Source organism: Lasiosphaeria miniovina (assembly GCF_030549165.1).
Source record: "Lasiosphaeria miniovina strain SMH2392-1A chromosome Unknown B0T26scaffold_1, whole genome shotgun sequence".
NCBI lineage: Eukaryota > Fungi > Ascomycota > Sordariomycetes > Sordariales > Lasiosphaeriaceae > Lasiosphaeria > Lasiosphaeria miniovina.
In genome coordinates, this window is record NW_026848220.1 from 44547 (window position 1) to 1088582 (window position 1044036).

General features: G+C 55.3%; 336 protein-coding genes, 9 non-coding genes and 1 pseudogene across 346 annotated transcripts; 168 read left to right on the forward strand and 178 right to left on the reverse strand.

Moving 5' to 3' along the window:
- The first annotated feature begins 4933 nt into the window (after nt 1-4933).
- Nucleotides 4934-7764, forward strand: B0T26DRAFT_682248 (general substrate transporter). The gene is made up of 7 exons (XM_060440736.1): nt 4934-5605; nt 5678-5857; nt 5926-6187; nt 6253-6522; nt 6586-6908; nt 6966-7196; nt 7311-7764. The coding sequence occupies exons 1-7, from the start codon at nt 5395-5397 to the stop codon at nt 7439-7441; spliced, it is 1608 nt and encodes a 535-aa protein (XP_060301774.1). The 5' UTR covers nt 4934-5394; the 3' UTR covers nt 7442-7764.
- A 238-nt stretch (nt 7765-8002) lies between these two features.
- B0T26DRAFT_682250 (uncharacterized protein) lies at nt 8003-9783 on the forward strand. The gene is made up of 3 exons (XM_060440737.1): nt 8003-8545; nt 8621-8779; nt 8857-9783. The coding sequence occupies exons 1-3, from the start codon at nt 8259-8261 to the stop codon at nt 9563-9565; spliced, it is 1155 nt and encodes a 384-aa protein (XP_060301775.1). The 5' UTR covers nt 8003-8258; the 3' UTR covers nt 9566-9783.
- A 1255-nt stretch (nt 9784-11038) lies between these two features.
- B0T26DRAFT_294 (uncharacterized protein) lies at nt 11039-12716 on the forward strand. The gene has a single exon (XM_060434201.1). It carries the CDS (start codon nt 11359-11361, stop codon nt 12679-12681), a length of 1323 nt encoding a protein of 440 aa, XP_060301776.1. The 5' UTR covers nt 11039-11358; the 3' UTR covers nt 12682-12716.
- Nucleotides 12717-13338: 622 nt separating this feature from the next.
- B0T26DRAFT_633909 (uncharacterized protein) lies at nt 13339-15111 on the reverse strand (the record flags this gene model as incomplete). The annotated part of the gene is made up of 6 exons (XM_060436581.1): nt 13339-13442; nt 13503-13716; nt 13777-14142; nt 14209-14718; nt 14796-14984; nt 15061-15111. Coding segments are annotated over 6 exons (1434 nt in total), but the record flags the coding sequence as incomplete, so codon positions are not given.
- Nucleotides 15112-17288: 2177 nt separating this feature from the next.
- B0T26DRAFT_631797 (uncharacterized protein) lies at nt 17289-19100 on the forward strand (the record flags this gene model as incomplete). The annotated part of the gene is made up of 1 exon (XM_060436389.1): nt 17289-19100. The coding sequence occupies one exon, from the start codon at nt 17289-17291 to the stop codon at nt 19098-19100; it is 1812 nt and encodes a 603-aa protein (XP_060301778.1).
- A 76-nt stretch (nt 19101-19176) lies between these two features.
- On the reverse strand, nt 19177-21458 carry B0T26DRAFT_631126 (amidase signature domain-containing protein; the record flags this gene model as incomplete). The annotated part of the gene is made up of 7 exons (XM_060436320.1): nt 19177-19328; nt 19442-19916; nt 19994-20281; nt 20349-20497; nt 20572-20653; nt 20788-21072; nt 21129-21458. 7 exons carry the CDS (start codon nt 21456-21458, stop codon nt 19177-19179), a joined length of 1761 nt encoding a protein of 586 aa, XP_060301779.1.
- Nucleotides 21459-24324: 2866 nt separating this feature from the next.
- B0T26DRAFT_632676 (cytochrome P450) lies at nt 24325-28431 on the reverse strand (the record flags this gene model as incomplete). The annotated part of the gene is made up of 7 exons (XM_060436468.1): nt 24325-25110; nt 25166-25650; nt 25704-25739; nt 25830-25987; nt 26691-28098; nt 28134-28135; nt 28292-28431. 7 exons carry the CDS (start codon nt 28429-28431, stop codon nt 24325-24327), a joined length of 3015 nt encoding a protein of 1004 aa, XP_060301780.1.
- A 625-nt stretch (nt 28432-29056) lies between these two features.
- On the reverse strand, nt 29057-31596 carry B0T26DRAFT_634702 (fungal-specific transcription factor domain-containing protein; the record flags this gene model as incomplete). Its single annotated transcript, XM_060436657.1, has 4 exons — nt 29057-29639; nt 29697-30948; nt 31057-31410; nt 31563-31596. 4 exons carry the CDS (start codon nt 31594-31596, stop codon nt 29057-29059), a joined length of 2223 nt encoding a protein of 740 aa, XP_060301781.1.
- A 1414-nt stretch (nt 31597-33010) lies between these two features.
- Nucleotides 33011-34581, forward strand: B0T26DRAFT_736050 (uncharacterized protein; the record flags this gene model as incomplete). The annotated part of the gene is made up of 3 exons (XM_060443270.1): nt 33011-33154; nt 33209-33987; nt 34056-34581. The coding sequence occupies 3 exons, from the start codon at nt 33011-33013 to the stop codon at nt 34579-34581; spliced, it is 1449 nt and encodes a 482-aa protein (XP_060301782.1).
- A 454-nt stretch (nt 34582-35035) lies between these two features.
- On the forward strand, nt 35036-35495 carry B0T26DRAFT_758143 (uncharacterized protein; the record flags this gene model as incomplete). Its single annotated transcript, XM_060446356.1, has 2 exons — nt 35036-35247; nt 35304-35495. 2 exons carry the CDS (start codon nt 35036-35038, stop codon nt 35488-35490), a joined length of 399 nt encoding a protein of 132 aa, XP_060301783.1. The 3' UTR covers nt 35491-35495.
- A 3530-nt stretch (nt 35496-39025) lies between these two features.
- On the reverse strand, nt 39026-39941 carry B0T26DRAFT_745012 (uncharacterized protein; the record flags this gene model as incomplete). The annotated part of the gene is made up of 2 exons (XM_060444490.1): nt 39026-39146; nt 39211-39941. 2 exons carry the CDS (start codon nt 39939-39941, stop codon nt 39026-39028), a joined length of 852 nt encoding a protein of 283 aa, XP_060301784.1.
- Nucleotides 39942-43454: 3513 nt separating this feature from the next.
- B0T26DRAFT_622077 (uncharacterized protein) lies at nt 43455-45886 on the forward strand (the record flags this gene model as incomplete). Its single annotated transcript, XM_060436091.1, has 4 exons — nt 43455-43497; nt 43692-44029; nt 44093-45715; nt 45797-45886. Coding segments are annotated over 4 exons (2094 nt in total), but the record flags the coding sequence as incomplete, so codon positions are not given.
- Nucleotides 45887-48060: 2174 nt separating this feature from the next.
- B0T26DRAFT_745015 (alcohol dehydrogenase) lies at nt 48061-49347 on the forward strand (the record flags this gene model as incomplete). The annotated part of the gene is made up of 1 exon (XM_060444491.1): nt 48061-49347. One exon carries the CDS (start codon nt 48061-48063, stop codon nt 49345-49347), a length of 1287 nt encoding a protein of 428 aa, XP_060301786.1.
- Nucleotides 49348-49883: 536 nt separating this feature from the next.
- On the reverse strand, nt 49884-51173 carry B0T26DRAFT_633412 (uncharacterized protein; the record flags this gene model as incomplete). Its single annotated transcript, XM_060436539.1, has 2 exons — nt 49884-50440; nt 50504-51173. 2 exons carry the CDS (start codon nt 51171-51173, stop codon nt 49884-49886), a joined length of 1227 nt encoding a protein of 408 aa, XP_060301787.1.
- Nucleotides 51174-53212: 2039 nt separating this feature from the next.
- Nucleotides 53213-55366, forward strand: B0T26DRAFT_631027 (FAD binding domain-containing protein; the record flags this gene model as incomplete). The annotated part of the gene is made up of 5 exons (XM_060436308.1): nt 53213-53307; nt 53390-53466; nt 53560-53705; nt 53806-54431; nt 54529-55366. The coding sequence occupies 5 exons, from the start codon at nt 53213-53215 to the stop codon at nt 55364-55366; spliced, it is 1782 nt and encodes a 593-aa protein (XP_060301788.1).
- A 1225-nt stretch (nt 55367-56591) lies between these two features.
- Nucleotides 56592-57142, forward strand: B0T26DRAFT_736054 (uncharacterized protein; the record flags this gene model as incomplete). Its single annotated transcript, XM_060443271.1, has 3 exons — nt 56592-56750; nt 56805-56989; nt 57064-57142. 3 exons carry the CDS (start codon nt 56592-56594, stop codon nt 57140-57142), a joined length of 423 nt encoding a protein of 140 aa, XP_060301789.1.
- Nucleotides 57143-58136: 994 nt separating this feature from the next.
- Nucleotides 58137-59303, forward strand: B0T26DRAFT_749 (uncharacterized protein). Its single transcript, XM_060445042.1, has 2 exons — nt 58137-59001; nt 59104-59303. The coding sequence occupies exon 1, from the start codon at nt 58296-58298 to the stop codon at nt 58998-59000; it is 705 nt and encodes a 234-aa protein (XP_060301790.1). The 5' UTR covers nt 58137-58295; the 3' UTR covers nt 59001; nt 59104-59303.
- A 201-nt stretch (nt 59304-59504) lies between these two features.
- B0T26DRAFT_669380 (Sialidase) lies at nt 59505-60779 on the forward strand (the record flags this gene model as incomplete). The annotated part of the gene is made up of 2 exons (XM_060439039.1): nt 59505-60205; nt 60365-60779. 2 exons carry the CDS (start codon nt 59505-59507, stop codon nt 60777-60779), a joined length of 1116 nt encoding a protein of 371 aa, XP_060301791.1.
- A 764-nt stretch (nt 60780-61543) lies between these two features.
- On the reverse strand, nt 61544-63249 carry B0T26DRAFT_736056 (chaperonin 10-like protein; the record flags this gene model as incomplete). Its single annotated transcript, XM_060443272.1, has 6 exons — nt 61544-61822; nt 61886-62364; nt 62435-62645; nt 62719-62855; nt 62921-63016; nt 63096-63249. 6 exons carry the CDS (start codon nt 63247-63249, stop codon nt 61544-61546), a joined length of 1356 nt encoding a protein of 451 aa, XP_060301792.1.
- Nucleotides 63250-63787: 538 nt separating this feature from the next.
- On the reverse strand, nt 63788-65520 carry B0T26DRAFT_736057 (uncharacterized protein; the record flags this gene model as incomplete). The annotated part of the gene is made up of 7 exons (XM_060443273.1): nt 63788-63811; nt 64014-64587; nt 64644-64762; nt 64847-65046; nt 65077; nt 65132-65441; nt 65480-65520. The coding sequence occupies 7 exons, from the start codon at nt 65518-65520 to the stop codon at nt 63788-63790; spliced, it is 1269 nt and encodes a 422-aa protein (XP_060301793.1).
- Nucleotides 65521-65926: 406 nt separating this feature from the next.
- On the reverse strand, nt 65927-66829 carry B0T26DRAFT_635289 (cytochrome P450; the record flags this gene model as incomplete). Its single annotated transcript, XM_060436706.1, has 2 exons — nt 65927-66478; nt 66533-66829. Coding segments are annotated over 2 exons (849 nt in total), but the record flags the coding sequence as incomplete, so codon positions are not given.
- A 1595-nt stretch (nt 66830-68424) lies between these two features.
- Nucleotides 68425-69382, forward strand: B0T26DRAFT_632159 (uncharacterized protein; the record flags this gene model as incomplete). The annotated part of the gene is made up of 3 exons (XM_060436422.1): nt 68425-68918; nt 69002-69039; nt 69099-69382. 3 exons carry the CDS (start codon nt 68425-68427, stop codon nt 69380-69382), a joined length of 816 nt encoding a protein of 271 aa, XP_060301795.1.
- Nucleotides 69383-69804: 422 nt separating this feature from the next.
- On the reverse strand, nt 69805-70548 carry B0T26DRAFT_669384 (uncharacterized protein; the record flags this gene model as incomplete). Its single annotated transcript, XM_060439040.1, has 1 exon — nt 69805-70548. The coding sequence occupies one exon, from the start codon at nt 70546-70548 to the stop codon at nt 69805-69807; it is 744 nt and encodes a 247-aa protein (XP_060301796.1).
- Nucleotides 70549-70950: 402 nt separating this feature from the next.
- B0T26DRAFT_669385 (kinase-like domain-containing protein) lies at nt 70951-71880 on the reverse strand (the record flags this gene model as incomplete). The annotated part of the gene is made up of 5 exons (XM_060439041.1): nt 70951-71144; nt 71203-71374; nt 71431-71511; nt 71556-71746; nt 71826-71880. 5 exons carry the CDS (start codon nt 71878-71880, stop codon nt 70951-70953), a joined length of 693 nt encoding a protein of 230 aa, XP_060301797.1.
- Nucleotides 71881-77191: 5311 nt separating this feature from the next.
- On the reverse strand, nt 77192-78241 carry B0T26DRAFT_758192 (uncharacterized protein; the record flags this gene model as incomplete). Its single annotated transcript, XM_060446357.1, has 2 exons — nt 77943-78241; nt 77192-77840 (listed from the first exon to the last, which is right to left on the reverse strand). Coding segments are annotated over exons 1-2 (685 nt in total), but the record flags the coding sequence as incomplete, so codon positions are not given.
- B0T26DRAFT_758194 (uncharacterized protein) lies at nt 77925-78241 on the reverse strand. Its single transcript, XM_060446358.1, has one exon. The coding sequence runs from the start codon at nt 78161-78163 to the stop codon at nt 77978-77980; it is 186 nt and encodes a 61-aa protein (XP_060301799.1). The 5' UTR covers nt 78164-78241; the 3' UTR covers nt 77925-77977.
- Nucleotides 78242-80197: 1956 nt separating this feature from the next.
- B0T26DRAFT_669387 (uncharacterized protein) lies at nt 80198-82134 on the forward strand (the record flags this gene model as incomplete). Its single annotated transcript, XM_060439042.1, has 4 exons — nt 80198-80284; nt 80825-80853; nt 80897-81164; nt 81256-82134. The coding sequence occupies 4 exons, from the start codon at nt 80198-80200 to the stop codon at nt 82132-82134; spliced, it is 1263 nt and encodes a 420-aa protein (XP_060301800.1).
- A 359-nt stretch (nt 82135-82493) lies between these two features.
- B0T26DRAFT_635600 (TAP-like protein-domain-containing protein) lies at nt 82494-84438 on the reverse strand (the record flags this gene model as incomplete). Its single annotated transcript, XM_060436741.1, has 2 exons — nt 82494-83129; nt 83218-84438. Coding segments are annotated over 2 exons (1857 nt in total), but the record flags the coding sequence as incomplete, so codon positions are not given.
- A 573-nt stretch (nt 84439-85011) lies between these two features.
- On the reverse strand, nt 85012-88435 carry B0T26DRAFT_869 (fungal-specific transcription factor domain-containing protein). Its single transcript, XM_060447882.1, has 3 exons — nt 88044-88435; nt 87855-87879; nt 85012-87690 (listed from the first exon to the last, which is right to left on the reverse strand). The coding sequence occupies exons 1-3, from the start codon at nt 88229-88231 to the stop codon at nt 85273-85275; spliced, it is 2631 nt and encodes an 876-aa protein (XP_060301802.1). The 5' UTR covers nt 88232-88435; the 3' UTR covers nt 85012-85272.
- A 2484-nt stretch (nt 88436-90919) lies between these two features.
- Nucleotides 90920-92421, forward strand: B0T26DRAFT_745027 (enolase C-terminal domain-like protein; the record flags this gene model as incomplete). Its single annotated transcript, XM_060444492.1, has 4 exons — nt 90920-90989; nt 91044-91077; nt 91131-91279; nt 91343-92421. 4 exons carry the CDS (start codon nt 90920-90922, stop codon nt 92419-92421), a joined length of 1332 nt encoding a protein of 443 aa, XP_060301803.1.
- Nucleotides 92422-93413: 992 nt separating this feature from the next.
- B0T26DRAFT_635392 (uncharacterized protein) lies at nt 93414-94229 on the forward strand (the record flags this gene model as incomplete). The annotated part of the gene is made up of 1 exon (XM_060436716.1): nt 93414-94229. One exon carries the CDS (start codon nt 93414-93416, stop codon nt 94227-94229), a length of 816 nt encoding a protein of 271 aa, XP_060301804.1.
- A 2985-nt stretch (nt 94230-97214) lies between these two features.
- On the forward strand, nt 97215-100328 carry B0T26DRAFT_1108 (uncharacterized protein). Its single transcript, XM_060433273.1, has 2 exons — nt 97215-97726; nt 97984-100328. The coding sequence occupies exons 1-2, from the start codon at nt 97526-97528 to the stop codon at nt 100201-100203; spliced, it is 2421 nt and encodes an 806-aa protein (XP_060301805.1). The 5' UTR covers nt 97215-97525; the 3' UTR covers nt 100204-100328.
- Nucleotides 100329-101133: 805 nt separating this feature from the next.
- Nucleotides 101134-101773, reverse strand: B0T26DRAFT_745031 (uncharacterized protein; the record flags this gene model as incomplete). The annotated part of the gene is made up of 2 exons (XM_060444493.1): nt 101134-101370; nt 101471-101773. The coding sequence occupies 2 exons, from the start codon at nt 101771-101773 to the stop codon at nt 101134-101136; spliced, it is 540 nt and encodes a 179-aa protein (XP_060301806.1).
- A 2690-nt stretch (nt 101774-104463) lies between these two features.
- Nucleotides 104464-105884, reverse strand: B0T26DRAFT_632562 (glucose N-acetyltransferase; the record flags this gene model as incomplete). The annotated part of the gene is made up of 3 exons (XM_060436454.1): nt 104464-105101; nt 105209-105503; nt 105630-105884. The coding sequence occupies 3 exons, from the start codon at nt 105882-105884 to the stop codon at nt 104464-104466; spliced, it is 1188 nt and encodes a 395-aa protein (XP_060301807.1).
- A 3374-nt stretch (nt 105885-109258) lies between these two features.
- On the reverse strand, nt 109259-110283 carry B0T26DRAFT_1143 (uncharacterized protein). The gene is made up of 2 exons (XM_060433291.1): nt 109929-110283; nt 109259-109825 (listed from the first exon to the last, which is right to left on the reverse strand). The coding sequence occupies exons 1-2, from the start codon at nt 110197-110199 to the stop codon at nt 109452-109454; spliced, it is 645 nt and encodes a 214-aa protein (XP_060301808.1). The 5' UTR covers nt 110200-110283; the 3' UTR covers nt 109259-109451.
- Nucleotides 110284-111549: 1266 nt separating this feature from the next.
- B0T26DRAFT_745034 (uncharacterized protein) lies at nt 111550-114132 on the forward strand (the record flags this gene model as incomplete). The annotated part of the gene is made up of 2 exons (XM_060444494.1): nt 111550-112696; nt 112826-114132. 2 exons carry the CDS (start codon nt 111550-111552, stop codon nt 114130-114132), a joined length of 2454 nt encoding a protein of 817 aa, XP_060301809.1.
- A 1012-nt stretch (nt 114133-115144) lies between these two features.
- On the reverse strand, nt 115145-115708 carry B0T26DRAFT_669397 (uncharacterized protein; the record flags this gene model as incomplete). The annotated part of the gene is made up of 1 exon (XM_060439043.1): nt 115145-115708. One exon carries the CDS (start codon nt 115706-115708, stop codon nt 115145-115147), a length of 564 nt encoding a protein of 187 aa, XP_060301810.1.
- A 4670-nt stretch (nt 115709-120378) lies between these two features.
- B0T26DRAFT_866335 (uncharacterized protein) lies at nt 120379-123504 on the reverse strand (the record flags this gene model as incomplete). The annotated part of the gene is made up of 2 exons (XM_060447816.1): nt 120379-121532; nt 121782-123504. 2 exons carry the CDS (start codon nt 123502-123504, stop codon nt 120712-120714), a joined length of 2544 nt encoding a protein of 847 aa, XP_060301811.1. The 3' UTR covers nt 120379-120711.
- An 883-nt stretch (nt 123505-124387) lies between these two features.
- On the reverse strand, nt 124388-124503 carry B0T26DRAFT_t38. Its single transcript has one exon. It is a non-coding gene; the product is annotated as a tRNA-Pro (tRNA).
- A 665-nt stretch (nt 124504-125168) lies between these two features.
- Nucleotides 125169-125699, forward strand: B0T26DRAFT_736067 (uncharacterized protein; the record flags this gene model as incomplete). Its single annotated transcript, XM_060443274.1, has 1 exon — nt 125169-125699. The coding sequence occupies one exon, from the start codon at nt 125169-125171 to the stop codon at nt 125697-125699; it is 531 nt and encodes a 176-aa protein (XP_060301812.1).
- A 173-nt stretch (nt 125700-125872) lies between these two features.
- On the reverse strand, nt 125873-126201 carry B0T26DRAFT_745038 (uncharacterized protein; the record flags this gene model as incomplete). The annotated part of the gene is made up of 3 exons (XM_060444495.1): nt 125873-125950; nt 126027-126106; nt 126162-126201. The coding sequence occupies 3 exons, from the start codon at nt 126199-126201 to the stop codon at nt 125873-125875; spliced, it is 198 nt and encodes a 65-aa protein (XP_060301813.1).
- A 675-nt stretch (nt 126202-126876) lies between these two features.
- B0T26DRAFT_745039 (uncharacterized protein) lies at nt 126877-127219 on the forward strand (the record flags this gene model as incomplete). The annotated part of the gene is made up of 2 exons (XM_060444496.1): nt 126877-126938; nt 127009-127219. 2 exons carry the CDS (start codon nt 126877-126879, stop codon nt 127217-127219), a joined length of 273 nt encoding a protein of 90 aa, XP_060301814.1.
- A 1282-nt stretch (nt 127220-128501) lies between these two features.
- Nucleotides 128502-129384, forward strand: B0T26DRAFT_745040 (uncharacterized protein; the record flags this gene model as incomplete). Its single annotated transcript, XM_060444497.1, has 3 exons — nt 128502-128951; nt 128993-129163; nt 129319-129384. 3 exons carry the CDS (start codon nt 128502-128504, stop codon nt 129382-129384), a joined length of 687 nt encoding a protein of 228 aa, XP_060301815.1.
- Nucleotides 129385-129773: 389 nt separating this feature from the next.
- On the reverse strand, nt 129774-130864 carry B0T26DRAFT_745041 (uncharacterized protein; the record flags this gene model as incomplete). Its single annotated transcript, XM_060444498.1, has 2 exons — nt 129774-130285; nt 130357-130864. The coding sequence occupies 2 exons, from the start codon at nt 130862-130864 to the stop codon at nt 129774-129776; spliced, it is 1020 nt and encodes a 339-aa protein (XP_060301816.1).
- A 1174-nt stretch (nt 130865-132038) lies between these two features.
- Nucleotides 132039-133385, forward strand: B0T26DRAFT_669402 (uncharacterized protein; the record flags this gene model as incomplete). Its single annotated transcript, XM_060439044.1, has 3 exons — nt 132039-132851; nt 132909-133293; nt 133357-133385. The coding sequence occupies 3 exons, from the start codon at nt 132039-132041 to the stop codon at nt 133383-133385; spliced, it is 1227 nt and encodes a 408-aa protein (XP_060301817.1).
- Nucleotides 133386-135219: 1834 nt separating this feature from the next.
- Nucleotides 135220-136043, forward strand: B0T26DRAFT_758231 (uncharacterized protein). The gene is made up of 2 exons (XM_060446359.1): nt 135220-135572; nt 135639-136043. Exons 1-2 carry the CDS (start codon nt 135346-135348, stop codon nt 135703-135705), a joined length of 294 nt encoding a protein of 97 aa, XP_060301818.1. The 5' UTR covers nt 135220-135345; the 3' UTR covers nt 135706-136043.
- A 1997-nt stretch (nt 136044-138040) lies between these two features.
- On the reverse strand, nt 138041-142120 carry B0T26DRAFT_682391 (uncharacterized protein). Its single transcript, XM_060440739.1, has 8 exons — nt 141625-142120; nt 141534-141557; nt 141267-141459; nt 140807-141187; nt 140140-140748; nt 139975-140080; nt 139662-139925; nt 138041-139607 (listed from the first exon to the last, which is right to left on the reverse strand). Exons 1-8 carry the CDS (start codon nt 141931-141933, stop codon nt 138314-138316), a joined length of 3180 nt encoding a protein of 1059 aa, XP_060301819.1. The 5' UTR covers nt 141934-142120; the 3' UTR covers nt 138041-138313.
- A 239-nt stretch (nt 142121-142359) lies between these two features.
- B0T26DRAFT_682392 (SNF2 family N-terminal domain-containing protein) lies at nt 142360-146012 on the forward strand. The gene is made up of 9 exons (XM_060440740.1): nt 142360-142874; nt 142951-143576; nt 143652-143977; nt 144033-144066; nt 144119-144297; nt 144352-145240; nt 145299-145484; nt 145543-145696; nt 145749-146012. Exons 1-9 carry the CDS (start codon nt 142476-142478, stop codon nt 145893-145895), a joined length of 2940 nt encoding a protein of 979 aa, XP_060301820.1. The 5' UTR covers nt 142360-142475; the 3' UTR covers nt 145896-146012.
- Nucleotides 146013-148768: 2756 nt separating this feature from the next.
- On the reverse strand, nt 148769-150036 carry B0T26DRAFT_745046 (uncharacterized protein; the record flags this gene model as incomplete). The annotated part of the gene is made up of 2 exons (XM_060444499.1): nt 148769-149852; nt 150002-150036. 2 exons carry the CDS (start codon nt 150034-150036, stop codon nt 148769-148771), a joined length of 1119 nt encoding a protein of 372 aa, XP_060301821.1.
- Nucleotides 150037-152045: 2009 nt separating this feature from the next.
- B0T26DRAFT_841330 (uncharacterized protein) lies at nt 152046-166540 on the reverse strand (the record flags this gene model as incomplete). Its single annotated transcript, XM_060447552.1, has 13 exons — nt 152046-157346; nt 157671-157944; nt 158082-158860; nt 159203-159556; nt 159863-160037; nt 160107-161124; nt 161186-161394; nt 161792-163994; nt 164148-164635; nt 164729-164961; nt 165037-165335; nt 165517-166284; nt 166342-166540. 13 exons carry the CDS (start codon nt 166538-166540, stop codon nt 152322-152324), a joined length of 12024 nt encoding a protein of 4007 aa, XP_060301822.1. The 3' UTR covers nt 152046-152321.
- A 694-nt stretch (nt 166541-167234) lies between these two features.
- B0T26DRAFT_682407 (uncharacterized protein) lies at nt 167235-167695 on the reverse strand. Its single transcript, XM_060440741.1, has one exon. It carries the CDS (start codon nt 167459-167461, stop codon nt 167273-167275), a length of 189 nt encoding a protein of 62 aa, XP_060301823.1. The 5' UTR covers nt 167462-167695; the 3' UTR covers nt 167235-167272.
- Nucleotides 167506-169365, forward strand: B0T26DRAFT_758274 (Alpha/Beta hydrolase protein; the record flags this gene model as incomplete). Its single annotated transcript, XM_060446360.1, has 1 exon — nt 167506-169365. The coding sequence occupies one exon, from the start codon at nt 167506-167508 to the stop codon at nt 169027-169029; it is 1524 nt and encodes a 507-aa protein (XP_060301824.1). The 3' UTR covers nt 169030-169365.
- Nucleotides 169366-172770: 3405 nt separating this feature from the next.
- Nucleotides 172771-173295, forward strand: B0T26DRAFT_682414 (uncharacterized protein). The gene has a single exon (XM_060440742.1). It carries the CDS (start codon nt 173090-173092, stop codon nt 173243-173245), a length of 156 nt encoding a protein of 51 aa, XP_060301825.1. The 5' UTR covers nt 172771-173089; the 3' UTR covers nt 173246-173295.
- A 1892-nt stretch (nt 173296-175187) lies between these two features.
- B0T26DRAFT_632953 (uncharacterized protein) lies at nt 175188-176399 on the forward strand (the record flags this gene model as incomplete). The annotated part of the gene is made up of 2 exons (XM_060436491.1): nt 175188-175746; nt 175807-176399. The coding sequence occupies 2 exons, from the start codon at nt 175188-175190 to the stop codon at nt 176397-176399; spliced, it is 1152 nt and encodes a 383-aa protein (XP_060301826.1).
- Nucleotides 176400-177761: 1362 nt separating this feature from the next.
- Nucleotides 177762-180295, forward strand: B0T26DRAFT_1312 (cytochrome P450). The gene is made up of 6 exons (XM_060433356.1): nt 177762-178192; nt 178272-178412; nt 178593-178677; nt 178742-178810; nt 178869-179465; nt 179582-180295. Exons 1-6 carry the CDS (start codon nt 178004-178006, stop codon nt 180001-180003), a joined length of 1503 nt encoding a protein of 500 aa, XP_060301827.1. The 5' UTR covers nt 177762-178003; the 3' UTR covers nt 180004-180295.
- Nucleotides 180296-180587: 292 nt separating this feature from the next.
- On the reverse strand, nt 180588-181496 carry B0T26DRAFT_631066 (uncharacterized protein; the record flags this gene model as incomplete). The annotated part of the gene is made up of 2 exons (XM_060436313.1): nt 180588-180701; nt 180864-181496. The coding sequence occupies 2 exons, from the start codon at nt 181494-181496 to the stop codon at nt 180588-180590; spliced, it is 747 nt and encodes a 248-aa protein (XP_060301828.1).
- A 1257-nt stretch (nt 181497-182753) lies between these two features.
- On the forward strand, nt 182754-183914 carry B0T26DRAFT_635733 (chaperonin 10-like protein; the record flags this gene model as incomplete). Its single annotated transcript, XM_060436754.1, has 2 exons — nt 182754-183316; nt 183377-183914. The coding sequence occupies 2 exons, from the start codon at nt 182754-182756 to the stop codon at nt 183912-183914; spliced, it is 1101 nt and encodes a 366-aa protein (XP_060301829.1).
- Nucleotides 183915-184067: 153 nt separating this feature from the next.
- B0T26DRAFT_736075 (uncharacterized protein) lies at nt 184068-185261 on the reverse strand (the record flags this gene model as incomplete). Its single annotated transcript, XM_060443275.1, has 1 exon — nt 184068-185261. One exon carries the CDS (start codon nt 185259-185261, stop codon nt 184068-184070), a length of 1194 nt encoding a protein of 397 aa, XP_060301830.1.
- A 963-nt stretch (nt 185262-186224) lies between these two features.
- On the forward strand, nt 186225-187987 carry B0T26DRAFT_669415 (cytochrome P450; the record flags this gene model as incomplete). The annotated part of the gene is made up of 2 exons (XM_060439045.1): nt 186225-187491; nt 187560-187987. The coding sequence occupies 2 exons, from the start codon at nt 186225-186227 to the stop codon at nt 187985-187987; spliced, it is 1695 nt and encodes a 564-aa protein (XP_060301831.1).
- Nucleotides 187988-188513: 526 nt separating this feature from the next.
- On the reverse strand, nt 188514-190232 carry B0T26DRAFT_632951 (uncharacterized protein; the record flags this gene model as incomplete). The annotated part of the gene is made up of 1 exon (XM_060436490.1): nt 188514-190232. The coding sequence occupies one exon, from the start codon at nt 190230-190232 to the stop codon at nt 188514-188516; it is 1719 nt and encodes a 572-aa protein (XP_060301832.1).
- Nucleotides 190233-192364: 2132 nt separating this feature from the next.
- B0T26DRAFT_t37 lies at nt 192365-192436 on the reverse strand. The gene has a single exon. It is a non-coding gene; the product is annotated as a tRNA-Trp (tRNA).
- Nucleotides 192437-195078: 2642 nt separating this feature from the next.
- On the reverse strand, nt 195079-195797 carry B0T26DRAFT_745057 (uncharacterized protein; the record flags this gene model as incomplete). Its single annotated transcript, XM_060444500.1, has 4 exons — nt 195079-195280; nt 195321-195542; nt 195616-195680; nt 195768-195797. 4 exons carry the CDS (start codon nt 195795-195797, stop codon nt 195079-195081), a joined length of 519 nt encoding a protein of 172 aa, XP_060301833.1.
- Nucleotides 195798-196908: 1111 nt separating this feature from the next.
- Nucleotides 196909-199801, forward strand: B0T26DRAFT_745058 (uncharacterized protein; the record flags this gene model as incomplete). The annotated part of the gene is made up of 2 exons (XM_060444501.1): nt 196909-197329; nt 197412-199801. The coding sequence occupies 2 exons, from the start codon at nt 196909-196911 to the stop codon at nt 199799-199801; spliced, it is 2811 nt and encodes a 936-aa protein (XP_060301834.1).
- A 3578-nt stretch (nt 199802-203379) lies between these two features.
- On the forward strand, nt 203380-206562 carry B0T26DRAFT_736079 (uncharacterized protein; the record flags this gene model as incomplete). The annotated part of the gene is made up of 1 exon (XM_060443276.1): nt 203380-206562. The coding sequence occupies one exon, from the start codon at nt 203380-203382 to the stop codon at nt 206560-206562; it is 3183 nt and encodes a 1060-aa protein (XP_060301835.1).
- Nucleotides 206563-206667: 105 nt separating this feature from the next.
- B0T26DRAFT_1413 (uncharacterized protein) lies at nt 206668-207289 on the forward strand. Its single transcript, XM_060433401.1, has one exon. It carries the CDS (start codon nt 206773-206775, stop codon nt 207100-207102), a length of 330 nt encoding a protein of 109 aa, XP_060301836.1. The 5' UTR covers nt 206668-206772; the 3' UTR covers nt 207103-207289.
- A 503-nt stretch (nt 207290-207792) lies between these two features.
- Nucleotides 207793-209735, reverse strand: B0T26DRAFT_745060 (uncharacterized protein; the record flags this gene model as incomplete). Its single annotated transcript, XM_060444502.1, has 5 exons — nt 207793-207833; nt 208128-208222; nt 208328-208838; nt 209420-209458; nt 209522-209735. 5 exons carry the CDS (start codon nt 209733-209735, stop codon nt 207793-207795), a joined length of 900 nt encoding a protein of 299 aa, XP_060301837.1.
- Nucleotides 209736-210385: 650 nt separating this feature from the next.
- B0T26DRAFT_669422 (uncharacterized protein) lies at nt 210386-210990 on the forward strand (the record flags this gene model as incomplete). The annotated part of the gene is made up of 3 exons (XM_060439046.1): nt 210386-210430; nt 210491-210781; nt 210853-210990. 3 exons carry the CDS (start codon nt 210386-210388, stop codon nt 210988-210990), a joined length of 474 nt encoding a protein of 157 aa, XP_060301838.1.
- Nucleotides 210991-211427: 437 nt separating this feature from the next.
- B0T26DRAFT_669423 (uncharacterized protein) lies at nt 211428-212566 on the reverse strand (the record flags this gene model as incomplete). Its single annotated transcript, XM_060439047.1, has 5 exons — nt 211428-211519; nt 211580-211594; nt 211669-212155; nt 212221-212255; nt 212419-212566. 5 exons carry the CDS (start codon nt 212564-212566, stop codon nt 211428-211430), a joined length of 777 nt encoding a protein of 258 aa, XP_060301839.1.
- Nucleotides 212567-214452: 1886 nt separating this feature from the next.
- B0T26DRAFT_745063 (uncharacterized protein) lies at nt 214453-214758 on the reverse strand (the record flags this gene model as incomplete). The annotated part of the gene is made up of 2 exons (XM_060444503.1): nt 214453-214566; nt 214660-214758. The coding sequence occupies 2 exons, from the start codon at nt 214756-214758 to the stop codon at nt 214453-214455; spliced, it is 213 nt and encodes a 70-aa protein (XP_060301840.1).
- Nucleotides 214759-215451: 693 nt separating this feature from the next.
- On the reverse strand, nt 215452-220021 carry B0T26DRAFT_669424 (P-loop containing nucleoside triphosphate hydrolase protein; the record flags this gene model as incomplete). The annotated part of the gene is made up of 3 exons (XM_060439048.1): nt 215452-215764; nt 215835-219231; nt 219289-220021. 3 exons carry the CDS (start codon nt 220019-220021, stop codon nt 215452-215454), a joined length of 4443 nt encoding a protein of 1480 aa, XP_060301841.1.
- A 2007-nt stretch (nt 220022-222028) lies between these two features.
- On the forward strand, nt 222029-230909 carry B0T26DRAFT_682448 (armadillo-type protein). The gene is made up of 4 exons (XM_060440744.1): nt 222029-222351; nt 222412-224513; nt 224565-229814; nt 229881-230909. Exons 1-4 carry the CDS (start codon nt 222219-222221, stop codon nt 230424-230426), a joined length of 8031 nt encoding a protein of 2676 aa, XP_060301842.1. The 5' UTR covers nt 222029-222218; the 3' UTR covers nt 230427-230909.
- Nucleotides 230910-230935: 26 nt separating this feature from the next.
- B0T26DRAFT_1476 (60S ribosomal protein L19) lies at nt 230936-232389 on the forward strand. Its single transcript, XM_060433447.1, has 4 exons — nt 230936-231058; nt 231283-231552; nt 231674-231824; nt 231883-232389. Coding segments are annotated over exons 1-4 (582 nt in total). The 5' UTR covers nt 230936-231056; the 3' UTR covers nt 232042-232389.
- An 851-nt stretch (nt 232390-233240) lies between these two features.
- B0T26DRAFT_736082 (serine hydroxymethyltransferase-like protein) lies at nt 233241-235265 on the forward strand (the record flags this gene model as incomplete). The annotated part of the gene is made up of 5 exons (XM_060443277.1): nt 233241-233456; nt 233581-233637; nt 233738-233831; nt 233922-234059; nt 234115-235265. The coding sequence occupies 5 exons, from the start codon at nt 233241-233243 to the stop codon at nt 235263-235265; spliced, it is 1656 nt and encodes a 551-aa protein (XP_060301844.1).
- A 1251-nt stretch (nt 235266-236516) lies between these two features.
- Nucleotides 236517-240038, reverse strand: B0T26DRAFT_669428 (uncharacterized protein; the record flags this gene model as incomplete). The annotated part of the gene is made up of 4 exons (XM_060439049.1): nt 236517-238483; nt 238655-238869; nt 238911-239074; nt 239163-240038. 4 exons carry the CDS (start codon nt 240036-240038, stop codon nt 236517-236519), a joined length of 3222 nt encoding a protein of 1073 aa, XP_060301845.1.
- Nucleotides 240039-242544: 2506 nt separating this feature from the next.
- On the forward strand, nt 242545-243687 carry B0T26DRAFT_1616 (uncharacterized protein). The gene has a single exon (XM_060433505.1). The coding sequence runs from the start codon at nt 242895-242897 to the stop codon at nt 243519-243521; it is 627 nt and encodes a 208-aa protein (XP_060301846.1). The 5' UTR covers nt 242545-242894; the 3' UTR covers nt 243522-243687.
- A 2710-nt stretch (nt 243688-246397) lies between these two features.
- B0T26DRAFT_1587 (uncharacterized protein) lies at nt 246398-248332 on the reverse strand. The gene has a single exon (XM_060433494.1). The coding sequence runs from the start codon at nt 248004-248006 to the stop codon at nt 246573-246575; it is 1434 nt and encodes a 477-aa protein (XP_060301847.1). The 5' UTR covers nt 248007-248332; the 3' UTR covers nt 246398-246572.
- A 51-nt stretch (nt 248333-248383) lies between these two features.
- On the forward strand, nt 248384-250055 carry B0T26DRAFT_682466 (Bromodomain associated-domain-containing protein). The gene is made up of 2 exons (XM_060440745.1): nt 248384-249004; nt 249080-250055. The coding sequence occupies exons 1-2, from the start codon at nt 248665-248667 to the stop codon at nt 249892-249894; spliced, it is 1155 nt and encodes a 384-aa protein (XP_060301848.1). The 5' UTR covers nt 248384-248664; the 3' UTR covers nt 249895-250055.
- On the reverse strand, nt 250056-250372 carry B0T26DRAFT_682467 (uncharacterized protein; the record flags this gene model as incomplete). Its single annotated transcript, XM_060440746.1, has 1 exon — nt 250056-250372. The coding sequence occupies exon 1, from the start codon at nt 250273-250275 to the stop codon at nt 250057-250059; it is 219 nt and encodes a 72-aa protein (XP_060301849.1). The 5' UTR covers nt 250276-250372.
- Nucleotides 250373-250687: 315 nt separating this feature from the next.
- B0T26DRAFT_736086 (guanine nucleotide-binding protein beta subunit-like protein) lies at nt 250688-252101 on the forward strand (the record flags this gene model as incomplete). Its single annotated transcript, XM_060443278.1, has 5 exons — nt 250688-250729; nt 250857-250894; nt 250948-251074; nt 251138-251455; nt 251676-252101. The coding sequence occupies 5 exons, from the start codon at nt 250688-250690 to the stop codon at nt 252099-252101; spliced, it is 951 nt and encodes a 316-aa protein (XP_060301850.1).
- Nucleotides 252102-253124: 1023 nt separating this feature from the next.
- B0T26DRAFT_669432 (uncharacterized protein) lies at nt 253125-253962 on the reverse strand (the record flags this gene model as incomplete). Its single annotated transcript, XM_060439050.1, has 2 exons — nt 253125-253240; nt 253374-253962. 2 exons carry the CDS (start codon nt 253960-253962, stop codon nt 253125-253127), a joined length of 705 nt encoding a protein of 234 aa, XP_060301851.1.
- A 590-nt stretch (nt 253963-254552) lies between these two features.
- On the reverse strand, nt 254553-256607 carry B0T26DRAFT_669433 (uncharacterized protein; the record flags this gene model as incomplete). The annotated part of the gene is made up of 8 exons (XM_060439051.1): nt 254553-254603; nt 255048-255092; nt 255177-255570; nt 255605-255750; nt 255859-255984; nt 256060-256156; nt 256208-256312; nt 256447-256607. The coding sequence occupies 8 exons, from the start codon at nt 256605-256607 to the stop codon at nt 254553-254555; spliced, it is 1125 nt and encodes a 374-aa protein (XP_060301852.1).
- Nucleotides 256608-258101: 1494 nt separating this feature from the next.
- On the forward strand, nt 258102-259917 carry B0T26DRAFT_736087 (uncharacterized protein; the record flags this gene model as incomplete). The annotated part of the gene is made up of 3 exons (XM_060443279.1): nt 258102-258134; nt 258194-259099; nt 259912-259917. The coding sequence occupies 3 exons, from the start codon at nt 258102-258104 to the stop codon at nt 259915-259917; spliced, it is 945 nt and encodes a 314-aa protein (XP_060301853.1).
- A 4338-nt stretch (nt 259918-264255) lies between these two features.
- B0T26DRAFT_797132 (uncharacterized protein) lies at nt 264256-265194 on the forward strand (the record flags this gene model as incomplete). Its single annotated transcript, XM_060446922.1, has 2 exons — nt 264256-265055; nt 265165-265194. Exons 1-2 carry the CDS (start codon nt 264585-264587, stop codon nt 265192-265194), a joined length of 501 nt encoding a protein of 166 aa, XP_060301854.1. The 5' UTR covers nt 264256-264584.
- Nucleotides 265195-267004: 1810 nt separating this feature from the next.
- On the forward strand, nt 267005-268328 carry B0T26DRAFT_669437 (uncharacterized protein; the record flags this gene model as incomplete). The annotated part of the gene is made up of 3 exons (XM_060439052.1): nt 267005-267083; nt 267481-267926; nt 268146-268328. The coding sequence occupies 3 exons, from the start codon at nt 267005-267007 to the stop codon at nt 268326-268328; spliced, it is 708 nt and encodes a 235-aa protein (XP_060301855.1).
- A 2812-nt stretch (nt 268329-271140) lies between these two features.
- On the forward strand, nt 271141-272341 carry B0T26DRAFT_2324 (ribosomal protein L22/L17). Its single transcript, XM_060433904.1, has 2 exons — nt 271141-272125; nt 272192-272341. Exons 1-2 carry the CDS (start codon nt 271294-271296, stop codon nt 272329-272331), a joined length of 972 nt encoding a protein of 323 aa, XP_060301856.1. The 5' UTR covers nt 271141-271293; the 3' UTR covers nt 272332-272341.
- Nucleotides 272342-272703: 362 nt separating this feature from the next.
- On the reverse strand, nt 272704-274478 carry B0T26DRAFT_2343 (uncharacterized protein). The gene is made up of 4 exons (XM_060433911.1): nt 274280-274478; nt 273857-274031; nt 273584-273762; nt 272704-273517 (listed from the first exon to the last, which is right to left on the reverse strand). The coding sequence occupies exons 1-4, from the start codon at nt 274361-274363 to the stop codon at nt 273047-273049; spliced, it is 909 nt and encodes a 302-aa protein (XP_060301857.1). The 5' UTR covers nt 274364-274478; the 3' UTR covers nt 272704-273046.
- Nucleotides 274479-279272: 4794 nt separating this feature from the next.
- B0T26DRAFT_t1 lies at nt 279273-279355 on the forward strand. Its single transcript has one exon. It is a non-coding gene; the product is annotated as a tRNA-Ala (tRNA).
- A 939-nt stretch (nt 279356-280294) lies between these two features.
- On the reverse strand, nt 280295-281288 carry B0T26DRAFT_682522 (uncharacterized protein). The gene has a single exon (XM_060440747.1). It carries the CDS (start codon nt 280849-280851, stop codon nt 280639-280641), a length of 213 nt encoding a protein of 70 aa, XP_060301858.1. The 5' UTR covers nt 280852-281288; the 3' UTR covers nt 280295-280638.
- A 114-nt stretch (nt 281289-281402) lies between these two features.
- Nucleotides 281403-281917, forward strand: B0T26DRAFT_745077 (uncharacterized protein; the record flags this gene model as incomplete). Its single annotated transcript, XM_060444504.1, has 4 exons — nt 281403-281426; nt 281536-281578; nt 281715-281745; nt 281830-281917. The coding sequence occupies 4 exons, from the start codon at nt 281403-281405 to the stop codon at nt 281915-281917; spliced, it is 186 nt and encodes a 61-aa protein (XP_060301859.1).
- Nucleotides 281918-282395: 478 nt separating this feature from the next.
- Nucleotides 282396-282753, reverse strand: B0T26DRAFT_604370 (uncharacterized protein; the record flags this gene model as incomplete). The annotated part of the gene is made up of 2 exons (XM_060435797.1): nt 282396-282444; nt 282536-282753. Coding segments are annotated over 2 exons (267 nt in total), but the record flags the coding sequence as incomplete, so codon positions are not given.
- A 63-nt stretch (nt 282754-282816) lies between these two features.
- B0T26DRAFT_736090 (uncharacterized protein) lies at nt 282817-283801 on the forward strand (the record flags this gene model as incomplete). Its single annotated transcript, XM_060443280.1, has 2 exons — nt 282817-282885; nt 283058-283801. 2 exons carry the CDS (start codon nt 282817-282819, stop codon nt 283799-283801), a joined length of 813 nt encoding a protein of 270 aa, XP_060301861.1.
- Nucleotides 283802-285564: 1763 nt separating this feature from the next.
- B0T26DRAFT_635732 (HAD-like domain-containing protein) lies at nt 285565-287044 on the forward strand (the record flags this gene model as incomplete). The annotated part of the gene is made up of 2 exons (XM_060436753.1): nt 285565-285953; nt 286012-287044. The coding sequence occupies 2 exons, from the start codon at nt 285565-285567 to the stop codon at nt 287042-287044; spliced, it is 1422 nt and encodes a 473-aa protein (XP_060301862.1).
- Nucleotides 287045-287635: 591 nt separating this feature from the next.
- B0T26DRAFT_629073 (duf1237 domain-containing protein) lies at nt 287636-289255 on the reverse strand (the record flags this gene model as incomplete). Its single annotated transcript, XM_060436240.1, has 2 exons — nt 287636-287723; nt 287802-289255. Coding segments are annotated over 2 exons (1542 nt in total), but the record flags the coding sequence as incomplete, so codon positions are not given.
- A 1669-nt stretch (nt 289256-290924) lies between these two features.
- B0T26DRAFT_633179 (uncharacterized protein) lies at nt 290925-292274 on the forward strand (the record flags this gene model as incomplete). Its single annotated transcript, XM_060436517.1, has 2 exons — nt 290925-291230; nt 291285-292274. 2 exons carry the CDS (start codon nt 290925-290927, stop codon nt 292272-292274), a joined length of 1296 nt encoding a protein of 431 aa, XP_060301864.1.
- A 379-nt stretch (nt 292275-292653) lies between these two features.
- B0T26DRAFT_745083 (uncharacterized protein) lies at nt 292654-294543 on the reverse strand (the record flags this gene model as incomplete). Its single annotated transcript, XM_060444505.1, has 4 exons — nt 292654-292801; nt 292964-293497; nt 293558-294025; nt 294173-294543. 4 exons carry the CDS (start codon nt 294541-294543, stop codon nt 292654-292656), a joined length of 1521 nt encoding a protein of 506 aa, XP_060301865.1.
- A 941-nt stretch (nt 294544-295484) lies between these two features.
- Nucleotides 295485-298582, reverse strand: B0T26DRAFT_736094 (uncharacterized protein; the record flags this gene model as incomplete). The annotated part of the gene is made up of 5 exons (XM_060443281.1): nt 295485-296387; nt 296450-296906; nt 296970-297321; nt 298290-298392; nt 298550-298582. 5 exons carry the CDS (start codon nt 298580-298582, stop codon nt 295485-295487), a joined length of 1848 nt encoding a protein of 615 aa, XP_060301866.1.
- A 993-nt stretch (nt 298583-299575) lies between these two features.
- On the forward strand, nt 299576-299669 carry B0T26DRAFT_t2. The gene has a single exon. It is a non-coding gene; the product is annotated as a tRNA-Thr (tRNA).
- Nucleotides 299670-302244: 2575 nt separating this feature from the next.
- On the reverse strand, nt 302245-302895 carry B0T26DRAFT_682552 (uncharacterized protein). The gene has a single exon (XM_060440748.1). The coding sequence runs from the start codon at nt 302537-302539 to the stop codon at nt 302273-302275; it is 267 nt and encodes an 88-aa protein (XP_060301867.1). The 5' UTR covers nt 302540-302895; the 3' UTR covers nt 302245-302272.
- A 3878-nt stretch (nt 302896-306773) lies between these two features.
- B0T26DRAFT_630319 (uncharacterized protein) lies at nt 306774-307813 on the reverse strand (the record flags this gene model as incomplete). Its single annotated transcript, XM_060436271.1, has 4 exons — nt 306774-306930; nt 307039-307112; nt 307211-307512; nt 307645-307813. Coding segments are annotated over 4 exons (702 nt in total), but the record flags the coding sequence as incomplete, so codon positions are not given.
- A 5369-nt stretch (nt 307814-313182) lies between these two features.
- Nucleotides 313183-314421, reverse strand: B0T26DRAFT_745087 (WD40-repeat-containing domain protein; the record flags this gene model as incomplete). The annotated part of the gene is made up of 4 exons (XM_060444506.1): nt 313183-313232; nt 313295-314050; nt 314104-314230; nt 314290-314421. 4 exons carry the CDS (start codon nt 314419-314421, stop codon nt 313183-313185), a joined length of 1065 nt encoding a protein of 354 aa, XP_060301869.1.
- A 211-nt stretch (nt 314422-314632) lies between these two features.
- On the forward strand, nt 314633-315942 carry B0T26DRAFT_3190 (BET3 family protein). Its single transcript, XM_060434359.1, has 4 exons — nt 314633-314880; nt 314945-314953; nt 315035-315257; nt 315363-315942. Exons 1-4 carry the CDS (start codon nt 314843-314845, stop codon nt 315672-315674), a joined length of 582 nt encoding a protein of 193 aa, XP_060301870.1. The 5' UTR covers nt 314633-314842; the 3' UTR covers nt 315675-315942.
- Nucleotides 315943-317192: 1250 nt separating this feature from the next.
- B0T26DRAFT_3271 (uncharacterized protein) lies at nt 317193-318419 on the forward strand. Its single transcript, XM_060434391.1, has 2 exons — nt 317193-317532; nt 317600-318419. Exons 1-2 carry the CDS (start codon nt 317272-317274, stop codon nt 318356-318358), a joined length of 1020 nt encoding a protein of 339 aa, XP_060301871.1. The 5' UTR covers nt 317193-317271; the 3' UTR covers nt 318359-318419.
- Nucleotides 318420-324098: 5679 nt separating this feature from the next.
- On the forward strand, nt 324099-326719 carry B0T26DRAFT_745090 (uncharacterized protein; the record flags this gene model as incomplete). Its single annotated transcript, XM_060444507.1, has 6 exons — nt 324099-324569; nt 324627-324796; nt 324878-325103; nt 325182-326180; nt 326236-326499; nt 326561-326719. The coding sequence occupies 6 exons, from the start codon at nt 324099-324101 to the stop codon at nt 326717-326719; spliced, it is 2289 nt and encodes a 762-aa protein (XP_060301872.1).
- A 2129-nt stretch (nt 326720-328848) lies between these two features.
- Nucleotides 328849-333435, reverse strand: B0T26DRAFT_816187 (uncharacterized protein; the record flags this gene model as incomplete). Its single annotated transcript, XM_060447382.1, has 5 exons — nt 328849-329839; nt 330002-331065; nt 331123-331245; nt 331303-333237; nt 333348-333435. The coding sequence occupies 5 exons, from the start codon at nt 333430-333432 to the stop codon at nt 328955-328957; spliced, it is 4092 nt and encodes a 1363-aa protein (XP_060301873.1). The 3' UTR covers nt 328849-328954.
- A 2781-nt stretch (nt 333436-336216) lies between these two features.
- B0T26DRAFT_669454 (uncharacterized protein) lies at nt 336217-337542 on the forward strand (the record flags this gene model as incomplete). The annotated part of the gene is made up of 3 exons (XM_060439053.1): nt 336217-336397; nt 336622-336862; nt 336906-337542. The coding sequence occupies 3 exons, from the start codon at nt 336217-336219 to the stop codon at nt 337540-337542; spliced, it is 1059 nt and encodes a 352-aa protein (XP_060301874.1).
- A 1258-nt stretch (nt 337543-338800) lies between these two features.
- B0T26DRAFT_t36 lies at nt 338801-338882 on the reverse strand. Its single transcript has one exon. It is a non-coding gene; the product is annotated as a tRNA-Pro (tRNA).
- Nucleotides 338883-339712: 830 nt separating this feature from the next.
- B0T26DRAFT_3411 (uncharacterized protein) lies at nt 339713-340160 on the reverse strand. The gene has a single exon (XM_060434481.1). It carries the CDS (start codon nt 340077-340079, stop codon nt 339825-339827), a length of 255 nt encoding a protein of 84 aa, XP_060301875.1. The 5' UTR covers nt 340080-340160; the 3' UTR covers nt 339713-339824.
- Nucleotides 340076-341069, reverse strand: B0T26DRAFT_745093 (concanavalin A-like lectin/glucanase domain-containing protein; the record flags this gene model as incomplete). The annotated part of the gene is made up of 3 exons (XM_060444508.1): nt 340076-340157; nt 340227-340838; nt 340909-341069. The coding sequence occupies 3 exons, from the start codon at nt 341067-341069 to the stop codon at nt 340076-340078; spliced, it is 855 nt and encodes a 284-aa protein (XP_060301876.1).
- Nucleotides 341070-352248: 11179 nt separating this feature from the next.
- B0T26DRAFT_682584 (peptidase S8/S53 domain-containing protein) lies at nt 352249-354023 on the forward strand. Its single transcript, XM_060440749.1, has 4 exons — nt 352249-352644; nt 352739-352924; nt 352998-353519; nt 353584-354023. The coding sequence occupies exons 1-4, from the start codon at nt 352387-352389 to the stop codon at nt 353770-353772; spliced, it is 1155 nt and encodes a 384-aa protein (XP_060301877.1). The 5' UTR covers nt 352249-352386; the 3' UTR covers nt 353773-354023.
- Nucleotides 354024-354788: 765 nt separating this feature from the next.
- B0T26DRAFT_682586 (uncharacterized protein) lies at nt 354789-355476 on the forward strand. The gene has a single exon (XM_060440750.1). It carries the CDS (start codon nt 355050-355052, stop codon nt 355272-355274), a length of 225 nt encoding a protein of 74 aa, XP_060301878.1. The 5' UTR covers nt 354789-355049; the 3' UTR covers nt 355275-355476.
- Nucleotides 355345-358735, reverse strand: B0T26DRAFT_745096 (uncharacterized protein; the record flags this gene model as incomplete). The annotated part of the gene is made up of 5 exons (XM_060444509.1): nt 355345-355870; nt 355944-356371; nt 356557-357562; nt 357631-357719; nt 358718-358735. 5 exons carry the CDS (start codon nt 358733-358735, stop codon nt 355345-355347), a joined length of 2067 nt encoding a protein of 688 aa, XP_060301879.1.
- A 240-nt stretch (nt 358736-358975) lies between these two features.
- Nucleotides 358976-361639, forward strand: B0T26DRAFT_669459 (uncharacterized protein; the record flags this gene model as incomplete). The annotated part of the gene is made up of 8 exons (XM_060439054.1): nt 358976-359161; nt 359384-359820; nt 359874-360440; nt 360520-360557; nt 360609-360877; nt 360952-361087; nt 361267-361557; nt 361614-361639. 8 exons carry the CDS (start codon nt 358976-358978, stop codon nt 361637-361639), a joined length of 1950 nt encoding a protein of 649 aa, XP_060301880.1.
- Nucleotides 361640-363481: 1842 nt separating this feature from the next.
- B0T26DRAFT_682589 (multicopper oxidase-domain-containing protein) lies at nt 363482-366499 on the forward strand. The gene is made up of 6 exons (XM_060440751.1): nt 363482-364507; nt 364557-364730; nt 364790-364859; nt 364915-365738; nt 365799-365855; nt 365913-366499. The coding sequence occupies exons 1-6, from the start codon at nt 363968-363970 to the stop codon at nt 366327-366329; spliced, it is 2082 nt and encodes a 693-aa protein (XP_060301881.1). The 5' UTR covers nt 363482-363967; the 3' UTR covers nt 366330-366499.
- An 897-nt stretch (nt 366500-367396) lies between these two features.
- B0T26DRAFT_745098 (uncharacterized protein) lies at nt 367397-368032 on the forward strand (the record flags this gene model as incomplete). The annotated part of the gene is made up of 1 exon (XM_060444510.1): nt 367397-368032. One exon carries the CDS (start codon nt 367397-367399, stop codon nt 368030-368032), a length of 636 nt encoding a protein of 211 aa, XP_060301882.1.
- A 991-nt stretch (nt 368033-369023) lies between these two features.
- Nucleotides 369024-369944, forward strand: B0T26DRAFT_615664 (uncharacterized protein; the record flags this gene model as incomplete). Its single annotated transcript, XM_060435978.1, has 1 exon — nt 369024-369944. A coding segment is annotated over one exon (921 nt), but the record flags the coding sequence as incomplete, so codon positions are not given.
- Nucleotides 369945-375103: 5159 nt separating this feature from the next.
- On the forward strand, nt 375104-377015 carry B0T26DRAFT_682593 (uncharacterized protein). Its single transcript, XM_060440752.1, has 3 exons — nt 375104-376044; nt 376093-376579; nt 376646-377015. The coding sequence occupies exons 1-3, from the start codon at nt 375564-375566 to the stop codon at nt 376773-376775; spliced, it is 1098 nt and encodes a 365-aa protein (XP_060301884.1). The 5' UTR covers nt 375104-375563; the 3' UTR covers nt 376776-377015.
- Nucleotides 377016-381861: 4846 nt separating this feature from the next.
- B0T26DRAFT_745103 (uncharacterized protein) lies at nt 381862-382416 on the reverse strand (the record flags this gene model as incomplete). The annotated part of the gene is made up of 2 exons (XM_060444511.1): nt 381862-381975; nt 382039-382416. 2 exons carry the CDS (start codon nt 382414-382416, stop codon nt 381862-381864), a joined length of 492 nt encoding a protein of 163 aa, XP_060301885.1.
- Nucleotides 382417-385978: 3562 nt separating this feature from the next.
- On the forward strand, nt 385979-387667 carry B0T26DRAFT_622480 (uncharacterized protein; the record flags this gene model as incomplete). The annotated part of the gene is made up of 1 exon (XM_060436099.1): nt 385979-387667. A coding segment is annotated over one exon (1689 nt), but the record flags the coding sequence as incomplete, so codon positions are not given.
- A 946-nt stretch (nt 387668-388613) lies between these two features.
- Nucleotides 388614-388853, forward strand: B0T26DRAFT_598121 (uncharacterized protein; the record flags this gene model as incomplete). The annotated part of the gene is made up of 1 exon (XM_060435664.1): nt 388614-388853. A coding segment is annotated over one exon (240 nt), but the record flags the coding sequence as incomplete, so codon positions are not given.
- An 882-nt stretch (nt 388854-389735) lies between these two features.
- Nucleotides 389736-390608, forward strand: B0T26DRAFT_745107 (uncharacterized protein; the record flags this gene model as incomplete). Its single annotated transcript, XM_060444512.1, has 3 exons — nt 389736-389907; nt 390007-390264; nt 390364-390608. 3 exons carry the CDS (start codon nt 389736-389738, stop codon nt 390606-390608), a joined length of 675 nt encoding a protein of 224 aa, XP_060301888.1.
- Nucleotides 390609-391694: 1086 nt separating this feature from the next.
- Nucleotides 391695-392934, reverse strand: B0T26DRAFT_797156 (uncharacterized protein; the record flags this gene model as incomplete). The annotated part of the gene is made up of 5 exons (XM_060446923.1): nt 391695-391823; nt 391855-392214; nt 392250-392342; nt 392398-392816; nt 392895-392934. The coding sequence occupies 5 exons, from the start codon at nt 392932-392934 to the stop codon at nt 391752-391754; spliced, it is 984 nt and encodes a 327-aa protein (XP_060301889.1). The 3' UTR covers nt 391695-391751.
- Nucleotides 392935-394237: 1303 nt separating this feature from the next.
- On the forward strand, nt 394238-394863 carry B0T26DRAFT_736108 (NUDIX hydrolase domain-like protein; the record flags this gene model as incomplete). The annotated part of the gene is made up of 3 exons (XM_060443282.1): nt 394238-394585; nt 394628-394708; nt 394834-394863. 3 exons carry the CDS (start codon nt 394238-394240, stop codon nt 394861-394863), a joined length of 459 nt encoding a protein of 152 aa, XP_060301890.1.
- A 619-nt stretch (nt 394864-395482) lies between these two features.
- B0T26DRAFT_745110 (uncharacterized protein) lies at nt 395483-397665 on the forward strand (the record flags this gene model as incomplete). Its single annotated transcript, XM_060444513.1, has 3 exons — nt 395483-395964; nt 396029-396209; nt 397498-397665. The coding sequence occupies 3 exons, from the start codon at nt 395483-395485 to the stop codon at nt 397663-397665; spliced, it is 831 nt and encodes a 276-aa protein (XP_060301891.1).
- A 1176-nt stretch (nt 397666-398841) lies between these two features.
- Nucleotides 398842-399609, forward strand: B0T26DRAFT_635103 (glycosyl hydrolases family 11-domain-containing protein; the record flags this gene model as incomplete). Its single annotated transcript, XM_060436690.1, has 1 exon — nt 398842-399609. One exon carries the CDS (start codon nt 398842-398844, stop codon nt 399607-399609), a length of 768 nt encoding a protein of 255 aa, XP_060301892.1.
- A 3802-nt stretch (nt 399610-403411) lies between these two features.
- On the forward strand, nt 403412-405742 carry B0T26DRAFT_682607 (transmembrane amino acid transporter protein-domain-containing protein). Its single transcript, XM_060440753.1, has one exon. The coding sequence runs from the start codon at nt 403763-403765 to the stop codon at nt 405557-405559; it is 1797 nt and encodes a 598-aa protein (XP_060301893.1). The 5' UTR covers nt 403412-403762; the 3' UTR covers nt 405560-405742.
- Nucleotides 405743-406342: 600 nt separating this feature from the next.
- Nucleotides 406343-406824, reverse strand: B0T26DRAFT_758444 (uncharacterized protein; the record flags this gene model as incomplete). The annotated part of the gene is made up of 1 exon (XM_060446361.1): nt 406343-406824. One exon carries the CDS (start codon nt 406822-406824, stop codon nt 406636-406638), a length of 189 nt encoding a protein of 62 aa, XP_060301894.1. The 3' UTR covers nt 406343-406635.
- Nucleotides 406825-407450: 626 nt separating this feature from the next.
- Nucleotides 407451-410375, forward strand: B0T26DRAFT_758451 (uncharacterized protein; the record flags this gene model as incomplete). Its single annotated transcript, XM_060446362.1, has 5 exons — nt 407451-407480; nt 407672-407680; nt 407798-407844; nt 408055-408136; nt 408391-410375. The coding sequence occupies 5 exons, from the start codon at nt 407451-407453 to the stop codon at nt 410281-410283; spliced, it is 2061 nt and encodes a 686-aa protein (XP_060301895.1). The 3' UTR covers nt 410284-410375.
- A 241-nt stretch (nt 410376-410616) lies between these two features.
- B0T26DRAFT_736111 (uncharacterized protein) lies at nt 410617-411705 on the reverse strand (the record flags this gene model as incomplete). Its single annotated transcript, XM_060443283.1, has 4 exons — nt 410617-410835; nt 410982-411306; nt 411355-411421; nt 411477-411705. 4 exons carry the CDS (start codon nt 411703-411705, stop codon nt 410617-410619), a joined length of 840 nt encoding a protein of 279 aa, XP_060301896.1.
- A 3293-nt stretch (nt 411706-414998) lies between these two features.
- B0T26DRAFT_669476 (uncharacterized protein) lies at nt 414999-416800 on the reverse strand (the record flags this gene model as incomplete). The annotated part of the gene is made up of 5 exons (XM_060439055.1): nt 414999-415013; nt 415181-415237; nt 415343-415780; nt 415995-416070; nt 416151-416800. The coding sequence occupies 5 exons, from the start codon at nt 416798-416800 to the stop codon at nt 414999-415001; spliced, it is 1236 nt and encodes a 411-aa protein (XP_060301897.1).
- A 436-nt stretch (nt 416801-417236) lies between these two features.
- Nucleotides 417237-417944, reverse strand: B0T26DRAFT_669477 (uncharacterized protein; the record flags this gene model as incomplete). Its single annotated transcript, XM_060439056.1, has 4 exons — nt 417237-417335; nt 417382-417474; nt 417553-417727; nt 417787-417944. 4 exons carry the CDS (start codon nt 417942-417944, stop codon nt 417237-417239), a joined length of 525 nt encoding a protein of 174 aa, XP_060301898.1.
- A 656-nt stretch (nt 417945-418600) lies between these two features.
- On the reverse strand, nt 418601-421284 carry B0T26DRAFT_682622 (uncharacterized protein). Its single transcript, XM_060440754.1, has one exon. It carries the CDS (start codon nt 420833-420835, stop codon nt 418646-418648), a length of 2190 nt encoding a protein of 729 aa, XP_060301899.1. The 5' UTR covers nt 420836-421284; the 3' UTR covers nt 418601-418645.
- A 1329-nt stretch (nt 421285-422613) lies between these two features.
- B0T26DRAFT_745117 (uncharacterized protein) lies at nt 422614-424372 on the reverse strand (the record flags this gene model as incomplete). Its single annotated transcript, XM_060444514.1, has 4 exons — nt 422614-422646; nt 422699-423281; nt 423332-423478; nt 423528-424372. The coding sequence occupies 4 exons, from the start codon at nt 424370-424372 to the stop codon at nt 422614-422616; spliced, it is 1608 nt and encodes a 535-aa protein (XP_060301900.1).
- A 2602-nt stretch (nt 424373-426974) lies between these two features.
- B0T26DRAFT_3690 (iron sulfur cluster assembly protein 1, mitochondrial precursor) lies at nt 426975-428586 on the reverse strand. The gene is made up of 6 exons (XM_060434658.1): nt 428202-428586; nt 428033-428112; nt 427865-427959; nt 427536-427626; nt 427444-427486; nt 426975-427291 (listed from the first exon to the last, which is right to left on the reverse strand). Exons 1-6 carry the CDS (start codon nt 428344-428346, stop codon nt 427188-427190), a joined length of 558 nt encoding a protein of 185 aa, XP_060301901.1. The 5' UTR covers nt 428347-428586; the 3' UTR covers nt 426975-427187.
- Nucleotides 428587-429506: 920 nt separating this feature from the next.
- On the forward strand, nt 429507-432036 carry B0T26DRAFT_669481 (uncharacterized protein; the record flags this gene model as incomplete). Its single annotated transcript, XM_060439057.1, has 4 exons — nt 429507-429534; nt 429591-429658; nt 429742-431849; nt 431898-432036. The coding sequence occupies 4 exons, from the start codon at nt 429507-429509 to the stop codon at nt 432034-432036; spliced, it is 2343 nt and encodes a 780-aa protein (XP_060301902.1).
- Nucleotides 432037-432436: 400 nt separating this feature from the next.
- On the reverse strand, nt 432437-433356 carry B0T26DRAFT_630983 (DNA-binding protein; the record flags this gene model as incomplete). The annotated part of the gene is made up of 4 exons (XM_060436302.1): nt 432437-432826; nt 432894-433107; nt 433182-433207; nt 433273-433356. The coding sequence occupies 4 exons, from the start codon at nt 433354-433356 to the stop codon at nt 432437-432439; spliced, it is 714 nt and encodes a 237-aa protein (XP_060301903.1).
- Nucleotides 433357-434050: 694 nt separating this feature from the next.
- Nucleotides 434051-436009, reverse strand: B0T26DRAFT_3715 (uncharacterized protein). Its single transcript, XM_060434679.1, has 2 exons — nt 435018-436009; nt 434051-434946 (listed from the first exon to the last, which is right to left on the reverse strand). Exons 1-2 carry the CDS (start codon nt 435889-435891, stop codon nt 434285-434287), a joined length of 1536 nt encoding a protein of 511 aa, XP_060301904.1. The 5' UTR covers nt 435892-436009; the 3' UTR covers nt 434051-434284.
- Nucleotides 436010-439237: 3228 nt separating this feature from the next.
- B0T26DRAFT_758464 (high-affinity nicotinic acid transporter) lies at nt 439238-441545 on the reverse strand. Its single transcript, XM_060446363.1, has 4 exons — nt 441023-441545; nt 440441-440974; nt 439957-440378; nt 439238-439836 (listed from the first exon to the last, which is right to left on the reverse strand). The coding sequence occupies exons 1-4, from the start codon at nt 441193-441195 to the stop codon at nt 439454-439456; spliced, it is 1512 nt and encodes a 503-aa protein (XP_060301905.1). The 5' UTR covers nt 441196-441545; the 3' UTR covers nt 439238-439453.
- Nucleotides 441546-442280: 735 nt separating this feature from the next.
- On the forward strand, nt 442281-443001 carry B0T26DRAFT_682642 (uncharacterized protein). Its single transcript, XM_060440755.1, has one exon. It carries the CDS (start codon nt 442665-442667, stop codon nt 442935-442937), a length of 273 nt encoding a protein of 90 aa, XP_060301906.1. The 5' UTR covers nt 442281-442664; the 3' UTR covers nt 442938-443001.
- A 1248-nt stretch (nt 443002-444249) lies between these two features.
- On the reverse strand, nt 444250-446591 carry B0T26DRAFT_631347 (uncharacterized protein; the record flags this gene model as incomplete). Its single annotated transcript, XM_060436339.1, has 3 exons — nt 444250-445298; nt 445353-446045; nt 446096-446591. The coding sequence occupies 3 exons, from the start codon at nt 446589-446591 to the stop codon at nt 444250-444252; spliced, it is 2238 nt and encodes a 745-aa protein (XP_060301907.1).
- A 4759-nt stretch (nt 446592-451350) lies between these two features.
- B0T26DRAFT_634540 (ribonuclease H-like domain-containing protein) lies at nt 451351-452490 on the forward strand (the record flags this gene model as incomplete). The annotated part of the gene is made up of 4 exons (XM_060436646.1): nt 451351-451546; nt 451593-451870; nt 451940-452082; nt 452133-452490. The coding sequence occupies 4 exons, from the start codon at nt 451351-451353 to the stop codon at nt 452488-452490; spliced, it is 975 nt and encodes a 324-aa protein (XP_060301908.1).
- A 720-nt stretch (nt 452491-453210) lies between these two features.
- Nucleotides 453211-453773, forward strand: B0T26DRAFT_745126 (uncharacterized protein; the record flags this gene model as incomplete). The annotated part of the gene is made up of 2 exons (XM_060444515.1): nt 453211-453494; nt 453566-453773. The coding sequence occupies 2 exons, from the start codon at nt 453211-453213 to the stop codon at nt 453771-453773; spliced, it is 492 nt and encodes a 163-aa protein (XP_060301909.1).
- A 4729-nt stretch (nt 453774-458502) lies between these two features.
- On the reverse strand, nt 458503-459384 carry B0T26DRAFT_745128 (Alpha/Beta hydrolase protein; the record flags this gene model as incomplete). The annotated part of the gene is made up of 1 exon (XM_060444516.1): nt 458503-459384. The coding sequence occupies one exon, from the start codon at nt 459382-459384 to the stop codon at nt 458503-458505; it is 882 nt and encodes a 293-aa protein (XP_060301910.1).
- Nucleotides 459385-459580: 196 nt separating this feature from the next.
- Nucleotides 459581-461473, reverse strand: B0T26DRAFT_736119 (uncharacterized protein; the record flags this gene model as incomplete). The annotated part of the gene is made up of 7 exons (XM_060443284.1): nt 459581-460285; nt 460319-460352; nt 460389-460699; nt 460783-460836; nt 460902-460967; nt 461030-461163; nt 461272-461473. The coding sequence occupies 7 exons, from the start codon at nt 461471-461473 to the stop codon at nt 459581-459583; spliced, it is 1506 nt and encodes a 501-aa protein (XP_060301911.1).
- A 4876-nt stretch (nt 461474-466349) lies between these two features.
- B0T26DRAFT_866405 (uncharacterized protein) lies at nt 466350-467668 on the reverse strand. The gene is made up of 4 exons (XM_060447817.1): nt 467469-467668; nt 466952-467254; nt 466873-466881; nt 466350-466734 (listed from the first exon to the last, which is right to left on the reverse strand). The coding sequence occupies exons 1-4, from the start codon at nt 467581-467583 to the stop codon at nt 466571-466573; spliced, it is 591 nt and encodes a 196-aa protein (XP_060301912.1). The 5' UTR covers nt 467584-467668; the 3' UTR covers nt 466350-466570.
- A 6321-nt stretch (nt 467669-473989) lies between these two features.
- Nucleotides 473990-474864, forward strand: B0T26DRAFT_682669 (uncharacterized protein). The gene has a single exon (XM_060440756.1). The coding sequence runs from the start codon at nt 474080-474082 to the stop codon at nt 474758-474760; it is 681 nt and encodes a 226-aa protein (XP_060301913.1). The 5' UTR covers nt 473990-474079; the 3' UTR covers nt 474761-474864.
- Nucleotides 474865-476585: 1721 nt separating this feature from the next.
- On the forward strand, nt 476586-477143 carry B0T26DRAFT_632442 (uncharacterized protein; the record flags this gene model as incomplete). The annotated part of the gene is made up of 1 exon (XM_060436442.1): nt 476586-477143. The coding sequence occupies one exon, from the start codon at nt 476586-476588 to the stop codon at nt 477141-477143; it is 558 nt and encodes a 185-aa protein (XP_060301914.1).
- Nucleotides 477144-477807: 664 nt separating this feature from the next.
- On the reverse strand, nt 477808-478775 carry B0T26DRAFT_745134 (uncharacterized protein; the record flags this gene model as incomplete). The annotated part of the gene is made up of 4 exons (XM_060444517.1): nt 477808-478083; nt 478141-478390; nt 478445-478583; nt 478637-478775. 4 exons carry the CDS (start codon nt 478773-478775, stop codon nt 477808-477810), a joined length of 804 nt encoding a protein of 267 aa, XP_060301915.1.
- A 382-nt stretch (nt 478776-479157) lies between these two features.
- On the forward strand, nt 479158-481425 carry B0T26DRAFT_3941 (uncharacterized protein). Its single transcript, XM_060434774.1, has 4 exons — nt 479158-479446; nt 479528-480120; nt 480279-480426; nt 480491-481425. The coding sequence occupies exons 1-4, from the start codon at nt 479390-479392 to the stop codon at nt 481298-481300; spliced, it is 1608 nt and encodes a 535-aa protein (XP_060301916.1). The 5' UTR covers nt 479158-479389; the 3' UTR covers nt 481301-481425.
- A 1899-nt stretch (nt 481426-483324) lies between these two features.
- B0T26DRAFT_745136 (uncharacterized protein) lies at nt 483325-483710 on the reverse strand (the record flags this gene model as incomplete). The annotated part of the gene is made up of 3 exons (XM_060444518.1): nt 483325-483409; nt 483471-483562; nt 483627-483710. 3 exons carry the CDS (start codon nt 483708-483710, stop codon nt 483325-483327), a joined length of 261 nt encoding a protein of 86 aa, XP_060301917.1.
- A 2701-nt stretch (nt 483711-486411) lies between these two features.
- B0T26DRAFT_682674 (uncharacterized protein) lies at nt 486412-487429 on the reverse strand. Its single transcript, XM_060440757.1, has one exon. The coding sequence runs from the start codon at nt 487346-487348 to the stop codon at nt 486689-486691; it is 660 nt and encodes a 219-aa protein (XP_060301918.1). The 5' UTR covers nt 487349-487429; the 3' UTR covers nt 486412-486688.
- Nucleotides 487430-488216: 787 nt separating this feature from the next.
- On the forward strand, nt 488217-489701 carry B0T26DRAFT_3996 (uncharacterized protein). The gene is made up of 2 exons (XM_060434803.1): nt 488217-489253; nt 489472-489701. The coding sequence occupies exon 1, from the start codon at nt 488384-488386 to the stop codon at nt 489203-489205; it is 822 nt and encodes a 273-aa protein (XP_060301919.1). The 5' UTR covers nt 488217-488383; the 3' UTR covers nt 489206-489253; nt 489472-489701.
- A 1545-nt stretch (nt 489702-491246) lies between these two features.
- B0T26DRAFT_841465 (uncharacterized protein) lies at nt 491247-492554 on the reverse strand (the record flags this gene model as incomplete). Its single annotated transcript, XM_060447553.1, has 5 exons — nt 491247-491284; nt 491347-491750; nt 491810-491878; nt 491931-492064; nt 492114-492554. The coding sequence occupies 5 exons, from the start codon at nt 492552-492554 to the stop codon at nt 491247-491249; spliced, it is 1086 nt and encodes a 361-aa protein (XP_060301920.1).
- A 1590-nt stretch (nt 492555-494144) lies between these two features.
- On the forward strand, nt 494145-495202 carry B0T26DRAFT_745139 (uncharacterized protein; the record flags this gene model as incomplete). The annotated part of the gene is made up of 3 exons (XM_060444519.1): nt 494145-494825; nt 494857-495067; nt 495135-495202. The coding sequence occupies 3 exons, from the start codon at nt 494145-494147 to the stop codon at nt 495200-495202; spliced, it is 960 nt and encodes a 319-aa protein (XP_060301921.1).
- A 1601-nt stretch (nt 495203-496803) lies between these two features.
- B0T26DRAFT_758506 (uncharacterized protein) lies at nt 496804-498202 on the reverse strand (the record flags this gene model as incomplete). The annotated part of the gene is made up of 5 exons (XM_060446364.1): nt 496804-497097; nt 497217-497473; nt 497670-497727; nt 497789-497850; nt 498139-498202. 5 exons carry the CDS (start codon nt 498200-498202, stop codon nt 496804-496806), a joined length of 735 nt encoding a protein of 244 aa, XP_060301922.1.
- A 1750-nt stretch (nt 498203-499952) lies between these two features.
- B0T26DRAFT_682684 (uncharacterized protein) lies at nt 499953-500687 on the forward strand. The gene has a single exon (XM_060440758.1). It carries the CDS (start codon nt 500177-500179, stop codon nt 500501-500503), a length of 327 nt encoding a protein of 108 aa, XP_060301923.1. The 5' UTR covers nt 499953-500176; the 3' UTR covers nt 500504-500687.
- A 2187-nt stretch (nt 500688-502874) lies between these two features.
- On the reverse strand, nt 502875-503374 carry B0T26DRAFT_669499 (uncharacterized protein; the record flags this gene model as incomplete). Its single annotated transcript, XM_060439058.1, has 2 exons — nt 502875-503192; nt 503315-503374. The coding sequence occupies 2 exons, from the start codon at nt 503372-503374 to the stop codon at nt 502875-502877; spliced, it is 378 nt and encodes a 125-aa protein (XP_060301924.1).
- A 1978-nt stretch (nt 503375-505352) lies between these two features.
- On the reverse strand, nt 505353-510746 carry B0T26DRAFT_631828 (ATP-dependent bile acid permease; the record flags this gene model as incomplete). The annotated part of the gene is made up of 7 exons (XM_060436391.1): nt 505353-505813; nt 505868-506000; nt 506068-507317; nt 507394-508348; nt 508670-509617; nt 509695-510348; nt 510423-510746. The coding sequence occupies 7 exons, from the start codon at nt 510744-510746 to the stop codon at nt 505353-505355; spliced, it is 4725 nt and encodes a 1574-aa protein (XP_060301925.1).
- A 1508-nt stretch (nt 510747-512254) lies between these two features.
- On the forward strand, nt 512255-514852 carry B0T26DRAFT_797179 (heterokaryon incompatibility protein-domain-containing protein). Its single transcript, XM_060446924.1, has 3 exons — nt 512255-512585; nt 512769-512856; nt 512896-514852. Exons 1-3 carry the CDS (start codon nt 512384-512386, stop codon nt 514631-514633), a joined length of 2028 nt encoding a protein of 675 aa, XP_060301926.1. The 5' UTR covers nt 512255-512383; the 3' UTR covers nt 514634-514852.
- Nucleotides 514853-515822: 970 nt separating this feature from the next.
- On the reverse strand, nt 515823-516558 carry B0T26DRAFT_669502 (uncharacterized protein; the record flags this gene model as incomplete). The annotated part of the gene is made up of 6 exons (XM_060439059.1): nt 515823-515939; nt 516025-516105; nt 516173-516244; nt 516328-516392; nt 516489-516500; nt 516540-516558. The coding sequence occupies 6 exons, from the start codon at nt 516556-516558 to the stop codon at nt 515823-515825; spliced, it is 366 nt and encodes a 121-aa protein (XP_060301927.1).
- Nucleotides 516559-520751: 4193 nt separating this feature from the next.
- B0T26DRAFT_736122 (uncharacterized protein) lies at nt 520752-521482 on the reverse strand (the record flags this gene model as incomplete). Its single annotated transcript, XM_060443285.1, has 3 exons — nt 520752-520802; nt 521027-521218; nt 521294-521482. 3 exons carry the CDS (start codon nt 521480-521482, stop codon nt 520752-520754), a joined length of 432 nt encoding a protein of 143 aa, XP_060301928.1.
- Nucleotides 521483-523393: 1911 nt separating this feature from the next.
- Nucleotides 523394-525363, forward strand: B0T26DRAFT_669504 (UEV domain-containing protein; the record flags this gene model as incomplete). The annotated part of the gene is made up of 6 exons (XM_060439060.1): nt 523394-523564; nt 523679-523724; nt 523804-524042; nt 524262-524430; nt 524744-525042; nt 525073-525363. 6 exons carry the CDS (start codon nt 523394-523396, stop codon nt 525361-525363), a joined length of 1215 nt encoding a protein of 404 aa, XP_060301929.1.
- A 982-nt stretch (nt 525364-526345) lies between these two features.
- Nucleotides 526346-527316, reverse strand: B0T26DRAFT_669505 (uncharacterized protein; the record flags this gene model as incomplete). Its single annotated transcript, XM_060439061.1, has 2 exons — nt 526346-526542; nt 526872-527316. 2 exons carry the CDS (start codon nt 527314-527316, stop codon nt 526346-526348), a joined length of 642 nt encoding a protein of 213 aa, XP_060301930.1.
- A 6667-nt stretch (nt 527317-533983) lies between these two features.
- On the reverse strand, nt 533984-534908 carry B0T26DRAFT_745149 (uncharacterized protein; the record flags this gene model as incomplete). The annotated part of the gene is made up of 2 exons (XM_060444520.1): nt 533984-534221; nt 534313-534908. The coding sequence occupies 2 exons, from the start codon at nt 534906-534908 to the stop codon at nt 533984-533986; spliced, it is 834 nt and encodes a 277-aa protein (XP_060301931.1).
- A 1299-nt stretch (nt 534909-536207) lies between these two features.
- Nucleotides 536208-538691, reverse strand: B0T26DRAFT_631629 (potassium transporter-domain-containing protein; the record flags this gene model as incomplete). Its single annotated transcript, XM_060436372.1, has 3 exons — nt 536208-537167; nt 537240-538427; nt 538500-538691. 3 exons carry the CDS (start codon nt 538689-538691, stop codon nt 536208-536210), a joined length of 2340 nt encoding a protein of 779 aa, XP_060301932.1.
- A 2007-nt stretch (nt 538692-540698) lies between these two features.
- B0T26DRAFT_682707 (uncharacterized protein) lies at nt 540699-541000 on the reverse strand. Its single transcript, XM_060440759.1, has one exon. The coding sequence runs from the start codon at nt 540935-540937 to the stop codon at nt 540743-540745; it is 195 nt and encodes a 64-aa protein (XP_060301933.1). The 5' UTR covers nt 540938-541000; the 3' UTR covers nt 540699-540742.
- A 1342-nt stretch (nt 541001-542342) lies between these two features.
- Nucleotides 542343-543306, forward strand: B0T26DRAFT_745151 (uncharacterized protein; the record flags this gene model as incomplete). The annotated part of the gene is made up of 2 exons (XM_060444521.1): nt 542343-542955; nt 543056-543306. 2 exons carry the CDS (start codon nt 542343-542345, stop codon nt 543304-543306), a joined length of 864 nt encoding a protein of 287 aa, XP_060301934.1.
- Nucleotides 543307-544761: 1455 nt separating this feature from the next.
- On the forward strand, nt 544762-547377 carry B0T26DRAFT_736125 (uncharacterized protein; the record flags this gene model as incomplete). The annotated part of the gene is made up of 4 exons (XM_060443286.1): nt 544762-544983; nt 545091-545319; nt 545361-545540; nt 547307-547377. 4 exons carry the CDS (start codon nt 544762-544764, stop codon nt 547375-547377), a joined length of 702 nt encoding a protein of 233 aa, XP_060301935.1.
- Nucleotides 547378-549177: 1800 nt separating this feature from the next.
- B0T26DRAFT_682721 (uncharacterized protein) lies at nt 549178-549659 on the forward strand (the record flags this gene model as incomplete). Its single annotated transcript, XM_060440760.1, has 2 exons — nt 549178-549380; nt 549638-549659. A coding segment is annotated over one exon (201 nt), but the record flags the coding sequence as incomplete, so codon positions are not given.
- Nucleotides 549660-551284: 1625 nt separating this feature from the next.
- Nucleotides 551285-552238, forward strand: B0T26DRAFT_669513 (uncharacterized protein; the record flags this gene model as incomplete). Its single annotated transcript, XM_060439062.1, has 1 exon — nt 551285-552238. One exon carries the CDS (start codon nt 551285-551287, stop codon nt 552236-552238), a length of 954 nt encoding a protein of 317 aa, XP_060301937.1.
- An 859-nt stretch (nt 552239-553097) lies between these two features.
- On the reverse strand, nt 553098-554948 carry B0T26DRAFT_745155 (high-affinity glucose transporter RGT2; the record flags this gene model as incomplete). Its single annotated transcript, XM_060444522.1, has 4 exons — nt 553098-553451; nt 553517-553923; nt 553975-554421; nt 554513-554948. 4 exons carry the CDS (start codon nt 554946-554948, stop codon nt 553098-553100), a joined length of 1644 nt encoding a protein of 547 aa, XP_060301938.1.
- Nucleotides 554949-556855: 1907 nt separating this feature from the next.
- B0T26DRAFT_866420 (Alpha/Beta hydrolase protein) lies at nt 556856-560855 on the reverse strand (the record flags this gene model as incomplete). Its single annotated transcript, XM_060447818.1, has 4 exons — nt 558844-560855; nt 557574-557976; nt 557111-557515; nt 556856-557005 (listed from the first exon to the last, which is right to left on the reverse strand). Exons 1-4 carry the CDS (start codon nt 560604-560606, stop codon nt 556856-556858), a joined length of 2721 nt encoding a protein of 906 aa, XP_060301939.1. The 5' UTR covers nt 560607-560855.
- A 74-nt stretch (nt 560856-560929) lies between these two features.
- Nucleotides 560930-562365, reverse strand: B0T26DRAFT_4356 (uncharacterized protein). Its single transcript, XM_060435010.1, has 2 exons — nt 561348-562365; nt 560930-561188 (listed from the first exon to the last, which is right to left on the reverse strand). Exon 1 carries the CDS (start codon nt 562163-562165, stop codon nt 561413-561415), a length of 753 nt encoding a protein of 250 aa, XP_060301940.1. The 5' UTR covers nt 562166-562365; the 3' UTR covers nt 560930-561188; nt 561348-561412.
- B0T26DRAFT_631889 (heterokaryon incompatibility protein-domain-containing protein) lies at nt 562131-563855 on the forward strand (the record flags this gene model as incomplete). The annotated part of the gene is made up of 1 exon (XM_060436395.1): nt 562131-563855. A coding segment is annotated over one exon (1725 nt), but the record flags the coding sequence as incomplete, so codon positions are not given.
- A 735-nt stretch (nt 563856-564590) lies between these two features.
- B0T26DRAFT_631925 (Alpha/Beta hydrolase protein) lies at nt 564591-565445 on the forward strand (the record flags this gene model as incomplete). Its single annotated transcript, XM_060436398.1, has 1 exon — nt 564591-565445. The coding sequence occupies one exon, from the start codon at nt 564591-564593 to the stop codon at nt 565443-565445; it is 855 nt and encodes a 284-aa protein (XP_060301942.1).
- A 1293-nt stretch (nt 565446-566738) lies between these two features.
- B0T26DRAFT_669519 (uncharacterized protein) lies at nt 566739-567530 on the forward strand (the record flags this gene model as incomplete). Its single annotated transcript, XM_060439063.1, has 2 exons — nt 566739-567347; nt 567456-567530. 2 exons carry the CDS (start codon nt 566739-566741, stop codon nt 567528-567530), a joined length of 684 nt encoding a protein of 227 aa, XP_060301943.1.
- A 1086-nt stretch (nt 567531-568616) lies between these two features.
- On the reverse strand, nt 568617-568958 carry B0T26DRAFT_627436 (heterokaryon incompatibility; the record flags this gene model as incomplete). The annotated part of the gene is made up of 1 exon (XM_060436207.1): nt 568617-568958. A coding segment is annotated over one exon (342 nt), but the record flags the coding sequence as incomplete, so codon positions are not given.
- Nucleotides 568959-569340: 382 nt separating this feature from the next.
- Nucleotides 569341-571634, reverse strand: B0T26DRAFT_736130 (major facilitator superfamily domain-containing protein; the record flags this gene model as incomplete). Its single annotated transcript, XM_060443287.1, has 5 exons — nt 569341-570129; nt 570200-570262; nt 570306-570370; nt 570448-570823; nt 571599-571634. The coding sequence occupies 5 exons, from the start codon at nt 571632-571634 to the stop codon at nt 569341-569343; spliced, it is 1329 nt and encodes a 442-aa protein (XP_060301945.1).
- A 314-nt stretch (nt 571635-571948) lies between these two features.
- On the forward strand, nt 571949-573421 carry B0T26DRAFT_736131 (uncharacterized protein; the record flags this gene model as incomplete). The annotated part of the gene is made up of 1 exon (XM_060443288.1): nt 571949-573421. One exon carries the CDS (start codon nt 571949-571951, stop codon nt 573419-573421), a length of 1473 nt encoding a protein of 490 aa, XP_060301946.1.
- An 874-nt stretch (nt 573422-574295) lies between these two features.
- B0T26DRAFT_669522 (uncharacterized protein) lies at nt 574296-575076 on the forward strand (the record flags this gene model as incomplete). Its single annotated transcript, XM_060439064.1, has 2 exons — nt 574296-574756; nt 574902-575076. The coding sequence occupies 2 exons, from the start codon at nt 574296-574298 to the stop codon at nt 575074-575076; spliced, it is 636 nt and encodes a 211-aa protein (XP_060301947.1).
- A 2142-nt stretch (nt 575077-577218) lies between these two features.
- Nucleotides 577219-579874, forward strand: B0T26DRAFT_682749 (P-loop containing nucleoside triphosphate hydrolase protein). Its single transcript, XM_060440761.1, has 3 exons — nt 577219-579129; nt 579187-579299; nt 579457-579874. Exons 1-3 carry the CDS (start codon nt 577315-577317, stop codon nt 579608-579610), a joined length of 2082 nt encoding a protein of 693 aa, XP_060301948.1. The 5' UTR covers nt 577219-577314; the 3' UTR covers nt 579611-579874.
- B0T26DRAFT_758569 (oligosaccharide translocation protein RFT1, variant) lies at nt 579591-581748 on the reverse strand. The gene has a single exon (XM_060446365.1). The coding sequence runs from the start codon at nt 581542-581544 to the stop codon at nt 579865-579867; it is 1680 nt and encodes a 559-aa protein (XP_060301949.1). The 5' UTR covers nt 581545-581748; the 3' UTR covers nt 579591-579864.
- A 1-nt stretch (nt 581749) lies between these two features.
- B0T26DRAFT_4482 (carbon-nitrogen hydrolase) lies at nt 581750-583362 on the forward strand. The gene is made up of 4 exons (XM_060435092.1): nt 581750-582402; nt 582456-582534; nt 582610-582947; nt 583028-583362. The coding sequence occupies exons 1-4, from the start codon at nt 582044-582046 to the stop codon at nt 583047-583049; spliced, it is 798 nt and encodes a 265-aa protein (XP_060301950.1). The 5' UTR covers nt 581750-582043; the 3' UTR covers nt 583050-583362.
- Nucleotides 583363-584051: 689 nt separating this feature from the next.
- On the forward strand, nt 584052-585181 carry B0T26DRAFT_758573 (uncharacterized protein; the record flags this gene model as incomplete). The annotated part of the gene is made up of 2 exons (XM_060446366.1): nt 584052-584391; nt 584457-585181. Exons 1-2 carry the CDS (start codon nt 584241-584243, stop codon nt 585179-585181), a joined length of 876 nt encoding a protein of 291 aa, XP_060301951.1. The 5' UTR covers nt 584052-584240.
- Nucleotides 585182-586893: 1712 nt separating this feature from the next.
- On the reverse strand, nt 586894-587742 carry B0T26DRAFT_4524 (uncharacterized protein). The gene is made up of 2 exons (XM_060435110.1): nt 587694-587742; nt 586894-587645 (listed from the first exon to the last, which is right to left on the reverse strand). Exon 2 carries the CDS (start codon nt 587569-587571, stop codon nt 586978-586980), a length of 594 nt encoding a protein of 197 aa, XP_060301952.1. The 5' UTR covers nt 587572-587645; nt 587694-587742; the 3' UTR covers nt 586894-586977.
- A 677-nt stretch (nt 587743-588419) lies between these two features.
- B0T26DRAFT_745167 (uncharacterized protein) lies at nt 588420-590336 on the forward strand (the record flags this gene model as incomplete). Its single annotated transcript, XM_060444523.1, has 4 exons — nt 588420-588761; nt 588891-589007; nt 589695-590067; nt 590125-590336. 4 exons carry the CDS (start codon nt 588420-588422, stop codon nt 590334-590336), a joined length of 1044 nt encoding a protein of 347 aa, XP_060301953.1.
- Nucleotides 590337-591978: 1642 nt separating this feature from the next.
- B0T26DRAFT_745168 (uncharacterized protein) lies at nt 591979-593408 on the forward strand (the record flags this gene model as incomplete). The annotated part of the gene is made up of 2 exons (XM_060444524.1): nt 591979-592050; nt 592164-593408. 2 exons carry the CDS (start codon nt 591979-591981, stop codon nt 593406-593408), a joined length of 1317 nt encoding a protein of 438 aa, XP_060301954.1.
- Nucleotides 593409-593893: 485 nt separating this feature from the next.
- B0T26DRAFT_633294 (S-adenosyl-L-methionine-dependent methyltransferase) lies at nt 593894-595038 on the reverse strand (the record flags this gene model as incomplete). Its single annotated transcript, XM_060436532.1, has 3 exons — nt 593894-594070; nt 594144-594321; nt 594521-595038. The coding sequence occupies 3 exons, from the start codon at nt 595036-595038 to the stop codon at nt 593894-593896; spliced, it is 873 nt and encodes a 290-aa protein (XP_060301955.1).
- A 542-nt stretch (nt 595039-595580) lies between these two features.
- Nucleotides 595581-596696, reverse strand: B0T26DRAFT_736136 (uncharacterized protein; the record flags this gene model as incomplete). Its single annotated transcript, XM_060443289.1, has 1 exon — nt 595581-596696. The coding sequence occupies one exon, from the start codon at nt 596694-596696 to the stop codon at nt 595581-595583; it is 1116 nt and encodes a 371-aa protein (XP_060301956.1).
- A 642-nt stretch (nt 596697-597338) lies between these two features.
- B0T26DRAFT_4640 (kinase-like domain-containing protein) lies at nt 597339-599522 on the forward strand. The gene is made up of 3 exons (XM_060435165.1): nt 597339-597834; nt 598281-598774; nt 598848-599522. The coding sequence occupies exons 1-3, from the start codon at nt 597607-597609 to the stop codon at nt 599242-599244; spliced, it is 1119 nt and encodes a 372-aa protein (XP_060301957.1). The 5' UTR covers nt 597339-597606; the 3' UTR covers nt 599245-599522.
- Nucleotides 599523-601400: 1878 nt separating this feature from the next.
- Nucleotides 601401-602072, forward strand: B0T26DRAFT_633952 (uncharacterized protein; the record flags this gene model as incomplete). The annotated part of the gene is made up of 1 exon (XM_060436586.1): nt 601401-602072. The coding sequence occupies one exon, from the start codon at nt 601401-601403 to the stop codon at nt 602070-602072; it is 672 nt and encodes a 223-aa protein (XP_060301958.1).
- Nucleotides 602073-602692: 620 nt separating this feature from the next.
- Nucleotides 602693-603856, reverse strand: B0T26DRAFT_758585 (uncharacterized protein; the record flags this gene model as incomplete). Its single annotated transcript, XM_060446367.1, is given in 2 exon segments — nt 602693-603208; nt 603226-603856. Coding segments are annotated over 2 exon segments (663 nt in total), but the record flags the coding sequence as incomplete, so codon positions are not given.
- Nucleotides 603857-612276: 8420 nt separating this feature from the next.
- B0T26DRAFT_t3 lies at nt 612277-612348 on the forward strand. The gene has a single exon. It is a non-coding gene; the product is annotated as a tRNA-Glu (tRNA).
- A 183-nt stretch (nt 612349-612531) lies between these two features.
- Nucleotides 612532-613754, reverse strand: B0T26DRAFT_745174 (uncharacterized protein; the record flags this gene model as incomplete). The annotated part of the gene is made up of 7 exons (XM_060444525.1): nt 612532-612697; nt 612780-612800; nt 612870-613051; nt 613120-613243; nt 613320-613510; nt 613584-613650; nt 613732-613754. The coding sequence occupies 7 exons, from the start codon at nt 613752-613754 to the stop codon at nt 612532-612534; spliced, it is 774 nt and encodes a 257-aa protein (XP_060301960.1).
- A 991-nt stretch (nt 613755-614745) lies between these two features.
- Nucleotides 614746-615584, reverse strand: B0T26DRAFT_669534 (carbohydrate esterase family 3 protein; the record flags this gene model as incomplete). Its single annotated transcript, XM_060439065.1, has 3 exons — nt 614746-615000; nt 615057-615418; nt 615485-615584. The coding sequence occupies 3 exons, from the start codon at nt 615582-615584 to the stop codon at nt 614746-614748; spliced, it is 717 nt and encodes a 238-aa protein (XP_060301961.1).
- Nucleotides 615585-617502: 1918 nt separating this feature from the next.
- On the forward strand, nt 617503-619121 carry B0T26DRAFT_736139 (amidohydrolase; the record flags this gene model as incomplete). The annotated part of the gene is made up of 2 exons (XM_060443290.1): nt 617503-617911; nt 618019-619121. 2 exons carry the CDS (start codon nt 617503-617505, stop codon nt 619119-619121), a joined length of 1512 nt encoding a protein of 503 aa, XP_060301962.1.
- A 4039-nt stretch (nt 619122-623160) lies between these two features.
- On the reverse strand, nt 623161-624304 carry B0T26DRAFT_682811 (uncharacterized protein). Its single transcript, XM_060440762.1, has 2 exons — nt 623689-624304; nt 623161-623622 (listed from the first exon to the last, which is right to left on the reverse strand). The coding sequence occupies exons 1-2, from the start codon at nt 623848-623850 to the stop codon at nt 623398-623400; spliced, it is 387 nt and encodes a 128-aa protein (XP_060301963.1). The 5' UTR covers nt 623851-624304; the 3' UTR covers nt 623161-623397.
- Nucleotides 624305-626628: 2324 nt separating this feature from the next.
- B0T26DRAFT_669536 (uncharacterized protein) lies at nt 626629-627168 on the reverse strand (the record flags this gene model as incomplete). The annotated part of the gene is made up of 1 exon (XM_060439066.1): nt 626629-627168. The coding sequence occupies one exon, from the start codon at nt 627166-627168 to the stop codon at nt 626629-626631; it is 540 nt and encodes a 179-aa protein (XP_060301964.1).
- Nucleotides 627169-629317: 2149 nt separating this feature from the next.
- On the reverse strand, nt 629318-631348 carry B0T26DRAFT_745178 (heterokaryon incompatibility protein-domain-containing protein; the record flags this gene model as incomplete). The annotated part of the gene is made up of 1 exon (XM_060444526.1): nt 629318-631348. The coding sequence occupies one exon, from the start codon at nt 631346-631348 to the stop codon at nt 629318-629320; it is 2031 nt and encodes a 676-aa protein (XP_060301965.1).
- Nucleotides 631349-632848: 1500 nt separating this feature from the next.
- On the reverse strand, nt 632849-633166 carry B0T26DRAFT_629979 (uncharacterized protein; the record flags this gene model as incomplete). The annotated part of the gene is made up of 1 exon (XM_060436263.1): nt 632849-633166. A coding segment is annotated over one exon (318 nt), but the record flags the coding sequence as incomplete, so codon positions are not given.
- A 7116-nt stretch (nt 633167-640282) lies between these two features.
- On the reverse strand, nt 640283-640534 carry B0T26DRAFT_635749 (uncharacterized protein; the record flags this gene model as incomplete). Its single annotated transcript, XM_060436756.1, has 1 exon — nt 640283-640534. One exon carries the CDS (start codon nt 640532-640534, stop codon nt 640283-640285), a length of 252 nt encoding a protein of 83 aa, XP_060301967.1.
- A 1404-nt stretch (nt 640535-641938) lies between these two features.
- B0T26DRAFT_600069 (heterokaryon incompatibility protein-domain-containing protein) lies at nt 641939-642352 on the reverse strand (the record flags this gene model as incomplete). The annotated part of the gene is made up of 1 exon (XM_060435705.1): nt 641939-642352. A coding segment is annotated over one exon (414 nt), but the record flags the coding sequence as incomplete, so codon positions are not given.
- Nucleotides 642353-646130: 3778 nt separating this feature from the next.
- B0T26DRAFT_745182 (uncharacterized protein) lies at nt 646131-647713 on the forward strand (the record flags this gene model as incomplete). Its single annotated transcript, XM_060444527.1, has 2 exons — nt 646131-646565; nt 647672-647713. 2 exons carry the CDS (start codon nt 646131-646133, stop codon nt 647711-647713), a joined length of 477 nt encoding a protein of 158 aa, XP_060301969.1.
- A 7782-nt stretch (nt 647714-655495) lies between these two features.
- B0T26DRAFT_682846 (uncharacterized protein) lies at nt 655496-655837 on the forward strand. Its single transcript, XM_060440763.1, has one exon. It carries the CDS (start codon nt 655519-655521, stop codon nt 655672-655674), a length of 156 nt encoding a protein of 51 aa, XP_060301970.1. The 5' UTR covers nt 655496-655518; the 3' UTR covers nt 655675-655837.
- Nucleotides 655838-660706: 4869 nt separating this feature from the next.
- B0T26DRAFT_682864 (uncharacterized protein) lies at nt 660707-661487 on the reverse strand. The gene has a single exon (XM_060440764.1). The coding sequence runs from the start codon at nt 661323-661325 to the stop codon at nt 660837-660839; it is 489 nt and encodes a 162-aa protein (XP_060301971.1). The 5' UTR covers nt 661326-661487; the 3' UTR covers nt 660707-660836.
- Nucleotides 661488-662190: 703 nt separating this feature from the next.
- Nucleotides 662191-662623, forward strand: B0T26DRAFT_682866 (uncharacterized protein). The gene has a single exon (XM_060440765.1). The coding sequence runs from the start codon at nt 662198-662200 to the stop codon at nt 662546-662548; it is 351 nt and encodes a 116-aa protein (XP_060301972.1). The 5' UTR covers nt 662191-662197; the 3' UTR covers nt 662549-662623.
- Nucleotides 662624-665508: 2885 nt separating this feature from the next.
- Nucleotides 665509-665664, forward strand: B0T26DRAFT_631421 (uncharacterized protein; the record flags this gene model as incomplete). The annotated part of the gene is made up of 1 exon (XM_060436345.1): nt 665509-665664. A coding segment is annotated over one exon (156 nt), but the record flags the coding sequence as incomplete, so codon positions are not given.
- A 482-nt stretch (nt 665665-666146) lies between these two features.
- Nucleotides 666147-667921, reverse strand: B0T26DRAFT_866447 (uncharacterized protein). The gene is made up of 5 exons (XM_060447819.1): nt 667567-667921; nt 667254-667475; nt 667064-667187; nt 666573-666979; nt 666147-666509 (listed from the first exon to the last, which is right to left on the reverse strand). Exons 1-5 carry the CDS (start codon nt 667686-667688, stop codon nt 666299-666301), a joined length of 1086 nt encoding a protein of 361 aa, XP_060301974.1. The 5' UTR covers nt 667689-667921; the 3' UTR covers nt 666147-666298.
- Nucleotides 667922-667947: 26 nt separating this feature from the next.
- On the reverse strand, nt 667948-669435 carry B0T26DRAFT_866448 (uncharacterized protein; the record flags this gene model as incomplete). The annotated part of the gene is made up of 4 exons (XM_060447820.1): nt 667948-668494; nt 668576-668697; nt 668801-669109; nt 669184-669435. The coding sequence occupies 4 exons, from the start codon at nt 669433-669435 to the stop codon at nt 668302-668304; spliced, it is 876 nt and encodes a 291-aa protein (XP_060301975.1). The 3' UTR covers nt 667948-668301.
- Nucleotides 669436-670536: 1101 nt separating this feature from the next.
- B0T26DRAFT_669542 (uncharacterized protein) lies at nt 670537-672771 on the forward strand (the record flags this gene model as incomplete). Its single annotated transcript, XM_060439067.1, has 4 exons — nt 670537-670550; nt 670750-670797; nt 671066-671229; nt 671297-672771. 4 exons carry the CDS (start codon nt 670537-670539, stop codon nt 672769-672771), a joined length of 1701 nt encoding a protein of 566 aa, XP_060301976.1.
- Nucleotides 672772-673396: 625 nt separating this feature from the next.
- B0T26DRAFT_682869 (uncharacterized protein) lies at nt 673397-673907 on the reverse strand. Its single transcript, XM_060440766.1, has one exon. The coding sequence runs from the start codon at nt 673707-673709 to the stop codon at nt 673542-673544; it is 168 nt and encodes a 55-aa protein (XP_060301977.1). The 5' UTR covers nt 673710-673907; the 3' UTR covers nt 673397-673541.
- A 2055-nt stretch (nt 673908-675962) lies between these two features.
- On the reverse strand, nt 675963-676673 carry B0T26DRAFT_736143 (thiolase-like protein; the record flags this gene model as incomplete). The annotated part of the gene is made up of 4 exons (XM_060443291.1): nt 675963-675996; nt 676061-676291; nt 676371-676572; nt 676619-676673. 4 exons carry the CDS (start codon nt 676671-676673, stop codon nt 675963-675965), a joined length of 522 nt encoding a protein of 173 aa, XP_060301978.1.
- A 1524-nt stretch (nt 676674-678197) lies between these two features.
- B0T26DRAFT_669544 (uncharacterized protein) lies at nt 678198-679241 on the forward strand (the record flags this gene model as incomplete). Its single annotated transcript, XM_060439068.1, has 1 exon — nt 678198-679241. One exon carries the CDS (start codon nt 678198-678200, stop codon nt 679239-679241), a length of 1044 nt encoding a protein of 347 aa, XP_060301979.1.
- Nucleotides 679242-679518: 277 nt separating this feature from the next.
- B0T26DRAFT_633233 (uncharacterized protein) lies at nt 679519-680181 on the reverse strand (the record flags this gene model as incomplete). Its single annotated transcript, XM_060436523.1, has 3 exons — nt 679519-679581; nt 679659-679838; nt 679903-680181. The coding sequence occupies 3 exons, from the start codon at nt 680179-680181 to the stop codon at nt 679519-679521; spliced, it is 522 nt and encodes a 173-aa protein (XP_060301980.1).
- A 786-nt stretch (nt 680182-680967) lies between these two features.
- Nucleotides 680968-682717, reverse strand: B0T26DRAFT_631727 (uncharacterized protein; the record flags this gene model as incomplete). The annotated part of the gene is made up of 3 exons (XM_060436382.1): nt 680968-681385; nt 681713-682080; nt 682295-682717. 3 exons carry the CDS (start codon nt 682715-682717, stop codon nt 680968-680970), a joined length of 1209 nt encoding a protein of 402 aa, XP_060301981.1.
- A 1322-nt stretch (nt 682718-684039) lies between these two features.
- On the reverse strand, nt 684040-685368 carry B0T26DRAFT_596109 (acyltransferase 3; the record flags this gene model as incomplete). The annotated part of the gene is made up of 2 exons (XM_060435607.1): nt 684040-684151; nt 684323-685368. Coding segments are annotated over 2 exons (1158 nt in total), but the record flags the coding sequence as incomplete, so codon positions are not given.
- A 1057-nt stretch (nt 685369-686425) lies between these two features.
- On the reverse strand, nt 686426-688414 carry B0T26DRAFT_631652 (nucleophile aminohydrolase; the record flags this gene model as incomplete). The annotated part of the gene is made up of 4 exons (XM_060436377.1): nt 686426-687242; nt 687302-687774; nt 687830-688198; nt 688232-688414. 4 exons carry the CDS (start codon nt 688412-688414, stop codon nt 686426-686428), a joined length of 1842 nt encoding a protein of 613 aa, XP_060301983.1.
- Nucleotides 688415-688814: 400 nt separating this feature from the next.
- On the reverse strand, nt 688815-689740 carry B0T26DRAFT_632568 (uncharacterized protein; the record flags this gene model as incomplete). The annotated part of the gene is made up of 2 exons (XM_060436455.1): nt 688815-689365; nt 689416-689740. The coding sequence occupies 2 exons, from the start codon at nt 689738-689740 to the stop codon at nt 688815-688817; spliced, it is 876 nt and encodes a 291-aa protein (XP_060301984.1).
- Nucleotides 689741-690172: 432 nt separating this feature from the next.
- Nucleotides 690173-690521, forward strand: B0T26DRAFT_633005 (uncharacterized protein; the record flags this gene model as incomplete). Its single annotated transcript, XM_060436499.1, has 2 exons — nt 690173-690319; nt 690393-690521. The coding sequence occupies 2 exons, from the start codon at nt 690173-690175 to the stop codon at nt 690519-690521; spliced, it is 276 nt and encodes a 91-aa protein (XP_060301985.1).
- Nucleotides 690522-691233: 712 nt separating this feature from the next.
- B0T26DRAFT_5556 (uncharacterized protein) lies at nt 691234-693096 on the forward strand. Its single transcript, XM_060435578.1, has 3 exons — nt 691234-691943; nt 692016-692447; nt 692539-693096. The coding sequence occupies exons 1-3, from the start codon at nt 691567-691569 to the stop codon at nt 692843-692845; spliced, it is 1116 nt and encodes a 371-aa protein (XP_060301986.1). The 5' UTR covers nt 691234-691566; the 3' UTR covers nt 692846-693096.
- A 250-nt stretch (nt 693097-693346) lies between these two features.
- B0T26DRAFT_745197 (uncharacterized protein) lies at nt 693347-693973 on the forward strand (the record flags this gene model as incomplete). Its single annotated transcript, XM_060444528.1, has 1 exon — nt 693347-693973. One exon carries the CDS (start codon nt 693347-693349, stop codon nt 693971-693973), a length of 627 nt encoding a protein of 208 aa, XP_060301987.1.
- A 790-nt stretch (nt 693974-694763) lies between these two features.
- Nucleotides 694764-696296, reverse strand: B0T26DRAFT_736148 (Indoleamine 2,3-dioxygenase; the record flags this gene model as incomplete). Its single annotated transcript, XM_060443292.1, has 1 exon — nt 694764-696296. One exon carries the CDS (start codon nt 696294-696296, stop codon nt 694764-694766), a length of 1533 nt encoding a protein of 510 aa, XP_060301988.1.
- A 1340-nt stretch (nt 696297-697636) lies between these two features.
- On the forward strand, nt 697637-700013 carry B0T26DRAFT_682897 (UEV domain-containing protein). The gene is made up of 4 exons (XM_060440767.1): nt 697637-697854; nt 697960-698047; nt 698117-698355; nt 698413-700013. The coding sequence occupies exons 1-4, from the start codon at nt 697735-697737 to the stop codon at nt 699649-699651; spliced, it is 1686 nt and encodes a 561-aa protein (XP_060301989.1). The 5' UTR covers nt 697637-697734; the 3' UTR covers nt 699652-700013.
- On the reverse strand, nt 699994-701092 carry B0T26DRAFT_682900 (uncharacterized protein). The gene has a single exon (XM_060440768.1). It carries the CDS (start codon nt 700938-700940, stop codon nt 700302-700304), a length of 639 nt encoding a protein of 212 aa, XP_060301990.1. The 5' UTR covers nt 700941-701092; the 3' UTR covers nt 699994-700301.
- A 3639-nt stretch (nt 701093-704731) lies between these two features.
- B0T26DRAFT_682901 (GPCR fungal pheromone mating factor) lies at nt 704732-705940 on the reverse strand. Its single transcript, XM_060440769.1, has one exon. The coding sequence runs from the start codon at nt 705743-705745 to the stop codon at nt 704876-704878; it is 870 nt and encodes a 289-aa protein (XP_060301991.1). The 5' UTR covers nt 705746-705940; the 3' UTR covers nt 704732-704875.
- Nucleotides 705941-708125: 2185 nt separating this feature from the next.
- Nucleotides 708126-709771, forward strand: B0T26DRAFT_5977 (uncharacterized protein). The gene is made up of 2 exons (XM_060435653.1): nt 708126-708471; nt 708537-709771. Exons 1-2 carry the CDS (start codon nt 708422-708424, stop codon nt 709723-709725), a joined length of 1239 nt encoding a protein of 412 aa, XP_060301992.1. The 5' UTR covers nt 708126-708421; the 3' UTR covers nt 709726-709771.
- A 531-nt stretch (nt 709772-710302) lies between these two features.
- B0T26DRAFT_630880 (uncharacterized protein) lies at nt 710303-711235 on the forward strand (the record flags this gene model as incomplete). Its single annotated transcript, XM_060436290.1, is given in 3 exon segments — nt 710303-710383; nt 710395-710920; nt 711042-711235. The coding sequence occupies 3 exon segments, from the start codon at nt 710303-710305 to the stop codon at nt 711233-711235; spliced, it is 801 nt and encodes a 266-aa protein (XP_060301993.1).
- A 1821-nt stretch (nt 711236-713056) lies between these two features.
- On the forward strand, nt 713057-714854 carry B0T26DRAFT_797226 (uncharacterized protein). Its single transcript, XM_060446925.1, has 3 exons — nt 713057-713841; nt 713924-714281; nt 714346-714854. The coding sequence occupies exons 1-3, from the start codon at nt 713317-713319 to the stop codon at nt 714519-714521; spliced, it is 1059 nt and encodes a 352-aa protein (XP_060301994.1). The 5' UTR covers nt 713057-713316; the 3' UTR covers nt 714522-714854.
- A 275-nt stretch (nt 714855-715129) lies between these two features.
- B0T26DRAFT_736152 (heterokaryon incompatibility protein-domain-containing protein) lies at nt 715130-716064 on the forward strand (the record flags this gene model as incomplete). Its single annotated transcript, XM_060443293.1, has 2 exons — nt 715130-715911; nt 715950-716064. 2 exons carry the CDS (start codon nt 715130-715132, stop codon nt 716062-716064), a joined length of 897 nt encoding a protein of 298 aa, XP_060301995.1.
- Nucleotides 716065-717183: 1119 nt separating this feature from the next.
- Nucleotides 717184-717272, reverse strand: B0T26DRAFT_t35 (annotated as a pseudogene). The gene has a single exon. The product of its transcript is annotated as a tRNA-OTHER (tRNA).
- A 1009-nt stretch (nt 717273-718281) lies between these two features.
- Nucleotides 718282-720698, reverse strand: B0T26DRAFT_6025 (major facilitator superfamily domain-containing protein). Its single transcript, XM_060435761.1, has 6 exons — nt 720362-720698; nt 719988-720299; nt 719399-719925; nt 719025-719346; nt 718830-718969; nt 718282-718760 (listed from the first exon to the last, which is right to left on the reverse strand). Exons 1-6 carry the CDS (start codon nt 720531-720533, stop codon nt 718575-718577), a joined length of 1659 nt encoding a protein of 552 aa, XP_060301996.1. The 5' UTR covers nt 720534-720698; the 3' UTR covers nt 718282-718574.
- Nucleotides 720699-721884: 1186 nt separating this feature from the next.
- On the reverse strand, nt 721885-724443 carry B0T26DRAFT_841571 (amino acid permease-domain-containing protein; the record flags this gene model as incomplete). Its single annotated transcript, XM_060447554.1, has 7 exons — nt 721885-722313; nt 722384-722773; nt 722888-723156; nt 723316-723575; nt 723645-723740; nt 723814-724053; nt 724161-724443. 7 exons carry the CDS (start codon nt 724441-724443, stop codon nt 722019-722021), a joined length of 1833 nt encoding a protein of 610 aa, XP_060301997.1. The 3' UTR covers nt 721885-722018.
- A 336-nt stretch (nt 724444-724779) lies between these two features.
- B0T26DRAFT_6061 (uncharacterized protein) lies at nt 724780-725455 on the reverse strand. Its single transcript, XM_060435822.1, has one exon. The coding sequence runs from the start codon at nt 725275-725277 to the stop codon at nt 724903-724905; it is 375 nt and encodes a 124-aa protein (XP_060301998.1). The 5' UTR covers nt 725278-725455; the 3' UTR covers nt 724780-724902.
- Nucleotides 725456-727080: 1625 nt separating this feature from the next.
- B0T26DRAFT_633929 (uncharacterized protein) lies at nt 727081-728647 on the reverse strand (the record flags this gene model as incomplete). Its single annotated transcript, XM_060436583.1, has 5 exons — nt 727081-727249; nt 727359-727544; nt 727603-727722; nt 727779-728265; nt 728371-728647. 5 exons carry the CDS (start codon nt 728645-728647, stop codon nt 727081-727083), a joined length of 1239 nt encoding a protein of 412 aa, XP_060301999.1.
- Nucleotides 728648-731195: 2548 nt separating this feature from the next.
- Nucleotides 731196-732109, forward strand: B0T26DRAFT_6106 (uncharacterized protein). Its single transcript, XM_060435893.1, has one exon. The coding sequence runs from the start codon at nt 731310-731312 to the stop codon at nt 731775-731777; it is 468 nt and encodes a 155-aa protein (XP_060302000.1). The 5' UTR covers nt 731196-731309; the 3' UTR covers nt 731778-732109.
- A 677-nt stretch (nt 732110-732786) lies between these two features.
- Nucleotides 732787-732875, reverse strand: B0T26DRAFT_t34. The gene has a single exon. It is a non-coding gene; the product is annotated as a tRNA-Tyr (tRNA).
- A 1364-nt stretch (nt 732876-734239) lies between these two features.
- Nucleotides 734240-735196, forward strand: B0T26DRAFT_682938 (Ctr copper transporter; the record flags this gene model as incomplete). The annotated part of the gene is made up of 3 exons (XM_060440770.1): nt 734240-734619; nt 734679-734813; nt 734872-735196. 2 exons carry the CDS (start codon nt 734240-734242, stop codon nt 734707-734709), a joined length of 411 nt encoding a protein of 136 aa, XP_060302001.1. The 3' UTR covers nt 734710-734813; nt 734872-735196.
- A 460-nt stretch (nt 735197-735656) lies between these two features.
- On the reverse strand, nt 735657-737509 carry B0T26DRAFT_758759 (cytochrome P450; the record flags this gene model as incomplete). The annotated part of the gene is made up of 5 exons (XM_060446368.1): nt 737316-737509; nt 737118-737256; nt 736678-737063; nt 735905-736598; nt 735657-735835 (listed from the first exon to the last, which is right to left on the reverse strand). The coding sequence occupies exons 1-5, from the start codon at nt 737388-737390 to the stop codon at nt 735657-735659; spliced, it is 1473 nt and encodes a 490-aa protein (XP_060302002.1). The 5' UTR covers nt 737391-737509.
- Nucleotides 737510-739733: 2224 nt separating this feature from the next.
- B0T26DRAFT_745211 (uncharacterized protein) lies at nt 739734-742082 on the forward strand (the record flags this gene model as incomplete). Its single annotated transcript, XM_060444529.1, has 2 exons — nt 739734-740336; nt 740397-742082. The coding sequence occupies 2 exons, from the start codon at nt 739734-739736 to the stop codon at nt 742080-742082; spliced, it is 2289 nt and encodes a 762-aa protein (XP_060302003.1).
- A 708-nt stretch (nt 742083-742790) lies between these two features.
- Nucleotides 742791-743954, reverse strand: B0T26DRAFT_736159 (kinase-like domain-containing protein; the record flags this gene model as incomplete). The annotated part of the gene is made up of 1 exon (XM_060443294.1): nt 742791-743954. One exon carries the CDS (start codon nt 743952-743954, stop codon nt 742791-742793), a length of 1164 nt encoding a protein of 387 aa, XP_060302004.1.
- A 239-nt stretch (nt 743955-744193) lies between these two features.
- On the reverse strand, nt 744194-746309 carry B0T26DRAFT_669566 (uncharacterized protein; the record flags this gene model as incomplete). Its single annotated transcript, XM_060439069.1, has 4 exons — nt 744194-744236; nt 744472-745117; nt 745185-745447; nt 745522-746309. 4 exons carry the CDS (start codon nt 746307-746309, stop codon nt 744194-744196), a joined length of 1740 nt encoding a protein of 579 aa, XP_060302005.1.
- Nucleotides 746310-749893: 3584 nt separating this feature from the next.
- Nucleotides 749894-750120, reverse strand: B0T26DRAFT_682946 (uncharacterized protein; the record flags this gene model as incomplete). Its single annotated transcript, XM_060440771.1, has 1 exon — nt 749894-750120. A coding segment is annotated over one exon (227 nt), but the record flags the coding sequence as incomplete, so codon positions are not given.
- Nucleotides 750121-751112: 992 nt separating this feature from the next.
- B0T26DRAFT_669568 (uncharacterized protein) lies at nt 751113-751988 on the reverse strand (the record flags this gene model as incomplete). Its single annotated transcript, XM_060439070.1, has 3 exons — nt 751113-751292; nt 751426-751781; nt 751934-751988. The coding sequence occupies 3 exons, from the start codon at nt 751986-751988 to the stop codon at nt 751113-751115; spliced, it is 591 nt and encodes a 196-aa protein (XP_060302007.1).
- Nucleotides 751989-754859: 2871 nt separating this feature from the next.
- On the forward strand, nt 754860-756354 carry B0T26DRAFT_631326 (O-methyltransferase; the record flags this gene model as incomplete). Its single annotated transcript, XM_060436336.1, has 4 exons — nt 754860-755139; nt 755253-755379; nt 755473-755975; nt 756044-756354. 4 exons carry the CDS (start codon nt 754860-754862, stop codon nt 756352-756354), a joined length of 1221 nt encoding a protein of 406 aa, XP_060302008.1.
- Nucleotides 756355-756771: 417 nt separating this feature from the next.
- On the reverse strand, nt 756772-757751 carry B0T26DRAFT_758782 (cutinase-domain-containing protein). The gene is made up of 3 exons (XM_060446369.1): nt 757445-757751; nt 757162-757376; nt 756772-757087 (listed from the first exon to the last, which is right to left on the reverse strand). Exons 1-3 carry the CDS (start codon nt 757658-757660, stop codon nt 756814-756816), a joined length of 705 nt encoding a protein of 234 aa, XP_060302009.1. The 5' UTR covers nt 757661-757751; the 3' UTR covers nt 756772-756813.
- An 889-nt stretch (nt 757752-758640) lies between these two features.
- On the forward strand, nt 758641-759548 carry B0T26DRAFT_669571 (uncharacterized protein; the record flags this gene model as incomplete). Its single annotated transcript, XM_060439071.1, has 2 exons — nt 758641-759434; nt 759503-759548. The coding sequence occupies 2 exons, from the start codon at nt 758641-758643 to the stop codon at nt 759546-759548; spliced, it is 840 nt and encodes a 279-aa protein (XP_060302010.1).
- Nucleotides 759549-759730: 182 nt separating this feature from the next.
- On the reverse strand, nt 759731-760142 carry B0T26DRAFT_6244 (uncharacterized protein). Its single transcript, XM_060436139.1, has one exon. The coding sequence runs from the start codon at nt 760014-760016 to the stop codon at nt 759795-759797; it is 222 nt and encodes a 73-aa protein (XP_060302011.1). The 5' UTR covers nt 760017-760142; the 3' UTR covers nt 759731-759794.
- Nucleotides 760134-760803, reverse strand: B0T26DRAFT_866475 (uncharacterized protein; the record flags this gene model as incomplete). The annotated part of the gene is made up of 5 exons (XM_060447821.1): nt 760134-760197; nt 760263-760350; nt 760416-760446; nt 760506-760696; nt 760761-760803. The coding sequence occupies 5 exons, from the start codon at nt 760801-760803 to the stop codon at nt 760134-760136; spliced, it is 417 nt and encodes a 138-aa protein (XP_060302012.1).
- Nucleotides 760804-765601: 4798 nt separating this feature from the next.
- Nucleotides 765602-766316, forward strand: B0T26DRAFT_797238 (killer toxin Kp4/SMK; the record flags this gene model as incomplete). Its single annotated transcript, XM_060446926.1, has 1 exon — nt 765602-766316. The coding sequence occupies exon 1, from the start codon at nt 765876-765878 to the stop codon at nt 766314-766316; it is 441 nt and encodes a 146-aa protein (XP_060302013.1). The 5' UTR covers nt 765602-765875.
- Nucleotides 766317-768926: 2610 nt separating this feature from the next.
- Nucleotides 768927-770421, forward strand: B0T26DRAFT_669574 (uncharacterized protein; the record flags this gene model as incomplete). Its single annotated transcript, XM_060439072.1, has 4 exons — nt 768927-769133; nt 769194-769230; nt 769312-769780; nt 769863-770421. 4 exons carry the CDS (start codon nt 768927-768929, stop codon nt 770419-770421), a joined length of 1272 nt encoding a protein of 423 aa, XP_060302014.1.
- A 1420-nt stretch (nt 770422-771841) lies between these two features.
- B0T26DRAFT_669575 (glycosyl hydrolase) lies at nt 771842-773487 on the forward strand (the record flags this gene model as incomplete). Its single annotated transcript, XM_060439073.1, has 5 exons — nt 771842-771931; nt 771994-772346; nt 772426-772498; nt 772552-772800; nt 772897-773487. The coding sequence occupies 5 exons, from the start codon at nt 771842-771844 to the stop codon at nt 773485-773487; spliced, it is 1356 nt and encodes a 451-aa protein (XP_060302015.1).
- Nucleotides 773488-775351: 1864 nt separating this feature from the next.
- B0T26DRAFT_669576 (uncharacterized protein) lies at nt 775352-776143 on the forward strand (the record flags this gene model as incomplete). Its single annotated transcript, XM_060439074.1, has 4 exons — nt 775352-775402; nt 775700-775745; nt 775876-775889; nt 775922-776143. The coding sequence occupies 4 exons, from the start codon at nt 775352-775354 to the stop codon at nt 776141-776143; spliced, it is 333 nt and encodes a 110-aa protein (XP_060302016.1).
- Nucleotides 776144-776354: 211 nt separating this feature from the next.
- Nucleotides 776355-779493, reverse strand: B0T26DRAFT_669577 (kinase-like domain-containing protein; the record flags this gene model as incomplete). Its single annotated transcript, XM_060439075.1, has 8 exons — nt 776355-776370; nt 776427-776739; nt 776785-776931; nt 777127-777189; nt 777232-777494; nt 777674-777693; nt 778159-779388; nt 779479-779493. The coding sequence occupies 8 exons, from the start codon at nt 779491-779493 to the stop codon at nt 776355-776357; spliced, it is 2067 nt and encodes a 688-aa protein (XP_060302017.1).
- Nucleotides 779494-780102: 609 nt separating this feature from the next.
- Nucleotides 780103-782400, forward strand: B0T26DRAFT_682967 (uncharacterized protein). Its single transcript, XM_060440772.1, has 2 exons — nt 780103-780851; nt 780936-782400. The coding sequence occupies exons 1-2, from the start codon at nt 780369-780371 to the stop codon at nt 782172-782174; spliced, it is 1722 nt and encodes a 573-aa protein (XP_060302018.1). The 5' UTR covers nt 780103-780368; the 3' UTR covers nt 782175-782400.
- A 397-nt stretch (nt 782401-782797) lies between these two features.
- Nucleotides 782798-783381, forward strand: B0T26DRAFT_616456 (uncharacterized protein; the record flags this gene model as incomplete). The annotated part of the gene is made up of 2 exons (XM_060435993.1): nt 782798-783125; nt 783212-783381. Coding segments are annotated over 2 exons (498 nt in total), but the record flags the coding sequence as incomplete, so codon positions are not given.
- Nucleotides 783382-783558: 177 nt separating this feature from the next.
- Nucleotides 783559-784508, reverse strand: B0T26DRAFT_745225 (MutT/nudix family protein; the record flags this gene model as incomplete). Its single annotated transcript, XM_060444530.1, has 5 exons — nt 783559-783787; nt 783851-783866; nt 783932-784248; nt 784311-784345; nt 784464-784508. 5 exons carry the CDS (start codon nt 784506-784508, stop codon nt 783559-783561), a joined length of 642 nt encoding a protein of 213 aa, XP_060302020.1.
- Nucleotides 784509-784875: 367 nt separating this feature from the next.
- On the reverse strand, nt 784876-785731 carry B0T26DRAFT_736166 (histidine phosphatase superfamily; the record flags this gene model as incomplete). The annotated part of the gene is made up of 3 exons (XM_060443295.1): nt 784876-785327; nt 785415-785617; nt 785673-785731. The coding sequence occupies 3 exons, from the start codon at nt 785729-785731 to the stop codon at nt 784876-784878; spliced, it is 714 nt and encodes a 237-aa protein (XP_060302021.1).
- Nucleotides 785732-786175: 444 nt separating this feature from the next.
- B0T26DRAFT_736167 (Catenin-beta-like protein) lies at nt 786176-788172 on the forward strand (the record flags this gene model as incomplete). The annotated part of the gene is made up of 3 exons (XM_060443296.1): nt 786176-786202; nt 786307-786355; nt 786440-788172. 3 exons carry the CDS (start codon nt 786176-786178, stop codon nt 788170-788172), a joined length of 1809 nt encoding a protein of 602 aa, XP_060302022.1.
- A 196-nt stretch (nt 788173-788368) lies between these two features.
- B0T26DRAFT_6450 (H+-ATPase G subunit-domain-containing protein) lies at nt 788369-789675 on the reverse strand. The gene is made up of 5 exons (XM_060437674.1): nt 789309-789675; nt 789130-789163; nt 789027-789035; nt 788837-788937; nt 788369-788702 (listed from the first exon to the last, which is right to left on the reverse strand). The coding sequence occupies exons 1-5, from the start codon at nt 789456-789458 to the stop codon at nt 788565-788567; spliced, it is 432 nt and encodes a 143-aa protein (XP_060302023.1). The 5' UTR covers nt 789459-789675; the 3' UTR covers nt 788369-788564.
- Nucleotides 789676-789959: 284 nt separating this feature from the next.
- B0T26DRAFT_745229 (uncharacterized protein) lies at nt 789960-790335 on the forward strand (the record flags this gene model as incomplete). The annotated part of the gene is made up of 2 exons (XM_060444531.1): nt 789960-790055; nt 790111-790335. 2 exons carry the CDS (start codon nt 789960-789962, stop codon nt 790333-790335), a joined length of 321 nt encoding a protein of 106 aa, XP_060302024.1.
- A 612-nt stretch (nt 790336-790947) lies between these two features.
- On the reverse strand, nt 790948-794886 carry B0T26DRAFT_736168 (DNA-directed RNA polymerase II subunit RPB2; the record flags this gene model as incomplete). The annotated part of the gene is made up of 2 exons (XM_060443297.1): nt 790948-791110; nt 791171-794886. 2 exons carry the CDS (start codon nt 794884-794886, stop codon nt 790948-790950), a joined length of 3879 nt encoding a protein of 1292 aa, XP_060302025.1.
- Nucleotides 794887-796576: 1690 nt separating this feature from the next.
- Nucleotides 796577-797562, forward strand: B0T26DRAFT_745231 (glycoside hydrolase family 45 protein; the record flags this gene model as incomplete). Its single annotated transcript, XM_060444532.1, has 2 exons — nt 796577-796917; nt 796992-797562. The coding sequence occupies 2 exons, from the start codon at nt 796577-796579 to the stop codon at nt 797560-797562; spliced, it is 912 nt and encodes a 303-aa protein (XP_060302026.1).
- A 2168-nt stretch (nt 797563-799730) lies between these two features.
- B0T26DRAFT_683001 (uncharacterized protein) lies at nt 799731-800118 on the reverse strand. The gene has a single exon (XM_060440773.1). The coding sequence runs from the start codon at nt 800021-800023 to the stop codon at nt 799835-799837; it is 189 nt and encodes a 62-aa protein (XP_060302027.1). The 5' UTR covers nt 800024-800118; the 3' UTR covers nt 799731-799834.
- Nucleotides 800065-800688, reverse strand: B0T26DRAFT_745232 (uncharacterized protein; the record flags this gene model as incomplete). The annotated part of the gene is made up of 1 exon (XM_060444533.1): nt 800065-800688. The coding sequence occupies one exon, from the start codon at nt 800686-800688 to the stop codon at nt 800065-800067; it is 624 nt and encodes a 207-aa protein (XP_060302028.1).
- Nucleotides 800689-802042: 1354 nt separating this feature from the next.
- On the reverse strand, nt 802043-802363 carry B0T26DRAFT_745233 (uncharacterized protein; the record flags this gene model as incomplete). The annotated part of the gene is made up of 2 exons (XM_060444534.1): nt 802043-802134; nt 802201-802363. 2 exons carry the CDS (start codon nt 802361-802363, stop codon nt 802043-802045), a joined length of 255 nt encoding a protein of 84 aa, XP_060302029.1.
- A 1763-nt stretch (nt 802364-804126) lies between these two features.
- B0T26DRAFT_736170 (ADC synthase) lies at nt 804127-806042 on the forward strand (the record flags this gene model as incomplete). The annotated part of the gene is made up of 3 exons (XM_060443298.1): nt 804127-804293; nt 804417-804499; nt 804562-806042. The coding sequence occupies 3 exons, from the start codon at nt 804127-804129 to the stop codon at nt 806040-806042; spliced, it is 1731 nt and encodes a 576-aa protein (XP_060302030.1).
- Nucleotides 806043-806737: 695 nt separating this feature from the next.
- B0T26DRAFT_683012 (uncharacterized protein) lies at nt 806738-807528 on the reverse strand. Its single transcript, XM_060440774.1, has 2 exons — nt 806858-807528; nt 806738-806801 (listed from the first exon to the last, which is right to left on the reverse strand). Exons 1-2 carry the CDS (start codon nt 807042-807044, stop codon nt 806758-806760), a joined length of 231 nt encoding a protein of 76 aa, XP_060302031.1. The 5' UTR covers nt 807045-807528; the 3' UTR covers nt 806738-806757.
- Nucleotides 807529-808762: 1234 nt separating this feature from the next.
- On the forward strand, nt 808763-809640 carry B0T26DRAFT_745236 (uncharacterized protein; the record flags this gene model as incomplete). Its single annotated transcript, XM_060444535.1, has 3 exons — nt 808763-809116; nt 809198-809384; nt 809519-809640. 3 exons carry the CDS (start codon nt 808763-808765, stop codon nt 809638-809640), a joined length of 663 nt encoding a protein of 220 aa, XP_060302032.1.
- Nucleotides 809641-810700: 1060 nt separating this feature from the next.
- Nucleotides 810701-811279, reverse strand: B0T26DRAFT_745237 (uncharacterized protein; the record flags this gene model as incomplete). The annotated part of the gene is made up of 2 exons (XM_060444536.1): nt 810701-810989; nt 811026-811279. 2 exons carry the CDS (start codon nt 811277-811279, stop codon nt 810701-810703), a joined length of 543 nt encoding a protein of 180 aa, XP_060302033.1.
- Nucleotides 811280-811403: 124 nt separating this feature from the next.
- Nucleotides 811404-812538, forward strand: B0T26DRAFT_745238 (uncharacterized protein; the record flags this gene model as incomplete). The annotated part of the gene is made up of 4 exons (XM_060444537.1): nt 811404-811568; nt 811623-811751; nt 811818-812009; nt 812392-812538. The coding sequence occupies 4 exons, from the start codon at nt 811404-811406 to the stop codon at nt 812536-812538; spliced, it is 633 nt and encodes a 210-aa protein (XP_060302034.1).
- A 362-nt stretch (nt 812539-812900) lies between these two features.
- B0T26DRAFT_669592 (uncharacterized protein) lies at nt 812901-815270 on the reverse strand (the record flags this gene model as incomplete). The annotated part of the gene is made up of 4 exons (XM_060439076.1): nt 812901-814122; nt 814205-814271; nt 814337-814354; nt 814610-815270. 4 exons carry the CDS (start codon nt 815268-815270, stop codon nt 812901-812903), a joined length of 1968 nt encoding a protein of 655 aa, XP_060302035.1.
- Nucleotides 815271-815949: 679 nt separating this feature from the next.
- Nucleotides 815950-818425, reverse strand: B0T26DRAFT_758815 (uncharacterized protein; the record flags this gene model as incomplete). Its single annotated transcript, XM_060446370.1, has 2 exons — nt 815950-816864; nt 817159-818425. The coding sequence occupies 2 exons, from the start codon at nt 818423-818425 to the stop codon at nt 816293-816295; spliced, it is 1839 nt and encodes a 612-aa protein (XP_060302036.1). The 3' UTR covers nt 815950-816292.
- A 1311-nt stretch (nt 818426-819736) lies between these two features.
- Nucleotides 819737-821316, reverse strand: B0T26DRAFT_6644 (uncharacterized protein). The gene is made up of 7 exons (XM_060439036.1): nt 820964-821316; nt 820808-820881; nt 820549-820739; nt 820411-820482; nt 820325-820335; nt 820077-820240; nt 819737-820004 (listed from the first exon to the last, which is right to left on the reverse strand). The coding sequence occupies exons 1-7, from the start codon at nt 821234-821236 to the stop codon at nt 819821-819823; spliced, it is 969 nt and encodes a 322-aa protein (XP_060302037.1). The 5' UTR covers nt 821237-821316; the 3' UTR covers nt 819737-819820.
- A 1404-nt stretch (nt 821317-822720) lies between these two features.
- B0T26DRAFT_631133 (uncharacterized protein) lies at nt 822721-822960 on the reverse strand (the record flags this gene model as incomplete). Its single annotated transcript, XM_060436322.1, has 1 exon — nt 822721-822960. A coding segment is annotated over one exon (240 nt), but the record flags the coding sequence as incomplete, so codon positions are not given.
- A 1360-nt stretch (nt 822961-824320) lies between these two features.
- B0T26DRAFT_615122 (uncharacterized protein) lies at nt 824321-825466 on the reverse strand (the record flags this gene model as incomplete). The annotated part of the gene is made up of 5 exons (XM_060435970.1): nt 824321-824412; nt 824531-824595; nt 824658-825019; nt 825165-825232; nt 825313-825466. Coding segments are annotated over 5 exons (741 nt in total), but the record flags the coding sequence as incomplete, so codon positions are not given.
- Nucleotides 825467-834872: 9406 nt separating this feature from the next.
- B0T26DRAFT_669596 (uncharacterized protein) lies at nt 834873-836757 on the forward strand (the record flags this gene model as incomplete). The annotated part of the gene is made up of 8 exons (XM_060439077.1): nt 834873-834991; nt 835076-835237; nt 835293-835399; nt 835458-835540; nt 835620-835668; nt 835746-836025; nt 836127-836187; nt 836269-836757. The coding sequence occupies 8 exons, from the start codon at nt 834873-834875 to the stop codon at nt 836755-836757; spliced, it is 1350 nt and encodes a 449-aa protein (XP_060302040.1).
- Nucleotides 836758-838878: 2121 nt separating this feature from the next.
- Nucleotides 838879-840441, forward strand: B0T26DRAFT_669597 (uncharacterized protein; the record flags this gene model as incomplete). Its single annotated transcript, XM_060439078.1, has 9 exons — nt 838879-838923; nt 838974-838995; nt 839124-839199; nt 839244-839277; nt 839450-839515; nt 839779-839801; nt 839891-839939; nt 840063-840292; nt 840360-840441. 9 exons carry the CDS (start codon nt 838879-838881, stop codon nt 840439-840441), a joined length of 627 nt encoding a protein of 208 aa, XP_060302041.1.
- A 1822-nt stretch (nt 840442-842263) lies between these two features.
- On the forward strand, nt 842264-844315 carry B0T26DRAFT_6748 (serine carboxypeptidase S28-domain-containing protein). The gene is made up of 2 exons (XM_060439750.1): nt 842264-843238; nt 843309-844315. The coding sequence occupies exons 1-2, from the start codon at nt 842400-842402 to the stop codon at nt 844267-844269; spliced, it is 1800 nt and encodes a 599-aa protein (XP_060302042.1). The 5' UTR covers nt 842264-842399; the 3' UTR covers nt 844270-844315.
- Nucleotides 844316-844684: 369 nt separating this feature from the next.
- On the reverse strand, nt 844685-844772 carry B0T26DRAFT_t33. The gene has a single exon. It is a non-coding gene; the product is annotated as a tRNA-Tyr (tRNA).
- A 786-nt stretch (nt 844773-845558) lies between these two features.
- On the forward strand, nt 845559-845943 carry B0T26DRAFT_683028 (uncharacterized protein). Its single transcript, XM_060440775.1, has one exon. The coding sequence runs from the start codon at nt 845690-845692 to the stop codon at nt 845918-845920; it is 231 nt and encodes a 76-aa protein (XP_060302043.1). The 5' UTR covers nt 845559-845689; the 3' UTR covers nt 845921-845943.
- B0T26DRAFT_683029 (uncharacterized protein) lies at nt 845926-847422 on the forward strand. Its single transcript, XM_060440776.1, has one exon. The coding sequence runs from the start codon at nt 846025-846027 to the stop codon at nt 847057-847059; it is 1035 nt and encodes a 344-aa protein (XP_060302044.1). The 5' UTR covers nt 845926-846024; the 3' UTR covers nt 847060-847422.
- A 344-nt stretch (nt 847423-847766) lies between these two features.
- On the forward strand, nt 847767-849167 carry B0T26DRAFT_669600 (uncharacterized protein; the record flags this gene model as incomplete). Its single annotated transcript, XM_060439079.1, has 3 exons — nt 847767-848198; nt 848247-848671; nt 848735-849167. 3 exons carry the CDS (start codon nt 847767-847769, stop codon nt 849165-849167), a joined length of 1290 nt encoding a protein of 429 aa, XP_060302045.1.
- A 2603-nt stretch (nt 849168-851770) lies between these two features.
- Nucleotides 851771-854169, forward strand: B0T26DRAFT_683031 (TAP-like protein-domain-containing protein). Its single transcript, XM_060440777.1, has 6 exons — nt 851771-852403; nt 852496-852537; nt 852606-852865; nt 852926-853040; nt 853108-853792; nt 853851-854169. The coding sequence occupies exons 1-6, from the start codon at nt 852066-852068 to the stop codon at nt 854058-854060; spliced, it is 1650 nt and encodes a 549-aa protein (XP_060302046.1). The 5' UTR covers nt 851771-852065; the 3' UTR covers nt 854061-854169.
- B0T26DRAFT_683033 (uncharacterized protein) lies at nt 854170-855947 on the reverse strand. The gene is made up of 2 exons (XM_060440778.1): nt 855670-855947; nt 854170-855596 (listed from the first exon to the last, which is right to left on the reverse strand). The coding sequence occupies exons 1-2, from the start codon at nt 855736-855738 to the stop codon at nt 854235-854237; spliced, it is 1431 nt and encodes a 476-aa protein (XP_060302047.1). The 5' UTR covers nt 855739-855947; the 3' UTR covers nt 854170-854234.
- Nucleotides 855948-862171: 6224 nt separating this feature from the next.
- Nucleotides 862172-863290, reverse strand: B0T26DRAFT_633642 (glycoside hydrolase superfamily; the record flags this gene model as incomplete). The annotated part of the gene is made up of 3 exons (XM_060436555.1): nt 862172-862264; nt 862337-862777; nt 862841-863290. The coding sequence occupies 3 exons, from the start codon at nt 863288-863290 to the stop codon at nt 862172-862174; spliced, it is 984 nt and encodes a 327-aa protein (XP_060302048.1).
- Nucleotides 863291-864634: 1344 nt separating this feature from the next.
- On the reverse strand, nt 864635-867549 carry B0T26DRAFT_6823 (GTP-binding protein GUF1). Its single transcript, XM_060440738.1, has 2 exons — nt 867427-867549; nt 864635-867366 (listed from the first exon to the last, which is right to left on the reverse strand). The coding sequence occupies exon 2, from the start codon at nt 867159-867161 to the stop codon at nt 864906-864908; it is 2256 nt and encodes a 751-aa protein (XP_060302049.1). The 5' UTR covers nt 867162-867366; nt 867427-867549; the 3' UTR covers nt 864635-864905.
- B0T26DRAFT_6817 (uncharacterized protein) lies at nt 867550-872322 on the reverse strand. Its single transcript, XM_060440674.1, has 3 exons — nt 870869-872322; nt 868127-870764; nt 867550-868065 (listed from the first exon to the last, which is right to left on the reverse strand). The coding sequence occupies exons 1-3, from the start codon at nt 872186-872188 to the stop codon at nt 867878-867880; spliced, it is 4146 nt and encodes a 1381-aa protein (XP_060302050.1). The 5' UTR covers nt 872189-872322; the 3' UTR covers nt 867550-867877.
- A 1682-nt stretch (nt 872323-874004) lies between these two features.
- Nucleotides 874005-874715, forward strand: B0T26DRAFT_6878 (uncharacterized protein). Its single transcript, XM_060440952.1, has one exon. The coding sequence runs from the start codon at nt 874158-874160 to the stop codon at nt 874605-874607; it is 450 nt and encodes a 149-aa protein (XP_060302051.1). The 5' UTR covers nt 874005-874157; the 3' UTR covers nt 874608-874715.
- A 2703-nt stretch (nt 874716-877418) lies between these two features.
- On the reverse strand, nt 877419-878144 carry B0T26DRAFT_612430 (heterokaryon incompatibility protein-domain-containing protein; the record flags this gene model as incomplete). Its single annotated transcript, XM_060435920.1, has 1 exon — nt 877419-878144. A coding segment is annotated over one exon (726 nt), but the record flags the coding sequence as incomplete, so codon positions are not given.
- A 778-nt stretch (nt 878145-878922) lies between these two features.
- Nucleotides 878923-879438, reverse strand: B0T26DRAFT_683043 (uncharacterized protein). The gene has a single exon (XM_060440779.1). The coding sequence runs from the start codon at nt 879372-879374 to the stop codon at nt 879144-879146; it is 231 nt and encodes a 76-aa protein (XP_060302053.1). The 5' UTR covers nt 879375-879438; the 3' UTR covers nt 878923-879143.
- A 3278-nt stretch (nt 879439-882716) lies between these two features.
- B0T26DRAFT_866501 (uncharacterized protein) lies at nt 882717-883710 on the forward strand (the record flags this gene model as incomplete). The annotated part of the gene is made up of 2 exons (XM_060447822.1): nt 882717-882757; nt 882832-883710. The coding sequence occupies exons 1-2, from the start codon at nt 882722-882724 to the stop codon at nt 883708-883710; spliced, it is 915 nt and encodes a 304-aa protein (XP_060302054.1). The 5' UTR covers nt 882717-882721.
- Nucleotides 883711-884225: 515 nt separating this feature from the next.
- B0T26DRAFT_808043 (EBDP4, emopamil-binding protein) lies at nt 884226-885670 on the reverse strand. The gene is made up of 3 exons (XM_060447240.1): nt 885056-885670; nt 884751-884985; nt 884226-884689 (listed from the first exon to the last, which is right to left on the reverse strand). The coding sequence occupies exons 1-3, from the start codon at nt 885488-885490 to the stop codon at nt 884586-884588; spliced, it is 774 nt and encodes a 257-aa protein (XP_060302055.1). The 5' UTR covers nt 885491-885670; the 3' UTR covers nt 884226-884585.
- Nucleotides 885671-886560: 890 nt separating this feature from the next.
- On the forward strand, nt 886561-887934 carry B0T26DRAFT_632385 (uncharacterized protein; the record flags this gene model as incomplete). Its single annotated transcript, XM_060436438.1, has 3 exons — nt 886561-886716; nt 886776-886990; nt 887076-887934. The coding sequence occupies 3 exons, from the start codon at nt 886561-886563 to the stop codon at nt 887932-887934; spliced, it is 1230 nt and encodes a 409-aa protein (XP_060302056.1).
- Nucleotides 887935-888967: 1033 nt separating this feature from the next.
- On the reverse strand, nt 888968-889554 carry B0T26DRAFT_745255 (uncharacterized protein; the record flags this gene model as incomplete). The annotated part of the gene is made up of 2 exons (XM_060444538.1): nt 888968-889192; nt 889345-889554. The coding sequence occupies 2 exons, from the start codon at nt 889552-889554 to the stop codon at nt 888968-888970; spliced, it is 435 nt and encodes a 144-aa protein (XP_060302057.1).
- Nucleotides 889555-894169: 4615 nt separating this feature from the next.
- B0T26DRAFT_683052 (uncharacterized protein) lies at nt 894170-894509 on the reverse strand. The gene has a single exon (XM_060440780.1). The coding sequence runs from the start codon at nt 894460-894462 to the stop codon at nt 894262-894264; it is 201 nt and encodes a 66-aa protein (XP_060302058.1). The 5' UTR covers nt 894463-894509; the 3' UTR covers nt 894170-894261.
- A 6023-nt stretch (nt 894510-900532) lies between these two features.
- On the forward strand, nt 900533-902341 carry B0T26DRAFT_797270 (uncharacterized protein; the record flags this gene model as incomplete). Its single annotated transcript, XM_060446927.1, has 4 exons — nt 900533-900579; nt 901168-901883; nt 901918-901989; nt 902067-902341. The coding sequence occupies 4 exons, from the start codon at nt 900533-900535 to the stop codon at nt 902339-902341; spliced, it is 1110 nt and encodes a 369-aa protein (XP_060302059.1).
- Nucleotides 902342-903713: 1372 nt separating this feature from the next.
- On the forward strand, nt 903714-904037 carry B0T26DRAFT_617366 (uncharacterized protein; the record flags this gene model as incomplete). The annotated part of the gene is made up of 1 exon (XM_060436010.1): nt 903714-904037. A coding segment is annotated over one exon (324 nt), but the record flags the coding sequence as incomplete, so codon positions are not given.
- A 4628-nt stretch (nt 904038-908665) lies between these two features.
- Nucleotides 908666-918194, reverse strand: B0T26DRAFT_808046 (uncharacterized protein; the record flags this gene model as incomplete). Its single annotated transcript, XM_060447241.1, has 12 exons — nt 908666-908840; nt 909100-909932; nt 909991-912651; nt 912691-912831; nt 912894-913558; nt 913616-913781; nt 913849-914114; nt 914212-914855; nt 914909-915083; nt 915139-917001; nt 917140-917881; nt 917944-918194. 12 exons carry the CDS (start codon nt 918192-918194, stop codon nt 908818-908820), a joined length of 8430 nt encoding a protein of 2809 aa, XP_060302061.1. The 3' UTR covers nt 908666-908817.
- A 2374-nt stretch (nt 918195-920568) lies between these two features.
- Nucleotides 920569-923844, forward strand: B0T26DRAFT_866509 (uncharacterized protein; the record flags this gene model as incomplete). Its single annotated transcript, XM_060447823.1, has 3 exons — nt 920569-920854; nt 920917-922022; nt 923589-923844. 3 exons carry the CDS (start codon nt 920569-920571, stop codon nt 923760-923762), a joined length of 1566 nt encoding a protein of 521 aa, XP_060302062.1. The 3' UTR covers nt 923763-923844.
- Nucleotides 923845-925123: 1279 nt separating this feature from the next.
- B0T26DRAFT_620437 (uncharacterized protein) lies at nt 925124-925371 on the reverse strand (the record flags this gene model as incomplete). Its single annotated transcript, XM_060436065.1, has 2 exons — nt 925124-925204; nt 925270-925371. Coding segments are annotated over 2 exons (183 nt in total), but the record flags the coding sequence as incomplete, so codon positions are not given.
- A 476-nt stretch (nt 925372-925847) lies between these two features.
- On the forward strand, nt 925848-927019 carry B0T26DRAFT_745261 (uncharacterized protein; the record flags this gene model as incomplete). The annotated part of the gene is made up of 3 exons (XM_060444539.1): nt 925848-926115; nt 926738-926880; nt 927005-927019. The coding sequence occupies 3 exons, from the start codon at nt 925848-925850 to the stop codon at nt 927017-927019; spliced, it is 426 nt and encodes a 141-aa protein (XP_060302064.1).
- B0T26DRAFT_683073 (uncharacterized protein) lies at nt 926745-927633 on the forward strand. The gene has a single exon (XM_060440781.1). It carries the CDS (start codon nt 926994-926996, stop codon nt 927567-927569), a length of 576 nt encoding a protein of 191 aa, XP_060302065.1. The 5' UTR covers nt 926745-926993; the 3' UTR covers nt 927570-927633.
- Nucleotides 927634-928601: 968 nt separating this feature from the next.
- Nucleotides 928602-929384, reverse strand: B0T26DRAFT_632379 (Spherulation-specific family 4; the record flags this gene model as incomplete). Its single annotated transcript, XM_060436437.1, has 1 exon — nt 928602-929384. One exon carries the CDS (start codon nt 929382-929384, stop codon nt 928602-928604), a length of 783 nt encoding a protein of 260 aa, XP_060302066.1.
- Nucleotides 929385-929490: 106 nt separating this feature from the next.
- On the reverse strand, nt 929491-930261 carry B0T26DRAFT_745263 (endo alpha-1,4 polygalactosaminidase precursor; the record flags this gene model as incomplete). The annotated part of the gene is made up of 1 exon (XM_060444540.1): nt 929491-930261. One exon carries the CDS (start codon nt 930259-930261, stop codon nt 929491-929493), a length of 771 nt encoding a protein of 256 aa, XP_060302067.1.
- Nucleotides 930262-931681: 1420 nt separating this feature from the next.
- B0T26DRAFT_7065 (uncharacterized protein) lies at nt 931682-934746 on the forward strand. The gene is made up of 9 exons (XM_060441811.1): nt 931682-932409; nt 932474-932576; nt 932637-932887; nt 932938-933617; nt 933682-933757; nt 933809-933956; nt 934015-934140; nt 934208-934279; nt 934346-934746. Exons 1-9 carry the CDS (start codon nt 932025-932027, stop codon nt 934581-934583), a joined length of 2079 nt encoding a protein of 692 aa, XP_060302068.1. The 5' UTR covers nt 931682-932024; the 3' UTR covers nt 934584-934746.
- A 217-nt stretch (nt 934747-934963) lies between these two features.
- B0T26DRAFT_683086 (uncharacterized protein) lies at nt 934964-936089 on the reverse strand. The gene has a single exon (XM_060440782.1). The coding sequence runs from the start codon at nt 935757-935759 to the stop codon at nt 935145-935147; it is 615 nt and encodes a 204-aa protein (XP_060302069.1). The 5' UTR covers nt 935760-936089; the 3' UTR covers nt 934964-935144.
- A 927-nt stretch (nt 936090-937016) lies between these two features.
- On the reverse strand, nt 937017-937544 carry B0T26DRAFT_635337 (uncharacterized protein; the record flags this gene model as incomplete). The annotated part of the gene is made up of 1 exon (XM_060436711.1): nt 937017-937544. One exon carries the CDS (start codon nt 937542-937544, stop codon nt 937017-937019), a length of 528 nt encoding a protein of 175 aa, XP_060302070.1.
- A 2515-nt stretch (nt 937545-940059) lies between these two features.
- Nucleotides 940060-940578, reverse strand: B0T26DRAFT_683087 (uncharacterized protein). Its single transcript, XM_060440783.1, has one exon. It carries the CDS (start codon nt 940425-940427, stop codon nt 940083-940085), a length of 345 nt encoding a protein of 114 aa, XP_060302071.1. The 5' UTR covers nt 940428-940578; the 3' UTR covers nt 940060-940082.
- On the reverse strand, nt 940411-941342 carry B0T26DRAFT_745267 (uncharacterized protein; the record flags this gene model as incomplete). The annotated part of the gene is made up of 3 exons (XM_060444541.1): nt 940411-940659; nt 940755-941033; nt 941100-941342. 3 exons carry the CDS (start codon nt 941340-941342, stop codon nt 940411-940413), a joined length of 771 nt encoding a protein of 256 aa, XP_060302072.1.
- A 6448-nt stretch (nt 941343-947790) lies between these two features.
- Nucleotides 947791-948312, forward strand: B0T26DRAFT_745269 (uncharacterized protein; the record flags this gene model as incomplete). The annotated part of the gene is made up of 3 exons (XM_060444542.1): nt 947791-948036; nt 948144-948220; nt 948300-948312. 3 exons carry the CDS (start codon nt 947791-947793, stop codon nt 948310-948312), a joined length of 336 nt encoding a protein of 111 aa, XP_060302073.1.
- Nucleotides 948313-952436: 4124 nt separating this feature from the next.
- On the reverse strand, nt 952437-953150 carry B0T26DRAFT_736185 (uncharacterized protein; the record flags this gene model as incomplete). Its single annotated transcript, XM_060443299.1, has 2 exons — nt 952437-953013; nt 953047-953150. 2 exons carry the CDS (start codon nt 953148-953150, stop codon nt 952437-952439), a joined length of 681 nt encoding a protein of 226 aa, XP_060302074.1.
- Nucleotides 953151-954104: 954 nt separating this feature from the next.
- On the reverse strand, nt 954105-954656 carry B0T26DRAFT_669628 (uncharacterized protein; the record flags this gene model as incomplete). Its single annotated transcript, XM_060439080.1, has 1 exon — nt 954105-954656. One exon carries the CDS (start codon nt 954654-954656, stop codon nt 954105-954107), a length of 552 nt encoding a protein of 183 aa, XP_060302075.1.
- Nucleotides 954657-962199: 7543 nt separating this feature from the next.
- Nucleotides 962200-964920, reverse strand: B0T26DRAFT_736186 (uncharacterized protein; the record flags this gene model as incomplete). The annotated part of the gene is made up of 2 exons (XM_060443300.1): nt 962200-964346; nt 964539-964920. 2 exons carry the CDS (start codon nt 964918-964920, stop codon nt 962200-962202), a joined length of 2529 nt encoding a protein of 842 aa, XP_060302076.1.
- Nucleotides 964921-968534: 3614 nt separating this feature from the next.
- B0T26DRAFT_7173 (uncharacterized protein) lies at nt 968535-969614 on the reverse strand. The gene is made up of 2 exons (XM_060442323.1): nt 969023-969614; nt 968535-968897 (listed from the first exon to the last, which is right to left on the reverse strand). The coding sequence occupies exons 1-2, from the start codon at nt 969394-969396 to the stop codon at nt 968666-968668; spliced, it is 606 nt and encodes a 201-aa protein (XP_060302077.1). The 5' UTR covers nt 969397-969614; the 3' UTR covers nt 968535-968665.
- B0T26DRAFT_7180 (uncharacterized protein) lies at nt 969615-970636 on the forward strand. Its single transcript, XM_060442354.1, has one exon. The coding sequence runs from the start codon at nt 969834-969836 to the stop codon at nt 970440-970442; it is 609 nt and encodes a 202-aa protein (XP_060302078.1). The 5' UTR covers nt 969615-969833; the 3' UTR covers nt 970443-970636.
- A 229-nt stretch (nt 970637-970865) lies between these two features.
- Nucleotides 970866-971554, forward strand: B0T26DRAFT_7198 (uncharacterized protein). Its single transcript, XM_060442441.1, has one exon. It carries the CDS (start codon nt 971114-971116, stop codon nt 971474-971476), a length of 363 nt encoding a protein of 120 aa, XP_060302079.1. The 5' UTR covers nt 970866-971113; the 3' UTR covers nt 971477-971554.
- A 78-nt stretch (nt 971555-971632) lies between these two features.
- Nucleotides 971633-972456, reverse strand: B0T26DRAFT_745273 (uncharacterized protein; the record flags this gene model as incomplete). Its single annotated transcript, XM_060444543.1, has 3 exons — nt 971633-971743; nt 971811-971995; nt 972078-972456. The coding sequence occupies 3 exons, from the start codon at nt 972454-972456 to the stop codon at nt 971633-971635; spliced, it is 675 nt and encodes a 224-aa protein (XP_060302080.1).
- A 751-nt stretch (nt 972457-973207) lies between these two features.
- Nucleotides 973208-975784, forward strand: B0T26DRAFT_669632 (uncharacterized protein; the record flags this gene model as incomplete). Its single annotated transcript, XM_060439081.1, has 8 exons — nt 973208-973635; nt 973703-974038; nt 974105-974152; nt 974211-974361; nt 974424-974704; nt 974780-975135; nt 975191-975474; nt 975542-975784. 8 exons carry the CDS (start codon nt 973208-973210, stop codon nt 975782-975784), a joined length of 2127 nt encoding a protein of 708 aa, XP_060302081.1.
- A 1002-nt stretch (nt 975785-976786) lies between these two features.
- Nucleotides 976787-978357, forward strand: B0T26DRAFT_808050 (uncharacterized protein; the record flags this gene model as incomplete). Its single annotated transcript, XM_060447242.1, has 5 exons — nt 976787-977005; nt 977068-977267; nt 977307-977388; nt 977507-978097; nt 978176-978357. 5 exons carry the CDS (start codon nt 976787-976789, stop codon nt 978242-978244), a joined length of 1161 nt encoding a protein of 386 aa, XP_060302082.1. The 3' UTR covers nt 978245-978357.
- Nucleotides 978358-980765: 2408 nt separating this feature from the next.
- B0T26DRAFT_683119 (uncharacterized protein) lies at nt 980766-982335 on the forward strand. Its single transcript, XM_060440784.1, has one exon. The coding sequence runs from the start codon at nt 980915-980917 to the stop codon at nt 982001-982003; it is 1089 nt and encodes a 362-aa protein (XP_060302083.1). The 5' UTR covers nt 980766-980914; the 3' UTR covers nt 982004-982335.
- Nucleotides 982336-982531: 196 nt separating this feature from the next.
- Nucleotides 982532-984485, forward strand: B0T26DRAFT_7325 (uncharacterized protein). Its single transcript, XM_060443114.1, has 2 exons — nt 982532-982796; nt 982910-984485. Exons 1-2 carry the CDS (start codon nt 982686-982688, stop codon nt 984419-984421), a joined length of 1623 nt encoding a protein of 540 aa, XP_060302084.1. The 5' UTR covers nt 982532-982685; the 3' UTR covers nt 984422-984485.
- Nucleotides 984486-985995: 1510 nt separating this feature from the next.
- Nucleotides 985996-987832, reverse strand: B0T26DRAFT_632667 (Alpha/Beta hydrolase protein; the record flags this gene model as incomplete). Its single annotated transcript, XM_060436465.1, has 2 exons — nt 985996-986716; nt 986913-987832. The coding sequence occupies 2 exons, from the start codon at nt 987830-987832 to the stop codon at nt 985996-985998; spliced, it is 1641 nt and encodes a 546-aa protein (XP_060302085.1).
- A 1342-nt stretch (nt 987833-989174) lies between these two features.
- On the forward strand, nt 989175-990242 carry B0T26DRAFT_745279 (uncharacterized protein; the record flags this gene model as incomplete). The annotated part of the gene is made up of 1 exon (XM_060444544.1): nt 989175-990242. The coding sequence occupies one exon, from the start codon at nt 989175-989177 to the stop codon at nt 990240-990242; it is 1068 nt and encodes a 355-aa protein (XP_060302086.1).
- A 200-nt stretch (nt 990243-990442) lies between these two features.
- B0T26DRAFT_7349 (uncharacterized protein) lies at nt 990443-991401 on the reverse strand. Its single transcript, XM_060443216.1, has 2 exons — nt 990898-991401; nt 990443-990813 (listed from the first exon to the last, which is right to left on the reverse strand). Exons 1-2 carry the CDS (start codon nt 991196-991198, stop codon nt 990644-990646), a joined length of 471 nt encoding a protein of 156 aa, XP_060302087.1. The 5' UTR covers nt 991199-991401; the 3' UTR covers nt 990443-990643.
- A 626-nt stretch (nt 991402-992027) lies between these two features.
- On the reverse strand, nt 992028-993684 carry B0T26DRAFT_7372 (uncharacterized protein). Its single transcript, XM_060443415.1, has 3 exons — nt 993611-993684; nt 992338-993533; nt 992028-992175 (listed from the first exon to the last, which is right to left on the reverse strand). The coding sequence occupies exons 2-3, from the start codon at nt 993459-993461 to the stop codon at nt 992163-992165; spliced, it is 1137 nt and encodes a 378-aa protein (XP_060302088.1). The 5' UTR covers nt 993462-993533; nt 993611-993684; the 3' UTR covers nt 992028-992162.
- A 3355-nt stretch (nt 993685-997039) lies between these two features.
- B0T26DRAFT_683131 (Alpha/Beta hydrolase protein) lies at nt 997040-998580 on the reverse strand. Its single transcript, XM_060440785.1, has 2 exons — nt 998009-998580; nt 997040-997938 (listed from the first exon to the last, which is right to left on the reverse strand). Exons 1-2 carry the CDS (start codon nt 998401-998403, stop codon nt 997227-997229), a joined length of 1107 nt encoding a protein of 368 aa, XP_060302089.1. The 5' UTR covers nt 998404-998580; the 3' UTR covers nt 997040-997226.
- Nucleotides 998581-999011: 431 nt separating this feature from the next.
- B0T26DRAFT_745282 (MFS transporter) lies at nt 999012-1000663 on the forward strand (the record flags this gene model as incomplete). Its single annotated transcript, XM_060444545.1, has 4 exons — nt 999012-999210; nt 999285-999341; nt 999408-999826; nt 999854-1000663. The coding sequence occupies 4 exons, from the start codon at nt 999012-999014 to the stop codon at nt 1000661-1000663; spliced, it is 1485 nt and encodes a 494-aa protein (XP_060302090.1).
- Nucleotides 1000664-1003634: 2971 nt separating this feature from the next.
- Nucleotides 1003635-1004405, forward strand: B0T26DRAFT_683138 (uncharacterized protein). Its single transcript, XM_060440786.1, has 2 exons — nt 1003635-1003960; nt 1004035-1004405. The coding sequence occupies exons 1-2, from the start codon at nt 1003742-1003744 to the stop codon at nt 1004245-1004247; spliced, it is 432 nt and encodes a 143-aa protein (XP_060302091.1). The 5' UTR covers nt 1003635-1003741; the 3' UTR covers nt 1004248-1004405.
- Nucleotides 1004406-1006563: 2158 nt separating this feature from the next.
- B0T26DRAFT_669642 (uncharacterized protein) lies at nt 1006564-1007694 on the forward strand (the record flags this gene model as incomplete). Its single annotated transcript, XM_060439082.1, has 1 exon — nt 1006564-1007694. The coding sequence occupies one exon, from the start codon at nt 1006564-1006566 to the stop codon at nt 1007692-1007694; it is 1131 nt and encodes a 376-aa protein (XP_060302092.1).
- A 1975-nt stretch (nt 1007695-1009669) lies between these two features.
- B0T26DRAFT_745284 (uncharacterized protein) lies at nt 1009670-1010335 on the reverse strand (the record flags this gene model as incomplete). Its single annotated transcript, XM_060444546.1, has 1 exon — nt 1009670-1010335. The coding sequence occupies one exon, from the start codon at nt 1010333-1010335 to the stop codon at nt 1009670-1009672; it is 666 nt and encodes a 221-aa protein (XP_060302093.1).
- Nucleotides 1010336-1011331: 996 nt separating this feature from the next.
- B0T26DRAFT_7498 (uncharacterized protein) lies at nt 1011332-1012010 on the forward strand. Its single transcript, XM_060445150.1, has 3 exons — nt 1011332-1011496; nt 1011588-1011784; nt 1011868-1012010. The coding sequence occupies exons 1-3, from the start codon at nt 1011454-1011456 to the stop codon at nt 1011922-1011924; spliced, it is 297 nt and encodes a 98-aa protein (XP_060302094.1). The 5' UTR covers nt 1011332-1011453; the 3' UTR covers nt 1011925-1012010.
- An 85-nt stretch (nt 1012011-1012095) lies between these two features.
- Nucleotides 1012096-1013327, reverse strand: B0T26DRAFT_745285 (uncharacterized protein; the record flags this gene model as incomplete). Its single annotated transcript, XM_060444547.1, has 2 exons — nt 1012096-1012561; nt 1012624-1013327. The coding sequence occupies 2 exons, from the start codon at nt 1013325-1013327 to the stop codon at nt 1012096-1012098; spliced, it is 1170 nt and encodes a 389-aa protein (XP_060302095.1).
- A 125-nt stretch (nt 1013328-1013452) lies between these two features.
- Nucleotides 1013453-1014612, forward strand: B0T26DRAFT_7514 (uncharacterized protein). The gene is made up of 2 exons (XM_060445371.1): nt 1013453-1013591; nt 1013672-1014612. Exons 1-2 carry the CDS (start codon nt 1013538-1013540, stop codon nt 1014215-1014217), a joined length of 600 nt encoding a protein of 199 aa, XP_060302096.1. The 5' UTR covers nt 1013453-1013537; the 3' UTR covers nt 1014218-1014612.
- B0T26DRAFT_7529 (uncharacterized protein) lies at nt 1013940-1015259 on the forward strand. Its single transcript, XM_060445595.1, has one exon. The coding sequence runs from the start codon at nt 1014214-1014216 to the stop codon at nt 1014907-1014909; it is 696 nt and encodes a 231-aa protein (XP_060302097.1). The 5' UTR covers nt 1013940-1014213; the 3' UTR covers nt 1014910-1015259.
- B0T26DRAFT_7519 (uncharacterized protein) lies at nt 1014613-1016570 on the forward strand. Its single transcript, XM_060445449.1, has 3 exons — nt 1014613-1015227; nt 1015296-1016439; nt 1016504-1016570. Exons 1-2 carry the CDS (start codon nt 1015008-1015010, stop codon nt 1016183-1016185), a joined length of 1110 nt encoding a protein of 369 aa, XP_060302098.1. The 5' UTR covers nt 1014613-1015007; the 3' UTR covers nt 1016186-1016439; nt 1016504-1016570.
- Nucleotides 1016571-1018923: 2353 nt separating this feature from the next.
- On the forward strand, nt 1018924-1019913 carry B0T26DRAFT_632691 (uncharacterized protein; the record flags this gene model as incomplete). The annotated part of the gene is made up of 1 exon (XM_060436470.1): nt 1018924-1019913. One exon carries the CDS (start codon nt 1018924-1018926, stop codon nt 1019911-1019913), a length of 990 nt encoding a protein of 329 aa, XP_060302099.1.
- A 3186-nt stretch (nt 1019914-1023099) lies between these two features.
- On the forward strand, nt 1023100-1024557 carry B0T26DRAFT_758970 (phosphatidylserine decarboxylase-domain-containing protein; the record flags this gene model as incomplete). Its single annotated transcript, XM_060446371.1, has 3 exons — nt 1023100-1024095; nt 1024147-1024249; nt 1024310-1024557. The coding sequence occupies exons 1-3, from the start codon at nt 1023211-1023213 to the stop codon at nt 1024555-1024557; spliced, it is 1236 nt and encodes a 411-aa protein (XP_060302100.1). The 5' UTR covers nt 1023100-1023210.
- Nucleotides 1024558-1025050: 493 nt separating this feature from the next.
- Nucleotides 1025051-1025140, forward strand: B0T26DRAFT_t4. The gene has a single exon. It is a non-coding gene; the product is annotated as a tRNA-Gly (tRNA).
- Nucleotides 1025063-1026092, reverse strand: B0T26DRAFT_683159 (uncharacterized protein). The gene has a single exon (XM_060440787.1). The coding sequence runs from the start codon at nt 1026018-1026020 to the stop codon at nt 1025229-1025231; it is 792 nt and encodes a 263-aa protein (XP_060302101.1). The 5' UTR covers nt 1026021-1026092; the 3' UTR covers nt 1025063-1025228.
- A 566-nt stretch (nt 1026093-1026658) lies between these two features.
- B0T26DRAFT_669648 (uncharacterized protein) lies at nt 1026659-1027461 on the forward strand (the record flags this gene model as incomplete). Its single annotated transcript, XM_060439083.1, has 2 exons — nt 1026659-1026703; nt 1027165-1027461. 2 exons carry the CDS (start codon nt 1026659-1026661, stop codon nt 1027459-1027461), a joined length of 342 nt encoding a protein of 113 aa, XP_060302102.1.
- A 783-nt stretch (nt 1027462-1028244) lies between these two features.
- B0T26DRAFT_669649 (uncharacterized protein) lies at nt 1028245-1029181 on the reverse strand (the record flags this gene model as incomplete). The annotated part of the gene is made up of 5 exons (XM_060439084.1): nt 1028245-1028301; nt 1028366-1028397; nt 1028459-1028783; nt 1028870-1028904; nt 1028968-1029181. The coding sequence occupies 5 exons, from the start codon at nt 1029179-1029181 to the stop codon at nt 1028245-1028247; spliced, it is 663 nt and encodes a 220-aa protein (XP_060302103.1).
- A 530-nt stretch (nt 1029182-1029711) lies between these two features.
- B0T26DRAFT_745292 (uncharacterized protein) lies at nt 1029712-1031100 on the forward strand (the record flags this gene model as incomplete). Its single annotated transcript, XM_060444548.1, has 3 exons — nt 1029712-1030127; nt 1030180-1030440; nt 1030509-1031100. 3 exons carry the CDS (start codon nt 1029712-1029714, stop codon nt 1031098-1031100), a joined length of 1269 nt encoding a protein of 422 aa, XP_060302104.1.
- Nucleotides 1031101-1033585: 2485 nt separating this feature from the next.
- On the forward strand, nt 1033586-1034538 carry B0T26DRAFT_683171 (uncharacterized protein). The gene has a single exon (XM_060440788.1). The coding sequence runs from the start codon at nt 1033710-1033712 to the stop codon at nt 1034376-1034378; it is 669 nt and encodes a 222-aa protein (XP_060302105.1). The 5' UTR covers nt 1033586-1033709; the 3' UTR covers nt 1034379-1034538.
- A 1718-nt stretch (nt 1034539-1036256) lies between these two features.
- Nucleotides 1036257-1036820, reverse strand: B0T26DRAFT_628776 (uncharacterized protein; the record flags this gene model as incomplete). The annotated part of the gene is made up of 1 exon (XM_060436232.1): nt 1036257-1036820. A coding segment is annotated over one exon (564 nt), but the record flags the coding sequence as incomplete, so codon positions are not given.
- Nucleotides 1036821-1037574: 754 nt separating this feature from the next.
- B0T26DRAFT_683177 (ankyrin repeat-containing domain protein) lies at nt 1037575-1041828 on the reverse strand. The gene is made up of 5 exons (XM_060440789.1): nt 1041339-1041828; nt 1041057-1041280; nt 1040858-1040989; nt 1037846-1040786; nt 1037575-1037781 (listed from the first exon to the last, which is right to left on the reverse strand). The coding sequence occupies exons 1-5, from the start codon at nt 1041455-1041457 to the stop codon at nt 1037778-1037780; spliced, it is 3420 nt and encodes a 1139-aa protein (XP_060302107.1). The 5' UTR covers nt 1041458-1041828; the 3' UTR covers nt 1037575-1037777.
- Nucleotides 1041829-1042168: 340 nt separating this feature from the next.
- B0T26DRAFT_683182 (uncharacterized protein) lies at nt 1042169-1043020 on the forward strand. Its single transcript, XM_060440790.1, has one exon. It carries the CDS (start codon nt 1042352-1042354, stop codon nt 1042637-1042639), a length of 288 nt encoding a protein of 95 aa, XP_060302108.1. The 5' UTR covers nt 1042169-1042351; the 3' UTR covers nt 1042640-1043020.
- On the reverse strand, nt 1042752-1043922 carry B0T26DRAFT_669654 (uncharacterized protein; the record flags this gene model as incomplete). Its single annotated transcript, XM_060439085.1, has 2 exons — nt 1042752-1042770; nt 1042916-1043922. 2 exons carry the CDS (start codon nt 1043920-1043922, stop codon nt 1042752-1042754), a joined length of 1026 nt encoding a protein of 341 aa, XP_060302109.1.
- Nucleotides 1043923-1044036: the final 114 nt, after the last annotated feature.

The window sequence follows — 1044036 nt, forward strand, 5'->3', positions numbered from 1 at the left end:
CGTTTTCTAGCCGAGCATTGACAAATGCGTTGATTGCGTCGTGCTGGATGAGCTCGAGATCGAACCTAGCCGCAATCGCCATAAGTGTTCGAAAGGATCGACCGGCGAGGGTGGCTGCGTAGGTTTCTTCTTCGAGTGATCGTCTTTGTTGATCTCCTCTAACGACTAGTCTTGCCTTGCATTTCTGAAAACGGCCGTGCTTGTCGTACTTATATACATACACCCACATACAGTCTAGGATTTCTTGGCCTTGTTTGGCCACTTATATCCACGACTGCATTTCTGCATGACTTTGCAAGTGATCTTTTTCAGCTTGCAAGAACTGTTCTCTAAGCACGTGTGTGTATAACTGATTATGTGACTTTGGCACTGGTGGTAGATCTCGACGATAGATTCTTTGTAAACCACCTGGTTGTTTTGACAATCGTTGTATCGTAGCCTTCGTAATTGTTTTTCCATTGTGGTTAACTGCCTGTACTAGCCGCCCTGCAGCAAAGGCTGCCATCCAAGGTTTGGCGTCTGATTGGCTTGTTTTTGAAGGTGGGATATTATCGATTTGTCGGATTGATGCTGCCAATAGTGCTGCTGGTGAAAGAGAGGGTGTAGGATACGGTGCAAAGCGTGCACACGTATAACCAAACTGAAGGGTGATCGTCACCTAGATCACGGAATGCGGTAGGCTATTCGTGAAAAGGTAGGTAAATTGATGATCGAGGGAGGAAGCTCGGGAGCACTGCCCTGCCGAGGACCTTAATGTGGTCCTTTGGTGGGGCAGACGCGGTCTAACCGCGTCAGGGTAAGCCCCGCTTCCCTATGTACCTATGTACTTAAATTACACGTGCCGGTCATATGACCTTGTCTTGGCGCTCCCTCGCTCAATCAGGCATCACAAACTCTTGATGTGACTCTTGATCTTGCACTTGGTCTTCCATAGGCTGGTCTTCGTCATCGGGAATAAAAATGACCCCCTCATCCTCTTGTAATACAGAGGGCTGTATGTCATCTTCTGGCACTACAGTCTCTGTTGCTGTAAGAAGGTGGCTAAGCTCGTCTAGTCGTACGTGAAGAAGATTGTCTTTCAGACCCTCTAAGTTGCCATTGAAGATCTCGTCCTCGTTAAAATCCACGTCTCTTGTATTGAATACCTTGTTGGCTATAGGATTCCAGATCCTATAGATGTTGGATGAACTGTATCCCACTAGGTATCCAATCCAAGTCTTTGGGTTAGTTCGTTGAAGCCGGTTAGACTTCTTCATGGCGTTTGCTGTCATGGCAAAGGCCTTGCAACCGTAGGCTCGAAGGTGGGTTTGATCTGGCTTCTTGTCTTCAACTACAATGCCGTCTTTGTGGGCTAGATGTGTATGGAATCGATCGTATGGGGTTTTCCAGTTATAGATATACCGTGGAATTCGGTTTTGTAGGTAAACTGCAGCTCTGGCTATTTCTGGCCAAAGTGTAGCTGGTAGGCGTGCCCCTGTGCGCATTGCACGAATCCAGAACCTTCTAGGCCATTCCATCTGACAGCTTCTTTGAGAGAATTGAAACAGCAATATGAAATGTGAGGCGTATCAAGTGAGGCGGTGGTCGAGGATAAACCCCGCACTTTGGCAGTGTCCCGGCGAACCAAATGTTGAAGCCCACACACTCCGACCAAGTCTGCACGTGATGCGCCAGTAGACAGCCATCCTCGTAATTCCTCACGCAAGTTTGGTGCCAAGATAGATACAATTCCCCAAACTTCCATTTCCATCAGAAATAATAATAGCATTGCGGCCGGGGGTTCAGTATTAAAATCTAGGGTGGCCTCCGCCAATCCCCTTGTGCGTTAGTATATCACTCTAAGAATGTTGTGCTTGTATTTGACCCGGCGCCATTAAAAAACTTCGGACATTTCTCTACCGTGAGGAAGGATCACAACAGAGTAGCCACTTTCTGGAAGTCGAAGTGTAGCAGCAGCAGTCATATTATGTTCTTGAAAGTGAAGATCGATTATCATCATCATTTAATTACAGAGCCTGTCTCCCAGTTTACTTCATTTTGAGGAACAGGTAACAGACACCAGCATACGTCTCCTGTCTAAAGGGGATGATCTGGTTAGCGGCTAGGACAAAGCCGTTAGCTCCCTTATCTTGTAGCTCAGCGGTAAAGGTGTAATCGGCGTTAACGATGTTAACTATTCACGTTGCTGATGTTTAAGGCATTTTGATTGCGATATTTTCCAGCCCTGTGTTAGGCTACCTTATCCTTAGACTAGTATATATGTACTGGTATATGCAATGCCCTGATACATTGTATACTGTATCAGGGTCATAAACCGGTACATGGTATACTATCCTTAAAACTATGCTAGCATACTAAGTGCCAGACGCACGGTACACTAGATTCGATGAAGGGAGGAATTGATGGGGCTGTAACTGCGTAACTGTATTGTCTGTATTCTTCTGTGGTTCTGGCTCCTAGATGGAGCCTTCTTCTTTTATTATCCTTTATGTATGGTTCAGATGGTATCCTCGCAGTCGCTCAGTCTCACTCGGAATGACCGAGAACTTCGGTCCCAGGAGGACCTCTGTATTTAGATAGACGCACATGGCCTGTGATTGAGAAGGGCAAGGACCTTCGAGGCCATAGTCAATTATTGTGATCCAGAATCAAATTTTTCAGCGCCCACAGGGCCACATACTGTTCCAAGCCACTCCCACAGTGCCTGTGGCAGCCCCTGGTCACAACTATATACCGTGCAATCAGTACTGGTATATTATGTACTATCCCAGATTCCAAGCTAGGGTACTACCCACCATCCTAAATTCCGAGCTAGGATATCATATGCTATCCTAGGGTATGTACTGGTATATTCTAGGCCAAAATTCGGGACCGTGGTCCATGATTCGGGCCATTAGGGTACTGTCACCTCAGCAGTTTCTAACCGCAGTCCGAGAGTTAGGCCTTAACTTGCCCGCTTTCTATAGCATTGATTATAGAAATATATAATCATTCTTAGAGCTTATTATACAGTGTATTATTACGCTTGGTGAAAGAAGTGTTAATGATAAGTTGTTCCGAAAAATGGACAACAACCTAGGCGCAACCGCTTTAGACGCTAGAAAAGGTGGAGAGCCACACTTTTGGAATCCGAATTTAATATACATGATGTATCGACGTATTGAAATTCCAGGTTTTTTCTTTTCCTTTAGTTGGAGTGAAGGAAAGCGCGGCTAGGTGGTGGTGGTAGAGGTCCCAAAACTGGGTCCTCGTAACTCCACCGCCATTTTAGACCCGTGGCAGCTGTAGCCGAGGCAGCCCAGGACTATGACCCCCTCGCTCAATCTGGTTCAGTCTGGCTCAGGCCAAGGCGGCAACTGCTCAGTTCCGAAGAAGGAAAGGGAAATTCATGGTGTCGATTTTAGGGTGGTGAACTTACTGTTTCAGCTTTACGCCAGTCCTGATGTGATATTAACGACTATGGGGGATGTTTAGGATTTGTTTCATTATTTTCTCATGAGCTGTGACTCGGGCTTGGTATTGTGGCCGGATCAGCCAGACCCCGAAGTCTTTGGTTGGAACCGGATGATCGTTCAGCTGATCGACAGGCGACTACTATCCGCTAAATGTGTTGGTCCTGGCACTCTCGATTTCTTCATTTCATAACAAGCATCATCGAGGAAACACAAACCTACATCAGCCCACATTCAGCCTGTGACATAAAGCCCTCGTAAAAAAGCTGGCGTGGTGCTCTGTCATGCCAAGCCACCACCGGATATCGAGTTTCCTCGTCAAATGCGCGGTTGCTTTAATCCAGACGTCGGACCTCCGCCACGCCTACCGGAGAGGTAAATCCCCTCAATGGCTTCAAATGAGAGCAATGTAAAACAAATAGTGCCCAGAGCTGGATGGACTTGGCGCCACATCCTGGCATGCTCCGATGATGGCTAAAGTCGACAGTGCTGCTGCCAAGCTCCATTATCATCTCGGGGATCAGTCCAGACCACTCCATGCCAGACCACTGCACACCATTCTAGTGCCAATGGTCGTATAAGGCTCTCCTCGATACGGGGGCGATTGATTATACTCATGCTCCTTCGTCTTGGCCGGGCAAACAATCGCGACGATGGCTCCCGACACTCACTCGCCTAATTATTTGACGGGTAATTGTCAGAGCTTGCGCCAGTCAATCACGGCAGCAGCTTGGCTCGCTCTCGTGTTTGCTTCATGGCCACTTCGCACGTTGTTTGGTTACAGCAAAGCAATGCTACTTTACCGACTGAGTGGCAAGCATGCAAAAAAAAAAAAAAAAAAAAAATGCTTGTGTTGGCGCAGGCTGCCACCGAGGCTCATGCACCTTCACCGACCAGACCGAGGGCTCTCGATTTCTTGGTCCCAGCGACCAGGTTTTTTGCCCAGACTTCGCTAGCGAGCAATCTCGAATAGATTAACCGCAGGTAGCGGCTCCATATATAGATTACCAGCTGCTAATTGCGCGTGACGCAACGACGCGGCATCACCCCCCGGATTCTGTGACCCCGTGGGGGAAGGTTCCTCCCTCCTCGTGTTGGATTCCGGGGCCGAGGGGAATCCCACGCTTGCCTGCTACTGGACACTGGAGTGGCCAATACTCCCACGGGCCGAATATCAAAGAGTTGCCGCCAGCGCCGCTAAGGATCTGGCAGAGATTTCTCTCCAGTTTTGCCGCGGTGACGCTGGGGGCTGGGGTTCTTGTGCAGGCAAACTTGGAAACAGACGGGAGGCAACAGGCCGCTAGCGGAACAAGAGGGTAAAGTTGCCGCTCAAGCATTGCATTTAGCCGGAGGCGAACGTCGCTACCCCTCACGCCGTCCAATCCTATGGGTCCAAGCTACAGTTGACAGGCGACGCCAAGGCTCGGGACATGGGATTGCGACTCTGGCTTGTAACTCCAACCACCTGTTCCCCGCCTGCGGTTGGCTGGCTTCAAGTCGGTGGAAAGTGCTCTCGGGCCCGAAGGCCAGCTCGATCTGGGTTATGGGCTCCCAGTGCCAGGCGGGCCATGTTGTGCCCGTTTTCTCCATCTCGGACGAGGTACCTTCCCCACTGGGCCCGTCCGCTTCGCCAAGACCGGCCATCACAGGCCGTGATTCTACCTCCCCCGCCGTGGAGATGGCTAGTAATCCGACCCAGGGACTGGGGAAAGTGGGTATCCCGATGTCTTGGATCCTGCTGCACGGTAAATTGAACCCGCACAGGCGGCCAAATTAATAGGGGGCTCTTCCCCGGGTTGTTGTTGACTTTTGCTGTCTTCCTCAGCTCTGGTGACCTGTCTCCCAACCCATCCGGCTTCCCTTGCCTTGCCTCCTCCAGCCTGAGGTCGAGTTGAGAGCATCACATCCCATCGCAGCTCGCCGCGACACACCGGCAACCACCATGGCAGGAGCAGGTGCTGCCGCCGACAGCGGCAAGTCCGACCCCATCGTCACCCGGCTTGCCAACGAAGACAAGGTGCCCTTCTACCGGAAGCCGCATCTGCTCTACCTCTACCTGATGCTCTTCCCGACATGCATGGGAATCGAGCTGACGTCGGGCTTCGACTCCCAAATGATCAATGCTCTGCAGATTGTGCCTTGGTGGGTCAAGTGTAAGTGTCATGCCACTATCGGCCGCCGAGCAAAGACACACGCTGACCTCTTGCCTCTTCGTCCTCGATTAGTCTTTGGGGACCCCCAGGGAGCTCTCAAGGGAATCATTGCGGCCGCATACTCGCTCGGCGCCATTCTCTCGCTCCCCTTCGTCCCTAAAATCAACGATCGGTTTGGCCGACGGTGGTCCATTTTCGGCGGCTCCGTCGTCATGGTGATCGGCGCGCTCATCCAAGGCTTCTCGACCCACGGTTAGTTATCACTGCGGGACGACGACGCCCATTCCCCTGTAATTACTGACTGAAAATCTACCAATAAGTGGGCATGTACATCATTGCTCGCATGATTTTGGGCTTCGGCATCCCGACCTGCATCGTGTCCGGGTCCTCGCTCATTGGCGAGCTTGCATACCCAAAGGAGCGCCCTGTCCTGACATCGCTCTTCAACGTGTCATACTTTGTCGGCCAAATCGTTGCCGCCGCCATCTGCTTCGGCACCAACAGCATCGACAGTGACTGGGCCTGGCGTATTCCCTCGCTCCTCCAGATTTGCCCGTCAATTCTTCAGATGACCTTTGTCTTGTACGTCCTACCCGCATTCCACGAGCCGTAATACCATGACTTGCAAGCTAATGCCGCTCTCCCAGGTTCCTGCCGGAAAGCCCTCGCTGGCTAATCACCAAAGATCGCGGCGAGGAAGCACACCAGATTCTGCTCAAGTATCACGGAGAGGGCGATAATGCCGTCGAGTTTGTCGAGGCCGAGTTTGCGCAGATGAATGCCACAATCAACCTAGAGCTCGAAATCTCGAAGCGTTCGTGGATGGACTTGTTCCAAACCGCGGGAATGAGACGCCGTCTTCTCATCACCACCATGCTCGGCCTCTTCACCCAGTGGTCCGGCAACACGCTCATCTCGTACGTTGGGCCGTTCATCTTGCTCATCGGTCGACCCGTAGACGGCTGCTGACCAGTGCACAGGTACTTTTTGGGCGATCTCCTCAAGATGATCGGCATGGTCGAGTCCACCTCGGTTCAGAAGATCAACGTCTCCATCGCTTGCTGGAGTTTGGTGTGCGGCGTGACGGTATCTCTCCTAGTTCTCAAGATCCGTCGCCGCGTCATGTACATGGCCTGCACCATCAGCTTGCTCTTGTGCTACATTTCCTGGACGATCTCGATGAAATACGCCCAGACGGCCTCTATCGCGAAGGCACCCAACCAAGCCGCAAACATTGCCGTCCTCTTTTTCATCTACGCCTACTCTCCATGCTACAACATGGGTTACAATGCCCTGACCTATAGTGAGTCGAACTCCCACGCCCCTTGAGCAAGCGCTCGCGCTGACAACCCTGTCACAGCTTACATGGTCGAGGTTTGGCCCTATGCCGAGCGGTCCCGTGGCATTGCCGTGTTCCAGCTGTTCGGCCGTCTTGCGAGCTTCTTCACCACCTTTGTCAACCCCATCGGCCTCAAAGACGTTGGCTGGAAATACCTCATCTCGTACTGCGTCTGGCTCGCTTATGAGGTTGTTTTCGTCTACTTTTTCTTTCCCGAGACGTTTGGCAGAACGCTCGAAGAGCTGGCTTTTAGTAAGTTCATCTCCCTATTGTCTTCATCTCCCCATTGTCTTCATCTCCCCATTGTCTTCATCTCCCCAATGTCCTTGTTCATTATTCGCATCGAGACTAACGCGGCACAACTAGTGTTCGAGGACAAGGCGCTGGCCGATCAGGCCGTCGCCGCGGTCCAGAAGGCCATTCGGCACGAAAATTTCGACGCCAACGGCCCCGAACACAAGTATCCGTCCGCCGAGGTCAAGGAAACTGTTGTCTAAAAGTTGTCAGCTCATGTCTAGTGGGTGAGCTATAGCAAGTTTGGGTATCAGAGTTGGAATTGGGAAACGTCATCCTCGAGATGGATCGTTTGACACTAAGCTTAATTCCTTAGTTCCATCTTCTAAATTGACTTTAATTATCGTTGTGTTTGTCCTCTTCTGCCAACTTTGGTTAATGATTCCTTCCTGCTTAACTATTTTTGCGGGCACTGGGCTCGTAGTCAATGGCCGCGCAGTCAGTGGCCACGCAGTCAATGGCCGAAGAGGGTGCTCCCTTATTTGATGAGTTGTGAAAGAGGCTATTGGTGCTACAAGTCGTTCACTCTTGGCCATAATACGTTCAAGTTGGAGTAAGCCTTGGGAGCCACCTAAGTATTAACCCACACGTGCATAATCGCGTCTGCAGGCTGGCCACAAGCGGCGCATTAGCGTTTTGGCAGAACCCTTGCTCTAGCATGCCACGTCGGGCACGCCCAAGCTGATGCCGCAAAAGCCACGACGCCTTGATTGGCTCAGATGGTCGAAGAAATCCAAATTCCCAACACGACCTTGAGCCATTGGTGCCAATTCATACCAGCCACGTCACAGTGGTAAGCTCCGTCGAGTCCGCCCTAGGAATTTTAGCATCAACAGCATGGGTGCCTGGTGTTTGCGTCATATTCTTGCAGGACCCCCTGTCTGTGCGGGCGAGCTCATTTAAATACCGAGACCATCCCTCCTGAGTTCTCCCCCGTGCATCCACTAAACTGCACCACGGCAATTCCCACGGCGCGCTCTCAAAAAAGAAATACATGCCCATGTATCTTTTCAATCTGCGATGATTGAACCCACAGACAGTAGCCTACCCACCGGGGTCGATTGGCTTTTTTCTCAGCTCCGAAGACTGCTGCATCTACCGAAGGGCGCGAGAAGAAATGGCAGGGCCGAGAGAGCATTTGTCGCGATGCCACTGCTGGGACTTTCCATTCTTGCATTTGTCATTATGGACGCACGCTCCGCGCTCCCACCGGCCCGCGACATCTTACAAGGCGGGGAGATTATTTGGGCCGATGGCGCCGTTCCAGTTCGGACCTCGTTTTACGGCGTGAAGTGGCTTGATGACTTGTGCGTCATTGCCCAGACATCCGGCTTCCCTCGGCCCCTCCTCAGTGGCCATCGTCCTGACGTGCCTCTTTAAAGACTCTCCGTTATGAATATGTTCTTTGTGCCGTCAATTTACGGTTACGATCATGCCGCCCACGCCCAAGCTTTATCGTTTCTCTCTGATGCTGGCGTCTTGCTGGCTGTCTGGTTGATTGAGTCTCTCCGCAGCAAGGAGGCTCTGTGGTTTTTGCGAGTGTAGGTTGTCCTGTCGAGAGCCTTATCTATGTTGGCTAATAATTGATGACTTGGCTGACATTATGGGGCGTCTTTAGCCCAGGGGCGTTTGCTCTTGCGGGCCAGCTTCTAGGCATGGGCGTCGTCTGTCCGTTCTACTACTTTCTTCACTACGTCTTTTCTCCAGCCGCCGTCCGCATTCCGTCCACCGCGAATCAGCGCCAGGTACTAGCTGCTTTCTCTGCCGTCGTTGTCGCATTTTCTTTTCCGGCTTCAGCAATGTTCTTTTGGCCCAGACCCGACACGAGGCAAGCGTGGCTGTTCCTTTGGCAGCTCTATCCTCTCTATATGGCCGTCACATATGCTGTAGCGTCATTGGTTCTTCCTGAGTCGCCCATCAGACTTTCAAGCACGGCAGCCACCCGTCTCTGCATTGCCTGCTTGTCTGGGCTGGGTGCGACAGTGTGGCTCTGGACAACGCATGGCAGTCTAACGGGGATTGCACCCATTTTTATCCCCACGGCCATTCCACGCTTTACCTTACCGGACTTTACGGCCTTTTGCCGGCAATTCCTTTCCTGGGACGAGGTTTTTGTGTTTGGGTCTAGCCTTCTATGGCTTGCCTACCTTATTAACGACCTCGATCGTCTAGGGCCATATGGCTGGCCCCTGGTCCTGCTTGGCACCATTATCTGTACTACTACACTCGGCCCCGGGACTACTGTCGGACTAGGCTGGCTCTTGAGAGAAGAACTGTTGGCAAGGAAATCCAAAAACAAGAAGCAGGGCTTAGCAAAGCACCTCTAAAGTTGTCGTCGTTAGTTCTGGTCCTTGATATCTTGTTAAAACGATGTTTTCCACGTAGTCTCGGTTGCTGCAAATTATTAATAATAACCGGTTAACGTTACCTGTATTGTCGAGCATTTTAATCATTCGTCATTCTCTCGTCATTCTCAGGGCGCAAGATCACAAGTTAGGCAAGGGGCACGTGACCTTATCATGGGGGCTAGAGACAATAGACCTCCGAGACCTCGACCTCCGAGATCTCGACCTTGTTTTAAAACTGATAATTAGGCACCGACACAAGGTTTGTAGCTTCTCATGTAGCCATCCACAGACCCACACCACTGTGCTCCGTAGTCGCGACAAAAATAAGCGCCCACATTCCGAACCGTTCGGTCGGGAACGTCAATATGAAGCTTCTGATTTCAGCGGTTGATGGCTCAGTAATATAGCATGATGACTACATAATCATCTAGCTTGGTTCGAGTTAATCAGCGGGACGGGAGAAATCAGATTGGTTACGACGGGATGGGTGCGCGTAACTTATGGCGGTCTTGGCCAGAGATCGGCCACAAGGCAGCCAACCACAGACCGGTCAGCCATGCATCGCTAAATTCTTACTCGCTAGCGGGAGTCGGAAATCTCACCAAGCCCGGGATGGGGCACGCCGCAGCTGCGCACGACGCGCCAAAGTCCCAAGGCTCCCTCCACTGTCGTAACAGCTTAACCCGCTCGTTGTATTGTCCCATCTGACCGAGAAGCCAAGGGAAACCAGGGTAAGGTACCGTCCAACATCAGGCCGCCTATGCCGTAAATCTGCAAGGCATTCATTCCCTCGGACTGGGCCCCTCGTCATCGGCGCGTAGCCTGGATCAAGTAAGCAAGCCGCTTTCCCCAAACAGCCAATTCGCCGAACGGGTGCAAGGGAACCGCGGAACCACCGCTTCGCGCACCTGGTGCGCCCCAAAACGCCAACGCTTCTGCAGCAAAAGTCCCCGCTCTTGCACTGTTTTCCCGAGCCGATGACAGCCAATGCGGCCCTGCCATTGGACCAACTCTCGACCCAGCGAAACGGCCACCTGTCTGGACGGCATGCTATTTGCTGGCCGCCGCGATGCGACGCTCACGCGGCACTAGCCCAAGATCTTGTTGGGATCGAAATGGGGCTGAGACCCGTACCGCCCTCGACTCATTAATTGCCTGCGTCGGGTGCCCAAGGTACTTAGCTGCCCACCCAGATGAAGCTGGGAGACATGTACCTACCGAATTAGTGGCTCGTCTTGCACACTAGGAACCATACCGGAGCTACGCTATTTACAAACTAGGCTGCTTACCTTGCAGGTTCATACATACGCGATTAGTGACGGTGCTTGACTAGACGGTCCATGGGACGTCGAATCCCTGCTCCAGCCGCTAGTTCCAGAGTAGGACCAAGCAGCGGGCGTTCCAGCAATCTGGGAGCTTCGGTGAATGCATGTGGCTGAGTGCGTGTAGATATGTATGTGTATTCAACGTCATGGCTCTCGTGGAGCCGAAGTCTTAGACGCCCCTGAGCACAACTACCTAGCTGCAAAGCAATTACTCGCCTTTATACCGCGGTTAAGCGATGCCTAGTGAGCATCTCTGCGAGGTATATAAAGGCTCACGGTTCTCTTCAAAACTCCAATGCACATACCGCATTGTAACAATAAGTACAGCGTTCAAGACCTGGTAATATTTGCTTACCTTGCCTCGTTACACTCTCCATATCACGGCTTTTCTCTCGGTCGTTCCGTTCATAAGCTCGACCTACGCCAATCACGAAACAGGATTCAGCAATGGCCTCCACCTCCAATAAGTCATCCTCGGGTGCCCCGGAGCCGTACTACTCGCAAGGTCTACGGGCTCGTTTCCAGATTGATGGAGTCCGAGCCGAGCAGGCCAAGGTCGCAGCAGCAGCGAGCGGCAGCGGAACGGCGTTTGCTGATATTGGCTACGAAGTCGACGAGGCCAAGTACCGTGCCCGTGCCGAGGCCCGAGTCAAGGCAGGCGGCCTACCTACATCGGTGCCGGCGGGGTGGCCAACGGAGCTGAAGGGCCCCCTCGTGTGGACCTCGGACAGCTTCAAGCAAGACGAGACCGAGTATGTGTACAACCTCACGGCCGATGACAAGTCCGAGCTTCTCAAGGCGCTGGAATCGTTCAAGGCACTCGGGCTTGATGGCCAGAAGGTGACCAAGGCCGTGTTTCCGCTCCCCAACCTTGGAAAGCGCCTCGACGCCATCTGCCACGACATCTACGACGGCAAGGGCTTCGCGGTAGTCCGTGGGCTCAATCCAGACGACTACGACGTGGCCGACCTGACCATCGTTTATCTTGGCATCTCTAGCTACGTGGCTGGGCGGCGGGGCCGCCAGGACCAGCGTGGCTCGATGCTCATCCATGTCATCAAACGCGGCGGCGAGTCGGAAGACGAGGACGGCGACTTTGATGTCCAATACTCGGAGGACAAGCCGTTCCACACCGACACGGTGACCGACACGCTCTGCTTGTTCACCCAAGAGCTGGCGTCGTCTGGAGGACTCAGCGTGCTGGCGTCAGCCTGGACCGTCTACAATGAGCTGGCAGCCACACGGCCCGACCTGATTCACACTCTCGCCGCTCCAGACTGGCCCTTCGATACCTACGGCCGCGAGCCGCCTTATTACCGCCGTGCGTTGCAGTACTTTTACGAGGGCAAGCTCATCACTTCCTTTTCGCGCCGGCTCCTCGTCGGACACGCGCCCTTCCAGCCGCGGTCCGCTGGCGTGCCAGGCCTCACCGAGGCCCAGGCCGAGGCCCTCGACGCCGTGCACTTCATTGCCCGGAAGCACGAGATTAAGCCCCGCATGGAGCGCGGCGACATTCGCTTCATCAACAACATGGCCCTGCTGCACCGCCGCGAGGCCTTTGAGAACCACCCTGGCAGCTCCGCCCGCCATCTCGTTCGCATCTGGCTTCACAACGATGAGGGCGCCTGCTGGGCCCTCCCTACCCCGCTCCGTCTAGCCTGGGCGAGAATTTTCGATGATGACGAGGGCCGTGATGAGCACTGGGATGTTGAGCCCATCCGGAACCCGGACAATGGTCGCATCATGCGTGTTGGAGGTTCGTGCGACTGAGACGGTGAAGCCATCGTGCACTTTTCGCTTGATATTCTGGGTTCCCATAGTGTGTTAGCCGGTTTCTGATTATTCTGTGCTCTTTCTCTCCCTTCTATGTTCCTTGGCTGTGTTTTTTTTGGCTGTGTTTTCATATATTGATATGTGCTGCAGTGGTTGAAAACCTTCCACGATTGCAGTATTTTTGGATTGCTTTGCTTCAATGTCTGCCGTTGTGTTTTTGTTAAACATTTGTACCTCACGGTTAAGCCAGATTCTTGTCGTAAGCGAACTAACGCAACGGAAAATTTAAATTGCCACCTCACCCCAAGTGCAGGCTCAAGTGATGTAGTATCACGCCCTTCTATTCATTTTCTCACGTATCCCAGTTACTCACGTACCTACGTGCTTATTACCTCTATTCGTACTCATAGTTAATTTGCGCTCAAACGAATTCTTTTTTGCTTAGCAGCCTCTTTCGCGTGCCGCATTGAGAAGATGAAACACATTCAGCGACGTTCTACGTAAATCATAGCCGTAATTATCACTTGATATTATTGGTGAGTATATTAACTCATTGCTTATTACGAGTATCTTCTGCTTCTGTTTGGTTGATTACTTCGTAAACTCAGTGTTAGAGGCATGCAATGTGCCCGACGGGCTCTTCAGGCCTGTCAATTAGTCATTTTTCACCGGCTCCCAATGTTTATCATAAAGCATCGATATCCAATACAAATCATCACCCTTGTCGTCCCTCTCACGAGCAGCCCTCATTTTCGAAGCTGAACGCCTCGGTTAGCGCCGTCTTGGACGGTCATTGCGGGGTGCGAAGAGAGACGCACCTATTTCTGCGTCCTTGATCATATCGGATGTCCGCCAAACAAAGTCCAGCTGGCTCTTGTCAAGATTAGCGGCCCTGGAAAGCTCTTCTCTGCCACCGGGGGTGTGGGGTAGTGAGAAAGGCATCACCCCTTTGTTAATAAAATGGAAATGCGCGAGCATCGTTTGGGCTCCTGTATGGTGAGCCTTGATGCTAGCGGGGTTTGCGTATTTTCCCTGTGCCAGAGTGTTAAGGTCCAAGACCCAATTGCGACAACGAACTAATGACTTTCATACCTCGACGTTCCACTGGCGGGCCGAGTCTTCGTCTCGTCGAGTTGTCATGGCACAGCTGTGTAGGAGAATAAACAGCACGAGATAGATGGTGAGCCAGTATTCGCGTTTCTTGGCCAAGACCAGCTCATTCAGCTGCTTGAGCAACGCCCTGCTCCAAGGTCTAAGAAAGGTTGTGTAGTTGATGCATTCAAACTGAGCCGTCATGATAAGTGGCATAGGGACCTTGCCGTGGTGGAGACTCTCGGGAGAGTACACTGGCTGCCCTCCGAGTTTGTCCTCGCCGCAAATATGGACGGGATTGCTGATCAGACGGCAAGTCACCCACAACCTGAAGGTGTTGGTCAATAGACTGCGCTCGTCGGGGGTCTGAAGTGAGCGAGATTAAACATCAGCGGCGCCTCTTATTTCCGGGGTGTTATCGGTAAAGGGCACACGTACCGCAGCGGTACCGATATGACGAAACGCTGTCATGTACGTTTCCCAGATAAGGTGGTCGAGATTCCCAATGGTCACGGAGATGAAGTTATGGATGTTCCTCTCAATGTAATCCGTCATATCGGCGGCAGCCTCCTGCATTGAAGCCACGGCGTATCTGGGAATGGCAACTCTCTGCATGCCGTTTTGAGTCATCCATTGCTCCTCGAGCAGATCGCCCTCGACCGGGATGAACTCGCGGACGCGAATTGCAAAGGGTGCATCGAGGTGGTTGGGGGACACGACAATGGTCCGAATATCCGACGACGCCCATCCATTGGCGGGGATATCGACAATATCCATCGTCTGCCATCGCTTAGAGAAGAGCTGGTAGGGTGCCTGTTGCTCTCTGTACAAAGAAGCGTCGGTGACGATGTATCGGTAGCACGGCATTTTGCAAAGGGTAGGGCCGGTGATGTGCTTGCAAGTGAGACATGGGCCGTACGGGTCGCTTGGGTCTGGATTGCACTGGTAGAGTCGTGTCAGTACTGGAAGCCAGGCCATACTGAGGCACCCAGACAGGCGGCGAAGGGATGGTCACGTACGCGGCCTCTGTTCATCCTGCATCTGATGCACGACTTCAGGACCCTGGTCAAGGCCGTGTTACGCTTCTTGGTCTCGTCCGTGTAGGCCCCTCGACGCTTAGGTCCGTCCTTGGCCACGGCGCAGGCATCACGCTTTTGCTTTGACTTAGCTGCATCGTTGGGCTTGGCCTTGGTCTTGCGACGAATCCTCTAGGGACACATGGGCATCAGTCGCTCTACTCCAGCATGATACAGCATGCAAGTGAGTGGCAGAGCCACAACGTACCGGTGGGAGCGTCCACACCCTACTGCAGGGCCCTAGAAGAGGCGCATTTGCCGTAGCCTCCTCAACCTCTTGGGAGGTAATGGCAAACTCGTCGTTGTCGGCATCTTTGGAATGAGGATTTGCGTGACTTGCAGCCTGGTCGTCGGGCTCACTCACTTTGGGCGCTGGGAGGGACGCCGCCTCGCTGGGACTGGGCGAAACAGCAGGGGCGGCGGGAAGAGGACCCGAACCGAGAGCAGCAGCGGGGAAAGAAGCTTCGGTCTTGGTTCCGCTCGCGTAGGAGACGGATGTTGCAGGCGTGCCTGGGTAGGGAAGGGCAACGAAGATGTCGGCCGCTTGATCAAAGACGGTTTGATACGGGACGGAAGCACACGAGACGCTAGACGAGAGGGCACCATGGCTGGGAGAAAGCGGAGCCGGTTTGGCTCGGGAAGCTTCCAAAGCATTTTGGCCCCAGGACGCGAGGCTAACGAGAGAGCCATGCTCAGACCCAGGCCCAGGCACAGGCCCAGGCCCAGACCCACCGACTTGAAGAAGATGACGAGCAGAGCGCCCGTGGTCCGAGTAGGGCGGCCAGGAGTCAGCGCCAACCGTCGGGGGCCAGAGGGGCGCTGCCGCTCTCAGGTCTCGCGACAACGTGTTTGATGGCGTGAACAGGTTGTCGGGGGCGAGGCCGAGGCGCTCAACCAACAAGTCGACGGGCAGGTGCAAGAGGTTGGCAGCTTCCAGCAGCGTTCCGTGCGTGAGTTCGGCATCCATGTTGGCCATCTACCCCAGCTTGAGAGAGAGAAACAGTCTGTGTTTGTGTGTGTGTGTGTGTGCAGGAGCAAGCAAGGGTACCGCGCAGTGCAGTGCAGTGCAGTGCACACGCCAGTCTGACAGTCTCTGACAGCTACAGCACACTGCCTCAGTAGGTACTGGTAAGGTGGCCAGTCAGGTTTGCCGAAAACAACCTGAGGCCGAGTCTGCTCCTGTGTACCAGCACGAATGTGGTACAGTGCAGTCTAGGACGAGCTCGGAAGACATACGAAAGTGGAGGCAATCACGCAGAGAGCGAGGGCAGCGGTGGAATCGCGCCGGCAATGTGGTGGATGGGAGGGGTCTGATGACTAGCAGAAGTCAGAAATCCAGTCTGGGGGGGAAAGACTTGCGACTGTGATCTGGCTGACCAGTTTGCAAACCCGCGCGATACGGGGGTTTCTTTGCTTTAATCCCAAGGTATCCGTAGCCGTGCGTGGCTCGCGCGCCAGGTTCAGCTGAGGTGCTCTGTCCAACGTCCTAGGCAGACCCGCAGGGGACATTCGACGCAACGTCGTTAGGGGGGAGGCAGTGCACAGTGCAGCAGCCTTCGGTGGGACTACCACCTAGATCTCGGTAGGCACCTCTTAATTAACTCCTTAGGTCACCTCCCTGCCTCAGCAGTGGACCACTTTACGCTATCTAATCTTAATATGCCCAAGGTACCTACTAGTAACCGTAGTTGTACGGATGTTGTACCAGTACATCACATATCGTAACATTTTTAACGAGATAAATCTACATCAGAGGCTGGCAAAAATCAGCAAGCTCGGTCGGCCCTTCTAGCTAGAATCGCGGAGAACTGCCACGGGTGTCCAATGGGCACCAGTCTACCCCACCAATTGAGATTAGCAATCTGCGCTCAGCATCGAGTCATCCGGCCCGTAAGCGGGCGGGGTTTTGGTCCCGTCTACTCACACCCTGGCACCCAGGGTACACATAGTAGGTATCAATTCTCCTCAGCCCTGTAAGGCGTTGGGGTGCTCAAGCTGGCTTGGTAATGGGTTTCGCCCAAAAATGGAGACTGAAGGAAATGACAAGTGACGGGCTGGCAAGCTAAGCAATTCCCCAAGTTGGTTCAGGACCGACATTCCTTTTGGTATCTTGTTTAGAATGCTGACAGTATCCACCCGAGACGCTTGGGGTCGCTCCTTGACGCCAAGGCTCACAAATGCTGCGTGGCTGGGTATATTTCACGAAAGGCCTCCATCGTGCCTGCCCGTTCCGTCGTCCCCCACTCTCCGCAGTCCGGCCTGTATTTACGGCACTTGGACCAGTACATACCTGAGTTGGGAACTTGCCAGCTCCTCCCCGTCATCCAAACTGCCTGTACCCCGCACTGTATGTACCTTACTCTGGTTGAAAATATCACAGAGCCACGGCCAGGGAGTCAGTCGATCTTGAATCAATCCAATTCAATCGTTGCGGCCATGGAAATGGGACATGAGGTCATCAATGCGCTATGGCGTCCTAGCTTCGTCTTCAAGCATGAAGATTTGCGGGGCCGGTTGACGAGGAGGAAAGGTGGGGCCGTCACAACGGCCGAGCCATGGGACTCCTCACCGCTAAATCCCAAGAATCGCGTCAACGCTCTACCACCCGCAGGCAGAACATGTCAAGCTTCGCGCTGGCGCGTCGATGGCGCCGCTTCTTTCAAGACGCGCTTCTTCGCGCTCCCTCTGGATTTGCTCGAGTCCAACGGCTTGCCGCCTCTGCGCATCGACGTCTTTGTGCCCGATCAGGACGAGTATCCACCCGCCCTCCGTCAGACGCTCGACGCAGCTTCTGGAGTTGCCCTGCAGCACCCTCCAGCCACTGCTGCCCTGGGCATCTCCCGCTACATCTGCCAAGCCCTAGACCGCCACTGCAGCCAAGACACGGGCTTTCTGCAGCGATATCGTCGCTTGCCCTTTGGCTCCAGAATCGTCATTGACGCCATCGTGAGCAATTTGGCCGACATCGATCTCGTCGTTGAGCCAAATTACCAACTAGAATCCAAGGCGACCTCGCTGCCCGCACTCAAGCAGCTCTGGGCCAGCCAAGTCGCCGACCACGACTGGCCCCCTGACATTGACATCGCCAGTCTTAGCGCCTTCCGCCAGCTCCACGACACCGTCACCCTCGTGCGGTGCAATGTCTCTGCCGGCCGTGGGCGTGAGCTGCACGGCCAGACGGCCATCTTCAAATCGGGCACCGATGGCTTTGATCATGTGCTGCACGAGCTCAAATTCCTCCTCACCACGCCCTCGCATCCGCACATCATGCCGCGCCCCATAGCCGTAGTGACCAAGAAGTGCGGCTTTGGCGGAAAGCAAGGAGTGTTCGGATTTCTCGTGCCCTACCTTCCCGCCGGCTCTCTCCGTGACCTTCTCCCGGCTCGGGACCGGTGCGGGGCGCTCGGCGACTCCCTTAAGCTTCGCTGGTGTGAGCAAGTTGCCTCGGCGCTAATGCACGTCAAGGAGAAAGGAGGCACCTTCTACTCGGACCTCCGCCCAGACAATGTTCTATTGGGCTCACTTGGCGGCCTGTTGTCAGAGCCGGCAGAGTCGGGCATGGTCGCCGTCTTGTGCGACTTCGAGCAGCGTGGTAACTGGCACGAGTGGTGCCCACCCGAGATTTTGTACCCGCAATATCTAGAGAATCTTCGCAGCCACCGCCATCGAACTACGAACAAGGACTGGGACGAGCTCGTCGCATCATACACGCGGCAAAGACCTCCCACTGCTGGTGAGACGTACGTTCAGTCCAAAAATCGCCCGTGGTTTTCGCTGTCTCGAGAAAGTCAGGAGAAGGCCATGGCTTACTGCTTGGGATTATTCATCTACTGCGTGTTTGAGGGCATCAGCACCGTGTGTCCCAGTATGGCGTATGCCTACCCACTTGAGCCGGAAATTTCCTTTCCCCGTTTTCGCCAAACGCCGGCCTGCATACGCGACATCATCAAGGCTTGCACAGCAGACGCTCCGCAGTGGCAAGAACCAACGGAACCCAGACCCGGGCGGGTGATACGGGCGGGCAGCCTCCTGTATCCCGAAGGACACATGCACATGTCACCCGACGCGCAACAGATAGCAGATTCCGTGCTCGGCACTGCACAAGAATGGTGGAAGTCCGAACTGGAGCAGGCACGAATCTTTCTCAATGGCCCTGAGTGGCAAAATCAACAGTTTGGAGCGCAGAGACCGAGCCTGGGCGAAGTCATGAGTTCATTGGGTCTAGCTAGGGATGAAATGGCGTCCTGAGCTCTAGTCGTCAAAGTCGAAAGCAGACGGCACGTGGGACTCCCATGATCTTAGCCCTCTCTCACATTGGATCCCATCATCCCACCGATGACGGCCCATGGCCCTTGGCTTTGCACAAGCTCAAAGCTTCAACCACCAGTTCGGCCATGGCGAGTACCTTTTCCTCGCTCAGTCGTCTCCCAACGACTTGCACAGCGGCTGGCGCTCCGTGGTACGCCGATGCGTCATCTGATAAGAAGGGATTAGTCAAGACTCAAGAAATCACTGCATCTAACGTGTCACCTCACTTGGGTGATGTGGGTCATCGGTCAAGGCTGGGGGGTGGGGTGGGTTTGTCTTACACGCAGCCATGTTTATCGCATCTGTCTCGGTAATGGGCTTGAAGTTCGGATCGCCAACATCAATGTCCTTGTCAACAAAGGTAACTGGGATCACGACAGTGGGAAAATCCAGTACGTTTGTCGAGTTGGTGTATTCGGCATGGAAGAATTTCTCTGGCAGAAGCCCGGCTGTCGCAGTAACGGGCGATATGAACACGTCGACGGGACGGCCGGTTTTTGTTAGCCCAGCTGTCGACATCCAGTACTCTTGGTACCGGTTCCGATAGTCGCGCATGTGGACTACGACGTCTTGGTATTCGGGCAATGACATGGGATCCCGCGGGCCATCGGGCTCGAACAAACCGCTGATCTGAGGCACCTCGGGCTCACCCGACAGCTGCAGCGCCCTCCACACGTCCGGACATCCGTCTCCACGGGCGATGTGGCCATGGATCTGGAGGCTTTCTAGGTTTGATGGCGGGCCCCAGTCGATCGTCTTTGTTATGACGTGTACAGTTGTTAGCTTCTAGTCGTCAGATTAAGGGGCAAGAGAAAAATGGTTCTCGTGCTCACCTCGTATCCAGCCTCTTGCAGGGCGCGCTTCACTAAGCCAAGAGCTCGCTGTACTGGCGGGTGGGGAATCACAATGCCGTCATTCTCCATGAACCCAAATGTTGGTTTTGACTTGGCTAAGCCCTTTCCGGGGCAACAGTCTTCAAGCTCTCTCCACGGCAGTGGTACGACGTAGGGATCCTGGAGCCAGGGCTCGGTGGAAAGCAGAGACTTCAAGACGAGCCGAAGTGTGGTGACTGATCGGCCCATGATACCTGCAACTGTCGGCATGATTTGTTGGCCGGGACCCTGAGAAATACCGAATTCACGTTAGCTTGAGGGAAAGTGACACCCAATCGATTCCTGTGCTTCCTACCGTGTTAGCCACGTCCTTCATAGAGATACGGCCGGAAGACGGCTTCAGACTGAAAACGCCGTTGAAGGATGCAGGCATGGAAACAGAACCCCCAATGTCCGTCCCGACGCCAAATGCACTACCCTTCAGTGCCTGCATGACAGCCTCCCCTGTTTCAAAAGATTCGCGTCAGTCAATCTCGGATCGCAATCAGCTGTCTCGGCATCTCGCCAGCTCTGCTCACCTCCCGAAGATCCGCCAGATGACAGCTGCTGATTGTGCGGGCTCCAGAGATAACCAAGGATGTTGTTACTCGTTTCGGGAGACTTGACGAATCAGTAATGGACTTGATGTGGGTGATGGCCAAGCAAAACTCACCCAGATGCTTTGGACGAGAGACGTCTGCGTTTTTCGTTTGTCAGTCTTGGAATATATACTGGCAATCGGTTAGCAGAATGACGCAACTCGCCTTTCCAATCGGTATCGCCCCGAGTCGATGGAATTCTTTGATGATTTCGCTCTCGAATTCCCGCTCCTTTCCTGTTCCCTTGTTGCCCTCGAAAGTGCCTATCCACCCTACAAAGGCCATGCAAGTCTCGAGGCCCTTGATGTGGAACTGGTCCTTCAGGGTGAAGGGGATTCCGTGCAAGGGGCCGATGAGCTTGTTGTGTGCACGAAAGTAGTCGTCTAGCTCTGCGGCTCGTTTAAGCGCATTGTTGAAACCGATCTCAAGCATGTTCCGCGTCTGCTAATGCTGTGAGCTACGGTCATATTCTGGCGCCGAGGTGGATTATCACGAACAAGCTGGTGGACGACTGCCGCACGCCTGCAGAACGCCGTCGTCACCTGGACAGCTGTGAAAGCCCCCGATTCCATCAGCCCAACGAGATCAGGAACATCCATATCGGTAATCCGGCACGTTTCTGCATCAAGAAGCCCCTCGATGAAGGCACCGACGAGGCTTCGCCTGGCCTCAGCCCCTGCCACTACCGCCGGCGGCAGGACCCATTCTGGGGGTATTTTTGCAGCATCAGTCCGCTGCTTGTCAGCCACGATCTCCTCCCAAGTTCTACCGGCATTTGGTGTGGTACTCGATAGGTGGGAACTTGAGGGGCAATCTGGACGCTTCATCGTATTGGCTAGTCGACTGGCTGGTTTGACAACTCGTTTTCATGCTCAAGATAGAATTTAAAGGGGTGATTCGACAAAATTACGCCTTCACTTAGACGTCTAGAGCAGAAGAAGAGTTGGTCGAAGCACGCGCCATTTCCCGCTTTTATACGGCGTATTTTCTCACAGCTTCTGCGTGTGCCGGCGACTCCCCACGGGTCTTGTGGATGCGGAGGCCAAAGCCAAGGCCCAGTCATTACGTCCCTATGCGGCAAGCTGGTGTGTTGTTCGTCTCTGTTGCTCAAGACCCTTGTGGTTAGAGCACCCTTGTGGTTAGAGCACCCTTGGTGCAGTTGCGGAATCGCGGGTCTAGCATTAGTCCCATGGACCTCCTTCCCAGTCCATCCAGCCAATCCAGTGGAAGAGAATACGAGGCAGCGTACGAGGGTTTGGCTTTTTGCCCCTCAAAGTCCGAACCGTTGGGCCCGAGTTCTCCGAGCCGGCTCCTGGCCGCTGGGGTTTGATCATAAAGGCACCTCAATATTAGCTGGTATCCAGGGGATCCGCTGGACGAGCCGTCCCAAAGAGGGAGTCGCTCTCCTTGACGATATGTTTGTGTACCTTAATACCACCACAGATGCATAACCAGCGACATGGAACCCGACGAATGAAAAGTGCTGTAGTCCACATACCCCAGGTCTCAAGAACTTATCCCGTCAACGGTGCACTGCAAGCGCGCTGCATGTACAATGAGGACCCACAAGCACAGCTGCGCCGCACCCGGTTAAAGTGTCTCTGCACCTCAGTGGCCGGGTGCAACCGGTCAGCACTGGAGAGCCAAGTCCGATTTGCTAGGTAGGTAGGATGCTGCCAGCCAAAATCCCTCGCTGCCACCACCTTGTCGGACCGAGTCTTGCAAATCCAAGCCACCACGCCACTCACCACCTGCCGACGACCAGCTAGAGCAGAGAGATCCAATCAGCTACTTAGGCAGTCTCGATTGGCTGGCAAATATTGCCGCGCACAAATATCGGGGCAACACCCAATATAGGCAACCCGAAACTTTGAGTGCTATTGGGCGTTCTGAAAGAGTCGATGTTGGCCTCTGTCTACGGTCACTATAGTCGTGCAGTCTTGCAGGCCAGTATTTATGGCCAACTCGTCGCGGGTACCTATCAAAGCGGAGGACGAATGTCACGGTGACATGAATATGTATCCTAACAGAATATCTGTTTCTTGATGCGAGTGTATAATTAGTTCATGACATTGCTAAGCCAAATATCTACATCTGACCTCATAACTTGAATATGTAGCTAGGTATCTGGCGTCTTATTACATTTTCTGTGAGCAGAGCTTTGCTTAAGGCGCGACATGTCGCCCCATACTAGAAGGAAAAAGAAAAGAAGGATGAAAGAATAAATAATACATTTTTCTAGAAATGGACACATGGCTACAGTCCAAAATAGATAAAAGAAAGTTTCGACGATTCGTAAGCACATGGCTCGAATCTATCTTACAGGGTTTGATAGGACTGAGATGGCGATAAACCATGGTATGTCATTGAGGGGAAGGGCGTTTTCTATCGATATATACCTATTCTGGCGGGTTGAGTTAGTCTACTCGATTACCGGATAGTTACGTGTGGAGTATTCGTACAATAGCAACTTTGACAGAAAAGGTGGCGGCAATTCATGCACAATTTTTTCGCCTTCGTCTTTGCACTCTGTCACAATGGAAACACGTTAACAATAATTCTCGCCAGAGTCCGCGGCTCGGAAATTAGATACCATTTCCATCAGAATGTGATTAACGAGTCAAGTTCAGCCTAGAACCTCTCCACCTCCCGACCGGGTGTAAAGCCAACTGTGTAGATAGCAACTCAGTCTCTTCACCTGTAATTAATGCATACAATTCCCCGGCTAGACGCACTCGGCACGCCACGGCTGCATCTCATTTGTGGGGAGATTCGGGTTCTCTCTACTTAGCTCCGAGTTGGGTCTCCGAGCAGAGTATTAGTTTACTGACGAATACGTGGAATGGAAACCCGCACAGACCCAAACACGGCAGCAGATGTTTCACAACCTTGGCAATGCGGGACGAGCACACCTGCTGGACCTTGTATCTTGGTAATTGGTTTATGGCCCCGGCCAAGGACCAACGGCCCGGCGGTCGGCTGTGGCGCATATCTGGCGTGCTTGCGTGCATGAACAGGATCGCCGGCGTCTGTAGTCCGCGGGTTGGAGTCTTGGTTGGGTTTGAGACATCGGATGCGGGTCCACTGATGTTTGAGTACCTAGGTACGAAACGGCAGAATAAAAAAGACGCGGTCAAGTGAGAGCAAGACTAACGCAGGCATGTTGCGTCGAAGGGAATAGCCGGATCAAGACCCGAATGAACGATGGAGAGTGTGTTCCCAAACTGACTGACTGAACGGGAGCAGGAATGCGCCAATTACATCCTATCTGTTAGGTGGATCTGGGGAATTAGAATGGTCGGTAATGCTGCCTGCGGGCGAGTCAACCAGAAGCAACAGGGGCCAGGGACAAACGGGAAGGTTGTTTAAAAGACTTCCGATCAAGAGGCGAGTTTTAAGCTAACCAGCATCTGATCGGTTTGCCCACAGATTACGTCAAAGCGGTTAACGACTGTTGTTAAACTCGACAGAACACTCATAACAGGTGATGATCGTAAACTGTCGATTTCAAGCATAGAAATCCATCACGCATCATACCCATATCAAGGAATGGTTATTAGAAACCAGAATCGGCGATCCTTATAACGTTGGTGGCAAGGTGCGTGTCTCGATATTAGATATAGAAGCCCAATGGCATTATGTTTGGATTCCTCTGGTATCGTACCCTTCTATTTCGCACCCTTCTATTTGGTATTAAATCTCCGCTGCCGGACCAATAGGCAGGAATCGTGCCTTGACCCCGGTGATCATGGCCATAAAGTAGTATTGTATGTCGTCGTCGGGGGGCATATGGGTAACACGGATGTCGAATGCCTTTAGCAACGAAGGGACGGCTTTGAACAAAACCATCTCGGCAAGGTGGCGGCCGGGGCACGCTCTTGAGCCGCCACCCCAGATCAGGTTATATCTCTCCATTTGCCGAACCTGGTCGACGTCGCGGTCCTGCCTGTCCTCAAGCCATCTGCTGGGGTTATACTCGGTGGCATCTGGGCCGAATATTTCAGCGTTGCGGTGAAGGGCCACTGGGTTACAGCCCACTGTCGTTCCAGACGGAAAGTAGCAACCATGGGCTTCCATCCCGCCGCTGGGTACAGTCCTAGACAAGGACATACCGATAACGGGATACAATCTCTGGGCCTCCCTAATACTGGCCTGGGTATAACGCAGGCGAACGGCAGTGCCGTAACTGGTCGGACCGGGGACCGCATCACGCACTTCAGCTGCAGCCTTTTGTTGGGCATCCCTGTGGGAGCCAATCATGGCCATGGCCGAGGTGAGTGCCGAACACATTGTCTCATGCCCAGCACCAAAATTGGTCATGGCCAGCCGACGCAGGTACGTCTCAGTAAACTCGGGTCTGTCCTTGTGCAATTGGATAAGGTCGGCTAGGAGGTCCTTCCTACCAGCGTCTTTTGTCTGTTGCCTTGGATCCAGACGCAATGCGGCAGCTACTCGTTTCGAAGTCTTTTGATAGACAGGCTGGCACGTGATGTTAGTAACCACGTTGGATCAGGAGGGAGCCAAGCAAGCTAACAGTGAAGAAGGGCTTGAAATTCTTGGGTGTCTTGAATGTCACGCCCCAGAGGTTTGAGAAGCTTCTACCCAGCGATCTCGAGAAGAATGCGGCGGTAGTGATGGTTGGAAAGAGGCCAAAAACGCTCTTGCGCTTCCAGCCAAGATATCCCTGTGCGCTGGTGCCGGCGTCAGAGCCGTTTCGGATGTAGCCGGGGGACCAGGAAAGCACGACGGCTCCGAGGCATTCTACAGCAATGATGTGCATCCACTCCTTCAGATCTACCTCGGCACCCTTCAGGGACCTTAGCTTCGATATAACTTTATCGATCACGTCGTCGATCGCTGGCTCGAACTTCTGAAGATTAGATGTCTGGTACAGAGGGCGAATGAGCCGTCTCTGCAGTCGATACCGCTTTACATCAAACTCTGAAAGAAAATCCAGCGTATCCGGAAAGTGGAGCTTTAGTCGCCAGTCGATAGTTGGCTTGCTCAAAGACGTGGCCACTGTTGAAGGCGGGGTCAGAAAAAGCTGAGGGCAGCAAGGAGTGTTGACGTACGATAGAAGCCAGATTTATCAAAGCCATTGCCCACACCTATTAGGTCTGCGTTTCAGACTGCTGGTCTCCTGGGGGAGTCAAGGAGTATGTAGGGATAGATATGACGAAAACCAGCGGTAGTCTCACTATATATAGACTTGAATGCTTCGCTCGAGTCAAACCAAACCTCGTTTGGCCCGACGCGAACAGCAGCTCCATATTTTTGATGGAGTGTCTTGCCAAGCTGAAGCATGCGCCCGTGGCGCGCGTGGTGAGCCTGCCAGACATTCGAAATGGCGGCAAGCCTGGGCCCGGGAATTCGCGCGAGAGGATGCAACACGAGGCGGTATGCGACAACCACAGAAAGAACGGTGACAAGGCAGGTGGCAGACACAGCCAGCGCCTTGGCAGCAAGATGAAGCAAGCCAAGTAACCATATGGAGACTGCAAATGTCATCGCGTTTCCCCCTGTCTGCTAATTACAACCCGCCTCTCTGATTTAAGTAGGTACCGGTAGGTAATTATTTGTAGTGTTTAGTGCGCAGAACCGCGTCCCTAAAATTCCAAGGGAGTGATTGGATGTGTTCAAGAGTCAAGGCTTTGAAGAGTCAAGGCTTTGTAGAACGTTGAGCGACTGTTGTAAGGCGGATATGCTTGACTTGGAAATGAAGCCATCGTCTGGCCTTCTCTTGGCTGGTTGAGAAGGATGGAGAAATGAACGATGCGCCTCCCTCTTTCCGGCGGTGCAAATTTTACCCTGAACCAGATTTGGGGTTAGGGTTACTGCCCGACTTGATTCGGTGGGCTGGGGTCCTTCGTGTAGGCACTTGTAGCACGCCTAACGGACATGGACAAGTTAACCTGGGACTCTCGTATATTACCTGGCGCAAACGACAAGAAAAGAGGCGGAAAAAGAGATAGTACATAATTAAATCTAAAGTCCGAAATACGTCATCAACATGTGTCATGAATTGTCATGTTGCGGCCGTGGCGCCATCCGTCAATCACTGCGGGGGGCCGAGGCTCAGCACGTCCAGGCCATTCTTCAGCTCAGTCTTGCTGGGCATTCTCCCCAACTGCATAAGCTGCGCGCTCTGGGCCATGACGGGATCCATGCCCACGCTGGCCATGGCCACCACTGTTTCGCCCTTGGTGTAGAAAGCCGCCCATTTACCCTGGTCAGGCGTGCCCTGCAGCACGACGTCGTCCCATCCGCTGGCCATCGTGTTACCACAGTACCGCATCTGTGCTCCGAGCGCGCTCCAGAACACGGGCGTGAAGAACTGCGGTTCGAGGCCGGGGTTCACAATGTGGCTCGCCACCGTTCTCCCCGCGTTCTGCGCAACGTTCCAATGCTCGATGCGGACGTACTTGCCGCCGCCGCCGGGACCGTGGTACGGGTACGTGGCAATGTCGCCGATAGCATAGACATCCTTGAGCCCAACGACGGAGAAGGACTCGTCCGTCTTGAGGCTCCCATCTCCCTCGAGGCGCACCACGCTGTTGTCTTTTAGGTACTCGGTCGCAGGCGCGACACCCACTCCGAGAATGACGATATCGGCCTCGAGCTTGGTCCCGTCCTTCAAGTGGACAAATCCTACGCTCGATGGGTCCGAGGCCGACGGCTCGGCCTTCTCCACACCCGCCGAAAGGTAGAACTTGACTCCCTTGGCCTCGACTCCTTTCTTGACAATGTTGCCCACCTGTTCGCCCAGTACCCGCTCAAGCGGCGCCTTCTCCATGCCGACGACGGTGACGTCATTACCGCTGGAAGTCGCAACGGCGATTTCCATTCCGATGAAGGACGAGCCAATGATAACAATCTTTTTGCCCTTCTCGCCGATGGCCTCGACGATCTTCTTGACGTCGTGAACATTGCGCAGCGTGAAAACGTTGCCAAGGACCTTGAAGCCCTGCAGCGGCAAGAGCCTCGGCGTGCCCCCTGTGGATAGAACCAGCTTTCCGTAGGCGAACTTTCCACCCGACTTTGTCGCGACTGTCTTGGTCCCGAAGTCGACGCCCGTGACTTCATCCTGGACAATGTCGACGCTCCCGCTCTTGAACCACTCCTCGTCTCGCCATTGTAGTTTCGCCAGATCGGTCAGCAGTGCCTTGCTGAGCTTCGGTCGGTCGATGGGCAGGTAGCCCTCGCTTGTGATGACTGTGATGGCGCCCTTGAAGCCCTTCTCGCGCAGGCCCTCTACGACTCCCAAGGCGCCGGATCCCCCACCCACCACGACAACCTTGTCTCCTCCCGTCGCCGTGCACTTGAAGTTGGGCTTGCGGCGACCCGATTTGATCGTGTCTGCATCGCCAGTGATGTAGACGGCGCCGTCGCGCTCGGTGGTTTTGAAGACGGGAAGCGCATCAAGGCCTGGGGCATCTTCGATGTCGCCGGTCTTGCTGTTGAAGCACGCTACTCGAGGACGAAAAGGTCAGCAGCGCCCCAACTGCTCGCCCACTTACAAAACTCGACAAATGTGCACGACGGGGTGGAAGCAGTCGAAATCAGGGAAACCAAGAGAGACGTACCTCCATGCCAGGGGCAAGTGAGCTTCCCGTTTGTGCCGAGAATTCCCTTGACCAGCGGTGCTCCATAGTGTGTGCACTTGGGGCCAATTGCCTGGACCTTGCCCCCGGCATTAAGGAGGAGGACCTTGGCATCTAGGCCCTCAACTTCGACCTCCTGTTTGTCACCGGGCTGGAGGGCCAGCGAGCTAACGCCCTTGAGTTTGTATTCCGGCGACATTGCTGTTTTTGTTGTGGATGATAAGAATCGATATGGGAGAATTGCTGGTGCGGTGGGAAATGGGCGAGTGAGGCGGAATGCCAGTCGGGGGGTACGTGTCATGGGGAGGAGCTCGTCGAGATGAGGGGTATTGCGCAAATGTCGGGTCAGAGCTGAGCTGAGGGACGGGAATCGGGGAGCTGGACGAGAATGGCAAGACGGCCAGCAAACGGCGTTATGCAGAGGATCTCTGATTCGTGTAGGTGGCTGAAAGTGGTTCGATAAGCGGCGCAATGGGCACCGCCGTAGCGCATTGCTGTAGGTAATCACAATCCATCTTAGTGGCCCAAAGCCGTCTGAAAGCCGTCGAGCTCCCGTCTCAATCTGTGCTAGCAATGCCGTCATAGTGGGGTATCTACACACTAATGCGCTCCCCCGGAAGGAGCCGTGAACTCCCCCCCCACACTGCCCCGCGTTAGCTGACAAACGATTTTTCTTTTACTCGCGCCAGTTTTCTCGAGCACAGAACACCCAGCTCTTCGGCGGGCGCAACTCTTCCCCAATCCTCTCCGCTTCCGGACACGTTAAATTCTCAGCACCTTGGCTATCGCTGGCTGCGCTCCTCTCCATGGACGAGCAATGAATGCTAAGGCCAAAATGCGAATTCCTCCAATCCTTGCTGGGTCATGGGAACATCCCGCCAATCGCCGCCAAACGGACCATAGTCGCCGTCAAACGGATCGATAACCAACTGATTAGGGTTGAAGGGTGATAGCAAGCCCTCGGGCGCCGGATCCCCCAGGTAATCGTCGTCCCACCCCATGATAGGATGGGGCAGAGCCGCGACGACAGCTTGGTCATTTGCGAACCCCCAACGACTCTCGGCCGCCGTCGCATCCCTCAGACCATCGTCACTCGGCTTGGTTTGGTCCCAGACCTTGGAAGTAGCTGCCGCCGACAAATTTTCTCCGCTAACCGCGCCCTGGATCACAGAAACCCTTTTCCTCTGGCTCATTTCGACCGCCGCGCTTGATGCGCGATCTAGCTCGACAACGACGACGTGTAGCTTCTTAAGCGGGATGAGCTCCGATATATCCTTAATCTTGTGGAATATCCCAAGCGCATACTGCACCAGGTCCCTATCATTCGCGAGGGGATCAGAGTCGGGGAACTCGTACATGTTCGACATGATGATGATCATTGCTGAGAACAAAGAACACGTGTTGGCCCTGGAGACGAAACATTAACACAATGGACTACGGCGGGGGTTGGCAAAGGCGACTCACCAGACATTGCAGTCACTCCGGGGCATCTTGTTTGCCAGCGCAAGGCACTCGCGGCTGGCCCCTAGAAGGCGTTTCCAAGCCGCCGGCAGCGGCGGATGTTGGTGGTAGCAACACTTGCGCCCGTCGACTTCGCTGTCCCGGATGACAGCCTGGCTGTAGTTGGAAATGCGCTTCATCCAGTGCGCGTTGTGACTCCAGACCCCGTGGATCGTGGCCAAGGACGCATGGTACGACCATAGCAGTGTAGCCATGTGTATCAGTGCAAAGCGATCCAGGTGGCGGTCGACCGATCCCAGTTGCATCTCAGCAGGGATGCTGCGCCTCCACTTCTCGAGCTGGGCTGCGAGCCTCACCACACGGGACTGCCGTTCCTGGGGAGATATCCTCGTGCTGCGTGTCGAGTACAGGAGATCGTACGTCCGACCTTGGATGTGGGCGAGCTGAACCCGCAGGCGCAGGTAGTTCACGCGCACTCGTCCGTCGGCTGTGTAAATTTCGCTGACGCCGTCGGGCGGGTGGCGTGATGGCAGGTCGAGATCAATGTCGGCATCCACCTGCACGGATGGCGTATGGTGGCGTATAGATATTTCCTTGTCCAGTAGGTACGCGATCCAGAAGAGTCGGCACCGGTGCAGTCCCTCCTCGGCCGTGTAGTTCTCTTCGATGTTGTCCCTCGATTGCAGCCGGAGGCGATGCGTGAGCCTGACCGCCGCACCGATCAGCACCGATGCCGAGCGGGGATCCTTGCTGCCTTGGAGGAGAAAGACCAGCCCGAGCAGGACCTGCAGCCCGAGCAGGTCTTCGTCGCGTGTCACAAGCTCTGCCAAGACGGACTGGGCATTGCTCATGTAATACACGGTCTTTGGGTCATCGTCGTAATCTACCTGTTGACGCGGCACTAGCGGGATACTGGATGAAAGGGCTAGGACGATGTTGATGGCTGCCCAAGCCGCCCGCGAACGACGTGAGGGAGCCGAGTACCAGCCGGCGAGCAAGCGGGCAAATTCCGGTTGGGAAAAAATGGGGATCGCGTGGTTGAAGTATGCAAAGTAGCTGTCCACGATTGGTTGCAGCTCCTCAAGCGGTGGCAGCTTTGGGATGGGCGTGCGGACCACATGGTCGTCATTGTTGAGGGCCTCGGGTCCGACATCGTCACCGCCACCACCGCCGCCGCCGCCGTCGTCGTCGTCATCGTCGTCGCCGTCGAAGACGCTGGAGAGCGTCTTGCCACTCGAGTCTGTCGAGGGACATTCTGGATCATCGAGCTCGAGCCAGGCTTCCATCTGGTCCTCGCCAAACACATTTTTGCCAGGGTCCGCTGGCATTGGATTCGGCCATGGTGCATGATGGCCTGCCGTACGCGCTTCGAGCTCGTTGGCCCTGTTCACCGCGCTGGAGGCAACAGAGAGAACCTGCTGCAGTTGCTGTTCGATGCGTGCCAGACGCGACTCCAGCCCGGGATCCAACTGGGGCCCGCTAGATGCAGCTGCAGTCGGCACGTGGGCTGAGAGCGTCTTGTCCGGAGCCGCAGTTGCACCGCCCAGGCCCGGATGCGAGGCATTTAGCGGGTCAAGGGATACGGCAGGTTTCCTACTAACTCCTGCCCGTCGACGGATAGCCGTGGTCCTGCATTCGCTCTTGTATGTGCGACAATTGGAGCACACGGGTTTCATCATGTCACATTTTATCTTCTTGGTGAAGCAAAGGTCGCAGGCTGTCCCAGAACGTCCATGCCATGTCATCATGTTAGTCTACGCCGAGCGCCGAGCGCCGTACGCCGAGCGCCGTGCAGTCCGTACCTTGGGGGCAGTGGCGGGCATCCAAAAAAAAAACTGAGGTTGTGGGGAAAAGAGAATCCTGGCTGACCTTTGCGCCTGTTCAACTGTGGAACAACCTCCATTCTTGTCTAGGTATTACCTAGGCCGGTAAAGTCCAACGAAAGACGGCTCGTCGTCCTATGTCTTGTTTCCTACGGCGTCTCTCTCTCGCGCTTGGTGTCGCCTTTCTGAACGCGCCTTTCTGAGCGTCTTAGCGAGTGAGCCTTGTAGCGATCAAGCCCCGCCAATGTTGCAACGCCATTTTGTTTAGGTAATGTCGTGCTTACCAATGCGTCAAAGCAGATCACTCGGCCTCGGTGGTCATCCCCCCTCGTCCAAGCCATCTTGGCAGCCCCTTTAGGTGCCTTCCATTTCGGGCTATTGACTTTGTCCTTTTAGGCCTAGTGCAAAGCCTGGCCACAGGCTGAGGAGAAGATCACATAACGCAACAGCAAATGTTGATGGTAATTATTATGCGGAGTACTGAATAAAGAAGATAAATACCTACTAGAAATAATTCACTTCACAAGGCTCGCCAACACTGCGGCATTGCTTCACACATGGCGGGATCTTTAGATCTTATCATCACAACCAACTAATTAATTGCCTACCATTCTTACAATTCGGCGAACGAAAAGCCGACGAGGAGGCTGTAATCAGTAAAGACAAAATAATATTGGATTCCGGATCGAATTTAAATGAAAGAACGACTGATTCAAATTAGCCAGTTCTTTCATACATCGCACTGACGTGTTATAATATAGATGTGTCTTTCTGCACACTGATTATTTGGGAGCATCTACCCTCATGCCAGGAAATTCGACACTCGTCAATCAAGCCACATGCTCTGGGCAGATGCCGAGACGGGAGACGCTGCGAGATTAAATCCTGGTGTTACACTCAAGCAGCTTTTCTCTTGGCGTTGACGCAGGACAGAGTGTTGGCCGTAGCATCTGCCGGCTTGGCGGCTGAATTCCTCTTCTACCTACCCTATTCGTCCACGGTGCCGTATTGAACCCCATTGTACTATACATTAATCCACGAGAGACCCTGGGAGGAATGCGAGTCACCCCGACATGTCGACCGTAGATAGCAGGTGTCGTTCTTATATGGTCGAACCCTTGCCCACGGGGCCACTTCAACAGCGAACTGCTCCCAACCAGCCTCTTTTGCCTATCTCACCTCCCCATTCCGGCCTATCACGCCAAGTGAACTGGAAATTTCGTAACATGGTGCCATAGCCTACCTTCTAAGCCCATCCTTAGACTCCTACCATTGCAGATTGGTTCATTAGGCACCAGCTCGGGTTTCTTCCCTCGATCCTTCGGCCATCTCGGCGGGTATAGACCAGTGCATATAAACGCGTTGACCACAGCACTCGCCAAAACTCGCCAAAACTCTTCATTATCCTACCGGTAGGAGTAACACATTCAAACATTGTTTAGACACAGGCACTTGTTTGGTATGCCAGTTGCAAAGCGAAACAAGACTACGAAAATGATGGGGGGCTCAACACTCACCATGGCCGTGATGGCGCTCTTTGCCTCGGCAGTGGCCAGAGAGGCCCAGGTGAATATGAAGCTAAAAGCAGAGCTTTACGACAGCGGCGTCCGGCATGGGCAAATCATGGCTCTCAAGAATGTGAGAAGACCAAAATCGCACACACTCAGACGAAATGCTGACACGATGAACCAGAAAGTTTGGGCAGAATTGGATGAGCAGGGCGTTTACGACTCAACGCAGTACGCGACGTTTGACTCGGGTATCGACTACGTCGCTTGCGAGGATGGAGTGGCCTCCTATGTTCCAGGCAACCCCAAGTACACGTTTCGGTGCAGCAACTTGGACCTCTACGATTTCAAGACTCACTCGGAACTTGGGAGCTCGTCCGGACGCGGTGCAGGATCGTGGGGCTGGACCAGCCCGGAGGATCGGGAATTTATTGCCATTGCACAGGAGGATGGCACGTCATTCTCCGAGGTCACAAGGCAGGGCAAGCTTGTCTACCTTGGTCGCCTGCCACAGTACACGACGGCCGCAGCCTCCCTCTGGCGCGAGATCAAAGGCTACAAGAGCTACATGGTCATCGGCAGCGAGGCAGAGAAGCACGGGGTGCAGATCTTCAACCTGGAAAAGCTACTTGACATTGATCCGGCGAAGCCTGTCGTCTTCAGCAACCAACACGACCTGGACGGGTTCTGGACCGAGGGGCTGCCTGTGGGACGCTCCCACAATGTTGTGACCAACGAGGAGAGGAACTACGGCGTTGCCACCGGCTTCCAGCCCCGCAACGCTACACTCCGAGCCGGCCTAGTTTTTTTCGACCTGACTGACCCCACCAGTCCCAAGACGCTCGGCGGCACCGGCCAGGACGGCTACGTTCACGATGCTCAGTGCATCGTCTATCGAGGCCCAGACACCAAGTACTTTGGGCGGGATATTTGCTACGGTTATGACGAAGATGCGTTGACGATGTGAGTTGGGGAACTGGCTAGACCGCGTCCGTTGCAATTGACCCGCTAACCGTCGCACAATCCAACAGCTTTGACGTGTCGGATAAGAAAAAGATCCAGGTCATTTCAAACACGTCATACGACGGTGCCAGTTACACACACCAGGGCTGGGTCCTGGACCCTCTCTGGCAGCAGTACCTTATCCTGGACGACGAATACGACGAGGTAGACGAGGTAGGGCTGGCTGCCGACGGCTACCCAATTTCTTACATCTGGGATATCAGCTCGCTCGAGTCTCCCAAGCAGACTGGATACTACAGAGGACTGCGGAGAGGCATCGACCACAACCAATACGTCAAGGACGGCTTCGCCTACCAGAGCAACTATGCCCTAGGTATCAGTATCCTTGACCTCCGCTCTGTTCCCCAAGACCCGACAGGGAAGGGAATCAAGGAGGTCGCGTACTTCGACGTGCATCCCGAGGATGACAACGCCCCGGGCGGAGGTCAGGTCACATTTACTGGGACCTGGAGCCACTACCCCTTCTTCCCCAGCGGGTACATTGTCATTAACACCATGGACCGCGGGGCGTTTGTTGTGAGGCGGTCTGTGTAGTGAGGTTTGCAGGAACTGTGTGACTCCGGAACTCCAGTCGAATGTTCAAGGATCATCCGGGTACCCACTGATCTCACTTTGCCCTAATTAACCATTTATCGTCAGGGGAATTAGATTTGGGTTTATAGTCGCAATACGATTCCATTGCCCCGCATTGATCCCGTCCAAGTGCTCCCTCCGCCCTCTCAAAATTTGTTGTCCCGCACTCCGCCGCGTATCGTCCCTCAACTTGGTCTTGATTAGGCTCCACAAATACCTCATCAAGGCGTCGAGTGCATCCGAATGAGATAGTTGTGAGGTCACCACTCACAGACGCAGCTTGCTCGCCACACACCCAAAGCCGACACCTTAAGAAAATACCGATTTAATGCTCGGCAAATTTCGCGTAACCGCATTCATCTCTCTTTATTCTCGAGTATAGCTATCAACGAGATCAACAATTACTTGACACCTTATGTTGGCGCTACGAATTATCAGAAGCCAGGCCGGTGCTTCGGGAATCCCAGCACTGTTGGCGGCACAGCGCGCCGCTGTCCCTCTTCGTCCAGGCCGAGTCGCAAACTCGCAGGCTCGTCGTGTAGGGACAGTACTGGGGCGAGACCCCAAGGATGACATGGGCGGCCCCGGAGGTCAGGAAATTTATCCAGCCAGTTGGGGCATTCAGAAGTAGCCAGCATCATTCCAAGAAACTCATATTCTACAATGCAGCTGATTCCACACAGACACTACCGCATCGTTACTGCCCTTGGCGTTGCTACCGCCTGCGCCGTCATGACCTTTGCCAAGCTCCTCGAATGGAACAAAGACCCCGACTCTGTCTACGTCCTACTCCACGACTCAACCAAGGGCGAGCTTGGTGATGTCCTCAATCTCAGGGTAAAGCGGCCCGAGATGGCAAATCTCAAGTAATTGAGCATGGGTCCATGGGAGTTACTCGGTCAGATGAAGCCTCATAGGTTGGCAATAGGAACACGAGACGAATTCGGGGCTTGCATTGGCTGACTACTAGAATGTATGTACAATTAAGTGAATTACAACGCTTTGGATCGGGTGCCTGCCTTTAACAAGTATTGCTCGCTTGGCATTGGCCGATCTGGAAACGAAAAAAAGGTTACTGTGGGAACTACCAGTCAACGGGGATGCACAGCCTCAGTGGCTGACCAGCACACGGGCCGCTATGCGGCACGTGTCCGAGGCGCAACCATCACGTAGCCTCCGGGCATCGCCAAATCCAATGCGCACCCTGTTACCGTAGTTCGTGATCCTTTTACATAAAAGAGATACCAGAATACAACCACCACAACCCCCTACCTTTCGTACGAGTTACTGCAGTGACTACCGTATGGATGACCTTGTCATGGTTGGAATGGCAAGGTCATTCGCATGGTAGTCACTGTAGTAACTAGAACGAAAGGTAGGGTGTTGTGTATTGATTGTACTCCTCTCTTTTCTCTACTGTCAGGGACCGCGAACTACGGGGACATGGAGGGGCTAATTTCCAGTGCCCCGCCAACAGGTGGAAAGTCACGTGTTAGGCGGGTGTGGCCCGTGTGCTGACGTAGTTGCCCCACTATTCCACATTTTGGGCCAATCACAGCTCCTGGTTGATCGGTAATTCCTACAGTCATCCCAACAGTTACATTTGGTGTGAACGGGAAGAGAAAACAGCGACTAAATAATAACGTATTTTATAAGCGAATGCCCCATATAAGCGAATGCCCCACGCCCCACACAAATCAGCACCTCCACGTACAACACCGCTTTTTTCCACCACTCGAAATGCGGTCGCCGTCAAAAGAAGCCAGGCTAATCTTGGCCATTCAGGCTCTCGAAAAAGATACAGATCTTACTATTCGAGGCGCTGCTAAGATCTATCAAGTCGATCCTAAGACTCTTAGGCTCCGACGCGCCGGCCAGCCTTCACGACGCGATATTCCAGCCAACTCACGGAAACTTACGGATCTAGAGGAGAGTACGATTGTTCAGTATATAAGCGAGCTTTGCACACGCGCATTTCCTCCTCGGCTTTGTTTTGTGGAAGATATGGCTAACCGATTGTTACGCGAACGCGACGCGCCCCCTGTCGGTAAGCTCTGGGCTCACAATTTCGTCAAACGCCAACTAGAGCTCCGGACGCGTTTTTCGCGTAGATACGACTACCAGAGGGCTAAATGCGAAGATCCAGAGATTATTCGCGAGTGGTTTGCCCTAGTACATAACACCAAGGCCAAGTACGGCATCCTTGACGACGATATGTACAATTTCGATGAGACTGGCTTTATGATGGGTATGATTACTACTGGGATGGTTGTTACTACCTCTGATGGCTATGGGAAGGCTAAAAAAGTCTAACCTGGCAATCGTGAGTGGGCTATAGTTATCTAAGCAGTAAATGCTCAAGGCTGGGCTATCCCACCATTCATCCTCTTAAAAGGAAAATACCACCAGAAAGGCTGGTATGAATGTGGCCTTCCGGAGACCTGGTACATCGGAGTAACCGACAACGGCTGGACTACAAATACGAAAGGCCTAGATTTTATCAAACACTTCGATCTCCATACAACATCTCGTACAAAGGGGAGTGTTGGAATAACATACTGGAATGACGCGCTGATCCAAGGAATGCGGCTCCGCATTCCTGGCCACAGCAACATCTGTGGAGGAGCGGGCCTGACAGATGCATATATATTGGCCTACGCCCACCTGTTCAGATAGATAAGAAGACAGACAGACACAAACGAATCCATCACTTGAACCACCACCTTACGGCGCGCAGCGCGCCATGCTGTTTCCAGTACCGGTACCCTGGTGATTCCTACAGGGAGATACCAGCTCTTAATTCTTGACGGCCACGAAAGCCACCACTCCGACGATTTCGAGAACTACTGCAAGAAGCATAACATTATTACACTCTGTATGCCTCTGCATTCCTCACATCTAGTCCAGCCATTAGATGTTGGTTGTTTTGGGCCATTGAAGAAGGCCTACGGCGATCAAATCGAGGGGTTAATGCGGATGTACATCACACATATCACCAAGGTGGATTTTCTCTATGCATTCAAAGAGGCATTTTTCATCGCCTTTATCGACCAAAACATCCAAGGAGCATTTGCTGGAACTGGCCTTATACCGCATGATCCAGGCAGGGTACTTTCTAAGATGACTGTTCGGCTTCGAACTCCAACTCCGCCAGCCTCATATTACAAACCACTCGACTGTTAGGGTCGTCTGTCTGTAAGGGAGCACGGGCTCCACAGAATGCTGGGTTGGTAATTATGAAGATAGAACAAAGGGCAAGCTCCTTTCGCACGGGTAATACAGTCAAATCGGAATGCCACTCAAAGTGTATGAGTGCAGTGAATGTGTATTGCTTGCTTGGAGAACCAAGCAAGAACTATCTAAGACCGTGGATACGGTCATCGTATTTATTTAATTATGGCGGGCCAGTAAGAGCACAGCTCTTACTTGCCCGGCAGGAAGGAGCTGCCTGGCGCCGGGCACTGCTAGCGTGCCGGGCCATTTGCCTGGTGCCAAGACCCTTCTTGGCACCGGGCCACCTCTGATTGGCCGTCCTTCCGTTTGCCTGGTGCCAAGAGCCCTCTTGGCACCGGGCACCGTCTGATTGGCCCTCGACGAGCGGGGCCCCCAGTCTTGCCTGAGGCGCCTGCCTCCTGCAGCTGGTCCAGTACGAACCAGGTTCGTCACACCTCACCACCAAACACCGCACTACCTTGGCTATCTCAGACTCCACAAAACGCCCAAGAGGCTACCTCACAGAAGGAGCTTATTAAAGGCAGGATATCTAACCACCAAGGCAGCTCTCCGACACCTATGCTGACTGCTGTGGACCAATTGGCTAAAGGTACAATGGCTATGATGCATGAGGTGGCCCTGTTACGTACAGAGGTCTCGGCATTACGAAAGGCCAATGAGGAGCTTAGTAAGCTACGGAGGGCTAAAAAAAACACGTCTACGGCTTGGAGGGTCTCTTACTGTACAACAGGCACAGGATCTACTAGATCAGAAGGCCCTGGGTGAGCAGTTAGCCCAGGAAACAAGGCAAAGTGGTGGTAGTGCAAGGGGGGCTCGTACGAAGGCTCGGTGTTGTGGTGTGTGTGGAAAGCCTGGCCATAATGCAAGAACCTGTCAGGAGGCTGGAGAATTGTCTGGTTTATCTATTCCTAGTTCAATTATTGTCATTTCCTAGTGTTGTGATGGAATAGTTGTAGATAATTGTGGTAGAGTAGTGGGGCATGGGGCATTCGCTTATATGGGGCATTCGCTTATAAAATACGTTAATAAAAAATTGAAAAAAAAAGAAAAAAGAAAAAAGAAAAAGAAAAAAACCCCCAAAAAAACTGGGTAGGTCCTCTGGCAAATATTAAAACATGTTTAGTCTAGGTAGCCGCGCAGGGGTAAGCTGGTCGCAGCCGAGAACGTCAGGTCATCTCGGGCTCTCGGAACAGCCGGAGCCAGGCGATTTAGATGGAGGAATCGCTTGTGAAGAGTCGGGCACGCCGCGATTACTGTCAATAAACTCCTGCCAATGTTTCTGGAAGTCGCCCCTAATTACGAAATTTATGTCAGCTTCGCATGTCAGCCCCTGAGTCGATACGAGACATGACTTACCCTTCGTCGCTCAGCCAGCCTTTGCAGAGGACGGACTGTTTCCCGTATTCTGCCCATTGACCGCCCAAGATGTCCATCTTCGCCCCTGGGCTACTATCGCCCAACCGACGACGTGCTGGAGGGGAAGTAGGGGTCCTTGCGGAGACGCCTGGCCGCAATGCCTGGCCGCTTGAAGGCTGAACGGTTGCAGGAGGAGGCTCTACTATCAGCAGTTGTGAACCAGGAATTGCGGGCCAGCGATTCTGCGCTCCTTTAGGGTCGTTTGGCCTTTTGCAAACGGACTCGCGCTGGACGCAATGGTTATAGCACTCGGCCTCGAGCCAGCGTTGCAGCTTGGGGATCTGCAAGTACCTGGCCTCGACCAGCAGGTCGTTGTACAAGTACAGGTCGTGACCGTGTTCGTTGTCAAAGGCAAGAGGGAAGAGGCCGCGGCGGAGATAGCGAAGGATGTGGGCAAAGAGATGACCATCGGCGTCAAGGAAAACGGTGCCGTCCTCCTGTTTTGGGACAGACCACCGGCCCGAGAAGAAGGCTGCAAAGAATTCACTCCGGTCGACAAGAGTTCCGATGGTAGTGGCGAAGCGCCTGCCGCCCACATCCAACGTCACTGGCTCTGTGGAGCAAGCGAGACTGAACCGGCCAGACTCTGCAGCCTCGGTTGAAGAAAGGGATGGCTTTGAGGGAGATGGAGGCAGCCCGCTCTCGACCGCCAGGCCAAGATTTGTGCCCATCTTTCCTCTCTTGTCGGATTCAAAGCGCCCAGGCAATGGCTGTGGTTGTTTATGGTCGTGGCTGTTGATTGGCGAAGACCGTGCCTAGCCTGTTAGTAATTATGAAGTGGCGAAGTTATATCAAGGGACCCGGCGGCTATTGATTGCCTGTCCATTTTCAGAAACGTCGACTATCTCAGCAACACTGGAGTAATTATATCCCCGAGATTGTCTTTTTGAGATTGCTTGCACACATGTGGAAGCCTGCTTTCCCTAGATGGGATTTCCAGCCGCAGATTTATTGCCTAGTAGAATTATGACACTGACCCATATTCACGATCACCTGAGTTGTCCGTGGCTGAATACGCCGCCAGTACGCTGGCAATCAGGCAACGAGCATCTAAACGGGCGCACGAATTTACCTGCAGGTACATTGAAAGGTGACAGCTCTATGCAGTACTCGACTTGGCGGTGCTATGTGGCTGGGGATAATTCAGGACACGGAAAATGCCAGCGTGCAGGCATGGAATAGGCAGCAGTCGCCTCCAGCCACCCCAATAGCGACACTGCACAGTCCACCGGCGTTTAGGATTTTCGCCTTCTCGGGAACCTCAAATTCACTGAACCCTTGTAATCTTCTCTTGCCAATCCAAATTCCAAATTTGATTTATGAGTTGGATTCGAGGTCGCTGGTAGAAATTGGGTCGACAAACCTGCCGGTTTGGTGCACCCATCATGTCAGTGAGCCTCAGCGAGATGCGTAAAAACACACAAGACCAGTGAAAAGTGACATGGCTGTTAATGAACCGTGACAGCTCTCGTGAAATGCATTGCACGTCTGAACCAGTTGGTTGACTTGTTTAAGCAAATCTTAACAGGGGCCGGATGACGTCGGCCGCTGCTCTGGGTTTACTCATCTGTCTTAAAGCGATGCACGAAATAGCAGGGCTTTGAGGTCCATCCGTCCGATGTCAGCGCATTGGAAGATGTCAAGGTTCGGAGGACACGTCAACGCGTTACAAAAACCCGGGTGTTGGTTGCTTGGGGTGTGGGATTTTTACACAAATTTAGCAGAGTAGCGACGCGACGATGTAGTGTTAGTTCAGGCTAACCACGTGTTAAGTTTGGAGTCTCTGCTGCAAGACAATAAGCGCCAATATAATTCCTCGATGAAAATGTTAGTAATGATGGAACTCGGCAGAATGTCCATGAAATAGTGAGCGTCTACCTAATTAATAAGCTGGAAGTATGAGAATAGTAGTGTAGGTATGGAGGCGGGGAACTAAGGTAGGTAGGTGCCAAGGTAGGTAGGTGCCAAGGTAGGTAGGTGCCAAGGTAGGTAGGTGCCAAGGTAGGTAGCAAGCGGTTGGCAAAATAACACGAACTGCAAAGATGGATTGGTCTGTGCGGGCGGCTTTACACTAGCAGACACTACCAATTTTACAACATTCGATGGCATTCGACTCACACCACCACTGCTGGCACCACACCGCCAGTCCATCACCACCATCACTGCCATCATGGCACCGCATTACCCAACGCCAGTGAAGGCGCACCTCATTGGAACAGCTGCATTCCTCGACTACCACTACGCTCAGTACTTCCACAGTGGTCTTTTCAAAGAGTTCGGCATCCGCAGTAAAACCCAGGGCTGGGAGATCCTGCGCAATGCCAAGGACCGGAGGCATCCAGATCACGAAACACGAGGCCGGAAGCATATCATCTCGGCCGAGGACCTACATCGAATGGAGAAAGTCATCTGGCAGTATGGCTTCCAGGCGCGCATCTTGACTTGGCAAGGTCTAGGCCTAATGACCGGTATCCACGCATCCGCAAGGACGATTGAGCGAGCGATGGGGACCTTGAAATACCGAAAATGCACCACTTGCGAAAAAGTATTTGTTTCTCCATTAAGTGCCAACCGCCGTATCCAAGCCGCCAAGCTCGCGCTTCAATATCGCCCTCGTCCAGAGGACTGGCACGATATCCAGTGGTCGGATGAATGCCATTTTGGACTCTTTTCCGAAGGAAAGATTCGGATTATTAGGAAGCCAGGGGAGCGTTATTGTCCAGATTGTATTCACCACCATGAGCCTGAACCAGCGGCGGGAACCGAAATCCGAAGATATCACGTCTGGGCGGCCGTCGGATGGAATTTCAAGTCCGAGATGTATTTTTACGAAGTCCCAACAAATACCTATGGAAAGATGAGCTTGCAGACCTATCGCGACGAGATTCTGGAGAAGGTTGTTGGTCCTTGGCTTCTCCGTGGCGGTGCTTTCGTGCTGGAAGAAGACGGAGATTCAGGGCATGGAGGTGGAAATTCGAAGCGTGGGAATATCGTAAAGCAGTGGAAGCAAGACCACGGATTGAAGCATTACTTCAATACCCCTAGCTCTCCAGATTTATCGCCAATCTTCGAATTGCTGGAGGGCTGTAAAGCAGTATATCCGTGCCAATCTTCGAATTGATGCGAATATCATGGACCTAGCAGTTGAAGGATGGAGGCGACTGAGTCAAGCGAAAATCAATGAGTACGTAGATTCCATGGTAAGGCGGATGCAAGATGTGTTAGAGGGCGATGGTCGTATGACAGGGTGATAACAGCCACTACATAGAGATACCTAGATTTATATGTAAATCTGGCTCCCAAGGATGTACCTTAAAGTAATGAGTTCGTCTTTTTTTGTCAACCGCTTGGGTAGGTGCCAAGGTAGGTAGGTGCCAAGGTAGGTAGACAACAGTACGTCTATTAGGTAACCGTTGCGAGGCTCTTAATTATTAATGATAGAACAAAACCCTTCCCCTGAACCAGAGAGGTCTCTTGAAAGAGTTGGAAATGGCCATAGGAAACCCGACTCCTTTTTGCGGAATTAAAGCAACCGATTACTGAGGTACCGATACCTTGCGCGTGTCCATGGCCAACGCGCCATGTGCTCTCCTTCGGGACTTTGGTGAGCTGTTCTTTATTGGCCGATCCTTGCTGGGCCAATGGGCATGGACTTCTAAGTGGGGCTGCCGCCGCTCCACGTACCTAATCCCTGTAGCTGATTTGTGACCACCCAGAGAGCTTTTGTCAGCCAGGCTAATGCCGGAACAGCTGGAGGGTACTCTGTATGTCAGCAGCGAAGGATTTCGTCCGTCTCGGTCTCCGTATGGCCCAATCCCGAATTGTTCCCTCATCTGAATTGGGAGTTTCGTCTTTTGACCTCCACAGCACAGCTTGCTCTCCTCATTTTTACGAGAAAGGGGTCAAGCGCACGTAGCTACGGATACCTTAGTTTATGTTTATATCCTTTTCCTGCCCACGCCATCTTCGGCCGAGTTCCGGGCCAGCGGCTGTGTTTCTCATTTGCTCAATCTCCGCTCTAATCACGACCACGACTGGTCCCAAAACATTGGCTGCAGCGCCTCCGGTTCCGCAACTCTGAGACGACTGTAACATCCACCTTGGCGAAAGAAGGTCTTGCTCTAACCTACCATAATTACGCCCAAATGTCGGAACAGATGAAGCGCGCCGCCGAGGCCGAGGCGAGGCGGAGAAAAGTGCGGAAGGGCACGCATAGCTGCTGGGAATGTATGTCTAGTTACCTACCTTACCTTGCACTGTCCATGAGCCTCTTTCCCTTGCCGCCCGCCGTCCCGCTCGAATTGTCTTGAACTCCACTGGCAGCTGCTGGCACGCTCGACGTGATTATGCATCATGTGTGCACCTAATAGACTACGTGGCCTAGGATGCCTTAGCTAGTTCTGTCAACTAACACTTTGAAGGCCGCCGACGCAAGATCCGATGCCAGTTCGGCCCCGGAAACGATGCAGTCTGTTTACCCTGTCAGGGGCGCGGGAGCTCCTGTCGCAGCCAGGAGTTCGTCGACGAATCGCGCCCACAGCAGCAGCCTGACCGGAGAATGGCCCAGCGACTCGGCCGTCTCGAAGACCTCATGTCCAAACTAGTCGATCGCATCCTCCCCGAGTCCATCTCGTCTTCCCGGTCTCGGGACGTCTCCCCTGCATCTTCCGACGACACGGTGGATGACGGCACCAGCACTCGGTACCAGCAGGCTCTCGATGTCCTCGAGGCATCTGTTGTCACGGGTGCCGAAACCCCTGTTGGCCTCCTTCTAGGCCTGCGTAATGGGGACAACAACATGTCTCGGGAACCCCAGCCTCAGTCCTTGCCGACGCCCGAGTCGGACCATTCCGCTCCCCGAAAAGGCTCTGTGCCGAGACACGAGAAGGCCTGCCGGGCGCTGTATGCTCTTTTCCTCTCAGAACACGATATCACCCTGGTTGCCGAGGCTAGCGCCGCCCCATATTTTCTCACCTCACTCTTCAACCCTTTCCGCAACCTCCTCGAGGGCAGATTTGAACACATTAACAACATGAATAATCTACCCGCCCTCACGAACCACCCTACAGTTCTCGCTAAACGGTTGCTGCAAATTGCCATTTCCATCCAGCAGATGCCAACCAACTTCGACGTGCGCAGACTTCAGACAAAACGGAGCCTACCTGACCTCACCTCGGACATCATTTCCACCGTGTCCCAGCTCGTCACCTCCAACGACGAGCTTGTTGGGACCGCAGAGGGCCTCCAGTGTATTATCCTGCAAGGCGTCTGGCACGCCAATGCCGGCAACCTGCGTAAAGCATGGCTCAGCTACCGCAGAGCAATGAGCTTGGGTCAGCTGATGGGCATCGACCACGGCTCCTCACTTGCCCTAAAGTTCGTCGACGCGACTGTTTCGCCGGAACGCCGAACGACGCCTCAAGCCCTGTGGTACCGCATCAACTTCTTTGACCGGTCTACGTCGCTTCTACTCGGCCTTCCGGCAGGTAGCCGCGATGACAGCTTCGCTACGGAAGAGGCCATGAGGCGCGATACGGATATGGAGAGATTAGAAAAGCTACAGACAGTGATTGGCGGGCGGTTGATTGAGCGCAACGCTGACAAGTCAGGCCAGCATTTCGCCATGACCCTGTCCATCCACCGCGATCTCGAGGAAGCCGCAAGGTCGATGGACCCCGAATGGTGGGCCGAGCCTGAAATCGACCCGTCACAGGGGAACGAATCAAACCTCGGCACAATGTTTCACATGATGCTGCAGGTCCACCATTTTGATCTCATGATCCTCCTACACCTGCCATTTATGCTGCAAAGCTCGCCTGAGGTGCCCGATGACAATCAAAGCAAGGCCACCTGCGTACGGGCGAGCAGGGAAGTGCTCAAACGCTTCGTGTCCTTTCGAGGGCTCTATAGCTCGCCATGGGCCTGTCGCCATATCGACTACTCGGCCCTGGTCGCCGCCATGACACTGTTGCTCAGCTACCTACGCCAGCATCAAGCAATCTCCGAGCCCTTCCCTACCTGCGCCGAGCGAGCTGACGATAGGAGACTCGTTGAGGTAGTCCGCGAGCGCATGTTGCATGTTGCCCTTGTCAATCACGATAAGCTCTCCAAGGAGTCTGCCGAGATCTTGAGCCGCATGATGCCTATCCTCGACTCAATTGATGAGTCCATGATTGGGTTCCAGGCTGAAGGCACCGTCAACGCCTTGAAGTTCCTAAACTTGAACGTCCCTCACCTCGGCACCGTCAATATTCAGACGAACAATCCAAACCTCGCAGGGAGATCATCCTTTGCGACGTTAGATCCAGATCCCCCGCAGGGCAACGGCAGTTCGGCCGGGCCTAGATTCCATGATGCGGGCGATACCCACCAGCTGCAGCTTTCAATGGAAAGCATGTCAGGAATCGGCGATGCCGCACCCTCCAGCGACGCGTTCCATATTAGTGTTGGCTCGATGGACTCTGCAATCCTCCCCCCTGATACGACGACCAATGGCATGTTCATGCAGTTCGACCCACAGCCTCAGGACGCTAATATGCTCGAGTTTCCTCTGACGGCCGAGGCCGATGACTGGGTCTTGCAAGGTATCGACACGACATACTGGTCGCTAGTAAACGCGGACAACATCAACTGGGGATCTTGAACGTCGTACAGAGTAGTTACTGCGCTCATGACGCCCTTGTTCAGATAGAACCGGGCTAGCGTGTGTAGCCGATAGCTTGGGCACGTCGCTGCAGAATCCTTCTAACCTATAATGTTGTTGGTTTATGCGGAGAAGAGGCACGCAGGCCTACCTAAAGTAGCCTAACCGCCGTCCAAACTGTTGAACGGTTATAATAAAGAAAGAACCCAGACTTGGGGTTATTCAAGTCCTGGTTTGGCGGCCCAGGGGTGGAGACTTGAATCTATATGGCTCATAACTGTGGCATGCGATAGACGGAGCGATAGACGGAGCGATAGACGGATGACTCTCTAATTACACGAGAGTCAACGCCAAGACATTCTTTGCGCGAGTATTCGCTGTTGCCAGCCAGCGAAGGGCTTTCCCAGGTAGGGGCTTGAGAGCATGGGCTCTAAGGCGAGTTGAAAGCCCCTGGCTATTCCACAAGTCTTCGGCGTAGGTCTAGTTTGGGGCACAAGAGGGTGGAGCAGGAAAAGGCTCAATAGTTCACCAAACTGCGAGGCGCTAAATAAGTAGCCTAAATTCATAATCGATTCCCGCATTGGCAGTGAACTAGAGGGGAGGCTTGCCCGAACTTCAATTCTTGATATCCTCGCATTTATCAAAGCTTGGCGTGAAGAAATGTGGACCGTGGTGACGTCCCGGATGGAGGGACTAGGGGTGGATCTCCTTTCGAGCATTTATCACTCGCTTTCCCCAAGCAGGACTCGAGTTCAAATAGTCCCAGCTCCAATCTCAATAACACGGCCCTTCGGAATCCGAGAACTCGAAATGTTCGCACGACGGGAAGTGGCCGCAACTGAAGCCGTTCAGAGGGAAGGGGACGATAGAGGCCCCGCGAAGGAAAACGCGGCACCGCATTCATGCCGTCATGATGACACAGAACATGATGGCCACCACAACCACCATCACCACCACCAATGGGAAGCACAGCCATCAGTAATTGTATCGGAAGAAGATGTTCTGCGCCGTGTGCGTGAGGGGATGCATTCATCACAAGAAGACTCTGAGCCAAGCAGCTCGAAAAGCCCGAACGACGGCTCAGAAAGTAAAAATGGTATGATGTTTGTTCGTGGACATGGACACTTTAGCAAATATGCTATATTAGTTCTTGATTCATACTGCGCAATGCGCTAATAATCCGTAACCACAGCTCGGGCCAGAAATGCAGACAACGGTAATGAGGCTACCTTGCAAGCTACTGATATGGGTGTGGATGGGAAAGACGCCGCGGGTGGGACAAGCGTTTGATGCAGATTACATGGGAAATAGAAGTCACGCCAGGACATGGAACGCAGCCTCCCAAAGCTTTGGCCTTTGGGCAAGTATTCGTCAATAATTGACTCAACGCTGTTGTACTACGAAATACGATAATTAATTTAGTAAATAAAGTAGGTGACATTCCGAATTGACAGGATTAACGTCCTAGTTGGACCCCTTTCTCCAGCTCACGCAAATGGAATAGTCCAGAATATAGCTATGTCAATAGACTCTATAAGCAGTATAAGGAACTCTTTATTTGATGCCAGAACCACTTGACCTAAGTGCTGCTGCCGGGCCTTTCTTGCGTCTCTGATACCAAAAAGCCGCTATATCCACAAGGAATTGCGCGGATTTGAGACGACCAACACAGACCGAAGAATTAACGAGCATGCAAAGTTTACATAGAGGCTTTGAGGTGACATCTAGCATGCGGTATCGGTGGGTTTTGAGCGTTCCGGCATGAAGCATCGGGGGATCAATTGGCGGCTATGAGAGCAAAAAGACTGGAAACATTGCGAAGAGTCGACATGGTGAATACAAGCAGCGTCATCTTTCAATTTGTCGTATATTTATTTTTGGTTCTGCCGGGCATTGTTGATGGAACGGAGCAAGACGTGGGGAGAAGAGGGCTCCAGCACCGGATCAAGAACCGGTCCAGACCCGGAAGACACCAACTGTTCTCCGCGGCATGCCGCTTGATAAGCAAAACACGCGGCTCATTGATTAACTCTTGGTGGTGGTTATTTGGACACTTGCACCAAACACCAATACTGGCAGCAAATAGTATGGCAGCAAATAGTACAACACACCCGAGCAAGATCGCGAGGCACTGGCTCCCATCTACAATGACGCTTTCTGGGGAGACCTACTTCCAGGCCATGGAGCCCAAGCCGTACGTCTCGACCGGCCTACCATTTGAGCAGGCCTGCAAGCACCACGCAGTCGAGTCCTTTGGGGCAAGCAGAATCTACATCATAGTCTCCAAGACTATCAGCAAGACGCAGGACTTCACGGCGCTCTGGGAGACCCTTGGTGACAGAGTGGCCGGGGTCAGGTACGGCATCACGCCGCATGTCCCAGGGACCGAAGTCTTGGAGCTTGCCAGAGACCTCGCTAGCCTCCGTGCCGACTTGTTAGTGACACTTGGTGCTGGATCTCTGACCGACGCGGCGAAAGTGGCAGTGTTTGCCGCGGCGAACAGCGCCTTTACACTCGAGGCGCTCGACGAGCTCCACGCTCGAGCTCAGCCAGATCCGGCGGCGCTGAAGGGCTGCTCGATCCCGACAATCAACATCCCCACGTCGCTCTCGGGCGGCGAGTATAACCCGTCCGGCGGCGCGACCGACTTTCGCAGTCATCGCAAGACGTCCTTCCAACACCCAACAATGGGCGCGCAGCTTGTAATCCTCGACCCGGCCCTGACAGTGTCGACGCCTGAAAGGGTTTGGCTGAGCTCGGGAATGCGCGCAGTCGACCACTGCGTCGAAGGGTTGTGTTCGACGTTCTTTAGGCCCGGCGAGGGCGGCGGCGGTGGCGGCGGCGTCGACATTCAGGCGGTTGTCGAGAAGTATCTGATCAAAGGATTGTCGTTGCTGCTGCCGGCCCTCCTGGTGACCAAGCAGCGGCCCGAAGACCTCGATGCGCGGCGGGACGAGATGTTGGGGGTGATTGAGGCACTCAGAGGCAACAAGCTAGGCGTCAAGATGGGCGCGAGCCATGGCATCGGTCACCAGCTAGGGCCTCTGGGCGTTGGGCACGGCGAGATAAGCTGCGTGATGCTCCCGTCGGTGTTGAGGTGGAATCGGGAACACGGGGACGCGTGGGTCGAGAAGCGCCAGGAAAAGATGCTCGAAGCCTTCTGGGCTAGCAGCACGGTCGCGGAGACGCTGAAGCGCAGCGGCTTGTCGCGGGAGACGGCGGGCGCGGGCGACGCTGTCGCTGCCTTTGTTGCCGCACTGGGCCTGCCAACCTGCCTCCAAGACGTGGGAATTGGAAGAGAAAGGCTGGAGGGGCTTGCAGAGAGCGCCATGACGGACCGTGATATTCCCACAAACCCAGTAGCAATTCGCGACAAGGAACAGGTTCTGCAGATTTTGGAGATGGCACTGGAAAGGCCAGCAGTAAAGCAATAATTGTTAGTGCCAAAATCTGGTTTTAACAAAAAAAGGCAACTAGCACCCCGCATGCGCGCATATATGCAGGCTGCTGTTAGGCCAGGATTACAGACCATCTTACCCCTCCATCAATTGCGAGGCGGGGCAGGGCGGGGCAGAATTCATTTCGTCGCTTCTGGGCTACCTTCCATATTTGTCCCGTCGTTGCTCGGTTCAAATTATTCCGTACATACATCCCCAGCACACTTTCACTTGCCGCCCAGTACCTACAGAGTACAAACAGAGATTCAATTGAACCGTTACGTCGGACACGACGACGAGACCACCGGGATATTTCCCGCTCTCCCGCAATATGCGCTGCATTCTCCCGCAATATGCGCTGCGCACCTCGTCGCGGGAGCCCTCTAGGTCTCTCAGGCCTCCAAGTTCCAACCGCGTCGCAGACCCCCAAGTCGAAGCCGAAAATCCCCAAACAACCAAACCTCGAATCTAAACCTCGAATCCAAACCTCGAATCCAAACCTCGAGGCCAAAATAAAGCCGTCGTCGGTTGACTCAAGACTTGCTGGAGAATATCTCGCCCGGAAGGAGGCAAACAGGGGTGGTCAGATCGTTTCGACCATCACCAATGATGAACAGAGAAGGCGACACGGCCAAGTCGACAGTTTCGGCCCCCCTACGGCTCGTGTCGCCGTCCTCGCAGTCGACGAACTCGGCGCCGATCGTAACCGAGTCGCCACGCATTGGCATTTGCCCGAAGCAGACCTTTGCCTGGTGTGCTGCGAAGTCTGCAGCTAGCTCACTAGCACACCGCACTATTTCCGCGACATTCGCCTCGATCTCGTCTCCCACCGCTCCGTTACAGACGCGACCGAGCACCGCGAGGAGGTCAGCTCGCACCTTCTCCACGTTAACGGCATGGACCTTGGCGATTCCACGTAACCCGTTGCTCGAGAGGCTTCCTCGAGAGGCCGACCCCCGTTTCCGGGCCCGGGAGCCTTCTCTCGGCCGCAAAGCAGCCACGATGGACTGGAACGTCGCCGACCGCCATCCGTTGGCGAACCTGTTGCGATAAAAGGCTTCAAAGTCGTGGTTCTCGGGCGTCTCGGGACCTTTGGGCTTCTGTCAGCAGGCTACGCGGCTTGTGGCCCTGGGCGTCGGATACCTATGCTTACCATCAGGCCCAAAGCCCGTGAAATCGGCATCGAACAGCCTTTGCCAGGTGCAGTACAGGTTGAACACCATGCTCCCTCCCTCGCCCGCCCCGAAAGCGCCAAACCCATACGGTGACGAGAAGAAGCCTTCCATGAGTCTCGTCCAGAAGATGCTTCGGAGCAGGAAACGCAGCTGGTTTTTACCCTCCCGTACGAGGAACTCGGTGGGGTCCAAGTCACCGAGGCCTGTGTATGACTTTATGCCAAGGTTGAAGGGCTCAGTAGTCGTTTCGACGAGCAGCCTCAGCTGCCGGTACTTCTCCTTCAGCGTGCCTTCGGAGACGGACCGGAAGTCGTCTCCCTTGTCGATCAAATCCACCTCGAGGGACTTGATGCGCTCCTGCAGCTGCGCGGCATTCTCGGAGAACTTCGTCTTCAGACTCCTTGCTTGTTCGGCCATGGCTGCCTCGTAGTATGACTGTTGCCGCCCAAGTTCCTGCGCTTGCTGCATCTGTATTTGCTCGGTCCTCTTTGCATAATCGGTCGACTGCAGCTCAAGCTCGTGTAGGACATCCTCGAGTTTTCGTGCAGTTAGTTCCTTTTCCTGCGCGAGTTGCTGCTTCCCCCGATCCACCTCCTCTGCGATTCTCGCGGCCACGGCATTTGTTTTCCGGCCGAAGTTGGCTTCCATCCCCCTCATCTCGTCTTTCAGAAATGTGACTTGTTCATTGTGCTTCGCAGCCTGTTTCGCGAGCTCGGATTCCAGCTTTCGCGCCTTTGCTTCGAAAAAGTCGCCAAGCTCTGCCTGCTTCTTGAACTCTGCTGTTCGCGCCTCTAGCTGGCTGTGCAGATTCTTGAGTTCTTCTAAAAGGTCGTGCTCCTTCTTGGCCATGATCTCGCCTAGCTTGTCAATCTCGGTGACCATTGCTTGCTGTTTTGTTCTGCTGTCTTTTTGTTGCGATGCCATCCAATCGTCTTTTTCCATGGCAATTCTCCTTGTGTCCTCTTGCTGCTGGGCCATTAGTCCATCCATATCTTTGTCCTTGGCCTCGATGATGCGCCTGTATTGTTCTCGCTCGTCTTTCATCTGAGCTTGCAAACTCTCAATGCTGGACTGGTATTTCTTTTGTGCCTGAGCCTCCTCTGCTGCCCGTCGGCCGAGCTCGGTCTGGTGCTTCTGCCTCAGATCGGCCTCCTTCCGTTCGTATCGCTCCATGAGGTTATCCAGTATACGCTCGTTCTCTCTTTTGGCTGCCTCCTTTTCGGTGAGGTGCCTTGCCCGAAGCTCCTCCATTTCGTCGCGTGGGCCTTGCGAAGGCGTATCCTCAACGAGCTGGTCCGACGGCCGGACGCTAGAATGCCGCGGGCGGAAGCCTCTATAGGCCATTGTCGCCGATGGCGTCGCCTTGGTGTGCAATCACGGAAACGGTGGCGCAGACCAGGGGGACATTCGCACCATAGGGACAAGTCGTGGAAAGGCCCCAACTAAACGAACTGAGCTGTTAGGAGTACAATTCGGTGGGAGAGCAATGAGGACAAGTTCCCACGCCAGGAGGGTTTTCTGCCAGCCACAGCCTGCTCTTGGGACTTGAGTTTGCCCACCCACGACAGGCCCCGGATCTGCACCTACCCCTCCACGATTGTAGGTGTGCTTCAAAATCTGCCTCCCGGCCACGTCAAGGGCGCAGCAGCACACCCAGCGTCGTGACTGGACGCCACCAGAGATAGTGTCATGTGGTGCCTAACCCCGAACTTCCAATTGCTCAATTGAGCTCACATCCACGCTATACCATCTTCGAACACCGGCGGCAGTTTTTCGTCTGACACCATTCTCGATGGTATTTACAATTGACCACGAAAACATTACCAGAACAATTTTGACATATGCATGTCTGAGTAAGCCCCTTTTGCTAACATGCCTGATGCACATTCTAGTTGGGTGGTAGCATGCAATCTCAAACCCGAGCCCCTGCGGGCTCTGCAGCGTGACTAATAGAAGACTAAGGGCCTGGCGGTATCGCGCTGGCAGTGAGGAACTAGCCTCCCAACCTTGGCTTAGTGAGCAAAAAAAAAAAAAAAGAGCATTCAAAATCTCCAGCAAACTGAAACCACAAAGTACGCATTTCCCCTCAAACTGCTTGCCCGGTTCCTTTTCACAATGATTATAGACCATGCAATAGATGCATATGCTAGGGGGAAGGGGGGGGGGGGGGGGGGGGGCGGGGGGTGGGCAGCTCCAAAATATCCGTACATGTTTCAGCTAGTTCTCTGGCTCCATGTCTTGTGGAACCTACAACAAGAGAACCCTCCCTCCATATCTTAGTACGTTGACTTGAGGATATTAACGAGAAGCACTACGATCCCCGCATTAACTCTCCCCCACTTGGACCCTCTCCGCATTTAGTTTCCCTTCTCGACTCCACAGCTCGGGACGGGACTTGGACTCGGCTAGTTTACCCTCGGACTCTGGCATGGTGGCACCACGTGCCGTCGGCCGCCTTATACGCTACTCTGCGTATCTGGTGTCTTTGCCTGTTTTGTAATGGCTTATCAACATTCTCCACGTCTTACGTGTGTTGTCGTTCTCGGCTCTTGCTCCCGTGAGCTTTTCCAGTCAACCTCTATAATGCGGACGAACATATCATACATAACACGTACTTCGCCGATTACTTTCTCGCGCGCCAGCTTACTCTAGAAACTGCCATGCATGAAAAGCGGTCTGGAATCAACATGGACGACAAGGACGTTATCAAAACCGATCTGCTCATCGTTGGAGCCGGTCCAGCAGGAGCTTCCCTGGCTTGTTTCCTTGCTGCTCAAGGCATGTGACTGTCTCCCCTCCTTTCTTTGCTTCTTGATTCGCGTCAAGTCACTCCGGGATACTTACTCAAACTGAATAACAGGTAGAACAGGAATCATCATTGCAGCTGCGGCAGGAACGGCGGAAACACCACGCGCACACATAACCAATAGGGCGGGTTTAGGTATGGCTCCAGCTGACAATAGTCTTCAGTTCCGTTGTCAAACGCGGCCGGCAAGTCGAAGTAGTGCTAATTGAATTTGTTTTTACGACACAGAATGCCTACGGGACATCGGTCTTGAACAAGAATGTCTCGACGTGGCCGGCCCCAGCCATCACATGGAGCACACGAGGTGGTGCCGCACTATGGCTGGAGAGGAATTTGCTCGTGTCTATTCGTGGGGACATGATCCCAAGCACAAGGTATCATTGTCTTATCCTTGACTCTTGGTTTTTACTTCTCTGAAACCGGCTCCGTGGGTCTAACCCGCTAAAGGACTTCGACTAACCTGCGTGTGTCAAGGGCGATTACGAATCAGCTAGTCCTTGCAGCCACGTAGATCTGCCACAGACCCTGTTAGAGCCAATCCTCGTCAAGCGGGCGGTGCATTGCGGCTGGACGTTGCGTTTCAAGACCAGATTCGTGGGGATGACGCGCCCCGCGCCGGATGTCATCATCTCAGAAGTCTACGATGAAGTCTTCAACAAAACTTACCGCATCCAGTCACGCTTTGTCTTTGGGTGCGACGGGGCACGCAGCCAGGTCGTCCGCGAGTTGGGCATACCGCTCGCCAGGAAGCCTGGGCAGGGGCTGGCACTCAATGTGCTGGTCAAGGCCGACATGTCTCACCTCGTGACCAACAGGACGGGAAACCTGCACTGGGTCGTGAGCCCCGAGGAAGTAGACGGGCCTCCGTGGGCCTGGGCCGCCCTCGTGCGCATGGTTCGGCCGTGGACCGAGTGGATGTTCATCTTCCTGCCTGCGCCGGGTGCCGACCTCAAAGCGGACGCCATGGACGCAACCGAAAGCGAGTACGTGGCCAGGGTAAAGAAGGTGATTGGGGACGATTCCGTCGAGGTTGATATCCTCGACGTCAGCAAGTGGTGGATCAACGAAATTGTAGCTGAGTACTATTCCGACGGCAATGTGTACGTTGTCAACGACGTTTGGTCTTCCCCCTTTCAATGACTCTGCAAGATGAATTCCATTTGGTTCTGGAGCGAAATCTCTAACAGTCAATCACAGATTCTGTCTCGGCGACGCAACCCATCGACACCCGCCCTTCAACGGACTGGGATCCAACACTTGCATACAGGATGCCTTCAACCTGGCGTGGAAGATTGACCATGTGATGGCGGGCAAGGCGGGCACCCAGCTGCTCGATTCATTCAGCCGAGAGCGCCAGCCTGTTGGCGTTGAAGTCATAACGCGAGCCAACCAGGGGCTGCGCGATCATGTCCCTTGGCAGAGGGCACTCGGAATGCTGGAGCCCGATGCGAAGACACGGCACCAGATCCTGGCTGAATTCGACGAGCCCGGCGAAAATGGGCAGGCCCGGCGCCGAGGATTCCAGCGTGCTATCGAAAACACATCTACCGAGTTCCACGGACTCGGCATCGAGATGAACCAACGCTACTTCTCCAATGCCGTGTTCCAAGCCGACCAGGGCGCGCCGCCGCCGCCGCCAGAGGACGCGGTCCGGACCTACCAGATGACAACGTTTCCGGGGCGTCGCCTGCCGCACGCGTGGCTCAACACGCGGTCGCCGGGCAAGCGACTCTCTATCATCGACCTGGCAGGGCACGGGCAGTTCTGCTTGCTGACGGGCCCAGGTGGGCACGGATGGAAAGATGCCGCGGCAGTCGTGTCCGAGAGTCTAGGCGCCGAGATCAAGAGCTATGCCGTCGGATGGCACCAAGACTACGAGGACGTCTATTTCGACTGGGCGCGGCGGCGCGAGGTCGACGAGGACGGCTGCGTACTTGTGCGGCCAGACCGCTTTGTCGCGTGGCGTTCCAAGGCCATGGTTCCCGACCCTGTTTCCCGGCTCGAGGCTGTCATGAAGAGCGTCTTGTCGTTATAGCGCCTTGTCGTTATAGCGCATCAACTTAGCATAACACAACATGGATCTCCATGCGCCGGAGCATTTCTGCCGCTAGCATGCAGCCAATAGCAGGCGTGGCGCAGATGCCTGTGACACACATGACCTTGCCGGCTGCTGGGAAGCCTGAAGAGGCCACGGCGGCTTGCATGAACACGAATTTATCGCCCGAGAACAGAATTTGGTCAAGGTTCAAACAAAGAACCGAATGGTGAGCAAGCTAGAGTAAAACAACAACTAGTCCCCCTTGCCTTCAGTGTTTACAAATCGCATCGGATATTCGTCCTTCAAAAGCAAAGATGCCGACGTCGGATCGGCAAAGTGAATCACGGACGGCTATAACGGCAAGATCAAATGCAGAGGCTGCCAAGGAATCAGTCCATGTCTGCTGTCCATGTCTGCTGTCCATGTCTCTCTTTTTTCCCTCTCGCTGCAGTGCTGCCAAGGGCCGCTGATTCCAATCTTTTGATCTTCACCGATGGTTCCGATCAACTGCTGCTGGTCGGAGGAGATTCGCTGTTTCACATGGCGTCGCGAGCCAATCAGGTAGGTATGCTTGGCAGGCGCACGTATTATGACGTCTGCATCATGACGTCGTCGATGCCGCTTGAGGTCAGCTTGATTCGCCAATAGCGCCAGCGCCGCGATCTGCGCCAGTGCGCCTGAACAGCGAACTGGGCTGCAACTGGCACGGAGCGGAGAGGCTATTGGGGGGCGTGAAATACAGAATGCCCAAATGCCGTCAGCGGCTTCTCGTCGCCGGCGCGCCATGAGTGGCCAGACTGCTTCTTTTTGGTGGCCCCGTCACGCGCAACTCTGATCCCGTCTTTTTTCTTGCCCGCCCGTGCGGCTTGCCGTGGCTGCAGCCCAAGCTGCCTGCCATGCTCGTTGACGTTTTGGTCTGTCACACGCCGCAAACCGTGGACAGCAAACTGGATTTTTCTCCTCTTCAAGGCGCGGTGAGCTTACGCTTGTTTGGTCATGATTTTTTTTTTTGCCGTTGGATGCTACCTTTGGTATAAGAACGTCTTCTTGCCTGCCAGTCTGTCTGCCGCATCACTTCTGTGGTTCCTCATCGCATCTTGAATTCTCTCTGCCATTGATTGAACTTTCTGTCCTCAAATCAAGCACCTTGCACGCCCTCTGCCCTGCCAGGCCCACTAAAGTCACCTGACGCCCTTCATCCTCACCACCAGCAGCAGTAGCAATGGCTTACGCACGCACGACGCACGCCGGGCTTTCGCCCTTCTTGACATTCAGCAATGTCATTATCTGGATCTCGGCCGTCATTGTCATGGGCATCCTCTCCTACCTCATCTCCCTCGACAACAACCAAGGCGACCACGTGATCTATGAGGAAGTCATCGTATGTTGTCCTCCACCTGATGAAGTCCATCCATCACTAACATGAAACCCACAGTCGGTTCTCACTGTTGCCTTCTTCCTGGTCTCATTCTTCATCGGCGCCTACCACGGATTCGTGCTGTTCTTCAACCTCATCTTCTCGTATCTCTGGCTTGTCGCCGTCGCATTCACAGCCTCAGACTTCACGCACAGCGACAGCGCTCTTCTGCACACTGTCGAGGCTTTCAGCTTCATTGCCTTGTGAGTTACAGTCAAACATGCCTGTGGATCCATCTGCATCTACTTCCAGCATACTTATTCCGTGTCTCTTCTAGCTTCTTCCTATTCTTCAACGTGGTCTACGACTGGCACTACGGATATGTCCGCGGAGGACGGACCACCGCTGTCGTCTAAGGCTCCTTCAGGGGAGTGGCGCCCAAGTGAACAATAAATGATACGACGACATGCCTTTGCTTTTGCAAGAATGATCAATCACGAGTACAGCAAGCTGAGCAGAGGTTGAGATCATAGCGAGAGTGTTAAGACGAGATTTACGAACTAGCGGTGACTGAACACGGAATACCCAGGCGCTTCTGAGCTTTTGTCTTTAGGAAAAGGCGTGCACTTGCATTTATTGCATTTATAATTGATCGCGTTCTTGCAAACCGGTTATAGTGCTTTTGGTGTGTTTGACAATACTGTGTAATGACAGTTTTGGTGTGACACTGAAAGTCGGCGTTTTAAAAAGTGTAACATTCACGAAAATGAAAACAAAACCTTGTTTTGCAGTACCTGGTATACCCTTGCCTTGCATAGGACATTCCCCTTTCCCATGGCGGCGACCAAATCATCACTCTTTTACGCAGTGTTTGTGCAACCCGGCTCGTATTGTTCTCAGCGGAAACACGCCGAGTGGCTGAGCTGCTGAAGGTTAGCCATAGATGTTGTGTTGCACCCTGTCTCCTCCTCTCAACCTTCCGAAAAAAAAGGAAGGGGGAAAAGGAAGGTGCAAAAAAAAAATGAACGAACAAACTATTACCCGTCCAGTCTCATCTTTTTCCTCGTTTACCCGTTTTACTTTTTCGTTCTGGTGGGGGGTGTCTTTTTGGCCTTTTTCTTTCCCCTTTCATTTTTAGAGGGGCGTTTGTTTTGTTTAACCGCCGGCCCTTTTTATTGTTCCGGAAACGTGGTGACATCAGCCCTCTGTAATGTCTACTCTTCAAACTTGAACGACTTCATCGTCACGTAAGACATGCGCTTCCGGGCTGCAATACCATCACTTATAGTGCCTCTATTTGCACTCCAAAAGTGCCGACCATTGTTTGGCTCTTTGTTTGCCAAAGTACGGTACCGAGCTGGAAGGCGCGGCTGGCCAAAAAGTCGACCCCGACCCGACGCGACCTAGAAGGAGGGCCAAAGCCGCAAAAGCACACCGTGTCGCGTCGGCCCAAACCTTCCTTCAGCGCACTCCAAGAAGGGTGCCTTCCCCTCTTCTCCCAATTCCCACAGTTCACGCATCCCATTCAACAAGTGGAATTGTATCCTAAACTGGCCATTACGACTCGACATGGCGTCGAAATATGCATCTGACTGGCCACGACAGGGAGCTTGCGAAGAGGAGAAATGCCCCCAGGTCCTGCGTCTGCGAAAGTGGGTCCCACCACAGAAGCACAGGGTCAGGGCCCCCTTACAGCCCCTACCCAGCACCAGCAGGCCCATGTGCTGGAGCTCTGCCCAGGTCCGGGTCCGGCACGCACTCCAACCACTGCACATGCCCACAAGCGTGCAAGAGACGCCGCGCCGCCCGTTGCAGGCAGTTCAGCATCAACCACGCCTTGCTGGATGCATGGCGGGGAGATCAGGCGTCCGAAGGCAACGTCAGGGCGGCGTCCTCACCATCCTAGAGCAATCACCTCCAATTCCCTGTCGCAAAAGCATCATCATCATCAGCAGCAGCAGCAGCAGCAAACCTACAGCTGGTCGACAAACAGGCCCCGAAAAGCCTCCCCGGGCCGCTCTCAGTGACATCACCGCCATCACCGTTGTCAAGCCCCCATTGCAGCCTCCATTGCAGCCTCCATTGCATGCTCCGCTCCCACGTCAAGAAATACCGTTTCCGCGCGCCACTCCGACGTCTCGAGCCCATCTGCTCTCCGAACCCCATTGGCTGCCGGCCTCCCCCATCCGTCTTCCTCCCACCTTCCAGCTTCCCGCACTCGGGAGGATCGACAGTGATTCCCGATTCCTGCGCGTACTCCGTATAAGCGTATAGGGTGCGTATTTGCTGTGGCGCGGGGACGGAGTTAGCGCGGCAAAGCACCCCAAGCGCCCTGCTGCGGAACCGCTCCAAGCTAATGCGGCACACGAGACGGTAGATCGAAGTTTGCCCCGTCTCTCTCGCCATCCCGGTGCTATCGAGGCACCTGTTCGGCCCAGAGCCCCGGACGTTGCATCTCCTGGAACGTGGATACCCATGGTCTCATGGCGTGTTGGCCCACTGTCCCACACATTCCGCCGCAGGTTCCGCACTCCCAAGCAGGGCTGAGCGCTCGCGTCGGGTCGCACCACATGACGGGAGCGGCAGAGTTTGGCCCCATGGACCTGGCGTCCTGTAGGCTGCACGTCTGCGGGTCTGTATCTAGTTTAAACCCGTTTCCTTCCATCCAAGCCTGCTCCCATAAGAAGAACGACTGCCGACCTTTTCTGGGATATATGGTGGCGGAACGAGACATGCACCACACGCCGTGCTTCCCCATTCACCGACCATACTCTCATCATGAATGCCTTCTCCGTATCACTCTTCCGGTGCGTTAGAACCGGGCTGGCCCTGGCAGCGCTGGCCATTGCGGCGACAGTCCAGAATGCCGGCAATCCAGTGGTCATCGACCGCAGTGGAGTCTACATAAGGGCCACAGCCATGCACAACGGCAGCATCGTCGCTGGTTATGCCGCCGCGGACGGCACGGCTCATGTCCTGCGCGCGGCTCAGAGTAACAACGGCGGAGCATCCTGGACACGTCTCGGCGAAATCTGGCGCACCGACAGTGCGACCCATGACATGGACAATGCCGAGCCACTGGTCCTGCCCTCAGGACGCATCCTTTACGCCTTCCGCAACCACGACCGGGTGGCCTCGTCGGGCCAGTACACCTACTACCGCATCACCATCTGCTACTCAGATGATGGCGGGCGTACATGGCTGTTCCTATCGCACGTGGACCAGCGGAAAGCCAACACCAATGCTGGCGCCAACAATGGTCTGTGGGAGCCCTTCCTGCGCTGGGCCGCCGACAATACCTTGCAGGTCTACTACTCAAGCGAGAACAGTGCCAAAGACCAGGATAACCTGATGAAATACTCGACTGACGGGGGCGCTACATGGCGCGGACCCATCACCGTGTCTGGCGGCGACCAGGCGTCCTCTCGTGACGGCATGACGGGCGTGGCAGACCTAGATGGAGGTGGAATGAACCTAATGTATGTTTCAGATCCTGCTAACGTGAATCATCAACGCCCATCCCCTATCGCATGCCACCCAGTGACCCCCTGCCCTGGTCACGCAGTGGTTGAAAGCCCAAGACCATGCCACAGGATCCAGCCATGTCACGTAACTAACACTGCAATCTCCCTCCCAAGCTGCATCTTCGAGAGCACCGAGTCTGGCCCTTTCACCATCACACGCGTGCTGTCTAGCGACGGCGGGTACACGTGGTCCAGACGGGCGCGCGTGTACACGGCGGGCAACGGCAAGAACGCGGGCGCGCCACAGATCATCAATGTAGGCGGCGCGCTTGTCGCGAGCTTCATGACTAATGAGGCTACCGACGTGGCCACCATTGACGGCGGCCAGATGAAGGTCGTCACCAGTATGAATTCCGCCGCCGCCTGGAGCAGCTCGGGCGGTGGCACCGGCACCAGCCGTGGCGCCGTCGTCACCGGCGACAGAGGCTCCCACTGGCCTGGCCTGTTCGTGCTCGACAGCAAGTGCTTTCTGGCGCTGTACACCAGAGATGGCCTCGGCGCCGTTAGTCAGCGGTACTGTCTTGCCTAGACTCTCTGTTGAATACACCAAAAGATTCCTTGGGAGTTGGGACGAAGCGAGTTGCATCTGCAATGCCTGGCGTTGGGGTTGTGCATGGTTGATTTGTCGTGGTGGCTTTTGCCCTTAATCCAAATACTGTTCATCATTGGTGTGAAAGCATTATTAATGTCAAAGTATCATTGACGTAAAGCACTTTAATTAATAATAAGATGCCGAGTATTTTACAGTTCTTTCTTTAACCGTTTATAACGACCTGGATAATTAGAATCTAAAAATCCCAGTGCAAAGGGCCAAGTAATATCGGCATATTCGAAAAATGCCCCATCTCATAGGTACTCAATCAACAAATCGGACTCAGGCCAAGGGAAAGATCAAACGCCCTCTTGTCCATATGAGACTATAAGCAGGATTCTCACCAGTGTATGGCCCACGCGTTAGTAGCCACCACAATGTTCAAATTCGAAGCCGCATTTTCCGAGAGAACCCAGTCAACAACACTCTAGTGGGACCAATTCTGCCAGCTTCTTAATCGAATCCCCTGTCTCATTTTCTTGAGAAGTGACGGCAAGGTACTTGAATTAAAACGAAAATAGCAAGGCCGGTGACTTGAAAGCAGTGCGGCGTCCCCTCCACCGCTCGGGGGACTTTCGCGAGCACCCACACAATCAAGGGGCCCAAGATTTTGGTTTCAGCCGCCAAATGAATACAAGTTCAATTGCTCATCATTCATCAAACAAACAAGCATCCACCACGACTTCTTATTTTGGTTTTAATTAATACGTCGTCAGCTCTGGCGTGCCCGCGGCGCGGGGGAAGGAGAACTTTGTCTCAACAAAGACCTTCTGCATCGAGTCCTCCTTGGCGTCGAACTTGTAGTAGACCTTGTCGAGGTCCTCCAGACGGACGCGGTGGGAGAGCATCTGCGTGGGGTCCAGCTCGCCCGTCCTGATCTTTTGCAGGAGCTCCTCCCAGTACTTGTGCACAGGCGCTTGGCCGTTGCCGATGAGCCGGATTCCACGCTGCATCATCGAGCCAATGTTGAAGTGGTTTGTCTACACCTGTGTCAGCATTGCAGCTCCGAGCCTGCTGGGAAGTGGCTAGGGGAGGGAACCCACGTATCCGACATATACGCCCGTGATGCCTGCGCGGCCGTAGTTGCGCACGCCCTCGATCATCTCGTTGAGAATCTCGCTCGTGTCCGTCTCGGCGCCGAGCTGCATCTCGAGCCAGTGCATCCAACCCTTGGCGTACTCCCCCGCGGCACACTCGATGGCCACGTCGGGGCCCCGACCGCCGCACAGCTCCTTGAGGCGGCTGACAACGGTTTCCTTGTTGGTGACGCCGAAGCTGAGCTTCTTGAAGTCGACTAGCACGAGCTTGTCCTTGTGCTCAGCAGGCCACCGGCTCTCGAGGAAAGACAGGCGCGGCTCGGTGTCAACATAAATGACCTTGCTCGCGCCCTCGCCCAGGGCGTATATGCCAGCCATCTGGCCGATGGGCCCTCCACCAAAGATGGCGACCTCGTCTTTCGGGTACACGGTAGTATCCTTGACGGCGTTGTATGCGGTCGGCAGCACGTCCGAGAGAAATAGCGCTGCGACGTCCAGGCGTGTTAGCAGTTGGCTCGCGCGGATTGACTTGGTCACGGAGGCGGAGATACTTGCCCTTCTCGTCGGGGACGTCATCGGGGATCTCGAGAAGATTGACGCTGGCAAGGGGTACGCGCACGTACTCTGCTTGGCCACCAGCGAAGCCACCGGTAAGATGTGAGTAGCCAAAGATGCCGGCTGTCCGCCCGCCATACATGGACTTGGCTGTGGTGTTTGAGTTTGTCACCTCACATTGCGAAGACAGCTTCTGCTTGCAGAAGAAACACTGCGAGACACGGACGGATTAGAGCTGCCGGCCGCCATGTGAACACGGATGATGGAAATGGAGATGTTCCCACCTCTCCGCAGGCAATCTGGAATGACACGACATAGCGGTTGCCAACCTTGACGTTCTTCACGGCAGGTCCAGCCCTCTCGACCACGCCACAGAATTCGTGCCCCAGAATGTCGCCCTTCTTCATCTGAAGAATGACACCTGTCGCACCATCGTCAGCATGTCTCTCTACAAGAAACTCGGTGCAAATGCGGGCTCATCATTACCGTGCAGCAGATGCAGATCACTCCCGCACACGGTGGTTCCCGTGACTTTCAAGATGACATCTCGGTCGTCGAGGACGGTGGGCTTGGCCACGTCGACTAATTGCATGAGACGAACGGGACCTGTGTGTCAGTAATCGCCGGCCACAAGAGGTCAAAGGTCAAGGTGCTGACGAACGGATTTCGACCTTCTGCTTTCCCTGCCAGACGAGCGCCTTCATGGTGGCACCCGGCTCGCCGATGCCCTCGTAGCTCGAGGCGTCCTGCCTAACGTGCTCTTCGCTATGGCCAATGGCTTTCTCGACGCCGTGAGCTGCTTGTGCTGCTGCCATGGTGGCGTGCCGCCGATTAACCATGTGTAGAATGTTTGCAGGGCAGCTGCTTGTTTTGTTTGTTTTGTTTTATTGACATCAAAAGTTGGGTTTGGCGATGTGGGAGGGCCTCTCTCCTTTTAACCAGCAAACAGCGCAGCCGTTGGCCCCTTGGCCTGGGAATTAGGTCCCCATGCCATTGGATGATAATGCGGACTCTCACCTCACTCTGGCACGCTACCTATGACGACTTCGACTTGTCATGGCCCCTTTTCTAAATCGTAGATCATTAGGGGCCTGGGTCCCTTTGTTGCTTCCGTGGTGACGTTTGGGGAATTGACGACGTCATAGGTAATGGGTAATAGTATGGGGTAATAGTATGGGGTAATAGTATGGGGTAATAGTATGGGGTAATAGTAGGGGTAATTACGAGCCCCATTCCTGAAATGTTGGGGGAATCTTCGGGGTAATTTCGAGAGAGGGTGAAATGCGGGTTGGCTGAACTTCAGGCAGGAGCTTCTGCAAGCGAGCATCCGGCATGAAGCAGCGAAACGAAAAATTAGCAGCAAATCCGAACACGGTTCTGCACAACCACGTCTAGAGCTTAATCTTAGTCTCCTTGATCACATCTTGCAGCCGCACAGGATGACACGCTAAGAGGGACGACCCGACGCGCTGGAGCCACTCAACAGGCGAATCGGAAGAATATCAAGTATGGCATGCAATGGCATGCATCCGTCTAGAAGTTTTGGCGCCGAACAGGGCTCAGACGCCGGCCTTCTGACTGCTCCGCAGGCAACCTGGGTAGAATCCTGGCACCAGTACTTTGAGAAGACATCCTCCACCCTGAAGGACAAGGGGTAGAACCGGGGAGAGATGTGGTCGTCTACGAGAGAGATCATGGCATTTACGGACGTAAGACAGCGCAAGAACCACACCGTCCCAGAGTCCCAGCTCTCGCGCATGATGGCAGCTAGCGCCGGTGGATGCCCCGGGGCTGGTGCGACTATAGCTTCTTCCTCTTCCAGCACGTCCATGAACTCGGGACAGACTTGGTCGAACTCGGCGAGATCGTCCCCTGCGAGCTGGTCAATACCCTGTCCCGTAAGCCAATATGGCACTGCAATCATTTCGGCGGGCAGGGCGCAGATCCACTCGAGGTCGATAAGGCAGGTGACGTTCCAGTCATTGTCGACAAAGATGTTGCTAGCGTGGAAGTCTGTAAGCTGGAGGCGGAAGGGCCCTCGGCGGCGCTCGCGCGTAACGTAGTGATGCGACAGGGTCCTGAGCATGGCGCGGGTGGTCATCTGGCTACGGCAGTCTGCAGTGTCGTAGACAGCGTTGCGGTTGGTGAGGAAGCTGCCGTCTCATGGAGGGCAAGCATATCGGCGACAAATAGCTCGGCGCAGGCGTACGTCTCGTCCCTGGGCATAGTACGCGGTGCGCCGTCGTCCTCTAGGATGGCCACGCAGCACACTAGCGGCCGGTCCGCTACCGTCACCGTACCATCGGGCCAGAAGCGGAATGAGCCGATCTAAGGCAGTGGGACGCGGGCCAACGATAGCATTATACGGGCCATGCCGCCAAACAGCCTCCCTCCGTCCCCGAGCCGGGTCACGGCGGTGCTCGACCCACGTGTCCGAGAGAGCATGCGCCCGATGTCGGGGCCGATGTGCTCGAGCAGCACATAGGCAGTCGGCAGGTGCAGGCCGGTTGGGGTTGGGTGTGCTGCGTAGCGCGACAGGATTGGGTGCCCGAGCAGAGCGCCGAGGCGACGCCGAATGGTGCGCCAGAGGCGGACGTAAAAGGCATGTGTACCTCATGGGTGAAGCAGCGACGATCGGAGACGCTAAAGCCACAGGTGGGGTATGCGGGCGTCGGGGCACTAGTGCTGCATCCAAACGTACGTAGCCACCTCGCAGCCTAGCTTCTCGCCAACGGTGCCAGGGTAGGTGTGCTTGGCGAGCTTGTGTGGCATGGGGCAGCGGAAAATAAACCTGGCGCGACGGGCGCGACGGGCGCGTCGCGGCTGCACCACGTCGACGGGCACGCACATGTTGAAGCCGCCGCGGATCCATCGGTCCACCGGCGCGACGGTGCACGTGTCGCCATGGGCGAGCCCCAGGTGGTGGCGGACGAGAGCCTCGATGGTGGTCCGGCGGTCCCAGAGCACCTGAGAGAGTTCCTTGGCGGCTGCGCGGTGGGCCACCAGCCTGATGATGTCGCGTCCTTTTTGAGCGCCGAGTCAAACGTGATAGGTCCCCGGTGGTCCAGCTCGAGCGTGGCAGGCATCGCTCAATATCATTAATGCTCGCTCTGGTCAGGACGGCAGCGACCGGCTAGTGTTATGCGACGCGCGACGCGAGGCGACGCGAGCGCGGCATGATTAGGTTGACTTCTTATTCGCTCGTTGCCGCTTCAAGGTTTGAAGGGTTGGAGGATGAAGTTTAGGGAGCCGATTGTTTTTACGAACGTGTGAATTACTGAAACGGCCACACTTGGCGCGCAGCTCCACCTTTGTCGTTCGAAACGTTACGGTAGCGTAATTACATCAGGACCTCAGTGGAATACACGATCGCAATGCCGGGAATACGGAATAATTACGCCGCCACGGGCACAGGCCAGCCGAATTTCTCCATGGAGACTGGGCGGGATCAGGCGGGGTCAAGCTAAACGACACCCGCGGTGCATCTACAGATTAGGAGATTTGAAAGGCCCACTTCATTCCGAGGGAAAGCGCTCCGTTACTCTCATCCACAGCTGAGACTAAAAAAACATACTGTGGTTCATTTCGTGCCAAGGCCGCCTGGGGTTGATGATTTGGAAGTCGAACTGGCGAAGCAACTATCGGTTGGCGCAGCCTTCGGTTAGCAATCCCCCCAACTTGCAACCTACAATTCTCGGAGAAGGGGACACATCCTCGACGTATATATTGTTGAGCTCGAGGAAGGCGACAGGCTTTCCCAGATATCCCCACACATCCCCACCGGCCGTGGCCAAACACGAGCTCTGTTGTCTGCACCATGCGCTGCCGCGACACGGGATCCGCATTGAGCCACCGCTCGGGCCGGAAGACGTCGACGTCATCACTGAATATGTCCCTTCGGCGCTGCATGGCAAGCGTGTTGTGGGCGACACGGGTGCCGCCGGGAACGAAGAGCCCGTTGATGGTGTCGCCTCCGGGCGGAACCTCTTTCATTACCAGCCCCGAAAACGGAATCTGCATGCGCAGGCCCTCGTAGGTGACGGCCTATCATAGCTTTAAAATCTGCACGAATAAATATCTTACCCATTTCGCACGTACCTGCAGATACTCCATCTTCTCGCCCTCGTCGGCCGTGACAGGGCTAGAGATGCGGCTCTCGGCTGCCGCGACATCAATCTCCTGCTGGAGCCGACCGTAGGCGCGAGATGAGGCAAGGAATAAAAGGGTCGCCCGAATCGCTGTCGCGGTCGTGTCAGAGCCGGCGATGATCTGGAAGGGCACCTCGATTTCGCACTCTCGCCGCGTCACGCCGCGCCGCAAGAATGCCCCGAGCTTGTCCCTGGCATCCTTTTCGCTGTCGGGGGCTGCCAGCCGCGAGGCGACAGCTTGCTCAGCGACAGTGCGAATCCGCACGAATATGCAATGGTCAGCCAGTGTTTATGGAAGGCGGTAAGCTGCAAAGTTCCATCTCCATAGCCCCTATTTCCGGCAGCCAAGATAATTGGCTACACGGAGTTGATATCATGATTAGGTACGGATTGTAAATCATTTATCCTAAATCATTGGACCAAGACTTGTTGTGTTTGCAACCACCGACTGATTGAGGGAAAGAACAATTTAGAGGTGCTCTTACCAGAACCAAGGTCAGAAGGGCCACACTTGCCCAATTCCGGCACCAAATTCTGCTTGATTCCAAGGGTAGAGGCAATCAAGGGGACTTCTCATGTGTAGTCGCCGGATTCCGGGGTTTGTATCACAAGAACCGTGCTTCTGCTAGTGCTGACCGGGACGATGGCTCTTATGAACGCTTTGGGTAAGAATTACTGAAACGGCCACCCATTCTGCTGCTCTGTTCTCTCTTCACGATCTCGTGGCTGTCCGGTGTGTCGGGAATAGCTCCATGTTGGATGCTGTAATGGATACTCTGACGCTCTTTTCGACAGCTGTTGTTTACCTCTCATTATTATTTGTTCTCACTTATTACCTAAGCTACCGTCCCTTCTTTAGAAAATCAAGCAGTAGTGGGTATCTACCAGTAACTATAGTTTGAGCCATAGTTAACTAGGCATTTTACGTTTTGAGGCTGCTTTCAGTGACACACAAGTCAATTAATGTAAAATCCGGAAGATTTCTTGCACAGTATTAAAAGGAAAAGCTTGAATATCCAACGATCCGGGGCATTTGAATTCGTCGTGTCCGCAATTCTCAGGTACCTGACCGGACGCTAGTTACTGGCCTATCTTCTCTTTTCAGACAGGAAGAGGGCTAGATTCCCGCACGTCAGGAGAGACACACTGCATCGCCGTACGTGGGATATATATGTCGCCCCCGTCAAACAGCCAATACGAGGATTGAGATTCGGCCATGTTCGCATTTCTTCATTGCAACGCAAAGATTGCAATGGCATTATGGCGGACTGCAATCGGTCGCTAGAATCAGGAAATTTGGTGGCAGTCGCATTTTCGAATCGCCTCGTGTGGTCCATGATCCTACGTACCGTGTAGATGAGTATCCTCTTGGGAATCTAGCGGAAATGGTAGGTTTATTGCTGGGCGTGCTGCGCCTTTAGGTTCATATGTAGTTCGATGTTTTCTGGCGGGAAAGGAAGCCGTTGTGGAACCCAGGCAACAGCTAGAAGGATTTTTATCATTTATGCAAGCGGTCCGGCTCCCGTTTGGGAAAGGCGCACACAGCCCCGGGAGACGTTAGGTCCAGTTGGTTGCATGTTCAATTTAGATACAGTCGTTCGGCAGCCCGGGACGGCCCCAAACTATGGCTGTAATTCCGGCTCAATAGCTCTGAAATAATGCCCCTTTCAGTCATGGACTAGAACAGCCAAACACGCGGTCTCCCGTCATTTAGCGCATATCTACCTTGGTATATATAGAGATACATGGTCGTCAGAGACGACCGGGCCGTGGTGGTCTCTCTTTTCCTAGCGTGTCGTTGACAACCGCTTGATCTCCAGTGACCCTGAAGTCCAAATCGCCATGTCTTCACAGCGTCTCTCGTTTATCTTGGCTTTGCTCCCGGCTTGGGCCGCTGCGCTAAACTCTCACGGTTACAAAGATGTTGCCAGTGGACAATTTAGTGGTCGCGATCTCATCGCCGGCTGCACTTTTGCCGTAACCGCGGGACCAAGCGATAGCTGCGCAACTCTTGCCGGAGCATGGGGCCTCAACGTGGCAGGACTTCGGGCTCTGAATCCTACACTCACTACCTGCCCCAGGCTTGTGGCCGGTCAATCGTACTGCGTTCAAGGTTCCACTCCAACCAATACACCACCTGGCCCGTCGCCGCCGATGACGACGACGCCGATGACGACGACGCCGATGACGACGACGACCACGACGACGACGTCGGCTGCCCCACTCCAACCTACACAGTCGGGGCTAGCAGCAAATTGTGATACCTTCTATCTTGTCAAGACCGGCGACACTTGCGATGCAATTGCACGCAAGTATTCGATTTCGTTGTCTGACTTGTAAGCAACACACCAAGCTCCCCTCCTTCTAGAACGCTGCCCGAAGTCGATATGAAACTAATGTCTTCCTTTTCTCGACATAGCTACAAATGGAATCCGGCCGTCGGTACTAGTAAGCAAGGTCTCAGAATATCTGATCCAGCCCTTCCGTTTCCCAGTATTATCCAAACTGACACGGAGCAGGCTGCAACAACATGTGGGCAGACTACTACGTCTGTGTCGGCACCCCGGGTAGCACGCACACGTCGCCTGCGCCTTCGCCCACGCCAACAGGGCCCCAGCCACAGATGCCAGGCATCACGCCCGGCTGCAAAAAGTACTACCAGGTCAAGAGCGGCGATACCTGCTTCGCCATCGAACAGGCCAACAGCATCAGCCTCGCTCAAATCCTGGCATGGAACAGCAATCTCAACAGCGGCTGCACTAACCTGTGGCTGGGATACTACATTTGCACTGCAGCCTAATTATCGGCCCGAGTTTGGCAAAGCACGGGTCCGAAGCAAATAGTGAAATAGTGGCATCAAACTATTAGCATGTGTATTGGAGATAATGGCCCGTTTTGGGGGTCAAATATAATATAATCGCGGATCACTTGTTGTTAATTCCTATGAAAGACCATTACCTTCAAGTTGTCGCACTATAGGAGCAATTAAATGCAAGGCTATTCATAGTTGAGTGTGCGGATTTTTGACAGAAGAGTTGTTTCATTCGAGCATTGTCAGGTATAAAAATATCATAATTAGACCACTGACTAAAGGGATGCCTAGGGAACTATATCGAAAGCCACCAAGATTCATTACTAAATAAACATTGCGTGCCATTGACCTGGCTAACATTGCGCACACTTCGGTACCCAGCGGGGAGGGTCGAGGTTAAATAGATGCGATCAACGACGTCTGCCCTCGACGATTGCCCGGCACTCCTTGGCATGCTCCATGGCCTGGCGCTGGTGCTCGGCCGTAGCACCGCTCTCTTGTCCCTCTTTGATCCGCCTCTGCAAATCCTTGAAGCCGACCTTGTTTCTCACCGTAGTCGGCGGGACGAATGCTGGCGGCGCCACTGCGTTGGGCCAAGGATGCTGGGGAAGAACGTCTGGGGTTTTCGGCGGGCTCCGGTTCTGGAACGTAGGAGGACGACCCGTCGGCTGCCGACTAGGGCCCGGGACCGGATCACCGCTGTTTGCCTGGTTCACACTAAAAGGGTTATAGGCGGCCGTGTTTGTGATGCCGTAGACCTGCCGCACACCCAGGTCAGCGATCTCCCGCTTCTTCTTCTCCTCAAGGAGCCGCCGCCTAATCTTACGCCTCCAGCAGCAGCACGTAATAGTGATGGCGAGGAATATAATTACCGCCAAGATGCTCAGCACGATAACGAGAATCTGGGTCGTGTTCATTTTGCCCCATTTGTCTGGGACGTCTGGCACGTCTGACATGTGCGGCATATGCGGCAGTTCCAAGTCGTCATCGTGGTCATCTCTGGCATATACAGGCAAGGCCACGGCAGGAGCCTCATCAACGGTACGGGTTGCTTTAATGTGCACCCGCGGGCCTTCAGTTCCTATAGGAGAGGCCGTCGCATGGCGAAAAACACTATGCAGAACGGCCCCAGCCAGTACAATCCCGGGATACATTCAAAAAAATAGGCCGCAACCAGTAGCAGTTGTTTCGTGGTAACTCTATGGTCCGTAGCAAGCCTAGAAGAAAAGATATGGAGATAATTTCAATCGTTCTGAAGACCTCACAGGCATGAGTTTTTATACTCCACAGCTTCATCAATGGCCAAAGACGCTGTAGTATATTACCTATAACAATGGCTATCAAGACGTTGGGTTGGTAATTAATATTTACGCCTTTCTGAACAAAGAGATTGCATCCTGGCTATTTATGATTTAAATTTACTTGCTGCGGGTCCCGGGTGACAAAGAAGGGTACTAGGAAATTGGCCTCTTTGTTGCCCGCAGTACGGATGCTTGTTCAGCTATAGGGAGAGAGGAATTTGATTCCTCTTCAATTCACGGCTTTATTTCTTCTAATTAGCCCTGGGGGAAATCCTTATGCAACCATGGATCCTTGAGCAGTTCCCTCGCCGTCATTCGGTCTTCGGGGCGCCAAGCTATCATTTTCCGGACAAAGTCGATGAACCTGCGTTTTCCCTCGCCGCTAACGTGGTTTAAGGTATTTTCGAATGAAAAGGCTGCAGGGATGAGCTTGGGGTTTTTGAGGTTACCTGATGATGCTGATGAGCGGCGGAAGTTATTGACGATGCAAACAGCGGTTTCACGTACCGTCTGGGGTGTGAAACTTTGACGTCCGTCTACCAGCAGCTAGCAGATCACTGGGCGCTGGGCCCAAGAGAGCAGTGATATGGGTCAGGTGTGTCTGGTCATCGTACTCGCTGATTGGTTGGTCTCGAGACGGGTACTCAAACAGCTTGGTGCCCTCTAATGAACCCCAAAGCTGGGAAGGATGAAATATTAGAAGTGACTTCGATATAGCGAAGACGAGGGACATACCATGACACCAAGGCTCCACACGTCGGCGCTATACCCATAGCCGGCATCGAGTACCACCTCGGGCGCTCGGTATGTCTCGGCCTGGATGCAGCCTGTTTGTAGGACATCTCCTGTTACCGTGTTACGGAGAGGTCAAAATCGGTGATTTGCACAACGCCAGTCGCCACAGATGGCTGGGCATAGTTGTTCCGAGAAAGATAAATGGCGCGCCCGTGTATGTGCTTTTGCGGCAGCGGGTGGTCGTGCTCATCTCGAGCGTCGCGTTCCAGGATGGAGGGGTCTTCGACTTTGACCATGACATTGTCAGGCTTCAAGTCTATTTTCCGGTTAGCCAGGGTAATGTTACGTCTTTCTGTCAAATCAAATCCAAGTAGTTAGCTGCGCTGCCGTCTTACCAGCGTGAATGACGTGGCACTCTGTGTGCAGATAGTCCAAGCCTTGTAAAACCATCTGCACGACGATTTTCAGAATCTGTGGGGGGATGACGGCACCAGTGAACCGCCGACAGTACAGCTATAGCGGCTCTCGTAATGGATCAAAAACAAGGCGTTGGTGCTCCTCACGCTCGTCATCTACGACAAACGAGTCGACAAGCTTCCGAACAAAGTGCCAGCCTTCGTGTCGAGGGTTCGCCCGAGCAATATGCCCAAGAACGGCCAACTCGTCTTTGGCCAGTTTCTTGGCTGAACTGTGTCTAGCTGTATTTATCTTGGTTGACGTATTGCTCCTGAAACCATCGCCAGCTGAGGCGCACAGCAATTAGACGAGAGTAAAAGCAAAGCACGGTAGGGAAAGGAAATGGGAGACAAACGATGCAACCGGACAACAGAGACTGAGCACCGAAAAGCTTGGCTTACTTATCTCCAACCTACGACAAAACCTCGATATTCTCGAAGCGGAGAAAAAAAAATAGGCTCTCTGATGTAACCTCTCATTCCCGATCGACATCCTCAAGCTCCGGCGGTCCACCGGTCACAACGGGCTCCACGCCCGCGACGGCTACAGCGCTCGAGAACAGTGAGATGCGCCTGGGTTTGCCCACGTCGACTCAGTAGGGCGAGCATCACTAACAAGTCGCTCGGCTACCAGTACGCGACAGCCATTGATCAACAGGTCATACCGCTGCCAGGTGTGGGCAGTTCAGTGAGATTCAGCGACACTCGGGCGCGCACAGTCGTAACTGTGACTAGTATCGATCGCGTGAATCCTAACTGGAAACCAGTCTCCAGGAGGATCTAGATTAGTATTTCTCCCCCATCCATCGTAATGTCCCCAGGCTGACAAACGCAATTATAGCAAATGCGAAGAAAGCGTTCCAGCTACTAGCGTTCCTGCTGCCAATAGCTAACAAAAATCCCTTCTCAGTTGAGCACTTCTGCCGATATATAGTGTCAGCTCCTGATATGGTATTTTAGAAAGTCAAGTGGCTTGGCAAGTATTCGTATATTACAACCCCCTACTATCAGGGTATCAACTTCGACGCCTCTTCCACGTGGCTCGAGGAGAAACTGCACTTGGAGCAGAACGTGTCTTCATATTCCTCGGCGTCTTCGATATTTTGCCAATGGATTCGCGAGGAATATAAAGTTTCTGGTATGAATGGTCTGGGTCAGCCCGAGTTCTCCGATAATGTGTTTTGGTGGTCTTATGGCAAGCGTGGGGGCCCTGACCCAAACTTGGGTGAGGGCACAGTTTGGCCAATCGCTATTGGGAACATAACTGTTAGGTGGGTAAAGCCAGGTAGTTTCATGCAATATCTTGGCTGAGAGAAGAACTTTATGTCCTATGGACAAACCTAACGTCTGGCCCGCCATCATCGCCAGGTGCAAGAATGAAAGCGCTCGTTGTAATATACAAACATTCACCAGCCTCCGATTTATTCTCTCCTCCTGTTACCAACAGCTGACCACCCAGCATAAGCATTCCACGCCGTCCTTCAAAATTGATGATGGCTGCGACATGGTCTTTCTCGTCTATATCGATATAAAATTCACCCTGAAAAATCAGCCTCAGCTTCAAAGCCTAGGACCCTGGGTTCTTACCAAGCCTACTTTCTCTCTCACCGCATCAAGAATCTGACTCTCGCTCCAACCTCGGATGTCTGTCTCGCTCATTGCGTCTCTTATGTGTCGTAACGGCGAGGTACTAATTGGCGTTTGCGCGATTTGCGCCCGACTTGCTATCCCCGCGGCGGGGTATTGCGACCGTACTCGGCATTTTGGCGGCGGATTAGTCCCATTGTAAGTTGGTGGGGATGGAAACCGCTGTGTCAGGTGACCGCCGGGTCTGCCCGGAGGCAATTTCGCAGAGTGTCGGTCATCGTAAGTAGGTTGTTCGCGGTTGATTGAGGGGAAGGAGCGCTGGAGGAGACCTGGGGCGGGTCGCAATACTTATCTGCACGATAAGGGGCAGAGCCTTATTGCGAGGGGCAAATTGCCAGAAGTACCCGACGTCACTGCAGGTCTTTGCTCACGGCTCAAGTAACGCGAAGCTCAGTGATACACGCCTGCCGGGTTTCTGAGACCCTGAAAGCCGGGGCCAGCAGCGGCCCCGCAGCCGAAACCACGCGAAATCGGACTCGAAACGAGCTGCTGTTTCTCAGCTCCATTGCCTGAGTACCCGCCAACACTCGAACTAGAGTAAGGCCTGGCTGATGGAGAGGTTGGACGATTGGTCAACATCGGTTGCATGTGTCGGAAGTGCCTAGGGTGTGCAGAACTGGTGGTTGGGTGGGATTGCCTACAACGACATTCCTCGGTCGAGCACGCATGGCCCACTCCATGGTGAAAATGAGACAAGAAGTCTCCTGTCTCAAATTCAGTATAGCGTGGAAGTCTGGCCCAGCCCAGCCCAGCGCACTCCTATTTTCCCACTAGGGTAGTGGGAAAATGGCAACCCGCGATGCGATTCCGGACAGCCCAAGAGTCTATATTATCTATTATAGTACTGAAAGAGGGGCCAGCTCCGTGCGTACATGCACTGGCTCCAGCTTGGCGGCCCAGGCCCGAGAAAGGTAGATTCTTTCATTATAATCCTTTTCTTTAATAATTATGGCCGCTGAAAGTATAGGTAGTAATAATAGTAGATGGTAATTTCTGGCTCGCATCTCTTACACGCTACACGGGCGGCCACCAAGCAAGCTATCGCGACGGCAGAGCAAAATACCAAGACGTGGTCACGAGCGCCAGTGACTCCAAGCCATAGGCGTCTAGTTATAAGTGACTTCAAGATAAGGGTTATATAGATGGCTCCGTAGTATAAACGACTCCAAGCTATGGGCGCGTCTCCCAAGATGCAACCAACGGTATGGGTATAGTTTGTTAGACTTTCTGTCACGAAGGAGAGGATTCGACTGGCATAACACGCAGTATAACCGTAACCTGTATTGTGGAATCTAAAGCTAAGAAGGAAAAGGAAGGTGTTGCGGGGAGCGGGCAAGGCGCGGGGTTCTAGGTATGGTGCGGACCACGTGATAGGTACGCACAGACTACACTCCAGCACTACGTCATTGACACCACCACGGCACCCGCCGTGACTGTCACGGCGCGCAACGGCCGTAGCACACTATAACCCACTACAGGTTGCAAGTCGACGACTTGCAATTCTGGCATCCTTTTGGGGGTTCTAGCGCAGCGGTAGTGGGTGCTGTGAGCTGGCGCCGTCACAGTGACAGGTATATGGGAAATAATTTCAGCAGAACAATAATAGTACCTAGTGCTGGCTTCACACATGTGGTCGCTATTATCGTGAAAATCGAGCTGCTAAAGGTTAGACTTTAGGGAAATTATCTACTTCCCCTGTTATGGGCTTAGTTGGACTCTCGGACCCCCGACCTCTCCAATACTGCCACACTATAGAGATAATGAGCTTGACGAGGTCTGTTACAATCTGGACAACAGGTCCACGGAGCTAGGCCCGGCCTAGGATTGTGGGGGTCTGGACGGCAGGTAGGAGATGACAGGAGACAAGGAGTACCGTGCACAGATTGCGAAAGACAGGCTTTCAACACACAACCAATGTATGCTTAACCAGATGCATTGATAGCTGCAGAACCGTTCTCTAGAGAGAGCGTGCTGCTAGCTCTTATATAGAACTATGAGCAACCAATCAGAGTTCCTGCCTTACATGCTCAGTCGTGCTCAGTCCTAGACGCACTGATCCCTACTGAGCTCCCTGCTCAGTGCGCTCAGTGGGTCTCGGCACTGATCCTACTGAGCTCAGCCATGCTCAGTGCACCTTGGCAATGGCCCCACTGAGCACTCCCTAATTGGATGCACCTTCTCTTAGCGAGAGCCCCACCCTAAGTGCCGTTCCAGCCAATCCGCAGCGGGCGGGCAACGCCCTCTGCACCTTTGAACCAGGATCGTAACAAGGTCAGTTTCGTCTCGGTCTTGGCCGCGCGCGTACTCGCCGCCAATATCCACAAAATAGAATGTCGACTATCACGGCTCAGTCAACGTAAAGAGACAGGGCTGCAGTAATCATCGCTGAATTCGTAGAATCTAAAGATGAAGAAGGAAGCTATGACGGGGACCGCGCAGGGCGCGGGGAAATGGGTAGTTGTGGGCCACGTGATACGTCAGGCACAGACCACACTCCAAACAGGAGCCTGTCCAGGCCATGCCGTGACATCGACCTGATAACCTTCCTAAGCAATCTTCCCTTGACCTCTTCCAATTATATGAATTTCCAATTATATGAATATCGCTAATGAAGTCAATACCTAATTGGAGCTAGCTTCCGGGATAACTACCGCCGTGGGATGGTGTCGAGGACGGCTTCCTCGAAACTGGTAAGTAGGACGGGCGAGCGACGGTGGGCGGTGCTGACGGGGGGCGGTGCTGACGGGGGGCGGTGCTGACGGGGGGCAGGGAGCGGGCCGCGGAGTCGGTGAGAATCATGCACGTATTCGATATTGCAATACAACAAACAACAAGACAACTCAACGCCCCTTCCCCCCGAATCGGCGTTGCTTTGGCGGATACTAGTCAATAGGCCTCGGTCGCCCAAACTCGGGAGCCTCAGCTGTTCCGGAGACGTCAAACAGACCCGTACGTAATCAGAATTACCGCTTCTCAGTTTTCGCTGCTGCCCCTAGTCTATTTGTTAGGGTCTATGAAAGGTGCGCTAGCCGCCGCCAGTCTATCTCTCGAGTGGCTTCTCACGAACGACGAACCGTGACGGAATGGCAAGCGATCTCCGTAAATGGCCGAGATAGGGAGTGTGGCGTCAGGATCCCTGTATACGATTTTTGAAAAATCGTATATAGGGGTCCTGCTCCGGCCATCTGGATGACCGAGGCCCAGCTGGCCCGTCGCGGTGAAGAAGAGCCGCCTACCTTTGCAAACTCGGGCAGCGGCCTCGCGGAAGCGGTCAGAGTCACCCCTCTGTACAACAGCCGTACTAAAATAAGCTGCTACCGAATCAGGAAGAAATTGCTTAGCAAAGGCAGCAAAATCACACCGGTGGCCATCCAAGTCCGTGATCCACTGGCTGAACCACGTCTTGCCGCCTGTTAAAGTAGACACTAGGCGGGTCTGCCGCCGAGGCCCGCGGAAGAAAGGGCGTAGCTCGCGTTTAGTGAAATCCCAGGGGAGTGGCGGTGGTAGCGAACTGCTACCCGCGCCGCCTACCGGTGCTACGGTGTCGGGAACCAAGGGAAGAACCTGCGAAACCACGCCGACCGAGATCCCTCTTAGCATGATGACAAAGCTGGAAACTACCCGGCACGTAAAATCCTCGTCGGCCGAGGCAGGAAAGACCGGATCTCTTTTAAAGGAGGCAAGTGAGCGCGTGTAATCTCGATCAAGCTGCGGTATCCAGGTACCACAGCTCGATGTTAGACTGAAGCCGTGTTGGACGCTTGAGAGTAGCGTTAAGGAGGTATCCGACCGGAGTGCCTTGTGTGCGTAATCGCGATAGACGGTTTGCGGGGGCAACGAGTAATCAGGCTCCACAAATAACTGGCCATTGTCGGGATCCGAGTCAGTAGCGGGAAGGCCCAAGAGCCCGAATATCCGATCTCTCGGATCCGTCGCCTGGAAATGTCGCGTCATTGCGACTAGGTGAGAAAAAGAAAGCATTAGTGGGCGCATATCCAGTTCGGCCTGGGAGATCCGGTACATCAGGTATGCGTTGGACACACCGCTCATACCGAAGTGTTTCAGTATGACCTGGTAGTAATTGGCCTGGATGCTTCCTGCCGCAATGCCGACCCATCTCCATACAATTTCGCAGTCACCCCAGATCACCAAGGCTGAGGACGCTAAAGCAATCTCTTGAATGCACCAGACACGGTAGAACCAGGCGTTGTTGAACAGACAGGCTACGGTATTCCACAGCGGGGAGTCTAGAGGCGGGAGGCACCCATGGCCGGGGCGAGAAGGGTCGGTACCGGAATGGTAAGTCGGCTCGGTAACGGTGACTCCACTCAAGCCAGTGCCTGCAACAATCCCGCAGACCACTGAAAATGCTACGCCGGCCTTATGTGTGAGATCCTCGCCTAGCCAGACGAGAACCTGGGTAGCGTGCTTGTAAATCATACGCATTAGGCGCACTTGATTGCTCCTTTCGTCGACATCATTCTAGTTGATGCAGATTGCATCAGCCCAGACGTATCTAGGTGTGCTGAAGAGCCGCAGACGACGCAGTCCATCGGCAAGATTCTGGGCAATGCGAATGGGCCCGCTAGGGCTCGGTATAGCGGTAAACTTAGGCTTAGTTCCCCAGACATACGATATCGCCTCGTATGAGTAAGTTGCTATAGCCTTGTTACTTCAAGTTGGATCTCCAACGGACCGTCGGCCGCGGGATCAATTCGTAGGAGGCGAATCGAGTCCCGATATAGCAGCTTAGTATATATAGCAGCTCCCGCCGTTGAAGTTGTTGAGGTTTGGTCTGGTATTAGTAGGTCGGTAGCACTTAGGTCGTATAGCCACCGTGCTGTCTGGGTTGATACACTCTGGAGGCCTATTTAGTTTTTAGTACAAATCTAAGCTGGCCGTAAATAGGTCGTAAGGCTTACTCTCCAGACATAGAGGACACTTGCCCTCTGCTCCCGCAAGGCAGGACAAATGCTCAGGCTTGCGAGTATATTGACTAGTAAATAGCTTGCTATAGCTACGAAGCGAGCCGGAGCCAATACTACCACACGTAGTAAAAGATAAATTAATAACTTAATACTCCGTGTGACGGCCCGCCTTACGCAGTAGGGATGTCAATGGTTGAAGGCAGTAACGAATGTAGATTTAAAGCCACGGAAGAGAGAGGAATCTATCGCGGGGTCCGCGCAGGGCGCGGAGAAATAGGTGGTAGTGTTCAGTGCGCACAGGCCTTAATTATAATGCAACTATGTGTGCGTTGCAGACGCGGAAAGAGCGTTCCTTATAGTAGTTTTTATTAGGTTGACAATGTGTGATATATATTAGCTAGCTAACTCTAGGAGGGGAAAATCCCCGTACTAAATGTGTGGGCGAGAACCCGTGCACGGGCCTACAGCCTATGCACCTACCAGCTAGGGCTAAGCCTCGTGTTACGAACCCCCGGTTCATACTGGGAGGGCTGCAGCTAGGGAGGCGGAATAACTAATAATTAGCAAGCAGGAGGACTGCGGGGCTGGGACTTATAGTTGCTCTGTCCTGGGCAACACAGACAAAGACCGACGTGTCCTGTGTCCGTCGGTAATAGACATTGAATCTGGCAGTGGGTTTCTCTCCATGACTAGCGACTTTGTCATCCTTTTAATCCATTGCCCTTTCGTCGTGGTCGATCCGACAACGCTGGCATTCTTCACCATGACAGGGTAAGGCAGAGATTTGGAAGACCCGGTTTTTTTAGCCCAGGAAGCTATATCAACAGTCCCTCTCCATAGTATTTCACCCTGCTCCGTAGTTAGTTTTCCAATGTCGGAGTTATGAGCCGACAAATTTGCCGCCCTTTCAATCTCATCGGTTTCGTCGTCGTCGTCGTTCTCGTTGTCCTCGTCGCCCTCGTCGTCCTCGTCGTCCTCGTTGTCCTCATCGTCCTCATTGTCCTCATCGTCTAATGTATTTGGTAACTCAAAAAGGGCGAGTTGCTCTAGGTGATTCCCAATGTGAGACTCGTACGTATAGCTGTCCTTGAGGTAGACCTCCAGACATAGAGGACACCTGCCCTCTGCCCCCGCAAGGCAGGACAAATGCTCAGGCTTGCGAGTCATTGATGTTGTCCACACCAATCTCCGTTGGATGGGAGGTTCGAATGTGTTGTTGAAACTCGCCAGCTGAGCTAAACCCGTCTGTACACCCCAACGAACAAGCCCAGGTTGTCCAATGCTCCCTCGTGTGCTTTGCTCAGTCCTTGCGGCGGGCGTACTGCTCGTGAGGCAAGTCGCACTCCAGAAAGAGGTATACATGTAGCCGTAGATCGCGGAAGACGTGTTTTCTGCGTCAACCTGATAGCGCCGTTGCATTCATGGCAAGGTTCTAGTTCAAAAAGAACATGATAGAAAATCACCTACTTCCAAGCGTGCCTAGAGTTTATTGACACTACCATGTAGCAAAAGGGACACATGAAGGGCCCATGAATGTACTCTTTGGGAGTGTGAGGGACTCGCAGCTCGTCCAGATTTGCTGTAGATAAGGCATAGGATGCTCCCGAGACCTCTGACTGATCGTCGTCAAGTTCGGGCGTGGCAAGACTCTCAATCCCTGTCGGAGTACTGAACTCCTTCAAATCGTTAGGCAAAGACGACGCGACGGTGGTTCTTTCACCGCCATCAGCATCCACCATGACGACATCTCCTGTCTCGGACTCAAGTTCCTGGCGAAGTCGACTGCTGTGCTCTTCCCGGTACTTGAAATACTTCCGGCGTTGGGTGAGAGCTACTCCCAGTCTCTTAGCAATGAGTGGATCGAGACCACTAAACTTGTGTTGCACATGCTGGATGTCCCCAGGCTCGTAGTGCTCAAGGGCCTGGGCTCCAATCCTTGACTTGAACACGTCATGGGAAGCTGGGTTGCTTATTGTCAAAGACAACCGAAGCAGACAGTCAACTACGCCGCCGATGTTGCCGAGGATTTGAGCAAGCTCGGACTCTGTAGAAGACTCGTCGTCGTCGTCTTCGTTAACCAAATAGCGTGCTATTTCGTCGTCAACTTCACTTGGCTGGCCTTCGCCTTGCGGGGACCCCTTTTCTAGCAGCGTATCTTGAGCTAGTGGAAGTCATTAGCCTATCATCAATCCAGCTTCGTTCAGTCGTGGGTTTACCTTCTCCTAGCAACTGGCACAGATCCCGCAGCAAGGAAACGACATGATTACGGAGTGAAGATGCGTCGCGGAGTCGATATTCCAGCGATCTAGACCCTGAAGGCCGGTGTGCACTCAAGCTTCCCACCCATAACTTAAATCTCGCCAGGTAGGAGCTCGCCGTCGATGCCGAGTCGGGTGTGTCATTTAGTGATGTGATGAGATATTTGAAGGACGGCAGGGCAGACTACTTCCTAGTCCGAGATCTCGAGACTGAGCACCAGATCCTCCAAAACACCTGCGAAACCCATCTCAAGGGAATTGCCCCGGACTCTAGACTTGACGAGCTGATAGAGAACCCCTTTTGCACTGATTGGAAAGGATTTGACGACCAAATCCGCCTCTGGCTGTGGCGGTCGCATAGTGCGTTCCAACAAAGACTGACGGAGATGATGCACGGTGCGACCAAGGAGCAGCAGCAGATGCTGGCAATCCAGGAAGACAGAAAGGTGTGGTTAGCCCTCCAGCTAGATTGGATCGCTGATGCTAACAGTGGGTGTCTCCAGAGCAGCTGACGGATGCTCGCTCCATCTAAACGAGATCAAACACCGCACCGGCTTTACACTCAAGAAGAAAGACTACACCAGCACCTTGACGAGAATCAAAGAGGGAAACTCGGTTTTACTCAAGCTCACCCAGCAGAACAATGAGCTGGAGCCCAGCAGGCGCTCTCGGTCTCAGGCCAAGGTGGCGCGACTCATCCGCCAGCTCTCCCGCAGCACAGCAGTCGGCTGCTACGGGCTCGTCGCGGACGTCGAGCACAAATTCGAGCTGTACCCCCAGCCAAATCAGCCAGAAGCCCGCTCATTCGTGACCCTTCGCCAAGTCCTCGAGGAGAGCGAGAAAGGCGGCCTCTCACCTCCCTTCGGCTACCCCGAGCAGCTGAAGCTAGCACTAGCTCTTTCCACCAGCGTCCTCCATCTCTACAACACGCCCTGGCTAGCGAGGATCGTGACTCTTGACGACGTCGTGTTTCTGCGGGAAACGTCCCTTAATTATCACAGCGCGTACCAGCCATTCGTAGCTAAAGATTTCCCACCGCAACCCAACTCGCAGCCACAACAAATGCACCCTCCTCTCCCCGCGCGACTCAGGCCAGTGGACCTAACGGTTCTATCCCTCGGCACGCTGCTGATTCAAATAATCACGGGCCGGCGCATAGCAGACCTGGACTTCGACCTCGGCGGTAGTAGTGGCAGCGGGACCGACCTGAACTCGGTGCTATCCAAGAAAGAAGCAGCAAGCCAGCTGGCAGGCCCCGTTCTGCAGTGCGGCGGCATGAACTACGAGAGCGCGGCGCAGTGGTGCCTAGGCAGCATCCTCGGGGTGGCGGGTCTCGAGGACGACCACTTCTGCCAGGATTTCTACGAGGGAGTCGTTGCGCGGCTCGAGGGGGACAGCAGGATACAGCAGCAGTGAAGAACCCGGCAAATCTGACATGGTCACCTGTTTAGATTCGTCGTGGCTGGGAAAACATGGCGTGAATCACGGGGAAAGGTACAGACAAGATATTGGACAGTTCTTAACAACGATAATGTAAGTACTTATGTATGGTGAGTTTTGGTGCAAAAAGTCGTCGTCAATGGATACCATTGAAGGATAAACGGGGCAGATAGAAACACAATGTCACACCCCTGAAGCGATGCACAGTGACGTTTACATCTAGCCCAAACACTCTCTTTAATACTGCCTAAAGAGTGCAGGTCAGGACTTGAGAGGATTTATCCCTTTGTCTTTCGGCGTTTCGATCCCTGACAGGTAGGCCCTTGCAGTTCGGCCTACACTACATCCGACCTAGCAAGCCGGATCAGAAGGCTGTTGATGTCGTGCCCGCCACCTGTCCACTTCTGCACGTCGGCATGGGCCTGCTGGACGCTCCGGAACGCCTCGAGCAGGCGCTGCTTGTCCCGGGCGTCGGCCTCATCAACCGCAGACACGGATGCAGTAGCGGCAGGGTTGTACTGCCTCCAGGGGGTCTGGTCGGCCTCGCACGTCGTCCAGCGGCCGGCGAGGTAGTCCTTACCGTGGACGACGGGGGGCGGGGGCACCTTGCCATGCAGCACGTAGTCGCGCACGGCCAGGGCGGTGCACAGCGAGGCGGACGAGATGGTACAGTGGCCGTACGCCTTCTGCTCGAGCAGGCCGGCGTCCTTGAAGGCCAGTGCCATCTTGACGGCGGCGACGAGCGGTGTGACGGGGTCGTAGGTGTTGCTGAGGAACAGGATCGGAAACGCCGTCTCGATCTTGCTTCCCCTGACGGCCTGCAACAGTGTCGACTCCGACGCCACGCGGTGCGGCTTTGCAATGTCCCAGTTGTTGCACTGAAGCATAATCCCGGTCCAGATGTCGGCAAACTGCGACGTCTCTGCCACCGCCTCAAACTCGGATCTGATCTCGTCGAGCGTCATGTTGACCTGCGCATCACGTGGCAGAGCAAGGCAAGTTTTAGCATTCTCGCAGCCCAAGCGCGAAAGGAAAGGGGAGGCGGGGAAGGAGACGCACCGGCCGTATCTTGTCGCTGCACATGATGGCGCGCTGCGCATCGGTCAAGAGACCGGTCAAGGCGTTTCCAGGCAAGAGGCAGTGCAGCTGGGGATCCTGAAACAGCGCGGCGAGCTGCTCGTGCTGCCGCTCATAGAGGAAGTCCAAGAGGATGCCGAGAAGGGGGAAAAGCTGTGCGGGGCTGTACATAATGGAAAAGACGAGCGTCTTGATGAAGCTGGCGCGGATGATGACGGGGAAGAAGCTATCCGGGTGCGTGAAGGTGATGGGGTTGGCCGAGAGCCCGTCAAAGATGGAATAGTATCGGTGCTCGACGTCAGCCGAAGTATCCCCGTCGCGGTACAGCTTGCACTTGGTGCCGACCTCGGCGCAGAGGCGGAAGAACTCGCCCAGTATCTTGTCGGTGTCGACCAGGCTGTCTCGCCACATGGGCGTCGGGTACAGTTCGGCGTCAACCACACCGTCTAACAACAACCTCCCCACGCGATCAGGGAACATGGAAGCGAAGGTGGCGCCGAGGTAAGTGCCGTACGAAAATCCCCAGTAGACTAGTTTCCCCTTGGTCGGGTTCTCGGCAGCGGCCGCGTGCTGGTCTTTGTCGGCCCGTCGCTCCCACGCGTCAACGATGCTGATCATGTCGCGGGCGACGTGGGCCGTCGAGGCATGGCCAAAGATGCTCTGGCCGTCCAGCTGAGAGTCTTTTTCCCTGCACATGTCGTTGACGGCACGCTGGCCGGCTTCGAGGTACTTGAGGGCGATGTTGCTCGAGTTGACGCCGCCAAAGACAGCATTCATGTTTAACCACTCGAGCCGGTGTCCCAAGCCCTTGCCCGTATCTTCGGGACAGCCATCGCAGGGCGGCGGTGTGGCCCAGCAGTCGGCCTGCGGCGTCGTGTACCCGATACCGCGCGGGTCAAAGCCGATGATGGGCTGGTCCTCGCCGAAGATGGTCTGAAATTCCGGTGCTAGACTAAGAGCTAGAAGCACGCCCGAGCCACCTGGACCGCCGGGGTTGATGAGCATCGGTGACCTGACAGATGTGGTATTCGCATTCTTTGCCGGGAGGAGAAGCAGGGCGATGTGCACTTTGGGACTGATGCATGACTGGGCCTGCGGGTGGTTGTAGTCCAGCGGCACCGTAAGACGAGCGCATTGGAGTAAGGGGTTGATGAAGTCGTAGCACGGCTGCCATTCAAGCTCTGCGCTAGGCGTTATCTGCTGTTGTGTTAGTAGCGAACAGTATGTACCTGGGTATTATGCGCGGCTAGGTATGGTTGTAGGTAACAGGTCAACGAGAGAGAGAGCAACAGACCGAGACCCATGGGTTGAGGGGATCGTAGCTCGATGGCGGATCTGCATGGTCGACATAAGGAACCCTGGCATCCCAGAGGTGCGTTGTTCTGAAATGGCTAAAAACGATAAACAAGACGAGTGCAGTGGCGATCCCAAGTCGAGCCTTTGTCGAATGGCGCCGCGGTGCCACGGGACCTGCAGCTGGCGCTGTTTCGGGCTGGTCTCGGGATTCGACTCCCATGGCGTCAATTGTGGCACAAACTCCGTCACCGACGGTCGATACAACAATTTTGGGTAAAGGCGTTGAGGTTGGAGGTGAAACCGTGAAAGGATGCTGAGGGCAGCACGAGACGAGACGAGACTCCTCACAAAAAGAGACCAGCACCCCGCATCAACAGGGGCTTGGGGGAGCGTTATAAATTGCCGCTCCCGCAAGGCAGAAGGCAGAAGCATGGGCCGCGGTCCCGAGTAGACGCTGAGACGCGCGGACAGCAATCGAGTGGTTGCATTGCGGCACGCGGCACGCATCATGGGCTAGTTGGTCCGCTCCCTTCCAATTGCCACGCCGACCGCCATTAGGATCGTCAAACCATTTCAACGCCTACAGGGAAACTAAAACGCTACGCTTCAAGCACAAGAGGATATTATGCCAAGTTCCGAAGACCTAGGTCCAAAAGCCGGAGCGCCATTTCCAAGACCAGCCATAATTACCCGCCTGCTGGAGCCAAAAGAAACTTCAAATTCGTAACAAGGTAGGCCACATCAAGCTGCCAAAAACTTGTGTCCCTCCTGTTGGAATAGCCAGTCGTGATTCACATCAACCATAAAGTTCGTGATATTAAATTGCCCCGTGCTCGCCGCATGGGCATCTGCTCCGCACCCACTCGACGCGCCCTCAATGCTGGTGCTCAGGGACTTGACCCCGCCAAGGTCTGTTGCACCTGACCCGGCCCCAACAGGTAATCGGGGCACGTTGAAAAAGTCGAAGACGTCGAGATATTCAAGCTCATTCGGCGCCGGTGTCCTGACCGGCGTGACGCTCGCGACTCGGGTTTGCCAGCCAGTCCCGCCACCTTCACCGCCCGCCGCGCCGTGCCCGCCACCCAGGCCGGCCGGGGTGTGCCGCGGCTGGTGGCTAATAAGGAAGTCCAGATCGAAAGCGGTCCGCCGCATGTCAGCCAAGATCTTGACGCTGCTGGGCGTGACGCTTCCGCCTTGTCTCTCGCTCTCACGATGTTCGTCCAGCACACGGGTTAGCAGCTGCGAGTAGCGAGCAGCCACGGGCCAATAGCGGCCCATCTCGCCGAGCGTGTTGACAAAAAATGCTATTTCTGGGCTGAGCTTGCGCTCGACGGTGCTCCCGTGTACCAGCAGCACCCGGGCTGCAACCCACAGCGTGAAGGCAAACGGCGGCCCAAGCTTCGGCAACAAACCATGAGCAACGACGAATTCTCCCAGCGCCGCAATGTTTTCTACGGCGCGGTGACATCTCTGCGACGCGCTGTAGCTCGGGGTGAAGATGGGCGACCGCGTCGTTGGGTACGCCGCCGACGAGTGCAGCCGGATCATGGCCGTATGGTACGTGGCGTGCAGCATAACCCACCCGCAATTGAGCGTCTTGCTAGCCCCGGGCTGGAACATTTTGGACATGTTGCCATGTTCGTTGGGCAGCGCACACTTCCACGTCGTCAGCATCGAGTCAAGCTCCCTGTAGCGCATTTGCCACGTCTCCACGTCTGATAGAGCGCTGATGTCGACGGGCCGCTTCAGGAACTTGTGGATCTTGGACAAGATCCCTAGAATCTCGATGTAGTAGCTAAAGGCACCTAGGTTTTCTGGCCTGTCGACATCGTACTCTGGTGGACTGCCGTTGACACTGCCACTCTGTCCTTCAGGCTTGCTCTCGTCGGCGCGGAACCACCGTGTATCGACCTTCTCGTTCTTGACCCAGAGGTCATCGCGGCATGGGAGTATGCGGTCGATCTCGCGGTCGTCCAGCGCAAACTCAAAGGCCGTTGCGATGGTGGCATAGCGGTCTAGGAGGTAAACCATCCAAAAAAGCCGTCTCCGTGACTCTTCCTCGATGAAGTCGCGCGGTTCGGGAAGAATCATGGCGCGAAGCGTGTATATTGACGTGTAGTACGGCGAGACCGAAAACGAATTGCTCTCCACCGCCAGCCCAAGTTGAACAACGGAGCGCGTGATCAACGCCATGATGTTCCATCCAGGTGGGCCGTTACTGCTACCACACAAGTCCAGGGCGAGGATGACGAGGGCCTGCAACGCTTTGACGGACGAATGTTCCATGCCGTACAGGAGAACGCGTTGCTTAGATACGTCGTGGAATCGACGCCTGCTTTCCTCTGTGAGTCTTGCGTCTGTCGAGTATCGAAGACTGGTCGCCACGACGGCGTGCAGCAGTATTTTATCCGTCTCGTCAATCCTCGAAGGCCCGAATAACGATTCGAGAGTGGATTTGCGGTGCAAGATTGGACACCAAGTGTTGATGTGCTTGAAGTAGAGATCAACCAGGCCGTACAGGAGGTCGTATGGGGGAAGTTCCTCGTCGGCAGCCATCTGGCTCTGACTCTGCGCATTGCTCGCAGTCGGCGACTGTAGCAGCTGTCCTACGCTCGGGACAGTACCGTAATACTCCTGGGCTGCCGCGCTAGGCTGGCTTACTGACTGGGCGCGGTGTTGCGGGGAAATACCCGCCCTGTTCCGGTAGCTGTCCTGTATCTCCGGTGTAAGTGGAGGCAAAGTAAATTCGATCGGCGCCAACGGCTTCTGCAGGAACAGAGCGGTCTCGGCCTGAGGCGTCCGAATCGTCTCGCCGCCAGACCGTGAGAATATCGACGGTGGGCCTAGCTCTCGAGGCGTGCCATGGTCACTTGGCAAACTGGCGTTGCTGCCTCTCACGCTCGGTGGTGCGTTGAGCTGTGCCATGCCGCCGTCATGGCCGCTGCTGTGCCGGCTCACAGGGCTCAAGGTGGTGCCGCCGAAAGAGGTTTGGAGGATTTCGGAGTGTGTCTTGAGTATCTCCTCCAGTTTGTCCAGGCGTTGCTCCAGCTCCCGGCCGTACCCTGCCCGTAGTCCCGGCTTCTTGCGCTCCTTATACTCGCATTGTGCACCGTTGCGGCTACACCACCCGCACGACGGCTGCCCGCGATCGCATTTCACCTGTGGCCCCGGTCAGCGGTGGTCGCTCACATTTGTGCATCGGTAGTACCAGGGGCGTCGTTATCGGATGGCAGAGAGAAAGAGGCGGGAGAGGGCGAACGGGATGGCATGTTTAGGGGACTAGGGGTAAGTCAAGAGTCGGTAGACAAGACCGCAGACCATACTTTCCGCTGTTTGCAGAGCTCGCATCTAGAGTCAATCGTATTAGCACGGATCCTGCCCGACTAGGTGAGCCAAACGAATCCGAGAGAAGGGGAGCAGGTTTCGGTGATGGGGTGCAAGTTGGAAGGCAGAAAAGCGATCCAGCACCAGAAGGCTAGACATGGCACGGATGAAGGGGAGACGCGACATACGATACAGATATGGGCCTCTTGCGCTTGCCGCTGCGGCCGACGTCGTGGTGATCGTCGAGGTCGTTGTCCAAGTCGTCGCCGCTCAGCTGTCCGTCGTCGCTGTCTGCAGGGTCGCCCTGGTTGTGTGAGGACTGAGGGGACGACTGGGGATGCGGCTGCCCGCCGTATCTTGGAGCGTGCACCTGCATCGTGGTGGTCGGGGGAGGAGCGCCAACGGAACGCCCACGGGGACGCCAGCAGCGATCAGTCGCGAGTCGCGAGTCGCGGGCCGCTGGGACAGCGCATTCGCGGTGCCCACAGCTAGTGAAGAGCCGCCAACGCGCGGATGACGCCAGTCAGCCCGAGAGGGGGGAGCCTGGAAGGACCTAACCTTGCCAGCCGCGCTCGAGCGCCAGGGCAACAGCAACTGGACCAACCACTGTAAGCTTATTTCCCAAGGCCCAACCTGGAACCTAGGACACCTCCCGGTCCCGGGCATGGAGGCTACCTCCACTTACCCAGCTAGCTAGCTACCCACTGGGCCACTACAGATGGAAGCCTGGGTACGGAGTAGGGACCAAAGGAGGGGCGACCGAAGTCTCACGCAGGGCGGCGTGCTGTCGGCGCCCAGTCGGGCAAGGGTCACATCAGAGACCTTGATCCGATCCGTCAGGTAGATAGATACCTACAGCGAGGTACTGAATAGGAATGGTAAAGGAACTAGTGCACTCCGTCGGCGCGAGACACGCAGCAGCGGCACGACGATGGCCCTCGGACCGGGCGGTTCGGGGTAATGATGGGCAGAAAAGCGAGAGGGGTGCGAGGGGAAGGGAGGGGGTCGCTGAAGAGGGTTTCGGCCGATTTAACGCGGCACAGAACTTGAAGCACACGGCAAGCCAATTCGCACGCCACGGGCAATTGGCACTTCCGCCAAACTGGGTGCACCTTCACTCCGTTGCACCTCGCACCACGGTCGGAGCTGTCGTTCTTGCTGTTTCTGGGGTTCGTGTGGGGAAGGACAAGCGAAATTGCGGAGAGGATGGGTCGCACGAGTCAGGCAATTGCGGCTTGCCCTCGGCACTGGGCAGTGGCTGCCAGTTGCCAAACGGCGGCTAGCTCGATGGTCCAATAAGTCGGACAGACCAACTGAGCAACTGCGACCGCTTTTTGCCATCTGCATTGAACTGTGAAGTGCTTGCTCTCTTGGGCATAGGGTCATGCCGTGCAATATATTTACACTGTACACACTGTACACACTGTACCCACTGTACCCACTGTGCGGGCGATGGTTATGTAGAGGCACTCCGTACAGGAGGAGCTCGCAGCTGGAGTCCCATGATCACATCCAACCCGATTCCAAGTTCTTGATTTCCTCAATGCAGCCGACGACTTCCCAGACCGCCAACACTTGCATCTATCATTATGCAGTTCTAAAGTGGCTCCCGCAAAATCACGGCCGAACCTGGAATTGGCATCCTGTTTGCGTCCCAGGTCCAGCAAAAGACGAGCACCGTGTAGAAATACCTAGGTAATCCATAGGGCGTGGATGCTGTGCGTAAGAAAAACGGGTCCCACCACTCTTGTCGCCATCGTCGGCTCGTCGAGTCCTCCCTGCAACATCAACAGGCACTAAACCGCTGGGCAGGCACTGCTCCGTAGAGCCTTCCACCGAATTGTACCGCTGCCCAAGGTGCCGAGGTTTTATTTTCTTTTCTTCCTTTTTTTTTCTTTTTTTTTTCTTTTTCCAAGGCCCAGGTCTTTTAGATGTACCTGATGGGTCTGGTCTTTGGTGCCCATCGCCGACAGGCCAGGAGAGGACGGGAGGGAGGTGCTCCATCCAACCCATCATACCCAAGGTTACCTACCTATCCAGCCCAGAAAGCTCCTGCATCACATCACGACGACCTTCTCCCGGCGCCCGATCCACGTGTTCTGGATGCTGCCCAATGGATGATTACCTGCATCAGCAGCAAGTGAGGTAGCCTGCACTGCATGTGGGCGCAATGCAACCCGACCGACGGAGTGCGCTAGACGGCCTGCTAGATCATAGCATGGCATATCCAGACGCTCCGGCAGACATAGTGCTTGGTTTGGTTTGCGCCGCAGCAACCCCGGACCCGAGTTCTGGCCGATGAGAGCCTCAAGCTCAATGTCGCCTCCCAAGGAGCGGCGGGAGCTGCGTCTCCAGGTGCCCGGTCTGCCGAGGTCAGGAGACACCTAGCACTCTCCACAGTCGCCAAACGGACCGGGTTGGGCGGGGTGCCGGATCAAGATCATCTACTATGTAGATTGCTAGTACATGCCTACACTTAGGGCCTCGGAAAGGTGGGGTTGATGCGCGTGTCGAGTTGATGGCGAACGAACGGGGACAGAGAACTCGTACCGGGCAGCTGCCAAGTAGACTCGACTCTGTCTGGACTGGACTGCACTGCACTGCACTTGACTGGACTGCACTGGACTGGACTGGGCGCGACGGGACTGGCCTGACACGGCCTTGTTAGTGTTCCGGGAGGATATGGCTACCCATGGCTCTAGTATCGGTGCATCACTACCCGACCGGCTCTCGTCCTTTGTCCACTTGCCTGCCTCGTACCTTGGGGACGACCCCCACAGATCTCGCAACGAAACAAGCCGACAAACACACATTGGCGCCGGAGCGGGAATCTGAGAATCGAGTGGTTGCACTTTGCCTCGATTGGAGCATCATCCTCGTCTTCCCTTCCAAGAGCCGATTCAGTCTCCGGTCCTGCCCAGCTGCCGGCGCTCGATATCTCTACCCCAAACCCCTTCCCTTCACTGACTGGCAAGGACGCTCTGCGTATAATAACCCCATCCTATCCCCCATCCGGGGCTCCGACTCCTCACTCTGCAATATCTCACCCTAAACCCTCGTCACCATGGCTTCCGTAAGACAGTTTCCGACGATCAAGAGCGTGCGATCTTTTGTGATTGGCGGTGTTGGATCAGGTTTGCAAAGCTTCCAGACCACTCGTCGTTAGATGCCTGCTGACGGTTGAGAAGGCGGTGATTATCATAACGTCAAGGGAGGACACTGGTAGGTCTTGCCCCTGTCCCGCTTGGGTTGGCATGCATGCTTACACGAGACAGGCTGATCGACTCGCCCATCTCGACGCCTTGCTCGAGGTGGGAGAAGTACCGGGCGTCACGAACAAGCTGGGGCATCAACGTCCTTGGCTCCTTCTTCCTCGAGATTGAGGCCAGCGATGGCACCGTCGGCTTTGCCACCGGATTCGGCGGTAGGTCACTCTCAGTCTTGGATGCCGATACGGACGACGACTGACACGGCAATTCCTTCCAAGGACCTCCCGCGTGCTGGCTCGTCCACCAGCACTTTGAACGGTTCTTGATCGGGGCGGACCCTCGAGACACCAACCACCTCTTTGAGCAAATGTATCGCGCTTCCATGTTCTATGGGCGCAAGGGACTCCCTGTCGCCGTCATATCCGTCATCGACCTTGCCCTCTGGGACTTGCTGGGCAAGATGCGCAATGAGCCTGTGTACAAGCTCATCGGCGGCAGCACCAAGGATCGCATTGACTTCTACTGCACGGGGCCCGATCCCCCGGCCGCCAAAGCCATGGGCTTCTGGGGAGCCAAGGTTCCGCTTCCGTACTGCCCGGAAGAAGGCCAAGTGGGGCTCAAGAAGAACGTAGAGTTCCTGCGCAAGCACCGCGAGTCTGTCGGCCCCGACTTTCCGCTCATGGTCGACTGCTACATGTCTCTCAACGTGTCCTACACGATCGAAATCGCGAAGAAGTGCGAAGACCTTGACATCAACTGGTGGGAGGAGTGTCTGAGTCCCGACGATACGGATGGCTTCGCCCAGATCAAGCGAGCCCACCCGACCCTCAAGTTCACCACGGGCGAGCACGAGTACTCTCGCTACGGGTTCCGGAAGCTGATCGAAGGGCGCAATCTCGACATCATCCAGCCAGACGTCATGTGGCTCGGTGGGATGACGGAGCTGCTCAAGGTGGCCGCCATGGCCGCTGCGTACGACATCCCCGTCGTTCCCCATGCCAGCGGCCCGTACAGCTACCATTTCGTCATCAGCCAGCCCAACACACCGTTTCAGGAGTACCTGGCCAACTCACCTGATGGCAAGAGCGTGCTTCCTGTATTTGGCGACTTGTTCGTCGACGAGCCGATCCCTACCAAGGGATACCTAACAGCTGCAGACTTGGATAAGCCTGGATTTGGCCTTACGCTCAATCCTGTTGCTAGAACCAAGCTGATTCCCAGCACATATCTCTTGACGCCCCCCGTGCCGGCCTCGCTCACTCCCCCGGCGCCCGGTGTTACCGAGGAGAGTAAAGAGGCAGAGGATGGCGTCGTGGATGGCTTGGTTGCCAAAGTGCAGGAGCTAACTACTGCCTGAGCGTGGCGTTATTCCCGGTGCGGATGGAGGGCTTCACAGAGCATCAACAGCGCTCGCAATTGTATTCCACGTGTCTCCCTTCCAGATTGCCCATAGCGTTGCCTCATAAAATCGTCCACATCTCCGAGTTTCCCTCGACACGTTTCCCTGTGTGGAGGCTGGCTGATATGGTCTGACGTCATCGGTATCGTTGGCTCTCGAGGCTCCCCACATTGGTATCGCGCCTCGCGGGAGAACTCTTAATGTTCCAAAAGTCGCTTGCTCGCCGACTTGTGGATAGACTGGGTTGATCGGATCGTTGGCTCACGGGCTTGTTCCGTTTAGTTCGCACGTGCATAGTGGAGGATGAGTTCGGAAATGGAACCCGTCGTCGAGAGCTCACCTGACACCGAAACACTCTAGAACTCGCTGACCTCGCTGTAATTCAGACCGAGCCTGGGTGGGGCGTGGTTCCAACAAGCCCCTTGGGGCGAGTGAGCTGGCTGTGTGGGCCCCAGGCAGGCCGCGGCCGTCTTGGGCGGGCCCTGGCTAAATGCAGGGATACACGCCACATCGGCAGCTCTCCTTCGACGACGTCCCATGTGCCTCCACTGCGGGCTCCACGTGTGCCTCGCAAGCAGGGTGTTTCCGGGGGGGCTGCCTATCTTGCCTGCCCGACCGGGACACAGTGAGGTGTGCCAACTGCTGCAAGGGGCCCCTCCTTCCACCCATCCAGCCAAATCTACCCCACGGCAGTACAACGTACCCAAAGTACAGTATATGTACATACATGTGTGTATGAACGCCCCATGCCCATCGCTTTTGAGGTCACGGGCATAGACTGGAAAGGCAGTTTGGCCGAGGCATCAGACGCGAACGACTTTGGCAACCCTGAACAAGCCAAGCCGACGGTGTTGTGGACAGCCCTCCAGGACCCTGGGACAAGGTACCTCGGTGTCCCCGGCGCCATATACGCTTACGCTGTGGGCTCTAGACTTCCAGACGTGGTGGTCATGCCACCCTCCGGGCTTCTCGCTGGCAAGACTGCCGTTATCACTGGTGGCACAACGGGGATCGGGCGCGCCATCGCGCTCGCATTCCTTGCCCAGGGCTGCAGCGTCGCCGTTAACCACCTCGGCCTTTCCAGGGACCAGCCACACCTTGACAGCCTCGTCAGCGAGGCCTCTGAGCTGCTCAAAACCAACCCCTCAGCAGGCCGACTAGCCCACCTCCCCGGCGACGTGCGCGATCCCGAAACGGGCACGCGTCTCGTCGCCTTTGCGCTCGAGCAGTTTTCCACGGGCCGGTTAGACGTGTGCGTGTCCAATGCCGGAATCTGCACCTTTGCCGAGTTTCTCGATCTCGACGCCCATCTCTTCGCCAACACGGTGCGCACCAACCTCGATGGCGCCTTTTACGTGGTGCAGGCGGCCGCGCGCCAGATGGCCCGCGGCCAGACCCCGCCCGGCGGCTCCATCATCGGCATCTCGTCCATCTCGGCCTTGGTGGGTGGCGGCGGCCAGACCCACTACACGCCCACAAAGGCCGGCGTGCTGTCGCTGATGCAGAGCACCGCCGTCGCCCTCGGTCGCTACTCCATACGCTGCAACGCCCTCCTGCCCGGCACCATCAAGACGCAGCTCAACGAGGCCGACCTTGACGACGATGCCAAGCGCACCTATATGGAGACGCGCATCCCCCTCGGACGCACTGGCGAGCCGCGCGACCTCGCCGGCCCTGCCATCTTTCTTGCCAGCGACGAGCTGAGCGGCTACGTCACGGGCGCCCAGCTGCTGGTTGACGGGGGCTTGTTTGTGAATTTGCAGTGATTTATGGGGCTGTTTTTTTTTTAGCATGGTATTAAATCATGGTTCTTTCCTTGTGTTTATCTCATCATCGAGAGTACTCGAAATAACACGGAATGGTCGATAGTCTCGGGTGATTGCAAAATCCACCTCGTTGCTCTGAGGTCCGCCGGCGCGCATCATTGACCTTGCTACTGGACATTTTAGAGTTGATTTCCGTTTCATTTGTGTGCTCCATTTGTATTCAAAGAAGGCAACCCGAATCATTGCACTCTTTGCCAGAGCCTCACTTTGATCAAAAGAATCACGTTAAAGGGGTAAAGGAATGGGGATGTGGCGCCCTTAAGGCTGACTGATGCAGGATATGCTTTGCCCAAAGCATAAAACTCTAGCGCGGGCCATGGCTCTTCAGTCCGGAGATTACGGGTGGTGCTTTCTCAAATCTTGATGCCGTCCTTTTTCTCGAGCTCTCCCATGTCTCGGCCTCAAAACTTGCCAATCCTGCAACCAACTGTTACTGAGCAAACAGTCTCACATTTCTCACTACCAGGCAGCCATGCTGCTCGACCCTGCCCCCCTCACCCCCCGCATGACGGCCTCTAGGCGGTGAAGCAAAACTTAAATATCCAAGCCACAGAATCCTCGGCCGCTAAGAAAACTCAAAATCGGAAAACAGGTTTCGCAGCGCCAAGTTCAACTCGACGCGCTCAACCACCGTCCGACACAGGGCCAGCATGGCCGGCAACATGGACGAGATCCGTCAGCAGGTAAACGACGCAATCGCCTCTTCTGGGTCCCGGATCATCGGCATGGTCGTCGACGCCGGCCGCGCCTCTCAGATCAGACGCGAAGACCTCCAGGACATCAAGCTGAAACTCGACAACGCGAAGACCCGTAGAGCCCAAGTTCCGCCAGCTGTGCAGGGCACAGATGCCACCGCGGATGGCAACAACAGCTCCAAAACAACCTAACGACACACGATCCGAGGGTGTTCCGGACAACCAAGTCTCAAGCAGAACAGCCCTGCCAGTCCATTGCCTCAGATACTGCGGTCGTTTTTCGCCAGGATCACACTGTTCCCTCCCATATCGACAGAATGCTCATAGTGCCTACCTTCCGCAGTGAGTCTTGAGTGTTGGGCTCGGGCTCGCCAACATGGCAAGGGCAAAGAGTGGCTTACCAGACAATCAGAAGTTTTCATATCACCACTCTGGACTGGAACCGAGACTGCCATACTATATACATTGTTCTTCAAGTACTGTGGCGTCTACACAGGTAGGCGTTCTTCCATTCCTCACCAAATGTCCTATTACCTGTGTTAATTCTGCGTGTTCTAGACAACATGGCTAAAAATGCGAGCTACTTTATCGCCGAATCTCAGTATTTCCTTCATCTTTGATACCTTTTCTTTCTTCTCTGAGGTTTCCAATTAACCTTGCCTTTTGGCTGTAAATATTTGGTTCTCAACACCAACAATTTTATATGTAAATCTCCTCTGAACCTGAACCTCATATTGATTATACCTATATTGGATTGATCCGTAGGCCGAACCTTCCCCGACATTGATAGCCATTGGGAAAAGTGCTACCTCTTGATTGCTGAGCCTTTCCATAAAGGCACCGTTGAATCTCTAGGCCTGGTCCATATTGTTATATACCCAGTGCTAACACTGTTGATTATAGGGGACCAAGCTGCTGCATATTCGGAGTTCACGAACAATTCCACCTTGGGTGCCCTGTCTTTTCCACGTGTATAGACAATACCTGTGCTATTTAACCGCATTTATGACCCTCAACTACCACATACACACGTTTGATTGGATACGAATGAGAATGGTTTACTAAAAGAGGCTAGGTTTATTTCCTCTGAATATGTACGGGAGGTGCTGCCAGGGCAAGACAGACCACTGCTACCTTGGCGGAAATCATTTATCAACAATGATAAATGGACTGTACAGCTCTCAACTAATATGCTAGATGGCGTCGAGAGAAGATTAAGAGACAAGCCCGAGACTCATATGGCTCACAGCACGCAGCTCTTATCTTCGTGATCCTCCCATTGTGACTCTTGGGCACTCGCTTTAGCTCAGAAACTACTACTGTAGAACCCGCTGCAACCCCCATCCCCAAAATCATCACTGAATGAGGAAACTATGCTCAATACGCTGAAAACTACCTAGATGTTCGGGCCAAGGTACCTAGTAAATAATTAAAGTCACCATAACAGAAGTGAGTTGTGAACTTCAATTGCCGTAAAATACTACCGCATAATTATCTCGCTGTTTTTTGAAATCAAGTTTTTTCAGAAACCTTCCCAAATAAGAAAAAATTGCTAAAATAGGGGGGTTGGATTTCTGCCATTTGCTGGCAGCTGATAAGTTGTTGAATGGGGAAGTTGAGGGGCTGGTGGAGGGCGACGATTGGCAGTCAATGAATGGCGGGGCTGTGGTGGGCGCGCTGGGGTTAATTGCGGAGTTTCGTCATTTGGACAGGGGTCAGGGCGTGTTAGGATTCGGGCACCCTGGCCGCCGTGCCTGACGCGTGCCAGCGGCATGGTGGGGGGCGTGTCCTGTTGGCCTGTGAGTCCGAATCTCGACGCGGTCGCAGCAAACAGGCCAGGCCATTCACCACTGGGAGTCAGGGCAAGGGCACATGATCTCTTGTCGACTTGGCTGCTCGAATGGCAGCCAGGCAGATAGACATCCAGCCACCTCTCATGACATCTTTTCCCTATCTTAATTGATTTTGAATATATTATTTCGAATTTGCGCGTTCTCGCATGCGTGTCTTGCCTGCCTGCGTCGCCCAAGCTGTCAAAGCCATCATCCGTCCACTGCAGTGTCTCACATTGGCGCCGCAGGTTCCAAACCAACAAGCGTCGGATAGCGTCTAAACAAGCTCGAGAGCGAACCAAGCGATAGTCGACGACACAGAACGCCAGAGACGCCCAGCCCTGTAAAGGCTTTACACGCAGCGCTGCATCGAAGTCGACCCCACCCCACTGGTCCTCATCTGTGGAGCACTATTCCGTATGCCTGAGTCGCGCAATCGAAGACTTTGATGCTCGGACCTGGTTGTCTCTCGAACACGCAAACCTAGAATCCGCGTCTCGATTCCGTGTACCGTCTCGATTCCGTGTACCGTCTCGATTCCGTGTACCCGTCTCGATTCCGTGTACCGTCTCACTTTTGTCCCTTTCCGACTGGGGCTAGAAGGACACGCTCTCTGCTAGCTTTCCTCACGCAAGCGAACCTAGACCGCGACTATGGTGGCGTTTTGCGCGACCGCATTTCCAGCTGAATCAAGCCTTCCGCAATAGGAATGGCCGACTCGTCGGGTTCCGAAAGCCGCCCCCCACTCGACGCCTCGAACGACGCCATGGAGGCTCTGGACGCACCCGGCTCTCAGCCGCCAGACCTTCAGTGCTGTTGTGGGAGGGACGGTTGTGTCTTTTTGAGACACAATTGCTCTGTGCTACAGAGCGTCGAACGCGATGTGCACACGGCGGCAAAAATGGGCCAGGTGAGTCGACTTCCTCGAGCATTCATTCCTGCCTGCGACACCAGCCCCTTGGCTTTCGCCCTTGTCGCTTCCCGACCGCCTTCTTTGTGTTCCTGTCAAGTCCTCAAACCCGCGCTTGCTCGAGTGGCTCCACGCGTGGCCAACAGCCCGGCGACGAACAGAGTACGCTTGTCATCATGGCTACCGTCGAGACCGTGTGGCGCACGCGCCGCCCTAAAACTGAAGATTGCACCCCGTCGCTGACTCTTGCGCTGCAGACGTTGCTTGCCCGCCACGAAGCCTACATGGCATCCGTCGAACGCGACCGCGTCGAGCTCGCAAGCCGTATCGAGCAACTAGAACAGGACAACGCCGACCTCGAAGCCCGCAACAGGCAGGCCAACATGGAGAACCACAGTCTGCGCGACGATCTCGACCAGCTCAACGAGACAGTCAAAGATGCCGACACCAAGATCGAGCTGCTGGAGGCCACGCTTCGGGACTCTCAGCGCGAGATAAGAAGACTGGAGAGTGCCGCGGCCCGGGCGGCCAACCTCGAGCGACAGATTGCCATGCTGGAGGAGGAGCAGGCAACCCTCCAAAAGACCATCGTCCACACCCAGGAGGAGGCACGCACGGCCATGTTCCGCTGGAGACAGGCGGAGAGGGGTATCAACGACCTGCAAGACCAGCTGGAACGCATGGAGAAAGAGGCCAGGGAGGAGCGCGAGCGCCATGTCGAGGTGCTCAGCCGCATCGAGCGGCAGCGCGTCATGGAAAACGAACTCAACACGGCGGCAGGCAGGCTTAAGGGGGCAGCCGCGACGAGGTCAATGACGGACGGCAAGAATAAGGGCAACGTGGTGTCGCATTTCGTCCGCGACATCCTGCAGGACAACGCCACCCTGCAGCTGGGCATCTCCGAGTTGCGCGAGATGTTGATGAGCTCCAACGACGAGATACAGTTGCTCCGAGAGCAGCTTTTGTACCACCAGCCAGTCGATAGCCAGGTCGGCGCCAGTGCCTCGACACCAACACTGCGGGCCGAGCTGGAGCTGAAAGAACCCCCAGCACCTTCGCCTCCAAGGGTGTCACAAGAACTCCACGTGCACCATCACTACCATGTTACCCACAAGCCAGAGTCGAAGAAGCCCAAGAAGAAGAGACAAGGACTCACTCCGGGCACTTTCACTCCGCCGCATATATCGGCACCCTCTACGCCTCGCCTCTCGGCCATGACATGGCAAAATCGAGGAGTGCTCGCGGCCGCTTTTGTTCCCCACGCATCCAAAGACCCGTCCTCGACATCTTCGATGCATGCAAACAATCGCTGGTCTCTGATCTCGGAAAGCCCGTCAGAATTGGCCTCCTCGGCCCCAAGTTCTCCCCGGAACTACAACCGGAACTCAATGTTTGACAGAGCTCTTATGGAAAGCTCGCTTCCCACCTCACCAACGACTAGCATCGACCCCTTGTCGCCCACTTGGAGGGGTTTCCACAGGAAACAAGTGTCAGAGCTATCTACTAGAAGCATATCTGCTGCAGTTGCTCTTCCAGTGGAGCAGGCGCCTTCTAGCAGTGGCGACCAGCCGCCAGCTAGAAATCCACGACCGCACCCTTTAGCAAAACTGATCGTGGATGATCGCCCATCTCGAAATGCTATTGCATCATACACGACCGATGATATCCCTGATCTAGCACAGACCGCCCCCTCAGCCGACGACACCACAATCGACACCCCTAGTACTGATGGCGACGGCCATGAAGCCCAGTCGCCGACCCTTGAGCCAGAAGACTTTGACCCAAGTCTGGGACGTCGCCCACGCACGCTACACCGCGCGCTCTCCCACGAATCCATTATGTCCCTTTCCAACGGGATGGACATACACACGCTTAAAGTCCGGCCTAGCCAGCTGACTCTGCGGCCGCTTGGTGTGACTGCTGCCGGCACAAATGTGAGCGCCATCACAGCCCGCCCGACTATCTCAAGGACAAGTACCAGAGGAAGCAAGGGGAGCGTTTTGCTGCGAGACAATCTGGCTATGGCTGGCCTAGGGTTGTCCCTGCCAAGCGCGCGAGCCGGCGGGAGAACCGTCTCCGGCCCTGCCGTCCACACGAGAAACTCGATCGCGACGCGGCAGTCTTCTAGCGCCCTGGGCAGAATTGTTTCTTGGCGGCCATGGGGCGGCAACATAAGCGCCAGCCCGTCACCTGAACCCAGCCCAACCGCTACCCCCATCCTCAGCACCATCACAGTCACGCCCGCTCTCGCCAGTCCAAACTCGGCTTCCTTGACGAGTAAAGCGGCCCTGGGGTCACCCCACGACAGCCTTTCGTCAAACGACACGTTCCGGGCGCCGGGCATCAATCAGCCTGGCGTGATCCCGGGCTTTCACGAATATTGGGCTGCACACCAACGCCGTGGCCCGTCCAGTAAAGTGACACCCAACGACCTCGACCATATTCAAGAAGCGATGCGCGAAGTGCTCGAGGATTGAACGGCCGTCGTACGATGTTGCTGTAAACCATTCCTGCATTGCATAAGCGTGGTGTTGGGGGATATATTGAAGGAGATCGAACTACTCTACGCACATCTTTCGTTTGTTTGCTGCGATACCTTTTCTTTTGTTATCCCTGTCAGTATAGGTAATCATCACTGCATATACCCTGGTCGGAAGGGTTTTTTGGATAGGGGGAGGGTCATTGGGTTTCGGCGTTGTTCCTTCACGAGCCTGGCTTTCCCTTTCCTCATTGCATACTAGGTGTCAGGGTCCGAAGGTCTAATAGCATGGACGGAGAGATGGATAGATACCCTACGGCATCCGTACATGATACGATGCCAGAGAATGTTGCCATTGTTGCACGAGCCGGGGGGCAAGCTTGAGACTGCCGGGGATATCTGGCGGGGGTGCATTCCATTAAGCTATTTGATCACCATAAAACTTGAGCATTTCCTAGTGTGATTATGTGACACTCTGGCATTGGGCAGTAATTGGCGTTATTAGGTGGAACAAGTAGGTGCAATTAAGTGGGCGTAGTCATGGAACATGTACACGAAGTAGTTTCTGCTCGTTCCTGTGAGCTGCTCATGGCCTGACCAGGCTTCTCGATTGACAATAATGAAACGGCATTGAAGGAAGCAGCTGACGTGCAATTGTTTCAGCAAGACTGGAAATGTTGACGGGGCAGGGAACGCAGTGTTTATTATAATTATGCCCAGGATAGTAGGATATAAATATTAGGGATTATTGTTCCGTCCCTTGCGTATTTTCTTCCCTCCTCCTCTCAAGGCTCAAGGGCTGTCGACTTTTTTTCCCCCTCCCTCATTACCCGGGTGGCTCACGCAACTCTCTCCCTCCCCCTTTTCGCACCGGATTACCTTGCCTCAAAGGTCCAAAAGAACACGCAATGGCGGGGACAGTGCCTCATCAAGATGGCGGCGCACCGGGGGGCACGCACGTTCCGCCGATGTTGCGTGCAAAGGCGCACGAGTTCATCTCCATGTCGATGCTCGCGATCTGCCACCAGCCCGCCGCCTTGGTCGCGCCTAAGATCGTGATACCGCGCACTGGGTTGCCGGCGCCGAACGTCGCCGACCAGATGAACGAGACGGAGGTGCAGTCGTAGGGGCCTATGCTGGTGATTTTGATGGGAAGGTTGTCGGGCTTTTGAGGCACGTTAGTTGGCTCACTTCGTTCGTCTCTCTTTTGAGACTTTAGGCAGATAGATGTGCGAAATGATGAAAAGGGGAAGGGGTCAACCTACCGCGCTCGTCTCGTGGGCGATGAGGGCCTGCTTGCTCGGGAAGGTGACGCTGCCCAGGGGGATCCCGGCTAGGATGTTGATGCTGTCCGACGTGTCCCGGAAGCTGTCGGCCAGGTACTTGGCCTCAGTGTCGTTCCACTTGGGCTCGCTGAGGATGCGCACGTAGGCCGATAGCAGCGTCTCGACCGTGTTGCTGCACAGGCAGCTCTGCTGCGAGCGCGGGTTGTCCGACGTGACCGCCGCCGCCGCCGCCGACGTGGTGACGGCCGCCAGCGAGCAGAGGGCGAGGGACTTGAGCTGCATTTTTCTTTTTTTGCGAGTGCCTTGAGCTATATGTGCGTTGTATTATGAGGTGGGTACGACAATAGGAGAAGCTTGTGCAACGGTGTTTGTCTCGAGTTCCAAGCTTCAAGGCGAAGGTTTTGGGGACCACGGCGACTGTCAAGACGGATTGGCAGCGCAACGATGATATTTCTCCGACGCTGCAAGCACGCCTCCTTGTGTCTGGAACCTGTGTCCATCGGAAGAAAGGTCGCGGGCCATGGCATGCCCTTTATGCTTGCTGTGGCCCCCTTGGGCGAGTGTGCCCTGGGTACGAGTGGGTATTGCAACGAAACGGATTTCGAATTTCAAGATCTTGGGCGTCTACCCTGGGTGCGAGTGGGTATTGCAACGAAACAGATTTCGAATTTCAAGATCTTGGGCGAAAGGCGTTTCACTCGCGCTCGTCTTGGGTTACTGAACCCCGAATTGCGGGTTATTTCGCGCGCAGAGTGGAGTGTAAGTGTGTAATTACCTTCTTAGAAGAGATTAGCTGAAAGGCAGGAAACACTGAATTTCATGTTCCGAACAGGCAAAACGCAATTACGTACGTTGAAACGGCGCTGTCAATGAAATTACCCATCCCGGGTTCCTATCCCTGGCTGTGCAACGACGACGTCGTTAGTAGGCACGTCCGGGACTTCCCCACGGGCGTGGATATTTGGGTGGCAGGCTGCCCAACATCGTATTTTTTTTGATTGCCATTTATTGCACTGCATGCAGGTTTCGATAGCTCGCTTTGTCGAGAGTCACCATGTCGATCTCATTGATCCCTCCGACGCAGCGCAGCTCCCTGGTTGGCCCCGTGGTTCACGCCAACGACATGATATGCGACGTGTATCTCGTGGTGTGTCGGCAGCCGCACGCCGGCCACGACTTCGGCGCCACCGCTTGGACAATGTCTCGCAGGTCGGGCCGAGGAGCGGTTCCAATTCGCGCGCCGTTGCCATGGAGCCCCGTACCTACATAGAGGCGCCGGGTGCCTAGGCCTTGCTCGACTTGAGCTTGGAGGAGTGGTTCGTCTCTCAAGTTGACAAGACGAACTGGCAGGAGTCCCCCTAGGCGGCGAAGCTGTGTAGCGTTGGCGGTGGTCAGCCAAATCAATCCCGGATGCAGGCTGTTGTGGCAGCACGGAAACATGCAGGGTCGAAGTCAGCTGGGTGCATGTCGCCCGAGCTGGCTGGCCGACAACGGACTTGAAAGCAGCCTCGACAGGCTCCTGTACGGTCTTTCGGGGCTGCGGCTGACGGGGCGGTCGTCATCGCGGTCGCCGACATCCCGGCCAGCCATGGGAGGTGGAGCAGGATCTGCGAACGGGTCAGCTATATGCTTCTGAATGCACGGGGTAGCTCGAAACGGAAGCCGGTTTTTGGCTGCCGACATGTTCGGCGATCTTTGTGTGGAGATACGGCATCTGCTGGCTTAGCGGTGAAGTGCGATGATGCGAACAATGCCAAATTTTTTTTAAGATGAGCAGCAGCTGGTCGGATAGGTAGCAGGTTTCACTATGTTGTCTCGCCCGGCACGGACATTTGAACGCTGCAGTGGCCTCACTCGCGTTCCAGCGGCGCGTGCTGCTGCTTTGTAGCTTTGTTGCTTTAAGACAAGCAACTCTTCGAACCTGCACCGATATCTTAAGCAAGGTTCAGTTGTAAAAACAAAGGGGTTTATTTACCCGAGATTATGTATTGGCCAGGCTCCACTCTCCGGTTTCCGGGGAAGTGGAATAAATGAACGGGAATGAACGAACGGGAGCAGCCTGATCGACGGCGGTCCGAAGCGCAAACAACAAAGAAAACCGGGAAACGGACTACGGCTCTACAGATGCTGGGCGGCAAGTCGGCCCCAGTTCCATGGTCCGCAGGGCGTGACACGCTTGGCCTACCGGAACAGGCCCGCGGAGTTTCGACGACCGTCGGACCAAACGTGGAACGTCCAAATAAGCTCTGCAAATTTTCCAACCACATGATAGAATAAACTTGTGTTAAACGTCATCTTCCGCACTATCATACGTGTTCTTGACGGTCGACATGTGACAATGGTGCTGCGGGCGGATGCGGCACGTCCCGGCGGCACGGAATGTTGCAAACGACCTCAATCTAAGAGTAGATTAGCCAATATATTCCACACTCCGCTCGGCGGCGAAGCTACGATGCGACGCGACGCGACGCGGCGCTATATTATCCGGAACACGACGCACTTCCTCTCCGACTGACTGGTTTCGACTGACTGGCTTCGTGCCGATCCCGTTGTGTTGTTACATAGGTATGTAAACCCAACATTTCCGACAAACCCCTACTTTCCCTGGTTTATTAAGCTTTGAAGCCCCAGCCCTGTTCTTCAAGCTCCCTTTTATCCTGCAACAAATCACCCTTCTCCAAGATCCTGCCGGGTAGGCCCCTTTTCGTGTCGTTCGAAAGGAAGAATAATGCAAATATATCGTTTCATCTTTTATCCAAACGCCGTTCATCATGCGCCGCCGAATGCTTCGAAAAAATGTCAACCGCCCAGAACTATAACTCATTTTCGCCTAGCCGTCGCCCCAAAGTCCCTATATTTTCTTTGACGCATCTTCTTCGTCTAATACTCTCGTCATCGCCTGTCGCTCCGTCGTAACCTCCGCTTGTTCGACGAGGTGTCACATACGCGCTAGGAGACGGGATAGGTCAGTTTCAGGGAATGGGATTCCAGAGAGTCGCGACGGGAGAAACACGAACCGCACGGCGGTTGGCAAAATCGCTGTAGAAGCCAAGCCACATTTCGCGCTCGACGCACTTCTCGGCGCCGTTGCCGCGGCAGGGCGGCTGCATGCTCTCGCGCACCGAATCCGACATGCGGATCCAGGGCTTGGGGACGGGCCAGTCGGAGAAGTGCAGGAACTTGGCCTCGTTGAAGGCGGCGACGGGGTCCCAGGCGGCGGGGTCGTCGGTACCGAGGTAGAAGGCGTGCGTCTCGGCGCGGAACTCGGAGGTGAGCATGTCGTAGGGGCGGTGGGGCAGGACGAGGGCGCTGTCGCGGTACAGGTAGTTGACAATCTCCATATCATAGTCATCACCGCCACCGGCCTCGGCGCGAGCCATGACGCGCGCAAACTCGGCGGCGCTCGGGCGCACTAGCATCAGCTGCGACGACAGGATCTCCTTGTCCGGGTACAGCCAGTACGCCCGCGGCATAGCCATGGCGCAGTCGGGCAGCAGGAACAGCTCGTCCATCGGCTGCAGCACTACCGAGTCCGAGTCGAGCGACAGCACCCGGTCGTACTGCGTCTGGTTGAAGGCGAGCAGCTTCGTGAAGGATTCGGCCCAGGTTGCTGTTTCATGGCGACCGTCGTGCCCAGGTCAGCGCCATGACGGGAGTAACGCGGATGGAGAGTCTGCAAAAGGAAACGAGGAGTGGGAAAGGGAAACAAGGATTTACCGTCGGCCGTGCTCCTGCGCTGCACCTCAATGGGAACCAGATGGACCTTGTATTCGTCGCGGGCCTTGATCAGGAGGCGGGCATCGTTGCCGCGGCCGCTGCCGTCGTCTGGGGCGGCGGGATCGAACATTTGCGAGGGGTACATGATGACGCGGTCGGCGCGGCTCCCGAGCTTGTGCAGCAGCTCGAAGAGCATGATGGAGTTGCACAGGTAGTCGCTGTTGGTGACATACTGCGTGTACGCGAAGCGCGACCAGTCGACGTTGTCTAGCTGTAGCTGGTCGTGTGTTGCGGGCTTCGTGGGCGTGTTGGACGTGTCGGGCGTGTCGGGCGTGTCGGGCGTGTTCGGAGTTGTGGGGGTCTCGGGCGTATCGGGCGTCGCTGGTGTTGAGGGCGTCGCGGGCGTCGCGGGCGTCGTCACCGAGGTCGTGTCATTGTGGCCGTATCCCCAAACGGCGGGCGCCGAGACTACGGCATCGTAGTGAAGCACGAAAAGGACGATGGAGAGGGTGATGACTATTGGGGCGATCAGACGCAGGCGCACCCGGCGCGAGCACAAGATCTCGGTGACACTGGGGTGGGATTTTGGAGACCCTGATGGCGAGTTGAGGGAAAGAGTGCTTGGCGACGCCGCTTCCTGCCCGCTGCTGCCATTGGGAAGGGGCGAATACGACATGTACTGCGACGGCAGGCGCAAAAACCGCAACGCCATCGTGGTACGAAACGAGCAAAGACAACAAGACTCGAAAAAGAAAGAAGAGTTGGGGCAGGCGAACAACCACAAGCGCAAAAATGGGAGGGACAGTAGCCTTTGGGGACAAATCACTGAGCCCCCTTAGGTTGTCGAGAATCCGTCCTGCCTAGGTGTGTGCGACCAGTTGAGCAATCCGAGGGGAGGGGAAACGTCAGCACCCAACAGCATTGGATGTGAGTGACAGTGCTACCTCAGTGCTACCTCCCTATTCCGTACCGTACGTGCCTACACTTCAATACGCGGGATACGGTGCCCTTTCGGCCATATCCAGGGACAGATCCCTGCCACTCTCTCCTGTCCCAAACAGACTCAACGAATCGCCTACCTTGGGCGGGGAAGCTAGGGCTCTTGCTTACGCGTAATTCAGCGTTGCATCACTCGGTCTGGAGGCGTCAGTGACGGATACGGTAACCGGGCGAGCTGAGGGCAAGAGTCGCCCGTGCCGGCAAGGTGCATTCATTTCAGTAAGCACCCCCTGCGCCGTGGACTTGCGCAGGTTTTCTGTGTCCCGTCTGTAATCTTACGCGGAAAACGGGGAAACGGGGAAACGGGCTCTCGGGCTCTCAGGCCCTCAGCCCTCTGAAATTCAGTCAGATATGCCCCCGGCCCCGGCAGATGTGGCCCCCCAATTTTGCATCGACGACCCTGCAGATTACGCTATCCTGGCAACCTGGGTGGCATGACAAAGGAGTGGGCCGACTAAAACACTGCCCGACTCCCGTCGCTGTCTGTTGGAAAATCTCGAAAATTGACAATGTTGGCTTCAAAAACATGAGATAAAAGTTTAATCCTGTGCAACAGCAATGTTTCGCATCGACAAGTTGGTCCAGGTGGTGGAGGCGTTGTGTGCTGCGGAATCCGTGGTTCTACCAGCTCGGCACCGGAAAAGCCCCTGTAGCGTCGCGTTCTTTTTGGCGAATACCACTGGGCCAGTTATCTCCAAGCCTTTAAAAGCGCATATTTTGTCAACGATTATTGGTTCAAGTTCAAGTTCAGCAAGGATGATGGCAGTTAAAGAGGATAGCTCTGCCCCAGTTTTGTCGGGCCATCGGAGTTGCATCGCTTTTATTCTTCCCGCCAACTTGGGTCAAATCGTGGCAGTACCTACCTCAGAAAGCTACTTGGTAAAAGCGCCAACACAAGAGTAACATCTTGGCATCAGTGCGCCTTTTCAGCAATTTCAGCCTTGGTTTTCAGGTTCTTCACTTTCCAGCTGCCGAGATCTACTTGTTGCCACTTGCTAGCATCTTCCCTTTTTCTTGATCCGAGAGGTGATGGTCGGAGGGGCTAGCCGGGAGATCAGAACGCTGTGATGGTTTGATCGTTGATTTTTGACTTCGACATCCTGCAAGGTCTGAGACTCTTGACATGAGCTGATCATCTCGAACAACCTCTTCAAACGAATATATTATAGACGTGGATGTGAACGTCTCAATTAACATGAGAGACACACAGCAACAAGGACGCGCAAGTGAGAAACAGCGTTGCACAAATTCGTATGCGGATCGGCAACAAGAGGCCGAATCTGAACCCGGCCTGCGAACGCGTATTCAAGTGCCGTGCTACCCGTCGACCGACGCGTAAGCCGATCCGCGGGATTTGGGCACCGGGCTGACACCACCATTGCCCCCAGAGTCAGACACATCGGGCCCCCTCCCGCACACTATGCTCGAGGAGGTATACGGGCACGGACACGGACACGGACACGGACACGGACACGGCGAGCACGGCGAGACAGTACTGGCCCAGGCTGGTGCCGCCCTGGACGTCGGCGGCAGCGGCAGCTGCCCTACCTGCGGCGGGCACGGGCTGAAGGCGTATTCTTGTGTGAGCACTTCCTTGCTCGATGGGATCGTGTTGACTTGGTAGTTGGCGACGCACTCGCCAGCATTTTTGAGGTGCAGCAGTTGGAACTGTTGCGAGTCGGCTATTAGCTGGCGCGTGTAAATCATGAGAGGAGGAAAAAGGAAGCTTGGCTTGACGTAGTGCATCGTCTTGGGCACCAGGAGCGGGTTCCAGCTGCTTCGAAGCTCGCGGTATGCCTCCTGCAGCCGCGAGAACATCTCCTCGGCGCATTCCACGTCCGTGACCTCGACGTTGGCGAGTTTGATATGCGGCCTCCCGTTTGCCATCGTGTTGACACAGAGAAGCATGTATTTCTCGGTGCCAGCGGGGATAAAGGGCTCCGGCTGGATTGCTTCGTTGTCTGAGGGGGCCGTGTTAGGGGACTGTGGCGGAGAGGTGGGCTCGCTCCCTTGGCCGCTCGATGCAGACGAGTCTGATCTGCCTGTGCTGGCCGATGATACACTGTCGACTGCTGTCAAGCTGCCGAGGTCTGATTTTTTCGAGGAGACGGTGTCGGCGTTGGGGCCCGCTGCGTTTTGGGCAAAGTTTGTGGCCGCTCGGTGTCGGTGTTCGGCCACCTCAATCTGCAAACGCTCACCAAATCTCTGCAGAAAGTTGGCAAGTAAGGTAAGCAAGTGTCTTTCTGCATTCTAGGGTACCGGTTGGCTGCAAAGCGGAAGATGTGACTTACACATGTCTATGAAACGCGGACATATCCGGAGGCTAGTTTTGTCTGACAAAGGTCACACAAGGTTCCGCACGTCTTTCACTACTCTCTGGATAAATGAAAGGGGCCAGGAGCCTGGTCATCGCGAGCCTGTGTCTCTTTCAACAGCTAACATCCCATTTATCTCCGATGGGCATTTCTCGGTCCCTCCTGAGCGACCTGCGACGGTGTGTGATTTTCCTTCGCGTGACTTGTGTTCTAGAACCGGCGTCTCGTCCACGGAGTGAGCCTTCTGTTGAGACATGGACGTGGTGCCTTGTCCATTCGTGCACTCTCCAAGCCGACCGAGAACGTTTTGTAGAGGTGATGACTGTCGCTTCAGGCTATCGTCGAGAGGAATCTGTCCCTGGTCTTCGTCGAGTTTCAGCCAGACCCGGAAGGAGCTGCACATGCTCGAAAATGCAGCTGACGAGGCCATGAAATTTTTGACGTTCTCGAGGCTTTGCATATCGGCGTCTTCTGAATCGTATAACGACTCGTCGTCGCTGCTATCCAGGCCCTCCTCGTCTTGGTCTTTTTCAATTTGCTGCATTTGCCTGAGATAGGCTAGCAACTTTTCACGACTGGGCTGTTGATGCGGTCCTGGCTAATAGATATTATCGCCGATAATAGAGTTCTCTATCTGGACTGAAACTCGTAGCGCAGCGAACCGCACAAAACGCGCCGCTTGGACTTGAATGGGCATCGATGCCTCGTTGCCAAGAGCCCGGCCGTACCGCAGGAGAAAGCGTCGTAGGTTCGTTGGAACCTTTCGGCGCCGACTCTTGTAATAGTTACCTGATATAGCGGCTCGAGTGTGGCATCGAACAGCAAGAGATTCTTGAGCTCGTCCATTGCGCCGCGGATAATACCCGTTGGGAGGGAGCTCTTGGACTACGCCGAGGACAGAGCTTCTGACGAGACACTCTCCACGTCACTCACGTCAGATTCACCAAAACTCGCGTCCGAATTTGCCTTTCGAATGGTGACCGGGGTAACCGGAATCGGTCCAGGGAGCCCTCCAGCCTCTGAGGCCCGAACTTGGTCCCCCAAGCTCTGGCTATTGGTGCTGCCTGTAAACCGAACCGTCTCTCTTCTCCTGTTTCATCGGCCTGCTGGGTTTCGGAAAGGAGGGGCAAATCCTGTGATTCTGCTTTGATCTGAACAAGCGGCGTAAAGGTGTCAACCAGGGCCTGCCACTTTTCTTTACCAAGCTTCGAGACCCGGTCGCAGCCTGTTAAGATATGAAGATCAAAGGATCTCGGCATGTGTGTCATGGCGCGCAGCGTACTCTTCTGCCAGGCTCTGATTGCTGTTTGCTAAGTTTAATATTTCAGCTTAGAGTTCCAATTCATAGACAGTGTCATGTCACGTTAAAGCAGTTTGTGGGATACTCAGGGGCATTTGGAACGTACAAGACTCCAGGGTTAAAAACCTGGAAGATATCCGGAAGCTCGAGTCTCCTAACGTATCGATACTCGGTAGACGATATGTTTGACGAGTCCGCGGACAGGGTAGCTCAGATATAGGACTTGTTGTCGCTGGCAGCTCGGCTGCACTCTCGTACTCGTACTGGAGCTTGAGGTTTGGGATGTCGCCCTCGCCTCTAGTACGGGCTATTCCGTTGACGGCAATACTGCTGCTCTCAAACGTGCCAGGAGATGGAGGACCAGACGGCGCCGCCATGGTGATTGCGAGCGTCGAGACCACTAGGTATCAGGAATTGTATTTGATAACCGGCTTCGGTTGACGTCGCTAGCGTCATTCATGGGAAGGCGGGGTTTAATGGGAGAAAGACACCAGCCTGGTGCAAGATGTGGGGAGAAGGGCACTTTTGACCGCCTCCATGCGGGCGGCTCAGCCACATCTCTCCTTCGCCGTCTGGTTGCTTGGCCGTCTGGTTGGCTGGGCCGTCTGGTTGGCTGGGCCGTCTGGTTGGCTGGGCCGTCTGGTTGGCTATTGCTACCACGCCTCAATCCATACACTGCCAGTTGTAGCGGCCGGGCTGATTTGAACACAAAGAGCCTCGGGCGTAATTTGGCGCGCCTAATGGTAGGTATTCAGTGAACTAGCGTCGAGGATTTGGAGGACGGAGAAGTTATTAAATGGGGGTGGACGAAATTCTTGAGGAGGAATGTAGACACCTACCTAATACCTGCCTAATTACCTACCTAATACCTACCTAATTACCTACCTAATTACCTACCTGATTACCTACCTAATTATCTACCTAATTATCTACCTAATTACCTACCTAATTACCTACCTTAACTAGAGTCTGCAATAAAGCGGGCCTACGATTAGAGGCCCAATGAACTTTGCTCAGTTGTTCGGTATTTTTCAAAGGGAAGGACTTGAGCTACTAAATTCCGATTCGGTTTCATAATGATGTGCAAATGTGGTACAAAAAGTAATGTTCTTAGACACTTCAAGCCCAGCACGTACACAAACGCACAAGTTTCTTAGTTGGTACTACTTGGAATTAGTGAATAAAACTGGCTTATAAGCTAGCTAGGCATGGAGCTGGCTTCGCCTTGGTGCCTGGTTGTTCAGTCCCAAGTCCCTACGGTCCCAACTTGGTCCTCTCCTCCGTAGGACCTCTCCTCCGGCAAGTAAACACAGTCAAAAAAAAGAGGGTGGAAAGTGACGCGCCCCTCAGTTGTTCCCCTCTCTAAGAGAAACTCCTGGCTGCACGTGCCTGCCTAGGTTGCCTAGAAGGTAGGTAGTTAACCCAGACGCCGCACCATTTTGTCGCCCTCCTTGTGCAAAACCCCTCCACCCTCCACCCTCCACCCCTCCACCCTCCCTAGAAACAAAACAACTATCGTAGCACACCGAATCCGTGAAAACTTCGCTCAAGCATCGCGCCAGAAACCCGTCCGTGAAAACTTCCCTCGAGCATCGCACCAGAAAACCCGCCATCGTTGGCAACCTCGTTGCCGTCCATGAGAAATCCATCCCCTTCTCCATCTTGCTACATACCCATAGTCAGCCCAGCGGTGCACCCCAAACTTGGTGGTCAGCCTGCTTGCAAAGATGCCGCGGGTTGATGATTTGTTCCTGGACGGGCCGGGCAAGGCGGCGCGCCTCCGCCACGCAGCGTGGCAGGAAGTGCTGCCGAATAAATTGCCCGGCAGTCGCGACATGTCGGGCCTCCGCCACGTGCTGCTCGCCTTGCGGCACATGTTCAGCATTGCCGTCGAGCGCGGCCCCGTTGTCACCTCGTCGGGCGGCTTCGACGTGGACAGCACGAACCTGGCGAGATTCATCCTCCGCCACGAAATCACCAACCCGCTGCTGGAGCATGCCTGGGCCGACGTGCTCGACCAACACGGTGCTATCTCGGCAGCTGGCGAGGACCGATTTCGGCGTGCCATCTTCGACTACGTGGATGGCGATACGAGCCTCCCCCCCGATCTGGGCTTCGAGGGCATCATGGAGTCGGCCGCGATGCAGACGAGCCTGTGGTCCATACCGCACTTCCAGCTATTTCAGCACTGGGAGCGCGAACCCGGCGGCAACTGGAACAGGGTTCCAAATAATAACCCGTCCAGTAGCCTGGTCGAGTGGGACGGTCTCAGCCAGGAGGGGGATCTTGGCAAGCATATCGGCAGCGTGTTTGGCATGCGTTCGACCAACCCTACTGCCGGTGTCACGAAGTTCTACGACAGATTCGTCGGAGACAACTTCCCCCACCTCATTCGCGTCAAGTACCAGCCTGGCGAAGTTGTCCGCCGCTTGCCCAAAGCAAAGATCCAAACGTTCAGCTTGGTTGGCCGTGTGCTCCAGGGCAATAGTACCGACGACACCCCCCCCCGGAAGTACGTGCTGATCGCCGCCGTCCATCTGCCCGATGAACCCACGGGCAAGGACATGGTGCGTCTATTCATGCCCGCCGGCGAGGCACCTCCCACCAACGCCTCATACGTGAACGACGATGTTCTGGAGATTTGGCTACGAAGCTTCACCGAACCCACATATCTTTACTACTGGATGGAGGCCGCTCTACATAACAGCCCACCCGCGCCTATCGCTGCTCCTCCCGTTGACCAGCCTGGATTATCTCACGAAGCTTCGACCACGGGCGCCATTCCTCCCTCCCAATTTATGTCGGCCCCACCCGCTGACCAGCCTGGAATACCTCACGGATCTACCGCTGATGCCATTAATCCCTCTCGATCTAGTATGACGGCAACCTTGGGACGTTCAAGACACAGTCCTCCCTTTCGATCTAATATGACGACAACCGTGGGACGTTCAAGAGGCATTCCTCCATCTCAATCCACTACGGCAACCTTGGGACATGCAACAGACACTGAACATGAGGATAGCAGCAGTGACACAGATACGGAACCAAAAGAGTACGAAGACGGTACTCTACCAGGGGGGGACCAAGAAGATTCCCAAGGCGAGGGATACGTCGACGGGGAGGCATTCGTGGCGGGATCGGCGTTCACAGCGATCAATGGCTCCACACCTAAGAGCGCCGTCCCTCTCAGCGCCCAAGTTTCTAGACTGGGAGTGGGAGAAGTCGTTGTATATGCTGCTGATGGAAACGAGGACACTGAATTGTATGGCTCAAACGACAGCGGAGAAGTCTGTGATGAAACGTCCCATAGATATTTATCCTCGACAGACTATGATAACGTTGGCAATGGCGAAGAGGACATGGGCTGCAAAGAGACCATGGATGACGGAGAGGGGTATTTTGAAGTCACATACATGAGCGACGAAGCCAATATTGCCGAAGACAATAGCCAGGAGGAGAGCCAGGAGGAGAGCCAGGAGGAGAGCCAGGAGGAGAGCCAGCTTGCCGAAACCCAACTCCTCGAGGAGAGCAATCTCGCTGCCAACCATCACGACATGGCTGGTGGCAAGTTCAACACCGCAGCCCAGAACATTCAGCCTGGCGAAGCGGTTGATAATAAAATCATCGTCGGCGACGTTCCAGACGGCGGAGATGTCGATCCTAACCTCATGACTTGCATGGAGCCTGCCGACGAGCCTGCCAGCATGCCCTCAGAGCACACCTCCCAGAATGTCACTAATGAGCCCGAGAACGTCCGCGACGAGTACTTTTCTGACCTTCCCTACACCCCCAACCCTGACCCAAGTGCCAGAGAGGTCTACATCTGGGGCGAGCCACTGGTCTTCGATAGGGCTGCCTTTGAGATGAGCTTCCCCGCCGAAAACCCCGCCGTTTCCGCCTTCGAAAAGGCTCGACTCGCCAACACCAAAGTGGATGGTCGCAAGAGGCTCACTAAGAAGGAAAAGGCGATAAAAGCGATGGAGGCCGAGCTCACCAAGAAGAAAGCAGCGGCCCGCGACGCCGCGCAGCTGGCCGAGGTGATCACCAGGCCCCTGAAAAGGTCTCTGAAGCGCGCCTACGAGGAAAAAGGCACGCCGCGCAAGGTGATGCGCGGCGCCGGCGGCGAGGCCGGCAGCCGCGGCATCCCGCTGACAGACGGCGACGTGGAGACGTCCGAGAACGGACTGCTACACAAGAGCGACATGAGAACCGAGATCACTATAGACGTGCGGCGGGCCAACGTCTCCGTGCCGCAGAGCTTCGGGGAGCGCTTCACAGTCCAGTATAATACCGACATCTTCTTCGCGTAGGGCGGCCGTAACCGCAGTCTCGATATCGTTTCTCGCCTCGAGGCCGGGCCGACCGGCCGAAACCGGTCATATCAGTTTTTCGTTCGCCCCACGCCAGTTGCTGAGGATTACTTTGAACCGCATGGAACACGTCGTCGTAATGATATCCGCAGCCGTGGTAGCAAGAGTGATAGCGTCCTTAGGGGAGACCCTCACCACGACTGCAGAAGTCCTGATATCAATAATGGAAGTCGTGGCAACACAGATGAGGATGGTGATAGTGTGATGTCCAATGGTGAGGGTATAAGGTCGGATAGTGACAGTGTAATGTCGGATGTTGACAGTTTGATGTCGGATGTGTAGACTTTGGGCTTTTAAGCTTGGCTTGGCTTGGCGTTGATTTTGATGTGCAATAAAAATTGCACACCTGGCCGCGGTCCACAGGGAGGGTACTAGATCTATTTACTGCCGGACAAGCGTGGGATTTCGGCGATTGGCGTAGGACTTACATATGTGTCATGTATAACTAGAGGGGTGGGAGATCATAGCGAGTTAGTACTCGTATGGCCTTTATATTAAGTTCTAGGTACAATGTCTTTGGCGTATACATGCGGTTACGGATCATGAGAGGCAGTCTGTTAGGTACCTAATACTATATGGTCATATTTGTGGTACCTTTGGGTCGAGACTCTGATATTGGCCTCTACTTAAATATCTACTAGAATCAGGGGTCACGAAGAAAGTAAATTCAGTAACATTCTTCGCCGCTATCGGGCTGATTTCTGGTAAAGGAATCCGATTTCAAAAAGACTAATAAATAGAAACCTTCGATATCCTAAAGAGCTACCTGATGCTACGGACGGTAGGCACAAAACCGTACCCCGACTTCCAAGGACGGTCTATCTCGCTGAGAAAAATATATACGAAGCTGCTATGTATTAGTTTTCGAGTTTCAAGTACAAAAGACACAACCTAGCTTCACTTATCACCGCCATAAAACGCATCGCATAGTCAAATCACGCCAAGGTACACGCTACGGGTAGTACAGACCCTCGGACCCCCTGTTGGACGGGACGCGCGGGGGATCCGTACTATAGTCGAGGCGGACGTTGCGGACGGCGCGCAGAACCTCGTCGGCGTCGGCCAGCAGCGACCGGGCGTGGAATACGGAGACTTGGTCCTGGACCCAGGCCACGTCGCCCGTAATGGGCACGGTGAACTCGTAGTGGTGGGCGCCGACCCTGCGCAGCGCGTCGACGAAGTCGCGCACTATGAGACCCGGCGCTACGCCCAGCGTCTCGCGGTGCAGCGGCGCGCCGTTGGTCGCGCCGGGGGAGCTGCGCGCTAGCCCGTACCGCACCTCCATAGTCGTTTTATACACCCCTGGCTCAGTTTCCTCGGGCGCCGGCGCGCTGCTGGGCAGGATGTCGATCTGGATCCCCGACTGTAGCGTGTTGTTGCTCGGCAGGAACAGCGACCAGCTGTGGCCGAGCGACGGGTAGCCCCTGTGCGAGATCAACTGCAGCTGTACGACCGGCATGGCACGCATCTGTTCGGTGAGATTCTCGGGGAAGTAACGGACGGAAGTTACTGGCATAGCGGCGGCAGTACCGGCAGAGGACGCCGGCGCCGTCGGCGCTATATTATTTGGCAGCAGTCTGGGCGGGATGGGGTTGAGACGAGACTGGAGGTCTTGCCGGCTCCTCATAGAGGGTCGACCTCGGCGCGATAATCTAGTTATGCCTCGCGGAGTAATCGACGTGATGGCTGTTTGCGTACCTGCATCAACATAGGCAGGCCGTATCGGCCACGAAGCAGGCAACGGGTGACGGCCACGGCCTCGAGAGAATAAAGACAATCGGAAACTTGAGGCAGCTGCTAACGGAACTTGTCCGATGACTTGCGGTGCTTCGGCCCTAGCACCGCTAGGTTCGGAATTATCTTTTTCTGGAAGGGGAGAACAGGGGAATAATCGGCGGCCGTGTTGAGTATTCCGAAGTTGTATCCGTTCCCGGTCCGAGTCACCAGGTTGACTTTCCATAGGACACTTAGCCCTGGGGGTAGCAAATAATAACTTGGGGGATTGGTTGATAAATGAGTAAATGATTGGTTAAGACTTGTGTTTTGGCGTTGGTCTGTTTGTGATGACGTTGGTCTGTTTGTGATGAAAATACTACCGATATAACAAGAATCAATAAAGGGATCTACTAACGGATATTTATACCGATGCTGAGGAGGCCGAACGGCTTGAGTTCCTGTGACACTATAGGCCAACATGCGATTGCTACGTTTGTCATGGTCTTAAATATAAGTCATAAATAAGGCACCTTTGACTGCCATGGCGAATACTTGGCAATAGGACAAACATGTTAGTGTGATCGTGCGAGTAACGGTGACCAACTTGAAATGATACAGCCGTCTGGTCTAACTGGTCTAAAGTGGAGTGATAGCTGACTGCTATCTTTGAGCAGGAGCAAAGATTTTGGATGATCTTCGTTGATCTTGGCTGTTGCTGCCATTCCCGCCGACACGGGGAGACCTCTTTTGATCCCAACGTGTAACGTGCAATGTGCCTGACTTATCTCTAGTTGGTCAGGGATAAGCTAAAACAGTTTTACTAGCACACGAGTAGCATCCCCGGAAATCTTGTAACGTGTGATAAATGGTCTTATCTGTTTGTACACAGAAGAGTCTATGGCTCTATAAGTCATATCTTTATATGGGGCGCCTTGATTACCGGTCTGGTGTGACTGGCGACGTTAGACGGTACTAGGTGACAAAATTGCCGCCGAGTCAAGGAGAAGCACACGAGACGGTATAGACACCCGAAAGCAAGCGTCGTATTGTCGGATATCAAGTGAACTCAGGCCTATATAACATTCCTCAAGATAATCTCTTCTACGTTTTGAGGAAGGTAGGTAGATTCAAGTTGGCAAATGTCGGGTGGAAAATAAGTCATACCGAAAGCACCTTATTATACTAAGAATAGTCTCTCGTATTTTACCAAAATATCAGGCGAGCAGCCCATTCCGCTTATAGTTTGCTACCTATCTCAAACTGGATTGTTCTTGTATTGACTACTTGCTACTGCTTGCGGCCGGGGGCGGGGACGTTTGCAGGCCGTAATTATCTCAGGGGCAAGCATGCTCCCGAGAACAATTTGGTATGCCACGGCGCTACTTTAGACCGCGCGCAAATATGCTCCTGGGCCTTGTCCGCCGGAGGGGTGCAAGGCAGGCTTAGATTGGCAACTTGAGTTCGAACCCTGCTCAGGACGACTCATCAGGCACCCCAGGACGACTCATCAGGCACCCAGGACGACTCATCAGGCACCCAAGCATCGAGCTCGGCCTGCGGCAACTACGGTCGGCTGTCTCGCACATCTCGTACCACACTTTCCGCATTCATGCTTTACACCCACGCGGTCGTGGATGGAGCAAACGACGTCCTCGCAGACAGGCAGTAACCAAGACCTTGCTCGGTATGGGTCGGGGAATGTGATAGGGTTTCGCGAAATAGGTAGTCCTTGATCGGGGACTGGTCCGAAACGTAGCTGTGTGGTGGCATGGCAGAGACCGAGGTTCAAACGCGTCAGGAGATTGAGAGTTGCGCGTGTGAGCGTATACCTGATGATATGAGTGATTGGGGCACAAATGTAGATGGTAAACCCAGATGCCTGTTTGATGCGAGAATTTAGAGAGCATCTGAGTGGGCGACGCTGATTCCTTTAAATAACCTCAAGAGGCCGACTGTGTTGGCGCGAATAGAAGTCAGTTCCTGCCGGATCGGCTGTCCGGCCAGGCGACAGTTGCCGCAACTTGGCACAGTAGACTAGATGATGGAAAAGAAGGCGTATTGTATCAAGTGAGGAACTCCCAGGAGTAAATCACACGGCTACCAGAGCGCAAGGAAGGCGCACATAACAGAATTTGGGTGCGCCTAGTCGAAGATAGTGGTACGAGCGACCACGAGTGGCTCAACTGCTGCAAGCTCTAGACGATACGATCCCCACTGCCTGCATTGTTAGCACGTTCTGAGCAATTGGGGAGGTCTAAGACGGACATTGATTATCACTCACGGACCAGGTTGTCGGGACTCACTCACGGACCAGGTTGCCGGGACCGAGGGATACCATACCCCACCCCCCAACGGATCACCCTAGCAGTGGATCACCTTAGCAGTGGATCAACCTTTTACACCAAAACACTCCCTTTTTGAACAACAATAACTTAGTCAATTGTGAAGCTATTCGCAAGTAGACAATTGACCTAGTTATGTAATTGCATCTAGTTTAATCTTAGTATGGATTTGTAAGCCCAGAAGCCCTACTTTTTTTTCGCTACATTATCGCAAAATAACTCCAAATTAAGTCCAAATTAGCTTCCTGACATTCCTCTCCCCCTACCTGAGTGTGAATTGCGTCTTGTACTACCACAATGTCTGAACAAAGTGACGATAATATGGTCAATACGTACCTAGACGTCACAGATAATAAGCTTTCTATTCGTCAATCGGCTCAAAAGCATGGTGTTCGTGGTATTCCAACCACGTAGGTGTTCCAACGGGTCAAAAAGTGGTAGTACTACCGGGGGGGGGTGTAAAGTTGTTCTGATTCATGTTCTGCTCTAGAAATCTATGGTGGGGGTCTTTGGCTTTGTTCATGGCCGTGCGAGGGCCGTGCGGCGCACGTGCATCGCACCGCCTCCCTTCCAGAGTAGAGTACGGTCACCAACATCGCTATTCCAACACATGGAGTTCCTTATATAACGTTGAACCGACGACTCAACAGAGTCCCCCCCAAAGAAGAGGTGTTGGGTTGACAATGTGTGATGTGCATTATGTCGCCTAGATTTGAGTTACTTTGAGCTACTCTTCAAGCCACAGTCAGCTTATTCTGTCATCTTACGTTTGACCTTTGAAGATGTGTGTTGGTTGAACTAACAGAACAATAAGCGGCGGAGGCGGCGGCAGGAGGCGCAGGGCTACAGGGTCTATATAAGGAAGCCTTCGGCTTCGTCCTTTGAACCTTTCTTCTAGCCTAGAAAGACAATTCAATGCGCTATCAACTCCGATCATAAGCAACACATTAGCTAGCTAACTCTAGGAGGGGAAAATCCCCGTACTAAATGTGTGGGCGAGAACCCGTGCACGGGCCTGCAGCCCATGCACCTACTAGCTAGTGCTAAGCCCCGTAACAAGAGGCCCTCTAAATACAACGTAGGCTCATAGGGCCTCAAGAAAAGCGGCTCATTGAGTGCATCGTCAAGCAGGAAAGACTCGGCTTTGCTCCGAGTTACTCAACGGTATCTAGTATTGCTTCAAGACTCTGTAAAGAAGCAGGGCAAAAAGACCCTGTAGGGAAAAACTGGATTTCTAGCTTCAAAGCTAGAAACCCCGACATTCGAGCCAAAGTAGGTAAGAGAATGGAGGCCGATTGCTTTAACGGGTTTCCTCCCAAAGCCGTCAACTGGTGCTTCAATATAAGGGAGAAAGAATACGACTGGATCAGGCCTGAGCTCACCTTCAACGTCGGTAAGGCCTGTATTATGGCGGGCTTTGGTAAGTAAATGTTGGAATCACCAGGTACCGGTACTGGAAGCAACAGGGCGTAGCTGTAGGCCGAAAACTGGTGGTTCAAGTGTTGGTTGTTGATGTCTATGTAGATCTAAGAAGGAAGGTGGAAGTGGCCTACGGGCACTTATTTAGGTTCGGTGGCCCTGCGCCTCTGCGCCTCCACAGCCACATGTGGCTGCTTGCGCCTCCACCGCCACATCTGTGGCTGACTAGCGCGTTGTTCCAACATTAAATAATACCTAGTTATATTATCTATTACATATACTATACAGGGCTTGATTCATTAGTCCTAGGGGTATTAAAGACGAAGGAAGCCTACCTAAAAGCGATCAAGGTCGTGGCTGGTCCACCATCATCGAATGCATCGGTGCCGGGGGCCCGCATCGACCCGGGCATCATTTTTAAAGGAAAAGACCTTCAAATCGTGGTTTGAAGAGGAAATGCAGAAAATCTGCAACTGGCGCTTCGTTACTACAGAAAAGGGCTGGACTGACAACCAAATAGCGAACAGCTGGCTTGAGGATATTTTCATTCCACAAACCGACGCTGAAGAAGAGGCTGAAGAAGAGCTGCAAGACTGACAAGATCTGGCCGTGCACTTCGTGTGCCAGCACGATATATGGATTAAACAGTCAACTAGTTACATTTTGCCGTATTTGGCTTGTAAATAGCTTCACAATTGACTGCGCTGTTGTTGTTCAAAGATGTAGTGTTTTGGTGTAAAGGGTGATCCACTGCTAGGGTGATCCGTTGGGGGGTGAGGCATGGTATAGACCGATCTTGCTGGTCACGCTGAGGATTTCGCCTACGCCACTTAGCTGTGGTCTTGGAAGGCCATGGACAGCAGCAGCTGCTGCTCACGCCATCCCATGATTCCACATAGCCGGCCCCGGTCAATGTCAAGTGGAACGTCGGGTCGGGACCGAGCGCTGCCTCTAGCGCGCAAGCTCAAGTCGTTTGACACCTGCAGGGACCCTAATCGTACACGTAGCAATCTCCATTTCAGACTATGTTGTTCGGCCATCCCTACTCAGCCAGAGCCGCGTCAACCTGTGGCGCCAGAGTGTCGACGAGCTCGAGAACGTCCTGATCAAGCCTGGCAGTTCTCTGGAGATACTGCCTGACCGGTTCATCATCAGCCTCCAGCAGCGGAACGAGGGCCCGCTTCCGAAGCTCAGCGACATCACGCCCCTGACCACCACCAGCGCCGTCGGCCGCCAACAAGGAAACAACATGCGGCCCGCGGAGGGCCTTGATCAGTGCCAGCTGGCTCGACGGATGCAACTCCGACCCTTGGATCTCCGACACCACGCCCTGGACGGCCGCCTGCAGCCTAGCGAAGCGCTGGCGCGCAGGTGTGTTGTGCTTGCCGCCGCCCTTGATGATGGCCGCGCAGCTGCGCGCCGCGCTTTGGATGTGCGTGATGGTCCTCGTGACGACGAGCACGAACTGCACGGCCTCGAGCACGGCCAGCGCCGGGGCTGCGGCGACCTGGGCAATGGCCCAGGCGGCGAACTGGGTAAAGAGGACGCCGTACTCGAGGATGGAGAAGGACGAGAAGATGGCCTTGTAGAAGCCCCACAGTAGGCCCGCGTTGTACAGCTCGTTGGCCATGGAAAAGGCCGAAGACCACACGGAAGTGCCGTTGCCTGCTCCGCCGGCAAAGAGGGACTTGACCCCGTCGACCAGGTCCGCAATGAGCGTCTGCTTGGCGGCGTCCAGGTCGCGCATCCACCGCACTATGGGCTCGGTGCCGGGGATGGACAGGAACCACCCGAAGGCGGCGTTGGGGACGCTGTACAGCAGGTCGAGGAGGAGGGTGGCGATGCCGAACAGGCAGGCGGCCTCTGTGACGGCGACGACGGGTCAGCGGGTTAGGGATGGAGATGAAGGGGAGATGAAGGGGAGATGAAGGGGAGAATAAAATCAAAACACGGAAACATGAGAGAAAGAACAGAGTGGCGAAAGAGGGCGAAAGAATGGCGAAACACGACGAGAGAAAGAACAGAGTGGCGAAAGAGTGGCGAAAAAGGGGGGGGAAAAGGGGGGGGGGAGAGAAAAGGGGGAGGGGGAGGGGGAAGAAAGGAGGTTCCTACCATCTTTCGGAATCGGCGGGGCGATCGGGTCGTCCCTTGGCGAGACATGGACTGCACTGTGAGAAGCAGTGAACTCCGGCTGGAACAGGCACTCGGAGAACTGGGGCTCGTCGTCGGGGACCCACGGCGTGTCGTAGAAGATGGGCAGGGCCTGGACGCGCGCCGACCTGGCGGTGGCGTTGCCGGGGAACAGGCGGAAGACGCGCGGGTCCTGGCGGGCGCCGCCGTCGACGCCGAAGCCGAAGAGCACGTTCATGAAGCTCTGGCCGGCTGGCAGCTCGTAGTAGGCCTCGCTGGCGCCGTCGCGCGTCGGCAGCAGGTTGACGAAGTCGCCGTCGGCCTCGCCCTTGCACTGGACGTAATAGTACTTTGCCGGGGACCGCTTCGGGTCCGTGACGGTCATCACCGGGGCGCTGCCGGGCGGGTCGCGCTGGATGCGGAAGACGGCGGCTGCGCTGCTGTCGGTCGTGGTGCTGAGGACCGTGAGCGACGGGTAGTCGATCGAGAGCCAGTGCTTCTTGTCGGGCACCTGCAGCGTGAATCCGTCGCCGGGGAGGGACGAGGTCGCGAGGAGGCCCCGGCCCGGCAGAGGGTCGTGGTGGACGGGGTGGCGCGGGGCCAGAGGGACTGCCCTCTCGCCTTCGCGGGCCGTCACGCACTTGATCTCGCCCGTGAGGCCGTACTGGTAGAAAACCGTCGCGCTCTTGGTTTGGTCGGTCCAGCCGTCGAACCCGAACCACTTGTTGGTCGCCCCGAAGGTGCCAAGCTCCTTGATGCTCTTGAACCTGTCGGCCGCGATTCCGTCGACGCGGCCCTGCATGATGCCCCAGACTACGGCGATGATGTTGGTCTCGCCGGCCCGCCGTCCGTCCAGGTTGAAGAAGCGTGATCTCGCCGGATCCGAGGTGGAAGGGCTGATGGAGATGGCAGCATTGGTGTCCCAGGCGATCAAGAGCTGGAGCGGAGAGTTCTCGTACTGGTAAAGCACGGCCAGCGTCTTGTAGACCCCTTTCCACGGGTCGCTGAAGATGGAGCCGTAGTTGTCGACGGAAATGGTCTGCGTGATCGGGTTGATCAAAGGGGTGATCTTGCTGGTCCAGTCGACGCCTCCAAACGAAGCAGACTTGATCAGGAGACGCGGCGGCGCCGGACCTTGGTTGAAGACGGCCGACTTTGTGTCCGTGGCCGTGCTCACGGCGAACTGCACTTCCCCGTTGGCAAGAACATAGCCGTAGGTGATGACGAGGGCCTTGAGCGTGTTCGGCGCAGGGTCCGAGGCCTTCAGGGCCGAATAGGCTATGCTGACCTGAGCCGACGACTTGACGTTGTCGGCGAGCGCTTGCACCTGCGCCGTCACGTCCAACGTGTGCCAGTATGCTTTGGCGACGAAGACCTTGTTCTTGTCGGTCGGGGCCACGAACGACGGCAGATGAGACCCGTCGTAGTTGATTGTACCTGTCTCGGACTGCTTGATGGTCGTGGCCTGGATGGCGCTCAGCGACCCGTTAGACAGGATAACGCGCCAGACACACACCAACACCTTGGTCTGGTTCGGGATCGGATCGCCAAACAGAGCAACGGTGGGCGAAATCGTGAACAGGTTGTTGTCCGCCTTTATCGTGTTGGCATCCTTGACGTACATGCCCCTGAGCGTCTTGGTGACGTCGGCTGTGCCCCAGGTCGCCGACAGAATGTCTAGGCTGTACTCTTGAGTTTCTGCCATGGTCAAGAAACTGCGAAGGCCAGACTGCAGGGACAAGTAGTAGGTAGAAGTGGTAGGAGGGAGAACAAGTGTCGTTTACGGTCTGGGCATGACGAGAGAAAGAGGCAGCCAAAGTCCAGCTAAATATACTTAATTGGGTCCTGGGGCCTCGGGAACAAGACAGTCGACGACAAACATCCCTGCCTGACCTTGTGAATATACCGACAGATCAGAGGCCGCTAAAACTACAATGGGAAAGCCGAAGGACGACTGCACATGGGCTAGATCGGGAACCGATAGTTTTCTGCAACAAAGTGACTATTGTGCGCGCTATCCTGCATATGCAGCTTTCAGCTCGACAAAGAGGCGCCACATTATGCCGGCTCATCACTGCTCCCGTTAGTGTGAATGGCCATCTCTCTGAAACCCCTGCCCAAACCTAGGCCGGGAGTCCGGGGCTGCCGTGTGCCAGTAAACTTCCGCGCCGGTTCATTGCGGGGGCATCCACAAGTCCAAGTGATGCGATCACCAGGTTGCCAAGATTGAGCCAGGGGTATCCAAACCCTTTAACGGCAACAATTATTTGGCAAGGAAAAATGTTTATATCTTTCACCTTCCATCCGATGATCCCATCAATGAGAAACACGAAACACGCAGTTCCTAGCAATATAGACGCTGTCCATCCGACAGAACAGCACATACGACCATACCTAGTTGAGAACTCGGGATCCCGTCCGCTCTCCCCTAGATAAACAACTAAGGGCCAGACTAGTAGTTGGGTCGGTGACGACCAGCGAATCCCTGGTGTTGTATGTCTTTTTGGCCCATTTCTCTCCTTTTTTTATTTAAAATAAAAAGAAACCGCTGCAACCAACGGGCAACGGCAGCAAAACGAAATAGGACAGGGCCCAATCGGGATTCGAACCCGAGACCTCGCACAAGCTCCCACTTTTTGGGACAAGCGGAGGGAGTTCAAGAGAACAACCCGAAGCGCGAATCATACCACTAGACCATTGGGCCTATTTGTTCGTTGTGTTGTTGAAGTCAGAGTTGGGTAGGAGCGTCCATAGGCAGGTTTGGCGCTTGCTGAGCTTGTTGCTGGAAGGGGGGCTGTGGAGCACCGCAATGTGCAGCTCCACTTGGGAATAGCTTCCTTCTTGGCAAGTTGTCGAAAAATGTGTGCATACGAGAAAATGTGTGCATACGAGAAAAATGTGTGTATACGAGGGACTGGATAATTGCAAGATTGCGCGCAGCGCTGCTGTGAATGCCTCCTCATAATGTCTTTCACCCCCCACCCCGGTCTGACGCAATCTAACACATGGTCGCCTAATTCCTTCTTTTGGCACCTGCTCTCTCGGAGTAAATGTCCGATAATGCTGGACCCGCCTGCCTGGAATTCCACAATGACGAACCAGCCGAATCAAAATGTGCAGACTTTGGTTGAACACAGACTAGGCCACGGTCCAACTCCTTCTGTGATGTCATGCCCTGGCGGGAATGACGAGACTTTCTCTCTCTTCCAGGTTCTCTTCGTCAACGACGCCAGATTTGACCTGGAAGATTAGCAGTCCTGTTGGTGACACAAAATTAATGATGGTTGTGATATTAATACCCAAAGCCCATGGGCACTTCACTCTAGAAGGCCTGGAAGTAGCATCAACATCTGGTAAACATCTCCAAACATGAGCAACACGACTTTGTACGAGACCACGATCCCCACCTTCATCCGCGGCCTGCAGACGCTGAGCTACATCCTTGCCAAGGCCGGCGCCTATGCCGACGAGCACCAGATCTCGGCGCAGGCCGTCGCAGGCTGGGCGCTGTGCGACGACATGCGGCCGCTGAGCTTCCAGGTGCAGTTGGCCAGCAACACGGCCAAGAAGTCGGTCGAGCGGCTAACGGCCTTCTCGGGGTCGCCGTGGCCCGACGACGAGGACTCGCTGCCGCGGCTGGCTGAGCGCGTCGACAAGACCATCGACTTCCTCGAGCGCACCGACTTCGCCGCCATCAACTCGCCCAACCCCAGCACTATCCACCTCGTGCTCAAGGACCGCATCTTCGACTTCTCCCGCGAGGACTACGTGCTGAAATACGCCCTGCCCAACTTCTTCTTCCACGTCCAGACGGCGTATGCTATTCTGCGCATGAAGGGCGTGCAGATTGGCAAGTTTGACTACTTGAACGCTTTCCTCAAGGGCGACGAGAAGAAGTGACGGAGCGACGAGAAGTGACGGAGCGACGAGAAGAAGTGACGGATGTCATAGTGCTGGTTGATGCTTGATCGTAGGCACATGTGCTTTTAATCAGGAGACAGATTGCCAATTCTCAAGTTCTTCTCCATTTATTAATATGTAATTATCACTCCCTCGGCAGATTCCAGCCTGCCTCAAAAATGGTAATCGTTGATGCCGAGAATCCTCGTCTCGTAGATATGGATCATGTGTCCCGTCTTGATGTCCTGCACCTGTTGACACGCAACCCAGGCATTAGGTCTAGTCTAGACACTGGAGCTGTGATGAGTGGGATATGGCCTGACGCACTTCGTACGCTGCACTGGCTGTGTCGGTGAGCGGCTCGACCACCGAGTCGATGATTCCCACCGACTCGGAGCCGTCGGCGCCTGCGATTTCTCAGACTCGCAATGCCCTAGACCTTTCGAGCTCGACTGGACTCACCTCGGTAGACGACTGTCTCTCCAATGTCGTAGATTGCCATCGTGTTTGGTTTTATTCCGTGTTTGGTTTTATTCCGTGGTTAGTTTTATTCCGTGTTGTGTGTTTGGAGTGTCTGGAGGCAAAGGAGAAACAATTTCAAGAGCCCGGATTTCCAGTGCTATCTTTGACATGGCGTCTTCACATCAAGTGTTCAAGGGCTGGCCAACAGTAAACGGACCTTGGAATATTTGGTCAGTTGGCCCCACTCATTAGACTCCCAAGCAACGATGAAGCGCAGTAACGATGACGGAAGGTAAGTTGGTTGCCTTATCTGGATGTTCGAAACCATAGGCCACCGTGGGGCGTAAGTTCGGAGCAGATCTCCGACTACCTCAATCACCCAACTTTTGACCAAGGCGATTGCTCCTTCACTTGAGCGAACGAACCCGCCAGACTGGACACCAGGATATCCAGATGCAGGATGAATGCTGCCAGGAACACATGGTGTGGCAACTGGCTTTGCGTAGATAACCCCCTTTATTCGGCAGACTCCATCTCTGCTGTCTGTCTCATTCATGCCCATTGCTCAACACCGATTACCGACACACTTGAGCAAATCCGACCACAATAAACAACGACAACGACAACAACAACCACAACAACAACGACAACAACAACAACAACAACCACAACAACAACGACAACAACAACAACCACAACCACAAACATCGCTTTGATGTGCGTGGCCACCATCACTGCCGACCCAATCCCGTTCGTGACTGGCTTTGGAGTGCAGTGGTAGGTGCAAACCAAATGCCAAGCTGGGCCACCTCAATGGGAGGATGGAGCTGACGCTGACGCAACAAAGCACCGGCGCCGGCACAGCCGAGCTGCAGGGCCGGCCGCGGACGCGGACGCTGGTCCCGGCGTCCGTGACAACGGCGGACGGCCACTCGGCCTTTGACGTGCTCGTCGTGGCAGCCGACCACTCGGCGTGCCAGGACATGCAAAACGTCCTGCAGGAGTTTGTGGCCGACCTGGAGACACAGAGCGGGCTGACGCCGGCCCAGGAGGCGTGATTAGCAGAGGATGGATGGGCCCTGAAAGCCCGAGCAGTCAAAAGAATGGCCGAGAACAGCAGGGCGAGTCTTGGTAGGCGGCGGCTGGCGAAATTGCACGTACGTTGGGAGTGTCACACGTCGTCGCCCAGGCCGACGGAGACACAGCACATGGAACAGGCTTCCGGAGAATTGAGGCATGGCCATAAACGAAGAGGACCCTGTTTGCTGAGCATGGCGTGATGATTGGGCGCAGCAAGGGCGTCACATGTTTCGCCTTGTTTATTTTGTCTTTAGCCTGTATCGCCGCCACTTCTGCAAATGCTTGGCGTCCCCGGATTCCTGCCGTCCTGCACCAGAACCCCCCGACCCCTATTCTCCATTTCCGGGTTTTGGCCCAGACTCCAGACTGTGCAAGCCGTGTCGGTCGCTCACGTGTTCTACGTGTTTGTTCTACGAGACATGCTGGAAAGCACTTGCCCCTGAGGCAGGGACGTTGCGCCTGTGAATCCCGTAGAGAGGAGGAGGTTAAGGCTTCGGAGGCGAGAGCGGGAGAGAAGCGGCGTACCTACTTACTATAAACGTTCCCAACATCGAGCGGAGGAGCTCCCTACCTGCTCTGGTAACCTTGCATGCTGTAAAGACATCCCCAACCGCCGCTTGGCATGCTTGCAACGTGTGAGCTTCCCTGCTAGTCCAGACCGAGGCCCGAAATCCTGCAGCTGGGGCTGCACCCAGGCAATCTCAGATCCCAAAATAGATCCTCAGCACAATTTAAGGTAAGCATGCATATATATATATATTGCCCCCAGGCCCCAGACGCAGTGTCGCCGGCGAATCGGGACCTTTAATATCGCGCTTCATCAAACTGCGAAGCCGCCGCTAGCTAGTCGTGTCAGCTCTATTCGCCTCAAGCACGCCATGCTCTTGAGCCGCCCACCGGACTATCACAGGACTGGGCCTGTCGCTAGGCGAGAAGCAGGCTTTTGCACCTCGTGACGTAGCACCACGCAGCATACTGGGATCGAGGGCCGCTGAAAGGTGTCATTGCAATTGAACGAGTAGAGTGGGCAATATCGGACTTGCTCCGTTAGAGTAAAGTAAACAAAAATAGCAACGTGTCGTGTCGTGCTTTGTCCTGGCCGTACTCAAGCGTCTCCTGATTTCTAGGAGATCTTTCAAATAAGAGGGAATTCAAAAGTGTATAAAGAGCCGTGTTGCCGTCAATCTAGGCCATTATTCACCTGCCATCTCATCACCATATCGTTCAGAGCATTTCATTCACCAACAGAAACAATAGAAAATGTACCTCCCCACACTCTCCCTCGCCCTCGCCCTCGCCGCCGGGCTCGCCGTGGCGCTGCCGACGCTGCAGGACCTGGGCCCCAACTACCTGGCCGGCGGCCCGTCGGGCCACGACGTGGAGATCGTGGGCCTGGCGTTCGCGGGGTCGGGGTGCCCGGCGGGTTCCGTGTCGGGCCAGCTGTCGACGGACCTGACGACCATCACGCTGCTGTACGCCAGCTTCGTGGCGCAGGCCGGCAAGGACATCCCCGCCAGCAACTACCGCAAGAACTGCCAGCTCAACGTCAAGCTGCGCTACCCGTCCGGCTGGCAGTTCTCCGTCTTCAAGGCCGACTACCGCGGCTACGCCCAGATCCCCAAGGGCGACACCGGGACCTGCAAGGCCACGTACTATTTCTCGGGCGACTCCAAGCAGGCACGTCTTCCTCGTCACTTGTCGTCCCTCTGTGTGCGCGCGTGTAATTCGCTAACTCGAGAGCGACGAACCAGGTCTCCAGCACGCTGACCATCAAGGGCCCGTACGACGACAACTACCTCAAGACGGACCAGTTCGGCATCGAGAGCACCGTGTGGTCGCCGTGCGGCGTCGAGGGCCTGATCAACATCAACTCCGAGGTCCGGCTGACGCCCCAGGACGCCGTCAAGCCGGCCCTGCTGACGGTAAATTCTCCCGTGTCCTTTGAGCTGATGTGGCAGGCCTGTTCTGCTGGGCACGAGGCGTGATGCCGCCCGTTGCCCAAGTTTGCCATTTGTAAATTCTTTTCTTTTTTGGGGAGGCTTGTTTGAATTTTCTATTAACGGCTTTTTTGTCACAGGTGGACTCGACCGATCTCAAATTCACGCAGGTCCACTACCTGCAGTGGCAGACTTGCAAGAAGTAAGCTGGAGACTAAAAGAGGAGCCGGTTGCGATGGGAAAATGGAACAGGGTTAAGAGGAACTCTCAGGTATTGGGTCGCTGGAAGTGCGGCAGGGACGTGTTGCAGTGTTTGCCTGTTGCAGTGTTTGCCCATGTTCATTACAATGTGAAAAACAAACAAATAAAATTCTCAGCCTCTCAACTTCACGTGTTTTCCCCAACTGGTAGCCTATCTTGACCGAATGATAAAATGTTGGTATCTAAATAATAAAAGGTTGGTATCTAGATTCATGACAACCAATGATACTGTGCCGGAGTAGATTAAAGCTGCTTGACAACTCGCACCCAACAATCTTCAGGAAACCACACTCGCCCTCCAGCCCAGCCATATTAATCACGCCCGTCGCCCAGCCTATACAATCTCAATACTCACCTCAGCCGCGCCGACAGCCAGGGTATCGCTCCTCGCCACAATGAGCTTGACGGTGCCCTTGCCGACCTTGCGGGCGAGGAACGTGTACGCGCCAGCGGAGGAGCCGTTGGTAGCGGGCACGACTATGCGGGCGGCGGCGTTGCTGGTCGACGTGACGACGGGCTCGACGGGCTTGAAAGAGTGGGCGCCGTTGGGGTCGGCCAGCGCGACGGTGAACTCCTTGCCGCGCGGGCCCTTGTACGCCGCCGCCTTGACCGCCGTGTTAGGCTTGAGCTGCGCCGCGGGCGCTACCGCGAACTTGGCCAGGTGGGCGTCGATGGCGGCTGCGAGCGGGAGCAGGATGTTGTCCAGTATCGGGTTGGGTGCTGGGGCCGGCGGCGCTGGCGTCGATCCCGCAGGCTTCGTGCCTGGGGTTCCCGGGGTGACTGGTGGCTTGGGCGGCGAGGCCGGCTTGGCAGGCTCGTTTATCGGCGGAAGCGGTGTTCCCGATGCTGTTGGATCGAGTAATGCGTCAGTAAATAACTGTTTATCGGGTGGGCGGGTGCGTGAGAAGATAGCCTACGCTTTGGCACATAATGGTCGGTCGCATTGACCTTGACAAAGAGGCAGTCGCGGACCCAGAAGACGCTGCCGTCGGTCTGGAGAGACACTTGGCCGAGGGGCTTGGCCGTCTTTTTGGTGAAGACGGCGACGTCGCCGTCGAACATGGCGAGGTAGTATTTCAACACGTCCTGGGCGTCGGCGGCCTGGGTCTGGTGAGAAATCTCGACATCGATGGGGCCCGAGGCGGCACCGGCGATGGAATACCTGACGGCGAAGTAGGTGGAGCGCGCGGACACGCTGACCGTCGTAACGGCTGGCTTTGGGGCAACAATGCCCGTCGCCAGAGTGGCAATCGAGGCAGGATCCAGCGGTGCGTTGCTCTTGGTGGTGCTGGCAAGATTTCCGGTCACGGCGGCCGTGAAGGCTGCGCTCGCAGCCTTTGGCAACGAAAAGGGAGCGGGAGAGGAAGGGCCGGCGAGGCTGGGGGAGGCCTCAGGGACAGGCGAAGTCGATTTGGGACCAGCCATGTTGGGACTTGAGAATTGGGAATGGGAAGTCCTGTCAGGGGAAGGCTGTAGAAGTTCTGTCAGGGAAAGGTTGTAGAAGTTCTGTCAGGAAAAGGCTGTAGAAGTTCTGTCAGGAAAAGGCTGCAGAAGTTTTGTCAGGAAAAGGCCGTAGAAGTTCTGTCAGGAAAGGCCGTAGCAGATGAGGTAGAGGAGAGAGATGGAGTGTACGGGCAGACGAATACTGATACAGGGTAGGGCGGGAAATGCAAGACTGCGGGACTTATACTTTGCCGGCTATTCAAAACAAAGAAAAGGGAGCGAGTCTCGTGGCATCATGGAGGAGCGCGGCGGACGCGATTGCTAACCAGGTGCGAGGCAGCGGCCGATGTCGTTGCGCAGTGATGAGAAGCATCATCAAGGCAGAAACCGGCCTGACGGCGGAGGGCAGAAACCGGCCTGACGGCGGAGCGAAACTATCGAAAAATGCATGCCGGATTTCCGATATGGCTTTGGAGTAGGTAGCTGATAAGACAAGCTAGTATGATTGAGGTCAGTCCGCCAGCCACAAAAACGGGCGTGGTTCCGGGTCGGCCCTTTTCCTTGCCACGCAGCCAGTCGTGGCGCCAATCGTCATGCACATTGCTTCAGCCCTACGACCGTTTCTAGTTGTAGTGTTCCAAAATGCGGGAAACTAACCGGCTTACTCCACTTTGGATGGCCGGTGGCGTCGAACGGTCAAGCTGAGGGAAACGCAGCGGCGATGCCGACGGCCGCAGCGCCGGTGATGGCGATGCCGACCATGTCACAATATTGGCCAAGCCTGACACAGCTGATAGCCTGGTCTGACACAGCTGATAGCCTGGTTTGACACAGCTGATAGCCTGGTGATGGGTGGGTAATGTCAAGTTGGCGTAGGCAAAATTGGAAGATGGGGGGTATCTCGGACAAGTCGTCGTGAGCAATGTCTGCGTAACTACTGCGAAGGCAATTAAGCAAGAGATAAATAAAAGGGAGTATAACAAGGCGCTATATGCCTTCGCTAACTCCTCCCACTTTGCCCTCACCTTCGCTTTGCCCTCACCTTGGCCCTCGCCCGCAAATTCCAACCTAACTTGTTTAATTCGGTTTTGTTTCCGTCGTCCTGCTTGTTCTCCCCATAAGCCCCCTTCTTACCTCGTCGAGACTTGTCGACGCCATGGCCGCCTACACCATCACCAGCATCAGCAGGGTGACCAACGACGACCTGAACACCGACATCAGAGTGGGCTTTGGTGATGCAAATGCCCCTGGCGGCGGCATGCGGATGACGGTGCGGAACGACCACATCTACAGCGCCGCAGACCCCGGCCATCCTGCGGCCTTTATGTACGCTGCCAACCGCATCCCCCTCGTTGTCTCTGGCAGCCACGTGTTTCCTGCCGGCGCTGCCGCCTACCGCCTGAGGGGCACGGGGCCCAATAACTTCACCATCACCACGCAGCCCTTCAACGTCACTGGAGTTGCCGGAACCGACGTCAACTTCGACGCCTCTGTCTTCTCCAACGCGGGCGGCGCTCCCGGCTCCCCCTTCAAGGTGGTCGGCAACTGGACGTGGAGCATTCTGAACGGCATCACGGGCGCCGTCGTTGCCACCAGCGCTGCCACGCCGCTGGAGCTCTACTTCTTCTTTGGCGACCACTGCCTCCCCTACATCTATGCCCAGACGCACTTCCTGGAGCTGATCCGCCTGTCCGTGCCGACCTACGACATAGTCGCGGGCCAGGCCTGGGCCGCCCTCGAGTCCAACATCGTCTGGAACGCCGTGGTCAACCTCTGGAACCACGGCGGCGCGGCCCTGCATTACGACTCGCGATTCCGCAAGGGCGGCGTCACGGAGCACCTGCGCCAAAACAACTTCAACCTGGGCAGCATCATGACACGGTCCGTGGCCACGTGCAACTGCTTCGACCTGGCCGCCCTCGCCAAGCTGACGCTCCTATCGCTTGGCCGCAACGCCAACGGCGAACCGGTCAGTTGCATACGGAAAGCCCTCCCACCTTCTCACCACTGACCCTCGCTCTTCTAGATGATTGCCGGAGCCGCGCTGCAGGTCGACCGGCCGTGGGGCTACATCTTCCCGGGCCCGCTGTTCGGGTGGGCGAACACGGCCGCGCACAACTGCAACAGCCCGTTCTGGCAAGAGCGCCTAGGCGGGCCGGGCTACGACACGCAGCCGCTCATGCCCCAGAACGACGCCAACCGCACCGCGTTCGACTGCCACTGCTACGCCGTCTACGACGACCACACCAACGTGAAGCGCGTCGTCGACATCTGCCACGCCACCCTCACCGGCCCGCCCGTCGCCGCCCCCGGCCCCTTCAACCTCGCCGGCGGCCTGATCGACGTCCCCAACTTCAGGGCCGCCGGCATCGACGTCGGCGCCAATGCCTTCGGCGCCCCCGTCGCGTCGGGTAATTATGTTGTCCTTCCGCAAGTCTGTTTGAGACGAGGCTGACTGTGCTCGCTGCTTCCAGAACAAGTTGTGAACTGGGTCGACTTGTGAGCAAGACACCCGTTGCCGTCGCCAAGAAGACAAGACAGAGTAGCTTCGGGTCTTCAATCAAGTTTCGGCCCTTGAGGTGTGTAAGTTGGTCGGATCAATGGGCTTCGATGCTTCAAGGCGATATGAGCTTCGATGCTTGAAGGTAATATAAGAAACTCATCTAGGCCATCATGACATTAACCAGTGAGCCGAGGCCACTGGGTTATTCGTCCACTAGCGGGGCGGTCTATTCCACGTCGGTGGACAGACCTTTGTGAAGATTGAACCTTGGGTACCTCGTAGTTTAGATAACCGTTTGTTTTCGGAAGAAAAATGAGTTTTGAACTAGTTCTAGACCTAGGCCTCGGCTACTCACCTGGATGCATTTTCTTTTGGGTGTTACTGTTTGATGTGGACGTTGATATTTGATGTGGACGATTGATTTGATGTAGACGACTGATTTGATGTAGACGACTGATTTGATGTAGACGACTGATTTGATGTAGACGACTGATTTGATGTAGACGACTGATTCGATGTAGACGACTGATTTGATGTAGACGACTGATTTGATGTAGACGACTGATTTGATGTAGACGACTGATTTGATGTAGACGACTGATTTGATTTAGACGACTGATTTGATTTAGACGACTGATTTGATGTGGACGATTGATTTGATGTGGACGATTGATATTTGACGTGGACGATTGATATTTGATGTGATCATTGGGTAATTGTTGTAATTATTCTTTTGTTCTCGACGTTGTCTAAACGAGGTTAAATTTTTAAAAACGAAGAAAGGAGAAATTGAAAAGCGAGTGCCCGGGGCCGGGGACATAGCAAGCCCAGGAGTCAATTTTCGGAGTAACTATTAATTAGAAGCGGAACAGTGGTGGCTCTCTTTTGCAAGCGTGGAGAGGCACTTTGAAAATCCTGGACAGTATGAAAAATGGAGCAGTGATGCGCGGAAATAAACGGTAAATACACTTGGTAGCTCCGCTGGTCATTAGCGGGTTGTATTATCCCGTATTGGTGGTTTCTCTTTTTTTTTGTTAATTACCATTTGAGCTTATTTCCTTTCGCCCACTGGTGTATCCAAAGGTTGCCCGACTCGAACTCTTCAGGTCCAGGACTTCGATATGCACCTAGATAATTGCTTACCTACACAACCCAATTCGCCCAGAATCAATAAGGCCAAGTTGGTGGCTGTGCGACAAGTCCTGCGAATCAAACGCGGCGCGTTCTCCCTTGTGGGCGCAGTCAAGCCACCAGACACCCATTTCAGCTCAGCTGAAGGTCGGCCACCATCAGGCTGGCCCTTGGCAGCTTGATAAAAACCCCGCAAGTTCCGGCATGCAGCCCAGTCCTCGGGCACTCGACATATCTCCTCACATCTCCATCGTCGGCACAATGCGCTTCATTCTTCTCGTGGCGACAGCGCTGCTCCTGGCCGCGTCGAGGGCCGCCCAAGACAGCAGTACCGCCGAGGTGCAGGCCGCCGTCGCAGCAAACCGCGATAACGCTACCGCTCTAAACGACATCAAGGCCCCGGCGTGGGTCGCGTCGCCCGAGATCCGCGGGACCCTGAGCAGTGTGTGGTCCTGCCTAGTAACCCTCGTCGCCTGCGCCTACACTGCCGTCCACCCAGCTTGAGACATTGCTCGACACCAGAACACAAGCCATTTTCTTGTCCAAGGCCAAGTGGGTTGCTGTTACAATCTTTCCGCCTGAGGCGGTGCTCTATATCGCTTCTACCCAGTTCCTGGAGGCCCACAACTTATAGGAGTAGATAAGGGCCATCCTCCGGGAGCGCGGTAATCGCGAGGGCGATTCAGACGAGGGCGTATACACGCTCGAACTTTGCTATTTCGCCGTCATGGGTGGCTTCTAGGTGTCCATTGAAGACGTCTACCCTGGCCCGGATTCCATCGAGTGGAATCTAGAGGTTCCAAAGAGGGTCGCGCTTTCTACACACGGCATGCTCCTGCTTGTCGAGCGGGGCCATTTTATCACCATATCAAAGCAGGATATTGAGGACAGAAGCAAGGCCAATCTTCTTCAAGAGGTGCTCGTCATTACCCAAGTAGGCTGGATGGCCGTGCAGTGCGCCGTTCGGGAGGCTAGGGGTCTTCCCATTTCCCTTCTTGAATTGCACACGCTAGTTCATGCCGTGTGCGCCATTATCATGTACGCATTTTGGTTCAAGTCACCTAATTACTAACCTGTGCCTTGTTTTGCTTTTACTCGATCGAGCTGATCTCGTTGGGTTAGAAGCCCGTGGATGTCCGAGACCTCAGGATCGTTAACACGAAGGCGTTCGAAAACGAGACGGCTCTAATGGTCCAAGAACAATTCTGTGCCGGCGCCGAGAACGCGAACGCTGTCATATACCCTCCTGCTCCAGCCGAGAGCCACAACCGCCCGGGTGGAGAGCCGCTGGCAAAGAAATAAGTCCGTGGTAACGGAGAGTCTCGCGCCCAGCTTGAGACATTGCTCGACACAGACAGGCGGGTAGTGCCATTGGTCGGGCTGAGCAAGGCAAGCCTATCACCACCATCAAACGGGGCCCGGCCCTAGCTTGCGGATGGGATTATGGGGATTCACAGATAAGCAGGACATATCAGAGTGGTTGTCACCGCACATTCAACTAGATGAAGCAAGGCTGCATTAAGGTCGCTGTATTCCGAATCGAAAGGTAAGGAAAAGAAAAAGGAATAGAAACTCTAAATTCTGTGCGGGGCTTGAAGAAGTAGGGTTGGTCTGTGGGTCACGTGTTGGGGCGCCGCACAGGCCACTCAGTTTTGTACCCGACCCCGCACCCCAATTGGGATTCTTTACCAGGACCCCTCAGCCAGTTGTCCTGGCACTTGCTAGCTAGGCTGCCTTGGCACTTGCTGTGACAGTGGTCTTAAAATCCACTCCAACACCTCGACCCCAGAAGACGTAACTTGTGCGGCCAGAGTCGCCGAGATTATCAAGACAATTGATCCGGGTCCCGTCTCCGAGCCACAACCACGTACTTCTAAGCCCTACGACTACGACAAAAATTTCAGATTCCCTGGCGAGCGGCTGACAAAAAAAGAACTCATTACTTTAAGGTACATCCCTGGAGGCCAGATTTACATATAAATCTAGGTATCTCTATGTAGTGGCTGTTGCCACTCTGTCATGCGACCTTCGCCCTCTAACACATCTTGCATCTGCCTTACCATGGAATCTACGTACTCATTGATTTTCGCTTGACTCAGTCGCCTCCATCCTTCAACTGCCAGGCCCATAATATTCGCATTAATTCGAAGATTGGCACGGATATGCTGCTTTACAGCCCTCCAGCAACTCTCAATTGGCGATAAATCTGGAGAGCCAGGGGTATTGAAGTAATGCTTCAATCCGTAGTCTTGCTTCCACTGCTTTACGATATTCCCACGCTTCGAATTTCCACCTCCATACCCTGAATCTCCGTCTTCTTCCAGCACGAAAGCATCGCCACGGAGAAGTCGAGGACTAATAACCTTCTCGAAAATATCATTATAATAGGCCTATAAGCTTATCTTTCTATTAGTATTTAGTAGGACTTCGTAAAAATATATCTCGGACTTGAAATTCCGTCCGACGGCCGCCCAGACGTAATATCTTCGGATTTCGGTTCCCACCGCTGATTCAGGCTCATAGTAGTGAATATAATCTAGATAATAACGCTTCCCTGGCTTCCTAATAACCCGAATCTTTCCTTCGGAAACGAGTCCAAAATAGCATTTATCTAACTACCGGATATCGTGCCAGTACTCTGGACGAGGACGATATTAAAGCGCGAGCTTAGCGGCTTGGATACGGCAGTTGGTACTTAATGAGATATAAATCCTTTTTCGTAAGCGATATATTTTCGGTATTTCAAGGTCCCCATCGCTCGCTCAATCGTCCTTACGGATGCGTGGATACCGGTTATTAGGCCTAGATCTTACTAAGTTAAGATGCGCGCCTGGAAGCCATACTGCCAGATGACTTCCTCCATTCGATATAGGTCCTCGGCCAAGATGATATACTTCCGGCCCCGTATTTCGTGATCTGGATGCCTCCGGCCCTTGTTATTGCGTAGGATCTCCCAGCCCTGGGTTTTACTGCGGATGCCAAACTCTTTGAAAAGATCACTGTGGAAGTACTGGCTGTGGTGGGGGTCGAGGAATGCAGCTGTTCCAATGAGGTGCGCCTTCACTGGCGTTGGGTAATGCGGTGCCATGATGGCAGTGATGGTGGTGATGGACTGGCGGTGTGGTGCCAACAGTGGTGGTGTAAGTCGAATGCCATCGAATGTTGTAAAATTGGTAGTGTCTGATAGTGTAAAGCCACCCCCACAGACCAATCCATCTTTGCAGTTCGTGTTATTTTGCCAACCGCTTGCCTGGCTTGAATTACCGGAGGGGTTAAGGAGACCTCTCATATCTCTGCCGACAAGAGCTCCTTCTCGAAAACCGAAGGTTTTCTTTTTGGCCTTCTTGAATTCGCTTTCAATTATATGTGGATGAACACATTGAACTTCTTCCCCTGCGTTTTACTTCCTGCGTTATACGGCGGCATACATCTGATTGCATTGCGATACGAGTTTCCAACTTCCATCGAGGCGCACCTTTGGGCCATATCATTCTACGTCATCATGACGGCCTTCGTATGCTTATGGTGTGTACTCATTCCTTGTAGCGATTTGATTGCATAGACGAACATTCTCTATAAATATATGGTTACTGTGACAGTGGTGAGTGTTGGCTTAATGTTAGGAGCCGCTATATTCACTGCTGCTCGTTTTTTTATTGTCATCGAGTCTTAGTGCACGCAGTAGTGCCTTTTTCTTGTTGTTTTGACCCCCCCGGCTACGGAATCCTGTACCTGTACTCGGTAGGGCCCGCCAGCGGCTTGCCTTACTGTTGTGGTGCCTTTGTAGCCAGTTTACGTTAAGCTCCCTCCACCTCTCCATCCTCTCGCCCTTCAACCCCCAATACAGCCGGACTCGGAAACAAGGACGAAACTGGAACTCCCTGAAACGGCCTAAAGCGCTCCGGATCAAGCAAGAAGTGGCACTTCAGCAACTCCGCAACATCCAGCTCCTTCCCACCTGCACCTCTCATGCCATCCGCCTTCGCCTCCTCCGCGGCCAAAGGCTGAAGACATTTCTTTCCGGCCTTGTTGCGATAATGCTCCGTCAGCTTGTCCTGCCGAGCGAAATTCCTGCCACAGCCCCAGGTCTTGCCATCCTTGAGTTCGCCTGAGCAGACGTATTTCTTCTCTCCCGAATGCAGCCCCTGGTGGCGCTTCCGGTCGTGCGCCCGGACGAACCCCTGGCCGCAAACATCGCACGAGTAGGGCTTTTCACGCTGATGTGTCTGCGCGTGGATCTTGAGGTTGTGGTTGCGGGTGAACGTCTTTGAACAGAGCTCGCAGGCGAAATTGGAGGGCGCTTTGGCGGCGTTGGATGCGATGGTTGGCGGCTCTGGGAATTCGAGATCGCCTGTCAAGTCGACGCCATGGTCCTCCAGTAGATGCTTTTTCAGGGCTTTTTTTGTTGGATAGCCCATCGTAGCGGCGAAGCATGTCGGTTCGATGCAGATGAATGGTCGCTCGTGGCGTGCCGTGTGGTCGTCGCGTTGCTGTGCGTTCGGGAACCCCTGGTGGAAGTACACGCAGTTGGGTCGTTCGCATTTGAACCAGTTGGGCCCGTAGGCGTCTTGCAGTGCTGTCCGTTGCTCACTAGGAAGGGCCGTTATTGCAAAGGTCTCGAGTGTTTGCCGGATCAACTTCCCGAGTGTGGACAAGTCAAGGGGCTCGTGTTCTAAAGGCCCCTGGCCGTATATGCTGAGCTGTTTCTTAGCAGCTGCGAAAGCCAAGCACAGTTTGTCGTAGAATTTATGCTTCTTGAATAGGGAGAGAGTCTCCTGGACTGTTTTAGTGACGATGATGTCTGATAAATCCTCAGAATGCGTCCAATGGCAGTCCAGAAACACGTCCAGCTCTTCGGCTAATTTCTCGACCGAGTTCTCGCAGTCCTTGTGGCGACAGGTGTCTTGAAGATGGAGTGACCAACTTGTCATGGAGTAGTCAAGAAACCCATAATACCCGGCAATGAGAAGGGCCTTCATACGATCTGGAGATGCGTCGTGTCGTATCCCTGGCAGATTGAGATACGAAACAGAAAGAATAAAGAGCTCCAGCTGGATATCTGTCTCGGCAAGTTTGTGCTTGAGAAGGTACCTAGTGCTTGTCAGCGACGTGTTTTGGATGTCGCGGGCGGTGTCATCTCCTTACTCCTTCGCAGTTGGGTGAATGAACTCCAACGTTTGATCCTGCCTGATCGTGGCCAACGGTCCGCAAAGTTCCCATAGTCTCGCCCCGAGCAGCATTTGGTTCTCCTGGCGGATAGTCTGGCCCTCAATATCAATCGACACCGCACCGCGAAGCTCGTACCACTTCAGGGGCCGCTTTGCACACGCCAGCCAGCCAAGAATGGACAGACACTCGGATGGCCGTACGTCTGTGGACGAGAGGAGACGGTCTACTATTCTCGCGTAACTTGGTATGGTTAGTGATCATCAGCCCTAAAGGTATCGGACTAACTTACGCCTCGTCGAGGCCCTTTGGAATGGACTTGAGCTCCCGAACCAGATCCGGCACCAGTGCACACGAGAGCAAATTGGCGAATGCTAGCTCGGCATAGAGGAACATCCCTGCCGACATCGCTGTCAGTGCCATGGCCGTTGAAGAATAATGTTCCCAGAAAACTTGCCTTGGGCCTTTGCTGTGACAACTTTTACTACATCTACACCTGTCGAATCCAAGGATCCAAATCTTGCCTCGAGGGTTTTCTTCTTCGCAACCGAGTATCTTTCTATGTCCCGTCGATTGTCGTCCGGGGTTATCCTAATGGTCGGGATATCGGAGAGATCCTTTCTCGCAACCCCGTCGTCCTGGCTCACAAAGACGCACCGGATTGCGTCCGTCTCGGTCGGCGGCAAAGACTCAATAATCCCTCGGAATACCTGTACGATCTCCTTCCTATCCCGTCTGCTGCACGAGTCGAGGCCGTCGATCACGATGTATGTGTTCTTGCAGCATCCCAAGACGGCCTCGAGCAAAGACCTCGCCAAGTCTCCCGAGGAAAGAACCACCTCCCCGCTCAGAGATCTTTGTTCGTATATATGGGGGAGAAGGTGGGTGTTCTGTGTCATTAGCTGCGCTAAAATTCCTCTTGCCACGGCGAGGAACGTGTTCGACTCGGTTTCCCCCTGGTGACAGAAGAAATAAGCGACTGACGGGTCCGAGCTGCAAGGATCCGTTGCCCCCAAGAGCAAATTCTGCGTCTCTTCAATGATCAAAGAGGCAAGAACTGATTTTCCTAGTGATACGACAACGAGTCAGCATCTCCATCGGACTGTTGAGATCTTTTCACCTACCGGCCCCAAGGATTCCCGTGATCCACAAGAGGGGGTTGGTGCAGTATTGAGGACTAATCCAGCCGTCGAATTTTGGCGTTTTTAGAAGCCAGTCTCCGGAATCAGGGCAGATCGATCTTGCCTTTCGGTGTCGCCCTAGAATCTCCCGTGTGGGATACGGAGAAAGCCACCGTACGACCTCGTCACGCCGACGATCTGTCTCCACCCGCCTTCTTGCTTCAAATTCGAGCCGCAACTCCTGCCGAATTTTGCCGCTATTTTCTATCTCCATTGCGCCTACGCCTTCTGCCAGAAGACGCTTGTGTCGCGCCATGTTCTCCTTGATCGCTTTTATTTTGAACCCGAATCCTCTCCAGGCGGACTGAAACAGCTGTTTCCACACTGGCGGGTGTGAGCAAAGTAGCCAAACCTGACGAGTTTACGGGACCAAACATGTCAGCTGAGTAAAAGTCCGGCATACCTCTATGTCTGAAATAACGGAGCGCTTCCCTATGGAAATCGAGGATGTCCTGATACACCCACACTAGGACGGTCTTCAGATCTGGGCGTGATTCGATGAGTGGCTGGTAAGCTTCCAGGAGCGGTAATTCTTCCCAAATGGCCTGATAAGCGTCCATGAGAGAGTCCAACGCCTCGGTGTACGAGGATGCGGTCTTCGAAACTGGTTAGCTGGTACCCCTATGAGGTACGAGCGACAGGCCGGACTTCAGGCAGGTTAGCTACTTACGATCAGCAAGAATTTCATCGGCCCCTAAGACTTCATTGTCAGTTTCTCCGCCGAATGAAGCGGCGAGAGATGCCGAGTCACTCTGACTCACCCACAAGTAAGCAACAATGTCCGAGGCGTTGACGAAGACTTCAACAACCTTCCCGTACTGCTCCATGGTTTGGAGGAATGGCTCAAGTCGCTTCATGTATCTGAGCCGCCGTTTTGATTCTTGATCCTTTTGAATCCTCCCGATGGCTGATCTGAGCTGGTGAAGACGCGTGCCCTCGAAAGACTGCAATTCCTCGGCGCTGAGATTGGAGTTCTTCTTGAAGTCCTCGAGAGCGAGATGAAAAGCGCAGCTGCAGAATCCTGTACCCGCGGCACCACAAGCCGCAAACTTGGAAGCCATGATTGGCATGGGACATCTAGTAATTGCCTGCTTAGGCTCTTCACTCTCGACGGTGCGCGCGACGGTGGGACGGTGATGATCGAGTGCATTCGTTGTCAAAATCGGTTTCTGTCAATCGCCGTCTAGCTGGTCGTGGGAAAACAGGAACTCCTCGTTCGTTTCTAGAATGCCCAATTGACCACCAGGCTGCGAGGCAGATCCGCTCAAGTTCCTGGTTCGGCGGAAATCGATGCCAAGAGCACCGCCCCATGCTTACTCAACCATCCAATCCATGCTCACTCAACCCATCCAATCCAGGGGAGGGTTCGCACCTGCGCCTCATGCAGGTCGCCATGTATGTACTGTACCACACGCCGCATACCAGCCCGATCAAGCCAACCTATTGAATCCTGTCCCACCTTGGCTGTTTTCCCACTTTTTCGACACCGCCTCCCTCCTCAAAGTAGGGGTCTTGAAGGGTCGGCCCATCACGCACCCGTACCGTGCGCCTGACCCTGCCCTAGGACCTTCACTTTAGCACTTTACCTACTATCGATTTCTCAAGCGCCAGAATGGACAGCGGATGGCCCGATCGGCCGGCGAAGCGCCCGAGATCTGGACAGTTACCCGCTAACGACCTTGATCAAAATGCTACTCACTTGTCCGACCTTCCAAGAGGTCACAGCTCCCCACCACAAGGGGAATACCACGGAGCTTCTGATGGCCCAGGACTTCTATACCGCTCGGAGTATGCGCTGTATCCGCCGCTGATTGAGTCAACAAATAACCTCAGCACCGCGAACTCAGACGACAGGGCGTCGTGGAAAAACAACTGGGCCGAGGATGAAACTTCGGTTGCAAGCTCCGAGTCTTCTAGCAGCAGTGTGCAAGAACGCTCATTGGAGATGGAAGATTGCTCATCTAGCTCAGACTCGGGGGGTGACTCTGAAGAATCTGTTTGTTTTGGAATGGTAGGTGACCTCCAAAAAAATATCGAATACTGTTAACTATACTGTTCGGTATCGTTATGCTGACGATGCCGCACAGTTATGTGACATCCCTGCGAAATTTTACCGATCCCGCGGCCACAATGTCGCCCACGAAATTCGTGAGGTACTGGACTGCGATGACGATCCTGTACCATTGAGTCTTGCGTGTGCTGAAAGCTACTGCATGATCAACACCGAACTGGGACAGTCGATCGGAGTGCTCAACAAGAAGGCCAGCGACGCTTTCACCGAGCTCTTGGCTCTCGGTCCTCTCACCCTCCACGGAAGTTCCAAGCACTCGATTCTTCAGGCTGGACTAGTGGAGTTAGAGAAGGGAGCCCCATCGCCTTGCTTCGAGATGAATATCACCATCCTGGGTCCAGCTGAGATCTCCGAGAATGTGGCCCGAGTGCTTTCTACGCACCGGCTTTATCTACAGCATCCTGATGTCATATCTGACTTCTGCCGCTATGCCAACCCGCAATATCTTGATATGCCCGATTGGCTGGAAGACGAGGCGTGTGATGGGCATGCTAAAGATCTTGCCGGCGATATGGATGCTAGAGACTCGAAGAACCCATCACGGCATCCGAGAGACTTGTTGGCCCTATTTGACGCTCTCTCCGGAATTAAAGACCTTAGACCAGCGACTGCAGACCCATGCATAACGACGCAGCTCAAGGAGTAAGAAAGTCAAACTTGAAAGCGGGCATAATGGACCCTGAAGTGAGAAGAGTTCCACTGATGATGTGAGGGCAGATACCAGCAACACGCCTTGGACTTTATTTTGGGCAGAGAGTTCGGAGACGACACCAAGTATGTTAGCCTCTGGGAAGCTACCCGACCCCATAATGGGGGCTTAGTGTATCGCCACGCCATCACAGGATCCAAAAGGCCTACTCCAGAGGATATTCGCGGTGGAATACTAGCCGATGAAATGGGGCTGGGAAAGACCTTAACCATGATCTCGGCAATCACAACGACGTTGAGGAAAGCAAAAGAGCTAACCAAGCCCTTGCAAGAAGCCGGCGACCCTGGCGCTCTGTTCAAGTCATATTCGACGCTCGTCATCGTCCCTTCTGCATGTAGGTCTGCCGAATAAACGTGAGAGACAACCCGGAGCTGACTGCTTGCTTCCAGTGCTCATTGATGGGTGGGTCAATGAAATTGAGAGGTAATGCACCCTTAGCCGCTGATAGATTCCGCTGACATCAGAGCTTGGTCAGACATACGCAGCCCGGGTCAATAACATACTCCAAACATCACGGCCCGCAGAGGCGACTTGACATCAACGAACCTCTCCCCGACGTAGTCCTATCCACATATGGCACAGTTTGCGCGGAGCTTGGTCGCAGCCATGGCAGCATTCGCCAGATCCACTGGTACAGGATCGTTCTGGACGAAGGTTTGGCGTCCGTCCACCTCTGCAAGTGGGAGTTGACTGACAACCCCTATCTAGCTCATGTTGTGCGAAATTGGTCAACAAAGCAATTTCAAGCCATGAGCAGCATATCGTCGCACATCAGATGGTGTATGACCGGCACTCCAGTGCAAAATAGCCTCGACGATCTCGGAGCCTTGGTACGATTCTTACGCGTACCCATGATCGGCGAAGTCTCCAGTTTCCGCAAATATGTCTCAGGCAAGAACAAGAACAAGAACAAGAACAAGCTGGCAAACCTACAAATCAACGACTACACTAATTTGAAGCGGCTTATCCGGGCAATATGCCTACGGCGAAACACAGACGTGCTGAACCTCCCGGGAGTTGAGTTTTGTACGCGCCATCTGGTGTTCAGCGAGGACGAACGAAACGAATACAATGCCCTCGACTTTGCTTACCGGCAAGCCGTTCACCGAGCCGCCTTGGGCAGTGGCTCGAAAGGACAAAATAGCGGAAGCATTCTGGGCGCAGTCCTCAACATGCGGCTCTTTTGCAATCAAGGCTTGAATCTCGGTCAATATCCCGGGGGTTTTCCAACAGACTCTGATGAGATTTTGAGTCTCATGCAACAAAAGGGAGCGAGTTGTTGTGCCTATTGCGGGTGCGACCTTACTATGGTCACAGGTTCCGAGCCCGCCGAAAAGGCTCGCTTGACGGCTTGCCATATGCTCGTCTGCGGTGATATGGACTGCGCGCAGAGGTTCCGGGATGCGCTTCGAGCCGGAGGCGATCATGGCTTCCCCGTCTGCCCCTTTTGTAAAAACAAACATCGGGATGACAATCTCCTGGATTTGGCGGATGAGAATAACGCAAATAGCGCAGAGAAGCTCGTGCAGTCAGCGTACTCGTCAAAGCTCAAAGTACTACTTGAGAACGTGCAAAACAAGCCAACTGAGGAGAAGAGGTACCTTGCTGCAATCGCGTTGGGGGAATTCGTGGACGAGACTGACCACTGCGCACAGTATCATATTCTCATTCTGGAAGAGGACACTCGACACGGTGGGGAAAATGCTTACCGAGAACGGAATCTCGTATTGCCAAGTTAACGGCAGCTTGAGTAAGAGCCAAAGAGTTGCAGCTCTTGAAGAATTTCGAAGCAGCCCCAGAACAACGCTGCTTCTCATCACTCTTGGCACCGGATCCACAGGGTCAGTGAGGGACCTATTTACTACCTATCAATGTCATGCTGATGTTTTTTTCGCAAAGGCTGAACGACTTAAACGTTGCGAACTCGGTACACATCCTCGAACCCCAGTGGAATCCCTCGATAGAGAGGCAAGCGATCGGTCGAATATCAAGACTTGGACAGGAAAAAGCCGTGACTGTCTTCCGTTACATTGTAGATGAGAGCATCGAAGAAGTAAGTTGTGTACTTTACATGATGCGAGGGACTCTGACTCACAAAACCGCAGGAAATCGAAGACCGACAGGGCACGAAGTTGCAACTGGCCATGGGCGGAGGGTTATATGATGAAGGGTCGAATGATAAGGTGAAGCGGAGGGTTCATCGGCAGCAACAGATAGCGGCGCTGAAAAGGGTTGAGCCGGTCAAGAAGTGATTAATAAGGTGGTAGGATCTTCAAGATAAACACTAGCTCGAACCTTTATCGTGCCTTAGGTAGGTAGGTAATAAAAATTAGTGGGAAAGATGCACGCCTGCATTGGGTTGGACCGGTACCTACAAGTTTTTTTTTCTGTCGGCCTGTGGCCAACAGGAAGGGGGGAGACCACAGTTACTGCCTGGGCATCGCCGATGCCAGCCCTTCCCCTCCAGAAAGTGGTCCAAAAATGAGCGCCCAACAATAGATGATTGCTATCTGGGGACCGACGTCAAGGTGCGATTCGGCAACATTTCTCCAAATGCGACACAACTTCAACATGTAACCAAAAGCGGATCTAAGCAAATGCAGTCTGTACCTTTCGACAGATGTATAAATGGTTAAAGAGAGACTGATATTTCCTTGAAACCTTTCAGCTACTTATTACTTATTGCATGAGCGTGGCCTCAAGCTGGCAATCATTTAGGAGTGTCTACTCAGGGTCAGGGTTAGCCAGACTTGTTGTGTCACATACAACACGCATTAATCAAGGGCAAAAAAGTGCTTGTATTCGGAAGGAAAAGAAAGGTAGGCATAGCCTAGATACCGTAGTTATGCGGCATTCGGCTGACACAGCCTAGGCTGTAAGTGGTCTAGCATGTGCGCCACCTGCGCCCACTTGTGGCTCAGATGCGGCTCCTTCTTGTGGCTCAGATGCGGCTCCTTCCGACGTGTTGCGGCTCTGCATGAGTGTTCGTCAGCTGCGATTTGCGGGGAGCTGCATGCCTAACCGGAGGCCCTCAGCCTTGTGCGGGCTGAGCCGGAACAGATCATTCGCGCCCCATCCACTAATAGTGGTGGTGGCTGTGCTGTTAAGGTTTTGCGGGCAAAATTTGTGGCTGTCTAACTGAAGGCCATTTCCAGTTAACTTCGAACTAGGCAGCAAAGAGGGTCTGTGCACGCTGTCGTGCAATATCAGACGGCAGACCTCTGCACCTATTGAGGGACAAATAATGCGGTAAGTGTGAGGCAAAAGCCTTTAAAATGATATTTCAGCCGTTTTATTCCATCTTCCGAGTTTTTTAAGCGAAACCACAATCTTTAGCTGCGTGGCTGGTGGTATTCATCTTACACTCTGATTTCAGGGAGTGCACCGCCCTGGGAGAGGTTGCCCAAATTCTTCGCCAAACATGTCACGTGCTACTGAGAGGCACTGATTAGCGACTGGTCCGTGCGTTGACATTTGTGGGGTGGGATCCAAAACGGAAGGGGACTTAACTGGTCTTGTCGACGCTCTTCTCCTCTGTAGCATTCTGCAGCTTCCCTCATTCCCACCCCAGCCTGCCGCTTATCGCCGCATCTGCTGCTGATCCGAAGAAGTAGTACTAAAGGGATGACAGCCCCAGGAGATGTCATGAGTGGCGAGTGAAAGCACTGCAAAAAGAGAAATGGAATTTAGTTGCCCAAGGCTATCGATGTCCTGACCAGGCAGCAAGCCCAATCAGAGACCACCGCGCTTTGCGCTCTGTTGCCTCGACAGGCCTGACTGTCTCGCAAGAGCTTGCGAGGTCAAAAGCCGTTTTTAGACCTGCCGAGTATCCACGCTACGGTGAAGGTGGAGGTGTAATTCACGCCCGCCTTGCCCAGCAAGTCCCACTGGGAGGAGCGCGCCAGTTGCCCCGGCAGTTTTGTGGCGTTGGCGGCGTTGGCGGCGCTCCGGCGTTGGCGGCGCTCCGGCGTTGGCGGCGTTCCGGCGTTGGCGGCGCTCCGGCGTTGGCGGCGTTGGAGGGCCTGTGGCACCCACGCGCCGGAAAAGTGTGCAGCCTCCAATTTTGATCAGCGCTGAAGTCCCCCAAAACGCCTTGGAAGACCCCCCTGAGGCTCAAGAAATGCCTTCCGCCAATAGAAGGCGCGAGGCAGATTTATGCCAATGGCGCTGGACATACTGGTGTTCAATGGATTGCGAACATCGTCAAGCAAAGCAGGATATGAATAAAGCAAAAATGGAATGGTAGAAACTTCCTTTCAGTCCGTCTATTCAAGCAATCTAGCTTTAAAATGAAATAAGATGTTCTTGGTTGCGTGGTCGATGATTTTGATGCTGCGCAAAGATCTCGTGAATGCACCGCCCGGAAAGAGGTCGCCAAAATTCTCTCCAAATACGTCACGTGCTATGTGAGGCCTGGAGGGCTGCATTTCGCGGTTCACAACTATTAGTGCAGCGCCTGCAAAATTTCCCGGTCGCATGCCGCCTGGCCTTCACACCCCGTTGGTAGTTCCGCCTGCAGCCCTGCCAAAACACATTGCTTCCATAACAGCTTTTTACAGCACTGCATCATATAGAGGGCCTCGGTGAAGCATGAGTTGCATCTTGCCTGCCCTTGCCTGCAATGCATCTTTCCAGTCCGCCATGAAGTCACGCTTCAGAACCCACAGGCTACCTAGGCATTGGAACTCTGAACATGGAATGTACCACACGCTTTCTGCCCAGTACACCACAAGGAGCACTGGGCCATACAAGTAGCGCATACTTCGTAGTTACCCCGAAGCACTCTCGCGCCTGAAAGTAGAGTATTGACAAGAGAACTTCAAACCAGTTCCGACTACAGATAGGGGGGACTCGAATAATCGATCCCCTCGCTCGCAGTTGACAAAGTCGTATTGTATCTCGCTTCTACCCTCCTTCAGAGCCATGGCGATGGTTTTCCGAGACAATTAAGCAACGTTTACACATAAATCACGATCTAATTGCCCGCTTGCTGGGTGTCCTGATCCCGAATTTTGACACAATCCGATCTCCATCCGTAATCCAACCGCACCTTAAACGCCAAAAGCAAAACCCAAAAGTATATCCCAACGACATGAATCTACACTTATCGTCAACTAAACGACCGTCACGGCGCGCTCTTGTCCTTGATCTGATCCCCCTCGAGCTTGGATCCCCTGTAGTCCACCACCGTCTGCGCCTTTGTGAACACATTGCCCAGCAGCGGCACAAACGCCTGCATGATGCCGTCGGCCAGCTGCTGCGGCGTGAGCCCCTTGCCCCCCCAGAGGTGGCGCACAAACTGGCCCCTGCAGTTGCCAAACCAGCCTTTGCCGTCGGGCAGCGGGCCGCCGTTGGCCTCGGAGCACGGGATGTGCCGGATCATCTCCTTGCCCGGGCTCTTCTCGACCGTCAGGCCGTCCAAGAAGTCGTAGCGCACGAAGCTGCTGAAGGCCGACTGCTCGTGGAACATGACGTTCTTGTAGCGGGCGCACCCCGGGTAGCGCGTCTCCTCGGGGCACTCGGCCCAGTCCTTGAATAGGCGCTGGGCGTTGTCGCTCTGGTGGGCGATGATGAAGCCCGAGTTGAGGTTCATGTTGCCCTTACGGTCGGCGTTGCCGCCCCCATGCGGGTCCTCGGCCATGGCCACCATCACCGGGTCGTCGATGCGCCAGTAGTTCATCAGCCACTCGATGGGCACGGCCGGGTTGGTGAACATGGCGTCAAAGTCGACCATGACCACGTACTCGTACTCCTTGAGCATCTCCTGCGTGAAGATGACCTTGACCCAGTGCGGCGCGCGGTCGGCGTAGGCCGGCGCCCGCACGAACTTGTAGCTGTAGCCGTGGATCATGGCGTAGAGGGAATGCGAGAGGAAGCCGGCCGAGTGGATGTCGAGGTTGGACCAGTGGGGGGGTGTGGCCGGGTTGAACACCTCGCCGTCGCCGACGTGGGGGCGCGTGTCGACATCGAGGATGAGGATGCGAGAGCCAAGGGAGGAGCGATGCGCCAATTCGGACTCGGGGGGGAGGCGCTTAGTCTCGCCGTCGTAGGTGGTGAAGGAGGGTTCGGTGATGGGGAGGATGAGGGGCCGCCAGAGGGCGCGTACGAGAGAGGACAAGTTGTCGAAGTCGGCCGTCGAAGTGTTTGTCGCGGGGTCCGAGTGGAAAGCGCAGGCTGTCGGCGTGAAGGGGTGCAGGACGGAATCGGGTCTAGAGAGAGTCAGTCAACACATCATTGGTTTGACGGGCGGTGCATGCCGACGGGCAAGGAAGGAGCTCGGCGAGGATCAGGAAAGAGTACTCGCATTTTATCCAGATGGTAAAAGACTGTACTGAGCCCAAAAACAAAGAAGCCGAACGGGAGGACGAGGAACGTCCTTCGCCATGGCTGCATGTTGAAGAGGGACGCGATGCCAGTCATTTGGCAATGGCGAACCTGCAAACGAGTCCGAAAGAACTCTGAAAGGGCGACGAGGCAGAAAGCACGATGACGGGGGCGGCACGGAAAGATGCGACCAGGTTGGGACAAACTTGGCGGGGCGCCAAGACCAACTCGACCGAATGTGCCAGGGGGGTGCCCCTGCCGTTCAAACCCCCTGTCACTCCGTAAGCGGCTAAGGTACAGCGAACTGCTGCAGCCAGGACGAGGCTGTTCGCCAGTTGCCCTGGTTAAAAGACTCACGAACTAGAATGATAAAATACGCACTGCCTTTGCGACAAATCTCATGTATTCAGCGGGATACTTATTAGCACCGATGGTGATTGATTTCAAGGCTGAGAGACTTGACTAGAAATTAATGTACCTGCGTCACATCCAAGTGTGTCTGAGATTTGAGTGCAAACATTCGAAGAAAAAACAGAGGTACCAAACCATGACACATGCCACAATGGTTTGGCGACAAAATTACCTACCTATCCGTGCACTTAGTACTAGAATTTATTGTCTACCATAAGAGCTGAGACAAGGAGATTCACATATTTTGGCCGATCTACGGCTCTCCGGCTACTAAACTTACGAGACCTGTTACTGGGTATAGGTTTATTGTTACATATGATCGAAGTTGACAGACCTGTTATTGGGTATAGGTTTATTGTTACACATGATCGAAGTTGACAGCGCATTGAATTGTCTGACTAGGCTGGAAGAACGGTTCAAAGGACGAAGCCGTAAGCTTCTGTAGCCCTGTGCCTCCTACCGCCGCCTCCGCCGCTTATTGTCTTGTTGGTTCAACCAACACACATCTTCAAACAAAGGTTAAACGTAAGATGACGGAATAAGATGATGGAATAAGCCGACGACGGAACAAGCGGACTGTGGCTTGAAGAGTGGCTCAAAGTGGCTCAAAGTGGCTCAAAGTGGCTCAAATCTGGGCGACATTTATTAATTCGTAATGACACAAAACCAGTCACTGAGCTGAAGTTATTTACGATCAGGTGCGGGGCCCTGACCACTTGAGCTCACCGCTCCTCTGGTTCTGGTTTTGTGGTATTTCAATCTATTCATGGGTTCAGATGAAGTTAGAAGATTGATTGCTGGTCGAATTTCAAAAGTGCAAGCAATCCACCCTCGACTCAGCTCGTGCAACCCGCCGACCAAGGGGCTAGTCCTTACTAGCTATTACATTGCATGGTCTTCTTGTTCCTCTTTTGCGCGGCAGCTTGCAGTTTACATCTATCGGTATCTACAAATCTACAAACAGCACCAGGTCTGAATCACGCCCACTCCCCGAACGGGACTTCGAGATGGAATAAGTGTACTGTATTTCTGGTCGAGGAAAATGGCCGTGGCATGCAGGGCATCGAGGGGAGCGAGCGATATAAAGGCGTGAAGTTGAGGTTCGTGGCGGGAGATTTGCGCGAGGTATGCGTCGACGATTTGTAGGCTGGTATTTTGTTTGTCTATAAGAGGTTCTGTAGATCGACCACGTTGGTAGTGAGGTCGAAATGGTGGGCCATTTAGACAAGAGGGCAGGGGCGGTTATCTAGGGAAAGATAAGGGAAAGATAAGGGAAAGACAAGAGAAGTTGACTGCGGCAGGCAAACTTTTAACAATATCCAAGGCAGGCACGACATGAACGCAACTGCAATGCCTGCTGGGACGCGAGTCCGCATAGTCTGGCATACAGTCGGACAAGGCAGCAACATTACAAAGCTGGGATGGCGCCATCACTAGCCCCTACCTGCAATATTACAAAAGTCAAGAGGTGAGGCGTGTGAGTGGCTATGGCTAAGATAATGTTTCTTGATTATCAACTTTTTCACAAAAATAGGTAGAAAGGTTAAAAGGCCAAGTTACACCCAAAGGAGAAACGGCCATCTTGGTTTCCGCCGGCCACCAAACTACCAGGCACGTACTTGGTAATTAGACGCAAGCCTGGGACGAAGTGGATTTTGGTCAGACATCCTGGGACGAAGTGGGTTTTGGTCAGACATCAGTGCAAAACACGGGATGAAATCGTGGCACGGGAGCAAAAAGGCGGTGAAGGTAAATGGCCAAAATTCTGGCAAGATCAATTCAATGATACCTTAACTAAGAAGGAAGGCGCGAATTTGACAAAGGAAAGTGATGCGACATCCGAACGTGAATGCTGATGACAAAGGAACACCGCGTAACAAAAACCAAAAGAAAACACAACTGGCAACAAAACTCGCCTTCAACACACGGCCCCTTGCCCCTCTTCATCCCTTGACCAGCCGTGGGAAGGAAAGCTGCCTGCCCACAACACTCTGGCGCAGAAAAGCGACCAGAAGCGGATTCATGCCGGCCAGCGCGACGCGCTCGACCCACTGGTCCATGGGCAGAACGGCAAAGCCCTCCTCGCCTCCTCTCATCATGCTCGCCGCCAGGTCGTGCACGGCGACCACGGACTCGCCCGACTCGTACACGTAGCGAATGCCTTCTCCTCGACCCACCCCCCGCACGACCTCGTCGACGATGGTCCGCGCAGCGCCCTGCACCGACACCGAGTCGAAATACCCGGTCCACGCGCTCACGTCGGGCGCGGTCCGCGTCAGCCGCGCATAGCGGACCATGTTGTCCGTCAGGTCCGCCGACGGCTCGCCCTGTCCTCCTTCACCCTCTCCACCGTGCCCCGTGACCGCGCTGGGGCGGTGCACGACGACCGGCAGCCCCAGCTCGCGGCTGGCGCGCTCGAGCAGCACCTCGCCGACCCACTTGCTCGCGACATAGCCGCCGTCGCTGCCGTCGCCGTTGGCCTCCGGGCTAAACAGCGGCGGGAACGCTGCCACCGACACGGGGCCTAGACTGGCGATCCCCCGCGCCGCCGTCAGCCGCGCCACCGCCGCCGTCGAGACGAAGTGCACGGGCACACGGCGCGGCAGGGCCAGGCGGATGAGTGCGCGCGTCGAGCCGACGTTGGCCGGGCGCAGGCTGCGGTACGTTTTGAGGAAGGACACGTCGGCGGCTGCGTGGATGATGGCTACGTCTGTGCTGTTGTTTTCGGGAGAGAAGATGGAGCGTGCGTCTGCGTCTGAGAGGCCCAGCTGTGGCAGGGCCAGGTCGCCCGCATAGACGGTGATTTTAGGATGGGCGAGAAGCTGGGACTTTGATTTGGAGAACGCGTTCCGGACGGCGAGGCAGTAGATCTTGGTTGTGCGCGGGTGGGCGATGAGCTGCTGTAGGATCTCTCTGCCGAGGAAGCCCGTGGCGCCGGTCAGGGCTACGACGAGCGGGCGAGGTGCGGCTGCGGTTGTTGGATCTGTCGTCAGGCGGTTAAAGGGGGGTTGGGAGAGCAGCTGGCCGAGGTCGTGGTCGACATCGGTCTCGGCGCCCCAGTCCCAGGTGCTGGCTGCCTCGGCTGGAGCAGGCGCAGATAAAGCGCCGCTGCCTGTGTTGGGCTCGCTGTCCAGCTTGCCGCGCAGCAGCGCCGCCATGGGCCCCAGCGCCGTGGCGGCAAACAGGTCCGTGACGGCGGCGTGCACGCCCAGCCGCTCGCGGATCAGCGCCTGCAGGCCCAGCAGCGCCAGCGAGCTGCCGCCGACGTGGAAGAAGTCGGAGCTGCTGGTGACGGGCTTCCCTGGCGTGGTTGCTGCCCCTCCGTGCGGCAGCGACTCTTGCCACAGCCCCAGGAGCGTGTGCTCGAGTGGGCTCAGGGGCGCTGTCGGGGTTGTCATGGTATCGGCCGCGTCAGTGCCGCGCTGCTGCAGCGGCAGGCCATTGACGCGCCTGCGGTCGAGCTTGTTGGACAGGGTGCGCGGGAGCGCGTCGACGGCCAGCACCACCGACGGCCGCATGTATGGCGGCAGCGGCAGCATGTGCGGCAGCGAGAGCAGAAACGAGTCCCTGCCCGCCAGCGCCGGCGCTTGGGTGTGCCGCTCTGACAGCACGACAAAGGCAACCAGAAACGACGAGGCAACCGGAAACGGCGGAGCTGCGTTGCGGTCAGAACTAGAGCCAGACCTAGAACCTCGGCGCCGAAGCGACACGGCGACCTCGAGCACATCGCCGCGCGTTGCCTCGAGCACGGCATGCTCGATCTCAGCCAGGTCCATGCGAATGCCGCCCAGCTTGACCTGGGTGCTGCCGCGGATGCGCCCGTGCAGCGCGAGCCGCCCGTCGGCCAGCAGCCGCCCGCAGTCGCCCGACAGATGCTCCGTGGTCCAGCCGCGCCGCTCAAAGAAGGCGCTGGCGTGCTCGGCAACACGGAAGGCGGCGACACTCTGTTGTTGTTGCGCGTCGCCGCCCACATATCCCGCCGCCACGCCAGCTCCGCCGATAACCACCTGGCCTAGCACGCCCGCAGGCACCGGCCGAAGCTGCTCGTCGACGATGCGCACCGAGCAGTTGGCGATGGGCGCCATAGCGAACCGCGCCTCGTCGCTTTTGTCTCGGTGCTGCTCGTCGCCAGCGTCAAGCGGCAGCGGCAGTGGCACGACGGCCTCGGCGCACGCAAACGTCGTCTCGCACGGCCCGTAGCTGTTGACGAGGGCAAAGCCGGGCTTACGCAGCGCGGCAAACGCCTGCACCAGCGCCGGCGTCAGGGGCTCGCCGCCGCTCATGGCGCCGCGCCAGCACGAGCCCCGCAGCGCCTCGCCACGGCCGCCACCACCACTGCGCAGCCACGCGAGGTACTCGGTCGGCGTGGCCAGGGTGAAGGTGACGGCCTCGCGCACGAGCAGCGCGCACACGGCGGCCGGGTCGTGGCGCGCCGCCGCGTCGGGCACCACCAGCGTGCCGCCATGGCCCAGACACACCAGCACCTGCGCCACGGCCATGTCGAACGCCGGCGCGGACTGCTGCAGGACCGTCTCGCCGCCCTCGGCCAGCCGCCACCGCGCCGCCGCCAGCGCGCAGAACCCGGCCACCGCCCCGTGCCCCAGCGCCACCCCCTTGGGCGCCCCCGTCGACCCGCTGGTGTACGTCACCACCGCCGTGGCCGCCGGGCGTGCGCGCGACGACACGAACACGTCCTCGTCTACATCCTTCTCCGTCTCAGCCGCCCGAGACACGTCAACGGCGTGCCTTGCCGAGATGCCGCCCGCGTCTAGCAACTCTGTATCCCGCGCCGTGACACCGTCAAGCAAGATGGCCCGCAGCGCACCGGCCGCTGCGTCCTGCGTCTCGAGGATGCCGCGCAGGCGGTGCGGGCCGACGCGCGGATCGAGCGGCACCGCCGCCGCCCCTGCTCGCAGCACCGCCAGCAGCGACACCACCCACCCCGGCCCGGGCGCCTGCAGGATGCCGACACTGCTGCCGCTGCTGATTCCATGGTCTCGCACGAGCCGTAGAGCCAGCCGGTTCACGCGCCGCGCCATCTGCGCGTACGTGAACGTCAGCCGTTCCCCGCCGCCGGGCGTGCCAGCTCCAATGTCGAGGCTGCCGGGAGCAACCAGGGCGACGCGCCCGCCGAACCGCGCCGCCATATCATCGATGCGGTCAACGACGGTAGCGTCAGCCGGCCACAGCGCAGCGCACTCCTCCGGCCCGCGCCCCAGCCGCACCGCCGCATCGGCATCGGCGCGCGCATACAGCGGCGCGATGGCGACGGCGTCGTCGGGGCCCTGCTGCGCCAGGCTGAAGAGGAGTGCCAGGTAGCTGTTTAGCATCACTTGGGCGTCGTGCGCAGCGTACACCCCTTTGTTGAGCGCCAGCGAGACGGTGTTGGCCGTGTTGGGACCGCTGCTGTCCAGCACGTCGACGCTGATGTCGTACGCCTGCGCGCCTGCGGACACCACCTCGCCGCGTGCCGCGCAGCCGAGGAACGATACCGCTGCGTCGTGCACATGCGGCCGGTAGTTGAGGAAGGCCTGGAACAGCGGGTTGGCCTGTTTGTTGTTTTTGCTGTTGTTGCTGTTGCTGTTGTTGTTGTTGTTGTTGTTGTTGCTGTTGTTGTTGTTGCTGCTGTTGCTGGTGGCGTGCGCGTGTGTCTCTTGTAGGATGACGTCGAACGGCACGCGCGAGTGCGCGAACGCGGCGTCGGCGGTGCGTTTGGTGCCGTGCAGTATGTCGGTAAAGTTTGTGCTTGAACTGGTGTTTGCTGCTCCTCCGCGGCGGAAGCGCAGGGGCAGCAAGTTGAGGAACAGGCCGATGCTGCGCAGCACGTCGGCGTCCTTGCGCCCGGCGTCGCCCACGCCGATGCACATGTCGCTGTCGATATCACCATCCTCCGCATCGTTGACGCTGGCAGTGTGTCTGGCTAGGAACACGCGCAAGGCCGCCAGGTAGAAGTGGAACGGCGCGACGCGCGCCCGCCGGCAGCACTGCTCGATGCGCGCCTTGAGCGCAGCGTCGACGGGCGCCTTGGCCAGGTGCGCCGCGAAGACGGGGCCAGACCCCGGGCGGGCTGTTCTGCTGCGCGCCACCGATGCTAGCAGCGGCAGCGGCGGCGGTGCGTCGGCTAGCTGCGCGCGCCAGAAGGCGATGTCGGCGGCCCAGGCGCCCTGGGCGTGCTCGCGGCGCTGCCGCAGCGCAAAGTCGGGGTACTGCAGCGGCTTGTCGTCGACACTGTCAGGGAACGGGACGCCGCCGTACGCGCGCGCCAGGTCTGCCAGGAACACCTGGTTCGAGATGCCGTCGAGCGCGATGTGGTGGTAGCCGAGCACGAGGCAGTGTGCGTCGCCTCCTGCGTGGCCGACGCTGACGAGCTTCAGCCGCACGCACTCGCCGGCTTCGAGCCGGAAGATGTGTGCGCACACCTCGTCGATCTCCCTCTGGATATGGCCTTCGGACGACACGACGGCGTGCTCGAGCTGCCCGCCGAACTTTGGTGACACGCCCTGCATGGGCTGGCGCGTGGCGCCTTCGGTGTAGAAAGTAGTGCGCAGCGCGTCGTGCCGCGCGCCGACGGCCGCGAATGCCCGCGCCAGCTTGCCCGCGTCGACACGCCCGTGAAGCCGGATCGCCGTCGTCACGTTAAAGGCCGCGCCGTTAGCCACGAGTGATCGCAGGAACCAGAACCGCGACTGCGCGAACGACAAGGGAGCCCGCCTAGCCAAGGACGTGTCGGAGGGTGTGTTGGTGGGGGCGGCAATAGTGGCAATGGTTGGCCTTGTAGCTATGGAGGTTGCTGGGGGCAGCTCGGCTAGCTTGAGGGCTTCGGGCTCAGACTCGGAGTCGGATATGGGGGCCGGCGTCGAGGCAAAGTTGCTTAGTGAGCTCGACGACGAGGCCGGCGAGTTGGGCGCGGTTGTTAGGGGAGAATGTCTCGGTGCTAGTGCTGGCTGGGGCACAAGCACAAGGGGGGGCTGCGGCTGGTTTATATCGGGCACGGTCTTCTTTGGTCGAGATCCGGCTGCTTGAGTGATGACCGCTTGCTGGGTCGGGGGTTTGGTCTGAGGGGGGATCATCTCTCTTATATCGGGAGTTGCTGGCTCTATATCTGTTGCTGGATGAACTGCTAGCCGAGAAACTGCCGGCTGAGAACCGGGCTGAGAACTGGGCTGAGAACTGGGCTGAGAAACCGGCTGAGGAACCGGCTGAGGAACCGGCTGAGAAACCGGCTGAGGAACCGGCTGAGAAACCGACCGAGAAACCACCACTTGGCCCTGCTCGAAGCCGAGACGGGGCACCATTTTAGGGTCGAGCAGTTCGCGGGCCGCGAGCAAGAGATGGTGGATGGTGGGCGCGTTCAGGATCTTCATGACGGGCAGATCAACCCCTAGCTCCTTGCGGAACCACGACTGCACGTCGACGGCCACGAGCGAGTCGATGCCCAGCTCGTCGGGGCTCTTGCCCGCCATGGCCCTGCCGTCATCGGCACCTGTCTGCAGCGTCGCCTCGAGCTTCTCCAGGAACGAGTCTACATTATTGGTTAGCAATGTTTTGTTTGTTGTGTGTTGCGGTCTCGGGACTTCTTACCTGTCAAAGCGTCGAGCACCTCCTCCTCGCGCCTAGCTTCCAGCAGCTTCGCCCTCACCGAGACACGCACCCTGCCGGTGCCGCCGCCGGCCGCCACCGCGCCGTCCTGCACCGTCGACGACAGCAGATGCTGGAACACAGGGTTGGCCGCAAACGCCTTGCCGTCGTCGTCGCCGTCGTCGACGCGCAGTCCGGCCGAGATCTCAAAGCCGAAGCCGTCGGCATCACTCTCTCCCGGCAGCCTGCTCGCCAGCACGCCCTCGGCAAAGATCTCGTGAAAGTCCTGCTCGGACAGAAACGAGAAGCCGGCGCGGTGCAGCGCGGCCTGCTTGTCGGGCGTCAGCTGGCGCGACACGTAGCCCGGCCCGACGATGGCGCCGATGTTGATGACGGACGCCGCCAGCCCGCGCGCGCGCCGGCCCGCCGCTAGGCTGGCCATGAAAGCGTTGGCCGCCGTGTAGGCGCTCTGCCCACGGTTGCCGACCACGTAGGCGAGCGACGAGAAGAAGACGAAGAAGTCGAGCGGCGCTTCGCTCTCTCCAAACAGCTCGTCGAGGAACACGCTGCCCTGCACCTTGGGCCGTAACACCTTGTCGAGCCGCTCGACGTCGAGGTCCGGGAACACGGTGTCGTGCAGCACCATGGCGCCCTGCGCGACGCCGGCCACGGGCGGCATGGAGGCGGCGAGGCGGCGGCGCAGCGCGCGCACCGAGGCCCGGTCTGTGGCGTCGCATGCCAGCACGCGCACCGCGCACCCGAGGCGCGCAGCCATGTCGGCCACCCACGCTGCGTCGACCGCCGGCTGCCGGCTCGAGAGCGCAATGTGCCGCGCCCCCCGCGCCGCCATCCACCGGCACAGCGACAGCCCCAGGTCGCCCGACAGCCCCGCCAGCCAGTACGTCTTGTCCGGCGCGAAGCGCACCAGCCTGCTCGCCGGCTGCATGGGCACGCTGGCCGTGTCGCCGCGTGCCGCCCAGCGTACGACGGCCTGTCCGGTTTCTATCCGTGTTTGTCTCACTACGGCCGACGAGGCGCCGTGGTTGGTAATGTCGTCGAGGCAGAGCTCGGGCAGGTGTGGGTTGCTGTCCGCGTCAGGGGGTGCATTGTAGTTGTGGTTGTGGTTGTGCTTGTTGGCAGTCCTGAGCTCCACGTAGCCCAGCCAGGCAGCCTGCAGAGAGTCCGACACCTCGCGAATGCCAGAAGGGCTGGAATCCACACGTGCAGCAGCCACGTCGGCAGCGACAAAACCAGCCCGGCCGAGCCGTTGACAGCCCGGGGACAGGCACGTGGCTACCAAGGCAGCCATGTGGCTACCGGGTGCACCCATGTCCACAAAGGTGGTCACGCCTACCGGCAGCGCCTTGTCGACTGACGCCCGCGTCGACCGCGGGTGCAGCGAGACCCACGGCAGCTGGACAAAGCCTTTGGGAGAAGCGGTGGTCGTGAGAAGCAGCAGCGGCACGCCTTTCCGCGCCGCCAACCTGCACAGCGCGTCGCCGAGCCGAGGCCCTGGATCGAGCACGGCCAGCATTCCGACGGGTGCCGCCCGCGCCAGGATGCCGTGAGCCACGAGCTGCGCGTACAGCGCCAGCAGCGCCTGCGGGCCGTGGCCAGGTAGACCGTCAGCCGGGAGAGTCCAGCCGGGCAGGGCCACGACGTGCGAATCCAGAGCGTGCGACAGGACCACCACGGCAGGCTGTCTGGCGGTGTCACCGTTTCCTTGCTCGGCGTGGCCTAGCGACAGGAACGCGGTACTAGTGTCGGTAATACGGACGGGCTGCAATAGCGAGTACATCAGTCTAACGTGTCCAGCAGCCGTGACGTCCACCTCAGGGTCCGTCTTCTGCACTTCGAGACACAGCCGGTTTCCGCGCTGACGGATCGACAACATTGCGTTATCGACGGGCGCGTTGCGGGCCAGCGGGCGCCGCGTGGCGTTGTACCGCTCGTTCCTGGCGGCGGTCGGCCGCAGCCGCGGCACTAGCACCCGCCCTCCCTGCACCGACTGCTCGGGCTCGCTGCACCACAGGAGGTCCTGCCGCTGGCCGCTATCATTGTCTCTGTCCTGCCGCTGGCCGCTATCATTGTCTCCGTCCTGCCGCTGGCCGCTATCCTTGTCTCTGTCCTGCAGCAGCAGCGCCTCGAACTCGAGCTGCAGCAGCCGGTGCGCCACGACGTCGAGACCGACATCGCCGGGCGTGTCAAAGTCGAGCACGGCCGACCGCACGTCGACCATCTCGAGCGCGACGGACCGCTGTAGCCCGCGGAACATGTTGTTGAGCGGGTTGCCGCCGCGCCGCGCGCCCGTCGTCGCCCACAGCAGGCATCGGCTGTGCTTGAAGGCCGTCTGCAGCGTTGCCAGCGCCGCCGCCACGTCGCCGAAGAGTGATTCGCCGCCGTCGAGCAGCCCAGCCAGACTAACCACGGTGCCGTCGCTGGGCAGCGATACCACGCCCCCCGAAGCCTGCACGTGCGATACGCCGGCGTAGTGCGCGCCGAGCAGGCCGCGGAGCCGTGCAGCCGCGTCGACCGAGCCGCCCAAGATAGTCAAGTCGCCGCGCTGCAGGCGCCGAGCGCTCGCTAGCGGGTCGCGCAAGAAATCCACCCTCTTGTCGACGGCCTGGAACACGATAACCGACAGCGGCACCGGCACGGCATGGTCGTGGGGCGTCAGCGCCTCGATGGCCGAGAAGCCCGTCGCGAGCGCCAGCTCCTCCCACGCGCTGGCCGGCACACACGGCGACAGCGCGCGCGCCCCGTCATCGCTGTCTTCGTCATCACTGCCCAGCCACCAGCCCGGCAGGCCGCCCGACACGAGCCCGACGCGCAGCGAGTCGTTGTGCGTGACCTCGAGCAGCACCAGGCGGCCGCCGGGCCGCAGCAGGCTGCGCGCGTGCGCGAGCGTCGAGCGCAGGCTGCGCGTCGCGTGCAGCACCAGCGACGCGATTACCACGTCGTACGCGCCCTCGGCGAAGCCTTGGGCGGCGGGCGGCTTCTCAATGTCGAGCACGCGGAACTGCAGCTTGTTGTGTGCGCGGGTGGTGTCGGCGAGCTTGGCTTGCGCTTTCGCGAAGAAGCCGCTCGACACGTCGCTGAACGTGTACGACGCGAACGAGCCGCCCAGGGTGTCGAGCATGGCGGATGTGGTCGCGCCGCTGCCGGCTCCTGGTTGAACTACGTAAGCAAATGATCTCTAGGGGTAATTGGTGCAGATGATGGGGCCTACCAATCTCGAGAATATGCATGTGCGGGAAGCGGTGGGCCAGCTCGCCGACCACGCGCGCCACGTCGGCCACATACTCGGCCATGCCCAGCGAGCGCGCGTAGAAGTCGTCCATGAGCCCGTCGCGCCGCATCACCTCGAGGATGTTGCTCTCGCCGCGGACGGCCGGCGCCAGGCCCAGCCCGGTTGCCGTGATCACCTGCAGGTCGATGCTCGATGGGTGGCTGGTGTGGTCATTGTTTAGCTGGTCTACTTGGGCTCTGGTTAAATGTGGGGGAAAGGGAATGGTGGAGAGTTTTAAGAAATGTGACGAAAGTGGTAATTGGCGGCAGAGTATGGCCACATTGAGATTGTGGAGCGCCTCTTTCAGGGGTGTAAACAAACAAAGAATAGGGGCGGAAAGGGGTAAGGGGCACAATGAACTCGCTGTGGGCCCGCAATCCAACGCGCCAACCGAAATCACCCTGCAACTTCTGCAGAGCATACATGTTCCAGAACCGCAAAACTTTAAAAGGGGAATGATAGCGTAACCTTCAGAGCAACACATTGGAGGAAAAAACCCACCGCTCGACAATCCGCGCAATATCCTCCTCGGTATCAGCCACACACTCACTTGGCACGTAGGGGTGGGTGTCACCAGCGACCCAGGCGACGCAGTGGTCGACATAGCCCAACAGGCGGCCATGGTGCCACAGGAGGGCGTCGCCCATTTCGCGCCTCCTTTCGGGTGGGAACGCGTCGGCGAGCCGGCGCAGGTAGAAGAAGGCGACGCGCTCCGTGGCCGCCGCCAGCGAGTCGGCGCCCGCGCACCCCTGGAGCAGCGGCACCGTCCCGCCCGCTGGCGACGCAGGGCCCCACGCCATATCGAAGAACAGCTTGACGTCGTTGTCGGGCGAGGGCGGCACTAGAGGCGTGATGTGCAGCCCCTGCAGCTGCACCAGCGTGCACCCGCGGCCCGGCGAGTACACATCGACGTCGCCGACAATGTCGCTCCCAGGCGACAACGACGACGAGGACGAGGACGCCACGGATGCGTGGAAGGGCAGTTTCGCAGCGTCTGGTTCGGAAGTGGTGGCCTCGCGATACGCGGCCAGGTTGACGCGCAGCCCGTCGATGCGCGTCGGCATGCACAGGCCGCGCATGCGCCCGTCGCCCGGGTAGCAGTAGGCCAGCAGCATGGCCTGGATGGCGCAGTCGAGCACGGCCGGGTGCACGAGCAGCGGCGCCGCGTAGGCATGCCGGCTACTCTCGCTGCTAGGTGCTGGCACAAGCACCACCCCTGCTGCCTCGTCTAGACGCCGCTGCGTCATCCCCAGCCCCCGGAACGCCCCCTCGTACCCGTACCCCAGCCCGCGCGCCCACGCGTAGAAGTCGTCGGGCTCGAGGTCCAGGAACCGCCCGTCGGCCGCCAGCTGCTGCGGTGGTGGTGGCGGTGGCAGGGCGTCGTGCGCCAAGGGGCCGCGCACGACGCGCACCCTGCCTGACGCGTTTTCTGTCATGGCCGCGGGGGCAGTGTTGTTGTTGTTGTTGGTGTTGTTGGTGTTGTTGGTGTTGTTGGTGTTGTTGGTGTTGTTGGTGTTGTTGGTGTTGTTGGTGTTGTTGGTGTTTTTGGTGTTGTTGGTGTTGTTGTTGTTGTTGTTGTTGTTGTTGCTGCTGCTGCTGCTGCTATCGGTGTCAGAGTAAAAGGTGAACAGCGCAGTGCTCTCGGCGCTGGTCTGGTCGACAATCCTCAGCGAGAGCATGGTCTCGATGGCCGCGTCGTCGCCGCCGTCGGCCGGAAACAGCAGCGCCTTCTTGATGACCAGGTCCGCAAACTCGACCAGCTGCACCGTGCCGGCCTCGAACCACTTGGCCACGGCCTCGAGCACGGCGGCCACGTAGCCGGCAGCCGGGAACACGATCTGGCCCTGCACGCGGTGGTGGGCTAGCCACGGCACGTGGCGTGGGCTGAGGTGGTTGCGGAACCGCAGCTCGCTGGCTGTCGCATCGGGCGACGCCGTGCCCAGCAGCGCGTGCGGCGCGTCGCCCGCCGACAGGCTCGCCCGCCCGTGCCGCGACGCGTGCCAATAGATGCAGTCGTGCATCCACGCGTACCCCGGCAGGCCCTTGAGCGGGCGCGGCTGCCGGTCGCCGAGACCACATGCCGCGCGGTCAAAGGCGTCAAAGTCGACGGCCGCGCGGCCAAACAGCATCCACAGCGAGCCGAGCGTGTCGGTAAACGCCTCGAGGTCGTCGCGGCCGCGGGTGAGCGTTGCCACGTACGGCAAGCCACCGCTGTCGGGCGCCGCCGCGAGGATGCTGTCGAGGGTCGGCTGCTTGAGCGCCGGGTGCGGGCCGACCTCGAGCACGGCGTCGAAAGGCCCGCACGTGCGCACCGCATGCTGCACCGCGTCGGTGAACAGCACCGGTTGCGCCATGTTGTCGCCCCAGTACGCCCCCGCGAGCGAGGCCGAGCCAACCGACGCCGCGGCGCTCTCCCCCGTCACGCTGGAGATCCACGCCGGATATGCTGTCCCGCTATCCGCCGCAGGGCCGCGCACCGCGATGCCGACGCGCGCCAGGTCGGCCACGTACGCGGCGGCGCACGGCATCATGTGCGGCGAGTGGTACGCCGTGTCCACCCTCAGCAGGCGCGCAAACTTGGCCTCGTCCTCGAGGATCTCGCGCGCCTCGGCCACGGCGTCGGCGTCGCCCGACAGCGTCACGCTGGACGGCGAGTTGTGCGCCGCCACGCACACGCGGCCCCGCAGCGCCGGCAGTCCGCACAGCTCGGCCGCGTCCGCGGGCGTGGTGCCTGCCGCCAGCATCGCCCCTTTTGCCACGGGAGCAGTCGCCCCACCAACACCATCACCATCACCATCACCATCACCATCACCATCACCATCACCATCACCATCACCAGCACCACCACCGCCACCACCACCACCATCACCAGCACCAGCACCATCACCACCACCACCACCACCAGCAGCAGCAGCGGCAGTAACACGCAGCGACCGCCCGCGATAGTAGGCAATGCGGATGGCATCGCCAGCAGACAGATAGCCAGCGGCATACGCGGCGGCGATCTCGCCCGACGAGTGGCCGACGGCCGCCGCCACGCCGACGCGCGCCGCGCGCAGCACGTCGACCAGCACGAGCTGCACGGCCGTGCACAGCGGCTGCGCGAGCTCGCCCTCGGCCATGCGCGACCCGCCGGCCGCTGACCGGCGCAGCTCGGCTGCCAGCGACCAGCTCGGCGCGTCGCCTGCGGGTAGTGTCGCGAGGGACGACTCGAGAGCGGCCAGCCGCGACTCAGCGAGCGGGCTGGACGCGATGAGGGAGGCGCCCATGGTGGCCCACTGCGCGCCCTGGCCCGTGAAGATGGCTAGAAGTCGGGGGGGGTGCGTGGTGTCTCTGAGGGGTGCGTCGACGATGCGGCTGTTGTGTTTGTTGTTGCTTTGTTTGTTGTTGCTGTTGTTGTGTTTGTTGCTGTTGTTATTGCTTCCGAGGTCAAGGCTGGGCGGCGCAGGCTCGCCGGCAGCATCGTCTAGCCGGGCAGCCAACTCGTCTGTGGTAATGTCTGCAGTGGCGGGGATGGATATGCGCGCGGCCAACACCGAGCGGCGCACGCCGAGCGTCCAGGCCAGGGCGCGCAGGTCGAGGGCCGGGTTTGCCCGCAGATGCGCCGCGTACGCTGCCAGGTTGCCGCGGAGCGCCTTCCCAGACGCGGCGGAGAAGACAAAGGGCAACATCGCCCGATTATCGGCCGGCGCAGGGCTGCTGTGGTCGTCAAAGCTCTCGAGGATGGCGTGGGCGTTGGTGCCGCCGAAGCCGAAGCTGTTGACGCTGGCGCGGCGCGGGCAGCCCAGCACGGCAACGCCCGGCCATGCTCGCGCCTGCTGCGCAATGTGCAGCCCGGCGTCGTAGAAGGGCTTTACGGCCGGGCTGATCTCGGTGAGCAGCGCGTTGGGCGGGATGGTGGCGTGCTGCAGCGCCAGCGCGGCCTTGAGCACGCCCGCCACGCCCGCCGCGCCCTCGGCGTGTCCCAGAACTGTCTTGCCCGACCCTACAAACAGCGGCGCGTCTCCGTCTGTCCGCTGGAAGTTTGTCTCGGCGCCGAAGAAGACACTGCTGATGGCCTCGGCCTCGACGGGGTCGCCCGCAGCCGTTCCTGTTTTTTTTTTTTTAGAATTTGTACACGGCGTGTAGGCATACATAAACATGAAGGGAAAATCAGAAAGAAAGGGGAAATCAGAAAGGGGAAACCAGAGAGAAAGGGGAAATCAGAAAGAAAGGGGAAGGAGAAAAGAATGACGGACGAAAACAAAGAACGATGTAAAAGGGAGACAAACCAGTGCCGTGCGCCTCAAAGTACTGCGGCCGGTCAGACGGCTTAGCCAGGTCGAGGCCGGCGCGGGCATACGTAGCTCTGATTAGGCGGGCCTGGGCCTGCGGGCTGGGCATTGTGATGCCCTTGGTGTGGCCGTCCTGGTTGACGCCCGTCTCCCTAACAAGACACTCGATAGCATCACCATCGGCGAGCGCGCGCGCCAGCGTCTTGAGCACCAGGACACCAAACCCATCGCCACGCGCATAGCCGTCGGCAGCCGCGTCCCACATGCGGCTGCGGCCGGCGGGGCTGAGCATGGCCATCTTGGTCGACGCGACGTACGGCTCGGGGCCCAGCAACAGATTCGTGCCGGCGACAATGGCGGCGCTCGTCTCGCCCGCCCGCAGGCTCAGCACGGCCTGGTGCAGCGCGACCAGGCTCGACGAGCACGCCGTGTCGATGGTCATGGACGGGCCGCGCAGGTCGAACAGGTGCGACAGGCGGTTCGACAGCGTGCTGCGCGCGGTGCCCGGCGCGAAGTAGGTCGGCACGGAGCGCACGTCGCGCGCCAGCGAGTCAGCGTAGTCAGCGTTCATCAGCCCCACGAACACGCCCGTGCTGCTGGCCCGCGCGCGCTCCAGCGGGATGCCGGCGGATTCGAGCGCTTCGTAGGCGACTTCGAGCAGGATGCGCTGCTGCGGGTCCATGGCGTCGGCCTCGGCGCGCTTGACGCCGAAGAAGTGGGCGTCGAACACGCGGTGGTCCTCGGCGAGCACGTACGAGTGCCGCACTGCCGGCGGGTTAGTTCCTGCGTGGTTAGGCTCTGGTTCTCGGCAGGCGCACGCACCGTTGCTTGTTCCCTGGTGCAGCGGGTCCGGGTGGTAGAACTTGGCCGCGTTGAAGCGGTCCGTGGGGATCTCGCTGAGCACGTCGCGCGGCTGCCGCAGCAGCTCCCACAGCTTGGACGGCGACGAGCACTCGCCAGGGAATCTGCACGCCGACCCGACGAGCGCGATGGGCTCGCGCCGATACTGTGGTGGTGCCATGGCGGCGGGCATGTGAGTTTGCTCAGTGTCTACGTGCTGATGTGTGTGTGTGTGTGTGTGTGTGTGTGTGTGTGTGTGTGTGTGTGTGTGTGTGTGTGTGTGGATGTGCTTGCTAGTGTTGATGGTGCATGTGAGGAGGGTATACTGGTGTCGATGAAGCACGCAGCGGTCCGCTGTCAGCCCTTCCGGTCACGCATTTCAATCACGGGTAAGGAGACACCAGCTGCTACTGCAGACCACCGGGCAGACAGTAATATACCAGGACCGGTCACAACGGACAGTCCTATCAGCAGCACCTGGTCACGTCATCAGGGGCATAGGGCTGCTAGCAGTCCAGACAAGGCAGCCTGTTCTACTGCACGCGGCGCATAGTGCAGTGGGCAGGTACATGCAGTGAGCGTCCTTGTGGTTACTCTATTGGCGCTTGTCCCCGATAGGATATGTTGCGGCTCGGACCGCCGTCGAGCGGCCGGAGTGCGTAGCCGAGCCCTCCCCGGATTGCATCGGAGTCGTGTTGCCAAGCACCAATCGGCATTCGACCTGCCCGGCATCTAGAACACAAGGTCCGGGCGTGCATTGCGCATGCACACCTGGTTTGGGGCTGCAGCAGTTGCTACTTTGTCCGTGGATATCAAAGTCCGTGGATATCAAAGAGGAAAGGGCCCGGTGCTATTGGAGATACGATCACCGACACAGAATACCTTCATCTAGTCCTCGGCTCTTCTTAATTCGTCACAACGTGACATAAAGCCAGGCGCCCCAAGCCACGGCCACGCTTGTGCATGTCGAGAACGTCCACGTCAACAGCATATCATTCTTACATTGCATCATATTGCACAAGCACAAATCTACCGCACTATTCAAGTACATACATACGACACAACATACAACATAAAACATACAACATACGACACACAACATACAACATACAACATACGGCACACAACACACAACATACCACAGCCATGCACAAGTTCTACTCGGGCGCGTTCTTTAACTTCGAGGCGGTGCGCATCCTCGGCACGGCGCGGTACGGGGGCGCCGACGTGGCCGAGTTCCTCGAGGCGGTGGGCGAGATCCGCGAGAACGACGCGGGCAGCTGGCACGCGGCGTGGGCTCGGCAGGCGGAGCGGGCCGAGGCACTCGCCGAGCAGGCCCAGCACGACGGCCACCGCGCCGCCGCCCGCTCGGGCTTCCTGCGCGCCGCCAACTACGCCCGCGCGTCGTCGTACATGATGACGGGCAGCACGCTCGGCTCCTCGGACCCGCGCGCCGCAGCCATCCTGCGCACGTCGGCCGCCCTGTTCGCCCGCGCCCTGGCCCTCTTCGACACCCCCGTGCACACGCTGCACATCCCCTACAAGGAGGACGGCGTGTCCCTGTCGCTGCCGGCATATCTGTACCTGCCAGCACCAAAGACCCAACAGACAGAATCCACCGGAGAAGGAAAAGCCCGGGGCCAGACCGCCACCACCACCACCGCCACCACGCCCACTACCACCACCACCACGCCCGTCGTCATCAGCCTCATCGGCGCCGACTCAACACAGGAAGAGATCTACCACATGCTGCCGGCGGCCGGGCCCGAGCTGGGCTACGCCGTGCTGACCCTCGAGGGTCCCGGGCAGGGACTGACGCTGCACGAGCACGGCGTGGCGATGCGGGCCGACTGGGGCGCCGTGACGGGCGCCGCGCTGGACGCGCTGGCCGAACACGGGCGCGCACACCCCGGCCTCGACCTCGACATGGGCCGCGTGGCCGTCGCCGGCGCGTCGCTCGGCGCCTACTTTGCGCTGCGGTCCGCGGCGGCCGACGCACGGCTCGCGGCCTGCGTCGCCATCGACCCCGTGTACGACCTGTGGGAGTTCGCGTCGCGCCACGTGGCCCCGACCCTCTTCGGGCTGTGGGACCGCGGCTGGATCCCCGACTGGGCCGTCAACGCGGCCGTGCTGCAGAGCGCGCGCGTCTCGTTCCAGTCGCGCTGGGAGATCTTCACGTCGGCCCGCTTCCTCGGCGCAGAGTCGCCCGTCGGCATCCTGCGCGCCATGAAGCAGTTTACCCTCCGGAGGGACGCTGGCGCTCAGGGGGAGGGGCAGGGGCAGGGGCAGGGGCAGTGGCAGGGGCAGGGGGAGAGGGAGGGAGAGCGGGAGGGAGAGCGGGAGGGAGAGCGGGAGGGAGAGGGAAAGGGGCAGGGGGAGGGGCAGGGAGAGCGGGAGGGGGAGGGGGAGAAGAAGGCCGGCAGCTACCTGGAGGATGTCGTGTGTCCGACGCTGGTTACGGGCGCGGCCGACTCGCTGTACTTTGACGTCGACGAGCACACGGCGGCCGTGTTTGACCGGCTGGGCGCGGCCGACAAGGAGCTGTGGGTCGGGGCCTCGCCGGGCCAGGGCAGCCTCCAGGCTAAAATGGGGGCCCTGGGGCTCTGCAACCAGCGCGTCTTTGCCTTTCTCGACCGGCACTTGGGCGTGCAGAGGGAGGCGCTGGGCTGAATTCCTTTCCTGGTCTTGTTGGACCGTTGGCTGAATTCCTTTCCTGGTTTTGTTGGACCGTTGGCTGAATTCCTATTCCTGGTTTTGTTGGACCGTTGGGCCGTTGGAGCTGCGTCGCCGACGGTGTGTGTGTGTGCGTGTGTGTGTGCGTGGTGTGTGTGTGTGTGTGTGCGTGGTGTGTGTGCGTGTGTGTGCGTGTTTGTGTGTGTGTGTCTGTGTGTGTGTGTGTGCCGAGAATAACGAATCCAAGCAAGCAAGCACATGACGCGGCGGCGCTCTCTAAGCTGCAGATTTGCAGTCTCTCCCCTCTACGGCACATGCCCCCTCCCCTCCCCCACCCCCCCCTCACCTCCCCCAACAGTCTCCGGCAGTTCGCTGCAGTAGCGTGCAGCAGCCCTCCCCTGCAACCCGAGTCGTCCCTGCCCTAAAAAGAACAAAGGTGCTGCGCTGCTCCTCGCCTTGGTTGGTGGTTCGGCTTGCCGCTGGCCTGATCTGTAGTGGCGCTGCGCCGCAAGGACCAAGCACGTACGCCTTTCCCGTCTTCCCGACTTCCCTTCTCGCCCGCACTCTTATCACATACACGACACTACACGACGCTGCGACATGACAACCGGCCTGGTTTCTTTGCGCTGCGCCGCGGTAACCAAGAACCGACCACCTCGCCGAGCTCCTGGACCGGCAGTTTAGTTGGCCGGATGGATGCTGCACCACTGGCCGGATGAATGCTGCACGGGAGAGCCTGGGCGTATTTTTTTATTATCTTGTGTGCTGCGCCGCAGCGGCGTGGCGTCTGCCGTTGCGGCGTTGGCTGCCTGGACGGGCCATCTCTGTGCTCGTGTGGTCTGGTAATCTAGGCGACGGCGGGTTGATGATGCGTTTTGTATGGCTCCCGCCTCGTCCCGCGTCGGCCCTACACTCCCCGACGTGTGACGCGGTGGCCCAACCTGCATCGCCGCTGCGGAATGCGGCTGGCCAGAACCAGTCAGCGGCCGACTGACGGCGGTTCCCTTTTTTCGTCGGCCCCTTTTTCCCTTTCCCAGTGTGCGACGGGCGTCGACGTGCGTTGGCCGTAAACAGCAGCTCGTTTGTCTGCAAGATTGTCACAAGTCACAGCCATCTCACCCACCGGCAGACAGGCAGGCAGGCGGGCGGGCGGGCAGGCAGGCAGGCAGACTCTGAACTTTTGCTACGACTACCTGAGGTGCTAGACTGGATTACCTGAGGTGCTAGGCTGGACATTGGTCTACGGGCGGCAGATACGGCGAATCACGGATCTGGATGCAATGGGTACATCACCGTAAGCCAGGCATACGGGCACACGGGCATGCTGCATACTATACCCGCGCCCCGAGTCGCCCTCCCCCCTCCATAAGCAATCCGTCCTCTGTCTGAGCCAGAATCCGAGTGTGTGCGTTCGGTACCGCGTCGTCCCTTGTTCCTTGGATGGTGTCACAATTTGCCCAAGCATGTCAGGTTCTTTGTCTAATTCCCGACTGTCGTCACTGCGGCTCCAGTGCGGCTCCAGTGCCGCTCTGCCAGGCCGTCAGAGTTCTGGACACTCTGGTGGTGGCGGTGGTAGTGGTGGTAGTGGTGGTAGTGGTGGTGGCGGCGGTCGTGGTGGTGGTGGTGCCGGCACCGCTGGCCAGCTCCCTAGTTTTCTTCATAACAACGACATCACGGCGTCTCCGTCTCCGTCTCTGTCTCCACGCCGACGGGTCGCCTTCCAGATCAGATCAGATCAGATCGATCTAGTCTGGTGCTCGAGTCCCCAACTGACCCGTGCACGCCCCCCCTGAGGGCCCCAGAGTCGCAGCCGTCTCCTGGCCGGGGCGAGCATGTCGCCGGCGACCATGTACGCGACCAGCAGGAGCGTGCAGCGCGCCAAGCAGTCGCGCCGGTCCGCCTGTGACCGGTGCCGCACCTACAAGCTGCGCTGCGAGCGGTCCTCTCGCTCGGGAGCTGCCGCGTGTGAGCGGTGTGTCCGGACGGGGGCTGCCTGCACTACCACGGCCACCGAGATGCCACCAGTGCCGTCGAGCCAGGCCTTCAGAGTCCACCACAGCTCTCCTGCCAGCTCCCTCATGCGTCCATTCGCCAGCCAGAGCGTCAAGAGCCCAGCTCACCTCAGACCCATCGTCATGCGCGCCCCGTCCATCGACCAGCAACACGGCCTCGACGCGATGCAGGAGCAGAGCCGCGGCCAAGACTTGAGCAGCCAGGCCCTCGACCTGGGGCTCTGCAGTCCGGTGAGTTTGAGCGCAGGCCACGTTTGAAACAAGGTGCACGATGCTCACACGCACGGGAGGGAGCAGATGCGCCAGTCGTCCATCGACTTTGCCTTTGCCAGCTTCGCTTTTCCCACCGACGACCCTGGGACAGCACCGTGCGGCATCAACGCAGACAATGCGCACCGGCACCGGGGCAACGCCGACAACCACCAGCACCTGGCATCGCCGCCGCCGCCGCCGCCGCCGCCGCCCGTCGACGAGCTCATGTCCTTCAGCGACTCGGCCGTCATCCTGACGCCGCCGTCGCCCGCATCTCCCGAGAGCCTGGTCGGCGGTGACAGCATGGACCTACAGCCGCACCAGAACAATCATGCCCAGGCAAATCCCATGCAGGCAAATCCCATACAGGCAAATCCCATACAGGCACTGCTGGACCTGTGCGCTCGGCTGGTCGACGACTACGACACGCTCAGGGCCTTCCACGCCGGCTCGCCCTACTACCCGGGCAGCGGCAGCGGCAGCGGCAGCTTCCCAGACCTAGTCGAGATGCCGTTCCAGAGCCTGCTCGACAGCACGGCACAGTTCTCGGACCTGCTGCGCACCATGGCGCTGGCTGAGGCAGCGGCCGCTCAACAGCAGCAGCAGAGCCAGAACCAGCAGCGGCGGCCAAGCGGGATCGGAACGAAGCGCTCCTCCCTGCAGGCCTCGTCCGATTTTCACGGCGGCGGCGGCGGCGGCGGCGGCTCTGGCGCAGACCACCAGCAGCACATGAACCTCAACCGCGGCAGCGTGTCGCAGGCCGCTAGCAATAGCAATAGCAATAACAACAACAGCAACTGCAACAGCAACTGCAACCGCAACTGCAACAGCAACAACAACTGCAACAGCAACAGCAACAGCAACAGCAACAGCAACAGCAACAGCAACAGCAACAGCAACAGCAACAGCAACAGCCACAGCCACAGCAACTGCAACTGCAACTGCAACAGCAACAACATGGCGCCAGAACTGATGCCGCTCTCAAACACCACCAACGGCTCCACCAACGGCTCCACCAACGGCTCCACCAGCAGCTCCACGTCCACGTCCAACTCCGCGTCCCCAACCACACTCCCCGGCCGCCGCACCACCAAGAGCCGCGACATGGTGCTGACAACCACGCTGGTCACAACCTACGTGCTGGTCGTGCGCAGCTGGCGACAGCTATTCGCGAACCTAGCGGACCTGCTCTCGTCATCGTCACAAGCAACAAGCGACATGGTCGCGCTGCTGGCGCTGCCGGCGCTGCAGCTCGGCGGCCTGCACGTGCGCAGCAGCCCCGACATGCAGCTGGCGGTGCTGCTCGAGACGGGTGCCGGGCTGCTGACGGCCATCGACGCGTGTCTGGGCATTGGCGGCGGCTTTGGCGGCGGCTTTGGCGGCGGCTTTGGCGGCGGCTTTGGCAACGGCTTTGGTGGCGGCTTTGGCGGCGGCGGCGGGGCGGCGCGGTGTGTTGTGGGCTATGGGAGGAGTGGCCATCTCCATCAACAGCAGCAGCAGCACTGGGACGGTTCAGCTACTAATGGTGCTGGTGGCGGCGGCGGCGGCGGCCCCCAATCTGGGCCCCAGTCTGGCGGCGGCAGTGGTCGTGCCGTCCTAGCCATGGACCCGGCATCAGTGTCGGTCCGCGAGATGTTGCTGTCGCAGGAGATGCTGCGCGCCGCGGCCGAGGACGGCGGCTTCGGCGAGCTGACCCTGGCCGAGATGATGGACGAGGTCAAGAAGCGGCTGGACCGGGACCGGGATCGGTAGACAGACTGGGAAAGGAGGTTTCTCTCCGTCCGCCTTGGGAAATGAAAATCTGTGGGCTTTGTATTGTGCTGAGTGCTGGCTGCCGCTGTTACCGGAACTTTTGCTACGCTAGGCTGTGCTGCGTGTGTAGGAACTTTTGCTATGCTGCGTGTGCAGGAACTTTGGCTACGCTATGCTATGCTGCGTGTGCAGGTTAGATAGACTCGCGAGCTAGTGATGCATTCCGGCAACATGACATGACATGACATGCACTGTGCAACTGGCCTTTGTATGAGGTAGGTAGGTATGTACGTGGTGTTCATGTGAGGAGCATTGGCATGGCCTCGATTCGACAAGGGGCGTAATTTCTGCATGAGATTAGACTAGTGAATGCCCAGTTCTGCAGGCCAATTGTGTTGTCACTATTTCCTGTCCCTGTTTCCTGTCCCTGTTTCCTGTCACTGTTTCCTGTCCCTGTTTCCTGTCACTGTTTCCTGTCATTGTTTCCTGTCATTATTTCTCGTCATTGTTTCCTGTCATTATTTCCCGTCATTGTTTCCTGTTATTGTTTCCTGCTATTGTTTCCTGCAATTGTTTCCTGTCGTTGTTTCCTGCCATGTATCTTGTCATTCTTTTTTTTGTGTCTCTCCCTTTCCTTCAAATCTCTCCGTTAATTCCACAGTGCGGTGCAGGCTCAACAAAAAGGCCTAAATTGAACCTGGGTTGATTTTGTTCTTTTCTTTCATTTCTGTTCTCTTTTTTTCTTCCAAAAAAGAGGCGACGTCGGCCTCACGCTTACCCGACTGACTATAACACCATCCAGCCTGCATGCCGGGGAAACAAGCTTCGGCCAGGCGCGGATCTTGGCGTCCTCCAGCCTTGGGCTCTGCGTTAGCTCCGGGGAAGTAATGCCGCCTACGCTCGGGTGATCTCTAGCCGTCTGTGTGTTTAGTGTCTATTTTCTGGGGCAGCGTCGAGGGTGTGGGGTAGTCGGCCAGTCCCCCTTTTCCGCTGCTACCTTGGTGCCTATCTCCACGGAATCTCTCCACGGAATCTCTCCACGGACGGCATCCCTTCCCGAGAGTGAGAGAGACGGGTGAGCCTTGACCAGTCCTTATCCTGCCCCCGCTCCCTGATTTCAAAGGGACGGCAGCTCCTGATCCTCTCGGTCCTCGAATCCAACACAGTCACAGTGACAGAGTTGCATTTGCACCTCGCTCTTGATATCGGGCCGGCGAGCTAGTCGAGTGCACGGCGAGCCAGTCGGGTGCACGGCGAGCCAGTCGAGTGCACGTCGAGCCTGCAGACAGACCGTGTGTGTAACGTGATTCACCACTGCTGACCGGCTCGAGCTGCGCATTGATCGTCGCAGCTGGCACCATCAGCGAAAAACCGACGCCCTTATTAGGGACTCTGCGCCGCAGCCCGGCAGGGCGAGTCGGAGCTGGCAGCGAATTGGACAATTGCCGGCTTCCCCCTTTGCAGATGAATGCACAACCCGTGCGGCGCAGTCGACCTGGAAATCTTCGCCGTATTACCCACCAACACGGGAACGGGTCCTACATTCCCAGTTGGTCGACGCTCCAGAGGGCGGGTTGCACGGCCAATATCGATGCCACGGCACCCTGGTTGGGCGAGCCGCCTCAGCCCGCGCCAGGACGAGAGACAGATGGCTGCTGTACCACCGTGACCAGCGACAAACTGGCCAGTCACAACGCCATAGTCATCTCACCCGCAGCAAATATCAGCCACGCCGAGAAATCACACCCCATCATCTGCCAGAAGAGGTGGTCGAGGCCGGCAAACTAACCTGATTGCCTCTGCGGGCTGCTCCTTTGCTTGAAACTCGCGTCCCGTCGAATGTTGCATTGTTCTAGAAGGACTCGAGAGAGCGCTGTCGGCCATTTCCAAAAGATGAAATCTTGGTTCTTGTCGGGGTCCGCCATCGAGTTTCCCAGATCCTCCACGAAACGTGCCCCTGCAGCTTCAGATTGTCTCCGGTCCTACGTTGTCGACATCACATAAGGCGCAACGTCGTCCGCCGAGGGTCGACAAGACTCCCATCGCCCAGTCAAAGACCCATCGCGACGTCTTGTCTCGCTGTCGGCCTTTCCAATCTCCACCGCTCAGACTCCTGCTGCCTCGCAGCTCCCGTCCGCCATGAGCGGCCTCTTCACACAGCCGCCGGTCGACCCGGACGCGCCGGGCATCAGCCACACGACCATCGCGGTGACGTGGGTCTTCACGTGCCTGGCCATCATCACGGTGGCCGTGCGGTGCTGGGTGCGCAAGAAGTACCACCGGTGGAACAGCGACGAGTGGATCATGCTGGCGGCGCTGGCGCTGCAGATCACGTACCAGGCCTTCATCACCTTGGCGTGCAACTGGGGGATGGGCAAGGACTTCATCAACATGACGCTCGAGGAGTTCATGCAGAGCCAGAAGTGGGAGTTCTTCGCCATCACGCCCGCCCAGCTCGTGTCGCTCGTCGCCCGCATCTCCATCGTCATCCTGCTGGCCCGCATCTTCGGCACCACGCGCGTCTGGTTCAAGTGGTTCCTCTTCGGCTTCATGGCCCTGCAGGTCGTCGTCGGCGTGCTCGGCCTCGTCTTCAGCTGGGTCTCCAAGTTCCCCATCGAGACGCACTGGAACCCCATGATCGTGCCCACCAGCCAGATGGACGAGAGAATAAACCAGTACACGTCGCTGGCCTTGCAGTGTAAGCTTCTAGTCCCTCTCGTGCCTTGACAGCAGCCCCTGACGGCCGTCAACAAAACAGTCCTGTTCGCCATCTCGGACCTCCTCTACGTCGTCATGCCCGTGTGGTTCGTGTGGAGGGTGCAGATGAAGCGCAACCGCAAGATCGGGCTCATAATCCTGCTCAGCCTGTCCATCGTCACGGCGGGGGCGTCCATCACCAAGATCGTCATCATCATCATGGGGCTGATGGGCACGCTGCCCGACTCGTTCTCGCCGGATTTCGGCGGGACCGTGTTCCTCACGTCCAGCATCGAGCAGTCGCTGGTCATCATCATGGGGTGCATCCCGACGCTGGGCCCGCTGTCCAAGCTGCAGTACACCGCCTTCTTCAGCGCCGTCGGCGACTCCATCATCAGCCTGCTGACCACGCGCCGCCGCAGCCCGCGCGGCAGCGCCACCGGCTCCGTCTACCCCGGCGGCGAGGACGTCGAGATGGGCGGCAAGCTGCGCATCTCGGACGAGGCCTCGGCCCGTGCCCAGAAGCCCGCCTGGGAGGCCGGTTCTGGATCTGGCCCCGGCTCCGCCAAGGGCAGCAGCAAGAGCCTGCAGAGGACTGTCACCTCGGCCATCACGTATTACGGCCACACCGAGGACGAAGTCCCCACAAAGTGAATGCCAGTCGTGGTGTGGTCGAAGACGTGGGGGGGGGGGGGGGGGGTTCTCTTTTTTTTGGTTTCAGCGAGCGACGGTGGTTTTTTATTTCGGGTTTTATTTTCATTTTTATTTTTATTTTTATGTATATCAAGACAATCACGACCAAAGCAGGGCAGCAGGGCAGCAGGGGCAGCGATGGTTACGTCCACGACCCTTGGGCCAGCCGAATAACGAATTTACTTTACCTGTGTTTAGTTCCAGTTTTATTCAGATTCTGTTGAATACCCGTCCTTTCTGTTCCCCCATGGTGTCAAGTGCCTTACCTACACATCTTGCCCACACTGGTTCAGTGTTGCGTGTTACTTGACGCAGTGTAATCTGAATATCCTCATAATTAGCCGAAGTCTCACCTTGCCGCGGATTTTAGACGCCACGGGGAAGGAGACGACGGCGGACGACAGGACCAGCAACTGCAACCTTCTGTATAAAGGGATGGTTTTTTTTTTTTTTGGGGGGGGGGTTTCTTTGAAAAAAAAAAAAAAATTTAGTACAATGATTGATGGAGTCGTTGGGTGGCGCAGATCTGCGATAATACGATCTCGGAGCTGAACTCGGAGACGAAAACGGGGAGAAATGGCCACGAAAAGGCCGACTCGGATTCCCACCAACGGTAGCAAATGGATGGCAGCTGAGGAGCGGTGCACAACAGCAATTAATATTGGCCTTGGTTGAGAAGGAGATGCACTTTGCACAGTGTGGCTTGTAAGTTTGGTAGGTCAACGTGCTTACAAATACTTAGGCCATGTCGAGAAGGAACATTAGATGGCGGCTTCATTCAAGCCATGACAAAGCACCTAACCTAGTGGAGACGAATCAAGACCAGCCCAAGCCCAGCAGCTGCAAAGGTGGTCCCCGAAAATTCCCCAAAGTGCGTGCATGCTTGCGGGAAAACACGGCAGCGGAATGCCACACGACCGCCCGGAGCACAGTACTCAGATCTGCTGTTTAGACAGTTGGACAGGTAGGTAATTAATCAGCTGCTGCTGCTGCCTGTGCAGGGAGGCACATGCATATGCCATACTATATACGCGCATTTGTCAATTTGGGGCGTCGTTTCTCTTTAATTGGCCCAGGCTGAACCCGCGCATCCTTGTTCGTCCGATCCAGAGTTTGACTTGCACTTGCACTTGCGTGGTCCGATACGTCCATACGATACGGCCGGCTTCTCTGTCCCTCCCTCCTTTGATTCTTTCCACACCTCTACCACAACCACCACCACGACGCACTTGGTACCTGCACAAACATGCACGCACCCCGAAATATTACCCTCTCCCCCCCCTCCGCATCACAAGCACAGAATATTGGCACATCTCCTCGCCCAGAAGAAGGCACTGACTGGGGTCGGTTTCCGATAACCTTATCACTTAATCGGCTCTAATCATCGGGCTTTTGACTTGGGCTGCGTTCTAGCTACCTTGGCCAACTTCTAGCCAGCTTCTAGAAGGCGCCTCCCTCTCCCTCCCCTCCCCCGATTCGTTCACACCGTGCCACCCATTTCCCGACCCCATCGCCGCTCTTTCTCGTTCCGTGTTCACTCCGCCCTCACACCCGAGAGTGCCAAGATGGCCCTCGTAGCGCTCAGCTCGCTGGTGGCCGCCGTCGCCGCAGCGGGATGGATCCTGTGGTGGAGGCGGGCGGCCTTTTCGGCGTCCAAGCTCGGCAACATCCCGTATCTCAAGTTCGACGGCGACGATTCTGAGGCTAGGTACACGGCCGAGTCGCGCACCATCATTTCCAGGGGTTATCAAGAGGTGTGATTACTCCCAGGTCCCTGTTCTTGTCCAATCACATGTCTGTCTAACCAAGCGGGCTGTTTTACCTGTCTTTTAGTATCTCAAGCGCGGCCAGCCGTTCTGCATGCGGAACCCCATTGACAGCAAGCGCCCGCTTGTCATCCTGCCCTTCAAATATCTTGACGAAGTGCGCAGTGCGCCGCAGAATAAACTGAGTCTGCCGCTACAGCTTGACAAGGTATGATGCTTGCGCTTTGATTTCCTTTTTTTTCCCCTCTCGCATTTCCCCCTCTCGCAAACCCCAACCCCCCCCCCCCCCCCCCCCCAAAAAAAAGGAGAAGAATAAAACGAAGAAAAAAAGTGAAGACAGTCTGCCGGAGACAGTCTGCCGGAGCTGATTGCTAACATGATGCCATAGAATGCTCTCCTCAGCTATGTAGGCGGCCCGCAGATGACGGACGAGGTCGTCCACGCCGCCAAGCTCGATCTCAACCGCGCCCTTAGTAAGTTTCGCCGCAAGACAAAAAGCTGATGGGCTTGGACTTCTGTACTAACTGCAAGCTCCAGACAGGCTGGTTGAGCCCATGCAAGAGGAGTGTCTGGCTGCATTCAAGAAGGACTTTCCTCCGTGCCAGGGTAAGAAGACCCCTTCTAGAGAATCCTTCAGTTGCTAACACTTGCTTGTCTTCGTCAGAATGGACAACCGTCTACATCTATCCGCTCATTCTGCAAGTATTCTCGCGCATGTCGGCTCGCGTGCTAGTCGGCCCCGAGCTGCGCGACGAGTGGCAGAAGCTGTCGCTGGCCTACGTGAGCGCGGTTCTGAAAGCGCCCTCGACCGTGCGGGCCAAATACCACCCCTCGCTGTACTGGCTGGCCAAGTACCTGAACCCGGACGTGAAGGAGGTGCTCAAGTTCCGACGGCAGGCCGGCCAGCTGCTGCAGCCCACAATCAAAGCCCGCCTCGCCTCACCTGGCGTCGAGCCCCACGAGGACGCCCTCCAGTGGCTGCTGGACGGGCACCGGGCCAAGGGCCGCACGCCGACGGCCGACGACATCGCGCAGGACCTGTTCGTACTAATGACAGCGTCGATCCACAGCACCTCGTCGACAGCGCTGTCCATCCTGTTCGACCTGATGGACCACCCCCAGCCGCTAGCCGACATCCGCCGCGAGATCGCCCGGGTGCGCAGCCAGAACTCGGCGGGCTGGACACGCCACGCGCTGAGCGAGCTGCACACCCTTGACGCATTTATGCGCGAGAGCCAGCGCGTGCACTCCTTCACTCAGCGTACGCACCATGCCCAGTTTCTCTGCTCTACTACCCCCTTTTCACATTCGCACGTTGGAGCGCTAGTAAGCTCCAACCCTTGCACGTCGCACTAACCCGATCGGTGCGAAATATAGTGACGGTGCAGCGCGTCGTGGCGTCGCCGTGGACATTCAAAGACGGGCTGTCGCTGCCGGTGGGCACGCAGCTGTCGTTTGCGAGCAACGAGCACAACCTGGACGCGGACACGCACGCGGACGCGGCGACGTTCGACGCGGGGCGGTTCCTGCGACGGACGGCGGCGGCGGACCCGAGCAGCCAGCACCGGCTGCACTTTGCGTCGACCGAGGACACGCTGGTGTGGGGCAGCGGCGCGCACGCGTGTCCCGGGCGCTTCTTCGCCGAGGAGGCGCTGCGGCTCATCTTTGTGCGCTTGCTCACGGCCTACGACTTCAAGCACCCCGCCGACGGCCAGCAGCGGCCGCCCGATATGCCGCGCAACTTCAACATCGTGCCCAATGTCATGGCGCCGCTGCTGTTCCGCGAGAAGGGCGCCTAAGCTGGCGAGGATGCTGGACAGGCTGTAATTGTAACCAGGTAGCAGATTCAGGAGACGAATGAACTGGATTATTGCAATATTGCAGAAATCAACTGTGAAATGACTGTCTAGGTCTAGTGTCCACTAGGAAAATTAGACCTCGGATGTGATGACTTTGATAGTCCGACTGCCTGCACGCTGAAAGAGGCGCAGTTTACCCATCCCCGAATCCCTCTCAACCATTCGTATATACATGCGCAATCTGGGAGCTATAGCGGCTTCGTACTGCCCCGAGCACCAAATTACCGCTCAAGATGGCCGTGGCATACCCACCCACCCTTTTAGCATCAAGCTCAACCTCCAATTCCATCTTCCAGCGAATGTGGCAGCATCTCACCCGTCCCCTTCAAATCAAGTCGGAATCGACGTGCTTACGCAGGATCCCCAGAACCTCCTCCCACGTCTGGCGGAACAGCTCGGTGCCCCGCTCGCTCTCGACAAGTTCGCTGAGCCTGGACCGACAAGTTGTCTCGTTAGCATCTGTCCTCTCTCTCCCATGCAGCGACTACGGCTGTTCAACAAAAAGCCTCAAGAAAACGGCAGACTCACGGAGCATAGCTATCGTTCCGCCAGAACTTGCCGTGGCTCTCGACGCCGAGGCCCGTGGCGCTGACGAGCGACCGGCTGCCCTCCTCGACGGAGCGGCCGAGCAGGAAGAACTTGACGGCCATGATGGCGCGGACGATCAGGGGGAAGCCGCGTAGCATGCCCGTCTTGCACAGGCCGGGGTCCGAGGCGTTGATGACGATGCGGTGGTCGGCGTCGTCGTCGCGGCACCGCACCACGAGGCCCTGAAGGACGAACCACGCGGCCAGCTTGACCAAAAAGTACTGGCGCTGGTTGTCGAAGCGCGCCTGGTCGTCTATGCGTTGCACCAGCGACTGGTCGGCCGTGATGTCGGCGTCCGTCACCTCCATCGACGCAATGCTGTGCACGAACGACAGGTGCGGGACGAACTGCTCGGCTTCGGGCTTTGCGGCCTCGGCGGCGGCCGTGGCGCGCAGCTTGGGCAGCAGCAGCAGCGCCAGCAGCGCCGTCGACAGCACGTTGACCTGCAGGGCGGACTCGTAGCCCTCGGGGCTCTTGGCGAAGGCGAAGGTGGCCACGCCGGCGGCGAGCTGGGCGACGTGCAGGGCGGGGACGGCAGCGTCGAGCTGGTCGGCGAAGGCGCGCACCGACGCGAACGTCGACATGTCGACGGTTAGGATTATGAAGACGTCCGGCTTGCAGCCGGTGCGCGCGATGATGGCGGCCTTGGCCTGCTCGCCCTTGTCCTGGGAGCGCACGGCGAGGATCAGCGGCGACGCGCCCTGGGCGGCGTACTTGACGGCGGCTTCGTGGCCGAGCCCCGAGTTGGCGCCCGTCACCAGCACCGCCCTGTCCTTGAACGACAGGTGCGTTGGGTCGGCGGGCGGGTGCTGTTTCGCCCACCAGAGGTCTTTGGTCGACGACATGGCGACGCGCGGGTGTGTGGTCGGTGGGGGTGTAGGTGCGGAATGGTGTCGTGTTTGTGTGGTGGTGTGTTGCAGGTAGTTTACTGAGCAGGTAGTTTACTGGGCGGGTAGTTTACTGGGCAGGTAGTTTACTGGGCAGGTAGTTTACTGGGCAGGTCCCGTCTGGCGAGGAGGATTAGTGCGCACTACTTCCTGTAGATACCGAGTAAACGTGCACACCGGTGCAGTTTAGCCTGGGCCTACGAGCAAACAAGTTGGCTCTCGGGGCAGTCACGGGCGGACAAAGAAAGCCTGGGGCAGCTGCTCGGGTCGCTTTCGCGGGAAGCTGCAGGTTGTAACCTAGAACCTCTGTGCCAGCCACCGCGCCTTCCGTGGCAAGCAAACCGTCAACGTGCGTGCGCCTCGCCTTCCCTTCGTCCCGCCCGTGTCGAAACGCGGTTACTCCAAGCCAAAGCCAAAGGGCAGATCAGTTTCCCCGCCTATTACCAAGTACAGAAGGTAGGCACAGTACACAGCACCCTCATATGCCTGTGTTTCTGCCGTGTACGGTGCCTGTGCCTCGTCAGGCGGACCGCTGCGACGTGACTGGCTCGGTGCGACAAGTCTCCGATTGGCTGCCGCAATCGATCCAACAGGAGCCGTTTCAACCTTTCCGGCTCCGATCAGTCACTTCCGACCAGTCACTTCCGACCAGTCACTTCCAAACAGTCACTTCCAATCAGTCACTTTTCACCTGGCTTTCTCTGGACTTAATTAAGGGCCTGCCTCCTGTTGGCTGGCCGGCCTGTCGTGCACACCACACCACCTATGACGAAGCGCCAGTTAATTGCTAATCGAGGCCGTCGGATTTCAGGCCAGGCAGCACTCCGGTCTGCTCCGACTTGTCAGCTACCGGCCGAGCGACGAGTGACGGCCGAGCGGCGAGTGACGGCTGAGCGACGAGTGACGGCTGCCGGAAGCTTCAACTTGTCCGGTATGAGCTCTAATTAGTCGCGCAAGGGGGTTTCTTTGTGGCGTCTCACTCTGAGACGGAGAGTGAAGGGCGATGGACTGGCCTGTGACAAATCACCAAATACGTCTGCACGCCTAAAATGCATTTGCTGTACTCTGCTATACCTGCTAGGACTGGTAGGTACGTGCGGCAGTTTGGTTGCAGTTGGCAGTTGTTTTGATCCCAACCCCTGACGCCATCTTAGTCTCGTCAAAACTGGCCACCACGAGATTAAGGGGCAGAGCAACAAATCGCCACCTGCTGCAATGGCTCTCACAAAGACAGCCCCCCAGCTGCCCGAAACGCAGACAGCCATCGTGGCTGACGGGTCCGGGAATCTCATAGTCTCCCAGCACGTGCCCCTTCCTGCCCTCGAACCCGACATGCTCCTGGTGAAGACGGTGGCCGTGGCCCTCAACCCCTCTGATGCCAAGTTCACGGGCGCGATGGCTGCCGAAGGGGCCACGGCAGGTAGTGACTGCGCCGGCATCGTGGTGGGCATCGGGTCTGCTGTCAAGTCTGCCGGCCGCTTCTCCATCGGGGACCGTGTCTGCGCCCCCCTGGCACCCATGGACCCGCTGGCGCCCCGGAGCGGCGCCTTTGCCAACTACGCCGCCGTCGCCGCCGACCTCGCGCTCAAAGTTCCCGGCGACATGCCGCTTGAGTCGGCAGCCGGGCTGGGGACCAGTCTGACCACAATCGGGTGCGCCCTGTTCCGGTCCCTCTCTATTCCCGGCCACCCCGACCGGCTGTCCACGAAGCCGGCTGTCGTGCTCGTGTATGGAGGCAGCTCGGCCACGGGCACCATGGCAATCCAGTTGATTCGCAGGTGAGCACGTCTGTCTCGCAATCTGTAAGAATATGGACGCCCACCTAATCCCGTGTCAAGATCAGGGTGCATTCCCATTGCAACTTGCTCACCGCACAACTTCGCCCTCGTCAAGTCGTACGGCGCGGCCGAGGCGTTCGACTACCGCGACCCCAGTAGCGTCGACAGCATCAAGGCGTATACGGGTAACGCGCTCGACTTTGCGCTCGACTGCGTGTGCCAGGGGTCCAGCATGAAGTTCTGCTACGCCGCCATCGGCCGGGCCGGCGGCCGCTACACGACTCTCGAGCCGTTCCCGCAGAACATGCACACGCGCAAGCGAGTCAAGCCCGACTGGCTGCTCGGCGCGGCGCTGCTGGGCAGAGAGATCGGCTGGAAGGAGCCGTATCGCGTCGAGGCCGACCCCGAGCTGCGCCAGTTCGGCCGCGACTGGGTTCTGTGCGCTCAGCGCCTGCTAGACTGCGGGGACATAAAGCCGCATCCTGCGAGAGTCGGGCGCGAGGTCGGCCTCGAACCCGTGCTGGAGGGCATCGAGCTGCTGCGGCAGAAGGCTGTGTCAGGGGAGAAGCTTGTATATCGCATTGCCAAGGAGCAGTGAGCGTGGCGGAAATCACAGAAGCGGCTACTATGACATCATGTGGTAGTATGTACTGGCTACCGTGATTTAAGCACTTCATGGAGCATTCGTGATTCACGTAATCACCACTGGCAATGATTTCAAAACACCTTGTCTAATTAGTCGGCTCATCCCCTACCATTCAACATAGTTCTTAGCCAGGAGCCACGACTTCTTGGGAAACCGCATGACCTCTGAAAACGCAGGCCCCGTCCACTGCGCCGGCGAGCCAACCAAGCCGCCCTCGGCCAGGCCCGAGTACCCCGTGCCGCCGACGCCCTCGCCCAAGACATACTCGAACCCGACATTCTTATGCTCCACAACAAACCGCCACTCCCTCCCGCGGCCGGGCGACACCAGCACGAGCTCCACCCCCGTGACCTTGTCAGCCAGCGCCTCCGTCGTGGCGCCCGGCCCGCCGTACAGCTTGCGCATGGTCACAAAGTCCGCCTCGCCTGACGCCGCAGTGCGGCGTGTGCCAAACACCTTCTCGCCGTCCTCGGCCAGCAGCACCGACGCGACATCCAGGCCCGGCCGCCGCCCCGACGCAAACTCGACATACGACAGCGCGAACGGCCCGGCGCGGACCCGCACCGCCACCATGCCCGCCAGGCACGTGTACCAGTTGAAGGCGCCCCACAGGCGCTCGTAGCCGCCCATGCCGGCCCAGCGCACGCGCCGCGCCGCCGGCGGCCACGGCTGCACCACCGCGTCGACCACGACGTCGCCCACGGGGATCGGCTCCGCCCAGTAGAAGTGCGGCACGGCCAGAAGCGTCGCGTTGGCGCTGTCTTTGGGCCCGCGAGCCGTAGGCCACAGGGCGTTGTCAGCGAGCCGCGGCGGCGCGACCGCGGTCATGGCCACTGAAATGTTGGCGTCGGGACTGGTCATGGCGATGCGCGCCGTGGCCTGCATCTTGTTGCCGTCGTTGCTGTCGGCAGGCACCATGGCGACCTCGAACTCGTACGCAAAGTCGCTGCCGCGCCACAGGCCGCGCGTGACGGTGGCGCCGCCGGCGTCGGGACACGTGACGGTGTCGACGGTGGACTCCTCGGCGTAGTCGACGACGGCGTAGCGGTGGGTAGCGGAGCCGTTTGGGGCTAGCGACGCCAGCTCGGCGTAGGCGCGCAGGTGGCCCGTCCCCAGGAACGAGTAGTTGGGGTCGCGGTAGAAGCCGAAGATGAAGGCCTGCGTGCCGTCGGCCGACACGCCGTCGAACTCCCACTGCTCGCTGCTCGTCGCGTTCATCGGCTCCACCCGCGGCGCCGACAGGTCGGCTGCCGGGCTGGTTGAGAACGACACGGCCCGCCCTGCGGCGCCCCGCGCCATGGTGTACCGCGTCGCGCGGCTGGTGTGCGATGTGGGCGTCGCGCTGCAGGGCGGCGGCGATGGCGGGCCCAGCGCCGGCCACGGCTGGTGTTGGTGCTGGTGTTGGTGTTGGCTGAATTTCGTCTGCTGCCCTGAGCTGGACGATAGTGCCAGTGGCAGGTTGACGGCCAGACAGATGGCGCCAGCGACGCCCGTGGTCCACATGTTTGCCCAGAATTGGATGGAAGCGCACAGAGAGAGAGAGAGAGAGATAGAGAGAGAGAGGTAAAATCTCCAAATTCCTTTTTACCTTTTCAAACTCTGGCCGGCGTCCTGATATTCGACACCGAGACAAATGAAGCAAAAGGTCGAGTTGGCGTGTGCTGGGTGCCTGCGAGACTGACCGACTGGTCTCGAAACCAGAGGACAGGAGGACGACTACCCACCTACCGCCTGAGCTACCGTTCGACTGACGGCTACAAAAGATGCGGACCGGAGACGTGCTCGGAGCATGCTACCCAGATGCGCATGTCCCACGGCATGCATGTGTTGTGCACCCCTGCATCTGTCGAAGTCGGGGGCTGCGGCGAGAAAAGGAGGCGCCCGATTCGTCGACGGCTCGGCGCTCCTCCCGGCCCGCATCAGTTTGTTCATTGGCCATGCGGCATTGGTTGGAGGCACCGCCACCGGAACCCCTGGCCCGGGGAATTATTGTGAAAAGAGAGGAGGGGGGCCAGCAACCAAAATCCTCCCCCATTACGATCAACCAGCTTATGGTTGTTAGTTTGATTTCCTGGCGCTTCTTTGCAAAACACCTTCGTCGCACATCACGCATCACGTGTCGACAACCCCTTGTTTCTTCAACCTTTGCTGACCTTCTTTTACCCAAACAAACCAAACAGCCGGACATCGACAGCGGCAGCCAGCGGCAACCAGAGGCAGCTAGCGGCAGCCAGCGGCAACCAGCGGCAGCCAGCGGCAGCCATGCATCAATACCATCCCATCCGGGACTTTTACCGGACAGCAGTCGAGCAGTATGCGGCGATGCGGAGCGCCATCGGCCCCCTGCGCCTGAGCAAGACAGAGCTCTTGGGCCTTGTTCTGCGCAAGACATGGCACGACTTTGCGCTGCTTCTCTCGGACCTGAGGGACGGCGGCTGGCGGTCTGTGCCTCTCGTTACGCTCCTCCTGGGCGCCGTGCTCGTCTTGGGCATCGTCGCCGCCAGACCCAAACCCGCACCGCCGTCTCCCCGGCAACTGGGCCTCCCCGTCCTCAAAGTCCCCAAAGGCATGCACAGGTGGGACTACCAGCGGCTGCTGCGGGAGGGCGCGCGGCAGCACCCCGGGACGCCATACGTCATCACGTACTCGGGGTACGAGTACACCGTGTTCCCGTCCAGCTGCTTCGACGAGGTCAAGCGGCTGCCGGTGGTGGCGGCGTCCATGGTCGAGTGGTACACGCACGTCTTCTTCCAGGGCTGGCGCTTTCTGGGCACCGACAAGAGCGCCGTGCACAAGACCATCGGCCTGGACCTAACGCGCGCCGTGCCGTCGCTGGCCGCCGCGCGCCGCGCCCACGCCGAGGCCGCGTTCGCCGCCGTGTTGGGGTCTCTCGGAACCGGAACCGGCTGGCATGCGTTCCCGCTGTACTCGACCGTGCAGGAGGTTGTGGCCAGGACCAACGCGGCCAGCTTGCTGGGGCCGGAGCTTGCGGCGGATCGTCGCTGGCTCGACGCGTCGCAGCGCTTCCCCATGGCCGTCATGGTGGCCGTGTTCGTGTGCCACGCCGTGCCGCGCCTGCTGCGCCCCGTGGTGTCGCTGCTGGCGTTTGTGCCGGCGTGGGGCCTGTACTGGTACATGCGCATGTTGCTGCGGCCCACGGTCGAGCGGGACCTGCGCGCGCAGCGTGGAGAGGCGGAGGGCAACACAGGCCCTAACCAGAAACCGCCAGAAAGCAAGTTCCCCGTTACATCATGGCTGACGGCGCGGTACCAAGGCGAGCGGGGAGGGAAAGAGCAGGGCGACGGCGCGCTGCTGATGAGCCAGATCCTGCACGACTACGTCGTCATCGCCTTCGAGTCGACGGCGTCGACGGCCGCCACCGTCTACTTCATCCTGGCCGAGCTCGTCAGCCGGCCCGAGCTGGTGCAGGAGCTGCGAGACGAGATCGCCCAGGCCGCGGACCTCGACGAGCTGCGCAAGCTCGACAGCGTCATGCGCGAGTCGTCGCGAGTCAACATTTTCAACTACCGTGGGTCTTGTCCCTCGTGAAATCATAAATCATAAATCACAAACCAGAAAGAAGCTGACATTTTCCAGTAACGCTCTTCCGCCGGCTGCAGCAGCCGGTGCAGCTGTCGCTGGGCCCGACGCTGCCGCGGGGGTCGCTGATCTGCGTCGACGCGCAGCACATCACGACGTCGGCGGCGCTGTGGGGGGAGCAGCCCGAGCAGTTCGACGGGCTGCGCTTCTTCCGGCTCCGCCAGCAGCCGGGCCACGAGGCGCTGCACCAGTTCACGAGCCTGGGGTCTGACGCGCCCGGCTGGGGCGGCGGCGCCCAGGCCTGTCCCGGCCGCGTCTTCGCCGCCAACACCATCAAGACGGTCCTCGCCCACCTGCTGGTGCACTACGACGTTGCGCTACCGCCGGGCGACGGCAAGCCCAAGCGCAACTCGATGCCCAACGGCACCATGGCGCCCGACATGAACGCGCGCATCATGCTCCGGAAGCGCGGTGGTGGCAGCTGAGCTGGTGACCTGTTTTGCGATCAGGGGTTGATTGTGACGTATCAAAGACTGAGGGGCAAATGGGATGGATATAGCTGAATGGACAATCAAGACTCTAACTAAAGAAAACACTGTTCGCCCAGTTGACATGTTTCTCCTCGCCCAGTTGATCAACAACGTAGTCTATCATAATACAACAGTAGCGCTTGCGCTAATAGTCCAAACACGGGTAAACCGTACTAGGAACAGTAGTAGGCACAGTACAAAGTGAACTCCCACGCGGCCTCCTTTTCCATTTCCAGTTCCAGCCCCTATTCGCCACTATTTTCAAAATCCAACACGCCATCGCTCTCTGCCGAGGATAAAAGGGACCAAGGATAAAAGGGACCGAGTATAAAAGGGACCGAGTATAAAAGGGACCGAGGATAAAAGGGACCGAGTATAAAAGGGACCGAGGATAAAAGGGACCGAGTTTAAAAGGGACCGAGTATAAAAGGGAAAAAAACAGAAGCCAAATCAAAATGGATACGAAAAGAAGAGACACTCCTCACACAGCCAGCCCCTCGACACACTCGTACCCCGGCAGCGACGCGTCCCACCCAACACAATGCCAACAACTCAGCAGCCCGTCGGGATCCACACTCCTCTTGACCTGCACCAGCCTCTCATACTTGTCCCCCCAGAACTGCGCCGCCCAGTCGTCGAGCCACGGATCGGCCTCGTTCGCATACGTGCACGCGTCCGGCCCCGCAGCACGGCCTAGAATCCGCGTCGCGTTCCTCAGCAGCTGCACCGCGCCCCTGCGCTGCGCGAGCGGCGCGCCGCCGTCCCACTGCGCGTACGCGACCACGTGCCACACGGAGCTGTACCACGCGGCCGGCAGCGCGGTATCTGCTTCGGCGGCAGGATGGCTCTGCGCCCAGCGCAGCGGCAGGTCGGCCATGAAGTAGGTCGCCAGCCCGAGGTCCGTCGCCGTCGCAACGAGCGCGCCGACGAGTGCTGCGCGTGCAGAGGTGTTGAGGAAGACCGACTCCGGCACGATGCGGCTCGTCGCGAAGAGTGCCGTGCTGACGGGCTCGGGCGTGGCCGAGGACGCGTTGATGGTCGCGGCCCAGTAGTCGAAGAAGGACGGGTAGGTCTGGACGGCTGCGGCGCCGCCGTGGGCGCGCGCGAAGGCGATGGCGGGCGCGAGGTCGGATTCGGCGGCCGCGGCGGCGAACGGGTTGACGAGGAACGACAGGTTGGCCGCGGAGGGCCCGCCCCAGCCGGCGCGGGTCCACGCAGGCGCGTGCTCGGCCAAGAGGGAGATCCACGGGTTCAGTGTGGCCGGCGTGCCGGGGAAGGAGATGATGGCGCTGGTGACGGGGCCGTCGGGCTCGGCGGCGTGAGTCGAGCTGAGGACGACGCCGAAGGCGCCGCCGCCGCCGCCGCGCAGCGCCCAGAAGAGCGACGGGTTGGTGCAGGCGTTGGCGATGCGGTGCTGGCCGTCGGGCGTCACGATGGCGAACTGCAGCACGCGGTCCGCGGCGAGGCCGAAGCCGGGGGACAGTACGCTGTGCCCGCCGTTCAGCGCCCAGCCGCCCGACGCGCCGACCGTCGCCGAGCTGCCGGCCGGGAAGGTGGCGTTGTGGGCGTGGGCGAACGTCATGGCCTCGGTCATGGTGACGCCGGCGCCGAAGGTCACGGCCTGTCGCGGGTGCGTGGCCGGCGGGCAGCCGTCGGCGACGAACGACGGGTGGAAGGCCGTGTCACGCAGGCCGCGGGTCCAGATGGCTAGCGACCCGCGGCGGCTGCTGCGCATGTTGTAGTCGTGGCCGCTGCCCTTGATGGAGAGGGGGGTGCCGGTGGCGCGGGAGTAGGCCAAGACGGCCTGCACGTCGGCGGGGCCGGTGACCTCGACGAAGTTGCGCGACAGCACGCCCTGGTTGCACCGCGCCGAGGGCGACGGCTTGGCCAGGCTGCCCTCGGTCAGCAGGCACTGGTCGGCCGGGTCGGCCACGCAGGCCTCGCCCTGCAGGTTCTGGAAGCCCTCGTAGCTGCCGATGCGGAAGTAGGCCGACGGCAGCTGCTTCTTGAGCGCTGCGCACGCCGCCCCGTTGGGCTGCGAGAAGCACGAGTGCGCCAGCGGGATGCTCGTCTGCAGCCTGCCGCTGAGTGTCGTGTTGAGCTGGGCCAGGGACGAGTTGTGGCCGGCGAGTGCCAGCCCCGGCAGGAGTGCTGCGCCAAGCCCGAGGGCGAGGAGCAGAGGTGGACGAGACGGTCTCATTGGCGGATGGTGTCGTCTATCTACAGGCGGTACGTCTAGAGTGTGCCCGTGTTCATCTCGCACGTCTGAGTGGTGCTGCAGCTTCTGATTCAGGGGGCACATGTGCGCTTGGAACTCGAAGCCGAGTCCGCTATCGCGGCCTTTTGTGCTGCAGGCGCGATCATAGCTGCTCTCGGTCTAGTCTCTGTTATGGCGTCTGGTGATGGACGGCCACCGTGACTCAGCCATTTATATTGGCCTTCTCTACCTAGGAATCTGCCGGGAATCATCGCCTGCCTAAATCCCACGCTTGGTCCTTTTCCCGAGTGGCAGGTAACTGGGTAGTACCGAGCCGTCTTTCGTCGATCCGATCTTACAGCGGCCCGCCCCCAACGCCGATGCGCATTCCGATTGGGCCGCCGGCAATTCGACGTCGGACCTGTCATACTCGCCAGCGAAAATTCTGCCTTTCGGCCCTCTTTGTCTTACCCGGCTTGCATTAAGAGGCGCAGCTTCCCTTCACATTGCTTTCGGGAACGATCCAGGCTGTGTGCAAGTCGTATTTATTTTTATCTATGCATCAGCAGGCTGACTAGCATAATGATATCCGAGGTCAGGGGTGTTCTTGAGGACTGATTTGATTGGTGGGATTGTTTTGCGAGGTATGGTTGAAGGAGTGGGCGTGCCATGTAGCCGTGCTTGGCACGGCCATAAAGGAGCTCGCGTCATATGAGAAGACAACCGGGCAGTCACCAGAGAGTGTCTAGAAACGAGTATTCTTCGGCATTGCGTGGCGCTGTGAAAAGTCTTTCGTTTGAAAGGGGTTTGCAGGCGTGCTAAATCCTTGACTGGCATTCATGCGCTCTTTCCTTGTTGTTTAAGGCATTCTTGGCCCTTGTTAAATTTCTTAGACCCCCCCCCATACTAATATTGGAACTCGATCAAAGTGAAAAATGTTGAAAGGTAGAAAGAAACCTGCCTAGCCAGTCCGCCCCTCGCCCCTCACATCTGTTATTCACGTCTAGGATAAAGTCTCAAGCGTTAGACAAGTATACTTCTGAATAAATACAATTCTAGTGTGTCATAGACGTGGGCATCTGTAGCCGCCGAATGGTCTTATCGAGGATCAATGAAGATCCTCAGACCAGTGCACGCAGTAGTGCAGTTTTTTTATAATAATTAACTACCCGGCTGTCTCTGCTTAATTGCCCTGCAGTAACTGTAATCGAGCAGTTTGTCATGCTTGTTTTTGTTGCTTTTCCCTGCCTCAGTTGGCGGGTCGCGAGACCGTTTCGGCATCGCTAGTGTGCAAAAGAAAAATTAATTATACTGTTCGTGGTATTTAGGCTAATACCACTTCTAGCTTGCCTAGAGGGTGCGTAATAGTACTACTTGTTGGAGGGTTAATGGTTCTTCTTATTGCCTCTGTGAATCTACAAAATAAGCTACCTGGCAAATCAGGAAGGGGTCGCTGAACGGTGCCTCCGGCGGCCCCCCGGGGGCGCCGGAGGCGGGCTGCTCGCTGCGCTCGGTATTCCACGACTTAAAGAATATGCGAGGGCACGGAGGGAATGCATGTGCGTGTATTGCTTTCTATGGAAGCTAAGCTATCTACGCGTGGGCGGAGAATCTATGTGCGGGGGATAGGCTGGATCTGCAGGGGCCAACCAGTGCCCCGGGCTAGGCCTGGGCCTAGCACAAAGAATCCGAGGATTATCCGATCGACCAGTCCTTAGAGCCCATTTCAACACAGACGAAAACCGGCCAATCCCCGTGCGAGAAACTTTCGGCACCTTCACGCTAAAGTAGAAGAGACAGCCTCTCTACGCCACCTCTGGCTCGCAAGCTCGCCTACGGCGGCTCCGTTCAGCTGAAAAGGAAGTGGCCGCACAGATCTGGTTTTGGGGACATGGGCGCGAGGCCCGTGCGGCTCCCGTGATTAGCACGTGAGCCTACACGTGACTCCCACCACCTCCCTTTCTACCTAAAGGGCGGTCACCAATATCGCTATTCCAACACAAACTCCAATTTTCGTTTCAAAGCCCTACCTACTACCGAGCCGGCAGTCACCTGCATTTGATTTCCACGTAAGAACGTTTACTCTCGACTTCGTTAGGGATGCAAGTGAGGCAAAAATAAAAAATTTAACGATCTGACCCACACCCGATTTGAACGGATAACCTTTCGATCTGGAGTCGAACGCGCTACCATTGCGCCAGCAGGCCTGTTGCTTATTGGTGAAGATTCGATCAACTCCACGGTCGATCAACGCCGGCGGCTTGGTTTGCCACGTTTTCCACGACTTCTCTTCTTCCGCTTGTGGTTTGAGGTGTTGTTGCGATCTCTGAAGCCTCGTTGCAGGTTCTATCGGTAACTATCGCGCACTGCTTGCACGCGCCGCATCATCGCTTCGCCAGCTGGGTCTCGAGATGCGGCCTATCGCCTGGATTTTAGCCACTCTGAGCCCTTTTCAAGCCAAGTCGGCATGTTCGTCATTCAACGCATACTGTCGTCTGGAATTGACCCACTTTTCATGGAATTGGACAGGCCCTGGTTGACATGCCTCTGAGCTTCCTTCATTCTTTGTTATTTCCTTCAATCTTGACTCGGAATGTCCTCATTTCATTCGGAATGCCCTCTTTCGGGCTGATTACAACGCCTCCCTTGCCTTCTCTCCACGAGTATAAGGAAGCGTTCTTTTCTGTACTTTTAGACCTATTGAGCAGACAATTCAATGCGCTGTCAACCTCGATCGCGTGCAACACATACCTTCAAACAATGTGTCGCCCACTTTTGAGCCACTTTTGAACCACATTGTCAAGTCACATACCTGCATATCCCTGCATATCCCTTCATTCGTTACTTTCAGCCCTGATCCCTTTTTCCGGGCTCCCGGACTTCCGAATGCCCTCTTTTTCTCCCTTGCTACGGCTGAGTCCCTTACGTAGTACGACTGAACAGACTGTTGAACCGTTTTCTTGTCCTTTTCTTGGAAGCATAAAAGGCCTTCTTTCCTGTATTATTAGATTGGGGGGAGACAGATAATTGAAGACCCTTCAAGCCACTGTCAACTTTGATCACGGGCCAGACAATGCATATCCCTCCATTCCTTACTTTCAGCCCTTTTTTTGGGCTCCCGGACTTCCGAATGCCCTCTTTTCTCTCTTGCTTCGTGCGGCTGAGTCCCTTACTTCGTGCGTCCGAGTCCCTTACTTGGTACGGCTGATCAACCTGCTGAACGGTGTTTTCTTTTGTCCTTTCTGAAGTAAAATAAGCTACCTGACCAGTCAGGAAGGGGTCAGCTGAACGGATGCCTCCAGCGGCGCCTGCCGCGGGCTGTCCTCGCTTCGCTCGAGGGAATGGGTGGCTGGGCCATTTTACTAAGAAATTAGTAAGGACAACCCCGCTTTGTGCTATAACTCGTAGCCAAAGGTAGACTCAACTGTGTCAACTGTATTAAAAGTAAAAAACACAGGAGAGTCATCACAACGTAAACAGCATGGTGTTGAGGCAGAAAAAGTCGATTCTGCTATCTAGGCTACACCCGGAACCAGCACCTCGCCGGCGTCAACACGGTGCTGGTAATCCGCCGCACTCGAGGCACTTGTAACGTCATTCTTGACCTAGATTTGGTCCAGGGCAAAAGGAATGTCAAATACTAAGCCCTGTAGACTAGTAACGCGTGAGACAGCCATGTAAGCCCTAAAGAGAAATCCCACTCAGAGATATCAAGCACAGCCCTATCAAGCGTAGCTCCCTGTAACTTGTGAAGCGTGATGGCGTACGTAATAGCAACGGGGAGCTGACGGAGAGCAGGCCGCATTACCGCTCTGGAAGTCTCGCAAGGACTCTGCCCGGCTGAACTTCGGGATACGGATTTACAGCTATTCTAGCCCCTCAACACCAAAACAAATTCTCGTGATAATTCGGTGTTTCGATGTTCATGGTCTAATTGTTGGATTTCTAGGGGGGCAAGCCCCCTAGGACCCCTAGTGCCTGCGACGCTCTTGGCCTGCGGCGCTTGGAGCCTACGGCACTTTCCTTCATACAGCTTACGCGTTATATCTACTAATTGGGAAATTGCTCCTTCCTGACACAACCACGACACAGCAAAGCGGCATTTCACGGTCTAACCTGTCCGAGGTTCATCCGATCGACCAGTCCCTCGAGTCCATTTCGACACGGACGAAAACTAGCCAATCGCTGTCCGAGAAACTTTCACGGTAATATAGAATACAGCCTCTCTACGCCATCTCTGGCTCGCAAGCTCGCCTACGGTGGCTCCGTTCAGCCGAATAAGAAGGCTTTCATTCGTGTATAACTGACCTGGTTTAACCAGATAATTCAATGCGCTGTCAACTTCGACTACGTGCAACACGGCCCGACACTTTGAAGGCTGGATGTATTACAGTGCCATGTAATTAGACATGGTCATCCCACAGTTCAACCTTCAGGGTGAAATCAATGATAGCTAATTAGATATGGTAATGTAGGTATGCAATTCTGCCTCGGATCGGGGTTCGTTGAGCAATATCAATGAACACACCGACATCCCTTCATTCCACCTACCACTCGTTCAAAATCTAATTGTCGTTATTCCTACAACTCTAAACCAGCCGGTTCTTTTGTAAACTGCGCCAGGCAGCTGCCAAAATTGTCTGGGCCAGGCAGGTGTGTTGTTAACGGAATGGCTGCGCCAGGCAGCGAGTTCTAGTATCAATTAATCAAGACAATGAATCCATCCCAGTCCCAAAATCTCAGCTCAGAGTTAACAGATGTTCCCCCTTCCTACCCCCCCCCCCCCCTCCCTCTCTCCGGTCTAATTACCGCCCGCCCGAGCGTCCGCGGGCCGGAAGAATCCTGCCGCTCACCAGGCGCCGCCAGCCATCAGGAAGCAGGATCTCGCCGGTGGCAAGCAGGCGCTCCCCGGGGCGAGCGGCCGCGCGGCCGAGCTTGACGGGCGCTGCCAGTCGATGTATATCTTGCCTCGGCTGGCCAGCGCGCAGCGGGTGCGCACGAGCTCGTCGTCTTCCTTGAACAAGTCCCACTTGATCTGCCGGGGGCGCTTTCTTGACGGTGTCGACGGCGCTTGCGCGGCCTCTGGCTCACGTCCTGAGCACACTCTTGTAGTCGTCCACGTCTTTGCAGCTGTCGAGAGTCACGCCGCGGTGATTCCTCGAGTCCAGATCCAGCACGTGCTCGACTCTGACGCTGGCGACCATGTTGCCGTCAGCATGCGTCTCCAAGTCGTGCGTGATGATCTGGTACGCGCAGATGGCCGCGCACGTCGTGTCGCGGTCGAACGGGTCGAACTCGTGGTCGCGCCGTCGTCTCGTGGTTTCATATCGAGCCGCTCGGCTAGGTTGAAGTCTAACATTTTGAACTTTCTCGTCTCCGGGTCTACCCCACACTACCTGCATTAAAGTGGTTGTGGATGATGCCGTAGGTGCGGTTTAGCAGGTCGATGGTCTAGGATGATAATGTCAGCGCGGGTCTGTCTGAGAACCAGTGGCTGCTGTGCTGTTTTGGAGCGGATTAGTGGAGGAAGAAACGAACCGCAAGCAGGTTTCTCAAGTCGTCAAGCATGAACCGGCGGCCAGTCTGGGGCGGTGGCTCGGGATTCCCATGAGACAGTGAATCTCGTCCCAGACGGCCTCGGCGTTTCCGTCGTTGATATAGTACTTGAAAACGGCTCGAACCACGGACCCCGGCGCCAATTGATAGCTGACGAGGCCTGTTTGCTTCCCCAGCCGATCTGGCTCGGTGAGTTGCCACCAGTTGTTTTTTCGTTTGGACCGAATTACTGCGCCGCTCGTCCCAGTCTTTTCTCCTGCCGTCGCTGACAAGACCAAGGCCGCGGCCGCGGCTGTTGCTTCCAAGGGCAAGGAAAACCTTCCTACTCCTAGTTCTGTCGACGCAATCGGAAAGAGACGAACCAGCCCTAGTCGGCTGGGCAGGCTGGAGACAGACATGGACGAGAAGCGTGCGTGTTGACCATACATGGCAGTCATTGGAAACGCACAGAGTGTGTGCCCGTGTGGTCTGAGGAAAGCGGTGGCAAAATCCCAGGCTGCCTTTCGTTCCTGGTGTTCTATAATCGTGCCTGTTGAGCGGGCACTCATGACCTGTCTGCGTGCCGGACACGGACACTCATAATTAGCCAGGACTGATTCGCTCTAATTTTTGGCGTGCGTGACAAGTTAGTATAGGTTCCGCTGAGCGGACTGGGCTCAGAGCGGGCATCTCAAGGAGCAACCTACTTCAAACTTTTCATCCTCCTCCATCTCTTCTCTTGCATGGTAGTGTCTGCCTTGACATGCAGATCGATTTAACTGTAGCTCGGGTGTTTAAACAGCGTTTGATTTTTCGCCTCGTAATAAACCTTTCCCAGAAAATCTTGGAACTGCCGGTTTCATTCTGTTCTAAGCATAAACCAGCCCCCGAGAGACTGAGATAAGTACTGTAGGCCTCGCTGCGTGAGCATGAGAGGGCATGACTAATGAGGAGGCCATCGTGGACCGTTTGGCAGATTATTGGCCGGAGGTACCCTCAGACGACGGCTGCCTTGTGCGGGGAACACTCAAAGTTGGAGCAGTTCCCCGGACATTTATCAGGCGCTGCAACCTTTTGTGCGGTTCTTAGAGTTTCCCATTGAGCAACCGCACCGACACTAATTAAAGACTCCCAATTAGGCACCATGAGCATCTCATTCAGCTGGGCCCAGAGCGGACTCAACAAGTCCAGGTTTGAAGCGTACACAAAGCTCCTGAGACTGCGAAATGGCGGCCAGGTCGAGGAATCGTCCGACTTCTCCGAGCGGCCCGACGATGACATCGAGCTCGCAGATCCGAGCGACGGCGCCGAATCTGTCAGAGTGCGCAACCTTTCGCACGTGGAAAACAGCAGGCTGAAGAGGACTTTCCTGGAAAGACTGTCTGAGCTCGTGGCGAATTCCAAAGGCGGCCACCACGTCTCGGCGGCCTTGATGGTCGAGTGGCCCGATCGCGTCGACGTTCTTGTTGCGAGGAATAGCGGCTTCAAGCCCGACGATCCGAGCGTCCGGATGCTGGAGAAGCTGTCATCAGGACTGAGGGAAATCTCGAGAATAGGTCTTGCAGGTCAGCTAGAGAGATTCACTCCACCAGAATGAGATTCGCTCCACCAGAATGACAAGCTAAGCTGATTTGCGACATGAAATAGATTCTGAAGCTTCCACCGTAGCCGAAAATCTGTGGACTTCTCTAGTGGAGTGGTATAAACCCCGGTTGATGGACTACATTGTGCAGGCCAAGCTCGCTTTGAAGAAGTGCAACCTCGATGGTCTCACCGGCGACTCCTCGACATCGCAAATCACGGGCCCTCAAGTCCAGGCCTCTCTTCTTCCATCCAAGCTCAAGGAACTCTACGATGCTCTGAACAACACGCCCCGGCTGTCGACAAAGACTGGGCTCGAAGAAGTGATACTCGTCGCGTATCATATTTGCTACCTCTACCCCGAGAGCGAGTTTGAGCGAATAACAAAAGACAAGTCAGGAATCAGATCGGCCAGGAATGCGCTCGGGTTTCTAGGCCGTTTTCAGTCTTGCTTCAACACCTTGATCAACGCCACGGAAAGGCTCTCCAACTTCGAGGGCCTCCGCATTGTCCCAGTTACGATTCAGCCCAACAAGCCACAGAGCAAAGCTCCCGACGCCAGGTGGTCAGCTGTCGAGACATTCGCCTCTCTGAACCTCAGACTTGACGACCAATCGGTGGAAAAGGTCATCGGATCCGGGAACACGAAGAGCAAGGACACATGGACAAAGGGGAAGCTTCTGCAGAAATTCGACAAGTTCAAGTCATCAGTCTCGGAGGTGCACGCCGAAGTCCAGCTCGTTCTGGGCCTCGCCCAGCACAGCCACGTCGGCGGCGCCGTGTTGCGCTACATTGGGTGCAGCAAGCGGAGTTGTTTTCTGTGCTCCAAGTTTGTCCATGGCTACGGATCGTTCACAACTCGGGGATCCCATGGCAAGCTTTACAACCTCTGGTCTGTGCCCGAGGTGTCGGTCATTTCAGACGCGGAAGCTGCGCAGCTGGCTGCCGCTGTCGGCGCCGCCGAGAAAGCAATGCGGAACCTCATCCTGAACAAGAAGAAAGACCATCTGGCCCACGCCGCTGAATCCACCGTTGGCGGCTCCTCGGTCGCAACTGGAGTCCGGCAGTTTGGCGACCAGCACTTGATGGACCTCGTCTCCCGGCACCTCGAATCCCAGCGTGAAGCTGCCATGGCGCGGAGCACAACCACCGACAACGGAGAGACCCATCTCGACGATATCAGAGAGGAACCGCCAGAGTCTGACCTTGGGCCCCGAGACGAAGGTGCAGTCCCAGATCCAAATCAGGCGTTGACGGCTGGAGAATGTGATATCTGCGAAACCGAAACGACCCGCCGCTGCTCCTTCTGCAGCCGAGACTGGTTCTGCAGCGCCAAGTGCCAGGAAAAGATGTCCATGTACCACCTCGTCAAGTGCTCGGCGCGATCGCTGACGACAGCCGACATCCTCTGCCGCGACGCCATCGCCGACGAGATGCCCTCGGACCCGCAGACGCGCGACGACTTTGGCTTCTCGCGGTGCCGCACGCGGCACGAGGAGTCGCACCTGCTGGGCATGTACCGGGGGATGGTGGCGTTGTCCGACGACGTGCACGCCAACCAAGTTCACGAGTGGCGAGTCGAGGGCATCCTCGCCGACAAGATTGACGAGTTCTACCTCAAAATCCCCGAGCGCTACCGCGGGTCCTACTACCCGTGGTTCGCGCGCAACAAGCACCTGCTCGACCCGGCCGTCCCGCCCATCGACACCGCCGGCAAGGACAACCCGCTGCTCCGCGCCATCGAGCTGGCGAAGCCCTATCTCGACGCGGCCGACCGGGACAAGGACTTCCGCGAGCTCGAGCCGCCGGCGAAGCGATACTGCTTCGTCTTCTTCGCCATGGCGCTCGAGACGTCGCGGCCCAACCCGGGCTGGGAGGAGCTCGACATGTGGTACGACTTTGGCTTCGCGACGTGCGCCGACGAGTACGACGAGGGCGGCCTGGGCTCGCTCTACAACCGGCTGCTCGGGGGCAACAAGTACTTTGAAGACTACAACCGCAGCCTGGGCATCGCGCCGGACCGCAGGATGCCCAGCCAGCAGCCCTGCCCATTCTCCGACTTCTGGCGTGCGTGGGAGGCGCGCAGCCTCCCGCGGCTCTTTGACAGGTACGGCTTGGGTGGGGGGGGCCCACATCTGCGGCACTTCCTCTCGTTCCCGGCCGGCAAGCCGCGGCCGTCGGTGTGGCGGCTGCGGCACATGCTTGCCCTCGACGACAACACCCCGCTGGGCGGCTTCCCCGAGATTGAGGCGGCAGCGCGAGAGTACGGCTTCACGCCGGCCGTGGATGCGCGGACCAAGATTGAGCTGTTGCAGTTCTACAGGAAGTTGCTAAACCGGGGAGACGCGCTGGAGATCCATGCGGCGAGGGCCAAAGGCAATCTGCTGGAGTATGCTGAGAAATGCCTGCCGGACATTGACGGGAGAGTGAGGGAAGTGCTGAAGCGGCTTCGATGAAGAATCACCTTACCTAGGTATTTATTTAGGAGCGAGCTATTAGGACAGTATTAGGACAGTATTAGGACAGTATTAGGACAGTATTAGGACAGTATTAGGACAGTATTAGGACAGTATTAGGACAGTATTAGGACAGTATTAGGACAGTATTAGGACAGTATTAGGACAGTATTAGGACTAGATAAAGATACGTCTGATATTCCAGTTAAAGCCTCATGGAGAAGTTCGGAGTCCTAATAGAGAAACCTAAAGGCCTCTAGAATTCTCTAGGCCTGGTATTGCTCGTTAAATCCGCATTATATGGGCGCCGGTTCCTCTGGTCTTGCGACCCTATATGAAATTGAGTATGTGGCCTTACGCGATTCCTGGAGGGCCACGATGCCATCTCCAAACCATACCGTCTTCCATAACCGCTCAAGGTATGATGATAGCATAATCTGCTGAGCGCCGCAGTGGATGGCCTCTGGCCACGCCTGATGGATGCCGCCGTGAGTTGACGAAAATCCCACCATACGTCGGCCGTGCCTCCTCTAAGGCGTTGGCGTATGTCATTCCATTCTTGCTCTCGACCACGAGGTATAACGCAGCTCGCTTGTCCTTGTGCTGACGAAAAATCAGGCTGGAACTGAAAAAGCACCACCCCAAAGTGCTAGTAGTTGCCGCAAGTCCAGGACCCCTCTAACCTCGAGTTGGTCGTGGCAGCCCCGGTAGGAACCGGCTGTAGAACTTCGTCTTTGCAGGTAGGCCGCAGAAAACAGCGTAGCGGGCTAACACCTGTCTATGAGACAGGGAGGTATCATACTTCCGGGACAGTTTGATTTCGGTTGACTGACCCATGGAGCCGTCCCGTACAAACTCTATCAACGTGGACATGTGCTGGGGGCCAACGTCTCGCTGGGGGCCAACGTCTCTCCCTGTGATATTTGCCAAGTTCTCCATGTGACCAGCGAGAGAGTGACTGGCCCAGGCCTCAAGGATTGTCGCTCCCTCGAGCTCTGCCTGGATAACTGGACACTTTTCGATAAAACGTTTAGGCCGAACTGTAAGGATTGAGGCCTTCGAGATGTTTGAAAGCCCCCACGCTGACAAACATTCAGAGATTGGATTGTATTACAAGACCTCTCATGAATTGGTAGCATGGTGCGTTTGAGAAGACAACGGAAAGACCCGAGTCATTTTTGTCGCTCTCGCGCCAAGAACCTGACAGCTCTCGAACCGGGCTCGCCGGGTTACTAGCCGTCTTCAAAACAACACTGGACCTCAATTTTCGTAATTTGGGATGTTGACTCGCTGACCTACAGTATAGTGCGTTCCGACATTACCACTCGGGATTATTTGCCTAAACTGTGACACATTGCCCCCTGCTGTCGCTGCGACGCTCAAAATTGCCAAGGTGCTGGCCGTGACTCTTTCTGTCATCGGCAGCAGGGCCAGAGTCAGCGCCCAGAAGTCATAGGGTTAGAAGTCAGCACCCGGGCGCCCGAGCCCGGAAGCCGGAAAGGGCTGCACATCCAATGCATACGTAAGCCAGAAGTGGTGAAGCGCGGGTAAAGCTCCGAAAGGCACACAAAGTCATGCTTAGCATCTGATGTTAATATATCTTGAAGCTTGTCAGTGCGGGATCGAATTAGTACGACCCGAGTGCCTCTCAGGCTCTGCGACGCGATGAACATGGACCGACGGGAGCTCGGGAGTTGGCGCGAACAAAGGTGGAGAGGACCCTGGACTGCAGGGCGCAGTGACCAACAAGGTCTAGAGTTTCAGGGTTCACGCGCTACAGTCTATTGGGCCTAGTCAAGATCCCCCACCCCCCAGGTCTTAGTGGGAGAGGACGCGCAAACCTTGTGACGGCGGTGACAAGACATTTATTTACGTGATTGAGTGCCTCGAGATTGAGGACCGCGCGTCTGGTATGCCAGGTCGCATTTGCTGATCGGGCGGAACTTGAGCCCGAGCGGTTTGATGCCCTTTTCGTCGTCCACTCCCGAGGGCCCTGGGACTGCCCCGACGTCTCGGGAGCCCAGGTAATGACGCGAGATTTTGCTAAATACGCCTTCCCCACGCGGAAAGGCCTGGACCAGGAGCCCATCGGCTATGACGGCACCCTGCGTCTGCACCTCGACGTCATCTGTCCCGTGCCAAGCAGTTGCGCCTTGGGATAAATAGGCCTAGCCCCGTTTTTTGCTCCTGTAGCGCATGTGAATTTGGGAGGAATCGACCCCTTTTCTTGCCTGGTCCGCAAGATAGCAAGACCAGACGGAAGGAGCGAGATGAGAAGGAATCTGCTTCTCTCGGCGAACCCCATCTGGTAGGGTGGAAAAAGGGTCCTGTTGGAGGGAGGCAGGCATCGTTCCTCATTGGTCGCCGGTGGGTGATCGGCAGGATCGGCAGTGGGCCAGGGCTCGGCGACCTCACGAAGGTGCTTCCAGCCCGCGGGAGACTCGTAGAAAACTGGAGGACCTTGGCGATAGCGAAGCAATCTGCGGAGCATTGTGGGTGGTTGCGTTGCCTCGCTCGCGTGCGAGGGGTCCAACATGCACATTCTTACAGCACACACTCCGTACACTACGGCATTTTGTTGTTCCTACTGCGCATACCGTCCCATTTTCCCCAAGCAGGTTAGGGCGATGCGCACCTCTGCTGCGACGCTGCACTGTAGGGAGAGCTGCCTGCTGAGACCTCGGATCGGCCCTCGAGCTAGTCGGCGTGGACTGGGTGTGGAGGCTTGCATTTCGATTAGTCTAGACCTGAACATCTTGGACGCCGCAAAGCACGAAGATGCCTTCCTCGGTGAATCAGACTTCCGGTCACCCCAAATGATGCCCCACAATTTTACCCTACACAGTACGGCCCGGTTTGTGACAAACTCTCCGGTAATTCCTCGCAAACTTATCGAGGCAAGAGCCGGCGAGGAATCCGAGACCCTTGGTCAAAGTGAAGGAAAGCTGAGGTGCCATCACCAGCGTGAGACCAGCCGCAGAGGCTAAAACTGCAGCCTCTCTGCACAGTGCAATAAATTTGGCTCGGTGCGCACACCATTGCCCTGGGCAGTATCAAGCGACCTGGCGGGAGTGTGGTTATGTAGGCAGTTTCCGCGATATTTAATTTTTTTTTCCGAAACCCGGCAACGCGACGGCTACACTTAGATAAGCACAAATCGCCTGCACTCCATACCGAAATTGCAGACGTACGCGGCCGGTACTGTGTAAGGTGGCCCTTCTTCCCCGGCGGTCGGTCCAGACCCAGAGCTCCTTACTACAGTGCCTCGTGTGTCACAACCGTAGGTTACGTAAGGTAATCCGCGGTACGGACTGAAAGAGGACCCAGGGTCGCAGCGGTGGCAGCTGCTAACGTGCCTCACAGTGCCGCGCGCAGGTTCGGGTCATCCGCCCGCGGGGTCTTAGCGCGGTCCCGTCAGACCCGCCCACAAATTTCAGGTGTCCCTCGCGACCTCCTCCACTGCTTGTCTTTTTGTTTCTCTCGTCGTCGACCTAACCCGCCACCCCACACCGCGTCTCACCAAACTCGCCCGACCTGCTCTTTGCCGATGATACGATATTCTTGAACAAGCGAACAAAATGGCGAGCCCGGTGGGGGAGGACAACTGGGTCGACTTTGTCGACCACCAGTCTCGCGAAGCGACCGATTTCGAGAAGCGCGTGAATGTCGTCGAGAGCTTCCGTCGCGCGGTCTCGGCCGAGCCCGGCAGCATCAAGGTCTGGATGGCATATTGCGAATACTTTTGGTCGCTGCACATAGACTGCCAGGCCAATAGCGATGCAGGCTGGCCGCTCGAGGAGCAGCTGGTCGGCCAGGACACGTTCACCATCAACGCCGCGCTCAACCTTTGGCAGGAGGGCTACGAGGCCGTACAGTATCGCATCGGCGACAGCCACGAGCTATGGGACCGCTGGGCCTCACTCGAGCTGAGCCTACTCCGCCAGCACCACACCGAAGCCGCCATCCGCAGAGTCTCGCAAATCTTCAAAACCCGCCTCGCGACGCCGCATGCGACATGGGACACGACGTCGCAAATGTTTTCGAGCTTCCTTACCGAGTATAAGAAACCGGCATACGAGTTCGAGATGCAACAGGTCACCAAGGACTCGAGGGACGCGAAGCGCCTGTATGAGCTGCGCGACCCATTCGAGATGCGCCTGCAGTCTGCCGCCAAGTCGGGGGACGCTGAGCCCTCCAGAAACATTCTCATTGAATATCTGGACTGGGAAATCAGGCAGACCAAAGCGAGAAAGGACGCACTCACCAACTTTCGCATTTGTCTCGGTCTGTTCTCGCGCGCCCTGACGGGCATTTTGGTATCCCACGAAGCCACCTGGCAGAACTACATCGTTTTCACCTCCACCTCGCACTCAGACGTCAAGTCCGGAAGATCCAAGATCCCTTTGAGTGTGCTGCCCAACACCCTTGATGTCCTTCAGGGCGCCGTGCGTCACCTTCCTTGGTCCGGGCCCACCTGGGCGCGCTACATTCTGGCCGCCGAGGAATCGGGCCTGCCATTCGCCGACATAGAACGGATCAAGCACGCCGCGACGAACAGCGCCCAACTCGACCGAGACGGCATGACTGGCGTCTTAGACATGTACTCGGCCTGGTGCGGCTATCTAAAGCGCACTGCTATGGACCCGAACGCGACTGAGGAGGCGACCGATCTCGCCGAGGTGGGCCTGCCGTCAGCACTCGAAGACGTCAAGCATTGGGGGAAGAGAAGATACGGCGACGCATACCAAGGCGACCCCAATTTCCGACTGGAGAAGATCCTCATCCAGTTCTTGACCGAGAAGAAGGACGATGTCAGCGGCGCCCGCGCCGTTTGGGAGCAGCTGTCGACGATAGAGCTCCACGCTAAGAGCTACGACTTTTGGCTTTCCTGGTTTCTTTGGGAGATGGTGGTCTTTGCTGCTGCCAAGAGCAAGATGAGGAGCCCTACGCCCACAACAAATTCCCAGGGCTTGAGAATACCATCGTACGCCACTCGCGTGTTCGAGAAGGCGCTGAAGGTTTCCTCTCTCGACTGGCCGGAGCGCATCATGGACGTCTACTTACAACACTGCAATGACTACGAGTTGGCGGAGACGTTGCGTGAGGCGCAGGACACAATCTACAAAAACAGGAAGAGAATTGCCAAGCGCCGGGAGAGAGAGGCGGCCCAGCAGGCTGAGGAAGCGCGGGCCGCGTTCGAAGCTCAGGCTCTGACGGAGGCCGCCTCCCACGACCAGAATATGGAGGATTCACCCGAGGCCGACACATCGTCTGGACCCAAGCGCAAGCGAGAGCCTACCCCTGTTGACGACGATGCCGGAAACAAACGGCTCAAGAACAGTATTCTGTACGGCGAGGGAGACGAAGTGAAGCGAGATCGGGAGAACACATCGGTCTTCATGGCCAACCTACCCTCCGACGTCACTGTGACGAAGGTCAAGCAGTTCTTTCGCGGATACGGCCACGTCAACAATATTGACCTCCAGAAACAAGAAGGGGCGCCGCCAGTTGCTCTTATTGAGTTTCGTTCGCCAGACGATGCCCAGTCAGCAATGCTACGGGACGGCAAGTACTTCGGCAGTCAGGTTGTGCAAGTGACGCCTGCCACCGACTGCACTCTCTATGTCACCAATTACCCTCCCGAGGCCGACGAGCAGTTCATCCGCGATCTCTTCAAAGACTGTGGAGCCATCCATAGCATCCGCTTCCCCAGTCTGAAGTACAATGCCAGGCGTCGGTTCTGTTATCTGACCTTCCGCGACCGCGGTGCTGCAGCACTGGCAACCAAGCTCGATAGAAAGTCGCTCGAAGGCGGCAAGTACAAACTGCTGGCCAAGCTCTCGGACCCAGCTGCAAAGCAGCAGCGAAATGGGGCCCAAATTGAAGAGCGCGAACTCCACGTGTTGAACCTGCCGCGCTCCACCACCGAGGATGAGCTCCACGGCCTCTTTTCCAAAGCTGGTACGGTTGTTAGTGTTCGACTGCTCAGGAACAGGGTCGGTGTGAGTCAAGGAGCCGCGTTTATCGTCATGTCGACAAAGGAGGAAGCCCAAGAAGCCATCAAGCTCTTGGACCAACTTCTTTTTGGGCATCGCGCCATCAAAGTCGAGCTTTCGAAGCCGGTCTCGCAGAAAACCTCCATCACCATACGCCACGGCAGCGAGGGGTCGCCCGAAGCAGGCTCGCCTGCTGATCCTGCTGCACGCTCGCAGTCCCCAGGAGCCACGTCTGGCGGGCCCACGCCAGCCGACATCGCTGCCCGCACCATTGCCGTGCTCAACATTCCCGATACTATGAACCCTGCCCGAGTCCAGTCCATGCTGGCACCCACCGGGACCATCGCGAAGCTGACTCTACACGCGAAATATGGGGGAGTGATTGTTGAGTACGTCGACGCCCAGACAGCACGCAAGGCGGGACTTGCAATTGAAGGTATGGTAGTCGACGGTGGTAAGAAGCTACACGTCGATACCGTCGCAGAGCTATTCCGCCAGAAGGGCGAGGTGCGCGTCGACCGCATCGACCAAGAGCCGCCCAAGAAGACGAAGAGTGCGGCCGAACTCATGCCGCCGCCGGCTATCCGACGGCCGCCTGTGCTAGGCCGCGGCGGAGCGAGGCGTGGGCTGGGCTTTGTTTCACTGGCCAAGAAGGAGCCCAACGGAAGCGCTACCACTAATGGCGGATCCAGCGGTAGCGGTACGGCTCCCACGGGCCAGGCCTCAAAGTCCAATGCCGATTTCAAGAAGATGTTTCTCGGTTGATTGAACGGATGGAACTGGATCGAGAGCGGCGGGCATTGTATGGCATTGTGTAAGACTATGATACCACCGCCAGGAACTACGCCTGGCGATTTACCATGAATACCCCTTGATGTTGTCAGTAATCCGGCGTCGGTCAGTGCACGGTCAGGGGTGGGTATTGTGCGCTGTGCATGGTCATAGAAGTTTGCTGATCCCGAAGGGCAGGTCGTGATGCATTTTGAGGTGCTAGGATCTCTTTTTATAGGGTTAGTACAGGGATACACCAGTCGGCCGGGCTTTTTCTCTGCCTTGCATCATGGTATTTCATGGCTTGACGCCACTATTCTAGACGACTTTTTTTGGTCCTTTACTTTCGGCGCAGTTGGATACAGACCGCCTTGTCCTGGTTACCCTTTGGGCTTTTGGAAGCTTCGCAAGGACGCACGAGTCGAATTGTTATCCCAGGACAAGATTGCTAACACACTCATCAAGTCTCGGTCTACACACAGGACTCTGGGACAATCATCGGGTGTGCTGGGGGATCTTGACCCGCGTGTCTAGCTATTTGTTGGGTTGCATATATTGGGCCACTTCGCCAAGGACATGGGATGACACGGAAGAACATAGAGAGACGTGGAGGTTACACACCTGTGCCTTCAAAGGGATTAGGTCAGTTCATTGACGATATGGGGAGTGCGTTTGTTCACTCTGGGTCTCTTTGGGGGAATCAGGCAGGCAGGCGGTGCGTTGACAACAAGGAGGTTGCCTTCGCCTTTGGAGGGACCCAGGAAGTTGCTGGGACTGCCTGCCTTGCTGTATCCTCGGGACGTTTGCTCGTCTAGCCACGACTCAAGTCAGGCATAGCTTCGGATACGCTACCTAATTAGCTTAGGTGTTTAATTTCACTGGGGCTTTGCACTTGATCGCTCGCTGGAATGGCTGGGGCCCCGAATCGTTATTATTGCCGTCGCTTCGCTTCTCTAATTAGTTACCGATGTCAAGACGCCTCGCTGTCTCTTCCAAAAAACTACATACCCCCAAACCACCTTCCTGGCTTCCGTGTGCTGCCCGTCATTGCTTCTGTGGCCGTGTTCCCTCTCACTACCTTCCTCGCATTTTCCCGACCCGCACGGACTACTACGAGTCCTCCAGTTTGGCGTCTTTCATATAAATTTCCACGGCCTTGTTAATAGCCCTATTGAAGTCTTCGCCTTTCTCAGCCGTAATAATTTTGGGCAGTCCTTTGCCGTATTACGGAACCAAATCGTTTTCGTACCAGAACTCGTAGCCGGCTAGAATATCCGTTGTTAGCAACCTCAAAATTTCAGCCCTGCCTGACTATGTAGGGAGACTGGCTAAAGCAGCGCTGGCCGTTGCTGTGTTGGGGGGTAAGTAGGTAAGGCTGGTTGACTCACGGCGGCAAGTGGCCCATATAAGATTGTCGACATCACGATAGAACTTGTCCTCGGATATTCCGTCTTTCAAGTTCACACAGTCCCTCCAAGTATTTCTCCTTGTACTCACCCTCCAAGCTGTGGCCCGATCTACCAGCGCACTGTATACCTTGGCTTCGTATTCTAGATCACCTTTCATGGTAGCATCTGCGTTGACAATCAACTGGCGCATTGCCAGGCGGCGGCTAATGGTGGCGCGATAGAGCGCATCGTTTACATCGTTGCTGCTGGTCGTTGGTGTCGAGGAAGACGCCGGGGCCGGTTCTTAGTGCTGGTTGGGTGGAGAGATGGGATTCGTGTAACCGTCAACGCGGTTTTCTCGACGAGTTGACATCGTGTCCCTGGTATTGTAGGCACTAGTGTTGTTAGCACTGGTGCTGTAGGCACTAGTGTAAGAAGCTGTAGAGCCATTGCTGTAGTCTCCCTGACCAAGCAACATCATATCTCTGTTGTAGGGGGCCCTGGCGTGAAAAGCCGTAGAGCCGTTGACGTGGCCACCCCGATGAGCCACCGCCATGGCCCTGGTGCTGGAGGCCCTGCCGTTAGAAGCCGCGGAGCCGTTGACCTGGCCTTTCTGACGAGCCACCACCATGGCCCTATTGTCGGAGGCCCTGGCATAAGAAGCCGTGGAGCCGCCGACGTGGTCTCCCGGATGAGCCATTACCAAGGCCCAGCTGTCGGAGGCCGTGGCGTCAGAATCCGAGGCGCTATAGTTGGACCCCGCATACGGCCGTGGTTCGCAGCGGTTTCGGCTCATGGCGTAATGAGAGCGCCTGGAGGCGGTGCAAGTGCCGAATATATAGTTGATGCCGTGTCCGAGGCGAGTGCTTTCGAGGCGGATGGCTGGGGAAGTAAAGTGGTGGTGAAGCAGCTTTAAGCATTCAAGGAGTGGCAATATATCTCTCTCTGGCTGACATAAAGAGGACCAGGTGCTCGGATCAGAAGCTCTTCAAGTCAGAAGCTCTTCAAGTCAGAGTTGTTTCAGGCTGGTCGTCCTCATACAATAAGTCCACGGGAACTGTTTCCGCACATGTCACGCTCGCTCTTTCCATTTCGTTCTTCAGCGGTCCGATGAAACCATTCACCCAAGTACCTAAAACTTCTGCTATTCCCCTCTTGCATTTGTAAGTTTCGGTTTTCGTTACTGCTCACGCGACCTTCTCGATATCTATATGAAGCCCCGCCCCTTCCTGGCCTTCCTGGTGTCCCATGCCATAGCCGCCGCTCTATACACGGCCGCACCCCCGCTCTCTGCCTTCTTTGGTTCCCCACTGTTGGACTGCTGGATGCTTCGGCGCCTTTCAGCGAAGCTATGTACTCGGACAAAGGTTCCTTGGCACGTTTATCCAGCTTCGAGCCGGGAGGAGTTCCGGGTATCGGTGAGCTTGGTTTGCTCTTCTCTAGATCCCAAGCTGAGGACGTACGCCCCGGATAAGCCTCGTCGTAATCGCGCCACACGTTGACTACGAGCTTGTGTGTAAGCAACCTTGGGCCGAATGTTGCGCGGTAAGTTGGGGTTTTCTTACAGCCAAAGTGCTTGTAGAGCTCCATGTCGACAAGATGCATGACATAGGCCTTGGAAATGCCCTTGTGCTCCTCCTCCTTGTTCTCTGCTATTTGGGAAATATGACCTTCAATGGCCAATTTCACTTCTTTTTCGTAGTTGCAATCGTCGGCAAGCCTTGGATCGATGCCATACATCGCCCTTTCGCGGATACCCTGGTTTGCACTGAAAGCCATGTCGCCGTCGCTATGGTCTTGGGCACGTAGGATGGCTGGGGGCGCTCTCTTTTGCTGGGTCTTGACTGATGCTGTACGAAGAGTGTCAAAATTTGATGAGCTGTGTCGAAAGAGCCAAAGAAGCTGCTGGATTTAGACTGTTGCCGTGCTGGCCGTGCTGGCCGTGCTGGCCGTGCTGGCCGTGCTGGAATCGTGTTTGGGGTGAACAGTTTGGACGTGAGGTGGTGAAGAGGCTTTAAGTACTCCAAGATCGGCTCAGTCTTGACCTGAAAGCACCTTGAAAGAAGCACGTTCCGCAAGGATAAAATCAAAGTCTGTTTCAAGCTGCTAGCTATTACGCCAAATGGACATACAAGCCGTTTCTGCGCACGTTACGTCCGCTCGTTTTTTTCAGTCATCCTATCATTTTCCTGCCTGCACTCCGCCAACTTGGAGCTCTACAACCCTTCGCACACCCCTCTTACCTTTCGGGTTTCGGCCCTGCCACTACTCGTGAAATTTCCCTAGGCGAGCATTTGAACGATCCCTTCGTCTCGCGTTTGGCCTTCTGACAGTAGGTGCCCTCGTTTGCCTTCGCCCACCCGCTTCTGAAGCATCCTAATCAACTCGACTGAAGCCTCCAGGTCTGCCGCGATTGCTGGTCCGCTGCCATGTCGGCCCCAAGCTCGCCTCCCCGCGCCTTCCAGGCGCCACAAGTACGGACACCCGTCCCATAGTGCTCTTTGATTGATTTGCTAATATACATGCTCCACCAGAGCCAGAGCGGTAAAACCAATCCAAAGCGGATCGACATTGCGGACGGAAAATGCAGGTACCTCGGTCAAGCGGACGAACGCAGCATTAAGAGGGCCAGCATGCCGCTGCCAGAGGGTCAGCATGCCGCTGCCAGAGGGTCAGCATGCCGCTGCCAGAGGGTCAGCATGCCGCTGCCAGAGGGCACCGAGATCGTCATCCGCGGCAGCACAGAATTTCAATATCATTTCATTCGGTCAATGGTTGAGATGTACGGCGCGGACACGTCGTTCGAGGTCGTCGCCCGTCTTTCAGTGTCTGGGGCACCGAGCGCGTTGCCCGTTGGCGCCTGTGCCGGGGCGGGCTGCCTCTCTACACGTTTCAGTCGACTTTTCAGATCACGGCTCGCCCCCCCCCCGAAGCAGCAGTATATGTCCAGGCTGAGGATACGCAACCTGCCATACGCAAGTTCTGGAACTGGATGGAACACGTCTCCGAGGAAACATACGGGCCTGAGGACTGACGCGTGGCCGAATTGCGCCCAGTGAATGTCTGAAGTGGGTACATGGAACGGGTTTAAAATGGTGTTCCGTGTGACATTTGGGGTGAAAAAGAAGTCACGAGCATCAAATGCCATCTTAGAGGTCTTAAGATAGCGATTGATAGCACCAATCAAGACAACCCCCCAGACGGTCAAGCACCAACTTCATGCATCCTGGCTGTCTTCTAGATCTTCTAATAATTGCCAACTGCGTGTTTCGAGTTTCCGAATGGCCCGACAGAGCAACGTATCACGTTCTGTCTCTCAAAATGGATCCTATCGTTGGACTTTTCGGCTGTCTCTTCCAAAATAGTAAGTCTTTATCCTTCCCCTCCCTCCCTTGGATTTATTCTAGCCGTCACTGTATCCGTCCGCTCACCTAGTAACTGGTATCCTCTTCAAGCTTCAGGCGCACCTACCTAGTCATCCAAGACAGACTTCATGTACTCGCCCACGACATCTTTCAAAATTCCGCCGTATTGTGGCCCGCCATCCGGCGCAAGCAGTCTAGCTGCAGGATTTTCGAAAGTATCAACCTTCTCTTGCCCAGAAAACAAATCGGTGAACTTACCGTTCGCAGGTGCCACTAATCGAGATGGTTTGTGCCTCAGCAGCTGTGGGTTGGCTCTTTGCGTATTAAGGAAGGTCGCTCTTGCTTACAATTAAGTACAGTGTACAGGGCTTGGTCGACCAGATACGAGGCATAGTCCTCTGAGAACACGAAGTCCATGTCCTCGTATTCCTTCATCCCCTTGTACTTTTTCAGAATCTCCAGCATGGTCTGGACGGCTACAAACGTGACGTTGGTAACCATCATGCGGTACTTTTCGGGGTCTGCCATTTCTCTGTCCTGGCTGATAGCCAGTCTCCGGATGCCCCTCCGCCGCCGGATAGCCGGGGGCAAAATTCTGTTGGGAGCTACCGCTGGAACATCAGGCAAGGCAGGCACCTGTTGCCTGGAGGTCTGCACAACAGTAGATGCATCGGCTGGTACCGCTGCAACAGCAGGTAAAACAGGCGCCTGTTGCCTCGGGGTCTGCGCGACGGTAATTGCATTGGCTGTAGGCTGAGGCTGTAAAACAGACGCCTGTGGCCTAGAGTTCTGGGCAACAGTAATTGTATTGGCTGACGCATGTTGCCTGGGGGTCTGGGCAACAGTAATTGTATCGGCTGACGCATGTTTACTGGGGGTCTGGGCAACAGTAATCGTACTGCCTGTAGGCTGTAGCTGTAGCTGTAACTGTAGGCTATAAGCTATCCCAGCAGAAAATGTGACCGCGGCTAGTTGAGAGGACACTGGGACAACTGGTTCTGGGTTTCCCAAGCCAGGTGGGGAGGCATTGCGATTCTCGCTACCGTTGCTTTCGATGACCAAATCACCTGGCGCTTCGGCCGGAGTGACTAGATTACCTGACGATTCCGTCTTGTTCTGATTTCCTGGCGCCTTTGGCTGCTTGGGTTCCTCGGTGTATTCTTTGGTGTCTTCTTTGGTTTCTTCTTTGGTTTCTGCCTCAGTGTCTTCCTTGATGTCTACCTTGGTATTGTGGACGCTCTCCATAATGTAATTAGGGAAATGTTGATATGTGTGGCTAATTCCGAGTCTCGTTGAGTGTGATAAAAGTGATGGTTTCGGAAAGTGGTGGTGGGGAGAGGAATAGTAGCTTTAAATATCCAAATAATCGCTGGCTTGGGCTGGCAATCGGAGGGCCTATCGAGAAATTTAACGCAGCCCGCGAAGACATTATTCCAGCGGCGTATAAACTTTGCCCATATTCATACCATATTGGTACAGTGTTTGTTTGACTCGCGCCATGTCATTGGTACGTGTTTACTGAGTCATTGAGAACGAGAAGTAATTAGAAAGTGAAACGTCTCTCTGCCGTGGCCACCAACGCCGAAAGCTGCTCTGACGATGTCTTCTGACATATGAGGCCTGGTCACGCAATTCTAGTCCTATCCTGCCATCACTGTAATCCTGAGATATCCGGTCCTAATTCGTGCCACTGTTTCTCGAGCGATCCACCAAGCAGGATTCGGTACGCTACCTAGGCAGTTTATATCAGCGTGATTTAGTGAAGTTCATACTGTTAATTCCACGTCTCTAAAAGAACCGGCCACGACTTTGACACAGACAGTCAGGGGCTCGCCCAAACTCCACGGAAACTCTGGTTGCGCTCGTGCCGTGTTCACCGTACAATGTTTGTTTCACTGACGCCGTGTCATCAGCTGGGTTTTACTCGAGGAAATGCCTGAGTCATCGATCATGAGAGATGGCAATAACACCTTTTTTGCCGTCAAATCAGATCCTTAATAACGTCTAAAGTTGCCCTGGCCATGTCTTCAAAGCAAGAGGCCCCATGTGACACGGAAATATCATTTTCTTGACAGTAATATTGTTGTACTTACACAGGCAATACATCTTGCTCCTTTTACTTTCTCCTCTTGAAATAAAGCAGAGACCCGACTGGGTGCTTTGTATCTGTAGGATCAGATACAAAGTTTCGCTCGATACTTCCACTGTCTGTGTCTGTGTCTGTGTCTTCCTGCTCGATGCGAGAAAATGGCGCCTTGAGTTTCGTGAATAGCTTCGTGAATAGCTTCGTGCAAAGTCTGTTGATTTGTTTTAGTGAGAAAAAGCTTCGCTTTTCATTGCTCTGATCGGGCGCCATATTGGAGGCAAGTATGATTAAGAGGTGCAGCTGCGCTTGTCGGGTTCAAGGCGACGAGTCTTGGTGGAGGGCGCCGTTTAGAGTTCATTCTAATTAGCATGTTGCATTGCTGTCGTTTGGCGCCCGAGGTACGAATTTAGATGATACCAATAAGCTGCCACTGTGGGGCTCGAGCGATGCGCGGCGCGTTAGATAAGCAGGTTAAAAGGCCAGATACTTGGGTCATCGGCTTTTGCCCTGGCAGGGCATCATCTGTTTCCATCTAGACTAGTCGCTCTCGTATCTGTCCCTAAAATTCAGATCCATCACCCTTTTCGCCATCTGACCGGGTTTTCTCGGCCTCGAGACCTATTCACCCGCTGGGCCCCTGTAATTCTGACCTTTCCATTCACGAAACATAGGCGGCGGAAACAGCAGAAGAGCTTGGATGAGGGATAGAAGAAAATATGAAAAGCTGCTTTCTAGCAAGACCAACCAATTCAGAAACAAATACCAGGGATTTAACTGTTACCCCAAATAACTGGAGCCCAAGCGACGTAGCCAAGCTGAAAAAGCGAAACACATCTCAATTCCCATGTCAACCAAGCGGTGGAGAGCGACGTCAACACTGAGATCACGCCATGGCATGGCAAGCAAACAGATACAGAAAGATAAGTTTAAGTTCGCTTACCCCGCCCGCCCTAGTCATCACGCGCCCAATCAGACCTTGATTAATCGTCCATCTCATCTCATCTCATCTAACCAAATCTCATCTCATCACCCACCCCAGCAAACCTCAGCAGCACCCCTTGTGGAACGAGCAGTGCCCATGGCAGCAGCTGAAGCCGAGCGTGAGGCGGCCTCCACGCAGCGCGACCTCCTTCTCGACGTCAGGGGCCGGCTCAGCGCGCTTTAATTATTCACGTGGCGTCAGCCTCTCCTCTCCTCTCCTCTCCCCTCCTCTCATAGAACGTATTGCAGGGCAGGACACCGCCGAACTCACCAGCTGCTGCGTGATGATGACGGCGGGCGCTCCGGGTCTCGCGGCGTCGACGGAGGCCTCCATGGGCGCCTGTTGCGAGGGCGGCTGGACCGTAGGCATTTTGACGCGACGTGACGTGAAACCTTTTCTTTTTTCTTTTCCAAAAAGTCTGAAAATGAAAAGTCCAGCGGCGCAAGGTGAGTGAGCGGGTCGGTGTCGGTGTCGTTGTCGGTCAGGCGGTGAGGAAGTTGAAATCGAGTTGGGGGAAAAAAAAAGGTCGGCCACTGACTGACCACGGGGACGAGATTTGAACGGGAAGCCAGAAGATTCACGAGTAGCGATTGGCTCGTGGCCTGAGACAAGACATCTTGGCAGGCTTGGTATTGTGTCACGGCTCCACTTGGCGATGGGGTCACTCGCGACTCCAAGCTGCGTTGGCGGTTGGCGGGGCAGGGCTATCGTCGCCAGCTTCACATCTATTTTGGTGACCCACTTATCTCGTTTGATCTTCTCGCTGAAATTGCCTGGTATCTTCTTCCTTACGAGAGATGACCAAAGACAACCGAGCATCACAGCCATTGCCCAACTAGACTCATGCCTAATACAGAGGCCACTCACGAAATCTGCATCTCATTTGTTAATGCGCAGCCACAACTACCCCTGAACCCCTGGCCACAAGCATCACCCCTACCAAAACCAGAACCAACGGGCAGGTGGCTATGCATAGATATTAGTCCTAGCGCGTACCTATCCATAGCTGTCAAATGACCGAAAGACAACCAACGACGCATATCCCAACCGTTCGCGCCACGCTCAAGCAGCAGCCTGCGCAGCCTTGTCCTTGTTCTCCTGAGCCAGGGTAAATATGCGCTGCCAGACCTCGAGCCAGCGCTCCTGCTGCTGCGTGGCCAGTTTGCTAGGGCTCTTGAAGTTGCGCGTGAGCATCTCGCGCAGGCGGGCTCGGAGCACCTTTACGACGAGCATCGTCTTCCAGTCGGGCGCCGTGAAGCGGGCGCGGTTGCCATCAAGGACCATCACGCCCGCGTACATGTCGATGCGCACGTCGCCGCAGAGCAGCGCGATGGCAAACGGGTCCACGGCCGTCGTTTCGTGCGCATTGTAAAAGCTAGAAAGAATGTTAGCTCTTGCCAAGGGGAAATTTTCATCTGGGGCCGAGAAGAAACAGTGGCACTCACGCCTTCGACTGCATTATGTGGTAGTAGCTTAACCACCGCAGTTCGTTATGGCCCTTGTTGACGCTGTTGGGGTGCAGGCTAATGTTCTGGTTGTTGCCCACGTTGCGCAGGCCCTTGCCGCCCGGGACATCGCGGACGAGGAGTTTCGGGTAGAAACCCCACGCGATGACGGACTGCGAGATCGTGTCATTTTCACTATTAATGTTGGCGCGTTGCGGCATCTCGAAGAAAACCTGGTTCCTCCGTTTGCCGCTCGAGCGCAGTCGGTTAAGCGTCTGGCGTTCCTCTGTTGTAAGCTGCAGGAAGCCAGAGTCAACAACCGAGATCGTCAGCTGGCCTTTCAAGTCCTCGATATTCGCAAGCGTTTGTGATGAGAGAAAGTTCTTTCTGCAGAACTGGTACTCAGAACCGCCGCCAGTTGCCGTCTGGCATGCCCGCTTCCACACCAAGTACGCATTATACACGGTCAAAAGATCCGAGTCGCCTCTCCGGAAGCCTTTCCGGGCCGCGTCGGCTTGGCTGCGCTGTCCAAAAGGAGCCACAAACGGAGACTTGGACGACAGGATGGCGGCCACAGTGATAGCCATGTCGAGACACTTGAAGATGGCCCCGAGAAGAATAAGCTTGCCCAAGAAGACATCGAGCGGCAAACGCGCGAGCTGTAGCCCCAGAGGTGTCAGCTCTTCCGTAGCCGCAGTTAACGCACGAACGTCGATGAGCGCGTCGATGGCGCGGCGGATGTTTTTCGCCGACGGAGGATCCAGAGCCTCTCCCAGTGTCTCTTCAATACCGCCAATCTTGCAAATCTTGACGCGGATGGCAAGGTCCTGAAGTGAAAGCCGGAGCATCTCGGGCGTCTGTTGCTCGCTCATGTATTTGTCGTGACGAAGCTTGGTAAACAGGTGGAAACAGAGTCCCTCCTGGACACGCCCGGCACGACCCCGGCGCTGCTTGGCATTGGCTCGAGAGATAAACGTATCGATGAGGCGAGATAGCTGTCGACGCTCGTCAAATCTCATCTCGCGGTGCTTTCCGGTGTCGATGACGCAAGTCACGTCGGGAATGGTAATGCCCGTCTCGGCAATATTGGTGGCCAAGACAATCTTCCGCATTCCAGAAGGGGGGACCAGGAAGGCTGCTTCCTGGTCTTCGGTGGCAATTGTAGAGTGCAGGGGATAGACAAGCCAGCTATCGGCAAATGACCTGTCACCGAGTAGCATGTCGTTAATCGTCCGGATCTCCGCGATACCGGGTAAGAAGACGAGAATCGCTTTGCTAAAGGGGGCATATGTTGGGTCTTGCCCAATCCTAGAGATGAGCTGGACGACAAGATCAAAGTCGATCCTGTATTCGTCCATTTGTGCTAGCGTGTTTCTCGTTCGTGACGAGTAATTCTTGAGTTCTTTGATGAGCTCCGGTTTGGACGAGTTGTCTGCTTCCGTCTCTAAATCGTCGTCTAGCTCCGTAACCTTCTCTTGGCTCCGCTGGTCGAGCGAATATCCAGTCAGCTCGACGGCATCTTCGAGGTAATTGACTCGAACTGGGAACGTTCGCCCAGGAACCTGTAGAACTGGTGCTCCGTTTAGATATTGTGAAAATCTCTCGGCGTCGACAGTGGCCGACATGAGCACGACCTTGAGGTCCTTCCTCCTAGCGAGCAGCTTCTTCAGCACAATAAGCAGAAAATCACTGTCGATGGAACGCTCATGGACTTCATCGAGCACTAGATGGGTGATCTCTCGAAGATCGTTGGACCCTTCTAGCATGCGCATGACAATACCAGTTGTGGCAAACACAAGACGGGTCTCCCTCGAAGTGTTCGCTTCGAGTCGTATAGAATATCCCACCAAAGACCTGTTCGTCCCGATATCTCCTCGTCCTTCTCCGAGCTCTTCACTAACCCGACGGGCCAGCGATATGGCCGAAATACGTCGGGGCTCTGTGCAGTAGATCTTGCACGGCCTGCCCAGCAAGAGCTGGTGCTCAAGAAGGAATGAAGGCACCTGCGTGCTCTTGCCGCATCCCGTTTCGCCACAGATGATGACTATCTGCTCTCTCTCGACCGTTTCAACGACCTGCTGTCTGAATTGCCACATGGGAAGTTGCATCCGTGACACCAACATTTGCTGGAACCTGGGGGTATTCGCCTTTTGCAGCCAAATGTGTTGGTAGTACTCTGGCCCGAATGGTTGGCGTTTTGCCCGCTCGTGGTCGGATTGCTCAGAGTCGGTCAGATTCTTGGCCTGGCCCCGTCCCTTGAACGCGCCCCGGATGAGGACGCCATCTTCGAGTTCCTGTTCCATCCTCTTCCGCACAAGGTCTCGGATGCCTCGCAAGACATCTCTATCCTCTCCGTCAGCCTTGTTTTTCTTCGCGTCCGCAAACTCTGACCATAGGTCCTTCCATGTGTTTGGGAGTCTCATTGACACCTTTTCGTCCTTTCCGGACGAAGCAAAGATGAAGAATAACCCGGTAGTGGCTATGTAAGCCTCCGATTGCTTCGGGTCAGGGGTGGCAATGGACGCCATCTTAAACACGAATTGGAGGGGCGTCGTGAAGACTTCCAGTTCGGCAACCTCAGGCGTGGCAGGGAGTTCCTGCGGCTTAGACCAGACGATGTTAACGGCGTGGCGGTTGGCAAAAGCGATGTCAGAAAGGAGATGATAGGATATCTTCACAGACGAGTCTCTTGAGCGGCAAGCCTCCTCAAGAGCCCTCATGGGGCTCACTCCAGTCCATTTTCCAAAATCCCTGATCACCGTTCTCCTCCCATCAGCACCGTTCATTACCGTGTTCGTTTTACCGGTAACGGGGTCGACTTCGTTGGTGGGGAGGCCGTCAAAAAGGTTCGAGAGCCCTCCGTCATCGCTGCTCTCGGCCAGAACTTCGGCTCCAATGCGTTCGGCTTTTTCGTTGACATCATCAAGACCGTTGGTCGGGATGTCTTCGCCGTCAGCCTGCGTTGCCTCCTTTTCCTCTACCGATTTCTTCTTGCTGGCAGAGTATTCCTTCTCCAAGATTATCCTCCGCGTTCTCCATTGCTGCTCAGCTACGTATTTGTCGAAAAGAACATCTTTCTCAACGCGGTCGATCTTAGCCAGGAGAAGCGCCTGCTCATCACCAGGGGCAGAATTGCCTTTCCGTCCTTTGTCCTTGGGCAAGTCCTGTCTTGGACGCTGTATCTCAAAGAGCTTTTCTTTGGCCTCGAGATAGAAAGGCAGAAGTTGGTCGGGCTCAATATCTTCATCGTACGTTGCGGTGAGTTTCTTTGGAGAGAGACCTCGTGGAGGTCGAGAGTTGAGGCCGCCGTTCTTTAGCTTCGATCTTTGTCTAGGGTCTAGATCGAGCAGTTGAGGGGTGGTCGTCCCAGATGCGCTAGGGGTGTCAGACGGAGTATCTAGAAATGTACTGTTAGCAGAGCGTCTAGGTAAACCGGGAGAGATGTGTGGCTCACCTTGGGGCTTCAGCGTCGCCTTGCTCCGCCCGCTGTAGCCAGGAAGTTCGCTCGAGGGGCATTCCCTCGCCAACCAGTCAAACGCTTCCTCCAATCCCCAGACTGAATCGCCCTTTGGGCTTGGCGAGATGTTGGGCGCAATGTCCAGAACGAATTGTAACGCCGCTTGAATCCTACCCTGGGGGAAGTCGGAGCCCGTCAGGGTCAGCTGCAGTGCCCAGAGCTTGATAGCCAAGTCTTCCTCCGGGGGCAGTCTACTAGTTGCTCCCTCGGGCAAGACGCTTGAAGCTGCAAAGCGGCCCTCTGCTTTAATCAGGTCAAGGACGTGGTCCATGAGCTCCTGGGGAAGCCATTTCCTAGCGTTGACCGTTTCAGCCTGCCCGCGGAGAATGCGTCTATCCGTCTCGAGGCGAGACTTCTGGCGCTGTGCATCCCGTTTAACCTTCTGTCCAAATTTCTCCACCATATACTGTAGCTCCGACTCCTCAAGCTGGCGTTCAAACTCTTCGGCACTGATATTCTCGGTTTGCGCGACGGCGTTGGAGGAAAGGCTGTTGCCGTTAGCAGGCAATGGTGGGGCATCTTTCGGCGGGGCAGCAACATCGCCAGGTTTGGCTAGGGCATCGTCATTGGCGTCCGCGACATCTCGTGGCTTCGACGATGCGATCGAGGTGGTCGCGAAACCTCTTGCAGGATTTGCGGCTGGCTTTTTCGATCTCTTCTTGCCGGCCATTTTCTCTCTTGACAGGCGGGCAGGAAGTCGGGGAGGTGCGTACGAGGAGGGCGGAATAGCCGAAGGGGAAAGGTATAGAGACCTAAGCTTCGGCGGGCTGCACCTTGTGAAAATGTCTGCCTCGCCTGTGCCGGGTTGCTTAGGCGGTTTCTGATTGCCCCGTTTGGCTCGTGCAGGGCCCACTAACGCCCTCCAATCAGGTCCACGGTTACGTTTTTACCCTTCAAACACCGTCTCTCCCGTTCACATTTGTGCGCCTCTCTCACCCCTGAAGCGGCGATTAATTGCTTGTTTTTACCATTCTAGCGAATACGGGCGCATTGACTACAGAAATATTTCCATGAAATTAAGTGACATAAACTTTCATGGAAGACAATTCCAGCCGCTCTAGGGTTACGCTTCCGGATTTGGCGGTCACTCCAACTCACAACTCTCTCCAGTCTCTCACCAGCTCCATATGACATCATCAGGTTTTCCATATGAATTCCTTTACCACGTCGGCCCAGTTTGTTTTGCGATTGCTACCTCGGTAGAATTACAAGTCGACGAAATGCCAAACATGCAATTCACGAGATAACAAACCTCCGAGAAGCGGTCAAGAGCGTTGTATATGATGTATTGACATTACCAGCGTAGAGATGTTGAAGGAAGGAAATAGGTGATGTCCAACCACAGTATAAGATCATAACACCGTATCCTTTTTACACGCAGGTGAGAAGTTTTCTGTCAGGGAATCTGGCGATGCATTGTCCATGGTCCGTTACAGTTCACATTAAAATCGCACTGGAGCTACTGATTACGTGGTACTTTTGTCCTCATACTGTTGCGCTGGCCACGAGGCTAAGTAACACCCTCGAAATTCTAGTTTTCGTCATCCTGACGAATAATCACACAGACAACCAAGTCAACGGTTGGGGAGAAGTCAGGATGAGCGACAGCACAGGAGTGTATCTGCTCTCTTCCGTTACCGGTGAAAGCTGGAGGCAAGAGTCTTTGCCTTTTGCAGTACAATTCTAGAAATCACAGTTCCCAGCCAGCTAAAGGTAGGCATACGAGCACCTTTCGCATGGCCTAGAAAAATCAGATACATCTTGAAGATCAGATGAGAAATTACCCGGAATCAAGATCCGAGCATACATTCGGACAGGCTATGAAGACAAATTCGAATAAGGAAACCAATCCCACGAACCGTTTGTATATTGAAGATTCAACGTGTTGGGAAATGGGGAGGTGGATATTAATTCCGGACTACTGTGTACAACTTGTTTTTTCGGCGGTAAATATTCTAGCTCAAATACAAATAGGACCAAACAAAGACGTCAAGAGTTGAATTCTAGGAAGGGGAAAGATTTATGTAGAAAAAAAACTTGCCTCTTTCGAATGCGGTTGAGGTTTATTTAGGATATATATACTCGTACCAAAATAAATAATAATTAACTCACCATGTAGAAGGCGTGAATAACGAAGAAGCCATTCCTGAGTGAATTTTACTCGGAGAAAAGGCTTTTGCTTAGTCCAGCTAAGAATCTCAAAGCTGGCCTACGTGATAGAAACACCAGCTAATGTCTCGAGGTGTCGTTACGACGTCGTTGAGGCTCGATGTCAAATCGAAGAAGACTGTGGGTCCGGGGGCTAGCTGCACACGTGTCGTAATCCTTTTCTTCAACCTCACCAACTGCCTCCTAGAGCGCTATTCTAACAGTGTTCTGCCTTCCCTGTCCCGTTAAATATCAAATATAAGTGTACAGGGCAACATCAAAACGATAGCAAGCCGAATAGATGTAAGTCCTGAGTGCCAAACGCCTGAAAGCACTTCTATAAATTTACATTTTAAATCGATGTTATAACCTAAGCCTAGCAAAGGACAGACATTCGAGCTCTATTCTATTGGGAGCAGTTTAATAAGCGGGGTTCTCAGGTTACAGAAGGCGGGGTTGTAGTGGGGAACTGTAAAAGTCAATTAGCAGGCAGCACAGTCCGCTTAAGCGTCTGCAGCTGCAACCGCGCCTACCCACTTTGTGAATTCTGAGTCGTCGCCGAAATTCAGCTGCAGATGTTGACGACGGTAATCTCAAATATCTAACTACCGTACCTACCCAGCGACTTGGCACAGAGCACGAGCGATACACCAGTTCCGCCCCGAGTCCCCAGCGAATGACCATGTCAATACACGACTAGACACGAGAACCGCTGCACCATGACTGAAGGAACTGCCAACGACGCCCTAGACGGCTTCAACCTGAGGGAAGCAGCTGCCGCCATCACCTCGTCGTCCACTTCGACGAGAATCGCCCAGCTACGCGCAATTGACGACAAGCTGACGCAAGAATGTGAGACCGGGCCCGTATCGCATTTTGAACCTGAGCTAATGAGCGTTGCTCCTGTGCCAGCCCTCGACCGCGCTGCGACCCTCGGCCTCCTCAAGGTCCTCTTTTGGACACATGCCTTCTACAGCGACCGCCCCTCCCGCCAGGCCGTCCAGAAATGCCTCGTCTCCGTCTGCAAGATTGGCGATGCTGATGTGCTTGCGCCCCTCGTCAACGTGATTCGCAGGGAAACACAGAAGCCGGGGATTGCGCCCGGGAGCGCTTTTGTGCTGGTCGAGTGGTGCAGTCTGTTGATGCAGGAAATTGTCGGCACGCCTTTGTGGGACAAGCTCGCAAACGACATCGTCCTGGCTGACGCAGACGCCATAGAAAAATGCCTCCAACCCACGGCGAGGAACACACTCGGGCACTCGGCCCTAGTAGTGACACGGAGGGGGTTCAGGAAGCTAGTGCAGACAGAGGGCAAGGAGAAGATCATCACAGCCGCAATTCAGGCCCTTACTGCCAAAGGAGCTCAGCCAACCGCCAAAAATGCCGTGCTTCTTGGCGTGATCGCCGGTGTCTGCTCAAGAAAACCGGACGCGAAACCGGTCGTCGCGAACCTCAAGACTGAATACCTCGCCTTCTACACCCGTGAAATAGTCGGTTCTCGGACGCCCATTCCAAAACACCTCGCTGGCGGTCTGGGAGACCTTTTCGCAGCCTTTGTATCTCTCGAGGATCTGGACAAGGATGTCTTCCCTGCGCTCGAGAAGGCCCTCCTGAGAGCCCCTGAAGTGGTACTCGCTGATATCATCCCCACCCTGGTCCACTCTCTCCCCGAGGAGCTCGACCTCTCCCAGGCGCTGAGCGCTAGGCTTGTAAAGCCTCTTTTATCCAGCCTCAAATCATCCAATGCCGCCATTCGAAGTGGGGCAATAGCAGCCTTTAAGGAGATAGTCGCCAGTTGCCGGGATTTCACAGCTCTCGAGATTGTTGCTGACGAGGTTCTCGGCCCTCTAAAGTCAGGGAAGCTCCCATCTCCCGAGCAGAGGATTCTGCACTCTGATCTTCTTGTTGCTCTGCCCTCGTCAACAGGAATAGCAACAAAGATTGCCGTAGGCCTTTCTGCCTTGGCAGGGAAGGAGGGAAACGAGGCGGCCCTAAATGCCGAGACCCTTGCTCTCAATTCGAGCACAATTGCACTACTACCCACCGAATCCGATGTTCCAAAGGCATTAGTTGATGCCTACGTCAAAGGCCTGGCTGACAAGAAACCCCAAGTAAGGCGAATCTGGGTCATCCGAGCTGGCGAGATTCTGTACACCTTCAGCCAGGACCGGGCAAGCCTCCCGCCGAATGTTGTGCGATTCGCCGAGGCTATCATCCCGCCCCTGCTGACCGCATTCAACGAGGCTGTCGCCAACCCGGCCATATCCTCGCAGAATGGGATCGTTACAGCCGGTTTGGTTATTTGCGCCGTAGGGTCTCTCCTCCAACGGCCCGAGACCTCTAGCCTCCATGCGCTTTCCAAGAAGGCAGCAATACAAAAGAACAGCTTGTTGCTTGAGCCAAAGCCGTCATTCTTGCTCAACCCGCGGATATACAGCAAGTTCTTAGACGAAGACCTGAAATGGCTCACTAAGGCCTTGTCTGCCATTGCGCCTGCTGTCGTTTCCAGCAGCGCGCCCGTCAGAATTGCCTGGGCCCAGGCGTTTATTTTCATTATCTGCGCTAGCACCACCGTCCCGGCTGTGCGTCGGGAGGCCATGGATGCGCTTTCTGACGTTTATGCCGAGTCGGCGTCCAACTCGGAGGGCTCTTCATCCATTCTAACCGACGCAATTATTGACGGCATGTGGCAATGGGTTCAGGCCACGGAGGCGGCCGACAGGGAGAGCATTGCTGCATTGGCCAAATCGGGTAATTCTAACTTGCATTTAGTGCTTAAGTCCATATGCCTGTCTCGCAAAGAGTATGCTAGTCGTGCGGGTGCCGATGCCAACGAGTCCCATCTTGAATCTCAAATGCGTTCCTTGGTTGTCCTTGCTCGGCCGGAGCTCATCCCGCGAGCAAGCTGGATTGACTTGTGCTTGAAGGTCGAGCTTGACCCTGGAAGCTTGGGTAAGAAATATGAGCAGGAGCTGGTCGACGAAATACTGAACCGCACTGGGTTCGATCAAAAGGTAAGTCTTGTCACTCGATAAAATAGAGGAGGCCTCGCTAACAATTTTTAGTCTTCTGCGGTCAAGACAGCTGCTTGCAGCGCAGCCGCCGAACTTGTTTTCGTGGCCCCTGAAACCATGACTCCCCGTATTGTCACCCTCATTCAAGAAGATCTAGATGTTTCCGACGTTCACAAAATTGGCCCTCTGGAAGCTGCAATCTTCCGCACCCCAGAAGGAACGGCATTCGTCGACGTCTTGGCTAAGAAGCAGAACGTTGTTCCAAACAAGAACACCAAAGACTACCACACATTGAAATGGGAGGAGGAGCTGAGAGAACAGCTGGCGCAAAAGAAGGGCACGCAAAAGAAACTCACAGCGGAAGAGACAGCCAAAGTCAACGCTCAACTCAAAAAGGAGGCCGCGATCCGCGACAATGTCCGCCACATTGCGGCGAGACTACTACGCGGCTTTGGTGTCGTCAAAGGGCTTGCGACTGGGCCCCCAACGGATACCACTCGATGGATGGGCCACGCGGTCAAGGCAACCTTGGATGCTATTGATGCTGGAGCCTGTCTGATCACCGGAGAGACTGGGCCGATGGCATATGTATCGTGCTCAGAACGAACTGCTCCTCGCCTCGGCTCCCTTCGGCCTTTCATTGGCGCGGCTGCTCTGCGTGCTCACGAGGTTTCCGCACTCCCCGAGAACTTGACTCAAGAGCCGTTTGAGGATCTCGTTACCAGGGTACTCTTCCGCCTCCGCTTTTCCGGCGAGCAGCGACCATTCGACACGGTGTCGCTTATTTACGCGCTCCCTCTCATCCTCCTAGTCCTCCAAAAAGGCGGCTTTGCCGCGACTGCCGATGATCGCGATGCTCAGCTGGTGCTTGCGATTGAGTTTCTCTCCTTCCACACAGAAGTCGCCGCGGATGAAGCCGTTCCTCGTGCAGAGGTCCTTTCGACTCTGGTGTCATCGATGCAGCTCTACAGCCAACACTACAAGATTCTCAAGGACTGCCTCGCCGATATGGTCCGCTGCATCGCCCCTAACATCTCTTCTGCCGAAATAGGCGTTCTTGCTCGGGGCACTATCGTTCCTCAGACAGGGGTCCGAACCGCGGTGCTGCAGGCGATAAGCGCAGAGGTTGATATGAGTGACTCTGAAAATGCAGAGGAGATTTGGCTTGCTGCTCATGAGGATGTCGAAGAGAACGTGGAGCTTGGTCAAGAAATATGGGAGGAGAGCGAGTTTAAAATCACCAAAGAGCTCCCATTCAAGATGTTACCATACCTAGAGAGCAAAGATGGGCAACTTCGCCGGGCCGCTGCGCGGTCCCTCGCCGCAGCTTCGAGCCAGCATCCTTCGACGGTTGATCTCGTTCTCGAGAAACTGAGGCTGTCGTATATCGAGTTTGCGAAGCCGCGTCTTCCCCAGCTCGACGAATTCGGAATGCCGAAGAAGATGGACTTGTCTGATCCGTGGGAGGCACGACATGGAATCGCCCTGGCCTTTAAGGAGCTCTCTGAGCAGCTCACAAAACCTCAACTGGATGCTTTCTTCAACCTGCTTGTTGAACAAGGGCCGCTGGGCGACAAGAATGCCACAGTGCGGGCACAGATGCTGGACGCCGCAAACACGGCCATTGAGATCCATGGGAAAGCTATGCTGGACAAGCTGATGAAGACCTTTGAGCGGACTCTCGAGGCCCCCGATAAGGCCTCCGAGGCTGCTGATCGCGTAAACGAGGCCGTCATTATTATGTATGGTGCACTGGCCCGGCATCTCAAGCCCGGCGATGCCAAGATACCGGTTGTCATCGAAAGACTGCTGGCGACACTCAGCACCCCTTCTGAATCCGTCCAGTATGCAATTGCAGAATGTTTGCCTCCGTTAGTTCGGACTTGCGGAGACAAGTCGTCCAAGTACTTTGATCAGATCCTAGACACACTTCTGTCATCCAAGGCCTATGCCGTTCAGCGAGGAGCCGCATACGGTCTGGCTGGGCTTATTCTCGGACGAGGCATTAGTGTGTTGAGGGAGTACCGCATTACGACCACTCTGAAGGGAGCACTCGACAGGAAAGAGACTAACCAGCGAGAAGCAGCTATGATTGCGTTTGAGCTTCTCTCGACAATTCTTGGCAGAATCTTCGAGCCTTATGTGATCCAGATCGTGCCGCAATTGCTTGCCGGGTTCGGCGACAGCAACGCGAACGTGCGCGACGCCGCACTGGCGGCGGCCAAGGCATGCTTCGCCAAGCTGAGCTCGTTCGGTGTCAAGCAGATCTTGCCGACTCTTCTTGACGGTCTCGACGAAGACCAGTGGAGAAGCAAGAAAGGAGCATGTGATCTTCTCGGCGCCATGGCCTATCTAGACCCCGAGCAGCTAGCGCAAAGCCTGCCAGAGATTATCCCGCCCCTAACCGCAGTCTTGAACGACAGTCACAAGGAGGTTCGGTCGGCAGCCAACAAGAGCTTGAAGAGATTTGGTGAAGTCATCAACAACCCTGAGATTCACAGTCTCGTCGATGTTCTCCTCAAGGCCCTCAGTGATCCAACCAAATACACCGACACGGCTTTGGATGCCCTCATCAAGGTCCAGTTTGTGCATTATCTGGACGCGCCTTCTTTGGCTCTTGTCAGCCGCATTCTACAGCGTGGCTTGAGCGACCGGTCGAACACGAAGCGCAAGGCTGCACAGGTCATTGGCAGTCTGGCTCATCTCACGGAGCGCAAGGATCTGGTGTCGCATCTGCCTGTACTTGTTGCAGGACTCAAGGTTGCTATTGTTGATCCGGTACCAACAACTCGCGCGACCGCGTCACGGGCACTCGGCTCGCTTGTCGAGAAGCTGGGCGAGGATGCGCTGCCAGACCTGATCCCAGGCCTCATGCAGACCCTCAAGTCCGAAACCGGTGCTGGCGACAGACTTGGTTCGGCCCAGGCACTCAGCGAGGTCCTTGCTGGCTTGGGAACTTCCAGACTGGAGGAGACTCTTCCCACCATCCTCCAGAATGTCGAGTCGTCGAAACCCTCGGTCCGCGAGGGCTTTATGTCGCTCTTCATTTTCTTGCCCGTCTGCTTTGGCAACAGCTTTGCCAACTACCTTGCCAAGATTATTCCTCCCATTCTATCGGGCCTTGCGGATGACGTCGAATCTATCAGAGAGACAGCGTTGCGCGCCGGTCGGCTCTTGGTCAAGAATTTTGCCGTCCGAGCGGTCGATCTTCTGCTCCCAGAACTCGAGCGTGGCTTGGCTGATGACAGCTACCGCATCCGTCTTAGCTCTGTCGAGTTGGTTGGCGACCTACTCTTCAATCTTACAGGCATCAAGGCGACCGATGACGAGGAAGAGGAGGAAGACAACAGCAAGGAGGCTGGCATTTCGCTTCGCGAAATCCTTGGCGAGGAGAAGCGCAACAAGATTCTCTCAGCCCTCTATGTCTGCCGCTGCGACACTTCCAGCGCTGTCCGAGCCGCTGCCGTTAATGTGTGGAAAGCCCTTGTCCACAGCCCACGCATTCTCAAAGAGCTTGTTCCAACCCTCACCCAGCTTCTTATTCGCCGTCTTGGCAGCACGAGCATGGAGCACAAGGTTATTGCGAGCAATGCTTTGGGAGAGCTGATCAGAAAGGCAGGAGATGGTGTGCTGTCCACTCTACTCCCCACGCTCGAGGAAGGTCTCCAAACTTCCACGGATGCGGATGCCAAGCAGGGTATCTGCCTCGCTCTGAAGGAGCTTATCTCGTCTGCTTCGCCTGAAGCTCTCGAGGACCACGAGAAGACACTCATCTCCGTCGTACGGACTGCTCTCACGGATTCGGACGAGGACGTACGTGAAGCCGCGGCGGAAGCTTTCGATTCGCTGCAGCAGATTCTCGGCAAGCGTGCTGTGGATCAAGTGCTTCCGTTCCTGCTCAGCCTGCTTCGTGGTGAGGACCAGGCCGACAATGCTCTCGCGGCTCTCCTGACTCTACTTACGGACACAACGCGGTCCAACATCATCCTTCCTAATCTCATTCCCACCCTCATTGCGCCGCCCATCTCTGCCTTCAATGCCAAGGCCCTGGCTTCGCTTTCCAAGGTGGCTGGTGCGGCTATGAACCGCCGGCTACCTAGTATCATCAATTCGCTCATGGACAACATCGTCAACTGCACAGAAGACGATCTGCGTGATGATCTTGATGCTTCCTTTGACACCGTTGTCCTGTCCATCGACGAGTACGATGGTCTTAATGTGGTCATGAACGTCATGTTGCAGCTCATGAAGCACGAAGATCATCGCAAGAGAACCGCAACTGGGAACCATCTCGCTACCTTCTTCGCCAAATCTGATTCCGACTACTCCCGGTACAATCAGGACATTGTTCGCTCTCTGCTGATATCGTTCGATGATAGAGATATAGAGGTAGTCAAGGCAGCGTGGAGTGCGCTCAGCGAATTCACAAAGAGGCTCAAGAAGGAGGAGATGGAGTCGCTCGTCCAGTCTACCCGACAAACATTGCTTCTTGTGGGCGTTGCTGGCCACAACTTGGCTGGCTTCGAGCTACCCAAGGGCATCAGCTGCATTCTTCCGATCTTCCTGCAGGGTCTTATGAACGGTACAGCGGACCAGAGGGTCTCTGCCGCTCTAGCGATATCAGACATTGTCGACAGGACCAGCGAAGCCTCCCTGAAGCCGTTTGTCACCCAGATTACTGGCCCACTCATCCGTGTCGTCTCGGAACGCTCTACGGACGTCAAGTCGGCTATCTTGATCACACTCAACAACCTCCTTGAGAAGATGCCGACGGCCCTCAAGCCCTTCTTGCCTCAGCTGCAGCGAACGTTTGCCAAGTCGTTGGCTGATACATCGAGCGATGTTCTGCGCAGCCGCGCAGCCAAAGCTCTTGGCACGCTTATCAAGTTCACTCCGCGTGTCGATCCTCTCATTGCCGAACTGGTGACTGGTTCTAAGACAACCGATCAAGGTGTCAGGACAGCCATGCTCAAGGCTCTCTACGAGGTCATCAGCAAGGCAGGAGCCAACATGGGCGAGGCATCTCGTGCTGCAGTACTAAGCCTTATCGATGTGGAGACTGATGAGCGCGACTTGACTCTGACCATTACATATGCGAAGCTCTTTGGGGCTCTGGTCAAGAATGTCTCGGAGGACGTGGCTACTGGTCTGATAAAGAACAGGGTCATGACAAGAGACTTCAGCAGCACAAGCGTGCTTTCGTTGAACGCCGTGCTTCTTGAGAGCCCTGGGACCATTTTGGATTCCCCGCTGCTTGACGACTTGCCCGAGCTGCTCTGCCAAGGAATGGGAAGCAAGACCGTAAGTTCCTCTACCGGGCTACCTGCAAAGCCAACACATAAGCTAACATGGCGCTCCTCTAACAAGCCGTTTATTGCCGACAACTTCATCCTCGCAGCAGGCAAGTACTTGCTCAGCGAAGCACAGAAGGGGTTTGAAACGACCAAGGCCATCTTTTCAACGCTGTCGGCCATCATCCCTCCTGGCAGTCCTACCGACTCGCGCCGGCTGGCGCTTGTGTTGGTGCGCACGCTGGCTCGCACCCACACGGAAATGGCGCGTCCGCATTTGGGACTACTTGCCCCTCCTGTGTTTGCATCTGTACGAGACATGGTAATTCCGGTCAAACTGGCGGCCGAGGCAGCTTTCGTGCAACTGTTCGCAGTGGCAGACGAAGAGAGCAAGGTGTTTGACAAGTGGATTGGCGCGACGGACCTGCCGCCCAACACAAAGCGCAGCATGCAGGACTACTTCAAGCGCGTGGCGCTGAGGCTCGGGTCCCAGGTTCGCGAGCGGAGGGAAGCAGAGGGCGGCGCGGGCGGTCTGGGCTTGTCCAACGACGAGGCCGAGGACGAAAAGGAAATCATGTCTGTGGGCAAGGTAGATGTCGGGTCTCTGTTTGAGGACGAGTGAGGGAACAAACGTGCCAAGGTTCCAGAGTATGGCTAGTATAAAAAGGCTGTGTGTGAATAAAATCTTGTTGCATGTCAAGAATGCCGTTGCTTGTCGTGGCCAGTCTCCAATGCCTACGCATATGTGGCTGCTGGCATTGCGCTATTCTGCATCCCGAGAACATCCCATCAAAAAGATATATGATGGAGAGAGCTCAAATAGGGCAAACACAGATACTCTCTTTTCCCTGCTCGGATATCCGTATACACGTGGCTACCGTCTGGCCCAAATGTTATGCTAAAATTGTTGCGAAAGCCAGACCAAGAAGTCCTGAGACTGATCTTTCAACGTTGATGAATTGAAAGCCCAGCGTCAAAGCTTTGTGCACTGTGCAATTATTCAATGGTTGCGTGCGTCCCTAGCTCCTTTGCGCTCATCGATCCTGCCTTGCCCCACCGCTTCTGGCACAATGGAGGACCGAGCACGTGACTGCTCGTTAGCCCTCGCCAATTGCAGCCGGCAGCCCGCCCCACCACCGAAACCCACAAACTGGTGAGCGAGAAATTCGAGGTTACGAACTTCCCCTCAGCGGAAATTTCAATCTCTCGACAACAACGACCTGACTAACCATCACCACAGCAGTCCTTCAAGATGTGAGTGACCTCAAACACCGTCCTACCGATTCATGAGCGATTGGAGACTGCGGAGAAAGGGGTTTTCTGTTGGATTCGCGTCCAGAATCTCCCCGGAGATTGAGTAGACGGGCAAACCCTCAAACCCTATCGTCATGACGCTCCTCTAGTCACCATCTCCGACATTTGCAACGCGCGAGCGACGACTTCACACCGCAGAATGCTAACTTTTTCCCTCTGCGCAGGGTTAATCTGACGACCCAGAAGAGGCTCGCCTCGTCCGTGTTGGGCTGCGGCGAGCGCAAGATCTGGCTTGACCCCAATGAGGTCAGCGAGATCAGCAATGCCAACTCTCGCCAGACAATCCGCAAGCTCGTTGCCGATGGCCTCATCATCCGCAAACCCGTCACCATGCACTCGCGGTCGCGCGCCCGTGAGCTGAACCTCGCCCGCCGAATCGGTCGCCACCGTGGCTTCGGAAAGCGGAAGGGTACTGCCGATGCCCGTATGCCCGAGTACGTTATACCCCTATCAGCGCGTTGGATTGGAGGATATTGTGGAAGGGATCAAGGCCTTCACACAGCTTCTAGGAGTGAGATTTCAGGCGCTGACTAAAGTCTTTTTCACCTCACACAGGCAGGTTCTGTGGATGCGCCGTCAACGCGTCCTCCGCCGTTTGTTGGTCAAGTACCGCGCCAGCGGCAAGATCGACAAGCACCTCTACCACGAGCTGTACCACCTTGCCAAGGGTAACACCTTCAAGCACAAGCGCGGTCTGGTTGAGCACGTACGTTACCCATCCTCGGTCGGCCAGGCTATGCCGAATGCTAACGCGGCCATGACAGATCCACAAGGCCAAGGCCGAGAAGGCCCGCGACAGGCAGATCAAGGAGGAGATGGACGCCAAGCGTGCCCGCACCAAGGCTGCGCGCGAGCGCAAGCAGGAGAGACAGGCGGCGAAGCGGAGTGCTATCATGGGCGAGGGCGAGGAGGAATCCAAGTAGATTTCGCTGGTGATTTGAATGGCAGACGGACTTCTCGGCGGCCTTGCATTCGGAGTAATCGGTTGGGGTCTTTTCTGGTCGCATTCTCTACCTGTTACAAGCTGCACGTGGACGCCGCTCCAGATGGTCTAGTCCTCTTTGCAGCGTGTGGCATATCACACGTGTGGACAGGATCGGGGCTTGCATGTACGGCATTGAAAACGGAATCTATGGGTTTGCCAGGGCAGTGATATATCCTTGAGAGAATTCAAGAGGTGATGAACCAAGCATGAGGTGGTTTCTCGTGACTTGCTCTGATAATTAGGTTCTGGCCACGTCCATGCAACTGCGTCCAACAATGTTGATGCTCCAGGTCCGAGTCCAAGCTGGTGCGTACAGAACATTTGAGGAAACATCACGGAGCCATAACTAAACGCACATCCCTCGTCCAAACACAGCAGACCCCACACAAAATCTAGTGAGACACCTCCCACTACTACAAAGCGTCACGCAGGGAAGCTCCCGGCGGACCAGCTCTCATCCCCACGAAGCAGCTATCTAGGTGCAAAGACGAGGCAAGAAGGCGACTGCATGCGCAGCCGTGCATCAACCAAAGGCTTGGGTCAGATTGCTTCAAATTGCCCCTCGAAGAGTGGTGAAGTTGTGCCAGGACATGTCGTCACGCCTCCCAGCCTGTGAAGGCGGAAGGCATTGGATCAGTCGTTTGGAAGCGGGCTCATCACCCCCAATTGTAGTTGATTGGGGAAAAAAAGAAGGAGAAGTGGACTTTGCTACGGGGTCTGTGGCCGACTTTAATACCGGCTTCCCTGTCCTGGCCCGTGCACACACTAGCTCGCCCCTGCCGAACCGTCAAAGCTTCCCTACAAGTCGGCCTCTGTAGCTCCACTATAACTGTCCGCCCTGGTAGGGACCGATACCGACCCGCGATAGCACAACGCCCCTCGCCAATCAGCAGGCCTCGAACCTCCAGCCTCTCGCCCTCTCAGGTCTCCTGTCGCTCGGCCTTCGGATCTCTTCCGTGTTCGACCGACTCCAAGCTCGACCGGACAGCAAGAGAGCCACGAGCACCAACGATTTCTAGGCAATTGGTAAGTTTGGCCGCTCTGCCGTCTTCCGCTTTTCACCGTTTTTTTCGTCTTGTCAAGTCACTGACGTAGCTTGCCCAGTTTCCCCTCTTTTTTTTTTTTTTTTCGCCAGCCATGTCTGTCACGATCCCAGCGTTCCGAACCTCGGCAGCTGTCCGAACCAGTGCCCTCCGAGGTGCAGCATCCGCGGCGACGCCAGCGGCAGCACCAGCGACGTCAACTTTCCTGTCCACGGCCATCCACATCCACAGGCAGAGGCAGAGGCGGACTTGCAATGCCCCGATCTCGAGGAGGTCGGTCTCGTCACTGAGCAATGACAGCCAGCAACGGGTGCGTTCTCCAGTCTGGCCCACTCCGACCCCGAGACGGGGCCGGCCGACTGGCAGACTTCACGACCTCGTCTTACCTCTTGCACACTTGGCTGACTGGGACTTTGCTTTTGGGGTGCTTGCAGATACTCGCTGCCCACTTGCAGCAGGCCGATCCCATCATGTACGACATCGTCGAAAAGGTTGGTTCCTCGTCCGCCCCTCTGATTCGGAGATGTGATTTCCGCAAGTTCGAGAGAAGAGAACCTCACCGCTGACCGGCGCATTGTTGCGGATCTCTAGGAGAAAGTCAGGCAAAAGCAATTCATCAACCTGATTCCGTCGGAGAACTTCACCTCGCAGGCCGTCCTCGACGCCTTAGGGAGTCCCATGCAAAGTGCGTATCCGGAGCTTCCCGTATTTGGCAGCACCCATGGAAAGAGGTGCTATTCGCGAGAGAGCTCGGAGCTAACGGGCTCGGTCACAGATAAATACTCGGAAGGCTACCCCGGTGCTCGGTACTATGGCGGCAACGAGTTTATCGACGCCTCCGAGCGGCTGTGTCAACAGCGAGCATTGGAGACGTTTGGGCTAGACCCCAAAGAGTGGGGTGTCAACGTTCAGGGTGAGCATGCCGTACTTCTTGACTCTGAAAGCAGGGGAGCTGACACGGCCTGCAGCGCTGTCGGGTGCTCCTGCGAACCTCTACGTATACTCGGCTCTTATGGAGACTCACGACCGCCTGATGGGACTCGACCTGCCGCACGGCGGCCACCTCTCGCACGGGTACCAGATACCGACCAAGAAGATCTCGTTCGTGTCCAAGTACTTTGAGACGGTCCCGTACCGCCTCGATGAGGCTACTGGCCACATCGACTACAACAAGCTGGAGGAGCTGGCGATTGCGTTCCGGCCCAAGATCATCGTCGCGGGCGCCTCAGCCTACAGCCGGCTGATCGACTACGGACGCATGCGCGAGATTTGCGACAAGGTCAACGCCTACCTGCTAGCCGACATGGCGCACATCTCAGGCCTGGTCGCCGCCAAGGTGATGCCAGGGCCGTTCGGGTTCGCCGACGTGGTGACGACTACGAGCCACAAGTCGCTGCGCGGCCCCCGCGGCGCCCTCATCTTCTTCCGGCGCGGCGTGCGACGCACCCACCCCCGCACCGGCGTCGAGGAGCTCTACAACCTCGAGAACCCCATCAACGCGTCCATCTTCCCAGGCCACCAGGGCGGACCCCACAACCACACCATCGCGGCGCTGGCCGTGGCGCTCAAGCAGGCGCAGTCGCCCGAGTTCCGCCTGTATCAGTCGCACGTGCTGTCCAACGCCAAGGCGCTGGCGCGGCGCCTCGGCGAGCCCAAGGAGAAGGGCGGCCTCGGGTACACGCTCGTCAGCGGCGGCACGGACAACCACCTGGTGCTGGCAGACCTAAAGCCGCAGGGCGTCGACGGCAGCCGCGTCGAGCGCGTACTGGAGCTGGTGGGCGTGGCGGCCAACAAGAACACGGTGCCGGGCGACCGGTCGGCTCTCGTGCCGGGCGGGCTGCGCATGGGCACGCCGGCCATGACAACGCGCGGGTTCAGCGAGGACGACTTCACACGCGTGGCCGACATTGTCGACCGCGCCGTGGCAATCGCCGTGCGCATCGACAAGGCGGCGCGCAAGGCGGCCGAGGACAAGGGCGAGGCCAAGACGGCCGGCCGCGTCAAGACGTTCCTCGAGTACCTCGGCAACGGCGAGACGGTCCCCGAGATTGTCCAGCTGCGCAGCGAGGTCGCCGACTGGGTCGGCACCTACCCCGTTCCGTGGGAGGCCAAGCCGTAGGACTGCTAGGGTTACGGGGTTGAGTGGGAAGAGTGTATTTGGAGGTGTGGGAAGGAGGGCGGCTGGGAAGGGATGAGTTTAACAGTCACTCTTCAGGTAGGGTAGGGAGGACTTTAGCGGGATTTCGGGCTAGTAATTATTTGTTTTTCTCTTTTCTTTTTCTTTTTTTTTTACACGTTCCTTCTCTATCTCTATCTCTATCTCGGGGGGGACGGACAAACTCCGCTTATCTTATTTAACATTATGAGGCGTTGAAAATGCGGTTTTCTTTTTGGAGATGGATATGTTTTATTTGAGATTGAGATTTGCTGTGTCGTGATGTGCTGTGATGTGCTATTATATGTTGTGTTGCCCTGTGGTGTGCTGAGTGTGTTGCGGCCTCACTCACTCAGGTGCTCTTCCCATACATGTATTTCCGCCCGGATCCGTTCCGCTCGTCAATCCAAGGTAAGGGCCTTATCCTAAACTAACCTAGGTACAGCACGTATTCAGAGCCAATGCTTCGGTAGTCCGGGCAATGAGTGGTTTGGGAGGTTGTGTCCTCCCCCTGCGCATGTCAGATCTGGCTGGTGGCTGGTGGCTGCTGATGCTGATGGATAGAGTACAGCTCACTACAAAGCCACAGAACCTCGACAGCCAGGTACCCAAGGTATCTTCCAGGTTGGTACTGTGCATACTAGCCTAATGCAGGTAAATAAAATGCCTGTATATTACGACAGGCCTATTCAGAACTAGATGCCCGGCGTAAAAAAGCTTCCCATTGCAAATGGACAGATCTCAACCATTCCCATGCCGGCCGAGCACCTGGTAAGACAAACAAACACAAACACAATGATTTGCATGCTTTCTCTCTCTCTCTAGACTTTCCAAGACACCAACACCACCTAAGCCTCCCCTCTTCTTCCACTTCCACTTCTACTTCCCTTTTCACCTAGTCTCTTCTTAAAGAACAAGAACGGCACGTCAAACGCCACACATATACGCCATCTCCGTCTTCGTCTTCATCTCCATCGTTATCATCGTTGCCGTCGCCATGGCCGTCATGAAACAACTAAGAACAAGATTTCGCCTTCGCAGGCTCTCCGATACACCAAAAGAAAATAAAAAATAAAAAAATAAAAAAAATGGAACGGCCATACATACATCATATCGTGTGCTCCTTGCCCGCTTGCTCTACCGACCCAGGCCCGCAAAACAAAATGCAATCAGGATAGATATGTACATGGACATGAATGCCAAACCAACAGCCTCTCATGTCGCCGACCTAGCGGGGCCGAGCACCTTGGCGACGGCACTGCGCGGCTTGAACGCCGTGTAGTACCGCGCCAGGTGGCCGTCGGCGACGCGCAGCACGGCAACGTCGCCGCGGCCTGCAACGCGCACGATGTCGTGCAGCACGGGCCAGAGCGCAAAGTCGGCGGGCGACGCCTGAGAGCCCCCGGCGATGTAGAGCACCGTCGCCCCTGCTGTTGCTGCTGCTGTGGTTCCGTCGCCGCTGGTGGCAGGGGCTGCCTCGGCGGCGTACTTCTCCCACTCCGCTAGATCCTTCTTGAGGAGCGCAGAGAGCGAAGGCAGTTCGCGCCTGCTCGACTTCTTCGCATCGGCTTTGGCCACCGCTGCGTCCTCGCCGCCATCGTCGGCCGCCGCCGCCGCAGCAGCAGCAGCAGCAGCTTGTGCCTGCACCACGCGCCAGCGGGGAAGCAGGTCCAGGGCCTGCTGCAGGCGGCGGAAACGCTTGGCCACGTCGGCGGCGGGGAGCTGGTCGTAGCGGCGGCCGGCGCCATAAACAGCGTCGAGGTAGCGGAGGACCGTGTCATGACCCTCGACGACAGCACGGGCCGGGTCGTTGTCCTCAAAGCGCGCGTCGCCCTCGACGCTGCCCTTAGCAGCGCCGATGCCGAGCTCAGCGAGCGCCAGAGAGACACGCATGTTGGCAATCGCGTCGGCGGAGCCAGCAAGGAAGCGCTTGGGAGAGCCGAGGTGAAGCACGTTGAAGCCATCGCCATACTGTGCACCCCAGTCGAACTCGCTGCTGTGGTTTTCGGTGCCAAAGGCCTGCAGCAGCCGCACGGCTTCGGGCGTCTGGCCGTTAACTACGGCTGCCGCGCCGGCTTTCGTCTTGCTCGTTGCGCCCTGGCCCCAGATGCGCGACTGGGAGCTGTCCAGAAACGTGCCAATGCGCCGAAATGTCAGACTGATGCGAGCGCCGCCGTACGCCAACTCTGCAGGGCTCTTATCGCGATCCGATCGCTTGTCCTGGCGGATGGCGTGCAGCCAGCGCATGTTAGTTGCCAGGCCCATTCGGCAGAGGCTGTTGTGGGGGAGAGCCACACGCTCGACGTGGCGCTCGACAGGGCGCTTGGCTTTGTCTGGCACCGCCTCCGTGTCTCGTGCATTCGACTCGTCCTTCTTGGAGACGTCTTTGTCGGGTCGCTTGGTGCGGAATACCATAGTGCGCTCTGCTCCCAGGCTCACGTTGGCGATGAAGCTGTCGCGAACCACGTCCAGCGTCTTGTCACTGTGCTCACTGATGTAGTCGCCGCCGGTACGGTAATGCTGTATCAGCACATGGTTCAGCGGATGGCCAAGGTGCTTCTCGACCGCCTCCTTGATCTGCAGCACGGTCGGAGAGAAGGGCAACAGCGGCGGCGACTCGTCAGCGGGGTGGCGGTAGACGGGGATGCTCCCCTCATCGCCCACCTCCCCTTGCACAGCGATACGACGCGGGACCTCGCCGCCCAGCCGCGACATGCCGGCCCAGCTCACTTCGTCCAGCAGGCTTTCAAAGGCATGGTCGGCAAGAGCAGGTGGCAGCACATGGCTGATGATGGTAGTATCGCCTTCACACAAGGGCTCCGACACGGTGGGGGCCGGGGCTAGTCGGTCGGCAGTGTGTGCACCCGAAGTTTGTGTAATATTCTTGGGCGCATTTTCGTCCCTATCCCCGTCATCAACCTTGTCAACCATGGTGGTGGACGTGGTGGAGGTAGTGGTTGTGGTTGTAATAGTGACTTTAGTGGTCGTGGTCGATGAGGTCACTTTCGAGTCGAGGCTGTCGGCGATTACGGTATTTTCGGGGTTTCGGGGCTGTATGCTCTCGGGTGTGTCTGCGTCTGATGCCAATTTCTTGTCGACTTCTTTGGGAGTTTGTGTCCCGGGTGACATTGTCTGAGAATTCTGGTTCGAGCCCTGCGATCTCAGCCGCCGTTTGGCTCTTACTCGGATTCTGGTAGGCTCAGGTTTAGCGCTCGAGCTAGAGCTTGCGGCAGCCGATGCAAGTGGCCGGTGAGGCAGGTTGGAGACGCGGGGCGGACCTTTATGGGAGCCTTCTTTTTCTCGGCTGCTCTGGTTGGTCGCAGCCGCCAGCGAGTCAGTCACATGTAACTCACTCTCGTCCTCCTCGCCCTTGGGAGACAACGGCCGAGCTAGGTATTGGGGATCGACTTCCAAGGGTGAGCTGTCGTCAACGAGCAGGGCGCGCCTTGACGTAGTAGAACTGGTTCTAGACTGCGTGTCGCATTTGAGACTCGCAGCTGTGCCCTTCTTTGTTACGCCGCCGCCGCTGCTGCTGCTGCTGCTGCTGGTGCTGGTGCTGGTGCTGCTGCTGGTGGCCGGTCTACTGTCTGTCTTATCATCCGCGGCTACCACGGGTTGAATCGGCGGTGAAGCTGTCGCGCTCTCTCCTTTGTCATGCTGACGCCGACGTTGCGACTGCCGTGCAGCGGCGGGCTCGGCGGGCTCAATCGCGGACTCTGACTTCGGTACTTCGGCAGGCGCTGCGGGTGTATCTGAAGGGAGGCCATCACCCTCTAGACTCAGCGTCATGGTAGATATAGATGGGGATAGACCTGTCCCAGGCCGGTCTTGCGGGCTGGATGATGGAGGGCGGGGACGTACGGGTGATTCCTGGCTGGCACCACTCCCGTCTGCCGCTCCAGTCGCTCCCGCGTTGCCCCTCTCTCGTCTTCCAACAGCCGATGACCGTGATGTGTCTGACTTCTTCTTCTTGGGCGGCAGCGGTGGCGCCAGCTGCTCCAAGGCCGCCTCGGCCGGTATCACCTCGCTGCCCGTCAGCTGCATGAGCTGCCGCAACGCGTTCATGTGCCGCATCTCGTCTCGGAAGCCGCAGCAGTCCTCGACGACCGTCATGCCGTAGCCGTGTCTCCCCACATCAAATGCCGTGGCGTAGATGCTGATGTTGGTCAGGACCCCGCACACGTAAATCTCGGTCACAAACCGACCTCGAAGCAGCTGGACGAGCTGCTGCTGGCCCGAGGCAAAAGCGCTATAATACGTCTTGGTGAAGATGACATCGCCGCCCGCCTCGGCCGCTGCTTGGATGCTGGGGGCCAGCTCAGCGCCACGGGTGCCTGCCCGGACGCACGCCGGCTTCTCGCCCCCGTCAGCGGCGAGACTAAGAAATGCCTCGTGGTCGGCCTCGGCGGCCTCGCTATCCTGCTCCATCGATACTTGCTGACGTCCCCGACTCGGCCGCTGCACCACCGGGACGTGGGACGTAATGATCCGGTCGCTCTCGACGGATAGCGGACGATGCTCCTCAAACTCGCTTCGCACCCAGATGACGTCGCCGGCGCCAGACTCTCGAAAGGCTTTGGAAAAGGCAAGGATGCGAGAAAGCAACCCCTCGGGGCCGCTCACGGGTAGTGCTCCGTCGGGGGAAACGAAGTCATTCTGGACGTCAAAGACGAGAAGAGCTTTGCGGGTCCGCAGGGTGGGAAGTACCGACGGACTGATGGGGAAAGGGGTAGGCATAGTGAAAGAAAACAGTAAATATAGTATCGGGTGGTTGTACAGGAAGCCTGCGAGTGGCAGGTAACAGCAGTCAAGGCTGATGTGTCTAATTTGTCACAGTCAGTCAGCAGGCGCCCCCATGACTTGTCGGCGGGGATACTGGGGGAAGGTTTGTCGGCGGGGATACCGGGGGAAGGTTCGTCAGAGAAGGGGCAACTCAGTCGTGCAGTACCGGGCTCAGCACTGCATGGGACGAGGCACCTTTTTGAAATGAGGCGTCACCTACACTCATTCCAGCAAGACCAAGAAGGCAACAAACAGCATCGTGGAAGCTATGTGTCGAGTTGGAAGTCTGGAATCGATAGTCCGGATAGGAGACGGCTCTTATTAGGGCGAGCAGGTATCCAAAGAGTCAGGTTGCGGACGCTGAGTGGCAACGGCGTCAGATCCACCTGGTGGCGCCTGGGCTCCGGGGAAGTCCGGCCCGTGATTCGGTGGGATATGTGATTGGTTAATTTATGGCCACTACATTGCCCGTCTCGAAAGTGTAGTTTGAAGGTGGTAGTGGTGGTGCTGGTGGTGGTGGTGGTGGCGAGATGAGACAAGCTCGGTGGATTCCTTTCCTTGGGATGCCTTGACTGCCTGCCCCCTTAAAGGTAAGATAGGTTGGTGGTCACCTAGAAACGAGGCGCCTTACTCATAGTAGAACAGTGAGACGGCAAAAAGCCCGACGTTGGGTCTCGGATGGGGCGGAGGATAACGACGTATCAGCACAAAGACAGCGGCAATAGGCGAGTGACGGTGTGAGCGAGCCTGTCCGGAAATGCAGCACCAGTGATGCCAGTGATGCAGTGGACCCACAGGAGGGAACAAACAGACGATTAGGTATCGGCGAGAAGGTGAGAGTCTGGTGAGAGTCTGACAGGCCGGTCTAGACTGGTTTGTCAGGCTGTCGGGTTGAGGGATAGAGTAACAAGATGGAGAGCGGCGGGGGTGTGCAGCTCTTTTGGCTCAAAAGGAAGCCCGTCAGCCAAGCACGGCTTTGTTGGGACGTGTCCGTAGGTAAGTTAGACACGGATGTGTGGGCAATAATAGCCAGCGATATAGGGGAATGTCGTCTCTGCGTCTGCGTCTGCGTCTGTTTGTCTCTTTGTCTGTCTCTCGTCTGACGTCTTGGCCAGGTACCCTGGATATGTATGCGCTTGCCGTACTGTGTCTGTATGTATGTATGTATGTACGTATGTACTATGCGTATGTGTGTGTATGTACGAAGTGCCCGGATAGGCAAGGCGGTTAGGGCTCGGACTGCCCCGGTCACCTCTTCCAAGACCAGAGTTCCAGTTGGCAGGCCACAACGTTGAACGCGGGGGTCAGGGTCGATCGATTCCAATTGAGATCAGCAACAAGCCATCGACAGGAAACGCGGAAACGCTTGTGCTTGTTGGCTCTCGTGGAGACGCTGTCTGCGGTGGCTTCTCTTGGAGTTCCATCAGACACCGACACTGATAGTGACAATCCTGGTCCTGATCTTGGCCCTGAACCTGGTACTGGCCCTGGCCAATTCCAGTTTATGTCCCGGCGTCTTACGGCCTCGGATATATAGTCAGACAGTCAGACAGCCCAGGTTGGGTTGGGAGCGCCGATGATCAGTTGGCGGGATGGTGGCCAAGGGTGGATGGAGGGGTGCTTGAGGTAGCCTTCTGTAAGCAAGTCCGTGGAAGGGCCTGCCCTGTCATCAGACGGCAGCAAGCCGGCTCTTTATCACTTCGTAGCGACGAATGCCTGCCTGTGCCTGAAGCTAAGGTGCTGTAAAGTAGAAACTGGAGGGTTGCGGGCGGAGGGTGGGGTAAAGTTAGCTAGCTAAGGTAGCGAGCGGGTAGCCCCCAATGACAGCCGACGACCGCTAACCCTACGGGATCAATCGGATTTAGCACGGGCTGGAGTCGATAACACAAATTGAACCGCAGATGGAATTGGGCTTCCCTAGACTTCAGGCTGGCGTTCTAGACCGCTTCCATTCACAGAACTCCCAGGAACCTCTGCTCCCAGCCCTCCAGGGGTCCGGCAAACCGCTGGGCACGTCCCGGCCATGACCATGGAACGTCATCCTGCCCGGGCAGGCGGCCTGAACTCTGGATGCTGCTAATAATAATACTGTCAGCGTACCTACCTACCTAGGCATGGAGTATGTGCAGTACAGTAGAGACATGCTTACATAGTACACGCAGTCGTGCTACCTGGTTTCTGTGCTGCGTCGCGACGGAACGGCAAGAACCTAAAAACCTAACGCTGTCCGACCTGGAAACTCACTTGTCACCAGCCCGCACATGACGTGCACGGGAAGCCGCTGCAAGGGCAAGGGCTCGGCGGCGTGCTTTGCCCCGGTCAGCCGTAATAGTGTCATTGGCAGTATTACGTAGGACAAGCAGCAAGGTATTTGCATGTCTGTCGCCGATATGTCAACCCATATAGGTAGGGTGGGATATTGCATCTCCGAATCCTAAGGTAGGCAATCGAAGACAGGCACCCGCGGAATAAGTGCCATACAGCACTTGCCGACGACTAGGCAAAGTTCAACCCTTCTCGCCGAGCTTCCCAAACAACCGATCTGCAAACAAACAAGGAACCAAGCGGGAGAGACCATCGACAGAGCCAACAAGATCGTACGACTTTTTGAGTTATGGAAGGGGTCAGACCCAGACACGCCGATCGCCCGGTGCGGCCTGTTACTCCATTTTTTTCAGAGCCAGCAAAATGGAAACCAGCCATGTTATAGCGTGGTATGCCTGTAGGCCACCCCGAAGCTCCCCGAAGTCTGCCACATAAAATAATGGAAGGCGACATGGTGCTTTCCAGGCTGGTTTCAGCGATGGAGCGATGACACGTCGGTCAACGGTTCCTGCCGCTTACCCTTTCCACCACCTTCCGCGATTTTACCTCGCTCGCTCGCCAGTAGCGCCAAACCCCAGTACCCTCAGTTATATGGTAGCTAAGATACCTACCCTCTACCTCAGATGTGCCGTAAGAATCAGCAATTGCTACTCCTGGTGGTATCTTTCGCGGTGGATTTTTTTTTCCGAGGTCCTCCATAACCATTTACTTGATGTGGGATGGAAAATTTTCCATGTTCTGGTTCTGGGCAATCCAATGCCACAACCCCATTCTCGCGATGTGATAGGTCGCAGCCGGAGCGTTGTCCGCACCCCACAAACCCGACGGGGGGGGGGCAGGGGATCGCCGCTGAATGCTGGCGGCCAGCCAACCACAGGCCGCCGGAGCCAGCTCCTGAAGAGGGCAGCTTTTAGGGCACCCCCCGCGCCGTCAGAGCGCAGGAGCGACACCACCTCCCTGCACCACACCCTAGGGAGGTCGCGCGCCTTGCCGCAGACATCGCCGCCCGTCATCCGAACATGGAATGAAAACAACCACCACCCGACATCAGCACCCGCTCACCTAGGTTGGCCCGAACAGGCGTGCTGCGATATTGAAGCTAGCGGGCTGTAGCGTGTTCTTCCAGCTTGCTCTAAGTGAGAGAGAGAGCCGCGGAGTCGCTGTCATTGGGCAACTCGTAACGCCATTTCGTCTCTTTTTCTTCTTCCAGAACCCGAGGGTTTCTTTTTGCGATCTAGACTTCTAGATGTCTCTCTTTCTTTTCTTTTTGGGGGGTTTTCAGTTTTCAACATTTTTAACTAATCCTAGACTCGGGCTGTGCGCTTTTTTGGCCCCCGCCGCTTGCCCGCCTGAAAGGATTGAATGGTTAAGCGCCGAGCACGGTCGCCGACTTCAAAGACTGGGAGGCCCAATAGAGGGCCCAACCCAAGGCGAACCCCCCTCCCCTATATCATGATGGCGGTATATTGCGTTACAAATCTTTCACCAGGTACAAGACCTACTATTTTGAGTGGCACGACGGACGCCGTCGGCGGACGGATCCGTCCGTAGATAAGAGAAGGAAGTTCGTGTTTAGTGCAGAATGGATTGGCGGGCGACTGGATGGCGAGTAGGAGTAAAGAGGGAGCTGGAGAGACTGCTAGGAGGAAAATACGAGACATTGCCAACAGCCGAAAATATAGCTAGGATCGCTCGGGGAGTCTCAACGGCTCGAGGGTGGGCAATTACGGCTGCGTACTCTGTAGGGATAACATGTACACGTGTAGAAATGAACAACCCCACATGCAGATGTCCGACCCAGCTAAAAGGAAGAACAAGGGATAGAGAGCCAGACAGAGAAACGGCCAAAGAAGGCTTGTCCGTGAGGGCTCACATGACGACAGTGCACACGAAGCTGGTAGCTGGGGGTAAGTGGTAATTATATGTACGGATATGTAGCAGCGGGGAATGCGACGGACGGCAAGGTTGAGACCTCCAGGGACAAGAGACAGAAAGACAGATTGGTAAAAGGCAAGGGGCTAGCAGCAGACAGGACAAGGGAACTTGGACTCTTGGGCCTTTTTTGGTGTCCAAACGCAAATTTGATCGAACGATCGGGTTGCATCATTCCCAAGACACAGCCCGAAAGAGGATATACCTACCTAGCGCGCCAGACAGACACAGACACAGACAGACGTACGCTCAGACGTCGGGACTCTGGGAGGGAGAAGCTTGAACAGGACAACAAGGTGCATGAAAAAAAATTTGAAGAGAAAAGGGTTCTAGAGATCCTTTGACCGGGATTAAACGCCTACCTATCTAGATGGAAGCATACTATTCACGGAGGAAATGAAGACGAGGCTGCGTGTAGGCCACGCGATGGCAGATCCTGGGATTTCCGGGCTCACACTCGCTTTTTCTGTTCGTGTCCATTCTATCTCGTCTATCCAGTGGCACTAGTCGATGCTATGGGTTCGGCGAGAACACACACAGGGGCATCAGGGCATCAGGGCATCGTTCTACAGTCTCAACGGCGATGGCGGGCTTCCGCACAGACGCCATTCCACACGACATCATGCCAGGCGAGGGCAGCGGACAGCAATACAGCCCAGCCCCTGATTGTTTGTTGGCGCGGTACTTGGGAAGGAATAAAACGGTGGCAAATAAACTAGCTAGCAGACCCTTTCCTAGGCAGGTATTTCTAGGGCATTGCCAGGTGTCGAGGATTCTGGTGTATACCAGTGCCTACGACAGCTACCGCATCCCTTTAGGAGACCCCTTTTAGGTGAACCGTAAGGTCCGAAGGCTTTCCTGTCTTGTCTTGGAAAGTCTCCCGCCAACAGACATTCCCGCTAACAAACCTTTACATAGTAGGGATTGGACTGTACGTCCGTACATGTATACATATAAGAACAAGGGCATGAGGTTTACAGGATGTCCGTGCATACGTACCTGCCTGCCTGGCTACGTACCTACCTCGATGGCGAGCAAGGTCCGTAGACAGCAGCATACCTAAGTATCCGCGCATGTGATGTATGTAGTATGATGCAGCAGACGCGGACAATTGGTAATAATTTCCGGGGACGGACGAAACCCAATATAGGTAACCAACTACCCTTGCTTGCTGTTCTATGTACAGTGTCTGTCCGGTCTGTCTTGTACATAGGTAGGTATGTATGTATGTACTTATTACCTATGCTGTGGCACCCGGGCGGAAAATGTTGCTGGATCGGGACGAGGGTATTGGTCGGTTTACTGAATCCGTCCGATGAGAAGGGCTGGACGGGCGGCGGGCCGAGACAACTAAGGTAGTTGCCTCGACTGCGGAATCTCTCTCTGTGCACGGAACACGGAACACGGGGTCGTGCATACATAAATGTACGTACATGTACGTATACACCATGTCCTTTCTCTGCAGGCCGTCGGACAGTTTAAAAAAAAAAGTGACCAGCCGGCCGATCGTGAAGGAACCCGTTGGTCAGCATGTATCGTCTGCCACTGCCCGACGACTACATATCATCAGCTGCGGCTGCTGTCGTTAATGCTTTAGACAATTCGTCTTTTGCCCCTCTGACTGTCTTACAGGTCGGCGTCTAGTCTATCTCGCTCCATCTCCATCTGTCTACGTAGTATCCCAGTCCCCCTGCAGTCTAAAGATAATACGCCATTGCAAATGCGGCTGTTCTGGAAATCATCTCGCCGTAGAGCATCGGCCTCGGGCATCCCGAGACACCATTCATTGCCTGTCATGCGCCAGATTGTGTGCCAAAGGTTGTTGGCTCAGTGATGTCTCGACGCGCCTGTGTCCACCGGAGATATCGCAGCTCGACCGTTTCTTGTCTCGGTTACTCGTCCGCGCGACTAATCGATCGAGAAGGCCACCTACCCCGGAGCGGACATGTACACCCTTCCACGGAGAATAATACCATCCTAGCAGTGCTTTGGCAATCTTGCCGGCGGCGGGCAAGGCTTCTGAGAGCCCTCCCCCGGGGCCCCTGAAACAACTAGAGGGTAGAGCAACAATAGCGCAATGCCACAAAACTTTCGTCAGAGGCCACCAGCACGCATCAAGAGAGAGGTCGCCGAGGAGGCCTTCAAGGTAGTGCCAGGACACCACGTACCGAGCAATGACGTACTTGCAGGCCACTTGGGGATCCTGGGCAGTCCAATCTGCAGCGTGCGTCTTCAGTTCAGGTTCGGGATCCGCATCATGCCCCTCCAGCCCATCATGGTTTCCAGCTCCTCCACCACCTCGTCAAACGTCGGGCGCGCCTCGACCGACGCGGCTGAGCACCGGGCGTGGAGCTCCTGCAGCCCGCGGCGCAGCTCGGCAACTGGTGCTGCCTCGTCGTCGTCGTCGTCCTTGATCAGCCGCACCATGTCCTCCAGCAGGTGCGCAAAGGCCAGCACCTCGAGCTTCTCGATGCCGCACTCGGCGGCCGCAGGGCCACGTCCGTAGATGGTGGCAGCCCCGAAGTCGCCTAGCAGGGCGTGCGCGTCTTCGCGGCTGGCTAGGATGTTGTGCGCGTACAAGTCCCCGTGGGCTATCCCGCGCGCGTGTAAATGGGCTGCCGCCCCCGCGATGCCCGTCAGCATGGACAGGGCTCCCGCGGCGTCGATCGAGGCGTCGTCGGGAAAGCAGTCGCGCGTGCACGTAGACAGGGACGGGGGCTGCCCGAGCGCTGTGTAGTATGGCGGGATCAGCTGCATGACGATGCCGCCCTGGAACCCGGCGGCATCGGCATCGGCATCGGCGCCGGGAGAGCGCAGCTCGTCTGGGTGTCCGTAGATGCGCCCCAGCACCGAGATCAGGCTCTCGTGGGCGCCGGCGGCAATGCATGCGGCCAGCTCGTCGTGCGGCGTGCCGTCGCTCGTCAGGGCGCCGTGGAAGAGCTTGATGGCCACTTCCTCGTCAAAGTGCTGCTGTTTCCAGACGCCCTGCGAGATGACGCCCGACGCCCCCTGTCCCAGCGTGTGCTGGACCTCGAGGTCGGCCCAGTCGATATCCGCCAGGCCGAAGGGCGTCTTGGTGGCGCCGTTGACGGTCGGGGCCGCGCACGGGTTCCCGGCAAAGGAGAGGAAGGCCAGCTCGGGGAGGCCAAACAGCCACGTGGGCAGGGCTTCGAGGCGGTTGGCGCTCAGACGGAGCAGGCCCAGCTTGGTGCAGTGGACCATGGCGGCCGGCAGGACCCGCAGCTGGTTGCCGGCGAGCATGCACTTTTGCAGGCGGGCGCAGCGGCCTATGCTCGCAGGGAGGGAGGCAATGCGGTTGTCGGTGAGGATGAGCCAGCGGAGCTGCGGCGGCAGGGCATCCTCGGGGATCTCCTCCATGCCGTTGCTGCGGAAGGCCACCATCTCCAGGTTGGGGCATTTTGCCAGCTCTTTCGGGAACACGGCGAACTTGCAGTTCGAGAAGAAGGCGATCTTGAGACGGGGCAGGGCTGAGCCAATGGCGGCAGGCAGCGACGACAGCCCCGTCCCCGAGAGGTCGAGATGCTCGAGCGAGTCCCCCAGCTCAAGAATCTCATCGGGGAATGCAGCCAGGGGACAAGTCAACTTCAACTTGGTCAACCCGGCTTCCCTGTAGCCCCCTTCTTGGAGAGTCTTGAGGTCGTGCATCTTTACGGAAGCGGGTGCGGGAGCGGATGCGGGTGAGGCTGCGTCTCGAAAAGGAACCCGACTGGAGGGCGTGGTGGGTTTGAAAGACGCGATAAGATGAACTTATCGTGGGGGCTTTTAGCTTAAGATAAAATGTCAGGCTGAAAGAAGAGTGCAACCCGAGTCCTTCCAGGTTCTGGGAAGGCGGGTTTGCCTGAGACGCAACACGGCGTGGCGTCTCCACAGGGCCGCAGCCATCGGAAGTGAGATTGGGTTGATAGAACCACCAGGTGAGGATTGGGTAGTACCTAAATAATACCTGAATGATACCTAAATAAACATTCGGGGTGTTTTACCACCCACAATACGTATAGAACCTTGCCTGAGGTCTGCAAAGTGTTCCTTTATTCAGGGTCTAGTGACCAACTCTAAAGCGGCCCGGATTGGAGGGCCTGCAGGACGCAGCAGGCCTGCAGCGCGCTCCATTGAGGCTCTTCCATCCGATGGCAGGGGCAGGCGAACCAAAGTTTTAGGCGGTCATCGCAGAGCGACCCGTGCGCTAACTTATCCGCAATCGCGTCAACCTCACCCAACTCCGCCAGCTTCATTCGCAAAGCATCATTCGTCTCCGACATCTACAGACCGCGACCCCTATCGTCCTTCCATTCCGCCATAATTTATGGAAAGAGCAAGCTGCTTCTCAGTACCAGAATCAGTCGTCGCAACCATGTCTCCAGCACGCGTGGATGCGCCCGAGCCCGCGGATCGAAATTCGCGAAAGAGGCCCGCCGAGGCAGACGACGACCAGTCTTGGTCCAAGCGACAAAGAACATCACAGCCTATGCGCCCATTCATAGCCATCGAGAATATCTTCCCGTCGCACGCTTCAACCGTCATGACCGCCGAAGACATGGCAAGGCAAGGCCTGAGGCGGAGCATCGCAATGACCCTCCAGAAGGTCGGCTTCGATAGCTCCCTGCCCGAGGCGATGGAGAGCTTGGTCTCGATGGCAGAGACTTGTGAGACCCCATCGCTGCTCGGGGGCATAACTCGGCCTGTATTTAGCGCTGCTGTACTGACTTGAAGATGTGCAGATCTTTCGTCGCTAGCTGAAGATGTCAAGATGTTTGCCAACTCTGCAAGGCGGTCCCATCCTCTACCTCGAGACTTTGAGCAGACGCTCAAGCGCTTCAACCTTACCACATCCGCGCTGAAGCCTCACAAAAAACCACCAATTCCCAAGTCGAAGCGGGTGCCCAAATTTGAGCCTATTTCCACCGCAGACTTGATCGAGAAAGATCTCCCGATTCTCGGCGACGATCTCGACGGCGCGCCTGACAAGGCAGCCAAAAACTACATACCCAGCTCCTTTCCCGCATTCCCGAGCGTGCATACATACAAGTGCACTCCCGAGAACATAGACGCGGTCACGGTGGTGGATGACGCGGCTTCTTTTGGTCCCGAGGCGCCATCCCAGGGCACTAACGGACCTCAATCACAATCACAAACCCAGCGCCCTCTGGCGGCAGACGAGATCCCACGCGGCGACCCGAAGAAGCTCCGCGAGGCTGCAGCGAAGGAGGCCAAGGCTGGCGAGTACGCGCTTAGGAGGCTGATGCGCGCCAGCAAGATTGCCAAGCAGAAGGAGGTGTATTCGTCGGCACAGCGGGAGCCGACGCGCCGGGAGCGCTATGACCTCTGGGAGTCTGCCATGCGCGAGCTGATTGAGGATGACACGAAGGCCCAAGGCAAGGAGGTGGCTCCGGCAGCGCTGCACGGCGACAAGGGTCGGTTCGAGATTGCGGACCATAGCATGATCGTGAACGCGGAGAAGAGATACTACCGAAAAGAGGTGCTTCGGACGGGAGCCAGGAAGGCTGCTGCCCAGGGCGTGTCCGGGAAGAGCTAACGGACTCGCAAGAGCTTAGGTTGGCGCTGCACCACTCGGACGAGCCATGTCTTATGGAGGGTCTGGTAGGAGTTTTGTTTTGGGGGCTATGCCCCATATTCATTTTCGGTGTGTTCATTTAGATTCAGCATAAGATACCCTATTTGTTTCGACCTCGGCGAATCACCGTAGGTCAAATACAAGTCTTTCCTCTAGCTCTCCATCTCGCTGTCGTAGTGGCATGCAGCGTTGGACGTCTGGTTCAGGACATAGAGCGAGCCAAAAGCAGTCTCGTGACAATTTGATATCCGTGATGCTTGCGCAAATGACATACAGACCCCAAAGGTCGGCAAGTCCAAGAATGATCGAGAACACCCTCCATACAGTTTTGGCTTCGGACATCTCTGCACATGTCAGGGACCAAGCTACGCAGCCTACGCAAGGTCAAAACACAGTAGTGGGGCATTTGATTTGGAAAGTCCAAAAATCTGAAAGGAATCCACCCAAATACAGCGGGGGTATGATGAGGCAGCTCACCGAGACGTGCACGGCGGTATGTACACCTGGCCTGGAGCTTGGCGGGCCGTCAGTAGTGGGTCATCTGCGGGTCCTCGCTTTTAGCTATTGGCTGGAACCCCACCGTTCCTTGTTGCGCAGTGCTCGCCGACCCTATTTTCCGCCGCACAAAAATTTCGGATTTTCCTAGGAGCTCCGCATTGTGCTCGACGAAATCTGAACCGGACCTAAAGAGGCACCTCTCCAGCCCTCCATTCCCTCCTTCCTATCCTCTGAATACGCAGACAGGACTGTCAAGATGGCTGAGCAACTCATTCTCAAGGGCACGCTTGAGGGCCACGTAAGTTCTTTCGCCGCTCGAACCTCTTTGGCCACTGCTCCGAATGGAAGCTAGGCTGCACAAACAAGAACAGAGACTCTCGCGGGTCCTAGCCGCTGAGCAGGAGTACTGATGGCGATTTCTGCAGAATGGCTGGGTCACCAGCTTGGCCACGTCGATGGAGAAGTACGGTCGTTGTCAATTGCCCCGTCAAGAGCGCTTGCTCACCATAGAAACAGCCCCAACATGCTCCTCTCCGCCAGCCGAGACAAGACCCTGATCATCTGGAACCTCACTCGCGATGAGACCCAGTACGGATACCCCAAGCGGTCGCTCCACGGCCACTCTCACATCGTCTCCGACTGCGTACGTCTGCGGGCGAGCTCTGACATGGTGAGGGAAGTTGCGGTTTGCTGATTGGCGTGGCAGGTGATCTCGTCGGACGGCGCCTACGCCCTGTCGGCCTCGTGGGACAAGACTCTCCGCCTGTGGGAGCTGTCGACCGGCACCACCACCCGCCGTTTCGTCGGCCACACCAACGACGTCCTCTCCGTTTCCTTCTCCGCCGACAACCGCCAGATCGTCTCCGGATCGCGCGACCGGACCATCAAGCTGTGGAACACCCTCGGCGACTGCAAGTTCACCATCTCGGAGAAGGGCCACAGCGAGTGGGTTTCGTGCGTGCGATTCTCGCCCAACCCGCAAAACCCGGTTATCGTCTCGTCCGGCTGGGACAAGCTGGTCAAGGTATGCCGATATTTTACTGCACAATTCTCTGCACCCTTTCGCGACACCCCCCCGCCCACCATGATGCTAGCAACTTATCTCAAGTATTTGCTACTTCAGAGCCTCAAGTGGCAATGAGACCAACACACAAGCACTGATACTTTCCCGGGTTTTCCTCACGCTTTTGCACTCGATTCTTGATGGTCTGGAACGTGACGCTGACCTCGCGATTGCGCGACAGGTTTGGGAGCTCTCGAGCTGCAAGCTCCAGACCGACCACATTGGCCACACCGGCTACATCAACACCGTCACCATCTCCCCCGACGGTTCCCTCTGCGCATCTGGTGGCAAGGACGGTACCACGATGCTCTGGGATCTTAACGAGAGCAAGCACCTGTACTCCCTGAACGCCAACGACGAGATCCATGCTCTCGTCTTCTCCCCCAACCGTTACTGGCTGTGCGCTGCCACCGCCAGCAGCATCATCATCTTCGATCTCGAGAAGAAGTCCAAGGTTGATGAGCTGAAGCCCGACTTCCAGAACATTGGCAAGAAGAGCCGCGAGCCCGAGTGCGTCAGCTTGGCGTGGAGCGCCGATGGCCAGACGCTGTTTGCCGGCTACACCGACAACATCATCCGTGCGTGGGGCGTCATGTCGCGGGCATAAATCATGCCGCGCGGTTGGTGACGGGGTCGGGGGCGTGTTCGGGAGGTTTACATCCCTGCATAGGGAGCTGAGAGAGGGCGTGTGCTCTCTTGCACTTTTGACGGATTCCATGGTGGGGGCGTACTTTGGAATGCTTGTCTCGCTTTTGGTCTCTTTCATAGCAGGGAACGAAGAAAGGGGAGCTGGTATAATGCATCATGCAGTCCTGGTCTCTGCGGCGGGTTTGGTCCGTTGCTTGTGGCAGCGATACGCATACAGCACCCCGATGAAAATGAAACAAAACCGAGAATAATTGCTAACACTGGCGCCCAGTGACTGCCTCCTTGTTTGTGATGTGTTGTCTCTGGCTCTTGCGGGATGCGGTTTAATTTGTTCGTCCGGGTGTGGAACTAACTAGTCGAGGCTCTCTACTTATTCAGAAGTGGTATTCAACTGCCATCAGGAGGAGCACAACTCTGCATGTGTCATACCACGATTTAGCTCTTCCCTACGACGGGAAACGAGTCTGTCACAATGTCGATGCTCTAATCACTAGCTCTAAATGCTTTTAGAAGATGGACGGCTGTCTTGGGAATAATCTAGTAATAATTCGCGAGACAGTCCTGGGACTTGATATCGCACCTACCGTTTGCTACAACCTCGGTTGGCAATATGCCTAAATACATGTGTGGTTGGGCTCTCTTAGAGTACTCAGTGTATGTGTTTTGGGGTTTGGAGGCCAGAATTGGCTCCCTCCCTCCCTCCGGGTCTGCTGTGATGTATTTTCCAGGCTTGTTCAATGCCGCTGGTGACTTCAGGTTCAGATAACGCAATGCGGTGGTTCCTCTGGTGCTTAGCGTTTATCTGGGATTTTATGTCCGGGTGACTTTTGTCGTTGGAAAGGGGGAGGTGCTGGGAACGGTGGTGGGCGGCTACATATATGCTTTGGATAGGGAGAACGGTGGCGGATTTTCATAGCAAGTTTGACGATGGCAAACTCTGAAAATACGGATGGGGCGGGTGGTAGGTTTTCTTTTTCCTCTTCTAATTCCGCCTGTCGAATTCGGCAACGCGAGAGAGGCGGGTGTTTTGAGAAACACGACTGGAAACAGGAATCATCTTAACCGCATTGTGCGTTGTCTCTAGAGCCTGTGTAAAAGCTGTAATTCATCCACCCAGCTGAACGACATTACTTAGGAATCTCTTGAGTGTTCACACTTCCGCCTTGACGCGTTTCTCCTTTTTTGTCTTCCTCAGCTTTCTCAGCTCTGCTTTCCTTCTCTCCCTTTTTACTTATCTCCCCATTTTCCTGTTTCTCCTTTTCTTGTTCCTTCTCCTTCTCCCTCCCTCTCTCGCTCTCCTTCCCCTTATCCTCCTGCCTCCCCCCACCGCCACCATCTCCCGTCTGCGCAGCCGCAGCCTCAGCCCCTGAAAGCGCCGCATTCACGGATCGAGCATCAACACCACGACCTCTCGGCGACCCGCTGCCCCCAGCGCTAGAATTACCCGTCATGCTATAGCTACTTGTCGTATGGCTACCGCCGTTACTCTCGCTCCCGCTGCTACTACCACCGACATCCCCGTCTCGGGGGCTCGCCGCCCTCCCCGCTTCGGCACGCCGCCGCCGCCGCCTGCCGCGCCGCCACTGCCACACCACCACGCCGAGGAACACCGCCAGAAGCCCCGCCAGCCCCAGGTCTATGGCCGCCGCTGCTTTGATGCCGTCACCCGAGGCGTATTCGGCTGCCCAGAGCGAACCCGCGCCGGACCCCGTGCTCGGCTCGGACGCGGGGACGCTGGTGCTGGTGCTGGTGCTGGTACTGGTGCTGATGCTGGTGCTGGATGTGGGTGGTGGTGGTGGTGGTGATGGTGGTGGTGCCATTGCGTTGATAACTATTCTCATTCGCGTGTTCGTGTTTCTCTTTTTTCTTTGGTAGAGAATTGGGCTCTTGTTTTTTTTATATCTTTACCTGGCCCTCGTTTAATCTTGTTAGCTGGGAAGTTCAATATTGACGATTTATTATCGATTGAAAAAACAAGCGGGGGCTACAAACAGCTGTTGAACTGGCGGGTCTTTTCTCGGCACAAACAAAATAAGTTGTCATTCCTAGTCCCCAAACACACCAGCAGGCCATAGCTGGCTTTGGAGGTCCGGGATATTATTCATTTTCTTCTTCATAATCTTCGAGAAGAGAGAAGTGGGAGTCGAGGCATGAACGCGTCAGCGTATTTATTATCCTAAGGCCATAATCATCTTTCTCAAAAGGGGAAGGGAAGGGGGACAGGAACAAGAGCCGGGGAGACACATGATGGGAGCAAACAGTCACACCATTGACGTGGCTGCCGCTGCCCCCGCCAGTGCTACGTCCGGCATCCCTCGCCAGCAGGAGCCGGGCGGTGATAGACTCGGCAGTAGCAAACTCGAGAGCAAACAGTTGTGCGAAATCGAGTCGAGGGCCAGACTTTGGGCAGTCACACCTTTTCATCTTCCTCTGTCTCTGCCAGTTTCGACGTGCCGAATCTCTGCGCAACCGGGATGAGTGTCACTTTGTAGCTGATGGATCTTGGGACTCTGTAATACCAGGCGCCGTAGGGGGAGAACGGGGATGGAAAAAAAAGGGGTACATTCTAGTCTTTGAAGCGCGTCACGCAAGATGACGTCTATTTGAGTAAGAAGACTGGGATATTCGAGGACAATATTTTTCAGTCTTATAAAAGAGGCCGGTTCTGTCCAAAGTGGTATTGTCTTTTTTCGTTCTCTCATTGAGTTTTGTTCTTTGTTTTTCTTGGCATCGGTGTTATTTCCTTACGCTTTAACCTCCTTTTTGGTTTTGGCCCCCAAATTTGGTGGTGCATTATTTACGAACAGTTTGCAGGAAGACGAGAAAAACAAAACAAAGAACCTCGAAACATGAAAAAAGAAAAACGAATAAAAAATAAATGCAACTTACCTTGCAATCAACTTACCACACTGCTACGAGCGTCGACGAACGAGCCTCGATGATAGCTTGACTAAGCCTCTCGTCGCTCGCCATGACTACCCAGCCGGGACGCCGTGCCCATATCGTGTCACGTCAGTAGCACAAATCCACGTACCAACCTACGTAAGCAATCCCTTCGCCACTCAACAGCAGCAACAGGGCCAGCGGCCTCTGGGTCATCCGGCGGTACTCCTGGAGGGCCGCCAGTTGGATCGTCCAGCGGCGCTTCTGGCGGGCCGAGCGAGAGGCGCAACATATTAATCGTTCGGCGGAGCGCGACAGCCTTGTCCCGCATCCTGGCCAACATGAGCGGCAGCTCGGCGGTGCCGGCGCGCAGGAAGGGTTCGAGCACGGCGCGGAACTGCGGGAGGTCGAAGATGTTGGCGAGGGGCAGGGGCGGGGGGTATCCGGCGGCGGCGGCGCGCCGCAGGGTGTCGTAGACGTCGCAGATTGGCGGGTCCGTGTAGCGGTCGCGGACGACGGCCGAGGCGCGCGTGTCTATCATCGTCCTGCTGCTGCCAGCGGGCGTCGGGGCAGGCGCACAGCGCGCCGTGGTGCGGGCGCTCGGAAACCCGCAGCCGCAGCTCGTGCATGGCGGTGAACGAGAACGGCCCGCACAGGAACTGGCGGCCTGCGGCGGCGTCGAGCGCCGTGTACGTGCCGAGGCTCGCGAACCACAGCTTCGCTAGCTACTCCTCGGCCTGGGTTGCGCCGATGGCGGTGGTGGTGGTGGTGGTGGGCCTAAAGATTCCGGTGCGCCTGGCGCGCTCGAACATGGCGACCCAGCGGCCGCGCACGAGGTTCAGCTCGAAGAGGTCTGGGTTCTCGAGGGCAGCGATGGTGGCCTCGAGACAGACGAGGCGGGCCTCCCTGCGGACGAGCTTAGGGTAGTGTTTGAGGTTGAGCACGTGCGAGGGCGTCAGCTGCAGGCCCGTGTTTTCGTCCTAGGACAGGGCGTGGAAGGTGGTGAGGATGCATGTCTGGCAGGGGACGCACACGGGCGAGAGGCGGAGGAGCTTGGCGAGGAACAGGTATTCCTTGTCCGCCTGGGACAGCTCGGCCGGGAAGGCCGCGAGACCGCCGGGATCCTTCTCTCTGCGGGTGATGGCGATGCCAAGTGTTAGCAGCCAACGAACGAAAACTCACCCCGAGATGTACGAAAGGCAACAAACTCGCGTCTTGAGAGTGAACTGCAAACTCGCGTCTTGAGAGTGAACTGCTCGATGGCTGTACGGCTGGGAGAGCAGCAGCCTGCGGCGTATTTATCAGGCCCGACCACAATAGAATTGAAGGAAGCTTGGTAAGGTCGGAGAGAGACAACGGCTTTGTCCGGTATATCTACTGCTTGGTATCTCTCTGCCTCTGCCCTGGGGTTTTAGTTTGACAGGATGCTACCCTGTCCTGTCTCCTTGTCCCTCTTGAGACGCGTGCCGTTGACATTTACTGCGATGTGGAATGTCCTTCGTTGCTTGCCTTGCTTGCGCTGCTGCTGGCATAGCGGCCCGGTAAATGCTTGTTTCCGAACTCCATCGGCCTCAATAGCCATCATTAGCATCCGCAAGAGGCCGGACAACGATGGTAACCGAACGACGAAGCTATACGCGTATAACAACCAAAAAGAGCCACCTCAGGGCATACGATCCAGAGCAAGCAGGGCATACGATCCAGAGCAAGCAGGGCGTACGATCCAGAGCATGCAGAGCATGCAGAGCCGCTCGTGTTACTGTTGCTGGACAGAACCTTCCGAGCCCAAGCGGAGCTTCGGGTGCGGCAGGTGGCCGAGCCCGTGGCACCCGTGGCACCCGACGTGCACCCTGCACGCGGACCAGTTTGCAGCTACTGTCCCGTCGAATCCCAAGGTCGTAGCAACGGACGCGAGATGGAGTGGGACAAGCCGTTGGGCATCGGTGCACGGCGCTGCAGTGAAACTGTGCACTAACTAGCGTTTGACGATGAGACTCGCTCACCGCACTCGCTCACACTACCGCAGCAAATGGAAGCAAGGCTGCGGCTGCGGCTGTGCGATTTTGCGACTGTGCGACTGGCGACTGTGCGACAGCAGCTCGCGGTTCGCCGCAAACAATTCCACGCGACATGGATGCTCCGTGGTGGTGTATCCTCACGGAACGGTGTGAACTGCAACCTGGAATGCACGGGAATATTGTTTCCGATGGGGGGTTTCTTTCTTTGAACTGACCGGCGGCCAGTTATGTAAAGTTCCGTCATTCGGGACGTCACTAGCCTTTCTTCCCTCGCTCCCAGTGGTCGGGGTCGGCTCGCTGCGACTTTGCTGCTAACCTACCATTGGGCCCTCGCGTCTTGGCGTCGAGAGGTCGGGCATCGCGCTTCACTGAACGCCGGCGCAGACAGCCAAGTCTCGGCCCCAACCGACTAGCAGTCCACGCTAGCGTTACGCCACCAAGGCTAGCTCCCTTCCGAATCAGGCAGCCCACGCATGGGGCTCTCCTTTCTTAAGTCCGCCTCCCTCGCAGCTCACCACTGGGATTCCGGATGTGTCAAGTGACGCGATGCCGACCAATTCCGCATGTCGGGCCGCGGCCAAAATGATTTCCAACAGCCCACCAACAGAAAGAGGCTCGACCTATTTCGTATTGGCCATGGATGATGGGATGGAGTGGACCAGCCTAGAATACGGATAGCTCGTCTCATGTATAACTACCGTAGGTACGAGTATCTTGGTGGCAGTTACACACCCAGCATCTACCTATCTGCATCCAACTGTCTGCATCCAACTATCTGCATCCAACTATCTGCATCCATCTATCTGCATCTGTTCGTCTGAGTCGATCCCAAACACGTACCACCTTCCAGATTCCAAGTCCAAGCCCAAGCCCAAGAGCCCCGTCTGCGGCCACTATCCGACCTTTATGATATCACCCCATATCCTAGCCTCCCCACTCTGCAGAGCTCGGATCTGTTCTTTCTCTGCACAACACCTTGACTTCTCCCCTCGTCCTGGGGCGGTCTGTTTTCGGCACTGCGACCTCGGCACATCCCAATAACACATCAAGGCCGACAGATGGCTTCTGACGCGCCCAAGGGAGCACAGGCGGTATGGTTCCTCGTTTGCTGGAGTTGAAATGCGGGCCGATCGACTGACATTTCTCGCAGCCGCCTTCGGGCCCGCCTTACCTTCCCCAGACTGCCCAGTCGGGCGGCCTGCCGACTCCCATTCCCGACGACCCTATAATCGCCGTGTTACTGCTCTTCTTCGTCGGCGGCGCCGTAACGAACATGACAATATTCCAACTGAACCGGCGCCGCGACCACAAGTTCATCCCCTCTGCGCTGCTCTTTGGCTTCTGCATGGCCCGCATAGTGGCCTTATCCATGCGCATGGCCTGGGCCAGCCACCCAACCAATATCAACGTCGCCATCGCCGCCAACATCTTCACCGCTGCCGGCGTGCTTCTCCTATTCGTCATCAACATAGTATTTACCCAGCGTATCGTACGGGCGTACCATCCGACCTTTGGCTGGCACCGCGCCACACACTGGACCTTTCTCGCCCTCTATTTTTCCATCATTGCCTCCCTCATTATGGTCATCACGAGCACGGTACATTCCTTCTTCACCCTTGACCTAGACGCCCGCCAGAAGGACCGGGACGTGCAGCTCTTCGCCGGCACCTACCTGGCCGTAATGGCCTTCCTGCCAATCCCCGTCGTGATTCTAGCCATCCTTTTCCCCCGCCAAAATGCCATCGAGAAGTTCGGCCGCGGCCCCTTCCGCCACAAGCTCATGCTCCTGCTCTTCACCGCGACTCTGCTGAGCTTCGGCGCCGGCTTCCGCATCGGCGTCAACTTTGCTCCCCGCCCGGCTTCGGACCCTGCGTGGTACCACCACAAGGCTGCTTTCTACACTGTCAATTTTGTCATCGAGTTGATCGTCGTCTACACCTATGCCATATCCCGCTTCGACCAACGCTTCCACATCCCCAACGGCAGCTCCGCCCCTGGCCACTACTCGGGTGCTGTCAGGAAGAACTCGGACGATCAGCACCTCGACTCGGCTGCCGTTACCGACATCGAAGGGGCAATGGAGAAGGACACTGAAGATAAATGAGGAGGCAAGAAACTTTGCAGTTGATCTTTATACGCTTGGCACCGGCCATCTTTTTTTCCTATTCGACCCTGTCATGCGGGCTCTTGTTATATAGACTGATACCCCTCTCCTCTCTCTTGAACGGGCGTTTGCCAATGGTGGTGCTGTTGATTAGAAGCGCGGGCAGCAATTCACATGTCTGTCTACGCCGCCGTCCCAGCCTAGGACAAAGGCCTCCAGTCACCCCCACCCCAGGGTTAAAAGACTCTCTGCGCACGTTATGTTACTAAAATAGAAGCCCTGCTCAAAACTCGAGACCGTTCCTAGAGTGTGTCAAAAGGCTAAATTTATTGACATGAGGGCGGCAATCCCTTTGAAGTTTCCTGCAAGTATCGAATATTCCAAGTTGTCATGGTTTGAAGGACAGAAAGAATGTCAAAACGAAGGCTGCAACAAAGAGTCTAGCCCTTCCTAGTTCAGGTCTGCATCGGACTTGGGGAAGGACCACTAGCCGTGTGGGTACGAGCGAGAAATGGAAGAAACATGGAATAGAAAGACCAAAAGAACGAGTTGAGCGATACAAGGCAAAGAAACCCGACAATACCGTATCCAATCAGCAGTGGCAGGCAAGGTCGTAGTCAATTGCCGTGTTGGACGTGTCCAGTTTGCCCTTGAATCATGTGTGCTTCGCTTAGAGGGAGCCGGAACTGGTAGGAGTAAGACGCCGAAACCTGCCTCTCCTGAGTAAAGCTAAAGTGGTGAAAGACGCACGGACCTATGGGCAGAATTGACCGCCATAAAAAAACGGTAAGCGACATGGCAACGTAGACGGGAATAGGTAGGGCTGCGCCCCACCCACTAGAGGCCGTCAGATTACTTCCGAATTCCACGACGTACATCTTTCCTCAACGGCCGTACTCGTTATAACGAAGGGGACTGTCGAAGTGAGCTGTACTATAATGACGAATGACGGTTCCAGTTATACCTTATCAAGCCGCTGCGGAAGGTCTAAGCTTCCGGACATGACAGGCATTGCTAATTCCTTCTTAGTCTATTTGGCGGCGTCCTGCGTCTTATTATCTTCCAACGCGTTTATTATGGTCTCTACCTCGGTGGCCCGGGTCTCAAGATACGTAAGAAGTAGTTCTAAAAAGACCTAGGCCCGCCGGTGTCCTTCTAGATCTTTCTCGCGAAGGAAGCGGCCAATACGACGAGCGATCTTGTAGGGAGCCGCTGTCCGAGCTAGCCGATTATGCAGGTTGGGTTAAGAGCGGCCCGTCACAAGAACTTGAACCGACAGTCACTGACCGATAGCAGAGACGGGTACCCGAGTCAGGCCAACAAGCCAGAGGGTGAATCGACCGAGAGGAGAAAGACTCGGAGATGGAACGGCCCAAATCCTTCCCTCGTCACCCAACACACGTCGAAGGAACGGTAGTTCCGTGGCCGCCCTCGCCGTTCGATGACTGCTTCAGATAGGGGCGGACTTGCCGCCGAACACGAGGCCCAGTGCCGCGTGCGACAGCGCCAGGCAAGTGAAATCCAGTTACTGCCGCTCAATCTTCAAGAAAACCGAAACGAGCTTCCCAAAATAGAACCAGGCGGCGGCGTGGTGGAGGAGAGGCGAGGTCGGCTGGCGTGAAGGGCGTGCGTGGTGCGTCTTTCTCTCCCATTGTCGCCGTCCAAGTCGAGGCCGTATCTCCACCCTGTGTTCTAACCCCTTCGACAACTACGGGGGTTCCCGCCGCAACAAGGTAGTTATTTTTGGCACCATTCGGCACCATTCGGCGTGTCCGCGTCACGGGAGAAAGCTGGCGTGTTGAGAACCGGTTTCAGCTGTGCCAATCGAGTCCACTCTGTTCGATCCTGATGCGGTCTGCGGTCGGCGGTGGTTGTGGCCCAGGTGATTGCGTCGCCACGGACCAGATACTTGGGAGGGGGGGAAGGGGGGGGGCTCTCAGCAGACTAAGGGTATGCTCATGGGAGGTATCTTGTGGTAGCAGCATCAGGGTGGGTGTAGTAGCGCGTGTGCCGGATTGCCAGCTCGGGGACCTATGACGTTGCTAAAAATGGTCTCAAAGCCTGCCGTTACTTGGTGTTGAGACTCACTGTGTCGAGTGTGCCGCAGAGGCTTAGGAGGGTTGCTGTTGACTATGAAGGGGCAAGGCTCGCTGCTAGGCTTGTTGGTAGGCGGCGCGGGCCAACACGAAGACAAGAGAAGGCATTCCAAAACTTACAAGTCAAGGGCCGCACCCCCCCCTGTAGTTTTGTCCTGATCACATAAGTCTTTCGTCGTCGTTAGATACGGACGATATTAACCTGACAGTCGTTTCATCTTATCGAGATACCCATGTTTCGTAGTATGACGGGTATCCTGGAAGAAATCTTATTTTGCGACTTAAAGTCTTGGCCGCACATGTGGCGAAGGTCAGCGAACTAGGCCTATCTCGACCGACTTTGCCGCTGCAATCAATAGCATCGGTGGCTAACTCCGCTCATCCTCTTGGACTAACCTGAACCAATCAAATAAGCGTTTCTTGATTGAGAAGATGGATCGGGGCGTGGTGTAAGATCCTAGAGAACAAATTAATATGGGACGATATGACGGTGAGACGATATGACGGTGAGACGACGGGTTGATGTGACGATGGCTAACTTTGACGTTGAAGGAGGCGGAGCCAGGGTGTCAAGATTACATACCCAAATAGGGCTGCATGATGGGGCCGCAGATGACAGACAGCTATCACAGAAAGCCCGGGGTAGTGGTTGCGGCCCCTCGGCCCCCTCCCCAACTGCTTTGTTCGTTAGCGTGGTACGAAGTACCGTTGGGCACCTACCTTCATCACTAAGCCAATGGTTCGACAATGCTTCGCTTCCTAACTCGAAGGGAAAAATAGGGTATTTTGCGCCAAGTAAGAGCAAACCCGCTTGACTAGCCCGTTCTTGTTTGTACAAGGGAAAAGAAAATGAAGCAATCTCATGGCGAACAGATGGGAACCTTCAACGAGATGCCACCCACCAGCCTGTCCAAGGTCCCACGCTGACAAAAGGCTTCTCTTCCGACGCCTCCGTAAGGCTCTGAAATTAAGTGCAGCGGCGCCACAAGAGACGGGGGTCGGGCTTTATCATACCCGGCTAGACACAAACGGGGAAGCCTTGAGGTCATCTTTTTATTACGCCGTACCTCAGTCCTAGTTGTCTCCCACGCTATTGTGCCCCCGCAGGTCTGGAGGCGGGGGATGGCCCACCTAAGGGCCGGGCGAGGGCGTTAGGTTTGTGCCGCACTAGTATGTTAACCCCTCCTCCCCACCCCCCAACCCCCCTCCCCCAACTTCCACGTGCTCCGGGATGTATGACATTGCACTCAAACAAGTGGGTCTCGGCTCTGGAGGAAAATACTTTAAAAGCCTCCTTCACGATCTTCATAGCTTTCTAAACTTTCCTGTTCCCCCGATCAACGACTCGTCCCAGCCCTTCTTGCATTCAGCTTGCTCGCTTCTCGTTTTTGTGTCTCTCAGTCTCCTTTGTCCTCGAGACAACAAGTCAACCAACTCCAATATATCTTATCCCCATCCCAACCCGATACCATGTCGACGACCTTGCAAGAGGCAAAACACCAATTCTCCACGGCCAAAGCCATGTTAAACGCCGCACCGGATGCCACTTCGCGAAAGCACTGGGGCAAGGAAGCTCGTAGGCGCGAACGAGAGTACAAGGCTCTCAAGGCTCAGGAAACAGAGTCTAATCCCTCAATAGTGAAGGCGGGCGGCGCTTCTGGAGACAACCAACAGCACCACAAGGTGGTGAAATAGGGGATACGTGGCACCCCCCGAGAGGACCTCGCTTTTTTTTTTGCCTACAGGTGCATAGAGCCCTGGTGGATGCATGCTGGCCGTGCTGGAGTGGTCCTTGTTCTGGAGGTGTTTTAGCTTAGCTGTAAAAGCATGCCAGTCATGCTTGGCGCCGTTTGTTGTAGTTTTGTACGCACAGGTTGTGTAGGCATGCTGGTCATGCAGGTCATGCTGGTCATGCTGGTCATGCTGGTCTTTGTCCCTGGTGGGCCGTTGTTTTTGTGTGGAATGACAAGTTTCTAGATGCTCTGCGTTGAGGGCTTTAGCGGGGGTTGCAGATTGGGTAGACCAAATTGATAGGAAAGAAGAAAGCATTCCTCGCTTTTAGTTTTTCGTAACCCGAGAGGCGAGCCACACATTTGTCTTCGGGTGGGAAATGACATGTGTCGAGTCTTCTATGCCATGACATAGGTTTCCAGCTGTGTAATAACAGAGAAGTCGTCGATATACCACTGAGTCTTCAGCCGTACGGCATCTTGATCGAGTGCTTTGTAGAGTTGTAGGTAACCCTGAGTTTCCGGCAAGCAAGTAAATACTGGTAGAGACAGACATCACTGTAGTGGGGAAGAGTTGAGCATGGTCGGGAGGTTCCAACGAGGCTGAATCAAGAGTCCAGTCCGTCCCTGTCAACTGCCGTGGCAGTACCGCCAAGTCCCACAATACACGATACTATCTGAACTGACCAGAAAGATGTTGGTTAGCTTCGATTTTGGGCTAGCCTGCTAGCCAGCCAAATTCGCACACGTGGGTGTCAAACAACCCGAGCCCAACAACACCAATCCAAGTGTGTCCGCCGTGTAGCAAGTGCCGCCGGTTGGGACACGACCACGAGAAGTCCCTCGAATCAAGACTTCAAAATCCTCTTAGACCCTTGCGGAGAGAACCGGGCCTCGAGCCAGTGCCCCTTCGAGACGACCCTGGATCTGTGGGAGCTTGAGGCGTTGACATTGGAAAGAAGGGCGGGGGGTATCATTAGAGGTTAATGTTTGCAAATCATATAGACCCAGGGTTAAGTTGCTAAATACTTAGGTTAGCCTAGTTGCTGTGCCGCCCAGAGAAGGACGCGGCGTTGCTTAGGTCTCTGAGCCGCAATCACAGCCCGCAGGACGTCCCAGCTCCCCTGACGCGCAGAAATAGCCCTGCCGAAACGGCCGGCCGACCAGGGGTGGTAAACTCCCGGCTTTTCAAGGCGCCCAGGGGTAAAAAAAAAACTCAAAAAAAAAAACTCGAGATACTCCGCGCAGTCCACAAACAGCAACCACCCCCCCCCCCCCCGGCCGAGATAGGGGAATACGTACCCAACAGAAGAGGAAGAGTGGGCAGGTCTAGCCCGGCCAACCTGTCGTGCCAGTTTTACGCCGGGTTATGGGCGTTGAGACATGCGTCGCCTCCAGAGCCGAGCAACGGCCACGAATAATGCGGCCAGAACCCGACTCAACTGCTGCCATCCCCAGCTGGAGAAGAAATAAAGCTATAAGAATGACGGTCTCATCCCTTCCGCATCGTCATTATCATTATCATCATCAATATCTCCATTCACATCCTCATCACCACACTCGTAGACCGCTGTTCTTACACACACTACCAGTAATTTCCAAATCGCAACCATGTCCTCCAAGTCTAAGGGCGGCAAGAAGAAGGAGAGCAGGACAGACACTCTTAGGACACTATACACGACTTTGACATCGCAAGCCGCCAAGATCCAGAAGCAGTCCGAAACTGTTGAAGGCCTGACTGAGGAATACCAAAATGTTCAGAACGATCCCGCCAAACACGTCTTCATCAAGTCCACCTACGACAAGCTCACCCGCGCCTTTGACAAGCTGGAGTCGTACCGGACGGCCTATGCTACGATAGAAGCCGACTACAACGCCCTCCTCGACCAGGCAGGGTCGAGCTCCGCGTCTTCGAGCGGCGGCGGCGGCAGCCGCCCGTCCTCGGCCTCGGGGTCTTCAAAGTCGAGCGCGAGGGAGGCCGGTGCGTGGTGGGAGTGTGGCGTTTGCGAGGGCAACGGAGTCACGACCACAAATGCCATCCAGTGGACCGCCGACGACGACATTACTCCCACAGCGTGCCGTGTATGCACCCACATGTATTGCGGCAATGTCAACGATAACTGCTGCAGTATCCAGTGGCCTTAGAGAGAGGAGACGTGTTGCGCCAACTTGCGCCATCACACACATGCAGACACAAGCCTCTACCGTCAGCGCCGGGTAGGGAGGTGGGTGTCGGGGGGGTCAAGTTTGTGTTTGTCTTGTTTTCCACGTTTGTGTCTTGCGCCTCTTGGTGACTATGCTGTTTCCCCGCTGGACGGGGAACCATCTGCTGGACAGAGGGAGAAAAAAAAATAGCCAAGCCACCCGCTGGGCGGAGTGAAAGGTTGCTCTTTGTCGTTATGTACCTCGCTGGAGCCCCAAGTTTGTTGAGCTTCATGCCTATAGAGTCAGTGATAGCGTTAGCAAATCCCAAACCAGCTATTTAGGTAATTCTTTTTCTTTTGGGGCTTGGGCAAAAATCACTGCGGAAAATCTCCCTAAGACAACACTCTTTGTTCTTCCCATATAAATGATCCGTTTGGATTTCCTGCGCGCCTACAGTTTACACCAGCGGACGGAGTCGAGCGTAAGATAGCGACAGCCCTATCACACCGCCGATCGCCGGAGGCCCTGTCTCGTCGCCAACAGCCATAGTAGCGCATCAGCCCTGCCCTTGCGTCAGAATGAAGGCCCACCATTGGGCCTCATCTGCACCCGCATCTCCAATATCCACGACGATGGCGTCCTGCTCGCTCAGGTTCTCGTAGACTGCACGCTCTTCGCCGTAGGCAAGGGGGCACATGCCGGGAAACATCTCGGCCCACCGGGCGGAAAGAATATACGCTCGGGCCAGGGCAAGGACAGCGATATAGCTGTGGTTGCCGCGAAACAACTCATTACTAAAGTCGGTACTCGATATCTCGGTCGTTAAGGTGATGATTTTTTTTTACCGCTACTTCAACCTGTACGGGCTGACGGAAGGACGGTATTCTATGCTAGTCTATGCTGGTGACGAACTAGTGAAGACCCCCAAGTTTAAATGACTACTAGCGATAATTCGATACTCGTTTATAGTCTTCCTAGACTTTAAGCTCAAGCATTATGGGAAGTATGGCTAGTTAGGGAACGTATTCCGAAGGTCGAGGAATGGGAATCCGGGGTTCTTAATGGCGGAGACATGTAGTTCGGCCCACGCGCTAAATCCTTCCTCGTAGGTAGTGCGGAATTGTCGTTCGGTAAGGCGGACTGGATCGTGCATGTTCCGGTTAACGAGCTAGCGCTGGCTGCCGCCAGCTTTTTGCGGATCGACTCTGAGTTCAAGGCCGATGTCGAGGGGCGTCGTTACTGTGTTAAGGCCACCGCAAATTGAGGAGCGGCTTTGGGAAGATCTGCCGCAATCTGCCGATATTCTGCCGATATTCTGCCGATATTCTGCCGAAGCCATGAATGATCCTCGGCCCGTCCTCTGTCGGCTTAGGGACGATGGATTAAGCTGCAAATGGCTCATGGTTGAGTTAGTTCGGGGTGGTTGGCGCTCGAGAGGTAGGATGTCGAAAAGAGAATTGAAGAAAAGAGGCCTTGGCTGGGGCCAACATATCACGGCGGGACTTCCAACAGTCAGCCTGCGCACGTGCCAGCAAGCCTAGAAGCAGCAGAGACGGGTCAACGTGCACCGGGGTTTAGGGCGAACTCGACTAATGCAGACGAAGACGAAGGGCGTGCGGCGGCCGTCGCAAGTCTCGTAGTAGAGTAGCTGTAATTGGCTTTCTGTTAGCGGCTTGCAATGCGGCCGAAGGGAGAACTGGGGAACGGTCAAGTGTATACACAATACAGGGACTGCTTGGGCGTGAGTTGGCTTGGCTGCGCGAGCGCACGTGATAACGTGAGAGCAGGATCAACCGCAAGTGGGGCCAATACAGGCCTTTGACAGTTGCAACGATAATACTGATAGAAAGGGATGCCGGCCTAAGAAACACGAAGCACAATATACAATGAGCTCCACCGTAACGCCCGAAATGCGACAGATGGGCTGGAATGTCCATTTTCTCGACTTGAGTGGCCAGCGCTTTGGTGGCATCCATCACTGCGGCGAGCTCACCGTTGACGACGTTTAGGGCAAGCTGAGATTGTGCTTCGACTTCTCGCGCCCACCTGACGACGACGGCTCTTGGGAGCCCGCTTTACTATTGGATTGCCCCGACGACCCGCGTCTTCCGTCGGTCCTGAATTGGGGTTGATTTAACCTGGAGCAGCCCGCAGCCATTCACAACTCGAGGCTTCTACCCTTACCCACAAACGACGAGGTGGACTCGTATCACTTTGTTTACCACGCCTCGGCGAGTTGCACCAATTCCGCGGGGCCAGGCCACCTCCACGGCAAGTTTCCGATCCATTCCTTTCCATCCGATCCACTCCTCACCAGTCTTGTCCTGATGCACATGCTAATTTGCCCTGTGCTCTCTAACAGCCCCGTGTATTTGGCGAGTTCCGACCCCAACCCGACGATACGATGCGAGATACCTTCCTCCCGACAAGCCCCCCAACGACCCCCGGGTCGCCGTGTACCCCATCCGCCGAAGAGCCAAGGCTATCTCTCCCTCGAAGCGAAATGCCTCGGGCTCCTCGGTACGGTCTCGATCGCTCTCTCCTAATAAGGAAGAAGACGACGATGCGCTGGGGGGCATTGTGATCCCCGAGTCCGCAATCCCCATTGACGAGGCCCGCCAGGGAATCACAAAATTACGTCAGAGATGCATGACGGGCGGCGTCTCGTGCGCCATCTCTGGCCTGGGGAAGTCATGGTTCAGCAGCCCGGCGATTGGACCCGCCATCCAAGCAGCCCACATCGTCCCCCAGATCCACTACCACTTGTACCCGCCAGGCCCCGGCCGGACGAGACCAGATCCCGAAAACGTCTCCTAGCTAAGAGCGGCTTGGCTGTCGACATGGTCCATTTCCAACGGCATCCTCCTGGCCAGCCATATCTACCAGCTATTCGATGCTGGCTTAGTGTCCATACACCCTAAAACACTGCGTATCCGGGCGTTTGTGTCTTACGATCTCGTAATGCCGTACCATGATCGCATCGCCGTGCTCGACAAGAAAAACCTGCCCGATTGAAACGCCTTGCAGAATCACTGGGATATGTGCTGTATCGAAAACATGGCTGCCGTCACTAGGATTATGGCGACGCGTGTCCTCGCGTCTAGCCAGGTCATCTCGCCACCTGCCCAGCAATTCAGGGACAGCCAAGCAACGGGCACCGGCAGGCCCGACGATCCGGGGAGCAGGGACCCCGAGAAACGGCTGGCCTAAGGCGTGGCTCCCCTCGGAGGTAGCGACTCGACAGGGTTCGCAGATGCCCAGGCCCAGACACCCCCGCTTAGTGAGAACGAGGCGGATTCGTGTGGCAGGAGGACGGAGAAGCGTGCGATCAATGCTTCAATCAGTGGTGAAGATCTAGTGAACGAAGATTTGGGGTTGGACCGAGATGGAGAGTTATATGGCGGCGAAGAGGCCCAACGCGGTCGGCCGCGCAAGAAGCGGCGATGTACGTCAACCCAAAGATCCTAAATGAATCCTAAGTATGGGACTTGGAATGGAGTGCTTGCTGCTTTAATCAGCGAATGGAAAATAATAATAATTCTCAATCCTCTTTGTCACTGTCCATCGCGACTGGCCCTGACGTGGTATAGGAGAAGAGTTATTTCAGAGAGCTATTCGTCCGAAAAGGCGATGTCCGGGAGAGGTTGAGGAAGGGTGCTAGACAGGTAGTAGGGATTTGTTATAATGGTAAGAGCACTTACTATATAGGGTCTAAAGAGCTCCCCGCAAAGGGCTTGTAGGCTGAGCGAGCGAGCAAAATACTGCACTTGGCGGCCCCAAACCACCTACGCGTTTCAGTAGCGCTTTTCCAAAGCATTATACATCATTCGAAGATACAGCGGTCGGCGACGCCACGAGACCATGCCCTTATGGGACGCCTCCATCTCTCCCTAGCCGAAAACATGATTCAGTGCCACGACCGTGACATCACCGCTCTCATCTATAACTGGGAGCCATTGTATCCAACTTCACATCTCGAGGCCGATACCAACCGCAGACTCCTCACTACAGCTAAGTTCTTCCAATCTATGGGAAGATTCTCAGTCGTGCGAGACTCTCTAGAGAATCACTTATCTCTTACCTCTCAGCGGTTACTATTCACAAAGAGTCAGCCGCTTATGGTGAGCCGGCCTACTAACATATATTATGAACGCGAGAAGTAGGAAAGGGCACCCCGGGGATCTCAATTTGCGCAAGATCATAAAGGGAAACGCTCCCTGTCAACCAACACTGTCAACAGCATCCCCTGTGTTATTGACAGGATGGTTCTCACCGAGTGCTCGTCTGCAAGTAACTCACAAGCGACCAAGCTATAACTACCTAATGGAGTTTACGAGATATGACCCAATCTAGGGGCGTGGAAGCTAGGAAATCGAGGTTTTATTCTTTGGTTTTGCAGGCATTTTCTTTTTACAATTTTACGGAAAACCCATATCCTCTCTTTTCCTTCACACCGGCCTCGCCCATTGCTTTGTCCAGATCATCTCGGGCTCCATTCTCCTTGGAATCCCGGGTTGGACCTACTCAATTTCTTGTCAATGCAGCTCGCTTCAGCCTTTAAGAGAACTCACAGGCGGATCCAGCGGGGGGTGAGCTGGCGGAGCCGACTTGTCATTTCGTTTGTCGTTTTTCCGTTGTTACCCACAGCCACCAGACTGGCTATACGAATTTAATGTGATAATCCTTTGGGGGTCAACGGTAGCCTTTAATTTTGAATCCGCCCCACGAGATATCGTTGTGAATATTCGAGAGGACAGGGAGGCTAATTCCAGCAAGAGAAAACTCTTATACTCTCTTGGCAAAGTAATAGAGCACTGAGCTCGTCGGCTTTCGTAACGAGTCTTCGCTACATCTCTACTATAGCCCTATTACAAACCACTCGACTGTTTAGGTCGTCTGTCTGTAAGGGTGCATGGGCACCACAAAGGGGTCGCTGGGTTGGTGTAATGAAGACCGAATAGAGGGGGAGCTCCTATCGCACGGGTAATACAGTCAAACTGGATTGCTACTTCAAGTGTATGAGTACTGAGTATAAAGAATGTGTATTGCTTGCTTGAGGAACCAAGCAAACTCTAAGACCGTGGCTACGGTCGTCGTATATATCCATGTAGGTGAACCACAGTAATGTCCCCTGGTCCCGAGGTCCCGGGCCCGGGCTCTCGGTCGTTCGCCCTCGTTTCGGGACTCGGCGTACAGCTGTGCACGGGATCCTGAGACCCCCCTGATTGGTTGACCCAACAGGGTGTGCCACCATCGTGCATTTCTCCCCTACAGTATTTACGGATCTAACCGCCGTACATTTATGGTTATTAAGAACTATGATAACCTTTGTTAAACTGCGTGCCTGACAGGCCTGTAAGAGGGCACCTGTGCAGGGTGCTACAGTGGGCTCGGTACTGTAGCTGGCGGAGCGGAAGCGGTAGCGCAGGCGGGAGCCAAGTGCAGGTTGACCAAGTGCAGGGTAGGCTAACTGATTCTAGACTATAGGGAACTGTGCCCTACGGTCCAGTACACTGAGGAAGCGGCAAAACGGTTCATGTAAAGGTGGTCAGGTGGAGCATTAAGTGAAGGCGGTAAGAGGGGATGGGGCTGGGTGTTGATTGCTGCTTCAGAGGGGCACAGTTGAGATCTTAGAGCCGAGACTTTAGAGCCGAGATGCGACGGGCGATGCAAGCTGCCCCAATTTAGCTTAGCGCGCTCGCGCGGAGCTTGCGGAGCTTGCCGCGTCGGCCTAGATTTTCCCAATCTCGAGCTTGGCCTTGGAGCCTCCCGAGTTCCGACATGCACATCTACACACACAGGCACACGACGACTGCACATATCGCGCCGTCAATGCCATCGCCGTCATCGACGACGACAACCCCATGAGTCTCAACCTGCCGTCGAGGCGGCTCCTCAAGAGCGGTGGGTCACATCTCCCCTACCAAACGCCTCAATTGAAATTGAAATTGAAGCCTGTACAAATATGCCACAACCACCACCATCACATTTACTACCACCGTCCCCAAAAAGCTGACCTTCCCGCTCGCTGCCCCCCTGTTCTCCAGCCTCGACGCTGTCTTCAACATCGTCGTCGCCGTCCTCTCTCCTCCCAGCGCTGCAGTGCCTTTCGCTCGGCTCCAATGCCTCTGCCACAGCAGCAGCCACAACGCCAGCCCCGTCGTCGCGTCGACACATGCACACGACCCGGTCCAACCAGTGGTTCTGGAACCGCAACAAGAAGGACGCCAACGCCAGCCCCGAGTCGTCGATCGAGAAGCAGATCGGCGGCACCCGCGACGTGCGCAAGAAGCTGATGGAGCGCCTGTCGACGCGGCTCGAGGGCCCGTCCATCTTCGAGGACGAGGCCAAGGCCACCGGCGACGCTGCCAGCGAGGCCGCCGACGCACACCTCGAGGGGCCCGAAAAAGCCGACGCGAAGCGACAGCGTAGGGCGCCCGGCGCCTACACCAAGGCCGGCGCGTCACTGGTCAAGGAGCACCTGTCGCGGGCCGTCGATCCGGACCCGCGCAGCAGGGTGCGGTGGGAGCGCAAGATGGTGATGCGGGCGGTGCGCAACGGCACGAACCCGTTCAGCAAGGAGCCGCGGAAGCTGCGCATCGCGCGGACGGAGCGCGAGGTGTCGAGCAAGTCGCCGTGGCTGGCGACGAGCGTCAAGAAGCTGGTGCACCTGTCGCGGCAGATCGCCGGCAAGCCGCTCGACGAGGCGCTGGTGCAGATGCGGTACAGCAACAAGAAGATGGCGCGCGAGGTCAAGGTCCAGCTCGAGCTGGCCCGCGACCTGGCCATCGCCGAGCGCGGCATGGGCCTCGGTGAGATCAACGGCGAGGTCCTGCACCCCAGCCAGGCCATCAAGATCCAGACCAAGAAAGGCAAGCACGTCGAGATCACCGACCCCACCCGCATGTACGTGGCCGAGTCGTGGGTCAACCGTGGCCCATGGCGAGCAAAGGTCCCCTCGTACCGCGCCCGAGGTAACATCCACATGCTCATGAAGCCTTCGACGAGTGAGTCCCCCCTCCTTTTCTCTTTTCTGCGACTTTGAAAGCTTCCGAAACTGACCCCTCCTGCAGGCATCTCCATCGTTCTCAAGGAAGAAAAGACCAGGATACGCGAGCACCAGGAACGCGTGGCTAAGAAGCAGCGCCAGCGGGTCTGGGTCCATCTTCCCGACAGACCCATCACGGCGCAGAGGCCGTACTACTCCTGGTAGACGGACGAGGCTGCTTTACTTTACGGGGGCGTGACAAGGGCGACAGGAACATGATTTGCTGTTATCCCCCCTTGCCGTCTATGTATGTACATGTACGAGTATAACTTGCTGGGGCGCAAATCGCAAAACTCGGCCCGTGTAAATGCGATGCTTTTTGTTCGATATGGCACGGACTGTATGTGACCTTGTAGAAATAGCCCTCGTCTGAACAGGGAAAGGAAATAACCCGAGACTAAAACAAAAAAATAATATGCTATGCGCATCCATGTGGACGCCCGATAAATAATAGTTCCTTCCCCCCCAATGTTGCCCGACAGCTCTCGTCCGACCCCAGAGTTGCTCCAAGTAAATCACGCCCCTCCCTTCTTCGCCCGCCACACCCGCCCCGGTATCTATGATAGCCCCTCGTGATTCGTAATATCATCAAAAGATGGCAGGTGGCTGCCGTCGCACCTTGCTTGTCCCCCCATGACAAGTCGCCTCAGCATGACCCAGCTGCAGCCAAGATATGACGTGGGCCAAAAATCTCTGTGCGTGCTACAGGACGGACCCTAGGGACTGCTTGTGGAAAATATCATCGGGAAGGGACTCGAGGCCCGCCTGTATTTTGCTGCCAAAATCCCATCTACTATTTCTTTGTATTTTCGTCTTCTTTTTGGTTCCGTACGTCTCCGTTTCACTAGCTGCACATACACACACGTACAACAAGCACGCCTTAGACCATGTGCCTCGGCTTTTGGCGCGGGAGCATGTCCTCGTAGCGGTGGCTCTTCATCTCCAGCTCGCCGGCCCCGTTTTCGTGGTGCTGGTAGTGGGGGTCGTGTGCGTAGCTCCGCCCCGACCCCGGCAGCGGGTCCGAGATCTTGATCTGGCTGTGTAGCGATGCGTTGCCGGGCTTCCGCTGCTGTAGCTGCGGCAGCTGCTGCTGCCGCCTCTTCTGACGGCGCCGCAGAATCGCGTAGACAGCGAGCACGCTCAGAGCCGCCACGCCGAGCACGGCGCCGACTCCGATGCCGATCTTGGCTGGCGTGGTTAGCTGATTGAGGGTGGACGATGACGAGGAAGATGAAGCCTCGCCACTTAGTGGCGTGGCCGATGCCGACGAGGTCGAGCTTGTTGTAGACGTCGAGGTTTCCCCCGACGTTGCGCCGGCTAATCCAGTCTCGGTTGTGCTTGATGTGGACGACTGCAAGCATGGTTAGGCCATTTCAAACGAACTGTTTGTTTATCGAAAGGCATGGGCGGCACTTACTGTTGAGGTGACCGAAGAGACGGTTGACTGGGAAGCCCTGCTGGTTTCGGCAGCCGGTGTGGGGCTGCTTGAGGTTAGGGCGGCCGCGCTTGAGACCGGAGTGGTCGGGGCTGGCGGGGCCGGCGTCGGCTTGGTTGGCGCTGCGGTCGTTGCAGGGGCCGCAGGGGGTAGCGTGGCGGCTGCAGGTGAGATGTTAGCGTACCATTTCCCAGGCTCCAACGAGCGCCGACACTCGATCCGCGCTGGCGCCGAACTACTACTGGTGTCACTCACTGGCACACAAGGCAGAAGCCGCCTGTACGACTGTTGCGACGTAGCTTGCTGGGCAGTTCCCAACAGCACAGTCATGGATGCCAAAGCCGAAGTCGGGATTGCGACACAGACATGCCAGGTCGTCCGCTGCACAGCCCGGCAAACCTTTGGCAAGCACGCTGTTGTAGCACGTTTTCTATCAGACTGTCAGTTGTCTGTTTCCAAGTTGTGAAGGTGTGAAGGTGCGGGGTTTGCAGGTGGTGATGATTAGCCAATTCGGCTCAGGGGTTTGAGCGCAGCCTCCTTGCCTCCCGCAGCGGCCGACGTCTTGGATACAATGTCGACGCCCGCGAAGAGCGTGCATCCGAGACGAGGGAGAAGGGGCAAAAGCCCAAAATGGAAACAAAGCAAGTTGCCAAGTGACTGATTAGAGGGAAAACATACCGCGCAAGGGTCCAGGCTGTCGATGGTTTGGCCATGAACGATGGCCGCTGTTGCAAACAGCGTCATGAACCGAAGGGCCAGCATGGTCGAAAAAGGGCTCCTGTCGTTGAGATGTCGAGAAGTAAAAGCTGAGATGCACCGCAACTCCCGGCTCTGAAGACCGGGAGAAGGCAGAAGAGGTCGAGTTGGCCGCTCGGCTCCAGAGGCGGAGGAGGGCGCAGGGCACAGAAAAGACGGCAAAGTTCCACGCCAATTCTCAGGGGTGTGTGTGTAGGACCAAATCTCCTATTGTTGCACAACCAAGCCTATTGTCGTTCAGCTTTTCAGGTCGGATGGATGAGCATGTGCCCGTGTCGACGGCTCCGGGCAGACAGGCAGTCTAAGGTGACGGTAACTCTGTGCTTTGGACCGAGCAAAGCAGCCAATGAGGTAGAACAGGCGAAACAAGACAAGGTAAGATAGGTAGGATACGAATATAAGGGTATGTACAAGCCAGCTGAGAAGAAGTGAGCGTGGAGCGTCGCCAGCACGGGACACACAAGAAGCGGACAGAAAGCTGCTACCCCAACCAAGAGGGCAGGCAGGCAGTTGAACGGACCGAAGAAGAGAAGGACGTAACGAAGCGAAGGTGGCGTCGCAAGAGAGGAGCCGAAAAGAAGAAGGTAAGAAGACCAAAGCTTTTAACATGGGAGGGCGTTGAGCGAGGTTAAAGCAAATGGGCCGAGGGACCCAAATGGAAAGGGACGGGAGTCAGGGACCCGACCCTGGGAGGTAGGTGTATTCGTACCTCCCTTCACCTCCCAAGGCAGGTGGGTGGGTGGCCCACGATGCCACGCCCGTGCCTGCCCAATCTGGGGAGCACATGCGGCGGGCGCCCAGGACGACACCCTAATGGATAGCTCCATTCTTCATTCGTCACGGCTTGGTTGATTTCAATTGTGCGGCATGCAACCTGGTTGACACTGGACAGTAAGGTACCCCCCTTCCAATGAAGGGGAAACACCCTTGCACCTGCGTCTACCCCTGCCAAGACCTGTAAGCCACCCACAATCTGAATGCCAAGCAGGCCCACCAAAGACTTGCACTTGAGAGCACGCAATCCAATGGGCCTTGCGCCCACAGTTGTAGGCAGCAAGCCATGTCGATGTCGTGTCGTCGATGCTCCGATTTAGGGTATCGGAAAGCTAGATTATTTCAAGTTGCAACCTCGGTGTGGTAGCACTTGTAGTACCGAGACATCATTATATCCCGGGCGCCAGCGCCAGTGTCGCCATCGACATGCTGAAGACAGCCCTGGTCTATTTGCCGAGGCCTCGTCACCCGATTCCATGTCTCATACATTCGGCCACCGTTAATAGAAACGTGCTAGGTATACTGAGCTGCTACGCCGATTTTCCGGGCTCGGCGTGCTGCGAAACCTGGCTATCCAGGCGACCTGGCCTACCTCGATATGAAGCCGCGGTGCTGCGAGGGATAGGTTGCCTTCTCAGACGTCGCTTACATCGTGTTCCGTTGTTGTTGGCGCAGCACATTCTTGGGGCAACCGCGACGTAGTGTTTGGGGGTAAGACTAGGGCATCTTGGCCGACTCGGATTAGATTTGAGAATTCCGACACGCCAACGAGCTCCTCCCATCCATAGCCGGAGCATGGCGTCGTCTTTGATCCCGAAAAGTGCCAGGCTCTCCATTTTCTGCGCAAGTTTGGGTCGTGACTTCACGATTTCGGAGTTTGTGATTGCCATCCCACTTCACGGAGATCTGCACAGGGGTCAACGATCTCAGCCACGCCTTGAGGTTCCTACGAATTAGAGGCTGCCATTTTGGCTTTTCCCGACAGGGGGCCCCAGCGGTACTGAGGGGAAGGAAACAGGGGCGGATTTTGGACCCTTCTGTGCCTTCCGCAATGGATTTTCTTCTGGACACGGATGCAAATCGGCTCCAAAAGAGACAGCGGAGAGAGGTCTTGATCACCGCCAGTCTCCGAGTCTCAACTCTCAAGGGCACAGGACCAGGACGGTCCGAGAACGAGCGTCGCGGATTGAGACATTCCGTCGGATGTCTGTATGTCCACTTCTCACGCCCAACAACCAGCCGTGGATGGCAGCGCTGTGAAAAGGAGAGCCCACCTCAGCGCTACCCGCCGTTGTTAGGTCTGTTTCAGAAAACCCCGACTTGAGCGGATAACTCCCGCCTTTTCGGCAGCCGCATGCTAGAAGCTCAATTAGCAGCAGCACTAGACCGGGGTAATCGTCTCCATTCCACGTCGGTCTTGGCCGCATTTTGGTCCCTTCACGCTCGCGGCCCCCAATGACAGACACAAGTACCTATTTAGAGTCTCGAAGTTGCCGGTATCCGACCGACTCACCATACTAACGCGAGCAACGGTCAGGGAAATCCGAGAAACGACGTGCTCTAGAGGCTAGGTCATTGTTTCACGCACAGCACACGCAGCCTAACAGGTCTCCTGCAGCTGGGCGAGCGTGTTTGTCGGTGCATTTTATTTTAGGTTCAATCCCGCACGCAGCCCTTCTTTTCGCAACCAGAGAGACAGAGAGCACCTCACGCAGCAGAGGCACGGAAGTCAGTCTCCCTTAAGAAAAACCGCCAGCAGCCAACACAACTGCCCCCGCCGGCCCCACCAAGCCATCGTCCCCCTGAGTATGGAGGCGCAGGAACCCGAGAGGCGTCTGCATTTCCACATTCTCCCAACACCGGCGGTCAATTGATCTTCCACCGCAATCCTCGTACTGGGGTGAGCAGGAGTGCTCACCCATCTCATCGCCGCGGTTTTCTTATCGGAGAGGAGCCAATCGCTGTCAACTAACAAGATCGTTGTTTCAGGACTCAGGGGCACGCCCGTCCACAGCAAATCCAAACCCCACATTTAGCGTATGGGACAGCCCAGAACATAAGCTCTGCCATCACCAACAAGCCAACAGAAGATCCATCCTCTGGGCACTTCACTCTCCTCCCAGATATTTGCTCGTTTTGTCCAAATAAGCCCCCGCACCCATCCGGTACCTGTGATAGATTGCCAATGGGTGTGCTTGGGGGTGCTGCGGGGTTGGCCGGAGCCGGGGTCGTGGAGCTGGCTTGGTGCCTGCGCCACGGTCTGGGGCGGCTACGAAATTACTTCAATGCTGCTCGGGTCTCCCCGCTTCGTCGTCCCAGGTCACGGCATGATCGACCTAGAAGATCAGATGTATTCGTGAATCCTTGCATAGGTATGCGACGAATGACGAGGATGCAGCAAATCGCATTCTCTTTGTCGCCAACACGCACGCTCCTGCCATCCATTTTAATGCCCGTTGCAAAGTGGCTGGTGAGAGCACACAGACGCTTCGGGGACGCGGACGCTCGGCAGCTCAAGAGCCTTCACAGGAACCGCGAGTGGCTGGCGGCAAACATTGTACTCTTCGCTGCTGCAGGTCCAACACCACAGGAGAACCTTACGAGATGAATAAGATGTTCATGTCGAGTTGCGGCTCAAGTGACTAACTTGCGTATTATATCCGGGCTTTTAACCCCTTTCGCCGCATGCATCCCTTGGTAGCGTATCCGCCGCCACAAAGTAACATGTGTGTATGCTTACTTATGGACTCGGCTGCACACATGTAAGTACGTGCTTACCTACCTACGTAACAAATTAAGAGCTGAAGTCGTATCTGTCGACGTGTGGCTCGTGGAATGCTACCCACGTCTGAACTTCCAAGAATAGCTCTCAGGGGATCATCCTTATGGCCTTCTCATACTGTTGACCAATATACGAATACAGCTTCACCGAGATGAGACCCGGCCAGACGGCCATGTTGAGTATCTGCTGTTTCCCGAATCCAAGCAAAGCCGCTCAGAGCACACGCCGCAGAGATACATGACCATCATGCGACGGTCATGCCGGCACGTGAAGGCAATTTGGCGGCAGCCCTCCCAGGCCAGCTTGGCCGGCCGTCGGCCTGGGCCCCTTTCTCCGGTGTGCCGCCCATGGCTCTGTATGCGACGGCCTTAGTAGGAGGCCCGTCACATGCGGTCTGGGTGTGGTCGCGGAGCAAGGCCGCATACTACCTACGTCTGTGATTGAAATTGACTATTAAAATGGCACTTTATCTACCTATGTAGTGAGTCCCCCGAACGATTTGTTTCGACCGTTCTAATGCATGAATCTCGATCATACTGCCAGAGGCAACCCCGAGCGAAATTTAATGATTAATATCGCCTTTTATGGCAATCGATAGGTACCTAGACTTAGAAAGTCGTTCATCTCTGGGAAGTGTCCAAGATAGGGTGGCAAGAGAGAGCACATCCAATATTTAAGTTTAACACATGATACTATTCATGTTTGCAAAGTCCAAAGTGAGACCCGTTACCAGCAACTGTCCCCTCTCATCACATCTGAGGGGTGACTGTATTTTGAATCAAAGACGAATGGATCGACCCTTGAATACGAAGATCTACCAAATCAAGCAGTGGTACAATGGAGATGGCAATCCAACTATCATAATGAAACTTGGAGTGTTTGCGACGAATCTTCGTACAATTCAATGAGAATAAATTGGCCGGGAAGAGCCTTGCGAGGCATTCGAATCAGGGAGGTAGACCTCTGGGATTCTACATAGAATTAGGGACTCCAAAAACGGACCACCTCCACTTGGCATGAACTCCTAGGGCGAACCGTGAAGTAATTTACCTCCGTACCGAAGCAATCTATCGCCGCCTGGGCCGAGTAATTCAACGCCTTCCGAAAGCCGGCTCGCGGGTCCGCTCCGTTGCGGATACACGTCGGCCGGCGGGTCTTGGTGTTGTAATTTTTCTTTGGAAATCCGCCAAGGAAAGAAATAAGTAGAACTACGGAGCCGGAAGACTCTGGAAGGGGGCCAGGCAAGGTGGCTCCGCAGCCGCACAACCCACCACACACGATCTTTTCAAAACCAGGAGCGTAGAGTGAAGAGTATAATTCCGTCTCGCTTGATTCAACAACTGTTCCACAACAGAAAAAGCTCTTGTAGCTTAGGGGTAGAGCATCAGTTAAGCAACTACGAGAGCGATCTAAGTACGCTGGTTCGATTCCAGCCAAGGGCATTTGCTTTCTTTTTCTTTTTGAAGTACGTTTATGCCGCTAATGAAGAGAGTGGTGGTGGTCATGGAAGCTTGTTTTGCGTTTTTTTTTGCAGCTTGTATCGGCTAGGGTCGTTTGAGAACATTGGGCAGTTGCTCTCTTTTGCGATTATAGATTAAAGTTGGTCAGAAAAAAAAGCCAATACCCGGCGGAAGCACGAAGCACAAGTCCAACACGAAAGGTTCTCGGATTCGGCTAGAACTGGCGCATCACATGCCGGCCGCTCCGCTCCACACACCCGAACTTTGAACGGCGCGGAGCCGTCAAGGTTCGGCACAACCATAGATTTACCGATGACACGTACACCGAGAAGACTCACGCCGTGCCGTGGTGTCAAAGGGTCTTCCTTGCACACAACCTTCCAGTCCTCACCCAAATCCACCACATCAACCAAATCCATCAAATCAACTACAATCATATACTTGACGCGGCCCAATTGGCACAACCTGTAAGTTCCGATCCATCGCAGGCGGTTTAGACGAAGCTTACCGCGAAATCTAGATCATGAAGACATATGCCGTAGTTACTCTCTTTCGATGAACGGTAAGCATTTATTGTGTTGGGAGAAAATTATATGATTACCCTCGGTGAAGATACCGGTAACACAGCTAGTTACAACAGAAATTAGGAGCAGAACTCGATGTGATAGAGTTACCTAGGTAGGTAATAGATACCTTACTTAGCTAGTTAAGAAGGAATTGTCAAGAACAAATGTTTCATATTCTTTGGTGAAAACCTGGTTTACACTGTAGAACTGGCATTTTTAGGTGAGACTGAGGTAGAGGTTGGATGTATTCATGTTATAGATTAGTTGGCCTAAGCGCCTTATGCGTTCTGATGATGAGGGACACCGTTCTTGCCCTCACTACGTCTGTGCTAGTAGGCCGTCAGCGCTTCAAGTGGTGCGACCAGGCCCAAATCATGTGGAAAACGACTCAAGGAGGGACTCGGCCTCTTGAATGGGAATTTACGTCCCATCCTTGGTCTGAAGGGCGGCAGGTGAACTGGGAGTAGATAAAAAGTGAGTGATGGCTATCCAATAGCCTCTTGCCTACAGTGTCCTTGGGAGAACCTCCCGCTAAAGAGCCGGATGAGTGTGTGGTGGGACGAGGTGCAAGTTAGAGAGGCCCCGAGTTCCTACCTAGGTACTAAATATAACCGCAAGCACGCCTCTCCATAGTTGTTCTGACACCAGCAAAAGCTAACAACATACATCCCTATTATTCACGGACTTTTGTTGCCTCTCCTACTGTTCGGCATCCTGGGGCTTAGGTTCGGTGATATACGTCCGCGGGGTATTTGAATACACGAGGTGGCTCTCACAGAAGTTTTGAGCATCCTTGCGGTGTCTCTTCGTGACCGGCGTGCACCTGACGTTGGTCCCCTGGCGTTCCTCACACTGCACGAACTCCATCTCCTTGCATTGGCAAGTGTACTTGATGTAATACGACGTGCACATTTTGGGTCTCTGTCGCCCAGTTGAGTAAATGGACGTCAGAAGCCGCGTGCTTGGGTGGGTAAGCTAGCATGGGCATTTTATACTTCGATTCCTCGAGAAATCCCATAAACCGTGAACACGGACTCATTGGGTACTTAAATGGGCTGTTCAGAGGAAGAGGAGAGCGTCACTGGCAGCTCGAAGAAAGGAATAGGAAATGGATCTGGTCTGAGGCACGGAGTGCATGTTTATTTACTACTATACCAACGTAACAAAAAGAGCTTACGAAGAATTGGTACTCCTAGGTTGTTGCTGTTGTGGGAGTCGTCCGAGGCAAAGTTGGGGGCCTGGGCGGACCTGGCAATCACCTAACCCTGCGGCAGACTGCAGACTGCCCACCACAGTGCCAAGAAAGCCGTAAGTCACGTGCAGCTCCCAGACCCGCAACGCATCAGGCCATTCAATGTTGGAAGCTCTAATTTGAACATCATCAAACCGCGCACTCCCCGATTGCTGCACGACGCTCTCCGCTCCACCATTCGATTCGAGCCGTCTCGGACACCTCTCTCAAAATGGCGATCAAGCCCATCACCGGCGTACGTGCTGTCGCTTTGTGCTGCAGCGCCAATGGGCTGCCCAATTGCGGCCCCCGCCCGCCCGCCCGCCTGCCAAAACACGCATGACCCAGAGCTGACCTGGCCCTAGATGCTTCGCAACCGCCTCATCGTCAACCTGAGCGTTGCCCTTGGTGAGTTTCCACGCGATATGCTTCAATATAAAAATTTGCACAACTAGGCTGTGGGAGGCGTCGCCTGGGTACCCAAACTCGGCTACTGCTAGCCACCAGCTCGCGAACAAACAGCACGCTAACCTCGGCTACACAGGCGTTGGAGTCGTCTTTGGCGAACTCTTCTGGTACGGCACTCCCTGAGAACTCGTATCCCCGAAAATTGTGTCATGGGATTTGTCCCGGGGAGTTCTAACATGCAATGCTGACAGGCGCGGCTACCACCTGCCGCGGACTGTGGCCCGCGACAACTACTACAAGGCGCTGGAGGAGAAGCGTGCCGAGAGGGCGGGCGTTTGAGACGACGTAGTGGTCATACTGGGCATGTTGGGCGGTGGTCGAGCCAAACGTACATAAGAAGCAGATATTGGGGGAAGGCTTCGTAAAGAGAGGAGAGAGGAGAGAGGAGAGACGGCTCGCCGTGTGTATGCATATGGACCGGATAGACAGGAAACCGGGCAATTGAGTTGGAACCAAGAATCTCCGACCTCTTTTCTCTCCTGTTTGTCAATTGAAGAAACCCAGAACGGCTATATCACCAAGTGTCTACTGTAACTCTGCCACGAGCGACGGCCATTCAAAATGCTGGGGTCCACGATGCTTTTTAAATGGGCGATATGTGATAGAAGACAAAGACATCGTGACAGGAGCCTTATTGTTCTTTTCATGGGGGGTTATCTTTTGGATCATGCATCCAATGAACTCCCAGCGGAGCTTCCGTGGTAGGTGGCGACGCTACGGTGGAAGCTGCTCCCGCGGCAGCGGCGGCTTCTGTTCCTTCCCAGGCGGTTGTCTCAACCATAAATTTGCCGTTTTTGCTCTGGCACCTGTGCGGACCACGACCAGCTCTAGTCAGCAAGACAAACCCACAAATCAATCTGGCGACCATCCCGAACAAAAGACTGTCGCGTTCCTCACCTGCGAAACCAGCGCTGGACGGGCCAGCACTTGACTGGGCTGTGGTCCATCTCGGGGCGGGGCACGTGGCAGTCGTACTGCACCAGGCCGAGCAGCTCGCAGTCGTTGGCCAGATCGATCCTCCGCCCGTCCGCCGTCTTGCGCACCTTCCCATCCGGACCGATCTGCACCTGCAAAGGCAGCTGCCCGGCCGGAAAGCCGTGCGACGGTGGTGACATTGGGGCCTGCGAGCGAGGGTGCCGTCGCGCTGCGCAGGGTGAGCGAGCAAGCGATGACGGAAGATGCAGGCCGCGGTCGCGTCGGTTGGCGCTCGCCTGCTCGCCGAGATCGATGAGGCGAGTCTGGACGAGGTAAGCTGGGCCTGGTGCGACAAAGTTTTGCAGCACAAGTCGGCTTGCTCAAAGTGCGCGTCCGTCGTTCAGCCGTGCCTGCCGTCCAGTCCGACGAGTGCGGTTGTGTTGGGGTGCCGGAGGAAGCGAGTTGAAGTTCGCTGCTAACCAACCTTTTTTGTTCTCTACAAAGATCCTCGCCTCTCTCCGCACAGGCTTTGCGACAACAACCCCCGGCCGCAACTACGCTGGCGAAGATAGTCACACAAACAATGCTGTGCCGACTCGCTCAAGCAGCAATCGGCTCAAGCATTTCCCAATTCCCGGACTCAATGACCTCGTCCAGCGCCATTTCCGCGCCACGCAGTCTGCGCCGCTGGCCATCACGGGCCGCTACCGCGAGCTCCTCTACGTCCTGGTTGCGACTCTGATCACCTCACCCCATGACAAGGCAGTTGCTATCGTCGACTTTGACGGCCGGTTTGACCCTGAGCGTCTCCTCGCCACTGCCCCAGCTGGCGAATTTCCGCATGTGAGGCCGGCAGTCGAACCCGGTGACCTGGATCATGTCCACATCCTGCGTGCTACTCGCGGAGGCGTCGCACATATCGCCAACTGCCTCGCGTCAATGGAGCAGTACATGCTTTACCGGCCACACCGAAGTCGCGCCCGTGAGTGGTGGGGCACGGTAGTCATTGGTGGTGGGCTGAACCCAGCCAGCACCGCCGCCGCCGCCGCCTCTGCCCAGATGGCTGTCACGGCCGACTGGAAGGGCTGGCTGCGTGTCGACAGGGCCGAGACGCAGTCGTTCGGGGACATGCCCGTTGACGAGGCGCTGGCCGACAGAGACGAGCGTCAGAACGCCGTCGACGATGCCGGGTGGGTTGCCACCTCGCCATGGGGCGCCTTTAGCTTTGGCACGCGAGGGCGCCCCTGAGAGGTGGTGCTTGTTACATATGGTGGTTGCCTGTTGCTACATGCACTTTCGTCCGAGCACGCGCTCCCTGGCCAAAGTCAACGACTTGGAGATTACGCATAAGATACCGAGCCACCTCATCTACAGAGCTATGGTCCCTCTCTAACTTGCGTCTTCATCATACGCCGCCTCTTTCCTCGCGAGACTTCTGAGCTCTTTACAGAGAAAACCGGATCCCGTGGCTGAAACTATAATACTGGGCCCGACTAACATGACTCTTTTCGAAGACCCATCTGTCAGGTATTTGGTCTCGGGACGCCTTCCACGTTTCGTTGTTTTCCCTTTATCTTTCGCCTTCGAGCCTAGAAACTTGAGTAGGGACCCTGACACCCCCGGCTTGCTTTCTCTTGATGTTCATCTACAGGCGTCCACACTAAAGACGGATGTCTACTTATTACCCTGCCAACGCCGCGGCTTCGGGGGTACGGATCGGCAGTTCGAAACTAAGCAACCTACGCTCCCTCAAGCTCCTTGAGGACGAAGGCTAGATCAGTAGAGAAGCCGCATATCATTTTGCCCCTTCTCATGTCCGCCGTTCATCACATGTCTAATGAATCTGGCAAAAGAATGAGCCTCAAAAAGGCACCAAGTGCTAGCGGGGATTGTGGAGATCGACCGGAGGATCACTAAACCCTTCCCAGCCGGCGCCGGTCAGGCCCCGAGGAGGCCGAAGAGGGCCATATTTCTCGGCCGCTAGTTGACCCTTGCCCCCCTTTCGGACTCTGCTTCTGACGGTTGAGGAGTCTGCAGGCCCTGCCGAAGGCTCTACATTTGCTATCAGACCTCCAGGAGGCATCTTTGGACGACCGCCCCATATATTCGCCTTGCCTCGGGATGCCAAATCCGTACCCGACAAGGCAATATTGGAGAGATGGCCTACCAGCTCCCACAGATCCTAGATGGGCCCTCACAAACGTTTAAGACGGATAATCCGATGGCGGAAGAACTATTGATCCCTTTTCTTCGCTGCTGCTCAATTCCCTCGATGCACTCTCCCATAATAAACACCTGCATCTCCTCCCAGGGCAGGCGATTCGAGTCAAGAGACGAAGTGCGTGGCTCTTGTTTGTATCCCTGCCTTCTCATCCTCGATTTGTCTGCGTTTATTCCTGCAACATCGCAAGGCTTATCTGACTTTGCCTTCTCCTCGGAGCCACCCGGGTGGTTTGAGTCAGCACTCCACCGTTGGCTTAGTCCAAGCCTTGCTCTGGCCTCCCTTCATTGTCAGTTCTTCGGTAACTGCGGATGTCTCTGTTCTAAACTCATTGGCCCCCAGCCGTGTCTGTAGCAAACAATCCCTCACAATTCGCCTCAGTTCGCAAAGCTAGCGAGGGCAGATTAGTATGCACAGTGCCGCCCAGAACTTGACGGAACTAACCTGCGACTCGATTCGCAGCCATGGCATCCAACACTTGGACATCATACTACCAAATTCCCTCCACTCTCCGATACCCACAAAGGTGCTACTTGAAGTCGACCTGGTTCCGTTTTCGAATTGGGATAGTTGATTGATCGAAGACGTTCCACACCCAGCTGGCCGCTATGATGGCGGCTGTACATAGGTTCTGGAAGCGTGTATATAAGGGATATGTCCGTACCCCGCGAGGCTCCTATTGCTTAGAGACTACCTTAGCTTCGTCCCATATTTCCCTTGCTGCTGCAATATCGCGACGCGACATCGGTATCATTCAAGAACGCACACCTGGCAGACGCCTTGATACACCATGGGTTCACCGGATTTCCGGCGGCCAGGTATGCATGCCCGCCAGATCTCTAGCAGCAGCTTTGCCGAAGCCTTTGATGTTGCCCGGAGCAAGCTGGACGAGCTAGTCTTGCAGCAAGAAGACCCGGTATCATCGCCGTCGCCCTCGGAGGAGGACTTTGATATTTCCGATGGCCTCTATTCGTCTCCCACTAGCGTTGCTAGCACGGTGTCGACCCCCTTGTCGCCCGTGTCGACGCCTCTCTCCCCCATGCTTGACCCGGATGTGGCCGACGACTTTGCTTTCGCCTTTGACATTGATGGGGTGCTCATCCGCGGCGGAAGGCCGATTCCAGAAGCCATCGAGGCCATGAAAGTGCTCAATGGAGAGAATGAGTTTGGTATCAAGGTGTAAGTGTCGTGTCCTATTATGCCTCCAAAAGGTCAGGGTATTGACATGATCTCACAGCCCGTACATTTTCCTCACCAACGGCGGCGGAAAGTTTGAGACGGAGCGGTGCAGGGATCTCTCCCGGCAGCTCGAGATTGAGGTGTCGCCGGGCCAGTTCATCTGCGGGCACACGCCCATGCGGGAATTTGCCGACCGCTACGGCACCGTGCTCGTGGTCGGGGGCGAGGGCGAGACATGCCGTGACGTGGCCGAGAGCTACGGCTTCCGCGACGTCATCACGCCCGGCGACATCCTCAAGGCCAACGCCCATACGGCGCCGTTCCGCAAGCTGACCGACTCGGAGCACAAAAACTCGCGCGACCTGCTGGCGCACGGCGTCAAGATGAGCGACATTGTGGTCGAGGCCATCTTTGTGTTTGCCGACAGCCGCGACTGGGCGTCGGATCTCCAGATCATCCTCGACATCGCCCAGAGTAAAGGCGGCCGCCTCGAGACGCGGTCCGAGACCTTTGACGAGGGCCCGCCCATCTACTTTAGCCACAACGACATGCTGTGGTCCTCGGCTCACGAGCACGCGCGTCTGGGCATGGGGGCGCTGCGGCGCATCGTCGAGACGGTCTTTGAAGACACGTCGGGCGGGCGCAAGCTGTACACGCACGTGTTCGGTAAGCCGCAGGTGTCGACGTTCGAGTTCGCGACGCGCCTGCTGGGCCAGTGGCGCACGGCGCAGCACGGGCTCGCGGAAGGCGGCGAGCCGCCCGCCACCGTCTATTTTGTCGGCGACACGCCCGAGTCGGACATCCGCGGCACCAACGCCATGGACGCCAAGAGTGCCAACGAGTGGTACAGCATCCTCGTCAAGACGGGCGTCTACCAGGCCGGCACCGAGCCCAGCTACAAGCCCCGCCGCCTTGTCGACACAGTTCTCGACGCTGTTAATCACGGCATCCGCCGCGAGATGGCCAGGCTCGGCTCCCGCAAGAGCACCGGTGGCCGCCTTCTCCCGCTCGACGACGCCGCGCTCAGGGCCCTCGCCGAGGGGCGCACGCCAAACTTTGTGTCCAAGGCCGGGCCGTTCTCAGAACCATAGCGTGTCTGTGCCGCAGGTTGTTCTTTTTGTTTTTCTTTCTTTCTTGTCTATCCGGTTCCGCCCTGTTCTGATAACACTTTGCTGATGATAGCTCGCTGCTTTTACTTCTATATGTACTGTATCTGTACATTACATGCACTATGTTTGTTTCTTTTGTCGATTCCGTGATTACCTATATAACTTGGATGGTGGTTCTTAGGATAGTGGATCGACGGTGGTCGTTGTCCTTCGCTGCCACGTCTTGGCATGTAGCCCTTTTTCTTTTTTTTGTGGGGGTGATAGTCGCTGTAGCGGCATTTTCACATGACTCTTGAGATACGCAATATGAATCAGACAGGGATACTGTCGTTCGAGTCTTGAACGAACTATTTACCTGTGGATGAGCCGTGTCACCACTTCTGTTGTCACTCGCTCAAGCCGTCCATCTTCTTGGGAACTGACATACAGACGGACTCTGGACCAAGATCACACAGGAAACGGAGACAATTACTGAGATCCCGGACATGCAGGACAGCTCCTCCCGGCAGCCACCCGAATATAGACATTCCGCCTTGCTATTATTACTCTCCACAGACTACCTATTAGCGGTCATCACTGGAAACTGGTCTTGAGAATTCCGGGCTTCCTCGAGTGCAGATCGAGAATCATCTGACCAAAGAGCCCGTTGGCCCATGAGAACCTGACAAGGTGCCATGCAACGTGTGGCTGTGTTAGTACTCGCTCCGGTACTTTGACGGGGCGAATAGATCGGACTCACCACTGCCTTGTCCACTGGCTGGCGTTGAACGTGTTGACGCTCTCGTGGATCAGTCCCAGCCCGTCGGTGCTGCGCAGGATCTGTCCCAGCGCCGCCGTGACCTCGGCGTCGTCATCGCTCGTCATGATCTGCACGATCAGCGCCATCGGCCACGCCATGCCGGGCCCGACATGCGGGCCCCCGACTGCGCTCAGCACCGGGCCTTGCATAAAATACGGGTTCCCGCCCGCGGCTGGCGGCGCCAGGGTCCGCGCCCGCGTGCGCCGGTATAGCGCGTCCGTGGCATTCACGTAACCTAACAGCGGCGCCGCCAGCAGCGACGGGATGTTGGCGTCGTCCATTATCGCCGCCGACCCGAACCCGTCCACCTCATACGCATACACCGTCTCCGTGCCGCCGGTCCCAGCGCCCCGCAGCACCGGCACGCGCACAACGCCGTGCTGCTCGACGGCCGCGCCCAGCTCCGCGGCAAAGTTACGCATCTCGGCCGCCAGCGCGCCGTCGCCCGCCGCGTCCGCCACGCCCGCCGCCCGCGCCAGCCCCCGCGCAAACATCATGTTGGCCGGCACCAGCAGCTGGAACAGCGTGCTGTCGTCGCTCGGCCGGAACGCGCTGCGCACGAGCCCCGTGCCGTTGCCCACGGGGCTGCCGGCGCCGTCGTTGGCCAGCGTCTCGGTCGCGCGCGTCGTCTGCCGCGTGAAGGTGTACGGGCTCTTCACCACGTGCCCGTCGCCGTCGTCGTACGTCGGCGCGTCGCGCATCGCCCGCGCCGTCGCCAGCGCTGCCCGCGCCGCCGCCGCCCACTGCGACGCGGCCCGCGCGAAGAAGCCCCTGTCGCCCGTCGCGGACAGGTACGCCGCGCTCAGCTGCAGGAATGCGGCCAGGCTGTCCAGCTCGTACTTGCACTCAAACACCGCCGCCGCGTCGTACGGCGGCACGACGACGTCGGACGCTGCCGCGCTGTTGGTTGCGGCCGCGATGCCGCTCTCGCGCGGCGCCTGGAACGAGTTGCAGAACGGTGCTGTTAGCACGTGCCGTGCCTGCAGGTTGATGACGCCGCGGTAGAGGCTTGCGAGGTCGCCGCCGCTGCTGTTGGAAGGTGAAGACGACGGGCCGAGAAGCGGCAGGTACGACATCAGCTGGTTGGCGCTGTCGCGCAGCCACATGGCGTCGATGTCGCCGGTGATGATGAATGCCAGCTCTTCGTTATTGTCCGCTGCGCGCCCCCGCCACCGCACCGCCGTGTCGAGCGTGTTGGGGTAGCTGTTCTCGAACAGGCGCGCCAGGTCCGGGTCCGCGATGTCGGCCGTTATGTGTGTGATCGCCGCCTCGACTACGGACGAGTTGAATGTCCGGCACGCGGGCGCCGGCCGCTGCCAGGATAGTGCGTAGCGCCCGCTGGAGAGTGGTATGTGTCGCTGCTGAGAGTACGCGGAATAGTCTGGGCAGCTGGCGAGGGCGAGCGGCGCTAGGATGAGGGCGAGGGCTGCTGCGAACCCCGTGGCTGGTTCGCGCATGGTGCGGGCGGCGTTGCGGTGGTCTGTAGGTGTGTGTCGTGTCTGTATATCTCAGCTGCGGCTCCGTCGGGTGCTCGCTCGCTCACTTGCTTGACTACCGCGGCCTGGGCAAGGCTGTGCTGTGTTGCGGTGAGGTAAGAGAAAAGGGGCAGACAGGAAGAGGCAATGCACGGCCAAAACCAACTTCCCGGCAAAAATATCAAGTATTCCACCACGAAAACGAGAATCCGACCTGCGTCGACCTCGTCTTTTTTTTTTCTTTCTTTTTTGTCTGCAAGTCGGCACTGCAGCGGGCCAATATCGCAAACCGCCGTCCCATTCGACACACATGGGAGGAAGAGGGGCGTGACACGTCCGGGAACAAACAAGCTTCCTTTTTCGGACGGGCCCGTGAACGAATGGGCGCCCTACAAACAGCAAGCACATGGCATCGGATGGGACGCATCATGCGGTGCGGGGGAACTTGCTTGCAGCGGTGCAGTGCGGTGCGGCCGCAACTCTAAAATGCCACGTTCCCTTGCTGCTGCTGCTGCTTGTGTTGCTGCTGTGCTGTTGCTGTGCTGCTGCTGTGCTGCTGCTGTGCTGCTGCTACCCGGACTTGAGCCGGGGCAGTTTCTCTTCTCTCTGGGCTTGTGACGGGCGTGTGGGTGTGTGGTTCCCCGACATGGATCGCCGCGGATGGATTTGCCGCGCCGAGTGCCGCTGCTGGCTGCAATTCTTGCGAGAGAGGTGCATAGTTGTATTTGCGCCGCTCTTGTTGGCGATACATCTGAACGTGCATGTGTGCCGCAGCGCACTTTTGGGTTTTACTGTTGTTCACGGGGAGATGCGATGATGGCTGTTGCACAGCTTGCCCAGTTGTGCATTCGGTTGTACTCGGCGGGTCTAGTTACGAACTGAAAAAGGAGGAGAAAAGAGGTGCATGCCGCTGGCACAGTCAACATTGACAGATAATTTCGGATCTGGTTCGGCAGATTTGACAATGCCAATGTTATTCGGCACGAGTCTCTGGCTGTGGCCCGGCATCGAACTTGGCCCATCGGCGGAGTTCAACGGGAACAGAAATTCAGCAGTCGGACAGTCAAGCACGTCCATCTACACCATCACAGTCGAAGACACACACATGCGTAGTCAACATCGAGCAGTCCGTGTCAGTCCATTGGGCGGAGCTGGAGGGTGCTGCCAAGAGCTTCATCAAGAAATTGCTCGGTAGACTGGCAGTTGGGACTTGATGTCTGACCGCTTCGACTTTGTAGCTATGTTGCGTGCGTTGGCCTGCTATTTTATCGTTCTCAGTTGATGGCCTGGTGGCTTGCCGAGATGGATCAAATTCGCCCGCCCGCCCGGCCGGACGAACCAACAAACAGGGCACCTCAGGGGCAATATGTATCCACTTTTCCCGAGTAGCGCCGCTCAGCTCGTCCGTCCGACGCTCGCCGCCGGACCAAGGCCATTAGCACATTGAGGGAAGAGACGAGATGCGATCTTTCGTCGGTGGTATATCTAGGTCGGCCAGACACACGCAGAGAAAATGGCCTGTCCTCTTCCCTCTCCTGTCCCGCTCTCTAGACCTCTAGCAGTAGCCAGCCTCCCGCACCCCTGAGCTATGGCCGAGCCCAAGAAGCACATTGTCGTTCTCGGCGCGTCATACGCTGGGCTGTCGACGGCCCACTACGTGCTCAAACACGTCCTCCCCCGGCGGCCCGACAGCGGCGGCTACGACGTGGTGCTGGTCAGCGCCTCGGCCGAGGCCATGTGCCGCCCGGCGTGCCCGCGCGCGCTGATCGCGGACCGCTTCTTCCCGCAGGACAAGCTGTTCGTCAGCGTCGCAGCCCAGTTCGCCGCGTACCCGCCCAGCCAGTTCCGCTTTGTGCACGGCCGCGCCACGGCGCTGGACCGCCGCGGCCGCACCGTCGCCGTGGCCGTAGCCTTGAGTAGCAGCAAACCTGAGAACACCAGCACCGAGACCGAAACCATCTCCTTCCACGCCCTCGTCATCGCCACCGGCGCGTCCACACCCTCGCCACTGCTCGGTTTCAACGACGGCCCCAGCGACGCCCTGCGCGCGCACTGGGCAGCCTTCCGCACGGCCCTCCCCACCGCGCGCAGCATCGTCATCGCCGGCGGCGGGCCCGCGGGCGTCGAAGTCGCCGGCGAGCTGGGCGAGCACCTCAACGGCAGCAGCGGCGGCGGGTGGAAAGCCTGGTGGCCGCTCGGCTCCTCCAAACCGCCGCCACGCGTCGCCATCACCCTGGTGACGTCGGCGCCGGAGCTGCTCCCGGCGCTGCCGCCCGCCATCGCGCGCGCCGCCGAGGCCCAGCTTGCCCGGCTAGGCGTGCGCGTCGTCAAGAACACGCGCGTCACGGCCGTGTCATTCACCGCGTCTCCGTCTCCATCCTCCGGCAATGCTACATCGGACCCGGACCCGGACCCGGACCCGCTCACCAGCAACGCGGCCGTAGCGCTGGCATCGGGCGCAGTGCTACACGCCGACCTGTACATTCCCTGCGTCGGCACGACACCCAACACGGCGTTTTTGTCTAGTAGTGGGCTCCTCGCCGCCGACGGCCGCGTGGCCACGGAATCGTCCACGCTGCGTATTAGCAGTGCCCAGCCCAGCGAGCGGCTCTACGCCATCGGCGACGCTAGCGACTACGCGCGCCGCCCAGCCGTGCATGCCGTGCTGGCGGCCGTGCCGGTGCTGTGCGCGAATCTGCGGAGGGATTTGTTGCTGCCGCTGGTGGGTGAGGGAAAGGGGCAGGAGGGTGACGACGCCATGTTTCGTGAGGACACCCGCGCCACGCAGCTCGTGCCCCTTGGTACGCGCACTGGTGTTGGTGCTGTCATGGGATACCGCTTGCCGGGCTTCGCTGTCTGGCTGATCAAGGGGAGGGACTATTGGCTGTGGACGACGGGACGGCTGTGGAGTGGGCGGCAGTGGGCGAAGGAGTCGTGACCTCGTTTCTTTTGTTTCTGTGCTTTTGTTTTTGTTTATTTGGTTCCTCGATTATGAGCGGGCGTGAGGGCAATGTAATGTCGTGCAGTTGAGTGGCTTCTTGGGCTAAAAGGAAGGTTTGTTGCTTCACAGGAGAGGTCCCCTCCTTGGCCTGCGTTCGCTGTTCGGGTCGCTTTGTTCAGGCCTCTTCGCTACGAGAAAGCGTCCTCGCTGTCTAGTAAAGCCGATTTTTGCTCTGAATTGTGTACTACACCTATGTATCCGTATTATGCACCCTACCCACTTACTGCACTACACCCAGAACCGAACGAAACCTTTGCTTTCCCAACTTGACCCCCCCTTTTTCCCTGCCGCCGCAAAGCACGCCACGCACGCCTTTTTATCCTGAAGACACTATCGTCGTCGAGTTGACGGTCGCGACCCACGACGTGCCCTTGGGCGTCGCGCAGCGGATCCGGTCTGCCGTCGTCTCGGTCGTGCACGTGTAGTCGGGCAGCGTCGTGTTGGCGATGCCGGTGAAGACGACTCTGTTTCGTGGCGGTTGTCAGCGCGTGCTTTTCAGGGGGGTGTTTGTTTCTGGCACGCCAAATAGAGGGGGGGAGAGATGAAGGGAAAGGGGAAAGGTAGAACGGAGAAGGGAAACGTGGAGAGAAACAACAATATAGAAGAACACAGAGAAATAAACCCACGGGTGCGCCGAATCCAAATCACTGCAATGCCACGTCGCGTTGAGCACCAATGTCCTCGCCGCCATATCATACTGCAAGCTGCAGGCCTGCAGGACGGCCTCGCTGCTGCTGCCGCCGGCCAGCACACACGGATACCACGTCCCCGGGGCGGCCGGCGAGAGATGCACGTTTTGGGCGCGCACCGTGGCCGCCGGGTAGTCGGCGCTGTCGGGCGGGGCGCTGGCGAGGGCGACGCGTAGCGCGAGCGCGCCGACGCCCGTCGAGCTAGCACCCGCGAGCGAGATGGTCGTCTCGAAGTCGCTCAGCCGCCACGCCGGCGCCACCGCCGACGCCGCCGTGCAGCTGCTGGCCGTGCTGACCGCCGCGTCGGTCAGCGCGTACGGCGCCAGCGCCGACTCGGACACCTGCTTGCCGGAGAAGTCGATGGCGTCGCCCGTGTTGGTGCAGAAGGTGATGGTCGGCTCGGACGGCTCGTGGTCGAAGTCGCTGCACGTGAGCGGCAGCTTGGTCGATGCCGCGCCGGTGATGGTGAGTCTGTTTTTGTGTGTTAGCGGTTGGAAGATGGAGAAGGAGAGGGATAGGTGGGCGACTCACGGGACAGCCGGGCTGACGTCGTCGCAGAACCACGTCTCGTTCATCGTCAGCGCAAAGGTGGCCGGGTCAAAGAGCATGGACGTCTGGATGGTGTGGGCCTGGTGCGGGCGGTACGGGCCTTGGACCTCGCAATCGAGGATCTGGGGCTCGGGGTAGTTGACCGTGTTGCCGAGGCAGCCGGCCGTGGCGCCCGTGGCGAGGTTGGTGACGGCCACGTACGCGTTGCCCGACACCTGGACCGTGCCGTTGGCGCCGACCTCGGTGCGCCGGACGATCTGCGACGCCTGGAGCTCCCACGCGGGCGTCTTGGACGCCGCCGCGCAGCCCGGCGTATCGTGGCCCACCGGCCCGTCCTCGGCCGCCGGCGAGACGCGAACCGGCGCTACTAGCGACGCCCGGATCAGCAGCGGCGCCACCGACAATCCGTCGAGCGCGATGGTCGTATTACCGACTGCCGAGAAAATAATGCTGGTTGTCAGGACGCCGTGTTAGTGACCGACGTTTCCATAGCACCCTTCCAGTTTCCCGTTTCCTCCGCCTCCTATCCCATATCCCCTACCCCCTTGTCACAAAACCATTCCCCGAGAACAGAAAAAACAGAAGAAAGCGACCTACGGCTTGCCCGGAGTCATGTCGCTGCAGATCCAAGTCTCGTTGACGAGCAGGCTGGCTGTGCCGTTGTCCAGGCTGACCGACGCCTGCAGGGCATCGGCGGCGGGCCTCTTGCCGCTCGGAGCGCAGCTCGTCCACGTGCCGCCCGGAGACGCGGGGCACTCGAGGTCAGCCGCGGCGCTGGTGGCGCGGTTGACGAGGCGGAACGACAGCAGCGCGGGCTTGGCCCGCTGGACTTCTTGCACGAGCCAGCTAGGCGCGGCGAATGAGTCCAGCGTGCAGCTGCCGGCAGTGGCAGCGGCAGCGGCAGCGGCAGCGGCCCGGGCAGGGGCGAAGCTGCCCGCGGCAGACAGGAGAGCGAGGAGCGCGAGCATGGCTGATGTGGCGTGGGGACGACGGACACCGGGAGAGAAAGGGGAAGGGAGGGGAGGCAGGCGAACGAGGAGCTATGAGGCTTCAAGGGGCCGCGATGTCATTCATTCATGCCCTGGTGTCGCGGGCTTCTGCTTCTGGCTCCGAGGCTACCATCATATGGACGCCCACCTCGCCGGCACGGCACCCCCCCCCCCACACGAGCCCTTATTATTTGTTTCCTCTCACTCTCGCCCATATGAAATTGAGTCTCTCGGCCAGCCGGCCAGCAGCCAGCAATACCCCGCAGCGCATCTAGCTGGTCTACCCGCCAGAGCAGTCGGGGAAGCCAGCTACCTCTCCAATATATGCTGTATATATTGCGAGAATATTCCCGGCTTTATATTGAATTGTCCCCTGCCAAGACAGCTGGTAGATTGGCGGCCTTCTTCGTTCTCGGCGGCTGAACTTATTGCATTTCGGGCTTCTGGGCCAAGGCTGAGGGCTGGAGCCCCAAAAGAACCCAAAGAGACAGAGAAATGCGAGAGTCATTCCGAGGCCCCAAGACAATCTTTCTGACGTATGGCCTTCACGGGCTTGTCTTCCAGTGACTCTGCTATGATGGTCCGTCGGCTACAGTTTCTCTGCCAAGGGCGAGCCGTTCTTTTACCCGCGTGCCTCTTTGCGAGGGGTCGGCGCGGACGAACACCACTGCTTTCCCTGAGCTTCGGTGGCACAGAACGTCAAGACAAATTACCCGTGCAGCACCACCTCATGGGATGGTGGCTGCAGGCCTGGGAGATTCCCTCGGATCCTTCTAGAATGCACTTTTTGCACTTCATTTTTGGGCCGGCAACATGGGAACGCGCGCCCAACCACCTCAAGCAGCAAATGACCTTGCAGCGTCATAGCCTGTTATGATGCGGCAAAGTGAATACAGAGAAAACACATAATAAATTCCCGTCTACTGGTACACTTTATCAAGTTTGAGCGTCCCGCCTCCGCCCTGGGCAGCGTCGAGCTTGACCTGGATGCCTCTGGCCTCGCGCTTCTTGGCCGCGAGGCTGTCGAGCTCGTCAAACTTCCCGCGCGCGCCCTCGTCGAGGCCGTGAAACAGCATGGCCAGGGCGCTGGTCTTCCAGGCGCGCGCGCCCGAGGTCCACGTGCGGTGGATGGCGACAAATAGGAACACGGTGGCTAGCAGTACCGCCAGCACCGGCACCGCCACGAAGCCCCAGCGCACGTGCACGTAGCTCTCGCTGGTGAGCGACGTGCCGTTGACCTGCTGGCCCGAGATGGCGCGGAAGCTGGCCGACATGGACACGGCCAGGTCGCTCATGAGCATGTCGAGCCCGTTAGCGTACTCGTAGTAGTTCCAATAGAAGGCCTGGACCATGTCCGTGTCGAAGAACGTCACGCCCGACGAGATGCCCACCGTCAGGTTCACCACGATCGGACTGCCCGGCAGGTTGGTCATGGTGCGGTTGGTAACGCTCGAGCTACGCGAGGCCGTGCCGTTGCGGAACAGCGTCGTGAACCACGACTGAATCCCCAGCATGGCGTTCGCCGTCATATTGTATGACGTTCCGGTGGTGTTGCTGGTGATGACAATGAGCTGCGGCTGCCCGTTGCTGATGAGCGATGCGCCGCCGTCGCCGGGCACTGTGTCATTGGTTGTCTGGCTGAGGATGGTCTCGTTGAGGTTGCCGTTGCGCACCGACGACTGTATAGTCTGCACGCACGCGCTCAGCGTACACTGCCGCGCCCACGGCTGGATTTCACCTGCCTTGCCCGCCTGCGCCTCGGTGCCCATGAAGATGAGCTTCATGATGGTCGAGTACGACGCGCCGCCCATGGATCCAGGGAACTATGGCAAGAAGCCCGATCAGCATGGCGCACTGCATAGACCAACTGCCAGTCTCAACTCACCAAGGATGTCATGCCAAACACTTCCGCACTCGTGTTCAGCCGCGCCCCCGACGGCAGCGTCCAGCCGCAGCCAGACGTGCTGCCGCCGCGTGCCGTGCCGTTGGAGCAGAAGCGCGACAAGTACTCGGACATGTCGATGCACTTGTAGCACACCGCCAGCGTCTCAATGGGGTCCCAGTCGCAGTCCCCTGTCTGGCAGGTAAAGGGCAGGCTCATCCATGGTTTACCGTTCTCGGCAAACATGCCGTTGTACACGGCCGCCTTGAGGGGCAGGATGGGCACGAACGGCGCCGCGTCGCTGTTGCCAGACAGGGCCGGCCCGTACTTTAGCGCTCGAAAGTTGACAGCCCCCTGGGTCGTTGACACGATCCGCACGGGGTATGTGGCAATCTGCTGGGCAAAAGGATTCAGCAGAAGCACAATCACCATAATTATGCAGCCAAACGATCCGGCGATCCTGCGAATCTGGCGTTAGTCGAGCATCACAGCTGGAGGGTCTTCTCTGTCACTTGGAACGTACCCTCCACGGGCCCGCAGGAGCAGGACCAGAGCGCCCAGAGCGCCACGGCTCGCGTCATCAAAGAGCTCCATGTCTGAGAGAGGTGTGCGGTTCTGCCTGAAGCGAATCCACTTGAGCTGGCCCAGGCCACTGGACAGGGGCACACTCATGCTGGCGGTAGCGATGGTGGCCAGGATGGCAATGATGGCGTTGAGCGTGATGGAGGATGGCCACGACGGCAGTGACTTGCCGTCGTAGCAGGCTAGGACGCCCGTGATGGATCCCACGGCGCCGATGGCGAAGAGCATGCTTAGCATCTCGTACGTCCACGAGTTGGCCCTGGAGAGTATGGACTCGCCGGTCAGGCCAGTCTCTTGCGACGAGCCATCAGTCCCGGCGGACTTGGGGACCCTGTCCCAGACTACGGGCGAGGCATTGAAGGCTGTCTGGGTGAACTGCGGCTGCTTCTCGGGGACGGGTGGTGCGAACTGGGGGTCGGCAATTTGAACTTGAGGCGCCTGGTATGGGGTGTTGAGATACTGGGTCGACTGCAGAGGGGGCGACTGGGACGGCAGCTGCGGGGACTGGACCAGTTGAGGTGACTGGATCGAGGACTGGCTTGAGGGCGAAATCTGCTGGGGCTGGGACTGGGCAGACATTTGATACGCAGGTCTGTACCCGGCGTCGATGTTCAGGTACTGGTAGGCTCCAAAGCCAGCCTCGGCGGCCTTGGTGCTGTCCTGGCCAGTGAGAGCTTCGTCCCCGCCGAGACGGGTTTGTCGGTATGACATGTTCCTTGACGAGTCTGCCTGCGGTGTATTGGAAATGGAGGCACGAGCGTGGACGTGGCAAGCTGTGAGATAGTCGGGCTCCAGAGGGCGAGTGTAGTGGAACCATGGGGGTATTTGACTGCTGACAGCAATGGGCAGATGTTCGGATGAGCCGGTACCCTAACGGGTAGGCGTCTGTAGTCTAGCCCATTGTGAGGAACTGGGATGGGTGCTGCTATCGGCGTTGACGCCGCCATGCAGCGGTATGGTCCGGAAGGGCAAGGTTAAGGATGGTCCGCCGGGGCACATAGAGGCACCTTGAGGCCGGAATGCGGCAGAAGGTTGGGGGCGTGCGGGAGCAGGAGCTGTCATTCGTGTGACAGGTTCGTCTTGCCGCGAGTCTGCGTTGTTCGACAGCCCCCATAGTCTAGTCCTGCAGATAGAAGACTGTTGGCTGAAGGGTGGGTGGCAGGCCAAAATAGGGCACGCCCAACGTTGGCTGATAACGACAGTACGGTCGAGAAACATGGCTGGTCAAGAACAAGGAACGCCGCAGCCGCCTGCAAGCCACGGATGCAGTTGGTTGAACGGGAGCCGTTCCCGCCATGGCCAGCGCTGATCCGCTTATTGTCCGCGTAAAGTTTGCTGTCAACCGTCAAGATACTTGACTCTCTCTAGCCCCATGTCTCATTCTGGGAATATTGCTCGAGTTTGCTGCTGTCAGCAACAACCGGCCACGGCAGTCAACACCTCAGGCCTATCAGCCGCTTAGTCAGTGTTGTCGATCAGCGAGCATCACGACAACCAACGGCAGCAACCAACGGCAGTAACCAACGGCAGCAACCAACGGCAGCCAGTCTGCATGGTTGCGAAGCCGCGGATAGGGAGAAAACGATCGGCCGCATCATGTGCTGACACGCATTGGATTGGGTCCAGGCCGGGCGAGGCAGGTCTGCACTGCGGTAGCGTCCAAGTTCTGAGGTTCTCTCGTCCATCTCAGCATGCCGTTGACTAAATAGGCTCTGGAAAGGCAGCAGCAGTCTGCATGCATGGGCGCACATCCGCCATCCGCCAAGAACAAAGTCGATGAGAGATGGGGGCCAGCTGAAGGCGGTATGTAAGTACGCATATGCAAATCCGGTAACGATCCCCAAAGTTGTGCGTCGAGGTGGGATGGAATAAAAATTTAAAGAAGATAGAAATCTGCTGAAGAGGGTGTCGACGACTGCGTTCCCTCGCGCCTCAGGTTTCCATTTTTAGCTCTTACCACCCCGCGATTGCAGGCACCGTGCTGTTGCGCTGCTGCCGCCGAGAGGCTGTTGCATCTGCTAGCTCTTTCCCGCAGCAGCAGACGGCCAGTGAGTACTGGACTCTGCCCCGCGCCTGCCTGAGGAACGCGGCACAGCACCAATTCGAAACTTCCATTTGGTCTGTCGCTGCACGGCGGGGCCCCCAAACTATTGGACGCCCAACTCTGGAGGGGTGATAAGCTCTTGTTTTGGCTTTTCTCTCGACGGCGCGGGCTGGGGCTCGACGGGATTCAGCACATGGATGTTTCATCCCGACCCAAGGTAACGCCTCGGTCCCGTCAAAGGCTAAATAACCCCCGGCACCTCACACAGTACCAGACACAGTGTCACAGCTGCCACTGCACAGTGAGGAGAGAGCCTACCAAAGGAGGGGTACGGATGGATCAAGACCGCAACCCCACAACGGCAAAACCTATAGCTTTACTTCGATCCGCAGCTCAAAAGGTTCCATCTTGATATGCCGAGGAACGGAGCCTTATTTTCTATCTCTCCTCTTTAATAACATGCATTTCCACTTCGTAATCTCATCAAACAAACCTACTGCAGCGCCTGATTAGCACAGTGGTAATGCGTTGCACTCGTAACGAGACACATCATCTTGAAACATGCAAAGATCACTGGTTCAATTCCAGTATCAGGCACTTTAAAACCTGATATTCCAATATCACCACTTCATCTTTTTGCACTTTTCTGTAAGAAATCATCACTAACATAACCTAGAGAGTCGCTAACCACAAGGTATCTGTGGTCTGGCTGCATTCCATGGTCTCGGCAGTTTTCTTCTCTGACCCGCCAGTCCGCTCTCGATCTGCATTCCCAACTACACGTCTAGCCACGAACACGCTCGCAGATATTCACCTTACCTGTCGTTGAACAACCATGCTACGACAAACTCTTGTGAGAAAATGAGAAGAAAAACAAGAAAGAGAAAAGAAGTTTCTAATGCTGCACCCGCCCCTCTGCAACACTGCCAAAAAATAACCTTTCATTTTAGTCCATGCTACTCCTTCCTTCCAGTCTGGCCGGGCCCTACCTTGCTTGCTTGCATGACCCTTGGCCCAGGTCTTTTCTACTGCACTACCTAGTTTTACGTTTCATGTTTTCCTGGGACCTACCTTACCTTACCTTTTTCCCTACCTCCACTAGAACTAGCTTGTACTACCTCGGGTAGGGCTGGCCGGGCCTTCCGAGCGGCCGCATAATTACCGGACGAAACGTGCCCTGACCTGCCCTGACCTGCCCTGACTTAACCTGGGGGCCTCTGTCCGTGTCGAGCCAGTCAGCCTCTTTGATTATGACAAGCATGTGAACACGCCTACCCCCAATAGTAATAGCATGCTCAACTTTCTGCGAGGAACGAAGACATCAGTGCAAGCAAGCCTCGCGATACCTTGGCTAAATGATGAGCTACCTTACCTTACTTGGACAGTCGAGTTAAACTATTAACCCCTCAAGCAGGTCTCGCAGGAGAGACCTCGACCAACCAACACTTAAGCTAGAACGGATGGCATACGAAGCTACGATATTCATGGCATATTTGCACACTGGTTTCGTCAGTCTAGCGACATGCGTACCTAGATTCCACGTCTACATCTTCGGCTGACGCCCAGTGCGTAAGAGCACAACACCATGCGCCGCAAGACTCACGGGAATCCCAAACAGCAAAATTCACCACATTGCCCCATATGGACTTTGGCAGTCTTGCAACGATGCATAAAAACCGGCCGTCGTATCCATACGCCACGTTCCAGTATTGACAAAGCGGTGAAAGTCCGTGTCTACATACATCAAGTCCTAGTTTTAGCTACCTGCGGCCGAGTTTAGGTTTTCTAGCCCCATTCTGGTTTCTCTTGCAAACCAGCGCCCGTGTGGGCGCCGTCGAGCACATAGCAGAGCTCTAGTACTCGCTAGTTTGTTTCGCAGATTTTGTTTTGTTTTTTAGTGGGGGTAGTTATTTGATAGGCACCGTCCCTTGTCCAACAGTCCAACGGACAACCCCTTGTTGAAGGACCATCCCTTTAGCCCATCTCGTAAATACGACGGCAACCCCAGATAGGATGCTAATGGCCCTAACCCCTAAATATCGCAAGCCGAGCCAAAGTGTCCCGGTTGATAGGAAAGTTAAAGCACGTGCGAGACGCAGCTTTCAAAGAGTATGCAAAGGTCGTTGTCATCTGAGTGCTTGCGACCTTGGAATGTGGGCCTGCAAGCGAGTCATAAGTCTTGATCATTCCAACGTGTTTTTGTCCGAGCCTGCAAAAAAAGACATTCGGGAGAGGTGGTATATGAATCAGTCAAAGGACGCCGTTGCGAGCCCGAAAACGCGGTTGCTCTGTACCTAAAAGAAGTGCCGGGGAAACCGAAAAAAAGAACGCGGATATCAAGACCGGAACCGGCCAGGATGTCAATACAAAGGAAACTGAAATGCTAACGGCCTGGGCACTGGCCGCCTGCCATAGTGGCAGGCCCGGTGCAGTTAGGCGACGGGAGCGATGGGAGGAGCAGCCGGGGCGGGGATGCTCTGCGCGGCGCTTAGGTCAGGGTTCGTCTGGATCGGCTGAGCATCGCCGTTAGGCTTGGCCTTCTCGGGACAATCGCGGCTGATGTGGCCCGCCTGGGAGCAGTTGTAGCAGATCTTGCCAGCCGTGTTGAGGGGGCCGCCGTTGGGAGCGGTGCAGTCGCGTGATATGTGCCCCAGCTTGCCGCAAGCGTAGCACTTCATCGACTGTGCTTGGCAATCGCGGGCAAAGTGATTTGGACCACCGCACTTGTAGCAAGTCGCCGGACGCTGACCTAGTGGGGGGTAGCGGTTCGGCTGCTGAAATCTAAATTGGCCTTGGGGCATCGGGGCGCCCCTAGGAACTCCAACAGGTCCAGCGGGCCCGGCGGGCCCTGCTGTTGGCGGGTTGGGGCAGTTGCGCTAGGGAAGCGAGTAGAGTTAGACGACGGAGAACCTAATGTGTGGGCCACGTCCAGGTAGAGTTTGACATACCATAAGATGACCGGGGAGACCGCAGTTATAGCAACGGCCCGTGGTACCAGCGCTGACCAAGCGAAGGGTCGGGCAGTCAGCCTGAACGTGTCCTAGACCTTGGCAGTGGTAGCACTGCTTGGCCTCGGTACTGCGAGGCAAAGGGCATTCGTTCGATTCATGATCTGGCAGGCTCAAATTTCAGTCCCGGGCAAACTAGCGTAGGAGCAGGGAAAAAAACCTACTCGGCTGCTTGCCTATTCCAGAGGTTGATTAGTGGCTTGCTCGGCAAGAAACGAGAGGGGGATTCTGCTTACAGTTGTAACAGAGGCGATGGGGTGATGAACACGCTTCGGCGTGGTGTCCAAGCTCGCCACATTTATAGCAGGCGCGGCGAGAGAGCGACGACATTATTTCGTATGGGCTATTTTCTTCTGCATCAGCTGTTAGCGCAACGCTTAGTGGCTTCTTATCACAGCCGGTCCTCCCCGGTCTGACAAGCGGTATGGGACAAAAGGCAGAAAAAAAGGTGGAAGTCATTCAATCCGGAAGACAAGGCGTAAGGCCACGTTGAAGCATGAGACCAGGATCGATCGAAGCGGCGGTGGCCGGAACCGTATTTATCTGCAAAAAAGCGGACTTCGACTCGCTTTGCAGACTTCATAATAACCCTCGGCCATGTCGCAACCCCGAGCTTAATTCGCCCATGCGAAGGAAACGAAGGAATGAAGGCAGGTTGCGCGGGGCAAAGTTCAACATGTGGACTTGATGGGACAGGGTATTTCGACACGCAGGAATCGCCTAGCAAACAAAAATGTCGGGGGGCGTATTTCTTCTTGTGCTTGCGGAATGCGAAGAAAAGCCTTGGCTCACGTATGTCGTCGTCTTGTCCTTGTCCTTCACAGTCCAGAACGGGGTAGTTTAAATCCTCATCCAGTGTGCCTAGGAGAGTCTTGACTGATGGCTTCACTCCCCAGCCGGGTTGCAAATGCTCGGGGTCCGGTTGGAAACCGGCTGCCCAGCGGGTCGCCATGCTGTCTTGTTCTTGATACTCTGACTGTGGAGTGTGCCGGTCATCGATATCACGCAACCCCAGGTGTGGGGGTGTGTCATCTTCGCCAATATCTCGGAGAATACTGCGAATCACCGTGTGATCCCCCACTGTAGGTTTCCTCGCGACCGCGACGACAGAGGAGTGCGAAAGCTTACGCGCATTTAGCAGCGAAGCTCGTCCCGGGCCTTGAAATTTGCTACGGGCAGTGGCAAAACAAGATGCGCCAGCCTTCAATGCCGAGTCGGGCTTCATGGTTGCGTCCAGCCGTGCGGTCGCGCGCACATATCCTGCCGTATCCTTGGTTCGCAGAGAGAAAAATGTGTCGCCAAGATGGTATGTGGGTTTGACGACGTGGACAGTGAAAGGTGAATGAATGTCGGAATCGATGGTTGACCAGACGGGCGCGCGAGGGGCGAATGAGGCAAATGGGAGGGAAGGGTGGGTTGGACAAAATTCAGTTTCACTGACCTTCTGGGGGTTGCAAAAACAAAAGGGTGACCGTGCCGAGTTCCTGTTCCGGGTCCGTTCCTGTCCTGTCCTGTCCTGTCCTGTCCTGTCCTGTCCTGTCCAACTCTCTTTCCCTGCAACCAGCAACGACAACCTTCGTCTCGACCTTCGACTTCGTCACCAACAACGACCAAAATAAAACTACACCTGAAAAGTTGTTCCTAGAAGCGATGCTGAAAGGATGAATGGGGAGAGGAAAGAGCGGAACAGACGGAACCATGAAGGACGGGGAAAGGGATAGGCCCGGAGCTAAGGTAACTTAGTGTCGAGCAGTGCTTCCGCAAGGGGGCAAGGGCGAAGCGCGAAAGGGAGCTAGGTGACAAGGGAGCGACTTCCAGCTCGTCGCCATGGCCGTCGCGCCTGCTGCCTGCTCCCTGCGCCGGTGCCGCCAAACTGCGGGGCCTGGCCGTGGTTGGCTAGCAAAAACGAGGTACCTCATGGGTACATGCATGTGGCAAGTCAAATCTGTCTGCTCCATTGTCCCCTCTGTGAACAGGGCATCGACGCTTCTAACTCCCTACCCAGCGCATTGTTTCCTCGGTTATTAGCTAGGACGAACTGGGTTGGGGTCGCGGACGAAACAAAGCTCCCAGGCATCCCTAAAGCACCCCCAGAACCTTAGCACCAGCCTTTCCCGCCGGGAATCTCACGGCACAGCGCGCATCATCCCTGCACTGTAAGAACAGCCTGATAGGTGCCGATCAGGGAAGTTTGTTGAACTTAAGGTAGCTTACGGCTTGTGCTAAAAAAAAGGAATACAAAAGAAGAGAAGAAAACAACCCAAGAGCTTGGCGAGCTCTCTATGTAGGTGTCCACTCTCACCTTCCGCTGTCACCCACACACACACCCATCATTTCGAACGGTTCTCTCCATACAACCTGTGCAGCGCACCGTCCTAATCTTTGGCTCTTCCCATTGGCCGAGATTGGGAGCGGCTCGTGACTGACTCGAGCCCGCCTCTGGGAGTCCGCTCTAGCCCTGGCTCGTGCCCCATAGACGGCAGTGGTGGTTCGTTCGTTGGGAATTCGAAGGTACCGCCGCCAGCGCCGTTGAAAGACGGAGGCGGTAGAAATGGGTTTGTCTTTGTTCCAGATCTTTTTTAGAGGGACGGGAGCTACTCACTGCCTTTTTTGTGCTCCAATGTCCAGATAATGGAAGTTGCTTTTCTTTCAGCAACGCTAGGCGGGGAACCCGTCTTACACTTTCACCACAATTTGACTCGGGGCCGTGGGTTGGACGAGACCGTTCTCCAGCGGGGCTATGGAATGGAAGGCCAAACCCTGTATAGCCCGCGACAAGATTTTCAACTCTGATGACTATTGATATTTTTGCCAATGTTAGTTGTGATGATAAACACTACGCGCAAAGTGCCTGCATTTTCCGTATATATCATCGGGCCACAACCGAACCGAGGCAAGCCAACGGCTTTTCTTCACCTCAATTCGCGTCTAGTCGGTTGGGGGTCATGTGGCGACGAGGAAATGCGCTGCCCAATCATGCCCAATCCACTCCACTTTGCAGCGCCGGACCGGCGCAGCCCTCCGCACTCTTCTGGCTCTGACTGTGGTTCTGGTCCAGGGTCGTGTACACCTCCGCTGGGGTTTGAAAGCATAGCGCCGTGACTTTTTGCAGAGGATGTTGACAAGAGATATAAGCCTGAAATATAAAGAGTTTGAAGTACTTTTCTAGCAGGTTCTTCCCAAAAAGTCACCAAAAGTCACGTGGTGACTTGAAGGTATCGCGCTATGCTTTCAAATCCCGGCGGAGGTGTATGTATAAGACAGACTGCTGTAGCCTGAAGACTGGGCAGCGTGTGCCCAGACGCGCAGCGGCGCGGTAACATGTTCCATCCATTCATTGCCCATTTTGCCCATGTCCAGGCCCATGCCGGCTCGAAGGATCGCTTGGAAATGGGCGGAGGTGAGGAGGTGTGAGGGTGGGGTTTGTTGCTGCCCAGGAAAGCAAAGGCAGAAAAAAAAAAGATAAAATCCATGCGCCCCCGGAAGACCCGAAACGGATTGGGCGAGGCAGTCTGGTCGTCCACAAAGGGCTGTCCCGAGCCTGGAGCCTCGTCCCCGGCGGCTGGGAGCCACACGAGATTGGCGAGAGCAGTCAGGCATGCAGGGGCGCCCTGCAGTTGGGCGTCCCAGTGGCACGTTCGTCAACCTTGGAGGAGGGAGGGGGGAACGCACGGAGCTTATTTTTGGGACCGGCTTGCTTATCGGCAGGATTTGCATTCGCAAAGCGTCAAGTCGGTATCTAAAAAGCTCCCAAGCCAGCCTGCCCCAGATAAAATTATAGATTAGAGAGCAAGTATAGAGTGCAAATAGACACTTCCAGTAATCGCCAAGAATAATATTTTTAAAAGAAAAGAATAATACAAACCGTCCACCCCTAGCCAAGTCAATCGTGACAACGCGACTCGCTTGCTGGCCGCAGTCGCAGTCGCATTGGCCCCGGATAATGGTCCCGAAACTAAAATGAGGGGGAAGAAAGCTCTCTCTCGGCGACTACCTTACCTAGGTAGGTACGTAAATACACGAAGACTAGCTTTGTTTCTTATTCTTCTTCTTTTTGAGGATAACTAATCGAAAAACAAATATTTAAATGCCTTTCCCGAAACCACGGTGTGATGTCGACAAGAACCAGCTCCCGGGAAGTCATGGATCACCACATGCAAAAATCACCACAGCAGTAGTCTTGCAACATGGCATCAAGCTTTGCTTTTTAATTTGTATATCTAGGACCCAGCTATGTTCTACTTTCCCCGCTCCTCGTCCCTTTCCTTGGGATCATTATTACCGAGTAACCGATGCAGCGTCCATGCATTATTAAACAGAAATGCCCCTCCTTCGGTGGTGGTGAGAAACAGCACGGAGCTCGCTCCTCTCCCTCTGCAGGAAGGCAAACTCGCATGCAAGATGTTTACCACATAGATGTATATATGCAGAAGACATATGTGTGTTTGTCTCCGCCGATTCTGCAAATGAAAAGCAACCCCCGAGTTACGCCAGCGCTTATGTTTTTCTTTGCCTTGCCATCCATAAAACCAACCTCACGGGGAAACAAAAGACTCTTTCTTTCCTTCTCCCTAAAGCTCTCCCCTAAACTTCTCGGGAATGGTATCCTAATTGCTACCACGTAGCTACAGCCGAGCGTGTCTACCATCGGTGAAGTGATGCATATGCCGACACGTCACCAGCCGACTGGCCGCCCGGCCCGGCCCGTCTCGGACGGGTGGGGGAGAACGGGTACGTTGGTTGTGGGTGCCATTGACCGCGGCCGTGCTTCGACCACATAGCTAACGCCGTCCTCGGACGCGTACGACGGCGGGCGCGGGGCCGTTGTTCGAGGAGCGTGGCTGCTGCCACTATCGCCCCCACTCCTTGCCCCTGGTCCGCCGCTTCCTCCGGAAGAGCTGCTGCTACTGCTACTGCTGCTACTGCTGCTACTACCACTGCCGCTGCTGTCTGATGACGCCTCCTCCTTATCCGTGTCCAGTGGAGGGGCATCGTGGTTGCGCATCCAGTATATGCGATTGGGGTCGACCCGCTAAAGCAATAACAATTGTCAGTCAATCTCAACTTCTCTTATCCATCTTCGATTTCTTCCAGAAGATAGAGTGGGGTTGTGCAGGCATATCAACATACCACGCTCTCGCGCCACAGGCCGTAGGCGGGGGGCTTGATTTTGGTGGTCTCGCTCTCAATGCCAGCTGCCTCCTCGTCGCGCGCCAGCACAACGCGGATCGGCTGCTCCGGGATGGCGTAGCCGCCGGGCCCGCGCATCTCGGGTAGCCGGTCGGTGTTCCCATGGTGGTCGCCCCTGACCAGCAGAATGCACAGCCGGACTAGCCCGTAGCAGAAAATTATGGTGACAAAGAGGATAATGAGGATCAGCAGCACCGTGAACTCGCTGCTGTTGATGTTTTTGGTGAGGGAGAGCGAGAGGTCTGTTTTTGTTCGGTGTTAGTCCACTCGTTCGCTCTATGTACTAAGGCCCAGTAGTGGAAGAAAAAAAGGGGTACACAGGTGGGCTTGCTACGCAAAAAAGGAGACAGGGGAAAAGGGGTAAGGTGACTTACAAACTGCCAACATCAGCAGGAGAAACATGCCAGACACGAAACATCGCAGTATCTGCGTCCGAACCCGGCGCGACTTGACCCACGGGAAGCAAAAGAGAAAGTGCTTCGGTGGGGGCCTGCGGTCGCGGCGCTCGTGGCGCTCACGACGCCGCCACCGCCTCTCGCTCTCGCCCTCGCCATCTGCCTCTGCCGAGCCTAGTCCGCTGCTGCTGTCCTCGGCATGGCGCCGGTGATGTCGTTCTCGCTCGCGCCGCCTCCTACTCCGGCTACTGCCGCTGGAGTCTCGCCCCTCGTCCCGCGACCGCTGCGACCGATACCCGTGGGATCGGCCCGATCTATCGCTGCCGTTCCGGCGGTGCTCTAGCCGCCTCCGCCGCCTGCCGTCGTCTTGGTTCTCGGCGCCCGCAGCGGTTTCTAGTGCGACATGTGCCCGCGGTGGCGTCGTAACTCCCGTGCCTGGCCGAGACGGGGGGCCGTTAGAGCCCTGCGTCCACGTCCGCGTTAGGTTTGGCAGGTGAAGCCGCGTGCTGGGCAGGGCCTGGGCGCCGATGCGAAACTGCGGTGTCTTGGGACTCTCTGTGTCGTCGTCTCTGCCGTGCTGCATGTCCACCACCGTGCCCGGTGGCGCACCGTCACCCGAATAGTGGCTACTGCTCGGCCGAGGGAACATACCCGGCTGTCCTGCCGGTCGTGTGCTGCTAGCTACGCTGAACCAGCTCGGTATGGCAGGCCGGAATCTTGAAACGAATCTCGACGGTCGCTCGGCCATCTCGACAGTGGCGGCAGCGGCGGTAGGTCGCTGGGCCTCGAGGTCGGCCACCGCATAGGCGCGGGGCGAGAGGGGGGCGCGGTCATCGTCATCGTCCAAATCGAGGGGCGGGCCATTGCCCGTGCCGCTTGCGTCGCGGCCACGGCCAAGGAAGTTGAAGCGGTCCATGTTTGGTCGCGGGAGGGTAAACGGGAGGTTGTTCATTGTGCCTTCTACTGCACGTTCCGTATCGTGTTTCCTGCGTGACAGGACAAGTTCTCAGTAGGTTGCCCTCCGCGAGGTCGAGATCGGTGGCACGCGAGGTCGCCCAGCTTGTCGTCCGTTGTCATCGACTGCTGGCTGGACTGCGCATGCTATTTCCACCTCCACACGAGGTGTTCCTCGACACCAGTCCTCCTCTAACTAGCCTGTCTAGAATCCGACTTGGTGCTAGTGTCGACTAGGCCAGGTCGTCTGGCAGGTGCTGGTCGGGACGATCGTGTGGGTGCGTATACAGGGAGCGTGCAACGAGCCGCTGTCACAGGCTGCGTGAGTATATCTCGAGATGCCCTTATCCGTGGCCTCCCTTTTTCTCAGATATTGTCGAGGGGCCCAGCCAGCCAGGGTAATATTCAGGATTAGATGTTTGGGAGGGGGGGGAAGGAAGAAAGTCGTGCCCCGAGTAAGGGAGGGTAAATGTCTTGGGGGTATCTTATGCCGAAGGGAGAGAAAAGAGATTCCGTTGAGAGAGTGACTGTGTAAGGAGGGTGAAGAACGAGATTAAGCAACGCCGTCCAATGATTCCCATGCCTTTGCGGTGGTTGTTCCCCCGGCTCCCAGAGCCCTTTTTGTATAATGCAGAATGCCAAACAACAGGACCTAAAGGGAAGGGAAAAGAATCGAGACAAAATACAATTGTCCCAATTGAGAAACTGACTGGACAGAATGCAAGGAAACGAATGCGCCGGCTCGTCTGCGCAGCGTTTTGATGCACGCGCGGGCTCGTCGAAAGTCGCGGCAAATACAATCACACCAAACGAAATAAGGAAAGTGGAAGATGGTAGACTTTTCTGGGCGGGCAGCGGTGGTGTTGATGTTTGTCAGGCTGACGATCGCGGGCGGTGGCGGCAATGGTCTACTACGTCGTTGATTCGTGGGCGGAGCACCATGTTTGGCTGTTTCGGAAGTGGTGTGTGCATGCACCTATGCACGGTGGAGGCGAAGGAAACGAATCTAACGAACCACCACCCCGTGTGTCCTCAGATCGAAGGGACCTCGAGAGAGACAGCACGATAAAGGTCCGGACGACACGGGAAACTGTGACCCTCGTTCGTCGAAGGGAAGGGGTGGAAAAGAAAGGGGGGTGGAGGGGAGGGTGAAAACGACGGAGCCCAGGGACGAGCCGACGAGGTTGCGTCGCAGGTGATACGATACCTACTCTCTAAATGCAAGGAGAAGCAGAGTTGTACCACGGGAAACCACCCCTACGACAGTCACTATTGCCCCGCGAGGTGCGTGCGCACAAACACGCATGCACAATATGGACAGTAACCAACTCCCATCAACTGCAGTCAGTGGATGGTAGGCACAGAATGGAAGTTCAGTCTGGGACCGCCCTGTTGCCTCTCCCGGAGCTGTGCCTTTCCTGCCCCGAGGCGTGCATCCTCGGGCTGGCTGGCAGTCAGGCGGAGTCGCCTGCGACGATGTACGCAGGGGGCTTCCACGGGTAGGAACAGGAAACAGGAAGGAGCGATACAGGACCAGTCCACACACCATAGCATGCATCTACGGAGTAGGGTAGTACCTGCAGTTCTCAGACAGCCTAAGCCCTACCTTACAACATCATCTTGAGGTGGAGGGGGCAGGCTTGACAGAGGGCCAGGTGTTTTCTCCCATTTCTTTCCCTTTTCAGCGCGGCCCTAAACAAGTAAGGTAGTTTCCATTCAATCCAATTCGTTGGTCCAAGAACGCTACGCTACGCGGCACTCCATCACACGTAACGCCACTCGTCATTAGCCCGCTGGAATCCGTCCATTGTATGTACACCTCCGCCGGGGTTTGTTTTGTTAGCTCGGTACATGCCCCACATTCTAACAAGGGCCCCTTGCTACATAAAAGTAGCCTGGTATAGAGCCAAAATTCAGTATTTTATTGTACCACCCTCAGCATCTATGCACATCTGCAGCCTGCGTGGCATCGAGTGTGCCAGCCGTAGAAGAAGATCTTCTGGCACAGCCTCCCACGCCGCCTCTAGAAGCCTGCGAAGGTCTGGTAAATCTAGCTCCTGAATATCCTCGCAATTACATTCAATCCAGTTTTTGATCCACGGCCAGACATTCTCAATAGGCGAGAGGTCTGGAGAATAAGGAGGCCAGCGAACCACATTAACTCCTTGCAGGTTGAGTGCTGCTTTGGTCCGCCGTGCCCGATGTGCTGAAGCGTTATCTTGTTGGAAAACCGAGGCTTGAATCTGGCGATAGAAGCGGATAATAAGCGGAATAATATGCTCGATATAATTATTAGCGCCGATTCCTCCATACTCCTTCTCCCAAACAAACCCTGGCCCTTTTATTCCACCTGCAAAACATCCCCAAAACATCCAACCTTTTGGTTTCCGCCGTTGAAGAGCAAAATCGGCAAGATCTTGCCCCCGGAAAAGGATAACGTGCTTTTTCCACATTGGGTCATTTATTGCCCAAGTTTCATCAGACCAAATAAAATCATCCCAATCTTCTGGATTTGGACGGAGACGAAGCTGTTCCTGGCACCAACGAAGCCTCTGCTGTTTATGGGCAGTAGTAAGGAAAACTCTTCTTGGTCGAATCCGAGATTCTCCTTCTAAATCGTGGACTGCTCGAACAAGGGCAGTTTCACCGTATTCTGCTAACTCTAAAGGAACGTAGTATTGAAGCTGATAAAGGGGAAGATATTGACGGCGTTTATCTTTTAAAAACCATTCTTTTAAACGTTGTTTCTGAGGGGTTCGAATCTTTCCTCGTCGACTTTTGCTTTTCTGTGGTGTCAACGGGCCCTCCTTACAGGCAGATTGGATTTGCCGGTTTGAGAAGGGGGTATTTTCTGCAATCTTCTCGTAAGTCCAACCAGCGTACTTCCGTAGGCCTCGAATTTCGGCCTTTTCTTCGCGTGTGAGGTCTTTGTTTTTATGCCGGCGTTTAGGGGTTGAGGGTTCTGGCAATTGCTCTGGTGGTGGCTCTTGTAGTGGCTCTGGCAGTGGATTCAGGAGGTCTGCAATTGCAAAGGGCATTTTTGGCTGTGGGCGACTGGCTGCACTGCGGGGTGTTCAGCATGCGAAATTTAACTCGCAGGTATTTTGCCACAGAAATTGCTAGAAGAATGACTTGGTTTCTATTTTCCGTATGCGGCTAGCCCAGATGACTAAAACACTGTAATCACCCCTGTAAGTCACTGGAGCTAACAAAACAAACCCCGGCGGAGGTGTACATACGTTTAGTGCCCGCAGCGCACATTAATGTTCGTCCCGGGCGTACCTTGCATTCGGCAGCTAAGAATTGGGCTGCGCGCAGCTGCACGCCCGCGTCTTGGTGCTCGGGGGCGAGTGTCAGCCCCTTGGAGCTCCACGGCGATGATTCGCCAGCGCCGCAGCCCAGGGCGCAAGAGAGGGAGGCGCATGCCTGAACCACCAGAAAGGGGACGGGAGCGCCCAGATGATTGGCTCCCGGAGCTTGAGCTTCGGCGTCGCATAAAGTCTCAAAGGGAGGTGGGGATGAAAAGCAGGGGACCAGACGTTTCGGATCGTCACGCTTCAGATAGCCGAGGCGGGGGAGGTGGCCCGACGTTGATTGCTCACAATTGCGCTGCGAGCCTCGACACAGCGGCCCAGATCCAATATCCTGGGCTTGCCGCGCTGCAACTGAGGCAGCAAGTTTTTTGTGCGTCGTCGACCCTGGGCAGCCATCAACAATAAACACAACGGAGCGAGACTGGTTGGCTATAAGCAAACCAAATCGCGGTTCTCTGCATTGGTGACACCAAGAAGCCACCGTTATCGCCATCGCAGACACAACAACCACAACAAACACCCGAAAGACTGGCTGTGAACCTCTTTCTATACTTGCACTCGTGCCCTTGGTGCTCGCGCCCGCTCCTTGTAGCAACAACCGGCAAGTCTAACCGAATGTAGAGCCGTCAGGTGCGTGTGCCTTCAAGAGATGCCGCAAGCCAGACACCCAGGACAGGCCATGCTCGGAGCGGAGTGAGGTCCATCCATACACATGTAAAGTGATGGCCTTGATCATCTTGTAATGTCCGGCAGGCTCGCACCGGCAGGCTCGCACCAGCAGGCTCGCACTCGCTCGCAATCTAGAACTACACAACAAGATCATGAATTCGTGATCACACAGGCAATCCCAGCTCCTTTCGCGTGTCGGCCATGAAATACCATTTCAAGGCTGGGTATCTTATTTTCTACATTTGTTTCCACAACAAAGGTATGCCGCCCAGGACCTATTTCCCCTTTAAAAGGGCCAGTGGCGTAGTTTGACTTGAGCAGCCTCCCTCGTTCACTTGCAAACTGGGTCCAACGTGGCGGCAGAAATCCATACATATGTCTTTCGCGCCCATGCTTTGCGCACATGGGCAAAGAGCTGCGCCTGTGATTCTGTTCTGCCGGCCGCAGAAAACGGCCGATGCACATCCTAGCGCGGCCGGCAATGCAGCACATATCGTCGGCGCCACACGGGCCGCAGAAAGCTGACCTGGTCCGATGTTACTCGCCCTCCAGGGTCTCAAGGCCACCCATTTAGTCGCAACTACTTCAGCTCGCCCAACAGCATGGTTCGATCAGATGACGCAGATAGAACTAGCAGCCAGAGTTAGCAAACACAGGGCATAATGGCCGGAACACAATGATTAGCAACGTACTGAGAGGGTCTGATCCTGTGGAGAACTCGGCGCAATTGACTGTTCCCTTGTGGCCGGGAAGCTTGTACAGAAGCTTTCCCGAGTCGCTCGCCCAGATAACAACCGTACCATCGCCCGCGCCGACGGCGATCTTCTTGCCGTCCTTGTCCCAGCTTCCGTGAATCAGGTTCTTTTCCAGGCCGAGCGGGGCTCCGTCGAAGGTGCGAAGGTGCCGCTCGGCAGGCGCAAAGGGTCTGATATCCCACGTCCTTGCCGTCGAGTCCATTGAATATGAAAGCAGCTGTTGAGAATCAGGCGACACCTTGAGGGTTGTGATGGTGTCTTGATGGCCGATCATCGAGTAAACGACGGCCTTCTTCCGGATGTCCCACACCTTGATGTCGTTGTCGATGCCTCCGGAGAAGATCTCGTTGCCTGCCTCGGATATGGCAACAGCCGTGATGGGGAACTCGGTCTCGATGTAGTCGACGGCATTCTTCGTTCGCGGATCCCAGATGCCAATGGTCCCATCGTCGCTGCCGCTGATGAGCAGTTCCTCGCCGCGCTTGCTGATGTCCATCGTGTTGACAATCTCGTCGTGCCCCACATAGCGCCGTATCCTAGTCCCCGACGTGAGATCCCAGCTCGCAAGGTGCATATCGGCCGAGGCGGAAAAGAGGATCTCGGAGTCGCGCGACCACTGGAGGTCGAAGACGGCGCCTTTGTGTCCATTCAACACGCCGTAGTTTTCGCAATCGCCATATGTTCTCCAGAGCACTGCGTACATGTCAGCGGCTAGCCTTAGCCACTCCCAAAGAGCGGCAGCATACTTATTGTCCTGTCCATGGACCCCGACGCTATTAGATTCCCAGACGGGTCGAATTTAGCCGAAAAGATCTCGCCAGAATGTCCCGAGAGCTCTATTACGGGGGCCTGGAGACCGCTCGTTCGGGGCGCCTGCACCACACGTCTGTCAGCCTCATAAGTGAATGCGCGACAAGTAAAGGTGGACGAACCGCCTGGATCAGCGCGCTGCTGCTCCCCGACGCGCCAGACCTCGCCAGAGCGCGACTGGAGCCCACATTCTGCCTCTTCACCAGTTGACCGCCGCTAGGGTCATCTGACGCCGGTCGCTTCTCTGCCGACATGATTTCACAGTCGGAATGAGCAACCTGGAATGTGGGATTAATCGGCAGGTGGGTAATGAGACTCGGGTTGATGCGCTCGATGATGCGCGCCTTCTCAAAATTCGATGGCAGTTCCCGCTAAATCGAGGGAAACATTGGCGGGATTTTAGATTCCCCGCTTTCCGTCAGGGCGCTCTGTGGGGCCCTGCCCAAGTTCCATCTATTGGGGTTGGTGGGGTTGGTGGGGTTAGTGTGGTCGGAGAGAAAGGCGACGACACCCGACAGCTGAGGCAGGGCGGTCTTCAGGCGAGACCCCTGCTGTTAGTTACCACGGCGCAATCCCACCCACCGCCTTTCCAACGTTCGATCCGGCCCACCTGGACTCATTTGACCTGTCCCAGCAACACCGCACTCCAGCAGCTTGCGGCCATTTTCGAGGCCCATGATGTCGGCAAGTAAGGCGTCTCGGTTAGGGGAAGAGTAAGTCGGTGTCCCAGTCCCTTCCTTTCGTGCAGCTGCTAATCTCGACTCGTCCCTTGGCTAGGATCTGGAAGTAAGCGCCCGCGCGTGCTTCGGCTCGCCTACTAGCACGCCTCCAAACCCCTCCTCCAGCTCGCTGCTAACCGTCGAGAAGAACGCGCATCGACAAAGTCAACTCGGAGCTCGTCGTCCTCACGTACGGAACCATTGTCGCGCAGCTCTGCAAGGACTTTGACAGCGACTATGTCGAGGTCAACAAGCAGCTCGACAAGATGGGATACAACATTGGCCTGCGCCTGATTGAGGACTACCTGGCCAAGTCCAACACGATGCGGCGGTGTGCAAACTTTCGGGAAACGGCCGAGATGATTGCCAAGGTGCGGCTGGTGTTTTCCCCGTGTGCTGTGCCCCCGTTGTCTTTGCCTTGGACGCGTGCGTGCGGGGGCTGACGATGTGGGAACTCTTCTCTTACGACTTTACAGGTCGGGTTCAAGATATTCCTCAACATAACGCCGACAATCACCAACTGGACGAGCGACAGCAAGCAGTTCTCGCTCGTCTTCGACGAGAACCCGCTCGCAGACTTTGTCGAACTGCCCGACGACGGCCGCGCGCAGGACGAACTCTGGTTCTCAAACATCCTGTGCGGAGTGCTGAGGGGCGCTCTCGAGATGGTGCAGATGCAGGTCGAGGCGCACTTCATCAGCGACGTGCTCAGGGGCAACGACACAACCGAGATGCGCATCAGCCTTATACGGTATATTGACGACGAACTGCCGCCAGAGGACGACTAGACACTATGTTGCCCTCCATTTGGGGTTTGAGAAAACAAGGCGGAGGTGCTGTTCGAGCCGTAGTTCCCTTTTCCGAGTGATTGTGGTTCTGGTTCAAGTTGGAGTCCTGGCATGACGGGACATGGGACGCGAGCATGTGGGGCTGGGGTCGTCGGGCGACTGCTGGGGAGATGCGGTCCGTATTGTTGAATACCCCTTCCGGCTCTCAAACGTAGCGCATCCCTTGCCGGTCTCCCTGATGCAAGTGCGATGAGTGACGAGGCCATGCGGTCGGGACGGGGCGTGCGGCGGATACCTTGGCCGTGACAACGGGCTTCGGATCCATGTAGTTGGCAGGCTCAGTGTTCCATATTTCTGGGTCCCAACTCCGACGCCTTAGTTCACAGGGCCCTCAACATGCGTGCGTCCCTTTACTCGACAGGCTTAACTGTCCTGTGGCTGGCGATTCATCTGGAGCGTGGCGTGATGCCCGGGCTTACTTTATAAATGCCCGCTTCCGCCCCTTGAGCCTGCCATGTTGCTCGTGGATTAAAAACATGCACTTCTCGGTCCGAGTGTATTCAGTTCTGTCCCAGTTAAATGTCTCCTCCGTGATGGGCTTCAGGCCAACCTCATCCGAGATAGGTAGTGTGGGGGACGGTTGGAGATGCGGCCTGTGTAGCCCAGTGAAGCCGCTTTCGAGCAGGACTACGCCTCAGAATTCACCGTATCCCAACCTAGACCCTACAGATTGCTCGGAAAAGGATTTAAGAGTTAGGGTTGACTACCCGTATTGTTCGTATTCTCAAACAGGCGGGCCGAAATGCAAGCCTGGCTGGGAAACTTGGGAAGATACGGCCCGTGTGTGTTGAAGACAGCTAGCTCCCTTGGTTGTTGAGATGGTGAAAATGAAGCGGTTGGGTGCCAGCCCTCGGCTCTTGCCTTCGTTCCATCTATTGGCCAACGGGGCTTTGCGGCCGCTGTGTTGTGTTGAGCCTCAAATTAGTACAGCCGCCTGCTAGCGGCCTACTTCACCAGAACCGGATGGAATTGTCCAAACTACCTAGGTAGCACAGGGAATCCGCGAAGTGATTGGCAAAGATGCTCGAGCCTTCTTCCGCAGGAAGTGCCATTTTTATTGTGTCTGCACGTGTGGCTTTTGTTTCAATCATGTTGCGCCCTCAACCCTCTAAAGGCCCCCAAACCTGCATAAAGAAGGGTCATTGGGCCGCCGGGTGGAGGCCGGACAAAACGCGCCACTCTCAGCCCAGTCGCTGCGGCCCAGCTGTACGTACGTACCCACTCTTTCGGGGTTGCCACTTCCGCTCAGGCAAGAATTCGGACAAATGACCCGCAGGCGAGGCCACAGCCCCGTTCCGCCACAGTTTTATCGCGCCGCAGCAGATGACCACCTTCCTCCCATCTCTTCCGAGGCACCACGCCATTTCTCACTCTCATAGTTGAGGCCATGGCCAAGACTACATCTTTATTACTACCTAGCCATGAATCCCCCCCAATTCTTCGATACCTGCCCTGCGAGTTCATGATTCTTTTCTGAGTCTCATTTTCTGGTTTCTCTGTGGCCCGCCGCACGGTCATCCCAAGTTCTCGACGCAAAATGTTACAAAAACTCCAACACGCGACGTTGACTACTCACCAGCCCATGGAGATCATGCCCGCTTCCAAGATTGGCAGCATGACCGTCATGGAAGCCGCCGTGCCGGACAACATGGAGAGCTATCTGTTACTACTTAATAGCGTCGATGCAACTATATCGCAAGTCCTTCTGCAAGCAGCACTTCTCCAGAAAGCACGCATACTCGATAAGCTTCGCCAGTCAGAGTCAGCCGCCATGGGGTGCCTATTTTGGAAATCAAGAGTATGTCATTGCATTAAGCACTGCACTCACATCGCTTGTTGAGTCCTACTAACATTATCATGTTCAGCGCAGCCGCCGGCAGGAAATCACTCAGGGGTACAGACATGATAATAGGCCTCACTATGCGCAATCTGATTTCTCCAAGGAAGAACCCTACTATGGGGCCTCCAAGGAAGATCCCTACTATGGGGCACCGAGCTTGTACTCGCGCAACACTGACCTCTCCTACGGTTCGGGGCGGTCTACTCTTCTGGATGAACCCCTTGGTCCCCTCCTCGGACGCAACGAAAGGCCGAAAAAGATGAGCGTCCGCAAGTTCAACTTGCACGTAGAATGTGCCGGATGCAAATTCTCTCGAAGCAAGTGCCATAATATACTTGACCTGAGACCCTGCGTGGCTGAACAGGAGTACCGCATGCTCGTCGAAGAGGAAAACAGCACCAAAGGAGATATATACATGCAGCTTGACCTTTGCGCCTCAAGCTATATCGGGCCCGATGAATTCAAAAGGTTGCAAAAGCTCTTTGCGGGAGCGGAACGCTGGAACTCGAAACCTAGGACAAAGAACGGTGTCGACCTTGACCATATCATGCTGGCGCTGCTCCAAAAAAGGCCTGCTTACGAGTTTAACCGTGACGGGCGCTGCGAAAGAATAATGTTGGCGAGGGTATACCCTTTCAAGTGGCGTCATGACTGGAAATTTAAATATGGGTTCACTAAGATCAACCCGGAGCGAGAGTTAAACGACAAATCAATTGTGCCTGTCGAGGTGGTAATCAGAGACGAGGAGGGCTTGAGAAATTACCACAGTAAGCCATCTTTCTAACCGCTATGTTTTCACATTATTTCCTTTACCTCCTTTTTCATTCTGAGTCGCGGAATCTTGAGGGCTTCTTTGAGCAATCTTAGCGTTACGGCTACAGGGTAGGAGTGGAGGGCGGGCTATATTAAGAGCTTGTAAGTCTTTGGGCGGGCCTCTCGGATGCTTCAGCATTTCTTTTCCCTTTTTCGTTTTGGCGTTGGGGTTTACGGGGGAACGGAACTTGTAAATCAATCAACGAGTTGGTTAGATCTGGCGCGTCATGGGAGAAGGCGGCGTCTTTTGAGAACATTATAGGGCGCAGGCAACAGATGATACCTTTGAGACCCGCGACAAAATCAACTAGTGTCATTTATTTCACATATTCTCTATCTTAGGGGAGTGGGTAGGTATGTAATTATCTAGTAAATCTCGTGCTCACTCGTTTCAGAGCCGTTGATTCACACCTTCATGATATTTGACGACAATGGCATAAGTTGATCACTGAATAATCTCAGAGAAACTCTATGGGCAGAGCCATGAGGCCTTGCTTCACGCTCAAATAAACTTAGGTTGCCTGCCACGGAAGTCTGCTTACTGAAGTCTGATTAACAACGGGAACCCTAGCCTATCCTCGACTCTTGGACAAACCCGTCGCTTCGGCACAGCAAACTTTCGACCCGAATTTGAGACCAAGTTGGCTTGCGGTGTTGATTTGAAATGTCCTCTGTATCACTTCACTCTCTTCGCTGGTGGCGCATGGCCACAGAAGCAGGGGCATGGCTGGATGTGTCCTCAATCAGAAGCGCGGAAATTGAAAAGAACGTTGCCTACAACAGCACAATTGAAACAAAGCCTGGAGGTTTTTGAGCCGCAGCCAGAGACAATATTATTATTGACCGGGCATTCGTCATGATGACGTAGACTTAGACCCTGATACTATGTCGATGATGATTCGCAACAAGGAGTGAAATTTTCAATGTCTAGTTTCCGATTTATGCTCCTACCGTGATATGAAATTTCTCTCGGAAGCCCTGAGACGCCAATAAAGAATTATTATATTCGAAAATGAGAATTTTCAAGCCATCTGTGATCGGGGCATTTGACCAAGCGATTGTAACCTTCTTGGGAGAAGGTAGGTAGGTTATTAGGTATTTGAGTGAAGCCACAAATTTGAGGTTGAATAGTGGTGTTTGAGCTCATATATGAAGTGGTTAAAAATGCGGTCCCGCTCAGATTTGCATTCATTTTTTACGTTGATCTTTTGGTGCGGATGATTTGTGGCTGTGTCGGTTGAGTCTGTAATACGGCGCTGACTGTCTCTCGCTGGACGCACAAGTCAATTCCACAAAAATGTCAAACAAAGTTTTATTTGTATTTTGGGTTTCACACCTTGGTAACCCTTCGAGTGAGCTTTGTTCATGTGATGGTGGGTTAGGAACATTTGTCACGATGTGAATCGAGAAAGCTGTTTGATGAGAGAATGGAGAATTTCGGGAACAATTTTCTGAGTCGGCTTTGAACCAAGACATGGGAGACAGTAAATAGCCCAGGGCTCGAGAATATTACTATATTAGACACCAAGCACATCAACTACAGCTTTGATTGGTGAGTTCCGTCGCTGATTGCCCTTATTTCTTTCATTTCTTGTCCTTCCGAGAGTTATGTCCGAGGTTCCACAACCCGCACAGTCATCAGATGCTTGTTGGTTCCAACGCAGCAAAAAGATCGGATAGAAGCATGAGGCGTGAGGACGAGACTCCACTCCAATGAAAGTTCTAGAAACTGCAAAACGGGTAATAAGAAACGAGCCGCTCATCACTCCACTTTGAGGACGCGGGCATGACGGGACGGAGGCGTGAGCAGAGCCCTCCCCAATGTCTCGGGTGACCTGCCCGTCCGCCAATCTGGGGGTTGATGCGGGATCGGAGAGGTTATGATGCACTTATGCGTTTAACGGAAGGCATTTGACCAATCAATCCCGTAGTATGGTCCTGGACCCCGCTAAGAGGCCTCAGCCCTATGGTTTTCGGGGCCCTTTCCTTTAAGGTTTCTCCCCTGACGATCGGCGGCTTCCTGCTTCCATCTCAGTCAGAATCGGCAGCGTTTTGTGCGTGTATCATGACGATGCAATTTACATGGAATATGTTACAGAGGTATTCCGAGTATTTATTTTCTATCCCGAAGATTTCTGTCCTGGACCAATTCTCGACTGTGACGGGATTCCGACGGCTGTGGAGCGCAGACTGGAACCTGCCTGTCAGGCAACTCTTCGGGGGTCCGTAGCTTAGCAGATTATGGAGCCTCAAAGGGAGCATCCGCAGATGCCGTCAAATCGCTCTAATCAGAGCGGAGACCCCCGTGCTCCCTAGACTGTAGCTCTAGATAGGTCTGGTAGAGCTGGCAGAGCTGGCAGAGCTGGTAGAGCTGGCATAGCTTGCAAATGCCTCGCAGCTTACTCCCACCGGGGGAGCAAGGCTGAATGAAAAGCAAGATGATGCACTTGGATAAAGCTTTGGGATCTGATAGCTCCTTCAGACACCTACAGGGTGGTAGTGAGGCTTTTGTCCACAACAGAAGGCTAATGCAAGGTACCGCTTTATGCGCATGGCGGCGCGCTCGTTGAAGAAAAAGCTGCAAGTGCTTGTTTGCTGCACGTTTTGTGGGCGTCCGACTGAGCTGAAATGCATCGAAAAATCACACTGCAACCGTTGGCAACGTGACAGCCGACCGCCGCCACGGCGCTCGCGGGTGCAGCTGTCCATCTTGTGCCACCACGATCTCCTCTCCAATTTGGTTGGGATGCGGGCGTTGCCGAACAAGACATGGTAAGCCAGATCGCGCGAAAAAAAGAACTGAGATAAAATCCCCCCCCCCCCAAAAAAATGGGGTAGAAGAATAATGTGATAAGTCTCGCTTTGCACGTAGAAAAGTACCTAACACAGTTTAAAGTCCGAAGGCAAAAAGCAATAAAAAAAAAGGAACAAAAAAGAGAAAGATATCACCTGGTGCTTCCAATTATCAACAAATATTTGCCCAAGTCCCACAAAGTTATCTTCCAGGGTTCCGAGAACGCATCGTGCCTGAGTTTCGGCGGATTGTGGGCTTGTAGAGCACATGGATTGCCGGGTGCACACGCCTTTTACCCCGTACCTATCCAGACTGACGCAAATGACGAGCGCCGACCGGAGGGGCCGGCCGAAAACCCCCCGTCAATGCAACCCAGAGGTACAATTCAGTCCCTGAATGTTTGTTGGCGTGGTACTTGGGCAGAATAATGATGATGGCCCAGCAAATAAACTAGCCAGGGAAGCTCTATGATGGGTCTTTTGGGCGAAGAGATAATTGAGCCTCTAGAATTCTAAAAAAGGGTTTCTAATGGATTTCACCTCACTTGGCGAAAAATCTTTGGGGTGAGCCGTAAAATTTTAGAAAGTCCCCCGCTAGCAAACATTCAGGGATTGAATTGTAAGGTTGTCTGTGTCGGAAACTGGCTCTGGCTTTGAACGTGGCGCGACACGCTGGGATATCAACGATAAATCGATCTGGACGCCTGGATGTACCAGGAAACTTTCCGTCTCGTATAATACATACGCAGCAGATGGTGAGCGAGCACCATGCTAGAATACAGTCAGGCTTCGGCCTGACAGGAGGCGCCCAACCAACCTGGCGTGATGGCGAAATCTACCGTGGTCGCCAACCAGGTCGTGCCAGATCCTTGCTAAACGTGGCATCAAGATCGCCTGCGGTGTAAAGAAATTGAAGTCGGTCTGCTTTGGAGATTTTTGATCCCCGAAAAACGCGGCGCATTACGTCCTATGGACGAATACGCCTCGCAGGTAGGTCCGAGATGCGCTCCCGGTGACAGACAGCATAGCAAGGAGCTACAGCACGACCCGAAGCGTAAAATGAGAAATAAAAGAGCCCCTTTGAGTCGCTGGGAGATCTTAATATGACAGGAAGGCTGCATGAAGATGCCACGACGCATCGATGCTTGGCCCCCATTAAGATTTTCCACTCGACAAATCCGCCGGCTGCAATGCATGTCGTCAAAACCCCGGCTCCTGGACCTGATGGGATGGATTGACTGATGGGCGGCGACCCAAATGAGTTGTGTGGGGGAGATTCGCTGGCTGGTGCGTCACCGCACTCGAGCTACCACCCACTAGACGTCTCTATACTCGATAGGGATGGAATGCGCTTCTAGTTTGCCAACCCCAGTGAGTTGGCAAGGTTGACCGAACGCCTAACTTGACGACACAAGTCGCGGGCGCAAGCTGCCAGCTTGCCTGGGCAGAACAAGGCGCCGCCGACCTGGAAGATGATGCCATCTTGAATCAAGCCTGAGCGCCCGCGCTCCCACGCCTACACTAATGAAGGGGACCGAAGGTCTCGGCTGGTGCACGCGTTCGTGCGTGCGTGGGTTCGTTTCCGAGGCCGAGCTCTCCACTGCGGCCAAAGTTACACTTTTTGAAAAGGTCGATTTGACCGTTATACGGATACTGGTAGATATCAAATTCGACTTTCCGGGGCTCAGACAAGACAAGGAAAGAAGAGCCTCGGAAAAGAAAATTGATGCTGTATTCCGTATGTACAATACATACTTGCGCGACCCGCCTGGCCTGCCTAGGTAAGGTAACCAACCTCCAGAGGCGGCGGAGTGTCTGTCCTGCGCCCACAGTACGGAGGACTAGCAATATCGCCTGAAGCGAGTATCGGGGTGCCAAGCCTTCTATAAGTGCATTATTGCCTGACTACCATGTATAGATGCCTGAGAAGCCTGAGGTACCAGGCAGCAGCGGTTGGGGTCTCAAATGTACGCATGGTCCCACCTCAGAGCGTTCCAGAAACTGCGCGCACGAGGGCCCCAAGGAGGAAGTTTGGCAGCAGGACCATCCCCAGTCACCTGTGTGCTCTTGTGGTTCCCCCCCCATAAGCTCAAGCGTCGCCGAAAATTCGAAAAATCCCAAACCCAGTCCTCCTTCTCTTCTACCTTCCCATTCCCCCCTGCATCTCCGACTCGTCCTCCCCCGAGCCATATCATTTTGATGTTCCAAGAATCGCTGCCTCGACCATCACCGAACTTGCCGGACTGGCTTAGCAGCGTCGTGGGAGTGAGGGACGACAATTGCGACACGATTGCCAGTGGCGAGTGGGACGAGGAAGCGAGAGCGCGAGCCCCAGTCGTGGCGGACCCAGCCCAGGCCGAGAGAGAGCCACAGTCTTTTCGGTCGCTGCAGGTGCTGCTGCCGCTGCCAGTCTCCCCATTTTGGGACTCATCATCCCACACCACTACTGTCGCCCAGCCCCCGTCTGTCCCGTCTGGTCGCCCCAATTCGACGCATTTGCTCTCGCTCGAGCCTTTGCGCTTCCCACCCACCTAAACTTCCATCCCGACAGTTTGACGACGCTGTCGTCGCTGTCGCCTGGCTGCCTGCCTCTTATCCCGGCCTGGCTCCTGCTTCCACCTCTACCTCCACCTCCGCGCCTCCACCTCGACACGTCGCCGAGCTGGCTCCCGCCAGGCCTCGACCCATCCCCGACACCACATCTGACGCCTGTCGCCGGGGCTAGACATACTGCGTCGTCCCACTGGCGGCCACCGGCGAACCAAATCATTTCGCATTCGGCTTTTTAATTGCAGCGCCGTCGCACACGACACGCTTCGCGCCTGCACGCGCCTGATTATCATCCTGTACCCCTCGATACCCATCATCCCGCCTCCCAGCAGACCGACGTCTGCACCCTACCGCCAGTTATGAACAACATGGCCGGCATGGCTAATATGGCCAATATGAACCCCATGGGAGGTCCCGTTGGCGGCCCCATGCCAATGATGAATAATGGCGCACTCCCTCCCCAGGCAACACCGCTGAGACTCAACGACGCCAGCCGGACACTGCTCAACACCTACATCTACGAGTATTTCGTGCACTATGGCATGTGGGAGCCCGCCCGCGCGCTCTACCACGCCGACGACCAGATCCACGTGAGTAAGGAGAGCCTCGATCAGCGCCGGGACGAGCCTGGCGCCGGTCTCGGCGATGACCCCATGGACACGGATAGCAAGAGCGGTATGGGAAAGCGCCCGCTCGATTTGCCCGCACCCAACGTGACCACGCGCGTACCAGATACCTGCTTTCTGTACGAGTGGTTCTGCCTCTTCTGGGACATGTTCAACTCGCAAAAGGGCAAGAGCACAATCGCGCACGTTAGCCAATACGTCCAGCATACTCAGGTACGTAATCAGAACGCTTCGATGGCGGCCTGAACAGCTTACTAACATTTCGCACAGGCGCAATCGCGGATGCGGCAACAGGACCAGCAGACCATGCTGCGGCAAATCCGCCCCGAATTTACCCACCAGCAGTATCCGCAGCACATGATGAGGGGGATGCAGAATGGCGGCATGAACATGAAGCCTGGAAACCAGCTACAAAGAGCGGCCATGGCAAATAACCAGAAGTACGTTAATTATACCCTTTCCCTCTCTCTACGTATCAAATAGCTTTATTATCTCATGGCTAACGCCTGCCTCTTCTCTAGCCCTCAGACCATGCAGATGCTCCAACAACAAAAGGCAGCCGGTCAGATGCAGCGGGACCCTTCGGATATGGATGGAAACCGCGCCAGACAGGCATCACCAGGCTCGACTGACAACGCGCCCTCACCATCCAAGCGGCCACGCCTGGACGGCGCCCAGTTCAACCCCAACCCCAACGTCATGATGCCCAACGGTCGACCAGCGCAGGGCATGCCAGGCCAGCAGCAGGTAGGGAGCGGCCCTGATTCAGCGCGAACATTACTCCTTCAAAACGGCATCAACCCAACTTCGCTGAACTCTGAACAGCTGCAGTCCTTTGCCGCCTCAAACCCAAATGCACAAGCCAAGTCTATTGCCTCGTACGCGGCTAACCTCCAGCAGCACCACGGCAACCAAATGCCCAACAAACCCATGGCGACTGCTGGCGGACCTCAGCCGCAAGGCTCACCCTTGGTGCCTCAAGGACCCGATGGTGCCGCGCTTGGCCAGTTCTACAACCCCGGTGACATGGCCCCCAATAACATGCGTGCTGGTCCCGGTAACGGGCAGGCGACAAGCGGGAGCAACCATGCGTTGCAAGACTACCAGATGCAGCTGATGCTGCTTGAGCAGCAGAACAAGAAGAGGCTCATGATGGCTCGGCAGGAGCAGGATATCAGTGGCGGCATGGTCCGTCCTGATGGTCAAGGCGCCCCTGGCGTTCCAGGCGCCCCTGTACCAAATGCCCAGTCCTTTCAAGGCAACTCTCCACCTGGAGGCCGGAGCGGCGCCTCGCCGAATTCTTCAGACCAGATGAAGCGAAATCAGCAAATGAACAATCCTGCAAACGTGGGATCCCCGGTACCGGATGGCGGCGCACAGTCGCGGAGCTCGCCCAACTCGATGAACTTCATGGGCGGCAATATGGACCCCAACGGCGGCGGCCAGCAGCATTTCTTCAACACCCCCATGAATGGTGGCATGCGGCCGCCAAGTTCGCACCCCGGACCGCAGTTCGCCGGGCAGATGAACCCGCAACATATGTTGGCGGCACAGCGCGCGCAGCAAGCTGCTGCACAGAGCGGCCCCGGCATGCAGTGGCAGCAACAGGGCGGCCAGAATGCTCCGGGCCCGCAGCCTCAGGTTCAGGGCACTCCGCAGCAACGGTCAATGCCTCCACCGTCGGCCCCCCAAGCGGCAGCTGTTGCTGCTAGCTCGCGCAACACTACATCGTCGCCGCAGACGAGCAATGCCGCGCCTCCGACCCCACAGCAAACTAACAAGGCCGCTCCCAAGAAGAAGGATACTAAGAGCGCTAAGAGCAAGGTATGTCGCCTATCATTGAACTATGACCGTTTAGCCTTGACCTAACAACCCACAGAATGCTGCTCAAAAGAAGTCCAACGCGAACCTCAATGCTGCGGCTACGCCCGCTGCCGAACCGGAACCGGCGCCGGAAAACCAGGCTCCGGCAACTCCGATGACTCCAAACCCGCAAAACTTTGCAAAGAACCAGAACGTGCCTGCACAGGTTATCGCGAACGGACAGCCTGCGCAACCTGTACCGCCGGCGGCAGCGCCTCCTGTGCCAGTTCCTCAGCATGCGGATCCGACCCAAGCGAACGACTTCATGACCAACGGACTTGTAAGCCACCCTTCTTTCTTTCATGCCTCTGCCAGTCTAGAGATTCACTGACACGGAACAGGATTACAACCAGCTGGATTTTGCTAACCCTCTTGTGTCGGACAATGTCTTGGCCGAATTTGACTTTGACTCCTTCCTGCATGATAGCAATGGCGGAGAGGATGGCGCGTTTGACTTTTCTGGAGGGTTCATGGAGGGAGGCGAGATTGGGGCGGAATAGGAATCCCCCTTGTTCGGCCAATCACTCCTTCGCGACCCCCCAGAATAACCAGGAGTCGACAAGCAGGAGGCAATCTCGTCGTCGGCATCCAGAAAGGCATTCTTGGAGCTTTTTAGGAGAATCATCTTGGTTCGTTTCAACATATCGCTCGAATACGGCTTCAAACAGTGGACAACCAATTAAGTCCTCGTCGAACCCTTCTCGAAGAAATATCTCGATACCTCGCTTTGATAGAATTTTCGGCTCTCCTGCCGCCATACTTCCCCACACTCGGTGGATGATCTATCGAGCTCGCACTCGGTAGCATGATTTCAGTTTTTCCGCAAATACATGTTTTCCGGGCTTTTTTCAGGCTCTCATTCCTTCATATGGGCTGGGTTTTGCGAATCGGTGCCTGGGGCGCTTGTTCTGGGCTTTATTTCCTTTCCCTCATTTCTCATCTCGCAGTCTTTCCAATTCTTCTCCCTACGCCGGGGCTGATGCCGGGGCTGATGTTGTTCCAACATGTCCCTTATCAACAGTCATTTTTAACATTATTTTCTCTTCCTTTTGGAAGAATTGTTCGAGCTGGATGTGGTGTTTGGTTGGCTTCGCTTGCATGGTTGCTGGTCCACAACTCTTCCGGGCCCGGCAACCCATGTATCTCCCTCTCCCGACCCCCTTAATATCGCATTTTTACCATTTCCTTTTCCGCCATACAATTCCGTAGCGTTATGTTTTGAATCACAGGGCAACGAAAAAGTAGTCTGACTCTGGGCAAGGTGGCTGAGACGAAGGCAGAAGAAGAAAAAAGAAAGGACGATCGGACGAAACAGCCACGACACAAAAAAGAAGCGGAGAGACGTCTACGCACGGCTTCTGACTGAGAAATGCAATTCCGACGCACGCATGCACAGCAAATTTTCTGTGATGAAGAGGAGAAAGGAGGCGGGAGCAAAGCGGCAATTGGAGGGGGCGATTGACTTGTTATTTTACACTAGGCTGGAACGGTGGCCTTTCGTTCTTGGCCCGCGGTCTTTCATATTTGTTTTTCTCCTTTTTCGGTTTTCCCAGTTCTGTCTCCGAAATATCTGAGTGGTGTTTTCTTCCCTCCCTTTCCGTCCCGCCTAGTTCGCTGCTGTACTTGAGGCGCTCAAATCGAGCAATGCCACACATACACACAACACACACACATGCACACACACACTCATCACACACTCATCACATACTCATCATACGCAAACACCCATCACACACACACACTCATCACACAATTACTACGCCATAGGGGGGAGGGTGTCGACTCTGTATCTAACACTTATTTTTTACTATTACCACTAGTACTATCTACTATCGAGCTGCTTTTCGCTGCTACTCGCTATCTACTACCCTGTCCGTCCCATATTTTGGCTTGTCCTTTGAGCTGTGTTTCATCCTGCGATATTTGCTTCTAGTTTGCTTGCATAAATATGCCACCCCCTCGCTGTTCTCTTAGACGTTGCTCCTTTTGCATACTGTTGTTGTTTTTATTGTTGTCCGCTGGCCATGCGGACTTCTCTGAAAGGTAAAGACATAGGCCTATTGCTGGTCAGGGTTGGATCCTAAAGCCCCTCTGGCCTCATTGTTGCACGCAACTGGGTCGGGGTGGTTTTTTTGCCCTCTTGGCCTTGACGAGTACCTTGTTCTGAAGCATGGATTGGGTGTGACGAAGCTTGCTGTGGCTGCTGGGATTTCTCACCCAACCCAGGAGCTTGTCAGAAGTCGCCCGCTGGTTTTTTTTCTCCTTCATTGATCTCCCATAGATGACTTAGTACTTACTGCGCGCTGCGAATGAGAAAATTGATGACTGATGGCTATTTTCTCTGAAAGCCTTCGTGTTTCCTCGCCTGTGACTTTGTTGCCGCCAGGGCTGCCCGCTTTGTCCATGTGCGTAGTCCTGATAACTGAGGGGGCTAGGCAAGTCAATTCTAGAATTTGCCTGGTTAAGGAGCAGAGGTTTTTTAAATGGGTCGTAAAGGCTCTCGGATGGCACGGATATCACCCAGTTTTATGTGGAAATGGAGTAAAGAGCAAGGCTGGTCATATTGTCTTGTCGTGATTGAACTGCAAGGCACCCGTATTGAGCAGTAAACAACATACTACTATTCTAAGTTGGTAGGCAGGCGGCGGAACTGTCCAAAGACAGCGCGGATTTGTTGGCTGCTTATACTCAAACCCATCTCCCCCAGCCACTGCAGGACATGCTCAAGCCAATCGTCAAGGCCAGGACATAGCCTTTGCCTGTCTGTCGTCCTCCGCCTCGAGTTTCGTCTCATTCAATGGGGCGAAAGAGACAGTATCGGGCGCCATTTCTGGAGCCCCAGCTGGTGCTATTCCCTCAGGCCTAACCTTGACAATGTAATCGGAAGCAATTTCAAGGAGTTCAGGGGCAATATCAGGGGCAATATCAGGGGCAACTTCGGGGGCCACTTCAGAGGTCACTTCAGGGACCGCCTCTGTGAGCACTTCAGTAGTTACCTCGGGGGCTATTCCGGGGGCTACCTCCCGGCCCACCTCCCGAGCCACTTCATGGTCGGCCCCTCGAAAGCGGTCTGGGACGAGATGGAGGTTAGCCTCAGGGTCGAGGGCCATTTCATGGCTAATCTCGGGAACGAGCTCAAGGTCAACGTCGGGGACAAATTCGAGACCAGCTGCAGGCACCGACATAGTAAAATCCTCGAGAGGAACAGGAAAAAGGGTTTCGGGGAACGGGGAAGGCTCCCAATTCCAATCCCCGACATCTCCTGCAAATATGTCGGGCGTGGTGGTGGCGATAACCTCTGAATGAGCCTGACTCTGCGGGCACTGCGGAAACCACCCGCCTAGCTCGAACATCGCCTCGCTGTACTCGCCTTGATTCCGCGTGTTGCAATCCAGTGCCCCTGCGAGATAGGTACCTAGCATTTGCATGTTGATGGGTTTGGGCATCCAGCCGTCGAACCCCGCATCCAGAAATCGCGGTTCCTCGCCGCGCTTCAACATGCTGGAGACGGCAAAAATGGGGGTGCGGCCACAAGACTGCACCGCACGCGAAGGTAAAGGGAAATTCTGCTCATGTTCTCTGATCAGACAGGTCGATGCCCAACCGTCGACAACCGGCATCTGTGTGGTAACACGCGGATTAGCAATGCCTCAAAGGAAATATGGCAGTGAAAAATGAGAAAGGCTTCTTGACTAGTAGGCTAAGAGTGGGGCGCCTTTGAGCTAGGTGGTGGAGGTACGTGATGTGAAAGCAACGTTCACGAGCAGGGATATTAGACTCACATTCAAATCCATCAGTATGAAGTCGATGGTAGATTGGTTTGACATGAATGTGTTCCAACATTCCTGGCCGTCTCGGCTGACTAGAGCCCGATGGCCCATCTTGCTTAGCCGTCGCTTGAGAATCTGGACATTGATGATATTGTCATCTGCCACAATGACGGTGAGGCAATGCGTAGTTGGTGTCTGCACACTTCCCATTAGAGAAATGGCGGGGGTTGGTGCGACAGTCGCTGGCGATGCCCTGGCGCCTGACGAGCCGCCCGGCGTGGCTATGGACGTCGAGTTTGGTCTCATGGACCTCGACAACGGCCGGTCTGGCATGGGCAGGGCTGGAAGAGGGGAGGCGTCGCGGCGAGAAACTAGAGACGGGGCGCGCGATGCAAATGCAAAGGGGACCTCGATTGTAAAGGTAGAGCCGTGGCCCTTGGTTGAGCTTACTTTCAGCTGGCCGTCCCTCTTCTTGACGAACCGCGCAACAAAGGCCAGACCGACTCCCACGCGAAGTACATCCTCTCTGTGTCTGAAAATTTGCCCCGAAATCTCATCAAAGTCTTCGTCCGGGACCTGCTCGAACTCTTGAAACATGTCATCAAGTTCGCGTTCCGACAGGCCGGGACCAGAGTCGGTGACGGAAATGTGTGTGACGGAGCTCTTGGGCTTCTTAAGTATTTCGCTCCACTCAACATGGACTTTTCCGTTAGTTGTATGTTCGATTGCGTTGGCAACAAGAATTGAAACGGTACGCTGAAGGTTTTGAGAATCTCCGCGTAGATATCGCGAAACCCCCGAGCAGGTGCTCAAGACCAGCTCGATCCCCTTGTCTCCGGCAAGCCGCTTCAAAGGGTCGAGAGCCTCTTCCAAACAGTGAGTTAGATCAAAAGGCTCACAGAGCTGCGGGGTGGAGCCCGTAGTGCTGCCAGTCAAGTTGAGGAGGTCGTCAATCTCATAGATCAATGTCTTTGAAGACTTGTACGAGGTCAGCAGAGTTTGCTTGGTGCTATCCTCAAGCGGCTTCTCCAGAGCCATCTCAAGATAGTTGATGACAGCATTCAATGGCGTCCGCACTTGAAGTAAAATGTTGGTTAGCCCGAGTTCGTTTCGCGGTATTGGATCATCCTAACCTCGATGAGAGGCATCGTGGAGAAGCAGGCGTTTAAGCCGTGACTCCTTGACGGCCGATTCTTTTTCTCGCCACACTCTGATAAAGTTGCCGTAGACAAGTTGAGCCACCGCCGCAATATCAGCTACGAGCAGGATAAGTAAAACGAAACGACCGGGAGTCCCAGGAGCGGCAGACCTACCTTGTTCCGGCGTCCAGGCCATGCTTGTCCCATCGACCACCTCGGTCCATTTTTTGAAGCTGTTCCGAGGTTCGAGCCTTCCAAACTTTCCTGCGAGGGATGGCATACCTGCCCAGTGGACCTCGCGGAGCTGGTTTCGGCGGTAGAATACGACGCAGTCATCAGTGGTCCCGGATAGTGGAATATATAGCACTCCGGCGATTGACTTGAAGCCAGAAGGATAGTGGAGGTCGTGGAAGTCCGCACTGATATTGCTCGAGAAGAGGATCTTATTTGGCCGCCGGTAAAAAAGGTATTTCAGCAGCGTCACAGCCTCTGTGTAGGATGCTAGCCGCCCGATGGTTCTCGCCTCTCCTTCGATGACAAGGAAGCCGCAATCGGCCTCGAACAAGGTCAGCAGTTCCTCCGAGGAAGCAGTAATACACTCATTTGGATTCTTCTGTTCCTGAAGGGTGTTGATGATGCGACGGGCTTGAAGCTTGTCGGAATTGAGGAGCTTCTCGAGGCATGTCGAGGCCGCAACTCCTACAAAGTAGCAGAGCTCACGGATTGAGAAGGGGACCCGAGTGGCCGTGGGGCCGTAAAAATGGCAGACGATGAGACCCCACAGAGTGCCCTCAGATTCCAGGGACATGGACATGGAGGAGCGCACCTCCATGTTCGCCAGGTACTTGAGATGAACGGGCGACATGGCACGCAGGTAAGCGTGAGTCAGATCTAGCGGCACGTTAATGTCAGAACTGTCTCTCCCAATAAGCCTTGCCGTCTGCTGTGATCTGTCGAATAGGACCCGGACTTTGTTGAGCATGTAGAGTTTCCGGGCTTGGGGCGGAATATCCGTTGAAGGGAAGTGCAGGCCTCTGTAGACGTCCTGGCTAACCACTGGGTCCATCAGCTCCGCCACAACGGTACCGTTGAAAGCCTCGTCGAACTGGTAGACCATGACACGGTGGAATCCCGAGAGCTCGCTGACAACTCCCACAATGGCGTCAAGAAGGGTAGTGACGGATTTGACTTCCGAGAACTGTTTCTGGATCTTGGTCGCGACGCCGACAATCTCGAGTGACGACGAAGCGGGATCAGACGCCAAGGCAAGAGTTTCAGGGCTATAAAAGATTGGCTGGCTTCTGGAATGCATGCTCGAGACCGTAGCCATGTCCATGTGGTCACTGCCAAGGGTATCAACAGGGTTGAGCTGATGAGAGCGCAGAATATCTGCTTGGGGGTGCATCGAGAAGTCCTGGAGCTCGAACTCGCACACATAAAGATCCACGTCGGGGCCAATGTAGTGGGCTGCACACCAGCACGGTATCACTCGGCTCTGGGCGTCAAAGAAGGAGAAGGCGAAGACGACCGGTTCGCGCTCGTCCATGTTGGCCTCGTAGCGACGACGTATGTTGCTTAGTTGTGCGTTGAAAAGCGGACGTTGAAACAGCGGCATGACATGGTCGAAGTTCGGAAACGCAAATATTTCATCGGCACGATAGCTGCAAATGAAGTGACTATTTTCGCTGACGATACGAGGCACGTATAAGCCGTCGTTCTGGCGCTTCAGTGCGACGAGCATTCCGTAGGACTGGACAGCTCCGGGAATGTGGATAAGCTCATCCTCGCAGCGCGTAAAGGCGCGGCGAGTGCCCTGGACGACCCCATGAGAACCATCGCTCAAGACGGCGTATTCAAACTTGTCAGTCACCAGTGGGTCTGAAGGCTCTACGCGATCTCTATGGTCGCCCGGGTCATCTGAGCCGTTCGTTATGATCACTTCTGGAGTCGCGGGGATATCTTGTGGCTCATACGACTCGAGGTGGCCGTTTCCTGCAGCGTCTGCTGGCGGTTCGGGTGCTGTCTGGGTATGCTCAACCGTCTCGAGGACGATACGAGGGTCAACAGGCTTTTCGATCACTTGGACCCCAGATAGTGCATCCTCGGTATCTTTTGATTCATCAATCAGCACACAGAGCCAGTACCATCCGACGCCCTTGATAAAGATACGTGGGAAATATTACCAAAATAGAACGACTTGAATGAAGGGGCGTGCGTACCGGAAACGTTCCGAAGAAAAGGAGAGCTCTCAAGGATTGAGAGGCGGATGGGAAACACTCTTTCTATTGTCTGTGGCAGAGACATGGGGCCTCGAGATCCGTACTGACGGCGAAAGCTTGTCACGGGGGAATGCAATGAACGAAATTGGGCTTCAATCAGCTAGGTATTCTACCTTAATTAGGTGACGGCAAACGACGCCAAGCAATGGGTGCTCGGCATCAAGGGGTCCTTCGCGCGGTTGAAGGCAACCGCCCGAGACAGTGAGAAGCTGAAGTGAGCTGGCGGGGACTGACGCCACAGGAAACCCTCAGCAGACTGAAGCAAAGCTGCTGCCAAGGCAGTAAGGCAGTTCCATAGAAGCGAAAAGAGAGAAAGGGAGAGAGAGAGGGAGAGAATGGAGAACTGGAGGGGCTTTTGAGAGGGGGAACGAGAGAGAATGAGATACGAATTAGCATCAGCGGGTGGTCATGAGTATTTCAACCGGGGTTGCTGATCAGCAGCATAAAAAAAAGCAATCAGAACCATAGGGCGAGCTGAGACGGAGAGGTGCCCTGGGTAGATGATCGACGACGATCGAAGGCCCTCCGAGGATCGGGTGCTGTGCAAGCCACAATGTGAAGAGCAGAGTTGGGCGCGACAATGCGATAGGAATGGGTTGGACGAGGAAATGCAGCTCGACCAATAGGGCCATGTCGCAGACGTTGCCCAACCAGGACGGCGTCTGTATCCTCAACCCGTGGCTGCTGCAACGGCATCCCGAGGTACCTACCTTAGTTTGCAAGACGCTTGCTTAGGCGTGTGCTCGCTCTCGCCGGCCTGAAAACCTGGGGTGATCCATGGATGGGTTCCAGACCGCCACGGCCGCAATCTCAGGTGGCATGCCAGCCAATCAATCCTAGCCGAGAAGATTGCCGTGTACCGCTCGCTGCCTGGCACGGCATCTGCGAACGAGCACCGACCTATTAAAAGACTCGGCTGCACTGGCGCGTCTTTGTGTCATTGTTCCAGTCCGGCGACCCGACCCGACTCACCAGCGTTGCAGGCTGTGAGACCCTGAGACCCTCGGTCCCGGTCCCATTGCTGTGGGCGAGCGGCTGGCCTTTGCGCCTTCCACCTCCAGACGAGAACGAGGGCAAACCAGCCAGGAATGGACAGGGCAGGAAGGATCGACGGATCCTTGGGTTTTGATCCAAGGCGGGGGTGGAGAAAGAAGCCGAAAGAGTCAAGTCGAGGATGGAGATTGGGGAGGAAAGTGACACATCAAATTCCCCAGCTCCGAGAGGCTGCTGAGGCGCCTGCAAAGACCCTTGATAATAAAGGGACGTGTTTGCCCACCACAGCGACCAACATCAGGAAATTCACGTCAGGCGCACTCCCAACGTCGCGGTTCGCTATGACCGGCATTCGCTATGACAGGCAATCAACTCATCCCATGGATGGCGTCTTCGTTCTATAGGGCATTCCACAACGAACAGAGTTTGCTGCCTGGAACTTTAGGGTCCAGAAGGAAAGGGCATCCGGCACCAAGATGCCGAAGTTGCGGAATCCACCCAGATAAACAACCTTATATCGAAGGAAGGCACACCAGAACAACCTCCAAGTAGGCCAACTTCCATTCAGGCTTCCAATCTCAATCTCCAACTGAGGACAGCTCGAATAGGGATTTTACCGGGGGGTCCTAGATGGTTAGATCCTCCAACAAATTCCATACTACTACTACTGCCTACTTTACCTATTGCATCGCCAGGCACTTGATTGGTCTTGATTACTCAACTGCTTGGGATCGAGTCGGATATCTCGGTAGCTGCCGTCCGAACCCCGATGCCGTCCAATGCGCTCGAACGCGGTCGAAACCTTGACCACACCTGCAGAAAATGCACGAATCCCGCAGGAGACTTAGCCCGGCTCCTACCTCACCTTAACCACGACCTTGGGATCCGGGACTGTGTCCAAAGGGTGCCACAATTTTGCGACTTTTGATATTCAGAAACCGAAGTCTGGACAGGCAGGATCGATTACCTGCCTACTCTTGGACGACTGCCTAGATACCCCCAACATGTGATTGTTTCGTTCGCTCTGGCTACTTTAGCCCTTTCTACCTACGACATTGTGATTCAATTTCTTGTGAGTTCTTGGGGCTTGCGCTGATAACCCTGCCCATTTATAATGATAGCCAAACGCAGTATCTCCACGGTCATATAGCTAGTTACCTATCTAATACTCAGCGACAAGTTCATATCAAGAGGTCAAACTGATCTCACGTCTTGTCTCGTCGTCTAGCTTTTGGGTTGATCAACTGTCAATGCTGCAATCAATTGCTAAACTGGGGCACCGCAGCCACAGATCCGTTTGTCGAGACAGTCCGAATCTCTCTCAGACCAGTCCTGGTTAGGGCCAGCATATGGAGGCACCTAGTTCCGGTAGCGAGTCGCTATCTAACCACGGGCATCTTGATACTCATCCCCGGCACCGGCACCTGGAAAGGTATCATCGGATGTTGATGAGCCTTGCGTGCTGACGAAGCTTACCCTCCTTTCCAAGCGAAAGTGTGGTGTCCATCGATGCAACAGCGGGATGCACGGGACAGCCCTCCACCCAACTACCGACCGTTCCGTACTTATGAATGATGCAGCTGTTAGACCAGTATTTGGTAAGCTAAAGCCTGAAGCCAAGTCTTTTAAAATTGGTCCACTGTTACATGAGATAATCACTTGGCCGGTGGGATCGCGAAATCACGAGACGGGACGTGACCAGCACCTAGCAATAAAATGGCAACACGCTCTCGCGAAACAGGGAGAAAAGGTTCTCTCATTCATTTCAAGTCGCCGCCCAGCTTGGAACTGTCGCATTCGATCGCTTCGATCAACCATGAAGGCCACGTTCAATGCCGTGTTATCTCTGCCTTTGGCGTGTTACCTCTCTGGCTTTGTTAGAGCCGACAGCGACTCTCACAATGGTCCGGTTGATGCAAACACTTACGACTACATCGTGGTGGGTGGCGGTGTTTCTGGTCTTGTGGTTGCCGGCTGCTTGACTGAAGATCGTCGCCGTAAGAACTAGCCCCTTTCTCAACTTCAGTTCTGTGCCGGGTCTTGTTGACACTAGATTATTCAAATAGGCACCTTACTCATCATTGAGCGAGGCTACTTTGACAACAAACCAGAGGCCATTGTGCCATGGTATGGAAATTTGCTGCATACAAGCGTCCTGATCAACCCCGAGTCTGTGCCTAAGCTAGACTAAACAATTCCACGTTTTCGGTCACTGTTCCAGCCGTTATGGGCGGTGGCTCGGTGGTTAATGGCATGGGCTATATTCGAGGCGGCAAGATTGATTACGACGCCTGGGAAGAGCTGGGAAACACCGGTTGGGGCTGGCAAGGGCTCTTGCCATGCTTCAGCAAAAGTACGACGTTTACGCCTCCTTATCTCGAGGCCATCCGGCAATGGAACATCACCTTTGACCCGTCGGTCCATGGCCATGGCCCGCTGCATACACACATCCCGAGCTTCCAGTATCCCGATATCGCTTCCGTTTGGGACGCGCTGAGACACTAGCCTGGTCTCGTGGTGCCGGTTGGCGGCAATGCTGGCGGCGGGCCAGGGGCGTACTGGACTCCCTCAACTGCTGCAAGTCAGCGGCATTGGGTCACGAGACGTTCTTAGAGAGGCCGCCATCCCAGTCAAGAGAGACACGCCAGCTGTGGGCGCCAACCTCCAAGACCACGCAACTACCATGATGTCGTTCGATTTGGCGAACCCCTCGTTACTAAACCCCAGTGCCATCTTCACCAATGCAACGTACAATGCCACCGTCTGGGCCGAGTATCTTGCTAACAAGACCGGCCCCATAGCGGCGGCGGGTGCAACCACGGTTATCCTCTTTTCACGCCCGCAGCTGAGTACGGCAGCGGATGCGGCAGCCGTTGTCAGACGGCTCCTTGCTCAGACGGCACTCACGACCAACCAGCTTCTACTATGGCCCTCCCTCGGACACCTATCAGGAACTTGCGCCATGATGCCCGGAAATCTCGGCGGCTGTGTTGGTCCCGACTTGAAAGTGTACGGCGTCGATGGCTTGAGTGTTGTGGATGCGAGTATGATGCCACTCACCGTATCCGGCGCGCTCCAGGCGACCGTGTATGCGGTCGCGGAGAAGGTGGCAGACTTGATCAAGGCCAGGAGTGGCCACTAGGGCTAGTCGAGAGCGGTCGAGTGCGGCTGCCGGGCGTGGTGGCGGTGGTGGTGGCCTTTGGCATTCGACCGGAATGAAAGCTATGATAATCCATACAGGCAATCTTTAGGACGATCATGGACAAGATGCAGCAACCGCTATCCGCGGCCCGGAGTGCGCGTGCAGCTCTACCTAGCAACTAGGCAATGAGATTTCGAACAAGTGTGTCCCCTATGCACCCTTCTTTATTGAGTGAGACACACAGCTCAAAAATTGAAATCAAGCACCTTTCGGCCCGTTCGTTCCGACCACATCGTGGCGTCCACTTACTGGTCTCTGGCAGCCACTACAGAGCGTGGTGGTTCGCAGGCACTGTACCTGTGCTACCAATGGTTTGCAGAAGCGGGCGTCAAAAGGATCGCTGTTTTACTCGATATGTCCCTGTCCGTGGGGCGGTTCACATCGTGATTCACACGCCCGACGGGGGTGACTGAGAACCGTAGCAAGGTTTGTTCAGCCAAGTGAGGTGCTGAGTTCCCTGAACCAACAGTCTCATGTTTGCAAATTTGGCGGTCACCTAGCCCCCTCCCTTCCTCCGCAACACCCTTCTCTTGCGAATCGCGGAGAGGCCGTCAGCCTCATTCACATTCACGTCATTGTAGGCATCTGTCTCATTTGAGACATTTATATCCAAAAACGCCACGCTAGACCGTCTCCATCACACACGCCGCCGATCCCAAACAGCCATTGAACCCTTGATTTTCGCTAATTATTAACGAGAATGCCGCCTTGTCCCACCACCATCCGCCTCGGCCTCACCACCACCCGTGAGCCCCACTAAGGACGGGGGCAGTCCGCGCGCCCGAGAAAGGCGACATGCAGTTGGGGGCTTGCAAATCCATGTCAGCTCGTGTAGTACACAGTATCGATATCCAGCGAGCACAGTTTTGAACTTTTTAGTCGTGCGTCGCCAATCATAGTGATCGGCATCGGATCCCTCCGGGGAAGGCCAGCTTACCTTGCCTAACGGCGGCGCGTGATTGGGATGGAGCCGTGGGCTGTAATTAGACTGCACTGCACTGTGCACGCAGCGCGGCTTACTAGATAAGGCAATCGCGACACCTTGGTAACATCAAATGAAGAACAAACAATGTTTTCCACATCCCGGAGATGAAAAATGTGTAGTGAGAAACAAACGAACGCAAAAATGTGGGGGACAAAAGGGTAGAAAAAGATACGAAATAATTCCTAGTCTGCACGTTCCGACAACAACGATTCACGACATTGGCCTGATTTGAACAGACGCCTCCGAAGAGACAAGATTCCTAGTCTTGCGCATTAGACCACTCTACCACAATGTTTTTTGTGTCTTTCGATGTTTAGTTTTGTCCCAAAACTTGATTACTAGGTACATTATGGAGATGCCGGTGGATGCAAAAGACTTGAGAAGAAGTGGAGGTTTTCTCTTCCTTGGGCGGAGCCGACGAGACAGCACGACTGGGGTGGGGGCACGAGGTGTAAGGGAACTGTTTTTATGGATGAAGGGATATCCCGGCCTTGTTGTGGAGAGGGTTTGGGAAAGCTGAGGAAGCCTAGCACATACATATACGCACGCATAGAGAGAGAGAGAGAGAGAGAGAGAGAGAGAGAGAGACGTATATAACGGCTTAATTTAAACCAAGACGGAAAGATGGTTACAATATTCGTTGTGCTGAAACAGCCAAAGCACGTGCTGCAAAGCCACGCCCTCTCTGTGTGGTGTTGGGTCTGGATGATGGACGACCAGACACGCTCGGCCGTTGCACAAGCAGAGGGTGAACACCAGAGACTTGCTGGCGTTGCTGGGACATTGCAGGGCGTGTTTATGTGAACGAAAAAAACGGTAAACACATTGTAGGGCATGTCTGTGCGAACGCAATAAACAGTAAACACGTTGCAGGACATGTCTGTAAAAACGCCAAGGAAGATACAGAGTATAGCTTAGTATATATAAGGCTCTTTTTTGACAAACGCCTATCTAATATACCCATGCGCGGCGGACATCTGTCTGCCAACCCGCAGCCGGACTCTGAGTCCTGAGGAGCCCTAAGGCAAAGCTGTATAAATGTTCAAGAAGAGAAGAGAAGACGACAAAAGTAGGCCAGACACGGCCACCCAGGTGAGGTGGGGAGCGGATGCGTGGCAGTGCGTGGAAAGAATGGGAGAAAAAAAATGTAGTTGAAGAAGGTATCATGAGAATGTAAAGGGTAAACAAAAAGGGTTATGCAAAAGTTGTGGTGTGGTGTGTGGTCTCCGGTACCCTCCTATCGGAAGAAGACAAGAGAAAGAAAAGACCAAAAAAAGAACGCCGCCGACTCCTGGCCAAAAAAAAAACAATAAGGCGCCATGGAAGCCATCGCAGCCGCCTGCGCCGCCGCCGCCGCCGCCCAGATGTGACACGACATATAGAAAGGCCAACATGGTGGTGTGCTGCTGTGAGGCGGGCGATTTTTAAACATCCAAAGAGAAACCCCGCCTTTTCTAAATATCCCAAGAAAGAAAGAGATTAGAGATGTCATGTCGAGTACACGGCAACGTACGAGACTTCCATCATGCTGCTCCAGCTGTCGACTGTGGCGCCGTTGGGCGGGCCAGGCCTAGAGACAAGAGGTGTTAGCACGGGTGACGAGTGGATGGACGGATAGCTGAGAGAGAGGAACACGTACCAATCGCCACCGACGGCAACGTTGAAGATGATGAACAGGGGCGAGTGGGCGAGGCTGCCCCAGATGGCCGCGTCGCCAATGGTGCCGCCCGAGAGGGTGTGGTAGCCGCGGCCGTCGTAGAACCACTGGATGGTCTGGGCACGCCAGTCCGAGTTGGTGAGGTCGATCTTGAGGGACCAGCGGTGCCAGCCGTTATCTGAAATGGCAACTGTTTCGAACCGCCCGTTGGGCTCGTTACAGGGTCCGCCCGACTTCGAGTAGCCGCAGTGGGTGGTGCCATATCCAGTGAACTGGCCGTTGATCCTCTCCATGATGTCGAGCTCGCCGCACCGGGGCCACTCCGTGCCGTGGTGAATAGAATCGCCCAGCATCCAGAATGCCGGCCAGATGCCCTGCTGGCGGTCGCTCGGGCCGTCGCCGAACCGTATCATCGATTCCACCATCATGACCTTGCCCTGCTGCGGCGTGAAGGTCGCCTTGCTTTCGATGCGGCCCGATGTCCACTGCCCCGACGCATTCCTGTGTGGCACGAACTGGATCGTGTCACCGCCAGAGAGTTGCACGTTTTGGTTCGACATTGTGTAGTCTTCTACTTCGTTGTTGACGTGGAGGCTGAGACAAGCAGGCATCAGCAAGGCAAGAACACCGGCGGATAGCAACAGTACGGCTGGTGTATACTCACTTGGTCACCGTCGTCCACTGGCCGCCGTTGGGAGACTGGCCAGCGCCACCGCCGAAGCCATCAGACCATATGCTATGGAATCCCGGGTAGCCTGGGATTTGAGTGGCGGCGGCGAGAGAAGAGAAAAGAGAGAGGAAACTGAGTGCGGCGTTGTGGCGCATTGTGGCGTTTTTTGTCTAACGACTGTGTATATATAAATAATGCGTGTCTGTTGGGATGAAGAAGTGTCGGTCGTATATGACTTATACAAACCACCAAGCTTCAAGGCTGAGGGAGAAGAAACGAAGGGCAAAAGGTCAACTTTGCTGCCGCTGGCTGAAGATATGTATAAAAAGAACGCAAACAGGCCACCAAGCCGGGATCGAGGCGGATCGAGAGATAGAGAGAGAGTGGACGAACGGTATGGCAGATACCGAGAAAAGAACGGGCCAGGGGTTCGCTCGGAGCCTGGGAAAGCGAAGTGAAGGAACGTGGGAACAAGAACAGCAAGAACTCGGCTTGGTTAGAGAACGGAAAAGGTTGAAGCAAGGCACAGCACAAGAAGGAGCATGAAGCCAGGCATTAAGGTACGCAGGACGGCCGCGGGAGGCTGTTAAGCAGCATATATACCGAATAAATTGGGCAGCACACCCAGGGACAGGAGGCGGTGTCCCCACCTCGGCACGCATGGCGCAAACCCGAGCCGGGGTCGGGACTCCCATGCTCAGATCCCATCTGATGGATGGCGGAGCGATGTGTGCATAGGTCCGAGCTAGGGGGAGATATGAGCTCAGGGTCAGCAAGCGGTGGCGTGGCAGCCGTGGCTGGTCTTGATTGGGAAATTGGCTTGGGAGAGAGAGCATGAAACATGAACAACTCTGCCTGCTCGTAGGCCCAATGGGTAACATTGCCGGCCAGAACCCAGGACGTGGCGGCCGAGATCCTGACGAGCGCGGTTCTGGAATTCCCTGTTGCAAGGCTTGGGCCGCCAGAAAATCCTGACTGGCCGGGAAGCTCCCATTAACAGAGCAACCCTGGTCTATATCCGGTGCCGTCCATCCCCACTTTGGCCAAGCGTGCAACTTTTGCATCTGATGTCGAGCCCAAAAAAGGTTCCAAGCGCGCGATTCCGCAAGCCCAACGTTTGGCGGCAGTGTTGGGACTCGGCGCGGCAACGTCTTCTCTTGTCTTTGCGCAGCCGCCAGCGACGCAAACTGCTGTCAAGAGACTGACGACTCTGGAGGGGCACGCGCCGCGGTGGATGCAACCCGCCAAGACAACGAGCCCGCGAAGACCGCGAGTCGGCAAGAGACGCCGCTACGGCGAGTGCAGACGACTGAGCGGCAAGGACGTAAAGACAGGCAGCCGCACGGGCCAAGGGCAAGGGGAGCAAAAATAGGGGTCAAGGACTCAGAGATGGATGTCTTCACTTCACTCGCTGCTACCCCACCACTCGTCAATGCAGCCCGGGCATCCTGAATCTCGGTCCAGTACCTGCGTTAGCCTCCCCTCCAAGTCTAAAACGTGAAACAGGACAGCGAAGCTAGGAAGAAGCACCTGATTTGGGATGGCACCCTCGTTTTCGCCTTCACAGACGACGACAGCAGTCCTTAACCTAGTAGTAGATATCTGTGCCAGTGTAGAGCACGACGAGGGAGCGGACACTCCAGCCTAGACAAACCTGAGCTGTTTGACTTTAGATATTTTGTCTCGGCGATGCAGAGGCTTCGACTGCTGAGCTGGCCGACACGGAAGGCAATGCTTGTTTGCTTGATGGAAGACGCAGCATTTTAGTGTAGGACCAGCGCAGTCGTTGGCAGCGGGCAGGCAGTTGGACAAACAGCCGTTGAAGATTTTTGATGCCGAAAGCTGCTTCTTTTTGCCCGAGGCGAGGATCCCTCTTCACCACCTCATGACAGCAGCTCAGGGTAAAGCTGGGGAAGAGAAGGCGGCGCAGGCTCCCACAGTGGGGGAAACCCACCGAGAACACGCGCTGGAGGTCCGCTCTAGAGTCCAGAGCCGCGGCGCATGCCCTGTGCCAAAATGCTGCGAAGCTGCCTCCGGTCCTCACGAATCCCGCACAGTGACTGGAGAAGCGGCGCAGCGCTTTGAGTGCTTGACTTGACCCCCATCCATTGGCCTGACCGCCGTTCGCTGCGCTGCTGTTGCTGCTGTTGCTGCTTTCAAACCAGGGGGCTGCGGGGCTGATGAGAGAGCGCTCTGGGCTGTTCAGCCAGGGCAGCCGCTGCCCCATCCAATGGTGTGCCAGAGCGTCGGAATGCAGACGTTCCTGCGAAAGCGGGGAGTAAAAGTCAACCACCGACTGCAGAACACGCAGAAGTCGTGTGCTTCTAGTTGCGCCTACAAGGAGGCACTTTGGCAGTTTGGCACGGAAGAGAGGGGGCTCGTTGGTCTGCTGGTCTGGTCTTGTGCAACGGCATTCCAGCTGTCTTCAAATGATAGCAGTCCGAATTAGGACAGAAATGGCCGTTGGCGCGTTCAATTGTCTCCAAGCCTCAATTGCCTTACCAACCTAGGTGGGCACCAAGCACCCAGAAAAGAAATGCAACAGAATGCGCCACGAACCGTGAAGTGATGCCTTCGATTCAGACGAGTGCGCAGTCCGACGCCGCGCCGAACGGGAGCACACGGAGGCAGACGGACTAAAGTGATCGCCCCGCCACAACCGGAGTCCTGGGAGAGCCTGGTAACATGGACGCCTAGGTTGGGCACCGCGCGTTGGTTCCATTGTCCGCCCTTTTGCACGGCTCGGGCAGCGGGTGTTGGTTCTTGGAAAAGCCAGCTAATTCAGGCCGGTGGGGTTGGTGGGTAGCACTTTGACAGCGAGAATGCCCTGGGAGGGAGCAAATCCTAATGATACAGTTCGAAGCGCGTATCCGTATCGCGAAAAGAAAAAAAGTTCAAACTGTCCGACGGCCTTTTCCCATCGGTTCCCTCGGCGAGCCATCTCCCCCAATTGTCACCCCGCACTGGAGGGCACCCTAGCGCTGAGCCCGTTTCATGTTTTTGGAGAAAGTCTCCCATTGGGTGCAGCGCTCCAACGTCCAATCAAATCCCGTTCTCAAAAGGAAATGTCGCGACTGTATATAGCTATTTTGCTGTTGCCGCCAAGCGTGCCATTCACCCTGCTTGGAATTGGGCCCGTGTCACTGTTGTGGCTGCCGTTTTTGGCCACATGTTGGGTCATCAATACTGATTTCTGATTGGCTAGTCTGATCTCCGCAGCTCAGCCCAGACCTTCTCTGCATACAGCTGCAGGCTCTGAATGCTAAGTACAAAATCTCCCTCTTGCGGGCCTAGCATGAGGTGAAACAAGACGGATCGGGGTTGCTTGCTTGCTGCCCGTCGTGGTTTGCACATGGGTTGTTTGTTTCTCTGCGTGCAATCGTGCTTGCATCTGCATCTGCATTCTTTGGCGGGATCTCCAAGTTCTCAGGCGTAGTCACTCCTTCCAGATCAAGGCCACGAGTGGAGTCAGCGGCTCGGCCTAGCTGAGGCGCTACTGATTGAGAGACAAGCCGTCAATCGGTTCCCCGGCAAGCGGTTGCCAGAAAAAAAGACCTCTATTACCCACACGGTACTTCCACCACCATACAGAATCCTACCTATAAGCAGGTCACACCTGGGTATTCTACCAACCAGTCATCTGACCCTGGCCAGCTAACACATCCTGCATCCGCACTACCATAGAATCCACCCACTTATTAATAGTCTCCTGACTTATTCGCTCCCAACCTTCCAGAATTAGTGCCTTCAAATCAGCTCCTATAGTATAGTGTACACGTACGAATTGCTTCACTGCACGCCAGCAGTTTTCTATAGGCGAGAGGTCTGGGGATCCAGGGGTATTAAAGTAGTGCTTGAGGTGGTGTTCTTCTTTCCACTTCCTTACCATATTACTAGCCTTGCAGTTTCCACCACCATGGCCAGAATCCCCATCTTCTTCCAGAACAAAAGAATCCCCACGTGCTAGCCAAGGACCTACCATTTCTTCTAGTATACTACGATATATAGCCAAGGACATCTTTCCATTAGTGTTTGTTGGGACCGTATAAAAGTGTAGTGGTGACTTAAAGTTCCAGCCAACAGCAGCCCACACATGGTATCGCTCAACCTCCTTGCCTTTAGAAGGCTCTTCAGCGTGGTGGATGCAGTCAGGGCAATAGCGCTCCCCAGGCTTCCGGATAATCTGGATCTTTCCTTCAGGGAATACACCAAAGTGGGATTCATCTGACCATCTTATATCGCGCCAATTCTCAGGCAAAGGACGATAGGAGAGTGAAAGCTTGGCTACTTCCATCCTTCGTTTGGCGTGGGCAGGGGAAACAAAGCCCTTCTCGCAAGCAATACACTTCCGGTAGTCTAGTGTACCCATGGCCCTCTCGATCGTGCGTGTGGAAGTTGGTGGTGCACCTGCTGCTCTGGCAAGGCCTTGCCAGCTTAGTGCCCGGGCTTGGAAACCGTATTCCCAGAGGATGCTTTCCATGGCTAGTAAATTGGCTGGTGTAAGGAGCGGCTTCCAGCCTCTAGTTTCTACCTCTAAGTGCCGCCGTACGTGCTCATCACCGTCGTGGAGGATCTGCCTACCACGCCGTTCACCTATCCCAAAGTGGCGGTAAAGATCAGCTTTAAATAATGGGATCTTGTGGGCTTGTAGATAGCCGGCTACGGCAAGAAGGCCGGCTTTCTGAGGCGTAGTATAGTGTTGATCTCCCAGAGCCATGGTTGGTAGTGGTGGTGGTGGTGGTGGTGGAAAGTGGTGGTAGAAAGTGGCGGTAGAAAGTGGTGGTGGAAAATGGTGGTGGAAGTGGTGGTGTGATAGAAAAGCGTAGAATTGTTAGGGGGCTTATTAGTGCAATTCGTCACGTGCTATGCCTTTGCCCGGTCTTTTTTTCTTGGCAACCGCTTGCCCGGATTGGGGGTATTTCGTGTCCATCTTAAGCCCTACCACGTGGCCCGCACTGCCTGGGCGCCCATTTCATGCCTGGGCCTGCGCTGTTCGCTGCGGCTCTGGCCTGGATTGCCGATCAGCGCGCCGCATGATTTACCAATCTAGAATCGTTCCTGCTTCTCGTCCCCACTGCGGGACTTCTCAAACTCAATCGAGATTCGAAGCTATGCGATTTGGGGTGCTTACATCGGGGGCGCGTTCGCATTGTGCATTGTGCATTGTGTCGGCTTATCGCCCCTCGAGCCGAGCTGAGCTTTCATTCTTGAGACGGGAATGTGCGCAAGCCGCCAAGCGGACCTGACCTAACTCTCATACATCTCAACCAAGTCTGAGCACTCGTCACGAAATTTCTCCATCGAAGCCGCCAACATGCAATTGGCCGGCTCTCTAATTGCGCTGAGGGACAATTCGCATCGGCACCCGTTGGTTCCGGCTCGGAATTTTGACGCCCGTCCTCGGCCAAGATATTCGGCTTACGGCCAGCAGAGCCAGGTTCGATATCACGCCCAACAACTCGATGGACGACGGCAGCAATAAACAAGATAGCCCACCAGCCAAGACGGCTCTTACAAAGATGCCGCCCGTGCCTTTCCCGCGTTCGAACTAATTAATTGTTCCTGAACCGGCCTGCACACACGCGTGTATTACATAGCAGTTGTATATCACCCGGCCACGGCTCTGCTGGTTATATATTATTTATTACCATTGCTATAGGCGGGCCACGAATACTTCGCGACAACCCGCGTTCGGCAAGCAGGTTTTTCGTCTGCTGTGGCGAGACCGGTTCTCATGCCATTTGTTCTCCATCTTTCCCGTCTTGGGTGTGGGGGGAACCTGAGAAAGCATTGGAAAGTAATTAATAGCAAACTGCGTTATCAGCAAACGGGTGTTGGGCGCGTTGCGTGTGCCGTCCCGCGCGCAGGCGATTATTATCCGATGATCAATCTACTTATTACCCATTCACACCCAACTCGACGCGCTCTGGCCTTGGCTATCCGAGTTGGCCACCGTGACCTATCCCCAAAGCCTAGCCAAGCCCCGACTAGCGACGCGCCGTGGTCTAATTGTGCGACTAATTCTACAGAACGGGCTTAGGCGGTTGAGGCTGTTGCGGCCTCCCTCCTGTCTCAGGGCTCTTTGGGTGTTCTGAAGGGCGGGCAGCCGGTTAATGTAGGTACTGCGAAGGTTAGCTGGAAGTTACCATTACTCGTCAAAAATGAGCACGTAGATACACAAATTTGATCATGGCCTTTTTCTCTCTGCAAAGTCTTTTCATCAAACTAAGTATTTCTGTCATAGAGTTGAGGACTCCTGTAAATTTTCCATTATGTGACTGAGTTGCTCTGTCCTCGACTGGAAGGCCCGAATTATCTTCCAATTTTGGGCCCAGTTCAAGATCAAAGTTCCATTCGTAAATCTTGCCCCTGAAAGAAACGTTTAGAGCCACTGAACATCTAGGATGGCATATGGAGAGAGAAAATATATGTCCCAATGCTACTGTGCCCGGTCGTTTTGGTAATTTGGACTTGAGTACCAACACTGCCTGTGCTGTGTCTGCCTCGCGCGGTTTTCCCTACCTAGATTATCATGCAGTTGACAATGAGGATCGAGACGCCCAGCCTCAAGGCCTCCTTTTCCCTCGTCACAGTTCCTTGCCGAGACAAAAACTTGTCAAGATCATCCGGACACAGCTCAAGTTGAACAGCGTGCATTCGCTGAGTTATAGCAAAGCCAAAATTTTTGGTCTAACTGTCCAGCAAGCGCTGGAAGACTGCCAGAGTGAGTCAAGACGGCAAAGAGAATGGCGAGGCAATTTCTATGCAGAGAAACGCGCCACCACATGCGGCACTTCAAGAGACTCGTGTACGTGTACGTACGTAGGTCACAGTAGGCGAGTATGTGGAAAGAGATATCAAACTCGTGGGCCTTCTCACAACCGAGCACGAGTTTGCTGTCTGGTTTCCGAGACCAATTATTAAGGCAAAATTCACAATAAAGGCCGCAAAAAGAGATACGAGGTCAGCACACAGTTACGGCACACGTGTCCGTAGAGTCATATTCTCCAGCGCCCTGAGGGATTACAAAAAATTTCTCTGCCGAGCCTCGGATGTCGATCCTAGCTTCTCATTTCTTAAGAATCATTGCGACCCGTTGGCATAAGACCGGCCCTGAATCTCTTGGGCTGGCTTGGCTGGGTTGTGCGGCGTTTCCCCGTGATCGCTGTTGCTGATGATAATCTGCGCCACCATGTTCTTCTCGTTCGCACGACTGGAGCCAACTCCGAAAACCAGAGAAACGAGAGCCTTGGCCACCTCTTCTCCAGGTCCAGTAGAATCTGGTCAGCAGGAGCTCTTGAATCAACTAAATCTTGAATCAACTAATAAGGGAACTGAGGCTTGCGCATTGTGGCGGACTCTGGAGGCGAGCGGCTTGGGGAAACACTCGCCAAGGACACTGGTACGGGCGAGAAGGATAGTTGCTAGTAGTGGTGATTAGACGAAGCAGCAGTAGCGGCAAGCAGTGCATGCCGCTAGGGGTTGAATGATTAATAGCTACTTTGACGTTATCATGTAAACCGGCCCCTTCTATATTGGGAAGAATGAGCATATATAATCTGATCCTGGGAAGCCCTCCGCCGATACGCATTGAGAGATTAAATTGTACAGCTATTTATACGTCGCACCTGCTCACCTGCGTCCCCGGCCGAGGAGAAGGCTGGGAAGCGACAAAGGTAGCACCGCCCGAAAGCGTGGTAGTAATCGGTCCCAGTCTAGGCCTGGCGCGTTCAACATTTACGAAGCGGAAAGCCGCGCAGCAGAGACGTCAGCCTCCAGGAATTGTATATGACAAGTGAAGAGCAGCAGGCTGTAAAAACGGCAATTTGGACCAGATAATGAACCTGGATCTACTAGGTCAGTCGACGTCAATATATAAAAGAGAGTGCTCTCGGCGACGTAGCGGCTGACCATGGAGAAATGTGAGACGGCGCTGGCATTTACGAACCGCATCTCGCGCGCCGTCTTCTCCACGACTACGGACACTATACTAGCGTAATCCCGAAGGCTCTGCGGCCAAGAGAAAGCGTATTTATTGCCGATTGTGACAGGTTCGCCTTTTGTCGTCCGTCAGGCTCTTGGTGCTGCTACAACTTCTTCTAGATACTACTATTGCGACTGCCGCCGGATCTAAGACCGTCAGTAGAGCTGTTGTTACAACTCGTGTCGGCCTTGATGCGCCGGCCCCCGCATGTTAGAGGCTGGTTAGCGAGCTCTATCTCCACGGCATCATGAGCGAGGTCTAGAAGCGTGAATGAGAGCCGGGCGGTAGTTGAAAACAAACAAGACTCAGCCTCGCTCATGCAGCCACCAGGCAAGCAGACCTACTCACCTAACAAAATTTCCTAGAAAGGGGACCTGATGTCAACACAGCTCGGAGACAGATAGCCCCAAATGTGCCTCGTGAGTTTCACAGCTTCTGCCAGTCTGAGAGAGCGGTGCGCGGGCAGAAAGTAATGACAGCCTCGATACCGAACCCCAGGAGCAACGGAAATTGTATCGAATAATCCCGCGAAAGCGGTGTTCAAGCTTTTGATAAAGGGAAGCGTTAGTTGATACTTGAGCAAATACAACTCCAAGGCTATCTAGGTACGTAGCGCTATTTGACCACTCTTCTCCATAATATCTCTCGTCTCAAGGTAGAAGCCTAAGAGCATCATTGTGAGCTGGGTGTGGGCTTGAACGAAAATCGAACCATTAAATGCGAGAGGGTGTCAAAAATGTCGAAAGGGCAAGAGAAGGTCCTCAGAGAGGGAAGGGGGAACTTACCGGTATAGAATAAACTTGGACCTTTCATCAACCGGTATGGGATTTCAATGTATTCATGACGGGACCGGATCATACGATTTGCTCCCGTCAGTGAGGTGTCCTGGCACCTTAGCTCGCCTCGAATCACGGATGTTACCTGGCTATAGTGCGGGACCTCGGGCCTTATCTGCCTTAATCTAGGATATTTTATACTTGGTAACCGTATGTCCCTACCTCAGTAATCTGTGCCTAGGTAGTCTGTGACATGTCTGGAAATGGCTGGGGTGTCGGAATGAATGGCAAGAACGACTAGTCGTATTCCTCATCGGCCACAATGTTGAGTTCAAGCTACTAATATGTCATCCACAAGTGCAGCAGCACCTTCCCAAAAGTCTTCCAGTTTTGCAAGCTTCCACCCTGGGTTGCCTGAGATTGGAAGCGACCGCGGTGACCTCAACAGACTCCAACTTGAACTTGAAGTCTTAATTACCTTACCTATCTCGTTTACCGTTGCTTCCTTGGTCTCAAATTTAGAATGCAGCACCAGACGGAAGCAAGTCGGGCTTGGTCGTGATGCCAGCTGCCCGCATCTCCGTGCCACTGAGCAGGGACCAACAGCTTGCTGCTGGACTCGTCGAATCTCAACGGCAATCAGGGGGCACCATGCCAATCCAACAGCGCCACAAACCCCACCTTTGATGGATCACTAAGCTCCGCAGGGGCGCACACCCCGCCCTCCAAACGCCTCCATCCCACCTTCCCGGGCACTGGAGCCTAGCTTTTTAGCTGTTATGTCCTTGTCACCGATCTTGGGTTAGGTTGTCAATTCTGTCAATTCTGTCAATTCCACCATTGCCCACCATGTCGGAGATGCGGTTCGTCCTAAACCTAGTATGCTCTCGACCCATAACCGGCCGCCTTATTGAACGCAGCGATGCGACCTACGGGCCGAGTGCGGAGAAATATCCCTGCGAAATGCGGTCGAAAGGCCTCATCAGGAAGGCAGCGAGCGAGAGACGCTCGTATTTGAGCCGACCTTTGTTGGTAGGAACAGGACCCGACAACGGCGAGGCATCGGACAGGCAGTTGACCATTCTACAGCTCGAATCGATAACCTCTTCCTCTTTGTTGTATCATTTTGTTTCATCCCAAGACTCAGACGACCATGTCATCAGCGGCCATGCACGGTTCTGATTCGTGCCATATATTAATCGCAATTTACTCGACCAGGATCCCGCTCTACCACGATGGGACGGGAGGCTGCTGCAGCTTTGGTAAGCAGCTCCAAACTGGGCGAGGTTCCTTCCTGGGGGCACCTCCACTGCCCCAACTCCCACAACTCCCCTAAACTCGTCTTCTCCAGGCTTCCGGATAGCGCCCCCAAGGCTCAGCAATCGGCGTCCTCGCTCCGCACTAACATACCTAAGGTACCTAAGGAGGCCGAGCCATTGCAGCGCCCGAAGGATCGATCCAGCCAACACGCTCCATCAGAATGTTCACTGGTCGTCGGGTTGCGCAAAGCAGCAGCCCTCCAGTTGCCGTGCATTAATTGCTCGCTTTCCTAGCCGGGAAGGTGGCTCTGCCGCTTCACCCCGAAGGGCAGCGCAAAGAGCCAAGAAACAAGACGTGACGGCTTGGCGTCTTGCGCATGGCTCACTGTCTGCCAGTCTCGTCAGCACAGGCCAGTCACATGTTTTGATACCAGTGGAGGGCACCCACCCCCTTTCCTCCTGGATGGGTAGAAGAGGTGGTTCCTGCAGCTGAGCATGTCGTGCTTTGTTACCACTTTCTATTCCAGTCTGCGCATGGGCTTGAAGTGGCAACCCCCACGGGCGCGATGCCAGGATTCGTCCTCCAAGTGGACATGTCGCCAATGCCGCCTCCCAGATCCGCTGAGGTGCCCGGCAGCCGTGATGCGTCCGTGCAGTAACTCGATGGCGCCGTGCGGGGGGGGCGTTTCTCAGCCCCGGCCCTACCTATTATTATAACTTCGAAGGAGCATCAAGGTCACGGCCCGTGGGGTATTCAATGCGACCTTCCGCTCCCTATAGCCTTTTCCGAGCTTCGCGCCGACCCTTCCCTGCCCTGTCCTTCCGGCGTGCCTGTCCGGTGTTAGGCAGATCCTGAACCCGCTTGCAGGCGCGGTCTCGCACTCGGCGTACCAGAGCCCAACGTCACAAGTTGTTCGGATCACGCAAGTATCTTCTTCCCCAGGCCAAGCCCTGTTCGGTAGGTCATGGCTCTGATACTGCGGCTCTGTCTCCAACGCTCTGACCTGGACACATCCTTCCTATCCACGGCCACAGTGACCTTCCTGGTCCTGCCACTAGAAGGCACCGCACATGATGGACCACGTCAGATCCTTATGGGGAAGGTCAGCACAAGGCATGGCGCTCTGTTGCCCATTCCGATGCCATATAAAGGGTCGTGATGTCGTCGACAAGTGCTACTCGTTTTGGCAGATCTAGAAGCATCAGAGTCAGTCAAGCCATTCAAGCCATTCAAGCCAGCCAAGCCAGTCAAGCCAGCCAAGCCAGCCAAGCCAGTCAAACCAGCCAAGCCAGTCAAGCCAGTAAAGCCAGTCAAGCCAGCCAAGCCAGTCAAGCCAGTCAAGCCAGTCAAGCCAGCAAAGACAGCCACCCCGGATCTCACCGCCGAAGTCTTGTCACGTTCCGTCTTTGATCGTCATCATCCTTAACAACCGCCTTCAAGCCTAACATCGCCATGCATCTCCTCGCCTTGGCTACTCTGCTACCTCTGGCTCTCACAGCTCCAGTGCTCCAGCCTCGAGGTGTTCAGCTGATTCCGGACAGCTACATCGTCAAGTTCAAGGATGGCGCTACAGACAGCCGCGTCACCGACACCCTCAGTGGCCTCAAGTCATCGGTCGTCACCAAGCACATTTACCGCTCCAAGCTTTTCAAGGGCTTTGCGGCCAAGCTGAGCGCCAAGGACGTTGAGATTCTGAAGAAGTTACCTGAGGTACGTGATCCTTCTCAGAATTACGTTCATATCAGTCGCACCACGCCCAGCGGGTCAATGTGGGGGATCTGCTAAACAGATACCCTCCATATAGGTCGATTATATTGAGCAAGACGGCATCGTCAGGATCACCGAGTATGTCACGCAGAGCAATGTCCCCTGGGGCCTCGCCCGGATTTCTCACCGCGCTACGGGGGCAACGTCGTACGTCTATGACGCGAGCGCCGGCGCCGGCACTTGCTCCTATGTCATTGACACGGGCATATATGTCAACCACACCGTAAGTAGCGGATGCCCTACTTGGCCAACCAAGTCCCCAAATCACAGGCTCATGGGCTTACTCTTGAATCTAGCAATTCGCCGGGCGCGCTACTTGGCTCGCCAACTTTGCTGGAGATGGCAAAGACTCTGACGGCAACGGCCACGGCACCCACGTCGCCGGCACGATCGGCGGCACCGACTACGGTGTGGCCAAGAAGACCCTCCTGTACGCTGTCAAGGTTCTCGACTCGGGCGGTTCCGGGAGCATCTCGGGTGTCATTGCCGGCATCAACTACGTGACGACGGACTCGGCGACGCGTAACTGCCCCAATGGCACTGTTGCTAATATGTCGCTTGGTGGAGGCAAGTCGACGGCTATCAACAGCGCCGCCGCCGCTGCTATCAAAGCCGGTGTTTTCCTCGCCGTCGCTGCTGGTAATAGCGATGATGATGCCGCATTTTACTCGCCGGCCTCGGAGCCAACCGTGTGCACCATTGGCGCTACCGACAATACCGACACACGGGCCTACTTCTCCAACTACGGCACCCTCGTCGATATTTTTGCCCCTGGTGTTGATGTTCTGTCGTCCTGGATCGGAGGGACCAACGCAACGGTCAGTCCCTATCCATGTTCTAATACAAGCAACCCGTTCTCGGCTGACGCTCCGGCACCAACAGAATACCATCTCTGGTACATCCATGGCGACCCCACACATCACCGGTCTCGGTGCCTACCTCTTGGGGCTGCTGGGCAAGAAGGCTCCCCAGGCCCTGTGCCAGTACCTCAAAGACACGGCCACCGCCAACGTCATCACTGATGTGCCCACCGGAACTATCAACGCGCTGGCCTTCAACGGTGTCGAATAAGCGGTTGCGAATCTCTGTGCTTCTTCCAGCGGCTTCCCGTCATATGGTTACAATGATGGGAAGTGCGCTATTTACGACTTTCTCTTTGCACGAGTACCTAGTTTTCGTTGGCGATTTCTTTGCTTGCCGTTCCTATCACTTTCATCCGGGCATCTTTCCTTCTTGCATAGATTTCCTTCTCGCATTCTCGAGAAGCTGCCCTCGTCGATATTACCACATAGATTTGTTTAAATCCTATATAATTGCTCCTGTCTCTCTGTCTTCATGTCTCAAACTGAAACAGACCCAACCTTGCTATTCCGTGTCAAAATAGTCACCCTGATACCCGCCCATTTACCCAGACCCTGCTCAGACAAAAAAGCGTCCCAGTTCCGCTCATCGGTTATTTCTTGCAGGGAAAACCAGCGGGACCAGCAAGGGCCCGAAACAAGCTTCTCGACTACTTTTCTGGGGCCAACGCCCCGGTCGTCGCTGGCCTTGGCGTGCTCAAACGCCCTGTGAATAGCGTACGATGCCAGGGCTGGATAGTCTTCCAAGGTCTGCAATAGCACTGATCCTGGTATTTGAGAGGACCAGCTCGAGACGACCGACCTTGTCCTTGCGTAACTATCAGATTCATGGATAGAAATACCCTCATCTCGAGATTCCTCCAGGGTGGTATTAACATGTGCCGGGTGCTTTCCGATCGGGACTTCGGCCGGCGACTGAGGGTCATCCGTCTTGGGCACCAACTGAGAATTCTCGAATGGTGACTGGGCGGAGTCGGGAGCCAGGTCAGACCCTAGCCCCCCCCCCCCCCCTTCCCGGACATGGTATGGTCAGAATCCACCGAACTCTGCCCGTCTGGTTGCGCTTGGCCTTTGCCTTTGTCCAAAGAAACGCTGTGATGGCGGGCAGAGACAATTGAAGTAGCAGGTGTGGAGAGGGAGTCGGCTGGCGGTGGTTCCGAGACTGGATCGGATGGGCCATCAGGGACGGGCACTGGCTCAGGGGGGCCCTGCGACTCAGTGGGGCCCTTTAGCCTTGAATGCCATTCGTTATCTTCGTTACGAGGAAACCAGCCTATAGGAATCGATCCAGCCGGAAGGCTTCCCATGACGGTCGGCGAGCCAAAGCCGCGGCCTGTCGAGTGCGCCGAAGCCGAAGACATGAAGCTTATGGCGCTATGGCGGCTCCGGAGTTGCCTTTGTGGTGCTTGCATGCGTAGTTCACGCTCCCGCGCGGCCACGTAGCTGTCAAGTTCGTTGATGCACAGGTAATTTAGGCAACAACCCGCGATGAACAGGTGGCCTTTGCCGACAAAGTCGTACTTAGAAGAAAACCCAAACAGCTTATTAGCATGTCCATTGACGAAGAAGTCGATTACGCTTTCATGGATCGGTTGGACTACCCGGCTTTCCCCAGAAGTGCTGTCTAACGAGCCCGCGCCCGCGAGGATGGACCCGAAATCACCGCCTATATCAGGGACGTCAATGCCGCCTTTGACCTCGATCAGGCCCTGAGAGAGGCTCCGGATTTGCCGCTCAAGCTGGGCGTCGTTCTGCGTGTAGAATTCCGATGCCCGCCATTCGTTCAGAGATGCCGGCGGCGTGCCGTCGCGGATGAAGGTGAGAATGTGGTGCCACTCTCGGAGCCGAAGGCGGCCTCTTGCCAGAATGGGCACATGAAGAGATGCAGCGTCGTGCTGCGGTCCTCGGGATCCATCTCCTTGATGAGCGTGGTGAAGAGATTTTCGAGTGCTTTCGGGAGGGCCTTGATCCGCTTGAGGATGTGTTTGGCATTCTTTCCGTTCTCGACGTCCTTGAGCACCCCGTCGACGGCGAGCACAACCCAGAGGAATATGCCGTTCAACCGCTGCGCGATGCGTTCCCGCAAGATCCCCACGTCGTCGCTGTGGATGTTCACCGTGCTAAGCTTGTGCTCGATGTACTGCCGGATGTCCTGGGAGTTAAATCGCTTCATGGGGATGTGGAGGCAGTTCTTGAGCGTGATGGGGGGATATTCTCGCCTGGAGATGCAGACGCTGAGGTTTAACCCGGCCGCGTAGGCAGACCGGGTGATGTTTCCAAAGAAGTATCCCACGGCCGACGCCTCGACACTCGTCGAGAGCATCAATAAAAATGATTGTCCTCCGAGGCGCAAGCCTAATATTCAAGAAGATTTGTTCAAACACAGCCTCGAGCTTGTGGAGATAGGCGGCGGGGTTCACCGCTTCTAGCGTCTCCAAGTCGACCTTGGAATATGTCTTGAGCCAGTCCAGACAAGCTGGATGCGCGGTGCCTATTTGGTAGAGCAAGGCGCGGAAGAGGCCTACGGCAGTGCGCTCCAGCTCGATGCCCTTGCCGTTGAAGAAAAACCGGGCCACTACGCACTCGCCGGCGCTGTAGGTGCGATGTGAGAGGCCCAGGCTTTTAAACATCCTCTTCATCAGGGTCGACTTGCCGGTTCCTGGCTTCTCGGTGACCTGGAGTAGCCTAAAGTGCTTGTCGATATTGTTGCGCTCCGTCCATTCTCGGAAGGCGGTAGTGGTGGGCAGCCACTCGCAGGTATCTTGCGCAGGGGTGCTTATCATGTGGTGCCGAACCAGCATCTCTCGAAACTGGAAGTGTTCTAGTTTTTCTTTGGGTTGCGTGAAGTTAGCTCACAGTCACAGTCACTCGGCCGCGTTTAGAAACTGACCGCGATTCTCACGATCCCATACAGATTTGGTAAGCAGAGGGATATTCCTAGTTATGGGGGGAACATTCCTAGTTATAGGGGAACATTCCTAGTTATGGGAGGAACATTCCTAGTCATGGTGTTCTCGTCAGGAACATTCTCAGTTGTGGCCTTCTCATCGTCTCTGTCCAGAACCCTAGTATAAACGGCTTGCAGTTCAGCCGAAACCTTCCGGTAGTTTGCATCTAGCGCACTGCCGAAGCGGCACATGCACCTATGGTCGGCGTCGAGCGTTTCGGCCCGTTCTCGGGAATCACCCAGGCAAGAAGATATGTCTGGGATGACCTTGGTCATCTTGGACTGGCCAAGCCGAATCGGCAACTTCAGGGCCAGGCCCTCCTGAAAAGTCTTGACACTGAAACCGTGCTTGTGCCACAGCGAGGAAAACGTCTCCTGGCAGCGGTCGAGATCCGAGTTCTTCAAGGACAAGCTGTCAAGGATGAGGGGATTCGTGTCCATCAGGAGAAGACTGGTAGCTTTGCGCGCAATCTCGCCTATCCCGGCTGCTGAGCTTCCCCTGTGCGGCGTGCCCAAGAACACGACACCCACCGTGCTTTCCAGGATGTCCTGAAAGCCTGGGTCGTTGGAAGTCGAGCAAATGGCGAGCATCTCCTTCAACACGATGCCGCCAAGAGAGTGCGCAACGAAGAGGACCGGTCGCCGTCTCACCCCCGGGCGTGACCGAGACAGGTCGTTGACGATGTTCTTGCCGTGGGTGAAGACGCTGTTCTTGTTGGCGGGCTCGGCGAACTGGTGCTTGGCGACGGCGGTGTCATAGCCAAGCATCAGAACCCGCGCCTCGGGGCACTGCAGGGGAAGCAGGTCTCTGGGCCAGAAGACGTCGGGCTCCTTTTTCCTGCTGCTGGCTGTGTCTTTCCTAGCCCGGTTGAGAACACGCGTCACAAACCTGGATCTCGCTCTGGTGGTGGCGTTACCGCTGCCGGAGGCTATTGTGGACGTCTCTCCGTCGCCGCTCCTACCGGGAGGAGCTGTAGTGCCTCTGTGGATCTTCGGAGCCTCGGCCGCCCATGTTCTGAAAGGGTGGCCCTGGAGGCCATGGATGAAAGCGATGCTGGGACGGGTCAGTCTCGGATCTGGACATGCGGGCAGAGAGGGCGCTGGAGGAGACGTCCGACATACTCGAGGACGGGCTCGGGCTGGCTTGGCTGGTACACAACCGACGGCCCAAAGTCCACGGGGCGCGTGTTCAAGGACGGCCGCTCAATTGTCTCAACGTCCCCGTGAGATAATTAAACCCAATATTTTCGGCTTATACAGCTCTTTGCTGATGGTCTTTTCTGCGTATTTTTAATTACATCACAGCTTTCACAATCTACATCCAACTCCTCTCCCACGTTTTACACCTTTACTTTTCCAAGACCATTTTAATGAACGTCTCATCAAGTAAGGCGTGACCTCAGATTCACTTACTGGATCCAAGATGGACTGATCGCGAAGAAGAACACCATAAAAGCCTGCTCAAAGAGCGATTTGTCCGTGCTAATTACCACAACCAATTAGCCACATAGTTTTGGGCTGATTAGGCCCTCTTCGTCAATCAGGCTGCCTAATTTGCTGAGCAAGCTCTATTGCGGCCTCCGAGCAATTATGTGTGCCGCCCCCTACGGGCCTCCGATGCGTTGGTGCCTTACCAGGCAAATAGTCCTGTGTGAACCGCCAAGCTACACGCCCAGAGCCTTGCCACCCACGTTGACGGAGGACAAGACATCTGGCGAAAATAAAATGCTGAAAGGAAATATCTCTTTCTCGGCAGGAGATGGTCAATTGCTCCACAGGACGCGGCAATTCGCCTACCCATTCCAAACTCTCAAGTCGACCCTGTTCATCCACAGCGCTGATAGCCACCATCAATCCGACCAACGTGAGATCTGTCAGAAGCACTGCACACTGCACTGCACACTGGATTCGGTGGAAAAGATGGAGTTCAAAGTGATTTTTCCTTGAGACCTCTCCTCCTCCCGTGCTCTTTGGCTCAGTCAGAGAACCTCTATTATAGTTATGAATGGTGGCAAACAGTAGTCGTTGCTCGCTGAACTGACTATGTAAAGTTCAGCTTGCATGAGCTCTTTTTCAGCTCGCATAAGCACTTTTTCAGCTTGGTTGACCACACCACTTGGTGTTCTGGCACTGCGTGCCAGACCTGCCATGCGTGCCATGCGTGCTAGACCTGCCGGAACTACCGGATAACGAGTTTCGACCGGTATACGAACTCGATGGGATCCATTGTAGAGCCGAGCTTCCAGGATCCGTAGAGATCTACGGCCTATTGGCCGGTGTCGAGTATCTCAATATCATGACTGCTCGAGCAGACCAGTGTACCGAGCCGATGACCGCCACAACAGAAATAAGTGACGGCGGTGGCACTGCCACTCATAGGCTAAATCTACCCTCACTACCCCCGTTTGACTTTACGAATATCGATACTTTCAGATCGCTACGGCTATGGAACGAGAATGTTGGAGATATGTGTCCTAGTCCCATTGATTTGGACGACCGCGATTACGAATACAAGTGGCCTGTGAATCTAAGCGAGCTTTCTCAGGCGTCTGGCATGAAGCCTTCAATCACAAAATGGACACCATGGGAGACGCTTGATATGACCCCAGAAGAACCCAAAGGCGCCAGCGAAACCTCGGGACTGAACTCCACTGTACCCCCAGAAAAAGTTCGGCTTTCACGCTCGCCAAGGAATCAACGCCGCGAAAGACCAAAACTCGATGCATGTCCACCTTTGTGCTCCTACTCCGCTCCGGAACAATCATTAGAAGCTAGCCTATCTTTGCCAACTGAGGCACCTGAGGCACCTGATGACCCAGCTTCCGGGCTTGATGTCTCCTCCGGGTCTAAATTTTCGGATATATTTTTCTGTCAGCATTTCCCAGTCCCAGTGCCAGAGAGGGGGCGCGCCAGCACGGCACCCAGTCCGGATAACGCAGGCAACCCCCGGGGAAACAAACGCCGCACTCCCGAGACTGCGCAATGGATCACCCTTTGGAAATTGCGACATAATCTATGCCTGCTCTACAAGAAGTTCATCGATACTGCCCAGGCTTCCAGCTTCCCGAATTCTCGACGGCTGAAGAGATTATACAAGAACGCGGCACACATGCTCCAGGTTGGGCTGTCCACGTTTCATGGCATTCAGCAAGGTATTCTTCCAAGGACTCTTCCGAAAGTCCTCGCATTTGTGTGCGTCTCGGCTGTCGTTTGGAGCGCGACCAAGCAGAAAGACGGGGGACAGGCTTGGGAAACCCCTTCGACGGCCTTCCCATATGGCGCTCCGCAATTACCGACGAGCGAGACCGGGGGGTTCTCGACCACATTTCGCATGCCTTGTGGGATATTCCTATTCCTACCAACAGTCTACACAAAGACGTCAACTCGGGGCCGGCATCCACGGCAACTCGGGACGTCGCAGATGGGAACCTGCCAGCCTGTGACTTCACCGAATTCGATCCCCTTTTCATGCCTCAAGATTCAGACCTACGCAACAATGATAGACTTGGAGCTTCACTGTTCCGCAGCAACACTACAGCAACCAACACGAACAATCTCGATCCGCTCCCAGATCCACTTTTAGACAGCTTCCAGTTTCAAGTCGAACACCTGCTCTCCGAGGCCGCGTCCGATGACGAAATCAGATTTGCCGACTTCTTGAACATTCCGGGCCTTGAAGAAACACTCCCCTGGGGCGTGCCAAATGTGTCGGCACCGGGTCACCGAGCTCACGAAGGACAGCAAGATTTCAACCCTCCAGGATATGGGACAGCCTACAGGGGACAAGCGCAATCCGAAACGCACTCCGGGATGTCGACCTCGCCCAAGGGCAACAATGGGTCATATTGCTCAATTGATACGGGGTTACTGGGCGCTAAAAACTCACTCTCGATCCTCGGCGAACGCTTTGGCAAGCAGCTGGCTACAACCTGGTTCTAGCTCAGTGATTACACCCCAAAAGGCTCCTGATGATTGGGGATCCTCCATGCAACTCTTAGCCTGCCTCGTTAGCATTACCATATTCCAGACTGTGCTGGAGTTTTTATGCTGTGAGTTCTCTCCCTCTGCAGTCTGATGGCAGGGACTGATCAACCATACAGGCATGGCTGGAATTGGCACCGTCCTTCATATTCTGTCGGGATGTGGCACCCGGCAGCTTCAAGGAGAAGCATCTCCTGGTGACTCCTCCGGGCCTGCCGGAGAGTTTCTTTCCGACGTGACAAGAGGAGTTTTTGAGCCCCTCCGCCAGACACTTTCAGACCGAAGTTCAGAATTGCTCGGCATTCTCGGCATGACGGAAAGCATGGTCAAGAGCGGATGGATATGCACGCTTCGAGATGTTGAGTCCTACGTCATTCAAGTCGCCCGGGTAAGCTGCCATCAACACCGCATCGTCGATTTTGGTCGGGAACTGCCGACAAACTAACTGCGATTTTACATTAGCACCTGGCCAGTTCACGAGACTCTTTTGTCAGCCTCATTAGAGCAACGCTGTCTCAATGCTTGACGTGCTCGTCATCACTGACGTGGGATCAAACCTACGGAGACGGCGCCTCGGATGCAGAAGAGTCTCTACCCAGTACGTTGATGATCGTGAGAGTTGCGGGCAAGACTGGGCAAACGAAAAGTTTGCAAGCCGCTTGACGGTCTCTCTCTCGCCCGAGCCAACTGTGGAAGTCGCTGGGGAGACAGGGAGGTCGTCGTGTGGCGAGGTTCCGACGGCAGAGCCCCTAACCCCACCAGCCTCTCAAGACTTAGCTAGAATTAGAGAAAAGCAAGGCACTCTACGGGAGCCATCTACACCTGGCTCGCTGCCCCCCTCGCCGCCAGACCTGATGAAGTGCCCGCATGCCGGCTGTACCAAGTCGAAACGAGGCCAGGATCCACACATCAACATGCGGCGCCACGTCCGCTGCGTGCACGAGACCAAGGCGTGGAAGTGCCCGAGCTGCGAGCTGCGGACGGGCCGCCGCGATAACCTGAGGCAGCACTTTCGCAAGAAGCACTTTGGGCAGCGCATGCCCGAGTGGTTGGCCGACAAGAGGCGGAGTCGATTACTGATTAGACTGGATTTTAAATTCGGGACTGTAAATGAATAATTCTAGTAGGCTTCCTGATCAGACATGTATAGATTACTTAATGGTGATCAGAGGGGTGTGGTTTTCTTCGGATTGGTGGTTTACGACTGACATGACTTTGTGGTTTGCGTTATGGGAACGTTTAGGTATATTTGCTTTGCAATTCTGTATGATGTGTGTGACATGGGACGTGAATACTTCTGTTTCTCAAAGGACAATCGCGACTGGGAAACGATCTGTAGGACAGCTCATTTCAGCGCCTTTGCCTGTGCAGGGACAGCAATTAAAGGACAAAAGGACAAGAGGGGACCAGGGGACCAGGGGACCAGGGACCAGGGACCAGGAGACCAGGAGACCAGGAGAACAGGAGTAACAAAAAAGACAAGCAATAAGCTCGAAAAAAAGGACAATATAAGCCTTCCCTGCTTGAGAAAAGAAAGAACAAAAGGACAAGTCTCAGCTACCTAAAAGAGTAAAGGAGGGCCATTGAACTACAACAAACCACGAGAAAGTGCTTTGGGAAGGTTCTGTGAAATGATTACTGCACATAATTATGGAATCACGTCAACAAATTCAGTCTGTGTTTGCCTGCCAAACATCGATTCACGAATTGCGTATATATCCTCTCTCCCGGCCAGCTCCAACTCCTGTAGACAATCAACTATTACAGTCAGAGACCCAATAGCCATCACCGCCTCCAGACTCCACATCCGAATTCTTCTGTGATAAAAATACAAGCCCCGTTATTATTTATTAGTAATGAGTCACTCACACACTGCACCAATGGATCCAAAGTCCCCTATCGCCGCCCTCGTGGTCTCGCCAACTGACTCTCTGCAAGTCACGTTCTCTGCCGTGCAGCTTCAAGATAGAATCTGATGCCAGAGAAGAACTGAGCAACCGAAACTATCCGCCTCCCGCCTTCAGGGCTATCTCAACAGTCTGGTGGCCTCATCGACTGAAGAGAGATGCTGGACCGGAATGGCCAGGGTGGGGAGGGTAAAGCAGCCTCAAGCCCGGCAAATAGCCACATCGCGGGCTTCTTGGCCGATTGGCAGAGGAGGTGGGAGCAGGGTGGGACAGGAGGGAGGAAGTGATGATTTGGAGACATTCTGATGTGCCTGCGACTGCCAGTCTTGGCTAGTACCTGCCTTCTATGACAGATGCCTTCTATGACAGAAGACATAATGCTGGCGGTTCGGCGGGGGTCAAAGGGAATCGGCGGTTATACATGCACATGTACACGCTGCAGCACTTGCACTCCCTCTCAATGGAATTAAGTCAGGTACCGTGAAATGGGTCATCAAAAAGTGAAAGGGCGATAACACTTTTGGCCTCATGGTTGTTTTCAAACGCTGTGCATAAAAGTCGTGGGGTATCTTGTCAATAGCCAAAGGTCGCAGAATGGGTGCAACAAGCGAGCCAGTCTCAAGAGGTCCATTGCTTCCATTTCGGGAATATTGGCTGGCTGGCCTCTCTACCCCCTGTCGTTCAGCGAGCTCTCAGGCTGCCCTGGCTGGCGCCTGGCGCCTGGCTGGCTCTTGCCTTGAGCGCTGCGTGCGAACTCACAGCACCTGACCGATACGCACGCAGCGACGGACACGGAACTTCTCCTAGGCTCGGAAATCTAGAGCAATCTAAAAACTGAACTGGGACCATCAATTGTTGAAACCCAGAAAACCTGACCACTCCCTCTGGACTCGAGCAAACCCGCGTCACGACGCAAATCACGAAAACAATGAAGCCCCGCCAACGATCCGTTCTCCTGATTCCCCAAACTATTGGAGCTAGCCGACGTGCTAGCGCCTCCACTTAGCTGTAGCCCATGCACGCCCTAGCTCAGCTGCTAAGAAGCGCCACGAGGCTGCAATGGTCGCATGTGAATGGCCGGCTCGCCCCAAAAACCCCAGTTCCCTCCGGGGGCTATTGATCTGCATCGACGTTTCAGACAGGCTAAGCTTCACTAGACCAGCAACAATCATCCAAGGTCGTTCCCCGGCCTGACATTGAGTCCAGAACGCTGCTTTCGGCCACGGTACCGACAGGCCTGCATTTCAGCTCCCCACTCGCAACCGCTTTCGTCGCCCTCTTCCCGAAAACGGGGCGACATGTCCCCTCCTCTCGGCGTAAAGTGGCCGGCTGAACCCCTCGCTCATTCATACTTGGGGCTGCTCAAAGCGCCAAGTTGACGTGCTGGCCCATTCTGGGCTTAGCCCCGCCGCCCGGAGCCCGAAAGCGCGCCCAGCATGGCATCAGATTCGGGCTCACTGGAACAGTGAAAATCCTGGCCTTCGCCCTCCCCCTTCATTCGTCCCTCTCGTCCCAAGCCCATCGATCCTGGTGGTGCGGTCTTGCGAGAAATCGCCTCTGTGTCGCCCGTCATGACGCTCCTCGGGCGTTTCTGGTCTTCGCTCACCCAATTCCTCAGCATTGCGACCCTTTCCCCGTTCGGCGACTATGGCAACAATGGCAATCAGCAGGTTCCCATTCTCGATACAGAGATTCCCGTCGGGGAAAGTTTTCCTCTCGGACCGGGACCCGTCTTCACTCCCCCGGGCCACCGTACTAACAAGGGCTACGGATACGATTTCAAGTGCAACTACTCCAGCATGGTAGGGTGGGAGCCTTGCCACGAAACGAACAGCTCGTGCTGGCTGAGGAACACAAAGAATGGCGATGAGTTCAACATCGACACCAACTATGAGAACTTGGCTCCCCAGGGTGTTTTGCGCAAATATACCCTCGAGATCGTCAACGGCTCCGTCAATGCCGACGGAATGAATTTTGCAGAAGCCAAGCTATTCAAACTCCCCGAGAAGGAACCACAGTATCCCGGACCGTGGCTGCAAGCTTGTTGGGGGGACACAGTTCAGGTGACGGTGGTGAACAAGCTTCCCTATAACGGGACAAGCATCCACTGGGTTGGTCATCTCCTTCGTGCCCAAGAGCCCTCTCGCTGACGCCTCCAAGCATGGCATTCGACAAAATCAGACGATGCACATGGATGGTGTCAACGGGATCACACAGTGCCCGACTCGCCCCGGAGACTCGTTTGTTTACGAGTGGAAAGCGGTCCAGTACGGTTCGACCTGGTACCACTCGCATTACTCATTGCAATACGCCGATGGCCTGCTTGGCCCCATGGTGAGTCTGCTCCGTGTCCCGTTGCCTGGTTGGCAGCACTTACTGACAGTCTTGTCCAGACTCTTCACGGCCCAACCTCTGACCAGTTCACCGAGGCCGCCGATATCCCGCTCTTGATGACGGACTGGGGTAAGCTTGCGGCCCCGTTCCTCGTCCTTGACACAGGTTGCTAAAGCTGTCGTAGCCCATAACAGCGCTTTCGCGGCCATATATCCGGTTGGGGCACAAAACCAGACCATCCTGCTGAATGGCCGTGGCAACATCACCAAGCACTGGGGCACCCCTGCGCCTCTGGATGTTCCAGCGCCCTACACACTACATTTCGATGGAACAAGTGGCGCCAAGGGATACAAGAGATACCTCCTCCGGTTGATCAATACCTCTTGGGACACCACATTTGTCTTCTCCATTGACAACCACGAGCTCACGATTGTCGGGGCTGACTTCGTGCCTATCCACCCGTACAAGAACACGTCGGTTCTGATCGGCATCGGCCAGCGCTACAACGTCATTGTCGAGGCAAAGCCCATTACAGAAAAGGGCAACGTCATTCCAACCGACAAGAACTTTTGGATGAGGACGTATGTGGCACCGTGCTTTGGCGTTAACACTACTGTATACGCCAGGGGCTACGAGACGACCGGAATTTTGCGATACGATAGTACTAGCAAAGCACCCCCTACCTCCAAACCTTGGAGTCAGGTTTCTCTGAAGTGCTCCGACGAGACTTACAGCAGTCTAAAGCCCATTCTTCCCTGGACGATCGGGAACCCTTCCAACGCCGGGCAAGAGCACGATGTGATAGTCGATGGCACAGCGAACCGCACCGAGCTTGGTCCTTTTGGTATCTTTTCCATGGAACCGACCACGTTCAACTCAAAGTTCCTTCCCCTCCGCATTGACTTTGACAACCCGATTTTCCTCCACTTGAACGAGACCAAGAATTCCACGGATAAATGGCCGGAAAGGTGGATCGTGGTCCCGGAGAGCTACGGAGATGAGGACTGGGTAAGTGGTAAACAAACGGTGGTTCGCATGGGATGCTCACTGACCGTGGCGTGTATTCAGGTATACCTTGTCGTTGCCGGAAACCGGAAGAAGGATTATTCTGCGAGCGCCCACCCAGTAAGCTCCCTCTACCACGTCCGAGCTAAAATGGCCCCAACTAATATAAACCTGCAGATGCATCTCCACGGGCATGACTTTGCCATTCTCGAACAGGCCGAGAACAAGAGACTCGACTATGGAAATCTCGATCTAAAATTCGACAACCCACCGCGGCGCGATGTGGTACTGCTCCCGGTCAATGGCTACATTGTCATCGCATTCAAGACAGACAACCCGGGCGCGTGGCTCATGCATTGCCACATTGCGAAACATGCAGCCATGGGCCTAGCCTTGCAGATTCTCGAGCGCCAGAAGGCAGCTGACCGCCTCTGGAATACGACTTCACCCGCCTGGATCTCGGCCAACGATAATTGCAAGAGATGGAAAGAGTGGCAGTCTGACTGTGATAACTGGTGGCCTGGCGACAAGGGAGGCTGTGAGAGGAAGGAACATGAGGGGATCTACGCATTCCAAGATGATTCGGGGATTTGAAGTCTTCTGTTTGGGGCTGTGTAGTAGTATGTGTAAATGGTTTGGTAATTATTGGCAATTATTGGAACCCCCGGTTGGTGACTAGGGGCATTTGGTTCATGTGTTGTCCTTGTCACAGAGTTATCCAGTTTAAAACTACCTTTATACTGTACTGAGGAGCAAATCCTGAATCCCGAGGCATTCGGCTTACACTGAGTGTTTGCGTTGTCTCAGGTAGGCTTGTCTTCGATGACAATTTTAATGTGAATCGACGACGAAGCTGAGGCTCGCATCGTTCCTTCGACACTACCTACCTAACTGATCCAGGAGATTCGTGATCCACAGCCATCTTCCCTCACTTCGACAGTCAACATCCCGTCTTCGACCCCGCAACCTTGCCATCTCCCACAGTAACATACAATCCGGAACTCATCAGTCGATTCAGAGTCACGGTCAGGATTCCGGCCGAAATAGTGGCCCTTATCGCCTCGGAACTTGAACCACTGCTGGCACCCTTGCCACCGCTTGACGGCAATGGCAGTGGACAATCGAGACGCTGACCTTTGCATCTGTCGCGATAGGAAGCGATAAAGACTCGTGGCAAAGGTTTTAAGGGCACTTTTGCCTCGCCCGGCAAGAAACGCATCCGAGAACTCCAGCGCAAGCCGTGAGCTGCCATCAACAATCTCGTCTTCACACAGGCGGTAGTCACGCTGTTCCGATTTCTCAACTCCTGGAGCACTGGTGACGATGACGGCAACGACGACAGGCACGCCCGAGTTGCGCTCACGCTCACAGCCGCATCACCAATGGACAACTATTCCGAATCTAACACAACGTACCAGCACTGCGGCGAGCGCATCTGGACGATACACAACTCGTTCAAGCACCTCGGCTCCGACGCGCCAGCGCTGCAGGCCGCCGGCGGTCTGCCCGCGGCGCCCGTGGTCGGCGGGCTCACCTACGAGTGGCGCCGGATCCTGAACCCGGCCGCGCTCGCCGTGCCGTGCCGCGCCGTGCCGAACGCGCGCGACATGAACTGGCAGCTGGCGTCCCCGAGCTAGCAGCACATGAACTAGCGGCTGGCGATGCGCGCGTCCCTCGCCGCCGCCGCGTTCTCTGCCGCCGCCGCCGCGTTCTCTGCCGCCGCCAACCTCGCGCACCTGACGTCGCTAGACCTCTTCTGGGGCGACTCGGACGCGCTGGATGAGGAGTTCGCCCCGGGCAGCTTCGTCCTCTCCGCGGCACGGAAACAGCAACAAGACGACCTCGGCACCGCCCTACGCAGCCTCGCGCAGCTCCCGACACTGCGCCGCCTCGACCTTGGCGGGTGCCTTGTGCTCGGACCCGAGTTCTTCGAGGCCGATGCCAGCGACACGTCCATCTGGCCGGCCCTGACAAGCCTTTCGGTGGTCATGTCCGCGACGACGCCCGACGGGCGCTGGTACTTTACGGGCGACCCTGCCAACGCCGGCGAGACAGGCTCGGACCACGCTGAATCGCCTGCCGCGTTCGACTCGGCCGACCCGGACGCGTCCGACTACGCGCCCGAGTTCGCGTGGGACCGCGCCGTGGGCCGCGGCGCCGGCTTGGCGCGGCGCTCGACCCGGCCATGGCCGCGCTCCTCGAGTCGAGCGGAGAGGGGGGTGTCTGTATTTCGTGCGGGGGCCGCGGCCGCGGCTGGGCGCTTTGAGGGCTTAGAGCTAGACTGTGATGGACTGTGATGAATGAGCTGATCACCGCCCACGACGATATTATTCATGGAACCTAGCAAAAAGAGGAAAATAAAAAAGCTCGGCAATCTCTATTCGAAGTTGAAATGATAACCATGTTCCTACCATTTGATACAACCTTTTTTCCTCTAAAGTGAAACAGAAAACAAAGTCTAGGATAGTTGCTTTTCTCGTGTGGAACGGCTTTCCTATTTCTGTCAGCTTGTCAACGCCCTTGAAGTCTGAAGACGAAATCCTACGGTGCTATCCGCAGTTTGTCGTTATCCGCAGTTTGTCGTGATGATTATATTGAAACTCCAACATTACCACTCGTATGACAGCAAATGTTGCTTGGCAGAGGATCGGGTATCTGTGGGTGTGGTAATTATTTACAAACTACCAGTCTGGGTGTAATTTTGTAATTACGAGCCGAACATTTGGGAACGGTGACCTCGATGGTTTGATAGCTGGGAGCCTGTGGATGTTCGTGGTGCCTCCCTACCTTAGATGGTCGGTAGGTAATAACTGGGCGCCTCCTGTTGGATTGGCTATTGTCAGATGGACAAGGGTTGCATGTGGAATAGAGCTCATCCCAGCTGAGCTCTGGTGTGGTCATCCGAGGTGAAAAGAGGCTCAGGGGAGCTGAAATGAAGTGGCCAGTTCAGCTGGTGTGGCTACTTTTGCCACCACCATTGCCACCATTTACAACTATAATAGAGGCCCTCTGGCAGGACCAAAAAGAAGAAGGAGGAGAGATGAATGAAAAAAAGTTGAAGTGCTGAATCCAACAATTAACAGTCTGATCACGCAAAACGATATCAAGCCATTGCGATTAAGAAAATCGGGCGCAGCACTTCGCTACCTACCTTTTACAAAATCACCAATATCATTTCAAAAATCCCTGCCTTACAGATTACCTCTGATTATCATTTTCCTCATCTTCCTAAAACAAAAACCACCAAACGCAACGAAAATCATCACCACGACCATGACAGCACAGCCAGACTTCGAAAATGCCAAGTTCACCAAGCCCAGTGACTGGGATAGGTGGTCAGAGGCATATAAGAAGAAGGCAGAACATGCAGGAATATACGACTTCGTCAATCCGAATCATCGACTACGACAACCCTGGCCTACTGAACCAAAAGTACCTCAGTTCGACGGCTTCCAGAAGAAGAAGCAAGCCCAGCGTAGAGGCAACATAAACAACAATACCAACCGCGATGACCATAACGCACCGGTAATGAGCAGAGCTAGTGGATCTAACGCTCACTCAGTCAACCGCAGTGCAGCCCAGACGCGCGCTGCCTCTGCCGCTGCTGCCGCAGCCACTCGAAGATCACAGATTGAGGAGAGCAATCACAACCCAGACGACGGCGATCATAATGATGATGATTCTACATTAGAAGAAGAGGATGAAGAGGAGGAAGACAATATCCACAACAGGGCTACGCAGTTCTCTGACCTTTCAACTATGGGTCAAACAAATTGGAAGATTGCATTCGAGCTTTACAAGGCCAACCTCAGCGTATACAACGCAAAGACCGGCGCCAGATCAGCATTTTCGAATTGGGTTCTGAAGAGTATCGGCCCAAACTATCAACACATCACCAAGCGGCGCGATCTCCCAGAAATTTACCAGGCAATCAAAGACCAATGGCTACCCTTCAGAAAGAACATCACGAAAGGCATTAGAGACGACTATACCAAGCACCTCGCACAGGTCAAAGGCAAAGACCGAAAGCTTAGTGAGTGGATTACCAGATGGCAAAAGCTGGTAAACGATGGTGTTGAGCACGAAATTCTACAAATCGCAACACCAAGCTCGTGGTATGAAGACCTTGTGGAAGCATTGAAGAATATCCCGGACGGAAAGACATGGGCACTTGGAGAGCTTGCAACCTTAGAGGAGGATATCCTCGAAGGAATCTATTCTCACGACCAGCTAGCAGCTCGTATGCAGTCAGTCCTCGGTGGAGTAATCAACAATAAGCGAGTCCGATTCGACGCAGGATTTCCAACGCTCCACGGCAAGGATGCTGACGACAATAACACTGGGGATTCAGCAAAAGCCCAGAAGGGGAAAAGCCACCGTAGAAAGCGTGGAGAACGGCAAGATCAAGGGGGACGCCAGCAGAGCGATTCAGAAGATACCCCTCCAAAGCGACCATATAAAAAGGCTCGGTCGGATGGAAAACGCTGCGAAGTATGCCTTCAGTTTGGCCACGGCCTCGATCAGTGCTTTTACACCTACACTACTGATGAAGAAACCCCCGACTGGTTCGAAGACACCAAAAGTGAGGCATTGGAACAACGAATCGCGAAGGTTCTCGACTATGACAAACAACTTGCCGAGAAGGTCAAGAAGGCGAGGGAGAGGCGCAAGAAGTTGTGACTATTGGCAATATTCAGATCCGAAGCTGCCCTCTCAGCAGCACTCACCAAGCCAATCCGATATAAGCAATCAAGAAAGCGGTTCTTACTCGTAAAAGCCGCCTTGAGTGCAAGCACTTACCCTCTTCGAAATTGCGCAATCCTAGATTCGGGAACAACACTCCACATCTTCCACAATAGGAAACGATTCAGGAATTTCAGGACAGCGCCTTACGGAGACTTCGTCTACGCAGGTGACACAGAAGTTCCGATCCTTGGCTACGGAGAGGTGATGATCAAGCTCACCACCACTACCGGAACTCGCCGACTATTACTCAAAGATGTAGCATACTGCGAAGGCTTTGCCTGCAACTTGATCTCACTTCGACAACTTCACAAGAAAGGTTTCCATTGGGACAACGAGGCTCCGAATAACTGCCTTCGAAGGAAAGATAAATCAGTCATCTGCGAGATCTCCGACCAATACGGGCAGTATATAATCGAAGATAGGCCGCTGAACGCAGCACTCCACACTCAACGAAGCACCTCATGGACTGGCCGACCATTAAGTGAAGGCACAGGCAAGCTATGGCACGGCCGGCTTGGCCATCCAGGATCTGAAGCAATCGCACACCTTCAAGTCTCATCATTAGGCGGCAAGCTACGCGGACCAGCAAGCTACGAATGCCCAGCGTGTGGGATATCGAAAGCCAAGCGCAAGATTCGACGCGAGCCACGAGAAACGCCTCGGAATATTGGCGATCGCTTTGCTATCGATTTTCTGGACTTGGTCCCAAACCCCAAAGGCTTCAGCTCAGTAATGCTATTTACAGAGCGAAAAACAGGCTACGTATTTGATCTCTATCTCACTGAACGCAAGGCACCAATACTTATCACCGCTGTCAACATATTCTTAAGGATTATGGAACGACAGTATGGTCTTCGAGTTAAGGTGATCGAGTGTGACGATGAATTGATGAGATCTAAAGCTCTCAAGACCTTCTGGGAAAATAACGGAATCCGTATCGAACGTTGCGCACCACACTCGCAAGATCAGAATGGTGGCGCAGAACGCTCGGGGGGTGTGATCAAAATAAAGGCGAGAACAATGAGAGCAGCTGCCCGATTTCCACCAGAAATCTTATGGGTAGAAATCTACAAAGCAGCAGTCTACCTCTATAACAGAACGCCAAAGAAGCGTCAAAGTTGGCTATCACCATACGAAGTCTTTCACACCTTTCTAGCAAAAAGAGACAATATACCTCATCCAGAAAGAAAGCCTCAGCTAGCACACCTACGAAATTACGGCTGCCGCGCGTACGCAATGACGAACGATGCTCTCAAGAAAGAAAAACGCCTCCTCAAGCTAAACCCCAACGCGTGGATTGGATATCTCGTGGGCTACGAGTCAACGAATATTTACCGTATCTGGAACCCTAAGACAAATGAGGTCATCCGAGCACGTAACGTGGCTTTTAACGAGGATGATTTATTTTCCGGTGACCTTCAGCAGTTGAAGGATGACTTGCTGAGCATTACTAACGAGGAGATGGAGGTACTCCTTAAGAACTGCTCCCTTCCGCAACCCAGTGCCGATAGTCGCATGGCAAGCGATAACCTAACCACTTACGAAGAAGACGAAGAAATCCTTGACTATATCTTCGTAGGGGGTGAAGGAAACCAAGACTTTGAAGATTCAGAAGACGAAGTCTCTGAAAATTCAGAGCATCAAGGAAAAGACTCTGAAGATTCGGAGCACGAAGAATTGGGCGATGAGGACGAAGAGATGCAAGATGCCGATCCGGAACCACAAGAGTATGAGAAGGAGGCTGATCACCTCTATTCCACGATTCTTGATCCGCTTTTGACACCAGCAGCCTCTCCTCCACCGCCAACGGCGCTCCTTGCAGCTGCCTTCTCCTCACTTACTCTTGAAGAGCTCCAAGGTAGTGGGACGCCTCACAGCCCTAGGATGGGGCTTGCTGAGAAGAATCCTAACGCAGGATTTCCTCACAGCCTTAAGATGGGGCTTGCTGAGAAGAATCCTAACGCAGGATTTCCTCACAGCCTTAAGATGGGGCTTGCTGAGAAGAATCCTAACGCAGGATTTCCTCACAGCCTTAAGATGGGGCTTGCTGAGAAGAATCCTAACGCAGGATTTCCTCACAGCCTTAAGATGGGGCTTGCTGAGAAGAATCCTAACGCAGGATTTCCTCACAGCCTTAAGATGGGGCTTGCTGAGAAGAATCCTAACGCAGGATTTCCTCACAGCCTTAAGATGGGGCTTGCTGAGAAGAATCCTAACGCAGGATTTCCTCACAGCCTTAAGATGGGGCTTGCTGAGAAGAATCCTAACGCAGGATTTCCTCACAGCCTTAAGATGGGGCTTGCTGAGAAGAATCCTAACGCAGGATTTCCTCACAGCCTTAAGATGGGGCTTGTTGAGAAGAATCCTAAAGCAGGATTTGGCTGCCTTCCAGAGCCAATTAACAAACCCAGCAAAAATTATTGCACTAACGCGAAGAATATTGCGTGGCAAGCTGCCTTCAACTCTGGACGATACGCCGCAAACGTAGCGAGTCTCGACGGCAAGGCTGTGGATAAACACACCCTGCACAAGGAGCTTACCTACCATCGGCTGTCGCTAAGAAGACATCGTCAAATGGCCCGCAACAAGGCTGCAATGACTGCTACTCCAGCTGAGCAACAAACCTTTCCTATAATCGAACTATCCGCTAATGGTAGATACCATAGGAAAGATCTCCCTCTACCACCACGCAGTTACAAAGAGCTCAAGAAACACCTGCTGGATAAATGGTTTGTAGAAGCTATGGAAGTCCATATGCGAAGCCACCGCGAGATGAAATCCTTCGAAAAATGCCACCGAAGCGTCGCTAAGAAAGCCCATATCCTCGACTGTATGTGGGTATTCACATACAAATTCGACAAACACGGCTACCTTATCAAAGCAAAAGCAAGACTGGTAGTGAGAGGAGATCAACAAGCTAGGACGACGATTGAAAATACCTACGCTTCGACACTCGCCGGCAAATCTTTCCGCACGCTAATGGCAATCGCAGCTCGCTTCGACCTCGAGCTAATCCAGTGGGATGTTGTGAATGCCTTTGTACACGCCGACCTTCCATACGACGTATTCATGAAACTACCGCCTGGATACAGCGAGGAAAACACGATTCTGAAGCTTAAGAAGGCCTTATATGGCCTCAGAGAATCACCTTTGCTATGGCAGAGGAAATTCACGGCAACCCTGCGAGAACTAGGGCTTGTGCCGGTACCCCACGAACCATGCTGTTGGACTAAGGATGGCGTGATCATCTTCTTCTACGTTGACGATATTGTGGTGGCCTACAGGAAGGAAAACGAAGCTATCGCACAATCGGTAACAGCCGCCCTACGCGCACGATATTCCCTACAAGCAGGAGGTCCTTTGCAGTGGTTTCTGGGAGTATCAGTACTTCGTGATAGAGCCAGCCGGACGATATGGCTATCCCAAGCGGATTATATCGACAAGATGAGCCGTTTCGTTGGATCACAACGCCCACGCCGACCAAAAAGAACACCAATGGGCACTACCGAGTTACTACCATACAACGGAAAGGCACCATTCGCTCAGATCTCGGAATACCAACGCAAAACCGGAACAATTTTGTATGCCGCTGTGATCACAAGACCAGACGTTGCTTTTGCTATTTCCCGACTTGCAAGATTCAACCTGAACCCCAGTCCACAACACCAAGAAGCCGCGGATCGTGTGATCGAGTACCTCCTCAGCACAGCCAATTACGCTCTTAAGCTCGGGGGTGAGGATGAAATGGCTACCTGGAGCGATGCCTCTTTTGCCGACAATTCCATCGACCGACGGAGCTCCCAAGGATATGTCATGAAGCTATTCGGAGGAACGATCGGATGGCGCGCCAACAAGCAAGACACGGTAACAACGTCAACTACCGAGGCTGAACTATTAGCTCTCGCTCAGGCAACAAAAGAAGCTATGTTTGCAAATCGACTCGTGAAGGAAATTGGTATAACCCTCGACGATGACGCAATACAGCTCTGGTGCGATAATACCCAGACGATTGGGCTTGTTACGAAGGAAATCGCCACTCTACAAACCAAACTACGGCATGTGGACATTCACAACCATTGGCTTCGTGAAGCAGTCGAAACCGGGCAGATCCGCGTGAACTATACACCTACAAAGCAGATGGTAGCAGACGGACTCACCAAAGCTCTTCCGGAGGCGGATTTTCTACGATTTAGAAACCAGATTGGTGTGGTGGATGCGACTGAAGTGTTGATCACAAGAAGTAAAAGCCTGAGGATTTTGAAGGACGAAGATTTAGAGGCACTAGAAGATGAGTTTCAAGGAGGTGAGGTTGAGGTTGTCTGAATAACCTCTCGTTTGCCTGTTTAAGGAAGTCTTTTCAGCCAATCGCTAGCATGGCCATTGACTGAGGGGGTGTGTTGGATTGGCTATTGTCAGATGGACAAGGGTTGCATGTGGAATAGAGCTCATCCCAGCTGAGCTCTGGTGTGGTCATCCGAGGTGAAAAGAGGCTCAGGGGAGCTGAAATGAAGTGGCCAGTTCAGCTGGTGTGGCTACTTTTGCCACCACCATTGCCACCATTTACAACTATAATAGAGGCCCTCTGGCAGGACCAAAAAGAAGAAGGAGGAGAGATGAATGGAAGAAAGTTGAAGTGCTGAATCCAACACCTCCCTCCTTAGATAGGTCGGTAGGTAATAACTGGGCAGCTCCAAGCCTCTGTCCTGCCGTGACGCGTAAAGCCGTGGCGTGATTTGTGGTTCGTCTTCACTAGTTCGGTGGGGCTAACCGTCGCCCGATGCAGGTGCCAATGTGCGTTTCCGAGGCAGGTGCAACGGCCCCAATAGGCGGACGGTGACAGGGTAAATAATCCTAGCGCGGCCTGTACGCGCTCCCATATTTTCAACACGAACCGCGCCTCTTCCTTCTCCGAGTTTTTTTTTTCAAGCTGGCGAATTAATTAGATGTGGCAGCCAGCCTCCAGCCTCCAGCCTCCAGCCTTCAGCCCTACGACACTGCCTCACAGCTGCATTGCTCCGCATTGGGCGCTCTGATCTCCAGGGACGGCACTTCAAAGACGCGCACACCGCCTAACGCGACCCAATGGCAAACAACCTGCTTCTCGGCGGGGTGGCAGTACTCGCCGCTTTCGTCACCCTCGTCGCCTACGGCCTCCCACTGTTCTTCGCCGAGTACTTTCCCTGGCAGACCATCCGCAAGCAGCGCTATGGCCGGCCGACGCTGGTCACCAAGTCGTACAAGGGCCGGACCGCCCTGATCACGGGCGCCAATGGCGCCTTTGGCTCGCGCTCTGCCAAGATCTTTGCCCATAATGGCATCGACACGCTGGTCCTCGTCGATGTCATGGACTGCGCCGCCATCAAGGCCCAGATCGAGGCAGAGCTTAAGGAGCTGGGCAAACCCATCCCTACCATTCTGATGTGGCAAATCGATATGATGACTTTTGCTGGCTGCCAGGAAGTGGGTAAGAAGGCGCGCGAGTTTAAGAACCTCGACCACGTCTTGTTGACCGCCGGCATCCTCTCCTACAAGCGCCGCGAGTCCCCCGAGGGCTGGGAAACTTGTGAGTTGCTCCTTCTCTGTTTCCCACCGCTTGCTAACCCGTCAATAGCAATCCAAGTCAACTACCTCTCCACGGCGCTCGTGGCCATGCTTCTCCTCCCAGTGCTCAAGGCGTCGCCGGGCAATCCATCGCCGCCTGTGCTGACCTTTGTGACATCCTTCGGCATCTACCCGTCGTCTTACACCCTGTCCATGCCCAAGAAGGGCAACTACCTTAAACACCTGAGCAACAACAAGGACGGCATTCAGCAGGGACATCAGTACGGCCGCTCCAAGGCCCTCCTTCTCTACTTTGCGCGCGAGCTCGCCGCCCGTACCGCCATCGGTCATCTACCCCGCAAGGTCACAATCAACAGCGCCGACCCCGGTACCGCCTGGACCGGCCTGACCGGCCCCAATAACGAAAAGCTGATCCCGCGCCTCATCACAAACTTTGGCGCCAGAGACCCCCAGCTCTGCGCCACGGCCCTCGTCAATGGCGCCTCCGCGGGCGCCGAAAGTAACGGCAAGATTCTGCATGACTTTGACACTGCGCCGTGAGCCCCCCCCCCCTGGTTATAATTGTATTGGCTGGCCGAGCTTCTCGCTGACGATATTGACAGATATGCGCCATTCATGGAGCGAAAGAGCGGACTCTTGGCGCAGCTGCGTGTCTGGGAGGAGACGAGGAGCGAGTTTGAGACCAAAGTCCCAGAGACCAAGGCCGTCTTTGACTTGCTGGGTGCCGAATAGGCGTCGTACGTCAGGCTCTATTAGTTAAGAACCCATACTTGTGCCGTGACAATGTTTCGGGAGTGTAATCAGTAATTAGGCGATCGATTTGCTGTTAATGGAATCGGTCTAAGGTATATGTTGGAATGTGGGCCTCAAAGAAGCCAGGCAGAGGATTTGCAGCCTACTTCGCGGCCTACTTCGCCACCTATTTCGCCACCACAATAGCAGTATAAAAAGGGGGCTTTCTGGTACTGCCAGAAAGGGAGAGGAAGAATATATACAGAACAATCCATCACTTGAACCACCAGTTTTCGGCGTACCTGTTTCCAGTACCGGTACCCTGGTGAATCCAACAATATAATTAGCAAAGGTTCTTATTGCAAATCCAACCTAAGATTTCCGGCTTGTCTCTTTGTAGTGTTGTTTGTGATATTTTTGAACCAATTGGCTGTGCGGCATGCTAACACTGACTCGAATAAGAGCCTGCTGGCAACAAACTAAAACCGGGCAAGATATGTTACAGGTAAAAGCGCCAGGCCTTGCTGTCTTCTTAGTCATTCTATCTTATAACCCTCAGCTGTTGGGCTTCTTTCAGCCAAATCGCTCGATTGGAGGGCGACATGTGGCCGTGAATAACAAGACTGACAGCGTATCCCCTTTCTCTTTCGAGGGCCAACAATTAGCAAGACCAAAGCCACGCCAGCCGATGCCCTAGCAGCAACTCAGTAGCTGCTGCTGCCCCCGAAGGGCCAGCAACAGCACACCACAACGAGCCAACTACAGCCGCAGCAACAGCACCCAGCAGCAACAGCACCCAGCAGCAACAGCACCCAGCAGCAACAGCACCCAGCAGCAACAGCACCCAGCAGCAACAGCACCCAGCAGCAACAGCATCCAGCAGCAACAGCACCCAGCAGCAAGCCCGCAGCAACAGCAGCAAGTCGGCAGCAACTCGACACGCCAGTATCAGCCCAACCAACTCACTAGCAACCACTGCCCGAGCAATGGCTAGCAACAGGCAGGCAGCGGCAACGCAGGCAGCGGCAACGCAGGCAGCAGCAACGCAGGCAGCAGCAACGCAGGCAGCGGCAACCAGCAGCAACAGCAGCCAACAGCAACAGCCCAGCAACAACCCAGCAGCAGCATCCCAGCAAACCCCGGCAGCAGAACAGCAGCAGCAGCCCAGCAACAACCCCAGCAGCAGAACAGCAGCAGCCTAGCAACAATCCAGCAGCAATCCAAATCCCTCCTCATATCTCTCTCCGGCATGAACACCGGGTTGGCCGGGCTTCCCTTTAGAGCAGAAAGGCCGAGCCTCTTTTTGTTCTTACCGGTAAGCCGCCGTCCGACTCGGTTGACGAGAATCCTCTCGACGGCGTAGCACGGCAGTAAGTGCGTTGCTCAGGGCCACCGCGACGTTTAACGGCCTGAAAATCGGGGGATCAGAAGGTAAGGGTGTAGTGATAAAGGCCTCGATGGCGAGAGATTGCGTAACGGACGTCTCTAGATAGTGGGGGCTGATATGGCTCGAAAGTGCGAGATTCGTTGCTAATCTCACGCTGCTGGAACTTTATGTCGTAACGCTTCACTCCTAGCTGATCGTGAGTTTAGATTGTGACGGCCTGCTGTATGACTTAAAATTATAAATCTGTCTGCAGGCGACAGGGTTTTCGGGGAGAAATTATCTGCGGCAACTGATGCGAGCACCACGTTCCGCTCCATGGTCTCTCCATTACGGGCGTAAATTCTGAGAGGGATCGGGTCCTGGGTTCTTCGGCGGGTGGAATCACGTCGCCGACCGTCTTCCGTATGGGGGATCTCGCGGTAAGAAATCGCTGGAGTGTATCTTTTTGTTTGGAAAGGGCGGACGGCTGGAATGATGCTACTAGTTTTTGTATGTGTTCCAGGGTCGGTATTGTCCTCGTGTCGCGCGGCGAATGAAAGAAAGAAAGAAAGAAAGAAAGAAAGAAAGAAGAAAGAGGGAATTAGAGCAGCGTAATGAGATACGTTCTTATTAGATTTAGGTGTAGCTGAATTAATAACAATAGAAATAACAACAGCGACGGCAGCAGCAGCAACTACTACGGCTACTATCCTTAGTAACCAGGACTAGAACAGCTTCCAGAACAGTGTAACGGGACAGCGAAAGTGGACTAACTGTATATTCCCGTACGCGTTCTTCGCGGGCATGGTGAGGTTTCTTCGAGGGTCGCGAAGTCGGGACTTTATTCGCTGTCTGCTGCTTTATACTGGAGATCTGGCGGCGTTGTCTTGGGGTTCTAATTGGTAGGCAACGGTACTCATATTGGCTGTAGGCTGCGGTAGCTATAAGGTAGGCTCGTCCAGCACATGATATCATACCCAAGTTGCGTACCGACCTAATTAACCGACCTGGTGGTTTTTCATGCTGTTGATTGATTAGATACCAAGCTGTTTTATTAGTTTTATTACTCGGTAGGTATGTAATTGGCTGTAGTTTTACTCTTCTAGCAGTCCAGCCTCCGGCACTTTTAAACGCCACCCTCGCTGGGAGCTTGCATGAGCCGATTCAATACCACGCCTAATCCCTTCCAGCCAGTCTAGTTTCACACTCATTATATTAACCAGCCTTAAAAGCCTTCTTCGACGGGCTCGCCTCTTCACCATCGCCACTACCACCACCAGTAAAATTATTACCCCCAGATGCCTTCTCCTCCTTCTCCTCGCCCCTCCGCAGCGGGTAGCAGTCGGGGCAGCGGAAAACGCCCGTCTTGTATCTGCACTTGACGTACTCGCCTGGCTTTGTGATCTTGACCGTGCAGAAGCTCTTGTCTTGGGCTTTTGCCGTTTTGCACTTGGTGGTAGGGTCTTTCTCCTCTTGGTTGCCGCAGGCCCAGATTGTCGTTATTTTCTTGCACATTTTTGTGGGGTTGGGAGGTTGAGGATGGGGTGGTTATGAGCGAGATAGGGTTGTAATGGTTTGTCACGAGCTTTGGTGAAGGTGCTTTTGTGATGTTATTGACTTTTCGTCTGTCTGGGGTGGTGACTGGTGGTTGTTTAAATCGTATTTGATGTCAAGAAGATACGGGAAATTGTGCATTTATATCGCTTGAGTTTCCGAGCTCGCACGACTATCATCACATTGGTTGAGGGTTGAACATCTGCTGAGCTGTTGACGTGATTATCCCGAATAAATTCAGAGGTCTGAAAAGAACGGTATGGAATGGGTTGTCCTCTCTAAAACTACAGGCCGAAGGCCACCAGCTATGAAGCGCGATTCTAGGTGTGGGGTATACCCTGACCCTAAAGATAGTCCTGTAGTGGTGCTTTTAGGTCTGGAGACATACTTTGGTACTAGGTAGTTGAGCTGCATGTTTCGGGTGGCGCCCATTTGGCTGCAAACTGTATCTGTTGGAATGACGCGCTAGTCAGCCACTGAGGGTCATCCACGAAGGTGGCTGTGGTGGCGCAGGGCCACAGATTTTATATAAGTGGCCTACGGCCACTTCCACCCTCTGTCTTCTAGATACACACAGACATGAACAAATCCACCACTCGAACCATCAGTTTTCGGCGTGCAGTTACGTCCTGTTGCTTCCAGTACCGGTACCTGGTGATTCCAACAGTATCCAAAACACACGGGCAGAATATCGCTAGGGTGGTAGGGTTCTCTGAAGCTAAAACACCACACTTGAGCAACTTGAGCATTTCGAATCGTTGCACGAGCCTCGGCGTTTGTCCTCTTTTAGTCGGCAAAAGTCGTTTCCGGCCTTGAGTGCGTCGGCACATTGTGCGTCCTTCACGATTTTGACCTTGCAGCAGGGCCAGCTTATGATGGTCTTTGTACACATCACAAGATCTCAATGACTAGGTCTGTCGAAGGTGTTTTGTCTAATCAACCCGACCGAAAGATAGGCAGGTATGAAAATAGGAAAGAAAACTGCAATGTTGTTTTTGGCGTGTTTTTGTCGTCACTGGAGATAGTACAGCCCTCAAATACGATCCGAGCTATCTAATTATAACCTGAATGGCCAAAGGAGGGGAGCGGGATTTATAGAATAACGGGCCCTAGGGGCCTTCCGCTTTCATGATCGAAATCATGCCATTCTTGTGGCCACTGAAACTTATGAAGCGGGTGGAGTGCAATCGAACAATTCTGCAATCATATTCTTGAAACATTACCTGGCTGTGGCCTCCTTTGAGGTTGTGCGTCGATATGTAGGCTTTTGAGCTAGGAGTGGCAGCTTGCTACGTTACCCCTAATTTTTTGTAATCGTATCACCTTGGGACGAACCAGAAGAGCAGTCGCTACAAACATGGCACCAGCGCTAACACCCGGCTCTCTGTGTTTCCGTCACCCTCTTAGTCACGGTTTGGAATGACGTATAGTATCGTTTGGTGTGATGAACACATTACTAGAAATTGGTTCGTACGTTACCTGGGCTATCTAGAGGCCGTTTAACTTACACCTGTTTATCCTTTGAGCGGCATGCAAACTACATGACCATGGACCGGGTGCTGTCGCGCGCGCCTGTGTTAGTTACCTAAGCAAAGTACACGACGCCCCAGGAGGCGGTTTCCGTCTAGGAGCTGAGCGAGCCCGACTCGAAGTTGCCGTTCTTGATGATTGAGGCGGGGCAGGCCGGCGCCGTGGCGGCGGCTGTTATGGTCTTCGTATCGGTCTGAGTTTGCGTCTGGGTCTGTGTTTGTGTCTCCGTCTGCACCTGTGTCTGAGTCTGCGTCCCGATTTGAAGCTGAGTCTGAGTCTGAGTTTCGGTCTGAATCTTGGTCTGAATCAAGCCTACCTAATAGAGAACACGGCTGCGAGCCAAAGAACATCGGTTACGATCAATGACCACACTCAACCCTCGGCGACATACTCAGAATTCATTTAATGCATTAGTGGAGTGGAGATAGAAACGCGAAGGTAACCCAGCTCTAACGAACCCGGAGAAGCTATAGAGTACAACCAATTGGGTACTAAACATCGAGGAGAGGAGAGCGCATTCGTGGCCATGTCACCAACCGTATACCACTGGCACATAATCATTTCGAACAAAAGCGGCAGTGTCACCAAAAAAGCCCCAACTCAAGGCCGGATCCTGTTCCGATGCTGCCAGGCCAGCTACTTATAGTTCTTCGAGTTCATATCATACCCGCGGCTGTCGGTCAGGCGCACAAACACGTCCGGGAGGACCTCGAAGATCATGGGCCGGACCTCGAGGGTCTTGTGGACGAACTTCATGTCCATGAATCAGCTGTCCTAGCGGGCGGTGAACGGCTTCTGGGCGTGAATGACGACAGAGCTAGCCGCTTTTAGCGTGCCGACGCAGCCGGCGCACTTCTCGGCGAAGTAGTCCGGGTTACGCGCGTAGACGTGCACAGAACGGAGCAGCAGCGGGTACGGCGCGTAGTCGTCGTCGGGCATGACGCGATCTGGTATGTGCACCGTGTCGACGCCAAAGGCCTCCCACGTGTACCGTACGACCAGTCGTCCTCGGGGAGTGGCGCGCCAAAGGCCGCGAAGTAGTGGTACTCGTCCGACGCCAGCAGGGTCCGCGCCTCGCGGCAGGCGTGCAGCGCGCCGGGAATCGGCGTCGGGGATCGGCGTCGGCGAGTACAGGTACGGGTGCTCGGTGTATTCGTCGCGCCGATGGAGCACGACGTCGTGCGGATCCATGGCGCATTCCCTTGAAAGTTGAATTTAGCACGTTTATCGGAGCGCGAAATGTAAGTATGTGCTACACCTGAAAGACGCCTCTTTACTAGATGGCGTTGCGCAGCTCTGGCGGGAACGGGTAGAACGTTTTCGGTCTCACTGCTTCTTCTGGCGGCGGTGCCACCGTCCAGAATTTGATATAGACGTGGCGACCCAACAAGGAAATCGCCCCACAACGAAATCTCTGCCCCTGTCATCTAATTTCCCGGCCTTCAACTTCTACACAACACAACTTCATCAATTCTAGTCCGAATAGCTTCAAAATACAATATGTCAGACCGCTGAGAGCAGCTCATTCAAGCTGCAATACTTGCAGTTGAGCAGGGCGCCTCACAGAAAGACGCGGCCAAGTTATACGGCATCCCTGCTTCCACCCTCTGCAAACGCATCCACGGGGCGGAAAGTCGTGCCCAAAGTAAACAAACCGAAAGAAATCTCTCCAATGCACAGGAAAGCTTCCTAGCCGACTGGTGCCTCAATGAGGAAGCTGTAGGGCGCGCTCCTAGCCGTCGTCAAGTGCAGAGATTCGCTCAAGCTATACTGAATGAGGCCGGCACGACGAAGACCGTTGGGGAGCGGTATGTAGACCGCTTTCTACGCCGCAACCCGGCGGTAAAGATGAAGAATTCAACCTTGTTGGAATCCTCTCGCGTGCGCGGTTCAACTCGTGAAGCTTTCGAGGACTTCTTCAAGCGACTAGCCTTCCAAATCGAGGATAAAAAGGTTATCCCGGCCAACATAGCCAATATGGATGAACACGGTATGCAGGAGCTCGAGACCCGGGCCGGAAAGGTCATAGGAAGCTCCCTGACGAATCGAACTTACGTTCAAAGCTCTGATGTAACAACCTGGGTCTCAGTCATCGAATGCGGCACTACTGAGGGCATCCGTTTGAAGCCTGTGATCATATTTACCGGGGCCAGTCTTCAAGGACAACACTTTCCCGATAACCTCGAGCTGGAGGCTGAATTCCCGGAATGGAAGTACGATTACTCAATTACCGGTTAGAGCAACGCCCAGATCGCGATAAAATGGCTCAAAGAGGTCTACTTGATCCAAACCAGGCCCCAAAGGCTGGGGGATTGGCGTATATTGATCCTTGATGAGCATTCGAGCCATATGAACGAAGACTTCATGTTGTTGGCCTTCCAACATAAGGTCCAGCTTGTCTTTTTACCCTCACATACATCGCACAAGTCCCAGCCTCTCGACCGCTCGGTATTTTCACCCTTGAAGAACTACTTCAGGCAAAAAACCAAGGCCCTAGCCAGCTTTACATCGTCAGCTCCTATCAACAAGGTTCGGTTTCTTTTCTGCTATAGAGATGCCTCGGCACGGGGCATGAGCGCCCGTAACATCATCTCGGGCTTCCGGAAGACCGGAATTTGGCCTCTCAACCCGGCTTATTTACTTGATGACCCGGAGGCAGTCAAGGACAACGAGGCACTCCCGGCCCGGCCTACAACGCCGCCAACGACGGCCCCGAATGACGATAACAAGCTCTTCAAAACACCGCACGGCAGTCAGGACATCAAGAAGTACCAGAACGGTATTCGGAATGCCCTCAGTCCGGCCAGCCGGCGTGTGCGGGCTTTGTTTACTAAGGTCGGGAGGTCCCTGGATCTGAAGAATGCAGAGATCGCGTCTTTGAAGGCACAAATTACGCATCTCACGACCGAATTAGAGGCTTCAAAGCCTCGCACGCGTAAAAGGGTATATGAAGATGGAAATGAGCGATTTTCACGCATTGAGGACATCGCCAAGGCACAAAAAGCTAGTCAAATGCCCCCTAAGCGGAAAAGAGTGGCCTAGGCAGGAAGTCAGCCACATGCGGTCAAAGAAGCCCGGGAAATAATCGCCCGTGGGCTTAAGCAATATATACAGGCCGAAGAAGAGGATTGAGGACTTTTTTGCTAGTTATTTTGTATAGAAATGGATCATTTGCGCCTGTAATGTGGACGTGGGCATGGTGTGGGGCAACTGCCCTGGTTGGAGGCAGGGCGCAATGGGTGAGATGACAGAATGTCAGACATGAGTAAGAGTTTCAGTTTGTGGGCTCCCGCGTTTCCGAGAGCCGATTCTCCCGTAATTACCCCGTACCACTGTATCGGGACGGAACGTCTGACGCCCAGAAACGGCTAGCGCTTTGTCGTCCCGGCCATATTTCCGACACCGTCTCACGTGATGAACCAGAGGCAGAGACATGAAGGGATTCGCCAATTAAGACAAGCTGGAAAAGGGAAATTGAGGATCATATTCTGGCAATTATTGTTAGCTAGGCCCGTATTGGCGACTTCGAAGGGTTAAGATGGCAAGAACTCGGTCCACTGATATGATTTGACGAGTGCATGGGTTTTGTGTGGCAATGCCCGACACGAGTCAACCACGGGAACTTGGAGAGATGCTTGGATGTGGGCAAGGAAATAGGCTTAAGGTTGGAATTCAACCTGCACTCCATAAATCGACTCAAAAGGGCTAGTAATCTCCTTCGCTGAACAGTTCCTTTAAAATAGAAACTGTGCTCTCTTATTTAGACTGACAGGTCGTCCCATTTGGCTCAGCGTTGATGCCAAGACGCGATTGTGCCACCATAATTATTGGGGGTTTCCAGCGCCCCGCGCTCTGCCGTGTGCCAAGTTTTCAGCTGGCATCTGCAAGGTTCAACGCACAGGCTTCATTCTCCTGTAATTCGATCCTTTGCGTGTTGGACGCCAGGTAGCATCTGGGAAACGTGGCGGTGCAAGGGCAACCCGAGCCTGTGGATCAGCAAATTGCTGCAAGATTGTCGTCTGTAACATACTAGTTTAGTCGACGTCAAACCGTGAATACATACCCTAACTCAATGACAATGGGAAATTACCGCAACGCCCGGCCCGACCCACTCGGCCTCTCAAGCAAGCTGTGAAAGATCAGCGTGGAATTGGCTGCGTAATGTCAAGTGTGTAGCCTCGCGCCTTCTGTTATGGAAGGATGATGACGACGCACTGATGAACGACACCAACGGTGGCACGACTGCTGTCCAGTCCGTTTTGGGGCATCTCGGGGAAGGCACGGACTCCTTTAAGTTTGATCATGGCAATTTGGAGGAAGGAGCGAAATTCTAGTGGAGCTTCCAGGTCAGCCCTACGGAAGGAAGCACCTGCAGGCGGAGGGGAAGGAGCTTCCTGAAAATGGCATTTCAGCAGGGTTTAGGCTCATTATCGTCCATGGCCATTGGCCTGACACGACCTGCCGAGATCTTACAGGATTCGACCCGTGCATGACTGAGGCCATGGCACAGGCAACAGGGCAGATGTGATTCGCCAATGGCGAATCTTCCAATGTGTCGTCCGTCCGAAAATATCGCCGTTAATTATGAGGCCTAATGACATGGTGACATTCCCGGCACCGGACTCGGAGACACAAAGGCTACCGCTCTAGCCCACCTTATCTATCATGTCTTCCATTCCATCCCACCGGCCGAGATAACCGTTGCATGATTCACCACCCTCTACCGGCTGAAGACAACATGATCAGCAGCCACAGCCAGCAAAGGCTCCAACTCACCGTCACACGGAACCGCGAGCGGCGGTCGTGCTGCGAATGTCGGCGTCGGAAGCTGAAATGCGACCGCGGCTTGCCGTGCGGCAGCTGCGTTCGTAGATCAGATGCCGGATCCTGCACCTACCAGCAATTCGCCGCCGAACTCGATGACGGTAACCACGGGCGCCATGCACAGTCCGAAGCACGCCTGAAGCGTCTGGAGCAGCTCATTATGCGCCTCGCCGCCCAGGCTGGGGCACCCACTCCCCATTCGATCGAGCTATGCCCATCAGCACCTCTCCCGGGAGAACAGAGCACCGGCTCCGCCTCCAGCAGCCGCACGTCGAATCGCGAGCTGCCAACCGAGAGTGCACCTGAAAGAGCCGAAGACGAGCCTATCTACAGCGGCTCTACGCATTGGTCGGCCATGCTCGAAGACATACAGCAGCTCCGTTGCTCGACTGCACAGCTGAACCGTTCGCCGAGCCCGAACTACCCTACGGTAGAGCCGGGCGATAGAAATAGCAGCATCATCAGCATGCTCTTCCGCCCCTCGACCACAGCGTCTCTCGAGGGTGTCCTGACCTTTTACTTGCCCCCGCGCCAGGATGTCGACCGCCTCATCTCTGCGTATTTCCGGTCCAAAACCATTAGCGCACCCTTTATCCACGGGGGGCAGTTTCGGAGACAATACGAGGCCTTTTGGCAGAACCAGACCGCAACTCCACCCCTGTGGATTGCTATACTGTTCTCCATCTGCCATATCTCTGCCAATACGCTCGTCGTTGGCAAAGGGGCCCTGAACGGCGACAGCCGATTTGCCGTCGCTGCAGCCCACTGCCTGGTTCTTGGAGAATACTTCCGCCCGAAGCGTTTTGCTGTCGAGGGCCTCCTGATTTTTTGCCAAGCGCAATCCCTCACCAGCGTCTCGGCACCCCCTGACATTGGCGTCCTCGCGGGGCTTCTCATGCGCATCGCCACGAGCATGGGATACCACCGCGACCCGACCGCCCTGCCATTGTCGTTCTCGCCGTTCGAGACGGAACTGCGTCGCCGCACGTGGTCCATGTGCATGCAACTCGACCTGCTGATCGCGTTCCACCTCGGCGTGCCTAGCAGCCTCCAGTTCCCGACCTGGGACACGAAGGCGCCGAGCAACCTGATGGCGTCCGACTTTGACGAGAACATGGCCATCTGGCCCACGTCCCGGCCTGACTCGGAGGTCACCGAGGTCCTCTTTTACATTGCCAAGCACAAGATAATCGTCGTCTTCGAGAAGATCTTGCGACACACGCTCGATGCCCAGCTGGAAAACCCCGTAGCGCGCGAAAGAACCGTCAACGAGCTCGACGCCGAGCTGCGGGCTGTCTACGGCGCCATTCCCAACATCCTCATCCCGATCCCCATGACCAACTCGGTCGTGGACCCGTCGTCGCTCATCGCCACGCGCCTCTGCCTGTCCTTCATCTACCGGAAATGCCTCGCCGCTCTGCACCGTCCGTACGTGCTGCAGCGCCGGCCCGCGAGCATCCTCGCCTGCTACAATGCGTCGCTGGGCCTGGTCAGAGACTTTGCCGACGCGTGCGACGAATTCTTGTCGGGAGGGCAGGCCGAGGCGGAGCGCTGGTTCATCAGCAGCATCAACTGGCAAGACTACCTGTTTGGTGCGACGGCGCTGTGTCTCGTCCTCTGCGTCGCCGCCGAGAGCGGCGCCCAGTTTGGCGTCGATGTCGCGGCGTCTCTTGCCGCGCTCGGGAGGGCGCGGTATATCTGCAACGAACGGCCGCTGTTGAAGCAGGACAGCGCTACGAGGCGGGTGCTCGCGCTTGCCGATGCCACTGCTCGGCGGTTCGGACATGAAGGCCGCGCTGGGCTAGGTCAGCTGCCGAGTTCAGTATCGAGTGTGGGAGGTCTGGAAGGCGGAATGCCTCATAACAACTTCCAGTATGATGAGGCAAACGAGATGGCCTGGCATGAAGAGGGATCGTGCCGTAATGTTAGTTTGGATGCCTCGTCTTGGGCATATTTGGAACAGTTCTTGGATCTGTCTAATGTCGAGATGATGGACAGTATATTTTGATCTAGAGAACTCTGGTACGTACTCGCTTCAACTAGTCTAATACTTAATTTTGATTGCTCGTATTAAACACGCAGATTCTTGCGTAACCATCCATGAGTCATTTGATAAGCCTCAACTCAAGTGCTGATGGAGCCTCGTTCTCACACACTTCAATGCTCCTCGTCGATTATCAAATTCACTCTAATGAACGTCTACCGAGATCTCCGAGAACAGCCAGCGGCTGCGCGGCAGACTTACAGACAGCCATGTGCATGTGGCGTGTGCTGATTGGGGCCGCCAACGAAAGTCCGAGGCGACCAATGGGCTCTGCTTGCCAGGCACCCCCTGCTACGGCACTAAGTGGCATTGCGGCATTGACGGGACATGGTCCGTCCTGAAGGAAGCATGACCGAGACGTGGGCTACGGGCACGGAACTCCATCGGCCCCACTCCGAGCTGACGGACTTGTCGGCCGAGAGGTGCGAATGCGGAAAGCGCTGAGATACTTCTTTGGCGGTGACGTAACACTTCCGTGTGTCTAATATCCACAGCAACCGACAGCATGAGCAACGGCAACGTGGTTGTCATCACGGGCGCCAACGCCGGCCTCGGCTACCAGGTCGTTCGCGCCCTCTGCGCTGCCCACGAGCCGGGCGACATTATCCTGAGCGGCCAGTCGCTAGAGAGGGCACAGAGTGCCGCCGCCGACGTCCTCGCCGAGTTCTCTTCCACGCCTCAACGGGTCTGGCCGTTGCGTCTCGACATTACAGACGACGCCAGCATCGAGGCCGCCTTTGCCCAGGTGCAGTCCCAGTTCGGCCAACACTCAACCCAGGTACACACGCATTGGAAAGTTCCAGGATGTTTTGACGTCAGAACGAACACTCTTTGTCAATATTTGGAGGATTCCTGATTTACTACGGTCCAGATTCACTGCACAGCACCACCGCCGTGTGGTTGACATATTAGCCGTTTATTGCTCCGTCGCCACCCACACGTCATCTGCGGCCTCGCTGCACCTGCCCTCGCGTGCCTGGCAGACCGTCGCAGTGCCTGGCTAAATACAGCAACGTAATTAACACCTGCACCCTGCCGTGCGCCGTGCGCGGGGTCCATAGCCCTGTTTCCAGGTTCTGCACTCCAATAACTAACACGCGCTCCATGCGCGGCTCGGTGATCTTCAAGCCAGTCAATAGTTACATCAGTCCGGATTGTCATATCAGGGCTAAACCTTGGCCAGGGTCCACACCATACCAGCGGCCTGGTATACCTGATACGTCCCAAGAAGCGCGGTCGTTGCAGCGACTAGCTTAGTCCCATGTGGCATCGTGCAGCGTGCCTGCGGTGACGAAGGGCTCGGTCAGGGATCATCTCCGAGTATTGCCTCGCACCTAGGTTGACATCATGAACCGCCCGAGAATAGGTCGGACATTTTCGAGGCTGGAAACCTGGAAACCCCCTCTTCTGTTTAGAATTTGAACCCAGGTTCTGGCTGACGATGGTCAAATCCAGGCTCACCTCCCCGTCTATAAAAGGACCTCTGATGTCCAACTCTACCTGGCTTGACTTGACTCTACCATCACCAAGCCAGCCAGCGTCTAATCCCAACCCAATAACATCCAACACAAACCGACTACCTCTCGCTTTCCACCAAGCCCCAATATCTCTGTAATAAATAATCCCCATTTCAACTGCCACCATGAAGCTTCTCTTGACCAGCATCTTCCTCGTCGGCCTCGCCGCCGTGACCGTCTGCGCCATCCCCGTGGCAGTCGGCGTGCACTCCACGGCTTCTGCCGCGGCCATTGACGACGCCGCAGCCAAGCTCGACGCCCTGACGCAAAGGGTCGAGGGGCTGAGTGCTTCTATCAGTGCGTTGCCCGTCTATCTCTGCCCTTGGCCCTCTTCACCCTGAACCCAACCATCCCTCATCTCACCTCATCTCATAGGGGGCTAGCTAACCGCAACAGACCACACCGTCGCGTCCATGCCCGCCGCGACCGACACCGACAAGGACAAGGTCGCGCAGGCCGTGGCGCCGCAGCTGCAGCAGCTCGAGGCGGCGCTGAAGGAGACAACGGACCTGATCAAGAGCAACGGCAAGCGCCGCGATGTTGCCAATGTGCAAAGTGCTGCCTGCTCCGACTCGTGCCTGACGGGGAAGGCCAGCGGGCTCGTGACCATGATTACCGGCACCGTGTCCGGGCTGGTCGGGTGTCTTGGTGTTTGTACGTTCTTTCCTAATTAGTCACTGCTTGTATTGTTTACCATACCATGCACGGTGGTGGGATGGGACTTGAGTGCTGACTTTGATGTTGTGACAAAAGCCCGCGTCACGACGCTCATTGGCCCCGTGCTCGGCGCCCTCAACGGCCTGCTCACCTGCCTCGACGGCCTCGTTTCGGGGCTGCTGGCGACTGTTACCGGCCTCCTGTCGAATCTCCTCGGCGGCCTCGGGCTCGGTAGTCTGCTGAGTGGCCTGCTCGGTGGGTTGCTTGGTGGTCTGCTTGGTGGTGGTGGTGGGCTCGGCGGGCTTCTGGGCGGGCTGAGTGAGGGTCCTGCTCAGGCTTAGGTGGCTTTGGTTCGAGGTGTTGTTGCTTGATGTTTTATGATTGGTGGTTATGATTTATGTGGTTTTTGGAATGGCAGTAGTACGAGTAATCTTTAATCTGTAATTGATTGCATTATTGTAATTCCGTATCATCGCTGTGTGATGTCGTTTGTTGATTCGATTCATGTTGCAGTAAAGGCGTGTTAGAAAGCAACCTAAATGGCTACCCTTTTTGATTCTTTAGGGACCCCCAAGGAGAACCTTATAAGTCATTGGTAGAAGTACATAGGCACCCTACGATAGCGTAGAATGGCCGGAACCGTCACACTTAGAAAACGCGTCTTTAATACTGTTAAATATTTTAACTACTCTAACATTATTGACCCGGGCGACCGAGGTATAAGTAGTTCGCGATCTCATAGGACAAAATTAGGCTCCAAGTATCTCAATTTTTAGCAGGTGCTAAAGACCTAAATATAGGTGCGATGAAAAAGTAGGTAGGTGCGTGGATTAAAGCTCCTAATCAAGGTCACGATATCGGCGGCGCCTACTCTTTATGAATTCCATAGGTAATCTTACCAATCTATACGATTCTTTTTATAAGTTGTGATTATTATCTCTTCCTGAACCAAGCCGGGACTGATAATTTACGAGCAAACTCCTGTCTTGCTGAACCCCTCTTCTTTCACCTACGATAGCGAGTGTAATGACTGGCTCTCTTCATTGAACCGACTGATCGATTTAACCAGTTATCTTAAATCTATGTTTAACATACTTGGGTAACTAACCTCTATCTAGACTACCGAAATTTCTGCGGGATTAGGCCTACACAAGCGAAGCGCGATATCTACCTGACAAGATAGGAATAAAATAAAGGACGAAAATAAGACCCCATAATAGATGGCCCACGCCAACCAACACCGATATATCAAACCTATCATCCAAACCCTATTAATTCTCCATATCTGCACTCAATCATCCACCTCCATCATTCCGAGTTTGTCTCCTCGAGACAAGTCTCCTTGCGCGACGTGCCTCCACAAGCACGGAGCGTCACACTGCTGATCGCACCAACGCTCTGAAGATGCGAGAACTGGATCGGTAATCCTCAGACTCAGGCTCAGGCTGGATCGACAAGAGCCTGGGAAAGACGTCAAACTTGACCTAGGAGCCGCTGTCGCTGCTGACGGTGTACTTGATCGGCGGGATGTCGCGGTATATCGGGCGGAACGTCAGCTGCTGCGTCATAGACAACTTGTTTGACAACACTAAGGGAGAGGTGGCGCTCAATGTTGGTTTTTGCCCTTTGCTCGTACGAAGCTGGAATGCGAGTCTTGACAACAAAGCCGTATAGTCTCTCCTTGTAATCGGCCACGAACGGGTCGCTTAGTGTAGTGTCATTGGTCATCATGGCCATGAGATCTGGATAGTTGGCGTATTCGCTGGCCAGGGTTTTCAGGCAGCCCAGAATAAGGTTGTCCAAGACGCTCATGCTTTTTGCCAGGTCCGGTTCTGCCTCCAGGAGAGTGGCCTCTAGGAGCTCCCTCGCAGTCGCGCCGTCAGATCCAGGCCCGAGCCTAGCAACTTGATGTAAACCTGGACAGTTGACGACCAAGATACCTCGTGGCTGATGGAAACATAGTAAGGAAACTTCCGAGTTACAATGTGATGGTCGATGATTGACCTGACTTGGTGTTCGTGGCCCCCGTCAATGGAATTGCGGTCCACGAGGACGATGTCGTTGATGGGTCCGAACTTTGGTGTTTTTTGCCAGAACATTGCTACTCTTATCTCCAAGGATATGACGCACGACATGGGGCAAGCCGTCGGACCATGCAACGCAAGGCTTCCCATAGACGAGCTGCCGCCGAGCTGCTTCAAAGGCTGAACTGACGATTGAATCGGCGTCAGGGTGCCGATGGCCGATAACGTACACGGTGTCCGCGTCAGGACCGGGGGAAATGGCTGTAGAGATGTCTTCGATGTTGAGAATGCGAGCTCCACCCAAGTTTCCCTCGATCAGACGCCCTTTGCCGGCGAGGTCAACTAGCCGTTCCTTGTTCCTTTCGGAGATGAACCCGTCGAGATCGTGATGTGGCTGAGAAATGCTGTCAATGTCAAGGGACCGGAAGAAGCGCCCCACTTCTTGGTCGTTCCTTGAGAGCGTCGTCCGCTCGTGCTCTGATGAGAGGACCTTAGCATCCTCAAAGGGGATTTTGTTGATGAATCCTTGGTCGTCCCATGACAGGGTTATTTCAGCTCATTTTGCCGCCTTCTAGACCTTTGATGAAACCAGCAGAGGCTGACCATTGATGTACAGCTGAAACTGAGGGTCATGGAAAACCATTTTGGCTGCTTATAGGATGGCGATTCAGAGCAAGACAACAGAGCTCAACAAGATCGGGCTGCTATGTCGAGTGAGTGGCAAGAGATGATATCTCAACAGGAGAGGGTTGGCAAGGTGCTGTGCCGCTAGGAAGCTGATAACATGAAAACACAAGCGGACGGTGGACCGAGAGGAAATAACCCGAGACTGAGGGTAATCTGTCCACTTTATATACGTACCTACTCTAGGTCGAGTTAACTCCAGCCTCTTCTTAGGCAGCATGTTTTTCATGGAAATCTGTTGATCACGGTCCTGTACAGTAGTCAACGTCGGTGAATGTCAGTGGGAGAATGCCTACAAGAACGTCTTGGGTCTCTCATGTAGGCTTACCCGCATATGATGGCCTGAAAACGGGTTAGGTAGCCTTTACGGGGTGTTTTTCATTCGCCCTAAAACCTGTAAACGTGTGAAAATAGAGTCATGAGCCCTCAGCCATTCTTCACTTTGGCTGTGGAGTCAGCGAACCCCTTTGCAAGATAATTAACTAGGCGAATGCGTAATTGACCAGGACGTATTGCGGATCGTGCCAGTCTCTTCGGTCTGCACCCTAGACTGCGGAAAGACGAATTAGCCAGACATCTACTTCTGTGGACCGCTCTTATAAATTTGAAGAGCCTGCGTCTTTGTGCGTAATGACACTAACTAATTAAGGTGCTTTGGTTTGTTGGTGTGATATTGGTGGTCGGTTCGGTCCTATTAAAGGCCGGGGGTTGACAGCAAGAGTAAATCGACCCTAGTGGGCTTATGTGGATTAATCCGGGAACCGACAAAGTGGCAGTCTGTTCTGTTATCCCCGCCATCACACAGCCTAGCTCCTGCCCATTCCATGACATGGCCTGCTAGTGCAACCCCTCCAGGCGCTTGACCAAACTGTCGGGTCGCTAAATCCCCTTTAATAGGTCAGTATCGGCAACAGCCCCAGGCACAGGGCAACCCTGACCGCTTCGAATTAATCTAGCTTCGCCCAACGGAAATTGCGGTGCACGGCTCATCTGGAGGCAACCGACCTTTCACTAGGCTCGCTGCGCTGCGGTGCTAATGGGCTATTTGGCAACCTGACCGTCCGTTCTTGACATTTCTGGGCTTCCCTTTAGCATCACTAGCTGATTTTGGCCACGCGTTTGACGAGGTGCCGGGGCAATCATTTACTCGCCAATTCCATTTCATCAGTAAGTACGGAAGTCTAATAGGCACAACCCGATGCTTGTCCTTCTCAGGGATATTGGGCAGAGCCAGGTATATTTACCAAGTTCCCTAGGGCATCATGGCGGCGCCTTCCCAGGTCATCGGCCTCAAGCAGCCGCAGGTGAAATACGTTGACAGATTTGTGGTACGCGTTGTCGCGTTCAATTCCGCCGGCGAGGTGGCCATCATCCACGCGAAGAGAGACAACTACTACAAATTCCCGGGCGGCGGGATTGACCCTGACGAGGAGCACGAAACGGCTGTTCACCAGGAGATGAAGGAGGAGACGGGATGCTTGATCAAGCTGCGGCAAGGTGGATGCGTCACCATCACTGAGGAGTATCGCAGCGACCTCCACCAACTGTCGCACTGCTACAGCGCCGACCTCGTCGACGACTCGGGCGCCCCTGCACTGACCGAGGACGAGGTCTAGGACGGGCTGGCACATTCGTGGATGGCTGTGGACGAGGCTAAGCGGGCCATGGCGGCTACCGAGCCGACGACGGAGCTCAGCCGCTTTATCAAGGAGAGGGACATGTTTCTGCTCGACGTGTCTACGAAGGAGGCAGGGAAATAGTGATTAGGAGTTCACGGGCCAGAACAACAAGGGGTTTATTTACACCCTTACAGAATGACTTTTTCATTGTTCTTGGCCCGCCCTCCCTCTAATCAGAGGTCGGCATCGCTCTTTGCCTTCTTTTTTAATCATGAGGTATACCATAAAACTAAAATCCCTGGACTAGTGCACACATTCTCTACAAGGCCCGTCTGCGGCTTGCCCTGATTACTGTTGTCTTTATTTTCATTGCTTTGTGGAATCTTTTAACCGCTTCAATATTGGTGCGTGCAAGATTAGATATAATCTTTGGCCGCTTTGAAGTTGGAGCTAGAGACGCAGAGCGGTCGTCAAACAACTGATCTTATCGCGAAAACCGCCTGAGCTGGCTGTGAGCTTGTTGTGTATTGCTTTGCTGCATCGGAAGGATCGCCCGAATGCCGATTACAGACTTGGGTTAGATCTTGGGGGCTGCATGAAGTTGCCGCTCTTTCAGTGTATGTGAGGGAGGTGGGCATGGCAGACTAGGGGGGAGGGGGGGGGGGGGGGGGGGGGGGGGCGTTCGGAATTGGGTGGGTAGTGTCAACAGCTGGCACAGCCTCATTCAGTTTCGTTTTATTTTAATCATGGAATCGGGAACTTCTAGGCTTTCCATCGACATTCCCTTTCCATGGAAATTCCCCTTCCATCGACATTCCCTTTCCATCGACATTCCCCTTCCATCGACATTCGCCTTCCATCTTTTGTCCCATAGCTCATTTCAGCACCATGGCGGATCCGCTTAGCATCGCGGCGAGCATCGCCGGCGTTGCGGCAGCGGGCTTTGCCGCGGCCAAGGGTCTTTACGAGATTGCCGACGGCATCGGCTCGGCGGGGGTCGAGGTTCGAGTCTATGGCGACGAGGTCGCGTCCTTCTCCAAGTTCCTGTACCACGTCCGGTCCGAGCTCGTGCGGTCCGAGGGCGTGTCGTCCGAGGCGCAATCTCTTCTAGGTGACACGGTGCACCTCTACGACAGGATCCTCCATCCGTTCAAGGGCATGCTGGGCACCCTGCAGCCCCTCTTGGCTCGGTTTAGGGGCCGCGAGAGCAAGCTGCGTCAGTTTGGTCTCAGGCTCCAGTGGGTCTTTAGGACCAAGGACAAGCTGGTCTTCTATCGCAGCGCCCTGAATGCCCAGCACAGGCTGCTCCAGACCCTGCTCGATCTGATCATTCTCCAGGCGACGCGGGACAAGTCGGCCGAGAATATCCAGTTAGTCTTGAACACCAACGACATTCAGTTAAAGATGAGCCGCTAACAACATCAATATCGCTAGTATGCTCAACATCTCTTTGCAGCACTCTTTCGCTGCAACTACCAGGGGATTGAATGAGACCAACGCCCCTACCCCACAGGAAGCACTTACAGGGGATTCAAACCCCAAATCGGTATTTTCTGACACTGCTGAAGCGTTGAAGCTGCCGTCGGCCAACGCCGATTCCGCAGACACAGACATGGTTGTTCCAGGCCAAACTACCAGAAGCAAAACACGGGTATGGCGCCCCTTGCCAGTATTACGTCGCCGGTCGGAAGCAAGCAGCGAGCCAAACCAAAGCACAATAATGACCGACATACAGTCGCAAGGGGCTTCTACGGAATCCAGTAAGAGCCAGCAGACTACCAAAATGACCTTGTGTTTTTGTCTTCTTTTCTTCCTGCCAATACAGGTAAGAAGGCTCGGGGGGAAAAGGGCCACCCTCCACGGTGGCCAGGGGAGACAGATTAATATTGTCGTACTGCATGCCATTAATTACCTCTTTGTAACTCCGCATGGCAATTATTCTGCAGTGGCAGACGAGACTTATCGAAGGCAGTTAATACGACGAGGCGAGACAAAATCCCCCACATCCTCGCGAACCGAGTTTATCACGGAAACTTGAATGCCTAGTGGTTTGCCTTGGGCATTGTGCATGGCGCAGCCCTGGATATTAGAATCGGGCGAACGACGTGTTCAAAGCTGACGGGTTCGTTATTGGGGACACTATCCAGGTCCCAAGACTAGGTAACCTAACCTGATCATGCTGTGAAAATTGTTAAAGTCCCAAGTGCCTTTTAGCTGTGCTTTCCTAACAATGCGGAGTGTTGTTGGCTGCCTAGCCGCTGGCGTGTGATTTCCAACGTCGGCGGAGTGCGTGAGCTAAAAAGATAAAAAGAACACAGCTCGTCAAATATTCCCCATGGTGCATCAACATGGCTTAGCCCCGTTTTAGCAAACCGAAAGTCCTGGCTTCGTAAATTCTCTCGCTAACAAAAAAGAGGCAAAGGCCCATAAGAAAAAGCAGCAGCAGCAGCAGCAGCAGCAGTTGGTTCTGGAGCAGGTTCTGGAGCCACCAGCAGACCCACACAGAGATGTCCTGCGAGGCGGGCAAAACGGGGATTTCGCTGGGCTACTGGCTTGGCAGGGATTTCTATGACCTTTTTGTACACTGCGGTCCGAATGACGTTTTCTACGGTCCGAGCAGACTTTCCCTCGATAATTAGGACTGAAAGTCTGCGCCGCAGGGAGTGGCAAGCAATCCTTTTCTCTGTTGTTTTATGCCAAAGTTGCCCTCACCAACCCCCAGTCACCCACACCACCCTTACCGCCTCACTCAGGCGCTACTCAGGCGCTACTCACGACACGGTCAGGGAAGCCACCAAACTTGGTTAGACAAAGTGGGTAGTAGTCTGCGACTCGATGGATTTGCGAGAATTGAAATTCTCAACTTCTCGCGAGAGAATAGTTTTGAGCTGCCTGTGTGGCAGGACCTCAAGGCGGCGTATTTAGCGGAGGAGCCGACGCCTGAGCAGCGCGGCCGCCGCCAGTGGTTTGAGAAGCGCGCGTCCAACGCGGACCCGCGGGGCCTAGCCGCCAGGAACGTTAATGTATGGGACATGGAGGCCATCAATGCCGAGCTGCCGGGATATGTTTGACCGCTTCGAGCGCATGGGCCAGGAGAATGAGGCGCAGATGCGGAAGTGGAACGAAGGGTTGCACACGAAGACTACGAAGGGGTAAGGGGATAGGGCCTATGAAGGGACATTGACTCCCTGTTGCCTGTTTTTATTTTCTTTCTCCTTGGCGTCGGGGATTTGTAATTACTGCGTTTGCTTTGCTGGTTTGCTTTGCTGGTTTGGAGAGCGGTCCGATTTCCTTTGACTACCTTTTAATCATATTACATAGCACTTAAAGCCAGAGAGCGCGTAAGCTACTGTGTTGATGAAGCAAAGCATTGATTTGAGTGCTGTGTTAGTTTTTGGAGAAGAAACGACGACGAGAAGAAACGACGATAAATTAAATTGCGGCGAAGCTTGGGTACTTGCAGCAAAATTATTCTCTTCACCACCACGGAACCAGCCTCCGCAGAACAAATACCTCCGCAGAACAAATAACGAAGCACATTGATCCAGTGTTGGCACTGACGAAATCTAGGCGGTAATTTCTCGCCTAGACTTCCCCAAGCCCGATGCCAAGCTCGACGCCCTTTACCCGGATGTTATCCACCACGAAGAAAGACAATCTGAAGAAAGACAATCTGAAAACGTCCAGTCGGACGTTTTCAGCCTTTAGCCGCTGGTAGAATGGAAGAGCCGCTTAATATTTCGATTGCCGCCACCCCGCACTCTCCGGCCTGTCACGGGGCATGGGCGCACCCGAGCTGCGGAGAGCTGCATGCAAGCAAGCAAGCAAGCAGACTGCCCAGTTGCATGTCGGGAAAATGGAGGTCGTGGCGGTGGGCGTAGGAGAAGAGCTTTTAAATAGCATAGATGGCGCCAAGGAATGGCCATGTGGTTGACGCTCTTGACGCTACAGGGGTGGGCTGGACGACAGCCGCTCCAATAAAGCAGAACATCACGCTACGATAGGACGCAATTGCGGAAGCATGAAACTCGGGGAAATGTAGAATTGATGGCTACCTAATCTAATTTGATGGGGCCCAAGTGGGAACTACTCCTTGGCGCACTTTCCAGGTTGCGTACAGTGTCAAGGCGGCAAAAGGGGCAAAAAGATAAAAGACAAGCCGTCATGCCCTACTGTCCAGGTAGAGGAGGGGACGGCACGGTGTGTTGAAATTCGTCCGCCATTCTACTCACAGATTCACCTCGACCATGCTCAAGTCTCTCCTCATCGTCGCCGCGGCGGCCCTGGCTGCGGCCGTCCCGCTCGACGAGGAGCTGTTCGGACGGTCGGTGGACATGGGCAGCCAGCTCCACTCCGACGGCATCGAGGGCCGGTCGGCGGCGGCGGGCTCGCCCGAGGGCAACGGGTTCCACAGCGGCTACTTCTACTCGTTCTGGTCCGACGGGCAGGGCAGCGTGACGTACAACAACCTGGCCAACGGGTCGTACGATGCCAAGTGGAGCAACGTGGGCAACTGGGTGGGCGGGAAGGGCTGGAACCCCGGCGGAGCCAAGACGATCCAGTACAACGGCACGTGGAAGGCGGCCAACGTCAACTCGTACCTGGCCCTATACGGCTGGACCAAGAACCCGCTCATCGAGTACTACATTGTCGAGAGCTACGGGTCCTACAACCCCAGCAGCGGCGCGTCCAAGAAGGGCACCGTCACCAGCGACGGCGGCACCTACGACATCTACCAGACCCAGCGCGTCAACCAGCCCTCCATCGTCGGCCGCGCCACCTTTACGCAATTCTGGTCCGTCCGCACCAGCAAGCGCGTCGGCGGCCAGATCTCGACCGGCACCCACTTCGATGCCTGGACCAAGAGCGGCCTCAAGCTCGGCGCCCACGACTACATGATCCTAGCCACCGAGGGCTACCAGAGCAGCGGGTCGTCGGCCATTACTGTCAGCGAGGTCGGCGTCACTGGGGTGCCGTACCCCAACGAGCCCGACTCGAGGAAACCAAACAACTAGGCTCGGATATCAAGGGACGTGGGCGGCGAGGCACTGGACGGTGCGGGCATGTATGCTACGTTGGTAGTAGTCTTCATCACTGCCGAAGGTTCAGGGACTCGTGGGACGTAAGGATATGTAAATACAAAATTACCTCAATAGCAACCTATGACGAAAAAAATGATCATCTAGCCACACTTGTCAAGTCGTTTCTCTCCTCCTCTGTCTGTCAGTCAATCAGTTCCAAGCCAAGCAATGAAGCGAGTCCTTTAAGGATTTTATTGCACTGGCGTGTGTTGATTAATTGCCACAAAACGCCGCTCGAAGTGACCAAGTAATGACTGGCAAGAATGTTCCAGCGAGAATTGGAATTTGTTTCTGTTTCTCACGCCTTCACCTAAATCATGCTATCTCGAAACAGTAGCTGCGAGCAGTCTCTGAGAACTTGGGCAATTTACGTACGTAGGTATACAAGCACATTGTCTCGAAGCAGAATAAGAATCCTGCCAATGTGAGTGTGGTTAATAAGTTGCGTCGCCCGTATGTTGCCCGACGACTTGGAAAAATGGTGGAAATAGCGCCATGACATGATATGTTTTTTGTATTTTTTTGTATGTGGCGTGCAACCAGTCTATTCTAGATTATTTAGGATGTTGAAATGCTTCTGTGAGCGGAACGGGGTACCAGCTTCCTTGCTGCGAAAGCCTTCCATTTGTCACGTTAAGGAAACGTGCGATAAGCGCTAAGCCGGCCTAGGTAGCCAGGAGAGGGTTTCTTCTCCACTCCTTTTTGACCAAAAGGTTTCTCGCGCTCTCGGAGGGCCTGTCTGCTGACCCCTTCCTGACTGGTCAAGTAGCGTATTTTTTATTTAGCACGTACGAAGAATGACAGCAGCCCCAACCGAGAGGAAAGGAGCTGGCTATACCTTTCCCACAACCGGGCCTTGGAAGATTATTAGCTGAACTTCGCGCGAAGCTGCTGGCATTGACACTCTGAACCCTCTTTACAGTTCAATATCCATTGCACTCTGGCTCTCTACCACTTTGTGTTGTAGCATCCAGCTCCCTCACCCTTGTGCGGAAACTCTGCATTGAACCTTGTGTTGTTGAGATAAGGAGATAAGCACATGGCAGCTACCTTGGGTACTAATGGTGACCCTTTACATATCTAATCAATACTATAATTGCGGTACTTTTTTTTCGTTCTTTGATGTACTTCCTTGGCTAAATTGATTGGTTCCGAACCCTGTTGCCAAAACCTTGTTGCACACAGGTGCAGTACACAACCCAGCCACAGCTCGGGTAGGCATGGTTGCCTCCTTCCGTAGTTGACCTGCGGTTCGCTGGATGTCTGATGATTGGATGGTAACCGCCCAGGAAAGCCCTGCAATGCGAGGCAGACCGCTCTGCTGCCGATTGGGCACTAATTGTAAAATAGGGTTTGCCTCCTCCCAAACCCCAAACAGATCAGACCCAACCCTCCCATCGGGGCTCTTTCACCATTCTTCCTCGGAGGTGAACACCACCACCACCACCACCACCACATGATGGAGCCTCTGAGTGCTCTTGCCATCGCTACAGGAGTAGCCCAATTCGTCGACCTCGGATGCACGACCTCGGATGCAGTATCGCGACGGGCACTGTTGAGCGATACCAATCGTTGACCGGAACAACTACGGCGCACGATGAGCTCGAAGGTCTCGCGGAGCGACTTATTGGTCTCATCCAGACTCTCGGAGAGTCTTCTCAGTTTTGGGACAGCCTAAATGCGAGCAGGGACGACAGGGTATACATGAATGCGCTGCGGGATGTCCGCCCCGGGATGTCGTAGCGAAATGCCAAGCTGCCGCGTCGGAGCTTTTGGCGGTTCTCGCCGATGGCAAGGCTTCGGGTAGTCAGCCACAAACTCTCGAAGAGCTTCATGGCGGCCACCAGGTCCAAGGGCAAAGACAAGGCCATGAGGAAGCTCGAAAGCCAGTTTGTGGGACACAGCCCTGATCATCGCGGAGCACTTCTTTGGATCAGCCGGATTGGAGCTGCAGAGGTCTCTAGACGGCTTCTTAATGTCGTTGCTCGAGCAGGCCCTCGTTGAGGTGCCGAGACTAATCCCAGTGGTTTGTCGAACAACGTCTCGAGAGAGTCGGGATTAAAAGCCCCGGCTTGGTCGGTCAAGTCGTTTCAAGGGCCGATGGGGTCTTTCTTTGGGTTTTCTTAATATGCGACGAGCTCGCAAGAGGCATGCGGTACCAAGACTCGGCCGACATGCTTCAGCGGAAGCTCGACTCGCTACCAGCAACTCTGGAGGACTACTTTCTCAAGACGCTTCAACGCCCGGATCCCAGCTACCGACGTGAATGTGCACACATCCTACTTGCCATGCTGGCAGCAGGGCGGCCTCTGGATTTGCTAGGATTTCGGTTTCTAGAGGATGCAACGCGGACCCTGACGGAGGATCGTTTCGAAGCAGGCGCGGTGACAGCCCTCTGGCGGAGCTACGCAGCTACGCAGAGACGCCTAAGGCACTAGATCAGGTCCTATGCGAGAGACATGATCGACATTCTTCCCCTGGACAAGGGACAACCCGACAAGATCCATCTGGCTTTCAACACGGCACGGTCAAGAACTTCTTGGCCACCTCAAGGGCCCAAGAGATCTTGCGGCGAAATGCCGGAAGCTTCTTCAACACTCACAGATTCCTTTGCCGAATCCTCCTCTTACAGATGAACGAGTTCCACAATTGAACGAGTTACCACAATCGAATGATGCTGTCTACTCTGCATTCCTCCGCTGCTTGAGCTACCACCTGTGGGAACAAGACAAGTACCGGCTGGAGGAGTTGCGGCTTCTCTGGAAGATGCGCCTCACTCAGCGACGTCAACACTGCGATAATATTTTGGCCGGGGAGAGCGACACGATACGGGGCGCGTTGTTTTCTTTCCTAGGTGAAGTTGTGCGGGACCAGCTATCCCTATTTTAACTGACAATACCGCAGCTACAGTTCTCTTGTCAATTTTCATTGGTTTTTCGGGTTGGGTCGTTTGCGGGTGGCGCATTTTTTCGCCGAATTGTTAGCTCTCTCATGGCTGTATAAATGTTGGCAACTAAAGCAGCCGTTGATGTAACATCTTTGGAAGGAATAAAGTCTTGAAAGAAAGCTCCGGTAACCTTTTTACTTCTATATCGTGAGGATTTGAAGTATACCCGGTAACTGGATGGGTGATCCTTGAAAGACGACTTCATATAGTCAGAGTATCACTTCAATCGTTGTTCCTTGGTACTACTGCCCCTATTGGAGGGGGCTGTCCCTTGTTTGTGATAGGTAATTATACAATACAGGTACGTTGTCTTCGCCGCTGTTAGGTTTTATTGATAGAAAACTCCTCCATGGACCAGCGCGCATCCCAAAATGCCGTAAAACATTAGAGTATTGCCTTGTGGCTAGTTCAGGACATTCCCAACCTGACCCGAAAACAAATGCATTTTTGGGTAATTAATTATAATATCTAGAATAGAGATAAAGTGTGTGGTACGCAAGCTCGTTGAGGCATTAACCATTCACTGCATTTCCGACTCCTTTGTCCATTCTTCTTGTACAGCGACGGACAACGAGAATGTGGCAAGGCAGGCGGCTGTTTCCCAGCTTTTGGCAATTCAGGAGAAGCGTGTAGAGATAGAGAGCTAAATACCTAAACCCACATGCCTGGTGGATTCGAGCGCACGGGCGAACCAAGATCCAAGGCCCACTGAAGCAGATAGGGCAGTGTCATTAATGTGGGTCTTTGCCCCCTCCTGTGCCTTATCTTTCGCGTCGATCATCCATCAACCACACACCCAAACCTGGTATAATTCGCGACTTTAAGCCATGGCATCCAAAGACGGCTTGTCTAGGGATCTGGACGCAGCTAAAAATGTACAAAAAAATTATTGTTTACTGCCTGGGCCCTCTGAGCCTGGGCCCTCTGAGTCTGGGCCCCCCACTGGGGCATGACACGTGCGCGCCTGACTTTTCTCCATCGGTGACATCATGGCGAAAAGTGCGTCGCCACTTTTGTGCGCGCGGCACAAAGTTTCTCGCTCGGCCCCTGCAGCTCTAATTACCTTACCTTATTAGTCTGACGGCCGCACCAGACTCGATGATCGACGCTCCCTCGCATTCGTGACGACACCCAGTTGCCATGTCGGACGCAACGACATCGCCATCTCCGCTGCCGCAGGAGCGGCGCGAGCTGGAGGCGCAGGTCGTGTCGGAGCACCTGCCCTCGGGCTTCACTGCCGAATTCGACGGCACATTGCCCGCCGAAAGAACAAGCGCTGATGCCTCCTCGTCGACCACCCCCGCCGGCACGCCGTCGCCCGCCGCCGCGCCCGAGTCGTCCCTCAAGCTGCAGGGCGGCGACATGCACCGCGACCTCTTCAAGCTCGACGCCGCTGTCCGCGCCAAGATGCACCGCCGAGCCAACACCTTCCACACCCCGCGCGAGTTCCGCCAGGACGACGAGGGCGACGGCCCCCTGCTGGCCGTCGGCGACCAGCTCGCCCCCGGCGGCTTCCGCCGCGCCTTCCTCCACCAGCGACACGGCCACGACTTCATGGCCGCCCGCCTGCCCATCACGCGCAACTTTGTCGAGTTCCTCGACCTATACGGGAGCTTCGCCGGCGAGGACCTCGTCGACTCGGACGAGGAGGCCGTGACCGACGACGAAGACGCCGGCGTCGAGGCCGAGCAGCGCCCGCTCCTCGGCCGCCGCGTGAGCTCGCGCGCCGCCCGGTCGCGCGCCGCCCGGTCGCGCACCGCCACCGCCGGCACCGCCAAGACCTTCTTCACCCTCATCAAGGCCTTTGTTGGCACCGGCATCATGTTCCTGCCCAAGGCCTTCGAGAACGGCGGGCTGCTGTTCTCGTCGGTCGCCATGCTCGCCGTGTCCATCGTCACCATGCTCTCGTTCCACCTGCTGCTGCGGTGCAAGACGCAATACGGCGGCGGCTACGGCGAGCTGGGCCACGCCATCGCCGGCGACAAGATGCGCAGCCTCATCCTGGCCTCGGTCGCCCTGTCCCAGATCGGCTTCGTGTGCGCCGGCATCGTCTTTGTGGCGGAGAACCTGCTCACCTTTCTTGATGCCGTCACGCGCGGCCACAGCCCCCTGTCCACTTTTTGGATCATCGTCGTCCAGCTCGTCGTGCTCGCCCCGCTGTCGTGGATCCGCAACATCTCCAAGCTCGGCCCCACGGCCCTGCTCGCCGACGTGTGCATCCTCATCGGCGTCACGTACATCTACTCGTTCGACTTCGGCGCGCTCGCCGCCCAGGGCGTGCATGAGACGGTCGTGCTCTTCAACCCGGAGAAGTACACGCTGATGATCGGCGCGTCCATCTTCGCGTTCGAGGGCATTGGGCTGATCCTGCCCATCCAGTCGTCCATGGCCGAGCCCGAGCACTTTGAGTGGCTGCTGGGCCTGGTCATGCTGATCATCACCGTCATCTTCACGTCGGTCGGCGCGCTGTGCTACGCCACCTTTGGCACCTTTACGCAGATCGAGATCATCAACAACTTCCCGCACGACAGCGCACTGGTCAATGCCGTGCAGTTCCTCTACTCGGTCGCCGTGCTCGTCGGCACCCCTGTGCAGCTGTTCCCCGCCCTGCGCATCATGGAGGGCAACCTGTTCGGCCGCCGCTCCGGCAAGCGCAGCCTGCGCACAAAGTGGATCAAGAACGGCTTCCGCCTGGCCGTGCTGGTCGTCTGCGGCGCCCTCGCCGTCGTGGGCACGGGGCAGCTTGACAAGTTCGTGGCGCTGATTGGGTCCGTTGCCTGCGTCCCTCTCGTCTACATCTACCCGGCGTATCTGCACTATGTGGGCGTGGCCACGACGCCCCGCGCCAAGGCCGGCGACCTGGCCATGATTGTGCTGGGGATTGTCTGCATGATCTGGACGACGTCGGTGACCATTGTGTACAGTTTCATGTCATGATGCCGCGGCCTACCGGATTTGAATAAGTGTGCGTTTGTAATTGGCTGCCGATTAACTGCATGCGGCGTGGCGCAGAAAGCATGTAAATTTACATGGATGAGTGGATATGCATGAGCCTCTGGATAGAGCGCACTTTTATTTAGAAATAGAATAACTAGATTATCGGTGCGAAGCGTATTCTGGATGCACGCCCGCCTGCTTTGTCTCGTCTTTGGATTTGAACTAAGCCTTCGTCTTGAGGGTGTGTCAGGAGCATACACTACGGCAAAGTTGCCACCATACGCTACACTACAGCGAAGTTGCCACCATACGCAACACTAGAGCGAAGTTGCCACCATACGCAACACTTCTTCGGGCTGCGGTTGTGTTCTGGATAAATAGGTTTCCCATGCTTGCCAACCGATGCGTCTGTCTGGTCCTCGATATATTCCCGCTCTCCTCCTCTAATTTTGTAGTTGCGAGTCTTTTTAGGTAGGTTGAAAGATAAGCCATTCTCGAGTGCCTTTACCGAGGCTTTCTTCTACTCTGTATGCCGGATCGATAAGCTCGTTGATAGATTTTGGTAAAGCTGCGGCGTAAACGCCCAGTGGTTTGTCGCGGACTGGACGGGGCACGTCACCGTTCAAACCACCTAGATCGACAAATACCGAGTTTGAACAAGGCAAGGCCGAGCTGCTGAGACCCGAATGATCTCTTACAGTCGGTTGACAAAAGTCTGACCCATCCAATTTTGGCCCACCTTCCCACATTCTAAACGCCCCCCTTCAATGCAAGCCACCATTTTGAATACCAGCCGTCTGCAGCGATAACAGCTTCTAAGCGCCGTCGCATCGATAAAATCAATGTATCTAATAGTTCATCTTCAAATTCCTCCTAAACAGTGATCGCGGCTGTAATTAAGCCTTGCAAGGCCCTGGCATTCTTCGGCATTGAGGAAAGCTCAGGGAAACGCTCTATTATCGTTTCTTTGAGTCGTTTCTAAACATTTTCGATAGGGTTAAGAGTTGTTAAGTATGCCGGCCAGTTCAGAAGCTCAACCCCATTTTCCAAAGCCTACTTAGTAATCCGATCTTGGACTAATTTATACGCGTCTGTAGAAGTATTATCTCGAATGAATATAGATACCGGGGAGCATATGGTTGGGAGGCTCTCTTATAAGTAGGCGAGTATAACCTCCCGTTAATACCACTACGAGGGGATTTAGGGTCTCCAAGCATCGGTACGAGGGATGTGCGTATACTGAACGAAAAGGCGCCCCAGAACATCTACAAATGCCTCGTTGGTTTGGCCTTTGCTTCCACATTCTTAGGAAGTAATCGCTCGCCCTATCCGGTCAGCGGTCGTCTGATAAATGGGGGTCAAAAGTAGGGTACTTTTCGGTAGAAAACCTATTCCAATTCCCTAGCGTCGTGTTGTCCATAGGCCATACGAGCTAGAATTCCGAGGGCATGCCACCGACTTTTAGGCGCATGCCGTGCATAGCCGGTTCATTGCCGCGATGTTGTCCGCGTGAGCCTTGCGGTAAGCCGGGAGAAGAGAGTGAAGAAGAGGAACGAATGGAAAAATTCTACCTAGTCTATGAACTGCCTCTCCGTAGGGGGTGGTGGGGGTTGTCACGGGCCTTAGCGGACGAGGGCAATTCGCCTGGTCTGCTGTGAGCGACGACACACCATTTTGGGCGCCACAAGACCGACAGTAGGCCAGCGTGTCGCCCAAGAGCTAGCGGAGTCTTTGGCTAGGCCATCCAACAAGAATGACGACAGGCCCTCCGCCTCTGTACGGGTTTTTTGAGGACGAGCCCCCATGTTCACGATCGCGACACGCTGGTACGGTTCCTTAACGTCGAGGCCGTTTTGTAATGTGCCCGTCGCAGCTAACTACGGCAGTCAACATGACGCCACAGCCCTCTTCTAGAAGCCTCGTAAGCCGCCGCCTAGTTCTATAATATATCCTTTTAAAAAAAAAAAAACTTAGACACTGGATTGGATGGATCCTTTTGCTCCCATCCCCCGATCCCATCACCTTCCGCTCTTCGAATACCAAGTTCAGGCAGTTGGGCGTTTCTTTGTCTCTCTGGTCAAGCTCGGATAATGTCTGGTTTGACTCATGCAGTACCTGAAAGTAGGTTGTCAGAAGGTATCACGAAGTGAGATAGTTCTCAGACGACTTTCAGATTTCTAACCTCAGTCTGCTGTGTTATTCTCCACCTGGATACTCAGTTTTATTTAACGCTGACAGGAACAATCTGATGCGGCCGACTTTCGTCAAAGCCGGGAGAGTAACAAGTTCGAACAATAGGACCGAGTGGAGCCTAGTCACTGTCGACATGTTGCCATTCAGCGCGAGAATCCAAAAATTTGAGAACCGTAGCCAGCATAAATTAATCAATCGCTTCCCTCCAACCTTCACCTTTCTTCACAGTCTCGCGAGTTCTTTGCCCTTTCCAGAAAGGCCTTTTTTCTTTTCCATAAAGGACCTTCTGCTGTGCTTCGCAGATACTTTGTCGACATTCCGCACAAAGAAGAACGCAACAATCGCCCTTGTTACCACATTCTGGCCACAGATGAGCCAACCACAGTAAGCTGCCTCTGTCTCAAGATCCCTTCAGCCTATCCACCGAACTCCCATACAAAGCTTTTTTTTTCCAATACTTTTGATCATCCCGACGCGGCGCAACATCTTAACATAACATGTTCTCAAAGCACGGCGTGCCACGCCAGCCGTCTCCGCATATCGGGGAGTCGGCTGAAGATAACTTCGCGCGCCTGCCTCCAAGCACCAGTTTGAAGAATGAACTAGATGATTTGAAGACTGAAATACGCCGTTTGCAGGCTGAATCAGGAGAGCCTGAAAGCGAAACAGCGCCAACGCCCCAGACGACGTCACCCGCGCCGAGTGTAGACAAAACCGTTCAGCCAGAAGCCAAGATGGAGCCATACGAGGACTTCGCCGACGACATATCTGACAAGTCGGTCGACCCTGCGCCCCCGGGCTCTGAGCCTAAGTATCACGGTTACACGCTAGCCACGCTGGAAATGATGAAAGGGGGTGAAGAGGGCAAGAACAGCGCTGGTACAGCCCCAGAAGTAGAGGCGGCTAGCGCTGGCGCAGCCCCAGAAGCAGAGGCGGCCAGCGCCGAAGTCGAGATGACCGACTCTCCGCACAACTACACCTCCTCTGTCGGGCCCGCAGACCCACACGAGCGCGAGCCTTCTCAGCAGGAAACCCAGCCCCCACAGACGGAGCACCGGGCCAGGACCTCATACCGGTCTCCCTGGATCGAGGATGAGACCACTACGGCCGCCAGACCTTCTCCTCCTCCCCCTATACCCGGCACGACCAGCTCGGGCTTCTTGCGGTCGCCGCACGCACAAGAGCTGAGAGCGGCGACGACGAGCGGCCCGCGTAAGCAGTCGCCGCAAGCCCACGAGAACCAGCCTCCTGCGATGGAGCACAAGACACCCCGAGCCGCCACTCTTTCTCCTCCCCCAACGCGCGATACAAGGGGACCCGGTTTCCTGCAGTCACCACACGCACAGGATCTGAGAGCAGCGACGACGATCCGGTCAGACATTATCCCGCGGACAGCGTCGGCGCAGAAGCGTCAGACGAGTAGGTCAAACATGATCCCGCGGTCGGCGTGGGCGGTGGGGCGGAAGTCACGCGGCGGCGGTGGGGACGGCAGTTGCTCGCTGAAGCATGCGCGCGAGAAAAAGGCCGAGATGCGCACGAGACTAAAGGAAAAACAAGACAAGACGAAGGTGCGGTTTGTGCTGTCGGGCAAGGAATCTGCTTCGGGATCGGGGTCGGGGTCGGGGTTGGGGTCGGGATCGAGATCAGACAGGGCGGGTGAGGATGAAGGTGGTGCCGAGGAGAAGAAGGAGCACGTCGTGGACAAGGACAAGGCCGAGGCCACTGCAGCTGCTCCTGTTGCTGACGGCGGTGGCGTCGGCGATGAGGGCGAGGGCAAGGACAAGCCACCGCCGCCGCCGCCGCCATCATCACCGCCGCAGCAGCCATCACCGCCGCAGCCATCACCGCCACAGCCATCACCGCCGCAGCCATCACCGCCGCAGCCATCACCGCCGCAGCCATCACCGCCGCCGCCACCTTCAAGGCCGCTATTAGCAGCCGCGAAGCACTTCTTTCAGGGGTACGCGCGGCTAGTCCTCTCGTACTTCGACCACCAGTTCGGGCTGGAACCGTTCGCGGCGCGCGTGATCGCGCCGCCGAGTACAGTCAACGGGCGCGGCGGGCTGCCGTACGCGCACGCCGAGCACGCCGAGCACGCCACACGCCGCCGCATCATCGAGGGGCGGTTCCTGCTGGCGGTCGAGGACGGTAGCATCGGCGCCACGGTGCGGCCGCCGTTCTCGACGCGCGAGTTCGTGCGCCAGGTGCGCCACGGCGCCACGCCGGCGCCCGACTCGTACGACCCCGTGGCGCTCGTGCACGACCTGACGGCGAGCGAGTACGGCGACGCGCTGCTACGGCTGGTATTTGAGTGGTACGATCCGCTCGCGGGCCGGGATGTGGAGGCCGACGAGGAAGCGGCGGTGCGTATGGTAGGGGATTTGGAAGGGGGCACACCGCGGGGCGTGCGGGTCTATGAGCGGCACCGCGCGTATTTCCCGGGCGCCATCGCGAATTATGTTGCTGTGCTGTTTCCTGGTGAGGAGGAGAAGGGAGGGCAGAAGGGCCGGCTTGAACATCTGTCATCTTGATGAGCTCGTAAGCATCGAAGAGGGCAAGAGGCCCAGAATTAATCAAAGTCGCCGTCGTGGCTTTACTATGACGCATTCGTAAACTTGAACCGAGCTTCATGATACTGTGAGCAGGCGCCCAACGTAGGTCCAATTCTGTACGGTAGCCCCTGGCCACCTGAGCAGTGAGCTGATAATATTGCCATTCAGGCACGGCAGAGACTCTCTCTTGAAATCGAAATGGAAAGAAAACAGCAGACAGGCTCAACCAACACGCTTCGATGCACGCTTCAAAGAAACCCCCCAAACAGCCTATTGTGAGGCCTATCTACACAAGGGAACGCGCAACCTCCATCAGCTCGACATCTTCATCATCTTTAAGCTCGTCAGATAGTCTGACGTTCCGTTGTCGGGGTCCGCATCCTTTGCCTTGCACTTGCTGAACTGCTTGCCCATGCCGTGCGAGCCGTCTATGCGCATGAAGCTCTGGCCCTTGGCCTTCAACAGGTTCTGTTGCGCATCATCGAACCAACCGTTGACGAAATCACCGTGCAGGCAATAGCCGTCGCCAATCTGGTCCGTGTCAGTCCATCACCCAGCCAGCCGCTCTGGTCAAGAACGGGGTCTCAACAACGGGGTCTCACCTCGCCGCAGGCCAGCTTGAACGGCGGCACGCCCTTCCAGCCCTGGGGGATGGCGCGGCGCGTGTCGTAGCGCACCGAGAAGCGCAGCGACGGCATGCGCTTCATGCCGGCGGGGCAGCGGCCGCCGTGGGCCGCCGCGTACGTGTACGTGGCGATGCTGGCCGGGTCGACGCAGTCGGGGAACCGCAGGATGGCCTGCATGTGCGCGCTGCACGTCGACCGCGGGAACGCCGCCCGCGGCCGGCTGTTGCGGTCCTCGGGCCCGTTGCCGTCGCACCACCACGTGATGGCCGTCAGCTTCTCGTCGATGTCGGCCTGCGACTTGCCCGACGCGTTGCCCGCCACCATGTGGAAGTCTTTGGGGAACGGGATCTCGGCGTGGTCGATCTGCTCGTAGTATCTGCGGCGGGTCAGTGCTGATTTTGAGAGCTGGGAGGACAGTGCTTACGTCTTGAACGTGGCCGGCACGATTTCGGTGTAGTTGTCGCCGTTTACGTAGTAGAGCGTGGGTGCCCCTTTTTCACGAGGCTGGTCAGTCGGGAAAGCAGCTGAGAGAACGGGCTGACGTACAGTATATGGAGAGGTCGTTGGGGTTCTCGCCAGACGGGCAACCCTGTTGCAGCTGCGCGGTTGTGGGCAAATCCTTCGTCACAACATCGCTGCCATAGAACGAGTGCATGTGCGAGACGTATTTCCCCGGGAACACAATGGGATCTATGTTCTTCAGCATAAATCGTTTGTGCTCGATGTCCGTGAGGGCAGCAGCAGTCCCTGCGAGAACAAGCACGGCGGCGCGCATCGTAGATGAGGGTAGCAGAATCACGACCCGAGAGGTTGTGCTGGAGGGTTGAGAAGCCAAGAACAGGATTCACCGTCTGAGCCATGTATTAATATACCGAGACTCGCTGCTAGCGTGTGCCAAGTCGGCACTTGATGATAAGGCATGGAAGCAATAACATTGGTGTGCAAAGGGGGTGTAATATACGCTTAATACACACGGGGCCGTGATTGCACCAACCGGGACCCGGCTATTCTCTGCCCCACATATCCCGGAGAGTGACGGCCATCGCCAAACACGGTAGTTGCATATTTACACAGTCACCAGGGACGGAAGAAGAAGAATTGGCACGCGCCCCGGATTTTGGAGTGCCGATTGAGATAGAGATAGACCACCAATCCCACGGCGAGCCCTGGTGGTTGCAGCGCTAGTTTCGCCGTCGTCGGCTCCGGACGGACCGAGGATTCTAAATATTGTTATTTGATAGCCTGCTCAAACGACTGCCTGTCATGGCTTATTCTTTTGCACGACCTTGGAACGTCGAAGGGGGGAGGGGATGGTTCTCCAAGAGTCTACACTCCAATCCTGAATGTTTATTGGCGTGGTACTTATAAAGGAAAAGAGTATAACAATGAACCGGCCAGGAAGAGTCCTTAATAGGTATTTTAAGAGAAGAAATAGACCTCTAGGATTCCAAAACAGGAGTTCAAATAGCTATTACCTCCCTTACTAAAAAGCCTACAGAGCGAGTCGGAAGAAATCGAAGCCTTTCAAATCTTAGGAAGTCCCCGGCTAAGTCAGGTGGTCTGCTTATGGAACACCCCTGGATTTGGAACAAGGTTTGTCATCAAGGACTTGCCGCTCGCCACCCAACTCACCTATTTCAATCGCTTGCAACTCGACCAATTCTGCTTCAATACTTATCTTCTTTTCTCCATTCAATTGAGAAATGAAAGATGAAGCGATATACTCAGTTGGATTTGCAGAATGCGCTGGCAGAGTATGCAGAAACCGGCTTACCCCGTAGCTCTGCTGAAAATCACGGCATCCCCCCTACTACTCTCTTTCATCGGGTTCGTGGTTCCGAGCCAGCCTCCAAGGCCCAAATTCTTAATCAAAAGCTTTCTCCGGCTATGGAAGAACGCATAACCGAATGGATTCTATTCCAAGGGTCGCTCGGTCACCCTCCAACCCACGCCCAAATTCGGAAACTAGCTAGAAGAATGCTCGAAGATAACGAGACCCTCGGAAAACGCTGGACTAGCCGGTTTTTGGCTAGAAATCCATCTATTTCTACAATTAGGCCTCGGAGAATCCATGCAAACCGTGCTGATCGAGCCTGTGAGGCCGTTATCCGGCCTTGGTTTGACTATTTGAAGCCTCCAGGCGTGGAGGCTATTCCAGCCAAGCATAGGTATAATATGGATGAAACTGGCATTGCTTCTGGCATTGGAGATAACGGCCTGGTTGTTGGATCTAAGGAAAGAAAAAAATTCCAGAAAAAGAAGAAAGGAGACCGAATTTGGACCTCGATTATCGAATGTATTTCCGCTGACGGCCGGTATTTGAACCCAGTCGTCATTTTCAAAGGTGGAAGCCTTCAACAACAATGGTATCCACGCGATTTACAGCCATTTAAGGGCTGGAAGTGGAAACCCACTGAAAACGGCTGGTCTGACGATGATACTGCCGTCGCATGGCTCCGCAATATCTTTCTTCCAGAGACTCGGCCAGCTACCCCCTCGGAGAAGCGCCTCCTTATTTTAGATGGCCACGGTAGTCATACCACCGAAGAATTCATGTGGCTAGCCTTTTCTAATAACGTACAACTGTTATTTCTACCAGCCCACACCTCCCACGTTCTCCAGCCCCTGGATTTATCGGTTTTCGGCCCTCTAAAAGCCCGGTACAGAGCCAAGCATAACGAGGTTGTTTCCGGCTTCGACGAAGGCACTGTTGCTGAAAAGAGGGCCTTCCTAGATTGCTACCGGCAAGCCAGGGTCTATGGAATGACTGAATCTAATATCAAAGCCGGCTGGAAAGCTACAGGCCTCTGGCTGGTCAGCCTCAGGAAGCCCCTAAGCAACGGCCTTGTTATTAAGAATTCTAACGGCGACGTTGGTCAACTGACCTCTACGGTTTCTATAGACCTTCAAGAGGTCCATAACCCCATTCTAAATAAGAATTCGGAGGGCCGGCCTATATGGTTTACCCCTAAAAAGCCGAAGGATTTCCGTATTCAGGAGCAGGTTTTTCTAGCCGGCCAGAAACGGACTGCCAACGACCGACTTTTCATACGCAAGGCCGCAAAAGCCTTCGATTACGTGGTTTTCTAACTAGCCAATACGGCGCATCAATTGGAGGCTGCAGAAAAAATCCTAGAACGCACAAGAGGCCGAAAGAGAAGGAAGGTCCAAGTCGACCCTAATACGCAGTTCGCTGGAATTGAGGAGGTTCGTGCTTCACAGAGAGAGGCTGGCAGAGAGGACCTTAGTTATTCTGAAAGAGAAGAATCAGGAGAATCCGATACTGAAGACTTCATCATTGTAGCTAATTAATTGACAAAGTTGTTGGCAATTGAAGTTTGTGGTGTTGTGCGGGGTCCGATTCAGGGGCTGTTCCATAGGCAGGGGTGTTCCAAAAGTCCCCCACCTGACTTAATAAATATCCAGGGACTGGATTATACGTAGACGCCGTTCCACTCCTCGCCTCTACGTCCTATGGCGCCTCCAAGAATAAGTAAATAATCCTGTCACTTGCATTCTGGATAGGAAAAAGTTATTTATTTTTTTTGCATTACGGCAAATATTTCGGTGGTTTTTAGAGTAGATTGAGCCTAAAACCTCTTTTTGCAAATTTTAAAATGAACACACTTACAATGTAATCACAATTAAGATATCTTTCAAGTTCCGATGGATCCAGAAAAGGACTTCGTTTACACGTTCAACGTACGTCACCTGGTGCAAGACATTAGACTCTTTGAAGCAAGCAATTAAATTCTGTCAAAACAAATTACAGATGGAATCCGAAAATGCAGAGGTCAAACACAACGAAACAGCGGAGGATGACTGCAGAAATGACAATAAATGCACGCCCAGCACACGGTGCTCGCCATGGCTCATGTTGTCTGGCGTTGCAAATCCCCAAAGCTGGACCCAGCGGCTAGAAGTCTGCCCTCCTTCCTTCTCCACTCTCTCCATTTCCTTTTTCGCCATCTTCCTTTCCCATTTTTTCCTCTTCTCCTGTTTCTTTTCCCACTTGCTTTTGCGCACCTTGCCGTAAGCTCCCGCTCCACCGCCAGACAGAACAAACGACTATTTCTTGGAGATCTAAGCAATGGTAATCGTGTTTACTGTGGGTAGCCTGTTTTCCCACCAGCCTTGGCTTGGTGCCTCCGTTACCTCAGCATTCGCCACTTCCCCCTTTCTCATCCTCGCCATTTTTCTCTCCCACCTTTCCATCTTCGCTTGTTTCTTTCCCACTTATTCTTATACACCTTGTCGGGAGCTACCGCTGCACCAGGAGACAAAACAGAAGCCTGGTCTCTGGGAGCCTGGGTAGCAATATTTGTATTAGCTTTAGGTAGGCTATCAAGTATCCCAGCACACGCCTTTATTTCCCACCGACCCTCCCGACCGTCCCTAGCACACTCTCTCACCACTGGCCGCTCCAAGTAGCGACAGTAGTTCGCACATGCCGGATCATCGCGGGGACACGCCAGGCCGTCAAAGGCCGTCTTCTCGTACCCGGGGAGCACCGTTCCACGATACGAACCGGGATCGAGGGCCTCGTACCACGACTGTGTCACGCCGCGGCATACTTGGCCCGGGGCCGCCACGAGAATGGACCGTCGGACGGTGATTTTTAGACAACACTGGGATGGGCCCTGGGTTGGAATTGCGCAGGCGTCGATGTCAATGCGCGTCTCCAAGTCTCCGCCGAGGACGGTGCGTGCTGTGTGCGTTCCGGGTGCCATTGTGTCCAAATTGTCGTCGCGTGGAAAACGGCACGCTTGGTTCCATGCTCCGTCGTTGCTCTGTCGCCTTGCGAGCTGCCACTCTCCCGGCAGGTTCTCTTCTCCCGCGTAGTGCAGACACTGGCACCGGTTCGGGTCGAAGCACCTCATCTCGGGGAGGGTCGGGAGCTGACTGCGGGACTATGAACTCGGCTAGCGCGCCACGGCGAAAGTGTTGCAGCAGGTTGGTCATCTCTATGGGTGTGAGCTTTTTCTCCCCACTGATCGGGTTTAAGGGGGCAGACGACTGCTCCGGCAGCAACACGTGCCCTGTCCACTCCATACGGAGTCTCACTGCGGTGTTTTTGCTGCCCTTGAGGGTGATGGATGGATAGTAGCACGCCACCTCCTCGCCACCAGAAGCGTGTTGGCTGCTGGCGTGGTGTGTTGGGACATGACTCTTGTGTCGACACCTAACAGCGTCGCCCGTGCTGGTTCGGGTAGGTCAAACCTCGCCAGCAGCTTGCCGTACCTGACAACCGTGTCCCAGTTGACCACGCAGTCTCTGTGCGCGCAGAGCCGCACCTGGCCCAGGCGGCCAATGCACTGCCGGAGGCGTAAGAAGTGTGCTGGCGGGTGGTCCATGCCGCAGGGCTTGCAGTGTCTCCACGCGCTGTCACCGGTCCGCTTGATCTGTAGAGTGCGCTGCCACTCGTAGCGAGCTTCCCTGGTTCTCTGGCAGGCTGAACAGACGCTACTGGCAGTGTCCTTCTTGATGAGCTGATGGAGGGATGTCGCTCCTGGTGTCGGTCGATACGTGATCCCGTGAAGGCGGCGCGGTTTTGCCCATGGAAAGAAGATAGTCGGCCCCACAAGGTCCGTAGATTCACGACCGTTGTGGTCGTGGAATTTCTGAAACTGCTCGTCGCTGAAGCGGCAGAGAAACAAGCGGCTGGTTCTGCGCAGGCATTGGAGGCCTACAGGGTCCAGATGTTTCATGATGCGCAGGAGCACCTCGTCGGACAGCCAGCAGAGAGGGCTGTATATTGCATTGTACAGCGTGTCCGCGATCAAGGGATCCGTGTCGGGGCGAAGTCCTTCTTGCCTTGGCCGACCAGTCCATGCAGTATCGGGTTTGGAGACGACAAGGGTTGTGGCCATATTGACGTGTGCTGTATGGAAGAAGGGTATAAAGGCACATGGGCACGAAAGAAAAGAATCAAATCAGGACAAGAATCGGGAGTGCGAAAGCTTTCTGTTCCGCCAATAAATACCCCTTTTAGTTCCAAAAGGTCAATTGTGGTAAATCGAGGAAGTCTATTCAAATTGATGACTTTACCAGAAAAGGTTTAGGCAACAATGGCAAAGGCTTATTTGCTATCAACCTTCAGGTCTTCGAAGTAGGTATTTTACGTGGATTTGACGGCGGAATTACGTATTTCCTTCTATACTTTATTCTTGACATATACCAGGATTCTCCCTTGCGTCTCGGCCCAAATTTCACATGCATGATCAAAAAAGAATGAATATTTGGAGTGAGCAATACCACGTCTCCTCCGAGAGTCCAAACCCCTAATACCGAGCAGCTCCACGCCCCTTAAAGATTGTATCTCGCCCACTCCCCGAGCCACTCCTCAAACACGGTGGGCCGCTTGGGCTTGGGCTTGGGGTATCCCGCCCACTCCACGAGCCACGCCTTTGACACCATCGCCCACTCATCAAGTCTCCTTCCAGGCCCATACCTCCTGCAGCGCACTCCCCAAAACCCCCCTCGCCACCAGGGCACCAGGACCCGAACCCAAAAGCGCCGCCAAGCTACTCGTGCCCACAACTAGCTAGCCCAGACAACCAGCACGCCGGCCCAAAGCAAACGGCCAGGCCCAATGACTGCAGCGAGAGCCCCCAACCGAAACCATGATCTTCAACGAGGTAACCTCCTCAACCGAAGAGAATGTTCCCGCGATTTTCTTGGCAGCGGCACGGTACGCGGCGGTCAGGTTCCACAGCTTCGCACTGTTTACATCTTTGAGGGCCTTCGACCAATGGACCGAGGCAGCCTCCAATGCCGATGAGGCCTTCTTGAAGTCGCTGATATTGCCAATTGGTTAGACGTCAGCTCTTGGTCGTGAATCAAAGACAATGCTTACAAAGGCGACCCGGTAGCGGCACAGGTAGACCGGGGGCCCAGCGGATGCGCATAGACCGGCACCATGGGAATGGAATCGGCACCAGCGGCAAAGAGGGCGAGGAGGGCCGCGACAGCGGCGGCTGCCATAGCAGCGACAGATCTAATGGAAAGACGCATTGCGTCTTGTTTGTTCTTCGGATATAATGAGGAGAGACTATCGAGCGAGAGTTTGTGATGGCCCAGCAACTGAGCAAAAAATCCGGGATGATCGAGCCTTTGGTGCCAAGGAACAAAAATTTCAGCTTCGCCGCGGGCAATTTGCGGACCATGAGTTCTCCTCATTCTGCTACCTCGTACCTGCCTCGTTGAGTGCTTATAGGTATAAACCGGACTTGGGCAAGAGCAGGCCAAATGTTACGTGAGAACCCTGTGGGTTCCACGGAAGGTGCAAAGCGAAAGAAGACGGACACGTCTACTATTCTGAGCATCTGAGACCATCTAAGGTACCTGGTGCTGTTTTCACCTTTTAATCACGGAGTCGATGAGGCCATTTTCATGGATTCACTAGCCGTCCTACTTGGTCTAGACTAGATATAGTACTACTAAATATGCTCGGCATTGTCTCTCAACCTTGCCTTGCGGCCTCGCGTCTGTCGTGTACAGGTGTGCTAATGATATCCCCGCAGAATGAAAGAGAAAGATAGATAAGAAGGAAAGAAAAAAGACGATAGGAAAAGGAAAGCCAGAAACACCCGAAACCCCCGAAAATAACCCTTGCCATCCCACGTCCACTACACACAGCGAACACCCACCCCCACCTCCCAACTGGTGAGCCCCAGCGTCCCAACCATCCCCACTCCACTCCACGCCATGAATGATCAAACCGGCAGCGGCTTCCCATCAAACAACGCCTCGAGCACAGCCACCGTCTTGTCCGCCTCCTTAATCGCGCCATGCTTCCAGCCATTCCACGCCTCGAGCACCTGCGCGCCACGGATCCCGGCCGCCGCGCGCCGCGCCAGCTCCAGATCGACATACATGTCATCGGCATACGCAACAGCGCGCACGGTAACCCCACAGCGATTCGCCGCCAGCGCAGAACTATCATACAGCGCCGGCCAGTCAGCTTTCCGCGCGAGCGCGTTGGCCGTGCTGCGCAGCGGGGCCGGGACCATGGCCGGCAGGACCATCTCGCCGGAAAAGTACAGTTTGGCAGTGCCGTCGTTCATGACGGCCGCGGTGATGGCGGGGCTGGGTTTCGTGGCGCTGAAGGACGGGTCGGTCCAGACGAACTGCCCGGCGGGGAAGTGTGTCAGCAGGATGCGCTGCGCGGACCACGACGATGAATATCCCGGCCCGTCGCAGTAGATCGCCTCGTGCAGCACCCCGTACAGTGGCCGCTCATGCAGCCGGAAACCCCCCGCGAACAGCGCTGCCGCCAGCACCAGCGCGCCGTCGGACAGCACGTTGTAGTTGGCGATGTCGAAGCTCGCGCGCTCGACCAGCTGGTGCAGCGCGTCGTAGGCGTCTGGGGTCGTCTTGCTGGTGGGGGGTCCTGGGGCGATAACGGCCGACGCGGCGCCGAACGCGCGCCCGAGCGTCATGAACGCCTGCGCCGTCAGCCGCAGCCTGGCGTCGCCCGGCAGCTTGACGGCGTATCCGCCATTACTAGTGGTAGAAGAAGAAGAAGAAGCCGCGTCGAGGTGCGCGACGATTTGTTTCACGTGCCACACGTCGTCCGGGTACCGCGCGTAGTACGCCTCGTTGCGCTGGGCTATGCGCTGCGCCAGCGCCGCGTACACAAAGTCGGGCGCTCCGGCGCCTACCGGTGCAAGCCCCGCGCTAAGATACACGCCTGCGAGAGACTCGGGGAGGAAGGATAGGTAGGTTAGCGCGATCCAGCCGCCGAAGGACTGGCCTACGAGCGTCCACTTGACGGGCTGTGGGGGCGCTACTGGGGCGGCGGGGGCAGGGGCTGGTTGGGTGACGGGTTTCGAAGGTTTGGCCGTCTTGGATGCGTGCTTGGTCTTGCTGGATTTAGCAGCAAGGGCAGCCGTCTTGCTGCCGGACGCCGATGTCGACGGTGGCGGGGCAGCGACGCTGCTCTGGGCGATGATGTTCGTCAGACATAGGCGAATCGCCTCGAGGTCGCGCACGATGTTGTCCTGGCGGAACAGGGCCAGGTAGTTGGCCTTGCGCTGGGCTTCGGCGTCGGCGGCCGCTTTGTTTGGGTTATTTACAGCAATGTAACTGGGGCTGATTGGATAGCTGCGCCCAGTTCCGCGGTAGTCGACGTACAGCACCTGGTAGCCGCGGCGCAGGGCGAAGTGGTTCAGCAGCGGGATGCGCCGGTGGCTGTTGCCGTCGCCGGGCCCGCCGCACAGGAACAGCAGGAAGGGCTTCGCGCCGAGAATGCGCTTCCACTCGTGCTTAACGACTGGAGCTGCGCCTCTCTCGCTGCCCTTGCTGCCGTACACCAGCTCGGCATGCAGAACCAGAGTCTCGCCTTTGGCCGGGGCCTGGTGGTTGAGCGGGACTTCGAACTTGAGCGTCATGACGCTGAACTTGTCCGTGTCGCCATCCGTGTCGTTGTTGGGCACGGGCATTTTGTGCAGCACGGCAGGCTGGATGCCGGTCCAGGCCTGGTTGGGCGCGGGGGGCGGCGCGTAAGAGGGCGCCATGTTGGTGGGCGTTCCGGTTTGTGGCAGAGGCGCCATGTAAGTACCTGATGGAGGCGCCATGTAAATACCTGATGGCGGCGCCATGTTGGCTGGCGTTCCGGCCCGTGGTGGCTGCATGTTGTGTGACGGCGGCGCCTTGTTGACGGGCGTTCCTTTCCGTGAGGACGGAATGCTGTGCGGGTACAAGCTGCGCTGTCTTTGAATGTAGAGTACCGCAAAGCCCTTGCTGTGTCTCTCGTCGCCGAGACTTTTCGTGGTCTTGTCTCTTGTGAGTCGCAGTTGCTTGATCGACCTTGGCTTGTGTCCCTCGTTGCCATCCTCGACGCTCACTGAGGGCTCTATTGACGCTTTTATAGATCGAGACTTCCTGTTTCTGAACAGAGCCATCCGTAGACCTAAAACCAAGGCCAAGGCCCAGTGTCCAGCTCGCGTGAGGCAGTGGCTCAACAGCGCAGGAACAACTCTGTTTGTTTCGAACAAACCGCGGGACTTGCGATGGGAATGGTGCTAGAGATGAAGTTTACCTCGCTACCGTAGTCAGAGGGCCGCGTGGAGAAGCAAGCGATGCGCTTGTACATGGGATCGCCGTCTCAGAGCTGGTCACCGAGCAATGACTCAAGGAGGAGCGGCAGACACCACAAGATAAGACGGAAGTGGGAACCACACACCCCAAGCCCAGGCGTGATGCGCAGAATATAGCCTCCGGACCGCGGGTTGGCCTGTTGGGCCATGTTGGGTCGGGCGCTGGCCGAAAAGGCACACTCGAAGCACCCTGCACACCTGGGCGGAGGCGGAGCGCGGCCATTTCTGGCCAAAGAGCAGAAAAGAAGAAAGCGTCAGGCTTGACTTCGTGACACTCGGAGGCGGGTTCGGATTGTCGCTGTGTGCGTTTGTTGGCTGAGAGGAGGGGGGGCGGGAGGGACAGATGCTGATGGGGGCCGATGTCAGCCATCCCTGGCCGTGTGTGACGATCAGATCCGGCACGCGGTCCTCTCTGACCCTTGCTTTCTTCTTGACTGGTCGCACGGGCAGGCAGGCCGGTCACAGCAGGGCATGGGGCACACAGCGCCAAGACAACATGCCTTTTTTTCTTTTCTCCCCATCCCAGACAAGCTTGATTATTCAGTCGCCGGGCTTCATCGGTCGATGGAACTGCCGGCGTTTCCCTCGGCACTGTCAGCTGGTGGATCTGGACATGATCAACCGGTCTCAATCTTCCCGAACCAGTTTCAGGGATGGAGAGACACAGGCCACCGGGCGATGTTTCCGAGGCTGTGCACGGCCCTGGCGGCGGCGACCCGGGAGACTGGTAAGTGGCAGGCGTCTAGCATGCCTCATGTCTGTTGGTCGTCGACCCTTGGCCGGCTCTGGGGCAAAACTGAGCGTCAGAAGCCAACCACAAGACGCCCAGCAAGGATTCGAATACACCCTGGCTGGAGCACGGATTACGGGATATTTGATGCTACACCACAACAGCAAGCCACTGAATCCCGCGGAGACTTGGGCAGCCGACCGAATTGGTGAGCAAGCTCTCCCCCGGTTGAGGGCCCGTCATGTCACCTGGGCCCGTCAAATAACGCCGAGTTGCCCCTTGCGGCGTCACACACAGACACGCACCAGAGCACCAGACCGCTTTCGCCCAGAATCTCCTATTCGGGACGTGATTATGTCACTTCTTGTTTCTGCTAATTACACGAGAAGTGATGGCGTGCATGCCAAAGTGGTGCTTCAAAAACGTGGAACCCTGCGCACCAAGTCGGACGTGATGGCCCGTCTGGTTGGTCAACAGAAATGCTTGTGTAACTCTGCTATCTACCGGGCGCGCCCCAGCCCGACGAGCCAATCCCGGCCTACACAAATGCGTGCAGCCTGGCGGGTGGCGTGCCACGACCTCTGGGGTCTGGGGGCGTCGTGAACACCCTTGCCATGCAAGCCGAGTGTACCGGCGTGGCGCTCCAATCGGCCAGATCACAGACCTAGACCGCACCTGGACCGCGCCGACGGATATCGCACTCGCCAATAGCCAAACAGCTATCGCCCGGGTTCGGCAGACGTCTCATTGCTCGGGAGCGAAGGGGTGGCAGTAAATGTGGGGACAAGAGGTCAGGGGGTTCAGAAAAGAAAATACCGAGAGCTCGGTGAGCAGGGGGGAGGCGGCAACCGAGCTAGGCGGTCTCCTTGAGCTCGAGCAGGAGGCACTGGGGTCGTCAGCAAAGGCCCAGGTGTGGTCACACTAGGTGTAAAGCTCACCGTCCGACCCATGGCAGTCGTCTTCATCCTGTGACCGAGGTCGGCAGTAGTAGCGCCGCCCAGGAACATCTCCGACTGATAGACGTGCTTCCCCTCTTCGACGATAAAGTCTTTCATGTTGAGGCTTACCCCCGGGACCGGGTCTCCGGCAAGATCCACCGCCTTCAAAGCCTTGAACCTAAACACGGGCTTGGTTTGGGTGTAGGTCTTGACCGAGGCCTCGATCTTGATGAAGTTCAGCTGCAGCGTGTATTTGCCGTATCGCTTGACCGCCGCGTGCTGCAGCGCAACCGCCCTGGCGCGATCTTCGGGCGTTAGCTTTTGCAGCGAAATGTTCTTCACCTCTGAATAGTCGCTGTCCAGCACAAAGACCAGCGAGTGGTGGTCCGCGAGGCCGCCTCCCACCTCAGAGGCCCATTTCCCGATCTGAGTCCGCAGATTCTCGTCGCGTTTGTTGACAAAGCTGGTCAGCTTTTGGACGTAACTCTGCCGCCTCAGCTGGCCTGGCAGATGCAGCTCGTATGAGAGCCCCAGCCGGTACCCCTTGGTCACTGGCAAGATGTCGTAGTTAACGCCATAGTGACTAGATTCATGTCAGCCGGAGGTGTAACGGAGGATCTGGTTGCGACGTACGAAGCAATGAAGAAGTGGTTCTGCGATTCCGGCGCGTGATCGAAAAACAGATCTTTGTTTTCGTAGCCCACGGCAATGCCGCCTGCCTCGTAGTCGTTGTTCAACGTGACCAGCAGCGTTCCAACCCTGCTGGGATCCTCTCTACGGCTGCAACTAGTCAGATGGTGGAACAGCTTGATCCTTCAGCGTTGCTTACCTGTGATAGCAGCGCCAAATCGAGTTCTCCTCCCAGAGATACATGCCGTGCAAGATGGGAACGAGCGTGTTCGCCTTGAAGCCTAGAAACTTGCCGGATTTGTCGGCGATTTGGTTCACGTAGCAGTCCCAGGCCTTGTCGTCGATCGTCAGGTAGTTGCTCAAGAAGAGCCAGGTTGGCATGCGGGGAATTTCCATCCATTCCGAGCCCATGGCCTTGATGCGGAGCTCTTTGGCACGCTGTATGAGCCGATCCAAGTCGGCACTCCCCAGAGTCAGCGACGAAGGATCGAGCTCGCCGAACCCGTCGACCGTGATCTTGGGGATGGGGGCGTCTGGAATTGGGGCGCCGTAGGCTATCTCGCCCGGAGGAATGTCATTCAGGGTCTTGACAATGTCCCTCAGGACAGCTACAGTGTCTGGCGTGCCTTTTGAGGGACCTCTGGCAGTGCTTAGGCCTCGGATCGGCGTTTCCAGTTCGAACTCGGGCTGTGGAACGGAGACGGAAACTTCGGGCGCTTCCTGGTCTGCCTCTTGCTGTGGCTCTGACTGGGGAGTCTCGGGCTGAGCAGCTTCAGGTACACGAATCTCGGGTTGATGAGCGGGCCCTTCCTCGGGAGTCTGGACCGTAGCGACGGAACCATTCCATCTGGAGCCCCGTCTTAGACGTTTTGAGGGGGGGGCAGTTTCGTTGCCAAGCGCTTCAGGGTCCTCAGATCCACGCTTGCTCTTCCCAGACGATGGCGAGCGCAGTCTCTTGCCTGCCCTGGTAGAAGCCAGAGTAGTAGCAGGGCGACTCTCTTCGCCGTTGCAGGCCTGTCTCGTGTCAGTGATTCTGTCTTGCATCTCTGGATATTTTTGACTGGCTCGGTCGCCTGCGCCCTGGTCCGCTGCAGAACCTGTAGACTGCTGTCTGGATGGCTGGCGTGACGTCGGGGTGTTTGATGCCACCGACTGCGGCCGAGAGGGTGCTTTTTTCGAGTTTCTCCTTCTAGGACCCATTTTGCACGCAAGATCCTACGAGTGCTGCTGACTGACTTGATGATTTGGGTTCTGAAACGAAAAGGGTTGAAATTGGTTGTGTGGTGTGGTGCGTAAATGTGTAATTGAGGAAGCGAGTGAAGCGCCCGCAGTGCCAGTAGGTGACGATGGAGCCGTGAGCCTTGACGGTAGCGGACAGTAACTTCCAGGTTTGGTAGTGCAAGGGAGAGGCGAGAGGTGGGGGGCTTAGGCCCGTTCTGCTGCCTGCCAAAAAAATATTAAAGCCCGTCAGTTACAGGCTGGGAGTTTGGAGAGGCGAGCTGAATGCCGTTCGTCCCATTCCTGAAAGCACACCACACAATATCAGTCACCGGGGCCTCCCGGCTTTTGCCACTCTGACCAAGAATCCAATGGTGAGGCGGCCAGCCGCATGCAGTATTAAGTTAAGGCAGTTCAAAAGGCTGCCACGCTTTGTCACGCGGCGATAGCCCTTGTTGCAAACTGGACAGGGCAGCTACGATCCAAAGACGCGGGAGGCTGTCTGAGTTACCCGCAGGGCAAGAACTTAGACACGTATTGTGAGATAGGCGCTGAAATATTACATACCCTACGTAATTAGCACTGCACACAAGGCACCTGGATGACCTTTGTCTAGAGAGATCTCCATGCCTTCCCCGGTGAAAAGAAATACAAGAGCTCAGTCAATTCCCAGGAACCCCGAGGGAGTCTTCTACCGAGTACAAACAACCAAGCTTTAAGAATTACATAGTTACCAATACTTGGGTAGGCAGAATGTTTCAATCAGCATACGAATAGGTGTAACCAGGCTGCTGTCGAAGATTTTCAAAGCGGTGGCTCGTAAACATGTATTTACGAGAACAGCCCGCCCCTATGGCACCTGTGAAAGCTCTTTAATGCCGTGAGTCATAAGCACACTGAAGGATGTCCCGGTGTCAGATCGCCTCTGCTTGCTGTGGCTGGGTAGCAGTGTCGAGTGCGGTCTTTACGCGTGTACCCTACACCAGCCAAAACCACATGTATCGAGAATCTAGAACCTCCCAGGTGATAAAGATCCTCCCTCATGACAGCCTACAGTGCAACACCACGAGCTACAGTTCAAAAATCTGCCAAAGGTTGAAATCCAACGTAGGCCTTTGTGATTGCCGGCGGGGCCTTGGCAAGGCATAGCTTCCTTGTGTTTGATTTTCAGGCAAGTCACGCACAAGGAGCGAGACAGCACAAGGAGCGAGACAAGCAAGCAAACGGCGTGGTTCGGTTCTGCATACGATAGTGTCGACGGGAACAACCCCACTTATGCAGCCCTTGACTCCAGCCAGAACCATATGCAGGTCTAAGAAACCAACCTAAGGAACCTAAGTTCAGGTGTCTGCGCCTGTCAGGTGTCTGCGCCTGTCACATCACAGCATTCACCCAGAAAGACAGCGAGCGCGCGTCCAAAGGTGAAAACACACGCTTCTTTCTCTACTTGCACCCTTGCAGGATTGTGCGATGGACCCTGGTTACAGTACAGCACCTAAATGCTTGTCGACTTGGCGCCCCAGAAGAGTAAGGATCACGAGAAATAGTCCAGCCAAGCAAGGCCTTCTCAAAGGCAGGCAGCCTTGTCTAAGAGAAGGACAGGCCTCTTAGATTCTACCGAGGGCCCCAACAGCTGCCGTCTCCCTTTGAGAAACCTATATGACGCACCAGAAGACAACAAGCCTTTTCACATCTCAACGTGTCACCACTAGCAAACATTCGGCGATTAGACTATTGGAGCAAGGACGGGTGTCGTTGAAAAATGAAGGAGCGGAACAATGTGGCTTTTCCCGATGGAGCTTTCCCCGCAGTCAGGGTGGTTTTGTAACCCTGACGAGTATACAGGATTAGGGCTTCAATTCCCTTTCCCCCGTGTGAACCTCTTTAACGAATTAAATGTACACTCGACAGTCAGGGGAGCATCATTACCAAGTAGATGCTGACCGGTAGCTTCAGACATCCATCATCAGATTCAGATCATTTTGATCATCGTAAGAGAATGGCGTAGCACAGCCACACCTCTCAACTGTTGAGCTGGTCTAGGAAGGAAGGCGCAAAGGCCAACGCCCGTTTGCGGGCAGTGGAGACCTCGGGAACTGCCCACTGCCCACCCCACACGCTTCAGATATACTATGTACGCTCTGGCTGTTTGGCCTTTGGGTTCTCCTCCCCGAAGCAACATAGCGTGTTTATGGAAGCTCTGACACGAGTTTAACAGCCCACCACCTCCGTACCTAACTCAAAGCCAAATTTTTATCCATATCATTTCCTCGCACTGAAGTGGCCACATCACACACGGCGGAAACCTGAGGCGAACATCACATTGCATTCCGCACTGCACTGCACTTGATATGCTGAATTCGATGAAAATTCGTATCACACTATACGTACAAACAAGCAGGTGACTTTTGTTCCAGGAGGAACCGAAACCAGCAAGTCAAAACTGGTGTGTGGGAATTGTCAATCCAGAAACTCCATCCCATACGCCGTGGAAAGTGGCAAGCAATGACAATCTGATGCGAGATCCGAAGCCGAGCTAACACCCGCTGGCTTCTCTCGTCCCCTATGAAAGCACCCAAAATGAACCCGTCGAAACTAAAAGACTTTTGTCACGTACATCCCTAACAGCATAACTTCAACTTCACGCAGCCACGGCTTCGAAGCTAGCCTCAGTGCCCCCGAGGTTCGTTGTCTTTGCCTGGGGGTTTTTCTTGTAGTAGTTGTTGATGGCGGACTTGATGGCGTCTGCAGGGAGTCAGCAATGGTCACCCACGAGGAAGCACTGGCGCCTGAGCGCTCATGTGCATAGCAACGGGCTCGGAGGTCCGTCGAGAGGGCTTGAGGGCTCGTCGAGAGGGCTCCGCACTAATGATGAGGACATGGGGGTGGTTGCATACCTTCGGCAAGCATGCTGCAGTGCAGCTTAACGGGCGGCAAGCACTGTAAAATGGTTAGCAGCGCCCAAAGAGTCCATGGCAGTGTGGCATACCAGCTCCCTCGCAATCTCTGTATTCTGTACTTTCGACGCCTCGTCAAGAGTCATGCCTCGGACAAGCTCGGTCAGATAGCTCGATGACGCTCTGTGGCCGGGTTAGCAAGCGCACGGTAAAGAAGCCCAGAACCAAACAGGCGAGAGCAGCAGGGACAGGTCGATATCAGACAAGCTCTGGGCCGGCGCAGCGACAGAACCTGGCGACGGCTGATACATGAACACGGCCGCCGCATTGACTTCTTCACACCCATTTCGTCCCGTCCCGCAATCGTGCCTGTCGCTCCCAACCCAAAGCTCTGCTGGAGAACCGAAGAACAGTTGCTTACATTGCTGAACCGCATCCGAAGGTCTTGAACTTGACGTCGCTGATGATCTGGGTCTCGGGGTCGACCTTGATGTGGAGCCGCATAACGTCACCGCACTAGACACAAGCCAAACGTCAGCGGCGCCGAACAAAAATATTCCATATGACTGCATCGCGAAGGGAGACATACTGCTGGCGCGCCTACGAGGCCTTCTCCCACCGAGGAATCCGTCTTGTCGAGCGTCCCGACGTTGCGGGGGCGCGAGTAGTCTGCGGTGCGCTCGAGTTAGAATCCGTCTCCAGACACCAAAATGCGACGACGGCGGCAAAGCCCGCGGACAAGCAGAGCGGCGACTCACGGTCGAGAACCTTCTCATGGTAGAAGCGGCGGGTCGCGACAGGCGCTGCTGGCGCGAGCTGGCGGAAGGCGGGAACAGCGACGGGTCGCAGCGCCGAAGCCAGGATTCTTCCAGCCGAGACGGCCCGAACTGATCTCGAAAGCATGATGCTGTCTGTTGGCGATTGGGATTATCGAAGTCGGGTTGTAATCTTTCGTTGGGTCGAGTGGTTGTGTAGAGCGCAATCGATGGGGTGGTGCAGGTCGAATTAGATGTGGTCGTTTGAGGAATCGGGAAGAGGACGTTTGCCAAAAGTTCCTTGGACGCGGGACTTCCAACTCAGTGATGACCGAAGCGGCGAATTCTCACTCTGTGGTGGCCCAAGCTTCTCTTAACATGCTTTTGGCGGGAAAGCAGCGTATTCTGTTAGTGCGGCTTGGTGACGCGCCTATCGGAATCAGCCGTGGTCCTGCCGACGTCGGCTTCTGCGGAGCTCAAGGCTGGGCCCCACAAACCTGCGGAGATAAGATGATCTGATACGGAGACCGAGCGATCTGCATCCTTATCAGATTCTTGTGCCCAGAGCCAGGGAGTCACACAAAATCATTTCTCCTCATACATGGTAAATAGATTATTAGGTTCCTTGGGAAGACTCAACGCAAAAATTTGGATAACGGCAAATCGACTCTGGATGCAAATGACGTAGCAGCTGGCCAGAAAGTTGGACTTGCTCGGGTCCAGAATATATGCAATATGTACGTAATATGTATTCTCTAGAATGAGCAAATTACGGGCTGCAAATGATAGGAACTGCAGACGTTTACCTCGACCCGTTGCCTCATACACCGAGAAAGGCCAGTTGTTCAGCAGCTATGGCAATGTCTCTGCAACGCATGAGAATCCGGGGAAACGCAGGTGCTACGGATTCAGCTTTGCTTGACGCGTGCTGATTGAGGCGGAATTGTGGAACACCTGGGAGCTTGACCAGCTTGCACACGTACATGTATCGAACCCTATTATTTCCTGCAGCAGCATGCGCCAACAGGTGATAACGTCTGCTAGGGCTGTGGATTCGGGCCCCACAGCTTGAGCTGAGCCCCACCTCTCGCCTCCAGACATGGCGGGGTTGGCGTGTGTGCCCCTCGCTGCCTGGACCCATCCAAGCTTCCATCCAAAGCAACGCCAACAGCCTCGCGGAGCTTCGCCAACAACCGCCATTCGCAAAGCTTTGTGCTTACACTGAACGATATCGAGGCCCTTTTTGTTCATAACTATCAACACAGATCTCCTCTCCGAAACAAGACAAATCCCCCGCAAAAACACACCATGGCGTGCCCACACGTTGCCGCAGCCAGTGCGTTCCTGAGCAGCATCCCTGGACTGGACTGGGTTGCCAGCTGACCTCTCCAGACCTCTCCAAGCCGACGCCGACGGACTCGGTATACCGCGAGGACTGCACCCAGTGCTTCGACTCTATCGTAAGGCTGCTCTCGTCTGCCTTTTTGGCCCTCGCTCCTTCCATTCCGGGGAAACACTGCCTCTAACGCAACTTTTCTGCAAGGATGACCCCGCCGGTCTGGATGTCTGTCTGAAATGCTTCAACGGAGGCTGCGTCGGCGATCGAAACCACGCGAAGCTTCACAGCATCACCCGGAACCACCCCCTCGTCCTCAACATCCGCCGAACCCGCAAGGCCGTCGTTCGCGATGAGCCCCCGCCGAAGATGTCGAAGCTTGCCATTGCTGCCGAGACCGAGGCCGACCGCTACGACACGGCGCTAGCTGTCAAGTGCCTCGAGTGTGGGATCCAAGACCTAGACAAGTTGGGCCCCGCCCTCGCTCCGGTGGTTGAGGGGATCATGAGTGCGAACACGTTCTCCAAGAAAGAGGAGGTCAAGGCCTGGGAGCAGGAGATGACCAGCTGCGAGCACATTCTCCTCATGCAGCAGGGCCCGCCCCAGAAGATCGAGTCGCAGGACCTTGGCCACTGCTCCAAGTGTGATCTCAAAGAGAACTTGTGGCTGTGTCTAGAGTGCGGAAACCTGGGCTGCGGGCGGGCGCAGTTTGGGGGTGTCGGCGGCAATTCTCACGCGTTAGCCCACAAAAACGAGACGACACACGGCGTCGCCGTCAAGCTCGGGTCCATTACGCCAGAGGGCACGGCCGACGTGTACTGCTACAACTGCGACGAGGAGCGGGTCGACGAGAACCTCGGCGCGCACCTGGCCAACTGGGGAATCATCTTGTCTGAACGGCAGAAGACGGAGAAGAGCCTGACGGAGATGCAGATCGAGCAGAATCTGCGGTGGGAGTTCTCAATGACAACCGAGGACGGGAAGGAGCTGAATCCATTATACGGACCCGGCCTGACGGGCTTGAAAAACCTCGGAAATAGCTGCTATCTCGCCAGTATCCTGCAGTGCCTCTACGACCTGCCTTCGTTCCAGAAAAGATATTCCGGTGCTCTTGAATCGGCCCTAGATTTGTCGGATCCCGCGCAAGACTTGGAGACACAGCTCCAGAAGATTGGCGACGGACTCCTTTCGGGCAGATACTCGAAGCCAGACTCGGACGTGGTTGCCTCGGAACACTCGCCCGAGCTCCCGCACCAAAAAGGCCTTGCGCCGGCCATGCTAAAACATCTCGTCGGGCGCGGCCACGCCGAGTTTTCGACCATGCGCCAGCAGGACGCTTTTGAGCTTCTACAGCACCTCATCAAGCTGATCACGCGGTCCAAACACACGGCCGGGCGCGAGGACCCCACGCAATCCATGCGCTTCGTCATGGAGCAGCGTCTGCAGTGCCTGAACTGCAAGAAGGTCCGTTACAGCAACGACGAGCAGGACAGCATCTTCATCGACGTGCCGCTTGAGAAGTTGCCAGCCGAGGAAGGCGAGGAGCCCAAGTACAAGCCCGTCACTCTGAAGCAATGCATCGACAACCTGACCACCTCGGAGGTGGTTGAGCTGACGTGCCCATCGTGCGGGAGCAAGGACGGGTTCACGAAGCGCCAGCTCTTCAAGACCTTCCCCGAAGTTCTCGTTGTCAACGCGCGCAAAATGGCCATCATCAACTGGGTCCCCGTCAAAGTTGACGTACCCGTGATTGCGGGCGACGGGCCTTTTAGTCTGGACGACTACCTCTCGCCAGGCCTGCAGCCGGGCGAGGAAACGCTACCGGAGGATTCGGCAGCTGCGGGTGGCGCGCCAGCGTTTGTCCCACATGCCGAGTCGCTCACGATGCTCGAGGGCATGGGGTTCCCGAGGGTGCGCTGCGACAAGGCCCTGCACGCTACAGGCAACAGCGACGGTAATGCGGCGATGGAGTGGCTGTTTGCGCACATGGACGACCCTGATATCGACGTTCCCCTCGACCTTGGAGGTGCCGTCGGCAAGGGAGGCGCGGCGGCTGACCCCGAGAAGCTGGCGACACTCGAGTCGATGGGCTTTGTTGGCCCGCGCGCAGTAAAGGCCCTGGGTGAGACTGGTGGCGATGTCGAGAGGGCGATAGATTGGCTGTTCAGCCACCTTGATGACCAGGGAGATGCGTCAGAGGAGCCCAACGCGAGCGAGCCCGCGGCAAGTGGCACGTTGGCCGGCAGCAGCAGCCTCCCCGCCACGTTCCAGCTACAGTCGATTGTGTGCCACAAGGGAACAAGCATCCATGCGGGGTAAGCAAACACTTCCATCCCTTTCAGCACAAGCGCTAACAGTTCCAGACACTACGTGGCGTTCATCCGCAAGAAGCTCGGTGACGAGACTTCGTGGGTGCTCTTCAACGACGAGAAGGTGGTCAAGGTGGTGGACGTGGAGGAGATGAAGAAGTTTGCCTACATGTTCTTCTTTAAGCGCGTGTAAGGAAGCGGTTATAAATGTCAATGCGTGGCATGTCTGTATAATTAAAAGGAAAATAAATGTGGATAAACGGGCCTGATTCCAGACGGCCTACTCATTTGCGGAGGTGGTTGTTCACTAGTAGACGTTTGCTGCGGCCAGGTTTGGTGCCGTGTGCAGGGCAACACAGGCTCAGTCTTAGGGTCGCTATGCAGTGGAGACACAACAAACAGAATAAATATATAGTGAAAGAAAGCACCTCAATGCCGATCCCAGCAACGCCGCATAACTCCATTGGCCCCTTCCAGTTTAGTCGGTCCAGTCCACCCACCCCATCCCATTTACGCCACAGTACACGTACGCACACGCACGCACACACACACACACACACGACCCACTACCATCACCATGGTGCCTGTAAACTTCAGTCCTGCAGCCGGTAACTGACCAGCGTGTCGACGCGGTGGCTCGCCGTGCTGAACCCTCGCAGCTGCACCCGCTCTCCGTCCACAATCTCCTTGGCGTCGCTGTCCCCCCACTCCACCGGCACGTCGCTGTCCGCGTCCGCGTACACCAGCACGTTGAACGTGCAGTCGCCTGCCAGCTGCGGCAGGAACGTCACCGAGGCAGTGATTTGTCGGAAAATGGCGGCGATCTCGGCCTGGATCTCGGATTCCGTCTTCTCGGCGGGCGGGGATGTTGGTGTGGTTGGGCTTGGCTCGGCGTTTTCGCTGTCGGCTTGGGGGTTGGGGGAGGGTTTGGGTGTCGGTTGCTTGGAGCGGGACGATTTGGATGGCTTGGCGAAGATTTGGACCTATATTTACGTTCGCGTCGGTAAATCTGGCTGGGAGGGTGGGATGGAGATGGGAGGGAAAACGCACGTCAAACTGCCACCGCTCGACCGGCTCACCCGTGTCCTTGTTGGTGATGACAATCACCAGCTTGGAGATCTTGCCGCCCACCATCCACCGGTCCAGCTGCCCCATGATCTTCTTGATGTACGCCCGCACCTGGTCGTCTGACGACACCAGCATGTTGAGCCCGTACTTTTTAACCGCCGAGAAGTCCTCGGCCGGGTACACGCCGCGCTGGAAGCTGTGGGTGTCGGAGGTTAGTATGGGGAGTGTGTGTGAGTGTGTGTGTGTGTGGTGGGAGTAGGGGAGACGTACAGGATCGTGTGGATCGAGTATTGGAACTAGATGGTGGAAAGCGTGGTTAGCCGACTGTATGGTTGGAGTTTTTGGAGGCAGTGGTGCTCACAAACTCGGCGACAAGCTTGGCGCTGCCCTTGAGCGACAGCTTGTGCACTTTGGACTTGTCCTTGTCGGGCGGTGCGGACGCCATTGTGTCGGCCGCTGCGCTGAGTGCTCGGCTAAGAATTGAATGCGCTTTCTGAAGACGTCGGGGCGTACTTCGAGAACTGAATGTCGTTGCGCTGTTGTCGTTGCGCTGTGGTGAGATCTGCTCGTTTCTTCGTGGTCGGCGACAGCAAAACCGGCGATGATGCGGGCAATTTTTTGTTTACCTTGGAGTTGCGCCAATGCGCTGCAGCCGCGGGGCAGACTGAGGTGTCGCTCGGTTGTCAGGGGTTTCCAGCACTAATGGTTTGCCGACGTTTACCCGTCCACCCCAAAAAAGGGGCACAGAGGCTCCACAAAAGGGGATGCTGACACATGGCCGGCTCCCGTCTCATCGTCAGCCCAGCGCTTGTGGCACGGCGCAGCGCGCAACGGCTTCACACCGGCGCAGCCCAAGTGCCGTCAGACAGGGTAGCCAGCCATCCGAGTGTCGGAGCCACGGCATAGGGCTGCAGCGGTTGAGTGTGCCACCAAATCACCACAAAAACATCAAAAAACTCGGACCAGTGCAACTCTCAGGTCAAGACAGTCAATACACATATATACATACTATAGCCTGCTCATCTAATAGACAATAAATATTGGTTTCCGTGAGAAGGGGTTCTCCCCGTAAATAGGTCAGGTTGTCTGCGCCAACTAGCTCCCGACAGCAAGAATAAAGTGTAGTGTTCGTAGAGTTGTTGCGTGGGAAAGGCGTAAGATTACATCAATTCGTCGTGATTCCGCCCCACTGTCATCAACTATAGAGAGATAAAAGCAATGAGAGTGTGTGCGAATCGTAGCGTAGCGTGTGTTTGTTTTCCGTTGCGCGTAATGAGCTGTATTCGCGCGCTATGCATGCAAGTGCTGAAGCAATCAAGGAAGGAATAAGGAGGGCGAGAATAAGGCATCCTCTCCAAAAGAGCGGCGGTGAATCACCCCCACGCACCAGATCTCCGGGGATTGGGAATGCGCACCACCGTCTCGCTCGACTCGTGAAAGTCTATAAACGGCGGCGACGTGGACGCGGTACGGCTAACGGGAGACGATGTGACTGACGGCGGCATGGGGAACGCCGCGAGGCCACCGGGCGGGAATACAGTACCGCTAGAGCTGAGGCTGCCGAGACTGCCGAGACTGCCGCCGCTCGGGGGGCGGTTGAGACGGGCACCGCCCGGCGGGACCAGCGAGTCGGGACGCGACGAGTACGTCGCCCCGGCCGCCAAGAAGCCCGTCGACGATAGCGGAGATACGGGCCCCGGACTGGTCGGCGGGCTTGCCGGGGATGGCGACGATATGCGGTTCGTCTGGTCCGGCCGTGCCCCCGCTGCACCAGGCACAAGGAGTCCGGGGGCGGGGCCTGCCTCTCGCATGGGCGGCTGTGCGCGGGACCCTGCCGCAGCCACCGCCGCCGCCGCCGCCGCCGCAGCGGCGCCAGCTCCCGCCGCAGTTTCCGCGCCCAGCAAATTGTTGCCCATGCCGTCAGCTCCCGCGGATGAGTAAGGTGGAGGGGGGCCTCTGAACAGCCGGTGGACAAGGGCCGATCTTCGAAACAGAAATAATAGGGCTGCAAGGCTTATAAGCGCAAGGACGCCCACTACAGAACAGTTAGCTTGGTCCGGTAGAGATGCAAAAATACCAGAAAGACGCCTGTTTCGGCATACGTACCGACAATACCGGCGATGGCGCCCGGCGGTAGACCTGAGTTGGAAGATTCAGCAAGTGAAAACTGACGAGCGCCAGTGCCAGTGCTTGACCCCGTGCCTGTGCCTCCTGTTCCTGTGCCTGTGCCCGTACCTGTTCCCCTTCCGGCCCCGTTCGCGACTCCCGTCCCCACTCCCGTGTCTGTGTTGCCGCTCGTGGAGCTGGTGCTTGATCCGCCTGTTCCTCCAATCCCAGGCCCAGTCGAGGCCTGGGGGTTGTAACCCGACGAAGGGCCAGACTGGGCTGCGGCTGGCCCGGGTGGCGAGCCGGCAGACTGGCCTGTGCTGCCGTCATTAGTCTCGGCTGGTTTGGGCCCGCCCTCGGGGCTTGTCGATGGCGATGGCGAGGATCCGGCAACGCCATTCGAACCTGGGGTTTGGGCCTTGTTGGTACTCTCGGGAGCGTCCGCCTTCGGGCTATCAGGTCCCGGGCTGGCTCCGCTGGCTGGCGTCTCTGCAGCGTTGGGGTTGGGTTGATCTGGCTGCCCCTGTGGTGTGGACGCGCCAGGATCATTTGGCGACCCTCCCGTGGCTGGTGATGTTGCGGCTGGCGCCGGTACAGGATTTGGAGAGGCCGGGGCGGGAGCGGAGTCGGCTGTGTGCTCTGGCTGGACCGGTGTTGTTGGTTGAGCTGGAACGGGCTTCGTGGGCTCCAGAGTTGGCGTGGGCTTCTGTGACGTAGTTGTAAGAGTAGAGGAAGACGTTTTCTCCCATCCGCCGCCGCCGCCGAACGGGTTCTTAGGTTTGCTAGGGCAATAGGGATTTGGTATGTCACATGGATTAAATGATCCAGGCCACCCCCTCTCGACCAAAAGCCGACTTGGAAATCCTAGATGCATCTTGAGGATGTCAAGTTCCCTCTCTTGTTGTTTGAACAGGATCTACCATGACACCACCACTGCGCCGTGTCTGGGATCAACCCAGCGAAACCATATCTTCATACAAGTGAGGGAGGTAACCGTAGTCGTTGCTGAAATATGGAGGCCGTCGAAGAAAACAAAGCAAGAGACTCCACAACGAAGACACACAAACTAGAGCAAAACGATGGACAGCAGCACAAAACGAAGGTGAGGGTTTAGTAAAGGGGAAAAGAGCAAGAGAGTGCAAGTAAGTGCGAGGGCTGTGTAACTGGAGGTAGGCGGAGCAGGCAGAAAATATTGAAGGGAGATGCCACCAGACCAGGGTCTGGTGCTGCTGCTCTGTTTCCGAGCTCCTCCCCTCGCCTCAGGCCTCGCCCTCTTCCCTCTGCCATCTGGGGGCGGTAGGGTGTGATGACAGTGACCGCCCCAGGAGGGCCAAGCGCCAGGCACCTCGCAGGCTCGCAGGCTGCTCGTAGCATTTCCAGGGCGGGAAGCTCGAATGCACCACCATGACTAACCCCCGCCGTCTCGGCATGTAACCCCAGTGGTGGGCTGGGTAGGGCAGCCCACCCAGCTGCGCGTCGCACAGACCTGCACTTAAGATTAAACAGGCACACGCCTGCGAGGGCCAGGGCACGGGGGCTGCGTCTAAGCCCAGAACAGACACTCGGGGCCGACGAGATGAGAAGCCCAGCTGCAGGAACGAGGTGCGGAAGTGACGTTGGTGCACGGAATGTTTTGCACTCTGCGCGCTGGCCGGGGCCGTCAATGGGAAATGCCATCTCTGCGAGCTACTGTCAATATTTGGCATGGACTGCTGCAAATGGTTGCCTCTAGCGAGCTGGGCCAGATGGCAGCTGCAAGCCATGCAGGTTTGTGCTGATTTGTAGCCAACAGCTGGAGAGAGGAGGGTGGGAGAGGCCTGTTAGCTAGCTCCCCCAAAAACGTGGATGGGTAGGCATTCAGGCGATCGATCCATCCCAAAGTGTGCAGCTTCCTGGATTCCGGATTCATCGGAACATGGGGCTTGTGTCTGTTCCATGGAAAACTCGAAGCTGGGCGGAGCGTTGAACACAAAAAGGCTAATCCATCAGACGACGAAAACCGGGTGGGATGCTGCTGACTGGGAAGGGGGTTGTTTCCAGAAAACGAAAAGCACGGCCTGAAACAAGTGTGCTGCAGGTTGGTGGTGTGGTGGAATGGAATGGGATCCCCGTCGGACTTGTTAGCCTTAGCGTACCATTGCGCCGGTCAAAGCAATACGCGATACAGACGGGTACGCGGGTGGGTTGCCAGCTGTCAGGTGTTGAGTGTCAGCAGCCTGGAGAATACGATAAGTAATCGTGAAATGTAACCGCAAAGAGTGCTGACTGCGCCTCTGCATCAGTTGCCCGTAGATTTGCATTGCCGTCTGCATGGCAGCCAGGGACGCGATGCCGAGCAGTGGAATTGATTAGTCTCGATGCGTGGAATAAAATGACTTGTGGCAAGCGACGGGCAAGCGCATCTCGAGATTGATGGGGTGACAAGGTTTCAGGCCAGAGTTGGGGAGTCTTTTAGCATGCGGAACCCCGCCAAACCAGATGCGTGTGCCTGGGCCGGCCTGTGGGTCACGTCGGTTATCACTTCCATGTCAGCCCGACTCAGCCAGCCCCAGGTCGCTTCCCAGTTTCTGTATGCCTAGAAGAGCCAAGACGGGCTGTTTCTAACTAGACGTGGCTCCGTAAACAACCTGAACCACAAAGTGTGAGGAACGGGCGTCGACACGTTTTCTTGGCAAATCTGACATCAGAATTCTATATCAGAAACCTAGTTGCTATTACCTCACTCGGAGAAAACCATCAGGTGAGTCGCGAATCAACTGTTATAGCATTTCTCATTTTTTTAAATTACCCTGCTAATGAACTTCCAGGCACTCGATTACTATAAGGTCTGAAAATGCCGATAATACTTATCCTTCATTGTTCCAGTGAAACCCCTATAAATGGGGAATCATTTGCAGCCACGCTGGCGACCAGTAAACGCCAATGGGGACGCGCCGGAGGCTGAGGAAAGACTCGACGACGAGGAAGGCCCTGGCTACCAGGTACAGCACCATGGCTAGCAGCCCCCAAATGCGAGGGTGTAGTAGTTGAAGTTCCAGGCGAGCTTCTTTCTCTCGGCCGGGCTCAGACGCGTGAGCTTCAGCGCCGGGGCGGCAGCCATGGACATGAATACGGCCAGTAATGGCATGTACACGTCATCGAAGACTTTGGAGGGCCCCAGGGCCCCGGAGCCGGTCGACAGCCGCAGCGGCGTAAAGGGCCGCTTGCCCGCACTATCTGCGTTTTTGGACCCCAGCAAGCTCGCCACGTCCTTAGACGGCTCCTCGACCGGCTCGTGCATGCCTTCCAGCTCCTCGGCCACCCGCTCCCATCTCTCTTCTGCCAGCGCCGAGAAGCCGTAGTCTTAGCTCCTCCTCCTAGTCCTGCTCGGCTAGTTAGCAGCAGCTCAAAGCTCCACTTGAGCCCCGACTGCACCGCTGCACCGTTGGAATCCAGGCAAAACAACTTTAGCGCTATCCCAAGTGGCACGTACAGCCAATGAACCTCTAACTGCGACGACAGAGTCACTGAATCAGGTCAACCAAGGCTCTCCATACGCAGGCTCTGGTGTGCGTAGAACGACTTTTGCCCCATGACGGACAGCGTGTCGAGCTAGGACGCGTCGAAGACCAGTTCGGGGCTTCGTACGTCGAGCGGCTTCTACGCCCAAAAAACAAACATGATGGCCGCGCAGACAACGTGGGCCATGGTGTGCATCTCAAGCAGCCCCAGCGGCAATCGAAGCTAGTCACTTTACATGCTTTGTGCTTAGCTTTACTATGGGGAAGTACTACACATTTCTCAAGTAATTAGCAAGAATAGAGTGATCACAAAGCAGCCTCGACTGAGCAAGTCGAACGGGTTGTCTGAGACAGGCGAGAAGCAAGCAAAGAGCCAGCATCAAAGGTGGACTCTTTCGATTACGAGACTGTGATACCCCCAATCCGTGCATTCCGGAAGGATCTGTATAACATGTACGACCAACGGGCCGCAAATGCCCTCATGTTTCCGCCTTGACCGAATCCACTTTTCTGCCTGCTCTGACAGGCACTCACAAATACCCGAGGTCTTAAATTCAAGCGCATCTTACATGTCTAGGGAGGCCTTTGGACCTACATGAGTGATAAATTCTAATAAATAGAAGTGAAACAGGCAAACAATTTGGTTTCCTTAACTGTGACCATTGCGGCAAATAATTACGAATAGTTAATTAGTTGATTTCAGTTCTGAATCGGCGTACAGCCTGAAATATCTTCTTTAAATACTAGATTCGCCATACTCAGCTTCTTTGAGTTTGTATCCTGCAGCGAATTAGGTCTATTACCAACTTTTATGCGCGGTAGCAGCAGTGTACCGACATGATCTGTATACCCACAATTCTTTGCTCAACAACCAACCACGGCCACACCACCCAACCAGCAGCTCCCGTGCGAGCATCGTCCACCCCGAGTCCTCCCTCACACGGTATACCTAAACCAGGGCACACGGTCGGCGCGATCGCGCTCGAGCAGCTTCTGCTCGTCCGTCAGCCCCAGCGGGCCCGCAGCAAGCGCCGCGGCGCCGCCGAATCCAGGACTCGCGTCGCGGCGGGCGTTCTCGCGGCGGCACCAGGCGGTCATGGCGAGGGTCAGCACGAAGGCCATACTAACAAAGCCGATCAGGATGCTGTGGCCGCGGACGTAGCGCGGGCCGTCGCGCGATAGGTACACGTACGACGCCACGATGCCGCCGCAGTTGCCGCCCATGACCTGCATCGCGATGGCCGTCGCCCGCTTCAGCGAGCTGCCGCCCGTGTTGCCGCTGTTCCATGCCAGCCCTAGCGGGATCTGCGGGAAGATGCCTGCCCCCCGCCCCCCCCCCGGTCGCTGTCAGCAGGTTTCACGATAAATGGAAAAAAAATCAAAAAAATCAAAAAAAAAATCACATTGGTTGATTAGGTAGTGGAGGAAAAGGCTCTTACCAATCGCGGCCAGGACCGTCCCCGCATACTGCACCGACGCATCGCCCGTGGCAGCCAGCATGGCGAAGCCGGCGACGGCGACGAGCTGGAAGCCGAGCAGGAAGACGCCGCGCTGGCGGAGGCGGTCGGCGAACCAGCTGGCGGTGATCGTGAAGAAGCAGGCGCACACGTAGGGCGGCACGCTCATCAGCTGGGCGTTGTTGGCCGTGTAGCCCATGTTCTTGATGATGGTCGGCAGGAACAGCGAGAACGAGTAGATGGGGCAGAAGCCCGCCATGCAGATCAGCATGTGGATGTACACCTTCCAGTCGCCCAGCACCTGCCACACGTACTTCATGTTGAAGTCGTCCAGCAGGTGCCCGTGGTCCGCCCGCAGCCGCCGCTTCACCTCGGCGCGCTCGTCCTCGGTCAGGAACTTGGCGCTGTGGCACACAATTGTCAACACGGTGACTCTTAGTCTCTGATTTCCCCCTAACTAACTTACGTCGCAGGGTAGTCGTGGATGATCCAGTACGCGCTGAACGAGACGAGGATACTCAACAAGCCCTCGAGGATGAAGATCCAGGCCCAGGCGGGCAGGCCGCCGACGCCGGCCATCTCTGCGATGCCGCGAGCGAGAATACCGCCAAAGGCGCCGGCGAGGGTGGCGGCGGAGAAGAAGAGGGCCATGCGGAAGCCGCACTCGTGGCGGCAGTACCACTGGGTGATGTAGTAGTTGACGCCGGGGAACAGGCCGCCCTCGAAGGCGCCCAGCAGCACGCGCGTGGCCATGAGCCCGGCGTAGTTCTTGACGAAGCCCTGCCCGACCATGACGGCCGACCAGCACACCATGATGAAGGTCAGCCACACCGACGGCCGGAACCGCTTCATCATCATGTTGCTGGGGATCTCGGCCGCGATGTAGAAGGGGAACAGGATCGCCAGGCAGTCGTTGTACTGCAGCCCCCCCAGCCCCAGGTCCGCCTCGAGGTTGTCGAGCCGCGCGTTGCCAATGTTTGTGCGGTCGAGGAAGCAGAGTCTGCGCCTGTGTCAGGTCTAGGTCGAACGGCAGGCTGCGTTCACCTACAGGTAAATGATTGACATGATTGGTAAGATGTGCCAGTCGAGCTTCGCTAGTAGCCGTCTTGTCCCCAGCTCGTCCCATCCTTGGACCTCGGGATCGAGGGCATTGAGAGAAGCAGATGCCGACGTCTCCTCCCCCTTGGACGGCGGCACTGCCGTTTTCTCGTCCACGCCCATTACTACGGCCGAGTGCCGCGGCAGTGCCCGGTGAGGTTAATTATTGAATTGCAGAGCGATACTGAAAACAAGGTCAAGGAAATTGCAGAATGCAAAACAACCGAGATATACTTCTGCAGAAAAGATAGGACCGAGGGGGTGGCGTATGGAAGACGAAAGATGGAGAGAGACAGTGGGGGAGCCAAGAGCGCCCCTAATACGACCAACTACCGACAGCCCCAGAACTCCCGATCCGATGGCATCGGAGGAGCCAAGAGACGCACGCAGTGGCCATGCGAGGACAGAGGACGGACCGTGCAGCGTGCCCTTCCCAATCCGTAGGATACCCCGAAAGCCGTCCTATCATTCACTCGCAGGGGGCCAGGGTAGGTAGGCAAGTAAGACGTGCTGCAGTCAGATCCAGCATCTTGTGCTTTTGTGCTGTCTGCAGTAGATGCACTGTGCCTAGTAGTACGAGTGCCGTGTCACGAGCAGAGACAGATGTCCCCCCAAATCTGTGCGCATCAGCACCTAATGAAGCTTACCGAGCCAGAAATTACCGTAGTAGATGCACCACTGCACACTAGGTTATTTTTTGCCTCGGCTTGTGCTCTCTGCCCTAGGGCTGACGTTGACAGACTAACACGTCGGCAAGCAGCCCCTGGCGCGCTGTGTTCCCTCACCCACACTGACCGCCGGGTCCAGATTTGTCTCGTCTCCCGTTATTAACCAGCGAGTCCAGTCCGTCGTCAGGTAGCCACATGCCGAGATAAGAAAGTTTGGCTTGCTGCAAAGTAACACGAGCCGTTGCATGTATAAGAGGGACAACATGTAATACCTAAACTCCGGCAGTCTAAGAAGTAAGCCTGGCCGACTGAGCGGGTATGTATGAGCCGCCGCCAAGCAGCCAATGAGATGACGGGTAATGTTGCGTCAAAACACGATAACGCTCGCCGGAGAGGTAACATACAGAATGTGATCCCTCTGTCTGACTGGCTGGTTGGGGCCTTGTTTGTGACACCTTCCCGAACGGGCGCGAACATCTAAATAAAAAGTCCGGACCCCCAAAAAGCCTGTCTGTCACTTTGGCAGGTTTTTTTTTTTTTCTCGTTTTCGGGCCGCATTCTGTTCGAGCCGTCTGTTGTCTGTTGCTCTCATGCGGTGCAGCGCTGGAAATCCTTAGGTACCCCGTATTTTAACCAACCCAGGCGTGGTTCATTTGTTCTAGGCCCAAACCCCGGTCAGGTGGATAGGAAACGCACTGGCGAGACGTGAACTGCACTACCATACCAGCACTGCAGTTTTTCTTTTCGTCATTTTTCCTTTGTTTTATTTTTATTTTTCTTGTCCCCCCCTGTTGTAAACAATTCATCCCTGTCATTTATTCTGCGCGCAGCGGAGCTCAGCTCGGATTTCCAAGATTTGACATTTTGTAAGCTGCCACGTCGGAATTGTGTGTGAGGTCGCTAGCTGCCGTTAGAGGAGGGTGGATGGCGGCGGGCGGGGGGCGCACCGATCGGATCTCAACGGCGGTTGCGCAGTTTTTAGCTTTGCTACAGCCCATGTTTGCCAAGACCCTTGCCCGCGGGAGATCTTCCCCAGACGGGCCAAGGCTCCGAGACGGGACGGTCTGGGGTGCGATGCTGCACGAACAACACTGCAACAGGCGGGGCAATCACAGTGTGCGGGAAACCACGGCTCGCGGGCTGGTCGTACTGGTTATTGTATTCCCGATAGCGAGGGTAGGTATTCGTACTCGATAATCAATCACAAACTTCCATTCCAGGAAAAGAGAAAAGTGAAAGGAAAGGAGACGAAGAAAAATCGACTTATCACCGAACCATGTCACTGTCAGAGGCCAGGTGGAACTGGAAAAGCCCCCAAAAGGGAAGGACCTAAGACCGTCCTGTCTCGCAGCGAGCGGCCGTCGGGTGCAACACAACCCCACCCTGCGCCGAGTGGCATCTTGGGCCCCAGTCTCAATACCCAAACCCAAGGAACTGCAAAAAAACACAGGCCATCCAGGCGAGCAATGTCTCGGAGCTGTAATTACTACAGAAGTCTGTTCTTGTGTTGCATTTTTCAACGTGTTTGATATGACAGCTGTCTCAGGAGAGACGTCATCCGTGCGGGGAACACCGAGCGAGACACCAAGATCGAGGCGAGGGTCCAAGAAATTTTGACAAATAAACTAGACTACGCGGACCACATGAGTCCGCAGATGTGCGGCGAACAGATCTTCTTAGATCCATCTCGGATCAAGCGCAGAGAGACCTTGAGGAACCGTGGACATGTAAGTGAAGCGCAACCCTTGATGTCCTCAGAATTAATTCAGAGGCCGAATATTTGAATGATATCGACTGGATCAAACCAGTTGATTGTGCCTCAGCTTTACTTTGTCCCAAACCCCCTCCACCGCTCCGTCCGACCCAAGTCAATCACAAACGCGCGACACACTAACATTCGTCACGGATTCGAACATCCCAGGGATAGGTAGATATATCGAACTTGTATCTAGACATACACGGTTTCCCTGATCCAACGACCCCTTCTCAGCCACATTTGACAAGACATCAAAACCGAAGAGCCAGGAAAATGAGGAAACTAGTTATTCCACCATGGAAATCGAAACTCGTAGGCCTGCCCATCCACCCATCTGTGTACGTCCATAAAACCAAAACCCTGGCACCCTGGCACCATGCCAAATTGTAATTCGACTCGAAACGAAAATCCCGGGATGAGACCAATGATCAAATGCAGCAAGTTTTCTCCCTCCATAAACTCCATGGTACCCAAAAAGACAGTCATCTCGCCCCAAAAACCAGATTCAACTCGAAATGGAAATAATTAAAAAGGTTAAAATATATACGAAAGAAGATCATGCCCGGTGACGGACATGACATGAAAAAAGGGAGAAAAGAGAAAAGGAAAATTGGATCATGTGACAGCACATGTGACAACACATGTGACAAAGTGGGTTTCGCACTTTAATCGTAGCCCGCTCCTCTTTGCCAAGGACTGTCAAAAACCACCGTTAGCAAAATCCAACAAAACTTCGCATCACGCGGTCGTGACTTACGTCGCGCTCGTGTGATTAGCCCTCTGCGTCTGCGACTGGTGGCCGCCAGACGACGAAGACCCAGCAAAGGGGCTGGGCTCCCTGGACGAAGTGAAGGGGCTTGGCGCGCGGAACGTGCTGCTTGGGCGTGGGCGGACCGCGGCACCATGGGACTGGGGGCGGATTGCGTGGGCGTCCGAGTTGGAATACAACGAATTCCTGGCCGAGTTGGAGCCGGACGCGGGCAGGGGCATGTTGGCGGGGCCGGACATGCTGGAGCCGTCGTCGTCGAGGTCGAGAGCCGGCTTCTGCCACTTGCCCGAGGCGCGCGCCGTGGCGCCTAGCGCGTCGAGCTCCGGGTTGGTGTGGAAGTGGGTCTGCGACTTCATGAACGACGTGCGGTCATCGTTCATGAACTGGTAGCGCGTGTCCGGGTTGTTGTGGAACAGAACCAAGGTCGTCGTGACGATGAGCATGAGGAGCAGGATCAGCGAGAAAGCGGCGTTCGCGATCCACAGGACAACGCCAACCACGCCGATAACCAACGGCGGGAGGCCTAGGACATCGGTAAAGACGAACAGGAAGATGGCATTGACAAAGTTCATCGCGCAGATGGCGATATTGAACGAGTTCGTGCTCTTGTCCATCCACGGACGGAGAACGCTGGCCGCAATAAGCGCCGCGACCTCGATGATGATAAAGGCCACCGCCTGGACAGATCCGTGGGCCTGGGCCAGGGCGATGAACATGCCTTTGACGAGCGTATATCCAAGAATCGGTATGATGAAGTAATATGCCGAGGCGCGGAACTGCACGTACAAGAACCCCCACTTGTTGAGGGCTTGCGGGTCGGAGAAGAGGATGTAGCCAGGGTTCTGATGGAGAGCGACTGAACGGCGGGCCAGCCGCATGACCTTGAACGCGCTGAAGGCGAGGACACCCGTCATTCCAAAGAAGAAGAAGACGGCCAGGACGACTTCGGCGGGCGAATCTATCTGTGTGAACTCCCAGAGGCAGAGGATCACCATCTGCGGGTAGCCAATAAGCGTCACTCGGAAGAGGACCCCTGTACACTGTCAGCGCGAGCTAATCTCACTGGGTCCCTGTGAGGAAGCCTTACCCTTGAGCACAGTAAGCCAACCGTTTCGAAAGTCAGCAAAGGTGTCGCTCTTGATCCACCCAAGCTTTGCAGAAAGCTCGCAGAAGCCTTTGAAGAGGGAGACACAAAGGGCTGCCAGGACCACAAAGATGTAGAAGAAAGTCAGGCCCGTCATGAACAGGTTCGTAGACTCGATTGCAGCGCGGAAAGCGACTCTCTGGATCCCATAGACGATGTAGCTGCCAAAGAAGGTCTGCACGTTGGCACGCTTGGCGAGGGTAGTCACCTGCGTCACTATCGGGTTGGGCAACAGCGCCGCGGCACGGCGGAAGAGGCTGAGGCCGGGCTTGAGCATCGGCAAGGCGCGCTTCACCTTCTCGACCTGCACCGACACGTTTTGAATCGAGTCGAGGATCGTCGAGGGCGTGCCGCCGGTTGAGCGCTGATACCATGTCAAAATGTCCTGGATGAAGTCGACCTTGATGATTCCCATGCTCCACTGGAAGTCCTGAGTCCACGAGGCTACAACGGGTGGGAGAGGCACGCCACAGAGCCCGATCATGGCTTGGGCCTGGAAGTAGCCAAACAGGGACAGCGTGTTGGCCGCCACGTGGGAAGCCGCATTAGAGAAGCCCAGCCCCGACACCACGGCCGAGGCAATGAGGGCGAGGCCCGCTACTGCTGCAGCGGCCCATTTCACACCAATAAGGTCAACTAAAATAAGGTCAGCGGCGGGCCACGGCGAAATCAGGGGCTGGACATACCTGTCTTTCCGTTGGAAATATTTGCCTCGACGCAAGCGATGCTCTGCCCTGCCTGGTCGCCATCCGTCATGTTGACGAGGATTCTGACTGTGGCGTCCAGGTCGGGAAAGGAATAGGCGATGCCGGGGATCGAGTTGGCTGCCGACGGGGTGACGGGGAGGATGAAGGGGTTCGACATGTCGCCGGCCGTCATGGGACACAACCCAGGGAGGTTCGATTTGCAGGGATCCATTGTAGTGTGCATGAACTCGTAGCCGTAGGCAGAGATGCGGATGTCGAAGATGACGTGGCCCTCGATAGACGACGTCGCGATCATGTTGATGGCGACCGTGTTGTTGTTGGGCGTGAAGATGACATCGAACAGGCTGGCCGTGAAGCCGGAATTCGCCTGGCACGCCGCCAGGGAGCTCGACCGGAGCACATTTTCGGCGCTGGCAGGGAGTACGAGGGCGACGAGGGACGCGAAGGCGAGGAGCGGGCTCGGTGGAATACGCATTTTGGCGTGAGGGCTTTCGTCGGAAGCTCCTCGCAAGCTCTGTGATGTGGCGCCGGTGCGAGCTTGGAGACTGTGAATCGATCGTCTTCAATTGACGAGCTCCATTCGAGTTCGCTGAACCTGTTCTTGGGGTTGGTCGCTCGAAATGTCCTTCCGTCCCGTTGTAACCCAGGTGTTGTCGCGATTCGCTCGAGGATTCCTGCCCAACCTGACCGGGCGGGCGGCGACCGAGTCCGGGACCAAGCGAGCGAATTTCCAGCGACGATGGGGGCCAATTACAGCTTGTCGGTCCAAACTGCCCATGTGTCGTGGTGCTGGGCCGCCGTAAAACGATCGATGGCGGCGAAGGTGAGAAACGAGCGAAATCGATCGGTGATTGACGATGGATGGTGGTTGGGGAAGAACAGGGCGCCGCTCCACTGTTCAGCAGGGCAAACCAGGAGTGGAGGAATGATCGTGTTGTCAGGTTCAGGGCAGGAGGAAAATCCTGACCAGGGGGGTCGGGAAGAACGCGGGGTTAGTCGCCCGACAGGAACAGGCCAACACGAGGGTTTCCGATGGCTGTGCCAGGAAACAAGGGCGCGCGATTGGGCCAACGCTGCATTTTTCCACCTTGGCTGACGTTCTCTTGCCTTGTTTAGTCAAGACGCTAACAAGGAGAGTGCTTACCGGATTGGTTAAAATGAGACGGCCCGCCTTAGCGAGATATTTGGAGACTTCTATTGGCTGGGTGCACCAGCTGAGGGCGCAGTCAGCTGCTCTTTTCGGCTAAGACAGTCTTGAACAAAGATTAAAAGTCAATTCCTTGTGACACGACCTTCACAAAATCAGGCGGCGGTGCTGCACTCTGTTCTTCAATGCGGCTGCTCTGGCAAACTTCCGGTTGACGAGCGCCTTACGACGGCAATCAGTAAATCTCCATGCATCCATTCCAGGCCCGACGGGACTCCGTACAGCGTGCACAGTCGATCGATTCTGTCATATATCACCCGCACCTGCGCATCGGGCCCTCCCGGGCACATCCAACGTTACCTAACAAATCCCGGTCATTTTATCCGACAATCCTCTCACGGCGTTGATCCGCGTCCGAGAACCGAGGTTCCGATGGTCGTAATACCCCGCCAGAGATGGGTCGACGAGGGTTTTTATTGCACACATGCAACTAAAGGCGTAAGCTGACCGACAAAGCCTAAAAGAGAGCCCGCGACGTCTGATAACTCCGAGTCATCTTTAAGCTGGTTCGCTCTTCCTTAGCGATCAATCTATTCATGCCTGTAGGTTAACTGTTGGAATATTCACTGGTTTCTGCGTCCTAAGAAAAAGATCGCAGGGAGAGACAGCTCTGACAGGCGAGTGGGAAAAAGTCCCATATCCGATGGCAATTCTAGTTAGCACAACGAGTACTGTTGAATGCGAATCACCTGTTTCATGCTTTGAATGGGTATTAGGGAGACCAGTCACTTTGTGGACAGAAGAGGGTGCTGAAGGTAGCAGACAAGTTCCAGCGAAATATTCAGTATATATTCTCGACGGGTGGCTAAAAATGCGTACAACATGATAGAAAAGAGCCAGTTTGTTTTGATTATCTAAAGAATTTGTTAGGGAGCATAATTCAAGGTTCCACAACACCGTCAAATAATTCCCAAGCCTGCCTGAAACCCAATATGTAGTTCCAAACGAACATCACTACTTCCTTAGTTACAGGTCTGAATGACGGCACATTTGGTGTGACTCCCTCCTTACTTTCCTCGTCTCTCCAGCGGTGACTGGTCTTGAATGCTTCACCAAGGCCCGAACCAAACATCGTAAGTGCATGATCTCGTTCGGGTATAAAAACCCCGTCTTGGGAGTCCATCCCGAATGTTGAGCATTTCCTTAGATCCAGCGCCTCATAAAACCTAATCCTCATTTCCAGAGAGACGTCTCCAGGTAGATTGGGTACGTTAATATGCAAGGATGAAATCGATTGGGACCGCCAATGTTCGCTGGCCGCAATGGCACGACAGAGGCTCTCCCCAAGACATGGATCCTGAAGGATATTCGGCGAAGGGAGTAAACGACGCATAGAGGAAGCAACTGGCGTTGAGCCTTGAGAATCGTCTGATTCGCCGTCCTAAACCGCCCTGTACGGAGCGACTAATGTTTGATGAGGTCGGACGGACAAGTCGGAATCGTCTCCTTCTCGCAAGGTCCGCTTCCGTTTCTTAACCAGCGTCTCCCTAGCAGTCTCGTCGCAAGATTCGGGACGGGTTAAGTCTTAGTCAGCATTGCAAAAAAAAAAAGGATACTATGAAACTTTACCTTTATTGCTATTCTCCGCCGGAACATCGCTTTTCTCCACAGCACCAGGGCTGGCGAGATTGTCGCGCTTATACTTCTGTGGGAGAGCGCTGAGTCTCTGGTCGTTAGGCCAACTCGATTGTTTTGCTACCCGCGAGGCTCCGTCAGAAAGTGCCCAAGTAGTTTCGCCTCCGTGGTCGAGGATAGCTCGTCCCTGGAAGAGAACTGCAGAGACAGCGAGAGTTCGGGAGCTCAAAGTTCGAAAATGAGTCCGTTTCTCCAAGTATTTCTTCTTGTCGGCTTAATCTTCTTGCGAATTTCTGAAGATGCATTTAAGAAAGAGCTCAGCACTCTTGATGTGACTGTCGGTGAGAGGCTGACTAAATGTTATCAAGGGGAATTTCCTAGCCATAGCATGATGCCGAATTGTATCTAATAAGGTATATATTTGATGGTACTGTCTACTCTGGGCCGGGATGCGGTACGAAAGCGAATGATAGCTGAAGAAGGCGGGACTAAGAAAGCCGGTGCTGGAGCGCAGCGCAGCGCGGGATGAGTCGGCGACAGGAGGAGGACATTTGGGATTATTGCCCAACCAACTCGAGGTGTCCCGGGACTCGGACGAACAGAGGAGCACCATGGTAAAATTCTGATGGGGTTGTAGGCGACGGAAGGGCGCCATTGGCATAAGACCAAATTTTCCTTGCTGACTGGGGTGAGCTCCTGGATAGTGCAGAACTCGACCTGCGAGTTGCTTATGGTAATGCAGTGCCGGACGTCATCGAAATCGGTAAAATTGACCGACGCCACTGGACTGTTCTTGTTCTTCTTGTTGTAGGCCTGGAGTTTGTCGTTAATCTGACGGATCGTTTTCGTAAAGGGCCTTTCCTTCGTCGTACATGAAGCGCGTTACGTTTGTGACAAAGTCCTTTACGGAATACGCCTACGCCCAGGACTCCGTCTCGTTGTTGCTGGAGTTGCACCTATCTGAACACGCGGCCATTTGAACTGACACCTGAGACTGGCACCCACCCGCGCGACCAGAAACCATTCATTGGCAGGGAACTAGCTAAAGTTTAACCGCCTAGTTCAAATGTGGCACATACCTCGTGTTTTTCTAGGGGCTGTTTCTTTATAGCCCAGTTCCGTGTCTGGCACAAGAGTCGCCAATACACGAAAAGTTGCGATGGAGTCAGGGAGGGTCTGTACTACGTATCCACCTCAAGTACCGCTCCAGCAGTCATTCACGGTTTGACTGCATGCTTGCACTTTGAATCGTCGATCCGAAACCGTATCGTGAGAGGTGGCGGACGAGTGCAGGACTTGATATGGAGTAGATCGACAAACTTGACCATCTGGATGTGCGGAACCCTCGACTCTCGTCTTGCTCTCACTGGGTGCACGTTCAGAAGACACGGATCTGGCGTCCTGGACCAGTTACAAACTGGATCCACCATGGGCCTGGAACATGAGTCCGTGCACCCGCATCAACCTGGAATAGCCCTCTCAATCTTTTCTCCTTCCTCTTGCCATTAACCTAGACTCTTCAGTCCACGTGCCATGGTATTCTCGTATTCCCTCAGGGCGGAACAAGGTGGCAGCGAGGGATCTTATGGATTGGGATAAACTTGACGCATTGGTTATGGTGGCGTCTTAAAGTCAACTTGGCAGAGGCACAGTTAGCAGAGGCGCGGACAGTGACGCTTGGGCTCAGTCAAAATGGAATTATGACCAAAGGACGGAATGGCATCACTTCTGTGATTGTCTAGTACAATAAAAATGGCTTAGTAATTGCAGCACCACAGGAGCAGTCTAGTTAGAAATGTCGCTGCATTGCTTGTCAAAGGTGGAGGAATTGCAGACTGAGTCTTGAGTCTTGACGTGGAACTAACTCTCTTCAATGCGCAGGGATTGGCAACAGACCATCTGAAAGGACCTTGACGGCTGGGCGGGTCATCGAGACCAGGGTTAGGGTCCAGAACCACCTGCTTATCTTATCGCGAGGCTTGACGCGCAAACTGAAGAAGCTCGTTGATGACCCCCCCTTTCCCCCTCCCCTCCCTCCTGCACAGCTGCCCCAAAAGCGCCTCTCTCAATCCTCTGCGGTATATACGTCGTGCGCCAGCCGGGGACAGCATTTACGTTGAACGAGCAAACGAATCCGGAGCAGCGACCATAAAGGGAATAAAGCAGAGCGACGCGCCGTGGCCTTGGCACCTGTTTGACCAAAATGCGGATAGCCGTCTGACTACTACGACAGCCAGCCCGCCACCGTTTCTACCGCCTAGCCGACAAAGCCACCGCCTCCCCTAACCGTCGCATCTTCAACAAAGGCACCTTGCCATTTTCCCTGGGCCTGTTTTGTTCTCCCCACTGCGCCCGGCCTTTGCAAACCTTGCCGACTGTGTCCCTAATTCAGGAACAAGGCGGTTGGCCGTGTCTCGCGCCGCCCAAAGCCTCGTTCGGGGTCGTCTCCACCATGCCTACAAATAGCAGCGCATTTGGCTTCGCACCCTCGCCATCCGGGGCCAAGATGAGCCAATCTGCGTCCAAAAAGCGCAAGATGGATAGCGGAGAGACAAAGTACTACGCCGTGCGCGCCGGCCACAAGCCCGGCGTCTACACCACCTGGGCCATTTGCCAGCAGCAGATATCGGGGTTCAAAGGAGCCGTCTGTGAGTTACTCGTGCCCCGGCTGTCTGCTCTTCTGACATGTTGCAGTCAAGTCTTTCCTCTCGTACGAAGATGCATCGGCGTTCGTAGCAGGCCGGGACCCGCCGTCCATGGCCAACGACAAGCCCGACCGATTCTACGGCGTCGCCGTCGGCCGCAAGCCTGGCGTGTACACGGACTGGTCGAAGGCGCAGCAGGCTATCGTCGGCTGGAAGGGGCCCAAGTACAGAAAGTTTGACACGCACGCCGAGGCACTTGCGTTTGTGCGCGCATACAGAAATGTCGCCGCGGCGCCTCTCGTCGAGGTCGAGGGCTCAGAGGAGGAAGTGGAGGAGGAGGAGGAGGAGGAGGACGACGACGACGACGAAGAGGACGACGAGGTGGTCGAGGTCGAGGAGCCGCCAACTAAGAGGGCCAAAACCGCCGCGCGATCACAAGCTGCTATCCCGGTCGTATACACGGACGGGAGCAGTCTTGGCAACGGCCGGGCTGGCGCTGCTGCGGGCGTTGGGGTGTTTTTCGGAACGGGAGATCCACGGTGAGTGACGGCTGACTTGTTTCGGCCTGGACGAGGCTAACAGTGGTCAGGAACATCTCGGAGCGGCTCGTGGGCGACCCCCAGACGAACCAGCGCGCCGAGCTCACGGCGCTCCTGCGCACCCTCGAAGTCGTGCCCGAGAACCAGTCGATCGAGATCCGCACCGACAGCAAGTACTCGATCCAATGCGTGACGGAGTGGTACATCAACTGGCAGAAGAATGGCTGGCGGACCCAGGGCGGCCCCGTCAAGAACAAAGACCTAGTCGTGGCGATCCGGGCCAGGCTAGACGCGAGGCAGAAGAAGGGTGCCCAGACGCAGTTTACGTGGGTAAAGGGCCACGCCAGCGACCCGGGCAACATTGCTGCCGACTACCTGGCGGTCGAGGGGGCAAGGAAGCGGGCGTGATAGATACCCATCAACGGTTTGGCTTGTGTTTCCTCTTTAAGTGTACATGTCGTGTTATCTCGGTCGGGTTACTGGCAGGGGTTCCGGATTTGACTCTGCTTGGGACTGCTATCCTTTGGACGAGACCGGCTATTTGTAGTGGCTTGCACTCGATTGTGGGGCGGAATTCACAGCTGCATCATGTACCTGAGGTCTGTGGCGAAGCACTCGGGCGGTCCTTTTCGTATTCTGTCCGTATACCATCTGTATACCCGGTTATGCCCATTTCTCGCCGCGGCTGCCCTGCGAGCGCCGCCCATCGTCGCGATCGGCACGCACCATCTTTTGCTGTGAAGATGTGTTATCACGGTCATACGGTGTTTTCTGTCCACAATGCAATATGTGATGCCTTTCGCCTGGACAAGGACTCGCTGCTTTGACCTGCACCCTACCTCCCTAAGCGGCGAGTCTGGCGTTTGAACCAAGCCTTCTCCTGACCTGGGTCTCTCCCAGCTCTTGCAAGATCCACGGGGCTCATCTCCGGCCGGGGGCGACCCGTCTCGTCATCGTCAGCCACACGTCACCACCATGGGCTGTAGAGTGCGGGCCCGTTGGAAGGGACGGCGTATAATAGGACGAGCGGTCATCGTCCCACTGGAGCTGTTGTTTGATATCTTGCCGATCAATCCAAATCACCAAACAAGCAAATCTATCCAACAACTACCCTCAAACAACACAACAATGGTGGCCATTGCACGAGCCATTGCCCCGACTGGAGGAATCCTACGGGTCCTCCGTCCCGCTGCCGTGTGTGGCAGCGGCTTCCCTCGCCTCCTGTCCACGTCGCCCCGCCTGCGTCGCCCGCCCACCGTCATCGGCAAGCCCGTTGACGACATCGACGTCGCCTTTGACTATCCGTCCGAGGAACAGGGCAGCTACGCACACAAGGCCAAGCACACTCCCGGATCGCCCGCGCCGGCGGCCCGCGTCGACAAGGAGTCGAGCTGGCCGGACAACAGCATTCTGTACGAGATTTTGCCCCCTTTTTAGTTGGGTGTGTTGGGACCGAATATGCTGACAATCTGTGTCACTGCAGGTACACGGCCGTCGTGACCCTCGGCGCCGTGGGCCTGTACATGTCCATCCGCGACATGCGCGGCACGCCCGCCCACCTCGCCCACGCCGACCGCATCAGCGACCCTGGCACCGACGCCCGCCGCACCACCGGCCACGTCCACCATACTCATCCCGCCCACAAGCCCAACAATGATCCCAAGGAGAAGTGGATTGGCCGGGGCGGTTGAGCGGGCGGTCGGGCTGCTGCTGCTGAATTCCAAGAAGATATGTGACGAATTAAAAGTTTCTTTCGGGTTGATGTTGGCGTTGGGTTGGTGCCTGCTTACGCATTATGGGCAAAGAAATTGGATACCCACCTGTAGCTGACTTTGGAGTCATGGTTCATAGCTATCAATTGTAGTTTCATGCATGATACTCGTGTAAAAGCCTCGTACAGCTGAACGTCTACTTGAACCGTAGGATGTGACGCTGGACTTACTTCGTGCGTCAGTTGCTGTCCGTATTGCACGAAGCATAGCTGGATGCTTGTTTAGTCTAAACCTATGATCCGGACTTTCGATCTGCGCCGTGATGCAGCTATCCGCACAGCCATAGTTGCCCAGTGTATCAGGCACAGGTAGGCATCCGCCTCGTCTGCTGGCGCCGCGGCAGCCTCAGTCATGATATGCGAGCTTCCGAAGGGACATACATAGGTACTTCAAAGGCACAGCCGCCCTAACCACCATCCAACGCTTCGACCATGAGTCCTGACCATGGTAGTCACGTCTTGGACTGAAAGGCCCGCGGACGGCTAGACTGACAACGGGGTACGCCATGATGCGGTCGTGGAGGCCGTACCCAAGAATTATCTCTCTCAAATGGCCACGGGCGCGCAGGCCAGTCGACGACACGGCCGGCGTGGCCTAGACGTGGCGACCCAACAAAGAAATCGCCCCACAACGAAATCTCTGCCCCTGTCATCTAATTTCCCGCCCTCCAACTTCAAAACACCACAGCTTCATTAATTCAAGCCCGAATTGCTTCAAAATAAGCCATATCGAACCGCCGTGAGCAGCTCATTCAAGCTGCAATACTTGCTGTTGAGCAGGGTGCCTCGCAGAAAGACGCCGCTAAGTTGCATGGCATCCATGCCTCCACCCTCTGCAAACGCATCCATGGGGCAGAAAATCGTGCCAAAAGTAAACAAGCCGAAAGAAACCTCTCCGATGCGCAGGAAAGCTTCCTAGCCAACTGGTGCCTCAATGAGGAAGCTGCAGGGCGCGCTCCTAGCCGTCGTCAGGTGCAGAGATTCGCTCAAGCTATGCTCAATGAGGCCGGCACGAAAAAGACCGTTGGCGAGCGATATGTGGATCGCTTCCTACGCCGCAACCCTGCGGTAAAGATGAAGAATTCGGCCTTGTTGGAATCGTCTCGCGTTAATAAGGGCTCTACTCGTGAGACTTACGAAGATTTCTACAAGCGCCTGGCCTTCCAGATCAAGGATAAAAGGGCTATTGCTGCCAACATCGCCAACATGGATGAGCACGGCATGCAGGAGCTTGAGACCCAGGCCGGAGAGGTCATCGGAAGCTCCCTGACAAAGCGGACCTACGTAAAAAGCTCTGATGCAACTACCTGGGTCTCAATTATCGAATGCGGCACTGCAGAGGGCGTTCGTTTGAAGCCCGTGGTCATATTTACCGGGGCCAGTCTACAAGGACAACACTTTCCGGATAACTTCAAGCTAGAGGACAAATTCCCGGAATGGAAGTATGATTACTCAACTACAGGCTGGAGCAACGCCCAAATCGCCTCGCGGTGGCTCAGAGAGGTCTACCTGACCCAAACCGAGCCCAAAACACCGGGCGAATGGCGTATATTGATCCTTGACGAACATTCCAGCCACATGAACGAAGAATTCATGTTGACGGCATGGAAAAACAAGGTTCAGCTTGTCTTTTTACCCTCACATACATCGCACAAGACGCAGCCTCTCGATCGCTCTGTCTTTTCACCTTTGAAGAACTACTTCAGGCAAAACATCAAGGCTCTAGCGGGCTTCACATCGTCGGCACCTATCAACAAGCAACGGTTCCTTTTTTGCTGCAGAGATGCCTCGGCCCAGGGTATGAGTGCCCGCAATATACTCTCCGGCTTCCGGAATACGGGCATTTGGCCGTACACCCCGGCCCGCGTACTGGATGACCCGGAGGCAGTCATCCAGGAAGATGCCCTCCCTGCCCGGCCTTCCACACCACTATAGGAGGACCTGCATGACGAAGACAGGGCATTCAAAACACCAAAAGGAAGTCAGGATATTTGGAAATACCAGGACAGCATTCGGAATGCCCTCAGTCCGGCTCACAGGCGTGTGAGGGTATTGTTTACTAAGGTCGGGAGGTCCCTGGATCTGAAGAATACCGAGATCGCTTCTTTGAAGGCACAAATTACGCATCTAACGACCAAATTAGAGGCTTCAAAGCCTCGCACGCGTAAGAGGGTATACGAAGATGGAAATGACAAATTTGCACGCATTGAGGAAATTGACAAGGCCCAAAAAGCTAGTCAAATGCCCCACAAGCGAAGAAGAGCGGCCCGGGCACCAGCGCAGCCACATGCAGTCGAAGAGGCCCGGGAAATAATCGCCCGTGGCCTTGAGCAATATAGAGAGGCTGAAGAAGAGGATTGAGTATTTTTTTTTGCTAGTTATTTTGTGTAGAAATGGATAATTTGCGCCCGTAGGGTGGCTGTGGGCATGGTGTGGGTCAATTTCGTTGATGGGCGATTTCGTTGTTGGGTCGGCTTTTGTAGTCGCTGCCTAGCGTCGGCGCGGTGGCGGGCAAACTCGGCGCGCGTGGTGCCTGGCTCTTTCCCTTTCGGATTCATTGGCTCTTTCCTTCGCTACTGCATTTGCCTGGTCCCATGCTCTTACCTTACGGCTCAATAAGAACGGCAAGAGCGAGGCAACCATTTTAAGAGGAAGCCATTTTTGAAAGGAGGAAATAGAGAGGGCCGCAGGATTTGCACCTACGGTAGCAAGCAAACCGCACACCACGATCCTCTCATGATCCAAATTTAGAGCCACACCGCTTGGTGCGACTCGAAGCGGGCTCTGGAAGTGCTCGCCCCGATCGTGCAGAAGCATTTATGGTATAAAGAGGCCTAAAAAAGGAGGGCGACTACGCCGTTTGGCCCCGTATCGATCAAGTCAAAAGCAGTGTACATCATGTGCCAAGGCAAGCTGCGAGTTATCATACAACTGCATTCTGGTTGTCATTCCAATTGCGATTGTTCTCCTGGTCGTAGAATGCGTTACCGTCTTTGTCATTGCCCCCTGCTCCGCAGTTCGACTCGATCATCTTGCGCTAGACTGGTGATTTGTCATGTGGGAGTTCTTCGCGCAACGAGTCGTCACTTGATGAACAAAGTTGCCATAATTGGTTCAATTCTCTACCGATGGGCTGGTTCCGCTGTTGTCGCCAACTTCATCGCCATCGACCGTATACACTTCCTATTCTCCTGAGCTCTCATAGCTATCTACCAAAGTATAGCCCTGTGCCTGGAGCTGTGTTCCATTCGTCTCGACGTCGGGCCGAGTCTGGCTCGATTTACGTGCAAACTAACTGAAGTAAAACGAGTATAAATAAACAAGAATCTAAAGAGGCACGTTCCATAGGATCAAGCCGGGGAGTGGTGTCTCTAAAGAACTTCTAGAAACGTAACGAAACAAGTAACCGGAAAGCGTATAACATATGTCGATCCGAGTTGACAAATTAGATTCACGTAGTCAGGCCACGTCAATGGCATAATAATGGGGAAGGCGAGAGTTATTAATTAATAATAAAAAAAATTAAAAACTCGCTCCCAAAACCCTCTCTCCTCGTCCATCAGCTCCAAAAAAAAGAAGCCCCATTAATCTTCGCGTTTGCTATCGTGATTTGTTAGTATAACAGAACTTGAGTGAGAACGGACGAATAAACAAGCTAAGGGGGTAAGACTTATATGGTTGGGGAGCGGATGGGGGGTGGCGGCGAGGGGGCGGCGGGAGCACGGGCGATGGTGGGTTGTGGTTGTGGTTGTGGTGATGGTGGCGGGGGGGGGGGGGGGGGGGGGGACTGCTGCTATTGGTGCTACTGCTGCTATTGGTGCTGCCGCTGCTTCTGTTGTTGTTGCTGCTATTGGTGCTGCTGCCGCTTCTATTGTTGTTGCTACTATTGCTACTTCTATTGCTACTGCTGCTGCTGCTGCTGCGCTGCTGCTGCTGCTGTTGTTGTGGTTGCTGCTGCTGCTGCTGCTGTTGTGGTTGCTGCTGCTGCTGCTTGCTGGTTGAGGCTGCCTGGAGAAAGGAAAGGGAAGAGGAATTGAGAGGGGCGGGGAGGTTTATTTTGGATTTGGTAGGAAAACTTTTCTCTCCTTCGTTGGCTCCTTCCGCTGTATTTTTTTTCTTGAGCTCTTGCCAAACCATGACCAGATATCTAGAAACCGGCAAACATTGAACGTAGTAGGAGGAAGGTAACTAATTCTCCTATACCGTCACTCGTCTAATTATGACTATCTTTTGAACCAACTTACACGTACCTACAAGATGGACCAAATTTGTCTCAAAACGAAGACATCGATCGCACTTGCCTTACCTATTACCTAACAAATGACGTCATTAAACAGCAGAGTGGCAGGATGCGAGCAGGAGGTCCCGGAGCTGCCCGATCAAATCCAACGCGACTGTATGTTCAGCGTGCCCAAAGGCTTCCTTGCCTCGTCTGGGCGTATTGAGCAATAGTCCACCAAACATGTCCTTCTCCGCAGGCGTTTATTTGGCAGGCGAATTCTTGGACTTGGGTCGGGTAGGATGTCACTAGTCCCCTGAATCGTGGGAGCTAGTGGTGTCTTTTTTGTATTTTTTCTGTCGGTATTGTCATCACTATCTAAACTTCCTTTTGTTCGCTTCCCGACAAATCTATCAAAGCACCCTGCCTCCTATCGTTCAAAATCCATCGCATTAGGGGCTGGGTCCTCTGTTAGAGAGGGCTCCGCGCCGTCCGCATTGCCCCCTCCTCCAAGAACATGCCTAATCAAGAAGAAGACCGCGTCGTCCATACCGCTCGGCGCGTTGAACCAGTGCCCGCCGCCAGGGTACTCCTTCCACTCGACGCCCATGCCGAACCCGCGCAGCGTATCTCGCAGTAGCCGGCCGTTCTGGACCAGGACGAGCGGGTCGTCGACACAATGCTCCAGCAAGACGGGCGTGTTACGAATGGCATGATCCGGGGCAGGGGCAGCGCCGTCGCCCGCCAGGCCGAGGGCGCTCCGCATCCCTGCAAGGTCGCACCCGGCGAACGGGCAGCGAGAAGAGAAGCCCAGAAAAGCGGCAAGCCGCCTCTCACCCTGCACCACCACGCCTGGCGTTGCTAACACGTTGTCGAGATTGAAGAGGACGTGTGCGCCGGTCGCGCCGCCCATGCTGATGCCGGCCAGCACGATGCGGTCCCAGCGGCCGGCCAGCAGGGCGGCTTCGTCGGCGAGCAGGCGGTGGACGGCGGGGACGGCTTCGCGCAGCCCGACGGCCTGCAGGTCCTCGCGGTCGGTGAAATCCCGCACGTTCCAGACGTCGAACCACTGCGGCCAAGAGGTGCCGGGCGGCGCGTTGGCGAGCGTGCGGTCTGGCGCCTGCGGGAATACCCAGCGGAATGACGGGAGGGCGTCGGCGAGGGTGCGGCCCCGTGAGTCGCGCGACCCGGCCAGCGACGCGGCGAAGTGGCGCGCATTGTCGCCGCGGCCGTGCAGGAAGACCACAGTGTGAGTGTGCGGCTCTCTGGGGTCGACGATGATACAGGGCACGTTTAATACTGCTGCTGCCATGATAGAGGACCTGGGTGATGCAGAAAATTTTGCAGGGGAGGGCTGCACTTTGGGGGAGGGTTTTTATGTCGATTGTTCAAATTGGTAGCTCGAGGTAGGCGGTTACCTCTAGTCTACGTCAACTGTTACGGGCTCCGGGCGCGCAAAAAGAGAGCAATGAACGCCTCGGCGGCTAAGACTTAGCCGCCGCATCATTTCAGACGACGTCCCCTGACTCCCAGCTGCGCCTCTCAACTTCAAACTCACGAGAATAGTCGCCAAGACCCCAGAATACCGCGCGAATCAAATTGTTATACCGCCGTGGCCATCTGAATCCCTCAAACATGGCCTTTGTGTATTTCCAGTACTCGGGATAGTGCCCAGGGCTCTCCCAGTCCACAATGCCCGTCACGCTCCAGCCGGTGCTTCCGTCCGTCCGAGTAACCTGATCCACCAAGATGTTCCGCGGGTTAAGGTCTGCATGCGTGAAAAGAATTCGATGACCCTGGGGGGCAGGGTCATTGGAGAATCGGAGGACTTGATTGAACGACGACTCGTCAGGAAAAAGCCCGATAGGCCTCGCGCCACCGACCCGGGGCTCTCTGCATGCCTCGCCAAGCGTGTTGCTGATGGCGTTGCCTGGACTGGACGGAATGGGCATGTTTCTGAGTTGGGCCAGGTACTCTCGCAACTGAGCTGTTATCTGGTCGCAATCGTTGTCCGACAGCACATGCAGGCAACGAGACAGGGGTAATCCAGGGACTATTGTGCTCAGGAGATAAGCTGCAGAAGATGAACTGCCGCTTTGGTCTCTCGGCGCAACCGCCACATCTAATGCTGATGGAGTCGGGATCGAGGTGTGCTGGCGAACCGTTCGTAGCGCGTTGAATTCGTTGCGAAGTTCGTCAGACTCTGCACGGTACTTCAATTACAGCCCAAGCGGTAGCCTTTGGACGGCCGCTGCCAGCGGCTCCTGCCCGTAAAAATGTCTTCCGAGCCGTTTCAGCATGCCTTAGGCCGCAAACCGGACGCTGCTGGGGACAGCCCGCCAGCCCGCCAGAAGAACGCGGGAGAAGAGGCGGCAAAGAGCAGTGAACGGTTTCAGTAGTACGGTGCTCAGATGCTGCGTTCTAGTGGCAATCGGCGACATCGGTGCATGTGAAAGTGTTCTTGAAATATCGAGGAACTGGATGGCCCCGGACAATCTGGCATGGGAACCTATGAAGCGCGCATCAACTTTCTCGATACCTTGTCGGGAGTGATCGCCCAGTAGTGAGAACGAGCTATCAAGCTCGATCGGTGCCTCCGGTTTGATGAGAACATGTCTGATTTTGTACTAATTATTCCAAAGGTTGTCAGGTCAAAGGGGGGCAGGAAACGTGCGTGAAACCAGCTCAAGGATCGCGAATATCGACTCACCTCGACCATCGAATGTTGCAGTCGGTCTAATCTGACAAGGCCGTGTGCAAACGCCTGGGCGCAGATCTTCATACCAGCCAATGATTCTTGTGAGGCAGCATACGGTCGGGGTTTCTAACGTAGGACAAGCACCAATCCCGGTATGGCGGCCCGAAGAAGGCACCGAGCATGTCATTTATTCCGTCCTTTGACTGTCTGTGAGCTCTCTCTTCCCTGGAGGCGTTCTCGTTGAAGATGGCGACCATACCTTATCTGTAACCCAGCCAGACGGAACAGGGAGAATGGGAGCGACGACAAGAGGGTCACGAAAAGTGCCAGGCTTCCCCGTAATGCAGCACCTGTTCCCGTCTCGTCTGACGATGTCCTGCTGTGCAACGGCGTCTGGTGGTGGCGGGGCAGAACCATTTCAGGTGACTGGGCACGGTGGTCAGACGGAGGCAAACGGAGGTTGGAAGGTTGGAAATGGGGACGAAAATTAAATTTGCCTACTCGAATCAATGATATGGGACCAGTTAGACACCAGCGAGGAGCCCTCGCCATGCGCTAACTGGGCTGCGACGTAGCGGGCAGCTGCAGCAGGATTCTTAGCCTCAGTGACAAAAGAGGCGAGCAGCGGGCCGGATGGGTATGGTAAGCCCACGTCCTCGATGAGTGGCAATGCACTCTTCACCCCGTCAGCAGTGGCATCCATGCTACGATGCAGCGACAATGGTTGAGATGAAGCGATGGCGCTGCTGATACTTGGGATCCCGGGAAATTGTCGTTCGGGTAAGGTAAATATAACTTTGGCTGAACGCGTTGCGCGACTCGACGGGGCAACAAATTGAAGCGGCCCTGGAATGACTAATTACAAGCGTCAGGCACAATCCCCCCAATGGGGAGGCCTTCTTGTCCAGTGAAAAGTGGGGGTTGGTCAGCGTAGTGTCACAGGGCGAAAAAGCACAACGGGAGCCGTTGCCGCGCGTTTCTGTATCGCTCGTTTCAAAGTAAAAGTTTTACCAATCAAATTATTCCCACTGTGCTGCCTGCAAAGGGCAAATTCTAATGCATTTGGACATCGAGAAATGGGCCCCACCATGCCCGCACTCGCGGAAGCTCTCACCTATCATTGGATGGAATGCCGCCACCGTTGTCGAAAGCCACTGCCTGATACCTGGTAGTGGCGCCATGGATGGCTACTTAGACGCCAAATGCCGACCACCAGCCGCTAACCGCCAACAACGACCCGACATGCAACCTGGAAGATTGGAAGTGCAAGGTGTGCAAGCCCAGTCAACGGAAGATGGCAACCGCCGCGAGCCATGGAGAAATTTTGTCGATATAATTAAGTCCAAGCAATCCGTCTGTTGAGTCTAGTTACCATGCCTCTCACCTACCTTCCCATTGACCTTTCACATCTTTTATCATTTACATTTATTTTCCAAAGCCGGTCTTTGGCATCTTCTTTGTATTGCGTTGTATTATCAGTTTCCTTACGTTGCGTTTCGAAACGGCTTGTCTCGAATACTATCGTCCACCTCCATCAAAATGTCCATGATCCAGGATAACACCCTGTACGTTACCCTCCAGTATCTCTGCACCGTTGAAGGGCAGCACAAAGGTCTTCAACCATCTGGGCTGGTTGGAACCTCCAGGCTCCAGGAGGGATACATTAATGGAGTCTGATGCAATGGTGCTAAGCAGCCGCTCCTATTACGGACCGTCACCCATGGACGTTGACTCGTTTGGAGGATATTACAAGGGCTCTAAGCCCATGGTTATTGACTCCAGCGGCGGAAGCTATTGGGGCTAGTCCCGTTTAGAACGGCCATACTATACGTTTCAGGAAGCATAATTGGACAATGACTTGTTCTCATTGTCAATGACAGCGGCGGTCTCCGTGATGTCCCGCCATGCGTCTCCAGTGCCGTTCGCAAACTGGTGGATCCAGTGATGGTGACTGCCCGTCATACGTGCTGAGCCCTGAGGCAGATCACTATTAGTACGACGTCTGTTTGGGAAACACAGAGGCGTAAAAAAGTGCGAGGGAGAGTGGCGTACATTGGGCGTGTTGTTGTTGCCGCTGTTACGCTAAAACAGCGCCGAGTTGACAGTTATCGCTAGCGAGCTGGCCAACCGAAAAGAGGGTTTCGAGAGAGTCTGGACGACCTATGCGGGCCAGTGTTGTTTCGAACTGACTGTCAAAGTGCTGGAGAGTGTCAGCAAACGATTATGCGTTTGGGACGTGGTGTGCCTGCTTGAACCAATAAAGGTGACACCATCAGGCAGTGCTGTGCCGGGAAGGCGAGAAGACGGCGCGGCGGGTTGCGAGGAGCTCTCGCTGCGGCTCGTCCGATACCGATGATGTTTGGCCCTTCTGACCGTGATTGAACCTCTCCCCGTGGGCTGGGTTGCTGCTTGCCAGTTATAGGACCTTGGTTGATTGCAGGTGTCGCTGCCGGCTTTGGTTGCGCTGGGACCCGTGGCAACTGGTCGTGCGCAATTGACCGCTATGGGCGTGGAATGCGGGCAGCGGCTTGTTTCGTGTGACGCAATGGTCTGGGAGAATCGGTGATGGCACCGGTCAGACTATTGTGCGGCTTTTTGTGAGAGTGAGCTAGCTGAACCAGCTGCTAACGGGTGATGGTGACAGTATGGTTAGGCAGGCGATTGACCGTCTATTGAGTGAGTGATCATGGGCATGGGGTTGCAACGATTTATGCGTGATGGTGATGGCTCTGGTCACTGATGACGGCTGAGCCAACGGCGACTGACTCCTCATTCGCATGGTACTGGCGAACTGGGTCGATTGCGATTTGAGTTGGAGGGTTGCTTTAAGGGGACGGACGGCTAAAGGTGAGTTACTGATTGTCTACAATTGCCTGACTGGTTGTAACTATTGTTACGTGATGGCGATGGCGATGGCGCTGATAACGCTCATGGCGCTGATGTACGAGATGTTGAGATGGCTCTAATGGCAGCTCTGGTGAGTCTGATGGCTCTGAGGCCTCTGACGATCCTTAAGGTTCCGGTTGTCGACAATTACTGGAATGTTTGCAGAATTGTGCCAGATATTCATTGCTCTGATGATGGATCTGATGATGGCTCTGCATATGACTGTCACAATAACGGCTGATGCCCTGATGGTGGATCCGAATGCTATGATGGTTCTGATGATGCCTCTGATGAATGCGATAGCGATGACACTGATGGCTATGATGGCTGTGATGATGGTGATGATGGCAGTGGTGGAACTAATGGTTCCGACGGCTCTGACGGCGGCTCTGATGATGGCGCTGATAGCACTGACGACCCTGACGTCCGCGAAGAGCGGAAGAAACTGGAGTAGTATGCACTCCTGTTCTTCTGTCTCTTTAAATTCCCCTTGACGCTCTCGCCTGGCCGCTGGGAGTGGTACGCTTCCGCCACTGACTGGGTCTGACTCCCTCTACCCCCCGGGCCCCGGGATTGGTCTGCCGCCGCTGGCGATTGGGAGTGGCTGGCCGCCGCCCCATCTGTAGCCCTCCACCCTGCTGCTGAAGGTGAATATATATTGAAAATAATTGCCGAAAGTCACGGGCATAGAGGCGTATTATTGCGCTTCAGGAGGAGATAAACAAAGGGATATGTGGCATCTGCTCTCTTCTATAAGTTAGGTGGGGGGGTAAGCGAACACTACTGATTTAGAACATTCTGTATAAGCAGGAGTCCCAACTAACCCTCCAACAAAAGAAAGGGTGATCTTTTTATTTACAAAACTTCAATACAATCTTTGATATCCTCTGAATCATCCGCTTCTTCCGCATCTTCTAAAACCTCTGCTGCACGCCCTACAGCTCTCTGGGCCTCACGAATAGTCTGAATATTCGCAAAGGTGGTATTTGGATCTTCTTCAACCTTCTTCTTCTTTCTGGCTCTTATTGATTCGAGAGTGTGTTCTAGACCTTCAATCTTTCGCTTCCTAATAGCCAGTTCAAAGGCCTCTTCATCCAAAGCCTTACCAATCTTTCTGAGGAAGAGCTTATCCGCTGGCATTGCTTTGATGATGCGTGCGAACTTCTTTGCCTGCTCAACGTAATCACGTGCCTTTCTAGGAGTCCTCCACTGCACCCGATCGTCTCCATAATCCTCCAGGATTGGCATACGGAGTGTGCGAACCTCTGGGGTAACTATAGTAGTTCTTAAGGGGCGTGAAGTATTAGAATTCTTGAGGAGGAGTGGGCTTCTTAGCGGTTTGTTGACATTCAAGGGCCAAAGGCCTGATGCCTTCCATCCTGACTTAGCATTACTCTGAGTAATTGCCTCTGTGCGTGAAATCTGGTAGCATTCCAGAAACGCACGTTTTCCGGCTACAGAAGAGTCGTCAAAGGCGTTAGCAAGAAGGTCCTCAAGCCGTCTGCGATAAAGTCGTTTTAGGGGGCCAAATATGGCCAAATCTAGGGGTTGGAGGACATGGGAAGTATGGGGAGGCAGATAAATAATGTGAATATTGTTTGTGTATGCCTCCCACATATAATCGGCAGTTGTGTGGCTGCCATGGCCATCAATAATAAGGAGTCGTTTCTCAGAGGAGTTTGCTGGCTTGGTGAGAGGAATGAACACATTTTTTAACCATTTGAGGCTTGTCTCATCGGTAGTCCATCCTTTCTCAGTTGCTGTAAAGAACCAATCCTGAAATGGCTTCATATCCAAAGGAAACCATTGTTGTTGAACGCTTTTCCCCTTAAAAATGACCAAAGGAGGAAGGCAACGGCCAGCTGCTGAGATGCATTCGACAAAAGTGGTCCAAGTGCGGGTTCCAGGCTGTTTTTTTGAAGCGCCTTAAAGGCACGGCTTCCAATGACAAGGCCGTTGGTTTCTCTGCCTTCCATAATACCAGATTCGTCCTTGTTCCAGCGATTCTCTGGCTTAATCGCCTTGATAGCTGGTGTTTGGAAATGGTTGAACCAAGGTCGAATTGTTGACTCTGTAGCGCAGTTGACGCGGACCGAATCGACTCTCTTGGCCCTCTGAGTCTTCAAAATTCGATTGCGGTTAAGAAAGGCACGGCACCACCCCTTTCCAAGTGGTAAGGAGTCCCCCCTTTCAGCTAGAATACGGCGTGCAAGCTCCCTGATCTGTGCATGTGTAGGGGGCAATCCTAAATCTTGTTGAAGAAGAATCCATTCGACTAAACGATCCTCTTAGGTCTGTGTAAGCCTTTGCTCATCTTGATGAGCAACATTTCGAGGTAGGGAGCCATGTAGACGGCCATAAAGGGTGGAGGGTGGAACGTTCCATTTTCGCGCGACTTTGCGTAATCGATGTGTTCTGACGGCTTCCTCGCAAGCCTTGCGGAGGTCTTCTTCTGTATATGAAACCATTGTCAAGAGAAGAATAAAACGAATTGAAGATGAAGAGAATTGGAAAAGAATTGGTTGAGTTATGGGCTTTTTATATAAGAGGGTTGGTTGTGTTCCTCGCTTATCTAGAATGTTCTGGATCAGTGGCGTTCGCTTACTCCCCCACCTAACTTATACGAGTATCTCCCTTACGTCTGCATCTCAAGAATAATAACGCTCCCGTAAATAAGGTATTAAACCTGGCCACAATATCCTCACATGCTTTTTAGTCTCTAGGCTACATTCATTACGTCTTTAGATGCTATTATTCAGTACTTATAACTCCTTGGAATTTAAAGTCAATAAGAGTCAGTTGTCTCCGGCAATACGTAGAGGTTCATTGGCTGTGATTAAACCATAACTTTGCTACCTCACTCCTAGCAAAATGAGCATAGGGTAGGAGATCTTTTCACGGGCTTAGCAGTGAATTAGGTCGATTCTGGTCGTGGATCGCACCCACGCGCCTGGTAGGCGCACAGGGAGCATAGCGTAACAAAAGAATAGCCACGGTTTCGTCCCCTTACGGTTCGATCGTAACTAAGGTATTCACCAGCAGGAGGCAGGACGGTTCGAGATCGCATTAAATAAGAGACTGAGCAGTTAGCTCCTGTACGTGGCGGAAATAATTTATATTATGAAGATGGAGATGAAAATAAGTCTAATACCCCAGCACACTCCCTCTAAGAAAACCTAGCCCCATCCTTTCTCCACTAGAAAAAAAATAGCTTACTCTTCCGGTCTATATATAAGGTAATTATTAGCACAATTGAACAGGAAGGGAGCGGAAGATAAATTAGGGGTAGACTTACAGGACTGGCGGAGGAGGGGGCGGCGAGGCGGGGCTATCAAGGGGGCCGATAGCTGCTGCGATGCCGGTGGGGGCGGGGCAAGAGACCGAAGGGATAAAGGCCCAGCTATTGGCGGCGGCGGCGGCGGGGATCTAGACATAGCTATCGGCGGGGGTGCACTATTCCGCGAGGCTGGGGATGCTGAGCGGGCTAAAGGAAGGCGGGGGGGCCTAAACGGTAGCAGCAGCGGCAGTGGCGGTGGCGACGGCGGCGGCGATGGCCTCGCGCTCACGCTCGCGCGCCTGGGCGGCAGCCCTGCGATCGCTGTAAACCATGTGAGAAAAAACCCTCAAGAGATGACACACAAAGTTACGGCAGCCCTAGTAGTGTCAACCCTCAGCCTGTGCAATAAACACGGAAGCGTAGGAAGGTGTCGGGGAGGTGGAAAACTTACGCTGCTAGGCATGTTGCTACTGTTACTGTTGCTCTGTTGCAGCTCTGATGGTGGCGGTGGGGGTGGCGGGGCAGGACTACTTACTCCTACGGCGTTTTTGGCGCCGACGAGCTATACCTGGTAGCCTAGCCCAACAGTAGCGTAAGAAGGAGTAATATAGAAACCCAAAAGCATCATCTCTCTCTACCTTCCTAGGCATCAAGGTTTTTGTGCGAGGGCGTGATAATAACACGTTAAAGTCGAGTCGAGAGCTGCCGCGGTTACAGTTTTGAACCTTGTTCCGTAAAAAGATAAGGTAGTTGTTGGAATAGCGACATTAGTGACCGTGCTCTAGAAGGGAGGCGGCACGAGTCCCGTGCTAGCGCACGTGCCTATGGGCACGTGGACCTCACGAACCCTACGCACACCACAAAACCCGGCCCCCACTGTATATTTAGAGAATGAATCAAGACAACTCACAACCCCACCGGTAGTACTACCACACCTTAGACCTGCAGGCACCTCTGCGTGGTCAGAATACCACGAACACTGGTCAGTGAGTGGTAACACTCACAGATAAGCTACGTGAAGAGACGAGATCGTACTGTCGGCGCGACCGCACTAAACTTTCAGTGCGACTCGCGAGCGAGGACCTCTCGTGCTACTGCCTAGATAACTACTTTCTACAAACTTTCGAGGGAATAGAAGAGCAGGATCTAGAAGAATAAAGGAACCAAGCGCACTAAACGCGAAGGTTTACGGCCGCTGGAAATCGGGAAGGCGATCGAAGGCATCACGGCTTAGTGCAAGAGGGACCCGCATTGCACGCTATAGTGCATCAACCCCACCAAGCCCCACTAAACACCAAAACCCCGGTCGTACGCTAACGACCAATTATTGACATTCTCATTAACAATCACCGCCAACCCATTGGCGATGGCATCTAACTCTTCGAGCTCTGGCAAAGACCCAAAGAAGGATCCGCACGAAGAAGTTTGGGAGAATAGCGGTATCCCACCAACGGTCTGGAAGAAGAATATCGACTTCGACCTATGGGACGCCGAGTTACCGCCTGTTGGAATCACCAGGAACCGGTACTGGAAGCAACAGGGCGTAACTGTGCGCCGAAAAACTGGTGGTTCAAGTGATGGATTCATTGATGTCTGTTTATCTAGAAGACAGAGGGCGGAAGTGGCCTACGGCCACTTATATAGAATCTGTGGCCCTGTGCCACCATAGCTACCTTCGTAGATGACCCTCCGTGGCTGACTAGGGCGTCATTCTAACACCGCCCGACCTCGCTAACCTACTACGAGAGAAGGAAGCGACAACGTATTTCGCGCTGAGTATGATGGAAATTATTTGGTGCAAGACTAGCCTAGAAGGAATCCGCGCGGCTTTCCGCGAGGACTTTAAGGGCTAGACAACTGTATAATTTAACCAAGTGAATCGCACATTTAAGAAGCGAATGCTCACCATTCTCGATGAGAAGAACGTACTCAGTCCAGGTGCGACAGCCTTAGAGAGACTCAGCAGTCTAGTAGCGACCGTACAACAAGAAGGAAGGAATACCCCACAGCTAATACCACCACTCCCTACCTACGTTAAGACTACGACTCCTCCACTGTCGGCGACACTATCCCCCAGTCCGTACCAGAGCCTAAACCTATTATACGGAACCCCATACATCCAGTACCAGAATATCCTACTAATATCCTACTAACGCGGATCATATATAACGGACCAGTCTATAGCAGGAAGTGGCGACGTTCACGAAGTGATGGAAGACCGCACGCAACTACACAAGACGCCCGTACGATATCCTGTACGACAAGGTTAAGTACTTCGTTAGTGTTTGCCAGAGGCACGAGATTCCGGAAGATATGTACCACGCAGTCTTCCCGGAAATCTTGTCTGATTGTGCGCAGACGTATTATATGAACCACATCGGACCTGACGAGCGATGGGACGAGGTGTATAAGCTGCTGGATACGTACTTCAACACGACGGTGAACCATGCGGAATACTACTCGGATTGGACTACCCTTAGCTTCGCACGACTACGTATGGAGAACCCAGAGACGTCGACGAAAGAAGTGCTCGAAAAGATACTCGACAAACTTCAGCTCGTACAGCGCGCCTTGGGGGAGTGTTACGATCCTGGTCCAAGACTGCAGGAGGCGCTGGAAGCCAATTGCCAATTGGGCCGCACAAGTGGGCGGGGTCGGGCCCCGCAAGTGTTCGACACAGCCAATCAGGAGGCGCTCGGTGCGACTGGTCTGCCAAGACCAGGCGAGCGCACCAAGCAGGGCGCTCAGTAGTCTCTGAGACGCTCGGTGTACCAAGCGTTAGGAGGAGCACTGAGCACGCAAAGGAAAAGTCCTGATTGGTTACCTGAATTAGATATATACGATGACCGTAGCCACGGTCTTAGACAGTTCTTGCTTGAAGAATCAAGCAAGCAATACACATTCACTGCACTCATATACTTTGAGTGGCATTCCGATTTGGCTGTATTACCCGTGCGATAGGAGCTTGCCCTTTGTTCTATCTTCATAATTACCAACCCCAGCATTCTGTGGAGTCCGTGCTCCCTTACAGACAGACGACCCTAACAGTCGAGTGGTTTGTAATAGGGAGGGATACCAGGGCGAAATCGCACTTGTAGTCTTCAGCTGCCGGGCTTCTTGACTAGGGGGATATTGCCGAAGTCGGCAAGGAAAATGGCAAGAATTAAATTACCGAGGTAGTCAAGCAGGAATTGCCGCCGCCAACCCGCGAATAAAGGATTATCTAGACTATCAGAAGAGTAGAGGGCACTACAGACTCGAGATGTAGCATTCTATTACAAACCACTCGACTGTTAGGGTCGTCTGTCTGTAAGGGAGCACGGGCTCCACAGGATGCTGGGGTTGGTAATTATGAAGATAGAATAAAGGGCAAGCTCCTATCGCACGGGTAATACAGCCAAATTGGAATGCCACTCAAAGTATATGAGTGCAGTGAATGTGTATTGCTTGCTTGAAGAACCAAGCAAGAACTACCTAAGACCGTGGGTACGGTCATCGTATATATCTAACTGTGTAACCAATAACAATGGTCCCACTGGCCCGTGGTCCCGAGACTTGAGGTCTCGGGACGCCGGGCGCGCGGGACACTGTCCCGCGTCCCCGACCTTAAGTGGTCCCGTGTAAGGAAAGGACAACCCAAACACCAGCCGCGCGCACAGGGTGCGCGCTCACCACCTGTTACCAACTGGCCGGAACACTGCCAGTTGGCACAAGCCACTACGCCACGCCATGGCGCCCCGGGCCTGAGCCCCTGAGCACGTATATAAACAGTGGCCCTCGCCCACCTTCCTTTGCGAGGGCCAGGTTGAAGTCTCACACCAATACTACTCGTTGCTCGCCCACCTTCTTACCTGCATTGTGACCACCTTGATCCGGCGTACCTGCCTTCTCTTACATCCCGAACCTCGGGACCCAGGGACACTCCTAATTGGTTCTTTCCATGGGACGCTCCTGATTGGTCCACACCAAACTGAGCATGCCCCCACTGTCACGGCCGGCTTCGAATGAGGGCGGAACTCCTCTATTGGGCGCTATAGACGAAGATTCTAAACTAAAGGGAAAAGGGAAAAGAAGCTCAAAAGCCTCCCCTCGCGAGATTCTTCCAGGGCGTCTTAAGGTGGGGCTCTGGCTGAGCTTCCATTGGTTAGTCGGGTGGATCCCTCTGGCTGGTCGGGTGGATCCACCCGGCTGGCGTCTGATTAGTCAGAGCGTCTGGGAGGTCTGGAGGACCAGGCCCTCACAACAACCCCCGTCAATCAGCATTAGTCTCCATGTCCTGCAATGCGTCCCCGATGCCTTTCGTAAATTGGTGGATCGAGTGATGGTGAGTTTCCGCCGCATGTGCCGAGCCCTGGTAATCAGGGGCTCAGGGGCTAAGCAACAAGATGGTTATTGTGACGGCGCCAGCTCACAGCACCCACTACCACTGCGCTAGAAACCCCAAAAGGATGCCAGAATTGCAAGTCAACGACTTGCAACCTGTAGTGGGTTATAGTGTGCTACGGCCGTTGCGCGCCGTAACAGTTATTTACACTTATACCTAATATAATTTAGTGTAATATTTTCCTTTTTTCTTTGTTGTTTTGACTACCTGGCTATGGAATCCTGTACTTGTACTCTGTAAGTCTCGCCTGTGGCTAAACTTGGTATTGTTTTTGGGTTTGTTGTGTTGTGGTGCCATTTCACGGCTTCACTGCCACAGATCGTTATTGGTCTGAGGCCTGTCTAAGAAATATAAATGCATAGGAATGGTTCGAAGGGGAATAGGACATACATTGGGCGGAATGTTGGTGCCACTCTACGCTGTTGTAGTGTGTGCTGCTGCTGGTGCCGCCACCGTTGCTGCGGTGTGTGCTGCTGCTGGTGCCGCCACCGTTGCTGCGGTGTATGCTGTTGCAATGCTGGCATTTTGCTGCAATATCTGCTGTTGATATACTGTTGCTGGTTTTGTAGCTGCCGCTGCCGCTGTCGGACAACAGCGCTAAGTGACGGTTTTGACAGAGCCTGGAGAAAACCGGCCGATGTTGTTTCGAATTGACTGCTAGCTCTAATGCAGAATTTTAGTGATCAATCATGCCCCCGGGACGTTGTGTGCCTACCTGAACCAATATAGATGACACCATCAAGCGGTGCTGTGCCAGGAAGAGCGAGAAGACCGCGCGGCGAGTAACGAGGAGCTCTCGCCTCGACTCATCCGATGCCAATGATGTTTGGCCTTTTGACCGTAATCGAACCTCTCTTCGTAGACTGGGCTACTGCTTGCCAATTGTAGGACCTTGGTCGATTGCAGGTATTGCTACCAGGCATTTCTGGTTGCGCTGGGACCCTGTGGCAACTGCAAGTGTATAATTGACAGCTAATGCGTGTGGAACGCGGAGAGCGGCTCGTTTTATGAGACACAATTGGTCCGGGATAATTGGCGATGGCACCGGTCAGACTGTTGTGCGGCTTTTGTCACTTTGTGGGAGTGAGCTAGCTGAACCGGCTGTCAATCTTGAACCTGCGTGATAGTGACAACATGGCCAGGCTAGGCATTTAGCCACTAAATGTGAGAGACTGATTATTGTATGGGGCTGCAACGGTTGATGTGTGATGATGATTGCTCCAGCTGCGCTGATGACGGCTGGGCCAATGGCGACTAATTAACTGCCCTCATATGGTAATGGTACGATCTGCCAATCTGGGTCGGCCGCGATTTGAGTGCGAGTCTTGCTTATATGGCTCGGTATGGTAGTCGACGGTTACTGTGAGTAACTGACTGTGCGCAATGGCCGGAGTGGCTGTACGATTGTCATGATTGTCGGCAATTGCCAGACTAGTTGCAGCAATTATGCGAGATGTTGATACTCCAATAATGGATCTAATGACGGCTCTGAAAGCAACTGCCATAATAGCGACCGATGATTCGGATGATGACCCTGAAGACGATTGTCCCGAAAGCGAGTGGTGATTCTGGTGGCTCTGACTAGTCTGCTGATTGCACTGCTGGCTTTGATGACCGCTCTAATCTCGACTCTGGTGATGGCTCTGGTGGCTGTGATGGCACTGACGGCTTTAATGACGGTTCTGGTGGATTTGGTGGCGGCTTTGACCATGGCTCTAATAGCGAATCTGTTGGTGACTTTCATGGCTCTAGTGGCTCTGATAGTTCCAATGACGGTGAGGATTTTCATGACTTTGGCAGCCGTCTGAAGTTATACCGTGTCGTCGCGCCAGCAGACAAACAGGCGCCTGAAAGGCCCGCAACCCCCACAATAGAAATGCTGACCAGGGGCTGAGACAAATGGGTCGGGCCTGATGAATTGACTGAAGTGGGCAAGGCCGCCCGGCAAGTTGGGCAATTCGGAAGCCAGACCAATCGAAAGAAGGGCATGCCGAAGCCAAATTGAACGAGGTCGACAGAGCCGGATTCTGACGTGAACCTCAAGCCGAAGGAGGCAATATAGGGCTGCTCGAGGCGTGGTAGGCGGTGAAAGCGTGGCAGTTGGCGACTTTCCATCCGATGCTCCTTCCAAGGCTGCTTTCCCGGTGCCCTGAAGCCAATGAACACCCACCCCAAGACAACGACACAACAAACACCGGCCCGAGAGCAGTCCACAACAAAAACCAGCCCCAAGACGACACACATCGAGGACTCGCCAGAAGGCAATACACAAAAAAACACCCGCCCGAGGGTAAAAAAGTGGTGCTTCTCGTGAATGCTAGTCTGGCATGAATAAGTTCAAACTTTGGGACTTGACCTGCGTAATCGTGATCGTGGTTCCCGCCTAAGGAATACCTAGTCTATGTGACGGGCCCGTTTCCCTATGTAAGAGAGCATGCCGCTGGGAGTAGTTACGCCCTGGTATTCTCCCGTAACACGACTTGCCGTGCAAATCTTGTGCTTAGGGGAGCATGACTGCTACCTAGCGGCTAGGAATCCTCACCTTGTGCAAAGTTACTACTACGTTACTTGGCGCAGGGTAAAAGCGGCAACTTCCGGGACTGAGAAAAGCGGATTTCTAGGGCGAAAACTGGGCATTTGCATGGCAGGCTCAGCATTCTACTAAAAATTGACGCAGGCCACGGCAAACCTCGCCTGCGTGCCTGCGCAACTGTAAACCTCGCTTTCTCACGCCTGTATACTGCTTTGAAGTTATCCTCACGATGCCGAGCCTTTCCGACAGTCCTCCCGGCTCCCCGGCCTCCACGGCGTCGAACCGGGCCGCGAGCCCCCCTCCTTTCGACCTCGCCGCTTTCTTCGTCAGTCAGGCCACAGCGACCGTCGCGAGCCAGCTCGAAGCCCTCAAAGCCGTCGATTTGAATACCCTGTCTGCTGATATGGATACCTGGCCGCGCGTTCGTTTGAAGGGATCGCGGTACGTGTTGGAAAGCTGGATTTACAAGAAGGGGAAGAGAAGGTCGTGGGCTACCGCGCATGGCACGTTTTTGGTCGCTTTGAGCGCTTCCGGGGCCCGGCTCGAGGTTCCTTTTGGCTCTGCTCCTCGTTTGTGGAAGGAATCCTTTTCAATTCCATCGCAACGTCTTCGGCTTCAAGTTATCTCGGTATACACGGCGTATATGACGGCAAGAAGGACCCCCCGCCGTCAAATAAGAGGGCGAGGTTCGCGACGACGACGCGCTCTCGTCTCTTGTCGGCGGGGCCGTGATCAGCAGCGGCAACACGAAGAAGAAGAGCAGGAAGAGCAGCATAGAGAGATGGATGGTAGTGCGCCAGCGCCAGCGCCAGCAGCAGCTGCAGCACGGAGGAGGAGAAGAACAGGTAGACGAGGGAGAGGGATCACATTACGACAGCGCCAGCGAGAACGAGTGAAGCGAGCGTGGTAAGGAGGAGGGCAAGCGGGGCGAGGAGGCTTGGCTTACTGGCCGGCTCGGGCGCGGAGCTGTGCCTATACTGTACCTATACTATATACGAGCCCTGGAATAGCATCTGAGCCATGGGTTGGAAACGACGGGTCAGGGCCAGGGAAGTCTCGATACGAGAGTGAATGCATTGAGTTTCCATATCATGACTTCTGTAATTTCGCCTCCTCTTCTACATAGAACCTTGAGACAATGCATCGAGTTTCCATCTATAATACGTGTCCTGCTAATGTCGCCTCCTGAACAGAACAGTCATAACAACTACGGGTTAGGTTAGCGGGAAGCCCTCACCAAAATATATCTCCTTTGGCGGCTGGACTTCGCCAAATGCCTACTCGCTTTCGGGGTCTTTGTTCACTTTGTTGATGCCTCTGGAAAGCCCGTTAAAGCAAATATAAGTCAACTAGGCCAAAAGCAGAACAGCACGGTCCGCCATCTTGGATCGGAGGCTCTACGATTGGAGTAGAATTCTATGTGCATCCTGGCAAGAGGTGGTTTGGCGTTTAAATGAATTTAGCATGGACTGAGGTAGAAGGGGGTCAGTCTCCCGGGCGACCACTGCTGGTTCGATGTCAGCCGTAGAAAATAAGTACCACATAAACGAGTCCCAAGGCAGGGTCAGGGGTCAAGGAAGGTCACACATGCGGGACAACCTCAATGGGAGATATTCCCACCCTTGCTAGCGCTAACCGTTGGTGCTTGCTTCAGCACGCTGGTTCAGCGTGACGACGGATATAAGGATCCTCCGCGGGAGGATTGGGCCGAATGGTAAGGTGCCGAGCACGAGATGACGAATGTCACAGTTAAAGCGTTTGGGGGAGATAAGTTGTAGATCTTTACCGCCATTCGCAGAACAGCCAGTTCTTCACCTCAAGCCAACTTGACCTATACAAGCCAAATCCGAAAAGTATGGGCTCCCCAACACCAACACTGTCTCTGCCCGGCGGCACGATCGTGTCGGTGCAGGCGTATGCTATAAACCGGGACACGGCGTGCTTTTACCAACCAGACACGTTCCTGCCGGAGCGCTGGCTGCCCGACGCCGCCGCCAGCGCAGACTCGCCGTTCTTTGCTGACCGCCGGGACGCGCTGCAGCCGTTAAGCATCGGCCCGCGCGCGTGCTTGGGCCAGCACCTCGCCTAGGCGGAGATGCGGCTCGCGCTGGCGCGGCTAGTGTGCAGTCTTGACTTTGAGCCCGCGAGGGACCCTGCGAAGCGGCTGAGTTGGGAGGACCTGCGGACGTTCTTGCTCGTGGAGAAGCGGCCGGTTCTAGTGGGAGTGAAGGCTATCGACGGCGTTGCGTGAGGGACGGAGAATGCCACTGCGCTATTCATAACATAACTTCCTTGTATATCCAAAATCAGCCTGTGCGTGAGGTGCCACTGTAAAAACCAGGGAGCCTGTGTGTAAGGCTTGGGTAACCACTAACCAGTAGGATTACATTAAAGAAACGGCCTGCAGACGATCTCCCGTATGAGCACTGTCCGAGAAAGATCAGGCCAGGAGGCAGACTCCAGAGTTCCTCAAACTTTCCACCGAGATTCTGGGACAGCCTGTCAAAAGCCTGGCTCACTCCTCGCGCATTGGGAGAACTTAACCGGCGGACCAGTGCCCAGCCTGCCTTAGAACCCGCAGCACTTCCGTTATACCCAACACACCTTGTCCGGTTTGCGAGACCCAGTAGTCTAGGGCTTCGCCAACTTCAAGGGGTATGTCTACATCCAAGATGCGCGACCATCAACTAACTGGCTGGCCTTAGTGTCTTGGACCGAAACACGTTGGAGTCGAAATGGTTTCCAGCCGAGCCTCTGCATCCTCCAGCCGACGAACAAAGTCGACAAAGTCTACAGACCCAACAGATGCCTCTTTTAAATCCAGGCGATCGTCTGCCTACGACGAAAATTTCGAGCGGGAACTAATTGACTACAATGTGTACCCGGAAGGATACGAATATCCAGGCGATCGTCTGACCCCCAAACCCGAGAACATTGGCCAAGCGCGTGTGGAGTTCTTGGCGCCCAGAGCCTCTCTCTCGCCATCGCATTTTCCCCAGTCGGCGTTCCGAGACTTGAAGAGGAAGAATAATACCAAGTCGAAGGGCACCATCATGCGTAATGTGATTCCGATCATTACTGGCGACGTTGACGCCCCGAACGAGGGCAACCTCCCATTCACCAGCCTCGAATCACTAACAGAGGGTGTGACGTTTATGCCAGCACCAGGTTTCTTTGGCGGAGCCCGGCTAGGAGACCTCGACAAGGCGGCGAGAGAAGACCTGAGTCGGATGATTATACCCACGAAACACGCCGACGTGGCAGTAGCGCCCAATAAACCACTGGTTAACTAATGAAAATAAGCTTCAAATCCGTGCCCTGATGCTATAAACATTTTGGTGATTATTCAAGCGCTCATTGCTAACTTCCACACCGCGCAATCGCACCCATGTGAGGCTGCGGCGCATGGCCAGTGACACGTCTGCTCGGACGGCGAAAAATGACTAAAGCACTGGATAAGTAGTCCGAGATGCTTATACCAGGGCCGGTGCTTTGTATATCCCCTTTACAGTCTTTATTCTTCGTTTCTCTGCTTTGCAATTCTTGGACAGTATTAGCGATTCTCTCTGTTACTACCAATCGCCCGCCAAAATACGTAAAAGGTTCTTGGGCTACTTCCTTCAAAATTCAAAGAATTGAACGGCACCAGCAGAGTCATACCAGCCGCGAGTCGACTGTGCTGAGCTTTATAGCAATCTCGCCTGGAAGGTGTATCGCCGGCGTAATGAGAATTCAATGGCTATGACGAATCTGAATCTAACAGCCGCTAATAAAAACACTACAAAATAAAATACAATGTCGAACGATCTGGCCTTACTCTAAATAAATCTCTCGGATGCTGTCAGGTACCCAACCTCTTCAGATCAGGGGTCGGCCCCTGCTGATCGAGAACCCCCAGCCAGCCCCAACATCCCCATGCTTGGCTGGGCATCCCCATGCTTGGCTGGGAACAGCAGCTCAACGGCTATGAAGTCTCACCTCCGGCGCCGCCTCTTCCAGATCTTCCCGTCTATAGGTGCGAAGGCGGTGAAACCCTAGCTTAAAATAACAGCAGAGGGCGAGGTACTCGGGAAGTAGAGCCATGAGCGAGAAGGCGACGGCGGACCCAAACAGCGGGTTCCACTGCGATCTTAGGACTTGAGTGAAGTCGCCCTTCGGCTCGAACACGCCGAGGAGGCCGTAGACGATGCGCACGGCGAGGAAGACGGAAGCAATCAACATCCACTTGAGATACTGCGTTCAAGTCAGCATTTGCGGTCTGTTTGACTGACGAGTGGGGTAGGAACGCACAATCCTGTCACTGTCTTTGACTTTACTCTGCTTAAAGTACAGCACTGAGGTCATGCCAACGAGGGCGAGGAAGATTCCCGTGAATTCGATGTAAGCGACCTTGGCCACCCTAGACTGGGTGTTGGCGCGGTCCGGCTGGCCAGCGAGCGCTCCGCTAGTACTCAGAAGGGCGACGGCTCCTAGTATGAAGAGGTGAACGACGAATGAGAATCTTTTCGCCCCTTTGCTGTCCTTGAGGCTCGACCGAAACCTGAATTGGGTGTTAGTTGGAGGTCTTAGGGGAGCCGGGGAGACCGCCACTCACACCTGGCGGACAAAGCCAAGATAATTCAGGACCAGTGGAACCAGCCCGAGATTCAGCAGCACAAGCGTGGCAGCGATCAAGCTAGTGTTGGTTTGGTTCTGTTCCTCGACGATGACAAGAATAGCTCCGACGAGCCGAACTGCAGAGTCTCAGTCACAAGAGCCAACGAGTCCAGGTATCGAGTTTGCTCACTGTTGGTGAAGGGGACCGCAGGATAGCATGCCATCCGCGGTCCGCGCTTCCAGTTCCTGACGCACAAGTAAAATGCAACTGGGATTGCAGGGATATAGAAGACCAGCTGCGCGATGGCAGCCGCCGTGTGCGAGTCCATGAACCGTGGTCTGTTGGCTGTGGTGATGCGAGGCGGTGGTCGAGTTTTGCGCTCGGATGGGAAAGGGGGGAAAAAACAGACGGGGAGTTTCTGTTTCTCCGACAGCGTTTAAAATGCTCTTTTTTCTTTTTAGGAGAAGACATGGCCATATTATAAAGGGAAAGCGCTGTGCAACCTCAAGAGTTGAGCCTGCCTCGGAGATAAGCGAGCAGCATCTGAGGGTGGCCCGATTGCAGGCGGCCAATCAGGTCATTGCTGATCATCGTTCCTTCCGCGGAATCTGACCAGAAACGGCTAGTGCATGCGTGTGTACACATGAGCCGTACCGTGACAGAAGCCGCGCCACGGCCCTGGGCCTCTGACCGACGTTTGAAATTCTTCTTCGGTCTTGCCCCAACAGCTTCCACGTCCTCCACCGCCTCGCACACGCCCGCATCTTACGTACCCCCATCGCGACAAGTCCGCTAGGGTACCCGTCTCCCTCAGTGCCTAAAAGTCTGGGCGGCTGACTGCTGGACGCCCACTGCCAGTTCTCGCGGCGTCGCTTCGAACCCGAACCATCGCAGCACCCAACCGCATCCGCCGCCCTCGGCACCTGCCCCCCGAGTTTCGACATGGTCGGAGTACCGCGAGCGAATGCTTGTCATGACTGCAAGCGTAGAAAGATCAAGGTTCTCGCCGCCCCGCATTAGTCTCCGTCCTGCCACATTCCCATTTCCCGCAGTCGGTCTGAATGGCTAACCCTTGGGAAGTGTGATGGGGAAAACCCTTGTCAGAAGTGCACCAAGTCGGGGCGGGTTTGCACGGGATTCAAGCGCCCACATGCCTTTATCCTGTCCAAGGAGATGAAATTTGACGAATCTCCAACGCTCGATGACGGACTACAGACTGACGAATCCGGCTCGGGTGTTGTCCTGGTGTCGAGATGGAGACGCAAGCCATCAACCCCGCCACAAAAAGACAGGGCACCGTCCCCGCGGGAGACGGCCCTCGCCAAGCCGCTGGCCGCTGCAACCCTGCCCCAGCAAATCTGCAGCCGCAGCGCCTTCAGGGACAAGTTCTTCTCCATGTTTGCCGAGAGCCGCCTCCCGGCCAGCAACGCACTCGCCGACCGCAGCGATTGGGTCACTCAGGTCATCTCCCTCCCCGACCTCGCCCCGGCACTCGAAGACACCTTACTGGCCGTCTGCACAGCGCGGCTGGGACGACGTTCCCACCCCACGCTTATCCACGAGAGTCTGCGGCTTTACACAAAGGGCCTGTCGGGCATGCGGCGAGATCTGGCCCGCAACCGCTCGGCGGGCTGGTCCGAGCAAAGTCTAGCCACCTGCCTTGCGCTACTCATGTACGAGGCCATGTTTCATTTTGTCTTCTCGAAGAGCGACTTCCACAGTTACATCTATCACCGACGTGAAATTGCTTATAGTCTCATTGCTTACACCCATCATCGCCACACACACACACACTCACACACACGCACACACACACACTAACATGACAAAGGTACGAGGTAGTGGAGTGCCCAGGAGGCACACCGGATGGCTATTTGTCGCATTACAACGCCACGATGCACATTCTCCACACGCGAGGAGCCAGTGCTCACACTTCGGGCCTGGGGCACAGCGTCTTCCAGATTCTTCGGATACACATCGTAAGCCCTACTAGCGCTATCTTCTCAAATTACCCCCGTCCCGCCTGATCCTGACCATGGGCAGATGTTCCAGGGACTTGTCCAGTCCGAGAAGACCTTTCTGGCGCTGCCCGAGTGGCGAGACATCCCGTGGTCCGCGGCGCCGGGCAGCAAGGCCCCCTTCGACACCCTGCTCGACATACTACTCGACATCCCCGAACTGTCTGCCCAGCGCGAGGGCCTCCAGCACGTCAGAAACCCCCGCCTATTTCTGGCCACCGCCGTCGGCACCATACGCCAAGGCTACATGATCGAGGGCGCCCTGGACGAGTGGTTCATTCGATTCAAGGCCACTGTTCCTGGCGCGCTCTACCACCCTGAGCTCTCCAAGATTGACAGTCTGGTCGACAACCCAGACTCGGGTAAGCTGTTCCCCGTGGCATTCCGCTTTCCTGCCTTTGTCATCGGCCAGAACGTCCTATATTCTTGGGTGGCGAAGCTCACGCTTCACGCTCACCTTTGCTTCACGTACGCGATTCTCGAGCGATCGCTGGGTATCCTCGACGCCCTAGGCAGGAGCAACTTCTCATGCACCTGCGACGCCGGCGCGGAGCCCCTCTGTTTACGGCACTTTGCCATGGATCTGCTACCCCCGCTTGGCCGCAGGAGCCAGTGGCCCCGCGAAACGGCGTACAACATCTGCCAGTCGGTCGAGTACTTTATGGGGAACCCGGTGCGGGCGCTCAGCCCTGCGAGCGTGCTGCCTGCCCTCGCGGTGGTCAAAGGCTTCTGGAAGCATGCGCCCGGCGACTGGAGTCGCGAGATTTCGTGGATTGACTCCAGGTTGGAAATTATACGCGCAAGTGACACTGAGATCGCCGTCGCGTTTGGGTAACTCAGAAAGTTAAGAGGTAGCGCAGTCACACAATAGCAGTGCGGCTTTTCAATTCCATTCTAATTTGCGCTAATCCAAACTTGGATGCCAAGGTAAGGTTCAGCCGCAAGCCGTCCAACGGCTCGTCTTGGGCGAGGCTCTCGTGAGAGCACTGCGTATTCCTCGATCACCTATCATCTCACGACCCCAACATCGTGTCCCTATTTAGTTCAACCAATCAAATTTGTCACACGATCCCGAGCCATCTAAGATGAATGCCATGGCCTATGCCTCTAGGTATAAAACCAGTGTGCATCTCCAACAGGAACTTCTCGATTTCCAGAGCTGCTTGTACGCCGAGGAGCGATGCACATTTGTCGACCTCAGGAGGGAAGAGCTGCCTGACGTGACGGCCATCACGCGATTGACTGCCGAAATTGACTTCAGCACTGGGAAACAGCACAGGCACTGGCGATCCAAAGGCCAGCGCCTTGCGAATATTCTCGTCGCAGTCCAACGCCTGGCCCCCCGTCGGCGATGTGCTTATCGGAGGATCGCAGAATCTCGTCGCGAGTGGGGTCTGGGCCGCATTTCGTGTCTACGTCGAGGTGTATAGGGCACTGCGTCGCTCCATGTCCTTGCTGACATTCTCCAGGTGTCAACAGGCTTCATGAACATGCCTTAATTCCTACCGCCAGGTCACTTCAACTTCGCTCTCAGAGTCTACCATAATCGGTTACCGTTGAATAATCCGCCTAGAACATCAATCAAGCACCCAAAATACCAAGAATCCTGCCGCCAGCCACACATCCTAGCTTCAGAGCCCATCGTTATTACTCCTACTCGCTGAGGGGTTAGATTGACTAGGCTAAGAAAAACCCACCACCAGAGCCACCACGGCCCTATCAAAAGGGCCTACCGAATTACAGATCATACCGACCGAGCAACTATTTAGTCGCGCCGACCGACTGACGGCCCTGACCGAGGTACCTCTACGAGCCTCGCACCTACCCGCTGCAGGCACGCCAGGCTGCAGGCAGTCTCGATACGAGGTCTTCACGAGGGCAGGTTAGTAAGGACTGAGTGATATATAGGCTCTGGTGCTGAGGGGTACGACTGTCAGGACAGGGCCCTCAAGGCGTAGGAGTCAGAGACTGTGGACTACAGGATAGGGTTTTTATGAAGTTCGGAATGTAGAACCTCTCTCGCAGGGCAGACTGACTGCTGGGCTTGCGAGAGATGTGGTGTTTTCGACTGGCTGTATTCCAGTAGACAGAATGTGGCCTAGATGGCCTTAAATGGGGCCATTCATTCAGGGTGCTTCCAAAGGAGGCTATTTACGCTCGGCTGGCTGTGAAGCAGGGAGGTTAATGATTAGTCAACCGGAAGGACATTAACCTAGTATTACTTCAATACGAAGTCGCTATATTTTGGGCGCAGTTAGAGCTTATAAAGAATAAAAAGGAGAAGGCTATCACTATGGACCCGAATAAAAGTTTTATTAATATCACGAAGATCAGACAGGCGTAGATTAAGGCCGGGGCTACCCAGGAAGGCCTAGAAGAGAGCTCTGATGAAGGCCTAGAAGAGAGCTCTGATGAAGGCCTAGAAGAGAGCTCTGATGAAGGCCTAGAAGAGAGCTCTGATGAAGGCCATATCGACGAGACAAGGTCCTGTATTGTTTGCGAATAGCTTCATTGGACGGTAGTAATTTGAATGTTGACTGCCCCTGGCTTACACGGGCGAAAAAAGCGCCACCGGCATGTTCCGCTTCCAGGGTAGTAAAGGGAAACATAGTATAACTACCAGGCATTAATCTTGAAGCTGAATATCAACTAGAAAATCCCAAGCTCCAGAGCATGTTTGACATCTGTTCAATGAATAAAAAACAAGTCCCGTTAAGCTAACCCTTCTTGCCTATCATGTAGCTTATCTTACAAGAAGCCCGCTTCTCTCCCCAGCCCTGTGCTCTTCGGCAAACGCTTTGATAGCCGCCCAATCCCTGCACTGGTGAGTCGAGTTCGCTCCAGTGAATCCATACCTTGTCACCCGCCCGTCCGGTCCGAGTGTCTGGTCGTCGGCGTAGTCCAGAGTCGTGTCGCCGGCGCAAAGGATGGCCTGACGAATGTACTGTTTGTGGTCAAGTCAGCTGCTTGGCGTTTCGCCATACGCGGGACAAGAAAAGGGCCACCGAACGTCTAGACAGTGATATTCGTGTCCGTCACCTGCAAATCGAGACTTGTCGTGCTTTTCGTATTTGATGATGACGTCGCGCACAACAGCCTGAACGTGTTTTGGTTAGTCTATCCGTAAATAGGCTGCATGAGAGCGTGCATCATGTACCTACCAAGCAGTGAAGCTGGTGCGTGACAGACAGCGAATAGATCTCGCCCTGTTCAGGATCGTCGGGGATGGGTTCGCTTGCCGGCATGTTGAGCCACCGCGGGTGCGGGACGCGGATGAAGCCTGAACCGACTGTGATAAATGTCAGGGGGTGACCATAGCTTTGTTTGCATGCGTGAAAGGGTGACTCGCCTGGTGCAAGGTCGTTCCAAAGTTTGTCCCCTTTTACTCCAGAATCTTCATACTCGGTGGGGAATTTGAACATGACTGATTTGACAGGAACTGGATAGTGTTTGTTAGCTCGGTTTTTCATAGACTCGTCATGGCCGTACTATTAGGTATGAATGCCGGCCGAGAGAGAAGACCGTCTCCCACGGCAGGCTGTGTTTGTGATAGTACCGCGGGATTGTCCTGTCCTAAAGCAAACCCCAGCGCAAACGACGCCACCGAGACGACCGCAGCAAGCAACCCGGTAGATATGATGCTACATGGCAATATTCTCTTGGGATGGTATGCGGTCCTGTCGTTTTCGTCAAGCGGAATTGCTGTGTAAGCGTCCTCCATTTCTTGGGTGAGCAGTTATGGGCCACCTGAGGTTACTGGGTAAGAGACTTAAATTCATTCCAGCCTCAAGAAGAGGCCGGCAAAATTAGTCTCCGGCGCGCGTCGTGCCACACGTCCTAGCGAAATGAACCCCATTTACCCAACAGGCTAAAGTGCCTCGGTCTAGGAGCCTGGGGAGCACACGTGATGTTGGCACGGCAGAACCACAGAAACAAAATGGAGATTAGACAAGCCGCGAATAGACTCAAAATCGTGTAGGGCAAACAATTTTATCATTAAACGTTTGCTAGTGGACGACATTTCAAGATCTAAAAGGACCTTAGCGTTTATGACTCGCCATAAAGGATCTCCCCCGAGGTAGGCAGTAGCCACTTAAACTCGTATCTTGCACGCTTATTAACTAGGTGGAAAGTAGAACTTGAATCCGTTTAATGAAATACTTTAAACACCTACGTATAATGGGACTTTGTTATATTTCGATAGCTTATAATCTTTCTCACAGGTTGCCAATCGGCACCACCTCTATTCTGAAAAAGGTTTATAATTTCGAGTTAACTAGGTTCGAGTTAACTAGGTAACGAGCAACTAAGAAAACCCAGTAACTATCTTTCTTGTAATTGGATAAAGCTAAGTAGTAAGTCGCTTGAGGAAGCGCCTTAACCAAGAGAGCAACGTTATTTGCACTTAGCTACTAATGCTGTGAGCGTGTCAACACCCACCAAGACCCTGAACTCCTGGACCTGGGGTCACAATTTGCAGCCTAGTTACATGATTTCCAGGTAACAAAGCAACCTAACAAGAGACATCTAAAGCCGACCGTCCCCCACAGAGCCCTGAGCACGCGCCCGCCAACTGATCCGCAAGGACTTTAGCAGCCTACGGCTTGTGGAAAGCCCTACAAAGGCTGCAAATGGCACCCAAAATAGTGACGGGCGTGATGTTGCATCGCCTGCATCTGTGCTTTGTGGGCGTCGAAGACAGCCTGAGAGCAGACGACCCGGTAATGGGGCGGAGAGCGGGAATTGAAGCCGGTGTGTAGGTTGTGACCGATGTAGTGGGAGCAAGCAGCGAGGCGTAGTCAAAGCTGGGAAGAGCTAGAGCTATCGAAGCTGGGGTGTAGGCGGGTGGCCTCACGGCATCCCGCCTTCTTTGCATGTCTGCGGCCGTCCTGTGAGCGTGATATGCAGGCACTACGGTCTTACATACTGTCCGACCATATATGGTGCAATTTGTGCACATGGTGCCAGCGGGCAGAGAAGAAATGTTACAGTCCCAGAATTGACGGCTTCCACAGTAGCCGCAGCGTGGGAGGGCCTTCGTTGCATCATTGGTGATTAATTAGTACCGTGATGATATGAAGAGAGAGAGGCACGACTTACATCGCAATCCGTGCACAGAATCGCAACTCCTTTGATATTTTTTACCTCCGCGGCCCACTCGCCGCACATCTTGCAACGTTGTTCCATTGTGGTCTTTCTTGTTGTGCGGTAGTTTCGAAAAGATTTAGTTGTTGGTTCGTTGAGTATTGGAAACTAATCCCTGCAGAAATGATGATGGAGATACTGGAAGCGACTGGGGCTTATATAGCTGGAGCAGGGTGGTGCATTCTCATACAATTGCTAGTATCGTCATTGGTTTTAATCACGAGGTAAGTAGCTCCTAAGATGACTCGTCATTAGAAAGTCACCGTAGTCGAACCATTTCATCTTAAGCGATCTATATTAGTAGACCTGCAATGATGAACATCCCATTCACAGTCCTTGGCTTGAGGAAGGACTGTTCCTATGCCACGTAGTAGAATTCCCTCCTAAGCGCCGGTTCCGCAGACCGTAAAAGCTGCAATGAATGTCATCCTAAACCTTCCAATTGGTTTCGAAGACCCACTGACCAAGCTATATATTAACAGCCATTTCGCTTTTGTGATAAATCTAACTGTGGAGGTCCCTCCTAAAGGCAAGTCTTGTTGAAGCAGACGAAATGATACATGTCTTAACAATAATTACCCTACATTTATGCTAGCGTGACATCTCACCTGATCAGAAACTTAATTCAATTGTTGGAGTAAGGAACACGTGCTTTTTTAGCATAGGTATGTTGATATATACGGCCCTTTGCGGTCTAAATATTCAGATGTAGAGTAAAATGGCCGTTCAACTTTCTCTTGTTTAAGAAATTCGAAGACCTGAATCATGAACAAAGGAGCACGGTTTAGAGAATAAATTAAAGCTATGTAATGTGGTGAATCATTCTACAAAGCCAGCCGCTTCATGAGGCAGCAACCAAGAAAGGTAGACGATCGCGCTGGAGCACTGTAGGTGGCAAGTTGTGCAAATGAACCCTAATTGCTCTGGACCCCCGACTCCCGGGTCGCTGGCATGCCAAAGCCCACGTCGTTATTAAATAAAAAGAAAAACTACCACTGCGGGTTTGAACTAATCATTCCGGTGGCTGCGCACGCCCGACACGCGAGAGCGTCCCAAACTCACTACTTCTAGCCTACTTCTAGCTCCCGCTGACATAGGCCTTGATACAGGCTTCGCAAGTCTGTCCATCAGGCCACACCCGCGTTTTCTGGCAGATTACGCACAGGCTCGTCAGCGGGTCGGGGAGGAGGTTGGTGGCAAAGTCGGTGAAGCTCTTGCAGTCGGAGCACTTGGCGCCGGAGGTCCAGACGGGCGTGTATTTGCAAATCGAGCACATGTAGCTCGAGCTCAGGTCGGAAGTGGAAGTGGAGGCATCGGCCTTCGTAGTGGCTGCGGTGGAGTTCGATGGATCAGCAGCGGACGTGGTTAGCGGAGTGTACTTCGACGCTGAGGCGGGGGCGGCTGGGTAGGATCCTGGTGCAGCACGGTGTTTATTAACAGAGTAGTTAAGATCCGGATCAGAAACTCCAGAAGCAAGACCTCCAGGAGCAGGCGCTGCAGAGTATTTCCATTCAGGGGTAATCGGTGTGCAGTAGTTTGATGTCGAAGTCGGAATTTCAGCGTAATAGCTCGAAGGGCCGGCATATTTTTCCCATTCTGTATCTGTGCTGGCTAGGGACTGAGCGAAGGGCCCTTTGGTCAACGTGCTATCGCACTCTTTACACAGGAATGGCTCCCCTGTCGAAGTTTTTGTCGCCGCGGGAAATAAACCGCATCGTTTGCAGTAATCCGTAGACATGGCGCTGTGTTTGGTGCAATTCGATTTTGAGAGAATGCTTGTAATTGGTAATCATGTCCAGTATCGAGCACTGAAGTAAAATGGCGTGTCGATTGTAAAAGATCTCTCACCGTGCTAGCAGGTGTCGGGCTTTTATATCTATATCCAGAGGGTCTGTCATTTGCCACATGACCAATCAAGTGAGCAAACGGTGCAATGAGGTTGCTAACTCTCATCCAAGTCTACCTAGTCAAGCGCATCCGAACAGCGCTGACAGGCAAAATGTTTCGAGAGCTCGCAAACCGGCCCAGGCAGGCACCATGGGCCTACCGTTTCTCTTGTGTGAGGCACAGGCCAAGCCTGGCCTAGCTTGAACCACCTAGTGGTCCATGCACCACCAGCCTTTCCCCCACCAGCCTATTCCCGCACCAGACTTTTCGCCTGCGGGCACATAAGAGCATGATCGGCTCGCTACCGACACCGGCGGGCTACCGGCGAGGTCGTGACTTTTGGTGGCTTGATTAAGTGGGTTTGCCAAGATGTATCGCCTGCCCCCCTGTTTGGCGATGGAGTACGTACCGAAGCCCCTGTTTTCCCGCGTTTTCAGGGGCTCCACTAGCCACCCGTCGATTTTCGTGATGCCACCAATTTGCCGCCTTGTTGCCGCAAGATGTCCCTCCACGAAGTTGACGATACCATTGTTGCTGGGCTTGTTGCTCATGCGTTGGTTGAGCCTGCGTTCGACGACCTGGCTGTCGATATAGCCATTGACCTCACCCACGACGGCTGGCAAGATACCAACAACCCACCGCCCCTGACGGCTCCTCTGCCCCCGGTGACAGTCAACGACAAAGATATCGACGACCCGCCGCCCCAATTCCCTACACAACTATCCCAGCCGTCGTCTATCACCGTTAGTACCGACGATGCGTCCACCCGACCTTTGGGCGCGATATCGGGTCGCAAACGCGCCGCCCCCCCATCAATAATAGTCTAGCGAAGAAGAGAAGGGCACCCGCTACCAAGCAACTGAAGAAGGTCGTCTTCAGCGTTGAGATGACCGCGCAAGTGATGCTTTGGTTCAGAGACTGCAAGAACCAATGCTTCTTCAACGGTTCGAAGAAGCGGGACTACGGCCCTGCTTGGGATACTGTTTTGAGCCGTTGTCAGCAATTATGGCCGCAGTTCCCCTGGTCAAAAAACACTGTTTTGGGCAAATACGATACTGAGCGTCGTCGATATCAAGCATTCGAGATGTTGCTGGGGTATTCCGGGGTCTCATACAACTACGATACCCGGCTTCCAGAGACATCCGACACGACGTGGGAGTCCTTTTTTATGAGGAACAATACGAGGCATCGTGATCACGGGTGGCTGCGATATACCCCGCTTGGTGACCGCGATGTATATGAGGTCGTATTCTGGAGGGAGCAAGCAAGCGGGTTTGATATCGTCGAGGCGGCCGATTTGCAAGCGATATCCTTACTCCCTGTCGACTCTGGCGATGTCGACTCTGGCGAGGATTCCGGCCGTGATAACCCAGAACTGTTGGACGCAGATGACGTAGACGATATTCTGGCGCGTTCGAGTTCGTCGTCGCGGGCTGTATCGACACCTACTCAACGGTTAACTCCTGCTCAACGGCATCGCCTAGAGACTGACCCAGACCAGACCCCACCGCGCAATAGTACGCCTCCTATTTCGGTGCCGCCTACGGCGAGAGTGAGGAAGACCGCCCAGAGCGAGAGCGGGTTTCTAGGCGAGTCGTTCAGTCAGGCAGCTATAATACTGGCGGAGCCAAAGCTTGCTGGTGCTGGTGATATTGCGGCCGCGTGGCAGGCGGACAAACGCGTTATGGAGTGCTTGGAACATTGGTAAGAGCTGGGCCACGATATCGGATACAGTACTCTGGCTGATTTGGAACCGGTGGGCAGTATTCCTCTTACTCTCTGCGTGGGCAAATATCCAGAGGCTTACCATAACCTTTTGCTCAGGAAACTGGTACCGAGACCGCTGAAGACCAGCGTTATTTTGGAGCTAAGAGACCAACTGTTTGAAGGTCTGTTTATCCAGGCGGAAGAGGTCTTGGAACTGGGTATCCGAGCCATCGAGGATACTCCTAGCTAATTCGACGGCACCAACAGGTCCTTTCGGGTGGATAGTACTACGAGGTCTTCTTTGGCCAAGAATACAGCGAACTGCGCCAATTGCAGCCGCTGCGTACGCGGCCACGGCTCTGTCGGGTGGTAGGGTGGAAGCCATAGAAAAACAACAACTCGAACAACAATAAACCGAGACCCGGTGATATTGGCCGTCGTCAACAACGTTCGCCTCCTCTGCCGCAATCCAGGCTTCAAACCGACCACAGGCCGCTCTCCTACCACCGTACCAGCCATTTTTCGCTGGTAGAAAACTCGTCGGTAGCAGGGGTTTTTTACCGCTGAGAACTGGCGATCTTTGCCGTCTTGGGGAAAGCCCGGTGGCTGAGCTAGTCGGTACATCGAGAGCACGGGCATCACATGGGTTTCGCCGGTAAGAAACGCTCAATCCCCACCTGGCATACAAATTTGGTACTAAAAAGGGTCAAGCGCGTCTAAGAAATGTCTCTTGGCATGATTTGACCCCTGTTTCGCCGGTACCCCGCCGGTGCCGGTAGCGAGCCGATCAGGCTCCAAGTTTAGATTCCTCAAGCAATCAACAACGTTTTCCTAGTAACAGTGCACCTCGCATAGGTTATGAGCTCCTTTTGCTTCCACAACTGAAGCTGTTTGCATCATTTGTGCATCATATTGATCACCGTCAAACGCGCTTTGCAACGCACCTATTTTCATAAAAAAAAACAGTGTTGCGCGCAGGCCGCACCCCAAAGAAGGCAGCTTTGGCCATTCTGGCCCCGCCTGGAGCGCCCCGCCAAGTAACGGTATCTTACCACGGACGATTTTAGGATCTTCCTGTTGGAATAGCGATACTGGTGACCGCACACTAGCAGGGAGGAAGCAGAGATCGCGCGAGTACGTACGTGCAAGTAGGCACGTGCGGCGCGCGGACCTCTCACACACACACACACAAAAACCCCGGTCGCAAGCAGAACCTACCTTAGTTCCGGGGAGAGAATGAATCAGAACAACTTTACACCCCCCCCCCCCCCCCCCCCCCGGTAGTACTACCACTTTTTGACTCGTTGGAACACCTACGTGGTTGGAATACCACGAACACTTCCACTTCGTCAACGAACTTGCCCTCACTCAACTACACAACTATATACCTTTACGTATCGTCAACTTCGTCAATCAACAGCCTACCGCGTACCCGATTGACCCGACAACCCGTGAATCCGATCAACAGCCAAGCAGAGCAACTGATCAACCCGAAAACCCACAAGGATGTTAGCCAACGCGCGAGAGCTTGTCTCCCGCATTCCACAGCTGAAAGGCTCTGAAAACCTTACCTTATGACGTCAACAACTGCTTTTCGCCCTGAGAGAGAACTTGGCACTTCTTCCTTACCCTATCCAAGTAGACAGCTGGGAGAAACGGCGGAGTTTTATTTCGCTCTCGACAAGATATTTCAGTCTTCAGCCTCGAGATAAATACAGCATGCAACAGCCCCCAACAAAACACCATGCTTCAAAACAACACTCAAGGTAAGCGAAACGAAAAGCTTCTGCAGGCGCGCTCTCCTTCACAGCCCCCGCAGCAGGGCCCGACTAATGACTACCTCACAATGCAGGAAACGAAACGGGGGTGACTCGATGAGCGATATAGATAAGATAATTAGCACTTCTGCTCCCTTCTTCCGCACTACGTTGTAGCGCCGAGAAGGGAGGCAGCAGCTGCTCTACATACAAGACTATATCTATGGTAAGGCATGTTTACACGGTTGGTTGGATGGATGGGTGGGTGGGTTGATTGGTGACCTTTTACATGGGCATGTCGGTGCCGGGGAGCTTGGTGAGCCCTGTGTGACACGAGAGAGTCAGTAAAGCTCACAGCAGAACACGGACCAGGAACAAAACTCACAGCCATCGACGTTCTCGTGGACGAGGGGCTTGACGGAGCACTTTCGGGCAGCATCGATACTCTGCGTCTTGAGCGAGCCACACGTGGCGCCCATGCATCCGGCGGTGTCCATGGCCTTCTGCAAGGAGTCGGCCTTCCAGCCGAACACGTAGTCGGCGTGCTGGCCCAGGCCGGTCGGGTCGCCGGTGCTGAGCACGAACGGCTGCGAGCCGTCGGCGGGCCACTGCGACTTGTCGTTGAACTTGGTGGTGTCCCACACCACCTCGTACATCAGCTGCGGGATGCGTACCGGGTGCGACGCCGGGCAGTCGCCGCCCAGGCTGAGGAAGTTGGCCGGCCCCGTGACGGGGTACGCGACGTGGTCCTTGTGGTTCGGCGTGTCGAGGTTCTTGCCGTCCCAGCAGCTGTTGGAGGTTTAGCTTTTGCTTCATCTTGTAACCGCTAGAAGGCGCGGTAGACTTACGTCGGGAAGTGGATGTTGCTGCGGATGCCGCCGGCGCAGGCCTTCTTGGGGAGGGCCTCCGAGTCGACGCTGTAGTTCGGGTTAGTTGATACTCGTGAAATGGCAGACAGCTGGCACGTACTTGTTGTCCTGGCAAGGAGCGCCAGTGTCGCCGCCAAAGTTGGGCCCGGTGTAGCACCGGTAGCAGTTCTGCCTCTTGAGCGAGGTGTCGGGGCGCGAGCGCATGTTCGGGTCGCCGACCAGCATGCGGAAGCCCTACAGACACAAATCAGCGCGGCCCAGACAATTTGGCGAGGGAACATACCGGCTTGAAGGCGGTGATCTTGCCCGGGTTGGCCGAGACGTAGTAGATCAGGATGCCGCCGTTGATCTGGTTGCTGAACTTGTCGTTGAACTGCAGGGCGGCGCTGCCCTGGGTGACGCGCTTGTAGCTGCCGTTGCGGGCCTTGAAGTACAGGTTGGCGGTCCAGTAGTTGGAGAAGTCGTCCGAGAACTGGCACGTGGTGCAGCTGGCCTTGCCCGACACGTCGCCCGTCGTCATGGTGGCGTTGAAGGCGTTGCCGCCGACAATCTGGTGCACGTGCGGCGTGGGCATCTGGCCCGGGTTGACCAGGGGATCCAAACGGTCGATCACTACCTGCGGGCAGCCGAACCGCAGCATGGTGGTGCGGCCCTGGCGCGCCGTGATGGGCGGCGCCGCGTCGGCGAGTGCCGCGAAGGCGAGGATGGCGGTGCTCCAATGCATCGTGGCGGACAGACGGACAAGAACGGTCTCTCTCGGTCGTGGGCTGGCAGGGAGGAGGGAGTGACGGTTGCTGGGACTGGGTGCAGAGCAGAAAAGGGGGCAGCAGCCACGACGAGGGCAGCCAGACGCCGGTCTATATCGTTTTGGCCAGCCCCATTTTCCGCCAGGGCTGCCCTTGTTTTCCACGTTCGGCGTGGCCCAACTGCCGTCGTGTGACAGAGACACGAAATGCCGAGTCATGAGGCCAAATTTGGTATATTGTGTATATTGGTCAATATCGGCGCCGTGGCTCCTAGCCGCGCCCCCGCAACCTATCGGAGCGGGAGTATGGGGTAAACTTGATTGCGTTTTTGTGGGGTAAATAGGGATGATATGGTGGTCGCCGTCGACCACATTTGCCGGCAAAACTGCTTTTACCACGCCAGACCCCGGCTGCCCCCCCGTCCCCCCCCCCCCCCCCCAGGAACCGGTCCCCGTCGTGCGAAGGGGTTGCCAGATAAACTGGGTCGAGATGACGGCAAATTTCTGATTCGACGGCGCCCAACCTGTCATGACCGGGCAACGGGCGGCTCGCGTCGTGCATAGAATGGTTCCATTGCGAGCGTCGACGTCGCCACCCGACTCCTGCGTCTGAATTGAACCGTGGCCACGGATGGGAGATGGACGGCTGTTCATGTGACGCCCCTTTGTGGTGCGTCCTTTCCCGGGAAAGAGCTGGGGTTCGGTCGAAACAACCAAGACAGGATGGGTGACGGCAGCGCTGCAGCGAACGAGAAAGAATATTCTTCGCCTTTAGCCTATGTCACGTCGTGTTTCTGTACCGATCGCTCCCTCGATCGGCTCCCCCCGCGTGGAACATTCGGCCACACTTGGCCCGAGGCCTTCCTTCCCATTTCCAGGCTGTGATATGGGAGGCCAGGGCTGCTGGCCAGTCATGTTGGAGAACAACGCGTCGGCAGTGACAGTGCCGTGGGGTTCTGCTGAGCCGCTCGGCACCCTGTCTTGGAATGCGGGATGCACCACGTGTGCAGTTGCATCGAGGTGATGTAGGAGGTGTTTCTGATGAGGTGGCGGTGACGTGGTGGGGGTGGTTTTGAGGGCTGGCGACGTGATGGGTGGTTGTGGGGGCTGGCTGGTGGACCGGTGGTAGCCTTGAGAGGTGATGTATGTAAGCAGAGGAAGGAATATCCTTTACCACCCTTGACTTGAGTCCTGATCAGAATTTGGGCAACATCTAGCACCGAACATGAGAGTTCAGCATTCTCCTCAAAGGTGGTTATGGTTGCACAGACAAGCTAGGTCAACTCCCCCCTCGCAACTAGTGCGTGGATTCGTTGCCAGTAGGCGTACCAGCCGAGTAGAAGGTGAGGCCGTTCAGGGCCCCTTACTAGCGGTTTGTTTAGTTGAAGACGGAAGTAGCAAAGCCACCCGAGTGAGGAGTACTTTAGGAACGATAGCTTCAAGCGGGGTCTTTGGAATTCCTTTATTCCCAGTCAGTCAAAAGGCATCAACTTGGCTGTATTAACTGTTTCTTGCTAGTCCACCTGTCTCCTTCGTCGCTTCTCGACCACTCGTGCCAAAACACCCAGCATGGCGCCAGTTAAGAAGCCCACCGTCAGCAAAGCGCCCCTTAAAAAGCTCGCCGTCAGCAAAGCGCTCCTTAAAAAGCTCGCCGTCAGCAAAGCGCCCCTTAATAAGCTCGCCGTCAGCAAACTTGCCTTTGAAGTGTACAGCGAGGTGTCGACCGACCCTAAAATGTCGGAGCTAGTGACTAGCGACAAAATTCTCTTCTACTCTCGCGATGAGGACGACCGCCTGAAGCTCGGCGCCGCCAACTTCAAGGGCTTGCCCGACAAAGTTTTCCAAGGCGTGCTGCCCGGGCCCGAACGCACCTTCAAGCAGCTCAAGGGCGTCCTAAAGGCCGAGGACATCAAACGCCGTCTCCGCGATGTCCCCGACGCCCGTATATACCCGGAGCTGCCCTTCGCCTTCCCCGTGACGGTCGCCGGCGAGCCGCCCGGCTTCCCCTCGGACCAGGTCTACGTGAAATACGTCGCCACGCCGCTCGTCCTGGGCCACGACCCTGAGGACAAGTCCTTCCTGTCGGTGCCCTCGGCGCTGCGCAGCGAGATCGAAGCGCTGCGGCTCATCGCGCAGCACCGCCCGCCGCACCCCAACATCGTCGGCTACCTCGGCGCGCGCGAGCGGCGCGGCTTCGCGACGGCCGTCGTGCTGGACCACGGGCCCGGGGCCCTCGCTGCGGGACCACGTGTACCGGGACGGAAGGGCCCTGGCTGACAAGCGCGCGTTCATGGCCGCGCTGCGGTCCGCCGTCGCCAACCTGCACGGCGTCGTCGGCGTCGCCCACAACGACATCTGTCCGACCAGTGTCCTGCTGGGCGCCGACCAGAGGCCTCTGCTCGCTGATTTCGGCTCGTGCCGGCCGCTGGGCAAAAAGATAGGCCCCTCGACTGTCATGCCGGATTGGGAACGCAGCTGTGACGTGTCCAAAGGTGCGTTGCCCTGCATGGCTTTGTCTATTGTGCGCTGCATCGTGATTTGTTTGTTGACCCATTGTAGCCTCGCGCGATCTCTCCGCCCTCGACAGGTTGTCCACATGGTTGGATAACCCCGACGCGGACCTTTAGACGGCCAAGGAGTAGGGGTAATGGTTTGTCTAAAGGATGGGTAGATATATTTGTCTAATGGTGGGTAGATATATTTGTCTAAAAGATAGGTAGATATATCAAGACAATGTGGATAGTTAGCAAGAGAAAGCCAATGAGCTTGGAAGTGTGTCAAATAACCTTTTAAGTTAGCATCCAATTCTCCGCATTTTGGTATTGGGAGTTTCTGCAAGCAACCTTAATGCGCCAAGAAACACAGTCCTCGATACTGACTTAACTTAGGTACCAGTTAAGTTTTGCTAGGCAACTATGAAGTCACTGAACCGTGTTGATCAAGATTTATTCATTACGGCGCGTCCTACCCATTTTATCAATTTTATCCATTTTGTTACCTTGTATGAACCTCCTCTGAGACTCCAATACACCATTACACCATTACCCTTTAACCCCCCTCCCTCCCAAGATCCATGGACTCCCATAGCTAGCTATATGCCAGATGGCGAAAAACAATACACCGTCGAGATCTGCATAGTATCGCCGCCCAGTAACTGGGAGAGATTCTCACTAATGACACCACAAAACGCCCCTTAGTATATCATGCTCTCGTTCGACGTTATTAACGGGCCGGGATATATATAGAGGGGGTTATGGTGGACCGTACGAAATTTGGTCTATGAGCAATCTTCGTTCGAATATCGCCCCAAAGAAGGGTATTAACAGTTTACTCGGTCTTGGGGCATTCGCGAGTTTCCCAACAAGCCCGCTACAAAGTCCCGCTGGACTGGAACTATCGCCTTTCATACGCCTACGATCAAGAGCCCGTCCAGGTTTCGCCTGTAAACGTTGACGAGGCAGTATGTTTCCGCCGCCATGACTGAAAACCCTTCTGGCAAGATTGTTTAAATGTTCGATCGTGACCTTCCTGGATACTGCATTAACTGCATCTACGACGAACACCCAACGAACCCGTGGTGGATGTGGCCGATGGAATCTATGGTAGAAAATAGCTGGCGTCGTACGCTGATGGCGAAAACGGTTGGGGGGATACTTCGATGGCTTGTCGGCTTGGCCATTATCTTCGCCGTGTTCAACACTTATGTTTGCCCAGGTATTTGAGAGGGAGGGGGGGAGGGTAACATTCAGGAGTCGCTGATAAAGGAAGTTGTCTCTTAATCATCACTGAAATCCATTCATGATAAACGGATGCGAAAGGTGAGGCTTTGAGGAACCCGAAGTACCCTTGACTGGGCTCTTGACCTAATTATTCGTAAGTCCAAACCTTGGACCTACCCAGCATTACGCCACCACTGAGATGGACTCGACGGTGGGTGCTGGAGCGACGATCTAATGATTAGTTATCACACAGGATCGAGCAAAGGCTAGGATAAAGAAATTCGCTGTAATATTAAAAAATGAAGAAGAAAAAGAAAAGAAAAACGAAAGAAAAGAAAAAAGAAAAAGAAAAGAAAGAAAAAAAAAACAATAAAAGTATTACCTCCCCCCCGCTGTTCCATTACGGCCCGAAGGCCCGCCACCGAAAAGTTGACCCAACCCCTCCAGTGTTCCGTCCGACTTTCACACCTCGAACACTAACGCCGCGGCCACCGACACCACCGCTGCGCTCACCGCCCACGCAGCACCCGGACACTCCACGCCAGCAACCGAGCACTCCACGCCAGCACCCGAACACTCCACGCCAGCACCCGGACACTCCACGCCAGCACCCGGACACTCCCAGCGAACGACATGAACACGCCCCGCCCCCATCCGCTCCCACAACCATCGCACCCCTCCCTCTCGAGCCCTCCGGTCTTGACCGGACTTGGAGGCTTGGTGGCCACCTTGGCTTTGGCTTTGGGGCCCTGGGCTGTCCCGGACTTGGGCAGGTGTTGACGCTCCAGGTTCTTCGGGTCACTCTGCAGCACAGCGCATTAGTCCGGATTTCCAAGAACATAAAGTCCTGCAAGGGGTGATGAAGACGCGCGGGAGTGGGGGCGCTAAGAGAAAAGCAGCAAAGGTACAGAAGGTGGCTTACCTTGTCCCGTGGAAGAACCCCAGATAGCCGGCCAACCAAGATCTGTTGTTTGTCACCGATGGCGACTCGGAGGAGGAGGAAGGCGTGGTGCTGACTGGTCGTGGTTGCCGATGTGGCGGGGAAGACGTGTCGCCGCCGTTGTCTGGGGATGCCTGATAGTGCTGGGGGCATCCGGGCACAGCGGTGGATTTTGGTGGGGCGTTGGCTGCCCGGGGTGTGGAAGTGGGAGATGGGACGGGGAGTCGGGAGCGAAAATGCTGCATATTGATTTTTTTTTAAGATTTATTATTGTAAACCTGAAGAGAAAAGGAAGAAAAGTTCGAAGTTGGTCGAGTGCAGCAAGTATTTAAAATGAACACGGAACGCACATGAGTTCCTTCCTTGGGTTTGTATGCATTGAGGGCAACCACCTCTTGGGCCGTGTTTCCGGCATGTACGACTTGGAAAGAGCACTTTCCAGGCTGTCACTCTCGGGTTGGTGACGATGCTGTGCCGGGTATGGCGGTTGCGCCTGCTGTGGTAGGCAAGTTTTGGGCAATAGCAGTCACATGGCTGTAACTCCTGCCTCCCACCTTCACCTCGTTCCAAAACTGTACAATTCCTTCCTTGCGGTTATGCAGCTCCCCGATGTTAGCTTGGCATTGTGTGGATATGGTTACATTTAATGCTGAAATAGTCTGTGAATGGAACCCCGACTGGAGGAGAGGCGCGATTGCTATAATTGAGAGGACTGCCCAAGCGTATTGAGTATCTGACGTGTTACCAGCTTATTCGTAATGGGGTATCTGCCGAGATATAGCCACTGGGATTGGCAGGCAGCGCACAAGGAGGAGTCGCGACGGAACCAGGCTAGTAGTCTAGATGCGAGCGCAGTCTATCACGCGTTCTCTGCCGCCTAGGAGTCCTCTTCTTTTTCAGCGACTTCTTGACTGCCGCAGGACCCAGAGGAGGAAAATGGAAGTCCACCTTTTCTTCTGGGCCCCCATCGTTTCGTGAGGCGGGATCAAAATAATAACTATAGCACAATATGGACATTTGGTAAGCTTTCGTACCCTGAAAATTTTGATGCTAATTACATAGCGGCAGCAAGGATCGTGAGTTAGCCAGTGTAACTCTATTGGTGCCGTTCAATTACCTTACTCCCAGCCAGGGCCCCCAGGTCTCGAAGACCCGCTAAAACCGCACACACCGTTGGCCGGTAACCCTACTTGGGGCCTTTCACGAGCTATCTGAGAAGGGAATGTCTAGCCGGACCCCAGGCACATGGGCGCTTAGGCCGCACCTAGCAAAAATCCACCTTCTTCACCAAAATGTGCCAGCGCTGGCATCAATTCAATCAGGCCAAATATAAAGCCTTATTTGACTGTATTTGAGGCCCAAAATGGTGTATTTATCTGTTTGAGGGGCTCTCTCTGGTTGGGTAGGTTTTATTTGACCTCCAAAATGGCTTATTTGCCTGCAAATACGGGTTTCCTTATTTGATTCATTTGGCATTTATTTTGATTGGTGCCAGCGCTGAAATGTGCACTTATTGCAAAAACGAGGCTAATATACCAACTATATGATGGATTTGGTTGATCTGGTGGATTTTGGTGAGGACTAGAAGACGTGTGCAAGACCCTTTCGTCAATTGCAGCATTCTTGTTCTATTTGTACTCGTGCCGGTCGATTGAATTTGACACCACGGCACGGCGTGGGTCTTCTCGGTGTACGTATCATTGGCAAATCCATGGTTGCGCCGAACCTTGACGGCTCCGGGCCGTTCAAAGTTCGGGTGTGTGGAGCGGAGCGGCCGGCATGTAATGCGCAAGTTGTAGTCTGCCGGATCCGAGGACCTTTCGTGTTAGACTGGTGCTTCGTGCTTCCGCCGGTTATTGGATTTTTTTCGTGACCAACTTTAATCTATATGTCGCATACCTAACTACATATAGGGATAAAGTCTCCCTGGCGCCTGTCTTCGTTAACATAGAGAGAAAATAAGGTTAGGCATTAACGAAGGGACAGGTGGTCCAGATAGAAAATCAACTGCGTTTACACAAATAAAAGAGAGATAACTATAGCTTTATTTAATACGTAATTCTAGGGGATGGATAGTGTTGGAATAGCGATGTTGGTGACCGTACTCTGCGCTGGAAGGGAGGCGGTGCGATGCACGTGCTAGCGCACGTGCTTGCAAGCACGTGCGCCGCACGGCCCTCGCACGGCCACGTACAAAGCCAAGAACCCCCACCATAGATTTCTAGAACAGAACATGAATCAGAACAACTTTACACCCCCCCCCCCCCCCCGGTAGTACTACCACTTTTTGACCCGTTGGAACACCTACGTGGTTGGAATACCACGAACAGATAGGCTTCTAGGATTAATAAAAAGAACATCTAACTGCTATTGCATCCCTCGGCGAATAACCTCAAGAGTAGGCCGTGAGGTTTCGAAACCTCTTTAATATCTGAAAGCCCCCTCAAATGAACTTTCATAGGTTAGATTATATCGGGAATACAGATAGCATAGTAATAACAATTTGCCAAGGTTCGCGGAAAGAAAAGAGATACCTACGTGTCGGCATCTCAGGCTCTGAGGCTTGTGACAAAATAAATTCTGCAAACCTTTCCACACGTATGCCGTGGTATCTACTATCTAGGTCTAGGTTTAGCTTTACCCAGGTAAGCATGGGGTTTTAGAACCTTACTCATTGGGTATTTATGATCGGGCGCCGCCGCCTTCACTCTTCCCATGCTCGCATCTCCTGCAACACCTAAAATAACCCTGCCTTTCTCACGCACCCCCCCAAACCACAATGCCGAAGGAGAATATGCCGCCCCATGATGACATAGTCTATTATGTTGGGTTCATCATGGCTCCGCTCTGGAATAGCGACGGCTCATTACGAAAGCGATTACCCAAGGTCCCATCATGGGCTGTCGAGGCCGTGATCGAGTGTGTTGATCCTGCCGGGGCTTATGCAACGGGGTTTATGGTGGACGACACAGAAAATAGACGGACACTCCTGGTATAGGCGGCATCCCGAAGACAAAAACTGGAAATTCTCTAGGTCATGGAGTATTCGAGAGTTTCCAAACAAATCCGGCTGGATCGTAACCTTTACCGTTTACGCGAGTACAATAGAAGAACTGGCCGCCTTTCGCCTACACACCCTGGGGAACCATCACATTGGCGCTTCCAAGGCCGAAGTGTCTTCAGGCAAGTCGGTCCTCATGTTCAATCGCTTGGACCCTGGAATGGGTATCGGCTGCATCTTCGACGGCGATCCAAGTGATGTGTGGTAGCTCTGGCCGATGGATTCCATCCTCCCAGAGAGGTTGGGTTGTCGGCATACGAATTGCCGGCATATGAATTGCCGGCATATGAATTCGGGTCGCACACAGATGAAGGTAGCTGCCGGGGTGCTCCAGCTAATCCTGGGCCTTGTGATCTTGTACGCGCTGTCCAAAACATACATCTCTGCCTTATTTGGTGGATAAGAAAGGAGAGAGAGCAAAAGTGCTGGAAATTTCCAAAACAGAAGGCCGCATATAAACAAGATAAGTTAGGTGGGGGAGTAAGCGAACGCCACTGATCCAGAACATTCTAGATAAGCGAGGAACACAACCAACCCTCTTATATAAAAAGCCCATAACTCAACCAATTCTTTTCCAATTCTCTTCATCTTCAATTCGTTTTATTCTTCTCTTGACAATGGTTTCATATACAGAAGAAGACCTCCGCAAGGCTTGCGAGGAAGCCGTCAGAACACATCGATTACGCAAAGTCGCGCGAAAATGGAACGTTCCACCCTCCACCCTTTATGGCCGTCTACATGGCTCCCTACCTCGAAATGTTGCTCATCAAGATGAGCAAAGGCTTACACAGACCTAAGAGGATCGTTTAGTCGAATGGATTCTTCTTCAACAAGATTTAGGATTGCCCCCTACACATGCACAGATCAGGGAGCTTGCACGCCGTATTCTAGCTGAAAGGGGGGACTCCTTACCACTTGGAAAGGGGTGGTGCCGTGCCTTTCTTAACCGCAATCGAATTTTGAAGACTCAGAGGGCCAAGAGAGTCGATTCGGTCCGCGTCAACTGCGCTACAGAGTCAACAATTCGACCTTGGTTCAACCATTTCCAAACACCAGCTATCAAGGCGATTAAGCCAGAGAATCGCTGGAACAAGGACGAATCTGGTATTATGGAAGGCAGAGAAACCAACGGCCTTGTCATTGGAAGCCGTGCCTTTAAGGCGCTTCAAAAAAACAGCCTGGAACCCGCACTTGGACCACTTTTGTCGAATGCATCTCAGCAGCTGGCCGTTGCCTTCCTCCTTTGGTCATTTTTAAGGGGAAAAGCGTTCAACAACAATGGTTTCCTTTGGATATGAAGCCATTTCAGGATTGGTTCTTTACAGCAACTGAGAAAGGATGGACTACCGATGAGACAAGCCTCAAATGGTTAAAAAATGTGTTCATTCCTCTCACCAAGCCAGCAAACTCCTCTGAGAAACGACTCCTTATTATTGATGGCCATGGCAGCCACACAACTGCCGATTATATGTGGGAGGCATTCACAAACAATATTCACATTATTTATCTGCCTCCCCATACTTCCCATGTCCTCCAACCCCTAGATTTGGCCATATTTGGCCCCCTAAAACGACTTTATCGCAGACGGCTTGAGGACCTTCTTGCTAACGCCTTTGACGACTCTTCTGTAGCCGGAAAACGTGCGTTTCTGGAATGCTACCAGATTTCACGCACAGAGGCAATTACTAAGAGTAATGCTAAGTCAGGATGGAAGGCATCAGGCCTTTGGCCCTTGAATGTCAACAAACCGCTAAGAAGCCCACTCCTCCTCAAGAATTCTAATACTTCACGCCCCTTAAGAACTACTATAGTTACCCCAGAGGTTCGCACACTCCGTATGCCAATCCTGGAGGATTATGGAGACGATCGGGTGCAGTGGAGGACTCCTAGAAAGGCACGTGATTACGTTGAGCAGGCAAAGAAGTTCGCACGCATCATCAAAGCAATGCCAGCGGATAAGCTCTTCCTCAGAAAGATTGGTAAGGCTTTGGATAAACAGGCCTTTGAACTAGCTATTAGGAAGCGAAAGATTGAAGGTCTAGAACACACTCTCGAATCAATAAGAGCCAGAAAGAAGAAGAAGGTTGAAGAAGATCCAAATACCACCTTTGCGAATATTCAGACTATTCGTGAGGCCCAGAGAGCTGTAGGGCGTGCAGCAGAGGTTTTAGAAGATGCGGAAGAAGCGGATGATTCAGAGGATATCAAAGATTGTATTGAAGTTTTGTAAATAAAAAGATCACCCTTTCTTTTGTTGGAGGGTTAGTTGGGACTCCTGCTTATACAGAATGTTCTAAATCAGTAGTGTTCGCTTACCCCCCCACCTAACTTAATGATTAGGAGAGATGTAGTGAAAGTCCTATTACGGTGGTTTAGTTACGTGGGAATCTTCCCAAAGCATTGACAACAACCTACAACACTTGTTAGAAACACGTGCATTATTGGTTCATATCCCTACTTCGGGCCTTCCAAGACGTCTTTTGAGAAACGGAATGGTATTATTCAATGTAATATTGAGTCCACATTCCGTGAAGGGTGTTGCAGGATGTGAAAGGTCCTGCTTTCTCCCAGCCGTGCCATCAATACCCCCAAATGCTCCAAATTAATTCGGCCATCCCCTGCAAGCTCCCATCCCACCTCCACACCGAGACCACCAACGCCCAGGCCATCAGCACCGACAATACGCCCAACAGCACCGACAATATGCCCAACAGCACCGAAAATATGGCCACCAGCCCGACTACCAACCGGATTACAGCCAACAGCAATGCCACGGCCTGCCCACATCCGCTCTTGCAACAATGGCATCCCTCCCTCTTGAGCTCCTCGTTCTCGATACGGGCCGGCTGTTTGGTCGCCTCTCCCTTGCGTTGCGGGGATGCCCTGGCGTTGCGTCCCTGATCTTGCGTTCAGCTTGTCAGTCCAAATGTGCAAGAACGCAAAGACGATGTCAATCGCGATGTGGGAAGAGGGGGGTGAAGAGGAGTTCAAGTGAGAAATGAGTAACAAATAGGCTTACCTTATCATCCGGGGCACCTGGGGAGGAGGCGCGTAGGGGAAAGTGAGGCCCTTGAGTCATTGTTGGTACGTAATTTGGATTGTACCCACCTCGTCTCACACGTTCGATAATAACGTAGTTTGCAGGAATAGCAGTTGCGCTAGCCAGGGTGGTGAGGTTTTTAGCAGTGGAAGCGAAGTATGTAGTCGTGTGGAACGCTGAACAGTTGCCAACGGGAGTGGGGGATGGGCGGGTCTGCTGGGCTTTATGTGCCCTGAGCAAAAAGTTTAATGTTGGATGGCAGCAGTAAGGTTCGAGAGTTAGCCGGTATACCAAGTCTGTCGGCATCGTTAAGATATCTAAATTTTAGGGAGAGCATCTGAACTACGCCTACAATACTTGCTAAAAATGCTTGTATCATTAGCTTATATTATCTCTAATGGCCCTTTTTAAGGGCGTATCTGAGAAACCCTATTGTCTTTTTGACGTAAAATCCAGGCAAAAGGTTGTGTGGAAGACACAGCAAATAGTGTTTAACGTCGCGGAGAGACGATTAAACTTCTTTCTGTTCTTTCTCCAGAAGTGTCGTTGGCCACTCTATGCTATAAAATGAAACATATACCTGGGTCTAGCTTTGCGCATATCTCGTTAAACTAACGACTAAACTACGCGTCAGACTACTCCTTCATACTTTACCTAAAACCTGCACATAATTTTCCAGCTAACCCCTCAGCGCTTCACATTTCACATCCCAGTCCTGCACCACTTCCCACTCTAGTTCATCTTTTGACGACAGACGTGACGATGCCGAAGGCGCCACCGCCGCCACCGCACAGCGCAAAGAACAGGTCGCTGTTGATGTCTGGGCTGGCCGTGACGAACGATCCGTCGGCGGCCACGACGTTGAGCGGAGGGCCTGGTCTGACGCGAGGCCTAGGTGCGAGGCCATGGCATTTACAGATACGAACAAAAGAATACAAAGGAGACGAGAGTTACTTGACAACCAGCCGAAGATTCCTGTTCCGGGCAAAGTTGCCGGCAATCTAGATCTGCCTGACCGAGGTTGCGTTGACGACATGTCTGTTGGCGTACTGTAAGTCACACCTTTACACAACCGAAACAGGACCAACAGAACTAACAACCCGCTTCAAAAACAAGAGGTTATATACACGAATATTGCCAACAAAACTCTTGATAGGTTCCCTCGGGACACATCACGAGCGACTAGGGCCAACGCAAATTAATGTTCAGATTTCAGTAAGTCAAATGAGCCATGTTTGGGGCCAAATCCAGTCAAATTTGGCCCTCGGTTTGACTAGGCAATTTGAAGGTATTTCCCATTCACTAACGTTCATGATATGCGAGTTAGCCATGATAAGCGAGTTGGCCACCTTAACGAGATTTGGTGGGGCACAAGCAAAAAGATGTTAGTAAATTGTTAGTGATCTTATCAATTTCTTATCGCATTTGGCTGCGCACGCTACCCGGTCTCGTTAAGGTGGCCAACTTGCTTATCATGGCTAACTCGCTTATCAAATACGTTAGGATATTTTTGGGTATTTCTTTCTATGGTATCTTACGCCGGGAGACCCTGCCTGGGGCCATGCATTCCGGGTCAAGTACCCGGGATCCTGTTGGCTCCGGGGCCATTTTAGTCCTAGCCTCTTGGGGACTCACATACGTGGGCAGCCTAATACTGAAAGTATATTGGCTTGGTATTTAGGTAGAAAATATATTAAAGCCTAGAAAATACATTAGCCAGGAATGCCTTGGATATTTAGGTATTTCTAGTTGAGAGATGGACCTTTGCGATTCTAAATTGTTTTCTCCCTCGGCGCAAAACCTTTAGGGGTTCCAAATTTTAGAAAGTCCCCTGCTCATTAACAAACGTTCAAGGATTAGATTGTAACTTGGGCCTAGATTAATCTACAAAGAGTTCTGCGGGGTCACCATCCGTCTTTGCGGTCGCCAACAACAGAAAAAACGACGCCAAGGAGCTTACCCACCCAGCAGACTCCTTCCTCGTATAAAGCCCGCTCCAGATCTAACTACCAGCACCCTACTCGTCTCTCAAAGCTTCCTCCCCTAGGATCACCTTCTTCAGCTTCTCCTTTTCTCCGCTCTCTTCACACATACTCCTAAATATGCTGCCCTCCGTATCCCACAGTTCCTTCGGTGTCCCATACTGCATTACCTCTCCATCGCCGAGCACGAGAATACGGTCGAAATCGGCAATCGTGCTCAGCCGGTGGGCAATCACGATCAGTGTCGACCCTACAAACTCGTCGCGGATGGACCGCTGAATCAACGCGTCCGTGCCCATGTCCACGGCCGAGGTAGCTTCGTCGAGCACCATGATCTTGGGCCGCGACACGATTGCCCGGGCAAGGCAGAGAAGCTGGCGCTGGCCCTGAGACAGATTATGGCCTCCTTCAGAAATGGGCGAGCTGAGGTCACGGAAAATATTGATATTCCTTGGGCGTGTGACGGCGGTAGTGGCGGTGCCCTCCGCGTTTGTAGCTGTGTCATGCGACGAGGAAGACGGCGAAGGGTCCGACTCGGCCACTGTGGCACTGCTGCTCTCTGCACCCGACTCCGAGTCCGAAACCAAATGCACTCTCTGAAGAGAATCGTGGAGCTCTGCGTCGGAATGGTCATCGAAGGGGTCAAGATTTGACCGAATCGTCCCGGAGAAGAGGACGGGGTCCTGGCACATCATGGTTAGAGAATTCGAATCGAATTATTTGACAGCACATGTGAGAGGTGCTATTTACCTGTGGGATAATGGCGAGTCTCGAGCGAAGGTCAAGGAGGGAGACCTTGGCAACGTCGAGCCCATCCACGTAAATGCTCCCAGAACGCGGTTCTAAAAATCGGAAGAGCGCCAATGTCAACGACGACTTACCCGCGCCCGTGCGACCAACAACCCCAATCCTTTCGGCGGGGTCGACCTGGAACGTGATTCCCTTCAGGACGGGCGGCAGGTGTGGCGCGTAGCCCACGACGAGGTCGTTGACTTCGAGCCGGCCCTGCGTCGGCCAGGCAGCCGGAGCCTTCGCGCCGCCAAAGTCCTCCGTCTCGATCTCCGAGTACTCGACGACACGCTCCACGGCGTTCATCTCGAGTTCGACGGCCGCATAGGCCCGAACCACCATCAACACCGTGTCGGAGAACTGCATGGTGAAGCTAAGCACAAACCCGGCCAGGGCGGCGTCCACGCCAGCTTGGACCAGCACAAAGACGGTCACCACGACGGTAAACACGATGCCGGCGACGCTCATGTTCCAACCGACCCACCGGTTAAAGAGGTACAAGTTCATCGAGCACATGCTGTACTCCTCGATCTTGGCGTACATTGTTCGCGTGCAGGGCAACGCCCTATCGAATGCGCGGATGGTCGTCAGCCCCGTCAGGGACGAGCCGAAGAAGTCGAAGATGGGCGACTTTGCCGTGCTCTCGAGCCGCTTTGCCGGCCGTGCGGCGACGAGATACACCTTGCCGACCCAAGCGCAGTACCCCAGACAGAGTGCCGCAACGGGGGCCATGAGCGGCGAGACGAAGAGCGAGGCGACGCAAATGCCGACGGCATTGAGCAAGGTCACCATGAACCAGCCGCCCATGTGGGCGACATTGCCGTCGATGGCGTCGAAGTCGGCGGTGAAGCGGTTGAGGATCCGCCCGACCGGCACCGTGTCGGTCCACCGCAGCGGCGCGCGCAGCACGGCGAACAGGATCTTCTCGTACAGCGCTTTGCTCGCCCGGTAGGTTGCGAGGAAGAGAACGAGAAAGCGGATCAGGCCAAGGGCGACGCCGGCAAAGCACACGGCGGCGTAGATGGAAAGCCAAAACAGGGTTCCCCGTCCTCCTGCGTGCCCGCTGCTCAGCTCCGCCTCGAGTCGACCATGGTGTCCGTTCGGCACAAGGGTTTGCTGAATCGAATAAAAGGGGAGCCTAGGTCGCGCTTCGATGAATATGCTAGACGTCTCGAGTTCGCCCGTCCAAAGCCTTATGACCCATGGTTGTGCTGCCAGACGTTAGCAAGATGGTCACCAAACTGATGGGCTTGGAGAGGGGCGGGGGGGAGGGGCTGTATGACTTACCGATTGAGCATGCCTGAAATAGCAGGAACATGAGGAGTAGAGAACCCCAGTAGATCCAACCGCCGCTGTCCTTGATGTAAACGCCGTAAATCCGGGGTTTGACCGACCCTTTGGCATGAGCCTCGTCTTCGACGAATTTCTTGGCCACTTTTGAATTTTGCCTCTTCAATGGTGCATCGTCGGCGACGTCTGCGCTTTCTTCCGGCACTGGCTGCTGCTGCTCAATGCTTTTGATTCTCTCCAAGAATTTCCTGTCCTGGAGCTGTGCATTATCATCGCCCGAGTAATAGGTGGCACAGCCGTCCGCCAGCTCGATGATAAGCTTGGCATGCTTCTCCACCAAGGCGACGTGGTGCGTGACCAGGATCCGCGTCCTGCCCTTGCACAGGGGGCCGTCGATGCAGTGGTCGAGAATATGGCGGCTGACATGCGCATCGACGGCGCTGAAAATATCGTCCAGGACCAAGATGCCCGCGCGCGAGTACACGGCGCGGGCGACGGTGACGCGCCACTTCTGGCCGCCGCTCAGATTGACGCCGTTGACGCCGAGCTCGGTCCGGTCGCCGTCGGGCAGCGCCTCGAGGTCCTTGTTCAACGCGCAGGCCGCGAGCGTCTGCGCGTACCGGGCCTCGTCGAACGGCATGCCGAACAGCACGTTGTCGCGCAGCGTGCCGTTCTCGATCCACGGCACTTGGCCCACGTACGCGATGGCCGCGGGCAGGACCCAGTTGCCCGGGTGCGCCTTGTCGTCGTGCCGTTCGTCGAGCCCCGGCGGCGCCGGCACGTGGATGGAGCCGGAGAGGAGATCGGCCTCGCCGAGAACGGCCGCGAGCAGCAGGCTCTTCCCCGAGCCCGTCTTACCCGAGATGACGGACAGTTCGCCAGGCGGGAAGGTCAGGTTGACGTCTCGAAGGGTAAATCTGTCTTGTTGTTGTTGCTGCTGCTGTTGTTGTTTCTGTTGTTGCTGTTGTTGCTGTTGTTGCTGTTGTTGCTGTTGTTGCTGTTGTTGCTGTTGTTGCTGTTGTTGCTGTTGTTGCTGTTGTTGCTGTTGTTGCTGTTGTTGCTGTTGTTGCTGTTGTTGCTGTTGTTGCTGTTGTTGCTGTTGTTGCTGTTGTTGCTGTTGTTGCTGTTGTTGCTGTTGTTGCTGTTGTTGCTGTTGTTGCTGTTGTTGCTGTTGTTGCTGTTGTTGCTGTTGTTGTTGTTGTTGTTGTTGTTGTTGTTGTTGTTGTTGCTGTTGTTGTTGTTCGTCGTCCTTGTCCTCGTCGTCATCGTCGACTGGCCATGCCAAGCTGGCGTGTTCAAGGCATATATCTGGCCGATCGCTGTAGTTCCGGGTTGGTTTGAGCTCCGGGCCGTCCAGGTACGCTTCGATGCGCTTGACCGAGACCCAGCAGTCGATGCCGAAGCGGATCAGCTGAGGCATGGCCGAGATGGCAAAGTCCAGGGTGTTGAGGATGCCGATGCTGACGAAGGCGACCGACGCGGCAAGGTCGCCGTGGAGCCAGGCGTATGAACCCAGCGACGTCAAGGATAACACGATGGGAGCTGCGGTCCAACAGCCATTGAGGACGACGTTGGCCCTGAAGTATTCCCACAGGGTTGTCAGTTCCTTCTGTCGCAAGTCTAGGATGCGTTTTTCCCACTGCAGCTCGAGCGCCGAGAACTTGACTTGGCGGATGCCCTGCAGGGCTTCGTTCACGAGCGCGAGCTTGGCGTCCCGAAGCTTCATCAGCCTGTTGTCGGTGTTGAAGAGAACTTTGGAGAAGACGGTGTTGATTGGGATGGTCAGAACCACCGACAGGATCCCCAGGGCGATGGGGATCCAGCCCAGGAGGTAAACGAGAAACCACATGGAGATGACCAGCTGGAGGATGCTGGTGGGAAACATGTACTGGTAGAGGCTGAAGTTCGAGACCCGCTTGGCGTCGACGCCAACGAGGTTGATGACTGCCTGTCGGGACTTTTGTCCAGTCGTGTTGTCACTCTCATTGTCGTCGCCTTCCTTCGAGGTGTCGCCCCCTCCCTCTCCCTGGCTTGGTTGGCTGGGCTGCGCCGTGTCGTTTTGTTCCGCAGCATTTGTGTCACCTTTTTTTTCTTGGGATTTGCTAGTAGACTTGACATTCTTCCGCCGCATGGCCTTTTCAAAGATGACTGCAGCCAGCTGGCTCCGTATGGGCACGTACAAATCGCTGACCATGGTCCAAAAGAGCCAGGACTCGAGGAGCTGGGTTGCACGATGCCTGCGTCAGTTTTGACCGCACACGAAAAGCAAGACATGGAGAGTGGGCAGTGTCTTCTTACAGCCGAGGCCAACTTTGCCATGCCTAGCCAAACGAGCAAGAGCCACAGGCGCGGCCCGATCGGGTCCCCGGGCTTCCGGGCTTCAAGGCTTTCCAGTAACCTCAGCGTTATCCACCAGGGCAGGTAGGAGACTGCGGTATTAGCCATGGCAGTCGTCCACTGCTTGAAAATACGCCATGCATATATCTTGAGAAGTGACTTGATTACGCTAGTTTTAGCCTTGACAGCTTTCCATTGCGCAGATTGGTCGGTAGGACGCATCTGATGGTTCAGGCCCGGGAGATCGGTCAATTCCAGGTCGCCCTTTTCAGTCGCCACGGACATGAGGGCAGAGGCCCAGGCAAAGGTGAGGCGGCGGTAGGCGCTGACGGTGAGCATGCGGTCAACGAGACGGCTGTTGTAAAAGACATCTGGACGGCGCGGCAGCGAGAGACTAGCGACGACGAGACCGGCCGCTGCGATGGCCGATGCCGTGCAGAGCACCAGCGCGGGCTTTTCGGCAGCCGACCACCAGGCCGGAGCCACACCGTTGAGCTGGACGAGCAGGGCACCGCCCACTAGCAAACTTGACCCGGAAAGAGACATGCCCTGGTAGTAGACACGCACCGAATCGCGGTTGGCAGCGATAGCGATCGCCTGTACAAGCAGAAGACCCTAAGGTATCCACATAGTTTCCGTCGTTAGGCCAAGATCTCCGCGGGACTTTATCAAGTATAGTACATAATTACCCAGGAAGTCGTGGTCAGCCAGCTCTGCAGCAGAAGCCACCGGCTGTGGAGCGGCGATGCGTTGAGGACCAGCGAGAAGGCAGTTTGGCAGCCGAGGCCGACCCCCGCCCAGAGAAGAATAAGGGCTTTCTGCCACTTGTTTGAGAAGGCAGCGATTGACTGGGGCGTAGCTTCTCCATCTCGATCGCGGTATCCGTTCCCTTCACCTGCAGGTCTTGCGTTCTTCCGTATCCGGCGGGTGTGTGCGACGATGGCTGGGATGGTCGCGAGCGCGCTGACTGCCAGCGCAGCTGCCGCAGCGTAGAATGAAAGGTCTTGCTGCATTCTTTCAAACCTACGAGTTCAAGCGCCGTTGTAGAGAAATGAGGGGAACGAGGAGCTGGTGCGTGCGCCTTAAATTAGAGTTGGCCGTAGTTGCTGTACTAGCAACCAGCAGGCGCAGGGTGGGCAAGGACGAGGACAAGGGCCTGGGTTTGAAAGCCCTGCCGTTACACGCCCACCTATATGAAGGAGAGTGAAGGAGGAAGGAGAGCTGTGAGTGTTGGTTGCCGGGCAGAAAAGCTCAGCCGCGGCCCACGGGCAGGCATTCGGGTTTGAAGCCCCTGTCAATTACCGAGAGCTACGTAAGGTATCTGTTTGAAGTAGTGCTGCCTGGCGGTGTTGGTGCGGTTTTGGTACGGCGACCACAGAACTAGCCGGGCACCGAGTCTACGCACAGTCGCTTCGCTGCAACGTCGCTGCTTCACTGCAACGTCGCTGCATGAGGCCCTAGGTACCTAGTGCATTAGCATGGTACGCGGCAAAAAGCACGACTCTCCAGGCAGCCGCGGGGAAACGCACAGCAGCAACCTCCATCCCAGTTCCCGAGGCAGCCGCGACCGCGCACTAGCGGTGAGTGTGGTGTCTAGTGTGGTGACTCTAGCGGCTAAATTCCAGGCCAATGCCAACCCGCAGGGTCTAGAGTGTTTTCCGGCGTTACTGCGTATGGGTATAGATGGCGAGCCTCAGGGATTATCATCCTTCCAATGTCCAAGATTGACTAGGCTTCTTCGGATTATGCAGTGCCTGTGTAACTGCATCCTGTCTGCAGCCTCTACCAAGTACATACTGAGTAGTGCAGTGCCTTTATTGCATGGTCCAAAGACGGCAGACCCCCTGTCCATCACGCCTCTCGTGCATGCACTTCAGCATGCGCTGCAAGACATTCCGGTCGAGTCATCCAGCGGGGTTTCTGCGCTAAAAGCAGCTGGCATTTCGTAGTAATTAAGTACTGTTGAAGACCACTCAACATTAATTACCTAGAACCGATAACAGAACAACCGTATTCGTGATTACTGCTTGGTCGAACGGGAGGTGCCTAGCTCCTGGCTGGGTAATTAATTAGACTTGACCTGTTGGGGAGATAATGCGTGCATTGGCCAGCTAACTCGTGGAGGCGCAAAGCTCCCCCTACTAAATGTGTGGGTGAAGACCCGTGCGCGGGAACGTGGCCCATGCACTATTAATTGCTGGCTAGGGCCCCTTCGGCCACACTCGTATATGAGGCTATCCCGAGATATCTAGGTAAAGTAAACAATGGTAATCGTAGTGATTATTGGCGAAAAGAAGTGACTAAACTTGTGTCAATTCAATTGGCATTTCACCGAGCCAATTTGGCCTTCAATTTGATTTGTTTGAGTTGTTGCCAGTGCTCGCCGAGCAAGGAGCCGACCAGGCCGATCTGCTGCCAAGCTTTTCCGGCGGAGAACCCCCTCTTTCTGGATGGAATTGTTGGAGCGTGCGGCTGAAGCAGCGCTAGGAAATCGTCGACCAGAACCTCCTTCTTGACATTTAGCACCTAACCAACCCGGACAATGCCATCTCATCCGCGGGGATAAAGAAAGCCCAGCCAACCCTTCTTCATAATAAAAATAAGCTCAGTGAAGAAAATGTTGCGATAGACTCGCATTTTTTCTAACGACATGGTACACATGATGGAGCCAATACCCGAACAAATCGACTGCACGGTGTGCTCCGTCTGGATCCGAGAGTTTGAGGAATCCCCGGACGAGCTCATTGTCGAATCCAAGCTCTACCCACGCTCGATTCGCGACGCTGCCGCCGACTGCCCAATCTGCGCCGCCTTTGTCGACCTCTACAGCCCCATAAGAACGCACGAGAGGGGTGACCGCGTCACAGTCAGGCAGTATCGAGGAGAGGGCTCGCTGCGCAGGGACGCGTTTGCCCTTGACATGGACAGCGAAGTGCCCTTTCTGTCCACGTCCATCTTTTGCACTGCCGGCAAGTTGCCGTCTGTTCCGGGCAATAACTTTCTTGTCGTAAGCTAGACTAATATGGTCATTACAGATATCCGAGATCCCTGGGGCATCTTTCCGATTGAAAACGAGATCACCACGGGCGCCGGGCTCGCCGCTTGCCATCGCGTGGCCGCCAGGTGGGTCGGAGAATGCGTTACGGAACACGGCTGCGGCAGCACGGGCACGGACCAGCCCCTACCATCGCGGCTCATCAAGATAGACAAGCAAGCCAAGCGGCTCGAGCTCGTCGAGACGGCCGGGAAGACGGGCCGCTACCTTTGTCTCAGCCACTGCTGGGGCACTAAACACACGTTCGAGACAACCACGGCAACCCTGGCCCAGATGCTAAGAGGCTTCGCCGTCGACGAAATGCCCGCCATCTACCGCGAAGCAGTCGTGGTGGCCCACATGCTCGGCATCTCGTACCTGTGGATCGACTCGCTGTGCATCATCCAGGACGACCGGGACGACTGGCTGCGCGAAGCAGCCCAGATGGCCGACATCTACTCCAAGTGCTACCTGACCATTGCCGCCACACGCGCCGCGTCCAACACCGAGACGATGCACCACGATAGGAATGACTACGAGTCTCTCGGCATCACCAAGACTGGACGCCCCTACCGCCTGCTCTCGCACGGCAACACGTCCCACCCGGGAGTCGGCATGCTGTACGGCGAAGACAGGCGGTTCCCCCTGCTCACGCGAGGCTGGATATTCCAGGAGCGCCTTCTATCCCCTCGCCTATTGCACTTTGGGCCCGACGAGCTGATTTGGGAATGCCAAGAGACAATGCAGTGCGAGTGCCAGCACGCCCGCGGCCTAGGGCTCTCTAAGCCCGGCCACGCCAAGCTGCTGGCTAACGGGACAGCCGATGAGCTGGCCCTGTCGTGGCGACACCTCGTCGAGCAGTACTCCGTAATGCGGCTGACCCGAAACTCGGACAAGCTTCCAGCGTTCTCGGGCGTGGCCAAGCAGTTCAGCGAGCGGCGGCCCGGCGCGAAGTACCTCGCAGGGCTGTGGAGCGCGTCCCTGGTCGACGACATGCTGTGGTATTGCAACGAGTTCAACCAGAAAGACCTCAACACCAAGCCCAACGCCTGGCGCGCGCCAAGCTGGTCCTGGGCCGCGGTCGACCAGCGAGTGTACTATCCGTCGTCCGGGTATTTTGGCGACACTAAGCTCGAGGTCCACACGCGCTACCCCACCGTGTTCGAGGCCGCGTGTCTCCCTGCCGGCGCCGACGCTACGGCCGAGCCAACGGGCGGCCACATTACGCTGGCGGGCCCGGTGCTGCGCGGGCGCTACACGGCGCGCGAGCGGTACAGCGATATCGAGTACGACCTACAAATTGACACGCCCGTAGCAGCAGCAGGAGAACAAGGCGCCTCCCCCTCCACCACAAACACCACGCTGTTCAGCACCGAATCCCTGATCGAGACGGAATCAGACACCATCGGCCGCACGCGGCGCAACCGCATCTACTTTGACCACCGCGACCCGGACGCCGCCGCGGAGCTACGCCCCAACCGGTACCGCTGGCCCGCAACACAGGGACAGCAGCGAATGGGAGTCGACGTGCTCTGCGTGCGCATGGCGCGCATGCTGCGCCGCAACGCCTACAACCTCGCCGGCATCGAGCATATCCTGATGCTGAGGGAGAAGGCTTCCACTGCGACGACAGCAGCAGGAGAAGACGCCGCGGGCGGGGAGGCAGAGAAGAAATACGAGCGGGTAGGCATGGCTGTCATTGCCAAGGACTACTACCGCCGCTTCGCCGGGGGCGAGAGCCCCACGGGCGAGGACCGCTTCAAGCCCCTGGATTTTACGGCTGCCGAGGAGGCGGAGCTGTGGAGCGACTTTGTCAGTCCCTTTGATGCTGCTGTGGCGGAGAATGAGGTTGTCACTATTCTCTAGGCGGTGACTACTAGTATTAGGTTCGGGGAGCGTTGAATAGAGAGTAGAGCCTTCGAGCCATGGAATACGATGCACTTTTTTCCTAACACGCAGTGTGCGGAAGAAATCCAAACAATAAAGAGAGATATGGCAGAATACTTAATTATTAGCTACTTGTAAATTAGAGAACATTGCGGAATTCACCGCAAAATATAAAGAAGCCGCCCTTGGTGAATTCGTATATCCGAATCTCTGTGTGTTTATTAAGGTTTTTCGCCGAGGCAGTGAATCGCTTAATGAATCCATGTTTTGGAATCTAAAAGGTCTTTCTCTTTCGCAGAGATATACATTAAACTCTGTACGAGAAAACAAGCGAGACAGGCTAACCCAAAAAAAAAGGGGCGACGCCGTAGGCGAGACCAGCAGTACGAGATATGAGGCCGGACGAGAAGTACGAACACAGTAGTAAGTCGAGTAGAGTAAGTCGAGTAGAACCCGCCGCTGATCACGGCCGCCGACTCCTCACCTCAGTCCAAAGCTACGGAGTTGCTAGGCACAGCCCTAGCTTGGGCCACCATGTCCACCAGCCAATCCACTAAGTTTTCCCGCACATGTGATCCTCGCCTAGGTCATGGCCTTTCGTCGCCGACACAGTCATCAGATTACCCGACCTTCTTCCAACACCGGGAAGTGCAGACGACAGAAGCCCTCTGCAGGCCGTGGCCGAAGCCCTAGACATGTCTCAGGGATTCGGAAGCCAAATCCCTTCTTCAACATGCCTGTCTTCGACCCGTCACCGGATCTGATCCCGACAGATCTGATCCCAGACAGAGCGACAACCTTGGACCTGACATTCTGCGAAGATCACCCAAGTGACCTTCCAAAGCTCCAATATCGTTCCAGACTCGTGGAAGTACAGCGGCCTGTTGCTGTCGAGCCGCTCAAGATCGCACGTAATTAGCCTGCGTGATCAGAAACATGCCCTTGGCCGAACGTACGGTGACAAGCCAGCCTAACTCAAACCTTGTGCTTCCACCTTTCTCGCAGCGACACGATACCATATTGCAAGTTATGAGAGAGACGGAGATGGCACCTTAGCCCAAAAAATATTATTTTGCTTATCTCCGTCTAAAATTAAACCCCGCCCCCCCTCTTCCCCCCCGTCCCCCCCTAATTATACATCATCACGCACTGATTCGAGGCGCCATGCCTAAATGTCGACGAACGAGACGACCTGGTACTGGATGTACCAGTACCCCCGCAGGTCCTTGGCCAGCACCATCGTCTGGGCGTACTGCAGCAGTACTTCTGCTGCCTCGTTGCCGGCCTGATCGTACACGTGTAATTCGTTAGCTCGCTGTTCATGACTGCTAAGAGGTGTGGTGCCATCGTACCACGGACTACCCAAACACAGAGGCAACGACTCCGCCGTGCATGGTCTGCTGCATAGTGCAGCTAGTGGCCTCGTTGGCCAGGGCGTGGAAAGGCAGGTCCTGGAAACGGCACATGATTTATCAGTAAATAGCATAGGCCAGGGTGTGTACAACGGTGCCTGCTTACCACGAGCATCTGGGTGATGGCCGCCGTGCCAGCCCACAAGTTCCCCTCCCAGCTCATAGTCGAGTCATCCCGCTGTGAGAAGCATTTTTGTCAGCGCAGAACTTTGTTCCGTCCACCCTGAGACGACACAAGACGGGACGGGAATTGAGCCTTACGAAGAGGATGTCGAGCGCGTGGCGATCCGAATTGAACGCCTCGTAGTAGTATTTGACGAGTTCCACTGATCAGCAAAAGGCGTGCGTTAGTTGAGGGTGCCAGTGTAGGGATCCAGTAATTAGAAAAGGACCGGAATGAGCGCTCGACGGGAGATACTCACAAGCCTCTGGATCTGGAAATTCGAGATTTCATGTTAGCCTTTCCTGCATACCTATTCCGACGGGTTTCATTCTAGGTCCTAGGGTAAGCGAGCGACGAAGGTTTAGGGAGAAAACCAGTCGCTGGAGAAAAGGAACATGCTTTACCTACCTATTATGGTGATGACTGTGATGCGAGATATTTGTATGGTCGCGAGATATGTGAAGGCGAAGGAGACTGGTACTGAGATAAATGAGAATTTGAAGGCGAGGGAGACTGGTACCGAGATGAATGAGAATTTGATGCCTGCAAAATTTTAATTCCGTCTGTGGTCTGATTGCGTGAAGTACTATTTATTCAGGTAAAGGTCGGCCTCAGGCACAATTGCCACCTTTCTAGGGACACGACTAACATTTTTGGCATAGCTGGGTCAAGTTTGGATGGCAGATGCGAGACGCCATTGCTGGTACTGATGTGTGGTAATGGCTAGTTCGATACGGCCGATATTTACAGGCTGGACCTCCAGGAACTTGATCTTGAAATAGATACCCCATTTGGCTATTGCAGTACTACGAGGCGTGGTGACCTGCGAGCACCGGCCATATATTGTCTAGATTTCCACAGTTAGTTTGTAGTTCTCCAGAAGAGCACTACTGTAAATCACAAAGTCTTCCGAAAACAGGAAGGAAAAACACAAGACAGTGAAAATCCTGGCATAATTAGTGACCAATGAACTCGAGTCCAATATACGAACTCTCGAAGACAATAGCATATTGTTACGATCCTGGTTCAGGCTCGCAGGGGGCTGCACGGAGCCTCCCGTTATTGGCTGACGCCAGGAAGTGGGGTAGTTCCCCACTTCCCTCGAGTGCAGCCAATAACGAGGCGGTCAGTACGATCAGTATGGTCAGGGCGATCAGTGAGAGAACTGACCGCATATTACAAACCACTCGACTGTTAGGGTCGTCTGTCTGTAAGGGAGCACGGGCTCCACAGAATGCTGGGGTTGGTAATTATGAAGACAGAACAAAGGGCAAGCTCCTATCGCACTGGTAATACAGTCAAATTGGAATGCTACTTGTCACGGCCGGCTTGGAATGAGGGCGGAACTCCTCTATTGGGCGCTATAGACGAAGATTCTAAACTAAAGGGAAAAGGGAAAAGAAGCTCAAAAGCCTCCCCTCGCGAGATTCTTCCAGGGCGTCTCAAGGTGGGGCTCTGGCTGGTCGGGTGGATCCACCCAACTGGCGTCTGATTAGTCAGAGCGTCTGGGAGGCCTGGAGGACCAGGCCCTCACACTCTCGACAGCTTATTGTAAGGAAAGGACACCCCAAACACCAGCCGCGCGCACAGGGTGCGCGCTCACCACCTGTTACCAACTGGCCAGAACACTGCCAGTTGGCACAAGCCATTACGCCACGCCATGGCGCCCCGGGCCTGAGCCCCTGAGCATGTATATAAACGTGGCCCTCGCCCACCTTCCTTTGCGAGGGCTAGGTTGAAGTCTCACACCAATACTACTCGTCGCTCGCCCACCTTCTTACCTGCATTGTTGTCACGACCAGGGCAAGGCATTGAGGTGAACTCAGTCCATTGGGTGCTATCGACGAAGATTCTAAACTGAGGAGGGAAAGAAGGAAAAGTCCAACAACGCGTCGCGTGCTCGCGAATAAGTTTTCATCTATCAGTGGGGTAGGTGGGGCCTCGAGGCGGCTTCTGATAGGCCCGGGGTTCTGGGCGGCTCTGGCTGCTTGAGGGCCAGTTTGGTGGACGGGTCCTCACAATTGTGACCACCTTGATCCGGCGTACCTGCCTTCTCTTACATTATTACCCTCAAACCGATGGCCAGACAGAACGCATAAACCAGGTTATAGAAGCCTACCTAAGGGCCTTTATTAACCAGGCTCAGGTGTCACGAATCCCTATTCGTACTGGTTGTCACGACCAGGGCAAGGCATTGAGGTGAACTCAGTCCATTGGGTGCTATCGACGAAGATTCTAAACTGAGGAGGGAAAGAAGGAAAAGTCCGACAACGCGTCGCGTGCTCGCGAATAAGTTTTCATCTATCAGTGGGGTAGGTGGGGCCTCGAGGAGGCTTCTGATAGGCCCGGGGGTTCTGGGCGGCTCTGGCTGCTTGAGGGCCAGTTTAGTGGACGGGTCCTCACACTGGTTTGAAGGCGGGGCAGGGGCGGCGGGACCCGCCCCGGCCAATCCCGTCGATGAAGAGCAGATGGACCCACAGTTGCTCTGTCGTGTGGAGAACAGAGCAGGTGGACCCACAGTTGCCCTGTCGTGTGGAGAACAGAGCAGGTGGACCCACAGTTGCCCTGTCGTGTGGAGAACAGAGCGATGTGCTCTGTGTCCCCACAATGAGAGCAACAGAGCAACGTGTGACGAACCTGGTTCGTACTGGACCAGCTGCAGAAGGCAGGCGCCTCAGGCAAGACTGGGGGCCCCGCTTTTCGAGAGCCAATCAGACGGTGCCCGGTGTGGGGGCCTGGTCCTCCAGGCCTCCCAGACGCTCTGACTAATCAGACGCCAGTTGGGTGGATCCACCCGACCAGCCAGAGGGATCCACCCAACTTGTTACGATCCTGGTTCAAAGGTGCAAAGGGCGTTGCCCACCCGCTGCGGATTGGCTGGAACGGCACTTAGGGTGGGGCTCTCGCTAAGAGAAGGTGCATCCAATTAGGGAGTGCTCAGTGGGGCCATTGCCAAGGTGCACTGAGCATGGCTGAGCTCAGTAGGATCAGTGCCGAGACCCACTGAGCGCACTGAGCAGGGAGCTCAGTGGGGATTAGTGCGTCTAGGACTGAGCACGACTGAGCATGTAAGGCAGGAACTCTGATTGGTTGCTCATAGTTCTATATAGGAGCTGGCAGCACGCTCTCTCTGGAGAACGGTTCTGCAGCTATCAATGCATCTGGTTAAGCATACATTGGTTGTGTGTTGAAAGCCTGTCTTTCGCAATCTGTGCACGATACTCCTTGTCTCCTGTCATCTCCTACCTGCCGTCCAGACCCCCACAATCCTAGGCCGGGCCTAGCTCCGTGGACCTGTTGTCCAGATTGTGACACAACTGGCTAATGGAAGCTCGGCCAGAGCCCCACCTTGAGACGCCCTGGAAGAATCTCGCGAGGGGAGGCTTTTGAGCTTCTTTTCCTTTTTCTCTTTAGTTTAGAATCTTCGTCTATAGCGCCCAATAGAGGAGTTCCGCCCTCATTCCAAGCCGGCCGTGACACCCGGTGCCAAGAGGGCTCTTGGCACCAGGCAAATGGCCCGGCACGCTACCAGTGCCCGGCGCCAGGCAGCTCCTTCCTGTCGGGCAAGTAAGAGCGCAGCTCTTACTGGCCCGCCATAACTAAATAAATACGATGACCGTACCCACGGTCTTAGATAGTTCTTGCTTGGTTCTGCAAGCAAGCAATACACATTCACTGCACTCATAAACTTTGGTGGCATTCCAATTTGACTGTATTACCCGTGCGATAGGAGCTTGCCCTTTGTTCTATCTTCATAATTACCAACCCCAGCATTCTTTAGAGCCCGTGCTCCCTTCCAGACAGACGACCCTAACAGTCGAGTGGTTTGTAATAAACTTGTATTCGTTAGGGTACGAATGGCCGAGTACTATAATTGTCACTGCATAGCCCGTGAATGACGTGGCACGTGGCCCACAACCACCTATTTCCCCGCGTCCTGCGCGGTCTCTGCCATAGCTTCCTTCTTCATCTTTAGATTCTACGAATTCAGCAATGATTACTGCAGCCCTGTCTCCTTACGTTCACTGAGCCGTGATAGGAAGTTGTGGGCTGGTGTCCCAAAATTGGGATTAGTTTAGTCACGGCAAGTATAACCGAGACATCCCTAGAACTCAGCTTGGCTCAGGGCAATGCTCAGTGCGCCTCAGCTCCTGCTCAGCTTTCAAGCCTGATACGGATTTGGCCAAAAAGTGTTGTCGGGGGTGACTATTGAGGTATTTTACATTCCAATATAAGCAGCTCAGACCCAAATGCGGCATACATTCGAAAGAGCAGGTTAGCTAGAAGCTCGACCATTGAGTGTCTGGCAAGCCGTGGGAAGATTCCCAGTGACGGGGTGATAACTCGCGATGGACAACAACCCAAGAATCACTTGGACAAGCTCTTCTAAATTTCGGACCGTAGCGTCTCCTACACTACCTTACCTAAGTGAACGCCCTAGACGACGTACTCCGCTGCCTTCGCCGTCTAGTTATCATCTTACCCTTTGAGTAGGTAGCCGTGCCGAGAGATTACAAGCTACCTAGGTAGACCCGTAGCACGAGAAGCGCGACAACAAGCTCAGCGGCGTGTTCTGTTCGATAATAATAGAAGGTGCCCGGCTTGATCTACCCAGCGACGAAAGCAACTCGATCGCAGACGCCCATACGAACGCCCTGAGCCTCGGGATTGGCCCGCACGGTGGTGCTGGAAGCGCAATATCTACTCTAGGCGTGCCCAGTACTTGAGCCAGGGGTAGGATGCCGTCGCCACCACGCCCAGGAGGCAGGTATCATGGCCGCCTCTGACGTCTTGTACACAGAAATTCAGCATGCGGACGGTCGAGTCTCGCGACGCCTCGAGCCTGATCACCTCGCTCGCGGCTATCCGCCCGTGACCGTGGAGGGTTCCCAAGTGGTCCGGGACGTTGGGGATAAACCTGCCCGTGTCGTTACGGAAGCCGAGCTGGACGTCCTGAACCAAACCCTTGGTCGTCTTGATCCACCAGACCTAGTGGACGTATTCTCTCACGTGTCCGCGCTCCAGCCAGGGCCAGAGATCCGGCTCTGCCAACTCCCTGGCGACGTACCCAAACGGGCGCCAGGACAAAGGACGGGAGGACTCGTCCTGGAGGCGGAAATTGTGGCGATGTCGTAGTACGTTGGACCTTGAAATAGGCTCGTCCGAGCACATGTACGGACTCGACGACGAGTCGTCGAGGAACGACTGAGGGGACCCAGTCCAGGCGGCCACAGTAGTGTCGGGAAGGGACATATAGCCGAAATTCCAACGCTCGTCGAGCGTTTCTAAATAGCGGGCGATCCGTTGTAGAATAGTAAAATCACCCGGGAGAAAGACGCCCAGCCACCACGATGCTGTGCGAGGTCGGCGGCATGCAAAGACTTTGGCGAGCTGGCCCGGTTACGCGACTCTAGGACGGGCTTGAGGACGTGGGAGATGGAGGAGAGCCAGGGACTGACCAGGTTCGTTTCGATGTCGGGTTGCCAAAAGATGCTCCAGAGCGCGGGCTTCCATAGCCACGGAGACGAGATAAAGCTACGACTCGTCTATAGAGCCAGTGAATGTGTTAAGTGTAGCGAGGTTCTCGAGATTATCGATATCCTCGTCCATAAATAGCGGCTTGAAGTTCTAGAGATAGACGGCCATATAGGTGGCGACGGGCGGCACCTCGAGGTGTTGCGACACCTTTAGCAGGGGAACTGCTATGGAAGCCGGTAGGCGTTCGCTAGGACTATCACCGCCCTAGATATAGCCGTGGGCTATAAAGGACAGAAGCGAATATGCTCTACGCTATTCTGCCTCATGCTCCAGACCGATGGTAGAGAGAACGGGAAGGCGATCGATGACTCCTCGCAGGCGCTTGCTGAGAACGATACACTGGAGATTCGCTGCCACAGCCTCCCACTTGTTGTAGTACGGATCCGGGAGCCTCGTCAACGGTAGGACTTCAGGGAGGAAGCCATGTGTTGGAGAGATTCCATAGTCGGCCAAGCTTGGGATAGGCGGCAACATGCTGAGCTCGAGACGTCGGGAACAATGCGGTTCGACGCGATGGGAGATTGAGGTACTCCCGTCTGATCTGAACTAAACGATAGACACAGAGCCGCCCGAGCTTTTTGCTTTACAACTCCAAAGCAGTTGACTACGACAAAAAAAAACGTCTTTTTTTTATTGACCAGGGGGTCGGAGCGCAGGTGCCGCTGTTAAGGTTAAAGGGGAGTGAGGTAATTGGTGGGCCATGCGTTCAAGTCCTGACGCAAGGAGTAAACAGAAGTGAATCTGTAATACTCCTCAGCTGTGCGAATTCTCTACTGGATTACGAGCATAAGTAAATGCAAGGTATTGTGAGGTTAAAGAGGAAGAAAGCTTGGGCGATGGAAAGAGTGGCCGGGACACAACCCATTATGTGAGGATAGGTCGGAGCAATCTGGGTAGGAGGAGTGGGTGGGACTTGATGCTGGGAGGCGCAAAATCGTCTTAATAATAGGTCAGCATCTGGAACGGCATAGAGAGAGAAAAAAGTCGCCCCTCAGGTTCCATCTTGCCAAGCTTCAACCTTGGCCTTGACTGATCCAGCAGTGTCTAAAATATATTTGGCTTTGACCCTTTGCCTGTCGTGGTGGGGACGGGGGGAACCAAGGAACCCAGGCCATGAGTGGGAAAATATCGCAGTGACAAAGAGGTCGCCCTTGTCAATGGGCCCTAGGACCCTTCCCGAGCCACCTCCGACCTTGATGGCGATTGGCTTCAGCCTTTTGCCGGGCGTTGCGCATCGAACATGTCTGCGCCTCGACCATTTCGTAAAACAGAGTCGCTGAAACAATGGGCAGCAGGGCTGGACTGACAAGCGCCAAATTCCAAGCCCCGACATCGCTCACATCCAGAGTTTTTGCAGCATCTGACGGGATGCATCAGCAACGCTATTTTTTTACGGTGTGTGAGGGCTTAAACGATGATCCATTGCCGCACACGTGCTTCTTCAGTGGCCCTTTCGGGTGTTTGTGCACTACAACAATGGGTATTTCATCAGCCCATCTCAGGTTTTGCCTCGCGATTAACCGAGTAGGTGGGGCACAGCTCACCAGGCAGAGCAAGTGGGCAACGTCGGCCGCATCTCCCTAATTCGACAGCCAACCTGGAAGCCAGCCTCATCCTCGCCAAGCAATGAGCGACAGATGGAGGCTTGGCGAGCGTTTTGATGGAACCGTCGACGACGCTCCAATGCCCTCACAGCACCCGAACGATGCGGCAATAGCATCTAAGACGCCGCTACACCTCGTCAACATGGTTGTACAGCAGCACGTGTTGAACTGGCTCTACAGCGTCCTGACCAGCGTAAGTCTCGCAAATAGCAACCCCCAATATTGACATTGACTGACCTTTTCCTGCTGCCGGCCCCGCGCGCAGGAATATCACGATGTCAACCGGACGTACAACGACGTGGCCTAGGCATTATCGCAGTATCCTTCGCTCTCGTCCCGCACCGATGTCTATAGTACGCCTGCTGCCTTCCTCCTCCAGCCACAATCAGCGCTGCGCTGGCTCCTCCGACCCATGACTGACGAGAGTGGCAGCGTTTCCGACGGGCGCCTCTGCTTTGCTCTTGCATCTCTCGGGAACAATACCTGTCCTGTTCCGCGGTACGACGTACCGATTCCCCATATCGCTATGGGTGCCACATGCCTATCCCCGCGATGCCCCCCTGGTCTACGTGACCCCGACCGATAGCATGGTGGTGCGGCCCGGCCAGCACGTCGATCCCCAGGGTCAGGTCTATCATCCATATGTCGTCGGATGGTCTACATTCTGGGATGTATGTCTGGGCTTGTCTTGGTATCATGGCAGCGAAAGAGAAGCTTACAAAGGGTTGTAGAAGTCCACCATTCTGGATTTTCTAGCCATAGTACGCGACGTCTTCGCCAAGGAGCCGCCTGTTATCGCTCGACAGCAAGTCCGGCCACCCCCGTCTCAACAAGAAAACTCACGCCGCCACCTGTCCCTCCGCTCCCGCCCGATCTAACTTCTCGCCCAGTTTCCGAAACTCCGTTTCTCGCCCGCCAAGATGCCGCAAGGCCACCCCCGCCACCTCCGAAACCTGGCCAGCCTGTCGGTGTCCAACAACCGCATTCCTCGCCGCCATCGCAGTCAGCCGGCCCTCCAGTTCCTCCACTGCCACCGGGATATGGCCGGGCGCCCAATCAGTATAGGTCTGGAGGGTTGAGGCCTCCCCTGAACCACCTACAAGAATACCGACATCTCGTTACGACACAGCGCCACCATTGCCACCACATGAGCCTCAAGGGCAACCGCCTCCTCATCCGCCCATCTCTTCGCCGTCAGGACCCCCTCGCCCAGCTGAAGCCCCCTACTCTGGATCTCCGCCCGTGCCCAGCTGAAGCCCAGCAGGCCCCCAGCAGCAGCTCGCAATGAACGATGCACGACGCATGTCTGCCTTTACGGCCCCCCAACCCTACGGCACGCCGCTACCTAGCTGGCAACCTACCATGGTCCCAGCTCAGACCCTGCCTCCCCAGCCACAACCTCCTCCGCCTCCACCCCCTCCCGATCTTATAGACGACGACCTAACCCTCACAATACCCCCGACGTCGTCGGTCTCACCCCCGCCTATTCCCCCGAACCCCGAGAAGGATGCGCTCCTCCACCAGCTCGCCCGGACACTCTACGACATGCGGCAGAACGCGCGCGCCCAAAACGATGCCTCTCTCCTCGGTCTTCAAGCCCAACGAAACGCAATGATAGCAGCCGCCAACAACCTCCAGAGCGAGTCGGCCCAGCTCGGCCAGCTCTCCACCGTGCTCAGCGCAAACACGGCGATCTTGTAGGACAGTCTGCGCAAGGCCGACGCCATCATCGAGAGCTCGGCGCGCCACCCCGAGGCCAACATCGACGAGCTGCTCGTCCCCCCCACCGTCGTCGGTAACCAGCTCTACGAGGTCGTGGCTGAGGAGCGCTCCCCCGCTGACGCCATCTTTGTCCTTGGTCGCGCCGTCGAGCGCGGCCGTATCGCCCCGGCCACGTTTGCCAAGACGACGCGTAGCTTGGCGCGGGAATGGTATTTGAAGAAGGCGCTTGAGCGTAAGATTGGGCAGGGCATGGGGCTTGAGGCGGCGTGAGGGTCGCACGGTTTGGTTCTTGTGGGCTGGTAAAGGTTGTGGCTGGGGATTTATTGGTAGGCATCAATCATACCTTAGGTAGAATGGTAGTGCCTTGCGTATCTACCAAGATAGAAGATAAAGATGGATCGTCTTCACTAATGTGAGTAGAGAGTCTTGAACAGGCACCACACGATAGAACTTGAGTCTCTATTCGGGAGCGGTTCAAAATGATGTCCAATTGTCATGGGTAAGAAGTAGATTTATGACATTGGAAAGAGTCATCCGTGTTCTTTTGGGAGGCAGGCCATGACGTCCGATCGAGGTCAAACTCTAGCTGAGTTTTGTCTTGGTAAGGTATGCAGGTAGGTAGACAACAACAAAGCGTGTCTCCTCGAGAACAAACCTGAAAATGCCATCTAGAGTGCTATTGCTACGAGCTGTGACGGGGACACGAAATGGCAGCTCCAGTCTCCGAGAGGCAAGCTATTTTTTTGTTTTATCCTTCAATCTCATTTTTTCCAGATCTAAATCTTTCGTACCAACCATTGGTGCTTGGATGACGCAACCCTCGAAAGTAGCCTTGATGTTGTGACAATATTGACGCTGTCTGTTAGTCACGTAACACCTAGTTCTGTAGGCTGTATATGGATGTAGCGCCCCCCAAGTCAGCTCTGATCAATGAATAATACCATGACAGTTTATAACTCTGTACTGGACTAACATGACGCTGGCAACTAAAGTAGTAATAAATGCCCACACAAAGGCCAAAACATGGAGCGTGGCTCCCTTTCATTGACTCAACGACAACAAAATCCTTCCGATGAGTTCCTTGGGTGCTGTTAGTCGCGAGCGGGGGTTTGATCTAGCTTCCCACTGGCCCATCAACTAGTGAAAGAGGCCCTAACAGTTCATTTTACAGTCTGTACAAAATACCAATGGTTTAGGTCAAGTGGTGGACAAAACTCACAACTACAACGGCCAAGCCTTAGAGCTTAGCGTCTCAGCTTGTTCCCTCCGATCTTTCACCCTCAGTCATCTCAAATTTTGCCAAGTTGACCATCCGCGCGGGCCGCGGATGCTGCAGGCGACAGTGCGGTGTCGCCACCAGAATATCCTCTTCCTCGTGACTGTGCCTCGCCTCGCCTGGGCTGTTTTTGGTGACGCTGGTTCTTTCTCCTTGGGTGGCTGCGGCCACATCTGCCCTCTCGTTAGCATTGCATTAACTGCTACTTTCGCTAGTGGCAGTCGCGTTTATGGTCTCCCCTTCGTCTTCCAACAACTGTGTCGTTGCGCGACTTTCCCGGAGTCGGCATCTGAGTCTCTCGGCTGCTGCTGCTGCTGCTGCTGCCGCCGCGCGCTTTGTATTTGTGGTTTTGACGCCTTCACTCAAGGTACTGGATGCCTGAATCTCACTTGGTCTCTTGAAATGGCCCCACGTTTCTTTCCTTTGGCGACTACCGGGCTTGGTGGAGTTTTCCCAGGCGATACGGCAACAATACCACCATACGTATTTATATCTCGATGACAGTAAGCACTGGAACGGCCTTGAGATTTCATGAGCTTGGACGAGCTGGCGATGCGGTTGCGGCTGTGTATATCAACACCACGTTGGACGAAGTCATGGCTCTTGAACGTCGGCAGGATGTGTCCGGGCAGTACCAGACTGACGTAGCGTAACGAAGCCACGGCGGCCGTAGCGCTCCCAACATGCTCGCCCGACGATGAAGAAGTCGTTTTCGTGATGGGCGGGGTTGCAAGTGTCAACGATTGGCGAGGGTTGACCGTCTTGTTTGGTATCGTCCACATAGATCCCTTGAGGAGAAACGTGGATTCGCGCTTCCGCAAGAAGCATAAGCCGTCCAATCGCCTATTGTTTGAAGTGTCGCCCTTGTTGTCGTCAGGATCTGCTTTCGATGGGGGTGGCACTCCGCCTTCTTCTGGGCTAGTGTTCATCACCGGCTTGTTGTCCATCTTCTTCGCGGTTTGGCTCGGTGACCATCCCTCAGGCAGGCTGAGTTTACCTTTGACATGACGAATGGCGGAGATGCCTCTGCCTCGTACCCCTAGTCGGCGATCATTTGTGTCCAATTTGCTGTTGTACCACTCATCGCGGCTGCCTGTGGATGAGTTCAGGACACTTGTCGAGGATTGACTGGTATGTCTTTCAGCTCCGGGCCCGAGCGAGACAACATGGCTTTCGCACGGCCAAAATCAGCCGCGGACTCGCGATAGAACCTCCACCACCGCGTCCGCTGGACTGGAATCTGGATTGGGATGCACGAGCAAAGGATTGGCGAGGCGGGAAGCCGTCTATTCGGAATTTTCTCGACTTGCAGCGCGACGCCTTCCTGCCTAACCTCTAACAGACCGATGGTCGAGAGGAAGTAACGGCAGCCTTCGTACAAAAGGATTTCATGGAAGCCTTCTTCGGCCCGTGTTCGTACATGATAGACGGACCAGAAATGCCAAGCGATTTGCCTCCTTTCCCTGAGGAAAACACGGAGGTCGACGACAAGGACCCGCCCACACGAGGCGCACCTCCACCCGAGGAAGCGATGCAGGTCGACGAGACCCTGCCTCCTTTGCAGCCACAAAGCTAGTCCTCTCAACGAGAGCCCCCACCCAATCAAGGGCTAGGATCCCACCAAACACAGGGATCCCCGCAGGGGTGGTCACCAAGGCAAGCCCAAGGACCAGAGATTATCGATCAGATAAATCCACCTGAGCCCAGTAAAACGCAAGCGTCAGGACTTGATCCGACGCTGCACGTGGACATACGAGAGTCAGTGTTCGCCGACACGTTCAAGAACACAATTAGCAGGAGAGATCGCAGTCGTAACCGTTACAAGCCATCCAGACGGCGGGATAGCAAGCGACGCAGCAAATTCCCCTCCCGGAGTCCCATCTCCCATAATCGCCGGGAACGGCCCAAAGGAGGCCCGCCGCGGTCTCCAATCCGGCCCCCAATCCCTAGTCCCTCCGGAGCTATAGAAGAGTCGTCGAGACAATCCCCAATCCACCCTCCACAGAATTCCACACAAGCGCCTCAGCCCCCCGTGATACAGAATCCAGGCCTATTCGCATACGAGGTTCCGGTGCAAGAGACGGTACTCGATCAGATACAGGACACCACACGGCAGTCCCAGACGACAGAAAACATACCCCGAGATACCAACCGCAACATTATTCAAGGTACGAAGTCTTCCCGTTTTGATCCCTTGAAAAGGTCAGACCGGGCGAAAGCAGGACTATCGAAGCGATCTCCAACCCGGCCTCCTGGTCCTACAGCTCCAATCCCTAGCCCCCCAGGGCCGGACCAGCTGAAGGAGAGCCGTCGAGACGATCGCAAATATATCCGCCGAGCCAAGCGCCCCAGGCCCCCGAGATAGTGAACCCAAGCACGTTTACAGAGGAGCGTCCAGTCAATCAGACACAAGAGCTAGTACTCTATCAGACGGAGGACCCCACACGGCAGTCTCAGACGACAATACCCTAGGATGAGGATACCAATCGCCAACCGAAAGCAGGACCATCGAAGCGATCTCCAATCCGGCCTCCCGATCCTGCTGCTCCAGTCTCTAGCCCCCCAAGAACCGAAACAGCTGGGGAAGAGCTGTCGAGACGGCCACAAATATATCCGCCCAGCCAGGCACCAGCGGCCCAGCCCCTCGGAATACTAGCGGACCCAAGCAAGTATATAGGCGAACGTCCAGCCAGTCAGCTACAAGAGCTAGCTCCCGGCCAGACGGCGGATACGCATTAGGATGAGGAGCGCAACCGTAATAGCCGCCGCAAGCTACTTAGACAACGGAATAGTAGGTCACGCGGCAGGTCGCGTGGTAGGTCCCGCAGCAGATCACCTCCGCCTCGGAGCCCCAATTCCCGGAACCGCCGTGGACGGCCTACAGGGGGGCCGTCGCGCTCTCCGATCATTCCGCCAGGGCTTATTACTCGGTTTCCTAGTCCTCTAGGAGCCGGAACAGCTAAAAAGCCGAGGTCGTCTCAAATATACTCTCTAGAGACACCTCGGCGCAGCGAGAGGCTCAAGCGTCTTCTCAGGCAAGGGACTCCCAACAAGACACAGGAGCCGGTGCTTGGTCAGACCCCACAGGACCTCACACAAAAGCCTCTGCCATCTCTGACAACAGAGGATCTGCCTCAGAGTCGAGCAGTCAAAGTATCTCTGCCAAGCTTTCCCGATTAGGTACCCGTGCCCGTTCCGGCACACCGTATTCCGTACTACTGCTTCGAATTAAAGGCTGAGCCAAACTTGGACGAACCGTCAAGAAACCCAGGGCAAACCAGAAAGCAGAGAAACTGTCGCCTCATGCACCCCGAACACGGCTGCTAATGCTTATGCCAAATATCACATTCCGTCCCTAGAGCATGGATCCCAAAACCAACCCAACCTTGACTGGTCCAGGCACCTAATCATGTTATTTTTTCTTGCTTTCTTTTTTTCTTCGTCATGTTAAAAAGGCACCAACACCACGCTTCAGCGATGCAGACTTTCCACCTTGCACACGAAATTCCTCTCATAATCTCGCAATGGAGCCATCTCAGCGCAATGCAGATGGTGCCGTCCCGTCGCAGCTCGCAGTGCTCTGGCGAGTGGCGGTCGAAAAGCACGAGCTCGAAAAGCACGAGCAGCAAACTAACATCAATCTCACCAACACCACGACGCTCAAAATCGTCACCGGCTTCTTCTCGCACCAGCCGCCGGCCGCCACCGCCGCCGAGACCGCCGGCCTAAGCCCCCACGAACCCACCACCGCCGCCGACATGGCGGGCGCCGTGTTCGCCGCCATCGGCCGTCTGGAAGCTGCCACGCACATGCAGACGCTGGCGCTCGTCGTGCAGGTCGAGGCGGCCGTCGGCGGGCGGCGGCCATGGCGACCGACGTGCGCGACACGGTGCGCGGCGTGCACGCTGTTGGCCAAAGCTTGATGCGGTTGGCTGACGAGCAGCAGCGATGGGCAGGGGGGTGAGGACGAGTTACTATAGCAGTAGTAGCAGCAGCAGCCGCGCGCACACAGCCTGATCTGCATTGCCGGAGAGGCCGGCATGGACAAGACGACGCTGGCGAACCTACTGTACCAGCGGCTACTGTACCAGCGGCTGTGCCGGTTGACGCCGCGGCTCAAGGCGGATGTTGCAGACAAGATCACGAAGAAAGCCGACTGTAGGTCATCTTTTATCCGTGCAAGGTTGCCGGTGAGTGACTCTAATGAAAGTGCGGCTGACACTGGGAATCTAGGATTCGTGTACATTGACTACGTCGTCCGACGGCTCGACTCGATAGCCAGCTCTCGGCTCGTGGAGAAGTCGCTCGACAAGCTACCGGACACGACCACGGCCATCTACAACGAGCTGCTCGATGGCGGCGGGCGGCTGTATGACGAGAGCGAGAGGAGCAAGCTCGGCTATCTCTTTGCGTGGCTCGCCTACACCCAGGGCGAGACTAGTCTGTCGTCGGCTCGCGTGTTTCTCAGTGACATACTCGGCGCCAGCTTCAAGATCGAGGACGAGGCGGCCATCCGGCTGGCCAAGTGGGTACTCCTGGACGATACCTGGAAATATTGAAACTGATCAATTAACATGCAAAGGATCCTGACGTTCTCGGACCGCAAAGACGACCCCAACGAGGAGCCCGACTACTTCCCAGACGAAGACGGCCCCGACGCGGCAATCAGCCTCTCGTTCCAGGATCAGTACCTGCGCGAGCACTTCTGCGGCGGCGGCGAGGACACAAACTCGCTCAGGCTCAGCCTGCCCCTGCCCGGCTACGTGGCAACCTACGAGGTGATAAGGATGGCCACCGAGATCTTGGCAAAGTGGCCGCCGATCGACTCGGCTAGTGAGAAGGCCGAGAGCGACAAAGAGACAGAGAAGGAGGGGGATGGTGCGGATAAAGATGAAAGCGAAAGCGATGAAGACGAAGACGATGAAGATGGAGATGATGAAGATGAAGATGAAGATGAAGATGACGAAGGTGAAGATGACGACGGAGACGAGGACAGAGACGCCCACAGCGACAAGGAAGACGACGACAGCGTAAGCAAATACGACGAACAAGACGACCCCCGGCGACGAGCCCAAGACGACTTCGCCAAGCAGGCAGCGCAGTCGTGGTCCGAGCTGCTGGTCCAGCTCGAGCCCAGCAAGCTGTCAGGGGCACAGACGGCGACGCTGCTCAGCGCGCTGTTCGACCTCCTGCACAGCAACAAGAACCGCGCGCTGTGGCGGCTAGAGGAGGTTGTCGACACGTGGGACGAGCAGGCGCTATGCAGCATATTCGGCTCGACGCCCGACAAGGTCGATAGGGGTCTCGCCAACCTAGTAGCCCTGGCCGCGCACGCCGCCTCGCTCCAGCCCGACATAAACACTACACCCACTGTCAAAGACGAGTTTAAAGAGAAAGGGGAGTCCAGAGCTGCTGCGGTAGCAGACTGGGCCCGCACGACGCTGGCGACGCGCGACGCGCTGCTGTTGGCCGTCGCCAAGACACACATCGGCAACTGGGCGCAGGCCTCGCATCCGCATCAGGCCTACAGGCCGTTCCGCTTCGCCCACCACGCTCTATGCAGCATTCAGTACCCGGGCCTCGCCGTCGTCGAAATCTCAAAGGCAGTGCAAGATACCATCACCCAGCCCGGAGGCTACAACCCGGCGCAACTAAACGAGTACGGCATCCGCGACGCCGACTTCGCCGCGGTAGCCGACATATCCACATCCACGTCCACACTCAACGACAATAACACATGGCCAAGCGAAGCCCACAAACACACGTGCATCGCCATGGCGCTCTCCCACGCCTTCCGCAACGACGCCGCACTAACACAGTCGCTCCTCGGCGCCGCTGACCCTTCCCTCACCATCACCACCACTACCACTACCACCACCACTACCACCACCAGCCCTATCACCACCAGCCCTATCACCACCAGCCCTACCACCACCAGCTCTACCACCACCAGCCCTACCACCACCAGACCTACCACCCGGCGCGCGCGCTTCGAGGCCGCCTACCGCGTGGCCCGCTCGCGGCTGAACGTGCTCGAGACCTTTGACACCGGGCCCGTGTTCCTGTGTTATTACTGCACTGATGTGACTCTGTGCGGAGACTGCTACGCCATTCGGAAGAAGTTGAAAGAGCCAAAGGGGTTGGGATCGGTGATGGGACATCTGAGGCGGAGGCAGATGCCCGTGTAGGTAAAAATGAGAGGGCTAGCTACATTGACGTGTGCCCGTAGGGCCACGCTCACATCAAGGCGCCCGTCGACGGCTGGAAGGGCATCCGCCAGGGCCGGCTACTGTATGGCGACGTCGACGTTGCCTTTGACTCCTGGCTCGAGCAGCTCGAGCCAGAGTGGGCGGTTGCCTGGGAGCGGTACCGGAGGCGCGAGCCGGTGCTACCGGGACACGACCTTGATGCCCCTGCGCCTGATTCCGGGGCCTCGTCATGGCTCCTAGACTCTGAGCTCCTGGCAGGGCTTTGGGAGTGGTGAGCTGGGGTGGCTGTGATAAGATTTGCATCTTGTTAAAAAGCATGTTAATTAATTGCGTATGTTGGTTGATAACTAGATAGACTAGACGGAACTTTGGCCCAGGGTCTAGGCATTACACAAAACTAAAATATGTTTGGTGATCGGGGAAATCACAATTGTCAAAAAATCTAACAAGTGATAGGGCGTTCAGTAACAAGTAATGTCATGCAATACTGCACTGTTCGGGCCATGTATGGCTACCGCGGTTCACAGAAGCGGTTTAGCATGAATAGCTATCTTTGGTTCGGCCACCACATTCACCGTGGATCCAGAATTGCAACCAAGATCTTCCAAGATCTTCCAGGAAGCACTACGATTGCCGTATCGGAACACGTGGTTCACAAACAGAGGCATATCCTCTGCTTCTAGATCCCTCTTTCCTCGCACCGAACGCACACCGAACGCAGTCCCCAAACCCCCGTCGGTTGTAGATTCAGTGACAGCGCCCTAGTAGCTTTTACCCCCGACTTACTGACTTGGCCCAACTGTCGGCCAAACACTCCATGAGAGAGGGACAGGCACAGCATTTTCTTCTCCTCTCCGTACACCCTCCTTCATCACAATTATGCAGCCCACATGAACCAAACAAATGAAGACAAGCAACTAGTTGTTCTGTTCACCTGACCTATCACGCATTGAAAACGCCATGTATTACCCTCCACCACGATAAGGCAGAAAGTTGCAATCTCAGACAGACGCGAGAGGGTATAATTAAGGGAAAATAGTTCGTGAAGGTGTCAAAAAGCAACGCCAGACGTTCCCAGCCATGATAAACTCCCCAGATGATCCCCAAACTAAGGTAGGGGGACGAGTGTGTTGGTGGGTATATAACGCCGTACAACAGACAATCAAACAAACGCCGCATCACCGATATACAGCCCGCCGAGTCGGGCCGTCGGTAACTTCGTTTTCTCGTAGTCAACCTCTGCAGCTCCCCTGCCAGCTGCTGCGTGTTTTTTCCCGCATTGCCATACCGATTAATCAGCCCTGGTACTGGCACTGAAGCCTGATGATGGCACTGGAGCCCAACGCTGATCCCGACGCTGATCCCGACGCTGAGCCCGACGCTGAGCCCGACGCTGATCCCGAAGCTAAAGCTGAAGATGCACAGGCCGCGGACGCTCCGGCACCGCCATGGCGGCCTCCTGGAAATCGGCTGCGACAGCAACGGCAGGACGCGGCGCGCGGCGCGGCAGGACGATGCCGGGCGGCCACGACGCGATCTCGATGGGCTGCGGGTGCTGTGCGTCGTAGTAGTCGGCCGCCGCATGATTATCAGGTGTCGTCATGGCCGGCGCCACCTTGAGCATTCTGCAGAGATCTATTCTGCTGCAGATATTCCAGGAGTATTAGAGTCTTTTCTTTCTTCCACACCAGGCTGCATATCTTATCGGTGTCCGGGCTGATTAGGCTGGCTTACCAGATCGGACAGGTCGCGGCCTTGTTCAGCAGCCACGGGTCGATGCAGGCCTGGTGGAACGTGTGGCGACACGGCAGCACGCGCACGTCGTCGTCGGCGCCGAAGCCGTCGGTGCACACGGCGCAGCAGGCGCTCTCAAGGTCGAGGTCGAGGTCTTTGGCCTGGGATTTCGGTGGGGGTTCTGATTTCGCCGCCTTGCGGGATGCGGGATTCGTGCCGCCATTCTCGTCGTCGTCGTCGTCATCCTCTTCATCGTCGGAACGGTCCGCGTGCCACACGGCAAATTTGTCGAGCTGGGCTTGTCGGGCGCCGTATTTGATGACGGGGACTTCGTCCAGGGCAGATACGGGCAGGACGGGGTTTGTGGGGTGTGCGCGGCGCTCGCGGAGAGGCAGGACCACGACAGCGGCCTGGTCCGCGGGAGCGAGCACGTAGGGGGCTGCGTCGGGGCCCTCGTTGGCCGACCACTTGCGGCAGCGGAAGATGATGAAGCAGATAAGCACGAACAGCGTCAGGATGCACAGCGCGATGGAAATCGCCGGCAGCCCGTGCTCGTCGGTCTTCTCGCCCGTCACCCGCGACGCGATGACCGCCATGGTTGTGGGCAGTGAGGGTGTGACTTGCGAGTTGCGAATGGTGGTGCAAGGATGAGCGCGAGTGGTGGTGCAAGGATGAGTGCGAATTGTGGTGCAAGGATGAGCGGGGAGACGAAGGAGGGGAAGATGGCCACGGTCGGCGAAGGTGTGTGTGCACCGCTCACATGGAAACGGGTTGACGACGGGGAAAGCAGGAAAAAAAGAAAAAAAGAAAGCACGAGACTAATAGCCGATCACGTGGATCCAGCTAGTGCGAGGAGGCCGTTGTGGACAAACTGGGCTGTTTCACTTCATCTCAACAATGGCCGCTCACTTCATCTCATGTAGAAATCGGTGCAGAAGCCGCCAACGTCAGACCACAGACACTAGCAACGGCCGGTTGTGGGGCGTCGAGGTCGGCAGCAGTGGTAGGTGTGCGGAGAAGAGCCCAGCAAGCGACCGCTCTTGGCAAAAGCTTAAAGCCACGACGATTTAATACGCCAAGCTGGCGACGCTGGCCGAGTCTGCGGGGGGGCCACATGAAGAGTGGAGGGGGGTGTGGGCAGCTTGCCTGCAAGTGGTCGCTTCGGGGGCTCTAGCTGCTGCTGCGGATGGCCGAGTTGCCGTGCGGGCATGTCTCCAAAACAGGGCTACTGGGCCACCCACACCACCTTTTCGCTTCAGACACCGCAATCAGACGATGCGCGGGGCAGAATTCGATTTGCGAGGAGCGGGGACGTGTGCCAACCGTTACATGCAAGCCCAGAGTGGGGGGAATGGTTGGACAAGGGTGGTGCATGGAGTGGTCGAGGTTATCGTATGCACCGCACATACACAGTGATGCACCTCGGTGGAGGATAGCAGATCTCCCGTCCGTTCCGTTCCGCTTTATCCATGGACATGGGCCAGGATAGTAGCCAGGTAGCAGCGACTAATTAATTTGCTATAAGAATACTATAACCCCCTGTTTCCTTTTCCTAGGCGTTGAAGCAGCTCAAGTTCCAAGCAAGACAAGACGAACCGAACCAACAACGGCCAACGACCAACAACGGCCAACGACCAACGGACAACGGCCAACAACGGCCAACGGCCAACAACGGCCAACGGCCAACAACGAACAACAACTCATCAACAAGCGATTCAACACATAGAGAGACAGCCTCTCATCCACCAAGCAGTTAATGGACAGTAGCTCCCTGTTCTGTCATCAGTCGTCAAGAAGGAAACACAACACGCTGATCAACCCTCTGAAGGCGGCAGCAGGCGACACAACCTCCCTCAAGACACCTTCCTATCCGATACCCGAACTGGCGCGGGCAGCTAAATCTGCTTGACAAAGCCCACCTCGACGAGGCTGTCGGCGTCAATGTCGAGGTCAGCCAGCTTGGTACGCGAGTTCTCGCGGATCCACAGAAACAGCTCCAACACAACCCAGCGGAAGAAGCCCGGGACCGACTTCTTGCGGCCGACCTTCATGACCTCCTTGCCGATGATATAGACGGTCTGGTCCTCGTGGGCCTTGTTGAGCGCGTCAAGCTCGGCCTGGATCTCAGGGGTATGCTCGACGGACCTGGCGACACCGCCGCTGGCGTTGCTGCCCTTGTCGCTGCCGCGGTCGCGCGTAATGTACAAGACCAAATGCTCGACGAGCTGCCGACCTAAATCGGGCGTCAGCACGTCGTCCATGTAGCCGTGGCGCAACGTCACACGATAGCAGGCGGGCACGGCGGTGCGCGAGACGAGGTAGCGCTCGTCGTGGGGCACCGAGGGCCGCGACAACGGGCGCATGTGGAAGAAGATGGTGATGGCCGGGCGCGCCTTGAACTTGCGCACAAACTGGGTGAAGACGGTCGGAATGTTACCGTTGGTGCCGCCCGACTTGTCGAAGAAAATGCCCAGCCCCGACGCGCTCGACACGCGCTGTCCGCCAAACGCCTGCGTCAGCACCAGGTCGCCCGTCGAGTCGGTGCCGAACAGGTCGCGCGTGTGCACCTTGCCGCGCCCCTCGGCCGCCCACTGCTGCTCCTTGCCGAACCGCCAGAGCACGAAGATGCTCGACAGCAGCACCGCCAGCAGCAGCGTGAACCACGCTCCGTCGGGCACCTTGACCAGCGACGACGAGATGTAGACGCCGTCGAGCAGGCCAAAGACGAGGAAGAAGAAGACGACAATGTACGACGGGATGCGCCAGATGATGGCCGCCACGATAGACACCATGCAAGTCGTGATAAAGGTCACGATAATAACACACACGCCGTACGCGTTGCCTAGGCTGGTCGTCTACAGTTTGGTAAGAAATCATTGGTTAGCGCGAAACACTTCGCGTTCTGGCTAGCGGTTGACCGCACTCACATTGTTATACACGGCCGTCACGATGACGGTGCCAATCATGAGCAGCCAGTTGGCCAGCGGCATGTAGACCTGCTCGTGGAACTTGTTGCTAGTGTGCACCGTTTTAATGTGCGGGAAGTACGACAGGCGCATGACCTGCGTCAGCAACTGGAACGTGCTGGTAATCATGGCCTGCGAGGCGACGATGGCTGCCAGGATTGCAATCACCATGCTGAAGTAAAAGCTGCCGGGTGGGACCGTGTAGAAGAACGGGTTGGTGAAGGCGGTGCCGGTGGTGTCGAACGAGATGAACGCCGCCTGGCCCGCGTAGGCAATGAGCAGGCACGGGAACGCCAGGCCCAGCCACGAGATCTGGATCGCGCGCTTGCTGAAAGCCCCGAGATCGGCGAACAGCGCCTCAACGCCCGTGAACGCCAGAAGCAGCCCGCCCAGCGACCGCCACCCGCTGGTTCCGTTGCGCACGAGGTACGCGCCGGCAAAGTAGGGGCTGAAGGCCTTGAGCACCGTGTAGTCATACAGAACCAGGTTGTAAATGCCAGAGCACAGGTTGAAGAGCAGCCAGATAACGACGATGGGCGCGAACGCGGTGCCCAGCTTGGCCGTGCCCAGGGGCTGTATGGCAAATAGCGCGATCAGGATGGCGCACGAGATGCCGACGATTGCCGATCGCGTCAGGTCGGGGTTGACCACTGTAATTCCCTGGATGGCGCCCAGGACCGACTGAGCGGGCGTAAGCACGCCGTCGGCCATGACCATGGACACCCCGAGCACGCCGACAAGTTTGAGGGAAAATTTGGCTGAACCGGAGCCCTCGATAAACGAGCGAAACCGGCGGGTCACCGGGTCCATCTTGCCCGTGTCATGGCGCTCCAGCTGCGGCGTGGCAGCGGCAGAGGCGGCATTGGGGTCCTCGTTGGAGATGTTGGCAAAGCGGGCGAGCAGCGAGTAGAGCGCAAAGGTGCCGCCCTGGCCGTCGTCGTCGGCCAGCAGAACGATGAAGGTGTATTTGACCGTGACGATGAGGGTCAGCGACCAGATGATGATGGACAGCGCACCGACCAGGTCGTCCCAGCTGGGCTGGCTGGTGAAGGTCGACGAGTAGACGTAGAGGGGCGACGTGCCAATGTCGCCGTAGATGGTCCCGATGCTCTGGAAGCTGAGCCAGGCGAGCGTGAAGCCCGTGTAAGTCTGCCGACCAAGTCAGCCATCCGGTCGTTCGACTACTATTTGTTTCAATTGGTTTTCATGTCATCGACTCACCTGCTTCTTTTTGAGCGCAAAGTCATCGTGTGTGATTTTTCTGGCTCTCTCTTCTTGGTCGAGGTCATGGACGCTCAACTCTTTCTCGGAGAGAGCCAGCGGAGCAGCAACAGCCGGTTGTTTTCTCTTGACGGGCTGGATGTCATCCTCGAACCGGATATTGGGAGGGGGGGTGCCGGTCGCGTCGGCCATTTCGCTCCGCCTGTTCGGTTTGGGCACGTTGCGCTCGTCTCGCTGCGTACGCTGTGGTTATGGCTTTGGACGGCGACGAGCTGGTAGGAAACCTGTTCCGGGTGTGCACGAAACCCGATAAAGCAAAGGTGCAAGACGACGGAGGCCTCCCACAAGAATGGGGAAAATGGACGAGTTGTTGGGAGCCGTGGGAGCTTGGGGAACCTGGGAAGCTTGGGGGACCGGGGAGCTCTGGGAGCTTAGGGAACCGGGGAGCTCTGAGAGCTTTGGACTTGGGAGCAGGCCAGAGAGTTTTAGAGACTGTAGCTAGGAGCTCAGGAGCTCCAGCAGTGCAGCCGTGTCGGTGAGATTGTATTGCATTCTCAGACCAAATTAGAACCAGCTGCCTCGCTTTTTATTCCTGTCACCGAGCTGCATTCTTAGGCGGCCCTATCCTCTTTGTTCGGTCATGGCTGCAGGTCTGAGGTGGGTGCCCAACAAAGGGCGCATGTTTCCCCTCTTTTCCGTGTGGAAAAAGACGGGGCGTCGGGGGGGGGGTGATTTGTCGATTGCTGGCGCCGACCGGGATGGTGATATCGAGTCGTGGTGGTGAGGTGTAGCATCTGACGGCCAGACGCAAGGACGGTACTTGGGGCAATAAGCTGCACCAAGGGGGCTGTGCTGCAGTGCAACAGGGGAGCTTGCGGATAGTTATCCTCGAGCTCCCATTTGAGCTCCCAAAAATCACGCAACTTTGTGCTACCCCGCGGGCTCGGCCGACCCCAATGCGGAAACTCGTCGCTCCTCCAACTGCAAGCTGAGCAATTCGGGTTGCTAATTTCCATGTGGCGTCTCAATTTTCCCGATGTTTGGCGCCATGTTCGCTGTCGCATTCGTTATTACGACACCACGACTTTTTCCAAGTCATGGGCGCCAGCGTGGCATCAGGCATGGGGTGATGGCCGCGGCAAGAGGAAGGACCAGTCTGGTCTGGTTCGCGTCTGGAAACGGACAAGCCTGGATCACAAGCCTGGATCACAAGCCTGGATTAGGTACTCGTAGGAAGGAACGAACAGGGAAACCCATCATCGTGGTTGCAGGTCCCCAGTCCCCTAGTGTACACCGCCGGGGCGCTGGCCGGCTTGGCGCCTGGTCCGAGCTGAGAATCCGGGGTCGGCTAACCAGAACGCGCAGCAAAACGTAACAAATCTCTAGGGTCATGCCTGCCGCGGCTGCTGCTTGGAAGGAGAAGGGATAAAAATCAAGTAGAAGCAGGTTATTAGCAGCAAAGTCGAAAGACGAGAAGAAGAAAATAAATTGAATGAAGGAAAGAAGCCTACGGCCTCGCCAGTCGTCACCATGTGTGCTCCAAAAGCTGAAATAGGGTCGCCCCACCCATCCAGCATCCAACCAGCAATTTCCAGCAAGGCGCGACAGACTAAAAGTGTAATTATTGCAGCGCTGAACAGACCCAACAAAACAACAACAAAACAACCGTAAGACGAGCCGGAGGATACAGACACAGGCAATAATAGCCAGGTAGTCAGATACAGCAAAGAGCGAGTCACTGCTGCGTGCACTCGTGTGGTTATCTCAATTCTTGGTAAAAGAACGTGATTTCTGAAGAATGGCGAGAAAAGGAAGCAAAGAGCAATGCCGGCTCTCTGAATAGAAGGATGGGAGCGCAGGCTATGTAATCACCCGCAGCTAGACCCTTCTGAGGCGGGTCAGCCAAGAAAAAGAAAAAAAAAACGTACTAGATTACATTAGGTAAACGTGTAAACACCCCTTGTTGCCCTGGGCCCCTTTGCCCTGGGCCCCTTAATGTTGGAAGAAGCCGCGTCACGTAATCCGGCTGACCATTTCCGGCCACTCAACGAACAAAGACTTCTTTTTCCTTATATAGAGGCACCTGCCCTTTCTTCCTTCATTCACTTCTTCCGAATGCAAGCACTCTTTTGCCTTCAATCAATGCAGTGTTGTATGTGACACTTAACCCCTGATCGGTATTCCAAGGCGGCCTTACGGAGCACTTACAACAACTCACATGGACCCCTGCACCACCTCTGTCTTCAGCTTCTCGCGGAGTTCCTCGTTCCTAAACAGTTTCTGGAAGTAGGGCGGGGAAAAGCCGACATTGTCCCAGTCGACAATCTTGACATGTAAGGCGTCGGCGTGCACAAAAACACTACGGGCGTACAAGTTGCCGTTGCAGGAGATGTATTCCTGTGCGTCCCACTCGGTCCTCCCGGTTGGCTAGCTGGCATCGCGGTCCCACGCTATGATCCATAACGACGGTCATTCACCGTGACAATGCCGTCGCACAGCTTGGACGCCTATCTGCCGACGACGTGCCTCTTCCAGCTGGAGACCACCTAAAGGGGTCGTATGGCCTGGCAACTATGAAGTCTGAACGAGGCCCGCGCTGTGGGACCTATGTCCTAGCGCCATAGGCTACCGCTATACAAGCAGACAAACCAGAGACCTGTTGCTTGAATATCTTGGTAATGGGGTCGGCTACATAGGCTGCAAACTGGCAAAGGTGGTCGTAGGCAAATCAAAATCGGAGCTGGTGCTCTCCTGTTTCACAGTTCCCGGATGAGCACCTTGTCAGGCTTACACTCTCCGACCATAGAGGACGAACTACATGCAGACTTTGCCGTGGCGGGGAACGACCGTTGGCCCCTTCAACTTCATCACATTTGCTGCAATCTCCCGCCCAGCCACTGTCGTCCTTCCAATCGCATTGATATGGATTCTGCCTTGAGTATCGAGTAAGATTTTATTCTGCTGTGAGCCTAAGGCCCAGCCACTTTCTGTTCAGATCCGGGATCATGGTGACACTGGGTACACGGCGTTTGGCCACGGCTGTGCATCTCGCTGATCATAATCAAGGACTGCTCCAATCACTGGCTGGGAGGACAATGATGTGGTTTCCCACTCCGTTTCTACGTTTGGCACAACAGAAGCCAAGGCTATCGGCGCGTTAAAATTCTGTGTGTTTCCGTAGCCTTTCTCCCTTTCCGAGGTACACCGAGCATTACCGATAGATGAACACGTGTAATGAGTATTCAAGCGGTGAAACGAGATACTTGGTAACTAATGGTCAGTCGTGTATCACAGATAGGAAACACACATCTTCAAGTTCCACTGAGAAGGCGTAAGGCGGACGGCCTTTTATTTTTTATTTGTATGGTGGACCAGCCCCTTCTGGAAATTTCCAAGCTTCTCGCTCCCCATCTCAGGCAGCCTCTCGTCAGCCTAACGATTTATCGTTAGCATCTGTTGAGGTGGCCACCGTCTTGTTTTTCCTAGGCGCCGAAGGCCCTGCCGTGTATAAGTACCTAGGCTCATGTCCACCCTCTTGACTTCTGACAGCATTGAGATACACACATGCCTCGACCTCTCTTTCTCATAGCTCGAGTTGTATCTGGGCTCTTTTCCTTACATATTTCTCGCATCTCATAAGCCAGGGATTGCCCAGCTTTTCCTTCCACCGTTCTCCGATCCCGTTTATGCAAGACTGTTTACGGCTTCAGATTTCTTCCACCATTTTCAGTCATTCCGTAGCGTCATTCCCATTACAATTTACAACACAGGCCGCGGGCCCCAGCATCCCCTTGTCTGTTTCAATCCACAAATACCCTAGCACGAAATTGCGCCACATCAAAAATGGCATATCCAGACTCCGCAATACCCATGAGCATGCACAATCCGGTCGGGTTCAAGAGCGAACTGGGCGGCTACCTCGAATCACTACCACGGCCCGGACAACAAGAACCGACACGACAAGCCACCCTTGCTGTAGTGGTGAGGGTTGACTGTGACCCTGCCCCTTTTCAGGCAGCCTTGACGGTCGATAGTCTGCTGGAAGCTGCAGATTCCAACCACGAATCCAGACGCGCCGGGGGCGCAGAGCCATTGCCAGAGCAAGCATCGCAATGGCGCATTCTTCGAACGGTGCACCTAGTCCCCGCTGGAGAGGTGAATTATGACTGGGCGCTGGCTGAGAAAGATTGGGCGCTTGCTCAGCTCAAACCTCAAGGAAATTCCTCCCGTCTCACCAATACTATCACCATTCCCTATGCTCTAGTCAACGACTCCGAAAGGATTCAGATGGCGCATTCGATCCTCGCGCAGACTATAGCCCCGAGTACCCATTTCCAAGACGGCCGACGTGTTTACGTCATCTCTGGAGTTCAGGGCGTTTTGATCGGCCGACTCCACAACGCCAGACGGCAGAATGAAAGAGACATGCTCAGGTGGAAGGTCGTGCTGGAGGGCGGTAAGTATTAAAAACGGCACCCACACCAGGAGAGAGTCACCACCAGGAGAGAGTCACCACCAGGAGAGAGTCACGCAGCTAACGTAATATTCTTCTGCAGAATACGAGTTTCATAGCCTTGATCAGGGATCTGTCGTAGTAGACGGAGAGGCTTACCCAGACAAAGGCCCCATGACCCGCGATGTCTTCGGTCACATCATCAGGCCTGACTGCTCTATTGGCACAGTCTCCCCGATCAAGCAAGTTTTGAGGCAGATCCAGGACGCCTACAATGCTAGGAGTGTAAAGCTGGTAGCCTTTGAGCGGCCAGTTCCTGGGGGCTGGGACACGACCAGGAACCATCATCGATAGGAAGCCAAAACAAGCTGCCACCGAGACCGTCGTCGAGGAGGCGGGCAAGTGAAAGTGCTATGCAAGTTCGGGGAGGGAGGGCTTCCACAATTGTTGCATTTCCTATGGGATTATCAGGACAGAGACACGTGTTTCACGGATCAGACCACAGCCATTAAGATACCTTTGCAAACTTGCCAATTCCATTTCGTGCGGCTACTAGAATTCCACCAGTGATTCGCATACCTCACTCTTGAAAGTAGATGTTTCAGGTTACTGCACCTGACACCCGAAACTCAGAATCTCGTCTTCACGGTGTGCGGTTCCAGAACCCGATCTCCCGCTATGAAGCTAGAAGACAGCATGCTTATCATGTCACGGGACAGGTACGTATAGCAGGACACCGATATGAAAGGGCGATCGGGAGACTGTATGTTGGGCTGATACTCTCACGCACCCGCCGAAGTTACGCCTCTGCAAGTGGCCGAACTCTACGCGTAATTGATCAACACATTCCAATCATAACCTAGTAAACCCACCTCATCTACACCATGATAATTTCCAGCAAGACTAGACTAAAGTGTATTAAAACGGCGAGCAGGTACTATAATAAAACAATAACACAATGTCACCTGGATTTGAGCCACTCTGAGCCACATTTCAAGCCACAGTCGGCGAGCTCCGAAAGCCCTGTACGGCTGAAATTCAAAATAAACCCTGTATGGCTGAACTTCGAATAAAGCCCTGTATGGCTGAACCTCGAATACCCCCTGTACGGCTGAACGGTGTTTTCTTTCGTCCTTTTCTAGAAGTATAAGAAGGCCTTCATTCATGTATCCCTAGACCGGACTTAGGCAGACAATTCAATGCACTGTCAACTTCGATCGCGTGCAACACAAAACAACCCTGAGGTAGGCTGCAGTATACAAGTACAGGTTATAGTGGCCAGGTAGCTATACATAATAAAGAAAAGGGCACTACTATGTGTCCTGGTGCGGTTATCTCAATTGGTGAAAAAGAACGAAGTTTCTGAAGAACGGCGAACCACGAGAAAAGGAGGGAAAGAGCAATGCCGGTTCTCTGATCGGAAGGAGCACATGCTCTTAGGGTTGATTATGGGCCTGCCCCTTTTCAGGCGCTATTGACCGTCGATAATCCGATGGGAGCCGCGGAATCTATTTTCCAACCATTAATCCAGACCCGCCCCGTCAGAGTCTAGCACTTGCGGTCAACGGTTGTGTTATTTAGTTGTTGATTAGGGTGCGTTGTTCTGGTCAAAAGTTGTGCAGTGCCCTATTGCCAAGGCAGCTACTTCCGCATTTGGCCCCTACGCCTGCCCATTCGCACCTAACTACGAATACGAGTGGCCTCCGCTCGCTCCCCTTCAATCTTTCCCAAACTCAACGTCTGTTCACCGCTTCAACCGACGCGGCTCAACCCCTCAGCCGACGCGGCTCAACCCCTCAACCGGCCACCATGCGACTCCTCAACATGCAGTCTCGACAGCTTCACACCCGCTACGACGATGCCATCCCGCCCTACGCGATCCTCTCCCACACATGGGACCAGCAAGAAGCGGAGGTCTCGTTCGAGGACATGAAACGGCCGCATCACGTCCACATGCCGAGGTACGACAAGATCGAGAATACCTGCAGACTGGCAGAGATTGGGGGGCTGGAATGGTATGGATCGACACGTGTAGTATCGACAAGTCCAGTAGCGCCGAGCTGTCCGAGGCCATTAAAAAGTTTAGTAGTGCCGAGCTGTCCGAGGCCATCAACTCCATGTTCCGATGATACGAGAAGGCTGCCATCTGCTTTGCCCATCTTGCCGACGTGCAGCGCAGCGACCCCATTTCGGATCTGGACGTGGCTTTTGAACACTGCCGCTGGTTCACCCGAGGCTGGACCCTCCAGAAACTGCTTGCCCCTGGCCAGTTGGTCTTTTACGACCGCACCTGGGAAGCTGTCGGCGACAGAGCCTCACTAGCAGGGCAGATTCAACGCCGCACCGCCGCGCCGCCATCCCTGCCGAGTATCTGTCCAAGCACCGCGATGATTTCCGTGAGGCGCGAGTCGGCGAGAGAATGTCCTGGGCGTCAGATCGGAACACCACACGAAAGGAAGACCTCGCATACTGCCTTTTTGGAATCTTCGACGTCCATATGCCGCTTCTGTATGGAGAAGGCGACCATGCGTTCCGGCGGCTGCAGGAGGAGATTCTCAAGACCTGGGAGACGACTAGCCGCGGCCTTCGTATTGAGCTTCCAATCTGCCGAGGCGCCTCTAGCCCTGTGCCATTCATCTTGCTGAATGGCGTTCTTGGAGGCGACATTAAAAGCCAAACTCTCGCGTTCTCATTGCACTCATCCTCATCTTCCGAAGAGTACATACGAGGCAATCTCTGGATGGTGGATTGGAACTATCTTATGGGGGCACGCCGCGACACCATTTATATTCGCGGCTCGGGGGTCGGGAGAGGAAGGGATGATCTCAGCGCCCTGAACTGGCTCCAAGTCGGCTATTTGCACCTCAAGGTCGCCGCAGGACTTGGAGACCGCATAGTCGCGGCTTGCTCCGTGGGAACTGGACACCAATCCCTCACTTTGCCGCTTTCACGTCGAACTAGCAGCAACTGGTTTCGAATAGGCGTCCACATGAAGACGGAATCCACCGACTACCTCGTGATCGTGGAGAAGCGAATCTTGGATTTGGCCTTCTGGCTGTCCTAGGATTGGCTATGCAGACCAGTCACCCTTTACATGCTAGACTTTTCGCCCGAATTAACTCTGGAGGATATGCTACGGCTACCCAATTCGTCGCTTCAGAGCAAGGCGAAAGAGAGATCAGATATGAAGAGAGCTTTAGGGCAGAGAGATGTTTGCTTCACGGGCTCATACTCGCATGTCATTGAGATCGGCGATGCTCAGTCGGGCATGTACAATAATGAAGAATTCGATAGCATAGCGACGCTTCTATGGCAGGAACTGGCTCCTCGAGCTCTTTCGGGGTTCCGGGGTGGGTGTTGGTTGGTTGGTTTAGACGAAGCGTTATAGTTACCCAGGTATTGCCTGACATCTTGCTGTTGGTTGCGCTACGTCTTCTCGCCGGTGGCTGTCGTTCTCCTCGCGTTGTTGCGGTGGGCGAGGGCTGATTTCCAGTCTCAAGGCGCCGGCCCCCAACTGATGCGATACGACCCAACGCCACCATCTGCAGGTTTGGCCGCGTCACCCAATCACGACCGGTCATTCATGGTTGGTGGTCGAGCCGTCGAGCCGGGAGAAGCGCCCCCCTCAGTGTAGAAGGTTGTCCGCTAACCAACATTTAGGCATTGGAATGCATTTTAAAGAAAAGTAATAGGCCGTTAGGATTCCAAGATGGGGGCTCGAATAGTTACCCCCCCACCTCCTGTGCGTCTCGATTTACTTGTATCTATAAGCTCCAGCTGCTCCTTCATTTATACAGAAGACAACACTCTTCAACCTCTTCCACAACCACTAACGGCGCCTTATTTTCCTATGACTCAGTCTTCGCCGGCGCCCGCGGCCGCCCCAAAGACAGCCTCTCCACCTCCGACTGTGTGTCAACGAAGACGCAATACCTCAGCGAATCATCGGCCTTATCCTCCCAGAACACCGGCGGCTTCACGGCCCGGAACCACCACGGGTGGGCCTTTGACTCGGGCGCCAGCCGATAGAGGAGTGCCTCCATTCCTTTCGAAGTCCCAAGCCGTGCATAAGCTCCGTCTCAACCAACCGACGGCTGCGAAGTGAAACACTGTCCACACATCTCCCTTCCACCCACATCAACCATACAACTAAACACCAAGGTCAGCATATGCTGAGCTGGGAGCGGGGAGGTCACTTACACGCCGCCGTTAACCACGCTCATGGTCTCTTCCGCGTTCGGAGCCTCTATGTAAAGTAAGCAATATATAGTATGGGCTGAGCAGAAGCTGAACCTACCGGCATTCTCTAGGGCGGTCAAGTCGGTAACACGCTGCTTGTTGGCAATCTAGGCAGCAACGCCTACAAATAGTGTGAGCTGGGGTCGGCATATGCTGAGTCTAGCCGGGTGGCACTTACGAGGGTGAACCCAACCAGGGTTGGTGTTGGGGATGGGGCCTACAATGAAGTCACCTCAGCATAAGCCGAGGGGAGAGGGAAGCAAAACTTACCATGATGCCAACCGTACTCTGACGGGTTAGTGGCGGTGGCGACCGCATTATTGTCTAGAAAATGTCAGCCTATGCTGAGCCAATCGCGATAGGACGACCTACCGAAGTGAGCCGCGATGGCCAGAACGTTGGACATTTTTTATTCGCTTCTGCCAAAGTCAGCAAATTCTAGGCTACGCAGAGTCGCAAAACGGTAAAACGAGACGAGAAATAGGTAAATAGAGCAGCGCGAATTGATCGCGATCAAGATTGAGCGTATACTATATGCGCGCGGGTGTTAAGTGGTAGGGTGGTTACTTACGAGTGCAGATGGGAAATGTTGTTTGGGTGAAGAAAAAACAAATAATTGGCGATGGCAGCGCTTCAGCAGATGTTACTTAGCCATCAAAGTATGACTCAGTTTACACTCTATCTTGCTTTCTTTGACAGTTTTTAATTTATCGTACATCTTACTTCAATTGACCATTTATACTACTTTATTTGCCTTACACTGAGTTATATATTCTTTTTTATTGGGGCTGCTCAGCATATGCTATGTGCTGACCGAAAAGCTCACATGGGTCAAACTCTATGACCCATGTTGAGCCTTTTCAGGGTTAGGGTCTTTTGACCCATGTTGAGCTGTGACCTCCGTATTCCGCGGCCGGATTACGGGACACCCGTAATTGGCTATCACTAAACTCAGTTCCGCGTTCCGTGTTCGAGACACGGAACACTCCTGATTGGTTGCTACTAAACTCAGCAGGACCTACCGAGGTGCATCCCTTCAGGGATTCGTAACATATTTGTTATGGCGGCCGAACTAGGTCCGTGGTACCGCAACCATGCCTCTGCCTACAGCCCTACTCTTCTTAATCGGGACTAGCGTAGTTTCTCCCTGTAATAGAAGGCAGGTACGCCTGATCAAGGTGGTCACAATAGGAGCAACAAGCAGGGCGAGCAATGACTGGTATTGGCGTAAGACTTCAACCTGGCCTGAGCTAAAGAGGTGTGCGAAGGCCATGGTCTATATACACGTGAAAGGGGTTACGAGTCATCCTTGCGTGGCCAGGGTGGTAGTGGCGATAGTGCGTGGCCCTGTTAGCGGTGGCGATAGTGGCGATGGTGGCGAGGGTGGCCCTGGTGGCGGTGGCCATGGTGGTTACGAGGGTGGTTTCCTTACACTCCCTCCCACCACCACAAACCCATCGCCTACAAGACCCGCAGGCTTCTTCTTTTCCTTTTCCTTTCTTTAGCTTAGTTATCTACGAATACAGTCAATCCTTACTTGCAGCCTTGCCTCCTATAGTTGCCTACCTTCACACTAACGACCGAGCTTCAAACATAGTATTATCTCGGCTAGTGGGTCCCAGAGACCTAAGTCGTGGTTAAGGGGTGAGGGCATGGCGTCAAGGTATATATAGTGTCGCCCACTTTTGAGCCACATTGTCAAGCCACATACCTGCATATCCCTGCATAGCCCTTCATTCGTGACTTTCAACCCTGATCCCTTTTTCCGGGCTCCCGGACTTCCGAATGCCCTCTTTTTTCTCTCTTGCTACGGCTGAGTCCCTTACGTAGTACGACTGAACAGACTGTTGAACCAGGTTTCCTTTGTCCTTTTCTTGGAAGCATAAAAGGCCTTCTTTCCTGTATTATTAGATTGGATTAAGACAGACAATTCAAGACCCTTTAAGCCACTGTCAACTTTAATCACGGTGTTACGAATCCTTGTCGAAATGCGCAATAGTGGGGCACGCTCAGTTTGGTGTGGACCAATCAGGAGCGTCCCATGGAAGGAACCAATTAGGAGTGTCCCTGGGTCCCGAGGTTCGGGACCGCTTAAGGTCGGGGGCGCGGGACAGTGTCCCGCGCCCGGCGTCCCGAGACCGCAAGTCTCGGGACCACGGGCCAGTGGGACCATTGTTATTGGTTACACAGTTAGTGTTGGAATAGCGATACTGGTGACCGCACACTAGCAGGGAGGAAGCAGAGATCGCGCGAGTACGCACGTGCAAGTAGGCACGTGCGGCGCGCGGACCTCTCACACACACACACACAAAAACCCCGGTCGCACGCAGAACCTACCTTAGTTCCGGAGAGAGAGAGAGGGATGGAGGAGACACAAGATTACCCCCGGTAGATCTACCAACCTTTCGACCTGTAGGATCCCTACGTAGTTTGAGTACCACGAACAGTTAGATATATACGATGACCGTGCCCACGGTCTTAGATAGTTCTTGCTTGGTTCTTCAAGCAAGCAGTACACATTCACTGCACTCATATACTTTGAGTTGCATTCCGATTTGACTGTATTACCCGTGCGATAGGAGCTTGCCCTTTGTTCTATCTTCATAATTACCAACCCTAGCATCCTGTGGAGCCCGTGCTCCCTTACAGACAGACGACCCTAACAGTCGAGTGGTTTGTAATACACGGGCCAGAGTTACTGGCCAGATATAGAGTATGAAACCAATATAATTACTATAAGATAGCTTGCTTTAGTAAGGAGGATGCCGCATAACTGAGTCCACGCGTCCTCCCTAGCGACTCTAGTACAGCCCGGCATTGCTGCCTCAGGGAGGCACCTTGTGTCCCAATCATGATTGTAACATATTAACAATAAAAATGCTAGTGGGTGCAGGCATGGCAGGTTTTGAGCCAGGCTCGTGGCCTTCATCGTTGTAGTGTGAACCGCCAAAGGTTCGGCTTCCCGCCAACCGCTGAGGATTGGAGGTGGTGTGCAGCGCTTGTGTGTGTGTAGGGGTTTAATACTGTGCGGGTACTGAGAGGACATGTGCCTCGCCTGACATATACTTATTGAGGCGGCCTAGACTGCTGAAACTTGAGGCCACGCGCCCGCCAAAAACAGCAGTTAAGACCGCGGCACTGTGTGGAACAACCAAGTTTTCTCCGGGCAGTAGCGACACCACAGCCCGCCCCAACAGATGCAATCAAGGACCGTCTTTGCGCCTTCCAGACGCAAACTTACCCCCAATAAACTTTTGCGAAGGGGGGTTTTAACGCTCAGCTTCTCCGTGCTGCTGAAACCTTGAACCTCTTTCTTCCTTCGCAAAGAAGGCTCGTACATACTGACAAACTAACTTGCAGAACCACACACACACACACACACACGCACACGCCCCCGCCCCCGCCCCCGCCCGCCCGACCATGGCGGACTGTTGTTGCTGGCCCGACCTGGGCGCCGACGAGGAGCCGGCCGCAATGCGGTGCGTAGAGGAGCTGGCGCGTGGAGGAGCTGGCGTGGGCTGCAATGCGGCATGAGGACGAGTTGGCCGCAATGCGGCTCCGGCACGAGAAGGAGCTGGCGGCGTGGGATGAGGAGGCCGCTTTGCACCAGGAGATGGTCGCGGCGGTCGACAGGATCGTGGCCGCCAAGCGGGCCCTCGCCTGGGCGGAGGGCGCCGTCGCTCTTGCCGTGTTTGCTGTAAGGGTCACCCCGTGGGTGGCGCGCGGGGTGCGCTCCCTGCGGGCGCGCTGGGCGAGGAGAAGGGGGGAGAAGGGGGAGAAGGGGGAGTAGGGGGTGTGGTTACACGTTGCTTGTTCTGTCGATTGCCTCATCACGCACTTTGTAGCCGAGGTAAAATGCTTTTCAAACTTTCATCATGCCGCTTGGATGCTCCCGGGTATGTAAGGTGGGCAATGCTGTACTTATCAAATAGCCACACGGTGATCTTAAAGTTTATTAATGCCGAGATTTCAAGGTAAAAGAGTGATAAGGCCATCCTTTTATTTCTTCCGCTCTTTTGTTCTTGTCGACTTTATCGACCTTGTCTACCTCCCGAAGTAAAGCTCGCAGAACCGCGCGACGGAAGGGCTAACAATGATGGACATCATATCCTTGTTGAACCACAATGTCGACGTCGCAACGCGCGACGCCGCTCGGCCACCATTCCTCTCGTTTGCGCCCGAGATTCGCAACATGATCTACCGGTTTATCTTCTTCCAGGATTTTGCCATCATATGGGGTAGCCAGGTGCGGTTGCACACCCAGGTTCTGCGCACCTGCCGGCAGATCTACGACGAGGCGCTCCCCATCCTCTACAGCGAGAACACGTGGCGGATCGAGATGTGCAATGCGCCCGGGCCGCACTACGACAGTTTTCGGTACCCCGGAGCCCTGAAGTGTGACTTTTCTAAAGATGTTCCTGATTGGCGGCTCACGGTGAGCTGGCCCACGAAGACAATCAGTGCCTTGCCCCATCTGAGGCGGTTCAGTATCCTCGTCACGTATACCGACGGCCACAAGGTTGCCCCGATCCGGGAGGATACGCGCTGGCTTGCAGAGTGCCTGGCAAAGGTGTCGAGAATCGACTTTCTGCACCTGGAATGCAAGCTTGACTGGAGCACCTGTGGCGTCTATGACTGGCGGGACCCCGACGCCAATAACTTCCCGCTATGCGACGACGGGACGAGAGACGTCATAAGAGTGTTGCAGACGTGGCTGGGCCGGCTGCGCAACGTCGGCGAGGTAGTTGTCGAGGGCCTGCCCGAGGCGAACGCGAATACGATCGAGGAGAGGTGGAAGAGTTCGGAACCCCTCGAGAAGACGCCACTCACGAAGATGTACGAATGCCTTGAGCCGCATGTGCGGGACATCGGCTCTTGCAAGGCTCTACTCCACGGGGCCCTATTGGCCGTAGAGAAGGATGATATGGAGGATTTCAAGGGGTTGAGGACCGAATTAGTCGAGCATATGAAACAGCGCTTGGAGGCTATCGAAGGTGGGGTGATGCGCTATGATCCTAAGGAGGCCGAAGATGAGGAGATGGAGTAAGTAACCATGTCAAGGACTGTTGGAATGTTGGAATAACGCGCTAGTCAACCACACAGAGGTGGCGGTAGAGGCGCAGGGCCACGGATTCTATATAAGCGGCCTACGGCCACCTCTTTCTTCTAGATACAGACACACAACAATCATCACTTGAACCACCAGTTTTCGGCGTCCAGTTAATTATGCCCTGTTGCTTCCAGTACCGGTACCTGATGAATCTAACAAGAACCTTTCCAGACCACTCTCCAGGCATACGCATCCCGAATTTGAGGCAACGGTCAGATAGGGAGCCAGATCCACCATGAAATTTTGTCCGTTTCGTACCCCTGCACTTTAATCTTCCTTCAAACGACCTTTGTTGGTCGGTTTGCAAACTCAAGACGAAACGCTTGTCGCAGTAAATACACGCCTTGATATTTACACCTCGCCCGCGACCCCTCGACATATATAAAGAAGTAATAACTCCCATTAGTAATAAATCGACGACTCCTATCAATAGCAAGTACCTTAGTTCGTGAGTGACCTAACGGGATCCCCAATTTCCCAGTAAGCAGTATGTGCAACTTCTTGCCCTCCATGGCCGTACATGGAGACTCCGCGCCAAAAATTTGACTCTCATGAAGCGAGCGGGGCGACTCGACGAGTGAACGAGCCAGATGATTCGAAAATCCAAGATACAGCAGATTAACGCTCGGAGAAAAGCAAAGCTTACAGAAACGCAGGTATCAATCATGAGAGCTCATCAAAACAAATAAATAACAAAAAAGCAAGAAAAGAAAACATCTACCTATTCACATCCTCACCCCTACCAACCCCTACCCTAGCCAGCCAGCCAGCCAGCCAGCCAGCCATCACCACCCCATCACACGCGTCCGTCATCCCCGCCCGTAGAGATGTTATCCCTCTGCTCGATAGTAGCACCATTAGAGTTACCCTTGGCGGAGCCGTCCTTCTCGGCGACGGACTCGCGCTGGCGGAAGGTGGTGGTGGGGCGCCAGCCGCGGCTCTTGCGGGCGGCGTCGACCTCGCTGTACAGCTCGTCGACCTCCTCGAGCGACAGCCCTTTGGTCTCGTAGATGAAGAAGTACACGAAGGCGATGCACAGGAAGCAGCACGCGAACCAGATGAAGAAGATCTTGCTCTGCAGGTTCGCATAGCCCGCGCCGTAGTTGACCAGGTACGGCGTCGCGTACGCGATGGCCCAGTTGAGCAGCCACTGGCGTGTGTTAGCATTCTTAAGGGGTTTGGGAAGAGGGGGTTCGGGAAGGGGGGGGAACGCACATTGGTCGCCGTGGTGATCGACAGGCCCTGCGCGCGGTGCTTCAGCGGGAAGATTTCGCCCGTGACCACCCACGCCAGGGGGCCCCAGGTGGAGGCGAAGAAGAAGATGTAGATGCACACAAAAGCGATGCTAGCTTTTTGCGCGTCGACGTTGTACACGATGATAGTGCCGTCGCTGGTCTGGCCCGTCGTCAGGGTGCCGAGCATGGCCACGAGGAACTGGCTGACACACATGCCCACGGCTCCCCACAGCAGCATCGGCCGGCGGCCCCACTTGTCGATGAAGTAGAGGCCCGGGATGGTCGACACGACGTTGATGCTGGACGTGATCATGGAGATGACGAAGGGGTTCTGGATGCCCGAGTTGAGGAAGTACTGGGTGCCGTAGTAGAAGATGAAGTTGATGCCTGTTTTTTGTTTCAGAAACTAGCTCGAGAAGGGGCAAACAAGTCACTCACCAGTCAGTTGCTGAAGTCCCTGCAAGCCCATACCGGTGAGTTGCTTCTTCAACATATCGCCGCGGAAGCAGTCGAAATAGCTGGCCTTACCCAGCTGCATCTCGTAGTCGTGGTTGGCCTTGATCTCGGCGAGCTCTGCGAGAATGTCCGGGTGGTTCTCGGGCAGACGGCGCAGGCGGCCCAGCGAAACAGCCGCCTTGTCCATGCTGTTCTGCTTGATCAGATAGCGGGGCGTCTCGGGCAGGAGAAGCATGCCGACGATGAGGATGAGGGCCCAGGCGAACTGGACCGCGATTGGGATGCGGTACGAGCCCGTGTCTTGGCGCAAGTGGGTGGCGTTGTCTAAGATGGCGGCGAGCAGTAGTCCGATGGTGATTGCGCCCTGATAGGCTCCCACGATTGCTCCGCGGATCCACTTGGGCGCAGTCTCGGACTGGTATAGCGGAACTGCAAGGATTGTCAGAATCATGTCCTAGTTATATGTAGCTAGGGCCATCACCATGGCGGGGATCGGCCCGAAGACCATGGGGACACTCACTCAGCGCGGATATTAGGCCCACTCCGAACCCAGCGAAAAAGCGGCCAGCCAGGAAAAGCGGCAGAGCTGTAGCTGCGGTCTGCAAAACGACACCGACATTAAACACCCACGTCGAGATGATGAGGGCCCAGCGGCGGCCCAGATTGTCACCGAGGAACGGCGAAGACAGGGCACCGAAAAAGGTGCCAGCGGATAGTATTGACACAATGGCCGACGACTGAGAGGGCGACACATCGAGATGGCCGTGGGGGTCGCGGTATCCGGTCGAGAAGGTGTCCCTCCAGTAGTCCATGGCTAGGATGCCGCTGATAGTGCCCGTATCATAGCCAAACAGGACGCCTCCAAAGGCAACAAACGCGCCAATGGCGATGGCTGGCCATGACGAGCCGGCCTCCCGTGGGGGCTTAGCAAGCGGAATCTTCCTAGTCCCGAACATGTTGGCGGGAGAGCAGCAGGTCTGAGGGCGGGACGGTATGGCAGGGCACAGTAGCGAGAGAACTGAGGAAGTAAAGATACGGTTTTCCGGAAAGCGAAGAGGACGAGCTTTATAAAGAAGGTTTGCGGGGGGAGGGGAGAGAGTACGGGGAGGGGAGAAAGTACGGGGAGGGGAGAGAGTACGGGGACAGGCGGAGAGTGTGGGGTTCATGGGAAGCAGGAGTGAAGGCTCTAGCGAGGCCATGTCTGAGCTTGGTTAATCTACAACCAACAGCTCTAGTGGTGGCCGGAAAAGAAAGTCCGACGTCTTGTTGGTTGGTATTAGGGCCGAATGAAGGCGCGCCGCCGTGAATCAAGGGCCGTGCCATTTCGCCGTATCCGCTGCCGCAGACAACATCATGCTGGCTAGAAACCACAAAGGGAAATGGGGCGCCGATAAAGCAGCCGGCGACGAGAAATGCCCCACAATGTCTTGAATGACGCGCCGGGTGGCGGCGGGCATTCGTCATGCTGCCGACTCCGACGTTCCAAACGTAACATAATTGACTAATTTGATCTCATTTTGGACTGCATGTTGATGCAGTATTGTCCAACGCAAAATGCGCGGTTTTCCCATCACCTGGGTACACGCCTGTCTCAGGGATCTGAAGTGACAGGAAGCCCCTGCAAAGATGAGCAGCCCCCCGCTTCCCATAATTTCACCGCCGGCCAAATTATGGACACGACAAAGTCCGGGGGTGGGGAGACAATGGGTGGGGAAAGCAAAGCAAGCGGAGCAAAGGAGGTTGCCCACCACGGCGCCTTCCAGAGAAGTGTGGTAGTAGAGGCCCAGAGGGACACAAGCAAACAGGGACGACTGGTCAGACGGAAAGAGCGAACCCGAGTCTGGCAGCTTTCATGACGCAGCAAACTCTAAATGGCATTGTCATGAGATTAGTGGCGTTTATCGGCCGGTCTGGCGATTAGTAGCGCGCGAGATGCAGAACGCCAAGCGCATCGTTCCTTCCGGTTCTTTGACGGGAGCGATGAAGACAAACCGTGGCCAGAGAGGGACGAACCGTGGCCAGAGAGGGACGAGCCGAAAAGGCGGAGGCCAGCTTCTGGTGGGAAAACTTCCGCTTGCGGCCGCCCCGCAGTCACCCATTCGTTCGTTCAAAAGGGGCAGCACGGCAGGTCGCGTGCCCCGAGGATAAACATCCGTCAGGAATGAAGCGGGTCCACTTCGAGTTCGACTTTCCATTCGTGCAGCTCGTGCGTCGACCAGGGAGAACTTCCAGTTTGCACGAGTCAGGTTTTCTGTCCTCCGCGACCCACCTACCCGTTGCTGAGCTCCACGTTGTATGAACCCACCTGCAGTTTGATGTGTGGGTCTTTTCTCTTAAGAACCTCTGCAGAGGTGGAAATGGCTTCAAGACTGCGACATGTCGCGCAGTCTTCTAGTTCTACTAATAACTCTTGCTAGCAAGTCATATCAAAGGCGTCTAGAGAACGAAGAAGGCCCTTGACAATAATGCACCAAACCCTGCCCACCACAGCCATCCCACTGTTTTGATCAAAGAAAAAGACACCTTCTGGCGTGGCCTGAGCCATCATTTACCAGAAACAAGCTTGTGCATACTACCAGAGCAATAGTATTGCGCACTCAAACCCCGTCCACCAGAATTCCCAGCTGTCCCCATCCATTTCCAATTTTTGAACCCTTGCCCAGCAAGTTCTCGAAGCCCAAAGTTTTTCTCCCAGTTTGTCCTCCTGTTCATCTCTTCAAAGTAGAGCTGCTTTCCAGATTTCTGTTCCGAGGGTACTTCAATGATTAGCAAGCAAAACGTCAGCTTCATTTCCACGCCATCACTGATGCTGTTATTACATGGAATGGATGGGGCACATGGCTAACTAAGGAACCTACCCGAATTATCCGCCGGGTTCTGCTTCTGCACCAACCGCCTCCACCACGGCGGTTAATTTCTTGCGTGTAGTACCTCTTGGGTACCAGCTCAGGCGCGTGACGGAAGAGATAGGGGCTGAGGTTGCCGGCAAAGAAGCACATTGCGGGCTTTGAGACTGCGAGCGAGTTAGGTGTTAGCAAATGAAGTACGCTCGATTGGTGATTAAATCACCCCAGAACGGTTACGTCCCAGGACGGTTACGTGTGTTCAACATAACTACCTTGGAGGTGGCTTCTCCTCCCAGCGACTCGGGGCCGAAGGCAAACAGCCGCGGCTCGTCGGATCCCTCAGCGAAGAACTCGGTGTTCACAAGAAGCAGCCGCACGCCCGCCCACTCGCGGCCGAGCTTGTTGCTCGTCCACGTGCCAACGATGTATCCGTGGCATTTTACCGGAGAGCCGTCCTCGACGACGAGCAGCCGTATCACAGATGCTAGCACAGCGTGGACCGGAGACCGTCGCCAGTCGGTCCATGCGGACGACACCAGCCCGAGGCCGCTCTCGTAGATTTCTGCCAGGCATGCTGCGCCCACGACGGCCCCTCCGCTGGCACGTCGTGGAAGAAGCCGTCGGCATTGGTCGTCTGGTTCGCTGTCTGGAAGGCCAACAAGGTCATTAAAATGTTTCTGTTTGGGATAGGTACGGGTTTCGAACATTTAATTTCACATTTAATTTCACACTTACCACACTAAGGTCCCGTATCCTCCACCGCACAATATCTTCAGGCACAGGATCCGTCTGACCAAAAGCTGCAAGCCGCTGTTCCACCCGCTCAAGGAGCTTCTCGTTGTTGCTCACTGCACACGCCGTAGCGGCTGGGCTGAAGCGCTCGAAGCAGGCATTGGGCGGCTCGGCCGTCGTCGTCCAGACGCCGCCGCCGTGTTCTTTGCTGCTATTGGCATTACTGCTACTGAAGAGGAGGCACTCGTGCGCGTAGTCGCCCCGCTCGAGGCAGTCGGCCCCGGCCTTGTGCGTGCAGTAAGTCTTTATTAGCTCCTCGTCGGCGAACGCGCGTGACTCGGCGTGCTCCGCGCCCCCTCGGCCTCGCAGTCGTCGGTGCGGCCCAGCAGGGCTCTGAGGGTGGGATCTAGGCAGTCCAAGAACGTGTTGACGACCTCGAGGAGACACCGGCCGTGGTAGCGCAGGGACCTCTTCTCGCCACCGCTCAACGCCGGTCGCCTAGAGGTAGAAGTAGAACTAATAGGTTTACATGGAAGATACATCTTGCAGTCGACGACGACAGATGGATGGCCGCGTGTCAGACTTGGTCTAGTACAAGGGCAAATTTGAGAAACGTCGAAGCTGACAGGAACTGAGGGACTGGGTTTTCGGGACTGGTACCCTTTTATTTCATTACCAGGTGGCCGACCTAGTCCATGCCAAGCAGTGGCTCTGGCGGTCATGGAGGTAGACTGGCCAATCAACGATGCTCGCCAACGATAACGTTAGCTGCTTAAAATACTTGGTAATTAGCGTGCCTATCTGTAGGTAGTGATGACTTTTTGCTGACCCGCATAATTACAACGTCAAAAGCAGCGCAGGCCTTAGCAAGCCGGCTGATGGATGGTTGATGGCATGTAGTTGCCCAGATAGTTAGGCTAGTCGGGTGCGCCACCACATTTCATGGCAGAAAGGGAACACCCAAACAATTAGTTATCGGCTTTGTGGATTTGGAGGTAACTAATAATTAGATTTTCCAACCAATTGCTAACGTTAATTATCGCAAACAGGCGTTTGCAACACATGAACCAAGAGAAAAAAGCAGCACGAGACGGACTTTCCAAAATGCTTTGAATCTAAAACACGCCATAAATAAAACACGCGCACGAAAACACGCGCACGCTAGGAAGATGTTCACACATGCCTCCACGAAAAAGTTCACACATGCCTCCGGCGCGCCCACTCCGTCAAAAACTCCCTGCCCGCGAGCCTATACGTATCAGGCTCGACATACGAGCCGCCCTGCTGCTCAGTCTGCAGCACCAGGTTCGCACCCTCGGCGCCGCCGCTGGCATACGGCGGCCAGACGACCTCATCTCCCACACCTCCATCCCCCGCACCCGGGCCATTCGGGTCCCCGTCGTGAGCAAAATTGATCCACATGGCGCTGATGCGGTCGCTGAGGGCGCGGTACTGCGGCCAGGGGCCGAGCCAGGCGGGGTTGCGGAACACAAACGCCAGCTCGGTGGCGTGGGCGACGCCCTCGTGGGCGGGCGCGATGGCGCCGCACGCCTTGCCCATCCTGCGGCGCGTGTCGTTTTTGCCGTTGCCGTCGACAGCCTCACACGCGGGGTTCGCCTTGCCCGGGCCGAGCGCCGAGACCCAGGCGCGTGTGTTGAAGCGGTACACGAACGTGTCGGCGGGGCGGTGGGCGGCGTAGTGGCGGGCGTCGTCGAGGCGCGGGGCGTGGTAGAAGACGTCGCCGAGGATGGCCGCCGCGCGCTTGTACTGCCAGCCGCGGCGTGCGAAGCGCTCGCCGCCCGTGTCCAGCGGGATCCCCTGCGCCGGGTCGTCCAGGTACAGCTCCATGATGCGGCGGACCGCGGCGCGCGGGAAGCCGAAGCCGGACCGCGTGGCGAGGAACGCCTCGACGTCGCCGTCCGTGTCCAGCCCCGCCGGCGCGTTGTCCGTCCCCTCGTCCGAGTTGCTGCCGTACAGGTGCGGGATGTGCGCGAAGCGGCCCGCGCGGAGCAGCTCGGTTGGGAATTGGGGGAGGACGTCGCCGTCGACCGTCGGGTAGAAGCTCGGCTTGCTGCTGCTGCTGCTGCTGCTGCTGAGCAGCGGGTAGAGCGTGGCGTAGGGGACGGACCGCAGGCAGGCGAGGGTGTCGGGAGTGTCGGCACAGCCCGCGCGACGCACGAGGCTGTCGTAGATGGGCTGGTACCACTCGGTGCCGTTGTACCAGGCGGTGGCGGCGCTGCCGCTCTGCTGGATGGAGCGGTGGAACAGGCCGTCGGCGCGGCCGCCGTAGCTCATCAGCAGCTGGCCGACAGCGAACGACCCGGCGCTCTCGCCCCAGATGGTCACGCAGCCGGGGTCGCCGCCAAAGGCCGCGATGTTGTCCTGGACCCAGGCCAGCGCCAGGCGCATGTCGCGCAGCGCCAGGTTGGTGTTGCCGGACCCGTGCAGCTCGACGGAGCTCAGAAGTCCCCAGGCGCCCTTGCGGTAGTTGATGCTCGCGGCCAGCACGGGGCGGCCCATGTCGACGGACCGCTGCACGATCCAGCTGAGGTTGTAGCGGTCCAGGCCCGACGTGCCGACCTGGTAGCTGCCGCCGTGGATCCAGAACAGCACGGGCAGTTTGCTCTTAGGGGGCTCTCCGGCCGGGCGCACAATGTTGATGCTCAGGCAGTCCTCCGACATGCCCCACAGTGCGTCCTCCTCGGGCTCCATGTCGGGGCAGGCGTGGCCGTAGCGCGTGGCGGACCGCGTGCCGCCCCAGGCCTCGTCGACGTGCTGCGGCACACGGAAGCGGTTCGCGCCGGACGTGTCCTGGGCGTAGGGCATGCCGAGGAAGAAGTCCTGGTCGAAGGTGGGCGAGTAGACGCCCTCGTAGGTGCCATTTCGGAGTGTTGCCAGGGGCGGCCGTCTTTGTTCGGGTAATGACAGCGGTATTTGGTTTTGCGATGCTGATGCGAGAGCGAGAGCTGTGAATAATGGTATTAGGCTGAGCAGCAATATCGGCGCGATGCAACCGCCTCGTGTTGTTCGTCGCATGCTGGTGGGCGAGGTGGGGTTGGAAGCTGGTGGGCGAGGTGGAGTTGGAAGCTGAGGTGCAGCTGTCAAGTGTTGAGCGGGATAATTATCGGGGCGATGGACAAAGAAAAGTCACGGAAAACAGGGATGGGCCAGCAGAATCCACAACAAGGCCACTAGTTGGCGACATGGAGGTGCTACTAACGGCTAGATAAATCAGAATATTACGTGAGAAGACAAGAGAAGAAGTCCAAACCCCCAGCTCCAGCTTGACCCGCAAACCAAGCGCTATTTGCCTTGAGGCGGCACCGTCGTCATTTTTATTTCACCTGACACCCCCATGTGCCGAGTTACACCGCTTGCTGGCGTCGCTGCGTGGCCGCAGGTCACAGGAGGACCGGTTTCGGCTGCATGCATCTATCTGCATGGAGCCATGGCAGCTGGGAGCAATGTCCAACCAGGCACTGGCACCCGCCACGCCGCTAGGCCCCAGAGCGTTAGACACATGCACGTCCGCCTGGAAACCCGGTTGGATGCCCCCCAAAAATGTCTTCCCCGCACGTGGACAGCGAGCCAAGGGCCAGGCTGGGCCTGGGCCTGGGCCTGGAGAAGTAGGTTAGTCTTCGTCTCACTCTCGTCCAACCTGGATCTCAGGGTGAAGGGCACCACAAACCGACCCCTGAAATAACTAATCTACCGGGAGCGTAAAATGCGCGTGTAAGGACACGACCAGCCGGGAATGGCACAGAGGGGAGACTTTACCAGGGGCAAAGCGCGGCGAGCTGAGCTGCGAAAGTGGGCTCGGGACGACCAACCCTACGTCAGCACTAATTAACCCTACACAGACCTACCCCTTCACTGCTGTAACTGACGGGGCATGACCCCCACAGCCATGGCGCCACTTTCGGCTGCCCCGTCGCCGCGAACACCCCGACCCCGACCCCGATGACTCGGACTCGGAGAACGACACGCCCAAGCCGGGGAGGCTGGTCTGCTGGCAGCCATGGCCGAAGCCTGCGCCCGACCCGGTTGAGGATGAAAGCGGAGAGTTGCGCAGTTTCTCGCCAGTCCATCTTCAACTTCACCATCTCGCCGAGAAAGACAACCTCGACATTGCCCCCCATGCCTGCCACTACTGCGCCAAAGTCACGGTCGACCTGCGCAAACAAGTCGCCGACTCGATGCTCTTCCGCCCGGCCGGACGTTCGACCTGGCGAACCCACCGCGGCGTCGAGATTGGCCTCACTCTGGCCCAGGCAATAGCAGCCGCTGCCGACAACTGCACCTTCTTTGCCGACCTCGTCAAGTATCTGAACGTCGACAACCTCCCCGCCTCGGGCTTTTTTGGCTCTGCCGACGAGGCCATGATCAAGGTCGACTTCATCATGCAGCCCAGCGAGCCCATCGTGACCTTTACCGTCGACGACCACGTCAGCAGGTTGAATGGCTTTGCCGTGTACACACCTCCAGGTAGCTGAAAATCCCAGCAGCCCAGCTCGCTGTTGTAGAAGGAGACCACGGGCAGTTGTCCCAGGCTGACATCGCAACGCGGCAGGAAAGAAAGTCCTCCACGATTTCATCGGGCACGAGCTGCCGCCAAACCTCGCCCCTGATTCCCAGCTCAGCTTCGCGAGGATACGCGGCTGGCTCGAGGACTGCGACCGCAATCACGCCAACTGCCGCGCTGCTCGGCCCACGTTCATGCCGAAGCGCGTGATAGAAGTCTCGAGCAACGCCGACGCCGGCAGCGAGGCCAGCGCAGCACCAATCCGCGCCCGGCTGGTTCGCGACGCAAAAGTAGCCCCCTACATTGCCCTCAGCTACTGCTGGGGCGGCGACCAGCCGGCCAAAACGACCAGCGCGCTGCTCCCGGCCTACGAGCAGGACATCCCAGTCCACACGCTGCCGCAGACCATCCGCGATGCCCTCACCGTGACGCACGCCATCGGGTTCCGCTACCTGTGGGTCGACGCCATGGCCATCATCCAGGACGACGGCCCGGACAAGACTGACCAGATCGCGCAGATGCACAACATCTATCGCAGCGCGTCGCTGACCCTCGCCGCCGCCGCCGCCGCCACCAGCCGCGACGGCTTCCTGCGGCCGCGCACGCAGCACCGGCCGTCGCTGCTCGCCGCGCGCACCGACGACAGCACCTTTGGCCACGTCCTCGTCGCGCCCATGCCGCAGCACGCGCTGCCGCTTCCCCTATACACGCGCGCGTGGACGTTCCAGGAGAACCAGCTCGCGACGCGCACTCTCGCCTACGGCCCGCGCGAGCCCGTGTTCCGGTGCCTCGAGGCCGCGCACCGCGACGGCGGCAGCAGCGGCGTGCTCGCACAGGTCGACGCAGGCGGCACCAGTGAACACGATGCCGCCGTGCAGCTGCTGCGCCACCAAGACCCGGGCAGCCGCCGCTTGGGCGTGGATCCCGGTGCGGGAATCGAGCACCCCCGTGCCTGGGGACGTGTTGTCGCCGCATACACGCAACGTGCGCTGACTGTCGCGGCCGACAAGTTGCCTGCCGTCGCTGCCGTCGCCGAGGAGTACGCGCGCACCCGCCCCGTGTCCGATTACCTGGCCGGCCTGTGGCGCGAGGAGCTCCTGGTGCAGTGTCTGTGGGCTGTCGCCGTGCAGCCGCTGCCGAGCGAGGTCGTGCCGAATTCAAATCCCGGCAGCGGCGGGGCGGAAGCAGAGTACCGCGCGCCGTCGTGGTCCTGGGCAGCGCTGGACGCGCACGTGGTGCCGAGCGACGCCGATTCCAGAGTAGTGCTGACGGCGGCGCTGCTGCACGCCGAGACGACGCTGCACCGCGGCGAGGCCAGCCGCTTCGGCATGGTCGCCGCGGGCTACCTGCGGCTGCGCTGCCGCGTCGCGCGCGCCGTGTGGTCCAACACGGGGCTGCGCGGCGGCGGCGCGGGGCGTGCCGTCGCCGACTCCCCGGCCATGTGGCCCGACTCGTACGGCTTGGACGAGCGCCTGACTTTCAGTGTTGATGACCACGGCCTGTGGCCTGCGGGCGAGGAGGTCGCGTTCTGGTGCGCAGAGGTGTGCTCGTACCTCGACGGCAGGAAGACGAGCGGGGAGGGCTTGTTGCTAGTTGAGGTTACTGGGGAGGCACGGGAGCAGTTGCGGCGGTCTCTGCCGGGGGGCGAAGGAGCCGTGTTTCGCAGGACCGGCAAGGCGTATTTCAGGTCGGGCTATGACCGGCCGTACTGGTTCGACGACGAGACGTTGGGTGTCGATTGGCGCGAGCTTGCTGTCGTGTGAGGGTTGGTGAGACTGTAGCTGGCGGTAATGGCTTTCGTAACTGGGTTTATTTGCCTGGGGGTCAGTGAGGAGAGAAGGTGCACGTTGTGTCACGCCGAGTGTCGAGGAGAGCAGTTGCGCGTATCGGACCCAGGAAGTGACGTCTAGAGTCTCGCAGGAAGTGACGTCTAGAGTTTCGCAGGAAGTGACGTCTAGAGTTGCGCAGGAAGTGGGGATCCGGACTGCGCCAAAGTCCCGAAGCCACAAGACAGCGCCGAACGTGACAGCCTGTGCTGCAACGGGCCCAGCAGGATTTTTAGGGAGGAACGAAAATGAAATGTGGTAGGTAAAGGGGCGGGTAGGCCTGCTTTTGCCGTCTCCTTTCCTCGTCTTGGAAGCCACGTCTGAATGTCATGTGTCAGCTGTGTACCATCCACCGAGTTGCTTTCCAGCCTCTCGATCCCGCACTTGACCTAAAATCTGACGGAAATCCGGGAAAGCATAGCCGCCTGGCCGGTTGACTCACCTAGTTCTGAATTCGGCTGAATCTACTCGCTCGCGTGACAGGCCAGGCACCCGAAGGATTCCGATGACCAATCCATGATCATTCACACCTATATTCACAACTGTCCATCGCCTGCTCAACATCGCATTATTCACACCTATTTTCACAACTGTACATCGCCTGCTCAGCGTCACCTTAAGCCAACAGCCACCGGACAACCACCAGACAACACCCGCTAACCACAGCCCATCATGGCGTCGACCCTCACCCGCGCAATCGTGCACAACGAAGGCTGCGACTTGCACTGCTGGCACCAGGGCAACGGACCACTCATCACCTTCGTTCCTGGCGGCAACGGCCACGGGCTGCAATTTTTCCCGCTCATGGCCGCCCTATCTGACCGGTTCACGGTCGCGACGTTCGACCGCCGGCAGATGTCCGCCAGCCAGACGGCGGTCAACAAGCGGCTCAACCCGCCGCAGCAGGCGCGCGACATCCGCGCCGTCATCACGGCACTCAGCTTCAACAAGGCCATCGTCTTCGGCAGCAGCAGCGGCGGCATGTTCGCGCTGCAGTTCGCGCACGACTTCCCGGGCATGGTCGAGCACGTCATCGCGCACGAGGCGCCGACCATCACGCTGCTGCCCGACTCCTCCGAAATCTTGGAGTGGTTCCTCCATCTCATGCAAGTCTACGACGCGCGCGGGCTCGAACAGGCAGCGGCCGAGTTCCGCGAGAGACTCAACGGGTACGACGACGAGGGCGTGCCGGCCGTCGCGGCGCCGGACCCGCGCAACCGCGAGGTGTTCTGGGCGGACGAGTTCCCTGTGCTGCTCGGCTGGGTGCCGAACCTGTGGCGCTTGATCGAGAATAAGACGAGTGTGGGCGTCATGCGGGGTGCCAGGACGGGAGACGCGTTTTTTGCACGGACCGTGGACGAGCAGGCCAAGATTTTGGGGTGTCCGAAGATGCTTGTCCCGGGACACCACCAGGGGTTCGAGGTCGAGACGCACGCGTTCGTGCCGTATTTGCTGGACATGTTGGATCTCCTGGAGAAGAGGAGGGGTGCGGTGGAGGGGGAGGGGCGCGGTGGAGGGGTTGCCTAACTGATTGGGAGTTTTGTTGGGAATTGGGTGTCGTACTGAAAGAACGGTGAGAAATTACCAGGCGGTGGCGAGTTTAACCCAAACTTGGATAGAATGACAACACAGAAAGATCTGGTTCCGCGGCTGAACTTGTACTTCCAAGCGTCTGCAGCACAAGACTCTGTTTTCACCTCGCTCGTCCGCCAAAAGACGCTGCTGCTCTGCAGAAATGTATAATAAATACATGCGAATCGAGATTGTGTTCATTTTCGGGTGTGCGTAATGGGAATAGGCCATTTGACTTCGGTGATAGATCTAACTGTGGAAGTCGCTCATAGAGTGATTAGACGAGAGAAAATACGTGAATTACAGTTTCCATTCTTTGCGTAACTGACCATCAACTGCGCTTCAGCGTTAAAAATCAACCAACAGGCTGCATGGTAATTTCTCCCATGGAGCTGCACTAGCGAGTCCCCGTCGGGCAGTTGGTTGTAACAGGTTTGAAGAAGGAAGGAACAAGGCCGCCTTTCCTAGGTGTGGCACAACACATTGTCTGCCACAGCAGCCACAGCACCTCTTCCCACCTCCCATCACCTCCCGGCTGGCATTCGGCCCGTCACCAGCAGTCAGTCATACCTCAATATTCAACGACTCCACAGGAGACCCACCGCGAAATTTGCAGTCGTGCACGGACCAACCACAATCTTTATAAAAGGACCTCGCCCCTTCGCCTTTTTCACCTTTCCTTCCTTTTTTCCTCGCCCTCGGGCACACAAGGGCCTTCGGGCATCATACTAGTATAACCTCTGCACTAAGGGTGACAAATCTACACTGGGAAACTTTTTTTTTTCGCTTTGCTCATGGCCTATGTGTTGTGACATGGAGAAGAAATCTGAATAATTGTTTGCTTTTGGAGGTTTGCTGCTGCAGGCGGCTTCAAGTTCTCGTGTGGTGCGGTTATGTAGGGACTTGGCTGGCCTTGTTGTCGCGGAATCGATTCCGGTGTAGGAAATTCGAGGCTGTTCGACGGAAAAAGTAAATTGACGTGAGCAGCTGGTGGTGTTCAGTTCGACAGGGACAGTAACGCGATGGCTGCGCCTCGAGCCTTGCCGTATCCGGGCGCATGCAGCCGGCCGCAATGCAGCTGGCCGCAATGCAGCTGAGGCAGCCCGACACGAACACCAGACATTTCTCGATTGAATATTTCGACGAAGCTGCCCATTCATTCCAATTCCTCTAATCTAAATATCCCATTCACAATTTTACTGGCGAAACCAATCCTCACGAATTAGACTAATCAATCACCAAGACAAAATGCTTTCCCGTGAGGCCATCGTCACCCTCCGCGCGCCGCGTCACATTTCCCCGCCTCCACCCACCTTTTCTCCCTCAACCCTCGGGTTCCTCGCCGTGCAGTGGACCGTGTTGCAGTCGACCGGCCCTCTACAGCGCGTGACGACACGCGACGGCACCCCCCTAGCACCAGAGTCCGACGACGCTGCCGCAGCGAAGACCATGCTCAGCCTGTCGGCCTCAACCAATCTGTCCACCCCAGCCACGATGGCAGCACTCCAGCACTCGCCTTCGCCCTCAAACAGCACAGAAATCGAGATCCTCGCCTGGGGCAAAGAGGGCCAGCTCGCGGACTGGATGGTCGACGAGGGCGACGGCTGGATCGGCGACGGGTCGGGCGAGCGGCGGGCCGACTGGCGCGACAGCTACGTCGTCGCCTACGTCCACGGCAGCGGCAGCAGCAGTGCCGGCGGAGAAAAAAGCGAGAAGAATGAGGGACAAACCCCCGCCATCGAGATATGGAACAGGTTCGGGCCGGAGCGGCCGCTGCAGGACGCTACGCTGGCGCAGATCCGCGCTGCGCTAGACGCGGTGCCTGACGACGGGTTCCGCGCGCTCGCGGCGGCGTTGGTGAGACTGGATGAGGGAAGTGTTGGTGATGCTGGTGATTTGCGGGTTGAGGATGTTCATGGTCATAAGGGTGGGATTTGGGATCGGGTTACGAGACTGTTTCGCTAGATCTACACGGGAGGAGTGATGGTTTTAGGTGCTCTCTCTAGAGACGTGTTTGTGAGGTTCAAGCTAGACAGGTGATGGTCAGAGTCCAATCCCCGAGTGTTTGCCAGCGGGGACATCATGAGGTATGGAAGGCCTGGTTTGCGTTCGCCCTCAAAGCCTTTCTCGAAGAGAAATGGTAGCTTTTGGAGCTTTTCGTATACAACCCAAGTCGCTCTCTTTCTCCTAGAAATGTATTTCGAAGGATCTTCCTCGCGCCGATTTACTTGCTACCTCGTAATTATAATTATTCTCCTTCAGTATGGATACCACAGCAGCGAACATTCCAGGGTTGAGCTGTATTGTCCCGAGTGATGTCTAGGCTTGATTCCAATTTTGGCTCTTGGACGAGATGATACCTGTGGTCGTAATTTGCCGTTGGGTATTCACAAAACGTAACGTTGAGAAGCTTCATCCGAAACTAGGCGCGGGAATTGAGAACAGCGATGAAGGCCATGAAGCGGAGAGGAACCGACCGTTCTACATGACTAGCGGACCTAGACGGTAAGAGCAAAAAAGCAAGCACAGGCCGTCTGTATCTGCCTGTATTAGCCGCGTATGAACGTCCGAATCACGACCTAAATGCACCTTCCGCACCATTGCAGGCTCGCACGCATAATCCTCCGCCCAATCACCTGTCGACCCCTCAGTCCAGCAGACCCGTAAAGGGCCACAAACGAGTCCGGTGGGCAATTCCCGAGTGCTAGAATTTGATTCAACAGGAACATTATTTGTTTTTCTATTCGATTTAGTCGTCCTCCACACTGAAGTATTCGTTCATTTTTTCTCATATCCACTGACGGAGGAGGCTGGCGCTTCAACAAATCCAAGCTAACTAAATACAGCGAAATGTCGCTGTCGTAGAGTCGCGGCAAGTCTTCCTCAGGTCTAATTTGAGGAAGCGTTCCTGGAAACACCAGCTGCGATCGTCTAGCAGCGACTCGTTAGAACCCCAGTAAGTAAATGCATGCGAGACCTTGGGCAGAACAATCATCCTCGGGTCCGGTGGCACATCGAGATCTTTGGGTCCGGGGAACACGCAGCCCCTGAGAGTATTGTCGGCACCTTCCATTCCACGTGTCGCGTTAATAAGGGCGGTATATGCGATCTCGACTGATCTATCACCCGGGGTTTTAAACACCCTTCCCTCGCTTTTTTGGCCTCGTCGGCCGCCACGGTCAACACGGCGTTAGAATAGACGGCTGCCATCCGGGAAGACTCGATCTCCCAGTCGTGCGGGTCGTCCTGGACGATGCAGAGGCTGTCGATCCAGAGGGACGGGATACCGAGGAAGCGAGCTAGGACGACGGCGTCTCGGAATGTCTTCGGAAGGTCCTTGATTGGAATCCCGGCTAGTCTCGTTGCAAGAGAGGCTCTTTTTGTAGTTAGGGGATAGTGCTTCCCCCAAGCATAGCTTAGAGCTACGTACTCGCTACTCTCATCATCCTCAGTCACAGGTAGGCGTGGCTCGATGCCTTCTTTGTACCCAACGCTAATAACCTTGTCGGTAGCAGAGGCGCCAATGAACTGTCTTTGCGGCAACGCGGACGAGATCTCAGGCATTCTTGAAGCCACGAGCAGGCTCGGCCCATGCAAGCATCTGACGGCGAGTCGAATTCCACGGAGCTACACGTTCACGTGACGAGCGATCCCTTTATGAGCTGGTGGGTGACGCTTACACCCAGGGAAAGATGCACAGGAAGCCGCCTAGGGTTTGTTGGATGGTTCTTGTACTACCAACTCCAAGTTTGTTTTTTGCTAACGTTGATTTGTCAACAAAATGCATCTAAGCTCCCATAATGAACTCCGCTGTCCATTAATTAATTACTGCACGCCCAACAAACACTAGTTAAGCAGCTTGGTCATCTCCCCTCGGAGAGCGAGATTTACGTCGAGAACGCAGTGAAGGAAAGGGGAGCAAGTAAACTAGACTCAACAGCCAACCCGTGCCTGCCAGCCCCATGCCCACATACAATGCAGCCCGGTAGCCGGCCAACATGCTCTCCTTTGACGTGCCCCCGGGGTTCACCTGCACCTCGGCCGTGCTGGCAAAGCCGAGGGCTAGCGAGATACTGTAGTTGACGACGGTGTTGACTAGGCTCATAGCAACGCCCTGGTGCCTTTTCCTAACAGCGTTGCTCAAAATGACCGTCGCCGCAGGAAAGCTCATATCCATTCCCCAGGTAATCACCAAGACGCACACAAACGCCTGCGCCCAGTACGTTTGGTCGATGGGCATGGTGGCGATCAGCGTGATGCCGGTGAAGAAGGCGCTCATGGCCGCCACCATTGTCCACGCCGGTCCCATGCGGCTGAGCAGGAACCCCGTGGCGACGGCGGCCATGGCGCCCGACACGGCGACGGGACAGATCCACGCCGTGGCCAGCAGGGGCGAGGCGCCGCGCAGCTCGAGGTAGAACTGCCACAGGTAGTAGAACCAGACGCCAAAGCTGCCCCAACCGCAGGCTAGGCAGCCCAGCACGAAGCCGATGTCGGAGGACTCGAGCGCATCCAGCGGGAGCAGGGGAAACTTGGCCACTCGCAGCTCCACGTACAAGAATGCCGAGATGAGGAGCACGCCGATGATGAGTAAGATGTACACGTACGGCTCCTGCCAGCCGGCTACTGGCGCTTGGTTCTATGTCGATGAAAAAGGGTCAGAGGCAGTCAAAAGAAGAAAAAAGCGGGGAGAGGAGATAAGGACATACCCAAGCCACATTGATGAGGAGCAACGAAATGATACCAATCAAAGCACCAACAATATCAATGCGCTCCAGTGCGGACAAGATGCCACCCGCATCCCCCACATGCGACGGTCGACCCAAGGATGGCGAGGCCGTTGGGCAGCAGGATCGAGGGGCCGATGCCCTGCAGCGCTCCTGAATTCAGAAGAGCCGTCAGCAGAGCCGTCCAGTCAATCAACCACCCAACAAACCAAAAACAAAGGAATACGCACGGCAAATATCAAACATGACAACATCCGAATACACCGCCAGCCCCGTAACAATAGACCACACGCCGAACCACACATACCCCACAACGAGCATGCGCTTGTGGCCGTACAGATCCCCCAGGCGGCCCGAGACGAGGATGAAGGTGCCGACGGTCAGGCTGTAGGCGGCCAAAAACCACGCGAGGTCCTCGGGGCGCGCCACGCCGTAGCTCCGCCCAATAACGTGCGCGATGGACAGCGACTGGCCGAGGCCGGCCTGCGTGGTCAGCTGCGCACAGCACACGACGGCGACGAAGACGATCTCGCGCCCGAGCGGCAGTGAGGATGCCGTGTACGAGCTCGCGGTCGTGTGCGTGCGGTCGAGGCCGTCATTTTTAGGCTGGTGAGGTGAGGTGGCGTGGGTTAGCTGCCGGTGCACCGCGTCGCTGGTGCCGTGGGTGGCGTCCGAGGTGTCGCCGCTGCTGTGGCCCGGTGGTGTCGGGGTCGGGGCGTCTGCGAGCGACGCCGGCTTTTCTCCAAACTTGAGGTCCTTCATGGCTGACGCTGGCTTGTGAGCTGCGCTCAGCTCAGCGACCTGTCAAATTCAAAATCTAACAGCTTAAGTACAACGAAACCAGATGGAATGTTTCCAAGTGTTGATTAAATGGAATGCCGGGATTGGGCCACTCTTACAAGCAACTCGGCTTGCGCTCGTAACACCGAAAATGGTTGCAGAGGAAATTTCTTAGCTCCGTCGCAGGAGGGTCCACACGCGATGGGGTTTGTTGACGGTCCCCGCTCGTGCAAACTGGGCATTACTAACAAATTGGCCGACGCGGGCACGCAACCGATGCTCTGTCACAATGTTACCAAGGCTGACAAACAGCTGCAAGGGGCTGAGTCCTACATCCCTCCTAAGAACCCCGGGGTCAAGGTTTTTCCAGGGTAATGTCATCTACGAGAATGCCCAGTCTCTCTCTACAGTGCTAGAGTATCCATTATTATCCAGGGATTAGACTAGCTGCAGGCATTTGCGATTAGTATGGTGGCCCCCTTTCGTCCGCCCGGAGCCCGCACCAGTTGCCTTGGAGAGAAATGCCCGCGATACGGATTCGTTCGGCTGTCGTTAATCCCGACGAAATGCCTTCGTTAAGTTGACTCCAGGCTGCACAAACGAGAGGCTCAGCCTGGGGATGTAATATACGTTCCATAAAGGTGAAGATAAATGGAAACGCATGAATGATCTGGATAATACTTGCGGTCGGAGGCTTGTGTTCTTTGCTTCCGACTTAAGCTCGTTGTCGTTCGTAAGTTTGTTGTTGTTGAAAGACACCTGCCAAGACCTGAATGAACTGTCGGAGATCAGGACAATTCCTAATTGGCCAATGCGGACCGGCCCCTATAAGTGGGCCTTTGACCCTGGGGCTGCGCTAGCGTCCAACCGCACCAGCAGTAAAATTTCAAGCCCCTGCCCGCCCCACCCCCACACTTGCCTCGACAACGTCAACGACATTCAATCAACGCCATGGCCAAGTCAAAGTCCAAGAAAAGAAAGCAAAATACGGCAGCCGACGTCCCCAACAAGCACCTGAAGACGGTCAAGCTCATCACGCCGCCTCTCGAGAGCGACGTCGATGGCAATGGCGACGGCGACAATGCGTCGCTGGAGCCGACAAGCCTGCGCTCCCTCATTTCAGGCGAGGACCTCGACATCACCGTCGAAACCCTGGCCACGCTCGCCCAGTACCCCGGCTTGATCAAGTCCAAGGCCTGCAAAGATGTCCGAGTCGCCGTCTATGATTTCCGCCAGGCCTGCGCCACCGGCGTCAACACGGCCCCCGGCTCAAACCTGACGGGCCGTATTACCGGTGCGCTGACCGACGGAAAGTACACCGACGCCCGCATCCTGCTCGCCGAGATGAGAATCCGCGGCGAGGAGCCCAAGCTCGGGGCCCTGTGTCGCTGGGTACGAGATCTCGACGTCATCAGCGGCCTATCTACGCGGCTGGGCGATGCCGCCGTGGAACGCAGTGCAGAGGAGAAGGAGCTCATCACGGTTCTCGATGCTGTCCTCCGTGCCAGTGGGCCCGTCGATACGAATACCGCAGCCTCGTCGGGCCCCATCTCTCTTCAGGAAATATGGGACCTCCGGCCCTCGACACCGCCACAGCAAGTATATGCCTCCGTCCTTGACAAGACGATCTTTGCCGCGGCCCCTGACTCGCTTTCCGCCTCTCTGCGTGTCATTGAGACAACCCCGGGCCCTCTCAGGAAGCCACCAAATCACCACGCGGCGTTACTCTATACCTCGGCCCCAAACGCTGTGCCTCTCTCGTCCACCTGCCCCGAGATAACACACCGCCCGCACCCCATCGTTCCCGGTCTCAGCCTGGCCACGAACGTCCTCTCCCCCGACGAGTGCAAGGCCATCATCGCCACCGGCGAAAGCGTCAACTTCCTCCCCGATGCGCCCCTCCGCGAGGACGGCGACATCAGCGTGTTGGCGCACAACTTCTACTGGGTCGTCGACACGGCCTTTCACGACACGCTGTGGTCGCGCATCTCGCCGTTCGTGCCCGCCTCGGTCAACGGCCGGCTGGCCCGGGGCCTCAACCGGCGCTTCCGCGTGTATCGCTACGTGCCGGGCGCCGAGTACCGCTGCCACATCGACGGGGCCTGGCCGCCTTCGGGCGTCCTGCCGGACGACACGTACGTCTACGACGCCTCGCCCGCGTGCAGGAAGCAGAGCTCGCTGTTTACCTTTCTGATCTACCTCAACGACGAGTTCGAGGGCGGCGAGACCACCTTCTTTCTGCCGGCCCCGCGGGACGGCACGCTCAACGCCTATCCCGTCCGGCCCGTCATGGGCGGCATCGCCATCTTCCCGCACGGAGACACGAGAGGCGCGTTGCTGCACGAGGGTACGGGCGTTCGCAGGGGGGCCAAGTACGTCATCCGGACGGAGATTGAGTACGATGTTGACTCGACCGAAGCGTAACTAACCACCGGGTTGGCGTGGACACTGCATCGCGTTTGATGCCGAAAATGTAATCAAATCGGCGGTCTGGGAGTTATTAACGAACTGGATATACGAAATACCATGTGTGAGCTACCTTGCCTCCGATAGAGGAGAAATTCTAGTCGCTTTGCCTTTTACAATCTTTATTCATTACTCGGTCGGGATTTTATTGAAGAGCCGTTGAGCATAAGCCGTTGAGCATAATCCGTTGAGCATCTAGTACCTAGATGACCTGTTGAGTGAGAAACGCGATGCTGTTCAATCCTCAGCGGCACAGAATGAAATCAAAGGCACCGCAATTTTGCAGTACGTCCAGAATAGCCTCGCCCCCTCGGATAACCTCGGACTCGCTGACTTCGCTGCCAGGACGACGAGCCGCAAAGAATAACAGCCCCTGACCAGCGACGCAAACACGAAATGGTTGGCTCCGTGGATGCAGAATAATATCGAACTCGTTCAGCCATTCGCCCGCTCTCGCTATCTCTCGGCCCGCTTATCGCCTATTCTCGACTAATCCCTTCCCTGTTCCGCTCTGGGCCCTGCGGCTGGATTAGCCGGAGATGACGACGGGAACACCGCCGAGCCAGGCGTGCGGCCAACGGCTGCATGCAATATTTCACCCGGAATATATCACACCGCTCTACGGCCGCGGTACCTACGTGGGCAACGAACGTGCCGCGCAACCCATAGACAAAGACTAAAATTCGCGCGCTGGCCAGATTTTGGTCCCCTCTGATGAATGAATGCTGTGTGGGTAATCTATAGCAACAGAAAATCAACACAGACGTCCTCACTCGCTCACCCCACCCAGTTGCTCAATCGGCATCGCCAATTGCCCAGCCCAGACACCGCAATGGTGCACTTCACGACGTGCGTCCTCAGCGCGCTCCTCTACCTCCAAACCTTGGCCTCGCCCCTCTCCACCACAACACCGCAGCACACCCGCTCCACCTCGGCAGACAACCGCAACTGCACGGCATCAACCTTTGCCAACACAACGACCTTCACACTGATCGAATACCACGTCGAGGCCGTCACACAGGACCTGGCCGGCAACCTCGGCGGCGGCTCGACGCGGTACCGGGCGACGTTCTCTATCCAAAATACTGGGAACGGCGACACGTACCGCCTCGTGCGCATCCCTGTGACTGTCGGGGGCGGCACCTGGAGCGTGTGTCGCGCCGGCGACGGAGCGGGCGCTCTGCCGCTGCCGAAGCAGCTCGCGCGCTGCCAGTATCTGCTGGAGCACTGGCAGGGGGGTGAGATTGGGTTCCGGCTGGACTGGTATTGTGACGGTGGGGAGGGAGGGAAGCCGTGAGTTTTTGTTCTCTTTTTATCTTTTCTTTCTTATCTTTTCTTTTTTATCTTTTCTCCGAGGAGATATTCATTCTCCCCGGTGAAACCGTTTCGTAAATGTCGACGTGTTGTGGGGCTAACGACCCTTTGCTTGGCGAAGTAGGCTCCTCTTCGACGCCACCGTCATCGGCCAGCTGCCGGCCGAGACGTGTGTCGTTCTTAACGGAACCGACGGCGTCACGCAGTCGTGCACCCTCGCCGGTGGGGTCACACAGCTCCCGCTCGAGGTTGCGAATATTTCGTGGGAGACGGAGTCGGAGCCGGAGGCTACGGAATGAACGGGTCCGCGCGTGGATAAGGGTGGTATGTGGTTAAAGGGTAGACCGGCGGTCGGTTAGAACTGGTGGGAGCGGGACTGTGAGAGCTTCAATGGTTCACATGCCAGGCACATACCTCGATGGCGGGGGTTTCGTGCTCGACAGACTCGTGGGCAGTTTGCCTAGGCAATTGTGTTCGTTCCGTCTTAGAGTAGTGAAGTTCAAATGCCAACAAAAGGCGGATGGGATAGTGACGGCGGAAATTGGGGCCCACCTGCGGTCAAGTGAATTCCAACTAGCATTGGGTCGGGCAATGGACGAAGCCACCACCTTGCGCGTGCTCTTCCTCTTCTGGGTTGGAATCTCCGATCCTGCGGTCTCTGCGCCGCCGGCTACGTTCGGCTCAATTCCACATGGAGCCTCACGCAGCTGGATAAGACCCTCCGTAAAACGCCTCTCCGGCGTCCCTGATCGTCTGCAAGTTCCTAGCCAGAAAGTGTCAGGGTGCAAATGAGCCTGCCAACAGCCCAAAGAGCATCGATCCACCAGTGGGCCTGTTTCGGGCCTGCCTTGTTATATGTGCCTCTTCCCCCCCTCTTTCGCATTTGAATTTGAAACCGTCGCCGAGCATCCCAGCTTGTTGTGAGTTTGAACCATCAAATGCGATACACCCAACCCGCTGCCATGCCTTGCCGCCAACTGAACTCCCGGGTCACAAGGAAGTTGGAAGCGGAGCAGCCAAGACAGCATTGAAGCAGTCAAAACACGACTCCAAATCCTAGGAGACCTAAGGTATCTTGACCTAGACCAAGTTCTGACTGGGCCCTGCAATGCGTGCAATGGATTAGGTAGAGTCGATGCTGGGTAGTGCAATTTATGCCAAGGAAGGGGGACGAGGAACGGTATCATACCATGCCCAGACGCGAGCAATCTCTCAAAGTGTCCTTACCCCGAGTGCAGCCAAAAAGCAAACGTGAGAAACCATCCGCTGTGAATTGCCCAAAGAGATTGTCGACACCGTGCACGACTTGCAGCGGGACGGGCAGAACCACGGCGCACACCCGCCACTGATTGCCCAAGGTACCTTACCTAAGTACGTTGGCTAGGTTCGAGGAAATGCCTCTGGTGAATTTCAGTGGGCGTGTTGATTTTTACTGTACTATACAGGGAAGAGACGCAGCGCGCTGGCCGTGCTTACAGGGCGGAACAAAGGTCTGGGCATGCGGATCGTGCTTCGATCGGCGTAGACAAGTATTTAGTTCAGATTAGACAAGAGAATTAAGCTTGGGCATGCTGGTCATGTCCCTTCTGACTGGGTCAACCTTGGTTCCATTTTGCACACAACCCAGCTTACTGAGATGGTCACCGTTCCCGCTCGTGCCAGACGTTGAGTTTGTGACCGCAATTGTCTTCAAGGTCGTGAGTTTATGTGTTCGTGGTATTCCAACCACGTAGGTGTTCCAACGGGTCAAAAAGTGGTAGTACTACCGGGGGGGGGTGTAAAGTTGTTCTGATTCATCTTCTCTCTCTCTCTGGAACTAAGGTAGGTTCTGCTTGCGACCGGGGTTTTTGTGTGTGTGTGAGAGGTCCGCGCGCCGCACGTGCCTACTTGCACGTGCGTACTCGCGCGATCTCTGCTTCCTCCCTGCTAGTGTGCGGTCACCAGTATCGCTATTCCAACATTATGTGTTAATTACTTATTTCGCGTTGCTCTGAGGCATGTTATCGGCCCTCGCAAGGCGGTTAAGAGACAGAGACCTTCAACGTCGAGGCATCGAGCATTCCGAAACTCTTGCGTATTTGAAAGGGTGGCGGCGATTACCAAGGGGCGGCATTTCGTGCAGATCCGTTTTGTTAATAATGGTTGAAGTTAAAGGCCAACATGGCGCATCAGTGAACAAAATTTGTTACACCAATGGGATACGTCCGAAAAGGCATTTCTTGAATTGACGAGCCCCGTTACCTTGTCTAGGCCTCCGCATTTCGTAGGTTGTTGAAGGAATTGAGCTACGGATTATTGGTCGCCACACGATAGCGCGGAACAGTCCCGCTTGATGGCGCCATCCGGGATATGGCCCCACAAAAAGCGAGGGGAGAGGACCGCCTTATCGATAAGCGATGCGGTGCAGTGCATGCAAGAAAAAAACCCACCACTCAACCCGCCATTTTTTTCTCGGCAGCTGGGCAGCCGGGCAGCCTCTAACATCACCGAACAATTCCCTGCAGCAGCGCCGACCGTCTCTGCCACCCATCTCCGGCATGTCTTCAGGGAAAAAGCACTCCAGGGGCGAGGGCGACGAGCAAAATGCTCGCGCCTCTAAGAAAGCCAAGACCGATGCCCCTGTCAACGGAGACGTGAAGGTCAAGAAGGAGAAGAAGGAGACAAAGTACAAGAAGGCCAAGCTGGAGCGGGAGGAGAAGAGGGCTAAGAAGGAGAAGAAGGAAAAGGTGCGCAAGGGACAGTCCGAGGAGCAGACTGAGGAACAGCCCGAGGAGCAGACCGAGGAACAGCCCGAGGAACAGGCCGAGATACAGCCCGACGAACCTGAAGTCGAAGCGGACGCTCCTGCCCCCGACTCCGACACTGCCATCGCCCCCGCCGCTGCCGTCGCCGTCGAAGCCCCAGAGTCTGACGCCGAGGCTGAGGCCGAGCCCAAGCCTAGCAAGAAGGAAAAGAAAGACAAGAAGGATAAGAAGGATCAAAAGGAGAAAAAGGAGAAAAGGGAGAAAAAGGAGAAAAAGGAGAAAAAGGACAAGCCCAAAAAGTCAAAGTCTGCTAAGGACGCGATAACAAACATAGAAGTGCAGAGCGCAGAGTCCAATGGCAGCGCTGCGATCAAATCCGCACCGTCCCCCTCCCCCAGCGGGCCGGCGCAGAGAAACGGCGCTACCTATGTGTACAAGGAGTCGGCCGCTCTGTCGGCCGTGTCGGAAGCCGACGTCGAGGGCTTCCTGACCAAGCAGGAGATCAGCCTGTTCGACCCGCTCGGCGTCAAGCTGCGGCCGATCCTGCTGTTCGACCAGCTGCCGCACTCGGCGCTGCTGGCCAAGAAGCCGTTCGGCGCCTTTACGGCGCCGACGCCCATCCAGGCGGCGTCGTGGGCGTCGTCGCTGTCGGGCCGCGACGTCATCGGCATCGCCGAGACGGGCTCGGGAAAGACGCTGGCCTTCTCGCTGCCGTGCGTGGAGGCGCTCGCCTCCAAGCCCAAGCCCAAGCGCGAGCCCAAGGACAACGATCGCACCGCGCACGCCCGCGCCGTCATCGTGTCGCCGACGCGCGAGCTGGCCATGCAGACGCACGCCGCCATCGCCCCGCTGGCCGCCCTCGTCGGCCTTTCTGCCGTGTGCCTCTTTGGCGGCGCCAGCAAGGACGAGCAGCGTGCGCAGCTGCGCCGCAACACGGGCGCCGACATCGTGGTCGCCACGCCGGGCCGCCTCAAGGACTTCTTGAACGAGGGCTGCGTGTCGCTCGACGAGGCCATGTTCGCCGTGCTCGACGAGGCCGACCGCATGCTGGACAAGGGCTTCGAGGACGACATCCGCATGATCCTAGGCTGCTGCCCGGCGCGCGAGAAGCGCCAGACGCTCATGTTCACGGCGACGTGGCCCATTGACGTGCAGGGCCTGGCCGAGGGCTTCATGGTGGACCCGGTGCGCGTGACCATTGGCAACCGGCCGCGCGGCGGAGGCGACGAGGAGGGTGGCGGCGGCCGGCCGGGCAACGGCACCGTCGAGCTGCAGGCCAACAGCCGCATCGAGCAAAAGGTCGAGGTGGTCGACCCGCGCGGCAAGGAGCAGCGCCTGCTGGAGCTGCTGAAGGAGGCCACGAAGGGCAGCGCCAAGGACCACCGCGTCCTGGTGTTCTGCCTGTACAAGAAGGAGGCGATGCGCGTTGAGCAGTTCCTCGAGCGCAGGGGTATTCGTGTTGCCAGCATTCACGGCGACCTGCGGCAGGAGCAACGGACCCGCAGTCTTGAGGCGTTCAAGTCGGGCACGACTACCGTCTTGGTTGCGACGGACGTCGCGGCGCGCGGCCTGGATATCCCCGAGGTTAAGCTGGTCATCAACGTGACGGTAAGTCGCCTTCTGTGTCCTAGTCGTGGCTGTCGTATGTAGACTGACGCTCCACAGTTCCCCCTGACCATCGAAGACTACGTCCACCGCATCGGGCGAACGGGCCGGGCAGGAAAGACTGGCAAGGCCATCACGCTGTTCACGGAACACGACAAGGCTCACTCAGGATCGTAAGTTTTCCCTCTGCTGTCCCCCAATCCCCCAATCCCCAAATCCCCAAATCTCCCAATCTCCCAATCTCCCAATCCCCCAATCCCCCGATACCCCGATTTTAGGGAGTGAGGACATTACATCGGGACAAAGTGCTGACATGTGGCTTCGCCTTAGACTCGTCAACATTCTCCGCGCAGCCAAGCAAGAGGTCCCCGAGGAACTCCTCAAGTTTGGCGGCACGGTCAAGAAGAAGGGGCACGATGCCTACGGTGCGTTCTACAAGGACGTCGACTTGAGCAAGAAGGCTACCAAGATCACGTTTGACTAGGGTCGTGACTGGAACGGAGTTGTGTAATTACACGCGTGTGCGTGGCAAAAGTCTTGTTCTCTTTATTTTGGTAGGGGCTATAGCTGTCGTGTTTCATTAGTCCTATGAGGCCTTTTCCCGCCTCCCCCGCAGAGACCGGTAGCCGCTCAGCAGAAATTGCCGTTCGGACAGAAGGCTGCGTTGTCTTGTTAGCCTTGGCTCGGTAGCGCTAGATATGACAATAGACGTAGAAAAGAGACAGAAGAAACAAGTACTCACAGAACGGCCACAAAGGGCAATGCAACAAGTGCCACTCTCACCAGGTCCCCTATCGCCTGCCTGGCCCCGGGCAGCGGCGAGTCCGCACTCGACGTGATTACCCTCTTGACCAGCTGCGACGTGACGACGGCGGCGGCAACAGCTATAGGCTTGGGCATGACGCCGCCGAGCAGGTCCAGCGGGGCACCCGCGCGACGGAAGTAGCGCGAGATGAAGACGGCGCACCATGCGATGCGGCACAGCATGTTGATGGCGTTGGCGACGACCAGACCGACGGCGCCCATGTCCAGCACGCGCAGCAGCACGAAGCCGGCACCCGCGAATCCCAGCGAAAAGGCGCCCATCCACGCCGACTGGCGGTGCACCTCGGCCTCGCTGGCCACCGACGCCACGAACGCCTCGGCCACGCCGTTGGCCGCCAGCAGCGGAATGTACCACATGTACGCGGCCAGGCACGCGCCGGCCCCCGAGTCCGCCCACCGCGGCCCCGCCACCAGCGACAGCAGCAGCGGCGCCGCCGTCGGCCCCACCGTCGTCACCACCACCGACAACAGCGCGTACGCCTTGAGCAGCGCCTGCAGGTCCGTCGCCGCCGTCGCCGCCGCTTTGTTTCTGTCGACTCCCGCCGGGCTAGCCACAGACGCAGACGGCGCCGCGAGCAGCCGGCTGAAGTAGCTGCGGCTGCTCTCCTCGACGGGCTGGAACACGAGCCGCGCGGCCAGACCGCCGTAGTTGTTGGCCAGCGCGTAGACGCCCTGCGCCGTCGGCGTCGACAGCGCGCTGACCAGGAACGTGTCGCCCTGCGTCAGCAGGTGCTTGACCACGCTCTGCGCCATCATGCTCGACGCCAGCTGCAGCGTGGGCCGGTATAGGTACGCGCCCAGCGCGAAGTCGTCCCCCCCTTTACTTAAGATCCGCCGCGGCAGCAGCGAGAAGCCCTCGGCGCGCGCTAGCCCCGCCCCGCGCCACGCGTACACGCCCAGCAGCCCGACCCCGTAGCTCAGCTGGCCGAGCGCGAACGGCAGCACGCCGAGCTGCGGGCCCGCCGCGGCCGTCGCGCCCAGCGTCACCGCACACCGCAGAAACGTCGCCACCGCCTCCGCCGCCGCCCGCGTCCTGAACTGCAGCTGCGCCTGCATCACTACGAACGCCGGCTCTGACGCTAGCTCTACTACTGCCGCGCAAGCGTACACCCACAGCGCGAGCGCCAGGCGCGGCGTCGCCGCCTGCGTGCCGGCGCTGATCGAGTGCAGGTACAGCCACCCGAGCGCGCCCGCCAGCGGCACGCCCAGCGCCAGCGACACATACCCGAGGTTGACGGCGGCCTGGGCGCTCTTTCCGGTTCCCTTGCCGAGGGACGACGTGTCCTGCCGCTGGATCGCCACCCGCAGGCTCTCGCGCGCGAAGAAGAGCACGGATAGGTAGTACACCTCGAGCTGTGCCGACACGCCGAGCAGCTGCGCTGTGAGGAAGCGCAGGAGCGCTTGGTTGGCGATGAAGGTCACGGCGCGCGACGCTACTTGGAGAAGGATTAGGAGTGATGCGCCCCGCACTGCGCGCGTCGTGCTGCTGCTGCTGGTGGTTTTGGCGGCATCGTTGCTGGCAATTTGTGATGGTGCTGGGTGTGGTGTGTCTGGCGGTTTTGTCTGGCCTGCCATGGTGACGGATGGCTGCATGGATGGGCGGGATTGGATGGATGGGCGGGATTAGATGAATGTAGGTTGGACGTTGGACGTTGGAGGTTGGAGGTTGGAGGTTGGGGTAATTGAGTGAGTGCTGTAGGTTAAACCCTCGCTGCCTGCTGTAGCCTGTGCCAGGTTCAGGGCCAACCGCCACGTGGCAACCCCTGTCCCGTCAGCGGGGAACGGACTGGTTTCAGTGGTCTGGTTGAGGGGGCACAGTTGCAGCTCTAATTCAACCTCGACTCAACAATCACACGCACCCCGTCGCCGAGAAAGCGCACGGATGGACATTGTCTCGGCAGCTCCAGATCCAAAGTGCCTCAGCCCAGCCGCTAACATGGCTCTTGTCGTACGGAATGCACCTCATCACCTGCCACTATGACCTGACTGCCACTGCCACTGCCTCTGCCTCTGCCACTGCCACTACCACTGGCCGGGATGCTGACACTGAGGCTACGAATAGGCCGTGGGACAGCTGACGTCGACGGCGAGCATGGCACACAACCTGGCGCAGTGCCGCGTGCTTGTGCAGAAGGCCGTGCGCGCCGGCGCCAAGGCCCTGTTCCTGCCCGAGGCCAGCGACTACATTGCCGCGTCGGCCGACGAGACGGTGCGCCTGGTGCGCGGCGTGCATGACAGCGAGTTCGTGCTGGGCCTGCGTGACGAGGCCCGCCGCGCGCGTCTGCCCATCCACGTCGGCGTCCACGAGCCTGGGTGCCGCGACGATGGACTCCGTCGAGTCAGGAACACGGTCCTGTGGATTGATGATGGTGGTGATATTGCCCACCGATATCAGAAGATCCATCTCTTCGATGTCGATATCAAGGACGGGCCTGTTCTCAAGGAGAGCAAGTACGTGTAGGACCCAAAGATGAAAGCTAGGAACGCGTCGTTGACTGCCGCAGCTCGGTAGAGCCGGGCGCGGAGATCCTGCCGCCGTTCGACACGCCACTCGGCAAGGTGGCGTCGACCATCTGCTTCGATGTCAGTTGATCAGCCATCTCAAACCGGCCTGGTTGAGGCCCACGAGTCGCAATTTTTAACAAACCATACACGCAGCTGCGCTTCCCCGAAATCGCCATCGCGCTCCGCCGACAGGGCGCCGACATCATCACGTACCCGTCGGCGTTCACCGTGCCGACCGGCAAGGCGCACTGGGAAATCCTGCTGCGGGCGCGGGCCATCGAGACACAGTCGTACGTGATCGCGGCGGCGCAGGTCGGGCGCCACAACGAGAAGCGCGTCAGCTACGGCCACAGCATAATCGTCGACCCGTGGGGCGTCGTGCTGGCCGACCTTGGCGACAGCGGAGCCGCCGAGCCCGAGATCGCCACGGCCGAGATCGATCACGATCTGTTGCGGAAGGTGCGGACTGAGATGCCGCTGAACAGACGGACGTAAGTTATCTCCATTGTGCGAGTTGCTGGTGGCTGTCAAGGCCGTTTGATGTGTCCGCTGCTGATAACAGGTTGAGTAGAGACGTCTATCCGGAGGTGTGAGGCTTTGAGAGCCATCTGGCATTGAGAGCAGGCATGACCAGAGATGGACGGTGGTCTGCTGTTGTAGCGTTTTGCTGCCAACCAGTGCCCCGGGCTCCCTTGTCCTTCCTTGGTTGCTTCCAAGGTGACGTACTTCTGCATTGACTCCAGGCCACCAACGACTTACTCGACCCAATCATGTGTTAATTTCGTGTTCTGAAAGCTTCCAACTCGCACAGCCTGTTTTGACAAGTCAATTATTTAGCTGCTCGCAAGGGGCGTAATTAGATTGATGGAAGATTTTGAGTTAGTAGGTAAAATCAGTACCGAGGCAAAGCCTTTGGTATACTAGAGACACCCGGGAGCTGTCACCACCAGCCGGATCCTTACCCATGGAGCGAGGCTCTGAACATTGAATTAGAATGAAGGCGCGCATCGACAGTCTAGCCGAGGAGGTTTTCTGTCTCTTGCGCAACTCGTTGATTATCTCCGCCGATGAAGATCTTTCACCATCGCAGCCGAAGTTTAATGATTCCAGCCATGTTGTAATATACAACAAGCGGGCACTTCAACCCCTGCAGAGCTGAGGCTCTTATCAAGACGATTCCCTGCGGAGTGCGGACCAAACTGTCCGAAGCTGAGAGGGTAGCCACCAGCTCGGTGTGGAAACGAAACACCAGCGAACAGATGCGCCAAGCCGACATCTGCAAAAACAAACACCTGGTGTGGGTGCTCACACAGCAAAAGCCGGCGAGGCTCTGGGCCAAGCCGGTTGACAATGTTTTCGCGGTTGCGTAAGCGGGCAGACTTTTGTCCCGGGTCTTGGCCCTCATTCGCCGCAGGGCTGCGATGAAACGCGACGGCGCTGAGGCTGTGCGTGGCGTGGCACAGCAACACAGAACCCCGATTTGCTCGGCCAAAACTGCTACTTATTTCGTGTCGGTAACGATGTGCCGTGTAGCATTACCCCCGACTTTTGGCATTCAGGGGTAGTGGCAGGTTGGCTTGGAGTGCGCGATCTATTTGAACTTGGCCGCTCCTGTCGCCGTTTGTTCTCTCTTTTCCCAGTGTTCTAGTTCTTTTTGCTCGGGGCAAGAATCTCCCCTTTGCTAGCTTTTCTTTAATCCATTCGTTAGAAGACCCTCGTTTTGTTAACACGGCCAAAAACCAGCTGTGTCCTCCCTCTTTGACAACCCTTGTATCAAGACCACAATGGCCCACTTCCGGACTCTGTCTCTCTTCCCACTCAGCGTCATGTACGCCCTAGTCTCAGCCGACGGTATCGATTCCAACATCGGAAAACGTTCTCTCCTCCAGTCGCGCCAAAGCTGCGTAACCCCAGGCTGGATTCCTGTCTGCGGTGGTATGTCTCCCAACCTCCCCCCTCCACCTCTGCCATCCCCTCTAACCCCCTATCCACATCCGCAGGTGCACTACCCTGCATCCCGCCCGGTGCAATATGCTGCTCGCCCGGGGAGTACTTCGCCATACCACCCGAATCCTGTCCGTCCGGCACGCACCCCTACACGACCGCGCCGGGGGGTTCCGTCGTCGCCACCACCACAGCGCCCGCCCTGCCCGCCGTCACTGCAACCGTCGTCGACTACACGTGGTACACGTTTACCGTCACATGGTACTACTGGTACTACTTTTACACGTACACGGTCATCGACGCGGCTGCGACCACGGTGCTGGCGTCGACGCAGATTACGTCCGTTACCGCGGTGTCGGTCACGGCGAGCGACTCGGCCGCCGCCAACGCGTCCGTCGCCGCCTATACCGTGACCGCGGCGTTCCCGACGCCGACGCAGGCGGTCACGTCTGTTTCGGGGTCACTCGCGGCGACGCCGACGGGCGCGGCTAGTAATAGCACCATAGTCATCAGTCCCTGTTCAGTGGACACGGTGGGCGTAGGCAGCGCCCCGCTGTCGACTTTAGCGGTGTCGACGGCGGCGAGCACGATTGAGCAGCCGCTTAACAGTACTCTGACGGCCACGAGCGTGCCGGCGAGTGTGCCTACCCATGTGCCAACTTCGGTGGTAACGGCTGGGGCGGCCAAGATAGGGCAGCCATCGTTTGGAGGAGGGTGGGATATCCGCAGCCTTTTCTTGTTTGCCGCGGTGCTTCTCGGGGTAGCAGTGCTGGTTGAATGAGCACAATGCTTGTGGGTAAGGCCTGACACAATGCTTATGGGTAAGGCCTGAGAAAACGAGCTATTGGACGAGGCAGTGTAGCAGGTTAGGCGTGTTTATTCATAGGTATAATTACACGTCAAAAGTATTTATTTTCTCGGCCGCCATGCAATGAATTCCAATTAATATCAGGGCTGAGCAGGGCGGGAAAACTTCGTCTTCAACTAACCCATAGTTAAAAACCGGTGAATGAAGGACTCGTTGAATAATCATCACCGAATAACACCTCCCTGAAGTGCGAGCCAACTCATCCCTCCACTCATCCACATGGATAATGAAGGACTAGAAAGACTCCCCACCCATAGAAAACTCTCCCGTTTCTGCGACATAGTCCTTTCTGAGTTTTTTTTATTTCGAGCATATCTTCCTGCTCGCATGTTAGTAACCGCTATTTTGTGATACGAGAAATTGGGTCCATACAATTGTAAGTGGCTCGAACGTGTAAAATTTGAACTCGGATCCCATTTCAGTCGAAACGAGTTGTTCGTCGACATAGTGCCGAGGAAAGCGAGGCTCAAGCCAGTTGTGCAAGTCGTCCTTCTCAAGAAGAAAACTCGGGAATGTCTTCACATACATAATGGGATCAGTCGAGGACAGTTGGCTGGCAACAGTGTCTCTTCCCAGTTCCGATGCATCAACACGGCGACTTGTCTCTTCTTTTATCGGTCTGGGCTTGCTCTCCATTCTCGCTCTGTACTTCTTCACTCCCCATATCGCCCCAATTCGTTGCACGTACTGCCGCCTTCTAAAAGAAATAGAAACTTTATTAGCTGCCGCGATTTGGTGGGTGCAATACCACTTACGTTGCCACAAAACGGTGTTCTTCCTCCATGTATGTCACGACATCTTTAATCTTCATGCCGTTAATGTACTTGTCGAGAATTATGTCTTTGTGCGATTCCCAAGCCTCACTCGAGTTTCTCGGGATGTATTTGGAAAGTTGGGCACCGGGGCAAATTGTTCGCCATCCCCGGGGCCAATAGGCCCAACGCTGACCGAATCGGCCGAGAAGTCAGAAGAGGGGTATTGGAGGTCAATATCAGTAGAAGACAAATGCGATCTTGCTTCACCGTCATTTTCATCAGCTTGCTCTTTGTCATCTTCGTCCTCAATGAGTCTTGGTAGGCGAAGAGCGAGAGTTCCTCCATGTGTCGTGCTAGATGATTAAAAATGGCCTTCAAGTTTGACTTCATGGGACACAGAGGGCATTCTGCAGGATCCGCGCCATCCACTGCCATTTCGTATATCTCAAGATGGCTGGAAGATGATGTTGATGTTCGGCCCGGGTGACTGAGTTCGAGGTGGGCAGACATTTCGCCTGGAGATGCGAAGTCCAAGTGACAGTCTCGGCATACCCACTTGCGGCGGTGCAACTGAACTTCGTGGTAAATCTAGTCGTGTTTCGTAGGATACAGTTTGTCCGAGCTCGGGCAGGAGGGATGGGAGCAGGTGTATGGTCGAAGATCTCTGAAGACGTGTCGTCTAAGCTTGTCAGCTGAGGTTGGGATTCAAAAAGAATCGCGCCCTCGTCTTTGTCAAGTGGAAAACAGCGCTGGGAACTTCAAAGATTTGGGTCTCCCTTACTTCCATGTCATCCTGTCTTGCATGACCGCAGAGTTCAGCTCCAGACGGCAATAGGGACACTCGAATATTTCAGATTGCAGCGATGTTCCAGGCACGTCGGGAACCCTAGACGAATGTGATCCGCCGATAACCGTATCCGCGTAAATGGTGCGAGGCTAGTTCGCAACTGCGACCTAGGGGCCTTGTAATGAAGATGCGACTCCCAGAATATCAGATTTCGCTACGGTGTTCTTGGAGAAGAGAGAAACTGTGCCGGACTTGACAGATTCGCCATCAACGATGGGGCCCTGACTGGCAGGAAATGGTTGCGCTGGGGCTGTCGGTTCAGTAAAAATTACCTGGTCCGGATGGTCTCGCCAGTAAATTAGCTGCTCTCGTCGTAGCGCGTTCGCTAGAGAAAGCCTCTGCATGAGGCGGGCATCCGGCTCTTCGGAATCCAGGTCAGCTGCTCGCTCATTTCTGCGAATGATTTCCTCCCAAGAGGCTACTCTCTCTTCTTCTGGAGGAACCCCAATTCCAGACTGATCGCTACGCCAGCGCCGGATGCATTCCCTGACGTGCGATAGGTCCTCTGGCGAAGAGGGTGATGGGCCACCATGAAATGCCTGTTTTCCCGATTTGAGGTATCTCCGGCTCACCCCTGGACGGCGTAGGAGGATTCCGAGGGAATAGAGCGCTTGTATCTGTCCAAAGATATCGATAAGAGCCCTTGAGGTTTCGTTGCGGCTGGCTTTAGAGCTGCTAGTACTCGATTCATTGCTCCCCATACTGCAGTCGCTGTCATCGTCGCTGTCTTCAGCGCCGAGAATGCTGTCATCAACTCCTGAGATGCTGTCGCAGGCTGGTAAAGTCAGAGGCAAACAAACTTCTCGTAGCTTCAAACACGTACCGCGGGAAACCAGCTGGTTAATGAACTGAAACACATGCGCAACTTGGTCTCTCAGCTCGGGATTGAGGCGAAGTCTATCACCGAGAGACGACCGCGACCTATCAGGTATTTCGGCTCGGAAGTCATGGGCCCAAAGTCTGAGCCGTCCGGCTTCATCAAAGGCCCTCTCAATGATGTTTGTATCTACCGGGTTATAGGGAGCCTGAGGGCCTTGATTGTTATCGCTCCGGTATCTCTCGAGCAGAATAAGGAGGTTATTAAAATTGTTCATGCATTTGGTAAACAGAAGATGCAAATCCGGTGTGCCGTTGTGCGAGGGCGGCTCAAGTTCTCCCCAGAGGCCTTATCCAGATCCATCTGAACAATGTCCGGATGCATTAAATCAATATCCAGATCCATCGAAATAGTTAACCAAGCTTGTGAACAGTGGCCAATACGCCGATAGAATCTCAGAGGGGTACATAAATAAGAAGAATAGCCTGGCGGTGGAGAGAGAAACGGGCTGTCTGCCGACCGTGGCTGACGACCGTAGGCACGAGAATAAAACCCCTCAGCGGGAGGCGGTCGGGCAAGGAGGCAGGGCTATGATTGGTTGCCGTACGGAGTGCAGAAATTGAGGGGATAATCGGTGAGCATGCCCTCTTCCAGCTCCAGCAACTCCCAACTCCCAACTTCTAGGCTAGTTAGATAGCAAAGTCGGAAATAACAACGCTGCGCAGGGGCGAAATGGAGGTTGTCGGTGTCGTTCTCGGCGGAATACCGCTAGCCCTATACGCTCTCGACAGTTACAAGCGGTGCTTGAGAATGACGAAGGATGTGGTCAAATATGGAGCCACGCTAGAGACATTCAGCCTTCACATCTTCATCCAGAGAAAGCAACTAGAGCTGACGCTCCGGAATGTCGGCCTTCGCTTTGAGGAGGGCCAGCTGCCTACCCGTCGGGAACTGGACACTCACCTCGCGCGTCTCTATCCCAGTAGCCACGCCGAGTTCCTGAGCATCCTCTCGCAAATGGAAGGCATAATGGCGAAATTACTGGACAAGCTGGACGTTGACTCGCAGGGAAAGGTGAGCCAACCCCTGATCCTGAGTCTGTCTTTACGCTCAGCGCCAGCCTGGTCAGTACTAAACGGCGTATAGCCAAAATGGACAACGGACCCTCCCGAAAGAGCAGCCTGAAACTGGCGACGCGTCAAGAGGGGCCTCAGCGGGTCAGACCGAGACGAGCTAGTACAGAATTTGCATTACTGGAACACGGCCCTCAGCAAGGTTTTCGAGAAGGCCGAAATTCCCCAGGACGAGGATGGGCCTCTTGTACAGAGACTCCAGGCTCACTTCGATACCACCGCTTGTGATGCTATCAGGAGCAAGGCACGGTGCATCCACAATGCACTCGCCAAAACCTGGCAGTGCGAGTGCCCCGAACATCGTGCAAGTCTCGCGGCATCGTGGCACCTGGATGTTGAAAATGCACCTAGTCCGCTGGCTCTTAGCATCTAGACGCGCGACGGCACCTGGTTATCTCTGACGGTAGATTTTGAAGCCACTGAGGAGGATTTGGGAGTACCGAACACGACGCAGACGGCGACTCCAACGTCTTCCGCTCTATCGGATGCGTTTGGGACGCCTCCCCTTAAGGTTTCCTTTCGGGCATTTCGAAACGCCCTCAAGCCAGTAGTCAACAACGGTATGTCGGTCTTGGCACAACCAGAGACAATGAGGCTGACTGAGGAATTAGTTCCAGCCCAGACTAAACTGCTCCCACTACCACCCAGTCCCGCTATCGTCATTATAACAACAGATGAAGTACAATGCCTCTGCGAGTTCATAAGCACACAAGGCCGCGCCAGACCTTGTCTCGTTTTGTGTGCCGACCAAGATGACCCGCAGTCGATACGGCGCTTGATATTGCGTCACGCGCAAGCTGAACAGTAGCAGACATTTCTCGCCCTGAATGACATGTTGTCGTCGGCTCGTCAAATGCCTGTTCACTAGTCATAGTTTGCCAACCAGGCTCCGGCGAACCTGACCCTAGGTCTGTCAAGAAAGGAGCGGTTTGCAATTGCAGCTGCCGCCAGCTGGGCCGTGCTCTACTTGTGCGGTACGCCCTCGCTGCGGGAAGAAGACTGGTCGAGGTCGGGAGCAAGCGCGATTCAATTTGGCGTTGACAACCCACCCTCGATACGCCCTGCAGTCTCGTGCGACCTCAAAGCGGGGAAGGCCCCTGGGAAGCAGCCTGACACGAGCAGTTGGGCCGACGCTGATAGGCCCTCCAAGATCCGGAACAAAATTCTGTTTGCGCTCGGCGTGTTGCTGATGGAGCTGAGCCTGAAAAAGACAATTGACAGCATCCAGCAGGAAAGCGGTGCCGGCAGTGTGGCCGGCAAGAGCTCTAACCCGTGCAGTGTGACCAGCCCTGAAGCTTAACCAGGCCCGGACATTTACGAGCTCGCCGAGCGCCAGACAGACCGGGTGTACATTGACGCCGGCCACTCCTACGGCTATGCTGTCCAACGGTGCCTTCGGTGCGAATTCCCGGGCCGCGACTCGATGAAGAGCTTTGACTTTGCCCAGTTCCGACGCCAATTCTTCAACACCGTTGTCGCTCCGGTGCACGCTGCCTACATTGTGCAGCGGCTGTAAGGAACAATGGTGGCAGTAGGATGGGAGCGGCTGGGTCGACGCTTGGGGACAGTTGTGGTCGGAGCCGACGGCGGCAAGTTGGCGGCCGAATGGGAATGGATTTGATGGTATCTCGAGGTCGCAAATGCAACATCCACTGCAGTCTTGACCATCACCAGCAGAGGCGGCCTTGTTTGGACAAGAGCCAGTCAGTGCAGCACCAAAGGCAAAAAGTGTGTGTAGGCAGTCTGGCAGTTAGCGTTGGAGAATCGGGCTTTGTTCCCTTTCCTGTCAGCGAGAGGGGGCGGAATATGTGATGGAAACCGAAAAGGGTCTAGCTGCCCATCCCGCCGGGTCGAATCGACCTGAACCTGACCAAAACGGGGCCCGTCGGGCGTCTTGCTGCAACGCAGCGACCACTTAAAATCCAGGCGGCAGATGCAAGGAATCGATAGCAAGGAAGAACTCGTAAGCCACAAGCAGCGACGGCCAGTGAAATTTTTGCATGTGGGTGCCGGGCAATGTAAGAGCGATCCAGCCCGTTCTTTGTGAACTGCCCGCAGGCAGGTGGGTCTGGCTCTCTGCCTTAGCTCTGGCCGTGAAGTGCGCCTTCCAACTTTGCTCGATGCCTGCCCACCCACAATGTCCTGGGTGGCCGAATCAGATGTCGCCAACCCAGTCTTCTCGTCTCAGTCCTCCAGGTTTGTCCCATCCACATGCGGATTCTCTCCCACCTCCTCGACAGTGCCCAGTGTCGAGACACGGCTGTCTCTCGGCTCAATTGCCAGACTACAGTCTCAGGCGACGCAGTGCCACCTGGAAAGGGAGCGAAGTGCAGCAATTGAACCTTGGCGAATATAACCAAATTGTACTACTAGTACGGAGTAGCTGCGGTGGCACACCCAAGCAACCCCAAAGTAAGTGGCCCAGCGTCAGCGTGCAAATCCGGGTGGTTCCGGGAGTCGATCGCCTGCCATCTCGGGACATGTCAGCTCACCACAGACGACAGCAGCCAAGCCAGATCTCTCTCTCTTCCACCTATCAAAGGACGTCGGGTTCCTAGCAAAGCGCTGGAAACGAAAGCTCTCTGGCTGGTGGCGGGATCCAAGATGCACAGCGATCTTTTCGTGATTGCACGCAGCAGACTGCATGCCTTGGCTGTGACGTGATTGGCTGGGGCAGCTGCACGCTGCCCGCGACCGCCATTCGCATGCCTCGCTCACCGAGCAACAACGCAGCCTCTCGGGGGTTTGGACGAGTCGCAAGAAGCAAACATTTTTATGGCGGCTTTTCGGGCCTAGCTTGCTGCATGTTTCACTCTCCCGCACCTGATCGGCCCGCACCCTGTTCCCCTTTGGCTGCCCGGCCTGGGACACGGTGTCGAGCGAATTGTGCCGAAAAGCGAGGCGCCAAGGCTAACAGTACAAAGGCTTGGCAAGCAGCACTAGCGACTTAACCGTCTCTCGAGAGTCGGCACAGACAGAAAACTAACCACCTCACCCCCCATCAACCCTCATCCCATCCTCTGCTCCTCCGTTCGTAGTAGGGCCGTGCCACTGTTACTCAGCTTTGATACTTGGATGGTGCTGCGCTGTTATTAGACAGCCTCTGCACCAGGGTATCTGGCTTTGGCAGGAACGTTTGGTATTACGGATCCGTGGCAATGGACGCACACCACTACCACGATGGGGCCCGGCGGGACAGCGCGAGTAGCGCCTGTCACCATGTCACTACGGTGCGTGCCAACTGCCTCTAAACCTGCAACCTACACTTTAACACACCACCTCACGTTTCCCTACAAATTCTAATGGCCGTGGCTAATTTGTTTCTTGACTGATTTGTCCCCAGCCTGAAAACTTGGAGCAGCTGCAGCGCATGTGCACCGGGACCTCGAGCGTGAATTACCCCATCCTAGCCGACCCCAACTCGGCCCACGCCCGCGGCATTGACCAAACAGGGCGCTACGTGTACGGCGCTCCCCTTATCGCTACGTCATTGCCTCTGTTTTGCAGCGGCATTGCGGCCGAGGAGGCCTTTGGTCCCTTGTCGCCCATGGAATCCGACACTTTTGACACGGCGACTCTGTCCTACGTCGAGAGCCCAGCCGGCTTCGGGTACCACACCGTCGGCGGGGCTGGCCTTGCCCCTCTGGATGTATCCATGCAGGACGCACACGATGCACACAACGCACACATTGTCACGTGGGCGGGACCAGTCCCCTCCGTCTCCTCAGGGTCAGATAATACCGACAGCCGCCTTTGCCAACAGCTTCCGCCACGTGATGTTGCTACCCAATCATCTTGGCTGGCGTCTCCTCCGCTTAGCGAAGTCCATCTCCTGTCACCAACCTTCACCGTCTTCCATTCCTCCCCACCCCCGCTGCCTGAGCCAGAGCACATCCTGCCTGAACCAGAACATACCATGCCCAAGACCAAGACAGCTGCCCAGTCGCCCTCCGAGATCTACATCACTGTCGTTACTACCCAGCGCCGCGGCAACGAAGGAAGAGACAAGCCGTCGTCCCGAAAGCCCGGCTCTGAAGCGAAGCCGCCTAGGCGCGCCACCAAAGTTGCTGGTGTGAACAAGCGTGGCCAGAGCGACAAGAAGAAAACGAGCAAGGGCAAGCCTCGGGCGGCTATGAGCACCGCCCGTCCGGCAACCACAATGCACGACGAGATCGACGCCGTCCACAGCAACAGGCCTTCTCCTAGTCCGGGAGTCTACCAGACGCTTGGAGAATACGAGCATCGCGTTCGCGAATGGCACAACCAGATCGGCAAGAAGTACCGGAACAAGCTGAACGAGCAGTTCGACTGCCTGCAGGCCATCCTATGCATCAACGCGTCGGCCACCAGGTCTCAGCAGCAACAGGTGACTGATCCGCCCACACTCCCGGGCGACGGTGGACATGCTAACGCGACGGGACAGACTGCCCCGTGCGGAGAAAGCCCGGACGGCCACGTCAGGGTCGGCCGCCGTACCATCAACAAGGCCAAAGTGCTAGCCATGGCGCGCGAGCGGATCGAGGTTCTAACGGAGGAAAAGGCCGCCCTGGCGGCTCAGGTTGAGGAATTTAAGAGACAGCAGACCTAAAAGTTAGTGGATTGGTCAATTCCAGGCCGGGAGTGGATTTGTGGCTGTGGATTTGTGGTTGTGGATTTCCTTGGTGACAAAATTGGGTTCGTGTACCCGAGTGCGACAGCTGTGTAAGTGGCCGAGTGTGGTTCTCGGGCCATGGCCAAGTGCCAACCGAGTTAATTTTGGTGGGTTTCACCAATCGTTTTGCTTTTGGATAGAGCTGGCGGATAGTATGCAAGTTGTGTCAGCCATTTAATTAGTCGGGAACTTGAGTGGATTTATCTATCCCTCAACGTCGACGCCTTGGGCATCAAGGCTAGTTAATTATCTTAATACTTTAACACGTTACCACGATGAGTGAACCGGGGGCTTTGGCTTGTGCACTTTCTTTCTCTCCTTGTTCCAATTTGTATCTCCATCTTTCTTCGGGAAAAGCACGTCCATAGAAATAAGCAAAAGCCGCACCAAAAAAGTCACGTAAACAGCAGGAGTCGCGCACCCTAGGCAAGCCGCATCCGAAACGCAAGTAGTGCCGGCAGCTGCGTGTAGTTGGCGCTGGACTCGAGCCTGGCCTCGTGGTCGGCGGCCGTAAACGCCGGCTCTTCCAAGGCGTCCAGGACGAGCCCGGCGCGGAAAAACACGCCCAGCAGCTCGTGGATCGGGCGGTGGAAATACAGCTTCAGGCAACATGTCAGTAACCGGGGTGGTAATCCCTCGAGGGGGAAGATTCGGAAACGAAAGAGCTCTGACCTGTCGCTCCGGCTGGTCAACGAAGGCTACGCCCTTGGCCGGCGGGACGAACAGGTAGTCCCTGACCACCTTGGCGCGCACGACGCCGAGCTCGCCCGTCGCCGGGTCGAAGCGCAGGTCGATGTTGCGCGACGCGCCAGACGTGAAGAACACGGGGTGCAGCACCGTCGCGACGAAGCTGTTAGCAGATAGTCAGTAACGCCTCGGAAAATAACCCAAAAATCTCATGAACTCTGAATTCACCGTCGGAGAGTGAAAGGGGGGGGGAGGGGGGAGGGGGGGGAAGCTTGAAAGCCACTGCAACGAGTCAACTGGGTGCAACGAGTCAACGGGTGCAACGAGTCAACTGGGTGCAATGAGTCAACTGGGAAACGCACACGCCGTCCGGGCCCAGCAGCCGCGTCAGGGCCACGGCAAGCGGCTCCAGCGTCGCCACGTCCATGAGCGCCATATTCGCGAGCACGACATCGAACCGCTGGCTTCCCTCGTCGTCCACCAGCTTATCAAAATCCGCAGGCTCCGTAACATCCAGCCTGCGCAGGACAATCTTATCACCATCCACACCGAGACCACAGTCCTCAGCAACCCGCCGCGCCGCAAGCTTGAGCATCGCCCCGCTGCCGTCCGTCGCCACGACCGCCGCGGCGCCCCGCGCCGCCAGCCACCGCGCGCACAGCCCGTTGCCCGTCGCCAGGTCCAGCGCGCGGCATCCCGGGCGTGCGAGGTGCGTGCCTAGCAGGCGGGTGAGGCATGGTTCCTGCAGGCGCGTCCAGTACTTGTTGCCGCCCGCGCCGATGGTCGCGTCCCAGTAGGAGGCGATGGCGGTCCATGCTGCGAGGGCGGGTTGACGGAGGTCGGCTTCGTTGGAGCTGGGGATGGGATCGGGTGAGGGCATGTTTGCGGGCGTGGGTGTGCGTGTTGGAGAGTTCGGCTGTGTTTCTGTGGTCTGGTCTGGGCGCAAGCCGTTTTGCAGGCAGGGGGTGGTGTTGATGGGACTAGGGATTGCTAAATAGAGGTCATGATACGATCGTGAATGCAGCACGGCCGAATTGATTCCCGCTTCTGAAATGCTGACAGACTGGTGTACTTTTTTGTTAGTTGCCGGCGTGACTCAGATCGGCGATGCAGCTGCATGAAGCGTGCAGACAATGCAACGACGGCGAGAGAGCAGTGATTGCAATACAAGGACTCGGCGTGCAACGGGCCGAGCGTGCAGCCAAATTACGTACTGAACTCGGCCGTTCATTATCTAGTTTAAACTTTACATGCTTATCTGAATTGAGTAATTAACAAGTTTGCTCCCCTAATTAGCTTTGATGCAACGCAAAGAAACACGGCGCTCATGGTCGCGATTTCAGACAAAAAAAGAGCAGCTACGGATAATCATCACACCCAAACACTTGCCAGCCACAACAGTCTTCCCCTCGACTCCCTGCATCACTCAGGAGGGACATAGGTCAGGGTATACCACGCCTCGGCGCACGCCATGACCCGTCTAATCCAGTACCCAGCCTTCGGGGCACCCACCACACCCGGCACCGGCCGCCAGAACTGCACCCACCCGACACCGTCCTCCATTCTCTCCGCCTCGGCCAAGTCGCCCTCCAAAAACGCATCAAACACGTAGCTCTCCAGCACAAACACGCACTCGCGCAGCTGCCCCGCAAACGCCCTGACCAGCGCGTCCACCGGGCCCAGAAACGCCCTCGCCAGCTCGCCCTCGCCTGCCAGCTCAGCAAACTCGCCCTCCCCAGCCCGCCACGCGCGCGCCGTGCCCGGCGCGGCGAGCGCAAGAACCTGCAAGCTGCGCAGACCAGGGAACGCCTTCGGCACGGCGGCCAGCAGCGCGACAAACGCCGGGCGGCCGGGCGCCAGACCCAAATGCGCGGCGGCGAACTGCGCGACGCTCTCGTGGGTGAGGGCGAGGACGAGCCTCGCGAGCTGCGCGGCGCGTGGCGGCGCAAGCAGCGCGGGCGTGCGGAGCAGCAGCGCGCCGGACGACACGTGGAACGTGTTGGCGGGGCCGTACAGCACGGCAGCGGCCTCGCGGTACGTGGCGCGGCAGGCGAGCAGCAGGCCGAGCGTCTCGGGGCCGATGGCGCAGGGGGTGTGCGGGTGGGCCGCGCAGTTTGTGGGAGGCGGCCCGCCGGCGCCGCAGCGGTCGTGCGCGGCCTGCGCGGCGGGATCCCGGTGGCACGTGTGCGCGCGCCAGCGCCAGCGGCGGTGCGCGAAGAAGAAGGCGCCGGCGGTGGTGTGCGGGTGCCCCGGCGCCGTCGAGGCGGCTGTGTAGCGCATGTCGAGGTGGATGGTGCGGTGGCCCAGCACGAGCAGGTAGATCTCGTGGCGCAGCTCGTACGGCAGGGTGAAAAAGGGCGGGATGGGCTGCGGCGGGCGCCGTGTTGTGACGGGGTCGGGCGTCACGGGGCGGCGCGTGGCCGGTAGGGACGGGAGAATGTCGAGCGGGTGGGCGGCCGCGCTGGGTTCGGCGTCGTCGTCATCTTGCTTGGGCGGTGTGCGAGGCTTTTTCTTGACGATCCGGCGGAAGACTTCCATGGTGCTGTTGTTGTTGGGGATGTGTTGCGTGGGAATGCGATGAAGTCGAAAGAGGGGAAGTCGACGGGAAGATACCCCGCTCTCAAGCATCAACCGCGGCAACCAGTTAATGCTGTCGAGAGGCTCAGCTTGGCAAAGGGTACATGTTTGGGCATCACAATAAATGGGACAGTCCTCTCATATTATGTACACCAGGGTCACTATGTGGGAGAGCCGAGGCCGGTCCAAGTTAATTGATTGCCTCAGTCCAGGACCCCAACGCTCCTCTTGTTGTATTTGATAGTGGCAGCCTGATGGATAAATCTTGTCTCTGTGTATTGTCTCGTTCCAGCTTCTTGTTTGCCCGTCCATGTGGCCGGTTCATTGGATCTACTCGCACCCTAGACTTGCCCGAGACTTCAATTCGCTGTCAATACCAGGACTGAACGCGTGAAATGTACTCCACCTGCTTGTTTCAAACTTGACGAGTGTAAAGCTTGCCCGTAAAAAGTAATCAAATTATTTGTATAAGTAAATGATGTTTCTTGGTCGTGTATTCAACTCGAGAGCTAGGAAATACTGGAAGATACGAGACACAATGTCAACTCATATTCTGGTCCGAGCTGATGTCACCGCCCCGACCACGATCTCTGAAGCACTAAATGCGGGGAAACGGAATTGGCATTCGCTGGCGCCGTGCAACTAGTACCCTCAATTATGTCAATTATGTGAGTCACTCACCGGACAAGTCCTTGACATCAAAACCCTCAATCACCCCCACGCTTCACTCAGCAACAACACTTTCACTCAGCAACAACACTTTCACCCAGCAACAACGCTTGACAGGTCGATAGACGTCACTCACTCCCAACCCGTTCTCAATTCGACCCAGCAACACAATTACCGCGCATCCCGCACACTCTCCCCCACGATGGCCCCCGACAACATTGCCGAGATATCCTCCCTCCTAATCCAAGAACTGGCCCAAACCGAGTTCCAGTGCGACGAGCTGCACCCACGCAGCGGCGGGCACGCAAACTACGTCTTCCGCGGCCGGCTGACCACGCCCCTGGCAGACGGGACCAGCGAGGTGCTGATCAAGCACGGCGAGGGCTACCAATCGACGAACCGCGCCTTTGAATTGCCGACCTCGCGCTGCGTAACCCTCCCCTCATCCATCTCACCACTCACCACTCACCACTCACCACTCCTCACTCACCACTCACCACTCACCACTCCCCACTCCCCACTCACCACTCACCACTCCTCACTCACCACTCACCACTCACCACTCCCCACTCACCACTCACCACTCCTCACTCACCACTCACCACTCACCACTCCCCACTCACCACTCACCACTCCCCACTCCCCACTCACCACTCACCACTCCCCACTCCCCACTCACCACTCACCACTCACCACTCACCACTCACCACTCCCCACTCACCACTCACCACTCACCACTCCCCACTCCCCACTCCCTACTCATCACTCACCACTCACCACTCACCACTCACCACTCCCACTCCCCACTCACCACCCCCACTCACCACTCACCACACACCGAGACCCCCTGCTAACCCACGGGAAACAAACAAACAGACCATCGAGTCCGCCTGCCTCTCCGCCCTGCAGGACCTGCCCCCGGCGCAACCCAACCCCTGGTGCGTTCTGCGCACGCCGCGCGTGCACCACTTCAACGCGGCGACCAACACGCAGATCCAAGAGTACCTCCCACACGCAATCGACCTGAAGAACTACGCGCTCAAGCGCTACGGCGCGCCCACACCGGCCGCGCAGCGAGCACAATGCCTCGGCATCGGCTCGGGCCTCGGCCGCTGGCTGCGCGGCTTCCACGACTGGGCGGCGCGGGAGCAGGCGGCGGCGCTGCGCGAATCCGCCGCGCGGAACCGCGCCCTGCAGCGGCTGAAGCACTTCTCGTACTACGAGCACCTCGTCACGCGCCTCGTCGACGCGGTGCCCGACGTGCTCGGCGCGCACGGGGACGTGCTGCGCCAGATTGCGCGCATGGCCGAGCAGGAGCTGGAGGACGACGCGGCGCTGCAGGTTGTGCACGGTGATTTCTGGACCGGGAAGTAAGTCTCCGTCTCGGGTCTAGCCGGGTTTCTGGGGATTGCTCGAGCATTGCTGCTAACACGTGCGCCGCAGCGTGCTTCTGCCCGACGCCGAGATCGGCGAGCCGACGGCGATGACCATGTTCATCGTCGACTGGGAGGTGGTGTCGCTGGGCATCCGCGAGCGCGACATTGGCCAGATGCTGGCCGAGCTGTACCAGCTGAAGCTGTACGAGGGCATTGACGCCGGGCTGTGGCTGATGGAGGGCTTTTTGGGCGGCTACGGCAGCCTGAGCCGGGAGGCGGCGTTCCGGACGGCGATCCATGTCGGCTGCCACCTCGTCGTCATTGGCGGGTCCGTCTACGGCTGGGGATCCGCCGAGAACAACAAGCGTGTTGTTGCTTTTGGGAGGGACGTCATGCTCAGCGCTTGGAGGAAGGATGAGGCGTGGTTCGAAGGCCGCCCGCTGCATCAGTTGTTCCGGAGCTAGACAGAACAACGCTCTGGGACACTGTTATATCTCTAACTTGGCGCCTTGAGTGAGAGACCAAGATCACAGTACTAGGTGCTGTAAGTAGGCAACACGGCCCAATTGAGGACGTGGCTTGCCCTGGAGTTAAGAGAGTATCTTGGAGTTCTCCAAGGATTTGCCTCGCCATTTTGCTTCGTCATATTGTGTCGCCATATCTCTCTACATCAAGCCCCTTTGTCAGAAAACGGTTCAACAACGATGGAAAGAGGCATTGACTAGAACACCAGCAGAAATGAGAAACGAGCCGGGAAGGCACCCAAACCAGGAAACCGAGTGGGGACCACACGCGGCCAGACTTGGATCTAGAGGCTAGGCTTGAATGGCAGGTAACTGACAAAGCTGAGTGTAGTTAGAGGAGAGCCGTCGTCTGCGAAAGACACAAAAAGCTACACCATGTAGGTAGCTAATTATATCAGGTGCTGGCAGCCTCAGCGGCGCAGGCGTCGCGGCACGTAAGCCGTATCGTGTTTCGTATTAGGTTTAACAAATCACAGCCCGGCATGTTGGATTTAGGATGCCGCGCGCCGCAGGATATAGGGAGCCCGTATTTAGTTGTTTTTGGGGGCTCGTCGGACGTGCCGGGGACGTGCATGGTCCTGTGTCAGAATTGCTTGCCGGCCCCCGCCTCGTGCATATGGATGCGGTATTGACACGAACGTCCCAGCCTGCCCGACCCGGCAGGCTGGTTCGACCGTCGGTCAGACCGAACGGCGTCCGATATTAACGAAATCAATGGCACTGGACGGGCCGTTGACTGCCGTGTCGTGCAGAATTACACGCATATGCGGGCAGATGGAGTGGTAAAAAACACAGCGCTACCGAAACAGGGCCGAATGCGGAAATCACTGTTGGGGTTAGGGGCGTGGGACGCGATGCGGGTAGGGGCGGCGCAGAGAAGAGCGAGCCTGTGGCTTGTAATTCGGTACCGGCCGCGTCAGGGGCGGCCGCAAAACCGAAAACGTCCCTTGTGACGTGGTGAGGAGGAGTGGGCAGGACGAGGCGGAGGTCGGCTCACCCGGGTGCGGGGGCTATATCACGGAAATCCTGAGTGATATTGGATTGGTCAATGCCTGTGAAAACCGGGGTCTTGGAGGTCAAGTGCCGGTGGCAGGCAAGGGGAGAACTGGGAGAGAAGGGCAGTGATCTGCAAACGATAGGGAGCGGCTGCTTTTACGCGCCCAGACGTGTGCTGTGCCGTGCAGTGCAGTGCAGTGCAGTGCAGTGCAGTGCAGTGCTGTGCAGTGCAAGTGATGGCTGGTGTCAGTGCAAGTGATGGCTGGTGTGCAGTGCAAGTGATAGCTGGCGTGCAGTGCAAGTGATGGCTGGCGTGCAGTGCAAGTGATGGCTGGGTACAGTGCAAGTGATAGCTGGTGCGCAGTGCAAGTATGGCTGGTGTGCAGTGCACGCATTGTCGCAGTGGCATTGTGGCCTGCATCACATCACCATGACTGGCGACGGCCGGGCGTGGACCTGGATTTGGCCATCTAATCACTACTGCACGGCAGCTTCGGGGGCTGCTAGCTGTGCTCAGCACACGCTGACGGCCAGTCACCGACGGGGAGACGAGAGACGATGCAGCAATCACGTCCCGACTGCGGGGGGCCGCGCCATTGGCCAGCGCCGGCCCCCGGCCCCCTAGCGGCCTGCAAATCATTTCCCAGCGTTGGGCTCTGCCCCTGGCCCACGCTATCCGGGCCCGCTGCGGGTCTCATCTGAATGCGGGCGTCATCTCGGCCCCCTTTCTCGCTCGCAGCTGGTCTTCAATCCGACGTGCTTATTTGCTCGCCGCCGTGCCAGCTGACCATGATGGCAACCTACCTCGCATTGTTTGAGCGAGCGGGGAACTAGGGCCGCAGACAAACCGTTCGTTTGCCCTGGGATGGGTTCGTGTCTGCTCGTGGCCCGCTCGTTTGCCCTGGGATAGATTCGTGTCTACTCGTGGCCCACTCGTCTTGCTATAAGTCGGCCCTCCCCGGCCAGTCCGGTTCATGACACCTCGGACCCTCCATCCTCAGTCGCCTCAGATACCCAAGCCCAAGGCAATACCAGAGGCACATTGGACCACTGGCACACCACCAATAAGACGCAACCCATCACCACCAGCCACCGCCACGATGCACAACCCATCACTCCGCACCCTCCTCCAGCAGGCCGTCCTCGGCTATGCGACCCTGTCCCTCGCCCTAGCCGGCACGCCAGACACGGCCGCCTCCGCAGACGAGCTCGTGGCGCGGGAGCTCACGCTGGCTGACGGCACCACGGCAACCATCCTCGAGCACCCGAGCCTGCTCTACGCGCGCGACGTCCCAGCCCCCCCGAAACAGCAGCAGCGCAACCAGCTCGCCGCGCGGGCGACATACAGCCCGTGCGGGGGAGGCTTCTGGGACGACCTGTGCGGCGAGGGGCAGCCGCGCGAGAGCTTCGGCGCCGGCACGCCGGTGGCGGCCGACTGCCGGGCCATCGCGGACGCGTACCCCAGCTGCGGGTACTGGACGGTGAAATCGGCGGAACTGGTCGCCGCCGGCGCCACCCCGGGCACTAACGGCGCCACGGGCGCCGGCGGCTGGGTCACGCTCGCCCAACACGGCACCTGCCGCTTCCGCGTCCAGCTGCAGACGCGCCCGCTGCAGACGCTGTACTTTGGGACCAACGACTTGCGGTTCTACACGTACAGCTGGGTTGGCGACGAGCAGAACGGGCATATTCAGGCTGTTGGCGGTGTTATTTGTAATAACAACACCGCAGGCGCGTTTCTCGGCGTCGGGTGGGGGTTGTACCACACGTGAGCTGCGGTCGGCTGGAGCCTCTTTGTGGGGGGCTTTTGGTACTGACCATTCACGATGGAATCTCTTTTGTCTGGTGCTGGTTAATCTTCTTGGACCTGGAGAGCTGCACTTACCGCCGCCGGCTCGGCCCCACCGTTCCCATCCATTTCTCATGACCTTAGACGACTTATTACTATACCTTTTTCAATTTTGTTAATTTTTCGGAGAAGTGATTTAGCCGGGCATTTCCTCTTCATGGATTGTAACTGAGTCCAAAAACAAAAGCATGCAAGTTCCCGTGCCCTATGTGATTCGCTGTCTTGGATACTGTTTTGCACTCCGCTGTCTTAAATACTGTTCTGCACTCCACTATATACACGGTTGTTGGCGCCGTGGTTCGTTCAGGAAGGATACCGTTCCGTAAGGGCCTATTAGACGGAACACCGTACCATGATCACCCGAGCCGGGGATTCAACAATTACGTTCGAGACTAGAACAACACCCATACACCGTGAACGGTGGGCCAGGGGGTACGAGACCCGTCCGACGCCCCGGACGTCTTTCACGTTCATCGTGCCCTGGATGTAAGCGTCACCCACTGCTCATAATGTTCCTGCATATGATTTTCCTGCATAAGCAAAAAAATCCTTGGCGGACAGATGGGCGATTGATACAGTGTATTCGTAAAGTCTTAGGAAAGGGCTGCAAAGCCCTGTAATCTCTGCAAGAGCATCGTAATGGCCAGATAAGCCGTCGAGGGTATCGACGACGACTGCCAGCTCGTCCAAAGTAATCGGATTTTCCGCGACCGAGACAACAGCCAGTATCTTTCTGTAGAGCTTGTTATTGTTGGATTCGCGGAGCCGGTTCATCCCTGTTCTGTATAGTCCCATGATCGTATCGGGTAACCTCGCCAACTTCGTTTGAACCTCCGATCTCGGGGTATTCTCGAATTCCTGGAAGACTAAGGATATCCAGAGGAAGTTTCCATGTCCGTTTTCGGACAAGCAACGCTTGACGACGCCCCAAGTAGCATTATCGTCCTTGTCGCGCCACGCCAAGACCTCCACCTTGATATGGATGTATTCGGTGATAGCTTCCGAGACGGGCCACTCGGCTGATTCAAGGGACAGCCTAGCTTTCTGCTTCACGGCGTCCTAAATTTCTACGTCACGGCGTCGAGACGCTCCTTGATGCTCCACGTATTACGACTGGAAACGATCCATTTGACACTGGGGCAAGTCGATGACGTCTGGACAACAAGGTTGACGAGTAGGGTCAAATCCACACACTCGTCGAGAGCTTCGATGATTAGACACATGCGAGGTAGGCTCGGATCTGTCACAGTTGCCGCACGTGAACGATCAACGATGGCTATTGGTCCACAAGAAGGAAGATTAGGCCACGCATGACAGCCACGCGTGACAACCACGGCATTATTCAAGCGCTAGTCGGTGGCTTAGCAGAAGAAGAACGAGAGAAGGCCGAGGTCAGGAGTGGATTTGAGCTTGTTGATCATTTCGCATGAAAGCATGGTCTTTCCCATGCCGGGAGCACCATTGATCTAGAGCAGCGGGCTCCGTTCATCGCTGCACCAATGTCGGAAGTCTGGGTAGTCGAGGACCCAGTGACATGAGCCTACTAACAAGCCGCCACCGATGTGCTCGATACGCTCCTTCTCGTCCCTAGGATGATAGCCTCTAGCTGAGGCGGATTGTAGAGCGTTGCCGTATCTGCCGCCCTGCGAGTTGACGTCCGCGTCCTGAGTTAGGAGTAGCTTGACGATCTCTTGATGGCCTCCAGCTGAGACGGCTTATAGAGCGTTGCCGTAAAAGCCGCCCTGCGCGTTGAAGTCCGCCCCCTTTGCAATAAAATCTTGCGCCGCTGGAGCGAGCCCCGTTAGGCAGGCATAGTAGAGCTGAGACTTTCCTAGTGGGCCGGGGTCTTCCTGCTGTGCCTTTCTAGCTTGATATAACCGCCTCCATTGCTAGAAAGTTGTTTCGTCTTCTAAGAACCTAATTATTACTCGAGTTATCTCTTCCGAACCCTCAACCGAAGCTATATGGCTTGTCCATGCTTCTGCCGCAAACTGTGCCAAAGGGAAATCCCGTTTGATTCCCTCACAACTGCTCTTGATATCCGTTAGATATATTAAGCATATCCGTATAATGGAAATATTAGCGCTTATAATATTGAGTTGATCATTATTGAGCAGGTACTCTTTAACCGAAAAATGGGCAAGATGTAGTTCCTTATCGGTGGCCTGAACGACTACCACTAGGCCGGGACAGTAGTCCAAGACGTCAGTATCGCAGAACAGTCGACGCTTTTTATTAAACCCTCGCGACCCGTTTCTGATCTACGTTGGTATAACCTCGACAGCCTCGGCCAACTTGAGAGGTCGCTCGGAGTGCAGTAGAAATTGGAGGAGACGTATCGCATCGCCTTTGAGCTCCGGCGGTATACTTTTAATCATACGCCGGTATGTCTCATCAAGATTCACCGGTGAAGATGTGAGAGCCTTCTCCATATCTACCTCGTGACGACATCGACCCAGGCTCTCTAACTAACAGAAAGCCCACCTGAACCTAAATATAGTATTAGCAAACCATCAAAATATCAATCGAAAGCAGCAATAACTCACATCCCGTCGGCCCCCTGCCCAACCTTCTTCCGAATCTGCTCAAGGAGACCTTGGGATAATCTCTTATCCTGAAAATCACGTCGTTGAGACACAGGAGAAGTTCATCCCTCGTTATCGATTCGTCCAAGGCGTCTAGAACGACAGCCACCTGATTCTGGGCTGCAAGCATCTTATACACAACGTCCAAGAGTGCCTTTGTGGCAGGTTAGTCGCGGCCATCCTGGTATGCTTGGAATGTGGTATCAAGGACAGCAGAACCAGTCCTATACTGGTAGAGTTGGAAGGCAAGTGACCGCAGCATGCCATCTACGTTTTGCTTTTTCGTATCGCTAAAGTCAAAGAAGAAGCTGAGGATAAAACGGTCCTTTTCCTAGGCAAGATGGTCCAGCACGGTTGCGCTGAGAACCGTCTTGCCGCATCCCGCGAGTCCATACAGCCATATATATCGACGCGACCCCGAGTGCCATGACTGGAAGACCGGGTTTTCCAGGAGCATGCGCCTGTCCCCTCGTGGCGGAGCTTCCTCGCGTGATTGGCGTTTGTAGACGGATCCGGGGGACAAAGCCAGCGCTTGATCTTTTCTATCCGAAGGTAAGACCTGATGGAGTCAGTTGTCAGAAACGAAGTGCAACTCACATGAAGACGGATAGTCGGATACGATCATACGGTTGGTGCTGGGAACGGCGGTCGGCTTTGACTGCTCATGGTAATAGACGAAAGCAAGCGCCGTAGTTGAGGTTGGGATTAAACTAAATTTGTATCGAGGGTTGGGGGAGTCTTGGAAACTGTGAGCAGTGGAAGTGGGGGCGGTTGTGCCCCAATGGCGGCCGTGATACCGCGACGAGGGAATAGTAGCGACACATAGCCACGCCAGCTGCGTGTATTTGCAGAGTTGCTATTGGCTGAAGTACGGTCCGGAATTGGGACGGAGGAGAAGGAAGGAGGGAGGAGGAGGAGGAAGTTGAAAATAAGGAAACATGCGAGGATGCGGTGTATATCAGTAGTATATCCACGTGGGCCAGGTGGTGGGTGATTCAGCCGCTTAGCTGCATTTTAGCGCCAAAAAACGCCCGTGCGATCAGCACGTTAAAAGATCCTACCATATGCACTGTCGGCCCCGCCGAAGGAGGCCACGAAAAGAGTGCAAAAAGGGTCTTAAAAAAGGTCAAAAAATTCGAAGAAAAGGTTTAAAGGAGGGTTTTAATCGGGGCTCTAAAATGGCTCGAAAAGCAAGGTAAAAGGTGGTTTTATTTGCGAGTTATTTTGGCTTATGGCCCACAAGTCTTGCTTTGCGGCTGGCCCGTAGCTGCTTACAAAACTTGTCAATGGAGCAGCCAATTTGCTGCTGTTGAAGATGAACTATGCGGACGGCAGCTTCCTCGCTCGTACGCTGGGCTCGCACAATCCGCTGAACCTCCTTAACAACTTCGGACCGTAAAGAATACCACTGCAGTTCAGTCTGCCGGCCGGCCCGCCACCGGTTCCCCCATCTCCGATCAAGAGTAGCCACGGCCGGCCCGCCCTGGAGGCCAACAGTCCACTCACGCCAAAGGTCTGCCACCGTCCTGACTGCACGGCTCATACGGTACTGTGGCGGCTGTTCTTCTCCTCCTTCGACCGGTAGCCAGCTAATTGTGGGAGCCGGGCTGCAAAGGCGGCTAGTAGCAGAGCCATACTGGCTTTGTTCATCTGGGCCAGCTCCCGGCCTAGCCATAGGGCCAGCTCCCGGCCTAGCCATAGGGCCAGCTCCCGGCCCATTTATAGGGCCAGTTCGTTGGCCCGCTTCGGCTAGGACCGGCTGTGGAGCGGTTGCTTGTATATGGACTGTAAGACCAGCAGAAAGGATATTGTGGAGCTTAACTGTCTGCTGCGACTGGGCCTCGATAAGCCGCATCTCGGTGGCTTGGAGCTTTGCTGTGAGCTCTAGGACCCGGGCCTCATTACGAGCATCGATCGATTTTAAGTAGTCTGATAGGACTGGAAGCGCTTGGGTTAACACAGCCAGTTGGCTGGGCCGCTCTTCTTCCTGTACGAAAGCAGCCACCTGCTTGGCGAATGGCTTATATCCCGGGTGTTGGAATACTGGGTGGCTCCAAACTGGGCTGTTCGGGAACCTATCCATCAGGACAGCCGAGTCTTGTAGAACTACCCCACGGAGGTAAAAAAGGAGGTTAGTAAAGCCCATAGCAGCTAGATCGTTAATTTGGCCAGGCCCTGGGCCAAACCGGCCTTGCCACTGGTCCAACTGCGGCCAAATCATCGAAAGGAGGTCGGCTGGCGGCGCCACGCCGGCCCTCCGGACCTCAAAGCATCCCATCTGCGGAGGATGGCCGGCCATAGTACGCATAAACGTGCGGGGCAGGGAGTTGAGGTAACAGCCGATCATCTGCTCTTGGTTCCAACGGCCGGCCCAGCGGATTTGATCCTCGCTAACACCCTTCAATTCGGCCACCTTCGCTCCCGAGCTACGGCCGATGTGTGTCTTCTTTTGGGAGCTGATCCCGGCATACGAGAGGGCCCGGGCCGCCCACTCCCGTTGCGAGTTGTAGGAGAGACCTGCCGTCCGCCCCGTACTACTGCTCGTAATCAGGCGGATGTCGTACCACGCCGGCCGCTGGCTGAAGTCTGGGAACGGCTCTTCTGTAAGATCCCAGCGAAAAAGGAGGTAAAATGCGAGGCCGCTCAATGCACAAATCAGTGGCTTGCGGTTCCGTAGGGCCCCGGCTGTCTCGAGCCGGCCGTGCTGGTTGGTCTTCCCGGCCCGCGTCGTCATAATTAACGGCATACAAGGAGTAGGGCCTTCGTCCGGGAACTCAAAGGTAAATAGATCGGATAGCTCTAAAGCCCTCCGGTCGCCTCCACGTGTGAGCATATAGTGGCCAAGAAGCAGGTCGACAAGGGTCCGTAGGTGGCTCTCGGCTGGGCCGGTGGCTGTATGTACCCACAGCTCGTGGCATATCGTCTCGAACTCCAGCTCCGTATAGCCATCCAGCAGAGTATCAGAACCTTTATCCGCATAGCTGGTCTTGGCCTGCTCGGCATCGCGCCGCTGTAAGGACTTGAGATAGTCCCGGACATTGTCTTCGCGTGGAGATGGGTGGATGTTCATACCGCGTGCCTTTTGCGTGCGGTAGAGATCCGTAATTGCCGTGATATAGCTACGGACCGATCGCCAGGCTAGCCGTGTCTCTTCTTGTGGGGTATCTACGGCCGCCTTCCGGCTTTTGGCTCGTAACGGCCGGCTGGTGACGCTCTTGGTGAGGAAGTAAAGGAGCTTGTCTTCTGTAACGGTATCCCCATCGTAATACTGCTGTAGCCTACAGAAATTTTGGAATTCCCGCTGCTTTGGCTCGTACGTAGAGGTCGTATTCTTTGGCCGCATATTGTGGATTACCGAGAGGATGCTTTGCGCGTTGGCGCGTAGTTCTGCGTTGTTGTGTGCGTCGCGTTGCACGCGTCCCAAGCCTAGGACAGGGGGTAGGCCGCTAACCGTAATCACATCCCCACTCTGGCCGCCAGCCGGAGCCGTAGCCGGAGCCGGCTGCGCCGCCGGCGCCCTCTGTCGCTTGCGGGCCATAGTTAAAAAGAGGTCAATTGATCGATAAGATGCGCAGGAAGCTGGCTAGCTCTACGGCTAGCCGGCCAGACGTGGAGCGAGCGAGAGGCCTTATACGCATTCGAGCAGCCAACTCGCTGGCACGCCCCGCGGGCAGGCTGGTCAATAGGGGGCCACAGCGGCTCGATCAGCCAAGCTAGCCTAGTTACAGCGGCCTGTCTAACTGGGAAGCGCTGTAGCGCTAGCGTACTAGACCCAACTCAGCTGCGCAATCAGCTGAGTGGATGGAGAGACTGGGATCTAGGCTGCATTTGTGTGGTGGCCTGGTGTGGAGATCCCAAAATACGATAGGCCGGCGAGCGCAAGGTGGGGCACGGGCCATAGTCAGCCGGCTCAGCGAGAGCTCAGCGAGGGCTCGGATACCAAGACATGGTGACTTCAACAGTGAAGTGTCCTGTACCCAGGCTTGTTGGTCGAGGTACAAGATGGTGGTCCGAGCGCGGAATCTAATTGGCTAGCCACGGTGGATCCAGCAGGGGAACATTGAGCAATCAGAAAACGGCAGTCCCGACCACGGCACGTGCATTCCACGGTGCCAAACTTGGGCTCCCCAGTATCTCGTGTCTACAGTTGCGCCTTCCGCAAAGACATCTGGATATGGTAGCTGTTTCTACTTTCCCGCAGTAAAAATGGCTCATCGCGTGATCACTCTTTTCCAGACAGGGAAGGGATGGGAATATAGCTGCGCATTTTATCCCGTGACGATTGCAACTCCGGCCCTCCAGGTTCCTCCCAGTCTTTAGGGAAGAAATCTACAGGCTCCACGGCCAGCACGGCCAGCACGGCATTTTGAGTCTCCCACCACCGCCATAAAATTCCGAATTTGTATCTCTACGATTTGTCTTGTCTTTCTGTCGCCCACTTTTGAGCCACATTGTCAAGCCACATACCTGCATATCCCTCCAAACACTGCATATCCCTTCATTCGTGACTTTCAGCCCTGATCCCTTTTTCCGGGCTCCTGGACTTCCGAATGCTCTCTTTTTCTCCCTTGCTACGGCTGAGTCCCTTGCGTAGTACGACTAAATAGACTGTTGAACCAGGTTTCCTTTGTCCTTTTCTTGGAAGCATAAAAAACCTTCTTTCCTGTATTATGAGATTGGATTTAGACAAACAATTCAAGGCCCCCTCTCGATTTCTCTCTCTGCGGCCTCCAATACGGCTTCCAATCCAGCTAACACTTCTACAGCCTGTCGGCCTCTGTCCGCTCTTATTCTGCTCTGTGCAGAGAGACAGAAACCAGGCCAAATTGAACGAAAACCAAGCTTTGAAGCCTCTCGCTATGCTGGTCGTGTCTAGTCAGCCAATCTCTTAGGTATGTTCTTTTCGCTCCGTTTGACCGATTGGTGACTGATTAAGGGTTCTCTCAATATCCAGACTTGCATTTCGGTCGGCCTCTTGTCATCTAGACAGGGTGACCCACCTTTGCAATCGCCCCACTTTGCAATTTTTCCCCCACACCGCCAACTTCCTACTCTCTACCTTCCACCACCAACAACTTCCTCAATACTGGTCGGAATAGGCTCAAAATACGATGGTTCGACGCGTACGAGAGCGGCTAATAGCCGAGGCTATTGAGGCTATTGATCAGGGCGCTCAGCAGAAGGAAGTAGCGCGCCTATATAGGATCCCTGAATCCACCCTCAGCAGACGACGCCGTGGACAACAGGATCCACGACAAGCCCAAAAAAACACCCAGAAGTTAACTGACGGCCAGGAAGCCTTCGTCGCCGAGTGGGCTCTTGAGGAGGAAGCTGCAGGGCGTGCCCCAAGTCGTGCACAGCTAAGACGATTCGCACAAGCGATCCTGAACGAAGCCGGGCTCCCTGGGCGAGTTGGTGAGCGCTGGGTAGATCGGTTTTTTACCCGCAACCCCAGGGTAAAGGCCAAGTTAGGTACCTTATTAGAACGGTCTCGAGTCAAAGGATCTACCCGTGAGAGATTCCAGCATTTTTTTGATCGTTTGGAAGCTGTAATTAAGGACAAGAAGCTGTAATTAAGGACAAGAAGCTGGTACCTGCGAATATCGCCAATATGGACGAACATGGCATGCAAGAGACGGAAACTACGGTTGGGAAGGTGATTGGCGATGCCCTCACATCTCGGGCAGTCCTGACTGGCCCTGATCCAACGACCTGGGTCAGTATTATCGAGTGTGGTACCGCTGAGGGCAAGCGATTGACGCCCGTAGTGATCTTTACGGGTGAAAATCTACAAGGCCAACACTTCCCGGATAACTTCAAGGAACTACCAGTCCTCAAGACCTGGAAGTACGACTGTACGCCCACAGGCTGGAGCAATAGGAAAATAGCTCTTATGTGGCTCAAGGAAGTATATCTTCCTCAAACAAAGCCCCAAAGGAAGGACGATTGGCGCCTATTAATCCTCGACGAACACGCTACTCATATCGACGAAGACTTTATGCTTCTAGCTAAAAGAAACCGCGTACACCTACTATACTTGCCTTCACACACTTCTCACAAGACCCAGCCACTCGACCGGTCTGTCTTTTCGGCTTTGAAGTCCTATTTTCGCCAAAGAACCCTCGAATTGGCTTCCTTCACAGCCTCAGCACCTATCAACAAGCAACGCTTCCTTTTTTGCTACCGGGACGCCTCAGCGCAGGGTATGTCAGCCCGGAATATCATATCCGGCTTCCGGAAGACTGGAATCTGGCCTTTCCAACCCGCTCGTATACTTGACGACCCCGAGGCGGTCCGGGACGAAGCTGCAAAACCAGTCCCCCCATCCACACCACCCCGGAAGACCCGGGCAACCCGGAACGACCTCTTCAATACACCTCAAGGTAGTCACGACGTCCGCAGGCAACAGGGCTTAGCCAAGACGGCCACTAGTCCCCGAGATAGGGTCGTCAGGACTATGTTGACGAAGGTAGGGAGGGCACTTGATCAGAAGAATACGGAAATCGCTGCTTTGAAGGCAAAAAACGACTTCTTAGCCAACGAGTTGGAATCCAAAAAACCCTATTCACGTAAAAGGGTCAAAATAGACGCCAACGACAGATTTGCTACTATTGACGAAATTGACGAGGCTCAAAAAGCTAGTCAAAAGCCTCCCAAGAAGAGATCCAAGAAGACCAAGTCCAGGCCTGCACACTTGGTCCAGGAAGCTGAAGAAATTATCGCCCGTGGGCTTGAGCAATATAGGGCGATTGACGAGGACTAGAATGTACTTTTTTCTATAGAATTTGGCCTACAATTGAGTATTTTGACGATTCTTGTGGTGGGCGGTGATGGTGGTGGGCGATTGCAAAGGGGGGCGATTGCATAAGTGGGTCGCCCTGTCTAGAGTCGACGAAGGAGTTAAGTTCTACAGAGAAGCGACCTACATGTACCACGGCTCCTTTATTTTTTCTTTATATCCTAGGGGCGCACCACCCCCTGAATAGGATATTGGTTCAAGGGTGTTTTGAATGCGACGGTGGGAGCATGTAGCAACTTAATACTTCGGTATTTTAGAGAATAAATAGGCATCTAGGATTCTGAAATTGGCATTCTAAGGGCTTTTACCTCCCTTGGGGAAAAGCCTTCGGGTGAGCCGTAAGGTACCAAGGCCGTTCAAAATATTTGAAAGTCCCCTACTCAGAGATACCGAGGGATCGGATTATATTTCGATTCGGCTAATTAGAGACTAGAAATCCTGATATTTCTACCGCTATTATTGACAATCCCGTCACACTTTTCTGGGAGGGTTGTTCCCTGCGTTGCTTGCGCCGCATGCTAAACCCAATGTCACGACGGACTCCACCGACTGCGCCTCTCGATGGGTCTTTCTGTTCGTTTCACGCGCAACAAAGAGTGGATATTCGAGGCACAGCACTGCACGCAAAAAGTCTCCTCGAGTCAGGAAACGGGAGAGCAAAGAGGGCCAGGCTACTTAAAGCCAGGGTCTGACAAGACTTTCCATCCAACAAGGCGTTCCAAGTCTTACCATGACCCGCCACATCCGATATAGTGTAACGGTCAACATATCGCGTTTTCACCGCGAAGCTCGGGGTTCGATTCCCCGTATCGGAGAGTATTATCGTTTGTCCGCTTCTCTTTTTTTTTGCCGTCGTTGGCAGGCCGTGCGCGCGCCAGGTCTTGCGTAATTCTTTTTTTTTTATTTCGCTACAAAAATCGATGGTGCAAAGCGCGGCCGTCGTAAATGCATGCACGCAACACAACCCTAACCCTGCATCAATCGGTTCTCTTTCCTCTTCACTGGCGGCGGCGCAGCCAATACAAAAGCCCCAAAATGACCATCAAGACGGCGACTACGAGGCCCAGCGGCGAGACTTGTTCCACCAGATGCCGGTCTTTGAGGATAGCTAGTTCCACCCGATGCAGTCGGTCGTTGGCCGCCAGTTCCTCTTCATAGTGCTGTCTGGCGACAGCTAGGTTAGATGCAGCCTCTCGACAGCAGCTAGTTCATCTCTGTACTGCTTTTTGACGAGAGCCACTTTCACTTGAAAGTCTCGATGCTGGCGCTCGGAGTTGTCAGATTCACCGCAATTTTTTTATTTTTTATTTAGTATTTGAGGTCAATTAGTTCCAACCGATGCCGGCCGTCGTTGGCAGCTAGTTCGTCTTCATACTGCTGCCTGGCGAGAGTCAGTTTGTCTTGATGCTGCTGGTCGGCGGCAGCCAGGTTATCTCGATGCTGCCTCTTGACGAGAGCCAGTTTCTCTCGAAAGTCTCGATGCTGGCGCTCGATGGTATCGAATTCCTCTCGCCGCTTCTGTTTGGCAGCACTTTTCCGAAACTCGTCTATGTATCCTCCTTCGGCCGCATGACAATGTTGCCAACCTTTGCTTGCACCCATATGCTCCTCGCAGCAAGAGTGCTCGTGCTCGTGATGCATTTCTTTGTCATGTTGAGAGAATTCCCTCGCAGCAGCAAAGGTGTATCGGGGGTCCCCACCCACGTGGCCCTGGTGCCACGATTCGGTGAAAGGCATTTCCTCTGGAAGATATTTCTGCCGATTATCGTAAATCCTTTGCTCTCACTCACACCTGTCTAGAGCCGCCGCTTGCTGCACAGCTGCTAGTGCCTCTCGGTGTTCCTGTTCGACGGCAGCCATTTCCGCTCGGTGCAGCTTTGCGGCCGCAGCGCACCGGTCGTTCTCAAACTCGCGATCGTTGTCCTCCGCCGTCTCTGCGGGGCGGGCAGAGTCGGGATGAATTCTCAAGGCCATTTTCTGTAATTTTAGCGTGTTAGTGACTTCGAGTTTGGGGTTGCCAACGAGATAAAAATGGGAAGATATTGCGTACTACAACGACCTCTGGTGGCTTGTCATCGGTTTGGACGATGGCAATGTTCTGGCTCAGAATTTCGGCCCTGTGCTCCGTCGTTTGAGTTCCCCCTCCATGCTGCTCACGACCCCGACGATGCGCGCCTTGCCACCAACCCCGCAAGTACATTAAATAGTTGTCGTCGCCCATTTTTGCAGGTATGGCCGTATATGGAGTTTGTGTACGCATACGTCGTGGTTATCCGTCTGGCAAAGAGCGAAGTTCTGTACGGCCAGATATTTGGGCGCTTAAATGCCTGAGCAAAATTTTCACCTTACATGGCGGCGGCAAGGTTCGTAAGTTAGCCGGTGATACAACTCTATTGGCATAGAGGGTGTGGACGAGAAGAGACATGCGCATGTGAACCCGGACTTTTGAGTTCAAGCTGTCGCGATACACTCCCATCACTGTTTGTTAGCTGGGGACTTTCCACATTTGAAAGGTTTCTCAGTTAGTGTGTCAGCGTGTTCGAGCCTTGTTTGCCAAAGAACAGACAGAAATTTTCGAGAAGCATGGCGGAATCGTGCGTTAGAACCCCAAGCGAAATTCTCAAAACGGAAAAGAAAATAGCAGGCACGACGGTGCAATGCAGAGGTGTCCTATTAGAAGGTACGTTCTGCATTATTACTGCCTGGGGAAGGGCCGAGTTTGTCTATTAACGGGTGACTTTCTAAGACTTGACAGGCCTTAGTACCTGACGGATAGCCCTGAAGGATTTTCATCTAGGGAGGCAATGGCGATAAAAATCCCTGTTATAGAATCTTGGGGGCCTTTCTATCTCCTATAAACGCCTATCAAAGGCTTTCCTAGTCGGTATTTTTGCTGATTGGATTGTAATTAGACTGACTTTTGTTCTTGTATCACCATGAGCATATCTCTTAAAGCGTACGCAATGAAGCCTGGCCTCGGCCTCTTTCATTGCGGGTCTCACAAAAAAAAACCAGTTGTATTTACCTTGGTGTGTGTGTGTGTGTGAATAGACAATTCCTTCTGCTGGCGTCTCATCGCCGCCAGGCAAATATGTACTTTGAATCAACAAATTTCCCCTCTCTCTCAGACACTCTCCGCGGCACTAGCAGTCATTTCGCCGACCTGCAAAGCCATTTATTGTCTTGTGAAAACAACAACACCGCTTTCCACTTTAGGCGGTCTTGCCTAGAGACTGCCGCACGTAGTTGAGCAGCAGGGGCCCCACGCGCGACGCGATGATGCGGTCGCCGGCAATGTTGGGGTGGACGCCGTCGCGCAGGTCCGACGTCGGGAACCCCTGGCTGCAGTCGGCAATGACGATTGGCGAGTCGGTCGAGTTGAGGCCCTTGACCCACGCCGGAATGGCCGCGTTGAGGCTGGTGATGCCCGAGGTCGAGCCGGTGCCGAGGGGGATGACGAGGTCGACCTGCGAAGCTGTCAGTCTCGGGGATTCGGCTGCTGTCGTTGGGGGATTCAGCTCACGATGATCTTGGTCTTGGGGTTGGACGCGCGGATGATGTTGACCATCTTGGTGTAGGCGGCAATGATCTCGGTGGTGCTGTGGCCGCGGAAGACGTCGTTGGTGCCCAGCATGAACATGACAATGTCGGCCGGGGTCTTTTGCAACCAGCCCGTCAGGTAGCTGTTGGCAATGTCGATGGCGAGCCAGCCCGAGTGGCCCTCGTGGTGTTGGTCCCAGTTGGCCGTCGTGGGCTTGCAGTTCTGCGGGTTGCTGTTCTGCGACCCGACGTACTGCACCTGGTCGGCGAGCTTGGCGTCGGCCAGCTGGTCCCACACAAACGCGCGCCAGCACGTAATCTCAGTGATGCTGTCTCCAAGAGGCACTGCGACGGCGTTAGCCGGTCAAATCCAATGGGTACAATCAGATGGCATTTTGGGGTGAGACGGACTAATTTTAAGCTTGGCCGTCTGGCGCTCTGCGACCTGAACGGGCCCTGCGACAGCAAGGCCGGCCATGGCCATGGCCGAGAGGAGGACTGAAGTGTACATGGCGGCGCGATCTTGGCTGGCGCGAGGTCTGTTGGGATTGCGGGGGAAAAATGCTACGGGGAATGTCGACGCGATGGAGAAGCAAAAGTCTGGCTCAAGGATGCGCGCTGGGCTGCTTCTTATCGACGATCCGGGGTTTGCCCCGGACGAAGTAGACTTTGTCCACAATGAAAGTCCAAGTCTATATTGCGGGGGGAATACCGGGGAGATGCTTTAGATCGTGCACTTTAGTAGGCCGTGTTATTATCCAGCCGGTATCCGTAGCCGCATCGCTCCAATGACGCGGTCGGCGGTCGCTGGGGCCTCATCGGAGGCTGAATGTGCGGTGGGCCAATGTGGCCCAAATAAACCTTCATATACTCGAGTCCTGCCCGAGGGCCTTGTTTCGGATGGGGGGATCGGAGAATAAAGTGCTTGTGCGAGCCAGCTGCGTCTTGGGGGCGCTGCGTCGCCTTGTCTGGCCGTTCGACTTTTTACACTTCTTCGGTAGGCGAGTTGCGTCGTTGCCGATTAGGAAAGCGCCTGTATATCCGGCGAGGGGCTATATATCCAAGTCGGGATCCGAGAGCAACCCTAATGTGTGCTTAATTTACCCGGGGCGTCGGATCCGGACGCGCGGGCAATTAAGGCAGTCCCGTCCTTCCCAACCGAGGCCTGGGATGCGGGGATCCCAGCTTGAACAACCGCAAGAGTGTTGGAATAAAACCTTGGAAATTGGCAAGAATTGGTGTGAATCGACTCACTTCCAGAACGCGTGAACCTGTCAAGAGATGGCATCGACGCCGGCCGAACACCGTCAACAGCTGGCATTTCATGCATTTTATTGTCTAGGCCGGAAGATCTGGGTTTCCTGTGACATCTTACACTGTTGTGAAATTGAATGGTTTTGGGCCTCAGGAGAAGTCTTTGACTCTTTACCCCGGTATCTCATACAGTCCTTACAATAAGACATCTCACGAGAGACAAATTGGAGGTTGCGAGAGACGGAGAAGAAAGAGACAGGAGAAGAAAGAGACGGGAGAAGAAAGAGGCGTAGGCAGGTTCAGTTTGACAAATGTAATTAACTCTTTGGAAATTGTGTATTTCGATTCCTATTATATGGAACTTACACGGTGTCGGAATGTGACCATTTAACCTCCTTTATGGGAAATGCAAGCTAGTTTCTCCCTTGTTAAGAACCGGATATTTGGCCTAATTCGAGGCTTAGGTCTCAATTGGAGAACTTGGTTTGGTGCGAGTTGCTGCACCTTCTAGTTTCCAGGGAGTCGCAAAGTCTTTGTTTGCTCCTCTTTCGAAGTCTCAGCTGGCTTCGCGATTACTAACCAGTCCGACCAACTTGCGACAGTGCCTATTTCGAGGTTGTCCCCGTCGCGTTTGGTCTTAAACCTGGGTCATCCAACACAAAACAGTCAACTATTGTCTGATTGGTTGGAAGGGCCGGAGAGTTGTTTTGTTGGGTGCCGTGCCAAGTCTGGTGATTTCCAAAGCAACATCCGGTTCTCTTCCGAAAACTCCAGTTTCTCTGCATTTCGTGATACCAGTGTGACCATCGTGAGATCATTATGTTGACGGCCACAACTTTTCTTTTCGATTTTGACTGCAGAGCCTAGATCTAGACTGGAATCTTTGGGCGTTTGAGGACCGTGCACCAACGGCGGATTTAAGCTAGGAGGTAACGGCGAACGAGCGGGTTCCGAGGGCCCTAAGCGACCAACCAGCGAGGCAAAGGGCGAGTTGGAGGCGAAAGACGCGAGAGGAGGGGTGTTGAATCCGACATTGGATCCAACAGACATTGAATCCTTCAACTCCAGATATTTATACCACACTGCATTGGTCGCCACGATGTGCAATGAGCTTGATAATGACAAAGGCAAGACAAAGGCAACCACTTGATAGTCGGCATTCAACGAATTCCGCCATGACCAAGATCCTGCTTCGCGGAGCGACGCTGCTCATCCATGACGAGAGCTCCCATGTGCAGCCTCGCGTCAGCGACCTGCTCATCGACGGAAGCATCATCAGCCAGATGCGCGAGAACATCGAGCTCGGCGAGGACGAGTCCAAGACCACCCGGGTGATTGACTGCCGCGGCAAGATTGTGAGCCCCGGCTTCATCAGCACCCACCACCACCTCTACCAGACGCCCCTCAAAGGCCAGCATGGCAACGACACTTTGATTTCGTACCTGCCCGCCGGCAACTTTGTGGCGTGCGAATACACGGTCGAGGATATGTTCTGGGGTCAGCTCAGCGGAGCCATGGAGGCCATTGATGCCGGCACTACCACCGTGGTCGATCACTCGAGCCCAGCGCCGTCCCCTGATCATCGTATGTCGTCCTTGTCACATGCCGACTTGTCACATGCCGACCTGTCACATGCCGACCCCCTCCAAATGCGAACCATGACTCCAGACGGAATCTAAACATGCACCCAGACAAGAGCTGTATCGACGCGCTCATCACGTCGGGCATCCGCTCCGTGTACTGCTACCTGCCGCCGCGGACGGTGCACGGGTGGTCGTCGCTGAGCTTCTCACAGGACTACACGTCGGCGGCATCCATCGACGAGTTCGTCGCGCTGGCCGCACAGGCACCGTGGTCATCGGGGCGCATACAGCTGGGCTACGCCATCGACAGCTTCTACCACGCGCCCGACGCGCTGGCGAACCTGTTCGCGCGTGTGCGCGGGGCGGGCGCCAAGCTGATCACGACGCACCGCATCAACGGGCCCATGTACGGCAGCAGCGCGCCGTCGGCGCTCGAGCAGCTCGAGCACCACGGGCTCTTGGGCGCCGACATCCTCGTGTCGTACAACAACTTCCCGCGCCCCGCCGACGCCGCCCTGCTCGCCGCGTCGCGCGCCAGCATCTCCACCACCCCCGCTACAGAGATGCAGATGGGCCTGCCCCCGCTCGCCCTGCGCGACGGCTTCTGCGCCCACGCCAGCCTCGGCGTCGACTGCCACAGCTGGGGCACGGGGTTCCTGCCGGGCCAGATGCGGCTGGCGCTGCAGCACGCGCGGTGCGAGCGCGGCGCGGCGCTCGAGAATAACGGGGGGCGGTGGGCGCGCTCCGTCGGGCCGACGGTCGAGGACGCGTTCAACGTCGGCACGCTGGGCGGCGCGCGCGCGGCGGGCATGGCGGGCCAGCTCGGCCGCATCGCCGTCGGGTTCAAGGCGGACCTGGTCGTCTTCGCCACCGACAGCCCGTCTATGCTGGCCGCCGCCGACGAGGACCCCCTCGCGGCCGTCGTGCTGCACGCCAGCGAGCGCGATGTGGACATGGTTATTGTGGATGGTGTTGTGCGCAAGGAGGGCGGGGCGCTGCTCGATGTCGAGGCGCCGCAGGAGGCTGTTGTGCCGCCGGGCAAGGGCGGGGTTGTGGTTCCGGGCGCGCGCTGGCCGTGGAGGGACGTCGCTGCGCAGACGCTCAAGACGAGGGCGCTGCTCAAGGAGCGGGTCAAGGGGATTGACTTCAAAGCCGCCGAGGAGGTCATTATGGACGTCTTTCACCAGAACCGGAAGGACATGGTTGAGTGAGGCGTGTGTCGGTTGCGTTGCATCGGATCTGACGTTGCGGTTGCACGGATTCTGGTTCCGGTTCCTTGTCATGATATCGTGCTCGAGCGTCGGGAGCGCGGGCAAGATGCCGATCCGTCGCTCTTGGCTGAGGGTTTCGAGCGAGCGCAGGTGCGTTCGACCAGTTTAGAGGTGGTTGAGGAGTTTTTTGATTCTTTTCCAGCCAGAAATCTCACCATCGGTTTCCTGTTTCGGTCGTACGGTACAACCGCAGGTGGGTTCGACCAGTTTATTCAGCTGAACGGAGCCACCGTAGGCGAGCTTGCGAGCCGGAGGTGGCGTAGAGAGGCTGTATTCTATATTACCGTGAGGGTGCCGAAGTTTCTCGCATCGGGATTGGCCAGTTTACGTCCGTATCGAAATGGACAACGGGGACTGGTCGATCAGATAATCCTCGGACGTATTAAGCCGTTAAATACCGCCTTGCTATATCGTAAGGCCGTCGAAGGAAGGAACGCCTTAGGGGGGATTCCTAATTGGTATCTGGGAGTAGGACGGACGCTTTATAAGCCGCAGGCTCCAAGCGCCGCAGGCTAAGAGCGCAATTAGACCATGAACATCGAAATATAGAATTATCACGAGAATTTTAGAATTATCACGAGAATTTGTTTCGGTGGTAGGATAGCTATCAATCCGTTGTGGGTGGTCCGTGCGGTACCTTTAACTTTCTAGCCAGCTCCCCCGCCAAAATAAACCAGTCTCTTCGTAATATTGTCAGATGGAATGGCCTAGAAGGTGCTGGAATCTATGATGCGTAATCTTCGCCACTGGGTTTCGTCATGTAATTGCCACATAAGGAAGTATAAGAGAGAGAGTCTTTTGTGGAAAGACTGAAGGACGAGAAGAGAGCAATTCACTCTGATGCACGCAATCCTAAAAGTGCTGTTGCAGTCTGACAAATAAGTCAGGTGGTCTGCTTATGGAACACCCCTGGATTTGGAACAAGGTTTGTCATCAAGGACTTGCCGCTCGCCACCCAACTCACCTATTTCAATCGCTTGCAACTCGACCAATTCTGCTTCAATACTTATCTTCTTTTCTCCATTCAATTGAGAAATGAAAGATGAAGCGATATACTTAGTTGGATTTGCAGAATCCGCTGGCAGAGTATGCAGAAACCGGCTTACTCCGTAGCTCTGCTGAAAATCACGGCATCCCCCCTACTACTCTCTTTAATCGGGCTCGTGGTTCCGAGCCAGCCTCCAAGGCCCAAATTCTTAATCAAAAGCTTTCTCCGGCTATGGAAGAACGCTTAACCGAATGGATTCTATTCCAAGGGTCGCTCGGTCACCCTCCAACCCACGCCCAAATTCGGAAACTAGCTAGAAGAATGCTCGAAGATAACGAGACCCTCGGAAAACGCTGGACTAGCCGGTTTTTGGCTAGAAATCCATCTATTTCTACAATTAGGCCTCGGAGAATCCATGCAAACCGTGCTGATCGAGCCTGTGAGGCCGTTATCCGGCCTTGGTTTGACTATTTGAAGCCTCCAGGCGTGGAGGCTATTCCAGCCAAGCATAGGTATAATATGGATGAAACTGGCATTGCTTCTGGCATTGGAGATAACGGCCTGGTTGTTGGATCTAAGGAAAGAAAGAAATTCCAGAAAAAGAAGAAAGGAGACCGAATTTGGACCTCGATTATCGAATGTATTTCCGCTGACGGCCGGTATTTGAACCCAGTCGTCATTTTCAAAGGTGGAAGCCTTCAACAACAATGGTATCCACGCGATTTACAGCCATTTAAGGGCTGGAAGTGGAAACCCACTGAAAACGGCTGGTCTGACGATGATACTGCCGTCGCATGGCCCCGCAATATCTTTCTTCCAGATACTCGGCCAGCTACCCCCTCGGAGAAGCGCCTCCTTATTTTAGATGGCCACGGTAGTCATACCACCGAAGAATTCATGTGGCTAGCCTTTTCTAATAACGTACAATTGTTATTTCTACCAGCCCACACCTCCCACGTTCTCCAGCCCCTGGATTTATCGGTTTTCGGCCCTCTAAAAGCCCGGTACAGAGCCAAGCATAACGAGGTTGTTTCCGGCTTCGACGAAGGCACTGTTGCTGAAAAGAGGGTCTTCCTAGAATGCTACCGGCAAGCCAGGGTCTATGGAATGACTGAATCTAATATCAAAGCCGGCTGGAAAGCTACAGGCCTCTGGCCGGTCAGCCTCAGGAAGCCCCTAAGCAACGGCCTTGTTATTAAGAATTCTAACGGCGACGTTGGTCAACTGACCTCTACGGTTTCTATAGACCTTCAAGAGGTCCATAACCCCATTCTAAATAAGAACTCGGAGGGCCGGCCTATATGGTTTACCCCTAAAAAGCCGAAGGATTTCCGTATTCAGGGGCAGGTTTTTCTAGCCGGCCAGAAACGGACTGCCAACGACCGACTTTTCATACACAAGGCCGCAAAAGCCTTCGATTACGTGGTTTTCCAACTAGCCAATACGGCGCATCAATTGGAGGCTGCAGAAAAAAGCCTAGAACGCACAAGAGGCCGAAAGAGAAGGAAGGTCCAAGTCGACCCTAATACGCAGTTCGCTGGAATTGAGGAGGTTCGTGCCTCACAGAGAGAGGCTGGCAGAAAGGACCTTAGTTATTCTGAAAGAGAAGAATCAGGAGAATCCGATACTGAAGACTTCATCAGTTGTTGGCAATTGAAGTTTGTGGTGTTGTGCGGGGTCCGATTCAGGGGCTGTTCCATAGGCAGGGGTGTTCCAAAAGTCCCCCACCTGACTTAATTAAAATGGACTACTGATGCTGTGCAACATGGTTGCACACCGAACTACCCACACCTGATACCCATCTCTGCCCTGAAACTCACTAGCTATGGAATCACAATGACGGGACGCATCACAGAGGCGATCACGGTCGCAAATTCGGTATCGGCAACGGTCGTGTATTCGGTTGGGAAAGCTCTCGTCGCGGTGATTGTGCTGATTCACACAGCTGTCAGCGAAGATATCGAAATCTCGTCTGAGAACCCTGAAAAGTGAAGGTCTACTCACGCGGCGCCCAGGGTGATGGTGACGGCAAGATTCGAGGAACAGTCGGCTACTTCTTGGCTAAGCTGGGTAATGGCTAGCTGACTGTCGCCTTGTTGGAGACGCTTCCATAGGTATGGTACACGCAACAGGGAAATCCCACGGCTTGAACTTGCCTCTAACACAAACGTCAACGCGGCAACATGCGGCGGCGGCCTGATGAAGCCAGGCCAAGTCTGAGATTGCATGTGGCGTCCGCATTCCCGTTCTTTATTCGGCAGGGCGTCTGGGGAAAGTGTGGCAGCTGGCAGCGTGTTTTAACGAACAGAATACAAAATAGGTTACCTATCCCAGTCTCTACGAGCTATACCGCTATTATATATTCCCGTCTATGTGGGGATAGTTTGAATATGGTGCTCGATTTATGTTATCAAGGCTATTATTATCGAAACTTTTCTGTGTTCCAAACTGTATCTCTGCTGAACCTTCGTTCGTAAGCCGATTAACTCAAGTATTGTTGGATTCAGCACCTCAACTTTCTTCATTGATCTCCCTCCTTGTTCTTTTTGGTCCTGCCAGAGGGCCTCCATTATAGTTGTAAATGGTGGCAATGGTGGTGGCAAAAGTAGCCACACCAGCTGAACTGGCCACTTCATTTCAGCTCCCCTGAGCCTCTTTTCACCTCGGATGACCACACCAGAGCTCAGCTGGGATGAGCTCTATTCCACATGCAACCCTTGTCCATCTGACAATAGCCAATCCAACAAGTATTAGACTGTGGCTCGTTCTCAGCCATAAATATCATCAGCTGGTTTAGATACGCTGGTCCTTGTTCTTCGAAAGATGGAATAGGAATAGGGGTGTATAGGAGGCTCGTGTGACGGCCCGCCTTACGTAGTAGGGATGTCAATGGTTGAAGGCAGCAACGAATGTGGATTTAAAGCTAAGGAAGAGAAAGGAATCTATCGCCGGGTCCGCGTAGGGCGCGGAGAAATAGGTAGTGGTGCTCAGTGCGCACAGGCCACACCCTAAGCACAATGCAGCCAATAGAATCAATCCTGTCACATGAGCCCTGTGGCGACCGTGACAGCTCGGAGCGACTTCCTCACTGCTCGTGGCGCTGGTTTCCATTGGAACTGCTGGCCCAAGTCGCTGCTTCAGCCTTTCCGACCTTTCTACATTACGTCGTCTTCGCTGCTCCTCGCGAACGTGTCGGAAATCTATGACAAATTTAGTTCTAATATGAGTCTAGTTGGGTAAGGAGCCCTCACCTTTCGACTCTCGTCTCTTCCCATGCCCTTTCGCTTCTACGTGATGGTTCAGGTGGGTGAATGTACCGTATCGCTTGTCGCAGTCTTCCCATCCATAGATATACGGCCGCTCAAACTCCTCTGGGGCCCTTCTCTTCCGATAACTACTTCCTGGTTCCCTGTTGATGACTCCATCCTGGGAAGAATGCACGAAGAAGTGGGTCTTTCGGTAGGAGTTAGCTAACCGGCCAACGATTGATAATACTGGAATGGGAGGGAATGTACTCACCTGGGTCTGATCGACGAAGCACCCATCGGTCTCCCCCTTAGGTATGCTCTGAGTAGACCCATCGATAGGATAAGAATAGTCGTCAACGGTAAAGGTGCTAGTATCGTGCGGGCCCATCGCCAAGGGCGTCAAGGGCGGCATTCCTGAACCCGTATGCTCCATCAGAGAGTATTATATTGAGTGGGGCTATGATACGGGACGGTATGTATTAAGATGTTGTGTTGCGGTATGTGGCGATATGTTGTGCCGCGCCGCTTTGCGTTGTACAGATTTTCGTGGCAAAGATTGCCGCTCCTTTTATGCTCGACCATCTACGCGCCCTGGAACTTGAGATGGACAGAAGTGATAAAGGTGTGCGAGCTAATTCCATCGTACGATTGAATGGGGGCTATGGAGCGAACACGATGGTGGGATGGATGAGCGTACTCGTGATCGTCTGCGCATGTACGTACGCCGTGGTCGATGTCTGAAAGGGGAATAGGGCGTACCGACGGAATGGTAATAACTGTCATTGGGTAGTCTTATCGCTCCGCCGCTAACCATGACGCTAGCGCCCCGCGAAGGGTTCCGCTCGCGGTTCTCTAGCCCGATTTGACCTAAGATTTTTCACTAAAACCGAAAGCAGAATGGTTATATGTTGTTGGTTGGTATCACCTCCCTCGAGGTTGGCTGGGTCCCCGCTTGCTTCTCCAAGACGTTGAGCCTTGTCCAAGACGTTGAGCCTTCTCCAAGACGTAAAGCAACTAAGCCGTAAAGATTATCTTGGAAGTTTTGGTTTTGCTTGGAACTCCTTTATTAAGACAACTATCTTAAATACCATATTAATACACTAACGTTCATGATATGCGAGTTAGCCATGATAAGCGAGTTGGCCACCTTAACGAGATTTGGTGGGGCACAAGCAAAAAGATGTTAGTAAATTGTTAGTGATCTTATCAATTTCTTATCGCATTTGGCTGCGCACGCTACCCGGTCTCGTTAATAAGGTGGCTAACTTGCTTATCATGGCTAACTCGCTTATCAAATAGGTTATATGACTTAAAAGAGTTACTAAAATAAGTGCCACCGGCCCCCGTTTTCGTGGTGGTGTCCCGTCCATAACTCGTATCGGCGCTCCTTTCTTTAAATACCTGTACTTGTAGATCCAAATGGTGTGGGTGGGTTGGTTAATCCCTATATCCTGGCTGTCTCCTCCCAAGCCCTCTATACCGCATTCGAGACTGGTATAGTCGCACCAGTCATGCCCAAGAGCGAATTCCAGGTGTGTCACACGATAAAGCACCCGGGTCCGGAAAACCACGTACTTCACGGGTCAGTTAAGTATTACTCATATTGGACACGTTACAATACCGTATACAAGTCAATCTTTTCCCGTATATAAAACTTTCCCAAGCAATTATATATTGCTAGGAGCAAACGACATACACCTATCGATGTGCTCCCCAACCTTCACGGATGCCATACTCGTGCGATATATACACCGGACACGCTTACGGCAAATGCACTTACGTCGAACTCAACCGCATCTGGAAGAAGTCACTTCACGCATCTGCCTTAGCGATGGCCTCCCGCGCAGCCATTACAGCCGCCTGTGACGCGCCGCCGGTGTAAGAGCTCCTCCCTCCAGTTCTAATCTAGCCCCTGGCCTCGCGAGTCGATACGCTCTTAGTTGAACAACCAGTCATCAAGCTGATTCAATTGGCTACGATGTGTGGGGTCGAATCATCCTGTATACGGAGGAGCAGCTGCATGTCCGAGGGATCTTCGTCTAGTAGGGTGGGTATTCTTCGGCATTATTTACCAAATCTGGCGTTTGTGCCCCTTGGAAGCCCGCTCAGGTTTACCGCATTGGAGACTGGTGTTTTCGCACCAGTCTCCCTCCAAGCCCGCTATGCCGCATTGGAGACTAGTATTATCACACCAGACTCCCTCTAAGCCCGCTATACCGCATTCGAGTGTGGTGCGAACGAGTGCAATTGATACGCGCCTGTTTGTGTGAATTTCCCCACATGGCCACATCTTCAACTTCTAGACGTAACGCGATGGAAGACTCAGCTAGTTGCCATGATGGCAGCACGGCAATCTCATTCCTAAATCCAGACCAAGCAAAACGAGTCGATGAATTCTGTTAGATTTAGTCACTCGCACGGTTGGTAGGCTCAATTGGCTTGTATATTTTCGTGTGTTGCCCGTTTCTGGCTCTCTTGATTGCTCTGGAAATCTTTGCTTTTGAGGCGCGCCCACACCCCCTGGTGTGGAGCCGCGCCACAGTCAAGGTTACGCCTTGACGTGGCTAATCTGACAGGTGACGTTGCCGCTGTCGTTAGCGGCTCCATCGCTGGCTGGTCTGTCCTATACCGCGTCCTTCTGTAGCATAATATGTGGACGCTATAGGCCTGAAATAGGTATGATTGAATCTTTTGCTTTGCTTTAATCATAAGAAGAAGTCTGGGTTAAATATAGAAATGCGGAGCATTTCACGGCCGTGCATATGCACTTCTGCAAAGTGCTACCCTTTGATGCCTAAACTGGCGATTGAAATTACTGGCGCTGAATCGAGGTCAATGCAATCTCACCGTAAACGCTATATCCCTGCTAAACTTCCCTCGCGAAGTCGGCTGCACGGCGCCGATAAACCAAAATGAATGGAGCTTCGATCCGGTCACCCGACAGCGTTTTACGAATCCTCCTATCTCTCAGAAGCCAAGAGGTGTGCAGAGCAGTTAGATTGAGGGTATTCAGTGTGTGAATTGATTGATGTATGGAAGAAGAAAATGCACCTGCGCAGGCAGGTTCGGGGCCCTCAATTGACCCGTGAAAAAGCGGTCAAATTGCGTTGGTCTGTGCCGGCCCTGTTGCAGCCAGGCCTATTTTAGTGTAGCCTTTCTGACACTATCCCATGAAATAAGCGCCTCTCGTTAAGTAGGTGTCACATCATAGCTACTCCTCCAGACCCATCACCGCAATGTTCCCCGACTGCCAAACCGGCAAGATCTTCAGCCATCCCAATTTCCAATTCCCCTTATCCTTCACCACGGCCGCTTGCCACCGGTTACCCATCACGTAGAGGTTGCGCGGATTTTGCCTCGGGTCCTCGAGCTGTTTGTGGTGATGGGCTAAGACGTAGACAGTGAGGTTGGCACGGTTCAAGTCAAGAGGCTGGATACGAAAGTTGCCGAGATGATGCGACGTGGCCATGGTCAAGACGCCGAGAAGAGATGACGCAACGACGTCCTGACCTACGAGAGGCTCGGGCGCGCCGAGGCCAATGTCGGCGAAGAGGGTACCGTCAAAGATTATGCCTTGGGTGGTGACGGAGCGCATGAGGGACTCATTCTTGTCGTCAAGGGACTGCCCGAAGGCGAGGACGGTGTCGATGATGGCTTCTCGGTCCGTAAGGCCGGATGAGAGACGTGTTGCGCCGCTCGGGGTGCCCATGAGGAAGAGAGGGATGAGGGAGAGGATATGAGAAAGCTTCATTTTTGGGGGCGCACTCTGATTTGCTTTTGAGAGGTATTTGCTGAACCGGGAAACTGGATACTGGTGTAGAGGTGGAATATCTAGGCAATTTATCGTCAACATGAAGTCTAACTGGCAACCGATGCAATACTTCTGAGCTCCTGAAAATTAGATGGTGTTGATTGGTAATGCATTGCTCTTACTGCCCAGGGACCCTTTATTATGTTTAATCTTACCTTTGCCCATATGTGTCTGAATTTGTAAGCTTGAGTCCCCATTTCGACTCTGTCCACCCTGTAGTTGCGGTGGGGTTTTGGAAAGAAGTCTCCGAAAACCAGCAGATCAGCACTAGTGGACATGCACTGATTGGTAATACACATAATTTGACTTCTCCGTGAGCATAAGCCCCTTGCTGTTTAGGGGCATCTAATTTCGCTGTCGGATTCATCCCTCCGCCAGTCCGAGCCCTTAATAAGCTCCACAATATCCTTTCTGCTGGCCTTACAGTCCATATACAAGCAACCGCTCCACAGCCGGTCCTAGCCGAAGCGGGCCAACGAACTGGCCCTATAGATGGGCCGGGAGCTGGCCCTGTGGCTAGGCCGTGAGCTGGCCCAGATGAACAAAGCCAGTATGGCTCTGCTACTAGCCACCTTTGCAGCCCGGCTCCCACAATTAGCTGGCTACCGGTCGAAGGAGGGGAGGAACAGCCGCCGCAGTACCGTATGAGCCGTACAGTCAGGACGGTGGCAGACCTTTGGCGTGAGTGGACTGTTGGCCTCCAGGGCGGGCCGGCCGTGCTACTCTTGATCGGAGATGGGGGAACCGGTGGCGGGCCGGCCGGTAGACTGAACTGTAGTGGTATTCTTTACTGTCCGAAGTTATTAAGGAGGTTCAGCGGATTGTGCGAGCCCAGCGTACGAGCGAGGAAGCTGCCGTCCGCATAGTTCATCTTCAACAGCAGCAATTGGCTGCTCCATTGACAAGTTGTGTAAGCAGCTACGGGCCAGCCGCAAAGCAAGACTTGTGGGCCATAAGCCAAAATAACTCGCAAATAAAACCACCTTTTACCTTGCTTTTCGAGCCATTTTAGAGCCCCGATTAAAACCCTCCTTTAAACCTTTTCTTCGAATTTTTGACCTTTTTTAAGACCCTTTTTGGCACTCTTTTCATGGCCTCCTTCGGCGGGGCCGACAGTGCATATGGTAGGATCTTTTAACGTGCTGATCGCACGGGCGTTTTTTGGCGCTAAAATGCAGTTAAGCGGCTGAATCTGTCAGATGGAATGGCCTAGAAGGTGCTGGAACCTACGATGCGTAATCTTCGCCACTGGGATTCATCATGTAATTGCCACATAAAGAAGTATAAGAGAGAGTCTTTTGTGGAAAGACTGGAACAGAGGAATAGAAGCAATTTACTCTGGTGCACACAATCCTAAAAGTGCTGTTGCAGTCTGACAGAATCACCTACCACCTGGCACACGTGGATATACTACTGATCGTCCTTTTTGTCCCTTCCTCCGACGACGGCCGAAAATGCGGGGTAGCACAGCTGAGGAAATGCGAAAGTTCTTTGACAAGGCCCCCAGAAGCGGCGTAAGAAAATCGCTTAACTACAGGAAAACATAATATCGATGTAGCTTGGCTTGCTCTCTTTCCAACTCCGCCGTATCTAATAGAATAGCAAAGACTCTCTCCTTTTATTCTATTATAATGATAGACTCGTCTCGCCGGACAGGTATCTCCCGTAGAAACCTCTCTTCCGTTTTGCATTTATCGAGTGACTGCTTGGGAATAGTCAGCGAAAGTACCCCAATCCTCTCCCATATCTGCCATTTCCTCCCTGCTACTTCGTGCGCCTTGCGAAGAGTTATGAATTTTGCAGTCCCGTACCCACTGTTTGCCTCATAGGGATATCTTGATGCAAACATGAGCACGCTGATGATCTCTCCACTGGTGTGCTTCGCTTCCCAATCCTCCTCGGTCATCTGAACACTCATTCCAATATAACAAAGTCGACCAGCAATTCGGTGTCGCTTCTCATCCCACTCTGCGCCTTCGCCAATTCCGATCTTGGCTCTCCCTATTCTTCCCACTTGCCGCTGCCACATGAATGTTGACCCAGGACTCCTGTCGGTGTCGACTAAAACACGCCTGAAATACTTCAACACCTATGGATTCTGGAGCATAATGAGGTCTGGTTTCTCCGTCTCCAGTGTTATGCCACCTACGCAGTCTCTTAACCTAACCGTTTTGGCCGGAGGTCGATTATCTCTAAATTGTCCCTGGTTGAATAGATGCACATCTGCGGCCCATAGTGGCCACGCATCTTCGCGGCCGCACTTGATCAGATCTGCGGTCAAAGCAGCATGTTCAAACTGTGGAGGCGATCGCCAGGTTATCGCGCCCCTTTCGCCAGCGTCCCACCCGGCCCAGGACCATGAGGGAAAGTGAGTTCTCCGACGAGACGCCTCACAGGTGAATGTTCTCTGTATGCCACTCCCAAGATGATACCAGGCGCTGACGGTCAGACCAAACGTTATTTGTGCACCAGAGAACGAGCCGGCAACTTTCCCCATCCAAAGAGGAAGACCGTGCAGAAGATAAAAATCCGGAAGCCGCGTGTACGCATTGGTTATGCCAAGAAACGCGTTCAGTGAGTCGGTGCCGTGGGTTAGTCGACGCTTGGAATAGTCGCGGATATGCTCATCGATCCCGCGGAACTGAGAGCGGACGCCGATTTCCACGGGCTGCGCAAAGCCGTAACTCAATTGGTGAGGGTCATCGGACGGATTGATTGACTCGTGCTCGCCAAATGGACCACCGCTGAACAAATGGCCCTTGAAAATGCCTCCAATCATGAAATCTGCCATCGTCGTCGAATGATCTTCCTCACTTTCGTTCACCGATTGATGCCAGAGTATCGTCGCAAGACTCTCCTGAGTTGCCATGTGATTACACTCCCAGTACATTTGGTTGTCTGTAAAAACCAAGCGGCGATTGGAGAGAACTCCTTCCTGGTAAGTCCATCCTCGTGTCCAGTGAGCAGACTCCATGACATCTCTACGAGGGTCGCGTAAGATGGAAACCAGCGTGCTCCCAGAATCCAGCATGTATCGCGGCTGGGCATTGCGTGGGGTGGACCCAACACCCGGAAGGCCATAGCTGGCCCCGGAGCCGGCGGCCGCAAACAGAGTAATGTCCGCGCATTGGTATATGTCAGTCATTTTGTTGATGAGGTTCCGCTTCTCTTCGGGGTCACTTTGGTTGATGCAGAGTCTGTCGACCCAGAGGTATCTCATACCCAGCGCCTTCGTCACCAGCACGGCGTCGAGAACCGTTCGAGGCCAATCCAACATGTCCTCAGCAGTGGTTCCCCATACGTAGCTTAGCGCCGCGTATGGGGTCCCCCAAGGCTGAGACTCTACGGTGGTGGGCTCCGCCGTGCAGTCAATAAGCCTGAAGCCTTGATTGATGGGCTGATGTGATCCTGAGCTCTTGCATGCTTCACCATGGTGCTCCTTACAGGCTTGCAACCAGTCACGTGCGAGTGGCATGGATGCCTGGACTGCAAGTTCTCGCGGACGAACTAAGACATCCAGGGACGGCTCCCAGGTTTCATCGGCCTGGAGACGGTAGATAACGCCAATTGCTGGGATTTGTCTTTCCATCATGTCGCAGTCGTAAGCCTCTCCGGTAAGTCCTTGAATATCGGGAACGACCGCCATAAACACCGTATTGGTATATTCCATGTCAGCTAAGCCTCTGTCGAGGTCGTCCAGCTGAAACATCCAGCTCTCGCTGCTGGGCCAAGCCAGGAGCTTGTAGTTCTCATACTGGCCAGGCTGTACTCTCATGGCCCGGAAGAATGTGCAAAGAGGGCAAGCCGACTCCTGGGCCAGCCGATGCCCAAAACTGTGAATGTACAGGGCATCCTCGAAATGCCAAGTACTATTGGGTCCCTTATGCACAGGTGCGGCAGCCCTTAATCCATCCGGTCCCTTGATCAGGTTAGTTTTGACGAGCTGGAAGTGCTGAAAGGCGTCGTCGAGAGATTTGTCGAGGTCGAGCGGTTGACAAGCTCTACACAAGGGCGATACCGGATTGAATTTCTGGCGTTTGAAGCGACGCGACTGGCCATCGACGGTCGCCAAGACTGCATCACCGTCCGTATCGAGTTTGCGTATCCTGGAAGAGTTCATGTCGTCTGCTGCTGCTGATGTGGAAAGATTTAAGGAGTCGAAGAGATTCCCCGTGAGCCTGCGTCGATGATAGGGCGAGTGTGGAAACTACGGAGCCACCCAGGCACCAGGCATCGCTGCTGCCTAGTGCCATGGCAAATGCGGAGGGAGCCGGTGCAGGGAAGTGCGGGGAATATTGGCCCTGTGACCGCTCCATTGATGATTCATGAAAGGATGCATACCAGACCAAAATCCATCTGCTTGTCCTACTGTAACTTAGATCTTGGAATTCACTATCCGCGGAGTCTAGTGACCCCAAGGCTTCTTCGATTGTGGGAGCTATGTCGTGTTGCGGCGCACTGCGGCCCCTAAGGCGGCTTCTGGTTTCGCCCTTAGGTTGGGTATGCAAGGCGCTTACCTCGTGCATTACCCAACCCGAGAGTGCCATACACGAAATCCTGGGTAATACACAGCTTGGCGCTAGAGCCGATAATGCAAATAGCAGGGCGACTTACCCAACCAGCTTGGTTTGGCCTAGACAGACTATAAGGTTGGTTACGTAGGCAGATTGCGTGGGTACAGTGAGGGGTCAAAAGTCTGGGGCCACCCAGCCATTCCCCAACCTTCTACATTAAATACAACTACCTTTAACAGCCGATAACTCAACAACGGCACATTGCACGGCAAAACGGTTATAACTGCGTTAAAGCTCAGGTTCCCAAGATTAGTATTTTGTGTAACAGCCCCGAGCTTTTTTTACAGCGGCCAACCGCCGCGGCAGCGTAGTGATCAGTCTGTCAATCTGCCCCTGATCTATAGCCCACCACGCCGCACGCAGGCATTTGGTGAATTCTACGATATCGACCTGGTTCTTTTTGAGATTCCATAGATCAGGGAACAACCTTTTCAGGTTTTTTTTTAGGAGTGCCCAGACGTGTTCAATGGGGTTTAAATCGGGGCTATGTGCCGGCCACTCGATCCAAGAAATCGCCCGGGCATGGAGCCAACTTTCCGTAGATTCAGAAGTGTGAATCCTCGCGTTATCTTGCTGGAAATGCCGTGATTCATCGTAATAAGGAAGCAGGCCCTCTTCCAATGCTTTCTGATAGGATCTAGAGGTATATCCTTTACGTGGTGCCTCTAGATCCCGCTCTAAACGATGAGCTCGCTCCTACCCCCTACCCATACGCATCCCCAGACCATAATCGAGATATTCGCCTTTACATGGTTCTTCAAGTTGATGAACCTCTTATCCCACTTCTCGGAAGGGAAACGGAATACCCAGGCGGTCGGATTTGAGGTGTTGTTCTGGCAGGAACTCTCATCAGAGAACATGGTCTAGATTAGCCGTTAGGTATAAATTCATCATACAACTTTAGTACCACTTACTCGTAGGAATTCGTCGATATTCTCGAGCCAGTCATGGGCAAAGTTATATCTATCCATTGCTACTTCTTTTGACAGCGGAATCCTCTTCATCGCCTTCCATTTGCGGAGGTTATAGGCGCGGAGACAACGGCGTATAGTAGAGGGCGAGATTTTCTTCCCTATGGTGTTGACGAGAGCTTTTTTCGCCAAATCGCGGTTCTTTTTTACCAGCAAAATTATATAGCGCTTCTCAGCACGCGTGAGAGCCTCGGGACGACCTGAACGAGCTTTAGAATCAAAGGTTCGTTGAGTTTTCCAGAGCTCAATGGAGTTGGTGACGGCATGGCGAGACACGCCGAACAGGGTCGCGACAGAGCGCTCACTTTGGCCCGCAGCCACAAGCGTGCAAATGGCTGCACGCATACCTGGAGTTAACTCCTGGTTAGAGCTACGATTTGCGGCCAATTCGGCCGCGAATTCATTCAAATTGAGCTTCATTTGGGCGAGAAATGGTTCTTGGAAAGTTTAAGGGGGTCGCGAACGCGTTGCTCACGCGTTTAATTGATGGTGGGGTGGCCCCAGACTTTTGACCCCTGACTGTAATAACAACAAGGTCCTCGACCTCTGAGTCAGTCAGACTATTATCAGTATTATCATGGCACCCACATAACGCCGTAGTTGTTATACAGAATTACAGGAATACAACGCAGTTATTAGAATACAAATAGCTTCAAATTTGAGTCCAAGACCAATAATTATACTGGCTATATGCCGCGTAGACCTACTCAACGGACGCGTAACATAATCGTGCGGCCGGGTAACGGCCAAGAAGACCTCCGTTCAAAGTGTGGCATTTGATTAGCTATATATAGGACAAAATAGACTTTCCGTTATACAGATGACGGACAGTAACTAGCGCCTTGCTCTCGCCACCTTGCATATCGCCCACACAGACACGTTTAATGTAGTTGGGTTGGGTTCCATTTTTGGCCTTTCTTACCCTACTAATCGGTGCACCAAAAGGGGCCTAAGCCGGTCGTCGAACCGCTCCCAAAGAGTGTGGTCCTTATCTACCAAAACTACTGCACAACCGCCGTAATTACCGTCGACACAGCGAACGCAACTGTCAGAAGCATGGCAATGGCAACAGCAATAGCCACGACCGTGCACCCCCTGCCACGGGTCCTCAATGTCGTCCGATTTGTCACTCCGGAATCAGGAGGTAAGTCTCTCACCGCTCTCGGCGATTCTCATTGTCGCCGCCATATGGTTGTCAGTGTCATGGGTTGCTCATCCGCTATATCTGCTCGGTTGTGTCATCGTACTCTTTGTCGGAGATTATGGTCAGACATTGTGGTGGTAGGTTGGTTATGTAGGCAGCTGCTTGAAGGCTCTAAAGGCCCTACAAAACAGGGCTTTGCTAATCATGTTCAAGTCGCAAACATGTAGTAAGACTAAGCAGGAAGAGCTCGTCCTTTCCGTCTTCCATCAATTCGCGATCCTCCATCAAACCAGAAATCTCCCAGTGCTGGTGTCGCCCGGAGAAAGGACATGAACCTCCTGCTGTCGCCTCTGGTGTTACCGTGCCGTCCATTTTCAGCATCGAGAGCCTCGGGCTAGATTATCAAGACGGACTTGAAGGCGGCTGTTTCCATTCCCCAAAACGTAACGTCGCTAGGACCTTTCCCGTTTCGAAGCACGGTCCCACCATCCTTGTCAGCGCCTTTGCAGCCGCTTCCGAAGGCGAGCGGTGATCGGACAACAGCAAGATCAACTTCTACAACAACAGCAATACCAAGGCTTCAAGCCTCTGTCAAGTGTGCCTGGACTTGCGGGGCCCAGCATGACGGCGTTGCTCCTAACGGCACCACCCAAACCCCTCCCATATCGCTGGTTTCGCAGTCAGCGGAGCGATAGGACCCCAGTAGCACCATTTGAACTGATATACTACCGAACCAACTACCCCATCAAGAGGAACGCTGCGGAGATGCAACTAGCGGCATATTTCAGCAACTCCTCGACATAGGTCGGTGGTTTTGTTACGTTCGAGTCCCGAACAGCGACATTGGGTTTGACACTTCAGATCGGCGATCTTCATAGCGTTCTGACGGTTGGCCATCTCTTTCCACACGGTTTTGGAGTCTCTGAGAGTACAAAAACAGAAGAACTGGTCGACTTGGACGGCTTTAGCGATTCTACACTCAACAGTGACGACATAGAAGAGCTGGGAGATCTCTAGATTGATAGAGGAACCGAGTACTCGGATGACGGCGAAGAGGGCATTCCAAGTAAAGAGGAGAGAACGCCAGAAGATGACCAAGAACACATGCCCGACTCCAACCCAACTCCTGAGATCAGGGGTCCTCAGATCGTCAACACATCCGTTGTGGAGTAGGAGAGACTTTCGCCACCTCATTAGCCTCCACTCAGAGAGTCGTACATGGATTGGGCGCTAGCAGGGCCCAGAGATAATACTCTGGGTCCTCTAACAAACGCGTTCTTTCCTCATAGAGCCGATAAGCCACCTGTGTTTCTCGAAAAGGTCGCCAAGACGCCCAGATTCCACCGCGTCCCTGTTTTAGTCATGTCTATTATCCGAGGCATATTCTCAGGGACTCTCTTGGCATCCTCAGTGATGGGGTCAGGGCCGGAAGAGAGCCATATGAAACGTGGAAATTGATGGTGGGCGGTGCCAACGGTGAGAGATGCATTAAGCTCTAAGAAAATACCAAGACGTGTTGCTAACCCTCGTTTCCAGATATCGTCGATAGTGAGTCAGGGTCACTCGTCATTGACCAAGACACTGAGTAATACGGCCATATTATCAGCTCTGATCCTTTTGGGCACGGTTACATCGTTTCCATGGATCATATCATTGCCCAAATCAAGAGTTGTTTCGGCACAAACGACGTGCAGCCCTTCAACATATCACTCAGCAGTGCTGCTTCAGAAAGCCACAACCTTGAACTAATCTTGGGGAGGTACAAAGAAATAGGACTTTCCGGGCCGGGCTCTAATAGTAGGATCCAGGATTCCTACGTACACTTGCTGAGTGTGCGCGACGGCTCGCAGCTCGCAGACCACTCGTCCACCTGGAGCTTACAGGATGGATCGGTAATCCATGTACGAGGCCCAGAAAGCAATAATGGAGATACCAGCGCCAACTTTTCTTCTACATCGGACACTAGTTCTGCTCTCTCGGCTCAGAATATGCAAGATGCCCTATGGGACGCCATGGTCTACCCGGACGGCCTTGAGGGACAATTTCTCCCAGTATCGATGCGAAAACAGGCCAGGCACGAGCTTGAAATGGACTCGACAATGGACTCGACAATACCGCCACCTGTTTCTTCATTATCAATCTTTCTTCTTAGCCCCAGTATTTATGAAAGGGGACGAAACGGAGCCATATCTGCTAAATTAAACGTCTTTATTTCCAATTCCATACTATATCTTAGTGTATTATCGAAGATGGTGATATATACAGGGTAAACAACGGGAGTAGGAGTAGTTGCAGGAGGTGTAGGTGTGTAAGACTTGGCGTACAGAGGCTAACCTAAGTCTCCAGCAGTCTAGCAAACGAAAAAGTAAGGCGAAACTATCTATTTTCAAGAATAGGGACCTATTTTGGCCATCTTTATATATAAGACCAATTCTGGGCCACTTGGCTAGAGCCGAAGCAATTCAGCATGCTGTGGCGCAGCCTCCGAAAATGGTAATTAGGGTGAGCAAGCCTGAGCAAGTCCTGAGCAAATCCTGAGCCAATCTTGAGCCAATGCTGAACCGAGCCTGAGCCAGGGTAAGCAATGTCACGTGGGCGAAGCACGAAAACGGGAATTTCGTGATCCAAGATTCGTCTCACAAACCAAATAATCTGCAAAGAATGGCCTCCATCGTCTAAGTTAGGTGGGGGGGTAAGCGAACACTACTGATTTAGAACATTCTGTATAAGCAGGAGTCCCAACTAACCCTCCAACAAAAGAAAGGGTGATCTTTTTATTTACAAAACTTCAATACAATCTTTGATATCCTCTGAATCATCCGCTTCTTCCGCATCTTCTAAAACCTCTGCTGCACGCCCTACAGCTCTCTGGGCCTCACGAATAGTCTGAATATTCGCGAAGGTGGTATTTGGATCTTCTTCAACCTTCTTCTTCTTTCTGGCTCTTATTGATTCGAGAGTGTGTTCTAGACCTTCAATCTTTCGCTTCCTAATAGCCAGTTCAAAGGCCTGTTCATCCAAAGCCTTACCAATCTTTCTGAGGAAGAGCTTATCCGCTGGCATTGCTTTGATGATGCGTGCGAACTTCTTTGCCTGCTCAACGTAATCACGTGCCTTTCTAGGAGTCCTCCACTGCACCCGATCGTCTCCATAATCCTCCAGGATTGGCATACGGAGTGTGCGAACCTCTGGGGTAATTATAGTAGTTCTTAAGGGGCGTGAAGTATTAGAATTCTTGAGGAGGAGTGGGCTTCTTAGCGGTTTGTTGACATTCAAGGGCCAAAGGCCTGATGCCTTCCATCCTGACTTAGCATTACTCTTAGTAATTGCCTCTGTGCGTGAAATCTGGTAGCATTCCAGAAACGCACGTTTTCCGGCTACAGAAGAGTCGTCAAAGGCGTTAGCAAGAAGGTCCTCAAGCCGTCTGCGATAAAGTCGTTTTAGGGGGCCAAATATGGCCAAATCTAGGGGTTGGAGGACATGGGAAGTATGGGGAGGCAGATAAATAATGTGAATATTGTTTGTGTATGCCTCCCACATATAATCGGCAGTTGTGTGGCTGCCATGGCCATCAATAATAAGGAGTCGTTTCTCAGAGGAGTTTGCTGGCTTGGTGAGAGGAATGAACACATTTTTTAACCATTTGAGGCTTGTCTCATCGGTAGTCCATCCTTTCTCAGTTGCTGTAAAGAACCAATCCTGAAATGGCTTCATATCCAAAGGAAACCATTGTTGTTGAACGCTTTTCCCCTTAAAAATGACCAAAGGAGGAAGGCAACGGCCAGCTGCTGAGATGCATTCGACAAAAGTGGTCCAAGTGCGGGTTCCAGGCTGTTTTTTTGAAGCGCCTTAAAGGCACGGCTTCCAATGACAAGGCCGTTGGTTCCTCTGCCTTCCATAATACCAGATTCGTCCTTGTTCCAGCGATTCTCTGGCTTAATCGCCTTGATAGCTGGTGTTTGGAAATGGTTGAACCAAGGTCGAATTGTTGACTCTGTAGCGCAGTTGACGCGGACCGAATCGACTCTCTTGGCCCTCTGAGTCTTCAAAATTCGATTGCGGTTAAGAAAGGCACGGCACCACCCCTTTCCAAGTGGTAAGGAGTCCCCCCTTTCAGCTAGAATACGGCGTGCAAGCTCCCTGATCTGTGCATGTGTAGGGGGCAATCCTAAATCTTGTTGAAGAAGAATCCATTCGACTAAACGATCCTCTTAGGTCTGTGTAAGCCTTTGCTCATCTTGATGAGCAACATTTCGAGGTAGGGAGCCATGTAGACGGCCATAAAGGGTGGAGGGTGGAACGTTCCATTTTCGCGCGACTTTGCGTAATCGATGTGTTCTGACGGCTTCCTCGCAAGCCTTGCGGAGGTCTTCTTCTGTATATGAAACCATTGTCAAGAGAAGAATAAAACGAATTGAAGATGAAGAGAATTGGAAAAGAATTGGTTGAGTTATGGGCTTTTTATATAAGAGGGTTGGTTGTGTTCCTCGCTTATCTAGAATGTTCTGGATCAGTGGCGTTCGCTTACTCCCCCACCTAACTTACGACAAAGCCAAGCTTTTCATTTCTCACCCCCTCGGCTACTGCTGGAATATCGAGTATGCCTATATGCCCAAAACTCCGACGTAGAACGCTCTTCAGTCCCCTAAATCTCCTTATTTAAATGGGTAATCCATGTCGGCGCCTGTACGAGAGCATTCTTAGGCACGGTAGCCAGCCACGTCGCTGTATCGCCAACAACCTCGCACGTGACGTTGATAGATATATGCATCCTCAGCGTCTCGACGTATACGGACTGCAAAAGGGGTAGACTGAGCAGTTTCTGGATGTTGAGCACCCGTTCGCCTTTTGAATTCATTTTAAAGGCAGATTCGGCTTCGTCTTGGACTGCTTTCCAGAGAGGCGGGTCCTGGATTAGCTCAAAGAAAGCCCATATAGTAATGGGGATGCTGTTTGCGTTGAGTCTGGCGGTGTCAATGTCAGAGGCCCCTACTTTATATATCCCCATGATAAGACTGAGAACTTACCTAAGGAGAAACCCAATGAAGTACCCGGCCCTCGTCTCTACGCTCAACCCGATGTCCTTCCCCTATTTCAGATATTGTTCTATGAACCGTAAACCAAACACAGGATGCCAATCTTCGTCGTCATCCTCTCTTTCTCCTTCTCTCTCTCTCTCAAGCTCACGACAGGATCAAAGTCCGACCTCAACTACTTAACAGTCATTCGATGAAACCTCTCCAGGATCCTCCACGGCTCCAGATCTATCTACTTCGGCAGCGTATATAATAGCCGCTTCGTAATAGTATTATATTTCCAAAGCGTATCCAGTACGTTCGCCTCCCCTCCACCCCTAGCTAAGAACCGACTCCCCGCTAGTGCCTGGGTCGCTGCTCTCGCTATTTACGTCCGTAAGAAGTGCGATAGGCAAACTACCTTCTAATCCCCCACTACGGATAATACTTATCTACCTGTTCCCGGAAGAACTTGTAGAACCTAGCCGTTAACGCCGATGTGTTGCTCGCGAGTGACAAGTTCCGCGCGTTATTATGATGAAACTCGGCCCAGTACCTCCGTTCTTGATGCGAAGCTGCTGTGCCCTCTATCGGCTCGGGTAGACGGCCGGTCTTGTCGCTCGTAAATTTTGCGAGGTCCTCTGGGGTGAAGCACATCGTGCCCATGACTATAAGCAAGAACGTGTCGGAGCTGAAGGAAGCGGATTTACGGAACAGGGCTTGGACATTTTGCGCTCCGGTGGCGAGGTACACCGGGGTAGGGCCGAGGGACAATTTGACTATCTTTTCTCTTGTTCTTTGTATCGCGAGGCTAGGTGGTCTTGTCAGCCGTTTCATCCTTGTATTTTAAATAGGAGAGAGAAGAAGAAATAGAATGTAGATCCGACACACCTTGCCCGGGAAATAAACAATGCATTATCCATCATGTATTGTAGGGTATTCCCCAGCACTGTGATGCCCTTCCAGTTTGGCAATCTCCGTGGCTCCCTATCGCCGGTCTGTCGTCTACGGAAAATGATGAGTGCGAGCAGCACCGCAAGCAGGGAAGCAGCCAAAATACCAGTAGGCAGTCGAGGCGGGAGGGCCCGCTGCGCAGCCGCGATGGTGTTGTCGGCGGTGTCCATTGCACCAATCCTCTGAGAAAAGACTGGGCCGTAGTTGTTGGGCTGTGGACTCGCTCGGCCAAACCTGATATTATACGATCCTAAGCCCACAGTTGGGTTGGATGAGGGAAATATTATCAGACTAAACTGAACGAGTGAAGTGATCTTCAACATCTTAAAAACTTCGAACCCTTACCTCCGTGTCGACATGATTCTCTCGTCTGGACATGCTCTGACTAGAATACGTTCAAATGAACGTTACATCTTCAGCCGATAGTGAGCCTTCCTTGACCTGATCCATGACTTCGCCCTTCATAATCCCGTACACGTACGCGTCTCCGACGATCTCGAATTCCGAGCGGTTAAGCCTGATAAGCAGCGGCACCGGACATCCATACACGACGCACACCAAATCCCCCTTACGCGCCCCTCGCGGGCCGAGCCCCAAGTAGCCCTTCGCGGTAACAAGAAAGTTCCGGTCGGAACAGACACCCAGCATATCGCTACTGAATAAGATTCTGTGTCGACTGTCGGCAACTAGGCACGGGTAATGATCAAAGGGCCAGGCAAGCCGATTCGCCCTACCGGGCTTTCCCACCAGTTCATCCAGAACTCGGTTCTGCATCTCGTTGTCGCTATTATGCGACGAGTTGCGCAGCCAGTAGAGAATTTCAGGATCGAGCTGCTCCAGGTTGCGCAGCATGGACGCGTCGAGGAAAATCTCTGTATTGTTGGCAATGGCGTGGTACAGTGCATCGCCTGTCTGCTGCTTCTGCTCCGAGAGCACGCCGGCGGCTTGGTTCTATGCCATGAAGCTCATTTCGCAGCAGTAGCCGATCAGGCGCTCAAAGAACCCGTCGGCGAATGCAGCGTTGGGAAAGCTTGCTCGCCCGTATCCTTCGCTGTACGCCTCAGCCACAATGGTGCGGAAGACAGCCTGCCGCCATGGGATGCCCAGAGGGTGGAGATCGCAGTTTTGAGAGAGGGCCATTTTGTTCCACGTCCACAGCCAACCGAACGGCTCATCAATGTGCTGCTCGCTCTCCCACTGCGGGACCAAGTCGACGATCTTGTCCCAGATGACCCCCAAGCCGCGCAGTTCTGCTAAGAGATGGTACTTGGATATGGCACCTTTGTCAGCCGTGTATTCCAGTCGTGCTCGGCTAACGAAAGATGGGACCTCAGGGCGACGACTAAGGTCCAGCACCCAGCTTGGGAGCCCCGGTGTGGCAGAATCCGTAGATGCATAGACACCTAGCCCCGCGAGGGCAACAATATCTAACTTCTTTGCCGTCGTAAGATAGCTGACGGTAAAAGCAGTATACACCTCACCGGCCGACAGGCTATAGTCAGGCTGGAACGGAAAATCCTGATCGCCAAGGAGCCCCAAGACGCCGTAGATTCTATCTCGAGGGTCCGTCGCCTCTGTAGCTCTCCCTTTTTCCATAAGATCGAACAGGCTTGGGGCAAAGCGCTCCCCAGTAGCCTTGGCTTCCTTACGCTGTTCTCGGAGGAAGTTAATGGACAGGATGCCGACAATAGGCCGCTCGATGGAAGTAGCCCTCTTGATCATTTGGTGCCTGGCGGGGTCGACGACGTCTTCAATCGAAAACTGGCCGATGGCGCGCCAGATGATCAGATACATGCGCAGTTGGTCGTAGGGTACTTCTTGTGTCCCATCATGTGTCCCACATAGGACGCGAGGGTCCTGAGCCAGCGCCACTTCCTGCATGATCCAGACTCGGCTCTAGTATAGGCGAGCGAAGAACTTTCTTAAGCTAGAGAAATTAGCTGCATCGAAGGGGTTCGCAATGGCCGCAATGGCCGCCCTCATGGATCCGGGCGAGTGCTCGAGGCGGCCCATATCGTCGTGGTGGGCGAAGCGCTCGATGGCTTCCCCCCAGCGGCGCACGAGCTCGAAGGCGGCATCACTATCGTCAGCGGCCGGGCCGAGCCAGCTTAGGACTTGGGCTGCGCGCGAGTAGATGTTTCCCATGAGCGCTACCTGCGAGCTCTTTTCGTCGTTGGACGACTGGTCGATGCAGAGGGCGTCGATCCATACGTGGTCGACCATGGGGCGGCGGCGCAGGGCTATAAGTGTTAGGTGTAGGTTCGTCGCGACAGGGAACTTGTTGCCGTTCAGTACAATCTCGTGTGTCGTACTCGCGTCTCCCCACAGATACGAGAGCGCAAGGAAGCGAGGTGCTTGAGTAGACGCTACGCTCTCCATGGCGCATTCAATAGGGTTAGCCTCATCCCCGCTCGCCGCGATGGTTGGGAGTCGGATCTCTTGAACAGCCTTCCGGAGGGGCTGGTAAATGCCTAAGGTTGGAGCATTGCGCGAAGACATGCCGGGCGTTCCTGGAGTTGGTGTACCTTCCTCAGTCTCTGAGAGCTCAAACGGGTTGAGATTTAGTGAAGGGTTCGTCAAACCCCGCCGATGACAACCTTCATTGGTCAGCTCCAGGCCAGGCTACTAACGCCCAAACTTTACCATTTCTGCCCAGCCTGGTAGATAGGTATAAATAAAATCCCGGCATCAGATCTCAACCAACGTCAATGCCGGTCTAATGTTATATCCTTAGCATCTCTTGACGGTTTAGTGTACCATCCTTAGGTAAGGTACAGTACGTACCTGCCGGCCGGGTAGGCTTGCCCCTGAGAAGCCTTTGTTTGCTGGCTGCCCACCATATTGCTAAAGTCTTTGCGGGCCAAATGTCTTGCATCGCCTAAGGCATAGCTGCCTTCGTCCCGCCTTATGCACCTATGTAAACCTGCTAAGCTAACACAAGCTAACCACAGCGCCGCCCGCACTACCCGCACAGCACCAACAGCATCGCCACAGAGCCAATTATGCGCTGTCACACACCGCAAAGCCCGTCGTAATCCGCAACCCACAACCTAACCTCAAATCGGTAAGGGGATACCTTAAGCGGGGCGGGTATGGAGAACGGATAGTGTCGGCCATGGCCGACGGTGGAAGTTACTTGGAATATTGCAGAATCTAGGGTATCCCCGCAGAAAGTGCGTGCAGATACCCGCACTGGCGCTTGGGCCAACCCTTTTTCTCCCCTCTTGCCTGCTCTGCGCATCGCTAAAAATCGCGCGCCGCCTACCTAGTAGTTGGGTGGGTGACCTGACCACCAGCGAATCCCTGTGTTGTATGTTTTTTTGCTACATTTTTGCTGTGGGGCTTCCCATAACCTTTTTGTTCAGGGGTACTACAGCAGTTTCTTAGCCGAACATTAAGGTAATTAGCAGTACTTTAGTAACGTGTTTGATAAGCGAGTTGGCCATGATAAGCGAGTTGGCCACTTTCGGCCACGACGCGTCTCCCCTGCACAAAACACCAAATTTCTCCGCAACCAACCATGGCAACTCCTTCGTACGAAGCCAGGGTAAATTTGGCCCTTGGAGCGCGCCAAAAGAATCCAAATCTCAGTAATCGAGCTGCAGCAAAGATCTATGAGGTTAATAAGAATACTCTGGAGAACCGACGCGCTAGCAAACCTTCACGACACGATACTCGAGCCAATTCACGAAAACTTACGGATCTAGAGGAGCATACGATTGTTCAGTATATTACTGAGCTATGCACACGCGCATTTCCTCCTCGGCATCGTTTTGTGAAAGATATGGCCAACCGACTGCTACGCGAACGCGACGCGCCACCTGTCGGCAAACGTTGGACCTACAACTTCGTTAAACCCCAACCAGAACTTCGGGCGCGTTTTACGCGTAGATACGACTACCAAAGGGCTAAATGCGAAGATCCAAAGGTTATTCGTGAGTGGTTTGCACTTGTGTATAACACTAAGGCCAAGTACGGTATCCTTGACGACGATACGTACAATTTCGACGAGACTGGGTTTATGATGGGTATGATCACCACTGGGATGGTGTGACGAACCTGGTTCGTACTGGACCAGCTGCAGGAGGCGGGCGCCTCAGGCATGACTGGGGACCCCGCTTGTCGTTGAACCAATCAGACGGTGCCCGGTGCCAAGAGGGCTCTTGGCACCAGGCAAACAGAAGGACGGCCAATCAGAGGTGGCCCGGTGCCAAGAGGGGTCTTGGCACCAGGCAAATGGCCCGGCACGCTAGCAGTGCCCGGTGCCAGGCAGCTCCTTCCTGCCGGGCAAGTAAGAGCTGCGCTCTTACTGGCCCGCCATAATTAGATAAATACGATGACCGTGTCCTCGGTCTTAGATAGTTCTTGCTTGGTTCTTCAAGCAAGCAATACACATTCACTGCACTCATACACTTTGAGTGGCATTCCGATTTGACTGTATTACCCGTGCGATAGGAGCTTGCCCTTTGTTCTATCTTCATAATTACCAACCCCAGCATTCTGTGGAGCCCGTGCTCCCTTACAGACAGACGACCCTGACAGTCGAGTGGTTTGTAATAGATGGTTATTACTACCTGGTACATCGGTACAACCGATAACGGCTGGACTACCAATGAGAAAGGCCTAGATTGGATTCGGCATTTCGATCTTCACACAACATCTCGTACGAAAGGCAAATACCGGCTCCTAATCCTTGACGGCCATAAGAGCCACCACTCCGACCAATTCGAGGCCTACTGCCAGGAACACGACATCATTACGCTTTGTATGCCTCTACACTCCTCACACCTTGTCCAACCATTGGATGTTGGTTGTTTTGGACCATTGAAGAGGGCTTACGGCCATCAAATCGAGGAACTCATGCGTATGTATATCACACATCACCAAGTTGGAATTCCTTTGCGCGTTTAAAGAGGCATTTTCTACCTCCTTTACCGACAAGAATATCCAAAGCGCCTTTGCCGGAGCCGGCCTTGTGCCGTACGACCCAGAAAGAGTGATTTCCAAGATGGATATACGGCTCCGAACTCCAACTCCACCAGCCTCAAGCCCAGGAACGGCACTACCTTGGCTACCTCAGACGCCACAGAACCCCCGAGAGGCCACCTCACAGATAGACCTTATTAAAGGCCGGATATCTAACCATCAAGGCAGTTCTCCAACACCTATGCTGGCTGCTGTGGACCAATTGGCCAAAGGTACAATGGCCGTAATGTACGAGGTGGCTCTTCTGCGTACGGAGGTCTCTTTACTACGTAAGGCCAATGAGGGGCTTAGTAAGAGACGGAGGGCCAAAAAAACACGTGTTCGGCTTGGAGGGTCACTTACTGTACAAGAGGCACAGGATTTACTGGACCAGAAGGCTGTGGATGAGCAGTTAGTCCAGGAAACACGGCCAAATGGTCGTGGTGTAGGGGGGGCTCGTACGAAGATTCGGTGCTGTGGTCTGTGCGGCAAGACTGGCCATAATGTACGCACGTGTCAGGAGGCTGCAGAATCGTCTGATTCATCTATTTCTAGTTCAGTTATTGTTATTTCCTAATGTTGTGGTGGTGTAATTGTCGATAGTTGTGGTAGGGTGGTGGAAAGTGGCCAACTCGCTTATCATGGCCAACTCGCTTATCAAACACGTTATAACAATGAATATAGATAGGTCATCGGGTAGCAAATCCATGGTCGTGCCGAACCTTGACGCCTCCGGGCCGTTCAAAGTTCGGGTGTGTGGAGCGGAGCGGCCGGCATGTGATGCGCTAGTTGTAGTCGGCTGGATCTGAGAACCTTTCGTGTTGGACTTGTGCTTCGTGCTTCCGCCGGGTCTTGGCTTATTTTTTGTGGCCAACTTTAATCTATATATCGCGTACGTAGATAGGTAGAGGTATCGAAGGTTGAAAAAAAGAAGAAGTAATGGGCAAATATCCCTATTCTACTACTTTGGTTCGTCAAACATATTACAATTCTGAAATCCTGTCGCGCAAACACACACACAAGAGCCATGAAAGCTAGAAGTATAACGGGCTTACCGACCAAACTGTAGGTCTTGATGAACACACGCTCCACTTCAGCCACCGCTGCAGGGCACACAAACCAGCCGCGACCAAAGCTTCCAGGTTGTTAACAAGCCGGCAATATCCGAGTCAAATTATCTTTTTTTCGTCCCAAATTCTATCGAGGTATAATAACCTCTCTCTATTCCTCTATCATGGTCTTCATGGTATTGTCACACACCTGCTTCTATTCACCCAATATGCTGAACAAAAACAAGGGTTGGCTACCCGAAGACAAGCTGGACCCTACGTTTCCGCCTCTTCCTCCTTACGCGCTACAATCGGAGTCGGGCGACGTCTCTGAAAAGGAGAAACGTCCTTCCATATTTCACTCAGTCGAGCCTAACGACACAAGAGCCCAGCAGCAGGAAGAGGCTAGTAAGGGCAGCACCAAACTCTGGGGGCGGGCGCTACGCCGAATCTTTCCAAGGGTCTCACGACATCCCAAGAACAAGATATACACCGCATCTGCTACTACTGCTGCCACTGCTACTGCTGCTGCCACTGCTGCTGCTGCTGCCACTGCTGCTGCTGCTGCTGCCACTGCTGCTGCTGCTGCTGCCACTGCTGCTGCTGCTGCTGCCACTGCTGCTGCTGCTGCTGCTACTACTATCCAAAGGGGTGGACATCCCAACGTTAGCCAAGGTGTTCCGAAATGGTGTGGACATAACGGCATGACGTGCGGCTCTGGCACTATATCGACTAAGTTGGGGTTGCCCCTGGTGCCTCCCCCTCTCGCTAGTCGCTACTCGTTCGACGTTCTATTTTGCCCCCCACCATCGCCATTTACGTCCGAGGATACCCACTGGCAGGAGGCCCGGCTATGTTTCTCGTTCAACGACTTCTCGAGGGTCCGGGGATCGGTTCCGTGGCGGGCGAATATTAACGATTACGCCTGTTCCGACGCACTAAGCTTTTTGAACTATCCCTCCCCGCCCCATTCTTCTTGGATGAGCCCTGGGGAAAGATCAAGGCGTACAATTATACGCCTTATAATAGTACCTCGGTTGGTGGGCATACCTATGAGCGTAAAATCTCACTCATTCTAGAGCGCAACCTGAGCGACTGGTGCGAGCAGTGTGTGGAGCGGGCCAGTCAGTGATGCTTTCCTTTCCAAAGGCGCGATCCCTTCGGGACCGATCGGACAGAGTGTCGGGCGCCTTCCTGGCGAATCAGGTCAGGTACATTCAGGTAGGCTCGTCCTTTCGACGTGGCTTTTTTCGGCGAGCGCGTCAGTCAGCATGGCTCCGTAAATTTGATGGCACAGTTACTCCTATGAAGAGCTGTCATAGCAATGCTGAAGCCGTGAAAAAGCACCGCATCACAACTGTCACGGTCGCCACAGGGCTCATGTGACAGAATTGATTCTATTGGCTGCATTGTGCTTAGGGTGTGGCCTGTGCCACTGAGCACCACTACCTATTTCTCCGCGCCCTGCGCGGACCTGGCGATAGATTCCTTTCTCTTCTTTAGCTTTAAATCCACATTCGTTACTGCCTTCAACCATTGACATCCCTACTGCGTAAGGCGGGCCGTCACAACAACAAACACAAAAACAACACTAAGGCGAGCCGCAGTGAAGCTGTGACAAGGCACCCACACAAAAAAAAAAAGATCATGGCGAGCCGTAGGTTTGGAAAAAGGGTGTAAAGGTCGACGTTTTCTAGAAAAGAAAAGGGTGATCCGTTGGGGGGTGAAGCATGGTAGGTATTCTTTGGTGGCGCTGACACTCACACGATAGACTGCGCCCAACTACGGTGTAAGAGGAGGCAGGTACGCCTGATCAAGGTGGTCACAATGAAGGGAGCAAGAAGGGTGAGCAATAACTGGTATTGGTAAAAGACTTCAACCTGGCCCTCGCAAAGGAAGGTAGGCGAGGGCCACTATTATACACATGGTTGGTAGTTCAATCTGGCGGGTGCCTGGGCCAGTTGGTGGCGCCTGGGCCGGGCCGGGTGCCGGGGCCGGGTGCCTGGGGTGCTCTTTCCTTACATACAGTCCTCGGCGGCGGGTAGGGATTTCGATAGGCGTGAATAACCTGTAGAACACATGCAGATAGTAATCCCGATACCAAGCTAAAGTTTTGTCGAAGAATGCAATGGTCGAATCGTTAAACGAAGCGCGGGCTCTCCCATCACCTCCATGTCTATCAGATGAGCATCACGTATCAAGGCCGTTTGCTCTGCTCTATTCCACACACGACCATAGGCGCTGGAAAATTCGGGATCCCGTCCGCTCTCCCATAGACAAGCCAGCGACCGCCATCTTAGTTGTCGGATTGAGCGACTTTTTTCTTTACCGGAGTCGTAGACCTACTATTAATCGAATACACCCAATCAAGTCACTATTACCCATCCACAACAACCTACCTATCCCGACTCACAACTCACGTATATTAGGTAGGTAGTTAGATAAATGACTAACATCTCTCTCTATTTTGAAATATATATTGTCTACTCTAGATTTTGTAATTAAGTATGGAACAACCCTCGATAAGAGTTGACTGGGTGATCGCTGAGGGCCCGAAAATGGGCTCTAGAAGTGCACAGAATAAGAGTGTGGCGTCTCACGGCGCATCCGTTTCTGTCACAATATTGGGATTAGTGAGCAAGAAAGATCTAGAAGCTGCTATGTGATTCTTCGCCACCAGCTTTTGCCACTATTCATAACTATAAAAAAGAGACTTTTGGCCCTGCCAAAGAAAACAAGAGATTAGACCTTTTCAGACAATTCAAGCCTTACCTCCCTGCATCGAATGCTTCATTTCCGTTGCCCTATGAATGCGCGTGACAGTTTCATAACCTTCAAACCAACGACGACCGTTCACAAGACCAAACAAAAAAAGGAGCATGAAACGGACAAAAATCTCATATCATCCCTCCCCTTCTTCCCCCGTTTTGCTCTCAATCCCCCTCTTCGCTCGCTATGCCCTCAATTCCCTAAAACTTACCAACTTCGTCGCCATCCCTTAACTTGTATTATCGTCGCCCTAAATAAACCCATATTATCTCTATCTTCGCTGGGCCCCTGCGATGGCAAAAAAGCGAATCAGGCGTCCAGGTCAAAAGCCTACAGGCGGCCTACCAGCACAGCAAACCCGTCGTTTCGCGAATGACCTCAATTCGCAGAGACAGCGGGATAAAGAGAGCGAAGAGACAATCCGACAACAACCGCTAAGTGATAGAGTTATTATCTCCAACAAAACAGAACTAAGTCGGCATAGTTCTTGGATTGAATGGACCCAGTATGGGATGCTCGGATTTCTATTTTTTTTTAAAATTACTGATGAGAGCGCGTCGCTCGACTTGATCCGAATGAGGTCATTCTTGACCTTTGCAGAGACCCCGGTAGCCAAGCAAGAGGCGTACTTCAGTTCAATAAATTTCTCCAGCACTACATCGAGAAATCTGAAACAGAACGCCCCTCCCTTGGCCCGAGCGAGACGGAATTTGCTCTAACAGTCACACACTTTAAGACCGTGCTAGACAAGCTAAAGAGTATAACTGCGTACGTGGACCATCATAATTTGCAGGAGAAGAGGAAAAATGATCCTACCAATGCGGGTCAGTGGACCTTAGCCGCGCCCTACTTCAACTTCAAAAACCCGGCTGGGATGAGTGGCCCGATATCTAATATATACTTGGTATGTTCAACGATCTTGAGCCGAGTAGGATGCTAATGGGTACCGTGATAATCATAGTGGACGATGCAATACTTGGCACCCAAATTCAAGCTTTCCCGCGAACAACAATTCGACAAGCTCGAAGCAACTAGCGGTGATATACGACATATTCTGGCCATGGCCTGGACGAATGCCGTTCAAACTGACCACGATACTCGGCTCGACTTCTGCATGACTCTTATATTATGTGTGTCACGGTAAGCGCCAAGACATTCGGTTGAGCGGTCCCTGCAAGGAATCCCAATTGGGCTCCACTAGACTAACTTTACTTTCCCGAGCCCCGCACAGGACTTGGAATCTTCTTTCCCTTTTCCTTTCCTTAGGTTTAGATTCTACGAATACAGCGACCATAATGCAGCCTTGCCTCATCTAGTTGACTGTGCGGTGACAGCACTCGTATTAACTAGTATTTATCGACGAGTCTGGCTATAATAAACGGAGCGGGCATCGACGTAGGGCTGGGCGCTGAGCGGAGTAACGCCCGTGTAAGTTAACGAGTTCAACCACGAACAACGGTTTCAGATTCTTGCTGCGTATACACAGAGTGGCGTTAGACTAAGACTAGCACGTATCTACCCTAGATCCACTAGTGCCGTTATATTTGAAGATTTTATCGGACAGCTATTGCTCTGTTGTGGCAAATGGCCAGAGACAAGTTTAGTCCATGTTACGGATAATGCCTCTATCCAGCGCTTAGAGAGACTTAAGTAGATACGTATCGACGCTTGAGTAAGACTATTAAACTAGAGCCCCACTCGCCAGATATGAACCCGATCGAGGAGCTCTTTATAGAGATCAAGACATACATCAGATAGCAGCGGTATAACTACGCCGATTTCTTTGAGAAAGACCTCGAGACGTTCTTGAAAATGTGTGTTGATTTTGTGGGTTCTCGGGCGGCGAGTGCTGAAGGTCATTTTCGTCACTCTAGCATTTCCATTGAGTACTGTTGCACGCGATCGAAGTTGACAGCGCATTGAATTGTCTGCTCCCTCAGTCTAAAAGTACAGAAAAGAACGCTTCCTTATACTCGTGGAGAGAAGGCAAGGGAGGCGTTGTAATCAGCCCGAAAGAGGGCATTCCGAATGAAATGAGGACATTCCAAGTCAAGAATGAAGGAAATAACAAAGAATGAAGGAAGCTCAGAGGCATGTCAACCAGGGCCTGTCCAATTCCATGAAAAGTGGGTCAATTCCAGACGACAAGTACCCTCCCAAACTTTCCGAATAGTAGTATAGAATTATCACAGAAATAGGCTACCTATTACCGACTTAATACGCCTACGCCTTACCTAGCCAAGCCTTGATCTTGCTAATAAACTGGATGGCGATTCCTCACTTGACCCCCTTCTTAGAAAGTTACCTTGCTTCAAAATTCTGGGCGGAGTAGAGCCGCTCTGTAAGCTTCAACAGTCTTCCTTTCTTTAATAGCATTTTCCACTCAATGGAGTAGTGGATGCATGTGGGCGGGGATTCGTTAGATGGCAGGCTGGGGTTCCAGTTGACTAGTTGGAGCAGTGGCAGCCCCGGTCTGCTTCTCTGCGGCTGATCATGCGGGGCCGGACTCGCGCCGCGACTGCTATAGGTAGGTTCGGGAGTTCGGTAATCAAGATCATTCTCGTTATACCACTGGCTTGTATCGAAACTTGGGTTAGCCCTGGTGGCGACTCTCTACTGCAATCTGGTGCTGGTGATGACTCGAGACAACCCATGCGGCATGTCAGCACTCCAAAACATTAGCTTGACTGGCAAACTGGTTACCCATCGATTTTAGCCGAAGATCAGCCGCCCCGACCTGCCTTGCAACCATGCAGCCGCAAGAGTTGTGTTGGAAAAAAGCCTCTATTTTGATACAGCCAATTGCGCTCAGGCAGGCTTAGGTCAATGCAGGCTAACGGAATGGGCCTAGCCCAAGGCAACCCCTTTTTTTGGGGGTAAAATGGGGTCCCCTGCTGGCATGTCCCCAGGGCCTACCTTTTAGACACTACACACAATCAGTGCATTGCATCTGCCCAAAAACTTTGGTCCACTTTTGTGCCGTGTTTTCCAACAAGTTGGCGTATTCCTGCTTCGTCACCATCGAGAATCGACTCTTCAGCAATCGTCGTTATTATATATCAACTTTTCAGCAATCGTCGCCATCGAGAATCGACTCTTAAGCAACCGTCCAACGGCCATGATGCAATCCACGTCTTTCGGAGCCGGAAACCGGGGCCAGCAGGTGGGGCTGAACTACGGGACGGTCAACGCGGAGTTCCATCTCCCGCCAGGTAACGCTAGCGCCGTCCGTGCCTGCGCCCAGCCCACGCTGACGCTTCTATAGAACGAGCCGAAACTCCACCAGCCCCCTCCGCGACTATCCCCTTCTCCCGCGACCCCGATTTTGTCAACCGTGGAGATATTCTCGTCCAAATCGACCAGCGATGTTCTAAGCCCGCCGCTCGTATGGCCCTTGTGGGCCTGGGTGGCGTTGGCAAATCGCAGCTTGCCATCGAGTTCGCTCACCGAATCGCCACGGGGCAGCCCGACACATGGATATTCTGGGTCTACGCTAGCACGCAGGCGCGTATCGAGGAGGGGTTCAGGACGATTGCCGACGCCGTCAAGCTACCCGGCTGCAACCAAACCAAAGCCGACATCCCACAACTTGTGTACGGCTGGTTGTCTAACGAACGGAACGGCAAATGGATCATCATCCTTGATAGCGCCGACGACCGAGACGTGTTCTACGCGGCAAACGGCGGCCGCGAAGGAAAACCGTTAGCGAGCTACCTTCCACAGAGCCGGAACGGGTCTATCCTTATCACGACGCGTAGCAAAGACCTGGCATTTAGGCTTACCGGGAGCCACAAGAACATCGAGGTTGGGCCGATGGCGTTGGGTGATGCACTTCTTCTCCTAGAGAAAAAACTAGACCCGCTCTCAGATATGGACGCAGCCAAAGATCTAGTACAAGCGCTCGACCTTATTCCTCTTGCCATCAGCCAAGCGGCGGCATACATCCAGGCAAGGTTACCGATGAGCTCGGTCACCAAGTACCTGGCCGAGTTCCGCAAGTGCGAGCGCAAGCGGGCTCAGCTTCTCAAATACGACGCGGGTGATCTACGGCGGGATGGTGGGGCATCAAATGCTATCTCCACCACCTGGGAGATCTCCTTTAAATACATCCGCTCGCGGAGACCTTCTACAGCCGACCTTCTCTCGCTTATGAGCTTCTTCGATCGACAAGGCATCTCTCCGTCACTTCTTAGGCCTGTCGATGTCAAAACTATTCAGCAAGTAACGCACCTTGCCGCATCAGAGGATTCAGGGTCTGAGTCTGGTAGTGGTAGTAGTGGTGACGAAGGTGGGAGGTTTGAGGACGATGTGGCCATGCTAAGAGACTTCTGTCTTATAACCGTCGACGAGGACGGTAGTGCATTTGAGATACACGGGCTCGTACAGCTATCCACGCGGAGGTGGCTGGAGTCGGACGGGCTACAAGACAAGTTTAGGCAGCAATTTATTAAGCGGATAGCTACGGCGTTTCCTACGGGAGACTACGATAATTGGGCGACGTGCCGGCAGCTCTTCGCCCATGTTGAAGCGGCTATAGATCAGCGACCAGCCGAAGAGAGCATAGAGGAGTGGGCAAGTCTTATGTATAACGGAGGGTGGTATGCGTGGTCGCAAGGCAGGTATAAGGTGGCAGAACGGATGATAGGCAAGGCCCAAAGGAACCGTGAGAAGACATTAGGAAAAGACGATAAGAAGACTTTAGATAGTATGTTATTATTTGCAACGGTCCTGTTGGACCAAGGCCGGTGGGAGGAGGCCAAGAAGCTGTTTATGCAGGTGATGGAGACTCGCAAGACCAAGCTCGGGGCCGATCACCCAGATACGCTGACGAGCATGGCCAACCTAGCGTCGACATTTTGGAACCAGGGCCGGTGGGAGGAGGCCGAGAAGCTGTTTGTGCAGGTGATGGAGACGAGCAAGACCAAGCTCGGGGCCGATCACCCAGATACGCTGACGAGCATGGCCAACCTAGCGTCGACATTTTGGAACCAGGGCCGGTGGGAGGAGGCCGAGAAGCTAGAGGTGCAGGTGATGGAGACTCGCAAGACCAAGCTCGGGGCCGATCACCCTTCTACGCTGACGAGCATGGCCAACCTAGCGTCGACATTTTGGAACCAGGGCCGGTGGGAGGAGGCCGAGAAGCTAGAGGTGCAGGTGATGGAGACTCGCAAGACCAAGCTCGGGGCCGATCACCCAGATACGCTGACGAGCATGGCCAACCTAGCGTCGACATACAGGAACCAGGGCCGGTGGGAGGAGGCCGAGAAGCTGTTTGTGCAGGTGATGGAGACTCGCAAGACCAAGCTCGGGGCCGATCACCCAGATACGCTGACGAGCATGGCCAACCTAGCGTCGACATACAGGAACCAGGGCCGGTGGGAGGAAGCCGAGAAGCTAGACGTGCAGGTGATGGAGACGAGCAAGACCAAGCTCGGGGCCGATCACCCAGATACGCTGACGAGCATGGCCAACCTAGCGTCGACATACAGGAGCCAGGGCCGGTGGGAGGAGGCCGAGAAGCTAGACGTGCAGGTGATGGAGACGAGCAAGACCAAGCTCGGGGCCGATCACCCTTCTACGCTGACGAGCATGGCCAACCTAGCGTCGACATTTTGGAACCAGGGCCGGTGGGAGGAGGCCGAGAAGCTGTTTGTGCAGGTGATGGAGACGAGCAAGACCAAGCTCGGGGCCGATCACCCAGATACGCTGACGAGCATGGCCAACCTAGCGTCGACATTTTGGAACCAGGGCCGGTGGGAGGAAGCCGAGAAGCTAGACGTGCAGGTGATGGAGACTCGCAAGACCAAGCTCGGGGCCGATCACCCAGATACGCTGACGAGCATGGCCAACCTAGCGTCGACATTTTGGAACCAGGGCCGGTGGGAGGAGGCCGAGAAGCTAGAGGTGCAGGTGATGGAGACTCGCAAGACCAAGCTCGGGGCCGATCACCCAGATACGCTGACGAGCATGGCCAACCTAGCGTCGACATTTTGGAACCAGGGCCGGTGGGAGGAGGCCGAGAAGCTAGAGGTGCAGGTGATGGAGACTCGCAAGACCAAGCTCGGGGCCGATCACCCTTCTACGCTGACGAGCATGGCCAACCTAGCGTCGACATACAGGAGCCAGGGCCGGTGGGAGGAAGCCGAGAAGCTAGAGGTACAGGTGATGGAGACTCGCAAGACCAAGCTCGGGGCCGATCACCCAGATACGCTGACGAGCATGGCCAACCTAGCGTCGACATACAGGAACCAGGGCCGGTGGGAGGAAGCCGAGAAGCTAGAGGTGCAGGTGATGGAGACTCGCAAGACCAAGCTCGGGGCCGATCACCCAGATACGCTGACGAGCATGGCCAACCTAGCGTCGACATACAGGAACCAGGGCCGGTGGGAGGAAGCCGAGAAGCTAGACGTGCAGGTGATGGAGACGAGCAAGACCAAGCTCGGGGCTGATCACCCAGATACGCTGACGAGCATGGCCAACCTAGCGTCGACATACAGGAGCCAGGGCCGGTGGGAGGAAGCCGAGAAGCTAGACGTGCAGGTGATGGAGACGAGCAAGACCAAGCTCGGGGCCGATCACCCAGATACGCTGACGAGCATGGCCAACCTAGCATCGACATACAGGAACCAGGGCCGGTGGGAGGAGGCCGAGAAGCTGGACGTGCAGGTGATGGAGACTCGCAAGACCAAGCTCGGGGCCGATCACCCTTCTACGCTGACGAGCATGGCCAACCTAGCGTCGACATTTTGGAACCAGGGCCGGTGGGAGGAGGCCGAGAAGCTGTTTGTGCAGGTGATGGAGACTCGCAAGACCAAGCTCGGGGCCGATCACCCTTCTACGCTGTCGAGCATGGCCAACCTCGCTTTTACTTGGAAAAGTCAAGGTCGACACGCTAATGCTTTAGCTCTGATGGAGGATTGTACCCAGGCTCAGCGGCGGGTTCTTGGCCAAAAGCATCCCGAAACGCTATCGTCTTTAGCCACCGTTGCAAAGTGGAGTAGCTAGGGTGGGCTTTATTATATTCTTCTAACTTTTTCTTATGAGACGAGTGATAAGATAAGAGATAAGACGCCGCATTTTTATTCGGTGCACTTCTAGAGCCCCATTTTCGACTCCTGTATACCCTCATTTTCGGCCACTTTGAGTCTCAAGAGACAAGGCTTCCGACCGCTAGACTAGTAGTTGGGTGGGTAACCACCAGCGAATCCCTAGTCCTGTATGTTTTTGGCACTTCTTTTTTCACGGGCGCCCTTGCCAGTATTCTTTAGGCTTAATCGTGTCGTTGCGCCAGTGGCATTCCAGTGGTGGCCGTAGCGGCGGCATATCTTTTTCGTCGCTTGGCGTTATTGCTGCTGCAGCCGTCGCTGCGCCGCCGATGGCACCAAATAGGCTCACCCCCGTCGGGATCAGCGAACTCCTACTAGTCAACGTCATCATTACCGTTAGTCCTCTGAGAGACGATGAACCCTAGCTTGAATAAGATAGTAGCCCGATCTATTTCTTACCAAGTCCAAGTCGGCAGGCCCGCATTTGAAAAATAGTACTACCCAATATAATGGCGACTACCTTCCTCATTCTTTCAGATACGTACGACGATGCCTTCCCCGACCTAGCGTCGCTCCCCGGCAAGGTCGACGTCGTGCTCCACTACGGGGACCTCACCATAATCGGAGGCCTGAGCAACTATAAGAAATCCATCGCCAATAGCCGCCTAGATTTGGCGCCTAGATTTGGCGTATCGGGCGGTGGAGGCTGCGGTTAAGGGACCCCGACCGCAGCCATCGCGGCGCCTCGAAAAACACGCGTTCCGGGTGATATATTAGTAGAGATCAATAACGTGCGTGATAAGCGAGCGGTGAGGATAAGCGAGCGGTGACTTTTCTAGCGTGACGCGACCTTCCACCCTCTTTCACCAATTCTACCACCAATTCGCCATGGATTCGCTTCCGGCCGAATCTAGAAATATTCTAGCCCTCAAAGCTATCAAAGACAGCCCAAAGCTCAAACTTCAACGCGTAGCTAAAATCTACAACATACCACCAACAACCCTTACCGCCCGACGCGACGGCCGGCCTGCACGACGCGATATTCCAGCCAACTCACGCAAGCTTACGGATTTAGAAGAGAATACAATTATTCAGTACATTACTGAGCTATGTGCACGCGCATTCCACCCTCGGCTTTGTTACGTGGAAGATATGGCCAACCGACTGTTACGCGAACGTGACGCGTCCCCTGTCGGCAAACGCTGGGCTCACAACTTCGTCAAACGCCAGCCAGAGCCCCAGACGCGTTTTTCGCGTAAATACGACTACCAGAGGGCTAAATGCGAAGATCCAAAGATTATTCGCGAGTGCCCTTGTGTATAACACTAAGGCCAAGTACGGCATCCTTGACGAAGATACGTATAATTTCGATGAGACTGGCTTTATGATTGGCATTATCACCCCCACTATGGTAGTTACTACCTCAGATAGCCGTGGCAGGGCTAAACAGGCCCAGCCTGGCAATCGAGAGTGGGCTACAGTCATACAGGGGGTGAATTCTCTTGGCTGGGCCATCCCACCATTTATCATCTTGGCTGGGCAATATCACCTTGCCAACTGGTATCAAGAATGCAACCTTCCGGCCACCTGGCGTATTGCAACAACTGACAATGGCTGGACTACGAATGAGAAAGGCATGGATTGGATTCGGCATTTCGATCTGCACACAGCGTCTCGTACAAAGGGCAAATATCGGCTTCTAATCCTTGACGGCCACGATAGCCACCACTCCGAAGAATTCGAGGCTTACTGCCAGGAACACAACATTATTACGCTCTGTATGCCTCCACACTCTTCAAACCTACTTCAGCCATTAGATGTTGGCTGTTTTTCGCCATTAAAAAAGGCATATGGCCACCAGATCGAGCAGTTGATGCCGATGAGCATTACACACATCAGCAAGCTGGAATTTCTCTGTGCGTTTAGAGAAGCCTTGTTTACTTCGATTACAGAAAGAAACATCCAGGGGGGCTTTGCCGGAGCTGGCCTTGTGCCGTACGACCCAGAGAGGGTAATATCTAAGCTGGATATACGTATTCAGACCCCAACACCCCCACCAGCCCCAAGCCCAACCACACTACCTTGGGTCTCCCAAACGCCACATAACCCTCGAGAGGCCACCTCACAGTCAACACTTATTAAAACGCGAATTTCCAACCATCAGGGCAGCTCTCCAACCTCAATGCTTACTGCTGTGGATCGACTAGCCAAAGGTACAATGGCTGTGATGCACGAGGTGGCTCTTCTACGTACTGAGGTCTCGGCATTACGAAAGGCCAATGAGGGTCTCAGTAAGCGACGGAGGGCTAAAAAAACACGTGTACGGCTTGGAGGCTCACTTACTGTACAAAAGGCACAGGATCTACTAGATCAGAAGGCTGTGGGTGAGCAGGTGGCCCAGGAAATACGACAAAGTGGTGGTGGTACAGGGGGGTCTCGTACGAAGATTCGGTGTTGTGGTGTGTGTGGCAAGCCTGGCCATAATGCGCGCACTTGCAAGGAGGCTGCAGAATCGTCTGATTCATCTGTTTCTGATTCAGTTATTGTTATTTCCTAGTGTTGTGGTTGTGTAATTCAGGATTATTGTGGTTAGATAGTAGAAAAGTCACCGCTCGCTTATCCTCACCGCTCGCTTATCACGCACGTTAGGGTAATAATCGTAAAGTATTCGGCGTGCCTGTTCATAGCTGGAAAGCGATAAATCGGGCGTGCGATTGAAGTTATAAGTCAGGTGGGGGACTTTTGGAACACCCCTGCCTATGGAACAGCCCCTGAATCGGACCCCGCACAACACCACAAACTTCAATTGCCAACAACTTTGTCAATTAATTAGCTACAATGATGAAGTCTTCAGTATCGGATTTTCCTGATTCTTCTCTTTCAGAATAACTAAGGTCCTCTCTGCCAGCCTCTCTCTGTGAGGCACGAACCTCCTCAATTCCAGCGAACTGCGTATTAGGGTCGACTTGGACCTTCCTTCTCTTTCGGCCTCTTGTGCGTTCTAGGCTTTTTTCTGCAGCCTCCAATTGATGCGCCGTATTGGCTAGTTGGAAAACCACGTAATCGAAGGCTTTTGCGGCCTTGTGTATGAAAAGTCGGTCGTTGGCAGTCCGTTTCTGGCCGGCTAGAAAAACCTGCCCCTGAATACGGAAATCCTTCGGCTTTTTAGGGGTAAACCATATAGGCCGGCCCTCCGAATTCTTATTTAGAATGAGGTTATGGACCTCTTGAAGGTCTATAGAAACCGTAGAGGTCAGTTGACCAACGTCGCCGTTAGAATTCTTAATAACAAGGCCGTTGCTTAGGGGCTTCCTGAGGCTGACCGGCCAGAGGCCTGTAGCTTTCCAGCCGGCTTTGATATTAGATTCAGTCATTCCATAGACCCTGGCTTGCCGGTAGCATTCTAGGAAGGCCCTCTTTTCAGCAACAGTGCCTTCGTCGAAGCCGGAAACAACCTCGTTATGCTTGGCTCTGTACCGGGCTTTAAGAGGGCCGAAAACCGATAAATCCAGGGGCTGGAGAACGTGGGAGGTGTGGGCTGGTAGAAATAACAATTGTACGTTATTAGAAAAGGCTAGCCACATGAATTCTTCGGTGGTATGACTACCGTGGCCATCTAAAATAAGGAGGCGCTTCTCCGAGGGGGTAGCTGGCCGAGTATCTGGAAGAAAGATATTGCGGGGCCATGCGACGGCAGTATCATCGTCAGACCAGCCGTTTTCAGTGGGTTTCCACTTCCAGCCCTTAAATGGCTGTAAATCGCGTGGATACCATTGTTGTTGAAGGCTTCCACCTTTGAAAATGACGACTGGGTTCAAATACCGGCCGTCAGCGGAAATACATTCGATAATCGAGGTCCAAATTCGGTCTCCTTTCTTCTTTTTCTGGAATTTTTTTCTTTCCTTAGATCCAACAACCAGGCCGTTATCTCCAATGCCAGAAGCAATGCCAGTTTCATCCATATTATACCTATGCTTGGCTGGAATAGCCTCCACGCCTGGAGGCTTCAAATAGTCAAACCAAGGCCGGATAACGGCCTCACAGGCTCGATCAGCACGGTTTGCATGGCTTCTCCGAGGCCTAATTGTAGAAATAGATGGATTTCTAGCCAAAAACCGGCTAGTCCAGCGTTTTCCGAGGGTCTCGTTATCTTCGAGCATTCTTCTAGCTAGTTTCCGAATTTGGGCGTGGGTTGGAGGGTGACCGAGCGACCCTTGGAATAGAATCCATTCGGTTAAGCGTTCTTCCATAGCCGGAGAAAGCTTTTGATTAAGAATTTGGGCCTTGGAGGCTGGCTCGGAACCACGAGCCCGATTAAAGAGAGTAGTAGGGGGGATGCCGTGATTTTCAGCAGAGCTACAGAGTTAGCCGGTTTCTGCATACTCTGCCAGCGCATTCTGCAAATCCAACTGAGTATATCGCTTCATCTTTCATTTCTCAATTGAATGGAGAAAAGAAGATAAGTATTGAAGCAGAATTGGTCGAGTTGCAAGCGATTGAAATAGGTGAGTTGGGTGGCGAGCGGCAAGTCCTTGATGACAAACCTTGTTCCAAATCCAGGGGTGTTCCATAAGCAGACCACCTGACTTAATTAAACAAATATGGAACATGGGAGAGCTAAGCTCATTCCCCCATCCAAAGCACCGAACTATGCGGCTGCCGTAACCAAGACAGCCAAGAGAATTGCCAACCTTTCCAACAAAACAAAATCAAAACCAGGGTGTGTACAAAACAAATAAAGAAAAAGAGCCTGAAAGGCCAATGCGCTATTTCTCGCTAATAATGTTGGCTACCGGGAGCAGTAATCCACACCCTTCCAGCCCCTGAAATCAACAGTAGATGCTCGCTGATCAAGATGTGTCAGATTAGCCACATGCCAAGTTACGTAATTGACCCCGGTCGTGGCGCCGATCCACCGCAGGGGGTGGCTGGTGCGCCACAACAGAGACTTCTAGAAGAACGGGCGAGAGCCAGGAATTGAAGGAACAGACAAGAATACACACAATTGAACTTATCCAACCGTGCAACTGACCAAATCCAACAAGATGCATGTGCTGTACTTCAGCCCCCGACTAAGGTAGGTAGGGTGCCATGATTTTTGGATGAGGTACCCTCCACTAATCAAGCCTCCCGATAATACCCGTGCATGAGATAGTCCTTGTTCAGCGGACACTTGCCCCGGGTGCGACAGCAAAGCCAGTTGCTAATAGCCCTACGCAGCTTACAGGTCATGACCCACCACTCGATCGCACCCTCCGTGTCCTCCTCCTCGCTGCAACCGGTGAGTACAGAATCAGCGTCAACGATAGCCTTGGTCAAGTACAGCTTCTCCTGGACCGTCTCAAGCAGGCGCGGCCACGACGACAGCAGGTGCACACTGTCCATTCTCAGCTCGCGCAGCGTCTTCTTGTGCCCTAACAGCACCTTCACCAGCTCATCGCCATCGCACCACACGCTGTCCAGGTGCAGCACCCGCAGCCGCGGCCAGAAACACCGCGGCGAGATGACGTCTTTCAGATCAATGCCGCCGGGCCAGTTGTCCGCCAGCGTCACCAGGCTCTGGTCCGTCGACCCGGTCGCGCGCACGTCGAGCACCTCGAGCGCGTGCATGCGCCGGTCCGCGAGGAACTCGCCGACGGGCCGCAGCCGCGGCGCCGTCTCCGTGTCGTCGTCGTCGTCCTCGCCGTCGACGTACCACCACAGGTGCGGCCGGTAGTCGAATTCGAGCCGCAGGTGCTTGAGCCGCGGCAGTAGCCGCGGCGAGTCGCGGTCGCTGCCGAACTCGTTCATCGTGCACGCCCTCAAGAACGCGGCCCAGTCGAGCTCGCGCAGCTCGAGCCACGTCAGCGTGCAGTTGGCGCCCGAGGCCTCCAGCGCTCCCAGTACGTCGCGCACGCGCGCCGCCCCGGAGCTGACGCGGAGTCCCGAGGACGTGTCGGGGTCTACGGCCGGCAGCCCCGCGGGCTCGGGCTCGGGCCACGCGGCCGGCACCTCCTGGCCGCAGTGCAGGATGATGTGCCGCAGCCGGGCGAAGCCGGGTCTGCCCGCCGCCGCCGAAGGCTGCAGTGCCCTGCGGAGCGTGGCTTCGTACACCCTGCCGAGGTAGGCGTGGTCCAGGCGCTGGTAGTGCGCGACGCTCAGCTCCAGCGACAGCGGGCAGTAGCTGTCTATCCACGCCGCCGACAGCTCGAGCTTGCGCACGCCGGCGGCCAGCTGCGGGTGCTCTGCCGAGAGCTGTGTCAGTTGTGTCATGCTGTCCTGTGTGAACAGCGCCCGCGCGACGGGGAGGGCGAAGCGGCCTCCGATCGCCCAGTAGCGCCAGCCCGTCAGCCGGAGGTTGTGCAGTGCCTCCTTGTCGTCTTGCAGCGCCGCGCAGACCACCTCGATCAGCTCGGCTGGGAGCGAGCGCAGCTCGGTTGGGGGCTCTCGGGGCTCGTCCGTCTCGGCGGGGACGGCGGTGCGGATGACCATTGCTGTTGTTGATGATGTTGCTGTCATTGCTGTTGTTGATAATGTTGCTGTCATTGTTGTTGTTGCTTCCGTTGCCGTTGAAGCTGCTGTTGGTGCTGCTGTTGGTGCTGTTGTTGGTGCTGCTGTTAGTGTTGCTGTTGGTGCTGCTGTTGGTGCTGCTGTTGGTGCTGCTGTTGGTGCTGCTGTTGGTAGCGTTTCTGGTTTTGCTGCTTCTTCTAGTGCTGCAGATACCATTTTTACTGCTGTTGCTTTCCTGTTGTTATCGCCGTGAAATTGGGTGTTGGAGAGACAGAGCACTCGACGGAAAGATTTATAATTCACTTGTCTGGCGAGGATCGAAGGCGTCTTCGGACAAGGTGTGAGGCATCTATCTTTGAAGTATGTGTGCAATGGGGGAGGTAATGAGAAGTTTGTGTGCAATGGGGGAGGTAATGAGACAGACTGGTCCTATATGAACTCCCAAAAAGACGTGTCGGAGATAGGTCCAGGATGGAGCTGTTCACAAGGTTGCGGTCAATAATTTACTCTTTTTCTACCTAGTTTGCCATACAACGTATCTCCGTATGAGGAGCACGCCAGTGGATTTGACCAAGTTGGCTCGGGTAGATCTATGGAACTCAGTGTGAGTCCACCCTTCTAGCCACTTACTGTAAGATGCCAATAACACAGAGCGCGGAGATTAATTAACTGCCGATGCTCGCCGAGTCTACCTGGACTTTCTCTATGCACAAACCCAAAGACCCTGTTCAGTTATTTCCACCCTGTCTTTTGGACGTTATCATCATCAGGACGTGGTAGTTTCGTCTGGATAAGGGTCGTCTGGATAACGGTTCTTTCCCCGTACATCGCCAGTCAAGCTTTCCCGGCCCCAGGCTCTCTAAAGCTTTCCTTATTGATAGAAAACGTTATTAAACTATGTTCTGCTAACTTCAACCTTGATCCTATCAAACGACAGAACTGTTTAGTTATAGACTTTTACCCACCATGCTTGTTGCAATTTGACTTCCACAGCGGCACATTTCCGAAATCTAGATCGGTGCTGCGGGCAGTATATCGTTCAAAATGACGGTGGTGCACACCGGGGGAGCCTTCAGCTGGTCGCGCCCGAACACCGTGAACAGGCCAATCGGCGGCTTCCCGGGGCTCAACGAAGATCTGATCAGGCGTGTGAAGGGCATCTGGATCGTCAGGAGATGCGGGCGGGAGATGGACGCAAAGATGGTGGTCGAAGAAGCCGCCCAGAGATCTACCGTTAGCAGCCTTATAGGAGTAATTAGATAGCCATATTACATGCGTTTTTCATATATTTGTATCACAAGTGCGGATGGAAGTGATAAAGATTAAACTGGCCCGCTTCTTCATCGGATACTAACATAACTTGAAAGAATCTGATATCAGAGCATGCTGAAGTGGCGAAAGATTCCAGAACAAAACGAAAACAAAACAATCCTATGTATGGTTCGCCTACCGCTTGCCTTTCAAAGCGACAGGAGTCAAGCACAGCAATGGAAACGCTCTACCGCGTGCGTCGGCCCAGATATCTCGATTTCACGATAGATTGGGGCCTGGTCAATCAAGGTCCCACGCGTACGTGTGACAACAACCAGTCAAGTTAGCCCATCTACTCTAGCCTTTTTTTTTCTTCCCCGGAGAGGCAAGGTTCGTTGTTGTTTATCAGGTAGGTAGGACCCCTAGGGGTTAGTTTACCTCGCATGATCTATATCACCGTGCCGTAAGCAATGCTTTGCTACGCGGTGGCAGAGGCTGGCTGCCTTGTGGTGGTTGTAGATGGTAATTTTTCCTCCTTAGACAACAGCCGAGGTGCAAACCTAGTCCAGGCGGCGGCTGTGTGGAATATTTGGCAGGCGGTGGCTTTGCATTAGGATTTATCCGAATGTTGCAGCCGATTGAGTTTGACACCATGGCATCTTCTCGGTCCCGGGTTGGCTAAGCATAGAGACGATGGACTGCCGCCGCCTCCCAATAAGGGGTTACTAACTAGTCACGATATCCAAGACTAGAAAAATAATGTTAGCGAGGGAACCCCTGCTGAGGATATGGGCGGTGAGGGCCCCCATACTGAAGATATGGGCGGCGAGGGTCCCTAGATGGTATTAGCCATTAATCTCAAAAGCTCGGTAACCGAGACTCCGCGGCCTATGTCGCCGATCTTAATCAAGCCGAAGGGAGCCAGTACCTCAGCGACAGGATCGATTTCTCCCGCAAAGCCAGATATAACTATGAAGGAGAACCAGAGATAGTAAGGGGAGGTACTAAGTGTTGGTCAAGTACTAGTAGTAGTTTTGCTCATATAAGATGTGTCACGGCAGGGCCAAAACCCGCTAGTTGGGCGCATCGGTTTTAGGCTTTGTGGCTCGTGCACTCTTGCAGGAGCTCCACTCCCTAGCGCCCACAACTATTTCCCCACGGCCGCCCGGCCGCTCTCGATTCCTTCTTGTTTCTTTCCTTAGCTTTAGATTCTACGAATACAGCCCGGTAAATGCAGTCTTGTCTCATTCGATCGACTGTGCGGTGATAAGATGGCGGTTTTCGCCAAATTTGGACGTCTATAGATTTACTACTACGTCCAATCCAATTTCTTTTTAGTTAGTTTTGGGTGCCTCCCTTTTTATTGATAGGTAGCAGCGACCAGCGCCGTAGAGATACGTACACATTCTTCTTGGTTCGTCTAAGCATTTAGGGACTTCCAGCCCTCGATAATATACAATTAACACGTCTTCCCGGTCAAACTATGCTTCGGAGATAGCCTTTGATCTAGTGGATAGGAGGAACGTTATAGTAATTTACTACCAGACAGTTCAGCCAGCCTCCCCACCTCGAATACGATAATATCAAACTACCCAACTCGTTTAATGCCTAGAGCATTTAAGCAGTGGTAGGAATTAAGATATAGTTTATAGATAATATCACAGACTATCTATTGCTGGTCGACAGAGACACCGTCATTTATATTTTTCACCGCGCATCATTCTTAGAGTACTACCTATCCGAGACTAAAAAGGAGTCCCTGCTTATTTATCCAGCTACTCTAAAAGGAAATAAAATAAAATAGAATGAAAGAAAATGAAAGAAAAGGGAAGAAAAAAGGAAAAGAAATGAACATAGAAATAGGATATATCCATTAACTCAACAAACCTTCACAAGCTCTGTCTGATCCCTAAACCTCGTCTGAGAAACGCTATAAACGCTAGCCGTGCTATTTCCACAGGCAGACTACGCGATCCCTCGGAGGTCGAACAAGATCAAGCGGCAGTGGTTCGCCAAGCTATGCGCCAAATCAAAGAGGAAATACCAGCGGACCGTCGACGAGCGGCTGGCGCGCTGCGGAACCCCGACCGCCGACGCGCAAAAGCTGCAGAACTGCCGCATCTGGCGGGACAGGCTCATTACCCTCAAGGAGGCGTACGACCAGGAGACGCCAACCGACTTTCGCCAGTGGTGGCGTAATGCCTCCTAGATAACATATAACGCCTCAGTACGTCATTCTGCCTTCTACCGAAGTTAAAAAGCCTTACAACCCAGTAGTATATATCCTTCTTATTCCCCGTCGGGGAGCCTTGGTACCACTGATAAAGTTCTAGTTATCTCATACTTTCCCAAATTTCCCAGGTCCACCAAGCCGGCATCATAGAAATTATTATTAAACCATCAAATTCTATCGGGTGCCGCTTGAATGCTGAGGTGGATCATTTTTAATAAGCTAAGGTACCCGCCGCTGCACCAGCATACGTAAAAGACAGATATACGTAAAAGACAGATTGGCACCTGATATATGCCTCTCTGTGCAACCGTGCCCAGCTGTAGGCGAGGGTACGAGTACCCTTATTCCTAACTGCTTTGTGCGTTGTGCCTTGTTAAGCATCATCTCTTATCATCTCCTTCACAAGTGTCTTCTTGGCGTTTTTCACTCATCTGAGCCACTTTCCTCGTAGGGCCGGGGGTAGAGCGCTCTCTGTCAATTTTCAATCATAACTGTCCCTTCAACAACATTTTCAACCACCAGCTTATGTACAGCGATGGAACGTGACGTCCACCGCATTGGTCGTCGCCTCAACGGCGAAAGTGTCCGGCGCCTTCAGCTGCGCGTCGATTTACGGCAGCTTCTCGATATTGTACGGGACGATGGAGTTGCGCTTGAGATATCGGCCGAACTCGGTCGACGCGCTCACTAGCACCCGCTTCTCCTCCTCTCGCCGCTTGATATCTCTCTCGATCTGCGCTAGGGTGGCCGCCTGGATTTCAGCCGCAGAGGCGTTCTCTGCCAAGAGGCTTTCCACTTCGGGGTCGATACGCATGTCTTTCCTCACGCGACAATCGTTTCGGATGCGCAAATGCATGTTCTAGCTATGGCTGCACAGCTTGCACGTTCTTCGGAGTCCGTGGTCGAACGCGCGGCAGGCCCTGAGGGAAGGCTCATCGTGGCAGCTGGCGTTGTAGATGACACGAGTTTCGTCCTTCTCGCCGTCCTTCTCGCCGTCCTTCACGCTTGTGTGACAGTCGGCGTGGGAATAGACCATTCTTGGCTTGAGTAGGTCGACGTTATCAAAGCTGATGACCTGGACGCGGAGCTGGGACTCCAGCTCCCTCCGGGTCTTATTAGATTGTTTGAGGACGCGAGCGGTTTCCGTGTTTTGCCTAATCGTCTCTTCAATGGCCTCCGTGAGCTTGGCTAGTGGATCCGCGATTGCGATAATGTGGTCTCGCACCGTGTTGACGCTAAGCGTACTCTTGACTTTGTGGCCGTTGAGACTCGACCAGTGCTTTAACAGCCTCTAGGACTCCCGGGCGGATTGCATCCAGCTTTGTTTGTAGTCTTCCAAGCCGGGCATCTGATTCTTTTCCTGGGACAGGGCCACGAGGAATCGGAAACTCTCGGAGTCGAAGCAGTAAGTATTGTGTTCGAAGAGCGATATCTCACTATCTCTGTACGTGGCCAAGAGTGTTTTAAGCGGGTTGAAGGTATCGCCGGGCGAGTAGCCACTACCTCGCGTGTTGGTGAAGCCGAAGCAGATGTTGGTCAGCAGCCCCGTGATGCAAAATCAGAACATGACGTTCAAGCGAGAGTTAGTTAGCTTCAGCAGGATGAGAATCCCGTAGAGCTTGTTGATATGATGCAGCGTAGCCAAGATGTCCTCTTTGTTCAGGGCATCTTGCTCTATGCCACGTATATCACCGATCCCGGGTGTATCGACCAGGCGGAGTGTTATCTCGTCACCCAGCGGGATGAGGTAGACGATTGTCTTCTGGGTCGCCGACTGTCCGACAATGCTATATCCGCGTGTCAGCCAGCTACAGTATGGGAATTCAGCCCCCCCCCCCCCCGCGGACAGTGCAGTTCATCAGGTAATACAGCACTTACCCATTCTGTTCTTGGGGGCTAGAGCCACGCTGGATATCGTATGAGCGAAACCGGTCATTCTCATCCTTGAGCTGGTACGAAAAGGAATACGGGACGACATATTGCGGCTCGCCCGCTTCCATGGCCTCCTCGAGAGAATTGTAGGTGAGGTAGTTGACAAAGGCGTTTAGTTGACAAAGGCGTTGATCCACGTCGACTTTCCCACGCCCGCCTCGCCCAAGATAAGAACGTTGATCTCTTGAGTCTTCAGTGGTTGGAGATCTTGCAGCCACCCCAGCAGCCTCGATGGTTCGGGTTTTGTAGGTGCACCCTCGTCTCCGTGTTCTTTACAGCGAAAACGGCATGCATCGTAGGGGAACCTCCGCAGCTGCAATACAAGGTGTCGACGAACCCAAACTCAACCGACCATCTACACCGCTCGCAGATCCAAACGTGTTTTGCGGTTGAGCAACTGGTTCCAGGACAGCGAATTTTCAACTTCCTCCGCTGGACAGGGGGAACAACGTCGGAAGGGTCTAAAACCCCCGGCGAGAAGCGGATCACACAACGGTCTTCCAGGAACCGACGTGTTGTGACCAGATTCTTCACAACGAGCTTGCCGCCGCAGTACTGCTCTACAGAAAGCTCGCTAATCTTACGCGCCCCCAGATCGCAGTCGTAGACAATCACTTAGTCATGTTCGCCCTTAGATTCAAGCGACTCCATGAGTCTCCTAATCGCCTGCCAAGGCTCTGTCTACGACTGAACCTGTTCGTTGAAGTAGAGAACGTACCTGTCGCTTTTGCCGTTGCCCATGATAAGGGTGTCCAGTTCTGTCGCGTTGTGCCCGACGTAGTGAGCACCCTTGGAGACAATGGTGCTTGCAAATTTCATCCTCTCCCGATGCTGCCTGACCACCGACCCGATATATTCAAGCGAAGGCTCGTGGCTGCGTAAGTCGGCTAACAGAGACTAAAAGTCTTTAGCAACAGACAAGCCTCGCCTGATATCAGTCAAAACCCTCGCGTACTCTTTTCGGAGACTCGCTCCGCGGGCCTTGGCCTGGCAGAGGCGGCTGGAAACCTCGCTCAGATGGTCGGTTGGGAGGCAGTATTCGTAGGCCTTCGCAACGGCACGGTGATCCTCAAGCGCCTGACTTTGTCGTGGCAATCGACGAAGGCATGCTCTCGATGTATTGCTTTGCGCTCTCGAAATCCGTAGGTGCAGCCTCGTTGGTGATGAAATCCCCGCATACTTTGATGCCGAAGTTGGCTTGCGTTGACCTCTTCCGTCGTCTAGCTTGGAAATCGCCCTTTGCTGCGGCGCCGGCACCGACAATCTTGTTTAGCTCTTCAAGACCTGCGCCCAACTTGGCCTGCACTTCCTCGGCATCGCTCGCGTCTTCAATCTCACATCTGGCTATGACAGCGCTCGAGCCTCCCCACTCGATTTCGCAGACAACGTGCGTGCCGAGATTGCCGCGCAGAGCATCGGAGTTCAAGAGAGAGCGAAGCTCGGGGGTCAAGAAGGCACCCAAGTTGAGCTTCTCATGGACAGTGGTATTCTGTAGAGGCACGAGATCTGTCTCGTGAGGGTGCTCGACCGGGAGTTTATGAGGAAGCGCCAAGTACCGCCGACGGATATCAGACCCGAGAGGATACTAGCTCCAAGGTCGGCTTCCACCTTAAGCCCGCGGAACTTTTCTCCAAATGAGTTTTCCTTGAGGACTTCCGTCTCGGTGCCTGGATTATCGGTGCACCGCACCGTCGTAGGCGGAGGCGATCCCTTCAGGAGGGAAATGGAAGTAAAAGAGTCGGTGCAGGCGTCGTAAAAATCACCGAGGTCTGCAATCTGGCCTAGAGATGGGCGCTTGATTGATGCCATGGACATAGTTGGCGAGTCTATGTGAGCCACTGGCTGAGACTGTGTGAGCCACTGGCTGAGATTATTCGAGTGCGGAGCCGTGATATTGGACGTACACTCAGCAGTGCCCGATCAATTCCGAATCTCACCCAGATCACTACAGCGACAGGCGGCCTTGTAATCGCAATGGGCACCGACTTCTAGCGACAGGCGGCCTTGTAATCGTAATGGGCACCGACTTCTATCAACTGACGGTGGGCCATTTGCTTGAGTTGCCAGAAGATGGCGTGCAGAACGGCACCGGTGCATCGGACGCTCCATTCGAATGCAGCTGGGATGGGCAAGATGAGGAGCCTGAAGATGAAATGTCCAACTCGGAACTGACATGGCCGAGCTTACGGGGTGTCACGCGTCTGACATCCCCGGGCGGGTAGCAGCTTTGACGAAGAGCCTGCGAGCTTAGACCGGCCTCTTTCGCCGGCTGAAGCCACAAACGCCATCGAAACACCGCCAAAGGGCGTAGAACGGCCTAGTCAGGTCGTCAACGAGTTAGCCACCAACATTGGGGCAAACACAGTTCCCGACGGCGCTGTCGCCCTACCAATGGCGCATCACGTTTCCAATTCGAAGAATCTTGATTTCCTCTCCCGGCGAATCCGCCAGTCGTCAACAGTTCAGGAATATTCTTGACCACTATTACGCTCAACGACGAGGAAAAAGCGAGGAATCCGCGGCAAGCAGATCAGCCATCGGGCCTTTGATGTCCACACATCCTTCCGGCTCATATGCCGAGAGAATACACCAGAGCATGGATTCCCCAGGACAGTCGGTTCCTGGGCTGGAGGTGAATGGCCCTTTCGCAATCTTCGTCCTTGAGGTTCCCCTATGGCTAGGCAATATGGGGACTACGCAGTCTTCTTTTCTGGAGACCTTTGCTGAGGCGTCTAACTTCACGTCTCGGGATGAGATTGAGGGGCCGTCGAGCTGGTCAACATCGGGGAGTATCAATGGGCTAATTGAGAGGGCCATGAGAGTGAATGACGCAAGAATTGAAGCGGTAGAGGCGCAAAAAACGACAATAAAAGTGAATGACGCAAGAATTGAAGCGGTGGAGGCGCAAAAACGACAATGAATATGACGGAGTGAGTGTTAGCGGGGGTGAGAGGAAGGACAAAGTGTTATTAGTCATTATTAAAGTTGGTAAAGTCAACTGATTCACCTTATTCGGGGTTTGGGGAATTAATTAATTACGTTGAGCACCTACAGCGCGCAGTTCAAGCTAGAGAAGGTAGTAACACTAGATTGTTCGCGCTAAATGTCAATTACATAATTACTCTATAGTCTGATCAAAAGCTCAAAAGCTCAGGGGAAGCAACCTAGAAGTACGAAGTAAGATCGGGTCTTTCCTCGGGAGTCAGCGACGCAGCTGATCGCAGTCGATCCTGACGTGTATGCCCGCCCCATTGGCTGTGATGGACAGGGGTGCAGTCCACCATCGGACTTCTCGCGCTTGGGGCATTTTTGCCGAGTCGCCGCTTCCCTCGCAGGGCGCCAAGAATTATTTGGTCTGTGCTTTTCCATGCCCCAAAACCAACTGTCAACGTCACTGCCATCCTCAAGGAACTGAAACCATCATCGCTGCCATATCCGCGCACAGACAATCAATCGTCTTGTCCAATCCCGACCGCGCGCACGAGATTTTGACACCCCAGCAGCATCGTCGCCTCTTCGCGCTCACCTCGCCTCCGGCTGTTGCGGGCTCTCGGAGACTTGTCGTCGCCTGGCACGAGGACGGAGAAAAGCGCGAAAAGCACAGACCAAGTGGGTCAGCGCCCGTCTTTTGTCCCAAAAACCCACGTAACGGCTCTTGGGCGTTGAGCCCCGCCAGGCTCTGCCATGAGGTGGCGCCCCCTCAACGTCGCGAGCGTCGTGTCGCCACGGGCGGTGCTCACGCTAGCGGCGAGCGGCACGCTATGGCTGATGATCTTTGTCTACCACAACCACGCTCTCTGGCGTGACCCGCATGGTGCTTATTTCCACAGCGAAAATGCCTTTGACCTGGGCTATTCGCGCGTGCGTCAGGAAGAGGCTCGCGCCTTTCTCCACCAGTACTCGCGTGACCCGAGTTCAAGCCCAAACCCAAGCTCAAGCGCAAACCCAAGCTCAAACTCGTCGAGCACCGAAGGCCTAAACGCAGCCTCGGCGCCGCTGCACGCCGGCGACCACCCCGCGCTCTGCGCAGCCTTCATCACCATGCGCCGCACCCACCCCGACGCGGCACACTACTTCCCCGACTCCATCGGGTCGATGCTCGCGGGCCTGTCTCCGCGGGAGCGCGCGGCAGTCAACCTGACCATCGTGTTCGGCAACGTAGCCGGCGACGCGCAGCACGCCGACTTCGCAGCCGCGTACCCGTGGCTGCCGGCGCTGGTCGACCGCTACGGCGGGTACGAGGGCCTGTCGGACGGCGAGCTGGCCGAGCTGGCCCGCCTCGAGGAGGCGCGCGACTTCCAGCGTAAGGGCGTGCTCGACTACCTGTACGCCCTCGAGCGCTGCTACAACGACACGGCCGCGCCCTTCGTTGCCGTCTTCGAGGACGACATCGTCTTCGCCGCCGACTGGCTGGCCCGCACCCTGCTCGCCCTGCAGCGCCTGGCCACAGCCACAGCCCCCGCCGGCTCCGACCCCTGGCTGTACCTGCGCCTCTTCTACAGCGAGACGTACATGCTGTGGCTGTCGGGCGACGACTGGTGGTACGGCCACCTGTGGGTCACGCTGCCGCTGGTCAGCGCCGCGTCGGCCGCCGCGCTGCTGCTGGCCCGCCGCGTGCAGCGCCGCGTGCCGCTCGACGTGGCCACCGTGGTGGTGCTGTCGGTCGTCGTGGCGCCGGCGTTTACCGTGCTGGCCTTCATGGCCGGCAAGTACAACCTGCCCATGTATGCGCTGCGCGACGGCGGGCTGCTGAACCACAAGGCCATCCTGAACATGGTCGGGCGGGTGGACGACGCCGGGGTCGTGCCCATGGACGCCCAGGGCTGCTGCTCGCAGGCGCTGGTGTTTGACCGCCGCCGCGTGCCGGACCTGGTGCGCGTGCTGCGCGAGCGCGGCCGTGGCCAGACCGACCTGATGATCGAGGACTACTGCAACGACGCGCGCCACCCCATGCACCGGTTTGCGCTCGGCGAGCAGGCTGTGCAGCACGTCGGGTTCGTGAGCAGCCGCGGCGGCGGCGAGGCGGGGCCCAAGAGCGTGTGGGCGTTTTACTTTGAGGAGAGCACCGTCGAGGAGCTGGAGCGCAGCAGGGCGAGTGCGCTGGATCGGATAGACTGGGGGTTGTTTGACATGCTGCGGCGGGGGGGATGAGTATATAGAGCGTGCGGGTAAGTGGTGTAATATTTTGTATCATCGCTGCATTTTCGGGGCATCTGTGCATTGGGGGGGATATCAAGGTAATTAAACTTGCAAATTTTGCTGTCTTGTCATCTTTGATTCTTGTTCAGGCAGACGTGGAAGCGAAGCCCTCGCAAAAGCCCGTCGCTCGGACGACCAGGGGCCCCCTTGAAAGACAGGGGCTAAACAAAGACGCGAGACCCCTGACTTGGTCTCAGCAGAAAGGCGGCCACGAACCTCTTTGCCTAACATGGCCATGCCAAGCCAAGTTCGACCTGTCAGATTCACACCCCCCTCATTTAATCTCAGCCCGGACAGTTACCAGCGCGCCGAGCGCCGCAATAGTGGTCTCGCCCATAATCTCAAACACGGCCACGGCAGCAGCAAAGTCCGCACGCAGCCAGTTGCGCAGCTCGACAGCCATGAGCGAATCAAGTCCATATTCAGACAAGCGGCGCGCGAGGCGTCACGGCGCCGACGAGCAGCTGCGTCTCGCTTTTCCTCCTGCCACCACCAAACTCGTCGTCGGCTGGCGGCGCGCAGTGGTGCGCCAGCAGCGCCAGCAGCGCCAGCAGCGCCAGCAGGTCGTCGGGGCCGACGGGGTTCGTGTCGCGCGCGTTCTCGCAGTTGCGCCGGTAGTCGTCGCGCTCGGCGATGATGCCGATGGCGCACATCCAGCCGAGGTCGAGCAACACGGAGCGGCACGACGACGCCGACCTGCTGTGTGTCGCAGCCAGCGCGTCCTAGAACGTGCACCCTGCTGCGTAGTTCCCCTGTGCGATTAGCCCGTAGATCCCCGTGAGTGAGGATAGCAGGATGAAGAAGTTTATGGTGTCTGGGAGCGACGTGTGCAGGTTCCAGCTCGCGGACACTTTGGAGTCGATGGTCGCTGACCATCGCGTGTGTGTCATGTTGTCGAAGACGGAGTCCTGGTCGTGGTGCTAGTGCTGAAGCTGGAGAGGATGTGGCAATGGAAGGATTGGGGGTGGAGAAGAAGATAAGAGAAGCGGGACCTACATGCAAAGCCATGGCGCGTTGATGCAGCCTTTGACAGGCGGCATCCCGGCGGCGGCGCACTCGACCAGTAGCCGCGCGAGCTGGCCCGCGTCGGCGACGTCGCAGCGAGGCGAGGCGCCAGCACACGCACACCCCTGGCCTCGAGCGCGGCGAGCACCGCTGCCGCTACTACCCCGCTACCACCGGACCGCGACGGCACGATCAGGTGCCACGCGCTCTTGCCAGCCATCAGCGCTAGGATCGCCCGGCCGAGCCCGCCCAGCCCGCCTAGCCCGCCCGCCACGACTCACGACGCGCTGCTGTCAAACTGTCAGTCGCTGCGCCGGCGCACCGTGTGTTTCTGCCGTGCTCGCGAGGTTAGCGCCGCTCAGGGGTAAGTAAACAACAGGCCCTGCACAAGGAGGAAGACAACTCACAGGAACGACGTCGTCCCTGCCCAGCGTGACGATAATGCGCCCGTGTTCTTCCCGCTCTGCATGTAGCGGAAGGCCTTCTCAACATTCGAGACGGAGAACAGGTGCAGAGGCTTTGGGTTCACAAGTTCCCCCGAGGTCCAGCGTGCGGAACTCGGCCCGCTCGTCGGCATCGCCAAACTCGCCACGCGCCGCCTCGAAAAACCCCGCGGATATGTCGCTGTTGTCAGTGGCGGTCAGGTGCTTCAGCTCGGCCACGTAGCGGCGCAGATACGGTACGCCCGGCGCGGGGTCGGCGTGCGGCACCAGCGCGAGGGCCTTGCGCGCCGCCACGTGAAGCGCCCGCTCCAGCCGGCCGTAGAAGGCTTCGAACGCGGGCTCGTCGGTGGCGAGGGGACAGCCGGGCTAGCGCGCCGACAGCCTGCTCCAGCTAGGCGCGCGTGCGCAGCAGGCCCAGCCGCGGCTGCCAGGCGATGTTGTACAGCAGCGTGGCGTCGACGTCGGTATCTTGGGCGGCACTGCTCGGCCGCGACACCTCGGCCCCGACACCTCGGCCATGACCAGGCGCTCCAAATACACAGCAGCGACCCGTCGGCGGCCACGGCACATACACTGCCGTGCACGCCCGCAGCCAGGCTGGCGTCGGGACGCGCCGTCGCCGTCATGTGCACGTCGCCTATCCTGCTCCACGGCCGCCGCGCTGTCGCCCGCAAGCAGGTTGACGGCCATCATGGCGCCGAGAGCCGCCGTCGTAGTAGCGCGCAGCTTCCCTGCCAGCTGCCCGCGCCAGTAGGCGACCTTGCACGCGGACTCGTGCGACAGGGCGCCGATGGCGCATTCCGCGGCGATCTCGCCCGACGAGTGCCCGACCACGGCGGCCGGCGCCACGCCGAAGCTTGCCAGCAGCTCTACCAGTGCGATTTGTAGCACGGTGCACAGCGGCTGGCTGTACTCGGGGCTGTGGATGTGCTCGGCGCCGTTTAGTTCGTCTGCGCGCGTGAGTGACGATATGTTTACTTCAGGGGTTGGCTGCAGGGTGCATCAACGACAACATCAACTTACCAAACACGGACCACGCACACCCTAGACCCTTGAGGATACCATCCGACAGCTTCAAGCTGTACTCAAGCACAGGGTACCGCCGCAGCGGCAGCCCCATGCCGGCGTACTGCGCGCCCTACCCGGTGAATACGGACGCGACGCCGCCCTTCATGTCTGTCGCCACGCGCACCGGCGCCGGCGCCGCGAGCAGCGAGGGGCTTTTGTTTGTGTCTGTGTTTGTGTCTGTGTTTGCGTTGTCGGCCATGGCGTACGTGCGCCACGCCATGGCCGTGCGCCGCGCGGCGAGCGTGGGCGTTAGACCCGCCGAAGCCAAACGAGTTGACCGACACACGCCGCAGCCCGGCCGCCGGCCACGGCACGCTCCGAGTTGGCACCGCCACGTGGTAAAACTCGGCGTCGATGTCGGGGTTCATGGTCTCGAACAGTGCGTTGGGCGGGATCACGCCCTTCTCGAGCACTTGGATGGATTTCACTTTGCCGGCCAGCCCGCTTGCCGTCCCGTGGCCGATGTTCGCCTTTACGGAACCACTGGGGGGTGAGTGTGACTTGCACGTAGATCGTCGCGTCGGGCGAGCGGTGGTTTCTGAAGACGCGCCCGATGGCCGACATCTCGATTGGGTCGCTGGTTGGTATGCCCGTTCCTGTGGTTGGTGCCGTTGTCAGTGTCTGTGTCTATTTCCCTTTCCCTTTTCCTCTTCTCTTTCCTCTGCTCTCCTTTGTCTGTTTTCTTTTCTCTTCTCGCACCGGACTCACCGTGAGCCTCAAAGTACCTCGTCTCGGCAAACGACAGACCCGCCTTGGCGTAGACGTGCCGCATGAGCGCCCCCTGCGCGTCGGCGCTGGTCTGGGTCAGGCCCGGCGTGCGGTCGTCCTGGTTGGACGCCGTGGGGCGCAGCACGGCGCGGACGACGTCGCCGTGCCGCAGCACGTCGGCCAGCGGCTTGATCAGCAGCGCCACCACGCCCTCGCCGCGCGCGTTCCAGTTGGCGCGCATGTCGAAGCTGAAGCAGCGCCGCCGACGCGTCGCCGGCGCGCATCGAGTTGCAAGCCATGTCTAGCGCAACCAGCCCGCCCGAGCACGCCGTGTCGACGTGCACGCTCGGCCCCCGCAGGTTGAAGTACCAGCTGACCCGGTTGGCCAGGATCGGCGCCGTGCTGCCCGTCATGGCCATGCGCGGCGACGCGTCGGGGTCCTTGGCGAACACGCTCGACATGTCGTTGGACATGGACGCCGCGTACACGGCCGTGCGGCTGCCGCGGACGCTCTCGAGCGGGATGCCCGCTGTCTGGTCAGCAGGGGATCAAATCGGTGGCCGCTGGCTACTAACCGTTCTCAAAGGCGTGGTAGGCGGCTTCGAGTTCCCAGCGTTGCTGCGGGTCCATGGACGCCGCCTCTCTGGCCGTGAGGAAAAGAAAGGGGCGTCAAACACGCCCGGGTCCTCGCGCACAAAGTGGGCCCCGCGCCCGTGAAGCTAGCAGGTATGTCAGAGACTGTTGAGCCTGGTAGACAGACACGAGATGGAACGCACCGTGTTTGGTTTCTTGGATCCCCCGTCATGAAACTCGTGGACCGTTGCCCGGTCCGCGGGCCACTCGGTCATGACATTTTTCTTGCTCTGCAGCATGTCCCACGGGCTTGCCTCGTCGACAATGTCCTGGGGCACCTCGAAGGAGAAGCTGACGACGGCGAACGGCTCCATCGAGGGGGTGGAGTCCCCGGCGGCCATTGTGACGGTTGTAAGTATCGTCTTGGCACGAAACAGAGTTGGGATTGTCTAAAAAAGGCTGTATGTTGCGATTGAATGATATTCACCGAACCACGTCACAAACACGCCAGGTCACGTCCCGAATCTCTCAGCACGTGATGAGCGTGTAGAAGAGGTCATATATTTCCCCTTTTATAGTCGCGTAGCATCGGGCGGCCATCTTCAAATACATCATTCTCGTTCTACAACCCTGAAACGCACTCATAGTCCTCGGATCCGAGTCCGAATCTGAATTCTAAAGCACAAATCACGAACCAGGAGCCGCAGTCAATATCTCTCGGCAGAGCCACTCGATGGTCGTGTGCGGTACAGTGGTTGCCGGCATGGGAACGCAACCACCGTATCAGGTCGCCGTGCAACCATACCATGGATGTGTAACGAGATTGTCCTAGCCAGCATTGTTGCGTAGATATGCAAGCTACAGTTGTTACAAAGCTTCTGCACGATGGAGGCAAGCCGCTTGGAGGTGCGCAGCAGTCGCGCAATTCTACCTACCCTCTCGCATATTGCCGCATTGCTGTCTGTTTGCTGTTAAGTGCTAAACACGGCCTATGCTAAGTAGATAGTTGAGAGTGGAGTGGAAAACTGAGTCCAATGTCCGTGGGCTACCAACTTCCTCGATAATCCCAACTCGGTGTATCAGTCGCCCCAGCCGTGAACTTGAGGCTCAACTTCACCCAAGCTGAAAGTCGACCGGCTAGCTCAGCGTCTTATCAAGAGCAAGAAACACAGGCCCCCGCAACCGTGCTAGGAGATGCCGACGCAGACTCGACGGCCCATTTCCTCTTTGGGCGCTTCAGCTGCGAACTTGCTTGCCGCCAAGAGATCTAGAGCCCACCCCGGGCATGCTAGCGCAACTCCGATGGCGCTACGCAACGAAAGACGATAATTTCTTCCCGAAACGGCTCTAACCAGCGGTCTGGCCAGAACTCGTCCAGCACGCCGCACTAGTGGGCGAATAGATCCAGCAGCTAACTGTTGAGTGGGAATGGTCTAGGCCGCCGCAGCTGAGACATGGCTGGCCGTCGGGTCATCGTGTTAAAACGGCTGCTTGCTCGCTGATGGTTTTAGAACCGATGCTCTAACATCTTCTCTTTCACTCCGAATCATATTCTCGACTCCCTCACCACAACCGCCCAAAATGTCCTTCCAAACGCCAGGACTCACAAAATTCGCCGGCCTCGCATCATCACCCGCAGCCGTCTACTGGGGCGGCAGCCTGTGGGTGTTCTACACGACCACCGCCGACAGCACCAGCATCTGGTACGCCGAATCCACCGACGGCGGGAACAAGTGGAACGCCGCCGAGAAGGTACCCGCCTCAGGACTCAGCATCGCACCCAACACATCGCCGTGCCCGGTCGTTTTCGACGGCAAACTGTACCTGTTCTTCAACGGCTCCAGCAACAACGGCACGTTCGTGACCATCTTCTACGACCCCGAGTGGTCGCTCGTCAGCGCCGTCGCGACCCTGACCGGCGTGCCCATGGGCTTCCTGCCCGGCACGTCGCCCGCCGCTGCCGTCTACCGCGGCGAGGTGCACCTGTTCTGGAACGGCGCGGGCGACAACGGCGTTTTCTGTCTCACCACCAACGGAACTACCTGGGGCGCGCCGTTCAGCTGCACCGACTGCGTGCCTGGGTTGAGCATCGCGCCCGGCACCAGCCCGTGCGCTGTCAGTGCTGGCGACGCGCTGTATCTCTTCTGGAACGGCCGCGGCGGCACCGGCGCCTGGTACGCCACGCACACGTATGTCGCAGGGGACGGGCTGGTGCGGCTAAACGAGGCCTGGTCCGCCGCGGCGTCGGTCAAGGCCCAGGTCGCCGGCATGGACTTCTTCGCCGGCACCAGCCCGGCGGCGCAGCCGCTCGACGCCAAGGATGCAGCCACGCTACGGCTGTTCTGGGTCGGGCCGGGCGGGCCCGGCGAGGGCGTGTCGTACTCGGTGTTGGGCGCAGGCGGGACCTGGAGCGCGAAGAAGCTCGTCGCGGCCGAGGTTGGCGGCCAGGCGCTGGCGGCGGGGACTTCGCCGTGTGCGATCAATTTCACCGCCGGCTTGTTTCTGTTCTGGGCTGGTGCTGACCAGACCCTGCGGTTTGCTGAGCTGCCCAATGGGTCGTGGGCCGATACTATAAAGGCGTTTCCCAGGCGCAACTTTGTGCGCAAGCCGGCGGGTAGAGCGTGATGGGGCTGGGGGTATTGGCGCATGCAGCTCGGTGCTTGATTACGACGGGTATGAAAGATTGAATTGTTTCAGAATGCATGGCCTTCTTTGAGCATTTCGCTTGCAATTGTTGACTCCATCCGGCCTGTGGAGGAGAGTGCCCCTGAGAATTTCACACAAGACTGTTTTATGCTTGCACTCATCACAACTTAGAGAACACTCCATAGTAACACTAGCTTGTAGGTAAGCTACATTCGCCAGCACTCAATTATCCAAAAACTTCCAGCACCCCCAGCGTCTACGACGTGCCGGCGGGCAATTTGTAGCACTTGCTCTTCGGGATCGACTCGTTCTGGTCCCACTAGATGTTTCAGAGGTATTAGCACCGCGCCACCACCATTCAACCGTCCACGGATTCTTGGAATGCATTGTACGTACGTGCTCATGAACGCAACCGTCGACCCAGCGCCACCGGTCCGTGGTCGAGTACTGGGCGTACGACATGTTGGTGGCAGCATCGAAGCACCAGGCGGTGCCGGACTCGCTGCCGATCTTGCGGCCGTTGCAGAACAGCGACCAGATGGCGCCGGGGCCGTCGGCGTAGCCCGCGTGGTGTTGCTGCAGTGTAGCTCCTCGTCAGTGCTAGTCTCATTTGCAAGAGACACAGAGCGATGTTTCCCACCTTGTACGTCGAGTCTATCAGCGAAAACATGGTGCGCGGGTCGCCGTCGACGACAAACGCGCGGTAGAACTTGTACGCGCGCAGCGCCGTCTCGTCGACCGTCACCGACGAGTTCGGTTGGCACAGCGCCGGCGGCGCCTTGAGGCTGCACAGGTTCTCTCGCTTGTACAGCCAGCCGTCGCCGGTCGCGAGCGCCGAGCCCTGCGCGTCGCTGGCCGGCGCTGCCAGGCAGGCGAGGGGCGCCAGGACGGCGGCCGAGACGAGGGTTGAGAATCGCATCGTTGCGGTGGCGGGTCTACAGGTCCTAGGCGGTTGGACCCCCGTTTTCGAAATGTCGAAACGGCAAGCACGGTGGATATATAATTGGGAAGCTAGGCACCAAGCGTCTGTCTGCATGGGGTGACGTTGCCGACTGATATTATTCCGATGCGGGTAAATACCAGTACCAAGCGCCGTGGTGGCGTCTGTCTTAATTAGGCACCTTGTGTTAATTTGCCAGCAATCTACGAGCTCCAAAACCACACGGAGCTCGCAATATAGGCCAGGAGAGGGGTATCTTGGTTCCTTGGCACCTAACTATATCGAGTCTTTGACTCCGCGAGGCAACGAAACGCCAGAGATCTCAGTTTCTGTGAAGAGTGCCGCGGTCCATATTCACCTTGGAGAGCTGTTGAAGCTGCAGAGTGTATGAGATGGGTGTGCTTGGAAGTTTCCGGTAATGTTCTGGCGAGGTCACGGAGTGGTCTGACATTGCCCACCGCCATGCCATGCCCAGGAACGCAACAGTATGGGTAATCTCCCCGAGCCAAGTGTTTCGGGGTTGTTGGCCAGCCAAGTATCAGCTCAAATTAAATTTAGAGAGTGCCAATCGTCTTGTCTTGGTCTCCATACTGTTATCGGTGTCGAGATTCCGACCACGGTAGGTGCTGTGTCGGCAGCTTGTCTGTCACTGCCATGCCGATTGCGATGTGTTCCAACACCAGACGGGCAGTTTCTCATTGCCTTCATGTCCATCCTTCAACTCAGCGAGCCTAACTCAGCGAGCCAATGGGCAGCAGTGCTAATTTAGATGTGCGGAATCATCTGAAGCCAAGTTGGTATCCAATAAACACCAATTGGCTCGCTCCGCAAAGCAAGGAAAGACTCAAGGATGATGAAAGGTCGAGCTACAACGGCAGCAGCAATAAGGGCCCAGAAGATGATGCCACAGGTGTTTTGAAGCCACTTGATGCCCATGCCTACTACTTTGTCGCCTTGGTTGAAGGATTCGTCGAGCATTATAAACCCGCCCCACGCGACCGACCATGCAGAGACAGCGACGCAAGCCATCCTCCAAAGAAGCGCCTCAACCCTGGACGGAAACTCGTGGTCCCAGGCAATCGAGTGGAGGCCCGAATATAGCCCCTCGGCCAGCAGAACCAGTCCTATCTGGGCAAATCCGTAAACCGAGTCGTCTTCGTCCAAGGCGGCGAGATCGTTGTGGCTCAGCAGCTTTTTGGGCGTGTTCCTGATCTTAACTAGACCTAGGCAGCTTCCGAAGTCGCGGGCATCCACCACGCAATCTGCGCCGACATGCGAGCAGAGGGGCATCGGTCGTTCCAAGCCCGGTATCCCGTTCTCTCCCAGGATCCTCTCCCAGCGCAGCAGGTCTTGTTTCTCAAAGCGGACTAGATTGCCGTAGACCTCCCTAGGCCCGAGGCCGCACTTCAATGCTTGACGGGGAGGTACTTCGCCCAAGCTCTCTAGGTCCTGTAAACGCTGCACCTCCTTTGATGATTGGGGATAAACAACAGTCCCGTCCGATGCTGACTTGGTGAACTGGGCCTCGATCATTCGAGCCACGATACCATTGAGGGCGTGAGAAGAGTCGATAATTTCGGGCTGTCTCACGTCTTGAGGTTTCTTTCCTGAGAGTAAGCCTATGCAGCAAGCTCTGCCAATTCCGTTGCAACTTACCCGGAACCACACTGCATATATCAGCAGAGCGCAGAGCACGTGTACCATGGTATGGATCTCGAGCAGTGCGATAGGCAGCCCGTAGGCGGCGCGGGCGATGCACTGGGCGGCCATCCAGCAGACCTGGCCGACTACGAGAGCCTTTGCAATCGAGTCGGCCTTGCTCTTGTCGTCGATTCTTGTCCGTATGCGGTGAAACGAGTCCACCGAGAGGCATCCCGTCTGAAAGAGCTTTATCATGCCCTTACCAGTCACGGGTACCGTTTCCGGCGCTCCGCTGCCGACACGGGCCCGTTTCTGGTGGCTTGACGGAAATACGTCCCTGACGTGGACATGAATCGCGCCCATGTGGATGAAGAAGGCGTCCCGCATAGTGAACTGCGAACCAGTCGACAAGGGTCAAGTGTCACTACTTGCACAACCAGAGAGACGACACCGTGAAAGAGATAGGGATCGAGGTAAAAGTAACTAAATAATAACAGTCACAAAAAGAAAATGATTTCACTCGCACCTTTCCCTTAACCCCCGTCTGCCTCTCAATCTCGGTATTGAGCTGCAGCACAAGCGTCTTTGCGCGCCGGAACTGGCTAAGCGCCGTGTAGACGACCATTTCAGGGCAGACGACAGCCCACATGGCCCAGACAACCTTGTTCATGAGCTGCCTGCGCCTGCTCTCATCTGCCGACGGCACATTGAGATGGATAACCGTATAGACGCAGGCCGTAAGCGTAATTACGCAGCTCCAAAGGATATTCAGGGTGCCGCGGTAGGCGTAGCCTGGGACCCAGCCGGGCGCCTTGATGGTGCGCAAGGCTGTCGTGTCGTTGGCGTGGGCTTCGATCTGTGCGGGGACCGACATGGCGTCGCCGTCGGCGGCGGCACTGAGCTGCGCCATGGCCAGGGCCGCCGTGACGAGGACCGCAAACGCCATTTTGGCCCAGCTCCGGTGTTGTGGTGGCGAGCGATGATGAAGGTTGCTTTGAGACGTCGAGGAGATGGGCGGGTTCAAATGGGCGCCATCGTGTCCTGGTGCAGTCGTTGAGGCTGTGCAGTATCTGCCTGACCACTCACACATTGGCCTCGACTCTGGAACTCAGCCCCCGCCACATTCCGAATATTGCGCGAACACATTTTGAATCTTAAATCACCGGTACTAAGCCTGGGAGCGGGTCTTGCGGCCATCGAAAATATGGTCGAGAGCGGCTCGCTGTTGAGGACGCTGCTTGTTATGACGGAGGCTGTTGGCATTTCGTGGGATTCCGAGAAACTATTTAGGTTCGAAGGCTCAGGCAAAAAAGAAGGGGTCACCTGCCATCCCTAGTGCAAGGACCCGAACGCCACGTCCTAAAAGGGGGTTAGGTTAGAGTCAATAAGCCAATCTTCCATAGTGTAAGAAGATAGCTGCTTTAGGGCTTATAGGTGGTCTAACGAGCTTGAATGGATTAGTAGTGTAGGACGGCACCTAGCAAACGCGTTGGTGCCGTAAGACTTCGAATCCTAGCCACTGTGGGGGGCCGCCCTTTTCTTTTGCAGAGGCCAAAGACGCCCAGCACTGGGCATGACCAATCAAAGCCCGAGAAGCCCAAGAAGCCCGAGACAAGGATCACCACATCACCAACACGGCAGCAACACCGAAGCAAGCAAGTGGTCGCCGCTAACGATTAATTAGTGATACGCGGGGGACGGAAACCTTATTGGAAGATCTTAGGATGCACCACGTCAGCTTGACACCAACAATCCAGAGCATAAAGCAACGACGGCCCTTCGCAGCCCGGCCGCAGTCACAGTGGTGCCGAGCGCGACATGTTTTGGACATTGCACAGTCGTATTAATTGCTATGAAGAGACGACCCAGACGCCGCATCCGCTTCGCCATGCCGACTCCGTGGGGCTGGACGGAAAGAAGAAGCAGAGGAATAAAAGAATATCACCTCCCCGCCAGCGCCCAAGCCGAGATGGCGCGCGTCAGGCGGACGGCAGGCACGTCAACAACACGATGAAACAGGTCGCTGGCCCAGAAGAGGGCGAGCGTGTTGGCGGCGGCGGCGGCGGCCCAGCGCCAGGCGAACGCGGCGTGGGCGGCGGCGCGCACGGCGGCGGCGTCATCGACCAAACCCGCGGCAGCGAGTCCCGCGGCGCCCGCCTCGCCCGCCTGCAGCGCCGCCGCCGCCGGATGCAGGTGCCGCTGGCCGACGATGTGGTTGACGGCGCCGTGCCACAGGTACAGCGAGTACGAGATGCGGCCGAGGTACTGCGCGAAGGCGCTAGTGAAGAGGCGCTGCAGGAGCGGTTCGCTGTGGTGCTGTCCGCTGCTGCTGTTACCGACGGAACCGTCGCTGCACGCGGACTGGGCGAGCTCGATTTCTGACTGGGGTATTGCAGCCTCGTCTTCTCTAGCTGCGCTGCCACTGCCCAAAGGCCGCCGCACACCCCACCGGGGCCACCGCTGGAGAGGCGGCGAGTACATCAGGGCGAGGACGAAGGCGATGGACCCGGTTGAGATCCAAAACTGCTGGATGCGGTCTTCGTTGCCGCGGTAAAAGGACGGCACGAGAGTCGAGATGGTCCGGAAGCCCGGGGACGACGGCCCCCCGGCTTGCGGGTACGACATGAGGTGGACAGAGGCGGCGAAGAGCGCCAAGGTGCCGACATGCCACAGCGTTGTCGCGTTTGACAGGTACGCTCGAACCGTCTTTAACACTGTCGAGCTTGACGGCAATGACAAGGAGCTGTCAGAGAGCAGGGACGACGGCGGCAATACCAGCGACAGCTCGGCGAGGAGCAGGCCGACGCAGAAGAGTGTCTGGTCGTAGTCGCCCTTCACCAGCTGCCAGTAGCCGGCGATGGAGACGCCGAGCAGGTGAACCCAGCGCTTGGACCGTGAAAAGGCAAGCAGCAGGAGAAAGACTTGGAGCGACCCCTTGAACTCGGTGGGAATGGTCCAGAGGTGGCCGTTGTAGTCGTTCCCCCAGAGGCCCTCGCGTCCCGTGACGGGCCGAAAGGGGCTGACAGTCTTCTCGGTTGTCGCCAGCCAATGCCAAAACTGCTCGGTCCAAGTCGCGGCGCGCGGCGGTATGTCGCCGCCGCCAATGTTCGGGATGAAGATGTTGTCAAAGCGAATGAGCACGGCTGCGATGGCTGTTGAGGCGATGATCGGCAGATACAGGCGAAAGGGCCGGCGGAAGAGGGAGCCGGCAAGACTGCCGAGCACCCTGTCGCCTTGGCCCTTGTGGATGGCCGTCAGGGTCTTCAGGGTCAGCACGTAGCCCGAGATGATGAAGAAGATGGTGACGCTGGAGCGGCCCGAGTGCAGCACGCGAACGATTGGCAGCTGCCAGAAGAGAAAGTCATTCTGGCTGGAGCCGTAGGCGCGTCCCAAGTTAGGGAACCAAAGGTAATTGAAGTGGAAGATGTAGACGACCAGAGCCGCAACGCCTCGGAGACCGTCGAGATAGGCCGTGGAACCGAGTGGCCGGCTACGGACGGGGGTTGGCGGTGTCCTGCCTAGCAGGCGCCGATATAGCGAGAGGACGAAGGACGGCAGAAGTATTGACAGGTGCTTTGCAAACGATGACACAAAGGGAAGCGCAAAAGACAGCCTGGAGTGGGCAGCGCGGAAGATGGAGGATATCTTGTGCCAGCCAGTGGGATTCCAGACCCATCGGGCATACGTCTTCTCGTTCTCTACCTCGTCGCCTGAGTGCACATCGCCGTTATAAAGCTGGTCTGAAACCAGGGAGTAGTCTACGCTAAGGCGCGTGTCTCGGTGGGGAAAGAGCGGCATCGCCTAGAAAGGGGCGATTGTCAAGAGCCGACGAGTCGGCGTGTTGACGGTTTGGCATTCGCGAAAGAAGGGGAAGTAATCGAGAGAAGACGGCGGGGGCCAGCACGCACTTCTTCGAAGACCCTCAGCTTTCCATTGTCGGCGGGCTGCTTGGTGGCGTACTTATCGATGCAATAGTGGCACACCATGGGCGCATCTATTGGTGCAAGTAGCACCCATTGGCAATCGCGGGCGTCGTCTAGCCGGGGCCGAGGGTGATTCGTCAAAGCCAAGACAGATCTGCTGGCAATTGTAGCACCGGGTGCGGCTGAGACTCACTACGGGCACTGGAAATTGAATACGAGGTAATTGCCTCGGCACATGTTATAAGCCAAGGATCACCTCGCAAATTAATGGTCTTAGTTCAGACAGTTGTTAAGGCCCAGAAATACCAGTCTCATAATATCTCGAGTGTTCTAAAGTGAAGAAATAGCACAGCAGGTCAACGTCGTCTGCACCAAGGAAGACCCGGCTTTAAGGGGGGTTTGTCGAGTCCAAATCATGATCTGCGGGCATTGCTGGTCTGCACCAATTGCGTAGTGTCGAGTCTAAGACAGTCACAAACAGTTCCTAGCGGCTTAGTTGCAGAGAGTGAAGGCCTTTGTAATTTGTGCGACAGATCCGATAAAGGTTACTGCCAAGCCGTTTGCACACCCCCTATCGAAGCAAGTTTGGGGGTTCGAAGCTAGACCTCCAGGCGAGTTTGGTGGTCTAGAATGCGCCTAGCCCCTAAAATGCAGCGCTGTTAAATGAGAGGCGCCGATGCGCCATCGCCACGCATATCACTGCCGGCCGAATAGACTCGCTGCCCGTCGAATGTGGCGTCACGATGGACGCGGATAACCTGACCGCGCCCAAAAAGCGACCGGCTCGCCCCCACGAGAACCTTGACGTCGTGGCCCAATTGCGCCAAAGCCTGCACAACTTCGTCACTGATCCCTTCCTCCAGGTAAACCGTGCTGTCAACGTTCTTGCTCGGGTCTGTCGACTTCCCGGGAAGACTGACGCCAATGCACACGCGCGGGGCGTCGAGTGCAACCTGAGGGTTCATGCCAAAGACCGCCATGTTCAGCAACACCTGGACGTGACCCTGTGGCTGCATCGCGCCACCCATGACACCGAGCACAGTATGCAGGCTACCATCGCTGGCGTTGGTCACCAGCGCCGGTATGATGGTGTTATACGGTCTTTTGCCAGGCGCATATGCGTTCGGGTGCTCGTGATTGAGATGAAAGCCGGCTCCTCGGTTCTGCAGCACGAAACCTACGCCAGGAGGGATAATGCGACTGCCAAACGTGTCGGCCACGCTGTTCACGAACGAGCACGCATTTCCCTGCGGATCCGTGACGGCAAGATAAATCGTGTCGCTGGTCTTGTGCACGGGCGAGCCAGGACTCAGCACCACAGAAGCTCTGTCGGGTTGAAACAACGAGGCTCGTTCAGCGAGATACTCATCGGCGATCAACGACAGCGGGTCGATATCGGTTGCCTGGGGATCGGTAATGAACCAGGAGCCGTCCGCAAAGGCTATCTTTAAGGACTCGACAAGGGCGTGGAGATACCTAGTCTGAGTAAGAACGGGGCCGGAGCTATTGCTTCGAGTCTTCGTCGGGTCACTTACACAGCCGAGTTGTGATCTTGCTGGCCAAACTTTGGGATCTTGCCCCCCTTTTCCAACGCCTGCAGGATTCCAAGTGTGATCTGAGCAACAATGCCCTGCCCATTCGGCGCGTGCTCCCAGAGCTCGATTGCTTTGTCGTCCTGAGAGCCGTCCTTCCGAAATGCCTGCGGCTGGAGACGAAACGAGATGGGCTCGGTGATATCACTCCCGAGCCTTTCATGATCTTTGAGATCGTCCAGTGTCAAATATCCACCGATACTGCTGGTGGCCTGGACAATCGCTTCAGCGACAGGGCCTTCGTAGAAGCCCCCCTTTCCGTGCTCCGCAAGCCGTCGAAAGGTACCAGCCAGGAGCCCATTCTTGTAGAGCTCTCCAGGTCGAGGCGCTCTATGACCCAGTGGCGCTGCTGGGTCCTTCTTCAACAGATCTATCCCATTCGGTTTGCCCCGGAGTTCATCCTCTGTCGCTGCCCACTTGACACTACTAGTTAGCAGTGTATCCTCTCAGCGGAGCCACGCGGCAACTCACATGGTAGCTACTTATTTCACTGATGGGACAGCCGTTCTCGGCAAGATCAATGGCGGGAGCAAGCACTTGTTCCAACGACAAGACACCAGAGCCGAAACGGCTGACAATGTCAACCCATGCGGCAGCAGCGCCAGGAACCGTCACCGAGAGGGCTGAGGTCGGGGGGATGGTTCCGTAAATACGGTCAACGATGTTGAGATCGCGACAGATGTCATCAGGCTTCGCCTTTGCTGCTGAGCGTCCGGAACCGTTGAGAGCGTGCACCTTCTTGTTCTTGGCATCGTAGAACAGGGCAAAGGCATCTCCCCCTATCCCGGTCATGGCAGGATCGACAAGATTTAGAACAGCCGCGGCTGCAACAGCAGCATCCTAATGGGCGTTAGGACGGGTGCCCAGCGCCACATGCATGGGGAGACTTGCCGCCGCGTTGCCTCCATCGCGAAGGATCTTCAGAGCAGCCTCATTTGCCAAAGGCGAAATCGTGCTTATGATTCCCTTTGTACTGTGGACGACACTCCGTCTGCTCGGAAAGGCGCTAAAACTATCACCGCCATAAACGAAGGGCGCAGAGGCTGGTTCGGACATTTTCGGTTCAGATGAAACAAAGCCGGATTGAAGACGTAAGGAGCAACTCTGAAAAATACAACAAGGATAGCAAACAATGCATTTGGGTTATGGCCGTGAAAGGTGCCCGAGAAAGGTGCCCGATGACCGGGCGACGACCGGCTCCCGTGACTCAAGTGCGATGCCGTGATCTGAGGCTAATTGGTTCCACAGCCCGACCATCGGCTTGGGCACCAATCCGGCCCCCAGGGCCGCGACTGCATGTGCAAATGTCGATGTTAACGAACTGGAGATAAATAAATAGCATCGCGATATCCACACAAGTTTCTGTCGCTCGTCAATAATTATGGGCGAGGATGTACTGCGGCGACGAGACATGGAATTTCGTCAGCCAACAGTTTGGCGACGAGAGCCAGTCACCTCAGTCGGCGGATATTTGGATCTCCCCCACGCCGCCGCCCTCTCCAAGCGTCTCGCCGAGCTTGACAAGCGTCTTCTCGTAGACCCGCGCCACATCCATCTCAAGGCGCTCGACGTCGTCGTCGTCGTCGTCATTGTCGTCATTGTCGTCATTGTCCCAGGCATTGCTATCACTTGGCCAACCGGGTCGGTCCGGTCCACTGTCGGTCTCTTCAGCCCCAGGGCTATGGTCGGTCTCTCTTCCATCCTCAGCATCGTCCTCGTCCTCATCTCCAGGCCCCTGGCTCATGGCGTGCACCACCAAGACACGGGTCTGCTGAACTAAACTCCTGCAACGAACCATATCTGTCCGAGACATCCCAGCTCGAAGGCCATTCTCGAAGCCCGGAAGCGCTTCTTTAGTATCAAAATCCTCGCCGGAAAGCAGACTGGCAAAGCAGTGGTCAAGCTTGCGCAAGAGCGAAAAGGTGGCTTTCGGTGAAGCAGAGAAGGCCGCGACCCAGGTGTTGAACTCGCCCGCGACGTTTAGGAGGTAAGGAATCTGGAGGCTGGCTGGGCAGGAGTCAGCGAGCAGACGTTTAAGTTGGATCAGAAGCACTCACGGGTTCCCGACAGCCAAATCACGTTGACGAGGTCTTCGGCATCTTTGCACAGCTCGGCCATGGACTTGTAACCCTTGAACTCGTCGCTGCCCACTGCGACGACACCGGATTTCTTGGCGAATCGACGGCTAATGTGCATCATGCGATCCGTGACAAAATGGCGCACCATGTCTTCTTTCGCGGAACCGGGGCGGAGGGCGCGGCCGCGCGGATGCGGAAGGCCCGAGATGGACCTCGTCGATGCTGTACTGGGTGCTGGCGACGGCAGGGCGTCAATCACAAACCCTCCTGCGCCAGTCGCGGGGGTTCCAACTCGGTTAGCCATTTTCGGATTTTTGAATGTGGAAACTGTTCAATCGGTCATAGATACATTGCATGGTCAACCAGGTTGAGAAATGGTGGTCAATTGCGCCTGAGCGTGAGCGTAAGCCGAAGCGGAAAAGAGTCAATCGCCTGTCGCCTGAACTTTTAGACAGCAGCCATCTTCTTTCAACTCGGAGCTTGCTACCCCCCAGTACGTAAGGTAGCGTGCGGACAGGTGACCCGCTGGAAGCTGCATCAATGGCGGGGTGATGTCACGGGCTCTTCATGACGCTTCTAGCCGAAAGCGGAAACGGCCCCACTATTTATTTCGGCGAGATCCTCTCTTCAGCACCTGCAACCTACTGGGCTAGAATTTTCTAGTTCCCGTCACCCATAAACAGCTGTCCAAACCACCACCACAACTCAACAAACCAGAGCCGACCAGCACGCAACAATGCCTTCCACGCGCGTCGTTGTCGAGAGCCAGGGCGGAGCCCCGCGCCACAGAGCCTCAAACTCCAAGGGCTTCATTGCGTCGACCTACCAAACGTTCACGTCGGAAGAGAATGCCTCTGTTGTCCGGAGCGTCGCCTTCTTCGGGGTTAGTTGCGCCGACTACCATCTATTCGCCGTTTGCCGGGAACCCAATTCTCATATTAACGCCGCTCTTGCAGGTTGCTATCGCCTTCCTCGCGAGCTCGTGGTCCGAACTTCTTGTGTCAGTATCCCCTCTACTCGACTGCCAGCGCCAGCCGGGTCAGCGCGCTAATGGCCAGCAGACAATAAATGAGCAATCACCTTGACGTATCCGCGGCGCTTTCTTCGACATCTTGACGATGACTCCGAGTGGCCGCGGCCCGTGTATAACAACATCTGCACCTCGTGTATAATAGCGACTTGAGCAGTGGGGTGTTTAGGGCGATGGAATTCCTGGCTTCTACCGCAAAAGGCGTTCACGGTTGCCCACCTCAATTTAATAATTTCACAGCCATGGTTCCTGGGCTTATGCGATTGGAAGGTTTTGAACCGGATGCCACCGTGTTTGGCGATCTGGTGCTCTCCCCAGACATTCAGGGGCATCGGCTCTGCGATTGATACCCGATCACAACTCCTTTCCCCTTTCCCAACCACACCTGGCCGTTCACTCCGAGATTGACCTCTCTCACCCATGGTCTCTTTCATTTTAAGTGCCGAGGAAGATCAATTTGACGTCCCATTACTCACCACGGCTTTCGTTGGCAGTTGCTATGGAAGTCGAGGTCCATATTGAAGGTCGACATTATCCCCAACAAACTGTCAAGTTTGTGCCTCGTTAGCTATACAGCTAATGATACTGTCCACTTTGTATTTTTGTCTCGCCTTTCAGGGGCAAACTGCCCTCCCAGAGTGATCGTTTTTTTTGGTCATGTGAGAGTTTTTTTTTGGAAGGAAGTTGGCACATTCTGTTCCGTCATGGCATGGACAGTGCTCTATGACTCCTCCCGTCTCTCCTTCCAAGGGGTCAGGCTGACAGTCAGATCTCATAGCTGCCTCTCTTCTGGACGATAGACGGACGAGCTAACGGCAGACTAGCACACAATTACAACCGAATTTGATATGCCAGGACAGACCTTGTGTTGTCCGATGTTTGACCTCCTGCTGAAATGTTCCTGCCTCTCGCCTAGCGTCACGCGGCCGTTTGGACCTGCCTCGTCACCTCTACTCCCATCCTGACTGGGAAGGCTCGTTGCGTTAAGGCTGCTTGGGGCCACTGAGTGCACTCTAAGTCTCGACAGTTCTGTCCGAGGCATTCATTTCCAGCATCTCTTTTTGTGCCCTCTACGAAAATCCTCTTCCCAAGACACGTACATGATGTGGCTCCCAATCACAGCCCTTGGGGCCGTCGCCTGTGTCATACCTATTGTACATGGTGCCGTGCGGGACTGCGGGCAGCCGCCGTCGGGCTCGCAGGCCTTCTGGGTTCTTGGATGCGCGAAGCCGATTGTCGTTGAGCGTGCCGACCCCATCGTGAATCCCGGGAAGCCCTCCAACCACGTCCACACCATCATGGGTGGCGATGCCTTCGACTTGGAAATGGACTTCCAGAAGACGCAGACGTCGACTTGCACCACATGCGGCGTGACCAAGGACCTGTCGAACTACTGGGTTCCCACGGTGTACTTCCTCGCCAACAATGGGAGCTTTCTCGACGTGAAGCAGGTTGGGGGCATCAACATTTACTACCAGTCAGTCGTTCTTCTTGCAGTGCCTATGACGTGAATTGATCTCAGGCTTATTTTGTCGCCTCGTATGCACAGGGAGCGCATGGACTGGACAGACTACTGCGCGGGCAAGACACTGCAGCCCTTCCCCCCCGAGTTCCGCATGGTCGCCGGCGACATGACTCTCCGAAGCTACAACTACAGCTCGATGGAGCAACGGGCCATCGAGTTCATCTGCCTGCCCGCCAACGGAGAGGCCGGCCTGGATCCGTTTCCCGGCTTTCCCAACCGGACATGCAACGGCGGCCTGCAGCTCCGCGTCCGCTTCCCCTCGTGCTGGGACGGCAAGAACGCCGACTCAAAGGACCACCAGAGCCACATGGCATACCCGTCGGGACTTGATAACGGGTTCTGCCCCGACACCCACCCCGTCCGAGTCCCGTCGCTCTTGTACGAGAACACCTGGGACGTGGCCGCGTTCAACCACCTGCGGAAGCCGGGAGACCAGCCTTTTGTCTTGTCTCAGGGGTACGTGTCGATATGAACCTCTCTCTTGATCCGCACATGTGCCTCCTTTTGTGGCTGCTAGCTGACGGGTGTCAATGGTTTCTTCGTATAGCGATCCCACGGGGTACGGGTATCACGGCGATTTCTTGAACGGGTGGGACACTGAACTCTTGGAGAAGGCGATCCGCGACCCGTCGTGTGGAAACAGCAGCGGCGGACGCATCAACTTCTGCAAGACGTTCCAGCCCTTCTTCCAGAACAACACGCTGCAGAACTTGTGCCCATCCATTCCGTTGAGGGTGGAAGAGCCAGTCTTTGATGTCCTCCCGACCCTCCCCGGATGCAATCCGGTTCAGTACGGGCCTCAGAATGCCATCATCTATCCGTGCGACAACAACACCACCCCCCGGCCGACTTGATCCCTTCGTGTGCCAGGTCCCGGGAATCCTTTTACGGCTGAGATTTCTGAAAGGGCAGCGGAGTTCGGCCCCAATGGTGTGACTGGCTGCGACCGCGATCGCATTACCAAGCCGCCGGCAACAGACAATTAGATAGCAGCGGTAGAAAGTATGAGTTCCTCCCTTAGTGGTACCGTAATACAACTAAACACTATTCCTTGTCCCTTTGTCGCCATCCAGCAACAATGGCCTTTGTGTGACTTGTCGACGGCCAGTACGTATACTGAGACGGGAGCGACTACAACACAGAATGAACAATGAACAACAAGGAGTTGTCCGTTGTGTGTCTATAGCCTCCAACGCCTATTAGAGCAACACAGCTATACTCGTTTCCCAACAACAAACTCTCACGAACACAAACATAAGAAACAGGCAACCGTCACCAGATACCCCTATAAATCCCGGCAAGTACCTACTTATTTAAAAAAAAAAAAAAAAAAAAAAAAAAAAAAACTATTGATCATGCCTGCAGTCTCACTGTCATCTTCAGTCGATTCCTCATCGCTCTACTCCCCGCCCGCGAATTCATCCGTCTCCTCTCTATCACTAGACTCCGAGCTGGCGAACCCGAATGCCATGATCGTGGCCGGCAGCGCTGTGTCAACCACGACTGCCACGACCACTGCCCCGACCGTTTCGGCCGTCTCCGGCCCCACGACGGTCAAGACAGGCACCACCACCACTGCCGCCTCCACGAGCACCACTGCCGCCTCCACGAGCACCACCACCACCAAAGGTAAGTCCTCCAGACACAGCAATTCGTCGTCCCGCGCGAGCAACAACAGCAACAAGGAAATGCAGCTCGTGCGCGAGAAGCGCGGCACGGCGAGCGCGAACGGCTCGGCCAAGTCGGGGCGGAGCAAGAGCAGCAGCAGCAGCAGCGGCGGCGGCGGCGGCGGTGAGCGCCCGAACTCGCTGATGATGTGGCTCGCCGGCGCCCAGGGGGCCGGCAAGTACAGCCTCGAGCCGGTGCCGGAAAAGCGCAAGCATAGAAGCAAGAAGGATGCTTCGGTGGCAGAAAAGGCAGGTGGTTCCCCTGAGGAAAAGAAGAAGAAGGACGCCAAGCACGATCCCCGCAAGACTAACTAAGGCTTTTCATAATAGCTGCTCGGGCTGCTCTGCGGGCGGTGATCTTTCACCGCCGCCGCTGCGAAGTAGCAGAGAGGTCGCATTAGACGGTATCACCACGTTGGCACTGGCATGCAGCCAGACCACTCAAGGAAGAACATGTGGTGCAGGTGGTGCACACCTTGGAGGGTGCATGGTAGAGAATTAGAGTGCCTGTACAGCACATACATGCTGGTACAGCGCATACATACTGCAGGGTAGTTGTTTAATAGCAAAAGAATGGCAATATTGGAGTCTTTTTACGAATATAATGTAAATAAAATGTAGATTGTGAAGGTAAATGTGAAGGTGTACATGTAAGATTAGCTTGTGAAAGGACACAAAGAACACCCGTAGAATGTGACCTCGATATCCGAGATTATGAGTGACAAGGCCACACTCAAGATGAGTGACATGATCGCATCCATCACTTTATCGGTGGAGGTGTTTTATACGGTTTCACAGATATCGGTCCAACTCAGTTGTACTACTCAAGAACCCGCGTCACCCAAGCCGCGAGTTCTCGGACGCGGGAAAATGAACCGAGATTTAAGTTGCTGTCCCCTAATAGTGGGAGCTTTCGCCTGGATTGGACAGTGTATAACTAAGAGGGGCTTCCTTCCGTAGGCCAGTATGGACGAAACTGACACGAGCATTTGCACATTCAGCAGTCGAGATGCTCGAGATTTCTAGCCCAAAGGCGTTCGATTGAAGCCCATGAGCTAAATTGGCCGTTGCCAATGGCCAGGTGCCCGTGCTCGCGACGCCGAGTCTAATAGTTGCAGATTCCACCGACGTCATCATCGATGGTCCAGGTGCCAGCCAGGCCGGCGACACCAACTTCCTCGATCGGCAATCCAGCCCCCTCTTCGGACTTGCCGGCGAAGAAATCGCCTACGCCCTCGGTCTTTACCTGCCGGCTCATGAAACGCCGAGCCCACTCGTCTATCACGGGCTCGCCCGTCTCGTCGCGCGCCTGCTTCAGAAAGGAGATGAGCGCGGTGCCGCCGGTGCCCTTGAGACTGCTGCTCTTCTTCTCGTCCTGCGGCGTTGCGCCAGCATGGCTACGGGTGTCTAGCGCGATACCCTGTGGCTGGCGTGACACGGTGGAGAGGTCGATCTTGCGCCGCGTCGCCTCGGGGCTGCGGCTGCGACTGCGCGCGCGTACTTCGCGACTGGGTATCACAATGTACCGTGTCACGATGGCGATGTGCTTGTCGCGCAAGTTGCGCAGCATAGCAAGGCACGCATCGTAACCCAGGCATAGCGGTCGGTCCTGGCGGTTCTCCTCGACGAACTCGCGGATGTTTGCAACCGCTTGGACGTCACCGAGGAAGCGTGCGTGGGGTCCGGGCATGTACCGGCGCATCTCCGTAAGGAAATTGTGCTTGGGCGCCGGCGCACGACCTTCGCGCTGGTCGATCTGGTCTGCCCGCCCGCGCTTCTCGCCTGTGGGGCGATGCTCAATACCGAGCACCACATCAAAGAACTGTATCAAGCTGCTCTGGGCATTGCTGCCACCAGAGTACTGGCGGAACTTTTCTGTGCCTGACCCGTCTTCGTAAATGACTCCGTTCGGCAGCCCAGCCTCGGCCATGTTCTTACTGCCAGCCAGATAGGGGCGAATGCGATGATAGAAGATGATGGGGTCGCAACTCTCGTGCATTCGCTGCAGGAGTGTTGTAAGGTCATCAAGCCGCTCGGCAAAGGTGTGCAGGCAACGGGTGACAGTTGGCGCATCGTTATCGCGGGCTGCGGCGATGGCAGTCAGCATCAGGGGAATGATGGGCGCGCCGCGGGCTTCCATGGCGACAGAGACGAGGTAGAACCATGATTCGTCAGTGGAGCCCGTGAACGTGTTGAGAGTTGCGAGGTTCTCGAGGTTGTCAATGTCCTCGTCCATAAACAGGGGCTTGAAGTTCCAGAGGCAGAGGGAGGCATAGGTGGCGACGGGCGGCACCTCGAGACGTTGCGACACCTTCAGCAGCGGCACTGCAATAGATGGCGGCAGCCGGTCACTGGGACTATCACCACCCCAGATGTAGCCGTGAGCCATGAAGGACAACAGCGAGTAGGCCCTGCGCCATTCTGCGTCATGTTCCAGACCGATGGTGGAGAGCACGGGTAGACGATCGACAACCCCCCGTAGACGCTTGCTGAGAATGAGGCCCTGAAGGTTAGCCACAACAGCCTCCCATTTGTTGTAGTAAGGGTCCGGGAGTCTCGTCAATGGTAGGACCTGGGGGAGGAAGCCATGAGTTGGAGAGATTCCATAGTCGGCTAAGACCGGGATGGGCGGCAGCATGACTCTGAGCGACACGGACACGAAGGCCGGATTCCGGAGAGATACAGCGCTCCAGGCCAGAGAAAGCGATGAGGCTGTGCTTGTGGTTCAAGGGTCTTGCTGCTTGGGACTCCCCAAAGCAAGCACACTTCTATGGTGTTTGTGACAATTGACAAGGCAAGGCTGAGTCTCTTGTGTAATACGCAGAGCGCCAAATGGGGAAGTGGGTGAAGTAAGGTACAGAGTAATGGTGGGTGGGCCAAACAATTAAGTCCAGACGCAAGGAGTATACAGAATATAATCTGTAATACCCCTCAGCCGTTCAAAAACTCTGCTGGCTTGTGAGCATACGGCGAAGTTGAGAGAGAGAAAAGTCTAGGACAGGTAGGGGAAGTAGTGGCTGGGGACGACGCCATTATTAGGTATAATGGATGAGTCGGGGGGACCCGGCAAGAGCGGGACTTGACGCTGGCCCGCTCGTAGGCGTCTTAATAATTGCGGGCAGAACCTGGGACAAAAAGTCGCCCCTCAGATGGATTCCATACTGCCAAGCCTTGTGACTGGCGTGACTCTCAAGCGTCTAGAAATGTCTTTTTCGGCTTTGACTTTTGGCCGGTGGGGACCACACCTAGTTTGAGGGAAAATATCGCAACGAGGTTACAAAGAGTCGCCTGTTGGCCGTTGGCCTGATGGACCGCCTAAGAGGGCCGCCCTCCTGAGCTGACCAGTCTAGGCCCTTCCCGAGCCAGCTCCGACCACGGCGATTGGCTTGGATGTTTTGCCGGCGTTGCGCATCAGGGTCCTGGGTTTCTGCGCTTCGACAATTTCGTCGGCGTCGCTGAAACGGGGCACGGCAGGGAAGCCGAGGAAAGGGCCCTGGAGTTGTGCTCAACCCACGCAGCGTGGGTTGGGTCATGGGAAAGAGGTAGCACGCGATGCTCACAGGGCCCGATGCCCCCAGCTTTGACTTGCGCGCATTCTGGCTCACATTTTTACGTCCGATCGGAACAAATCAAGAGGTGGAATCTAATTTGTAAGGTGGTTCGGGTGGATTGTCAGCGTCTAGTGGCCTGCCATCGCGCATCAGAGCAAAGCAGATCGATTTTTGGCGCTCGTTTCCACTTTCCATCGGCCGTTCGAGAAAATTGAAATCTGATGGCTGAGTGGAGTAGCCGAGCACAGCATTCCATTGGATGTCCAGGCCCTTCTTTCAAGTTTCGAGCACTGCCGTGCACGTGCTACAACGGTCCTCTAGTGTTACGTACCCAAGCCCCGCGATTAGCCGACCCGACCACAGTGGAGCAGGTGGGCAGCTGCTGTTGAGCACTGACCAGTGATTGACGGATCTGCCAATCTGGACAGCCTCATCCTGCCGAGCCTGCCAAGGGTTGGGCGAGCAAGCTTGGCGCTCTCAAGGCGTGACGACGTTGCGGATACAGCATCCAACGACGCTCCATCCATGTCCCTAGACTCACAGCCAGTCAACCATGCGGCAAGAGCGGAGAGGGCGCCGCTGCACCTAGCGAACATGGTCGTCCAGCAACATGTGCTGAACTGGCTCTACAGCGTCCTGACCAGCGTACGTCTCCCTCGCCCGCTGCACCACCGATCGAGCGCCAATTGATCCAGTCCTCGTTGCCTGGCGAAGATGAATGCGCTAACCTGACCCCCTTACGATCCGCAGGAATATCACGACGTCACCCGAACCTACAACGACGTCGCCCAGGCACTGTCGCAGTATCCGTCGCTCTCTCCCCGCACCGATGTTCACAGTACGCGCTCGCTTGTTCCCTTCTGGTGCCGCGCCGGCTCTGCGACGCCGTGACTGACCAGAGTCGCAGCATTCCCCAACGGCGCATCCGCGCTGCTCCTCCATCTGTCGGGAACAATACCCGTCCTCTTCCGCGGCACGACATACCGCTTTCCCATTTCGCTATGGGTACCACACGCATATCCCCGCGAGGCGCCGCTGGTCTACGTGACCCCAACCGACAGCATGGTAGTACGGCCTGGCCAGCACGTCGATCCCCAAGGCCAGGTCTATCACCCATACCTGGTTGGGTGGTCTACATTTTGGGATGTGGGTGCAGGCTACGCCTGGAGAACACGTAGCAGCAGAAGCTTATTTGTACCGCAGAAATCTAGTATCATGGATTTCCTGGCTATTTTACGCGACATCTTTGCCAAGGAGCCGCCCGTCATCGCCCGCCAGCCTGGCCCCCCGCCTCCACCCCAACACCAAACATCCACGCCGCCCCCTGTCCCTCCGCTTCCGCCTGACCTGAATACGAGACCATCGAACGAGAGTCCCTTTCTTGCCCGCGAAGATGCCACGAGACCGCCCCCACCGCCTCCGAAACCCGGTCAGCGCGTCGAGGTCCAGCAGCCACACTCCCAGGCAGTCTCTCGATCCGACGGCCCTCCGCTTCCCCCCCTCCCGCCGAACACTAGAGGACAGCCGGCCCGGCATGGATCCGAAGGAGCAAGGGTGCCGCAAGAACAACGCACAGGGGCCGGGCCGTCCCGCTACGAGACCGCACCACCACTGCCACCGCAGGAGCTTCAACCACAGCCGCCCCCACGGCCGCCGTTTCCGCTGTCGGCGCAACATCCCAATGCATATCCCGGCCCTCCCCCGGCAGCCGGGTTTCCCCTGGCTGGGCCGCATCCCTCATTCGCACCCGACGAGGCGCGGCGGACGTCGTCTTTCTCTCCGCCCCAACAGTACGCCACACCACCGCAAAACTGGCAACAGCCGCCACCTCCAGCCCAGGCGCCGCCTCCCCAGCCGCGACCTCCCCCTCCGCCCGACCTCATGGACGAAGACCTGACGCTCACAATCCCCACACCCTCGTCTGCCCCGCCGCCGCCCATCCCGCCGAACCCCGAGAAGGACGCGCTGCTGCACCAGCTGGCGCAGACGCTCCACAACATGCGGCAGCGCTCGCGCGCGCAGAACGAAGCATCCCTCCTAGGCCTACAAGCGCAGCGCAGCGCAATGGCGGCGGCCGCCAACAGCCTGCAGAACGAGTCGGGGCAGCTGGGCCAGCTGTCGGCGCTGCTCGGGTCCAACACGGCGATCCTGCAGGACAGCCTGCGCAAGGCCGACGGCGTCATCGAGAGCTCGGACCGCCACCCCAAGCCCAACATCGACGAGCTGCTCGTCGCCCCCACCGTCGTCGGCAACCAGCTGTACGAGCTCGTCGCCGAGGAGCGCGCCCTCGCCGACGCCATCTTCGTCCTCGGCCGCGCCGTCGAGCGCGGCCGCATCGCCCCGGGCACTTTTGCCCGCACGACGCGCAACCTCGCCCGCGAGTGGTACCTCAAGAAGGCGCTGGTGCGCAAGATTGGACAGGGCATGGGCCTCGAGGCGTGAGGGCGCGATATGTGTATCGATCGAGAACTTTAGGTTACCTAGGTGCCTTGCACAAATAGGGCCTCTTTGAGATTTAATTACGGCGGTTAAGACAAAAACATGCATGGTAGAGTCTAGGTTCGTACACTCTGTAGATTCAGGTTCGTACACTCTGTAGATTTAGGGCCTATTGTGTCAGCCTTGATCCTTTTCCTCTTGCCGTGTTCTGCAACGACCTTGGATCCTGAGAGAGTGAATCGACCATCATTACACAACTTTTTGACTAGACGGTCTTGCCAAGGAGTAGATAAGGTTTCTAGACAAAGTATTGCGCAGCCGTCGCAGCCGTCGCAGCATGGGGATGCGCAAGATGGATATTTACAATGATATTGATGCGAATCAGCTCCCCCTCCAAAAGGAACGAGCATCAGTATTTTTAGCCCGTCTCAAAACAGCCAGCCCCTCCAGGCAACGAAAACATACCCTTCATTCCCAAGTGCGAAACATCCGCCCGCGCATTTGCTCGATGGCTAAGACGGTTACAGCTTTGCGCCTTGGGCGCCGCCGCCGCTTGACCTCTCCCTCCCGAATGTCTCAAACTTTGCCAGGTCCAGCACTCGTGCGGGCCGCGGATGCTGCAGCCGGCAGTTTGGCGTCGCCACCAGAACGTCCTACTCGTCACGGTTCGGAGCCGCCACACCTATGCTATCCTGTCCTGCCACACTCCCATTGCTGCTCTTGGTGCCATTCTTTGACCAGCTCGTGCGCCTCTCTTTCAGCCTTCGCCCGATCCCGTAGGCGGCAGCCGCCGCCCGCCGGCTCCAACTGAGGCTGGACTGTCTGCTCTTCACGGCATGCCCCTCGCCTGCCGTGACAACTAGGTTTGCGCCATCTGGCTTGGAAGCGTTGCCAGACTCTTTCCCAAAGGAGCTAGAGCGCCTCGATCTTCTTCTTCCCGCAAACTTTGGCGGAGGGCTGAATGCCGTCTCCTTGAGAGCGGCCGGAATACCACTTTTTGCAATGGCTTGCTCAAGGTCCGGATCGCCGGCAAATACCCTTGTCGCTCGCCCTCCAAAAAGACTCCCACGGCGGGTTTCCCAATTGGGCTTGATGTCAAGGACGCCGTAACTTTTGCGTTCGGGCAGAATGCGGCCGGACCTCGTCCTGCTCGAATGGAAGAGGGTCGGCCGTGTTCCTGTAGTCTTGTCAACGAGATCAGTTGACGATGTTGAGCTAGAAATCCGTATCGTTGTCGTTTCCGATGACATTGACTGCTCTGCGTTGGCCTTGTTGTTTGGAACTCTCCACATCGTGCCCTTGACAAGGAACGTAGATTCGCGCCTCGGAACAAGGGACAAACCGTCCGACCATGTTTTGCCCTGGCTGTCCCTCAGGCTGTGTCTCTTTATCGTTGCCTCGCTGGACTTGCCGCTGCTCTTCCCGCTGCTCTTCTCGCTCTTTGGTCTTGGTGCTCTGTCAATACCCTTGCTATTTCCGACATATTCCTCGGTTTCGCCGTTGAAAGACAGCGCCTTTAACAACCTCGAACTCCGTTTCACCTCTCGACCAGCGGTTCTCTTTCTGGTCTTTCCGTCAAGGGGGCTGCTTTTCGAGGCAGGCTGCACGTCGTACCATCTGGCTTTGCCTGCTATTGGCAAACTTACTACACTCGCGGAAGATTGGGTTATGTTCTCAAAAAGACTAATTTTGTCCTTGACTGGGGATTCTCGTCTCTTTTTGGTCAGCTTGTTTCGAGATGATCGCCAAGAACTCGCGGCAGGGCCACTCTGGGTGCCGTTCTGCGACCCAGTAAATGAAAGCGGTTCGGTATTGCGCGTAGAACTGCGCCCGCTGAAAGAGATAATGGCTGAACTACCTGACGAGGGACTGCTCAGGGATGCCCTGTGAGTTGTGACAGCAACAGTTGTAGACACCATGATCGGCAAGCTTGGCCCAGACTTTGTCGGCCCTACGCTCCCATGCTTGTCCAATGTTGGGATAAAAAGGCTTGAAGGCAGCCGACGTCCAGATCCTTTGCGTTGAGGGTTTGCACCAACATAGGCGTGACTCCCAGTTGGGCTTTTGATGCCGTCAGTCCGTTGCGGCAAGCTATCCCCCATGCTGCCAACACCACCATGGTCCGTCGATGGGGGCCCAACGGTGGATATTTTGACTGATAATGTTCGTGAAAGAAGCAGCGGATGAACGGGACTTGAGTGGAGAACTGATGTTTTCCTCGGCCTCTTGGAAGGCGTGTCGATATCACGGTTGCTTAGCCCTTCCCTGGTGTCTTGTGCATCTAGAGAGGATGTAAGTTTAGGGCTGTGATTGGTGCTCATCTGATCCAAAACTGAAGGGGCTTGTGGTGCCAAATTCCGACTGGCCGAGAGAGGTATGCGCCGCGGTGCGGGTTTCGCCGATGCCGAGGTGCCAAAGCTGTCGGTTTTGCTGATCACCCCTTTTCGAGGGGTGATCGGATCACCAGTTACAACAGATTCGTCTGTTCCAGAAGTCGATTTTGAGAGCACCGGACGTCCGCTTCCGACTTTGCCGCGCGAGCCAACTAGATTAGGTCGGGACGCCTGTTCGAAAGACATGCGCAGGTTTGCCACGCTGTTAGACTTCCGTTGGAATGATGCGACTTTCCCTGCCATCTCCGGGACGAAGAGAGAAATGGGACGTGTCTCAGACGGATGTGATTCACTTCGATCCCTCGGTGATTTTGGCGTCTTTTCCCCAACACGCAAATTCGCCATATTCTGGTCTTGGGAATCCTTCTCCATTTCCTTGAGCTTCCCCAAGTACGATATGGACTTATTTCCCGAGGCACTTGGCTTCGCCGAGGGGGCATTCATGTGGGTGACGACTGGCTCCATAAATGGGCGGTACACTATCTCTGTCAGAAAAATGACGCGCCCAAAGTGCCCAAATGATGTAGCCAAAGCCAAAATGCCGCTTTGGATGGAAAATGGTGCAACACTCACGGCCGGCTGGTTCAAATATTTTTCTCCTTTCTGCAACGATCTTGGGATCCCAACCCTTCCGGTCTTCTGGCTTTGGTGCACTTGGCCTTGGGGGCGGCCCCGAGGCGGACTTGTGCTGGTTTCTGTTTTCGCGGGCATCATCAGGATGTGGCTTCTGGGGGGACGCCAAGTCCATTGTATGCCATATTTTTTGATGACTGCCATTTTTCCCGTGCTTCTCTGTGTTCTTGTGTTTTGCATAGGGCGAGTCCGTCGCCCTATTTCCAGACTTGACGCGGGCGTTAAAGGTCGACGGAGAGCTCAGCGTCGTCGGGGAAACTTGACTCGACCAGCCAGTGTTGGGAATGACGCCCTCAGATTTCGGAGAAGCCGTCCGGGGAAGACCTCGAAACGGCGAGCCTTCAGTGAAATTAGGTTTTGTGTATGGCTTGGAATGTACACCCTGCTGCTTTACCGGTGTCGTTTTAGCTGTGGATGATATGCTAGACTGCCTTCGGAGAGATGATGACTGCCCAAAATCTCCAACGTCTGTATTTTTCATTGCGTCTAGACCTTCATACTTGGACACAAGACTGACCAAGCCCGGCGCAACGGGACGGGGAGGGGAAGCAAATTTTGTAGAAGGCGTGCCATGGACTCCTTGAAGTGTATCTTTTGGTCGAGGAAGTCGGGCTCGGGATGGGGGTGGTTTGTCAGCCACATATTCCGGAGCATCCTGGAATGGCTCTTCACGAGAGTCGTGGAAACTCTGGTCGGTGCTCGACTGACTTTTGCGGGCAAGTCTCAGAGGGGCGGGCTTTAACTTGGAATCTGAAAAGTCGCGGCCAGCGGTGGTGTTGAGCTGTCTTTTCTCGGTAGGCCTGGACATTGGCGTGGGCGTTGGAGAAGCCATATGATGAGTGGCAAGACGGTGGCAGTAATACAAAAGGAGAAAATATGGATCAAATTCGGCCAAGAATACCAAACAGCCGAGAGCAAAGGTTTTGGAGGCTTTGGGCAAAGAGTCGAAGAGAGTCGCGACACGAGAAGATCGCCATCGGCGAACCCACGAGACGCCAAGGGATGCGACTAGGCAACCGGGGCCATTCGACCTGCTCTCTGCTGGCTGCAAAGGAAGGAGCCGGTTAGCCAGTCGTCTCAATCCACTCTGAAAGTCTGAGTCGCGGACTAACCTGCAGTTGAGGCTCTCTCGAGGCAGGTGGGGAAGTCAACACTGATTACATCTACAAACGGAAAGCGCAATCGGGTATCAGACCAGGTCGGAGGCATTCTTCCCTGTGGTACCATTGTGGTAAATTACAGAATAGATTTGACAAAAGAAAAAACGCACCGTGTTTGTCGTCGGCGCCCGCCTGTTGCCAAAGGCCCGAAGATTGCGCGTGGGAAGAAGCTATATCAGAAGAAAAGAAGAAGAAAGTATCGGCGATTGCCAGACCAAAAAGAAACAAAATAATACAGCTCGGCTTTCCGCCGGATCTCATGGGCGATCAAAGTCCCCACCCCCACCCCCTCAGCGATCAACTATTCCAGACTCAGCAAGCCGATGCACGCATGCCTCGTGCAGCCATCGTGCCCCTCCCCGGCTCTCTTCCCACGACAACCATCTCCCACTAGTCGCGCCCCACGACAAACTCTCGAGTGGAGCGGACCAAAGCTCGGCTGCGGACCCCTACTACGAGTCTCGGTGGCTAGCTCCTCTAGCAGGCTCGGGAACGCGCTCCTCGGTGCGCTCAATGACACGCTCGACGCGAATGCCGCCTCTTTTCGCGCCGCCGCCAGCGATGCCCAGCTCCAGGTCCTCGTCGTCGATGCGCGACAGCTCCATCTCGGCGTGGTCGGCGTGGTGGGACTGCTTGGGGCTGAGGCTCGGCTTCTCGCTGGTGATGTGCGACGTCAAGCCGCCAGGCCCAGGCCCAGCCGCGGCGCCGACTCCGTTGTTGGCGTGGTTGTTGTAACTATAGCTTCTACTCGCGGCGGTGCTGGTGGCGGTTCGTCCGCTGTCGGTGGCGGCCAGCAGCTGTCGCTTGCTGCTCGCGCCCGTGCCCGTGTTGGAGGAGGCCGACGCGCTCTGGCCGGACCGCCCGCCGCTGCTGGCGCGGCCCGACCCGAACCACCCCGGGTTCGCTAGCCGCTGCGCCATCAGCGTGCCCAGCGGCAGCACCACGATGACGGACGTCTGCGTGAGCGAGGCCGATTCGAGGAAGTTGTTCCAGTCGTCGTACTCGAGAGCCGCGAACAAGACTGTTCAAGACAGGCATGTGTTAACAGGCAATATTCACGTGTTCCATGCGTCTCGAGGTCAAGGGAGATATTGTGAAAGGGGGGAAATGAAAGGGGACAAAGAACGTACCTGGCACCAGCATCAGAATGCCATTGGTGATGACAAGGACATCCATGGCGGTGAGGCCCTTGAGCGACGGAAGGAAGCTGCGGTTGGTCCACATGTGGATGACTAGGCGGATGTTGAAGAGGAAGCAGAACCAGCAGATGGACGCCGTGATGAGCCCGAGGTAGGTGCTGCGGATCCACCGCATGCTCGCGTCCTGGGTTTTGCCATAGAGGATGGCCTGTGCTTGGATGATGGTGATGGCAAAATTGAAGCCGATGGTGACGACAACGAGCACCACGGAGAGGGCTGTTGCCGTCCACTTCTGCAGCGAGGGCCACAGCTGGAGCATGGACCACGCCTGCACGATGAGTGCCAGCAGGATCAGGATGGTGATGGGGATGCTGAGGATGGTGGCCGCGACGCTGAGGTTGTAGTCGGTCTGAGAGACGAACTGCACGTCGCCCGACACTACGGTATAGAAGTGCAGCCAGGAAGACGAGTAGAACAGGGCCAGCAGGAGCATGCGGATCATGTTAGTTGTGAGCGCCAGGATGCTGACGATTACTGGCAGTCTCCGGAATCGGCTTCTGGGTGTCATGACAAGCACTACCGCCAGCATCACGAACGACGCCCCGACTTGGCTGCCGTAGTTGGCCGCCGAGGAGGTTGCCACTTGGTACACCATGTCGATGTCGGCGAGGGTGAAGTTGATGGGCGTCTGTCCATCTGAAGCGAGAATGAATGCGGGTTGGGTAAGGGGGTCAAAGCCACCCTCACTACCGCCGGGATTGCTGGACACCATGTCGAAAGATCGTACTAGGCGAGTGCCTCTGAATTACGAGGTTCTGAGTATCGCAATGCTCTAGTCTGAGAAAGAAATTGGAAGACCGGCTTCTTCAACAACGAGATGATGGCTGTGGCGAGCAATAGTGACGATGATGAAAAGAAATGAAGAGTCGGAAGAGTCTAGTGGCGAGTTCGTGGATATTAATACAGGAGATCAACGTCCTCGCACAGCGAAAAGACCTGGTCCATTTGGAAATAATGGCTTGAATGAGCAGAACTGGCAGGGGATTGTGGTCTGCAGGAGCATAATCAGAGTGGAAATCACCCTCTCCCCTCGCTCACATTCTCGACCCTCCTTGCTATCATTCTTCACGGGGTGCGCTCAAAGAAAATGCTCCCCGAAACAGATAATACCAGACAGAGGTGAGACAATGAAAGCGCTGGTGGTCTAGCCGGCAAAAGTGGAGATGGGCAGCTGCATGAGAAAATGCTTAGTATTGTTCTACCCCTGAACCCTTAGTATTGTTCTCGCCGCGGAGTGGGGCACCAACGCTTGAGGCTTGAGTCACGGAGGGCAGCCGCAGTGAAGCGACCAACAGAGCCAGCTGGGTAGAGTGACATGTCGCCGATATGCCGCTGGCAAAGCAATAGTGCGGTAGCTTGCCCCTTGCCCCTTGCCTTGGAGCTCGTAGAGTTACGAGTGCGACGAATTGGTGGACCAGCCTGTGGAAACCCAAGGGGTGAGAGGGGGCTGAGCGGGAAGTGAAAAGGAGCATCCACTCAGGCAGAATTGAATGATCAATGTGACCAGCTACCGTCAGCTTCCCCCCTGGCCGAGAGGCGTGGCTTGCCGATTGTGACCACTCTACTCACTGCGCGTTGAAGTCCAGAACTGATGAGAACCAGGGCTCAAGGTGTCAGTCGAAAGCTGGCAGACGCGCCAGACACACTCATATCCCCCATAGGCTAATCAAGCCCCAGCCTCGTCTCATTTTCATGCCAAATGGATTGCTCAGCTCCCAGCCGTGACCAGAGTGAACAAGGTCGGGGCTAGGGGCGCCGTCAGATCTGATACATTTGCTGCCTCTTCGACTTGGCAACGTAACAGGCAGAGACTACTTGAATTGTGCTGTGGTGGTTTTATGATCCTTGGCCCGGGCTGGCCATACCTCGACGAGCCAACGCGAGATGTTGCTAGGTAAGGAACTGGAATCTCGGACGTTGACCCCCGATGACCCCTCCGGTCCCTCACCACGAGACTGTTTGTTTATTGAGGGCAACCACCCCCCATATTGTAGCCCTCTGCTGTATTCCACCTTGCATGTAGATTGAAGGCTCATCCTTTGGTCTTGCCGTTGATATCTATATCATCTCACTAATACAAGCAAGAAACATCGACGCGTTTTCTTTGTGTCGCATACTGATTTCAACCCGATGCTGCTTCGGGAAACTGCAGCGTGCCACCTAACTGTAACTGGCTTCAACCAGCCCTGCTTTTCACTTGGCAGCTGAAATTCGAGTTTCGTGCCGGCTTTGGGCATTACTTTGTCGGCAGAATATATATACACCTTGGCGACGTTAGCGGGGGTAGATGAATGCCGTTCTTTACTTGGGGGCATGCGTAAGGTGCCTGTTTACCTTCCGACCTGAAGTTAATTATTGGTGGAATGTAGATGAAAGGCTGAACACCTTGGCCTCATCCATCCTGCAATATCTTGTCACTGGGGGCAAAGTATTCCGGTCATCATCGATCCATCTATCTAATTAGGGGATCTTCTAGGGGCAGTAGTGCACCGTATTGGCGGCAGGGCACGATGTTGCACGCAATCGAAGTTGACAGCGCATTGAATTGTCTGCTTAAATCCAATCTAGTAATACAGGAAAGAAAGCCTTTTATGCTTCGACCAAAAGACCGGGATTAGTCAACAATATAGGCATCAAGGCCTATATAGGGGCCGATCAGCGTTGGTGGCCTAGTTGATGACAAAGTTCGGTCAGGGGGGCATGATTACGTGAGTGACAACATGCAGTGTTTGGAGGGATATGCAGGCATGTGGCTCAAAAGTAGCCTACACACGAGTTATCAGATAGGTGTCCGAACATGTGCAATCGAATTTTACGCCACCCGGTCGGTAATCACGCCTGAAGGCAATTTCCTACACTCCGTTATTCGGGTAAATAAAATTTTATTTACTTCTTGTCGAACTACTCATCGGTCCTGCTGACGGCCGGCAGACTGCAGCTGACAGGTGTGAAGGCTTGATGGCAGTTGGGGGGGAAATCGTTCCCGTCCAGTGCACAACCAATAATGTAACAACCAGCAGGTCAGGTGACGATCGTGTCCCGTGACCTGAATGGTTCCCCCCCCCCCCCATCCTCCCAAAGCCCCGAAAGGCAACGAACCCCTCGCCCCAACAACCAGCTGGACATCAACCTTCCACTTCATTCGCTATCAATTCGTCTGCGGCCAGACCGCGCACTCAAACTCACAAGCTCACCGACAACTGCGCCTACATACCCCTAACGCCAGCCCGAGCTCGTCTTGAACCTGGCCGCCCTCAAACACACATGCCCTGTCTTCTCAGCCCTCCATAGGAGAGCTACGACGCTGACATGCTCCCTAGTATGTTCCGAATCGCGCGTTCTCAAACAGCAACCCCTCTGTCCAAGTTGTTGGTACGGCACATTCACCATGTGGACCACTACAAGATATTATTTACGGGTCGGATGTATAAAAATGAGGTCAATCGCCGTCCTCTAGATCCTATCACAAGAATGAAAATCGAAGAAATCCTCACAAGCAGCAGTTATGCCATTGGCAAGCTGAAACACGGCATTTCCGACTGGACAAGAGCAGATGTCTTCAACTTTGTCAGCTTGGCAAAAGCACGAAGATATCTCGACCAGGATTCTCTTAACAAACCAATCTCAGAATCTTATTTTCACTACGCCATTCTTGAAGCTGCCATTCGCCAAGACCACACCCTTCCCTACGACGATGCTCTTAGAAAGCTGGAGCCTTTGGCCCCCGAGAACCAGGACGCCATTGTTTGGGAACGCCTGCGCCGTGTGTACCGTTATCTCGTCTCTGAAGAGGCCAAGCCGCACCCGACCTGGAAGGAGGTCATCGCACAGCGCACCGAGAATGAGTGGCTCGAAGCCATTTTAAGCGCAATCCACCCTGACGCGAAGCCGGTCCTGAGCAGCGCACATCCTCCAACTATCGCCAACCTCAAGACCTTGCCCTTCACCAGGTGCAAACTGCGGGGAGTGTACGGGAAGATTAGGAGCCCGCTAAGGGAGAAATATTCGAGCTCAGAGTGCAATATCTACATTGGCTCAGCGACGGGGAAACACGGGCTTTATGCGCGGTTTAAATCGCATATTCGGAACGACTTCGACGCCAAAGCGATATTATGGGATCAGGTGGCAGAGCTTGAACAACCAAGTATCAGCCCATACTACTTCACCCTTCTGACCCTGCCAGAACACGTACCCGAGCTTGAACAACGATTGGTCTGCTTGATAGCAGAAGCTATCTTGATGGTTTATCTTGGGGCTCATTCTGGCTCGACCAGAACTGGCCATCCAATTTATCGTTACGCCGCATGGCCTGCGGGAGAACTTCCTTATACAGGGTCATCCGGGATGAACCCTCTATGGAATTCGTACAGCACGGTGGATTTGCATGAGGGAATAAAAGGGCGCGCCGCGAGAGGGTTGCGCATGGTCAGGAACTGGCCAGGAGGTCCTGATAATAAACACCTCGGTTGGACTTGGGACGGAGCCCAGTGGATTTGGCCAGTGGTCCATAATATTCCAGTGACATCAAACCCATTCGAGATGCCACTGAGTACCAGCGAAGATATGAGGGGTCATAATTCGAGGGCGCTTAGCAAACAAAAACGGAGGGATATGAGGCAAGAGTGGCTGGATGAAGCAGCGAATAAAAGGCTCCAGAGGCTCATTCTAGAAGAGGAGCCAGAAGACAGCTGAGTAATAGAAATTACTATCTAGTATTCGAACTATCCAGCAGGCTCTACTCTTGAAGAAAACCAAATCTAAGCCTGTCCTCCACAGAGGTATGTTAGTTTTCGTAATTTCCGTACCTAATATCATTTGTCTTCTTCCCGTATGTACCAAGGCGGACTAGTCTCCTGTGCTCTTCGCGCATAAATGATACTTCATAACCGGGTAACTGGGGGCAACTTTCATTTCCCCGCATTGACCTGCAAACCCCATAAAACCCCAAATTCCCTCGGGCAGGCTTCGTCGAATCTGGAAATGCGGAACACGGCTCCGAAGGACAGCACAGCGATTCTCTAAGATTGGGGGGGTACGAAGTAGTAGCCATGAAGAATAAATTTCTCTGCCCTGTGTTCCTATTTCATCCCCTCTCTCGTCTTAAATCCCTTGTTCTCTTCTTCTTTCTTTCTTCCTGACGAGGGATTTTCTCAAAGCAGCTCATCACTGCAGCAGCTATTGGGATCTTCCCGTCCCTTCGCTGCTATTAAACTTGTTGCGCAGTCGGCTTTACCGGCGACACCAGATCAACCGCCCACCCGGCTTCGTCATGAAGCTCGAAGCCTGGGTCGCCACGGCGTGCCTCGCCTCGGCCGCAGCAGCCATTGGGCCGTCCATCCCCTTGGGGGGGGTCCGCCGAAGCGGCCGGATGGCAAGCCGGCCAAGATGGAGAGCTGGAAATGGAGCGACCCGTTCTCGGCGAGCCGCATGCGCAAGCTGGACGCGGCCTGCGAGGCCGAGAAGACGTTTGAGGCCATCGAGTACCTGCTGGACGACCTGTCCGAGGCGCCGCCGCTGGGCCTGCTCCCGTTCCGCGACGCGCTCAAGAAGGTCTTCGCCGACCGCGAGTACCCCGGCAGCTGGGACGGCATCGACCCCCACGGCTACGACCGCAACCTGCTGATGATGGAGTACGCCGACGTGCCCGTCGCCGCGCGCGAGTGGATCGAGGACCAGGAGCGCACCGCCGGCCCGGGCAAGGGCCTCTTCGCCATATACGAGAAGCCCGCCGCCGCAGACGACGTCGTGCGCAACACCGTCCGCATCCCCCCCACCCCAGTCCTCCCGGGCCTCCGCCCGCTCGACAAGAAGAAGGTCATCATCTTTGCTCCCGGCGCCCTGTACGAGGCGCTGCCGCTGTGGGTTGCCGCGGGCAGTGACTGCGCTGGTAAGTCAGACATCCATGAGTAATTGATGCGGTGGAGAAGAAGTGGTTTTCGCTTCTCCTTTTTCTTTTTTGAGCTTTTTTGATCTTGTGCCTGACTGTGTGGCTTGGCGAACGATTTTAGAAACTCTCTTGGACATTTCCAAGTACAGCGCGAAGCCGGCCGACGGCAGTGTCGTCGCTTACCCGACGAGCAAGACCAAGGCGAAGAGGTCGGCCGACAAGAGGGAGATAAAGTTCACAATCAAGGCGCAGGCCTTGAAGGCAAAGGCCGATGAGGATGCGGGTGCGTCTGATGGCAAGAAAGATGAGCTTTGAGTAAGGCGCGCAATTGGTTTGCAGTCAGTCGATAGTGTGTGACCTGAACGAGCGGGGGTTTGCGGGGCGGGCGGCTGTGAGTGGGACAAAGGACGAAATGGAATGCCTAAACGATTGAAGCATCTTTGGACCTCAGTAGATAGACCAAAAACTGATAGACCTGTGCAGCATGTGTGTACTTTGCAATGCACGTTTTCCCAGCAGTCTGTCTTCTGTGGATGCGGAGGACCAGGTCACCTATCTCCAGCCAATGCGTTCTTCGGCCAACGCATTCGTCTCCGGTTACCGCGGGCTGGACTGGACAAACCTACCCCCACCTCACCTGGAAGAACCATCTAGCGGCCACCCGAAACCATCTTAATGCGGATAGTACCAAGAAAAAAGAAACGCCCCGCAAATGAACACCCGTCATCATCGAACGCAGTTCCATCTCAATGGGACTTGGAATTGGGGACACGTCTGTAACGTGGGGCAGCCGGGTGCGGGGTTACGAACCAGAACCAGACGCCCCGCTGTCACGATCAATCTGCCGTTAAGCGTGGCAACCACTTTGGAACCTCCCTGAACTGGGGTCCTGAGAGCGACCCACTTGTGCTCTGTTGCCCTGCACACAGAGCTACAGAGCAGACTCCTAATTGGCTCACATAAATATATACGATAACTGACGGATGCCTTTCAAAGTTCTGCGCAATGCCAAGCCAGCCACACCCCTTTAATTAGATACATCCTAACCCTCCTGGCCCCTCTTCTTCCGGCCTTCTTTGTACTATTCCCTCCTTCACACTTTATTACTTGCTATATGCTCGACTATCCTTTCAACCCAGGCTTGGATACGCTCTTGCGTAAGTGTTTTCTTCCAACACTCCCCCCACACTCGTATAGCCTCGGCCCTGCTCTCCGGAGCTCCCTTTTTAGTAGTTTCCCGCTTCATCCATGGCCAGCAAGGCTCAATCATATTGAGGTCGGGTGAATTACCTGGCCATAAAAGGCGAGAAACCTGGTGTATATCGTAGATACGTTGCTGAGCGTGATGAGCGTGGGGGGCGGCCTTATCTTCCTGGACAAGTGTATCCGGGCCACAGCTTTTGGCGAAATGGATAAGCTTTGGTAATATGATCTTCGTCTGGTACCGATACCAATCGATGCCTCCTTTGGATCCTCGCTCAAGTTTGCCGTTTTTTTATTCTATCGCCATTATGGTTTTCGTCCAGGCTTCGTGATCAATGAAAGTCTTCCCATCTTCGATTCAAGCTCCCAGGCTTCGCGCATAATCGGCTCGAGCTCTTGGTTCCATTCCTCAAGATCCTTAACAGCCTGCTGCTTTTCAGCTTTTGTTTCTGGAACCCAACAATGACAAGGCCCCGTGGCTGCTTGCCTGCCCTGAAAAGCCCCACTAAAGCACACTGGAGCGGGGAGCCGTCCGATGTTCCTAAAGGTCTCACACCTGGGTCTACCTTCTATCGGGACTGATGGAGTTGGATTGCTGTGAGCTTGGTTGTCAGGCTATTTCCCCGCTGGTCAAGTCTTTTTTGGCTTTCGTGTTATTCTCTTGCGTTTTGTTTGCTCAATTGGCATCATGTCGGTCGGGAAAAGATGAACAGAAAGAGCGACCTGTCAAAACGCAAGCGGCAGTTTTCTTCCGGCTCCCCGACTAAAGGCTGAGACCCCACTGTGAAGCTCCCAACGCTCCGGGGATTGGTTTAAAAAGTGGAGTTCAACCCAAATTGTGTCCGTGCTAACCAAGTCTGTATTGGTCTGTTTGCTATCCCAGCAGACACACGCTCACGAGCCGATGCACTGGCCACTCCGCTTGCAAGCCGGGTGGCAAGACGCGCCTGCTGGGCTGCTTCCGTTTGCGTTCTATGGACACCACCAAAAACTAGAAAGGAAAGCAGCACTGGCTCCCAACGGCTGCTTCCATTCTGCTCGCCACAGACAACGCTATCTTCGTCTTTCCTCAAAGTCTTCCACACGCCCCATCAATCGCGTCTTCTGAATTCAGTGATAGCCTTTAACGAGTCGGGATTATCGACCCGCGCTTCCCTTTGTTCTTCTCAACGAACCCCGCTCCCCTGCTCAACATGGCGAAACAAGGTATTGATCTCGACCAGGATCTCGCTGAAGTTATCAATGAACAGCGTCTTCGGCACTTGAGCATCTTGAGGGAAATGATGACGAACAAGTTGCAGCAAGAATGCGATGCCCACGAGAAAGAGCTGTCCAAGGCATGGGAAACCATCCAAAGCAGCTTGACCGTGTTCCAGAAGAAGAAGGACAACATGTTTGCCACACTTGCACAGTTTGAAGGCGAGGAGCGGGCTCGCGAGGTTTTCGGCGCTAGCCAGAAAGACGTCGTGCCGCCGACATTGAGAGCTATCCCCGCATATTTTACCTGCAAGCCCAACAATGTCTTGTTTTTGCCGACACCCACGTCGGCAACAGCCACGGAAAGCATGCACAAGTTCGAGACTCGTGAGAACATTACTGCGGTCGGTGCGCTCTCAAGAGAGAATGGCGTGGGACCCATAAGCCCAGGTGGAAACCAACCCGAGACTGACGTGCCGGCGAAATCTGGCAGCGTCAACGGAGTTCCATCAAAGTTCTATGTCAGTCTGCCCCCGCATTTTCTTGCGTCTATGACCTCATCCCTCTACAGTACGGTTTTGATCTAACCTTTTTGTCTCGCAGGCCAAACGAAGTCGTACACAGTTCGACTTTGGAGCATCGTCGAAAAACAAGAAGGCGAAAACAACAAACCCGGGCGATCGCGAGTTAACCCCAACCTCAACACTGACAAAAAAACCAGATATCGACAGCTGGGAGGTGGAAGGCTCTGAGTACATTTTCCAGTATCCTGCCTTCGGGGCTGGGTATTTTGTATTGCGATGTGGCCTCGGCAGTATTTCCGAGCCGCACACCTTCACCGCGCATCCATTCGAAAACGCTCTAGCAATGGAACATTTCAACGACTACAAGACGTGCAAGGGACATGATACAACTCGCCAGTACCAGCCAGACGACATCGTGTCTCTTCACGGCCACCGAGGTTCGTTCAATCTCTGCCCCACTTTGTTATTTTCCAGCAATCGCTGACATGGAAAAATAAACAGTTCGCGGGGAGAATGTCAAAGAGGAGTGGGTCATAGCCGCAAACATGCGGCTCAGCGCAGATAAAGCCAAGTCTACGACACCCAGACCCAAAACTCGCAAACCTCTCGAGATCGTGAGCCAGTTGGGCCCGCTTGACCTTCAGTACAGGGCGACCCCGCGAAGCACCCCCACTTAGGTGCTGAAATCTGTTCGTTGACAACCGGCCAGCGATACCTATCAATATCCTTTAAAAAATTATAATGGCAGGACCGCAGGGCGGCTCAACCAGTAAGCGGAATCGGTCTTCGCTCAAAGGCTGCAGATTTGTGGTTTTCCTACTTGATGGCAGCCGTTCAGGTGTTTATGGTGGGTTTGGGGGAGGAGGGGGCGGTAAGCTGCCAAGGTGTGGGTTGCGCGTCCAGGTGCATTACCAAATTTGTATCCTCTAGACTCCGAGCTGCGAAACATTCCCGAAGAAGGGATAAATGCACGACTTGCCCTTGTCAGTTCAAAACTTGACTTACTAAACCAACGCCTGTAAGGTAGGTACCGTCTTCCCATGGTCTGGCAGTTCGGTGTTCTTTGGGCCATCCCAGCAGCCCCATACCCCGCAAGACGTCCTGAACGCGGGGTAGGTCTGTCTCCATCAATTGCACCATGATGCGATAAGGTTAGGCATCCATTAGTGTTGCGGTGTCAAACACCAGAGCCTTGGGGTAGACCACAGCAAATTTGTCTCGAGACTGGCCATCAACGACTTTTTTTGCGCAAGTTCGCTAAGCGGAGTGTGCACACCTATTAGCTATGCGGCTTCTCAACACCCAGACGTTGAAGGTCGACCTGTTCATGGGACAAACTATCCCGGCATACGCCGCCCTGTCTCATACCTGGGGCGACGAGGAAGTCTCTCTCCAGGACATGCAGTCCACGCCGCCGCGGACTGCAGAAGGCTTCCGTAAGGTCGAGGAAGCATGCAGAGTAGCCCGCAGCGATGGCTATGACTACGTGTGGATCGACACATGCTGCATCGACAAGACCAGCAGTGCTGAGCTTTCCGAGGCCATCAACTCCATGTTCCGCTGGTACCAAGACGCCGACGTCTGCTACGCCTACCTGGTCGATCTTCCTCCCGAGACCGAGGCCGCGCTCGGGGACGCCCTGCCGACCTGCAAGTACTTTACGCGCGGATGGACCCTCCAGGAACTCATTGCTCCCCAAGACGTCCACTTCTACGATTCAACTTGGGCTTTGCGCGGCTCGCGCCGGGCGCTGGTCGACCTGATCAGCGAGATCACCAGCATCGAGATCGAGGTGCTGCTCGATGCAGACGAGCTGTATTGCGTCCCCGTCGCGACCAAGATGTCCTGGGCGTCGAAGCGGGTCACGACGCGTATCGAGGATATAGCGTACTGTCTGCTGGGCTTGTTCGACATCAACATGCCTCTCCTCTACGGCGAAGGCCGCAAGGCTTTCCGCCGCCTCCAGGAGGAGGTGATGAGGAAGACGAACGACCTGAGCCTGCTGGCCTGGGTGGGAGGCACCCCGGGCGAAGAGATCCGTGAGATCTGGGCTAGATCGCCTGCCGAGTTTTCCTGGCTCTTGCTGCAAAGGTCCTCGATGCGAGTTTACGGCCAGTTCAACGACGAACCCGAGATCACCAGCAAGGGTCTGCGCATCTCTACGCGGCTGCTGGAGGCGAAAGGCCCCGGTACGAACGGGGACAGACCTCCTTTTCATGAGCTTGTTCTGATCCTGCGGTGCAGGGTTTCGCCGCCACCGCCAGGGCTTGACGTGGACACGGGGTCGAGTAGCGTGGCTCTCGGAATCCGCCTCCGCATGTTTGGGCCCGCCCTGTTTGTTCGCGACGTGAGAGGGTCTGCTACGAAGCAGCTCGTCATTGTGAACCATGGTGTGTGGGTCGACAATAGGTACAAATACAGCCGACGGGACCAGGTCATCTGGCTGCAGTGTGAAGACAGCCACCTTCCATTTTGGATTTTGCAAGACAAGACCCAAACCCTTCCCCGGAGGAAGTTCTATCGCGAGTTTCGCAACTACGGGCTTCAGTCGTCCCTGAAACCCAACATTCACTTTCCAGCTGACGAGCGTTTCCAGACGGCGCCTTATCCCCTGTTTGGAGAGGTTTGGGACTCTTCAAATAGGACGCTGATCGTCGGCTGGATCACGGTGCGAGGTTGGGAAGCTATGATCGCCACTATCTCTCCCGTCTACGGCGGCCAGCGGGTGCTGGTGATTTTTCTCGAGTTGAGCCACCGGAGTAAAGTCTTCATTCTCGACGAGTCCGATCCGTTGGGGAAGAGAGTTCTCAATGCGCGCCACGCCGATGGCGACGATGAAGTTGGACTGTTTGAAGATCTGAGGAACAAGTTTGCAGCCCTCCTATTAGTCAAACCTGTTATAGAGGGTGACATGATAGGAAACCCACTCCGCCAGGTAAGAGGAGATATGATCACTTCAGACAAGAAGTGGCGCGTCGGTGCAGCTCGGAACGAAAGGGTTGTTCGTGGGATATCTCCAACGCAAGCAGTGTCATGTATTGATTTCGAAATCACCCCCGTTCTAGCCACAGGCGCCAGTTCCGTGCTCAGGCGAGCTTTTGACGCACTGAAATAAAAAGTGTAGCTTCCTCATTTGCTGTTCTTCAACAACAAGTCGCTCTGAACTAAAACCGTTTCTCCTGACTGGAAAATTTAACTTATTTGGTGCAGTGCCTTGAGAGATTCAAACCTTGTCTTTGCTATCAAAGCACAGCGGCTGCTGCTTAAGCCTGGAAGGGTGCTAGGCAAAACGAAAGCAAAGCTTCAAAAAACAGACTTCGAACGCCCATAGGCTGGCCCCTCTCCCGCCAGGAATTGAACCTGGGTCCCGAGCGGAATCAACTGATGACCATGAGAAGCTCATATACTGACCACGATACTATAAATTTTTTTTTGGTTTCTTTGCGTTGCAGGTGTGGGCACCTGCAATAGGCTTCTGGGATATTGACAATGGGTACAGGAGTGGGACCTATATAGCCCACTCCTCTCCTGCGCCGGGTTATCGACGGAGTGACTTTGTTTGGCTCCACAGCAAGAGGTTCGGAAAGAGGGTCTGAAGAGCTTCGTGTCCACACGCGATGATGCACTAATGCCCCAGGATTCTATGTAGCCATGTCCTTGTTTCCTGTGAGATCCACTCCAGGTATGGACACCTTACCCAGAGCACCACTTACACTAGGCGAGGGAGGTCTCTGGGTCTTTTGTTGCTTTGTAAGTGTAGTGGGAATCTGGCCACACGTCTTCGGCTGCATCAACAGATCGAAATAATTAGAACTACCTGCATATATGTGCGTTTGCACCTCACTGAGCGAGCAACGATACTACAGAGGCCGCTTCACGAAACCAATAATCGCTGGTCAGTAGTGTGCATATGTCTTCAACCACACTGGAAGACAGGATGAAGTCATGGAAGCGAGGGATGGGTTTGCACTCACAACACTGGTCTAAATACTTGCTAAAATATCCTAATTCGCAACAAAAACCACGGATCGTATTTTACGACGATGATATGTATTCAATACTCGCCCCATTGGTCTTTTACTGTTCAGGAGCAGTCAAATTCTCGTGGTTGACAATTTGGGGTGAACCCGGAATTACCTGGTAGTTTATCGGACATGTTGGATTCGCAAAGCGGAAGACAAATTAACATCAGGATCCCACACATCGTCGCCCGACAGAATGCAGACAATTTCCATATCAAAACGCATCAACTTTCGCGAATTATGTGGCTTTAGCCGCATCTATTTAAAGATTGGGGGTGTCTGAGCAACAGTTGTTGGTATGGTGGAAAAAGGGGGGCGGTCGTGTTGGCGGTGTGGACAGGCTCGCACGTCATTTTGGGGCCGCTGACGAGACTCCCGCAGTGACCACACGAGTCTCGACCAGCCCATCAACAACGATAACCTAGGATCGCACCTTCCCACGGCACGCTCCTCCCCCTTGAGCGTCGTCTTCCACTGCACGGCGCGGAAATTTGAGCTGTTTCTTGTTCAATCGACATCACCGCGCCTCGCACTACCCGTCGTCAACCAGGGTGTCCAAGCATCCTGTTATTTTGCACCTTATCGCCCATCCACCGACAAATCATCCCGTCGAGCCACACGTCGGATCCTTCAAGCGGCTGCTTCCGGGCTCTGTTACCACTGCTGCCGCTCCAGCACAAAGCGATAATCTCACGCTCTGCCGCACCTTCACGACTTCCTATGCAGCGCCCCCGTCCTTTGAGCCAGCGAAAAGACGAATGCCAGCAGCGCGAAGCCGCTCGATGCTACAAATGCTATCCTCAATGCATCGTCGTACAGCGCCCGGACTGCCAACTCGGTCTCAAGTGGAAGTTCCCGCAGCGCAAAGATGGATTTCCTCAGTTTCTCGACCAGCTACCGGTCGAGGTTTGCGTTAGCAGTGCCTCTCAGCCTCAGCACACATCATATATGGGGGGGACCTACCTCGTCAGTCGCCAAGTCTCCGAGAACCGCCGGCAACCTCGATAGTAGGACATTCTGGACAATCGAGGAGGTGACGGTGACACCATAGATTGTGCCCATGGAACGCAGCAGATATACCGTTGACGTGGCCACTGCCTGCTCTGCATCACGATACGTAAGTCTTGGCCTTGTCTCCAGGGGCGGCATCGCTCTTACCTCTGTGCTCGAAGAGCGAGATGAAGCTAAACAGAACGCTGGGGTTCGTTAGGCCAATACCGAGATTAGCCGGTACCATGTACACAAACTCCTTCCATCGAGCGCCTGACGTCCCCATTGTGCACGCAAGCACGTTTCCAAGGAGCATCAAGGCCGTGCCGATGCGGACATTATGACACAAGCGATAACCGCGATGCATCAGGGACCCTGCGATAACACTACCTACAGGTGTTGCTAGTGACGGAACAATAAGCCGCAGGCCAGCTGCCGTCGGGGAATCACCGCGCACGGCCTGGAGATACAGTGGGATCATGAACATGTACTGCGCAGCAGTCAGTGGTCGTTTCTCTGCCAAGGGGGAATGTATGGCTTACAGCATATGACGACATGCCGGCGAAAATGTTGGTCAGCTGGATTGCGATAGGCTGCCACCCTTTCAGCATCCTCAGCGGGATCATGGGTATCGCCTTAGTTTCGGCCTCGATCACCACAAATACGGCCAGCAGCACAGTACTTCCAACCAGCGTGGAGACTACAACCGGGCTAGCCCAGGGATACTCATTTCCGCCAAAGCTCAGGCCCGCAAGCTGGGCGACCAGTCCGACAACGAGGAAAGAAGCTCCTGATACGTCCAGATGTTGGAGTGCCGACCTGAAGCTGCGGTTGCGCGTCAACTCCAAGACGGTAAATTCCGGGTTCTCCAACACGCGGTAGCCGACAACGAGCGCCAGCAAGGACACGGGAACTTGCAGAAGAAAGCACCATCTCCACCCGATGCTCTCGGCGATCACGCCTCCGAGCGACGCACCCAAGACGGCGCCGAAGCCGACCAGGATGTTCTGCATGGCTTGGTACATACCTCTCTGTTTGAAGGGGATCATGTCAGAGTTGATAACGGTTGCTACGCGTTGATCAGCAAGTGCTGCCCGAGAGTCAGAGTCGGTAGTGTGCAAGCAATCTCACCCATGGTGATCAGACCTCCCCCTCCAAACCCCGTCAGGGCCCTCATCAGGTTGAGAGTCAAGATGTCTGGAGCAGTAGCGCAGCCCAAGCAGCCCAGCATGAAGGTCACCGTGGAGACGAAGAAGCATATGCGTCTCCCAAACATGTCTGACAAGCGGCCATACAGTGGCTGGAAGGCGGTGCTTGTGATGAGGTACGAGGTCGTCAGCCAAGCGGCATTATTGGCGGCATTGAAGTCCGAGCTGATGGCGGCATAGGTGGACGCCGTGACTGTGCCATCGAACCCAGCCAGGAATACATTGGCCCAGAGACCTAGTGGTGTCGCGACATTTGTTAGCAAGTGTTACTCCCTCCAGCATCAATGCACAACATACAGGTCTCGATCCACCACAACCCAGGTGAGGGCTTCCACAGTTCTTCGTGGGACTCGGGGAATGTTGCATATCCGGGCTTGGATGTTTTGCACCGTAGCAGACGAGCCGATTCCACCTCCGGTGGGGATGAGGGCACGTTATCACCATCCTTTGGTGTGTTGTTGTTATTCATGATCCCTTGTTGCTGAGGCGCGAGGAAGCAAAGCCAATGATTCAACTCTTCTTAGTTACTTCTTTTCCAGATCAAATGCGGTCTTGTCAGAGCCTTATGGACCTTGTGTCTCGTTCTTTGCCGAGTGGCAAATGCTCAGAGAGGACCGAATGGTCAGGCAAGCAGTTACGATTTTCAGCCAAGCTTCTGTTGTGTGGGCTACAGCGTCGTGCCCAAAGTGGCAAGCCGCTGCAACCCCACTTTGTTTCTTCTTGCGGCGGATATGAAGCATATTTCTGAGCCGATACCGGTTTCCAGCCGACATTGTAGACCTAGATTGCTGATCCCGGCTTCAATTGAGATGGCCTGGCCTAGCTGCGGTGCTGTGCCGTTGGATAACAATGCGCCATCGCGGTGGAACGAACGATTGACGGACCTCCTCGCAGAGCATTCCATCCGATGCGGGAAGAGCACCTTGGCCCTGAGCCTCGATTGGAGGGGGATATGAACCTCCCCACCTCGACGCTCTTATCACACAGCGAGCACGCAGCGTGCAGCTGCAGCAGTGCAGTGCAGTGTGGGGCGGGGGCATGAAGCAAGTACCTATCTAAGCTAGTTAAACCGCACAATCTATGATGCTGTCTAGGAGTTCTGGGCGGATTCGTCAGCGGGAGATAGCAAGAAGATCATCGTTGTCTCGATCAGCCAATCTCAAAGTTGCTTGCTGCCATTGATCTTGCTGCATTGCCCGTCACTCACTTGTTGAACTTGTCTGGGCTTGATCAGATCCATTCGCATTTGGTTGGACCCCTAGTTTTGAGCGCTTGCCTCGCTTATATGCAAGCAATTTACCCGTGATCCACGGCGATCCACTAGCCGCTTGGTTCGGGTCGCCGCCGGTCGACGGCCAAGAGAGATCCCACTTGATAAGATATGACATCTGTCTCCTCCTCCGTACTCCAAGCATTGGTCCGTTGGCACCGTTCTTGATATTGGAGCGGGGCGTGCCGGATAGGGAGGGTATATTTTCGGTTCGTCCAGAAAAACGAGCGGCCAATGTTCTGTCCTCCGGCGGCCCTCTGCATCTGCCTCTGCATCTGCACTCTGCACCTGCTGGCCTCCCCGCTCCTAGCAGCATATTTACTGTTGGGCCAGAAACCAATCATGGGGAACACCGTTACATAACAACCCAAGAAGGTGAAAGGCCCCGACCGGGATATTCACTGCAGAGGCTCACGTGTGCCCCGTTTCGCAGCTCGCGCTGTGATTCTACTGGCTAATGGCAAATCCTTGAGTGACATCAAGCGGCAGGTGGTTCCATGCAGAGCAGTCGTGCGTTTATTTTCTTCCAGGTAGGAAACCCGCGGCAGAAGACCAAGTTCTAGACTCTGGTCCCGACAATTCCGCGTCCCCAGCAGAGAGAGATTCTCGGAGACTTTGCTCATCCCCCAACCCGCTGCATCTTTCTCGCCCCAAGTCAGATCTCTCACTCGTGTGTCGGGCCCGTCACTGCTTCTCGGCATCAACTGTCGGCACGGCCGGCCCCTCCCTGGTCACTTCGGCGGAGCCGTCCTCCTTCAAGTCATCTCCGGCTCCCGCATCGGACCCCGACTCGGCAAGCGGCCGCCCCACGGCGTCGTGGGTTGCATCAAAGTGCGCTAGCTCGTCCACCGGGACCTTGATCAGCCGGTGGCTCTGCGCACCGTGGTCGAACACGACCACCTCCTGGCGGATCCGGTATCCGCGCAGCCGGGGAATCGCCGAAATCCAGAGGTAATAGTACACGCCGCATCCGACGAGACTGGTTGGTGGCTTTTGTTAGCATTGAATGATACGAATTTCATGTCATCCCGGTTTGCGGAGCAACTTACATGGCGATTCCCGTCACGACATATGTGGCATACCAGAAGCTGACGTCGCCAGCATATATGCCCCCGGCCGGCGGGTACCAGGGCATGATGAGGAGGTACAGGTTGACGAGGATGTTGAAGACGATGATGGGGTCCCAGGCGCGGAACTCGGCCCGCGGCAGCCCCAGGTGCTTGCGCCGGATCCGCACCAGGTAGATCCCCACGGCCATCACTACGTTGAAGAAGGCCGACGGGTACACCTGCAAATCCGTCACGAAGTTGAAGGCGTCGCCGGCCGGCGGCGCGATGATCATGATTATCGTCAGAGCCCATTTCAGCGCGTACGGGCCGAGCGGCGTGCCGAAGGGCCGCGTCGATGCCCAGAATCGCGGGAAGGGAAGCACGCCCTGTCTGTTGGATGGTCAGTGCCATTGGCTCGCAGATTTTTCTTTTCTCTTTCTCTTTCCTGTTGTTCTTCCATCCAATCTCGTGGGATGTGCGCCAAAAAAAAAAAAAAAGACTCACCGTCCACACTCGCGAATCAAACGCGAAGACCCCAGCAGCACGGCGACTAGGTTGCCGAACGAGCTTAGCGCGATTAGAATGTTGAGGCCCTTGACGGCATTGCCGGGCCCGAACACGTTGCTGAAAAATAGGCTGGCGGCGATCTGCTTGGCCGCCTTGAGGTCCGCCTTGGGCACCGCGGAGAAGTAGGCAATGTTGGCCAGGATGTACAGAATCGCCACGACCGTCAGCGAGATGAAGCCGTTGCGCTTGAGCTGTTTGACGGGGTTCTAGATGGGGCGGTGCTTTGTCAGCTCATGTCCGCGATTCTCTCACTTTTGTCCGGTAGGCTCTCGTTTATGATCTCTCTTTCATCACCATTCCTCCCTCTTGCCTCTTGCCTCATCACGTCCCCACTTCAATCACACGGCAATAGAGATGAAACACACTTTGATCTCGTTGACAACGTTGAAGGCATTCTCAAAGCCCGCATACGAGAACACAATCTTGTAAAGCGCGTTGGTGGCGCCGTACGGCGTGGCCGCGCCCTCAAAGGGGTTGACAAAGTTGGCGTGCGGGTTCGGCACGCGCGAGACGTTGCCGCCCAGCACGATCAGGCCCGTCAGGGCGATGAAGACGAGCGTTAGTACCTTGACGATGCCGATTGCGTTCGAAATTCCGTACGAGACGCGCGTGTTGAAGGCGACGACTTTTGAAAAGCGGGGGCGAGTTAGTCAACTGCAAATACACGAGTAACTCTTTTCCGGGCTTCACTCACCGAGCACAGCAACCGTGTATCCCGCGACAGCTACCCCCTTGAGCTCCCAGGCGGTGGGCGTGTACCCGTTCGTGCGGAACAGGTACTGGGCGAGCACTGACACCAGCAAGTCAGTCAGCGGTTGTCCATCCCAGCCTGCTAGCTGGCGACGGGGAAGAACTCTGCTCACCAATGGCGTTGCCGCTGCTAAACGACAGCGCGACCGACAGAAAGGCAAACGACGTGGGAAACAGCCAGCGCGGGCGCGGGTAGGCCTGCTCGAGGTAGACCACCTCGGACCCGGACCGGTTGGGGAAGTAGGCGGCGAACTCGAGGTAGACGGATAAGCTCGCAATCGAGGTCAGGAAGCCCAGCGCCCAGTAAATCATGGAGAGGCCGACGGAGCCGGTGCCGCTGAGGATACCCGCAGCTGTATCGTCGCAATGTCCCTTGGTCAACACCAGCCGGCCATGGCAAAGGGGAGGAGCAGCTGGTTGGGTGTCATGGCAGGAGGAGGAGGCTGGGCAAGATGCTCACGGGTGGAGTAGACGCCGGTGCCGATCATCTTGCTGATGTTCAGGAAGACGATGGTGATGGCGCCGACGGAGTAGCCCAGCGGCGAGCTCGTCTCGACGGGCGCGCCCGTGGCCTCTTGGTACGACGGCAGCGAGTCGTTGCCGCCCTTCTCGGCCACGTACACGAGGCTCCCGTCGGTCAGCTCGGCGGCGTCATATGCCGACGCGTTGGTGCCGGCGGCCGCGTCGCGGCCGTCGTCCGCCTCCCGGCTGCGGAATGGCCGCCGCCAGTTGAACGACGACATGGCTGGGATTTGTTGCGGTGTTTATTATTATCACTTCTTGGCGGTTCCGCGGATGAGAGGATATCGTGCTTCCGTCTCTCTCTGATCACCCGAGAATGGGGGTGGAATCAACAAAACAGGTGCGGGGAGCGCGGGAAGAAGCAAGCAAGCAAGCGATCGGCGGCAGAATGGATCAGGGTGGGACGGTGCGTGCTGCAGATTATTTATCTGTGACAACAGCAAGGGATGGCATGGCATGGCCAGCAGCTGCCGTGATACATTGGACCGCCTCTCTCTGAGCTCGCCGTGCGTGCATCCGTCCCAGACTGTCTGCAGCGATAAAGAGGTTACTCGACCATCCCGCGCATGCGTGCCCATGCTCGGAACTGCGCACGTTCTCGCCACTCTCCGGTCTGATCCATCGTCTTCTCTCCCCCACGCTCCCCCCTTCGCAGTAATGCAATTGTCGGCGGTACAGGCTCAGAAGCTGTTGTCAGCGCTGCGCGGTGCTGTTGTTGGTCCCCTTTCTGGCAGCGAACCCGGATCTAAAGCGAGCCAAGACATCACGTCGATGATTGCTGTCTTGTCCCAGCGCAAGCGGCAGACTGCGAGGCGGCTGGGCCAATAGCGGCTAATCCATTTCGTCGTCTCTTTATCGTCGACATCCATGCCCAACCCCGGATTCTGCCACCCGCCTGCCGGTTTGGGCAGATTGCGAGGTGCAGTGGTTGGCTCGGCTGGTTGCTCATCGCCGGCACTCATAACGCCATCGACAGGGGGGATCGGACAATAAACACTCCCACACACACACACACACACACACACACACACACACACACACACACACACACACATACACACGTCCGCACCCACACTCGCACACTGGTGGGCGAAACGGGCTTGCCCTCCCGCCCGCAGACGCGCGCCGTGCTGCACATGTTATGAGGCCAGAATGGTGCGAATGTGCCCATGTGTGAGCTGCTTTTCGCCCAGCTAGCTCGCGCGTGTGTCTGCCCGCGACGGACCCCCATTTTCCCAATTTGTCGACCACGATTCGTTCAATCATCCATTCACTTTCCCCTGCCTGTTCTTCTTCCTACAGTAGTGTGTTGCACGGTTGGACAAGGCCGGGCAGGCACAAGCCCGACTGACGCCTCATCGCCAATATATGCCGTGCGCGCCTCGCCGGGCCGCTAACGCCATTGGAGAGAATGCTCGATACCTGTAAAGTAACCGATAGCCTCACGTTTGGAGCCAAGCCTGCCGACCCCGTGGGGTATCCACCGTCCCGGCCCAAATCTGTCCGCCCCGGCGGGCTTTGGTCAGCCCGTCCCGAGCGGGCTCCGAGCAGCTGCAGTGTCCGACGTCTGGGTTAGCTTGGTTCGACTAACTGGAGATGCGATGTGCTGTTAGAGACGGGACCAGCCGCCGTTGGCCCGTAGATGATGATGGCGCACGAGCTTGGAGGACGGTGGCCCATTTTCCCTGCAGACGACAGGCCGCCCTAGCCGGGTTTGGCATGGGATGCTGCACTCCTCCCTTGGCGGCGGCCTATCACACCTTGGCCGCTGACCGTGGTGCAACGTCTGCGGCATGCCTCGACATGGGTGCTGGCTGCTTCACCATATTGCTTCAGTAAGATGTCATGCGTGGCGTTCCCACTTGCTTCCCATGGCAGCAGCTGCTGGCCTGTGATTGCTGGCTCTCCGTTCTTTTGAAACCCTACCCACCCAATGATTAGTACGCATTGTCGGCCGCCCCGAGCCTGCCTACTTGCAGCCGGCTGTGGCTGGCTGGCTGGCGGCCAGGACACGGCCCATGTCGTGTTGTATAAACGTTCGAAACTGGAAGTGTGAAAATGTGAAGCAATGTATTGGACCCAGCACGTCATCGACATAAGCTTTGACAAGGGAACGGGGTGGGGGTACGCCGTCTTGACAGGTCCGCAAGCCTCCGGATCTGCATGGTAGTAATGTTGTTGCATAATAAGTTGTTGAAGCCTGGGTTGGTAATTGCCTGGGTTGGTAATTACCTGCGTAGTTCTAAACGCCGAACGACTATTGCGCCAGAGGCTATTTATCGCCGACAGACGCTATTGCTGTCACGCTCTGCGGCTCCAGCTCCTTTCTTGTAGCCGATGACATGGAATCAGCAGGCCGATGCTCAAAGGGGCAGGGGCAGGGACAGGGACAATCTATGACGCGATTTGAGGCGGGGTGGAAGAACTAGATGATATTGCCTTCATCTCTGGTGTTTTCTGTCATGGGCTACCGCTCCCCCAGCAGACAAAACAGATGCCTATTGCCTGGATACCTGGGAACTGCGCTACATGGGAAATAAACTGTACTGCACGGCTATCCCTAGCATATTTTGCAAATCTGAACGCGTTATTCGGGGGCCCCTATTGTTCTCGGAAGAAATTTCAAATTTGCATTTCAATAGCATTTTCAAGCCGAATACGTGGCGAACTGCTTTGAGAATTTGTAATAAACAAACTGAAAGTCAGAGACTAAGCACATCCCATTGCCAAACAGTAATTACGGTCTACAGGAAACCTCACAACTACCACACAGACCGTGCGTGCCACCCCATCCGGGCCTCGACTGTTAATCATTGCCGCACATAGTCGTCACCCTACTCTTTTCAGCCGCGTCCAGCTCACTTCCTCGCATTCTTCCCCGCCGACGTCCTGATGCGTGGCTCGAGAGGAAACACGGACTTGTCCGGGCTGACGTCCTTGAACAGGCGGTCCCAGCGGTCCCGCAGCGCCGCCGGCGTCTCCCACGCGTACTCGGGGTCGCGCAGCCAGAGCCGGATTAGGTGGCGTCTGCGCGCAGCGTGTCAGCGTCAAATCATCAAGCGTTACCAGGAGAGAGACAGACTCTATCAGCATGGAAGGAAAGGAAGGAAAGGAAGGAAAGACGGGAAAAACTGACTGCTTCTCCGCGGAATCCGTAAACGCGGCGCGCGCATGGAAGATGCTTAAGTTATTCGCGTACTGGATATCGCCCTGGTGGAAGTCGAGCGACGCTGCGACCCTCTCGGCCGCGAAGTGCAGCGCGTCGAGTGCCTCAGCCTGCGCTTCCGTGATTGGCGGGATGTCGGCCGACCGCGGCAAGCCCCTGATACATTAGAGACGTATCCGTTTGTATATATTTCATTAGTCAAGAATAAACCTACCAGTAGCCCGTGAAGCTGCGGCGCGCGTACTGGATGATCAGCCGCTCGGGGGCCGTGGGTGTTGCGGGTTGGTGGTGTAGCAGGGGGGTGAGTGTGTAGGGCGTGGTTGCTGTTCCGAATCTGTTTCCGTGTCAGCCGTGATTATATAGAACCACGCTGTGAGATGGCAATCTCACGTGTCAAAAGCCCACGGCTCAGCGAGCGTGCGGATGAGGTCCGGCCGGGTGGCTGCGAGCTCGTTGTAAACGCGCCAGCTGCTCGACAGGTAGCTCTGGCCGCCGTCGGCGGCCTCGCTGAGCGCAAACAGGGCGACGACGTCGCCCGTGTCGGTGTGGAAGACCTGCTTCTCGGTCGTGTAGGCCGGCGCGCCGATGTTGCTGGTGTCGACGTTGGCCGTCAGGTCCTTGATGTGCGCGAGCACCACGTCGGCTGGGGCGCCCTGGAATGTGCTGTCTTGCCGCGCGCGCACCGGCGCGATGTGCGCCGAGATGCCCGCGTAGATGATCACGTTGTCCTCGCGTGTGTGCTTGGTCACCGGCACGCCGCGTACCACCTTGAAGCCGTGCCCGAGGTGCAGCTCCTTGGAGATTTCCCGCAGCGTGCTGTGCAGCTTGGGCAGGGGGAAAGTCTCCTGGCTGATGTACCCCAGGGGTTTTTGCAGTTCTGCCAGGGAGTTAGCATTGGGAGTTCTGGAATGGATAATTCATGTTCTTGTATCGGAGACGGGTTGTCTCGGAGACGGGGAACAGTTGTAAGCAACAACACGACCTTTGAAGTGCTTCAGAGCAGCCTCGATCTCCTCCACGTCTTCCTCGGAGAGCCTGTAGTTCCAGTCGTAGGTCTTGGCAAGCTCGTTGCCGTCCCAGACCAGGTCCGACTTCAGTTCCTGGGGGAATCCGGGCGGAAGGGTCTTGGCGAGATTCTCAGTCTTGTGGCGGCGCTCGCCCCGGGCCAGGAACTTGCCGTAGTTCGGGGCATAGCCGATATCGGGCTGGCCTGGTGGTCCGGAAGGCACCTGGGGAGCTTGGACTGCCGCTGATGCCATGTTGGACGACTGTGTGATGATCTGTTTTGCGATGTCACAATCGAATGTTCGGTGTTTAGTCTAGTTGACTCAGGGGCGGTACTTATAGTCCAAGTTCCCAGGCTGGTAAGAACTAGTGAGTCTGCCGAGATGTCTGGATATTGATCCATGTACGTAATTAAAGACGCTGCCGGAGAACCGGAGTCTGAGTCGGGTGTGCGTTTCGACATCCGAGCACACCACGACCCGTCGCCGACGCCAACGCCATCGTTTACACTCGGCAATAGCTGCATGGCGGGGAACTGCATTGTGGGGGACGCCCGCACACTGCCTACCCGAGATGGTCATTCGACCACAACCCAATGTCGCCATCGCACGCCATCAAGTCTGGTTACATGGGCAAGTTGTTAACTCCGATCACCAAATTGGACAACTTCATTACAGCGCTGGCAACATCTCAAACAGCTCAAACACGAGGCTATATTTGTTTGCATTTGACCTCAAAAACCGGATATTTGACTGGCTTCAAGCTCGATTTGATTGAGTGGGTCTTATTCGGTGATGTTTAACGGCATCTTTTGCTCCGCCAAAAATAGGTAAAAAGTCCTCAAAATGGTCCCCTGAGATGGGGGAAAAAAAACCCTGAAGCCCGGGAAAGCTCATTTTCGTACCTAATTCTTCAAACACATGATATTGTTAAAGATATCGTCAACTATACTATGTCTCTGTATACCAATAATGAGTTTTCCTTCGCTAAATGCCTTCTCCGGGTCAATTAATATCGACGGAATCGTCATTAATTCCAAAGCCATCTTGGACAACCGGGGCCAACGATCCAGACGACTAAACCACCAAGATCGTATATCACTTACCGGCCTGACACCGTCTGCAGGTATTCAGCCAGTGCATCCTTATTATTAGGGTCTTCAGGCGCGTCGTAGTAGTCGTAAGCCATAAGAAGAGTCCCCGGGCCTTTAAGGGGTGCCTCTTCCGGTTATGCCGGCGCTAAGATAACGACCGGGGTATACACACCCTGGTATAGATTACGGCATACCCTATATACCTTCCTGGCCTGGCCCTCAGTAAGCGCCAAGGTAAGTCGATAATCGAGCCGGCGAACTAGGCAGGTATTCGCCGGGTACGCTGCCGCCGTTGTAAGGTATGGTTGGAAAATGGCATATCGCCGTTATCGTCGTTATTGTCGTTATCGTCGTTATCGTCGCTATTGTCGTTATCGTCGTTATCGTCGTTATCGTCGTCGGCCGGGGCGATTTATTCAGGTTATTAGCTTGTTACTGTGATCTCTGGCTAGGTATGGACAGGTCCGCGGATAAAATCGGTCGCCGCTTCAGGGTTCGGGTGCAAGGTAATAAGGCGATCCTCGAGTAGATCAATCAGTTATTCATACGTAGCGAGGACTTCAGGGAAAGTAACTGCCTGGCCCTCGAACCATTTAGTAATCTTTTTGAACGATTCAAAAATCGCTAAAACAATAGAAAGTAGGTGCTAGTCGCTTGTTAAAGCAGGTCGGCGGCGGGCACACGCCTATCAGGTTTATCACCCTGATTTTGGTAGCACCAAAAATCCACCTGGGCCCGTAACCGAATCGCCCGCTCGATCATTACGACGACCGAATTCCACCTCGTAGAATTATCGCCACAAAGGTATAAACCTTCAAGGCTTCTATCAAAGACGAGGGCGCCGAATTAGTAAGCCTCTTCTTCGCTCAGCTAGCCACGCGCGATACGAAGGAAGGAATCCCGGCGCCTGGTTAATGGGAAATATTTGACCACTGCCTAAACATTCTTGGATCTATATTTGGTTGAATTCGACCTCAAACTCCGAATATTTGATTGAAAATAGGGCTATATTTGATCGTTTATATTTTTTTTGACGATATTTGATTTGGTGCCAGCGCTGCGTCATTGCACTCGGGCTTCCTTACAAAGCAGGACAGGATCGTAAACAAAGCGCACATAGGCTTGATCCAAGCTCCTGTTGATGCCAGGTGCACGGGTGAAGTAACAACAATTCCATGGGTATGTGCATTAGTATGATACGATCTCTGTGAAAAGCGGTCCTCCTGCGATACAAAACAACATCAAAATAATTGACACACAAAACAATTTGCCAACTCCTTTTACTCCGTCGATAACTTTGTTGCGGCCGATCGCTGATCGTACAGTTACATTTTCGTTTTCTCCGAGGCCTGGCCCGTGGCACCGTCTGGCTGCTCGGCTAAGCCTTGGGACGAGCAGTCGCAGGGCGAGCAGTCGCAGAACGAGCCGGCTTGACGATCTCGGAGTACCGCGGGGGGCCCGCATTGTCAACGTGCGTCACCTCAACCTGGGCCTCCTGCTTCTCGTCTGGGTATTCTGTGCGGAGCTGGGCCTCGAGGTCCTTTATCCTGGCCTCGAGCATCGTCACGTCCTGTCTGCTTCCGGTGGCGGGCGAGGGGCTCCGCGGGATGAGCTCGGGGATGTAGAGGAGAGCGAGAGCCAAGTGGGGAACACTGGAAGACGTCAGCACTGGCCACTACCGAGACACACCAAGAAAGGGGAGCACGAACGCGAGAAGAGCCAAGAACACCACAAAGGCAATGCCTTCGGAGGCTTCCAGCTTCAGCGACTGAGGGCTGGAGGGGAAAACCGTGCGCGACGCGGCATTCCGCGCCAGCAGCCCCATGCCGACAGCGCTGAGGGCGCCGGAGAACAGGTCGAAGAAGAGGCACTTTTCCGGCTGGATGAGGAGCTCCGGGCGGACGTACGCAACGCGAAGCTCAATCGTGTTCCAGATCAGAGCCGCGAATGCCTGGCATAGTCATGTAAGTCAGCCGACGAACCACGACCGAGGTTTAGGAGGGCGTCGGAGCAGACATACCATGGACAAGGCGATGACCCAGTCATTGGTGCGCGCCGTGACCTGTTTGTTGGACGCTTGGGCGATTGAGGTGGCCAGCAGGCCGACACACGCGAGAATCGACACGAACCGGAGGGACAGCTTGACGAGACGCCACGGCCGGTGCTGCGGCTCCACAGCGGCGGTGGGCGTGGCGGTGGTAGTTCTGGCAGGCATGGTCGAGGAGTTGATTGTTGACGTCACGGTTGATCCAGCGCCCCGAGAGGAAGAAGAATTATGTGACGGCGATTGAAGGAATGGAAGGAAGAAAGAGTTAAAATTCTCAGGTCGGTTTGCCGGGGACAGGGAGGGCGGCGGCATGTATTTGAGGAGGGAGTCAGACTTGACACTCGATCGGCGTGCTCGACCTCGACCTCGCCTCCACTCGCCTCCCCGGTCGTCCACTCCACGCCCCGAACACACATCTGACCCCGACCGGGTGCGGCAACCTCTTGCAGCTCAGCAGGGTCCCTATCACAGAACCACACGTCGTTTCCTGCGGCGCTATAATCCAACGCGGCGGGCAGTTGGTGGCAGTGAAATCCCACGGATGGTGCTCGATACCTAACTCGGCGTAGTGCCGCGGCAGCCGAGCTAAATCGGGGGCCGATGCGAGCTCGGGCTGCTCTCCGGAGTGCAGGCGTAGGGTAGGGCTGGGCAGCAAAAAACAGCCACGAGAGCCGCTTCAATACACGTATAAGTTGCCAGCAAAAGACCGTCAGACCGTCAGACGAGGGCGCACAATCGCGACCGGTCCAACCACGGGTGCTGTGCCATTGCGAGCCGACGCTAAGAGTCTTGGACGCGACAATCGGACGAATGGCGACGAGGCTCGAAAGCGGGTGCGCGGCAGACTGACAGTGCAGAGTCGTAGCGCAGAGCCTGCAGGCATTGGCTGAAACCGACGCTGGGCGGCGCTAATTGCTCTGATAGGGCCTGGAATTAGAAGGGACTGCTGGGCCCTGGTTCTGCGTGCGGCGCGGCACCGCCGTTGGGGGCATTTGCAGCGAGTCGAGTCCGGCGTTGGCGTGGAATTCCGCCGATGATCGACCTGGACCACTTGGGCTGGCAGCCTGTGGCTGGCAGGTTGGGGTCCCAATTGCCAACTTGTCAGCTGTTACCAAGTTTCGGCTGCCAAAACCGTCCGTGGCTGCCAAAACCGTCCGAGGCGGCAGGGGTGCAAATGGAAAGGTCGGACAGTGCTCCGTTAAACCCGCACACTGACAAAAAACGAATCCCGCGGCCCCAAAAAGATGAAAGTCTCTCCTCGACCGGAATCGAGCCGGTGACCTTTCGGTAAACAAACTAGACATTTACAGCCGAACGTGATATCCAACTACACCACAAGGAGTTGCTCGTTTGGTGCAGGGCTTGACACATACTTTGCCTTTTCAGTGGAGAGGAGAGGGAGCGGTGGAGAGACGCCTCCGCCTTTGCCGAGGAATCGAGCCACTTTATTCGGTCACGTGATTTAAGCAGTGTAAAGGGGTTAGGGTTATGAGTTCGCAACACATGGCGCTGACAGCTGACAGACAAGCCGAAATAGAATACCAAGGACATTGGACAGGATGTTCCACGTGATTCCGAGGCCGGTGCATGTCCAGAGAGCCAAGACAGAAGAAGAGAAGAGCTGAAGAGCGAAAGGATCGAGATTTAAGTCTACTTAAGGTAAGGCAGCTTCTCTTGGGGGGCAGCGCCGAAGACCGGTTGACAAGCCACAATCAGGGGAGGGGCACAGACGAGTTGGAGACGAGTTGGAGACGAGTTGAGCTTCGATTTGGTGGCGGTGCTCTCCAGTTGTGTCTATTTCAAGCGAACCCAACGACATTCAGATGCGCGATCCCGCGAACAACCCCACGCGGTCGTACTTGTACTGCACGACTGCAAATGCACCGCACGACTGCAAATGTACTGCACGACTGCAAACCAACAGCTTCATGCCCAGCCAACATTCGTCGAACCCGTTTCATGTTTTGAAGCTTTGCTGCTGCTTCCAATATCTCTTCGCAACCTTCCCAACCGAGAAATAAACACGACAAAAAAAAGGACCACCCATTCCACACTTAATGTGCTCTGCTTTCCCATCAGACTCCAGAGTCCCATGATGAACTAATGATGGGGTGTGAAAGGACTCAAATGCGCTCAACTGCATCACGTCGACCAACCAAGCACACCACTTGGCTCTTGGCACTTGGCACTTCCGACCATCTGATTAGACCCCTGCACTCACTTCACTTCGACTTTTCTGAAGAAGTATGCAAGAAACAGAACTAAAAACAACCCACCTGTTATTTCCTTGGATATTTAACGACTCGGCTCCCCCCGGCGTTTCCATCCGATCTCGTCTGCATTTTCCGACTCTTGCTCTCCTGGCCCTCAGCTGCTGTCTATTCTTGATCCATTACAGCTTGCAGCCTCTGTCGAGTCTCAGTGCCAACGCCAGCGACGAACTCACCGCCGAGGGCTATCATCACAACCAGCCACTTCGGCTCGATACACACGTCACCCCTACCAAGATGGATATGGGCGACATGACCATGCCGGCCGGCACCGCAACATCGGCAGTCTCGGCGGCTACCGCCACCGCGACCATGAGCATGGACGACATGTCCATGGGCGGCGGCTCGTGCAAGATCTCTGTTCGTGACAGCACCGGCCACCGATTTCACCAGTATTTCTTGAAAGGAGGCTAACAGAACGTCTTTGAGTAACTAGATGCTCTGGAACTGGTACACGGTCGACTCGTGCTTCATCTCGTCGACGTGGCGCGTGACGTCGCGCGGCGCCTTCGCCGGGTCCTGCATCGGCGTCATCTTGCTCGTCGTGCTGCTTGAGTCGCTGCGCCGCGCCGTTAAGGAGTACGACCGCTACCTGCTCCGCCAGCACGCCGCTTCCCGACAACAGCATGAGACTCTATCGACGGGAAGAAGCAGCAGCGCCCACGGCTCCGACAAGGGCGGCCGCGCAGACACGCTGTATGCCGCCGACGCCCCGGCGGTGACTACTACCGCGGGCTTCCGCCCTAGCGTGCTCCAGCAGGCTGTTCGTGCGTTTTTGCACATGGCTCAGTTTGCAGTTGCCTACTTTATCATGCTGTACGTGGTTTTCCGTCGGTCACCGAGGGCCATTGTTAATTGGGTTGTTTGGAAAGCAGCTGCTACTTTACTGGTTCGCTGGTTGACTGACTGTGGCCCAGGCTCGCCATGTACTATAACGGCTACATCATCATCTGCATCTTCATCGGCGCATACATTGGCAGCTTCATCTTCCACTGGGAGACCCTCGGCGGGTGAGTGTTTCTGCTTGTTCTAAGACTGTGGATGCCCAGTGACTGACGCTGCTCGCAGGAACCTGCAAACGAGTGCCGCGCAGGAGGCCACAGTCTGCTGCGGCTAGGTTTGGTTGGTGGTGTCTGTTTGGTGGGAATGGGGGGCAAGTGGCAGGGGTCCTCTTGCAGCACGCCACGGACCACGCAGATGATTTGTCTGGGTCTAGGTCTAGGGCATTGGTTGACGGTAATCACGGGGGGTTGGTTGAGGCGGATAGCATGTCACGAAGGACAATGCGGCAAGCGTACAAATCTCCCATTAACATCAATCTAATACTAAGCTGCGTGCCGAATGTGTCTTTGTGCATCATTTTTCCCAGAACCCGACGTCGGACAATCTGAGCCACTTTTACTTGGGAAGTTGGGATGCACTAAAAACTTGCGCAAAGTGACGCATACCCTCTCGTTCTTTTGGGACGAGTGGTGCGTCGCGCGCATATATCGCGCCACACATTCTTGGCATATTAGATATGATACGAGCACAAGAAATGGGCAGGACACGAGTGAGCTGTCAGGGTAGACTCAAGGAAGGTCTGTCTGGATTTTGACAACCGCAGCTGGAAACTGAGACGAAGGCTTGCACAACTTAAAACAAGCCAAAATAAAGGAGAGACAACGAACGATAAGCGCAATCGAGCATAATAAAACTTGACCTAATTAACCAATCACCCATCATTAACTAACCCAAGCAGGACGGTAGCAGACAGTAGACAGCAGACAAGAACGCCAAGCCGCATCACTTGTCCGCCCCCCATCCTATCCCATCCCATCCCATCCCATCACAGCACAGCACAGCACAGCACATCACTCAGCCTGGATCAAGCAGCGGTGGCCGGACGGCAACGAGAGGAAATACATCAGCGGCTCCATTTCCTCGTCCGTCATGCCCATGCTGCGCGCGACCTTGGCGTTGGGGAAGGCGAGGAAGAAGCGCGCCGTGGCGAGGCGCAGCTCGATGCGCGCCAGGTGCAGGCCGATGCAGACTATACTCACATTAATCAGCCACTTAGGTTCTTGCACTGCCGGAGGAAAAAGGGATGCGTGTCACTTACTGCGCGACCCGCCGCCCCACGCCATGAGCGAGTCCTTCATGGCCCTGGTCGGCGCGGCCCAGCGCGCGGGGTCGAAGCGCTCCGGGTCGGGGAACACGTCGGGGTCGCGGTGCAGCGTGTAGGCCTGGGCGGCCACGGTCGTGCCGGCATCGAGCCAGTAGCCGCCGAGGTAGGCGCCGCCGGGGGGCACGGCGCGCGGCAGGCCCGAGGGCACAGCCGTGTACAGGCGGAGGGTCTCCTCGATGACCTGGGCGAGGTACGGCAGGGGCCGCAGCTCGGCGTCGCCGAAGCCGTCGGGCAGCGTGCGCAGCTCGGCCAGCAGCGCGGCCTTGACCTCGGGGTGGCGGCACACGGCCCACACGAGGTAGGTGAGCGTGTTGGAGGTGGTGTCGCTGCCGGCCACGATGTAGGTGTGGGCGTTGCGCAGAATCTCTTCGAATTCCATATTGTCGTCCTGGGCCGCGCGGAACACGTTGGTGAAGAGCGTCTGCTTGACGCTCGTCGGGTCCGTGGCGACCAGGTTCTCGTAGCGCCGCAGCGACTCCCGTGCGTAACCCTCCATTCTGCGGATGGCCTCTTCCGCCCGCTTGAATAGCGGCACGGGGACGATGGTCAGCCGCGCGAGAGACGGGGCCACGGAGCGGAGGGCACTGAGGGGCGCGATCTCCTCGAGGCTTCTGGTGTATTCGTTTTTCTGGGTACGTACGTGTCAGTGCCTCGATGGACCGAGCCAAAATGCAAACCCAACAAGACAAGAGAGACCAAAAACCGACCTTGCCTTGCTCCAGGGTCTGAAACGAGCTGCCAAAGGCTAGCTCGCCAATGATGTCGGTCGCCATAAATAGCCACCACTTAAAGACGTCTGCGGCGCCCGTCTTCTGCATCTCTTCTCCCATGCGTTGGATAGTCAGGCTGACGCGGCTTTCGACGAGAGGCAGCACGGCTTTGAGCGACGTCTCGGACATGGGCCCGGAGAGGAGCCGGCGGTACTTGCGGTGCAGCTCGATGTTGTTGGTGTTGAACAGGTTGTGGCTCTCGTTTGTCGTCAGGTCCGTGTACCATTTCGTCTTGCGGAACACTTCCTTGACACTGTAGATTTCCTTCACTGCCGCTAGGTCTGTGACGTAGACCTCGTCTGGCGCAACGCGGACCGTGTCGCCTTTGGCAGCCGAAATGTCAGCCGGGAGCTGCTCTTGGAGTAAGGGAAACATACCGTATTTGTTGTGCAGGCGGTGGACGTATTTCGGCTGATCGCCGCTCAGCAAGTGGTACTTGAGAACCAGGCTCGTGTATTTCGTGTACCACGGCCCGGGCACCTGGGACGTCGGCTTCTGGCCGATTTGGTACAGCGCCTGGATGGGACAGTCAACAAACTGAATCGACTTGCGAGGTAGATAACGGGCGAACTTACATATCCAAATGAGAGCAGCAGCAAGCCTGCGCCAGCAAGCCAGATGCGGCTGTCCACGCTGCTAAAGTGGACCATGTTTTGGACCTCGAGACAGTCAAAAGCTGCAAAGTGCCCAATGCCTAGTTGTCTCGTGCTCTGTTAAAGAAAGAGGCACTTATATGCAAATAGAGCCAGTGCCTCTCGGCTAGGTATTCAGCCAACAGTAAGCTCCAGCAAATCAGCAATTGGTGACGTGATGCAGCTTATTGTTTACTTCTTGTGCAAATCAAGCGGGAGAACAGTAGAACAACGATCTGGCGATGCCGCAACTCGCACTATCTATACTGGGCGATAGCCAGCATTTCGGAAGACGAACCTCGCGGTAATGTCGGGTACCACCTTCGATCTGGCAACGATACTGATAGCGCCGAGCGGGCGGCGGACGGACTCTGCGGAGTCTCGCTTGATCGCGAGCACAGTGTAGCGCTGCGAGACAACATGGCAGCAGCAGCAGCAGTAGCACCAATCCCGCTCTCGCGTTTCTAATCGCCGATTAGTGAAATACCACCAAACCCACCAAGTTACCACACCCTCGCTGGTTATCTGCCGCCCGTCTCCTGCCACACGATGCGCCTAGACCGGTTAGATCCGACTAGATCCGACATGCGTGGGGATCACCCGCGATTAATCCGGGGGTAAAATGGAGCGCAAAATGCCGTCGGTCGAACTAAGTGCCGCGGGGGAGCGAGCATTACGAAGCAAGTCACAAGTGCGACCCGTGTGTGCGTATCATCGCGTATTTTATGCGGGACGGACCTTGAACGAGCGGGGATCGTTGCGTGCCGATCTGCAACCTATAGGTGCGGGCCCGTTTGTTGCCCCATCTCGAAGGGTAGGGTATCGATAAGGGTAATTGGCGAACTTCGACGTCACGGAAACGTCTCTGCTTCTTCAACAAAGCGTCTGGTTAGACTCCCAGTGCTACAATCTTGAAATATTTCCCTGCGTGTTTCGAGGCCGAATAGCAACGGTGCAGCCGTTGAGGTAATTCCTATTTGACTGCTGCTCTTCCAGCACCTTTTCCGGAGCGCAGGTCGGCGGCCAGGGTGATGGAGGTTGCATTGCAAGAGTTGACTGCAATAGGGTTGAACAGAATAGGGTCACGTAAGTAATTACTCAAGAAGTGACGTGGCTTGGCAACCCACTTATCGACTTCCCGAATTATTCATCATCGGAGCATCTCCATCCCCGTGGTGGCATGTCTTGACCATTTCTCAGAACCTGCGGCTGCTGTAAATGATCTGCCATGTAACCCCTCTCCCCCTCCATTTTTCTCGAAGAACCACCGCATTTCCGCCGCCTCTCGGACTTTGACTCGATGGAGATCATGGGCCAAGCCTCAATTGCTCATGTGTAACATATCTTGTCACGTGGAGTGGGCTAGGGTAAGAGGGTTTACACAAGCCTTCAAAAGGTCAGTGCAGGCTGCAGCCTGCAATCCTTCCGAATTGCCGACTGGGGCTAGAACCTAACTGAGCCTTCTCGCTGACATAAGTGTGCGTTTCATCAATCGGCACGCCCGTAAAAGGCCGCCACAATACGACCTTGGCGTCCCGGGGGCTGGGTTCACCGACCAAGTCTAGAGCTGAAAGCCATGGTGCGTGTGGACTGTGGACAAAAGGTTGCCAAGGCGTCGTTGTTATCTGTCGCAAAACCGACTTGTTTCCACAGCATGGAATGTTAGGATTTGCGCGCTCTCTCTTGTTTCCATGGCACACTGGCCCAGAAGCACCACGGATTTTGGAAAGATCCGCGTATGCCACAGCCACGAGGCAACCTCCAACTGCACTGCTGGCCGGAATCTCACATGCATGTTCAAGATTGGCCCCCTCCCTTCCCTCCCCACCCGGCGAGAATGGGTGGGTGCCAAGCGTAGGCAGACCCTGAATTCCCTTCAACGTATGGCTAAGCGCTGCCGGTTGCTCCTCATGATGCACCCGGTGGTGGTGATGCGGGCCAATAGGGCAACGCGCTTGTTTGGTGGCGGTGGCACAGCTCAGCCCTATCTGCACTAGCAGCTGCTGACACCCCTTGGCGGCCTTGGTATGAGGAGGTCATATTTAAGTTTGGTTGGCGAGAGAGCCCGTCGTTATCGTCCAGGCAAGGCTTGGCTAATAATTTGGGCGCAATAGGCCATTTTCCGAGACTGAGCCAGCCACCCATCCCACTGGGCTTGCGAAGGCTAAGCTGTGTCGACCACAGCCCTCCCCTTCGACTCTGGCCAGAGATGTGGATTTAAAAGGGCCTCCCCTCCCAGTCGTAACCGAGATGTGACAACTCCAGAGCAACGGAACCCACGCTTCTCTAGCCAGCCCGGTTTCCAGCCAGTCCAGCATCAACCCGCTACCCACACGGCAACAGACAGGCGACACAAACAAGATGGGCGACTACCATGGCGAACACCCGGACTCGTCAACTTGTTGGGACCACACAGTCGATCAGCGAATCGGCTTGATTGCCGATGGACTCAGCAGCAATGACGACATCCGCAAGAAGCTCCCCGGGCTGCGGACTCTGCTGAACCAGTACCTCAGCCCCGAGGTGACGGTCGAGGCCCCAGACTTTCAAAAGCGCCTGCTCCGCGTCTTTCGCGACTCTGAATATGACTTTGCGTACCAGGAGTGCCTCGAGAAGCTGACCGAAGACGAGAAGGAGCGCGTCGAGAAGTTTGTCGGCGACGACAAGCCCTTGAAAGAAGTGTCTCACGACTTTGACATGTGCCTCAGCATCGGCGTCCGCGAGCACCTGCAGCACCTCGTCGGCACCGACTGCGTGCAAGTCTCGTCGGCCGGCGTAAAGGTCCAAACCCTGGGTGCATCGTCGACGGCCGCGAATGGCGCTGCGCCGGCCGAGGTTGATGTCAAGGGCCTGAGCGGCCGAGGCGCCCTCGATTGGCTCAAGGACAAGGACGGCATATTCCACGCCTTCCTCCACAAGCTGAAAGACCTCTTCACCGGCCATCACGAAGACCACAGAGTTGTTGTAAGTTCTGGGCCCAGATTCAGCTGTGACAAACCGGCGACAGGACGCTGATACATTCAGGTCTACAAAGACGCCGTGTTCGAGAACTGGGGCAAGGTGGTCGAGTATGTGCCCCAGTACACGTGCATCCCCAGCTCGGTTGCTGGAGTGCAGCGGATCGTCAAGTACGCAAAGGACCACGACATGGGTGTCCGGTGCGCAGGGTTCCGGCACTCATGGGCGCCCATCTTTGGCCGCAGCGGCCAGATCACCATCTCACTGCTCAGCCTGGCCGAAGCCACCAAGATCCCCAACTTCACCGCCCTCTCCAAAGCTCTCCCCGAGTGGCTGCTCCACAAGACGGAGCTGCAGACCATCGAGGTGCTGTCGGGCACTCCACGGGTCAAGGGAAACACGCTGGTGCGCGTGGGCGTGAGCACGACCAACGAGCAGCTGCGCCGGTGGTGCGTCAGCAATAACAAGTACACGTACCCGCTCAACGTGATCATGGTCGAGATGACGGTCGGCGGCACCAACGGGCCCATCTGCCACGGCGCGGGGCGGCGCAATAAGACGCTGAGCGACCTGGTGCGCAAGGTCGAGTACGTTGACTGCCACGGCAAGCTGCAGACGGTCGACGACGCGAGGCTGCTGCAGGCAGCGGCGGGCAGCTTTGGACTGATGGGCGTCATCACGCACCTGACGCTCGAGTTCGAGCCCATGACGTACGCGCTGATGAAGCCCGAGAAGATCCCCGTGGTGCGGGCCATCCCGCCACCGGCCGACCTGCGCGACGACGACATTCCGCCGGCGCTGCGCGTCGCGGGGCTGACGGCGGCGGACAGGGCGGCGGACCTCGCACGTTTCGAGAGGCTGGCGACCGACTCGTATTATTCCGAGTGGTTCTGGTTCCCGTACTCGGATAAGTGCTGGGTCAACTGCTGGGACACGACTACGGACGGGACAGGCGCCGTCGACTACCCCAGCGACACGCAGACGTTCCTCATGTTCCTGTCGCAGTTCGCCATGAACGTGCTGCAGAACGCGGCCATCCTCGACGAGCTCATCGCCTCGCTGCAGCTGACCGAGGCCGCCGTGACGCTCATCTCCAAGGCCGCCATGCTGGTGCTGCCGGCGTGGGACCAGCCAGTCAAGACGTACCTGCCCGACGCTTTGCACTTTCAGCGGGGGATCCAGAACGTGCGCGTGCTCGACGTCGAGGTCGAGATTCCGCTGCAGCCTGCGGCACCCGCAGTTGAGGAGGGGGGCAAGCTGACGGCGGCGATCGACTACAAGGTGGTGCAGCGAGCGTGGTGGGACGCCATCCTGGCGTGCTACCGGCACAGCGACACGTGCCCGCAGCGGATGCCGCTCGAGATGCGCGTCATGGGCGGCAGCGACATGATCATGGCGCCGCAGCGCGGCAACGAGCTGGGGACGTGCGCCATCGAGGTACTGACGCTCGAGGCGGCGCGCGACCTGTGGGTGCCGTACGCCGAGGAGATACTGGCGTCGTGGCTGTCGTATACCGATACCGCTGGCCAGAGCCTCCGCACGCGCCCGCACTGGGCCAAGCAGTGGGACGGCATCACCGTCGATGGCAAGCCGTGGGCTAACAGGATGAAGAATGTCGACTACAAGGACGCGCGCGTCGAGTTCAAGGCGCTGCTGGCCGAGATTGGGAAGAAGCACGGCTGGACGCTGGCTGATTTGAAGAAGCGCTTCTCCAACGACTTCTTCGACGACTTTTACTTTGACGACATTTGAGGTGACAGCAGGTCTTTGCCCGGGTGCGATTTGCTTTTTGTGCAGACGGCGAAGTGGGAAACGCAGCGCAAGGCTTTGAGACGAAAGGGAGGGAGGGAGGGGGAGTGGGGGTTGATAAGTTTCAAGCAAAGATGATAGGTTTCAAGCAAAAATGCCAACGTCACGGCCAGCAGAGTGGCTTTCGAGTCTGTCAAGTTTCACCTCGTTTTTGTTTGACTGAGGAAACCGCGAGGCACATCGCGCGAGATTCTATTTATGCTTGCTACCATTAGTGCCTGCCACATTGCGTGTTGTTAATGCCTACCACATTGCGTGACACTTGTGAGAAGCGAACTTGAGAGGGAAAGAGCATGTTGACTGCCGTCTTTGATGTCACGCAAAGAAGGTACAAAGCTTAATTGCTGCCTAGTTCAATTTGTCGCGCAACTTCAAGTTGACTCACGTAATTTGATCCGTGTCGAGAAGCGCGACTGCCGTTTCACGCTGGTGTGCCCTCCCACTTCCACTTCGCAAAGCTGTGCCGGCAGAGTACAACAATCTCGAATCCGATCCCGAACATGAAGTTTCACAACGGCCATCATAAACTCTGATCGGCGGCGAGCTTTGCAGAACATTGACCTAGGTTTTTTCAATGCATTTAAGACTGCACCAACAATATAGAGACCCATAAGCTTTGCCAGCAGCCAAATCGGGCACTGCACTGCTGAATCACCTTTTCGCAAACAATGGCGCAAGCGCACTCCCCTCAAAGAACGCCCTATCCCTCTCCCACCCCTTGACGACAAAATCCCTCCCAATCGCTAGGCCCGCCGCAATCACGTCCGGGGCGACGACCCTGGGCCCCTTCAGCTGACGTCTGGGGTACCAGCTGACGAGATGCACGCCGACGTAGACGGCCGTCCGGAACGCCATGTCATCGCTAACATCACCGTAGCCCTCGATGACGCTCTGCATGGCGGCTACGCCCGTGCCGCGACTGTTGTATACGCTGCGCTCCAACAGGTCGCCGACGAGCTGGCCGAGATCGCACGACCGGTGCCCGAATTGCGCAAACTCCCAGTCGATGACGAAAACCCTGTTCGGAGGCGCGTCGGGGCGCGGCGCCTCGCGCCACCCCGATTTGGGGAGCAGGATGTTGCCGGACCACAGGTCGCCGTGCACGAGGCCCCACCCGTCATCGCCGTCGCCGTCGCCGTCCCCGGTAGACGGCTTTTCGAGCGCCTTCGCCGCGCTGTCCTGGACTGCCGCGATGGTGCTCTCGTGGCCGCGCAGCAGGTGCGGGAAGTCCCGCAGCACCGCGAGCAGGGTGCCGAACGTGAAGTCGTGCTTCGCTTTGCGCGCCGGGTGGTGCTGCCACATGTGCGCCCGGAGCGCGGCCTGCGCGGGCGCCGCGCTCCAGGCGTGGAAGGACCGCAGCCAAGCGCCGAGGGCGCGGCCGATGGCGGCGTGGCTGGCCTGGGGGAGTAGATTCTCGGCCGTGGGCGAGAACAGGGCGGCGCGGAGCCAAGCTGTGTCGGTGAGGTCTTCCAGAACCTGGATGTTGGCCAAGCGGCTGAACAGGTAGAGGCGCGGTACGTCGACTACGGCGGTTCCGGTGGTGGAGGGCGAGAAAGCGGCGAGTGATTGGAGGAGCGATTCTTCGAAGGGCTGGTATGGCGTGGCAGTGTTGGTGCAGTGCTTGATTATCACGCTACCGGCGGGTGCATTGCTGCCAGGGCGGTGGACGGGTTGGATCAGCACGCCGCGATAGACATAGTTCCCCTGTTTGGTGGCCAGGGGCTCTGAGAGCGACGAGCATGCATAGGGGGTTTTAGACAGCTCTTCGAGGAGCTGCTTGGTGATTACGTCTTGAGCTGGCTCCGAAGGCGGCATCGTGTTGATGGTTGACTTAATGTGGTGAGGTGAGGGGATAAATTGTGTGGCATCCCTTTTTACAGTCGCACTTTTGAGCTTCCTCTTTTAGCTTCTTGGCCGCACTATTGTGGATCGGAGTGGCTGTGTTGCAACTCCCAGGGGCTACTTGGGTCTATTGTTATCGTTTCTGTCCACAAGTGGCGCAGCACTACAGCACGCAATTTTATCAGGATTACTATTGATGTCTTCAACAGCGTCTAGCCTGACGGAGCCCCCTTATCCTGCTGGGCGTTGGGCCCCCTGTAACCTGGTCCTTACCCTTTTCATCACAACATCACAACATCACATATCTCAGCAGCGCGGTGGAATCCGGCCTGTGGCAGTTCCCTGTCTTGCCGTGGGTTCTCTAACCTATATAATTATCATTATGCTCTCTATCGGGTAAGTCTGGGAATATAGGTATAAGCTGAGACAGGATGGAGTTCGGCACGAGCCGTACAAATAGATGACAACCACCGACTCCTGCCAGCCTCACCTGCAGACGTTGTCCGGATGATTGAATGGCATGCCGTAGAGCACCGGTGGCCGCGACGGCGATGTCGGTGGCACTTCAAGATGGTACCCTGTCATGTGATGAGCCGACCCGTCGGCCGGCGCATGTCCGTGGAGATTAGAGGTGTAGTGGCTGTTATCGGACTGAACAAAGGGATCATCGTGGCGGGGGTGGCCATAGGTAGATAGTAACCAGGTGTTGTTGTCGAACGTGAAGCCGGCGCCGCCGACGCTCGGTCCAGCCTCTTGTCCAGGGCTGTATGGTGGCAACCCTACTGGGCCGTGTTGGTAGGGCAGGCCTGACGGATCGCATTCGTAGGGCGTACCGGAGGGCACCAGCTCCTGGTTTTCCGGGGTGGGAGCATTGACGGAGATGTTGCTGCCGTTGTTGTCCGTGCAAGGACCGGCGCCCGACCTGTACAGGCTGAATACTTCGCGCTGCGCCTGGCGCACAATTTTTTCGAATCTGGCCCTGAGCTGGCTCTCGAAGGGCCCCTCCAGGTCAAACACGTTCTCCTGCTGCAGCAGCCGCCGCACGATGCGGAGCAGCTCCCGTCGCTGGAACCGCTCGTACTGCCGCAGCTCGTCTATGCGCTCCCCGTCGCGGCCCGAGCCGCAGTCGTCGTAGTCTGGCAACACAGTGTGTCAGTTCAACCAGAGCTCATTTGAAGTGACATGTATGGAGGAGGAACTGACAAGGCGAAGGAACAAGATCGCCGTCTTCGTCTGGGAAGAGAATGCGGTACATCTCTAGCCACCGGTCTTCCTCGGTCTCTCTCTGCTTCTTCTTCCGCAGCTGTTTCTCTTGTTCGGTGTTTATGCCCTCTGGAAGGTCCACGAGACGGACTTGGCAGCCTTCAGCCTGTCTCTGGTGCTCCCATAGCTGCGAGTCGGATTTCATGATCATCCCGCAGCGGCTGCAGTGGATGGGCAAGGTATGGGTCCGGTAGATGTGCTCTCTGGACGGTCATGTGTTAGTGGTTGAGACTACCATCAAGATGAGAGGCCGACACGGTCGTATAGTTTTACTCACTTGATGCGATACACGTTGGCCCACCCTGGCCCTCGGCACGACCTATGATTGGTGTGCCTCCTGGGGTTGCGCTGATAGAATGGACACGCAAATCTCCGCTGTTCCTCTTCTAAGCTGGCCTGTGGGAGAGCACGGGATCGTCTCTGGCCATCTGTCGTCTGGGTGCCTGCTCCGATGTACGATTGGCCTCGAGGGATTCCGTCTGGCCATTCCACCGTGTCGCCTGGAGAAGACGATGATGGCGACAGGCCAAACTTGGCAACGCGGCGGGGGCTGACCGAGACGCCACGCCCGCCTGCGCGGATACTTAGCCCGACATACAGGCCGTGGCTCAGAAGCGCCTTGAACTCGGTCATTAGATTGTCGACTGCTTGTTGCTTGCATGTTTCGAGCTCCTCCGTTACCATGGTGCGATTGACGTTGCTGGTTGAACGAGATGAGACGGAAGACGCTTTGGACCATGTAGTCTCCTTCGAGTCCCAATCTGTGCCGCTCCCCGAGGAGCTGGCGAAGTCATGGTTGTCGTCTCCGATTTCCGTATCGTTCACAGCGCTGGGCACTGCTATTTCATTGATGGCTCGGGGTGTTGATGCCTTGGGTCGTGCGAGGTCGTCTGGCCCTTTCTTGGACGACGTTGGAGCGGAGGAAGACGAGCGGTTACCAAGGCGAGTGTCAGCAGCCGCGGCGGTGCCAGCCTCTGCGTCCCCCGATTGTTTCCGCTCACGGTTTCGTCTCCCAAGCACCAGGATGTAGGCAATGACTGAAGCTGTGCTAAAGACCATAAACATCAGTACACATGCTGCTACTAGCCCCGGCACCGTTGAGGACAAGTCAGAGTGGTTAGGGTGAGAAGTCTGGGTGCTGTTCGTTCCAGAGGTCGTGTTAGTTGCTCCTGAATTCGGGTGCGTGTCTACTCGCGAAGCCTGGTCTGAGCTAACTGCAGGTGGAGCCATGGGACGATGGGCCAGGGCCGGGGCCGGGGCTAGGCTAACAACAGGATGGTAGGTGTAGGTGTAGAATGGCTAGTGGAGGATCGAATACGAGCGTGTCGCACACCTGTGACGAGTTTCTTGTGTTTGGGTTATTCTTTTCTCGAGCCAACAAAGCAAGCATGATACACAAGTCTGATATAGAAGGCATGAGACCGGTCTTCTAGGGCCAGGAGCGTGGCTGCCTACAGCAATCAATTACCGGGGCGGAGAAAGGAGACAATTTGCGGGCGCATGTAAGTAAGCGTCCTGTCCCGGCACAGTCAGCCAGCCCTACAGAGCAATTAGGCGATATCGCCATACATAGCCCCCGACGCATCAGTTGCCCAAACGGCTCCCTAGTTGGCTCGAGACAGGAAGGCGGCTATGTGAGGGGGGCGGAGAGGGAGGGGTCGGTTCCAGAGTCTCGGTACAGCGACGGTCTTCTCGTACTTATATTGCGTCCTCGCGGCCCTGCCTGGCAAGGAAGGTGCTTTCACAGCGAAGGTGGCATTGCTGCCAGCGAGAGACCGAGGGAAGCAAAGCTCAGTGGTGATTGAGGACGACGGTGTGTATATACTCGAAACCTTTTGCAGATTAAAATAGACGGTGGCGATATTGCTTGTCGGATGACGCCTGGCCCGACGAGGACTTGAGGGCACGGTCTGCCTAACCAAGTGGTACAACCGTCCAGGTATATGAAGACCATCTCGCAAACTCGAATTCCGCGCGTGGCCATGTATTCAGGCTATGCCCGGGGGCTTTGGCCTGTACCGTCCTGTCTCCCGTACGCTGCTGATGGGGGCTGGCGGCCCGTTGCCGTAGCCGAGTCGTGCACGGCAGTTGTCAATCCACGCGGTCCTAGCGAGGTACGTCCCTAGCAGCTGCACATCGGCCAACAGTTCGTGATCGATGTTGTGAAACGGCAATATGGTTTTAGATCCGGGGTAATATTATGAGTGCCAAATTCCAAATAAGAGTGCCTCGGACATCCCGCACTGCCTTGACCGGGCTAATTACCTAGACAAAAGGACCGAACCAATCGCCTAGATGAAGTTCCAGTCCACGCGGTGCAACAAATGGTCACCGAAGGTCAGACGGAGCCCGAACCCACGTACCGCATCCCTGAAAGGAAGGACCATGTCCTGGTTCCTACGTCAAGCCTCGAGCGCCGACCCAAGGGCCTTGACTATAAAGGATTCTGTCCGCAAACCTAAGGTAGGCAGGTCAGCAAGAGCCCTTCCGGGTGCCCGGAATCGATTCTGTGATTCTCTGGTTTGTTAAAGCCCGAGTGTAACCTTCAGGAGGTTCCCGTCGGGACCGTACTGTAGCCCCCACGCCGTTCTGCTATTGCATGTGCCCAATTGCAGGGGTGGTCATTATTGCGGGAGCACCCTCAAACCTCTCAACCGCCCGCCCCTATAATTAGGGCTGGCTCGCATCGCAGTCCTTGGCGGCTGACACATGATGTGCCGCCGCTGCATAAGCATACTACATGAAGAATGGCATGGCCGGATAGGTAACCGACCTAAATTACGTCGTAGGGGCTTATCGAGTTGCAGCTCCCTCTGCACTGATGGGACTCCATCGTGGGGTTCCATGATGGGGTTCCATCGCAGTGCCAGTCAGGTCAAAGCAAAAGATATCGAGTTAGTTTAAGTGACTTTATTGAGATATGAGCACTAATGATCATACCGAGACCTCCGAGTATCTCGCTTCTTGCTTTCCCGTACTATATCGCGACAGGCACAGATGTCCCCTTTTCAGGGGCTATCAGCCCGCAAAAGCCAAATTCTAAACGGAACGACGCTAGAATATGCAGCCTCATGTGGCGGGCGATATTGTCGCGCCGGCCCTCCTTGCCACACTCGGGACACCTCGCGTGCTCTGGTGGGCCTGCGTGCTCTGGTGAGCCTGCGCCGCGCTCGATGGCTACGTTTCGGTGTCTGGTCCAGATGTGGCGAGCCAGGCCGCGCTTGTCGAGGTGGCCCTTGTCGCAAATATCGCAGCGGAACGGACGGCGGTGGCTCCGCTCGTGCTTCCTGCGTAATCGGCGCGTGTTAAAATCACCACCAAAGATGTCGGCCGGGGGCAAGGGGGAGCGGGAGAGGTACCTAAGGTCGGCGGCTTTGTCGAACTTCCGGGCGCACGACGGATCGGAGCATGACAAGGCAGGGTTGACGTTTGTGTATTGTGAGTGAGTAAAGGATGGAGGGGTGAGGGGGGTAGTAGGCGAGGAACCGATTGGCGTTGAGGACGGAGGCGGAGACCACGACAGGCCTGGTGTAGGGGTGAGAGGAGATTCCCGGGAACTTTCAGGACTGATGCAACCAGTCGCTGGAGCTGTGGTGAGCAAGTTAAACGACCTCGTGAGTGTCTTGCAGCCACAGCCCCTGGTCAATACCTAATTCGGGGATCGTATGGTCATTCACCTTTGATACAAATCAGGGGATGGACGACATAGCCGGTGGTTGAGTGGGGGCCTGTGCAGGAATCATTGTCGGTGTTGTTGGACATCCTTGTGTCGATGTACTGGGGAATGCGGCAGTAGCTTGTGATTTGTCAAGCAAACATGATTCGAACCAGTCTCGAAACCTTGGAGAAGGTCCGGGAAGTTGTCACGCTGGTTGAAACGCAGCGGGAGTTCGTAATCATGATCGACAAGCGCAAGGTTCTGCGGTGCCTGGTTCAAGATGTCCGACATGGGCTGGTTCGAGGTGCATGGTTGGTCTGTATGATCAATCTTGTGAACGAGATCTAGGAAGGCGTTGCGTCCAAGACCATAATACGGTACTCTCTGGGAGTAGTTGTCTCCCAATCCTCAAGGGCCTGGTACCGTTCGTCTTTGTCCTCCCACGGAGCCGCGGAATCCTTTGGGTCTAAGTGGGTATCAGGGACGATGGCCAAGAAGCCCCTATCAAAGCCTTTTATATAGCTGGATGGAGAAAGATGCCGTTAACGGCCGAGAAGAGTTCTTCACGGGCGCCAATCCCGAAGATGGGGTCCATAAGGTCCGCTGAGCGCCAAGGGAAGAGATGTGCGGCGATGGCGAGGCTATTATCGACCCAAGTCCCAAGCACTGGCTCCCAAATGTCAATGGAGCCAGGGCAATAGGCCTGCCTCATCAAGTCTCTCATTATTGACTGATCCTTTGTTTCGCGCCGGCCCTCGGATGCAGAATTCGGGAGGTCGAACCCTAGCTTCGAAGAGTTAAAGAGCTTGAGGAACCCGTTGCAGTGATCTGAAAAGGAGTCTTCAGCTTTTTGGACTGTTTCCTCGCAATCGATGCTTGTCGTGCGAGTGCAATAGACTCCATCAGGCACTCTCTTCCTTCCTGGTCCGCGTCTTCCTAGCGCTCTCTCGACAAGGTTCCGCCGTCTTCCTGATATTTATGGAACTAGAGTGTGCTGTAAGGAAAAGGACACCCCAAACACCAACTGCGCGCACAGGGTGCGCGCCCACCACTTGTCACCAACTGGCTAGAACACTGCCAGCTGGCATACGCTACGCCGTGGCGCCACGACCGCAGACTGATGCCCGGGCCGAACCCCTGAGCAGGTATATAAACAATGGCCCTCGCCCATCTTCCTTTGCGAGGGCCAGGTTGAAGTCTTACACCAATACAAGTCATTGCTCCCCTACCTTCTTGCCTGCATTGTGACCACCTTGATCAGGCGTACCTACCTTCTCTTACACCCCTTCCCGATCAAGCTTCTTTTGGACTCGTTACCTAACCCTGAAGACATCTTGACGGACCCTGTGACGGCGGTCAACAGCATCTAGGAAGAAGAGTCGCTAGTATGGCTATACCATTGTCTTAGGATTCTAAAAGTAAAGAAAGAAAGAAAGAAAGTCTACAAAGGTACGATCGAGGGTGCGGGGGTATAGTGGGGTGCCGAGAGCGCACGGGCCATTATGGTTTGCCCTGCCAAGGCTCGTGACAGACCCCATACCTACCCTAGCTAAGTCGGCAAAAAACTTTATGCGAAGATTAGGAAACCTTCAGAAAGTAGGTAATCCACAGACGCAGCCAGCGACTCGGCCATCCTCACTATTAGATCGACCCTCTTCTCCATTTGATAGATCATCAATCGTGCTATTATATTCACCAATTCGGAGATGGGCAGTCATCTCAACAACGCAGCCAGTAATACCTCAGATCCACCAATTACCAGCTATAACTCCAAACAAACTACCGCACGACCTCTTTGGGCACGCTTACAAATACCGCCAAAATAGTATCCCAAACCATCATAACTATCGTAGAGTCCATTAAGTCCGTCCTAGACATTTAACCAATACTGGAGCCGGGTGGGGTTTCGGATTTTTCACAATGGTTACTACACAATGCATTAATTATGCGTTACGTTGCCAAAAGCCACAAAGATTCTATTCTATCTGAATCTTGACCTGAAATGCGGAGTACTGAACCAAGCTACTCCAGAACATCAGCGGTCGCCCCGTCTGTGAAATATTTTGACTTTTACGGGACTCCTGTCTCGCAACTCAAACCATATTGTGAAGCCATAGGTAGGTGGGCACCTGTGCGCGCAAAACTAGTCTTAGAGTAACAATGCCCGATGCTGCCGCTAATGATCATCTCTCGACTCAATACGCAAAATATTAGCATTCCGGCGGCAGCACAATGATATCCACCTCATCCAATTCTTCCTCGTCCATTCCTTCCTCTTCCATTCCTTCCTCTTCCATTCCTTCCGCCTTTTCGACGCAGACGCAGAGCAACATCGACCGTTTCAGAACAGTTTTGCCATTGGCGTCGCGGGGATAGACTTCCTCGAGTCGCTGCATATATCGCTGCAATTATGCCTCGCGGTGGTCGGGGTCCGTGACGGTCTTGAGCATGAACCGCAACTCGGCGCCTTTCATCCACTCAACCAGCTCTCGGTGGTTGTTTAAAATTACTTGGACAAATGACCGCGACGTCCAAACAGTGCTGCAGGGTCTCTATTTGGGCGTCGGGATGCAGATACTGCAGCGCTTCGGTGCTGAAAATCAAGTCAGTCCCATCCTCGGGAACGTACGTCTCAATATTGCCGTGCACGTACGTGGCCGTGGGCACTTCCTTGGCTCTCTCCATTGTCTTTGCCGCCTCGATCATGCTGGGAGATGAGTCGATGCCGAATATCCGGGCGTCCGGGAACTCTGACCCCAGAACCTTGGTACTAGTGCCGGGGCCGCAGCCCGAGTAGATGACGCACTCAGGTTTCCATCTGGCTGCAACTAGCCCCTTGACCTCCTTGACGAGTTTGATGGCATCTACTTGCGGTGAATCTCGAATTGCAGGTATTTTTCCGGATCCCAGTCTCGGTAATTGTCAGCGATTTTGATTGAATCTTGACTGCTCAACCCGGCTGTGTGGAAGGTGAAAGGCCGGCTCGGGTTTGGGAAGAAGGCTGAAGAGAGAGAATTCTGGCGTGTAGAACACGGAATCTGGATGAGGGATAAAAGTGCAAGGACGGAAACGCACCGACAGAGCATTGGTTTTATGCTCAAGTGAACATTAGCAGGAAACTGGAAGTTTCCGCAAGCGAAGCTGCCTAGCAGGTGAGCAAACGCGCAACAAGTGTGCTAATATTGAAGAGGCCAAAATACAATAGGGCCAAACACTGTCAAACCTTCAGACTCTGACAGACTCTGACTCAGGAAGATTCAGAACAATGCAACTATTTTTATTGTTTGGTATGTTATACTGTGACTATTTGACGGCTGATGCTTGAAGGAAACCGCCTGTTGATCCCATCGTATCCTATAGTCTTCTATCAAATACCTTCTAGCGGCACACAGACCACAACATGTTTTCCGCAAAAGTGATTGGGTATGAGAAACTCCATATGCATTGTCGGAAACGTCCCATCAAAAGGCAGGCAGCCCGTACAAAAAGCGGTTTATTAATTAATATTACCCAGACTATAGGTACCTATATACGTGCAAGGCTACTCAAATCTCTAATAATTTCTTTGAACGGCCTTAACAAATTATCGTCGTCGTGAAATGGTGCGTGGAAGGACTAATAGAAGGACTAATAGAGTGACCAACTGAGAGCCCTTCGTTGACCAACCACAACTCGTTTCAATATAGGGAATTTTTGAGCGAACATCATCTACGTCATCCTGTCCATTGTAGATACGGCGTTTATTAACACATTCTGCTAATTATTTGGGTACTTGGGTGCCTGGGTACCTTGGATCTTTATCAAGCCTAGGCCGAGGGCCGGGCCACTCCATCGCGTGATTACCTCGCGCAAAGCGCAGCGGCTCAAGAGGAGTACATAGACCCAGATGCATGAACATCGCGCCTCGTCACGCGAGAGGTTGCACAACACAACAAGAAACCCCAACATCGGCTTCGCCCTTACGTCGGCGACGCGCGCGCGCGCCGACTCTCCGGCAGTACCTGGATACAGATCATGCTTTCGTCGGCCATAGGGGTCAGTAAGTTGTCGCCTGGCCAGCATCGTGTCCTGGTTTTATGCAAGCCGACGGGGTTGGGGTTACAGCCATGCAACCGCAGTTGTAGTGGAGGCCTTCTTCCCGCCGTGTCTTCTTGCGCTGATGATTAAGCCGGCTCCAGGGAAGCATTCGCCTCGGAACTTGCAAGTAATCATGCTTGGTTGTCGGACTCTATGCCTTGTGCCGAGCGCCGGCGCTGTGCCGCGGCGGGGGTGTGCTGTTTCTGTTTTCCAGTTCTCGATCGGCAAATGGTATTGCGGCTTAGCGGTGTCCTCAAGAAGCGGCCAGTGATCTGTGGACAGCCCCAAGGGACGACAGAAGCCAAGCTGTGCAGCCCAGTGTGGATTTGTTCCGGATAAATGTCGATTACTTTTTTGTCGAGTTTCTCCGGTTCGATGCTTCCGACGCCTCCGCGTGAATGTTTAGAACAGGTTAAGCTCTTTATGACTAGCCTTCATTTCTTGCCCATTTTGATGTGAGATAAGTAAGGCACGCCCCTACCTGGTCGCCAATAATATGTACCACAGATGCCCCGCTTACTCAAAGCAGTAAACAATCGTGCTTCGAGCGACCTTATTGGTAACGTAGCGATGCATGTGCGGGGTCCATGCATGCATGAGCAGAGCGTGAATGGACAGTACGGAAACGCGAGCAAAGTCAATCAACAATCAAAGAGCTTCTTTCACCAAAAACCCGGCACTGTACGTATGCGCTGTACGAGTACATACACTATCGCCACCCTGCCGTTGAATGCTGCAGCGGGCTGCGCTGGATTCGCAGGTGCTGCTACAGTGAGTGGCAGTGAGTGGCAGTAAACCCGACAATCGCCAGACTCTCGGCCGGGATTGAAAAACAGGATGAAAGGCTGATAGAAAGCATACCTTAATTAGCATGTCATGCCATGCATGGCACGTTGACAAGTACGTATTCACACCACCAGGATCACTAATACACGCACATAATCGATAAAGTGCCTCAGTGTTATCAACATGGAATATTGTTACACAGCTAAGCCATCAGTGATGGCACCTTCCTGGAATTTTACTGGCTCTGGCCCCTCCGGCACAGGTGGCGGCACAGGTGGCCGGGGAGGGTTGTCCGGTGAAGGGGGTGTCCTGATCTGGCTGGCGATTAGTGGTCCGCATCCCAGACCTTCACGGGTATCCTGTTTTGGAAAATGACCGTTGAATTTCGCGCATTCGCGCCTATCGAGTCGCCGGCTTTCCGTTCGTTCCAATGCTGGCAGACGCAGTAGTCCAAACAAGCGGGGCGTCTGCGGCTGCAGAACGAGCCTAGGTAGATTGAAGATTCCTTGTTCCCAGTGCCCGGCACCTTGCCACCCATATACAGCTGTAGCTACGGATTTGCGGAATTCCGGGCATTCAAAAAGACGTCAATGGCCGCCTCCCCCTCTCCTCATGCTTCTTTGAGAGAGGCAAGACCAGCTTCTGGGCATCACCCCGCGCGTCCTCGCGGGTCCTTTTCAACAACCAAGCCACCGGCACCGCTGACAATTTCCGTAATGATCGTTTTCTTTGTCCAGGTACGCATAGTTGTTCTACAGTTCTAGGCCCTACCTATTCAACTGCTGTTGCTAATTATTGCAGCTATTATTTTCAACGACTGCAGCTTCCAACGATAGCTAATCAACACAACTTCAGCTCCAAATTGCTGGTCAAAATACCGACCCGGCCACTAACTAAATCAGTCAAACCGAGGTCGCAGTCAGTTCCGCACCACCCCAATCCCGGCCAGCAAACAAACAAGCAAACAGGAAATGAACCCAACCGCTAACTAGCAAACAATGCACCAGAAAATGAGCTCCACCAATCCCGGCATCTTTCCTGATACCATGTCTGACGACGCGCTAGCCGATCTTAGGGAGACGGCGGGCAGTTTGATGTCTTCAGTCATCGACTTCGTCGCCGCCGAATCCAACGGCAACACGGACCCGGCTCTCGATCTCATGCGCCGTGCTAAAATTCTCGAGGCGACCCGCCGCATCCAGCTCCTCACCAAGGACCCCGGCGACGAGTGGACCGAGATGGTTTACGCGTCGACCCTCATGACGGCCAAGCGCCTGTTCTGCGACTGGGGCGTCTTCGATGCCATCCCCACCGAGGGGGCCATATCCTTTGCCGAGCTGGCCGCCAAGGTCGACGCCGAGGAGATGCTGTTAGGTCCGTATTTATGTCCAGGCCACACGTCAGATTCTAAATAGGCTCGAGGCCACACGTCAGATTCTAAATAGACTCGAGGCTGACGTTGCATTGCTTGGTTCCACCGGCGACAGTTCGCATCGCCGGCATACTCATTTCCACGGGCTACCTCAAGCAGATCGGCACCAACCAGGTTGCTCATACCCGTTATTCTCTCGTGTTTGCGAACAATGACCGCAGAGGCCTGCTTTTCAATACCGGGTATGTGACAGTGACCAGCCAGACTGGCTGAACCTATCTACTTAGGTACCCGGCAACGACATGCCCTGTGAACTAACAGCCGCCCCAATGCAGATGGGACAACTGCGTGGTCCCCTATGCAACAATGCCAAAGTACTTTGAGCTGTACGGCCGCAAGGAGCCGCGCACCGTGACGCACACGCCCAACGGGTTCGCGCACGGCAAGCCCGACCTGGCTATCTACGACCTCATGCAAAGCGACCCCGTCCGGCTGGCGCGCTGGATCCCCGCCATGGCGGCCGTCGAGGAGCACATGCCCATCGCCGGCATCTACGACTTCTCGTGGCTCGTGTCGTGGGCGCAGGCCGAGGCGGCGCGGCACAAGCAGCACGGCGCCGGCACCCTCGCGCCCGACCGCCCCCTGCTCGTCGACGTCGGCGGCGGCAGGGGCCAGGCCATCAAGGCCATCACCAAGGAGTTCCCCGGCATCCCCGTGCACCGCTGCGTCTTGCAGGAGCGCCCCGAGGTCATCGACGCGGTCCTGGCGGCGGACGAGCCCGAGCTGGGGCTTGTTACCAAGATGCCCATCAACTTCCACGAGGGGCAGCCACTGAAGGGTGAGTTTCGCGGCCCAGCAGACGGCCTAATTAATCAGCACAGCCCTACTGACACCACCATGTGCTAGGCGCGCTGGTGTACTGGATCCGGCGCTGCCTGCACAACTACCCCGACGACACGGCGATCAACGTGCTGCGGCACATCGCCGACGCGGCGGCGCCCGACAGCCGGGTCCTCATCTTCGAGGACGTGCTCGACAGCCCGCCGCACTATATGGCGGCCATCATGGACTTTATGATGATGGGCATGGGCGGCAAGCAGCGCACGCGCGCGCGCTGGGACGAGATGCTCGCCGAGGTCGGCCTCAAGATCACGGATGTCCAGCGCGGCAACGGGCCCTGGAAGACGCAGTGCGTTATGGATTGCGTCAAGGTCTAGGTTCGGGATAGGCGTGTTATGCTTCTGCTAATCACAGCGCGGCGGTTGGAAGTCGAGCTTTGCGTGTCGGAGAGGGGCATTTGGATACGATTGCTGTCTTGGAAGCTGCGTGGCTGGCTTTATCTCGCGAGCTAGAATTACTTCAACATGAACTTGGCTGTGCGGAATCTGGCATGTCGAATGTTCGATACATCATGCTGTGCACTTGCATACGGTGATGCTTCAAAGCTCGGGGATGCTCCGATTGTGGTGCTTAGCCGTGTGGACTCGTAAAGTGGAAATATGATGCTGACTCCAGCCTGCCTACGAACCGACCTACGAACCGACCTACGAACCGAACCGAAAAGAATATCAGATGTCATGATTCATGCGAAGAGAAAAAAAAAGAAAAGAAAAGAACACCCCGAACGCCCCCCGCCCAGCCCAACCCCTTAAATCCACGTCCACACAACTGCCGCCTCAGCTGCTCGCAATCCTCGCAATCAAGAACTTGGGCGCCTCGTCCTTGGCCTCGTCGGCGTACATAAGATGCTGCGGGGTGACGAGCAGCGTGCCCTTGCAGACGAGGTCGCCGGCGTCGCAGTACACAGCGAGGCGGCTCGCGGGGTAGTTGGGGATCTTGCCGCCGTTCTGCTGGTTCTTGGTGTAGCCGAAGAGCACGACGCCCTTGACCTGCTCGCGGATGGCGGCGCTGCTGCCGCCGATGGCCGCGGCGGCGAGGGCGGCACCCTGGCTGGAGGAGGGCAATGGGCTGTCAATCTTTACTTCATGGGATTTTCTGGGAAGCTTGCGCTGCGACGGACGTACCTGTAGCCGCCGGACACGATCTTGGCCTCGGGGCACTTAGTGTTGGCGAGGGTCAAGAGGTTCTTCATCTCCGTGATGGCCGCCTTGGTAGTGCCGTCTGGGAGGAGGTTGTCAAGGAGGCCGGCTGTGTATGCGCCGCCGACGCCCTGGACCCAGACATTGCTGGCGCCGTAGGCCGACTCCAGCGCGTCCGCGAGAGATGGACCCAGTGATCCCTAGCAGACCGTGCCATCAGCTGCGCGGCCTTGGCTGTTGTTGCCAGTGGGACTGCGGGTAGACTTACTAGGTTCCCGCCCTCGGTCGATCCACGAGCGTAGATGAAGATTATTGGCGGGCAGGTGCCGCCGGCTTGAAGCTCGTTTCTCGTCTCGCTGCTCGCCCGAGACTCGAGAGACTGCGTGTGCTCCTCGACAAGCTGCCATGATCTGATCTCCTCGATGCGGCTGGGCAATGCAGCGGCGAGTCCAACAACTAAATGCAGGGCAGTGAACAGCTTCATGTCGACAGTGAGGCGGCAGACGGGGGGCTGGGGTTGGTCTAAGTGGGAGGGGATAATATGTCTTTCTACTCAACACTGACTTGTTACTGAAAAGAAGTCACGGAGGCCATCCTTGGTCTTTATGCCTCACTGGCATCCCTATTCTTCACCCTTTCCGGTTCTGCCAGCTAACTCTATTCCCCTCTTTCCGCTTCACAGGTTCACAGTAGCATCACAGTCCCAGCATGTCAAGATCATCTGACAAGCAAAATATCGCCAAGTTTCATCGTCCATTGTGCTCAACGGGCACGTTGGCGTCCCCCGCATTGGCACGGTGATCTGTCCTGGAAGCGAGGCATGGCGGTTACCCGGCGTGCAGTCTCCGGGACGGCTCTCCGTTCCCCTCAGTCCCTAAAACAGCAGCAGGTCGTTTTTGGATCACGCGGGCGCGGACATGAACCCCAAACCGTGCCGGCGCTTCGAGAACTGCAACCCCAACGAGCGCACAAAGCACCTGAGAGTGCGGGGATGTTGGCTGGGCTCGGGGGTTTTAAGGCCATGTAATCCCGATAGTCCTGCCAGATGCAACGCTAAATTCCGATGAGCATGCAGATTGCACGCTCGCCTCGGTGATGCATGAAGACACTCGCTTCTCACTCGCGTTTTCGAGAAGTTGCTGTTGACTTTTTTGCATGTGAACAGACTGAGATAGATGACAAGGCCAGCTTTGCCAGGGCAATCTGCATTCATGCTACCGTAAGTCTTTGAACTGTCGCGTGCGTCCACAAAGGAAATGCAGAGGGCTCAACCGAAACGTGAGAACAACCCAATTGTGAATCTGAGCAAAAGGCACTTTACAAAAGAATCGACATCTACAATGCCCTGCACTTGATTTAAAGCACATGATCCCGTACCTCTCCTCGGTTTCGTCACGGTGACTACTATTTCTACTAGGCTAGGCAGTTGGAAGTCGAATCGGAGGCATCCGTCAAATAGCCCCAATGGCTGAGACAGAAGCCCACATGTTCCCAATGGTAAGGTGTGTCCTTGACACGGTCATCTGGGCCATAAGCCTTGGCCGCTTTCAGCCAATGTCAGATGAAGACCAACCAAGACTTGATGCGCTGAAACTGGCCGAGAAAGGGGAGTTGGGGTCAGCCCAGCCACAGTCGCCCAGCGGGGCCGCAGTCCCAGACAAATCTAGCCTTGGCAAGGACATCGACCGGGATAGCACCCTGGGCCAGATGAGGCTGTCGACAGTCTTTGGCAGGGAGAAGATCACAGAGGCCCTTGACCTCGCCAAGGACGCCATGTGGCACGAGCTCACGGAAAACAAAGCCTGGGACCAGATCTACCGCGCGAACATTCTCGAGTTCAACGAGGGACCGAGCAACATCCGCCTGGGGTACATGGAGCTCAACAGCTTGCTCGGAGAGGATGGCAAATACCTCGACCTCCGGTTGGCCGGGTTCAGGCGGCGCATCGTCCACGACGCTCTACAAGGCCTGGTCGTCGTCCGCAACGTCCTGTGCCACCCGCAAGCAGACAGACTGTCCTCCCCGAGCGTAATCGACGACTGTCTAGCCAGATGCCAGTGGGCGACTCACGTGCTGGGCCACCCAACTCTGGAATCCAGGATCCGCGAACTCAGAGATGAGGTCAGGGGCGCAGCTAAACGGGCCCTTCATGAGATCACGATTTTCAGTGCGTTTCTGAGACTCGACCCCGACTTAGGGTCGCTCACAGAGCTGAAGCCGCAGACCGAAGACTCGGACGAGTCATCGCCGACCGGGCCGTGGATTCGTCTGCCAGAGGAGCCAAGCTGGGGCATAAACCACAAGGTTCTCTTCGCGAATGTCATAGCAGAGGACGTGTACGGAGACGGCCAAAAACATCCCAGCAGGCCTGAAGCGGTCACCCGCGTTGCTGTCTTCTACCTCAACGCCTATCACCGAGGGGTCGCCCACGAGTTTCTCAACGAGGTTTTGGGAACAAAACTTGACTGGGAGGCTCGGGAGAAGGGGCTGAACGGCGGCCCGTGGAGCTGGGTAAAGAAGGCGATGGGTGCTATTTGACCATGACCATGACCCACCTGGGCAAGTTTAGACTTGAATTTTACAGGCTGCGATATCTTCGTAACGATATTTTGCTTCATTTATTTTGCATTGTTCTCTCGCCGTGCTATGCTACGTCTATATCTCGTCCCATATACCCACCTGCTCGCCACCACACCCATGCTTTGGAGAATTGGAGAAAAGCATCCAGAAGAACCCACCCGTCTAACCCAAACACGTAGGTACCGGCGCGAGCAATAAAGCCAAGCCATGCTAACCCGCACGAAACCCGCCAGAATGGACCCCTTGTGCCCCTGCGGCATAAGATCGCGCCGGACTCGACACCTCGATCCGTCCGGCGCACCGGTCTGGGCTCAGCCTAATCATCGCCTAGCTCAGACAACAGTACTCAGTACTAGTACTCCCCACTGCGACCTTCCTCAAATAACAGTGGCGCCGCCGTTGGCACTGACGGTGCTGCCCGTGACCCAGCGGGCGCCCTCGCTGGTGAGGAACGCCACGACCTGCGCCACGTCGTCGGGCGTGCCGGCGCGCGCGTCGGCGGCTACCCGCCGATGTTACCGGCCTTGATCTGCTCCTTCTGCTCGGCCGGCATGGCCGCGATGAGGTCCGCCTCGACGAAGCCGACCGAGACGGCTGTTGGCAGGGTGTTGGTTGATTGTGTTTTGTCTCGCGAGTTGGAAGACTGGGTGCGTGCTTACCATTGGACGTGATGCCGCGCGACTGGCCGAACTAGAGAGTGCATGTCAGTCTCTAGCCCCACACCGGGTCCGGGTCACAACAACACGTACCTCGACAGCCCAGTTCTGCGTCAGGCCCTCGACGGCGAGCTTGCTGGCGACGTACAGCGGCATGGGCGGGATGCCGGGGCCGATGTTGACGGTGCGCGTGGCCAAGCTGCTAATATTGATAATGCGGCCGCCGCGCGGGATGTGCGGCAGCACCGCCTGCACCAGCATGAGCGGCGCGCGCACGTTAGCGGCTAGTCCAACCCATTACCTGCAATCACGGCGCCAGGATGGAGAAATTATGGCGCCCGCACATACGGTCGCCCGACGACAGCTGGGCTGGCGTCACCGATTCGAACATGCGAAAGCTGCTCCAGAATCGCTTGGCCTCAAGACGCTACCGTAGGCTCTCACCCCACCCATGTTCTTCTTCCCTTCAACTTCTCGCCCTTGCTGACGGAGCAATGGGTCTGCCAGGTGCGAAGATAACCCTAACCCTTGTATCAGAGAGGGCAGGTACGCCTGATCAAGGTGGTCACAATGAAGACAACAGAAGGTGAGCAGAGACTGGTATTGGCGTAAGACTTCAACCTGGCCCTCGCAAAGGAGAGGTCGAGAGCCATTGTTTATATACATGCTGTTTATATACATGCTCAGAAGCTCAGTCCCGAATGTGCATGTGACACAAGGCGCCCAAAATGGGCTTAGTGGCTCATGCCAGCTGGCAGTGATCTAGCCCGTCGGTGCCAGACGTCAACGCGTGTAACGGAGCGCGCGTTGACAGGTGGTTGGCGAGGTGAGTGCCCTTTTCCTTACACCTTCCACATAAAAATCGTCGCCCCGATGATCAGTGGTTGGTCACCTAACTCGATCTCGCTCACTTGACTCCAATTCCATTACTGCCTTTTTGGCCGCCTTCGTGAATACCCACTCCCCGTCCTTGTGCTCAAGGCCTATTTTGGCCGTTTCCTCACTAGTCAATCCGTTCATACCATCCACCCATCCCCCCCACCCGATCACCCAGGCTAGGCGATCACTTTCTACACCAAAATGCTGAAACTTTGAACAACCGTAGCATAGTCAATTGTGAAGCTATTTACGAATAAAACATGGCAAAATGTAGCTAATTAATCGCTAATCCATATATTGTACCGGCACCCTGGTTGCACGCCCTAATCTGGTCATTCTTGCAGGTTGAATGTTGCCATCTGCAGCGTCATCCTCATCGTCTTCTTCATCCACCTCTTCTTCTTGCGGCTCTGCTTAAGCGGCATTTTGAGCCTCAACTTGATGCTCTGCGGGAGCCTCGCCACCAAGTAGTATAGTAGCCAAAGTCATGAACAGTTTATTCGGGTTTGGAATTTTCCTCCTTTTCTTTGGCTTCAAGCGTTCCAATTCGGCCTCTAGGGCTTCGATTCGTGCCTGCTTCAAAACTAACTCAGCTTGAAGCTCGCTAACTGCTCGGGCGGCCTTTATGAACTTCATTCTTGTGCCTAGACTAGCCCCCTTGCTCATATCCATTATCTGGCGGGCTGACACGGGGGTATTAGGGACTTCAGGGAGTGTTACGATCCCGGTTCAAAGGCGCAGAGGGCGTTGTCCCGCCCGCTGCAGGTTGGCTGGAGCGGCATTCAGGGCAGGGCTCTCGGCAGGAAGGATGCGGCCAATCAGGTAGTGCTCTGTGCAGTTAGTTGCCAAGACCTGGGAGAGCGCACGGAGCAGGGCGATTAGTGGGGCCCATGGCGATCTGTTGGCGATCGCCCCGGGGCCCACAGAGCGTAAAGAAGGGACTTTGATTGGTTACTCATAGTTCTATAGGAGCTGGCAGCACGCTCTCTGGGAGAACGGTTCTGCAGCTATCAATGCATCTGGTTAAGCATACATTTGTTGTGTGCTGAAAGCCTGTCTTTCGCAATCTGTGCACGATACTCCTTGTCTCCTGTCATCTCCTACCTGCCGTCCAGACCCCCACAATCCTAGGCCGGGCCTAGCTCCGTGGACCTGTTGTCCAGATTGTAACACTTCATCTCCCCTATATACCCCCTTTTTCTTAACCCCCGCCGGCATCCTCGCCTTACTCGCCTCGAAGACTCTAGCTAGGCAGTTACGCGGCGTAGTTAAGGACCTACTCTTTTCTTCTATAGATACTTTAACCCTAACCCTATCCAGGTGGTGTCATAGTAGAGGTTGAGGCGGCTGGCGTCGCCGCAGAGGTCAAGCGGGTTGCTGCTGCAAGACGTGCTGCACTGCGAGGCGGGGGCGGGGGCGGACGAAGGAGACATTGCGTTGCCCCAGAAACATTAGCCGGAAGAGGCTAATCAGTATCGTGATACCTAGGTAGGACGTTACCTAATAGGGGGCAGGCTTACACCCCGAACTCGACGCCGGCGTACCGAAAGCCTTGGAAAGCACGTCTCGGTGGTTGTATTGCTCGACATGAGCACACCAAAACCACATTTGCTGTTGTCAGGGAGAGACACGCCGCCGCAGCGTTTGGGGCAGTTGAGAATCTTGTTCAGGACGGTCTGGGCCGTGGCGCCGCTGAGACGCGGCGGTACAGACCCATCCGAACAAGCGTAGGCGATGGAGGCGAGTGTTCTGTGGTGTCAATGACTGAGCTAAGAGTGTCCTGGTCGGAGCGGTAGCAAGGAGAGAGAGAGCAAGGACGGTTAATGTGAAGCGATGCATTATGGCAGATAACTCGCTATCGAACCCGTCCAAGTGGACGAACGTGAGGCAGGATACCGAATGGACGGGCTCAAGAATCTATCCCTATATAGTTCTACTTCTAGGAATAATTACCGGGGTACCGACGAATCGGTGACGCCGAAAAGACAAGCGATTTAAACTATTCCAGCCACCGTTCCGACCACCGATACTTTGACAATGGGTATACGAATGCGACGGTATCCATGGGCATGAAGGTTCTCTCGGGTTAAAACCAACCATTTGTGTTAATTACAATCTCAACCGGTGAGTGATCACCGCAGCACCATCACGTCGAGATTTCTCAGTGCTGAGGAATTGCGTGATACGGCATACTATTAATTAATCTTAGCCGTTAATCATTCATAGAACCGGTAAGCTAGCGCCTCCTTGCGTGCAACCCGGGAAGAAAAGGAATGTAAAGATAAGGACACTCCGGTCATACACCTCCTCCCGTGTGATCGTACGAAGGCCTAGACTCGTCGGATATAATTACCATGATAGACCACGGGGTACGGAAACTCGACGAGCGGTGTCTTACTTGATTAAATCAGGTCCAAATGCTACCTTGAAGGAAGCGCGATGAAAAGAGCACAGATAGCAAACTGCACCACCAAGACGTTCTCCGGGCACCCAATCTTAATCTTGAACATCTTGAACTCCGACTGAAGCGGTGGGAGCTTCGCCTTCCACGAGAAAACGAGAAAACGAGAAAACAAGAAAACAAGAAAACAAGAAAACAAGAAAACAAGAAAACAAGAAAACAAGAAAACAAGAAAACAAGAAAACAAGAAAACAAGAAAACAAGAAAACAAGAAAACAAGAAAACAAGAAAACAAGAAAACAAGAAAACAACGAAACAAACACAAGACGAGCCGCAGGCGAGCCTCAAAGGTCGACAAAGGCCATATCGGGCAGTCAAATATATCGAAGGAAGGCACAGGCTCGAACGTGGGCCCGGGAGGCCTAGGTCATAGCAAAGATGGGTGGATTTCTTCCAAAAAGCTAGGTAGGAAAACGCGAAAAAGGACCCGCCTCCGTTAGATTATAGAGGGCAAGCCGGCCACCTTATATAAGGTGGTCGGCAGTTAGAGGATGAAAGAAAAAGGACACTAGATTACAATAGGTTTATGGGCATAACGACCCCCTTTTTCCTGGGCCACTTATCCCCGCGTCACCACCTCTTTCACCGCTTCTTGACATCCATGTTGTCTCACCTCTTCACTGTCTCCGCGCTCAACCATTGTTGTCTCGTCATATAAAGATCAAGATCCCTCAGTCCCAGGACCGCCACTTAGGTAATTATTTGTTTTGGACATCAGCCATTGCTTCCATGGCAGTGAAACTCAATCACGGCCGACCAACTGTGGCTGTCTGGTTTCTGTCTGGGACATGGTCGGCAGGCTTTAAAATGAAATGTGTCGAGACTTTGTATTCGCGACTACAGCAGATGCGGAGCCTCTTTGGGGCGGAGGATGTGTGTGCGGTTAGGCGGTGGTGGCGGTGCGCATGTCCCAGACCAGAACTGGGTTCAGGAACTCATCCTTGCAAATTCACCTCCATTTAACACCATCACTCAGGCTAGCTCAATCTAGCTCAGGCCAAGGCAGCAACTGCTCAGTTCCGAAGAAGAAAAGGGAAATTCGTGGTGTCAATTTTGTGGTGTACTTGCTGTTCCATTGTTGTTGGGAAAGTTCATTTGTCTTCTGCCGTCTCTCCGACAGAATCAAGACAAGGAAGTTTCATCAAGTTATTATTCAGGCAGGGGTGGAGCATTGCAACGGGAGGATTCACTGGAATCTCATTCACCTAACTGAGAAACCGGAGGTCCGCGACAGCCATTGGTTACCCGCTGATTCCAAATCCCAAACTAGACGCATTGCGAATAATGCCTTATCCCAGCATGGGTATATTGTCGAGGCTCAACCAAGCGGCCTGTGGGACATCACGGCCGGTAACAAATCATTCTGGGCGAATACGGCAGGTCGGTCAGCTCCGATTCACCTAAAGGCTGGTGGTAAGCATTGCGCCGCGTCTGTGACTCGGCAGGTCCGACCGTGGGGGCGCCGGTTCTATAGACTCGACCTCGTCGGATCCACGACCTTGACCTCGCCGGTGGAGGTCGGCCAATGATGGGGTCGTTTTGGGGCTCCGGGAGGGGGGGGGATTGGGAAACAGCGGGCCTGGTTGGTTTGTGCGTATTGCGCCGTGTATGAGGATACGAGTACGAGGGGAACCCCTGGTTCCATTTAGGTTGGTCTCAAACCGAATTACGGTGCTGTGCCGTCCGGGTGGCTGCGGCGTCGTGAGCGGGTGGGCCAAGGCGGGCGTTGACAGTGCTGACGGGCTGAGGTGGTTTTACTCCCCACTCCGTCGTGCTCCGGGCCCAGTGTCAGCGTCCCGTGGTAACGGACTCGGCTCCTGTAAGCTGGCCATCAAACAACTTCTCAACACAAAGAGACCGTGGCCCGAAAAGAGAAGGTAAGAAACTCACGACAGGAGTGGAAAATGTGAGAAAGCTATGGCAGGAAATTGTGTATATAAAGGACCATCTCACCGACGATCTTGGCCACCAGATCAACACCAAATCATCATCAGATCTCCACACCACTCCACCAGAGCTTCACCAGCAGCCTTACTCTATCAATCGTATCCTCTCAGCTTCAGTCTTGGAACTAGCTCTCCCACATAAATATTCCCCGTTGATAACCAACCATCACAATCACAATGGTCCGCTTCGCTATCACTCAGGTTGGTCTCTGGGCCACAATCTTTGGCGTCTTCGGCGGAGCCAATGCCCTGGGAATCAACTGCAGGGGTAACAGCCAGTGCAAAGGAAGCGCCCGCGAGCTCGTCGGTGTCATCAACACCATCGGCAGCGGATCGTTCAACAACGGCCAGCAGATTGCCTGTGTCGACGGGTCGCTGTGCGCTTTCTTCCAGGGCGTGCCCGGCGGCTCGGTCGACGCTGCCACGACCAAGAACCTCGCCCAAAAGATCATCGACCACGGCTGCAACAGCTGTGGCAGCGTGCCGCTCTCTGACAACAACCCTGCTACTGGCATTCTCACCTTCAACTTCGTCGGCAGCGTGTGCGCAAATGGCAACGTCGTTTGCCCCGATACTGCCAACCCTCCGCCCGCGGCTACTGCCAACGTTGGCAAGTGAGGTGGCCACTGTCAGGCAGGCAAGTTAGCCCGTGTCGGGTGTGAAGAAGAGATGGCGGACAAACACAGGGGGGGAGGGGGGGAGGGTGCTCAAACGACTTGGGACGTGACGGAAAGTCATTCGCTTTATAGCCGCCGTCGCTCGTTAATTACCTACACGATCTCTACATTTGGCTTGATTAGGGTCAGTTGTGGATTAATTTCGCTCTTTTCATTTCTATTACTTTATACAGCTTCATTGCGCCAGTTGATGTTCACCACTCTTTGACTGCCCGTTACTTGCTCATGTGACCATGTCGTGCCCCCAGAAGTGCTTCTTCCGCTGTTCCTTCAAGTCGTTGAAAACGAAACAAGTCCAGACTATCCGTACGTGCTGCAATTCTTCGTCTGGCGGCTTGGCAAGAAACACGGAGTATCGTATTCTCTCGAGTGTCGGAAATATGGGAGGGGACCAGAATTGGAGAGACCTGCACATGCTCCGAATAACAAGCCTGGAATACAGGACAGCCTGGGGCCATCCGGTAGAATTTGCCTCCCAAGTTGTAGCCCCTCAAAGAATGGCTTAAAGTCTAAGCTGAGCTTTGCTTCTTTCGTCTACCTGGTACTCAAGGAACGACTTCCACAGCTAGATCCATCACCAAAGGAAAATGGGTCATGTTTGTTCCAAAGAAAAGGTATAAGACGTTTGCACGAGCAGTTTGGAGTGGCAATTAATAACGAAAATGTGTACTGTGGCTCCTGGGAGAAACGAGGTCAAGACTCTTCCGAGCGTTCAGGTTAAGATCATTTCCAGCCACTACAAGTCATTGAGGGGCTTGATTTCCAAGATATCCCGGGTGCTACTGAACTAGGACTTGTGTCAATTGGTTAGGTCGCATTTTGTTTCAACAGACCAATGCGCGCCCTTATTGCAACGCCAACCCGGCGGGGACGGGATTGCATTATGCCAGTTGTATACACTGGATGAGTCTATCAAGTAATTTCCGTAGGATAACTCGACCTCATCAGCTGTCCACTGGGTTACAGCGAGTCAAGTTCGAAAGCATGGAAAAACTTGGCACAAGACCGGGAACTCCATCGAGTCCATCACAAGCTCTTGGATGAGTTGTTGGAACGCGGGACTTATCAGTCGTCTGCCTTGCCTTGCGGTAATTATATATTAGCATTCTTTCAGTATACCTTCGAGGAACGCACATCTCGCGTCTCATTTGCTACGCAAGTGAATATAGTCGCTCTTATGGAATTTCGCCATTCAGCTATGTGGGTACCAGTACAGCGTGCGGTTGGGGGGGGGGGGGGGGGGTAGCAAGCACCGAGGAAATTTTAGCCCAATACGTCTTAGCTGCGAGGTTATCGAAGCCAAGACAAGAGGGAAGACGGTTCTGGCCTGGCTTCCCCGTAGCGTGCCACGACCTTGTCATTCGAGGCTAAGGCGACAATGCAAACGTCTGTCCTTGAGCGTTCGAGCCGGGGATGGACTCGTTCTCTCTGCGCGACTTTCTGCCACAAGAACTCAAATAATTAATATTTGCAGAAATTTAGCTTAATAGACTGCAAGTCCTTTTTATTTGAGCTTTTTGTTCTCTTCCATTCGCCACAGCTACACCGTGGGGGACGCATCACGGTCAGTCTTGGCAGTTGTTTCTTGTTTCGATAGCGGCTCTAGCTCAGGGGTTCCATGCTCACTGACTTCCCCGCGTCCCGGCCCTGCCAAATTCCAGGTCGACGTAGTAGTCTCGTCTGCCAGCACTTCGCCTCCGCAGGACACGATGGGGGGTGGAAGAGACCACTCCTGTCGCATTGCATATCACGAGTTTCCTGCTCCGAACGGCGCAGGCAGGTACGCAGGGGGATGAGTGAGCCTGTGTCCGGCTCATCGGGAGGGGCAAAATCGCTTCGTGTTGGCGTCGATTGAGAACCGCATTTGAATGCCCGGGCTTGCGCGAGAAGTGCTGATTGGGCCTGGCCTGTGTTGGGGGCCCCACCTTAGCGCAACAATTGGAGCGTCCCTTCCCTGCGCGCCCCAGACTCTAGCCCTGAATGCAGTTGCCATGCTCCAGTCCAGCCAACAAGATCACTGTACTGTCCCTGTCCACTGTCCGTGCTAGCTCTCTCGGCTCTGTGTTGGAAGTTTGAGGGCCCGAGTGTTCAATGAAACAGGCATTGTGCAGAACATCCCGGCACTTCCAACCTTCCCTTCTTTTCCATTTTCTCCCAATGTTCAAAGCATCCCACCCCGCACTCAAGGGCGACGTCGCTTTCTGTCGGGATTTTTTGAGCTGCGCTGATGCAAGCCACACTTGTCTGGTACATTATCTGAATTGGTGCCGGTGTATGCTACAGGGAGTACGGATACAGTTTGGACCCACTTGTCAATCCCAAGCCGATCCAACTTTCTGTGCGAATACTTCAACTCGTCGCTCCCCGCTCGCCGCTCGCGGCCCCATTCCTGATCCCGCTCTCCACTTCCCGCTTTCGAGCTCGCGGTTTCGTTCACAAACGTCAAGCTCCATTCAGTTCGGTCCCTTCTCCCAGCACGCGAATGCCACCGCGACCCTACTCTCCCTGACGGCACGGCTGTGGGCGCCCTCTCTTCTGGTCGACCGTCAAGATGAGTGGACAGACGCTGATCAGCCTCGTCGGCTCGTACGACAACCTCCACGAGCTGACGCCGAGCTGGAACCAGAAAGTTACCATCCTGTCAGTTGTCATCGCCTTCATGGCACTGTCGTGGCTCTGCGCCCTCCCTAGACTCTACGTGCGTCTCTTCGTGACACATTCCCCTGGGTGGGATGACCTGTTCTTGACGCTGTACTTGGTGAGTTGGGCTTGAGATCCATCAGACGACGGCCGTGGGTTGCTCACCTCTTTTCCGCAGCTATCAACAACACTCGGGTCCATCTTGCTATGTCTTTGTACGTTCATGTCAATTGCGTCCATCTGGCCCTCCACTTCCCATGCAAGGTGAAGCTATTAACACCCGTCTGCCTGAACAGTAACCGACTGGGGCCTGGGAAAGCACTGGCTCACTCTTTCCATCCCGACAATGAAAGGATATCTTCTCAGGTTCTGGATCGCCAACGCCTCGTATTGCATGTCGACGACCTTGATCAAAATCTCACTGCTGTTCCAATATCTCCGAGTCTTTGACAAGGGGCTGCTGCGCAATGTTTGCATCAGCAGTATCGTGCTGGTATCGCTCTGGGGGGCGGCATATTCTGTCATGGCCTGGACTCCATGCATTCCCATTCACGGTTTCTGGGACTTTTTTGATGCCGATGTCACCTGCTACGGCTACGGCGCCCGGACGGCGGACCAATTCACGGCAACTTACGAAAGCCACACTGCTTTCAACATGGTCTTCGACGCCCTCGTGTTCTGCATCCCCGTGCCACTATATTTCCAGGCAAATGCGTCATCCAGAACGAAGAAGGGTCTTTTGGTTGTGTTCGCTATGGGTTTATTGTAAGTTCCCCCGGAGGATTGCTCGGTGCCTCGGCCCCTAGACCGGAAGACGCCAGAGAGCAACTAACGTCACGCGAAACAGGGTCATATCTATTTCGGCGGTGCGCCTCAAAACCATCATTGACCACCGCTCTACGACGTACCCGACATTCGACCCCTCGTGGTACTCACCTATCAGCATGGTTTTGGCTGCCATGGAGGTTGACATCGCGAGCATATGTGCCTCTGTGCCCGTCTTTTGGCCGCTGCTACGCCTCTACTCTGCTAATATCTTTGTTACCGAGGAGGTTGAGATCAGGCACGAGACCAGGCCCGGCTACTCTGTCGAACTGGACTGCCGCGCCAAGGCGGCCAGCACGACGAGCAAGCCGAGTCTTGTGGAGGAAGAAGACAGCGGGCAACAGCGCCAACGCAGCCCACAGGGCAGTGAAATCTTCTTCTTTGAGGGGTCCAAGACTGCAGATGTCGAGCCGAAGACTAGCAACACTACAAAGCACTACGAGGACGAATACGTGAAAAAGCAGGTCAACCCCTTCATAACGAAAAAGGGGTCCGTTGACAGCTGGTCCATTGTCGAAGCGCAGGCGAGCAGCACTACCACTTCCAAAAAGAAGGGTCTGCAGACATTTTTCTTACCATAACCACCTTCCAGCAACTTTCATTAACATGATACCCCCTTGCTATTCATAAATCTCAATATTTTGGCGTGTGCAATATCAGTGTAAATTCGCCACTGTATAATTCTGCTCATCCAGGCATATCTATGCACTGTCAATCATTGCCCTTTTTGAGAACATGTTTCCAAGGGAGAGACAGAATCGTGACCAAGAAAGCCCCCAACACACCCCTAGATCTGGTTTGGCGCAGCGCTGATCGCTGTTCACATCCTGACCCTGGCTCGCCTGGGACAAGAACCCGGAAAGGATAACAGCGGGAGAGTGGGCGGGAGGTCGGCGATCGGCGATCCGTTGGTTGCACTGGAGCCGCCCGCTTCCCTGGTTCGCAGATCTCCCCATGTTTGGCCGACGCCCAGACCTCCCCCCTTGCTCCCGGGCCTTCGAGAATCCACCCAGTTCCCCCACATTCCGTGATGAAACCTCGAACGACCACCCACACCGGCGCACCTGTGACATGATTCCGACCTGTGATAGTGGGCCCTGTCGTTGGGCTACTTGGCGGTAATGACATTCAGCCCGCGCATCAACCTCTGGCCTTGGTTGCCATGTTGTGGGGGTTCGTTCTTCGGTGTCCAACTGAGAAGCTAGTTAGAGCCTAACAACCCCTCGAGTAAATCTAGGACCAATTGATGACCTTTGTCAACTCTTTCCCCCTTCCGTTCTGGCCTTGCTCATGGATGAGATAATTGACATGCGTAACTAATGTACCTAGTTAAGGTGCCCAACTGCGCCTCTGAGACGGTACCTTGGTTCGTTTCACCTCAACGTCGGGTCTGCACGCACGGCATAGCCCGCTTGAACTGGTTTCTGCAGGCTGAACCAGCGTTGAAGCCTGCATCTCAGAGACCAACCCCGGGATAGTTGTGTCCAGTACTAATTTGCCCATGGTGCTGTCCACGCTATGGTTTCCGGCTAAAGGTGCAGCACATAAAAAAATATTATCTTAATCTCATTCCGCTTATACATCCGTTTCGTGGAACTACAGGTGACTTTACCCGCCATTTAGATTCTGCCGACATCCACTGTTCTACAGATGTAGAAGAACTCACCGACCGAGTTGTCAGAACCCGACAGAGTAAAGCAATGTGTGCACAAACATGGACGACATACTTGGTTTCAAAACTGGCGGTCTCCAGGGAATAAACACTGAGAAGATGTCGGTGGTCTTGAACCACGGTACCGCATTTCTCACTCAAAGTGGATCAATCAACGGATGCAAGCTCCGAAGCAATCAATCTGTCCACGGAAGACGGGTCTAAATTAGGTCCCCGCACATCTCCAACGGCCATGGTCGTATTCCCGCTTATAAAGGCGTGGGCACACCGGCTGTGCCTGGGCCGAGTCTATAGGATGGGCTCGTAACTCAGCACATCTCTCACACAAGATGCGGCTCCCTTCACTTGCGCTCGCGGCGACGCTGTCACGCGTCGCCAGCGCGTCCTTGCAGGTCGTGCCAGGAGGGACATGGACCGCGGTACGTTAGAAACCACACATTTTTCCAGGTGGCCAACACTGTCTGACCGAGTCGCTCTCCAGTCCAACGGCGAAGCCCTGCAGGCGCACGGCGCGGGCCTGATACAGGTGAACGGCACCTACTACATGGTTGGCGAGGACAAGAGCGGTGGGAGCTCGTTCCAGAACGTCAACTGTTATTCTTCCACGGATCTTGTGCAGTGGACGCTCGTCGGGGCCGTCCTGTCGCGCACCGCCTCGGGCGACCTCGGGCCCAACCGCGTCGTCGAGAGGCCCAAGGTGATCTACAACGACAAGACGCAAAAGTATGTGCTCTGGATGCACATGGACAGCGGCAGCTACGGCGAGGCGCGCGTGGCCGTCGCGACGGGAGATTCCGTCTGCGGCAAGTATCAGTACATTCGAAGCTTCCAGCCGTAAGTGCACGGCTTCTCTGGTCCCATGTGCTTAAAGTCACGGTAAGAGGTTACCAAGATCTGACTCTGGCAAACACAGGCTAGGGAGGGAGAGTCGCGATATGGGCCTGTTCAAAGACGACGACGGCAAGGGCTACCTCCTGACTGAAGATGTTTGTACTACGCTGTTTTAATGCAGAAGCTGGACGGGTGCTGACTCTAGCAGCGAAAATACGGCCTCCGCATTGTTGCTCTCTCAGACGACTATCTCAGTCCCACCACGGACGTCTTCTCGTGGAAATTAGACGGAGGATCGAGAGTCGAGGCGCCGGCCATGCTCAAGTTGGGCAAGACGTACTACATGTTCGCCTCGATGATGACGGGCTGGGATGCAAACGAAAACCAGTACACGACGTCAACCTCGCTCACCTCGGGCTGGTCGGCGTGGAAGAAGTTTGCAGACAGCGGGTCAAAGGTCAGCTGCTCCTGCTCTTCGTCAACATGAAGCCAAAAAGAAAAACGCTTCGATGTCCGAAAGTCAAAAGCCTCGGAAACTGACACCCAAACGCAGACTTACAACTCGCAGACGACGTACATCCTCAAGACGAGCGAAAGCAGCGCCATCTACATGGGCGATAGGTGGCTCAAGGACAACCTGATGGCGAGTTCGTACGTGTGGCTGCCGCTCAGCATCAGCGGGACCAGCGTGAGCATGAAGAACTACGTGAGCTGGGTGCCGACAAGCAGCTTCGCGGCGTGGCAGGCGCCGCCGGCCGAGAACAGCTACGAGGCCGAGAAGGCCGTGTACGGCGGCAAGGCGCGCAACGTCAACTGCTCGGCGTGTTCCAACAAGCTCGCCGCCGGCTACATTGGCGGCCCGGACAAGGGCAGCGTCACTTTCAGCGACATCAAGAGCGATATTGATGGCATGACGACGATCCGCATCAAGTATCTCAACTCCGACAGCGGCTCGAGGTATGCGAATGCGCGCGTCAACGGCGATGCCGGGCGCAAACTGGCCTTCTTGCCAGCCAAGGGCGATCCGGCGAGCAGCACGCTCAATGTGAACCTGAAGAAGGGCGCGGACAATACTATTGTTATCGAGGGGGTTGGCACCTCTTGGGGGCCCGACGTGGACCGCCTGATGGTTCCGGTTCAGTGATTCATAGTCGTATTCGACTGGAAATCAATATAAGCACATTTGCACCCTTCATCGAGGCGTCAGGCGTTGTGGGTCTCGTTCAATGTGGAATTCGATATTGTCCCAAGGAAAACCGTTACCTTGTCAATAGGCATTACCACTGATCATCGCCATTGCAAATCACATGTGCCTGCAGCGAGGGCGGCCTTCGGCTGACCTCAAATGGGAAAATTCCAGAAGCCCATTTGCATTACCAACTGTCCTACCGCGCGGGTGGATCTCGAAAACTCGACCTGCGCCGTCTGAATGCTACCCTTCGGCTGGACGAGCCGTATCATCTCGAGTGAGATTTTAGCGTGAATCCACCTTTCTCTGCCGTTTGCCCCGAGACGATCCACTGCAATCTTCCTCAAACAAAGTCGCGAAATTGTCTGTTTGAATAGGTAGCTGCTCGGCTCGCCAACCGACGCTTGCTCTCAGCTATTGCTAAAGAATATGGCTATCATTAGTATTGGCTTCGAAAGATTGACAAAGACAAAATACCCGTTTACCAAGTAGTATACGGACACTCGAAGCAACGAACAGCTCAGGTTTGCCTACATACTTGTTAGGGGGTTGAAATTGACATATCTTCCGAGCAGTGTTGGATGTTAGCCGCCTTAGCCCGTCTTTGGGACGCATGCGATAGGGCCGCGCAATCACCTGTGTCACTCGCAAGCCGCGATTAAGTGCGAGCGGCTTCGAACACGGGGTGAACTCGCCAGGTTGTCTCGGTTTTCACCCAGTCAGATAAAATGTAAATCGAGTGACCCAGAGACAACTGCGACACTGATTAGCGACCAAGTGCATCCCTTTCACCATTCCCCTCTCACCGCAAGCGTTCGAATTATCCCTAGAAAATATAGATATACTCGACGGCATCAAATCCTCACCAGTAGACGTCCTGATCGCATTTCCGTCACCATGATCGTCCAAGAATAGCAAGGCCTCTGGGCTGGTCTTAATACCCATTTGCGTTTCTTTTAACGGTGTAGATTAGAATAAAAAACGCGCCCCATGTTCTCCACCACACCTACATTGCCTTGCCCCGTACCTGGATTGCGGCCTGTTCACCACCTTCGCCGGTAATGTCCTAGGCGGCGGCGGGTAGAGATTCTGCCCATTTGCCCTCCGGGGAGTGGTTCTGATACCACTCCCACTTTCCGCGAATGATATTGTGAAGGGGAAACAATGCCCAGTCGCAAAGAGGACAAATCGTTACATACGCGACGAGCCGAAGAATTTTAAGGGAGATTCCCCTTCTAGAATCTATAAGAAGTGCCATAATGGTAATTACGAGGCCATAGTATACGTACCACTTGGTGTAGCTACTATTCGCGATAATATTGACGTCGTCTACGATGGTATCAAAGATATCGCGGCACGGGCACCATTGTTGGGACCCGTATACGAAGGTGGTGAAAGCGATGTATTGTGCCAACTCCCTGTGTAAGCGATCGAATGAACTAAGGATACGCGAGCAGATTACGTGATCTACTGATTAGTGATTACGTGGTAGTTAAATGACTACTTACATGTTACATGCTAATGATTAGTGTTCCAATAATGCCTCCACAGCAAGAGGTCGTAGAATTGCTATCCCACCAAAGGAAAGCCGTGTCAGCAAAGGAAGCCCTGTCAGCCACGGGCCAGAGGAAAGTATCACAAGTCAAAACGGGTTATAAGAAAAGGTAGAAGAGATGGCCGCATCTCACCCCCGGCTAAAGAACACAGTCCTAATCACCACACGAGATAGAGCGAATGAGGTATACGCAAAAATACCAGCAACGACAAGAGACAGTTTCCATCGTCTAGCAACCTTCCCAACGAGGGAAGTAGCTCGAGCATGGCCAACTTCTTCTCTAGCATTCGAATTCTCAGCTTCTTCGTCTTCATTGTGAGCCTGAGAACCCAGGGTCATGTCGTAGTTGCCCTCAGAAACTCTGTTTGGTCGTCAGTAAATATAATCTTGCTAATGTAATTAGGTGAGCCGCGTTGGTTTTGAATGGTCAACTTACTCGGCGACGAACGACCGAATAGGTTCGAATCTGAGATTGTCCCTACGGGAAAGCTCGGATACAAATTGAACCATGGAAAGGAAGCTCGGCGTTCTAACGTTCTTGTCGATATATCCTTCTAGGTTAGATCTCCAGATTCGGGAAAAAATGTACATAGGCGAAGTTTTCGCTGCAAGGGTTGCCCCAATGAGGAGCTTATGACCTCGGGCACAGTCAAACAAAGTGCGTGCCAGCGGCCCAAACAAGGCATCAGCTTCTCCCTTGGCGGAGAAAAGCGTCTCCATGGAAAATCCCGCGGCGGCGAGAAACCTGGCGATGTGCAGCAGGCATTGGGTGCTGTGATGATAAATAGCGACATCAATTGCAGTAAGTCTCGAGAACCTAGTCCGTTTCTGCAGGCACTCCAACGACCGACTTGGGCCAAGGTGATTCAAAAGGCCCTCAAGAACCAGCCTGTGCTTGTCGTTTACACAAAGGAGGAAGAATACGCCAGGGTCAACGAGTCCAGGGTAGAGGCGCGACGGATCTTGGTCGACGAGAAGAAGGACAAGTGCCAAGTTGTCGTATTTGACCGCATCCCACAATACGCGGCCCGTCTCGGAATACTCCTGTTCCAATGAGCTAGTGATAAGCCAACTGGGAGAAACACGCCAGGACCAATGGAGGGACGATGGGGGAATATTCATAGCGAATAGCATGTCGAAGTATTGGCCAGCATCTTTTGGTTGGTTTTTGGCAAACCGGGCACCAAGAAAATGGAACGCCCCCTCGTCCACCAAGTTTATCCCGTACTGTGTCGACTTTTGTACGACCCTCCGGAAGGCAGGAGTGTCATTGCCCGCGGCCGCTGCCGCCAAGGCATCGAAAATTATTGTCCATGGTTGGGTCTTGGACATGACAAACCCCAGCGAATGGCCGACGCTGAGATTTTGCGCTGCGGCTTTGGAGTTGAAAGTAAACATGATGGCCTTGAGGGTCTCAGTGTCATATGGTGCCGCTTCCGCCGAGGTTGCCAAATCCTTGCAGGCCTCGATGACGGCCACCTGCAAATGAGGTTCGGGAATGGAAAACATTGGGGTGAGTAAGTGCGCGATGAAGTTGGGGTCATCGACGTCTATGAAGAATTCCATCCCTTGGCGCAACTGCCAGATGAGACGTTCGGTATATTTTGGTCCGTGAAGGACCATGTGCACGGTTTGGAAGAGCGAGAAGAATACTGTCCCAGTACTAAAGTAAAAACATCCACGGTCAGGATAATTACCACTGGTAATAGACTCCCTAAAAGCGACTCCCATTTTGGTCCTTATTTCTGGATCTTCGTCCACGATGGAAAGGAAGAACTCCCAGATAGAAGGCTGCATGCTGCCCCAGCATCTGATAGCAAAGGCTTCTAGTGGCGGTATGTCGACTGTTTGAGGGATATGCGAGACTTCACTCAAACTCACGCCGGGATAGATAGTTATGGTTGCAAGAAAGCTATCTTGCCCGTGGTAGAGTTGTTTCCAGAGCGATCTGGTGGCAGCTACGCTGCCGACTTTAAGGGAGAAGTCGAGCGGTGAACCAAAAAAGTTGCAAAGATACCCAGCTGTTTGGTATGTTTCACAACGCATGTCCTCTGGGGTAACACCGTCTGCCAGAATAGAGCAAATCTCGTCGACATCATTGTCTGGAAACGCGAATAAGTAGTGAAGGGGGATTTGCCCGCTACCGGACTTGAATCGGCTCATGCAAGAACGTTCTCTGTGGGCGCCGGTTAGAATGCGAACGGCGTCGGTATTCCCAAAGTATGAGGCCAACATCAGTGGTGAGACGAGGTTCTCCTCCCCGAGAGATTCGATATGGAAGTTGAGCGAGACGCCGAACTCGTCGAGGAGTTCGCAAATAAGTTCTAGGTGGTCGGTAGATTGCTCCTTGCCGAATATGATGGCAGCCGAGATGAGCAGATCGTAGTCAGTAACCGCTCTAGGGGGGCTGTACAGATTTTTGAGGGACTCGATCATTGCTCCTAGAACCTTTTCTATTCGCTCGTCGTAGATTGCACCATAGCCAAGAATATCCCACGATACATCATCAGAACGTTCGAGTTCAGTTGTTTCGCATAATCGATCATAGACCAGTGTCGCCCAGTAGAGACGTACACAAAAACAAACCTGGTGAGCCAGATAATTATCTGGATATTGTTTGTCCAGTGTTTCCAGAGCGCCGAAAAGCTCTGGGTTGATGTCCGCGATTGCCGTAGGTGATACGCGGGGATCTCGACGCGAGCTCGCTTGGTCTTCCTCAAGAGATATTGAATACAGTGCTTCGTGGAATCGTCGATATATAGTCTGAGCAGGGGTGCTGTCTCTACGCGCCGCTTCCAAGAGATCCTCGCAGCATTGGTCAAAGTCGATCACGCCACACCCAAAAACATGGGATAGCGCAGAGACAAGATAGTACTCGCTCGTGTCCTGGGACATGTCCTCGGTCCACAAACGCAATATGTCTTGAACCGGTTTTAGATCGTTGCGTCCAAGTCGAAAGCATCTCAAGACCCCGAGAAGATCGAAAGCTACGAGAGGATGCGTCTGCAGGTGGGTCAGCATTTGGTTGCCTGGTGTAACTATTGGAGGGGCGACAAATAATTAGCACCTACCTTGAAAAGCGAGGGCATGTCGATATTTCCTCCGCTGTTGATCATCATCTTACTGCCCTGGTCTAGGAATGCTAACGTCTTTGATGTAAATACTCCTTCCAATGAAGGAGCCGTGGTGAAACTTTCCTGGCTATCCTGGCCGAGAAGCGCAAGAATGTCGGGAAGATTGTCGCATCTTGACGAGGAATCAGACAAGCACGCTTCAAGTGCCCTCAAAACTGTCTCGTTCCACTCTTCTTCACCAATGTAGCCGCGGAGAAAAGACAGCGATGCTACTGAGTCGGCTGTGACCTTTCTCTCACCGAATGGAAGACCGGTGATACGGCACGAAGAAATAGTCTCAATCAGAACCACCCCAAAAGAGAAAATATCAAGCTTTCTCAGCTCCGGGTCGCGTAGGTTTAGTAGGTCGGAGGAGGACATGGCGTAAAGCTCTGGTGCCTTATATCCATCCGTCTCCCCAGAGTCTCGGCCGAAGAGGATGCGGTTGTCTGGGGTAGACGCGTTTCTGATAATTGACGAACCGAAATCGGATATCTTGGCATGGTAGCTCTCGTTATGGTTGCCGGTGCTGAACACAAGAATATTGTCTGGCTTCAAATCGGTGTGAAAAATTGCATTCTGGTGAAGTACGTGTAGACCGCTGGCAACATCAATGAGAAGCGATTTCCTCAGCGCATAACCATGATCATGGTACCCAGAAGCGGCATGAGCTGGGAGATCATCAGTTGCATTGGCCTTGCTAATGCCGAGAAACTTTGTGAGAGTTCCGCCCGTGGCAAGTTCGACGACCAGAAACGGCGTTGAGTGGAAGGCAGAATCTGGCCAAGATCCAACGTCAAGTAGCTCCAAGATGAAGGGGGAATCCTTCATCGTCTCCATGACCTGAATCTCGCGCAGCATTGTCCGCAAAGCCCTCGGGTCGGCCGCATAGCCAGCTACTGGGTTGGCTGGAGAGAAAGTTGGCTTCAGACGCTTTATGGCGACGACGCGCGGTTTGTCGTCATGCTTGATCGTTTTCTTTTGCACATCAAAGAAGCCACCGACGCCAAGCTCACCCTCAAAAGCCTGATCCATGAAGTAAGGATGTAGATTGCCAAGTACCGGGATGGACTCTAGATGTGAGACCAATAGTGGAACATAGTCGGAATTGGAACGATCCGATTTCGCTGGCTCGACGGCTGGGCCATCACGAAACCACGCTTGTTCTGGGCCGCCGACTGGGGTTGCCTGGAAATTATCAATTAGGCTCGTTGTTCTTTCCGTTGGTTAGGTGAATTATTTAACCAGCACCTGGTAAATAACTTGCTGGGCACTTACACTGCTCGAGTCCATGTTCAGAACCAACCAAGTAGACCTAGATTTGGGGCTAGCTAGTCTGATGCGGGCGGGCTGTTTGATGAGAATCTCAAAATATTATAGGCGTGCGTGGGCTGAAAATAAGGTCCACGACTCCGCAGTTTTATCGTCCCGTCTTATACTCGCACAAAAAACGCCTCAATTTTGGGATGGTCCAATCAATAGCGGAAAGAACCACCCCCAACACACCCCCACCCACCTACCTTCCATTTTACCTCCCTCTCCCCTGGGTCCTTCCCCTCCATCCATCTCTTCTGGGTCCTTCCCCTCCCTCCCTCTCCTTTTTCCTCTGGAGGCCTAACACAGGCAATACATCCACGTACCTACAAGCGCCACGTACCATCAAATTCGAGCGAAGGAGAATGAGAAAGACACATTTGATGACATCCCCCGGTTTGCTGTGATCAGATCTGATAAATAAAGGCTGAGAATCCCCCTTTGATACCCGCCGTCTAAGTAATTACCTCTTGGATTCCTCAGGTCATTCCGGCTGGCATGGGCGTTGCTTCCCTGCGTCAGGAAGGAGGGTGGGCGCGAACCAAGGCACTCGGAAAATGACCAATGGCCTTGGGTAGAACTACAGAAGGCTGCCTGCGCCCACTTCGCCCTGCTTCGGCGTGCCTCCTCTCGCCCCGTAAAGCCCAATAATTCTACACAGCCACCAACAGGTGCAACCCGAAGGTGCCATGCGATAAGGCTCCAAAGAGTACCTGCCATAATTGCCGTATAGATTACCTAGACTATATGAAGTCTCTAATTCAGGGAACACACTAGGTAATTTAGTGAAGTCCGTCCCTAAGCTCACGCCCGCAAAATCTCTCACCATCTGCCGTCACTGCAATCTCCAAAACATGGTCTCTCCACTGTCGTTGACCGTTGATTTGAACGAGATTGTCAAAAAGGTGCTCGACAAAGTCAAAGATGCGCGGGATTTTGAACGAGACAGCTCCAATGTTGCAACCGATTTCCTTCGCGAACTGTCTCGCACCGACAGCTACGATAAACTCATCAAGCACCAATCTTTCATCGATGCAGCCAGCGACCTGCAGCGGGCGATCCTGGCGGATGCTGTCCAGGACGTCTACTGCGGCTGGCACGAGCTGTACACCTTCATTGACCAGCCGCACAGTCTGGCCTCGGCAGCGACGTGGACCGTCACTCTTGGGAATGGCGAGCCCAAGGGAGTCGGTTCTGCTCCGAGGCGTGAGGGGTCGTTTCGCGGCATATACTGGGCCTGGAAGGGCAAGTCCAGGACGAAGGGGCTCTTGGATCGTGTCCGTCTATCCAACGAGTACCTCCGGGTATCCGTCAATGAGGTGCTTCGGTACCGCGAGCTACTTGACCCCCAGTCAACAGCCTCCAACCTCGCAGCCATTTCCAACACCATCGGTAACACAGGGGCAGGTATGGCAGCTCACATCAACCGTCTCGCCATCCAGCACGGCACGACATCTTCCAACATGAACATCCTGCGAGACTCGGCCTTTGTAGAAACGCAGCAAGATGCCATATTCGGGCCAGCATCGAGTCTTCGTCGGGCCCTTGCTTCAGGGAGCACGCCGGTGCTGGTCGAATACCTCCCATCCGAGGATTTCTTTCCGCAGTCAGTTGACCGCGCTGTCCGGCTGGCAATGCTGCTAAACCAACCCCCGGCCGAGGGTTTCGGTGTCTTGCCCTGCATCGGTCTCTGCCAGAACAAGGATGCGCGGCGGTTCGAGTTCATGTTTGATCTGGCAAGCCCGCTGGCGGATATGCAGCAACACGCCGTCACTGGAACTAAAGCCCTGGTCGACGCCTTTCTCGGCGGATTCCACTCTCTGCGCTCGCAGCTGTCCAGGCTGGACAGAAACGCACAGCCAGGGATCCTGAGGCACTACAAATCCCACGAAGCGCGCTTCCACAAGCCCGTGTCCGTCGGCCAGCGTCTCGCACTGGCTGCAGGCCTCGCCAAGACCGTCCAGCACCTGCACCAGGCCGACTGGGTGCACGGGAACATCAACAGCAGCAACATCTACTTCTTCCACTCACTCCAGGAAAGCCAGCCAGGCAGCAGCAGCAGAGGGCTGCCGACAGTGCGGCCCAAAACCCCGTATCTGTTCGGCTTCCAGTTCACCCGTCTGACGGACGAGTATTCGGACCAATGGATGTGGATGCAGCTCCCGTCCATAGACAACTTGCACCGGCACCCCGACCGACAGATTCTGCAAAACAACAACGGCAACAACAGCAGCAACGACAGAAACAGAAACAGCCACCCAAAGAAACCCCACGCTCCGCACCACGACATCTACTCCCTCGGCGTCGTGCTGCTCGAGATCGGGCTCGGCCGGCCCGCCGACGAGCTAGTCAAGCTCGCGCCGCACATGGCCGGCGACGATATCCAGCGCGTGGCGAGCCAGATGACGGACGAGCTGAGCGCGACCAAGATGGCCAAACACGTGTTTACCGCACTGGCCGAGACCGCCCTTCCCGGCACCATGGGCGACGCGTACGCCAATATCGCGCGCATCTGTCTCGGCGGAGACGTCCAGAACCTCGATACTGGTAGCAGCGGCGATGGCGATGCTGCTGCTGGACAGGAAGATGTCAGCTTGGCGAACGCGTTCCGGTTGCGCGTCGTCGAGCCGCTGGATAGGATGCTCAGTGTATTGAGTTGAACCACGTTTGGAAACCCGTGGCGGGCCCCTGAGTAAAACAATAACTTCCAGCATAGGAGAGCCATACGTGCGTGCAATTCTAGATCCGATGTAGTCGCATGTATTCAAGGATCTATCGCCGTCGGTGACCGATATTATCTTGTTTTGACGGGAAACTGCGGCCCTGCACGTGTAGTTCCCTTTTTTTTTCTTTTCTTTTTTCTTTTTTTCTCCATTTTTTTTTGGGGGGGGGGGGGGTTACTTGGGCTTATGTTCCGAAGCACGCCGGATGTTAGCCCCCTTAGCCTGGCCTCGGGCCCTCCCCACGCTAGGGCCGCGCAATCGCCTCGGCTAGTTCCGAGCCGCATTCCAGTGCGAGCGGCTGCCAGCAGAGCGCCGTGGCGCCGAACGGTCTCGGCCCCAGCCAACGGCCAACAGATAAATGGACTGCGCGGAACACAACTGCGGCAGCCTGAAAAGCGAATTCACATAACACTCTCAGTCAAGTACCTTCTCTCGCTTCCTTCCCCTTTATAGCAATCATTCAAATTATCCGTCTCTCACCACACCCACCACACCACCAAACCAACGTAATGTCGTCATTCCTCGACAGCTTGTTCACCGCCGCCACAGCCGCCGTGGCAAACCTCGCACCATACCACCTGCTCTTCTTCTCGACACTGCTCGGCACCGAGCTGTACCAGAGCTTCGTCATGACCAAAGTGTGCTTCCAGGCGCTGCCGCGGTCGGCCTTCACGACGCTGCAGAAGCGCGTGTTTCCACTCTATTTCAGGGGTCAGTCGCTGCTGCTCGTCCTGGCGGCCGCCACAGTGCCGCCGCTTGGCCCGCTCTCGCTGGTGCAGCGCAAGGCCGACTGGATCCCCTTCGCCGTGGCCGGCGCGACCGCCGCCCTAAATCTCGTGCGCTACGGCCCCAGGGCCCGCCAGGCCATGATTGAGCGCGTGCACCATGGTTTGTTGATCTTATTCCACTTATAGCGCTGTGAAAGAGTGTGCGGCGTTGGTGTGCTGACAGCGAACTGTGCGGCGGTGGTATAGAGACACGCGACGGTAGCCGGCGCTCAGAGGGCGACACGGAGGTCAGGCTGGAGATGCAGAAGCTGAACAGGACGTTTTCAAAGAATCACGCAATGAGCATCCATCTCAACTTAATCTCGATTGGGGCCATGCTGTTCTACGGCGTGCGGCTGGCGTCTCGTCTAGATGTGGCCTCTAATGGCCCCTGATGGCCCACGGTAGCGGGCACGGGGTTGTTGTGGCATCTCGATGGCAGGTTATCTCATGTAAAACTATGGCCACGTAATTCACTCCTTTTCCCCTCTATTACGAACGGCTTCAAGTGCATCTCGTCCAGTGTCTGGCCCATTCGCCTGCTTGAATACAGGTCAGAGCGCAGGCTGGCACAACTTGGCGACCTCGATGCCCTCGGCAAAAATGCCAACCTTGCTGTCAATGGCAAAGCCCTCATCGTGTAACCTCCTGCACTCGGCATGCAGGCTCTTGACCGGCACCCAGAACGGTACGATGAACTCGTCGGCCTCAAGCTGTGGGGTAGGGTTCCGGTTTTCGGCCCTTCCGAGATCTACCCTGACGTTGATCACGACGGTGCGGGAGCTGGTTCACGGTTAGCCTAGACTAGAGCAAATGAGGCCTTTATTGGGAGATGTTCACACATACGACGAGGATGCAGGCGCTGTGACATTTGGGCATTTGTTAGCAGTTAGTCGAGACAATGAATGCAACGGGTTTGCCACTCACAGCCAAAGAAGACGGGCCTCGCGCCCGCCACATCAGGCACAATTTCGCCGACATAGCCCGTCTCCTCGCGGAGCTCGCGCGCGGCGCACTCGTCGGTGGTCTCGCCGGCGTCCATCAGGCCGGCGGGGAACTCGACCACGACGGCGCCAGCGGGCGGGCGGAACTGCTTCTCCAGCAGGACCTCAGGGCCGACGGCGGCGGACTCGATCCGGATCGCCACGATGGTCACGGCGTCGACGGGGCTGTCCTTGGGCCGTGTCGTGCGCTGCATCGCCTCCCACGTGCGCAGCTTGCCGTCGGGGCCTTCGTATTCGATCCTGCGGGTGTCGGTGGTTAAGATACAGGTCTTCGACAGGCGGGGAGGCTGCCGTGGACGCACTGGACGAGGTTTATCCACCGCGCATCTTTGTTTTCCTGTGCACATCCCGGTTAGGTTATGATCTGTTATTGTTGTTGAGCGGTGAAGATGACCGAGGTGAATGCATGAGCGCGATTTATTGAAGAATTCCGGCCTTGTTCAACAGATGCTTACAAGCGGTTTGACCGAGATCACTTTGGACCCCGTGGCCGAAGACATGACTGGGGGTTGAAGAGGAGGGATGGTTGTCCAATCAATGCGGTCAGGTCTTTGGAGCTGAAGCGGAAAGAGGAGGTAGGGAGTTGTTTCACCGCCAGCTGGGCCTTGGCAGTGAGGAGCCTGTTGGAGCTCTCGTCACGTGAAGTTGCACTATGCGGACCCAATAAGGATTATTTTGACATTGAACTAGAACCGGGTGGTCCTTCAGCTTTATTCCTCGGCCGTATGACAGCTGTCGGACTTTCACCCGAGGGGGATTAGATGGCATTGACGAGTTACATAATCCCATGATCAATATCAAACCCGCTGCAACAGCTCGGCCTGAGACTCCGAAAACATTACCGAAGCTGAAAGGAGACGATGATTTCTATTCATCCACCTTTGCGTTCCCATCATGCTCTGTCCCTTCGTCGTCGGGCAAACCGTCACCCAACGGAACCATGTGCTCCCACGACAGTCCCATCCCGCCAGCAGCAGTCAAGTTCCACCGCCGTAGTCGGTACGGCGAAGACGCGTCCTCCCTCTCCTCAAAGTCAAAAACGCGATAGTCGGCGTTGAAGAACCAGCAGCCAGTGACGCCCACTCGGAGAAACCCCGAGTGCGAGACGACAACAATAACCTTCTCTGGTCGGCTGTACAGGTCGCGCAGCGCAGCCTGGCCCCGCGCCACAATCCCCTGCCGAGTGTGCCTGTACGTTGCGCCCGCTGGGGATGTCTTGTCGGGAAACACCGGGTCGACATGCGAGAAGTCGACGAGCGGGAGCTCGGCAACGAGTTGCGGGATGGGCGATCCTGTATCGCACGGTTGCGCCGAGTTCTCTGAAGCAGACATGCGCTGTCAGCAACTCCCCCTGTGAGGTGGGAAGAGGACATGACATGGACCTCCGCTCAAGGGAGAACACTAACCTTGCCAGCTAGCATGCGCCTGTATCGGCATACCCTTCTCAATGAGGTCGTGAAACACCAGCATGGCCGTTTCAATGGTCCTCCTCATGGGGCTCACAACGATGAGGCCGACGTCGAGCTCGTTGGGGATCCTGGCCATGATGTTCTCCCTAAGATCCCCGCATTGCCGCCGCCCAAGCTCAGAAAGTTCAGGGTCTGGGATGCTGTAGTCTTGTGCTGCTGGTTAGTGTTAGGTTGGGCTGAAAGGGAAGGTGCAACTTATTGTCAACATTGTGAAGGGCTTCCGCGTGGCGGATGAGTACGAGAGTTGGCGGCATTGCAGAGGATTCCTGAGCAGTTGCCAAAATTCAAAATTGAAGCAGTAGAAATCAATGTGCCAAAAGAAGGGAATGTTTTGTCGACCAGAAAGATGAGTCACGGTCCTGATTTCGTCCTGATTTCAATTTCCCTTTGCCCTCCCTAGATGGAGCCGTCTGCCGATGATGACCCCGGGAGAAGCCCCACACCGTGCTGCTCGGACTCAGCACTGTGCAATCACAGTGTATACACGCCTAACGTCAGTATTTACTGTGTACGGGGCACAGTACGACGCTAGTGTGAGAGCTTGCAGGTGCGCCAAGCATCACTGGCACAGGCCCGGCCCTCCAAACATCTTCATCTTCAGGCGGCGAGCTTGACCGCGGTGACGCCGCAGAAAGAACAACCTTTGCGAACCTCGGAAAAAAGCCACAGTCGGCACCCACACACCCCAAACCGGCGCCATGTCCGGCATTGACGAGATATTCAAGGTACGCTGCCCTCTCTCCAAGCATTAGCGACACCTCCCCGCCAATTGCCCGGCGCAGCTCAGGTCAGTGACACTGACTACGGCACATGCCGCACCAATCTATAGCAATCCGGGCTCCCCAGCAAGCGGAAACTCGAGCGCGCCAGCGACCCCAGTAAGTTCCGGTTCCGCATCTACGAGAACAGCACAGCCACCAGCCCGCGGCCCCTGACTGACAGTGTTTTTGCGACCGGTCTAGCACAAGTCTTCAAGTCGGTGAAGCGATCCGCAAACGGCCACAGCCGGCACGCGCGCGTCGAGGAGGAACCACAACAAGACAGCGACGACGTCGAAGCCGGGCCAGCACCTCCCCCGCCTGACGATGGCGGCGAGGACGACGATGGCGGCGACTACGGCCCTGCAGCGCCGCCAGGCGACGAAGAAGAGAACGGCGACGACGACGAAGGGCGGTTCTTCGGCGGCGGCATCACGGCACAAGAGAGGGAAGTGCTCGACTACATAGACGACGCGGACAGCAAGCTGCCCTCCGCGCCCGAGAAGATGGACGCGGCGTGGCTCAGGAAGACAGCACTCGCGTTCGAAAAACGCATCTTGCGCAACGCGGAGCTGCGGGCGCGGCACGAGGATGAGCCGGTGCGGTTCATGGAGTCGGAGGCGGACCTGGACGGCGCGGTGCGCGCGCTGTCGATCCTCGGCGAGCACCCGGAGCTGTACCCCGAGTTCGCGCGGCTGGGCAGCGCCGCGAGCCTGGTCGGCCTGCTGGCGCACGACAACACGGACGTGGCCATCACCGTGGCCGAGATCGTCAGCGAGCTGACGGGCGACGACGTGGCGGCCGCCGAGGCGCAGTGGGACGCGCTGGTCGACGCGCTGCTGGAGGCGGATCTGCTAGGCCTGCTAGTCAGCAACTTTGCGCGGCTCAACGAGTCGCAGGACGCCGACCGCGAGGGCGTCTACCACGCGCTGGGGGTGCTGGAGAACCTGTGCTCGCGGCCCGACACGGCCGATAAGATCGGGCGCGACGAGGCGCTGCTGCGGTGGCTGCTGGGGCGCGCGCAAAAGGCCGAGCGGCCCGTGACGCAGAACAAGCAGTACGCGGCCGAGATCCTGGCCATCATGGTGCAGTCGTCAGCAACAAACCGGCAGCGGCTAGTGGACCTCGACGCCGTCGACGCGCTGCTGCAGCTGGTGGCGGCGTACCGCAAGCGCGACCCCGAGAAGGGCGGCGACGAGGAGGAGTACATGGAGAACCTGTTCGGGGCGCTGACGTGCCTTGCGGACGAGCCGGTGGGCAAGGAGAAGCTGGTCGACGCCGAGGGCGTAGAGCTCTGCCTGATCATGCTCAAGGAGGGTAAGAAGAGCAAGCCGGCGGCGCTGCGCCTGCTGGACCACGCGGCGATGGGGCTCAGCGGCACGGGGGTCTGCGTCAAGATTGTCGAGGCCGGCGGGCTCAAGCCGACGTTTACGCTGTTCATGAAGACCAAGGACGGCAAGACGACGGAGCACCTGCTGGGCATCTTTGCGTCGATGCTGCGGCTGCTGCCCGTGGACTCGGCCGAGCGCATCCGCCTGCTGGCCAAGTTCGTCGAGAAGGACTACGAAAAGATAGACAAGCTGCTCAAGCTGCGAAGGGGCTACGGGGGTCGCGTGGCTGCCGTGGACGCGCAGATCAAAGTGGACCAGCAAAGCATGGGCAGCGAGGAGAAGGCGGTGATGGAAGACGAGTGGTTCTCGCACCGGCTGGACGCGGGGCTCTTCTGTCTCCAGACTATCGACGTGATTCTTGCCTGGCTCATCGCTGAGGACTCGGGCGCCAGGAAGAAAATCGAAGCTCTGCTTGCCGACCGCGATGAGTCGGTGGCGGTCATCAGGACGACCATTCAAGAGCAGATCGACGGTATGGACGTTGATTCTGATGAAAGTTCGGACCTGCGCGAGATGTTGAGAACACTGGCCCAGTTCTTGCAGTAGTGCGTCTGTACAACTGGGGTGGATTCTAGGCCTGCGAGCCCATGCATGTAGGAATGTGTACAGTTTATAGTGTCAGACTAAAGATACCACCGAGCATTGACTAGGCTCGCTCCCACGACTATAGTCAATACAGGTCCAGCCCCAGTTCTCCCGGTTCCACAGCGCCGCGCGAAACTACCCTCCCCAGGTCACTGGCGCTTGATCTGCCTGCCATTGTCGTGATGGACGGCAGAACAAGCCACATTTCCATCGAAATTGCCAGCCAATACGCGCTCAGTTCAAGCGAAGCAATGCCCGCTAACGGTCAACGAAGCGATCATTCCCCCAAATTCTCCCTACTTGTCGCCACCCTTGCGTCTGAGATAGTCGTGCCGTTCTTATGCTAGGCCAGCTTAGACCCCGAGCACGCCACGAAGCAGGTCCTCAACAATCTTATCCCGGCTCTTCTGGCCAGCCTCTCTGATCTTGGCGATCTGGGCCTCGGCGTCGCGGCCGGCTTCCTCCTCCGCCTCTTTGTTGCCCTGTGTGTGCTATTACAGCCGACAAACCCCCTGAATTAGCCGTGCTCCAATTTCCCGTGTCGCTTTTGCTACAATAGGACACACGAGAATAGTGCTGAGAAGGGACCCGACGTGGGACGGAGGAATATAGGGGGTAAACACACCTGGGCCTCAAACGCCTTGAATTCGGCCTCCTTGTTCTTGCGGTACTCGTCGATTTCCTCCTTTGCCTCGTCGCGGGATTCCTTCACCCTCTTTGTGCGGTCTGTGTTCCGTCTCGCTCGTTAGCTACCGGTTCAAGCAATCCCATTACCATGGAAATTTTTAGCGGGTATAGGGTGTGAGGTCGGTTACATTCTCGAGCTGTTTATTGCGCACACAAGATTAGCAAACGTGTCCGCTTTGGTGTAGGTCTCTCCCTCTTGCCCGAGGGCGGATGGGCCACGGCAATACGCACCCTTTTGGACAATTTTGGACGCCTCCCTCTCGGCCTAGACTCCCCAATACGCGGGGCCGCTGTTAGCCAACACGACCTTCTTCAACAAAGCGTACAGAACCTGGTGTTATCTGAAGACGCATGTATATCGCCCATCGATGTCACCGATGTCGGGGGAAGGGGGGCGGGGAGCTTCGCACATCGAGCAGGGTCTGGATTCCCGCGGAGTTCTGCGCCGACTGCAATTCATCACAAGTGTCAGCTGTTGTCTCCTTCAAAGTTCCACGCCAAAGCTTGGGCGATCGGCGGTCTCCCTGGAAGTGGTGAGAAGGCTGATGCGTGCATACCATCTTGGTGGGAGCTAGCAGCGAGCAGTGTGTATGCGCCCTTTGCCGTTGGTTGGTTGCAATGCGAGACAGGGATCCGGGGTACGGGCGACGGGAGCGCTGCAACCAAGCAAAAGACGAGAGAAGACCCGAAGTCAATCACGGTTTAGTAGCGGACAGCGACTACGAGCGTGGTAAGATGTGAGCTGCCTGTCGTCGTCGGATTGATGGACGGATGGATAGGTTGATGCTCGAGGGCGAAGAAGGCGGATCCAGCCGACGTCGAAAGCAAGCAAGCTGCTGCAGGGCCAATTGTGGTGGAGTGGGGGCCATCGCATTTGCCTGCCGCGGCGGGCGTGTTAGGAGGATCCCTGACCGGGGAAGCTACTGCTGGGCGGTTGGCGGTAATTCGCGGCAGAACACGCTACAGCTCCCGGCACGCCGAGCCGACGAGAGAATCTAGCGACGACGAGTTGCGAATGCGATCTTGCCTCTAATCGAACAATTCGCCCTTCCACCTGCACCATGTCTCGCGCCTCCAAACTCACCCTGTTGGGGACGTCGGCCTTTGCCGTGCTGACGGTCTTGTTTGTGCACCACCAGCAGAGCTCTGAGAAGACGGTAGGCAATGCGCGGCATCCCCCATTCCACTTCAATGCTGACGGTGTCCGTCCAGGCGATGCACCAGGGCGTGGTCCGCGACATGGAGCAGCAGCGGATCAAGCGGGAACGACAGCTCGACTTTGACATGCAGCGCGAGCTCGAAGCCGAGTACAAGAAGATCCAGACAGTGCACGAGACAGTGGCCGACGCCGCCGACGCGGAGAGCAGAACAGGAAGAGTTGTACCACCGTCAGCGCCGGTGGTGGCAGCTCCCGAGCCTTCTTCGGGGGCAAGGTAGCATCGTGTCTAGCCCTTAAGTTGCGCTGGGAAGCTTGGTGGAAAGGTTCACCATCTTCCAAACAAGACTTGAGGGCAATTGCCGCGCGTTTCCGCAACGCAAAACACCACAGCACCACGCACGAACTCACACACCACGAACTCACCACGAATTCACAACACTCAGAAATGGCGTTAGAGATTGGTTTCCAGGCAATCTTGAAAGGCATGCATACGGCCTGTTGGTGGTACAATTGGCCTGTGGAAACTGGCTCCAGTCCCGTTCCGGAGACGAATAGATAGGCAAAGACGCCAGGCCGCTCTTGTGGCCAGCCTAAATAGTTACTCAACTGTAATAACATCTGTAAAAAGAGCAGCAATAACGGCGTGTTTGTAGATAGCCTTTGACGCTTTCTTGTGGGATTATCCGTATAAACACTACTGTACAGCAGCCTCGCAACAGCCTCCTCTAGCACGTCCCCAAGGGGCATATAAATCGAAAGTGCAACTGCCTTAAACAATGGCTTCCCCCGCCGGGTAACACAAACTCCGTAACGACCAAATATGCAATTTTCCGCTTTTAGCGACCACCAGGTCGCTCTGTCCCATCTGCAAGACCAGCCACATATGCGTGCTAGCGAATCGAGATGCCGGACCGGCTCGTAAACATTCTAGTCGCAATGTTCATCGACATGAGCTCCTGGAAGAGCAGTTTAGCGGCATACGGCATGTGCACCTGCGCAATCTTGGTCTTGTTCTTGCACGGCCGACACTCGAACGTCTGCTTGGTCAGGTTCCTGCAAAGATGTTAGCAAACCAGTCAGGGAAAGATTAGATAGGGTGGGGGGATGACATACGCAATAGGCGTCATGAGCCCACAGATTTCGCAAACGTGGACTCGGAAGGCATCCGACACCTCAAAGAGACGCTCCTTCAGGAAAGATGCAGCGCCGTGGGCAATCATACAGTCACGTTCCATTTCTCCGAAACGAAGACCGCCGTCTCTTGCACGACCCTCCACCGGCTGCCGGGTCATGATTTGTACGGGACCGCGCGCTCGAGCGTGGATCTTGTCGTCAACCATGTGGCGCAACCGTTGGTAATAGGTAGGCCCAAAGAACACCTGGGCCCGGAGCTTCTTGCCAGTATGACCATGATACATGATCTCGAAGCCTCGTGACTGGTATCCCTGTTCTCGTAGCAGCTCAGATACCGAGTCGACTGTGACATCTGTGAATGGCGTCGCGTCACCCTCCAAGCCCTTGAGCGTAGCGACCTTGGACAGCAAGCACTCGATCAAATGGGCGATGGTCATACGCGACGGGATGGCGTGGGGGTTGATGATAATGTCCGGAGTGATACCCTCGGCAGTGAATGGCATGTCTTCCTGTCGGTATGTGACACCTATAGTACCCTTCTGACCGTGACGGGACGCGAACTTATCTCCGATCTGCGGAATCTTGGTAGTCCGAACCCTAACCTTCACATAGCGGAGGCCATCCTGGTTGGTCGTCAGGATAACTTGATCGATAATCCCGCTTTCCGTACTCCGTAGAGGCGTAGACGCATCGCGCTTGACATGCTGTGCTTGTCTCTGGCCCAGCTCAGCATTGTCGGCGCTGATCGGCGACGTCTTGCCAATGATGATGTCTTCGCCCGAGACACGAATACCAGGCGCGGTAATTCCATCCGCATCAAGCTTATCATAGGTACCATGCTTGAGCCGCAGAGTATCGCTCCTGTTAGGCTTCTCGAATTGCTCGACAATGTTGATTCCCACGCGCTTTTCACAATCCGTGTAGGAGCGGAAGAAGAGGCTCCTGAAAATACCACGGTCGATGCTGCTTTGGTTCATAATAACCGAATCTTCTTGGTTGTAGCCAGAGTAGCAAGCAATGGCGACAATGGCGTTCTGGCCAGCTGGAAGCTCTCGGAACTTGAGGAATTCCATAGACCGTGTTGTGGCCAGAGGTTTCTGCGGGTAGTAGAGAATGTTTGCCATCGTGTCCATGCGCCGGGAGTAGTTTGTAAGGAAGAAGCCCATGGCTTGCTTTCCCATGGCGGATTGGTATGTGTTTCTGGGAGATTGGTTGTGGTCGGGGAAGGGGATGATGCTTGCACAGATGCCGAGAAGCATGCTAGGGTGAATCTCGCAATGCGTGTACATGTGAGTTGTCGGATTGTACTGCGTCCTGATGCGCGCATTGCCGAGATGGTGCTGCTCCTTCGTCTTGGGCTTCCCCTTTATCTTGGTCCGGCGGAAGTATTCGAGATCTTCGGGTGTCATGCAGATCATGGCCGATTCTTCCTCTTCAGCATCGAGATACTCGATAGCACCTGACGCCCGAAGACCATTCCAGCCCCAATAGTCAGGGTGATACTTGCCCAGCTCCTTGTCTGCCTCAAGCTTCCCAATGTGTGCTTTGCTCAAGATGAGTTGGCCCTTTTCAACTCCAGTCTCCCCAACATCTTCCGTCTCCACAACAAAGAGCGGCCTCATGACGCGACCAGCGTCGGAAAAGATTTTGAACTCCCGGTCACGGATGTCACGGACGAGCGATACCTCATAGGAAATCACGTTCTTTCTCCGTAAACTCTGCACCATGTTCACCAAGTGCTTTGGGTCTTGATGAACACCGACCCAGGAGCCGTTGACGAACACTTTGGTGGCGTTCGGGTAGCGCAGAGGTTCGTACTCTTCCAGGATCTCCATGTTACGAGAGGTCATGAACTCGATGATCGGATCTGCAGCCGAGCCCACGCTGACATAACACATCAATGACAGATTCTTGACAAGCCCGCAAGCCTGTCCTTCTGGTGTCTCTGCCGGACAGACTAAGCCCCAATGTGTGTTGTGCAGCTGCCGTGGCTTGGCGAGTTTGCCGTCACGGCCGATAGGCGTATTGGTGCGCCTCAAATGTGACAAGGTCGAAGCAAAAGTGTATCTGTTCAAAACCTGCGAGACGCCGGCTGTGGAGCTCATGGCCTTCTTCTGATCGCCCCAATTTCCAGTCGCAAGAGAGTACTTCAGGGCGTTGGTGAGACTGGAAGACTTGATGCCCAAAGCGAGAGAGAAGTGCTTGTTCGTGTCGATGCAGCGCTTCATGTACCCCATCAGGTCCTGCGTCATGCGCCGGACCACGCCGCGGAAGAGCTTGGCAAGCAGCGGACCGGCCAAGTCCAGTCTCTTCTTGCCAAAATGATCTCGGTCGTCCGTATCACGTCGGCCCAGCACGCATTGGAGAAGCTTGTGCACCATGTAGCCGAGGAAGAACGCCTTTCTCGTCTCGCAACCCTCAGTCTGCGAGATGTGCGGTAGCATCTCTTTCTGGAGCAAGTCCTTGGCAGCCCTGATGCGGTTGTTGCGGTTCTGGCCAGTGTTTCCATTGCCACGCTTGCCAATATAATCCAGGGCAACCTCGCGATCCTGGATGCAAAACGCCTCCTCGATGCAAGGTCGCAACGCCTCCAGCATCTGGGTGTCCTTGCGGTCATAGCATATATGATTCAATATGTCCTCGTCCGAGACAACACCAAGCGCTCGGAAAACAATGGCGAGCGAAACCTCTTCCTTGACATAGGGCAGCGTCACACTGACTGTGCCAGCAATTCGGCCCTTCGAAGGCTCGCCCTTGGTGTGCATCTTCATCTGCAGGGACGAGATGAGTCGAGATCCCTTTTCAAGCGCACTGCGAATCTCTGCCTGGTAGGATACACTGCTTCCAGCAGGCTTCTTGAAGACCTGAACGATATTGGCTGCCGACCGCTCCTGAGCAATGAGCACCTTCTCGCTGCCGTTAATGATGAAATACCCGCCTTGGTCGTATGGGCACTCGTTGAGAACGAACAGCGATTCATCGTCCTCGTCAGCCAAATGACATACTTGGGAACGAACCATGATAGGAAGTTTCCCAAGGAATATGTGGCTGACGCTTCCAGGCTGCGAGTCATCGGGGTTCTTGACCGCCTCGTCATGGGGTCCGCTGTCTTCCTCCTCCCACCGAATCGTAGTCGGGTGTTCACCAGTCCGGGCCATGTACTCTTGTTGCTGGTCGTCGAGTTCGTTCAAAGGGACCGGCTCGTTGACTGCTACCCGGACACGCTTCCTTACTTGGACATACATAGGGGCCGAGTAGGTCAGGTTGCGGTCGCGGCATTCGTACGGCAGAAGACTGATGGTCTCGCCGGTCGCTTCTGTCAGTGTGGGTCTCGAGAGTGTGACGGCTTCGAACTTGATGTCGTATCTGCGCAAGGCAATGTCTCGGCCCTCGTCATCGCCAGGATTTGGATGGTCCAAGGTCAGATCCGCATACTCGTCGACGAGGGATTGCACCGTGGTCTCTGTGAACTCGTTGAACGAGTCGATCTGCTGGGAAACCAGTCCCTTGGCCTCGAAATATGAAGAGATGACCTCCCAACAGTCCTCGGGTGTGATGGCGGTCTCATCGAGGGCATCCGAGTCGTACTCTTCATCGTCCAGGCCAGCACCATCGTTCTCGTAATTCTCCGCGTTATCGTAAATGCTGCCGTAGGCGTTGTAGCCTTGGCCGGCGTCGTTTGGGTTGAAAGACATTGTGGTAGAGAAAGTGGGAGGTCAAAGGCCGATCGGAAGGATCGGGTGCGAGATCGGCAGGTCTCGGGCGGCAGGTGGGTTTGCGAGCTCCGTTGGGGGGCGCGACAATCAGAACACGGTAGTGGCTTGCGTATAAAAGAGAAGACGCAACGCCAGGAATGAGACGTTGGACAGGCGAGGGAAAGGAGGGCAAATCGAGAAGTGATCCGCGTAGGTTTTGGCGTCGTGCTTAGAAATCGCCACAAAAAGTGAGCGCGCGCATCGACTCGCCAGGCGCGGCGTCCTCAGCGCATCAAGAAACCGGATACGCAGTCTGATGCAGAAGCCAATATGATTCGATAGAGCAGCAAGGATCAAAATGGAACGGCGACGACTGCGTCTCGCGATAGAGCGCGTCGAAGGTCGAAGAAGGGGTGTGGTGCTATGTTGAGAAAGGTCTAGGGTAGTTTCCAGGCGCGGTAGCTTTCAATTCCGACAGTTCTTTTCTCGCCGCCCCCAAATCCCCAGGAGGCTGAAAGGCGTCTCCAAAAATCCCACCAGTCCGGAAAGGGCTTAGCCTCAGCACGGAAAAGGCGTCTCTGCCGCCCCACACCGCCCCCGACTGTGCTTCTTTGTTAGTTGGCCCGTGCCCCTTGCACTTGAAAGCCACAGCTTTTGGAAGTCGCAAGCAACTTTAGGAATGCACAGTCCATTTTGCTCCAAAGAGAGAACCCCACCACCACTATGGTCGTCAATAACCTACCTGCCTGTACCTAACGATTGACAGACACCTGGGTTCTCGACCTGATGATTATGTGCCGTCTGGCTGCGCACCTGAGCTGTAACCTGAAATCTTAATCGAGCTTTGGATGCCATCGTGATTCATCCGCCAAGGTTATGTGGCGCAAAGTATGATGTTTAATTTTTCACAGTTATATTTTTTCACAGTTATATTTTACCGTGTGTCGCGTTTTCGTAAGCAAAGTTTGCCATTTTTGTTAGATTACTTATATGTGCGAACGAGATTGTTAGAGTCTCCTTTCTCATTTGTTTGTCTTTACTCGTTTGTTACGCATTTGCCTTACTTTTAATTACCCGGCTATTCTTAGTTTTCGAAATGGTTCAATCCCTACGACATTCCCGCTCTCAGGGCCTTCCTTTACCGAGACATGTTATGGGTGGCTATCTCGCGTGTCCTCGTGACTCGAAAAGCGAAGACCAGTTCGCTACGATAATACAGTGCACTAGTCGAGGAAATCGCCCCGGCATTCCGAAGACATGGAACGTCAGAATGGAGACACCCACGTCGCCGCCCTCACTAGTCCTAATCTAGCGTCGATTGCGGCCCAGGTTCCGGGGAAGTGGACCACGCCCTTCCAACGGGCAGGCATGAGAACCTGGTCTCTCAACCGCGTCCCCCCTTTTCGCGGGATGCGACTCTTGTCACCTCCGCTGCCGTTTTAGGCCACGCAACCCGGTCTACTTCGTTTGTCGTCAGCGGGCAGTCGGCTTCATGTCCCCAGTCGGCCCTGTAGACGGCCCTGAACCGTTCTTTGCTAGATAATACGACCGCGGACAGGCCGCCAGGGCTATAAAAGGCTGCTCAGTCTGCTGCTGCTCAAATCTAGAATGATATGCATTCCTTCGACAGAGCATTGTCCCCATTTCTTAGTCGACAAGATACTTTGACTGCAGTCGAACAAACGCAAACATGCGTTTTGCTTCCCGCCTCCCTGCCGCCGCCCTGGCGGTGTCGCTCCCTCTTTACGTTTATGCAGCTTCGGGGTCTGGTCAGTCAACCAGGTATTGGGACTGCTGCAAGCCGTCCTGCTCGTGGCCAGGGAAGGCCTCAGTCAACCAGCCCGTCTTCGCCTGCGACGCGAACAACAACCACCTCTCCAGCTTTGACACGCCCTCTGGATGTGTCGGGGGATCTGCATTTACATGTGCAAACCAGTCGCCATGGGCGGTGAATGACAATCTGGCCTACGGCTTTGCTGCAACGGCACTCGGCGGAGGGTCAGAGGCATCTTGGTGCTGTGGCTGCTACGCGTAAGTTTTAGAGGCGCTGCGGAGTCGGCGGAAGAATCCCTCTCTGCTGTTCCGGTAGCTAACCTCTGAGCAAGTCTTACCTTTACCTCAGGTCCGGTCGCCGGCAAGACAATGGTCGTGCAGTCCACCAGCACTGGTGGAGATCTAGGGAACAATCACTTCGACATCGCCATGCCCGGCGGCGGTGTTGGGCTGTTCGACGGCTGCTCGCGACAGTTTGGCGGCCTCCCTGGAGCCCAGTACGGAGGCATTAGCTCGCAGAGCCAGTGTTCTTCCTTCCCGTCGGCTCTCCAGCCTGGGTGCAATTGGCGGTTCGACTGGTTCAAGAACAGCGATAATCCGAGCCTCACGTTCACCCAGGTTCAATGTCCCTCTGAGCTGGTCGCCAGGACTGGTTGTCGGCGATCCGACGACGGAAACTTTCCCGTCTTTTCGGCTCCCCCGGCATCTGGAAGCACCACATCTTCCGTCAAACCGGCCACATCGTCGGTCAAATCCACATCCACGACCAGCAAGGCACCCTCGGCCACTGGGTGCTCAGTAGCTCAGTGGGCGCAGTGCGGTGGTGTTGGATGGGCTGGATGCCCTTGCGTGCCTGGGACCACCTGCAAATTCATCAATGATTACTATTCGCAGTGCATTTAGGTATCGCAGGGGCTTGTCAAACACTGCCTTAGTTATGGTTCTTGTACATAGTTCGTTATTCAGTAGGTATATATAAGAGTAGGCTCTTCTAAGCGCTTTGCGCTCAATGTTCAGGAGTCGTTTCCTCTGTCAAGTCTAAACTCAAGCATGTTTGGCCATGCGCAGGTGATCTGCGTCGGAAGAATAATTGTTCCTTACAGCCCTTAATTCCCCTTCGTTAGAAACTTGTTAAGCTGGAAGTGAGATAAGCGGGGATGGAAAATAGATCGTTGTTACTGGGTACTATTTTCCTTTCTTTGTTCCAATTCTCTCCCTAACAGTAACCACTCTTAACCGAAATGCCACCTGTACTAGTCAGCTTGGTTGAGGGTTTTGGAACAGATAGAATATTCTCAGAATAGCTAAAACCAAACAATCGACAACAGCCACCTTGCTAATGACGGTACGTATACAAGCCCGCATAATAAAGGCATCGACTGCCGTGGCCTAATCTCTTTATGGTATAACTCTTTTGGCCTCTTAAAGTGTTATTATCCCAACGCAAAGGTTTCTCAAGGGACTATGCAGCAATCCTGAATCTGTACCTAGCATCCTTAACTGCTACCGACGTGCATTTCTCTCTTCCGCTACCTATTCTTTTCATTCAAGATGGTTTTTTACGTTGATCTTGATTATTACAACCTGAATGAATGTATCAAGAGCGGTTCATTTCTCGACCAATCGCGGCTCCCGTCCGTTGTTTAGTTCGTGAAGCTCGAAAAGGCACTAAAAATTGCCCAGTGTGCCTTCTACAGCGAGTTAAGGGACAACCCTCACCCAGCGTGGAAGGAGGCTTGGGTTGTGAGTGCTCTTTCACTTGGCGAAGGGCCCCATTGCATAAAGTTCGGTCTCAAGGACATGGACGGACATTATCTTGGAGGCCATAATAGGCATGCGGCTGCTCTCGGCCACTGCAAAGTAGATTTCGATAAGATCGCTACTTACGTAGTAGGCCTGAGGAATGCACTGGCACACCCTAGTGAGAATAATCTGACCTCCGTCCATGAACTCGACGGTGGTCTTCAACGCTGCCAGGCGCTCTGTCAAACACTAGGTAGGCAATATAAAGAAGCGGCGATCATGATACGAAAAATCCGGGATGAGGTGAGAGATGCGGCACAGGAGGCTCTTGATAACATTGCCTGGGCTGATGAAACAATCGCCAAAAACGATGTTCTAAGCGCATTGCGGTATCCAAGCCCGCCAGCCTCGGATCGCTCGTCTGAGCTAGAAAAGTCCCCAGAGGAAATATGGGGAAGAAATGACAAGGTTCTCTTTGCCAAAGTTCTGGCACAGGACATTTGTGAGGCCGGAACCAAACATCCCTATCGCCCCGACTCACTCACCCGCATGGCCAGGTTTTACATAAACGCGTACCATGGCGGAGTCGCTCATAGGTTTTTGACAGAAATTCTGGGTACGAAGATAGGCAATAATATATACGACTGGAGGTTAGGGAAACTAAGGGCACTGTTATTAGTCCGCTCAACTGGTCAACAAAACAGTTGGACACCCCCGATGTCAAAGCTGCTTGGTAAGGTGGTTGAAACCCCTTGGTATGCAGAAACTGAAGAGAGCGTCGACACAGGTAGCGTGCAATCCGATGTGAACCATGACAACATTCTCTGGGGCGGCGATACAGACAGTGATCTGTCTGATACTGACCCCGACGCCGCCTCGACGGAGGGTAGAAACACTTGTCGGGGTAAAACCACCAAAGAAACCAAACGACTGCTAGCAAGTCTGTGGCTGCTGCTTCGAGTTATGGGTTGAGCCGGTGAGAGTCTAGGGTACGAGTGCCGTTGAGACGAGCCAAATTGTCCTTACATAGACTGGTCGAGGTACCTTTATTCTGCACCATACCCCTTTGAAATGTAGTTAACTCACATATTCTTTCCTTCTTCATATGAACAGATGCACAGCTCAGCTATCACCTTATCTGCCAAAGCTGTACCTGCATGTACCTACCTAAGTTGGTATGTAAATAGGCGAAGCTATGGTCATCTAGTAGTTGTGGCAGGTAATCATCAAATGGCCGCCAATTTGGTCGGCGTCATTTCATTATTCTTCTTAATCCCATATATTATTAATCCAGCAGTTCATTGTCTCGATCCTCATGAATAAGCGCACCAGAGCAACCCGGGATTAATTGGTCCCCGTAATTAGGTACACGTCGATATTGCCACGACAGTTGTCGTGGTCGAATTCATGGAATATGTACAGACCACGAAACCTAAAAATTCACCACACGTGATAATGAATATCTTATTTCCATATAATTACTTACACTGTAAAATGTGAAGAAACGCTGCTCGTGAATGCCCGCTTGTTCAAAACATGACTGTCGTATTTTCATCATGAAACGTCCTCGTCTGTGAATTCTTCCCTCTCCTCCCATGGCACTGGTCTCAGATGCCTCCATACCTTCAAAATTATATTAATTATTCAGCAAATATTTCCCCGTCAGTACCGACTCCGACTCCGACTCCTCCGCTCTCTCCTCCGATCATCGCGATACACGGCGACGGGCTGGACCTCGCGGACCTCGCGGACCTCGCGGACCTCTCGCAGGTCCGAGGAGCGGCGCGGGCGCGAGTGCGAGTGTGAGTGCGAGTGCGAGTGGTGGTGCTGGTGCGAGTGGCGCGAGCGCGAGCGGTGGCGCGGCGACGGCGGCGGCATGGGTTGGTGCTCGCTCCGCACGCCATCGTACCAGGCGGCGCCGCGTGCCGGCGGGTCGGCGGGCGGCGCGCCCAGGTTGGTGCAGCTGCGGATGATCCAGATCAGCAGCAGCAGGCCGGCGACGGACCCGACGACGATGCCGGCGATGGCGCCGCCGCTGAGCGTCTGCGCCGACGTCGCGTTGGTGTTCGTGTTGCTCGACGTCGACGTCCCATCGCCTGGGCTGGCTACGATTGTTACCGTCGTGCCCGTCACTGTCGTCCCTGTCGCCGACTGCCGCCGGAACACGCCCTGCCTTGTGGTCTTGGTGGGTTCGAGGATGGCGGCGGCCGCGCGGGCCACAGCGTGCTCGACTTGTGATAGAGTGGGGACGTGGATCTCCCGTGGGAGGCGGAGAGTGGGAGCCATGATATGGCGGGATGCGTAGTGCGCTGTGGACTTTTGTTGTTTTATTTTAACGTCGGCGTTTTGGAACGATGGCGTCGGCGTCGGCGTCGGCGTCGGGCTGAGGTTGGTTGGCGCACATAGTTGCGTCAAAACTTTCGTGGTGTGGCTCGTGTTTTATTCGTCTCAGCCATTTGGGCCGTCAGTTACGGTGGTGACGTCGTTATACATGGTGGTGGGTAGGTCGTATAAACTCGGGACAGCTCCCCTCGTCAAGGTCCTCGAGATTCGAGGCCAGGATAGGTTGAACGGTTGGTGGAGTGGGGCGGGAAGCAACTTTTGAATAGACGCTAGCGTGAAGATCGCGTGCGAATCTGAATTTCAAGACATTCTCCTGCCTTCCTCCGTGGCCTTTTCGCTCCAGCCACACGAGCCAAGACATTGTCGCATCCAAGTTTTTGGCACCTCTAAAGCCTGGTTCTCTTCAAATTCCAACATTCGTGAGATTATAGTGCTGTGCGCGGCAAGACCTCGTTGCCGACAGATGACAGGGCCCTCAATGGGGCTAGAGCTCCGAACAGAAGTTTCGACGCACAATGATGTCATCGACCCCATCGCCCAATCACCCAAAGTCTTGAAATAGTTGGCGATGAAAGGCAATGGCTGGAATACTGGTCGGATTTTGACTATTGCTCGTCTGAATTTATTTGTCTATGTCGTCTGGAACCGGCCACCGGGCGCAGAAACGGCTTGAGGCTTGAAATCAAGCTCACATTTATACGTGTAAACCATGCTTATCTGCACAAAGGGCAATAACCCGCGGGTTATTGCAGCGATCGCCTGGATATTCGACTAATGATCGGGCTATTATACCACGGCACGGGCCGTTACCACTGAAATGCAAACAATATGCAGGAAACCAGGAAACCAGGAAACCAGGAAACCAGGAAACCAGGAAACCAGGAAACCAGGAAACCAGGAAACCAGGAAACCAGGAAACCAGGAAACCAGGAAACCAGGAAACCAGGAGACTAGGAAGCCAGGGGAATGATCTCACAAAGGACGGGACATCAGGGATGGGTGCCCAGCTGGCGGGTATTGAAAGGCTAAGGAGGAAACGAAAAACAAAAAACAAAAAAGAAAAACCAGAAAAATTACAAGAACATGCCCCCCATCTTCCACCCCCCTCCAATCTCTTTCCGTGAATGCAACATCCAGGTTCGGATGAGGCTCCCGTCTTCTGAAGAGTTTTCTACCCGGCGTGCGCCCCAAAGTCTCAGCTGCTACGGCACAAATTATCACCAGCCACTCTTACACCGGATTACGGGAACTCCGTTTCCGACCTTGGTGCAGTCCGAGGGGCAATCTTGGACAAATCTCACGATGCCATCAGGGTCGGTCTCGTAGATCGCGTCCACAAATTGGTTCTCGGGTCAAGGTTCAGAGTGGTCTGGTATTTCACAGTAATACCTATGAATCGAGTGTTCAAGTTAGACCCATACTACACCACAGCTGGGGAATGGGTAATTAGCATACAGGAGCTAGTCTCGGGGTTCAAAAGGAACCAGCCGCAGGCCCGGACAACGCCGACCGGGCAGTGGCCATTTTTGCGAGCCTCGAGGCCGGCATCCACGGCCCCACCGTTGGCGCCAGCAAAGAGAGCTGCAGCGGCAAAGGTGATTGCGGTGATTTGAACCATGTTGGGCGAGTTGGGCGTGTGAGATCTTGTGTTGCTTAGAGATTTAAATCTCGGGTAGGGTAAATGAGGCAAAAGTGAGCTGATATTGGTAGTGATGGTGGTAGTGACTTAGACGATATAGAAAACCGTTGAAAAGGGAGGCCGAGGGCCTTGTTGGGGGACCTAGGGTTTAGCTGTACTGCGCTATCCGTATACCTAATCTCTTGAATAACGGAGATTGATGTGGATTACATGCGTGGCTAAAACCTCAAACACAGCCAATGACACATGTCACTAGGAACTTTACCCTGTGGCTGCCTCATATTACTGGCCTGGCCCGCAGAGTCTTGGTAACGAGCCACAGTTCATTGCTGCAAGAGCCTCAGCGACTACAACGACCATCTCGTCACCCTGGCCTACTAAGCCTGCTGGAATAAACAATGATGCCGAGAATATGAGCAGCACTATAATGGGATGCTTCGCCGATTGTGGGTGGCCGGTAGGGTCAGCCGGGTCAGCAGGATCAGAGAACGACCACTCATGATCAATGCCGAGAGCTCAGCCATAGCTTACCTTCTAGAATCGATCTGTGGAGCAGGCCATCTTCCTTCCTCATGCATGCTGCTGAGTGACCTGGAAATATTTGTGGCCTTGTGTAGATTGTAGAGCTAAAGCGACTGTTTCCTGGGCGAGGCTGCTTACTTCACGTGTGGTTCCGCCGCGGAAAGACTTACGACGACAAAGAAGTTCAAAGCTTACAGGAATCACGTCGAAGTCATTTTGCGGGTGCCCAGGTTATCCAAGAGGGGGTAGAAAGTGGCTGGATTTTGAAGATCTCATTCCTAGATCCCACCTCTGCTGCCTGTCGAGATACGCACAACTAACCGACGTGGAAGATCGGTCCGTGATCCCTTCGCATCCCCGACGGTCCGTGCTAGAACTAAAGCTAACAGGAGTTATGCTCAGCCGTGGTAAGTAGCGTTGCTGACTAGATAATGCGAGCCCTATGACATCTTGTCATTCCTTTTTGTGGGGCACCTACCAGTGAAATCCATGGCGACTAGCTTTATCTTCCAAACTCACCCTCTCTAGTTCACTGTGAAAATTCTCCGTATTGATAATCAAGAAGTTCATGGCCAGAATTGTGTAACAATTGCGAATACAGCCACCGTCCGAGCCAGTGGTAAAAACCACTGATCGCCCAATCCTACCCACATTCTGGCAACTCAGGCAGGCTATCTCAATCACCTAGGACTAGCTGTTGGATTTTGACAACACAGATGTCAAGGTGGGTGGTTCAAAGAAGCCCAGTGCCTTCGTTACGGGGTCGGGGATGTCGACCTCGACGTCGATTTGGTAACGTGTATCGACTCGTGCGTTAGTGTTCGACTTCATGGCCGTGGCAGGATAAACGCTAAAATACATGGGTATGAGCATTTAGCATCACTTTGCTACTGAAAGAGTTGAGATAATTTATTTTATGGCAGACTAGATTGAGATGCTTGTTAAATAGGCGATTTGGGAGCTTGCGAATGGTGATTGCTTGCGCGAGGGACGTTCCTTCCTAGCACGTTGACAAAAGGTCTGCTTACCAAAGGGTCGGCCCCACTAGCGCCCCGCCCGCCTGAGTCACGGAAGCGGTGAAAACTCGTTCCTGCCACCTACGGCGGACGACTTGACATGGAAAGCTCCCAGTCCAGGCCTCTGCCGCTAGGAGTTAATTCACCCCCTTGCTTGAATCTCAGTTGTGCCGGGTGCCCCTCGTCCGACCTCTCACGTGTCCGATGGATTCCTCGCCCAAACTCGATATCCGGCCGTCGGTCAGCGACGCGCGCAGGCTCTTTGAGCAGACCAGCCAAGCCGCACTGCGCCCAACGCTCCTGCCCGTCTGCACGTCGCTCCCCTCGGACTTGCTAACCCCATCGGCCATCTACCTGAAGCTGTCTGCAGGGTATGTTACCCTACCCTGCGGACTCCGCAGTCTTGTCTTGGGCGATTGGCGATTGGCGATTGGATTGAAATAGAGGATGACCTAATTGCATCGATTGACTGCTTGACTGACAACGCTCTGCAGCGCCACCGCTGAATATTCATTCCTCCTCGAGAGTGCAACGGGAAGCACCGAGACGGTAGGGCGGTATAGCTTCATTGGAGCCAGTACGCCCAACCCGCTTCCGCGTTGTGACGGCGCCGTCGTTTCCAATACTGACCAACCATAGACCCGAGGAAGGTGCTGCAAACCGGGCCTGGATATGGCCATGTCGGCGACCCCCTTCAGGCCTTGCAAGCTGAGCTTGCCCAAGACCGGACTCTTAGCATCCCGTCCCTCAAGCTCCCCACACTAACTGGAGGTGCTGTCGGCTATGTCTCGTACGACTGCGTCAAGTACTTTGAGCCAAAAACAGCCAGGCCGCTCAAAGACAACTTGCATATCCCAGAGGCGCTTTTCATGTTATTCGACACTGTTGTGGCATATGACCACTTCTTCTTGACCCTCACTGTGGTTACGCACATGCGGCTTCCTAATGGCTCAACGGACGATTTTCAAGCACGGTACGATGAGGCGTGCGCGACAATCAGGTCGACTATCGATCTCATCCAACATCCGGACACGCCCCTACCCCCAACGAACCCCAGCATCCCAGTGTCCGAACAGCAATACTCATCCAATGTTGGCCGGCACGGCTACGAGTCCTTCGTGACCAACCTGAAGGAACACATCGTCAAGGGAGACATCATCCAAGCCGTGCCGTCCCAGCGCTTCTCTCGCAGCACGAGCCTCCACCCGTTCAATATCTACCGGACCCTGCGGACGCTGAACCCCTCGCCATATCTTTTCTTCCTCTCCTGCTCCGACTTCCACATCGTCGGCGCCTCGCCCGAATGCCTCATGAAGACAGACGGGTACGCGTCGCTGCCGATCGACTCGAGGTTCGGCTACAGCGAGGCCGAAGCCCGCTCGCGGCCGCGGATCGTGAACCACGCAATTGCAGGCACCATCCGCCGGGGTGCCAACCCGGCCGAGGACGACGTGCTCGCCGCCGAGCTGCAGAACTCGGCTAAAGACCGCGCCGAGCACGTCATGCTCGTGGACTTGGCGCGAAACGACGTCAACCGCGTCTGCCACCCGTCCACCGTCACCGTCGACCGGCTCATGCGCATTGACCGGTTCTCGCACGTGCAGCACTTGACCTCGGAGGTGTCTGGGCTCCTGCGGCCCGAGTGCACCCGCTGGGACGCCATGCGGTCCATCTTCCCGGCTGGCACTGTGTCGGGGGCGCCCAAGATCCGCGCCATGGAGCTGATCTATGACCTCGAGCAGGAGAAGCGCGGCATCTACGCGGGCGCGGCTGGCTGGTTTGCGTACGATGTTGTCCGGGTCGAGGCGCCGTCGGCAGACGGCGCGGTAGAGGTTGTCGTGGATGAAGGCCAGATGGACACGTGCATTGCAATCCGCACCATGCTGGTGAAGGAGGGCGTGGCGTATCTGCAGGCCGGCGGCGGCATTGTCTTTGACAGCGAGAAGACGGAGGAGTGGATGGAGACGATGAACAAGCTGGCGGCCAACCTGCGGTGCATCGAGCTGGCGGAGAAGTATCACGGAGACGGCCTAGGGTCGAAGTCGGTGCAGGACATTATTGAAGATGAGCGGAGGAAGGGCGATGAGCATTATCGTCTGCAAACCAACCCCGGGGCTTGAACGTGCGGCTCGAACCGTATGCACATCTTAGAACTGTGCGTATTTTGGGACCTTTGGGATACTACTTGTAAGACGCAATCAGTTCTTGGCTCTGGGTGACCTGACCCCTGACGTCGCTCATCAAATTTTGAAGTGTTATTTGAGTAGTAGGCAGTTCCGGCTTGTATCGAGACCGTACATTGACTTTGAGCAACCCATAATTATCACTGTCTCAGTCATCTGCCCCTGGACACCGACACTTTTCACTCTGCACAAACAATCTTGCGAGGCAGGTGAATATGCATGATGTACATTATTATTTATTTGCATCATTATTACTTAATTAACTACCTCAACTCGGGTATACCTCATGCCCCTACACGTAAATGCAGCGGAACGGCGCGCTAACCGTGGACAGGACGTCTCCGAGCTTCATGTCGGCGCCGAGCACGCCCAGCTCGATGGGAGTCTGCATCGTCACGTTGGCCGGAGGGGGGTCTGGTCAGGCATGTTAGCAGCCCGCATCTCAACAGAATCTCGAGGGAAATGGGGGCAATTATCACATACCATTGCCCGCTGTCTCGGTGCTCTATAGCTGCGAGGTCTGCCTGCTCGGGTCCTGGCCCTGCCAGATAGCCCAGACGCGGTCGATCTGGGCGTTATGCGCGCGCAGTTGGGCACATACGCGCCTTTGCTGCCGAGCGAGTACCCGGATCCGTCGAAGATGCTCGCCGTGTTAGGGTCCTTGTAGGACAGCGTCTAGTCCTAGTACGGCTGCCCGCCGGCGTACCCGCACTCGCCGCGCAGCGCCTGCTCGTTCATGTACACGTACGCCCGGTGGAAGCCCAGGAAGCGGCCTTTGCCGTGCACGAAGGGTGCGAAGGGTGTTTTTAGCAGGTGCAGCGCCACGAAGTCGTCGTACCGGCCGCGCGCGCCGGGCACCACAGAGACGTCGCTCTGCGCTGGCTTATTCGCGGGGCACGTCACGGCGTTGACGTAACTGGGGCGCTCTTTCTTGGGCATGGCGCCCCTGAGATGGGATTAGTGATGGCGTTTTGGGGAACGGGAAAGGGGATGCATGTGTACCATTCCTTGCGGCCATTCCTTGCGGCGGATCAGCTTCTCAGGCGTGCATTTCGACCTGGGGTTGTTCTTGATGGAGTTGAGGATGTTGGTCTAGTACTGCGCCTGCAGCTCGATGATGCGCCGAGCGGCAACAGCCTGAGGGTCTTGGGCTGGAGAGGCGCTGACTAGCGTAGCAAGTGGTAGAGTGCCGGCGAGAATGGCGTTGAACTTCAATTCGAAGGAGGGACAGAGTTGGATGCTGGAGTTGTGGAGCTGTCGATCTGGTACAGCTGATCGCCGCTTTATAGATTCAGTCCCGCCATGTAAATGTTCGACCCCTGGCGGCTGGCAATCTTGGGCCCGGGGGCCGCTCTAGAACTAGTCCAAGCGTCTTCCCGTCATCGTCAGCGAGGCGGTTCGCCTTGACGAGAAGCCTAGAAAATGTTCGGCTGGGTGTAGCGCAATAGTAGTCTGCGGTAGGTGTAGGGTCTCCGCGAGCCCCATAGGAGAGTGAAATTCGGGAGAGTGCTCGGGAACTGGGGGACTTAAGAACTCTGGGGATCCAAAGCAGCTTGCAGAGGGACGGTCCGCAACTGCAGTGCATCGTGAGGCGGGCAGTCCAAACAAACGGCAGCAGAGACTGGTGGATGACAGGGCAGAAAATAAAAACCAAGTCCTTAACCTCGGGCTCGGATAACCCGAGCTAGCATTAAGTGTGTAATCAGGGATACGGACGGGCAGGGATTGTAACTGCGGGACCTCGGTTGTTCTTTCGCCAGAAATTAGTAAAACGAACAATGTGCCCCAATTACATGCGCCCTAAAGGGCTCATTACTAGGTAGGTATGTCAAATATTCAGCCGCTGACGATGGTCCTTTTCGGGTCCTTGATATGGCAGTGCATGGAAGAGATAAACTGTTTGGCAGTCAATGAAAACAGGAATCGCGACCAGAACGTTGTTAACGGTGGGTCATAATTTCCTGGCTACATTTGGTCCAACAAAGTGTCGGCGACTGACCTGACATTGACCGACAATGGTATTATCATTTCCGAGTAGTGTGAGAATCACCCAGGCTAGGATCATCATTTTCACTACCGGTAGTAGACTGCACGTAGTATTCGCTGTACTGGTCCTCTACAATGTATGTAAACCGAGTTCTTGGTCAGCGCAATAGGCCCTAGCTTTGCAATATCTAGCGCCAGGCCTGGCGGGTGTCGAGTGAAGAAGGTGGCACAGCACCTCAAACAGAAACAATCAAGGAGAGCGTAGACAAACTAAACACTTGCAAATTCTTACGAAAGTGCGAATCCATTCTGAGGACAAAAATGTTCATGGCAATGGGAAATTCCGTTCATGGCCTTGCTCAAATCTTACAATAGCACTCACGCTACGACTTGCCAAGTGAGGATTAAAACCCGTCCATTCAATCCGATCTCGCTCGGCCGCCAGTCCTTTAACAATGGAGAAAGAAAAATAGCACGCACACATATTTTCAGCAGCTGAACAAACATCCCGCGCCTACCCTCTCGTGTTTCTATAGACGGATTCTGAGCACAAGTAATCCTTCTTCACCTTACACCCGAAACCGTTTTCTACCCCCGACTCCCGTCCTTTGCACTTGATCTCCACCATCTCCAAAATCAAGAAACGGAAGAGGCCTCAGAAAGTCGCCATTATGGCGACCAGAGAAAACTCGTCAGAAGCAGGGGAGGGAAATCCCCGGATCACTCCACCTTCCAGTCGTCGCCAATCCCGCATTGATCGGGGCAGAGTTATTAGATCCGTCGATAAGTTGACCACCGACTTGGTCATCCAGTGTGCCGACGTGTGGGCTGCCCTCGTTGCTTGCGACCTAAAGGGTCAATTGCAAAATGGAAATCCCTCGAGCCTGTGGGCACTCGTTTTCAAGGATGGGTGGAAGTCCGACGACGACCAAGTGGCCCGCGAGCGTCCTCCGAATATCGCAAATCGCACTTCTGGCGCCTCAATGACCCAGTGCGGCATCTTCGGCCAGGATCTCCCCGTGCCAGTAAGTGCTCCCTTTTCCACCTGCTACTTATATCGCACCTATTGTGAATGTTATTGCTGATACGCCACTAACCACTTCTAGCCCAAGGGGAAGGTTCCTCACAATCGTCTTAAAGGAGACCCGGCTTTTGTCAAGGTACATGGCGGAGGCTTGGCGGGGAAATTTAATTTCTTCATCTGCGACTCTCGGGGACGACTGGCCAACGAGGCCTTCGTCGAGTTTTTTGACGGCGAGAAATTGAGCATTTTGTCAGCATGGGGATCACGCGGTACGACCGCAAAGAAATCGCGCATGTAAAGCCATACAACACTGAGCTTGCGGTGTATATTGTTCGCCGCCGCCTGAATCATTGGACTCGGAATGGGTTTCCGTCAATTGTGCTTGGTGAGGATATCCTCATAGGGAAGTTTGTGCCCCTCGCTTTGACAAGAGGTGGCTTGGCTGTCTTCCGCCGCATTGCCGACAACCTCGACATGAAGATTGCGGAACAACGCATCGAGGCCGAGGAGCACATGTATGGTTAGGAAGACCCAACGGTATCATTATAAGATAATGAGCGGAAATGGGACAAGACACGAATGTTTCCAGAGCCAAGCTAGTAGCATCCATACCAATGTAAATGCGGATTTTGGCGCCAAGAACTGAACACCCACAACCCACGGCGAGATTTGAAGAGGTTCCAAGGAGTTTCTTAGGGGCTCCTAGGAAACTCGTCACGACGCCTGTGACACTCCAATCCTACTCCTCCAATCCCTTTCGCTGATCTCCAATCCCTTTCGCTGATCTCCAATGCTCTCCGGAGAGTGGTTCCGATACCACTCCTAGTTTCGGCGAACGATATTGTGAAGGGGAAACAAGGCCCAGTCGCAAAGAGGAAAATCATTACACACGCGACGAGCCGAAGAATTTTAAGGGAGATTTCCCTTCCGGAATCTGTGAGAAGTGCCACAATGGCAATTGCGAGGCCACAGTGTGCGTGGCACTCAGTGTGGCTATTGTTCGCAACAATCTTGACGTCGCTGCACGGGCATTCTTGGGCGACCATGGTGACGAAATGGGATCAGGACGTCTGCTGGTGAGCATTTAGTGCAGCTGTGAGTATCTGTGTGTTTTCTAGGGATGCTATAACTGTCGATTGTGCCTCCCAAAGAAGTGTACAAAAGAAAGGTCAAGGAGATGGAAAGGTCAAGGAGATGGGTGCACCTTCCCATCGTACAACCCCGGCCCTCTGTCCAAAGCCCCCGGCGTGGGTTTGGAAGGCACAATTAAGCTGCATCAAACACAAGGCAGGCGAAATGGTCGTCGCAGCTTCCAATCGGCCTCCGGGACAAAGCCGAGGTGTGGTTCGCCTGCGAGCAGGTAGCTCTTGCAGCCGTAGTCATTGCACCACTTCCTCTTCCGTCGCGCTCGTTCTACGAGTCGGGGTAAATAATGGAGAACCATCCCTTCCCGGAATTAATTCTATCTCTATTTCCCCACCGAATTCCGTCCTCGGTGTCGATGCTTGCAGTTCCAACAACCGCTGCAAATTCCTCTCCTCAACTGTCCATTTTCCATAGAAATTCGCCCAAGTCAAGGCAGCCCTCAGAGGATTTGGACTCCTGGGGCAGCGTCGCCTCCGTGGCGACGAATCACGGCCGCTCGCACTCTTTCGTTTTCTGACCCGTGCTCGCGCTGCAGCTCGGCGGCTGAGTAGTGGGGGCACCACCAGGCTTTGACAGGAGAACCTTGTTCGTGGCGAAACGATATTTTCGACATTGTGAAGTGTAATACGCGATATTCTTCTAGCTTCGTCGAGAAGTACCCTGCTGCATGGTCCTCGCCGCAGCCGCCGCAGTGCAGGTACGCGCCAGGGTCTCCAAGCTCGGTGAACCTTGGTGCGCAATATTCGCGAATGCGGTCTGTCTACAAAGTGTCGCGGCCAATGCCATCGCTGGACTCGGCGGGGGCATTGGCTGTGCCGGCACCGTTCTCGTCGGAGATGGGGTTTGGCTCTCGGTAGGGCTTGTCAGCGGCGCTTGTTATTTCCTCGTCGGAGATGGGGTTTGGCTGTTGGAAGGGCTTGTTAGCAGCGCCTGTTATTTCCTCGTCGTCCGAGCGACCCTGCGCGTGGGTTTCCTCGCTGTTGTCGGAATTGCTGGAATCGTCTGGCATAATCTGCATTGCAAACCATCGATGGAATCGGGTTGTTAGTCTTCTTAGATTTGCCATGCTGTGGTTGCTGGTGCCTCAGTCAAGCGGGTTTATGTGGATGATATTAGTTGCGATCGGATAGGTGTAGACCCCGATGGACGTGGATTCGAAAGACCTGGGTGGTGGGTTCGGATTGCTCGAGCGCGTCGTGTCGCAGTACCCGATGCTGACTACGTTGGCTTCCTACGTCTCTATCGACCTCTTCTACCTAGCCCTGACATGCCGCGCCAACCACGCCTCGATTCTAGGATCGCCTACCGTCTTCGAATCAATCAGGCGGCGATGCCTCTGCGACGGCCGCGGCCTCCAATAGCGCGAGACGTTCACCCCCGAGGAGCTCAGAGACGGCGTTTGGCGAAGCCTTGAAAATGTGCACGACGCTATTCCAGAAGTGCGCCTCTTCAACATCACACGTGACGAGGCTGGCGGACTTGTCGCAGGTGTGACATCAACGTATGTGTGGCATCACGTCTGTGAAGAGTGCCGGGACTACGATCGTGCGTGGTAGACGCACCATATCCGCTGCCTCCGGCCGCATATTCTGCACAAAGAGCATGTCTGGAATGTCATGGCACTCTGCGAGACATGCGACGATAAAAAGGAGAAAGAGCTCAAGGGCAAATTCTTGAACGAGCGATGCAACTGCGACGCCATCCGGTGGTGGGTGTGCACTTCGTGTGCCGAACGGCAGGAGGACGAGGTATACGAGTATGATAACTGTGTTGAGAGAACCAGGGAACCTAGTGAACGAGACACTATTGAGGTTACGAGTCGTTTCCGTTTGGACTTTACCTACGTAAGCTTGTGTTGGGACGTACCTCGGGCACCGCCGGCACCAACTAAAGTCTTTCCCATCTAGCTTTCCTGCCCCTGTGGTGCCGAGGTGGCCCTAGAAACCTGCTTGCGATGCATCTGGTGTAAGCGCCGTCACCTGCACCATGACGAGTGGGACGAGGAAGAAGACGAATATATAACCGCCAGCGAGAATATGCCGTGGCTCCGAGAGGTAATTCATGCCAATCCCAGTCAACCGCATCAACCGCATCAACCGCATCAACCTGATATTCACTAACCGCCCGAAGGACCCAACCTACCGTTACTGGATAGGAGAGTTTGGCGCTGCATACCCAACACCGTATCCGCCACTGCCATACCCCGAGCTCGTTCGCCAGCAGGAGTCGGCCGTCACGGAGCCGGACGCCGCGGAGCCGGACGTCGCGTCCCCTTGAGCCGGGCGGTTAGTGGTCTAGAAGCTGATTAGCCGGACGCCGCGGGGCCGGATGTCGCGTCCCCTTGAGCCTGGCGGTTAGTGGTCTAGAAGCTGATTAAAGCCGGCACGTATAGAATGGCCATTGCAGAGACCGGCAAAAGAACACGAGACGAAGTAAGGAGAGGTACATGTATCGACGACGGGATAGGTGGCCGGCTTTGTTGACACAACGAAAAGGGGCATATATTCCCAATCTAATGAAATCTAGTGATCTGTCTTAGCCAACCGCCTTGTGTATAACGTTAAGTGCTTGGTCCACCCTCTTTGGTCCAACAGGGTGTATGCACTCAACAACAATAAACACCATGCATAACTCTCAACTCACTCCAGCACCTCCTCCACCTTAACCCCCGGCTCCCCCCCATCCCCTTCGTCACCTCCCGCAGGGAACGCCCTCCGCAACGGACACGCGCCCGCCGCCTTCCCGCCGGCCCGGCACTCACCACACCGCTTGCCGTGCGTAACCAACAGCACATGCAGTGCATACTTGGACTCATCCGGCACGGCCGCATCGAGATGTAGGTGCGTAGAATCGCGCGACGCCGACGGCGGCCGCCACCCCAAAAGCCCCGCGAGCCGCCACACGTGCGTGTCGACGGCGAAGCTGGCGTGCCCCAGGCTGAACAGAGCCACGCAGCTCGCCGTCTTGGGGCCCACGCCGCGGAAGGCGAGGAGGGACCGCATCGCGGCGTCGGCTGGCATGGTCCGCAGGTGCTCGAGCGAGTACCTCCCGCCGGTGTGGGCGTGGATTTGGTCGAGGACGGACAGAATGGTGCGCGATTTGACCGCGCTCAGCCCGCCGCAGCGGATCGCGCGCTCGAGCTTCGCCGGCCCGCCCGCCGCGACGGCGGCCCATCTGCCATGGTCGCCGTCGGTCCCGTACACGCGGCTCAGGCTGCGGTACGCGCGCGACGAGTTGGTGTCGGTCGTGTTCTGCGAGAGGATGGTCCGCACGAGTGCGTCGAGCACGCAGGGTGCGTCGCCGCACCCGGCGCGTGTCGCCGACGCTTCGAGTTGCGCCGGCCGCGCGCGCGCTCCGTGCAGGGATGTCAGAATGGCGAGGGCTCGCTGGCAGTCGCTGGGTGTTGGGTGAGGGAAGTCGGGGAAGGGCGACGTGTGGCTGCCGTGCTGTGTGTATGCCTTGAGTTTCCGCGCTTGCAGGTCCAGGGGCGGTTTCTTTGTGGGTGTTGTGGGGCTCGGCTTGGTGGGCGAGGGCAAGGAGGTGGTGGGCGAGGGCGAGGAGGTGTTGGGCGAGGGCAAGGAGGTGTTGGGTGATGAGAGAGGCGAGGACGGGGTGGCGTCGTCTTCTTTCTTGATTGCTTTGGTTTTCGTAGGCGTCGAGGGGTTTGGCTTGAGGTCTGGCAAACACTCTTTGTTTACGTTTGCCCTTGCTGGGGGCGTGCCGGGTAGGTCTGGCGCGGGTTTGACTTTGGCTGCAGGCTCAGCCTTTGGTGTTGACTTTGTCGTGTGTCTCGCAGCTCTTGCTGGCTGGGTTCTCTGCGCGACGGCCGCTGTCATAGCTATTCTTCTCGCCATTGTATGTCTGCGCATTGGTGGTCAAAGAGAAGTGTTGTTCAGGTCGGGGCTGGGAATGGCGGGATGCAAGAGCAGTGTAGAAAGGGGACGTGAGGGAGATGATGATGTCACGCTTTGGCGCGATCTCGGCGGCGATCCGCGACACGGCAAATCGGGCTAAGAGACAAGTTCAACGCCGCGCAACAAAATAATAAACAGCGCACGTCAGCAGTCGGACAAACTTTTCAAGCTGTAGCCAGCTACCACACTTTTCAAGCTGTAGCTAGCTACCACACTTTTCAAGCTGTAGCTAGCTACCACACTTTTCAAGCTGTAGCTAGCTACCACACTTTTCAAGCTGTAGCTAGCTACCAAACTTTTCAAGCTGCAGCTAGCTACCTGGTCTGCAGCCGTGCACACCCACCCATATACCGAATCAATACAAGTCCATTAGATCGCCTTTATCTGCCACCCACCCCTCCCCCGACTTCCCTCCACCCCGTCCCGGCACCAACCCCCGCCCTCAGGGAGCCCCAGCCTCCGCCAGGCCTTCTCAAACGACTCGGCGGTGCCCCCGTGCCACCCGACGAGCCCGACCCGCAGCACTTCAGCGCAGGCGACACGCTCGAGGTAGAATCTCGCCAGCTGGCCGAGCTCGCCCAGCACCACCGCGGGCCGGTAATCCACACCATCCTCGTCGAGGGCCTCGCGGATGGCGGGCCACGGCGGCGGCCACAGCAGCAGGCGCAGCTCGCGCAGGTTGGCCAGTAGCGTGGCCCAGGCGGCGGGGTCGGGGGCGCGGGCGACTGTCAGCACCTCCTGGCCGGGCGGGAAGTCGAGGTGGTGGCTGACCATGACGCGGCGGAAGCGCGCGCGGTTGCGCTCGGGGATCCGCGCCGCCACGTCCGGGAACGCCGCCGACTGGTGCGCCCAGAACACGTTCTCCCCATACAGCACGTCCAGCGCCTCGTCGCTGACCTGCCGGCACAGCAGCAGCACGTTGGTCGCGTGGCTCTTAGCCGGGCCCTGCACGATCAGGTCCGGGTTCTGGTGCAGCACCACGCGCTCGGGCTTGACGAGGAGGAAGCGGTAGACGATGAGCCGGATCTCGAGCGGCGTGTCGAGGAAGCCCGCGGCGGTGCGCTCTGCTGGGAGCGGTGAGATGCTCGCCATCATTGTTTTGCTGCAGTGACTCGGTCGGACGAGCTGCTTGTCCGATAACCAGGAGAGACCGGGTATAAGAGGAAAGTTTTGGCATTGGCCATGGTCGCTCGTTTTTACGGCCTGTTTGAGAAGAACGGATTTGAGGCGTTCTTGAGGGAGGAAACATGACGTGAGAGAGTGATTACTGGCCCCCCCCCCCCCTCCCCCCCGCGGCCCACCACTGAGACCCTTGGACGTCCAATCTTGTCAGCGTCATTTGGCAAGTCAGCTTGATTGGGCCAGGTTCGGAAGTCATCCTCGGATCTGAGTCTGCTACCTGAGACGTAACATCAGCTGGGCTCGGTTGAGAAATCCTCCCGATCTGACTCAGACTCTCCGACGCTCGGCCCTCAGAGGGATGGAAAATGCGACGTCCGGGACTGAGGCCGGCCTTGTTATTTTCGTTCATCAATGCTTCACTTCTTCAATGCTTCACTTCTTCAATGCTTCACTTCTTCAATGCTTCACTTCTTCAATGCTTCACTTCTTCAATGCTCCACTTCTTCAATGCTTCACTTCAATGCTTCACTTCTCTCATGATTAAAAGTTTAAAAATCTGGGCGAAATCGTGTATTGCTTTATTTCTGCTATTCGCTTGCCAAATGGCCGCTAGTGGCGCATATCACCTGGCTCGTCGAGGATGATTAATCTGAAGAGAATCTAACGAGGCTGCATCTGCAGGACAGCAACGTAGAGCTGATTGAAAAGTACAACATGGCCTGACCTGACATGACATGACATGAAAGCCCCTGATTGAGCGTTCTGGATCGGGGGTGATCGTGTTGCAACATCCTCTCTCGAACAACATGGAGGAGAGAAAGGCCAACAGTCTAGAGAGGTATTTTTGCAGACCAAGGAAGGTGTGGGTATCGAAAAGACGTGAGTGAAAAGTGTGTGTGGGTATGGTGTGTAGCCAAGGACGGGTATCGCACAAGGAACGACACGAGCTAAAGAAAATAAAGAGGCACGGCCGCGGCGCCGCCATAGCCTACCTCTCAGGTAGCGCCGCAGTTGAGCGAGCCCTTCTGGCCGGAAAAAAACTCGCCCCACGTCAGGAGACAGCCGAGGCTGGCCTGGGCGCAGACGGCCGAGGCGCAGTTCTGCTCGCAGCACGTCTCGGCCTGGCGGTACGATTTCGCGGCGTGCTCGAAGATGTAGTCCATGTAGAAGTCGAGGCCGGCAGCGACCCAGCCGACGCTGTTGACCCAGGGCGGCGGCGCCGTGACATAAGGCACAACGTTCTGGAATCCTTGCAGCGTCGGGTTCGCGTAAAAGGCCTTGCTGGCGTCCAGGAGGAACGGAGGAATCCCGCTGCAGGTGTTGTAGAGCTTGCACGTCGCCATCATGGACACGACGGCCATGCCCACCATGCCGAAAACCAGGCCCCCGACGGGAATCGCTGCCGACGACGACGCCGCTAGCGCTAGCGGCGTCACGATGGCCACGAACCCCGTCAGCTGGTCCGCCCAGAACTCGGCCGCCTTGAAGTCGGTCACCTTGTTGTGGATCGAGCGTATCGCCGACTCGCATCCTGTGTCACGGCTGGCGAGGGCGGCCAAGACTTCCACTGTGGTGGTTGTTGGTTAGTATGTTTGCGGGTTTGCAGGAGAGAGGATGGGAAGGGGGGTGGGAAAAGAAGGGGAGAGGATGGGAAGGGGGGTGGGAAAAGAGGGGGAGAGGATGGGAAGGGGGGGTGGGAAAAGAGGGGGAGAGGATGGGAAGGAGGGGTGGGAAAAGAGGGGGAGAGGATGGGAAGGAGGGGTGGGAAAAGAGGGGGAGAGGATGGGAAGGAGGGGTGGGAAAAGAGGGGGAGAGGATGGGAAGGGGGGGGGGGTGGGAAAGGGGGGATGGGGCGCCTCACTCTTGTCTCGGTCCTTCATGCTAAGCACAGTGCCGGCCATGTCGAACTCGCGGGGCGGGATGACGCCGGGGCACTCACCGTGGATGACCCACGTGCGCCGGGGGCATCCGGGGTAGACGTCGCCGTCCTCCTCGACGGACCGCTTCAGCTTGGGGTCGATCTTATAGTTGAAGAAGACGATATTGAGAAACACGCCCTCCATCTTCCGGGCGTTCTTGTTCAAGATCAGCCCGAGCTCCTTCCGCGCCTCCTGGACCGTGGCGTTGAGGGACCGCGCCACGCCCGGGATCAGCGTCACGTCGTGCACGCCCAGGTACTCCCTGCTGGGATCAAAGTGCTGCGTCGCGAAGCTGAGCACCGACGCGTAGCTCCCCAGGCTGTTGGGGCAGAAGGACTTGGAGCCGTTGGTCGGTAGTAGGCTGGTGAGGTGCGAGACGAAGGTCGCGTTGACCCAGCCGGCGTAGTCGACGTACATCTGCGTCGTATCATTACCATAAGCCTTGGCGCACGTCGCGTTGTACCGGCAGGCGTTGGTGGCGTAGACGGCGGCGAAGTTGCCGGCGCCCTCGAACGTGTCCGAGACGTTGGCGGCGCTGAAGCCGTAGAAGACGCGCCGGTACTTCTCGCTCTGCAGGTAGGCCGAGTCGTACGAGCACTCGTAGCTGGGGCGCACGACCGTGTTGTCCGCGATGTAGCGTGTGAGAGAGTCGCGGTTCCAGTCCTGGCCGTATAGCCACGTGCCGTTGCAGTTGAGCGTGCTGCCGCCGATGAAGCACGCCAGCCCGGCCTGCAGCTCGTATTCCTTGGCCGCCTGGTCCTGCACCGTGCGCACAAGGAGACTTACAGTCGCATCTGTCGGCGCGCGGGGCTTGACGCGAGGTCCGTGGGTGGTGGTGTTGTGTGACAGCGTGCCGTTGCCAAAGGACGACCAGTCGGGCCCGGTCCAGGCATCGGACGTGTCTAGGTCGGCGCACGTGGGAGACTGAGGGCCACGGGTTGCGCACGGGCAGAGGGACGCTGTCTTGTTGCCATACGAGATGGTCTTGGTGTTGATTGTGGTGTTGGCCGGCCGGTGGTAAGTGGTTGTCTTCACAGTTGTTGTCCTGATAGTGGTTTTGGGAGGCAATGCCGTAGTAGGGAGCGAAGCCGTTTCAGTTGGATCCGAGTCCGAGTCGCAGGTCCGGGGAGACACGGATGCCGACGGCAGAGCAATACTGGCCCACGGCAGCAGGCCAAGAGCCGAGACTAGCTGGAGAAGAGGACGCATCTCGCCGACTCTGGAGCTAGTTGTTGGCGTTGACCGTGCAGTCGATGGAGAGCCAAGATAATAATCACGGCCGGCGAATATATAGACAAATCATCATGGAAATGCCAAGACTTGATTCTCGTATTGTTGCCGCCGTTAACTGCCTTAGCTAGGTGACTGCGCCTAGCAGTCCTGCTTGTTGTTTCTTTCCACCACGACTGACCTTCTGGCCGTGGATACCTAATCCAACAGCGGGATACCTAATCCAACAGCTGAATACCTAATCCAACAGCTTTGAGAACGTGCCAAGACTCTGTTTCTAGGCTTCGCCGGGACGACTGGGTGCCAACACGTCAGTGGTGTGGACTTTGGCTGCGAACCTCCGATGCCGTGAGTCGAGTCCTGTCTTGGCAAAGCGCACAAAAGAGGACAGCCACCACCGAGCAGCCGGAGCTAAGTCGTGTCGCAGGTTAAAAAAAGACTGGCCTGCAACGAGGCTTGAGGCTGACAGGCGCAGCAAGGCTCTAACTTGGCGCTAGCAACCACCCGCTGGCCGCCATCCAGTGACGGCTCTGGCTTTCCTTCAGCCCTCGCCCCGCGCCGACATGCAGCATAAAGCTTAGGCAGACTTGGCCTTCGCAAAACCTGCGTTGCCGGGTTTTTAGGCTTGCTTTGCAGCCATCATTCAGCTTGGGTTCGTCAATACCAACCTACCTAACATCACTTTGGCTTGTTGCCGCTATTCAAGCATGGATTGGGCGCAGGAACCTTTCGCCACCAACGCCGTTTTTGCTGTTCGGCCCCGATACAATCGCTGCCGGCTGATAGAAACATGTTGCACGCGATCGAAGTTGACAGCGCATTGAATTGTCTGCTTGAATCCAATCTAGTAATACAGTACAGGAAAGAAGGCCTTTTATGTTTCGACCAAAAGACCGGGATTAGTCAACAATATAGGCATCAAGGCCTATAGAGGGGCCGATCAGCGTTGGCGGCCTCGTTGGTGGCAAAGTTCGGTCAGGGGGGCATGATTACGTGACAATATGCAGTGTTTGGAGGGATATGCAGGCATGTAGCTTGACAATGTGGCTCAAAAGTGGCCGACAAAACACGTTCGTTTGATGGAAACTTGATGGAAACTTGATGGAAATGCTTTAAACAACGAACAAGAGACGAACAGAGGCTGCTGGTTGCTGGTAGGCTGAGGTGTAGGGCTGCCTTGTGGGCTGGCCACGTGAGTCCCCCACATGGCTTGAACCTAATACCGTGTCAATGTGCGTCCGAAGGTGGCCGGCCTTCCATATGCATTATGACATTTGCTCGCACAAGAAATTTACGCTGAAATACGTGACAACAAGCCCGCTAATCCCCAACCAAAGCAGACCAAACCCTGCACTCATGCAGCAAACCCTGCACTCATGCAACAAAGGGAACAGGCACGCCACGGCGGCGCTTGAAGCCTGTGCAGACCTGGATGACAGCCTCGAGGTCGACAAACTCGACGCCCTTAAACTTGGACTCTTGGATGGCCGCGACTTTGAACTGGGACTCGGAGCACAGCCCAGCCGCCCTCGCTTCGTCGCTCACGCAGAGCACGCGCCTGTGGTCCCATGTCAGTCTTGTTCGTCTCTTCTTCTCGAAACTCCGTTGCCGGGAGAGGGGGTTAACACACCCTTGCTTGACCGACTGCGTGCACCGGCCCTGGTCGGGACTGTACGCGCCCAGGAGCACCTCTCTGGCCTTGCTGATCTGGTTGCTCATGCACGACACGGGGTAGTCTGTGATTGGGGCGACGTTGAGATCGTAAGCGATCATGACGCCCGTCTGGGCAAAGTTCTGGGCAGTGCTTTGTCAGTCGGCCGTTACCTGCACCGTTACCTGCACCAACATCTCAGTTGACGGTTGACGTTATATACTTACATCCGCCCAGCCTGTTGAATTGTGTCCAGTTAGTTTCCCGAGAAAATTTGAATCAGGTCACAAGGAGCAAGTGCATCGAAACGTACCATTCTTTGCGTAGTTATCCGAGACGCACGTGTCGGACGTCTGGGTCACGACATTCTTCCACTCTTGCATCTCTACATGGTCTCACTGTCAGCCGCTGATAACACCTGCATCCAGATTTGTTAAGAAGCACAACCTACCCGACCAAAACCCCCTGCCGCCCCCGCGCTGGCAGTCCAGCATGTGCCCGACCTCGTGGAAGTAGACGGACGGCGAGCCTCTGCATGCGCCCACGAGCCAGATGTCGGCGCCGTTGGAGAAGCCGCCGCAGCCGCCGGTCTGCACCGACGAGAAGGTCCTTACCATCTGCCGGGCCGCCATCGGGATGCGTCTGCCATTTTCTTTTAGTTTTGACGTCCTCTTCGAGGTGCTATGAAGTCTTGGGAAGGGAATACGCACCCGAACTCCTCGGCGATTTCGTCGAATGGGATGAGCGAGTTGCTGCACCTGCAGATTGTCTTTGGGACCGGGCACTAAAATACAAATACGGAAGAATCAGCTGCTGCTCGCATCTATGGGCCAGCACACGACACAGGCCAGGGAATCGGTGCTCACATCCGAGTATGTGACGTTGTAGACCTCAAAGTCCGTCCGGGGGCAGCCGTACGCGTCGCCGATGCTGGCGCACGGTTCGGGCAGCAGGCCGCCCGGCCACCGCTGGCTGGTGTATGATGGGGTCGGCATGCTCTTCAGCCCCCGGCCGTTCTGGCCGTCGTTGAGGACCGCGAGCCCGGATGGAAACGCTTCACCAAAGTCCTGAGGCGGGCCATCTTGCGCAGCAACGCTGCGGATCAGAGCCCCGAGGATGGCGACGATGATGGGTTGCATTTCGTTCAGACCTGTGTTCTCGCTGGCTGGGATATTTTAGGGGCACTGCCGCTTCGACATGTCCAAAGAGAAATCCTCACTGTCGATGTCGCCCGTCTTTATATCGCATTCGTCCTGCCTTCGACCACCATCAATAGGAACTTTGCATTTGGCTTGGCGGCTATACGCTTAACGCTGTGAGCACCAGGCCACCCATGCAAAGGAATCTGAGTTGTCTGCCATGACGGTGCTGCGCCGCTGGGGCTTTGGAGGAGCGCCCACGGCGCACTCGGTCTCTGCGGCCGCTCCTTGTCGCGCCAGTACCCTCGCTAAACACGGGGAAAATATGACAGGTCATTAACTTTAAACTCTGATCCCGGTACTCGGTAGTAGGCAGCTATTGTCCCAGGTAAAAATGTCTTGCAAGTGGCATTTCAAGGCTGATGAGGGAGGGCGTCAGGATCCGTCTGATGTCGGCATTGAAGCCGAGAATCTTGGCGTTTTGAGTCTCAGGTCGCAACCAAGGGAACAGGGTTGGCCACCTGCCTTTTGTTCTGGTTTAGAAGTAGAATGTGTCCTAGGTATCTCACACTTGACCAAACAGATGTCCATGACGATTCTCGCCCTGCCGGATGTGCCTTCATCCAAATGAACGCTTGCGGTCGAACCCGGCTGTGCATCATCATGCATTCCTGCCAGGTAATCCAGAGCCAAAAATGCCGATTCCGTGGTCAGCTCTTCAATGGGAAGAGCAACGCCATTGAAGAGCAACGTGCAGCGACTTGATTGGCCCGTCACGTCCACAATGCTCCCAGGACCCCGATCCTCGTTCCCAGGAACCTGGGTCTGGTTGCTAACCATAGTCCGCAGCCCTGAACAACACGATCGGTGGGGTTTATCGCCTGGTCCAGGATCCGCGAGTCCGCTCGCGCGCCAGCCCTGCATGCAAGTGCGGACCGAAATGCAGGCTCCGGCACCCTGGTTCAAGACGGGGGCTCTTGATCTCGAATCGCGTCGGAATAAATGTGGAAGCCTAGTTCTAGAACACGGGTCTTGTCAAACGGTGGATTGGGGCGCGGACGGGGCTTGATTATGGGCAACTGAGGAAGGCGGAAGCGGCCGTCTTGGGGGTGGCAGTGCCAATGCGCTTATGGGCTGGCCATAGATGAACCAATAACAGGTGCTTGATGGGCTGTGCGAAAATGGACGACGTAACAGGGTTTTGGTCTTGGAATAACACATTGTTGTCAAGCCCTTCAGCATTGGTCTCCCATTTCTCACACCTTTGCCATGGCCTTCTTGACAACACCCGCAACTTCCTCGTCACCCATGATTGGAATCCCCATCATCTCATTATCCACCCTGTCAGTCATATCAGGGTCATGGTCCGCCCTGTCAGTCATATCAGGGTCATGGTCCGCCCTGTCAGCCATATCAGGGTCATGGTCCGCGCCATACACAGCAACAGCAGTGAAGCTGGGGTGCTCGGCTGCCTTCTTCGCCAGCTAGTCCACGATGCGGCGCTTGGCGACGTACAGCGGGAAGTCTTTTTGTCGTGGGTGCTCGGCATCGGCCCCGAACTCGCTCGGGAGCAACCGCTTGACACCGGCGGCGACGGCGGCGTCGATGAGCCGGATCTGTGCGTCCAGGCCGGGGTTGCCAACTGCGCTGATGAAGACATCGACCCCGTGCAGGGCTTTTGTCACCTCGGCAATATTCTCGTAGTCGACCTCTGTGATGTTCAGGAGTTGTGATGTCCCGGAGTTGTGATGTCCAGGAGTTGTGACGTCGTAGACCCCTTTGCTCCACTGCCACCCTTGCGCGTGAGGAGCGTGACATGCAAGCCGTTAGCAACGAACTCTGCCACGGCTGTATGACCCAGCCCACCTGTTGCACCAGCGAGAGCTATCCTTGGACCGGGGGCTATTGCGAAGGCAACAAAGCGCACAACCAAATTCCAGGAATCTGTCCGAGTAAAACCGGGTTAGCTCCCTGTTTCCACAGCCTCCAACGAAGCGATCGTCCCCGAGGTCTCACTTTCTTAAATAATTCCACTTCACCACCCACAGTCTGCCCACCTCTATCGCTACAGGCCTCAAACTGCAAAAACTTCTCAACTTGGTAATCGAGTGCGGAGAAGAGCGTAATATTCTGCTTGGAAATCAGGGCTGAGTGAGCACTTGCTTCGAAATCAACAAATGGGCCACAGCCAATCGGATATTTACATCACCTCCTGCTCGCGACTTCGACGGAGCTGTCCCGTCCCGGAAGTTGCCTTTGCCACTGATCCAGCCTACTCGATATAGCGGCATAATTCCTTCACAATTTTAATCGTCCGATGCTTGCTAACAGGGTTTGGTCATTTCTTCGAGTTTTGGCCTTTCTTCCCAGGCGAGTAAGTTTTCGATCTGTGACACCTGCTGTGCCGGCGCCGGTCTTAAAGGGTGTGTCCTGTGCTGGCTTGTGGCCTGGCTTGTGGCTTGGCTTGTGGTCTGGCTTGTGGTCTGGCGGTCATCACTTCTCCTTCTTGACCACTTTGTCGTCCTGAATGGGCCTAGCTTGAGTTCTTAGTTCTTAGATACTGGTATTGCCAACATGCAAACCAAAGCCGGCTCTTGCTCGCAACAATGACCCCCTGCGTCGACACTGTCATTGCGTTTGCAACAGGTGCGGCTGCCGAAGCAAAAGCCTGTCTGGCGTTGCGATCCTGATCCGATACTCCCCAGGTATGCCGTCGGGCTGCATGGCCTGCGGCGGAGACATTTCGCCTCCCGGATTCCCACGGGCCATGGGTCGCGGCGACCGCTGCAGCTCGATTTCACTGCCCTCGGGGCTGTCGTAGAAGCGCGTGAAGAGGCCGCCCAGGTGCTGGGACGGGGGCCTGTCGAGCTGGTCGGCTGCGACGCCCGGCGGGGCCGGGGGTGATGGGAGTGGTTTCTGCTGGAGGTCGATGGGGGATAAGCTGACTTTGGACGGCGGTTTCTGGCTCTGCAGTTGTTGCAATGAAAGCGATCGTGTTTGGTCTCGATTCGGTTGTTGATATGGAGTTGTGCGGCTGTTGCTGGTCAAGTACCCGGTCCTTCTCCTCCGGCGCGGGCCTGTGCAGCCCATAAGGGGTGCCAGAAATGGCAGGTTACCGCAGGTGATGCCGATGGACATCTCGAAGTAGGTCCACACGGCAATCTGTACCGAGCCGGCTGTTGCAAATGGTGCACATTGGTGAGTGAGAGGTCAGTTTGTTCAGGGGCAAACGCCTTGGCACATAATTGTGGGAAGGGAAGGGGAAAGAGAGGAAGCCAAAGCTCATGGACGTACAAGTATATCCGTCCTCGGGCACCCCAACCAAGGTGATCCACCGAACGAAACTCGTCAGGACTACACTGTTTGGCGGGAATGTCAGATCACATGGCGTGCCTGATGATAGCAGCCAGATAATGCTCACAAAAAGCCAAGCGCGAACAAGCAGATCAGGCCAGCCCGGGTTCGCCTGTCGATCTTAAGTCTGGCCAGGATCGGGATCGGCATAACGAAGATGGCAATATCGCCGACGCAAGACACGACGGCACTTGTCAAGCCAATGGTGACAACCGTGTGTTTAGCGCACGATCCAGCCTGACGCTTATCCCAGAAGAACGAGGGCGGGCTGCACTGCAGCGTCGTCCCGACTACCGTGCCAATCATCCATAGGAGCGTCGTTGTCCAGACCACCCACGACACGATGCGGAACTTGCGCGTCACGAAAATGCGTGCGTTGAACAAGATGATGGACGTCTTGATGAGGAACATGGTCGGTGGTTGGATTTTCTATCAACCCGCCCTGTCTGTTAGAGGAGGAGATGGCCAGCGAGGTGCGGCAGTGCTTGCCTGCTGGATCCATATGCCCTGTCCTCGGAATGATCAGTGCTGTTTTCTCTCAAGGGGTGTTTGGTCCGGACAATCGAGGGCGCACCAGAAGAAATGTCCGCTGTTTGTCATTGGAAAGTGACGTAAACACCTCGCCGAGGCCCGTCGTCAGTCCTGCAGCCCGAGTCAGTTACCTGGCCGTGATCTCGTCTGACCCCGGTGATGCGAATTCAATCGCAGGAAAGGCTGCGTACCCCAGAACATGAGCCCGACAGTGGCGTAGCTGAGAAGCAGCCCCGCCATCATGAACCAATCTTCGAGCCGGAGTTTCTTGACGATGAGATAGCGGGCCCAGAGTCTGGCGACGAGGGAAACGCTCGACAAGACCAGACCAATAATGGCGGCGGACACGACGTACTGTCTCCTCTGTTCCGGGGTGAAGTTATTATCAAGCTGCACCATGGCGACCTGGCGACGGACTGGGAGCAGCTTTGGCGCCGAGTCGTGGCCGATGGCGGGAACTAGTCGTCGCCCGTTGCCAGAACAGACGGTCGGCCTGAGGGAATCCACGCGATAATATCGAGGCGGGAAGCCTCTGGAGAGACGCGACAATTTGAGATAGGCAGCCACATTTCCTGCTCGGAAAGGGCGCTTGAGCGGCCAAGCATAGTGTGCCACACATTTCTCTCCGTCTCAGCGGCAGCTCAGCGGCACGCTGTATCACGCGACGCGTGTCATGCTGGGCAGCGAAACCGGCCTGGTAAAACGCAATCGCGGTCAAGGCATTGAGGGTGCTGCACCGGTGTGGCGACCGAAAGACACAACTGGAACAGCTCGGTACTTTTTTCTCGGGGGCGGGCTGGAGGAGGATGGGCGAAGGAGCGATCGACGGCGGTGACGACACGCCAACCTGAGGCGGAATCAGACGCCAACGAAAGGCGCGCCGAGTTTTCAGTGGCGGTTAGGGCTGCTCCGAGTATAGGGGGTAGGACAGGAACATGTCTGTGTGCGGCTAGACCCTTGGCGCTGTCGAGCATGTGCGGCATCCGCAACACAGATGCAGGCAGGCAAGGCAATGGGGGCGGGAAGGATCAAAGGGCCCTTGCGTCAGCCGTCAGTGGGGGTTTGCCGCGGACTCGTGGCAAGGCAGATGCACGACACGGAGGTTACAGAGTCCCACCACACCATACACACATATCGATGGGGCAGGATGAAGTGAGAGCAAGACATAGGTAGGTATATCTAGTCTTGCTTCTGAAGGATAAGAAGAGGGGTAAATGGCCCGAAATAAATTTGCAACGTCTTTAAAGCAAACGAGGCATAGTGTAAAACAAACATTGCGTCCTCGCCGAGGCAAGCCGAGTGCGTCACCATTCCGCCAAACGCGAGCATGAAACACTGAGACGTCTGGCAACGTGGAGAGTTGACGTGCAATGTTTTGGCTGTGCAATTTCGGCCCTTCGGTCTGTTGCGTAGGCAGGTAATGGAGCTTTGATAGCTAAAAATAGGCACGCAGGAATAATGACAAATCGGTTGAAAGAGCCTACACATCGCCCTCAAAGGATCGAGCGCAATCACTACGCTGCAAGGTTCAAAACCATGCCGCCCGACATTATATCCGCCAAGCAAACCGTGTCCGATGCCGGGAGAGGCCCTGAAGTTGATTTGATGCTGGGGATAAACGTCAAAGTCCCTTCCAGGCCAAGGGGCCTGTTCATCACCTTGATTGCAGGATGACCTCGTTCTCAACGAGCCCTAGAGTTACGGACGGGTATTGATCAGGAGAAAAATCGACGCCTGTCAATCATGATCATAGGTGTTAAAAGAGGTGACGAGAGACTGGGGCGTCGCACTTGCGCCGAAAGATGCTGAACCCGTAACAGTACGATCCGTGGTCCGCTGCGATTTGACTCGGAAACCCCCGAATGACGACCGGAGGCCATGATGGCGAGCTGGACGGGTCGCTCTCACAGAGAGAGTGTTTGGCCTGGCTGCGGAGAGAGTTGAAACAAAATGGCATCAAATTGAAATACCATGCGTAAAGGCCGAAGACTGTCGACGCCGACTTGTCGGCTCCAAGTTGCCCGTGTTAGTGTGTTCCTAGCGCGGACAAGGTCGATCCCTCGATGGGAATGGCGGCCTTTTAATGGTCGCTCAGAGCAAGATGACAATGGAAGACTCTCGTTAGGTTAATATGTAGGCCATGGTGGCCAGCCGACCAGCCGACCGTTGAAACAGGAGGCAGGCTGTGCGTGCGGACGTTGGATGATTCTACGCGCACCCCGTCCAGCGTGCGCCCATCCATGTAATTTGGAGTTGCAGCCCGTGTAAGGCCCGCCGTGCGGTCCGCATAAGGCCGGCAGCTCCGCGTATGGCAGGCAGCTCCGCGTAATGCCGGCGGACGCGAAGGTAGCGCGTTTCACCCCCCGTGGCCCAGCGAACCTGCCGCCGAGGCTGAAAGGGCTGAAATACCGACCGAGACTGAAGGACTGACAGACGCCTGTGATGTCAGATCCCCAGACTGGTTCATTAGTAAGTAATAGGCTGGGTTACAGGATACCTTGCCTAGGTTAGCAGCGGTTGTTCTCTGCAAGTGTTTTCTCGTAGATTGTGGGGCTTCCGAGCCAGCCCAGTCCCGGAGGAGCCTGGCAGCGCCTGGACGGCCTGCCCTGGGACGGGGCCCTTGTAAGAGGGGCTCTTCGGGGCTTCAACCCCACATCCACCCGGGCTGCATCCATCCCGTCCATCTGACAGATCTGCCCAGCTGAGGAGCAACAGGCCCCACCAGTCAGAAGTCAAATCGCGCGCAAAGCAGTTAATAATGAGCATTCAGAGTTGATGCTAGATATATACATTGGTTCACGCAATCAAGGTCGTAGAAAGGCCCCGAATTTGAATGCGACTTAGTTATCCGTAGTTTGGGGACCACTATTGGCCCTGTTGAGAAGGTGCTGGCCATGGAAATTGCCAACGGCCCCCAACGCTGGTCCGTGCCAGCCCTGTCCTGACCTGAACAATGTCAGATTCCGAGATTGGTACGGTAATTGACCCGCCATGGAAGGCAGGCCTGCCGCAGGGCTTCGGACACCTGCCAACTGGAGCGAACAGGCCAACTGGACCACTCAACGATGCCGCGCCGTACTATACCATCTCACAGTATCATCCCATGTCTGTGCCTGGATTTGACCTATCCATGGAATTCTGATTAGCCCCAGAGGCAGGGGATTCTCTCCAAGCCCGGGGGTCAATTGATTGTCGCACACCCTCCAAGATTTGAGCTAGACCTGTTCCCGTGTCGTCGGAGTCCCAACTCTCAAATCGCCAGGCCGAGACAAATACGAGCGGGTGTGAAACCAACAGGCAACCGACAACAAGAATAATAATTAACCCATAATCGAGGACACCAATACTAGAGATTAAATACGAAGCGTGAGCCAGACTCAATTGGATTATTCTGATGTCGCTCGTCTCGCTTTTCCCATCCCCCTTTCTTATCCTTCCAGACTGGCTAGTCTTTGGATTTCCTTTAACTACCTCCACCCCCCTTTTTCCAGCGGTCTATCTTACAAACCATGCCCCAATAACTGCCTTCGAAGTTGGAGTGATAAACCATCTTTAGTACCAAGCCGCCAACATTTTAGCCAGGCTCGGCGAATACCTCGAGGGCATTTTCAAGCGAACTATCAGTTTGAGACCCGATTAATATCGATTTGTAAATTACGCAATATACACCCACGATGGCTGAAATAAGTGCCAAAGCATACCCAAACCGTTGTGTTTGATCTTGAGTGAGTCGACTATTGATCTCAAGAGCCCATGTTTATTTCCCTTGCTCTCGAAAGGCTTGCTGACTCGCTCTCACCAGCGGCGTCGTATGGGGGGGCCAGCTGAGCGAAAACTGGCACGAGCTAGGCTATATGCAGACACCATGGGACAATGAATATCAATCACTCGAATGCGGCCAGCTAATCTACAACCGATCTACTCAATCTCAACCCAGCCCGCTGCTTATCCGATCATCTCCACATATCCGATTATCTCCACATATAGGTGAAATCTTCGATGAATTGACGAGGAACAAAGTGAAGATCGCAGTCGTCCAGCGGCATAAGAACAAAACTGTGTATGTATCCGGAAGCTTGCTTACCTTGCCTTCTTCTGTTCGCTGTACGCTAATCAAAACTGGCCAAACAATTGCTTACCTAGCTGCGAGGCCGCACTGAAGGCGTTTAGAAAAAGCACTTTTGCGGCTTACGAGCTGAAAAGCTACATACAAATTGAAGAAATAGACGATGGTATATGCTGTGTTTCCCTCCCCCCCTATCCGTGCCCCGTTGCGTTATCCAGCAGCTGACGCGCTGTCTTCCTAAAGTGGACAAATACGGCCTCATCGAGAGAGTGTATAAAAACTAATAACCAATACAAGCTTGAGCACCCATACAACGAACCTCTACTACGATATGGTACCACTAACCTAGGGTCAAAGGCGAAGTTGAGATCATAGGAATGGTTTTGCTGACAGAACTTGTAACAAATTAGCTCTACATTAGCTACTCAGCAGGAAACATAGAAACCGAGCACTGGCTAGGTAAGTGCTCAGCGACATTCCAGCGGCCACGACATGAGCGCGGCCGTAATCCAATAACTGATTAATCCCGAGAGCTTAGGTCTTTCGTTCCAGTATTCGAGGGGAACCGTTGGCGGACCCGTCAGGTACGACTTTGGCCTGCATCGCGATGCGTTCCAGTGTGGCTTGGATTACTGGCGGAGATGCCATGCGTTTCGATTCCAGCGCGTTCCCAAGCCCCTTGCACTCGTAGAACCAATGATAATAGGCTACGTGGGCACCACCAAGGAAGCTGCCTCGCGCATGCAAAACAGCGCTTCACTCAGATCAGATATATCTGACAGATCGATCAAACAGATCAAACAGATCGGGCCCGTTGAGGGATCAAACAAATCAGATATTAGGGCCCGATCTGTTTGACTATCTGACAGATAAATGAGGGTATTTAGAGCCCGGATTTACTAATTATTCCGTTCCGAGTAGTGCTTTCGACCCCGTTTTGTACCGGCACTAAGGTTAATCCGGTCCCGGCAGGGTTCGAATCCGACCGCGGCCTGCTTTTTTCCCAAAACAACCCTCTTGACCGCGCCTTGCCCTCAACCGCGCCCTCAAACGCGCCCTCAAACGCGTCCTCAAACGCGTCCTCAAACGCGTTCTCAACCGCGCCCTCAACCGTGCCCTCGCGGCTGAAGCTATTCACAATGCATCGATCTCGGTCTCGAAGCCCTACAACAAGCGTTGCTGCTACTACTCGGTCTCGATCGCCCGGCTCGAGCCGTCAACCGTCGATCTTCGCCCAGCTTCGGTCACGGCCTACATCCATCGCAGATCAGGTTACTGCCGCCCTCGACGCGGCTCCCGTTATCAAGGGCTCCATCCAAGACCTCCCTCGCATCGTCTGGGCCAACAAGCGTTACATACTGGACTCTCAGGTCCATAAGAAGAGCTCCCGCGGCCGTACAAGCTGGGTCAAGGATCACGGATGGTTTCTAGCCGGCATCACGGCGAACGGCGCCTTGCTACCTGGTGGGGAGGTCTGGTGCTGCAAGTATTGTGATGGCCGGAGCAAACACTCTATATACGATGCTTCCTCTATATCGTCGGCCTCAACCCATCTAGCTAAGGAGCATTCTATCTACAAGTAGCAGGGAGATCAAACTGACAACTCTGATATGCTCGCGATGCATCTAGCAACATCGTCACAAATCCCTCAGGCCAAGGACGTAGCCTTGAAACAACTCGCCGTTGCTTTCCTTGTCAACTCCGACAATCCTTCATGTCACGCGCACTCACAGGGCAACGGAAATGAAGCATTTGATGCAGGGAGGTAAGGCTTGAATTGTCTGAAAAGGTCTAATCTCTTGTTTCCTTTGGCAGGGCCAAAAGTCTCTTGTTTATAGTTATGAATAGTGGCAAAAGCTGGTGGCGAAGAATCACATAGCAGCTTCTAGATCTTTCTTGCTCACTAATCCCAATATTGTGACACTTTACTAACTTCGAAGACCCCTATCTCAAGAGCTTCCTGAAGCTGTTCGGCCGAAATCTTGCCACTACCGTTGCCTTGGGGAGGAATACACTCACATTGACGATACTGAAGATCTTCGAGGAACAAAAGGTTATTATTCTACAAGAACTTCACAGATCCCTGACCTCGATCCATATTAGTTTTGACCTTTGGGCTTCTCCAAACTGCCTAGCCTTTATTACGGTATTCGCCCATTTCCTCGATAGCAAGTAATAGTATATAAGCCGCCTCATCGCGTTCCGACGGCATCCCGGGATACATAGTGGTGAAGGTATCGCTAATACTCTTCAAGATATCCTCGAAGCTTAGGATATCCCGTCAAGGCTTGGAGTAATGTTCTGTAATAACGCTTCGAATAACGATATATGCCTCAAGGCTCTATACCCTCGGCTCATCCCTGGGATGACCGGGAAGGATATTCTATATCGCCGAATGCGGTGCTTCGGTCACGTCTTGAACCTGGTAGCGAAGGCTTTTCTATTTGGCGATAACGCCAATACCTTTGAGCTTGAGTCTGATTCCTTGGAGGTCTTGGAACAACATGACGATGCCCTCATCTGTTACGATCCTGGTTCAAAGGTGCAGAGGGCGTTGCCCGCCCGCTGCGGATTGGCTGGAACGGGACTTAGGGTGGGGCTCTCGCTAAGAGAAGGTGCATCCAATTAGGGAGTGCTCAGTGGGGCCATTGCCAAGGTGCACTGAGCATGGCTGAGCTCAGTAGGATCAGTGCCGAGACCCACTGAGCGCACTGAGCAGGGAGCTCAGTGGGGATCAGTGCGTCTAGGACTGAGCACGACTGAGCATGTAAGGCAGGAACTCTGATTGGTTGCTCATAGTTCTATATAGGAGCTGGCAGCACGCTCTCTCTGGAGAACGGTTCTGCAGCTATCAATGCATCTGGTTAAGCATACATTGGTTGTGTGTTGAAAGCCTGTCTTTCGCAATCTGTGCACGATACTCCTTGTCTCCTGTCATCTCCTACCTGCCGTCCAGACCCCCACAATCCTAGGCCGGGCCTAGCTCCGTGGACCTGTTGTCCAGATTGTAACAGGGGGGGCGGGCTACCCACCTTATACGAGGTGGTAGGCCAAGAAAAAAAGAAAAAGTACGCTAGATTATTTTAGGCAAGGGTGTAAACAACCCCCTTGTTGCCTAGCCCCCTGAACCCCTGATCAGTACTAGACAGTAGAGCTGGAGATACAACGTTGATTGACCGTCCAGGCTACGTCTGAGCTTGCGCCTCATTTCACCCAGAGCCCCTTGATTTCTGACTTGGGCGCAGCCCTCCAGCCCCGGCTAGCGGATTGCGCGGCATTTAAAGATGGATGTGTCCAGCCTACCGCAATATATATATATATTATTCCGTCTACTTCTCCAAGACTTGCCATCTTGAGGGACTTCCACAGCTAGATTTATTACAAAGTGAAATAGCTCGTACCCATTACCACGTACACTTTAGAGATTAATAGAGACATTTAACGCGGCATGGCGAAAAGTCAAAATAATTAAACGGCACTACTCCAATAGAGTCACACTGGCCGGCTCACGAACCTTGCCACCGCTTTGCAAGATCAAAGTTTTCGCTCAGCGCACATAAAGCGCACCAAATGTCTGGCTGCACAGGGTCGCTCTTTCGCGCGCAATATGTTCATGTTCTCGCGAAGGCTGATTAGGTGGCCGAAGCAACGAGTAGTCGAGTAAGCAAGGTCATTTTGGGCTGGCGCCCTGACGCGCCGACAACGGCTTAGGTGGTCTCACATGCAGAAAGCAGGGCCCTCCGCACTTCTTTCTTCCTTCAATGCATCGCTTTTATCACCATTTTCTAGCTAGTGCGCTAGATCATTAACAATGAGAGCCGAGGACGCAGAATCCTGGAATCCGGGATGGCGTCTTGAACGGGCCGCACAAATCGTCGGCTGCCTAGTGCGGTACCCGAAGTGTTTCGGAACTTTTAATCGGTTAGTTGCACTTCGATTTGGTCCCGGCTTTGGGCCGCGCTCCGAAACTACGGATCCGCGTATTCATTCCGCACTCCGAAACCGAGAGTCCGCGTATTCCTTCCGCGCTCCGAAACCAAGGATTCGCGTATTCCTTCCACGCGAGCTTGACTGCCCAAAGCTCAAACACAGGGGATGTCAAAAGTGGGTGCTGTCACGGCAAGTGCAGACAACTGGCTGGATTGGTGGGTTCCGCCCTGGCCCCACCTGGCTACACTGGATTTAAGCGGTGGTCTGTGCACACTACAACTACGCGACCTACAATACAACCTACTTCCCCCACGCCCTGCCCGAGCCTTGGAAGCTTCTTTCCTTTTTTCCTTCTTTAGCTTTAGATTCTACGAATACAGCGACTACATTGCAGCCTTGCCTCATAACAGTTGACTGTGCGGTGACAGGTGCCAATATTTCGGAGAAACTATTGCACTGGAGGCGCCTGTTACTTACGAGCATATAAATAGTTCACGGCATCGGCTACTTAGAGACCAAGATCCCAGCAATGTTCTCTAAGATCTCAGCAATGCCTGACGAGATATTGATTAGAAATAGATGCTAAGAGCGAAGCGCTCCCGCGACGGCACAGTCAGGCAGCGCTAACTAGCCAAAAGTTGGCAGCACCAACGACCGCCCTGCGCCGCTGCGGGTTCAGCGACCAGCTGCCTCGGTAGCGCACGGTGACTTGCACGGGCCGTGCCTGACTGCTGCCAGCCTCAACCAACATCCGAAACCAGTAGCCGGGCATGACAATGCCACGCCTGCCAGGGCCGTAACGGTGCCATCAGTCCGTGCCGCTCTGTTGGGTCTCATACCCAGACCCTGGGTTCACATTTTCAACGTCGGCGAATATTATTATTTTCCCAGCGCGGAAATCCGTCCAATACCGGTCAACTTTCCGACTTTTTCAAGTCCGGCCGGATTCCTTTCCGATTCAACAATTTGGAACCAGAAAGCTACCGTGGATTTCCTCGTGCCACCCCTGTCCGGAACGAAAGGCCGCAAGAAAGAAAGCAGATGGCCTTGGCCGACGACCAGGCCACGCCTATGGTCAAGGACATGAAAATTGGTGCCCAAAGACCCCAAGCGAGACGGGCAAATCTTAGGCCAATACGTAACCACACTTTTCACCCGTGCTAGCCGATGTAGAAGTGCCCCGGACCCCCCCGGCCACCAAGCCCCACCCCCACGCAGGCGGCCGAATCTGCCTCCGCCCACCGTGTCGACCATGTCTGCCCGGTATACGACCAGCCCAGAGAGGCACAAAATGGCTGCCAAGCATGAATGTCTCATGTTTGTAAACGGCCAACCGAGGTTCCCCTCCAGATCCTTTGGGCCTCGCACCCCGTGCAGGTTTCACTCATACGACAAGCTAGAGGATTGACTGACCCTCATCCAACGTTACGCGAAGAGAAAACGAACCGTTGCGGCTGTGCACGTATAAAATGACTGCTGCACCCATCTGCCAGTCACTCATCTCGGGAAACAATAATATTTAATCACTAGAGATTCACTGCTGTTTCTGTTCCAAGCCGTGCTTCCTGTTTCGGGACTCCGCCGGTGATTAGTTCTAGAACCTTGGGTACCTCCATTACGCCCTCTTGTCCTCGGGCCACAAATTATTTTTGTTTACTTCTCCCCGGCGCCGCACGCAGGCTTCTGCGCACACACGCTGCAGTAAAACTCGATCAACCGTTGTGCACCAATATTTCGCCCCGCTACAAGCCCCCAATGGCGACATTTCCATCATCTTCGGCTGCTAAGCTATCAGCGGTCCAGTCACAGGTACCTGCTGCTTCTAAGAAGTCGCTCAAAGACGTGTATCCGAAAATAATTGCCTTCGAACTCGAGTAAGCTGACTAGCCCAAGCTGCGACCTTTTCTGCACACTTTCTCCCTCGCCGTGCCTCCCATCGCTAACTACTAGTTCTGCAGCAATGTGCTATGGCCAGGCAACTTAGACCAGGGGAGCGCAACGAAAACCCCTCAGGAGAAGCAGCCGTCCGGTTATCTCCTGGAAACGGTGCGCATCCTGATAGACGTAGTAGATGCCCAATCAAAGGTTATCATTATTTCCAGGGGCAGTTACGACGCTAAGTATGTGCACTGTCTTGAAACATCATAACACGAGATAATCACTAATGGAGATCAGATTGACGGCGCAGCTACAGGACTTAAAGTACGGCTTCGAGAGATTTGCACGCCGCCGTGCCATCATTCCCGACTTCCCTATCCTAGACGGAATGATATTTCTAGAGGGTGAGTAACGCATACGGTTACCGACCCGTGGTACCTGATCTAACTTACGGTAAAAAAGATAAAATATCGATGGCAAAATCTATCGATACTGTGTTGGCGGCACTAGATAAGGCGGATGAGCCAGTTCATGTAACGGATATAGTACGTGTGGATTTCCTCAACGTCCCAAAACCCCTTCGGGGCCACGTTAACATTGCTAACCTTGGTTAACGGCAACTAGCTCATGTTCGGCAATTCACCTTCGAACATTGAAGTTGAGGTTGAGAGAGGTACGCACATGGATGTGGTAAACGAGGGATCCAGTTCGAACTAAGTCGTGTGTTCTAATCAACCATACAATTAACAGATATCGCGTTCCAACTCTCGGACCACGAGATTATGAATGACAAGGACGTGAGGATGCTTGGGGGGCTGTCGATGAACAGATATAACCATGGGCTAGAATACTGGCGTAGGATGCGCCTGTTCCATCAGAGGGTCGGGCCGATACCGAAAGAGCCTATCCCCCAAGCAAGGTTTTATGTCATCGGCTACGCTGCCATGACGAACCCCGTAGTGGAGTATGGAAATGCCCGAGGTATACAGAGGCCGCACAATGAATTGACAGTTTCGGATACTGTCCCTGGGTAAGTTTCCATCTTTCCTCAGCATCAAACGTTTCTCGCGGATGGTTAACTCCCTTGTACTGTAGAGCCTTTCGTTATATATTGCATGGTCACAACGCCAGAATCGTCGAGATCGGCATTCGTACCGACCAGATCGATCTTTGGATTGAAGAAGTGCAAAAGGTATTCTCACATCTTCCTTGTCACCCATGGTTGCTTTTTTTGTTTCTTTGCTAAACTTGGTTGCGTTTGTGTTTGAATTAGCTGTGGATTCATGAAATCCCCGTGCCAAACTCAGCTACAGCTTCCAGTCATATCTCGAGTAGACTGTTTCAGGATCTTGGCCTAGGAGGGCATTATGTTCCAGAATTCGGAGTACCGGCACCTCTCGGGCCGGATGGGATACCCAGGAAAGCATCTGTCAGACCGGCTGACCAACTCAAGGCACTCCGCGATGCACGGGTCAACTACGATTTTAAAGTCCAGCGCGCGCAGAAAGGGGCAATATCCTCTCCTCATGTCACATTCAACAGCTTATCCACAGAGAGCCACACAATCTTTGCGAAGACTCAGCAGACAAGCCAGATGATCATCCCCCATCATCTACATCGAATGCTTTTCGCCGGCAAGCAAGTGTGCAACGGGAACTTCAACGTACCGCAGGCCGGTGTAAATCCCAGCAACGTGACCCCATATCACGAGCTCAAAATAAAGTGGCACATTAAACAGGTTTCAGGCTCAGGACAGGACTAATGCCCTTCCCGAGGAAGAGTACCGGGAATAAACCACTAGCTCACCTAGATAAACCGATTATATTGGATTGGGGGAATGGGGGAATGGGGGAATGTGGAATGGGAGTCATCATTACGTTTTGTTTTCTTTTCTTATATTAAACAAAAGCAGCGGGGGGAGACTGGCTGGTCCAGCTTTGCGCGTAACTAATACGTTAGAGCTTGGAAAGTGGATGCCATCAGGAATGGCCAATCCGCTCTAATTATTACCCACCTATTTAATGCTGCCGTGCTATGGCGTCAAAAACGGGCTGCACAAAGTGACAAGCCGTTCCGGCTGCCTCGTGCGCGCCCCACCCTGAGCGGTGCGTGCCCTGAGGCACGTTGTTTCAAAGCTTTCCGTCGGTATAATTAATTGCGCGCAATTCTAGTGGTGCCAGCTTTAAGCCGCGCCTCTGCCCTGACCTGAGCCCACGGTGTGTCTCAATTGCGAAACGAAGGATTCGCGTGTTCTTGCGTGGTTGCGTTAAAGACCAGCATCGCACGGGCACCAACAACAAAAAGGTTCGATCCCTTGGGCTGCGTGGCGGGGTTCAAATGCGCTGTCAGGTTTTCCAGGGATCTCCACCCAAAGTACCGACCACGGCCGGCAACCAGGGGACGTCAAAAATAGGTGCACAGGGTTCGCAGAAATTATTAGAGGCGGCCATTGTATTGGCTAGGGGCGGGCGAGTTCAAGCCAGCCCATCTCGTCGGCGGGAACAACACGCGACATCAGATGGCTGGAGCGAAGCAGCCTCGCGACGGGCAAGTCCGGCAGCAGTTGCCGCTTGACAGGGCAAATTAACAGCACCAACGACCGCTCTGCGCCGCTACAAAACCGGCCCGGTCTCTCCAACGGTTCAGGCCCCCTTCCCTGTAGCCCGCACGGGCCGCCCCTTAGAACGTGCTGCCCGCGTGGTGGCCGGGTTAAGGTCCATTCCTCAAGTTTTCAACCAACCCCTCTGGTCACGACGAGGTCACGCCTGCCCGTGCCGCTCTCGCTCTGTTGGGTCACCGTATCGGGACTCAGGGTTCATTCGCCCTTGCCACGTCGGAAAAGACAGCTTCCCAATCACGTGAATCTTTTATGCAAATTTCCAAGCCTTTTCGAGGTCCGGCTAGATCTCAGCGATAATTATCCTCGACCACCAGGCCGCCGTGGGTTTGTGCTTCTCAAAAGTGAACCCCGAAACGCGAGGACCCATGAAACAAACTAGGTAGGTCGACATGGCCGACAACCAGGCCAGGCCCATGGTGAGGGAGATGGCACACATTTACCCAACGACCGAAGCAAGACGGGAATTTAAATCTTTGGACCACTTCAGCATTTCCTTGGCCGAATGGCAACGCCGTTAAGGGCGAGTGGTCAACTGGAGAATTACCTCCTCGGCGACATGAACGAGGTAGATAGAGGGCATGCAAGAACTTGCGGCAACGTCGCCAAGAAATGGAAGCCAGCAGAAGCCTAAATTGATGCTGCAGCAGTGCATATTTATGACGAGTCTGAGGACCTGGCGAAGTAGAGGGGCGTACAGCACAAAAAGATTGCCGAGATATGGCGCCCTTTCACGCCCGAGCAGATCCGTGCTCGCCGACGGGGTCGCGCCGGCCGCGCCGTCTTCCAAGGCCCGAGACTCGTCTCAAGTTTCCTAGCGGCTTGCTTCCGCGGTTTCCACCCAGATCCTTTGAGACACACGACTCGTGCATATTAATTTCACGCCTAATGCAAGCTGGAGGATTGCATACATCCAATGTGCGCGGAGAGGGAATGAATCTCTGAAGCTCGGCAATGCCAATGGGTATATATAAAACAAGGGAGAGGCACACACTGCCAGTCGCCAGTCATCTCAGAAAATAACAGCCGTCGCCCGCTAGAGATTGATCCACCGCTTTTTCCGCCCTGAAATACATTTTTTTCCTGTTTCGAGAGCCCGCCAACGAATAGTGGATTGATTGGGCGCCTCCGTTTCACCCTCTTGCCCTCGAACCGGAACTCGTTTCTGCTCGTTTACCCAGTCGCCGTGAGCAGACTTTTACACACACCACGGCACAAACTCAAGCAAACTTTGTACACCAATCCTTCGCCACGCGACAGCCCACAATGTCAAGCCACGGTGTCTTCGGCTCCCAGACAAGCAGGGACCTCGTTAGTGGCGCCGGCTTCGTTCAAAAAGAGAATAAGACATGACGAGCCAGGAATATATGCTCTTGGACTCGTGTAAGTTGATAGGTCCCGCCTGTGGCCCTCTTTGTATATTTTTCCATTCGCAGGGCAACTGTTTCTTAAACCATCCTCTAGCGGCGTGATAGGTCCGGACACTCTACACTACAGCCGGTACAAAATAGATGAATGGCACGACAAGAACGGCGTCATATGGAAATCAGCTCAGAACAATGCCATATCGTGGCTTGATGCCCTTACGTCAATAATTGAGATAAAGACCATGCTACGCAGTGGGTCACTAGTTATAATTATCTCGACAACAAAGGACAAGGACCTGTACGTGCCTCTCTTCATTGGCCATTACTTGAACTATCGAAAACCAATAAGGGAATCGATGGATCTGGTATTTGGAAGCCATTGGTTGCATCGAAAGCCTTAGCAACCCCAATGGGATAAAACAGTCTCACATATTCATATCGGATAGTTAGTGATACCTGGACAAACCAAGGTTATTGGACCACGGCACCTGTTAGATTCACTAGGGTACCGGTACTGGAATCAACAGGGCGTAACTGTACGCCGAAAGCTGGTGGTTCAAGTGATGGATTCTAGCTGTGTGTTCTTCTCTCTAGCTTTCTGGCAGTGCCAGAAAGCCCCTTCTTATACTACTATTGTGGTGGCGAAGTGGGTGGCGAAGTCTCTATCTAGAACCTTCGAGGCCCTTCTGCTTGACAAATTCCAACAGCACCCTTTCTAACATGACGTGAAAAGAAGATTCAGTAACGAACCTTATCGACAGGGCCCTAAAGGTAATGGATATAGATTATGCTGAGGAAGATAGGCTTCTTCCAGCGGATATAGTACGTGCTTTTCTCCTAATATCCAAACCCCCCCCACCTCCCCCCCCCCTTTTGGGTATAACCCTGCCGACCTAGCTAACGATATCTAGCTCTTCTTCGGCAATTCACTTTCGAATATTGAAGTTGAGCACAATAGAGGTACGCACGTACGCGCAGTTGATGAGGCAAAAGGTTATAAGTTAATATCTTAATTAATTGCGCTGTTAATAGGTGTTAGGTTCCACCTTTCCGATTCCAAAATTGGCCGTAATGGGGAATTAGAGACACAAGCGTTCTTATCTGAGGAATATACCCGGCCTTAATCACTGGCGCAAAATGCGCGATATCGACGACCTTGCCAAAACAATGAAAGGGCCTGGGGACAAATATGAGGGCCAAGTACTCGGATACGCTGCCATAACCAACGACTCTTTCCAGCAGGACGCTAATGAAGGTCCCAAACCAAAGATACAACGATACGACGATATGGTTCTTTCGGATAGGATATCGGGGTGAGTTTGGATCGTTTTTTTAATCCCATCCATTTCTAACGTCCTGGTACTAAATCTCATAATCTAGGGCCTTCCATTATCTAAAACCTGGTTCCCAGGCCAAAGTTATTGAAGTTCGCATTATTAGTCCCGAAGCCGAAAAGCTGTGAAAAGATCGTATTAGCAAGGTGCGTAGTTATATATCTTCTTCATTCTCTATTTTTGTTTCTCTCATTAAGCTAAACTACTCGTGTTTGCATTTGCATTAGATTTGGATCCATGAATTGTCCCGAGCCAAGCCCATTCAAAGCAATGAGTTATGTCTCGAGTAGGCTTTTTCAAGACCTTGGCCCAGGAGGGAAAATAGTTCGAAATAGAGGAGAAGCTCCACCCGTCAATGATAGTGCCAGGCTCTAGGCGCTTCGCGATGCAAGGGTCAAATTCAATGGTAAAATGCGGGAGCTAGCTAACACCAGCGACGGTTTGTATGTTATATTCAACAAACTGACCGAACTGAGTCACGACCTCTATGATGGGAACGAGGCTGGGGGATACGACGCCCCGAGAAGCCAGATGATTGTCCCCCGTCAACTCCATGGATTACTTACTACCGGTGAGATAGTGTATAAAGGAGATATCAAGAGGCTATCGTCGGATCGAGACGACGAGAGTAGAGTGTTCCCGTATCATTACCGCATATTTGCTACTAGGCTGTGGAATATTCGAGCGCCTTACATCCGCGGCTCCTCCACAGCTGCAATTTCCAAGGAAGAGTACTTTGGATGAATTGACGGCTCGCGGATGCGAACCAAACGCGTCAGTATGGCGCAATGGAACCCGTGGTTATCTTTTGAGGGCCTGGCTTCTTTCCCCTATTTACTATCTTATTTTCAATAGACGTCGAAGACAGAGTTTGGCTGGTCCAACCTTGTCTGAACCGAAGAACTTGGAAAGGGGATTCCATTAGAATCACACCCCTATTGTTTTCCGCTCGAACTGTAGCCTCGCGATTCATCTTGGTGAAATAAAACACCCTTGCTTTTTTCAGCGAAATCGTAAGTTCAAGTAACACAGGTGGAACTGTGGCTCAACCTGGTAACCTCACCCCACCTTCCCCCCCTGTTGGTGCGCAATGCGCAAAGAAATTCGGCTGACATCATGCCTTAGATAACGAATTACGAATTACGCACCACACAGCGATTAGTAAGCGGCGGAACCGAGTCGCATTGTCCACTAATCAGTAACTAAGAGAGGCAGTATTTAATTACTATACGTATCGCACTTTGTCCAAGAACCCGAGGCAAACGTTGGCCCGATGGCGTGCAACGGGCCCAGTGCGGCAGCTGGAAGCCTGGCTTTTCCGCAAGGGGAAGGTGGCTGGAGAGCTAAGCAGGATTGCGGAGGTGCCACCAACCGAGGCATGGGCCTTGGCGATCGCTGGATGCAACTGTGGGGTCCAAGTCGGAGCCCATCCTCCCGTCCGCTCGCTCCTCATTTCATCCTCTCTCGTCCGCTTTTCGTCCCGGCGTTTAGAGTTCTTACTTGGCATCTCGTCCGAACGCCATCCCTGCATCCCGCGCCAATTAGTGCACGCCCCAGGGTCGGCACTGCAGACTTCCCAATCCTGCCTTGTTGCCTGGCCGGGAAGGCAGGATAAGGAAGCGAGTTGTTGGACATGATATGATTGATATCGGGGTGGCTGTCGGGAAGTGGAAGGCGGCCCAAGCCCCACTGGCCGAGGCCGACCAGGCGCCCAATGGCGTGCCGCGCATACTCGGGACTGGTAGCGACGGCCATGGCGACCTGCAGACGCGAGTTGCATCGAGGCCTGGGGTGGCGTTTGGGAGCTTCCCATTCAGAAGCTCCGGCCCATCCAAGGCACGCCAACGATCCCACCTACCTAGCCACGGCATGAGCTAGGAGGCATGAGCTAGGAAGCCCGGACGGGAGCGCCCTGACTGGCGGTGGACCGTTAGGCACTGGGAGGGTGGTGCGTCACGGCGCGAGATAAATACTGCAGCGCCATGATGTGCAGCTCACCGCGTTCCCGGGAGGTCTTGGCCTGCCGCTGCTGTTTCTCTCGCGCGCGCGCCTCGTTTAGTCCCGTCTCAGCCCTCACACTCCCACCATGAAGTCGTTCGTGAGCGCCGCTCTCGCGGCCGCGCAGCTGCTGCTTGCTGGCCCCGTGTCGGCCGGCGCCCTCAACCGCGGCCATGGCATGATGGAGATCGGGCCCATCGACACGGTCGTCGAGACGCACAGCAAGCGCGCCGAGCAGGCAGGGCTCAACGGCTGGGGCACCTTTGACCAGCTGATCGACCACGCGAACCCGAAGCTGGGCACCTTCAAGCAGCGGTACTGGTACGGCGCCCAGTACTGGAAGGGTCCCGGATCGCCCATCATCCTCGTCAACCCGGGCGAGCAGGCCGCCGACGGCTTCAACCGCACATACACCACGGCCGCTCGGCTGCCCGGCCTCTTCGCGCAGGAGACGGGCGGCGCGGTGGTCGTCATGGAGCACCGCTACTGGGGCGAGTCGTCTCCGTACCCCGAGTTGACGATCCAAAACCTCAAGTACCTCACGCTGTGGAACTCGCTCAAGGATATCTCGTACTTCGCCAACAACTTCGTGCCCCCCTTCGACCCGAGCGGCGGCAGCTCGCCCAAGAACGCCCCGTGGGTCTTCTCTGGCGGCTCGTACTCGGGCGCGCTGGCCGGGTGGTCTGCGGCGCTCGACCCGGGCACCATCTGGGCCTACCACGGCACCAGCGGCGTCGTCGAAGCGATCGGAGACTTTTGGCAGTACTTTGTGCCCGTGCAGGAGGCGACGCCCCAGAACTGCAGCCGCGATCTCTCGGCCACCATCGACAGCATTGACCTCGTGCTGAAGCTCGGCACTCCCAAGCAGAAGCACGACCTCAAGCAGAAGTTCCTGTTGACCGATCTGACCGATGCCGACTTTGCTTCGTGAGTTTACTGTTTTGGTCTGGAAATCCGTCGTTGAGAGGGAAACACTGACACTGGCATGCATCAACAGCGCGCTAGAGTACGGCCCCTGGTCGTGGCAGTCGTCGCAATTCTACTCGACCACCACGCAGGGCTTCAACCCCTACTACCAGTTCTGCGACTACATCGAGAACGTGTGGCCCAACTCGACGAACCCCGTTCCCGGCGCCAAGGGCGTTGGCGTCGCGAAGGCGCTCGAGGGATACGCCAAGTGGTTCAAGGAGGTCGAGCTGCCCGGAAGTAGGTCGTCCCTCCGACGCGCACTCTCTGAACTGCGAAATGCTGACGCGACTGTTTTTGCTCTGTACAGCTTGCGAGGCTGGCGGGTATGCCGAGTGGCAGGGCACTTACAACACGGGCTGCTATCAGAACCAGAACGCGTCCAACCCCGCCTACCACGACTTGACTGTCGGCAACTATTTCAACCGCCAGTGGAACTGGCTGCTTTGCAACGAGCCGTACGTGCTTCACAAATTCGCCCCCTAGACTCGGAGGCTAACCACTCTCTCCGCAGCTTTGAGTACTGGCAAGACGGAGCGCCGGTAGGGCGGCCGACGATTGTGTCGAGGCTCGTGACAGCCGACTACTGGCGGCAGCAATGCAACCTATGGTTCCCACGCAGCCAGGGCGGCGGGGGCGTGGGTATCGCGCAGGGCAAGCGGGCCAACGACGTGAACAGGTGGACGGGCGGGTGGTCGGCGACCAAGACGAAGCGGCTGATGTACGCCAACGGCGGGCTCGACCCGTGGCGCGACTCGACCGTGTCGAGCATCTTCCGCCCCGGCGGCCCGCTCAAGAGCACCGAGCAGCTGCCCGTGCGCGTCATCGCCGGCGGCATGCACTGCTCTGATTTGTACGGGCCCAACTGGGGCGTCAACCCCGGCGTCCAGCAGATCGTCAACGACGAGGTTGCTAATATCAAGACGTGGATTGCTGAGTTTTATGAGCTGAATAATAAGTCGGAGAGGAGCGAGCCGCGACCGAGACTTTAGGCAGGGGTGTAAGTAGACAGTAGAGTAATGCCATCCATTGGGGGGGGGGGGGGGGGGAGGGCAAGGAAACAAAATAAGCAAGCATAATTCGGTCAACTTTTGGAAATAGTCATATATTCAGAAATGTAATTACTTGAATCACAGATTGAGAGCTGCGGATGGTGAATGATTAGCCACGAATCTTGGAATGGTTGGCCCTTGTATTTATACAATGAATTACAACACACTGCATATTTGCGAGAAAGGGGTTGAAGTTTGGTCCAAAACTCAAGGCGATAATTGGAACAAGGCTCCCACCACGTACGTGCACAGTTTCAAAACTCGAACATGGAATAAAAAGGAAGTTGGTAGGGTTTGGACCACAAGGGTCAAGTTTACTACTGGGAAGAAAAAAAGGAAAAGCAAAAATAATGTTTCTCCTCGACCGGAATCGAGCCGGTGACCTTTCGGTATACAAATTGTCATTTACAGCCGAACGTGATAGCCAACTACACCACAAGGAGGAGTTTTGATTGGTGAATGGTGCGACAAGTAAAGTGACCTATGATAGCTAGCTGAGCGGGGTAGCTCGGGTATGCAGTTCAAAAACGAGACCAGCACAACTTCTAGCTTCACTGGCATGTGTTCAATGTTCCAAAAGCGAGAGCACAATAATTCATTATTTGGAATTTTCCGTATTTCTAATTTATTCAGATGAGGCGGTTATGGTAACCCGACGTGCAGCAAGTTGAGTTTCCCAGGCGGGGCGGGCAGCACAGGGGCACCTTCAAGTCAATGAACAACCCTAACCCTCAAAGTGCTTCGCTTCAAAGCCCCACTTTGGCATTCCACTCTGTGGTAATTGAATCCCGTCTGGGTCTTGAACTCTCCAGCATGTCTGTCATGGTCTTGCTCGAGAGGTCTGGAAACACAAGACATATCAATATTGCCACAATGTCGGGCGAAAGGGACCACGACTTAACAGTTATTCCCCACCCCGCGATTCCCCCCCCGCGATTCCCCCCCGCGATTCCCCCCCCGCGATGTATGTCCCCAAGACGTCGACCTCGCCTTTGTCGTTAATGATACGAAATTTATTCAGAATCTCCTTGCAGCTACTTACAGCTACTTACAACTAATTCATTATTTAACCACCCATTGGGTTAGTATGAGGACCTCATGCGGAATGGTACCTTGGAACGTTGACTTACTAGGCAGTCCCCTTACGTGCTGATAGAATAAAAATCCGCGAGTTGGCTCTGTGCAGCCTGGAGGATGGAGAAGGGCGTGGCGGCGCGTGCGGGCGGCGACTTGTGTCGTGATTCTATTTTTGGGATCCAAGCTCAGCCGCGGTTCATAGAGACCAGCTTGAATAAAAGACGTGGCCAATTCATAAATTCAATTCGGAACCGGGGAGGTCTTGAGGTGCTGTCAAGAGTCGATGGCGTGGGTTTGGGGATGGATGTTGTTGTCGGGTTCCACGCCTTTGGCTCGCATTAGGTACGACGGCAGTACTGGAATTACCCACCCAAAGGCGAGCATTTCGCACTGTACATTAAGTACCTTGGGGCGGCTGGGTTATGTACAGTATATACGTAGGGTTGGTACGGAGTATAGATACAGAGGCGTGCTTTCTTTTTCGACAGCGACAGAGGTGGGGCTAGATTCTTAGCGTGACAAAGAATTGGCAAGAGGGCAGTCGCCGCTTCACCGCATTTTCGACATGCTCTTGTTGGATCCAACAACGCTAGCGAGCAGACGTCAACGATCGCAAAGATGGAAAAGCATTTCACCCACATGATCCCCAAGCAGTGCGAGATCTGCGAGGCTAAAGAAGGGCTCCTCCGCTGCGCGGGCTGCAGCACGTATTATTTCTGCGGTCGAGCACACCAGCGCGAGTACTGGCCGACGCACAAGTCGACATGCAACACGATCAAAAACGCCAAACAGGTTGCCGACGACATGGAGGCCAAGATCCGTGCCGATGGTTATTACGACCACGTTCCGACCGCTGCCTTTTCCGACGATCCCAGACGCCGCATGTACATCCGTGCCCGCCTGACCCACGCCGAGATGCTGATCCGCTCATGGCGACACCAGGGCATTGAGGACGCCCTTACCATCTGCCAGGCCCTGGTGCGCCTTGACAGAGTGGACCGCGAGAGCTGCCGGGATTTGGTGCCCGCCCTGCTCCTGCGGCTCGGCCGTGATCAGGAGTGCTACGACTTTTGCAAGTGGTGGCAGGCCGTCGCCTGTGACGACTCCGACTACAACCCCAGAGATGCCACCCTCCCATTCCTCGACATCAAGGACGCCGACGCCACTGAGCCCGCCGATTTGTGGAAGGGAGAGCGGTTTCTCCGCGTAACCCACCTCGGCACGCTGCAGCTCCTCAAGATGCGCCTGTTCCGCGGCCTTCAGCTGGCCCAGCGGTGCCGCGCCACCACCCCGGGCCTGTCGGCGGCCGAGATACTCACCCGCATCCGCAGCGAGTACCGCGGCGACATCCTCGAGCGACGGCCCGAGCTCGTGGCTGACGACGCCACGCTCAACGAGTGCGCCACCCGCGTCAACGAGTCGCTGGCCGACCTGCTCCACTCTATCACCGCCACCAACAAAAACTACCTCATCATGCTCGTCAGTCCCACCCAAGAAGACTTCCAGGCAAACACGCACAAGTACGTGCCCGGGTCCGAGGAGGAGGCCCGGCTGGCATTCAGCAACACGTACAATGCCTGGGTCGAGTCCCCCGGCGCCATCGAGCAGCTGCGCAAGGTCCTGGACGTCATCGTCAAGGCAGGCACGGAGTAGTCGCTGAGCTTACATAGGATCATAACCATTGCTTCCTGTAGCGCGTGCTGCAATTAGTTTGAACTCGTCAGGTAGTTCAATGGCAGTTAGACCGTGCAATAATTGCTCTCATGCTTGTCGTAAGAAACATTAAGTAGTGAAGATGGGGCAATCAACAGGAAGCTTAAGAATGTATAGCTAGAATCCACTTTTCCATGTATTGTGACTGTTTCGCTACACGACCGGGTGCTTTTCTCTTGGGCTGCAAGCTGTTATACCAATTGAAACCAGGGATATTTCGGACTGAATTCCCCATTCCATTGGTACGTTTCTTTGTGTGTTATGTTCTGTTTTCTTTCATCTCCTCCAACAATTTCAGGAACGCCTTCTCTGATTCGTCTGTATCTGCTGTGTTGTGGATGGACAGACAGGAAAATAACAATGAAGTTGTTACCCAAGTGCCATGTTGTTCAGCAATCAACGAGGCTGAACCTTACATCCCCCTACATTTCTCTTCTCTAAACAACTCTGGTAGACATTGAATTCGCTGTAATCTACCATGTCGACTGTTCGTGGTTTAGATCAATCTCTGAGACTTCGTATAAATACGCCTTCTTCCTCTTTCGACTCTCGGATGTCCCGGTAACGAGCGTTTTCCGGCCCAGCGAACTGAACCTGCGCCCATTAATCTACCACCATCTCTGTTATTAAAGCCAATATATCACACAATGGCAGACACATTTGACACAACGAGCCAAGAGATCGCGGCGAGTCGAGAGAACGCTGCGACCCAAGAGAACGCTGCGACCCAAGAGAACGCTGCGACCCAAGAGAACGCTGCGACCCAAGAGAACACAACAAGCCAAGAGAACGCAACAAGCCAAGAGAGCGCAACAAAGCAAGCAGACGCCACTAACCGAGCAGACCCAAACCAGGACAACATACTTGTTACCCTGGCAGACGAGCTTAAGCTCCGCATCCTATACCGCCTATCGACGCGCGATGCCTTGAGGCTTTGCAATACATGCAATAGCATGTTAAACCTTGCTCAGGAGGTTGCGATCAGGGACCTGCGATCCGGCGACTACGAGTCCTTCTACTTCGCATTGAAATCCGGCTGTCTCGAGATGGCAAAGTTCTGTCTTGAGCACGGGGCGTCAGTCAGCGCCTTCTTCGCTTTGGATTAGAACTGGACGCCCCTGGGACAGGCAGTCAGGGGTCGCCTGTCGTTTCCCATCGTCAAACTCCTCGTCGAGGCAGGGGGCCAGTACAATTCTGACACCCTGGCCAGCGTCCTCCACTACGGCTGGAACCACGGGGTGCCGACCTTCTTCGACGTCCCCATCATCGCTCTCGGCCCCATACCCGAAGGCCACGTCTTGGAGAGCATCAAGATCGCCAAATACCTCATCGAGATGGATGTCACCCTCGAGGTCATGATCCCGGACATGCAAATCCAGGCCGCCAACCCCTTGCTCGCGAGCTTGGTGGCAAATATGAATCTTGGAGGCAACTGGTTCTCAATCCACTCCTTGCAACAGTTTCCGGGACTGACCCAGGCGATGCACAATCACCCGTTTGTGCACGCCCTTATACTGCACGACCTCAACCTAGCGGACGAAGCCATCCGGAAGTAGGCCTTTGACTTGATCAAGCTGATGCTCGAGGGGGAAAAAGGCTACGTGCTGAACTGGAGCATTGCACCTCTCGTCACGGAGAGCACGCTGCCGCACAGCAGCCAGGGGCTCGTGGACCTGCTCCTCAACAGCATCCAAGAGTGCGACCGCAACCAGTGGCTGTTCGAGATCATCAAGGCCTGCGCGGCGCACGGCATCAGCGACGTCGTCTTCGAGCGCTATTACAGCTGCACGGAGCGCATGCTTGCCCTCGGCGCAGACCCCATCTACACGGGCCCCATTGGCTGGCCCAGCCTGAGCACCTACGAAAGGATGGTGGCGACGGTGTTCAGGGGCGGCCTCTTCAAGAAGACCAGGATGCTCTCCCTGCTGGCCAACGCCTGGGATTCCGATGGCTCGCCCTCGGCTTCGTCAATGACTGAGTCTAGGGCAAACGAGGCTGTACCTAAGTTAGATCTTGGGGAGTCTGTCTCGCCCTCGCAAGAGGGGTAGTGAGAGGATCTTTGGACACTTGGGTACCTAATCGTGGATGAACATGTAAATGAGAAGGTATTCTTGGTCTGAATCGTAATTACTTGCATTAGAAACTGTGAATTTAACTTGCCTTTCGTACTCGCCATGACTGCCAATATGAATGACGAAGGTGTTTGTGTTTCTTTGTTGTTGACATAGGCAATTCACATTCACTTGCCAAAGAGCCTAACAATGCCATTATTCAGCCCGATATTAATATATCTTTTGAATTTGCATCTTCTTTATATTCGCATTTTCTTTATGTCCACAAGAACAGCGAATGCATGCAAAAGTGCTGACCAATACGGCCCCGCTGTACTGATTCTGTCCATTTGCTTGTGTCTAGGGGAGAGGTCAATATGTATTGAAATTGACGCGGTTTTGGGTAGCCCGGTCCAGTATGGCGCAAGAACTCTCTAATAAATGCGTGGCCAAGCAACTTTGGAGTTCCGATAATTATTTTACTCTGTATGTCCCCATGATAAGCCATGTACCGAGTACTAATACTGACCCTTCCCGAAGTCTTGTCCAAATGCCCAACCTCCACCATCGTGTCAAGACGCTATATGGTCAGTTCGGTGGCAGCTAAATGCTAGTTAAGAGTCTCAATTATCTCGATTTGACGTCTCTGCTTAGCCGAAATGGCAGGGTTACGTGAGAAAACCGACTTGCCTGCAGACTCGAGAGTAGACTAGTAGGATATGGCAGTGTAAATCATGGAGGAAGCGATACCGGTATTGTTTACCTTCTATGACAGAAGGTCGCCAGTCTAGTTGTTCGGTTAATTGACTATTAAGTAGCTATCACATCAGGATCAGTGGTGATCGGCATTATGAAAGAAAATCTCGTATTTCAGTATGTAGCAGATACGGATGAGCTAGCCAAAAATATCGGAGGCGTGCGTGTCAGGGGTTCATGCTGACGTGCTCTCCATCAGGCGCCACAGGATTCAACTCCGTCCAAGTATTCAGCCTTCCCCAAGAAAATCACACTCCCGGCCATTTCCGTTAAACAATGGCAATGTTTCGTGGTGTACCGTTGGATTCTAAGAGGTAGAGAATATTAGCTTCCAAGGAGCTGGCAGCCACGCAGCTGAGGCAAGGTCTTAATTACTGATGATTCCGCCTTCTATAATGGCCGCTACTCATGAACCCTCGCACCGCATCGCCGTCATAGGGTACGGTGCCCTTGCTCGACTCGCCCTTGTCACCTTGTTTCCCCTTGTTGGTGTTCCTTACGCTCTCGTTTGCCGGTGGGTTGTTGTGCGTGTCTTGTAGAGTATCGATGGTGACGTTGATGGCTAGAAGATAATAGATAATTCTAGAAGGGAGATGTCCAGCCGCTTATAGAAGTCGAAAGCAGAGCCATCTCCTAACGACATATCGATCTACGGGTGCATCACATCAAAAATGCCGTACATTATCATGCTCGTATCATAAATCTTACTGCTCATGGGTCGGGCGGTGGAGCGGCCTCGCGGGCGGCCGACTTGTGTCAAAACAAATAAAGCCATAGATATAGGACCAACCCATAAAAATGTTTTACCGATGAAATGGACAATAGCAGTAGGGGGCGAGGAGTATTTTCCATATAGGATAAGATACTGACTTGTTTGCCATTATGCGAAATGATTGGCCAATAATTATCAATCTGTGGTGGCGTGAGGAAAAGCGCCGTGTAACTAGGTCCCTAATCACTCTTTTGGCTTGCGCCTACCCACCATAGCTCGGCTGCTAATTTCACGTCGTGGCTGCTAATTTCACGTCGTGTTTACTATGTGATTTCTCCTACCATGTGTGGCTGGGATCGCAGGGTTCAGGCCGGAACCCGGCCTGGTGCGCCAGCCCAGGCATAGGTGGATCCTAGATCCACCAGTCCAGGCCATCACTTCCACATATATATTCCGTCATGGCCCAGATAGCTAGACTTTCTGCAAGCAATCCAGTCATTCCCGTCCTGCCCATAGCATGTCATTTAATTCATTACATTTTGGACAGAGCAAGCACGAGGATATTGTTAGCCATGACACTACCTATTAAGGTCGCGCCATATCTCGGGCTTGCCGCGGCCAGGGCACACAAACTTTGCGTTATAACAAAATTCGACTCAGTTTGTTTCCCTTGACCCAAGGCTTACCGCGTATAAGGCCAGGGACAGCATCATTTTCCAACACCCGATTGTCGAAGGTCGAATGTCAATCAAAACCATGACCGACGCTGTCAGGCTTCCGTTGGCCGTGGGCCATCGTAAAATTTGGGAGCTGCTAATTAGGAAGGTAGGCGGCTTGTGTAAGACACCTTCCCCAAGGCTTGAAATCGAACGAAGCCAAGTGTTGTATGGCACCGCCTTCCTCCAAGTTCTCCACTTGCAAGCTGCGGGACCTGGCAAACACGGCCGCGTTGAGCTAGTGCGATTGCCTGATTGGTGGAACGTGCAGACACGCGTATCTGCACCTCGCCAGCCAATCGCAACCCGGTCATGCTCTGGAATCGGCCGGCTTTCCACGCCTCGACGGAGCTGCTGTGCTGATCCTTGGAAAAATCCGGGATTTAGGAGAAAATGCACCATCCTGCCCCGCAATGCCTACCTTGACACCGTCAACGGCCGTCAGCCCTAGCCCCCTGCGCGCGGATACGAGTATTCGGTGCTACAACCCTTGCCCGGGTTTATGGAACGGATTACGTCGTTGACGATATTAATCACTCTCCAACTGCACAGCCGCGAATAACCCATGTCCATCCTCGACGCTACCGTCACCGAGAATCGACGGAACCGTCACCGAGAATCAACAGAACCGACACCGACGGCACCTGGCTCACGGCTATAAAATGACCACCCTCGCCAACTTGATTCACGGCGGTCGTTGTCCTGCGCACCATGTCCCTGTCCACCAGCCAGCGAAGACATTTCGCCATGTTTTTCCATCGCGCACTCGCCTGCCTTGCCGTCGCTGACCTTGCCCAGGCGGCTGGCTCCAAGATACACTGGGGCCCTTGCGATCCCGGCGAGTTCAACACGACCTTGTCTCTACAGTGCGGCACTCTCCGAGTGCCTCTCGACTATTCTCATCCCGATTCTAGCAGCAAGATCGGCCTCAAGGTCGTCAAAATTCCCGCCGCCGTTCAGCCGTCGAGGGGAGGCATCCAGCTCAACTTTGGAGGCCCTGGCTTTCCCTCGCGGCAGACGGCCGTCAGCTTTGGCCCCTTGCTGCAGAAGTAAGTCGGCCGTTCCATCTTGCCCTCCTTACGACGAGCTTTAGTTCTAGCGGTAATTAATTGTTACTGACGAGCGTTCTCCGCACTCTTAGGCTCAGCGGCGATGTCTATGATCTCCTCGCCTTTGACCCTCGGTAAGCACCAGCTGCAGGCCCATGTCCCTTTGAGTCGCCGCGGAACCTGACCACGTCAACCCATCTAGCGGGACCGGCACCACCATTCCGTTCATCTGCACCGATGACCCGTTCACCATTGGACAGATGCTCGACGAGATGGGGTCCGGGAACGCCTCGGACACGGCAATCGGGCGGCTATGGGCGCGTGGCGAGGTCGATGCAAACATCTGCAAACTGCACGGAAATGGCAACGACACGGGCGAGTTCATCGGCACTGCTTCCGTTGCCAGGGACATCATCAGCCTTGCCGACGCCCTCGGCGAGGACGGAATGCTGCGGTATTGGGGTAAGCAGGGAGCTCTGATGCGAAGCCTGGAGACTGGCACACTGACCTTTTTACTACCAGGCTTTTCTTACGGAACGACATTGGGCGCAACCGTCGCAGCCATGTTTCCGGAAAGAGTCGACAAGCTGGTCATCGACGGCGTTCAGAACCCCCACGACTATTACCACGCCGACGCGTAAGTGCCTTTCCTTGAATCTCCAGTAAAAGTCCGCGCCCAGAAACCAACCACTGATGTCCTACAGCGATTTCGAGGAATGGACCGACTCGGACAAGGTTTTTAGCTACTTCTTCACAAGCTGCATCGAAGCTGGCCCTGGAAAGTGCGCTATAGCCGCGCAAAACAAGACGGCGGCGGAGTTGGAGCAAGACGCGTGGGGTTTCATAGACGCGGTCCGTGCAGCTCCCATTCCGGCGGGGAATTATCTAGCCGACGAGAACGGGATCAAGAGCTTCATTCTCCAGGAGCTCAAGGACACGCACGGATGGTCAACCCTGTCCCAGATCCTGGCCGTCTTGGTGTACGGATCCGACGCGAGAAGGCGCCAGCTGCTCGAGGCTGTGTATGCTGCCGAGGAGGCGGCGAACGCCCTGGGTGTTCACAGTATTGATTCTGCGCAAAGACTGTGGGGCATCCACTGCAGCGACCGAGTCCCGCGCATCGACTCGTTCGACGAGGCTGCGGCCGTTTTCGCCAAGCTCAACAACATCAGCAGGCTCGTGGGCGGTTTGGTAGCGTACATCACGGCGCACTGCGCGCAGTGGCCGTGGCACGCTAGTAACCCGTATACGGGCGACTTCCGCGTCAAGACGAAGAACCCGATCCTGGTTGCCAGCAACAGCCGCGACGCACACACGCCGCTCAGATCGGCCCTCAACGTCAGCGCGGGATTCGAGGGAAGCGGATTTCTGCAGGTGAATGGCACTGGTGTAGGTCCTTCTCTGCCCTCTTTCTGCACCGTCCGCGACTGACATATTGATGCTGCAGCACGCTACCATCAGCGCGCCCTCCGTGTGCGGCTTCAGGGCGCTCGTGACCTACTGGATTAACGGCACCCTTCCCTCGCCCGGTTTGGTTTGCGAGACGGCCCAGCCTTTCGACGACAACGAGTGGGCCGACGTCATTGCGGAGGCTACTGGCTCTAGGAACACGACGTCGTTAAAGGAGAGGGTGGTATATCCCCGGCGGCTGCTTTGATTGGGGGCGTAAAGAAAGCTTGGGCTTCTTTCTGTCGTGTCCTCTTGTTGGCACATCTCATAAATATAGAAGATTTCTACTCGCAGGTCTACCGGTTGCCTAGCGACATGTTTTGTCTTTGCTCTATATTAAATAGACAATAGAGACTCATCGTCCCAATCCCAACCACCGCACTCAGTCCTCCCCCAGCACGAACCCGGCCATCATCTCCGGGGCCATCTCGCAGCCGAGCAACGGCGGCAGCGCGACGCGGTGGCGCGTCCACGCAATACCCTGCCGCACCTCGGCAATGTGCCCAATACCACTCCCCTCGACCAGCAGCGCCTCCGACACAGCGGCCACGAGCTCGCACCCCGAGTCGGCTACGACCCACATGCGCGGGTCCCGTGCCGCCGTGTCGAGCAGCACGCCCCAGTACAGCAGCACGAACAGCGCCATGGGCTCGCGCACGCGGATCGCCGCCGCGAACTCGGGCCCCGCCACCCCGAACAGCGACACAAAATACCCCTGCACGCGCCCCAGCCGCTCCTCGGCGAAGCAGTACGTGGTCTGCCCGATGGCGAGCTGGTAAGCCATGACCTCGCAGGCGAGCGGCGGCAGCGTCACCACCGCTAGCGCGTCGCTGTCGTCGCTCTCTCCGCTGGAAGTGGGAGTAGACGATGTAGGGTTGGCGGTGGCCGCAGGTGCGACGCGCACCTGCCGGCTGACGGCCGACAGCAGGTTGACAGCTGCCTGCGTGGCGGTGCCGTCCAGCACGCGTATCAGGCCGACGTCGACGGCGTATTCGCTGACGAGGGTGGCGACGGGGCTCGGCGTCGCCAGCAGCCACGCCATGTTGGCATACGCAATGTGCGCCGACGCCAGCAGCATGTCGCACAGCATGCTGACGCGGCCGATGATGTCCGTGTCTGCGTCCGTGTTCGTGTCTGTGTCTGTGTCTGTGGCGGGCGTGGCAAAGTGCACCACGGCGGCGACGGACGAGAAGTAGAACAGCAGGTCGACGTTGTCAGGGCTGACGGCGGCGACCTGCGTGCGGAACTCGGCGCTGGCGCGCGTGCTGTATTCGAGCGCCCAGCGCAGGTAGTACCCGTGGGTGTGCAGGCTGTCGGTGGAAGTCGCCCCCCGGGTCGCCAGCGCCAGGTCCATGGCGGCGGCGGACAGGATAGCGTTCATGAGGTAGCTGTGGCGCAGCGCGCAGCGCGGCAGCCGCTGCACCAGGTACGCCTCGCACTGCGGGATGCAGCTGAAGCTGGCCCACGACCGCGTCGCCCACCGGTGCATCAGCTCCAGCTCGAGCAGACGGTCGGACGGGGCCGTTGACGAGAACGAGCACGGCGACGGCACGCTCGGCGCCGGTGTTATCGTTGCCGGGGCGAGCAGCCTACCCCTACTGCGTACGTGAGACGGCAGGGCTGACGCGGGTCTGGGTGTTGGCAAGGCGGGCTTGTTTGGCTTTGCTGGGCCAGCAAGCAATATGCACGTGCTGGCTTCGTTGCGGAGCACGCAGCCTGCACATGGCGGTCCTTGCTCGTCACACTGGCAAGTCGAGAGTCAGTCAGTCAGTCATGCTCGAAGATGCAAGTTGTTGTTCAGACATCGAGCCCCTTACTTTTGTGTGGCGTCGCTTGCAGTTCCGACACCCTCGCCGCGATTTCGTGTGAGATTTTCTCTGCTGCATTGTTCTCGCTGTCTCCAATAGCCACCAAGCTGGCACAAGCACCTCAGCTGACGGCGAAGAGGGCAAGTTTCCGGCGATGTGTTTGGAAAGAGAGGTTAAACAGAGGTGCAGTGAGGGGGCGTCGAAAGGATTTGGCGATCGCCGGGCGGTGCTCCCGAAATGTAACAGTACCTAGCTACCTTACCTTGGCGTGGCAAGGCCGATTGGCTGAATAGGGGCTAGGCAGAATTACAAGACTAACTACCTCCCTAGTGGTACCTAGGTACATACGTCATGCGGTTATTCCAGACCCGCTCGCTTTGCTGATCGCCGTCAATTATTGAGCAGCACCAATAGGCAAAAAATCACTAAAAGGAAGGATCAGAGAAAGTTTCTTGCCCCTTTCTTTCTTTGATATTCCCACCACCGCTGCAGCAGCCATTCAATAGGCGCGATTTTTACATCCATCTTCATCAATTGCCATGGCAACGCCTCCTCATGCCGCACGAGGAAAGTGAGCAACCAAACAAAGAACATTAAAAAGAGGCGCGTGGCAACCTCATAAACAAAGGTAAAATAATGGCGCTGGCATAGAACCCAATAATGTGCCATTATCCAGCGATCTTGCTCTCGAAATAGCTGGGTAGGTATATATCCAAGATAGCCAACTCACGTGGCTCGACTCTTTAGATCGCTATAATGTCCCCTCGCTGCACCTGCACAACTACTCCCAATTCATTCTATTCCTTCCTTGGCTTTCCGCTCCTCGTTTCCATCACTCTCATCCGCCTCGTCTCCTTCCTCGTCATCACCCCCGTTATCATCGCCATCATCTTGCTCCCCATCCCCCTCCTCGCCCCTCCACAAGAACGGCCTCGGAAGGCGGCGCGGTGGATGGCAGCCATGCCCTTTTTGGAGTCGCGAAGATTGATTGCCAGCCCGGCAGGATCATTCTGCTCGGCGGCTATCCAGACGAGCCGAGAAACAATGTTGTCGAAGCCGCGGGCTGCAGCCATGCGCAAGGGAGTCCGGCCCGTGCGCGAGCGCTTGTTGATTTCAGCCAGTGGCATCTTGCGCCTAACAAGCGTTTCGAGTATTGCTGTAGCGATTGCTGTGGAAGTCTCGTCTCCAGCAAGACAGGTAAAGAAGAACGAGAAGAACGGAGTGCGATCGAAATTGTCCGCCAAGTTTATGTCAATATTCACTCCATTTAGGATGCTCTTCGAGCTCGATAAGAGCTTCGACGCAGTCTCTGTAACATTGCCACGCCGCGATGTAAAGTGCTGTCCGGCGAAATCTGTTGGTGTGATTGGGATTGGCTCCAGACTCGAGAAGCAGGCACAGGCAGTCGGCATGTCCGCTGTGTGCTGCTTGAAAGACGGCTGTGTCACCCATGGAATCGGGATCGCCGATTTCCGAGACACCAGACTCTGGGTCGATTGATGACGAGTTGACCTCAGAGTTGCCATGTCTGCAGCGTGCGCACAGAGTAACCTTCGGCGTGTTCTTCGTTATCGTGCACCTCCTTTGCTGAATGAAAACAAAGTTCTTCAACCTCTACCACATTAGGAATGAAAACCAGCTGCTCCCCAGCGATTTCGTCTTCGTATACGCTCAGGAAGGGACCGCTTGTCTTCCGGAGCTGTTCCATGGCAAGCGGAGACGCCTTCGGGAATCCGCTCTCTTCCTCCCCTATGTCAACCTCACTTCTATCAATGTTAAAGAGCTCATCATAGACCCCCTGAAAGGCGTCCATAATCTCGTTCGCATGGGGATAGCTCGGGTAATACGGAGCGAGGATGGCCCAGGTGACGGCAGTGCGCAAGAGGTCGACGTAGTCTGGGCTCATCTGACGAAGCGCTTCTCTTTAGAGGTCACTCATGCCTCCGGGTAGAGCCTTGAGACGCTTCAAGAGTGAACCCTGAAACGCCGCTCGAACGAACGGGATAACAACACTCGAGATGTAGTTGAATCGGAAGCCGGCTTTGGTGGCTATTGTAGCTGTTGCATCCTCCCGCTCGGCCGCTGATAGGCCTGGCAAATCCTCGAGCGCCGCACCAACTACGGTGGCAATGTCGTTGCTGTTCTCGAGGCCCACGTCAACCAAAATGGTGGGAGGCGCCCTCTCAGACAATCTTGTGGATAAACCGTAGGCCACTAGGATCTTGACCTGAATCCCAACGCCCTCTATAAGGGACCCTGTCTCACTCAGGTCCTGCAGCCTTTATTATAGGTCATCCTGTTGCTTGTCTGGGAGGGTCTTGTCAATGCCATCCAAAACGAAGATGGGACTTTGCGCGAGGATGGGACTTTGCCCGAGGATGGTGGCGATGCGAGAAAAGGCATATGGAAGGTCCAAAACGTCATCTTCCCTGTTGGTATTGAACCTGGCCGTGACCTTGTTCTTCTTGGCCACTGGATGTGCAAACACGTTGCACGCCTCCAGAAGTGCTAGATTCTCCGGGCCTTGAGCAGCATACTTGTAGAGCTTATACAAGAACGTATTGCAGATTCTATCAGCCGTCAGGATCTGAGACGCCTGGGCCATTAACATCCTTTTTTTTGTTAGCAGCGTGCCTGCGCAAAAAGACCCCAATGTAGGGTTCAAAGTCGTAGTGAATATTCGGGAAGAAAGTCATGTTTTCCACTTCAACGGTAGAAGTCGGGAAGTAAAATGGTAAGAGTTAAACTACCGAGGTAGTCAAGCAGGAGCTTTTTCTTCAGTCGAGCAGGAGCCGGCAGAGACACAAGTCCACCTACCGACCAGTCACCCATCAATCTCCAGTTGCCGTCTCTCTTCAATCTTGGTTGCCGTAGGTCAATCTCCATTCGTCCCCCCTGGGACTATCGCCCCCCCAGGACTAAGAACCCCAGGACTAAGAACCCCAGGACCAAGAACCCCAGGACAAAGAACCCCAGGACAAAGAACCCCAGGACCAAGAGCCCCAGGACCAAAAACCCCAGGACCAAGAATCCCATCACCCCCGGTAACGTCCCCATTGATACCCCCGAGACCGCCGGTCTCTGTCGACGACCGAAATGTCCACTAGAAGTTCTCAGTCTCAGCCAGAGCAAGAGCAAAAGAAAGTGCAAGAGCAAGCGCTCGTCAGGGGCATCTGCGCCTTCGAGACCAACACTCTGTGACGGCGAGCAGCTAGTCCGGCAGGATATAAGCGTGTCCTCTTCGTCGTATAGCTTATCGTGGCCTAGCTCGTGACGGCGAGCAGCTAGTCCGGTAGGATACGGGCGTGTCCTCCGCGCCGTATAGCTTGTCGCGGCCTGGCTCGTGACGGCGAGCATCGGTAGAGCTGCACGAGATGTAAAACAGTGGTTTGCTGGTTTCGTCGGTGCTCTCGAGGTAATCCACAATAGACGCCAGGACGGTAGACTTGCCAGTGCCTGGAGACGATAAAGTCAGTCAGCACGCCATGCGTTACTTAGTCCCGAAGATTATGCTAGTCATCCTACCTTCGCGGCCGCCTACACAGAACATGACGTTCTTCTTGGAATTCTCCCAACTTCGGTAATAGCCGTGCTCGAATGCCCACTCGCATGTTCCGGGATGCCGCGCATCGATGGCCCGGCTCAAGGTCTCGGTCGACGCTTTCAGAGGGTTGAGATCCTCTCGGTGCTTCTGAAACTCCTGTAGCGCAAGATCCCACGGTGTCTTGGGGTTTGGTCGAGGCTTTGAAATCCTCGAATCCTTTGAGAATGTCGTTAAGCCTCCGCAAAGAGTCGGTATGGAATCTCTCCTGTGTTTCCTGGAAGGAACTGATGCTTTTAACGGCACCCGGCACCCTTAATGTTGGACAGAACAGTCGAGACACCCTCGAGATGGGATAGCGACCTGTCCTGAAAAGCGCCTTGGCTCTCCTCGACGGCCTTCTTTTTGAGCGCGGCGATGGCCTCGAGCCTGCCCGCGAACTTGCTAGGTGCCTTTAATCAGCACCAGACCTGGTCAGGTTAGTGGAGCTCCCGGTGCCAGTGGACGCCAAGGCGACCGCACTTGCCTCGGCGCTCGAGGTCCAGTCTTGTCTCTCACAAGTTCGGTATTTGCCAGACCAATCAAAGGAACTCGGAAGTAATCCCGACTTCTTGGCTCAACGATGTGGCCATGGCCAAGACGAGTGGATCCAAGTTGCCATCTACACCCCAACACCCCAGACCTACCAGCAAGCAGGCAATGAAGTCTTCAAACCTTGTTACCTCTTCGCAACATGATGAATTCCTGACAAGCGACTCTGACCGGGAGTGACGATCAAATATCCGTCCTGTAAACCTCTACGGTCAAGGCGAGAAATGGAGCATCCATTCATCTGACGTACGTATGTATGTGTATATATATAAATATATAAATATGTATAACGTAATTGCATAGCGAGCGCGCATATATAGCGAGCGCGCACTTTTCCCACCCCAATTGAACTATCGCAAAACATCGTAAATTTCTCCACGATAAAACATGCCCGCCGTACGAAATGAAGCACAAATACAGCTTGCCCTTCAAGCTATGCAACGCGACAAGAATCTTCGCCTTGCAACTGCTGCAGCCCGATATTCCGTACCCCGAAGAACACTTGAGCGGCGTTCGAACGGAATCCTCCCTCGAGCAGAAATTATTGCCAATTCGCGGAATCTTGACCCCCTTGAAGAGCAGGTTATCATACGAAGGGCTCTCGACCTATACGAGCAAGGATTTTTGCCAGGATACGGTATAATAGAAGATATGGCCAATTTGCTACGCGCGACGCGTAACGCGTCACGCGTCGGACCACGCTGGGCTGCAAACTTCGTACGACGACAACCAGAGCTCAAGATGCGTTGGACGCGTCCGTACGACTACCAAAGAGCTAAATGCGAAGATCCAAAGATAATTGGCGCGTGGTTTGACCGTGTTCGTAATGCAATTGCGAAATATGGGATTCTCGAGTCGGATATCTGGAACTTTGACGAGACTGGGTTTACGATGGGCCAGATCTCGTCAACACTTGTTGTTACCTCGTCCGACGGCCGTGCGAAGGTGAAGAAGATCCAGCCTGGTAATCGGGAATGGGCTACCGTGATTCAGGCCGTACGGTCGGGTGGTGATACTATCCCTCCGTATATAGTGGTTGCGGGCAAAGTCCACCTCGAGAGTTGGTATCGCGATAGCCCTTTCCCATCCGACTGGGTAGTGCATCTCTCAGAAACTGGTTGGACGAATAACCGGGTTGGTCTTGATTGGATTAAACACTTTGACCAACACTCTTGCCGCCGTACGATAGGTGGAAAGCGACTCCTAATCCTTGACGGGCATGAGAGCCACCATTCGGCCGAATTTGAGGACTATTGCAAAGAAAATAACATCATTACGCTTTGTGTGCCTCCGCACTCATCACATCTACTTCAGCCTCTTGATATCGGGTGTTTTAGTGTATTGAAGCGGTCGTACGGCAAGGAAATTGAGAAGTTGATGCGCAACCATATTCACCACATCACTAAGCCCGACTTCTTTCTCGCCTTCTTCAGCGCATTCCACGCGACATTTGAACCCGAAAACGTACAAGGAGGTTTTCGAGGGGCAGGCCTTATTCCATTCGACCCAGAGAAGGTCATTTCCGGGTTAGATATCAAGCTTCATACGCCAATACCTACTGGGCCCCCCGAGGCCTCGTACGATAGTTGGGTCTCTCAAACGCCACAAAATGCTACCGAAGCCTCTCTACAGTCAATACACATCAAGGATCGTATTGCTAGACATCAAGGCAGTTCACCCACCCCGATTATTGAGGCCCTTGATCAGATTGTAAAGGGTACGACGAAGGTTATGCACGAGATAGTGTTGATGAAGGCGCGCGTGCGAGAGCTTGAGGAAGCAAATGCAGCATTGAGCAAACGCCGGAGAGCTAAAAAAAAGTCGTATCCGGGCAGGAGGACCATTAACTATGGAAGAAGCGAGTGATATTTTGGCCCAAAGGGATGCGCATGCATTGGTAGAGAAGGAAAAGCGATCGAGGGGTGGTCGTACGAGGAGCAACGCAACAGGTTTACGACACTGTAGTAATTGCGGCAAAATAGGACACAACTCTCGTACATGCAAGGAGGACGCGAAAATGGATGAGTAATTAGATTCTGAGTAGTTTCTATTAATTTTTTTCCTTTGTGGTGTTGGTATTTCGTATAATAGTTCAATTGGGGTAGGAAAAGTGCGCGCTCGCTATACATGCGCGCTCGCTATACAATCACGTTATATAACTAACTATATATATATGTATGTATATATATATACAGGTGCTATTTGCGTTGTGCCGAAGAAACAATCTTTCCAGTCTCGGCCCTGGGCTGATATAGTGTGACACGTCACGGTAGGAAATGGCCATTTGCTGAATATTATATATAAAAGGTTTGGCTAGATTTTGACATTCTCTTCTCCCTGTCCGGGCTGCTCACACAAACATTGATCAAGGCTAACCCTCTACTGCAGAGCGTTCACAATGGACGTGTAGGCAGCCTTAGGCGCGTAGCTGCTGTCGAACAGCAGGGGGTTGCCCGAGGGTCTCCAAGAGTCCTGTGTTTTCACGCCAGTCAGTCACGGTCACCAGTTCACTCTCGCAGGCCGTGTTTTCAAGTCGAAACTCACATTATCGCGGACGCCCCAGACGGTAATACCGACGCACTTGGGCTCGGACAGGCAGCCTTTCGTGATGGTGGCGTAGTCGCCGGCATTGTTGCCCTGGATGTCGAGCTCGGTCACGGCGACCTCCTTGACGCCGGCGCCGGCGAGGGCCGAGATGGCCTTGGCCAGGTTGGCGCCGCCGCCCGACGTGATGTGGCCCTGGGTACCGATGCCGTCGATGGGCGTGCCGGCGGCGATCCACTTCTTGACGTGGTCGACCATGCCCTTGGTCAGTTTTGTCGCTGTCGGGCTGTCGAGGTTGTAGTCGTTGATGTAGAGCACTGCGTCCGGGTCCGCCGCGCGCGCCGCCTTGAACCCGATGCTCACAAAGTCCTCGCCCAGCACGTTGGAGAAGACGCTGTTGCGGAGCGAGCCGTCCTCGTTGAACATCTCGTTGACGATGTCCTGCCGACACGCACCTTGGTCAGCTTTGAGAATTTCAGGAACAGATCAAGGTGTGGCACGTACGTAGCCTCTGATCTTGCCCTTGTACCGCGTCATGACGGTCGTGATGTGGCTCTGGATCGTGCTCGTCAGGACCGCCTTGTCGCGGATGTTGCTGACCCACCCGGCCAGCTGCGAGTGCCAGATGAAGGTGTGGCCCCTGATGGTCTTGTTGTGCGTGGTGGCCCAGTTGACGAGGAAGTCTGCCTGGCTCCACGTGTAGGTGCCCTTCTGGTTCTGCAGACTCTCCCACTTCATGCTGTTCTCGGGCGTCACCTGGCCGAAGTTGGCGTCGATGATGGCCGCGTTCTTGCCGGCGTTGAGCCGGCCCTGGTCAGTGCAGGTGCCAAAGTAGAGCTTGCCCTTGGCCTTCATCAGCGTGTCGATGCTCGTGGCCGCCTGCCGGGGCTCGTTGCCGGCGGGGGCTGCCGAGACCGCCAGCGGCGCCAGCAGGAGCATAAGATTGGCCCTCATGATGGCAAGGCGTGTGTGTTGATGCTGAACGAGATCCTGACTCCAACTTGGTGAGGTTGGGCGATCAACACTGGCTGTCCGTCTCCTCGTGCACGACCGAGATCCCGGGAGGGAGAGAGAGAGAGAGAGGCGAGCGGCTCCGTATAAATACCGATACCCGGCTATGAGAAAGGGATTCGGAAGACTAACAGCCCCCAATTTTCTCTTTTCCATCTTCAAGCGAGCCTATGGGAATGAAGCTAGGGTCGAGCTCCCATTGTCTTTGGGCCGCGCTGCCTCTTCCGTCTATCCCGCAGCCAAAGCTCCCATATGGTGGCCAACCCTGTCGTTGACGTACCGCCAGGGGGATTTCCCCCTGGCGCGAAAAGCTCCGCGCCGCCCACATGCGGGGCCCCGCAACGCCTCTCGACGCCAAGGGCTCGTGTGGTGGTGCGGCGGGTGGGCGTAGGGCGAGCTTTCTCCAAATTCTGCCATTAGCCGCGCGCTGCCAACGGTTCGGATAAAGCCCTGCTCTGCTCCTTTCCATTTTTGCCGTAGAGCGGACAATATGGGACTCTGCCGGCCCTCGCTGGGCCAGCCTCTCCCCGTTAGAAAATATCGGGGCGAATGAGAGCCCCCCAAGACCCCTGGCCGAGGGCTGCTATTGGCGGCATATTCATAGTGCGGCGCCAGCCCACGGCGCCCATCTGCCGCAAAGGGGCTTGGCGCCATCGGGATCGTGGAGAAGCAATAAGAGACGTCGGTTTCCCTACTCCGTCTCCCAAACAGCATTACGTCTTTTCCCGTCTTGTCCTTGTCTAGCTTCATTTGTGCGGGGGTCTCTGTCAGGGGCGCAGTCTGCCGGCTGACTGGAACCTGGGAATCATGGCCCGGAACCCATGATATCTTTGCTCCTTCGCGTTGAAAGCCGTCTGCAGTAGCCGTGTCTTTCTTCGCGTTGGCCGAAGTAGAATGTGACACAGCCCCCCTTTCTCCTACCGCGTAGCCGCTTCGAGCCCATGACGTTCACTCCGGAAATAGAGAGGTAAACAAATTAGAGCAGGCCCAAGCTTTACATGAGCTTGGATTACAAACATCTCTGTTGGTTGTCAGATCGCTGGATCAGCAAAGAAATAGAGAATAGAGCGATCCCACAACAGTAGCATGTAACATGGTTGCCCGTCTTGGTCTTGGGAACAACGGAAAGTCGGCACAAAGATATAATTACTCGTTTGCCCGCACTCGAGCTCGTTTAACCTCCTAGATTAAATGCCAACAGTAGGTGGTGAAGGGCAAGATAGTAGCTCGTCTTGGCTTTACAACCGAGGTTGGGAACTCGAGCGACATGCTAGGGCATCGATTAGGGTTGACAAGATTTAATACAAGTGAGCCTGGTCACCTGCGTAAATGTTTGTACGGGCTTTGAACGAATGAGCTGCAATGTCGTTGTTTACAAAATATCCAACCATATAGGTAATGACAATTCGAAACAAGTCGCCACCGACTCCAATCACCGTAAAACGCCCAAGCAATCCCAACCATGGTATTTATCTCACATGCAAAAACCTATCAAGCACTTATGATACATGTTCCCAAATATCTACACAGCCTATCTAGTAGCTACAGAGACGTGACCTTAGGATTTGGTCAGAAACTTCTGGAACGATTCCTGGTCGATGACCACGTTCCCGACAGCCCGCAGGCGCTTGCGGCCCGCCTTTTGCTTGTCGAGCAGCTTCCTGCGGCGGCCAATGTCGCTGGCATGCAGCTTGGCGAGCACGTCCTTGCGGAAGGGCTTGATGGTCTCGCGGGCGACGATGCGGCGGCCGGCAGTGGCTTGGATGATGACCTCTGCGGAAGCAGTGAGTATCTTGGCGCACGAGATGGAGGAACACATCGTGTTCAGGGGGAAAGAATGAGGAAAGAAAAGAAACGTACCAAACATTTGCCGATCGACATGCTCCTTGAACTTCTCGACCCACTGTCTACCGAGGCGGTCAACCACGCTGTTGTGCACCACGCGGGCAACGGCATCGACAGGGGCCTTGTTGACGAGCAGGTTCATCTTGACGAGATGGCTCTGGCGCCAGCCGGCATCCTCGTAATCGAGCGTGGCGTAGCCTTTGGTGGCGCCCTTGAGCTTGCCAAACAAGTCGTCAACGAGACTGGCTGTGGGCAATTCGTAGATGAGAATGACCTGGGTTGCGTGGAAGAACTCAATGCTCTTCTGGAGGCCGCGGGCCGCCTCGCAGATCTCGATGACGCGCCCCAGGTACTCGCCGGGCAAAGTCATGGTGGCGCTCACAAATGGCTCGTAGAGCGTGGCACGCTGTAGGCGGTGGTCGTCCGTCTCGGGGAACTCGGCGGGGTTGGTGACGATAGACTCCTTGCCGTTGCCCCACACGATCTTGGTCGGGACGGAAGGCTCTGTAATGATGACGTCGGCACCGTGCTCCTGGCGCAGCCGGTCCTGGAACACGGAGCAATGCAGGCTGCCGAGGAAGCCAAGGCGCCACCCCGCGCCGAGGGCCTCGGAGTGGTCCTTTTGCAGCGTGACACTGCGGTCATTGAGCACGAGCTGCCCAATGCTGTCCGCGAGCTTACTGTAATCCGCCTGGTCTGTCGGGAACGCCGCCACGAACACCATGGGCTTGGTCTCCTCAAATCCGGGGTACGGTTCGACGACACCCAAAGCTCCGACCTTTGTGAACGTGTCACCCATCTTGGCGTCCTGAATCCGCTTCATGCCCGGGGAGAAGAAAACATAGCCGACCTGGCCCGCCCGCAGCGCTGTCTGGGCCACCTGACCAGGGTGCTGGATGCCCACTTCGCCCACCGTGTACTCCTGCCCCGTAGCAAAGCTGACAAGCTTGTCGCCAGCCCGCACCTGCCCGTCGAAAACACGCACGAGCAGAACCACGCCGCGGAACGTGTCGTACCACGAATCCACTAGCAACATCCGCAAGGCTTTCTCGGCATTTCCAGTGGGGTGGGGAATGAGCTCAACCACGGCGGGAAGAACCTTGTCGATGCCCTGGCCCGTCTTCGCACTGACCCGGACAGCTTTGGAGGTGTCCATGTCGAAGACGGACTCGAGCTGCCCCAGGGCACGCTCGACATCGGCCGTCGGGAGGTCGACCTTGTTGACGACGGGGACCAGCGTAAGACCCTGGGCGAAAGCGAGATAGAAGTTGGCCACAGTCTGCGCCTGCACGCCCTGGGAGGCGTCGACGAGGAGCAGGGCACCGCCGCAGGACGCGTACGAGCGCGTGACCTCGGCGCGGAAGTCTACGTGGCCGGGGGTGTCGACGAGGTGGAGCAGGTAGTCGAGCCCGTCTTTGGGGTAGCGGTAGAGCATGGTGCAGGTCTGGGCCTTGACCGTGATTCCACGCTCGCGCTCGACGTCGAGCTTGTCCAGGACCTGCTTGTTCCCATCGCCGGCACTGATCGTACCCGTGTATTCCAGCAGCCTGTCGCTCAGGGTGCTCTTGCCGTGGTCGATGTGCGCCACGATGCAAAAGTTGCGATAGCGCTCGATGGGGATGGCGGCGATGCGTTGCTCGAGGTCGCTGGCATTTTTATTGCGGATGCCGCCGCTGGCAGTGGTTGAGGCGTGACATCTCTGGCCTCGGTAGAGGACCTGGGGGTGAAAGACGGTCGGGTCCGTCGAGGACGGGGATGAGGAAGAGGGTGGCGGTGGAGGGAGTTGTCGTGCAGGCGGCTGGCTGTGCGAGATGGGCCGCGAGGATCGGGAGGTGGCGCGCTTGCTGCTGCTGGTGCTGCTGCTGCTGCTAACTGTGAATGCCGCTCGGTTCAGCAGCAGCGGCAAGGCTCGAGGCGGCAGCCGCAGACATGGTCGCATGAGCCCTTGGAGACCCGGTGCGCCACGCATCCGATTGGCGCTTCAGGGTCATGGAGTTGCGAGGAGAGGGTCGGGTCGACGTCCGTGTTCTAACTTCTACCGGACCATGCTGTCCGCGTCAAAACGGCGTGCCAAAATTTTGGCCAGAAAGCTGGAGTCGCAGCTCGGTCCCGCGGTCCCCACCCAAAATTTCCCCAACTCCCATTGCCTAACAGGCCGCTTATCTTATCAGGACCTGCGCCAGCAACTCGTATCAACCTCGGGCAAGAATGTTCAGGGGACAGATGCAGCTGACCTTGAGGATCCGAGGCAGCTTCCTCCCTCTTTGGCACATATATATATCTCTTCATTCCGCTGCTATAAACAAAATCGTCCTACGTGACCTCCGTCCCGTCATCGTCTGCCATTCCTCCTGGCCAGACACATTCCGCCCCCCCCCTGCTGACATATGCAATTATATACCGAGGCAGCCGTGTTAGCCAAATCGTAGGGCTTCCTCTTGCGCCGACCGAGGGGTAAACCAAAGACGTCAAATCTTTTCAAGGATCTTCTTTCCCCTCTCCTCTTATCCCTTTTGCACACTCATTGCTCTTTCCTGCAGACCAGACTTGCTTTACTTGTCTAGTAGTAATCCTGCATCGTTGGAGTCGGTCCTTGGACGTAATCAATTATATATGCATCGAATCGAAACAAATCCTTCCATCCTCCCCCTTCACATAATTCTTACTCATCCGAGGGGCGTTTGGTCAAACAAGCACCCACTCGGTACCGCGCTTCACGAACTTGTCCAGCATCATGGTCAAGTCGGAGAGCACGAAGCGGCAAATGTAGAAGCCAAAAAACTCGGCGGCGTGCCGAGTGCACAACTCGAGCCCGACTTGCGTCTTGTCGGCGTGGCGCAGACCGGGGTCGTCAACCTGGCGAGCGATTTGGTCTAGGAAGCTTGATCAGTACTGATTGCCCTCGGCTCGCTGCTGTCTTTCACGGGTACTCACCGATTGTCTGAGCTGCGTCGAACAGTCTCGCCAACGCGCTCATGTAGTTCGCGTTCGGACCCGCGAACAACACGCTCCCAACATTTCGCTTCGTCGGTCGACTTGTGGGGTGGTTGGTCATGGGCAAACTCGACAGAAGCGCGTCTTTGCCACCAGACCCGTCGGTGGGTGTTGCCGACGAGCTGGTGCCGCCGCTCCCGCCCTTGCCGTTATATGCCGCCAGGGCTGGCAAATTGGCAGAGCTGTTCTTGCTCCGAAGTCTTCGCCACGAGAAACCGCTGCCCTTGGCCATGACAGAAGCAGACCTCGGCACTGATGATGCCTCGCTTTCGACAGCATTCGCGTCCTTGAACATGGTACTCGTACCTTGGACGCCTACCTCGCTGCCCAGCTTACGGGATAGGGTCGCTTGGACCTGCTCGAGCACGCCCTCAAGTGACTGCATCTCTTCCAGCACTGCATCGGCGTCAATCGTGTCTACCCTGGCCAGCTTCTGCAGAGCGGCTGTTAGGTAATCGCAGTTCGAGATCTTGTCTTCCAGGTACTTGAGCTTCACGCCCTTGACTCGCCACACGTCTCTCGGCACAAACAGCTTGTTGCTCAAATACCCCCCGCGCGGGTGGCACATGGTCTGGTAGAGGCAGCGCATCAGCCAGAATGGCCTGAGCATGACGTCGTTAGGACAAGGCTCGAGCAGTGCGGGCGCTTCAGCAGCCAACGTGTTGGGCGACCCCGGGCTGTTCGGTAGGTGAAAATGGCTGTCGAACAGGTGCAAGCCGCCGGCCACGGGGCCGTTTACCCGGTCCTTGAAACTCCCCACGAGCGGAGTGGGGAGCGACGGAAGGGCGGGCAGTCGAGAGGAAGATCCGCCAACTCCGAACTGGTTACTTAGCGGCGTCCCTGGTGACATGTCTGACGCGTCATCCATGTTTGAGACTGAGAGGTTTCGTGACTTCAAACTCTTCAGACTCGAGGAAGAGAAATTTTTCCGCAGCACTGGTCTTGACACGGACGGTGAGCCGGAGCGAGGCTGGTCATCCTGCACAAAACCTGTGGGAAGTGGCGGTGTTCCCGTTCCTTCTGCCAACGAGCCTGGAACCGGGGATGGAGTAGGTCTTCCCAGCGGTGGGCCATTCGTCCTGCTGGGACCGGCCGATAGAGCCTGGCGTTGTTGGACGATGTAGCTGCTCGTTTTTGGCTGAGAGGGGAACGATGGCCCCGCCGTGGCCGGTGGCGCTGCTTGGGTCAGCTTTGTCGTCTCAATCTTCAGTTGCTTTGGGTTTTGACCCGAGAGGCGACGGTTTCGCACGCTTTGGTTAGAGCCCTGGGAACCTGCAGAGGACGGCTGAGGCGGTAACTGGGGTATTTGAGGCAACGCCTGTTTGGGCGGCGAATGGAGCGGGGCGGCAATCTGAGAGAGGACCGTATTCTCGCTCACAGTTGTGAGTATAGTGGTGGCCGTCGGTGGGTTGGAACCCATCGAACTGTGCCAAGTTCGACTGGTTACCCCGCTGGAGTCCGATTCTCGCGGCACCGAAGACCGCACTTGACGGCCAAATGCAAAGTCTTCAATCACGTAGCCCCTAGTCATCTCTTCCAGCACCCGCTCCTCTTCATCCGTGTTGTGGCCGTCCCAGAAGTCATCGACAAACGCCTCCTTCCTCGAGTACTCCTCATCCTCTAGTTGTTGCTGCAACCGTAGCCTCTTTTCTCTTTCATTTGCCAGCTCCAGAGTCTCTCTCTCGGATTCCCGAACCCGCTCCCTCGCCAGCTCTACCCTCCGCAGTGTCTTGGCCATCACATCCTCAGAGTCTTCACGGTAAAGCTCACCTTCGTATGGGGTTTCGGGTTCGTACCCTTCGTCATAAGCAGCCTCGATTGCATCGTCCAGGGCGGCGTCAAACTCGGCCTCCGTGTCCCCACTTGCGGCCCTAATATGTTTTCTTCTTATACCCAGCGATGATGAGCGCGAGTGGACAGACGAAGCTGCCGACCCACCAGACTCGTCAATCGGGTCGAGCCACGATACTGACTCGTGGCTGTTCGCCCGCTGGTGTCCTCTCATCGAAACAGCCGGAGCTAGTCGAGCTCCAGCTCCAGAGTATTCAGGTCGAGTGAACCTATCCGGGCTTTCCTGTCCGGGTGGCGGTGGGGGTGGCTTAGCTGGAGACAGCGGTCGCCGAGGGGATAGTGGCGGCGGCAGGTAATCGTTGTCGACATGGGGTTGAAGGGTCGCGCCATTGTCGAATCGTGTTCGTGAGAAGGCTGATTGGAGGGAATACTGCTCCGTTAAGATCGCCCGGGGAACCTCCTTCGGAAATCTAGAACCGTCCCTCGGTACATCTATCGAGAGATTTGGGGGTGATTTTGAAGAGAACGAGAGCCTTGAAGCAGTTTTTGGCATGGAATAACTAGGCACCACGAAGTCTCTGTCGTGATCTTGCTCTCTTCCAACCACCGCCGGTTTCACATTTTCACGGGAACTTTCTTCTTCGTTAATGAAAGGCGAGCTCATAAACACGTCAATGTCATCTTGGAGTTCATTACTCTCGGGTCGCTGTGGGAGTTCTTTTTCGGCCAGCTCAAGCCCGGCAAGGAGCTCGTCAAGCTCATCGATTCGGCTCGTGTAGGTCTTGTGCTATAATTTGGGTCGAGTGTGTCAGGACTGAGTACTGCCGGGAAAGCCACGACAGGTACGGCCACAGTGAAAAGGGAGAAAGTAGGATGGAAGTTTGAACGTACAATGGCCTCTAACTTATTTCGGTCTTCATCTCCCGATGTGCGCTGGAGCACTTGTTGTAGCAAAGTGCAAGCCTCTGAATATGCTCTCCGTGCGCCTTCAGTATTCTGCGCATTGTCGAGCTGAACGGCCGTGTTTGCTTTTTGGAGGGCCTTTGACAACATAGCCCTCTGGGATGGCGGCTTGCCTGCGCGATCGCGCTCCCGATCGCGACCTTTCGATCCAGTCGAGTCAGCGCTGCCCTTGGCACCCGTTGACCTACTCCGCGAGTGCCCTCTCGGCTCGCCAATCTGTGCGGTATATAGCATCGTCGGAGGTAGCTCAATTACTGCGAGCGGGCCCAACGACTCCGCAGACTTCCGCTTCTGCTGCTTCTGCTTCTGCTGCGTCGACGACAGTCCCGGCTTTTCTTCTGAAATCTGTGGTATACCATCCCAGTAGAGTCCTAGATCGTCGCTCAGCCGGCGAATGTAGCGTAGTCGCTGTGGTTCTGTAACCTCCCCTAGTACATTAGACTGGCGAAATTCGTCCTCCAGCGACGGCCCGGTCGTTATCTGAGGCAAGCTCAGCAGCGGCGGAATCGGGGCTGGCAGAGGCGAATCGCTGCGGGCTTGAGACGAGGCAGCTCCCTGAGGCGAACCGCTGACTGTCGATGACCGGCTTTTGCGTAGCTTCTTGCTCGGCGAGGAAAAGGCGCCCCCGAGTACCTCGGAACTCACGCGACGAGTAAAGTTGGTGAGGTTGGAGGCGCGACTCGACGTCGTCGAAGCAGACCAGCGATTGAGGTTTCGAAAGCTGTCGCTGAGGCCGCTGGTGCTTCTCGACCGCGAGTGACCACTCGTGCGCGGAGGCTCGAGTTCTTTGGCCGGGTCTAGCGAGGCGGACGGAAGTGCCGGGTCATGGAAAAGATCTGCGCGGTTGGACGGCGCGTCGACTGCGGCGAGATCGAAAGTAATTCGTGCCGGAGGAAAGAGGGTCGGCGTCTGTGGGAGGGAGTGGGGAGGGAAAGCGGTGTACGATGTGCGGTGGGTTGTCGCCGAGGAGGCTTTTTTGTGTCGGCTTGGTACCGCTGGCCGGGGTTCGGCTGCAGGGGAGTCGACGAGGTCGGGGGGGTCGGGGGGGTAGCGGTTGGATTTGGCCACCAGATTGGCAGAGTCGCGACTGGGCCGCCGTGTTCTCGACGACGAGGGCGATTGCGATCCGGCGGGCTTGGAACCGCGGAAACTCGAGGATCGCGGGGGTAGCGACGTCGTCGACAAATAATCGGCGACACGTACCGGATACAAAGTTGGGAGTGTCGCGGCGGGATGGTACGAGGGCATCGCTGGGCGTCGAAAGGCGGACCTAGTATTTCTGGCTCTAATATTCCCCCCCCCCCAGCGCCTAGGGTAGCCGACCGAATTGAGACAGGCGGGACGCTTGACGGCACTCCAGGGGAAGCCGAGACAGAAGCGGGATGGGGTGGCTTCCAGCCAGCCTGGGCAGGGGGAGACGCGCCTGCAATCAGCCGGGGGTGGTGGGAACGATTTGATCCACGGGCTGCCGTTGGTCGCCTGCTGGGATATTTCGCTGCAGTTAACTGGTGGCTGCTCAATCTGTCGTCCAAAATCTTCTCCACCGCCAATACAATAGCTTCTGCCGTGATGCAGAAACAGTGGCTGCACGCTGGCGATTGGGGGGAAGCGGACCCGCCGACCTGATGCTGTGCGCAGGTCTCTGAGCACTGCTGCAATAGCAATGCACGGGCTGTCGTAGGTAATGAGCGGTCACCACAGCGGCGGGTTCTAGCGAGCGGCAGGTAACAGGTGTGAGTCGGGAAGTCAGTCGCGGAGGTCGTCGAACTGCGGTTGCGCGACACATATAACGTTCGTTGAGGGGCGCGCGTTGCCTTGGAGTGGTCGGTCGGCCAAAATTCAAGAAACCATGGGCTCGGAGGGAGATGCGGGCTTCTGGGCGACGGTTCCTCTTTGTGTTTTTTTTCCTGCTTCCCGCCGGTCCTTCGCTCCTGACTCAGTCCGCCGTCAAGTTCATCGCCGCCGCATTCCGTGCCTTTCTGGGGCGTCTTTCTGCGCCTGTGCCATGGATGCTGTCATCGTAATCAAGGCATCGCTCAGCCTTTCTTGAGGTCCACGGCTGTCTGCCCTGGGCCCGTCCGTTTCCAACACGCCGAGTGGCCAGACCACAGTGCATCCCTGGACCACTGACAGCCAGCGCGCACACAGCGTCTCCTGTCAGCTGCTTTCCCAAACCTGGCTGCACGAAACGCCCCTTCCCCTGTCTCTGCGCCGCCAAAAGTCTACAGGGGTGTTCGCTGGAAGAGCGGGGCATGTGCGCAACACGCCGCTACTGCGTGCTGGGCGGGCGAGATTACTATTGGACGGCTCCACGCCCCTCATGTTGCCTCCATGGGCTGGAGCTGGGGAACCTGCGTACTAAGAATCTAGTGCTAACATACTCCCGGTAAATAATATCGGCACTTCGTTAGCCACGAGTAGAGGGTACACGCATTGCCCGCCGCCAAACAGCGGCGTCGTCTTGTCGAAAAAGGGGTTGTGGTGGCAGCCACCGACCAACCCGGATCCGCACGGCGCTTTTTGATTGAATGTGCCTCGACTCCGTCTTTTTAAGCTTCAAGCTCCCCTCACTAAGCTCCCACCCGTCCTGCAGTCGCGAGATCGGCGGAGCTCGGTTTTTCGATTGAAATGACATTTGTACCGCGTGATTGACACGGCTCGAGGTGTAGGCGACTCCTTCCCTCAGATCTGTCAAGAAATCGCGAGTGTAACAACAGCCTCGTCGGGCTGCACGCGCATCACAACGTGGCCTCGAAAGAGAGCTTGGGATACACTCTCCGCCCCCAGCCCAGCCGCTTTTGCGGCGCGACGCGATGTATTTCACAAACCGCACCTTATCGTTTACCCACTTGCGACAAACACACCAGCCGCGTAATGCTGGCATTGTTGTTTGCGATTCTGCGAGTCGGCACTCGGTGTCCATTCGTCTTGGTTTCCTTTGCCCCCGCTCTGCATGCAGCCAGTGAGGCAGAGGTCACTTCTGCTCTCAGTCGAGCCCGACTAACAGCCCAGCGGGAACGAAGACGGTTTGTATTTTCCACGGGCAATCGCCACTGTTGGGTAGGCAACTGCCCGAACAGTGAACAACTCGAACCGAGCTCGCATTGTGTTCCTGCACCCAACTGAAAATGGTCCGTCGTGTTTCTGCGGGTCCTCCTGGAAAGGCTTGGATGGGGGTGCACAGCATCAGGCGCCGCGCTGGCATCAACGCCCAAAAATGGTGACAACTGTGTCCCAGTTGGGCAACTGGCAGCCTGCCTTCAAACGCACGCCGTTTCACGCCCACTTTCGAGGACGCCAGGCAGTCAGCAAATACGTGCACCTGTTTGCCGGCGCAGAACAAGAGAATGTTCAACTTCGAAAACGGAATGGGCAAAACAGCGAGCCAATGGAGCCTCAAGCGCGAATCGAATCTCTTGATGCACTCGGAGTCGGCGCCACCGGCGCAGTGGCGTCATTTGGCCGATCGTCAGCAGAGCCGCTGTCATTACCCACCCGAGCCATCCAGCAATCCCCCTTCACACGCCGGCGGCACCTCAGATTGCGGCAACCCGCAGTTTGGCCCTGTTTGGTCGTTGCCACATCGCCAAGACACCATTTCCCGAGCCTCAAGTGGCTATCGCTCGTCGTTTGTGACGTCCGCCCATGCCGTGCAGGCGTCGGATAGACCCACCTTGGGTACTTGAGCCCCATTCCCGCTCTGGCGCAGATGGCGCTGGAAGTCCGGCGACTGACTTGTCATCCATTGCAACGTGTTTTCTCCCTCTCTTCGTCTTTGCTCTCTTCGCGCGCTGTGATTTCACGGTTCGACCATTTCAGGGGAAGCGCCCAATATCCCGCCAGCCCATGTCGATAGCATGGCGCGCCGTTTTCTCCCTTCGTCATGTTTCCCATTTTCTCTCCCCCCCCACTGCGCTACCCAGCTCTGATCCGTGAAGGACTTGGACAATGCAACCCTCGAATGCAACTCGGAGTTCTGGGAAACATCGTCGCTAGGATGTTTGCTCTTTACTCCGACTCTTGTTTGTTTCATTTACGCCCCAGGTGGCCGTCCCGGCCCCTTTTTCGCGAGGCCATTGCGCAGATGATCCGGGCCTTGGCGCCGGGAACTCTGACGCCTCACTCGCTTTTTTTTTTGCTCCGCCGAACCAACACCTTGCTTCCGACGCACTGTCCTGCCTCTATGCACTTCGCAGTGCCTCGCTCGTGCATCCCGCCGCGGGATACTCCGTACTCAGCACCACCTTCGGGAATGAAATTGGGGCAAACAACTTTTTGTTCGCGAGCCTGGGAGCTTACGAATTTTTTTCCTTTTGTGGCTAACCTATTGAAGAATCATGGAAACAGGTAAAGTTTTTTATTCGGTAAGGATGGCGACCTCCAAGCAGCCCATCCATCAATGCTCTGCGTCATCGCATGGACGTTTGTCGCAACGCCGCCCTACGGGCGCCGCACGAGCCTCGTTTGCATTGGCCAAGCACACACACGGGCAATCGTCCTCGAATCCCCGTCCCCATTGATAGGGCCTCTGACGATGCAGGTGACCTACCGTGGTCTGCTAGCACTGGGTTCGAGCGCCTTTTGGTCGTTGGTGGCGTGTGATTCGGGCTGCCTCTCCTGATGATATATGTTTGGGTGATGCGCCGCCTCTGCCGTTCCGCCAACCGAGAGCCCCTGGTTCTGGCAAGGCCACGGGAATGGAGGCATCAACGATCGCGTCACTTTTGACGATCCTGCTCTGACATGATAGCACGTACCTCTGTCGATCTATCATTACCTAGTGCCAACATGAGTCCTCGTGCCCGTGTGTTCTCCACGAAGCATGTTTTGCCCTGTCTTCGGCATTGCTCTAGTACTTATTTCGTTCTAGTCGCACGTCATCCGTCACCTTTCTCATCCCATTTGCAACGCTCATGACCAGCTCTGGTGCGATGAGTCGTACGGTCAAGTGATTGCGCCTCGGCTGATGCAATATGGCCGAAAGCGAGCTTGTCTTGTTGTTTTTGCTTATCGGATAGTGTCCCGGCAGCGTGGGTTTTCGCGGTCGTTTGGTCCGCTCTTGATAGCCGAAAGGGGTGTTGGGTCTTTAACCTCTGTGAACCTTCACCGGGCAGCGGCAGATGCGTTATTATTCGTTCATTGAGACCCATGAATGAGTTAGTATTGTCGGCAAGCGCCCTTGTTTTGCTTTCAAGCAGTCCTATACAGTTGATAGGTGACTATGGCCGGCTAGGTACATTATCTCTTGTCTCTGCGCTTTTGCTTCACGTAAACTTTCCGAGCAAAGAATCACAAAACTCGCTTTAACATGTGGTTATCTGCCACATCTCGTGTGAATCGTCACACAAACAGCTAACTAAAATAGATATAAATACCGTAGATCGCACCGCTCCTAAAGGAATTTAAATGAACACTTGGCATGGTAAAACGAGAGGCGCTCGCAAAAGAGACGAGAATAGGCGAGCGATACCCAAAAGAAATTCAGGTGCGCAGGGGAATAACATGACGGCTCCTGTCAACCACCGTCTCCATCCTCCTTGCCAAAGGTCCAAAGGTCGTCGATACGGGGGTATTCGACATCCAGCTGGACCTGATAATGTCGGCGACCCATCCCAAGAGCGGGTCCGTGCTCAAACGGCCCTCCACTGGCGAAATTGTCGACTAGGCGAACTGAGACCCACAACGGGCTCCCGTCCACGATGATCTCAATCTTTTCCGACAGTGTCGGTCTGTCCTTCCCCAGCTGGAAGGTGAGTTCGCTCAACGAGTGGGGCTCCCTCGCGGCTTTGTCGCAGTTGAACCACTCCATCAACCCCGGGTGCTTTGGGGGGGAAAAGAGGTAGGCCTTTGGCGCCTCTAGCCCCTGGTCGATGAGGACGAGGAGTTGTAGGTCTGAGCCCTCGACCGTTTTGGTCACCAGGGCGGAGAATGCCAGGGACTCCTGAGGAGATCGATAGAAGATACGGCTGGACTCGTCCCAGTAGCTCTCCGGGATGGCCTTTTCGACGGGGCAGGGAAACGTAAAGATCTCGTGGAGCTCAAACTCCTCGATGTTTTCCCAGTCATGGGCGTCTCTTGCGATGAAGAAATTCTGGCGGCAGGTGAGGAGAGGCGGGTTTGCGATTGCGTACAGCGTGGGGAGGACGATGGTGAGGCTTCGTTGCTGCCGAGTGAACAGGTGGGGCCCGACCTTCTCCAAGGTTATTCCCACCGTTGTCTCCCCAACGCCTTGGACCCAGACAACGCCCAGCTTGAGAAGATAGACCAAGTTTCCACTGCTCTTGTCTGATAGCTTCAGCAGGCGGGTCTCAATCCGCCACCCCCTGTTGGTCATGCTGGACTCCTGAGCGGTGTTGTGGGCGTCGCTGTACAAGGAACTCGTTAATCTGCCGCCCAAAACTCCGGCCATGTGAACAGCGAAGCCGGCTGGCGAGGGCGCGAACAGGGTGTTTTCCCATGTGGAATCCGTGCCGTCTTCCCAGGCGAGGATGGTGACGTCGCTGCTCTTGCGCATGATTTCCTCTTGGAGGCGTCGGAAAGCGTTTATGCCTTCGCCGTATATGAGAGGCATGTTGACTTCAAATATGCCCAGCAGAGAATAGGCTGTGTCCTCGGCCCGCGTCGTGGTACGGCGGGCTGCCCACGACATTCTCTTGGCGACGGAGAAGCGGCTGAGGCGGGATTCAGACTTCAGGGCTGGTATCGAGATGCCAGTGATGGTGTTGATGATGTTGACCAAGGAGATTTTGGTGCCCCGGGGCTGCCACTTTTTATCGTAGAAGGACACATCCTTGGGGGCGATGAGTTCCTGCAACGTCCAGCCTCTTGTAAACCAGCGGCAGGCGGTGAGCCTGACTTCGAGATTGTCGCGGGTGGAGAGGTCGGAAAGATAGACGAAGCAGATGGCAGCCTGTTGGTACCAGCTGAACATGGAGTTGATGCTCTCCGTCAGCTCGGCGCTGCTCGTCTTGTCGATGCAGCAGGTGTCGACCCAGACCCAGTCCAAGCCGTGCTCGAGGGCCAGGCGACACGTCTCTGTGACCTTGCGGTAGCCCTTCTTGGCTGTCACGGAAGGCGGGCTTTTTCTCATATCCCGCAGCGTCACCTCCTCTTTCTCCCACGTGTGTGACAAAATGCCATAGCGAGGTACCTGGGAATCGAAAAACTCGTCGAACTCGAGAGTTTTTGCGTTGATCAGTCTCATTCTTCGGAATCGGGGCAACGGAAAGAGCAATCGTGGTATCAGTGGGTCTTTGCTGGCCGAGTCAACCGCGATTGCTGATAAATGAGGGGTGTGCCCAGTGAGAAGCCGGCATCATTGGAGTGTTGAGGGCACCAAGTGCAGGTGCGGCTGCATCAAACTAGGCAGGAGCGGTCACGTGGTTTCTTGGCTCGGAGATTTTGGCTGACTCGGAGATTGGGGTTCAGAGCCGTTGGTGCCTTCCTCTTCGTGGTCCAGCCACACAAGACGACGTAATTATGGCCGAAGCTAGGGTGCGGCGTGCCTGCCCAAACCCCGGATCTTCACCAGGGGACCCCGTCTTCATATGTACCGTCTCCATATGTACCTTGGGTAACCCCGACTACACGCCAAGCTTCTTCGTTGCTCCCCAATGAATTAAGGTGCGCAGACAAGCATTTTCTTTCATTTCTTATTGCTTGTTTGAAGGTTGACTGGGCACGGTCCCTACTTTTCACCCATTCTTACCTCAGGCAACCTTAGCTGCAATCTATTGAGTATTGTGTCCTGTGCCGAATCCCTTGATTAGGTATCTAGGTTATATAAATATTTTGCTCACTCGTGCTATGGGGGTTTGTGTCTCTGGAACATACTCCTCTCCCGGGAATCCGGATGTCCTCTATTTCCGGATAAGGCGGGATTTCTTCGACGTCTTTTGTTTCGAATAATAATTTGGGACTTCAGATCCGGACAGTACTGCGCACATTCACCAACTTACCTGTTGCACACCACTGGGTCTGGGGTTGTATCTTTCCCTGCTCGGGGCTTCTCTGTCGCAGCAGAGGGCACACGCATGTTCTCGCCGGAAGGCAGTCGGTCGAAACGGTATCCATTCTGTAACATGTGCCCCCTTCAAGACCAGGCGGTCTTGGTGCATGTGCTACAGGGGCTTTCAGTTCGTTACGTCCTCTGCCTAGGACTCAAGGCGCTCTGCCTAGGACTCAAGGCACCCTGGACATGGCCCTAGCAGACACCCCGGTCCCTCCAATATGTGACCCCAAAGTGAGGAGCCAACATCAAAGGTGTCGTGAAGTAATATCCTGCTCGTAGGTCAGGAGGGGATCGGCCTTGCCCAGCAATCCCGATTGGCTGCATTTCCCCAAGCTTGTCGAACCCGTGTTGAAGAATGGCAGCCACTCTTACCAAGAAAAGAAGAGTTATACTTGTATAGTTGGTAATACGGGCAGGATACATATTTATCTTGCAGCTCGGTCAGAAGTCCGGCTTTCCAGCTTTCCATCCACGGCCAGCAGCGCTGAGGCTCTTAGATTAAAGGTACCGAGTTTAAAGACCTAGAATCTCGACACAACACATAAGGGGGCCTTGCCCGTAAACTCCTTGGGCTTAGCTGTCCAAAAATAAACCCGTGAAATGGGGGTGGATGGTCGTGAACTTGTCTCTGAGGGTCTGTTTTCTGTGGTTGGTGGCTAAGATTGCTTGCCGGAGATGACGTGATAATTAATTAGCTAATGGCCACAACCCAATGCTCGAAGAATGCAAAGGAATGCGGCAATACGAAAACCTGCTGCCCGAAAACCTGCTGCCCGAAAACCTGCTGCCATCCAAAACTTTCTTCCTCACGGCACGGCCGTGTCTGTTCTGTCAGATCGGCGAAAATCTCGGTTGGGCACGAATATTACAGTTTGAACCACCTGAATATTAGTCTTGCTCGCAGCTCGACACGTTCGGTGTTAGTTATCCCAGATTTCCGAAGGAGCCTCGGGCCTAATCGCCCGTCGGCCTAACACCAACTGCGTTAACGATTTCAAGATTTTGAGTTAATTATTAATCCGCAGAGGGTGGGTCACGCCATCTCGTCGCCGTCTCCGCGAGAGCTTCGGAATAAGTCACCCGTCGGCCGAATAGTCTTCCCTTGCAGTGGTTTTCAAGTTTGAAGCCGAAAAAGCTGCAGGGGTCACGCAAATTCCCTCCAGTGCCTCTTTGGCTAGTTTTGAATATAGAATGTCCCAACTGTCTGAGACAGAACGAAACCGAACGTAAAGCCGTCGTGTATGCCCCCAGAAGGCGCGGTATCTGCTTGGCCACACCTTCTCTCGACGGTGGCTAATTGCAGGGCATGCCGCGAAGGCTAGGATAGGAGCAATCATGCAATCCCAGACTAAGACAGCGGTTTGGGCACAACGGGGGTAGTGTTTTTGACTATAGCAGTGTCCGTGAAAACACCACCCTTGTTAACGAAGATTGGCGTGTTCTGGTGTGGTGTCGACGAAGTTGACCGCATAGCGGCACAGATTTTCCGCCCTCCAACGGCCTCGCAACCCTTTTAGAACTAACACCAACTTGAAATTTGCTAGATGCCGCCGTCATCGAAATCGTGTTGCCTGATAATGCTCGCAGGGAAAGCGGCGCCAAGGCGGCCGCTCTGCCCGTTGGGGGAACGGGTTGTATTTGACAGACAAGCCGGAGCGGTAAGTGTAATTCTTATTGAGCTCACCACGATTCCAAACCGCACGGCGACTTTACTGACCCGCGGACTAAAAAACCAGTGCCCTTGTTTTTGCCAAATCCGGGCGGGAGGACCGCCCAAACGGCCAGTATTTCTGCCCGATCTTTGTCCGAGATGTCAATGGGATGGTCATACCCCCGTAGCTTCAGAGTTTCCTGTTCTACGGCGTGCCTTACAGGTACAAGGAAGCAAAGCTCCTCGTTGAAAATGGGTTGTTTCCAGCTCTGGATCGGTTGATGATGATATCAGCCTGGGGGATTGAGCTACACAGTCTAGCGACTGCCGAGTTTTTGAAGCACAAGGAAGAGTGGGCATAATGGCCACTTTAATCCAGGATTTGGCGCTGGTGAATTTTTGCCGTGGAAGGCCAATTGCATTGGTGAACTAACGATGTGCTGAACGGGCTGGCCTAGTGATACATGGGACCAAGGAACACTAAGCTACATGAACTCACGAAGCGAGACGGATAAACAGTTGGCTGGCCCAACGACATGCCGAGCTGGTGGTTTGAGCACTCCAGCGCTTGGCTGGCACAATGGTGCGCTGATTTGTTAGATGGCTGGGCTATCATGAACACACGAGCAGGGTCGATTCACCAAACACTGACAAGACTGCTGGAAGCCAAACTTGGGCACGCAAAGCATGTAAGTTGTCCGCCCTCTGCAAGTACCTAGTCACGCAATTCGCGTCGCGGCCAGAAATCGTATTTGTGGCCATCACCATGGCATTTCCTTAGAGTAAAAAGAAGGTTGAGCCAGCCAACCCCTGGCGCTCGGAAATCGGAAAGAAACAGCATCACCATGACCGGATTAGGCGTGATTAATGTGACCCAAGGTTGCTAAATAACCACCGCAGTGATACCACCCTTCAGCGGCCATATCGTTGACCAGTGCAGCAAACATGCTCAAGGAGGCTTAGCACTTCCTAGACTTGGTTCGCCAGCTCTTCATATAATCTCCTATGCACATGTGGAGAGACCTATTTTTGAAGGATCATTGGGAGTTTACACGGCGTCCCCAGACAAAACGATTTCGACCTTGGAGCTCGCCTGCGGAGTACGTTGCTCATAACAAGCTCGTTTGTTTTCCATGGGTATGCTGTAGAAAACTTTGGTTGGCGGGACAACCACCTTCATTATTTACTCCAGCCGTCAACTACGTAGTGCTGGACAATGAGTGCCATAATTTTGAACAGAGGCAAGATGACACCTCGTTGATAAGGTGACGGCCAACACTCTTAACTCAAAGGCTGATACGCTTGTCTTTTCACGGCTGCGATGCCCTTTGGCTCCTAATCAAGTGGGGTAGCAAGGTCGACGAGGAGAGACACGCAGCAGTTGGTGACAAAGCAAGCTTTGCTTATCAAGAACCGAAGAGTAGATGTCGTGATCGGGAACATTGTTATCCCAAATGCCAAGATATATAACTAGCCATTGACGCCCGGCTAAACATCTGCAGGTCAGCAAGAACCACGCACACCAGCCTTGGGCTGGACTGCAATTACCAGACTTGCGTTATTTCTGCCCAGTTGTTTTTACCACGGATATCCGAGAATGCTGGGGGTGGATGAGGGAAGCGGGTTTTGATTGGCTACAGCGTCGAGTGTATGGCTGCCGCAGCGCTGCCTTTGTCGTATCGGTAGGCTTGAGGCTGGAACAATCCCAGGCTGGTCGGCTAGACCTGATCAGTAATCCGGTATTCCAATGATTACTCAACAGCCTTGGTACCCGCAGCCGCACTCACCGAATCCCACCGAGCTGCTACCGGTGAGAGCCACTTACAAATGCGAACTTACTAATTGCCTAGCATCAATGATGTGAAGAAAGCGGTGATAGCAGGCTTAGATACGATGGAGTGGTCAGCACTTTCGCGTGTCGGGAGCTTATATCAGGAGCGAGTCCTCCACATTTGAGGTGGAGGTATCATCATTGCTAGTGGCTGATACTTCGCCCAATAGAGCAACGACTTCACTTAGAACGACTACTCCAACGCTTGATCGAGACGCTGCCTACCAATCAAGTCAAACGAAACCAGCTCATCCCAAACCCAGATATCCCACGTCCCCACGTAACGCAATGGCACAGCGCTTTCCCAACGTTGCCCTCCTCGGGGTATGTCTTCGGCCACTGTTCCCAAGCCCGCAGCCAACTACTGATAACTGACGCCGTCTCCTTGACACCTACAGGCAACAGGCAACCTCGGCCCGGCAATCCTCGACGCCCTTCGCTTCGCCCAGCCCCCCTTCGCCTCCATCACAGTATTGACGCGGACTGGTGGCGCAAACTACCCGCCCGACGTGCAAGTCAAAGTCGTCGACTACAGCTCTCAGGACTCTCTCGTACCGGCCCTGGCCGGCGTCGACGCCGTCGTGTCGTCGCTTACACCACGCGGCGGCGACGCGCAGGCCAACACGCTCGCGGCGGCGGTCACGGCGGGCGTGCGCTTCTTCCTGCCGTCCGAGTTTGGGCTCGCGAGCAGTAACGCGGCGCTTAACCGCGACTTCCCTAACTGGGCGGCTAAGGTGGCCGTACAGCAGCAGCTGGCGGCGCTGCGGGCGGCGGGCACCATCGACTACGCGCTGCTTTACGTGGGGCTGTTCCTCCACTGGGGCATGCAGGGCATGCTGGTGGACCTGGCGGGGCGGCGGGCTGAGCTGTGGGACGGCGGCGACACGCCCATTAGCTTCACGACCGTGGCGAGCATTGCTGCGGCTGTCGTGGCTGTGCTTGAGGGCAAGGCCGGCGACAAGGTCGAGCTCAGGGTCAAGGACATCACCCTCACCCAGCGCCGCCTGCTGGAGCTGTCTGTCCAGGCCGTTGGGCTTGAAGGGTGGGTAGTTACTACGTACGATACCGTGCAGGCGCATGCCAAGGCCAAGGAGAATGCCAAGGTGGGCATTCCGGATGTCGGGTATGCGTTCTTGAAGAGGGCTTTCGCAGACGGCGCATACGGGACGAGGTGGACCGCCGACGAGGATGATAGCGCGGCCCTAGGGCTCAAGGAGTGGACCGAAGACGACGTCGTGGCGCTCCTTCAACGTCTGGCGGCGGGTGCGGATAACTGAAGAGGCTTAAAATATTCAATTTGGCAATGTTGAAGAATGTTTAGGACCAAGGCTAGTGCTAAGATTCCGCCTAGTTTTAAAAGCTGACTGATGAACTGGCGGGCTGAGCTCCCCCCTCCTTCCAGAGGACACAGACAAGGCCCCAAACAGCTTGAAAGCCCATTTCACTGCTCCTTTGTGAAACATTTCATTCTTCATTCCTTCTTAAGTACTTCGTCTTTCTTAAATACTACGTCAAATTGCTCGTCAGGGCTAAAAAAACTCCCTGGCCAAGAGCAAGCCCCTTGGCGCACATTTCGAGCCAGGAATTTACTCGCGACCTAGTCAAAGTGTGTTTTTGTATTCCTGATGAGCAACCCAAAGGAGTTTTGCGTTACACATTCAAACGCTTGGGCTTTTCCTCTGTGATTGTTTGTGAAAGATTTATCCACATCTCGATCAGTCTACTGATACCTGAAGGCCTTTGCCGTTAAATTCGAGGCCTCCAGATTTGTGATAAGGCCTACAAAATTGTTCTAGAGGCCTTCAAGTTTCTTCAGATGGCATATATGACCGTGCTAGATTCATGTCCCTACTTGATTATGCTGCATGAATGCTTGTCGGCCAATCTCAAGGCGTTCGCCAACTGGGGCATATACAATTACAATTATACAAACAGGGCACATCCAAGTCTAAAGGATGTGAATAAACTCCTCTCCGCCCTCTTCGTTGTCCGACACATCGCCGTCGGCGCTTTCTTCGTCGGCTTCGTAGCTCGATAGACCACCCTCGTTCGACAGATGCGTGCGCTCGGGGCCGTCGGAGTCGTGGCTTCCCTGGTCGTCAGGCAAGGTATTATCGTGGAACGTGTTCTCAGAACTAACAAGGAAGTCATTCTACGACCTCTTTTTGGACTTTGAGCTAGTCTTTAGCGCCTTCTCCGTCTCCTGGAGAGCCCGGAACGCCTGTGCGCACTGCTTGACGCTGGAAACAAGTAGAACTGCGCTTGGTCAGTCATCGTTCAGGGCGGAGAGAGAGGAAACCTAGGGAGGGGCACAAACCGATCGGGATAACAATCCAGAAGGCATTCATGAGGAAATAATAGCCCCAGAAGTAGTAGCCCTCAGGACGGCAGTACGAGATGCCGAACATGTAGTGATCGAACATGCTGGTGGCGTAGTAGAGTACGTCACCGTAGAGCTGGCCGAGCGAGACGATGATCTGGAAGGCATGGCGAAGAGGGTGCTCGGTTGCAATCATGTACGCCACAACAAAGGACAGCGGTCCCCAGAAAACCTGCGGCGACGGAGTCAGCCAGTGTTCTCAAGCGGAGTGGTTATCTAATGAGGATGGGACCTCGTCTTACCGCGGTGATTGTCTCCATGCAGAGGACAAAGGGGTCTTTGGTGAGATATCGCGAGTCCGACAGCGAGTACTCCTTCCAGAGCTGGCCAAACAGGGTCTGCAATCCACCCATGGCCCGGAAGTTGTAGACATAGTAACCTTCGAAGAAGGCGTGGATGCAGCCCGAGAGGACGAACCAAAGGAGGGTGAAGAGCTCGGGGGTGGGCAGGCTCGGGCTGACTTTGATGACGACAAGGTAGGCTAGCGAGAAGACGCCGGCACAGCAAGCAGCGAACAGCGAGATCAGGGTGAGCACGCCCCGCTCATTGGCAAGATAGCCCGCAACCTCGACGCCGACAGGGTAGTAGGGGTGTGGGATCGAGACGGTGTCGCTGAGGGTCGAGGCGACATCGGGACCCGCCGAACCGAAAACGAGGGACGAATTGAAGGGCCACATTGTGACGGAAGACCAGATTGACTTAGCAGTGCGTGGATGAAGGAGGTGGTGCGCTTGCGAGGAAGGCGCGGCTTTAAGGTTGCTGTCGACGCGGTTGCGAGTACGGAAGAAAACTCGAAAGCTGTGGCGGTGCTGGAAATTAGATGTGCTCAAACTGGTGAATCGCCCAGCCCAAGAGGTTTAGCGCCCGCTGGGAAGTTTTGGTGGGGCCTACCGTATGTGGGGCGGCGGGCTCCGCGGACCGCGGCTGGAGGCAGCCGAGATGTTCAGGAGACGTGGATTATTTTTTCAAACCAGAACCAGTACAGTGCAAAGGTTGCAAATGGGCGCAGCTAAGATAACAATAATCAAAGCAAGGTTCATGCCCGGGCGAGGATAACGATTGGGTTATGGGAGAAAGCATTATCTGAAATTCCGATTGCGAGCAATAGGGATCGTAAGCATCAAACTGGCCTGACTTTATGGATTCCCGCGTCTTTGTACGATGCAGCTAGACCGGAACTCGGGAAGGCGACCGCTGCTAATGCCAGTTGGCTGGCGTACGGGTGGTTGACTCCTTCCCCCATCCGCTAGTCCAGCGTTCTGCGGAGGAAGCCGCGATGAGCCCTGCGCCAAGCGCCGTCACCGCTCGGACTGGCAAGTAGACCAAGATCTCAACCAGCAGGTACGCTACGGTACTGCCCTTGAAAGTGATACAAATTTCTGGAGGAGCTGTCAAACTGCAGGATCCCGGGACCGGACCCCTGTACTGCTCTAAGCTGCCTCTCGCCTAAACTGCAGTGGCCCTGGGAAAGCAGTGCACTGCAATTGCACATGGAAGTTGCCGTGTTGAGCCCCTTCTCCTTTATCCGCATTTATCCACATGAAAGTGTCCACGTCAACGGGTCCTGCCGCGTTTGTATGCCAGAGGGCAAGGGCTGCCGTCAACGTCATGGCTCCTTCTCAACGCGAACACATTGACAAACCCTGCCTACAAACTGCAAGGCGAGCCTTGCCGCGACGAGATTGCACGACGTCCAAAATCGAAATCCATCGACGAACTTTGCAAGCGGATTACTCACGAGCCCAGCATGCTACACGGCCATCGTACCGTGGCCGCCGTCCTCGCCGTCCTCGTTACGATCTTTATCTTGTTCAGACCGCCGCGACTAAATGATCTGCCGCCGCTGCCCTACCTCAAGGTGTCGGCCAAGGCGTCCCCCGACATTCTAAATGGCACGATCGGGGTGAGGCTGCTCCCGACCCAGGGCCCAAGTCGCGACCTGACGAGCTGACGTGCCTCCAGTTTCAGCAGGTTTTCGTCATCAACCTCCCCTCGCGAACCGACCGGCGCGACGCAATGACGCTAGCAGCAGCGCTCAGCAAGATCGACGTGACATGGGCCGACGGGGTCACAGGAGAGGCTGTGGTCGATAAAGCCATGCCCGGAGACAGCTGGGACAAATCAATTTCAAAGGGGAACAGGGGATCGTGGCGGGGGCACATGAATGTCCTTCAGAGGTACGAGGAGCTGCAGACTCGGCGATCTGCTACAGGAGCATCACCACTTACACGGCCACAGGGTGGTCCAGGAGAACATGACCAGCGCCCTCATTCTCGAAGACGACGCCGACTGGGATGTCCGGCTGAAGATGCAGATGCAGGTGTTCGCACAGGGTGCGCGGGCATTCACACAGCCCGTGACAGGCAAGCCGAGAATAACCGTCGCCGATTCCTACCTTGACGACGACAAGCTTCCCTTGGACCTGCCAGTGGACACCCTGCCGTCGAATCTCCGACCGGCTCTCACACCCTACGGCGACAGTTGGGACGTTCTCTGGCTGGGCCACTGCGGCACAGAGTTCCCGACGAGGCCCTCTACAGCAGCAGAGGATCCCACCTCTGCAGACACCAGCACCAAAGCCGAATCACCATCTCACAGGCCGCCGCTCCTGCGAGTAGTGATTCCGAACGATGGCACCGTACCTGCCCCAGAGCACTTGAAAGCCCACCCGTTTGCCCTCCAGGACCCCCTGGCCGAGCTGTACCCGCCGTACACGAGGATTGTGCACGCGTCGAGCGCCACAACATGCACCCAGGCGTACGCGGTCAGCCAGCAAGGGGCAAGGAAGCTGCTCTGGCAGTTTGGGCTGCAGTCGCTGACGACGGGATGGGATCTGATGCTGCGCGACTGGTGCGATGGGCTGTATCACTCTGCAGAGGTTCAGGGCGATGGCTCGACTCCACCAGTCTGCGTGACCATTCAGCCGCCGCTGTTCAGCCACCACTTCGGCAAGGGTGCCGCTTCGGATATCACGGCACCTGGTGGGGGATTTGTCAACAAGGACAAGGAGATGACGCCGTACGTGAGGCTCAGCGTGAGGTTAAATATGGGAAGGCTTGTCGGCGGGGCTAGGGATGACGGCTTGGTGGATCAGTGGCCTGACGAGAAGCGGGAGGCCTGAGAAGGTGGGGGGCATGTTTGTTTGAGTCTTATATCTTGTGGTTTGCTTGATGTTGGTATCTTGACGACATGGCTGATTGTCTATGGCAGCTATCGGGTAGTTACTGTTGGAATTTGTCAAGCAGAAGGGCCTCGAAGGTTCTAGATAGAGACTTCGCCACCCACTTCGCCACCACAATAGTAGTATAAGAACGGGCTTTCTGGCACTGCCAGAAAGCTAGAGAGAAGAACAGACATCTACAATCCATCACTTGAACCACCAGTTTTCGGCGTGCAGCCACGCCCTGTTGAGTCCAGTACCGGTACCCTGGTGAATCCAACAGTTACCTCAAAGTAGACGAGGCTATATGATGGCCTGGAGCTGTGCTTGACCTCATTTTTACCATGGTTTATCGTATTTGATTTCATATGCACTTATCTGAGCCGCTGGAAGCGGGCTTGCCTGTTGTTATGCTTGTTCCGACGTTGCCATTTCCGTAGGCGTGGTGTATACCTAGTTTCATGAGGGCTGCGAGAGTGGATTTCTTATAGATAGGCTGTCGTACGTAACGATAAAGTGGGTGTTCCGGTGGATTCTCTAAATTAAGTGGAGCTCGTTATGATATTAAAAACAGGTCTCCTGTCTTATATAACGTTGCTTAATCGGAAGGTAGGAAAAAGAGAGGACGATCTAGTCTGTTTACAAAGACCGGGGTCCTGGTCAGGCCTTCGGTCACCTCTGCGTAGTGTAAAACCCCTTCCCTCCCCTGCGCCTACTCATCTCATCATTATGCCTACTGAACATGCCTCCACGTCCTACTTGCACGTCTTTGCTCTACATTTAGCCAAGGGGATGAAACAAAAGGAAAAATGGACTTTAGTGGGCGAGGGCTATATCCCCCTTTAAGACAACCCTTTTTTCCCCCTGGCCACCTACCCCGTACTTAGTGGCCCGATTCGTTTGCAGCGAGGCGTCGCAGCAGGTCGACGAGGATCCGCCCCTCATACTCGTGGGCGGGCTGCTCCCGCGTGAGACGAAGTGCCACCTGCATGGGCTACTCGCCGGGCGCGTCTGGTCGGTCGAACATGGCGCCGCTGCGTGTCAACCGGTCTACGACACGTGCGGCATTATCTTGGATTCTGGCTCTGGCGGCTTCAACGCTGTCCGGGTTTCCGAATGCCGCTGGGTGCATGGCGATAGCGCTGTAGTGGAACATGTCCTCGGCACAGTGCAAGGCTGTCAGACGGTATGGTCCAGCCGCGGCGCTCACGTCCGCTTCCTAGTCTGGTTCTAGCAGCTGCTCGATGATCTGCAACGGCGCCTAGGTCATCACGGCCAGGACCAGCTAGCGGGCGTCTGCCGTTGACGTCGGCTCCATACGCCAGCATCGTGGCAATGAGGTCGCCCACCTGGTCAACCCTCACCCCTCACCTCTCTTTCGTCTTCACGCAGAGCGGCTAGTCCGTGTAGACAGGCCGTGGCAATGTATCCGAGCGTGCCGATGCTGTAAGGGTCGATTGTGGAACGGGCGAATGAGACCTCACTTGTTGCTGTGTTGAGGAAAAGCGTCTGGCGAGATAGGATAGCGGCGGCGCCGGCACCGTTGCCGCTGTGAAGAAGAGCAATCACCTTTCCTCCCATACGCCGACTTATCCTATAATCAGGCCTACGGATTCACGCCATATTCACACGTTCTCGCTCCATTATTATCCGTCCTCCCTCTCTCCCTGTCTTGTCCACTTCCGGTGCCGCATCCAATCTCCAGCAGAGCCTTGGCGATCTCATGATGGCCGATGTAAGTGGCGAGGTGCAGCGGCGTGCAGACGCTTCGGTTCTCGTGCGCCTCGGTACTCGTGCGCCTCGGTACTCGTGCGCCTCGATATTCGTGCGCCTCGTTGCCTTCCGGAAGTCATACCAGAGGTAGGAGGTGGTGGTGTCGACGTTAGGCAGATGGTGCGGGGTTAGGATCGGATCTCCTTAGCAGGCAGAGACAAGCGTTCGGACGGTTCCTGGGCGGTCGCCGAGCGCCGCGGCCCACAGCGACGCGCTGGCGCGCTGGTGGGCCACGTTGAGCTTGTACAGCTCGGGGTTGAGGAGGTGGTGGAATCGCTTGGAAACCTGTGCTAGGTGGTCCTTGTCGCCGGCCTCGGGCAAATGGCCGTTGATCTGGAGGAGAATCTCGGCGGGGAATGAGGCAAATTGGGCCGTATCGAGAAGAGGTAGCGAGTGGAGACGGGAGGATCCAAGGTTATATCTTGCTTGAGGTCGGAAGAAGGGAAGGGCGAGGAGAGGAGGATCCAAGCTTACTGCGTGAGGTCAGAGGAGGTAAATGGAGAGCAAGTCGGTATCTAGTCTGGAGCTAGGAGCTGTTTATGGCGAGGAGAGCAGGATTTCAGTTTTGTGAGCTCGGGAGAAAGAGGAAGTGGTACCCAAGTTGGTATCGTGTATGAATTTGGAAGCGGGGAACGCCAATGAGCCCCGTGTGAGGTTGGAGGAGGGAGAGAGAGAACACCCAAGTTTGATATTTTCAATTTTGTGCGAATTTTGTTTTCCCTATTGTGCGGGCGTTCCACGATCATCCGCTGTTCTTGGCTGCCTCTCCACCAACGATTGCGACCATTCGACGGTATCACCTGGTGGCTGCCCTTAGCACTGGTGTCCAGCTTCTGTTTTGTCTGATTTGCACCGAAACTCGTCGGGCGGCGTGCTTGGGCGTCACTATTTGGGCGAAATGCAGTACGTGATTGTCGTGGCTCTCTCTTGGAAGCTCGAGTGCAATGGAAACGGCAGGCGGAGGCTGAGGTGGGCGCATTTACGGCAAATAACCTATCACCACCGACACGTTGGCTAGGGACCACGATCAGAGCAAACGAGGTGACGCAAATCACACACGTAGACGTTCAAGAGCATTAGCTACAAGGTCACATGTAGTGCCGACCAAAGATTCACGACGAGACGCGACGCGTTGAGACAACCAGATAGGCAAGCATTGCAAGCATTACAGAGCTTCATGAAACAAAGCAGGCAGAGAAAAGGCAGATTCTTCTCCATGGCACCACTAAAGCGATGCTCACAGTGAAAAAAAACTTGGGTTAGACAGAGTCTAAGTAAGATGTTTGGGAACAAAAAATTATGCTGGTCTGCCCTCCGAAATGGGAAGAATGCCTTCACTACCCGCAGAGTGCAATGCAGGGCGAAGACACTAGGCCAAGGAAATCTTGAGCTCCTTGGCCCCCGACTGGGGATTCAGCCCGCCGATCCCTAAGGAAGGGCAGCTTCCTCCCCTCTGGATACCTGGGCCAGAAGATAGGGGAAAAAGAAGAAAGGAAGAGGAAGTTCGGGGAGGGAAGGGCTCTTTAAATAAGGAACCAAGTTGATCCGTGCACGACTGCAAAAAAGGTACCCCCAAGAGGTACCTACCCGAGACCCACCCACCTACCTTCCTGGGGGCTGCTCGAGGGCTCCTGGTCTTGCCCCGGCCAATGGGAGGCCGTGGACGACGGTCGAAGACCCGCCCGCCCTGGGCCAGGCGTCACGGGACCTCCCCTAGGGGTGCTGGCCGCTTATTATTAGGGAGAGCATTGGCCCTCCTCTACCGAAGGCAGCTCATTACTGCCCATTACTGCCCTGCCCGTTTGTGAGTCTGATTCCATCTTTCGCGCCCGTCTTGAGCCAAGATTGTGCGAGCATTCTGGCCTCTCGCCTCCAGCCCCTCCCTCCAGCCCCTCTATCCAGCCCTCCCTCCAGCCCTCCCTCCAGCCCTCCCTCCAGTCCCTCCCTCGGCACGGCCCAACACTCTCTGCTCCCGATCTGGTCTAGTATCCAGTCCTTTCTCGTCTCTAATTCGCTCACTTGAGAACGCCGTCTCCGATCATCGCTAGCACGGCGAGATATTTTGTCCATTCCATAATAATCGGGCCTGGAGCTACGAAATCTCAAACTTGGGCCGTTGTGAGGGCGAGAACCGCATCGCCGGCATATCTACCTCCAGAAAAATGATACTTCTTCCTGGCAGCAAGGTTTCTGAGCTCACCGTTATTCAATCCAAGAGCTCCCGCCGCCTTTCTCCTCTCGTCCTACTGCCTACATGGAGGTCCCGCTAATCATGGCCATAGCTATCAACATTCCCTCTCTGGAAGCGGCCAGTGCCAGACTTAACTGCGTGGTCGAGAAGGCCCTATGTAAAAGCTGAGAACTAAGACGAGCTGTCTGCGCGCGGTAATAGACTTACGGAAAATCAGTCCTACAGGGCAAACAAGGGAGAAGATATCGGAGAGCGAGTTATTCAAGGCCACGGTATCTGGTGTAATTTTGACTACCTAAACTGCCGGATGGGCAATTCCACGGCCTCACATGGGGATGTGACTTCACCTCCAGCCTCTTGTATGTTCCCCATCTTCCACCGTATCCCTACTGCCTCCAGTCATGTCAATAGAGAACAATTACTGACTAGCATTCGTAGCATTCGTAGCATTCCTATAACCGCACAGCAAATTCCTTCCAAGCGGACGACGACACACGGAGCTCGATGACGACCACATATCCCCGGTCAACAGCAGCCGCCCTGGTAACGAGGGAAGGGAGAGAGATAGCTCTGTGGGCAATACGGACAAGACACCAGAAGGCTATCGACGATGCTGTTCCTCAGAAACCCTAGATATCGCCAATGGACCCAGCGTCTGCGGAATTATTGGGCGACGCCGCATAACCGATCGAACTTCGAATACAAACCCCGCCGGTACATTCTGACGTCTTTTGTGGAGGCCTGGGTGGAGGTATACGTGGCGTACCCGTCGTCGGTCGAAACACGACACAAGCCGTTGAATAAATCCGACGTTGAGGCTGTGAGGGCGGGGGCGGGGACGATCTCATTGTAGAGCTCTAGTCATTTTCGCATGTGTTCTGTAAAAGGCAGGTTCCCTTGCGCTGACACTGGTCCCACTACAGGTTTGCTTTGTCCTTGACAACCATTCTCTTGCGGAAATTGTCAGAGTAATGAGGCAGAAAATGAATCATTACACTGAGTAAGGTGGTTTCTGAATATAAGGTGTACCGACAGAGGGGGACAGAAAATGGGACGCGCAGCTATGAGTTACGTCGATGGTACTTCAGGGTTAGGACATTTGGATATGAAAGCTTTGTCATGCTTGAAACTTCCGCTTGCTCGTGATTCGTCTTCAAAAACATGGGACCTTTCTAAGCAAGTCTAGAGCCGAATCGGGGACATTCTGAATATGCTTTCAGCCAGCCGCCAGTGTTCATGGGGCCAGTCACACCACGAAAGAACCAGCCGGCGGAATAACTCTGGAGACCACCAAGGACACTTTCGACAGAAATGCCTTGGTGCGGTCCGTTCTCCGAACCCTCGTCCTCGCGGTGGGGTTAGAGGCCCTGTCCGAGAGGTAGACATTGAAGAGCTCGCTCTACGCGTGACGAAACTAGAGAAGGCCAACCAAATGATCACCCGACAAGTCAGCACCAACACCAGAGACTAGTTCTCGCGCGTTGGCAGATATCTTGATTATCGGTTTGACGGGTTCTGGGGTTGATGAGTGTATGTATCGATTGAACCATGGAGTTGATGACTTGACGTATCGATCGAACTATGGGGTTGATGAGTTGACGTATCGATCGAACCATGTAGTGCCCTGGCTAGGGCTATATCTAGCACAGTAATTACCCCCATGCTCTCAAGACGGTTATAGTGCTTCCGAATGTTGTTGATTTTAACTGTGTGCGTGTGAAGAATTTGACCAATGTTCTCCAAGGTTGGCGGAATGGTATTCACTGGCGCATCCACCCTGCTGTGTCTGTTGCCTAGCTACGAGAGTACCCCGAGGAAGAGGATCCTGTCAAGTGAATACCAAAATCGACACTAGCCGTGGTATAGTGGTTAAGAAGCCTGTCGAGGACCTTGAGCTCACATCGACAACTGCCCTGCTTGTTCAGTTGGGACATCGGGTGTTGATACCCAAAAGATATCTGAACACTAAAATAAAATTTAGGTAACGAAGGGGCACAAGCTCATTCTTCCATTCACTAGCACAAATGAAGGAAAGAAACCCCTCCAAAGGCGCACATATAGTGAGTAACAAAGTCGAGAGTGGGAGAGAACATGCACGTGATATACACTGTGCTTAGAATCGTCGAGTCGTGGTAGAAAGCGACGATTGTCTTTTGGGGGGGAAAAAAACGGCAACGAAACCATACCTCAACTAACTCAAAGAAGCAGGCCACCTTGCTTTATAAAAGGGTGGTCGGTATGAAGAGAAAGCTAGTTTACAACAGGTGAGCTTGGTTCTTTGCGAGGCGTAAAGAATACATCTTTCCCCCTTTCTGCGATACCCCCTACCACTCGCGCGGACTATCCAACGCACAAAAGAAACCCGACAGCACCTCAATGTTTCCACGCCCCAGAACAGTGGTATGGAACCCCGTCGTCGCAGCGAAGATCTCAACCGTCGGACCCAGCTCCCTTCCTACGGCCCAGTCGATGACCCTACCACTCCAGTCCGTCGTGCGGCCGCCAATCTCAGACAGCAGGAGCATGCCACCGGCGTGGCACCAGACAAAGCGATCGCAGTTGCTCTCGAGGGCGTCGGAGAAGAACTCGCACCAGCCCAGCGCGCACATGACGTAGCGCAGCTGCATGCTGTTGGCCGGCAGCGGCCCGGCGAGGCGGCGGCTGGCGGAGATGAGGTGATGAGGCCCGGCGCGGGGGGCGAAGGTGACTCTGACGCGGTCCCGCAGAGCCGAAATGCCCCGAAAGGCACGCAGCGGCGTGCTCGAATACGCGGGATACGAGCGGAGCGCGCGCGCCCGCACGCCCTGGCTGCGCGGCGCCGAGAGCAGACAGCCGCGCTCGCTCAGGCGGAACCGGTCGTTGTCCCAGTTGCGGGCGCGGGTGAGGTCGTTGAAGAGGTAGTACGGGGGGTCGAGGCGCGGGCAGACCACCACGGCGAGCTCCTCGAAGCCGTCGACCAGCAGCGCGGCGACTCCCGTGTACTGGTATCCGGCGGCGTACGAACGGCTCTCCGCGATGGCGTCGACAGCCCAGACGTGGCCATAGACGGTCTCGGAGCCGTCACCCATGACGAGAAGGTCGACGATGTGCTCCGGAGACTCGGGCCAGGCCGGCGCGTCGATGCTGTTGAGGCCCGCCTGCTGCTCCTCCAGGGCCTTGATGGTGGACACGAGGTCCCAGACCTGCTCTTGCACGGCCGAGCTCACGCCGCGGTACTGCTCGGCCAGCTCCTTGCCAACGAAGCGGTCGCGGGCAAAGGCGTCGTGGATGCCGGCGACGAGGATGGCCTGGCTGGCGTAGACGGCGACGGGGACGGGGACGGGACGGCGGTCGGCATCCTCGGGGTCGAAGGCGAGGTGGCGGGCTCGGAAATGCTCCGTGGCCCAGGCGACGCGCTGCATCACGCGCTCGGCGGCGATGCGCTCGTGCGGGTATCCGTATGAGTTCATGCTTGGGAGGATTTGTGTCGTGTACTGCACATACAATAGGAGCTGCCGTTGAGTACTCTTGCGTACTCTCGGAAGACTTACTGGTGGAGCAATTCCTTTTTGCAACTTCACGTACAATAGGGAAATATTCACGTTAGGCCGCCATCCCAGCATGGAAGCCCAAGATCAAGCAAAGCCCCTGAATCCCCGTCTCTATCGTACTCTCAAGCCTCTGGCGTACCGATTCTCGGACCCGAGTCGCCCAATAGGGAAATGGCGTCATAAATGTGAAGGCATCGAGGGCAGTTGCAAAAGCGCTTAGGGTAGCTGTTATTGGCTGGTTTGATAGAGGGGGCTCCACCTCCCTCCCCGACTTCCAACCGTTTTTCGGTAGAACGTTAGGGGGACTACGCGAGGGGGTGGGTCTAGAAATCCTGGTTCAACGTCCGGAAACAAAATTTTAGAAAGATATCTCACATAATACTATGGAGAGTTCGGGCAGCGTTCAAAATACTCCACATAACATTACTTACTTTGTGATAATTGCAGTCAGGTCCAGTAGATTATTACAACGGAAGTAAACGGCGTTGGTGCAGCTGCAGAATGTAGTGTATATGGGCCACGACGGCTGCGGACTTCTCACATGCGATTTGACATATCGTTTACAAGCCCGGGGAAAAGAAAGAAAAAAGGGGAGGAGGGACGTGTACGTAATTAGCGATCGAGTGGCCCGGTAGCGAATGTGCCGTAACTATCTGATATCTTCAGAATTCGTGAAGTGGATGGATAGCGAAGGAGGGCTGAGAAATATCTGGTACAGGAACTCTGAAAAATTCAAGGGAAAGGAAAGTGACCCCTCGTCTTTCAGTATATGGCACTACAAGTTTCCCGAATTCTAGGCTAGAAGGTTACGTCAAATTACACCCCGCATATTTGATGATAACGGAACACGGTGCCCCGCTTATCGGCAAGGATTTGATAGATCTCAGTACGGTAAATTACGAGGAGATATATGCCAAGGACAAGGTGTGGAGGATGCGTGAGGAATCTCAGGAATTCGCCCGCAGGCAGAAAACCAGAAATGTAGGGTAGGCGGATAGGTAGGCCGGACGGGTAAGGACCATCTGATGGCCTCCCTACAACCTATCGGGTTAACCGGACGTTAGAATCCTTCTCCGAAGCTCCTTGGCCCAGAACACACGGACCACACCGCCTAACTTGCGCGCTACCCCTAGCCTGCCACCGACTAACATGTAATCGAGACATAAATTCTACACTTGTCCTCCACCTCTGGATGCGCTGTTCATTGTCGAGTTCCCTATGAATCACCGGATCGTTGTAGCACCGAATCTGGCGACAATATGGTGGAGAACTCGGACGTTCAAGGGGGCGAGGCTGATAGGGCGAGGCTGATGGGGCGAGGCTGGCATTTCCAGTACTTCTGGTAGGCTTGCCGAGGATGATGTATTAAGTCTAAGACATCTTCGTAGAATGCGAATTATCTAAATACTGAGCCCATGTCGGCCGTTCTTCGATGGGCTCCAAGTGTAGCCTTCATTTCCAGGAACCAAAGCTGCGTTGGTGAATATGCTGACTGCTATCTCTTGCACGGCTATCCTTAGAATTTTCCCCTTCTGTGGGGACTTTCGCCAGCCATTATTTGTACTTTTGAGACTCGGGCTCTTATCTCCCTTGACCCTTTTGAACTCGCGAGGCCTATCCTCTCCAGTTGCCCCTCTCCTTAACCTCGATGCAGCTGGGAAAGTTGCCATGAAAAAGGTTCCGTCTTCCACGGAGCAACATTAATGGATATGTGCTGGCGAGCCTGAGGCATGGAAAGAAGAGGCGGAGAGATCATCGATGATTCCTCGTCGGGAAGAGGGCCCTGGAGCTGGATCAAGGTGTCGTTATCGAGCTTTGCGGTTTATGCGGTGACTGGAGTGGCGACGAGCGTATTCGTAGGCACTGTCAAGATGTCCCAAGAGATCGGTGAGCTCAGGACTTTCCGGAACGAAGCAAGAGAAGGATAGGGTGTTGTAGATGATTGGTAGAAGAAACTCCGCTACGAGTAGGTGTGCGCTGGATCCGTGGATGCCACCTGGGCCGTGTGAGTCCGCTTATCTGGATAATGATCTCGACGCCAAGGCAAATATTCATGCTCGACTGCTCTACAGTACCTAGGAGTGAAGTTATATCATGTGAGAGACTGGCGCCATGGTTAGAAATATCCTTTCCCTAATAGAGTGTGCATGGCAGAGAAGAGAGATTTGAGATGAGCGAAGAGGATCAAGGAGAGTGATAGTGACAGTGTCCGACTTATCTGGAGTGCTGGCCGTTTTTGCCGAAAGAGGGGCCAAATAAACGGGTCGGAAAAAAGAAATGGCGTCGGAGTCTCTCGTGTGTCGATCTGTGATCAAAGGTCTCCTGCATTCCGTAGTTCAATAAGAGGAAATGGTGTAGCAAAAGAAGGTGCAAAGGGAACGGGGGGAAGAGGTGCTGTGGGGTTTGCGCCCAGATAGCTGCTGTTGCCCAGAGTGTCACGCAACAGGCGTCTGCTTTGCCTGCTAGTGTAGTGGGCGGGGCAGCGAACACCGTAATCTCCAGCCAAGTAGCTTAGTTGAGTCTTTAGCCGAGCGGCACCGCCTGTATTCGGTAATTACGTCTTCCCCCCCGCCTTCGCTTTTGTAAGTCACGTCCCGAGTTTAAGCCGTGACTGTGGGAATCTTCTTTTTCGTTTTTCCATTTTGTTTCTTTTTTCCATCTTGTTCTTTTTTTTTTTTTGCACTTAGGCGCCTGACCATTGTTCTATCTAGTACACCAAAGCTATCTTACTCCCGTGTAAGCATGATTCTAACTAGCTATTGCAAAACTTTGTTCTTGTCAAGCAGATGGCGTTTTTCAGCACCGGTTCTCTACACACCAACGGCTAAGCAGCGTGCAATACTATCCCATATTACTAACGGTGTCTGCATTTCCCTCATCGGCAACAAAATGAAACCACTACCACGGTAGTCTCCGTTGCTTCTCTTTGTCGTGTTAAGTGGCATGCTGCCAATCAATGCATGCCTATGTGCTGGTTTTCCTATCCTGTTGTTTTACCCCAACGTTGCCCTCGCCAACACCCAGCCACCCACAACACCCCTTGCCACCTTGCTCAGGCGCTACTCGGGCGCTCCTCAGGACATAATCAATTAGGGAAACATTTAATTAGGGAAACCAATAAATATGGCCAAGGCGAGTAGACAGCGTCCCCTAGCTCAGCGGAGTTCCAGGAAATGAAATAGCAACTTTTCACGAGGGAACAGTTGCAGGCCACCTGGGCGATATCCCAAACTGCGGCCACTGTCACCGCACAGTCAACTATAAAGAGGAAGGGCTGCAATGTGGTTGCTGTATTCGTAGAATCTAAAGCTAAAGAAGGAAAAAGGAAAGGAAGCTTCCAAGGCCCGGGCAGGGCGCGGGGGAAGTAGGCTGTGGTGTGGGTCACGTGGTTGTGAGGTGCACAGACCACCGCTTAAATCCGGTGTGACCATGACGGAGCCCACTAATCTGGTCAGCTGTCTGCACCTGCCGTGACAATAAGTAATAGATAATATAACTAGGCATTATTTGCTTATCAAAGCCCGCCATAATGCCGGCCTTATCGACGTTGAAGGTAAGCTCAGGCCGAATCTAGTCGTATTCTTTCTCCTCTATATTGAAGCACCGGTTAACGGCTTTGGAAGTAAACCCGTTAAACGAGCGGCTTCCATTCTCTTGCCTACTTTGGCTCGAATGTTGGGGCTTCTAGCTTTGAAGCTAGAAATCCAGTTATTCCCTACAGTTTCTTTCTGCCCCGCTTCTTTACAGAGTCTTGAAGCAATGCTGGATACTGTTGAGTAAGTCGGAGCAAAGCCGAGTGTTTCCTGCTTGACGATCCACTAAATGAGCCGCTTTTCTTGAGGCTCTGTGAGCCTGCGTTGTGTTTGGAGGACCTCTTCTTTGGGGTGGACTCCGTTGAGTCGTCGATTCAACGTTGTATAAGAAACTACATACTTTTGAGCCGATTGACGAATAGAAAGCTTATTGTCTGTGACGTCTAGGTACGCATTGACCATATTATCGTCACTTTGTTCAGACATTGTGGTAGTACAAGACGCAATTCACACTCAAAGGTAGGGGGAGAACAATATCAGGAAGCTAATTTGGAGTCAATTTGGAGTTGCTTTGCGATAATGCAGCGAAAAAAGTAGGGCTTCTGGGCTAACAAATCTATACTAAGATTAATGTTGGAACGGCGGCATTCATGACCGTACTTTTGGTGCAGCAGGGAGGTAGCGCCAGGCACGGCTGGCTCACGTGGTACGGGAGCGCACGGGAGCCTGCGTGCTGATCCGCTAAAACCAAGCCCACCCAGAAACCTTAGTTACTTCTGTAGACAATCAATGAACAACCATTACCCCCCCCACAGTAGTAGTACTGCGAACCATTCCGGAATACCACGAAAAATTAAACTATATGCAAGTACATAACTAGCTAAATTGCCTACTTGCGAATAGCTTCACAATTGACTACATTATTGTTGTTCAAAAAGGGAATGTTTTGGTGTAAAAGGGTGATCCACTGCTAGGGTGATCCGATGGGCAGTGGGTTGGGTATGGTAGACATCCGATCCCGAGTCGACCGATTTCAAAGTCCCGAGATTCCTCCAACAGATTATCCCCGTCTTCGCCGACACGGCGCCATCCATAGGAGCGGAAGGACTTTTGCAGATTCTTCAAGCATTGAGCCAGCCTGGAAATTAGTCTCGTGTTTTTAAATCACATCCCTAACCCAACTGGTGGCCCCTCTTGTGCTGTGGCCTTGGCAATGTGTTCCCGGGACAGAACAAAGGGGCTGCTGGGAGGGGGTGGAGGTGACTGTGAAAGAACGTCTCTTGTCTAGCTACATGAAAAAAGGAGCATTGAAACCCATTCAGGAGCAGACGAAGTGAATAACGTAGAGCAAACACGGAGGGAGAGATTCTGTCATAACCCCAACAGCCTCATTTTGACTAGGAGCATAGATCCAGACACAATCTCACATATGCTTGTCCCAATTTTAGTACCAGAGTTGAGTGAATCAGGCTGGAGTCCTCGACTGCAGCCGTCTACACGGTCTTGTTGCCCAAGAATGCCAAGGGTGCCAGATGACGTGCATTCTGTGGCGGGGTTGCCTTACACATGCCTTAGTCATGTAAGCCCTAGCCCCGCCGAGGAGTTCTCGCCCACACGTTTTGTCGGGAGATTTCCTCCTAGAGTTAGTTCCCCAATGCACACATTGTCCGCCTGCACAGGTTATGAAGCCCTCTCTTTCTGCTTTTGAAGAGGCCATTCGCAGCTCGCTTTCTTGTGCATTCGAGAGCGCCTAGAAGGTTTATTCAATTTCGGCGACCTGATCTAATTTTCCGCAATTCGCGCGCGCAAGGCGCAGTTGCCCTGCACCGCATTTCGAGGCCGTATTTGCCCTGCACCGCATTTTCGAGGCCGTAGTTGAGCAACTGCGAGCCATTTTGACGCATTTCCGATCATCTTTCTTTCTACCCTGACGGTATTTCCGATCGCCAGGTTCATCTACCCTGACGGCATTTCCGATCGCTAGGTTCATCAATTGACGGCATTCCGATCGTCAATTCGACTTCTGACGGCATTTTCCGATCGTTAGAATCAGGACTTCAGCGAGTGTTGAAGTCCATCGACAACGCGAAGTCTTTCTTTCTCTCTATAACTAGTCAATCCAGTCAATCTGTTTAACTACAATAAAGTCTTCCGACGTACGCGGTAGTCTCAGAATTGAGGCTGTCGTCCTTCAAGGCGAGAAGAACCTCTCTCAATGGAACAACTCCCTCCTTAGTGTTCTTGAAGTGCAAGGGCTCGAGCACTACATTGAGGAAGAGGTCAAGGAACCAGTTGCCCCCGAGGGAGCTAACCAAACGGCTCTCGATGCTTATGAAGAAAAGATCGACCAGTGGCGCACCGAGCGAGCTTTCGTCAAGGCAGTTATTCTTCAGACCCTCACGGCGGCAGTTCAAGAGAAGCTCGAGGCACAGAACTGGAACCCTAGAGAGAAGAACCCGAAGGTCCTGTATGACCTGATTCGCCGTGTCATACCCCGACTTACCCAGGAAGCGACAACCGACTTCGTGATGGAATATATGAAGATCGATCGGGCGTCGTTTACTTCTATGCAGGCCTTCCTGACTAGACTTCGATTTATCTACAAGAAGCTCGCTGAGCTCAATGCCCCTATTAACGACAACTTCCACGTCAACGCCGTTATTGGAAAGCTCAAGAAGACTTACCCCAAGCGATACGTGTTTTGGCTCGCCGGCTTGAAGTTAGGAAGCATGACTTGGACCAGCCTGAACTCAGAGCTGGAAGAGATCTCCGCTAACGAGGAAGCTACTACAAATTTCACCAAGCTTGCACTCTCCAGCAACAACAACGATGACAACAAGAAAGGTGGAACCCAAAAGAGGATTATATGCCCGAAGGAAGGTTGTACGTTCAAGATGCTTAGCACCCACCACCATAGACCCTGCGGGCATCACGGCCCGAAGACTGCCGAGCACTGTTGGCACTGCGAACTTGAGAGAGCTCCAGAGAGGTAACCAAACAAGAAGAGACTCATTGAAGAGAAGAAGAAGAAGAATAAGGGTTCAGGCACATCGACTATTATAGTAGCCCTACATAACAACGGAGGACTTGCAAATCCCTCAACTTCCTCGGACTCGCATTTACTACTCTCCGGCAATTTCTTCGCGCCTCAGATCGACCTACCAAGCGAGGACCTGCTGGCTAGCCGCGCCCCCACGCAGACTTTCTACATTCCGGAATCCCCTCATACCGGCATGCCTATGCCCGAGCCACGAGCGAACCCTGAGAGGGAGCGCGGTGGTCTGGAGCAAGTCTCGAACCCGGCTGACAACCCGGATTTTCGCATCAGCCCCCGGTACTGAACGCGTTATTCACAAGTGCCGAAGCCCAATAGGCTATTAAGGCAAATGGGGTCACGAGGAACTCTGTTGTGTTTGACACAGGAGTCTCGAATTCCAGCTTCAACCACTTGAAGTGGTTTACAGAGCTGCATCCTCTCCCTGACCCTCTACACTATGTGTGTGCGTCCGGATCGATCAGTTCCTCCTACTACATGGGCACTATAGAGCTTAACACAGTGACAACAAAAGGAGAGAAATGGCGTATGAGAATCCCTCACGTATACTACTGCCTCGAGACCCTGGCAAATCTAGTCGGAATACACTCCCTGAAGCTCAACAACTATGTCTGGCGAATGGAAGAGAATGACATAATCCACAAGCCAATAAAGAAGCTGATACGGGAATGGCCTCAATTGCGCGTCAATTGTTGACACGGCCCCGCACGTGCATTTGGCACGAGCACCACTGTATAATTACATAATCAGCACCATAGACTAGCAAAAGGCGGGCAAGGAAGCGGTGTGTAAAGGCAGTACTATTCTGCCGCCTACGTGGGGCATATCCCCGCGGCAGGGCACACAAGCTCCCTTTTCCACCTTCCAACCTTCTACACACATACAAATTATACCATCTTTGGTCACCACTGCAGCTTTCCCTATCAGAAGCATATTCAGTGCCAATACCTGAGGAATATTCCCGTTATTCCATAACAACCACCCGAAGACTTCGATCAATCAGTAATTACTCTAACGTATGTAGTACTCTCTTCAATCAACTACCCAACGATGCACAAGCGGCTAATGTATTCGTCGAGGGACATTGTGCTGATGGCATGCAAGGAGGCAGGAATCAAGCTGAGAGTTCAACAAGAGAATTACTTCTGTGATGCATGTACGAGAGCAAAGAAGACTGATGAGATTGGAAAGAAGGCACCGCCTGAAGGATGCGGCCCGCTTGATATAATTAGAGTTGACGTTATGTTATACGTTAACCGAGGCCACCTATGCTATTAGTATATTGTTCTGTTTGTTGATGTTTACTCAGGCTTTCTTTGGTTTTGCTTACTAAAGAAAAACACGATGCATATGAGCAGGTCAAGGAGTTCGTCACATTCGTGGAGCGTCAGACAGGAAGGAAAGCCAAGATCATAGGTCTTGACGGCGGCCCGGAATTCGGCTTCAACACGAAGGCATTCCAATTTTCCAAGCTGAAAACCTGGACCAAGGAGAAAGGAATCGCTGTCAACCAAACAACAACACAATCGCCCTTCCAGAATGGAAAGATCGAGCGAATGAACCGTGTTGTTGCTGAGCGGTCGAGAACATTGATGATCGAACTCGGCATACCTGAATTCCTTTGGCCTTTTGTGGTGGGGAGCGTGGTAAAAGTAACCAACCTTTTACCCTCCTCTGCAAATGAGAAAGATCTTAGCCCGCATGAGGTCTTTGTAACGGCTGTTGGCCTTCCCAAAGAGGCTAGGAAGCCGTACATTCGTCATCTTCATAGCTACTACTGCAACGCCTACTGCTATATGAAGCCGAAGTGGCGCACCCAGGGCGACAAATTCGAACCCCGCGCGAGAGTTGGAAAGCTCGTAGGCTATGATGACATGCACGGCCGCATATACTGGATCTATGATCAAGAAAAGCAGCAGGTTGTGCGCGTCAGCGCAGTCAAATTCAGAGAGCAAGACGACCCGGAACCTTCGGCACGAGAGGCGGAAATTGAATATGAAGCTGTCTTTGAAGATACCACAGTTGACGAAGTTGAAGGCACGATTACGGCCAAAACTGTGCGATTTGATATACCGATCGGCGGAACCCTCGGACCTACTTCGACCGCTTCCACAACGCCGGCACCTAAGCAACCCGCACATCGTCAAGCTAACAAGTCGCCAAGCGCGATGAAGCCCTCAAAAAGTCATCCCCGTCAGGAAATGACGCCTGAGAAGACCCCAGACCCTGAGAATGAAGCTCCCGACAGGCACGCCCGAGTTACCGATGTTTCCGATGACTCGGCAGATGCACACATTGTCCACCCACACACATTCCGAGTGATCTTGAACATTCTCTTGTGGAAGGAAACTTGAAGACAAGGAACTGAACCGAGCAACGCAGATATAAGAATCTAATATTACAGAAGGGAATCTAGCCATTTATGCAAAGGAGAAAGCGCCGGGGGCCTGTTTCTCGGGAAATGTCTTACAGACTACCGCATCATCCCACAGCACTGGGCCGATGCCGCTGGGAATGGCTTCGTGTTTTTAAGCTCTTCAGCGGCAGGCGCAGCACCGTCTATGGCATCCGTGGCCACATCCCATCTCTTCCTCCGCTTGCGACCTGCCACTGCTGCATCGGTAGACCCGGAGTCTTCGTTCTCTTTATCGGCAGTGTCCTTGAGTAGACGCACTTGGTCATCGATTGTCGCATTCTCCCCAGAATCACCGGAAGCCGAAGCTTCGACTAGACGCCAGACGCTTAGGTAAATGTAGGCAAGGTCCAGGCCATGAAATGGAATTGAATTTGGGTGGTTGTTGGTGGTAGGAGAGCAGATTCGGGGATCGAAAGATCATGCTCTCGGTCAGCTTCGCCTTTGTCTTCGACTATTCACCCCTACTACGACATATTCGCGGTTAGAAATGCGGACATGGCGCGTATGTTGTCGGAGGACATGATGAGATGTGACAATCCCGAAGAGACGTGCCTTGAACATGGCTGCTGGCAAGGTTTGTCGTCTAGATCATAGTCTGGCTAGCAGCATTCTAGGAATACAGGCTCCGTCCAGCCGAAAAGAGATGCCATGGGCACAAGCCCCTCGTATACATCACATCCGGCTGTCTGGCTCGGCGGCCAACTTGCTTTGCGTACACCCAGCCACACAGGCACTGCTTTTTCCTTCTCCTGCTCAGAACGATTGTCACGGAGGGTCTATTGGCGGATCCGGGCTTCGCTTGTAGGATCTTGGCCGGGAGTTACCGGGTGATGGCAAAATGCTCAAGTAGACAGACTACTGCGGAGAAGATATGTTAGTAGATGCCCACTATTAGAACATATCAACAGTTGAAAGAGCGAGTGGTTGGTAAGGAGGGCTCGAGAGTCGCTTCGGCCCATATTCCACACAAAGACTTTGCATGCGGCAAGTGATGGGTGGCGGAGAGATGGAGGATAGTAGACAAAAGTGAATTCAAGACGTTTGATGGCCGAGAGGTGGAAATTGAGGAGGGGTTCGGAAATACAAGGCGATGCTGGTTAATGCTGGACGAATCGTTTTTTCTGAGAGAGGGGGACTGGCACGGAATAAGCGAACATACCTGTACTGGGGAGCTTCGTTGCAAAAACGGTGGTTTTGGAGAGGATTGGCCAAGATCTACGTGGAAGACTTGGACAGGGAAAGGAATTTCGAGCCAATGTTAGATGGGGCGGGATGGAAAGAGACAAAAATGGAAGGAGCAGCAACTTGGGTGGCACACAAGGCACCTTGAACCAGGGGCCTCCAGATCCCAACCCGGGCAGTACCCAGGGAGCTTTGGAAACCATAACGGAGATACCACCGTATCTGATGTTACCACCGTATCTGATGTTACCACCGTATCTGATGTTCTCGCTGGCTAAACTCCCACACCGTCTTTATACTTGCCTTAAAAATGGCCTGGGTCCGCTTCAGTTCTACCACACCTCCATTCCAATGCAGGGACAACGAGGAATCACAGGGAATACTGATCTCTGACCTTTCCTACGATTGTGCTGTTTAAGTTCTGGGACGTTTACGCCCCTGGGCCTTAATTACTCCCGGATCATACGAACAGCTGCGCATCCGAAGCAAACGTCAAATTTCTCCCATGCACTCCAAGGAGATAGCCTCGACCTTCTGTGTCACGACAATAGGGATTAAGTTAGGTGGGGGAGTAAGCGAACGCCACTGATCCAGAACATTCTAGATAAGCGAGGAACACAACCAACCCTCTTATATAAAAAGCCCATAACTCAACCAATTCTTTTCCAATTCTCTTCATCTTCAATTCGTTTTATTCTTCTCTTGACAATGGTTTCATATACAGAAGAAAACCTCCGCCAGGCTTGCGAGGAAGCCGTCAGAACACATCGATTACGCAAAGTCGCGCGAAAATGGAACGTTCCACCCTCCACCCTTTATGGCCGTCTACATGGCTCCCTACCTCGAAATGTTGCTCATCAAGATGAGCAAAGGCTTACACAGACCCAAGAGGATCGTTTAGTCGAATGGATTCTTCTTCAACAAGATTTAGGATTGCCCCCTACACATGCACAGATCAGGGAGCTTGCACGCCGTATTCTAGCTGAAAGGGGGGACTCCTTACCACTTGGAAAGGGGTGGTGCCGTGCCTTTCTTAACCGCAATCGAATTTCGAAGACTCAGAGGGCCAAGAGAGTCGATTCGGTCCGCGTCAACTGCGCTACAGAGTCAACAATTCGACCTTGGTTCAACCATTTCCAAACACCAGCTATCAAGGCGATTAAGCCAGAGAATCGCTGGAACAAGGACGAATCTGGTATTATGGAAGGCAGAGGAACCAACGGCCTTGTCATTGGAAGCCGTGCCTTTAAGGCGCTTCAAAAAAAAACAGCCTGGAACCCGCACTTGGACCACTTTTGTCGAATGCATCTCAGCAGCTGGCCGTTGCCTTCCTCCTTTGGTCATTTTTAAGGGGAAAAGCGTTCAACAACAATGGTTTCCTTTGGATATGAAGCCATTTCAGGATTGGTTCTTTACAGCAACTGAGAAAGGATGGACTACCGATGAGACAAGCCTCAAATGGTTAAAAAATGTGTTCATTCCTCTCACCAAGCCAGCAAACTCCTCTGAGAAACGACTCCTTATTATTGATGGCCATGGCAGCCACACAACTGCCGATTATATGTGGGAGGCATTCACAAACAATATTCACATTATTTATCTGCCTCCCCATACTTCCCATGTCCTCCAACCCCTAGATTTGGCCATATTTGGCCCCCTAAAACGACTTTATCGCAGACGGCTTGAGGACCTTCTTGCTAACGCCTTTGACGACTCTTCTGTAGCCGGAAAACGTGCGTTTCTGGAATGCTACCAGATTTCACGCACAGAGGCAATTACTAGGAGTAATGCTAAGTCAGGATGGAAGGCATCAGGCCTTTGGCCCTTGAATGTCAACAAACCGCTAAGAAGCCCACTCCTCCTCAAGAATTCTAATACTTCACGCCCCTTAAGAACTACTATAGTTACCCCAGAGGTTCGCACACTCCGTATGCCAATCCTGGAGGATTATGGAGACGATCGGGTGCAGTGGAGGACTCCTAGAAAGGCACGTGATTACGTTGAGCAGGCAAAGAAGTTCGCACGCATCATCAAAGCAATGCCAGCGGATAAGCTCTTCCTCAGAAAGATTGGTAAGGCTTTGGATGAACAGGCCTTTGAACTAGCTATTAGGAAGCGAAAGATTGAAGGTCTAGAACACACTCTCGAATCAATAAGAGCCAGAAAGAAGAAGAAGGTCGAAGAAGATCCAAATACCACCTTTGCGAATATTCAGACTATTCGTGAGGCCCAGAGAGCTGTAGGGCGTGCAGCAGAGGTTTTAGAAGATGCGGAAGATGCGGATGATTCAGAGGATATCAAAGATTGTATTGAAGTTTTGTAAATAAAAAGATCACCCTTTCTTTTGTTGGAGGGTTAGTTGGGACTCCTGCTTATACAGAATGTTCTAAATCAGTAGTGTTCGCTTACCCCCCCACCTAACTTAGTGGGCAAAAGGACCTAGAAGCTGTCACTTGATTCTTCGCCACTAGATTCTGCCACTATTCATGACTATAAAAGAGAGACTTGGCCCTCCAAAGGAAATAAAAAGACAGACCTTTTTAGACAATTCCAGCTTTACCTCCCTGCATCAAATGCTCTATTTCCGTTACCCTGTGAATGCGCGTGATGCTCTGCCATCGTTCCAGCCGTACCACCAGCAAAAGCAGCGCAAGGATCAGATACAGCAGCGGTACAGACTAGGCCACGTCTTGTGGCGAGAGAACCAGCACCACGGACCCGAACACATTTTCAACATCCTCGGGAGCAAGAGACGATCACCATTTCTCAACTGTACTCCAAAAAAGTTTTTTTTGTCTCTGTGCACGGCTCGCTAGACTCCTCGCTAGACTCCTGGCTTTCTAGTGACCGCCTGGCCAACCTCGGCCTCGGCATCCGAAGTCTCGCTAGCTGCCACTGGGAACACCACTCCGAGCGGGTGGGATGATGGCAAGAGCGTGGCGGTCAATATTTTGTATAACCTGCAACGGTGTGCCGTTACGCCAGCAGACAAACCAGCAAACACAAACACAACAGATACCGGTTGTTGTTGCCTAGCACTCTACTGATGGTAGCTATATGGCCGCAACCGCCACAACACTTTTGTCTATCAGATACTCGACTCCCGTTTTCCCATTCCAAGTGCGTTGACAACCGGTATTGGAAATCAGGTCCTTTTATCTACCCTAACCTTGCTCGCTCCAAGACCCTGCCATTGTAAAAAACTAACCGGAATTAAACAAGGCTCCCGACTGCTCCGCACTCTCCTCCCGCCCTCTCCTCCCGCCCCCTCGTCACCTTCCTCAACCTCCTCCTCGGCTGCCGTCCCCGCTCCTCCCCCTGAAACGCCCGCCAGCCCAAGCCGTCACCGATCCCCCTACCCTTTCCCCCGTTGACCTCGTCCATCCCCAAGTCCCGCCAACAAACCCCATCACTCCGCCCCGCGCCATCGCCGAGCCCGTGCACACCCCTCATCCTCGCGAGGTGCCACTGGACCCAGTACATCTGCTCGTGCTCGCGGAGGTACCGCTTTCCGTGAAACCCACGGAGCACGACCTCGCGGCCGCGGAGTCCCAGGCGCCTGCGGGCGGGCGCCGCATCGCGCACGCGCGCCTGCAGCCAAGTGGCGTCGTGCGCAGTCAGCACGTCGGGCAGGTGGACCTCTGAGTCAGCGAAGCGCGCCCAGCGCGGCCCGGCCATGGCGAGCAGGGCGAGCTGCGCGCGCGCGAGCGCCGCCGCGTCGTTGGGCGGCACGATGTCACCGTAGCGCGTAGCGCCGTCGTCCGGGTCCGTCAGCACCAGCGCCGTGGCGCCGACGGCCGTGGCGACGATCGGGACGCCCGCGAGCGCGGCTTCGGCGATAGCGAGCGGCAGGCCTTCGGAGAGAGACGAGTTGACGAAGAGCGACGCGCCGCGCAGCGCGACCCGCGCGTCGCCGTAGCCGGCCAGCTCGACGTTCTGTGTGAGGTTGCAGGACGAGATCAGGCGGGCCATGGCGGCGTCGTAGGCGGGCTCGCGGTCGCGCGCGCCGTAGATGAGGAGCCGGTAGGTGGTGAGCTGGAGCGTGTTGACGATGATGTCGGCGGCGAGGATGGCCGTGCGGATGTCCTTGATGAACTGCACGTTGGACAGCATGACCACGGTGGGCCTTGTTTCGGTCAGGGCGTCGGCGTCGGTGTCGGTGGCCGGCTGGAACGCGTCCATGTTGCTGACGCCGTTGACGATGGCGTCGATCTTGCGGCCGAAGGCCTTGCGGTGCGCGAGCCGGCCGCTGTCGGTGCCGAGCTCGGCTTCCCAGATCCTGTGGCCGCCGGTAAGTCAGCGTGTCCCTGTAAGAGAAAAAAGGGGGGGACACGCACGGGTTGAAGACGGGCGTGCACGGCAGCACCACGTCGGCGTGGAAGTAGGCGAGGCGCATGGCCAGGCCGATGCCGGCGAGCAGCATGGACTGCACGGGCAGCGGGAGGGCGGACTGGGCGGGGCTGATGTTGAGGCAGCACTCGCGCCACAGGATGGCGTGGTCCCAGATGCCGAACGAGGCGCCGCGGCGGTACTTGAGCAGCATGCCGAACAGGCTGCTGATGCCGTGGTGCGTGCTCTGGAACACGCGCGGGCAGGCGGCCGGCGTCTGCACCGAGAAGATGAAGAAGTACGACGAGTAGATGGCCAGCGTGCTGCGCAAGTCCGCCGTCGACGGCCGCTCCAGCTCGAGGTACCCGGCCGGGTTGCGCATGTCCGACTCGGCATCGTCGTGCTCGGTCAGCCACGCCCCAGCCCACGCCGCCGCGACCTCGCGCGAGTTCCACGTCGCGTTGTAGTCCTTGTGCTCGAAATACGCAAACATGGCGAGCAGCGCGTTGCTGCATCCCACCATGCCCTCGCGCGACATGTGCCGCGACCGGGCGCCCTTGACAAACTGCCGGAGCAGCGGCACAAAGGTGCCGACGATGTCGCGGCGGGCGTGAGTGCTGGCGATTCTGGCGTCAACCTCGCTCTCGACGAGGTTGTCGATGACGCCGTGGCTGGGCGTGCGGCCGTCGAGCCCCCACAGCGGCAGCAGCTTGAGCGACTGCACGTTCTTCTCGACCTGGAAGCGCGGGATGCCGTGCTCGTTGGCCGACTCGGCCAGCACGTGGTTCCGGATGGTGCTGTGGCCGTTGACCAGGTCGCGCCGGCAGTTGGACACGCCGCCCGGAGTGTCGGGCCAGCAGCCAATGTCGTTGAAGATGACCGAGATGCGGTCGCCCGTGTCGCCGAAGCAGTCGCCGGGCCGCGTCGTCAGCTGGTTCGCGTCCCTCCCCAGGCCCATCGTGTAGAGGTCCGAGCACTTGACCGGCAGCAGGCACACCTCGGACACGTCTGTCTCGATCTCGATGGCTGCCACCATCTGCTCCGCTTGCATGTCGAGTGCTGCTTTGGCTGCGGACAGCTGCCCGAGCCCCCGGGCCGCCCAGTACCTGCGGAGGAGTGGCTCCTGGCGCAGGATCAGCTCGTCCATCCAGCACGCCGCCACGGCGTCGAGGCTGCCGCTCTTGCGCCAGTGGTTCCAGAGCTCGGTTCTCAGCCACCACGTCGGCACGCGGCGGTAGACGACCTTTCTGCGCCAATGCTGCCACGATGCGGGGTTTAAGCAAAAGGCCCATGTCTGCTTCTGCGTCGACGGCGTCGCCATCCGCTTCACGTGGCTCAGGCTGTGATAGATGAGAAGGTCGTCGTTCTCAAAGGACACATCCGTCGGCCGCTGCTGTAGCAGCGTCTCGTGCCCAAATAGACACGGTGGTTCTGGCATGGCGGTAGCTATCTCTCCCTCGTGCAATACTGTCGCCATCACTGGGTCTCGCCGGTGCTGGTAGCTGCTGGTCGTCGTGTACGTCTTCTCCCCAACTTCTCTCACCACTCGGCACACGCGGTCGGAAGGGACCCAGTTGCACTCGTCCGCCACGTCTTCGCGTAGCGGCGTGCCCCAGCAGACGACTAGACTACCGGATGCCGGGGATTGCGCGAGGCTGAACTGGGCCTTGAGGACTTCGTGACTGCCTTTGGGTGTGGATTTGTAAAAGTAGCGGAACGAATACTCCGTCCCTTCCACTGCCAACGTCCCGTGCGAGACGCGGCCTCTCTTATCGTAATGGCAATGCTTGGTGACATTACCGTCCGCGATATGCTTCGTGATGGGAAGCCTCGACTTGGAGTTGTTGGCATACATGTAAGTCGCGACAGACCTGCTCTTTTTCCCCTCGTCGGTGCGCTGGACAAGACGAAACTGGCCATCGTAGACGGCTGTGGCGAGCGGAGCTTGGTCCGCAGCTGGGCGTGCAAGACGGCCTTCGAATATGTCCAGCATCAACGTGTTCTGGTCGTTCCGAGAGGCAAACCCGGTAAGCGTCTTGCGGCGCATCTCGGCGGCGATGCTATCTTTGTAGAGCGTTCGCGAGGTGCCTCTCGTGGCGAGCCGAGAGATGTGAACCAGTGCTTTGTGGTGGTATATCAGCATGACGTAAATCCACGCGTTCTTTACTCGCCAGCACGCCTTCCACGCGAGCATCAGCAGGCACATGGCGGCGCCTCGCATGTTGGGGTAGTCGCTGAGCAGGTACCACAGCTCCCGCTCGATGTTTGAGCCGGCCCCAGAGATGATTCCGACCCACTTTGCGAAGTTGACGGGGAAGCGGAGTAGCAGGCCCCCGAACCGCCGGAATGCTTTCGTGCGTTTTGTGGATGGTCCTGCAAGACCGTGATGTGATTCTTCGGGCATTCTAACCTGTTGTGAAACACCTAGTGTGTCTGCATTCGAAAGTTTCAGCCTCTCTCCGGCCTCTGCGTGAATTCTTCGACGCAGATGAATATTGAAGTCGCTAGCTTGGACATCGACCTTTGTAGATTTTGCCCAGCCAAGCATCTGTGTTGCTGCCGCGACCGGCGCATCCAAGACACGCCCGAGGATGACCTCCCGGGTGGCGGACGACAAGTGATCCCACTCCAGGTCAACGTTGATCCCGAAGCAGAGATGTTGCAAGATACTGTCATTTGTATGTTTCTGTACTGTTGTCAGGCCGGACATGTCTGCCGTGGCAATCTCGAGTTGAACGCTTCTAGGAAGAAAATCTCCCGCATACGGGAAGGACATGGCTTGCGTTGCCTGTGCCTCGCTCAAGCCGAGCACTGCCCGCGAAGTATGAAACAAGATGATCTCAGTAACCCTGAGAAGCAAATCCTGGAATTAGCGCATGTCTGGGGCGTTGGAAGCAGGGTTTCAACTCACATCTCGGCACCTGTCGTATGCCATGAGGCTGCGGCTAATTCGTCCTCCCCAAAAAGGCCGAAGTTGATGTGTAAAGTGCCGCCGTCATATTTGCTGAAGGAGACAAAACCCTCCAAGTCCGCGTCGGAGAACGATGAGGCGGAGCAAACCGTGGCCCGGATTCTGCCCTCCGTCCACAGCTCCACGGCGCTTTTCAGGACGTCATCAGCCCACCGAACACATCCCGCGTGGTTTGCGGATCGATCTTTAGCCGATTCAAGAAGCTCTGTGGTTTTGCTCGCGACAGGACTGGAGTCTTGAAACGAGACCAACACGCCCGGAATCGCCTGCCACTCAGCTTTGCTGGAAGCCGCCGTGTAGCCCCTGCTGGAAGCCACCGTGCAGCCCCTGGACTCTGTCAAGCGGCGCTGCACCCAGAATTTTGTCTTGTCCGAGGTGGGATCAGAGTCGCTTGAGCTGATCGACTCTGGCTTTCGCAAAACCCAAACACAGGTCAACAGCGCCGCCAATATCGCGGCGATGTTCAGCGCTATGACGTCGGCGAAGAAGAGCAGGCTGCCGTCCAATAGTCGGTGTAGAACACAGCCCGTGGTAAAGCCTATTGCGGCGGAGACCAAGATGGACGTGACATGGCGTCTGACGTTCAATGTGAAGCAGCGATTGAACTGTTGCGCGTGGTTTAGCAACTTGCGTGACACGTTTATCTTAGTTAAAGCGCTCACCTGGAAGAAAAGCACCGCCGAGTACCCTACGATATACGCGTAGTACAGCTGTACCATGCGAGGGTCGTCGACCAGCAGCCAGACAACTAGCGTGCAGCACCCTCCGACGAATATAAGTCGCTGGCCGAGCTGGAGAAATGCCGTGACACATTTGCGCCAGCGTGACCTAAATAGCAAATCAATAATGACCGTCATAAGTCCCTGGGGGGTATACCTGGGGGGCATATCCATACCTCTCCCACTTCCGCGCCACAGCGTCAGCGTCCTCGCAGCTCGCGAGCTTCTCATCCGAGAGCGCGTAGCTGGCGGGCCAGTACGTCTGCAGGACGGCGTCGAGGGCCATAGCCCCTGCGCAGAAATACAGGATGGCCAAACAGACGGCGTAGCGCGACGTGAAGTGGCCGAACACAGAGGGCGACGGCGCGCTGCTGGCCGCCATGGCCATGCTGACCCAGCGGTCCACGAGGCAAACGAGGAACAGGGCGACGTTCTGGCCGATCTATCTAGGGAGGTGGCGTCAGAAGACTACCTGTGGTACGGTGAGAAATCTAGTCGGTACTTGCATCGAACCGCCCGTAGCGGAACAGCATGAAGACGCTGTGCTCCTTCAGCCCCTGCGTCATCTGCTGCTGCTTCTTGAGGGCCTGGCTGACTTGCGCGAACCACGGCACCGAGAACGGCGCGCTCACGTTCTCTTCTTTTCCATGCGCCTCTTTGAGAAGCAGCCAGTGGACGTACGGGAGCCCCTTTTCTACGCGCCGGACCAGTGGGTCCGGCGCGAGAATCCCGCCGCCGAGCCGGCTACGGAGGCTGTGGCGGTACGACTCGACACTGTCGCGAAACGCGTCGACTGCCAGCTTCTTGACCACGGCCGGAGACTCTTTGGAGGCGGTAGGAAGCGTCTCTGCGCTGCTGCTGTCGCTCAGGCGCCGCTGCGTCCGCTGCGTCCGCTCGAGCCGCTCGAGCCGCTCGAGCCGCGCCGAGTACCACGTCACTAGGTCGTCCGCGGTGAAGACGGGGATGTTGTCCGTCCAGTTGATCCACTCGTGGCACAGGCTGCGGTACTGCACGATGAGTAGTACGAGGAACCCGTATCCCACTGACAGGTAGATGGCCAGATCGTGCCCGTTGATGCACGCCGAGACGGCCGGGGAGAGACACAAAACCGGTATTGTCCGCCAGAGGACGGTCCGTCCAGAGGTCAAGGGACTGGCCCGCTGGTGCATCGTCGCCATGATTCCTGCAGCGGCCGTAAGCAAGGTTGCATTCACTCAGTGGTGCTTCATGACTCGCCTAAGAGATAAAGATAGGTCGAGATGAGAACAAGGTAGGCGAAGAAGGTGAACGCCGGGCCTACAGACACCTTCGCCCCGACCACAACGGCGCCCACGGCAGCCACCAGCAGGCTCAGGACGAAGCCGCCCGAAAGCCGCTGGACGTGGAAGTACACCATGCTGTTATACGCGTACTAGGACCGGTCAGCCAAATTGTTTCTCCCCGAGAAAACTCGAGCAGGCCCATACGTTGCAGAGGTAGTAATTCCCGACGCTGCCGACCCACCCGGCCACGCCCGCCGAGAGCAGCAGCGCGACCAACAGCGCCTGGCACGCCGCAGCGAGGTGCTCGCCGCCCATGAACGCCGTCATGAACAGGCCGCGGCCGAGGAACGTCAGCAGCACGACGTCAATGGCGGCCGGGACGCAGAAGATTGAGAAGGCGCCCAGTTCCTGTGCAATTTTCCAGAGCCGCTGTAGTGTCGTGGGCTTGCGCTGTAGTGTCGTGGGCTTGCGCTGTAGTGTCGTGGGCTTGCGCTGTAGCGTCGTAGACTTGCGCTGTAGTGTCGTGGGCTTGCGCTGTAGCGTCGTGGACTTGCCTATTTTCCCACCAGTCTCATCCCCATCCCCTGCCCCCGCCATTGCATTACCCTGTGGCTCAGACTTGGAATACATGCCCATTAGCTGCCCGCCGCCGCCGCTTCCCTCTCGCTCCGCGGCCCGAGGCGGATTCTCCGTCAGAAAAGTGCGGTGCCGGTCGTAGAGGATCTGGCCCAGGGCGCGCGGCGACATGCCAAAGAACAGCTCGCACTGCGAGCCGAGGACCCACAGCTCGGCAAACACGGCTGCCTGGTCCGGCTGCGCGAACATGGGGCAGTGGTCCGTAGCCTCGCAGTAGACGTCCTCGAGGGCGGCGCGGCGCAGCGCGCTGAAGAAGAGCAGCGCGAGCAGGTCCGCGCTGGCGTCGGCGGACGGGTGTCTGTGGTGGCTTGATGGGTCGTAGGCTTGGAGGAGTGCGTTGGCAATGATGTTGAGCGTGCCGCTGTCGCCGGAGAACAGAGAGCTGTCGACGAGCCGCTCCATGGTCCTATTTAGGAGCACGAGGTTGTCCACAGAGGGGAGCTGCTGACATCCTATATGTGCCAGCTCTGATAGACGCCGCTGCAGGAGATCACACATGCTGACGGTGCCGGCGGGGAACTGGCGGCAGTGTGCGTCGTTCCACTGTGCCGCGGATGTGTCGTCGATCAGAACGCCTCGGCAGTGTGCCTCGATAGCATTCTTGAATGAGTGTTCTGGCCGTGCCAGCTGCAGCTGCTGCAGCATGCGCAGAACCTCGCTTGGGGTGGCCCGGTCAATGGCGGCTCTCATGCTCCGAGGGAGCGACACATGTGCGGTGTCCGTTGATGTCTGCTCGAGCCGCGCCTCCTCCTCATACCGTTGCACGCGCGAAACGCCGTGGTGCGCCAGCCACGTGTGCAGCACGGTGCCAATGTCGGTTGGACATCGCCGCGAGATCAAGAGGTCGGCCACTGCGCCTTTCTCGCTAGACGAGACACTCGACACGCCCCAGATCTCTGTCCTGTTGTCTGGCAAGGTGAAGCCAGTCCCCAGGCCCTTGAAGACGACAACCCTCTGCTGCACAAGACCGTCGACGAGGCTGCTGACGAGATGCGAAAACTCGGATCTCTCGTGGAACGCCTTCAGCTGCTCAACTAGCCTGCCGACTTCGGCGTCGTCGAATCGCTGGAGCATGTTCAAGTCGCGGAGACGGGTTTGTGTGGCTGTGATGGCTTCATATTGCGCTTTGGTTGTGCCGTTCAGCAACGGAACGCACCCCACTGGTGAGATCAGCTCGCCGTCGGCATTGAACTGCCAGAAGTTGCCACGAGAAGGAGCAGAGGCCGCGTAACCCGTCCAAGGTCGCATCGAGTGCGATTCAGGTCCCGGCAACTCCGATTTCTCCGGGTGCGGGACGGGTTTCAAGAGAAAGCCAACGTCGGGAACAACTTTGGCCAACGCCTCAAAATCGAGACATGATACTTGCCCTTCCCCGTCGGTGATGCCAAAGTCCCGGACCTTGCCGTTCTGTTCCAGCCAAGTCTTTTGCAACTAGAAAGCATGTTAGTGCCCCTATCTCTCTTTCCCAGCATCAGGCAAGATTCAACCTACCTCTGAGATCTCCGGCTTCCTTAGAAACTCAAATCCGCTCAAAGACCGAGGCAACCTATCCGCGTACCACGTCTCCACGCTCGAGTCCGGACCATGCTCAAACACGGCGTCAAAGTGCCGCGCGAGCTTCTCGGCTCTGCACGCCGCTGCCGCAGACGGCTGACTGCTCCAGACATCGTGGAAGCCCACGAAGAAAGCTGGGCGGTGCGCGCGCTCCTCAGCGGCCCTCGCCATGATGTCGCGCAGCCCCTGGGCGCGGAAATAGTCACGCCTCTCGCCGGTGCGCAGAATGCACGCATTCTCGACGATGACGCCGGCGACGAGCCCAAAGTCGATGTCCCTGGTCAGGGCGCTGTCGTCGTGTGGGAACTTGAGGAGCACCGGGACTTCAGACCGGCAAAACTCGCAGAGGAGGGATGCAATGAGTGATGCTGATTCATCGCTGCCGTTGGTTTCCGAGACCTGTAAGACGATGGTGGTGAGAACTTTGTCCTTGCGGACCAGGTTAGAGACAAAGTTCGCCCACACGGGCAGTGAAGTCTGCGAAACCTGGCCGGCATCGAGTAGTCCAGCAAGTTGTTGATGCGTGGTGCCGGACGCGGTGAGAATGGGAGGATACTGGGTCGGGTCGTCCGCAAAAGATGGAAGCGGGAAGATATAAAGAGTCTTGTCAGGAGCGGCATCCTCCTTGACGTTTTGTGGTACGGATTTTCCGTCTGTCAAGTGAAACGACTGAGCGGCTATCGTGGGCCCGTTTTCCCTGGCCGAAGGTGGTGATTGTAAATCATCCGTTCTTAGAGACCGAAACCGTTTTCTTGTCCTTTTTGTTTACTGTCAGTAAAATACAGACATACCAATCTCGGCTGTCATGAAATCTCTTACCCTTTCGCCTTTGACTTCCGCTTCTTTTCCGACATATAATATGCCCTCGAGGTGAGTGAAATAACGAGTGGCAGGGAGATGCACGTGACCGCTAATATCAGCGTAAAGGACTGCAGCGGCGTGTTGAGCCTTTGGTCAGGTGATATCGCCCTGTTGCAGTAGACCTGGCGCCAGGATGCAGTCGTATTTGCCCCCCCACATGCAGCGATCACGGGATCGCCCGATGTTGGTGGCTGAAAGAACGAAGCCATGGTCGGACAGTGATTGCCTGAAGTTTGACGGTGTAGGATGGTGGTGACTCCGGATCCCGATGGCGGATGTGATTCGCTGGGTGTAAAGCAAGGGCAACAGCCGAACAGGAGATAAAAATTAAGAAGATTAGGAATTATGTATTAGACTGCCGCAGATGAAGAATTGGTAAAGATAGGGAACCTAACTGATATTGCAAGAAATGGCCAGATCAAGTGGCTGGGTCCATAGTGAACAAAAGTCTCTCATGGCAGTCCCAAAACGATCGGCGCAAGAGCTTTTGCTGGGCCGCAGATGCAATAACGAGAAGACAAGTCGAGCAGACACCAGCAAGCCCAGCAAATACAAGGGCAAATAACCGGCATTGAGCCAGGTACGGTGCCTTACAGGCCTCACATGATACGAACCGCGGTGTTCTGGGAAGGTCTCAAAGTTACGAGATGCGCAATGCCACAGGGGAGGAGAAAACACATGGTAACGCGTGCGAGGCCTGAGTGCGTGCGCGTGTGGGAGGTGCGGAGAGCACATGACGGAGAGTGGCAAGCGCCACTCCCCAAGGAGCACGCAAGGAACGGCAGAGGGGGCCTCGTCTTCTGGTCAAGATGGGCACACAGCCTATCTGCTCTGCATCTGTCGATACGAAAGGCGCAGGAGACCAGGGGCCGTCGGTCGGTCTTTTCGCCATTTTATTAACCCAGGACTTGGGGAAAAAGCAGTGTCGCCGGACTGGCGAACGGAGACTCCCGTGTAACGGCGTGGCGCAGGTCAAGCGGCACAGGCCGCTCTATAAACAGGGTATCTGGTCAGCAGGTACTCGGTGGGTGAGGGTTGGTTGGCGCTGTGTGGTCGGCAGCGCGTGTCTCGGTACTACAGGATTTAATACGGGTCCCGTTCGGCATCTGGTCTTCTGTCGCACGACAGCCGACAGGGGTGGCGGAGGTAAACAACGGTGTAGAAGACGAGAAACCAATCGAGCCGAACCGCTGAGTGATGTTGCAGACCACGCAGAATGAGGCGCGCTAACTTTGCCTTCGATGTAAAGTCCGAAGCCTGGTCGCAAACAGGATATTGCTTGCATTGTAAGACACTACCCCTTTCAGTCGCCGTTCCACTGCAGAACTTTCCGACCGGCAACTTGGCAATCTCTCTAGATGCCGGTCTTTCGCCCTCTAGACTATTATTCGTGTCCCTCGGCCATAATTGCGTGACTATCACTGGATCTGCTGCACCTGTCGAAGACCATTCAAGATCTGGTTTTCGGTAACCACGCATTGCACGGCGGAGGAATAGAGAGGGGAACCGCCGCTCGTGTTGAATCTCGTCGGCGGACACCACATATCTAAACACGGGTCAGCGGGCTGGACTTGATATTTGTGCACATCCGAACCATGTCTCGCTTTTCGTTTCCCTGCATCCCGTCTTGGCCCCGTGGAAACCCCGTTCGGACCAGCCTTCTGGATAGCTGCCAAGCTACGGCCTGTTCCTGGACTAGGACTATCCAGGTAATGGTGTTATAAACACGCCATTTGAGCTGGGTAGGATTCTTTAGTTGACGTGGCGGCATGATCTATAGCCTGCATGCACGCCATCCCGGACATGCAACACGAGGCATCTCCAGAAAGTACTGGCTTTTGTGCTGGCTTTTGTGCTGGCTTTTGTTGGACAATAAGCGCAAATCAATCCCTTGCCGCGAGGTGCGAGAAGCCACCCCGTTTCGCTTTACGCCCGATGCCAGTGCCAAATGCCAACAATGCCGCACCAACGGCCAGTTCAAAGGTTCCGTGCTCATGTGCGTTGATGGAAGCGCGGTCGGCCCTGGCACGACATTCGGAGAGTAAATAGAGCACTCGAGCCCCATCGCGCCTAGTGGCACCGCCTACCAGCTCACACAAGACTCAAGGTGCGGGAGGTGTGGCTGGTTCTCGTTGAAGCCCGGGGTAATTAGAATAGATCGCCCGCCTGAGATGTCTAGTGTTTTCTGGAGAAAGCCCAGAATGATGTCAAAGAGCTGATACAAGGAAAGGCGAGCCATTGTTCGGATCCAGGCAGGCCGCTGGCTAAAATTGGTGATGGAGCTGTTCCCATGGAGGCAGAGCCATGCTGACCCACGTTCCCCAACTTCCAGACCGCCGGTATCGAGCAGGTCCGATTAGAAAGCTGTGATGCGGCGCAATAGTGGCTCAAGATAGATTTGTCGCTGGTTGACGTGATGGGGGAACGACGTGTGCGGCTCACTCCCCTGCCTCTGATACGTAGGCCGCGAATTTGAATAAGTGCAGGAGATGGTCCCCTCCGACCAGCGTGCAATCGCCAGATGTACCAACCAAGGACCAGCCTCCAGACATCTTAGCAACACTTGAAGTCGAAAACCTGACAATGGACAACTACGATGATTCTTTGCCGTCCTCGTCTCCCGCTTCTTGGTCTCCGTCTTCTCCGCCGACCACGCCCGAGATATCAGACGACGGGTTCGACATCGAGAGGCTGCCATCACTGTTCGAGTCCCGGGCTGGAAATGCTGAAACTGCCGGGAGCAATGGGCGAGAGCTGTTGTCCCCACAACACGTGTCGAACGGTTCTCCAACTTTCGTGCTGGTGATTGGCGGACTTGGATATATCGGATCTCATACAGTCCTCGAGCTGCTAAGGGCTAGTCAAAATGGTAGGTTGAGCGCTCAAGTATCGGGTCCAGGGAGGGCATTCATTGTTGCTGACTGGTTGCAGTGATAATCGTCGACAACCTGAGCAACAGCTACGAGAGCGTTCTGGACAGCATCAAGCTCCTCACAGCAAACCACTGCAAGGTGGAAGGGATCCCAGTCCCTTTGATCCACTTCCACCGCCTCGACTACCGCAGCCGGTCGATGCGCTTCCTGCTCGAGAGCTACACGGACCTCGTCATGACGATCGACGCGGGTGGCCAGCAGAACATGACGTACCGATCGCGCATCGAGAGCGTGATCCACTTTGCCGCATACAAGTCGGTCGTCGATTCCCTCAAGCACCCGCTCCGGTACTACCAAAACAACGTGTGCGGGCTCGTGTCGCTGCTGCAGCAGCTCGACAAGTATGGCATCCACAACTTCATCTTCAGCAGCTCGGCAACGGTATACGGCACCAAGTCCAACTCTGGCCGGCCGCTGCAGGAGGAAGACGTGGTGCACCACGCGGAGGAGCACGTCGACTTGGCCGGGACTTCGAGCGTGCTGCAGCCGTCCGCGGTGGGGTTGTCGTGCCCGTACGCGCGGACCAAGTACTTTTCCGAGGCCATCCTTGCAGACGTGGCCGCGACCAACGCGGCCTGGCGCATCGTGGCGCTACGCTACTTCAACCCGGTCGGGTGCGACCCGTCGGGCCTGCTGGGCGAGAACCCGCGCGGCGAGGCGACCAACCTGTACCCGGTGCTGACGCAAGTGCTCGCGGGCGTGCGCAAAAGCCTCGACGTGTTCGGCACCGACTGGGCGACGCCCGACGGCACCGCCATCCGCGACTTCATCCACGTGCTCGACGTCGCGCGCGGGCACATGGCCGCCATGGCGTGGAACGCGGCCCGCGGCGACGGCTTCCGCGCCTTCAACCTCGGCAGCGGCAGCGGCACGAGCGTGCTGGAGGCGGTCCGGAGCCTCGAGGCCGCCGCGGGCCGCAGCATCCCGCTGACATGGAGCGGACGACGGCCGGGCGACGTCGGCGTCTGCGTGGCGTCGACCGAGCGCGCGCAGAACGAGCTGGGATGGTCGCCGCACGAGTCTGTGGCACAGTGCGCTGCAGATCTGTGGAATTTTGTGAAAAGAAGGATGGCGCGAGATGGAACGTCGGGATCCGCGCTGCAGGTTAGCAGGGAAGCGACACAGCACTAGCTTGCCCGGGTGATAGGCTGATTTTTCCACGAGTAAGTGGATCCGACCAGACTGCAGCGTTTTCTCGGGTGCGGAGAGGAGGAAGGTGGGAGCTGGGTAGTTGAGCTTGTAAGTGGGCTGCGTGACTGCCATAATCGCCGGAACCGTCAAAATTCACGTCAAGGCCTAGCACATTCGGCAGAACCGCTAGTCCCGCAACAAGCCAAGGCAATTATTTGACATTCGCTTTGGAAAAGCTCCTTGTAATATTTCCTCATAGATTATGTCGGTATGCTGGTAATGGTAATAGGTAATTGTTGAAAGATTATTTGCTATTGACAACAACAGCCTGGTTGTCTGCGACGAATCTGGGCACATGAAATTTCCTTTTTCCTTCGTAGTCCTGAGCTGGGGTGAGCTGGGGTGAGCTGTGGCTGATTTGTCCTAAACTTTCCCTGATTCTTCCCTAAGCTAGCCCAAATGCTGGCAAGCTGGAGAGTATGGCCCAGATTCAGCACCGTTTGGCATATACTAATAATACATGGTGTGGGATGGTACATGATATCCTAGTTTAATTTATAACATAGTATAGAGCATCCTGGTTCCAACACTGGGACAGTCCTTGGTATACCAGTACATGAAGATCAGCACAAAGTATACTAGCATATAATATACCGGTTTAAAATCTTGCTGCACCATGCAAATTTCTGTTCTATGGGAGCAATTTGGGCCGACACAATTTCCGTTTTCGTACCTCGCGTACGTGACGCTGCTCACACCGGCTCAGGCTCGGCTTATTCCATACTTGGGATTTGCTCAGGCTAACCTGTGGTCGCCCTAATTGCTATTTTTTGGCAGCTTGCGGCGCAGCATGCTGAATTACTTCAACTCTAGCCGAACGAGGCCAGAATTAGTCCAATATATAAAAATGGCCAGGCGGGTCAGCCTATTGCCAAGATGGTGGGTTTTCCTGATGTTATTGCATTATACCATGTCTCCCACATCTAGTTGGTCCAAGTGGCTTCTTCTATCTATCTATTCATGGTCTTCAGTCCTGTACTCGATTTTTTCGAGTGGTTCTCCCCTCTTCCAGGCATGGTAAACACGGCCAAAGTGCATCGTGTCTCAAACAGCGACCAAGGTTTGCTGTGGAGCGCGAGTGGATGGCAGGCTGCCGGAAGCAATAAACTCATTTGTCGAAAATAATAAGCTCAAAAGAAGAAGCCTTCTGCGGAGCGCTGGAGCTAAAGCTATCTAATCTATCACCGGTCCGAGGTCACAATATGCACGTGACCGCCACCGATGACATGCCAATGCCGCCACACTGACAAGTTTAGCGGGGTTAGTGACCAGGCCCTGCACAAAACCCGAATTAGGCCTAAAAGGTCATCAATCTGCATAACCGTAGCGGGAGACGACAACCACACACCGCAACCACACACCACAAGCAACAACACCATGGATTGGGTCGATCCCCTGCGCCATCTGGCGCCGATTTCCAAACACCCAGCTCAGGAGTCTACAGCGCTGTCCTCAGGGCTGTCCACCATCTCGGACTAGGAGCTTGCCAGTCTTAGGGTGAACGTCAAGCTCGATCGGTTCGGCCTCGCCAGCGCCAGACACAACCGCGCTGCGTGCATCCTCGGACCCTTCTTCCAGTTTTTAGAGGACGAAGGGCGCAAGGTCCTCGCAGCAGAGATTCTGGCCTGGATTGATCGTTATCATTCTAGCTAAGGCATCTGGTGGTAAGGCGCCGCCACCTATCAGTCGCCCATCCATCTTCGCCGATGAAGATAACGAGATTGAACAAACTGTGGCGTTTATCGAACCCTCCCAACTGGACCAGACAAAGCTGAAGCGACAGTGTCTACGTAGAGAGGGATACCGGTGTATCTACACAGGTTGTTTCGACTATCACTCTGTGAAGGACAAGGAGGTCATCTTGCCTCAAAAGGCCAAGTGTGGTGGCACAGAATGTGCCCTCATTATTCCATTTGCCCTTGGGAATTTCAACGAAAAAGATTTCCTGGAGACCGAAAATAAGGCTCTCATCTAGTGGACACTTTATCGATACTTCCCAGCTCTACGAGGCAAAATCGACACCGCTAGCATTAACCAGCTTGGAAATGTTATTACCATGTTTAGCGGAGTCCATAGTATATTCGGGGATTTCCAGCTTTCATTCTGGCCTCAAGAGAATGTCCCGGTAAGCTCATGATATTTCTTTTAATTCATTGTTCATATTTGTAATTTACTGACCCTATATTTTAGCACTCGTATGAGGTAACTTTAATGGTACCGCAATTCTGTATCGAGTCGAAATCGGGCTCTTCTATTATCTGCCTAGAACAGCACGATACCGACATTCCGATGCCAGACCCCGAGTGCGTCAAAGTTCATATCATATCCTAGATCCTCAAAGTAAGCGGACTAGGACGTGAGATAGATAAGCTTCTAGAGGCTGCAGATACCTTGGATCCAAATGGATCAAGCGATCTTGGTCTTCTGTTGTCCCAAAGATGCTGATACATACGTGGGTGTAGACTCTTCGTGGAAGGAAGCGAAGTCTCGAACCCTTGCTGTAAGTAGATGGTAGAGGGAACGGAAAATTATCAAGCTCTGTCGCATGGGAAAGGGAAGGCCAAATCGCCGGGAAAAGACGATGGAGGAGGTGGTCATAGATAGCAAGCAGTTGCCCCAAGTCCAGCCGACATGGCGGAAGAATTATCATTGCGATGCTTTATTTTAGGGCACGTTATTTTTGCACCGTAATCCCACTCTGTCGTGCAGAACCTGGCCAAAGTAAAGGTGAGCCAGCCTGAGCAAATCCTGAGCAGGGACTGAGCCGAGCCTAAGCGAGGGTGAGCAACGTCACGTGCGCGAGGTACGAAAAAGGAAATTTCGTGTGCCTAGATTCGTCGCACACAGCAGACTTCCACATAATTTTTGCTTTTGGGCTACCGATGCAACTACAGGACCACACAAGTGTAGAAGTGGCCCGGACCCGAAAACCGCCCCATCACCATCAACATATCTACACAAGTCATCAATCTTCGCATAGGTGATAGTTACGACTAGTCTAATGGATGGCAGCTCACCTTGGCAGATGGCACAGGACAGCCACGCTGCGACAGCAGGAAGCCGGCTTGGAGCGCGGCGCCTCTGCACTCGCACAGCTAAGGATGTTAATGGTCTTAGACACGGGACATGACAGTCACGTGGTGGTCGCCCGTGAGGAAACTTGCAGCCTTCTTGTTGAGAAACGTCGGGCAGTTATCCGAGGGCGGAGACATTGTCGGCGGAAGTCGGGTCGGGTGCCGTGGGAATGGTGGTGTTTGTGTCGCGTGCCGCGAGGCTCCAGGGTGACGGAAGCGAGGACGTCGACGGCTGGGAGCGTGGGGGCCACGGAGAGGGTGCAAAATAGAAGAATCGGTAGCTTCATCTTGATCAAGGCTCGCAACAATGCAAATCAAACAATGCATATCGAACAATGCAAATCAATCAAATGCAAATATAAACAAATCAAATAGGCCAAAATATGAAATAAACAAGTGAAATAACGTAAGCTTCATATTTTATTTCCATACACTTTTATTTGGCTAATGTGGGGCCTATTTACAGAGGGCATTTTCCCTGGAATTTGGTCCTACCGAAGGTTCCGCTCCCAGGAAAAAGTGGATTTTACCAGCAAAAAGTCTGCTCTGTATGGCAGGCCTAAAAAATACAGCAACCCGGAGTCGAGAAAGTCAACCAGAGAAAAGCCCTCTGCAAGAAAGCCATTTTCTCGGTCAACTTCGAAGATCACGACCTACTAGCACGATGTCTAGCCTCCCTGACAGTCCCTCGCCTTCAACAGGCACGAATTCGATCCTCGTTAACGACTTTCCCGTCCCCGTTGTAGCCTTTCCGGGCGCTGAGGCTGTACCGGCGCTCCTGAGCCAGCTCACCGCAACGAAGGCGTACGACCGTGACGAGCTCACCGGCGACATGAACACCTGGCCGCACGTAACTATTCGGGGCACGCGATACATGCTGGAGGAGTGGCTATACAAGAAAAGGAAGAGGTCATCGTGGATCGCTGAATACGGTACCTTTGTTGTTGCGTTGAGCAGGACTGGGCAACAGACCGAGGGCTTTTTCTGCATGTGCTCCCTTTGTCCTAACGGTGCCCTATACAATTCAGCAGCTACATCGTCGCCTTCCTCGCATCTCGAGCTTCATAACAAACCGAACCCGAAGGAAGCTGATCTGCCTGTATACAAGAAGGGCAGGCACAAGAAGGGCAGGCATTCGAATGTGCTCGAAATCCTCCGCACGGCTGCTTCCACCCGGTCACAAAGCGTTGTCCCTATTTCGAGGCCGTTGGCCGAGGCCGTTGGCCGAAGCATTCAAGGAAGCCGTCACCAACTGGATCATTCAAGACAGCATTCCTTTCCGAAAGATCGAAGGCACGGCTTTCCGCAACATGATGAGCTTGGTTTCGTCGGGAATTACAGAATGTCTGTTGCCTTCGCCAGCCAATACGATCAAGACCTGGATTCTTGAGCGGTATGCCAGTCAGGTTGTTATTCTACGCGAAAAACTTAGGTTAAGTAGCCACCAAAAACACCTCTCCTCTGACGGCTGGACTTCGCCAAATGCCTGTTCTCTTTTTGGCATCTTCGTGCATTTTATTGATGCCTCTGGGAAGCTCATAACGGCTACTCTAGGTGTGCGGCGCATCTGGGGATCGCACGACGGCGATAACCTCGGGCATGCCATCTTGAACGTGCTCACCGAGTTCGGTCTACGCGATGCCGTTGGCTACTTTCAAGCCGACAACGCCAGGATTCCTTCCTTCGTATTGCCCGGAGTAGGCTCAACGGCGAAGACCTTAACAGACTTGGCGATGCTTCATTTTTCAGCGAGGATTTAACTGGTTCAACTAGTAGCTGACAATTCCCCCGTTGCAACTCTGTTTACTACATGATCGAAAGGGCACAACGGCTTAGGGATGTTTTCGATTACTGGTGTTTCCAGTCATCGCATGAAGCGGACCCTGCGAAGGTGGTGCCTGCCGACGATGTATTGACTCCCGAGGACTGGCCTGTTTTGAAAGAAATCACAACACAATTGGAACCCCTCAAAGTCGTTACTAATAGGTTCGAAGCCCAGGGACCACTCATTTGTGAGGTTATTCCTACAATGTACCACCTAGTTGATGAGTTTTCCAACCGCAGGCGTACCTTTGCACCTGCCCAGGCGTACCTTTGCACCTGCCCGCCCCGAAGCCGCTGGCAGTCCCGCCCGAGCCGATCCAGGACGAAATTGTCGTTACGGTGCCCTCAACACCAAGGCGAATACAAAGGCAGGTCAGAATGCCCTCATACCTTCAAGATTACGAAGTTGCTTCCCCTCGCCGTTCCCGCCGAGCAACCAGCAGCCGGGAATCTCGACCGGGCAAATGACTACCTTACAGGTCACGACTACTACGACCCCCCGGGCGCCACACAATGGACCCGAGCTTCAGGAATACCTTCAGGAACCTGTCAAGCCTGTTGATGACATTCTAGCTTGGTGGATTGATAATAAAGACCGCTTTCCGAGGTTGTCGCGAATGGCCTTCGACCTTCTCGCGATCCTGGCCATGTCAGCGGGCTGCGAGAGGCTATTCAGTGTGGCTAAATTGATCATTGGCCTGCAGAGCACGGCCTAGATAGTGATAGCATTAATAAGCTGCTTTGCCTGTTGAATTGGCAGCGAAATGGCATCATTTAGAGCCTGGTATTGGGATCTGTTGGCTTCTAGCGTCCACCGCCGCAGATTTCCTCGGCCGAAGTGTACCCGGGCCGGATTAATATTTTCCAGCTCCGAGCCAAGTCAAGTCAAATAAACAAGCCAAGCCAAACAGTCCTTTTTTCTACTCAAATATGCCTTGCTCTGAGTTTGATTATTTTTGGATACACTTGGTGACTTCCTACTCCCGTGATTCCCAGGGGCTGTCCAGTATGGCACAATGACGGCTAAGGTTGATTCTCCCTGTGTAAGCAGAAGAAGAGACAAGCTCATATTCCCTCCGAGGGACTCACGTGCCTCTCCGCCGTGTACCAGGGGACGGAATGAAACTAGAAGCCGACAGTATACAAGGCGTACTTCACTTTGAATACGAACGGCCGCGTCAGCAGGTATGGCCCAACCTCGCGAGTTATTGCCAGTCCTTCGGCGTCCGCCAGGTATTTCCCCCAGGTCAAACAGCAGTGGCGATGCCCGAGAAGTGCAACAAACTGCATAGAAAGCTCAACGAAATGGCCACTGGTCTTCCGGTAGGAATGTGCTTTTCTGTGAAATCCGCGATGCAGTGCTCCTGTCCCATGAGACACGACAGTTTTCAGGGGTAGATGACGGGCCGAAGAACGAGGTGGCATGCCAATACGAAATGCACCTACGTCCCCGCACGCTTTCATAGTCCACGCCCGAGATTGCACGACAGTATGCAGCCAGTAATGCAGCCGTAATGCAGCCGAACACGATTTTTTCTTTCTAGTTTTTTCCGTAGCATTTTAGACCCCTCGTGTCATTCTAGATCCCATCCTATCAGTCCTCGGCCTCAGCCCAGCAACCCGCCCTGCGCACATATGCCGCCCAGTTCGGGCACCACTGCGTATACCCGCCAACAGTAGTGGCGAAATGGCCCGCAAATCCGGCCTCGCAAGCCACCTGCTCAGCAAAATGCATCTGCATGCTCGTGTCCCCCGCGCTGTGACCGATCGCAATCGACCGGGCGCGAAGATCGTCCGGAAGACCGTCCAAGTTGCTGTACACATAGGCCGAGTCCCACGCGGCCACCCTGTTCTCGAAAACGGCAATGTAATCGGCAGAGCAGTAGTACGCCTGGTCAACAAACACTCCCGGGTTGTAGATGACTGTTGTTGCGCCTCCTCTCGCCACATCCCCGAGTGTCTCCCGTGCGTTCTCCGCTACCTCTGCCATGTACTCCACCAGCTCCGCACCCGATGGTGCCTCGTCGAAGAAGATCCCGTCTACCTGTATGCTTTGCTCGCCGCACCATCCGCGGTACGTCTTGATGTCGAGCTTCAACGCCTCCAAGGGGCGCTCCCCGTAGCTGCAGTAGACATATCCGAGAATTGTGACGTTTGCCAGGGAGGAGAGCCGGAGCAGGGAAGCGGTGTAATTGGCGTCCGTTGCATGGCGGTTCCCTGGACCATTTGCTGGATTCACGACCACGGTGAACTGAAGGTTTGGATGTCTCAGGACAGCGGAAAAGAGAGGTTCCCAGGCGGCTGTGTCAGGATAGATGTAGAGCGGCAGCAAGATGAAGCGCTGACTTTCCACCGCGGAAACTGAAGAAGACTCCATGTTGAGGAAAAGATGCGGACTGTCCTGGCTGTGTGTCGTGGCCACGACCCGAAGTTCTGAGCGATGTGTGGTTGCGCTTCAGAAAATATTTGGTAGAATAGGATGGTCACACCGCTGTTGTGATGATCACTGAAGTGTTTGCTGTCTGGCCACTACAGTACTCGACCCAGCTTGTGAGCTCGAGTGTTTTCAAGACCGTGCTGAAGCCAGTCGCCCCAGATGCTTCGCATGAGTCCTGCTGTTCCTTTGCAGATATTGCTCCCGGGGCTCCGGCAGGATACTCGACGTGGAAGACGGGCTTGTTGTCCTGGATGAAGGCCGAGAAAGCGGAACATTCGTGGTAGTTCGCGCACTCTTCGTTGACCGAGAACTGAACGAGGTGCAGCACGTCCTTGATGATGTCCAGGGAGTTCTTGAGCCCGATTGCGAGATTGTGTTCGCGGGCCAGACCGGCGAGGAAGTTGAGGAACTGGATAGAGCTCGCAGCTGTCAGATCCAGACCGCTGTCATTCTGGTAGCCGTCCACGTTGTCCGGGTCGATGGCATCGCAGCCAACCTTGCTGGCCGTTTCGATCCTCGAGGCCATGATAGCCCGGACCGACGGGCTGCTGATGTTCAGCCACCGCTCATTCGCCCAGCCAGCTAATGTGTTTCCGAGGTCCGAGTCTAGAAACTTGTGTGCATCGGGTCGCCACGGTTCGTATGAGCCAGCGCTGAAGTAGCATATGACCTTTTTGCCGAGCTTGTGAAGGTTGGCTATGACGGTGTTGTTCTGGCTAAGAAACATGTCGATGTCGTAGACGTCGACGTCGGGCTCGACTGTGGGATTCTCGTCGTCAATGCGGAGCGGGTAGTCGAGGATGATCTGCCAGGACATGTTGACTTTGGGTTGCCATATTGGGCCCGGTTCTGGAGAAGGTGTGCTAGACGGGGCCGGCGTCCCTCCGTGGTGTCTGAGACCGAGACCCAAGCCAAGGCCAAGTGCCAGCCCCAGTATCACCAAAGCCAGCAGCAGGGTGGAGAACACAAGCCGAGAGCGCCGGGACAGCCATGCTGACCTTGTTTCCTTCTGGGTCAGTGGCTCTGGGTCTTCGTTATCGCCGACCGCGTGCGGCGTGACCTCATTCTTGCCATAAAATTTGCCGTCCATGACCACAACAAGACAAGGACGCGCAAGCAGGCGCAGGGCAAGGGAAGAGGCAGCACAGGGCAAGGGAAGAGGCAGCACAGCAAGGGAAGAGACAAGTGGGTGGAAACTAAAGTAGAGATCTTCGCGGGGAAGGTCCAAGAATCGAATCTGTGGTGCGATCGAGGGCTGTTGGCACGCGAAGCGAAAACGGGGAGGTTGGTGTAGTCGGGTTGGTGGATGTGACCAGGGGCGGAAGTTGCTCCAAGCGCGGTCGAAAAGGTGATGGCCTAGTGCGTATTGCGTCTTCCGGGTCAATCGGAGGGATGCAGCCTGACTATGATCCGAAGAGTAATGAGAGCGACTCGGGAGGTTATGCTTGTGTTCCGTGGCTGGATTATTGGAGGCCGCCTCTGTGGTCCCACGTCGGTTGCTTTTTTTTTTCTGTCCTTTTTTCGCGACTTCGGCTGTGCAACGAATCCTGCGGGCTCGACTAGCGCTAAAAGTTTGGCAATTAATTGCAGTGCTGCTCAGTAGGCAATTTTATCTGATTATCGGGGGCTATTGGTGGCACAGTCATAAGCAATTAAGCAGGCGTGACCACGTTTCTTGGTTCCTCCGTCCTTCCCTTTCTGGAATAGAGAGACGCAGCACTCCACTCCTTTCAGCAACATCCTACGCCCAGCCGTAGGAATGGACGAAATTCGGAAACGTTCCCCACAAATTCCATCGGGCTCGCATGTCGCCCGTATTCCAAGTTGCGATATTCCAAGTTGCGATATTCCAAGTTGCGATATTCCAAGTTGCGATATTGGACAGCAGCCTTAGGTAGCTGCATCAAGGGGGTGCCGTGCTAGTCGCGACGCCGTGCTAGTCGCGACGCAGGCCAATGCACGCACCCGCAGCGATCAATAGCTGATTCGCGTCTCATCGGTCCTCGCCTCGAATGGTCGCGGACTAAATCTATGATTTTCACGCAGCCGTACGTTTTACAGAATCACGTCTATTAACTGACCAGGAATTGCGGCCCTCCAACTCGTCCAACAAACGCGCCAGGTCTGAAATCTGGGCCTTTGCCCGTAACTCAACTCATGATTGTCATGCCATTCTGTTTTCTTTGTCGGACACCTGGCAGTGTTCGCCCATCTTCCGACAATATGTCTCGCTTTCTCGCTTTTCGTTTCGACCCGGCGGGTGTGATCAAGATCTGCAACCGCCAGAGGTCGTCGTTGGGTATCAGCTATCCCAGGCTCGCTTGGATTCCTGTGGTTCCGCGTCTAATTAGGGCCTTTGCGGACACAAGCAGCATCTTGCGCGGCCTTGCTGTTATACCTCCCGTCGCCTGCAGTGGCACATGAAGGGCTAACTAATCTGCTCTCGTATGTTTTCTACAGCTAGTCCCCGGACAAGACAAGTGCTGCCGTCTGGTCATGCACTGGTGAAAGGCATGGCCTTCCCCATTACCTCACTGCTTCTGTTCTGTTCCTACATCCTCCCGAACAGGATCTGGCGCAATGTTCTGTCTCGGCATTGCGGTTGCCGTCTCGTTGACGCTGCTCGCACGTCTTACACATGCTGCCACTTCTGTGACAAGCACCATCCTCATCTTCGCCCGCGATGCCTCGTCTGCAAGCTCCGCCACTTCTGGTCTGGACGGCTACGGGATTCCCTTCCAGGTCGTCCTCGTGCCACAGTCCGGCATGACCCTCCCCGTGTTGAGTTCCTCAGCCACGCAAGGAAACTACGGTGGCATCATTGTTTTGAGCGAGGTTGCCTACTCGTACGCGACTGGTTGGGCTAGCGCCATCACCGCAGCTCAATGGGAGGATCTCTATACCTACCAGACCAGCTTCAGCATACGCATGGTTCGATTGGACTCGTTTCCGGCCACTGATCTTGGTAATACTTCCACACGACATCCGATCTTTGTCAGCGATTGGCCTCGGTGCTGACCTCGGCACAGGTGTCACTACCGCGGTTGGGAGCGATGGCTGTTGCAATACAGGGGCAGAGCAGCTTATCAGCATCACGGATGCCTCGGCCTTCCCCACAGCCAATATCAAGACGTATGACTATCCCGCCCACTCATAATACATTGGTTGGGGCTAAAAGTCATCCATCCCTAGCGGCGCAGGCGTGAGCACACAAGGGATCTGGCATTACCCAGCCGCCATCACAAACGACACCGTGGCTCAAGCGTTTGCCGAGTTCGCACCTGACTCTTCGGGGGCGGTCACGGCCACGACAACGGCGGCCATCATCAACAACTTCCAGGGTCGGCAGCAAATGGTGTGGTTTTTAGGGTGGTCTACAGACTGGTCCCAGACGAGCAACTTCCTGCAGCACGCCTACATCCACTGGATAACCAGGGGCCTCTGTAAGTGCCCTATCCCCTCGTGATGACACGTCTAATTCAGGGGTCTCCAGTCGCGGGAAAACGCAAAGCCTACCTAAATACTCAGGTCGACGACATGCACCTGGACACGGAAATCTATTCGCCACCAAACACTACTTTCCGCATCAGGACCAGCGATTTAGACATACACCAAGCTTGGCAAGCTGATATCAATTCACGGCTGCCGTCTGGGTCCAACTACATCATCGAGATAGGTCACAACGGCAACGGTGCAATTGAAGCCGCCACCAATCTCGACTCCAGCGTGGGCGTGTGCACCCCGGACTACGCCGTCGAGTACAATTACCCGCCTGACACGCCTTTGGAATTCCAGAAACCAATCGGCACTGGGACAGATCTGTGGCCAGCTGAATTTACCGAGTCGGGATTCTCCTGGTCGCTAGCATGCTCAAAGCTCGATGATATTGCTACTTGGTTCAACAATAACCTCGACGTTTTCTCAGCCGTCTCTCACACGTTCACCCACGAGGAGCTTAACAACGCGACGTACCGTGACGCAAATCTCGAGGCCTCATACAACATCCAGTGGCTTAAACAGATCGGCCTGTGGACCAGTGCCCGGTTTTCCCCAACTGGGCTGATCCCACCATCCATCACCGGGCTGCACAACGGCGACGCCATCAGAGCATGGCTCGACAACGGGATCGTGAATGCCATCGGCGACAACACAAGACCCGTACTGAGGAATCCGGCAAGTTCCATTCCGAGGCTACATGGCCTTATCATCTGTATTGAGCTGACATGTCGCATTGCAGTCGAGCCCCTTTTGGCCACTTCCCACCACCGTCGAGGCAAATGGTGGTGTCGGGATCAATATAATTCCGCGCTGGGGTATGCTTTCCGTCTGCTCATCCCGCTTCTACGTCCACTGACAACCCCCAGCGACTACAATCTACTACAACTGTTACTCCCAAAGCTGCACGCTGCAGGAGTGGATCAACACGTCTGGCGGCAGCGGCACCTTCACGACGCTGCTCGACGATGCACGCGCGGTGAACACGCGGTACCTGCTGGGGCTGCACCCGGACCCGCACGTTATCATCCTTGTCTCCAGTGTCAAAAGTCGGTGTGCTGACCTAGGCAAGCAGGTTCATGTTCCACCAAGCCAATTTGCGCTCCGGCGACGTGGATGACTTTACCGTGGGCTCCCAGTCCGGGAGCCTCTCCCTGCTCCAAATCTGGGTGGAGACCATTACCCAGGAGATGGTCAGGCTGTATGTAACAGTTGCTCTCCAAGACCTAACGTGTGCGGATTTTACTGACGTTTCGTGTGTCGAAAAGAACCGACTGGCCGATTACCTCCCTGAAGCTCGACGACATTGCCGAGCTGTTTTTGAACCGCATGACTCTCGAGTAAGTTTCGTGTTTCACTGACCGTCCCTCAACCTTTTCCCTGGTGCGAGGCTGACTTTTTTGCAGTGCGTGCGCTCCTAACCTCACTTACAACTACTCGGATGACGGCACCGCGATTGTCAGCGTCACAGTCACAGCGACAGGGAACTCATGTGATACCCTCGTGCCGGTCACTGTTCCCGGCACCGCTACTTCGTCGGGCCTAAGTACGGAGGATATCGTTGGCTCGGAGCCAGCTATTTATTGGGTCACACTCTCTGGGTCCCCGGTGACACTGAGTCTGTCTGCTGCGGTGCCTGTGTGAAATTGGATTGCAAGGAACAAATTTCAGGGTAAAAGGTGTTAGTCCTGCGGTTTGATGTCTCTTACATTTCGGGGTTGCTCAAGGAATTTCAATATTTAATAGTACGAGAATCTGGATATTAATTAAGGGTCCGGACTCGGTTTCCTCTCAACATCAAACATACATCAGTTCATTTTCCTGTCCAGACTGTCTGTCAGAGATTAACGTGAAACCAATTATTTTCGACTTCTCAGCAAGCAGCTCAACGAACAACAACTCAACGAACAGCTCAACGAACAGCTCAACGAACAGCTCAACGAACAACAGCTCAATGAGTAACTGTAAGCAACGGTTGATGCACTACTATTGATCGAGCCGGCGAAGTCTATGAACATATAGCCCGACGCAACACAAACCAAAGTAAAACCTGGTATACCCGAAAGCAAACCCAATTCAAAAAAAAACAAAAACAAAGCAATGCATCCACTCCCCCTAATTACCCAAGGACATTACCCAAGGACCAAGAGAACAACACCCACTGCAAGGAAACCATCACCGCCCCGTCCCGACGCTCTCTCAGTACTAGTAGTACTGCAAGAACAGCCCCCTCGCCTTGGCCGTCGTCGCATCCCACTCCACACCGTCCTCATCGCCGACCGGCGCGAGCTCGTACCCCAGCACGCTCCCCGCGGGCGGGCACGGCGCGGCGCTCCCGCCCTCGTTCGAAATCCACCTTGTCAGCATCCCCGGCGACACAGCCAGGCGGCCGAGGTGCGCGCCGCGCTGGTTGCTGACCATGTCTTTCTCGCTACCGCTGGTGCAGTCCGCCGGCGCCAGCGACGAGAACAGGTCGACCTGCGCCGTGCCGGCTACGCTGTCCTCGGGCCAGAGGGAGAACTGCAGCTGGCACGTCTTGCTGGTGAAGTCGATGTCGGAGGGGAATGTGAAGGTCACGAGGGTGGAAATGTCGTTGCCCCCCCATGGCGCGTAGCGCGAAATAAAGCCTATAGTTGCGTCGCAGCCGATCTCGCCCGTGCCGATGTCGAAGTTGGCGATGGATGACGGGAGCAGGGTTTTTACTGGGGCGGTGTCGCGCGGTCGGTTGGCGTGCGTGTTGGCGTAGGTGTTGGTAGGGAGGGCGGTGGTCAGGCCGAAGAAGGTGGTGAGGATGGAGAGGGCGGTGGCGGTGAGTTGCATTCTGCCGGTGGTGGTTGTGGCGGCTGGATCAGACGGAGATGGAATTGGGATGTGGGTTGAGGTGGCCAGATGAGACGGAGATGGAATTGGGATGCAGGTTGAGGGGGCGTTCTGGGTTGTGGATGATGTTGTGATGATAATGAGGATGATGATGATATTTCCGGTCAAAAACACTAGATTTCTTCCAGCTTATAACCGTCGAGGCCATCATGAAAAGACCCATCTTTTGATCGCATTTGTTTACCCATGATGGCTGTTGCTATGTTTGCTTTAGCTGCGGAGGCGAGCAGCGCCACGGTACAGCCAGACGGGTAGGATGGGGTTCTCATCCTCTGGGCATTTTGCAGGGGAATTATTGCTGACTTGGCCCGCCGTCTCCCACTGTGGCTCACAATCTCACGCTGCGCATGGCGCTAAGAGCTTCTCCGGATTCAATGCTGCGACAAATCGGCAGCGACCCACCTCGCACCCCCAAATATTGGAGCTGCCTGCCAGAGTGCGAGCCTGAAAGCTAGCGCCCAGTCGCTGGTAGGGCTGAGTCTGGGCATCCTTGGGGCTTGTGGAGGCGAAGCTGTCAGCTTGCTTTCAGGTCGCCTTGAAACCATAATGGAATGGAATATGCGGGGACGCAGGGGTCCGGGCCCACAATTCCGTTGATATTTTCTCATCTATTGGTCCACCTGTTGTAATCTTATCACCAGGAGCATTCCGTATCCCAATCGGGAAGGAAATACCAGTTTGAAGAGACTGAGAATCGCCACGCCAGAAATCATCTGAACTGAAGCCCAGATACTTCATGGCTGCCGAAGGTGTTTTTAGTTACTGGGAGTAAACTCGGAAAAGGTTACCTTAGCTTTAGGTGGTCTTCTTGTTTTCTAATTACCATCAATTTCGGCGTTCATTATAAGCACTCGTCATTTTTTCGTTCATTCGTCGGTGGTCACTACCTACCCTGTTGGCCTAATACCATTTCATTACACGTAACCCCCGAGTTCGAGGTCCTGCCCTTTGCGTCCATGGCTAAAGGTCAACCTAGTTTAAACATGAAAAGTGTTTTTCCCAAACTTCGTCACCCACCCCCTCGTAGTCGGTAGCATCTTCACCGTCCCAGCGTGACTTTCTTGCCCAAGGCGGCGAGTTCATCTCATCGCGGCAGACCTCGATATTTTCCTCAGCCGACTCCGCTGCAGCTTCCCACATAGCCCGCTTGATCTGCAGCCGTACGGTTCTGAACGTCTTTACCTCCTGATTCCCATTTCACGATTCTTTCAGCTGAATCAGCGGAGCAAGATGTTTCAAAGCCACTCCTCCCTCCTTCAGCCGCAGCGATTCCAGGACGGTCGCGAGGATGTCAAAGTCGTGCTGAAGGTTTTGATCTCTCACCTTCCGGAACAAGGCGGTAAACCGACGCGCAACCTCCTTCGTCGGCCGGTTGAGGATCTCGAGCCCGAGCTCGAGCTCGCTGCGCGTCATGACAAACCTCAGCACGCCCCACGGCGTACCGCGTTTCTCAGTGGCGTGTTCTACATCGGTCATGCTCAGGTCGATGCTGTCCAAGAACTCGAGCAATGCAACGTCGGTGAACGCCGCCGCGATGTGCAAGACGTTGCCATACACAGACGACACGGCGTCAATCTGCGCTCCAGCAGCCATCAGGAACCGCATTTTCTCCGGCTGTCTGTTCTTGGCTGCTTGCAGAAGGACTGTCAGCCCATCAAAATCCTGCGCCTCGAGATCCGCGCCGGCATCGATAAGAACGGCGAACGCTGCCGCAAAGCGCGCCATGTCATCTTGTCTCCTCGCCAGCGTCATCAGCGGCGTCTTGCCCACCACCAGCTTGTAGTGGACCCTGGACGGCTTGCAGAACAGCAGCATGCGCAGCACGTCGGCCTGGCCGGGCGAGTCGGTGCCAACGGCGCTCTGCACGGCGTCAAAGCTGGCACTGTCAACGGCGTCGATGGCGCACCCGGCGTCGACTAGCAGCCGCGTGCAGCCGACGTGTCCATTGCGCGGCAAAATGCAGAGCCGTCTCCATCTCCTCCAGGCATTCGTGTGCGCCAGCAAGTGAGTCCGTGTAGTCGGTATCTAGGTAAGTGACCATCAGTCATGAGACGAGGAGTGACCATCATTTATGGGACGGGGGTAGATTAGACTTGTTGACCTTGCGGCACCGTGCTGTCTCAGCAGCGGCGCCCACATGTCGGTCAGAAAGCGGACCATCTTGAAGCACCTAGCATTGAGCGCTTGCTTGTTTGCAGAGTCTTGTTAGCTCCTGCTTCTACTACAAGAAACACAGCCACAAATCCCTGGACAGAAGAGCTCACCGTCATCAATGACGTGCCCGTGTCGAGGTGGTCCGTCGGGAGAAACACCCTGCCAGCCTCCAGGACATTCCGAAACCCCGGCACATCTCCCGTCATGATGAGCGGCCACACGGGGTCGGTGAAGGCGAGCACGCGTGGCAGCGCCACATGCAGCGACGCGCCGAGGCCCGCCATGCTACGCAACGACGCGCGGAACTCGACGTACCGCGGCCACAGCCACGCCGGAAAATAATACCGGAAGCTGAGCGCCGACGACCCCTTGCGCTGCCGCCGGCACCCGGCCCCGCTGCGCCCCGAGTCGCACACCACTGGCCGCAGAACGGGGAGGCTGTTGTAGTTGACGAACAGCGAGCCCAGGAATGGCGCCAGCCAGGGAGACGTGCGTGTGGACTTCTCGGTCCGGTGGCACTGGCATCTGCAGCCACGTGCACAGTGGCCTTGCAGGGCGGTCTCGACGTAGAACATGTCAGTTTCTGTGGTTTGCTTTGTGTGACGGGGTTCGGGGTGCGTGTGACGGGAGATTTGCAGACAGACTCTCCTCGTTGATGAGTGAGATGACTTCGCCCCTTGCCATAGGCAGCGCTCCCAAAGTCACCACCATGCTGTGCACGCCGGCAATGGCCTGGCCAATGGCGATGAAGCCCGCAATTGCCCCGACGGCCTCCATCGTATTTGTGCAGGCAACGTAAACAAAGAGTGGATAGCGCAAACTCCACAACCAGTGCCAGGGCAGGGGCAAGTGTTGCGATGTGAGCCTCAAGAACAGATGACAAGGAAGACAGGCGTCGGCAGAGATCAGACAGCTTCTCCCCGCTTCTCGGCAAGGGCGTCTCGGGCAGCAATATTGAGAGACTGTTTTACGTCGTACGAACGCAAAGGTCGTTCTCGGCTAAAGTCAACATCTCTAAAGGCGGCCAGCTAGCTGCTCATCTCAGGAATCAGCAGCGCCAAGGTAGCGGGGGCGAAAACAGTCCACCGTAACCTTTACTAGCACATCTGTGTCTTGACTAGGTCATCTTACGATGGGGGAGCCAAGAGACGGGAATAATATTCCTGCCCCTCTGAAAGAGTCTGACCTGTTTAGCATAGATTATGTCCGAATGCCTGGTCCGTTGGCCGCGTCTCAGAGCCTCCCATCAACAAATGTAGGCATGCAGGTCCCTCGATAGGTCCTAGCGACGCACCACGCCCAGACTCCCAGGGGTAGAACTTTAGAAAGCCCACAGTTCTTTCAGTTATACTTCCATGAACAATATCGTGCCCAAAACGTACTTGGCCGACAGAGACAGGCGCCTGCCATCTCCAGTCTCTAAGATGCCGGAAACAGCCCACTTCACTGCAGGAAACGACGTATATGCCTTGGCCATCTGCATATACGAGTTTCTCGACGGGAAGGAGCTCAACGGCATCTCCGACGAGGGCTACACTACCGCCGTTCGGCCGTGTCAATTTCCTCTGGGGCAGGCCGTACAGAGCTTGATAATTTGGCAGGCACAGGGCGGGGTGGGGCCGGATGCAGAAGTTAGAAGGCAGTTGGAAGTTAGAGGGCGGTTGGCCAGTTTGTTGCTAGATAGATGTCTTTAAGGCTTCCGGAGAGATGAAGGCTGAACAGCTAGAAACCAAGAGGCCAGAAATTAGGGAGCTCAGGTGTGCTCCGAGGACACTGGAGCCGGTTAACATTCCCCACCATGGCCCGCATGGTGTGAGATCAAGAGCTGGTCAGACAAGCAGAAGGCTATGCGAGCTGGGCTTGGAAATATAGTTGGGGGGATGAGGGAAATGCATCTTTCCTGGAGCATGAGAATACTTGAACGCTGCCCAAGTCTACATTCGAGACTCCTAGACACAATACTAACCACCCGAATGCTCTTTCAAAGGCCGGGAATCCTCTCCCGTTTGAGGGCCAAGGCCCCCTTTGTCTCCATGCACCCCCCGACCCATGGTTATCCACCTCCACCCATCCCATCCACCCACCGCCTACCTCAAATCCACCCTCGCATCAAAACACACCAACGCACGCGTACGAGTTGGCCCACAGACTCGCACAATCGGCGCGCGCCCCGGGGTTCCACGCAATAAACTGTCCCACTAGAATGGAATAGCGCGCGGCGATGGCCGCGCACGTGTCGCCCGGCCGCACGTAGTAGAACGCCTGGCAGCGTGAAGTCATTCCCGGCTGGATCGGTGACGGGGTGGCGATGCCGGTCACCGGTGTGTTTGGTGCCGGTGGAGGAATGAGGGTGAGTGTGCTTGTTAGGGTCAGTGTGAGTGTGTTGGTCAGTGTGAGTGTGTTGGTCAGCGTGAGTGTGTTGGTCAGTGTCAGCGTGCTAGTGCTGGTGCTCATAAAAGTTGTTGTGGTTGGTGGGGGTGCCGGCGGGATGAGTGTGGTGGTGCTGATGTGCGCGGTTGTGAGTGTTGTTGTTGAGACGAGTGTCGTGGTTGAGATCAGCGTAGCTGTTGCTGTGAGTGTGGATGTGGATATTGATGTAGATGTGGATATTGATGTAGATGTGGATATTGATGTAGATGTGGATATTGATGTAGATGTGGATATTGATGTAGATGTGGATGTGGCACTGTAGGTGGACACGATGACGGACGTGACGGTCGAGGTTGCTGTTGTTGCCACTGTCACGGTGGTTCTCCGTATGGCAGGCAACGGAGTCGGAACCGGCAGGGTCTTGGTGGAAACTGCGGTGACCCTGACTGTCACGGGCTCCGGTGTCTCTGTGAAGAGGGCTGTGATAGTTACAGCCGATAGTGTCGTCCGTGTCGAAACTGTCGTAACGGTCGTGGTGACTGCTGCCGGGACGGTGACGGTTGCTGGTGCGAGAGTCACGGTTGATGGCACTCTGCTTGACGAATTCGAGTGCGTCTTGTCGATCGCTGCCACGCAGAACGACTTATTCGCTGGGAGCAAGCCACACGCGGTGGAATTCAGAGACGGATTCTGGCCGACCACTAGTTAGCTAATGCCGGGCTTCAAAGCTGTGATCGACTTCCTGCCTCGGCATACCCAGATCAAAAGGTCCTGGACAGAGACTCCCAGATTTGCTTCGATATCGCGGCACGTCCAGGTCCCGTTGCTGTCAAACCACCAGACGCAGTACCGGGATGCGTCAGGGTCGAAGGGGAACTGGGGAATCGAGTTTGCCACATTCCTAGGCTTGAACTGCTTTGGTCTTGGGGAGGGACTTGTACTGGTTACGGCGCCAATGAGGAACGCGGCTAGCAGGCAAAGAAAATTGAGAGGTGCCATCTTGGTCATATTCAACAGCCCACCAGACCTTCGAGTCCTGCCTGGAATCTCGCCCAACCCCGAGCATCACCGCCAATATATATATATACCCCAGCCTCCCAGGTTCACCGCTGCGAGCACCGGGTTTGCGTGCTTGCGTCCTCCCTGGTTGCGTGTTCTTCCCCACATTGGCGTGCATCCGGGGTCTTTGACGTCGGCCTGCTGACTGGCGCCGAGCCCGGGTTAAATGTAGGGCTGCATGCCAGGAGGCCCAACGTGGCTGAACGAGCGGGGCTATAGGCGGGAGGAGTCGAGCTGCATGCATGCTGCCCCTCACGTGAGAGTTCTAGATTATTGCTCTCAGCAAGAGAGGGGTGGTGCGCGGAGTTGAGATCTGCCGTGATAGGCTAGTCAGATTGGGTAATATCGAGACGCCGGGACGAGCTGTTGACAAGGAGCTGCTTCCCAATTCTTTGACTCGTGCATCGTGTTCATTTGTTTTGGGTTGTACAACTCGATGTGTGTGCATTTCGAGGCCAGTGATTTCGGCGTTTTCTTCATCGGGGCTGCTAAAGCCGTTGAAGTCGCCCATTCTTGGAAACGGCTGAGTGGCGAAGCGCCAGAAACCGCGTAGAGATAGTCCATCTGGTCATCCTCCCCCACCAGGCTCGCCATTTGCGTCGACTAGGCACCTCCTATCGCTCTTCGTACTCTAGATACTTGTCCCAAAATGGATGGGTCAGAAAGTCCATGCCGACGAGCATCGGCGACGACCAGCCCCGGGTGCGGTTGGGTGAGACCGGTCGGAGCCGCCGAAACCGTTGAAGTCGCTCATGTTGGGAAGCAGCTAATAACGATTCAAGAACCCCGTCGCGATGCCATCAATGCTCTGGCCCATGTTGGGCGGGGTCAACTCCCTCGTCGCCGATGAGGTAATGAAAGATGTTAGTGTCGGGTGTGTAGCGTACCCGAACATTGAGATAGGTGGCGCGAGAAAATCCGAGATGTCGAAAGCCAAACAGCCTGTTCAAGAGGGATAATTGGGCGAAGAATTTTCGATTGAATGTGGAAGAAAATGGAGAGAGAGGCTCCACAACAGGCCCCTAAGCGCTGTTCCTTCTCATTGGCCACTACACAATACCGTAGCTGAAATACGCGTAATATCTTTCTGTCAGTTTCTAGCAGACTGCCAGCTGCCAGCTGCCAGCCTTTTCAAGTCCAAAAAAATACCAAAGGTACTTTATCTACCAAATTACATTATCCCAGCTCCTTCCTGGTATTCCAAAACTCTCACAAGTAGAACTCCTACCGATCCAGCCACCACACGAGCACCTCCTCTCCACATCTCAATAGTAAGCCATGAAACAATTCCTGTCTGTACCCCTGCTAACCGCGAATTGCTCGCCCACAGTCGATTTGGCCGTGGCCTTGATCAATTACGCGATCAAGATAGCCGCCTATCTCATACTCATAATCAATGCCATAACCATAATCAACGTCGTAACCATAATCAACGTCGTAACCATCCGCTTCCCCTCTCGCCGGCGCAACCACGGGCCCGGCCCGTCATCCAAGGGCTCGGGGCTCGGGGCTCTGATCAGGTATGATAGATCTGTTTCACCTGGCCTACATGACTGGTTTCTAGCCACGATCCAGCACACGCTCTAGACATCTGGCCGGTTGGTGCGCGCCTCCTCCGCATCGGCCTGTGTGCTCCGTTCGTCACGGGTGATCATTATATTGACCGGTGCTATGGGCGTGTGAGCTACACGGACGGAAAAGAGCCACTGCACCACCTAGAGGCGATGCTAGAGCTACCGTTTCCGCCTCGCCACACCGCAGTGTGGAGTAAATATTGTATAACTAAATAGTTGAGAAAATGAGGGTGGAACTAGGCTGCTGATATCAAACATAATCGTGTAAGGCATAATAGACCTAGGAACAGGATGGACATATGATACATCTTGCCTTTTGGTGATAGCACCGATGATGGCGGTGATAACACGACGTAGACAAATGAGTTTGCACTTAATTACCTTATTCACGTACATTTGACGTTGTGGTTTTTTGACGTTGTGGATAACATGATGCCTTTCGTTTCCTCCTTTGCTAGTCTCACAATCATATATTTGTATTTCATTTCCGAAGACATCTGATGAATAGTGCAAGGAAAAGTGCTTCTTACCGTCCGGCGCATCCAACCCAAAGGGCAGAGAAATCTTTCGCGCACCGGGCAAAAAAAGCGATAGGGTTCCCCTGTTACAACGGCGGGGTCTGCGTGTATTACTGGCGCCTTCTTGGTGACAGAAACTTCAAGACAGAAAACGACTGGAGTTTCCCTCCACTATTCAAAACGAAGCCGGTGTTGTGATTTTCTAAAATCCTGGGAGCAAGCGCATTGGGTTCACTTCCCAGGTATGTCAGCCATGTCTTCGCCGTTGGTCTATGAATGCCCGATGGATAAGCCCCTGGCCCAGAGGGGATAGACATCACAAACTGCCAACGCGATTTCTGTGACTGATCTTGATGATGCTTCTGATGCAGTCGTTATGGAGAGTCACGGCTCCACGGCCTCCAGTCAAAGAATACAGAGGCTTCCAAGAGGACTCACCTGGGCAGACAAACGCCATTTGCCAAGCAAATTCGTTCAACTAACAGAGTAAGAAGGCAAGTAGAATAATTAATGCTTGCTGTCACTAACGCCCGTCCAAGCAAAAAGCAAGGACCTAAAATCCCACCAGATCCACAACTAGATGAATGGCCCCGTAGGTTGAGTTCTCCAAGTACCCAGCCGGTCGATTCCCAATACCAGAGCTTAGTGGGCACCTCCCTAGCCTACTAGGCACCCCCCTAGCCTAGCCGCAAGAAAGGGAGAACGCCTTTCCAAGCGCATCCCCTGTCATGCCAGGCCTGGAAGAGAATTGGGCCAGATACATCCCAGACTGTCAAGGCGACGAAAGGCATCTGCTGGATCTCGTAGCTCGCCAAGCAGCGGCTGTGGCCCAGCTTAGATGCAGCAGATGTCGCAATCGCAAGGAATGGGGATGCAGAAGCAGAAGGTGCCACCGCCGCGAAGCCCGACGCTGGTGTCTTCGTGCCCAGCAGCGGGATGGGAAGGCGTCTGGACCTGGGCGTCTGTTCACCAGTTAGCAAGCGTAGTTCTTCCCAATTGGTATAGTGGTCTTCCGTGAAGGCCGCCTGGAAGGAGACAGACTCATAGGCTGGGCGGCCTCGGGCTGTGCGGCGCGCATGTCGCGCATGGCCACGGACTCGGGCTCCTGGAGGCTGACGTTGCTCATGCTGCTGTTGTTGCTGTAGACAGCGGCGCCTTGCTGGGCTGATGGTGACATGCTGCGTGTGTCGCGAGGGAGAACGATTGTATAGGGTTGAGTAGCTGAGCGATGAGGTTTGAGGTTTGGTAGCGGTGGCGTGAGACTTGTTCCTGATTGAAGATGAGAGCTGTCGTCGACACAGAGGCAGTGACGGAGGCCTCGGGCCAGCTTCGGGTGACTTGGCCCTGCATATGCATTACGTCACTCGGCCAAAACCTGCCGCTTGCCTTGGCGTCGCGCTTGGCTACGCCGCTAGCCCTAACCCTGATTCTGGTTCTAGCCTGTGTCTCCCAGCACACGAAGATGACCACAGACAGTCGAATCCCAGCTCCTGGCAGTATTTTGCGACGGATCGACCACAACCGGTTACCAACGATGCCAAAAATACGGGGGATATCTGCGTCGTGTTTCGGCGCTTTTCACCTTTCGGCGAAGAGAATGGGGGCATCATTAGTCGACCTCTTCAACTTCGAGGCTCGACTTCGAGGCTCAGCTTCTACGGGCCCCGTTAGACTACCCATTACCACGCACACACTAAAACGGACACCATGTAAAATAAATATTGATGGTCGCGCCGCCCAGAAACGTAGTCGTGGCGCTCACGAGCTGTAGATTTCTGGCGGGGCTCTTGGGCCCTTGGGGTCTTGGGCTCTCGGGCTCTTGGGCTCTTGTACTTAATAGTGGCAGAAGGTGTGGTGAATGAGGCGCAAGTTAGAAGCGACGGTCAAACCCTGAACAAGCTCCTAGGTAGAGCCACAGCAAGTCAGGTGAAGCTGTCTCAGCGGCCTAGCATACTAGTGGCATCCTGCCAGGCGTGGAGCACGCTCTTAGGGCGACGATGGAGGCATCAGGCGGAACTAGCCGACAAGTTTCTCTCATGCTCTATGGTATGCCGTGCATGCAACTAGCGGGATATCGGTGGACGCAGTAGATCAACACAGGTTTTTCATTTGTCTGCTCTGGGAGCGAAAGCCGCAGTCAAACATATCACCAACGTGAAATGACGTATGCCGATCACCATCCACGCACTAAAATAAGCAATACATCAATGCAATCAAAAGGCAGAGGCAGGACAGGCACATGTTAAACTCTTCTCCAAGCCACAGCGAAACGCGGCGATCCCAGTGAAAAGAAAGAAGAAGATGGCTGATGTCAGGGTGGTTTCCAAAAATTTGGCACCATACTCATACAAGTTTGAACATGGGAGTAAAAGAAAGAGGAAGGGAAGAAGAGGGAGCTCGAGGTTTGTTTTATAGAAAGAACGGCTGATCCGTGCACGGCTGCAGATTTTGGAGTGGGTCTCCGTGGAGACAGGAGGCAAGGGAAATCGAGGGAAGTGATGACCGGGTGCAAGGTCCCCGAGGCCGGAGACGAGGGAGGGCGAGAGCGCAAGCGAGCTGGGACTCGAAGCAGCGGCTTCTGAACCCGGAGGAAGGAGGCGAGCTACACGCACGCAGTTGCGATACACACTCACACACGAGCCGCCCCGCAGAGAGAGCCAACTCGACTCCAAGTTTCCGCACCCCCTGGAACTATGCAGCCCATTCAGTGAACGAGCTGCCATGCCGCGTAGTTCCTTCGCCACATCTTAAACACAAACAGGAAGCATGTCAAGCTCTGTTTGTCGCTTGGCGTTCAATACAATAAGAAAATACTTTATTATAACTCCAACGATTTAGAAAACCTCGAGACTAAAGAAGCTAGCCAGTATCGACGCTATTTGGCCCAGCGACTTCCAACAGAAAACAAGGATACTTGAAAAAAAAAAAAAAGCCTCGCTTTACATCATTTCCCTAAGACAGTCTAGACATGGCGACCAAATAAGGAAATCGCCCCACAACGAAATCTCTGCCCCTGTCATCTAATTTCCCGCCCTACAACTTCAAAACACCCAACTTCAAATCAAGCCCAAATTGCTTCAAAATAGGCCATGTCGGACCGTCGCGAGCAGTTCATTGAAGCTGCAATATTTGCTATTCAGCAGGGCGCTTCGCAGAAGGATGCCGCCAAGTTGCATGGCATCCCTGCCTCCACCCTCTGCAAACGCATCCATGGCGCAGAAAATCGAGCAAAAAGTACACAGACGGGAAGAGTAAACAGACGGAAAGAAATGTCTCCGATGCGCAGGAGAGCTTCCTAGCCGACTGGTGACTCAATGAGGAAGCTGCAGGGCGTGAGCCTAGCCGTCGTCAGGTCCAGAGATTCGCTCAAGCTATGCTCAATATACTCAAGATGTCTGACAGGCTGCAACCAGGGGGGTGTGGGGGGCTATTGGCTCGTGGACTACTCACGAAAACGGCAAATGGAGCGATTGGTGATTTAGTTGAGAGGTGACGGCTCAAATGTCCGTTTAACTCCTTTGGGAATGGGACTGAGGCTCCTCCAACATTGGTCTGCTTTGAGCGAAGGCCTGGGGAGTGGGTGACCCTTTATTCTTCTTTTAAACTTGAGACTGTTTTGCAGCTTGGCTCCCCTTAAGGGCTTAGGAGGAGCAAGGACGTGCCGCACAGAGACGATCGCCCATCGTCAGCATGCATCCTTTGACGGTGGGCCCGGGTGCGCTTGGCAGGCGCAGCAATGGCACTTGGCTGCTCCATGCTCGCGGTAGGGCTGACAGCCGTTGAAATGCCGTAGGCACTCACAGAACGCGTAACCCACTAACAGAAAATCTCCACAAGTTTCTTCCTTATTAGGCGCTGTACACCTAAGGAAGCGATCCATGTCCTTATCGGACCTCGGACTCTGCCCACTATCGAGATCTCGGGTCAAGGCCCGTTCAGGCAGTTGTTCTAGGAGACGCCATGCTTCGCTTCTTACATGAGACTCCTTCGCCGTGAAGTGGATCTGAGGAAATGCAACGTCTTGACCGCTACTAGTAGGTAGTCATCGGGTCGATCCATCGTCCGGCGGCATCTTACCAATCTCTGCTGTTTATTTTTGAGGCGCCTGTTGGATACGTTTATCACCTACCTTGCAGCCCAATCCACCGGCGCGGGCTGTCTGTCTGTTCTCTCAACCATTCCAACTCCTTGTCACTGACTTGCAGCGACGCGTCTCCATTAGACATCGTCTGTCTCAACGCTACTGTCTCAACGCTACTGTTCCACTCTCGTCTCAGAATTTTCACCGTCTCCGACATGGGCTGGAACTCTGCACGCCTGCAGCGCTTGCGTAGACCAACCGACTTATCGAACACGAAAACCGAACGACCCAACAATGACCCAAGAATCACGGCGACGGGCGACGCCAACAAGCCGCCCATCCAGCTCTCGGACGACTCAGCTCTATCCGATGCGTGCACCAACACCCCTTTGGCCGGGCCGTCAGACGAGCCCGAGTACGTCACAGGGGCAAAGCTGTACATAATCGTCACGGCACTCACGGTGCACGTTTCTCTTCCTTCTGGACATGTCCATCATCGCCACCGTAAGCATGTCCCTGGTTCGCGGAAAAGACCGACATAGCTAACAGACAACTGCTGCGTTGACAGGCCATCCCGCAAAATCACGACCGACTTCAAGTCCTCGAGGACATTGGCTGGTACGGGTGGGCATACAACTTTAGCAGGTGAGCGCCCTCGACAGCACCTGACCGCCTACCGGGCAATGACCGCGGGGAAATGAGCTCACATTCACATTTTCAACAGTGCCGCTGCATAGGCGCGCTTGTGGGGGTTCCTCTTCTGATTGTTGTGGTCGTTTGACATGCTTTGCTAACGGGTTCTTGTTGCGCGATCTAGTTCTCTACGGGATCGCTATGGGCTGCAAGTTGCCTTTCCTATCGCCTTGACAACAATACGCGTCCTATTCTCTACAGCATATTGACCATTTGACCTGGTCTAACGTAATCGTTTGATAGCCAGCCAATTCGGCACCCTCTGCAGTCCATCGCTGGGAGGTGCCATCACGCAGTACTCGACCTGGAGATGGTGTGCGTTGAAACTCCCCGATTCCAAACCAACCAGCGGGAACAACAACCCACGTTAACAATGCCACCCCCTCTACTCAAACAGGCTTCTACATCAACCTCCTCGCCCTGGCCGTCTGCGCCGCGCTACTTCTCCTAATCCGGATCCCCGAGCGAACCACCAAACTCCCCGAGGGGAACTGTTCATGCGCACGGTGCTGATGCGGCTCGACCTGCCGATTTACTTCCAGGCTGTCAAGGGCGTGTCGCCGTTCGCCAGCGGCATATATGTCCTGCCGAATATCATATCGTCGACGATCTGCGCGATTGCTAGCGGTGTTCTTGGTGTGTCTCTCCGCCACGCCGCAATATCTGCAATCCTCTTTCTCTGTTGCGTATTCACTCGCAGTTATTACTTACGGTCTAACACCCCGAGCCTGTAGCTTCCGAGCTCGGCTACTACGGGACATGGGTCGTGAGAAGCGGTGCGCTCTGCGCCATAGCCAGCGGGCTACTAAGTATCCGCATTCTCCTAGTCCACGCCAACAGCGCAGTGGATCGGGTACCAGATTCTCCTCGGAGCACGAGGCGCGGCATCCCAAACAGCGTTAGCAATAGCTCAAACAACCCAATCTTGAGGCTATATTTGGTTGAATTGAGCCGCCAACATGGATATTTGACTGGGTCGAGGTTAGAATTGTTTGACATGGCAATAATTGATGATATTTGACGGCATCTTCCGCTTCACCAAAAAGACGTAAAAAGTCGAAGAGGTCCAAAATAGTAGAAAGAAATGCCGTGAAGAAGCCCGGAAAAGCTCGTCAACGTACCCAATCCTTTAAAACACATGATGTCGTAGAAGCTATCGTCGCCCATTCCGTGTCTCTGTGTGCCGAAGACCAGCTTACCGTTACTGAATGCCCTCTCCGGGTCCGCTGACATGGACGGAATAGACATCAAATCCAGGGCCATTTCTGACAGCCGGGGCCAACGTTCCTGACGACTAAACCACCAAGATTTCATATCATCTACCGGCCCGACTCCCTCTACAAGGTATTCAGCGAGCTCATCCTTCTGGCTAGGGTGTCTTCAGGCAGGTCATGGTAGTCATGACCAACAAGAACAGTCCCTAGACCTATAGACGGCGCCTGAGCCGGTTATGCCGGCGCCGGGACAGCGAGGCCGGAATACTCTGGGCTTGGTAAAGATGGCGGCCTGCCCTGTATGCCTGCCTTCCTGGCCCGCTCCTCTCCCAGGAACTTATCAACCCACTTCCTCTTATGCCCAGGGTGAAGTACCATGGCTGCCCAGTAAGCTGGGCTCTCCTCCATTAATGTAGCGTATTTTCTTAGCTTCTGAATGGCCAGGCCAATGCTTGTTCGAAGGAAGGATACATGATCTTGCTTTGGATCAGTATTCGAGGGCAGACAGTTATCGGGTAAGTCAGCGTAAGTCGGCGGCGAGGTCTAGAGAAGGGGTTCTAATCTACTCGGTCGGGAGGCGCCGTGGGAGGTCGATTACTGAGTCGGGTAGGCAGGTAAACGCATTACGTCGTGGCCGTTGCGAAGGGACTTGACTCGGTAAGGAAGACTCAACGTTTTTAATATCGTCATCGTCATCTTCAATTTGTTTAGCTGCCGAGATCACTGGATGGGTGTGTACCGGGTCACCATGTGCCCAGTAGGGACCGTAACACCCAGCTTGTGTTCACGGCCTTGAAGACCTTGTCGCAATAGTGGCACGCCCAGAAGTATGCTCCCTCTTTTATGACGTTGTTGACGACCTGGGCAAGCCAGCAGCCGTGCGAAGTAATCTACTATGAGCTCGTATTCTTCTTGCCTGCCTAGTATTCTGCTATATATAGCTCTCGTATTGTTGTTATTTTGAGCCAGTCCTTCACCTCCACATTCCCAAGCTCTTTAATGTCAAATTTGACCAACTCTTCGTATTGTGTAGAGATTCGCGATGGCTTCCTCAGGGCATCAAATGCTCGCTTTTGGCCTGTGGAGCGGGTCGCGGATTAACGGGTCGAGGTAGGCATATTGTCGGTAGTTCGGGCGTAAGGAATCGCTGTAGGAATAAAAGGATTCAGTGGAATGGAAGGATCTGGTGGAATGGAAGGATTCGGCTGTTTATTTACGTCGTGATGGCTGCATTGTGTCGGAAGGAGCCGCATCTAAGCCACATATGGGCGTAGGTGGCGCACATGCTAGACCGTTTACAGCCTAGACTGTGTTAGGCGAATGCCGTATAACTATGGTATTTAGGTTATGTCCACCTTTCTGAACCTTCCGAATACAAGCACTTTTTGGCCCTCAATTGATGCAGCGTTGTATGTGACACATTACGGCTTCGACGGTGCATTGCAGCGACCTGCGGCCTACCTGGCAGACAGAGATTTTCCCGGGCCCAGGAAAATACAGGTTGGCCTTGGTCAGGGAGCGCGCTGGACCCAGGAAAATCCGAAAAATCCGCCCTAAAAATGGCCTGGCCAATGGGAAATAATTGACAATCCGCCAATTATTTTGGCCCTACGATTTGGTTGAATTTGACCTCAAAATCGTATAATTGATTGCGCTAAATGGCTATATTTGATCGATGGAATTGGATAAAATTGAGTTAGTGCCAACCCTGGGGTGGTGGTGGTGAGCGGAGGGCCGGTGCAGGGGCCGTGGGAGGTGACATCAGTGTGAGGCTCAACAGGAGGCGTGGTGGCGGTGGGAGGCACAAGCGTGGTGGTGGGCTGCGAGATGACGGGCACGGCAAGGCCCGGGACAGTGCAGCACAGCAGGGCTGCGGCTGCCGAAAACTTGAGGCACGCCATTCAGCAGTTGGCTCTGCGGGCTGAGCAGTTGGCTCTGCGGGCTGTCGAGAACAACCTAGGTTCGAGAAAGCTGCAGGCGGCAACGGATGGTAAGCCTCGGATGGTAAACCGTCGCGTGGTGACGAGGGTGGCTGAACTTATAATCAACGCTGCCGTCTTGCACGGAGAAGAAGGGCCGGTCGCGTTAGGAGTGAAGTGCTATCTCAAGCGAGAGAGGTCCATCCTTCCATCATCGATTCTGCACAGACGACGTCAGAAAAGACGGCTTGGAGTTGAGTTCTGAGGGCCTGTAGGGCAATGAGATGCAGGGGTGCCCGGGGGGGGTGCGGGGGGTCGAGTTTAGCTGGGAACCAAGCAAACATTTCGATTTGCAGCGGGAATTCACCAGCGCGACCTGCAAGACGACCAGAAATGGCCAGTACTCTTTCTTTGATTTCTGCATTCCTGGGGGTACTTTATGGGCTCTGTGGATACCGACTGTGGGACCGGCCCAAGTGGTGACAACACGATCTCTCAAGGGCGGTATGTCTCACTACTACTCGGTACCGTCGCGCGGTAGCATTGCACCACCGCGCCCGTCACTTCGCTCGGGATCGAACTTGCGGCTCAATCTGGAACTCCTGCCTATCTACCGATCCGTAACCCGCCTTGTTCCCGTCACTGACTTGGTGTTGACGCCACTCACCGCGCCTCTTTTGTTGTTCTCAGTTCGCCTCCGGCAATCGATTCAACATCCTCGGTCAATGCCGTGGTCGGCCAATGCCGTGGTCGGCCAATGCCATAGCCTCGTGTAAGTATTGGCAGTTCACAGGCTTGCGGCCAAATGCTAAGGGACGCAACGATATGGTGGATTTTGCCAGCATTTCCGGCAGCGATGAACAAATAATTGGACGACACGTTAATGTCGGATTCTTTGTTAATAACTCTGCTCAAGCAGCAAGCTAATTATGTAAATATTGCAGACCTCACATCAGAACGGTCACACCAGAACGGCCGAATCCGAACGAACATCCAAACACCCTCTTGTTCCGCATCATGCCCTGACTCAGACCGTCAGTACTTTGGGCGCCGCCCCTCGTGCCACGGCTTGAAGTAGACGGGCTCGTTGGGGTCCCCGAGCTCGGGCAGGGCCTGGGTGTGCTGGGCAGTGAAGTTTGGGTACGTGTCGCCGACAAAGTCGAAGACCCAGTCGTGGTGGGCCTTGGGAGCGTGCATGTTGGTGCACTGCTCGCCCTCGGAGCCCTCGGCCCAGCCGTTGTCGCACTCGTTGGCGCGGCAGCTGCGGTCGAAGCCGTACGTGCGCCGCCCGCGCGGGTCGTGCCACCACCCCGTCGCCGACGCCTTGGCGATGCGGATCTGCCGCCACGCCTCGTACATGTCCTCGACCCCGCACGCCAGCTCGCCGCCCGTCCACACTTCGGCGCCGTCCTCGAGCACCTCCTTGCTCTTCTTGGTTTGGTAGTTGCACAGGTATGCCACCGCGCCGCCGATGGTGCACCGGATCTTGCCGAACCGCGGCACCCGCCGCCGCGCGCAGATCTGCTCGTGCAGGCACTCGATGGCTTGGTGCATCTGGCACTCGTCGATGTCGTTGTGCGACCCCCAGATCTCGGGGCCCCCGTACCACGGGCTTTGGTTGCCAGGGGCCGATGAGTAAACTGACACACCCAGCCCGTCCCCCGATCCCAGGTTTGGCTCCAGATTCGAGGCCGGGCTGATGACGCCCGCGGCCGCTGCCGAGGCGAGCGCGACGAGTGACCAGCGCATCTTGATGAGGACGCTGGCCTGTTGTGGGATGAGAGATGGTGTGAAGGTGGTGTGGGACGAGAGATAGTATAAAGGTAGTGTAGGACGAGAGATGGTATGAAGGTGGTGAAAGAAAGTCGCGTGGCCGGGTAGCCGTTGGGAGAAAGCTGGCGGGAGAGATATCCTCGGTGTGGGCTTTCGTGCCTCCGGAAGAAGACGCCCTTATATGGGGCCTTTCACGTGTCCCTTTCACAGGCACAGGCAATACTATCTGGCCTTGATCTGGTGATCGCTCGGAGACAAAGCCCCGGCAGGGTTTTCTCAAACGTCCGCTAGTCTAGCCACATTGAACTCTGGCTAGTTCAACGACCGCCATCCGACGTGCCCGACACTTGTTAACCGCGGCGATGTGCCTGACACTTGTTAGCCGCGGCGCTAGTAACCGGCCGTGTCAATAATTTTCAGACTTGCCGGATAGCCAAGCTGAATCCATGACGACTTTGACCTACCGGTGGCCGCATTTCCTTTTCTTGGATGAACCCCTTTTACTACCCTTTGTGTCGGCTTTGTGCGGGGCGCAACGGAAGACGATCAGTGTGGCATCAATGTGGTGATGCAGGCCTAGACATCTTCCAACCACTTCATTTCCCTGCATCAAGTCCCGTGGATTTTAGTCTACCCCTTCCTGGGACATGTACGCAATGGATGTGTGTACGCAATGGATGTGTGTACACAATGGATGTGTGTACGCCATGGATGTGGCAAGAGACTCCGTTCATTGTATTATCTAATTCGCCTCCTGTCTTGCGTGTCATTAAATGTTTAACCGGCGAAACCCCAATCTTCTCAACGTTCTTCGATATGGAATAGTATCATCGTTCGCTTTGATTCTCTCCGTTCGCTGATATTCCGACATGGTATCACCTCTCCTCCAATCCAGCAACTGCCCGACCCGTGTATCCTCCGTGTACACCCTCAGGGAAACCCCTGCGGCCAATCCGTGGCAACGGTGGCATTGACAAACGCGGGCTCTCCGTCGCCGGCGCACGTCATGCCCTGCTCGAGGGTCTCGCCCTGGCACACGAGCATCAGCTCGGCCTTGCCGTACACCTCGGCCTTGGTGCCGCCAGCGCAGGCCTGGGCCAGCGAGAAGGTGAAGTAGGCGGCCAGGTTGAGCTGCATCCAGATGCTGAGGTTCTTGTTGCCGGGCGTGCCGTCGACCTGGCACTGGTAGTTGAGCCGCAGCGCGCACCACACCGCCTCGGTCGTGTTGGTCCGCGTGTCCGTCACCGCGAACGACGCGTTGCCCCCCGCCGACAGCCCCTCGTGCGAGTACGCGATGTGCAGGTCGTGCACCGACCACAGGTTCGGGATCGTCGCCCCGTCTGTGCAGACCGCCGTCGACGCCGACGGGGTTGGCGACTGCCGGGGTGATGGCGCCGCGGGCTGGTGGTGGTGGGGGAGCGCGGTTGCTGGGAGGAGGGCGGCGAGAAGGAGCGCCGCGAGGGCGGTTGAAAACGGCGCCATTTTCAGTGAATATTGACTTTGGTGAATATTGACCTTGGTTGTGTTCTCGACCGTCAGTGAGGGACGTGTGTGCGGTGCGTCCCGCTCAAGTCAAAAACTGTCGAGACAGAATTCACCGCTGGACCCATCGGCAGGCCGAGCAGGCGTTGCTCGTGCCGCAGACTTGGCTATTAAACTCTTCATTGCCCTGTCCCCTCCATCCCATCTACCCCAAGTACCGGCGTCGTATGGCAATTTCGCCGTTAGCTCAGAGATAAGCTACCCCGCAGGGCCGCGTAAAGACAGAAGTATTCCAGAAGACCAGGCCCCGTCTGCCATATCAGGGAGATGCGCCGGGTAAACGCACTTTTGAGCCGCCACTCCCCGGCTAGACTGCCGGTCGCCTCATGTGCCGTTCCGTAAGCAACCCATCCTATCCTGGGTTGTCTTATCGAGGCACTAATTAGAGCATTTGTCGAGCTTTCCGGCAGCATTTTATACATTTAAATGTCCGCAGCTCCCGTCGACCTGTTTCTTGGCGATGCTATGACTGTCGAGCGAATAAGCTGGTGTCGAGCAAACCTGGCAGGGGGCCAGCTACCGCTCCTATTGCTGCTCGTCAGAACATTTAGCCAGCCCTGAATTCTCTCGTCTCGGGGTACCGTTAAAGGACAGATACCAGATTGCGTAGGAATTTATTCAGTACGGGTTGTTACTATATGTGAAATAACTTTGCGTCTGATTGGACGCACTTGGCTCCCCTCTACCGCTTGATCATGTTCATGTTCCACAATAACTACTAGGAGTCTCTATACGAGTGCACCGTCCGCGGCCAGGAAGTTGTTTTGATTGCCATCCCCGGGTTCGACGACGGCGACTTGTCCGACCTTGAAATCCTCGACCGCGTTGCCAACTTTCTTCGGGTACAGATGGAGAATGGCACCAAGCTCACGGGTCTCGTGTACATCCAAATCATGACTGCGAATCGATTCAGGGGTAGCAACAGGCAGAATGTCGCCTGGATCTGAGCCACTCTGAGCCACATTTCAAGCCACAGCCAGCTAAGCTTCAAAATAAACCCTGTATGGCTGAACTTCGAATGCACCCTGTACGGCTGAACGGTGTTTTCTTTCATCCTTTTCTTGAAGTATAAGAAGGCCTTCATTCATGTATCCCTAGACCGGATTTAGGCAGACAATTCAATGCGCTGTCAACTTCCATCGCGGGCAACACAGAACTTGAAAATATTCCGCGAGCTTACCAGCGACAACAATATGGACAATGCCGTCGTCCTGACGACCTTCTAGGACAGCCCTGGCGACATGCAGCAACGAGAACGCTAGGAGGCGGAAAATCGCACCAACTCATCAGAACTCGGAGTCTTGGAAAAGTACGGCGCATCGTACATGAGACACGACAATCGCAAGTCGCGACCTGGTAAGCTTCTTCTAGCTGTCGTTATCTGCACATTCCGTGTGGTTTTCTCCCTAAATTAGGCCTGCCTAGACTAAAACCGTCCGCGTGCTATACTTGTGAGAATCACGGAAAGCATTTACGTTTCTGTTATGAGGGAAGGAAAGGTGATATTAATATTAATACAATAATAAAACAAAGAAGACAGCCACCGTCTCCCCACCCTCCTCCCATCTCTACCCTGTACGCCCAGCCCCCCCCCCCCCCCCCCCCCCACAAAAAAAAACGCCCCTCCAAACCCACGCATGTGCATACGGTGACGGCAAGGGAAAGGACGCGGTGGAGAGGATAGTGGATAACAGAAAAGAGGCACACATACTGTTGCTGTTGCTGTTGCTGTTGCTGATGCCGTTGCTGTTGATGCTGCTGCTGCTGCTGTTGATTTTCCTGCTACTGCTGCTGGTTCTGCTCCGTGGAGCGAGTCTTGGTTTTTTTTTGAGTGTCAGGAAAGAAGAAAGGAAACCCCGGGTCCTCGGTCTGCCGTGGGTTTATTCGCCTACGAAAGCCAACGGCCTCCTAAAAACCTTCTCCCTCACGATACTTTCACTCCAGTTATTGACGTTGCCTATTGTTCTCCGTCATCCAATGCCGGGCTAGCGGGGCCCACCGCGGCGCCTAGAGAGGGTATCCAACTCTTAGATTTATTCTCATGCCCCTACGGCGCCCTTCCTCTCTCAAATCCGGCATTCCCTTTCCTACCCTATCCCCGCCAGGAGGCACATATTTGAGAAGAGCTTGCCCTGGCATTCGTCACTCGAGCGCTCGCTTCGGGCAGATCGCCGGACGCTCCATTTTATTTTCCATGTCTAGAATAAATACAGCACTGCGGCCCCAGGCTCCTAGGCGATTACTCTATGTCTTCTCTAGATAACGTAGACCATGGCAGTGCTGTACATTGTGTGCAGGTGTTATGTCTTTGGTGCGCGTAAGCCGTCGGGCATTTTTTTAATCGACCTTCAAGTTCTTCTCGATTGTACTCGAAGTGCTTCACATTTGACTCCTTCCCTTTTGAAAATGACAATGCGGTGCCGCTAAGCCACGGCAATGAGGTTAGTACTTGTACTGGGACACGAAAACTCATTGTCGTATCGATGTTTTTGCACACGGTTCGGTCTGTACGCCTTAACGACGAAGCTTGAAGATGCCGCAGCTGACAGCCACAACGCAGATAGATTGTACGGATGGTAGATGGCTGGACAGGCTCTTCTTGCACCAGAGCAGCCTCTTAGGATAATAGCATACCTCTCAGTCCGTAAATTAAAAGCACAATGTTCTCGTATACCTTTATGCCAAGTATCCATTGCTGGAACGCCGTCCGGTGCCTGTCCGTCACATCTGGCCAGGTCATTAATAGCTAGTCTGGCCACGTCATTGATAGCTAGTCTGCCTTTGAAATGTGTAATATGCCTGTAAATCAGACCGTTTCTTGTGCGGTGGCCAGTCTGAAGTCAAGGTGAGGCAGGCTACCCGCCGCGAAGGGCCCGCGTACCTGCCTGTTTTGCCTGCCTTTCGACGCAGCGTTTTCGTCCGAACATGCCCTCCTCGCGATGCTCCCCGCCGAAGCCTGCTGCTTATCTGCCAATTTCTGCTTTCTTGTGTTTCGTGAACCTCTTTTTTCGAATTAACGAAAACAGCTTCGGATTAATGTAAGTACTCGTCCAACGCCGCGAATGGTCCAGAAATTGTGCTAACATCTCGAGCGCATTAGTCAGAAACAACTTCGAATCCAAGTAAGTATTCCTTTTGTCCGATTCCGCAAAAAGAGGGCTCGGCCAATTTGCTAACATGTACGTTCGCAGCAGTCACGATGCAAGAGAGCGAGAGAGAGACCGGGCGAGCCGGGTCTTCGGACCCGTCAGCAAATCATTGTAATCGGCGCGATTTCCGGGGGACGATACTCCCGATTCCCCGCGCCCCTCTACGCCGGTCTGGGACGGACCCCGGCCGACGAGTATTCGGGACTACCTGACGACGACGAGGGACTGGACGACGACGGCGAGCCGATTCTCCCCGTGACACTGGCACTGAGTTCTTGCATACCGCCCTCGTTTTCAAGAACATACCCTTCCACCACAAATCGCCAGCCGCCGACGCCGTCCCGCCTCGATTTACCAGGTCTCGTTGCAAGCACGCCCGCCGTTTCGATTTACCAGGTCTTGTCGGAAGGGTTCAGCTATTACGCTATTCCAGGTTGTCGATGCATGGATCCCGCTGTTCGGTTTATTAGGTCTCGCCGCCGGAAGCTAGCTGTTACGACAGGCTCTCGTTTCGAGCAGTTTGCGGTTTCTTTCTACAAGGCTTTCGTCGCAAGGGGGTTCGGCGGCATCACTAGTATCAGGACTCGCCGCAGGAAGGTTGCTTTACGAAGGGTCTCGTTTCAAGCGCCTGCCTATTCTGGAGCCTTCACCCCGGAGCGCATACCCCTTGGCCTCTTTACATGAGCCGACCTCGCCACAGAAAGCTAGCTGTTACGAGTACTAGGCTCTCGTTTTAAGCAGCTCACCGCTCTTCATTCGCAGGTTTTGTCGCGAGTTCGTCATCTCCAGTACTAAGACTCGCCGCAGGAAGGTTGTTCCAGCAAGTCGGACGACTAGACGAATCAGTTTCTTCGGAAACAGATCGCGTATCGGTTTTCAAGGCCCCGAAGCAGGGAGATAGCCATGGTAATATTTCCTCTCTCATGGCAAGCACCTTGTCGCCCTGTTTTACCAGATATCGCTGCCGACATCTCGCCCAATCCCCGTTAAAGGCAGCGGCGTTACACGAGTCACCAGCACTAAGAAGCTGCAGCTCCTTGTCCAGTTCGGCTTGCGACTTCATTTTCAGCGGAAGGGGTTCTTTGATATTGCTTGGCTAGGGGTCTTTCTACATGTGGGCGTTAGTATAACGCTACTCGTGTTCGACGGGGCTGGGTTTCCGGAAATTACCCAGTTGTCACCGCACAGTCAACTAAATGAGGCAAGGCTGCACTAATGTCGCTGTATTCGTAAAATTTAAAGCTAAAGAAAGAAAAAGGAAAGAAGATTCCAAATCCTGTGCGGGGCTCGGGGAAGTAGGGTTGGTCCTCGAGTCACGTGGGGGGTTGCGGCACGGGCCACTCAGACCCCACCTTTGGTGCAGCCCAGCTGGGGTTCCTTGCACGTGCCCCTCAACCGGTTGTCTTGGCGCTTGCCGTGACACCAGTCTAGAATAACACGCACCTTTGTATCTTCGCCCTTTGAGGGCGGAGTTTGCAGGCTTCGGCTTGAAGAAGTTGAGAGATGTCTTGTCGAAGCGGGTAATATCCGCCTCCGCTCAACCGCACAATCTTGTCGTAAGCCATGGAGGAGGCATCTCGCCAATGGAGCCGTAAGGGATCTCGACCAGGGCATCGTTATCATTGGTAGCTTGTGCTGGGATACGTCCTTTTGAAACCTCCAACAAGAATCATTTTTTGGGGAAGACGGCGGAATCACGAAACCTAGTGCAAGTGTGCATGGTGGTAGAGTTGGGGTATAGTGATCTCATTCCAGTTTAGGGTAAATGATCGTCTAGCCAAGCCCCTATTATTCCCTTCAATGTCCTCCCCCTCCCCTCCCCCCCTCCCCCCCTCCTCCTGTTGGATTGGCTACATCGTACCAGCTGAATGGAGCCTAAAAGGATGTGTAGGCATCAAGGCCTACATACGGGCCTATCATCATTGGTGGCCTAATGAGTGGCAAGTTTGATCGAAAGGGCATTATTATTTGCCATCTACTTCGCCACTATGTCCATCTATAATAATGGCTCTCTGGCGAAGCCAGAGAGCGGGGGGGGGACAATCAATTCTGAAGATAATCCATCTGTGTGTCGAAGCCAACACCTCCCCTCCTCCCCTCCTCCCCTTGTCCTTGTTCTCATTATTTCCTCCTTCCATCCTTCTTTGAGATTCCTTTCCTTTTCTCCACATCCTCTTGTGAAAAGAAAACCCTACATTTCTCAACCAAGACAATCGATCCGTAGATAAAAAAGCCGCAACCATTACCCTAGCTTCCCACCAATTATCCATCTTCAACCTCCTCATCATGATTTCCCCACCTCTTCGGCCAGTGCCTAAGGTCACTGCAGCTAAGGGACGGAGCTAGCCACAACGCCGTACACGGCCTTGGGGCGAACGACAGTCCGCCTCCGTACTCGCCACCACGAGTTTCTGCAAGGAAATCTCTTCTCAGCCGCATGTTCTTGCGGTCTCGGAAGCGAAAGCCGCTGCCACGCAAAAACATGCTCAAAGCAACAACGCCACAAGTCGCCTTCCTTCCCGCAGCTTATTAGCGCGCGAGAAGACCGGGAGGAGTCCACCGCCAGCCACGGAGAAACGGAGTGTGCGGATCTGCAAGCGCGGCGACGTCCCGTTCTACTTTCCGATCAACTCTTCCGACAAGGGGAAGATAATCATGTGCAGATATCATCCAGGTAACTCTTCCGATAAGGGGAAGATACTCATGTGCAGATATCATCCAGGTAAGTCGGCATTTTATCATAGCTATTAGCTATCTAAGTAGTCTGCTACGAAAAAAAAAGGTGGGCCTCCTCTAAGACAGGTCAGTCTAAAATCAGGCTCGCTTCCCTCGACTCAGCTTCGGCTCAGCTTCAGCTCACCATTGCTTACCCTTCACTCACACAAGCACAAAATTGTCAACTTTACCCGACTCCATAGAAACCTTTTTTGGGCCCCCTCAGGGAGGGTCTCATTTCTGAGAAAAACCTCCCTTTCTAAAATACCAATACAGGGACTAAGAATTAGGCTCCATAGCTAGCGTATTTGTTTACCGTTTTGGGATTCCGTTTCATAGTTGCTACATCTTATGCCCATTCCCACGTGGATCTGTCCTGCTGCCTACCGTGCGACATTCTGCTCCCAGCTCGGCCAGATAAATAGTTCAATTCGCCGCAACCAACTACCGAATTGTTTTCCTCCCTCGTGCCTCTTATCCATACTTCTCATGCCAAACTCCCCGTTCTTTATTACTGACCACGTCCCTCTTCAATACTTTTCCACACCTCACCACTGTTTCCCACGCCACTCTCAACCATTATCAGCCCTGTACCGTACAGTACCTAATAGTCTACAATGCCTGGAAAGAAGAGCGTTGAGGAGTTCTTTCGTCGGGGAAAACAGAAGGGCTCGGAAAATTGCGTAGATAGGATAGACGACTCAACAGTCCACAAAAAGCCAACAGACAAGGTACTAAGAGATACCGCCGCATGATTGAGCTGTGGAACGAGTAAGTCCCCCAAAGTCTTTAATGTATTCCCCTAACCTTATATCTCTCTAGCCACTGTATAAACTACCCCGATACCAACGCTTGTGACCTCAAATCTTTGGAGGACTTTATGAAAGATATTACATTTAGCATCGACAGCGTAGAAGACGACCCAGATCTAGCGGAAGGGACTATCATAGTTTATTAGGAGCAGTTTATAGCTGGCTGGTGTCGTAAGCATGATTACACTCTCAGTCACAAACGTATCACGCCCCTCTCTTAATCAGCTATACCAAGCTAACTGAATTTGCAGTAGTTTATTAAATATAAACTACGCCGCAACGCATGGCTCAAATCTAATTACATAATCTGACCATAGTTTAGGCTCTGCTGTGCCGTTCTATTCATTCCGTGGATGGCATCCCCAGCCAAGCAAAGGAGTTAGGATCAGAATTTATGGGGACCGAGGTGACTAGTGGTTGTCCAAGAAATGGTCAAAGTGGTCCTGAAAATTGACGAAGGTTGACTAGAATCAACTCAAATCGTCCCTCAGATTTGGTGGATTTTTTTCACGGTCTAATTGAGTTAAGTGTGTGGCTGATTTACTTACATTACGTTACGATTATTATTTAAGTTATGCGGAACGCTGGTCTAGTTGTCACGTAGTCAAGGCAAGCAGTTACAAGTACTGAAATAGACTAGATTGATCTACCTGAGGAAGAGAGAGGGTAAGCCGGCTGAAGGCTGGAGAGACCCCTTTTCATGGTCCTAAGCTCAGACCCCTTATCCAGGGAGCTTACGTAGCAGGGGAGCCTTGTCCATGTTCCCAATGAACTACCATTGCCGCAGTCAGAGCCACTCGCGCAACACTAGTCTACAGATTCTTTAGGCCCAGCCTGTAACAAGGAGATGGTCCGGAGTGTATCAGGATGCTGTATACCTAGAACTTCTTTCTGTAGTCCAAGCGTCTGTCGGTACAACTGCTCGGCCTCCCTGTAGTTGCCCTGATTCCGTACCGCGTTTGCGACCCCTTGCATACTCCGGAGTGTGTCGGGATGCCGTGTGCCCAGTACTTCTGCTTGTAATGCGAGTGTTTGCCGGTATAGCTTCTCAGCCTCCTTGTATTTGCCCTGATCACACACCGCGTTCGCAAGTCCATGTATACTTAGGAGCGTGTCAGGGTGCTTAGTACCTAGCACTTTTGTACGTAGCGCGAGCGTCTGTCGGTATAACTGCTCGGCCTCCCTGTAGTTGCCCTGACTCCGTACCGCGTTTGCGACCCCTTGCATACTCCGGAGTGTGTCGAGATGCTGCAGGCCTAGTACTTCTCTCCGCAGCGCGAGCGTCTGCTGGTACAGCTGCCCAGCCTCATGGTAGTTACCCTGATCCCACACCGCGTTCGCGAGTCCATGCACACTCCGGAGCGTGTCGGGATGCTGCAGGCCCAGCACTTCTCTCCGCAGCGCGAGCGTCTGCCGGTGCAGCTGCTCGGCTTCCTTATAGTTGCCTTCATCCCGCACCGCGTTCGCGAGTCCATGCATGCTCCGGAGTGTGATCGGATGCTGCTCGCCCAGTATTATTGTCCGTAGTGTAAGTGTTTGCCGGTACAGCCGCGCAGCCTCCTTGTAGTTGCCCTGATCCCGCACCGCGTTCGCGAGGTTATTCATGGTCAGAAGCGTGTCGCAATGCCGCGCGCCCAGCACTTCTGTCCACTGCGCGAGCGTCTGCCGGTACAGCTGCTCGGCTTCCTTGTGCTTGCCCTGACTCCACGCCGCGTTCGCGAGTCCATGCATACTCCGGAGCGTGTCGGGATGCTGCGCACCAGCCACCTTTGTGCGTAGTGCAAGCGTCCGCCGGTACAGCTGCTCGGCTTGCTTGTAGTTGCCCAGACTCCACACCGCAGTCGCGAGGTTATAAAGAAGGTTTGACTTGGTAGCGTCATCTGTCGAATCACCTTCAAGCTCTAATACTGTGAAGGTATGCGGAAGATATCTCATCCATACACCTCTGTTCCTATATCTGGGATACGGAAAAATATCTGCAAGCCGTTGAATCACCGTGGTAACACATGTCTTCAACTTTGCTTCGTTGGCTAGCCAGTTGCGCATCGCCAGTCGCACAAGTCTATGTATATCGTACGAACTTTGGCCCGCTCGTTCGCTGATAAAAGCATACGCTTTCAATAGACCAATCGCTTCGTCCATCTCCAATTCGCCGTCACCTGGAGGCAATAGATCTCTCGGGATATCTTTCTCAGAGAGAAATGACATGAACTTCATGTATTGGGCGGAGAGGTGGTTGTCCCGGGATATATGGTGGAATGAAACCAGCCATGTCGTTGCAACTGGATTTTGGGTGCTCTTGTACCGGCCTTTATCTTCAAAATCCTTTCCCAGGAGCTTGGTTAGATCGGCATCGCTCGACCGACAGTGTTCTAGATACCGCATTGTCGTTATCCCTGTCTGATCCATATAGGCGGATGCCTGCTTGATAGCAAGCGGGAGATCGGCCAAAAAGTCGAGCAAATCTGTGGCGCTTTTATTGTCACTCATTTGCTCCGGTCTTAGATGTTTTTTCAGGAGATCAAAGGCTTCGTCTCTGCTCATTGTGGTCACGCAGATGCGATTCGCTTGCCGGATACTGAGCCTTCGGACAACTTCGTGATTTCGTGTTGTGAATAGGATGGAACCTTTATGGCTGGATGGGAGATGGTCAGCAAGAGACGTGTCGCCGAAGAGCAGGTCGGTGTCGTCCGCGTTATCGACAACTAAAAGCCAGCTGCCGGAATCTTCGCTGTTCAGTGCAGCCTTGACGAGGGTCTTGACGTCGGCCTTATCTTCGCCGATCCCCGCAACCTTGAGCTCTTGGCCGATCTTACGGTATGCATTCTCAAAAGTGGTGCTATCGATGGCTGGGACCCAAAAGATGCTGCATCCTGGATGTGCATCGCGGACCCGAAAGATCGCCTCGAGAGCAATCTGAGTTTTTCCGATGCCCCCGAGACCCTCGAGGGCGACTAATTGGCACTTGTCTTTATGAGACTCCGGTGGGATCGTCGCCAGGAGCTGTTCTAATTCCTCACCACGCCCGACAAAGTCATCGTTGCGGTCAAAAGGGACGATCCAGTGGCGCTGTGAGAGAAATCCGACGACTATTAGGAATTAGTTTCAGGGTGAGGCTCGAGCTGGATTAATTCAGAGCCACATACCATGAGATGCCAGTTGCTCAGTAACGTAGTGAAAGTCAGGGATAGAACCTTCCTTCGGTCGCCAATCTAGTGTCCGAGGTAGACCCTGCGGCGCCCCCGGCTCGTCTGAGCCGACGGCCGAAAGCCGAATTAATCTGTTCGAGCCTTCTTGGCCGACAATCTTGGATGCAAGCAATGCCCTAACAACTTTATTGACCTGTTCGGATATTATGTGTTGATTAAGATATTCAGTGGTGACGGTCCGCACATGGGATAGTTCTTTCCACTCTTCCAGCCCGATACCTGGGAGGCCACGATCGACGGTGAAGCGGAAACACGTATCCTGAACGTATTGAAAGCGCCGATGTGTCTTCTCCGCTGTCGTGTCTGACTCGGTTGTCATTTTCTTGAGCGCATTGATTAGCTTGACCGGGCTCGTCTTTGGCGAGTCTGAAAGGTTGATGACGGTAGCGACGCCGGTTCCAATGCTGACGGTACAGGCAACCTTCCGGCCTGGGAAGATGCACCTGGCCTCCTCCAACACTAGTTCGATGGGGTTGTTGTAGCCGAGTGCGCCATCCACGAACGTCTCCTGCTCGCCGTCGTCGCCTATTTTGATGGGTTCGAAGTACGAAGGTGCCGCCGAAGTTGCGCGGCATGCCTCCCAGATCGTGCAGTTGAACGAAGCGTTCTCGCGCACCTTATACGTCCTGAACAGCCGGGGCCCGGCTCGAGCCTTGACGTCTTGCTGCGGCACGGCGCAGACAAACCTTGGGACAGACGGATCAGCTGGTCGCTCAGGCAAGAGGCTCCAAATACATACACTTTGCAGCTGCCACCTCTCTCCAACATTTTTTCTCCACTGCGATCTTTCCCCAGGAGCCGCTTTACAGCCTCTTCTAGCTTCCGGCCGTCAAACGTGTTTTTTTTGAGGTACCTTGGAAGGGAGAAGACTTCCTCCGCAATGCGGACGTATTCCTTCCTGGCCTGCGGTACCGATCGGCGCAAACGTCCCAGTAACAGCGCAATCAGGCTGTGACAAGACCGGGATTAGCTGTGACCCAGACAAGCACTCGTGACCTTACCCTCCTGTAGATGTACCGCCGATAAGGTCAAAGAAATCTGCCGGGAGAAGATCTTCGTCTACATCAAGGTCGTATTTGATCCAATTCATAATCTCGTCGAGGATCACGAGCTGCGAGAGCCCGCGGATGCCCCCGCCGTCTGCGGCTGTCAATGATTGAGCAACGACGGCAAATTCGGTACATGGGCTTACCTAATGCTAGCAGGCACAATGGTTTGTCGTCCATTTCTCCAGATCTCTCGAGTAAGCAATAAAGGAGAGGATCTTCTGAACCTAGACTCTCGCCGTGTGTACAGAAGACGGTGAAAGTGAGCCGAAATGCCTCGTGTTGAGATGCACGGCGGTTCAGATGATATGCCAGGCTCGGAATCGCTGGGTTATCTGCATAGCCAAACGACATGTCTTGACCGCGGACAGGCAGCCTCTGATAGCGGCCTCTTCCAGGTACATCTCGCGCGCGCTTATTATCGCCTGTCATGAACCAATTGTTTCAATACCCTCGCATCGTGTCTCCTTTTTATTGGCGGTAAAATTGTTTACGTTCTGAATAACTGAGCGCTAAATATAAATTTCCGAGCGCCTAGCAGGCGCTCAATCCTATGTACTTGATAAGCTGACCTTATCGTCAGATCGGTCTTGGCCCTGTGCCAATAAGCCACATGTATTCCGTACGCGGTCCGGTTCAGTCATCAGTCAGGTGTGACGGCCCCTCAGGTCGTCACTTGGGCCGGTGCGGCCCGACAAATCCCCCGCAGGAAGGACGGTGCGGAATGCCGTGCGAATGCCCATATGCACTGTCATTCCTGGCCAATAAGAAATTGCTCAGTGGACCCGAACAATCAGTCACTGGGCAGGAGACTACCACTGAGCAGGAGACCACCACTGAGCAGGAGATTACTACTGAGCAAGGGAATGATCAGTTGGGATTGATCGGTCGCCCACTGATTAAATGCCACTACCAAGGGTACGAGTTACCTCCGGCTAGCCTAATATAGATACCATCATCCTAGCCGCGATGGCGCGAGGAATCTTAGTTCCTCACGCAAGCAATATCATTGTTCTTGTGTCCTACTGTACGAAACCTAGTCGTGCACTGTAGTGACTACGGCCTACAGTGACAGTGCTACTCTTCTGTCTGCGAGTGCTTGCTTCGGCCCTCAGCTATCTGATATCCTACTTCTCGGTGTCGCCTTGCACGGTTGCTGCGACGCACACCGGCGACCTGTCTTAGCCCCCTGGGTGCAGGCCGTAACACCAGCAGTGGTAGATAATGGTATAGCTATAGCTCTCTGGCCGAGCCAGAGAGCGGAAGGCAGGCTTCAGTTGAACAACTTACCAACCCTAACCCCTCATCTTGCTGTGACCCAACGACCCCTCTCCCCGCACAACTGGCAGATTCAACCCTACGGCTAACCTACGCTACATAGTATGGCAAGAACTACTGCCTAGGATATAGAGGGTTGGTATGCTGTAGGTCTATGTAAGACGGTCCACGGTAGACCAAGGACGATGCAATCACTGTACTGATGGCGAGAGAATTGTGAGTTGGGGGCGGCTCGTCAGTGCGACTGCCAGACTGCATTGGCTTGTGCCAGACTGCATTGGCTTGTGCTTGCAGCATGAAGGGTTCACTGATGAGCATCCCAATAATGGGGTGGTAAGGTTGTTGATTCCAAAAAGGGCGGCTGGGCTCCATAACCAGACTAGATAGGTAAGCGATAAGGTTTGCAGATGACGGTGCTGCCGAGCACAGGCCCAACAAGCAGCAGAGTCCTGCTTGCTACAGTGGGCTGCGCCCTGTTTTAGGGCGCCGGCGGGGCGCTGTTTTACCGTCCCCTTATCTGGAGGATTGCGTCAAATGTCAAAGTCTACAGTCATGGAGCTCAAATCCATCAGCTTTAGTCGATCGGACAGTTAATATACCGCGCTGTTTCTCCGGCTCTCTTCTTTGTTGGTTTACAATACTACAGCTACTTGATATGTCTCTTCTCACTCCATTCCTCAATTGACCCATAACAGTGATTTTTCGGATAGAAAAGAGAAACGGCAGTTGCGTGGCGAAGCAACGCGACCGTTACGGTCAGGGGGCAGGTGTCCCAAAACTGGGGCCAGGATTGTCCTTGCAAGCACACCGGCCCATTTATGGTCACGGAAAGCATAGCCGGGGCAAATTCCTTGGGCTCACCTCGGCTCAGGCGGCCCTCAGTGCGGCTCACCACTTGCTCAGGATCTGCGACTAATACGGACTCGGACAGAAAAAGTTGTCGGGCGAGACTATAGAGGTAATTCCATGGGTATACAGCGGAGTTGTTGTACCACCCGCAGGTACAAGTACAACTTCAGTTCATGACTACTACAAGACTAATCCACTGTTACACAGGAAAGTTAGAGCCGCTCGCGGCCATGATGGCCAGGAACGGGGAGGACATCAGCAAGGAAGAGGCGATGTGGAGCATATTGGAGCTCTGGTGGACGTGCTGTTTGCAACGAGAACACGATGGGGGCTGCGCATATCTAGGCCGTTGCCATGAACCCGAGACGGTCCGCAAAATATGAATATCTAAAGGAAGCATGTCTAGCTCTTACAGGCAGCCACGTGAGATTTATAAACCCAGCATTGAAAAGGCAAGGCAAAAACAGGCCATGTCAATATTCATTTCGAAACGATCACGGTTTATCACGTGGCACACATTTTTGGCACAAGAAAGTCAAAGACCAAGGGAATTGTAGAGAGCCCTATTGGCTCTCCACGCAACCAACGAGCTTCATATATACAATGGCTCTCTTCGACCAACGCGTGTAATCGAGTAGGCTGCATCTGGCCAATTTACCCTGATCTCCTCGACAAGTTCTCACTGTGCCTTTGCGCTGCAGTCGTGGGCGCGAAGGTTACAGGCCATGCTCGGGGTTTACACATGGCGGAATGTTTACCTCATTCCTTCTCGTCGAGGCAGGGAGGGGGGCAACCGATGCAAACCTACTAGTAAATACGTTTACACGTATTCGTGGTCGGAGAGCCCAGTGAAGCCCGTGGTTGCCCCCACCTGCACAATGCCTGCCAGGACTACTTAGCCCTAACAAGCTCTAATTTGGAACGGCATTTCTTCACATGCCGCCCCAGGTTGTCCTTCCTCCCGCCGAAATATTTTCCGCAAATGTCACACTGGAGCTTCTTTCCTCGGTGTATCAGTGTCTCCAAATGACGGTTCCGGTCCTGGAGAGTACCAAACAGCTTTTCCGTGCATGTCTCGTGCGGACAGGGAAATCGCTTGTTGTGGTACCGATTCTTGTGGCGGCTGCATGTAGCGTTAGTAAGGTTCACATGCTGGCAAGTAAGGTTTGTCAAAGGCTGGGTGAGGATCAAGATTCATGGGTGGGGGCCAGATGTATAGACAATGGAAACGTAGGGTAAATAACTAACCTGAGTCCGGCTTTGTTCTTGAAAGAGCCGCCACAACACCTAAACTTGCTCTCTCGGCCTGGCCTTGGTGAGAGGATAGCAGACTCATCATGACTGGGCGACGCCGTTGAACCTGACGAGCTGCTTGGCACAAGGTCGACTTTTGGTGATATCATTTGCGTGCTGAATCCCATTGTCTCGAGTCCCACACTCCCAAAACCAGCGTGCAGTTGCTGTCCAGCGGGGTCTTCCGGCAAAAAGTCGAAGACGCTAACCTCTCCTAGGCTCAACCCGAGTAGGATAGTGAAGTCAGCGTTGCCGTTAGGTAGACCGAGTTGTGGATAAGACTCCTCGATGCTGAGTCCGAGTGTCGAAGTATATGAGCCTGCACCCATGAACGAAGTCGTATCCGGGACAGGCGGAAAAGGCCAGCGGCCAAGTAGGTCGTTGGCTGGGGCCTGTTGTGGTAGTGTAAGTGCGCTCGGGTTGTCGACTGGTGGCTGAGCATGGCCACCACAATGCCAACACGTGTGAGAGCGTTGGGCGCACTGGGAGTGAAAGTGTTGAAAATTATTGAGTTGAAAGTGTTCATCCGCCGATGTGAGGGAGGGGCCGAGTAGAAGTCCCAGTGCCTTCGATTGATCCCTCGGGCTTGAATCGAAATGGTTGTCGTGCGTCTCAAGTCCTTGGAACTCCCCGCCCACTCCTTCACATCCAAAGTGGTCGAAACTGGAAAAGACTCCATCGCTGCCAACCCAGGGAACACCCGACACGGGATCACAGAACCCCGAAAACTGAGATACTGTGCCGAGGGTTGCCCCTATTGGCAGCAATGGAAGCTCTACCGCTTGATCACTGGGCCATTGATTCGAAATGGGGTGACTGGCGAGGACACCGCGTGCCCCCGCCGGCACACCTCGAGATGGATGGAAGCTGCAATTGGGGAATCAGCACCTGGTCAAGGCCCACAGCTTTGCTTGGGCAAAAGAAGGGGAGCAAACGTACAGAGCCTGAAGTTACCGTCCCCAGACCCCGCAGAGCCTGGGATCCAGACGTGGATATGGTGTGTGGTGGTGATCGAGTTCTGCTCGACAATGCTTCCAGCGTGTGGAATTGGCGAGACCTAAATAATGTCATGCCCGCTGCCGAAGCGGCACGTCAGGCATCCTTCTCGCCCCTCTTTCGAGTTGGAGGGTATCGGCATGCAGCCATGCAGCCATGCAGCCACATGCAAGACTGCCTCAGCGCTTCAGACGTCGATTGGGCGACGGACATGCAGGTCTCCTGCCTCAACTTTGGCAAAGCCAATCACCATTGGGACTGGGCTCCGAGCTTATCGGCACTGCCCAATTGCGCGTTCAACGCCCAGCTCCATTGCCCAATGAAGGCTCCCATCCGGAGACAGAGCTGCGGCAGCACTGCGGTGTCAAAGCGTGATTGAAGGATGCTCGCAGGGCGGTCGAAGGCAGACACTCATTGCGAGGGATTTGTTGAAAAGTGAGGCGACCTGAGGCAGGAACGTGTGGAGCTGGAGGCAGGAACGAGCTGGAGGCAGGAACGTGTGAAGCTAGAGGCATGAATGTGTGAAGCTAGAGGCATGAACGTGTGAAGTTAGAGGCAGGAACGTGTGAAGCTAGAGGCAGGAGAGGCAGAATTAGTTCCTGCCTCAATTTTCGCAGCGCTTACACTTGCCGTTAATGACAGCTCGCCCCACATCCCTACCCGCTCCAAGGCTTGATTGCCAAACTAAGAAACTGCCAGCTCGACAGACCGTGAGACAAGATTCTCACTCCTCTAGCCATAGATCCGGGAAATTTCGAATTTGTTACTCTAAGCGTAGGTCTGTCTTATTTCGACCGGCCTCCAGTTTCAATCACCGCCTGCAGTCGTGCACAAGTTCGTTCGCAGGTTAAAGTCCACAGTGCGGTTCCTAGCTGCACGGTGGAGTCGGGCTCGGTCTCCTGCGTCATCATGCGTCATCCCGTATTTGATCCAGGCCAGTGAATAACAACCAGGACACCCCTACATTTCAACACTGTGCCCCAGCTTTCCAGGCAACATTGGATTTGCTTTACCCCTGAATCCGCAAAAGTGCACTCCGCATCAAACATCATGTTGCACTCCGCATCAAACATCATGTCTGCAGTCAGAACCGTCACGGCCCTCCGGGCCACAAGAACCGCCCTGGCACCCGCAAGAATCGCCCTGCTGCCCCTGACGAGAAGCGTGACCTACGACAAAGGAAATGCGCCCGACCTCGCCACCAAGAACGACAGCTTAGGCGGCCCAAATGGCTCAGAGCCCCCGGGACCCCAGAAGAACCCTTACAACTGGTATGCCATCCTTCCGAAAGCCGGCTCGGGGTTGAATCCACTCGGATCAGCGCTGACATGGGTCTTACAGGTGGGCGGGCGGAGCAGCAATCGGAGCCGTGGGCATCATGGGGATGTGGATAGTGACCAAGAAGGAGCCTAAACGATCAGTCCGCTAGTCTTCGATGGCTAGGAGGCGGCGACGAATTCACGATAAGCCTTCACAAGATCCGTGAAACAGGACAGCGGACGGGTAGTAGTTGAAGCTTTTCGTAGCAGCCAGTTTTCAAAGCTCTCGGTCCAAACTTGTATTTGACTACTAAATCTTTATTTCAATGTCTCCAAAACTGCTCAGGAAGTTGTACGTGGCGGACTCAAAGCCTGCCTGCTTCGCACCCGTGACACCACCTGGGAGCATCGTGAACTCGTGCTAGACGGGAAAGGGGAGAGTTAGTCAAATCGTGGAGTATGAGAGAGAAAGCCACAAAGACACTTACAACCGCCACGTATCCGGCAAGCTTCTCCGCCGAGCCTTCCTTGGCTCCCGGCGCGAATTCGAACTTGAACAGCGTCGACCGGTCCGGCTCGCCGACCGGAAGCGAGGCGTGCAGCAGCGACTCCGGCTCCTGCTGCCCCGCAGCCTCCAAGCTAATCAACACTATGATCAGATGCTTCGCCGGGCCTGGTTAAGATTCCGCGCATCGCGTGTCAGCTAGTTGCCGCCTTGATTACCACACAAACAGGTTTGCTCATGTAAGACGTACCTCTCACGACCCTGCTCTCGACGCCAACAACACGCTCAAAGAAGCGCGCGTCGAAGGCGGCCACGTCGTAGACGAACTTGCTCGCATTCGGCAGCAGTTCGTCGTGCAGCGGGATCTTGAAGAAGGAACAGTCAGGGGTCTTGAGCCAGTCAAGGTCGGTGACCGGGTAGACGGCGAGGTACGGGCGCGTCGGCTCCTGTCCGTCCTCTGGCGGCGGCGACGAAGAGGAGAGCGTGTAGCGGGCGCTCGCGGGGATCTTGCCCGTACCCAGCAGGTGCGGGATGTGCACCTGCTCGTACCACTGCCGGAACACCACAGGCGTGAGCGCCGCGTCCGTGATCTTGGACCGCACGAGGAGCAGCCCGCATCGGAGAGTCATGCTTGCGTTCGGTGTTGGAAGAAATGAGTAATGACTTTTCAGCAAATTTGAGCAGTGGCCGGATGTCGGATGTCACGCAAAGTGGTGGGAAAGAAGAAGAAACGGCAGAATGTCCTGCTTTATTGCAGGTAAGTAAAGCAATGCTTTCTCGCATGTAAGCCCTAGGCCGTTGTCGGTGTAATTAATTAGGTCGGCGCTTGACAACACGCCAGTGCAAAGTGGTCTGGCCAATTTGGCATGGGGTGGTGCTGGTGAATATGTAATACGGAAGAATCTGGCGGGTTTCCCCAATGTCGGGATTATGAATGCCACGCCCAGTGGCCGTCGGAATAAAGCCTCGGATTTATCCACTTGTGTGACGTCCAAGACTCCGGGCCGTTTGGAGCCGGCCATGTAAGGAGTTAACCGCTCGTTGATTGGCCCGTTGTGCTGAGCTGTCGTTGGACGTCCCGAGGCTGTGGCGCATCCTTCTGCAGCGCGATATCGTATTTCGCCTTATCTGCGTCGAAGCTCCTAGCCTCGATCTGGGTCTGAGTCACAATGAAAGGCTGCATGCGTTCTGGAGCTTTCCCCGACTGAAATTCCCGTCCTTCCCGAATTTCGTTGGAGTCCCGATATTCGTTGGAGTCCCGATATTCGTTGGAGTTAATCTCAAACTAGCCGCTGCGCTCGGCAAGACCCGCAACTTGGTAGGGTACCAGCATCTACACAATCGCATATACGAGTCCCTGTTCCGGTTAGCGCCCCCGCCATGAGTCTCGGCTTCCCTGTCGGCGATGTCGTCGCCATTCTCAGCCTCTTGGAGAGGATAATCGCCGAGATCCGAAGCTACCACGGCGCCCCCCGGCATTTCCAGCAACTGCTCGCCGAGCTGGAGATGCACAGCCGCACCATCCAGACGCTCCTCTCCATCGAACCTACACACGCAGCCGATCACGAAATCGTCGACCGACTCCGCGCCATATCCCTGCACTGCAGCCAGTCACTCCAAAACTTCCTCGCCAAAATGCACGGCCTCGAGAAGGATCTAGGCCCATTCCGCGTAACGACGCCGACTCTCCAGTCCATCGGCGCCCGCTTGAACTGGTCCATGGTTGGGAAAAAGGACGTCGACGAGCTCCGCAAGATCCTGCAGTCAAAGATGCTGGCCATTAACATCCTCCAGGGCACACTGCAGCTGTAGGCAGTGGACCACTGAACGCCAACGTGCGCCTTATAAGAAGCTAGCTCACACACTACAATTCAGGAACCAGATCCAACGCATGGCGCCCGAGCTCAGAAACGCGTCCGAAAGCCACTCCAACAGCTTATCCTCGGTCGCTCGACAGGTCGACCTGCTCCGCGACGTTACCACTCACGCCGCCACCGTTGCCCCTAGCGCCGTGGCCGACCTGAAGCGCTTCGTCGTCGAGACCAGCGCGGCGACGGCGGAGCAGTTCACCAGGATGGAGGACAACTTCAGTGGCGTTCAAGCAAATCTACAGTCGGTGACCAGCTCGCTAGACCAAGTGATAGCGCTGAGCAGGGGACTGACGACCGGGCTGCGCGCTGGGCTCACTCGGCTGTTCTCGCTCGTGCTGGTGTAAGTGCCGAGCAAGAGATTCTGGCTGAGGTATGCATTTTTCACGAGTTTGCTAATATTTGCTAGCCTGGTCGATTCGTCGGCAAATGTCTTGCGGGTGGTTACTCAGAATACGTATGCTGGTCTACCTCATACTCCAGCCATCAATTAGCTGACGATGTTCAATGCGCAGGTCAACGTTGCTCGACATTCAGAACAACATTCAACGTCTCACTCAGGCGGTGAATCGTGTCCCCCTCCAGCTGAGCATTCAGTTTATAAGATTTGACGACGCGCTCGGCGAAAGCTGGGCGCTGCCATTCCAGCTCTGTGAACAGTGGGAGGTGAGTTCAAGTTCTTCTGGACCTCGGTTTACAAGCACCCCGGCTAACTAACCGTTTTCCAGACCTTCAAAGAGATGCTCCGAGTTATTGTCTTCAGGAACGACCGCCCGGGGTTTCAGGGAGTCCTGGCCAACCGCTTCACCCTCCGAGTCGCGGGCTCGCACTCGAACATCTTTCGCCATCGCTGGGAGAGAGTCATCAAGCCCGGCCTGCACATTGAGCAGACAACGCTGGTTCCCGAGCTGTCGACGCAAATGGCTCCCGACTTGTGCTCGTTCTCGCGCTGCTCGGGCTCGCCGCAGCGGGAGTCTGACAAGAGTAACGACGATAACTGGCAAGTCAAGTCATTGATATCGCGTCTTTTCTTTTCATTTATTATCTCTGCTAATGTCGGACGCGCCACACTTCGGTGCTATAGCACTGACTGCGGAAGGCTGAAGGTCACGGAGCAAGGGCACGAAAACCTTGTCACTCTCCTAGAAAAAGTAGGCATGAACCTCGCGCCCGACTCACCGCCCGTTACCACGGGGACTATGAACCGTTCCCTCTCAGAGCTTGCTGTCAAGGCCCCGTATGAAACACCGACATCCCCCCGCCGAGTCGAAACCTTCACGCCCAAAGAGCCGCTCAAAAACATGAAACAGCCCTGGGCGCTGTACTCGCAGGACAGGGCCGACCCGAGCACCAGGAGGTTTGCCGGGTGGTGGGTCATTGTCCGGCAGTCAGAGACGCTGCGTGCTCTGCCATTTTCCGTCAGGGCTTCTGAGTTCCACGGTGGGTAATATCACCGACAACATATCTCTCTTGGCAAGATGCTGATAGCAAACAGACCTGCACTGGACGGTGGGGTCCCAGTCTGACTACTTTCTCAGCTGTCACTGCTGCGATGTGGGATATTACAGCGACGACGGCTCAGGCTCGGGCTCGGGCCCCGGCTCGTCTGCCGAGCCATATGTCGAGTGCGTGGTCGGGTCCCCCTCGCCCGACTACTTCAACTCGATCGCGCTGCTCTACTACGACGCCCACGACTGGAAAGACTGCCTATACCTGCTCGCCAACGCGCTCCGCGCCGACCCGCTGCGCTGGGAGTTCTGGTTCAATCTCGGCGTGTTGGTGCGTTTCGTCACCTCTCACACACATAATTATTTCAAATGCTGACTGAAGAATAATGTGCTGCTAGTACGACACTGCGCATCAACTAGATGACTCGCTAGATTCGTTCAAGAGGTGCTTGCAACTGAACCCTACCGTTAATTACGCCAGGCAGAGGCTCGATGGGCAACGCCCGCTGCCGGTGAGATTCTCGACGGACGTGCGGATGATCGAGACCGCGGTCTCACAGGTCTCTGACAAGCCAGTCAAAAACCGCGACGGCGGTCGCCATAATCCCGTCCCTGTCCCTAGCGGCAGGAAACCGGGTTAGGGGGAAGGAAGTTGCCGATGTCGCTGAGCTAGTAGTTGACCACCTGAACAAGGCAATCTACTCACAGTGGTATAATTACAATCACTGAAGACCGGAATAAGGGCAAGAAGTAATGTATCATTCTATTGCTTCTAATCGTCGTCTTGGCTCTAGGACTATCTAAACTGCCCGAAGGCGTGTCGTCGGCGTCTCTGACGGCTAGAATGTCTGGCGAAGAGCGAGGGTTCTTTGACGGACAGCGAGCGGCGGTCGTCTGCCGGTGGGAGAGAATCCCTGCCCTGCTTTACAAAAATTGCTGGGTCATCGTTAGTGACACGAAGGATGGCTCTAGACTTGCTAACATCTCAAGGGTACACCGAGGTCAACGCCCGGTGCCCCTCGTTTTAGTCTTTCGTCCTAGAGAGATGATCTTGCCGGCTAGTTTTTCAATCTATGCCTTCAAAGAGGCTAGAACCAGAATTCAAGCGCCACAAACAATTAGGGAGTGTAACTTGCCATTTAGAGAAAACATCGTCAAAAAGATTAGCCCGATGACACGTTTAAATAAAAAAAAGTTGCTAGTAGACTGTAGCCAACATGAGATTGAATAACAGAAGAGCGGTATAGATACTTTTTAATGCCCCGGTTAAAGTATATCGACGTTGGCGATGTTGACGTAGTTACCAGAGTATTAGAGCAGTGTAGCCAGATGAGGAAGCAACTTTGGCTGTAAGGGTGGTAATTTTATCGGCGCTGAGCTCTAATAGCAGAGCCGATATTTCAAAGCCAGAGCAGATTTCTTAGCAAAATACAGGGGAAGAGTTTATGACAGAGTGACCTGACCGGCCTTTTCTATCGACCCACCACATCTGGCAAATTCGTGCTCGCCGTTTTCATCGTAAAACAACCGTATCTTGCCTTGGCGTAACTGACGGCATCCTTCGCATCACCGATAGCATCTGTCGCATCACCGATAGCATCTTTTAGATCACCGATAGCATCTTTTAGATCACGAACAGCACCATGTCGTCAGAGGACAATGGTTGTTTAATAATCGACGACTGGCCAATGATGCTTGATGGGTCTGATTACGATAGGAAGCAGCTCCTATCTCTTGTTCGCGACAACCACAGCCCGTTTCGAGACGCATGGAATGTGAAATCTCTCATCCGAGAGGTGGAAGCTGCCGTCGACGATGAAGTTGTAGACATCCCAATAGTCACAAGGGGGTCCAGCAACCTGGTACGTTGCTCGTTACGACTTAATCACGGCTTGCGGCGCGAGTTAACATTGACATTAACCAGGGCCTTCACTGCCGATTATCCAACAAACAAGACATCGTGGTCCGCCTTGGGCGCAGCGATGTCAACGAGCCCGACTATGACGGCCCCAGCATGGAACTCATCCTCAGCGGCATCGAGCTCCAGGTTGCCGTGAACGGCCTCTTGGAACGAATCCCGGATATCCCCAACTCACGACCCGTCCATTTTCGTGCCCCTGCGAGGTGAGCTGGCGGCGGGGGCGCCCACCCCCCAGCCGATAGTATCAGCGGCAGACCTTTAATGGTCTTTGAGAAGAAGGATGGTCGGGCCAATGTCTGGGAGGAATCGAGTCCAGTCGGCAAGGTAAGCACATGGCAAAATCATGACTACTACCCAGTTTGGCCCACGTCGTACGATACATTGCATCTCGACTTTCTCGAGACAACACTTTCTAACCGCAGAAATGCATAATCCGAGCTAGGGAAGCCTTCTCGCCCAGGCGGCGTGCATCCGCGCGTCCCTGTTCAACTTCATGGTCCCCCGGGATTTCATTACCAAATGGCTCCTTCTCCGGACCTTCAATTTCATACCCGAGGAACTTCCCATCCCAATCACATTCACTCGAGCTTTTTGGACCGCCGTGTTGGCGGCCATGGTCGAGGTAACGATTGGATCCGAGCGCGACATGATAGGATGGGAATCCGACAACGACACAGTAGGCCCTAAATTAATAAAGGCCAAGCAGGCTGTCCTCAGCCTTATCCCGCACATACTGCCCGACTGCCCAGACAAGGAACGGCTGTGCTACAGGCCCGTTCTAGAGCACGGCGACTTTGGGATCTACAACATGTGCGTCGCGGTAGACGAGCCCGGCGGCGAAGCCCGCATTACGTCGCTCTTCGACTGGGAGACGGGCTGTACTGTCCCCGCACACCTCGCCGACCCCGAGATGACGGTCCTGGTCGACCTCACGGCCGACGAGAAAGGGCACCCTACGATCACCCGGGTCGAAGACGATGCTACGCAAGAATACCCTCACGAGTACATGGGCCATGCGCGCCAGTATCTCAGGGTATCTATTACACTAGACTAAGCGTTTGAGCAATCCAATGTCCGACGAATACATTAGCTGACAAATGTCCAATCACAGGTTCTTTACGCACACGCGCCAGAATTCGAGAGCGCCATCGCCGCGGGAAGGGACGCTCGGCACCTTTAGTTTTCGCTAAAGAAGTGGCCAGGAGATGACCCGGAAGGCTATTTTGGCCAGCTAGGCGCCTGGGCACTGTCGAGAACGGCTGAGATCGAGGGGGCGAGTGGCCCATAAGCGCCGTTAGATCCTAATTTCCCAGGCCGAAGTCCCTTTGAAGGCCGTCTCGACAATGATGTTACGATTAGTGACCGGAGAATTTGCGGAAGCGAAATGTGGCAGTGGAACCTAATGCTAGTTGTCAGGACTGCTAACCATAGTGAGTAGTATTAACATCCCGCCCGTCGACGGCTATACAATCAAAGCGTAGAGTCATAGGGGCCGGTCGCTTTTTGAACGACACTGTAGCCACAAGATCCTCTGTTGTCTAGAAACACGACAGGTAAACCCCACGGCCTACATAGATCGTAATAATCAGGTAATCCCTACCAAGTTTGGGATAGTTCTAGCTAGTAATTTAGGATTCCTAGAATATTCAGAGCACGGCTTCACACTTTGACATTATCGTGATGGTGCAAGTATTCCGCTTTCCCTCTTCATAGTGGTGATGTGCTCATCCCGACATGCTGTAGCGGGGTTGCGACCATATAGCTGCTGCTGCCTAGAGTGCCAGGCAACAGGTATCTGTTTTGTGTCTGCTGGCGTAACGGCACCACGTTATAGGTTACGAGCTCCTGTCGTTTCCAGGCGACCGTACCACCCAAAAACCACCCAATTCAATTCCAAACCAAACCCCAACAGTATCAATCTGCCCCAACAGTATCAATCTGCCCCAACAGTATCAATCTTTATATAATGCAGAGGGCAAGTAAGGAAATACCTAGTACTACGTCAAAGTATTAGATACTACGATTTACGTAGCGGCTTCTACTCTTGAGGACATATTACGCCTAGGGTTTTTCTATATCTATATTTACCGTAGAGATACTCTCCCGCCTGGGTTTCCCAGCTTTATTACGTTGGAACCTCTGTTAACCCTAGGGGTAAGTTGTTGTTAATGATGCCTAGAGTGCTAGGCAATAGCATTCGTTTTGTGTCTGCTAGCGCAACGGCACCCCGTTACACGTGCAAGCCCCTCCCCGAACTTCTCTCGAATTTTTGCATTCAGTTGCGCTGCTATCTTGGTTTGGTTCTAACATCAAGTAAGACGCGTGTGCGAAGGCGGTGCCACGGTGCCACGGTGCCACGGCAAAGACAAGTTCACTCCTGCCCACTTTACCTTCAAGGAGAAGGGTCCGGTTTCGGTGTTGTTAGAAAGTGTAAGGCTAGCACACACACAGCGGGAAGTCCAAATGAAGGCGAGCATGTAGCGAGTAACAACAAAATTTAATTAATGTCTCTCCAGTCTTCATCATCAAAGTGAACGGCGAACTCCTTGCCAAGTGAGGTAGGTAAGAAAGTATCTTAGAAATTGCTCAACCCCCCACTTTCAAGGCCGTTTCTCAGCCCATCTCATAGGGTGCAAATGCTGTATGTAAAGAGAGAGGATAAATGAGTTACTTGGTTGGAAAACGGTAGATGCTGTGCAGTTTGATGCACGACAGTGGATCCGAAATAGGAAACCGACTCCTTCCGCTTGCGATGATCTCATGACGCATTGGGGTGGCCTGTCAGGTTTAAAGCGCGGGGGCCCGGGGGGGAGGGGTATGACGGTGGCGAACCCTGTGGTAAATCGATCGGTTGACGTCGGGGTCCGGTGATCGGCGCATGCGCTGGCCGAGGAGCACGCTCTGGCCGAGGAGCACGCTGAAAATGGGCGGGGCTGACCCCATCTCGGACGCTGAAAGAGGGGGCCGGAAAGTTCTTGAAAAAAATGGGGGAACTATCACAGCGTCAGGCCACCTTTAGCCCTCAGGCGATGTGCATGAATTCCCCAACCGCAGCATTGTAGCCAACTAGCTTAATAGCCGCAAAGGGATCGTTGGAAAACTTTTTGCCCACTAAATACCAGTCCGCTCAATTGCAACGTCGGCCGACCATCCAACCCGCAGCACCAGCGCTCTGAGGGCGAGTCTAGGCGGGCCCTAAGCATGCAGCAGTGACACGGGTGTCGTAATCGCGCAGAATGGTGCGAGGCGCCCGCCGCACAAAACGCGGCGGGCCGCGGGCACGTTTGGGGCGACAGGGCAGCTGCCCACAGGGGCGAGCCAGTAAAAGCCGCCAAGAAGTCAGCGGGCGTCGAGGTTTTAAAGAGTTTGCACCCGTGATGTCTGTGATTCGGCGGCCTCAAAGATCGCGCAAGATGGAACGTCGTCGATTGCCGGCGCAGTTGCAGTTGGGCCTCAACTGGCCATAGCAGAGCCCACAGCAGCTTTCCATCTGCTTGCTTGCTCGCTCTTCCTTAGCCAACTAACGTCAGCTGTGCTTATGGGAACATGCAGCTCACTAACTCGGCCCTTTGACGTAACTGTGCGTCCAGAATCCCCATCGGCTGCAATATTGGCAGTTGGCTATTAATTCTGCTGTGTCTGCCGCACTTTTGGCGAGCACACCATTCTCAGTGAGCGTCAAAACACACCACACCACACCACACCACACTACACAGACACACGCATACACACACACACACACACACACACACACACACACACACACACACACACACATACACACCACACTCAACACAAAATACACAAGACAGCCACAACTTAAAGCCAACTCTGACCACAACCCAACAACATGCCCAGCAAACTGCCACGGAGACAAGAACACCCCATGAAGCGCGTCGACGCTTGGGACGACGGATCCGAATACCTACCCGGCGACAAGATGCCTCCCCCGCTTGGCGGAGACAAAGCCCCTTTCTACTCACCTCCGGTCCCTGAGGCGGCACCGAAGACGTCGGCATACGTGCCAGGCTACGCGAGGAAGCCGCCAGGGAGAGACGACGACACCCGCCCCAGACACCGCCACGCCTCTCCATCCTCCGGGTCCGACGGCCGAGCCCGCGAGAGGAGGCACCACCGCGAGAACAGTCCGCCGCAACACCGCCGGACGCGGTCACCCTCGCCTCCTCGCAGGCGAGAGTCCCAAAGGCTGGCAGCCCGAGACGGCCGCCCCAACACCCTAGAGTCCCGCGCGACTGCCCCCCCGCCCGTAAGGGACGACCCGCCCTCAAGATACGCCGCAAGGTCTCCCTCACCACGCCGCCACCGAGACCGCGACCCGCCGCTCCGGCGATCCGACCGGCACCGCAGCCCGCCTCCCGCACGCCGTCGTGACCGCGAGCGCGACCGCGCATCAGACGGCCACCGGGAGCGCTCGCCGCGGTCGGACGGGCACAAGCGCACGCGGCAGCGCTCGCCGTCGCTGGCACGCAAGGCGGCCCCGCCACCATCAGCAGGCAAGAACTCGTCAACAGCCACGCACCGGCCGACCATGGCGCGGTCCAAGACCACATCAGCCAAGGAGCGGTTCGCGGCGCTCAGCCCGCGGTGGCAGCAGGCGGCCGCAGCAGCCTTCCAGGCCGGGTCGGCGACCGCCATGAACCTGCGGTCGCAGCCGGGCGCGTGGAACGGCGAGAAGGGCGCGCGCATCGCGACTGCCGCGCTCGGCGCCGCTGCGATCGATGCGTTTGTGCACGGCGACAAGGACCGCGATGTGGCCAAGTCCAGCAAGCCCAAGGAGAGCAAGATGAGCAGTGGCGACGGTGGCAAGGCTAAGGATAAGGGACCTGATGTCCAGGCGCTGAGTGGCGTGCTCGGCGGGCTGATTGTTGATCAGATTGCGAAGAGGAACGCGGCGAGGCATAGCAAGGGGAAGCGTTAGGAGTATGGGCGGAGGCTATGCGGAGGGGGTTATGACTCATAACTTGGACTTTAGCTCGCTTGTTTCAGATTGTTTTCTGGGTGTTGCCTTCCTCGGTTTTCTTTTTTCTGTTTTTCTTTTTTCTGTTTTTCGTTTTTTCTTCTTTCGGGTTTCTTTTCCCCGAGGTTGTTACCGGGCATGCGATTTGTTTACTTTGTACTTTATTTACTTTGTACTTTACTCCTGGGTCTTGTCTTTATTATTGCGTTGAGGATGGGGCACGAAAAGAGGATTCGGGTAGTCAATATGATTTAATATCGCATAGTTATTATCTATCAGCTATCTGGGAAAAAGGCTCAACTTTGGTGTCTTCCAAGATTTTGCCATTTGACTTGGGTTGTTTTGCGATTAGATGGCGATTTGAGGCTCTGGCAGATAAGAGCAAGAATACGGGCCGCCAGGCTGCCTTTAGGATCCTCCTTATGCTCATATGGTTGGGGGAGGAGGGTTAGGGTTATGAACCAAAACTAATCCTGAAGCGGCCAAAGTCCCACATCCTCACCAATCTACCCAATTAAGACGATGCAATGCCCCAACCCCCCGCCGTCTTGCGCACTCGCAAACCTCTCCCCGACTCTCTGATTACCGCCGCCTTCAATTGCGTCTCGTTTTATCGAACTCCTGAACCGAATGGTCACCCGCAATGGCCGCGCCACCCCGCGAAATGATGCCCAACCCTTCCTACGCCGGGCTCGAAGGGCAGCAGCAGCTGTTCCCGCCGCCGTTGCACGGGCTGCAGGCAGCGACGCAATTTGTGAGTTGCAGCCTGTCCTTCCTCCATCGCAAGGCCGCCGCCATGGTCGGAATTGATGGCGTTCGGTGCATCCATCACCCAAACCCTGCTCGGCCTTGGCTAACTTGACTCGGACACAGGAACGAGCGCGCCAGCAGAGTAGGACCCCGTTGCGGTCTCGCGTCGAAACGCCTATCCATCCACCCCAGATCCCCACTACTCCCAACCTCGCGCCGAAGCCACCTGGCTACCAGAACCCGCACCAAAAACAACCACCACCACAACACACGCCACCTCTGCCGGCCCGGAAAGGACTGCAGCCGCAAATCACGGGCCCCGTGTTCCACCGCCTCGACCCAAACAACCAATACCCGCAACCCCAACCCTTTCAGTCTTTCCAACACCCGGCCCAACAGGCCCATAACCTTCAGCAAGCCAACCAGGCTCAGCAGGCCCAGCAGGCCCAGCAGGCGCTCCAGGTCCAGCACCAGCAGGCCCAGACTCAACAAATCCTGCTAGCCCAGCAGCAGCAGCAGCAGCAGCAGCAGCAGCAGCAGGCCCAGCAGCATCGCCAACAACATGCCCACCAACAATTCCACCTCCAACAGCCGCTGCCCCAGACTCCACAGCAGTCGCAAGCCCAACGTCCCCAGGACCAACAGTCAAATCAGGACCAAGATGAGTCGATGCTAGATGGAGACGGCCAGGACGACGAGAGCGACGGCGACGGCAACGACGGAGGCGATAGCGGTGAGGCCAACGTGGGCGAGGACGGCCAGCCTCTGTCGCCATCCGACCCCAAGTTCGTCGCACCCCTCGCCCAGCCCGTCACGCCGCTGCAGCTGCCCAAGGTGCGGCCGACGCTCATGATCGGGCCCTACGAGCAACGCCAAGACGCCTTCAACGCCGTCCAGGAGTACGCCATCAGCCAGGGCTACATGCTGGTGCAGTCGGGCTGCGCCAAGGCCAAGACGCCCAGCGGCAAGTACGAGTCGGACGCTGCCGTGGTGCGCGTCGACTTGATGTGCGACCGCGGCGGCTCCTGCAAGAACCAGGGCACGGGCGTGCGCAAGCGGCCCACGCACCGCATCGGCTGCCCGGCGCGCATGAAGCTCGTCTGCCGCAAGCGCCAGGCCTCCAAGTGGTTCATTGACGTGCGCTGCGAGGAGCACAACCACGACCTCGACCCCAAGAACATCACCTCCATCGCGAGCTACCGGCGGTGGCGCCGCATCCAGAACGGCGGCGCCTCCATGGAGACGCACTCGGAACGCTACAAGCGCGTCAGGAAGCCCAAGGTCATCCCGCCCGTGCCTCCGCCGCAGTTCCATCAGACGGGCCCGCAGCCTCCGCCGCCGCCCACGAGCCCGCTCCACATGGCCGCGCTGCGGGGGCAGGTCAAGATCCTCGAGATCCTGCTCAACAAGGGCGCCGACATCGACGCCCTCGACGCCACGGGCCGCACGCCGCTGCACTGCGCTGCCGAGGGCGAGCGCATGGACGCCGTCAAGCTCCTAGTCGAACGCGGGGCCGACGTGACCCGGCTCGACTCGAAGGGTCTCAGCGCCCTCCATGTCGCCGTGGAAAGGGGCATGGAGGATGCCGTCGTCTTGCTGATCGAGCATGGCGCAGACCCCAACCAGTGATCGGCTCAAGGCGTTGTCTGACTAGGGGGGAGAAGTCTGGTCGCCACAGGCACGTACCGGAACTAATATATCACTCTCCGCTCTCGTCCTAGGACACGGCGAGGGATCCGAGTCCGGTTTCTGAGCACTATTTATACGCGTGATATCGTTCCCACCGTGCGAGGCCAGGTCGGGAACAAAGATGTTCGAGTACAGTTGCATTGCACGGCGTCGGCAGTATGCAACGCACGCACGATCTTGGTTGGCTGACTTTTCTTGGAGCACCAAGCGTGCTGCTGCTGCTGGAGGTGGTAATACCGATAGATAAGAGGCAGCGAGATGGACAGATCCGACCAAGGTGGAGAGATAGATGATCACATTGGAGAACAAGATGTTGCTTGGGCCAGGTTTCGTATGCCGGTTTAAATAGCATGCGCAAAAGAAGGGGTGACAAAACGGAAAGATGAGGATGGCTCCACTGAGAGGACGGTACTTTCCCTGACACACCTCACCCAAGCGCGCTGGGTCATTGTTGAGCGTAACGCCAAACTGCGAGCATACGATGGCCGTTCGTTCGTTCGTTCGTTGTCGAACAGGCTCTTGGGAGGCGCCGAGTCGGCCGAGACGGCCGAGACGGCCGAGTGACGAAGGCGGATCCGTCCAGTCCGAAACGCTCTCTTAATCAATAGCAAGCGAGCCTAACGGCACCATGATTCCGTACGGGCGAGGGTCGTAGGATGATGGAAGTACCAGAGGTCTAGCCATCTTGGTGAGCAGGGCCAGCACGTAAAGACGAGAGGCTATTGTGTCTACCAATATCACCAGAACGTTATTTAGAGCCCCTGCCACGGCGCATGCGTGTTGTGTACCTACCTACCTCACCCAGCTTTCCGTTCGGAGCTGGGCGTAGGGTGAAACCAGTTCCACGTCCTGCAACACACGTTCTCTGGTACCGATTTACCTTTGGGAGGGCCCTCTCCCGGTTTGTTTGAGACAGCCAGTGTGTAGGGTGAGTAGAGATGGAATAGCTCGCCCGCCCAGCACGACACAGGTACCCGACCCAACCCGGCAGATGGACCCTGGCCCTGTGCAACGGGGGACAGAGACAGAAAAGCCCCGAGCGAGGTCGCACAGAGGCGCCATCGTCCCGTCTCTAGGGCGTCTCGGGATAGGATAGGCGGCTTGTGCTACGCTCGGCCATGGGCTTGTCTCGGCTGGACATGGCAGAGACAGGCCCTCACTTTCTCTGGTGCCACCCTGTCTTTTACATGCCCGTTCCCAGTTGCCGGGTCGGCACTGGCAAAGGGTTGTTTGGGATTCCACCACACTACGGCCACGGGAGACAGCCGTTCACTGGACGGTGAAGAGACAGGTGGCACGAGGCCTGTATTTTCATCCGCAAGGTAGGTAGGCAAACAAGCAGACGGGCCACGACAGCGGGGATTTTGTCCAGGCTGCCTCCCCCCCCGTCTTCGGCTGCTCCCAAACAACGGAGGCTCGGACTAGCTCATTTCGCTTGTTTCGTACTTAATAATCCCGACACGGCCATCAATAACAACAGCCCCCTCCAACCCGTACATAACCACCGCCAGCCATCACGGACTAGAATTGTACTTTGTCCCGAGCACACACGCGTCGTCAACCTGAGCCGCACTGACATTCTGCGCCACGATGCCCCCGGCCGCGAAGCGCATCAAGTTGCGTCCACCGACGGCGCTGCCGGCGAGCTGGTCGTGGGGCAGCCAGCCGCGGGCGCGCAGGCCGTTCTCAGCGTCATACATGAAAGCAATCAGCGAGTCCTGCATGGCATCCGCCACGAGGCGCTGGAACGGCTCGACGCCCGTGCGGCCGCCGTACGTGCCGAACAGCATGGGCACGTCGCTTGCGTGGTAGGCGCCCATCCACGGCAGCGGCGTTAGGCTGCTGAAATTGCCCGCGTACTCGTACCGGTACGTCGTCAGGCCCTGCCGCGCGCGCGCTGCCGTCGTGTTGCTGGCCAGGCACACGAACACGCCGACGGTGGCCGCGTCGACCCCCGCCTGCCACGGCCCCGCGGTGACGTTGGTTGTTGGGTACCGGTAGAGGGTGGATTGCTCGTTGGACGTCGTGCTGACCAGGGCCGGCACCCGCGCGATGCGCCCCGCCGCGGTCCGCGCCGTGTAGTTGAAGAAGACGCGCTCGCCATCCGGGACGGGCTTGAAGGTTAGGGATGGGCGTGTGCCGTTGTCCTTGTACTGCCCAACGAAGTTCTGCAGCAGCGACATGGGCACCTGGCGCATGCACGCCAGTTCCGCGGCCGGGTCCGACGGGAAGTCGCTGGCTGTGTTAGCTATTTCTGCCGTGCTTGTTACGGAACGGGCTGTGGTACCGCCCTTGTGACAAAAAAAGCCAACCAAAAAGGGGCTGTGTTTTGCCCCCCCCCCCCCCCCCCCCGTTTGGTTGACCCAGAAACGCACAAAGAACTTGCCCGACAAAGAGAACCAAAGAAAAAAAAAAGGGGGGGGTAACCTACCACCCAACATTCCGCGCCACGAACGTGAAATTCGTATGCCCCGCGTCGGGATACGAGATATTCACCATCGCGGTACCCGACTGCAGGAACAGGCCGGCCACCAGCGGATCATCCGGGTAGGCGTACGCGAGCAAATCCGCCGCGACACCCCCGGCGCTCTGGCCCCACAGCGTGATGCGGGCAGGGTCGCCGCCGAACGCGGCGATGTTGGCGTACACCCACTCGAGGGCGGCGCGCATGTCGAGCACGCCGACGTTCTGCGCCGCCAAGCCCGCCGCCCACGGGAACCCTGCGATGTTGACGCGGTAGTTGGCCGTCACGGCGATGACGGGCTGTCCGGCGGCTGCGGCGTGTGCTACGAGCCCTGCGGGCCTCTGGTAAGGTACGTCGACGCCGCCGCCGACAAAGTCGCCACCTGGTAGGAATAGGGCGACGGGGAGCAGTGGCTGCTGCGTCGTGTTTGCCGCTGCCGTGGTGGGGGTCGTGACAGAGGACGACGAGTTGAGCAGCGGCGCCCACACGGCCAGGTACAGGCAGTCCTCGGAGGACGCCTGGGCCATGGCACCGGCGGTGAAGCTCTGGCCGTACAGGCGCACGGCGAAGTCGGTGATGTTGGTGGTCCAGGCCGTCAGGTTGCGCGACTGGTACTGCGGGCACGACGGCGGGAAGCGGCGCGCGAAGAACTGCCGCCGCGACGCTGGCGCTGCTACGGGTGCCAGCCACCGCCGCGCCCCGATCGGCGGCTCCGCGTACGCGATGCTGCGGAACTGCCGCACCCCCGGGAACGCATCGGTGTCTATGAGCCCCGTGTACGTGCCCGTGGCTGTCTGTACTGTTAGCTGCTGCTCCTGTCCTGTCGCTCCTGCTGCGAGGGAGGTAAGAAACAGCAACTGCAGCAGCGGCAGAGCAAGGGCCGACATGGGAGGTGGGAACTTCATGTTGAGTGAGCTGTTGATCGTGGTTATTTGCTCTGTTCGAGGTCAAGAACTGCAGACCGAGGCCGGTCTTTATTACTGCATAACATGTTACGCAGGCAAGGTGTACATCTGCACCTGAATAGAGTGATCCGTGGCACCGGCACCCTGTGGTTTCCTGGGTAGAGCACCTACCGACGTCCATACCGACGACAGAACAACGCAGCATTATTTGCTGCTATTCCGCGTGTAACGTGTGCAAGACCTGGTCGCTCAACCTATTTGTGGTGCAATTACTAGCATGGCTGTCAACAATACCGGGCGGGCAGTCTTGCTATTGGATGCGGCTGGTCTACTATTCGGCCACATCTATATTATGGTACCAGGTACTGTACAGATGACCATATTTAGGTTACGGTTGAGGAGCATCGACTATCCCTCCGGCTAAAGCCTGCGGCCTGCCAATGATAAATCTGCCGATATTATATGCAGCTCCAGCCAGACCTTACCTAGTGCGCGTTCGCTTCGGGGCAGGCGATAACTATCTTTCCTACAGTCAGGTGTGCTTTGATGTTTATTCCGGTGAGCTCCTATCCAAGATCCACACCAGCCTCAAAGGTCTAATTATTGAAATAGACTACCTATCTTCCTCTGACGTCCCTCGCACGACCTCCATCTCAACAGTACCATGTCTAGCACTAACTGTCTATAGGGATAATAAAACACCATCCAGCAACGGATGTTCCGGCTGCTGCGTCCGGAATTGGCAAGGCGAGCGAGTCACATGTCGTCCGTTCGGGTCCGTTGGTTCTGGACTCACCAAGACCAAAAGACATTTCTGGCAGCAGCAGAAAGGCATCCAGTGCTTGCTTGATCATGTCGGCAAGTTTCGAGTCCAAACCCGACGTTGAGGCATTGCAAGGGCTGCTGGCTGGCCTCCAAATGCGTTCCATACGCGGAACCAAGTGTCGAGGGGGGCGCCGACAATGGTATAAGACTCGCGCCAAGGAAACACATTTCCCACGTCCATAGGATATCTTCCTATGCTGTTTCAATCAAAGCAGCGCCCCAACGCGACGGGCTGAGCTCGGTCTCCGTATCCACTTGACGTGGAGGGCAATGCGAACCACCCGCCGCTCGCAGAGTCCGAGATCGCATTCTTCGTCCACACTTAGCCTCACTCGAGCTAGCGCTTATTATAACACCCCGTTGGAAGAACCAGAAACTTCACGTCATTTCTTTCTCTCTTTGACTTTACCAAGCATCACCACAAACCCAAGCAACGCGCAAGATTGCCTTTCACAACAGCCTCAACCCCCCCGTCACCAACACAGTGGCCCCAGCCACGATGCGAGCCTGGCGGTACGCAGACGGTACTACAGCCAAGACGCTCGCCGGCAAGCTGCTTGAGGACTCAATCGTGCTGGACACCGCCGCACCAGCACCCGACAGGCAATCCCTCGCAAAAGACCAGTTCCTCGTCCAGGTGATCTCGGCGGCGCTCAACCCGGCCGACTACAAGCTGCCCGAGTCGGACTGGTTCGGGCGCATGTTCGGGCTCGGCAAGGACTCGCAGCCGGGCATGGACTTCAGCGGCCGCGTCGTCGCCCGGCACCCGTCGCTGTCGCCCTCTGCATCACCGTTCGAGGAGGGCCAGCTCGTGTTCGGCTCGCTGGCCAAGGCGTCGCGTTACGGCGCGCTGGGCGAGTTCGTCGTCGCGTCCACGGCCGAGCTCGCCGCCCTGCCAGCTACCGGGATTACCCTCGACCAGGCCGCCGCGCTCGGCACCAGCGCGGGCACCGCGTGGACGGCCGTCGCGTCTCTCGGCGCGGCTGCCAAGCCGGACACGCACGTCTTCGTCCACGGCGGCAGCGGCGGCGTCGGCAGCTACGCGGTGCAGTTCGCCAAGCTGCTCGGCGCAGCCTCCGTAACAGCCAGCGCGTCGACCGCGAACACGGCCGCCGTGCGCGCGCTCGGCGCCGACCACGTCGTCGACTACAAGACGACGCCGGATGTGGCCGGCGAGCTGGCGCTGCAGAAACGCACCTTCGATCTCGCCGTCGACTGCGCCGGCGCCCCGGCCGACTTCTACGAGCGCTCCGCCAGCCTGCTCAGGCCGGACGGCACGTACGTGCAGGTCGCTGCGGCGCCGACCGCTGGCGGCATCGGCAGGGTCGTCGCCAACATGGTCAAGGCGGCGATTGCCCGCCGCCGGTTTGGGTTTGCCGCGGACAAGGGCAACGCCGAGGTGTATGCGCGCTTTGCTGGCTGGGTCGCCGAGGGAAAGCTCGCGCCTGTTATTGGCCACACGGTCGCCTTCGAGGACGTGCCGGCTGCGTATAAGACGCTGCGCGAGGGGAGGGCGAGGGGCAAGATTGTCGTGCGGGTTTCGGAGCCGCCGGCGGGCAGGTCGTAGGTTCTGTGGAATATATTTAGTAGTTTTGCGTTTGGAAACATCGCTCTTCCCTGTTTAGGTTTTGAGGATTTTGAGGCGCCTCATTCTTTGACTCCGGTGGGGTGGCAAGGTTCCGGAAAACTATGAGCGAAGAGCCAACCACTAATCAACCTCAAAAGAGGCTAGCCGAAGGATACCGCCCCTGGATCTTTTACTACGCACGCCTCCCTCAGTGAACTAGAGAGCGACACCCCTCGAACCTTTTGTTGTAGCTCTTGATGAGACGTCGATATGAGCACGCGAAGCTTATTATATGGTAGGATCGTTCGATCCTGCTAGGTTATCTTGTCACACGTCCTGCACCACGTCTTGAAAGATAACAAGAGAAACACACAAGTGGTAACGTGGGTCCCACGCCGATTCTATAACTTGTAATCACATGTACATATAATGAAAAATACAACTAGCCTTATATATACGCAGTTGCCGAAGAAACACACAAGGAAAGTCGAAGGGGCGGAAATACATGTGCCGTCCTCCCGACGTGCTCCTTGCCAGAGTAGGTGTCCAAGCCGGCAAGGGAGGAGTATTGCTACTTAAGTGGTTACACACAAGTGACCCTCTTGTCAAAGGGAAAGAAATAAAACAAGGCGGGTTTTGACTAGCAAGTACCTACCGTAGCCAGCCAGCACAACGCCAGCTTCGTAGTGGGTTTGAATAGGACGACATGGTAGTGAAGAAGGAGCGGCCAGGTGAAAGCCCAATCTCCCGCAGTAACAATCCAAGGGCGAAAGTCGAGCCTTCGGGCGAGCGAGCCATGACAGACAAGGAAGAGGGACCTGACCAAGAGTTTGGTGGCCCTGGGCATGGGCAGTAATGCGGCCGGCTCGTAATCCTACATCCCTGACTATTCGTATCGTGGCGACTCTCCGCAGTTCACTAATGGCCGAGTCCTTTGCGACTTGAATATTTCCCATGCCGTACTAAAGATATGCCGCACCAAAGGTAATAAGAGCCTGTCTCTCCGACCGAGGCGCTGCTTGCAATCCCCCTGCCGTCGCCGCCGCGGCTACTGCCTGGTTTGCTGTTGGGGGTGGGGATGAAACCAGAACTGGTTGTGATGGCGGCGCAGTTCATCTTAGCTTTCCTCTTGCCAGTGGTGATGATTGCTGAGAGAGCGGCCCGACAACCGGAGTACCCAAAGGGCGCACGGGTGGCCTCTGGGCTGCGGGTTTACGGGGCACTGTCGAGGTTGCGGCAGCGAAGACATCCGCGGGGACCGGGGTGGTGATGGACGCCGAGGTGGAGACGGAGTCTATTCGTGGTTGCTGTGACATCTCCGAGCCGTGAACCCCGGAATGATGGCTAGCTAGAATCCTTGGCATGCGCCTTCTAAGTTCAGTTATGGGCTGGGTATTAACGGTCCGCAACCGGCTTGATCTGTTGGCCGGGGTGCTGTTCGCAGTCGTCGAAGGTTGCTGGCGCAGAAGCTCGCCAGATAGCGAGCTATCGCTTCTATCAAGAGTCTCGTCTTCGAGGTCCGTGAGACGCGATTTGCCGGTGCCAGACCGGCTAGTCCTTTCGTCCGACCTCGATTCACTTGATTCGGCACGTACTATAATTTCCATGGCAACGTCGTCACTGAGACTGTGCACGGACTCTTGGTCCTGATGGGTTGGCGGAATCTGGGGGCCTGTCGACGGGACTGTCCTACTCAACTTTTTCCTGTCCGACAACTTTGATGCGGAAACAGGGACAAACCTCGCAGCAGACATGGCTGGTCCCCCAGAGGCCGGAGAGGAATATTGACTATGCCGATTATTGTTGGGAACAGCGGCCGGCGAGGCGGGAGAAGGCGGTTTCGGAAGAACTGCAGTCACGTCCTGCTCTTTTTCTGCGGGTTGAGGGTCATTGGAAGTAGCCCTGCCAGAATAATGCTCGTCACTCTGGTTGCCTGGCCGTTGCTTCATCATTAGCATCCCAGTCGTGGGTGACAGACGTGGCAGCGTTACGACAATGAGAGCATGGCCACTAACTATCATGGCCTGGGCTCTCCGCTGGCGCTCGAGAGCCAGCCAGACCCATTCTCTTACAGAACTTTCGGGCGCCTTCGTACCCTTTGGCCTTTCTGCATTCGGGGTCATCCAGGTCGAACGAGCTCAGCTTCGAGGCCAGCACCCATATGAGAGCCTTTCTATCGTCGGAGATCTTGACGTGGCCCTCGTCTGGCACCTCCACGTGGTCGAAGAATAGAGTGGGGAACCTGCGGCCACGCGCTGACCTGCGTCGGTCTTGGTATTCTGCAGCCCATCCAATAATAGCCCCGCCGGACTTGCCAGTCGTGTCGTAACAGACGGGGATCTCGTGGGCCAGATAGGAGTCGTAGAAGTCGCCCTCGACGCCGGTTGACTGGAAGCTGCCTAGGGGCAGTATAAGGCATGTATAGACCTTTCCCTTATGATGTGCGCGGTAAACCTTCCCGACGTCAGGGTTAAGGATGCCTGAGTAGTCTCTCGACTTCTTCGCCTTTGGATTCTCATGCTTCCCCTTTGGCTCCTCGTGTCTATCCTGATGCGCCGCCTGCGCCGCCGAAGTGGAGCTTTGGCAATTAGTATCGTCCTGAAGGTGGGCCGATCCGGCATGGGACTCGCGGGCGTTCTCGCCTTGGGTGACCTGATGGGAATCATCCTGATACTGATGAGTAAGCAAGAAATCGCGGAGCACTTGGTTATTGAGTTTGGCCTTTTCCTCAGTGCAGTTTTGTACAAGGATGCCGAGCTTCTTGACGGCATTACTATAATCTTTATTCAGGTTGCCATGTTGCCTCCCGTTGAGGTGCTTGGCCGCCCCCAGCAGCGGATGCCTGTGGAAATGCTTGTGATGCTCTTCGCACAGAAGAATGTACCACTTGCCCGTCTCCTTTGGCCACTCGACAATGAAATGCTTTTCTTCTGCGTTCCCGTTCTGGTAGACTTCTTCAAAGTCTATCGTCCTTTGTTGGCTTCCTCGTCTTTGCCTCTTTTGTGTGACCGAGTCTCCAGTGGGCCCGCTATTGTTCGTTTCAGCGGCCCCTCGCTTGCGACGCTGGTTAGAGGCTGCCCGGTCCGACTCGTTCGCGGGTCGGGAAGTTTTGGTGGTCCGGTCCGATCGCCGTGGCTGTGGGTCATCGTTGTAATCCAAGAAATCTGAATGGCCCAAGTATATAGTCTCGTCGCCGTCGTCCTGTGCAGCAGGTGGCATGTGCGGGTGGTTGGCAGCTTGGTTTGGGTTATGGGGTTCTGGAGCTGGGGTCGCTTCGGGCAGGGTCGAGGCCTGTAGCACAAGAGCAGTTAGACACAAAATACAGGGCACGGACCTCGCAACACCAAAACCGGGCGGTGAGGGCTGACGAACCAAGGGCCCAAACGCCGATTGCCATGGCGCTGTCCACTGGTCGAATGAGCGTCTCAACTCGTTCTCTCGGGTGTTGTATTCTCGATACAGCTGCTCTTCTCTTGCCCGATACCTCTCAATACTGGGCTCCAATTGCCTGCACTCCTGCTTGAGGTCCTCGTTCGATTGTACAATATTTTTGAGCGAGTCTTTGAGCTCCTGCATCGACTCTTCGAGATGCTGTATCTCCACCTGCAAGTCTTTTGCCTTGCATTCTCCGTCCTGCAGCTTTCGTTCGATGGCCTGGCGTTGCTCGAGTTCCGTCTTGCTTTCAGTTTGCAGGGCAGTCAATTCTGCTTCGAGGTTGGAACGAAGCTCGCGAAGCTCTTCCTCTAGGTGGGTTCGCCGCTTGGCCAACTCGCGGGCCGACCGAAGCAAAAGTTCGTGGAGTTCGGCCATCCTGCCGGTGCGGCGCGGCGAGGAATAGGTGCGGGGCACGCCTTTCCAGAAAGCGCCTTGGGAGCTCAACGTAGGTGTTGTGCTGGCGAGAAAGATTTTCCTGCGACAAGATTGCCGGAGGAAGAAGGGGGGGGTTGGGCCATGCCACGATGGGCAAGGAAGCTCGGCTCGCAGACCGCCTTGTTACACGGTTGCGCTGACTACCTAAACGAACCTGGTCGTGGCGCACATCTCACAGTGTCGACAAGGCCTCTCACAGTGTCGATAAGGCCTCTCACAGTGTCGACAAGGCCTCTCACAGTGTCGACAAGGCCTCTCGACCCCCTCACGAGTGAGGGCGATCACTAGCCGCGCACTGTACCAACCGCTATCCGCACCCTGGGCTCTGCTTAGGCTCTAGCTATCTTCCCGCCAATCTGTGACTGTTGGATTCGCCAGGTACCAGTACTGGAAGCAACAGGGCGTAACTGCACGCCGAAAACTGGTGGTTCAGGGATGATTGTTGATGTGTCTATGTATCTAGAAGAGACAGGTGGCCGTAGGCCACTCAATAGAATCCGTCCCTGCGCCTCCGCCGCCACCTCTGCGGCTGATGTATGCGCCTCCACCGCCACCTCTGTGTGGCTGACTAGCGCGTTATTCCGACATTCCAACAGCGACCGTGCGTCTGCCAACAAAGAAATCCTTGAGCCAGCTAAAAGTTTCAGGAAATGGTCAGTACTGGTGATGTCTGGTGCACGCGCGCCGCAGAAGAAGAGGCGATCGTCCGTTGTGATTGCTCTGCTGTGGCACACCGTTCAGGCTCCATGGAGCTGGCAGCAGGCATCTCTAGTGGGGGCGGGGTACTGATCGGGGTATCTATGTAGGTTAGCCCGGATGTTGGGCTCTGAACTAGCAGGGGATATCTCGTTGCTCATTTGCTTTTTCCAATACTTCTCTACTTCAATTTCTCTCCACTCAATTTTGATCACAGATCTAAGTAAGTAGGGTTTTGATCCCTGAGCCGCCTGCTAGTTGAGAACTCGAGCGAACGAGCATGTGCAGTACTGCTCGCCAAACTACAAAAACTAGGACGAGTTGGGATTAGGGTTTACCCCGAACTTAGCAAAGACTTTGGAGATTCCTAAGCATTCGACTTCGTCTGGCCTGGAATACCTTATGGAGTACCAAACCGGCTAGCCGGCCTTCGTGCCTCTTGGTGCAGACTAATTCGCTCTCATCTTCGGCCACTATTAGCATATATGGCGATCTTGCTCTTCCTCACTAGTGTACAGGACTTATGATTGGTGAAGATTCGTAGACTATCTATCCCCAATATTTAAGCCACTTTAAGCCACATCCGAGCCACAACCAAGTTGAACTCTTAAAAGACCCTCTATGACGCTCACTTCCTAGTTGTGACGGTGGTCAATAGCAACTAGGAAAAGGATCGCTAATATAGCTATACCATTGTCTAAAGATTCTAAGGTGAAGAAGAAAGAGAGGAAATCTACAAAGGAGCTGTTCAGTGTGCAGGTCTTAAGCGGGAGCGGGTTTGCGCACGGGCCAACATCGCTGTTGTGAGTGCCAAGCCCTGCATCCAAATTGGGACTAGTGCGGGGTCGGCTGCACAGAGGGGTCAACAGTGCTGGCCGTGACACTAGTACTACTAGATTTCTTTTGTGTACTTTTTGGGTACAAATAGGGCCTTCTTTTCCTGTATCTCTAGACTCAACTACGATCACGTCCAACACTATCGTAGGGCTTCGTAGTAGTAGGCAAGTACGGCAATTAATCGGGCTTCGAGGACGAAGCATAATGGGTCTCTACCGTTATTTCCCGATGTTGAGTGAAATTCAAAACGCCCGACTCTTAATATTATCAACCACGAGGGAGTTGATCTAGTTGTTCATGATGAGGAGAATTAGGGAGTAAACGGCTCACATGCTCAAAGGGAGAAGCCAGAGGATTCCAACCGAGATGGACGGACATAATCAATTAACATTATCGTCTAACTACTAATTACCTAGGTACTCAATGAAACCCCAAGACAAGGTAGAGAGCCATTCTCGTCGCTCGAGGGTCTCTCTGGTGCGGTAAGTACATTCTCAAATTCTCGCCACGATAAAGAGACAAGAGAATATCATCCAGGTAGAGGCCGAGCACCCAAGGAACGGACCAACCCAATTTGACCGTACCTATTGTGGCCACGCCTACTTTTGGCCAGTGCTGCGCCGCCCACTTATACGAATGACACCGTACATTGAAGCACGTAAAATATCACCAAATCAACTAATAAACATGCAACTTTCGACTTCCTCGACTTCTTCCTCGCCTTCTGATTCGTCAGAACTATCAACATCACGCCCTACTGCCCTCTGCGCGCGCCGAATCTGTTTTATCGTGTCAAACTTAGAATGTGAGCTCAATTCGGCCTTCTTCTTTTGGCTCCCTTTTTATGCTCAATCTCGGCCTTTCTTGTTTGTTCAAGCACAGCCAGTTTTGCTTCGAACTTGATGCGGCTCTCGCGAGCTTGGTCGGCAAACTGGGAGATCTGCATCTGCGTTTCCTGTCGTTCCCTTTCTTGCAATATGCCGTTTAGGTTGAGGAAACCTTTCACACTAGGCTGTCGTTGCAGCAGGAGACGAGTACAACAAGGGTGAAGATGGTCGAAAGGGCAAAACAGAGATTGATTAGATGGGGATGGGAGGGCGAGGAGAATGACCAGAAATGCTTTGCCGGGAAGATTTGGGGAGGTAGGGTGACTGCAGGCATCGGTCCGGCTCGCCTCGCTCAACCTGCCATGCACTTCACAGTTAATCTGCAGCGTTTGCCGGGTTGGTGTTCGCAGAGACCTTCCCGGGGCGCCGGGCTCCCCCACGTCCGGCTCAAGAGCGTGATGACCCTGGCGCCATCTCAACACAAACACAAGGGAATATCACTAAATGTCACGGCGCGCAACGGCCGTAGCACACTATAACCCACTACAGGTTGCAAGTCGTCGACTTGCAATTCTGGCATCCTTTTGGGGGTTCTAGCGCAGTGGTAGTGGGTGCTGTGAGCTGGCGCCGTCACACTAAACGCCCTATAATTGTATAGTTCAAACTTTCGATCCCCCTATGTGACGAAATCGTTATGAGGCCATAAGTGGCTTTTCACGAGCCCATCATGACCACTACAAGGGATCCGTCTGACTTATACCCTGTCAGTGCCTCGTCTAACCCTCTCCAAATGTTGAACTTCAATGCCCGCCATCTCTGGCGGGCTTTTTAGGCCCTTCGTTGGAATTCTGTAAATGGCCTGGCTCAGGGCTTCACAGAACAGCGTGATGGCTCTAGCACCATCTTCTAGCACGGCATCCATTGCGATGAAGGGGTGCGGCTGGCCGCGCATGACAGTGACATCAGCATCCACCCCAGCGTCGCGCAGCCGGCAGGCAAACGCCTCGCCCTCAGACCGCAGGACATCCAGCTCGCCGACGACCATGCACGCCCTCGGCAGCGCCGACCAGTTCCCCTCCCACAGCAGCGGGCTGGCCTCGGGATGCGCCCACTCTTGCGGGCCGTTGGGCAGGTAGTGGCGCCGGTACCAGAGCATCTTTGCCGCGGGGAGAGCCGGCGAGTACTGGTTGTCGGTCCACGACGCGTGGCCGTGGTTGCTGTCTTCACCGGCGTCGGGCCGGTTGTCCATGACAGGGACCGACAGCAGCTGCAGCGAGAACCACTGTCTCCCGCGGGCCGCCGATCGCTGGCACATAATAGCCGCCAGGTTGGCACCAGCCGACGAGCCTCCAGTTGCCATCTCGTTCGTGTCGAGGCCGAGGATTTGCTGCCCCTGGCCTCGCACCCATAGTACCGCCTCCCACGCATCCTCCACGGCAGCGGGGAACGGGTCCTCGGGGGCCAGTCTATTTCTATCAGCATGCGCATAGTAAACCACTGGTGATGAACCGTCGGACCGATGAGCTGAATAGGTACCTGTAGTCTACCGCGACCACCACAGAGCGGCCCCGGGCGCACAGGTGAGACGCTATGACATTCTCCGTGTCGATGGTGCCAAGAACCCAGCCTCCGCCGTGAAAGTAGACGCAGGCGGGCCAGCCGGCATCGGGTTTGGGACCCTCAGGGGTGAAACAGCGGACCTTGACGTCGGGGCCTTGGCTCTCGGCCCGGCGGACTGAGTAGTCAGCAGTGGTGGCGACCGGGTGCAAGGGGCCGGCGCCGGGAATCAGAATGCCGCTGCTCCTCGATGCCTCGATGGGCTGCAAGTGCACCTGCTGCTTGTCAAATATGTGCTGGTTGTAGAAAGCGGCGTACTCGGGGCTGATGCGGCCGACGACGGTCTCGTGGAGGGGATAAGGAGGTTGCGCCATGATTGTGATATCTCTGCCGGACGTGGGAAAGCACCCAATTATGAAGCTGCGACAGTATCACTATCTGGCAGGAGCGGGAGTAATACGAGGTTGCACCGATGGGCTGACCGAAACCACAAAAGAACGGATCCGGCGACCGCGACAAGTGGCAGAAAGTCCGAACGGGAGCTATCAGCCGGAAGCCAGGGAATGGGGGGCGTCACATCAAGATACCCCTCTCTCCTCCCCATGTCCGTATCGCATCCCTCGCGCCCAACCGAGCCCAATGATAGGCGGCTGGCACGGGTTCGCGATCGGCGGGGTCCACTGCCGTCCCGCCGGCCTCCGGCTGTAACGTGATACGAAGAACCGCTTAAGCAGAACCAAGCAGGTTATCACCAAGATAGGCAGGTGCACGCAGCATAACCGGTATCCAAGACATGGCTCTGGCAGCACTTAATACCATTTGTTTGGCAAAAAAAGATGGTGGTTCAAGTCGGTCATCATTTATCTTTCAATTACCACGGGCCGGGGAAAATTGAGTTATGCACCTCGCGGCTCCCAGCCAACCCCTTTGTCGCTCAAGTCATCCGGTAAAACTTTCGGACAGAACATCGTCGCCAAGCACAATGCAGACCAACAAAGCCCGTGAAAAAGAGGAGAGCGCCATCAGCGACGCGGAACGAGACACCGATGCCGGCGGCCAGGCAATCCACGACGAAGAGACGGCCGAGTCAGCCGAGACGGCCCGGGTCGTCGACCGCATCGCCGAGAGGCAGCTGTGCCGCAGGTTTGACATCCGCATCCTGCCGGTGCTGGCTGTCATGTGTCAGTTCGGCCCCGGAGAGCGGTGCATGGCGCGGGGCCACCTCGTACCGGCAAAGCTAACGACGATCAAATAGATCTTTTCAATGCCATCGACAAAGGCAACCTGGGCAACGCCGAAACCGCCGGCCTCAGTCACGGCAAGTGTTGAAGCGCTCCCCGCTAAGAGGGAATACCCCCTGACGCTGCCGTCTACCTAGACCTCGGGTTCCAGCCCGGCCAGTACAATCTCGTCATCTCCATCTTCTTTGTGCCCTACGTGGTGTTCGCTCCGCCCGTCGCCATGATCGGGAAGCGTTTTGGTCCCGCCATTGTCCTACCCATTCTCATGTTCGCCTTTGGCTCCATGACGCTGTTGTCCGCGGCAACCACCAACTTTGGGGGCTTGTTCACGGTACGATTCCTCCTGGGCATGGCCGAAGCCGGCTTCTTTCCGCTCGTCATCTTCTATCTCACCACTTTCTACCGGCGCGGAGAGCTGGCGCGGCGACTGGCCATCTTCTACGCCGCGTCAAACATCGCCAACGCCTTCAGCGGCCTGCTCGCGTTCGCCGTCTTCCACATCCAGTCGTCGCTGCTCAAGTGGCGGTACCTGTTCCTCATCGAGGGCGCCGCGTCTGTCCTTTTCTCCATGTTCGCGCTGTAGTACCTGCCGCGGAGCGCTGCCGAGGCCAAGTTCCTAGGGGAGGGGGAGAGGTCGCTCGCCTTCTACCGCATCCAGATGGACTCGTCGTCGGTCGTGGGCGAGAAGCTCGACATTCGCGACGCGCTCCAGATCTTCCGCCACCCGGCCACGTACTGCTTCATCCTGATTGAGATCTGCCTCGGCGTTCCGATCCAATCCGTCGGGCTCTTCATGCCGCAGATCATCGCGAGGCTCGGCTACGACACGCTCAAGACGAACTTGTACACAGTTGCGCCCAACGTCGGCGGCGCCGCGGTCCTGCTGATCCTCGCCTTCAGCTCCGACCTACTGCGCATCCGCTTCCCGTTCATCATGCTCGGCTTCTTGCTGACCTTTATCGGGTTCATCATCTACGCGGCGATCGACGACGTGCAGGCGCACTTGCAGCTGGCCTACTTTGCGACCTTCATGATGGTTTGGGGCACGTCGGCGCCGTCGGTGCTCCTGTCGACGTGGTACAACAATAACATAGCACACGAAGGCCGTCGTCTCGTGCTGACGGCCGTCGGCGTACCCTGCGCCAACGTCATGGGGCTCGTTTCCAGCAACATCTTCCGCGACGCAGAGAAGCCAAAGTACGAGACGGCCCTCGTCACCACGGCCGTGTTTGGCGCCACTGGAGCCCTCATTGCCGGCGCCCTCGGCTCCTACATGGCCTTTGACAACCACAGACGCAACCGAAAGGCCGGCGTCAAGACCACGGCCCGCCATGTGCCGACCAAGCGCCTGCGTGACGGGCCTGGTGTGCCCGAGTTTCGGTGGCTTCTGTGAGGGTGATTACTGGATGGGCCGGTGGTAAAGCGTCATGAGACAGTGAGACTTCTCTTCCTTATTACGCCACTTCTCCCTGCGTTACGACAATACCAATGAGAGAAAACAAGCTGTACGTAAAGCAATACACCAGAGAATGTAATGCTGAGTTGATAAATTACATAAATTGAATGGCCAAGTCAAGCACGGCACACGGTCAAGCACGGCACGCCAGAAAATCTTTCAGGCCGGGGCTGACTTGGCTGAGACAAAAGAAAAGGGGGGGTGGGAAAGGGGCGGTCTGGGAATCTTTACGCCTCGCGTCACCTCTAGCGCGCTTATGGCTGGGAGGGTTGGTTCTCGTATCAACGCGCTCGGTTTTTTTGTGATTATGACTAGGCCTGAGAGGGTAAGGATTCCATGCACTGTGCTCGCCTGGTATGACTCGGACAGTGTGCAGCGACAAGATCCGCACCAGGTGGAGCTAGTTGGTTCCATACCCTGGCCCACTCACACTAGGATCCCCGTCAAGCAAGCAACCCTAGACCGCTGGGCATGCTGCTGTAGTGGGAATTAATTAATCAGGACGCTAATTACAAAACCAGCGTTGCTAGACAGGCCACAGCAGGTCTGGCAGACCGCGTGCTGACTGGGTACCTACCTGCCCACGCTGCTGGATCTTGCAGTTAACGTTGATATGCACGTAGATCCGTTGCAAATCGGTAGTTTAGTTGTTAAGAGCTTGATGGGCGTGCGAGTTTACCAGGTGCAAGAGGTGTCAGTAATGCTGGTGATCCGTGGTGAAGAAGGGTGATCCATGGTAAAGAAGGGTGATCCGTGGTAAAGAAGGGTGATTCGTGGTAAAGAAGAATGATTTGAGCGCAAGGTTACCTGGGTGAATCACGGCACCCTTTCTAGTTAGAGACCTCCTATCTAGTGCTGTGTATTATTTACCAGTCTTAACCCAAATAGTCCCTATTGTTCCGATTCTGAACATTGGCCCTCTCCATTTTTCCTTGTTTCATTGTTCTTTTTGTCTCTGGAGCACAATTCTCTGCCCACCATCAATGTCTCCCAGTTCTCTCCCTTTCTTTACCGCCGTCTGTGCCACGCCTCTTCATCCACGCGGGCAGTACACCGTCATCCTGTTGTTGACCTTCTCGTTTTCCCGTTCCCTGCACTGCTCTCTCTCAACAAGACGATACGATGGAAGTGCAACCTTCTAACGAGGTTGAAGCTCAAGCACAATCGCTGAGGCAAACAATCGAAAGGCAACTCAGCCGGCTGGCCGCCGACAAACGCACAGAGATATCTGCCTTTCAGGGACTGACGAAGTCGAAATAGCAGGAGATTGGCTCTGCCAGAGACAAGTCTCTCGAGGCTAGACTAAATCTTGTTAAGCTTGCCGAGGCTCAGAAAGATCTCGACGCCCAGACGCGGCAAGCCCAGAGGGAGAAGGAGAAGTGGAAGAGAGAGGAAGAGAAGGGTGCTGTCAAATTGAAGCAAGCCAACGATGAACATGCTATGAAGCTGGCTGAGTTCAAGCGGAAGAAGGCGGAGTTGCTTGCACTCTGGCCGGGCAGTTCCGTTAGTTTCTCCTTTCGTAATTGCAAGTCTTGGCCCACGTCTCTTTTACTACACACGACTTACATGTCAACCCAACCCCATCTAGAAGCATCTCGAGTCCACCCCGAGCCCCAAACAGATCGTTGACCCCTTACAGGATGAAGCTGGCTTCTGCAGCAACCATGCTAGAATGCAGGATCCCCGTAGACGCTTAGCATCGCTTGGTGATAAAGTCAAGGAGATTGGGGCTTTGGTGTCCGACTGCACTTTGTCAAAGGCTGAGATGAATAACCGGTTGTGCAAGTGTCCCGCTCGCAGACAAAGCTCATCGTCAGATTACGAAACTGAATATGAGTTTTTAACAGAAGATAAGCGCCCCAGTTCCGCATTGAAGACCACAAAATTGGTCACAGACACCCAGGCTGTGGGAGAGAAGACACATGAGACCGGTTTGTTACTGTCATATTAAAACAACAGCCGGCTTCAACCTCCACAACCAGTACAATCCAAAAGGTGCGCCCAGATATATCCCGTGAGGCCCTGAATAAGACTGGATATTTAGCTTACCATGGCATTATCTTGCCAAGCAGATCTGCTCCCCCCCAGCGCCCTTTATTTCCAATACCAGCCCCTGTGGCAGCTCAAAGCGACCTGCGGCAGCACGGCGTCGGCAGCTCGCGCCGCCGCAGCTCTGACAAATCTTGGGAGGAGACTAGCGTGCACTTAGCACTCCAGATTATGAGAGAAAAGGTCAAGAAGCATGAGAAGGGAACCAAAGCCAACCCCCAGCAGCGTCGGTAAACACCTAAAAAGCACTTCTAGAAACTCTTCCAACACCAGAAGAAGCAGCAGCCGTCCCAGCAGCCATCCAGACAGCAACCAACCTCCGACCATCCCCCCCATCCTCGGAGAAAATATTGTCCACACACTCCGCTGGTGTCTAGACGCCGTTGGTAGATCAACATCATGCAGCAATCGTTGAGCGGCCACGACAGAATTGATCCACCGTGACGTCGAGGGTGCAACTATTGGCCTTGGCGTGCACAGTTATCCAATGCGCCTTCCCGTACTTGCTTTGGCCGCTATTGCCTCCATTACGCTTCTAAACTATGCTCTCGTCTTCGTTCTCTGGCAAGCGGTGTGGGCTATCTACCATCTTGCGAAATTTCCACCGTCTCGCCCTGCGATCACAAGGATCAGTAATGACTGCACGCTCTCTCATTCATCTACACCTCTACCCCCTATCGTCGCTTTCTTCTACACAGACATATGTCTTCTTATTTCATTAACATACGCTCATTTAAGAGATACAATTATTCTTTTCCTTTTTTCCTTAATCCAGGATGAAAATAATTTTGGAGCAGCCTTAAATAAAGGGGCCGTCTACTCGGGCTGTAGGAATTGTCTTCTAGACTGTAGGCACACCAAAAAGGTACAATTGGCCATCGCACCAAGCCACTAGCCCAGCCAAAATCGGATTTTTCACCTTAAAAAGCCTAGTTACCTTAACCAACTTTGACAACGCGATGAAGAATGCAGTGGCGCGTGTTTACCCTGATGCAGACCCTCAAATCTGTATTTTCCACATCAACAGTATCATACTCGGAGCCGTGCCAACGTGGGAAAAGCAGTCCCCGGCCCCCCTGCAGCCCTCCACCGGCCAGTTCAGTATGCAGTACGGCGTGCCGTGCAGTCATGACCTTGTTGAACGATATATGCATGGCCGGCCCCGCATTGAACAGGGCATGGAAGGTAAATTGGTCCTCAAAAAGTTGCATTTTCACCCATACTAGTGGTTGGAGAGATCCATACGTGACGGAGACCAGTATATGAGCTTCTACGAATTCGACCGTGTTACTCGCCTACGGGGCAGGCCGCGAGGCTCGACCGCATTCGCCCCGGACCCCCGAGCTCCCCGGTCTACGGCTCCGTTGTCCACAGAGCCGTCGACAACGGCACCGACACAGACCCCGACAGCCACATCGACTGGCCGGGCAAGCGGCTTGAATCCTTCCATTCGCCAGCAGCCCTCAGTATAGGAGGGTGTCAGCCTACAACAGGAAGACAACAAGGACAACAAGGACCAAGAAAACACCATGGAAATCCTCCTGCGCAGGCACAACGAACTGTGAATGGGCTCACAGTACCGCCTGCTCGCGGCGGCCGCGGCGGTAAGGCACAGGGAACCCGGGCAACAAAGGGAGGTCCTGGCAGCCGGGGCGGCCGTGATGCCTCGGCATCGCGGGCATCTACCTCACGGGCTTCATCTGGGACGCCTGCCTCAACGCCCACGGCGCGTATGAGGGGAGGGGGCATTACAAAGGCTTCTACACGCGATGCAACGGCCCGTCGTACTACTAGGGCTTTGGCTGCAGCGTTTGACGCCCAACAAAGCAGTGATCTTGACGATGCGTAGGTAAGGCAGGTTTTTATTGAATTTTTAGGCATGTTATGTAAGCAATAATACACGTTGAGCCGCCGGCTTTTAATGCAGAAGTGAACGATTTGAGCGAGTTCTACGGCCCTGAAAGAGAATTACTGCATTTGGAAGCATGTTGACGTTGGCGACGGCGGCGAGGTGTAATTGCGGTGCGAGGATGTATGTGCGATTGCTCTGAACTTGGGTGCGCTAGCTTCATCCCAGGACTTAGCCTCTTTTTTGGTGCGAAAAGTGGGGTTTTAATGGCTTGGCGCCAGGGCGCCATGTACCTACAGTCTAGAAGACGTTGCCTACAGTCCGAGTAGACGGTCCCTAAATAAAATAGAGACCCATTTACACATCTTTCGTAGAGCAATCATGCCGTCGTATATAGCTAGCGGTGCCAAAATGGAATTGAAATTGAAGCGCTACTAACACACTGAGCTCAACGGCGTGCATACCGTAGCACTTGACATAACGGCAGTGCGCGTTATATCTCGTGCAGCGTGTACAGCGTCTCTAGCGGACATTGATCTAGATCCTACACCTCTAACCCTGAGATTAACCCTAACCCTACGGGCTAGCCTAAACCTAAACCTGACCCCTAAGCCCAAGCCCAAGTCTAAACCTAAACCTAAACCTAAGCCTAAACCTAAACCTGCGCACTGTGTCGCATTGCGGCGACGACATGTGCTTTAAACCAGAAACGGCAAATAAGGAATGCCCACATTTTCGAGATGCCCACATTTTTTTCGAGTGAGCATTTTGTGAGGGCCTCTGGTCCTCCAGGCCTCCCAGACGCTCTGACTAATCAGACGCCAGTTGGGTGGATCCACCCGACCAGCCAGAGCCCCACCTTGAGACGCCCTGGAAGAATCTCGCGAGGGGAGGCTTTTGAGCTTCTTTTCCCTTTTCCCTCTTTAGTTTAGAATCTTCGTCTATAGCGCCCAATAGAGGAGTTCCGCCCTCATTTTTCCAAGCCGGCCGTGACAGAGCGAGGGTATCTGCCGGGAACCGAGAACCGGAGATTTTCGATATCTTGATCTATCACGATGATATCAAGATATATCCAGAAAAAGAAGGATTTTCCATATCCCAAATATCACCATATTTTGATGATCAAGATCAGAAAACACGGAATCTTTATGCGCGACCCGTTTCTGGGCGCTGTCGCAAACATTTTTTGTTTCAATAATATTCGTTTTCCGTTTCCGATATAGATGAAAAGGTTATAGAGACAAACGTTGATGTTGTCGCGAAGCTGCAGCCGTCCAGACCGCGGTTGCGATGGAGCGCGACGAGTTAGGCAAACGGATGTGCATCGTAGCGGCCCGAGGCCTTAGGTGTTGTCAAAAATGGGGCGGCCAGGTCTTAGTCACTGCGCTAAAAAGCTCAGTTCGCAGTGCGCTAAAACCTTAGTTCGCGTTGGGGTTTTCTGGGGTTCGTACTGGGGTCGTCACTGGGGTCGTCACTGGGCAACTTTTGGGGGTGGGCCGGGCAGGTGTGCCAAAAAGCTGCGCGGATGCAAGCTATTTGAGGTACGGGTTATTACGTTTAGGGGTTTCAACTGGATGCCCTGGATCAAATTATCAGCTGTATAAAGCTTACAACATAATAGCCCCAAGGACCTACCGACCAGGACTTAAACCAGCGAGGAAGGGAAGGTTCTGGATTACGTCAATCAAGGCCGCAGGGAAGCGAAGCGAGGCATTGCATCCCCGTGCCGCCGGTTGGCTGCGGTCCGCGGACTCCAAGTCGCAACGGTCTGCAGTTCGGAAAATTAACCCGACAACCTTTTCGCCGTGGCAATTTGTCACGACACAAACAGACCAAGACAGGACAAAAATTTCCCCTTTTTCCCGCTCTGATATCGCCTCATCCCGTCCCCAAAAAAACCAAAAACCAAAAACCAAAACCAGCCACCCTCACCCGCACCATGACGCCGCCCTACGCCCCCCGCGTCGGCGACAGCATCACGACGCTCGACACGCCGTCCATGATCGTCGACCTCGACATCATGGAGCGCAACATCGCCCGGCTAATGGGCCGCCTGCTGCCGACGGGCGTGCGCGTGCGCCCGCACCTGAAGACGACCAAGAGCACCGCGCTGGCCAAGCGCATGGTGTCGGCCGGCGCCACAGGCGGCTGCGTGGCCAAACTGAGCGAGGCCGAGGCCATGGCAGCCGCGGGCTTCGATGACTTGCTGATCACCTGCGAGATCATCGGTCCAGCTAAAGTGCGTCGCCTCGTCGCGCTGCACGCCGCACACCCGGGGCGCATCATGATTGTCGTCGACAGCGCCGCCGGCGCCGACGCCATCGACGCCGCGCTGGCAGCTGCAGACCCGCCCCTGCCGCCAATCCCCGTGCTGATCGACGTTGACGTCGGACTGCACCGCACGGGCGTGCCGCCGGGCAAGCCGGCGCTGGCGCTTGCACGGCACGTCGCTGACACACTCCCGCGCCTGCACATGGTCGGCTTGCAGGGCTACGAGGGCCACCTGCAGCACGTGCACAGCCGGGCGGAGCGCGAGGCGGCGTGCCGCGCGGCGATGGCAGACCTGGTCGCGACGGCGGCGCTGCTGCGCGGGGCCGGGCTGGACATGGGCGTGGTGACGACGGGCGGCACCGGCACGGCCGAGTTCTGCGCGTCCGTGCCGGGCGTCACCGAGGTGCAGCCGGGCTCGTTCATCTTCATGGACACGGACTACCGCGCGGCCGTCGGCGGGGATGTGTTCGCGTACAGCCTGACGATCCTGGCCACGGTGCTGAGCCTGCAGGGGACGAACTCGGCGACCATCGACACGGGGCTCAAGTCGCTGACCACGGACAGCGGGCTGGCCCAGTGCAAGGACCCGCGGTATACGTATGCGTGCATGGGCGATGAGCATGGCGCGCTGAGCTGGGATGACTCTGAAGGCACGCCGCCGCTCAACATCGGCGACCGCGTCGAGATGGTGCCTAGCCACATTGACCCGACTGTGAATCTGCACGACGTCTACTATGCCCACCGCGATGGCGTCATTGAGGAGATCTGGCCCGTCGATACTAGGGGGAAGGTGCAGTAGAATGTGCCCAAGGTCCTGCCACGCGTGGTGAGAGGGTGGTCTGCTCGACCGTCTGTCGTATCGTCTGACGTCATGGCATGGTCTGTGTAAATGGATTGCTCTGGCGAAACTCAAATACATCATGGACATCGCGTGCAGACTTCCGTTATACAAGGTTGATCGTGCTACAAGTGCGTCGCTGCCGTGACATGCCGGTCGGTCGGCTGCTCAGTGGAAAGCTAGATGGCGATCTGGGTTAGATGGAGAATCTAATCAGGCTCCCGCCTCTATTCGGAAACGTGAAATCTTTGGGGGATTGAGAGCTGAACTAGGGCGGTATGGCGCACATAGGCATCTTTTATTGGTTCATTCAATCGTATGGAAAGACACTTCCGGCCTTAAGCAAGAGATTTATACTTGCAAGGCGCTCGCAAAGATCGTATAGCTATGGGGGTGATATAGCTAGAACGGTTGCATAGATCTTATACCGCCGGATATATGATAGAAACCGCTACTATTGGAGTTGAGAGATCCCATTATCTAAGCTAGTGTTAGAAGGATGGCCGAAGGTAAGAAGGAACCGTAGACGCCGCCATAGGGAGACAGGTTGCAGGCTACTCGGTGTTGGTATAGTAGATGACAATATGAACGTTTGAGATTAGAAATGATTGGATTCTGCCACCCTAACAGATCTTCTATGCACCCTTAAATCGATTCCAGCATCTACTAAGAGCCATCATTCTATCACTAACTCATCAAACTCAACGAAGGCCTCAGACAAGTTAGGTGAAGCTCTGAATATAATAAGAAGGAGTGTAGAAATCTTGATTAGAAACGTGTATATAGAAGGTCGGTCGACAATATATAAGGAAGGGGGAAGGGAGAAAGAAGCACGGTGCTGGAAAGAAAGATTGAAGCTAATTAATGAGCAATTAGATCTTACGACGGTTCTCCTTACTTAAGCGGCTGCGATCGATAATAGGCTTGCTGAGACAAAAATGATAGAAGCACGGGTCAATATCGAGCTAGGTACCTACTATTCCCATTATAGCGAAGTACACTCCGGCTAGCTACCATTGATCTTACGCCGGTCCGCTTTGGTAGCTAGATACTGTTGCTTGACCGAACTCGCCGCCGCCGTCAAGTCCTATGACTTTTATCTTTCTTCCTGTCTGTAGCTGAACCCACTCAACCCACTGCTTCAACTGTGTGAAGGCTTGGTCTTTATCCTGAAGGAATCTGACCCAGTGGTAGCCAGAGAAGATATCAACTATATGTAGTGTGTATTTCTGGCCCAAATGCCCCGGATCTTTGTGAGTTATCAGGTCGAGTCTCACATAGTCAAGTGGGGCTTGGCACACAACCGGTGAGACCTTGGAAATCGTATCTGTTGCTTTCCGGAGTATGCAGGGTTCGCAGAAGTGATATTTCCTTGGTCCTTTTAGCTGGATTTCTGCTTGGTGACAGGTGGGGCAACAACTTCGTGGTGTGCATGTAGGAGTCGGCGATGCATTGTGGAATAGTTGATAGAGGCGAGGATGGCATGAACCAGTGACTATTGAGGGTAGGTCTAGCATGACTCTGCAAGGAATAATGGGAATAGAACCACCTCCATTGCCGAGTTTTGCCAGTAATTTCCTGTTCTTGTTGTTCACGAATTCATTCTGATCCATAATCAAAGTAATGCCGGCTTCCCTCATAGAGCTGATGTTGACCAGGTTGCAGGGTATATCGGGCGTGTAGTATGCTTGGCCGAAATGAAGGTTCTTTAGTGTGCCGTCGGGTTGTATCACGGTGATCTAAACAATTCCACTATAGTATGACGATTTGCACTCGCCAGTCACACCACTGTAGTGCCACGGTCTCACTAGAGGATGAAGCTCTGAGAGTCATTTGATATTGTTGAAGGAGGTGCGCGAAGCTGCTGTATCGAAGAGGACTGAATCCTTTGTTATTCTTCCTACCTTGAGAGCCTGTTGGACTTCGTCGCTGAACATCAGTAGCGACGGGGGCTCCAGGAAAAATCCTCTTCAATATGATCTGCGTTACCGACGTAATTCAGGCCGTTATAGACAAACAGTAGACTCGACGGCTCTGTATCTGCAGGAGGCTGTGTCAAGTTGTTTCCTCCCTGTCGAAAGGTAGCCGCAGTAGTAGTTTTCTTCTTGAGGGCTTCTTCTCTTCTCCTCCAGCTGGTTGGGGCCGATTCTGGATTACACCAGAAGCAGGTTATTCCATTCAGAGGGATGTGGTTACCGCATTCGTGGTGTTTGTAGCCTTTTCCGATCTCCTTGTTGCAGGTTGAGCAGGTCTCTTTCTCTCCGGGCTTGTTGCTCTTTCCTTTCTTGTTAGAGATCTTATCATCATTAGGCTTCTTCGGGACATACGCCAGGTTGAGATGCTTCTCAATCTGGGCTTTTACAAAGAGGATTTGCATGAAGTCTCCCCATTTGAGCTCTCCCTTGTCGATTCGGTATTCCCAAAGTTGTATGTTGTCGCTGTATGCCTCACGAAGTCCGTTGAGAAGGTAGTACAGTGCCTGCGTGTCGTCTATGGTGATGCATCCCTTCTCGATCTCTTCACGAAGGTAGTTGGCTCGGTTGATGAAGTCTGCGAGGGATGCAAAGGAAGATCGCTTGAGGGTAGAGGATTCGCTAAGCATCGAGCGGCAGGACTCTTTGCCTAGACCCTCGATGTGCTCGAATAAGAGGTGTAAGTTCCGTCTTCTACCAGACTCTCCAAAAGAAGACAAACGCGAACCGCAGGATGAAAGATCGTCAGTAGGGCATATAATCTAGGTAGAGCTTACCTGCGGTAACCTGCTTCAAGGTAGGTAACAAGAAATAGTTGAAAATCACGAAAGGAAGAAGCCCACCCTCCTTAGTCGTCGATTCTAACTCTATGGACGAACAAGACAACGAGTACGACACCTATAATACCAGCTCTACAAGTTGCGAGAGTGGAGAGGAGGATAGTTTGGACAACGGCGGCACCATGGTTATAACGCCGCGTGGTTCCGTTCTTACCGGCGTGGCTATTACGTCCGCCATTGATGAGGCCGATTGTATCTGCCTGCGACGCTTTGAAAGACATTACCGAGCGTGCTTATAAGATATTGGTCGGGTGTAGGTCGGGTGTATGTCGGGTGTATAATTGGCATGGTGGAAAGAAACCAGCGCCGGTCGGCTCTACCGGATCCCGCTGGTGAATCAACACCCCTTTCCCCCCAGAGGAATCCGTATCCTCTCCTAAACATGCTACGTGGCGTGTAGTAAGACTCAAGTCCACCACGTGGATGAACACTCGTCATGAGGTCTACGACAGGCTAGAGAAAGGTTACCGAGGACATTTATACCAACGGGATGCCATCGGCGTCCTCTTCGCTGGTTGGCCTAGGCGGCCGGATAGCTCTGAGTACCTGGGTATACAAGCGGCCGCCACCATACTACCGTGTGAAAGAGGGCGTAAGGTAGGATCCTGAACATCCTCAGGCACAACCCGGAAGGCAAAATCCCAAGACGTCCCGGAAAGAGTCGCCCGCAGGCATTGGCAGGGCTCGAGTCGGGTGCTCGAACTAGTAGAGACAGCGTCGTATCCATTACCGCGGTCTGGGGCTGTGTGATGGAATGTCGTATTGCTTATTACCCCTCATCCCAGACAACGAAATGACCAGGAGAATAATTAATTGTTGACGCCACAACTCGGATAAGCCTTTTGCTCCGGGTCCCGCGCTGGTTATTAATTTGTACACTGTCCCTGGTTCTAGATGTAAGACGCTGGATGTCGCGGTGCCGTATTGGACCGATTTCCAAGCCTACAAAAGGTGCGTTGCGTCTACCATCTCCATGGCAATTATAATACCAAAAGCCAAGCCTATCTCATTACCTCTCGACACCATCACCGAGAGCAAGCAGAAAAGAACGCAACAATGAAGCCTTCCTTCTTTTTCGTCTCGCTCCTGGCAACATCAGCCCTCGCCGCCCCGGCACCCAGCCCCGACCCTGGCCCTGCTCTGGAGGCGAGGTCGTACAGCTGCAACCCGCTTCACGGCAACCCTTGTCCTGCAGCTTGCGCAGCGGGATCGCAGTCGATCAACTGCAGTGCTTCTTGGGTATTTCTGACTCACGTTCCTCCACTCCTTTTCTGTACTCCTCGATATCCTGTCCAGTGAAGCTAATCAATATCAAAAACAAGTGCGAGGAAACCAGCGCTCCCAACAAAGGGGTGTGCGTGTGCAGCTGTCACTACTAGGGTGTGTTGTATGCGACTATCGCGGGGGACGTGGGTGCCTAGACTAGATGCCCTAGACTGTACGGAATCCGCACAGCAGCAGTATAGTAACAAGTATCAATGAAACCGCCTTGCTGCGGTCAGTTTTGAAAGGCGGTATATTTGCTCATTGAGCTCAGCTGCATGAACTCTCTACGTGCGGCACAGAGGCTTTGTGGGATCATCGACCCAGCCGCAGTAAGAGATCCAAACCTGGATGGCACCCAATGCCGTCGCAGCCATTCCAAAGGCGATGGCAATGCTGACCGAGACAACGGTGCACCAGTAGGTAAAGCGGGGGTTTCTTCTCGCCTCGGACCAGCGCTCGACTGCCGTCACGGGCGTCGGGTCGTCAGCTTCCTTCCAGAGATCGTATAGGCGGTCGCCCCAGTAGGGGTACTTTTCATACAGGCTCCTCACATCAGCTGAGTCCAAGGCGTCTCGGTAGTTGTTGTGGTGCTCCGCTTGGAGGCGTGATGGCTCAAGGAAGGAGGGGTCTAGTTGGTGGCGCGCAACTTCCCGTTCGAGGATGGACCGTGACTGGCTGTCTCCCGCTCTAGGAAAGAGCAGGTCGTACGTCATGAGGGTTTCTCGGAGCAGTCCCGGGGGAAGGCAGCCGCTGTTTCATTACGTCAATTGTCAATTGTTGGCTGCTCTGGTGTGCGAGAGATCAGTACCTACAGTGAGAGTGCCTCGGCCGTAGATTGCTCTAGATCGGGGTTGTTGTTGCCAAGAGTCTGGAGCGAGTGTCGAAGAAAAGCGGGATGGCGGAAGAGGTAGAGCGACTTCCAGCCGTCGCCCTTAAGCAAGATAAGGTGATCGGTAAGCTGGTTCGTCCACCTTAAATCGACAGTGGCGAACGACGCCAGATAGCTCATCGACAGCTTATGCACTCGGACGCTTCTGGAGTCCAGGACAGCATCTGTCGAGCGCGGGTAGACGCGTTCTATGTATTTCGCCAGCGTCTTCGACTCCTTCCAGATCGGGCGAAAGATGTCGCCCCCCACGGTGCCAAGCGACAGGCAGGCCGTCCCATACATCAACCGGACCGCTAGAGGAAGTGGAAGCGGCTCGCTCCTGCCCTCTTTGAGATTGGCTCTGGCCTCGCTGGGGCGTGATTTCAGGCACTCGATTGCCTCCATCAGATCTTCGCGTGCCGTGAGTGTGCCCCTGCGTGCAAATTCCACCTCTCTTTCGCAATAGCTCAAGTATCCCTCCAGGCTTTCGTCTCGCTTCCTTTTCCCTTCCGCGTCGCCTAGCCTGCCCCATATCGTGTCGGCGATGCCTGTCATCTTCTCGCGCTCATTTTTCTGCCATGCAGAGTCGTTTATTTTGCGAATGCCGTCGATAACGTTAGACGTTCTCGACAATTCTCCCGATGCCATTGCTATCTTCCAGCCGCTCAGGTTATCTCCTCCGGCCCCCAATTCCATGGACTTCGTCATGTGACTTGCGCGACTGAGTTGGATTTTCTCGCGCAAGGCTCGAATCGGGGAAGCGCGGGGGTTACCGCGTCTTCGACACCCTTCCCACAACCTCCGAAACTCGATTTGCCTGAGGGTAATGGATCAGGCGATTGCAAACTCGTGATCGCAATGGCGGAAACGTCCACATTAACCATCACCAGGCCCCCTCCAAGCATTATCAAGGTCGGTTTTCATCTTCTTTCGCTCTCGGCACCGCTGCATGAAAACTCGGCTAACCTAGTCTTGTTGCATCCTCTATCCAGCAAGCCCCAGCCCTCCGTGCAAGAGATCAAGCCATTCTCGATGGCGTGCCAAAAACGAAAGAGCTGAGAGACTGGATTTTGAAGTTCCGCGCCCTCAAAACGCCCACATCTCTATCCTCCCGACGCACTGCCCCTTCGATAAGACCGAGACTCGAAGAGGCCAAAAATGACAGCGGGCAATTATCCGAACCAAACAAGCCCAATCCACCAACGGTCTCCTCAACATCGACACTAAACGACACGGCAGTCAAGAATGGGATAGACTTATCGAAGGCCCACAATAGTCAAGATTCGGGGGTCTACGTCAATGACGACACGAGAGCGTCCAGCAACAGTACAGGGACGACGAGGGCCTCAACACGCGCGTCGTCCAGCAGTGTTGTGAACAGTCCGTACCAGAGACTGCTCGTGCACTGGACCATTTGCTCGAGGTTGCCGAAGCTCAGCCACCCCCAAACTCGAGTAAGGCCAAGGGCAAGGAAGTTGACCGCGGGATACGATCCGCTAGAGATGTGGACAGCAAAATTCCCGTTTCGGTTCCGATGACCAGGCTACAGAAGCTTGCAACACTGAACTTTGTGAGCCAGAAAGAGCTAGCAGCACGGCCTATTCCCGTGGGCAACGCCGAGATTAGCAAGTTACGTGCCTTATCGGCATTTCTGAGCCCCATCAAAGACCAAATCACTCTATTAGGCAAGGAGCTTCCTAGATGCAGACACCACTTGGTAGAACTTGGACCACAGCACGAATCCTCAGGACCTTCCAAAGTCTACATCTGCATCGAGGGCCTGACCAACCCAGCCGACATTAAATTATTCCATAAGGTGATGTCCCAGACGCGTTACAGATATCTCTACGAACCATGGGGGCTCTGTTATGAGGCCCTGAAGATTTCTCGCCGAGCCGCTGATCACCATGTCCTCCAACTCCAAGGGAACGGGGACACGTACTGCGGAGCAGTTCTTGAAACCTCCACAGGTTCTGGGATATTTTCAACAATTGGGGGGCTCATTGAAGTCGACGGTAATATATACGCCATGACGACATCTCATCATCCTGACAAATATGAGCCAACGATAGAGGAAAATTTAAAGAGCCTTTTGGAAAGCCAAGCAGATACTCTTGCGGAGTCTGACTTTCCGGACGATTTGGAACCTGCGTTTGTGTTGACTTTTGATCAAGAGGATTACTCGGCTTTGTCAGAAACCTCAACTGGAACAAGGAAAGATTACTTCTAGACCGACGCCTGGAAGAGATTGTCGCGTACAGGGAACGGAGCTTCCCGGGCCACCGATATTTGACGATTATTGAAGGGGACGACTGGAAGTTGATACCCATGGACCACCGCCGACAATTGCCGAACATATTCCTTCCCTACCCCGGGGGAAAAAGGTATATAATCAATGTGTGTGAGTCGCCGTCCGGATGCACTGTTGCCGTCGTTTCCGGAGTCACGGGTCCACAGTTCGGGACCATGTCCTTGGGTCCATCGTTCCTCGTTGGAGATGGCCTCGTGCAAGAGATCTGGACTACGTACATGAGCAACAGCAGCCCTGGTAATTTCTGCCCTCCTTTGGTACCTAGTGCTGTTGCGCAACTCAGCTAACGGCCATCCATCTCACAGGTCTCCGTTCAGGCGATTCAGGATCCTGGGTTCTGGACCTGGAGGACCCGAATGACCCAAAAGTTGTTGGCCAAGTTATAGCTTGCTCTCAAGGGAGGGCACACGTCAGCTTGCTGACTAGAGACTTCGCAAATATCAGTGCAGCTCTTCCGAAGCCTGGTCGAGTCGGGCTGCCTTCTCCACTGGTGGCTCTTCTCGCCCATTCAAATTATCTCAAACGCTCGAACTTCTCGAGGGAGCAGTATCCCATCGCAGAGGCCCTGTCGGTCGACTTTCTATCAAGATTTCCTAGCGATCCCTTTGCTACAGCTCTGAGCGACATTGTGAAGGAATTTTCCGGTGCTACAAGAGTTCAAGACCTCCGTTCATTTTCGGAGCTTCTGTCGGAATGCGGGAGGTCAATTTTTGACGACCCCAGTCCACCCCTGCTCGAGTTGTCCAGCCAGTTTATACGTCTCCGGGACCTCTACCGTCGCTATAAAAACAGCCCGGCATTTAGCCACAGCAAGTCAGGTCCTTCGAACCCGGAAGATGGTACCAAAAGGGATCCGAACGATCCTAGCTCTGCCGGCATGGGCAACCCCTCGTCAAACAGCGCAATAATTCACATGCCACATATGCCTGAGACAATGGAGGCGACACAAGGTATAACCCATTACTTACATCGTAGTGTAAGTCCTTTGCTGTATCTGGTCGCGCTGATGATCGTTTTCCTTTGCCGAGTTAGGCCGAAACCACAATTCGATCTTGAAGAAATTACCCTTCAAGGTGGATCGAAGGCCCAACGGGAAACCGTTCTGGCACCATGTTGTACTTGCGGTGTACATCATCATCTCCACCGTTCTTGGCGGTGTTCTTGCTGTGTATGCGTGGGCGTCCATCTATGCTGACCCCGGTGGACCAATTACCATCTCCACTGGCGCGGTTGCAGGCGCCATCTCCGGTGCACCTATGTCGCTCGAGGTCTTATTTAACTACGTCTTCTGCCAATACAAGTTTGTATTGCAAGACCCACAACGGTTGTTAGGCCGTCTTACCAGGACTCTGCTCTACATAGCCGTTGGAATACCGCTGTTTGTTCTGGTTGTCTTCGGACGACCAATACTTTTTGCTCACTATCTCGAAGGCCAGGCAGACATTAGCAGTAAGCACAAGCAAACCACGAGCTGCTTGTCATCTTGAAGCTGACGTTTCTTCCACATTTTTAGATACAAAGCCATCCGCAGCATCCTCTGTGGCCGCTGTCCCGCTCTTTGTCTCTTCATATTGTATAATATCCATCCGGGGTCGGGGGCGATGGCCGCGATGGATATTCCCCGTAGGAGCTAGTGAATTTTCCATCGTGTTGCTTTTCTTCCTACTAATCATTAGATTTGACCTTGTTGCAGCGGTGACGTATGTCGCTATATGTCACAGATTCGGTATGTCTTTTCTCAATCGTCGCTTCAACATAGCCAACTTCAGTGCGTAACCTTCACTAATCTTTGCGAAGATCAAGATGTGCTTGGATACGTCCCAGCAGTTGTGACGACCATCATCTACGACTCTGTTGCCGTCTTCTGGCCAATTTCTGTGCTTTTCTTTACAAGCCCGATGATCACTCTCCTACTTCTCAGACCTTTGAATATGGTCCGCTCCGGACCATCGAACCCCCAGCTTTCTGCTGATGACACGAATGAGGTACGAATTTTATCTTGGATGCGCGGCCCATTGGAAAAGGAAAAAACCCAGGGCCAAGCCACGCCCTCCATTCAGGGAGCTCCATTACTTCGGCCTCTGTCGCTGGGGCCTTCATCTTTTGGAAGTTCATCAATCGGCCCTCCCACCAGTCAGACGCCATCAATGTGGAGTCGAGGCAGTTATGCTTATTCACTATCACCGATCAGCATGCCGTCGACGGGGAGCAGTTCCGGCTATCACTATAGAGGCACTCCCGAGGCACACGATGTGCATTTCGAGACAATGCATTTTTTACCAGGTTCAACATACCAGTAACCCTTCTTCTTAGGGCATTATCTTCCGTATTCTCGGGAACAACTGATACCGGAATTAAACGTTCAAGAGTTGCCAGTATCCCATCCCACGAGAATGGCACCAGTCGTAGAGCTAGACGAGAGCGGCGCTATAGTCGCATAGGACAGCAGGCTGCCAGTTGAGTCGTCTTTCAAACGATTGTGACGCTCAGATGGCTGTTATTCACCGTATAATAGGTTTGACAATGGCTTCAATAGAGATCTCGGGGGAAAGAAATATAATGATTCGTCATAATTAAACGTACGAATCTGGTGATCAGAGAGTTAATTGGCCTCGCTTCAGTCGTCTTCTAATTGCGCGGCCCTTGGCAAGCTCTACTCTCCCGCCGGGTTTTGAGATGTTAGTGGGTGACTTCTGCAGGGATATAAGCCAGAAATATGGGGCGTTGGAAGTCGCTTTTCCTGTAGGTTCTCACCAGAAAGTAACATGATGGCTTAATTCTATCGTATTAGGTCTCAAACCCCGGCGGAAGTGCAAGGCTGCCTTTCCCTCTCCCTCCTGGTTCGTGGCTTTCTTGCACTAATGTTCTTACACGGCCTAAGAATTTGAGAATGGATTCGATAATGGAGACAGCCAACGGCAGTTAGGCCGTCTCGTGTTCTAGTTCCACGCTACCTGCGCAAGTCTAACTCTAGCATTTAGTTTCACATCTTAGAGCCGCCCACCAGCTGCCAAAGTCAGTAGTCAACCCCGGGCCGCCAGCCGGTAGCTCTATGCTAGAGGTATGGTGACGGAGGATCGCCATCGTAGCTGTGGAATTCTTTAACGGCCTAATCCAAACTCACAAAAGTCGCAGGCTGGGAGTTGCCAAGGTGCTATTTTCGAGATGGAGCGAGCTGGCGAGTCCACGGGCAAAAACGTTGGTAAGGATTAAATACTTAGCATGATTCAAAGCTAATCATGCAAAGCACTGCAGACGATAACTACGGATCTTTTCTACGCACCGACGTGGCCTCCGCAGGCCCCGAATTGTGCTGAGCCCCGTCGTGGCCCTTCCCGTTAAACATTGCTATCCTGTTGTGGACTGCCAAGCCGAATTTGAATCCAACCGGAGTCTAACAACTGTCCGCTGCTGCGAGACAGGGGTTAGTCGACAGTCCGGCCGGCAACCAGCCCACCACAACTAGTGCTAGCAAAATGAACTGTTGGAACTCCCCCTCTGGGAACTGTTGGAACAACCCCTCTGGGGAATGAGGGTGCCAATCGGCTGCTTTTGTCAACGAAGCCCCGCTAATTAAGATGCATATCGCTTCCTGCTGCCTGTGGCATGACATGAAATAATTTCTCCGTCTCCCACTATTGTCTGGAAAAGGGGGGCCTACTTTGATAAAGCACTGACCTCCCGTCGAACTCCGAATCCCGCGATATTATCTCACCCGAGCCTTCAATTCCGTGCCTCCAATCCGTGCACATATTCAATGACTTCGCTCGCTCCTCTCTTCTCAGTGCCTCTCCTCTCAGTGCCTCTCCTCTCAGTGTTTGTGAGTTTTGCTCTCTTGAACATTTCCAGCCCCGAAACGCTTCTGACACCAGACACCTCAGCACGCAAAGCGTCTCACACCACACGCAGCATAACCCAGCTCCCCTCGCCAACATGGACCTTTTCTTCGGCCGCGGTATCAAGTTCACTCCGTCAAAGGACGTGCCCTCCCTCGCGGGCAAGGTCATTCTGGTGACGGGCGCCAACAACGGCCTCGGCAAGCAGTCGGTGCTAGACCTAGCACGGTACGGCAAGCCGGCCTTCATCTGGCTGGCCGCGCGCAGCCCCGAGCGCGCCGCCCAGGCCCTAGCCGACATCAACGCGCAGCTCGACCTCGAGCCCAACGCCGAGGACAGCGACCGGACCGTCATCAAGACGGTCGAGCTAGACCTTGCGCTACTCGCCTCCGTCCGGGCCGCCGCTCAGCGCGTCACCGCCGAGACCCCCGGGCCGCGCCTCGACATTCTCATGCTCAACGCAGGCATCATGTCCACGCCGCCCGGCCTCACCGCCGACGGCTACGAGATCCAGTTCGGCACCAACCACCTCGGCCACGCGCTGCTGGCCAAGCTCCTCCTCCCGATGCTCCTCCAAACCGCGGCCGCGCACCCCGACGTGCGCGTCGTCGTGCTCTCCTCGGTCGGCCACACGCAGGCGCCCAAGGCCGGCGGCGCGCCCGGCGAGGCCGGCATCATGTTCAGCGGGCTCAAGACGGAGCAGGCAGCGCTCGGCGCGCTGCCGCGCTACGGCCAGAGCAAGCTGGCCAACCTGCTGTTTGCGCGCGAGCTGGCGCGCCGCTACCCGGCGCAGCTGCGCGTCGCCGCCGTCGACCCCGGGCTCGCGAGCACCGGCCTCGCCAACAACCTCGAGTCGCGCGCGCTGCGCACCGTCGTCAACTCCCTGCGCTTCCTCTACCCGTCCCCCGCCGACGCCGTGCGCGGGCCCCTGTGGGCGGCGACCGCGCAGCCGCCGGATTTTATTGAGAGCGGTGCGTACTACAAGCCCCTCGGTCGGAGAGGGTCGGACTCGCCGTATGCGAACGACGAGCTCGCTGCGAAGCTGTGGGAGTGGACCGAAAACGAGCTGCAGGCGTATACCCTCTGATATGTGTTTTGTGTTTTGTGTCTTCTGACATCGGAGTTTTTGGAGTGGCGTGCGGCCTCGTCGCCACTCGACTTAGAGCTAGCACGCATGGGATGTTACGACACGACATGGCGCTGGCGTGTAAGGCGTGGCGGGTGCCGACAATGGGATCCACCGCACAGTATAGATTGAATTGGTCTTTTATCCTTGATAATTACTGCTAAAACCTTGAAGAACGTGCTCCGTCCCGAGTGCGTCTGCTTCGTCTCTTCCTTCTTTTGTTTAATAATAGTGGAATTACCAGCACAGCAGAGACCTTGCCACCGTGCGCGGCCTGCTAGCCGGAGGATACTTCTCCTGTTTCTTTGCGAATTTGTCCTTCAGTTCGGTTTGACACGCACAATCTGGATGCTCAATCGTCAGAGAAAGGCGACACCGCCACAAGAACTGGTTCCCACACCAACATACCCATTCCGCCACTCAGTCAACTACCTGCAGGGGCCAATGGCGTGCAGCGGGCAGTCGGACGAGTGCAGCGGCACGCCGGGCAAGCTCCACGCCGGACCGAACGCCGTGCCCACCGTGCAGTAGTAGTTGCCGACGGTGCACGTGCCGTCGCCTTCGTTCTGCCGCGGAGCAAGCGGCGCGCCGAGGGCACTGGCGGCGAGAGTCAGGAGGGCGGCGGCGAATCCGAGCTTCATGGTGCCGGCCAGTGGACGGGATTGAAAGAGAGACGGTATTGGCTTTGAGAACGAGTTGGGCGACGAGAAAGACGGGATTGATATGAGAGGCGTGGTTAGAATCGGGCCTGGGGAGGGCAGACGTCAGATTCAAATACACCTCACCCAGCGACCAACAACCAGAACCCAACGTCACTCTCTGCAAGGGGCAGCTTCGTCGACCGGGAATTGAATCCTTTAGACCAAACGGCCCGCAGATCGCTTCTCAAAATTGATCAGGCAGACACGAGGCTAAGGTAGCCCTGATCAGCATAAATCCGCCCGGGGTCGTTTATCCGGCCTGCCCGGTTGCGACATGCGCCGCCCGATTCTATCGGAGCAGTACTGCGCCTCACGTATTGCGGCACCCAAAATATTAATTGTTATGCGTGACGCGACGGAGGCTGGCCAAAGCTCGTATTTGCAGGCTGTTGGTTAGCTTCGACTCAGAGGAACACGTGTGGGGCTCGGATGGACGACCAAAACTGGGAAGAGGATGAAGCCAAGGAGGAGCGTGGCATTGTTGCCGGAGTCCGCTACCAAGAAAATGATCCATGGGTGTTGAATACCACTTTCCGGGTGCGGCACGACTTTCTGTGGGCAGGAAGGAAATGACTCGATTGCTTGCAAGTCTAGCTATCTGGGCCACGGCGGAATATACATGTGGAAATGATGGCCTGGACTGGTGGATCCCAGATCCACTTATGCCTGGGCTCGGGCGCATCAGGCCGGAACCCGGCCTGACCCCTCGATCCCAGCCACACTTTCTGCCTCTCCACTGCTGAGGGACATGTTCAAACACAATTTTGGATGACGAGTTGGGGGCAGGATTGGTGAAGGGACGGGGCGCAGTAAAGCTTGCCTTCAAATTGCCTCGTGTAATTCATAGTACGAGTCAATGCATCGCGGCAACGCTGGCGGCTTCGGTTACATTTCCTCATTCTCATGTTGACTTTGGGGGACCGGAAAGGATTGGAAAGCCACCTGGCTCTTCTCCCTTTCTGTGGGTGTAATGGACAGCTTGGAAGAAGTATTAGCAAGTTGTCATTCTGAGTCTTGAAACTCTCAAAAACAACCCTTATTACCACATGAATGGTATAGAACTTATTCGGAACAGAAATATTCCTGTAGCTGGGAAGGGGCCCTCGCCACCGCCAACTCCTCTTCATACCCCATCCCCAGGTACAACGTCTTTGCGCAACCCCCAAACACAAGTTCGAGGGCGGACGAGCGACGAGGATGGGGAAGAGACGAGTCTCACGGAACCAGTTCTCCCGTCTGGGAATGAGGTTCAGCGTCCAGTGTCTGGCTTGGCTCGACCAGAGGCGTTTCTGAAAAGCCAGAACTTGTCATGCATGTTTGAAGAAGCATTTCCAGTATGTGAGACGAGAATGCCACGTCACACTTTGCACATATGGCCTTTAAATTGAAAACCTCAAGCAGTCGGGTGTCTACTGTCTACCCACGGCATGGCTCGTAGCGACAACAGGCTCCAACCCTTCCCCAAGTTAATTAACTTGCCTCCGCCAAAGTCATACCCAAGCTGTTGGTATGAGTTGCTTGAACCAACCAATCGGCCGTGATATCACACTTGATAGATAATCCACTTGCAAGACTGGCCGCGTAGTCTCTAGCCATTTGCAGTGTCTAATTAGCTTCTTGAGGGCTCATCTCTCAGCTGACCGGAGCTCCCGCGCAGACTAAGCTGTATGTGACCGTTGACGCATAGCTTGTACTTCCCTGCATTATCTAGCGCTGTTTATCGGGAAAATTAACCCCGCGTTTCTGTCGAACGACTGAAAGTTCCGACGTGACACCTTGCAGGGATTCCGGAGTGCTAGCCACGCTATCGCACCACGCCGAGTCGAATGCCACCTTGCAATGAGTTTCTAGTTGAAAGGCGGCGTCCATGGAGTTATCCCCGTGTCACCAGAGGCAGATACTTCATGCCGAGACCGGTGTTTGAAGCCTGAGCTTGCATGCGACGGGCTGGCTGAGGGCCTCTGAATGTGAGAGAGGACAGAATGGGTTGGTGGGCGGCAAGTTCGGAGGGTAGTTATTACGCACAACAGAGATCTTTAAATACAACGGCGAGGAGAAGCGTGCTTGATAGTACGTAGACAGAGGCGGGGAATGGGGGAGGGTCGGGACGGGAGAGGTCGGACGGGAAGGGGGGTCGGAAGGGAAGGGGATCGGAACCCGAAGCTATCATTGTTATAGGACGACCGTGCTCTTGCAGCCCGCAGGGTCTAGAGTCTAGGCCGAGGTTGGAATGGATCTGCCACTCCCCGTACACCATCGGAGCCCGGCACGACGTCACACAGCGCATCGTTGATCGCGGATCCGTCGCCGGCCAAAGTGCGAGTTTACGTCGCATCCAGCCAGTTGCGCTCACCTCCGGACTCGTCGACTCGCTCGTTGCGGCTGGGTTTCAGGACCATGGCCTACGGGTATAAAGAGTTGAAGTCGGCGGCAGTTTCGAGAATTGAAGCCAAACTGCTAATCACGAGCTTTTGTCAGTCAAAACCACTCGGACCTTGTTCATATTACCCAGCACACCGCCAGTTCATCTCAGTGTCCCCAACCCAGCTTCGACAAGATGTCGACTCCCCAGGTCGTCCAAGACTTTGTTGATAACATCCTCCCCCAAATCGGAGGCAAGCCGGCGCTTGAAGAAGCCGTCAGGTCGGCCAACGAGCACGCCCGTGGGGTCATGATTGTCGAAACGCCTCCAATCGTCGATGCCGATAGCTACGTCAAGTACATGACAGGCTTTCTCCATTGGGTGCCATGGGAGAATTCCAAGTCGACTGAGGTCTTGAAGAAGCTCTCCGTCTTCTACTATGTGTTAGACCAGCCAGCCCTGGCGCCGTACCAGAACGCCATCTCCCCCGACTCGGAATACAAACCGCTGACCCCGTTGTCGGCGTGGATCGTCGAGTATGCCAAGGCTGTAGGAGCCTTCATGGCCACCCCGGAATCACTGACACCGCAAAAGTTTGACACGTTCAAACGGGCCCGGCTCTTTCGGGTCTGGGAGTGCGTGAGTCCGGATGGCTCCGCGTTCCATTGCTTCAATGACTTCTTCTCGCGCAAGCTCGCCAAGCCCCGCATCGTCGCCGGCCCCGGCGACAACCATACGCCTGTGTACCCGGCAGACTCGCTGTGGGCCGACAGCTTCGACGTCGACGACGACTCCAACACGTGGGTCCCCGCCGACACGCTGGCCAATCACGACCCCGGCAAGATCACGGCCAAGGGGTGGACGTGGAGCATCCAGGCGCTGCTGCAGGACAGCCCGTACGCGACGGCGTTCGGCGGCGGCGTCTGGCTGCACTCGTTCCTCAGCACGTTCAACTACCACCGCTTCCACGCGCCCGTCTCGGGCACTGTGGTCGACAGCCGCGTCATCCAGAACGCCGCCTACCTCGACGTCATCGCCACGGGCAACACGCTCGTCCCGCGCCGCAGGATCCACAAGGACGTCGGAGGCGCTGCACGTGCACCATACAGCCTTCCGGACGTGGGCGCCGAGATTGACGCCGAGGACCAGTCGGGCTACCAGTTCCTGCAGACGCGCGGCTGTGTTGTCATCGACACGACCGGCAGCCCCGACGGCGACATTGGTCTCGTCGCCGGTACGTACATGTCACCGCGATCCGCGGAATGCTGCTAACCCTTTCAACCCGGATGATTAGTGCTCCCCATCGGCATGGCCCAGGTGTCGTCGGTCAACCTGACGGTCAAGCCGGGCGACAGCATCAAGAAAGGCGACGAATTCGGCTTCTTCCTGTTTGGCGGCTCCGACATCGTGACCGTCTTCCAGGCAAAGGCCGGCTTCTCGGCGGCGGACCCCAATACCTTCAACAAGGAGACTTCGGTCGACGAGGAGGGGAATGAATTGCCGTACACCTTCTACGGCACTTCGTTTGTCAATAAGGCCTAATCTCCAAATTAGACTCTTAAGGTTTGGATTTTGTTGAGATGATTGATGATTTTCATTGCCGAGGAGGCGAGTTCTGTTGAGCAGAGGTTGAGTAAGCGATCAAAGTCGGTCAACAAGTTGGAAAACAACACCCGAAAGAGAAAAAAACACGTCTTTTAGTGGTAGTCCAAACATGCCTGTATTTGTTCATCTCAACTTACCGTGCATCTCCCACATTTGCCTCTGATCACGTAACTCAACCAGGAAGGAGCTCCGAAGTGCAGGCAGACTGTTTTAGATCGAGGAGTGATTCCCCGCTCCTCGAACCTCGACACTTCTCCATCTGCACACCTAACCCTGCCGCGTACCTTCCACATGTAATTACGCAGTCCAAAAGAAGTGTGGAGCAGGCTCACCCCAACTTCCCGGCAAGCCCGCAGCCAAACCCACATAAAGTCTCGAGCAATCTAGCTGCTTCCCATCAACAGCTCAGACCAACGGGAATCTCGATCCAGCGTCAGTGGTTTAGTGGTAAAATCCATCGTTGCCATTCCTTCCGAGCAGTGAAGTCGATGGGCCCCGCGTTCGATTCGCGGCTGACGCATTCCTTTTTGGCCGCCCATCTTCTCTCTCTCGGTTGTTTTTCTTTTCTTGCGAGTTGTTTACAACAATAATAGGTATCCCATTGAGGACTAGAAGAAATACTTAACAAACGGCGACTCCGTGTCTCCGCGCGCGAGGGCCGCCGCGCGCTGCTGCATCCACTCGAGCCGGTTGTCCTTGACGACGAGCTCCTTCTTCCTGCGCTCCAGCTCCGCCCGAAGGCCCGTCACCTCGTCGACCAGCCGCGCGAGCGTCTTCGCGTCCGGCTGTCCCTTTTCCGGCTGTCCCTGTCCCGGTTTCTCCTTCTCCAGCAACGTTTGCAGCTGCTCGGGCAGCGGGTCCCCGGTGCTGCCGGCCGAGGCCCGCGGCGTGTCGTTTGCAGACGAGTCGCTCTCACTATCTCCGCGGCTCGCAGTCCGCGCCAGCGCCAGGCCCAGCTGCCGGCGGGCCTCGTCGAGGTCGTGCTGCATCTGCGAGATGCGCAGCGTGTGCTGGTACTCGAGCCCCTGCAGCTGCTCCTCGAGCGCGCGCGCGCGCGCAATCTGCGTCTCGAGCGTCGCCTCCTGGATGCGGATCGTGTCTTGCTGCGTCTGGATCGTGTTGCCCTGCGACCGGATCGTGTCTTGCTGCGTGCGCTCCGTCGCCAGCTGCACCGCCCGCTGCGCCGCCTGGGACGCCCGTTGCGTCTGCATCGTTGCTTGGAGTGCCGTCCGCTGCTGGTGCAGCGACTGCGCCGACGCCCGGAGCTCGGCCGCGTGCGCCTTTTTCAGGTCTTGCAGCTCGGCCTCGAGCGCCTTCTCCTTTTTCGTCGGCCCGCCGAAAAGCGGCAGCGAGAGCAGGCTCGGCCCGCCACCCAGCTTGTTGTTGGCGTTTGGGCTCATTGTGTGCTGTGTCGTGTTCTGGAGCTCGGATGTGTTCTGGAGCTCGGATGTGTTCTGGAGCTCGGACGTGTTGATGATCAATCTCTGGGCTGCTGCTTTTCATGACACTTCTCGCTGAACGATCGACAGAGGTGGTGAGGTCTCGGTCTGTCCAACAGCGCGCGTGCACGTGGCTGTCCATACACACCCCCAAGGCGTTCATGTAGGTCCCGCCACACGCTTGCCTATTGGGGTGAATGGAATTTCGGGCTTCCTCGGCGAGACGACTCAGAGCCTTACGGGCATTTTTTGGTGTCCCCCACCCTTTTAGCACCCCAAGTGAACGAAAACAAGGCGGCTTCGTCCAGCAAGATAAAAACGCCAAGCCCTCCGCCCTGCCTGGATTTGGTTCCAGTCACGTCGGCGAATCGCCACGTTCGTGCTAAATGTGGCGGGGAAGCTTGGCCCCTACCGGACACCCACAGGGTTGATTTGCCTCAGCCCTGGCAAGCTTTGGCAGTGTCGTCCCTCGCTGCACCAGCAGTGCACACCGTGCGCGTCTCATCGGGGATCGATGCCGAGGCGGTAGTCGGTACAAGCTCAGGCGTTTTGTTGATGCCTTACCGACGTCGAGACCCAGGCATCTACGGCGGGCAGCAATGCCGGAGCTAAGACTGTCCAAGTATCGCTTCACACCGTCACCGGTGATGGCATCAAGCTAGGGTTTCCGGCCGAGACCTAATTAATCGGTTCGCATCGGTCCATGTGTCTTGTTTCCCGGCGGTAACATTCTAGATAGCAATTGCCAGACAGATTGCTACAGACTTGAATGGGAGTTTCTTTCTTCGCTGTTGTCTTCTCGACCTTCGTTTTTGTCTTCTCGAAATTGGCGACGAGGCCCGATCGTAGGACGCGGTCCAGACTCGGGTCGATTGTATGAAGGGCGGCAAGGATTGCCCGAGGAAAGCAAGGTCAATAAGAGTCGACGGCCCATTGTCCTCCCCTATTTGCTAAATTTCGGACAAGAGACTTCTTCCCAGCGTACAACTCATGCACATAATACGCGGCAGCATGACAGTGATCTCAAGACACGGCTCGCGCAGGTGGATATGTGCGTCGAGTATGGCTGTTCGTGCTGTGACTTTGATCGTGCTATGGAAATGAGCTGTTCTCGCGCCGCTGCACGTGCGGCCACCGCTGGCGCCAGCACCAGGTTACCGGCGAGCGGCGCTGGGTGGTGGAACTGTTGGTTGCCAAGGCGGCTGAGGAGCTTGTTGGTGAGGGTGTTGGCTCGAGTAGTAGTAATGAGGGTGAGGATGAGGATGAGGACGGTGGTGACGACGACGACGACGACAGCGACGACGACGATGACGACGACGACGATAAGTACTACACGCGGTGCGACGTGACGCCGTCCTCGGTGCGGGTGGACTCAGACTGGGGCGATCTCGACGACGCATGAGTTGGGTGACGGGTTAGAGCAATTGACGGACTGGTTTACCTACCTTTGCGGCAACATACTGATGGTTCTGACGAAAGTCTTCGCATATGAATGAGAGGGGCTCTCTTTTGCAAATTAGTTTGTAACCAACACAAGATAAAGTCTTAAGCGCAGTCAGGATCACAATGGCATACCACACGACTGAACAGGTCGAAAGAATCCACCATTTTCCTAACGACAAGGGCGCTACTGTCTCATGAATGAATTAAGGGATGGTTTAGGCGGTGTCTTGCTTGTTCTTTACAGACTTGGTCATTATGGCATCGTCATTGAACTCAAAGTTAAAGTCTTGTGATTTGGAAACAGCCTCCCCTTGACTGACAACAGCGTCATCAAGTCAACTAGCCCAACAGAGGAATACCTAGGGTGAAACACAAAGCTGCCTTGGCTGGGGGGCCTTGCGCTATAGTTCCCCTGTGGAGCTGGCCACTGCAGATCTGGGAGCCTTAAGCTATTTAATGCTGAGAATCGCACACTCACTAGGGACGACTCACCCTCGACGAGGCTCTGGCCAAGAAGCTCCCAAACGCGCGAAAACACACCGCGCATAAGATGGCAGGCCCATGCAGATGGAATTTGGCCTTGGCGCAGGATCATTGGCTCAAAACATTTGTCCGGACGACCTTGTGCCCCGCGTTTGTTCATACAGACTCGACCCGCAGACAGCCAGAAGAGAGAAAAGGAAAGGAAACTCGGCACCCGGCAAGCTGGCCCTTCCGATGCAACACGAGCCTGCACCCCGTATTATCCCCGTCGCTCCGCCCCGCCGTGCAACCGCCACACAATCTCGATGGTGCTATTCTAACATCCGGGGACGTAGGTTAGCGATCTGTGCGTCACTTGTGGAGAATAAGGGGAAGCTCACATTGCCGATATTGTAGTCCATTAGCGTCCGGTCTGCAACAGGGTACGACAACGTCAGCACCAAGCCAGTCTATTGCTCAGAGAAAAAACTCACGGTTCTCCAGCGTCTTGCCGCCCCAGATGAAGCGGATCGTGTCGTTATTCTCCGTGTCTTTCTCGGCCGCCAGCTTCGCCTTGACGGCGGCAATGGTCATGGTGATGGGCAGGTCCTCGAGCGTCATGGAGCGGCCCTCGATGTTACGGAAGAAGACCGTCTTGAGCACGATCCCCGATGCGCCGGCCGCCGCCGCCGGGGTTGGCCGAGCGGGCTGTTGCGGCTGCTGCAGCGGTGGCTTCTCGGCGAGAGGGCCCTTGACGTCCCGGGACGGATCGTAGGGCGGCGGCGGCTCGACGCTGCGCACGAAGAAGATGGTGTCGCCCTACGGTGCGGTAATAAATCAAGGTCAGAATGAAAGAGCTATCAGGACTGTCGATAGGCGGGGGGATTTGATGTCTTTCTCGTTACATTTTGGACCTTGTGAAACGAGAGCTGCTTGCTGTCTTTTTCCGGTTAGCGATGGTCGGAGGTTGGCAGCGCAAGGCTCCGTGATCTGCAGCACTCACTGTCCTCGAGCACCTCGCCCACAAACACCACCATGACCGAGTCCCACTCGGTCGCTTCGCCCATCATCCTCGCGATGGCCATCTTGAGGTCCTTGACCGTGTTTGTGACGGGGAAGTGGCTGAGCAGCTGGGGCTCGCTCGAGTCCGAGTTAATCTCCTCGATCATGAGGTACGTCTTCTCTGCCGAAGCCGAAGACATGTCGGAGGCGGCCATGATGATAGCCAGTGAGTAAATCGGATGAGATGCGACAAACAATATGGACGCAAGATTGAGAAAACAGCAAAAACGCAAGAAAGTGAGAAGGAGAACGAAAAGGACATCGAGCTCACCATTTAGTAGGACGATATGTAATTATGTATTTCTGAGCAATTTCCATCCAGAGTCAGTCGCGCGCCCCCCACGTCGGACGGGGTGCCTGAATACGCCTCGACGAGGCTCGCAAAAGCGACAACTCAATTCCCCTAGGTATCAAGTTGCCACGCTTAGCGCCAAAAACGTGGCAGTCGTTAGCAGGTTTGCCAGGCGCCTTTCAGCGGCGCTGCCCGGGCGGGCTCCCGACTGGCGTGCACTGCCCCTTTCTAGGTTCCTCCCCGTCACTCAATCAATCCACGCCACTCGTAGCGGCCTGGCCGAGTTTCAGTCCCACTGAACGACAAATTGGCTTTTTTCATGGCAGTCTCGATTCCCCAAATCTCATAACCGTTTCTTCCACATGCACCGAGCCAATTAACATGGGCCAAAAGATGTCGGCGGCCGACCGAGCAAGCGGCTCCCCGTCGTCCTCCGGGACCGACTCCGCCGAGCAAGACGACTTCGAGCCGTGGAAGATCTGCTGGGAGGTCAACTTGGCCTTCTACGAGGTGGCCAGCGGGCCGCAGACGTGCCTCGTATGCTGGAAGACCAACGACTACGGCGGCGGCGTGTACCGGTCGACGCTGTGGATGTCGGTGCGGTGCTGGAGCGGCCACGGCCAGGGCAACTTTGACGCCTGCGAGCCCGGCGCCGCCCCCGGCATCTGCGCCCGCTGCGACCAAGACTACCTGCTCGACGTGCTCAAGGGCAAGCACGCCTGCCGCCGGAAGGGCTGTCGCCGCCTGGTGCGCGTCAACGAGGGCATGGTCCGGAAGAGGCTCGCCAGCGCGCCGGCAGAGACGCTAAAGTGAGCGAGGTACCGCTGCAGGTTTCGAGATATAGACTGACACTGGCCGCAGCAGCTTCTCGGCACTGGTAGAACGGAGCAAGGTGTTCGAGTGCATGGTGCACTGCGACGAGGTAGCGTGCAGCGACGACGGGCCGCCGGCGCCGACGTGCGCCCACGACCAGAACGTGTGCGACGACTGCGTCCGGACCGAGTTCGAGGGCAAGATCCGGGCCAACCGCCTCAAGGACCTCAAGTGCCTCGACCCGGACTGCCGGAAGGAGGTGCCCAGCAAGCGGGTCCGCGAGCTGGTCGGGCCCGAGGCGCGCAAGATGTGAGTACTGTCCCAGTCCGAGAATCGCCTCAGATGTCCGCGGTCTGCATGCTGACTACACCTCACAGCTACGACAAGAAACTCGCCCTGACTTCCATCTCCAAGAACCCCAAGTTCCGCTGGTGCAAGTGCGGCAGCGGGCAGATCCACGCCCCTGGCGAAACATCCCCAGAATGGAAGTGCCTCAACTGCCCGCGGCAGAACTGCTACGTGTGCAACGACATCGACATCACGACATGCGCGCACCTGCGAGCGGTCAACGCGGCGCGCAAGCACCAGCAAGAACAGCAGCGGCGGGCGGCGCGGGCGGCACTCGAGAAGAAGCAGGCCGAGGAGCGCGAGAACACGGCGGCGACGCGCGAGCACCTGGCGCGCACGTCCAAGCTGTGTCCCAAGAAGGACTGCGGGCTGCGTATCGCGCGCGCCGCCGGCTGCGGCCACATGACGTGCCGCGGCTGCAGCACCGAGTTCTGCTGGGTGTGCAAGGTGATTTGGAAGAACCGGGTCCCGCTGCACCTCGACACGTGCTCGCTGGCCGCGACCAAGAAGACGACGCTGGCGGCGCTCGACAAGTCCGACTATGCCAAGGGCTGGCAGGACGACAGCCGGTACGATGATTCGGCGGACGAGGGGATATGGCTGTTGGACGGGCATCGGTAGGTAGCGTAGGTAGGTCGATGACAGAAATATAATGCAAGCCAAAGAGTTACAAACCTTTCACACACTTCCAGCCGCCAATACCAAGTTACTATCCGGGGTATGCTGTTGTCCAGAGCATCCGCATTAGCGTACACGATCTGGGAAGAGGGCATAGACGTGGAGTGACAATTTCGGTCCACGTTTAGTTGACATTCTTCATTTTCAGAGCTTCCAGGGGCCACAGAGCACCGCCAACTTGTCTAGACCAGTTTTAGTGGTCACGACCTGAGTAGCGCCTGAATAAAGCGGCGAGGGGTGGTGTGGTCGACTAGGGGCTGGTGAGAACAATCGATGCGAAAAGCAACAAAAATTACGCGAGGAAGAACTTGGCGCGGTTTTTAATGAAGGGTGTAGGCCGCTGCCCACTGTAATAAAATTGCAACGAGGAAGGGTGCGCGGTTTTCGACGAGCAGTGGGCAGCGAGCGGCTCACATAATGCACACCGCGCACTCTTTGCTGAATGAAAACGTCTTCTTCTAGCATCCCGGCCAGACAGAGTCAGCGCTTTCGAGGCTCTCCTCACCAAGGGTGTTGACAGGAGTCCAAAAATAAGAATAACTGGACGCCACTGACATGTGCCGCCGAGAACGGGCACAGCTTCAATTGACTCTGCTGAGGTAACGGGGTGTTCCGCTAGACACTGAGGTGGGCCTCGGTGTCCACTTCAGCTTCTCCGCACGAACCAATGATATACACCATCCCCACCACCACGCCAATAGCACAAAATCCAACACCGACTGAGCTTCCTTTCAGCACACATTTCTAGACCGGAGCGCGCGGCTAGAAAATTCGCACATAGCCGCAAGCCTTGAGGAATCTAACCGAGCTGTCATTGGTCAGATCGGTCGAAAATCTCCGGTAACGCGGCTATGGTTGTAGACCGTGCGACCCCATCAAAACGCAAAACAGTGGGGAATTGGTCAGCACCTAGGCCACCGTACGGCACGTACATGATGCGCGTGCGCATCTTTCACGTGGCCCCGCGAGCCCCGGACACCCGCAAAACCACCCACTTCCTGTCCGGTAATTCGTGATCCTTTTACATAGTCAACATAGAACATAGAAGAATACAACCACCAACCCCCCTCCGCCTTTCTCAACAGCTACTATATAGTAACTAGTGCGAATGACCTCGTCATTCTAACAATCTGAGCTTGGCGGGCAATTGTTGATTCGTGTCGCACGGACCTGGCCTTCATGCCTGCATTACGCGCCATTGAAGCCATTCCTGGCCAAGAATTCCACCTCCCTCTTTCTATCCCTAGATTCGGACCTCCGGATCAGGCTACCTGGAGACCGGGAGCGGGCGATGACATGACCTAAGCTGTCTCCAAGATAGCGTAGCTCCTACTCGTTTTTAAGTAGGCTAAGCCATATTTACCTAGCGCATCACAGGCGCGATCCGAAACCAACAACCCCCAGGGGTTGCTGAATACGCCACTAAGAATGACGAACTGGGTACCCCAACAACCCCAATCTGCGACACTCACGCCCCGGCGGCACATCAGCCCTGCGCCTCCCCAATTTTTTGTTAGACCTTAATCCCATCTAGGCATTAATTTTCAGAGTCTCCACAAAGCCCACCGGGAAGCGCAACAAATCGCCTTATGCAGATCTTCTTACCTGTCCTTCGGGAGCTTGAGCTAATCGGGGCCTGTAGCGAGCGTCTTGGTAAGAATTAACTACCCACTGACGTGAGTCACATTGTCAATGGGGATTGTCGCACATCATAACGACTCAGCTTAATCTAGAACACTATGTTGACTTAGCAACTCTTGCTAACATGAGCAGAGGTTATCTTGGAACTGGGACTCGCGGGAACACTAAATTTAGACGGGGGCACATTCTGCGGCACCGGCTCTAGGGCCGGCGGAATGGCCAATATGAGGCGCGACTGCGCCGGCTTCTAGAGGCACTGGATGCAAATGGCACGCAAGCCTGTTTATTCTACCGGGCGTCGTTACGGCACGCATGTGTAGGATTCGTCACACCATTGAAAGCCGTCCGGACGGTAATGACTCGGTGCTTGGCCGCTAGGCTCAATATCCACACAATGTTTCAGTTCAAAACACTTCTCTACCTCAGGTCTCCACTTTCGATAGAGTCGGAAGACAAATATAGAAGCAGACAACGTAAGGCCTTTCAAGCCGACCTCGTGGGAAAGACACATGAAACAGGCACAGGGCTGCATCCCGAAACCCAGCGCCGTGTGGGTTGGGAACCGAGGAAGGCGAGAGTCTAACTGGCCGTGAAACCGCCTGCATTGTTGGCTCACAAGATGCTCACCGCCGCCCTTGCCCGAGTGTTGGCTGAAGCTCGCCACCAACCGAAACAGCCTTAGCATGTGGATTGCAGTTGAGTGGACTTATGCGGTAGAAGGATAGCTTTATGTAATCAAGTTAGTATATTAAGTACTAGATGACACCCACCCAACCTCACCAGCCATCTCACCAGCCTTGCTTCATCTTGAATAGCGCAATCCCATCTATCTGTCAGTCTGAGCATTCACCACAGTCCACTGCCACGAACACACTTTCGTCAACGCCGATACCAGCACCAAACCCGTCAATATGGCTAGCCCAGGGCTCTCGCAGGAAGATAAGGACTTCCGTGACGCTTTCAACAAGATCTACGACCATGCGAAAAGTCAAATGGACAAATATGCCCTTCCTAACGAAGTCCAGCGCAAAACGAAAGAGCTCCTGCAAGCTAGGTTCCAAGATGAAGCCGTCATCAAGGCCCAGACTCCACTTATAGTCAAGGGTTACGTCGCTTCAGGTGACTACAAGGCCGCGACGGCCAAGCTGATGAAGCTATATGTCTCGCCACCTACTAGCGAATCCGGCGGGTCGAGCAGCGGCCTGTCCGACACAAGCGCAACGGCCGAATTCACGTTCAAGTACCGCGACCTGCCCGAGTTTCAAGGCAATGCGGCCGTCGCGGCCTATATTCTCCAGAAAGAACTGAACATTCTCGGATCCAGCTACGGTAACGACCTCGTCAAGGAAACCGTAAGGATTATGAAGCACGACGCCAAGCCCAAGTCCCCGCCCTCCACCGTTGCCAAGGGCGAAGCCGCCGCCGAATGGGTACACAAGAACGATACAGAGTACAAGGCCCACGTCGAGAACTCCTATAAACAGGCGGTGGTCAACCTCAAGAACCAAGGGACCCAAATCGGCGAAAGGCATCTAGCTGCCTTTGGCGGCCTGGGAGACTTGGGGACCCTGAAGAAGTAAGCTGTAATGGGGGCGAAGCGAGCCGGCGCTGGCCTGCTGCGCTCGTGAAGCGAACCACGGGGGAATATCTGATAAATTAGTTCCTAGATAAAAGAGCCGAGGCAGGACCTTCTCCTCTCGGGCACTGGCTGCCAAGAATATAATTTTCAGTTTCGCTTGCCATGAAGCTATTGGTACCGTGGATCCAAGACATGGTTCACCGGACATGCGCCGCCTCTTGTTTGCAACCAAGTTCTTTGCCAAGAGCTTGGTCTGTTTGTGACGTTCCTGTTGACTCATCCACCTTGTTCCGCTGTTATGCCCCAGTAGATTTCTGTTACGCTCAAAGCAGTCAAGAGAAGTGGTCAAAAGCGTTTCATGGAAGAAAGAAGTGCGGGAAGCCCTTCTTCATATAGGAGTACTTCACCTCCAAGCGCTACTACGACTCGGGCGAGATCCCGGGTCGGCGAGATCTACCACCCCTGGAGCAGCTGGAAGATTGCTGCCTCGACCAATCTCATTGACAGCACCAGCAAGGGTCTAGGCCAGCGCGTCGAGGAGCTGCTCGAAAAGCTCAACCTAGGAATCAAATCCTTTTGCGCGGCACTCCTCCACGTATCCGATCTCAGTATTGGCGACGACAGTGAGAAGGTCGAACACTATGTTCGTATCACGCTATCGGCCACCTTCTCAGGTTTTCACTTGATCTTTTCCATCCTTTTTGGGACGCGCGATGGAGAGATGGGACTGGGATATTCCAGGCCGCTGCTACAACGCTTATCTCATCCCCCAGGGCACCGCTTCCCACCCCTACGTCGACAAGATTTACCGTGGCCTCACCTGTTTTTACCTGCAATTCATTCTTTTCGTCTGCCTCCTCAGTGTAGCTATTAGTACCAGAGCCAAAGACACGAGGCACGATCCGACAACTCTTCCGAAATTCACCCGGGGCACGGCGGCCTCGGCCCTAGGATGATCATAGTAGCGGCACTGTACCAGTATCCACTCCACCTGTACTCGTTCGTGGCGCTGCGGATTTCCAACTAAGATATTTTGGAGGGAGAATCGGAGAACAACTGGGGCTTTGGGCAGGTCATGGCTCTGGGGCTTGCCGTTAATACTTTCATTAAGGGGCGGGACTGCAACACATGAAGATATCCCAATGTCGTTCCCGCCGCTAACTACGATGGTCAATAGAGGTTGCCGAGGCTTTTAGGTGCTGTAACGAGTTATTGGGTTCAAACCCGGCACCACTATCGAGGTCCCGACTCCAGATCGGGACTCTCGGGTGACCCCATTTCACCCTTATACTAGCAAAGCCGTCTCCGAGGAAGATAGTGCCATTCATCAATGGCGGCGACTCAATTTCCCTGCACGACTATTGAGGTATTCTTTCCTCACGGAGCTGATCAGCCCACCACATCCCAATACATGCGTTGGCTTCCACATTTCTCTTGCTGAAACCTCGAGAATTGTGACTGCCGACTCGGATTAACTTGGGTGGCAGGACACTCATGGTAACGAATACGAGGTTTAGCAGGACGAATACGGGGTTTAGCAGGACGAATACGAGATTTAGCAGGACATGCAGTCATTATCCACGTCTCTCAACGGCCATTTCCACTTCTCTACTGCTGGCTAATTAGTTGATGGCTCCCCTGCGAAAGAATGAGAGCCGTTGAGTTATGTTAACATTAATGAGAGGACAGAGTAACTGCATCTAAAGATTATAAGCTGGCAAGAGTATTATTTCCAGCTCATGTTCCCATAAGTAACTGTCGTCGTGCGTGAAGTCGTCGCCCCCAGGCAATAATATGCATCCGTACGCCAAACCAGAACGAACAATATCCCATTCCCGCGAGAAACATTAAATCCGTCTACGATGCGTCATTCTCAAGCACAAGTAGTCGGCGACCCCCCTGCAGGTGGGTACTGGGGCAATCCCGTGGCGCAGGCGCAGTACGGTCTGCTGAGGGCCGTCTCCGTGCTGCAGTAGCTGGGCGTGGTGACGGTCATGCAGTACTCGTTGGTGCTCCAGCTGGTGGTCATGCCGGGCGCGCAGTCGGTGGAGGGCATGCACCAGGGGCCGCCCGTGTAGGGCGGGGTCTGGGGCCAGCTATACCACAAGTCGTCTGCGCACTTGCAGTTGACCATGGAGATGACGGTGTTGACGCCACCGGCCAGCGTGCCCGAGAAGAGCGTCGTGGTCAGGTAAGGGGTCTGGCCGCCGCCCGGCGCGCACGTCGTGGTGATCCAGTCCGCGTCGACCGGGAAGCACGTCTGCCCCACCTCGCAGTGCCCATACTGAATACTGCTCGGGAAGTAGCCCGTCTGGCACGTAAGTGGCGGCGGGTCGCTGTGGCAGTACGAGATGGGGAATCCGTAGGTGCATTCTCTGGTGTAGAGGACGGTCGAGCCATCTGTGCATGTGAGCCCGGGAGCGGTCGTAATGGCACTCGGCGGAGGCGTGACTGATGTGATGGAGGTGATGGTCGAGGACGCCGGCACCGTATTTTGCGGATAGGCCGCAGCCACGCCTAAGAGGGCGGCGGCGAGCAAGATTCTGGAGAGCATGATGGTGGTGGCGGTGATGGTAGTGGTGGTAGTAGTGGCGGTGGTGGTGGTGGTGGCGATGGTGTATTTAGGGGTGAAAAGGTGTCGTGTGTGCCAATGGGACGAAATCGCGTCGAAGAAGGGAGGGTGCTTACACAGTAACTTATAAAACAAACTGCTGAATAAGTGACGTCATTCTACAGGGTCGCATTAGATCGAGTTGTATCCCTGCCTGTCGGTCCACCTTGGATAGTTGTGCGCTGATACGAGGCATGATGGATGGAAAGTCGCTCGCTGACGAGAGCCCGGATCCTTCTGCCTGGGCTGCGCCCCGTTCTAGCGGGGAATACGAAGGGCAGGTCCGCAAATGTAATTCGAACCCCAAAAATGGCTACTGTGTATGTGGAGAACCGGGCCACTTTTTCAACTCGTTTCTAACATGATCGGCTGCGGTTACTCGGCAAAATGCTGCTTACCCAACCTCGGTTTGCAACGTTGCGCATGGCGGAGCAGAGGGCTATTTACGAATTATTGTTGTGTAATAACTGCATTAGGGCTTTTCGTTCCTCACATCAGTATCTGAGATACCTTACCCTCTCTGTCGTGCCCTCCTGGCGCGATCGAGCTCCCCACCAACTCTGCCAATGCGACTTCTAGGGGCTTTACCGAGCATTGCTTATAGGGCGCGCTTGGTGTGTTGCTACGTATCAGAGAAGGAATAGATTATAGAACTAGTTTCTAATGAAAGTACAAACAGACTGCTAGATGCTCTGGGTCCCGCCCTGATTGGCATCTATATTCCTCAAACTTGCCGTCGCCTCATCCAAATCTAACCACTCTCCATGTTGTCAAACCAGACTCCCACCCCTAGGTAATTATCCTGAGCATCCCAATCCCCTACACAGCTAGGGTGTTGATATTCTTGTGTGCATGAGACAAATTCTGCCCCGGGTTCGGCCGTGCCCCTGGTCTTCTGGCCGTCGCCCGGAATTTCGACATCCAAGCTCTGTTGCACCCCCATCGCCACGCCGCGACTTTCTGTCTGCGAATCAAGCCTTTCCGGACGTGACGAGGGAGGATCTTCAGCCGTCAACCTAGTCTTGCTTGCGTCCGGGTTCGAGGCCCAGATATACCCTGAACGATACCGGAGAGAGGCCTTGAGTTCATCATCAGACTCGGTCCAACCGCCATGCGACTTGAGGAACCCGGCCGTCGCCCTTCGGCCCCTCTGCTCCGCCAGGAAGACAGCCTCAACAAACCGGGTTCTATCGGAGCCATGAACATTTGCCCCTCTGTCAAGTAATAGGTGCAACATGTCAATACGGCCGTGCTCGGCTGCACCCATGAGAGCGGTTCTTCCCCCCCGTTCTGCCTTTGGCGCATTGACGTCGGCCCCGGCGTCAAGTAACCGAGTGGCAATGCTTAGATAGCCTCGGGTTGCGGCAAACTGCAGCGCTGTTGCTCCTCGACTGGGGGCTGGCGGGCCGTTGACGTCGGCGCCCCTTTTCAGGAGCAAGTCAACCAGTTCCAAGTGGCCGACATCTGCGGCGGCTTGCAAAGCCGTTTTCCCAGCGGCAATTGCGCTCTTGTTAACATCGGCTCCGGAGCTAAGCAAAGTGTTGACCAAGGGGACCTCCTTCACGGCCACAGCTGCAGCCAAAGCCGAAATATGTCCCCCAAAGGGCTCATCGAACGATGCTCCGGCGTCTAACAGATGCTGGACGAGATAAAGTTCGCCGTTACGCATTCGAGCAATTGCGACGGTCAGAGCAAGACCAGCTGATCTGGGCTCCCAATTCAATTCCACAAGCAGATTGTTCAATGGGCGGATCTTTGCGTGTTCTGCGGCAAGGATAGCTGCTTCCTTTATTTTCAAACGCCACTCACGGCCGTCCTTGGAGGCAATTGACGGCCCCGCAACCACGGGCGTATGTCCCACTCGCCCTTCAATCGCCGAGGAGGCTCGAAACAGGGCCTTGCGAATATCTTGAGACCCTTCAAGAGTGGCTGTCAAGAATACTTCCTTGGTCAGAGGAGCTCCGTGCTCGATCAGAGTTTCGACTAATTCAAGGTCTGCTCCTTTTCGTATGGCCGTGTCCAAGTATGAGTGTCCAATCCAGTTGGTCGGGTCTTCTGATAAGTCGACATCCCGGCTCAGAATGTTTTTGACGAGCTTCTGGTCTCCGTGTTCAATCGCGTGGTCCAAAACCGAGGGTAGACGCTTGCTGATAACTTCAGACATCATGCCAGTCCCCTCCAAGAACGTGGCCATCTCGTCACCGGGAATTCGCTCCAGGTCGCCAAGCTCTCTAGCTCCAGCATCGTAAAGCATCCGCACTATTTCCACAGATCCAAGTTCGATGGCAGCTCCCAAGGCAGTCGTCCTCATTTTGGTACAGCGCACCCGGTACATACCATCTCTTTTCTTCCTGGTCACAAAACAGTTGACTGGTGCTCCACGATGAAGTAGAAGCGAGATGAGGCCAGAATTGCCTGTCATGGTAGCCCCGAGTAACGCATGATCGAGACGAGCACCCTTGTCTATGAGCTTTTTGTACACATTGACTGTGCTCTCGTCATGGTCGCAGTGACTCTGAAGCCGGTTCAGGGTCAATCTCCCAAGCAGTGTTGCTGGCGCACATGGCAATGCAAGGCTATTGGCTTCCGCGCTAGCCAAATCCGCGTCGGCATCCAGAAGCATTATGATCGATTCGCTTTTGCCTGCATGGCATGCAATCGCCAATGGACATATATCAATCTCCAGTTCCCGAGAACGTGTTTCCCTGGCAGCTGGTATCGGGCTGTTGATAGCTGCACCAGCTTCGTGTGTGAGAAACTGGGCCACCTCGAATTTGCCATGTCCAATGGCCAGACCAAGAGCTGTTGTGTTCAGGGTGTGGCGCTGATGGCGGCAAATCCGATTAGTGCCTGAGAAGAACATGGCACAGTCCAAAGACTGTTTGGCATTCACCTCGGCCCCCCTTTCCATCAGGAGCCGTGCTATTCTCACGTTTCCCATTTTGGCCGCCACCCCAATCGGCGTTGCATTGTAAACGGCGGTCCCGTAGTCCAGTTGGGTCTCGCCGAGGAGCCGGAAGTTGACATCTGCACCGGCGTCCAGCAGCTGCTGGAGGAGCGCATCAAAGCCATTTTCGATAGCGGAGATGGTGGCATGTTGGCAGGGGTAGGCTCCAGCGTTCACGAGCACGCCGACAACTTCGAGGTGACCTTTCTGGGTTGCCATGCTCAAGAGGCATTGCTCTCCCGGACAGGGTTGGGCTCGAAGAGGCTTCGCCCCGTATTCAAGAAGCAACCGAGTCGTCCCTAGAGACTTTCGCCGGTCAGTAATGCCTACGGCAAATTGAAGCGGTGTCAATAGGGTGTCGTCATTTCCCGAGTGGATAACCATGTCGAGATCAACGCCAGTCTCCAGAATGATTCGCAAAAGGTCCAGGCGCCCAGACCTGAGGATGCTGGCAAAACAATGCTCTTTGATTGCCTCGGTGGTGTGGCTCTCGGTCGACAATAGACTGTTGATCTGCTCAAACCCCGCCGATCTCAGTCGCTCTATCATGCCGACCACATGTGCGTCATGTAGACGAACGTCCCTTGCTGACACGCCATCACGTTCCATAACGGTGAAGTTGTTTGACAGAAGGAAGAACTGAGTCAGAAAGGTCCTGGGGACCTCGGGCAGAGGCCGTAGTTGAATCGCGTCGGGCATTATCTGCTGGGGAGTCGGGAAGGTCATGGGATACGAGGGGACCTGAATCATGGTCGAGGATCTCATGAGCGAATGCATAGAAGACCCGGACAGTTGTTGGCTGAGTGGTGCAAGATCGGAGGCTTGGGGTGGTTTGGCTTCCAAAGACAATCCTGTAAACCCGCATTTTAGTGATTCCAAGATCTGAGGTTACCAAAAGAATGCAGATGAGGTCGATAGGTACCTTGAAATCCGGAAGACCACATAAGCCCGATAAACCGCGACCAGGGGCTTTCATTATTCCACGACAGATGCTGCTGTAGAGGACTGGGGCTGCATACGACAATCCCTTCGGGCGTCTTGGGGGAGGGCAAGTCTGTGGTGGATTATAGTCAGCACATGTAAATGGGCCCTAGTTGGGACAGAAATCAGGGACTAGTCACCTGTGTCGATGGTAAACTTTTTACCAAGCGTGAGGGCCGTATGTCGGGGGATTTCTCTTTGTAATTTCTCCGCAGCGAGTCGGACGCCCTTTTCGTAGACACTGCTTTCCTTCCCCAGTTTCTTTCTCTTTTCGACCTTGTAAGCCACAACATCCCAAGTCTGCTTGCCCATGGTGTTCTTCTGCAGACCCCATGCTCTCATTTTCCGTTCGTACGAGGGCTTGCTGCACGAGTTGCTTGTGTTAAGAGACGTCGACATGAGAGCTATTGGACAGGGCTGACCTTGCAAGGAATTCCCGGTCCCTCTTCATAATGTCCATTACCTCGGTGAGGCATTTTCCTTCGGCAATATAAAGCCGCTCAATGTCGGCGCGGTGGGCATCCCAGTCGAGCTTCGGCATGGCTGCAACCACTCTTCCAGATTTGGCTCTGTGGGTTTCCGGGCTCGTGGAATGGACGACAGGTGGAGTGCAGGAGCCGACGAGAGCTGCATGGAGGGCGCAAGACTGGAGGGGGCAAGGAGCGTGGAAGCCAGAAAACTGATAAATCTGAAGGTGAAGGTTTTAAAGAAGGAAAGGACCGTCGAGGCTGCCGAAGCGAAGGGATCGAAGCGAGAGAGTGTCCGATCCGGGACTGGGAAGGAAGGCCCGGAGAGTGGGAACTAGAGCGGGACGAGCCTGGCGCAGGTAACCGGGAAGCTCTTGATTGGCCCGCTGCAAATCCATCAACCTGAATGACGGAGCTGACGCGACCAGACCGGGCAGGTTTTGATTGGAGGATAGCAGAACCATCAAGCCCGGTGAACTGCCGTGTCATTGGCTCTCGTCAAACCCATCAACCACCTACGTGGCTTATCAAACCCCCCATTTTCAGTTCCGTCAAAAAAAATCCGAGACTGAAACGAGCCTGAGGTTGCGAGTCTGGACTGCACTTGCTGTTGGCTGCTCCCAACCCCATCAATTCCGGTCATTCGCCAGTCTCAATCCCATCATCATGCATACCGGTACCTCGGTAATTATCAGCCAGTTTCAAAGCCTTGCTGACATCTACCGCTCTCAAAACCATCCTCCAACTTTTACAACGGACAATGCACCGAGAATGTTCGCAGTGTTCTGAATAGCAGTGTTATGAATAGCAGTGTTATGAATATATAGATAAATAAATAAATAATTCCCACCCTCGCCAATGATCATTTTTCGAGCAACTGTGTTTGTTGACTGTGAGCATTGTTGTCCTACTTCGTCAGCACCCAGTCGAATGCTCGCATCACCCGCATCGCCATCTCCTCTTCCAAAATGGACGAAATAAGTTCCGACACCGTCGTCGAGCTCATGGCCCTTCTCCTCGCACTGCCGTCCACAGCACTCATCCTGGCGAGATGCTACCGCCGCTGGCGACAAAGGCCCTCCAGATCCCCGCATGACGGTCAGTTCTTAATGTGTGCAACAATCCCACTATTATGTTGCGACTCGCTCTCTGACTTTCCGAGTGCACTGCAGAAGAAGAGGCCCTCTCTCTCAATCCCAGCCGCGCTCTTCGCTCTCCGTATCACTCTCCCTATTCCTCGCAACCTCGAACACTGAGCTTCGGCCGCGTCGTGATGGTGATGGATCTTTGGCTGGAGTCCCTCTGACGCAGTAGCCCGATTGTAAGATAGCGGTGGGGGTAACGGATGACTGGTGCTGGCACTGGATCCTAGGTCTCGAGAGATATTCTGTAAAATAATACCACGCAACTCAACAATCCCAAGAGTTTCCCCGGTGAAGATGTAGCTCCCACCCCCAAAGCCCGTCACAAAATTTCCCAACCACGTCTCGCCCTCTGCACATCCGTCGCCTGCTAAATAATTAAACACCTACCCCTGCATCTCAATCACGACCGTCTTCGCCGCCTCCTCCGCCTCCTCCGCCTCCTCCGCCTCCTCCGCCTCCTCCGCCTCCTCCGCCTCCTCCGCCTCCTCCGCCTCCCCCGCCTCCTCCAGCTCCGTGACACGGCGGTCATCACCACCCACCCCCACGCCAGCACCCAACGTAGCCAGCACCTCCTGCGTGCGCCTAGCATGCAAGTCATTCCCGTAGTCGAGCACAAAATCGACGGCGTCACGATAGTCCTGCAGCGCGCAGTCGCGGTACGCGCCGGGGTCGACCATGAACCCCGTCGGCCGTGTCATGGCTAGTACCAGCACGGGGCCGCGCCACTCGAAGAAGGGCCCGGGTTGCTGCTGCTGTGCCCCGTTGCTTTCGGCCATCCCTGCCGCGTCGCCTGTACCAGCTGAGCCGAGAGACGGGATGCACGCGTTCTTGGTCAGCGAGAGGCGGCTGCTGCTGCCGGATGCCGCCGGGACGTGCCACACCTCCAGCATGCTCCGCGTGTCGCGGTTGCGCACGCGGTTGCGCTCTGTGTGCAGCGGTTCCGGGACTGCGGCGGCGGCGGCCGTGTCATCCGGGCCGCTGGCAGCGGCAAAGAAGGGCGCGACATCGGCTTCCTGGAACGAGATGCCCGAGTCTGGGTCCGTGAACCCGCCGATGTGGACGCGGACGAGCGCTGGCGGGGGCGGTGGTGGCGGGGTCGGGGCGCTGCTGCTGGAGGTGGTGGCGGCGGTGGCGGTGTTGGCGCCCACAGGAAAGAGCACGCCCAGGACGTGGTTCTGTTCCCCATTATCGCCGTCGCCGTCATCGCCGTCGTCTGCTATCGCGGACTGTTTCTTCAGAGACAGCGCCGAGAACTCGGCGCACACGAGCCTGTGCACCAGCGCATCGTCGGCCTGGCAGGCGGCAGAGCAGTAGAGCAGCTCCTGGCAGTCGGGGCATGGCGACGTCGGCGGGTTGTTGCAGAGCGCGCAGACGACAATCTCTGCGGTCGCCATGATTGAGATCCCGGGGTTCTGGTGGCGGCGATGTTGGGGAGAAAGTCAGGGTCCGCCTTGTGTGATGGCAATTCTTGACGGAGGACAGACAAATGGGGCTGCCCAAGGCTGACT

Excerpts from the sequence above, each read along its gene's own strand:
- B0T26DRAFT_1108 (XM_060433273.1), top strand. The coding sequence starts at position 97,526 with ATGGCCGACTCGTCGGGTTCCGAAAGCCGCCCCCCACTCGACGCCTCG. Across the intron at positions 97,727-97,983 it reads CGGCGGCAAAAATGGGCCAG|ACGTTGCTTGCCCGCCACGA; the intron begins GTGAGTCGACTT and ends CTTGCGCTGCAG.
- B0T26DRAFT_682466 (XM_060440745.1), top strand. The coding sequence starts at position 248,665 with ATGGAAAGAGCAAGCTGCTTCTCAGTACCAGAATCAGTCGTCGCAACC. Across the intron at positions 249,005-249,079 it reads GGTCTCGATGGCAGAGACTT|ATCTTTCGTCGCTAGCTGAA; the intron begins GTGAGACCCCAT and ends GAAGATGTGCAG.
- B0T26DRAFT_683033 (XM_060440778.1), bottom strand. The coding sequence starts at position 855,738 with ATGCAGCAGAGAAAATCTCACACGAAATCGCGGCGAGGGTGTCGGAAC. Across the intron at positions 855,597-855,669 it reads GCAAGCGACGCCACACAAAA|TGTGACGAGCAAGGACCGCC; the intron begins GTAAGGGGCTCG and ends TCGACTTGCCAG.
- B0T26DRAFT_683073 (XM_060440781.1), top strand. The coding sequence starts at position 926,994 with ATGATCGAAAGGGCACAACGGCTTAGGGATGTTTTCGATTACTGGTGT.
- B0T26DRAFT_758569 (XM_060446365.1), bottom strand. The coding sequence starts at position 581,544 with ATGCAGCCATCCGTCACCATGGCAGGCCAGACAAAACCGCCAGACACA.
- B0T26DRAFT_4356 (XM_060435010.1), bottom strand. The coding sequence starts at position 562,165 with ATGAAATCGTGGAGGACTTTCTTTCCTGCCGCGTTGCGATGTCAGCCT.
- B0T26DRAFT_682607 (XM_060440753.1), top strand. The coding sequence starts at position 403,763 with ATGTCGGACGCAACGACATCGCCATCTCCGCTGCCGCAGGAGCGGCGC.
- B0T26DRAFT_3411 (XM_060434481.1), bottom strand. The coding sequence starts at position 340,079 with ATGACATCTCTAATCTCTTTCTTTCTTGGGATATTTAGAAAAGGCGGG.
- B0T26DRAFT_3996 (XM_060434803.1), top strand. The coding sequence starts at position 488,384 with ATGACCGCGCAAGTGATGCTTTGGTTCAGAGACTGCAAGAACCAATGC.
- B0T26DRAFT_6823 (XM_060440738.1), bottom strand. The coding sequence starts at position 867,161 with ATGCGTGGCGCACCGGGTCTCCAAGGGCTCATGCGACCATGTCTGCGG.
- B0T26DRAFT_6450 (XM_060437674.1), bottom strand. The coding sequence starts at position 789,458 with ATGGTATGCACGCATCAGCCTTCTCACCACTTCCAGGGAGACCGCCGA. Across the intron at positions 789,164-789,308 it reads GAATCCAGACCCTGCTCGAT|GCCGAGAGGGAGGCGTCCAA; the intron begins GTGCGAAGCTCC and ends TGGGGAGTCTAG. Across the intron at positions 788,703-788,836 it reads TCAAGGCGTTTGAGGCCCAG|CACACACAGGGCAACAAAGA; the intron begins GTGTGTTTACCC and ends CGGCTGTAATAG.
- B0T26DRAFT_682414 (XM_060440742.1), top strand. The coding sequence starts at position 173,090 with ATGAAAATCTGTGGGCTTTGTATTGTGCTGAGTGCTGGCTGCCGCTGT.
- B0T26DRAFT_682669 (XM_060440756.1), top strand. The coding sequence starts at position 474,080 with ATGCCGAGCCTTTCCGACAGTCCTCCCGGCTCCCCGGCCTCCACGGCG.
- B0T26DRAFT_294 (XM_060434201.1), top strand. The coding sequence starts at position 11,359 with ATGGCCTCCACCTCCAATAAGTCATCCTCGGGTGCCCCGGAGCCGTAC.
- B0T26DRAFT_682901 (XM_060440769.1), bottom strand. The coding sequence starts at position 705,745 with ATGGTGTCCAGCAATCCCGGCGGTAGTGAGGGTGGCTTTGACCCCCTT.
- B0T26DRAFT_682684 (XM_060440758.1), top strand. The coding sequence starts at position 500,177 with ATGCAACGGGGTTTATGGTGGACGACACAGAAAATAGACGGACACTCC.
- B0T26DRAFT_6878 (XM_060440952.1), top strand. The coding sequence starts at position 874,158 with ATGGTGACAACTGTGTCCCAGTTGGGCAACTGGCAGCCTGCCTTCAAA.
- B0T26DRAFT_4640 (XM_060435165.1), top strand. The coding sequence starts at position 597,607 with ATGGCCCCCGACAACATTGCCGAGATATCCTCCCTCCTAATCCAAGAA. Across the intron at positions 597,835-598,280 it reads AATTGCCGACCTCGCGCTGC|ACCATCGAGTCCGCCTGCCT; the intron begins GTAACCCTCCCC and ends ACAAACAAACAG. Across the intron at positions 598,775-598,847 it reads GGTGATTTCTGGACCGGGAA|CGTGCTTCTGCCCGACGCCG; the intron begins GTAAGTCTCCGT and ends CGTGCGCCGCAG.
- B0T26DRAFT_6244 (XM_060436139.1), bottom strand. The coding sequence starts at position 760,016 with ATGCCGCAGGGGCACAAGGGGTCCATTCTGGCGGGTTTCGTGCGGGTT.
- B0T26DRAFT_682897 (XM_060440767.1), top strand. The coding sequence starts at position 697,735 with ATGTCCCTAGACTCACAGCCAGTCAACCATGCGGCAAGAGCGGAGAGG. Across the intron at positions 698,048-698,116 it reads TCCCCGCACCGATGTTCACA|CATTCCCCAACGGCGCATCC; the intron begins GTACGCGCTCGC and ends CCAGAGTCGCAG. Across the intron at positions 698,356-698,412 it reads GGTGGTCTACATTTTGGGAT|AAATCTAGTATCATGGATTT; the intron begins GTGGGTGCAGGC and ends TTTGTACCGCAG.
- B0T26DRAFT_682392 (XM_060440740.1), top strand. The coding sequence starts at position 142,476 with ATGGACAGCGGATGGCCCGATCGGCCGGCGAAGCGCCCGAGATCTGGA. Across the intron at positions 142,875-142,950 it reads AATCTGTTTGTTTTGGAATG|TTATGTGACATCCCTGCGAA; the intron begins GTAGGTGACCTC and ends GATGCCGCACAG. Across the intron at positions 143,978-144,032 it reads CGTCATCGTCCCTTCTGCAT|TGCTCATTGATGGGTGGGTC; the intron begins GTAGGTCTGCCG and ends GCTTGCTTCCAG.
- B0T26DRAFT_683138 (XM_060440786.1), top strand. The coding sequence starts at position 1,003,742 with ATGCAGTGGCGCGTGTTTACCCTGATGCAGACCCTCAAATCTGTATTT. Across the intron at positions 1,003,961-1,004,034 it reads CATTGAACAGGGCATGGAAG|TATATGAGCTTCTACGAATT; the intron begins GTAAATTGGTCC and ends GACGGAGACCAG.
- B0T26DRAFT_682707 (XM_060440759.1), bottom strand. The coding sequence starts at position 540,937 with ATGCCAGCTAGCCAACCGGGAGGACCGAGTGGGACGCACAGGAATACA.
- B0T26DRAFT_866447 (XM_060447819.1), bottom strand. The coding sequence starts at position 667,688 with ATGGAAGCGGGCGAGCCGCAATATGTCGTCCCGTATTCCTTTTCGTAC. Across the intron at positions 667,188-667,253 it reads AACTCTCGCTTGAACGTCAT|TGGCTACTCGCCCGGCGATA; the intron begins GTTCTGATTTTG and ends CACGCGAGGTAG. Across the intron at positions 666,510-666,572 it reads GACCACGGACTCCGAAGAAC|GAAAGACATGCGTATCGACC; the intron begins GTGCAAGCTGTG and ends TTGTCGCGTGAG.
- B0T26DRAFT_683052 (XM_060440780.1), bottom strand. The coding sequence starts at position 894,462 with ATGCTCCTGCTGTCTGAGATTGGCGGCCGCACGACGGACTGGAGTGGT.
- B0T26DRAFT_682866 (XM_060440765.1), top strand. The coding sequence starts at position 662,198 with ATGATGTTGCTGTCATTGCTGTTGTTGATAATGTTGCTGTCATTGTTG.
- B0T26DRAFT_7349 (XM_060443216.1), bottom strand. The coding sequence starts at position 991,198 with ATGGGAAATATTCAAGTCGCAAAGGACTCGGCCATTAGTGAACTGCGG. Across the intron at positions 990,814-990,897 it reads CGTTGTGCTGGCTGGCTACG|CAATACTCCTCCCTTGCCGG; the intron begins GTAGGTACTTGC and ends CCACTTAAGTAG.
- B0T26DRAFT_682749 (XM_060440761.1), top strand. The coding sequence starts at position 577,315 with ATGTCTTCAGGGAAAAAGCACTCCAGGGGCGAGGGCGACGAGCAAAAT. Across the intron at positions 579,130-579,186 it reads AGCTGGTCATCAACGTGACG|TTCCCCCTGACCATCGAAGA; the intron begins GTAAGTCGCCTT and ends GACGCTCCACAG. Across the intron at positions 579,300-579,456 it reads GACAAGGCTCACTCAGGATC|ACTCGTCAACATTCTCCGCG; the intron begins GTAAGTTTTCCC and ends GCTTCGCCTTAG.
- B0T26DRAFT_7180 (XM_060442354.1), top strand. The coding sequence starts at position 969,834 with ATGGAAGCTCTACCGCTTGATCACTGGGCCATTGATTCGAAATGGGGT.
- B0T26DRAFT_7173 (XM_060442323.1), bottom strand. The coding sequence starts at position 969,396 with ATGGGTGCAGGCTCATATACTTCGACACTCGGACTCAGCATCGAGGAG. Across the intron at positions 968,898-969,022 it reads AAGAACAAAGCCGGACTCAG|CCGCCACAAGAATCGGTACC; the intron begins GTTAGTTATTTA and ends CGCTACATGCAG.
- B0T26DRAFT_797226 (XM_060446925.1), top strand. The coding sequence starts at position 713,317 with ATGGCGAAACAAGGTATTGATCTCGACCAGGATCTCGCTGAAGTTATC. Across the intron at positions 713,842-713,923 it reads GAGTTCCATCAAAGTTCTAT|GCCAAACGAAGTCGTACACA; the intron begins GTCAGTCTGCCC and ends TTTGTCTCGCAG. Across the intron at positions 714,282-714,345 it reads GTCTCTTCACGGCCACCGAG|TTCGCGGGGAGAATGTCAAA; the intron begins GTTCGTTCAATC and ends AAAAATAAACAG.
- B0T26DRAFT_683029 (XM_060440776.1), top strand. The coding sequence starts at position 846,025 with ATGGAAAAGCATTTCACCCACATGATCCCCAAGCAGTGCGAGATCTGC.
- B0T26DRAFT_683001 (XM_060440773.1), bottom strand. The coding sequence starts at position 800,023 with ATGGAGGCATCTGAGACCAGTGCCATGGGAGGAGAGGGAAGAATTCAC.
- B0T26DRAFT_682589 (XM_060440751.1), top strand. The coding sequence starts at position 363,968 with ATGACGCTCCTCGGGCGTTTCTGGTCTTCGCTCACCCAATTCCTCAGC. Across the intron at positions 364,508-364,556 it reads ACGGGACAAGCATCCACTGG|CATGGCATTCGACAAAATCA; the intron begins GTTGGTCATCTC and ends GACGCCTCCAAG. Across the intron at positions 365,739-365,798 it reads GCTACGGAGATGAGGACTGG|GTATACCTTGTCGTTGCCGG; the intron begins GTAAGTGGTAAA and ends GCGTGTATTCAG.
- B0T26DRAFT_683087 (XM_060440783.1), bottom strand. The coding sequence starts at position 940,427 with ATGAGCACCAGCACTAGCACGCTGACACTGACCAACACACTCACGCTG.
- B0T26DRAFT_6106 (XM_060435893.1), top strand. The coding sequence starts at position 731,310 with ATGCCGACAGCGCTGAGGGCGCCGGAGAACAGGTCGAAGAAGAGGCAC.
- B0T26DRAFT_682448 (XM_060440744.1), top strand. The coding sequence starts at position 222,219 with ATGACTGAAGGAACTGCCAACGACGCCCTAGACGGCTTCAACCTGAGG. Across the intron at positions 222,352-222,411 it reads CGACAAGCTGACGCAAGAAT|CCCTCGACCGCGCTGCGACC; the intron begins GTGAGACCGGGC and ends CTCCTGTGCCAG. Across the intron at positions 224,514-224,564 it reads GCACTGGGTTCGATCAAAAG|TCTTCTGCGGTCAAGACAGC; the intron begins GTAAGTCTTGTC and ends AACAATTTTTAG.
- B0T26DRAFT_683119 (XM_060440784.1), top strand. The coding sequence starts at position 980,915 with ATGCCCAGCAAACTGCCACGGAGACAAGAACACCCCATGAAGCGCGTC.
- B0T26DRAFT_683012 (XM_060440774.1), bottom strand. The coding sequence starts at position 807,044 with ATGCCCAAGAAAGAGCGCCCCAGTTACGTCAACGCCGTGACGTGCCCC. Across the intron at positions 806,802-806,857 it reads CCGCTTCCTGGGCTTCCACC|GGGCAGCCGTACTAGGACTA; the intron begins GGGCGTACGTGT and ends GGGTACGCCGGC.
- B0T26DRAFT_7519 (XM_060445449.1), top strand. The coding sequence starts at position 1,015,008 with ATGGACCACCGCCGACAATTGCCGAACATATTCCTTCCCTACCCCGGG. Across the intron at positions 1,015,228-1,015,295 it reads CATGAGCAACAGCAGCCCTG|GTCTCCGTTCAGGCGATTCA; the intron begins GTAATTTCTGCC and ends TCCATCTCACAG.
- B0T26DRAFT_1476 (XM_060433447.1), top strand. Across the intron at positions 231,553-231,673 it reads GCCGATGCCCGTATGCCCGA|GCAGGTTCTGTGGATGCGCC; the intron begins GTACGTTATACC and ends CACCTCACACAG. Across the intron at positions 231,825-231,882 it reads AGCGCGGTCTGGTTGAGCAC|ATCCACAAGGCCAAGGCCGA; the intron begins GTACGTTACCCA and ends CGGCCATGACAG.
- B0T26DRAFT_2343 (XM_060433911.1), bottom strand. The coding sequence starts at position 274,363 with ATGCTGGCCCTTCGGTTCATGACGCTGTTTGCAACAGCGGCCATCGTT. Across the intron at positions 274,032-274,279 it reads ACAGCCTGGACCCTTGCGCG|AAAACGTGCTACAACAGCGT; the intron begins GTATGTTTTCCC and ends ACAGTCTGATAG. Across the intron at positions 273,763-273,856 it reads GGCTTCTGCCTTGTGTGCCA|CCGCCACGCTACCCCCTGCG; the intron begins GTGAGTGACACC and ends TCTCACCTGCAG.
- B0T26DRAFT_1312 (XM_060433356.1), top strand. The coding sequence starts at position 178,004 with ATGGCCCTCGTAGCGCTCAGCTCGCTGGTGGCCGCCGTCGCCGCAGCG. Across the intron at positions 178,193-178,271 it reads TTTCCAGGGGTTATCAAGAG|TATCTCAAGCGCGGCCAGCC; the intron begins GTGTGATTACTC and ends CCTGTCTTTTAG. Across the intron at positions 178,678-178,741 it reads CGATCTCAACCGCGCCCTTA|ACAGGCTGGTTGAGCCCATG; the intron begins GTAAGTTTCGCC and ends TGCAAGCTCCAG.
- B0T26DRAFT_6061 (XM_060435822.1), bottom strand. The coding sequence starts at position 725,277 with ATGTGTGTGTGTGTGTGTGTGTGTGTGTGTGTGTGTGTGTGTGTGTGT.
- B0T26DRAFT_5556 (XM_060435578.1), top strand. The coding sequence starts at position 691,567 with ATGATGTGGCTCCCAATCACAGCCCTTGGGGCCGTCGCCTGTGTCATA. Across the intron at positions 691,944-692,015 it reads GGCATCAACATTTACTACCA|GGAGCGCATGGACTGGACAG; the intron begins GTCAGTCGTTCT and ends TCGTATGCACAG. Across the intron at positions 692,448-692,538 it reads CCTTTTGTCTTGTCTCAGGG|CGATCCCACGGGGTACGGGT; the intron begins GTACGTGTCGAT and ends TTCTTCGTATAG.
- B0T26DRAFT_866405 (XM_060447817.1), bottom strand. The coding sequence starts at position 467,583 with ATGCCTAGGAAGGTAGAGAGAGATGATGCTTTTGGGTTTCTATATTAC. Across the intron at positions 467,255-467,468 it reads GCGCCAAAAACGCCGTAGGA|CGATCGCAGGGCTGCCGCCC; the intron begins GTAAGTAGTCCT and ends CATGGTTTACAG.
- B0T26DRAFT_6025 (XM_060435761.1), bottom strand. The coding sequence starts at position 720,533 with ATGAATAACAACAACACACCAAAGGATGGTGATAACGTGCCCTCATCC. Across the intron at positions 719,926-719,987 it reads GGGAGGTCTGATCACCATGG|CAACCGTTATCAACTCTGAC; the intron begins GTGAGATTGCTT and ends ATCAACGCGTAG. Across the intron at positions 719,347-719,398 it reads CCGGCATGTCGTCATATGCT|TACATGTTCATGATCCCACT; the intron begins GTAAGCCATACA and ends ACTGCTGCGCAG.
- B0T26DRAFT_2324 (XM_060433904.1), top strand. The coding sequence starts at position 271,294 with ATGCACACGACCCGGTCCAACCAGTGGTTCTGGAACCGCAACAAGAAG. Across the intron at positions 272,126-272,191 it reads GCTCATGAAGCCTTCGACGA|GCATCTCCATCGTTCTCAAG; the intron begins GTGAGTCCCCCC and ends CCCCTCCTGCAG.
- B0T26DRAFT_683043 (XM_060440779.1), bottom strand. The coding sequence starts at position 879,374 with ATGTATCCTGCCCGTATTACCAACTATACAAGTATAACTCTTCTTTTC.
- B0T26DRAFT_7529 (XM_060445595.1), top strand. The coding sequence starts at position 1,014,214 with ATGACCAGGCTACAGAAGCTTGCAACACTGAACTTTGTGAGCCAGAAA.
- B0T26DRAFT_682391 (XM_060440739.1), bottom strand. The coding sequence starts at position 141,933 with ATGCCAATCATGGCTTCCAAGTTTGCGGCTTGTGGTGCCGCGGGTACA. Across the intron at positions 141,188-141,266 it reads CCGTTATTTCAGACATAGAG|TGTGGAAACAGCTGTTTCAG; the intron begins GTATGCCGGACT and ends CACACCCGCCAG. Across the intron at positions 139,608-139,661 it reads ATTCACCCAACTGCGAAGGA|GTACCTTCTCAAGCACAAAC; the intron begins GTAAGGAGATGA and ends GACAAGCACTAG.
- B0T26DRAFT_682811 (XM_060440762.1), bottom strand. The coding sequence starts at position 623,850 with ATGGAGCATACGGGTTCAGGAATGCCGCCCTTGACGCCCTTGGCGATG. Across the intron at positions 623,623-623,688 it reads GCTTCGTCGATCAGACCCAG|ACCCACTTCTTCGTGCATTC; the intron begins GTGAGTACATTC and ends TCCTACCGAAAG.
- B0T26DRAFT_682552 (XM_060440748.1), bottom strand. The coding sequence starts at position 302,539 with ATGACTTCCACCTTTTTTTCTGCCTTTTGTCCCATACCGCTTGTCAGA.
- B0T26DRAFT_797179 (XM_060446924.1), top strand. The coding sequence starts at position 512,384 with ATGGTACACATGATGGAGCCAATACCCGAACAAATCGACTGCACGGTG. Across the intron at positions 512,586-512,768 it reads CATAAGAACGCACGAGAGGG|ATATCCGAGATCCCTGGGGC; the intron begins GTGACCGCGTCA and ends TGGTCATTACAG. Across the intron at positions 512,857-512,895 it reads TGCCATCGCGTGGCCGCCAG|CACGGGCACGGACCAGCCCC; the intron begins GTGGGTCGGAGA and ends CGGCTGCGGCAG.
- B0T26DRAFT_682407 (XM_060440741.1), bottom strand. The coding sequence starts at position 167,461 with ATGTTGTGTGTCGTATGTTGTATGTTTTATGTTGTATGTTGTGTCGTA.
- B0T26DRAFT_682869 (XM_060440766.1), bottom strand. The coding sequence starts at position 673,709 with ATGACACACACGCGATGGTCAGCGACCATCGACTCCAAAGTGTCCGCG.
- B0T26DRAFT_1587 (XM_060433494.1), bottom strand. The coding sequence starts at position 248,006 with ATGCACGACCTCAAGACTCTCCAAGAAGGGGGCTACAGGGAAGCCGGG.
- B0T26DRAFT_682674 (XM_060440757.1), bottom strand. The coding sequence starts at position 487,348 with ATGTCTACGGATTACTGCAAACGATGCGGTTTATTTCCCGCGGCGACA.
- B0T26DRAFT_682900 (XM_060440768.1), bottom strand. The coding sequence starts at position 700,940 with ATGTGGAGAGTTCCAAACAACAAGGCCAACGCAGAGCAGTCAATGTCA.
- B0T26DRAFT_683171 (XM_060440788.1), top strand. The coding sequence starts at position 1,033,710 with ATGGCTAGCCCAGGGCTCTCGCAGGAAGATAAGGACTTCCGTGACGCT.
- B0T26DRAFT_682522 (XM_060440747.1), bottom strand. The coding sequence starts at position 280,851 with ATGTGCACGTCGTATTACATCAAGTACACTTGCCAATGCAAGGAGATG.
- B0T26DRAFT_682846 (XM_060440763.1), top strand. The coding sequence starts at position 655,519 with ATGGCCAACCTCGCTTTTACTTGGAAAAGTCAAGGTCGACACGCTAAT.
- B0T26DRAFT_6817 (XM_060440674.1), bottom strand. The coding sequence starts at position 872,188 with ATGCCCTCGTACCATCCCGCCGCGACACTCCCAACTTTGTATCCGGTA. Across the intron at positions 870,765-870,868 it reads GAAATAAGTTAGAGGCCATT|CACAAGACCTACACGAGCCG; the intron begins GTACGTTCAAAC and ends CCCAAATTATAG. Across the intron at positions 868,066-868,126 it reads CGACGCAGCTCAGACAATCG|ACCAAATCGCTCGCCAGGTT; the intron begins GTGAGTACCCGT and ends CAAGCTTCCTAG.
- B0T26DRAFT_808043 (XM_060447240.1), bottom strand. The coding sequence starts at position 885,490 with ATGTGGCCCTTCAATTCGTCCCTCGTTTTCGGTTCGGCGGGTCCCGAT. Across the intron at positions 884,986-885,055 it reads GCATGGAGACAATCACCGCG|GTTTTCTGGGGACCGCTGTC; the intron begins GTAAGACGAGGT and ends CCGTCGCCGCAG. Across the intron at positions 884,690-884,750 it reads CTGGATTGTTATCCCGATCG|TTCTACTTGTTTCCAGCGTC; the intron begins GTTTGTGCCCCT and ends GACCAAGCGCAG.
- B0T26DRAFT_758782 (XM_060446369.1), bottom strand. The coding sequence starts at position 757,660 with ATGAAGCTGTTCACTGCCCTGCATTTAGTTGTTGGACTCGCCGCTGCA. Across the intron at positions 757,377-757,444 it reads CGACCGAGGGCGGGAACCTA|GGATCACTGGGTCCATCTCT; the intron begins GTAAGTCTACCC and ends ACGGTCTGCTAG. Across the intron at positions 757,088-757,161 it reads ATCGTGTCCGGCGGCTACAG|CCAGGGTGCCGCCCTCGCCG; the intron begins GTACGTCCGTCG and ends GCCCTCCTCCAG.
- B0T26DRAFT_683159 (XM_060440787.1), bottom strand. The coding sequence starts at position 1,026,020 with ATGAGCCCAAACGCCAACAACAAGCTGGGTGGCGGGCCGAGCCTGCTC.
- B0T26DRAFT_682622 (XM_060440754.1), bottom strand. The coding sequence starts at position 420,835 with ATGGCTCTGTTCAGAAACAGGAAGTCTCGATCTATAAAAGCGTCAATA.
- B0T26DRAFT_682586 (XM_060440750.1), top strand. The coding sequence starts at position 355,050 with ATGAACAGGTGGCCTTTGCCGACAAAGTCGTACTTAGAAGAAAACCCA.
- B0T26DRAFT_683031 (XM_060440777.1), top strand. The coding sequence starts at position 852,066 with ATGTCCCTGTCCACCAGCCAGCGAAGACATTTCGCCATGTTTTTCCAT. Across the intron at positions 853,041-853,107 it reads GACTATTACCACGCCGACGC|CGATTTCGAGGAATGGACCG; the intron begins GTAAGTGCCTTT and ends GATGTCCTACAG. Across the intron at positions 853,793-853,850 it reads TGCAGGTGAATGGCACTGGT|CACGCTACCATCAGCGCGCC; the intron begins GTAGGTCCTTCT and ends TTGATGCTGCAG.
- B0T26DRAFT_7372 (XM_060443415.1), bottom strand. The coding sequence starts at position 993,461 with ATGCCACCTGCTGCACAGGACGACGGCGACGAGACTATATACTTGGGC.
- B0T26DRAFT_758464 (XM_060446363.1), bottom strand. The coding sequence starts at position 441,195 with ATGGGCGTGGACGAGAAAACGGCAGTGCCGCCGTCCAAGGGGGAGGAG. Across the intron at positions 440,379-440,440 it reads ATCCACGACTACCCTGCGAC|CGCCAAGTTCCTGACCGAGG; the intron begins GTAAGTTAGTTA and ends TGTGTGCCACAG. Across the intron at positions 439,837-439,956 it reads GACGGTCCTGGCCGCGATTG|GCATCTTCCCGCAGATCCCG; the intron begins GTAAGAGCCTTT and ends GGCGGGGGGCAG.
- B0T26DRAFT_1143 (XM_060433291.1), bottom strand. The coding sequence starts at position 110,199 with ATGGCGGCGCCGTCTGGTCCTCCATCTCCTGGCACGTTTGAGAGCAGC. Across the intron at positions 109,826-109,928 it reads GTTTTTAACCCTGGAGTCTT|CAATCAGAGCCTGGCAGAAG; the intron begins GTACGTTCCAAA and ends CTTAGCAAACAG.
- B0T26DRAFT_6748 (XM_060439750.1), top strand. The coding sequence starts at position 842,400 with ATGAAGTCGTTCGTGAGCGCCGCTCTCGCGGCCGCGCAGCTGCTGCTT. Across the intron at positions 843,239-843,308 it reads ACCGATGCCGACTTTGCTTC|CGCGCTAGAGTACGGCCCCT; the intron begins GTGAGTTTACTG and ends ATGCATCAACAG.
- B0T26DRAFT_683086 (XM_060440782.1), bottom strand. The coding sequence starts at position 935,759 with ATGCAACTCACCGCCACCGCCCTCTCCATCCTCACCACCTTCTTCGGC.
- B0T26DRAFT_682642 (XM_060440755.1), top strand. The coding sequence starts at position 442,665 with ATGGCGGCGGGCGGGGGGCGCACCGATCGGATCTCAACGGCGGTTGCG.
- B0T26DRAFT_749 (XM_060445042.1), top strand. The coding sequence starts at position 58,296 with ATGGCGTCGAAATATGCATCTGACTGGCCACGACAGGGAGCTTGCGAA.
- B0T26DRAFT_3690 (XM_060434658.1), bottom strand. The coding sequence starts at position 428,346 with ATGCTTTCGAGATCAGTTCGGGCCGTCTCGGCTGGAAGAATCCTGGCT. Across the intron at positions 428,113-428,201 it reads CCATGAGAAGGTTCTCGACC|ACTACTCGCGCCCCCGCAAC; the intron begins GTGAGTCGCCGC and ends AGCGCACCGCAG. Across the intron at positions 427,292-427,443 it reads CTGCAGCATGCTTGCCGAAG|ACGCCATCAAGTCCGCCATC; the intron begins GTATGCAACCAC and ends GACTCCCTGCAG.
- B0T26DRAFT_3190 (XM_060434359.1), top strand. The coding sequence starts at position 314,843 with ATGATGTCGGCAAGTAAGGCGTCTCGGTTAGGGGAAGA. Across the intron at positions 315,258-315,362 it reads CGGCCGAGATGATTGCCAAG|GTCGGGTTCAAGATATTCCT; the intron begins GTGCGGCTGGTG and ends ACGACTTTACAG.
- B0T26DRAFT_758231 (XM_060446359.1), top strand. The coding sequence starts at position 135,346 with ATGCTCCTGCTTGTCGAGCGGGGCCATTTTATCACCATATCAAAGCAG. Across the intron at positions 135,573-135,638 it reads ATGTACGCATTTTGGTTCAA|AAGCCCGTGGATGTCCGAGA; the intron begins GTCACCTAATTA and ends TCGTTGGGTTAG.
- B0T26DRAFT_7498 (XM_060445150.1), top strand. The coding sequence starts at position 1,011,454 with ATGTCGCGGTGCCGTATTGGACCGATTTCCAAGCCTACAAAAG. Across the intron at positions 1,011,497-1,011,587 it reads GATTTCCAAGCCTACAAAAG|AAAAGAACGCAACAATGAAG; the intron begins GTGCGTTGCGTC and ends GAGAGCAAGCAG. Across the intron at positions 1,011,785-1,011,867 it reads TCAACTGCAGTGCTTCTTGG|TGCGAGGAAACCAGCGCTCC; the intron begins GTATTTCTGACT and ends ATCAAAAACAAG.
- B0T26DRAFT_7514 (XM_060445371.1), top strand. The coding sequence starts at position 1,013,538 with ATGGCGGAAACGTCCACATTAACCATCACCAGGCCCCCTCCAAGCATT. Across the intron at positions 1,013,592-1,013,671 it reads CCCCTCCAAGCATTATCAAG|CAAGCCCCAGCCCTCCGTGC; the intron begins GTCGGTTTTCAT and ends TCCTCTATCCAG.
- B0T26DRAFT_682967 (XM_060440772.1), top strand. The coding sequence starts at position 780,369 with ATGGTCTCTCCACTGTCGTTGACCGTTGATTTGAACGAGATTGTCAAA. Across the intron at positions 780,852-780,935 it reads AGGTGCTTCGGTACCGCGAG|ATCAACCGTCTCGCCATCCA; the intron begins CTACTTGACCCC and ends ATGGCAGCTCAC.
- B0T26DRAFT_3271 (XM_060434391.1), top strand. The coding sequence starts at position 317,272 with ATGTTACAAAAACTCCAACACGCGACGTTGACTACTCACCAGCCCATG. Across the intron at positions 317,533-317,599 it reads GCCTATTTTGGAAATCAAGA|CGCAGCCGCCGGCAGGAAAT; the intron begins GTATGTCATTGC and ends TATCATGTTCAG.
- B0T26DRAFT_4524 (XM_060435110.1), bottom strand. The coding sequence starts at position 587,571 with ATGGGGAGCAATGAATCGAGTACTAGCAGCTCTAAAGCCAGCCGCAAC.
- B0T26DRAFT_7065 (XM_060441811.1), top strand. The coding sequence starts at position 932,025 with ATGTTCTGTCTCGGCATTGCGGTTGCCGTCTCGTTGACGCTGCTCGCA. Across the intron at positions 933,957-934,014 it reads CTGGGGCTGCACCCGGACCC|GTTCATGTTCCACCAAGCCA; the intron begins GCACGTTATCAT and ends CTAGGCAAGCAG. Across the intron at positions 934,280-934,345 it reads TTGAACCGCATGACTCTCGA|TGCGTGCGCTCCTAACCTCA; the intron begins GTAAGTTTCGTG and ends ACTTTTTTGCAG.
- B0T26DRAFT_1616 (XM_060433505.1), top strand. The coding sequence starts at position 242,895 with ATGACACGTCGGTCAACGGTTCCTGCCGCTTACCCTTTCCACCACCTT.
- B0T26DRAFT_682584 (XM_060440749.1), top strand. The coding sequence starts at position 352,387 with ATGCATCTCCTCGCCTTGGCTACTCTGCTACCTCTGGCTCTCACAGCT. Across the intron at positions 352,645-352,738 it reads TTCTGAAGAAGTTACCTGAG|GTCGATTATATTGAGCAAGA; the intron begins GTACGTGATCCT and ends CCCTCCATATAG. Across the intron at positions 353,520-353,583 it reads TCGGAGGGACCAACGCAACG|AATACCATCTCTGGTACATC; the intron begins GTCAGTCCCTAT and ends CGGCACCAACAG.
- B0T26DRAFT_682593 (XM_060440752.1), top strand. The coding sequence starts at position 375,564 with ATGGCAAACAACCTGCTTCTCGGCGGGGTGGCAGTACTCGCCGCTTTC. Across the intron at positions 376,045-376,092 it reads CCCCGAGGGCTGGGAAACTT|CAATCCAAGTCAACTACCTC; the intron begins GTGAGTTGCTCC and ends ACCCGTCAATAG. Across the intron at positions 376,580-376,645 it reads CATGACTTTGACACTGCGCC|ATATGCGCCATTCATGGAGC; the intron begins GTGAGCCCCCCC and ends CGATATTGACAG.
- B0T26DRAFT_5977 (XM_060435653.1), top strand. The coding sequence starts at position 708,422 with ATGTGGACCACTACAAGATATTATTTACGGGTCGGATGTATAAAAATG. Across the intron at positions 708,472-708,536 it reads GTCGGATGTATAAAAATGAG|TTATGCCATTGGCAAGCTGA; the intron begins GTCAATCGCCGT and ends CACAAGCAGCAG.
- B0T26DRAFT_3715 (XM_060434679.1), bottom strand. The coding sequence starts at position 435,891 with ATGCATCTAGGATTTCCAAGTCGGCTTTTGGTCGAGAGGGGGTGGCCT. Across the intron at positions 434,947-435,017 it reads CGCCATCGCCGGTATTGTCG|TGGGCGTCCTTGCGCTTATA; the intron begins GTACGTATGCCG and ends ACTGTTCTGTAG.
- B0T26DRAFT_683028 (XM_060440775.1), top strand. The coding sequence starts at position 845,690 with ATGGCGTGGGTTTGGGGATGGATGTTGTTGTCGGGTTCCACGCCTTTG.
- B0T26DRAFT_758194 (XM_060446358.1), bottom strand. The coding sequence starts at position 78,163 with ATGTCTGGGGAACTAAGCCTAAGTTTACCGCTATACCGAGCCCTAGCG.
- B0T26DRAFT_683182 (XM_060440790.1), top strand. The coding sequence starts at position 1,042,352 with ATGGACGAAATAAGTTCCGACACCGTCGTCGAGCTCATGGCCCTTCTC.
- B0T26DRAFT_683131 (XM_060440785.1), bottom strand. The coding sequence starts at position 998,403 with ATGGCGCAACCTCCTTATCCCCTCCACGAGACCGTCGTCGGCCGCATC. Across the intron at positions 997,939-998,008 it reads GTGGTCGCGGTAGACTACAG|ACTGGCCCCCGAGGACCCGT; the intron begins GTACCTATTCAG and ends TGATAGAAATAG.
- B0T26DRAFT_682250 (XM_060440737.1), top strand. The coding sequence starts at position 8,259 with ATGATTGAACCCACAGACAGTAGCCTACCCACCGGGGTCGATTGGCTT. Across the intron at positions 8,546-8,620 it reads GTGAAGTGGCTTGATGACTT|ACTCTCCGTTATGAATATGT; the intron begins GTGCGTCATTGC and ends GCCTCTTTAAAG. Across the intron at positions 8,780-8,856 it reads GCTCTGTGGTTTTTGCGAGT|CCCAGGGGCGTTTGCTCTTG; the intron begins GTAGGTTGTCCT and ends GGGCGTCTTTAG.
- B0T26DRAFT_869 (XM_060447882.1), bottom strand. The coding sequence starts at position 88,231 with ATGCAGGTGCACGCTCCAAGATACGGCGGGCAGCCGCATCCCCAGTCG. Across the intron at positions 87,880-88,043 it reads AAGAGGCCCATATCTGTATC|ATGCGAGCTCTGCAAACAGC; the intron begins GTATGTCGCGTC and ends GATTGACTCTAG. Across the intron at positions 87,691-87,854 it reads AGCTCTGCAAACAGCGGAAA|GTGAAATGCGATCGCGGGCA; the intron begins GTATGGTCTGCG and ends CCGGGGCCACAG.
- B0T26DRAFT_682248 (XM_060440736.1), top strand. The coding sequence starts at position 5,395 with ATGGCAGGAGCAGGTGCTGCCGCCGACAGCGGCAAGTCCGACCCCATC. Across the intron at positions 6,523-6,585 it reads TCCGGCAACACGCTCATCTC|GTACTTTTTGGGCGATCTCC; the intron begins GTACGTTGGGCC and ends ACCAGTGCACAG. Across the intron at positions 7,197-7,310 it reads GCTCGAAGAGCTGGCTTTTA|TGTTCGAGGACAAGGCGCTG; the intron begins GTAAGTTCATCT and ends CGGCACAACTAG.
- B0T26DRAFT_6644 (XM_060439036.1), bottom strand. The coding sequence starts at position 821,236 with ATGCAACCCATCATCGTCGCCATCCTCGGGGCTCTGATCCGCAGCGTT. Across the intron at positions 820,882-820,963 it reads ACAACGTCACATACTCGGAT|TGCCCGGTCCCAAAGACAAT; the intron begins GTGAGCACCGAT and ends TTTGTATTTTAG. Across the intron at positions 820,483-820,548 it reads CGGCAGGGGGTTTTGGTCGG|AGATGCAAGAGTGGAAGAAT; the intron begins GTAGGTTGTGCT and ends GAGACCATGTAG.
- B0T26DRAFT_1413 (XM_060433401.1), top strand. The coding sequence starts at position 206,773 with ATGCATTTTGAGGTGCTAGGATCTCTTTTTATAGGGTTAGTACAGGGA.
- B0T26DRAFT_683177 (XM_060440789.1), bottom strand. The coding sequence starts at position 1,041,457 with ATGCCGAAGCTCGACTGGGATGCCCACCGCGCCGACATTGAGCGGCTT. Across the intron at positions 1,040,990-1,041,056 it reads AAAGTTTACCATCGACACAG|ACTTGCCCTCCCCCAAGACG; the intron begins GTGACTAGTCCC and ends AATCCACCACAG. Across the intron at positions 1,040,787-1,040,857 it reads GTGGTCTTCCGGATTTCAAG|GATTGTCTTTGGAAGCCAAA; the intron begins GTACCTATCGAC and ends GCGGGTTTACAG.
- B0T26DRAFT_7325 (XM_060443114.1), top strand. The coding sequence starts at position 982,686 with ATGGCCGCGCCACCCCGCGAAATGATGCCCAACCCTTCCTACGCCGGG. Across the intron at positions 982,797-982,909 it reads TGCAGGCAGCGACGCAATTT|ACACAGGAACGAGCGCGCCA; the intron begins GTGAGTTGCAGC and ends AACTTGACTCGG.
- B0T26DRAFT_3941 (XM_060434774.1), top strand. The coding sequence starts at position 479,390 with ATGGTCGGAGTACCGCGAGCGAATGCTTGTCATGACTGCAAGCGTAGA. Across the intron at positions 479,447-479,527 it reads GCAAGCGTAGAAAGATCAAG|TGTGATGGGGAAAACCCTTG; the intron begins GTTCTCGCCGCC and ends ACCCTTGGGAAG. Across the intron at positions 480,121-480,278 it reads ACCTGCCTTGCGCTACTCAT|GTACGAGGTAGTGGAGTGCC; the intron begins GTACGAGGCCAT and ends AACATGACAAAG.
- B0T26DRAFT_7198 (XM_060442441.1), top strand. The coding sequence starts at position 971,114 with ATGTTGCACTCCGCATCAAACATCATGTCTGCAGTCAGAACCGTCACG.
- B0T26DRAFT_4482 (XM_060435092.1), top strand. The coding sequence starts at position 582,044 with ATGGCACACAACCTGGCGCAGTGCCGCGTGCTTGTGCAGAAGGCCGTG. Across the intron at positions 582,403-582,455 it reads CCTGTTCTCAAGGAGAGCAA|CTCGGTAGAGCCGGGCGCGG; the intron begins GTACGTGTAGGA and ends TGACTGCCGCAG. Across the intron at positions 582,948-583,027 it reads ATGCCGCTGAACAGACGGAC|AGACGTCTATCCGGAGGTGT; the intron begins GTAAGTTATCTC and ends CAGGTTGAGTAG.
- B0T26DRAFT_682864 (XM_060440764.1), bottom strand. The coding sequence starts at position 661,325 with ATGCACGCGCTCGAGGTGCTCGACGTGCGCGCGACCGGGTCGACGGAC.